Raw genomic sequence first — 1,153,433 nt, forward strand, 5'->3', positions numbered from 1 at the left:
CTATATTTTTGCATTTTTAATTACTTGACTATATACAGGTCTATTTACACGACATGATCTTATTGGTCTTGGCACTAAGTATTTCCATATTTATGGATATTTGTTTTGCCACTTAGTTATATACTTTTTTTTAAATATATTAGTAGGCTCTATTCTTTACTGAGCTTCTGAGTATCACTTTACAGAGTGGCTTTCTGAGAAACTGTCTTTTGCAGTAGAGTAATGAATGAACATTGAAGGTATGTTCAGCATCCTCCGTTGTATGTTTTTGCTGTGATAACTTTATTATAGATGATTTCTAATGTCTACCATTAAATAACATGCGCAACTTTACAAGGAATTGCTAATGGGTTGTTCTGTAGTCACTCACTTTATTGGTGGATATATGGGTGTCGTATTATATCTAAGGGTCTTTTCTTGCTCACAGTGTAATGGTCTCACTATCTTGGGATTCCTGACTTTTACACAACTACTTGGTATGCTGGATCACAAGGTATCTCAACGCCTATTATTTGGTATACACTACTTGTGATGGTTACATTTGAGTAACACTAATGGATTATATGATATAGTTCATAATACAATTTCTGTTCTCTCCATGTCACTGTATTGCCAGCCTTGATAAAGTCCCGGCTTGGGATCAAACACGTGTCGGCTGTAAGTACCTTATGGGCTGAAATTTACTACCATCTACGGATAAGTCTACAATAGATTGGACTATTGGATACACATCATATGAACTGGTAGCTACTTCCATTAGTGGATGTCTCACAGACAGTGGACCTTCTTGTATTTAATTGTCAAATGGAACTTCATGTAAATGGACATTAGCTTTATTGTGCATTTGGTGCGAGAGAATTTCTCTTTTTTGATTTTCTATACTATTGTATACATTTTGAATTCAACAATTATTTTTTTGTTTTTTTTCTCTTTATATAGTATTGTAATAATATTAAAATTAATAATGATCACATTTAATTTGGACACCCTTATGTTTCAACACGTTTGACTGTATTTCTTCTTACATATTGGTTTTTGAAACATATTTCCTCAAATTGTCCTATCAGGCACTGTATTAAGTACTTAATGTATATATTTTTGAGTGCTCCACTATTATTTAATAATTTATGCTTACAGGGCTACTCATGTGGGTGGCAAAATCAGTCCTGCAGGCCCACTAGTAGCATTTGATTTACAGGTCCTGGGCACACATGGTGCATTATACTAGGGACACACTAGTAAATCAAATATGGCAATTATGGATAAAGCAATCACCAACACCATTTAGACAGACACCCCATGCACTTTAGCACTGGTCAGCAGTAGAAAGTGCCCAGAGTCCTAAAGGCAGCGAAAACAATCAGCACAGGATCAAACACAGGAGGTCAGAAGCAAAAAGACAGGGGAAACCTTGCAGAAAGGCCAATTACTGACATGCTTGATACCAAATTTATACAAATCCCAAGGTACTACGCATGGTTGCCCTCTATCTCCTCTACTTTTCGTCGTGGAATTTAGGATGGAGTTGAGAGACCAGGGGATCATTTTTGGTGAAATCACGTGATCTCCTTATGTGTAGATGACATTGTTCGATTTGTGGTGACCCAGGGAATCAGTTCCGGTTCTGTTGGCTTGCTTGGGCAAGTTTGGTGCCATTGAACAATAGGAAAAAAACCTTGTTGCGCCCCTTGAGGATATAGGTGGAGGACAGGGATACAGTTGCCTAACTTAGGCATAAAATTGGAGACAGATATATTCAGGTATCTTGGTGTTGGGGGAGCAACCTCAGCTGAGAAGCAATACCGGAACAATATTGGGAGGGTATTAGAAGGAATGCAGACATCATTAGATTTTTGTAATAAGCTGCAACTTTCCATTTTAGGGCAGGGGGTGGGTGGCAATTGCAAAAATGGTGTTCCTTCCGTGTTGCCTTTACAATGTGCAAAATTCCCAACGTTCACAGCTTCCAGACACTTTTAAGAAGCTGAATAGCCTATTTGTGTCATTGTGTGCTGGAAAACAAACCAGGGTCGTTTTGGATATGTTAAAGCTTGACCAGATAGAAGAAGCTGGGTCTCCAGGTCATGGAATTGAATTATGCTGCTCACATACAAGATGCTGCTCTGAGAATATCAGGGGAGGATAATTGAGAAAACCACGTTTCGAGGGACATCTGCTATTACAGCCCTGATGTAACTGCTCATGATGGGAACCGGGGCGCACAGGAACTACCCCATACAGTGAGACAGACATCTTATGTCTGAGAATGCAGTTAATAAGGACCTTAAAGAACCACCTTCCACAAAGGGATTAGACTTGCAAGTTTCACAGCCTCCAAACATATAAGTGCAGATACAATAGTGGGCCGCTGGAGGAATGGGGTTTCCCAGCTACTGGGAAATTTACTCCTGCATGAGATATTCATAACACTTCAGGAAGCTGACAATGCTTTTGCAGTGGGCACAGTTCAGTTTTTGCAGTACACCAAGATTGCCATGGACAGCCAGGGAGCTTTTCCTGAAAAACCTCTCCGACTAAAATACTACAAGTTGTTACACAACAGGGAAAGAGTGGACACTTGGGCCTGTATTTATACTTTTTTTGCGCCCATTTGCGTCGTTTTTTGAACCAAAAAAACGGTGCAAACTTGCAAAATGCCATTGTATTTTGTAGGTTTGCGCCGTTTTGCGTCAAAAAGCCGCGCAAATGCGGCGCTAAAAAAAGTATAAATACGGGCCTTGGTGACCCTAATGTACAAGGCCCTGAAGGCAGACAGACTTTAGATGATGTTGAGGGCCAGACTAAACTGAGAGGTTGATTTTGGACACCAACTCAGTGACAGGGAATGGGCTACAAAATTTGCCCTGGGTAAAGGGTGCTCTGGTAATGCCAGATTTAAGTTGACACATTTCAACTGCATTGCACTTATTTCACCCGATCAAATTAAGGAGAAGTTATCCAGATAGGTATGCTGAGAAGTTATCCAGATAGGTATGCTGAGTATTCCTGCTGTGGGAAGAACGGAGCCTCCTTCATGCACCTTACGTGGTCTTGCATTAAAATCTTAGACTACTGGACTGAAGTGGTGAAAGGCTACAGCGAGAAAGGGGATATATGGAAAATGTCACTTACTCAGTGTACATATGTTCGTGGCATGTTCCGCTGCAGATTCACATGCTGTGCATTATACTTTGCCATTTAGTGTTGGGCTCTGAGTGTTACAAGTTGTTTTTCTTTGAAGAAGTGTTTTCGAGTCACGGGATTGAGTGACTCCTCTTCGGTTCCACTGCGCATGGGCATCAACTCCATGTTAGATTGTTTTCCCGCAGAGGTTAAGGTAGGAGTTGTAGAGTATATCTGTGAAAAAGAAAAGAGATGTCCATGCTTATGCAAATCTATATATATATATATATATATATATATATATATATGGAAAATGTCACTTACCCAGTGTACATCTGTTCGTGGCATTAGTCGCTGCAGATTCACATGCTGTGCACATCCCGCCATCTGGTGTTGGGCTCGGAGTGTTAAAAGTTGTTTTTCTTCGAAGAAGTCTTTTCGAGTCACGAGATCGAGGGACTCCTCCCATTTCAGCTCCATTGCGCATGGGCGTCGACTCCATCTTAGATTGTTTTCCCCGCAGAGGGTGAGATAGGAGTTGTGTATGCTAGTAATAGTGCCCATGCAATGGAGTGAATACGTATTTACATAATGAAGTTTAAGGTAATATATTTACAAACTTACAAATGTTCAAGATCAACTTCTAAACGGCTACAGGCTCCCGGGGAGGCGGGTGGGCGCATGTGAATCTGCAGCGACTAATGCCACGAACAGATGTACACTGGGTAAGTGACATTTTCCGTTCGATGGCATGTGTAGCTGCAGATACACATGCTGTGCATAGACTAGTAAGCAGTTATCTCCCCAAAAGCGGTGGTTCAGCCTGTAGGAGTTGAAGTTGTTTGAAACAATGTTCGTAGTACTTCTTGGCCTACTGTGGCTTGTTGTACCGTTAACACATCTACACAGTAGTGTTTGGTAAACGTATAAGGCGTAGACCATGTAGCTGCCTTACATATTTCGGTCTTTGGAATATTTCCTAGAAAGGCCATGGTAGCACCTTTCTTTCTAGTTGAGTGTGCCTTTGGTGTAATAGGCAGTTCTCTTTTTGCTTTAAGATAACAGGTTTGAATGCACTTAACTATCCATCTAGCAATGCCTTGTTTAGAAATTGGATTTCCTGTATGAGGTTTTTGGAAAACAATAAATAATTGTTTTGTTTTTCGAATTAGTTTTGTTCTGTCAATGTAGTACATTAACGCTCTTTTGATGTCTAATGTATATAGTGCTCTTTCAGCTACAGAATCTGGCTGTGGGAAGAACACTGGTAATTCTACTGTTTGATTCAAGTGGAACAGTGATATGACTTTTGGTAAGAATTTAGGATTTGTCCTTAGAACTACCTTATGCTTGTGTATTTGAATAAATGGTTCTTGAATGGTAAATGCTTGAATCTCACTTACTCTTCTCAGAGATGTGATGGCAATTAAAATTCAACTTTCCATGTTAAGTATTGCATTTCACAAGAATGCATGGGCTCAAAAGGTGGACCCATGAGTCGTGTTAAGACAATGTTGAGGTTCCATGAAGGAACTGGTGGTGTTCTTGGTGGTATAATTCTTTTTAGGCCTTCCATAAACGCTTTTATGACTGGTATCCTAAATAGTGAAGTTGAGTGCGTAATTTGCAGGTAAGCTGAAATTGCGGTAAGATGTATCTTAATGGAAGAAAATGCTAGCTTTGACTTTTGCAAATGTAGTAAGTATCTTACGATGTCTTTGGCAGATGCGTGTAAAGGATGAATTTGATTATTATGGCAGTAATAAACAAATCTTTTCCACTTATTTGCATAGCAATGTCTAGTGGTAGGTTTTCTGGCTTGTTTTAGGACCTCCATACATTCTTGTGTAAGGTCTAAGTGTCCGAACTCCAGGACTTCAGGAGCCAAATTGCTAGATTCAGCAATACTGGATTTGGGTGTCTGATCTGTTGTTTGTGTTGCGTTAACAGATCTGGTCTGTTTGGTAGTTTGACATGAGGCACTACTGAGAGGTCTAGTAGTGTTGTGTACCAAGGTTGTCTTGCCCATGTTGGCGCTATTAGTATGAGTTTGAGTTTGTTTTGACTCAACTTGTTTACTAGATATGGAAGGAGTGGGAGAGGGGGAAAAGCGTAAGCAAATATCCCTGACCAACTCATCCATGACGCATTGCCCTGAGACTGATGTTGTGGTACCTGGATGCGAAGTTTCGGCATTTTGCGTTTTCCTTTGTTGCAAATAGATCTATTTGTGGTGTTCCCCAACTCTGGAAGTAAGCGTTCAGTATTTGGGGGTGAATCTCCCATTCGTGGATCTGTTGGTGATCCCGAGAGAGATTGTCTGCCAACTGATTCTGAATTCCTGGAATAAATTGTGCTATTAGGCGAATGTGGTTGTGAATCACCCAATGCCATATTTTCTGTGCCAGGAGACACAACTGTGTTGAGTGTGTCCCTCCCTGTTTGTTTAGGTAATACATCGTTGTCATGTTGTCAGTTTTGACAAGAATGTGTTTGTGGCTTATTATGGGTTGAAATGCTTTTAGCGCTAGAAATACTGCCAATAGTTCTAAGTGATTTATGTGGAGCTGTTTTTGCTGAGTGTCCCATTGTCCTTGGATGCTGTGTTGATTGATGTGTGCTCCTCACCCTATCATGGAGGCATCTGTCGTTATTACATATTGTGGCACTGGGTCTTGGAAAGGCCGCCCTTGGTTTAAATTTATACTGTTCCACCATTGAAGCGAGGTGTATGTTTGGCGGTCTATCAACACCAGATCTAGAAGTTGACCCTGTGCCTGTGACCATTGTGATGCTAGGCACTGCTGTAAGGGCCGCATGTGCAACCTTGAGTTTGGGACAATGGCTATGCATGAGGACATCATGCCTAGAAGTTTCACCACTATTTTGACTTGTATTTTTTGTTTTGGATACATGGTCTGTATCACAATGTGAAATGCCTGAACCCTTTGTGGACTTGGAGTGGCAATCCCCTTTGCTGTGTTGATTGTCGCCCCTAATTATTGCTGTGTTTGACACGGCAGAAGGTGTGACTTTGTGTAGTTGATTGAGAAACCTAGTTTGTGGAGGTTTTCTATGACATACTTTGTGTGTTGTGAACACCGTTCTAGCGTGTTGGTTTTGATTAGCCAATCGTCTAGGTACAGTAACACATGTATTTGCTGCCTTCTGATATGTGCAGCTACGACTGCCAGGCACTTTGTAAAAACTCTTGGCGCAGTTGTTATTCCGAATGGCAACACCTTGAATTGGTAATGTACCCCTTGGAATACAAACCTTAAGTACTTTCTGTGTGAAGGATGTATCGGTATATGGAAATATGCATCCTTTAGGTCTAGTGTTGACATGTAGTCTTGTTGTTTGAGCAGTGGGATTACGTCCTGTAATGTCACCATGTGAAAGTGATCTGATTTGATGTAGGTATTTAATGTTCTGAGATCTAATATAGGTCTCAGACTCTTGTCTTTTTTGGGTATGAGAAAGTACAGAGAGTAAACTCCTGTCCCTTTCTGTTGGTTTGGTACTAATTCTATTGCTTCTTTCTGTAGCAATGCCTGAACTTCTAGTCCTAGAAGTTCTATATGTTGTTTTGACATATTGTGTGTTTTCGGTGGGACGTTTGGAGGGAATTTGAGAAATTCTATGCAATAACCATGCTGGATAATTGCCAGTACCCAAGTGTCTGTTGTTATCTCCTCCCAATGTTCGTAAAATTTGCTTAGTCTCCCCCCCACAGGTGTTATGTGTTGGGGATGTGTGACTTGGGAGTCAATGCTTGTTTTGAGGAGTTTTGGGGCTTTGGAACTTCCCTCTACTTTTTTGGAACTGTCCCCCTCTATATTGTCCCCGAAAACTTCCTCGCATATATTGGCTCTGATAAGTGGGCCTTGTTTGTGAGGTCGTGGGTTCTGTGCTTTGCCCTCGAAACCCCCCTCGAAACTGTGTTTTTCGAAATATGCCTCTGCTCTGTGGGGAGTAGAGCGCGCCCATGGCTTTGGCCGTATCAGTGTCTTTCTTAAGTTTTTCGATAGCAGTGTCCACCTCCGACCCAAACAACTGCTGTCCGTTAAATGGCATATTCAGCACAGCTTGCTGTATTTCTGGTTTAAATCCTGATGTACGCAGCCATGCATGTCTCCTTATTGTCACTGCTGTGTTGACAGTTCTAGCAGCTGTGTCTGCTGCATCCATTGCTGACCGTATCTGATTGTTGGAGACACTCTGTCCTTCTTCTACTACTTGCTGTGCTCTCTTTTGGAACTCCTTGGGCAAATGTTCTATAAAGTGTTGCATTTCGTCCCAATGAGCCCTATCGTATCTGGCCAACAAAGCCTGTAAGTTTGCAATACGCCACTGGTTTGCTGCTTGTGCCACCACCCTTTTGCCTGCTGCGTCGAATTTGCGACTTTCTTTATCTGGAGGTGGTGCATCTCCTGAAGTATGTGAGTTCGCTCTCTTGCGAGCTGCCCCTACTACAACTGAGTCCGGTGTTAGCTGTTGTGGGATGTACACAGGGTCTGTTGGTGACGGTTTATATTTTTTCTCCACTCTTGGAGTAATGGCCCTTCCTTTTACAGGCTCCTCAAACACTTGTTTGGAGTGTATTAGCATTCCGGGTAGCATGGGAAGACTCTGGTACTGGCTGTGTGTGGACGACTGTATTAAATAGAAAGTCGTCTTCAATGGGCTCTGCATGCAGGCTGACATTGAGAAATGCCGCTGCCCTCGACACCACCTGTGCGTAGGCTGTACTATCTTCTGGTGGCGACGGTCTAGCTGGGTAACAGTCAGGGCTATTATCTGACACTGGTGCATCATAAAGGTCCCACGCGTCAGGGTCATCTTGACTCATCAATGTATGAGTTGGGGATTGCATCATAGGTGGAGTGGCTACCGGTGATGTTTGCGACGAGCGTTGTGGAGACGGTGGCGGGCTTACTTGTTTAGCCACCTTTGCCTGTGGCTGCTTGTCTTTCTCCTGGAAGGCAAGTTTGCGTTTCATCCTAATAGGAGGGAGAGTGCTGATCTTTCCTGTTTCTTTTTGGATGTGGAGCCTTCTTTGGGTGTAGTCTGGCTCCATTGTCTCCAATTCCTGTCCAAATTTATGTATTTTCATTTGTGAGGACAGGCCTTGTTCCTCTGTGTAGGAACTTGATTTCGGTTCCGAGGCCGGATGTTTCGGTATCGAAACCTTTTCGGCTACTTTTTTCGGCTCTGACAAAACCTTTTTTACTTTTGGCGTCGTTGTTTCTCGGTGCCGACTCATTTCGGTGCCGCTGTCTCGGTGCCGAACTTGCTCCGAGCCGCTATCTCGGGCCCGAGATTGCTGTGTGGCGGTATCTCGACCGGAGTCAGATGACTTCGACACCAGCGTGCCCTTTTTCGGTGCCGATGATCGGTCACCTATTTTTCAGGTTAAGCCATGGCCTGTTGGCGGTGGCGTCCCCTGGGTTTTTGTGGTCTTCTCGTGAGTTTTATGTTTCGACGTCTTACTCACGGTTTTCGGCGTCTCTTCGGGATCGGTCTCATCCGAGTCCGATTCCTGGATGCAGAAGGTTTCTTCTTCCTCCTCGAAACGCCCTTGTCCAGTCGGCGCTGATGCCATCTGCAGTCTTCTTGCGCTTCGGTCTCTTAGTGTCTTCCTGGACCGAAACGCTCGACAGGCTTCACAAGTATCTTCCTTGTGTTCTGGCGACAAACACAAGTTACAGACCAGATGCTGATCTGTATATGGATACTTGTTATGGCATTTTGGGCAGAAGCGGAATGGGGTCCGTTCCATCAGCCTTGAAGAGACACGTGGCCGGGCAGACCAGGCCCCGACGGGGGATCGAAAAAAAAACCCAAAGGGCCACCGGAGCTCTTCAAAAGTCGGTGTCGATCTATTATAACTAACCCAATACCGAACGCAAACAATACGGACGTTTTTTCCGAGATTCTAACTAACTTTCCGAACCGAAACCCGGAGCGAAAAGGAACACGTCCGAACCCGATGGCGGAAAAAAAAACAATCTAAGATGGAGTCGACGCCCATGCGCAATGGAGCCGAAATGGGAGGAGTCCCTCGATCTATGTAGAGCCCTTTCTGCCACAGAATCTGGCTGTGGGAAGCAGACTGGTAGTTCCACTGTTTGATTTCTATGAAAAGGTGATACTACTTTTGGAAGAAATTTGGGGTTTGTTCTTAGTACAACTTTATGTTTGTGTACTTGTATGAAAGGTTCTTCAATAGCGAAATCTTGAATTTCACTGACTCCTTGCAACAATGTAAGTGTGACTAGGAAGGCAACCTACCATGTTAAGAATCGCATTTGACATGAGTGCATAGGTTCAAATGGTGGGCCAATAAGTTGTGTAAGCACTATGTTTAAATTCCAAGAGGGAACTGGAGGTGTCCTGGGTGGAATGATGCGTTTTAAGCCTTCCATGAAAGCTTTAATAACATGAACTCTAAATAAAGAGCTGTGCTGTATATTTTGTAAATATGCTGAAAGCCGTAAGATGTATTTTTATGGAAGAGAATGCAAGATTTGATTTCTGTAAATGAAGTAAATAGCAGACAATATCTTGTATTGATGATGTAAGAGGTACAATCTGTTTAGATTGACAGTAATATACAAATCTTTTCCATTTGTTAGCATAGCACTGTCTAGTAGTGGGTTTTCTTGATTGCTTAATCACATCCATACATTCTGAAGGTAGTTGTAAATATCCAAACTCTATGACCTTAGAAGCTAAATCGCCAGATTGAGTGTCTTGGGATTTGGGTGCCTGATCTGCCCTTTGTTTTGTGTCAACAGGTCTGGTCTGTTTGGGAGCTTGGAGTGTGGTACTACTGACAGGTATAACAATGTTGTGTACCACGGCTGACGGGCCCACGTTGGTGCTATGAGTATCATATTGAGTGTGTTTTGACGCAAATTTGTTGACTACAAATGGAAAAGCGTAAGCAAATATCCCTGATCAATTGATCCATAGAGCATTGCCCTTGGATAGGGGGTGTGGGTGTCTGGATGAGAAGTTTTGGCATTTTGCATTTTCGCTTGTGGCGAACAGATCTATGTTTGGTGTTCCCCATTGTAGAAAGTATTTTTGAAGTACTTGAGGGTGAATCTCCCACTCGTGTGTTTGTTGATTTCTGCTGAGAACATTTGCCAATTGGTTGTGTATCCCTGGAATGTATGGTGCTACCAGGTGAATTTGGTTGTGGATTGCCCATTTCAAAGTGTTTTGGGCTAGGAGGGAGAGTTGGGACGAATGTGTCCCTCCTTGTTTGTTAGGTAATACACGGTTGTCTGTTTTGTTAAGGACATTCTTCTGAGTGAGAAGAGGCTGAAAAGCTTTGAGTGCTAGGAAGACAGCTAACAACTCAAAGTGATTTATGTGTATCTGTTTGTGTTCGGCATCCCATTGTCCTCAAACGTTGTGATTGTTGAGGTGAGTTCCCTAACCAATCATTGATGCATCTGTTGTAATTGTGGTCTGAGGGACAGGGTCTTGAAATGGCCGCCCTTTGTTTAGATTTGTGGAAATCCACCACTGAAGGGACATGCATGTTTGGTGGTCTATCAACACTAGATCTTGAAGTTGACCATGTGCCTGTGACCATTGTTGTGCAAGGCACTGTTGTAATGGCCGCATGTTTAGTCTTGCATGTGGAACAATTGCAATACATGATGCCATCATCCCTAAAATCTTCATGACAAATCCAACAGTGTACTGTTGATTTGTCTGTATCTGTGTGATTATGTTTTGCAATGCTTGTATTCTTTGCGTATTTGGACATGCTAGCGCCTTTTGAGTATTTAGTATTGCACTCAGATACTGTTGTATTTGTGCAGGTTATAAGTGTGACTTTTGGTAATTTATTGAGAACCCTAGCTTGTGCAGGGTTTGTATCACGTAATGCGTATGGGTTTGACACTGCGTATGACTGTTTTCATTAGCCAATCGTCTAGATATGATAAGACATGTATATGTTGTCTTCTTAGGTAGGCTGCGACTACCGCTAGGCACTTTGTGAATACCCTAGGAGCTGTTGTTATTCCGAAGGGTAACGCTTTGAACTGATAGTGCTTTCCTTGAATGACAAACCTGAGATATTTTCTGTGCGCTGGATTGATGGGTATATGAAAATATGCATCCTTGAGGTCTAATGTTGCCATAAAATCGTGTTTTTGGAGTAGTGGGATAACATCTTGAAGAGTTACCATGTGAAAATGTTCTGACAGGATGTAAAGATTGAGGGTCCTGAGATCTATTATTGGTCTTAGGGTCCCATCTTTTTGGGGAATCAGGAAATTTTGTGAATAAACTCCCGTCCCTACTTGATCTTGTGGCACGGGTTCTATTGCTTGTTTGAGTAATAGAGATTTTACTTCTTCCTGTAACAGACTAATGTGTTCTGTGGATAGTTTGTGTGGTTTTGGTGGAATGATTGGGGGAGTTTGTATCAATTCTAGGCAATAACCATTGCGGACAATTGATGGTACCCAATTGTCTGTGGTAATGTTTTGCCAATTTGTGTGGAACTGTTGTAGTCTTCCCCCCACAGGAGAGGTGTGGAGTGGAAGGGGATGAAGCAAGTCACTGCTTAGAGTGCTGTGGAGTTTGCTTAGAGGTTTGAAATTTCCCTCTATTTCTGGGATACTGCCCTCTATATGTAGCTCTAAAACCACCTTGTTGGTATTGTGGTTGGTAGGTTGGTTTTGCCTGCAATGTGAATGCCTGTGATGTTTGTGTTCTAAATCCATCTCTAAACTGAGTTTTCCGAAGGGATCCCCTGTATGGTGTGGAGCATGGATACTCAAAGTGCGGCCCCTCTGACCTTTACATGCGGCCCTTTGAGCAACAGGAGCACTGGGCAGCTGTTTGCTTGACTCTGCACTAGCAATAAAAATATAAAACACACGCACAATCATTTATTTCGAGCTCAATTGGTCATAAAGAAAGGAAGTAACTAGGGACTCCTGCTCTTAACTTTAGAAACGCCTTCATTTTTAAAGACATCTTGCAACACAAGTGTAAAACTAAGACAGCCTCTTCAAAATTAAATAAGTGTATTTAGTTAACATGCAGAACCTTTTCTCCTAAGTACAATTTATTTTATCAGTGCACTGAGATGTATCCATTTAAAAGTGATAGTTTTCAAACATAAATTTGAAAACATAAATTTGGAAACATTAATTATTTCCCTTACCCTGAGACCACCACCAATAGTAAATTAAAGAGACAAGTCACTTGGTATGTGCGCTTTATGGGTGGCCTGGGTTCCTATCATACATGAACAACATTACACTTTAATAAATCAAACATAGAAGCAGGTTTTGTACAGCACACACCATGAATCATGTATTTTGAGGTCATCTTAAATGTGACAATGCAGAAAAAGGAGGAAAAGTGAGACTCTAAACAATTGCCTAGGATCACACAATTTGGAAAAGTGGGTAAGCCGGGATTAGTTCCAGGTTTTCTGGTTTCCCATTGTTTTTTTCAGCCACTAGATGTATATAATTTGCTTCTCCTACACCTACCTTGCCACCAATACCCCCAGCCACCCACCAGACCACCACTGCCTCAATGCGGCCCCCAGGCACGTCACAGACCAACGTTTTGGCCCCTGGGAAAATGTTTGCGAGTACTCATGGTGTGGAGTATAGTGGCACCCATTGCTTTTGCGGTATCAGAATCTTTACGCAATTTCTCAATGGCTATATCAACTTCTGGGCCAAAAAGTTTTTTTTTATTGAACGGCATGTTTAACACCGCTTGCTGTATTTCGGGTTTAAAGCCAGAGGACCTGAGCCATGCATGCGTCCTTATGGTTACTGCAGTGTTGACACTTCTCGCAGTGGTGTTTGCTGCGTCTAGGGCAGATCTAATTTGACTATTGGTGATGGCTTGCCCTTCCTCCACTATTTGCTGTGCCCTTTTCTGATGTTCTTTGGGGAGATGCTGAATTATGCCTTGTATCTCATCCCAATGGGCCCTGTCGTATCTAGCTAACAGTGCCTGTGAGTTAGCTATCCTCCATTGATTAGCTGCTTTGGGTGCAACTCTCTTCCCTGCAGCATCAAACTTTCTGCTTTCTTTGTCTGGTGGGGGTGCATCACCTGATGACACTGAGTTTGCCCTTTTCTGGCAGCGCTTACTACTACCGAATCAGGAGGAACTTGTTGAGTTATGTAATCAGGATCAGAGGAAGGTGGTTTGTATTTTTTCTCTATCCTGAGCGTAATTATTCTTGCTTTAACTGGCTCATTAAATATTTGATGGCGTGTTTTAGCATGCCTGGTAACATGGGGAGGGACTGATATTTTGAATGTGTGGAGGAGAGGTCATTAAACAAAAAATCCTCTTCCAACAGTTCAGTGTGCATGGTGACACTATGGTATGCAGCAGCCCTGGCTAAAACCTGATTGTACACAGTGCTATTCTCAGGTGGTGAAGGCTTAGAGGGATAGCAGTCAGGGTCATTGCTGGGAATGGGATGTGGATCATAAAGATCCCATGGATCTACATTGCCCTGTAGTGAGTCAAAAGAGTGTGATGGTGACTGCACTGGTGTAGGACTGGTAGGAGAGATATGCAGGATTGGAGAGTGAGGAGGAGAATGAGGAGGAGAAAATTGAGGAGGTGGTGGTTTCTCCTTCGGCTTTGGCACTTTAGCTGGAGGCTGCATAGTGTCCAATTCCTCCTGAAAGGCTAGCTTCCTCTTAGGTTTTAGAGGAGGTGCTGTTAGGATTCTGCCGGTTTCCTTATGGATATGAATCCTGGCTTTGCCTCTCATCCATTACTTCAAGTACTGGCTGTACTTGAGTCTCCTCTGCAGAGGTTTTGTGGCTTTCTTTTAGTCTTTTTGAAAGTCCATGTTCCTCTGTGTATCCTGCTCTTTTCGGTTCCAAAGCCGGCTTTTTCGGTATAGAAAAAGATGGTGTAGTGGATGTTCTTGGCTCCGTAAGGGATTTCCGAATTTTCGACTCCGAAAAATGGTGTTTGCTCGAGTCAGAAATAGAGCCTTTTATCGACTCCGATGGTTTCAGAGGAGTGGCCTTTTTCGGTGCCAAACTGGCAGTTTGGTCACCGGATGTCTTTGTTTGGGTCGAGCCATGGCCTTCTGGCAGTGGCGTACCCAAGGCCTTATGTTTCGGTCTTTGTGATGGTACAGGGGCAGGCGTACTCACATGTTGCCCTGCCGTGGCTGGTCTGTCTTCCTTGGATTCCTGGTCGGAGTCGGAACCTTGAATGGAGACTGCTGTCTGCATGATCTCTTCCTCTTCGACGCCGAGATGTTCGGAGCTTCTGGACGCCATCTCGAGTCTTTTTGGACTGGAAGGATCGGGAGGCCTCACAATTTTCTTCCCGATGATCTGGGGGAAAGGCAAAGATAACAGACGAGAGGTTGGTCTGTATAAGGGAATTTCGCGTGGCACAGAGGACAGAATCGGAAAGGAGTCCGATCCATGAGGCTTCCACGTGGTCTGCCTGACTAGGCCAGAGTTGGGCGCGTGCGCCCCCAAGGGTGAGTAAAGTTTTCTTCTCCGACGGTACCGATGTGTCGATGGAAGATATAAACCTGATCAATACAAAACTGACAAAAATAAGGTGGTTTCTAAGTTTTCCGAATCAAACTTTTGGAGCGAAAGGAAACACGTCCAAACCCAACGGCAGAAAGAAAACAATCTAACATGGAGTCGATGCCCATGTGCAATGGAACCGAAGAGGAGTCACTCGATCCCGTGACTCGAAAACACTTCTTCGAAGAAAAACAACTTGTAACACTCCGAGCCCAACACCAGATGGCAGAAGTATAATGCACAGCATGTGTATCTGCAGCTACACATGCCACCGAATATATACATATATATATATATATATATATATATATGGAAAATGTCACTTACCCAGTGTACATCTGTTCGTGGCATTAGTCGCTGCAGATTCACATGCTGTGCACATCCCGCCATCTGGTGTTGGGCTCAGAGTGTTACAAGTTGTTTTTCTTCGAAGAAGTCTTTTCGAGTCACGAGATCGAGGGACTCCTCCCATTTCGGCTCCATTGCGCATGGGCATCGACTCCATCTTAGATTTTTTCCCCGCAGAGGGTGAGGTAGGAGTTGTGTATGCTAGTAATAGTGCCCATGCAATGGAGTGAATACGTATGTACATAATGTAGTTTAAAGTAATATATTTATAAATTTACAAATGTTCAAGATCAACTTCTAAACGGCTACAGGCTCCCGGGGAGGCGGGTGGGCGCATGTGAATCTGCAGCGACTAATGCCACGAACAGATGTACACTGGGTAAGTGACATTTTCCGTTCGATGGCATGTGTAGCTGCAGATACACATGCTGTGCATAGACTAGTAAGCAGTTATCTCCCCAAAAGCGGTGGTTCAGCCTGTAGGAGTTGAAGTTGTTTGAAGCAATGTTCGTAGTACTGCTTAACCTACTGTGGCTTGTTGTGCCGTTAACACATCTACACAGTAGTGTTTGGTAAATGTATGAGGCGTAGACCATGTAGCTGCTTTACATATTTCGGTCATTGGAATATTTCCTAGAAAGGCCATGGTAGCACCTTTCTTTCTAGTTGAGTGTGCCTTTGGTGTAATAGGCAGTTCTCTTTTTGCTTTAAGATAACAGGTTTGAATGCACTTAACTATCCATCTAGCAATGCCTTGTTTAGAAATTGGATTCCCTGTATGAGGTTTTTGGAAAGCAATAAATAATTGTTTTGTTTTTCGAATTAGTTTTGTTCTGTCAATGTAGTACATTAACACTCTTTTGATGTCTAATGTATGTAGTGCTCTTTCAGCTACAGAATCTGGCTGTGGGAAGAACACTGGTAATTCTACTGTTTGATTCAAGTGGAACGGTGATATGACTTTTGGTAAAAATTTAGGATTTGTTCGTAGAACCACTTTATGCTTGTGTATTTGAATAAATGGTTCTTGTATGGTAAATGCTTGAATCCAACCTACTCTTCTTAAAGATGTGATGGCAATTAAAAATGCAACTTTGCATGTTAAGTATTGCATTTCACAAGAGTGCATGGGCTCAAAAGGTGGACCCATGAGTCGTGTTAAGACAATGTTGAGGTTCCATGAAGGAACTGGTGGTGTTCTTGGTGATATAATTCTCTTTAGGCCTTCCATAAACGCTTCTATGACTGGTATCCTAAATAGTGAAGTTGAGTGCGTAATTTGCAGGTTAGCTGAAATTGCGGTAAGATGTATCTTAATGAAAGAAAAAGCTAGCTTTGACTTTTGCAAATGTAGTAAGTGTCTTACGATGTCTTTGGCAGATGCGTGTAAGGGTTGAATTTGATTATTATGGCAGTAATAAACAAATCTTTTCCACTTATTTGCATAGCAATGTCTAGTGGTAGGTTTCCTAGCTTGTTTTATGACCTCCCTCCATACATTCCTGTGTAAGGTCTAAGTGTCCGAACTCTAGGACTTCAGGAGCCAAATTGCTAGATTCATCGATGCTGGATTTGGGTGTCTGATCTGTTGTTTGTGTTGCGTTAACAGATCTGGTCTGTTTGGTAGTTTGACATGAGGCACTACTGAGAGGTCTAGTAGTGTTGTATACCAAGGTTGTCTTGCCCATGTTGGCGCTATTAGTATGAGTCTGAGTTTGTTTTGACTCAACTTGTTTACCAGATATGGAAGGAGAGGGGGGAAAAGCGTAAGCAAATATCCCTGACCAACTCATCCATAACGCATTGCCCCGAGACTGATCTTGTGGGTACCTGGATGCGAAGTTACGGCATTTTACATTTTCCTTTGTTGCAAATAGATCTATTTGTGGTGTTCCCCAACTCTGGAAGTAAGTGTTCAGTATTTGGGGGTGAATTTCCCATTTGTGGATCTGTTGGTGATCCCGAGAGAGATTGTCTGCTAACTGATTCTGAATTCCTGGAATAAATTGTGCTATTAGGGGAATGTGGTTGTGAATTGCCCAATGCCATATTCTCTGTGCCAGGAGACAACTGTGTTGAGTGAGTCCCTCCCTGTTTGTTTAGGTAATACATTGTTGTCATGTTGTCTGTTTTGACAAGAATGTGTTTGTGGCTTATTATGGGTTAAAATGCTTTCAGTGCTAGAAATACTGCCAATAGCTCTAAGTGATTTATGTGAAACTGTTTTTGCTGAGTGTCCCATTGTCCTTGGATGCTGTGTTGATTGAGGTGTGCTCCCCACCCTATCATGGAGGCATCTGTTGTTATTACATATTGTGGCACTGGGTCCTGGAAAGGCCGCCCTTGGTTTAAATTTATACTGTTCCACCATTGAAGCGAGGTGTATGTTTGGCGGTCTACCAACACCAGATCTTGAAGTTGACCCTGTGCCTGTGACCATTGTGATGCTAGGCACTGTTGTAAGGGCCGCATGTGCAACCTTGCGTGTGGGACAATGGCTATGCATGAGGACATCATGCCTAGGAGTTTCATCACCATTTTGACTTGTTATTTTTGTTTTGGATACATGGCCTGTATTACATTTTGAAATGCTTGAACCCTTTGTGTTGATTGTCGCCGTAAGTATTGCTGTGTTTGACACGGCAGGTGTGACTTTGTGTAGTTGATTGAGAAACCGAGTTTGTGGAGGGTTTCTATGACATACTTTGTGTGTTGTGAACATCGTTCTAGCGTGTTGGTTTTGATTGACCAATCGTCTAGGTACGGAAACACATGTATTTGCTGCCTTCTGATATGTGCAGCTACGACTGCCAGGCATTTTGTAAAAACTCTTGGCGCAGTTGTTATTCCGAATGGCAACACCTTGAATTGGTAATGTACCCCTTGGAATACAAACCTTAAATACTTTCTGTGTGAAGGATGTATTGGTATATGGAAATATGCATCCTTTAGGTCTAGTGTTGTCATGTAGTCTTGTTGTTTGAGCAGTGGGATTATGTCCTGTAATGTCACCATGTGAAAGTGATCTGATTTGATGTAGGTATTTAATGTTCTGAGATCTAAAATAGGTCTCAGACTCTTGTCTTTTTTGGGTATGAGAAAGTAAAGAGAGTAAACTCCTGTTCCTTTCTGTTGGTTTGGTACTAATTCTATTGCTTCTTTCTGTAGCAATGCGTGAACTTCTAGTCCTAGAAGATCTATATGTTGTTTTGACATATTGTGTGTTTTCGGTGGGACGTTTGGAGGGAATTTGAGAAATTCTATGCAATAACCATGCTGGATAATTGCCAGTACCCAAGTGTCTGTTGTTATCTCTTCCCAATGTTGGTAAAAATTGCTTAGTCTCCCCCCCACAGGTGTTATGTGTTGGGGATGTGTGACTTGGAAGTCACTGCTTGTTTTGAGGAGTTTTGGGGCTTTGGAACTTCCCTCTATTCTTTTGGAATTGTCCCTCTATATTGTCCCCGAAAACTTCCCCGTTGATATTGGCTTTGATAAGTGGGCCTTGCTTGTGAGGTTGTGGCCTCTGTAGGTTGACCTCGAAACCCTCCCCTAAATTGTGTTTTGCAAAATGTGCCTCTGCTCTGTGGGGAGTAGAATGCGCCCATGGCTTTTGCCGTATCAGTATCTTTTTTGAGTTTCTCAATAGCAGTGTCGACTTCCGGCCCAAACAACTGCTGTTCATTAAAGGGCATATTAAGACCGACTTGTTGTATTCCCGGCTTGAATCCTGACGTACGCAACCATGCGTGTCTCCTTATTGTTATTGCAGTATTTACTGTCCTTGCAGCCGTATCTGCTGCATCCATTGCTGACCGTATCTGAATATTGGAGATACTTTGTCCTTCTTCCACCACTTGTTGTGCCCTTTTCTGAAACTCTTTGGGTAAGTGTTCTATGAAATGCTGCATTTCGTCCCAAGGAGCTCTATCGTATCTTGCCAAAAGTGCTTGTGAGTTGGCAATGCGCCATTGGTTTGCTGCTTGTGCTGCAACCCTTTTACCCGCAGCATCGAATTTGCAACTCTCCTTGTCTGGAGGTGGTGCGTCTCCCGAGGTATGAGAGTTTGCTCTCTTGCGAGCTGCCCCGACAACCACAGTCTGGTGTTAATTGCTGCGTAATATAAACAGGGTCTGTTGGCGGTGGCTTGTACTTCTTCTCCACCCTTGGAGTTATGGCTCTGCCTTTTACAGGATCTGAAATATTTGTTTGGAATGTTTCAGCATTTCCGGGAGCATAGGTAAGCTTTGGTATTGGCTATGAGTGGAGGATAGGGTATTAAACAAAAAGTCATCCTCAATTGGTTCTGAATGCAAGGTGACGTTATGAAAAGCAGCTGCCCTTGAGACCACCTGCGTGTAGGATGTACTGTCTTCAGGTGGGGACGGCCTCGCAGGGTAACAGTCTGGGCTGCTATCTGATACAGGAGCATCATAAAGGTTCCATGCGTCGGGATCATCTTGACTCATTGCAGTATGAGTCGGCGATTGCATCAGTGGTGGAGTGGCTACCGGTGATGTATGCATTGATGGTGGTGGAGTTGTTTGTCTTGCCACCTTTGCCTGTGGCTGCTTGTCCTTTTCTTGAAAGGCGAGTCTTCTTTTCATCTTAATTGGGGGAAGAGTGCTTATCTTCCCTCTGTCTTTTTGAATGTAGAGCCTTTTTTGAGTGTAGTCTGGCTCTACTGATTCAAGTTCCTCTCTGAACTTGTGTCCTTGCATCTGGGAGGACAATCCCTGTACCTCTGTGTAGGAACCTGTTTTCGGGGTTCCGAGGCTGGATGTTTTGGAACCGAAACCTTTTCGGTCGCCTTTTTGGGCTCCGAGGAAACCTTCCATATTTTCGGCGTTGTGGTGTCTCGGTGTCGACCCATTTCGGTGCCACTGTCTCGGTGCCGAATCTGCTCGGAGCCGCTGTCTCGGGCCCGAGAGTGCTGTGTGGCGGTATCTCGACCGGAGTCGGATGACTTCGCCCCAAGCATGCCCTTTTTCGGTGCCGATGATCGGTCACCTATTTTTCGTGTTAAGCCATGGCCTGTTGGCGGTGGCGTCCCCTGGGCTTTTGTTGTTCTCTCGTGAGTTTTATGTTTCGGCGTCTTACTCACGGTTTTCGGCGTTTCTTCGGGATCGAGCTCGTCCGAGTCCGATTCCTGGATGGAGAAGGTTTCTTCTTCCTCCTCGAAACGCCCTTGTCCTGTCGGCGCCGACGCCATCTGCAGTCTTCTCGCTTTTCGGTCTCTTAATGTCTTTCTCGACCGAAACGCCCGACAGGCTTCACAGGTATCCTCCTTGTGCTCTGGAGACAGACACAAGTTACAGACCAGATGCTGATCTGTATACGGATACTTGTTATGACATTTTGGGCAGAAGCGGAATGGGGTCCGTTCCATCAGCCTTGAAGAGACACGTGGCCGGGCCGACCAGGCCCCGACGGGGAATCGAAAACCAAAAACCCCGAAGGGCCACCGGAGCTCTTCAAAAGTCGGTGTTGATCTGTTGTAACTAACCCGATACCAAACGCAAACAATACCGATGATTTTTCCGAGATTCTAACTAACTTTCCGACCCGAAACACGGAGCGAAAAGGAACACGTCCGAACCCGATGGCGAAAAAACAAAACAATCTAAGATGGTCGACGCCCATGCGCAATGGAGCCGAAATGGGAGGAGTCCCTCGATCTTCTGACTCGAAAAGACTTCTTCGAAGAAAAACAAGTTGTATCACTCCGAGCCCAACACCAGATGGCGGGATGTGCACTGCATGAGTATCTGCAGCTACACATGCGATCGAACACATATATATATATATATATATATGCAAAAAACAAGGGAGAACTCTGGGAAATTCCCAATTTTAGGTGGAGAGCTGCTCCAGTAAGGAGCACCCTGCAACACCAGCGACACCCTAGATTTGCTCACCTCAAATGTCAGCTTATCTAGCAAAGTTTTTAAGCACAGGATCAGCACAGTGCTATCCTTGCCGAGCTAGATAGTGACAAAGTCTTTTGCCATTTGTACAGCAAAATCTTTATATATATATATATATATATATATATATATATATATATATATATATATATATATATATATATATATATATAGCCTTCTCCAAAACAGTGTTTTCTGGGTATTATAGCAAAATCAAAGGAGCAAAAAGATGCTATATAAATGTTCTCATTTACCACTGGTGTTATCAAAAAGACGCATAGCTATAGGATGGTTAGAAACAAGAAACCCTTATATAGCTCTCTGGGTCAGAGATACAACAGAATGGGCATTGGCTGAGGAGACACATCAGGCTATCCTGAACAGATGATAGAGTGGCAGGCTACCTCAATGCGACCATAATAAAAGCCTTTGGGTAAGAAGGGGTCCAGAGGATAACTGGAAACACCAACATAAAATGTAGAAGATAAGATGTAGGATTACATTAATTGCATAAATGGAACACAATGAGATGTGTTTTCATGGAGGAATTTTACAGCAGTTGTGTTACTGTTGTCTAAGGCATGTAAATTTGAGAAAATGACAAATATTTAAAAAGGGAGCTAAATGTGATGTAATCAAAATTCCCTGTGGATGGACATACAAGTTAATAAAAATGTTGTGCAGCATTAACACATTTCTGCCATTAAAAAGCAAATAAATAACACAGGAGTAAAGTTACACAGTATCTTTATTGAGAGTCTGGAAGTAGCTTTAAGAGACAACTGCTTATCAGGCTCCTACTAAATGTTTCTCTGTAGTAAATCAGCTTCAATATGAAACTGTTAAATATAAAAAATTGCTTTGTACATGCTAAATATTCTCAATAAGAGTGCATTTTAACACAGCGATGCAATTATAATATTAAGGGAAGATGATAATTATATACCAACAATAGTGTGCTCTAAGTGGAATTCATTGAAAAAAGACTGTTTTCTGGTTACAACAGTAAAGAGACTTCAGCGGATGGATATAAAAATAAAACGTGTATACATGCAAACCATTATCAACACACCTGCAATATTTCTAGAAAATAATTACACAATAATACTAAAGAAGCACTGAAGCAGCTCTTATGCTTAAATATGTTGAAAAATACAGGAGTGAGGTTGACACTCGGGATGGTAGATCTCAATGTCAATATCTGGAATTGAATAGAAATGTACATCTCATCAACAGATGACATTTATACCCCAATGGCTGCCTGGGTAGTAATGGCAGAAATAAAGCCTGCTTTATCACACTGAACAGTTTATTTAAAAAAAACTATGATTAATTAGCTATGGCACCGAACTGTTGTGGTAAAAAAAAATACTTAGTTTACACTTATTCTGAAGAAAAGCTTTTTACACAAGGAGGAAACAGAGCTTTGAACAATCAATTAAAAGTAAAAAATAAAACTCGGAAATCATTAAACCAATCTAAGTTATTTAAGTAGTGTTACTTTTATGCATACCTATTTCAATCTTTTTTGCTGCTGCTCCTGTCTGGAAGGGAGTTCCAAATGTAAATGTCTTTATAAACACATTACCTAGGGTGTTTAAATTAAAGTAAAATTCAACAGCTCAAGTTTAATGACCCTGTCAGCGAGCATGCTCATTTTGTGGACTTACGTTTTGTACACTGCAGGTTTCCATGAAAGAGCAGACCCTTACAATCAGACCCACAGAGGATTTAAAATCTGATTCAATTATATTACCTGTTAAAATACTACCAATTTGTTTTTAAAAGAAATGCCATTTTTCAAAAGCTTACTCATAACACTTAATGACGTGCCAGGTATGAAATTAGTTTTAAAGTTATCTATGGCTGATCTTTATTACATTAACATGAATTTTTATTCTTGGTACCTGAAACTGGTAAATGTTTTTAGATTATTCGCAAACGTTCAGTACACGTGGTATAGCTCAGTTCTATTTATGCAGTTTTATCTGTTGTACAGATAGGGCAAACTGACTGGAAAGAGGTTTGACACCCAATGTAGTTGAAATTTTGTCTGCTGCAAAGCATGATGAATGCCGCTCATTATGGAAAGCTGTTTAAGCACACAGGTAATGCACTGTTATGTATGTAAAGTATGGAATACATTTGAAGTCCACAGAAGAAAGTATGAACACTAACATAGCTTAGAGGATTGAGACGAGGAGGAAAATCATTTCTCACTCCATGTGCAATCTAGCAATTTAGCATTGAGATATTATAGCCTCCCAAAACCCACAATATCAATTACTATGGTGACAAATTGCCAAAGTATTCCGCTTTAGGTTGCATTACATAATTATGCTAATTTTACTCATATTGTACTGATTGAACATTACCTTCAACAAATGATTATCCCATGATATTTAGCAACTACAAAGAAGATATGCTTTTCTATTTTGTTGCAAATATTTTTTTTGTTCCATTACCTCTGCCACATGCTTCAAATGCCCACTGTTTTTTATCCATTTTTGGTTACAGCAGCATACCTCATAGTACATTTACTGATTAACTAGCGAATGATGAGTGCCAACCTGCCTATTTCATTTCAAGGTGCACTACAACTAAATGGACTGTAAAGTTGCACAGTGAAGACTTGGGTATCTAAAAACCAAAAACGTTAAAATGCATTAAATGGAAGAATTTGTTTAAAATTAGGATCTTGTTACTATTAAGTTTTATGAGCTAAAATAACTGCTGCAATAGAACACCAGGTTTACTGCAATAAAAACTCTAGTGAAGGTAAACGTCAAGCAGAGGAAATGAAGGTGTTGAATGGCAGTTGGTGTCAGTCCAACACAAATTTAGATTAAATGTGTTTTAGAGAAAGGTGTCTATGCATAGAAAACTGAACCAGGAATAGGCTTCAAAAAAGTCATAAATTACATAAATAATCCGACTTCTCACAATGCGTGACTATGGAAACAGTTGAAATTCTGAAAAAACAACCTAGGAGGCGCATGCATTTTGGTAAATCATAACATCGTTTTCACAGTAGAACTTTCTTCAGTCATTACACTTTTGTTGGCAGACTATCATTGACTTCCTGACGCTCACTCCGATTCGGAGCCCGAAATAGCAGTCTTCTTTTTCTTCTTTTTGCTGTGCTTCTTGTGTTTCTTTTTCCTTCTTGTTTTATCCTTAAAAACAGAAAGATCTACAGTTACTTGACAGAAAACTTTAGTCTGCTGATGTATGTTGGAAGGCACTATGCATTTAGTTTGCTCAGTGGCTTGCTATATTGGTATTATGTTCCAAGTATGCTTCATCAGGCAAGGAGGGTTTTATTTTTGATTGTCAGATTGAAAAAAAAGTTTTTTTTACAGACACAGTAAAAACACTTTGCTGTGGATTCAATTATAGACAGATTGTCTAGCCATATGACCAACGTGCAAATGAAGACACTTGATAAAATTCTTTGGTCAAGCAATAACTGATTAAAATGTGCTTTCAATGCAATTTCTAAATCACCTAAGCATACAAGATGGTAATCTGAGCCATGGCATACCATTAAAAGCTACTTTCTAATGACATTTAAGAGCCAGAAACTTTAACTTTTCAGGAAAGATTGGTCAAATGCTGAAGTAAATAAAAATGTTATTATTATGAAAGTAATCAATGAAACAACCACTTACCTGTAACTAAAGTACTAAGGTGTAATTGTCAGAGTTCATGGTCTGATTAGTTCCATGGAGCAGAGAGCCGACTCATTTGAACCTTTTAGCTCTAGCCAATTGGTGCACAAATCCCTCAGCTACCCCTAAAAGGGATCTTCAATTTCCATTGCCACACCTCTAGACATCGAGCTGTTAAGTTCCAGTCTAACAAATGTCAACCATTTAACTCCAAGTCGATCTGAAAAACTACCAGCCCTGCACTGCAAGAACCACAAGCCCTTCCTGAAGATTGCAAGGAGGAAAAGCACCAGCACCAAAAGTACCAGTCAGAGCCCGAGGAGGCTGGTCTGGGCCACTGCCTTGGCTCTTGAACTCCAACTTCTGGCATATAATTGGGCAAGGAAAGACAGAACCACATATGAGGCAATTTGAAATACTGGTAACCCAGAGATAATTTAAGGGAAAAAGTGACAATAGATGTGGAAAATGGATATTCATACTGGATAAAGACAATCGGAAACTTGTCATCAGAAAATATTCTTTATTGCTGCACCAACATTTCAGCCTAAATGAGAAGGTGGTGAATAGTTGAATGAGCGAGCGGTGATTGGCTGAGAGATACATAAACAAGCACTAGTTTAGATCCTGAAGAAGGTGGTCAGCAATTAATTAATCTATCGAAACGGGCGTTAACATCTTGTGTCTGAGGATGCAGTTAATAGGGACCTTACCGGGCGCTGACCATCTGGTGAGTCTCCCAACTATGATGCAACAGCTGTGGACAAGAAAAGAGTGTTCTCTCTGTTGGGTAGATAAAAAAAAAATCTTAGGGGCACATGACTGGTTTTTATACTTATATATGAGCATGTCTGAAAGTTATGTTAAGAGTTGAGTGGGATTTGTAGTGACTCAGTACTGCTTCTATATTGTATAGTAAAATTATAAATTATTATGGTCTCTGTAATGTAAAGTGATAAAACTAATGACAAATGAAATAAATGTATTAATTACACTGGTGGATCAGTAATAATTTGTAAGATTAAATCTGAACAAAAAGCAATAACAATTAAGCAGGAATGCTTGATGTCATTTGAGATGTTACGTCCCCTTTTTTCCAAACTTGTAATATATTATTGAGGGTGTCCTTTATGCTATGTGCTGCTCTACTTCTAAACAGAAGCAAAGTGGAGTCCAAGTAAAAGAAATCAAAACATAATATATGGCCAAATGGAAATGCAGCAATGACCTGCACCTGATAGAATCAACTGTGGTTGTGAAACTTGCCCCTTTCAATTTAAAGATTTGTCCTGCCAGAATCTAATGAGGCCCCAAAGTTCCAGCTTTTTATGTTCTTTATCTGATGCAGTGGTTGGAATGCTCTTGAAACTTCCTTTTAAAAGCAGGAAGCTTGCACTATCAAGATCTCAGGAGGTGGATGGGAGGGCAGGAAAGAAGGTTCTCAGGAGATGGTTGGTACATCAATGCCACCAACCTATTGATGACTGGGACTGAAGTTGGTTACTTCCAGACCACCAAAATATGATCCAGCAAAGCCTTGTAAACTGCAATAAAGGTTTAGTTGTTTGTAGTGCTGGATAAAGAACCTCAGTAAGATGGTTGTTCCTTGTCTACACAGTAGGCAAGGGTAATTCTAATAAATCTGCAGCCTTGGAGATAACCGTATGGCAGGACAAAACCTCCGGAGGGACAATACCAGAAGGAAAATTCCATCTCGAGTTCAGGTGATGTGTTTAGGCCACATTTAGCACATCATGAGTTATGTAGTATGTGAGGTCATAAGAGGTACATGGCAGGAGCGCATTGTACAGTTGGCTCAGTAAACATTACTGGTGAAGTTCAGAGGTTTTTCAAACAATAGTTTTTACCTTATTTCAACACCTAACTATACCGTTGTTTTAACCTTTGGTATTTTCAGTGTATATGTACATATTTGTATATTGTGAAAAAGTGGGTTGTTGTTTGGATGGGAGGGATGACCCCTGTTCAAACAAGAGCCACAATCTCTGTCAGAGTGAACCACAAAAGAAAAAACAAAATCACTAAATTAACCTGTGCGCAACCCTCTGTTAGCTTTGCACGAAAGCAGTCAGGCGTAACTTAGAGGAAATGTGTAAAGTATTTAAGCAGCACACAAACAGAAATAAAGTGAAAACACATTATAAAAATCCCACACCAATTTAGAAAACTAGAGTAAACGTAAGTAAATTATATAACAACAAAATGACAAAATAACAATAATTAGAAAAGTAGATATGCAATTTCAAAGTTTTACATAAAAATAGTGCCTAGAATCACAAACTGCCAACTGTGGTTATCTCGTCGTCCTGGACCTAGACAAAGTCATAAGTTCAGGCTGACCGTGATGAAGATCGGGACGGACACAAGGACCAAGTTAATTCTCTTACCAAAAGTAGCTTAAATCCTGGTTGTGGAGTGATCTGAAGTCCGGCATCAAGGATAGGTCACTCAGCAGATGCGATGCAAGGTCCTTACACTGAGATCCGTCATGCACCTGCAGTTCTGAGGAACTGCGATGTGATACCACAAGTGTAGATGTCTGCCTGCTGTGACATGAAGTCCTCCATCAGAAATATGTCACACAACAGTGCTGATACAGAGTACTGCGAGGTGATGCGTTGGTTCTGCTGGGACCGCAAATGGCAGAGCACCTTCAGGCCCACTTCAAAGGGTCCAGGACTGGGGTGGCACTACTTGTACAAGACTCACAGATGGCCAGGAGCTGGGTTTAAGGTTGCTAAATCTGTTCGGTCCATGAGGTTCTGATAAGGTTAAGCCACCTGGCCCTTGCAGTCACTCTATTGGCCTTGGGTTCAAGATGCGGTCCAGGTCCTTCACCCACGCAGCAGGGCAACAGAGTAGCAGTCCTTACAGCAAAGCAGCACAGCAGTCCTTTCGTGTCTTCCAGAGGTGTACTGAAGAGTTGGTCTGAGGGTCCCTTTTTATACATGTCTTCTTTGAAGTAAGAGAAGTTTCTTAAGAATTCCCTTTGAAGTGCTTAAAGTTTTCCGACTCTCTTGTCCTGGCTCCAAGCTGCTGCATGAACAAAGCAATGGTGACCAGCCCTTTGTGTGAAGTCAGGGCACATATTCAGTTGCAAAGGGGTTGTGTCCAGCTCTGCCTCCCCTCACTCACTCCCCAATTCTGCCAGGTAATGGCCATCTAGGCACAACTAAACACTCTACTGTGTGGCTGTCTAGGAGGAATAAAGTCCAACTACACCCAGTCATGTGACCCAGGATAGGCTGCAGGCAACAAACAGTTTACGGCAGAAAAAAGCCAGTTTTCTAGTGGTATTTTCACAATTTTAACTTAAAATCCCCCTTTACCATCAAAGAGGATTTTAATTACAATTTCTCAGACACCAAACTTGAAATGCTTAGCTGTACCCATCAAATGTGATGAGGCATCAAATTGTTATCCTATGGGAGAGGTAGGCCTCAAGGTAGTGAAAAATGAATTTAAAAGTTTTTTCACTACCAGGACAAGTAAAACCTAAATGGATTATGCTACTATGTAAGCATCTGCTTGTGTCATGTAGTGCTGTAGATTCACATGCTCTGCATACTCCTGCCATTCCGTGTTGGGTCCGGAGTTGTGCAAGTTATTTTCCTTCGAAGAAATCTTTTGTCACAAGGTAGAGTAACTCCTCCACTCTGTGATTTTGCAGGTAAGTAGTACCCCTGGTACCTGGAGCATGGGTAGTGGAGAGGGTCCCTAAGGGACGCAGCACCAATGGTGCCACCCTCAGAGACCCCACTAAAAACAAGATGCACACAGCTGCCACAGCAGACTGTGTCCTGGCGCAAGGCAGGCAAAAACATGACAAGGCACACCCAATGTACCATCACTGCATCTAAGTATATGTGAGTCGCCCCTACAGCGGGTCTTGGACTCCTAAGGCAGGGTGCATCAAATTATGTGTGGACATATCTGCAAGAGCAGATATGCCCCTTCTGTCTTTGTCGATTCTTAGCTATAGTAAGTGAACAGGGAAGCCGGTACAAGTGCTGGACACTGGTCAATGCATGTTCCCTCAGCTCCATGATGGCTTCACTGCAACTAGGGATTTTTGGTATCAAACATCTCGTATTAATAAGCCCTCAATGATTCCAGTGATGGATTTATTAATACTTGTGGTGTAATGACTGATTCACTTTAGCCAGCCAGCTCCCAACACACAGGTTTCTGACCCCCCCCAAGGGTGAAAGCCTTTGCTCTTGGGAGGTCAGGAACAAAATCTGCTCTGGCAGGGGTGTTACACACCCCTCCCAATGGGATGACCTGCAAATCTGCATTTCAAGACAGGATGCTTCAAAGGAGCCCACCGCCTTTGGTATGCAGATATCGCTTCCACCAGAAGGGAGATTCCATGAGCATTGCAAGACTTGTAACCCCTTGGTGGTTTATCCGGACAGGATCCTCAGTCCACCCCTGCAGCATTTTTGTGACTGGACCAATCCCCATTGACTTGCATTGGACACCAGACGCCTTAACACACCTTGGCACCTGAATGTCCCAGAGCCTCCCAAGGTGACCTGTGGGTGTAACTTTGGACCCTGCCCCATACTCACTTTAGGTCCTGGAGAACAGTTCTGTAAGTTGCTGTTGAGTACCTGTTTGCCGTGTATGTTTTCGCTCTCAGAGTAATACCGCAGCTACAGAAAAATACATTGTGTTGACAAACCGTAAACATTCATAACTCGAAAAGTACTCACCTGATTCCAGTGCTTTTGGTATCTAACTTTATATAAAAGTACATGTTATCTTTATAAATTGGTGTCAGATTTCTTTATTGAGCGTGAGTCTCACTTACTGTGTGTGCCCTACATGCTTAGCACTATCCTCTGAGATCCCTAACTGCTCGCCCACACCACCACAAAGAAAGCATTTGGGATGTCATTTGTGCCTATACAATTCCCCTGGGGTTTGCCTGGACTCTTTACACAGTGTACCTTTTTTTGGTCCACTATATAAAGTTCCAGTTCCTACACTCAACAGATTGATTGTAGGAACTGCCTTAGGTAGGTATTTAGGATTAGTACGAAGAACCACTTTGTTGCTATGCTAAGGGCAGCTGCTCATTGGCCTGACAAAAACCCCACAGGGCTGTTTCAACCCCTACAATCGCTAGATGGGTCAAATGGGTGATGAGCGAATCTGAAATCGACATTTCTATTTTTGGACCACACTCAGTGTGTGGGGCAATGGCATCCAAAGCCTTTTCTTTAGGCGCCCATCTGAAGGATATCCTCAATGCGGCTGACTGGTCTTTGGACTCCACATTCAAGACATTTTATTTTAAACTGGTCCAAAATATGGCTTTACCAGTGGTGGGCAAGCTTTAAACTAGCTTAATCCTCGCCTCTGGTCCTGACATAGAATTAAAATGTTCCTAGCTATCATAACGGAAAGTTTCAGTTCTATTAAGGAGGTGAGGATTAGCCCACCCTGGAGACAGAGGCTTCCTGCCCGACGTAACAGGTGCTTATGATGAAGTAATTTGTCCTGTTAAAATAGAATCTGATACTGATGATATTAATTTTGAATGGTTTCTCTTGCAATGGGTTTTACTTGACGTTAAAGTTATGGCATACATTTCGAGACTGTCAGATGGTAAGCAATGAAAGTTTCCATGGGGGAATTTGTTCTTTGATGCACATGTTCGGTTTCATCTCAGGAGCAGATACCTCGAAACAGGAATAAAGAAGTATTCTACGACAGGGAGTCGCAGGAAGAAAGAGGAAGGAGCAAAGTTGCAGGGGATCTTCAAGGCACATCTGCAGATTGGCTGCCATGCTTCGAACTGTCTTGTTTTTCTTCCCATGTGTTGATGTGAAATGTAGTTTTGTTGACTGCATGAATCTTAGTTAACGACTGCTGTGAAATAAAGTGATGAAAGACAAAAGCCTAAGCCTTGTCTCCTTAATAGAATTTAAACTTACTGTCACGATAGCTAGGACATTTTTCATTCCATATGGTCTGAGACAGGTGTGATAATTGTGAAGACTGTGCACCTGCTGTTTTGTTACTAACACATGGCTGTCATATTGACTGTCCAAACTAGGACCACCATGTGAGACAGGTGAGGAAGGAAAGCTTTCAGTGCTAGGTAGACTGCCTGAAGGTACAGGTAGTTAATGGGTAGAGATTGGTGTCTGGCATCCCAAAGACCTTGTACTGTCAAATCTTGTAGGTGGGCACCCCCAACCCATCTGTGAAGCGTCTGTGGTGAGAGTGATGTGAGGAAGATTATCTACAGTCACACATGCAATCAAACATATATGTTCAGCCATTTAATTACAATGTACCCTGCCTTATGGGCTACCTTAAGGGTTCTTTATGTGCAATAAAATGGGAGTATAAGAGTTGGCAAGGGGTTTACACTGCTAGGTCGAATTAGCAGTGTAAACTGCATTCAAGTTGAAATGGAAGACATGGAACATGTTTTAAGGGGCTACTTAAGTGGGTGCACAATACGTGCTGCAGGCCCACTGGTAGCATTTAATTTACATAACCTGGGAATATGGTATACCACTCGGCAAGAGACGTGAAAGCAAATATGCCAATCAGGGGAAAGCCAAACCATATATAAACCTTTCAAGCGCTCACCTGGAGTTGTACCTGGTGAATAAACCTGTTTAAAGTGCAACCATAATCAAAACGCTCTAATATCCACAGTCAAAATAACTCTGTTCCCGTGCAGACACGCATTCTTTCGCTATTCCTGCAAAAGGGGAGTTTAACCTATGATGCTGACAAACAAGCAATCCAGTAAAAGTGTGCATGATTACCACAAATTAGGCCTGTTGGACCTGGCTTTTTGACAGGGTCATCCCCAAACTTTTTGCCTTCCTCCTTTTCTTTTTCTGACCTCATTTTTGCTGGTTTTTAGACTCTGCGCACTTTACCACTGCTAACCAGTGCTAAAGTACATATGCTCTCTCCCTTAAAACATGGTAACCTTGAATCATACCTGATTGGACTATTAATTTACTTATAAGTCCCTAGTAAGGTGCACTTTATGTGCATAGGGCTGGTAAATTAAATGCTACTAGTGGGCCAGCAGCACTGGTTGTAGCCCCTTTTCCTTGTCTCAGGCCTGCCATTGCAAGGCCTGTGTGTGCAGTTTCACTGCCACCTCGACTTGGCATTTAAAAGTACTTGCCAAGCCTAGAACTCCCCTTTTTTCTACGTATAAGTCACCCTTAATGTGTGTCCTAGGTAACCCCTAGAGCAGGGTGCTGTGTAGGTAAAAGGCAGGACATGTATCTGTGTAGTTATCTGTCCTAGTAGTGTAAAACTCCTAAATTCGTTTTTACACTACTGTGAGGCCTGCTCCCTTCATAGGCTAACATTGGGGCTGCCCTCATACACTGGTGAAGTGGCAGCTGCTGATCTGAACGGAGCAGGAAGGTCATATTTAGTATGGCCAGAATGGTAGTACAAAATCCTGCTGACTGGTGAAGTCGGATTTAATATTACTATTCTAGAAATGCCACTTTTAGAAAGTGAGCATTTCTTTGCACTTAAATCCTTCTGTGCCTTACAATCCACGTCTGGCTGGGCTTGGTTGACAGCTCCTTGTGCATTCACTCAGACACACCCCAAACACAGGGTACTCAGCCTCACTTGCATACATCTGCATTTTGAATGGGTCTTCCTGGGCTGGGAGGGTGGAGGGCCTGCTCTCACACAAAGGACTGCCACACCCCCTACTGGGACCCTGGCAGACAGGATTGAACTGAAAGGGGACCTGGTGCACTTCTTAGCCACTCTTTGAAGTCTCACCCACTTCAAATGCACAATTGGGTATAAAACAGGGCCACTGCCCTACCTCATCAGACACTTGCTGGAGAAGAAACCTGAACCAGAAGCTACATCCTGCCAAGAAGAACTGCCTGGCTGCTCAAAGGACTCACCTGCCTGCTTTCTACAAAGGACTGCTGCCTTGCTGTTGCCCTGCTGCCTTGCTGAACTCTTGTCTGGCTGTGAAAGTGCTCTCCAAGGGCTTGGATAGAGCTTGCCTCCTGTTCCTTGAAGTCTCAGGACCAAAAAGACTTCTCTCTTTTTCTTGGACGCTCCGTGCGCCGAACATTTCGACGCACAGCTTGTTTCGCGGCGAGAAAAACGCCGCACTCCGACGCTGATCGACGCGACGCTCTTGGGACGATCGAAGATCCGACGCACGGCCTCGCAAGGACAACGCCGCCCGACCTCTAGAGGAGAAATCGACGCGACGCCTGCCGTGAGATCGTAATTTCAACGCGCAGCCCCGCAGATCGAAGTCTAGAGGAGAAATCGACGCGACGCCTGCCGTGAGATCGTAATTTCGACGTGCAGCCCCGCAGACCGACGCGCAGCCGGAGAACAAGCAGGAAAATCCAAGCACAGACCCGGGACATCTGGTAATCCCCGCGATCCACAGCAAGAGACTGTCCGCGCGCCGGAAAACGACGCCCGACTTCCCCGCGTGGAAAATAACGACACAAGTCCGTGTGTGCTGGGGAGAAATCGATGCACACACCCTTTTTCCACACACCTCTTCTCTTGTGGCCCTCTGAAGAGATTTTTCCACGCTAAACCAGGTACTTGTGCTTGAAAGAGACTTTGTTTACTTTCTAAAGACTGAAGACACTTTCTATCACTTTTCAGTGATATCTTTACAAATTCGTATTGCAACTTTGATCGTTTTGACCTGAAGATACCCAGATAAATATTATATATTTTTCTAAACACTGTGTGGTGTATTTTTGTGGTGTTATGCTATGGTGTTGTATGATTTATTGCACAAATGCTTTACACATTGCCTTCTAAGTTAAGCCTGACTGCTCGTGCCAAGCTACCAGAGGGTGGGCACAGGCTGATTTTGGATTGTGTGTGACTTACCCTGACTAGAGTGAGGGTTCTTGCTTGGACAGAGGGCAACCTGACTGCCAACCAAAAACCCCATTTCTAACATGGCCACAATGTGAAACTCTTTGGCACGGTCTCTGGTGCTGAGCCCTTTCGAAGCTTAGAACAGACAAGAAATGCATGTTGCTTTGTAGTGCAAGGCTTTCCTCTTCCCACAGACTGCAGGCAGAGATGTGGTGTTAACAATGTAAGAAAAGGAGATCTAGAGTGCTCACAATAATAAAACAGAATTAATGTATAAACGTTTGTGATAAAATCAAATGTGTCCTCAAAGGAAACGATTAACAATAGGACAAATTAAAAAGAACTCAAACTAAAATGAAAAAGTTGAAGAACAGTGGTGATAAGGCACTTTCAATTTATGTCGATTTTTAGAGAATCAGTTCTTTTTGCAAGGAAAGCTGGGAAAAAACAAGGAGAGAAAACAATGAAATAGCTTTCATGATGTTGAAAATTCTGGCAGTTTAAACTCACATACGCACTAAAATTTAAATACACGGAGTCCTCAATTATGAAATAAAATAGAGTTTTAGTACCCTTTTTTGCAGCAGGTCACTCTTCAGCTTGTGCATAGATAGAAGACCCTTCCACTACATGCAATACAATGGGAAAAGAAAACAATCTTTAAAACTTAACCATCTGCTTGTTACTGCGATTTATGCTTACACTGTTTGTTGGAATAGGAATTACACTTGTTTTTTCTCTTTCTTCACTGCTGCTTTTTTTCTTTTTCACTTGCATCTAGAAATGTAAAAAATAAAAACACAAAATGGTAGATTAGGGGACCATAAGCTAAATATGACAGTTATGGTTTCTTTCAAAATCAGTTTGTCAACTTTTTTTTTTTTTTTTTTTTAACACAACTGTACTGTGATATTTCTTACTTTAACACATCAGTTTTACAAGACCTTTACAATTTCCGATTTTTCAGATCCTCATGCACCAGGCCGATATGCTCACAAGTAGAATTTTCTTGACCCACTAATCTTGCTGACTGATAATTAAAACAGAACATACTCTCCACCAACTCTTTATTAACGGAGAATTGCAGGTCTTCCATTTCATCACGAGGAATATTGGTGTTATTATGGTAAAGTGAACAACACTTATCTGAGGAGACCAGTTAGCCTCTACAGCTAACAAGCATTGGCAAAGCCAATAGATTTCAATAGGAAAGTGCCCCTTTTTAACAATGTCATTCCCACTTTTTGCCTGCTAATTATGTTATTTTGATTGAAACTGCATTTGGCTCCTGCTAACCAGGTCCCCAGTGCCACACCTCGTTACCTAAAACTATGCAATTATTCCCAAATTGCTAATACCTTTGCCCCCCCTGTAACTCCCTACTAAATGGTACCCTGGGTATCTAGGGCATGGGCACCAAAGAGGGTCCCCAAGGGCTGCAGCATGTATTATGTCACCCCCAGGGACCCCTCACCTAGCACATGTAGACTGCCATTGCAGGCTGCGTGACTTGGTGCAGCTAAAAGTGAAACACACAACATGGCACACAGACTGTGTGCCATGTCCCCTAACACTGTGTGCAATATATATAAGTCACCCCCCTACAGGAGGCCTCGCACCTCTAGTTCACAGTGCATTATATTACACCTGAGGACATATCTACACCAGCAGATATGCCCCTGCTATTTCTTTGTCAAATCTTGGACATAGTGAGTGAACAGGGAAGCCATTTTAAATAAATGTGCTGGACACTGGTCACTACCAGTTCCCCAGCTACATGATGGCTTCACGGAAAATAGGGATATTTGGTATCAAACACCTCATATTAATAAACCCTCACTGATGCCAGGGATGGTTTTATTAATACATGCACCCAGAAGGCACCTTAGAGGTGCCCCCAGAAAACCTACCAACTCCCGTTGTGCGGACTGACCAGTTTTAGCCAGCCTGCCACCACCAGACATGCTTCTAACCCCCAAGGGTGAGAGCCTTTGCTCTTGCACAATCAGAAACAAAGCCTTCTCTGGGATGTGGTGTTTACGCACCCCATCTAACAGGATGACCCTCAAATCTGCATTCCAAGGCAGGGGGCTTCAAAAAAAGCCCACTGCTCTTGGTATGCAGATCTGGCTTCAGTCAAAGGAAAGATGCTGACCCCCCCACCTCCCCTCCCCGCCCCAGGGCCCATTTGGCACCTGGACAGGTGGAAAATGTAGTATTCATAGAGGTGTGTCCTCCCCTCGAGTCAGTCCACCCCTACGGTGTGCTGCCTGATGTGGACACAACGTTTAGAAATTTGCTATCTTGGTAATGGTAGATTTAGAAATCTGCTATCTTGGTGTTGGCTGAGTTAGGATCTCTGGGACAGGATTATGCCCACTTCCCACAGGAAATGGTCATATAGGGGGTGTAGTGACCCCCAGTGGTAAGTAGCCCATTGGCTACTACCCTACACTCCCCTAAAACCTTTAATGCAGTATTTAAGGGAGCCCCCGGCACCAGGAAATCAAATTCCTGCTGACCTACAAAGGAGGACACTCAAGAGCGGCAAAACCAAATGAAGAAGTACCTGACCTGGACCCAGCCCTGTCTACTGCTCCCACCAAATTTTTCTTGCCCTGCAGCTGTTGTGCCTTCAAAGCCTAGGAGGACTGCCTGCCTTCAACAAAGACCCAGGAACTCTCATGAAGAAGAGCTGCTTTGCTGCATTGTGCATGCACCCAAAGACAAAAGGCCAGGACTCCACACCGCTGAAAACCTGACACCTGGAAGCACCACTGCACCTGTGTCACACAGCCTGAGATGAAGTGGACCAACAGTGCCAGCGTGGTCCAGGAGACAAAGCCCACCTGGGACTTGCCCACTATGGACTCACAAATGCTACCTGCAGCTTCTGCCTGCAGGCCTCCTCAATCACCAATGCTGCAGTGGATAAAACCAGACACCTATACACCCGTCGCCCATGGAGAAGAGGACCTAAGGTGTCCCCTTGCCCATGAGCATCTCAAGATTGGAACCCACTTGTTGGTTTGTCTCGACTGGATCTCCAGTCCGAACCTGTAGCATCTTTTCACTTGGACTGATCCCCATTGACTAACATGGGGCACCCGATGCCGTACTACACCTCTGCACAAGGTCGCCCCAGTGTGACCTATTAGTGTGGTCTTGACCGCTGCTCAATAGTCACCTTAAGTCCAGGAGATTGGTCACGTAAGTCGCTGTACTATACATGAATGTTTTTCTCTCCATAGGATAACTTTGCCACGTCTCAAAAATGCAAGTGACGACTTTTGGAACATGAGTCATTTTTTTTTTCTTTTTCTGATTGTATTGATTCTTGTGCCTAAACATATAAAGATACTTGCTATTTTTGTAAATTGGTGTGGATCTCCTTCCTGAGTCGTGGGTCTCATTTATTTACTGCGTGTGTATTTCTCATACTCCCCTCTGATATGCCTAAGGCTGCTCAACCACACTATCCCCTAAAAGAGCACCTTGGGACTGTTAGTGCAAGCCCCTCTCAACTGGTAAAGGAACCCCTGGACCCTTTGCAGGATATATCTCATTTTGATCAATCATGTAAAGAGCCAGCTTCCTACAATTTCACCTTTGCGAGAACTAATGGCTTTGCCAATATCTGTTAGCCATGTAGTACAGCGGAGTGGAGTGGCATGATGTGGAATGGCGTAATATGGAGTGTTGTAGAGTGGCTTGGAGATGAGTAGAGAGGCAGAGTGGCATGGGCTGTAGTGGAGTGGCTGGGATTGGTATATATTGAAGTGGAGTGACTTGGAGTGGCACAGTAGAGTAGAGTGACAGACTAGTGTGGAGTGGCACAGTACAGTGGATTGGCATAGAGATAAATGTGTAGAGTGGCACAGAGTACAGTGGCCTGGCATAGAGCAGAGTGGACTCGCAGAGTGGCATAAAGTAGATTGGCCTAAAGCAGAGTTTAGCAGAGTGGTGTAGTGTGGACTGGCAGAGTAGAGTTGGGATGGGATTGAATAGAAGTTACATGGATGGAGATATAGGAGACGGATTAAAAACACAAGCACTTGTATGGAGTGCTTGAGCACACAAAAAAAAGTAGCTCCTAAAAAGAGGAGCAGTGAAAGGAAAAAAGTACTTGGTCTTTACCCGCATGGTGTGACAAACAGAAGCGAAGCAAATGAGAGGGACGCTAAATCTAACAAATGTTAAGCTATGGGCGGGCTGTAAGCAAACAAAAGTCTTGCAGACTGCACACATGCATTCTAAGTAAAACTACTACAGCTGCAAGTCAATCCAGAGCCTTGGCTGAGAGGGCAGTAACTTGGGTTGAGGGTAAGTAATCACCCTAATTCCGAAAGGAGTACACTTTCTGCATCTCCCAGTAATAGGACAGCTCTGATTATGAACAAAAACAGATGGCGGATATACACTGACCTTGCATGATTGAAAAGTTCACTATAGGGAAAAAAAGGAAAGCCCATAAAACATCACACGTCGGACACATTTGAAAGTGCCCCATTTGACATGGTCACCCCCACTTTTTTGCATCTAGTACTGAGGTTTTTTTGACTGAAGGTGCACTGCGTTCCTGCTAAACAGGTCCCTATCCGGTGCTCTTTCCCTAAAACAAGGAAAAAGGTCTAATTGTGTACCATTAGCACATCTTTTAGCACCCTCGTAAGTCCCTAATAAATAGTACCTGGTACATAGGGCCTGGATACTAAAGAGGGTCCCTAAGGGCTGCAGCATGTATTATGCCACCGAAAGACACCCGTCTACAAATTGCATGCAGTCTGCCATTGCAGACTGCGTGTCATGGTGCCAACCATGAGTGAAAATACGACATTTCACACTTGTATGCCATTCCCAAGGTACTGCATCTAATACATGTAAGTCACCCCTACAACAGACCTTAGAGCCCTAAGGTAGAAAGCATTATCTTTCATGTAAGGACATTTCAGCATTAGCAGATATAACCCTATGATATCTAGCACAATTACTGGATATTACAAGTGAACAGGGAAGCCATCTTAAGGTATGTACCGGGCACTGGTCAATACGAGTTACCCAGCTACATAATGGCTTCATTGAAACCTACGGTGTTTGGTATCAAACACCGCGCATTAATAAATCCATACTGATGCCAGTATTGGATTTATTATGACATGCTTGTAGGAGGCTGGCCTTGCTTGTAGTGGGTACCAGAGGTACTTACACCTTGTGCCAGGCCCAGTTACCCCTTCTTAGTGTAGAAGAGGTGTTTCTAGCAGCTTAGGCTGATAGAAGGTAGCTATGGCAAAGCAGCTTAGGCTGAACTAGGAGACATGTAAAGCTCCTACTATACCACTGGTGTCATATGGACAATATCATAAGAAAACACAATACACAGAGTTACTAAAAATAAAGGTACTTTATTTTTATGACAATACGCCAAAAGTATCTCAGTGAGTATCCTCAGTAAGAAGATAAATTATATCCACAAGTTATATGCACACAAACCAAAATGATGCAGGTAACAGTAAGAAAAGTAATGCAAGCAGTGTAAAATTACAATAGATTGCAATAGGAGCACATAGGTATAGGGGCAACACAAACCATATACTCCAAAAGTGGAATGCGAACCACGAATGGACCCCAAACCTATGTGAGCTTGTAGAGGGTCGCTGGGACTGTAAGAAAACAGTGAGGGTTAGAAAAATAGCCCACCCCAAGACCCTGAAAGGTAGGTGTAAAGTGCACCTACTACCCACAGAGAGCACATACATCGTGATAGGGAGATTCTGCAGGAGAACAAACACCAGCAATGCAACAACAGTGGATTTCCAGACCTGAGTACCTGTAAGACAAGGGGACCAAGTCCAATAGTCACGACAGTGTCGAGAGTGGGCAGGAGCCCAGGAAATGCCAGCTGAGGGTGCAAGGAAGCTGCCACCGGATGGAAGAAGCTTGGAGTTCTGCAAGAAAGAAGAGAGCTAGGGACTTCTCCTTTGGAAGACGGATGTCCCACATCACGATGAAGCTTGCAGAGGTGTACCCACGAAGAAAGACCGCAAACAAGCCTTGCTAGCTGCAAGGGTCGCGGTAGAGGTTTTTGGGTGCTGCTGTGGCCCAGTAGAGACCAGGATGTCGCCACTTGGAGGAGGAGACAGAGGGGGCGCCCAGCAACTCAGGGAGCCCTCACAGAAGCAGGCAGCACCCGCAAAAGTACCTGATCAGGCACTTGGAAGGAAAGTGAACAGGAGTCCACGCGAAGTCACAAAAGGGAGTCCCACGACGCCAGAGGACAACTCAGCAGGTTGTGCACTGCAGGAAGGAGTGTCGGGGACCCAGGCTTGGCTGTGCACGAAGGAAAACCTGGAAGAGTGCACAGGTGCCGGAACAGCTGCAAATCACGCAGTACCCAGCAATGCAGTTTAGCATGGGGAGGCAAGGACTTACCTCCACCAAACAGCGACTGAAGAGTCGCTGGAGTGTGGGAGTCACTTGGACAGAGTTGCTGAGTTCCAGGGACCACGCTCATCAGGCTGAGAGGGGACCCAGAGGACCAGTGATGCAGTCTTTTGGTGCCTGCGTTAGCAGGGGGAAGATTCCGTCGACCCACAGGAGATTTCTTCAGAGCTCCTGGTGCAGGGTGAAGGCAGACTACCCCCAGAGCATGCACCACCTGGAAACAGTTGAGTAAGCCGGCAGGATGAGGCAATACAAGGTTGCTAGTAGTAGTCTTGCTACTTTTTTGCGGTTTTGCAGGCGTCCTGAGCAGTCAGCGGTCGATCCTTTGGTAGAAGGTGAAGAGGGAGATGCAGAGGAACTCTGGTGAGCTCTTGCATTCGTTATCTGAAGAATTCCCCAAAGCAGAGACCCTAAATAGCCAGAAAAGGAGGTTTGGCTACCAACAAAGGAGGATTGGCTTCCAAGACTTTAAGAGCCTATCAGAAGGAGTCTCTGACGTCACCTGTGGCACTGGCCACTCAGAGCAGTCCAGTGTGCCCCAGCACCTCTAGATCCAAGATGGGAGAGGTCTGGGACACCCAGGAGGAGCTCTGGGCACCTCCCCTGGGAGGTGCAGGTCAGGGGAGTGGTCACTCCCCTTTCCTTTGTCCAGTTTCGCGCCAGAGCAGGGCTGGGGGATCCCTGAACCGGTGTAGACTGGCTTATGCAAAGGTGGGCACCATCTGTGCCCATCAAAGCATTTCCAGAGGCTGGCGGAGGCTACTCCTCCCCAGCCCTCACACCTATTTCCAAAGTGAGAGGGTGTTACGCCCTCTCTCAGAGGAAATCCTTTGTTCTGCCTTCCTGGGCCAGGGCTGCCTGAACCCCAGGGGGGCAGAAACCTGTCTGAGGGGTTGGCAGCAGCAGCAGCTGCAGTGGAGACCCCGGAAAGGCTGTTTGGCAGTACCCGGGTACTATGCTAGAGACCCGGGGGATCATGGAATTGTCCCCCAATGCCAGAATGGCATTGGGAACCCAATTCCACGATCTTAGACATGTTACATGGCCATGTTCGGAGTTACCATTGTGACGCTATACATAGGTAGTGACCTATGTATAGTGCACGCGTGTAATGGTGTTCCCGCACACACAAAGTCCAGGGAATTTGCCCTGAACGATGTGGGGGCACCTTGGCTAGTGCCAGGGTGCCCACACACTAAGTAACTTTGCACCCAACCTTCACCAAGTGAAGGTTAGACATATAGGTGACTTCTAAGTTACATTAGTGCAGTGGTAAATGGCTGTGAAATAACGTGGACGTTATTTCACTCAGGCTGCACTGGCAGGCCTGTGTAAGAATTGTCAGAGCTCCCTATGGGTGGCAAAAGAAATGCTGCAGCCCATAGGGATCTCCTGGAACCCCAATACCCTGGGTACCTCAGTACCATATACTAGGGAATTATATGGGTGTACCAGTATGCCAATGTGAATTGGTAAATTTAGTCACTAGCCTGTTAGTGACAAATTTGTAAAGCAGAGAGAGCATAACCACTGAGGTTCTGCTTAGCAGAGCCTCAGTGAGACAGTTAGGCATCACACAGGGAACACATACAGGGCATTTACTTATGAGCACTGGTGCCCTGCCTGGCAGGGTCCCAGTGACACAAACTAAAACAACATATATACAGTGAAATATGGGGGTAACATGCCAGGCAAGATGGTACTTTCCTACAATGCACCCATAGGTGCCCCCTAAAATCTGCTAGTTCTCTAGTGTGCTGGCTGACTGGTGTCAGGCTAGTCAATACCACAGACTAGTTTCTGACCCCCTGGAGGAGAGAGCCTGTGATCTCAGAGGCCCGAAAAATGCCTGCTCCGGAGGAGGGTGTTCATTGTGGCATCTATTTCCATCCATTTTAATGGACTCTACACCAGACTTTGCTTGGGCCGCACGGGCTGGGGTGGGACTTCATCCCCCAGCCTCCATCTGTAGAGAGCAGGCTTCTGACACGTTTGAAAAGCATGGCTGTTTCCCCGCAGAGCGGGAGCCAGTGCAGCATCTATTTTACTGGACTCTGGACCAGACTTTGCTTGGGCCACAAGGGCTAGGGTGGGACTTCGTCCTCCATCTGTTAAGGCAAGCCTGATGTGCATTGAAAACATGGCCGCTTCCCTGCAGCGCGGCAGGCTGTGCTGCATTTATTTTACCGGACTCTAGAGCTGGCACTTCGTTCCCCAGCCTCCATCAATCAAGGGCGGGCCCCTAACGTGCTTGAAAAGTGTGGGTGCTTCCCTCAAGCGCAGCATCTATTTTACCAGTCTCTGCACCACACTTTGCATGGCTGCATGGGATGGACCTTCGTCCCCACACTCCATCTGTAGAGGGAGGACCCCTGATGCACTTGACAAGCGCTGCTGCTTCCCCACAGCCCAGGAGGCATTGTGCCATCTATTTTACTAGACTGTGCACCAGACTCTGCTTGGGCCACACGGGATGGGATGGGACCTCGTTAACTAGCCTCCATCTGTAGAGGGGGGCCTGAAGTGCTTGAAAAGTGGGGCCACTTCCCCACAGCACCTGTCATAGACCAACAGAGACCAGGCCATGCCCTGCCCCTTTGCTCTTCAGACCTTGGTCACTTTCTGATCCGTGTATTTAATTTTTTTTTTCCGTGTTTAATGTTTTTTAAATTTGGGGCGATATGGGGAAAAGAAAGGCAAATCAGGAGAGCAAGTAGACCTACAACAGAAACATCCTTGCATGAATATTACTAGTTTCTTGGCGAGGGCCGTGGACCTTGTGACTAATAAAATAGAGGTAGCTGAGCGGCGCCTCTCACTGACTACAGAGGACTTCTTGGTCTCCCCCCCTTTCCTCGATAGCCGCATCTGTGGCTGATGCTACCCCAAGCTTCAAAGGTATAGCTGCTCTTTATCCTGACACTAACTCATTAAATGGGCTTGTGGGGCCTAGTACTGAGGGTGTGGGGACACCCATCATAGTTCTGCTATTAACTTTGAGCCCTTTGGGTGTGGAACATTTACCTAAGTGGTGGAAGAGAGACCCTAAACAAAAATTGACCAAATCTAAACAAGTGCTTGAATCAGATGGGCAGCCTGAACCAGTACCCACCCTTTCTTTACAGGCCAATTTCTAGAAGCCCCTTAGGAGCCATATAAGCGACCTCCTTGATGCCAAATTGCACGCCGTTTACAATCACCTAGCTACCATTGAGGCACGTCTAAACCAAATATGTAAAGTCAGAAGGAGGCTATACCAGTAATGAAGGGAAGGCCTAATTATCTAAGCTACTGGCCCACCCTCTTCACAGGTTCTCATAGCTCCGGCCCAACAACCATCAAAGCCCTTGACGCGGTCACTTACTAGGGAAAATGATACAAAGGCTTGTGATAGGCCTGGTAACCCAAACCTGGTTCTCATCCCAGATAGAATCATAGGTTCTTCACAACCTCTACCCCCAAGCTGACAGTCCTTCGACTCTAGTATCATCTGTGGGAAATCGGAGTGACAGCAATGCTACAAGCTTCCTTATTGTGATCGACCTCCAACCAGCTTCCTGCCCTTATGTCATTATTCCGGCTAATGTTCCCCAGTTGCCCCCAGGCACTTTGGAATCAACTTGGTCCCTTAGGAACAAGGTTTTATTTTTGTTCAATCATACAATAAATGGTCACTGGGCCCTAAATAAAGAGATTATTTTTGTTCGGCAGGTGGGTAGTATTGGACCCCTAGACAGGAATTACCCGTGTAATACTGTTATTGTAACCTTCCGCAAACCCAAGACTGCCGAGGACATCTTGGCCCAAGTAAGATCTGACATGGCAAACTGTAGCACAATAAAGATGCTGCCACTTTTTTTTTTTAACAGGCATTTAGGATCAACTGCCTTAGGGGACAACCGGGCCAGGGAACAAACTATTCTCATAACAGAATGAAATCATATTTTCTTTACCACTTGGCAACCAATTCAATATCCTGTCTGGTTTGGATGTTAACGATTGACTTTACTCAGAGGAGAACAACAGCGTGCGGTCTGTGTCGGGATTGGAGGAAAACATTCAAACCCCACCTCCCAAATTGGCTTGGTCCAAATACACACCTACCAAGGGTTAACTTGGGTGGGCAGAGCATGTATTTTCTTTCCTAGAATGTCGCAGGAGGGATCCCCAACAAGCTCCAAAATTAGGAATGGCTGTCCTTTGTAGAGAAATTTGATTTAATATGTAGCCACGAACCTTGAGCCTCCGATATCTTTTTTACATCTGCTCCTGGGAGAGGAAAGGGGGGCTTAGCGGTCTTTGTGGCGTGCTTAACCAGAAACCTGAAGGTCACAACAATAGCACTAAGGCCTTGCAATCAAATTTTAAAGCTTTGTTTGCCTGACTATTTTAACATTCTTTTAATCAATTTTTATTTTTATTTCTTTTTGTCTCACCCCATTCATATTATTGAAGAGCTGGGCAATCAAGTCGCAGAGTGTGTCGACAAGGTACAAACACGGGTAGGTGAGTTTATTATCTTTAAATGCACGCACAATCAATTGATTGTATCTCTAAATTTAATCTTCTCGTCTGAGGCGCATGATAGAGAGAAACACAATTTACCCTTATTTATAGGAAGGAGCAAGGGCTCCACAATAGATTTTTTTCTGATATCAAGGGATATGGCCTACCATCTCTCAGTTTACGAGGTATGCCACTCTCATTCAGCGACCATAACCCTGTAACTTTAAGATTTCAATTCCATATCCCGGATAGCATGCCTGTAAAGACTACAGCCCCGGTTAGTTAATCAACTAATAGGGGGGTGCGAAAAAAGTGGGGCTCTATCAACCCAAAAAAGTTTTGATAATTTTGGTATTTCAAACTGTAATGAGATCTTGGGTTACCTCTCCAGTACGGATGGCCCTGTAACTGTCCTGGATTGTTTTAGTGAGCTTAGTGGAACCATATCAAGTAGGCTGGTCTCAAACAAACCACCCAAAGAGCGAGAAGGTCACTCCTTGTTTTCTCAGGAGTGTACTATAGCTTTTGAAGCCCTTAAGCTAGCCACTAACACAACCCCTCATAATATCAAGAGGTCACGGTGGCTAGGCTCAAATATAAGCAAGTACTTCAGGATAGAAAACATGATATTAAAGCGAGTGCTTAGGAAGATCTATACAAAGCAATACAGTTAAAGGTCTTTCTTTTCAGATAACCCCCTCACTGAGATCACATGTCAAATTCCCAAACAAGATGTGGTTGCACATTATTCAGCCGTCTTCTATCCAGATAATAGGGAGTGTGCAGACAGGGTAGAAAAGGGGCATGATTTCTTCCCTACGGATGATAAATTGGTAGCGAACCTGGTGGATTTAGCCTCTGTAACTGATGCTATAATGAGTCACCAATGGAAAGGCCCCTAGGCCGATGGGGTCCCAAATGACCTGTTCAAATCAAACGTTGAGTTTTGGGCACCTCTAGTTACAAATGTATTGAGGGCCGCAGTGAAGAAGGGTCCAATTGCTTCTTGGAGAGATTCCATAATCGTACCCATCTATAAAAAAAAAGGTGTTCAGAACGTACCCACATATTACTGCCCTATTTCACGGGTCGATTAACAATGAAGATCCTAGGGTGTATCATCTTAGGGAAGTTAGAGTCGTGGGCTCAGGTAAATTCATTTTATAGCCCAGTTCAATTTGGATTCCGTCCAGGTCTGGGAACTGTAGAGCAGGCCCTCAATCTCATGCTCATTATTGGAAAATACGTCAAGGCCAGGAGAGGGGTATTACACATGACCTTTATTGACCTCTCCTGCGCCTTTGACCTGGTTGATGGAGCCTTTTTGTAGGTCCTGATGGAACAGGCAGGTATCGAAAACTCGTTATTAGATATCATAAGACATCTACATGGAGACTCTACAACTAAAGTGCACTATTCATGGAATGGGGACTACACAGCCCCGATAAGTGTGGTCGGAGGCGTCAGGCAGGGGTGTATACTAGATCCCTTCCTCTTCCTTTTATATATTAACTCCCTAGATCAAGTATTAAGCAACTGTAGCAAAGATATCCCTAGAGAATTGGCACCCAGGAAGTCTTGGTATTGCTAAATGCAGATTATGCATTTTTTTTATCCCGGGCAGCAAATGATCTTCAAAACCTTTCAGATGGTTTCAATTATTTTATGTTCAAAGTCAAACTTAAGGTGAACCAGCATAAATCTTTTATTATGTCATGCAGCTCTAAGAATATTAAATCAAAACTATTTTTATAGAGGGACGACCCATTGATAAAGTTTCTAGCTTTAACTATTTAGTCATTTTATGGGGTGCAAATGGTCGGGAATGGGACAGGGTATTGACACACAGATTGCAAAAAAAAAAAAGGGGGCAATTGGTGATGCAGTATTTAGATTTGCAAAAGGCTTGGCCAAAAACCATTAAGGGAGCTGACCTAACTCTACAAAAGTAAATGTTTAGCCGTGGGTACTTATGGAGCTGGAGTTTAAGGATATGCTCAGTCAAGGAAACTTAGGTAGTGGAAAATAGTTTCTTGTGTAGGATTCTACCTGTCCCAAGGACTACTGGGAGATTCACTGCCCGCACGGTACTAGTTTTAGGATTTACACAGGACCAGATAAGCCTGGCACCACTCCTTTTATGGCTAAAGATATGCAGTACCCTCAAAGTGCAATTTTCAAGGCGGGTGTTAGCGAGTTGTCCAAGTCTAGATAATATGTCTGCAATCCCATAACTGGAATATACAAAAATACATTTTACAGTCAGGGACTAAGACAGTTATTCAATTGATCAGAAAACATTGCCCTTAATTCTAAAAAGATTCCCAAAGAGGTCTTTGCATCCCGTAGAGAGGAATCCAGATCCAAGCATATTCTTGATTTCCCAACTGTTACAAGGTACATACAAATCCCTATAACCCCAGGTATGGAACAATGTTTATCCTGGATAACTAATCTGGAGAACAGATTCTATTTTACTAGGCTAAGATTAAAAGCAGTTAATTTTTTTAGGGGCCTTTCCTTTAGACACTTGGTTTACATCCCTCCCTTGGTACCCCTGTGACACCATTATGGCTCAATCGACCCCACACTTTATGCTTTTTTGCACACTGTATGACTCTTTCAGATTGTGCATTTTGCGCCCTATACTTTTGAATAAGCACTTTACATCTCATAAAGAGGGGTTGATTCACCTGCAAAATCTTTTCTCCATCAAAATTTGCACTGCTGTCCTCAGTTACATAGTCACTGCTGTTGCCTTATAAAGAAACTATGCACTTTACTTGATTATTGATTACCAGTTGACATATGATGAGACATGTGGAGACGTTCTAGAGTTGTTTTGCTGCTGTTATTGTACGAAAGGGATTTTATGTATCTTATTTGTTTAATGAATGAGGTCTGTATTGACTTTTCCAACATTTTTTTTAACTTTTGATGTATGTATGTCCTATGGATTTTATTTGTGTTTTTATGGTCAAACAAATTGACTGAAGACTTGACTGACTGACACCTCCAGCAGAATGGCTAGAGAATCTGCATAGCAAAGGCCAGCAACCTCAAAGCCCCTGCTGCCTTTGAAATGCGACCCCAGCTTCCTGCACACCTGGGAGATGTCACCCCCTGTACTAAAACCCATCTGGCAGTAGGACAGGTGAGAAATAAATTATGCAGTAGCTGTGTTGCACTTTCAGGCTAGCCACAACCCTAAAGTGGGCTGCCTAATGTGCTCCACGAAGGTTGGGTTCCACCATCTTGTTTTGGTAGAATTAGGAATTCTGGGGCAAGGTTATGATCAATTGCTACAGGAAGTGGCTATACAGGGGTGTAGTCACCACAGGGGTAAGCAGCACATTGGCTACTACCCTACATTCCCCATAAGGCCCCTAAATTGATTAATTTAGGTGGCCGCCTGACACCAGAGGGACAGATTTGACTGACTGAAGAAAAAGGAGGACAAAGAAGAGCCAAAGAAGCGAGGAATGCGGACTGTGGACTTTTGGCATCAAATCCTGCCTTGCTACCTGCCCCAGTCCAAACAATCACAAAAACTCTACTCGTCCTGCATCTGTGCATCCCCAAAAGCCTCGGAGGGCCTGCAGCCCTTTGCCAAGCCGTCAGCATCTCCTTTGAAGTGGAGGAGCCACTTCCCTTCAGCTTGCAGACACCAACCGCAACATCCGTTCCACTGTTCTGCTGACCACCGGTTCCACACAAACAGCAGGCGCTCAGGAGGAGGTCACCGTGTTCCAGGAGGACAGATCTGTCTCCCCACCATGTCAGAAGGCCCCAGAAACCACTGGAGCCGTCCTGCACCAGTACTCCGGGTACCAGACTCTTTGCAGCAACCAAAGCTTGTTTGAGTCCAATCAGGGCTCCAACGCTGCAAAGATCGACCAGACATCAAGGGACGTCCGCCTCGCAGAGGCCAGCAGAGAGTGGCCCAGCTGTCCTGTTTTGACCCCGTCTTGCAGGTCCAACCGAGAACCGTGGGCACCTTTAACTTAGGAGCACTCGCTGACCAAAACCAACTGTATCTGAGCTCCCCGGCCTGGGTCCACAACAACCAATGGTGTTAACCTGCTGCCAAGATACCCCCTCCCCCAACAGACCAAGCACCCGTTGGGAGCTCCCGGACATGTCCTCAAGTCCCCTCTGCAGCCTGTTTGTAGGTGGCCCCCCATTTCGCCAACCATGCAGTGCGTGAGGCAGCCGACCCATCCAGCACCTCTGCACATGGACTACCCAGGGCAAGCAAAACTGAACTGCTGTTTTTTTTTGTGACCTTGCGCCCCTAGCACCCTACGCCCTGAAGAGGACCCCTCAGGACCCCAGTGCTCATAGTTTGTGGCCTATGTGTGTTGTCAGTATGCTTGACTGTGTCACTGGAGTTCTGCTAACCAGAACTCCAGTGCTTATGCTCTCTCTGTGTACCAAATATGTCACTATAGATTAGTGACTCCATATTCCAATTCTGATTGGCACACTGGACCCCCCTTATAAGTCCCTAGTATATGGCACCTAGGTACCCAGGGCAAAGGGGTTCAAGTAGATCCTTATGGGCTGCAGCATTTCTTTTGCCACCCAAGGTGCAAAGTTACTGTGTGTCAGGGCACCCTTACACTAGCAAAGGTGCCCCCATGTTGTCCAGGGCCAAATCCCCGGACTTCGTGAGTGCGGGGACACCATTATAAGCGAGCACTAATATATATATATATATGGAAAATGTCACTTACCCAGTGTACATCTGTTTGTGGCATTAGTCGCTGCAGATTCACATGCTGTGCACAGTCCGCCGTCTGGTGTTGGGCTCGGAGTGTTACAAGTTGTTTTTCTTCGAAGAAGTCTTTTCGAGTCACGAGACCGAGGGACTCCTCCCATTTCGACTCCACTGCGCATGGGCGTCGACTCCATCTTAGATTGTTTTCCCCGCAGAGGGTGAGGTAGGAGTTGTGTATGCTAGTAATAGTGCCCATGCAATGGAGTGAATACGTATGTACATAATGAAGCTTAAAGTAATATATTTACAAATGTACAAATGTTCAAGATCTACTTCGAAACGGCTACAGGCTGCCGGGGAGGCGCATGTGAATCTGCAGCGACTAATGCCACGAACAGATGTACACTGGGTAAGTGACATTTTCCGTTCGATGGCATGTGTAGCTGCAGATACACATGCTGTGCATAGACTAGTAAGCAGTTATCTCCCCAAAAGCGGTGGTTCAGCCTGTAGGAGTTGAAGTAGTTTGAAATAATGTTCTTAGTACAGCTTGACCTACTGTGGCCTGTTGTGCAGTTAACACATCCACACAGTAGTGCTTGGTAAATGTATGAGGCGTAGACCATGTTGCTGCCTTACATATTTCGTTCATTGGAATATTTCCTAGAAAGGCCAAGGTAGCACCTTTCTTTCTGGTTGAGTGTGCCTTTGGTGTAATAGGCAGCTCTCTCTTTGCTTTAATATAGCAGGTTTGAATGCATTTAACTATCCATCTAGCAATGCCTTGTTTAGAAATTGGATTTCCTGTATGAGGTTTTTGAAAAGCAATAAATAGTTGTTTTGTTTTCCAAATTAGTTTTGTTCTGTCAATGTAGTACATTAGCGCTCTTTTGATGTCTAATGTATGTAGTGCTCTTTCAGCTACAGAATCTGGCTGTGGGAAGAACACTGGTAATTCTACCGTTTGATTCAAATGGAACGGTGAAATTACCTTTGGTAACAATTTTGGATTTGTTCGTAGGACTATTTTATTTTTGTGTATTTGAATAAATGGTTCTTGTATGGTAAAAGCTTGAATTTCACTCACTCTTCTTAGAGATGTGATGGCAATTAAAAACGCAACTTTCCAGGTTAAGTATTGCATTTCACAAGAATGCATGGGTTCAAATGGTGGACCCATGAGTCGTGTTAAGACAATGTTGAGGTTCCATGAAGGAACAGGTGGTGTTCTTGGTGGTATAATTCTCTTTAGGCCTTCCATAAAAGCTTTTATGACTGGTATTCTAAATAATGAAGTTGAATGAGTAATTTGCAGGTAAGCTGATATTGCGGTAAGATGTATCTTTATGGAAGAGAAGGCTAGATTTGACTTTTGTAAATGTAGTAAATATCCTACTATATCTTTTGGAGATGCGTGTAACGGCTGGATTTGATTACTATGGCAGTAATAGACAAATCTTTTCCACTTATTTGCATAGCAGTGTCTAGTGGTAGGTTTCCTAGCTTGTCTTATGACCTCCACACATTCTTGTGTGAGGTCTAAGTGTCCGAATTCTAGGATTTCAGGAGCCAAATTGCTAGATTCAGAGATGCTGGATTTGGATGTCTGATCTGTTGTTTGTGTTGGGTTAACAGATCTGGTTTGTTGGGTAGTTTGACATGAGGTACTACTGAAAGGTCTAGTAGTGTTGTGTACCAGGGTTGCCTCGCCCATGTTGGTGCTATTAGTATGAGTTTGAGTTTGTTTTGACTCAACCTGTTTACTAGATATGGAAGGAGCGGGAGAGGGGGAAAAGCGTACGCAAATATCCCTGACCAGTTCATCCATAGAGCATTGCCTTGGGATTGATCTTGTGGGTACCTGGATGCGAAGTTTTGGCATTTTGAGTTTTCCTTTGTTGCAAATAGATCTATTTGTGGTGTTCCCCAAATTTAGAAGTAAGTGTTCAGTATTTGGGGGTGAATCTCCCATTCACTGATCTGTTGGTGATCCCGAGAGAGATCGTCTGCTAACTGATTCTGAATTCCTGGAATAAATTGTGCTATTAGGCGAATGTGGTTGTGAATCGCCCAATGCCATATTTTCTGTGTCAGGAGACACAACTGTGTCGAGTGTGTCCCTCCCTGTTTGTTTAGGTAATACATTGTTGTCATGTTGTCTGTTTTGACAAGAATGTATTTGTGGGTTGAAATGCTTTCAGCGCTAGAAATACCGCTAACAGTTCTAAGTGATTTATGTGAAACTGTCTTTGCTGTATGTCCCATTGTCCTTGGATGCTGTGTTGATTGAGGTGTGCTTCCCACCCTGTCATGGAAGCATCTGTCGTTAACACGTATTGTGGCACTGGGTCTTGGAAAGGCCGCCCTTGGTTTAAATTTATACTGTTCCACCATAGAAGCGAGATGTATGTTTGGCGGTCTATCAACACCAGATCTTGAAGCTGACCCTGTGCTTGTGACCATTGTGATGCTAGGCACTGTTGTAAGGGCCGCATGTGCAACCTTGCGTTTGGGACAATGGCTATGCATGAAGACATCATGCCTAGCAGTTTCATTACCATTTTGACTTGTATCCTTTGTTTTGGATACATGGCCTGTATTACATTGTGAAATGTTTGAACCCTTTGTGGACTTGGAGTGGCAATCACTTTTGCTGTGTTGATTGTCGCTCCTAAGTATTGCTGTGTTTGACACAGCATAAGGTGTGACTTTGTGTAGTTGATCGAGAAACCTAGTTTATGGAGGATTTGTATGACATATTTTGTATGCTGTGAACACTGTCTTAGCGTGTTGGTTTTGATTAACCAGTCGTCTAAGTACGGGAACACATGTATTTGCTGCCTTCTGATATGTGCAGCTACTACTGCCAGGCATTTTGTAAAAACTCTTGGCGCAGTTGTTATTCCGAATGGCAACACTTTGAATTGGTAATGTATTCCTTGGAATACGAACCTAAGGTATTTTCTGTGTGAAGGATGTATTGGTATATGGAAATACGCATCATTTAGGTCTAGTGTTGTCATGTAGTCCTGTTGTTTGAGCAGTGGGATTACGTCTTGCAATGTAACCATGTGAAAGTGGTCTGATTTGATGTAGGTATTTAGTGTTCTGAGATCTAGTATTGGTCTCAGACTGCCGTCCTTTTTGGGTATTAGAAAGTACAGTGAGTAAACTCCTGTGTTTATTTGTTGTTTTGGTACTAATTCTATTGCTTCTTTTTGTAGCAATGCTTGAACTTCTAGTCCTAGAAGGTCTATATGTTGTTTTGACATACTGTGTGTTTTCGGAGGGATGTTTGGAGGGAATTTGAGGAATTCTATGCAATAATCATGCTGGATAATTGCTAAGACCCAATTGTCTGTTGTTATTTCCTCCCAATGTTTGTAAAATTGGCTTAGTGTCCCCCCACAGGTGTTATGTGATGGGGCTGTGTGACTTGTAAGTCACTGTTTATTTTGAGGAGTTTTGGGGCTTTGGAACTTTCCCCTATTCTTCTGGAATTGGCCCCCTTTATATTGCCCCCGAAAACCTCATCGCTGATATTGGCTCTGGTAAGTGGGCCTTGCTTGTGATGTTGTGGTTTCTGTTGGTTGCCCTCGAAACCCCCCTCGAAATTGTGTCTTTCGAAATGTGCCTCTACTCTGTGGGGAGTAGAGTGCGCCCATGGCTTTTGCCGTGTCAGTGTCTTTCTTAAGTTTTTCGATCGCAGTGTCCACCTCCGGCCCAAACAACTGCTGTCCGTTGAATGGCATATTCAGCACAGCTTGCTGTATCTCTGGTTTAAATCCTGATGTACGCAGCCATGCATGTCTCCTTATTGTTACAGCTGTGTTGACAGTTCTAGCAGCTGTGTCTGCAGCATCCATTGCTGACCGTATCTGATTATTGGAGATACCCTGTCCTTCTTCTACTACTTGCTGCGCTCTTTTTTGGAACTCCTTGAGTAAATGTTCAATAAGGTGTTGCATCTCATCCCAATGGGCCCTATCATATCTGGCTAGCAAAGCTTGCGAATTTGCAATACGCCACTGGTTTGCTGCCTGTGCCGCCACCCTTTTGCCTGCAGCATCGAATTTTCGACTTTCTTTATCTGGAGGTGGTGCATCTCCTGAAGTATGAGAGTTGGCTCTTTTGCGCGCTTCTCCCACTACAACAGAGTCTGGTGTTAGCTGCTGTGTAATGTACACTGGGTCTGTTGGTGGCGGTTTATATTTTTTATCTACTCTAGGAGTAATGGCTCTCCCTTTAATTGGCTCCTCAAACACTTGTTTGGAGTGTTTTAGCATTCCGGGTAGCATAGGAAGACTCTGATATTGGCTGTGTGTGGACGACAGTGTATTAAAAAGAAAGTCGTCTTCAATGGGCTCTGAATGAAGGCGGACATTATGAAATGAAGCTGCTCTTGACACCACCTGTGCGTAGCCTGTACTATCCTCTGTTGGCGATGGTTTAGCTGGATAGCATTCTGGACTATTATCTGACACTGGTGCGTCATAAAGGTCCCATGCGTCAGGGTCATCTTGACTTATTCCTGTATGAGTTGGGGATTGCATCATTGGTGGAGTGGCTACCGGTGATGGTTGCGGAGAGTGATATGGGGATGGTGGCGGTGTTACTTGTTTAGCCACCTTTGCGTGTGGCTGTTTGTCTTTGTCTTGGAAGGCAAGCTTGCGTTTCATTTTGACTGGAGGAAGAGTGCTGATCTTCCCTGTATCTTTTTGAATAAAGAGCCGTCTTTGTGTGTGATCTGGCTCTATTGCCTGTAATTCCTGTCTAAATCTATGTGTCTTCATTTGTGTGGACAGTCCTTGTTCCTCAGTGTAGGAACTTGTTTTCGGTTCCGAGGCCGGATATTTCGGTACCAAAACCTTTTCGGCTGCTTTTTTCGGCTTCAACGAAACCTTTTTTACTTTCAGCGTCGTGCTCTCTCGGTGCCGACCCGTTTCGGTGCCGGTGTCTCGGTGCCGACTCTTCTCTGAGCCACTATCTCGGGCCCGAGATTGCTGTGTGCCGGTATCTCGACCGGAGTCGGATGACTTCGACACCAGCTTGCCCTTTTTCGGTGCCGATGAACGGTCACCTACTTTTCGGGTTAAGCCATGGCCTGTTGGCGGTGGCGTCCCCTGGGCTTTAGCGCTTTTCTCGTGAGTTCTTGGTTTCGACGTCTTACTCACGGTTTTCGGCGTTTCCTCGGGATCGATCTCCTCAGAGTCTGACTCCTGGGTGGAGAATGTTTCTTCCTCCTCCTCGAAACGCTCTTGTCCTGTCGGCGCCGACGTCATTTGCAGTCTTCTTGCTCTTCGGTCCCTGAGTGTCTTCCTGGACCGAAACGCTCGACAGGCCTCACAAGTATCCTCCTTGTGTTCTGGTGACAAACACAAGTTACAGACCAGATGTTGATCTGTATATGGATACTTGTTATGGCATTTTGGACAGAAGCGGAATGGGGTCCGTTCCATCAGCCTTGAAGAGACACGTGGCCGGGCCGACCAGGCCCCGACGGGGATGGAAGAAAACCCCGAAGGGCCACCGGAGCTCTTCTTAATTCGGTGTCGATCTGTTGTAACTAACCAGATACCGAACGCAAACAATACCGACGATTTTTCAGAGATTCTAACTAACTTTCCGACCCGAAACACGGAGCAAAAAGGAACACGTCCGAACCCGATGGCGGAAAAAAAACAATCTAAGATGGAGTCGACGCCCATGCGCAATGGAGTCGAAATGGGAGGAGTCCCTCGGTCTCGTGACTCGAAAAAAGACTTCTTCGAAGAAAAACAACTTGTAACACTCCGAGCCCAACACCAGATGGCGGGATGTGCACAGCATGTGTATCTGCAGCTACACATGCCATCGAACATATATATATATATAATTGTCCCCCTATTCCAAATATGGTATTGGGGGGCCAATCCCATGCACCCTGTGGGCTCCACCATGGACCCCCAGTACTGCCAAACCAGCTCTCTGAGGTTTCCACTGCAGCTGCTGCCACCTTACAGACAGGTTTCTGCCCTCCTGGGGATTGAGCAGCTCAATCCTAGGAAGGCAGAAGGATAAGTTACTTACCTGTAAATCCTAGTTCTCTTCCAGGGGTATCCTCATCAAAGTCATAAACATTGAATATTCCCGCCCTTGTGCGGGGACCCCGGAGCATATATAAAATATATACACATTATACATGTGTAACAAACAGTCATGCAGGCTATCATGTTAAAAACAGGCTAAAATGCTTTATTTCTATGAAGTTTTTTTTTTTTTTTTTTTTTTTATAAATACTACAATAGAGCATAAATAAGTACCCAAGCTCCTAAAACTAGGCTTGGGGAAGTACGCAGTAGCAAACTCTAGTGAAAAAATAGAGAAAACTGCATTGAAAAACAATGAAGCATTCTTAGCCAATAGGCTGCATGTAGATTAACACAGGAGAACCATAAAAACTTTGGCACTGTGCCTTTAAGACCCTGAGCACCTCCAGTATCCCACCATGCCTCAGGGGTGAAGGAAAGGTGACAGTTGGTTCACAGTTAGGTCAGTTCTTTTTACGGTGACCATTTGTATAATTGAATCAAAATACTGTCTGTCCTGCACTTCCAGTAGACGTGTGTCCGGGGAGGAGGGTGGGTTGTTTATGACTTTGATGAGGATACCCCTGGAAGAGAACTAGGATTTACAGGTAAGTAACTTATCCTTCTCTTCCAGGGGATCCTCATCAATAGTCATAAACATTGAATAGATTAGCAAGCCCATCCCTAAACCCAGCGGACTGTCCGATAGAAGTGCAGGAATAGACATGTCTTACGCAAATAAATTCCTTAGAGAGGCCTGCCCCACTTGGGCATCCGCTCTTGCATCTGAGTCTAAACAATAATGTCTTGTAAAAGTATGGACAGACTTCCATGTAGCAGCCTTACAAATCTCAGATATAGGAACATTGTTAAGGAGAGCAGCTGTAGCCGCTTTTCCCCTTGTGGAATGCGCTCTAGGCCGCGCTAGCAATTGTCTATTAGCTAGCTGGTAAGTATTAACAATACAAGAGACTATCCATCTTGATATTGTTCGCTTAGATGCTGCTTCTCCTGTCCTTAAATGACCATAGTTCACAAACAAGCGGTTAGAGTTTCTAATCGATTTTGTCTTGTCCAGATAAAATTTCAGCACTCTTTTCAAGTCTAATGAGTGCAATGCTTTCTCAGCCGGAGTTTCCGGATTGGGAAAGAACGTCGGTAAAGTTATGGTCTGATTAATATGGAATTCTGACACCACCTTCGGAAGGAAAGATGGGTGAGTTCGCAGAACTACTCTATTGTCATGAAAAACCGTGTACGGTTCTTTTGCAGACAAGGCCTGGATCTCACTGACCCTCCTCGCTGAAGTAATGGCCACCAGAAAAGCCGTTTTCCACGTAAGGTGTTGTAAGGAGGCCTTATGGATAGGCTCGAAAGGAGGGCCCATAAGTTTTGCTAGGACTATGTTCAGTTCCCACGGAGGAGAAGGCCTCCGAATTGGCGGAAAAACTTTCTTCAAACCTTCTAAGAAATCCTTGACTACAGGTTTCGTAAAGAAGGATTCCTGAGAAGGTGACTTGCGATAGGCAGTAATAGCAGACAAATGTACCTTAATAGATGATACCTGCAGACCGGATTTCGCTAGGTGAAGCAAATAGGACAGTATGACGTCCTCCTGCGCCCGTATGGGATTATGGCCTTGCTGACAGCACCATATGTAGAATCTCTTCCACTTAAAAGCGTAGGAACGCCGCGTGGAAGGCCGTTTGGACTCTTTCAAGATGTTCATGCACTCCTGCGAGAGTCCTAGGTGCCCATACTGCAGGAATTCAGGAGCCATGCTGTTAAGCTCAGAGAGGGTAGGTTGGGATGCAGAATCCTGCCCTCCATTCTGCTCAGAAGATCCGGTCTGCACGGCAGCCTCCTGTGAGGTTTTTCCGACAGGTTGAGGAGATCCGTGTACCAGAATTGTCGAGGCCATTGTGGCGCTATAAGAATCATTCTGGTCCTGGATCCGTAAAGTTTGCTGATCACTGCCGGAATGAGGGGAGTCGGAGGAAAAGCGTAAAGAAATGTCCCTGACCAGTCGATCAACAGGGCATTCCCTCGAGATCCTGGACGGTAGAACCTGGATGCGAAGTCTGGGCATTTCCTGTTTACATCGTCTGCGAAGAGGTCCAGTTGAGGCCGACCCCATTGCGCGAAGATGTATTCTGCGACTTCGTCGTGCAGGACCCAATCGTGAACGTCCTCCAGGTGTCTGCTTAGAAAGTCTGCTTCTACGTTCTGCTGACCTGGCAGGTGAACTGCTGTGATTGACATTCCTCTGGCCAGGAGCCAATGCCATATCGCTTGGGACTCTCGTGAAAGGGGTAGGGATCTCGTTCCCCCTTGTTTGTTCAAGTAATACATCGTGGTTGTATTGTCCGTCTGTATCAATAGAGTTTTCCCCTGAATTAGCGGTGTGAAAGACTTGAGAGCCAGATGGACCGCTCTGAGTTCTAGCAGATTGATGTGGTACTGCTTCTCCTTGTCTGACCACAGACCCTGCGCTTGAAAAGGACCCAGATGAGCCCCCCATCCCTGAAGAGACGCATCCGTTACCAGAGTGTCGGATGGAAGTACCTGGTGAAACGGAGCGCCCACTGACAGGTGAGGTCTGTGCATCCACCATCTCAATGACTGCAGTGCTACCTCCGGTAGCCGCATTGTGTCTTCCCAGCGACCTGTTCTTTGGCTCCAATTGGCCTCCAATGCCTCTTGGAGGGGTCTCATGTGGAGTCTGGCATTTGGGACAATAAAGATGCACGATGCCATGGAGCCCAGTAGTGATGTCACCTGACGTGCCGTAGGTGCGCTGGCTCTCAACAGGTCCTGGCACTTCATATTTATTGAGGACAGTCGTTCCTCCGAAGGATACACTTTTTGTAGTTCTGTGTTTATGATAGCTCCTAGGTAGTGAAGACTCTGCGTTGGAGTCAAGGTTGACTTCTGGTAATTGACCTGAAGACCTAGAGCTTCGCAAACTCCTAGTACAATGTCCCGATGGCTTCTCGCCTGCTCCGGAGAAGAAGCCTTTAGTAGCCAGTCGTCTAGGTATGGATATATGTATATCCTTTGTCTTCGTAGATGCGCCGCCACCACTGCCATACATTTCGAGAAAACTCTTGGAGCAGATTTCAGGCCAAAGGGTAGAACCCTGAACTGGTAATGCTGTAACGCTACTCGAAAGCGCAGGAATTTTCGATGCTTTGGAGCTATTGGGATGTGGAAATACGCATCCTGCAGGTCGATGGAGCACATCCAGTCTCCCTGATGCAGTTGAGGGAAAATTTGGTGAAGCGCTAGCATTCTGAACTTCTGCTTTCTTATGTATTTGTTCAGCAGTCTTAGATCCAGGATTGGCCTGAAAACGCCCTCTTGACCCTTCTTTGCTACTAGAAAATAACGGGAGTAGACCCCCTTTCCTCTGTGGGCAGGTGGAACCCTTTCTATGGCATTCTTTCTTAGGAGGGCGAGAGCCTCCTTGCGTAGCAAGGTGAGATGAGCCGGATTGTGTTTGGTTGGTGGCAAGTGTGGTGGAGGCTGCTTGAAAAGGAGAGAATAGCCATGTTCGACAATATTGAGCACCCATTTGTCTCTTGTGATAGAGTGCCACTCGTGAAGATGAGCAATAATACTTCCCCCCACCGGAGTGGTGTACAGTGTCGAGGGAAGCGAGACTTCATTGCTTAGTGGGTGCTTTTGGAGTGGACTGTTGAGGTCTACTTGACCCTCGCTCCCTTGTGTTTCTTCGCTGAAACAGAGGGCGTCCCTGTCGTTGCTGAGACCTTTGCGACCAATGAGGGGTTTGAACCCTCTGTTGGAAAGGGCGTCTATCGTACGGTCTGTACCTCCGCCTGAAATCTTTCCTTCTTTCGAGGCCTACCGCCTTCATGGTATCCACCTCGGTCTTCATGCGGGCCATCTCTTCGTCTGCATGGGCACCGAATAGAGAATTCCCGGCAAATGGGAGATTCAGGATACGTTGTTGTGCCTCCTGTTTCAAGCCAGTGAGCCTCAGCCAGGAAGATCTCCTCGCACAGATACCCTGTGCGTACCCATGAGCCGCCAAATCCGCCCCATCCGCTGCCGCGCTGATAACTTGGTTAGATACCAGGCATCCTTCCTGTAGAATCTCTTGGAAATCTTGCCTGTCTTCTCTGGGCAGTTTTTCTGTAAATCTACTGAGGGAATCCCACAGAGAACGATCGTACCTGCCCAGGAGCGCAGACGCACTAGAGACCTTCATTGCTGAAGCCGCTGTCCCGCACATCTTTCTTCCCAGAGAGTCTAAATGCCTGCTCTCTTTATCCGGGGGTACCGTGGATGAAGATGCCACCGAGTGGGTCTTTCGGGCGGCAGCTATGATCACTGAGTCTGGTGGCGGATCCTTCCTAAGGAATAAAGGGTCTTGCTCTGGAGCCTTGTACTTTTTAAGAATCCGAGCCGGGGCCGACTTAAGCGAGGCTGGGGCCAGAAAAGTGTCCATGGTCGGCTGCAACAAACCAGGCACTAGAGGCAGCAACTTTTTCGACGCTGATCTCTGTTGTAGTGTCTCAAAGATGATTGATGAGGAGGTAGATGGTTCTGGAACCTCTATATTGAGTTTCTGTGCTCCTCTTAGCAACACCTCGTTGAAAGTGGTTATGTCATCCACTGGTGAGACTCTAGCAGGTGGTGAATCTGTAAGAGTAGGTGAGTAACGCCTGACAGAAGAACCTGATGAAGACCAAGAGGGTGATCTTCTTGAGCGCGACCTGGATCTCCGTTGAGAGCGAGATCTGCTGCGGGACGCTGTAGCCGAGCGCCTAGGCCTCGCGGTCGGCTGTCGAGGAGCTGAACGAGCCCGTTCTGCCCCGGCTGTCGGCGATGGCGTTCTTGGCGGGGAGGCAGTGGGTGAATACATTCGCGAATATTGCGAATCTGGGGAGGCCGCTGGTCTGTTGAGGCTCTCCAGCCATCTCGGAGATAGGTTGATGGGCGAGACATGCCCAGGAGATGCTCTTGACCGAGAAGAGTCGCTCGGTATGGAGACCACTGGAGACTGAGCCTTGTCTGGCGAGGGGCGATGTTCTGCTCCCTGTTGGACAGGTAAAACCTGCGTCGACGTCGATGGCTGTTTCGACGTCGAAGGACGCCCAGTCGGTTGGTCCTGCCTCGCCGTTGATTGCCTCGACGTTGAGTGCCTTGACGTCGAACGGCGTTCCTTGGACCTCGACCTGCTCGCCGTCGTGTGCCTCGACGTGGAGCGATGGGAGGTTGACGGCGGATGTTTCCCGTGCCGTCGTGGAGATCTCAACGTCGTGTGTCCTGACGTCGGGGGCGCACAGCCTTTGGCGGCGACCGGGCATGCCGGCGGTGGCTCGACGTCGATCGGCGGGCTGCCGTCGACGGAGACCTGCCCCTACTCTGATGTTCCCCCGACGCCGTTCCCTTCGACGTCGGGTGCGTCGCCGTCGACGGCGATCTATGCCGGTGGGACGGTGGTAGCGACGACGTCGACGGTGAACAAACAGGTATTTTCCTACCTGTCGACGTCGACCGGGCCATTCTCTCCTGAGAATGGCCTTCTGGATGCCTGGGGAGTGAGGAGGACGATGTTCTTTTCCTCTCCTGAAGCCCATGAAGTCGGATCTTCTCTCTGTCTTTCAGAGTCCTCCTAGACATGTTCTTACAGTACTTACAAGTGTCAGGGCAGTGACTCTGAGGCAGGCACACTATGCACAGAGAGTGGGGATCTGACTGGGCCTTCTTCTTCCCACAAGCAGGGCATTTGACAAAAAGAGAAGGCATTTTTCTGTCAGAAAAAAACCTTCCTAGCTCAGACAAAGATGTTACTTGTCGAGTGAAAAGTGAAAAAAACGCTTTTTTAAAGAATTTTTCTGAGGAAACTCAGAAAAAACTGAGAGCTCAATGCTCCAGGATCCTCTCAGAAGGAGCCGGAAAAAAGAACTGACCTAACTGTGAACCAACTGTCACCTTTCCTTCACCCCTGAGGCATGGTGGGATACTGGAGGTGCTCAGGGTCTTAAAGGCACAGTGCCAAAGTTTTTATGGTTCTCCTGTGTTAATCTACATGCAGCCTATTGGCTAAGAATGCTTCATTGTTTTTCAATGCAGTTTTCTCTATTTTTTCACTAGAGTTTGCTACTGCGTACTTCCCCAAGCCTAGTTTTAGGAGCTTGGGTACTTATTTATGCTCTATTGTAGTATTTAAAAAAAAAAAAAAAAAAAAAAACTTCATAGAAATAAAGCATTTTAGCCTGTTTTTAACATGATAGCCTGCATGACTGTTTGTTACACATGTATAATGTGTATATATTTTATATATGCTCCGGGGTCCCCGCACAAGGGCGGGAATATTCAATGTTTATGACTATTGATGAGGATCCCCTGGAAGAGAACAGTGCATTTCCTTTAGGAGAGGGGCGTTACACCCTCTCCCATTGGAAATAGGTGTTACAGGCATCGGAGGGGTATCCTCCCAGAGCCTCTGGAAATGCTTTGAAGGGCACAAACGGTGCCCCTCCTTGCATAATCCAGTCTACACCAATTCAGGGATCCCCAGTCCCTGCTCTGGTGCGAAACTGGACAAAGGAAAGGGGAGAGACCACTCCCCTGTCCATCACCACACCAGGGTTGGTGCCGAGAGCTCCTCCAGAGTGTCCCCTGGTGTTAGCCATCTTAGATTCCAAGGTGTGGGGACCTTCTGGAGACCTCGGAGTGGCTAGTGCCAGCAGGTGACGTCAGAGACCCCTCCTGATAGGTGCATACCTGGGTAGGTAGGCAATCCCCCTCTCAGGGCTTTTTAGGGTCTCTCCTCTGGGTGTTTCCTCAGATTTAGTTTCCAAGATTCCTCCAGGACTCCTCTGCTTCAGCTTCTGACCGTCGGATCAACCGCAGACTGCTCCAGGAGCCGTTGTAATTGCAACAAAGTATCCAGGAAGACTCTTGTGACCTGCAACTTCAGATTCAGCCAGCAATTGCACGCTCTGAGGACTACCTGTCTTCACCCTGCACCAGAAGAACCGAAGGAATCTCCCGTGGAGTGACAGAGTCACTTCCCTGCTCCAGCAGGCACCTCTCTGCGACAACAACCAGTACTCTGGAACTCCTCTCCTGGCGACGAGCGTGCTCCCTGGAACACAGGTGGTGGACCGAAGTGACCCAGACTGTCCAAAGGTCCAGCTGTCCAAATATGGTGGAGGTAGGAGCTTGCCTCCCCGTGCAGCGACAGTACCTCTGTGCACCGCGTCTTCTGCAGCTCCTTGGGCACCTGTGCACTTCTTCCAAAAGTTCTTTGAGCCCAGCGTAGCCCAGATCCCCAGCACTCCATCCTGCTATGCACAGCTCTCCGAATTGTTCTCCGGCGGCATGGGATCCTCCACTGTAGTGCTGCGATGACCGCACTTTGCAACTCCTTTGTCCCAGAGTTCTGGGACTCCGTGGGTACTGCCTGGTCTTCTAAGGGCTTTCTGAAGTGCTGAGAGCCCCCTCTGTCTCCTCAGACTGAGTTGAGACCCCCAGGTCCCTCCTTCGTCCAAGCAGCTCCTCTGAAGCAAACTGCGTACTTGCGTGAACCAAGGCTTGTTGGCGGAATGCAGCAACGCAAACAGCCTGCATCCAACAACTCGACGTGGGACATCTCTTGCACCAAGCAGGAACCCGCAGCTATCTTCTTTGGTGCACTTCTGTACTTTTCTTCCAACCAGAGAATCCACTTTTGCACCTTCTTCCAGGTGGGCAGGGGCTCCTGTTCTTCCTGGACTCTTTTTCGACTTCTGGACTTGGTCTCTTTTCTCCAAAGGTCTTCATGTCCAGGAATCAGTCGCTGGTTGCTGACGTCTTGCTTGGTTCTTGTATAATTCTTCATCACGACTTGTAGAGCGTTCTGAGGAAACTTGCTGTACTTTACTCCTACTTTCCTGGCCTCTGGGGTGGGGTACGTTACTTACCTTTGGTGTTCTCTTACACTCCCAGCGCCCCTATACACTATACTTGCCTAGGGGGGAATTCAACATTCGCATTCCATTATTTTAGTATATGGTTTGTGTTGCCCCTAGGCCTATTGCAATCTATTGTATTTTCTACTGTTTGCACTATTTTAGGACTGTTTACTTACCTGATTTTGGTTACTAGTGTATAGGAGTGAGGTAAAGGAAGATTAGTGGCACCTTGCATTTGGCATTCTTCTTGTGAGGCAACTTTGTCTCCATCATCTTAATATGGGCTCATTGGAGAATTGACCACACACATATGGCAAGAAGGTACCTGTAATGGCCACCCATATCTTCTTCCCCAGCAGAGTTACAAAGTACTGTTATATGCAATCTGGGGTCGGCACTTCAAGCTGCACCAAAACAAACGACCCAGCAAAAGGGAAACATGCCAGAAGGAAAGTCACTGCCACTTTGCAGCAGGCAACATTAAAGAACAATCCTCAAAGTGCTACCTGCCTCCATGGTGATGCACTGACCTGGCAAAACAGAAGGGCTGACCCACAGACGAGTACAAGAGCCACAACCCCCATCTAGATGCCAACCACTATGAGCAGCTTGCCCAGCGGAGCACAGGATGCACCCTACAAAGGTCTGAAAGGGAGCAGTTACATTCATCTTGGCTTGTTACTGTACTATGAAAAGAGAAAGGAAAGGTTACTTACCTGCAACAATTGTTCTCTAGCGGTGTGTCCTTCTCTAAGATCACAGCATAAGATTATACCAAAATTGTTTAAAACATAAACATAGAACTAGAATGTGCAAACATTCTAGCAGTGGAGAAGTCAAACGACAGTGCTCCCACAATTTGTGAATGGATAGGGATTATCACTGAATAATTATAGGGCATATGAACCTCAACTTCATCTTCCGATCCGGACAGAGACTCTGATGTAGAACGGCAGTCACCAGCATCCAGTTTCTTCCTTTTCCGGCTCGGACTGCTGGCATCCTGTTTGAAACAAAACAAAAAAAAAGTTGTGTATTTATGCTTGACGCGAACGGAGATGTTTAGATAGTGAACTTTATGGCGTTGCTGAGATATTTATTCTGCAATCAGTTGGTTTCTTTACATATTTAATGCTACTTCTTTCACACAATTTCATTCTCGCAGCTAAAATCCAGCACCATTCAGGAGGAGGGGGCGGGTTAGAACAAATAGGCGATTTATCCAGCAATGAATGCGGATCAAGCACAAAAGCAAAGTCAACACATATAGTTTTTTTTGCACAGTATCTCAAGTCATTCCTAGATATCTGTCAAGTCAAAATCAACAGCCTGAAGTTTATAACAAGGTTGCAGCCCTTCAAAACTTTACTGGATGTTCTTCTTAAGTAAGCAGCTGCTTAACAAGTCTTTCACAAAGCTTCAATACCTCATTACCTTCATTACCAGATGTCCCGCTTGAGTCTGATACAAAACTGCTCCAAATGTCCTTCACAAACTTAATGGGATTTGGCGTCAACATAAAAACAACAATGTATACTTTTGATAATATAATGATTTGTCCTTGTTTTCCGTGGATAGGATAACTAAAAATGCCAATGTTGGTATATGATGATTCAATATTGCAATTACCAAGTATATATAGGTACTAGCAGTCACAGTGCCATTAATCGTATTCTTAGCAAACTGTTTTTTTAAGAGGCACATACCTATAGCTAATATTAAAGGCCAGAGTCCTGTGCTGTGGCAGGAAGAATCAGACTGTCAAAGTTGGTTAAACAAAGTACTAAAGGTATTTGATGAAAGATTTTTTTGTTACAATAGTTATAGATTTTACTGTGAAGTTCTCCTTTTTTGGGGTTGGCTAGTCATTGACAACTCTGCAATATCTGAAGTGGTTACTAGATGTCCCTCTCAATTCAGCTGCAAAAGAAGCAAAATTCTTTCACAAACCTGCAGAACCTCAAGTTGCTGCTAGAGGTCCCTCTCGAGTCAGATGAAAGTGCTTTAAATGAACTGCAATATGCTGATGAGTATTGGCTTCAACATACACATATGAATGTACATTCAACATTAAATATAAATGTATTCAAGCAGCTAACCTTGGGTGTCGATGTTTAGGTGGATGTACAAAGGTATGCAATCTAAAAGTCATCTTAAAGTTAATGTACTTACTGGCTGAAGTGGGCTATTCCATTTACCTATAGTGTGTGATGGGGTGTGAGGGGGCATATTCTCAGTAATAGTAAAACAATAAGTTGCTAAAATTCAATAACTGTCTTGATCACTACAAAACACTTGTGATGATATTCTAGTATAAGGTACAAGACGTCACTAGTAAAGTCAAGTTCCTTCAACCATATTGTTACCAAACAGGTTTTTGAGTGGCACTAGATGTGTATGTCAATAATCGCTTATTTTAAAGGCCAAGGTTCTTTGCTAGATGTTGTGGTAGAAAGGAACTAAATGTCAACGTCAACGGAGCAACACAATAGGTAAAGATATTTGAGGCAAGGTTCTTTTATTAATACACTTTTATAAATATTTGCATTTTACTATGGATTTTTATTGAGGCTCGCAAGACATACACAAATCTCTAGTTCCTCAATTTGTTACTAGGGTTTCTTCTGGAATCTGATACAAATGAACTGAAGTTTCTTTATCGAGCTACAGTACCTCACACCATTATTAGAGGTCCCTCTCAAGACAGATGGCAAATCCTCAAGATCCTTTCACAAAGGTGCAGTTCTTCAAGTCATTATCATATGGCTTGCACAACTGAGGTACAAAATCCTCATAGTTCTTTCACAAAAATGCAGCACATCAAGTAATTTCTTTAGGTCCCTCTCAAATCAGAAGCAAGTGCTTGAAATGTCAAAAACAAAGCTGCAGGTGTGTGGCCTGAGAAATTTGCACAAACACCAATTCTAATGACCTATGCTCATTTTACACAGGATAAATAAATATTCCAAAGTTGGCTTACAGTGATGAGTTGACATTGCAACTTTGAATAAATGTTTTGTTTGGTATGGAAATAGTTGCTGATACCCTACTATACATGGGTACTAGCAGTCACTGGGGAAATACAAGTGTCTAAAATCTCTACGGGGAACTATTTTATAGGTGTCTGCAAAAATTTGCAAGGGAAAAAATGCAGCCACACAAAATGAAGGCATCTAATAGATGAAGTGGGGTGGTCCACTTGGCCTATACATTGTGCTGCGGTAAAAGAAGCATCATTTTAGTGACATCTGAACAGACCAATGGTGAAAGAGTGTCGATGGAAAACCCCTACGTAAGCATGCATTTTTGTTATGATTTGTATTGGAAACCATGAGGCTGGCACATAAAACAATTGCACTGTTACCACATAGGGAACAACTGGATACATTTTGAGGATGTTTTAGCACTACCATTGTATGTGCAATGAAGTAATCAGAGTAGGGTCTTATAACTTATTACAAGACTGGGGGTGTGGCTTGAGCGCCGCGCTAGATGGCAGCTCTCTCCTAAGCTCTGTGCAGCCTCTATCTCACCGAGCCGTAGTGGACTGAGATGCCACCTTGTGAATGACGCAGATGGATGGGTGAACTGAAATAGACCCTGTTGATGGTGCCATATTGAGCTGGGTAGGCCTGAGATTTAATGTATTAATAATATATATTGCAGATCGATGTTTCAAGGACAGGCAACCCTGTAATATCCCTTTGTCCAGCGATTCTTCCAAGTGAGCTGCGCTGCATAGGAGAATACTGCGAGATGCCTACCATCCACTTTCGCTCTGGGTGAGTCTTGCTCTCACTAATTTTACCACGCACTCCTGGCTTTCCTTATATCACAGAGCTGAAATGCTTGATGATCTACACATCACACCTGCAAAAGTCTTAAATACATGGTCTTTCCTACTTTTCAGCTGCTCTTCGTGAGCCACACGCGACTTAAGTTCCCTATGGAATGTGACATACGTTTATATATTTAGAGCCTTTGCTGAACTCTTTTCATACCATCTTCTCCATGGATATTAGGGTTACATCTATAAGCATGTTCGGGTATTTTCTGATGACCATCCCCATATAATACCTGTGCTTTCCCCATTAAAGTAACAACATGGTGCACCTTTCTCAAGACATGGGCTTACTTTGAAATTGCACAGCCACATATGTTTACTTGCTTCTGACCCTCATGCTTCTCATTCTTAATATTGTTGGATGCCAGCAACATTGTACTGTATTGATTGTGCGCCTCGCAGAAGTGCTCTTTTGGCAGATGTTGTTTGGAGTGTTAGCAGATAGGTATTTCTTCAGAACATTCATAGTTTGAAAAGGTTTGATAAAATGGTTTGATTGTCATAGGATATACCATGCATTTATTTCTTTGAGCCTCATATTTTATCACTATTTTGGTGTCTCTCTCTCTCTCTCTACAACGGTGTTTCCTTTACACCCTTGTTATTTTATCTCAGTTCTAAATCATGCCTGAACTTGGAGGTTCTAAAGATAAAGACACTAAGGGGAAATTCAAATGTGTAAAGCAAGATCCTCCACTCCCCTATTCCAATATTAACTGCAAATCCGGAGACTCTAACAATGGAGGCCATATTATCCAAAATTAATGATGTACATGAGATTGCTCAAAGTACTAAAACTAATACTGGTCTCTCTCTCAATAGGAGGTTGCAGCCATCAGGAAGGACATGAAAGATCTGACCATTAGGATTAACCATGCTGGGGGCAAAATCAGTAATATAGAATATAGTGTAACGGTTCAGAAGAAATATCTTCAAAGGGTTAAACAGGTTGTATCTTCTCTCAAAAGAGACGTCAATGATATGGAGGATCGTAGTAGACGTGGTAATCTTACAATTTTTAGTAGTCCTGAGAGAGTGTAGGACAAATCTTCTATGGTGGATTTACCTGAATCTTGGATCCCAGCTACCCTCCATATATCCTTACATAGAGATTTTGAGATAAAACATGCCTATTGGATACCACCTTTTCAACGTTAAACTACATCTCCATGTTCAGAAATCTTTAAACCTTTACGTCTTCACCATACAGAGTTCATTGTTGCACAGGTGAGGAAATCCAAGGTTATTTTTGGCAAGGATCTAAGATTTCCATTTCTCACGACTTTACGAGAGGTACGGTGTTAAGGAGTAAGGGCTTTTTAGCCCTACAAAATAGACTTTCTGAAAGGAATATCCCCTTCTCGTTTGCTGGTCCCTCCCATTACAACACTGTTTTTAAGGGTAAACCTCAAATCTTCGATAAGCCATCAGAACTCGCCATCATTTGTGACAATACATCAGACTCAAATACACAAAGATGGTGCTTCTGGCGCCCCATTTTTTCACCCCACCTTGACATTTTCTGAGGTATATTGGTGTATCCGTTTTTAGTTGTGCAGAGGTATTTCTCTTTGCCCATATGTTTGTTGTTATCTCTTCTGCCTGAAATACAATTGTCTTTAACCTGTTAAAGACAGAGATGTTACAAATTGTGTGTGTCTTCTTGAGACGGTTATGTTCTGTCTAATATTCAGTTTATTTAGTTACTGTATGATTATAAGTAATGCTTCTCTCATATTGTGTGCTGATGGGAGACGGGGGAGGGCATTTTGTTTCTTTTCTTTCCTTTCTTCCTTCTTTCTCTCACCTATTGTGATTATTAGTTGTCTATTTTACTCTTTTTGTAATAGGGAATGGCATTTTAGATACGTATAGCCATTTCATTTTCTTTTCCACACTAAAGATTTATGTGTAGGTGACTTTAATAATGTTCTTTTTTTCACTATTATTACTCTTCAGTGATTTTTTGATGTACCGGATGTGTATTATATTTGCTTCTATGACATGTTACCATAAATGTGCTAACCCTCTATATCCCGCCCAAAACCTATTGGTGAATTTGATCTTAATATGTGTGACTTTGACAGACTTTTGGCGCAGTGAATCACTCTACGTTCCATGCGTGGATGCTCCAAGAGCTTCCAAGGTTTATACTTTGTCCCCTGAGACCAGTCATCTCGATTTTTAGAGATGACTTTTGGCTGTGTGTTTTTTGCCTGGGTTTTTTTCTGTGTTTTCTTGTGTGTGCCTTATACTTATCTACTCTTTTCCTTATTTCCTCTATCCACTTTGCATGTGTTTTTTTTTTAAGATAGATGCTTTCATTTGCCCTTCTGTTGGCAGAGAACTATGATCAAATTAATACTTGGATCTATTCTCATTTTCTCCAATGCCTGACTTGAAGGTTATATCTCTCAATGCAAAAGGCTTAAATCACCCATTAAGACGTAAAAAGATACTACATTACTAATCGGTCTTAAAGGAGACATGTTCTTTTTACAAGAAACTAAGACTGGTCACAAGCATGCCCTTTCCCTGCGCTCTGGCCAGGTATCTGATGTAGCTTGCTCCCCGGCTAATTAAAAAAAGAATGGTATCTTTATACTTATCACAAAACGCTGTGGTTTTTCAAATATATCTGTTGAACATGATAAAGGCAGGTTGACTATAGTTAGACTTTCTCATGGCAACGGCAAACTTTATGCAGTTATTATTTAAGCTACATACATTTATGATTCTCGAATTTGGCACACTATCAGCTCCAAAATGTATGCTTTGCCTCAATCTGCAAACCCTATTCTAAAGGGGGAATTCAATCTTCCATGAATATCTTTCTTGACACATATTCTGCCTTTCATTATAGGCCTACAAGGGCTCATAAAGCTATGCGCAGCTTTTGCACCACATATAAATTAATAGACATATGGAGATTACACAATCCCACAGGCAGTGACTTTACGTTTTTTTCTTCTTCTCATAATTTCATCTCTAGATGTTTTTGACTCCTCAATAGAACCGATTCTAGTATCTGATTACACTGCCATTACTGCATCCTTTATGTTCTCATGCACACGACCCAGGCGGAGCGCTTGGAGAATGAACCCAGACTATGGTTGAGTAATGAGATTTCTCAAATTCTGAAAGGAAATTCTAGTTCAGTGTCTTCCACAGTAATTATTTGGGATGCTTTAAAGTGTACTGTCAGAGGTCTTTGTATCAGTTGGATGTCCAAAAAGAATAAAGACATCCAGGATTTTTACATGTCTCATGGACCCTTCTTTATTGATAGATATTACATGGCTCAAATATGAATATAACTTTATCAGCAAAAAAGCACACCTAGCGGTGCAAGCTCAAGCAACCAAGAAACTGTTCTATTAAATAAAGCCGGTAAGTACTTAGCTGCATTTCTTAAATTTAAACATAATAATTCTATTATTAACGGTGGTTAAAGATTCTCAAGGGACCATCAAAACTAAAACTGTAGACATATTGGAGATTTTTTAAAACTTTTATGAAACTCTCTATGCCCTGAAGACTGGAACCACAGTAGATGCATGTGTGAACTTTTTGAGTCAAGTCCCCATAAAATCCCTCTCAGAAGAGGAGAACCTCCATCTTAATAACCAGATTGACAGGTCCCTGGGCCGGACGACTTTCCAGATGAATTCTACAAGTCTATCGCTGACACTATTTTACCTACTTTAGAATCCTTACTTCTTCAATTTGTTACATCCAGTGTTGTTTTAAGGTCATCGGCAGAATCCACCATAGTTGCGATTCCTAAAGAAGGGACGGATCATCCTGAAATAAAGAATTACAGCCCTATTTCCCTTTTAAATATGGAGACAAAGGTTTATTCTCAGATTCTAGCAAAACGCCTGGAACGTTTGATTACCAAATTAATTAACCACTTGCAATCCAGATTTGTTCAAAGGTAGGATCTCATGCGATAATACTCGTCTTTTTTTGTCAAGTGATCGAAAAAGCATCCCTTGTTAATTCTCCTTCCTAAGTTGCAAAAGCCTTGGATGCTGAAAAAGCTTTCGATAAGGTCACTGGCCTTTTCTTAAAGCTATTTTAGGTCGATATAACTTGGGTAAAATGTTCTCTTTGATGATTATGTCCACTGCAAGGATAATAGTTTGAGTCTCGTTCTTCCTCTTTCTTCTTACATCAAGGCACCCGCCAGGGCTGTCTATTTTCTCCACTATTATTTCTTTTGGGCATTGATCCATATTTAGTAATGATTAATGACTCTACTCAGATTAGTGGTGTTCCTTTCAGTTCACACATATTTAAAACAGCCACATATGCGGATGACATATTGTCTCTAAAAATCCCAATGTAATTTCCTAACCTTCTATCTCTGAGTCAGTCTTTTGAGGAATATTTGGGCTACCTGCCAAATAGACATAAGACAGAGGTCATGCCTCTTAATGTTTGTCACCCTTCTTGCATTGGGCAATCAGGCGTTCTACGGCTAACAAATATTATTGAATATTTCGGCATATGGTTTTCTAAAAACTTAGCGGAATCAATAACTGTAATGAACTGAAGAGCTTAGATAATATCAAGGATCAACTATCCTCTTGGTCACCTAAATTTATATCTCTGTGAGGAAGATTGGAAACCAGATGATTACGCTCCCTTCCTGTTAGTCTGTCTTCTAACTTTTTCTCTACCTTGGATAAATTAACACCCAATTTTTTGTGGTCTAATGAAAAACCTAGAATGAATCTTAAAAAACGTAGACTTCCGGGTTCAATGGGAGGGTGCGATTTTCCAAACTGGTATAATTATCAAACAGCTTGCCTCATAGCCCACAGAGTGTGTTCCTTTCATATCTCAACTACTATGGTAGCCCCTTGGCTATTAATTAAGCACCATCTTATATCCTCATATTCCTTGTTTTCAGCATTAACCATGAACTTTCCTGAATTGCCCTACTCTTTGCATATTTTTCATGATACAATTTGAGCTCTCAAACGTTTGGACCAGTCTTTATCACCTAAACTATCCAAGCCTTTGGCTCTTTCATTGTGGAATAACTCAAAACTATCTACAGAGGTTTCAACCAATATAGGTCCAGTTTGGGCTGCAACAGGTATAAATGTAGTGTCTAATCATTATCCAATATGGATTTTTATAACTTCTTAAAGATTAACGCAAACATTTAAAAACACAGTGCATCACCTCCTTCATATTTTTTTCTCTTTTCAAAACATTGACCAGAGAAGGACATGTAGTGTTGAAAATATAAAATCTTCCGCAATGCTCTAGTGCGGTCTCATTCACCTATTCAACAACATTGGTCAACATACCTTCAAAAGTCAAACATTTCTCCAATTCTTGATGAGAATTGGCCATCTCCATTAACCTTCTGAGCAATAAATTAATTCCAACATTATCCCAGACACATTTTACATTGCACATTTTCTCTACTGGACACTGTCCAAAATGTTTAAATGATGTCTTATTGAATCTGATCTTTGCTGGTGCTGTAAGGATACAACTGGCACTTTCAATCATATGTGTCTTTCTTGTAAATACCTATCTATTGGACGAATGTTCATAACAGAGTTTCTAACATTTTAAAATATCTTTCTCCTTATCACGTTAGGCCCACATGCCTGGAGTCCACCTTAGGAGATATCTGATAACAATATGAATTTGCTAGATCTTCTTTTGACGGTAGCAGTCAAAGTTATCTTGTTGGAATAGAAAGCATTGAATGGTGTTTCATTTAACGTGGTGGGCACGGGTTACCTACCTTAGGAGCATATAGAAAAGTTTATAATTCTCCCAAAGGACACCTCCCCCTTCACATTAGCTCTGGCACACACTAGACATCTTTATGGCTGCTTCGTAACAAATGTCTTACCAATATCTTGCTTTTTCTTGTTTTGTAGGAAGTATCTAATTTCATTCTGTAATATAACCCTAAGGTACTCCCTTTCTTCTTGTCTTTCATTCTCTCTTTTCACTCCCTTTACAGAATCTACCTTTGAGACCCACCAACATTTTATTCATATTCCCATTTGCGCTCAATTGGATCTAATCTGTAGTATTTCTAGGTTTCATTCTTGTTTTTATTGCCATTTATATATATTTGGCTACTTTTGTCTAAAATTACAATATATTGTCGATCTTATGTGTTCATTTGGTACTTATAACACTAAGATACCTTTTGGTTAACTCTTTATATATACATGCACCTTTGCCATGAAAAGCTAATTACTCCTCATATTATATCACTGATGAGATCTTGTATGCCATCTTTGATATTATCACTGCGACATTTGCAATAAAACTTTTGGTAAGAAAACTGTGCATGGCAAGGGCACGAGTTATAGTTACTTTAGGGCATTTAGAGTTATAAATACTTGAAAGAACTCTAACTTTAACTGCTGAATTTGTATGGGTTTGTGCAAGTAAATTCAGAAAATAACTACTAGAATGTCCTAAACCTTAGTTTTTTTTCCAGTGAATATATATATATTTTTTTTTTATTTATTTATTTAATGGATTGTAGTTTAGTGATGTCTTTTTTTATTATGTGCGACATGTATATTGCATGGGTTTCATGTCAGCTATTCCATATGTTATTTTTCATTGCTTTTGTTACTTCTTCTGTTTTCTGAAAGTTAATTAAACATTCAGAACAATAAATTATCACAAGACTTAATTTGTCTCACAAGAGGTGATTTCTTTAAATATATTTCTCTTTCAACTGACTGTTTACAGAGATCTATGTATCCAAACAATGCTGGATCCTCAAAGCACATAAATTACAGCCCCAAGAAAGTTAACACCGTTTATAAAAGACTCAATTCAAATCATAAAATACTCTCAATCATTGAAAAACTGCAAAACAAATACCCTCTGAAACACTTATCAAAACAAGCATTTGAAGCTGCTTGTGAAATTTCACAACATTCTCAGAAAATTAGGTCTTAAGTTACCCATTCAACACTGAATTATCAAATCATACAGGGTACAAATACACATCAGCAGAGGCATATCCCAGTGCAAAATGTTTCAAGGAGACAGGTTTTTGTTTTGCAGTACACCTTTTATTGACCAACTGAATCGGCCATTGTCCAAAAGTAATTTTGTATCCTCCAATCCACAAAGTCCATGACACAGTATTCAGGCTCGAAATTGATTTAACGGATGTAATCTTATGAATTAATCAGTCTTCTGCATGTTTATGAAAGACTATGCTTCGTCACACAATCTGGTACCAAAGATGCGCTTTTTCAAACTTTCGCATGTGACATATAAGAGATCCTTTTTATGCACTGAAAGCATGGAGAACAGAGCATCAGAAGGAGTCCCATCATTAAGCATGGAGATGTGCAGTGGAGATCGCTGGAAAAAGAGTACCCTTGTCATGTGAAAATGCATATGACATTACCCAGCATTTTCAGTGAACAGCTTTAAAGTGTCTTGGACTTAATAAATGTCTCCAAATCCTGGTCAGAAGTTGTATGCCATGATTGGTATTTAATTGTGACACATTTTCTGTATAAAAAAGAAGTTACCTTTTCCTTGTCTTGATCCTTCGGCTTCTTTTTCTTTTTGCTTCCATCCTAAATATAACAGAATTGTATACGGACTTAAGTATTTGGCACAAAGTGCATGCAAACATGTTAAGAAAGATTGCGAAGGTTTCACAAATCCACATAGCAGACATTATATTTTGTATTGAAAACATGCACCCGATTTACTCAACCAAGATCAATTCCATCTCCAGGAGAGTTGTTTACCTGCAAACAATCATCCCTAAAATTGTGCCTGCTTTCTTCAAGGGTCCTGCACGCCAGCTTTCCTTTCAAAATAATACCCTTCTGTACCCTTGTTAAACAAGTAGCAGTTACTGAAGACTGTTCTGAACAGCCTCTACGGAAGATCCTTGTTCACGTTATGAAGGCAATCAACAATTGTTGCCATTTGCTTACTATTAGTTATAAGCCATCTATTTAAAGTTTGAACTCTGATGTAATCCTATTAAAGATTTTTTTTATAAGTTGATCGAAACTTTAAAACATTTTCCCCATTATGATGGAGACTTTTACTGCTACACTGCTGCAAAATATACTTGTAGGCTCATCTTAAAACATATTAAGTATCATCTTGCAAATACAAAACAAAAACATTCTGATAAAAAGCAAAACTGCTTGTGACATCATTGGCAGTCATGCATTGAGGCTTTAAAGTAGTATACAATCAAATGACCAATCTACAGCGCCCACAATTTTTAGGTTATTGCACTGAGGTAAAATAGATGATGTTATGATAGACCAATGCAACTAAAGTTTGCAATTCTTTCAAAGTATACACAAGGTCAGAAAGTGGCCACAAAACCCTTGAACTTTGAATTGAACACAAGGATTGAAGCTAACACCCTTTAGCACTCTTTTAGTTCAAAATAATAGGCCCTCAATCCTCAAACCCACTACACAAAGGAAAAATCTAAATAGACATCGTGATAGGTCTAGATTGTAATCATGACAGAATATGGATATGAGACAATAATCCAAAAGAAGCTGCGTCTGAATTTAGGGTGGCATTTAAAGATCTGCATGAATGGTAATCAGCAGGTTAGGTTGAAGGTAAAATTTAAGAATAACTGCCTTTCTGCTACTGCATTGCAACCTTAACTTAAATTGGACAAGATTTAGGTAATAAACCATCACATTTCCCACATACCTTCTAGGTCAGTGCACAATCAGAGTCACTATTGACTCAACCCTATCTTTCAAGACTTCAATTGATCAATAAGGTAAATTTGACCTTCTAGTGTCCTGCACAAACTTAGGAAAAAAGCTAATAACCAGTAAAGGTGTTACTAAACATAGGCCCTTGAGGCTTAGTAGCCAAAAATTAGAACTGGGATAAGAGGAATATGGTAATGTAACAGACTGGGCAAAATGAAGCAATGTATTCAGTCTGCTAGGGGCTCAACTGTTAGAAAGAGCATGGTTAATAAAAAAAAAAGATTATTTAGGTTTGCTGTTTTTTATAGAAAGTGTGCTGTAGGCCTAATTACAATAGAAGATGGGAAAACTGAGCAAGCAATGCAAATCCAATAAGACTTATATTTCAACACTGTGAAAAGATGTCATGCACACAATCACCTTTTGGTGATCTATACAATTTGAAAGGGAATCATACCTATAGGCACATCATGCCCACCCAGACCAAGAAAGTTCCCTGCAGTCATCAAACTACACACAGGTTTCCATGCATGCAGTGGAACGAAATTAAAGGCACCTATTAATAACACATGTGCACAAGGTTACAACCAAAAATGCACTCAGGCAAAGAAGCCGGTGGACAAATACCTTACCACCTACAGCATCCATGGACACATGCACATCAACCTACCTACAGACACTGATTTAAACAGACATACAGGCACACAAGGACATAGACAAATCTAATACAGGAACCCATGTACATACAGTAATTTTAAGCACACAGACATAAGTGCCTAAGCATATAAGGGAAAAGGCATACAGGCATCCATATATACATTTCAACATGCATAAAGGAGTATAGCAAGGAACCCAGTCACTCGTAGACATGTATGAAATCATGGAAGGATAGCGACACGGAATAAGAGAAAGAGGGATAGAGAAAGATGAACCAATTGACAGATGCCAACCAGAGAGATGAATATATTATTAATGATAAAGGCTTCATGTTCACTTAATCTTTGGCTCCTCTGAGATGGAGATTATATTTGAGGTGGAAGAAAGAAGTGGAGTGTCATTGTTCAATAAGTCTTTGGATTCTCCTTTCAGAATACTACAATCTCCACACCTAGCCAATCATTACCCTCTTTGGATTCATCTCCTGAGGTAACAATAGTCCAAGGTCTCTACAGTATGTTCATACATTAGGAGTACTGCAATGCATTACATGCATTTCTGTAGTTGCCCGACCTGATCCGTACGCATGAGCATCGTGCATCTTGTCCTGTACTTTCCTTTAACTAATCGCTGTCAGCTGTACTATATCATTTGGTCCAATTGTCTCCATGCCCTCGTCCTGACCTGGTCCCCTCTATCTATTCCTATAATTAAAGATCTCAGACTCACTCACTTCCAGTGGACACAGACAAGTAAACTCCCCCTTAATCAGGTTAAAATCCCAATTTAACCAATGGTTACCCATTTAAATGTATTGCCCGTTTCCACTCTGCATTGTATGCTAGACAAGTGCTGGTTGGCAGTCATGCACAGACTAGAGGTGAACATGGGAAACAGCCTTTACTACACAATGGGAACCATGCCGTTCCTTAACAACGCAGTCTCAACAGCGGATGCGTCTTTACCTCGCATGCCTGAACCACATAGGTCTTTACGACGACTAGTTTTAGGGAATGCGTTATTGGACTCGTGTTGGATTTGAAGTCCAACACCACCTCTCTACTGTAGCGCAGTCTGTAGTTGGAAGAGTAAATTATACTATTCCAAAGTCCAGTGCCCCCTAAAGCAAGTCATTGTCAGCAACACCGGCATCCAAGAGAAGGCATTGAAGTGGATCATCTCGTTCCTCACTGGAAGAACACAGTGTCCGCCTCCCCCCGTTTCGTTCCGAGGCCACCGAAGTCATCTGCGGCGTCCTGCAAGGATCATCACTCAGCCCCACCCTCTTCAACGTCTACATGAGACCTCTCGCAGCCATCGCACGCCAACACAACCTCAACATCATCTCCTACGCCGACGACACCCAGCTGATCCTCTCCCTCACCAGAGACCCCGACATTGCCAGAACCAGCCTCCACGAAGGGATGAAAGACGTCGCCGAGTGGATGAAGAACAGCCGCTTGAAACTGAACTCAGACAAGACGGAAGTCCTCATCCTTGGACCATCACCCTCCGCCTGGGACGACTCCTGGTGGCTCCCAGCCCTGGGCACCGCCCCCAAGCCGACAGACCACGCACGCAACCTGGGATTCATCCTGGACTCCTCCCTCGCGATGACCAGACAAGTCAACGCCGTCTCCTCTTCATGCTTTCACACCCTCCGCATGATCTTCCGATGGATCCCTATCGAAACCAGGAAGACGGTCACCCAGGCCCTCGTCACCAGCCGGCTGGACTACGGAAACGCCCTCTACGCCGGAACCACAGCCAAGCTACAGAAAAGACTACAACGCATCCAGAACGCATCCGCCCGACTCATCCTGGACATCCCTCGACACAGCCACATCTCCGGCCACCTGAGGAACCTGCACTGGCTCCCCGTCAACAAGAGGATCACGTTCAGGCTCCTCACCTACGCACACAAGTCTCTCCACAACCTGGGCCCCAAGTACCTCAACGACCGCCTGACCTTCCACACACCCACCCGTCAGCTACGGTCCGCTAGCCTCGCCCTCGCCACCGTACCCCACGCATCCGAAGAGCCACCGCCGGAGGCAGATCCTTCTCCTACCTGGCGGCCAAGACTTAGAACTCCCTCCCCATCCACCTTCGGCTGACCCAGGACCACCTGGCCTTCAGGAGACAACTCAAGACCTGGCTGTTCGAGCAGTAGCGGCCCCCCTCCCCAAGCTCCTTGAGACCCTTCCGGGTGAGTAGCGCGCTATACAAGTGTTATGATTGATTGATTGATTGATTGTAAATATCTGCGTGGTTCAAACCGCGTTGTAAAAGCATGGGTTAAAAAGGCCTGCATGATTCCATCATACAACCGGTGAACATCATCATCTCCTTTGACCTAGATCTCGGTATCCTAACCGGAACCTTGCTCAGCGATTCCTCTCAAAACCTAATAGGCCTTCTGATACCACCTCACTAGTCTAATGTCAGCTGTGACAAACATGGTAGCAGCATCACTATTATTCACAAAAGTTCAAGTGCAAGATGATGCAAACTGACCAGTATTGTTCTTTCCAGTGCATGATCCTTGACATTTCCATTAATTTACTAAAATTAGACTAAAGGCTCTTTACCAAAACCCCGGTGATCACGTTCTCCTTCTTGAATGACTGTATGAATTTCTCCGCTACTCAGCTGCTGATTTTTTATTCAAATGTCTTTTTTGGGGGCTTGAATTATGGGGTGACCATAAGGACAGGGTGGTAAAGCTCATTTCCTTTTTCTTTCGGGATAACAATCTTCTGCAACAGTGCTGAAAACACACCAATATTAAAGCCACTATTCTTGATTTCACCATGCTCAAAGACTCGTGTGCCGATTACTGTTTTCCTAAAGAGAGTTGTGATCAACATTCGATCCCACCCATGTTACACATCACAATTTATAAAACCTTTGCTCAGCCTAAAAAGGAGACTGCATGCTCTTGTGAGATTAAAATAGATGGTGATAATCTCAATCAACATCATTGTAATGCAGAGGAGTGCAAAAGTAATCATAAAAACCTTTTCTTGGCCAATTACACAAAATTCAATCCCTACGTTGTATCTTATGTAATTGTTCTAAGCTCTTCTTTAACATTGGTAACACTTCAACTCCACCTTCCCCTTTGTTCTTTTTTCAAATATCACAAAGGCAAATATGAGGTGTTTGTTCACTTTTTCAACAGAAAAAAGAAATCAGGTGAACGGTCTTTCTCTTCAGCTCAGATGCCACTTTTATTCAAAATCTTAAAATTCTGATAACTTGTGTCACCAGTATTCTTAAGATTCTCAGCTGTATGTCAAGACGTCTCAAAATGACTTGTCTCTCCTCTACAGTACGAAGTATGTTGAAGGCTGACTGTCCACTATCTTCCTGAAACTCAAACTGCAAAAATCTGAATTTCTTCTCATTTCTCTTAAGAAGTCAAATCTTGGACATCTTCATCCCATTTCTTAGACAGCAACCCTACTTTTAACAGTGACAAATATTTGGGAGCCATCCTCGACAGACTTAAGTTTTAGTCACGTTACAACTCAGATTTCTCTGCGGTATCAAGCACATTATGCCTCATTGGACAATCACCATCCATCACACACAGCAGGGGACACACACTTCGGGACATTCTATGCCCTAGCTTTCTGGAACCTTGTCCTCCCCCTTCTTCCCCATCTATGTGGCTACCTGGGCAACCCGGTTGCCTTCTTTAAATGTGGGAGTTGTATCTCCTGCCAATTCGCACTCAACAAGACTACTTCCTTCTCTTACAACACTCCTACCACGTTTGCAATAAGGGAATTTATCAATTGTAATACCAGGTACACTGTGTATGTCATTAACTGTGTGTGCGACCTTATATACGTTGGCAGTACCATACGCCCCCAAAAAGAACGCATACAGGAACACATCAGGACAGTCAGAAACATCACACCCAACTATCCACTAGCTACACAGTTTGCTCCCACAAACGGGGAATCTGATATCCCTAAAATTAGATTCTTTGTCCTTAAACACATAAGTCCGTCTCCCAGAGGAGGCAAAAGGACCAAAGAACTACGAAAATGTGAGGCCAGATGGATTCTGTAACTACGGGCGGTTGATAAGGGTCTCAACACAGACAATGAATTACATGTGTTTCTTACCTAAATCTACCTATCTTACACTGTACATTGTCCGAACTGCATCCTTTTGAATCTGACCTGTTTCGATATTTTACTTTCAATACATATGTAATACTATTTATATACTGATCTGGGGAGTCTCCCTGGCCATCCCCAGCGGCTAATAATGCGAACATGCATAATGATGCGCCCTTATGTCCACCTCCAATTATTTCTGTCAAATTCCGTGTTTGTATGATTGCTACCACGATTCTGTGTAACACACCTCCAATTTCAATTTTAATTTTACAGTTTTTATGTTACAACACCTTGATATGTATCTTCAGGTAAACTGTACCTACACTGTACCTGCAGTGTGAATTGCATCATATTTTGTTTGAGCAACCTTGTAATTGTATTTCTCTGACTTAATGGTCAGGACATATTTCTTTCCAATATTCTTATACTTGCACCACTATCCTATGCTATGTACATGTGCCTTATGGGTTTGATATACCATGTTCAACATATACTAGTATGGTTTTCTCTTTGATTTGTTATTATCCACCAGCTTTCACTTCTTATTTAACTTTTCATAGCCAGAGTAAGTGACTCTGTTGTTCTTCTATACCTTTTTTTCCCTTACACTTACTTTGCTACCGTACTTGACTTTAGGGTTCTTTCCCCCCCCCATCGCCCCTGCTAATCACTTCACAGGGTACCGACATTTCTCCCAACATGGCCGCCATTGATCTCCCTACAACTTTCAGGGCTTCTGGATTACCCCCTGGTCCCCCCCTTTTATGACGCTCACTCTCTTCTGCTTTTAACGCAGGCAGACTCATTTGTTTACCAGCGACTTATTTGGACGGACAGACTCGTTAACAATAGACTCAATCCACACATTAGGTAAGGCGCATCTTGGCCTTCACTAACTTTTGCTTTTTTGAATTTTGGCACCTTGTTTACTGTGTTGTGTCTTTACTGTATCTTAGATACTGTTACGTCATGACCGTGTTTTCGGGCACGGTTTCACTTGGAACAATATGGCTGCCCCCCTGCTAGTTCTTTTCTTTCGCTTTTGGTTGCACCGGCATTGACCGGGTTTCTTCACCCCGTCACCTAGCTCAACCCCGGCCTTCAATAACTTTGATCGCCTGGTTGGTACGAACTTCCATACCTAGATGCTGAGACCAGATAGGGAGTTCTTCATCACTTTATCATGACTCACTGCTCCAATTCACCTGGATAAGTTCACACTTACGCACGCACCTCTGCCCATATGTACGCCAGCACTTTTCTTTCTGACCCCTGGCCAATCTTCTATTTCATAATCTATACAGGCATAATAAGTTATATGCCCAACCACTGCCTGTGTATTATTGCTCCACGTATATGCGTAAGCACTTTCTCTCTACTTTGCATTTCACCACCATACTTAAAGCCCTGCCATGCACACTTACCTTACCACGATCAGTTCACTTTGTTGTCCTCTCACACTTACTACCATTTTATGTTACTGCCACCCACGCTTGAACTGCTTTCCACTCATATGTGAACATTACCTGTTTATGATGACATCTTTATACTTACCTTTACTTCCCTCCCTTAGGACTTACCAAGGTCCACGTTTCCCCTTTGTAGGGAAGTCCTCCTTTTTGCCCTGGTCACCCCCACACTTTTTGGACAGGTACTGGTGGTTACTGACTCTTGGCTGTGCCCTGGGTACTGCTTACCAGTCCCAGGGCCAGTGCTCTGTGTAAAATGGATATGCAAATTAGGCTAAATATAATTGGCTAAGTTAACCTACCTATAAGTCCCTAGTATATGGTAGGGCATGTAGGTTTAGGGCCCAAAGCATAGGTAGTGCACCCATAGGTGCACTGCTGAGGTGCCCAGTGTCATTTTAAAGGCAGGCCTGCCTTGCTGGCTACTTTTAAATTAAAGTTATATGCAAATTCGACTTTGGAAATAAAAGTAGTTCCAAAGTCTTAAACTACCTTATTGTTACATATAAGTCACCCCTAAGGTGTGCCCTATGTGCCCCTTGGGCTGGGTGCCATGTAACTATAAGCAGGGACCTTATAAAAATAGTCTTATAAGCTCTGGTGAGGTAAAAACAGCCAAATTCGTTTTCTCATTGTAGTGAATGGCCTTCATAGGCTAGAATGGGGAGACTTTATTTTAATTTGTAGAGTCTCCTTAAATGATGGATACCAAGAGTTTGGTATCAAATTAATTGTTGTAATAAATCCCACAACTTCCAGTTGTTGGATTTAATATAACTTGTTCAGGTAAAGAGTTTTAAACTTTACCTGAAAAGTTGCCAATTTCAGCCCTGCATTGTTTTTGCTGCTGTGCTCTGACATGCCAGTCTCTAGCAGCCTGGCCAGGCTGCCTTGATGAGGTGTGAAGTGGCCTAGCTTCACACAAAGGAATGTGCCTGTGGGAGGGAATCTCCCCTCAGCAGATGGTGAGGCAGGAAGGGGGAGGGCTGCCAAACTGGTCTTCAAAGGCAGAGAAGGACATTTGGAGCAACCAGCAACACCCCCACATCCTGCAACCCCAGACAACTAGGTGCCCCCTTGATTAGATTAGGAGAGGGCAGGAGAGGGGTGTGTTTATGATTTTTAGCCACACCAGTGGGTGGGCTCAGCCAGATGTAACCTCCAAAAATCAGATTCAGCCATGGTGGAGTTTTGGAGAATGTTGGCTCCTGGGATTCATTTTTGCCACACTTCCCAGGAAGTGGTCATCACAGGGGGAAGGACCCTGCACCTGATTGGAGAACCAGGACCCCCCCCCTGCTTTTCACCCAGGAGCAAGGATAAAACTGGCAGACCTGCACCCACACCCCAGATCCCAACAAGGAAGAACCAAAGGAGAAGAAGGACTGCCCTGCTGGACCCCTGGCCTGCACCCGGAACCTTCACTCAGAAGTACTGCACCAGCTGCACACTTGGGCTTCACCACAAGAAGGACTTTGCCTGGCTTTCAACTGGTTCAAGGAGGGACTCCCTGTTTGCTACAGGTGCACAATTACTAACCAGAGTCCCCTGCACCAACTCCTGAGGAAATCAACCAGCTGGCCACTGCCCAGTGGCCAAAAAGAAGTTTGCGCCAGGTGCATTCTGGGAGTTCTAGTCTGCACCCCCAAGCTTCTGGACCCTTGGGGTGAGCTGTGGACCTCAACAGAACCTGAAAAGGGCATCTGGGAGAAGCCCCAGAAGTTTGGAGAACTTTTTTTTTTTCAAAAGCTCCATAGAGGGACCGATCCGCTGCGGCAACTCTAGCCGGCTTGCCTCAACCGCGACCGGCCTGATTTGCTGGTTCGTCCCGGTAAAGAAAATCTCCAAAAAAGAGACTAAGTCCGAAGGTAAAAAGTTGACCGGGACCTCCCAGCCAGCGTATCCGAGGAGGGCTCCAGGGACGTCGGATCAAGATCCAGGTTTACCCCGGTCGAAGGATTTTCACCTCGAAAAAACGACTAAGTCCGAAGGTAAAAATCTCCACAGAGGATTCCCGCATCGCATCTGGAGAAGGGCTCCAGGAGGTCGGATTGGACTGGCAGGTTCGTCCCGCTGAAGAAAATCTTCGAAAAAGAGACTAAGTATGGAGGTAAACTTTTAACCGAGGCCTCCCGCGGCCTGTAGCCGAGCAGGGCTCCATCGCGGTCGGCCTTAAACTTTGACTTTGCCCCGGTCGAGGTGCAACCAGATAACCCGATTGGCGCTTTTTGTTTCTAGGCGCTAAAAAACAATAATTCTTTAAAAATTCATATCTCTGGTTCCCCTTATCCGATTTTATTCATTTTTGTCTCATTTTAAAGATAAAAATATAATATATTTTTATGAATTGGTTTCTGGATTTTTAAATGTTTCCGGTGTTTTATTTAACTACTGTTTTGTGATATTTGAATGGTTTACACTCTGTCTCCTAAGTTAAGCCTTGACACTTGTTGCCAAGCTACCAAGGGTTGAGCTGGGTTTAATTAACTGAGACCTAACTGGACCTAAGTGGAGGTTAGTGGCCTATTGCTAAGTGTAGGTATCTACCTGCCCTTACCAATAAACCATTTTGCAACACCCTTTTATTGGGGTTTACACACAATCTTCTCCCTGTGTTTACTGCCAGGGTCTTTTTATCACTACACCTCCGGTTTCACCGAAGACTTGAGTGTACACCTGACTACTGTACATTACAGGTATATTTCTTTGCCTACCTCTCTCTTTCTCATTTCCTCCCATTCCCTTGCCCGTCCTGTTACTTATCCCACTCTGTTTTACTGTTTCTCTCTCTTCTTACCTTTCTAGTATTCCCCAGGTACGACTCATATGTCATACTGGGAGTTACTACTTCATTCGCAACCTCTATAGGTAGGCGTTTTTATCATCTCCATACACTTACACGCACTGGAGTACTCAATCACTTTTTTATCTTATGCAAGTACAGATATTTATACGCATGTTTTGGTTTGGTCGCTTGTACTTTCCACTTCCGGGTGAGTCAAGGGTGGTGTGCTTCACTTGCACCCTGCACCATTTTCTTACCCACAATGCCCTGCAAACCTCCAACTCCACTTGAAATCACACATTTCCCCCACATTTGTTCGATGGAACCTTCCGGAATTTGCAGGAATCCACAAAATTCCTACCACCCAGCATTGTCGCATCTATACCGACAGAAATTCTGCCCCACTTGTCAGCCTAAATATTTATTTTTTTCAAACTGCTCTTTTGAACCCGCTTTGGTTCCCTCTCAATTTTGACATGAGATTGGCTCTTCCCTGTCACAGTCACTTGGCCCACCTACACAAGTGAGGTATCATTTTGATCGGGAGACTGAGGGGGAACGTTGGATGGTACAAAATTTGTGTTGGTGCGGTGATCCCACACAGAAATGTGGGAAAAATGAGATTTTTTTAAAGCTAAATTTGAGGTTTGCTGAGGATGCTGGGTAAGACAACACTGGGGGATTCACACAAGTCACACCTCCCTTGACACCCTCGGGTATCTAGTTTTCAGAAATGTCTGGGTTTAGTAGGTTTCCATAGATGGCTGCTGAGCCCAGAACCAAAAACGCAGGTGCCCCCCCCTCGCAAAAACAGGTAGTTTTGTATTTGATCATTTTCATGTGTCCACGTAGTGTTTTGGGGCATTTCCATGGCGGGCACTAGGCCTACCCACACAAGTGGGTGTTATGCTTCTCTAATGACAGAGCTGAAGCACTCATGCACCGAAAAACATTTCTGGAATGCGCTTCTTAGTCTAAAGAAGACATTTATTAATTTAGTTCGCAAGGTTCATAAAGAAGATTAGCATGTACAAATGATTCTCCAAGCAATATACACAGCAAATATATGTATCTATGTGTGTATGTATGTGTATATATATTATATATATATATGGAAAATGTCACTTACGCAGTGTACATCGGTTCGTGGCATGTTCCGCTGCAGATTCACATGCTATGCACAGGTCCTGCCATCTAGTGTTGGGCTTGGAGTGTTACAAGTTGTTTTTCTTCGAAGAAGTCTTTTCGAGTCACGGGACCGAGTGACTACTCCTTTTCGGCTCCATTGCGCATGGGCATCGACTCCATCTTAGATTGTTTTCCCGCAGAGGATAAGGTAGGAGTGATAGAGTGTAAAGAAAGAGATGTCCATGCAATGCAATAGAGATGTATACACAAAGATTAAATAAAGAGGTGTCCATGCAATGGAATAAAGATGTATATACATATGTACAAATTTAAAATGTAATTTTAACGGCTAAAGGCTCCCGGGGAGGAGGGAGGGCGCATGTGAATCTGCAGCGGAACATGCCACGAACAGATGTACACTGGGTAAGTGACATTTTCCGTTTGATGGCATATGTAGCTGCAGATACACATTCTATGCATAGACTACAAAGCAGTAATCCTCCCCTAAGCGGTGGTAAGCCTGTAGGAGTTGAAGTTGTCTGAAATAATGTTCTTAGTACAGCCTGTCCTACTGTGGCTTGTTGTGTTGCTAACACATATACAAGGTAATGCTTGGTAAATGTATGAGGTGTCGACCAAGTGGCTGCTTTACAAATTTCTGTCATTGGTATGTTTCCTAGAAATGCCATTGTTGCTTCTTTTTTCCTAGTGAAGTGCGCCTTTGGCGTAATTAGCAATTGTCTTTTAGCCTTTAGGTAACAAGTTTGAATACATTTTACTATCCACCTGGCTATGTCTTGTTTTGATATGGGATTACCAGTATGGGGTTTTTGGAATGCGACGAACAATTGTTTAGTTTTATGAAAAGATTTTGTTCTGTCAATGTAATACATCAGAACTCTTTTAATATCTAATGTATGTAGTGCTCTTTCTACCACTGAGTCTGGCTGTGGGAAGAAGACTGGAAGTTCCACTGTTTGGTTTAAATGAAACAGTGAGATAACTTTAGGTAGAAATTTAGGGTTTGTGCGGAGTACAACCTTATGTTTGTGTACTTGTATAAAGGGTTCTTCAATAGTGAATGCTTGTATTTCACTAACTCTTCGTAATGAAATGATTGCCACTAGAAATGCTACTTTCCAAGTTAGGAATTGAATCTGACAAGAGTGCATGGGTTCAAATGGTGGACCCATGAGTCGTTTAAGTACAATGTTAAGGTTCTATGAGGGTACTGGGTGCGTTCTTGGAGGTATGATTAGTTTTAGACCCTCCATGAAAGCTTTAAGGACTGGTACCCTAAATAGAGATTTGGTTTGTTTATTTTGCAAATAAGCAGAAATTGCTGTGAGATGTATTTTGATGGATGAAAAAGCAAAATTAGCTTTTTGTAGGTGGAGTAAATAACTCACGATGTCCTGTATGGACGCATCTAACTGTGTTATGTGTTTTGCTTGACAGTAGAAAACAAATCTTTTCCATTTGTTTGCATAACACTGCCTGGTAGTAGGTATTCTTGCCGGTTTAATGACTTCCATACACTCTGGTGGAAGATTTAGATACCCAAACTCTAAGATTTCAGGAGCCAGATTGCGCATTGCTGGATTGGGGTGTCTGATCTGCTGTTTGTTCTGTGTCAGTAGGTCTGGTCTGTTTGGGAGTTTGACGTGTGGTTCTATTGACAGGTCTAGCAGTGTGGTGCACCATGGCTGGCGTGTCCAGGTTGATGCTATAAGTATGAGTTTGAGTTTGTTTTGATGCAGTTGGTCGACCAAAAATGGAATGAGCGGGAGAGGGGGAAAAGCGTAAGCAAATATCCCTGACCAGTTGATCCATAGAGCATTGCCCTTGGACTGAGGGTGTGGGTACCTGGATGCGAAGTTTTGGCATTTTGCATTTTGGTTGGTGGCGAACAGATCTATGTTTGGTGTCCCCCACTGACGAAAGTATTTGTGAAGTATCTGGGGGTCAATTTTCCACTCGTGAGTTTGTTGGTGATCTCGACTGAGCTCGTCTGCTAACTGATTGTGAATCCCTGGAATGTATTGAGCTACCAGGTGAATGTTGTTGTGAATTGCCCAATGCCAATTTTTTTGTGCTAGAAGGCAAAGTTGTGATGAGTGGGTTCCTCCTTGTTTGTTTAAGTAGTACATTGTTGTCATATTGTCTTTTCTGACCAGAATGTGTTTGTGAGCAAAAAGAGGTTGAAAAGCTCTTAGTGCTAGGGAGACTGATAGCAGTTCTAATTGATTTATGTGAAGCTGCATCTGTTTGTTGCTCCATTGTCCCTGAATATTGTGATTGTTGAGGTGTTCTCCCCATCCAATCATTGATGCATCTGTTTTGAGAATGGCGTGAGGCACAGGGTCTTGAAATAGCCGCCCTTTGTTTAAATTTGTGGGATTCCACCACTGAAGCGAAATGTGTGTTTGGCGGTCTATGAACACTAGATCTTGGAGATGACCCTGTGCCTGCGACCATTGTTTTGCGAGGCATTGTTGTAAGGGTTTCATGTGTAATCTTGCGTTTGGGACAATGGCGATGCAAGATGCCATCATACCTAGTAGTTTCATGACAAAGCGGACAGTGTAGTGCTGATTTGGCTGAATTTTTGGCAATATGTGTGGAACGATTTCACTCTTTGTGGGCTTGGACTTGCAATCGCCTTTTGAGTGTTCAGTGTAGCTCCTAAGTGCTGCTGAATTTGCGATGGTTGCAGGTGTGATTTTTGGTAATTTATTGAGAACCCTAGTGTGTGTAGGGTATCTATTACATAACGTGTGTGATGTTGACACTGTTTTTGAGTATTGGCTTTTATTAGCCAATCGTTGAGATATGGGAATACATGCATATGTTGTCTCCTTATGTATGCCTCTACTACGGCAAGGCATTTTGTAAAGACTCTGGGGGACGTTGTTTTCCCGAAAGGTAATACCTTGAATTGGTAATGTTTCCCTTGTATAACAAACCTGAGGTATTTTCTGTGAGCTGGATGGATGGGTATGTGAAAATATGCATCTTTTAGATCCAGTGTTGACATAAATTCTCCCTGTTGTAGCAATGGGACTACATCTTGTAGTGTCACCATGTGAAAGTGTTCTGATCGGATGTAGAGTTGAGAGTCCTGAGATATAATATTGGCCTTAATGTTTTGTCTTTCTAGGGAATAAGGAAGTACAGGGAGTAAACCCCTGTTCCTTTTTGATGATGTGGCACTAGTTCTATGGCTTGTTTGAGTAATAGTGCCTGCACTTCTGTTTGTAACAATGCACGATGTTGCGATGAAAGTTTGTGCGCTTTTGGGGGAATGTCCGGAGGAAATTGTGTGAACTCTATGCAGTAACCATGTTGGATAATGGACAGTATCCATGTGTCTGTTGTGATGTCTAACCATTGGTCGTGGAACATTTTCAGTCTTCCTCCCACAGGGGAAGTGTGTTGAGGGAAGGTGATGACAAAGTCACTGTTTGTTGTTAGTGGCTTGTTTTGAGGATTGGAATTTTCCCCTAGACTTGGGAAATTGTCCTCTGTAGGATCCCCGAAATCCCCCTCTTTGGTATTGTGTCTTGTATGAGGGCTTGGATTGTGAGGTGGATGGCTCGGAGGGCTGTGGCCTGAAGCCTCCCCTATATTGAGGCTTCCGAAATGTGCCTCTGTATTGGGATGAGTAAAGCGCTCCCATCGCTTTAGCAGTGTCGGCATCTTTTTTCATTTTATCTATGGCTGTGTCCACCTGTGTGCCAAATAATTGCTGTTGATTAAAAGGCATGTTGAGGACAGCCTGTTGGATTTCAGGTTTAAAACCTGATGACCTGAGCCATGCATGCCGCCTAATGGTGACAGCCGTATATATAGTCCTTGCGGCTGTATCAGCTGAGTCTAGCGCTGATCTTATTTGGTTGATTGTAATCGCCTGTCCCTCCTCTACTACCTGCAGAGCTCTCTTTTGGTGTTCCTTGGGAAGATGCTGAATAATGTCCTTCCTCTCATCCCAATGAGCCCTATTGTTTCTAGCGAGGAGGGCCTGCGAATTAGCTATGCACCACTGATTGGCTGCTTGTGACGCCACCCTTTTCCCTGCATCATCACATTTTTTGCTTTCCTTATCTGGAGGGGATGCATCTCCAGAGGACTGTGAGTTAGCTCTTTTCCTCACTGCGCTGACCACTACAGAATCGGGGGCAGCTGTTGTGTGATATATACCGGGTCTGAGGGTGGTGGTTTGTATTTTTTTTCTACCCTTGGGGTTATAGCCCTTCCTTTAACCGGCTCCTGGAATATCTGCTGGGCATGTTTGAGCATACCGGGGAGCATGGGTAGGCTTTGGTAAGTGGCGTGGGTTGAGGACAATGTATTGAATAAAAAGTCGTCCTCTAGAGGTTCTGTGTGCATGCTTACATTGTGGAAAGCTGCTGCCCTAGCTAAAACCTGTGTATACGAGGTGCTATCCTCAGGTGGAGAGGGCTTAGATGGGTAGCACTCTGGGCTGTTGTCTGATACCGGGTCATCGTATAGATCCCATGGATCTGTGTCCTGATGTGACTGCATAGTGTGTGTTGGAGACTGTGCAGTGGGTGTAGCAGGTGTGGAGACAGTCCGTTGAGGAGAGTGGTGAGGAGACTGCTGAGGAGAAAACTGGCGAGGCCGAGATTTCTCTCTTGGCACTTTAGCCGTTGGATGATCAGTGTCCAAACGTCCATGGAAGGCCAGTTTTCTTTTTATCTTGAGAGGAGGTGCTGTGAGGATCTTGCCAGTGTCTTTGTGGATCTGTTTCCTGGCTTGTTTGTCATCAAAATCCTCCATTTGTTGTAGCTCTTCCTCAAATCTATGGCTTTCTTTTAACTGTTTCGAAAGTCCAAGCTCCTCTCTATAGGAATGCTTTTTCGGCTCCGAAGCCGTTTTTTTTGGCACCGAAGGGCTTGGAGTAGTGGTTGGCCTCGGTTCCGAAAAGAACGTTCGGGGTCTCGACTCGGTGCCGTGTGCTTTCGGAGCCTGTGTCTCGGCTCGAGTCCAAAGACTTCGTAACAGGCGTGGCCTTTTTCGGTGCCGAAGGTGTTACTTGGTCACCTATCGATTTTTTTTACAGGTGGAGCCATGGCCTTCCGGCAGTGGCGTCCCCGAGGCCTTATGTTCGGTCTTGGTCTGGGTCTGTGTCGGGGCAAGCGTACTCACATGCTGGCCCGCTGTCAGTGGTCGGTCTGCGTCGGACTCTTCAGAATCGGATCCCTGAACGGAGATGGCGGTGTGAATCATCTCCTACTCTTCCGCATTGAGGCGTTCGGTGCTTCTGATCGCCATCTGCAATCTTCTAGCTCTTCGGTCTCGTAAGGTCTTTTTGGAACGGAACAATCTACAGGCTTCACAAGTATCCTTTCTATAATCTGGAGACAAACACAGATTACAAACCAGATGTTGATCTGTGTAGGGATACTTGGCGTGGCACCGAGGGCAGAATCTGAACGGGGTCCGGTCCATGAGGCTTCGACGATAGTTGCGGTCGGGCCGACCAGGCCCAAGTCGGGCGCGGGTGCCCCGAAGGGCAACCGAAGAAGTGTGTCCGCCGGTACAGAGGTGTCGATGCTAGATTGGGCGCGATCGAGAACAATACCGACGAGTTTCGATGGATTATAGGTTTTTTCCGACTCGAACAACATATATATGTATATCACAATGCAAAACAGATAACAGGAATTAAAAAATATGCATCACCATGAGGCAAGGGCACATCTGCTTCATCTCCCTCCTATCAGCATCAGATCGCCAGATCCCAGAATCAATTGTGGCGAGAGAGAGATCAATTATCCTCATGGGAAGGATGACACACCTCAGCATCCTGAGCATGTCTGAGATCTGAATCACTCACACCCTGGTCCATCTGGTCTCGGCCTCTTATACTTTGAACAAACAAGAGAAGAAAATTCTAGAAACTCCCTCTCACTGCATAAGTTTATTATTTTAAAAATGCTGATTACTTTAGGTCAGCTTTGAAAAGAACACGTTGGGACTTGGCCAAAATCCCAAGGTGCCCCTTCAAAACAAACTGTTCCCTGCCGTCCTAGTACATTCTTATCAGCATGAGCCCTTGGTGGGAAAGAACACGAAAACAAGCAGAACAAAAACATGATAATTTGGAAAACTACTTGCAGCTTCTAACGTGGCGGTGGCTAATACTAAAATAAAGTCAATAGGCAAAATGAAGCTGGTGGTCACTAATGTGACGGTGTGCTGCTAGGCTATGTGCAACATGGAGTCAGGGGTCAAAACACAAATATCATTACAGTGAGGTACCATTTTTATCGGGAGATGTGGGGGAATGCTAGGTAGAAGGAAGTTTGTGGCTCCCCTCAGATTTCAGAACTCTGCAGCACCAAAATGTGAGGAAAAAGTGGGGTTTTTTTGTGCCAAATTTTGAGGTTCGCAAAGGATTCTGTGTAATAGAACCTGGTGAGAGCGCCACAAGTTACCCTATCCTGGGTTCCACAAGGTATCTAGTTTTAAAAAATGCACAGGTTTGGTAGGTGTTCCTAGGTGCCGGCTGAGCTAGAGACCAAAATCCACAGCTAGGCAGTTTCCAAAAAACACATCAGTTGTCAATTTAAAAATTTGATGTGTCCATGTTGCATTCTGGAGCATTTCCTGCCGCAGGCACATGGCCTACCAACATGAGTGAGGTACCATTTTTATCGGAAGACTTGGGGGAATGCTGGGTGGAATTTGTGGCTCCTCTCTGATTCCAGAACTTTCTATCGCCGAAATATGAGGAAAAAGTGTTTTTTTGCCAAATTATGAGGTTTGGCAAAGGATTCTGAGTTTTAAAGAAAGCACAGAAAAGTCCCACAACAGTTTACTGAAAAGGTGCTTTTTTCAGGCACCTGAAGGCATATCAATTGAGAAACTACTGCAACTAGATTCTGCTCTTAAGCTCTGCAGACCTGCCCTCATTGCAGACATTTTCAATACTCCCTCAAATAGTTCCTACTCAAAAAAGCTTGTGTCTTTTACAACTTTTAACAGTTAATATCTTTCATTTGAAAGCTTAGCAGTCATCTATTATAATTCTCAAGTAGTATTTATGTAGCAGATTAAGTTTCCTCATTGCAGATAGATGGAACACTGGCAGGTGAATGCACATGGCCAAGCTCAGGAGTTGTAGGTTGATAGGTACTGAGACGTACAACCTGTCTCCAAACCCACACCTCTGACAAAGATCAATTTTCAAACAGACATTATCAAAACAAATAAAGATCACAGTGACAACGTTTAATACTGCACCTTGCAGTCAGATTCCAAGTCAGACGTAACACTTTCAGAGGATTTTCGTGAAGAATGATGCTTTTTTTTCTTTATCTTTTTTACATGTTTCTTTTTGTCCTGTTTGCAGATTAAAGGAAAAAATAAAATGTTAGTTACTTAAGATAAATTTACTTTCATACAGGTAAATCTGTATGGTTTTGTCAGAAAGATGTGAAATAAAAAGTTCCATGTAAAGTAACTTCTTTCAAGTGACACACTGAATACAAATTACATTGAAAAAAATGATGAATAGGGTCTTGACAATTTCAGTTTCATTAGTGATTTTCATCTAAACCAAACCATGCAATCTTAATAAGCAAACAAGGATATAAAGGCAGTTAATGTTATACCATTTAGGGGTTGAGTTGAGAAACCACTTTGCATACTTTTTTGTCCCTTTCAGTATGTTTACTATTTTGACCATAGTCGGACATCAAACGATCTGATGAGTGTGTTAAAAAGGGATCTCAAGCTGATTCTGTAGAGCACTTGTGTGGGAAGTGTTTGGGACTGAAATGGTGTTCCCGCATAGTTAGGTATGTATCCCTGGACGTAGCCACGCTGTAGCAATGGGTGGGAGACCTCAAACTGCCTTTCATATTTTCAGTGAGCTGCCAATTATTTTTTTAAAGGGCATAATAGCAATAACACTCCTACCCCAAATAGAGGTAAAAAACCTAATTGTGGGGGACAAACAAAAGAACTTTTTTTTTAAATGGAGATTCAAGGGCAGGGGGCAAGAAATAAACTTGGTAAGCAAAGGCACACTTTACGTAACACAGAGAAAGTGGTAGGGGCATTGGGATGATAATAAGGCTCAAACATTGACAGCAACATTGTAGCCCACTCAATGCAACCCAACTTCCCTCTGCAATGCTGCGTTAGACTCACTATCATAAAGAACTTTATAGAAGGAACAGGATGGTGTGATGGCTGTATTTAATCATACAAATTACCCCCTTTCATCTTACCTAGGTCTTTCTCAGTTGAAACACAATGGCAAATTAGGCCATTTTCTGAGACAATTTCAATAAAACAAAATACTGTCTGACAGTTTGAATGATCCTCAGATTCTCCTAGAAATTCCGCATAGATTAGCTGATAAAGCACAAGATGTCAATATCAGTGAGGGAAGGCAGTAAAGGAGAACCCATTGTTATTGCTGGATTACGTGGCCCAGATCCAGAACATGTGGTAAACAAGACTGTAGAGTTACAGAAGCACAACAAAGGTTATTTGGTTTCTCTATTGCTTTCTGGAGAATATTGGGCATTAAGGGAATGAGAGGCAAACCATAAATGATCGCACCCATCCAATCATTGAGAACAGTGTTGTACACAGAGAACTTCCCCTCCTGTACCCGATCACTGGCAGAAGACGATATTCTATTCTTGTGTATGCAGTTGACATCATAATTATGTTCCTTAATTCAGTAGGTCAACAGAGGAAATTGATGACCCTTAGTGGATACGATGAAATCAGTCAAATGATGATTAACACATCTATGAGCAATTCAGTTTTTCCCCTCAAAACAATATGGAATAAGAAAAAAAGTTGCTCTATAAACAGGAGCTGAAATTAGTCAAATGTTACTCATACCTGAGAGTATCTCTTTGGGATATAGTATTTGGGGCCAGTCCCATGCATAAATTCAAAAGAGAAGGCAACTCTGTAGCAATTGGCCTATCTAAACTAGCATAGAGTAAGAGTAAAGAGAGAACTGAGAATATGAAATAAATATAAGAGAGAAATGTTCAGTCAATTCTACTATATGGCATCAAATGTCTTGCTACAGAACCATGTCCCTCCTAAAATGTTCCCATTTCTTTCTAAGCGTCAAAGACTTTCTGTCCAGGCCTTGTAACTTAAACTAGCAAACCACTGTATATGCTGAAAGCCTAGGTCTGTACGTTATATTAATATATTTACTTTTTGAGGAACGACTTAAAAAGGGAGGTGCTATTCTATGAAATTTGAAACGCACTATCCTTTCTGCAAGTATTGGGATTTAATCAAGTTAATTGCATTTCCAAACATGAGATAAAGAAGAAGGTTGGGCAAGCACTTAAAATAGCAAGTGTGATATAGGTCATAAAATCAATTTGAAAGGTCTTCTTTATATAGCTAAATAAAAGGAAATTAGTCAATTATAATGGATTGGGAAGCCCAGCTTTTTTTATTAATTTTATTCTGGTTGTTTCGAATGAAAAGACATGTGAACAGTAAGGAATTATATTTTAGATGATTTTTGCCCATGCTGTAACCCATATACCAAAGGAATAGAACACACTGTTTGTATGTGGAAGTTTGACATTACAATGAAGAACATATTTACGACGCATTTTTGTAAAGAAATGCATTTTTAATATAGAGCCTGCTATACACTATTTATTGACATCGTCCCGCCACTGTGACCGTTATTCTCTGTATAAATATTTTATCATGCTTACTCCATTCCTCTGTGGAAATCTGGAATTGTATGATAAATAAAAGGAAGTCTTTGGAGTCCAAGAAATGAATGCAAAAATATTTCGGACATAAAACATAGGCAAATGAGGTGACAGTTGTACTTCACCAAAGTTGCTTCAGAAAGCAATATTATACACTTTAGTAGCACGAATTCCAAGTATCTTACATAGTTTGCACAGATAATATCCAAGTGCATTACATTCTTATGCACCCCAAAGTGGAGCATCAGATTGTTTCTTCAATTGTAGGTAATTACCTTAATGTGTCCACATCAGTTTCATGCTATGCACTAACCTGATGCCTTATACGGAACTCCAATAGATTGTGATAAATTCCCTTTTTGGTAATGAGTTAACTTATCGAGTACAAACTTATTGGCTGCACTTTATAACAAGTCAATTTCATAGATTGACCTATACAACACACTATTTATCCATCGAACCTTCTCACACTCTTTGTCAACAAAATGTTAGCAAGAAGAGGATAACGGACTGTATTATGGGTTAACGTGGACTTTACATCAACTAAAAACTAAAACTAATTTACTGGTACTGGTAGCATGTAGTGCTAACAGTAGTTTCCCCAGTTGCAGTCACTCCAGCTAAGTAGCTGAAGTACTACATATAGCATATAGCATTAGAAGCAGTACTAGTAATACTACTAGCAGTTTCAACACCACTTGCACCCGCAGAAATACTCATCAATGCATCACTAGGACTAATAATACAACAGAATATGTTGCCACAGATTTAGTTACATTCGAAGTACTAGTACTTCAGGCATTTCAACTAAAAGTAGGATTTGGAATAAGGGTACCAGCAGTAGTAGCAACGGCTGGAGTGCCATAAGCAGTAAATATTTGAAACCTGCAGTAGATTAGAAGCGATGGATTTTTCTAATTCTTTAAAAACAGACTTAAACACCTGCTCTTGGAATATTGAGAAGTACAATAAGTTCGAGTGACAGAGCGATATTGTGGAACAGGCATTTCTCTGTCTTCCTATGTTTTAGGGGTGTCTCCCCTATGATCCTGTAGTGCTGAGAACACACCTTTTGTACTAAGGCTTCCTCACCCATTCCTCGGGTACGCCCCTTTCAAGTTAGCCTTCTCCCTGTTTTCTTGGGTTCTGTTGGGAAGCAATCTGACATTCGCTGGAACTATGTTCGCACTACTGAACAAGCAGTGGCAATGCCAATAGGTTTAAAGCAATGTTGTATGGTAATGTGAAGCATTACAAATAGACAGCCAGGGGAATAGATATGTGTTTGTGTGAAAGCAAATAACTGTTGAGGAATATTGATGTAGGTAAAGAAATGGCAGGTGATTGCACTGTTGAACAGGACCTAATAAAAATCAGTATAGGTTCATGAGTGCCCTCCTCCAATCTGTGCTACTGTCAGAGAAAAACAACATAAATGATCTAGTTATCTAAGACACTTTAATAGCATCCCAATGTGCGTGCCCCAGAAGGTTCAAGCTCAGGCAGTTGGATAAATAAACAAAATGATCACAGCTGTTTGGAGGGCAAGCACTTTTTTGTGGAAACACACACAATATGTCCAATCAAAACATGTACTCCTTGCTACCACCATGTGGGCGAAGCCAAAGCCCTCTCTTCCTCGTGATTATCACAGAATTATCTGGCTGGTGACAGCATCACTGTCAAGTCAGATCAAGAAAAGCTGAATAAATCGTTTTAGAATTAGCAGCAGGACACTATTAGCAGTTGCAGTATGAATAGTAGCACTCTTAGTACTAATGGGGAAATTAGAAATAGTAGTACAGTTGATGTATTATTAACTATAGGAGTAGTAGTGGTGGTAGTATCAGCTGCTAGACATAGCACTAGAGGAGGTCAAATAAGACTATTTTTTGTGAGATGTCCTAAAATTTTTATATTGAATAAAACGCTGGTAATATTTTCCATGCATTATCTCAAAAAGGAAATAAATGACAAGGGATACAATGAAACAGACTATTTTTGGGCCTCCTACTACTATTTGACATTTTGGATGAAAACTGAGTACATGAATTTAAGTTGGTGATTGCGGCAGCAGAAGACTATGAAGTAGATAAATGGTCATTAGTCCCAGACCTGCCAACTCACACGGTGCCACCGTGTGACACACAATATTGGCTACCCTCACACAGTCACTCAGTGAGAAGCTAATATCACACGGTGGCAGAGAAAACAAGAGAAAAATTCTTGCTTTCGGAGGCTTTTAACTGCTGATGTCCATTAATGGGTGTGAAAACGCCCCAGGACATCAGCAGCAGCCTCAGCAAGCTTTTATTTATTTTTAGAGGAAGGGATTTGGAGCCGGGGTGGCGGTAAAAGTGCTTTTTAGGTACTTCTCAGCATGAGGGCATGCCCCCTAAGAGTCTCCGCCCCCGCCTCACACTGTGAGGTTTTTGGTGAAGTTGGCAGGTCTGTAGTGCCCATGTTTTGGATGAAACATCTTTAGTTCTGTAGCGTCCCAAAATTGCAGTTCTACGGGTAAATACTATGGATGATATGCTGCAGGGTGCTATAATATTGTACCTTGTATTATATTAAACAAGTATTGCCAATCCAAACCCAAACTCCAATCCTCTCACTGACACAAGACGTATGCAGAAATATGTGCACTATAATATTTGAATCAATGTAATGTAAAATGAATAAATTTGATTTTTTTTTATTTTACTTTCACTTTCACCTCAAATAGTAAAGTGGGAGGTCCTCAAGCAGAGTAACTCAACCTGATATAAAGGCATTTCTGGCACACTCAAGTAATAAAATAAGAGGAGTTTAAATGCCTTACCTCACCATCAATGTCGTAAGAACTGCTGGAAGAATCAGAGCTTGATGAAGGAGAGGAAGATGGAGACAACTTGACCAAATACAATAAAAAGTGAAGATTGTGAGATGACGCATTTAATAGTCCAAAATACATTAAACTGAACAATTTAAAAGGCTAATTGCCAACATAAGAAAAGCCATTCTTCAGCTTACCAACATTGCAAAATCACTGTTGTAAAAAAAGTATTGTCTTCCTAAAATATTTTGCAATGTGGTAAACTTATAGCGAATTGTGGAGATCTGCAGTTACACACTGCAAATAGCCTTGATTGAGAGTCCTTACTGTAAAATATATAAAATAATGCCTTCCCAAATTAATATTTCAAAGATAATGAAAGAAGGCACCCTTTCCTGCTATATGGAGTTTTAATATGGTTTACTTTCTCAAACAGCAGATAGGCCAAATGTTCTCAAAGCATGCAATGGCAAGTGGTTATGATGAACAGTAACATACACTGGTGGCTGCATTTAAAAATGTAAGGAAAGACTTCAAAGTAGTTTATTGAAAGAAAGAAATACAGAACTATGGATATAAGCACTAAACTCCAGAGTCATAACTCCAGATTATATAAATCGGGATGAAGGGCACAAAACTTTCAAAAGCATGTAGATCATTTTAAAATCTGTATCTTTCCTAACGTGCATTACCTTGCAGAGACTCAGGGGTGCATACATTATGAAAATTATGAAACTAAATAGGAGTATTTTGAATGTATTCAAAATGTCTACAACCTAAAAATCTTGTCCAAACCTTGTGATAATGGGTATAATTCTGCACTGGTTTAGCAATTTCTGTATCACACCTGGTTGAGTGAGGTGTAACTGCACACAAGTCTGTGAAAAGCATGTTAGTGAATACCCGAAAATGACACATTTGCGGGTGTCCACCGCACCTGCACTGCACTTTACAGACCAATCAGCTGTCATTCTCTCAGAATGCCTACTTCTAGACAGGTAGATATTAGTTATGTAAGCAGAAGTGATGCATACCTTCCAAAAGTACAGAGAACAACTCAATATGCCCAACATGGGTGCCTTGACCAAACATGACAAAAAGACTTATGTTTGAAATCAACCTAACATTCCCAACATTGCAAGAACCTCTCCTGTTATAGGCTGGATTATCTACGTAATAGGTAGGAATGAGATCACATATGCTTCAGGACTACTCTAGAATTTCCTCCTGCAGTTTTTCATCATACCTCCGGCATCCCCACCCTCAGTGTCTCCAAATAAAGTTAGATTGCACAGATGCATTTAATGTATGGGAAACATTAGCATTATGAAGCAATCTGAACATGGGCCTCTACGCTTTAGAGAGAAAACAGGTCGCAACTTGCAAGCAGAATTTCTGCAACCCATACTAAATTTTACAGGCCGATCTATGCATTGATAGGTCACTTTGTAAAATTCCAATTCGGACTGGGTCATAATCAGATCTACCTCATGAATAGTAATGAGGCAAGTTGTACATTTAAACTCACTGTGATTGGTACCCATTTTCTAAATGTTTTTTTAAGTTTCCTTTTAATACTTTTTTGTCTAGCAGTGCATAACAGGAAGTAGTCTGCTGACAATCATAAGTATGTTAAGCTCGGTCCCAATACCTTCACCACCCAACCACAGCCCCACATAAAAAGGTCATTAGGTTCTATAAGGTTACATAAATAACAACCAAACAAAAACCTTACACTGTTTCCATGTAAAAGAAGGTAAACTTCAACCAACCACAGGTAGATAGCAACAGGTCAGAAAAGCAGTGCTTGCACGCTGCTATGCTCAACCTAAAAACGGGGGAGGTTTGTAATGTTTGAGAGCTACAGTGGTTTCCTGCTTCACCACCTACTGTCTAGCACACTTTTTTTTAAATCACAAAGGAGGAGACTACATAGTGACACTTTCCCTTGGAGAAAAGAATCACCAACCGAACTCTGGAGTTAAGTACATTTTTAATGTTTTGAAACCGAATTATAGTCATAAAACACTAACACAGTTCACACGCTCATACCGATTCCAGTATTTTGAAGCCACACTTACAATATGCCCCTTCAAAATAGCAAATAGCGAATTGATGTGGGGTCGCAATTCAATTTAATTTAAAGAGCTGGTTAAAGCTTACAAACTCTTAAAACAGGATGGACACATAGAAAAAAACTATTTTGCGGTTGAAATTGGAGTGTTTGTAAACATTAAAAGATTTGTACATCTGGCACCACGTTTTAATTACAAATACACTAAATATAAGTTTATTTTTGGAAAATTCTTAAACTAGAAAGAAACTAAACTTTATTTAGATTTTTTTCAAGTTATAATAAAGCTGCCTTTTATTTTATGGACACAAAGGTAAACAAATAAACAAAGGAAAATTATAATGATAACAACTGAACAATGATCATGGAAAACATTTGCCTGCAACAACTGTTTAATAGTGTCTCTGAAAAGACAGCAGATTTGTTTTGGGAGCATGCAAACTAACACAGTGCAATATTTGAACGCTGTTCATGTTACAGTCTCAACTAAACTGAGTACACTGGTCAAAGAAACGTTTACTTAGCATTGTTCATGTAACCCAAAGGAAAACAGTGCTCACCCCAACAGATCTCTTCTTTTCCTTTCTCCTTTTCTATTTAAAATAAAATTTAAAAAACATTACTGGTATCATCACTGGAAGGGTCATTTTAGTAGCAAAATAATTCATATGTTCAAATGTTGCTTTCATACCTCCTTCTTTTTGGAAGAGCCCTCACTTCCACCTAGAACCTTTTCTCTATGTTTTTCCAGTTCTTTCTTCCAATTCTACAAGGGAATGAAAAGTTCAATGTCCATCACAAAAGCCAATGACAAGACAATTTTTCACCCTTAACAGTTACACAAAAAACATGAACAAGGCTGTTTCTAAGACGACAGTTTGTTGAAAGTTTTAAGCATCTGTTTGTTAGTTTTAAAATATAACATTTAACATTAAAAGTTAAAATGTGCACTGCATTCATTAACTCATGTATATCTACTTTGTCATCAACAACGTTTTCATAAAACATGACATACACATTGCAAAATTCTACAACATAATTGCTGTACATTTTAAAATGCATTTTAAAATGCATGACTTCTTAACAAATTGAGTAATCAATACAACAGCTAAACATAAATTGTTTGCAAAATGAAAGTTGCAATCAATATTACTACCAGATGTAAAACATAGTATATATTGTTCAACATGTATAATAGTTGATAAAAAAATCCTGCCCTACTCTCTTCATACTTAGCCATACACTATGCAAAAATCCACTCAGCCAGAATACAAGTAGTTCTGGAGGGTCCAAAATGATCCATAATGCCTCCTGGTATGACCTGAGGTTTAGATTAATACAAAGAGGTTAAATTCATCTTCTTCGGGCAGATTGATAAACAGCACAGAAGAAGAGGACATGAGGCACTAATTCAAGTGTATGGCTATAACAGAACGTACAAACAGTATTAGCAGCATTGCAGTTATACAGTCAGGAAGTATAGTCCTTTGTTTCTAAAGTATTGTGGCAAAACTTCAGGTATAAAGATGTTGCTCTATGGATGATGTCCACAACCACCTCAAAAATAAGAAACGCTTTGAACGATAAAAAACAATGCAACAAAGTGCCCTTCTGCAGTGTGAAAACTGTGGGATAGTCTCAAGAGACCCTTCTGAGAATCTCTTTAGACAGAAATTGCAATAATTGGGGCCTGTCTCTTAAGTACAACATGCCCAAAATACCAGACCATTTCTTCACATGACTAAACCATGGTAGGGAGTCAGAGACCAACAGTCCCAATATTTCGTCCAGGCCATTTCTGTAGACAACCAACTCAGGAGTGCTCAACAAATCCATACAGTATGGACTGACAAACTGCCAACTGGTCCACCCTTTTTAATCTGAAACTAGAGTAATGGAACACTCTGAGTCCCATACTTCTACAAACTGCTGCTGATCGAGCCTTTGCCTTATACACCTCTAAAGTTGAGGATACTCCTCTAGAGTAAGTTGTCCGATATTGTTTGAGGACAGCAGCACTTCTGTGGATCATAGTCACATTGCTTTTTTCAATGTGGGGAAGTCAGGGTAACATACAAACCAATTTAATGCCCAAATAATGAAACCTAGCAACTTTTTCCAAGCCAATGCCTCCCATTGTAAATCTCACCTTGTAGGTTTTATGGGGATGATGGTAATATATTAAGTTTTGTGGTATTTATTTTGAGGCCCTTGTTACAATAGGTCTGGAACCTATCAATCAACTTTTGGTAGCCTACATAAGTGTGAAAAATAAGCAGAGTGCTATCTGCAAATAAGGCAGGTATGTCCAGTCCATTTAGTTTTGGGGCGTCATGGATGCAATCCAGCATGATGGCACTGACAACACAGGTAAAGGGAAATGAGAGGAGACAAGACACAGCCCTGAACAACTCTATCAACAGGGACTTGCTTGGTCAATTCCCCCCGCCTCCACCACCACACCTGGGCATAACTGCCCATTTTTGGTTCTTAACAGAATGGCGATCAACGACTCTGAAGCCCCGATCTCACTCAGGCCGTCACAAAGCTTATGCCTGGGCACCAGGTTCAAGGCTGCCCTGAGGGCCACAAAAGCAATTTACAAATAACCCTTCAGTATGTTTAGGAATTTGTAAGGAAATGGCTCCCTGTTGCAGTTACCACCCACTTTTTGCCTGATACTGATGCTGACTTGACTGAGAAGTGTGCTGGGACCCTGCTAACCAGTCCCCAGCTCCAGTGTTCTTTCACCTAAAATGTACCATTGTTTCCACAACTGGCACACCCCTGGCAAACAGATAAGTCCCGTGTAAAAGGTACCAGTGGTACCAAGGGCCTTGTGACCAGGGAAGGTCCCTAAGGGCTGCAGCATATGTTGTGCCACCCTAAGGGACCCCTCACCTAACACATGCACACTGCCATAGCAGATTGTGTGTGTTGGTGGGGAGAAAAAGGCAAAGCCGACATGGGATCCCCCTCAGGATGCCATGCACACAAAGGCAAGGCAGGGTGCACTATACCACAGGTGAGGGCATAGCTGCATGAGCAATATGCCCCTACAGTGTCTAAGTCTATTCTTAAACATTGTAAGTACAGTTGTGGCCATATTAAGTATATGGTCTGGGAGTTTGTCAAAAAACGAACGCCACAGCTCCATAATGGCTACACTGAATACTGGGAAGTTTTGTATCAAACATCTCAGAATAATAAACCCACACTGATGCCAGTGTTGGATTTATAAAAAAATGCACACAGAGGGCATCTTAGAGATGCCCCCTGTATTTTACCCAATTGTTCAGTGCAGGACCGACTGGTCTGTGCCAGCCTGCTGCTGAGAGACAAGTTTCTGACTCCATGTGGTGAGGGCCTTTGTGCTCTCTGAGGACAGAAACAAAAGCCTGCTCTGGGTGGAGGTGCTTCACACCTCCCCCCTGCAGGAACTGTAACACCTAGCAGTGATCCTCAAAGGCTCAGGCTTCGTGTTACAATGCCCCCGGGCACTCCAGCTAGTGGAGATGCCCGCCCCCTGGACACAGCCCCCACTTTTGGCGACAAGTCCAGGGGAGATAATGAGAAAAACAAGGAGGAGTCACCCACCGGTCAGTACAGCCCCTAAGGTGTCCTGAGCTGAGGTGACCCCTGCCTTTAGAAATCCCCCATCTTGATTTTGGAGGATTCCCCCAATAGGAATAGGGATGTGCCCCCCTCCCCTCTGGGAGGAGGCACAAAGAGCGTGTAGCCACCCTCAAGGACAGTAGCCATTGGCTACTGCCCTCACAGACCTAAACACACCCCTAAATTCAGTATTTAGGGGCTCCCCAGAACCTAGGAAACTAGATTCCTGCAACCTGAAGATAAAGGACTGCTGACCTGAAGCCCTGCAGAGAAGACGGAGACACCAACTGCTTTGGCCCCAGCCCTACCGGCCTGTCTCCCCACTTTAAGAAAAACTGCAACAGCGACGCGTCCCCCAGGGTCCAGCGACCTCTGAAGCCTCAGAGGACTACCCTGCATCTAAAAGGACCAAGAACCCCCGAGGACAGCTGCCCTGTTCCACAAAGACTGCAACTTTGCAACAAAGAAGCAACTTTTAAAGACCATACGTTTCCCGCCGTAAACGTGAGACTTTCCACTCTGCACCCGACGCCCCCGGCTCGACCTGCGGAGAACCAACACTACAGGGAGGACTCCCCGGCGACTGCGACCCTGTGAGTAGCCAGAGATGACCCCCCTGAGCCCCCCCAGTAACGCCTGCAGAGGGAATCCAGAGGCTCCCGCTGACCACGACTGCCTGCTTCAAAGAACCCGACACCTGGGAAACCCACTGCACCCGCAGCCCCCAGGACCTGAAGGATCCGACCTCCAGTGCAGGAGCGACCCCAAGGTGGCCCTCTCCCTTGCCCAGGTGGTGGCTACCCCGAGGAGACCCCCTACCCCCCTCCCCCCCCTGCATCGCTGAAGAGACCCCTGGGTCTCCCATTGAAACCTATCGCAAACCAGACGCCTGTTTGCACTCTGCACCCGGCCGCCCCTGTGCCGCTGACTGTCTACTTTTTGTGCTGACTTGTGTCCCCCCGGTGCCCTACAAAACACCCCTGGTCTGCCCTCCGAAGTCACTGGTACTTACCTGCTGGCAGACTGGAACCGGGGCACCCCCTTCTCCATTGAAGCCTATGTGTTTTGGGCACCACTTGACCTCTGCACCTGACCGGCCCTGAGCTGCTGGTGTGGTAACTTTGGGGTTGCCCTGAACCCCCAACGGTGGGCTACCTTGGACCCAACTTTGAACCCTGTAAGTGTTTTACTTACCTGAAAAACTAACAAATACTTACCTCCCCCAGGAACTGTTGAATTTTGCAATGTCCAATTTTAAAATAGCTTATTGCCATTTTTGCCAAAACTGTACATGCTATTGTGATGATTCAAAGTCCCTAAGATACCTGAGTGAAATACCTTTCATTTAAATATTGTTTGTAAATCTTGAACCTGTGGTTCTTAAAATAAACTAAGAAAATATATTTTTCTATATAAAAACCTATTGGCCTGGAATTGTCTTTGAGTGTGTGTTCCTCATTTATTGCCTGTGTGTGTACAACAAATGCTTAACACTACCTTCTGATAAGCCTACTGCTTGACCACACTACCACAAAATAGAGCATTAGAATTATCTTGTTTTGCCACTATCTTACCTCTAAGGACTCCGTGCATGCTATTTCTTACTTTGAAATAGTACATACAGAGCCAACTTCCTACAGTATTTCTATGCTATCAATGTTAAGCAAAAGGACTGGGTGATAGTACTAATTTTTGGCCTAAAGCCGCCTGAATACCTGGCAGGACTAATTTCCTCCATCCACTATTGGAGCTCCATTAATATTAATCTGCAAAAAAATTCTGGGTGCTGTCTAGGAGGCCAATTGGCCTGTAATTGCCTGGTGAGCCCCTGCCCGCCCTTATTAAAAATAGGAATAATTATTGCCACCTTCCAAGGGTCTGGTACAGGAGCCCCTGCTGAAGAGTAGTTTGAGACAGGAACACCAAACCTTTAGTTTAGGCCTCAAGAGGTCTCTAGTCTGGCCCAGGTGCTTTTGATGGTTTTAGAGTCTCATTCTCCTTCCGGGTCTCCTTAAGAGTAAACACCAAGGAAGGTGAGTTGTAACAAAGGATATCATAGGGAAGGCAGAATGATTGACCCATTGGTCCAGTTGAATAAAATATTCTGTCTGCATGGTTTCTCCCCAGCTGCCATGTGCAATTACGTGCCAGAACCTAGTCCTGCCCCTCTACCTGGAAGCATCCAGCAATTCTGTCTAGTTTTGGACACTGCTTTCTCTTTTGCTACATTCCAGGACTTGGTTATAGATCTCCCTATTTTGTTGGGTTAGTTTTTAAGTCTTTCACTTCAGTGGATTTAATCAGTTCTCTTCTCCTACATTTGCTAGAACACCAAGGGTTGACTTTTGGTTTAGGTTTGAGGTCTATTCTGCGGGAAGGGGAGAGGAAAAATCCTTTAATCAAGCTAAAGAAGAGGAATCTGTACTATGGGATATGTATTGGGTCTAAATGAGCATATGCGCTTATTCATTACAAACTAATATGTCAGCCAGACATGACCTATCATCTTTAATGTTTGGCTATTTAACAGTTCCGTAACCATTAACCAACAGTTCCGTAACAATTGGGTTCTGTCACCATATCTGCCTCCTGAGAACCAATGATATTACAAAACGCTTTCATGGTCAAAATCAGGGCTTTATGGTCACTGCCACATATGTCTGCAGGGATGTGGAATTCCTATAGCTTGACGCCCAGGACATATTGTTTGTTGTCAAGGACAACACGTTTTCATATTTATTTGGTCCTTGGGACAAGTAGGCACAGCCCTCTGGAGAACAAACCCTTTGGCTGCCAGTTTACAGTACCACATTATTGTACAGGGAAGGGAATTGTCTGCAGTTGGGGTAATATTTGTGTCCATATATTAGTGCTGCTTGAACTTGTATTTATGGGTCATTAATGCAAAGCCTTTATTATTAGGGTGAGCGCTCTAAACAAACATTCTAAGCTTGGAGTGAACAACTCACAGTGGTTCCAGAAAAAAAAATATGTACACTCGTTTGCAAAGTATAACAACATGAGGCAACCTATAATGCTCCCAGAATACTTGTTCGACAAAAATGCAACTAGGGAAAGAATGTTTTGCTAAATTGCTGTGAATGTTTAAGTGCCAGTTTTCTGAAGCCTCACTTAGTAAAACGTGTTGATGCATGCCAGCATTCCAAAAATATTCAGAATGGACAATCAGTGTAACCAGTTTTGGCAAGATTGTATAAAATATGAAAATAAACAAGCATTGGCAAAGCCAATAGGTTCAACATTGGTGGTGAGTCTTTTGGTTTTGTCAGTGCATATCTTGTTTTGACATGGCTTTTTTTTTTTTTTTAACATTCTTGTGAGAGCTGCTGGGCCTTCACCATCGTAACAAACAATGGCAAAAATGAAAAATACTTTTTTGTCCCAAAAGGTACACATTGCCACAGTAGTTCTGGGGACTGTGCAAAACTACTTTGTGTGTCAATCTACTCCTTGTGAAAGGGCAGACTGCTATCACTCACAGCAAAGCCAGCGACAGATGGATAGAGTGCGAGAGAGAGAATTTAAATAAAAACAAAAGGCCTTGGTAAACACTAGACCTAATTAGGGGCCCAGTTCTTTAAGAAAATCATAAAAGTGCACCTATGTCTTATGTCTTTGCATTAGTGCAGGTTTATGTATTTCTTGAATTCACAAACATTTACAGAAGTAGACCAAGTAATCATACTCCTAGAAAATATTTGTGAAGTGTATTTTAGCACAAGCAAATATGCATGTGTTGAATTGCTCATTCGAACGTCTGTTGAGCGTTTACAAGTTCACTTTCTCTCCAACTAAATTTTTCCAACCCTGGACAAAGGGTTACTTCTGCCCTTGTCTAGAGTAACTTTACAACCGTTTTCTCAGTATTGGAAAAGATTAGAGAGGAGCTGGTGAAAACCCATAAAACATGCATGTTCGTAGGTTTACACGGACTCAAAAGGGCCTTCCAACCCTGGAACTATTGATTACCACTAACTCCAGCCCCAGTATGTATATATGGAGAAAGGTGGCAAAATAATTCAATTGTTAGGATTTAAGCCCTACTATAGCATTAGCCCTGGCATAATTAGAGAGGCTATTACCAGAGCTCTTATATAATGAGATTGCTGCAATAATTTGTTGTTGCACTACATGGCAGCAAAGGAACAAGTAGATTTTTTTTTTTTTTTTACAGGACAAATAGATTTATGAAACAACTTGTTCCACAGAGTAATGATCTGTATTTGACCACCAACTGCATTTTAAACACTAACTCCATTTTTTTGCTTAGCTTCAGGTGCTGTCACGTCGGTGGCGCAGGGATTTTCCACATTGAGCTTGTCTTACAAATAAAAATCGATTGTGCTTTTTTTCACCAGCACCGGGTTACACCATGCAGGAACATAACATGGGGGATGTGGAAGGCAGATATGATAAAAGAGTCTCAGCCTGAAAATGATTTCATCAAGGAAAAGTACAGCTCCTCTGTCTCTGGAATGCGCACTGGGGCAGGGCCCGTTACTTTGCGTGTTTTCGACGCAAACAGAGTACAGCCAGAACTTGAATTTCACAATCGAAGGGAGGGGGAAGATTGCCAGAATCTTCCTCTTGAGTTTGTTTAAGGTATATAAGATGTGGAAACTTGCCACTGTAGTAGAACGAGCTTGTCTGAACGTGAACGTATGGTTCAGGGTCCCCTGTTGGGAAGACCTCCTGCCTCAGCCGTCCAGGGCCCCTCGGCTTGACGTTGGCAAGGATGAAGAACTCAACCGGCTTGATGTTGGCAAGGATGAAGGATGTGATGCATTTAATTCCTAATTATCTAGTCTATAGATAGATAGATAGATAGATAGATAGATAGATAGATAGATAGATAGATAGATAGATAGTTAGATAGATAGATAGATAAATGTTACTCACCCAGTAGACATCGGTTTGTGGTATATAGTGCTGCAGATTCACATGCTTTGCATAAGTCCGCCTTCTAGTGTTGGGTTTGGAATGTTACAAGTTGTTTTTCTTTGAAGAAGCATTTTCGAGTCACAAGATCGAGTGACTCCTCCCCTCAGTGATAGTGCACATAGGCATTGAGTCCTTTGTTAGATAGTTTTCCCGCAGAAGGGTGAAGTAAAGAGTGAACAAATGCATAAGTAAATATATATATATATATATATATATATATATATATATATATATATATATATATATATATATATATATATATATATATATATAGTAAGAAAGGAAGATGTCAATACAGTGTATATACATATTTACATGAAGAAAGTACTACAGTGGCTACAGGCTTCAGGGGAGGAGGGAGGGTGCATGTGAATCTGCAGCACTACATGCCACAAACAGATGTCCACTGGGTGAGTAGCATTTTCCGTTCAGTGGCATGTGGAGCTGCAGATACACATGCATTGCATAGACTGAAAAGCAGTCCCCTCCCAAAATAAGCAGTGGCTACCATGTAGAAGTTGGAGTAGTCTGAAATAGTGTTTTAAGCACTGCTTGAACAACATTTGCTTGTTGGCAAGATAACACATCCACACAGTAGTGTTTAGTAAATGTGTGTGGTGGGGACCATATGGCTGCTTTGCATATCTCTGCCATTGGCATATTTCCTAAGAATGCCATAGAAGCTCCTTTCATTCTAGTAGAATGTGCTTTAGGAGTTACTAATAACTGTCTTTTAGCTTTAAGATAGCAAGTCTGAATACACTTTACTATCCATCTGGCTAATCCTTGTTTTGAAACAGAATTACCCTTATAGGGTTGTTAAAATAAACACAAAAAGTTGTTAAGGTTTTCTGAAATCTTTTGTTCTATCTACATAATACATGAGAGCTCTTTTAACATCAAGAGTGTGAGAGCTCTTTCAGCAACTGAATCTGGCTGCGGAAAGAAGACTGGCAATTCTGTGGACTGATTGATGTGAACTGGTGAAACTACTTTAGGTAGGAATTATGGGTTTGTCCTAAGAACTATTTTATTTTTGTGAATTTGGAAGAAAGGTTCTTCTAAAGTGAATGCCTGAATTTTACTAACTCTTCTTAAGGAAGTAATTGCTTCTTGGAAAGCAACTTTCCATGAGAGAAATTGAAGAATGCATGAATGCATAGGTTCAAATGGTAGAACAATGAGCCTTGTGTGCACAATGGTAAGATTCAAGGCAGGAGCTGGTGGAGCTCTAAGTGGAATCATTCTTCTAAGGCCTTTAATAAAAGCTTTTATGAGAGGGATCCTAAACAGAGAAGTATGTTTTCTGTTTTGGAGGTAAGCAGCTATTGCTGCTAAATGAATTTTAATAAAGGAGTATGCAAGATTTGCTTTTTGTAAATGAAGCAAATAAGAGATAATATCCTGTACTGATGCTTTAAGTGGATCAATGTTTTTGGGTTCACAGTAACATACAAAACATTTCCATTTAGCTGCATAGCACTGTCTGATTGTAGGTCTGCGTGCTTCTTTTAGAATATGCATACATTCTGTTGGAAGCTGTAGATATCCAAACTCTATGACCTCAGGAGCCAAATCGCCAGGTTGAGCATACTGGGATTGGGATGCCTGATTTGGCCTTTGTTTTGTGTCAATAGGTCGGGTCTGTTTGGAAGCTTGTGATGTGCAACTACAGACAGATCCGAATGTGTTGTGTAACAGTGTTGGCGTGCCCACGTGGGAGCTATGAGTATGATAGTGAGGGAGGTGTGACGGGTTAAGTATTGTTGAATCACTTGTGGGTGAATCTCCCATTTGGGGAATTTATTTCTGCGTCCTGTTTAAGAGGTCACTAGTTGGTTGTGTATACCTGGGATACACTCTGTTAGTAGTTGAATGTGATTGTGAATTGCCCATTTCTAAATTGTCTGTGCTAGAAGGGACAATTGAGTTGAGTGTGTGTTCCCCTCCCCTGTTTTTACAGATAATACATTGTGGTCATGTCGTCTGTCCTTATCAACACTATTTTGTGTGTGTAAAATGCTTTTGAGTGCTAGGAATACTGCTAGGAATTCCAAGCAGCTTATGTGATAAGTCTGTTGGATTGAGTCCCATTGCCCTGTATAGTGAGGTTGTTAGGATGAGCTTCCCATCCTATCATTGATGCATCTGTTGAGATTGTGGTCTGAAGCACAGGGTCCTGAAAGGGCCGCCCCTCTGATAGGTTGGTGTAATTCCACCATTGCAGAGAGTAATAAGCTTGGCGGTCCAACAACACTAGATTCTGAATCTGACAGTGTGCCTGAAACCATTTTTAGGCGAGACATGGCTATAGTGGTTGCATGTGCAATCTCACACTGGGTACTAGTGCTATGCATGATGCCTCTGTAGGAGCCTCTAAATGATCCACTTGTATAGAAGTGTGAGGACTGTTTATGTTGGGAAGTTGCTGTTCCTGTGGCTGATGCTTTGAAACCCCCTCTAAACTGTTTATAAAAATTTCCTCTAGTGGGTGTGGTGTATAATGCACCCCTTGCTTTGGGGGTTTCAGAATCCTTTTTAAGCTTATCTATGGCTGTATCAACTTCTGGACAGAATAGATGTTCCTTGTCAAAGGGCATATTCAAAACAACTTGTGTATTTCAGGTTTGAATCCTGAAGATCTTAGTCAGGCATGTTTTTAAATAAGTACACTGGTGTTGATTCACCTGGCTGCTGTATCAGCTGCATCCATAGCAAATCTAAAAGCATTATTAGATATTGTCTGCCCTTCTGTTACTATTTGTTGTCCCCTCTTTTGGTGTTCTGGAGGAAGGTACTGCAAGAGTTCTTCCATTTTGTCCCAGTGGGCCCAATCATACCTAGCTAAGAGAGCCCGTGAGTTGGCTATCCTCCAGTGATTTGGAGCCTGTGAGTTGGCTATCCTCCAGTGATTTGCAGCTTGTGAAGATAGTCTTTTACCTGCTGGATCAATTTTCCTGCTCTCTTTGTCTGGAGGAGGAAAATCTCGTGTGGACTGACTGTTGGCCCTTTTCGTTGCTGCACTAACCACAAATGAGTCAGGTGGTAACTGAGCTTTGATAAACACTGGGTCCGAGAGTGAAGGTTTATATTTTTGATCTACTCTAGGAGTGATAATTCTGGCCTTTACGGGTTTGTGGAAATTATCAGAAGCATTCCCAGAAGCATCGGAAGACATTGATATTTTTTATGTGTGGGCGTTAATGTGTCAAAAAGGAAATCTTGTTCTATCTGATCTGTATGCATCTCCACGTTATGATAGGCAGCAGCTCTGGCTATTACTTGGTTATATGCAGTAGTGTCTTCTGGTGGGGAAGGTCTAGCAGGATACAAGTCTGGATCATTTGGAAGAATGGGATCCGGATCATAAATATCCCATGGATCTTTATCGTGCTGGTCATCGCTAAAATCATCTCTGTGTGGTGATAGTGAGGATGTGTGCGGTGACAACTCTGTTTCATATGTGGGTGATGGTGGTGTAGAAGGAAGAACAGGCGAATGTGGTAGTGAAGGCAATTTGTTTCTTGTAGCCTCTTCCTGCTCTCTATCCTTGGAGACCTTTCTTGGTGGAAATGCATTCAATGCATGTATCTTTAAAAATTAATTTCCTAATAAAGGACATTGGAGGAGAAGCAATTATTCTTCCTGTGTCCTTTTGAATATGTAGTTTTCTCTGTTTATCGCCCATCACCTCTAAAATAGATTATATGTCCGAGGATTCATGGGTAGAATTAGTTTGCTTGCAACCCGTGTCTTTCAACGCCGAAGGTTTATGTATGGAGTGCTTGTCTTGAACTGAAAACATTGGCTCCAAAGGTGATGGTAATTTTTTGGCTCCGAATCTGTCCCTTCTGACTTTCGGCTCGCTTCCGAGACAGATGTAGCAGTTCGTTTGGTCGATGCTGAATGCACTTTAGTCTTTGTTCTCGGTGTTGAACCCGAAGGTTGGTCATCCAGACTTTCTTTTCGGATCCGACCATGGCCCGAAGGCAGTAGAGGACTGACGACTAGTGCTGGAGTGTTTTAAGTATCTTTGTGTGGTGCGATGGGACAGTTGTACTCATGTACTGCACTGGAGGCACGTAGTGGCTATCATCATTGGAGTGCTGATCAGAGTCAAAGTCTTGGATGGAAAACACTGCCCTTGTAAAACTTCTTCCTGGCCATGTTCTTCACCGAAGATATCAGCTGTGCCTTCTGTGGACTTGAACGCCATTTCGAGACGATGAGCTCTACGGTCCCAGAGAGTCTTTTTAGATCAAAATGATCTGCAGGCGTTGCAAGTCTCTTCTCGATAATTAGGAGATAGACGGAATGTTGATCGGTGTATGGAAATTTAGCATGACACCGAGGACAGAATCAAAACGGAGTTTGTTCCATCAGTCAGACATTGAAGTAGGCCCAAAAAAGGGCGAGGATTCGACCCCGACGGTCTAAATCGGATCGTATAGATGAGAAACGCGATCGAAACAATACAGACGATATTATAGAAAGGTAGAATAAAGTTCAGAAATCCCAAACCGAGATTCGCCGGAGCGAGAGGAAACACGTCGAACCCGACGGCGGAAAGAAAACAATCTAACAAAGGACTCTATGCCCACGCGCAGTATCACCGAGGAGGAGGAGTCACTTGATCCCGTGGCTCGAAAACCTTCTTCGAAGAAAAACAACTTGTAACACTCTGAGCCCAACACTAGATGGCGGTCTTATGCAAAGCATGTGCATCTACAGCTACACATGCCATTGAACATATATATTCCCTGTATATATTCATATATAGAAAGACAAATATACCGGGCGGGAGGATGTCCCCAAAAGTATGATAGAATTTGGGGCCTACGGATGGAACTGAAAGAAAGGTGAAGGTAGTTTGCCATGGGAGGGTCGAGGAACGTGGAGATGGGGATCTGACTCAGGCTTTGCACTCTGCGACAGGGAGATGCAACCCTACATAGGAACTGGGCATTTGGTGCAGTAAATAGCAGTCTGAAATTGTAAAGATGAGAAATGTTGTACATTTGTGGCTACATGCCTATGCAAATGTCTTATGTATAGGGGGGGGGGTCGTTACTGTTCAATTGTTTGTCTAAAACACAATAAAAATAATTTAAAAAAAAACCAATCAGCTGACCTAAATAGGCAAAGCTGACTCCTCTGAGCTCGCCACAATATACAGAGCAGGGATCAGGGCCTCCTTTTCACAGAAGGTTCAAATTCTGCTTGAGAATTAAATTATGCTTGACAGATATGAAAGGAAAGGAAAGGAAGATGAGGCCAAGAAGATTCTTTTGTATTCACCATCTGGTTGCAATAGGACTGCTGTTGCCCTACCAGACTTCTATATCTGTTTTTATTGTAGGTACAGTAGCTGCCACAAACTGGAGTTTAGTGTGAAATGTGGGAAGGCACTAGAATTAGCCTAGTATACTCCCCATGTACAACCCAGCCCTCAGAGCCCACATTTAGCATGGTTGAAGACTTTTGTCATCCTGTAAATGCCCAAAGTGTACAGAGGTGGCCCTTGGAACATTTACCCTATTGGTTGGGACAAGACCAGGAGTCACTCCCACCTATAAGCTAGTGCCAGTGTCACCTTTAGGCACCCACTTCAGAACACCTTCTGGTCCTGAGAAGAGAAAGGAACAGAAAGCTGGACCTGCTGTCTGTGACCCAAGAGATGCTCTGAAGAACTGAATGTGCTCCAACCGATACCCAGGTTAAAGGAGTGGACTCCAAGATTCCTGCTCAAACTGGAAGAGGCCTTTCGTGCAACTGCCATCTGACCAGTGCAACTGGACCTGGCTGTTGGCCTCTGCCCGACATCCTGTGAGTCTCTAAGTGAGGTCCCAAGGGCTTTAGATGTGACGCCATGGGCTTACTGGGATTTAAAGGACTTAGGGCCAGATGTAGGAACAAAGCAAATTGCGACTTGCAATTTGCGAGTCCGAGCGACTCGCAAATTGCAACTCGCAATTTGCCATGCAGAAAGGTGTCTCAGACACCTTCTGCGACTCGCAATGGGGTCGCAAAGACCCACCTCATTAATATTAATGAGGTGGGTCGCAGTTTGCGACCCCATTGCGAGTCTGGGCACTCACGGGGATGGTGGCCTGCTGGAGACAGCAGACCACCATGTCCGTGACTGCTTTTTAATAAAGCAGGTTTTTTTTTTTCCATCTGCAGCCCGTTTTCCTTAAAGGAAAACGAGCTGCACTTGGAAAAAAATACCGAAACCTTTTGTTTCGGATTTTTTCAGAGCAGGCAGTGGTCCATAGGACCACTGCCTGCTCTGAAAAAATATTTTTGTGTACATTCACAAAGGGGAAGGGGTCCCATGGGGACCCTTTCCCGTTTGTGAATGAGTTACCATCCACTTCAAGTAGGTGGTAACTGCAAGTTGATTTGCAAATCAACTTGCATCGCGTTGCGAGTCGCAAATAGGAAGGGAACACCCATTCCTATTTGCGAGTCGGAAACGCATTCTGCGAGTCGGTTCCAACTCGCAAAATGCGTTTCGGCATCGCGTAGAGGCTTTTGCGCCTCGCAAACTGCGTTTTTCGCCGTTTGCGAGGCGCAAAAGCCTTGCTACATCTGGCCCTAAGTCAGAATGTAAAATCTTTGACCAGGATGAACCTGGCTGGTGCATCTACCGACGCTCCACTCCACTGAGGCCAACCTCAAATTGCGTCTAGGTCCAGTTCTACCACAAAGATAGACTATCACTAGTATCTTGAACCACATATTATTCACGACAATGGCTGTCAGTGAGAGCCATATACAATAGCTCCAATTTTGACAGTTAGTTACCCCTCTACATTTGTATTCTAACAGACGTCACTCTGGCATTTCCCAGATGGGCTGCAATGACTGACAAAGCTCCCTATGCTCCATTCTGTATGCAGACTCCTTCAGTGTGGGTATGGTTTGCCAAGTTTTGCCAGGGCTAATTGTGTTTTTTTTTTCCTCTTTATATGTGGGGAAAATGACATGTAAACTAAAACATTGCACCACTTTCCTGTCTCTTTCTGCTGTTCAATTTTCTTCTGAGAACAAATCTGAAACAATACATTATCTTAAATTTTGCATAGCGCTTATTCCCACTGTCTGATTGTGACAAGTCTGACAAATCACAACAACTTGTCTTTCCTCAGTAAATTTCACTTGTAAAGATATAACAATAAATAAGGAAATCTGTGTGGTACTCAGAATTATTATCTCAAAGTCTGTTATGAAGTTCTGTGGTTTGGTTATAGTGAATAAGCAGCTACCTACATCATTATCATATGAAATATCTCTACTGATGTCATTACTACACTTTCACAATTGCCTTATTAACCTTCTTGCGTTCTATTTTTTAAAATTTTAACCAAGGGGGAGCCCCTCTTATGACAGTCGGGCTACGCTCGCTAGCAACAGGTCACCCATCACAAACTATTACACCGCACCCCTTTCAAATGTCACCAGCCGCCACTGTGTTTGACCAAAGATCAGTGGAACATGTTGCAGATGTTTTATTGAGGGGCTTTGAACATAATGCTAGCCAGTGGACTTGCACAAAATGGCAATTCTCCAAGGATTAGTGACAAGAGAATCTAGATTTTATTAGAGTCAGAGACTAGCACTGTCCCATAGAGGTATAATAAATAAAAGGTTTTAGTGTAAAAAAAAAAAAAAAAATAGGAAAAGGTGTTGGATTTGAATTATTTATTTATTGTTGTCTTACGTTTCCAAAATGACAGTGTAGGAAAGTACCATCTTGTCTGGCATGTTACCCCCATTTTTACTTGTGTGTCAGTTTGTTTTTGCCTGTCTCACTGGGATCCTGCTAGCCAGGACCCCAGCGCTCATAGTTGTGGCCTGAATGTGTGTTCCGTGTGTGGTGCCTAACTGTGTCACTGAGGCTCTGCTAATCAGAACCTCAGTGCTTATGCTCTCTCTGCCTTTACAATTGTCACTGCAGGCTAGTGACCATTTTGACCAATTCTAACTGGCACACTGAAACACCCTTATAATTCCCTAGTATATGGTACCTAGGTACCCAGGGTATTGGGGTTCCGGGAGATCCCTATGGGCTGCAGCATTTCTTCTGCCAACCATAGGGAGCTCAGACAAATCTTACACAGGACTGCCACTGCAGCCTGAGTAAAATAACGTCCACGTTATTTCACAGCCATTTTACACTGCACTTAAGTAATGTATAAGTCACCTTATATGTCTAACCCTCACTTAGTGAAGGTCAGGTGCAAAGTTACTAAGGGTGAGGGAACCCTGGCACTAGCAAAGGTGGCCCCACATAGTTCAGGGCAATTTCCCCGGACTTTGTGAGTGCGGGGACACCATTACACGTATGCACTACATATAGGTCAATACCTATATGTAGCTTCACAATGGTAACTCCGAATATGGCCATGTAACATCTCTAAGATCATGGAATTGTCCCCCCACGCCAAATCTGGTATTGGGGTGCCAATCCCATGCATCCCTGGGGCTCCAGCATGGACCCCGGGTACTGCCAAACCAGCTCTCTGGGGTTTTCACTGCAGCTAACGCTGCTGCTAACGCACAGACAGGCTTCTGCCCTCCTGGGGTCTGGGCAGCCCAGTCCCAGGAAGGAAGAACAAAGGATTTCCTCTGAGAGAGGGTGTTACACCCTCTCCCTTTGGAAATAGGTTTTAAGGGCCTGAAAGGAGTAGCCTCTCCTGGCCTCTGGGAATGCTTTGAAGGGCACAGATGGTGCCCTCCTTGCAAAAACCAGTCTACACCGGTTCAGGGATCCCCAAGCCCTTGCTCTGGCACGAAACTGGACAAAGGAAAGGGGAGTGACCACTCCCCTGTCCATCACCACGCCAGGGGTGGTGCCCAGAGTTACTCCAGTGTGTCCCAGACCTCTGCCATCTTGAATGCAGAGGTGTGAGGGCACAATGGAGGCCTCTGAGTGGCCAGTGCCAGCAGGTGATGTCAGACCCCTCCTGATAGGTGCTTACCTGACTAGGTGGCCAATCCTCCTCTAAGGACTATTTAGGGTCTCTCCTGTGGGCTTCTCTTCAGATAACAAATGCAAGAGCTCACCAGAGTTCCTCTGCATCTCCCTCTTCGACGTCTGCCAAGGACTGACCGCTGACTGCTCCAGGACGCCTTCAAAACTGCAACAAAGAAGCAAGAAGACTACCAGCGACATTGTACCGCCTAATCCTGCCAGCTTTCTCAACTGTTTCCTGGTGGTGCATGCTGTGGGGGCTGTCTGCCTTCACCCTGCACTGGAAGCCAAGAAGAAATCTCCTGTGGGTCGACGGAATCTTCCCCCTGCTAACGCAGGCACCAACTTTCTGCATCACCGGTCCTCTGGGTCCACACTTATTGTGACGAGCGTGGTCCATGGAACACATGAGCTGGATCCAAGTGACCCAGACAGTCCAGAGGTCCATCTGTCTAAATTTGGTGGAGGTAAGTCCTTGCCTCCCCACACCAGACAGTAATCCTGTGTACTATGTGAACTGCAGCTGCTAGGGCTTCTGCGCACTTTTGCAAGGAATCCTTCATGCACAGCACAGCCCAGGTCCCCAGCACTCCGTCCTGCTTTGCTCAACTCGCTGAGTTGACCACCGGCTTCGTGAGACCCTCCTCTGTAGTGTTGAGATGACCGCCGTGCTCAGTTTTCTTGAACCCGTGTTCAAGTACTTCTGCGGGTGCTGCCTGCTTCTGCATGGGCTCTCTGTGTTGCTGGGCGCCCCCTCTGTCTCCTCTTTTAAGTGGCAACCTCCTGGTCCATCCTGGGCCCGGGCAGCACCTTTTTTCTTCAACCGCGACCTTTGCAGCTAGCAAGGCTTGTTTGCGGTCTTTCTGCGTGGAAAAAACTCTGCATCCTCCAGCACACCGTGGTACATCTTCTGTGCAAAGGAGAAGTTCCTGGCATCTTCCGTTGTTGCAGAACCTTCAGCTTCTTCCACCCGGAGGCAGCCCTTTTGCACCTTCATCCGGGGTTTAGTGGGCTCCTGCCCCTCCTGGACACTTTTGTGACTCTTGGACTTGGTCCCCTTCCTTTGCAGGTCCAGGAATATGTCTTCAGTGCTTTGCAGTCAGTTGTGGTCTTTGCAGAATCTCCCATCACAACTTTAGTGTGTTTCTGGGGAAGTAGGGTCACTTTACTGCTACTTTTCAGGGTCTTGGGGTGGGGTATCTTGGACACCCTTAGTGTTTTCTTACACTCCCAGCGACCCACTACAAACTACACTAGGCCTGGGGTCCCTAAGTGGTTCGCATTCCACTTTCTTAGTATATGGTTTGTGTTGCCTCTAGACCTATCGCATCCTATTGTATTCTACAGTGTTTGCACTACTTTTCTAACTGTTTACTTACCTGATTTTGGTTTGTGTGTATATTTTGTGTATTTTACTTACCTCCTAAGGGAGTACATCCTCTGAGACATTTTTGGCAAATTGTCACTAAAATAAAGTACCTTTATTTTTAGTAACTCGGAGTATTGTGATTCTTATGATATCGTGCTATATAAGTGGTATAGTAGGAGCTTTGCATGTCTCCTAGTTCAGCCTAAGCTGCTCTGCTATAGCTACCTCTATCAGCCTAAGCTTCTAGAACACTACTAATCTACTAATAAGGGATAAATGGACCTGGCACAAGGTGTAAGTACCATCAGGTACCCACTATAAGCCAGGCCAGCCTCCTACAGACAGTCAATGTAACAGAGAGGTAGAGAATGAAGACTAAGGAGGGGTCGAAAAAGCTCAGGAGAGCACAGAATATGGAATAAGGATGAAGTAAGAGGAATCATTTCTTGAGGCATTTTCAGAGAGTTGCGAGTTCAATAAATATAAAATTCTCCTTTTTGAAACTTCAAAGTGAACTTAGGAGCAATATAACTGTTGGTTAGATTTAGTTAGATAGTTATTTTCTGTGTCCAGGTTCATGTATGCTGAATAATGGGCATCCATATTCAAGGATCCTGTGGAGAAGGGGGCTAATTAACCTCCACTCAATGCTATTTAGTATAACTGATACTTGGTTTGAATCGGACTTATGACTCCACTTGATGCATGTATAATTTCTTCGTTTTTTTAATTACATTTTGGATTGCAGCTTGTGGTTGCCAACGTGATAGTTAAATCTGAAATAAGGCAGTACATTTACTATCGGAACGGCGCTCACTAGACTGAAAAACAGTGCAGTTTATTTTAACTATGAGAATATTTTGAAGGGAGGGGTTCGGCTACCACACGTTTGACTATTTAAGTAATCAGAATTATGTTTGATGGGTTTAACATGAGATAATCTACTGCATCATAACAAGTTTGTTTCACTTTAATAGATTTTCGGTCACGTGATTTCTCTACAATACTCAAATAAGAGTGAAATTGGCAGGAAGGATAATTTATTATGGCGTTCACTGAGTAGTCGGAGTGTCTATGTGAACGGCTTATCATGGCTTGGGAGAGTTGATATACATTGAATCGGTAAGCTGTTCTGTATACGATTTTGATTCTGAGATTTGAAGTGGCATGTTAGATTTTTTGATGGGAATACTTGTTGGTGATTTGTTATTTAGTGAGGGGCTTCGCTATCTCCAGGTAAAGACTTACTTTTGCTTTGTTAGGAATTTGATTTAGCTTATACGATCAAGTTAACTTTTAATACCGCCCGGTTTTCATACTATGACCTTTACGATTTTACATCTGTTCTAATGCGATGTCTATTTTGACTATAGAAAAGTTATTCTTTTTTTTTTAAAAGAATTATTGTAAAATCATGCTCCTTCCGCTTAAAAAATGACTGGCCTTTAAATGCAAGTGTTCTCCAAACACAATAGGTTTGAGATGATTATTATGCAGTGCAAGCCATGCGGTTTCGCAAGGACACTTTATATTTTGGTACTACTATGTTTTAAGTTGCACATTGGTGTATCAATTTGGGGTTTGTGAGTATTGTGACCTTATTCCTGGATTTATATCATTGAATGGCCACTTACTTGTTATTTCTTTTCCTATTTTGAGAATTTTAGTGCTATGCTGCTCAGTTACATGTGTATTGAGTCAAAGGGTCATTAGGTATGGATTAATAGTTGGTTACACTTTAAATTATTTTTTGTAACATTTTTTAGGAGCTACTAAATTTACATAGTGGGACATTCCGATGGAATATTTGGGGTTGTGGATACACATTATCTCACATTACTTGGAAACATTGATGGTACACAAGTGGAACTATTTCTTGGGTTACAATATATCTCCCAATTTATTTAACCTTGTCTCTGTGTGGGGGTCAAAAATAAACATACTGTTAAGATATCATGTAAACATAAGGGGCAGCTGCACCTCCTGGATTGATCCTATTGGGATAGATATTATGCCCATGTTTTTCCTATTCAAGGCCTCTCCTGGTTACTATCAACGAATGAGTACTAGTTATTATGATGAGGAGAAAATATATTTAACTAATGATGATTATACTATAGGAATCGCTCAGTAAGCGCACCCAAATGTAGTTTATAGAAACAATAAGGCTGTTGAAGAAGTGCCATAAGGGATTTCGGGAAAATTACATTTTTTGTTTTGGGGTTTTGTATCTTATCGGTTTATGTTTCATGTGGATTGATGTTTCAATATGACTTCATATGTTTAGAGGGTAAGGTATATATTTAAATGTTTCATCTTTACTACTGTATTGATGTATGTTGATACGTTTTGTTTTTTTGTATCACTATCCGTAATGCAGCCAGAAGGATTTAAATTGCATGGTTGCTGGGATGCTATGTTTTTGTTCTCCTTTAAAACGCTGAGGAGACAAGTAGCACTCAAGACTTAGGCATAATGCTAACCTCAGTATCTTTAAAATCTAGAATCTTCTCACTAAACCTTGGTGAATCATCATTCACCAGGACCAAGAGATGGGGTTGCTATTCAAGTGATTATTGTCTACAGTGACAAACCTCATTCATCTTTTCTTCAAACTCTGCTAAAGCTCGAGAGCCTTTCTTCTTTTTTTCCAATTGTTCTTTCACTTCTTCCCTACACAACAAAAAGATTGCATGAATTAATTTTAAAGAAACAAAATTGTTTAATTTTGAACAGCACATGTATAATGAATCTCATATAATCTATCCCATGGGATAATGAGTTTGACTTTTCTTCAGCCAACAATGAGCTTTAAAAGATATGTGTCTTCTTATATCATTGTGGGACTCATTCACAAAGTTACTTGTGCACCTGGTTTCTGTACAAAATCATAATTTAGAAGTGTAAATTATACCACTGATGTTACACCACTTAATATTACAACAATAGTGCAGACTTTCTTCTGCATCTGTTCACAAATGAGAGATTAGGGCATTCCAAGGTGGTGTTACCTACCAAAATAGGTAAACACTCAAAATGTGTAGTTCTGTGGGTATTCACAAACATTTCTGCATATATTTCCACAAATTATATATTTTTAGCAATGTATTCCTCTCAATGGAAGAAGCAAGTCTGTATCTATGGAATGTGAAGTACCACCCCAAAACTGTGGACAATGTTTAGGGAAAGGGTTTTTCTCTAACAAAAAAAGGTAGTTCTTGAAGGAGGAACAACAAATGGCCATCATTTGGGACTCGTGGCAGTTTGTGGATTTCAGGTTCCCACTAGTACTTCTACTAGTATGCTTCAAAATCTCTGAAGTCCAGAATTTTACGGACATTGTTGGCATTACTCTTAGACTGTAATGTTTTAACTGTTCAGCTGGTAACTGCATGTGTGCACCTACAAAATGATGCATGTTCTTTTTTAATGTATCGAGTTGGATAAGAAAAAAAATAAGTAGAGTAAAAGCTTTTTTTTAAGCGCGGGTAGGAGGAGCAATATGGAGAGCGCAGGTGGGGGAAGCATCACAGAGGAAGCGGTAGAGGGAAACATCAAAGAAGGCACAGGTTGGGTGAAAACAACAGAGGGCGGAAGAGGAGCAAAGAAGCAATGGGGAGAGACAGCAACCTGGAGCAGGTTGGGAGAAGTACATGGGTGGAACAGCAACACTGAGGGAGAAATACATAAGGTTAGGGAACCATGGAGGGGGCAGAAGAAAAGCCCAGGGGTGACAGAGAGCATCACAGAATTTGACAGGGAGGGGGTGTAGGTACAGGAGAGAGACAGCTGGAAATCACATGCACTCTACTAGTTTACTCAAAAAAGAAAAAAGTAGTGCTTGAACTGCAAGCAGTGGAAGAATCAGGTAATTAAGTCTAATGCACCAGGGGATGGACAAATACAAGAAGGAGGAAAGCCCACACAAATCAATGAGTAAAAAAGCTAGGAAATGAGAACGACCAATAAAACAACCAATATTAAACAATTAATGAGTTCCAAGCTAGCAATATGTCTTTTCACTAATGACAGTTTGTGATGTCTGTTTTTCCTTACCACGTGGGTCTTGGTCTATTGAGGTAGTCCTGTATAGTAGGTCCGCCGGATGCCGATGGACCTCGAGATCGGGCCATGGCTATGGGGTTCATGTAAGCCTTAAAAATAAAAAAAATAAAAATGAAAAGTGCACACATATACTTGTACTTTCCTCATGAACAATTGACAAACATCCAAAAATGACACATTTCTTATTACTTTACATTATTTGTGTCACTGATAATTAACTGGTTAATATAGCATGATAGCAATAACATATACCATGAGGGTAATAATGTGCAGGAAGCAATTCTGCTATGTAGATCAAGGTGACAGGACACTGGAAAGGCTCAATAAAGTGTGAACAAATAATTTCAAAATAGAGGGCTTTTGTTTAGATCACGCCTACAATAGTTTTTCATATGTTGCCTACCTAAAATAACAGTCAGGTGAAATAACAAAACAGACGCTCTGCGTGTGCCTTTTAGTAATATTCCAACAACTGCATTTAACTGAGCGCAGTCTAGCTGTCATTAGAAAAGAGTTACATGCCCAAGCAAGCCGCTATTTGTAACAATTGTATATCCAACAATATGTGACTCACTAGGAGTGAGGGACCTCAGATCTCTGTAGCATGGTTGCACAACTCTGTTGGGCACACTATAAACAGGATTTATTAGTAACACCAGTCAGATGGCTTCAATCATCAGGGACACTTTACCCCAATCCAGTTTTTTTCTAGTTTAGAGCTTTGGTCCATTGGGTTTAATGAGATGAGCCACTACAAGATGCATTGCTACCTGGTAGGTAAGCACTGCTGCTCTTACTGAATCACTATTTAAAAAATAAAAATTGCCCAACATTGAGTTCCTTGCATCGTGGAGATCTTAGCCCCATGTTACTCCTATTTAATGTATCTCATTATTTTAATTCAAGTGATTGTATAGTGCTATATTATCTTAGCTGGTCTTTTCAATGTACTAGTTGATTCACTAGTTTTAATTTGTTTTATTTTCACTGTAGCGGTGTAGTGAAAGAAAGCCATCACTAAGCTGAAACAGCCAGGCTGTAGTTTTCTTTTTATTAGGCCCCAGACATTTCTTTCAATTCAAAGTGGTGGTGGCTTGTGATTGCCTTGTAGCACCACGTTTACTCTTTCCATGCACCAGCCTGCTCAAGCCATGGAATCCCATAAAACAGGAACAGCGGCACATGTACGGAGTGTGCATGTCAGTGCGCGGCAAAGGCAAACCAATCTGTGCCCATCTGCCACTCAAACTCGCCCAGTGTCTGACCCCCCTCTGGTCAATAGTTGATTTAATCCTAAAAGGCTCTCCATAAACCTCCGACAGCTAATCTCATTGTTAAATTAACACAAACAATGCAGTGAGCTAAGCATAGGAGTGATGTGCGTACGAGTGAGAGGTAAAAAATTGGGTGAGCTGTTGGATCCTGCACCATGGAGACGGTGTAACACTTTTACTGGAGCTGCAAAGAAGCAGTGTGGCAGTTCAATGTGGACTGTGTTAAAAAAACAATCATCTGCAATGCAACAGGTCTCACATTTGCTTGAATTAGAGCTAATGGTGCAGTAAATTCTTACGTAGACTTTCCTTGCCACATAAATTGGTCAACCCTGCCTCATTATACGGTATTTTTCTGCCACATAATTCCTGTGGCCCTGCATATAACTCTAGTACTTCCATTTACCTTCTTCCTCTATCTGCAGCAAAAAGTTTAAATGTTGCCATTGAGCATCCTAATTTAAATTTGCCATGCTAATTCCGATAGAATACCACTTTCACCACCCCACCATCAGAGTTGCTGGCTGGCTAACACAACTTCCCAAAAAAAGACACAAGACAGCCAGGGAGGAGTAACGAGAGAAATAAACTACAAAGGTCACCCAAACATACAGTATCAAGACCAATTTAGGGACACGCACGAAGACCTTAGAACAGCATTAGATGTCCTTTTACTTAAGAAAGAAAAAAAACGGGGTAGGGAAGGAGTACTACATGTAAATGGATATTACATAGTGCCACACGCAAGGATTGGTAAACAGTTTGAAGGCAACAGTGGCAGCGAACTTGGCCATGAGTGGTTAAGCAATTGTGCAAAGAGGAAGGACATGGTGATTGTTTCAAACAGGTCCTCCTGTTGGAAACTGGATGGATGGCGGGGCTTGGTGCAAGGAAGGCTGCCTGCCTTTCACAAACTGGCTGTCGGTGGAAACATGTGGGTGACAGGAGCACTTGAAATGATATTAAAACAGATGTTTTGCAGCCTCATTATAACAAAAACAAATCAACCCTGTTGCCCATGAACAATAACCTGCTCCTCCCTGCGCAGAATTTGCAGACCTCCATTTCTAGCTCCATCTGACAAAATACATGTGCAAGCAGTAGAACAGGATAAAAACAAATTTAACAGCTACGATACAAAGCCTTCGCTTTGCAGGATTTCACCATAACTGCCAACATTCACTCCTGCCCCCCAACCCTCACGTACATCTTTAAAGGGCGAATTAGCTTTAAAGTTGCACGCGAAAGTTAAAAAAAAAAATTAAAAAAATAAATAAAGTTGAAGTGTATAACGAGAAACTAACTTGCCACTACATTGCTGGCTCAAAACATCAGACACTGACAAAGCAAAGAGAGGTGGTTTTTATTTTTATTTGCAGTGAAATATCTGTGTGTTGAATATGGTAAACGTAATGAGTTTTGTTGTCAACAACTAGTGTAAGAGGCTATTAGTTAGCCCTTGCTGGTACTCTCAGGAAAGGGTGCATGGAATATATGGGTATAGAAAGGCTTTAACTGGGATAAAAAACAAGCTGAAGCATTTCTGCTCTCCTGCCGCCATTGAGTGCGAAGGAAAGAAAAAGGAAACTGTGGCGTAACTGGTGCTCATGCAAAGCGCTAAAATACCGCTAAACGAGTTCGCGCTGTAGGAAAGTACAAAGCAGTATTGAGCGCGAAGGGGACAGACAAAAGAAACTAGTGTAAGAGGATACTAGACCTTGTTGGTACTCTCAGGAGAGGGTGCAAGGAATGAATGGGCATGGAAAGGGCTCTAGGTAGCATAAAACACAAGCCAAATCATTTATGCTCTCCCGCTGCAATGAAGCGCGAATGGGAGACAAACGAAAAAAGTAGTTACCCCCACACTGAGATATGTCGGAAATCGTGCAATTATTTATTTAACTGGGTCAGTCTACAAGGCATAACAAACCAACCTCAAGGCGGGACAAACGTAGAGCATTTACTAATTACATCAAGGGATTTTTGAAAGGCAAGTCCACAAACGAATTAAAATGATGGGCGTGAGGTGAACGTGGCTAAAGCCCAGAGAATGCTATGCTCCACCTAAAAAGGCTGGTAAGTGAAGGTCAAAAGGGAAGAAAGGTACAATAGTTTTAACATCCACAAGTAAAAAAAAATGCATGCATGCCACTGCAAAGTGACGCAAATGGCAAAGGATGTGTTCAGGATACGCTGAACTAAGTTAGTATAATCAATGAGGAAAGGGATGGTAGAAGGCTGCACCGTGACATTTAAAGAGCTAACGGAGAGCATAAACTGAAGCAATCATTGCGGATAAACACACAACTGGCTTTGTACTGTTCCCAGTTGAGTAATTCAATAAATACAAAGGAAAGCGTACAAGAATTTTCTTTCTTTTTTTTTTTTTTACACCGAACAGAAACACAAGGAACAAGAACAAAGCAGTTACTTCTGCCCACTGAGACATCCATGTTGCCTATATTAAAAATATTTAAAGCAAGCAGACATGCTTGCAGTGTACACAAAAGCCTCCATGCCATTTCCATATTCATTTCCCCCTTCCAGGCAGAGACCTCCCCAGGCACCCTCGAGGAAGACAGATTTGGTGAAATGAATGACAGCAAAATGAGCAGTCCATATGTAGAGTTCACTACAAAATGATTATGCATGTGCCAAGCCATTACCAAACTCCACCAGGTTAGCTTCACATAGAACCTTGCTATGCCAGAGGGTAAGTATTCCTATAAGGCAGGCAAGAGCAAGCACCAATGTGCATCTTATATTCAACACATGATACCCAGAGAAGGGTATTTTGAGTAAGAAAACATAGTGGATTCTATGCAAACCGCACTCCCTGTACTCCCCTTGAGGTTTAGGTTTCAGAAATGTATGAGGTAGGTTTCTCAGGGTGCCAAATGATTCAACGCCCAAACACTGCCACTACTAACATTGCCAAAATACGTGACTTTGAAATTGAAAATACTGACATTTCCTTGTTGAGCTTTGTGGCCTTTTCTTTGTTGAGTGTAAGGGCCCACCCACAGAAGTGGAGTACCATTTTATCAACAAATGTTGTATCAGGAGAAACGAGGAAACAAATAATAGTACAACATTTGGGATTAACAATTACATTTCACTCCATTTTGGCTTACACATGTAAGCTGGAGTTAGACCTGTCATTCCTAGAGGTGGTTTTCCTACCACACATTTTGCCTACTTACCTCCACATTATGCTGGATTTTTTGCTTTTGTTGGAGACAGGACTCTCTGCACTTTACCACTGCTCCCCAGTGCTAAAATGATTGTGCTCACTGCCCTAAAATGGTTTGATTGGTATATAACTAACGGCCGTATTTCATTTACTTATAATTCCCATGTAGAGTGGTATACCATATACTCAGGGCCTGTTAATTAAATGCTAACAGTGAGCCTGCAGCAGTTATTGTGCCATCCACTTAAGGGGCCCTCCAAAACATGGCCCAGGCCCGCCACTGTAGCATGAACGCAGTGTCCCACTGTCATGGCGACTTGGCATTTAAGCCCCCTTGCCAAGCCCTAAACTCCCCTTTTATTAAATATGTTACCCTTAAGGTAGGCCCTAAGTAGACCATAGAGCAATGTGATGTGTACTCAAGAGGTTGGACAACTACTTTTAAGTTTTACAAGTCCTGGTGGTGAAAAACTCTCAAACTTGTCTTTCACTACTCTGAGGACTACTCCTCCCACTGGATAACATTGAGGATTCCTTATTACATTTAATATGTTGTAATTCCTAATTGGGAGGAGGTCCATATTTCATGTTTGGTATCTACAAAATTGTAATGATAAACCCTCTCTAATGGCTAAGTTTGATTTTTCATTACAATTTTGAAAATGCCACTTTTAGACATTTGGCACTTTCCTGCCCTTAGCTCTTTGTGCGTGCAGCCTGTCTTGGGTATCATGACAGTGTGCTGACAGACTTTGCAAATTCCTCCTAGTCAGGCACACAATAGAGGATTAGATGTGCCTGAATGGGCCATCTGCTTGCAGGATGAAGGGCTGAGGCGAGCACAGCCCCATTTACACCTGAATAGCTGTGCTCTGACTTCACACAAAGGGTCTAACCACCACGTATTGTAACTGCAGCCAGCTTAGAGCCAGGGCAGGGAAGCCCGTGCATTTCAAAGACACTGTCTAGAAGCTTCTCCCACCTTCCAGAACCTCTAGGACCTTCAGACCCACTCTTCAGTTCACTACTGGATCTGTGGAAGGACTCCCAGAGGACTGCTTGCTGCTCTAACCTGCTGGGCATTCTGCCCGACTGCTGCGGTACCTAGGAGGACAGCTTTGCTGCCTGCAGCCTACCTTGAGCCCTTAGAGGGAACACTGCTGCTGAGTCCTTCACCTACATCTGCACCCAGGACTACTAGAAGGAGTGACTCCAATGGCTAGTTTGCTAGCCTCCTGTTCAGAGCCATAGGGACATAAAAAGTTCCCACCATCTTGAACCGGTACCTGGACCGAGCCTGAGTGAGTCCTGACCCCTAAGAGGTGTCCCACCAGCCCTGTACCCTTGCTTGTGGTGCTAATGATGCCCAGATGGTAAATTTCCAAAACTGAGGATTTAGACAAAATTTGGCCAGAAAGTACTCTGAGAACTAGGAGACTGGGACCAACCTGCTCGCCTCTCCGTCCGACGTGTACCGCCAGTAGGATTGACTTTGTAGCTTCTATCACTATGGTCTTTTCTGCAGCAGCAAGTCCATTTTAGTGGTCCTTCGTCAAATGGGTATCAGGCCTTGTGGAACTGCCTTCTGCCTCATCACGCTGGAGTTTTTCCACTTCCATTTTTCAGACTGAGTCCAAACGTAGGAATCTTTACTGCTGCTTCCAACCAAGGCTGTCAGACAACACACCCTCCTTGGACACTTCCTGCAGTCTTACCCTGCTGAACTTTACTTTCTCAAACACTTTTTTTCAGAAATTATTCCAAGCCCAAAAGTAATCACTGACCGGTACCAACCCACTTCTTGTATCCGGACCGCGCTCCATCATGGTCAGCCTTAACATTAGACTTTGTCCCAGTCTCGCACCACTAGATGTTTTAGGTGCTATTTTGAACCTTAGAATTAAAAAAATCATAACCCTGGTTCAACCGATTGGATTTATTTGTTTTGGTGTCAAATAATTTACTGAAATTTACTCTAAATTCATTTGGGATTTTTTTGTGTTGTGTTTTCAATTTGTTACTGTTTGTGTGCTGCATACTTTACACATTGCCTCCAAGTTAAGCCGGACTGCTTTTTGTACCAAGCTAACCAGGGTTGAGCACAGGTTAATTTAGTGACCTTTTTTCGTTCACCCTGCAAGGGATCGTGGCTGTTGCTTGAGCAAGGTTCACTCCCTAGACACCCAACAAACAACTTTTTCACAGCTAGTATGCAAGAAGGAATACATTTTGCAATATATCCTCTGAATCACTTATTATGGGTAACTACAAATTCAGAACTTCACAAATAATCTCTATTCCTATACTCATTATCTTGAGCATATTTTTTTTAAAATGTATAGGTTTCTTCATGCCCATTTTTCATTCATTCAACTTCACCACATGAACTGATAAATGGTCGGTTCACAATGAAAATTCATTGTACACAACAAACAAACACTATATACCGCTGCTACAAGAAGAGTCCGATAGACGTAACAGAATATTAGTTTTGTAAATAAGACACTTGGGCACAAAAAGGAAAGCTACGGGTCAACCATTGACATCCATTTCTAGTCTTTCCTTCTTATTTTTAATAGTTTTCATTATCAAGGATTAATTTATTTGAGAAGACAATGAGTGATTTACACAAATGACCCTTTGATGGATTCAGAGATTTTTATTTTTTCAGAATTGTACAGCTTTTCAGATTCACCTATTAATTTCACACCCTTTTCTTTTTATGAACACAAACCTTCAGACCTTATTTCTGTACTGGCAATTTAATCTCCTGGTTCTGTGGAGCCCTGCAGAGAGCAACTGGGTGCTTGGTAGGCATATTTTCCTCCTTTGTAAGCCTCCATTTTTATGACCCTGAGCCCACTACTCATTACAGGAACGCAACCTTCTGCACCAGTTAAAATAACGGTTTCGGCCTGGACAAGCAGCGGATGTGTCAAAGGCAAGCCCCTCTGCACCAGTCCATGTTCATGGCCAGGACCAGCCTCTCTGCCCACTTTTAACAAAAAATGCAGCACATTTTTTATTCCCCATGGAAACTTAAAGATGTAGGAGCATTTTTGGGCAGTAAAAGCCAATTTAAAGGTATAATCTATCTTCGGGCACTATGTTGCATGAAATGCTACATAATGTGAAATGTTACAGGCGAGTCGTGTCCGAATTTTAACTGAATAAGGATTTCCAAATGTACTTTCACTGGAGAAATAGTACTGAACCACAAAGTCATAGTTTAATGGGGTGTATTTTAAATTAATAATCACTTGCTAAACATGCTCCAGTGTTCCAATTTCATTTCACACAATGTAGAAACGCAATGTAATGTACAATCGCTGTTTAAAAGATAACAATGACTTTATAACTACACTCTTCTTGGATGATTACCTGAACCTTGATGCAATAGTCATCTCCTTCTAGTTGGGGCGATTTTAACACAATCTCTGAACCCCAAAGAAACATAAGAGGTCTGATGAAAAAGGACAACAGAGCTTGGAATGTAACCAAATTAACTATACCCTATATAAGAAAGATATTTCCAGCTTCTCTCGGGGGCGATTATACCACAACCTTTGACCTTTGAACCCCCAAAAAACATGTGCGATCTGATGAAAGAGGAAGCTAGGGCTTGGAATGTCCTCAAATTAACTACACCGATATAAAAAAGATAACTCCAGCTGCTTTACAATTAGGGCTATTTGCTCTTACATATGGATTATGGGTATTTAACAGTTGCTCACGCTCTGATCACATTCCTAGACATACTTTCAAGAGGGCCATGAGTAAAAGCAGAATTGATTATATCATGTTTGATCTACAATTATATGCAAACATGGGGGATAGGAGGGTTGTGGATAGGGCAGATAGCGATCACAATGCCCTCATGTTAACACTGATAGGCCTTCCTATTCATGATATGGCGGTGACTGCTGTTCAGTCAACTCCCATCTTCCAATCTAACAATAGAAAGAACATTAGATGGCCATGTATTCAAGATTGCCCTGAAAAAATATGCTGACATTTATGGAACTGCTGCTCATTAACTAGAACCATATTATAATATCCCTTCCAATATGATCCCCATTCTATCCATTCATGGTTGTATGGTAGATCGCCTGAAAGATTACTTTTCCAAATTCGTTTCATCGTATAAATATGCAGCTGTCAGAACCAGTTGGTTCAATACTTCATGCAGAAGGCCAAGTCAGAGTTCATAAAAGCAATCAAGGGGGGCATGAAAGATGTAATTACAGCTGCTAGGAAAAAGAACAAGCTCATCCAGATAACCAGTAAGAGTGAGTGGGAGGAGGAAAAGTGGTGTGATGTAACTAACAATTAAACAAATACAAAAAACAAGGAATTCTGGCATCTCGTAGCACATGGCACTAGCGACCTCATAAAGGTAGATGAGTTTCAAATCCAGCCAGAGGTACGCCTTAAGCATTATAAGGATCTGTATTAGTCAATTAACTGGGATGCTGGCCCCCATCATAATATTGGTAGACCTTTAAGAAGCACAAAGGAGAGAAATTTGAACCATATTGTTTTCATGTTAGATGAGACTGTGATGGCAATTAACACAGTGAAGAAAGGTAGCGCAGCAGGACTAGACATAATCCCGGCTGACCTATATTGCTCACAACAAACTATATGGGAGTCAATCTTAATTTACTTACAAATGCAACTGCAGCTGGCTCTGCTGTTCCCGTCACTTGAAGAGGGCCTGAAATCATCCCAATTTTTAAGAAAGGTTCTAAAGACAATCCAGCTATTTGCTGACATATCAGCCTCATTGATACCCCCTAAAAAAATCTTCAGCAAACAGAACCTAGAAAGAGTCCAGGATTAGATGCAAGAAGCAGGAGTTTTTTCCCCATTTGCAGGCTGGGTTTATGGAAAACACTATTAAAACTGACCAAGTCTTCCGCTTCTCCCTTCTGGTTGGAAGACTGTTAGGTTGAGACATGAGCACCTTTACGTGGTCTTTGTTGACTTGAGGGCAGCTTTCGACCTTGTTCTTAGGGGGAAGCATTGCCTGGTTCTCCACAAAATGGGCTTGCCAGATCCGTTGCTACCCCTCATTGTACGACTGTATAGTAACAGCAGCGCACAGTTAGATGGGGTGGGGAGAGGGGGTACTGACAGACAGAATTTCAATTGAAAGAGGCGTTCGCCAAGGTTCTGCCTTGGCACCAACCCGGTTTTCTCTTTATATTAATGGGGTAATTGAGCATTTAAACAACTGCAACAATGATTCCCCCCAAACTGAATGGTGAGGAAATCCCTGCCCTCCTTTTTGTTGACGATACCCTTTTACTATCAAAAACCCCAGGTGGTCTGCAAACCTTGCTATCGAAATTCTTTAGTTTATGCAATTTGTTTGCACTAGAAATAAATAATAATAAAACAACGATGATGGCTTTCAACCCACCTACATCCTTCAATGGAAAAATATATACGCAAGGTGTTCCCCGGGAGGGAGTGGAAGCAGTTTGATTACCTTGGGGTTGGATTGACTAATACTCTTTTGTGGTCGGTGCAAACCATCAAAAGCAAGGTGCTCCTGCTACACAGGGCTGGGACTACATTGAGGGCTTTCAAATCTACTTTCGGCCTCTATCAAAAGCAATGAAGATCTTTGTGCAAAAGCAGTCAGTGCAGCTCTATATGGTTCTGAAGTGTGGAGTTTTAATAATGAATCCCAGGTGACAACAACTGATAATAGATTTGCTTAATCTCTTACTGGGCTTACACAAATCACACCCATGATGCCATTAAGATTGGATTTTGCACAACATATCTCACACCACGAATCTTCAACCTCTCTTGTATTGGTTAAGGTTGACAAACGATCTGACACATTATCAACTGTGCTCAAGGAGCTAAAAGACCTGAATGTTGGGGATAGAACACGCTGGCTCACATCTTTTAAGACCTGGCTCTTCTCTCTTGGTATGAGTGATTTGAAGTAACCCATCAATATGTAACATGGGCATAGTAAAAGAACTGAAGAGCAGATATTGGGCATTTGTCAGCAACAAGTGTTATCTAAAGTCCTCTTTAGGTAGTCTGACAGAAAACTTTCTTGATCTAAAATGTGTATCACATTTTGAACACTTTCTCGAGAAGATCGAGACTCCAGAAAGAGCCTTATACTTGAAATAAACAAGTTCAGGAGCAGTTAGAGAGTGCAATCAAGAATATCCTGTGTATCCCCTCCTTGAAACAGTAGCACATTATGTATTTCTGCCCAGCATATGCCAGTATCAGGAAATCTTCGTTGGCCACTGTCTGCAGACAATTGGGAGTGTAACTGTCCTTAGGGTTTTAACTACAGACAGTAATGATTTATATGTGTATGCTGTGGCCAAATACTTGCACAAAGCCTGAAGATGATGACAAGTTCTGTGCTATGCAATTGCGCTTACGAGATTATTAAGGACTGGTGACCTTTACATATGAATATATAACATATTGTTATGTGTTCAAGGCAGTCAAAAAGTTGTGGATCTTGGTCATGTCTGATTTGACTCAGTTGTGGAAGTGATGTGTTATAGGGATTGAATTTAATGGACGACAACCTCTACTCCCACCTTGTCTTATGCATGCTTAAGCTTATGGGAGCGACCCTTGACCCAAGGGTAGGTCGCTCCCCCTGCCGCTGCAGCTCCTCCAAGTTCCCGAGTTCCTGTGTTCCTGAGACCCACCTAACTGTAAGTACCCCCCTCCTCCCAGCCCCTCGCCCTGCCCCGCGCCACTCACCTTCTCTCCTGCTCCTGCTTCTTTTCCTCCTCTCTGTCTCTTCCTCCTCGCCCCCCCTCTGCAATCTTCTTCTGTGTTCTTCTGTTCTTCTCTTCTGTTCTTCCCTTCTGTTCTTCTGTGTTCTTCCGGTCTTCTGTGTTCTTCTTCTCTGTTCTTCTCGGTGCTTCTGTGTTCTTCTTCTCGGTTCTTCTCTGTTCTTCTCTGTTCTTCTCTGTTCTTCTGTGTTCTTCTGTGTTCTTCTGCTCTTCCGATCTTCTGTGCTTCTGTCTTCTGTTCTTCTGTCTTCTGCTCTTCCGGTCTTCCGTTCTTCTGTTCTTCTGTTCTTCTGTCTTCTGCTCTTCTGTTCTTCTGTTCTTCTGTCTTCTGTCTTCTGTTCTCCTGTCTTCGGCTCTTCTACCTCCTCCGTCTTCTTCCCCCGAGCCTGCCCTCCTGCTCCTTCCTCATCCCCCTCCCTCACTCGCCTCCCCCTCTCTCACCCCTAGCTAACCCGTTCGCTATCTACCTCCCTCACTCCTCCTATCTTCCTATCTCTCTAGCTCCCTATCTCACTATCTAACTCCCCCACTCTCCACCTCCTCCTACCTACCTATCTGTCTATCTATCTATTTCCCTATCTATCGACTTCTCTATCTATTTTCTCTATCTATTTCTCTATCTCTCCCCCCCTCCCGCCACCCCCTCTACTACCTATCTCCCTATCCTCTCACTCTACCTCTCTCCCTCACCCACCTCTACAACCCCCCCTCCCCTATCTTCACAACCCTACTCCTATCTCTCTCCCTAATCTCCAAACCTCCTAACACTCACCCTCCTCCACCCTAAACCCCCTCCCCCAGCTCCTCTCACTCTACCTGTCCCCCCCCCTCCCTCGCGCTTTCCCGCCGCGACCTCCTGCACGCCCCCGCCCCCCAGCTCCCATTCGCCCCCAGCTGACCCCTCCCCCCCCCCCCCTCCTACCTCTTATGGCGGCCGCTGCGCGACAGTGGTAGCGACCCTTGACCCAAGGGTAGGTCGCTCCCCCTGCCGCTGCAGCTCCTCCAAGTTCCCGAGTTCCTGTGTTCCTGAGACCCACCTAACTGTAAGTACCCCCCTCCTCCCAGCCCCTCGCCCTGCCCCGCGCCACTCACCTTCTCTCCTGCTCCTGCTTCTTTTCCTCCTCTCTGTCTCTTCCTCCTCGCCCCCCCTCTGCAATCTTCTTCTGTGTTCTTCTGTTCTTCTCTTCTGTTCTTCCCTTCTGTTCTTCTGTGTTCTTCCGGTCTTCTGTGTTCTTCTTCTCTGTTCTTCTCGGTGCTTCTGTGTTCTTCTCTGTTCTTCTGCTCTTCCGATCTTCTGTGCTTCTGTCTTCTGTTCTTCTGCTCTTCTGCTCTTCTGTTCTTCTGTTCTTCTGTTCTTCCGGTCTTCTGTTCTTCGGCTCTTCTACCTCCTCCGTCTTCTTCCCCCGAGCCTGCCCTCCTGCTCCTTCCTCATCCCCCTCCCTCACTCGCCTCCCCCTCTCTCACCCCTAGCTAACCCGTTCGCTATCTACCTCCCTCACTCCTCCTATCTTCCTATCTCTCTAGCTCCCTATCTCACTATCTAACTCCCCCACTCTCCACCTCCTCCTACCTACCTATCTGTCTATCTATCTATTTCCCTATCTATCGACTTCTCTATCTATTTTCTCTATCTATTTCTCTATCTCTCCCCCCCTCCCGCCACCCCCTCTACTACCTATCTCCCTATCCTCTCACTCTACCTCTCTCCCTCACCCACCTCTACAACCCCCCCTCCCCTATCTTCACAACCCTACTCCTATCTCTCTCCCTAATCTCCAAACCTCCTAACACTCACCCTCCTCCACCCTAAACCCCCTCCCCCAGCTCCTCTCACTCTACCTGTCCCCCCCCTCCCTCGCGCTTTCCCGCCGCGACCTCCTGCACGCCCCCGCCCCCCAGCTCCCATTCGCCCCCAGCTGACCCCTCCCCCCCCCTCCTACCTCTTATGGCGCCCGTCCGCGCCTGGCCCGCGCCCAGCGCCACGACCCCTGGTCCCCAGCTCCCCCAAGCCCCGCTGATCCGCTACGACCCCACCACCCTCCACGCCCTCAACCCAGGGCGCTCCAAAACCTGCTTCCTAGCTCACCCCAAACGCACCCATTGACCCTTCGCCTGCAACTCCTGCAAACGCATCTTCCACCACGCAACTACCACGACCACAAGCCCACGCGCCATCAACCACCTCAAGTGCATCCTGATCAACGCTCGTTCCGTCCACAAGCACGCCGTTGAACTTTGGGACCTCCTGGACTCCACAGCCCCGGACGTCGCCTTCATCACGGAGACATGGATGAACGCCTCCTCTGCTCCAGACATCGCTACCGCCATCCCCGAAGGCTACAAGATCTCCAGAAAAGACCGCACCAACCAAGTAGGAGGAGGTGTCGCCATCATCTTCAAAGACTCCATCAGCGTCACCACCTCCACCGAAGACCCCCCCCTCGCCGCTGAACACCTGCATTTTCAGATTCGCACCGACCCAAGGACCACCCTCAGAGGATCCCTCGTCTACCGTCCTCCCGGACCTCGCGCCTCTTTCAGCGACGCCATCGCCGACTTCATCTCCCCGCACGCCCTCGCCTCACCGGACTACATCCTCCTAGGCGACCTCAACTTCCATCTGGAACAAAACAACGACCCCAACACCACCACCCTGCTCGACAACCTCGCCAACCTCGGCCTCAAACAACTGGTGAACACCGCCACCCACATCGCCGGACACACGCTCGACCCTATCTTCTCCGCCAGCAAACACGTCTTCTTCAGCCACACCTCTGCCCTACACTGGACCGACCACAGCTGCGTCCACTTCACATTCCGACGCGAGACCTCCCACCTCCGCACTCAACCCATCCCTCATCGACAGTGGAACAAGATCCCTGAAGAGCAACTCTTCTCCGCTCTCGCCGCCAACCAACCCACCCTCACCACCGACCCCAACGACGCAGCTCTCAACCTCACAAACTGGATCTCCAACTGCGCTGACAACCTTGCTCCCCTCAAACGCACGCATCGACAGACCAACACCAAAAAACCTCTCTGGTTCTCTGACACCCTCAAAGAATCAAAGAAAACTTGTCGTGCCCTTGAGAAGGCCTGGCGCAAGGACCACACCGCTGACAACATGACCGCCCTCAAGAACGCTACACGCGAACACCACCACCTGATCCGCACTGCCAAAAGGAACTTTTTCACCGACAGACTAGACAAAAACAGCCACAACAGCAGAGAACTCTTCAGCATCGTCAAAGAGTTCTCCAACCCCAGCGCCAGCGCCAACGCCGTCACGCCCTCACAGGATTTGTGCGAATCCCTCGCCACTTTCTTCCATCACAAGATCAGCGACCTCCACGACAGCTTCGGACACCAGACCCAACCATACACCACTGAACCCGCTTCCCCGGACATCACCCTCAACAACTGGACCCACATCAACACGGAAGAAACCAAATCCATCATGAACTCTATCCACTCCGGCGCCCCTTCGGACCCCTGCCCACACTTCATCTTTAACAAAGCCGACGACATCATCGCCCCGCACCTCCAGACCGTCATCAACTCTTCTTTTTCTTCTGCTACCTTCCCCGAATGCTGGAAGCACGCTGAAGTCAACGCCCTACTAAAGAAACCTACGGCTGACCCAAGCGACCTCAAAAACTTCCGCCCCATCTCTCTTCTACCTTTCCCAGCCAAGGTAATAGAAAAGACCGTCAACAAACAGCTGACCACCTTCCTGGAAGACAACAACCTGCTCGACCCTTCACAAACCGGATTCCGAACCAACCACAGCACGGAAACCGCCCTCATCTCAGTCACAGACGACATCAGAACCCTGATGGACAACGGTGAAACAGTCGCCCTCATTCTCCTCGACCTCTCGGCTGCCTTTGACACCGTCTGTCACCGCACCCTAATCACCCGCCTACGCTCCACCGGGATCCAAGGCCAGGCCCTGGACTGGATCGCCTCCTTCCTCGCTAACCGCTCCCAAAGAGTTTACCTCCCTCCGTTTCGCTCAGAACTCACCAAGATCATCTGCGGCGTACCTCAAGGCTCATCGCTCAGCCCGACACTCTTCAATGTCTACATGAGCCCCCTCGCCGACATCGTACGCAAGCACGACATCATCATCACCTCCTACGCCGACGACACCCAACTTGTACTCTCCCTCACCAAGGACCCCGCCAGCGCCAAGACCAACCTACAAGAGGGTATGAAGGACGTCGCAGATTGGATGAGGCTCAGCCGCCTAAAGCTGAACTCTGAAAAAACGGAAGTCCTCATCCTCGGCAACACCCCGTCCGCCTGGGACGACTCCTGGTGGCCCACGGCCCTCGGCACCGCACCGACCCCCGCAGACCACGCCCGCAACCTCGGCTTCATCTTGGACCCTCTTCTCACCATGACCAAGCAAGTCAACGCCGTGTCCTCCGCCTGCTTCCTCACTCTCCGCATGCTCCGTAAGATCTTCCGCTGGATCCCCGCCGACACCAGAAAAACCGTGACCCACGCCCTCGTCACGAGCCGCCTGGACTACGGCAACACCCTCTACGCCGGGACCACAGCCAAACTCCAAAACCGCCTGCAACGCATCCAAAACGCCTCGGCCCTCCTCATCCTCGACGTACCCCGCAACAGCCACATCTCCGCACACCTGAGACACCTGCATTGGCTCCCAGTCAGCAAAAGGATCACCTTCCGTCTTCTCACCCACGCACACAAAGCCCTCCACAACAAGGGACCGGAATACCTCAACAGACGCCTCAGCTTCTACGTCCCCACCCGCCCCCTCCGCTCCGCTGGCCTCGCACTTGCTGCCGTCCCTCGCACCCGCCGCTCCACGGCGGGTGGGAGATCTTTCTCCTTCCTGGCGGCCAAGACCTGGAACTCCCTCCCCACCAGCCTCAGGACCACCCAGGACCACTCCGCTTTCCGGAGACTCCTAAAGACTTGGCTGTTCGAGCAGCGATAACCCCCCCTTTTCCCCCTAGCGCCTTGAGACCCGCACGGGTGAGTAGCGCGCTTTATAAATGTTAATGATTTGATTTGATTTGATTTAATTTATATTTTTTATCACTGTTGCCTGTTATTTTCCGAGACTCCTTCCAGTGCTCTACTTTTACACTGATGGTGTTATCAGAAGCAGAAGGTATGGATTTAAACCTTAAAACTAACCAACAAGACTCCTTTTTAGGAGCATTCATTTATAGGCATCCTTGACAAACAGCTGTTTTTATTAACTCATTATGTGAGGCCACTGTATATCACTGTATACAGGATACTAATTTTACAATTTTGGGTGGTTTTTATTTTCACATAAACAATAAGAATGCTACATATGCTCAATTTTTAGACATGTTTCCAGCTCTTAACTTGAAACAATTACTTCTTTCACCTACACATTCAGCAGGCCATTTGTTTAGAAATGGTGCCTACCATCATTGGACACAGAGTAGATAAAATTTGAGAAATGACTTGGTCAGATCATTCTGCAGTTAAACATAATAATCAGACAACTTCAGCTATTAGTTCTCATCTAAAAAATGGGACATAATTAAGGATCAGTTTTATATAAACAGATTAGAGAGCGCTCTACCAAAATTAAGTGGTAAAATTGAAGCTGATACGAAATATGTTAAACTAATGGCTAAAGCAGGCAATGAATATGTTAGCTCCACCTGTTTTTAGCTCTACCCCCTCCCCACCACCACAAAATAACAAACCAAGACAACACAATGGCTTCATTCGGAACAAGCAAGAGAAAGGAGAAAATTCAAAGACCTAAAGCAAAAATGGAGGACGAACTATGGGGCAGAAGATAAAGTAAAATACAAGGTATCGCTCAGGAAATGTATTCAAAATTGTTCAAACAAATATTTTTGCTACTAGAATTAATAATGCATAAAAAGAAGATTTCATTACATTTTTCAAATAACCAACCTTTTTTGTTTGTTTTTGCAACTAAAAGCCTGCAGCATGGAGGGTAAACCCTCAGTACAGTTGTGTAACAATCTTTTCATATTTTGTTTAAAGACAAAACAAATCTTCAAGCAGATTTTGACATAACCAACTAAGAAAACTGATTGGACACCCACTCAAACTACGTTTAAAAAAATAAAAAAAAACATTTTCTAAATTTACAAAAATTAGCCTTCAGCAGACAGAACAAGCTATTAGAGTCTGTAAATCTGGGTCCCTTGCAGACATTTGTCCAAGGGTGTTTACTAAAGCAGCTGCAATTCTAAATCCAATGAATAATGTTTTGTTTATTAATTAATTGTACATCACTTGTGCCAGATCTTTTTGTGAGGCATACATTTTTACTGTATTAAGTTTCGTAAGTCAACGTTTACTTGGATAAGGCTGAAATCCCTAGCTGGATTCTTAGTTAGCAGTGGATTGAGTTGTACCGTTTGTTATAGAATGCAGCATCTCAGTTACTAATGGTCAATTAATAGGTGGAACAGACCGATTTGAGTTCCTACTTGATAAGTTAATGGAGGCTGATGAAGAGCAGTGGTTCCAACCTGTGGTCCGGGGACTACTGGGGTCCGCGACTGTTTAGAAGATTATATGATATTAACAGAATAGGTCCCCAGCTTTCAGTAAAGACTCACTGGGTCCCCTGGATTACAATAAAGATTCATTGGGGGTCCCCAGTTTCCAGTAATGATAAAGTGGGGGTCCACAGAAGTCAAAAGGTTGGGAACCACTGAGTGTGAGGTGAAGTCACTGTCATGGTTGGTTTAAAATCAGACTTGATTTTTGATGGTAATAATTGCAATACATCTATAATGTAATTAATATGTTAACTATGTTTGTTTCAGAGACATTCAAGGTCCTGTCAATTATTCATCTCAATTTGAAGTTTCCTTGTAAAATGTGTAATTCAGTTTTATGTTTCTTGTTTGGCTAAAGCAGTTAATTGATTAATTAGAGTGTCTGGCATTCTGGTTAGAGATGAACTTATTACTCTCATTGCCTTTATTACTGGGTATGCCGGAGGGGGGAGTTCTTTGTCGATATGATGCCCAAAGTTTTTATTTGTCTGAAGATTTAGGGCCTCATTAAGAGTTTGGCGGTTGGACAAACTGACCGCCAAACTTGCATCATACCAGTGGCATCCCCCCAAGTGTATTACAATGTTCCCACCGGGCTGACCAGCGGGGACATTGCATTATGTGTTTCCATCGGGAATAGTGTTACGATATTGGCCTCAGCTCCTTTAAAGGAGCCAAGTCCAATACTGTAGCACACCACCACCATCTAAATGCACACTGTGTTTTCTGATGGTGCCGGGCAGGGGCACTCCTCTGGGCCCCCCCGGCAGTAGCTTTTCACCAGCCATTTCCTGGTGGGTCCCTGCCATGGAAAAGCTGGCAGAAAGCGGATCTAAGCACAGCAGCCCTGCCAAGTACCATGCATCAAGGATTAGACTAATTCAATTTAGTCCTCATCACCACACTAAAATGCATTAGTCACGATTTACAGAGATTCGTGACACTGTGGGGATTATGAAAGCATTAATAATAGCAGCCAGTGCACGCTTTGTCTGCCTGTGATGCAGTGCCGCCCTGCTTAACTCAAGCAGATCCTTGCCTCCACCACATCTTCAACAAGGCCAGCCTGGGCTTACTAATTGTTATGGTGATCAACACTCTTACATATTTATGCACTGTTTCCGCAGCATAAAATAAAGCTTTGCTCTGGAGCGTCACACTCTAAGAGAAAAACATGAGGATCCAGCGGTGGGCCAGACAGAGCATTCAGCGACAGAGAGGGTGAATTTAACCATCATAAACAACAGCAAGCGACAGAGCCAGTCTCACGTGAATCCGGCACATTCTCTTACTTTCTGCGCACACTGCGGCATATCAGTGTGGCCTAAGCCACAGCTCCAGTGTTTCTTAATTGATCTTCTGACTTGTGCCACTCATCCCAGATAAGTAGCGGAAAGCAGTGGCAGAGACTGACCCCAGAATGGACACTCACTCACTGATAAGATTGGACGTGGCAGGTACAGAGCAGGATATTTAGCAGCACAGGGGAGAGCTATAATATGCCTCTGTCCACTTCCTACTCCTGGTCCCAAGCCACCTTCCCCCAGACTGCACTGGGCAGATTACATTACACATTTTACTTGTTTCAGAGCATATATGGCTCATGTGGAGGGAGTTAGAGGTGTTTCGCTTTCTTCTCCAAGCCGAGGCTATTTGAGTCACACGCGGCTGAGTGAGGAGAGCTAAGGTGAGCGAATGACTTGATCATCCGCTGCAAACAGCCATAGCACACAAGCCTGTCTGCTGCTGCAGCAGTGGCCCCACCATCACGGCCTTGCCAAAGAACTTGGAATTTAAAATGCTCGAGGCAAGCTCTCAGCCTGGCAGACACAGTACAGTCCCAAGACATTTCTGAACCTGCAGTCTAGTAAGGTGAGTAACGCACTTTTGTCTGCACTGAAGTTCACTAGTCACATCTCTGCAGCATGCGTGTTACCATACTAGGCAGCCCTTCCAGTTAGTTATACTGACAACCAGAAGCATGTTTTCCTTTAATTTATATTTCAGACGCACTGCACAAATGGGTTGTTTTACACAGAGAAAGAATGTGTGGTACATACAACAAACATTGCCAGGTTAGCAAATAAAGCGCTTCTGTTTTCATCAATATAAAAAAATATATAATTTTTTTTAAAGGCAGTATGAAAACAGAAAGAAGATTAAGCAAACACTCCTCCCATGCCAGTTTACCATTTACCTTAATGTAAAAGCTAAACTGTCAGCATCCTATGATATGGCTTTGCTCGAACACCATGCACTAAAGCAAGTGTTTAAATAAATGATCTGTTTCATTTTGAATCTGCCGAGGTCATAAAGTAATAAATAGGCCCCCCAAAAATGCAAGAGCATAAATCATACAAGTTAAAGAAATGGACGGGAATTGCATTTGTAACACTGCAAAACCTCAGTCAGTTAATGCAATCAATGCAGATATTTTGTGTGCAACTAGAGTGAAATGGAATTGAGTTCTGATTGAAACAGTGAAGAATAGGGACATCAGTATTGTAGGCCACTGCAAAATGTGCAGACACTTAGGGCCAGATGTAGCAAGCAGTTTTGCCCATTCTATGTCTATGGGAAAATGTGTTTGTACATATGGCCCTAAGGCCCTTATTACAAGTCTGGCGGTCCTGGGACTGCCAGGCTCGCTGTGGCAGTCGGACTGCCACCAAAGCAGCATTCCAGCCTACAAATTAGCACCGTGGTGGAGCCACCAAGGTTCGACTGCCGGCACCGCCAGGTTGCCGCCGGTTGACGAGTCCCCTCTCCACCGGATTTGCATGGTGGTTTCACCGCCACGCACAGGCTGGTGGGGGTGGGGTTCCAAGGGCCCACATGGACAGCCTGTTGTGCTTTTCACTGCCTGAATTACAGGCAGTGAAGAGCGAGATGGGTGCCGTCGCACCCCATGCACCGCAACATTGCTGCCGGATCGATTACAAGCCAGCCTCAATGTTTTGGCCTCTTTCCTGCTGGCCAAGCGGGAAACTCGCAATAGGGCCAGCGGGTGGAAAACGAGTGGTGGTTTTCCGTCCTAAAGAGTTTGCCGGGCGGCCTCCACCACCCGCCAAACTCAAAACGAGGGCCTTAATGTTCATCTGTAGGTTAGAGTTCTTCCATTTCAGGGGTTCAAGATATTTTAGATCTTCTCATTGCTCAAAAATATGTAATTTATTATATTTATCTCTTTCCGTGCACTTCATTGCCTGATTTTACTCGTGAGAAAGGGGCACTTTAAGTGTCACACATTTGGCAATTGAATGTGCACCAAAGCCATAGAAATGTTACACAGAAGCATGTCACACGTATGCAATCTGAAAACTTGCCAGCTAACGCACAGTCAGTACCCAAACACACATGCTTGAAGCCCTGCTTTGAGGAACTGCCTTGAATGTAAATCAGATAGCTTTTAGTGTAGAATGTAGTAGTTATACATATATTTGCAAATATACCCTGTTGTTACTACACCGTTTATATGTGGAGTTACCATATGGATGCTCGTGCATCTGTTATGTATCTTCGATCTGTGGAACAGTTGGTTTGGTTCTTAGAACTCCGAGCGGCATTTGCCCTGGGTCATGAGAGCCAACCAGGTGTTCTCCGGTTGTGGGTTTGCTATTTTCAAGAAGATACAAAGACGAAACGATGTACTGCCCGCTTGTCTCTGGATTGCCTCATTTTATACCACACCCCATATTTCATTTTGGTACCAGAAGTGGGGTGAATTTGTGGGACGACAAGCAAACCCACCAATGTGCAGGATCTGTGCCAATGCGCAGGAGCTGAGGTTTGGAAAAGAAAGCTGACTGTCAGAAGAAAATAAGTGTTTTCCTGACTGTACAGGTAGGTACATTGGATGATTTGTCTGCTCTCGGAGGGTGAGTTACAGAGATGTAGTATTTCACGTCTTGCACCGTTTTGGCCTTGCACTTATGCTCAGCAGTTAATAGTTCACCTGATTGTTTCCATTTCAACTCCTGCCTCTGGAGCATTCTTTCCACACTCTCCCCATGTCACACACAGAACGCAGTGCACCTCTTCAGCTCGGCGTCCCCTCTTCAAAGGAGGCACTGCGTGACCCCAGCACTCTGTGTCATCACGTCACCAGCCATCTTAGGAGGATTTCACTTCGCTGAATATTTATATACATTGAGAAAGAAGGAGTTCCAATGTGTTGCATGCGTGCTGATGAATTTACAGGGACGCTTCCAGTATTTTAAACATGTTTATACGCATGGCAATGGGTTTACAGTGATGTTTCCTGTTTTTTTGGGTTTTTTTTAACCCCAGTTATTAACTGTTTCTTTTGGTCTACGTTTATTATTTCGTTTTAATTTTCTGATCTTTCATTGGGACTTTAGGTGATAATTCACTACTCTGTCAACATGGCAAATTCACAAGGTATTGAGCAAGTGCCCCCATTTTTACAAAAAAAACAGAAAAACAGAGATTAGATGGAGGGAGTGGCTTTGGATATTTGAGAACTGCATTACCACTATTGATGTAAATGATTATTCAACCACTTGGGGTGGGCAGGTCAAAGAGTGTTCGATAATTTGCCTATGGTTCCTGCACCTAATGTTGAAAGTACACCTTGGAATGTCTACATTGAAGATAAAAAGCGCATTCATAAAAATTATTCTGGAGGAACAGAGTGTTCTTCTCGAGAGATATATATTTTTTAAATGCAAGCATCATCTTGAGGAGACAGTAGAAGATTTCATTGCCACATTAAGGGTTTTATCCTCAAACTGTGAATTTGAAAACAATGTGGATATTTATACAAGAGACCAATTTGTATTCAACTGTCACTCAAAAAAAATACAGAAGAGACTCTTGACCTGCATGAACCCTTCCTTGTCTAAGACTATTGATATTGCTAAAAGTATTGAGAGATCCATTTTAACTACACAAGGCGGTTTGTTAAAGGAGTTACAAAATCTTCAAACTAAAAATCCATAATGTTAATGTTAAAGATGATTCTGATGAACTTCAAGAATGTGCTAGAAAGTCTTTCAATGTAGTACTAACCATAGACACAGACACTGCTATTGACCAAAGTTGCAAGATCAAGGAGCCATTTTGTCAAGCGACTATCAATGGTAAGGTCATTACAATCATGGAAGTCTCTGATGCGCCAGTCACTGTATTAGCGATTCCACATTTTACATAATGTGACCATGAAAATACTACCTTGAGCCCTGCAGACATAAATCCCAAAGCATTTGGAGAACAAGATGTGGATGTGCTTTGGTATTTTGTATCGACTCTTGAACGTCTTGGCAGGAAAATTTACACAAAAGTGTATGCAGCAGTTCAGGGGCGAGATATTGTAGGATGGAGAGACTTGGCTTCATAAGGAATCTTGCTGTGTCTAGGTCATGAAGTACCTATTGTGTTGGGGGAAATGCCAATTCTCCATATAGACACTAACTGTGATGTGAGAAAATTGATGCAGTGGAAATGTCCCCAAGTGTTCTCCAACACTATCAGCATAGTGAATGGTTTTGAACATGTAATTAAGTTAAAAGAAAAATTAATAATATATAAGGTGAGACCAGTCTCCATAAGCTTAAGGATTTTTAAAAAAAAAAAAAAATTTTAACTATTAGAGAAACTTACCTCAGAAGGAGGGATTGCAGCTACGGACTCTTTGGAGTGGGCATCTCCTATTGTATTTACTAGGAAACGCTCTGGTGATTTAAGAATGTTGATTTGAGGTCGCTTAATCAGAATATACTCGTGGATTGTCATCCCTTGCCACACATCATAGAAATGGTTGCAAATGTTGGAGATTCCCAGTATTTTTCAACCTTTACCCAGCCTATCACCAGATTTGTCTCAGCTCAGAGTCGCAATCATTGACAACTTTTGCCACACCTTATGACGCTTATAAATACATGAAACCTCTGTTTATCTAATGGATTATCTATCTTGTGAAGAATCCCAGATGCAAGCTTTCCAGGTCGACATCTTGGCCTTTACAAAAACCCAGGAAGAACATATGGTTTTTCAGAAAGAGTGTTCAAAATACTAGAAAAACAGGGCATGACAGTAAAAATGGATAAATGCACCTTTATGGCACAACAGGTTAAATATCTAGGTCACACCATTTCAGGGTCTGGTATAAGACCGAAGGCCTGCAATGTTGAAGCCATCAAGAAAGCACCACCACCCATAGATAAAGATGCGCTTAGGTCTTTTTTAGGCCTATGCAAATATTATGCCTGATTCAGAGCTGACTATTCCCTTCAACTACAACCCTTGGGCTCACTTCTTAAGAAAGGAATGAAATTCATATAGTCAGTACAAGTTGATCAAGCAATTGAGAATGTCAATGATTTATTTATCAAGGCACCACTTTACAACTGCATGAACCATCATGAAAGTCATGTATTACAGTTGATGCCAGCTTAAAATGCATGGGAGCAGTGTTTGGCCAATGGGTGGATGGGAGAGAAAATACTGTAGCTTTTGCCTCCAAGGCACTTTCTGAAGCAGAGGCAAATTACAGTACTATTGAAAGGGAGTTGCATGGCTGTGTGTGGGCAGTGGATAAATTCAAAACTTGTGTATGGAGTACTCCATTTGATTTATACACTGATCACAAACCTCTTGTGTACCTTGTGTGTGGCAATGGTCTTGGCAAGGCTTCTTCACAGTTAGTTTGCTTACTCTCCAAACTGCAAGAATACAATTTCAAGATCAAGTATGTACCAGGAGGTAAGAGCTATCGTGCACACAGTTTGTCACGCTTACCTTTACCTACATCGAATGTCTTGAAAGAAAATGATCATGAATGTGTGTTGGCGGTGATGGATGTAGTTGCCGCATGTGATGGTATAATCACAAAGGAAGAGTTGTATCAGCCACACAAGATGAAATTTTACAGAAAGTTTTGAATTATTTGAAAATTAGATGGCCTTCTGGAAAATCGTTGTCGAGTTAATTGAGATGTTTTGCACACATTTCTGGTGAGTCGTCATGTGAGAACCAAATTTACTTGTGTAGCTATGTATTCCACCCGCAGGGCTTGAAAAATCTACTAAAACACTCATTATGGCAAGTCATTATTGATCAGGTCGAGCTATTTTTAGGACCTACTCTCCCCTTCTGGCGAGTTGACAAAGAACAGGTGTTCTGTTCAGCCAGCAAATGGAGGAGCAATAAAGGACTCCTTAAAATCTTGTTCTTGTATGTCACATTTGCACTGTGTTTACAGACAGAGGTCAAAAGTCAGTTTATCTTACAATTACTTTTCCTTCTGACTGCAGAGCACTAGGGGAACTGTGACACCCGCTGTTTGAAATATAAAATAAAAAAGTTATAGGGTGTCAGGTTTTCCTAACACACAACATTTGAATGACTAAGTCAACTGTACAAATATTTCAAAATATATTTCAGTAGTTGTGAAAGCCCAATTTTTGCATTTCTGTGTGATGAAAAATATTTGAATAGGATGAAAACAAATCAGAATACTTTACGTGTTGATGAGCAAAGGATATGTTTTATGAAAGCAAATTTTCACAGATTGTTAATACAGTATATAGTTTTGTCAGTAAAGCTGCAAGTTAGTGGAAAGGTTTTTAGACATTTCTTGGAAATTTACTGTGTGTAGATGACAATATGCTTCCACATCATGGTATAGTAATATATTTGTTAAAAGTGAGTGTATAAACAAATGAAAAACACTCCTGCCTTGATGGCAATGCTTTTAATAAACTAAAACAAGTCATGGGTCATGTGTCCCTTACATGTGGGCTAGATTCTTGTGATACATGGAGCAAACTTTAGTCTACTTAATCAAACAAAAGAGGTTTATGTATTGCAGAAATGCTGAGCTCATATATTTAAAGGTGCAATTATATGTGAGAATGAAGAAAAAGGCGACCCATTTGTGGGTCAAGTCCATTACAGTTAGGTCTAGTAGATTATTCAAGTTACTCGACCTGCAGGTCAAGTAACATTTTTATGATTTTTCTAGGCCTGACCTGTTAGTCTACAGGAACGCATTACATTGAGGACACATACTGGTCACCTAGGTATTTCAGCAACCTTCAAAAAACTGTAGCAATATTTCTGGGGGGCAGGACTAGACAAATCTATTTCTAGACTAACTGAAATATGTCCACAGTGCATAGTCTTAGGTAAGCATTGAAAAACATCTAATAAACCACTGTTTCTGGTGTCGCTCCCTGTAGAGCCATGGATTAAAGTTGCAATGGACTTCACTGGTCTTTTTAACCCTTTGCCTACAGAACAAAGATTCATAATAGTACGAGTGGTCTACATTTCAAAGTGGATCTACTATGATTTTGTTGATTCACCTAATACTAAGTCAGTTATAAACTTCTTAAAGAAAGTTTTTTGAGTTGAAAGAAGACCACAGTTCGTTGTCACAGATAATGGAACGCACTTTGTTTCTAAGGAAATGAATAATTTCATAACTAGTTTAAATATCACACTTTTACAAGTTGCCCTATACAGTCCCTCTTCAAATGGGATAGTTGAGAGGCCAAATTGCATTAACAAAGAGGGTATTCAAATTACTCTGTAATCAAATTTGGATGTGGCAAAGTTTTTGGAGGAAAAGATGTGGGCATACTTAACCACACCTCACTCTACTACTGAAGTATCCCCTTTCAAGAGCTTACGTGGCAGGGAAGCTAGTACCAATCCAATACCAAGATGGTTAGAAAATACTTATAACATGAATGTTCAGATGTTGACATATGTGTTAATGACTTGGTTTTAAATAAGAAACCAAACAGAGTTGTGAAAGAGAAATCTAAATGTACCTCTCCTGTCAAAGTGATTACTGCAAGGTAGATGGTGGTGGAATAGGGCAGACAGTTTCTATTTCCAAAGCTCAGGATGAAATTTACTCTAAAACGTACCATGCTAATGACTGACGATTCTATGCAGACTACTCATGTTTGCCATCCTGATGGTTTTCTTGGCCTATCCCTGCAGTATCTCCTGTGCACATAGTAAATTCTGCTGATCATTCTCTTCCTATAATTGAGCAATAACAAAATGAATGTGATAGTGCTATTGAACGTAAACTGAGATCCGAAAACTCAAGTCCTGTAAGACTGCCAGCTAGATTTGGGGATATTCAATTATATTAAGTTTATCTGAATATTCCGATTTGTTGATGATTTTCTATGCTTACCATTTTGTTTTCTACATATTGGGGGGGGGGGGGTGTGGTATATAGTGGTTATACATATATTTGTAAATAAATGTACCTTGTTGTTACTATAGTTTGTATGTTGTCTTACCATATGGATACTCGTACATCTATTATGTATCTTCGATCTATAGAACATTTGGTTTGTTCTTAGAACTCCGAGCGGTCAATTTGCCCTGAGTGCTAAACAGCTGTTCTCTGGTCTTGGGAACGCTACCTGTTTTCAAAAAGAAATAAAGAAGACACTCTGTTCCTTCCGCTCGTCTCTGGATCGCTTCATTTCATATCACGCGCCACACTTCATTCCGGCATCTAAAACGTTCCAGAGCGTATATCCCTCTTGAAAACGGACCCTACCACAGATACCAATACAGTAACGTGTTCCGTGGAAGTCGGACACGTGAGCAGACTATCACCTGAAATCAGAGAGCCCACTGGAGCCTCGCAACAGCGTGCATTGTCCTCGGAGAGACCTAGCATCTGAAGCATAGCCAGGAGCCATAATCATGATGTCCGAACACAATGCCATGGCGCCCTAACACGTATACATACATAGAACCTTGACACGTAAACATGTTGCTCCCCCCCGGCCAAACGCCTATCCACACGCTCTGAATTCTGAACTCACCACTCTGTTGTCCCGCTTGCCCATGGCTGATCGCGGTTCCCACTTTTCAGGGAATTTCCGGACCAGGCCACCGGTAAGCTCTTTTGGTCTTGCCCCGGTCTCGCCTCCTTCTCTTGACAGCGTCCCCTGCAGCCTCCGAGCCGCCGCCGCCGCCACCAACAACACAGAAGAAAGACTAAAACAGCAACCAAAATGAACTGCTCGTGCAAGACCACTGTTCAGAATGGGCTTCCAGTAAGCGAGCACGGCGAAAAGTCAGGTTCCTAATTTTACTGGTTTCTATGATTTGTTAAAAAAAAAACTGAATATTACATTCCATCAAAACATTTTAGAACAATACCGTTCTTACATTTAAAACATTTTACTAAAACAGACTGTTTATTCATCTTGTAGACTTTTTATGGAATGTGACGGTTTTAAACAAAATACGGATGATCACATTCGATCATTTACTCCTCACCACAAAGTACCTCTAATTTCACTAAATGTAAATACTTTAAAAATGGCGGCCAGATTTAACCCGATGGCATTCAGTGCAGGACGCGGTAATTTCTATTCGCTTTCTGATAACCTTGTTTAGCATTCTACAGCCCGTACTATAAGTTGTATCACGCGCGGCTGTCTGCAAGAACGGTTGTTTCTTCGCCCGTCACGGATGGTCCACGCAGGGGCAGAATGATTGTCCGTTGCTGCAGCCCCGTTAACGTGAATTTCTGGCAGGGCTTCTGCAATCTAACATCCGTGACAATAAAAAGCGAACAGACCACGCCCCGTTACGTTTGAATGTTGACATGAAAACAGCTGCCGATGTGTACGTAGCACTGGCACCCACGTTTTAACTTTGGTTATGTGCGTCGCTTAAATGCCAACGTTTTTTGGGAAACCGGATTTTAAGCCAGGGCACTTTTAGACTGGAGAGAGATGAATAAAACATAGCTATCATTCACGCCAAGATTTTTCAATTTTATTAAGGACAGAGAGGCGAGGATTACGCTTCTTCTTTCTTTTACTACTCAAATACAGCAGCCTATGAAAAAACAGTAAACACAAATGTTATATCCCAAAATGCTCTGTCCATAAATCCACCAATCTGGGCCCTCAAGCTCATACAAATAATATCCGCACCATCTTGGCAGCCTCTTTGCTAGACTGAAACCTCCAATAAGTTTTGAAATCAAGGAAACCAAACTGAATGCAGAAGTAAACTCCATCGGAGTCAATCCACAAAAAACAGCTCAACCAGGAATTGAAGTGCGAAGCGCCAACTTCGGAGATGAAATGCAAACTTCTCCATTCTGTTTTCTGATCAGATCCTAGAAAGGAAATATAACGCACCACAATCTACATTATCATTCTTACATACAATTGGTGAGAGAGAAAATGAAATAGACCAATATATATTCAAACAAATAATTGATATGCCTGGGAGAGATAATCCTCGCCTCAGTGTCCTTAATATAATTGAAAATTCTTGGTGTGAATGCTAGCAAATTTTTTATTCTATGTCAGAATCAAAGGCTCCGATTCTGCTAGTTTACAGCTGTTTGAGCATCACAGAGGAAATATCACCCACAGTAACATTATTTAAAACTTGAATCAAGAGACCAATCGGCTGACTTCATGATATCCTGAATAGTAGACCTAATAAAAAGGATTTGGATATCATAGGGCCCCAAGCTGAATGAGTAAGCACCTGAATATTAATGCCAGTGATGACGCGTCCCTTTATGATAATTTATTACACGTCAGGACTCGTTTTAGGGCAATGAATCTTTTGACCCAGTTGAGAGAAACTTTAGGACGAGATAACTAATCAATATGTCAATCAATACGTCTATAATGTCATCAATATTTATCACAACAATACATTTCACTTTAGTCAAAGTCATTAATCAATTCAAGACTCTACCATGACCTTGCAGTCATGAATAACCACACCAGTTTAGGAGAATTTTATGAGTTTTATTCCCTATTGGTTACAATTCTAGAAGCAGATGTGTTAATCTCAAAACCAAGAAACATAATAACATAGTCACAATATGGCAACTTTGATAAGATTTCATTAAGGCGAGAATCACAAACATCAAAATGTAACACAACGTAAACATAGATCAATTTAGCAGAGTGTCAATAACGCGTCAGTTCAACAAAGCATATTTTCGGTCGTTTGTCTATTTGCGTCAGTTTGGTGAACACCTGTCCTAACCGCTAATTAGCATTGGCATGTTGGGCTTCATGCAAAACAATTTAGAACACCAATTTGGAAAACATCTAACTATGGTCTCTGTCAAAAGTAAGCAGTTGGTACCTAGAAAGGAAAAGCAAACAGACAAATCACAAATGCATTGTCATAATTACCCTCCAAGGTTTAGGTCAGCGCACAGGTTCAGTCTTCGTCTTCAGGACATCTGTCAAATAGCTATCAGTCAGAACTCAGCTCCGGGGCAAAAGGGCACTTCCCCCATAAGGAGGTAAAGTGTAATATGGGCAAATCTAAGGGTGAGGATGGTTCTAAGCGAACCAATAAGTCACCAAACAGAGTGACAAAGTTTCTGGATAAAATCAATAGCATTCCCTACCTAATTCTAAATGGCTCCCCGTGTCATGGGTTTTTATCCCTTTTTCCTTGTACATTCCCCTAAAATTCTATTGGACATTTGTTATACCCCACTATCTTTACCCAGTAAAAAGGTGGATTATGTCATTAATCTTTCACCCCATATATTAGTTTACAAGCTTCTCATTGGTCCACATGATTGGCGTCTTCGGAGGTAGCACATCTGGTATGATTTCATCTTTCTCTAATTCTTTGCACATCTTTTGGTCAGTAGTTCCATTGTCTTCACCGGTTTGAACGACCTTGTACATTACATTAATCTACACTGTTGCATTTTGTCTAATAATTTCTACAAGCAATGAGGAATTCATGGGAACGGATCTACTGTAGTTACACTCAGCTCCTAGCTTGAAGAAAAACAAGGGGTCATGTCCTTTTGCGAGTCAGCGCACTGCAAGATAGGAAAAATAAGTTTAATATGAGAGGCAAGCAGCTAAGCTCCGGCTCAAGCTAACTTAAGACCTACAAAGATTTCAGCACAAATTCAATAACGCAATCTTTAATAATTAGTGTAAAACTTATTCAGTATAACATTTTATAAACATTTTAGTCATTATTATTAGTCCACGTATACATTGGCGGCAACACCCCGTGGTCACATTTCAAGTGCACGTTTAAGCAAAATTCACTACTTCTGTGTCTAAGCAGCATTATCATACATTAATTCATAAACATTTCATGTTAATATAGATTATAGAAGCTACGCTCTCTCAGTCCCTCCTTTGATGACGTTCGTCATCACACAAACCTTTCCCTTTTGACCTTTTACTTCTAATTTTTCACCTTGCGCATAATGCGCATTTCAACATCTTGTCCCTTGTGTGAACTTTCCCAAATGTCATTAAACATTTTCTCCCTTTCACTTTCCTCATTCTTCTTATTTCTCTTTGTCCAATTTCTTTTAATTTTGTAATTAATTTTGCATGCTCCCCATAAACCTAATAAACAGGCCAGAACAATTAATAGACCCCCTAGTATTTGTGCAAGAACCCCATTCCAAATGTTGCTAAACCAGCTCCCTACTCTAGCAATTCCTTTTCCCACTTTCTCCCACACTCCAGGTTCCTTCAAATCCTTCAAATCTGCACTATCTCTAGTTAGGTTAGTAAGCATACCTCTAATCTTTTTACTATTATCCGGTATATACGAGCAACAATGACGCTCGTTGAGCATCTTGCAGACTCCGCCGCTCTTTGCTAAAAGAATGTCTAAAGCAAGCCAATTTTGAAGAGTAATAGCACTTTCCGCAGCAAGTTCAGTATCCATCAGGAGTATCGCCCCTGTAGAATTTGTCAGCATGTTATCCACAATAGTAGACAACTTTTGAATCTTTATGGAGTTTAGAATAACCCCTACTGAAGGAATTATGGCTCCAAATATGTCACCAACGACAGCAGCCGTTGTCTCTCGTTTTTGTCTAGCATGTTGTAATTCAGATGCTTTAGGTATTTGTTTTAAGTCATCAATCTAGTAAATCTTTGGGAAAACTATTCCCAAATAACATGTCCCATACCATCTGTGGTAAATAATTTATTTTACCTTATCTTATTTCATAATTTTCTAGTAATAGGTAAATGAGGAAGGAGACAGAGTCCGGGACGTGGAGTATAATCAGGGTTTATTTCAATAACTCGAGTTAAGGGAGAGCTCCCTCACCAAGCGGGTTAGGGAGTGGTCTGCCCAACATTGCGCAGCTTGCAGCTTTTATACATTTCTTGCACAACACAAGCAAATGGCAGTATTCGGTAATTTTCCATCAAGCAAACTTTAAAAAGAAAAAAACAAAACAGTCTATATGCGTCAGTGGAAATATGTGAAGCTGGAACACTCCGATGTGCGTCAGTGGAAATATGTGAAGCTAGCATGCAGACGGAGAAATGTCAGAAGCGTGGGGTAAAAAATAGAGTACAAGGGAAAACAAGCGTGACTTTCTTCCAACCACAGGTTATTCTGTCGAAGCGAGCTTTTTCTTAGAAACGGAAGAATCGGCTTAACCACAGCTATGTGGGTGGCTAACATCCTGCCTGAAGCACATCACACGTTGCAATTTATCTTCTGCTGCATTCTCCAAAATGTCAACACATTCTCAAAATGGATGCTTACTCTCAAAATGGATGTCCAGATGTCAAGGCACAGTGATTGCATGAGGGTGCGATATTTTATTTTTCCACATCCCCTCCTTGCACCAGAGTGCAATCACTGTCAGTACAGGCCATTGAGGTAGATCCTGGCATTTTCTTCCTCCGGCTTAGGTCTTCTAGGGGTGCACAGGGTAGCACATAATCCACAGAGTGGTGGACCACACTGTAGGCAGAGACAACACCCCATAAGCACTGCGAATATTATCCCAACTATGGATAGTAACTCCCAGCCCCAGGAGGATACCAACCCCCAAAACCATCCTGGTGTAATCCTGATGCTATTTTGTGTAATTTGGAAATAGCTTTATAGACTGAAGGGGCGTTATCGGGAATGAAAATGCAACAGCTCGACCCGATAATTTTACAAGCCCCACCCTTCTCCGCTAGTATGACGTCGAGAACAAGACGATTCTGGAGCGCTACCATTCTGATAGCGGATTGTTCCTGAGTCAAGTTCCCCAAAGCGGCTATAGTCTGATTCACAACTGCCTCTACTGTTCGAGTAAGTCTACGTATAAGCTTACTGTTCTGCACTGGTCCGATGAAGAAGAAAAAACCTCTATTAAAATCAGTATATTGTTCCGCAGCAGTTTCAGTTTGATCTATTCCGGATGTATCTATATACCTCTTGTACCTCCCTGCACTAATTCGATGATCCTTGTGGTACGTTGAAGAGGCAAGGAAAACAGGTGGCAATAAGAAGGATATATAACATCTCCCCCCCCAGTTGTAGGGAAGACGGACATAGGCAGACTGGCCGCAAATGAAATAGGTATGTCTGGTGGTCTGAAATGAGGACCGACCATGATCCGTAAATTTCACAGTAAAATTGCATTCACTGTATCCTACAGAGATAGTGCCAGTCTTCTGGATGCACAGGTGTCCTTTTACTTTGAAAACGGATATAGTTATTGGCCCTCCCTCTCCTTGAGACCTGGGTCTTTTCAGCTTAAAAGTCAAGTCATCCTGTCGGTATTCTTCACTTTCGAATACCGTTCCATTAGCCTGTGGTAACCCTTCCTCATCAGGATAACAGACCGTTTGAAGGACAGTGTTTAGATTACCCCAGGGCCAGTCCTTTTGATCTGTTGGCATCTCAGACCTGTTGTAAGCTGTGATCAGGGCAAACCAGGCCTCGCATGAGCCGTTATATGAGAATGGAAATGGTGTTAATGGCATTCCCCCTTCATCTTGGTGAGGGGGAATCCGTCCACATACCCAGCAATTAGTGGTATTAACCACTTGATGTGAGTAGTGTAATAGCTTCACAAAGGTGTTGTTCTGCATAGCTACTCTATGTGCCAACTCATGAGGTGGAAGATCGTGATGTGTGTGTTCTTGAGTGTCATTAAGGGGTGTCTGAACTCGTTTGCTTGGAGGAAAAACCACATACAGTATCCAACTCACACATGCTATTGCTGCCAACAAAAACATTAATATCAATACAAAAATATTTTTCCCAGCACACATTCTTCTCTTATATTTGTCCCTTAATCTCTTTTGTTCCATCCTTGTTTCTGTCACAAGCCTTGCCATTAGGCGTATCTCCCTTGAGCCCCTGCCGTTTCACCAACAAGAGGAGCTTGTTTGGACTTAAGTGACCTGGGCTCGGGAAGAAGACCTAAGTTTCGACTTGTATAACTGTTGGGGACTTTCTTCTGTGGGTAATGTCAATTGTTCAGAATGTTTTGGAATCAGGTGAGGCAAGGTGTCCTCTGCCCCTTCGTTAGAAAAGTATTTCTTACAGTGGCTGGCGTGTAACCAGCCCTTCCGTCCTTCGACTTTCACGGCTGTTCGGGTAACCAATAGAACAAGCTTGGGTTCCTTCCACCTGGGCTCAAGAGGCGTCGCGCGATCAAAATTCCGGATGAGGACCCAGTCTCCCGGTCTGATCTGGTGTTCTTTAGGTTCGGTATTATCAGGAAATGCAGCTGCAACCTGTGAACGACAAGATTGAAGTGCAGACATCAAAGAAGCCAGATAATCTGTCAATACAGGTAGTTCAATGTCTGTTATAGCCTTAGCTCGCGGTGTCCCCCATATGTTAGGTGGTCTACCAAAAACTATCTCATAGGGAGCTAGTCCAGTCCTGGAATGGGGAACCATTCTCATGTAGAACAATGCTACAGGTAAAGCTGTTATCCAATCAACTTTCTTATCGGCACAGATTTTTGCCAATTTGTTTTTTAGCGTTTGGTTGTGTCGCTCGACTAGACCAGCTGCCTGTGGATGGCGTACGCAGTGGAATTTCCACTGGTATCCCAGCAAGAGCGAAATTTTCTTCATTAATTCAGATGAGAATGGTTGGCCATTGTCAGAGTATATGACTCGAGGTAGACCAAACCTAGGAAAATACTCCTTAATCAATTGTTTAGCAGTGGTGTTGGCAGTATAATCAGGTACGGGGTAGGCTTCTGTCCACCTTGTTAATGTACATACTACTACAAGGACATACTTGTATCCTCTGCATCTTTCCATTTGTATGTAGTCCATTTGTATGACCTCAAAAGGATGTTCCGGAGGATGAAATCCTCCTGAGCTTACTGTCACACCCTTCCCGATGTTGTACTGGCAACATATCATGCATGTTTGGACCTTGTTTTTGGCTGCGGCTCTAAGGTGCTTATTGTCCCATATAGATCTTGTTGCATCTAGCATAGCCTTTTCTCCTAAATGGGCTGGCCCATGTATTGTTTCTATAATGATCTGTACCATGGCGTCCGGTAGATACCAGACTGCCTTGTGTGGCACCATCCATCCCTGGTCTGTCAAGATCCCTCCCTCCTTTTTCCATTTTTCTTTTTCTTCTTTTGTAGCATGACTCTGTATGTCTAGTATATCAATAGCGGTATCTCTGGTAGTTTGTGTATGTCCTATAAATGCAAGGTCATGGGGTGACCCTTTTTCTACGTCTTTCTGCGTCATTTCCTGAGCTGTTTGGTCGGCTAAGGCATTTCCTATAGCGACATCGTCTGTTCCCTTTGAATGTGCTTTGCATTTAATTACAGCTATTTGTTCGGGCAAGTGTATGTCGTCCAATAACTGTGTTATGAGGTCTGCATGTTGTATTTTTGATCCATGGGATGTCATGAAGCCTCTTTCTCTCCATAGCGTTCCGAAATTGTGTACTACCCCAAAGGCATACTGTGAATCGGTGTAAATGTTTATCTTTTTTTTCTTCCCTATGTGACAAGCTCTACTCAAGGCTATTAATTCTGCAGCCTGCGCCGAGAGAATTGGTATTTGTCGACATTCTAGTACCTGTGTTTTTGTGGTTACTGCATAGGCCGCTTTCAGTTCCCCTTTTTCATTTCTTTTACATGAGCCGTCCACATATATATTTTGTTCCGCATCTTTTAAAGGAATATCTCCTAGGTCTGATCTTGGTTTCGTCACTTGTTCAATCACTTCTATACAATCATGTACTCCGTCTGTCTCTTCAGGGAGGGGTAAGAGTGTCGCTGGATTTAGGGTGTTACATCTAAGTATTTGAATGTGGGGTTGGAACAGTGTCAGTTCATACCCTGTCAATCTGGCTATGGTCAAATGTTGAGTCTGTGTTCTATTGAGTAGTAGTTCCACTGCATGAGGAACCCTTACTACTAGTGGGTGTCCTAATACTATGGTGTCACTTTGTCTGATAGCTTGGGCTGTCGCTGCTACAGCTTTCAGGCATGCAGGAAGGGCTTGCGCTACTGGATCCAGAATGGATGAAAAATATCCGCACGCCCTTTGTTTGCCTGCTTGTTCCTGTGTAAGAACTGACAAAGCAGTCCCATTTTTCTCAGTAACAAATAATGTAAAATCTTTGTGGTAATCGGGGGTAGCTAATACAGGAGCCTGACACATTGCTTGTTTCAACGTTTGGAATGCGTGTGTATGTTCCTCTGTCCAGGGAAGTTGGGGTGTTGCACTTGCTTCCAATGTTGTAAGGTGTACAAGTGGTTTAGATATTAATGCAAACTGAGGGATCCATTGTCTGCAGTAGGATGTTAATCCTATGAATTCACGTACTTGTTTCTGTGTTTTTGGTTGGGGTATATTTAGTACCAACTGTATTCTTTCTTGTGTTAGTTGTCTACCCTCCTTCGACAGCAAGTGCCCTAAGTAGGCCACTTGCTGTTGACAAAACTGTAACTTGTTTGGTGACACCTTATGACCATTTTCAGCAAGAAACGTTAATACAATTAACGAAGCTTGTACACATGACTGTTCAGAGCGAGCCGTGATGAGTAAATCATCGACGTATTGCAGGAGTGCAGTATTTTGAGGCATTTGTATAGTGTCTAATTGTCTTTTTAATGCCTGACTGTAGATGCTCGGGCTGTCAGTGAAGCCTTGAGGAGCTCGCGTAAACCGGAAGCTCCTTCCGGACAGTGAGAACCCGAACAAATACTGGCTATCTTCATGTATGGGTACGCTGAAGAACGCATTCTTGAGGTCGATGACGGTGAAATAAGATGCCTCACAATCAATAGTAGTTAAAAGTGTGGAGATATCTGGTACAACAGGATGTTGGGACACCACACACTTATTGAGTTCTCGTAAATCAACTACCAGTCTATAACTGGGATTTTCACCTTGTTGAACTTTCTTTGCTACTGGTAATACAGGGGAATTAACTGTGTTTGAAGGTACTTCTATCACTACCCCTGCTTTGATGAGATCTTCTATGATGGAAATGAGATCTCTCTCAGCTTGCGGAGGTATTTTATACTGGCGTAATCGTGGTAGTATGGCTCCATCTTTCAATATAATTTTGTGAGGCGCAATAGTCATTCGCCCAACCGAGGTGGAGCTGGTGGCCCACAATTCGGGGGGAAGGTGTGCAAGCCGAGGATCCAACTCTCTAACGGTATAGTGGCCTTTAAAATCTCGTAAGAAAAGGCGTACGTCCTGGGGGGAGCATACTATAATAGCTCCCAATTCTTTCAGTTGTTTAATGCCTAGCAAATTTTCGGGGCAAGCATCTGTTAAAAGAAGATCGGTGGTCGTGGTGAGGGGGCCGACTTGTAAAGGTAAGGGCTCTGAAGTACTACTAGTAATGGGCTGACCTGAAAAACCTAGGGAAACATTTTTATTTCCTGACAGTGGTGCTTGAGGCAGTTCATTGTGATCAATTGTTGTTTTGCTTGCCCCGGTATCCAATAAAAACTTATTTTCTTGTCCCAGGAGGTAAACGTCCACATATGGACCAGTCTGGTCCACAGGTATAGGGATAAGGGGCAATTTATCCTCTTCCCTCCCTGGGCAACTTCAGAAGAAACTGGGAAAATCGGCATACCCATTATCCTCTCCATTCATGTACATCTGTGCGCTCTGTTTTATTTCTCTATCCTGGCTCTTGGGAACTCTTCCCTCTGTTTTGTATTGTTCCCGAGGAACATGGGGTCTAGATAACGTTTTACCGGTGGCCAAATTGTGTTTCAGAACAGGGCATGTTACATTCCCTTGTAAGTCTTTGACATAGTGTCCTTGTTTCTTACAGTAATTACAAACACCCTTGGAGGTAGTTGTTGTCTTTTGTTGTTGTGGCGGCGGGCCTGTTCTGGGCATTACAGTCTGTGCGACTAAAGCTCTTATCTTAGTTTCTTTCAGTCTTGTTTTTTCACGCTCTTCTTCCTCCCTCAGTCTATTTTGATGATATTGTAATATTCGTAAAACTTGGGAGGGAGTCTGAGCCTGCCAGGAGCTTTCAACTCTTTGAACCCTTTCTTTTAGTTTAGGCAAGCTATTTTCTACCAATTTGGACACAAACAGGTGGGGGTAAGAGTCACTATTTGGTTTAAGACCGCTATTGATAGCGAAACATTCCTCTAATCGGGAATAATAATCCCCAGTATCCTCACCAGGTTTTTGCTTACAAGCCGAAATGGCGTCCCAATCCTCTTTTTTAGTAGTGAGGAGTTGGGGTAATACTTTGAGAATAAGACCTGGCAACGCCTTTATATCCTGGTGTATATCTCCCCCCGGTTCGCGAGTACTTTCATGTGTTTCAAGATTTGCCCAATTTAATTCAACAGCATCAACTACCCAGTTTTTCTCTCTCAATTTTTCATAAATCCCCGAGGGCAACAAATGTTTCAACATGATTGTCATATCTGCTAATGTATATGTTCCCATTGTAAGGACATCCGCGAGTTCTTTAAAGAATCCTGTAGGATCCTTAGAATGGGATGGAACCATTTCTTTCATTTTCATAATTTCCATTTTAGTAAGGGGGGTATGCACAAAAACTCTGTGCAAGTTATTTCCAACATCTGTTCGTGGGTGTACCTCTCTGAGAGGAAAATGACGAAGTGTGTCTTTCTGTTGTAAATCACGGTGTCGTGACCGAAGAAGTGTTTGTGTTACTTCGTCATGATACTCCTGTCTAGCCTCGAGGAATATGTTCAAAAACAGACTTGGGTCTTGTACGAATGTTAAGGACGTGCACCTAGACAATAAATCTTCGAGGGCCTTTTGATGGGGCCTAATTATTTTATTTAGCGTCATCAAGTGTTGGGTCATATATATACTGGCCAATCTACGTTGTGTAAGTGGGAGATTAGAAAATAACTGGGCAATGACATCTGGATTGTATATTTTTGGTTGCGAGGTCCACAGGGTGGCGGTACGAGCTAATTCCTGCTCCTCAACTGTTAAGGGAGGTTCCTGATCAAGGAACCATTCTAAGGCTTCCTCTGTTTCCTCATATAATTCTTCACTCGTTGGGGCCTCGGGAAAAAAGGAAACAGTTGTATACGTAGAGGGGGTAAATTTTTCTCTTTTTCCGAGGTCCCCACGAAGTGGACATTGCTTAGTAGGTCGTGAGGGACCCTCTTTGAATTTACGTTGTTGTTGTATCATAAGGGCCAATAAGGTACCTACTGCTCCATCTATCTCATCCTCTACTTCTTCGGTCTTTTCATTAAGGTCATTAATAATGTCTGCTAATGTTGTAGGAATTTTCAAACCATTTGCCTGGAAATATCGTGCAAAGAGAAGTGTCATGAAAGTATATATGTGCATTTTTTGTCTCTTATTTTTTCCCTTCATAACATCTTTATATGCGGTGGAATCTCCACCTCGTAACATATATTCAATCATACTGTCAATGGTACTTTGTACTGCAGGCATTTTCTCTATTTTAGTCCAACTATCAAGTAACTGTTTTCCTTGTTCATCCAAAGCGGGATATCTTTTATATAATGGATCATGGGGACACTGCACTTTATCCTCCCCGCCCGCTGCTTCGTCCCCTCACGCTGTCTCTTCCAGAGAAAGATGTCGGGTGTGTTCTGAAAGTGTAATGGGTTCTTTATCCCTGAAGCACATAAAAGGGATATTGGAATAAGATAACAGGCGCAGAAGGTAGGTTTTAGTTATTTTATTCGTGTTTTGGTTTTTAAGGATGGCTTTTTATCCCTTGTTTTGTTCACACGGATAACGCACTTGCAATCCAGAAATAATTAACAAAAAAAGTTCCCCCTTGTTTTTCTCTTTCAGGGTTTTGGTGGTAGTCCGTGAGTAACGCGGTCCAGCCTTGGGAAGGTCTCCGGTCCTCCTCTTCGTCAGGGGCCCGGCTCTGAGGTGACCACGCCCCTCCTGGGACGTGGCCGGCACTTTGGCAGCCTCCCGGCTTCTCTCCGACGGGGGCGGGAGAGCCCCGGGGCTCTCCTCTCTCTCTCGGGGTCTTGGTTCCTTCGGCGGGTTCCTTCTTCTCTGTCGTCGGCGTCCCGGTCTCCTTCTCCTCCGGTCGCGCACGTCGAGACACCACTTCCGTCTCCTCTCTCCCTTCGTCCTCTTTTGGTCCGTCTTTTCTTTCGGTTGTCGTCCAGACGCCGAAGGCGTCTGACGTCACAGGCTCGCGTCCGTTCCGCACAATGTCCTGGAAACCGGCGTCCGGAGACGTCCGGTTACACATCCCCTCCCTTGAATGGGGCTGTTCGAGCCCCAAAGGTCCCGGGAACCGGGATAAATAGTCAGCCTGTCCCATAAGATCACCAGGGAGATGGCAAACCTGGAAGGAGAAAGGTTGAAGCTCCATAAACCATCTCAATATGCGACTGTTAGTATCTTTATACCTCGATAGCCAGGTGAGGGGAGCGTGGTCCGTATATAATAGAAAGGATCTTCCCAGGAGGTAATATTGGAGGCTCTCAAGTGCCCACTTGATGGCGAGACATTCTCGCTCAATAATGGGATAGTTTCGCTCCCTGGGAAACAGTTTACGGCTAATAAAGACCACGGGGTGACTAATACCTTTCCCATCTTTCTGAAAAAGCACGGCCCCCAGACCCACGTCTGAGGCATCCGTTTGGAGGTGAAAGGGGACAGTGAAGTCAGGACATTTTAAAATCGGTTGGGTAGTGAGGTATCTTTGGAGGGTACGGTAACTATGGGATTGTACGGGGTTTAAATTCGTGATATTTTTTTTTTGTCCTTTCCTCAGGAGATCGGTTAGGGGAGCGGCCACGGTGGAATAATGGGGTATAAATCTTCGGTAGTAGCCTACTAAGCCTAAGAATGAGCGGACCTCCTTTTTCGTTGTGGGTGCCTCTATCCGTAGGATGGCTTCAACTTTACTCATTTGTGGTCTAAGTATACCTTTCCCTATATGATATCCTAGATAAGAGATCTCATTGAACGCCAATCGGCTTTTGGAGGCATTGGCTGTTAACCCCGCCCCTCGTAACGCTGTAAAGATTTTGGTTAAATGTGTCAAGTGGTCCTCCCAAGTCTCGCTGTGGATAACGATATCATCCAGATACGCGGCAGCGTATCTGGTATGAGGTCGTAGAATGGTGTCGATGAGACGTTGGAAGGTGGCGGGTGCCCCATGTAACCCGAAAGGGAGAACCTTAAAATGGTATAACCCAGAGGGGGTAGAGAAGGCCGTTTTCTCTTTATCTTCTGGCGTCAAAGGAATCTGCCAATAGCCTTTGGTCAAGTCGAGTGTAGACATGTACCTAGCTTTTCCCAACTTCTCTAAGAGTTCGTCTACCCTTGGAAGGGGATAGGTATCAAACTGGGATATAGAATTGACTTGTCTAAAGTCAATACAGAAACGTATGGACCCATCTGGCTTTGGCACTAATACCACCGGGGAACACCAGGGACTCTGGGAAGGCTCTATAACGCCTAGGTCTAACATCTTTTCTATTTCGTTTTCTACCAGGATCTTTCTAGCTTCTGGGATACGATATGGTCGTAAGCGTATGACCTTGCCAGGTGGGGTTATGATTTGATGATGTACCAGCTTGGTCTTGCCTGGTATCGAGGAGAACACATGGGCATGAACATGGAGGAGCTGATTTAATTGCTCACTCTGTTGGATCGAGATTTCGCTATTTATGGGAGGCACCTCGTTTCCGCTAGGATGCTCAGTGGGACACCACCCTATCTCTAACTCCTTAACGGTGTTAACTAGGCATCCCCTGGTTGGTTCTCCCTGTGGCTCTTCCCATTTTTTCAATAGATTGACATGAAAGGTCTGGGACCGGTTGGAACTATCTGTGAGCTGGATCTTATAGGTCACGGGGGTTATTACCCCTATCACTTTATAAGGTCCCTGCCACTTTGCCAGCAACTTGTTGTCTGAGCTAGGGAGAAGCACTAACACCTTATCACCTATGGTAAAGGTCCTTAATTGGGTATTCCTGTCGTAATATCTTTTCTGCTTTTCTTGAGCCTTTTCCATATGCTCCCTTACATTTTCCCACACATTTTGGATGTTGGTTTTTAACTCCTGGGTATATTCTAAGAGGGATTTTTCTCCGTCCTCCTCCTCCCATAACTCGGCAGCCATATCTAACAAGGTCCTGGGCTGTCGTCCGAACAATAATTCAAATGGACTATGGCCCGTGGAAGCTTGTTCATGGGTCCTGATAGCGTATAACACTAAGGGGAGTTTTCTATCCCAGTCCTTACCTGTCTCTGAAATAGATTTCTTTAGTAGAGTTTTCAGAGTGCGGTTATACCTTTCTACCAAACCATCCGTTTGAGGATGATAAACCGCTGTCCGTAACTGTTTGATCCCCAGAAGTTGACATATTTGTGACATCAAGTTGGACATGAACTGGGTACCTTGGTCTGTTAAAATTTCTCGGGGAAAGCCTATTCGGGAGAAGAACCCTATCATTGCATGAGCTACGCTCTTGGAGTTAATACTGCTGAGTGGGATGGCTTCTGGATATCTGGTGGCATAATCCACTAATACCAGTATATAACGGTATCCTCTAGAAGAAGGTAGGAGAGGACCTACAATGTCCATTCCTATTCTTGAAAAAGGGATGTCTATAATGGGCAACGGTTGTAAGGGGGCTCTTCCTTTGGGACCAGGATCAATCATTTGGCATTTGGGACATTGCTGACAAAACCTCCTAATCTGTGAAAAGACCCCCGGCCAGTAAAACTTCCTCAACAGATATTCTTCCGTTTTTTCCCTGCCATAGTGACCCCCCCCTGGCTGGCTATGGGCTAGGTGTAGGACTTGTGGTCTATAAGGTTCGGGGACTAATAGCTGCTTCTTTTCTTCTCGGTTATTACCAGTGACACGGTACAACAGGTTTCTGATTATGGTAAAAGAGGGGCTTTTGTCTTGGGGTTCCCGTGGTCGGGCATTTTTCCAGGCATGGATCAAACTCGGATCTTCCCTTTGACAACTACGGAATGGGGGAAGGTCAGTAAGAGTAAGGACCTTTGTAATTACCCTATCTGGACTCATGTTTCCTTGGGCAAAGACTCTTCGGGTTTCTCTCTTTTCTTTTCGGGAGGGTCGGTATTTAAGCACCGGTGGTGTTATTGGTGTACTAGAAAAAGGAGCTCTTTTCCACCATGTGCTCATGTTTTCAGAGTCTTTTGTACTGTCAAGAAGTTCCGAAAAGTCAGGGAAGTCGGTTCCTATGATAGCTTCTTCGACTAATCGTTCCACCACCCCCATCCTTATGGGGACTTCTTTTCCATCCCAGGACAAAGTTGTCCAGATTAGGGGGTATTCTCTTGTATCTCCATGAATACAACATATGGATACTGTAAGCCCTGAAGCAAAAAGGGGTTTTTCCAATAAATCAGCACGAATTACAGATTGGCTGCACCCTGAGTCGATGAGCGCTACTGTGGTTCTTCCATTGATAACAAGTCTCTTCTTGTATCGGGTTTCCTTTCCCCCTGTATAGAAGACTCTCCCCCTGGTGACTCCTATTTCCATCGGCTCTGACTTTTCTGACTTCAGTGGGCAAACCCGGGCGATATGTCCCCACTCTCCACAGCTAAAACACTGTGGTTGTTGCATATAGGGTCTTTCTGGACCTCGTAATTTTCCCGGATCCTCGGTTGGTTTTCGCCCTAGGGATGGGGAGGGTCCGAGGTTCTGTCGGAGGGGGTTAAGTGTTGGCCGTACGGGAGGGATTTTGAACTCGAGGGAGCGATGAAAGGCACAGGCTAATTCAATAGTGGTGTTAGTATCTGGACTTGGGTGTTGCTTGATCCAATTACGGGTATTGGTAGGTAGAGCATCTAGATATTGTTCTAGGAGAACAACCTCAATGATATCCTCCCTATTGGTCCCAATGGGACCTAGCCACTTGAGACCTAAGTCCTTAATTCGAAAATATAGGGCCCGGGGATTCTCGGAGGGTCCCCACTTGGCTTTCCTAAACCGGACCCTATAATGTTCTGTATCAAACCCCACCCGCTCCAGGATACTCTTCTTAATATCCTGATAGGGTGTCGTTCCGCCGGGGTTTACCGCTTGATAAGCCGCTTGGAGAGTTCCTGTCAATAACGGGGCGATGTATTGGCCCCACCTATCCGGGGGCCAGGTGGCGGAAGTAGCAACCCGCTCGAAATTCGTGAAAAAGGCATCCGGGTCTTCGCCTTCCTGATATCGCTGCAGGACCGAACTGGGTACGTTCGGATGTACCCGGGTAGTGGCAATAGTGTCCGTGAGGTTTTTGATTGCAGTCTCATGGACCAACTGATTGTTGGCCATGATAGTGGCCTGACTTTTCAGAGCGCTTTGTAGGGCCTCCCTTTCCACTTTAGCCTCCTTCTGTTGCTCTTCCCATACTACTTGCAGATGCCTCTGCCCTGCGGCTAGCTGCTGCATCATCTCCGATAGGCTGGGTGTGCCCTCCATCGTCTTTGGTTACCTGTAGTTATTCCAATATCCCACTTCTGACACCACTGTAATGGGTTCTTTATCCCTGAAGCACATAAAAGGGATATTGGAATAAGATAACAGGCGCAGAAGGTAGGTTTTAGTTATTTTATTCGTGTTTTGGTTTTTAAGGATGGCTTTTTATCCCTTGTTTTGTTCACACGGATAACGCACTTGCAATCCAGAAATAATTAACAAAAAAAGTTCCCCCTTGTTTTTCTCTTTCAGGGTTTTGGTGGTAGTCCGTGAGTAACGCGGTCCAGCCTTGGGAAGGTCTCCGGTCCTCCTCTTCGTCAGGGGCCCGGCTCTGAGGTGACCACGCCCCTCCTGGGACGTGGCCGGCACTTTGGCAGCCTCCCGGCTTCTCTCCGACGGGGGCGGGAGAGCCCCGGGGCTCTCCTCTCTCTCTCGGGGTCTTGGTTCCTTCGGCGGGTTCCTTCTTCTCTGTCGTCGGCGTCCCGGTCTCCTTCTCCTCCGGTCGCGCACGTCGAGACACCACTTCCGTCTCCTCTCTCCCTTCGTCCTCTTTTGGTCCGTCTTTTCTTTCGGTTGTCGTCCAGACGCCGAAGGCGTCTGACGTCACAGGCTCGCGTCCGTTCCGCACAATGTCCTGGAAACCGGCGTCCGGAGACGTCCGGTTACAGAAAGGTTGTCAATTATAGCTGGGGGAGGTGTTACCGCTTGACCAGGTCCAGGATGGACGGGCCGCATATCAGTAGAATACGGGGGTGGTACGTCCAATAAGTCTATGAGGGGTGCCTCTTCAAAATCTATAGGAGCGCTGGGAAGGGGACCATGTTTCAATTTAACCTGACCAGCAACCTCACATTTAGGTAATACCGGATACAGACCGGTCATATTTCCTTGTTTTTCTCTAATTGTTTGGTCAAGAACTGTCTCCTTTCCTGTCTGCAATAATTCGTCTGACTTCGCTTTTTCTGACATTTTCTGCGCTTTTTCAACTTTATTCTGAGCTTTCTCCTGTCTCCTATGGGCTTCTTTCCTCCACCATTCCACAGAATCTAATTGAGCCTGTCTCGCTTTCCTTTTGAACAACTGTTCCTCTACCTTAAGGATACTTTCTATATCAAAAGTCCCGCTGCTGGGCCACCGATATTTTTCTTCCAACTTCTCAGTATATTCCACCCATAAGTCCAAAAAGACTATTGCCGACATGCCATGTTTATTATACATAAATCTAGCTAGCGTGTCCTTAGGTGGAAGAACCACCTCTTTTTCTAAAAACTTTTTATCCTTAGATTTAGTCTTAAATTTGGCAAACAACGACATTTTGTTACTAAATCTATACCTTTACCGTTTCCTTAATCGGAAAACGTCTTGATACTATTCAGTAATACTCACCGAACAGCAAATCCAGAATTTTCGATCGAATCCAGACGCTGCGCGTGTCAGGGATCTCAGACGTCTCGGACTCCTCAACTCCTCGATGTCGGGCTCGGGTATGGACCTCCCGCGTCTCTCACCGCCTCATATGTATGCCGGTCTCAGTCAATCCCCCGCATCTCCGAAGGAATTCGGTGGGAAATCCCCACCGGGTGCACCTGAAGTCCGTCAAGAGAGGAAACAGGGGAAAACACCGCGGCCGGCAAAAACCGGCGCGTGTAGAGAAGGGAAGGTCCCTGTTCGGGCGCCAAAAATGTGGTAAATAATTTATTTTACCTTATCTTATTTCATAATTTTCTAGTAATAGGTAAATGAGGAAGGAGACAGAGTCCGGGACGTGGAGTATAATCAGGGTTTATTTCAATAACTCGAGTTAAGGGAGAGCTCCCTCACCAAGCGGGTTAGGGAGTGGTCTGCCCAACATTGCGCAGCTTGCAGCTTTTATACATTTCTTGCACAACACAAGCAAATGGCAGTATTCGGTAATTTTCCATCAAGCAAACTTTAGAAAGAAAAAAACAAAACAGTCTATATGCGTCAGTGGAAATATGTGAAGCTGGAACACTCCGATGTGCGTCAGTGGAAATATGTGAAGCTAGCATGCAGACGGAGAAATGTCAGAAGCGTGGGGTAAAAAATAGAGTACAAGGGAAAACAAGCGTGACTTTCTTCCAACCACAGGTTATTCTGTCGAAGCGAGCTTTTTCTTAGAAACGGAAGAATCGGCTTAACCACAGCTATGTGGGTGGCTAACATCCTGCCTGAAGCACATCACACGTTGCAATTTATCTTCTGCTGCATTCTCCAAAATGTCAACACATTCTCAAAATGGATGCTTACTCTCAAAATGGATGTCCAGATGTCAAGGCACAGTGATTGCATGAGGGTGCGATATTTTATTTTTCCACACATCCCTTAGGGAGACGGTAATAAGCATTAAGTCCACAGATATAATAGATCCCAGGGATCGCTTGAGCCTGTCCATTTAACATGAATGTCCATTTACTCTGAAACAAAAACACATGTCTGCATTCACTCATTCCCACAAATAAAGTGTCATGTTCAGATTTCGGCCTATATATAAAAAGCCTTCCTACATGTAATGCATCTATAGCTAATTTGCCTTGTGTCTTTATTGAAGTGTAAGCATAATCATTTGTATATGTGCGTTTCTCTAGCCCCTTTTCTAGCCGCTCCTTCAAAGCTTTGCATCTATCGTCAGTGTGATCTAAGAAGCTTTTCTCTACAGGTGTTAATAAGCAGGTCAGATTGTTGCGGGGTGCATAAGCTGTCCCAAATGTAAGTGTCGGTACGAAGAAACCTCTAACTATCTTTATACTATGCTCCTTAGCTAATTTGTTCAGAAACTCAATCACTGGCACAAAAGAAAACACCACATCCAAATTTGAATAAAAGTATTGCATATGTTCCTGATTATAGAATCTTGTTAGTAGCAAACTACAGCTTATCCCATATGTTAATGGTAAGCTATGATAAGTGACCCCTTCTTGCACTGATGAAGGAATCTTTGTGCACGCATAACAGTTTTTCGCGTCCATGGTTTCAACATAATCATTCAGCAAGCGATAGAAGACATTAGTGGAGAGTTCCCCCTTTGAGTTAGTTCCCTCATGCAAGTGTTTTGTATCTTGCTCAAACTTTTCCCACGGTGTTAGTGTTGTAGTCTCAGGTTTTGAAGCATTGTTAGTCGCTTTCTTATCCAACCACGGCATTCCCACAATCACACCTATAATTATTATTGCACACATAATACCTAATATAACACTTAACCAACCACATACCTTACCCTTCTTGCTACTATCTCTATTATGAGCCATGGTCTGTAAAGAATCAAACAGCAGAACAACTCAAAGCAAACAATCAACTTGAGGACAATTTAAAAGTTCTTCTTTTTTTCTCTTGATGCAAAGTCTCTTTTTCTCTCTGCGTGTATTTACAGCGCTTCACTCACTCCAGGACCCTTTTGTCAGTCAGGTTAGCAGCTTGTCATAATCGGGTTTCAAAGTCAATTCAGGTTATCAGTGTCACATCTGGTAATTTATAAGTCTCTTTCTCAGCTTTTCAGCTTTTCAGCTTTCAATTTTCTTTTTCAATTTCAGTTTTAACACAGTCTCTTTCTCTGATTGATTTCAGGTACCGTGGTATTGGCCTGGTACTTCTCGATCAAAACAGAACGCTAGGAATTCTTGTTGCCATTCAGATGTCGTTGCATATGCCCATGCAGGACCTGCGTACCTTCTATTTGCAGTTCTTTTTCCTTTCAACCTGCGTTCACTTTGCAATTCTCCTTCGCTTAGATCCTCTAATCGGGTTGTATCAGTTTCTTCTGCTATTGTTTCACCTGGTACGACTTTTTCTTTTGCAGCCTGTTTCTACGGCCAGTTATCACCTTTATGTGTCTTCTTCCTGCTTGTCCTTTCAGGACGCTGAACAGCACCCTCCTCTTGTGCTATGGTGTTTTCTCTTGACTGACCTGCAACTGGCTCAGGGGATGCCGGGAAGTAACATGCCAGGCAAGATGGTACTTTCCTACACAACCCCCCCCAAACCAAGGACAATAAGACTAGCCATGACCTGATGAGTCTTCATTGTCTAAGTGGAAATATCTGGAGAGCTCATCTGCATTGGAGTAGGTACTCCCAGGTCTATGTTGCACTGTATAGTCCATTCCCTGAAGAGATATGGACCAATTCAACAATTTAGGGTTTTCACCTTTCATTTGTTTTAGCCAAAGTAGAGGTTTGTGGTCTGTCTGAACTATGAAGTGAGTGCCAAACAGATATGGCCTCAACTTCTTCAGTGCCCAGACCACAGCAAAGGCCTCCCTCTCTATGGCAGACCAACGCTTTTCTCTAGGGGTCAACCTCCTGCTGATAAAAGCAACAGGTTGATCCTGGCCCACAGAATTGAGTTGTGATAAGACTGCCCCTACCCCTAATTCAGATGCATCAGTTTGAACAATGAATTTCTTGGAGTAACATGGGCTTTTTAGGACAGGTGCAGTGCACATGGCCTGTTTGAGCTCCTCAAAAGCTTTCTGACAGCTAGCTGTCCACAATACCTTTTTAGGCATTTTCTTTGAAGTGAGGTCATTAAGTGGGGCTGCAATGGAGCCATAGTTCTTAATGAACCTCCGGTAATACCCAGTGAGGCCTAGGAAGGCTCTCACCTGGGTCTGAGTTGTAGGGGGAACCCAATCCATGATAGTTTGGATTTTCCCCTGAAGTGGTGCAATCTGTTCTCCACCTACCAGGTGTCCCAGATAAACCACTTTCCCCCTGCCCTATCTGGCACTTTGAAGCCTTGATAGTGAGGCCTGCCTTCTGCAGGGCCTCCAAAACTTTCCATAGGTGGACCAGGTGACCATCCCAGGTGGAGCTAAAGACAGCTATATCATCCAGATATGCTGCACTAAAAGCCTCCAACCCTTGCAGGACTGTATTCACCAACCTCTGAAAAGTGGCAGGTGCATTTTTCAAACCAAGGGCATTACTGTGAATTGGTAGTGCCCTCCAATAGTCGAAAATGCAGTTTTTGCTTTAGCATCCTCTGATAACTTGATCTGCCAATACCCTGCAGTCAAATCAAAGGTGCTTAGAAACTTGGCAGATGCCAGTGTATCTATGAGCTCATCTGCCCTGGGTATAGGGTGAACATCAGTTTTAGTTACCTGGTTGAGACCTCTGTAATCTACACAAAACCTCATTTCCCTTTTTCCATCTTTGGAGTGAGGCTTTGGTACAAGCACCACAGGAGAGGCCCATGGGCTTTCAGAATGTTCAAACACTCCCAGTTCAAGCATTTTCTAAACTTCTTGTTTTATGCAGTCCCTGACATGGTCAGGCTGCCTATAGATCTTACTTTTGACAGGCATGCTGTCTCCAGTATCTATAGTGTGCTCACACCAAGAAGTGGTGCCTGGCACAGTAGAAAAGAGTTCAGAAAACTGACCCAGGAGATTTATGCAGTTGTCTTTCTGCTCAGCAATAAGACAGTCTGCTAGAACTACACCTTCCACTAGAGCATCTTGTTCTGTGGAAGAGAAGAGATCAGGGAGAGGGTCACTCTCTTCTTCCTGTCCTTCATCTGTTGCCATGAGCAGGGTGAGATCAGCCCTGTCATAGTAGGGTTTTAGGCGATTGACATGGAGCACACTAAGGGGACTCCTGGCAGTGCCCAGGTCAACCAAATAGGTGACCTCTCTCTTCTTTTCAACAATAATGTGGGGTCCACTCCATTTGTCTTGGAGTGCTCTTGGGGCCACAGGCTCCAATACCCACACCTTCTGTCCTGGTTGGTACTGAATCAGAACAGCCTTCTGGTCATGCTATTGCTTTTGGAGCTCTTGGCTGGCCTGAAGGTTTTTACTGGCCTTTTTCATGTACTCAGCCATTCTGGATCTTAGGCCGAGTACATAGTCCACTATGTCTTGCTTGGGAGCTTTTAAAGGTTGTTCCCAACCCTCCTTTACAAGTGTTAGAGGACCTCTTACAGGGTGTCCAAATAGGAGTTCAAAGGGGCTGAAGCCCACTTCTTTCTGGGGTACCTCCCTGTAAGCAAAAAAGAGGCAAGGTAACAGGACATCCCATCTCCTCCTGAGTTTTTCAGGGAGTCCCATTATCATTTCTTTGAGAGTTTTATTAAACCTCTCTACCAGTCCATTTGTTTGTGGATGATAAGGTGTGGTGAATTTGTATGTTACACTACATTCCCTCCACATGGCCTTCAAGTATGCAGACATAAAGTTGCTACCCCTGTCTGATACAACCTCTTTTGGGGAACCCACCCTGGAAAAGATTCCCAAGAGGGCTTTTGCCACTGCAGGAGCTGTAGTGGTCCTTAGAGGAATAGCTTCAGGATATCTTGTGGCATGGTCCACTACCACCAAGATAAACCTATTGCCTGAAGCAGTAGGAGGGTCAAGGGGGCCAACTATGTCAACCCCTACCCTTTCAAAGGGAACCCCAACCCTGTACCATACAGGCCCTCTCAAGTGCAGCAAACCACTTGTTATTGTCATCCCCCTCCTTGTAAGGGGGTCTTGTGCAGATTCCTGGAATCATGCTCTATAACAGGATTACTATAAAAAATACTGCTGCTACCACCATGGGGTCCAAACCCCAACCTCTGTCTCTCTTTTTATAAGACTAGGGATTCCCTGTCTAGAGCCAGCTGTTACTGTTTAAGCTTCAGCCTGGTCTCTTCCACTCTCAACTTATTGAGTTCCCTTTCTTTTGTCATCAGGGTGGGTGGGTTGGGAATGTTTTGACACAGAAGAAAGATTTGAATGAGCAGAGGGAGAAATGTCCCTAACAGTTGGCACCCTAACAACCTGGCCTCCAGGAATAAAAACATCCCTACTGTGATGGGAGCTTCTATTACAACCAGCATTGCTAGGTGGTCTGCTAAGGGGTAGATTAAGAAGGGAACCCTGCACCACTCCTACTGGGGGCTCCCCAGAGTCAGAGTGTGAGCTATCTATCAACTTTTCAGATGAGGTGCCACCCTGGGCCTTATCATTCTCAATAAGCATATTAGACAGTAACTCTGTAGAAGGGTTCTTACCTACCACTAAACCTCTATCAATGCAGAGACTCCTTAGGCTCTTAAAGTTAAGGTGGTCATAAGTAGTATTGACCAAATTAAGATGGATTCCTACACCAGACATGATAGAAAAAGGTTTAGAGACAGATAAAGGATAGAAACATTTTTAGGACTTTTTAAAGAACAGGCAAAAAAACGTTTTCAACTTTTTGAAACTTTTTGAAAGTTTAGGAGTACTTTTCAGCACTTAGCAGATAGTGTAAGAGAAGAAAAGCAAAACGTTTTGGTTAGGTGTACATACACTGAACTTGTTTTGTATATTTTTCTCTTATGAAAAGTACAATATGACAAAGTGGTAAGTAGTTGCAAGTACTTATCCCACCACTGCACAACCAATGTAGGAGGCTGGCCTGGCTTGTAGTGGGTACCAAGGGGTACTTACACTCTGTACCAGGTCCAGTTATCCCTTATTAGTGTAGAAGAGGTGTTTCTAGCAGCTTAGGCTTATAGAAGGTAGCTATAGCAGAGTAGCTTAGGCTGAACTAGGAGACATGCAAAGCCCCTACTATACCACTGGTGTCATATGCACAATATCATAAGAAAACACAATACACAGATATACTAAAAATAAAGGTACTTTATTTTTATGACAATATGCCAAAAGTATCTCAGTGAGTACCCTCAGTATGAGGATGCCAAATATACACAAGATATATGTACACAATACCAAAAATATGCAGTAATAGCAAAAGGAAGTAATGCAAGCAATGTAACGTTACAGTAGATTGCAATAGGAGCACATAGGTATAGGGGCAACAAAAACCATATACTCCAAAAGTGGAATGCGAACCCCGAATGGACCCCAAACCTATGTGAGCTTGTACAGGGTCCCTGGGACTGTAAGAAAAAGGTGAGGGTTAGAAAAATAGCCTACCCCAAGACCCTGAAAAGTAGGTGTAAAGTGCAGGTATAACCCCCAGAGAGCACAGAAGTCGTGATAGGGGGTTTCTGCAAGGAAGAACAACACCAGTAATGCAACCAAAGTGGATTTCCAGACCTGAGTACCTGTGGAACAAGGGGACCAAGTCCAAGAGTTGTGACAATGTCAAGAGTGGGCAGATGCCCAGGAAATACCAGCTGAGGGTGCAAAGAAGCTGCCACCGAATGGTAGAAGCTGTGGATTCTGCAAGAACGTATAGGGCTAGAAACTTCCCCTTTGGAGGATGGATGTCCCACATCGTGAAGAAGCTTGCAGAGGTGTTCCCACGCAGAAAGACCGCAAACAAGCCTTGCTAGCTGCAAGGGTGACGGTTAGGCTTTTTGGATGCTGCTGTGGCCCAGGAGGGACCAGGTTGTCGCCACTTCGATGAGGAGATAGAGGGGGCGCCCAGCAAGTCAGGGAGCCCTCACAGAAGCAGGCAGCACCCGCAGAAGTACCGGAACAGGCACTTAGAAGAGGAGTGAACCGGAGTCCACGCGAAGTCACAAAAGGGAGTCCCACGACGCCAGAGGACAACTCAGAAGGTTGTCCACTGCAGGTTAGAGTGTCGGGGACCCAGGCTTGGCTGTGCACAAAGGAAATCCTGGAAGAGTGCACAGGAGCCGGAGCAGCTGCAAATCACGGGGTACACAGCAATGCAGTCTAGCGTGGGTAGGCAAGGACTTACCTCCACCAAACTTGGACTGAAGAGTCACTGGACTGTGGGAGTCACTTGGACAGAGTTGCTGAGTTCCAGGGACCACGCTCGTCGTGCTGAGAGGGGACCCATAGGACCGGTGATGCAGTCTTTTTGTTGCCTGCGGTTGCAGGGGGAGGATTCCGTCGTCCCACTGGAGATTTCTTCGGAGCTCCTGGTGCAGAAAGGAGGCAGGCTACCCCAAGAGCATACACCACCAGGAAACAGTCGAGAAGGCGGCAGGATCAGCGATACAAGGTTGCAGTAGTTGTCTTTGCTACTTTGTTGCGGTTTTGCAGGCGTCCTGAGCAGTCAGCGGTCGATCCTTTGGCAGAAGGTGAAGAGAGAGATGCAGAGGAACTCTGGTGAGCTCTTGCATTCGGTATCTGACAAATTCCCCAAAGCAGAGACCCTAAATAGCCAGAAAAGGAGGTTTGGCTACCTAGGAAGGAGGATAGGCTAGTAACACAGGTAAGAGCCTATCAGAAGGAGATGTCACCTTATGGCACTGGCCAATCAGAGCAGTCCAGTGTGCCAGAAACACCTCTGTTTTCAAGATGACAGAGGTCTGGAGCACACTGGAGGAGCTCTGGGCACCTCCCCTGGGAGGTGCAGGTCAGGGGAGTGGTCACTCCCCTTTCCTTTGTCCAGTTTCGTGCCAGAACAGGGCTGGGGGATCCCTGAACCGGTGTAGGCTGGCTTATGCAGAGATGGGCACCATCTGTGCCCATCAAAGCATTTCCAGAGGCTGGGGGAGGCTACTCCTCCCAGCCCTGACACCTTTTTCCAAAGGGAGAGGGTGTAACACCCTCTCTCGGAGGAAGTCCTTTGTTCTGCCTTCCTGGGCCGGCCTGGCTGGACCCCAGGAGGGCAGAAACCTGTCTGAGGGGTTGGCAGCAGCTGCAGTGAAACCCCAGGAAAGGCAGGTTGGCAGTACCCGGGTCTGTGCTAGAGACTCGGGGGATCATGGAATTGTCTCATTGGGGTGACAATTCCATGATCTTAGACATGTTACATGGCCATGTTCGGAGTTACCATTGTGACGCTATACATAGGTAGTGACCTATATATAGTGCACACGTGAAATGGTGTCCCCGCACTCACAAAGTCCGGGGAATTTGCCCTGAACGATGTGGGGGCACCTTGGCTAGTGTCAGGGTGCCCACACACTAAGTAACTTTGCACCCAACCTTCACCAGGTGAAGGTTAGACATATAGGTGACTTATAAGTTACTTAAGTGCAGTGGTAAATGGCTGTGAAATAACGTGGACGTTATTTCACTCAGGCTGCAGTGGCAGGCCTGTGTAAGAATTGTCAGAGCTCCCTATGGGTGGCAAAAGAAATGCTGCAGCCCATAGGGATCTTCTGGAACCCCAATACCCTGGGTACCTTAGTACCATATACTAGGGAATTATAAGGGTGTTCCACTATGCCAATGTGAATTGGTGAAATTGGTCACTAGTCTGTTAGTGACAATTTGGAAAGCAGAGAGAGCATAACCACTGAGGTTCTGGTTAGCAGAGCCTCAGTGAGACAGTTAGTCATCACACAGGGAACACATACAGGGCACACTTATGAGCACTGGGGCCCTGGCTGGCAGGGTCCCAGTGACACATACACTAAAACAACATATATACAGTGAAATATGGGAGTAACATGCCAGGCAAGATGGTACTTTCCTACAATGGCCCAAGGTCGTATTTGATAATACATCATCCTGTCAGCCTCAGTTAGGCCGTATGTCTCCCTCAGTTGGTCAAAGGGGATCACCCCCTGCTTGTCAAATAGATATCCTACCCTTTTACAGCCCCCTTCATGCCATCGACGCAATGCTTCCGACTGAAGACCCGGAACAAAATCAGGGTTCGCACCCAAGGGAGTCATTGGGGACGGGAAGGTTGTCAAGCCCACCCTGTTGGCCACCCGATCCCACACCCTCATCGGGACCTCCATAACCGGGGATACATATAACCCCGCGCTCTGTGACGGCGCCTAAGCCAGGGCTCCTTCCATATGAGAGCCAGCCGCTGTCTGGTCCATGAAGCACCAATGCTTCTCGGAAGACGGGCGGCTCCATTCCAAGAGGAAACGCAATTGTGCTGCTTGAAAGTATCGAAGGAGGCAGGGGACCGCGAGTCCGCCCTCCTGCTTAGGGCGGTAAAGCACCCATTGTGGTAGCCGCGACGCCCTCTGTTCCCATATAAATCTTAGAACTGCTGTTTGGAGGGTTGCTATCGTTCGCGGCGGGGGTTCTACCGGGAGTGCCTGGAACACATACAGTATACATGGCAGGATGGTCATCTTCACTGCAGCCACCCTGCCCAGCCAAGACAGTGTAAGTCTCCCCCAGGTCTCTAAGTCGCGCTGCACCTCCCGGATCAATTTAGTGTAGTTCAATGTCGCCGTACGAGCGACCGTGGAACCCAGCTCGACCCCCAAGTACGGAAGGCCCGAGGAAGACCATATAAAATGGAATCGGGCCTCAGATCCCTTTCATGCTCAGCACTAATAAACTTGCCCATAGCTTGCGACTTTTGCATATTTAGCCGGAATCCCGAGACCCGCCCGAATTCCTCTAAGACACCCATTAGTACAGGTAATGAAGTCGCAGGTTCCGCCAAAGTAAGAATGACGTCATCCGCATATAATGATATGATATGCTCATCACCCCCAAACTTCAACCTCGTAATCCGAGGGTCATCCTGGAGCCTCTGCGCCACAGCCTCCATATAAAGTGCGAACAAGAGGGGCGAAAGCGGGCACCCCTGCCAGGTCCCCCTTTGAACCGAGAATGATAAAGAGAGCGTTCCATTAACTCTGACCGCTCGCCCGAGGCGCCTGATAAATGCAGCGGATCCATGCCATAAAACCCGGGCCTAACATAAAGCGCTCTAACACCTTGAACAGGTATGGCCAATGAACCCTATCGAACGCCTTTTCAGCATCGATAGATAGGAAGAGCGCCTCCCTACGCGAGGTGTTATGACTACACTGCATATGCGGTATAAATCCTGCTTGGTCGGGATCCACAAGCCCCGGCATATAATAGTTGAGACGATGTACCAGAATGCTAGTAAATAATTTGGCATCTATATTCAAGAGGGAAATCGGCCTGTACGAGGCACATTCCTCGGGATTCTTCCCCGGCTTCGGAATAACCACGATAGTGGCATCTAACATGCTCGGCGTAAGAGCCCCCGTGTACCGTAAGGAATTAAAAAGTCGCACTAAAACGGGTACAAGTTCCATACAGAAGGACTTATAAAAAAGCACGGAGAAACTGTCAGGGCCAGGTGACTTCCTGGATTGTAGGCGCGCAATTGCTGATATAACTTCCTCTGCCCTTATAGGTTGATCTAACAGAGTCGCCTCCCTCTCAGTCAAGGGAGTAATTGCTGTGCCCTTTAAGAAGGACTCCGGAGTTGAGTCACTGGGCTCCTCAGCCCCATACAATCCCTGATAGTATTCCGCAAAGGCCTCCGCAATCTGGTCGCTCGTGCGCGCTTCCAGTCCCGAGGGTGGGCAAACCAGTTTTATCATTGACGCTGCACGCTGCACGCTGCGCTCTCAACCTGTGTGCCAATAGCTTCCCACATTTATTACTTCCGACATAGTACTTGTGTTTAAGGCGGACTACCGCATACTCTGCCCTGTCCCAATCCAGCCTCCTCAGCTGCTTCCTCATTTTCTCAAGCTCTCGCCATATTCCCGGTGCACCGGTGTGTTTATGTGAACGCTCCAGCAACCTCACTCGCTGTTCTAAATCCTCCCTGAGTTGTCTCCTTGCCTTATTTTCCCTAGCATAGAGCGACATCACCTCACCTCTCACTACAGCTTTCAATGCCTCCCTTAGCGTCGCAATGCTTGTTGTCCCATCGTCGTTAAAGCTGAGATAGTCTGTTATTGCCTTTCGAATCGCCTCTAACGTTGCACCGTTCTGAAGCATCGAGTCCCTTAATCGCCAGCCCGATGCGCCTACGCGCTCCATATTCATATGAATCTCAACTGTAACCGGCGCGTGATCTGACAGGGATCGGGGCTCAATCACTGAATCCCTAACCCGGGGAAGGAACTCCTGCAAGGCCAGGAAGAGGTCCAACCTAGCGTATGTTTTAGTTGCTGCCGAGTAAAAGGAATAATCTCTTAGCGTGGGGTGCGCACTCCTCCACACGTCCACCAAGCCACACTCACTCAGCCACTGACGACCAGCCACCGTCATAGACCCTGTCTGCCCATACCGGTGACCCGAACGGTCCCGGTCCCCATCCATCACCAGATTAAAATCGCCCCCCACCAGGATTGCACCATCAGGGGATTGCAGCAGTGGTTTCAAGGCCTGTTTTAGGAAGATTTCCTGCTGGGAGTTAGGCGCATATACGGAAGCGACCGTGAAGGAAAAACCCCCCAATCTCAATCTCATGGCTATAAGCCTCCCCGGAACCTCATATAATTGTGATATCACTTCCCCAGGGAATGAGGGCGCTAGAAGTATCGCCACCCCTGCATGCTTTGATGGTAACGGTGACCAGTACTGCCTGGGGAACCACTTAGAGCGCATACGATAAGTATCTTTTGAAAGAAGGTGTGTCTCCTGCAGAAGGCATATATGACTCCCCATTCTCTCTAAGGAAGACAGGATGGCTAACCTCTTGGTAGGGTTATTGAGCCCCCGGACATTCAGCTCGTACATTTAATAATCATGTCTTAAAGTTAGGGAGCATGCAAAGAGAAGGGAGCCCACAAGAGGGCCACCCCCTGTGTCAAAATCTAGACCACCTATAACCCTAGGGCCTGGGAATATCTCTACCAGAAGCCAGTATTTCAGGGAAACCCAACAACATTCAACTGATATGCACAACAGGTGCATAGAGCACAGAAGTCCTCGAACATCCATCTTCGCGAGGTAAAATCTCCACAGGGCATTAAATCCTACCATGTTTAGTAACCAGGTCCATCACCCCCACCGCCCGACCCACTTCAACAATCAGCATGCCAATAGGAGCAGGGTCCAAGGCCATCAGTGGCACCCCCACTCCCCGTCTCTAAGCTGAAGTTCCGGCGGCCACGCTGTTCAAAACAGATTCCCTCGCCGACCTCAGCTCCGAGGCCATTGGGCGCCACAGCTTCCCTCTCTTCTCGTTCCGCCGCCAGCTTGAAGGGCCCCCCACAGGCAGGGCCACCTTATCACTCGCCTCTTGGTCTGTGTCCTCCAGACCCAGGATACAGATTGCTTCCAAAACGGATTTCACCTGCCGAAGTTGCTCGTCCCAGCGGAAGACCAGGCGGAACGGGACACATTGTGCGCTCGCAAGTGATCCGTCTAAATTCTCTCCGCCTCTGCAGAGTCTGCACAGAGAGGTCGTGAAATAGCTGGAGTTCATGCCCTCGAAAAAGTACCTGTTGAAGATTATGAGCCCGCTGTAGAATCTTTTCTTTAAGAGCAAAATTATGAAGACAGGCTAGAATTTCTGGAGGGCGATCCCCAGGGCCACTGGCGCGGCCGACACGATGAACTCTATCCAGGACTACCTCTTGTGTCTCGTCTGGGCCAAGCAAAGAGCGAAACAGGCCCTTCACATAGTCTCCAATGTCCTCCTTTTCAGCGCCCACCGGAGCCCCTCTGATGCGAATATTTTGTCTCCTTGAGCGGTTTTCCAAATCCTCGACCGCTATCTGGAGGACATCCTGCTGCTCTCAGAGGCAAACTACCTCTTGCTGCAGGCCCACTACTTCTTCACCACGGGGGATCTCACCATCTTCCAGCTGCGAGACTCGCTCTCCCAAGGAGGAAACCTCTCCTCGCAATTCCTTCACCTCTTGGGCTATGTCCCTACGCAGCTCTTGGATATCGCTCCGAAGCAAATCAAACAGGGAGGTCAAAAAGCCCCTCGTAACGGGTGAGCCCCCGTCTGGGTCCGTCTCCACCCGACCCTCCAGGGTCTTCCCGCAAGTGAGTCCTCAGCCATACCCCCGGATGTCAGGCGGGCCCCCGTCAACATTTCCCTCACTGAGCGCTCCCGTTTGGATTTAGACGTCGCCATGTCGCGCCAACCTAATCTCGATTTGCCGGGACAGTCCCTCAGGTCTCTCCAAAATCTCCCTCTGAGGCGGGTCACCAGATGCCACTGTGTCAAAGACCATGCCTGGGCCTAACACCCGGAGGCCACCTCCTGCGCAACGCAGCCTTTACTGCCTCTGCCTCCGTATGCACGGGCCCACAGGTACTCACACTCCCGGCAGGTAAGTGTCGCAATATTGGGGTGGAGGGATGGGGCCCCCGGTCGATACTCGGGGCCTCAGTCTTTCAGTCCGCCCCTCATAGGAGTGCTAGAGTGGGAGGCACCAGTCTCCAGCCCCCTCTCTGGTCCTGTGTGCACGGGCGCCCCCCGCTCCCAAAGCGATCGTGCAACCTGGGGTTGCAACCCCCACCACGGCCCCAGAGCGCCCGGGGTCCAAACCAAGCCCTCCAGGGCCCCGGTCCTCCCGGCATCAGGCACAGAAGGCCGCCGGAGAGGGACCCGCGCCGCCCATGCTGCTCTGCGGCGCCGATCGAATCTCGGGGCCACCCGCCGCACACTGCGGGAGCAGCACGGCTCTCCTTAGGGCCCTCGCCAGGCCACAGCAAGCCCTCGGAGGTGCTCTTCACCTCGGGGGGGGGCCTCCTGGCGTCCCCCGCTGGGCCAAACAGCAATTGTTCGGGCCGGGGCGGCAGAGCTCGGACGGGTGCGTCCTAGCGCGCCGCCATCTTGGACACGCCCCCTGAACAGATTTTTTAATAGCAAGACACCCACGCACTCAAATATGACAATCAAATAAAGATGAATTGTCAGACAAAGATGTAATATGCTGTAAAGCTGACAAAGGTGGTGCTTTAGTCATCATGGATACTGCGTATTACAAGCAAAACATTCATAGCCATGTGAATGACAAGACTACATACATGAAATTGGAACGCATTGTGACTACCGAATTAAAACAAATCTTTTACATCATTCTTGACAAAGCTATCGATATGGGCACTATCACAGAAGAGGATAAAAGATACCTGATGTTAAACAATCCAAAAACAACAAGGATATGCATGCTACCCAAAATCCACAAGAATCTTGAACAACCTCCTTTGAGACCCATTGTCTCTATCAGAAAATCAATACATGGACCTGTGGGGAAGTACTTGGGTCGACATCTGCAACCATTGGTGCAGAACGTGACCACATACATAAAGGACACTACTGATTTTCTCAACAAAATCTCTACAAGTGACTTGAATACAGGGATGAAGCTGATGCTCTGTACTATAGATGTGAAATCATTGTACACTCCACTTACAACTCAGGTATAGAAGCAGTGGAACAGTTCTTATCTGGGACCAATACAGATGAGGACCTAAAAGTATTTTTAATGGAGTTGCTACATTTCACATTGTACTACAGCTACTTCACATGGAATGAGGATTTTTTTTACCGAAAACTTGAATATCCATGGGAAATTGCGCAGCTCCCTGCTATGTGAACATCTTCATGTATAAGTGTGAACAGGATTACATATTGTTCAATCAGACATGGCAAAGGAATTTGCTTACATATTGGCGATACATCGCTGACATTTTTGTCATATGGAAAGGCCCTGAATCTGACTTGATTACAGCTATTAAGAATCTCAGTCAAGTTTATGACCCAATCATTTTCACCCACACCATCTATGAGGAAAGTGATCAAATTTTTTTATATAAAAATCACTTTGAATAATGATTATCTTGAAACCAATGCATACACAAAGTCCACGGATCATACTAACCTTTTGCATTACAGCAGTTTCAATCAGAACGCACTGAAGACACACCTACCATATTCTCAATTGCTCAGAATCAAACGCATTATTGCTGACCTGGATAGGTTCAATGAAGGCAAAGACCGCATGGTGAAGAAGTTTGTGCAATGCGGATACCCTAAGACAGTAATGGAAAAAAGCAATTGAACGGGCCAAAAAAAAAAAAAAGACAGATTTGGTCTTCTAACACCCAAAAATGTTTCCAAAGAATCTGGCATAATGGTTTATGTATGTAATTATTGCACCAGGAGCTCAAGTCTTAAGATCATATTGAGACGTTGGCCGGTTACAAACTGAAAAGGATTTTCAAGGTATTATTAGCTAACTCCCTCTGTTTGCTTGTGAAAGGTCCAAAAATGTAAAGGCGTTACTTTAACATCAAACAAATCCACGGATACTGACATCCACGGCCTGCTTAAACTGTGGTAATTGTAATAACATCATAACATCATTAAAGGCGTCCTTATTATGTATCCATGGAAAGGTACACAAATTTGTCTTTAGAGCATGGCTACTTGTGACACTAAAAATGTGATTTAACCTTTCAAAATGCTCAAGCGGGCTGGCATACATAGGGAAGACTGAACACAAAATATAGACCAGAATAACAGAACACAAAACTAACATCCGGATAAAGACTGATAAATCCACAGTAGCCAGGCATTTTAAAACCTCTGGTCGCAACATTAGCCAACTGAGATTCACCATCCTGGAGACAGTTCAACCAAGAGAGACAACAGAAAATTGTTACTGCAGAGGGAAATCCATTGGATCAAAAGAATTGATACCCTCAATCCCAGAGGAGTCAATGATCGTCTGGAATTCAGTTTCTTCTCATAAAGTGGACTGTACTTGAGCGATGTCTCTTTTGTAATGTGTCCAGGCGCAGCAGCCCTATGCTATACCTTTTTACAGAAATAAACACTGCATCACGCATGACCTCTAATAATTATGTATTTTTCGCAAGAACTATAGTATATATGATATTTGAAGATACTTCTGTATTTACATGGTAGAACTTCTTGACATTGTTTCTTAAACTGTTTTCATGCTATGTTTACTGAACTTGATGATTCCACACAGAGGTGACATTGTGTTGTGGCATCTTTCCCTTGGAAGGCTCAGCAGCCCCTTTCTTTGGTCACCCTCTCCATGGCTCTTTTTGGACGCTCTAGTTTTGACCCAATGTTCAGCCTTCCTTCCCAACTCCTGGGGAGAGACCAAGCCTAGGTCCTCTATGTGTTGATGCAACTTTTCAGATGTACAGTTACTTAATAGATCTTCTTTCATAAGCCAATTATAAAACTTATCATAATCTTGCACCTGACGTTCCTTCAACCAACTACCTAGCGTTTTCACTGAAAAGGCTTTGTGTCTGGTTTCTGAGAGCAAAAGGCTCTCACCCCAGGTGTCCAGAATCATGTCTGGTGGTGGTGAGCTGGTTAGGATCAATCAGCAACTATGCCTGGGCTGTTAGGTTTTGCAAGGGCAGGCGTGTGGAATTTAATAAAATATCTACTCGTCCATGGAACAGGTTTCTTCTTAAATCTACTTGCCCTGTAAAAAAATCTACTTGTCCATTTGGTGCCATGCAGTGCCTCTCTGATCATGCCAGGGATAATACTATAGTAGGACTTGAATACTTGCAGTTTCAATCCCTACCATAGCAATTTTCTTATTTTGCTACCTTTTTACAGGTCTACATGTCGGGTTGGAGGCAGCAGTAAGCAATAGTTCCAGGGCTGGAATGCCTTTGAGTCTGCAAACCTACTAACTTGCAGGTTTTAAGGCTATTCATTAGCGCTTCTCTAATCTTTTCCCATACTGAGAAAGGTTGGAAATTTACTCCTGACAATGGCAGAAGTAGAAGTTCTTCCAGGATTGGGAAAAAAATGAAATGGTTGGAGTCAACATGAACTTGTAAACGCTCAATAGATTTTCGCATGAGCAAACCTACACATGCATATTTTTGCATGCTAAAATACAGTTCACAAATATTTCCTAGGAATAGGATTTCCTGGTCTACTTCTGTAAGTTCTTGTGGATTCATGGAAGCCACTAATTCAAAGACATATAGCATGGATGCACTTTTGTGACTTTCTTTATGAATTGGGTCCCTAATTAGGTTTGGCATTTACCAAGACATTTTGGCCCTCATAACAATCCTGGCGGTCGGTGATAAAGCGGTGGTAATACCGCCAACAGGCTGGTAGACAAAAAAATGGGATAACGACCACAGCGGAAACCGCCAACATAAACAGCCACTTTAACACACCGACCGCCATGGCGGTAGCAACAAACACCGCTGTGGTCACCGCCAACAGACAGGCGGAAGACAATGTACCGCCCACTGTATTACAAGGCACCAATCCGTCAGCTTTTCCGGGGCGGTACCAATGACATCAAAAGCACGGCGGAAACAGTACACTGAAGGGGAACCACTCACCTTTTGACAATCAACGAAGAACCAGGACGCCATGAAGCACCCGAACTGCAGGTCCTCCCCATGCTGGTGTGTCTGCTAATACACCAGGAATTTCAAAGAAGGCGGCGATGATGACGGTGAGTACTGCACCTAGCACACAGGGGAGGGGGGAGGGGGGAGGAAAAAGAGAGTGACACAGACACACAACAAGCAATACCCCCACCCCCCACCCTCACCCACAATACCTTACACACTAACAGATCCAACAACATCCTAGATACACCCCGTAACCCCCTGGAAGAACGCATGGACAAAAGGAATTGAGTCAAATCTGTGATATTTTCAAAATGCATATAAAGTTAACGATTGCAAACAACTGTATATACAAATATGTACACTATGTACAGAGGGCCTTACACTGTCCATTGCAAATGTCGTGGACCAGTGGGCCACAAAATCATGGGTGAAGCCCACACTAGACTCCTGCCTCAAAACAGAGAGAACACTGCAGGGGCATCAGGTCGAAAAAACACAGGCACCTCAGGGGGAAGGGGAGGGGGGGGCACCTCAGACGGATGATGGTACTACACCACTGCTCCTCGAGGAGCCTTGTGCCCAGTCTGCTTAATTCTGCCAAGGATTGGGTGAGTGGATGCATTTCTCCACTTGTTCTGGAGGTGGCCTTGTGCCCAGTCTGCTTCATCCTGCAAGGATTGGGTGAGTGGATGCATTTCTCCACTTGTTCTGGAGGGGGCCTCGTGCCTAGTCTGCTTCATCCTGCCAAGGATTGGGTGAGTGAATGCATTTCTCCACTGGTTCTGGAGGGGGCCTTGTGCCCAGTCTGCTTCATCCTGCCAAGGAGGGGGTGAGTGGATGCATTTCTCCACTGGTTCTGGAGGGGGCCTTGTGCCCAGTGATGCTGCACCTGGGGTGTGGCAGTTTACATTCCCTCACCTGGGTGTCTGAGGCACGAGATGTGCAGGGAACAGGTAGCATGATACTCCATGGAGGCAAAGACAGACTCCATCCTGCGGCGACTTAGGCTGCAGACTGCTGGTAGTGCCAGTGCTGATGGTGGGGCCCCAAGTGGTGGGTGCACGGTCCAGGACGTCTCCTGCAGCCTCAGATGGCTGCCCACTGGGGATGCTGCTGATGTCTGATGTAGTGGCACCGGCTGGGCATGTGGCGGTGCATATGGAGGTGCAGGTGGCGGTGCCTGTGGCGGTGACTGCGGCAGAGATGCTGCCGGTGCTGCCTGTGGTGCAGGTGCTGGTAGTAGTGGAGGGACCAGGCTGTCTCCAGCAGCCTAGAACGGCTGCCCACTGGGGATGATACTGGTGACTGTTGTTGTGGTAGCGGCGGTGCAGGGGGTGGTGCAGATGGCGGTGCAGGTGGCGGTTGTTGCGGCGGTGCTTACGGTGGTACAGGTTGCTGGCCTGTCAGGACAAATGGTGGTCACCAGTCCCTCACCTGGAGGCTCAGAGCCCTGACGTGCCTTGCCTTTGCTTTTTTGTCCCTTCCCCACCATGGTAGTCGTAGCTGGGCCCTTGGCACTGTCCTCTTTTGTTTTGGATGAGGCCTTGCTGGGTGGGTGGTGCGTCTTGTCCGTGCTGCATGCCGGCCCCTTCTTAACCTTGGCAAGTGGCGGAATCGGGTGGTCTCTTGCATTGGTAGGTGGCACACTGCCAGCCCTGACGGGTGCCCCCTTTGATCCTCTCAGACTTGCAGGGACCACAGCGGACGCCAACTTGGTGGCCTGGGATCTAGACATCGTGGCCCTAGGGGACAGAAGGGGGGGGAGGCATAGGGAAGAGGTCAACGGTAGCCAGGTAAAGTTTCTTTGACACACTGGGACGGGAAGATGGAGGGGGTGTGGGAATGGAGGAAGAGGTAGTAGTTGTAGGAGGTGTACGTCTGCTGAGTTTGGGTGAAGGTGCATGGGCTGGAGGCTGTTGTGAGGTGGATGACTGTTGAGTGGGTGTGTGCCTGCATTTGTGTGCTTTGGGAGGAGGGCTCACAGACACACTGGGAGAGGACACAGGGGACGTGTGCATGGTTGTGGGGGTGGTGATTGCTCTTGAGGGGTGTGTTGTGATGGGCGTGCTTGTGATGGAGGCAGTGGCTGATGATGTAGTGCATACAGGTGTGAGTGGAGACGCTACTGGGAGGGAGGTGGACGAAGAGGAGGAAGGGGACACAGTAGAGGAAGTGGATGTTTGTATGTGTGCATTGGTATGGTGCTTGTGTGAGTGCCTGTGTGTTGATGTGTGGTGCTATTGTTCTCCTGAGCCACTTTTGTGTGTTGATGTGTGTGCATGCTGGTCTGAAGGTGTGCTTGGGATACGGTGAGGTAGAGGGGATTGGGTTGGGGTACTGGAAGTTGGAGGGGGAGGCTGGACACAGGGGCAATGGCTGCCATCACTGCTGAGGCCAGAGCCTGAAATGCTCTCTGTTGGGCCACCACGCCAGAATGAATGCCCTCCAGGTATGCATTTGTTTGTTGCAAATGCCTCTTGACACCCTGGATGGCATTCAGAATGGTTGACTGCCCAACAGTGAGGAATCTCAGGAGGTCAATAGCCTCCTCACTGAGGGCAGCAGGGCTGACTGGGGCAGGGTCTGAGGTGCCTGGGGCGAAAGAGATGCCCACCCTCCTGGGTGAGCGGGCACGGTATACACACTGAGGAGCTGCTGGGAGGGCAGTGCTGGTAGGGGGGGTGGCGGCTGTACCTGTTGTTGGGGTGGACACAGAGGTGTCCGCCACCGCCAGGGAGCTTCCATCAGAGGAGGATTCGCTGTCACTGGCATTCCCTCCTGTCCCCGTCATGGAGCTCCCCTCGCCCTCCGTCCCACTGGTGCGTTCACCCTCAGTGGATTCATCCTCATGGGCCATGTGGGATGCAGCTCCCTCTGTCGCCGGAGCCTCTGCTCCTCCACCAGATGACGCTAATGCACACAAGGTCAGGGTGACACAACAAAAAGGTGGGGGGGGAGACAGAGGATTCACTTGGTCAATGCCAGCAACACCACTACCGTTGGCGTACACAACACACACTGAGCTGCCCTATGCACTAGGCCATGCCCAACCAGTCACTAAGGTAGTCACCAGTCCATGGGGTACAATGCCTAACATCAGCATCTGCACGCATGACACCCACAGAACCTTGCCCAGTAGTAGTTGGCCACTTGTACCATTGGGGTAGGAGTGCTTCAGAGCCTGCAAACAAGGGACCTACCCTGCCATGATCGCCCTGGCCTAGGGGCACCCACAGCCCACATCCCCCACCCAGCTAGTTCCTAAAGCGCGCAAAGTCAGCTTTCTGAATCTGTACACACCCCCTTGTGGCTGCTGTGATGCCCTCAAGCGTCCATCCAACTCCGAATAGGCCACTGCCAGGATGCAGAATATCAGTGACCACCTCTCATGCAGCATTCAGGCCAGGACGCCTTAGCACCCCCCAACATGTGCCTTACATCCACACCACTCAGAACAGGCATTGCCCACACATCATGCTCACAGTGTACTCACCTGTTTGTCTGGAGGACCGTAGAGTGACGTGTACTGGGGAGGACCCAGTGAAGTGCGGTGAAGGCAGGGGCCCTTTCCCCAGACACTCTAGCCATTGTCGCTTCCAGACTCAGGTCACAGCAGCTCTTGCAGTGTAGGTCCTCTCCTGTTGTTGGTCAGCTAGCAAGTGAGTGAATAGCTAGAAAATGGCGGTGACATCTGCGCCGGTGCTTTTCATCACCACCGGCGTACATCGCCATTGGCTCCTGGGACCCATAGGGCCCAATGATAACCAATGCAGAGTTGCGCGGCGGTCATTGACCGCCTACCGCGACGCAGCACAACGCCAGCGCAGTTACCTCATTTCCCCTTGTCCCTCCTCACAGGTCAGGCAGCTGCCATTTCAGGGGGGCACATGGCATGGCACCTAACTGCGTCACAACACATATTGGCACATATACTGACTCTCGAACTCACACACTGCTTCTGTGACATCAATTCTGAAACAGTTGTGCTATCTATGTGGTAAATGACCTTCTGCTCACCGTTCTCCTCCATAGGCTACAACCGCTGAGGTAGATGATGAGACGGCGGCATTCTCCGGTGTACAGACCCCTGGTTGACCTGTCAACAATGAAGGACAGACACATTATCATCACATACAGACTTGATCGTGCCACAATCCAAGAACTGTGTGCCCAATTGGAGCCAGACCTGATGTCAGCTTACTGCCAGCCCACAGGAATACCCCCTCTAGCGCAGGTCCTGTCAGTGCGCCATTTCCTGGCAAGTGGTTCTTTTCAAACAATAGTGGCCATGGCATCAGGGATGTCTCAGCCAATGTTCTCCAACGTGTTGACCAGAGTGTTGTCTGCCCTGCTGAAACACATGCGCAGCTACATCGTCTTCCCCCAGGTGGAGGATTTGCCAACGGTGAAAGCTGACTTCTATGCCCTGGGACATATCACCAAAATCATTGGTGCCATTGATGGTACACATGTGGCATTTGTCCCCCCGCAGAAATGAACAGGTCTACAGGAATAGAAAAAGCTATAATTTGATGAATGTGCAGATGGTGTGTTTGGCAGACCAGTACATCTCCTATGTGAATGCCAAATATCCTGGCTCTGTGCATAAAGCCTATGTCTTGAGGAATATCAGCATCCCTTATGTGATGGGGCAACTCCAGAGGCACCGAGTGTGCCTATTAGGTGAGGCCAAGGTCCCCACACAGTATAAATTGGGGTCTGAGTATGGGGTTGTCCATAAGGGTTAGTGTGTGTCTAACAGTTGTCCCTCGATATTTATAAGTGGCTCTGGTTACCCCAACCTCTCATGGCTACTAACCCTAGTGAGGCATCCCAGGACAAGGGCAGAGGAACGTTACAATGAGGCACATGGGCGAACAAGGAGGATTATTGAGAGGACCTTGGGTCTCCTGAAGGCCAGGTTCCAGTGCCTCCATCTGACAGGTGGATCCCTGTACTACTCACCGAAGAAGGTGTGCCAGATCATCGTGGCATGATGTATGTTGCACAACCTGCCTTGAGACACCAGGTGCCCTTTCTGATGGAGGATGAGCCTGGTGATGGTCTTGTGGCAGCGGTGGGGCCTGTGGACAGAGAGGAAGAGGAGGCAGATGAAGAAGATGTGGGCAACAGAACAAACATTATACAGCAGTACTTCCAGTGACCCACAGGTAAGAGACTGTAACTCAACTTTACTTTTCAGTAATCTTTTGGACATTGTACATGGCAGCCTCTTACCCTCTGTCTATGGCCACTGACTGTTCCTGAGGGGGAAGGCTCTGTGGTGGGTTGGACTGTGGCAGGGGAACCGACTGTCCAGAGGTACCAGATGGGCCAGGTTGATCATCGTGATCAAGGCGTGCAGAGCTGCTGTCATCACTGTGGGCCTCTTCTGGGGGGACTGGATGTGGCTGGCACCTCCTCTCTGGTGACGTTGGGTAGGGGTCCTGTTGGGATGCAAAAGCATTGTTATTGTATCTGTGTGTGCCATCTTGTGCAATGGGTGTGTTTCCCTGTATAATTGTGCTTTACCTGTCGCCTTGGCCTTGTGTGAGTGCTGATTGTGTGGGCTGGGTGAGTCACTCTACTGGGCATGCTGTGGTGATGGGTGTCCGTGCAGGGCTGTGATGGGTGTCCATGCATTGCTGTTGCGTGCAGGGCTTGGTATTGGGATGGGTGGGTTGTGATGGTGGGGTGTATGTGAGGTGATGGAGTGATGGAGTGAGGGTATGGGCGGGGGTATGTGTTGGCATGCAGGTAGTGTGGGGGATATAATGGTAAAGATTCGACTTAACACGGTTCAGTCCTCCTGCTACTCCTGCGAGGCCCTCAGGATGCATGATCGCCAAGACTTGCTCCTCCCATGTTGTTAGTTGTGGGGGAGGAGGTGGGGGTCCACCGCCAGTCCTCTGTACAGCAATCTGGTGTCTTGAAACCACAGGACGCACCTTCTCCCGTAGGTCATTCCACCTCTTCCTGATGTCATCCCTGGTTCTTGGATGCTGTCCCATGGCGTTGACCCTGTCCACGATTCTCTGCCATAGCTTCATCTTCCTTGCAATGGACGTCTGCTGCACCTGTGATCCGAATAGCTGTGGCTTTACCCGGATGATTTCCTCCACCATGACCCTTAGCTCCTCCTCAGAAAACCTGGGGTATCTTTGGGGTGCCATGGATGTGGTGTGAGTGATATGTGTGAGGTGATGTGTTGGGGTGTATACTGTGATGTGCGTGGATGGTGTATGGGTGATGGTGTTTTGTGCCTCTGATTGGGTGGGTGCTCTTTGCTTGTCTCTCTGTGCTTGGTCTCTTTTTTTTCATTGTAAGGGGTTGTGGGTAGTGTGTGTGTGTGTTTTATAGAGTTGTGAGTGTGTGGGTGTGGTGTGTGTATGTGTGTCAGGTGTGTGTATTTTGAATTGTCCAATGTGGTGTGGTTTTGTAAGTGTGTCTGTATTTTGAGCGCGGCGGTGTGTACCGCCAATGATTTACACCGGTTGAAAGACCGCCGTGTTCATCCGTGGGTCGTGATACTGTGGGCGTATTCCTGTTGGCGTGACGGTGTGGGTTTTGCTATCGCCAGTTTATCACTGACCTTTGGTGTGGCGGACTTGTTTGGGTGTCTGTATTGTGGCGGTATTCTCTGTGTGGATCATAATACCCGTGGCGGAATACTGCCACCATTACGGTATGTTGGCGACCATCGGCACAGCGGTAAGCGGGATTTACCACCAGGGTTGTAATGAGGGCCTTTGTTTTTATTAAAAGTCTAGTTCTCTCTCTATCAGCTGGCTTTATTGTGAATGATCACATTCTGCTGTTCCGCAAGGAGCATATTGGCACACAAAGTAGTTTTCTTTAGTGCCAGGAACTATTGTGGCAATCAGTGGCATAATGAAAGTGGAGGGGGCCCCTCTGAAAAGAACATAGATGCCCCCCCTCCAGACTCAGTCAGGGCAGATGCTGTGCTGTGCAGAGGGGGTCCCCTGGAGACCCCTCCGCACTGCAGGACCTTTGTTACACCACTGGTGGCAATGTGTGCTTTTTGAAACCCAAAAACTTTTTTTACTTTTTGCCAGTGTTCGTTACAATGGTGAGGGCCTATCAGCTCCCAACAATTAACAAAACAAGGCATGCATTGACGAAACCAAAAGATCACAACAAATGTCAGATCGGTTGGCTTTGCCAGTGCTTGTTTATTTTCATGCTTCTCATAATCTTGTTGAAAATGGTTACACTGATTTTCCATTAGGAATATTTTTTGGAAATACTAGCATGCATCAACACATTCTACTAAATGACACTTCAAAGAAATAGCACCTAAAATTTCATAGTAGCAAAACGCTTTTTTCCTACTGGAATTTTTTCAGAACATGTTATTTTGAAAGCAAAGAATCAGAACTCTTGCTTACAAGCATCTGCAAACATTTGCATCTAATCAGAGAGCATTCTGGGAGCATTATACTTAGCCTTATATTGTTAAACTTTTTAAATGTGTGTAAATTTTTTACTGGATTCTTTCCGGGAACACAGAGCAGGGGTAGGTGATTATTCACCCGGTGGTCCAGGAGAGCGGGTTAATTATACCAGCTTGGACTACTGATGCTCGCCGTTATCCCGATGGGGCCCATCCTTTGGTACAAGGAGGGTTTCTGTGGTATGAGTAGATTCCCAATTGGGTTATAACATGTGGATTAGGTACGTTTTTGGTCCTGATGAATCGCACCAATCTTAAATAACATTATTTGCGAGAAACATGTTGACCTTTGTAATAGTAGTATAGTAATTTCTGTACTCACACTTTCCACATTCCCCCAACCTAGGGACTGTTGACTTTAGTATAATTTTTATTCTTTGAGGGTGGATTAGATTAGACATTATTTATAATCCTTACCCATATTTGGTTTTTAATCATGACAGGGGTCTGTGTTTGATTAAATATGATGTTTACAGACCTCTAGCCATTTTTACCTACACACATTAATATACCAATCCCATATTCTAGCACTCAACAATCGGCATTTCTACACTACAAAGATCTCTGGCAAAGAGCCCCCATGAGGGGCCCGTCAGGCATTGCAGTGCGGGCCTGACGAGGAGCAAAAGCCCGATGATGAAGCATGTCACCAATTGGTGAGTGAGGGCTCTTGTTCTAAAATGAGCAGATCCACAGGATCCATTGTTTACTCTATGAACCTGTACAGAACCCATTGTTTAGAACTGTGTACCTTTGCATTTTCTGAAATTTTTTACTGGAACCACTGTCATTAGTGCAGTGTAACCTTAAAACATTTATTTACAGCGCTTACCCTAATAATAAAGACTTTAAAAAAATGAACCCTAAATACAAGTTCAAACACCATTAACATATGGCACACATATTACCGCAACTGCAGACAGACTTTGTGAACTGGCAGCTAAAGGGTTTGTGCTGCAGGTGGTTGGGCCTACTTGTCCCTAGGACAAACTAACCATGAAAACTTGTTGCTCTTGACCCCAAAGAATATGCCCTGGGGGATAAGGATTCCACAGCCCTGCAAGGGGTACCTCTAAAATGCCTTCTGGTTGCTTTTTATAATAAATCCAACGCTGTCATCAGCATGGGTTTATTATTCTGAATTGTTTAATACCAAACAACCCAGGGTTCAGGGAGGCCATCATGTAGCTGGGGAATTCGTAATGACCAGTGTCCAGCATTTTCTATGGCTCCCTTGTACACTTACTATGTCTAAGAATTAGCAAAGACACAGTAATGGCATATTTGCTCATGCACACACATGCCCTCACATGCATTTTAGTGCTCCCTGCCTTAGGGCTGTAAGGCCTGCCAGAAGGGTGATTTAGGTATGTTGGTTGCTGTGTTAGTGGACATGGCACTCTTGGTGAGTGCCCTGCTGAGTTTACAATTTTGGATACACCTTGTCTTGCACTTGCAATGGCAGTCTGCATGAGGCTGGTGTGGGGCCTCTCAGAGTGGCACAATTGGTGCTGCAGCTCTGGGGGGCCATCTTCAGTATCTTTTGGGGAAAGAGATCTGGCCCTGGGAACCTATTTAGCAGGAGCCCAGGGCACTTACATTAAATCAATCAATCAATCATGGATTTGTAAAGTGTGGCTAATCACCCATAGGGTCTCAAAGCACTAAATGTAGGTGTGCTGCTCAGTCGAAGAGCCAGGTCTTGAGGTCCTTCATGAACTGCTGCAGTGATGCAGTCTGCCTGAGCTTGAGGGGAAGTGAGATCAATGTCCGGGCTGCTAGGTAGAAGGACCTTCCTCCTGCTGTACTTTTCTGGTTCTTGGGAATGGCTGCAAGGGCGAGCTGGGAGGAACGGAGACGTCCGTTGGGTACGTAGAAGATGAGGCGTGGTTGAGGTATGCCGGTCCTATGTTGTGCAGTGCCTTGAAGGTGTGGATCAGGAGTTTGTATGTGATGCGCTTGTTGACTGGGAACCAGTGTAGGTCTCTGAGGTGTGAGGAGATTCCACTGTGATTGGGGATGTCCAGGATGAGTCTGGCTGCTTCATTCTGGACTCTTTGTAGTCTTGATTGAAGTTTCTTGGTAAAGCTGGCATAGAGTGCGTTGCTGTAGTCCAGTTTGCTGGTGATGAGTATTAGGGTGACTTTCTTCCTCGTGTCGGGGGGAATCCATTTGAAAATCTTCCCCAGGGGGTGGAGGGTGTGGAAGCTTGATGAAGAGACAGCGCTAACTTGGCAGGTCATCAATAGAGAGGAGTCCAGGATGATGCCCAGGTTGCGTGCATTGTCAGTGGGGGTGGGGGTGGGGGCGTGACCCAGAGTGGTGGGCCACCATGGGTCGTTCCAGGCAGAAGGGATGGAGCCGATCACGAGGATCTCTGTCTTGTCCGAGTTGATCTTGAGGCAGCTGGCCTCCATCCAGGTGGCGACTGCTCTCATCCCGTTGTGGAAATTCCTCTTGGCTTGAGCAGAGCCCTCAGACAGGGAGAGCATCAATTGGGTGTCATCAGCGTAGGAGACTATGTTTAGCTCGTGTTGTTTGGTGATCTCAGCGAACGGGGCCATGTAGACATTGAAAAGCGTAGGGCTGAGTGAGGCCATTGGGGCAGTCTGCAGCAAGTGTCTTTAGGTTCTGACATGAACAGTGGTAGTCTGACCCTTTGTGTTCTTCCGATGAGGAAGGATCTGATCCAGTTCAGGGCTTTGTCTTGGATGCTGGCGTCATGCAGCCTGTTGCAGAGGGTGGAGTGGGAGACGGTGTTGAATGCGGCGGAGAAGTCGAGGAGGATGAGTGCAGCAGTGCTTCTGCGGTCCAGTATGATGCAACCACATAGGTGGCTGCTAAGAGTGCGGTTTCGGTGCTGTGGTGCATTTTGAAACCACATCATATTTCAGGCAAAAAGTGGGGGCTACCATGTCAAAAGAGACCCTTCTCATACTGGTCTTCTATTCTTGCTTTTGCGGCTCCTCAGGGTCTGTCTTCTTCTTTCAGGTCTGCAGGTTCTAATTTTCTGGTGCCAGGGGCTCCCCTATATATTGAATTTAAGGGTTTGAGGGGCATGTAGGGTAGTAGCCAATACTTACACCTATATGACCACTTCATTTGGTAAGTGAGCATAACCCTGTCCCAGAGTTCCTAGTTCTGCCGTCACCAAGATGGCAGACTTTCAAATTTTGTGTCCACTTCAGGTAGCTTCTCCTTAGGTGTGGATCTGGCTTGAAGGTGCACATGCCTCTTTGACTACTAATTTTCCCACCTGTTCAGGTGCTAAATGGGCCCTGGGTCGGGGCTCGGCTTCCCCTCACCTCTGAGGGAAGCCTGATTCGCATAACAAGATACAGGCAGAACCACCTAGTTTGCTGCATTATATACAAAATATATGAATACAAAACAAGAAGCGATGACTTTATTTCATAACAAAGAATACAATAACACATTCAAGCGATGAATGCCCCATGCAAGAGCCTCGAGCAAAAGACAGGGAATTATTATAGAAATAAGAACATCCTGACATGGCTATCTCTCAAGGAAAGCAAATGAATACATTATTGTTTAATTTATATGCCGAGACCACAACTGAGGCTAGGATGTATTTAAAATGATTTACTGAAATGGAAAAGAACACAGAGAAACCTGCATGTGCAAGGGTTCTTTAATGTAAAATAAAAAGCATATTTCTTCCTGCAAATATGAATACATGTGAATGCAAGCTGGCTGTAGCCTTGTCTGTCATGCTAACTAAAGTCTGCTTATGCTGACTTAAACGCATCTGAATTAAGTATTATGTTTACTTATTAAAAACACCCACTCACCTGAAAATTAGGAAGTTGGATTTCCTCAACGGTGTTGTCTATGATACTGCAGCTTCTGAAGATTCTGGATCTGGAGGGAAAGAAGACTTCTACACATTTACAGCCATCCCAATAGCCTCCCTTTCTTGGATAACCTCTGAAGAGTGCCTGGAAGGAAGCCCAGCTAGCAGAGCATGTTTTGCATATGTTGACCCTGGGAAAAGATTCTGATTGAAAACGTTTTTCAGAGGTATTTGAACCTCGTCCAAGGAAGTGAAAGTGCTGACATATTTAGCCACTTCCTTTAGAGAAATCTCCTCAAATTACAACCCCCTTAGACGATTGGCCTGCATCATTGGTGGCAGATCGCTATTCTAAGGTTCAATCCTTAACAGAATGCATCTGAATCTCTCAGTGGAGAGGGTGCAGTTTGTAATTCCTGAAAGACATAAGGTTTGGTTGGCCTATTCTGGTAACATGTTGGGTCAATAGTTTTGTCATGCTTGTTAGCCACGAAGGCCAGATCCAAAAGTATTTAAAGAGAGGCAGAGAGATCTACACATTTATCTTGACCAGCCTGCCAGGACCAATAAATACCTTTTTTTGGATCCTTGAGTACTTCCCCAAAAATAACAACAATTTCAGATCCTTGAGTACTTCCCCAAAAATAACAACAATTTCAGATCAATTTTAGGAGTGCTAGCAAATTGCCCCTTGTTGCACCTGGCCCTTTTTGCAGGTCATCTCCAATCTTTTTGCCTCCTTCCTCCTGTTTTTTCGGAACTGTTTTTGTTGGCTTTAGGACTCTGGACACTTTACCACTGCTAACCAGTGCTAAAGTGCATATGCTGTCTGTGTAAATTGTATTGTTAATCGGTTTAGCCATGATTGGCATCTTTGATTTACTAGTAAGTCCCTAGTACAGTGCACTAGAGGTGCCCAGGGCCTGTAAATCAAATGCTACTAGTGGGCCTGCAGCACTGGTTGTGCCACTCACATTTGTAGCCCTGTAAACATGGCTCAGACCTGCCACTGCAGTGTCTGTGTGTGCAGTTGTAAACTGCCAGTTCGACTTGGCAAGTGTACCCACTTGCCAAGCCTAAACCTTCAATTTTTATACGTGTAAGTCACCCCTAAGGTAGGCCCAAGGTAGCCCTACGGACAGGGTGCAATGTATGTTAAAGGTGGGACATGTACTGATGTGTTTGACATGTCCTCACAGTGAAATACTGCTGAATTCGGTTTTCACTGTGCAAGGTCTAGCTCTCTCATAGGTTACCATGGGGGCTGCCTTTAAATATTATTAAAGTGCAGATTCCCTTTGAAAGCAGATAGAAATATGGAGTTTGGGGACGCTGAACTCACAATTTAAAAATATTTTTTTAGGGAAGTTGGTTTTTAGATTGTTAGTTTGAAAATGCCACTTTTAGAAAGTATGTGTTTTCTTTCTTAAACCATTCTGTGACTCTGTCTGTTTGTGGATTCCCCGTCTGGGTCAATTTGACAGTTGGGCTGTTGTGAATACCCTCTAGACAGTGTCAGAAAGGGGTCTGGGGTATAGCCTGCATATCCTGATGAGCCATCAGAGCTAAAGAGGAGGGAGGACGGGGGAGGGAGGAGTGCTCACTGTGAGAAAGTAGCCTCTTTCTAGCATGGTTACCCCCATTTTTGCCTGTTTGTGAGTGTTTGTCAGAATGTTTTGACTGTCTCACTGGGACCCTGCTAGCCAGAACCCCAGTGCTCATAGTTAAAACCCTATTTGTCAGTATGTTTTGCCTGTCTCACTGGGATCCTGCTAGCCAGGACCCCAGTGCTCATAGTTTGCGGCCTATGTATGGTTTATCAGTATGCTTAACTGTGTCACTAAAGTTCTGCTAACCAGAACTCCAGTGCTTATGCTCTCTCTACTTACCAAATTTGTCACTATAGTTTAGTGACTCCATATTCCAATTCTAATTGGCATACTGGACCCCCTTATAAGCCCCTAATATATGGTACCTAGGTACCCAGGGCATTGGGGGTTCCAGGAAATCCTTATGGGCTGCAGCATTTCTTTGCCACCCATAAGGAGCACAGACAAACCTTTCTTCAGGACTGCCACTGCAGCCTGAGTGAAATAGTGCCCACACCATTCCACAGCCATTTTCACTGCACTTAAGTAACTTATAAGTCACCTATATGTCTAACCTTCATTTGCTGAATGCTAGGTGCAAAGTTACTATGTGTGAGGGCACCCTTGCACTAGCAAAGGTGCCTCCATGTTGGCCAGGGCCAATTCTCCTGACTTTGTGAGTGCAGGAATACCATTATACGTGTGCACTACATATATGTCAATACATATATGTAGCTTCACAATGGTAACTCTGAATATGGCCATGTGAGGTGTCTAAGATCATGGAATTGTCCCCCCATTCCAAATCTGGTAGTGGGGTGCCAATCCCATGCATCCCCGGGGCTCCAGCATGGACCCCGGGTACTGCCAAACTAGCTCTCTGGAGTTTTCACTGCAGCTACCGCTGCTGCCAACCCACAGACAGGCTTCTGCCCTCCTGGGGTCTGGGCAGCCCAGTCCCAGGAAGGCAGAACAAAGAATTTCCTTTGGAAGGAGGGTGTTACACCCTCTTCCTTTGGAAATAGGTGTTACAGGCTTGGGAGGGGTAGCCTCCCAGAGCCTCTGGAAATGCTTTGAAGGGCACAGATGGTGCCCTCCTTGCCTAAGCCAGTCTACACGGGTTCAGGGATCCCCCAGCCCCTGCTCTGGCGCAAAACTGGACAAAGGAAAGGGGAGTGACCACTCCCCTGCCCATCACCACTCCAGGGGTGGTGCCCAGAGCTCCTCCAGTGTGTCCCAGACCTCTGCTATCTTGAATGCAGTGGTGTGAGGGCACAATGGAGGCCTCTGAGTGGCCAGTGCCAGCAGGTGACGTCAGAGACCCCTCCTGATAGGTGCTTACCTGATTAGGTGGCCAATCCTCCTCTGAGGGCTATTTAGGGTCTCTCCTGTGGGTTTCTCGTCAGATAACGAATGCAAGAGCTCACCAGAGTTCCTCTAAATCTCCCTCTTCGACTTCTGCCAAGGAGCGACCACTGACTGCTCCAGGACGCCTGCAAAACCGCAACAAAGTAGCAAGGAGACTACCAGCAACATTGTAGCGCCTAATCCTGCCGGCTTTCTCGACTGTTTCCTGGTGGTGCATGCCCTGAGGGCTGTCTGCCTTCACCCTGCACTGGAAGCCAAGAAGAAATCTCCCGTAGGTCGACTGAATCTTCCCCCTGCTACCGCAGGCACCAAACTTCTGCCTCACCGGTCCACTGGGTCCCCTCTCATCTTGACGAGCGTGGTCCCTGGAACACAGGAGCTGGATCGAAGTGACCCGACAGTCCAGTGGTCTATCTGTCCAAATTTGGTGGAGGTGGTCCTTGCCTCCCCACGCCAGACAGTAATCCTGAGTACTACGTGAATTGCAGCTGCTAGGGCTTCGGTGCACTTTTGCAAGGAATCCTTTGTGCACAGCACAGCCCAGGTCTCCAGCACTCCGTCCAGCATTGCTCAACTCACTGAGTTGACCACTGGCTACGTGGGACCCTCCTCTGTAGTGTTGAGACGACCGCCGTGCTCAGTTTTCTTGAACCCTTGTTCAAGTGCTTCTGCAGGTGCTCCATGCTTCTGTGTGGGCTATTTGTGTTGCTGAGCACCCCATCTGTCTCCTCCTCCAAGGGGCGACCTCCTGGTCCTTCCTGGGCCCAGGCAGCACCCATTTTCTTCAAATGCGACATTTGCAGCTAGTAAGGCTTGTTTACCGTCTTTCTGTGTGGAAAGAAACTCTGCATCCTCCAGCACACCGTGGGACATCTTCTGTGCAAAGGAGAAGTTCCTGGCATCTTCTGTTGTTACAGAATCTTCAGCTTCTTCCACCCAAAGGCAGCCATTTTGCACCTTCATCCGGGGTTTAGTGGGCTCCTGCCCCCCTGGACACTTTCATGACTCTTGGACTTGGCCCCCTTCCTTTGCAGGTCCTCAGGTCCAGGAATCCGTCTTCAGTGCTTTGCAGTCAGTTGTGGTCTTTGCAGAATCTCCTATCACGACTTTAGTGTGTTTCTGGGGAAGTAGGGTAACTTTACTCCTACTCTTCAGGGTCTTGGGTTGGGGTATCTTGGACACCCTTAGTGTTTTCTTACACTCGCATCGACCCTCTACACACTACACTAGGCCTGGGGTCCCTAAGTGGTTTGCATTCTACTTTCTTAGTATATGGTTTGTGTTGCCCCTAGGCCTGTTGCATCCTATTGTATTCTACAGTTTGCACTACGTTTCTAACTTTTTACTTACCTGATTTTGGTTTGTGTGTATATTTTGTGTATTTTACTTACCTCCTAAGGGAGTATATCCTCTGAGATATTTTTGGCACATTGTCACTAAATTAAAGTACCTTTATTTTTTAGTAACTCTGAGTATTGTGATTCTTATGATATAGTGCTATATGATATAAGTGGTATAGTAGGAGCTTTGCATGTCTCCTAGTTCAGCCAAAGCTGCTCTGCTATAGCTACCTCTATCAGCCTAAGCTGCTAGAACACTACTAATCTACTAACAAGGGATAACTGGACCTGGCACAAGGTGTAAGTACCATCAGGTACCCACTATAAGCCAGGCCAGCCTCCTACACTTGCCTCCTGTTGGAAGTCTCAGGGGCACCAAAGATTTCATTTTCCTCGACCTGCAGCACTGGGAACTGTGTGTTCTGAGCTGTAAGAAGCTGCTGGCCTAAACAGTGACCTGCTGATGCCGCACGGACACGCACTGCCTGCTTCGCACCATGACCCTGGTCTCACCAACGCTGTCATCGGATGACTTCACTGAGCCGCTGCTCGCACCGCGACCTGTGGGCCCCGCACTCTGGCTCACACCGCAGCCTGGGCATTCCCGACAACGCTGCTCCTGCTGACACTGATGCCACTGCCTGCACTCTCGCCTGTGGACACTCCTCATGAGGAGCTCAAACCATGTCCCATCATGTACCACAGCTCCGTTCCACCGATGCCAGCACCATCGACTCCAGTGTCATCAACAAACTTACCTGTCTGCCCCGCGGCCCGAAGACGCCGCCCGGAGCCGTTCTGTGCCACACTGCCAACTTGGGCCTACCGACGACAGCGCTTCAGCAACGAAGATGCCGCTGCCTGCTCTGTGACCTGGTGACACCGTATGTCGCACCACCCCACTTCACACCGCAGCCCTGGTCTCACCGCCACTGCTGGATGCCATCACCGAGCCTCTGCCTGCACCGTGAACTGTGGGCACCTCGCCCGTTGCATTGTCCAGCTTTGCACCACAACCCCAACGCCATCCACGCCAGCGCTCCTGACTTCAGCCCGGAGTACGATCTGCATCGTGTGTGACTCCCGCACCGACTCCAGAACCAACACCAGCGACGACGCCCTCTTGAGCTCACCGCGAGGATGGCGAAGTCCTGCAAATCCAAGGTACTGTTTGTGGTTCTTCCCGACACAGTAGGTGGCCCTCAACGCTGCAGCTGGCCTGAACTAGTGGTTTTGTCGATCATGATGCAGTGATAGCCCCAGGTGGAGCTATCGACTTCAAGGAACTGTATTTTTAAGATAAATCTCGCAAAGTTCATATCTTTATTACTGTATGTCGGATTTTTATCATTTTTGTCTTGTTTTACACAGATAAATATTGGCAATTTTTCTAAAACTGGTGTGATGTTCTTTTGTAGTGTTTTCACTTATTACTGTGTGTTTTGTACAAATGCTTTACACATTGCTTCTGAGATAAGCCTGACTGCTCGTGGCAAGCTTCCAAGGAGGTGAGCAGGGCTTATCCTGACTAGAGTGAGGGTCCCTACTTGGACAGGGTTCAAACCGACTGCCAACTAGAGACCTCATTTCTGACATCCCTCAAAAGAAGAGCAAGGGTATTCTGCCTAGATGTTGTTGTGCACCTTCTTGGAGAAGGGTTTCCTGAGTCTAGACTGGATGTAGGCTGCTGTTCTAGTAGAAGGGATCCTGTCGGAGAGACATGGGTGCGATGTCCCCCACCTACTGGCGAATGGCTTGTCCTCAGTCTGACACACACGCCTATGTCCACTGGGTCACAAAGGTAGGTAGCACAAGACTGTTGCCCTGCAGGATGTCGCCAATGCCACCACCTCGGCCTCTTGCATCCAGATAGCCTGGATGGCAGCTGCGACCAGGTAGTGGAAGGATTTTCTCAATGAGAGTTCCAAATATGATGACATCACCCAGCATGACCTCTCTTCTCTCTGGAGCATTCGCCATGAGCTTAGCACCACTCTGCCAGGCCTCCTCCTGCACAGTCACTGAATTGTCATCCCTTGTTCACTACAGGTGACCATGTTAGCCCTGGCTCACAGAGGGCACCAGGGTGCCACCAAGACAAAAGCCTGTCTGTGACGAAAAGTCTGGTCCCTGGCACTGGACGCTAAGGTTGACAGCACTGTTGCCAAGTACCGCTGGTGCTAAGTCAGCAAGCTGCCAGATCAACCACCACCTGTTGCTACTGAATCCCCCTGAGAGGGATGCTGTGTAACATCAGTATTGATTTTGGGGTAATAACCAATGGGTGACATATGCTTGTTGTCTCAAATGCCTTCTTGAAATTTCCCTTAGTGGATATACTTCAAGCGACCAAGATCAAACACACCAAAAAGTGCCTCAACAAGATATTTGTGATTTTTGGAGTCCCAAAGACTCTCAAGAGCGACAATGGACCACCCTTTCATGGCCAGGAGTTTAAACAGTAACTGCAATCCCTCACAATCAACCACAGAAAGATCGCCTTCACTGTCCCCCAGCCAACGGCAAGGTTGGGAGACTGATGCACACACTTTATAAGACCATCCAAATTGCATGCGAGCAGCAAACTGACCTGGAAGAAGCAATCCACAAGACCCTATGCACGTACAGAAGTACTCCACACAGCATGACGCAGAGCGCGCCAGTGGATGTACTGTTTGGGAGGGCCATACATGACATCATTCCCCATGCAGTAGTCTAGACTCCTAAACCTGTGGATGCAGGTGCCATGCAACGGAGGTGAATGCAGAACAATAACAAAGCCAGCCACACCCGCATAGCCAAGAAGTCTGACATTGAGGTAGGTGACTGGGTCCTAGTCCAGAACCGACAGCCAGGAAGGCTGTTCCAGCTCCCTGTTGAATCACAATCCTTCCAAGTCATTGCCGGAAAGGGCACCATGATCACAGCAAAAAATAGCTCAGACGACTTGCCCCACTCAGTATACTTTCACCAGCTACTGAGGCTACTGACCTTTTTACTATTATCCTTCTGAAAGAGGGCATGCTTGCTGCTGGCATTCTCGTGCCTTTTCCAGCTGGCCTGATTATGGGCTGCTTGGGCTGATCCAGATTTGCTGCTTCCCCCTCAGCTTGAGGCCGGCTCCTAGGTTCCAGTTGTTAGTAGTCAGCTGTCCTGTACTGGCGCTGCACGTCGCATCTCGGAATGAAATGTGGGCTGATGCTTCCCTAAAACCACTGATGCCTCCCTCCACACTGCTGCCACTCCCGAGCCTCTGACAAAGTTCCCTCTGCTCGACGGCTCGACCAAGGCATTTAAAAAAGGAGAGGCCTCATTCATAATCCCTGTAAGTAAGCTGAAACCTCACATAACTCCTGCAATTTCTTGCCTGACCAGAGGAGCACTCCCGACCGGCTGCTCTAGCTAGCCACCATGTTCCCCGATGCCACCCCGCTGGGCCAGCTGCACTGAAAAAAGATAACAAGGCGAAGGTCACTTAGGGGGCAAACTGGGAGTCTGGAAGGCACAAGAGGGTCAGCATTGGATTCGATCTCCTTACCAGATAATGTAATGGACCTTTGTATACCATCTAATTGCAATAGCGTTAATAGCTGTCCTGAGAATCCTTTAGAGTTACTGGCAATAGAAATTTCGCAGAGCACAAGCCAGACAACAGCTTCAGGCCCAGATAACCCAGTTAAAAACCCCAATAAAGGCAAATCATTCCCTCATTGAGATCGTATTTGAGGATCCAGTCTGCAAGAGAGACACCTGTGGGGGGGAGCATTATTTTGGAGCAGGGGCAGGACAACAGGTTGGGGGAGGATATTATGTTAGCAAGGAATGAGAGGTCCCGAAATGAGGGAGAAAGAGTAGGGCTCCGAAGGTTTCATGAGGGCAAAATGCTTTAAAGTACTGTCAAGGATATCAGGTGGGGTACTCCTGGAGGGGCACTTGGAGGCTGGACTGGAGAGTGTGGCTGGTATAACACTTATGCATAGTGGTAGCATTAGCACCCAAGATCCTGTGCCTGAAATTGATCTACCCACAACGCAGGATAAAATAAAATGTTGTGATTTCTGAGAAAAATCAAGAGTATCAAGGAGGCTTGTGAAATGCTGAACGGCATGACCAACACACTCATGCAGAGAACAAAAGCCTTAGAAGATTCATTAAAGGAAACGAAGAGGAAGGACGAGGCCAATAGTGAGGAAATTTGAGCCCTGAATTTGAGCGATAGCGGCTTACAGAAATATTGGAATAGATAGTGAATAACACTAGATGCAATAATCTGAGGCTATTATATGCTCCGGAAGGTGCTGAAGGCTATAACTTGTGGGCTTTCATGGTGGACCTTATTAGGAGAGCCATCTCCCTCCCTGGACACTACTCTAGATATAGACTCTGTATTCAAAGAGTACATCAGGGCCCCTTTAAAATAAACCTGAAAAGGAAGACTCCCAGGAAGATTTTAGTAAACTTTAAGACCTATTTCCTCAAAGAACAGATTTTGATACCAGCATTAAAGGGAGGGAAACTGAAGGTAGGAGACTGGTCCTTTAAGACTAGATCAGCTCTTTCAAGGGCCACACTGGACCAGCAGTGGGAGTTGCGCAAGTTTATCCAAGAACTAAGAGAGTTGAGAGCTTCTGCCCAACTTAGGTTCCCAGCAACCCTTACTGTCATGTGGAATAATGGCATGCATAATCTACGAGAGTCAGCCAAAATGGAGAATCTCCAACAGTAGATATGGCGACACAAAAAGTGAAATGGCACCAGAGAAGTAGCACAGATGGGAATCAAGCAGTTACCCAGGCATGGAAATATGTAGGGTTCCCCAGGGTGAACTGGGGTGGTAGGGGTAGCATGTGAAGGGGGATGGCTAGGGTGGTGGAGGTTTTGGGAAGGGCTCAGGAGACTTAAGACAGTCTAGCACTCAGATTATAATTCTACAAGAAATACACTTGCGGAGAAAATAATGTACTGAAATATTTAAGGCTCAGAAATGGATTAGCTGGTATTTGTCTGTACGGATCAAGCATGTTGCAAGAAGGGGGTCACCATTCTTTTTACGAACTTTGCTCGAGCAAGGGTGGGCAAGTTTACGGCAGGCAGTGAAGGACGGTGGGAGATGGTTAAACTAGCAATACAGGGGAGCTGGTATGAAATCATTAGCTTTTATGGACCTAATGTAAATTACTCCACTGCCCTGCAGGTCTTTCACTACAACTTACTGGAGGAAGGAATACCTATAATTTGGGGGTCATTTTAATGGGCTGTTAGATCCTGTAAAAGATAAATCTACTGCCAGGATCAGTATGAGAGTTCCAAATTCCCATCATCAGCTCAGACTCACAATGACTCTCAAAGATGTATGGAGAGAGACAGAGGGCAACAAAAAAGCATTTACTTTTCACAATAAGAAATACAATCATCACTCTAGGATTTAATACTTTTTTGTAGATAGCAAAATTCTTAACAAAGTCAAGAAGGTGGTACACTTACCAGATCATCTATCTGATCACTCCACAGTCATGTTAGAGATAGCCCTAAGGAAAGGGAAGGACCCTCTGAGATAGATGCTGGACAGGAAGTTATTGCTAGATCAACTGAGCATGGATAAGGAGTGTTTTATTAAGCTGAATGTTGGGTCCGCTCCCTTTTATGTAGCCTGGGATGTGTTTAAGGCCTATATAGGAGGAAGGAATAAGAGCATAGTGGTTTAAATAAAAAAGAGGCAAGCAATAAGTTGGAGGAAAGTAAGAATAGCAGCGACTCAGTGTGTATGTTGCATGGAATGGGAGAGAATGCACCAGAGTGGGTCTTATTTAGGGACAAACTACGAGAGATAAAAGAGGAGTTAGCTTGTCATTTGGAGGAGATCTGGCTGAGGAGATGGGAAACAAGTAAGCTAGCCCATTTTGAGTTTGAGGAGGGATGTGGAAAGCTTCTAGCATGGAAAGTGAAGGTGGCTACTGCAAGAAATCCTATTACAGAGATAAAAGAAAGCCTAACGGGAGAAGTATGAACAGATGGCAAGCATATCTAAGGGGTATTTGCCACGTTCTATCAAGATTTGTATAGGGAAGAGTTGCAGGTAGATTAGGGGAGGACTTGCTACCAAGATTGCAGACATGCTAATTAGTTCTCCTGAGCCAAGAGACACTTCAAGAGGAGGTACAGGACGTTTTGAGGGAAGGTAAAAGGGGTAAAGCGGCTGGTCTGAATGGTCTCCCTAGCGAGTTTTATATTGCACTAGTGGACTAGATACCTCTGTTTTTTACCAAAATGGTGGGGATTATTTTTATAGGAGGGAATGCCCTCCACAGACATGGAATGAAGCCAGAAGTATCATTCTGAAAACCAAAGATCCTAAGCATTACGAATCACACAGGCCAATTTTCTTGTTGAATTGTGACAATAAGTTCTTTACCTGGATTTTGGGAAAAAGGCTGGATAAGTGAATGGTAGTTTAGTACACAAAGATCAGTGGGCGGTATTTGCAATTAATTTATGGGTTAATTGGATCTATTGATATGGCGACGGTCTGGAACCTTCTCCTAGCAATTTTGCTTCAATGTAGCCTAGGCTTTCGACGGTGTGAGCTGGAGTATCTGCATGCAGTACTTATGATGAATGACCTTAGGGAAAGTTTCTGCAGGGCAGTGAAGCTGATTTATAGGGAGCTAGTGGCTAGGCAGATTGATAAGGGAGATTAAAATACAGTGGAGAACAACACAGAGTTTCCCACTGTTCCCTCTTTTATTCAATCTGTATATAGAGCCATTGGCAAAGAGGTTGAGGGACAATATAGACATTGACTCTCATTATGACTTTGGCGGTCTCAAACCAAGACTGCCAGAGCCATTTTGCCCCCCATATTATGGTTACTGCAGGATTTCCGCCACATTTAGGGCGGAAATCCGTCAGTAGCCATGCTGGCGGACGAGGTGCCTGGGTGGTGCTACCACCTACCCTGCCCCGCCAGTAGGACGCTGCCAGTGGAATTTTGACCAAACAGACGGCCTGACGGTGTCCTGCTGGTGGTAGCAGCGCCCATTCCCGTTCCCTGACGGACGACCTCCTCGCTGGACAAGGTAAGTCGGGCGTCCGTCAGGGTAGGGGGCTGGGGGATGTTGTGTGTGGTGTCTGCGTGTGTGTATGAATGTGTGTGTGCATGTGTAAATGCATCTGTGAGTGTTGTGGTGTATGCATGGTTGTATGCATTTGAGTGAATGTGTGTATGTATGTTACGTGTGTATGTATGTGCGTGTCTGCATCGCAGTGTGTATGCGTGTGAGTGACTGCGTGTATGGATGAGTGGGAATGAATACATGTATGGATGAGTGGGAGTGAATGCGTGTATGGAAGTGGTGGTGCATGGGTGCATGCGTGGTGCGTGTGGTGTGTGTGCATGACTGCGTGGAGGGGGGTGCTGTGATTCTAGTGGTGGTGGGCGGGTTAGGTGATTGCTGGGGGGGAGCCTTCTACCGGTGACAGGGAAGGAATTCCCTGTCATCAGTAGCCCTACCGCCATGGTTTTCGTGGCAGTGGTACCGCCTCAACAACCATGGCGGTAGGCCAGCTCATAATAACGCCGACGGTCATGTGTGGACCTTTAGGTCGGAGATGCACATCTCCGGCCCGCAGGTCATACCGCCATGGAGGTATGAGTGGTGAAGTGGCGGGATGGCAGCGGCCAATACGCCACACTCATAATGTGGAGGTGTACACTGCCAGCCTGTTGGCGGTGATACCGCCACATTAACCCTGGAGGTCAAAAAAACGCCATGGTCATAATGAGGGCCATAGTCCCTTTTCAGCATAATGGTTACAAAATTAAAGTGGCAATGTAGAGGGATGACATATTGGTTTTTACATTGAACCTGGCAACATCATTCCCCATTATTGATTAAATCATAAAGAAATCTGGTGAGAATTTGGGGTATTTGGTCAATGAAACTAAGACTGAGATTATGACATGTAACATGAGATGAGAGGGCCACCCAGTGAATAAAGAGATTAGGTATTTAGGCATACAGGTGACACATGATGTGGAGGAGCTAGAACAGTTAAACCTTATAAAGTCATGGCTAAGACAAGAAAGCTCCTGAGAACCTGGGTGAACCTCCCCCTTACTATATATGTTAGAAATAATAGCATCAAGATGTGGATTCTACCCAAATTCACCTTCTTGATAAACTCAATCTCACTATGTTTTAGGAAAGGTTGGTTTAACAAATTACAGAGCAATCTGAGCAGTTTTATTTGACCTCAAGGGGTATTAAGATCGTGTGGAGAAAGCTGCAAAGGAAAAGGGAGAAGGGAGGCCTGGAAGGGCCTTATTTTCAACTATACTGCTGGACCATCCAATGGAAAAAAACAGGATGCTGCTTTTGGGTCTGGATCCCTCACAATTAAGTTGTATGTTTAGAGCCATGTTAAAGAGCTCTTTGCAAGGGGAGGTGCATGTCCAGTTCGGAGGTTAGAGATGTTGAGTATTTTTAAAAGGTGAAGCTGAAAGTGGTATGTATGATGGTTAGACTTTGGAAACAAATTAGCCTGACATCTATGGTACTATATGTAAGGAAATCCCTCCTTGGCATGGTTACCCCCTGACTTTTTGCCTTTCCTGATGCCAAGTTATGATTTGAAAGTGTGATGATGCATGCTAACCAGGCCCCAGCACCAGTGTTCTTTCCCTAACCTGTACTTTTGTTTCCACAATTGGCACACCCTGGCATCCAGGTAAGTCCCTTGTAACTGGTACCCCTGGTACCAAGGGCCCTGATGCTAGGGAAGGTCTCTAAGGGCTGCAGCATGTCTTATGCCACCCTGGGGACCCCCCACTCAGCACAGACTCACTGCTTGCCAGATTTGTGTGTGCTGGTGGGGATAAAATGACTAAGTCGACATGGCACTCCCCTCAGGGTGCCATGCCAACCTCACACTGCCTATAGGTATAGATAAGTCACCCCTCTAGCAGGCCTTACAGCCCTAAGGCAGGGTGCACTATGCCATAGGTGAGGGCATAAGTGCATGAGCAGAATGCCCCTACAGTGTCTAAACAAAACCTTAGACATTGTAAGTGCAGGGTAGCCATAAGAGTATATGGTCTGGGAGTCGGTCATGCACAAACTCCACAGCACCATAATGGCTACACTGAAAACTGTGAAGTTTGGTATCAAACTTCTCAGCACAATAAATGCACACTGATGCCAGTGTACATTTTATTGTAACATACACCCCAGAGGGCACCTTAGAGGTGCCCCCTAAAACCTTAACTGACTACCAGTGTAGGCTGACTAGTTTTAGCAGCCTGCCACACACCAGACATGTTGCTGGCCACATGGGGAGAGTGCCTTTGTCACTCTGTGGCTAGTAACAAAGCCTGTACTGGGTGGAGGTGCTTCTCACCTCCCCCTGCAGGAACTGCAACACCTGGCGGTGAGCCTCAAAAGCTCACCCCCTTTGTTACAGCACCCCAGGGCACTCCAGCTAGTGGAGTTGCCTGCCCCCTCCGGCCACGGCCCCACTTTTGGCGGCAAGGCCGGAGGAGATAATGAGAAAAACAAGGAGGAGTCACTGGCCAGTCAGGACAGCCCCTAAGGTGTCCTGAGGTGACTCTGACTTTTAGAAATCCTCCATTTTGCAGATGGAGGATTCCCCCAATAGGATTAGGGATGTGCCCCCCTCCCCTCAGGGAGTAGGCACAAACAGGGTGTAGCCACCCTCAGGGCTAGTAGCCATTGGCTACTAACCCCCCAGACCTAAACACACCCCTAAATCGAGTATTTAGGGGCTCCCAGAAGACAGCAAGATAGATTCCTGCAACCTAAGAAGAAGAAGGAATGCTGAGCTGAAAACCTGCAGAGAAGACAGAGACACCAACTGCTTTGGCCCCAGCTCTACCGGCCTGTCTCCCCACTTCTGGAGAAACTGCCCCAGCGACGCGTTCCACAGGGTCCAGCGACCCTGAAGCCTTAGAGGACTACCCTGCATCTAGAAGGACCAAGAACTCCTGAGGACAGCGGCTCTGCTCCACAAAGACTGCAACTTTGCAACAAAGAAGCAACTTTGAAACAACACACGTTTCCCGCCGGAAGCGTGAGACTTTGCACTCTGCACCCGACGCCCCCGGCTCGACTTGTGGAGAACAAACACTGCAGGGAGGACTCCCCAGTGACTGCGAGACCGTGAGTAGCCAGAGTTGACCCCCCTGAGCCCCCACAGCGACGCCTGCAGAGGGAATCCTGAGGCTCCCCCTGACCGGGACTGCCTGCTTCAAAGACCCGACGTCTGGTAAAGACACTGCACCCGCAGCCCCCAGGACCTGAAGGATCCGACCTCCAGTGCAGGAGCGACCCCCAGGTGGCCCTCTCCCTTGCCCAGGTGGTGGCTACCCTGAGGAGCCCCCCCCCTTGCCTGCATCGCTGAAGAGACCCCTTGGTCTCCCATTGAAACCTATTGCGAACCCGACGCTTGTTTGCACACTGCACCCGGCCGCCCCCGTGCTGAGGGTGTACTTTTTGTGTCGACTTGTGTCCCCCCCGGTGCCCTACAAAATCCCCCTGGTTTGCCCTCCGAAGACGCGGGTACTTACCTGCTGGCAGACTGGAACCGGGGCACCCCCTTCTCCATTGAAGCCTATGCGTTTTGAGCACCACTTTGACCTCTGCACCTGACCGGCCCTGAGCTGCTGGTGTGGTAACTTTGGGGTTGCCCTGAACCCCCAACGGTGGGCTACCTTGGACCCAACTTTGAACCCTGTAGGTGGTTTACTTACCTGCAAAACTAACAAACACTTACCTCCCCCAGGAACTGTTGAAAATTGCAGTGTCCAGTTTTAAAATAGCTTATTGCCATTTGTGTGAAAACTGTATATGCTATTTTGCTAATTCAAAGTTCCTAAAGTTCCTAAGTGAAATACCTTTCATTTAAAGTATTGTTTGTAAATCTTGAACCTGTGGTTCTTAAAATAAACTAAGAAAATATATTTTTCTATACAAAAACCTATTGGCCTGGAATTGTCTTTGAGTGTGTGTTCCTCATTTATTTACCCTCTGATAAGCCTACTGCTCGACCATACTACCACAAAATAGAGAATTATTATTATCTCTTTTTGCCGCTATCTTGCCTCTAAGGGGAACCCTTGGACTCTGTGCATGCTATTTCTCACTTTGAAATAGTACATACAGAGCCAACTTCCTACACTATACCACAGCTTATTGGCTCCCAAATGGGAATCCCCAGGCACCCGGATTGTTTGCAGGATTAGCTTCCGCTACCTCTGAAGACTGCTGGCATAGAAAAATGGGGCCAACTTTTTCAGAACTGGATCCTGATTTTGTGGGAGCATATTTCGAGGAAAAAATGATACAGACTTTCCAGGTTTAAATACTACCAAATAACTAGTTGGGAAAGAAGCCCTACGGAAGGAGTTAGGTCAAGAATCATCTTTGGAACAACAATTGCAAGAGTGCATCCCAAAGAAAAGCAAAAGTGGCAAAATGGTACTTAGCTTTAATAGAGGCGCTGGACGGTGACCTTAGCCTGCCAGAGGAGCTTTGGAAGAAGGACATGCTGAGGATGTAGAATATAAACCATAAATGGCAATTACCTAGGTGCTTGTTGTATAAAACGGTAAAGTCTGCCCCCTTAAAGAAGAGCCTCCTTTTCGTCCTACACAAAGAGCGCACTGGACCATGAAAAGGCTGTTGGCAGTGGGCAACTGGGTGAAGAAGAGCTGTCAAAAATATGGGGCACAGGAAGCAAAGAAAGTTCAAATGTTCTGGCAGTGTCCAACAATTCGGCTCTTCTGATAATGTGTCTGCTTTCACCAAGTGGCACTCCTAATGTGCAACTGGATTGAGTGAACGAAACACACTGACCACTTGATGAAAAGAAGATGGAGGTGGTCTGGACCTTTCCCAGACTGAAGCCAATCCCAGGCCCACCCCACCACCGCAAGCGGTGACGCCCCTTTGCCCTGGAAAATCCAGTCCTTCTGGGATACCTGAATCTCCCACTGTGCCTCCAGCTGCCTAAGGTCATCCCTATCCTGTAAGATCTACCATCATGAAGTTTAAGAAACTTGTGGACTAGGTGTGTGACTGAGGGAGAGAATCATCTGTGGCAGTACTCGGCACAGCTCGACTTCTTGATGAACAGTTTCAATGTTTTCTGTTATTTGTTTTGTTGAAGAATTGCCGAGGAATGTAATGCAGTGTGAGGGCATGCCTGATGCCTGACATCTTACAGACACACATGTCCTGATCCTACGTTGGAGGTCAACTTCAACTAGACTAATAACAGGGTAAAATAATAACAGAGGAACACCCCCAGCTCGTGCAGTTAGTGCAGAGCTAATTTGAAAGCACCTGCTGGCTCCTGTGTTCTTTGTTACTGCCGAGTTTTTAACATGCTAAGGGGTGTTTTAAATGGGCAAGGTGCTATCTTGCACTGAGCATTTCTGTCCTTGATAGTGCTGTCTCAGCAAAGGAAAGCAAAAACAAATCTGAGAGACAAGCTGGAAGCTTTTTGGGGGGACACTGGGAAAGGAAGGATTAGGACCAGTAGGAAGAGGATGATGGAAACTAAGAGAACAAGGGCCAACAGGTGAACCTCCAGCAGGGCTAGGATACCCAGAGCGATGAGGACCAGGATAAGAAGAACCAGGCCCAGGGAGACCTAAGCATTACCAATGGAAGAGGGGACAAGGAACAAATAGCCAACGAGAAAAAGTGTAAGGAAAAACTAGATGGGTGTTATCAGGGTGAGAAGGATCAGGAGCGCCAAGAAGATGTGGTACAGGGGGATCTGGACTCGGTGGACAAGGACCCAAATGAGATGATCGAGGTCCTCAGTACCAGGGCTAGGATGTTCAGGTGAGGAGAACCAGGAAAAAATGACCAGGGCCAAGAGGACTAGAAAGGAACAGAGCCAGATGGGCCAAGTCTAGGGGAACCAAAAAGAACCAGGATGGCCAAAAAGCAAAATTTATGATAACTAGCACACTAGGACAAGAAGGACCGCAATGACTAGGACCAAGAAGACCAAGACTATGCGATCGCCAAGATAATTGTACTACCAAAGTTCCTTTACCTGTTTGAAACATCCCTCTCCCCCTTACTGCGTCATTTTTCAAACAGTTGAGGGTGAACCTGGTGGCCTTGACCTGGGCAGGGAACTAACCCTGGATCTCCTGGGAGGTCCTTACCCTACTGCCCAATGAGGGCGGGCTGGGCTCACCAGACATGACTTTATACGCCCAATTCGTACATTTATTGATCCACCCGGCACCGTTCCAACCTCACGTAGCAGTGGAAATAGACAAAGCATCTCCTTGTCCCCTCTCAGCAGCACTATATCCGCCCTACAGGGCACCCACAGCTGAACCCAACACAGTGAAATGTGTACACTGGAAATGGGTGTATTTGCACCAAAAAGCAGGCCTGACCACTATATGCACCCTCAATCCCGATCACCGACAACTCCATGATACTGCTGCTTTTGGAAAGCAGAGGAAAAACCCGAGCCCGAAAACTCAGTCTTCACCACTTTTCAGACCTATATCTCTCCCCATTTGAGGAAACGGAGTCCACGCCATCACTTTTTCAGACACACTCCTTTATTATCAACTCCGCTTCACATGCTGCATACTACATGACACCTTTCCATCCCCTCCACCAACACTTCCAGCACTGGAGCACATATTCACATCCCCACAACTGCGCAAACTGATCACTCGGCTCTAAAACCTCACACAAAACTCACCCTCGACCACAAGCCAGGGCACAATGGGAGGAAGATTTAGATCCACCCATCACAGCACAATGGTTCTTCTGCTGCGCCCAACTTGAACACCTTTCCCCAAACTATAGACTTTGCTTAATTCACTTTAAATTAATACACTGGCTATATAGCACCCCTCTGCAGCTTTTCAAAATGGGTCTGGCTCAGGATTTGAGCTGCCAGCGCTGCAGTTATGCCCCAGCTTCCTTTCTTCGTCTGGCCTGACTCTGCCATAGGGTAGCGGCTTTTTAATCAGATTTTTTTCAAACCATTCAAAAGATAACCGATCACACTGCTCCCCTCACCCCTTTGGTGGGCCTGCTGGGATAGACGCAGCACCGCCTGACTGCCATGCTGCTCATCCTAGCCAAGCTCCGGGTGGCAATACACTGGGGTGGGAAACCGGCTACCTCCATTAAGTTATGGCTGTGTGATGTGGTGTATTGTCAAGAGCAGCTAAACAGCTACTGGAAATGGATGCCCAGAGGTCCTGCCCCAAGAAATCCGGGGGCCCCTCACTACCTTTCTCCTGTCCATGTGAGCTTAGGATGCAGCCAATGCCACTTATGCTTGGCGGTCCTGCCCCGCGGCCTGGCTCGTGGCGGTTAGGGGGCACACACCTCTATTCCCGACACCAATGACCACACATCCCACACTGTTTCTATATTCCCCTAAGCCACGCAACGAAGTGGCCGATCCATCACGCCCTTGGCAACACAACTATCTAAGTGACCTCACAACTATGTCTGGGTTTGTGCTACTACTACTGTCTGTAACTGCTAACTGCCATGTCAGGATTAATAATTGCCAATTTTGCTCTGTTGGTATTGACAAATGGCAATAAAGAACATTTTAAATAAGGAGACCAAGACTAGGGTGGCTGGTGGACCAGAACTAGCCTAAGCAGAAACCAAATTACCAGGAACATCAAGGCCAATGGGTATTAATCTCAGGAAGGACTATGAAAAAGAAAAATGGCATGACCATGATCAGCAGTGTCAGGGAAGTGAGAACAGGGACACAGGCAACCAGAGCCAGAATGAAACGTTCTAAGAGGACCAAGAATCAAAGGGCTAAGGGAACCTCGAGATCAGGGCATAGAGGATCCCGACTTTGAGTACTAGGACAGGGGGAGGAGGAAATGGAGGATCAGGATTAGAAAAATCATGACTATGGTGACCATAGTCTGGAGGTCCAGGCCACAGGGATAGGAACAAGATGGCCACAGATGATAAGCAACAGAATGGCCATGTCCACGGTGATGAGAGCAAACAGGATCATAATCAGTTGCTGTAGAAGCATGAGGACAAGGAACAGGAGGATCAGGACCAGATCCTGGAAGTTTGGGACAAATAGGCACATAAGATTTTTTATGGACAGTGCCAGGGGGCAAGAACTAGCAAGGAAGACAAGGGGACTATTAACAAAATTACCAGGAGGAATAAAGCCAGGGGGGCCAGGAGGATTAGAAGGCTCAGCACCAAAAGGACCAGGAACAGGCCTAGGAGTGCTAGTGTGATCGTAACCAGATCTCAGAGTACCACATGAAACAAAAACACCAGGATCTGATGGTAGAACGACCAAGATGAAGAAGATCAGGAGGACCAGAAGAGCCAGGAAGACTAAGAGGACTGGACCTGGATGTACAGTTGGATCAGGACCAAAATCACAAAGCTCTATGAAGGACACAGACAAAATGATCCAGGACCAAAAGGACCCAGACCATTAGGTGCAGTGCCATAATTATCATGAAGACAAGGCACAGGGCCAGGAGGGCCAGAATGATCCAAACTAGGATGACAAGGGGTTAGGGGACAAATCCTAAAAGGATCAGAAGACGAGAAGCCAGGTGAACTGTGGGGACCAGCAGAAACAGGAACTGATGTACTAGGAATCGGATGAGTAGGGTGAGAAGGATCAGAATGGCCATGTCAAAGGGACAAGGGTCAAGAGGATCAGGGAGGAGAAAGAGCTAAGAAAAGGGGAGCTGTAAGGATCAGGATGGCCAGGAAGACCATAACCAAGAGGGTTAGGCATACAAAGACCCAAACAAGAAAGACCAGAAACCAAAAAGTTCAAGTCTAGTGGCCACAAAATCAGGAAGAGAACACAGACAATGAAGACGAGAAATAGGAATACCAGTGCTAGGTAAACCAGACTGAGAGTGAGGATACGAGGAGAATAGGATCTGGAGAATCAGAAGGTGATGGCCAGGCAACCAGAGCCAGCAGGACAATTGGTAAGAGGACTGGGCCAAGAAGGATCAGTAAAACCACAACCAAGGGGAAAAGGAAGATCAAGTCACTGAAGCCCAGGACTAGAATGAGGAGGTAAAGGAGGACCAGGATAAGGAGGGCTAGGATGACAGGAGCCAGGATGACCAATCTTGGTGGCTAAGAACAGGGTGACCTGAACAGGAAGGATCAGGACTAAGTGGGCAATTTAGTGCAGAACCAGATGACAAGGAGCAGTAGGAACAGGGCCAAGAGTATCATGACATGTTGGAGGAAGACCAGGAGACCTAGTCACAGCAGGAGCAGCTGGACACGGGCCATTAAGACCACATAGGGAGTATTAGGTGGACTAGAAGGATCAGAATAAGTATGGCTAACAATAGGTTTAGGAATACCAGAGGGGTCACAACCAAGGAAACCAGAACCTAAAGTACCAAATGGGGCATGAGACCAAGAAATGGGGTATCAGGCTGGCAAGGATCAGGGGACCTGGCCAACCAGAGCCACAAGGACAAAAGGGACCAGGACCAAGATGAACAGGCCCAGCCCAAAAGGAACTAATAACGAGGGCCAGGACCTGTGGACGCAGCACCAGATGGACATCGAAGACAGGGACCAGGACAAGGATAATCAGGATGACCCAAACCAGGAAGACTAGGAGCACCAGATTTAGGAGAACCTGGAGAACAGGCTTAGGTGGAGAAGGACCCAGCAGACAAACAGGATCAGGGTGAGGATCAGTAGCATCAAGATCAGAAGGCCGAGGAAATGCTAATACAAAGAAGGGCAAGGAGCAGGGCCAGGAAGTACTAAAACCAGGTGCTCCTGATTCAGGAAACCAGTACAAGGGTGCCACAACTAGTTGAGCCAGGATGACAGTGATGAACACCAAAACAATCTAGAAAAGTAGGAAGTGGGACAAGACCAGGAGGAGGACCAACAACAGAAGGCAGAGAAGGTCCTGAAGAAGAAGGACGAAGACAGCAGAAGGACACCTATGTGGTTCCATACCACATATATAGGAATATCCCTTTTGTAAACAGGTCTTACTAATGCTTCTGAAGCTGTCAACCCCCCGAAACCCCCACCTTTGTCAGCCTACGTGAAGGATGATAAGTATTTACTGAAAAATCAGAGCTTGCACAGTGAATGAAAACATAGACCTATTACACTCTGACCTCTGAATGATGACAGCCATTGACTGACACTGGCACAGTAGCCTCAGGGTGGATTTGAGGGCAGAGGGACTGAAACTTGGCAGAGGTATCTAACGGCGGATGGGTGAAAAGGCGTGGGGTCTGTGAAGAATGGCAGAAAAGGTTTGAGGAACTTACAGGACTGAAGAACACAAAAATGGTTATTGGCAAACAAGAGGGGTTCTAAAGGCTATGGAAATCAGCGAAAGGGAGCTCAGCATCATAAGAAGGCTCAGGTGAGCAGATGAGGGGCTGAGAGAGGTTCCAAGTAGATTGTCTAAGATGGCACAAAGAGGGATTCTGAGCAATAAAGAACTCTTATTGCGAGATCTGATAGCACTGGGAACCAAGGCCAGGAGTGATCGCTTCAGCAACAGACAAGTGCCTGTGAAACTTTAAGGGAGGGTGGAGATACATACATGGCAGTAGTATATGGAAGGCCAGCAAAGAGGCAATGTGTGTCATGACTAGTCAAGTAGTCTTTGTGACTCCCAGACTTTTGAGTTTAAATTCCATTTGTGGTGGATATGTAGCAAGTGTGTAGCAGTAAGACTCCGTGTGTGGTGAATGTCTAAGTGCATCGACCAGTGGGATGCATTTTGCATGATGTGATGTGTAATGTGTGTGTGATGTGGATGTATATTGATTGCATTCCTGTGGCTGAAAGGGTGAGACCCAGACACTGAAGTGAGAGAGGATAGATTAAATGCTTCTCACAGAACGTTTGTGAGGTCCTTGTTAGAAAAGGGTTGCTGATTATTTCTTTTTGAGTAACAAAGTAGTGCAGATGTTTGGAGTGAGAGGTTGGTATGAGGTTTCTCTTGTTAAAGATGACAAAGCTTCTAACCATTATAACAATTGTCCTGTGGAATTCTTTCAAAAGTGGTACCTTCTAATGTGTCTTGGAAAGAACCAAGAATTACTCAGACTTATTCATCAGACGAAAATTAATTACAAAGAAGGCAAAATACAGGCCTGATATAGTTTGTATCTTGTAATGTTTTGACTCCTATCAAGTGTAACAATTAATCTAAGTTAAGTGATCAAAGTGCAGTCGATGCAGTGTTCCACTGGTGATTATATTTACAAAGAACATTGATAAAAGACAATGTGCAGTTTGTCATCTGACACCCAGGCCTATCCCATAAAAAATGTTTCAGTGCCGGGGTGTATTCTTTAAGAACCGGTACCAATCCTCTTCATACCAAACACAGTAAAGCTTGTCCCATACAGATCAAACCAGTACCAATTGTGAGGCAAAATTGCCCAAATTGTTATTTCAATGTATTCTTAAACAAGAACGAGGTGGATCTAATCTCACTCTTTTCTGCACCACTGAAGTATTTCCACATTTCAAATTCGTGAAAAGTGGGTGTGCAATTTGCAACCACATTTTGTGAAATAAATATTAATAGATCAGGCCCCCTATTTTGATAAGGGGATGGTTGCCATTTATATTTACTCCTTGTTTGTACAGGCCTATTTTTCTGCTGGTTTTCTTAGCATTGGGAAACCTTGTTTGGGTATCCATGTGCTCTAAAATTCCATTATCGTTCATTCATTCACCCTTCCCTCCACAAAGTTTAGCTTTCTCCCCTTCCTCTTCCAGTGACTTCTCTTCCACTTCCCTCAAGCTCGCTCTTCCTTCGTGTTCTCAGTCCCAGCAGCTACCACCCACCTTCTGTTTTCTACAGTGTGTGGTCCTCCATTCCCCTGTGCTCCATTTTCTCTGTTGCGGTGGCTCTGAAGTCACAGGTTCACTCCCAGGGTGCTCAGCATTAAAATGCATTTCTTTCCCAGGCCCCAGAAAGGAGGAGTTGGGACAGAATCAGACTAACGATGACGAAGAGATAGAAAAAAAGATGCTGCAGGGAGAAGCTCAGTGTAAAATAAAGTGAGAGAACTGTGAAACGCCTGGGCTAGACACATGTTGTGATGGGTCTGTGTGCCAGACTATGCAGAAAAGACAGCCTGCAAGCAAAATGTGTCTTGAGAACGCACAATAAATAACTTTAAGAGATGTATTGCTCAATCACATGATATTTTCCTGTCCTAGCTGTTAAACAGCAGAGTCCACTAAAATGCTTTAGAGTCACAGGTGATACGTGACATTTGATAGGGCGAAGTAAGAGTTCACACGTCAGCTAATTAAGCAGAGTCCATTACTCAAACTTTTTCTAATGCCACACTATTGTTTTTTAATGTATAATATATATATATATATATATATATATATATATATATATATATAGAGAGAGAGAGAGAGAGAGAGAGAGACAGACACTTTCGGTCTGCGATCTTCATCCATTTGTCATTGAAATTGTCATTAGCATTTTGCTTACACATACCCACAGCATACAGCATGGGGCAGTGCATTAGCCCAATTCCGCGATTGGCTCCCTTGTTTGTGAGTGACGGCATTTTGCACAATGGCAATGTGCACCACCACTATAATAGTGTACCCCTTAAGAGCTATGGATTGTGGGCCAATGCGTTGATTTTTTTCAATGTATGTCTCACTGTCCAAGATGTAACTTCTTTTTTTCCTTTTGCGCACTGTTGCCAAGCTGCCTGCTGTCATATGCAGAGCAGCACCTTTTGCAGTCACTGCTTTGTTCACCTTTTTTTTCTCAATATGTACCATACTTTATTAGTCTTAGATGGCTAACGCGATCCTTTCAATACGTTGGTCATCTCGGATTGCTAAAGAAGAATAATTGATGAAGAAAAAACATTCAAAGGCGGATGCTTGTGTGTTTCTATGCTTGGTAGCCATCTTTGACTCTCATTCTTCATCATTATTTACTGTCCCAAGGTGGCAGCCGCCTTCCATAAATACAGTGGCCATCGTGGAATGATATATAATGAGAAATATTCCAGTATGAACACCTGTGCTTGGTAGATTATCTTTGAATAATTTTTTCGCATTCTTTATCTTTCCAAGATATTGCCCATCTTGGAACAGAAAACGAATTAATAACGTACAAAGGCAAACCAGCACTGGCAAAGGTAAGAGGTCTAGGGATGGGTAATAAAGGCATGTTCTGTTGACTTTGCAAATGCTTGTTTTTAAATGTGCGGCAGAGAGGTGAGTAAAATCTTCCACTGTTTTAATTTTGCTCTGTGGTGACGCTATAACAAATATAAGGGATATAGGCAACAGACACATAGCACTAGAGAGCACAAAAACCAATAGGGCCACCTAATATCTACTTCAGGTTGCCCCAAAGTGAAATAAGGGATGTCACACCATCTGGTTAAGGGTTCTGCCACTGGGCCACTTAACCTACGGTCTAGGGAATCCTTGGGGTCTGTGACACCTACTCGTGGGTTCCGCGATTACTTAGAAAATCGAATACTACTAACAGATTAATAAAGTGTATATACATAAAGATACAAAATATAAAACTTGGTCATAGGTTATAGTTCCAAAATCACACGTCGCTTCTAGAGGTCGAAAAGCAGGTATGAAACCCTTCATCTTTCCTTTGTATTGTGGACTAAAACATTTATTTCTCCAATACGAAAAGTACTTTCTTGAATCTTTGCTGTAACTGCCTTGTAGTTTATTCAAATACATCAATGCTGTCAGGGTTCTCTGAAGTTGGCTTATACATTTTTCAATCCAATTTCACCCAGACAATGTCTTAATAGAGATAATTTCCTCTGCGAAGGGCGCTCCCCACATTCTAAAATGTCTACATAAAACATTAGGTACATTAATTCCCTGTCCATTAGACTTCCACTTGCAACTTAGAGGAAGGATGGTGCATTTGCCACTTTGGTCGTCATAAATGATAAACTCAACACAAACTGAACATGTGAAGATTTACCCTTAAAGAAATGGCATCGTTTTCCTTTCACAAAAAATAAGCACTAGGAAGTGTGTAGATCAGTGGTCTCCAAAATTTTTAATGATGCTCCCCCCTCAGTTGAAAAATAAAAACCACAATTTTTCCCCAATATTATTTAAAGATGGCAATGTTTAAATATGTCCAGACATATTTAAACATTGCAGCTAAGTTCTGTTAACTTGTTAAAAATATAATAACAAGTTTCTGCTTAAAAAAAAACACTGTTATCTGTGTAATGCTTCTTTTTGACCAGAGTCTGGCGCCCCCCTGGGGTCACTTGAGGCCCCCCTAGGGGTGCCCGCCCCCCAGTTTGAAGACCCCTGGTGTAGATTGTATCAGTTAGACCAGCATCGGACAGAGATACATGTTCTGTCTGGAAGCAGTTCTCTCCTTTGTCCAGTAGATGGCACAGAGATCAAGGGAATGTGATACACTAATGTCGCTCCCTTTGTATGCTGATATGCTTCTGAGAGAATGCGCTCCTGTCTGCAAGTCTGCCACTCTGTTCACCAGTATTGATTTATTTCGATGCACAGCATGAGCGAGGTGATGAGCATGGTGTTCTCGTGCCTGTCATTTCTATGTCGGGACCGGAGATTTCAGATTATCCATTCTCTTATTTGCTTTAATAAAGGTAGCAGCCATGCAACCAAACAGACATTGCCGAAGTGTAGTATAAAAAAAAACACAAGCAAGGACAAAGCCAATAGGTCTTGCCTATGCAAGAGCTATTGGCTTTGCCAATGTGTTTTAGCCATGTTATACACCAGCTTAGCTGCTGTTCAGCAGGGTTAAAAGTTAGTGCATAGAGGAGAGTGGTGTGGAGTGGAGTGGCAGAGTGTTGCGTATTGGAGTGGCTTACAGTTGAGTTGCATAGAGTGGCTTACAGTGGAGTTGCCTAGAGTAAAGTGGACTGATGTAGAAGCTTTGCCGCAGACTGTTGCAGAGTATGCTGCGGGATAGAATTCAGAGGCGTACAATGTAGCATAGTGGAATACAGTTCTGTAGATTAGAGTTACCTAGTAGAATGCAGTTTCGTAGAGTGCAGTAGTGCAGAATGGTGTGGTGCAGAGTAGAGTGGTGCAGACTGCAGTCAGGCAGAGTAGAGTGGCACAGAATGCACTGGCGTAGAGTTGTGCAGAGTACAGTGGTGTAGAGTGAAACAAAATAGGATATAGTGCAGTAGGCATGTAGCGGCAGAGTGTAGTGGTGTAGAATGGAGTGCCCCAAAGAGCAGTGGTGTACAGTGCACTCGCATAGAATGCAGTAATGCATAAGAGTGGCGTGGAGTTCAGTTGGGCAGAGTGTAGTGTCAAGTGTCGCAAAGTGCAGTGGTGTAGAGTGCATTAGCAGAAAGTGCATTGGCATAGAGTGGTGCTGAGTAGACTGCAGTGGCGCTGAGTACAGAGGTGCAGAGTAGAGTGCAGTGGTGCAGAGTGTAATGACTTATAGTAGAGTGCCGCAGAGAAGACTAGAGTGCAATGCCGTGGAGTAGAGTGGACTGATGCAGAGTTCATTGGCGTAGAGGGTTGCAGAGTTTAGTGACGTAGAGTGCAGTGGCGTATAATTCAGCTGTGTACAATGCAGCATCGTAGAATACAGTGGCTTAGATTAGAGTGTTGCATGATAGACTGCAGTGGTGCAGAGTGGAGTGGGGCAGAGTATAGTGACAGAGTGCAATGATGCAAAGTAGAGCAGCATGGAATTGATTGGTAGAGAGTGTATTGGCGTATATTGGTGCAGAGTAGAGTGGCACACAGTGAAGTGGCCAAGAGTGGAGTGATGCAGATTGCAGTGGCATAGAATACAGTGATGCAGAGAAGAGGGGCATAGAATGCGGTAGTGCAGAGTTAAGTGGTGTAGAGTTCAATGGGGGAGAGTGAAGTGTTGCAGTCAAATGTCACAGAGTGTAGTGGTGTAGAGTGGCGTAGAGTACAGTGGTGCAAAGTAGAGTACAGCGGCATAGAGTGCAAAGACAGAGTACAGCTGTGTATAGTGCATTGGTGTAGAGTGCAGTGGTTCAGAAAAGAATGGCGTAGAATACAGTGCCATAGACTAGAGTGGTGTAGAGTGCAGTGGGATGAAGTAGACTGTTTCAAAGTAGAATGCAGAGGCATACAGGAGAGTGGCATAGCGTGTAATGGCACAGAGCAGCGCTTTTCCGTGGACCATGACACATTCCCAGGGGGTCCGCAGGCCTGGGACAGCATGAAGGCACTTGTCCAGCTGGGGCCTCTGGACAGAAATACATGTTTTTTTTAATATTTATTGCTTCATTTTTGCAGCAGTTTTAAGAGTACTGCAAAGTTCCTTGTACTACCATCAGCTTTCCAGCAAAAATAAAAAAATAAAGATAACTCTGGTGATTAATGTGCCTTCTGGACAGAGATTGGAGTTTTGTCTAGTGGCAGTTTTGACTCATCTAAGGTAGCGCTGATGGTTAATATGCCTGCTGCAAAAAACATGTATCATGCAAAGAAAAGTATTTTATGTGCATAGCATAGTAGGTTACTGCTTTTGTTTCAAAGATTCTTTTGTTACTGACGCAAAGTATTTGCGAACAAAGACAAGCTTGTGCAGGGAAATGCACAACTCTGTTTGGCTGCCAACACTTCAAACCAGGAAGTGTTGGCATCCATCTTGGGACTCGGCTTGAGCCAAGCCCCAGAAAAGAAGTAAAAAAAAATAAAAGGGGCCAGGGTAGAGACACGCTGATCCCTTAGCACTGCTGGCACCCTCCCCCAGACAACAAAAACATTTATTAAAATTATTTTTTTTGCAGCAAGTTTGCAGTATTTGCGAATTTATGGCAAACATTTTTTTTTTAAAACGCGGGCTTGTTTTATTTATAGGCCCCTGGGTTGGCCAGGGCCATTCAAAATGTAGTGTGGGGGGGACTCCCACCCGCCCCAGAGTTCTTGGGACCAGCACCTCCCCAGAGCTTTTATTGTTTCTAAATGTAGGGGGGCCTGTGGACTGCGCTGCACTGGGGACCGTCACCTCTCCAGGGCTTTCATTTTTAAATATTCAGGGGGGCCTGTGGTCCCCCCATGCCCTCAAGACCCGGCACCTCCCCAGAACCTTTTTAGTGAGTATGCGGGGGGGGGCCTACGGACCCCACTGCACTGCGGACCACCCCCTGCCCAGGGCTTTCAGTTTAAAATATGCAGGGGGCCACGCCCTCTCACTGCCCTGAGGACCACCATCCCCAGGGCGAATGTATAAAAAACTAAAATGGGGTTCTGTTGGGATCCCCCCGCTCTGGGGACCACCACCACCCCTGGGCTAAGTACTTGTTGCCTCATGGAGACACAGATGGCCCTGGGGACTGCCACACTCCAAGGCCGGCTCCTGCTATGTCCCGGGGTGCCCACCCCCAGGACATAGATGTTTGCTGTGGCTTGGCTGCAGCCCTGCAGCTTCAGCCAAGCCACAGCAAATACTTGTAAAGCAGGTCCCGCTGTCAAACATGGAGCTGCTGTCAAAGCCTTAAGGCTTTCCCTGCAGTGCCAGGTAGCCCATAAGGGCATTTTTGTAAAATAAAAATATACATATATATATAAAAAAAAAATATATAAATCTATTGGGGGAGCTCTTGAGCGCTCCCTCGTGGTACCACATAGCCCATAAAGGGCTTTTTTGATTTAAAAATATATAAATATGTAGGGACTGCGGGGGAGACCTTGAGGGCTCTCTCGCAGTACTAGACAGCCCATAAACAGCTAAAAAAAAAAAAGAAAAAAAATTATGAAAAAAACCCATAGCTAAGGAGTGAGTTATAGTTACCTTAGGGTGCGGGTTTTAGTTACTTGAAATAAATCTAACTATAACTACTGAATTTCTATGTTTTTTTATGAGTAAATTCGGAACCTAACTATAACTTATCTTTCTAACCTTTGTTTTTTTCAATGAATATATATATATATAAACATATATATTCAATGAAAAAAACAAAGGTTAGAAGGACGTTATAGTTAGGCTCACATTTCAAGCGTACAAAACCATAGAAATCCAGCAGTTATAGTTACCTTAGTTAACTATGACTTGTGCCCCCCTAAAGCACTGCTTATGACCTCACAGATTACCTAACTCATGACATGGTCAGTGGCATCACTAATGACATTACTGATGACATCCCAGATGACATCACTGATGACATCATCCAGTGATTCTAACTGATTGTATGAATGTGTAAGTGGGTGTATGAGTGGCTGTATGGGTGAATGACTGGTTCAATTATTAAGTGTTTGGGACAGTGCACGGATGCATGAGTATCTGTATGGGTGATGAAGTGACTGCTTGTATTTGATTGAACCACTGAGTGTGTCAGTGACTGTTCGGGTGAGTGAGTGATTGTGAGAGTGGTTTTGTGTGTAAAGCAAAAGGTGTCATTCTATTTCTGAGTGAGTTGATGAATTAGTTACTAGTTACTAGTTGAGTACCTGAGTCTATTAATGGCTGTAATTATAACTGAGTACCTCTGTCACTGACTGTATGCAAGATTGAATATGTGTGTAAGTGGGTGTCTCATAAAGTGAGTGGGTGTGTCAGTTTTGTATATTGGAGAATGAGTGGATGTGTTATTACTTGTGTTGGTGAACGAGTGGGTGTGTTAGTGGCTACATTGGTGACTGACTGGGTGTATCTGTGCCTTTGCATGTCAGTCAATGGGTGTGTGAATGGTTTTATAATTGAGTGACTATGGGTGTTAGTGATTGTAGTGAGGACTGAGTGGGTGTGTTAATGACTGAATGACCCTTGACCCTAGGGTAGGTCCCTTCCCCGCCACCGCAGCTCCACCTGCCCAGGCCCCTGCCACTGGTCTGGTAGGTCCTAGGCTCCTCTTCTGCTCTGCTCCCGTCTGTCTCCTTGCCCGTGCTTTTGCCCTTCTCTGTGCTCTTCTTCGCTCCGTTTTCTTCTCCTGCTGTGCTCTTCTTCACTCCATTTACCTCTCTTGTTCTGCTTTCTTCGCTCCGTTTTCTTCTCCTGTTGTGCCCTCTTCGCTCCATTTACCTCTCATGTTGTGCCCTCTTCGCTCCGTTTTCTTCTCCTGTTGTGCCCTCTTCGCTCCATTTACCTCTCCTGTTCTGCTTTCTTCGCTCCCTTTTCTTCTCCTGTTGTGCCCTCTTCGCTCCATTTACCTCTCCTGTTCTGCTTTCTCCGCTCCGTTTTCTTCTCCTGTTGTGCCCTCTTCGCTCCATTTACCTCTCCTGTTGTGCTTTCTTCGCTCTCCTTTCTCCTTTCCTGTTGTGCCCTCTTCGCTCCGTTTTCTTCTCCTGTTGTGCCCTCTTCGCTCCATTTACCTCTCCTGTTGTTCTATCTTCGCTCTCCTTTTTCCTCTCCTGTTGTGCCCTCTTCGCTCCATTTACCTCTCCTGTTGTGCTTTCTTCGCTCCGTTTTCTTCTCCTGCTGTGCTTTTGCCGCTCTCCCTTTTCCTCTCCTGTTGTACGCTATCTTTTTCTCCTGCTGCACTCTATCTCCTGTCGTGCCTTATCTCCTGTTGTCCTTCAATCTCCTTTTGTCCTTTTTTCCTGTTGTGCTTTCTCCTGTTGTGATCTTTCCTTTCCCGCCGCTGCCTCCCGTGCGGCCCCGCCCCCTGCTTCCATTCGCTACTCCCCCTCCTGCCTCCCACTCTTATGGCCGTCGCTGCGTGGCCCCGCAGCTGGCGTGCCAAAGGCAAGCCCGTCTGCGCCCGTACGCGCCTGGACCGCACCCAGCGCCAGAACCCCTGGCCCCCGGCGCTCCCAAAACCCCCAGCTTAGCTATGTCGCCACCTCCCTCCACGCACTCAACCCCGGACGAACTACCACCTGCTACCAAGCCAGCCCGAAACGCACCAATGGACCCCTCACCTGTCATACATGCAAGCATACCTTCCACCGCGAATGCAATCCGTCCACCAGCCCACGCTCCAACAACCACCTCAAGTGCATCCTCATCAACGCACGCTCCGTCCACAAGCACGCCATTGAACTATGGGACCTCTTGGACTCAACCGTACCAGACGTAGCCTTCATCACTGAAACCTGGATGAACGCCTCATCGGCCCCGACATCGCCCTAGCCATCCCTGACGGCTACAAGATCGCCAGGAAAGACTGCACCAACCAAATCGGAGGAGGAATCGCCATAATCTACAAGAGCTCCATCAACGTCACTACCTCCACCGAAGACACCCTCCTCGCCGCCGAACACATGCACTTCCAGATCCACACCGACCCCAGGACCACCCTCAGAGGAACTCTTGCCTACAGGCCCCCTGGCCCACGCGCCCTATTCAGCGAATCTATCACAGACTTCATCTCCCCGCACGCCCTAGCCTCGCCAGACTACATCCTCTTCGGAGACCTGATCTTCCACCTGGAGAAGAACACCACCACCCTTCTCGCCAACCTCGCCAACCTCGGACTCAAGCAACTGGTGAACACCCCCACCCACACCACTGGGCACACGCTAGACCCCATCTTCTACCCCAGCAACCACGTATCCTTCAGCCACTCCTCTGAGATACACTGGACCGACCACAGATGTGTCCACTTCACCTTCAGACGCAAGACCCACCGCATTCGCACACAACCTATCACCCGCAGACCCTGGAACAAAATCTCCACAGAACAGCTACTCTCCACTCTCAACCATAACCAACCTGCCATCACCTCCGACACCAACAACGCAGCCCTCAGCCTCACACAGTGGATCACCAACTGCGCCGACAACCTCGCCCCCCTCAGAAGCCACCCAAGACAGACTAACATAAGGAAACCTCTTTGGTTCACAGACGCCCTCAAATAATCCAAGAAAACCTGCCGTACCCTCAAAAAAACCTGGCGCAAAGAACACACCGCAGAAAATATGTCAGCCCTCAAAATCGCCACCCGCGAACACCACCAGCTGATCCGCTCCACCAAAAGAGCATCCTTCAAAGAGAAACTGGACAAGAACACCCACAACAGCAAAGAACTCTTCAACATCGTCAAAGAGCTCTCCAATCCCAACGCCAGCTCCAACTCCATCACGCCCTCACAAGAACTCTGCAACTCCCTCGCTACCTTCTTCCATCGAAAGATCACCGACCTACACGACAGCTTCGGACCACAGATCCCGCCGACCACCACGGAACTCACAGCCCCAACCATCACCCTCAACGCCTGGACACCCATCAGCGCCGAAGAGACTAGAACCACCATGAACACCATCCACTCCGGCGCCCACTCGAGCCCGTGCCCACATCACATCCTCAACGAAGCCGACGCCATCATCGCCCCCTATCTCTAGAGCATCATCAACAGCTCGTTTGCATCTGCCACCTTCCCCGAGAGCTGGAAACACGCAGAAGTCAACGCTCTCCTGAAAAAACCTACGGCGGACCCCAACGACCTGAAGAATTTCCGCCCCATCTCGCTCCTCCCCTTCCCGGCCAAGGTCATCGAGAAGGCAGTCAACAAGCAACTGACCAACTTCCTCGAAGACAACAACCTGCTCGACCCCTCCCAGTCCGGCTTTCGGGCCAACCACAGCACAGAAACCGCCCTCATCGCAGTCACCGACGATATCCGAACCCTGCTGGACAACGGAGAAACAACCGCCCTCATCCTCCTTGACCTCTCGGCTGCCTTCGACACCGTCTGCCACCGCACCCTAATAACCCGCCTCCGCTCCACCGGTATCCAAGGACAGGCCCTGGACTGGATCATCTCTTTCCTCTTGGACTGATCCCAAAGAGTCTACCTCCCGCCCTTCCGCTCGGAACCCACTGAGATCATCTGCGGCGTCCCACAAGGCTCCTCGCTCAGCCCTACTCTCTTCAATGTCTACATGAGCCCCCTAGCCGACATCGCTCGCAAACACAACATCAACATCATCTCCTACGCCGACACCCAGCTGATACTCTCCCTCACCAAAGACCCAGCCACCGCCAAAGCCAACCTGCAGGATGGAAGGAAAGACGTTGCAGAATGGATGAAGCTCAGCCGCCTGAAGCTGAACTCGGACAAGACGGAAGTCCTCATCCTCGGAAACTCCCCGTCCGCCTGGGACGACTCTTGGTGGCCCACGGCCCAGGGCACCGCACCGACCCCTTCAGACCACGCACGCAACCTCGGATTCATCCTGGACCCCCTTCTCACCATGACCAAGCAAGTCAACGCCGTCTCGTCCTCTTGCTTCCACATACTTTGCATGCTCCAAAAGATCTTCCGCTGGATCCCCGGCGACACCAGAAAAACTGTGACCCACGCCCTCGTCACAAGTCGCCTGGACTACGGAAACACCCTATACGCAGGAACCACCGCAAAACTTCAGAAACGTCTTCATCGCATACAAAACGCCTCTGCACGCCTCATCCTCGACGTACCCCGCCACAGCCACATCTCTGCCCACCTGAAGGATCACTTTCAGGCTCCTCACCCACGCACACAAAGCCCTCCACAAAAAAGGCCCGAATACCTCAACAGCCGCCTCGCCTTCTACACGCCCACCCGTCAACTTCACTCTACCAGCCTCGCTCTCGCCGCCGTCCCTCGCATCCGCCGAACCAACGCTGGAGGGAAATCCTTCTCCTACCTGGCAGCCAAGACGTGGAATTCCCTCCCTGCCCACCTCAGGACTACCCAGGACGACCTCGCCTTCAGGAAGCGCCTCAAGACCTGGCTCTTCAAGCAGCAGTGACCCCCCCCCCCCCCCCAGCGCCTTGAGACCCTCACGGGTGAGTAGCGCCCTCTATAAATACCATGATTGATTGATTGATTGAATGGGTGTGTGTGTGGATGGGTTAGTGGTTGTGCAGTTGATTCACTGAATTTGTCGAAAGATGAGTGATGTAATAATTGTTTTTTCTGGTCCTTTGTATGGGTGTGTCAGTGGGTGTGTTAATGGCTGTATAGGTGTATCAGTGGATGTGTAACTAGCTGTATGATTCTCTTAATATGTGAGTTTGTACGGCCAAATTAGCTACCTTTCTGCCAATTTGGTGTAATTTCATCCAGTGGTTTTTGCGCTATCGCTGTTAAATTTTTTCAATGGGAATTAACACCGGAAAAACTCAATTCATCCCCCCTTTATCTCAGCCCCTGCTTGACGGATCGCCCCAAAATTGTCAAGGCAGCAGCTCACATGAGCATCGATTTCTTTTTAAAAAAAAACATTTTGTAAAGATTCGTCAAGCGGAGCCAAAGATATAGGCAAGCAGAACACAGCTTTTTCTATAGAAACTAGGTGCTAACTATAACTACCTTCTGGCAACCGCCATTTCACAAAAAAACTCATAAAAACTCATGCACCGTTTTCCCATCAATAATTTTACTGCAAGTGTTACACTGATATCAATGATGTCATAGAAGATGTCATGAGTGATGTAATATCTGGGGTAATTAGCAGTGCATGGCGAGGGTGCAAGTTATAGTTACTTTAAGGCACAAGTTATTGTTACTTGAAATAACTCCAAGTATAACAGCTGAATTTCCATGGTTTTGTATGTATAAAATCTGAACCTAACTATAATGTCCAAGTAACTTTGGGTTTTAGTGAAATTCAAAGGTTTTTTGAAAATTCTATTTCCTAACTATAACGTCTCTATAAGCTTTGTTTTATCAGTGATTTTATAGTGTTTTTGTTTAACATTAGGTAAAATGCCCCTCGCAATGCACAGGGAGGGGGTGGGATCAGGGGGGTGCTTGGATGCAGAGCATGGCCTGGCCCGCCGCTGCCTCCCGTGCGGCACCGCCCCCTGCTTCCATTCGCTACTCCCCCTCCTGCCTCCAGCCTCCCACTCTTATGGCCGTCGCTGCGCGGCCCCGCAGCTGGCGTGCCAAAGGCAAGCCCGTCTGCGCCCGTACGCGCCTGGACCGCACCCAGCGCCAGAACCCCTGGCCCCTGGCGCTCCCAAAACCCCCAGCTTAGCTATGTCGCCACCTCCCTCCACGCACTCAACCCCGGACGAACTACCACCTGCTACCAAGCCAGCCCGAAACGCACCAATGGACCCCTCACCTGTCATACATGCAAGCATACCTTCCACCGCGACTGCAATCCGTCCACCAGCCCACGCTCCAACAACCACCTCAAGTGCATCCTCATCAACGCACGCTCCGTCCACAAGCACGCCATTGAACTATGGGACCTCTTGGACTCAACTGCACCAGACGTAGCCTTCATCACTGAAACCTGGATGAACGCCTCATCGGCCCCGACATCGCCCTAGCCATCCCTGACGGCTACAAGATCGCCAGGAAAGACTGCACCAACCAAATCGGAGGAGGAATCGCCATAATCTACAAGAGCTCCATCAACGTCACTACCTCCACCGAAGACACCCTCCTCGCCGCCGAACACATGCACTTCCAGATCCACACCGACCCCAGGACCACCCTCAGAGGAACTCTTGCCTACAGGCCCCCTGGCCCACGCGCCCTATTCAGCGAATCTATCACAGACTTCATCTCCCCGCACGCCCAGCCTCGCCAGACTACATCCTCTTCGGAGACCTGATCTTCCACCTGGAGAAGAACACCACCACCCTTCTCGCCAACCTCGGACTCAAGCAACTGGTGAACACCCCCACCCACACCACTGGGCACACGCTAGACCCCATCTTCTACCCCAGCAACCACGTATCCTTCAGCCACTCCTCTGAGATACACTGGACCGACCACAGATGTGTCCACTTCACCTTCAGACGCAAGACCCACCGCATTCGCACACAACCTATCACCCGCAGACCCTGGAACAAAATCTCCACAGAACAGCTACTCTCCACTCTCAACCATAACCAACCTGCCATCACCTCCGACACCAACAACGCAGCCCTCAGCCTCACACAGTGGATCACCAACTGTGCCGACAACCTCGCCCCCCTCAGAAGCCACCCAAGACAGACCAACATAAGGAAACCTCTTTGGTTCACAGACGCCCTCAAAGAATCCAAGAAAACCTGCCGTACCCTCAAAAAAACCTGGCGCAAAGAACACACCGCAGAAAATATGTCAGCCCTCAAAATCGCCACCCGCGAACACCACCAGCTGATCCGCTCCACCAAAAGAGCATCCTTCAAAGAGAAACTGGACAAGAACACCCACAACAGCAAAGAACTCTTCAACATCGTCAAAGAGCTCTCCATTCCCAACGCCAGCTCCAACTCCATCAAGCCCTCACAAGAACTCTGCAACTCCCTCGCTACCTTCTTCCATCGAAAGATCACCGACCAACACGACAGCTTCGGACCACAGATCCCGCCGACCACCACGGAACTCACAGCCCCAACCATCACCCTCAACGCCTGGACACCCATCAGCGGCGAAGAGACTAGAACCACCATGAACACCATCCACTCCGGTGCCCACTCGAGCCCGTGCCCACATCACATCCTCAACGAAGCCGATGCCATCATCGCCCCCTATCTCCAGAGCATCATCAACAGCTCGTTTGCATCTGCCACCTTCCCCGAGAGCTGGAAACACGCAGAAGTCAACGCTCTCCTGAAAAAACCTACGGCGGACCCCAACGACATGAAGAATTTCCGCCCCATCTCGCTCCTCCCCTTCCCGGCCAAGGTCATCGAGAAGGCAGTCAACAAGCAACTGACCAACTTCCTCGAAGACAACAACCTGCTCGACCCCTCCCAGTCCGGCTTTCGGGCCAACCACAGCACAGAAACCGCCCTCATCGCAGTCACCGACGATATCCGAACCCTGCTGGACAACAGAGAAACAACCGCCCTCATCCTCCTTGACCTCTCGCCTGCCTTCGACACCGTCTGCCACCGCACCCTAATAACCCGCCTCCGCTCCACCGGTATCCAAGGACAGGCCCTGGACTGGATCATCTCTTTCCTCTTGGACTGATCCCAAAGAGTCTACCTCCTGCCCTTCCGCTCGGAACCCACTGAGATCATCTGCGGCGTCCCACAAGGCTCCTCGCTCAGCCCTACTCTCTTCAATGTCTACATGAGCCCCCTAGCCGACATCGCTCGCAAACACAACATCAACATCATCTCCTACGCCGACACCCAGCTGATACTCTCCCTCACCAAAGACCCAGCCACCGCCAAAGCCAACCTGCAGGATGGAATGAAAGACGTTGCAGAATGGATGAAGCTCAGCCGCCTGAAGCAGAACTCAGACAAGACGGAAGTCCTCATCCTCGGAAACTCCCCGTCCGCCTGGGACGACTCTTGGTGGCCCACGGCCCAGGGCACCGCACCGACCCCTTCAGACCACGCACGCAACCTCGGATTCATCCTGGACCCCCTTCTCACCATGACCAAGCAAGTCAACGCCGTCTCGTCCTCTTGCTTCCACACACTTTGCATGCTCCGAAAGATCTTCCGCTGGATCCCCGGCGACACCAGAAAAACTGTGACCCACGCCCTCGTCACAAGTCGCCTGGACTACGGAAACACCCTATACGCAGGAACCACCGCAAAACTTCAGAAACGTCTTCATCGCATACAAAACGCCTCTGCACGCCTCATCCTCGACGTACCCCGCCACAGCCACATCTCTGCCCACCTGAAGGATCACCTTCAGGCTCCTCACCCACGCACACAAAGCCCTCCACAACAAAGGCCCGAATACCTCAACAGCCGCCTCGCCTTCTACACGCCCACCCGTCAACTTCACTCTACCAGCCTCGCTCTCGCCGCCATCCCTCGCATCCGCCGAACCAACGCTGGAGGGAAATCCTTCTCCTACCTGGCAGCCAAGACGTGGAATTCCCTCCCTGCCCACCTCAGGACTACCCAGGACGACCTCGCCTTCAGGAAGCGCCTCAAGACATGGCTCTTCAAGCAGCAGTGACCCCCCCCCCCAGCGCCCTGAGACCCTCACGGGTGAGTAGCGCCCTCTAAAAATACCATGATTGATTGATTGATTGAATGGGTGTGTGTGTGGATGGGTTAGTGGTTGTGCAGTTGATTCACTGAATTTGTCGAAAGATGAGTGATGTAATAATTGTTTTTTCTGGTCCTTTGTATGGGTGTGTCAGTGGGTGTGTTAATGGCTGTATAGGTGTATCAGTGGATGTGTAACTAGCTGTATGATTCTCTTAATATGTGAGTTTGTACGGCCAAATTAGCTACCTTTCTGCCAATTTGGTGTAATTTCATCCAGTGGTTTTTGCGCTATCGCTGTTAAATTTTTTCAATGGGAATTAACACCGGAAAAACTCAATTCATCCCCCCTTTATCTCAGCTCCTGCTTGACGGATCACCCCAAAATTGTCAAGGCAGCAGCTCACATGAGCATCGATTTCTTTTAAAAAAAAAACATTTTGTAAAGATTCGTCTAGCGGAGCCAAAGATATAGGCAAGCAGAACACAGCTTTTTCTATAGAAACTAGGTGCTAACTATAACTACCTTCTGGCAACCGCCATTTCACAAAAAAACTCATAAAAACTCATGCACCGTTTTCCCATCAATAATTTTACTGCAAGTGTTACACTGATATCAATGATGTCATAGAAGATGTCATGAGTGATGTAATATCTGGGGTAATTAGCAGTGCATGGCGAGGGTGCAAGTTATAGTTACTTTAAGGCACAAGTTATTGTTACTTGAAATAACTCCAAGTATAACAGCTGAATTTCTATGGTTTTGTATGTATAAAATCTGAACCTAACTATAATGTCCAAGTAACTTTGGGTTTTAGTGAAATTCGAAGGTTTTTTGAAAATTCTATTTCCTAACTATAACGTCTCTATAAGCTTTGTTTTATCAGTGATTTTATAGTGTTTTTGTTTAACATTAGGTAAAATGCCCCTCGCAATGCACAGGGAGGGGGTGGGATCAGGGGGGTGCTTGGATGCAGAGCATGGCCTGGCATTGTGCTGCCTTCACCGAGCTTGCTGCTCCTGGCCCCCTCCTCCTTGCCATCCATTGTATATTCCCCTGCTCCCTCATTACGGCCTGTGTGGCTGTTGTTCTGCCACTGTCCTTCCCTGAATTGTTAGCTTGCTGCCCCATCCACTTCTTCCTTACCCTCTGTTGTCCGAGCCTATGCTCCAGCCCCCTCCCTCCTGCCCTGCATGGTCCGATGTGCTGCCACTGCCCTCCATTTAGCTTGATGTCCTTACTCACTCGTCCTGCCCTCCGTTGCCCAATTTTATGCCCCATCATAGCCCTCCTGCTTCACTTCTGTGCTTAGCTTGCTGCATCAACCCTCCTTCCCCCTGCCGTCTGATGTCTGTGTGCTTGACCCTGCTCCCTCCTTTTTGTTCACCATGTTCCATGGACGTGTCATCCCCCTTCCTATCTACTTTGAGTGTTCTGTTGAGCTGCCACTGCCCCTCCCACCGGCCTAGCATGGTCAGATGACTACCATCTGTTCATGCCCCCTCCACTCTGCCTGCTACAATTCCATGCCTCTATCCTCTCCCTCCTGTCCTCCATAATCCATTTTGCTGCCACTGCCTTCTGCGCTCGATGCTCTGCTGTGCCGCAACAGCTTCTCCTGGCTACCCTGCCTGGTCTGTTGTGAAGACCCTCCCCTTGCCCTCTCTTGTCTGTGTCCAGCCCCTACTACTCACTACTGTCCTTCATGGTCCTTGGTGCAGGCCCCGCCCCCTCCCTCTTGCCCATCACAGCAGTTGTGTTGCCACTAACCCTCCTGCTTCTCATGCATGGCATTCTGTGCTCCCACAGCCCCTCCCTCCTGCCCTGTGTGGTCAGCTTGCTGCCCCTGACCCCCTCACAACTTCCCTTCCTTGTCTGTGTGGATGGCATTATAGTCTGCCTTCTGTGGTGTGTTGTTCTTCCAGTGCTTATCCCACCTGCCCTCTATGACCAGCTTGCTGCTACAGCCCTGCCCTCTTGCCCTCTGTACTCCTTTATGCATGAGCAGGTCCCTATCCCCTCCCTCCTGATTTGTCTGGCCTGTTGTCGTGTCCCTGCTCCCTCCATCCTGCTCTTTATGGTCCAGTATGGTGCAACTGTCCCTCCTGTCTGTCCAGTATGGTCATCTTGCTGCACTTGCCTCTTTCCTCTCTGTTGTCCATGTGCATGGCCCTGTCCCTTCCTTACCGCTTTCCATGGTCTGTTGTGCTGCATTGCTGTTCTTCTTGCCCTGTGTGGTGTATTGTGCTGCTGCGACCCCTGACGCCTGCCCTGTAAGGTCAGTTTGGTGCCACTGCTCATCTCCCTCTTGCCCTCTGTTATCCGAGTCCATGTCCCTACCCCTCTCCTTCTGCCCTCAGTGATTCAATGTACCATACTTGCCAACATTTTGAACTTGGTAAGAGGGAGATTTAGAAAACAAAACCTGGGGAACTGGTTCTCCCCATTGACGTAGGTTGAAAAAGAGAAGATTTTAGGCAGGAGACAGATAAAATATAGCCCTCTGGGCTTAAAAACATCAGGAGTCTCCTGCTTGAATCTGTTCTGTTGGCATGTATAGTTGTACTGCCACTGCCTCTCCCTTCTGACTCAATAGTCTGTTATTTTGCCACAGCCTCTCTTGCCTGTCCTGCATGGTTGGTTTGTTGCCCCGCCCCTTATTTTTTAAAATGCGCTGCCATTGATTTGGTCAGATCACATGGCAGTGCATTTCAAACTGTATATTTCTGATGGATACAACTACCTGTGGATTCCTCACCTCATGAATACTCCCATGGCGCCAGCATTCAACGGAAATCTTCTTACTAGTCTCTGCACGTCGACGAGGACGTCACTGTCTCGCACGCGACGCCGTCTGACGTCATACAGGCAATAAGAGGTCCTCGACGACGTGCGGACGTCAGTTCCCTTTTTTCCGTGCATTCGAAACGGTTATCTTCGAGGGAGCAACTGTTACTCTTGCGGTTACAGTGTATATCTTGTTGCGTACTCTTTCTCTGTGGAAATAATGTCGCAGAGAAAGTCTGGATTTAAGCCTTGTCGTGAGTGTGGAGGCAAGATGTCGGTGACGGATCCTCATTCCGATTGCCTTTGGTGTTTGAGCTCCGACCACGACGTCTCGACTTGTGATTCGTGTCAGCACATGAATCCGAAGGCCATTAAAGAACGCGAGGCGAAGCTGTTTATGGCCAAGTCAAAGGAGAAGCATCATAAGAAAAAGTCTTCTCCAAGACATCGGCGTCATCGAGACTCCCGGCGCCGTAGAGAATCTCGGCTTCATTCAAGGGAGGCTCGTTCCAGGTCTCCGGATCGGCGCCGGAGGACATGGGAGGTCAGCCCCACGGTGACGCCGCATCCTTCGACGCCGTTGCTCTCTCCGACGTCTCCAACTTCGCCTGGACAGGCGTCGGTGATTGAGGTATTGGAGCCTCAGGTGTTTTCTCCGGCGCAGACGCCGAGGCCGGCGTCGGGGTCGCCTCCGAGTCAGGCACCCCAGTATCCGGCTTTTCCCACCCCTGGAGCCGATAGTTCCGCATTCTTGAATGCGATGTATGCCATCTTCCAACAGATGGCTCCAGGGGGTGCTCCGGCTGGGCCTTTGGCCTTTTCTTTGGGTGATCCTGCGCCTCTTCGGCCGGCACCCTTTATGCCCTTTCTCCCGTTTGGGAACGTGGGCTCGGCGCCAGTGTCGGCGCCGGTGGCCGCTCCGATGGCTTCGGAGGGATTGGCCCCAGGGATTTCCATCCCGTCGACGTCGAGATTTCGGCCTGTGACTCCGGTGGGTCCATCCGTTTCATCTGCTCTTCAGTCGGCGCCGAAGTTACCTGTGGCGCCGGATGCGGCGTCGGTGGCTTCGGAAGATCGGCGCCGATCTCCGACTTCGGCGGAGGTGTTGTCGACTCCGCGGATTGAGCAACGACTGCATTCAAGGAGGCGTGCTCTCCGGGTACTAGAGGAGCAGGAGTACCAACGAGCCCTAGAGGAAGGAGAGCTAGAGGACTCGGGTGATGGGCTGCGTGGATTGGAGTCGGCCAGTGGGCTGGACACTTCCCCTGAGTGGGACCTTTCGTCCCCGGGGGAATATACCGAGGAAGCTGCTTCCTTTCATTCAGTGGTACGGAAGGCAGCTAGTTTTTTGGACCTGCCTTTGCCGGTGGTGGAGGCGAAACAAAACATTTTGACAGAGGTGTTGCATCCGGCCTCAGCCGCGGCGGAGCCTCTATTACCTTTTAATGACGCTCTGCTGGATCCGGTTTTAGAGGTGTGGAAGAAGCCGGCATCTTCCCCAGCAGTTCACAGAGCCGTGGCCAGGAGGTATCGGACGGCTCCAACTGATCCTGGTTTCCTATCTAGGCACCCTACGCCGGAGAGCTTGGTTGTGCAGGCCTCCTGTTCGTCCAAATCAGCGCCTGGTTCTTTCCCGACGGTGCCTGGGGACAGAGACTCAAAAAAGCTAGAGGCGCAGTCGAAGAAGATTTTTTCGTCCTGCAGTCTGGCGTTAAAAGCCACTAATGCGACCTGTATCCTGGGGAGGTATATTCATGCTCTGATGGATGACATCTCCTCTTCGTTTACAGAGCTTCCCCAGGGTCTTTTGGATCTTGTCTCTGATGCCCAGGCTGCTGCGACCCAAATTATCCAGACGGGACTGGATACCACCGACTCGGTAGCCAGAGCAATGGGCACAACTGTGGTGGAAAGGAGACAGGCCTGGCTACGTAACTCGGGCTTTTCGGCAGATGTACAGTCCACATTGTTGGATCTCCCGTTTGATGGGGACAAACTGTTTGGGGCTAAGGCTGATTTGGCCTTGGAACGTTTTAAGGAGAGCAGGGCCACGGCTAAGTCGTTGGGACTCCAAGCTCCTTCTTCCACGGCCTCTTCCAGATTCTTCAGGAGGTTTCGTGGATTTGGGCGTGGCTCTTCCTCCTCTTCCTTTCGGGGAAGATATCAGCAACCTGCCTCTTCCCATCCCTATAGATCTTTTAGGGGAGGGGTAGGGTCCGCACCAGGGGAGCCTCTCAGCAGCACTCTGCCTCTTCCTCATCCTCTGGCGGGGTGCAGCAGGGGAAGCAGCCTTAGGCTTCCACCATTTCCCACTCACTCCTCTCCTGTAGGGGGAAGATTGCAGCATTTTCTCACCAAATGGGAGACTGTTACGTCGGACACTTGGGTTCTCAGTGTTGTGGGAAAAGGCTACACCCTTCCCTTTCGGGAGTTTCCGCCCCTCATCCCGCCCCGCCCTTCGTATTGCTCACAAGAACACCTCCTGTTGCTAGAACAGGAGGTAGAAGTCCTCCTTATAAAGGGCGCGGTGGAGTTGGTCCCGGAGCAGGAAAGGGGTCAAGGAGTTTACTCAAGGTATTTCCTGATTCCCAAGAAGGATGGTCGTTTGAGACCAATTCTGGACCTGAGGATCTTGAATTGGTTCCTCAAGCAGGAAAAGTTCAAGATGCTGACCCTAGCACAGGTGCTTTTGGCGTTGAACATGGAAGACTGGATGGTGTCTGTCGACTTGCAGGATGCTTACTTTCATATCCCGATACTCAAGTCACACAGGAAGTATCTCCGGTTTGTGGTGGGATCGCAACACTACCAGTTTGCGGTCCTTCCGTTTGGTCTTACTTCAGCACCTCGAGTCTTCACGAAGGTGATGTCGGTGGTTGCGGCAGAGCTCAGAAGGAAGGGGATAGCAGTATTCCCTTACTTGGACGATTGGTTGATCAAAGCCAAGTCCCCGGAGCTTGTGTTGCGTCATCTGCAGTCAACAACCCAGTTGTTGTTCGACCTGGGCTTTTCGGTGAACGAGCCCAAATCTCACCTGGAGCCCTCTCAGCGCCTCCTGTTCATAGGGGCAGTACTGGATACGACATTGGGTCGGGCCTTTCCTCCGCCTCAGCGGATTCAAGATATTCAGGATTTGGTTCCAATGTTTCGAAATGGAGCGGTAGTTCCAGTCCTCAAGGTCCTTCGTCTGCTCGGTCTTTTTGCCTCCTGCATTCTGTTGGTCACGCATGCTCGCTGGCACATGAGGGCTCTTCAGTGGTGCCTCCGAAGGCAGTGGTCTCAACACAGAGGGGATCTAGAGGGTACTGTCAAGATCTCCAGAGATGCTGCTGTGGATTTGAAGTGGTGGATTGCAAGCAACAATCTTTCACAAGGAAAACCGTTCCAGCAGTCGCCACCAGTGGCCACAGTCATAACGGATGCTTCCACTCTAGGGTGGGGAGCTCATCTGGGGGATCTGGAGATCAAAGGTCTTTGGTCTCCAGAGGAACAGATTTTTCACATCAATCTGTTAGAGTTACGGGCTGTACGTCTGGCTCTCAAGGCCTTCCTCCCTTCCCTTCGTGGTCAGTCGGTACAGGTCCTAACGGACAATACTACCACGATGTGGTACATAAACAAGCAGGGAGGAGTGGGGTCGTACCTTCTCTGCAGAGAAGCTCTTCGACTATGGTCCTGGGCAAAGGACCATCGGATTTGCTTGATAGCAAACCATCTGGCCGGAGTTTTGAACGTGCGTGCGGACAGTCTCAGTCGCCACTTCTCGGCAGACCACGAGTGGCGTCTCCATCCAGATCAAGTCCGTTTAATCTTCCAGAAGTGGGGGTTTCCTCGGGTAGATCTGTTCGCCACTCGAGAGAACGCGCATTGTCCGTTGTTCTGCAGCCTTCAGTATCCGATGCAGGAAGCATTGGGGGACGCGTTTCAAATGACCTGGTGCGGCCAGTTGCTTTACGCGTTTCCTCCCATACCCTTGATTCCTCGAGTATTGAGGAAGATTCGCCAAGACCGGGCTCTAGTAATCGTAATAGCTCCGGATTGGCCAAGGAGGGTGTGGTACTCCGACCTTCTCCAACTCTCAACGTGCCCGCCGCTCCGTCTCCCTTTCAGGGCAGACCTCCTCTTGCAGTCGCAGGGGCAGGTTCTACACCCCAACCTCCAGAGTCTGCACCTACATGCCTGGAGATTGAACGGGGCAACCTGAGTTCCTTCTCTCTCCCGCCTGAGGTAGTGGATGTTATATTAGCGGCCAGGCGACACTCCACTAAATCTATCTACGCTAATAGGTGGTCTAAATTTGTTGCGTGGTGTGGAGAGAGGCAGATTGATCCTTTACAAGCTCATCTATCGGACGTTTTGTCTTTTGCTCTATCTCTGGCGCAGAAAGGTTGTGCAGTGGCTACCATTAAAGGTTATTTATCGGCCTTGTCAGCCTTCATATGTCTTCCAGACCAACCATCTTTATTTAAATCCCCTATTGTTATCAGATTCTTGAAAGGTCTTCTAAATCAATATCCTCCAAAGCCATTCGTTATGCCGCAATGGGATTTGTCCTTAGTCCTGACTTTCCTTATGGGGTCCCCTTTTGAACCTATGCATTCTTGCCCCTTGAGGTATTTGGTTTTAAAAACAGTCTTCCTGATAGCTATAACATCAGCAAGGGGAGTGAGTGAGTTGCAGGCCTTATCAGTAAAACCCCCTTATACAACTTTTTATGGGGATAAGGTGGTGTTGAGGACCAAGGCTGCTTTCCTCCCGAAGGTTGTTTCACCCTTCCATTTGGCTCAGGCAATTACTTTGTCCACGTTCTATCCTCCGCCTCATCCTTCCAAAGAGGAAGAAAGACTGCACCGTCTGGATCCAAAGAGAGCGTTGAGCTTCTTTATCGATAGAACAAAGGATTTCAGGCTGGAGGATCAGCTGTTTATTGGATACGTGGGCAAGAGGAGAGGAAAGGCAGTCCACAAGAGAACACTATCCAGGTGGGTTGTTCTTTGCATTAAAATATGTTACTCTTTGGCAAAGAAGGATCCTCCTGAGGGCATTAGAGCTCATTCCACCAGAGCTAAGTCGGCCACTTCGGCCTTAGCCAGAGGTGTTCCTGTGGTCGACATCTGCAAGGCCGCAACTTGGTCGTCCCTTCACACTTTTGCAAAACATTACTGTTTAGATTCTGAGGTTAGAAGGGACGGCCATTTTGCACGGTCAGTGCTGCAGGATTTCTTGGTTTGACCATTTAGGCACCCACCGCCGGGCGTGGTACTGCTTTGGGACTCTATTCATGAGGTGAGGAATCCACAGGTAGTTGTATCCATCAGAAGAACGAGTTACTTACCTTCGGTAACGACTTTTCTGGTGGATACATTAGCTACCTGTGGATTCCTCACGGTCCCACCCGCCTCCCCGTTGCCTTTATGGTCTTGCCAAGTAATCCTTGAGTGCGCTCCTCTTGATCTTTGAGGGTGCAATAGATGTATATATATAATATTTATATATATATATGTATATATGTATATATCTTTGTGTATATACTTGGTGTGTGTATATATTTTAAAAGAGAGATTTTATATATATATATATATGTACATAAAGAAGATTTACAGTTATTCATACAATGTGGTGTATTTTTACAATATAATGGATGTTGCTTTGTTCTTTCATTGCATTGCCTGGTTGTTCTCATGCACGTAAAAAATGATTGGTACTGACGTCCGCACGTCGTCGAGGACCTCTTATTGCCTGTATGACGTCAGACGGCGTCGCGTGCGAGACAGTGACGTCCTCGTCGACGTGCAGAGACTAGTAAGAAGATTTCCGTTGAATGCTGGCGCCATGGGAGTATTCATGAGGTGAGGAATCCACAGGTAGCTAATGTATCCACCAGAAAAGTCGTTACCGAAGGTAAGTAACTCGTTCTTTAGTGCCATCACATGGTATCATTAAATCTGTTCAAATCAAAACTATTCGCAAATGGAACAATTTAAATAACAATACATTGAGGGAGCAGCTCAGTCAAACGTTACCATACCTCAGTGTTGAGTCAAATGAAGCTGCTGTCAGATATCAGGAGTGAAGAAGTAGGGAATTACCGAATCTAGTAACAGAAAAGATAATACTGTCATAGGAAGCAACCATCAGCACCTTGGCTTTCACCATCTTCAACAGCGCTGGAACAAAAATGTTGCAGAGTGGAGAGAAAGTGGAGACAAGACTATAGTGAGGAAAGTGATAAGACATATCGGAAAGCAATTGGGGAATATAAAAATGTAATCTTGGAAAAAAAATCCAAATCCTACATGGCTAAAATAGAAATGGCTTTGAACTCCCCTAAGGAGCTTTTCAAAGTAGTCCAATCCCTTTCCATGCCACTCTCATCCCCTGGTCCCCCTCCCAATCAGGATTTCTGTTATAATCTAGCCGACTTATAAAAAAATAAGGTTGAAATAGTTTATAAACATTTGATTCCACTCTTTCCATCCCAGGTCTCAGCAAAATATCTTCCAACTGGTCTAGATCATTTTCCTCAATTAAGCATTGACCAAATGGTCAAGCTCCTCAATCAAGTAAGATCTGGAGCACCAGTGGATCCCTGCCCACCCAAATTTGTCCAGGTTGTGGTGGATTGCATTGCACCAGGTTTGACAACTCCTTTTAATATGGTCATTACAACACATTTTTTTGGTTATCTGGCAAAACTACTGCCCTATCGTTAGACTTCCTTTCCCTGCCAAAATGTTGGAAAAATATGTCAATGTATGCATATCAGATTTTCTATAAGAAAACAACCTACTGGAAACAACACAACATGGTTTTTGGATCAGGTTTCAGTACTGAGACAGCCTTGATCGCTATTTGTGAAGAAATCCGAGCCATAAAAGATAAAGGTAGTAGAGCGGCAGTGATCTTGCTCAACCTCCCTGCAGCATTTGATACGGTTAGTCATTCTGTACTATTAAACCGTTTGACCAAAAGTGGCATTTCAGGTCTAGCTGGCAAGCTTATTGCCTCCTCCCTTGAAGAAAGGGAACAGACAGTGGCCCTTGAAAATTTTCAATGTAAATCTTTTTTCCTCCCTTGTGGAGTCCTCCAGGGGTCATCACCTAGTCCTTCCCTTTTTAATATTTACGTGGCCCCACTGGCTATACAAATCCTTTCTTATGGTTTTGCCACAGCAGCAAAAGTCAACGATACACGGATTGTGGTTTCAGTCCCAGGCAATGCTGACAGGTTTAATAATTGTATGAAGGCAATATCTGGGAGGATGACCTCTAATTGTCTGAAACCTAATTTAGATAAAACTGAATTCCTAATTTTTGGTAAAGAGACCCTCTTTTTAGGGCCATTCCTGGTGGCCCCCAGGATTAGGATCACCTGCAATTCTGACCTCACAGGTAAAAAACCTTGGGGTAATTTGTGATACAGACCTATCCTTCAAGGAGCAGGTTAACAAGCTCTCATCTTCCTGTTTCTTACAACTGAAGATTCTAAAGAAGGTGCTTCCTTACATTCCTTTTGAGCATCACAAATGAGTGATCTTTTGAGCATCAAAAACGAGTAATCTTGATCGTCTATTGCAATACCTTATATGTGGGGGACAAGACAAGCAGCACTTAAAAAAATACTGCAAAATGTAGCTGCACGCCTCCTGAAGAAAGTGCCAAAGTTTATGTCAGTAACAAATGTGATAAGAGACCTTCATTGGCTCCCGATAAAAAAGCGGTAGGCTTTCAAGGCATTTAGTTTGGCCCATAAAACTTTGTTCAGTACCAAATTGCGATACCTGGCAAGAAAAATCAGGTGGTATCAACCAACTCGGCATTTGAGATCCTCAGCATCCAACTTTGGATCGACCACCTGGATAAACAAAGCTTCCTATATGATTTGTCAACTATAGAATAAAATGCCACTTCATTTAAGAAATCAACCTAGTTATTTCAATTTTCACAAGCTTCTAAAATCCTGGCTGTTTACTTATTTCCTTTAAATGGTTTGCTCACCATCCCAGGTGCCAGTGACCCTCATACACTCGTTCTCTTGTTTATATATTCCCTCTAGTGGTTTGTCATCTTTCCAGGTTTCCTGGTATGTCCAGATCATTAGTGCCAAGGCACCCTCAGGTAATCACATTCTTTATCATTCCCGCTTCATTCATTCAATGGTTAATGCTCTAAAAAACACAAATCAAGACATGCTTTCTGAATTCTCAAATAGCGAAAAAGCACTTTTAAATTATTTGCTATCTTTATGTTTTTTTATCCACTTGATCACTTGATTATATGTTGTACTTGTCTGGGGGAGTAGTATTATGGCCAGAGCTGCAGACTTTGCAACTGGGGAACCAGGTTTGAGTTTCTGCGTCAGTCCGACAACCAGTGATTCTGGGGAAATCATTTAGTGGCATATTTGCAAGCCCCTAGCGTCATATTTACATGGCAGCACTAAGCCTCTTTTTGCAGCTTAACACTGCCTTATAAATATGGGCCCCTCTGATGCAGTTTTCTGCGACAGAGGGGCATGCAATGAGTGTTGCTGCGGCATTCCACCACAACACCTTTGCTTTTAATGCTCCCCCAGATTCTGAGGCAGTGCCAAAAACTAACTGCATCCCAGGGGTGGCGTTCGCATGGTGCAACTAGGAGTAATACCTTTATTTCTCCTCGTTTTTGCAGAATGCAGCAGACATAGAAAGAGCAAAAGGTCCACTGGGTTTTTGCTTGTGCACCATCACCTTTCTAATGGTTTGCATTCTCTCTTTAGTGGGCGAAATTCGGGTGTGAACCAGTTGGTGGTCGTAATGGATCTTCTGTTGTTGGAGTTCTTTGTGGGGGTGACCTTGTCAGTGCAGAGAAGTTACAGGCGTCTTGCTCAAGCCTGTCAGAGGGTTGGGTTTGTTGAAGATGAGAGTGGTAGTCTATTGAGTCTCTGTAATTTTCCCCCACCTGTGGTGAGGGGGGACTGGGAGTGCGGTGGAGGATTCCAGTGCGCTGGTTATGGTGAACAGAACGATGTGGTGGTCGGACTATGTTAGCTCCATCATGTGGGAGAATTAGATCCTATCACTGGCTGTGAAAATGGGATCCAGACTATGGCATTTTCAACTTGACGGTTCGGCCCGCCATGCCGGCAGTGGCGGCTAAAGCTGCCAGCCGGCATGGCGGGCTGAACCGCCATGTAAAGAACAGGGTGACGGCCGCCAGCGGCAGCCGTCACCCACCGCCATGCTCCTGCCGCCAGGCAGCCTGGCGGCGGGATGAAACACCACCTGCCAGGGTAGCTGCGCTACCCTGCGGTTAATGTTTCAAATGCCCCCAGCCTTTTCCTGGTGGGATATCCCGCCAGGAAAAGGCTGGCGGAGGGGGTGGCCCGGGGCATCCCTGGGTGCCCCTGCACTGCCCATGCAGTGTGCATGGGCAGTGCAGGGGCCCCCGTGCAGGCACCGATTTACGGCCAGTGACATGCGTGATGGGTGCTGCTGCACCCGCCGCACAACAACATTGGCGGTGGCTCCCCTCAATGTTGCGGCTGTGTTCCCCGCCAGGCCGGCGGGCAGAGACACTGTCTCCACCCGCCGGCCTGGCGGGAGATCATCATATGGCCGGTAGGTTTTCCAGGAGGCTGGCGATCGATGGAAAGACCGCCAGCCCAAACACTTCGTAATGAGGGCCTATGTCCTGAGTTGAGTGTAGGACCGGTGACTAGTTGTTTGAGTCCGATGTGGCTTAAGCTGTCCAGGAGGCAGAGGGAGGTGTGGTTGTTGGGGTTGTCAGGGTAGAAACCTAGGAGGATGTAGTGTCTGGAGTTGACAGCCAGGGTAAGCGAGGGTCCCTCTGATGGTGGTTTTGATATTGGTTTGGATTACAAAGTTAAGGTGTTACATGGTGGGAAATGTGTTGTCCTCAATGATGGTGCATTGGAGGTCGTCCTTGTGGAAGATGGCAATGCCTCCTCCATGCTTGTTGTGGCGGTCTCTGTGAATCAGCATGTAGCTAGGGAGAGGTAGAAAACAACAGCCTCAAGTTTTCAGACCTTGCCACAATGGAAGAAAGGGACATCATCAAAACATTCAGATTGCATAGGCAAACTATTTAGGATTCATGTCAGAATTGTGTGGCCACAGAATCGTTCCAATACACTGTGGCAATATCTGGAGGCATGTCACAACCAAATCGGTGATGTGCTACAAGAAGTCCTTTCTTCTGTGATAAAACACATCAACAGCTTCATCCAGTTTCAACAACATCAGGATTTGGCCAATGTGAATGGAGAATTTATACTTTGGGTGGCCTACCACATGTGATTGGATCAATTGATACACATATATTGCGTTGGTGCCACCCCATGCTAGAAAACAGGTCTACCGCAATTGGAAGAACTTCAATTCAATCAGTGTGCAGGTTGTCTGCTTACCTGATTTGTACATCTCAAGTGTGTGTGTCCATTTCCCATGATCAACACATGATTCCTTTGTACTACGAAACAGCAGATGTCACAACTTGAACCTGAGAGGTCCTGGCTTATTGGTAAGTACAATATGACATGAAGAATGTCTGGTTTGATCATAGTTTAGGTATGTACAACGGGATGAGATATTCTTGCTAAATATATATTTTAACTTGCATCTAGGAGACTCAGCTTATACTAACAGGCCATGGTTGTTAGAACCATTGAGGAATCAAGCAACTCAAGGGTACGTTCACTTCAATGAAGCCAATGGAAGAACACAGAGGCCATTGGAGCGGGCTTTTGGGCTCCTGAATGCCAGATTTAGACATTTGGACAAGGCCATTGGAGCCCTCCTCTACTCACCTGATAAATTATGCCAAATCACGGTTGCCTACTGTATGTTGCACAAAATAGCCCTGCGACGGACCATCCCAATCATCGTAGATGATGGAGACCATGAAGAACAACTGGGAGAGGATGTTGGAATGTCAAATCATGATGACAGCAGTGAAGAGAAAGGAACTGACATACGTCAAGATGTTATTGACCACTTCTTCACCTGAGTGTAAGTTCACCTTTACATACTGTAACATCAAATAACAACTTGTAAGATAGTGAACATAGTGTGCGATAGCAATGTAGTAGTAATGGTTAGTTCAGGAAAGTCCAGGGCAACAATGTTTGTTAATCAAAGTTTCTACACATTGACTATGGTGTTTATTCCAACTGATTATCTTTGCTTCTGGTAAGTATATGTGTCCTCTTAACTTATCATTTGATATCATGTTATTCTGTTTTATGATCCTTCACCATGTCATCTTCATTGGGATATTTCAAAGTTGTAACATTTGCAGTGATATGTTACTGTTGGGAAAGTACAAAGGGAACATGGGTTGATCCTGGGATAGACACACACTTTGGATGCAGAGATCTTGTCCAGAGACAACTTGCACCGTGATAGAATGGAAGTTCTTGAGATTGTATTAGACCTGTTGTCTGTTGAATGTTGCCACCAAGGCAATATGTGCTGTTTAACTTGCTCTAATCACATGTATATGTCAATTCATAGCATACTGATGTCCATTCATATTGGCCAGATCTTCATTTTGTGTTAAGCGTGTGAAGCTGTTGATGTTTCTCATCATAGTAGAAAGATTCTTTTGTAGCACACCACAGAACATTGGTTGTGACATTCCACTATATACTGCCACAGTGTATTGTAATGTTCTTGTGGCCATAAAATGTAGTACTACTGAGATTTGGCCTATTGGTGTTATAGATTTAGAGATCCTATTGTGAGATAGGATGTCTGGCTGTAGCCGATTTCCTGAATCAAGAATGGTTTTACCTATTTCATTTGATTTTTTGATGTTTCCCCTTTCTTCCATGGTGTCAAGGTTGGGATGTGTCAAATTCAAAATAGCTAAGGCCTATTTGGGTTATGCATGGCTTGTGAAACTCCTCTTGGATTATGTCCTACAAATGTATGATACCAATATTTTGGGATTTCTGACAATCGTTTTCTAAATTTTAAGTTTAAAATGTGAAACACACAACCAAATTGGTAGCTCTTATTTTTATTTGAATGTTATTGATTGTTAAGGTTAGAAAAAAGATGATGGTGTAAGGAAGACATAAAAAGGAAATACCACTGTAAATATTACACCAATCTTTGACTTTGTCTTAGGTGAATTTATTTTGCTCATGTCAAATGACTTCAAAACTCTTGAAATCTGAAAACAAAGTAATAAGAAAAAAGAAATAAAGTCCATCATGGTAAATGATACCATATTTGGTGAGCAAAAAGTGTTTGGAGTGCAATGTATAAAATACAGATTTTCTCAAAAAAGGTAGATGAGTCCGTGAAATAGTCCACAGAGTGAATGGTAGGCACACACTGGAGAAAATTAGGATTGGCGTCTCTTGGAGGTAACAAATAAACAGGACGACACAACATGACAATATTAAAATGGTGACCAGGAGAGTGAAGCATAAGAGTAACGATATCATATTGTCACCAGAATCGATGGACTATTTCCTATCTAAGTCATAATCTGAGCACAGCATGTTAAGCTCTAATTCTGCCTTTCAGGTTCCCCTGGGAGGACATCGACCCTCATACCTGAGCAAAGGCCTGTAGTCTGCGTTACCATCTGCAGCAAAGCATTCAGCAATCAGCATACAGTCGTGGTTCCCTGCCTGGAATCTCCCTCTTAACATGTAATGGGACTAGGAAGTGTTTTTATAATAACACAGCTAATGTTCTAAGAAAATGTCCCTACGTAAGGATGTGTATTTTCTACGAATGTTGGAGACTAAACTTCTACCACGTTCACCGGCAATGTACCAAACTGTAGCCTTGACTGAAGCACAAAGTGATCAAGAATGTCTTGTTTGAGAACACAGTGCTGGGCTAAGCAAAACAGTTAGATTAAAATAAAACAAGACCGTAAAACTGGTTATTGTAAAAATAACAATGCGCAGCCGAATAAAATATATCTAGGTCAAAGTGCACAGCGGCCTAGTGTGTTAAACTAACATGCATAGAGCTATAACTAAAATGGCTACACAACAGTGAAGTGTGTTTTATAGTGCAGTATGCAGGTGTTCACAGTTGACCGATATACATCAGGTGTGTGCTGCTAGCATCCATCCAATAGCCATAGACATAGTACAAAGCCGAACGGGGCCCATGACCAACTCCCGCCATCAGGATACTGTCGCTGGTACACCGCCAGAATGGCTGTATTATCCAAATATGGTTGGTGCAATCCTGCCATCCCAAGGGCAATGGAGTGCTATTCGCCAGCATTGGAGTCCTCTGTGTCTGCTGCGGGTAAATGCTTGTGTGACGGACTCCCCTCTGTCAACACTGATGGAGATTGAACTGCAGTAGATCTAAACACGGCAGTCGGACTTTCACCAGGTTTACAGAGTACTTGGGACTGCCGCCGCGGCGGGACGGCAGGAGTTCCATCAAGATATACATCAGGCCCTTTATTACAGCAACTTTAAAAAGGAAGCAAAAAATAAATCATCATATAACTGGACAACCAAAGTGCAGCCAACGTAATGGATGATATTTAAAGTTAATCTAAAAAATAAGTAAAATAAAGCAGACTCTTAACCAGATACATCATTTACGAGAAAGGAAAGGTTTTTAGGAGAATATGAACAATATTCAAGGGCTCTGTGGAGTCACTCAAAGTGAAGGGAGCTAATGGATAAAGTGGAATGACCCATAGCCCCATGCAGTATGTTGCAAGTTGGCAGAATCAAAATGTAAATTACAATATACCAGCTCAATTGATCATCTCCACGGACCTAAAGCCTCTTTGTATATTATTAAGGACGTTTCTTGCAAAAACAAAAGTCTGAAGAGAAGGACAATCGTAAAAAAGAGTGCCAAAACACACCCCTGCTTCAGGAAATTGAGAGCTCCGTTTTTCTTGAACAGTAGCCTTTGTAGTCTACTTGAATCCACATGGGGCTGACTGTGTAACGTTTCTGAATCAGATGCAATAAACTGAGGAGTGTTCACCACAATTTCAATTTATTCCAAAGACGGGTGCATTCAACAGTTTCAAACGCTGTATTGAAGTCCAAAAAAGATATAAACATTTCCACTACACACAACTATGGACTATCACACTTGGGAGGTGTCAGGGGGAAAATACGTGATGTAAGATACCTGTGCTTGACCAAAACCAGGCTAGTCTCTACGGCCTATAAGTTTCTGGTGCCCACGACTGTTAAGTGTTCCACTGACACATAGGCAAAAAGCTTTGCACTAGGGTCTAAAAGAGAAATTAGGGCAGCCTGCTGTGCCAGCGCAGCACTGCCTTCTCTGAACGCCTCGCCTGCACAACCCCTCCTGCCCGCATGTACTGTCTTTGCCCCTGAGGCTGTGTGACAGCCCTACCTCCCACCGATCTCCCGATAGTTCAGTACTGCATGCCATTTGTGGCTGGGCCTTGGAGCAGGTGGCCTGCTTGTGCTCCCCCATGACAGCCTCTGGGGTGTGGCTCGGCCTGGCCACTGTGGTGGCGGAGCTGCCCGGGGCCCCTCTCCTCTGCTGTATGGGCCGTGGTCTGTCACCCCCTGGGACAACATCTGCGCGCCTGCTGTGGTGGCCCTGGGAAGTGGACATCAAGGCGCACTGTGCTGGGGCTAGGTGACAACTCTGTGCAGTCGTTTCGCGCCCCTGTCCCATGGAGCAGCTGGAGTTAGGGGACCTGGAAGATCACCTGACCCCCCCACCCCTGATTCAGCTATTGATCCCGTTGAGGCCACTGGTGACTGACTACAGGCTGTACCCTGAGGTGGGGCAGTGGTGGCGTTCGGACCCTCTGAGCTGGTTGGCCTGCTCGTGACCCCTGGGGTAAGGCAGAGCCTTAACTGGAGTGCTGTGGAGACTCCCCACTTGGCGCCCCAGGCTGCTGGTCCCCCATCCTCAGCCGGTGTTAGGATGTGCCCCATGCTTGGCAACCATCGCTGAAGTGATTATTCCCCTTGCCCGCCCCGCCTGAATATCCGGCCCAGATGGGGAAAGCTGATGCAAAACAAGCTAAGCTGTCCTTTGAACAGCACCTCCAGGAATGCACTGTGGACCTGGAGCCTGAAGATACTGGACCCCGGCATGCGCATGATACTGGTGTCCGCCTAATGTTCCTGGACCTGAAATGGCCATCGACACCAAAACAGATTTACTGACAAACATATTTGACTGATTAAAAGAGATGGTGGAAAAACATGACGAACGACTTGACCAGCCAGAATGAAGCACCTTGGAGGCCAAAGATGCCCAACACTTGACTGACGAAAAGCTACTACAGGTGGAAAAAGTCTTGGAGGTGATTTGAAATAAGAATGAAGACTTGGAGGCGTGGTCGAAAAGGAATAATATAAGGATCATTGGGGCTCGACAGCGATGGCCCGCATGGGACACTGTTGAATCCATGCTCTGGTAACCATCTGAGGATGCCCTTTCCAGCGTGCTGATCAAGGAGCGGGCTTACCATTCCCAAGGTCTGCGAAACCCCCCCCCCCCAGGGCACCTGCGCGGCCCATCATCCCCCATCTTCTTAAATACCGGGACCGTGACACAGTGTTGGACCTAGCCAGGGAGCTGCTAATCTTTCTTGCAGGAAAGACTCACTATTTTACTGATCTGAAGGTGGCTGCTAAATTTGTTTAATCTATCCCGAAAGTTGCACCTCTGCAGCTCCGGCGATGGGAAATTCGGACACTGAACACCCCAGTGACAATGACTAACTGAGAGCTGCGGCCGACTTGAATACAATGAGCCTTTGTGCTGGGCACTGCTACCCCTCATGGAACATTGGGGAAAGATCCTCTGATTCACCCCTCTGTTAGGCTTGCATTGGGGGTCTGCCTGGTGAACCTCAGCAATGTGCATGATATTCCTCCAGCCACCCAGCTACGATAAGTCTAGGTGGTACAGGGCCCCCAGTCGGCCTCCAGGGAATGAGTTCCTGTTTTGTCTATATGGCTCTACTCAGTAATATTTTGTGGGAGGGATGTGCAGCTTTGGCCTTATTGGGGAGCCAATGTGAGAGGAGGGTGGAATGTTGGTGAAATGTTGTTTCATGCTTTTCAACCTTGTAGTACCTTTCCCGTTTCCTCTTCCTCTTCCTCCCTTTCCACACCACACAACGAACTCTCAAATTGATAGCTCAGCTTAAGCTCACCAGATATTTTATATCTTCTGGGCACTTGCCCCAGATCTGCAGCCCTTGCACTGTCTGCCACGTTCTACCCCTCTCCCCTCTGGTGCTGTGTCTCACTGACCCCGCCTTGTGCTTTCAACATATCACCAATACATTTGCTCATGTAATCCCCCCTGCCACTCCTGACCATGTCTAACATTACTTGTTTAACTTGGAACATACGTGGCCTTGATGATGCGTGCAAAGCCCTATTGGTAGCCGCAAACATGCACCTGCACAAGGTGGACATCTGCCTGCTTCAGGAGCTGCACCTTACTGCCAGCACCAAGACACAGCTGAGGGCTGGTTCATCTGGCGAGTGCCACATGGCACCCTACTACAACTATGCCCAAAGAGTGGCAATCATTATTTGGAAGGGTCTCCTCTGGCGCACCAGGAAGGTGATATGTGACCCCTTGGGGCACTACGTGCCTCTTGCTGGCGTGCTCTGTGACCCCTCATTCGAGCTGCTATCAGTGTATGGCCCTAATTCAGACTTCCCCGATTTCTTCTCTGAGGTTTGGCGCTTGGCTGGAATGTTTGGTCTGGGAGCTCTTATGTGGGGTGGGGATTTTAATACTATGCTAGATCCCCTGGCAGACCACAGTAGTGTGACCAGACAACCTCACTCAAATGCATCAGAGCTACTACACTCAGACAATCATCTAATTGATATTTGGTGCTCCAAGCACACACTCGACAGGGAAGGTACATGCATCACGACAACACATTACACTTGGTCACGCATTGACTTCTGGCTCGCAACTCGGAATGTGGAGTCGTGGACTCACCAAGTTGTGCACTGCCCGCGCACGCTCTTCCACCATGTCCACATTCTTTTAGAATTACACATCCCCGGCTGCACTCAGTGCTCGTTTTCTTGGCATCTCCCCAGTGGTGCTCTTAGGGACCAAGTTTTCCGGGCAGAAGTCAGATACGCCACTGTTGATTATTTTGACCGTAACAAGGAATCTGTCCAGTCTTGTTCTTCCCTATGGGAGGCATTTAAGGGAGTCTCTGAACGGAAACAATTTAGAATCCTTTGGATGCTGTGTTGCAAACTTGCCTCGAGGCAGAATTACAAGGCCTTTAGCATCAATACTATGTGACAAGGGACCAGTCCATTCTAGAGCAGATAAGAACAAGATAGACAAATTTGAGAAGGGGGCGTGGCTCGAGGTGTGCTATCTGGGGCGTGAGGCACAGGCCCATCAGTATGGTGAAGGAGTCACAGCCGGAAGAACCTGCACAAACTTGCTGTGCAGGCCCTGGGCCCATTACTACATAGTAGAACTTGAAGATCATCAAGAGAATCTTCCGCTTGGTATGGAAGCAGTCCAGCAAACAATGGTAGGCTTCTTTACATCGCTTTATTCCACTTCACATGAGGTTGCTCTGGAAACCTACACATGCTACTCTGACACACTCCATCTCCTATGGCTGGATGATGGCCATGGATGCCATCTAGATGCCCCGTTCATGGTTGAAGATTTTGTTAAAAGAATTAGGGGTTTGCCCAGAGACAAGGCGCACAGCCTTACGACTTTTATAAGGAATATGGCAAACTTTTAGCACCCTATCTTCTTGATATGTAAACTAAATAGTTAGCAGTGGGAGTACTCCCCTCATTGAACGTTACATCCCAAATCCTGGGAAAGACCCACTCAAATGTGACTTGTACTGCTCACTGTCAATGATCAACATTGAGAACAAAATTGTGGCCAAATTTATTGTCTCCAGGCTGCTCCCTATGCTGCCCCTCTCACCCGCCCGGACCAATCCCGGTTCATACCAGGAAGGTCGACGCCTCATAATTTGCGTACATACTTTGCAGTGGCACAGAATGTTAACCCACTCTGCAAGGCTGCTGCTGTCTTCCTAGACACCACCAAGGCATTTGACTCTTTGAAGTGGTCCTATCCATTTTCGCTGCTGGCCTGATTCGGAATGAGCACCAGGTTTCCAAGACATCTAAGGCTCCTGTTTGCAAGCCTACAGCCCGACTGTGCATCAATGCCACTAATTTGCACCTTTCCCAGGGATCCCATCAAGGCTGCCCCCTCTCACCTTTACTGTTTGCCATGGCCATGGAGCCCTTGGCCATTCGCCTATGACAGCACCATACCCACAGAGGCCTTGCATTTACATCTCGGGCTGTGCTGGTGTCCTGGTATGCGGATAATGTCACACTCTATGTAAAAGACCCACAGGATAATCTGGAAGCCCGAGAGTTCATACGATTTGGTGGCCTCTCAGGTATTACTATCAATTGAGCCAAATCCATCATATTCCCTCTGTCCGGTGCCATCACCCGATTTGTCTCGGCATTCCCACTCTCCTGGGCATCAGAGCCTGTGCGATATTTAGGAATCCGACTAGATGAACTATGGAGGGCTAACTACGGCCAGGTAATCTCCTGGTTCAAAGACAAAATGGAAAGATGGCACTCCATCCTACTTTCTTTGCCAGGGAGAATCACGCTATCCAAAATGGTGGTGCTCCCCAAGTTCCTCTTCTTGTTTGTGAATCTTCCCGTGCCTCTGCAGCGCAGTTTCTGCACAAGCTTGCGATCATGCCTGATCTCCCTTATCTAGGATGGGAAACAGCCAGAGCATCCTGAGAGCTTCTCACTCTCCACTTTGAGCAGGGGGGACTGGCACCCCGGGCACCGAACTCTATAGCTGTGCACAAGCGCATTTCTGGGTACATCCGATCCAATACCAACCACACACAGCACCTGAGCACGACTGCATTCAACTCTGCCCGCTCTCTACAGCATTATATTTGCCTCTGAAATATCCGCACACACGACTGGACACAGTGGGTCTTTTCATCCCTTCAATGCTTGCTGTTGGTTACCCAGCATTCCATTTTGCTGATGAGGCCGGTACTCGCGCCAAGCTCCGAGCACTGAACTTGACAAATGTGGGGGTGGTGTACCCAGGGTCAGTTCATTGAACCAGAGCAACCTTTGCAAGAACCTCTCAACAACCTTATGTAAGCTTAACATACTTCCAGCTGCTCGCTGCTCTTCACTCCTGACCTGACTCTTTCCTGAAGGCTCCCGAAATGCTCATAGATCTAGAGGTGCTGCTCTCCTCCCCATGTGTAGGAAGCTGGACTGGCGTGTGGTGGGTACCTATGGTACTTACACACTACACCAGGTCCAGGTATCCCCTCAGAGAAGAGTAGGCAGTGTCTAGAAGCCAGGCTTTCTGGAGGTAGCTGTGGATGAGCAGCCACAGCTTATCTAGGAGTCATGGAAAGCTCATGCAATACCACTACAGCCACACAGTACTTACAAGCAAGAAAGAAAACACTTGGGTGTACAAAAATAAAGGCACTTTATTTTTGAAACACAGTATTAGAAAATACTAGAGAGGCAACTCTCTAATAGGAGGTAAGTAAATACATTATTATATATATATATATATATATATATATATATATATACACTAATAAACAGTAAGAAGCATAAAAAGGTTAGAAAACAGTGTAAAATAGCAATAAGCAATACTAGCCCTAGGGGGAGCCCAAACCACATACTAAGAAAGTGGAATGCAAACATAGGGCCCCCACCTAGGTAAGTAAATCGTGTAGAGGGGAGCTGGGAGTACTAGGAAACAACACAGGTAAGTAACATAGTACCCCCTAGCATCCAAGAGTAAAACACTGGATTTCCCAAACTCTACAGTTCCTATGATTCAATCCTTAGATTATCTCCCCCCCTCCTCCCAAGGAATCTCTTAAGAGCTTAGGAATATGGCTTGACCCACGACTAACTATGGACCATCAAGCTAAGGAAATTGCCCCCACCTGCTTCGGTACACTAAGACTCCTCTGAAAGGTGTTTAAAATACTCCCACCTATAGCTAAGAGGCTCATCATCCAAGCTCTCATTATCTCACAACTATAATATGGGAATGCCCTGTACCTTGGCTTGACGAAATATGTCAAAAGGAAGCTACAGATGGTCCAAAATATTGCTGCTCGTATCCTTTTTAATATACCTAGACATGAGTCGACCAAAGCAGCTATTGCAACGTTACATTGGCTCCCAGTTGAGCAACACATGAAATTCAAAGCACTCTGTTGCATCCACAGAGCCCTCCACAACAAAGGTCCTCCATTTTTGCGATCTCTTGCCTCCTTTCATAACCCCGCCAGACATCTTCCCTCTTCTTCGGTGGCATTGGCCATTATCCCATCAACTAAAAAATCCAAATAGGACAGCAGCTCCTTAGCCTATTTGGGGGCTAAGCTTTGGAACTCTTTACCCATAGATTTACGGCTAACCAGTCATGCACTATCCTTCCAACCTGATTATTCTGAACTGTGATCATTGTGTGTTTTGAAGATATCTATATAGCGCCGGGAGGCGCTAGGATAGCCATGCGCTCTACAAATCAACATAACATAACATTTCCCCAAAACCACCCCAAAGGATAAAAAGAAGACACCCAGAACAGCCTGCAAGAAATCAGCAATGGATTACAGAAGATGGAGACCTGTGGAGAGAGGGGACCAAGTCCGGAAGTGTCTGCGGAGTCCAGGGGGAGTGGGAGATACTACCCACCCAGAGGTACCTTTTGGAGTTGGTCGACAAAGAAGGAAGACAGGTCAGCACTGCAGCACAGAAGCTGGAGAAGAGTTCCTGATGCTTGCAAACAATGCCCCAAGCTGGATTGCAGATGGGTGTCAGTGAAGGATGTTCCCCAACAAGCCTTGGCAAAGGCAAATTCGCAGTTGGAGGAAAAGAGCTGCTGCCGGGGACCAGCAAGGTCCAGGAGGACTCTACCCATGAGGAGGAACCACGGGGGGCAGATGCAGCACCCTCAGGTGTCCTACAGGCCAGGGACACAGAAGCAGCTCATGCAGCACCATAGAAGTTGCTCCCACGTCGCTGAAGGACCACGCAGAGGCCCAGGAGTTGCAGGAGAGAGTGCTGTGAGCTGGAGCTACACATTGCCTGAAGTTCCTCTTGGAGGTGAAGCAAACAAGCCTTGGCAGCTGCAAAGGACAGAGTGCACCGGGGTATTGTCTTGTGTGGAGTGGAAAGGACTTACCACCACCAAAGTGCAACAGCTGGTATAGAGGACCAAGGGAGACTCTCTGGACCACCACCCGTGATGCAGGACCCATGACGATCAGGATGAGGGGAGATCCACGCAGCCAGTCGTCATTGCAGTGAGGTACCTGTGGTTACAGGGGAGTGATGCCTTCACCCCAAGGGAGATTCCTTCTTCTTCTAGTGCAGGCTGAAGAGTTGCAGTCTTCTGAGGATGCATGGCTGGGGAAATGTTTCAAAGCTGTCAGGAATTCTGGATACAATGTTGCAGAAGAGTCTTCCTCGTGGATCTGGAGCTTCTAGGTTCCTGGAGGGTCCATTCGCAGTTCCGGAGGCCAGAAGTTGAAGCAGAGGTTGCAGAAGAGTCCTGCTGGAATCTTGCAAGCTGAAGCTGTGGACCCACCCCAGATGAAGACCGTGTATAGCCCAACGAGGGGGCTTGGTCACCTAACCAGGTAACTACCTATCAGAGGGTGCCTCTGACTTCACCTACCTGGCCTGGCCACTCAGATGCTCCCAGAGTTCCCTACTAACCTTAGAATCACGATGGCAGAACCCAGGGACCCCCTGGAGGAGCTCTGGGCACCACCCCTGGGGTGGTGATGGGCAGGGGAGGGGTCACTCCCCTTTCCATTGTCCAGTTTCACGCCAGAGCAGGGACTGGGGGTCCATGAACCGGTGTAGACTTGTTTATGCATGGAGGACACCAAATGTGCCCTTCAAAGCAAAACCAGTTGCTTGGGAGGCTACCCCTCCTAAACCAGTCACACCTATTTCCAAAGGGAGAGGGTGTTACCGCCCTCTCCCAAAGGAAATCCTTTGTTCTGCCTTCCTGGGCTTGATCAGATCAAGCAGCAGCAGCAGGGCAGAAACCTGTCTGAGGGGTGGCAGCAGCTGGGTTGCCCGGAAAACCCTGTAAGACTGGTGGTAGCAATGCTGTGGGTCCTCTATGGAGCCCCCAGAGTGCATGGAATCATACTTCCAATACAGTATTGGGGTATGATTCCAACATGTTTGATACCAAACATGCCCAGTTTCGGAGTTACCATTATGTAGCTGGACATAGGTAGTGACCTATGTCCACTACACATATAAAATGGCATCCCCACACTCACGAAAGCCAGTAAAATGGGGCTGGAGTTCGTGAGAGCACCTCTGCTAGTGCAGGGGTGCACTCACACACAGGTACCTGTACCCTGCCCTTTGGGTTGAGAGGGCCTACCATAGGGGTGACTTGCAGTGACCTGTAGTGAACACAGGTGCGTGGACCTGGTTCCCGCAGACTGCCATGGCAGGCCTGCAGATCCCTTTGCGTGGGCTCCCTATGGGTGGCAGAATAACCGCTGCAGTCCATAGGGATCCACTGGAACCTCAGTGCCCTGGGTACCTAGGTACCATATTCTATGGACTTACATGGGGCACCAGTATGCCAATTGTGAGGAGAAATGGTTAGTAGCAACCAAATTTAGAGGAGAGGGCATAATCACTGGGTTCCTGGTTAACAGGATCCCAGTGAACACAGTCAAACATACTGACAAAAGGCAGAAAATGGGGGTAAACATGCCAAGAAAGAGGGCACTTTCCTACACCATGCCATCTGATTACTAAACTGTACCTTGCCATGCAGACTGCTGCCCCGGTGATGGCCCCCCACTCCTGGGAGGCAGGCAAGGGTGCCCCTCTCCTGGATGACAAATGGAAATACTACTATGCACAAATATGCATTCTCTCTCCTAACTACAGGCTACACCCGATCCACTTCAAATTTCTGCAGCATCTCTACTATACCCCTGCATGCTTGCATAGACTGGGCCTTCGGACGGACACACACTGTCAGCGCTGCTCTGCCCTTGTGGCGGACTTCCTGCATATGGCTTGATCCTCCCCTACTGTACAGACTTTTTGGCAGGACATTTTTGACATCACTGATGAAGTGGTAAACTTGCAGATTCCCCTCTCCCCCCTGCTGTGCTACTCGGTTACGGTAAGGATATCTCTGATGCGGAAGGAAATCTAACAAGCATGCTCCCGATACTAGTGAAGCGCAGGATAGCTATATGCTGGAGGTGGGGGGAACGCTGTGTTCCCTGGAAAACTGATTGGCTCAGGGATGCAGCTTATTGCCAAGAACAGCTACAGACTTACTAGGACTTGAAACCAGCCCCCAGGGGAGGCATAATAAGGAGAAATATATTTATTTCTCCTCTTCTTTCTAAGTGTGCTGCATTGTGCAGCACACATAGAAAGAGGAAAGTGCCTCTGAGGATTATTTTGTGCAGGAAGGTGTCCTATCCTACAAAAAAACAATCCTGCCTGCAACACAGGCACCCTTGCAATATAATGCAAGGATGGCTGCGTTGGTGCTTGGCAGCCAAGTGTGCCAGCGCAAGGAAGGGACAGGAATATACAGTATGTTAAATATAGTGCATTCCTGCTTTTTCATGCAGCGCAGCAAGGTGGCTTGCTGCATTGCCAGAATATATGATAAATCTAGGTCCCAGTGTCCTGTTTGAGGGTTTTATGACTCCTCTCAGTCCTGTGTGTCAGTCTCTTGTTGCCCTCCTGGTGCTTCCTCTCTTCTGTTCCCATGCAACGTATTCAGAACACCTCCGCACGCCTCATCCTGGACATCCTCCGCCACAGACACATTACAGCCCACCTGAGAGACCTGCACTGGCTTCCCGTCAACAAGAGAATCACATTCAAACTCCTTATCCACGCTTACAAGGCACTGCACAACAGACGGCTCTCCTACACCCCGACAGCTTCGCTCTGCTGACCTTGCCTTCACTACTGTCCCACGCATCCACAGAATGACCGCCAGTGGCAGATCGTTTTCCCACCTCGCTGCCAAGATGTGGAACACTCTTCCCACCCACCTGCAACAGACACAGGACCTACTTACCTTCAGGAGACACCTCAAGACTTGGCTGTTCGAGCATTAGAAGCCCCCCCAGCGCCTTGAGACCTTCACCAGTGAGTAGTGCGCTTTACAAATGCTTTGATTGATTGTTTGATTGATGGATAACAGTAGTACTTCTGGGTTTTCCAGGATGTAGAAAAGAAGTCCATTATTTTTGCTGAGGTCCCTCCAAACAATGGGATTCTGAAAAAGGGATTGGAAAGATGAGGGACAGGACTTTCTGTCTCTGCAGGGCCTGCTTACCTTGCCACCTGAGGTCCTAGTGCAAAACTGCCAAGTAATGGCCCACACAGCAGTCTCCCAAAAATTGGGAAGAGCCCCTGTGACAATAAGATTCCAGTAAAGTCTCAGAAAAGGACCCTTGTTCTGAAACAGACTGGTTCAGACTACTTACACATCACACTATTTCTCAAAACGTGTGTGATTGTATGGCTTGTTTTAAAAAAAAAATGATTCTTGATCTATACTCTTCGTTTGATCTCTCACTCACCTCAGATTGTGACTTTTTACCCGCCTCAGTCCCCCTGCCCACTTTAAAGGGCTCAGCCGGGCAAAAATTGTTGGATTTTCTTACAATTTCTCTTGAAGAGACCAAGAAGCTACTTCTGAGAATTAAATCAGGGTCTTTACCTGATCCCTGTGCTGCAAAAATCTTCCATCTGGCCTCTGAGCCCACTGCAGACTTTTTACAAATATTTTCAGGCGTATTCTCCTGTCCGGCAGGTTCCCTACTGCTTGGAAACATGCCTCTTTTACCCCACAAAAAAAGAGCAATGATGACCCGACTGATTTTAAGAACTACCGCCCTATTTCTCTGCTACTATTTCCCGCCAAGGTCCTGAACACATTTTTTAATCAGAAGCTAGTTGATTTTATTGAATTACAGGGAGCCTTGGATCACTCACAAAATGGTTTTAGATCCGGCCACAACACAGAAACTGCTCTTGTGGTAGTAACTGATAACATGCGGCGCCACGTTGACCATGGGGGCGCAACCCTTCTTCTCCTACTCGATATGTCCACTGCATTCAACACAGTGTGGCCTGCTCAAATGATTCAGCGGTTGGATTAGATTGGGATAGATGGCAGCGCGCTAAGGCCCTGATTTAGGATGCAGCGCCACTTTTCTTGTGCCCCATAGCGTCCCCCCTAACTACACTAGTTTGGAGCTTTGCAGGATTAGCAGCAAATATTTTGACACTTTATCCTGCAAAGCCCTTTGAGGCCCATTGAAAACAAACAATGTACTGCCTCCTTTTAATGCCTGAGCAGTCCTTTAAAGTGGTGAAATAAATGACACAAAGAAATGTTTTAGATTTCTTTGCGACATTTTTTCGCCCCCCCCCTACCGGGGGAACACCTGGTGCAGGCATAATGTAGCACCAAGGGTTACAAAGTGGTGCAACGCATGCGTTGTGCCATTTTGGAAATTTGGCGCAGCGATTTTGGCCTCGTTGGGCCACATTAGGGTAAAAAAAAAAATACGCTAATGTGGTGCTAGGAGGCACTAGGGGCTCTTAAATCAGCCCTTTTAGTCTCTTATTTTCCTTTCTAACTGATATATTCCAGGTGGTCAATTGTGGGGATTTCATGGCTGATGCCTTTTTTCTTCCGTGTGGTGTCCCCCAGGGCTGCGCGTTGAGTCTGACTCTTTAATATCTATGTGGCGCCATTGGCAGCCCTTCTCCAGACTACTGGCTTTGAAGTTCAATCTTATGCGGATGATACGCAGAATATTGTGACGATTTCCAACTATGTGACCTCTGTCGTCCAGTCTTTTAGGCAGTGTATGTCCTGCATTGAGAAATGGATGAGCAACAATGCGCTCAAACTCAGTGTTAGAAAGACAGAGGTGCTGTTTTTTTGGGTCCAGAAATCAATATGGTCTCATAGCTGGTGGCCGTGGAGTGTGGTCCTCTTCCCACTCCTGTGGAGTCTGCTCAAAATCTAGGTGTTTTAGTTGATAACTCTTTGAGCTTCAATGCTCAAGCCAGTCTTATGGCTAATACCTGTTTGTATATAAACAGAATACTGAGGAAGATTTTCCCTTTCATCCCCATTGGTCTACGACAAACCGTTGTTATTGCTCTTATCACCTCCCATTTAGATTATTGTTATTCTCTCTATCTTTATATGGATAAGAGAGGCATCAATAAGCTGCAGGTGACACAAAACACCGCTGCTCAGCTTATCCAGCAGGCTTTAATTAGGGGGGTCTTAAGACCCTTCACTGGCTCCCCATTTAAAAGAGTATTGTCTTCAAGACCTTGTGTCTGGTTCATAAAACCCTTTATCGTAATAACACTGAACAGCTTAATGCCATGTTTCACTGGTATGTGCCTACAAGATCTCTCAGATCCTCTTTTCGCAGACTGGTGACTGTAATAGATTTCGCAGAGCCAGATGGGAAGGAAAGGGTTTCTCTGTGGCAGCTGCCAAGCTATGGAACTCCCTGCCATTTAATGTGGCACAGGAGGAAACGTTTTATATTTTTTTTAAATGCCTGAAAACTTTTTACCCAGAATGATTTGAATGAAATGGCGTCTTTCCACTGTGTGCATGTTTCTGTTAGCGTCTTGAATACCCTTGGGTTTTGTGCGCTCTATAAATGCCCATAACATAATACTAGATTGGGGCATATCATGACCCAGCTGCTGAAATGGATAGTACAGACTCTTTGAAGGCGACCTCCGCATAGCTAAGGCACATGCATGGGGATTATCAGTACGTTGCAGATAATCTATGGCCAAGGATTCAGTATACCCATTTAAACATATTTGAAACGTAAAGCTTTACAAGCTTTATGGTCTGATGTGTACTGGTGTTCTGAAGATGTTACTAGGTGATCCAGTGTAGGATATGCTTGGAAATGCTGCTAGCCTTGAAAAAATCACTTAAGTGACGAAATACGTGTCAGATGTAGATAATGATTATATCTGTGTTCTGAAGATGAAATTGGATATTCGTTTTTTCTACATATCCTAATTTGTTTGGAGTCATCATTCTAAGTTGGACTTCTATTGAGTGTCCTGGTCCTATTGTATCAATATAAATCAGCAGATCCTTTGGATTCATAGATGTTCATGCCCTGGGTAGTGGGGCCTCTTATACCAAGGAGCACCATATGGAAAATTCCGGCTGGTTTATACTTTACCCACTAACATATTGATCTTGGTTATTTGGAGGTGCAATACTGATACCACCGCTACCTGCTTGTAACACATACCACTCTTCTATATCACCCCCCCACTCTTCTTTATCACCCTCCCATGAGTTTTATCTAAACTGTACTACAATATTTGTATTTTGTCAAGTCTTCTTGGCTATGTTTATACAAATAATTCCTCAATTTTCTCTGATCACTTGCTTACACCATCTTACAAAACTCACTAAGCCAGGAAAATAGATTAATTCAATTTTTTCGTAGCTGATAATGTATTGGAAATGTGCACCAATATATTTATATGTTTTAGTGTAAAAGAATCTAGTTCTTTGTCACTTTCAGTTGTTAAGTCTTCAATTCAAAATGCAGTCTTATAGAAATGTCTGATTCATAATGAAAGCATTTAAACTATTAAACTCAGGTTATCTGAACATTGACCATACTGCCACAAGAAAATGTAATCTACAGTCCATACAGCACCTACTACCTAAAACCACCTATATTTTTTTAAACAAACCTAAATCTACCCTTCTGAGATAGATCAGTGACAACAAAAGTAGGCAGGTGTTGTCTTACAAAAAGTTCAGAATCATACTTTTCATGATGATTATTGTTATCTGTTGAACTCTGAAGATAGGAGTAGGTTCATCGTTAACCATATTGCTACTGGAAGTTGGTCACTAGGAATCCAAGGAAACACCTTATACATTTTTCAAACAAACCTACATCTACTGCTATATTTTTGTCACACACACACACATGTATATACACACACAGATATATATATCTAAATATATATATAACTATTTTCTTTTAAGTAAATTAAATGCAGGGAAATGGTCCATCTGTGATGCAAGCACTAGCTGTGGAGCGTGCCGTGATAGGACTGTTTTGTTTGGAGATACATACATATATATATATATATATATATATAGATATATATATATATATATATCTGGTGGCTTCTTGCTCAGTAGAGCCCACCACTTACTGCTCTATTCCATCAATACCCCCTGGGGAATCCGGCTCCACAGAATCTGGTGCTCACTGCTCCCTGTTCCCGATGGTTCAGGTTTCGGGGACCAATAAGCACTTTCCTACAACACCCAGGGGTGGTTTTCAAACACCAACCTCTTCCAGCAGTACAGTGAATTGTTCTGCTCCCCATCCTGGACTAGTAAACCTGCTGCTGCATAGCCGACAGGGCCCGATGTCCTTAGCTGGGCAGCTTTTCCTTGCTCCCAAACCATTCTTTTTGTTTTAGTTATATCCTCTTTCCTCTAGTAATTTAGGCTGCCTCCCAGAGATATTGGAAAGAAGGTGAGTTCCAGCCAACATAGAGAGTATGAGGGAAAAGACTGGAGCCCAGCAATGACCCCGGGCAACCGTTCCACTCAGAAGAAATATGTTTTCCACATAGGGAAAACACCAATTTGTCTAAGGATGGAAGTAAAGGAAATAAGGGAGTGACCGAATCCCAGAGGGGGAAAAGAGGAAAAATAGGTTTATCAATCAGAAAACAGAGCAGAATATAAAGAAAGGCTCCTGTTCATGCAGGTTTGTTTAGTTTTTTTAATTTTGCTCAGGGCAGAGACCTAGAAGGAGAAGATACACCACAGCAGGGGAGCCTCAAGTCCTGGAGCAGTGATCTCTGGGACATTATTCACTCTGTCCTTCCTTGTTTGGGATCTAGAACGCTTACCTCGAGTGTTAAAAAAACTTCCTGAATAAAAAGAATATTGATTCTCTGCCTCCAACTCATAGTTATCATCTCTTATCCTAGCATGAAAATCACCATTGATTAAGACTAGATTAGTAGGACAGGATGATTTAAATGAAATTTACACCATTCTCTCCTATGCTTAAAAGATCCTCCTGTGTTGATTTCTTATTTCGGGATAAAGTGTGTAGGGTGAATAAAAGTTCATTAACAAAACACATCCCTGACCTAAATTGCAACAACATTTTTACATTTTAACTTCTCACCGCATTCTATGGACTATAATTTACAAATGTGGAAACACGCCCTGATTGGCAACCAACCCAACCCATACTTGTACTCCCTAAAAAAGGAAGAAACAATTGTGGCCATTACTTGCCCCAGTCTGTTAGATTAGAATTGCTGCAAAGGCGTCCACCTACCTAGAAGCTCTCTACTACCTACTAGGAAAACTACAAAGAATCCAACATTCTGCAGAAAACCTATTGCTGCAGCTCCACCAAGGAAACACATGACAGTAATACTTCAAGTACTACGCTAGGGTTGAAGGCCAGATGATCTGCTTTCACAGTACGTTTCATCATCTATAGAGCCATCCAAAGAAAAGGCATGTTGTATTTACTAATGAAACTATAAAGATACTCCTATAATAGGACTCTATGCTTAAGGTCAGCATCTCAACTCATCATGAATGCCTATAAGAAAAAGTCCATTGTGGTACACCATTCTAAGTGAGGGTAGAAGTAACAAATATAAGAAATATCGAAAATGTAAAATTCAAGAAGAAAGTGAACAACTGGTTATTCCTGAGTTGACGACCCAAATGTAACCCGACTCCTGGCTGACCATAATCAATACAGGCTACATAACTGTAGAGCCCAGGTATCACAGGAACCACCATAACTGGAGCCTTCTAGGCTTACTGTAATCAGTAAAGGCCAGGTAAGATTATACCTTTGAGGTGGTCCTGAAAGGCTATTAAAATAGCAGCGCAGAAGTGCTTAACACAACATACGACCTGCAGACTGAAGTGTAAATGGCAGGCAATTATAATTAGAAGCGTAATCTGAGAGTGCATGTTTCTCACATACTCTTCCTCAATCACAATGCAAGTAGTGGACCTTAATGTGGTTTCGGTGCCCTCCAGGAATAGTAGGCCCTCGCAACCCCCGGCTGAATAAACACACCGACACTCCATTACGTGTTACACGTGGAGTCTGCCTCCGCAGCCCCAGCCTCTTTATTTTATAACTTTAGGTTCAAACCCGCCCTTGCATCCTGCAAGGGCAACAAAGAATAGAAGAGCCCGGATGGCTCGCTACATCCCTCCCATGTTTCTATAAGAAAAGACAAAATAAATAACGCTAAAAAAATAAATCATGGATAAGATAAAACAAAACAGGACCATCCCAATTCTTTAAATTCTCAGTGTCAATCTTGACAACCGCAGTTCTGGCAAATGAGCAGCGTATCTCAAAACATTCGCTCAACATGCAAAAACTCGCAGCTGACTGTTTGGTGCAGGGTTCAATCGGAGATGATACCTCTCACTCCGACTAGCCGCTCCCCTATGGTCCATAACCCCGGATTGACTGGCCTCCTCACAGGGCATCGCCTCTTGAGTGTTATCCGATCCATCAGGTCGGTCCTGTGACATCCAGCCATCATCCGCTGCTTCCTCATCTTCACCTTTAGCTGTCATCCGGACGTCCACTCATTTGAAATGAGAGGCATTACGGGTCACTCGTCGGTCACCACGACAGGCGGTCACCATGGACCCTCGTACTGCCACCGCTTCCCACACTTCCGGTTCAAATGTTGTCTGGAATTTGCCTCCTCCACAGCGATTCTTCACAACCACACGATCACCCACCTGAAAGCCACGACCGGTGGTTCTCCTTCTCTCAGTGGCTCTTTGGCTGGTCATCTGCCTGTGTCGTTGGGTGGCTTCCATGTCCAGTTCACGGGGCTCCAATTGCGAGTCTGCTGGAATGCAAACACAGCGGAGGTGTCTTGAACAACAGGCTGCTGGAGCACAGCCAGTTGTGCTGTGAGGTGTCTCCCTGTAAGCTCGTAAGAACTGGTGGAGGCATTGTTCGCTATCCTCCTTTCGCTCAACTCCGATCCGTAGGGCACGGTTAAGTGTCCTCATAAATCGTTCCACATCGCCATTAGCCTGAGGCCAATTTGGTGTAATCTTACAGTGGCGTATGGCCAGCTGATCGAGGTACACCCTGAATTCTTGCCCATGAAAAGGGGGCCCGTTATCTGTCCGGATTTCTTCCGGGAGCCCGAAAACTGCAAAGGTCCTGTCTAGCATGGGCCTCACATTCTCAAATGAGGTGGATATCACCACTTCCACTACAGGAAATTTGGTATGGGAGTCCAACATGACCATGGTCAGCCTCCCATCTGGGAAGCTACCAAAATCCATACTCAGCTTGGACCATGGCTTAAGACTGGGACCCTCAGTGATGACAGGACAAACTGGCGGCTCACCTGATGTAATTAGGCATGAATGACGGCTCCCCACCATGGTGTCAACTTTGGCATCCATCCCAGGGAACCACACCTTGGCCCTAAGTCATTCCTTTGTCTTTGCGGCCCCTTGATGACCTTGGTGGGCAGGTTCTACCACTTGATGCCATAGACACTTTGGCAGCACTATTCTTCTTCCTCGCAAGACCAGACCTTCGCTGCCTACGGACAACTCGTCCCCCACTCTCCACATTCCTCGCATAGTCATTTTGTCTTCCAGACCGGTCCCCTTTTCTCTTCCCAGAAAGTGTTTCCACTGTCTACTGTAGAGCGTCTCCTTGACACATTGGAGTACAGTGTCCGCTCCTGTTGCCTGTACAATATCTCCCACTGTTAGAGCGACTGGACACGCCGCTTGAACAATCAAGCTTACGAACACCTCAGTGTTCTCCTCCTCGTCTCCATGGGGTTCTCCGGGCACACCTGTCGACGGATGTCGGGAGAGATAGTCGGCTGGATTGTTCACACTGGGCAGGTAAGAAACTCTGAATCGTTAGGGTTGGAGTAGGACAGCCCATCGTTCAATTCTTGGCGGTGCCAGACATGCCGTCCCTTCAAACAGTGATACCAGTGGCTTGTGATCCTTTATTATCTGGAATTGATGTCCGTAGACATATAGATGGAAGTTCTTGCACGCCCATCGAATCGCCAGCACCTCCCTTTCAATCTGGGCATACTGGGTCTCTACAGTCGATAGAGCACGGCAGGTATATGCAACAGGAACCCACTCTTGATGACGCTGTTCCTGTAGAAGAACAGCCCCCAAACCTACCGGGCTGGCATCTACCACTATTTCGGTTCATATTGGGGGTTGAAATAGGCCATAGTGGATTTATCCAGAAGCGCCGCCTTGACATCCTTGAAAGCTTTCTCTGCCGCTTGGTTCCACTGCCACCGATGTGACATTTTAGTGAGTTGTCTGAGTGGCTCGGCCATTGTTGCTAGCTGGGGTATGAACCTGACGCAATATGTGGCCATCCCCAGGAAGCTCCTGACTTCAGTGGCGTTCTTAGGAATCGGGCGAATGGCATCCACCTTTCGCGGGTCCACCCTCAGACCATCCTTCGAGAAGATATATCCACAGAATTCTATGGACGTCTGATAGAATGCGCACTTGCGTTTGTGGAGTGTGAGACCTGCATCTGCAAGCCTCTGCAGGGTAGCCCTAAGGTGTTGGTGATGTTTCTCTCCTGTCTTGGAGTAGATTAAAATGTCATAGCTGAGGTTGATCACCCCGGACAGTCCAGACAGTGTTTCCTTGATAGCATTCTGGAACACCTCTGCTGCCGAGGACACTCCAAAACTCATTCTCATGTAGCGGCGTAGACCCACATGTGTCGAGAACATTGTTATGTTTCTGCTGTATGGGTCAAGCTCCAACTGGTGGTATCCGGAATTTAAATCGAGTTTAGAAAACCACTGTGCTCCATTTAGATCTGCTATAATGTCGTCCAGGGTGGGCATTATGTGTCGCTCTCTCCGGATGGCTCTGTTTGGAAGTCGCATGTCTACACAGAAGCCGATGGCCCCCGGCTGTTTAGGCTTTGGTGCGATCACCCAAGGTGAAACCCACGGGGTAGGTCCATCCACCTTTTCAATGATGCCTTGGTCCTCCAACAACTGCAATTCTTTCTCCACCGCCGGCCGTAGATGGAAGGGAACCCGGCGGTGTCTCAGAGCCACCGGTGTTACCTCTAGATCGATGTGCCTTTCAGTCTTCCCAACCCTTCGAACAGTTGAGGGAATTCACTCAAAAGGGACTCTGTGTGGGATACGTACACTTGACGCACGAAAAACACCAGTTCTAGGTCCTCTGCTGTATGGCATCCTAGCAGGGTGTCTCGATCACCGGGCACTACGTAGAACTTTGCTTCCGTCGAGAGCTGACCGTTTGTCACTGATACCTCGATTGTCCCTTTCAGAGGAAGGGGGTCGCGTCCCCCATATGTGTAAATCCTGGTGTTGCTCAGGACCAGATGCGGTCTGGGGGACAGCTGTGGATACATGGCATCATCCATTACGTTGACCGCTGCCCCAGGCGTCTATGAGCACCGTCGCTGGGGTGTCGTTGATGTGCACCTTGCTCATCCGGGGTGGTCGCCATTTGTGCTGTCTCCACCCTGTGAACGAAATGACAAAAATGTCCTCTTCCTCGTCTTCCTCGAAGACTGGCACGCTCTCGTTTTCTGTCCTCTGGGCGATTCTTCGTCTGTGGTGACACTCCGGACCTTGGCCTCTTTCCCTTTTGACTCCGGCAGTCTGTTTTTTGCTGTCCTGCACATCTTAGCAAAATTATTACTCTTGCCGCACTGGTTACATGACTTCCCTCTCGCTGGGCATCCACTCGCCGACCTGTGTTCATAGCCACAACTGCTGCAGACTCCATCTCCCGATTTTGATGATGGCGGCTGACGCCCTGGGGCTTGACGGGGCTGGATGACATCCACCTGTTCTTCCTTCACCTGGGCCGGGCTCGCCACCGACGCAGCAGATATGGATTGCCCTATGGCTGCAGCTATGGCATCCGCACGGACGGCCGACAGTTCATGGGAGCAACCCAGTATCAGGATTTCGTCTAGGGAGATACCTGGTTGTCGCATGATGAGCTTCCGAAGCATGTTAGACCTGCACCCCTGGATGATCTGGGCTCTGATCTCCTCGTGCTGGTTCAGCTCGGCGACTGCCGCCTCATAATCTGTCCTATCCCCAGTGTCAGGGAGCGAGTCAAAGAGGTCGTGGAGTTCGTCGCCTCCCATCAATAGCATCAGGGACCTACGCACTGCCCCATCTGTCTCTCTTGTGGCACAAAAGTAGTTGTCTAAACAACCTAGCCACAAACGCTATTGCAGTGCTGCCGTGGCGGGGTCTATGAGCTGGCTAAATGGGGGTAACGCCGCAACTGAGGAGTGAGCACTGGGGGTAGTAGGTGCTAGGAGCGGTTCATTCACTTGCTGTGGGGCACTCATGTCGCTGTAGCCAGTGAGAGGAGCTGTGGAATCAGGTGGAGCACGCTGTTTTCCTGTCTTTTCCCCCTCTGTAGATGTGGGTGTAAGTGCGAAGATTGTCAGTGCCCCCTTAAAACAAACTAGGGTAGTGGGAGCATCCCTTAGATGGAATGCTGTTGTTTCCTGTGGCGTGGAACAACTTACTGTCTTTATTGCAGGGCCAAACACCACCTTCTGCTCCTCAGGTTTGTTATTTTATACTTATTTCTTTAGTTTTCTTCTGATTCTAACTTTTTTTTTTTTTTGGTCCGTGGGGGCCCAGGGTCCCGTTTCTGCCCTTCTTTTAGCAGCCCTGCTGCTTATGTGGTCGTTGTGGGCGTGGCAGGCCTGGAGAGCTGGGCAGGCGGCGCGGCAGGGCCTCCAAGGCCTTTGCGCCACGTCACCAAGGCAGGCGGTTGGGGGCTGGAAGTGCCGGGACCAATGGGGGCGTTCCGCCGGCCGCGCGGCAGCCTTCGCCCGGTCTGGCGAGTGATCCAGGAGCTGGACTCCAGAGGTTCTACCTGGTGAGTCACCGCCTCACCTCACTAGCAGTGCGTGGGGCCTTGTATCCTGCTGCGCACTTTGCCTTCTGTTCCTCTGAGGAACGAATCAACGGCACCAGAGGGTGCATGATCGTGCATCTGTTCTCTGTGGGTACGGCACAGGTTTGGTGTCTCCGTGACTTCGGTCCGCCTCGTCGCCAATGTGGTTTCAGGGCCATCCAGGATTAGTAGGCCCTCGCAACCCCCGGCTGAATAAACACACAGACACTTCATCACGTCTTACACGTGGAGTCTGCCTCTGCAGCCCCAGCCTCTTTATTTTATAACTTTAGGTACAACCCCACCCTTGCGTCCTGCAAGGGCAACAAAGTATAGAAGAGCCCGGATGGCTCTCTACACTTAAGACAAGATAGGAGCACCTCTCTTGTCATTCACAAACTATGCAAAGTCTTCCGAAAGAGTCTCACAGCATATCCACACTCTTCCCACCAAGCACTCCACCTGTGGCATAGCATAAAACCTGGAGGATGACGTGCTTCAACACCCTCAAAAGCAGCTATGAAGCACTATATTAAGTCAATCACAACACAATACAAACAAGAAGACTGTTACCATTTAAGTGGCTGAATACACTTTACTGTTTTAACTTCCTAGTTTGAAGAAATAAAAAATAGAGAATACTTCCTCCACTACGAAGTAGACATCACACTGCTTCGGTTTTCCATCTACTGAAAAGAAAGAGGCATTATAATTAGGATTTGTTATATATCTTTGCTACTATTTTTTCATCAGAACAGGCGATAATTATTTCAACCCCTGTTTTTTAATTTGGTTTATTATACACTGAAGTAGTTGTTCATGTGCACGCTGTAGCGGACCAAGCATTTGAGTCAAATTAACTTGGTATTTCTCTGGGTTGTGTCTGTCAAAACAAGCTTATACACCTGTTTTTTTCAGATTTTTGTTTTACATTTTCTGTAAAATTACCCACATATACCAGGGCATACAACGATGAAAGCCTCTTTAACCCAGAATTGTAGAGAAATACACATTTGGAGGTAATTTTGTAATGCTAAACAGGAGACTTAGACGACTGTTGCTCGAGGACTTCTGTCAAGTTTTCTGAATCATTAAAGTTCTGCATCATCAGTTGTTAAAACTAGCCAGATCGTTCCTTAAAAGACTGTGACAGTGTTTCCAAAATACCATGTAGACTTGTTTGGAGAAAGAGAATGATTTCACTCATGGAACATTTCTCACTTCTTCATCATATTAAAATGAAGCATCACTCTTTCAGTATAATCGATATGGTTTTCAGAATGCTCATTACCCAACAACTAGGGACCTAAGACCCCCCTAACTTATATCTAAATAAAGAAAGCGGCGTTAAGGATGGAATCTTGACAATGCTGTCAGAGTATACCTTGCCGGGAATCTAACGATTACGGTGCCCAGTACCCTCAATTCAGTACACACTCTTGAGCTATTCTTGGGCTTAAGAATTAACATCCTAATAATGACTATATCTCAATGATTACAAAAGTAAAAGTGAATCAAAGATATACCCCAAACATTATTAATCAAACCTCGTTATCCCTATATGTCCTTGTGGCATTCTACAGTTTTTCTGGTTGCAGAGTCATGTAAAAAAATTGACATACTTGAGAACAGGACACCAAATCGTGGTCCCAGGCGTCAGCGTGCCTCCCTATTTCCATCAGCTCGCTTGGTCCCTCCCAGCTTCGGGTGAACTTATGTACCTTTTCTTGATTAGTATTTCTATGGTGTGAGTAGGGGGCTATTTCAGTCAGAACTCAGTGTTTGGAGAACACAGCTGAAAACAGAGCTTTCTTAGCAGCACTGCAAAAGTTACGTTTCATGTTACTTTGCCCGAACAAGTTACATAATCCAGACTTGCTGCAAGGTTACCATTCAGGGCTGGCCGCAGTTAGTGCAAAATCTGATGACTAAGAATGTGATAATTTTCTACACTCACAAAAGCATGCTAACAGCTTGCACACAATACAGCAAATGAACAGCATGTATTCTGCAGCCTAAACTCACATTTGTTTTTCTATGCACCAACACAGCCTATTTTTACACGCATAAACATGTTTAATGTATATTTATAATTGTCAGTCTTCATTGGAAGGTGCTGTACACATGCATGGGAGCCATTTAAGGTTGGACAAATTCTTTGCACCTATTTGGAGGCCATTTTGGGATGCCACCCTATAAATACCCACAGTGATTGCACCATAATGCTTCTCAACTGCCATCCTCCTAAGCCCGCTCCAGTTTGCAGTGTGTCTGGACTTGCTTAGTTTTAACTCTTCTGCTGTCTTCCCAGTTTGTTTGTAATTGCTTGGATCATCTCTGTTTCTGGTCACATGAGCTCCTTTTTAGGTCGAGCGTAAGCATGCAACCTTGTGTATAGTTTTAGTATACTTCTTATAGCTTAAAGCAATTTCATTTGTTGGTTGCAGTGTCCTTTAAACATTCTTGTTCGCTAGTGGTTGGTTCTGCCTTTTTCTCCCTTCTTTTTCTGTTTCAGAGCAGTGACTAACTACTGTATTATTCCACTTTGGTTTCTTTATCTGTTGATGTGACAGACTATTTTTGGCATTTCTTTGGTGCTCCCCTTTACTGTGGGTGTTTTAGGCTGGTAGCTGCCTGCGTTTTATTGAAGCATTCCATTCCTCCCATTTCCTTCCATGTTGCTGACATTTGTTTTGGCTTTATGCCAGTGCTGTCCTTTACCTCTGGCTCCTAAAACAAGCTTATTCTACAAAAGAAACACCCGGTCGTCTAGCTCACTGCTCACGAAAGCCACAATATGCCCTTTCTGCTAGAATGTAGCTAAACCTAGAAGCAATGAAGTGAAACTTGCTTAGCCTTGCATTGCATCTCCAGTCTCTCTTTCCAGGGGCCCTCCCTGCCAGCATTCACAAAATCACACATAGGGCATTGCTTATCTCCTTTGTTGGGCCCATACATCTTTTCAGGCTGCTCTGCTCGTGCGTGGCAAGAATGCTTGCAAGACTTTTCATTCTGTTAAAATAAAAAGGAAATACTTTTCCAGACTTATTTTCCAATTTCTATTCAGATTTCTGATGTCAGTAGCCGCCGGGGACCACTAAAACATGGCAGGAAAAGATGAAATTATGAGACAGGGTTGACCAATTTATGTGGCAGGAAAAGTCCAGTTCTGAATTTACAATGCCAACAGCTCAAACTCAAGAAATGCGAGACCTATTGCATTGCACATGCTTGTTCCTCTGCCTATCCTAATATCCCCTGGGCATGCTGTTGGAGCGCTTTGCCATATACTCCAAAATTCTGTCTTGTCATGTTACTATCCCTGGGGCCACACAATTTTGAGAACCAGGAGAGTACATGCTTCCACTGCTGTGGTGGAGTAACGGCAGGCCGCCATATTCTAAATTATGTACTTGGGGCCTGATTTAGAGTTCGGTAGATGGGTTACTCCGTAAAACTTGCTCCATTTCCTGTCCATCATATTAAAGGTCCACAGGATATCACTTTGTGACTGAGTAGCACGTCGGCCGAACTCTAAATTCAACACCGGACTGGCAGATCATCTTCACCAAAAGTGGTCCAATTAATAGAGCAGGAGCCCTTTCAGAGAAAAGTTGTTGACCATCAAGACACAATGTCACAACAATGTTTTTATTTCTGAGAAACGAACACCCAAAGCTGAGGTCAAATTCTGAGCAAATCTTTTCCTTCCTAAGTATGCCTGCTTACATTGGCTTTTGAGCATAAATACTGAATAGGCATTTCACTATTCATTAACCGGCAAGCCTGATCTAGATGGCAAACAGTTTCAGATAAGGGAGTCAGCTGAAGCTCCATTCCCAGGAAAACTAAGCGGTTTCCATACTAGGGGCTTAGTTAGCACTGGGGCAGTCAGTGCACCAGAGCCCAGAGGTGGGAGGATGCCTATTCTGCCCTGCACCAGTAGATGCTATTTGACAGGCTGCCTGTTCTGATTTTTTGTTTTTTTAAACGCAGTTCATGTCAGGGGTTTGCTAGTGTTTTTACTTTTCAGTGGAAGGGTACAGAGGGAATAGAGATAAGGGAACAATAAAGAAGAGGGAAGAGAGGGATGAAAGAAAAGGAGAGGGAAGTTGGCAGGAAAAGATAACACAATGGGAAAATTAATAAGGTTGAGTGAGGAAAGTAAAAGGAGATGAGAATGAGGAAAGTAGACAATGGAAAAAGAAGAAAAAGGAACTAGAGATAAGGAGAGAAGGAGGGAAGATGATGAGTGAGAGACAGAAGAGGGGTATTTATCCAGAACAATTAATTTCTAAGAACTCCCTCAAGGTAGTGCAACTTGAATTCGAGTCCATCCTGGTAGTATCGTCTTATTAGGGTGGGACGAGGTGGTCTATAATGAAGAATGTCACATTATGTGTGTGAGCCCACCTCATCCAAATCTTGTAATTGCCAGGATTTAGAATAGAAAAGTGGCAGCAGAGACTCTGGGAAATTGTTACAAACGATTGGTGGAACGCTCTTAAAGAGGTCACCATGACTTTTTGTTCTTGATGATATGTAATTATGTCTTTTAACTTCAACAGGTCACTATCATGACTTATAGCAGTGACAATCTGGGCTAACAATACAGCAGCTGATGTATTTGACTTGACAATGAAAATGATGTAGGTCTTAGTCATCTTAGATGGAGTACGGTGACCTTGTATAGGCACTCTCGAACAGTAGTCAGCAGGATTCTGATCCTTTCCTGTAAGATGCACAATTGTATAATCGTTCTCTTCGCATCTTAGTCTCCATCATTCAATTCAAGGAGGCATCTTGGCTTCTGGATTGCCAAAGATGGTCAGCAAAGCTTAATGACCAATTGCCAGAGTAAAAATGTTTTCCATACAGGAACATATGGAAATGTTTAGAAGCCCATACCACAGACAAACTTTCTTTCTCAAGCTGTGAGTAAATAAGTTTTGTTTGAGCCAGACTTCTACCAGCATAGGCCACAATATGCCATCTAGCACTTGGGCCTCCAATATGCTGTGCAAGTATAGCGCCTAACCCAACTGGGCTAGCATCAACCACAATCTCTGTATGAAACTTTGGATTAAAGTATGCCATTTATGTAGCATTTTTAATGGCATGTTTGATTCTCTTGAAACTTTTCTCCATTCTTTTTACCATGAAAACAAAACATTTTTCTTCGGCAACTCGCGTAATGGAGCACTAACAGTGGCAATGTCTTGCATGTGTCTTGAAAAGTAACTGTCCATTCCAAGAAAAGAATGTACCATTGAAACGTCTTTTGGGCATTCAACTTTTGCAGGATCAGGTATCATGCCCCCATCGGAAAAGATATGGCCAAATAATTTCAGTTTTATCTTATTGAACTCCCAACTATCCGCATTTAAAGTCAAACCTGCATTACTGAGTAATTGACATACTTCTGTGAGAGCTCTATCATGCTCCTTCTGTGTAGCTCCAAAAACGAATATGTCATCGCTATAATTGAATGCATTCACAAAATGTTGGATGACACGTCAAATGATGTTTTTGAAAAGTTCTACAGCCAATGACACACTAAAATTAAGGGGGTAATTACGAACCCGGCAGGCTTACGGTACTTACCGCCATATTATGACATTGGCGGGTTGGCTGAAGCCAACCCGTCAATGTACCACTCCGACTGGTACGGCGGTAACAGACGCCAGGCTGGAGATATCCATCTCCAGCCGGAAGGCCGTCACTGTCAGGCCTGTGTGATTATGACCCCACCTACCGCCATGGTTTTCGTGGCTTCCTTACCGCCACGAAAACCATGGTGGTAGGCACTATCAGTGACAGGGAACTAACTCCTTCCCTGTCACTGATAGGGGTCTTCCCCCCCCTCCAGTTACCCCCTCACCCCCCTGCCTCTCCAAAGTCCCCCACCCCCTACATTCACGCCCCCCTTGACACTCATACACACATGCTTTCCCCATAAACATCCAAGCATGCATACATCCACTCATATACACCTGCACACACTTTCAAACATACACGCACACATGCAGCCACAAAATACAACATACACGCACTCACACCTCCATACATGCACCCTCGCATCCAACACACAAAAAACACACCGGCATCCACGCACATACAAACATACACACACACACACACAATACCCCTCTCCCCTGTCGGGGACCCGACTTACCTGTCTTCATAGGGTCCTCCGGCAGGAGACAGGATGGGACGCTGCTTCCACCAGCTGCGTCCGCCAGCAGACCACCGCCAGGCCGTATTATGGGTCATAATACGTCTGGCGGCGATCTGCTGGTGGTAGCAGAGCTACCCTACCGCCATCCGCCAGCATGGCCACAGACGGATTTCCACCATCCTTCTGGCGGAAATCCGGCTTTGGTTATAATACAGCGGACGGCTGGTAGCCGTGGTGATGATCGTTTGGCAGCCGTTGCTGCGGCGGTACGCGGTTTTTACCGCCATTATCAAAATGAGGGCCTAAGTCTTTTATATCTAAACAAGCCAACATGTGTAGATAAGTTTAAAAGGTACCTGCAGCTTTCTTTAACTTCCAACTGATGTTAACCTTTATTCAAATCGAGTCAAGAGAAGACCTTGGCACCATTTAATTGCGTTATCATGACAGCAGTGTGCAGCTCTGGATGTCGTTCTTGTTCAATTGGTCTATTTGCCTGGCACATGTCAACGCATGTGTGCACAGCTCGTTCACTGTCCTTTTTGGACAATATTACTATGGGAAAAACACATGGTGTGCGACTAGTAGAACGCTCAATAATATCATTCTTAAGTAATGATTCAAGTTCTTTTTCAATAGATTCTTGTAAATCATAATGAACTAGTCTATTTATCTGAGCAATAGGACGGACATCCTTATAATATAAAGCTTTATTTTTATAGTCATTAACTTTCCTAAACCATAAAACAACAAAGTGGAATTGACTTACTATTTTGTGATGAGCATTCATGTTGTAATTCACAAAAATCAGTCCCATGTCAGAAGCCGCGTTGAAACTGAGCAAACAGGCCCCTTGCCACTGTACCTTGAAGCAAATGGATTGGTGCTTGTATCTTTGTTCTCTTATGTTTCATTGTTGCTATGAATGAACCTTTACACTTCAGGGGCGTTGATGCAGCCGACAAATATACTTTGGTCTTCAACGGCGTAAGCCACAGTAGTGGACACAGTTAATTGTATTTCTCTTCATGCACATTTATCGATGAACCACTGTCGATTATGAAATGTATTGTACATCCATTTTTTTTCATTCATATTTCTATGATTTTGTTGCTCTGCCATGTCGACTTTTCTTTGACTGACATTTTTCTTCACATGCAGTCCAACATGTGTATGATTCTTTGAGGTAACCAGTGACCTGACACAACCACTTTCTTCACTTTCACTTGTTATTGAGGTGGAAGAACTGTTTGGCAGTGATTTAGATGACAATCAACTTCATTTAGTGTTATATGTGTCAACTGATGTCGCCACTGGGCCTTGTGGGTGTGCATTGAACGTTGCTTCTTGAATTCTGGTCTTTGCGCAGTGACTTACTTACTTTTCCCTTCACTTTACAAATCGTCACAAAATGGTACTCTTTACCACAGCCTTTGCATATCTGCCCAATGGCGGGACACTCTCCTTCATGTGGAAATGAAAATCCATATCTGAAACAGAACTTTTTTTACATATGGACGTCACTTTTTGTCCTTCAGTCTTTTATTTCAAATTACTTTTCAAACCCATAAGTAACACGAGCTGGGCACATCTGGCCTCCATGTCAGCAGCTTGTTTCTCAGCACGTTCCTAAGCTCTGGCAGCCATTAACACTCGCTCCAGACTAAGAGTTTCTCTCAGCATTTGTCGTCTGAATGAATAAGAGAAGCATCCAACAATAACTCTAAGCCAAATGACTTTTTCATTGTTAAATGCACTGAATTTACAATGTTTGATGAGTGTGTCAAGCCTTTCCACAAGCTCATTGATTGTTCCAACAACTCTTTGACATTCGTGACTGAAAAGATATTCATAATCGCTGTTTGGTACTGGATTGAACTAAAGATTTAATGCATTCTTAATGTGTTCTTTCTCAGTTTTCAGCATTATCTTTATGACTTCTTTCACACCATCACCAGCAAGATTTTTGAGATATTTCATAATCTTTCTGTTATCAGTCTCTTAAAGTGCATCAATGAAAACTCCAGATGTCTCCAGTCAATCCACTACCAATATTTAGCTTTTTTGCGATAACAAAAGGTGGTTTCAGGAAGGCGGCAGCATTGCAGACCAGTGGGGAACGTACTGACATTGAGAGTAGTATGTTCCCTGATGCTGTAGGATGATCATATTTGTACAAGCACTCTTTAAAGTCTTGTGACATGAGCTTCATGATCGTCCTTAATATTTATTGAAATGTAATCTTCACAGACCCAACTGTTGCCTGCAATACTTCGCTTCTAGAAGACCTATGAAGTGTTCTGAGTCCCACTCTGAAGCTTGATGAGCAACTGCTTCGGGTATGGACAGCTCTGTAAGCACATCACGCAGCACCTCTCCTTGAGCCACTTTGGTGACTGCTGTGACATGATGACTCTCTTTAGCAAGCTTGGTAAGTCATCTATTTTATCCTTTTTACACTTGAATTTGCATTTTCTTACAACTGGTTGATCTCTGCCTTGCAGAGCTTCTGTTCACAGTATTATTTGATAAATGATAATTCTCTTTAACTGCGCTTTGTAAACCTGGTTGAATCCGCCTTCTGCTTTAATGCTTCGTACAATGTATAACTTTAGTTTGCATGGCAGCACAATACCTTTTTGTATGATCTTGGTCGTAGCTTCTTGCCAAACGATGCGCAGACTTCTTAATGAAGCTCTTTTCCCATTCACACGCTTCACACCAGCAGGCGTTGTGCTTTGACTCCACATATGCCAACCATCGACTTAGCACTTTGATGAAGGCACACGTGGCATGCACAAGCAGTCTGCTTAGACCATGGCAAACTCTCCAGGACAGCACTTTATTCTTCAAATTACTTATTCCCTGTATCGTCGCCAGTTGTAGCATCTGCCCCAGCCTTGGACGTGCCAATGACTAGGCCACACATCAAGCTGTAAATCACACACTTTTATTCCTCTGCATGTACCTGTGAACTCCAACATTGTAAACCAAGCTTTCATTACATTCTATTCTAGTGATTACATCGCACTGATACAGAGTCCACGGGAGCAAGAAAGGTTGCGGTCTGAATCATGTAAGACACTATACTTAGGAGTCCTGGTCTTGATCTGAATGGCAACCATGTACAAATGGTATCCTATTTTGTGGTTATTGATCACTGCCAATAAAATAGAAGCAGAGAAGTAAGGTGGGAGACCTCTACACAATATACAGACGGAGGGACACAGTGGAAAAAGGGTACACACAAGTAGAGTCACACTTAGCAAAAGTGGGGACCTCCATGAAAGAATGCGGCATGATGGAGAAGCAGATGGAGGGCCGACTGAGTCATGTGGAGGAGGAACTGAAGGGGCATGCAGAATTTTGCGGCGTAAACCCAGGAGCACTGTTGATCATGGACTAGGGGGCATATAAGAAAGTTTGAAGTGCTGAAAGCATATGAGAGTGCTGGGATCTCCAGGAATTAATCCTCTGTAATAGAGGTGATGAAGACTTAATTTCAAAGTGCTTGTACTCAACTAATAATTATCATGTTAAAGTGATAACGTTTGTCTCCTAGCACACCCTTGCAGAAATAAAGAGTGGCTGAAAAGGATTGAGAGGGAGGTACCATTATTGTGTTCATTGGAGACCCCTTTTTATCTATTTATTGGATCTTATTTTAGAGAAAGTGGATCTGCTGTAATAGAATATAGATCTTGGTGGCAGGCAGATCCTTCTCTTCCTTGACATTTGCCCTACACCACAAGAAAGGAGGAAGAGGCACATTATTGTGTTAAAGGATTTGCTGGCCCTTAGCATAAAGGCACCAGTTTGGTATCCACTGCAACTAAGAGTGGTAAGAGAAAGACCTTTGTCTTTACTCAAGTGAAATCAGCAATCTGCTTTTTAGAATAGGGTAAGGAGGCAGCAAGGTGTATGGCTACAATAGGTTGAAGTTGGGATGTATGGTACAGTAAAGGTTTGGATTGCACTCCTCAAGTCCTTTTAGTCGGTCACTGTATCCTTTTGGGGGCTGCAGTTCTCTAAATGTTGGTGGTGGCAGACACAGTTAAAAAGTAATTAGGGAGCTCCTTTTGTGTATCCCCAATGTGCTCCCTCCCCTGAATCCTCTTCCTTTCCTATCTAAGATTTCTACACAAGTTCTTGTATGGTATTTTGTCTTTTGGTGATGGTCGGTGTAATTCTGCTTGAAATTACAATGCTAATTAAAATTACTTTAACCTAAGGGACAATGTAAGAATGAAACAATGCCAGATATCTGGGTTTGGTGGAGTGGTGGTGTTAGAAATGGGGTCTTTGATTGGCAGTCAGGTTACCCACTGTCCAAGCAAGGACCCTCACTTTAGTCAGGGTAATGGAGAAACACATTTAGATAACCCTTGCTTCGCTTGGCACAAGTCAGGCTTATCTCGGAAGCAATGTGCAAAGTATTTGTACCAACACACACACAGTAATAGAGTGAAAACACTACACCAGTTGTAATATTTATCTAAATCAAACAAGACTGAAATGACAAAAGTCCAACATACACAAGTTAAAATATGAATTTTCCAAAAATAAGAGTCTAAGGGCCATATGTACGAACACTTTTTCCCATGGACACAGAATGGGTAAAAACCTTTGCTACATCTGGCCCTTACTCCATAGAAAACAATGGAAATGTTGATTTTGCACAAAGTACCTGGTTAGCATAAAAAATAAAGCTGCACGGGCGAGCATATGTCAGAAAAGGCAGTGATGCGTCGATTCCTTCCCCGAAAGGGAGGCCATGCAAACGTTTCTTCTTCGGTCGGGTCAGCGATGCGTTGTTTTTCTTCTCCGCAAGAGAGCGATGTGTCGACTTCTGGACAGAGTACCTCGGATCCGCGCAGATTCGGGTTGACTTTGACACCCAGGGACGACGCATGTAAAATCCTGTTGCACTGTGTTAGAAAAGCACGCTGCGCAGGGTTTGCTTTGTCATCAGCAGGCACAAGCAGGTGTTGCGTGTTGTTTCTACAGCCGCGATGCGTCGATCTCCCAACCGCGATGCAGATGGAGAGTCGATTTTAGCCGCAAAGCCTGAGGCGCATCGTTTATCAGCCGCATTGCAGATGGTGTCTCGAAAATGTCCCCGCACAGTGTTCTCTGCGTGGACTTTCAGCTCTTGTCTGCCAACTTCACCCTTAAGTGCCCAGGTACTGGATAGGAGTCTCAACAGAGAGTCCAGATGTTAGCAGAGGAACTTTTTGATGGCCCTGAGACTTCAAAACAGGAGGCAAGGTCACCTCAAGCCCTTGGAGATTCTTCATAAGCAGGAATATACCACAAAGTCCAGTCTTTGTCCCCTTTCACAGGCAGAAACAGCTACTGCAAGATAGCCCAACAAAGCACAGTCACAGGCAGGGGCAGCATTCCTCCTCAGCTCTTCAGCTCTTCTTCTTAGCAGAGGTTCCTCTTGGTTCCATAAGGGATCTCACTTTCAGAGGTTTAGGGACCAATACTTATACCCATTTCTGCCTTTGAAGTAGGCCTACTTCAAAGGAAAGTCTCTGTTGTTCATAAGATCCTGCCTTGCCTAGGCCAGGCCCCAGACACACACCAGGGGGTTGGAGACTGCACTGTGAGAGGGCAAGCACAGCCCATTGAGGTGTGAGTGACCACTCCTCCCTCCACTCTAGCACAGATGGCTCATCAGGATATGCAGGCGACATCCCAGCTCCCTTTGTCTCACTGTCTAGAGGGGATTCACAAACAGCCCAACTGTCAAACTGACCCAGACATGCAATCCACAAATAGGCAGAGTCACAGAATGGTTTAAGCAAGAAAATGCCTACTTTCTAATTGTGGCATTTTCAAACTAACAATCTAAAAACCAACATCACTAAAAGATGTATTTTTAAATTGTGAGTTCAGAGATCCCAAACTCCATATTTCTATCTGCTCTCAAAGGGAATTGACACTTATTAAAGGTTATTTAAAGGCATCCACATATTAACCTGGGAGAGAGATAGGCCTTGTAACAGTGAAGACTGCATTTAGCAGTATTTCACTGTTAGGACGTGTAACACATATCAGTACATGTCCCACCTTTAACATACACTGTAGGCTGCCCATGGGGCTACCTGGGGCCTACCGAAGGGGTGCCTTAGATGTATGAAAAGGGAAAGTTTAGGCTTGGCAAGTGGATACACTTGCCAAGTCGAATTGGCAGTTTAATACTGCACACACAGACACTGCAGTGGCAGGTCTGAGCCATGTTTACAAGGCTACTAATGTGAGTGGCACAACCAGTGCTGCAGGCCAACTAGTAGCATTTGATTTATAGGCCCTGGCACGTTCCAGTGCACTTTACTAGGGACTTACTAGTAAATCAAATATGCCAATCATGTGTAAGCCAATTTACACATACATTTTACATAGGAGCACTTGCAAATTAGCACTGGTTAGCAGTTAAAGTGCCCAGAGTATCAAAAACATCAAACATAGAGTCCAGCACACATCAACAACCTGGGATGCAGAGGCAAAAAGTTAGGGGAGACTACACCAAGGATGCCAAGTCTAACAGGTAGTAACAGTGAAAAATGGCACAATACACTGTAGTGATATATGAAAAGAGTGGTCATGATTAACGTGGTGGGTGCGGTCAGAAACTTGTTACCTAAACCTCTGCATAGTTGTCTCCTCAATTCCACAAGCGATTTTCAACCATGAGATGAGAATGTTGTGGTCTATCTACTATGTCAAAAAACAGTGGATAGGTCAAGGAAGATCAGAGCACAAACTTGGCTTGGGTGTCTGTTAATGAGCAACTCATCTATGATGTTTTATTGGGGAAGATTGTGTGCTTCTGCAAAGTTTGGAGCACACCTCAAAATCACCAAGATTATCAGAGAGGTGTACAGTGAATAAAATTCTAGAATCCTAGATATCTTTGAGAATCACTCTAGTCCAGGTATCCATCTATAGTTCATAGGATATTTAGATCAACACTATCCTTTTTCAACAGCATGGTTACAGTGGCATGGTTTGCTATTTTGGGACTACTACTGAGATTAAGGAAGCTCTGACATTTGTACATGTATACGCTAAGGAGAGCAGAGTCTTGAAGATTTTTAATAACTTTCATGACAGTGGCTTTAGATACAAAAGTGAAATTGTTCAAAATAGGCAAACAGTCTCTATTAGCTAGAATATTTCCCAAACTGGGTTGCGATCCAAAATGGTGGGCCTGGAGCCAATTTTTGGTGGGCCACGAAAGTATAAGCAATAGATAAAGATCCTGTTAAATTCTGTATTTAATTTGACACATTTTCTCCGCTTCAATGACAGAGCTCAAATGTCAGGCTACGTCTTCTGACAAACTGCTGCTTATGTTTTTAACATGAGGATTGGTGTTTACAAACACCTCTCACTTTGCAGTCAGGGAAAAACGTAAGGAGAATTTTGTGACAATCTTGCTGGGGTACAGGGACAGTGAAAGTAAATGCTGTAGGATGTCAATCAATCAATCAATCAAATCAGCTTTATTTGATTACTTAAAATCATGCAAGTAAAGTTATTATGCAAAACACAACTATAATATACATTCAAATAAATACACATATTAATACAGTTATAAGATAAAAGCACCTTTCGATAAAAACAGCAATACCCTTTAGCCTACAACCACATCCCAAATAAAATGGAAACAAAACACCCCGTAAAAGCACTGTGGTAAAAAATCTTAAAAGCCTGGACCTTTCCTAGATCTCATCATGGCCACTAAAAAACTAGCAATATACCATATTTCCTGAAGACTGCCAAGCAACTGTACATACAATAGAACTTGTCTTGCCTAAACAAATCCTTTCCCTTTCAAAAGAGGGACAATAAACCGCTGGCATGGAGCCCGAAAGTGCCTGCATAACAACACAAAATGAAGAGTATCTTGGAGTGAATGGTTGTCGCACGAGCCAGGGTTTACCTTCACCAAGTTATACATCCCCTGGGGTCTAGCTATCATCCAATGCAAGAATTTTAGCCTAAACCTATTCAGGAGAAATCTATGGTAGGGATTCTTGGCCACAACTAAATAGAGTTCAATTATACCAGTTATAAGCAGGATGTAAGACCGCACAGAGGATTTAACTGTCTCCCTGGTTTCACCCTTCATATTTGCCACTAACGTGGAGTTCCCTTGTGCCCAGATCAAATTATTTTTATTGAGTTCAGTTGGGCAGTCAAACATCTCTGGGCATCCCAATTCCTGCAAGGGACTTTTTGTGTTTAAACCAGTCCTTGACAATTTTCAAGTTTAATTGAAGGCGAGGATTTGTCCAGATCCCGAACCAGAAAGCAAAAAGGGATATAGCTACCTGATCAGAAAGATACCCTATCCCTAATTCCTCATGCACTATGTAAGCAACCACTGATTGGGGTACTGCTAACAGCCTACACAAAAGTTTATTTTCAACAGTTTGTAATGCCCTGCAATCCTTGTATCCCCCAAATCTCACTGCCATAACATGCAATTGGAACACATTTGGCTTTATAAACTATTAACAGGGCTGGCATTGGTCTTGTCCCCAGGCTTTTGTCAAAATCAAAAACTGCCCCACTCTAGACAGTGCTAGTCCTTTCGCTTTCTGCACAGGAACACATGACCCATTCTCGCCAAACAAGACACCCAGGTATGAAAAACTCAAGACTCTCACGATCTTATTGGTGCCCCCAAATAATTTGTTCTGGAATCTCTGACATGGGCCCAGGACCACTGTCTGGGACATTGTAAAATTAGTGCTAAAATCCATGTTTCCATTAACTTGGGCTGCAACGGTTACTCCTTGAGTAACTGTTGAAGCCCAACCGGAGTCCTGGCCAGCAGGACGGCGTTGTCTGCATACAAGAGCTCTGCAATGAGCTGGGCTGTGGGATGTCATTTTTTGTAACACACACAAAAAATGTAAATACCTTTAAAATAAATGCGCACATTCAGCAGTTAGGTAAGCAAACATGAAGCACATGTTTTTGTAATTCTGAAGTGTGATGGAAAAACAAAGATTTTGGGCCTCATTATGAGTTTGGCGGTGAGGATTACTCCATCACAAACACAACAGATATCCCGTCCGCCGTATTACATGTTCCATAGGATATAATGGAACTTGTAATATGGCAGGCGGGTTATCCGTCATATTTATGACGGAGTAATCCACTCCGCTAAACTCGTAATGAGGTATTTCAATAGGAAGAAAACAAACTTAAGATACTTTACTTGGCGATGTACAAATTATATAAATTAATTGAAACCCGAAATCCACATATCACCATTTGAAAGCAATACCCCTTTATCAGCAAAGCTGTATGTCTGGGTAAATTGAGAGGCCATTTCATTGGAAAATGTGTTGCCTGTAAATGACAGTGAACACACAATACTTTAGTTACATTTAACAAATCTCCATTCTCATATCCATTAACGCTAGCTGGGTTACAAAAGTTTGTCATTCTGAAAAATAGGCTGTGGTTCTAAAATGTTTGGGAAGCGCTGAACTAAAAGCTGAATTATTTTGTTACTTAATAATGACAACAGGTTGTCACAAAGGTATTGAGATGAAGCCTCTGCGTACCCAGTAACAATAGTGTGATCGCTTCCTGGTATAAATGGAAGAGCTCCTTGCATGCATTTTTTGCTTCACTGATGCACAACAGAAAGCAGGCCCTCTTGGTTTTAGTCAGAGTCATTTTGTAGCCAGGGTCATGAGTACACATTACAGAGCTGTCACTTTACAGTAGCCTGAGTTTATAAGAGAATAATTTCCTCGTTTGTGATTTGGTTTTAATTTACATTAGAGGAGCTAACCCTATCAAGGATACATTGTCCTGTACAATTTTGTGAGCAGATGCTTTTTAAGCTCATTGGCTAAAATGTAAAAGTTTAGTACTCTTTGGGGTGGAGTTTAAGTATTATTTAAGATCCAGGAGGCCAAAAGGCAAAGATTCAAACATTTTTTGGTGTATGACACAGGACTGGCAAGTGAAGGATGAGGTATGCCACCCATTTCACAAGTAAATATCGGAAAGTCCCATATTATGGGACATCCAGCTCTCTGCAGTGACATGAGTTTGATGGATCACTGCAACTTGAATGCAGTAAGGATTCCTGAGGGCAGTTGACAGTGAAGTGCCATACATGGTAATCATGTGTTCTGAGATTAATAGTATTGCTTGTGCTAAGGTGAAGTTTCAGATGTAAACATAAATACCTGGTATTGTTTGGTATACAGCATAAGTCTGATCCCAAGCTAATTAGCTACATTGTTCTAAAAATATAACTGCCTTACTTTTTCCCTGTACAATCACTGGGCAGATTAAACATTTACTCACTCATTGTTCAAACATGGCACTTACTTCAGGGCACCCTACTGTTTAAATGGCCCTCACCTTGGTTACAGAATACTTTAGAGCCTGGCATAAGCTTTTTCCTGACAACAATGGTGGAGCATTTGTTGATATTAGCAGGTTCTTTCATCTGTCTTCCCTGTGGACTGTGATGGCTGTTAGAATATAGTTGTCTTCCACTGTAGCTTGGATCACCTTTTCAATCTTGGGTCTCTGGCAGTGAACTTTGCCCCTTCAACTACAATTTCTTGAGGGCCCGATCAAGATCACTGGTGTGGACAAGTATATCATACTTGCTAATAATATGTTTTCATGTTGGCCAGAATAATACTATTTCCAATACTATAAAGACCAAGGATGTTATGACATTTTTGGATAAGATTTTTGGCAGAGAAGGTTTTGTTGAAACTATGTTGACTGACAGTGGTGTCCAATTAGTATTGAAAGGGATGGAGAAACTTCCTACTGAAAGGGGAGTCAAACATAAGAGGTGCTCTCTTTACCACCCAGAGACCAATGATATGGTTCAGCAGCTCAATAAAGTCATAAAGGAAACCATTCAGAGGTCTTTGGCCAAACATGTTTGGGGTAAAACTGGAGTAGGAAAGAAGGTCAGAATGTATAAGCAGACACCACATTCCATTACTGGAGCCATCCTGTTTTAACTTTTTAGGAGAAGAAAGGTCAACTCATGTGTTTGCCCTGGTTGGTTGAATAACAAGTGTTTAGACACCCAGGATCCTAAGAGATACAGTGCTCTTGTAAAAGAGTTAAAGCGAAGGATGGAGGAAGTAAAGAAAGCTGAAAAAATGAAAGAGTGTTCTGATTTCAGGATTGCAACAAAAAGCATTATGGTGAAGTGTGGTGATGTGGTGAAAGACAAAGGGCCTCATTACGACTTCGGTGGTCCTTTTATAGCACCGCCGAAGCCGCTGTAGGCAAAAGACCGCCAGTACTGGAGGTCTTTTGCCCGCCATACTAGGAGTTTTCCGCTGGGCCAGCTGTCCAAAACAGCATTTTCATCCGCTGGTCCAGCGGAAAACTCACCATAACATTGATGCCTGCTCATAATTGAGCCGGTGGCAATGTCGTGGTGCATCAGGTGCGACAGCACCCGTCGCGCTTTTCACTGCCCGTAATTCGGGCAGTGAAATGTGCAATGGGGTAGCGCATGGGGGCCCCTGCACTGCCCATGCCAAGTGCAATGGCAGTGCAGGGGTCCCCGACACCCTATTCTGCCATCCTTTTAATGGCGGTGTTAACCGCCATGGAAAGGCTGTCGGATGGGGACTCCTAATCCCCAGGGCAGCGCTGCTTGCAGCCGTGCCCTGGTGGATTACAACTGGTGGGACCTCCAGGTTGCAGGCTGGCGGTTTTGGCGGATGAGGTCATAATGGCCAGCCTTGTAATGAGGCTCAAAGTCTCTGGTGTAGGTCATACTTTGTCTAACTATTCTTCCCCTATGAAAGTCATTAAAGTGTTTTGCAATTAATTAAAAACTGAGGATCATACAATAAGTAATTTGAATAATAGTATCAAATTGCATAGCAATGGTGCTAAAATCAGTGGTCAGTTGGGTGGAAAAGCTGTCTAACCAAACAAAATTGTGTTTAGTGCAAATGTTCTTCAAACTAATTAGACAAAAAAAATACGAGGTGTGCCAGAAAACCCAAACATCTTTCCAGCCTTTGTGTAAAAACCGCATATACCATTACATCTAAAGGAATGTACGACGTGTTCACAGTGTTTCAAATTTCAAACATCCTTTTGCTGTTGTGTGCAATGTTTACCTATGTTATTTTATGGTACACTGTAATACTTGTGTTATTTTAGGGTATTTTAGGGTACACTGTTATGCAAAATGAACATATATTTACTGCTACTTGCTTTAGTTGATATATTTTTTTTATGGAAAGGGAGATGCGTGGTACCTGCTCCTGCGCTAGAGCCTTCTGTTGGAATCATCTGATGTAACAAGTAGGATTACTGAATGTGATGAGGTGTGAGGAGTGTTTCTGGAGCAAGGCTGATGTGAGGATGCGGACAATTGATGGCTGAGGAAAAATACTGATCTACTTAAAACAAAGACATGTTCTCAGTCTAAGGCAGCTGAACCATCTTTATTGTTCCTGTCGTTTGGTGGACACCCCTATCAGCTAGTCAGCCTGGCAACTAAAGGACATTCTTGAACTCTGGCACGTTTTCTGACATTTAGTGGAATTTCCTGTCATTTAAGGCCATCCCTGCCACAGCTGAAATATGACGGTAATACAGGAACATCAAGAACATTTCAGGAGTGTCTGAGGTTGAGTCAGGGCATATGAAGCTGCTCCTGGCATAGGACGGTTAGACGTGGGTCTGTATATACTGGTACAAGGGAAAATGAGGCAGTATCTGTTGAGACGTGTTTGTAGTGCTTAAGAATACCGGATGAAAATGACTAGCTAATACATGGGGACTCCACTAGCATATTTACCAAAAGTAAAAACCTTACGTTTACTAAATTGTAGCAAGATGATGTTTATGGAAAAATAGTCACAGTACCAAAATGAGAATGCGGTATTTTTCTGCACATTTTAAGGAGCAAATAAAATGATGCTTGAGGTAAACATTTATTTCTTAAAAATGAAAAGCTTATATTCGAGGGGAAGGCTAGCCTCTTGTAAGAGAATGCAAACTGATGATTGAGGGAAAATATTTAACAAGGCTAAAAAGTGGACAGTGTGTAGTTTCAAATATTGTCTCGCTAAAGTTTATTATTTACAAAACATGAAATGCATTTATTTAACAACATAATGTAATTATTTAATAAAATCCATGCTGTGTTTGCAGAAAAAATGCTTTCGAATCCAAAACATATTCAAAGATGCTGTTCGAGGAGAACTGATCCTACGTTAGGGATACTTACTGATAATATTATGGCAAAGTTTCCTTACTACCGTGCTAGAGGCACTTGATGTTAGTTTTTTACGGCTCAGTGAGGCATTTTAGGATCTATATTAATATATATTTATACGACATTAGTATCATAATAATGCAATCTGAGGCTTGACCCCGTAGGACTGGTATAACACGAAGGGTGTATATATATCTATATAATCTTCATCTCTGAACTAAGCAGCACATCTGCTTTCTGAACCTCTGAAATCTGTCTAAGACCAAACACAAAGATCTGTGTAAATTTTCCATCCTGCCCTTTCAAAAAGATGTGCATAAACTGTCTGAGTGAGCATCTGCTGAAGGGGCAAGGGGGGACATGGCAGAAATGGAAGGTAGACGTGAAGGAAGATATTGTATATGTCTTTAAAAAGAAAGTCATATCAATTGGCCTCTCCTGATTATTTGAAATGTATTTAAAATAAATGGCTTTTTAAAGCAATGGTGTATGAAAAATACCTTTCTAATTCTACTATATGCACCCATTTGTTCAAAGTCCTCTTAGAGAGTGATCCCCCCAAACACTCCTGAAAAGTATTAGATTTGCCTGCCACACCAAGAGTATTGAAATACACAGAGGGCCACTTTAGAAAAGGCTGTGATGAGAAAAAATGACCACTTTACCGGTCCCTGTTCTTTAAAATGCACCAACCCCAATATTGTTTTTATTAAATATCAATGTGGATGAAGGCCCAGTGGGGGTAAGGGAATGAAAAGGGTTGTTGCTTCCTTCACTGCTCCAGGCACTTCGGGGAAAGGATTTAGGGCCATATGTACGAACACATTTTCCCATAGACACAGAATGGGCAAAACTGCTTGCTACATCTGGCCCTCAGACCCCACAAACCACCAATGACTCCAGACCATACCTGATCCGCTTCATGTATACCACTGATGATCATTTGCAAGGTACATAAATTATTCTTTAAACTCATTGAACATTGTCGGAAGCACACTAGACCACACAGCTTGCTACAACAATCAGTGTCCAACTGACAAGTCAGAGTTGCATCCTAGCAGGACCAGAATTCAACAAAATGAGTAACAAGTGGGGTAACCGTGAGTTGTAATAACACAGAAAGCATAGGTAATAACCTACTTATGTGAAAACTATTTAGCATCATTAACTACAATGTGTCACACTGCAACCTCAAGTGATTATTGAATACTCTAATCAGTGTAATGTTCTCCTCATCATCAGACAAATGGGGATGCCATTTGTAAAGGTTTATCTTCATCTCTTACATTTTCTCCACACTACAGTCAACCACCAACTGCTGTCATTGTGTTGCCATTTCCAAGCTGTAGTTGACATCAGATGCGCATCATGCATTGGTTGGTTCATGTCCACAGTTCTAACGTATTCTGAACTTTCAGCAGCATATTCAAATATGTCACTGAAATCTACTCAATGACACCAAAACAGTGCAAGGAGCACAGTCTTGTTCGTTCGGATACTTACAGCGTGTTATCTATTCTGGCACGGCACACAAATGAAATGAACAAAAAAAAACTAAAGAGATCAGTGAGAGGCACTGCTGTAAAACGTCCAACTCTGAACTTTATCTACCTGGCTCCAATTGTAGCATACGTTTCTCCGAAGCTAGAATGTACATATACTGCTTTAAATGGAAATGTAGAGGCACAGGAACTCACTATCTCAGAGCACTTTCTTGGCTCCTGTGAAGGGCTAGTAAACTTCCGTCAAGAGTACATCACCCATGCTGGGAAGTGCTGGACCTCTCTCTTTCAAACTAAAGCGATGCAGTCACTCAGTACCCAAGAAAGAGTATGTGTCAATTTAAAGCAATGCATACAGATAAAGCAAAATTGCAACTACAAGAAAGGAACCATTGCATTTCTAATATGACAAGGATGTGTTGTTCTGGTAAAATCATACGGCATGATCCCATCACTTTCCAAAGCACCTCCCAAAATTATCACTACAGGTTGCCTTGCAGAGACATGTTGAGTATATATACTAAATTCAATCAATCAGCACCGTATTAAAAATAGTTGTTATTTACCATATCTTTTGTCCAAGATACATTAACTCACTTAATACCAACAAATATATTTCTTATCAAAATGACACAGATTGTTTATATATTCACCTGAAATGTCAATTTACCCACTCAAAGGTTTGCAAAAACATTGCAGCTGCGGACAGTATATTAATCGCTTCTTCCTCAATGACGGAATGTTAGCATCCTGTATTTATTTTTGTAAAGTATGGTTTAGCAGGTTAAACTGAAAACACAATCTACCATCCATGAATAGATTATCCCGGCTACAGATCGAGGTGAAGTATATTTAGTTTAGGCCACCCTCTACCTGTTACCAACACAAGCAAAAGAGTGAGTATTACAAAAACAGTCAATAAATCCATTGTTTGCTATCTGACTATGAGATAGCATTATTTGAAAGTCCACATTTAGTGCTACACACCACAGGCACACAATACAATTCCAGATCAATGTACCCAGTTGGGCTACAGCAGCTATTGTGCATTCTAGGTGGCTTGAAGAAATGTAATTATCTGTGTCCTTACTGGCAGTATTTGAGGTTATGCTAGCAAACGGCAGCATAAATGGTCAGCAGCTTCTCTTCATCTTGAAACCTCCACATACTCAAAAACAATCGAACAAATACACAGGTCAAGCTGGTTTTGCATTGATTTGATTAAAGTAAACAGAGTTTTTTTGGTCCAAGCAGAAGACGTTTGTATAAGGGCCGTACGGTGACCAAACACTAATGTTCCTAAGAAAGTGGTCTGTAAATTGTACCCACATTAACATTTTGTGGTCCCAGATTCAAAGTCTCCATAACCTGAGGTTTGAGTCTCTGAGGAATCCTGTTGTCCTGACAGGTGTAACTCCAAATTCTCTTTGCATTTTTGCAGGTCACTGAAGTAGATGTGTGACAAAGCACAGTAAGCTGATATTCGTTTGGATGGATTGAATGTCAGACATTTCTGTAATAAAAATGATACAATTTCACTATGCCTTACAACAAGACACTGATACAGAAGACGATCATTAGAATCAATACAACTGAAGGAAGCTTAAAAATGAGCTACATTTGAAGTGACCTGCTAATGTGTGTTGTCAACATCATTATTAATTTAGTACAAAGGTAAGTCAACTTGTTTTCAACACCACTAATCTGCTTCAATGTTCATTCCCTGCACTTTTACCAAATGTACTGCATCCCTATCAATCCTGTCACTAAGCATTCTAGTTTTCTTTTCTGTTTTTTTTCTTCTCTGTTTTTCAAAGAAATCCAAATATCTTTTCATTCCTATTTTTTAGATGATCAATATACACAATTTGTTTTAATTCATTTACACTGAATTTGTGTACGTTTGGTATGACCTCACTGCGCCTCTCTGTGAAAATAACAAATACAATACCTAAACCCCTGTGACTTAAGGACCCGCCCCGCCGGCATGGCACTAAGAAGAATTTCATTGAGAACTTTCTAGATTACAGCATGCGTTAACTAATCTCCTCCTATTACCAGATGTGCTTGGGATATTTCAACCTCCACTGGGAAAAGAACAAGGCCCCACATACCTCTTCAAATCCTCTCCGCCTATCAACAACTTGTTTTAACATGGCACCTCCTTCTCCTCACAATTAGTGCTCCAAAAACACAACTCATACAATTCTCAAATCCTTTTGAAATTAATTAGTCATACCGTTTGCTCATTCCTTCCGAAAGATTTACTTCAACATTCCGTCTATGTATTAAACCAGAAGTTAGAATGATAAACTCAAGAGACTTTAAACATATCAACAAAAAAAACCTAGTTTCTTTGATCCACTAGATCAAACTACCAGCAGAGAATACTGCTGGCTTTCCAAAATAGTAGAACAATATGATGATAAGCTCTCCACCATCTTGAAAAAACTACCTCCTACCTCCTCTGAAGTGAAAAGTTTCAAGAAAGCCTTCAACTAGTACTCTGACGAGATACCAAGATGCAAAAAAATAAATCTGTTAAGAGATGAAGAAAATCTCTTATTTCTACCAACGTCCTTAATCTTAAATTGCCAGGAAGTCCTACAAACTATATACAGTGCTAAATCCTCCTTTGGAAAATCAAAGTTTACAAGCACTCCAGGGAACCTTACTAGATCTGTAGCTTATACAATCTACAGAGCACCAAACACAACCCTCTAGGGCTCTAAATGTATCAACACAGCCCCCCAATGTATTGACATAATAATTACAATTAGGGAGGGCATAAACAAACACACACCCCTACCAGACACAGATAAGAACAAGTTACCTACCTTCAATAATATATTTTCTGGTAGAGAGATTCTATCCGCCCACTGATTCTTTACCTTAGAATATTCTCCAGGCATCAGAAAGGATCCATAAAATCTTGAGCAATACATCTAGGCAACGGTAGGCGTTGCTGACAGTTTACATCGTCCGCATTAGATGTGACATATGCAAAGCATAAATAGGTGCACCCCAGAATGCTGATGTTGGTTTCTTTCGTGTCACATTCCTTGCTCACAGAAGTGGAGCTAAGTCAGAATGGTTGTGAGTGTGCTGAATTGAAGGAGGACCTTCTGGAGGAAGGAGTCCAGTTTGCAAAGAGTGGAGGGAGGGTCGCTAAGTTTAGAGTCTCAACCAAAAGAGGTGTTACCGAAGGTAAGTAACTTGTTCTTTGAGAAGAGACTTCTAACCGCAGATTCCGTAGCTTACAATAGATATCACAGTAATAACCTCCCAGAAGGAATGACTTCGAACTGGCTTAAACCAAAAAAGTCCTTTAACACAGAGCGGGCAAAGCACCCATCTGAAAGGACCTGACTGTTCAGACAATAGTGCTCATGAATGTATAGAGCGACGCCCACGTAGCTGCGTGCCAGATTGCAAGGATAGGCACTGTGCATACCAGCCTTGGCTGTGGTAGAGTGAGCCATCATGCCTCCCGAAGACTGCGCTTTCGTTAATGTGTAGCAGATCTTTATGCTCAGTATGATCTATCGAAAGATGGTCCTCTTCTGCACGGGAAACACCCAGAATAACGACTCCTAAACCACAAAGTCGTGGAAAACAAAAGCTAAACATTGGTTTCATTTTCCACAACTTCTTGGTTTTCATGCCTTAACCACGCATGTGTGAACCACGTACATGCGTGGTTAAGGCACAGAAGAAGGGAGTCGACGCGGTGAAGGAGGAGGTAAGTTGGGCTGCGTCTGGGGCTGTTTTTTTGAGGGTAGGGTGGGGTGGGGGGCTCGGGGTGATTAGGGTTTAGGGGGTAGGGGAGGGTCAGGGTTTAGGTTTTAGGGGTGGGTTGGGGTGCTTTAGGTTTTAGGGGCAGGGTGGGGACTCGAGGTATTTTACATTTTTGGGGGTGGGGGCTTGGGGTGATTAGGGTTTGGGAAGGGGGGTCAGGGTTTGGGTTTAAGGGGTGGGTTGGGGTGCTTTAGGTTTTAGGGGAGGGGGTTGGGGTTGTGGTAATTTTGGGGGTGGGGGTTGCAGTGGTTGTGGGGGTGGAAGGGGTTGTGGTAATTTTTAGGCATGGGGGCTAGGGTGGAAGCATGCCGGAACCGTGCATGCTGATCACTAATGCTTTTACCAGGAATGCCTTTACAATGAAAAATCGTTGTAAAGGCATTCGTGGTAAAGGCGTTAGTGATACCAACAAGTTTGTTGTTCTGAACTCGTTGTTGAGCCATGGGTGCTTCAAGCACTCGTGGTTTCAACATATAACCCTTCTGCACTGCCTTGCCCTTCTTTGTTCCAGTAAATCCAATGAAAAGCTGATCCTCCAGTAGGTGGTCCTTGGTATGATCGATATAAAAACTAAGGACTCTCTTTCGATCCATACAAAGATCCTCAGATGATCCATGTCTAATATCTATTTTTCAAGCTTTGGTTTTTGTGCAAGGGTGAGCCGATCTACCATTTGATCAAACAGTCCACGGTTTCTGCCACTGTTCTGCTAGCTGGAAAAGTTGCATTGTGCCACGAAATACAAATTTGTCAAGCAGATTCATAAATGCATTGCCCTATTATTTTATCATCAGCCATTTCAAAAGTAATTGAAAAAATGATACTTTGAGAACCAGAAATTCACAAGGTAACATAGGCACCTTTTTACCCTGGTACAGTACAATCTGGTATGCTGATGGTTCTTGATGAACTTCTCATCATCAAGGATGAAAATAAACAGGCAGGGTCTGCTGTTGCTTAATGTCTCTACCACCACCATTATAATCATACATGAAATCTTAACAAAATGTCTCCATTTATTTAGTTTGACATGGTTAACAATTAGAATCAAAGTGTTTGCTACACTTCCTACCCAGTCCTCGGCTGTCAAACCAAGCAGTGAAGTGCCTCGGGCTTCTGCAATTTTCTCCTTTCTTTTTAACCTCTATGTTCAACTATTATGAAAGCTAGTGAGGTCTTTGATTATCAGAGCTATTTCCATGCTTAAGATACACATCTTATCCTCTGTTTGATCATTGTTTCGCCTATACTTTTTTGATTGGCTGGAGGTTGCACAATGTAGATGCCCACTCATCACCTAAAACACAATGGAGACAAAACAGAGATCTTGGTGGTAGGGAGAACCACTCTGGATGGGTAGCTGTCCTTTGGCCACCAACAACTGGGCTCCCTGCCAGGTCCAGTAGCATCTGTCTGAAGCCTTGCAGTTACATTTGACTCAGGCTTTGTTTTTGGCATCCAGATCCAGAAGGTATGGGCAAAAGAGTGTCTGCAACTCTGCAAAAGGGTTTTCCCTGGTGGTGACAGACAGAAGAAAATAGGACTTCACACCTTCTGCTCTAAATAGAGCAGACGATCTGATGTCCTTACTCCAACAGTCAGCACTCTGCTAGCCAACTGGAGTAAATTTTTCTCACGGCAGATGTAGTGGGGATACTGCCGCTGGAACAGTGATGGTCCGCCCAACTCAGAATACAGTGAGTGGATTGAAATTGTGTGAGTAGTTTACTCTGACACTTTTAATATGGAGTACCCTGTCTGCCAAACACCAAATCAGACCCTCTGTCGAATTTACCAGCCCATCAAATCAGATTGGTCCATCCTTCATTTCAAAGCTGACATCCCCCTATGTTCCAACTAGATCGCTTATATCAGAGTGTGAACTTCTACTGATAATACCCAGTTTTAGCTGGAGTATATTTGGAGACCATTCTCTTTCAAATAATTTTGACCGATTCAACACAAGTTTAAAGACAGTCCTTTTCTGCTGGTGTAGTCACCATGAACTAAGGTTAACTTCATGGCCTATGGTCTCGAACCCCTGGAAAGCTTCAATGTCATGAACTACAAACCAATTGAAAGCTTCATGTGCAGGACTTTTCATGGGTTTGTGCACCAGGAACCAGGTCCACGGACCCCCAAAAAAGGTCAAACAAGAGTGCACAAGTCAGTGAGGGTTCCATGGAACCTTAAAACCCTTGAAAAATGAAAAGAAAAAAGCCTGGCCATAGGCTAGGCTCTGACACCAACAACAATGTGCAGAGGGTGAGGGTTGGCTGCCTGTTGTGGGTTTAGCATGTATCTAACTGCCAAGAAGAATTTGCACAACGGGATGGAAGCTGTCGCCACCTGGATGGAGTACAGCTGCCTCAAGCTCAACTCTGACAAGACTATATTCTCATCCTGGGACCCTCCACATTAGCCTGGGATGACTCCTGGTGGCCATCCACCCTCGCCCACCTTCCCCACACCCCTACACACCACGCAGGCAACCTCGGCTTCATCCTGGACTCATCGCTCACCATGACTTGCCAAGTGAACTCAGTTGCATTCTTCTGCTTTCACACACTCCAACTTCTCTGGAAGATCTACAAATGGTTCCCAAAGGACTGCTGCAGAACCGTAACCCATGCCCTTGTTACAAGCAGACTCGAATATAGCAATGCCCTCTATGCCGGCACCACCCAGAAGATCTTGAAGAAGCTACAGCACATCCAAAACGCCTCTGTCAGACCAATCCTGAATATTCCCCCCGCGAATACATCTCCTGTCACCTAAGAGACCTCCACTATCTTCCTATTGAGAAAATAATTAACTTCAAACTCCTCGTACACGCATACAAGGCCCTCCACGACCTAGGACCCACCTACCTCAACCACTGCATCACCTTGTACTCCTCCTCCAGACCTCTCTACTCTGCTCAACAATAAGGAAGACCTCAGCTGGTGGAGGATCCTTCGCCTACCTCGCGGCAAAAAGCTGGAACACCCTGCCCCTGAACCTCAGGCAGTCACCATTGCTACCCCAAGTCAGGAAGGACCTTAAAACCTGGCACTTCAATGGAAGCTCAGAGGACAAACCCCCTCAGTGCCTTGAGACCCTTACGGGTGAGCAGTTGCGCTCTATAAATCTTGATTTAATTTACCTATCTAAAAGCCCATCCCTGCAGCTAACCCCTGCTGGGCACAGCCAGAAGCTATGTGCAGCAGGGTTTGCCATCCATGATGGGTTTGATATAGTGGTGCGCAGTAGTTGTTGGCAAAAGTCAGTCAAGTGGTTGTAGGGCTTAGCCAAAGGCCAAGCCCTGTGGGAAATTGCTGTAGCACATGGCCCTGAGGCCAACCCCTGCTGGTAGGCTGGATGCATTTTACAGGTAGATGTGGTATATGAAAAACACAAAACAATCTAATAACTACTGAAATTCACCAGCTAGGATTTAGTACACTAACCATACCTCATGCCCCAGTATTGCATTGCCTCCATACATTAGAGTCTGATAGCCAAAGCTACCCCTACCGTCTCTTTAATATTAGTTTTTGCAGTGTATGCACATTTGTTTTCCAAAACATTTGGTCCTCTATGAATACAATTTCAGTTCTACTGGTGAACAGATTCAAAGTTCCATGACTATTGAAATGAAGAAAATGGATTGTTCGGCTTTTCTTTGATTTGTCTGGCTTCTTCCTACATATGTTCGTGCCCATCCCTTTCTCATGATCCAGATGTGTTTGATTCCTGCTTTCAAATACTACACTCAACTGAAAAGAAAAAAAAAGGACAGTTTAGCTCGCCTCTGATCTGCCCAGCAACTTCCTGTGAACTGATCAGAGTGAGCGCTTTATACAGGAGACAAGAGATAGCCATCTCCAAACCCCATCCCTTCTCCCTTTTGGCTATATTCAAAAAGCATAACTTTGTCTCTTTCCTTCTTCCCCACAAATGACTCTCCCAAATTTCTCTGATGGACAGCTCTACCCATCTTTGGTAAAGCTCCACCCTTCATTAGTTTGGCGATTAGGCCACCTGACTGTGGTGCAGACAGTCTGTGAAGGTACCTGGTAAGTGAAATCTTTCCAGTCTGTGTGAGACTACCACCATCCCTGCCATGGGAGCCTGGATTGTTGAATACACAATAGCACAGGTAGGTGGCATGTCCTAATACTCTGTGAAGCTTGTTGTGGTATCCCCTGAATGGATGTTCTTTTTTAAGGGAATCCAGAGAATGTTATTGGGTCGCTAAAGATGAGGGCTGCCCTCCCTCCAACAATGTGATGGAGTGCTGTGCTAGTAAGTAGCTGCAAAGACCTGTTAGCTTAAAATATGAATCAAGATGGATTGGCACATTAAATGCTACAACCATGTGTGTTGAACCATGTACAAGATATATCATGCTTTGATACATTCTTTAAAAATTCCAGAACAAATAATTTGAAAATAATCCACTTTACTATAAAAGATACTGCTGAAGAACTTGAATAGGGGAGGGAAATTATGTTATTAGAATTGTATCTGACTTTCCTAATTGAGGCTAAAAATGTATATACATTCATTACTAATGGCATTCATCCAAACGAATCAGTGCACTAAGCGAAAGATGACTAGTGTTGAAATAACTCTTAAATAAAGTATGAACCGCCATTCCTATAGCCAATTAAACAGACTGAATGTGATAGTTAAGAGCGGCATAGAGTGGAGTGGCATACACTGAAGAGGTGTAGAAGAGGCGTACAGTGGAACTGCATACACTGTAATAGCATAGAGTGGATTGGCGTACAGTGGCTACATTGTAATAGTATAGAATGGAGTAGCGGGGTGTTGTAGAGTAGAGTGACGTAGAGTGTAATAGTGTATAGTGGAGTAGCATACCATGGAGTGGCGTATTAAGGAGTGGTGTAGACTGGAGTGGCATACAATAGTGTGGGGTAGCGCGTAATAGCATACAGTGGAGTGGCGTACATTGGAGTGGAGTCCAATTGAATGCGAAGAATGAGGTGGAACAGAATGGAGTGGCGTAGAGTGGAGTATTGTACAGTGTAGTGGAACACAGTGGAATAGCATACAGTGAAGAGTTGTAGAGTGGAGGGGCAAACAGTGAAATAGGGTAGAGTGGAGTGGCATACAGTAGAATGGCATAGAGTGGAACATCATATAGGGTAGAAGCGTCCAGCCAAGTGGTTTACAGTGGAGTGACGTAGGCTGGAGTGGTATGAAGTGGCGTTCCATATCGTATAATAGCGTAGAGTGGGGTGGAGTAGAGTGGAGTCTCATATAGTGGAGAGGCATGGAGTGGAGTGGTGTAGAGTGGACTAGCGTATAGTGGAGTGGCGACAGTGGTGTTGCATACACATGAATGTGAAATTCAGGAGCAGTGTAGATTATGGTATGCAGAGTAATGCAAAACAGCAAATTGTGCTGCCTTGCGCTTCTCCAGATTTACCAATCAATGAGGGGTCACACATGGTGGCCTTGCGTTTCTTTTCAAATCTGACTTAAGTTTTCCATTGCCCATGCAACACCATGAGTGATGCAAGGGTACCACAATCCAATAATACAGCTATGCCTTAGTTATATTTTGGGCCACATCATACTTTGATAACTTTGCAGTATACAATGGTACATGACAATAACAAGCCAGTATATAACTGGGTAATGGCTGTTTTTTTAGAAAGAAAAAGCAGCCATATTGTTTTTACTACACTTTGGCTGTGTTCAATGTTAGGGCCTTAGATATAGGTAAGTAATAGGTAGGAAAACATATTTATATTTTTAATAGATTTTTAAATGTTTAAATACGTTTATCGCCATGTAATGGGATAGTTTCACTAAATTTCGTGAAATTCCACCTATGTACCATGGTGACAGATGTCACTAAGTTTCTATGCCTTTTAACTTGAAAATTCTTACCCTACTTAACTGCAGTACTGTTAGAAATGGGATCTCTAGTTGGCAGTCAGTTAACACCCTGTCCAAGTAGGGATCCTCACTCTAGTCAGGGTAAGGGAGTCACACACGAAGATAACTCCTGCTCACCCCCTTGGTAGCTTGGCACAAGCAGTCAGGCTTATCTCAGAGGCAACGTGTAAAGTATATGTACAAATATACACAGTAACACTCTGAAAACAAGACACAAGGACTCCACACCAGTTTAGAAAAATAGCCAATATTTCTATAAATCAAACAAGACCAAAAGGACAAAAATCCAATGTACAGAAGCAAAAATATGAATTTTTGAACTAAAAAGAGTCTTAGTCCATAGAAATCAATGGATGGATTGCTTTAGAATAAAGTACCTGGTATGCAATGCTTTGGGGAAAGTCTGGGAACATGACGGCCGTATAACTCCGTGGTCGTGAGCTTCCGGTTTCCGGCATAGCGCGCGCACGGAGAGGAACAGGAGAGCCACGCTTGAGTGCGGGATGCCTCTTCCTGCCTGATGAGCCTTCTTTACACCCCTTGGTGCACGGCAGAGCGTGCGGCTGGGACCCGTGCGGTGTCGAACGGGGGCCACGAGTCGCCGAGGGTCGGTGTTTCGTGTGTTTGGCCCTGGGCAGAGGCGGTCCAGGCTCTCCACCAGGGGAGACACGTTCTTGCTCTGTGCCCCTTCTGGGGCCATATGGTGCAGCAGCTTTCGGCGTCCTGAGGAGAGACGCAAAGAAGAGATCCTCAATTTACAGCAAGGCTGTCTCCCTTTCGCCCAGCACGGTAGGAGAAATCTTGTTTATGTTGCCAGTGCAGTAAAGGGCCCGGGGAGCTAGTAAAGGCCCTTCACTGGTGCGGAAGCGGCAGCAGTCCTCCGGGGAGGGGGGGTTCCATCGCACCTGGTAAGGTGGGGTTTTGTAACAATAAAGGACAAGGGTAGGGGGTTATAAAACCCAGGAAAGGGCTTTTTACTGTTTCTCAGCCTGGCGTTAAACCATCAAGGAACCATAGTAGTAAACAGGGTTGTTCCGGTCAGGTTCAGCTAGCGGATGCGGGCAGGTTGGTATCTCCTCTTATGCCCTTTTTGAGGAGAGCTACTTGCAGTCTTGGGATGCAGTCTTCTCCCCCCTCCCCGGCTTCCCCGGTTCTTCCCCATGGGCAGGGGGAATTGCCCAGTGAGAAAGAGGCTACACATGCTCCACCTGCAGAGAATGGTGAATCACAGGGCCCCCACTTAATGAAGAAAGCAGTTCTGGGTCCTTCCCCCTCTCAGGACTCCACTGTGCAGAGTCTCTTGACATCATTAGCAGAAGAGATTAGGTGTAAATTTGAGGTATCCGAGCACAATCAAGTTAAAACCAGAGAATCTTGTGCAGCACTAGAATCTCAACTCAATGCGCTGACGGAGAGGATGAGCAACTTGGAGCTGGTTGTTTCAGAGCAAGAGGCCCGAGTGCTATCTCATTCTCGAGACATCTCCCTGCTGACACGCAAGGGAGAGGTGCTTCAGGAGAAGTTGGAATCTCTGGAGAATAACTTGCGGAGGAACAATGTCAGGTTACTGAATGTCCCCGAAGGGTTGGAAGGGGATAATATTAAGGCCTATGTAATGACGCTGTTCAAGAAATGTTTTTCCTCCATGGATCGTGCAAAGTTGGAAGAAGATATTCAGAGAATCCATCGTGACCCCTTTAGAAGAAAGCCAGATAGGAAGACACCTCGGAAAATACTTATTCATTTTGGTACCTATTCCATTAAAGAGAAAGTTTTGTCAGAAGCTCTCAAGGCGGGCACTTTTTCAATGGGCGACTGGTCTTTCAGGATACGCACAGACCTTTCTAAAGCAACGCTCGACAGGCAGTGGGAGTTGGGGAAGCACATTCAGGATCTCAGGTCTTTTGGAGCCACGGTTCAGATGAGGTTCCCTGCATTTTTGAAGATTATGTTCCCTGCATTTTGAAGATTATTAGGTTTAATATTAGAGATCCTGTAGAGGTTCAGGCCCTATTCAAAAAGATGAAGTCCTCTCGTTGATGGTTTATTTCTTTTGTTTGTTTGGTAGCCGGACAGATATGGAGCTCATTAGGGTGGTTATAGTCACCTAACTGGAAAGGAAGGGAGGGTTCCCAGGGATGGTGGTGGGTTGGGGGTCTATTTGTGTTTTAGGTTGGTTGTTTTTTTTCACTGGGTATGTGTCATGGGTGGGCGAATGGGGGAATATCCATTTTTAGGAAAATGTCCTCAATAGGCTGGTTCGTGCTATTAGGGGGTCTCTTGATATTTGTTATGCCTATGGTACTTTTTCCATGGAGCTTTCGTTTTTTTCAATGGCTTGTCGAATGCAGGTTTTGATGATATTTTTATCTTGGAATGTTAATGGTTTGCGGGTTCTGAGGAGGAGGAGGAGAATTTTTGAGTTTTTAAAAGGGGTTGAGGAGGAGGTGATTATTCTACAGGAAACTCATTTGCTAGAATCAGAATGGAAACAGTATCTTAAACACCTGAACTGGGTGCGCTTTTGTGCATGTACTAATCAATATTGTGTGGTTAAGGGGGTGGCTATTCTTGTTAAGAAGTCGGTTTCTTTGAAAGTGGCGAACGTTATAAGGGACCCTAAAGGCAGGTGGTTGATTGTGGAGGCTGGTTTACAGCGTGTTTGGCTCACCACTGTCGGGTATTATGGGCCTAATACGGATGACCTCTCCCCCTTTCAAGATCTTTATAGCCACTTACTGGCTGCCAAGTATCCAATATTAGTTGGTGGGGATTTCAATATTTTATTGGACCCGACCTTAGATAAGTCTACACTGAGACCTACGGTGAATTCACCTAAAACTCGGTCATGCATAATACAAGGAATGCTAGATCTCGGTCTAATAGATATCTGGCGCCAGAAGGGTGGGGCAGGTCTTCGGTTCACCTTTAATAATAAAAAGTATGGCCATCATTCTAGGATCGAGTTTTTCCTAAACCAGCAACAGTTGAGGAATATGGTGAGAGCGGTGAGCCATGCTCTGGCACACCTCTCCGATCACTCAGCAGTGAGAATGCAGGTTTCCCTTGATATTCCACCAGTTACTTCTAGGTGGACAGGTAAATCAGGCCCTTTTTTTGGATGCGTTGCTTGTTGAGAGTTTAAGGAGGGACACTAGAGAGTTTTTTTAATTTAACCACCGATCCACCACATTACAGATAATGTGGGATGCTTATAAAGCGTTCATGAGAGGCAGGCTGGTGGCTTTGGCCACCCATCTTTATAGGGAGGACAAGAATCAACTTAAGCAGCTTGAGTCTCAGGTTGCCACTTTGCAGGAGGCTACTTTAATGGCTGAAGAGAGACAGCTGGGCTCCTTGAACGCTCAGTTGGAATTGGCTAGATCAAAACTGGGGTTATATCTTGAGAAGAAAGTCAGAAGGACATGGGATTGTAGCAGGTTTGCCCACTATGAATATGGGGAAGGTTGTGGGAAATTTTTAGCCTGGAGAGTTAAATCAGCGCGCTCCAAGAATGATATTTCGGCAATTCGATCAGAGACCACTGGTGCCCTATTTACTACTGAAGCTGAGTTAGAGGAAGCTTTTTTAGGCTTCTTTCAGAATCTTTATACTGAAGACCTGCATTTTTCTGAATCATTGGCAAGTGCTTATTTGGATATTCTCCATCTCCCTCAGTTAACAGATGAGGTCAGAAACAACTGGTTAGGGAGATAGATTGTGAGGAGGTGGACGCAGCAATTCGGAACTTAAAGAAGGGGAAGGCCCCTGGCCCAGATGGCCTGCCTAATGAACTATATTGTAATCTTCACGAGGAGTTAGTGCCAATCCTGACACATTTGTTTAATTTTCTTTTACAGGAAGGGGCTGCCGTGCCAAGCTCTTGGGATGAGGCCGTCATTAGTCTTCTTCTGAAACCTGGGAAAGATCTGGCCTCTTGTAGTTCTTATAGGCCAATACCCTTGCTGAACTCGGATTATAAGCTATATACCCATATTTTGTCCAAAAGGCTTCAGGACGTGATTAGCAAGCTGATTCATGAGGATCAGAAAGGTTTTGTCAGAGGTAGGCAACTGCACGAGTTGACTCATGATTTATTGGGCGCATTGGATTTGGTGGTGTCTGAAAAGGCCCCTCTGTCGGTTCTTACCTTTGATGCGGCCAAAGCTTTTGACTGTGTGAATTGACACTTTTTGCAATCTGTTATGGAGGGTTTTAAGTTGGGCTCTAAATTTATTGGGGCACTCCAGGCTATATATATAAAGACCCGTCTGCCTGCATTCTGATTAATGACAGGATTTCGTCTAGGTTTAGGATTGAGAGAGGGACGCGTCAGAGTTGCCCCTTGTCTCCTCTTCTTTTTGATCAATATATTGAGCCCTTGGCTGCAACAATCAGGGCAGATAGTGAAATTCCCCCCTTTCAGTGTTTGGGTTGGGAAAAAAAGGTTGCCTTGTACTCTGATGACCTCATGATTTACACTGGTCATTTAACGCATGTTTTTCCCAGAATTCTTCAACGCTTAAATGATTTTGGTGCAATGTCAGGCTATTCCGTTAATCCTGAGAAAACCGAAATTATGTGCTGAAACACCACCTATAATACCCATTTGTTTAAGAAGCAGATTAGGTATCTGGGGGTCCAAGTTATTCCAGACCTTAATGAATTAGCAAGGCTTAATTTTGAAAAGCTTTGTAAGGAGACACGCGTTTTGCTGAAGACCTGGGCAGCGCTCCCTCTCTCTTTTATAGGAAGAGCCAATGTTTTAAAAATGATTATCCTTCCTAAATTAACTTTTTTGTTTGATGCTATACCCCTGGAATTTAAAAAGTGGTGGTTTAAAAAGACCCAAGCGGATTTGACCATGTTTGTATGGTCCTCTAGAGGGGTCAGGATTGCTTGGCATAAATTGTGTAGACTCAAGGGAAAGGGGGGGATTGCTGCCCCAGACTTTTACACATACTACCTGGCTTTTCACTTGAAACATGTGTGGATTTTGCTTTGTGACAGTTCAGAATACACCTTTTTGTGGGGGGTAATGACTCAGGAGCTTCCGGCGGCCGGAAGTTTCTTTTTGTATAAGTTTGGTCATCCTAATTTTTTTTTTTTAAATACGATTGAAGCATCTCAAGGATGCAGCTGGAGTTTGGTGGCTGGCACAGCAAACACTAGGTATTCACTATTATAGTTTCAGGGCCCCGATTTGGGAGTCTCCTGGTTCCCCGAGCTTCTCTTGGATAAGTTGGCTCTTCCATTGAGGAGTGTGACTAGATGGGACACATTTTGGAGGAGTCTAACATGGTCTCTTGGTCTAGGCTTGGGGAACTTGTAGATTACAGGCTTTCCAGGTTTAAATATGTGCAGTTACAGAGCTGGGTGGCTTCCCTCCAAGAGAAGGGGGTGTACTGCCATTTGTTAAATTTTGTTTTGACCAATGACTTTGTGTTTCACCACTGCGCATATTAGTTGCTCAATGTTCACCAGTAGCACATGGTATGTTTTGTTCAGTTTAGCCGCCTATGGGCTTTGACATTGCATTAGTCATTACATTCTGTATTCTGCCTATTGGCTTTGACATGGCATTAGCCATTACTTTCTGTATTCAGTTTAGCCGCCTATGGGCTTTGACATTGCATTAGCCATTACATTCTGTATTCTGCCTATTGGCTTTGACATGCTGTATCCAGTCTAGCCGCCTATTGGCTTTGACATTGCATTCCTATTGGCTTTGACATGATGTATTCAGTTTAGCTGCCTATTGACTTTGATATGCTATTAGATATTCTGCCTATTGGCTTTGACATGATATTATATATTGCATTTTGTACTCAGCTTAACTGCCTATTGGCTTTGACATGATATTCAGCTCAGCTGCCTATTGGCTTTGACATGATATTATACATTGCATTTTGTATTCAGCTCCGCTGCCTATTGGCTTTGACATGATATCACATATTACATTTTGTATTCAGCTCCGCTGCCTATTGGCTTTGACATGATATTATACATTGCATTTTGTATTCAGCTCAGCTGCCTATGGGCTTTGACATGATATAAGACATTGCATTTTGTATTCAGCTTAGATGCTTATTGGCTTTGACATGACACTAGACATTGCCTTTGATATTTAGGTTAGCTGCCCATTGCCTTTAACGTGGAGTTAGACATTGCAGTTGAGAATCCAAGCTGTATTTTTCCAAGCTGTGTTTTTGCACAAGATGAACCAAGATGTTTTTCTCACAGTAGACTAGACATGATAAGAGAGAGTACATGGGTGTTGTTTTTTCTTCGCTTGAGCTTGGGAACAGGAGTAGTCTTGGAGACCTGGCCAGTCTCCAAAAGGCTTGCTCAGTTTCCCAGGTCTGAGAGGAGGGGGCACACCTTTGTAACAAATGTAACAGGCTGCAGAGAGTCAGATTCGAATCTGCCGGACCTCGTGCTGGAGCTTGGCGCAGGCTGCCAGCAATCCCGTGTGGGTAGATGAATCTCTCTTTCTCGCGGCTGACAGGGGTCATCAGCTTGCAGACCTTAGAAAGATGAAGCTGTAGATAGTTCCCACACGGTGAAGTATTTGTTTTGCTTTGCATTCAATATCTTATAAATATAACCTGCTGTGTATATTGCAAACTGATATATTTTGTTTGATTAACGCGGACTTGAAAGCTACTAATTCGTCATTCATAAATATTGTGGTTGGGGAAGAATTAACAACAATAAAAGTCTTCTTTGAACTCAGAAGTGTATTTCTGGTGTGTTATGTTAGTGCTTAGAAACAAAATAAGAGTAAAGCACCACAATTGGTACCAGGAGTCGTGGGGTCGGTCATTAAGAGGTGATTAAGAGGGTGTTGACGAGTTGGTAGATTTCTAAGTGCACACTTTAAAAGTGTAATTGTTTTTGTTTGGAGAATTACAGAAATTGTTGTTTGGAGAATCACAGTAGCACGGCAGACCATGTCATGTGTTGTTAAACTGCCTGATGGTGCTAAGAAAAACTGTGAATTGTTTTCTGTTTGGGGAATTACAGAAGAAAATGCATGTGTAGATGCTTTGAGAAATAATTCCTGTTGTACATATGTAGAAAACGTGTCTTTTGGAAGTAATGATGACAGAAAGGTCTGGATACCTTTATCTGCTTACAGAGAAATGCAGGAGAAATGTAGGAAGTTGGAACATGAAAATAGGAATTTACGTGAGCAAATTAGCCCGACTGAAAGTTATAAAACTGCTGTTTTTGAAGAATCTTTCTTGTCCCATTCCAGTAATGAGGGGGTTAAGACAGCTCCGAGCTGCACTGAGTTTTCGTGTGAGCCAGGGTTTTTGGCAGCCAAAATGCATTCCTTAACTGATAACATGGACGAGAGAGACCAGAATGTGATTTACGAGTTACCGTTGCAAAATGCACAAGTAAAAGGAAGGATTTTAGAGCAAGACACCCCGAGTTTCATTAGCTTGTTTGATTTTTGGAAAAAGAATAGCCCTCATTTGAGAGAAATCCTAACACTTTTGTATATGGTCACTGTGAAAAATGATATGCAGTTGCGCGCTTGTGATTTGGCAAATGAAATAATGCAGACTTTAGGTTTCTGCGCAGTGCAAGAAGGAAATACTTATGTACATGTAACTCAAGAACAAGGAAAGAAAATAGTGCCCCTAGCTAGAATCATACAATGGATCTGGTACTTGCAAGACAGGGCTAGAGTACCACAGATAAAAGAGTTACCAATGAAGTTGAGTGCACCATTTGAATTCGTGTCCACTGAAGATAAAAAGCATGTTTGTTTTACTAATGATTCATTGACTGTAATGTTGCTTTCTGGCACAGTAGAAGGAACAGCGTTGTATAATGTGTGTCAGATTTTAAAGCAAGAGCTACGTGAGATGTGTCATTTTTACGCTGATTTTTGGTTCATTGCTAATGTTTTAGCACCTAACTGGTTCAATTACCTTGCAGATGTTAATGAGAAAAATTCAGAGAGAGAAGTGTACACCCAGAATTCTGCCTTAGTGGGGATGGCTAAGTGGGTGCCCCAGAAATGTGAACAGCTGAGAGAAAAAGCCACTTACAGGTGGGCAGAGATGAGAGAGATGCACATTCCCCTAGATTTGATAAAAACTGTGCAGCACGCACAAAAGCAATTTGTCATGCAAGCAGTCACAGAGCAGTTGGGGAGAGGAAAGTTACCAGGACAGGAATGGCAAAGTGATCAGGTTTTAGGGAGAGTGATTGCTGCAGATTACCAAGGAAAAATCGAAATTATGCTGATACCTAGAAAAGAATCTGATTTATTCATACAAATTGGAGACAGAATGGCCCAAATTGACAAAAATGCAGTGAATGGAGGTTTGGTAAAGAATGAGTCTGCCCCAGCCCTTCTGACAGTGCAAGAAAAGGGAAGCTGTGGTGCAGCAGATAAAAACCTCAGTGCTGATGTGTGGGCTGAAGCCCCGAGTGACCCTCCAGAATCTGCAGAAATTATAACAAAGGGCCCCAAAAACGTCCTGCTGATTATAAAACAGGGAAAGAAAGAGGAAGGGTACATTTCAAATGAAAAATGTTATTTGCAAGAAAAGTCATACTTGTTTCTTTTGCAGATCCTACCACGTTTCGCCACTGTCCCTGAGTGTGCTGTGTGGTCCCCCTTCCAGTGTGTGCGTGTGGGGTCGGGGAAGGGACCGAATCCCCAACCTGAACCTGGCTGAGTAAAGTGCCAGCACCATGGATCCATTTTGCGCAAACTGCGCCTTCAGTTCAAGTTCAACTTGTTTGATTGCATTCTTCCACTGGAACTAAGCTGTGTGTTTTTTTTTTTTTCCCTTCTCGTATGGAACTCTGACTTTTGCTTACCTTCCAGCAAACCTTTCAGGTGGACCGTGCATCTTTACATGAGTAGAACTCATGCCACATCAAATTGCTAACACTGTTGAATTAGAGTCTCATTCAGAGTATAAAAATTGCCCAGTCTTTTCTATGTAGATGTATCTGATGTGAAAGGTTATGAAATCAATGTGTTAATTCACTTCTATTGCTTTACAGGGATTGTTTTGATCATTCAAATCTGATGTTTTTTTTTGTTTTTGTTTGAAACAAGAGATATGTGAAACAAAAATTCATTGGTCAAAGGGCGGAATGTACTGCCATTTGTTAAATTTTGTTTTGACCAATGACTTTGTGTTTCACCACTGCGCATATTAGTTGCTCAATGTTCACCAGTAGCACATGGTATGTTTTGTTCAGTTTAGCCGCCTATGGGCTTTGACATTGCATTAGTCATTACATTCTGTATTCTGCCTATTGGCTTTGACATGGCATTAGCCATTACTTTCTGTATTCAGTTTAGCCGCCTATGGGCTTTGACATTGCATTAGCCATTACATTCTGTATTCTGCCTATTGGCTTTGACATGCTGTATCCAGTCTAGCCGCCTATTGGCTTTGACATTGCATTCCTATTGGCTTTGACATGATGTATTCAGTTTAGCTGCCTATTGACTTTGATATGCTATTAGATATTCTGCCTATTGGCTTTGACATGATATTATATATTGCATTTTGTACTCAGCTTAACTGCCTATTGGCTTTGACATGATATTCAGCTCAGCTGCCTATTGGCTTTGACATGATATTATACATTGCATTTTGTATTCAGCTCCGCTGCCTATTGGCTTTGACATGATATCACATATTACATTTTGTATTCAGCTCCGCTGCCTATTGGCTTTGACATGATATTATACATTGCATTTTGTATTCAGCTCAGCTGCCTATGGGCTTTGACATGATATAAGACATTGCATTTTGTATTCAGCTTAGATGCTTATTGGCTTTGACATGACACTAGACATTGCATTTGATATTTAGGTTAGCTGCCCATTGCCTTTAACGTGGAGTTAGACATTGCAGTTGAGAATCCAAGCTGTATTTTTCCAAGCTGTGTTTTTGCACAAGATGAACCAAGATGTTTTTCTCACAGTAGACTAGACATGATAAGAGAGAGTACATGGGTGTTGTTTTTTCTTCGCTTGAGCTTGGGAACAGGAGTAGTCTTGGAGACCTGGCCAGTCTCCAAAAGGCTTGCTCAGTTTCCCAGGTCTGAGAGGAGGGGGCACACCTTTGTAACGAATGTAACAGGCTGCAGAGGGTCAGATTCGAATCTGCCGGACCTCGTGCTGGAGCTTGGCGCAGGCTGCCAGCAATCCCGTGTGGGTAGATGAATCTCTCTTTCTCGCGGCTGACAGGGGTCATCAGCTTGCAGACCTTAGAAAGATGAAGCTGTAGATAGTTCCCACACGGTGAAGTATTTGTTTTGCTTTGCATTCAATATCTTATAAATATAACCTGCTGTGTATATTGCAAACTGATATATTTTGTTTGATTAACGCGGACTTGAAAGCTACTAATTCGTCATTCATAAATATTGTGGTTGGGGAAGAATTAACAACAATAAAAGTCTTCTTTGAACTCAGAAGTGTATTTCTGGTGTGTTATGTTAGTGCTTAGAAACAAAATAAGAGTAAAGCACCACAGGGGGGTGCCAGGAATTACTGGGAGGAGAGACTTTTATCGGGTCTGGTTTCTAAAGAAATCACTGTTTGGTATCAGGTGTTACTCGAAGCTTCAGATGTAGAGGACTTTCTCCCCAAGAAGAAATGGGGAAGTGCCCTGCCAGCCCTTGGCATAGTACACATCTGGGAGTTTTCATGCGCAATGCTTTGTTCGGTAACTAGATCAGTTGCTTTGAAAAAGAATCATTTGTTCACAATCCACAGGGTCTATTGGTCTCCCCAGAGGTTATCCGCCTTAGGGAAGACAGAAAGAAAGTGTCCATGTTGCGCGGAGCCTAATGCTAATGATGTACATATGTTTTGGAGTAGTCCCAATCTCTGTTTTTTCTGTTCCTCGATTACTGGTTTCCTTAAAGAGGTCGTCAGCACTGAGGTGGAAGGGACCCTTCCCTTAGTGGTTTTTGGGGTCTCTCCGGGCTCTTTATGGGGCTCTAAGCTTTCTAGGCCACACAAGTGTTTGCTGTTTTTACTGATATTGCTGGCTAGGAGACAAATATGTTTCAAATGGATTAAGCCCACTCCTCCGAATGAATTTAAATGGCTTACATCTGTAATTTTTTTTTTTTTGTTTAGAACGGATTGGGCCGTTGGGTAATAGAGATGAACTTTGGGCCATCGGGGAAAACTTCCAGCAATATGGGGCCACTTCATTTATAGTCCAATGATTATTATCACCTCTTTTTTTGCCCCAAACCGGGGGTCGGGTTGACTTGCCTATGAGCAAATGTTTTGTTTGGGAGAGGTGAATAGCTGTGTTTGTCTGGGTTTCATTAGTTTATATGGGATCACCTTTAATGGACGCAGGTTGATGACCCTTGTGCAATGAGGTGGGACTGCCTATGAGGACAAAAAATCAAACAAAAAAAAAAGTACCTGAAAGCTGCAGGGGCGAAGGTGTGTCAGAAAAGCAAGCGATGCCTTGATTCTTCACTTGAAAGTGAGGCAGTGCATCGATTTTTCTGCTCCTCGGTAGGCAATGTGTTACTTCTTTCCCCGCAGGAGAGCAATGGGTCGATCGCCAGGCAGACAACTTCGGGTCGTGGGGTGATGTTGTATTTGGCACCCAGAGACGATACGTGGAAAATCCGGATGCACGGCAACGATGAAGCCACGCTGAGCTAGTGATGCACTGATTTTACAGCCGCAGTGCGGGTGCTGCATCAATTTTACAGCTGCTCGGCAGGTGGTGCATTGATTTTACAGCCGCAATGCAGGTGATGCATCGATATTTATGCTTCTTGGCTCCGATGCATGGATCTTTACTAAGGTTTACACAAGCTTCTCTTTCCAAGGGTCCAGAGACTGGAAACGGCACCACTTGGCAGGTCAGGGTCTCAGCAAGAGAGCCCAGGTGCTGGCAGATGAAGCCTGTGATGACCCTGAGACTCCTTAATAGAAGACAAGCTCTGCCCAAGCCCTTGGAGAAACTACACAAGCAGAATACACAGTAAAGTCCAGTCTTTGTCCTCTCTAAGTCAGCAACTGCAGGCCTGCCCAGCAAAGCACACACAGCAAAGGGGCAGTACTCCTCACAGCTCTTCAGCTCGTCTCCTTGGCAGAGGTTCCTCTTGATCCAAATGTGTTCTAAAAGTCTGGGGTTTTGGGTCCACAACTTATACACGTTTCTGCCTTTGAAGTAGGCAAACCTCTGTACGAGGATGGCTGATTTATGACACCAGACTGCGTGGTTTTGGTGTAGGTAGGCTGTCTTTATTGGTCTTTAAACAGTATATATGGTATGGTATGGATGGAGGATAGTTGTAGTGAATTGGAAGGTTGTGATGACGTCCCCCTTCTGGACACTATATCTCGTCTTCTTCTTTCTTTCTTCCAGGACCTCGCGGGAAGCGTGGAGAAACAGAAGAGAATAGACACAGTAAGTGTGGGTTTTGGGTCTGGATTTCTTTATCTTTTCTTTTCCTTACCTCTCTGTTTTCTTTTCCCTGTTTTTTTCTTGTCACTCTCTTCTTTCACTCCATGGTTCTCCCTCGCTCTCTCTTCTTTCACTCTCCTTGCTGGCTTCTTTCCTATCTTCCCCTCTTCTCCTAATGTTTGCGTGCTTGGTTCTTCTTTGCCCTCGTACTTTCCCTTTCGTCTCTCCTTGTTTGTTTCTGCAATATCTCACGTGTACTGGTTTCCCAGCTGTCTTGGTCCTTTTTCTTACTTAGACCTGTTCTGTCTTGTTGGTGCCTTGTCTTTCCCTGTATTCTTCTATACGACTGTTTAGACTTGTTTCTTTCTTTGTGTTTATTTCTCTCTCTCCCCTTTCTGTCAGTGCTCCCAGTGTAGTGCCCGTTTCCTTTCCCCACTCTTCTTCACCTCCCGCCTCCAGCTCCTTTCTTCCCCATCCCGCACCTCCTGAAGCGTGGCGGCTCAATCATAGGCTCCCCTGGGCCAGCGGTCTTTGTTTTCACAACGGGACTCCTCTGCTCCAAATCCCAACGTTGTTCCGCTCGTCAGGAAATCGGTTTCCGTGTCTCCTCGGTCAGCGTCCTCTCGATCTGTCCGTTCCTTGTCATTTGTTAGCTCCGGTGTACTCCAGCTCCAACTCCTGGCTTCCTCTCCGGAAGAAGGATGAAGCCTCGTTTTAACCACCGTCAGGTCCCGCGGTGGCTGCAGAGGACCAATGAGAGGGCCGTCCTCCCGGGTAGCCTCCGTGGTAAAAGTAGCAGTGTCAGAACAAGCTCGAGAAGGGTGTGGGTCGGATCGAGGCGACCCATCACAAACATTCCCCCTAGAGAGCGTCTGTCGTTGACGCTCAGTAGCCGGATACCGGGAGAGAAAGTCAGTATTCACCATGAGACGGCCCGGAGAGTGGAGTACCTGAAAAGAAAAAGGTTGTAGAGAAAGAAACCATCTCAGGATTCTAGGGTTGGTATCCTTATTGCGAGCGAGCCAGGTGAGAGGAGCATGATCCGTCAAGAGGGTGAAGGGACGGCCACTGAGATAATAACGGAGGGACTCAATGGCCCACTTAATGGCCAGACACTCCTTTTCAATGGTGGGGTAGTGCCGCTCTCGCGGGAGAAGCTTCCTACTAATGTATAAGATGGGATGAATAGAACCATCGGATTGTGGTTGAGACAACACAGCCCCTAGCCCAACTCCGGAAGCGTCAGTTTGTAAATAAAAAGAGCTACTGAAGTCAGGGCAACACAGGATCAGTAGACAGCGCATTCCTGAGCCTGAGGAAACTGCGCATGCTAGCCTCGGATAAAGATGAAAAGGTTTTAGGGGACCAATTTTTCAGTAAGTTAGTAAGGGGCTCAGCTATGGTGGAAAACCTGGGTATAAATCGCCTGTAGTACCTGACGAGACTGAGGAAGGCATGTACTTCTTTTTTTGATGTCGGTACTGGGATCTTTTGTATAGCTTCCACCTTTTCTATTTGTGGGCGGACCTGCCCCTGTCCTAAGACGTAACCTAAATACCTTATAGAGGTAAATCCCAGTTTACACTTTTCTGGATTGGCAGTTAATTGTGCTTCCCTTAATGCCTGTAACACTGCTGTCAAGTGTTGGAGGTGGTCAGACCACGAGTCCTAAATATCACGATGTCATCTAAGTATGCTGCCGCATATAAGTGATGGGGACGTAAGACCATATCCATTAACCTTTGAAAGGTGGCAGGGGCCCCATGCAACCCAAAAGAAAGGACGGTAAATTGATACAACCCGGAAGGTGCCGCAAATGCGTTTTTTTCTCGGTCTGTTTCTTTTAAAGGGATCTGCAAATACCCTTTCGTTAGATCTAGGGTAGACATGAACTTGGCGTGCCCTATTTTCTCCAATAGTTCGTCAATGCGAGGCATGGGATATGCGGCGAAGTAAGTAAACTCATTGACCCTCACGTAGTCTACACAAAAGCGAGTAGTCCCATCTGGCTTGGGTACCAACACCACAGGAGAACACCAGGGACTACTGGACGGTTCTATAATACCTGTCTGTAACATGTTTTGGACTTCTTGTTCAATCACGGTTTTCCTGGTCTCGGGAATTCTGTAAGGTCTTTGTCATGCTATTGCCTCCCTCTTAGTTCGGATACTGTGTTCGGTTAATGTAGTATGACCGGGCTGTCGAGAAAAAACGTCTGCATAGGATTTAATTGTCTGAGATAGAGAGTTTTTATATGACTCAATAAGGGAGGTATTGATCAGGGGTTTGCTGTCCTCTAGGGTTTGGGAAGAGGAAAATGAGGGATATGGTATGTCTTCTCTATGATCTGTTGTGATATGTTGAATTTTGTGTATACCATCAGTCTCCTGCCATTTTTTTAACAGGTTTATGTGATAAATCTGGTCTTTATGGGGCCTATGGGGCAGAGCCAACCTATACGTTGTGGGGTTGATCCGTTCTAATACTTCGTATGGTCCTTGCCATCGGAATAACAATTTATTCTCACTACTGGGGAGAAGGATCAGAGCCTTGTCCCCGACATTAAGAGTACGGAGCACACTTCTAGTGTCATAACTTTTCTTCTGTTTGTCTTGGGCTTCACGGAGGTTATTGTGTGCCCTATCCCAAATGGACTGCAGATTCTCTCTCAATTCTTTAGTATATGTCAGGAGGTCCTTAGTATCCTCTTCTGTCTCTTCCCACTGTTCAACTAACATGTCTAGGAGGGTTCGAGGGGTTCGGCCAAATAATAGTTCGTAAGGACTATGCCCAAGGGAGGTTTGTGTGTGGGTACGTATTGCGCAAAGTACAAGTGGTAGTTTATTTTCCCAATCCCTTCCGTCCTCTGCAATGCTTTTCCTAAGTAATGATTTAATAGTCCGATTATATCGTTCCACTGGACCTTCAGTTTGGGGGTGGTACACTAAGGTTCTGATTTGTTTTATTCCCAAGGTTTTGCTGACCTCTCCCATAAGACGGGACATGTAAGGGGTACCTTGATCAGTCAGGATTTCTTTAGGGAAACCGACCCTTGAAAAAAACTCAATCATTGCTTGCGCTACTACCTTTGTGTGCATACTGGGGAGAGGAATTGCCTCCAGATACCGAGTGACATAGTCTACCAACACCAGTACATATTGTCTCCCTCTAGTAGACGGAGTGAGGGGACCAATAAGGTCCATTCCCACCCGAGAAAAAGGGGTTTCTATGACTGGGAGGGGCTGAAACGGGGCAGGGGGTTGTGTGACCGGATTATAGAGTTGGCATTTCTGACAAGTTTGGCAGAACCTACGTATATCCCCATATATACCGGGCCAATAAAAGCGCTGGAGTACCGCCTCCTCGGTCTTGTCTCTTCCGAGATGCCCTTCCCCTTTGTCACCATGTGCTAACTGCAGAACCTTTGCTCTGTAGCTGCCAGGGACTAACAACTGTCTCCGTTGGTTATCTCCTGACTGGGGTATCCTATATAAAAGATTATTATGGATGTGAAATGTGGGTCCTGCCCCTGCTTCCTCTGTACTAAGTGCCTTTGCCCATCCATTCTTTAATGAGGGGGTCCTCTCTCTGTTTTTGTCTAAAATCACCCGCCACGGTATATACTTTTCTCGTGACTCCCGGCGTGTCAATGTTCCCACCGTTCTCCTCCCAATGTTGTTGTCTCTGGACTCTTTTCTGTCGTTTATTTATGTGGGTTTTGACAGGTCGAGTGTCAGCTACCTCAGTATCATAGGGTACTTCTTCCCACCATTTTTTCATCATGTGTTCCTCCCCTGCTTTACTTAACCGTGGGAAGGCCGTATAATCTGTCCCGATAATAATATCTTCTTCGAGATGTGGCAACACCCCTACCTTGAGGGGTTCCTACTCACCCCTCCATTGAAACCTAATCATAGCTACTGGATAATAGGATTGGTCTCCATGGACACAGGCGATTAATACATGGGCCTGGGGCACGGCTTGCCTTGTCCCCACCAGGTCCTGTCTTATCACGCTCTGACTGCAACCCGAGTCACCAGGGCTACATTCTCCTGTCCGTTCAGAAGAATGGGGAGCGTATATGTAGGTTTTGTCTCTCCTGCCCAGAATACCCTTCCTTTGGTGACACCGATTTCCATCGGTTCTTCCATGTCTTTTTTTTTTTAGGACAAAACCATGCGATGTGACCCCATTCCGAACAATTATAACACTGAGGGCCGTTTGAGGGATATGAGGCTTGAGTCGGATGGGGTATATGTACTCGTTCAGGTTCATGTGAACTCGGAGGTCGGTGAAGCACTCCTTTCCCTATTCTTGGACGTACAGAGGATGGTACTGGGTTTCTGTTAGGATTGGCTCTAAAATCCGGGCTTCTGTGAAAGGCACAGGCTAAGTCAATGGCCGTTTCGTTGCTCAACCCGAGGTGTTGGCAAACCCAATTCCTTGTGGACGGAGGCAGGTCATCCAGGAATTGTTCCAGTACTATGACATCAAACATCTCCTCCAGAGTCTTTTCTGTGGGCCGCAACCACCGCCCAGCAGCGCGTTGAACCCTGTAATATAGGGCACGGGGTTTTCCTGTAACATCCATTTCATGTGTCGGAATTTGTTCCAATAACTTTCGCTGTCCAGCCCTATTCTTTCTAGGATGGTCTTTTTGATCTCTTTATAAGGCAGTGTACCCATAGGATTTATGGCTTGATACATTGCTTGTAACTGTCCGGTTAATAGTGGGGCAATATACTGACCCCATTTATCTTCGGGTTAACTGGCTGAGCTGGCCACCCTCTCGAAATTAAGAAAGAAGAAGTCAGGATCCTCCTGGTCTTGATATTTTTGGAGCACACTGCTGGGTACATTCGGATGTACCTTTGTGTGAGCAATGGTTTCCGTTAATTTGCTCAGGGCAGTTTCGTGGACCAGTTGCTTGTTGGCCATAATTGTGGCTGACTTTTAAGGGCTGTTTGCAAAGCCTCTCTCTCCTCTTTAGCGTCCGTCATTTGTTGCTCCCACATCAACTGGAGATGGCGTTGTCCTTCCGCGAGTTGAGCAATTACATCCGCCATGGTGGGGTTTTCCTCCATCTTCTGTATAGGTCAACCGGTTCAAAATCCCACTTCTGACACCACTTTGTACGAGGATGGCTGATTTATGACACCAGACTGCGTGGTTTTGGTGTAGGTAGGCTGTCTTTATTGGTCTTTAAACAGAATATATGGTATGGTATGGATGGAGGATAGTTGTAGTGAATTCGAAGGTTGTGATGACGTCCCCCTTCTGGACACTATATCTCGTCTTCTTCTTTCTTTCTTCCAGGACCTCGCGGGAAGCGTGGAGAAACAGAAGAGAATAGACACGGTAAGTGTGGGTTTTGGGTCTGGATTTCTTTATCTTTTCTTTTCCTTACCTCTCTGTTTTCTTTTCCCTGTTTTTTTCTTGTCACTCTCTTCTTTCACTCCATGGTTCTCCCTCGCTCTCTCTTCTTTCACTCTCCTTGCTGGCTTCTTCCCTATCTTGCCCTCTTCTCCTAATGTTTGCGTGCTTGGTTCTTCTTTGCCCTCGTACTTTCCCTTTCGTCTCTCCTTGTTTGTTTCTGCAATATCTCACGTGTACTGGTTTCCCGGCTGTCTTGGTCCTTTTTCTTACTTAGACCTGTTCTGTCTTGTTGGTGCCTTGTCTTTCCCTGTATTCTTCTATACGACTGTTTAGACTTGTTTCTTTCTTTGTGTTTATTTCTCTCTCTCCCCTTTCTGTCAGTGCTCCCAGTGTAGTGCCCGTTTCCTTTCCCCACTCTTCTTCACATCCCGCCTCCCGCTCCTTTCTTCCCCGTCCCGCACCTCCGTACCTGGAGTGGCCACGCTTCTCCTGAAGCATGGCGGCTCAATCATAGGCTCCCCGGGGTCAGCGGTCTTCGTTTTCACAACGGGACTCCTCTGCTCCAAATCCCAATGTCGTTCCGCTCGTCCGGAAAGCGGTTTCCGTGTCTCTTCGGTCAGCGTCCTCTCGATCCGTCCGTTCCTTGTCGTTTGTTTGCTCCGGTGTACTCCAGCTCCAACTCCCGGCTTCCTCTCCGGAAGAAGGATGAAACCTTGTTTTAACCACCGTCAGGTCCCGCGGTGGCGGCAGAGGACCATGGAGAGGGCCGTCCTCCCGGGTAGCCTCCGTGGTAAAAGTGGCAGTGTCAGAACAAGCTCGAGAAGGGTGTGGGTCGGATCGAGGCGACCCATCACAACCTCAAAGGAAAGTCTTTGTAGTGCACAAGACACTGCCTCTTCCTTGCCCTGCCCCAGACACACTCTAGGGGGTTGGAAACTGTATTGTGTGAGAACAGGCACAGCCTTTTCAGTTATCAGCTCCTGCCTCCCACTCTAGCCCAGGAAGACTCATCAGGATATGCAAAACACACCTCAGCTCCATTTGTGTCACTGTCCAGAGTGAATTCACAAACAGCCCAACTATCAGTCTGACCCAGACGCGTTTTCAGCAACCTGCAAGAGGCACAGAATGGTTAAGCAAGAAAATTCCCACTTTCTAAAAGTGGCATTTTCAAACTGACAACCTAAACAACAAGGTTACCAAAATATGTATTTTTAAATTGTGAGTTCAGAGATCCCAAACTCGAAGTCCCCATCTGCTCCCAATGAGAAACTGCACTTAAAAGATATTTCAAGGCAATCCCCATGATAACCTGTGGGAGAGATGGGCTTAGCAATAGTGAAAAAACATATTTAGCAGTATTTCACTATCAGGACATGTAAAACACACCAGCATATCACCTACCTTTAAAATACACTGCACCCTGCCCATGGGGCTACCTTATGGGTGCCTTACATTACATGTAGTGAAAGGGAAGGTTTGGGCCTGGCAAGTGGATACACTTGCCAGGTCGAATTGGCAGTTTAAAACTGCACACACAGACACTGCAGTGGCAGATCTGAGACATGTTTACAGGGCTACTCATGTGGGTGGCACAATCAGTGCTGCAGGCCAACTAGTAGCATTTGACTTACAGGCCCTGGGCACCTCTAGTGCACTTTACTAGGGACATACTAGTAAATCACATATGTCAATCATAGAAAAGCCACTTACCAATACAATTTAGGCAGCGAGCACTTACACTTTAGAACTGGTCAGCAGTGGTAAAGTGCCCAGAGTACCAAAACCAGCAAAAACGAAGTCCAGCGCACAGTCAAAAATCCAGGAAGCAGAAGCAAAAAGTCAGGGGAGACCACGCCAAGGATGCCAGATCTAACAGGTATCCAAAAAGCATCATCTCTGCAGCATAATGTATAATCCTGCCAAATTTCATGTAAATCCATTCAACAGTTCTTGCGCTACATTAAATACAATAGACTATAAAAAATGCATTGTTGAAAAAGTTGTTTGGTACCCCCTTTTGTCTTTGCATCCCTTAAAGATTCACCACAAAAATCTACATAATCTCATAATGTAGAAAATGCTACTGTCCTTGAAATTGCTGTGGTGATTCATCAAACAGGTGGAACATTATCAGGGAAGCAATATCCAAGGAATTCCTGTCTTTGGGAATACTAACTATATCTACTGAGTGGCAATCGTATTTAATGTGATTTCTTTCTTTTTATCTATTGTATTTTTGTTATATTTTTGAGTATTGATTTACATAATCATGTGACCATGAAAGGGCCTTTTCGTTGTTAATGTAGTAATTTTGAAACTTAACATATGCAGCCTAGTTTTATGTTTTGGGCTTACTTGCTACTTTTAATAGGTTTGTGCTACATGTGAAGGCCCAAATGAACAAGAATCATTGTTATTGTAATAAAACTTTAGATTTTTTTTCCCTTAGTGGTCAGTTATCATGCCCTCCAAATAGTAGTTTTTTGTGGCTCACTGCTAGTTCAGTTTTTCATTTTGTTGCACAGGGGTGCATAAGAAAGATAGTTTTTGTTTGGCTTGTTTGGCCAGAGAGCATAGTGGTGTCATCAAAGGCATGTACATAATGAATAATGTGCAATAAGTTCCACAATATCGCAAATCAATTAAGAAAGGTAGAGTAGAGTTTCGTTGACGTTAGCTGCCTGCTGGGGGTGGGCGAGGGCCTGGCCAAAGGCTGTGTACAGCGGAGAGTTTTTGTCGGCAGGCCAGTCCCGCCCCAAACCCTAATAATGCACAGCCTTCACTCTGCATAGACGTCTTTGCAGTCAGGCTAGTCTCTCATCAAACCCTGTTACGCACAGCCTTCGCCCTCGACAGAGGTCTTTGCAGAAAGGGGAGTGCCTCACTCAACCCTGCTATGCACAGCATTAGCCCTGCAAAGAGGTCCTCGTGGACAGGCCAGTGCCTCATCCAACCATGCTGCGCACATCCTTTGTCTTTGTGAGAAAAGGACTTTTTTGTCATGTTTAGCCCCACGTTTTGCCTGGTATTTGATGTGGTCTCAAAGATGTTAGTGTCCAAGGCCCCTGCTAACCAGGTTCCCTCGGCCACATCTCTTTCTTAAAATTGTTGTGATGCATTGGCACAATTGGCACACCTTTAGCTGCCATATAAGTCCCTTGTAAATACTACCTAGGTAGGTAGCCAGGGCATGGGGTACTAAGGGTGGGCCCCTGAGGGCAGCAGCACAGATTGTGCCACCCCCAAGGGCCATGTATCCAGATGCACCCAGCACTGCCACTATAGGCTGTGTCCTGGTGCAATCCTAAAATGCAAACTCGACATGGCACACAGCCTGAGTGCCATGTCCACTATACACTGCACGCAATATAGGTAAGACACCCCTCTGGCAGGCCTTCCAGCCCAAAGGCAGGGTGCACTATACCATATGAGTGCGTATAGATGCATGAGCAATATGCCCCTACAGTGTCCTTGCCAAACCTGGGCCATAGAAAGTGAACAGAGCTGCCAGCGAGTTTCACAGCTACATGATGGCTACTCTGAACCCTGGGTTGTTTGATATCAAACAACTCAGAATGATAAATCCAAACCGGTACCAGTACTGGGTTTATTACAAAATGTACCCAGGGGCGACCTTAGAGGTGACCCCTGCAAAGCTAACTAACCCTGGCATGGTTACTGGCCAGCCATAACCAGCCTGCACCAGCGGATAAGATTCTGGAACCCTGGTGTGAGAGTCCCTGTTCTCTGGGTCCAGGAACAAAGCCCTTCCTGGGTGGAGGTGTTACACCTTTTTCTCCAGGAATCTGCACTGCCTTGCTAGTGCGCTTCAAAAGACTTACCACCTTTGAAACTCAACCCCCAGGCCTGCTGCTAGCAGCAGATGGCCACCCCCATCACTAAGCCCCACTTTTGGCAGAAACAAGAGAGGGAGAACGCACAAAGGACAGGAGGAGTGGCCATCCTTAGCTTGCACTACCTCTAAGGTGTTGTATGCAAGGTGACCCCCATTTCATTCTACTCCATCTTGCATGGTAGAAAAATAGCCAATCAGGGATAGAGAAGTGACCTCTGCCCACAGGAAGTGGTCACTTAGTGGGTGTAGCCACCCTAAGGTAGATGATCCATTGGTTACTACTAGGCACTCCCCAAAACGCCCAATAAATACAGTATTTAGTGGGCACCCCTAGACCAGCATATCAGATTCCAAGGACACAGGAAGACCAGCAACAAAGAATACCCAAGGCTCAAGAGCTGAGGTCCTGCTGCACCAAGAAAAAGGCAACAAACCCTGCCTGCTACCCCATGACTCGACAATCACTGCTGAGGGGTTGCTCCAACATCGGACGGACTCTACAAATCCCCAGAGGACCTCCACACTACTGAAAATCGCTCAAGATCTCCCTCCAGAGAGAAGGCTTCACTCTCTGTAACAAAGACCCAAAAGCCAGTGAAGTTCTGTTCACTGACCAGCTGCGGACCAAGGAACTGGACACCGCAGCTGGACCAAATTTCACCCGATGGACCTAGAGGACAAACCCCGCAAGTGTGCCTAGTTTGGTGGCACTGCACCCTCCAGTGGCTGAACCGTGCAATAGCCAGGGGCACTGGACCCACAGTGTCGGACACCCAGAAGGACAGTCCACTCCAGACTGTAAAAGGACCAGGAGGAAGCCCCAGTTGATGGACTTTAGAAACCACTCACCAGAGTGGCCCTACTGACCTGTACGAGACCCTCAAAGTGACCTACCTCCTGCTTCCACAGCGCACAGCTCTTGGCTCACCTATTCCCCCTGCACCCGGCCTCCTGGCCCCTGCATCAGAGATCCAGCTGTATTTTAAGGGTTCCCCCACCCCTTGCAACCTCAACACTCCATGAGGACCCACCAGACTCACCTTGAAGTCCACCTGTGCAGTGCTTTTCCAAGTGGTCCCCTGCAGTGGTCCTGTGTCAGCTCCAAAGACTTTTCTGCAGCTGTTCCTGCGAAAACCGGGAACTGCCCGAACTTCTCCAGCTGGTCCATATGGCCCACCAATGACATCAACCTAAAATGGAGAGGAGACATTGGTAAACGCATTGCTTGATTTTATATCCATTTTTAAACCTTTCCCTTATTGAGTCCTATGGTGTGTAATTACGAACAGAAACAAGACATTTTCCAAATTTTGAAAAATCATAACTTAAAAAGTACCCAATTTTGATGATCTTGGTCTTAAAAAATTTACAAAAATCAGAAGTATTTGAGTGACCAAGCTACCATAAAAATTAGAGCTTTAGATGATCTAATCTTTATCTCCGTAAACCAAGGTGGGGTTGTCCGGACTCTATACACAATACACATAATTTTTGTACACTTTATATAGAGCCAGCAGTCTTGCACATAGGTATTTGTAGACAAGCCACTCCCTTACCAAACGCTGCTAAACACAGCCTTCACCTTGTAGAGAGGTCTTCATAGAGAGCCCAGTCCCTCAGCAAACACTATTACACACAGCCCTCCCCCTGTAGAGAGATCTTCACAAAGCGCCCAGTCCCTCACCAAATCCTACTATGCAGTGTCTTCAACATGTACAGTGGACTTTGTGGAGAAGCAAGTCTTTCTTAAAACCCTACTACACACAGCCTTCGCCTTGCAAAAATGTATTTGTATACTGCCAAGTTCTTCATCCTACCCTATTACATGCAGTCTGCACTCTGTGTGCAAAGTGTGTGTCCAGCCTACTCCCTCCAGACACCTAAACTCCTTTAAGGGGAAACCTCAGCTACAAACAGCCTGTGCTCTCTGCAGCACCCTTCACTGAGAGCCTACTCCCTCCACATTTTCAAGCTTCCATATGCAGCTAAGGCCCTATGAAGACAGCTAGGTAAGCTTTACATTTAAAAAAAACTAGACATTTACTGAAAAAAAAACAAAGTTTAAAGTGATGTTATAGTAGGTGTGGTAATACTTTCTTACTTAAATGTATCTAAAAAAGTAGAAATTCACTGAAATAACAAAGGTCACAATGATGTTATAGTTAGATATGTATATAATATTTTACTTTACATTAGAACCTCAGAAATTCACCCAAAAAACTTAATGTGATGTTATAGTAAGGTGAAAATGTCTGTGCCCAAATGCCAAAATATGGTGCCAAATGTACCACCCTCAAGATATTGTATTCAACTGGAGCTATATCTGAATAGGATACAATCCTTTTTAATATAATGATCAACCTGACTTGAATTCAGATATAACTAAAAAAAGATACAATTCTTTTGATTAGAGCACATTTGGCATTATATTTTGGTACAAAAGATTAACTCCACTTGGTCCTTGAAGGTGGCTGAGATGTACATCAAGATCAGAAAACAAAATTGTGGGCTAACGGAATTGTCATGTAGAAATGGTATATTTACCAATTCAAACATAATTGCATAGAACTACTGTCAATTGAGTATTGCACATTTGGGGCTTCATTTCTTGAGAACAATGGAAAAGGACCTCTCTTTATACCAAGTGCGTGTAGGAAAACACAAGCTCTGAGATCTATCTGTTCCTCTCATATCCATTTGTAAACTGTTGGAACGGAGCAGGAGCACATTTGATCAGCAAGCTGCTCCTGGGTTAGCATCCCTGGGAGTGGTTAAGGGAGTGTCTGGGAGGATGCCCGAAAGCCACCCAAGATTATAGCTGGTGTCAAGACCAGGTAATTACGCAGGGGTAGAATAGTACAAAATACACCCTGAACCCAATAGCAGCAGCCACGAAGAAACTAAATACAGCAAACCACACTAAGGCATGTAGGAGGAGTTTAGGGTAGAGGACAATAGCATGTAGATCCTGTGAAGACAGTTGATATTGTCACTGTAGATTCTCTGTTGACTACAGATAATAGTTCCTTGCTTAGATATGAATTAAAGGGTTTTCTTGTCTGTTGAAAGTGCAATGTTGCCTGTGGTTGAGCAGCTGAATTCAAAATTAAAACCTGTGTTTTGGGATGATTATGGGCGGGGGAGATTAATAAGGATAGAGACGTGACATCTAAACAACACACATTTGACAAATCAATTACAGACAAGAGGTGTGGTTCTCTAGATCTCATAAAACTAACGGGATGAGGTAAAATGTCTTGGGGAAACCTTTAATATACAATTCTCTCTTCCACGTCTCTTTTTAAAAATTCTTCCTCATACTCCCTTTGTCTTTTCCTTGGACAAAAGGGCACCACCCAGCTCTCTTGCACCAATTAGCTAGTCTAAGCTAGTCTGAGAATTAGCCATGAAAAGTGTGAAATATCCTTGACACTCCACACAATAACTTTTCCTTACTGATCTCTCATGCAGGGATTTAGACAAATCGGGCCACGGTCAAAGGTCTCACACTCTCTCTCACAATTACAAGTTGCGAATAGTCTCTGACCTAGTTAAATATAGCAACTCTCTGTCGGAATGCTTTCTTTCAATTGTCTTTGACCTTTATAATTAAGTACGCAGACTCTCAAAGTGCACACTAAAACACAGAGTTTAGGTTCTATTAAAAGAGGCAAGGTCAATTACCCCTATCGCTCTAGGTTGAAGTCTTCAAATTCCCAATCTTCTGAGTTAGAAACTCACTGACTTACTTGTGTTTTCTTCAGGGAGCGTGGCCGCTCCAGGATGTTGCTTGCTCCATGATACCTGCATTCACAAGCATTTGTTTCCTGGGCATGTCTACTATTTATACAGAGACCGTGTCCAAGTTGTCTTGAGCTCTAGAAGGATTAGGTGAGATTCAAGATGGCTGCTAGAGCATCACTAAAGAACTGGGAAGGTGCTTTGTGTCTGGCCTAAGTGTTTTAGCCACATTCATGGCCCTCAAATGTCCCCTGGGGCTTTTCCCAGCCCTGTTTACCATCTGCTGTCTCTAGATCGCTGCCAGCATGGGCTCCTGATAGCTGAGAAGTGAGTGCAGATTGTAGGGTGCTCTATCTGGACCTGCCCCTGAATATATGGCATGCTGTAATATTCAAATGAACATGGCGGATGAGACTCAGGAATTACTTTAATCTGGCAGTAGTACGATGAGACACATTGTGACTAGTGGTTACTCAATATTATGGAGTGCTGCAGAAACTTTGTATCCACCAACGACTGGAAGACAAGCTACTGTACTCTTTTGAGGGATGTGGTGGAGCAAAAAATGCCAGCATATTGACTGACAGATCAACATGTAGGGGCAATATTATCTTTGGCAGCAAGGCAGCCCGAGTCTTCTTTAACAATATGTCTGGGAAGAATATGGTGTAAGGAGGATGCACCAAAGATGCCTGTAGTTCATTCCCACAACATGCAGAAGCAATGGCACTTTGAAAGACTCCTAAGCATGAGAAGTCATAGTTAACAACTGCACATAGGCTTGAAGAGGGAGCAGGCCTGGCAGGTATTATATACAGATCTGATAACTATTTTGACCTCTTGTACCTGCCTTCCCCATAAGAATACTTATAAAAGAGGACCATTTCTTGAAATCATATTCTGACTTTAAACAAGGGGCTGCATGTTACTTCAACCACGCCCTCCATATTTATTAGTATACATAGGTATTTCAAATTCAATATTAACCACCTGAGTCACTGGCCATCAATTGCTGCCGTCTTTGTGCCCCTAAAAAGCGACAGGACCTCACTTTTGTCCCAATTGATTTTATATCCTATAGAGGAAGTAAATGTGATGATTAAGGAAACCAGGTTAGGTACTGCGTTTCTAGGTTCCCTTAGTGTAAGTAGAATATCATTTACACATTATGAATTTGGAGCAACCTGCTGCAGTGTCTATCCCCCTAATCTCCACTCGTCACATGCCTGCCAATAGAGGCTCTGATGCCTGCAGAAACAAGCAAGATAAAAGGGGGCATTCCTGTCCTATGCACACAAATGACAGCCAAGGAGTCTGACAGAAAGCCCCACAGTCAATCTGGGCAGTAGGTCTAGCATACAGCTACTTACCTTCGAAAATTAAGGGCCTGATTTAGATATTGGGGGAGGAGTTACTCTGTCACACCAGATAACCCATCTGCCAGTATTAAAATCCCAGAGGTTAGAATGGTATTTAGATATTGACGGACGGAATATCCGTCACCGTTGTGACAGAGTAATATCTAAATCAGGCCCCTAGTTATCACATAGGCCTGCCATCTGCAAAGATCTGAGCATGGAGCCCCACTCAACTCTGTCAGAGGGATTTTCACCATCCAAGGACACCACTATACTTTCCTCCAGGTGATACTTAACTTGCCAGAGAAAAGTAGACAGTAGTATCAGGTAATTCCTGGCTGTATGATCAGGTACAAAACTGATCTAGGCTTGGGTTGACTCGAAGTAGCTGGTACACCAGAGTCTTGGTTAAGATTTTCATATCTGTAATAATAAAGGAAATGGGCTTGTTGAAGGCACAGAGGTGTAACTCTTTATTTGTCTTTTGTAGGGAATATGATTGCCTCACTGAATTTCCTATGTAGGCCACCCATGGTCTCTGCCTGCTTGAACATCTCCTAGTGCACGAAAGCTATGTGATCTTTGTTAGTCTCATAAAATTCCCATGGGCGGCTCTCATCCCCTGGTGCTTTGCTGTATAGCAATTCTGATATCATTTTCAAGACTTTAGAGCTGCCTACCATTCCCAGACTGAGTATCTCTTTGTTTGTGTTTGCTCATCAAGATGACACACAATGTCGCCTTTCTGGCTGCCCAAAGTATCTGTGCCAAATCAACAGAGTCCCAATTCTGGCCAAGGTACTTTCTGATATAATTTCTGAGATAACTTTTTGGATGGTGGAGCAACATATCCCAGTCTAAATTGCAGGAGAATTGGTGAACAGCCTGAAATCCCAATCTTTAGTTTGGTGTAGTGAGAGAACTGATGGCAGGTGTTAGACCTGGCATCCTTAGGGTGGTTTTACTGCAGACTTTTTGCCTTTTACCTCCTGTTTTTCGCTATATCTTTTTGTTCGCCTTAGGATCCTGACCACTTTACCACTGCTAACCAGTGCTAAAGTGCATTTGTCTCTCCCCAAAACATGGTAACATTGGTGTAATCCACAATTGGCATACTTAATTTACTTGTAAGTCCCTTGTAAAATGGTATACCATATACTCAGGGCCTGTAAATGTAATGCTACTTGTGGACCTGCAGCAATGATTGTGCCGCACACTCAAGTAGTCCTGTAAACATGTTTCAGGCCTGCCATTGCAGAGCCTGTGTGAGAAGTTTCACTGCCACTTCGACTTGGCATTTAAAACCTCTTGCCAAGCCTAAAAGCTCCTCTTTTATTACATATAAGTCATCCCTAAGGTAGCCCATAGAGCATGGTGCTGTGTAAGGAAAAGGCAGGACATGTACTTTTACGTTTTACATGTCTTGGTAATGAAAAACTCCCAAAGTCGTTTTCCATTACTGTGAGGCCTACTCCTCTTATAGGCAAGCATTGGGCATTCCTTAGTTGAGCTGTAACTCCTGATCAGCAAGGAGTAGTTACATCATGTTTCATATCATTGGAATGGTAATGATAAATCCTCTTTACTGGTGAAGTCAGATTTATTATTACTATTTTAGAAAAGCCACTTTGAGAAAGTGGGCATTTCTCTGCTCTCACTGCTCTGTGTGCCTGACAGCCTGTCTCCAATACATGTCTGGCCTGGGCTGACAGCTACATTTGTGCATTCCCTCCAGACAGCACAACACAAGACACTTAACCGCATCTGCATTCATCTACATACTGATGGGTCTCTCTGGGCAGGGAGGATTGGAAAGGCTCACACGTACACCTGAACCTCACACAAAGGGCTGATTATCTTCAACGGATAGTCTGGAGACGGGTTGGCATGAAAGGTGGACTTTAAGGAGCTGCTTTGAAGTCTCCCCCACTTCAAAGGCACTTTTGGGTATAAGTACAGGGACTATGACTCCCTAAAATCAGTATACTTCTGGACATGGGAAGGACTCTACTGGAGAAAAGACTGCTGTGTTGTATGGACTGCCACTTTGCCTGGACTGACTGATTCAAGGAACTACATTTCAGTGTTGATGCAGAGGCTGCTGGGCGACATCGGATCCACGGCATGCGGGGATCGATGGCAACACTCGACGACGACGCAATGCATTGACTTCAAAGATCGTCGACGACGTGTGACACCTTCTGCACAGCTTGATGGTGACGGAGTGGATTCTCGATGTCGACCAAAGCGCCATCCAAGGTAGTTTGCTAGCAGGACATGTCCTAGCCCTGTAGCCAGCCTACCCTCCATCGCGGTCGGCCTGAACTTTGGATTTGTACTGGTCCCTCACGACCCCGAGTAAGCTTTTGACCATTAGTGACATCTAAGGACTATTTCACATTTAATCTTTAAAAATTATCTCAACTTCTGCTGATTGGATTTTTTTGTCACTTTGGTCTTGTGTTACTCAGATAAATATGCTCTATTTTTCTAAAAGTGTGTGAAGTCTTTTTGTAATGTATTCCATTGAGTTACTGTATTTTAAGTGTTGCACAAATACTTTACACATTGCTTCTTAAATTAAGCCTGACTGCTCTGTGCCAAGCTACCAGAGGGTGAGAACAGGTTAATTTAGGTTGTGAAACTGACTAACCCTGACTAGAATTGTGGTACCTGATACCTCAGGGATTTATCAGGTCATTGTTCCTCATGAGGTGATGGTGTATAGTCCTATTCAGCGGACCGGAGTTATATTACATGGGATCTTGTCAATGTTTCAGCCATCTCCAATAGTTACCCTCGTGGATCTAAAATCAGCAAACACGATGGAGAGTGACATCAGAAAAAGTGATTGAGCAACATTCAGGCCGTAAATAGATGGAGCCAACATTGGTGTTAGAAGCCAGAGTGGAAATTTTTCCTAAGGCATGTCTCCTCATTTCATCTATCCAGATCTTCCTGACAATGTGCTGTAGAAACCTTCTAATTAGGATGGTCATCCCACATCAGCTGGGGTCTTGGAGGATGATGTTGTACCTGTGGGACTAGCTTGCACACTTCTACTAACCATTCTGCCAACTTAATCCTTCTTTAGTTTGTCTAACTTCACCAATAACCATTTTCCTGTAAAAGGGCTACAGTGGGTGTTTTCCTAGTGAGAACTAAAAGAACCTTCTTGTGTTTAATGTAAAGGGTCAGCCCACTGAAATTAAGTGGCAGTGGTGATAGAGGCCTCAGCCTCAAGGGATAAAGACCCACCATCAGTGCAATGAGGAGTTCAATCCATCAGGAACAGAAATACAGTGCATGCCGGTCATCCATGATGTTGATACTCTACCTTCTAGGGCTCACCCCTAACCTTGACAGGTGGCTTGTGTGTGTATCCCAAATGGGGGTTGGGGAGGCAGTAAAAGAAGTGCAATGGGTTGATGGATTAGAAATACACAACGTAGATACTCTGAAGTGTTGGCTATGAGGCACAGACCGGTCTACTGGGGAGTTCTATTTAGAAGGGAACACACAGGACGAGTAAGAGCTAGGAAACTGCCTCTTGTGATGATGAGGACAGCCACACTACCAGGATATTTGAATAATCTACTTTTTATAGGGTGGGGCTCTAGGGAATCCTCCATCCTGCAACAACCCTTACAAAGGAGAGACACTATGAAGTATGGGCAATGTAGCAGCGCTACGAGAACCATGGGGACTCCAGGGGCAGAGAGACTTGCCATCCACGAGGCAGATCTGTCATGGTCAGCATAAAGTGAAGATGTCACAGCTTGAGTGGGGACCTGAATTTCTCTCTCTTTTGTCTCATGTCACCATTAAAGGCAGACTTTGCTAGATCACCTCCTTGTTACAGATTCCAATCTGTCTCTTGCAGACAGTGAAGATTCTGCTGAGGAAGCGAAGCATGGCAAGTTGCCTTTAGAGGACGCAGGTCATTCCACTTTTTACATTGACAACTGAGAGACACCTATTGCTGTGAAATTCAGGGTATCCAGGAAGACTCCTGAGTTCTCCAGCTCACATAATTCCTGGTAACATTCATCAATCATAATAACTTTGTTCCAAGGTCCCATTTGGGCAATATTAGACATAGAACAAGGAACATTTTCCTCTTCATATTTTTATTGGCTGTAAAATACATTTTGTAATTCGTATGTAACAGTGAGCACTGTTATTTTCTGACCAAAGAGATTATTTATCAAACCTGGTGGTAACTTCAGAAGCAGGCTTTGATGGGCCTTGGAGCCTCAGTTTCACTGTGTGGCATAAGTGGATACAGTTGCTGTCTGGAATGCCAAAGAAGGAATGGAGGTATATTTGGTAATGACAAGTACAAATGCATCCAAGAAAGCATCTTTCCTAAGGCCCTCTGGCACCCTTGAGATTTGGATGTTATTCCAACGGCTTCTGTCCTACAAGTCGTTTAATATCTCCGCAAGCTTCAGCTGATGTATATGGTCCTCCACTGAGCTGAGTCTCCTGTTTGTGGAATACAATTGTCTAAAATAGATACCACTTAACTTTGTAACGATGTCACGCTGACCACTGTTTTCACCATATTGTCTGTGCTTGTCCCTATGGATGTATTTATAAAGAGCAGTTCTCATAGTAGCATTTCCACTGTGATCTCCTGAACACCTTCTAAGCTGTTTGAGCAGCCATAGCAGGCCCTCCTAACTACGTCTGTAAAAAGAAATTGGTGGGCCAGCTTGGCTTTAAACATGAGGCAGTGTTTGATTGGCCCAAAATGCTGTGCCACAGATGTGGCCGATGTGAAGGATAGGCCCACCAAGATTTCAAGTCCCCACCATCGACTAGCTGATTTAGGAGGCGTGTGCATTGTGAAGTATGCATGCTGAGTGCATGGGCTACAGATTCTGCCCGCAGAAGGTGATGTCACAAAGATGTGCTCTAAGTCAATGTGCTGAAGATCAGTCTATGGAGTAGATCTTCTCTTTGATGAATAAAACATCATTTCAAATGATACTTGGTGTATCTGAGTGAAGATTATTCTACATTACCACATTTCTACAGTAGTATTACTGATAAAACACGCTCAAAACAACTCCAGTCAAACCTTGGAGTAAATAAAGAACCACACAAGACATGCCACAGGTAGATGTCTGTCTGATTGGGACTTTTTTTTTCTCTGGTGCTTGGGGATGAGAAAGGACTTCATGTCCTGTGCAGAGTACAAGTTAATGCACCCGAGGCAATTTGCGAGTGGGCAATGAAGCTCCTTGCAGCGTGGAAGCATTAGACCTTGCGCCATTCTCGGTCCCGCTCCTGAGGCAGATCTTGGGTCTATTCTTAGAGCCGTTCCCATGGATGATCGTCTTTGCACTTTACAATCTCTTTCTCTGAGTTGGCTAAGTCAAAGGAGCACAAGAAAAAAGTCAAAACATTTGGCTGAGCCCTTGCTCCCCTTCAATGGAGCCCTGACCAACATTCTGCTGAGGGCCATGACTAAAGCTTGCTCCAGGTTCTTGTGCACTGCATGGTTGCTTGTCCAGATTTCAAAGGAAATTGCAAATAATCTGCAGTGGTGGCTAACATGCAACGATCTGCAGTGGTGGCTAAGAAACAGCAATTGCATTAGCGGCAGACCCCTCTCCCTTTTCCACACTGAATTAATTGTGGTGACTGATGCATCACATCTGAGCTGGGGCAGTCACTGGGAGAGCTGGTGATCACAAGACTCTGGTCTCCAAAAGAATATCAGCTTCATATCAATCATTCAATCAATCAAACATTTATAGAGCACAGCAAATCACCCGTGAGGGTCTCGATGTGCTGGAGCTGTATGCTGCTGCATGAGAGAATGATCATTCAAACATCCAGGTCTTTAGTTCTCTTCTGAATCGCTGGAGTGACGGTATGGTCCTGGGGTGCAGGGGGAGGTTGTGCTAAGTCTTGGCTGCCAGGTGCGAGAAGGAGGGTCCTCCACTGTTGCCTTGACAGATCTGCAGGGTGTCTGCGAGGGAGAAAGAAACTGATTGTAGGTATCTTGTCGGTTGGTGGAAGGTCAGGCGCTTGTTGATGTGTGCTGGTCCTTCGTTTTGCAGGGCCTTAAAGGCATGGGTTAGCATCTTGAACTGGCATCTCTTCTGAATCGGAAGCCAGTGTCGTTTTTCGAGATGGGGTGTGAAGTGGGACCTTCTGGAAAGGTAGAGTACAAGTCTTGCCACTGAGTTCTGTATTGTCTGAAGTCTCTTCAGAAGGCATGCTGTGATTCCTACGTAGAGTGTGTTTCCACAGTCTATTCTGCTGGTGATGAGGGCCTACATGACTGTCCTTCTGGTGTCTGCTGAGAGCCATCTGAAAATCTTGTGGAGCAAGCAAAGGGTGTGGAAGCAAGCGGATGTGACTGCATAGACTTGTTTCTTCATGGATAGCTTGCTATCCAGGATGATGCTGCGGTTCGAGGCATAGTCAACTGAGGGGGAGGGGGGAGTGGGAGGTGCTGAGCTCTGCAGGTCATCCCGTGTCCGTCCATGGTGAGGTGGTTTTCCCAAAGATGAGGACTTCCATTTTTTTCGGTGCTGAGTTTGAGACAGTTGTCCTTCATCCAATCCGCTACGTTCATAATGCATCTGTAGAAGTTAGCTTTTGTGGTGGAGGGATCTTCAGACAGTGAGAGGATAAGCTGTGTGGTGTTGGCGTAGGAGACGATGTTAAGTCCATGTGATCTGACAGTGATGGCCAGGGGGATCATGTGGGTGTTGAAGAGTGTCGGGCTGAGAGACGTTTCTTGGGGGACTCCACAGATGATCTTCTTGGGCTCTGAGTTGAATGGTGGGAAACTGATCCTTTGGGTTCTGCCGGTGAGGTACGAGGTGATCTATTGGAGGGTATTTGCTTGAATCCTGATGTGGTGGAGTCTGCTAATCAGGATGTGGTGGGAGACAGTGTCAAACACGGCAGACAGGTCCAGGAGGATCAGGGTTGCTGTTTCCCCAAGGTTCAGGAGGGTTCTGATGTCATCTATACCTGCAATCAGGGGTGTCTTGATGCTGTGGTTAGATCCAAATCCAGATTGGGAGCGGTCCAGAAGGTTGTGGTCTTCTAGGTGTTGGGTGAGTTGCTGGTTGATCGCTTTCTCGAAGACTTTTGCTGGATAGGGGAGCATGGAGATGGGCTGGTAGTTCTTCAATTTGCTTGGATCAGCGGACAGTTTTTTCAGGAGGTGCCTCACTTCAGCATGCTTCCAGATCTCCGGGAAGAATGCCACAGCAATGGAGAGATTTAGGACCTTTCTGAGTTCGGCTCCCATTGTCTTTCCAAGGTTGAAGATGTGGTGGGGGCAAGGGTTTGTGGGTGCTCTTGAGTGTACCAGTTCATAATGGGGACAGTGTCTTATTTGGTGAAGAGTTCCCAGTGGGTTAGAAGGTGTTTGGAGTTCCTGTTTGTGCAAGTGAGCTGGTTGATGCGGTCTGCGGCTGAGGGTTGGCATTCATAGTTTTTGTCGATAACCATGATCTTGTCGTGGAAGAAGCAGCCGAGTTTGCTGCCAAACTGACCCCGCTGTTTGAACCCCTATATAACACAGTCCTGCCTAAAGGCAGATTGCCCCCACTACGTCATAAGCAATAGTAGTTGCGCTACTGAAGCCTAACAAACCACCATCTTATTTGTCCTCTTATAGATCACTCTTGTTATTATGATCGCTGCTCCCAAAGTTGCTCCACATGGGCAAATGTGTATCTGTCCCTAATTGCATCACAGCACTTAAAATACAACATTTCTACCATGTCATGGATGCCGCGAGGGACCGTTTTCCTTCGGCAGGCTGCCTTTCACTGGATCCAAGACAGGCATTTGACACTGTAACTTGGGACCATATGTTTGCAACCCTTGATTACTATAATATTCCACCCCTCGCATCTGCCCGATGGGTGAGGCTGTTATACACCGACCCCACAGCTCGGATGCGAACAGGCCCACTAATCTCACAACAATGTATGATACATCGTAGAACCAGGCAGGGATGTCTGTTATCCACACTTTTATTTGTATTGGCCTTAGAACCACTAGCACAACATCTGCCCCAAGACTCTGGTGACTGGGGCATCCCCATTAGCCACACGACCTACAAGATATACCTGTATGCAGATGATATTATCTTCTATAATAAAGACCTACGGCAGGATATCACAGAAGTGGCCACTTGCTCACAACTTCCGAATCCATATTGGGCCTACACGTCCACATAGATAAATCATACATTTTCTCTTTTCAGAGTCATGAGGATATGCCACATGTCCCCTTTGTGGATAGGAATATACAGAGGGCATCTCACACCTTTCGATATCTCGGCATCTAAATATACCATGAAGCGATGGAAACACTAGATGGCGACGTAAAAAAAAATCACGAATCTCAAACCCCAGGTGACATTTTGTTTAAATACTGCCGATCTTGGTGGAAGGCAGAGTGGCACTTGCCAAAATGGTCATGCTACCACGCCTACTTAACAACATCTTAATTGACTTTCTGTGGGTGAACGGACGATGCAGAGTCAGTCTACCCAAGCTCCTGCTCCCCTCTGACAAAGGAGGGATAGCAGCCCCAGATTTTTAATCCTACTGCATTGCTGGGCAGCTGCAGTTGCTCTCGTACTGCTTAGCAGGCCGCAATCTCTCAGAGATTGAATACACATAGAGCATGTTGCATCATAGCCTTACCTTCTGTATACAGCGCTGCCACACATACGTAGACACCTGTGAAATTCGGCTAACATATGGATAATAACAACTTTGAATCCCCTATAAGATATGTCATGACAGATTTCACGGTTATGGGGACATTTACAAATAAGCAACTGGTCAGAAAACGAATTAGCCCTGAAGAAGTCCTATGTGGAAGGACGTAACGCTTTGGCTGTTGGCTGTTGTTACCACAAACTCTATGTGTTATTGAGAACAAGTGCAAGAAAATAAAGAAAAGATTAATCACATCTTTACTATATACAAAAGACTGGACCTTTCTATATTTCTACAATTTGGATACGTGGTGCACCACCATTGTGTTTTTTTAATGCTTTTTCCCTCTCTTTTTTTCCTTAAAAAGGCTCACACCTTAGCAGCAGGTGATTTGGTTGAGGTGCAAACGGGGAACGATTTAATATATACTTTTTGCTTACAATCCACTTGGGAACACACAGGGATAGGTGCGCCTTCTATGAGCCTGCTGCCTTTGCTTGTTTGGAGATCATGGCCGGTTGCACAGCTTGCTTTGTCCGGGATCCAAAATCCCAAAGGAAAGGCCCTGATTATTGCGAACTGCGCTGGCATACTGAAAAAATGGTGCTCTGATACACTAAATAATCCCCTATCCTATGCCCTAAACATATCCCTAATGGGCCTTCCCACTGCACTTGGGATATTATCGACCATGGGTCAACTACAACCATGGATGGGTGAAGGGGGAGAGATGGGGTTTGGAGGGGAGTTTGGCTCAGTGCTGGGAAGAACACAGAGGATTGAGGAAAAAAGCCCATTGCATTGGAATGGATTGCAATATTAGAAACATTCAAAACCATGGACTTCTTTGATGTCACAACGACCACATAAACATAACAATACAACATAACCATTACACACATGGCCATGCGCAATCAATCTTAGCGCTGGGGCTCCCTCTCCCTGACATGCACACAGGACTTGCAGAACACATTCATAATGTGTTGATAAAAAGCACACACAATTACAGTTGTGACATAGTCTGGTCCTGGACACAGTAACACACAATGGAAAAGACAACAAGAAAGATTACATCAACACAGAGGTAAACAGCATGGTAAAAGGGGGGTGGGACAGGGTCGTTTTTCCTTTTTGTGGTGTTAGTTATTCAGTAAATTATGTTCCTACTAAATGTAGGAGTATTACCAGAACTATGCTATGTAACTACACTACAACATGTAATCACATAAACCATGATGAGAAGTATAGTCATGCTTCATGGAATGTGAAAAGCGTAATGTGAAATATGATCAGCGATGATTGCAATGTGTAGTTGCTTTGTGTAATTCAATAAAGTTTGTTTAAAAAAAAAATGTAATGGAAGAAGTCTGTCACACAGTTCCTGGCAGGGAGTGATGTCGCTCTTTGTTGCTGTGGGATTGGTAAACTCATTCACAATGGCAAAGAGTTATTTGCTGTGGTTTGTGCAGGCTTTGATGTGGTCTGCTAATGTGTTCTTCTTGCTTTCTTTCAGGAGGTAGCAGTACTATTTGAGGATGGTCCTGAACGCACTGGGTCTTCTGTTTTTTTGCTGATGCGCCATTTCCTTCCAAGTTGACAGCAGTTGCATTTGGAGGAGTGCAGTACCTTGACAAACCAGCTTGCTCTTTTGCTTTGTCTTGACGCGCGCAATGGTATCAGCACATTTTGTGATCCACTGGGGGAAGTTCTTTGCTGCTTGTTCAGGGTTGTGTGTAGAGTCTTGGAGGTGGGAGCGGAGAGTGTCATTCCACGGGTCTCTTTTTCCAGTTTCTTCGTGTGGATCTGAGGGGGCACCTTGCTGGGGTATCTGGGTCCAGAGATGGTGAAGTGTACACTGTGGTAGTCGTACCAGGTGCGCGGTGTAGTCTGGATTTACCTGACTCTGTCGCTGGAAGTAAGGACTTAGATGGAATCAAGTGTGTGTCCTGCGATATCGGTAGGGTTGGTGATGTTCCAGGAGGTCGGTGGAGTGGGGGTCGCTGGGATCAACAAGGTAGAAGTTGAGGTCCCCAAGGAATATGTAGTGCTCAGAGTTGATTGCTTATGGGGCGATGAGTTCCAGGATGACGTTGCAGAAGCTGGGGAATGGTCCTGGTGTTCTGCAAGCAGGGGTGCCTCTGATGGTGCTTTTTCCATCTGTGAGGAGTTGGAGGTTGAAGTGTTCAATTACTGGTGTCAGGTCATCAGGGGAAGTTGTGCAGTGGATGGTGTCCTTATAGATGGAGACAATTGGGCCTCTGTGCTTGTTGGTTCAGTCCTAGTGTGTTATCTTGTAATCTTCAGGGATGGCGGGGGCGATGTCTGGTGTAGAGGTGGGGTTGAGCCAGGTTTCTGTGAGGAAGATGACATCCAGGGTGAGGGAGCAGATCGTGTACCAGACATTGGTGACATGTTTAACTAGTTAACGTGTGTTGAGTAGGATGCACTGAAATTGTGTTGTGTTGACCTTGTTCAATGTGTCTGGTGCATTGGTTGCTTCAGTGCTGAAGGTGAGGTGGCTGTGTCAGCAGGAGAACAGTCCTCTGGTGGTACGCGGGATGTGCAGCAGCAGTGGTAGTTGGTGCATCTAGGGTCCAGGGCTTGGAGGTCAGAGGTAGTGTATCTTCGTGGGGTGGAAGAGCCAGGGGGCACTGGGCATGGTCCAGGCATGAACGGGCTTGCCTCCAGTCTGGGAAAGGAGGGAGAAAGCAGTGAAAATTAGGCATAAAGCAAGAGAAAGCACTCACAAAAATGGAGGGAAAGGAGGGAGAAAGCAGTGAAAATGAGGCAGAAAGCAGGAGAAAACATTCAGAAAACAGGGTAGAGGAGGATAAGGTAGTGAGAATCAGGCAGCAAACAGGAGACAGCGATGCAGCAGCAGGGTAGAGCTGGCCTGGGACAATCTTTTGGAGCTGAGAGCGATCCACTTAGCACTAAAAGCCTTCCTTCCATTCTTCAAAGGGAGGCTGGTTCAGGTGTTCACGAACAACACCACGGCCATGTGGTATTTCAACAAACAGAACAGGGTGGGGTCAAGAATCCTGTACCAGGAGGCTCTGCTTCTCTGGTCTAGGCTGAAGCACCAGAACATTTCCCTGGTGGGACAGCACTTGGCATACTCCTTGAATGTCAGGGCACACAAACTCAGCCGTCGATGCCTTACGGCCACAAATGGCAACTACACCCAGAGGTGGCACAAGGTCTCTTTCAAGAATGGGAAGAAACTTGGCTCGATCTGTTAGTTACTGCCAATGATGCGCAATATCAGCACCTCTGGAACTCGGGACTCCTGTACACCTTTTTTTGCCAATACACTCTTGCCCCGAGTTATCAAGAAAATCAGGACTAACTGGGCCCATGTCATCCTGGTGGCTCCAAATTAGGCAGGGAGTGTATGGTATTCTGAACTCCTGAGCTTGCGCATTGGTCCTCCGATTAGGCTGCCCCTTCTGGAGGATCTCCTGTTACAGCAGTAGTGCGGGCTCCTGCACCCTAACCTGAGTACACTCCATCTTCATGCATGAAGATTGAGCAGGGTCAGTTAAGAGTTTTCAATATTCCTTCCGAGGTCTGTAATGTCATTGTGGCCTCCAGGTGTTCCTCCACTAAAATGATACACGCCTGCCAATGGGATACGTTTGTGATCTGGTGTTCCTCACGTCTTGTGGACTTCTTTTCTGCACCACTGTCGGAGGTGATGCTGTTTGTTTTCTCACTAGTCCCACAAAGTTTTGCCTAGGGCACTGCTAAGGGTTACTTGTCAGCCATTTTGGGTTTCCTGCAGTTGCCAGTCAAACCTTCTCTGTTCAAGTCTCCTGTTTTGATTCAGTTTCTGAAAGGTTTGCGGCACTTGTTTCCTCATTTTACCTTTGAGATTCCCCCAATGGGACTTCAGTCTGGTACTCACATTTCTGATGTGTTCTCCCTCTGAGCCATCCTCTGTCTCTTTTGACTTTCAAAAAGGTCTTCTTAGTGTCCATTAAATCTGCCAGGAGAGTGAGAATGCTTCAAGCTCTGTCAGCCCACCCTCCTTACATCAGTTTTTCCTGGACCTGTGATCCTTGCCTGACAGATATTGTACCCCCCTTTCATGTCAGTCAGAGTGCACTCTGCTTACCTTTTTCACCTCACCTCATCCTTCCAAGGAAGAAGAGAGACTTCATCACTTAGACCCAAAGAGAGCTCTTTTGTTCTACATTGATTGCACCGAAGACCATTGGGTGGACAATCAGCTCTTCATCAGGTTCACTGGAGTGAAAAAGGGCAAGGCTGTGCAGAAGCAGACCATCTCGCAATTGATTGTATTCTGCATTAAGATCTGGTAGGCACTCACTAAAAAGCAGCATCCTGAGCTTTTGAGGGCCCATTCCACTACGGTCAAGAAGGCTACTACTGCGCTGGCATTAGAGGTACATATCCTGGACATCTGCCAAGCTGCCACATAGGCATCACTACACATGTTCAGGAAGCACTACCAGCATTTTGCCCATTCGGTCTCTAGGACTTTTTGGTTTGGACCAGTTTGCAAGCCTTCTCCTTGGAGGTATTGCTTGTGTATCTATTCTAAGGTGAGGAATATGCGGTTCAAAGTCTCAATCAGTTACCTACCTTCAGTAATGCTTTTTCTGGTAGAGACTCTATATAACTGCAGATTCTTCACTGACCCTTGCGTCCTTCCCACTCTTCCAACTGAGCACTTCACCCTAAAGATCTAATTAGAATATGCACACTGGGTTTAATATGGCTCAGTGTTTTTGGCACGGAAATAGTCACAAAAGAAACTGATGTCAGCAAGCAGGGGTGGAGCTTATATGGGCACACAAGGTCACTTCTGATGCAGGCGACACCAACCCAGAGCTGATTGACAGAACTTACCAGTGAGCAGAGGTACTGCTCAAGATATCTGGATCCAGTCTGAGGCCTGGGGAAAATTCTAAGTTGTAGTTTCTGCAAGCAGATAGAGTCTCTCTCAAACAATGGTTATCGAGAATAAGTAACTTGTTCATTCATTTTTTATTTTTGTTATTATTTTAATATCATTTAAAAAATGTAAAAAACATTTTTAGGTAAAAGTTAAAGAAATTCAAATATTCCTACAAAGTTTCAAACACACGGAACTCACCTGCCACACCAAGAATAAACAATGACACAGCCTGTCCACATAGTTCTAACCTTTATTGTATAGAAAGTTAACATCATTACAAAAGACATTTATTCATAGATAAAAAGTATAGATTTTTTTTTAAAGTGTGGAATCTGTTAATAAAGTGCAACAGTTTAAATAAAATACAATCAGTCGTGTCAATTTTGTTAAAAGCAATTATTTGAAGTAAGAAAGTTTCAACATGTATACAATACCAGATTGCTTAGTTCAATTGATGCTTCTTTTGTTATAGCTAAATGGGGTTATGGATGGCCATATATTTGACAAATTTACAATTGAGTTGTGTGTTCTCGCAGTTTGAATATTGCATCGAAGTTCAAAGCTTGCAGACAAGTTCTCACAAGGTAAAAGCGTAGCAACTTTTTCAGTAGTTCAAATGTAAAATGACAAATGCACAATATGTGCTAAATTGACTTGGACGTGTCCACAGAGCCTGCAATTTAGGGTTGGCCATGTAGTTTTTTCACTTTGGTGTAAAACCCTTTGTGGGAAAGTGGCCCAGTCTGTATGCCATCAAAGTTAACTTAAGTTGTGCAGGAAAATGTAGACTCAAATAACTTTGCGGAAGTAAATTGACATACAACACAGTCACTGCCCAAACCCCTTTTTGGGAGCAAATCTTTGTCTTAAATCAGATATAGGTGATCATTTTGACATTGGCGGTAAAAACCACATACTGCCGCGATGACGGGCGCCATAATACCGCCACTGCGGCTCCCTTCCGTCCGACATATTATGAGCACTGCCGGACTTCCGCCACAAGAAAGGTGGAAATCCGGCTGTGTTCATGGTAGCGGACGGTGGTAAGGTGGCGCTGACACTGCCAGCATAGCCACGACAGTAGAACGCCACCAGCCGTATTAAGACAAGTAATACGGCCTGGCGGTGTTCTGTTGGCGGGGTGCTGCTGGCACTAGCAGTGCCCCTTCCCGTTCCCTGCCAGAAGACCTCCTTCGCAAGGTAAGTCGGGCTTCCGACAAGTGAGAGGGGAGGGGGCAGGGGGGTGTGTGTGTCTGAGTGTGTGCATGAATGTGTGAGTGAATGTGTGAATGCATCTGTGTGTGTTGTGTTGTTTGCGTGGTTGTATGCATGTAAGTGATTGTGTAAGAATGTGCACGAGCATGTCTGGAAGTAGGCATGCATGAATGCATGTATGCCAGTGTGAGTGATTGGGTGTATGCGTGGTTTGTATCTGCAGGTGTGTGCGTGTATGGGGGTGTGTGTGATTATCGGAGGAGGTGGGGGTGTGTGTGTGATGATCAGAGGGGGTGGAGGGTGTGTGTGTTTGGATTGGAGGTTGGGGGTGTATTTGGATGTCGGTGGGGGAGTTAGTGTGTACTTGGATGGAGGGGGGTTGTCAGGTGTGTTTTGGCGGGGAGCCGTCTACCGGTGGCAGGAAAGGAATTCCCTGTCACCGGTAGGGCCTATCGCCTTGGTTTTCGTGGCATTGGTAATGCCACGAAAACCATAGTGGTAGGCAGGCTCATAATGCCTCCGGTACTGTGCCGGCCGCTGGGCTGGAGATTGATATCGCCAGGGCGGTATCAGTGGAGAAGTGGCTGGCTGGGTGGGTGCAGCGAACCCGCCATTCTCATAATGTGGCAGTATTTACCGTCAGCCTGTTGGCGGTACTACCGCCACATTTACACTCACCGCCGGGGTCATAATTGCCCCCATAATATTTTAACTCATTTGTTCACTAATTAGGGGTGGGCGAAGTGAAATATTCCGAATGCAGAATTGGCAGAATTTCGCTACTCCAAGTTACTCTTGTATTTGTGGTCAAATTCTGCCAATCGCTGAGTGGCAGAATGTTTCCCCTCAAGGCTAAAGAAATGTGAGCGCAAGCAAGATTTGGCTTCCCCAGCGCCATTTTCTAATGCAGACGGTCGTGGTTAGAGGGCTGCTTCTCAAGTAGGTTTGCTGCCACTCAAGTAGATTTTTGTACTCAAGCAGTAGCAAAATCACCTCGAATTGGCGAATGCCATTGTGCACCGCTTGGTGCCGTTTGTGCTGATTATTCAGTGCTGCTCATGCTACTGGCACTAAATTGCACCGCAACATGCATATTTTATGCCCGTTGGTGAAATTTTGCAGAGTCGCTGGGTGTTTTTATTTGAAAATCTACAAGTTCTACCCATCTCTATTACTAATTTATTAAAGCAGGCATCTGTCATAGGGTGCTCCCAACTCTCCCAAAGTTACAATGCTGATAGAGTTGTGTTTAAATGTTTCCCTCTCTCGTTGCGAGCTTTGGTACCTTGTATTCTCAAATGAGACATTTACCATTTAAAGCCATAAACGGTTATCTGCACAATTTAATAAATGTACCCTTTCTTGCATATAGATGACTCGATAGTCCAAATTCCTTTAAGTTGCGACTTAAATGAGCCTGCATTGTGTTTTTTGTAGGCAAAAAAGTGTTCTATGTAAAATGACTTCAAGAGTAATGAGCAGGTTAGCTTCTCTACCTGATAAGAATTCTGACCCTTGTTTTAAAGAAGGAAGAAATTTAGCATTTAGTACAGGTCTCGCTCTTATTCTCACTTTGTCAAAGTAAGGCTTAAAGTTAAAGTTACTGTTAAGGGTGACTCAGAGGTAGTTATATTCCTTTGTCTTTTGTACCTTCTCTCTATCAATATACAAAATATTAACTTTTTTAGGGTATTGAGCAACAGTCACCATCATTGTTTTTAGGTCGAGCGTGCAAGCGCTCTGATGTGTTGTAAACTATCTGTGGGTTTTTAACCACGCCTACCGCACGCCTATCACTATAACTTGTTCATGGGCTTGCCTTTCAAAAATCCTTTGCTATCATTGGTAAATGCTTTATGTTTGTTCCTCTTTGGCACAGTTTTGTTACTGCCTTGGTCATCGACCCTGTTACATGGATAATTGCACGTTTGCCAATACGTTTGACTGCGAGCGAACTTCTTTTGCCGTTTGTATCTCTCCTTCGTGCTCAGACTCATGGTGGCTATGATGTTTTGAATCGGCTCGTTTATGTCAACTGTTTTACTTTTCATTTTCAATCAATGTGGCAAGAAAAGTCCAGTTAGGAATTTACAACGCTAATAGCTCTAACTCGAGCAAACGTGAGACCCATTGCATTGTAAATGCTTTTTACCGTTCATTTCCAGGTTGCTATCTTGGATATAGCTTCTCAACACCATAATTAACCTCTGAAAATCAATTGCAGCAGGAGCGGCTCGCGATGCTAAAAAGGGGCGGAGCGGCACGCGCGGGGTGGGGGGAATTATTAATAATTTGAAAAAATTACCTGTATCGACGCCATCACCACGCGCTGCTCTCAAAGTTTATTATTGTTTTTTGGTAAAAGGTTTGCAGCTGCTGCTGCTGGTGGGGGTGACGCTCCTCCGTCCTAGCAGAAGAGCCACGCCTGAATTGCAGTATGGCTCATTAGGACAATATCGTCTGCATACTGAAGGGTGGTTAAAGTGTGATTTGCCAGCCTGGGTGAATGAGAGACTAGCTTATTCAGGCCGTTGTTTAAGTCTGCCATATATGAATTAAATAACGCAGGAGCTAAAACGCAATCCTGTTAGAGCACATACGTTGTTGATATTTTACGGGTGCCATAACCCAGTTCAACTTTCACCCGGGTGGGTGCAAGAGATTATTCGTATTGTCCCAATGAGCCAATTTTAGCTGTAATATTTGCCTTGGTATTTTTTCAAAAGCTGATCTTAAATAAAAGAAACATGCATACAGCGTTTTAACTAATTTTACTTCCCTTTGTAATTACTGACAAAGCCAGAAGAATAGATGGAGTACGTGCACACTGTTGAAACCCAGTTTGGTTGATAGGTGTTAGGTTTGCCCTTGCAACCCATGCGCCAGATCTTCCACCTGCTAGCAACAAAATGTTGCTAAAACATCCACTAGAGCTATCAATCAGTAATACATGGGCTCTCCATGCCTGCCATTTATGTATATCGGTTGTGGAATACTACTTCTCCATGAGTCTGGAATTTCATTGGTCATTAAGCATTCATTAAATAACGGGGTCAGTATTTCTGTCCACATGACAAGGTCTGATTTAAATAGTATATTGGGCCACTTTTACTTTACATATTTTCTTTTGTAAATTATCAATTTTTCTGCTTAAGTGCTCTATATTTTCTGATAGCTTTCTGGGAAAATCTTGTTTCTTTGAAGATGTTCTGTAGAGCTTAGTAATGTGGCGAATCCATGATTAGTAGTTTGTAATAGCATTATTAGCTCTATGCTCGGCTGGCCATATTAAAATAAGCATTTGCAATGGAGTACGTCTCGCATTTTCTTGAGTGAGAACTACTGACATTGTCAATTCATAACAGGACTTTTGTTGCCACATAAATTGGTCAAACCTGCCTCATAATGTCATCTTTTCGTGCCATTTAATTCCAGTGGCCCTGGAGATAACACAGAATATAATCACAGGACACTAGGCTAAACTGGGCATAGGTGTCGTCCCATAACAGGACCATGGTGGGCGGTGGTGACAGTGCCAACAGAAGTGGCTGAATCAAAACATGGTGCCGAGGAAGCATTATCATTTAAATAAATCACAATCCGGATGAGAAGGAAGTTCGGGTGCTATAATTGTGCAAAGTATTTGTGGTACACCAACACAGCTTGGTTTTCACACCCGCAATTCCAAAGATACAAGTGTCACAGTTCCCGATGCACCACATAACTTTCAATTAACAAAAGAAAACAGGTCATATATAAGTCCAACATCCCACATGCGGCGTCACAGAAGCAGCACTTAAGTAAATTACAACACCCTATACAAACTAATGTCTTTGCAAACATAATATAGAGATGGCACTCATATCAAAGCATCTAGTACGAGTGAAGCAAAGCCTGCTTCTTTCATCCAAGCAGAGCTGCATGGCTAGAAGAAGCAGCGCACTGGGCTGGAGGTACATATAAAAATTCAATCACAGCTACCTTCCTGCTTCCATTATCCCACTCAAGAATTAGCATGTAAGTGCCACTTGAGACACCCCAGTGCACAGACTGTACTGCAGAGAGGAGAGAAGCTATACTGACAGCCCTGTCGCTGCTCAGACGTGGTGCTCTGTGCTAAGCATGCGCACGGTAACAGCGGGCTGGTCCAGACTCACAGTTAGTCTGGCACACCAAGGCGGGCATATGCTCAAGGTCCGTGAAGCGGCTCCCTGAGCCATGGAAACCCGACACCGCCTGGTGTCACGGCACCGAGCACATAATGTCACATGCAACACCGCATGGCACTTAAAACTGTAACCACATTAAGACAGCTATGGGAAGCCGTTCATGTCAAAATTACAGCTCCCCATATTGGACACCTCCTGAAGTGCATAGCGTGCTGCAAAATGAATATGACACACACCAGAATGAATGTACTATGTGTCAAAATAATTATGATACCCTGCAGAGTGAATCTGAATTGAACCAAAACAAATATGAAACATGGCAGAATGAATATGCTACTTAGTGATTAATATGAATAACACACACACCAAATTAAATAAAAAATATACTGAAATATATATAAATCATACTGAAATTAATATGGCCCTCACTGTAAACAATAAAACAATCACTGAAACGAATACAATATTCACCAAAAAGAATGGGGCATTTCTTGAAATGATTGACTTATGCCAAGAGAAATATGACATACATTGAAATTAATATGGCAGATTGAAAATAATATAAAGTATTGAAATTAATATATTATATCCTGAAAAGAAAACAATGCACATTGAAACTAATACAATGTACATTGCAATGAACATTAAACATGTTGCAATGAATTTGAAATGTGTTGAAATTAATATTACCGAGATTGCAATGAATATGAGACACAGAAATGAATAGGAGATGATTGAAAATGAATATGGCTTGTTTTGAAAGTAATGCAACCCCATTGAATTGAAGTTCACATGTCTTCAAATGAGTATGACCACAGCTGAAATTCACATGAGATATGTTAAAATGAATATGGCACGCCTTGAAATTAATATTCAAACTAATATGATACATATTCAAATTAATATATATATATATATATATATATATATATATGATATATGTTAAAATTGATAAGTTGCATCTTAAAATTAATATGACAATTGTTAATATGAATATGACATCCATTGAAATAAACTTAACATTGATTGAAAAGAATATAACACGTTAAAATGAATATGACCTATGTTGAAATAAATATAACCTTCATTGAAATTAATTTGACATGTTTTAAAATTAATACGAGTAATGTTAAAATGATCATGACATTTATCACAATGAATATGGCTTGCATTGAAAGTGATATGATATAAATTGACATGATTACGATATATGTTGCAATGGATATGATTCATGTTAAAATTAAGATGTGTTAATATGAATGAAGCATCCATTGGAAGAAATATGACACATGCTAAGATGAATATGACATTGAAACAAATATGAGCTCCACCGAAATTAATTCAACATGTCAAACTGAATATGACCAATGCTGAAATGAAAAGGAAACTTGTCAAAATGGATATGTTGTGCTTTGAAATTGATATTATACACAGCAAAATAAATGCTGCATATATTGAAATTAATATGACCTTTGTTGAAATGGATATGACCCGTGTTACAATTATTATGACAGGTGTTAAGGTGAATATGACATCCATTGAAATGAATGACATTCATAGAAAGGAATATGACACGTTTTTTTTTTTTTTTTTTTTTTTAAATCTGTTTATTAAGCTTAATACAAAACAGGGTACAAGAGTAGCAGTACAGTACATAATGCTTGGTGAGAGAATGCCCGGCTTCCCACTACATGTGCTTTTCTTAACGTTTGTACATTACGCTGTACAACATAGCTGTATTTTAGTGTACTGACTTTCAATTAACATTATATAACAAATAACACTTGACATAAAGGTTATTATTCTTAAATATGTATGTTAGCGTCAAATATAATACTGAGAGCGTATATCTGTGTAGGCATTGAGGGCTTCATTTCTATGTATGCGCTGCGGTGTAGGGAGCTTACAGTAGCAAAGGGCGCCTGGTGGGAAAATAAGTTATGGGTTAAGCATGGCATTACAGTAGGATGGGACTTTTTTCAACAAACTTGATTGTTATGGTTAATTTTAGTAATAGCGTGTCCCAGGAGTGTTAAAGGGATTTTCTCATGGTGGATATTTGTCATCTCTGGATTCAATTCTAACTACAAAAAGGTCCCAGCTTTCAGTCCCGCCTTGTGTCTGACCTCTATTTTGTAATTGCCTTAGTGTTTGAGATTCCGCCAGTGTGTAATCGTGCAGGTCTCGCAGCCAGAGGGAATGAGAAGGGGCATTTGGGGCCTTCCAATGTGTAGCTATCAGGCGTTTATATGTCACAAATGCCAGATCCACAAACTTGTGGATATGTTTATCTCCTTTTGTGCGATGGCGTATGTTAAGCAGACAAGATACTGGAGTAGGGGTTAATATCTGGTCTACCACGTCTGCGGTTGTAGCAACGACGCGGTTCCAGCTAGCGTTAATTGCGTGGCATTCCCAGACCATATGGTAGAAAGTTGCTGCGGGGGTAGCGCATCTCGGACATATGGAGTTAGCGCCTGGGTATATTTTATGAATACGAGCTGGGGAGAGATATGCTTGATGCACATAATTGAATTGCGTGTATCTTAATCTGGAGCTGCGAGATACAAACTTAATCGAACTAAGGGCTGTGCCCCAGGATTTTTGTGCAATTGGTGCAGGAAGGACGATGTCCCAGCGGTGCTTGACCTGGGTAAGGGCCTTGCAGCTACCCGCTAGAAGGATTTTATATAGTTTGGTAACAGCGCGTTTTGCCTCACTCATAGAGAGTATTGCAGTAAGTAGGGGAGATTCTTTTGGTTCGTTGTGACCGCAGCCCCATATGTGACGTAGAAGATTAGTTATGGCATTGTATGTCAGAAAGGCACCCGGTTTCATTACCTCCGTAGCCATCAAGTCCATAAACTTGACTGCACTGGAGTCATAATAAAAATCTCCTACGTTCAGGGTATTAACCGCTCATACGTCATGATGAGAAGTTAGGGCCTGGATACCTGGTAGCTGTGGTATTGGGAGCAGGGGAGAATAGGGGAGGGGCTGCCCTTTGCCCTGTACGTATCTCTTCCAGCAGTGTCTGGCCGAGTCCAGTAAGGGAGTGTTATGTTGTAGATGAGAGGGGCCCGTTAGTAAAAATGTTAATGTCGATGTTGGGGTTGTGTAAGCCCTTATAGCTATGGACTCTGTATTGGATGGTTCATTGAGCCATTTAGTGACCCACTGAAGTTGGGCTGCTGCATAATACAGCTCAAGGTTCGGCATGCCCAGGCCCCCCTCTTCTTGTGGATAGTGTGTGGTAGTTAGAGCTACTCTGCGTCTGTCTCTGCCCCAGAGCAAGTCAGTTAATAGGGAATGCGCTTTGTGGAAAAACGAACGCGGCAAGATCACCGGAAGTGCGGAGAAATAGTATAAAAATCTCGGTAATATTAGCATCTTGGCTATTGCTGTCCGGCCCATTGGCGATAGAGGTAAGGAACTCCAAAATATCAAGGAGCCTCGGGTGGAGCGAAGCAGCCTGTCTATGTTACCTTCCCTTAAATCTGACATAGAGTGATATACTTGAACACCCAGATATTTGAAAGTCTGGTGTGTCCATGGTAGTTGATGCATGGGGAGAGACGCTCGCTGTACAGAGGGCAGACAAGTAAGAGGGAAGATACAGGATTTAGACCAATTCACATGTAAGCCAGAGACAAGAGCAAACATATTCAGTATGCGCATTATCCCGGGAAGGGAGACAGAATGATTGCGCAAGTAAATCAGGGCATCATCTGCGTACAATGATATTATGTGATATGTGTCAAACTCCCGTATGCCCCATCTTTGTGCGCATCCCCTGAGCTTAATTGCGAGTGGTTCCATATCTATTGCGAAAAGCAGTGGAGAAAGCGGGCAGCCCTGCCTGGTTCCTCTATTTACAGGAAAGGCTTCCGACACTACCAGGCCGGTTTTAACTCGGGCTGTTGGTTTAGAATATAGTGTAGCAATCCAGCTGATAAAGCCACTCTGGAAGCCAAACGCCTTGAGGGTGCGGAATAAATATTCCCAACCTAGTGTGTCGAACGCCTTCTCTATATCTAGTGACACGGTCACACTATTTGGGTCAGTGGTGTTTTGCATGATACGGATTAGGCGCCTTATGTTAAGAAAGGTGTTTCTACCCGGGATAAACCCCGACTGGTCAGGGGTGTATTAAGTGCGGCAAATGGGGGAGCAATCTGTTTGCTAGTATTTTCCCTAGGAGTTTGCAATCCGAGTTCAAAAGAGAGAGTGGTCTGTATGATCTAACATCCAGTGGATCTCGTCCCGGTTTTGGTAGGACCACTATTAATGCTTCCCTCATAGAGTCTGGTAATTGTTTTCTATTTCGTGCTTCATTAAACACCTCTAGTAAGGGTTGCAGTAGGTGAGTGCTTTGTGAGTTATAGTATTCTAGTGGTAGACCATCTGTGCCAGGGGTCTTGCCGCGCGCCATCTGGGAGAGGGCCAAGCGAAGCTCCTCAATAGTAATGGGGCCGTCTAGAATGTCAGCGTTATTGGCAATATTTGAATTTTGAGGGATCTGAGCTAGAAATTCAGCCAGCTGTTGTTCTGCAGGGGGGATAGAGGATTGGTATAACGAGTAATACTACGTGTAAAAGGCCTTGTTAATATCAGCTTGAGTGTTAACCACTATTCCTGTTTGTAATTTGATAGCCCCTATCGGTGACGATTGCGGAGATTGACGCACCAGCCACACCAGCAGTTTGCCCGATCTGTCCCCCTCGGCGTGTTGTCTCGTTTTGAAGTGTCTGTAGTCATGCTTGCTAAGACTGTCATCCGTTTCTCTGTATTTTGCTTTCAGTGAGATTAGTGTTTCTAGTGGGGTATTATTTGTTGAGACTTCGATCTCCGCCCTATGTATTTCAGATTCTAATTTTAATAACTCTGTGGTCAGCATTTTCTTAATGCCCACAGATGCTGCCAGGCAATGCCCTCTAATTACTACCTTATGGGCATCCCACTCAGTTGCTCGGGTTGATGTTGTGTTTTTATTTAGAGAGAAATGGGACGACAGACATGTGGCCAATTCAGTATTAAAAGGGGGGTCAGTCAGGGCGTCTGGCTGCAGGCGCCATGTTGGAATACGGGCATGGATGTAGCCCCAGACCAATGTAGAGTAGTGTGGGTTGTGGTCTGATAGAGTACGGGCTAGGTAGCCAGATGTAGCTACCTTTGGGATTATGTTAGGTGTAGCGAAGAACATATCTAACCTGGTATGAAGTTTGTGCACTGGTGAATAGAAAGAATACTCACGTAGTGTGGGATGAAAAGTTCTCCAAATTTCGCTTAGCCTATTATTAGATGCCCAATCTGCCAGGTCAAGCGATGCTCGTTTAGCCGGGGCGTGAGTTAATGGAGGGGTAGAACGGTCTTTCAAGATATCTAGAACGCAGTTAAAGTCCCCGCCCCATATGGCATCTGTTGCGGGGTCGCTGAGCATGCTGCTACCCAGTGCCTTGAGGAAGTCTTGTTGATTTGTATTAGGAGTGTATAATGTTATCAGGGCTAGGGGGATTCCGTCTAAAGTACCCTCCAGTACCACGTACCGCCCGTTTGGGTCACATTGCGTGCGGGACATGGTGTATGGAACCCCGGGGGCTATCCAGATTATCGCTCCTCTAGCATATGTTGAGAAGGTGGTCCCGTATAATTGGCCTTTCCATTTTGTTTTGGTATATGCCAGCGAGGACTCAACTAGATGGGTTTCTTGCAGCATAGCTATGTGTATCTGGTGCCTCCTGAGGTATGTATAAATCCGTTGCCTTTTGCTTGCGGATGCCATGCCCTTTACATTCCATGTGAGAATTTTATAGTGTGTGGTATAGCGCTGATTTTGGGATGCCATGGAATTTAAGTGAGTCAGTATGGGGGGATATCGCCTGTGGCTGCGTAAACCTGAATTTCTTTGTCCTTAGAAACGCATACTTATCAATTAGCCTCCTAGTCACTGGGGTGTGTGACCTGCCTCTTAGGTATATATTGTGTTGTGACGCTCTGTAAATAGTACATGTCAATACATATAACAATAAAACATTCCATTCGACTACAACTATAAAATCTACTATACTTAGCAGCAGTTGCGATAAGAACAGGAAGAAAACAAAACTTGTCGAATTAGGGTAACGGTCCATATGGAGCGGGGGTGATCCAAGACTGCAGGTGGTTGAGTGTCTTAGACCCGGCCCATTTTGCGCATATTGGTATCCTTGCCGAGCAGGAGCGGCAGCAAGCCGACCACACGAGTTAGGGAAAGTAATTTTGTGATGACAAACTATGGAAGTATCTAGACAGGAGTAGCGGATGAGGCGATCTCCTATCTTCAGGGGAAAAGATTTAACAAATGTCATCTGCTGTACGTGGAGTAAGGCTGGGGCCGCGGGCAGACTCCGCCGAGTCGGAGTTTAACTCTGGGTCAGGATCTGTTTCTGATTGTCCAGATAAGGATGTCGGTGATGCGTTGGCAAATCGCAATGTAGACTGTAGCAATAGCGATCTTTCAACTCGCGATTGTTCAGGAGTAGGTTTGTTATCATGTTTACTGCGAGGTCTGCGTTTATCCCTTGGAGGTAGGCTTTTATCATTGGGTGGAAGTGGGTCAGCTAGACCTTTTGCGTGAAGCCATGTCCATGCGTCTTCAGGCGTAGAGAAGAATAAAGTGCGGGTATTGTCTTGTATGCGAAGTTTAGCGGGGAACAATAAGGAGTATTTGATATTGTGCTCTCTCAAACGCTCCTTGACCAGGTAGAATGAGTTTCGTTTTTTTTGTACCTCTACTGTAAAATCCGGGTAGGCGGTTATTTGCGTGTTCTCAAAGTACATTGGGCCTGTTTTTCGGAATAGTTGCAGTATAAGGTCTCTATCACGGTAGTTCAGTAATTTTGCTATGAGGGGACGTGGATATGCACCCGGTGGTGGAAGTCTGCCCGGGACCCTGTGGGCGCGCTCTATGGAAAAGAACTTTGGGACATTATTTTTCAATACCGATTCCGTCAGCCATTTTTCGATAAAGAGTTCTGTGCCCTGGCCCTCGACGCGCTCCGGAAATCCCACGAACCGGATGTTATTTCGACGCGATCTGCCTTCGGCTTCCTCGGCTCTGCGTTTAAGTGTCTCAACTTCTGTTTTTATAGCACCCAGCTGTGACTTAACCTCACGCATAGATGGCGTTAGGTGCAACGTGTCTTTTTCCAGCTCAGCGACCCTTTCTGCCAGCGCCTGTTGGTCCGTGCGGAGCAAGTTAACATCTTCTGTGATTGAGCCAATCTTCGCCTCCAAGGTTGTTTTAGTATCGAGTATGGCTTGTAGCACTTTTTCGAATTGTGCTGAGTGCGTTTGCAATGTCCCTTCCATTTTCTGAAGGGCTTGATATGTGTCTGAGGCCCCGGAAGATAGAGGCGGCGTAGTGGAGTCCATGGTTCCAGGGGGCGCTCGTGGAGTTTTTGGTTTTCCCATTAGGTGTTTTTTGTGCGATGCTGTTGTTGGTCTTTGGATTTAACGTTGCGTTGCTTGATTTTATTGCATTGGCTAGGTACTTTGATGCTGGTGGCGTGATTAAAATGGGACTGAAAGGTTTAGCTGCGCTTCAGCGCTTGAGGGTGTCAGGCGGTCCGCTCTTTTCCTACCTCACACTTGCTGGTAGGCGCCTCCTGGGACAGTCACTCCTACAGTTTGTTGCTAGTTGTGTTCCTGTTGATTTCTTACATTGAAGTAATATTATCTTTTCTCTGGTCTTCCAGCTTGGCTTATCTTTTCTTTGTTTGCCTCTAGTGTGATGGGCTGTTTTGTTCCCTTGCGGCTACAGCCACTGGTGGTTAAAGCCTGGGCTAGCCTTTCAATTGTCCTTCTTTCTATATGATTGGTAGCCACCTGGTTTTTTAGGGGAGTACAGGAGAGTTATGTAGTGCCTGTGCAGCCGTCGTATCCACTGCCGGCCGCAGTATCAATGGAGCGAGGCCCCCGAGGCAAAGCAGTAGCGCAAACAAGCCGCCACTTACCGCCTACAGGGATCCCCGACACACCGCACGGTCGCAGCTCCAACCGCACCTCCTTTTTAGTGCAGTCAGCGTTCGGTCTCCGCCCAACGCGGTCGCGTGGTGGCAATGGCCGCTCCGAGCGCTCCGAGCGCTCCACAGATCAGCAGCGAGCCGAGCGCCCCAAGCGCCCGAGGCTCTCCGAGAGCATGTCAACACATCCTAGGGCCTCCGACAATGGCAGGAACTGGGGCAGAGAGAGTCGGCAATTTCACTTTTGCTCACTACGAGCCCTGCTTTCTGCCTCTCGCTCCTCGCCGAGGGCTGAGGGGAGGCTCAGACCACCAGCTCCTGCGTGGAGGCCGATCGCGGTGGGCCCACAGCACCTGCGCGTCCGTGGCCCCCGGCAGTGCCAGTAACCTGCGTGCCAGCCGGCCAAGACCCCCGTCTCCGTTCAATGCGGTCGCGTGGCGGTAACGGCCGCTCCGAGCGCCCCACAGAACAGAAGCGAGCCCAGCGCCTCAGGCAGCTCCCTCGCCGCTCCGCTCGCCGCCGCCCCCGCCACGCTGGTTTCGCGGCTGGGGGGGATGGTTCTCGGCCCCACAGCGGGTCAAGGGTCTTTGTAGAGGATTATTATTTTAGGCCGGGTCGGAGCTGCGATTTATGCGTCCGACCCGGTCGCCATCTTGGACACGCCCCAAGAAGAATATGAGCCACTTTGAAATGAATTGGACACCTGATGAAATTAATATGGCCCACATCAAAAGTTATATGACATTCTGTAACATGAATATCACACTTTTTGAAATGAAAATGAAACTGTGAGATAAATGTAACATGCTTTGAAATGAATTAGGCAAATATTAAAATGAACTCAAGGCATGTTTAAATGAATATGACTGCTGTTTAAATTAATATGGCTTGTTCTGAACTTGTGTGGAATTGCTTTAAAATTAATATTACATATTGAAATTAATGTTACATATTCTCAAAGGTTCGCATTACGAGTTTGGCATTTTGTGCACCACCATGGCGGCGGTGTGACCGCCATCTGCTTGGTAGTGCGACCACAGTATTATGATGCTGGCAGTCCCATAGGGGAAGACTGCCACAGTCCCGCCAGCATCACCAGGCGGGCAGACTACCACAGTGGCAAGGCAGGCCAAAAAGGCCGATGGAGCCGGTGTTTCGGATGGAAACATTATGATGTTGCCTACCGCCAGCGTGATAGTGGCAGTCCAACCACCACATCCCAGCAGGTGGAAACAGAAAGCATAAAGGAAGCAACTCACCTGCAGGCAGTGTTACATGACCTGTGCCACCATGGAGCCCATCACACACATGTCCTGCCGCAGGTGCTGCTCATCGATGCACAATAGGTTGTGAAACGAATATCCAAAGCTCACAATGCAAACAATACCTGCATTATAGTGATGGCGACATCAGGAGCATTCATGGACACATTTTACTTTGCACATGCCCCTAAAACAGCATTTGCATAGGAACTGACCCTTCATATATCTTAGGGACAAACAATATTTGAGTCAAGTGATATGCCTAGATGCCAAATGTGTAAGTGCAAGTCAAGAAAGCATACAACAGCAACAGCATGGTCCAAACATCTAGATGATGTAGCTGTAAGGTACACACATTAAAGTTGACACATGGTCAGTCAAATCCAAAGGAAGCTACGACAATTTAACACCCTCCATGTGTGGACAAACAAAACTCTAGCTCCCACACATAAGAAGAAAGTACAATCTATATCAGGGGACAAATCTACACCATACATGTTGAAATTGGCCAGCACAAGATGAAATACTTACCCTAGCAAGCATAACACAATGCAATGACACACCAATTGGACCAACACCAACATATCCATACAGTGAACATCTACCCTTGTCTTGGGTGACCAACACTTCCCACAAAGTCAGATATTAAAAAACAACAGCTAATGTGGCGGATGTGTCTGTGGGTGTTGTGGTGGTGTCTGGGGGTATGGTGACTGAGGTGTGTGGGGCTGTGGGTTGTGAGCTGTTGTAGGAGGCTGGCCTGGCATGTAGAGGGTACCATAGGTACTTACACCTTATACCAGGTCCAGTTATCCCTTATTAGTGAAATGTAGTAGTGTTCTAGCCGCTTAGGCTGATAGAGGTAGCTGTAGCAGAGCAACTTAGGCTGAACTAGGAGACATGCAAAGCTCCTGCAATACCACTTATAGTTACACAGTACTAATATTCAGTGTTACCAAAAATAAAGATACTTTATTTTAGTGACACCAGACCAAAATTATCTTAGAGGGAATACTCCTTCTGGAGGTAAGTATTATACACAATATATACACTAGACACCAAAATCAGGTAAGTAAATAGTCATAGGATAGTGCAAACAATAGAAAATACCATAGAATGCAAAAGGAAGAAATAGGCCTTGGGGCAACACAAACCATATACTAAGAAAGTGGAATGCGAATCACAAATTCCCCCCTAGGCAAGTGTATTGTTTAGAGGGTCACTGGGAGTGTAAGAAAACCACAAAGGTTGGTAAAATACCCCACCCCAGAGCCCAGGAAAGTAGGAGTAAAGTACTGCAAGTTTCCTTAGGGCACACTAAAAGTCATGAATAGAGTTATTGCAAGAACCAAGCAAGACTGCAAGCAACAAATGATGGATTCCTGGACCTGAAGACCTGTAAAGAGAGGAGACCAAGTCCAGAAGTCGCAGAAGATTCCAGGAAGGACAGGAGCCCCTGCCAACCTAGAAGATGGTGCAAAAGAGGATTCTCCGGTTGGAAGAAGTCTGCAGAAGAGCACCAAAGAAGATGGCTGTGGGTTCCTGCATGATGCAAAGGATGCCCCACATGGAGATGTTGGATGCAGGCCAGTTGTAGGGCTGGATTAGTCCAACAAGCCTTGGTTCAAGCAATGTCGTGGATTGTGTCAAAATGGCGCTGCCTAGACCCAGGAGGGACCTGGGGGCCTCAACTCAGACTTAGGAGGCAGAGGGGGCTCCCAACACTGGAGGGAACCCAAAGATGACCAGGCAGCACCCACAGAGGTCCGAGGACACGGGGACAAAGAAGGTGCAAATTCTGGTTGCTGCAGCACTACAAAAGAAGGTCCCATGCCGCCGGAGAACAACTCAGCGAGTTGAGCGTCACAGGATAGAGTGCTGGGGACCTGAGCCAGGCTGTGCATGAAGGGTTCTTGCAAATAGTGCACAGAAGCCTCAGGAGGTGAAGATGACATGCTGCACAGGGGTACTGTTGCAAACGGGGAAGGCAAGCTCTTACCTCCTCCAAATGTGGACAGCTGGACCTTAGGACAGTCTGTGTCGAAGGGGTCCACCACCTGTGTTACAAGGAGCACGCTCGTCATCAAGAGAGGAGTCCCAGAGAACCTGTCGTTGTCTTAGAAGGTGCCGGCTGGAGCAGGGAAGTGACTCTGTCACTCCACAGGAGATTTCTTTGGTCCTTCTGGTGCAAGGTGAAGACAGGGAGTCCCCAGAGTGTGCACACCATGGAAACTGTTGCAGTTGCTGGCTGGAGCTGAAGTTGCAGAAGAAAAGTATCCCTTGTGGATACTTTGTTGCTGTTACAGAGGTTCCTGGAGCTGGCTGCGGTTGATCCGAGGTCAGAGGGTGAAGTAGTAGTTGCATAGGATTGCTGAAGAAAACTTGCAAGCAGAATCTGAAGAGAACCCACAGGAGAGACCATAAATAGCCCTGAGAGGGGAATTGGCTACCTAATCAGGTAAGGACCTATCAGGAGGGGTCCCTGACGTCATCTGCTGGCACTGAATACTCAGAGCCCTCCAGAGTGTCCCACGCCTTGCAAAGCAATATGGCTGAAATCTGGGACACACTGGAGGAGCTCTGGGCACTACCCCTGGGGTGGTGATGGACAGGGTAGTGGTCACTCCCCTTTCCTTTGTCCAGTTTCGCGCCAGAGCAGGAGACAAGGGGTCCCTGAACCGGTGTAGACTGGTTTATGCAAGGAGTGCACCATCTGTGCCCTTCAAAGCATTTCCAGAGGCTGGGGAGGCTACCCCTCCCCAGCCTGTAACACCTATTTCAAAAGGGAGAGGGTGTAACACCATGCTCTCAGAGGAAATGCTTTGTTCTGCCTTCCTGGGACTGAGCTGCCCAGACCCCAGGAGGGTATAACCCTGTCTGTGAGGTGGCAGCTGCTATAGCTACAGTGCAAGCCTCAGTGAGCTGGTTTGGCAGTACTGGGGGTCCATGCTGGAACCCCCAGGATGCATGGAATAGGCTCCCCAATACCAGATTTGGAATGGGGGGCCAATTCCATGATCTAAGACATGTTACATGGCCATATTCAGAGTTACCATTGTGAAGCTACATATAGGTATTGACCTATATGTAGTGCACGCGTGTAATGGCATTCCCGCACTCACAAAGTCCCAGGAAATGGCCCTAAACTATGTGGGGGCACTTTGCTAGTGCAAGGGTTCCCACACACTTAGTAACTTTGCACCTAACCTTCAGCAAGTGAGGGTTAGACATATTGGTGACTTATAAGTTACTTAAGTACAGTGAAAATGGCTGTGAAATAGTGTGTGCACTATTTCACGCAGGCTGCAATGGCAGGCCTGTGCAAGAGTTTGTCTGAGCTCCCTATGGGTGGCAAAAGAAATGCTTCAGCCCATATGGATCTCTTGGAACCCCAATGCCCTGGGTACCTAGGTACCATATACTAGGGACTTATTAGGGGGGTCCAGTGTGCCAATTGAAATTGGTAAATGAAGTCACTAGCCTACAGTGACATATTTAAAAGCAGAGAGAGCATAAGCACTGAGGTTCTGGTTAGCAGAGCCTCAGTGACACAGTCAAGCACTATACAGACACACACATTAAGCCATAAACTATGAGCACTGGGGCCCTGACCAGCAGGATCCCAGTGAGACAGGCAAAAACATGCTGACATACAGGTAAAAATGGGGGTAACATGCTAAGGAAGATGGTACTTCCTACAGCAGTATTTCATTATCAGGACATGTAAAATACCCCAGTATATGTCCTACCTTTTAAATACACTGCACCCTGCCCATGTGGCTGCCTTGGGCCTACCTTAGGGGTACCTTACATGTAGTAAAAGGGAAGCTTTGAGCCTGGCAAGTGGGTGCACTTGCCAGTTTGAAATGGCAGTTTAAAACTGCACACACAGTCACTGCAGTAGCAGGTCTGAAACATGGTGACAGGGCTACTCATGTGGGTGGCACAATGAGGGCTGCAGACCCAATAGTAGCATTTGATTTACAGGTCCTGGGCACACATGTTGCACTGTACTATTGACTTACGGGTAAAACAACTATGCCAATCATGGATAAACCAATCATCAGGTCAATTTAGACAGAGAGCACTTGCAGTTTAGCACTGGTCAGCAGTGGTAAAGTGCTCAGGGTCAAAAAGCCGGCAAAAAATAAATGTAGCACATAGTCAAAAACATATATTTATTTTAGTTAATTAATTTGTGTTCATACCATATTCTTTCAGAATATGTAATATTAATTTCAATATGTATTGTTAATTTTAAAGCAAATCAACATCGATTCAAGGCAAGCCATATTTAAACAGTGAGCATTTTAATTTACACATGGCTTGTGTTTATTTCGATATGTGATTTATTCATTTCAAAGCATGCTATATTTATCTCATGTAGTTTCATATCCATTTCAATAAGTGTCATATTAATTTTAATGAATGTCATATTAATTTTGATATGGGTCATATCTACTTCATCAGATATCATATTCATTTGAAAATGGTTCATATAAATCTTAACATGTGTAATACTGCTTTAAATGAATGGCATATTCGTGTCAGTGGATGTCATATTCATCTTAACACCTGACATTATAATTTTAATATGGGTCATATCCATTTCAACGTAGGTCAAATTCCTTTCAATATATGCAATATTCATGTTGCTTTGTATCATATTGATTTCAAAGCATAACATTCATTTTGACAAGTTTCATTTTAATGTCAGCATTGGTCATATTCAGTTTAAGGCATGTTGAGTTCATTTCAAAAGGGCTCATATTAATTTCATGTCATATTCAACTTAGCATGTGTCATATTCCTTTCAATAGATGTCTCATTCATATTTACGCATGATATTGATTTAACATGACTCATACCAATTGCAACACATATTATAATCGTGTCAATGTGTATCATATTACTTTCAATGCAAACTATATTCATTTTTTTTATAAATGTAATGTTCATTGCACATTATATTCCTTTTAGAATAATGAATTTTAATTTCAGTACCTTATATTCATTTCAAGCTGTCATATTCATTCCAATGTGTGTCATATTCCTCTTGGCAAATGTCAGTCGTTTCAAGAAATGCCTCATTTTTTTTGACAAATATTGTATGTGTTTCAGTGATTACTTTATTATTTACAGTGAGGGCCATATTTATTTCAGTATGATTGATATATATTTCATTATATCTCGTATTCAATTCTGAGTGTTAGTTATTCATAATAATCACTAAGTAGCATATTCACTTTGACTGGTTTCATATTTGTTTTGGTTCAAGTCAGATTCACTCTGCCAGGTATCATATTTATTTTGACACATAGTACATTCATTCTGGTGTATGTCATATTCATTTTGCAACACACTATGCATTCCAGAAGGTGTCCTATATAGGGAGCTGTAATTTTGACATGAACAGCTTTCCATAGACAGCCACCGTCGAGTGTTCAGCACTGGAAAGGCACTAATAATAAACCAGCTAGGAACTCTGTTGTATGTACACAAGAAACAAAGACCGATCACACTAGAGGACGCGTGGCAATGCGTATGTGCAGCTGCAGCCGCCGCAAATCTCAAGTGGAGGGGCAGGGGGGTAGGGAAGGTGAAAATTATTAAAAATAATTTTTAAAAAATGAGCACGATCGCGTGTGTAAAACCTTGAATTGGCAAGGAGCTCTTGAATAAACAGTAGAATTAAACTGGTAGTAATGCAAAGCGCTTGATAACTGCCTAGCGAAATTGTGCTGTGTAGGAAATAAAAAGAAAAAGCAGTCCAGAAACCATGCGGAAAACATGGTGCCTCGTATGTTTCCAGTAGTTGGCCGGTGCGCTCGAGGAGGGCTAAACATCAGAAAAGGCATGAGGTACACATGCCTTTCACAAATAAATCAAGGGAAGGCAAGTCCACAAACAAATGAAAGTGATGGACATGACTGTAGTGTCGGCGACCGCCGGCACTTCGGTTTGAAAAAATAAATACACACACAATAGTTTTAAGTGTTGTACTAAACTCTCGGGCTGGCGCGAATCAGCAGCGACGAACGTGCCGATGCGATCGCTTCTCGTATCTGGCGCCGCGTCCCTGCTGCCACGCCCCTGCCCTTCAACTTTATTACCGCGGTCACCTGACCGTGGACAAACCAACTCACCCCACTTTCACAGGGGGAAATACACATGGTGCCGGGAAAACGCCACACCCGAGCACCGCACAGATCCGTAGTGCCCAGCGTCCAGTTACATCCAGAGAACTAACATGACCCACTTAGCTCCGCTATTAAGTCGTCTATTGTGGGTGTCAGATGTCTCTCACGCTTGATGGCGGTGTTGGGGAGGCGCATGTCCACACATATGCGGACTTCTCCTGGTTGCTGTGGTTTTCGCGCCACCACTATGGGCGATACCCACGCCATTGGTCCTGTCACTTTCTCAATTATGCCAGCCTTTTCAAGTTGTTCGAGTTCTTTCTCCACTTGGGGCCGGAGATGGAATTCTATCCTTCTGTGCCTGAGGGCCACCGGTTGAACAGTCTCGTCGATATGTAACCTCACCTCTTTGTTCTTTAAACATCTAATTCCCTCAAACACCTGATGATACTGGGCAATGAGTTCTGCACTGTCTCCTGATGTATGCCAAACGCAAACGTGACTACTCCCAGGTTTTCCGCCGTCTGGCAGCCTAAGAGCATTCCGTGTCCTTCTTCAGCTACATATACTTTAGCACCAATAGTGTTGGACCCATGCGCAACAGTGGTCTGGAACACACCTTTTAGTGCGAGCGGGGTGTTTTGTCCATATGCATACACTCTGATTTTTGTCTTGGTGAGCACCGGTAGCGGGCTCATCCTCTGATACTCGCTAGCAGCGAGGATGTTTATAGACGCTCCCGTGTCGACAACAGCAAGGATATCATGAGTGTCCGCATTTATTGGGCACCTGGGAAGTCTTTTCGATGACTGGGCTGCGTTTCCAATGGCGAACAGCGAATGAATGACATGCTCTTCTGCCTCATCGTCGTCCATGTCACTCCCGTGTTCCGATTTACTTGCCGTGATGTTGACTGCTGCGGTGCCAATCCGTGACTTGCCTGATCGACATACTCTTGCAAAATGATTTAACTTCCCACAGTTTGCACATTTTCTTCCTTTTGCCGGGCACTCAGTCGATCGATGTGGTGGGCCACCACAGTACCCACATTGCTTTTGCTGCTGTCTTTGCGGGCGCAGCTTTGTTTTGGTCGTGGGTGCCGCTACCAAATTTAGAGATTCCTCCTTGATGGGTCTCTGCAACACTGCCTCAATGTGAGACGCTCGCGCCTTTGACAGTTCCTTAGTGCATCCCATCCTGAGGATGTCAGCTAGAGACCTCCCTGATTCCTCCAGAATTTGTTCACGTAACTTTATTGACGCGCACCCCTGTATTACCTGCCCTCGTATTTCTTCTGCTTCATCAGCGAATCGGCAGGTGCTGGCCAGTCCGCGCAGCCGCAAGTGGAACGAATCAATAGACTCCTCTGGTTGTTGTCATGCTTGTCTGAAGACAAATCGTTCATAATCCGTGTTAGCCATTGGTTCAAAATGTTTGTTCAGAGCCGCTATCAGGGTGTGATGTGTTTTGGGGGCGTCTTCCGGGAGGTTCTTCGATATGTTATAAATGTTCCCCCTAAATGGATGATCATCGCCCGTTTCTGATCGTCCTCCACTTTAGTGGCCTCAAAAAATAACATTACTCTTGCCACCCACTCTCTCCACATTGGAGCTTGTGCTGAAGGAGTTCCTTCCTCCAAAAACGGTTCTATGGGCGGACTAACAGACATGACGGGCGATGGTGGGGCAGACAGTCTTACTAACAGGGTGTCTGTTGCAGTACCTGGGTGCCGTCTCTATGGCAGCTGAACGTCCTCGGTGGGCGCAACTGGAGATGGGACTCAACCAATTGGAGTATCGCCTCTCTTCTTGGGTCCTATGTGGCTGGCACAGTACAGCTCTGACACAATGGTTTTACTCGTGGCCGCAAACTGCTCGGTTGAGCAGCACCAGGAGCCTTTGGGGCGTGGTCTGACGATGTGGGCGCGGCCAATGGACTAGGCCTGCAGCCACACAATGTGCTCCACGGTTAGAGTGGTCCTGGCTGCTCTTTAGCACCTGGGTGTGGCAGCTAGCTATCAGCTGCTGGCCTGGACGCTCACCAGTTCCCAGGGTAAACACCGATGCAGGTGCTGGGGCCCACATGGCACGAGCACCGCAGGGACTGCGGACGCCATGGGGCAATTTTCGCTACGACGGTTGAACACCCTCGTCGCCAAATTGTAGTGTCAGCGACCGCTGGCATTTCGGTTTGAAAAAATAAACACACACACAATAGTTTTAAGTGTTGTACTAAACTCTCGGGCTGGCGTGCATCAGCAGCGACGAATGTGCCGATATGATCGCTTCTCACATCTGGCGTCGGGTCCCTGCTGCCACACCCCTGCCCTTCAACTTTATTACTGCGGTCACCGGACCGCGGGCAAACCAACTCACCCCACTTTCATAGGGGGAAATGCACATGGTGCCGGGAAAACGCCACACCCCCGAGCACCGCACAGATCCGTAGTGCCCGGCGTCCAGTTACATCACTGGCGCGACACTACAATGACATGGGTGTGGTTTAAAGCCCAACAAAAAGACAAGAGATCAGAAGCGCTTGTGCACTCTACCTAAAAATACATTTAAAAAAACATTTGTTTCACTATGTCCATGAATATCTTTGTTGCTCTTCACCTCATCTTCAATTATTTGAAGAGAAGGGATAGGAAAAAGAGGATTCACTAACATGTATAGACTTTGGGCCTGATTTACAGCTTGATGGATGGGGTTACTTTGTCACAAATGTGATGGATATCCAGTCTGCTGTATTACGATTCTATAATACCCTATGGACATCGTAAAATGGTGGATAGGATATCCTTTATGTTTGTGACAGAGTAACCCATCCGCCAAACTCTACATCAGACCGTACGTTGGTTAGGTGTGCAATATGTAATGTCTAATGGATACCTCTAAGCACAGATTCCTCACCTTGTTCCTCATGCGTTGATGCAGGCACCAATGCTGAAGGAAGAATCAATATTTATATCAGAGATGCACCCTCTTTGACCACAGTCTCAATAGGTTTCAGACAGAATGCTTCATTTAACACAATAATTTTAGATTCCGAACCACATGATGGTGATGATTGAGATGATGAATCCCACCTTTATGATGATGAAAACCCCGAGGCCAGTGGCCTTGATACATTTCCTAATACTGGCCTAAAGTCTCCACCCGGTCCTTCTACAGAAGAATCTGTTTCTTTTACCATGGTGGTCAGAAGAGCAGCAGAAGTCTGTCATCTACAACTGCCCTCAGTAGAGGGGACAACAAGCCTCATCAAAGGTCTGCAGCCATGGAAGACTCCAGCAGAGCCACCCCAGCACTTCAATGAGGCACACACAGACACAGTTATAGGCACCTGGGCAAAGCTAGGATCTTGCCCTCCTGCCAAGCTCCATATAGCCTGGAAACACAGACCTGCTCCAGGGGCCCTATCTTTCCTCCTGCAACCACTGAGAGTTTTGTAGTTCAGGCTACTTCAGGCCTCCACCAGTAGGCTGAATCCAAATGCATTGCTGTCTATTCCGCCAGAGAGTTGAAATGAATGGAAGCATTTTAGAAATGTATATTCTCAACTTCCAGCTATCCACTCAGGTCAGTAAATTCAAGTTGGCCCATAGGGAATTGTTTGTATGCATTGAGGGATGTGGTGGCTGACATTTTGCCAGCGAATCCATGCAATCTTTGTACCAACCTTCAACAAATCATTCAGGATTGCCAAGACATAGTGAAATATGTAATTAGGTCGGGTCAGGCCTGGACACCACCAACTGTCTGAGTAGGGCAGTTGGCACCAGTGTGGTGCTTTTACACCAAGCCTAGATACACTCTGCAGATTTCCCTAGTAATCACTCACAGTTATGATGGCACCCATATCTTCAGAGACAAAGCCGAGTTGGTGTTGGAGCACTTCAAAGACAGCAAAGCAACAGTGCACTCCCATGGCATAGCACCTCCATTCCCACAGCAGTATATGTTACCTTTCACGGCTTCGGGTGAGATGTTCAACGGAGGCCACGTCAAACCTTGCCTCAGCAACAATAGCTCTCCAAAACATTTCTAGGCAGAGGTCAGGAATCCAGGGGCAACAAACTACTCAATCCCCACCCCAAATTCCTTTTAGCTGGTCCTCAGCATATTTCTACCTGGTTGGAGGCTGGATAAGTCATTACCACTATGCATGGCAACGCTTTACATCAGACACATCAGTGTTTCAAATTGTAAAATATGAATATTCCCTATGCTTCCTTTCCACCCTTCCAAACATGCCAATTACACCCCAACAGCTTCTGGGGGATAACTTATCCATTCACTCACAAGAAGTTCAAGCTGTCTTGGAGAAGTGAGATGTAGAAAGGGTGCCAGCATCGGAAGTAAGGAATGGTTGCTACTCATGCTATTTTCATGTGCCAAAGAAGGATGGGGCCTTTTTCCTATTTTAGACCCCACTTTCTAAACTTCTTCCTCAAGAAGGACAGGCTCAAGATGCTCTCTCTAGCCCAAGTTCTGTCTGTGCTGGATCTATGTGACTGGATGGTGGCATTTGATCTACAGGATGCCTATTTCCATGTTGCCGTCCTGCAGTCCCACAGATGCTACCTGCGGTTCCAAGTAGCACACAAAGACTATCAGTTCTCGGTGCTCCCCTCGGGTGTTTGTGAAAGTAATGATTGCGGTTGCTGCTGATCTTTGGAGGGTGGGAATATCAGTCTCCCCCTAACTCAATGATGATGACCAATCTCATTGACATTGGCGAGATTCTCCATTTATGCATCAAAGTCACACCTGACTCCTTAACAGAGCCTCCCTTTCATGGGAATTAACCAGACAGGGTGCTGTTTTGAGCCATCCCTCCACCTCTACAAGTCTGGAATATTTGGGCTGTGATCACGATGTTTGAAAACTTGACCTGGGTTACAGCGACAATGGTTCTGAGGCTTCTGGCTGCCTTTTGCCTGCTAGTAGACCACCCCAGTTGGCACATGTGAGCTCTACAGTTAGATCTGAAGTCTCAATGGGCTCAGCAACCAGATTCCTTCCAGGGATCAGAGGACACTGCAACAGATCTGCATTGGTGGTTGCTGGACCACAATTTAACAAGCAGCAGATCCCTCTTCCTAGCCCATCCGAGCTAATGATTGTGACGGATGCAATGTTGCTGGGATGGGAAGGCAATCTGGGAAAAGGGGAAATAAGATGACTTTGGTCACTAGCAGATCACCACCTCCACATCAACCTGCTGGAGTTGTGGGAAATTTGCTTGGCACTAAAGTTTCCTCCCGTCCATCAAGGGGTAACAGGTGCAGGTCCTTACAGACAGTACCACCTCCTGGTGCTAATGCAACATGTGTGGTGGGGTGGGGACATGGGTCCTGTGCTAGGAGGTCATCTGGAGCTGAATGAATCATCAGGATATGTTTCCAGTCATAAAACGCTTGGCATGAACTTTAAACGTCTGGGTGGACAAACTCAGCCAGTGTTCCCTAGTGAATGACGGCTACACTCAGAGGTGGCAAAGGGTATCTTTAAGCAATTAAAGTAACCCTGTCTCAAGCTTTTCTTTTCGCCAGTACTGAAAACATGCACACTGATGTTCCCAAGGCAATTCTCCCTCAAATCTGCCTTTCGGTTGGACTGGAGCTCAGGACTGCTGGTCACCTTACCGCCTCTACCACTCCAGCCCAGATTTCTGAAATAGACTATGAACAACCAGCCCTAAGTCATCCTAGTGACTCTGGACAGGGCCAAGAGAGTGTGGTACCCAGAACTTCATGACCATCTGTCCTCCGATTTGGCTGCTTCTTCAGTGGGGAGGGGAGTCTACTGTCAAAACTGCTGTACAGGGTGCTGCACTCGAGCCTGCACAACTTTAGCCTCAATGCTTTAAGACTGATTTGCGACAATTGACAGCCTTCAATCTCAGTCCTGAAGTGGAGAATGTGGTTTTGGCAGCAGCCATCCCTCTAATAAGAACAACTATGCGAGGGTCTGTGAGAAATTTGCTGATTGGTGTTCTTCCCAACACAGCCAAACATTACAGGCCCAATTGTCATTTTTTTCACCTTTTCTCCCTTCTTTAGATGTTTCGTTCAATTTATGTACTTTTGTTTAATCTAAGGTAGGACCTTATCACCACACCTAACTATAATGCGACTTTAATCTTTGTCTTTTTCAGTGAATTTCAGTTTCTGATGGATACAACTACCTGTGGACTCCTTACTTTATTAATTCTCCCAATGCGCCAGCATTCAACGGAAATTTTCTTCCTAGATCCTCACGTCGACGAGGACGCCACAATTGTACGGCTCCGCACGCAACTCTGTCTGACGTCATTGTGGCAATAAGAAGTCCTTGCCGGCCTGCTGACGTCAGTTCCCTTTTTTACACACCTTCGACCCTAACGTTTTTTTCCTACCTCTCGATCATTTACTGTTTCGAGAAGTTGTTGTTGAGCGTTACAATGTCTCCATAAAAAAAAAATCGGGATTTAAGCCTTGTTATGAGTGCGTGGGTCGCATGTCGGTGACAGACCCTCATGAGAAATGCTCCTGGTGCCTGAGCTCAGACCACGACGTGGAGGGATGCATGTCCTGCCAGCGGATGAACCCGAAGGCCTTGAAGAAGAGAGAGGCTAAGCTCTTCTTGGCGAAAGCTAAGCAGGAGAAAAGGGGTCATCGAAGATCAAAGGCGAGGGATATTTCTTCGCATAAGTCCTTGAGGTCGACGCCGGCACAAATCTTGACGCTGTTCTTCCAGGGATCGGTCTCGGTCCCCTCCGAGACGGCACCATGCGGTGTGGGAGATCAGTCCTACGGTGACTCCTCAGCCTCAGAGACTACAGGATTCTCCGGCGCCGACGTTGATAGAGATCGCCGAGTCCCCAGTGAACCCTAAGGCTCAGTTTTCTCCTGTGTCCACTCAGGGCCAGGAGTCGGGTGTGCAGGCATCGGAGTCTGTTCAGACTCCCGGGGCAGATCCATCAGCGTTCCTCAATGCTATGTGTAGCAGTTTTAACAGAGTTATGGACCCCCGCTGGTGCGCCTCCTGGTACCACGGGTCGGTTAGCGTTTACCCTGGGTTGTCCGGCGCCATACAAACAGGCTCTGTTTGTACCCTTCTATCTGGGTGAAGGTGCTGGTTCGGCGCGATGACTTCACCACCCCGGATGATGCTGCAGACGGCGCTGATGGAGTCAATGCCGGTGCCCGATGGATCCTGTTCGACCCACAGTGTCTCTCCATCCTCTCCTCCGCTGGAGAGTCCATCTGCTTTGAAGCCGGCGTCATCGTCGTCGGCTAATTCTCTGTCAACGCCGCATTTGGAGTCTAGACTGAGGTCGAGGAGAAGGGCCTTGAGGCTTTTGGAGGAGCAGGAGTATCAGCAACAGCTGTTGGAGGAAGGAGAAATTATGGACCCTATGGGTGAATTTCAAGGCCTAGACTCTGCAAGTGGCTTGGATACATCCCCTGAGAGGGATTTCTCATCCCCTGGAGAGCTCACAGCGGAGGCAGCTTCTTACCACAGTGTAATAAGAAAGGCTGCTGAGTTTTTGGACCTTCCGTTGCCGGCATCAGAGACAAAGACAAACATTTTAACGGAGGTGTTACATCCATCGGGTACATCTTCTGAGCCTCTCCTCCCGTTTAATGATGCTCTTTCTGGACATTTGGAGGAAGCCTGTCACAACTCCAGCATTTTCCAGGACTGTGGCTAGGAGGTACAGAGTTGCTCCAGGGAATCCGCAGTTTATTTCTCCGCCTGAGAGGTTGGTGGTGCAAGCCTCTTGTTCTGCAAGGTCTGCTCCTGGTTCCTCCCCTGCAACTCCTTCAGATAGGGAGTCTAAGCATATGGAGCAAACAGCTAAAAAGGTCTTCTGCTCGTGCAGCATGGCCTTGAAGTCTCTCAATGCGACTTGTGTGCTGTGGAGGTATATCCATGCCCTAATTGACTCGGCAAGAGCCGTTGTGCCAAGATTGCCTCAGGATGTGCAGGGACAGTTTGATCAACTCCCGTTGGACAGTCAAGCAGCAGCCAAGCAGGTTATTCAATCTGGCTTGGACATGGCAGATTCGGTTGCCAGGGCAAAGGGCACTTCAGTGGCAACCAGGAGGCATGCCTGGCTCAGGGCTTCTGGTTTCTCAACGGGTGTTCAGACCACTCTTATGGACCTTCCTTTTGATGGAGAGAAGTTGTTTAGGTCCAAAGCAGACTCAGCTTTAGAATGATTTAAAGACAGCAGGGCTACTGCAAGGTCTTTGGGACTCCAAGCATCATCGTCTACACCCCTCAGGTCTTTTCAAAGGTTCAGGGGTTTTGGCCGGGGGTCCTCTTTCCATGGAAGGCCACAATCCAGCATTCAGCAGCCTGCCAACCCTCTTTACAGATCTTATAGAGGTCAGGTGAGGGTTAGGATACGAGGAGCTGCTCAGTAGCCTTCCACTTTGTCCTCTTCCTCTGAGGGAGCCCAGGAAGGAAAGCAGCCCTAGGTTTCTCTCCATTTTGCATCATGTTTCTCCTGTAGGAGGAAGGTTATCTTGTTTTCTCCACGAGTGGTAGATAATCACATCGGACTCTTGGGTGCTGAATATTGTGGTGAAAGGTTATGCCCTTCCTTTTCTGGATTTTCCCCCTCCCATTCCTCCCCATCATTTGTTTTGCACAGATCATCTCCTGTTGCTTCAACAGGAAGTGCAGGCCTTTTTGTTAAAAGGTGCATTGGAGTTGGTTCCGGAGCAGGAGAAGGGTCAGGGATGGTCAAATGAGGCCTATCCGGGATCTGAGGATTTTGAATTGGTTCCTCAAACAGGAGAAGTTCAAAATGCTGACCCTAGCACAGGTGCTTCTTGCGTTGAACAAGGAAGACTGGATGGTGTCTGTCGACTTGCAGGATGCTTATTTTCATATCCCCATTCTGAAGTCGCACAGGAAGTATCTCCGGTTTGTGGTAGGGTCGCAACACTACCAGTTTGCGGTCCTTCCTTTTGGTCTTACTTCCGCACCTCGAGTCTTCACAAAGGTGATGGCAGTGGTTGCAGCGGACCTCAGAGGAAGGGAGTATCTGTATTCCCTTACCTGGACAATTGGCTGATCAAAGTCAGGTCCCCAGAGCTCGTGCTGCATCACTTGCAAGTGACAACCCAGCTGCTGTTCAACCTGGGCTTTACAGGAAATGTGCTCAAATCTGACCTGGAGCCCTCTCAGCGCCTCCTGTTCATAGGGGCAGTACTGGACACAACACTGAATCGGGCCTACCCTCCTCCTCAGAGGATTCAGGACATTCAGGCGTTGATTCAAATGTCTCAGAATGGAGCGGCTGTTCCAGTCCTCAAGGTCCTATGTCTGCTCGGTCTGTTCGCTTCTTACATTCTGTTGGTCACTCTGTTGGTCACTCATGCACTAGGCACATGAGGGCTCTCCAGTGGTGCCGCCGCAAGCATTGGTTTCAACACAAAGGGGATCTCGAGGAGTCGATAACGATCTCCAGAGATGCTGCAGTGCATCTACGATGGTGGGCTGTGGACGGCAACCTTTCCCAAGGAAGCTGTTTTATCTACCACCTTCGGTGGCCATGGTCATAACGGATGCTTCCACTCTAGGGTGGGGAGCTCATCTGGGGGACCTGGAGATCAAAGGTCATTGGTCTCCAGTGGAACAGATGTTAGAATTACGGGCAATACGTCTGGCTCTCAAGGCCTTCCTCCTGTCCATTCGCGGTCAGTCAGTTCAAGTCTTGACTGACAACACTACCACGATGTGGTACATCATCAAGCAGGGAGGATTAGGGTCATACCTTGTCTGCAGAGAGGCTCTGCTGCTCTGCTGCTCTGGTCCTGGGCACAGGACCATCGGATTTGCATAGTAGCAAACCATCTGGCCGGACTCCTCAATGTACAGTCTCAGTTGGCATTTCTCGGCCGATCACGAGGGGCGTCTCCTTCTTCACATCTCCCAGATGTGGGGATTTCTATAGGTAGACCTGTTTGCCACTCAGGAGCACGCACACTGCCAGTCGTTCTGCAGCCTCCAGTATCCGGTGCAGGGGTTGTTGGGGGACACGTTTCAGATGTCTTGGTGCGACCAGTTGCTTTACGCGTGTACCCCATACCTTTGATTTCTCGAGTTCTGGGGAAGATTCGCTAGGATCGAGCTCAAGTCATTTTAATAGCCCCAGATTGGCCAAGAATGGTGTGGTACACAGACCTTCTCCAACTCTCAATCTGCCTGCCGCTTCATCTCCCTTACAGGGTAGACTTCCTCTCGCAGTCGCACGGGCAGGTTCTACACCCCCACCTCCAGAGCTTGCACCTACAAGCCTGGAGATTGAACGGGGCAATCTGAGTTCCTTTTCTCTCCCTCCAGAAGTGGTGGATGTTATCTTCTCGGCCAGACGACACTCCACCAAGACTGTCTATGCTAACAGATGGGCAAAATTTGTTACTTGGTGTGGAGAGAGGCAAATTGATCCCTTAAAGGCCCATTTGTCTGATGTTTTACTTTTTGCCCTTTCCTTGGCGCAGAACGGTTGTGCAATTGCAACTGTGAAGGGTTATTTGTCAGAGCTGTCTGCCTTTCTTTGTCTTCCTGATCATCCTTCCATGTTTAAGTCCCCTATAGTTATAAGGTTCCTTAAAGGCTTGACTAACAAGTTTCCTCCCACTCCGTTTGTCATGCCTCAGTGGGATTTGAATTTGGTTCGGACTTTTTTGATGGGTTCACTATTTGAGCCTATGCATTCTTGCCCGTTGAGGATTTTAGTTTTAAAAACAGTTTTCCTAACGGCTATCACGTCAGCTAGACGTGTGAGTGAGCTTCAGGCTCCTAGTGTGAAACCTCCTTTTACAACCTTTCATGCTGACAAGGTTGTGCTGAGAACAAGGGCAGCTTTCCTTCCTAAAGTGGTCACTCCCTTTCATATAGGTCAGTCTATAACACTCTCGTCCTTTTACCCTCCTCCCCATTCATCGAAGGAGGAGGAAAGACTTCATTGCTTGGATCCAAGAAGGGTTCTGAGTTTCTGCATAGAGTTGATGATCAACTTTTCATTGGATATGTGGGCAAGATGAAGGGCAGAGCCCTCCACAAGAGAACTCTTTCCAGGTGGGTCATTCTTTGCATATTCACTAGCGAAGAAGGTTCCTCCTGAAGGTATTAGGGCCCATTCCACTAGGGCTAAGTCTGCCACTAAGGCCTTGGCTAGAGGTGTCCCAGGTGTTGCAATGTGTAAGGCCGCAACTTGGGCTTTAGTCCACACTTTCGCGAAGCATTATAGCTTGGACTCAGAAGTTATGTGGGACGGGCATTTTGCACATTCTGTTTTGCAGGATTTCTTGGTTTGACCGGTCAGGCACCCACCTTTGAGTGCGGTACTGCTTTGTGATTCTATTCGTAAGGTGAGGAATCCACAGGTAATTGTATCCATCAGAAGAACGCTTTTTCTGGTGGACACAGTAGCTACCTGTGGATTCCTCACAGTCCCTCCCACCTCCCCTTTGCCTGTCTGGTCATACCAAGACTTCTTTTATTATAAATGTATATAAGTTTTTGGTGTTTTTATATAAATATATATTTGGGTTTATATTTGGATTGGTATATATTGTTCTTGTGAGGTCGGTATTCACCAGTCCACCTCAAAGACACGTAAAAAATGGAGAAACAGACGTCAGCATGCCGGCAAGGACTTCTTATTGCCACGATGACGTCAGATAGAGTCTGTTTACAAACGGTCTATACACACAGGGCTTAGGTACGTTCTAACTTTCCATACGTTAGACTAATTATTTCTACACTTCTCCTTATTCTTAGGGGCATTTGAACCCCCGCTGTTTTTTTACGACATATTTCAACCCCCATACGGCGACTTTCCTAATCTGGGTAGGTCCTTTTCAGGTTGCTTGCTGTCATGAGTTACTTCTATGGTATTGGCATTAATTTTGTCTCTTATTGATTCTTATTGCCTTCCCATTTATTTTTCTCATAGACACAGGTTAATACGTTGTGCCATCCCAACGGGAATAGTATTTATGGTCAGCACCTTTCCTCTACCATGTTTTCTGAGGTACTTTATGTTTTTCTTATTTTTTGGACACTGCGCTATCCCACTCTCTCTTAATTAGTGCACTATCTCACTTCTTTTATGTTTTTTGCTGTAAAAATAGGTAACATTTATACACGCGGTGATTCTATGCATCTGTTTCCCACCATCCTTTTCTCTATTCTATCTTCTTGATATACTTTAACATTTCAGCCGAAATTGACATCTTTTATGTTGATCAAGTATTTAGTAAATAAATATTTCTTAGTGATTATTTGTGCACACAATTTTGAAATATGAGCACTATGGTTGTGCATTTCTTTTCCTTTGTGTAACTAGGTTCACAGTTTGATGTGTTTTTATACTCACTGTCAGTGGATGTATATTATTTTTAAAAATAGATCCCTTCTTATTTTGTTTTCAGCCTTGAAAAAGTCCAATAGGACGAAACACGTGTTGGCTGTTTTCTGTTGTTTTCATATACGGACTTATTTACTTCTTGAACCATTATATCAGGTCTTGCTTGCAAAAGAATAAATCTTCTATGGACTTTTTATTGACTCGTTGAGTGCCCTGGTTGTGCTTTCTCCTTTGCATCTTGTAGCTACAGCACATACCGTAGATGGTTCCATGTTTGTGGTCCACCTGTGGTCTGGTGTACCTAAAAAACCCGTGGTGGTTGGGTTTTTCAACCAGGATTGCACCATTCGCCACTTGCCTTCTACTACTACAAGACTTTCAACTGTGTTGTGTCGGATGTGCAACGTTAGCATTAACCACCTTGCCTTTTCAGATAGATTCGTGTGCACAGCCGTGCAATTGTGACGTCCTCCTCGACGTAGGGAGCTAGGAAGAACATTTCTATCGAATGCCGGCGCATTGAGAGATTTCATAAGGTGAAGAATCCACATTTAGCTACTGTATCCACCAGAAAAAGCATTACCGAAGGTAAGTAGCTTGTTCTTTTTTAACATAAAGTAAGATCTTAGTACCATAAGTGAATATATTGTCACTTTAACCTTTGTTTATTTCAGTGAATTTCTGTTTTTTTTCTCATATTCACCCAACCCCCCCAATGAGCAAAGCTTTTGTCCATGTTCAAGGGAGGTTTGGCCTCTGAGCTGAACACCATAGGGGTGCACCCAATCCGCACCTTGCATGGCCAAAGGCTGTATATGGCTGGGTCAGGCTCTTTGTTCAATCCCCCTGTGGGTTGAGCACAGGGGGTTGCACATTTTTCCCATGATTTATTTTCTGTACCGTAACACTCTAGTAGTCCTGTGCCCAAAAGTCACCCCAGTGGTAGCTCAGAACTACCACATTATCTTACAGGAGCGCTGTGTTGGGTCATGCAGGACTACTGCAGTTAAATTTTTTTTTAGTCCCTAGCGGGGTCCTTCTGGTTCAACCCCACAGGTTTTTGAGAAAGTCTACATTACAGGTCATGGGAACATGATCACCTTTCCCAAACGAGTAAAAAACAAAAACATATAAGGGGGCAGGGTAGGGACACCCTGACCACCTGGCACTCAGGGGTGAGGGATACAAAGGACAAAAAAATATAGTTGTTTGTACCACGGGTACCATGACCTTCCTGTGAGGTGCAGCAAGAGTCATACTCCATGTAGGAAAATGCCACTGTTGGCATGGTTACCCCCTAACGTTTTGCCTTTTGTTGATGCCGGCTTTGATTGAAAGTGTGCTGGGACCCTGCTAACCAGGCCCCAGCACCAGTGTTCTTTCTCTAAAACTGTACCTTTGTTTCCACAATTGGCACAGCCCTGGCACACAGATAAGTCCCTTGTGAAAGGTACCCCTGGCACAAGGGCTGTGTAGCCAAGGAAGGTCTCTAAGGGCTGCAGCATGTATTATGCCACCCTGGGGACCCCTCACACAGCACATGCCCACAACCCACTGCCTGTGGCATAGGTAAGTCACCTCTCGAGCAGGCCTTACAGCCCTAAGGCAGGGTGCATGAGCACTATGCCCCTACACTGTCAAAGTGAATTCTTAGACATTGTAAGAGCAGGGCAGCCATAAAGAGTATATGGTCTGAGAGTTTGTCAAACATGAACTCCACAGTTCCATAATGGCTACACTGAATACTGGGAAGTTTGGTATCAAACTTCTCAGCACAATAAATCCACACTGATGCCAGTGTGGGATTTATTGAGAAATGCACACAGAAGACATCTTAGAGATGCCCCCTGCATGCCAGCCCAACTGCTAGTGCTAGACTGACCAGCCTAGCCAGCCTGCCAGTTCCAGACTAGTTTCTGGCCACATGGGGTAAGTGCCTTTGTGCACTCTGTGACCAGGAACAAAGCCTGTCCTGGGTGGAGGTGCTTCACACCACCCCCTGCAGGAACTGTGACACCTGGCCATGAGCCTCAAAGGCACAAGCATGGTGTTACAACACCCCAGGGCACTCCAGCTAGTGGAGATGCCCGCCCCCCCTGGACACAGCCCCCACTCTTGGCAGCAAGGCCAGAGGAGTTAAGGAGGAGTCACCCTCCAGCCAGGACAGACCCTAAGGTGTCCAGAGCTGAGGTGACCTCTTCCTTAGAAAATCCTCCATCTTGGCATGGAGGATTTAGCCCAATAGGATTAGGGATGTGCCCCCCTCCCCAAAGGGAGGAGGCACAAGGAGGGTGTAGCCACCCTCAAGGACAGTAGCCATTGGCTACTGCCCTCCAGCCCTAAACACACCCCTAAATCTAGTATTTATGGGTGACCCTGAACCCAGGAAATCAGATTCCTGATGACCTAACAAGAAGAAGGACTGCTGACCCTGCAGAGAAGAAAGAGACAACTGCTTTGTCCCCAGCCCTACCAGCCTTTCTCCAGATTCAAAGAACCTGCAACAGCGATGCATCCTGCGGGCCCAGCGACCTCTGCCAACTCAGAGGACTGCCCTGCTAACCCAAAGGACCAAGAAACTCCCCTGGACAGTGGCTCTGTCCAAAGCAACAAGAAGAAACCATCTTTAAAGGGACTCCCACCTCACTCCTGAAGCGTGAGTCCCCACCACTCTGCACCTGACGCCCCCGGCCCGTGTCCAAAGAAACCAACACCGCAGAGAGGACCACCAGGCAACTCCAACGACGTGTCCACCCTGAGCCAACCTCCCTGCACCCCCACGAAGATGCAGAGAGAATCCAGAGGACCCCCCTCACTGCAACTGCCCGGTAACAAAGAATCTGACGCCTGGAAGAAGCACTGCACCTGCAGCCCCCAGGCCTGTGAGGAACCCCCCCCAGTGCTCTACAAAACCCGCCTGGTCTGATCCCTGAGGACGTGCACCTACCTCTAGCAGACTGGAACCAGAGCACCACTAGTCTCCATAGGCACCTATGTTATTTGGGCCCCTCTTTGACCTCTGCACCTGACCGGCCTTGTGTTGCTGGTGCTGGGTGTTTGGGGTTAACTTAAACCCCCAATGGTGGGCTGCCTATGCCCCAGAGACTCAACTTGTAAATTCTTGACCTACCTGACAAACTAACCTTTACTTACCTCCACTAGGAACTGTTGAATTTTGCAGTGTCTACTTTTAAAATAGGTTATTGCTATTTTATGCCAAACTGTGTACATTACTGTTTTGATTCAAAGTTCTATATTTACCTATGCCAAGAGCCTTACAATTTATGTACTTAGCTGCAATCTGAATCTTGTGGTTCTAAATATAAATTAGGAAAATAATATTTTCCTATATAAAAACCTATTGGCCTGGAGTTAAGTCTTTGAGTGTGTGTTCCCATTTATTGCCTGTGTAAGCCTAACTGCTCGACCACACTACCACAAATAGAGCATTAGTGTTATCAGTTATTGCTACTATCAACCTCTAACTTGGACTCTGTGCACACTATCTCTCACTTTGAGATAGTATATACAGAGCCTGCTTCCTACACTCTAGGATCATGAAAACTTCAGTGAGAGGGGGGGGGGGGGTAAGGTGGTCGCAAGTCAAAGGGCCTCACACTGCAGCCAACCATATGCCAGCAAGGCTGGGCATAGAGGGAATTAGGGATTAACCTCCCGAGAGGACTTGGCTGCTGGACCTGCAGCAGCATGCAAGTTGGCAGTGGAAATGTTTTAGGCATCATCTCCAACCGATATCAAAGCCCCTACAGAGGTTGGGTTTAACTTGTTGGTGGAATTAAATCAACATTGTTTCCATATTTTCAGGTCAAAAGTTCACTGTTAGCCAATATTCAAAAAATTGTTCACATGATACCAGGATAAACACATGCATATCTGTAATTGATAACAATTAATGTTCACTTACAAGAAGTAAATCTATGCCAACTTCATCAATATCTGGAACAAATTTGTCCATGACTTGTGGAGACCTGGGTGCAAAAGCATTTCTTGGAAGAGCCACTTCACTTGGCCAGTCTTCCTCTTCTGCTGTCCCAAGTATTCTACACAGCAAACAAATGTGCACATTTGAAATCTAAGCATCGTTGCCAACATGCTTAAAACTTTGGAAAAAACACAAGATTCGTAATACATTTTTAACTATACTTTTGGAGTCTTGTATTCATTTTGGGCCCAATTCACATTAAAAGGCATAAGTCTGTAACTTTAGAAAGATTTACAACTTTGTAGACTTCAAGAAAAAAATCAGAAATACACCTGAACAGCTGTTACTCATGGAAAACGTGAGTGTTTTTGCCAGTGCACAGACATTTCTGCATGTAGTATTGTACATTTACAATCACGATTGGAACTTTTCCATCACCTCTGTACAATGCACATTTTTTTTAACTTTGCTTCCCCATGAGACCCCACTAATTTTGGGGTGCTCCCTCATGGAGGTCAATTCACTGAAATGCCAGGGGTAGCCTAAGTGACATAACATGCCCTTTGACCTCCGCTTTCATTCATACACTCCCTCTCACATAAACACATTCTCACTCGCAAGCACACACACATATACATTTAAAAGCATTTTAACTTACCTCAGCTGCCATGAAAAGGGCATATTATAGCTAACTGTACTCAATTTTATTACACTAATAGTGAATAATACTATATTATTCATTATTAGTGTAGTAAAATATTGACAGAAAATAAAGGGGGTAGAGCCTCAACTGACGTCTATTAGGGCGAGTTGTCACTGTGTTCATGGCACTGAATTTGCCACCACTGAGTTCGGGGCCTGGGCGTCAATTCCAGTAGCAGATGCTCTGTTAGGGCAGAGGTGTGTTGCTTCCCTGCCAGCAGCCACAGCTGAAAAACCTTTTAAAGAAAACAATAATAAACTGTGTTTATTATCGTTTTCGTTAAAAGGGGCGGGCCATGGGGGTGATGTGCACTGAGGGGGGGGGCTCACCACTCCCCCTGTACAGCACATGTGTGTTTGGCCGGCCATCTCGGGCTGGCCAAACACACATACTCTGTAGGTGCAGTTGCTGGGCTGGAGAGGGCAGGCTGGGATCCTGTGCCTGCAGCTGGGAGTGTCGAGGAAAAGAGGAGCGGTGGAGGAGGTAAGTGTTTTTTTAAATTACATTTATTGTTCATTCCCTCCTGCCTCCCCCCCACCCCTGCACCATCCCGCCCCTTCGCGGCCTTCGAACTGCTACTGGTCAATCCACCAAAATGCCAAGGGTAGCAGAACTGACATATTGCACCATTTAACTGTTTCTTTGACTCTCACACACATGCTTACGCATGCACACACATACCCACCCTCTCTCACATACACACTCTCACCTGCAAGCATGAATACAACATAAATTGAAAAGCATTTTTACTTACCATATAGTGACATATTCCAGCTAACTGTACTCCAATTTTATTACACTCATAGTGAATAATATTATTTACTTTTTGTGAAATAAAATCATTGACAGAAAACCAGTAAAGTGGAGCCTCAACCGCAGTCCATTAGGACGATCTGTCCTAGTGTTCGATGCACTGGATTTTGCCACCTCCGGGGCCAGGGGTCGCAGAGACAGTTCCAGGGGGTCGCTAGGGGCAAGCAAAGGGTCGCAACTGAAACCCCTGGCGATCCCTAAATGAAGTCCATGGGGTTCTGTCACAACACCTCTCTGCTCTATACCTATTTATTTCATGAGCCCTTGCAAAATTACATCACGCCTTTATGCCCCTTTTTCCATACTGTCTGATCAGTATAGGGAAAGGTGCAGAAGACATTGTGACGCGGAGGGTTAATTAGCTTGAGCAGTGTAGATGAGCGTGATGCCTGCTGAAACCCGAACAATGTGGAAAAGTTCACAATGTTGTTTTCAAGCTTGTTTCCCAACATTCCATGGATACATTTATTCGCAGCTGCATGTGTAAGAAACAGGTTGTGTAGGAGACTCTGTCTCAACCTTGAGAACGAGAGTACAGGGAGAAGATGGAATGAAAACAATGGCTAGGGAATGGCAGAGCAGCCAAGAGACAAATGCTGATAACATAGCTTGAAAATGCCAGAAAGGGATAGAATCCAAGCTTCAAGTTATTTAAGCACTGAAGAGCGGGTGAGGAATTGAAGCTCGCAGAGGGGGTTGTGAATGCTGCCATCGCCAGGCCCACAGCGCTGCCTCCCTGTTTGCTGTTCAGAGACAGTGACGCTTGAGGGGGAGAGAGGTCCAAGCAGGCGGTAGAGGGCTTCCCAGCATTTCGTGGACTAAGTTGGGATGAAAGGCCTTTGGTTTTCTGCTCTATTATAATGATTGATTATTATGCTTGCACTGTGTTTATAATCTGAAGTATTCAGCTCATTTATATTTTGCTTCCTGAACATCGTAGTGTGAGCTTGCTGCAGTAATTGAAACATGCATTTTGGTATGCAGTTAATCAAAGCTTATCTGAAGTATTCAGCTTGTTTATATTTTGCTTCCTGAACATAGTAGTGTGATGCATTTTGGTATACAGTTAATCAAAGCTTATATCTGTCAATGAACTCTTTGTAGTGGGCTCATATATAAATAGATGCTCTTTATTGCTATTTTTATTCTACTCCGTTGATGTGCCAAATGCATACATTTCCCTGAAATTCTAGTAAAGCTAAATTGTATTCATAATTGCCGTGTGCTCCTTCATTGAGCGTCCTTATTGACTTATATCGAACAGATCAGGTGTCAATCAGTCACCTGGATAAGACACTGTCCAATGTCCAAAACAGTACCTTATTTGAGATGTCTTCTGCCCATTACATGTGTATTGATGTTATGCATCGTTTTCTACTATGTGAAGCATCATTTAATGAAACCTGCACAGCCATCTTTTTTTTTTTTTTTTTTTTAAGTGTTACATGGTAAAATCAATCAGACTAAGTAGGTGATTGAATGCAAGTGAGGGAAAAGAATATGTTTGGGAGATAGGCGTGTCACTCATAAGTGAGAAGGGGACAGGATGTGTCTACCTACGTACATGACTTGATTATGATGCTGATAGTGACGCCTTTACAGAGTGGGACTGATAATGCAAATCAAATAATTTCTCTAACTAAAAACAAAGGCAGCCATCTTAAAATAAATAATAAAATAAATAGGCTAAGACAGAACAGAATAAGTAGGTTAAAAGTCACTGGGTGAGGTGGGCATAGGCCTGAAAGCTAGAAGGCTAAGCTAAACTCCTGAGTCTCATTAAAACTAAATAAGATCCACTAAACTCATAAAGGCCAATTTCCTTATTTAACATAAAAAACAAAATTGTGTGTTATTGTTATTGCTGGATCCTGAAAATGCCTTTGATTCAGTGAAGAGGCCGTATTTGATGGAAGTCCTGTGGAAGATGGGTTTTGGACTGCTGTTTTTTAAAAGGGTAGGGCTGCTGTACAAGGAGCCTCTTGCCAGGTGATGGTTAATCGGGTACAATCAAGGAAATTCAGGCTTGGCAGAGGCACCAGGCAGGGGTGCCCACTGTCACCGCTTTTGATCATAATTGCGATAGACCCACACTGGCAACCTGGATACGAAGAGACGTCTTGATTAGGGGACTGAAATGGGAGCTGCACTGGGAAGATGTAATCATGCTTTATGCAGACAATATCCTGCTGCACCTAGCCCACCCGGAGGGTTCAATCCCATGTGCTCTCTACATTCTCGAGGTGTTTGGTGCGCATGCTGGGATCCGTATCAACTGGAATAAATTAATTGCTTTCTCTTTGACAGTGGATCCTGCCTAGTGGATGGGGGGGTCTACTGAGGTGAGAACAGAATGGGTTTAGGCACGTAGGCATTTATGTCACAATGTAACCAGAACCATTTTTCCAGTAAAAACCGGGATGTATCCTAGAAGGGTATAAGGGACGGTGACCAACTGAAGGAAACTCCTTGTCTCTGAGCTAGGTTGCACGACCCTATACAAAATGATTTATCTCCTTAAATTTTTATACTGCAGAATACTCCATACACAGTCCAAGATAAGTTTGTCAGGAATGTAGATGCAGTGACCAGGTTGCTGATATGGGATAGGGGCCAGTCGAGGCTTGCCATCTCTACCTTCAAGTAGAAGCTGGCCAATGAAGGGCTGGCCCTCCCGAATTTGAAACTGTATTATTGGGTGGCCCAGCAGCATGAACCGTCGGTCGACATACATGCATAGGAGAGTAATGGATCCCGAGGGATTCCCCCATCGGCCATAGGGGGCGACAAGGGGTATCTCTGCCAGGTACAAGCACAGTGGTGGTCATGATATGGTGGAAAGTGACAAGAGTACTCGGTTGGAAGGGTCGGGTGATGCTTGAGACTCCACTCTGGGAGTATGTACAGTTGGCATGACTGAAGCAAGTAGAGGGCCACAGAAAATGGGACTTGCTGGGCATCTCAAAAGTGGGAGATTTCTGGAAGGAGGGCGAGATGATTCAGTTTTCCCTAGTTCCAGGCACAATTTGATCTGATGGTCGGTCAATATCTCCAGTATCAGCAGGTAAACATGTCTTGCAGGACTACGGGCACCTCCTCTGTGATACTGAGGAAAAATTGCATCTGGAGTTTTGTATATCTATGCATCTTTGCTGACAAAAAGCTTGCACCCTTGGAAACCCTACGAAGTAAGTGGAAGAATGACTTGGGAGACTGGAAGATGACATCTGGGGGAGGCTGGCAGGTACCCCAAGAAGGTGGCTATCTGGGTGGGATTTTAGTCGGTACAACTGAAATTATTCCACAGCTCATACTACCAGAGAACTCACCTTCACAAGATGGGGAATATAGTTAGTGACCGTTACCTCAGGGGATGTGGACAAAGGGGGACCCTGATCCACACCATGTGGGAGTGACCCTGAATACAGTGTCACTGGGAGAAGGAGAGAGGCAATATCTCCTCGGGTAATGGACTGCTCTCTATCACTCGCTCCACAACTGGTGACGGTAGGCCTCTACATGGGGGGGAGACATTGGGCAGTTGCACACTTCTCTTGCCATTATAACATTGATGGTGGCAAGGAGTGATATAGAGCCACACTGGAGAGCGGTAAAGATACCCAGTGTCTCCAAATGGCCCTCAAACATTAACTGGTGCATGAGAGGAAAGGAAGTGGTTTAGGGAGCTAGAGGGTGTTCACATAAGTTCAAAAAGATACGAGGCCCATGGAAAGGGCAGAGGACAACACAGACAAAGCAGAAGCGTAATCGGGGGCAAAGCAGGCGGAGATAGCAAGAACCATCTGAATGGAGGGGACTCCAAGCTGGCAAGGAATGGGGACGGTCGGGAATTGACAAACAACCTTTCCATTTAAAGATGGATGCAAGATATGGGACTTAGCAGGTTGCAACATTTTTATGTGCCATATATCAAATGCTTTATTGTTGTATGTTGTTGAGAAATTCAATAAAAAGATTAAAAAAGAAAATACATTTTAATAAATGACATCAACATGATATCCCAGAAGAGAAAGCAAATGTTCTTGAAAAATATACTCAGTGAGAGGTCTTGATTTTATTGTATAGAGGCATTTTAAAAACTTTACTTATCCTAGCCTTGACTCTTTTAATCTCTCTCTCTCTCTCTCTCTCTCTCTCTTAGCCTCCTTCCTCATTTCTAAGGTCGAGCCTACGAGTGCATGCGCTAGCGCATGTGTCTCGCTTGTGAGACTCTGTTGTGTTCCGTAAAGGGCTTGGAGCCTGCCTGTGGCTCACCATTTGTTGGTTTGCGTGCCACTCTTCTTTACAGCCTCGTAATTCGTCAACGTGCGCCTGGCACCACTTCCATTTCTCTGTGAGGAGCAGGGATAAGGACTAATCAAAGCAACTTAATTAGTGACTGCCCGCTGCTCCCGACGTGATCGAAGTACTATTTGTTCTTTTTAACTTCTAGTGCCCTGCAAACAGAAGGCTTATGACTGGCAAAAACATGCCCAGCAGGCACAAAACTGCAAAGCTAACTTTCTGTTATTTTGCCAAGTCGTCTTTTCTCAGTTTCTTCTCATGTTTCCTTTTGTTTTTGCTTGTGGGAGCTGTTGTCAAAAGTTGACAATTCACTTGCTCGAACTATGCAAGACCTATTGAATTGCAAATGCTTGTTACCATTTGTTAGCATGCCTTCCAAATTCTTTACTTAGATCAGTGGTTCCCACCCTATGGTGCGGGGACCCCCTGAGGGTCCACGAAGCCTCCTCAGGGGTTCTGCGACTGCTTAGAAAATTAAATAATATTAACAGATTATGTCCCAGCTTTCAGTAATGACTCAGTGGGGTGGTCCCTGGATTTCAATAGTGATTCAGTGGGGGTTCCCGGGTTCCAGTAATGATAATGTGGGGGTCCACAAAAGTCAAAAAGTTGGGAACCACAGACTTAGAGCCTTCTCAAAGTTTGAAAGGAACTCATTACATAGTCTCAGTCCTGATTCATGCCATGAACTTTCATGCTATTAAATGCACAGGTGATCGATGAAGATATTTTTTGTAGATCACTTCGAATGAATGGGTTTTGGAAGCCCACAGTGCATACAAAGATACATTTTAAATAATTGCTAAAATACTAATACTTACTCAAAAATCTTTCCAAGTTGATCAACGTCTGAATTTCCTTGAAAAAGTGGCCTTAAAAGAATACAAAAAGAAACATGTTCATCAGGCAATTATTAAGGTATTAGTATTTTACAAATGGAGGAATGCAACAATACAGATGATTTTATACCTGATTTGTGAAGCTTTCCAAGTGTTGTCTGAGGCACTTGGAAATGTGCTCTCTTGACGCACTTAAGGAAGCAAACTATGTGTTAAAATCAGCAAAATTGCAGTTGGAGCACAAGAGGTGGGTGCTCCCATTCTTGATCTGGAAGGGGAATTCTGTATTGCAGAAGGGCTTGCGTATCTTTGTACGGCCCCTGCTATACCAGGAACTCAATGTGTGCAAAATCAGCGGAGCCTACCTCAAGCAAATGAGGAAATTGCATTCCCCATATGCCTCTTCAATACCACTGAAGGGTGCACAGAGAACAAAACCTGTTGGGGGTGTCTTCATTAATGAACATAAGAAGTGGTAAACAGCTTCCTTTCTTTGATCAGTCTCTTTCAGCCATTGTCCTGAGGCATGGTCAGTCACGTCTTGACTCAGCCCAGTGGAGGATTTATTTCTCACCTAATGCTATTGTGTATTCGGAAATATACTTTTGCCTCCTCTCTTCTGCTTTCATTCAATTGCATAAGAGACTACTTTACAAGGATAGTCCCAGTGGCGGGCGCAGATTTGGGAGGGAGGGGGGCGGGTGGGGCACACACACACACACACACACACACAGACTCATTCTTTCACACACAGACACGCATGCACATCCATTAACAACACTCATTCGATTCAAACATGCACGCACGCACCAAACATTCATTTTACAAGATCACACACATTCATTCTTTCACACACACATGCACGCACGCACATCCATTAACAACACTCATAACACTCGAACATGCACGCGCGCACCAAACATTCAATGAAAAACATAACACACACACATACATACACACACACACACACACACACACACACACACTTACCTTTGGCCTCCAGGTCCTAGGAGGGTTGGGACTGCTGCCTTCCCTCATTGGCTGACCTGAGGCCAGCCAATGAGGGAAGGCAGCAGTTCCAGCCTGGTCACAGAGTGGGATGGGGTCAGTGAGACTGCTGACCCCACCCCACTCTGTGACGAAGTGTCACTGATTGACACTCGCCCTGGGCGCTTCAGGGCTTAAACTGAAGTGCCCAGGGAGAGTGTCAATTGGTGACGCTTTCCTCGTCACCCAGGGGAGGGCCTCGAGGCACCTTTGCTGGGCCAAGGAGGTCACGCCCATAGGAGCTGTGATCTCCTCAGCCCAGCAAAGTTCAGCTCAGGCAGCCAGGAGTCTGCGCAAATCGCGCATGTCTGCTCCTGGCTGCCTGACCTGAGCATGAAGAGTGTCTGCCAGGCTGACCTTTGTTCAGCCTGACAGACACTCTTCATGGGGTGAGGGGGGGCGTGTCCCCTCTGCCCTAAAGGACGGGCCGCCACTGGATAGTCCCCTCCGTCCACCCCAGCTAACTCTCTCCTGTGTGTTTTACTCTTTTTCTTCTCTCTGTTCCTTCTCACCCCTTCTACCTTCCCTGGGCTCCGCCTCAAACCCACTGCCCAGCACCATGTTGTATGTCCCTCCTGCTACTCTCCTCCTTCTTCTGTTGACACCTCGTTCCCCTCCCTATTACTCTCTTATATCTCCCTTTCACCACCTTTCTTTCCATATCTCGCCACCCTCTTGTACCTAGTGTGGTCTTTGTTCCCTCTGCAGGCACTTTGCTACCTAATGCTTCTCCTAAGTGCTACCAATATGTGTTTTTTTTTCGTTGCCTATGAACGAACGTTGTGCTGTACTGAAGGCACCATTGTGGTCAATACGATTTTGTTCGTTTATATGTCAAAAGTAGGCATGATGCCTTCCCGTTAGTCCCTCCTTTCTCTGTCATAAAAACTAATGGGTGATGGGGTCCCATGCCATCAGACCTTTATTTGAAATTAAAGCAAAAACTGAGCTGTACTGAAGGCAATGGAGTCTTCAAAACAGTCCACCTTTTCATTTCTTGACTGCCTTCAATACACTTTACAGTATTCCTTGTACATCGAACAAATACCTATTGGCTTAGCCAATGGCTGTTAAATTTGTAATTCGGATTTTTGTAGGCTACCTTACCTTATGGAGTGCAGGTTGCATGTTTAAAGGTTGTTTAATTGTGCTTGTTATAATAAACAATATTATGACGCATGACTGTCTGGAGCTCTTTATTATTAAGTATACTAATTGCCATGTGAGGCTGTAATGGAAGATGGAAGTGAAACAGGAGAGCATGCAAAATATCTTTTAGTCTTCAACCAATATAAGGTTCAGACTTTGCAAGAATGTTATGTAAGTGCAATGGGCTCCTTTCACACTGAGCACTTGAGAGCTCGCAATATTAAAATGTGAGGCACTGAGGTTCGGATATCATTACTTGCGCAGTTGGAATTGCTCAGAATCTGTTGGTTTTGGGGTTGAGAAAAGGTAGATCTGCAGTACTTACATGTGTGATGCTGAGGAATAACCATTTCAGTGTTTGTTAAGTGCCCTGACTCTTATGCTGTAGCCTAATATTGCTGCACTACTCAGTCACTTTCAACACTTTTGACCAGCCAACCCTCATATGCATCCCTGAGTCTCAAATGGGATGCATTGCAATGTCCTTTCAACTGACACCAGTTTGTTTACGTTGGCACCTCCAGGTCCCAAAAGATCCCTATCACCGGCAAAGTCCCCAATGGTTCCAAACTTTCCCCTATCATCTTCAACTTCTCCATGAAGCGGCTTCATGCTCCACTCAAAGATTATGGTAGCAAGATTCACTGATATGCAGATGAAACACAACCCTAAGTGAAAGTCTTATCTACTTTAGGCTTCCAACACCTCAAACAATGCCTACGCGTGTTACTGGGGGACCAGGAAGAGTCACTGGCAGCATATCAAAGGGCAGGAGCCCTTTAAATTCCTGATAGCGCTCCCGCCTCGCGGGATGCGCGCGGGCGAAGCCCGGGCCAAGGGAGGGCCCGTCCTGTGCCTGTCGGAGACCGGAGGAGGCTGGGCTGGGCCCCCCCCCTTTTGCCAGCAGTAAAGAGGCTAGCTTGTAACCCAAGAGAATACAGATTATACTGCACAGTTTAAACTGAGTAGTACTGTTTACCACTAGTTGTATTAATAGCAGGGCTCCTTTACAAGCTTCCCTGCTGTTATTGGTGGCTTCTACCCAGAGGGCCCTATTTAAACAAGTATTTAGCCGACGAGCGGGACGCTGCTACTTTCCGGAAGAGGCTTGGCAGGCAGGGCCAGATACTCCAGTGGCAGGATATTCAATACACAAGTAAGAGAGTCATCTTTTTTTTTTTTTTCTCTTGTATTTGTATTCATTGATTTTACAAGTGTTTTCTTTATCATGGGGAAAAGGAAGGCTGTAGATTTACCAGGTCAAACTAAGGGAACAAAAATACCAAAAAATCGCCCAAATAGATCCCTGAATTTGGGCTCATCTAACAAGTTAAATCCACTTGACGAAATAGATCTTTTAGTCAAAGAAGTTGAGTCTATGCTAGGTACACAAACCATGGGGATAAATAATCCAAAGAAAGCCCCCCCCCCCAAGGATAGAAAAATCTCAGAGATATTTAAAAAGAAGGGGAAGAGGAATCCTCCAGATGTAACAACAGAGGTTGATGGGGATGGGGCCCCGCACAATTGTAAGGACCCCACTCCAAAACCCATTCTTAGCATAGTGAGTCCTCCAGTATCCCAGGGGGGTTCCCCATATGTACCAAATACACCGTCTTTCCGTCCGTTGAGCCCGGTGATTAAGGTGGTTCCAAGTCTATTGTGTACTAATCACTTTGAACCACTGCTGGTAACAGAGGACTCGCCTGTGCCCGTGAGTGTGTCCAAGCCTGTAGTTGGAATACCTAATCCTAGTGTTATCCCATTGATCTCCCAGTCTGATCCGGAAGGTAATGAATCAGCAGCTTGCAGAGGCAATCTGGCTATAGTTCTCCAGAGAGTCGACGAAGTCAAGGGATTGGTTTTAGTATTAATAGATCTTTTGAAGAGTAATCTTGTGCACCAGCATGGGAATAACTGTGCTTGTGAAGGGATTTGTAGGGTTTGTGGAAAGGCCAGGGCAAAAGAAGTATTCCCCTCTTCTGCCCCAAACAAGGGGGATGAGTCAAGGGTTAATTCTTGTCTCCCCGCTAGAGGGGGGACAATCTTACAAGAGAGGGAAGATTACCGCCGCAACCCCATCAAAGATAACTTGAGGCCCAAAGGGAGGGTTGAAAATGCACCCAGATACAGGGACCGTCAAGGGAACTGGGCGAGTAACCCAACTAGTGGTAGAGCCAGAGGTAGGATCAACGGATCCGACCCCCTGGAAACTGTCCAAGAGAACAGTTCTACACAATCCCCTAACAGGCCACATAAAACCTCCCACAACAACAATTCCTCCCATAACAATACTGAGAACACAGCTATCAAAGAACAGGATTTGTGTACAAGTCATGGAACAAATAAAATCTATTTGATCAATGTTCCAAAATTATTGCCAGGGTCAGTTGAGAACCAAGCCTCTTTGATTAATAAAGTCACACACTGGATACGCTCCCGACGAAGTTGCCTCTCTGTCATTCGCTCTGACATAACATCGGCCGAGAGAAACAGCATCCCAGGGACCAATTTTGACATAATTACTATCCATTTTGAAGATGAGACCATAGTGACTCAACTAATGGATTTTGATTCTCGCACCCATTCGAACAGTGTAACAACTATGGGGGGGATAAGACTTATGTTAAACCCACACAATCGCGGACTAGATAGGGGACCGGAGATGGACCAGATGGCTCAACTAATTCCTGTGGAGGTGTTGTATGTAAGGTAGCTACCGATCTTGGGTCACTGCCTGATCCTGTATGACTGACTTCTGAATCAGTGACTCAAGCGATGGCCTGTCCCAAGGTCTCACATTCAAAGGGGAACAATAAAGTACCAACACTAGACATCTGTAGTAATGACCTGGGCTCGGGGGACGTTGGTTGCTCAACTGTGGTGATAAACAAAGGCAAATGTACATTAGAACTCATGTCTTGGAACATTGCTGGGTTGGCAAAGAAATTACATGTTAGCGAATGGGCCTTTTTTTATTAAGGATATAGATATTTGTCTTTTTCAGGAAACTTGGGTAGAGGATGCTACTATTATAGATGGATTTCTTTCATTCAGTGTTCCTGCTATACCTTCAGAGAAGGGGTTGGGCAGTGCGAAAGGTGGGTTATTACTACTTGTAAACAAGAACCTGCAGTGTGACTACAAGCTTCTGGAAATTGATTCTGTAGATATAAAAGCTATGTGCATTACGTTTAAAAGAACCTTATCAATTGTCATTGTTAATGTCTATATACGATCGCTCTCATGCAGCTCTGAGTCTCAAACCTTGGCCATTTTGTCCGAATTTGTAGAAAGCCTTCACCCCTCGACTATTTTAATTGTAGCTGGAGATTTTAATTGTACCTTTGAACCTTCCACCCTTATTAGTGACCTAACTGACAAAGAGGATGAGCTGTGGGGGATCCCGCAACTATCTACTACTCGGCCCTCCAAAAAAATCTCGGGTGGCCATACAATTAGCTACACTATGTTTAAAACACGGCCTTAGGGCCTGCAATGGCAGGACGCCATCTGATATGAACATTGCACCAACGTTTAAAAGGGGCAAGTCCACAAGCACTATTGATTATTTCTTAATTGATGTTAGGTTGTGGCCCCACTTGGAATACATGAATGTAGTAGTGAGAAGCAATAGCGATGACTTCCCCTTGCTTCTTACCTTCTGTGGAGAAATGTTCAGGAGAACACTCAATAATCATGTTACAACAATCCCGCCACCATGCTGGAATAACAAATTCACTAAGATTACTTGGCCAAAAGTGATGTCCAACCCACATCATATTAGAGCAATATGCCAAATTTTCTTAAATAGCTTGGCCGAGTACGAAGACCAGACTGTGGGGAATATTCCGATTCTTAAAATACATGATAGCATGGCCATTCAGCTACGGGGGTTCTTTTACCAAGCAAGGCGGTCAAAGCCTTGTGAAGGAAAAGGGGCATGTAAGGGATGGTTCGATGAGAGGTGTTCAAAGGCTAAGTCTGGGCTAAAAGCAGTAGTAATGTCTGGTTCCCAGGGGGAGATCAAACAAGCTAGGTCTCTATATAAAGAAACCTGGTCCAATGCAAAAAAGCAGTGGGAGGATTCCTTGTGGCAGGAATTATTAAATGCCTCTAGAGAGAAGAATAACAAGCGTTTTTGGGAACTTCTGTCCAAAAGAGAAAATGGAGGTAGGAGTTGCCCCAGCAACCACATACAACCAGAAAGCTGGGTAGAACATTTTTCCACTCTTTATGCCCTGCCAGAGGGCTCAACGGACACTAATGTAGTCCACTCCTCATCAATGCTATTGGATTTGAACCCCAGTACGCCCCTCCAAGTGGGGGCCCAGTGTATCCCTAAGGGTCATCTCATTTTTAAAGTAGAAGAAACCCTTGAGGCTATAAACAGTCTGAAACTCGGCAAAGCACCCGGACCGGACAAACTTCCTGGAGATCTTTATAGATCGGAACCAAATATCTGGTCTTGGTATATCAATGCCATCTCAAATAGTATAGCTGCAGGGGGACAAATCCCGGGTGCATGGAAGGGGGCCGAAATTATACCCATCTATAAAAAAGGAAATGCTAACCTTCCAGCCAACTACAGGCCAATTAGCCTTATAGACAACTTGCAAAAGATTTTCGCTAAACAAATTCTACAGAGGCTAACTAGCTGAGTTGAGGAGCACCAAATTCTTTCCCAACTACAGGCAGGGTTCCGTGCTAAAACCAGCACGGTAGACCAGGTCTTTCGATTGGCTATATTGTATTGGAAATATGTTCTTATCGCCAAGCAATGTCTATATGTAGTATTTATAGACCTGCGATCTGCTTTTGATCTGGTCCCAAGAGCTAAACTGTGGGAAGTGCTGGGCAGATCGGGAGTTCCAGAGGACTTATTACTCCTGCTAAAACGATTACATGAAAATACTTATGCCCAAGTGAGGTGGGGTGAACAAGGCAAACTGACAGAACAGATCCCAATTAGAAGGGGAGTCCGCCAAGGTTGTGTGCTAGCCCCCTTATTATTCACTTTATTTATCAATGAAGTAGTGAAGGCTGTGTCCACATGCCAGAATGATGCGCCCTCCTTGAATACACAAAAAATCCCTATCCTGCTTTTCGTGGATGATTCGCTCCTCATTTCCAAGACACCGATGGGGTTGCAAATCCTTGTTGATCAGTTTAATTTTTTTTGTAGCGATCACGGGTTGGAGGTTAACATTAATAAAACAAAACTAATGGTGTTATCCAAAGGGCCTAGTAAAAGATGTTCCATTTACATTGAAGGAGTCCCCTTGAAGGAAGTTAGCTCTATAGACTATCTGGGAGTCAGGCTAACTAGTAAACTATCATGGGAAGAGCAGATCACAAAAAGCGCAGGGTTGTTACAACACAGAGCCTCATCCATACTGCGCTTCTATCAAGGTTCCTTTGCAAAAGCTGTTTCCCCAGCATTAAAGATCTATATAGCTAAGGCACAAGGTGCAGCCCTGTATGGAGCGGAAGTATGGGGTTTCTCCAACTGCAATAAGATCTCAGTGGGGGAAAACAACTTTGCGAGGGCCTTGATAGCGTGTCCACGCTCTACACCCCTGCTTCCAATATTTTTGGATCTGGGGTTAAGTCGAGCAGCAGATCTAGTTATCTTAAGACCCCTCCTCTATTGGATCGGGCTATGGATTACCCATGAACTAGATATATATAAACCCTCATTACTTGACCTATTAAAATGTCAAAATGCCAATACTCTCACCTGGATTTGTCATGTGTCCCATTGGTTTCGCTTGTTGGGTTTGAGCGATTATTGGGAAAATGCCCACAAACTAGAGAGACGGCATAAAAATGTTTTAAAGTTAACTTATTGGTCTTATGTTAGGGATAACAATATAACCTGTAAATCTCATGGTCGCTTAACCAATTCTTTTATTGATCTTAAATGGACTCCAAAGTTTGAATCCTATTTGGACATCATACTGGATCTGCATGGCAAAAGCCTATATGCAAGTTTTAGTTTCGGCTCTTTGCCCCTGATGTCATTGATTCACAGGTGGGGGCCGATCAGTCTTCCTGATATATGACCTGCTTGTGGCAGTACCTCTGAAACCATCGAACACTTTATGTTCTTCTGTCCAGCCTATGCGATTTTGCGATCAAAATGGATCCGCAACACTTTTAGGGCTATGGGATTTAAGAACTGTTCCTTGGCTCTACGGGTGTTAAAAAGTCACAATTCAGTCGATGTAATTCTTCCAGTGAGCAAGTATTTAGTGGCAGCCTGGCGCATACGCTGCCATCTCCAAAAAGCAAAGGTTATTATCCTTTTTTAGAGTTTTATGTGTAATTTGAGCTTTTATTGTTTTAATGATTTCAAACTAATTTATATATGTGTAGATGCTGTATTTTAACAAAGAAAATGATTATTTATTCTTGTACCTTTTGCTAATTCTGTTTTATGTTGCTTTTATGGTCAATTGATCGAATAAAGCTGTTTGAAGTCGAATGCCTGCACATCAGCCAGTCCTGGATGTCTACTGCCTACCTGAAGCTCAACCCAACCAAGTCAGAATTTCTGTTGCTTGTCAAGAACAACAAACAAGAGACAGTACAAACATGGCTCAATAACACAGACCTTCATGGCTTCAAGCCCTAACTCTCACTGAATGCCAAGACACTTGGATTCACCCTGGACACCAATCTCAAGCAACAATGACAAAAAAACAAAGATGGCCTGGTACTACTTCTTTCTTTTAAAGAACGTGAAACTGTTTCTTGAGGAAAGAGACTTCAGAACTGCTGTGAAAACAGCCATACTCTTGCATCTGAATGGTGGTAATGCCCTAATCTATGGCCTCTCAGACTCCACACTGTCATCCCTTAAGGACATACTGCACACCCCAGCACGTCTCATCCAGAGACTGAAAGAATATGAGCAAATCACTCCCATTTTGACAGAACTCTATTGGGTCCCCTAGTCAGCCTGCACCATCTTCAAAATCAAACGTATAATTTACAAAGCCATCACAATCAGCACCCTCTGCTTATCTTGCTGACAAGCGCACCATTTCTGATGGTCCTCAATATACCCACAGCCAGAAAACTAAGAATGTAGACTAAGAAGGCCTTTTTCATGTATGCACTCTGGATCTGAAACAACGTCCCTGTATCAGTTAGGACTGCCCCAAGGGTGTTCCAGTTTAGGAAAGAGTTGAAGATCACCTCTTTAAGGAACAATATATAACTACGCATTACCTGTTTACAAACCAGCTACCTCTCCTATCACTCACTGACTTTATGCAGGTGTTTGACCCTGTAAAGTGCTCCGCTTCCTATTGGCTAAATTTGTACTATAGATATATCACATACATGCAGTGAGAGAGAACATCAAACAACACAGGTCTGGCCTGAGTTATTATAGGAAACGTGCCTATTAAGGAAATTCTGCCAATCTTTGGGGAGGTGAATTCATATGTTGGCTGGCTTTGCACAGGGGTCTAGATGAGTAGCTGTATATGTGAAAAAACCTGCCAATTGGAATTAGAGAAAAATGGGTGGATTCAAAAGGGGTGCTATGTTGCAGAGAATGGGATGTTGGTGTAGGAGGCTGGCTCTCTATGTAGTGTGTAAAGCTAGGCACAATGTGCAGAGAGTCCCAGCAACCAAACGTTGGTTGACAAAGATAAAAATTAGACAACCTAATGCTCTAATTTTTATGGTAGCTTGGTCAAGCAGTTAGGCCAATCATGGAGAAGTGCAAAGCATTTGTTGTACTCACAGTACCAATAAATATGGACACACACTGAAAGGAATAATTCAAGACTAATTTACAAAAATACTTCAGATTTTTATAAACTTTTTAAGACCAAGATCATCAAAATCGGTACTTTTTAAGTTATGAATTTTCAAAGTTTAGAAAATGTCACAGTTCGGTTCGTAATTACGCACCAATGCGATTAAGAAAATCAGGCAATGCATTTACCAGTGTCTCCTTTTGCAGGTATGTTGAGCCCATTGGTGGGCCCTATGGACCAGCTGGAGAAGATTTGACGGCCCCAAGTTTTTGCAGGAGTAGCTGCAGAAAATCGCTGGAGTTGGTGCAAGGTCACTGAGGAGGATACTTGGAAAAGCACTGCACAGGTGGACTTAAAGGTGGGTCCCCGTGGAGTGTTGAGGTTGCAAGGGGGGGGGGGGAGACCCTTATGGCACAGCTGGATCTTCGGTGCAGTGCACAGAGTGGCCGGGAGCAAAGGGAATGGGTGAGCCTGGTGCTATGCGCAAAGGTGCCCTTGGAAGCAGGAGGTAGGTTGTGTTGAGGGTCAGCAAGGGCACTTCGATGGGAGATCTTGGTGGTTTCTGAAGTCAATCAACTGGGGATTCCTCCTGGTCTTTTTTTAGTCTGGGTTGGACTGTCCTTCTGGGTGTCCAATGTGGAGTGACCATTACCTGGGACTTTTGCATGGTTTGGCCACTGGAGGACTTCAGCAGGCCACCATCCCTGTGAGTGCAGGGACTCGCTATGGGGTCGCAAAAAGCGACCCACCTCATTAATGTTAATGAGGTGGGTCTTTGCGACCCCATAGCGAGTCGCAGAAGGTGTCTGAGACACCATTCTGCATATGCTTTTGCGAGTCTGAAATTGCGAGTCGCACCGACTCGCAATTTCAGACTTGCAAAAGCATATCTTGCTACATCTAGCCCTTAGCTTTTATATCCCTACTTCCCTCGGTGATTCCCACTGTCAATTATCCTCCCTTCTTTCTGGCTACTAAATCCCTTCTTTGTACAGTTTCTTAAATTTGCTCTTTCATATAACTTTTAACAATTTCTCTCACCGCTGAGGCTGTCTAATTTGACAGTACTCAAACCCCTCTTTCATGCAGTCTCACTCCATAACATTGATGTGCAAAAATGGAGATATGTTTGTATCTCATTAGGATTTGATGGTAGCAGATAAAAGTTTAATGATGGTCACTCAACATTCCTACCCGCCAGCCAGTCAGTCAATCAACTTTATCTCGGCAATAAGCCATAAAAAGCGAGGTGGTACAAAACACAAACATAAAAAAAGGTCATATAAATAACACCAAAGGACAATAAAACATTTAAAATCATCATCAATAAAATTCCAAAAGATCAGGAGGGAGGTACATCTCTTTCACATTATAATCTCTGGTTAAATTTACAAGCTCATACCGGTCTCTAATTCAAATTGCACTCTTAATAAAAGTTAACACATCATGGCACTTATTAATCGCAGCTAATTTCTGTAAAAATTCCATTGCAGGACGGTATTGTCTGAGCTCCCCTTGATGCAACAATGGAGTCAGAAAAGTCCTTCTTGGATCTGCATGAATTGGACAGAATAAAATAAAGTGACAAGTGCTTTGTTTAGTGACATGATCACAATAACAAGGGGGTAAATTCCACAGCCAAAAACATTGTGACAGGAAAGCTGCTTTAAAATGGATCAGATTAAATTTAAAATATGTTAAAAGAAGCCGATGATCTGGGTTCTCTATACATCTCAAATATGGTTTCAGGGCTTTAACTGTAACAATCTAAAAATAAAGGTCCACCGATTTCATGTCCAAGATGCCTCTTGGCCTCTCCTCCCTGCAGCGGATAACATACCTAGCTTTCACAATCAACTTGGCGTTCCTTGGAAGGCATGTGGGGGGGGTTAAACCAATCAATTAAACCTAAATTCTGAAGGGCTGATTTCATATACATCAACCAGGGTATCTTGTTCACATTATCTAGAGCAAGACAATCTAGCATACAGGCTCTGACTAATTCTGCTTCTGGTTTCTGCCAACACTTAATCCACAATAAGAGTGGCAAAACTTTTATTTGAGCGGTTATATAAGGGAGGCTCACCTCCTCGTGGCATATAACATTTGCTGTATTTTTTGGGACTGCATGCAACCTACAGGTAAAGGTATTCTCAATATATTGGAGATTATCTGATTTTTGGTAACTCCTGCCCCATAAATAGCTGCAGCAAATCATTCAGCGTTATTCAGGGTGATCATCTCTGTCAGAGGTTTGTGGCCTAATAACCTAGCAAAACAAAAAATGCTCTCCACATGTCTTCCAATTGTTGTACTTTCGCAAAGATGTGTGATTTCCATCCTAGGGAAGAGCTAAAAACAATACAGAAATAACTAAAATCCTTTGTACGTTTTAAAATGGTACTCCCCATTCTAAAATGCGTCATTTTTGTGCGGAATGTCCCGCAGGTCATGGTATATGATTTTGAATGGTTTACTTTTAAGTCCAGGCCTTCCATATATTCAGTAAAGAGATCTAATAGATTCTGCAGTGCAATAGGTGTGCGAGCAATCAGAACCGCATCATCCGCATACAAAAGTATTGGCACGGAATGATCCCCCACCTTTGGGACGTCCACACCTGCCCGGGATAAATGAGCTGTAATACCATTATTATAAATTAAGAACAAGAAAGGTGCTAAAATACAACCCTGTCTGACACCTCTCATGGGCTTTTCTGGAGACAATAGTTCCCCTTGTAGGCCGTATCAAACTAATACTTTGAGATCATGATGCAAACCTCTCAATAAAATAACCAAGTCTGAATCCACACCCATTGTCTGCAAGATCTTCCATAATTTATACCTATTAACCAAGTCAAAGGCACTTGACAGGTCAATAAATGCCATATGGATGGAGCTACCCTTTGCCTTTACATATTTACTAGTAATCAAACTTAGAGTTAGTATTTGCTCGACAGTCCCTATACCCAGACTGAAACCAAACAGAAGTTCAAATCTTGTTCTCTTCGTACCATGTCTCAAGTCAGGCAAGGATGACCCTCATCAGGATCTTTGCTGTAGAGTCTATAAAAGATATTGGCCTAGAACAGGCCGGGCCCAATGTATCTCCCTTTTTAAAAATAGGGACAAGGATGGCTGTTTTCCATGACTCAGGGATTTCCTCCACCACACCACTTCTTAAAACATTTGTCACACCTGGAACCCATAAATCTATGTTTGATTTAAAGATATCAACAGGGGCCCCGTCTGGACCTAGGGCTTTATCAGAAGTAGATTTTCCAAGTGCAAAGAGTACCTCACTAATTTCTGTGGGGAAATTCTGGGGTACTGGGGCTGGCTCTGGTTGAGAAAAACAAACAGGGGCCCCATAAAGGGGCCGGCCACTTTCAGTTAGTTGAAAAATACCCTTGAAATGTGTCACCCACAGGGCCTCCAGAATTATAGCTTCTAATTTGGGCATGTCGTCCTTACAAAAATAAAGCTGATTTATGATAGCCCAAAACCTTGGATTATGCCTAAATGATGAGGGCAGGGCCAGCTCTTCCCTAGACCTCTTCCTTTCTTCAACGGCAGACTGATAGTCGCACCTAGCCTTTTTAACGTCCAGGTTTTCACTGGAAATTTTTAAGCACTGCCTTTAGATGCTTGTGCGCCGCTGAACAGGTGGCGTTAAACCAGTGATGCGAAGAAATCCTAGAGCGGGGATTATGAATGACCAAACCTTCAGAAATTGCCCCGCATAAGGTTTTAAATTCCATTAGGATTGAGCTGTTAATACAACTCTCATCCAAACATGGAAAAATGGACTCTATATTATACTGGAAGATTTTCTGTTTAAAACTAATATGGTCGACCTTTGGCCAGTTAAGCTGAAGTCCTTTATTCTTTTAGAGGCCCGTATTGCATTCCGATACTGCAGACTTTTTGAGTATTTTGGACTCCAAGGCAAAGCATACAGGATTATGATCGCTAAAACAGCTTACCATTATAGTAAACTTCAAAGCTAGATGTATAGCAGCTGCAGAAATTAGTATAAAACCAATAGTACTCCCTGTACCCCCCCCCCATGAACTTTGGAATCTGATCAGAGTTATTTGACTGGGCCTCGCCAAGAACTATAAGGTCATATTTCAACATTAGCGTATTCAAAACAGCCCCCAGCTTAGTATGTTTAAAATGAGCCCTATCCTCACATTTGCCCGGTTAAAAAAATGCAAGCATGATTATTACCAACCGAGCACAAGGTGATATTAAAATCTCCTACCCATATTAAAATTATATTTTTCCCATGGTGAGCGAGGAAAGTATTTATATATAAAATCATCAAAGTCACTTAGCCCTTTGTTTACTTCGTGATGGGCAAAGTTGTTATAAAAGTTTATCAACAAAATGTCACATTCGTCTGATCAAGAGATCATTGATACCAAAAACTGTGGAGAGGACCATTTATGAGCAACATATACATTTGAAATTTAAAGAGCAACAAAAATAGCAAAACCACCTCGTGCCTTTCCGGCAAGGAAGCAAGAGCAGGTTGAAACAAAGATGTATAACCATCTATATAAAAGGGATCTAACATCCATGTTTCTTGAACACACAGAATGTCAAAAGATGCAACCAGCTTGTACCCATCTGGGTTCTTTAACTTATTATGAGTGCCTGCAATGTTCCAAGTTGCTACTGTCACCCCTTTTAGCTGAGATGTAGAATCTCTAATTGCCTCTGCCTCCAGGTCCACACTCCCCGCTCCATGAGGGGACAGAGCAGCACCCCACTTGCCATGGTGGCCCGATGCTTGTAACTGGTCTCATTGGTCCCCAGAAGAAGTGGGGGGACTTTTGCCAGGGTTCAAAGGCCCCCCTAGATTCAAGTGATCAGTATAAAGGGGGGTCACGATGAGAGGACCCAGGCACTTCCTAACCTCTGAGGCGATTCTGCCATCCATGGCTCCCAACATATGGACAGGCTCCCTTGATGAGGAGGGCCCACTATTACCCCCATTTTTAAATACCCACCAATAGGAGGACCATCCATATTATTATTGTTACTGTTGGAACACCCTGGGGATACCATATTAGTTAGTCAATCAACCTCATCAAGCATGTCAAAATGGTTAGACACTGGGACATTATATAGCCCAACTGTCTGTGGGGCACCAGTAATTGGAAACAAGAATGTACGGGGAGTTGTACTAGTGGGGTAGGCTGCACGATCCTACCAAGATCATGAGATGGTTTATAAAAATGCCCTTAGGGAGAAAGGCGAATATTAGCATGGCCTTCACATGAATTCTTGGTGACAACCAGTAACTTTTGAACCAGCCTGGGGTCTTTTAAATTAACTATAACACAATCTCCAGGGCAATCCTTTCTACTCCTCCCAATCCACTGTACTCTGCGCATAGGAGTATGTCATGGGTCAGGGAGGGGGGGAAGGTCTTGTAGTTTGTGAACCAGTACAGACACTTATTAACCAAACTGTCTTGTGATTCTAACTGTTCCGCGCCCAGGCCCGGTACTCCTGTCAGCACTATTACATAAGGCCATGATGTGGGGTAAATTGATAACAGGGAGGTGTCTAGTTTCTTGCAACGGTACCCTCCCATTAGCCCCCAACTGAAGGGTTGATACTAAGCCCTCCCCGCTAATTGACTTTGGCCCCCAATCATGGCCTTTATCATGCCCAGCTTCACCCAGCATCTGTGATGGAATGCTGTCATTATTGCTAACATTATTGCTAGTAATCTGTGAAATCTGTGAAGACAGGGTGATCTGCAGTTGAGCTATCTGAGTAGGCTGAATAGTCTGGGAGAGCTGAGTCAGCTGAGTAGGGTGAATAGGTAGAGAGAGTGATGAAATTAACAATGGAAAAGGCTTGCTAATATACTTAAGAGGATGTTCCAATGCTGTCAACCGAACCAAAAAGGGAGCAAGATGCAATTTCAGAATCTCTCCAAACTTACCCACCAGCTCTTCTACCATTAAAGTCACCCAGCTTGGCCTAGCATTTAGTGCATTGTCAGTAATATCAGCTGCACGATTTCCAAGCCGCTGAGGGATAAGTGGGGATTTGATAGGATTGGAATTGTTAGAACCTTGCTTTCACCGAACAGTCTGTTTTATGTCCTGATGCTCCAGCGACCCTCCCCAGTGCAGGGTCAAACCCAAGGTGATTGGTGTTTGATCAGAAGCCAGTTGATCAGGGATCAAAGTCTGTGGGCTGGGAATACAGGGCACAGTGTCTGGCACTGGCCCAGCATTTCCAGCATTACCGCGGGCACTGCCAGATACACTGCCACTCAATATGACAGTAAGATCGCACTTCCCTGGTAATGAGTGCATCAAGTCTAAGGGTCTCATAGAAAGTCTCGTCTCAGTCATCTCAATCTCCATGGTGACCACCCCAATTGCCTGCTGGAGCATCAGATCTATGGATGTTGTCTTAAGGTGCCCAGGGGCGCCCCCTATACATTTGCTCTTAACCATAGTCTCACAAGCAGGTGCCAGTCCCCAGCAGACCTCAACAGACCAACTGGCTGGGTAATCTGCGAAAGTCAATGGTCAATAAGTATAAATGCGAGCACGACCACAGTAAAAGGAAGGCTCTTTTTCTGCAGTTAATGCATAGCCAGCAAAGTAACAAAGTAACACAGCAAAGTACCATGCGGCAATGACACTTACACTAACCTCCCCCTCCTGGTCTTGCCGCCGCCTCCACCACACGCACAGGACTATGCTGGATTACTATAGCAGAGCCTCCTCCAATGTAGCCCCAATGACCTCAATGGCTCCAATGTCTGGCAGCTATGGCTCAACCTGAACAAAAAGTGCCTCCAACACTTTCACTAGCACCCTTCTGGTTGCCCGTAAGCCTGTCTGAGCGCCACAAGCAGGCCTGAAAGCAAAACCAGAAGCGGAACCAGAAACAAGAGTGACAGAAGCAACAAATGGTCAACAGGGCAGGGGGGCAACACAACAGCTTCAGCTCTTAGCAATCAGCTCAGCGCATAGACCGAGCCCAAGCTGGCAATCTTCCCTCTGCGCGCCATCATCCCGAAAAACCTGAACAATCTGTCCCCCGTACACTTTTCATGCAGCTACAGCTGCTCCCTATGGAGTTAGTAATTCTCTGTGAGCCGGAGAGCTGCTGCAGGTATAGCCCCACTCCTGCACCGACTCCTGTGTGGCGACGCACTGCCACGGTGTGAGTGTGGGCGGGCACGAGCATGGCATTGGGGGGGAGTTGATACTCACTTTTCAGACAAATCACAAACATCAGCTAAATTAAGATTTTCTTCTAGGACATGAGACATGTGGAAAATGTCACTTACCCAGTGTACATCTGTTCGTGGCATGAGACGCTGCAGATTCACATGCTGTGCATATCCTGCCATCTAGTATTGGGCTCGGAGTGTTACAAGTTGTTTTTCTTCGAAGAAGTCTTTTCGAGTCACGAGATTGAGGGACTCCTCCCCTTTTCGGCTCCATTGCGCATGGGCGTCGACTCCATCTTAGATTGTTTTCCCCGCAGAGGGTGAGGTAGGAGTTGTGTATATAGTAATAGTGCCCATGCAATGGAGTAAGTATGTATGTACATAATGTGATTAAAAGTGTTATATTTACAAGTTTACAAATGTACAAGTTTATTATTGTCAACTTATAACTGCTACAGGCTCCTGGGGAGGTGGGAGGGCGCATGTGAATCTGCAGCGTCTCATGCCACGAACAGATGTACACTGGGTAAGTGACATTTTCCGTTCGATGGCATGTGTAGCTGCAGGTACACATGCTGTGCATAGACTAGTAAGCAGTTATCTCCCCAAAAGCGGTGGTTTAGTCTGTAGGAGTAGAAGTTGTTTGAAATAATGTTCGTAATACTGCTTGTCCTACTGTGGCTTGTTGTGTTGTTAACACATCCACACAGTAATGTTTAGTGAATGTATGAGGCGTAGACCATGTGGCTGCCTTACAGATTTCTGTCATTGGTATATTTCCTAGAAAGGCCATGGTGGCACCTTTCTTTCTAGTGGAGTGTGCCTTTGGTGAAATAGGCAGTTCTCTCTTTGCTTTAACATAACAGGTTTGAATACACTTAACTATCCATCTGGCAATGCCTTGTTTGGATATTGGATTCCCTGCATGAGGTTTTTGGAAAGCTACAAACAATTGTTTTGTTTTGAGAAATTGTTTGGTTCTATCAATGTAATACATTAGTGCTCTTTTTATGTCTAATGTATGTAATGCTCTTTCAGCTACAGACTCTGGTTCTGGAAAGAACACTGGGAGTTCCACTGTTTGGTTTAAGTGGAACGGTGATATGACTTTTGGCAAAAATTTTGGATTTGTGCGTAGAACCACTTTTTGTTTGTGTATTTGTATAAAGGGTTCCTGTATGGTAAAGGCTTGTATTTCACTTACTCTTCTGAGAGATGTGATAGCTATTAGGAAGGCTACTTTCCATGTTAAGTATTGCATCTCACAAGAGTGCATGGGTTCAAATGGTGGACCCATGAGTCGTGTCAACACAATATTGAGATTCCACGAAGGAACTGGTGGTGTTCTTGGTGGAATGATCCTTTTTAGACCCTCCATAAATGCTTTTATGACTGGGATTCTAAATAGTGAAGTTGAATGTGTAATTTGCAGATAGGCAGAAATTGCTGTAAGATGTATTTTAATGGATGAGAAAGCTAAGTTTGACTTTTGTAAGTGTAGTAAGTAGCTTACAATGTTTTTCGCGGACGCATGTAATGGTTGAATTTGATCATTATGACAGTAATAAATAAATCGTTTCCATTTATTTGCGTAGCAATGTCTTGTAGTAGGTTTTCTAGCTTGTTGATGACCTCCATACATTCTTGTGTTAGGTCTAGATGTCCGAATTCTAAGATTTCAGGAGCCAGATTGCTAGATTGAGCGATGCTGGATTCGGTTGTCTGGTCTGTTGTATGTGTTGAGTTAACAGATCTGGTCTGTTTGGTAGTTTGATATGAGGCACTACTGACAGGTCTAGTAGTGTTGTGTACCAAGGTTGTCGTGCCCAAGTTGGTGCTATTAGTATTAGTTTGAGTTTGTTTTGATTAAATTTGTTTACTAGATACGGAAGGAGTGGGAGGGGGGAAAAGTGTAAGCAAATATCCCTGACCAACTCATCCATAATGCATTGTCCTTGGAGTGAGGCTGTGGGTACCTGGATGCGAAGTTTTGGCATTTTGCGTTTTCTTTTGTTGCAAATAGGTCTATTTGCGGTGTTCCCCAGTTTTGGAAGTAGGTTTGAAGTATCTGGGGATGAATTTCCCATTCGTGGATTTGTTGGTGATCTCGACTGAGATTGTCGGCCAACTGGTTTTGAATCCCTGGGATGTATTGCGCTATTAGGCGAATGTGATTGTGAATCGCCCAATGCCAAAACGTCTGTGCTAAGAGACACAGTTGTGATGAGTATGTCCCTCCCTGTTTGTTTAAGTAGTACATTGTTGTCATGTTGTCTGTTTTGACGAGAATGTGTTTGTGGGCTATTAGTGGTTGAAATGCTTTCAACGCTAGAAACACTGCTAGTAGTTCTAGCTGATTTATATGAAGCTGTTTTTGCTGAGTGTCCCATTGTCCTTGTATGCTGTGTTGGTTGAGGTGTGCTCCCCACCCTACCATGGAAGCATCTGTTGTGATCACGTATTGAGGCACTGGGTCTTGGAAAGGCCGCCCTTGGTTTAAATTTATAGGATTCCACCAATGAAGCGAGGTGTGTGTTTGGCGGTCTATCAACACTAGATCTTGAAGTTGACCCTGTGCTTGTGTCCATTGTGTTGCTAGGCACTGTTGTAAGGGCCGCATGTGCAATCTTGCGTTTGGGACAATGGCTATGCATGAGGACATCATGCCTAGTAGTTTCATCACTAATTTCACTTGATATTTTTGGTTTGGGTGCATGCTTTGTATTACGTTTTGGAAAGCTTGTACCCTTTGTGGACTTGGAGTGGCAATCCCTTTTTTTGTGTAGATTGTTGCACCTAAGTATTGTTGTATTTGACACGGTTGTAAGTGTGATTTTTGGTAGTTTAGTGAGAACCCTAGTTTGTGAAGGGTTTTTATGACGTATTTTGTGTGTTGAAGACACTGTTCCTGAGTGTTGGTTTTGATTAACCAATCGTCTAGATACGGGAATACGTGTATGTGCTGTCTTCTGATATGTGCAGATACTACTGCAAGGCATTTTGTAAATACCCTTGGTGCTGTTGTTATTCCGAATGGTAACACTTTGAATTGGTAATGTACTCCTTGGATTACAAACCTTAAGTATTTCCTGTGGGAAGGATGTATGGGTATATGGAAGTAAGCATCCTTGAGGTCTAATGTTGACATGTAGTCTTGTTGTTTGGGCAAGGGAATCACGTCTTGAAGTGTCACCATGTGAAAGGGATCTGATTTGATGTAGAGATTCAGTGTTCTGAGATCTAATATGGGTCTCAGTGTTTTGTCCTTTTTTGGTATTAGAAAATACAGGGAGTAGACACCTGTTCCTTTCTGATGGTTGGGTACCAGTTCTATTGCCTCTTTTTGTAATAACGCTTGGACTTCTAATTGTAATAGATCCAAGTGCTGTTTGGACATGTTGTGTGTTCTTGGAGGCACATTTGGTGGTAATTGTAGGAATTCTACGCAATAACCATGTTGGATAATGGCTTGGACCCATGAGTCTATTGTTATTTCCTCCCAATTTTTGTAATAATCTGTGAGTCTCCCCCCCACTGGTGTTGTGTTGGGGATTTGTGACATTGAAGTCACTGTTCAGTTTGTGAGGTCTTTGGGCTTTGGAATTTCCCTCTGGTTTTAGGGAACTGTCCACCTCTATATTGTCCCAGAAAGCCTCCTCTTTGATACTGGCCCTGGTATGTGGGTCTGGCTTGTGAGGTTGAAGGTTCTGTGGTTTGGGCTCGAAACCCCCCTCTAAATTGTGGCTTCCTAAAGATGCCTCTGCTCTGTGGGGAGTAGAGCGCGCCCATGGCTTTGGCCGTGTCAGTGTCCTTTTTCAGCTTCTCTATAGCTGTGTCCACCTCCGGCCCAAACAACTGCTGTCCATTAAAAGGCATATTAAGCACAGCCTGTTGGATCTCTGGCTTAAGTCCGGAGGTGCGTAGCCATACGTGTCTCCTAATAGTGACCGCTGTATTCACAGTTCTGGCGGCTGTGTCCGCTGCGTCCATTGCCCATCGTATCTGGTTGTTGGAGATACTTTGGCCCTCCTCCACCACTTGCTGTGCACGCTTTTGAAACTCTTTGGGAAGATGTTCAATGAAATGCTGCATTTCATCCCAATGAGCCCTGTCATATCTTGCCAATAAAGCCTGTGAATTGGCAATGCACCATTGATTTGCTGCCTGTGCTGCAACTCTTTTCCCCGCTGCATCAAACTTTCAACTTTCTTTGTCGGGCGGTGGTGCATCCCCAGAAGTCTGTGAGTTTGCCCTTTTGCGTGCTGCGCCTACTACCACTGAGTCAGGTGTTAGTTGTTGCGTGATGTACACAGGGTCCGTAGGGGGAGGCTTGTACTTTTTTCCCACCCTAGGTGTAATGGCTCTGCCTTTGACGGGGTCTTGAAACACTTGTTTTGCGTGTTTTAACATCCCTGGTAACATTGGTAGACTCTGGTACTGACTGTGTGTTGACGACAAAGTATTAAATAAAAAGTCATCCTCAATTGGTTCAGCATGCAGTGCTACATTGTGAAAAGTAGCTGCTCTGGACACCACCTGCATGTAAGCAGTACTGTCTTCAGGTGGTGACGGTCTTGCCGGGTAGCAGTCTGGACTATTGTCAGATACTGGTGCATCATATAGATCCAATGCATCTGGGTCATCCTGGGTCATCCCTGTGTGCGTTGGAGATTGCATCATAGGGGGTGTTGCAATTGGTGACAGTTGCGGTGAGTGCTGTGGCGATGGTTGTGGCGAAAAACGTGGTGGAGTTTTTTATTTCGCCACCTTTGCTTTTGGTTGTTTCTCTGAGTCTTGGAAAGCAAGTTTCCTTTTCATTTTAATAGGGGGAAGAGTTCTTATTTTCCCTGTATCTTTTTTAATATGGAGCCTTCTTTGTGTATTGTCTGGCTCCCCCATCTCTAATTCTTGTCCAAATTTATGGCCTTGTAGTTGTGCTGAAAGGCCTTGTTCTTCGGAATAAGAACTTTGTTTCGGCTCCGATGATGGGTGTTTCGGCACCAAAACTTTTTCCACAGTCTTTTTCGGGTCCGAAGCCACTTTTTTCGGTTTTGGGGTGCCGATCTCTCGGTGCCGACTTTGTTCGGAGCCGGTATCTCGGTGTCGAGTTTGGTCGGAGCCAGTATCTCGGCCGGAGTCGGATGACTTCGACACGTGTGTGCCCTTTTTCAGTGCCGATGGTTGGTCACCGAGTTTACCGGTTAAGCCATGGCCTGCTGGTGGTGGCGTCCCCTGGGCCTCCATTATTTTGGCGTGAGTTTTGGCCGGGGCAGGTTTACTCACGGTTTTTGTCGGCTGCTCACTTTCGGCCTCGTCCGAGTCGGCAATGGAGAAAGTCTCCTCTTCTTCGACGTCGTGTTGTCCTAACAGTGTCGTTCCATTAGAAGTCTTCGAGCTCTTCGGTCCCGTAGCGTCTTCTTCGACCGAAATGCCCGACAGGCCTCGCAAGTATCCTCTTTGTGTTCGGGAGGCAAACACAAATTACAGACCAAATGTTGATCAATGTAAGGATACTTATTGTGGCATTCGGGGCAGAAGCGGAATGGGGTCCGTTCCATGAGCCTTGAAGACGCACGCGGTCGGGCTGACCAGGCCCCGCCGGGGGATAGAAGCCCCAAAGGAGCTCTTCTTTAATTCGGTGTCGATCTGCTATAACTAACCCGATACCGAGCGCAAACAATACCGTTGAATTCTTCCGATACTTAACTAACTTTCCGAACCGAAACACGGAGCGAAGAGGAACATGTCCGAGCCCGATGGCGGAAAGAAAACAATCTAAGATGGAGTCGACGCCCATGCGCAATGGAGCCGAAAAGGGGAGGAGTCCCTCGATCTCGTGACTCGAAAAGACTTCTTCGAAGAAAAACAACTTGTAACACTCCGAGCCCAACACTGGATGGCGGGATATGCACAGCATTTGTATCTGCAGCTACACATGTCATCGAACATATATATATATATATACACATATATATATATATATATATATATATATATATATATATATATATATATATATAGAGAGAGAGAGAGAGAGAGAGAGCGGGTGCTCAATTTAGTGCCTGTTCCTTGTTTTTATAAACCAAGAATGAACTGGGATAGTAATGTATGAATAATGTCCTGTCCGGGCCTCTCTGTTCTCTAGAAGGTCATAGGGGAGAAGTCTGCTCAGGAATTAATGTGCATACTCTTATCTATTGGGACTTTGGTGTCAGTAAACTGTCACATGAATTAAGTTTATTTTACATTGCTGGGCCACATGTATGGGATTTTGTTTATTTATAAGCCAGCCAAGCATGTGGTCCTTGGCATATCTAAAAGCAGTGCGGAAACAGTGTCCCTACTGGACATGACTTAGAGTTGCACAAGGCACTTTCCCTTTGAGTTCAGTGCACTGCGGACTGTTCTAGTTCATTTTCCATCTTTGGGAAAAGAACAGCTCAATATTCTTCCATTAGAAGCAGTCACAGTAGTTTGTGCCAGCGATGTGCTAAGTGTCAAGCTTGTTACGGCACCATAAGTTCCAAGCTTCATTTTGACATGGAGGCAGTACGAATGAAAATTGAACTTGGTGATCCTGAGGTTGTATTATAAATGCATCCCATGTAATGCATAGGCTTAAAACGGGACATGCACTTGCTTTAGCTGAAATTGTGTTGTCTGCAGCACACGAGAAAATGTAGCTTGTGGTTGCCTCTTCATTTTTCTGAGTAGAAGTGTCTACAGCCCATACACAAATGTGTACATTTTCTGAGTTAATGTATGCACTAAAAGCAGAGCCTTTTAACCTAACTGACACCTGGGCCCCTTCTAGGTTTCCACATGGGTACTGAAAATATTAATCTGATCCCTGATCTTTCTGTATAAGATGTTGCTGCTCCTATAGCCATACTTGTCACATTATCATAGAATAAACCTCAAATGTGTAGGCATCTATATACACAGTGATCGTTCTTGCCACAAACCTGATATCTCAACACCACCCAACTCTCAATGAAGGAGGAGAAAAAATATCATAGAGCTGCACTTTCCCTGGAGTGAGGCAAATCCTGACGTTCAGCTCTGAACCTCCTAGTCACTGTACAGCCCCATGCAGCGAACAGTGAGCTGAGACCTTACAAGATAAGCCATGCTCCCAAAATGAGAGTGGAATTAGGTTCTGAGATGTAGGGACATTGTAGATGGTCACATAGGCATAATATGTTTCCGAAGAGCCATTTTGGAAGTCTGGAAAATAACAGATGCTAAATATCTAAAGTGGTGTGGATTGCAATGCTTCTTTAGATATATTTTATAAGAATGCTCCAAGATCAGACCAGGTGGTGTAACCTGCTTCATAGCTGCTGTGAAAAATAACTTGGACTTGAATACAATACTGGGTATATTGTGAATATGAGGAGATAATGCTCTTGTGATATACACAAAGCTCCTGTGATGTGGGGCTGGTGGTTGTCCAGCACAATATTGGTGATCTCTGGGGCAGCCACTCTACCCCGTGCATACATTTTTGATATAGTAATGCTGATTGGTGCAAGTTAGAAAAAGGCGATGTACATACTAGGAATGCGCTTCAAAATATAAAAAAGTCTGGGGTCCCCAAAAAATGATGGTATCTCATGGCGATTGTTTTTTAAATTTAAGTGCATGAGCTCAAGCGACAAAAATATGAAAGCTGGTCTGGTTGTTCCATTCCTCATCTGCCAATGGAATATGGAAATTATGCAAAATGACCCGATAGTGATGTTAACACTTATTTATTTGGTGAATCCTCCAAAGTGGGGCTTGTTCTGCAGTGCTTCCTGACCTTGTAATGTCCTTTGTTATATTGAAAATGAATAACAATGAACGTGGAAGGCAGCCAAGAACATTGTTGACTATAGAAGAAATAATATGAGATTCTCCTGTGGGCAAGAGAGATGTTACAAGAAGTGTCCAAGCTTAAAGGATTTGTGAAATGGGACTCAATAGGCATGTGAAAACTTGGCAGGTTGGTGGGAGAGAAGAGTCTAAAAACACTTGATGGAGAAGTTCATGGACATTTCCAGGCCCAACATGCCCGGAAAATATCATGTGGGATAATTAGCTAGGCAACTTTTGGTCTGTGTCCAGAGTTCTGACTGATAACTGGTATCATACATCAATCATTCAATCAATCAATCAGTCAGACATTTATAAAGCACTGCAAATCACCCATGAGGGTCTCAAGGCCTCGATAAGATGCTCACAATCTGTTAGTGGACAATCTCACTGGTCTGAAAGAGCATTGGGAGAACAACCTGGAAGTAATGGATGACACTACTTGGGAAGAAGTTCTTTTACACTCTGGAGGGTATGCTTTAAGAAAATAGATGACACTAATCGGGACAAAGCTCTTTTGCACCCCCAAGGGTAGGCCTTAAGAATACTGCCCAGAAAGTACTGCAACCAAAGCAGAATAAATGCAATGAGGCTGATGGCTGACCCAGGTGTAGTAAAGAGGTGGGTATATGTTCAACACAATTTGGGAATGTGGTAAGTGATGGATAGTACAGACCTGTAGTCAGCACTTGATAGTGAGTGGCTGTTGTCAAAACTCAATTGTGATACTTGGTAGCTAGACTGACCTAGACCCATTTAAACAAACAACACTCTTTGCCTTGTGGCAGATAGTAGCAAGAAGTGATATAGACCAACTCAGCATTTGGAAAGTTCAAAAACACCCTAATTGTGGAAGAGGTGTAGGAACTGGATATATATATATATATATATATATATATATATATATATACATACATATATATACATATATATATATATATACACACACATATATGTGTGTGTGTGCGCATTCCCCTATAAATTTGCCAGAATCAAGGAACTTATAGCAATACAACTGTAAATGGACTGAGCAAATCACAATGTGACGGATGCTGTGTGAATACTGAATCACCAACTGACACCAAGTGATATACAATGGTTACCATTGTTTTATTCTGCCTTCTGACCAAAATGCTTTAATGCATGTAATGGCTTAGGTGATTGTTTATTGTAGACTTCAAGAAAACCCAATAATAATTAAAGAGCAAAACCTCTGAGCTGCTCTTTCTTTCTGCCTCGTTTGCGTATCTGTGCTGCTCTCCTCCGCCACCAACATAGTGCAAATAGTTTTTTAGGGTCAAGCGCGCAAGCCCTCTAGCCTCTGTTGTAATTTCTTTGTGGGCTTTTAACCATGCGCATGTCACCCCCCCACTTTCATTGGTTCGTGGGCTTGCCTTTTAAAATTTGCTTGATTTCATTTGTGAAAGGCATGCATACGTCATGCCTTTTCCGATGTTAGCCCTCCTGGAGCCCACCAGCCAATTACTGAAAAAATATGAGGCTCCATGTTTTCAGCATGGATTCTGGACTACTTTTTCTTTTCATTTCCTACACAGCGTGATTTTGCTGGGTTTTAGACAGTGCGCTCGTTTTTTTTAAAACAAAATGTTTTGTAAATTTCCCAGGCCCCATCCACGCCCCGCCCTCCCCTTGAGATTTGCAGCAGCTTTCCCCATTGTCACATAATCTTACTTACTATCCTGCAGGCCTGTTTAAATTGTTCAACTGTAGGTATCGTAGCTGTCTTCTATCTAAAGCTAGCTTTTATCCTTGATTTCAGTAAGACTTGGGTGCCCCCGCATTTACTATTTGAACCATGGTAGACACTAAGCGAAAAGAAGAAAAACACTGTGAGTTACTGCAGCATCGAACCTTTGAAAGTCTACTTAGCAGAGCTCAGGAGTGCCCACCCATTTCAAAATTGTGGCACGTATATTCTGCATGTTAACTAACACGTGCTGTTGTACTGCAGTACACTGACATGTACCCCTCTATTTTATTTTGTTACTAATATTTCTTTTTACACTGGCAATGCTAATATTTAAGTGAAAGCGTGTAGGTGTAGACACTTATTATAAAATCATTCATTTCTGTAATTTTTCCAGAACTTAAATTTCCCTTTTTCACTAGAAATTGGTGGACATCTTGTAAGACTCTGTTAAGCTTTAAGGATTTTGGGGTTAGACCTTTTCCTTCTAAGTGCTCTTGTGCCCCAGGTTTATAATATTGGTAAAAACCTGGTTATCCCTACCTTCCCCCACTTTAAAATCTTTTCTTTAGCTGGCATGAGTTTAAAAGTTCACTTTTTGCTCAATTGAAGGTTTTGAGATTAAGGGTCGTTGTCAAAATCATATTCTTTTTTCCATACATGGATTGTTGTTATTTCACAAGGACAAAGTTAAAAGTTAAAAGTGTCAATCAGCTGAATTTGTACAAGTGACGTATTTTGCTCTTTTCATAAATGCATAACTATGGCAGAACGGGTGACAAATATTTCTGGCTTCCATTCACACTCGGTCTAAATTGTAACACCAATTCTAGTTTTGGCACGTTCTTTAAATGGGATGGTGGTGTAGTTAATTGTATGAAGCTCCATTGTACATACCTCCCAGGGGCGGATCTTTCATTAGGGCGGAGGAGCGTCTCCTTCCCGCCAGCAGCAGAAGCTGCAATGCTTTCACCATAAAGGAATAATAAACCAGGGGTGGGGCATGGGGGATGACAGCCTTGGAGGGGAGTGCACAGAGAACTCTCCACAGAGCACATGTGTTTGGCCAGCCGTCTCGGGCTGACCAAACACACATGTGCTATGGGCTGGAGAGAGCCTGCACAGGGAGCCCCCAACCATGGCGCTCCAAACCAATCCTGACGCTGCTCAGAGCAGCGGCAGGATTGGCGCAGAGCAGGCTGGGAGCCTGTGCCTGCAGTGCTAGTGAGACGGAGGAGAGGAGAGGAGCGGTGCAGCAAGGTAAGTTTTTATTTTATTTTATTTTTTTGTAATTATTTTTTAAACCTGCTCCTGTGCGCTCCCCCCCGTGCGCCACCCCGCCCCCCTCCTCATTAACGGTGCGAACCACAACTGATACCTCCACAAGAAATATTTTCAGTAATTAAGAGCAAACACCTAATCGGATATGGTCGTAAATTAACCAGCACAAATATGTAGCACTAATTATTAAACTGTGTCATGTGATAACAGTGAGTTAATTGTCATTTTTGTACAGCCAATCCGCAACAAGATGTACAGAGGAGTGAGGTTTCCTAAGTTTTGAAACGTGTGCTACTTTAGATAATAAGGGTTGTTTTAAATTGGTTAAGAAATGAATTTGTTTTAACTTATAGCCACACTAGCACAATTTAAAAATGAAATATACATTTATATTTAAAATAGCAGTTTTTGTTCAACACTATTCAGCACAAGGAACCTTGCTGTTATAAAGATGAATCCTTGTGGTTCGTCTTGTAAACTTCCATGCATGTAAAATATAGGAATTAACAACAGGTTGGTCACTATTTCAGTGTAGGACCGTAGGGCCACATGTACAAAGCTTTTTTGTCGTCGCAAACGGCCCGGTTCTGCGAATCGGGTTGTTTGTGACAAGAAAAATGCATTTTGCGATGTACAGACCCTTTTATGCGATTCAGTAATCTGTTTACCGAATTGCAAAAATGGTTTGCGAGTCGCAATTCGGAAGGGGCGTTCCCTTCCTAATTGCGAGTCGCAGTGCGATGTAGGATTATTTTGTGACCGTGAACACGGTCACAAAACTATGGCAGTTAGCACCAATTTCAACACGGTGCTAACCCATTCGCAAACGGGAAACCCCTTCCCCTTTGTGAATAGTAGCTAAAACACTTTTTCAGAGCAGGAAGTGGTCGCACGGACCGCTGCCTGCTCTGAAAAAATGAAAAGAAAACTTTTCATTTTTGTGTTTGAAATGCATCCCGTTTCCCTTCAAGGAAAAAGCCTATATGTCACACAAAAAAAACACTGCTTTCTTTAAAAGCTGTCACAGACATGGTGGTATGCTGTCTCCAGCAGGCCACCATCCCTGTGAGGGCAGCCATACCCAATGGGGTCGCAAATTGCAACCTACCTCATGAATATGAATGAGGTAGGTAATTTGCGACCCCATTGGGAATCGCAAACAGTGTGATGTACACTGTTGTAAATATGGTTTTGCAGCTTGCAATTTGTGACTAGCAAATGAGTCGCAAATTGCGGGTCGCAAAACTCGGGATCGTACATCTGGCCCGTAGTATCTTCGGAAGTTCTTATTTTGTAAGCTCTAAATACAAGGCGGAGGAGTTGTATCCTGTGCCTCATCGTAATTGAACACAGCCGCATTAAGTGTGCTAATGTTTCTCGGCATAATGTACGCTTACAAAAGTCAGAGCTTCACTTAAAGGGAGACCTTTTCCTGTTAAAAATCAGAACCGGGAGAATCCCTTACCTAAATTTTAGGTAAAAACTTCTCATCAGGTGTCACATGATCTAAATACACATCAAAAGTACTTGTATATTTTAAGTTCAGCTAGATCGGTGATAACCTCCTTTTACAAACTGAAGAGAGCTAGTCCTTACAAGTGACTGCACAATAGACTTTTTTAGTTGATGTAGTGCTGAATTTGGACATCGAACAAGGTTTCATCAGTCTTCCAGGCCTATTGCTTCTAATAGTTTTTTAATGTGGGTCAGTCAGTCAATTTTTACTAACCTCGTACAGGTTTGAACATCCTGAGAGCATTTGGATAGATCTTATCACCATGGCTGGTTCAAACTCTGTACATGTAGCGAACAGGCTTTAGTTAAACTTGGTATCACCATCATCGAGCTGCATTTCAAGTCTTAATGCATCCATCCTCATCCCTGGACCCAAGCACAGCATCTGTTGCAAGAACTGGTTCTCAGATTTTTGAAAGTTTGGAGCTCGCCTTTATCATCATATAGCTGGGCTTCCGCTTGGTCTTCCCTTGCTAAATTTTAGTGGCTGAAAGACAATAGGGGTTTATCCCACCCATTTCCTCTTCTAGGGCCAGGTTTCTTGAAAGCAACATATCTGGGCCCTTCTCACATAGGTTTCATCGCCAGACTTCTGTTTGAATCCAGCAATACTCCATATTATTGTGCAGTTTTGTGGTGGAGCCCTGCAGATGGCTTGTTTCTATGGTTGGGGGATTTTAGGTGTTAGGAAGGCGGAAGGAAGGCAACTTCATTCATAGCTACATTACATAGATCGTAATTTGTTTCAGATGTTAGGATTTCCTTTTTCGTGTGCTTATTGGTACCATACCACTTTTAGGTTATACTAGTCACTGTGCATCAAATTGTCGGATGTAGGGCCACTTATGAATCTAAAGGGTGTAGCATAAAAACATATGCACAAGCCTATTTATCTGATTGCTGACCATTAAGTTAAACCGACTGCCATGCCAGATGTCACCTATTGATAAGCTACGACCTAAAAAATCCTATACTCAAACTGGTCACGTTTTTGATAGAAGTCTTGGGGCATGTAACAAATTACATAGCATGTGCGTAATCGCTGCTGTTTAGAAGGTACTTATTTATTTTTCTTGCTCATTCATTGTTTCCATGTTTTCCAGCTGGTGGGGCTTCGCCTCCAGTGTCTCTTGGGCTTTTGCCAGACATTCTGCACTCCACTTTAACGACCGTGTGTGTTATTTTTTGATGCAAAGGTCTGCAGCAGTTTTTTAGGGGTGATAATGAACACATATTCAGTTAAAGATTTCTCTGTTAATTGCGCCTTTTAAGTTGCAAAACCCAGTTTTACAGTTGAATTACTTTTCACTTAATTGATTTCCGATGTTCCTTCATGGTATGGCAGTGAAAATAAGTTTTACCCAATAAGTTATTTAGCACAGTTATAGTAATACACATGCATGGGGACACTTATCACATCAATGTCAAGGTCAAACTCCAGCTTACCGCAGTACAGCATTACTGACACGAGAAAAACCTTTAGGGCTCCACAGATTGCATGTAACTTACTTTACACAAGGAAACAACTCTCCTTGTATTCACCTGGTCTCTTCAACGCTATTCATTCATTTATGTATTCTTTTACCTTACTCTGCTAGCTTGTATGTAAAGAAAACCAGTACATCTTTGGATAAAACGCTATTCATAAAAGATGCCATGGCATAAACTATATGTGCAGATGCTATTTATTGGCATTGTTGAGGGAGGCATAATGACCCACTTGAGCCTTTGCCTCTCTTGAGTCACTGCACCTCCCTCAACAATGATGATAAATTACATATTGTATTCTGAATATCTGCATATTGTAGGAAAATGCCCTTTTTAGGTTGAACGAGCAAGCACTTTGACCCATTGTTAGAATTGTGGTCTGTTAACCATGCCCACCACACGCCCATCCTTTTCACTTGTTCATGGGCTTGCCTTTCAAAAATCCTTTGTTATCATTAGGAAATGTTTTACGTTTGTCCCTCCTTTGGGCAGTTTCGTTACTGCCTTGCTGACTGCCCCGTTACATGGATAATTGCACGATTGTTGATACGTTTGACTGCGAGCGAACTTCTTTTTCCTTTTATGTCTCTCCTTTGCATTCATGCTCATGGGGGCCATGGTACTTTGAATCGGCTTGCTTATGTCAACTGTTTTACTTTTCATTTTCAATTTAAGTGGCAAGAAAAGTCTGGTTAGGAATTTACAACACTAATAGCTCTAACTCGAGCAAATGCGAGACCCAGTGCATTGCAAATACTTGTTTGATACTGCAAAGTGAAAAAACGTTCAGCGATCATCACTACTATAAAGCACAGGTACAGCATGGACTCCTGCAGTGGAAGCTTCCCTCACAGGGCTCCTGGTAGCAGGATACATCCCTGAAAAATGTGTGCAACATTCCATGCGTGTATGAAATGCCGATGTTTTCCACTTGTGAGCGAAAATCTTTTGAACATACAAAGTGTAAAAAAGGGGCCTCGCCAGCGCTTATGCTCGCCGAGTTAGGTGTCAGGATGTTGATCAGTTTCCTTGGTTTATCATCTGCCTCCCTCATCGCAACCATGCACGCCTCTTACTGAAAGTCGGGCGCGTGCGGAAGTTATGGCCCAAACCACAGTTCCATGGCATGCATTAATGGCATGTATTCATGCCAACAGTCATCTCAAACCACAGGCTGATGTTGTTACTATTAGCAACACAAAAGTGTTACTAAACACTACCAACGGATTTGATTCGGGCCAGCTGCGGAGGCATAACACACTAACAGTCAACGAGTGGTTTTGAGGATCTTCAGGAAAAAGGTTAGCTAGTTCAAAGCGTTGTATTTGTGTTCTTATGACCAGTTTAGGGTTTAATAATACCATCATTGCCGATGAGTGTAGCATGTACAACTAAATAAAGGCTAGACGTACTGAATCATTTTGTAGTCGCACCAAATTACACGTTTTGCAACTACAAACTAGGGTTGGGGCGAGCTGCAAACAGCGGTTTGTGAACCACGAATCGCATTTATGTGAGGCCATGGAAAGGGTCTACTCTCCAAATAGCGACGGGCAATGCCATGTATCAATGGCCTGCAATTTACGGACACCTCAGCATTGCAGAGACAGATTTTTTAATCATAAAATATCGAAAAGTCGTACATTGGAAAGACTTCACTAAAAAAATGTTAACTTAGAACCTGTGAGTTATCTGAGCATTAGTGCACATTTTATGAGTACAGTCCTTCTGCAGAATCCATTCTCAGGAACATTTTGAAGACGTTTCTTTTTAATTCTGCCATATAATCCCTGATATTTTCCGGTAATTTGCTGCAAGGCCTGGACGCTTCTTGGTAAACAGCTGCGCGCTTTAATGATTAATGTGCATGGTATGTCCGGCTTTAGCCAATGAGCGCTGATGTTTATTAACAAGTATTTGAATCCACCTCGGCATAAGGAAATGTAGAGATGCTAAAACCACCCGCCTATCTACCTGAGCGGAGTCAGCTCAACTAACAGGATGCTGGTTAAAATGTATGAATTACGTTAATAGGAAAACATTTTTAAACTTTATTTAAGTCTTGATGATTATCCTTCTTATAGCTTTTGTTTTGCGGGACATCGCCTTATGGTGTATTTGTTTAATTTTCAATTCCTACATTGGGCTGCTCCCTCCCCCCTCTCAACCGTGAGGTTGCTGCACTAGTTGTGCGATTAGCAGGTCATCCGTAGACAGGGCCACATTTTCCTTCATGTTCCGGCCCTTGCTGCAGAAGCAGAGCACGCCAAGGTCAAGCCCATCTGCGCCTGTTCCACGACTAGCGCCAGCCACTGAGCCTGTCTTGGAGCAGGTATACCTTTCTTTCCCGATTTTTTAGAAGGCCTCATGAGTAAAGCACCTAACAACTGCCATATCTGGGACCCAACATGCCTAATGGAGCCAGTATCTTGCATCGGCTGCACATGAGAGTTTGGTCTTCCTTACAAACCATCTCCCGCTGCTGTGCACACACTCACCTCTGCGCCCACATCCCTCTCTGGGGTGCTCATAAACATGCGCTCCCAAGTAAATACACGCAAGAAGTCAATAAGCTTAATTACAGGTCAACAGGTAGATGTCCTATGTATTACCAAAGCACTGCTCAAACGCTGGTCAGCCCCGATATAGCCAATGCCCTCCCCACTCGATTCACGATCCTGTGACAAGACAGAATGGAAGGCTGAGGTGGTGGAATAGCCATAATCTTTCATGACAGTTTCCAATGCAGCTCCTTCGAAATAGACTCTCTCAATGAAGCAGAAAGTTCAGTATTGTGCCTTAAGATCAATCCTTCCCAGTCCTTTGCTGGCTGCCTACTCCATTGCCTCTCTGGCCCAGCAACCTCCTTCCTCATCACATTCGAGAGGCCCTTGCCCCTTTTGTGCTCGGTTATGCCAACTTCAACATCCTGGGAGATTTCATCCCTCATTTTGATGATCATAACAACTCAGAAACAACCAATCTTTTAGACACCTTAAAAATAATAGGGCTACCCCAATTGATAACTTTTTCAACTTATTCATTGGGACATACCCTCAATGGGATCTGTACAATCAATCTCCGGTTAGCAACAGGTGATCCCATCATTAGATCATGGTCGGATCAACCTTTAGTCCCTTTCAAACTGTTACTCAACACCCACGACTCCTTTGCACACACCACAGACAACACCCCCATCACCCTGTGTAAATGGGGAGCGATGAAAACAAATTTCAAACTTGGAATCAAACTCTCCACTATTGTCCCAGCACTTATAGGAATGCTAGTCAAATACCTTAATTCCTTTAATACATGGACCAAAAACACGGCCAATGAACTAGCACCCCACAGCCGCACCAACAAATGCAGACCTCTCCAACCCTAGCAGAATATAAGCGTCACTGTAAATGCTTGAACACAAATGGCATCAGACATACAAAGTGGATGACTTGCCCCAATTTACAGCAGCACAAAAATCTTACCAGAAGTTGATCAAAGAAACAAAAAAATCTTATTTCACATCTCCAATCGAAGAGGCCTATTATGAACCTAAATCCATCTCCAACATATTCCTTGAAGGTAAAGCACTCTCAAGAGAAATCCCTCCGTCGCAGGCACTGTGCCATCAGATTGTAGCATCTCCAGCAGCAATTCAAATGTGGGACAGACTGCTTTTCAGGATATCTCCCTACCCCAACCTCGCCAAACCTTTCTGTTGTGCACGTCCGGCTCCCCTAAAGACCCATGCCTGCCGTCCATACTGCATGCAGCCAAAGACACAGTAATTTCACTTATCAATCAGATTCCTAATGTATCCCTGGCCAAAGCAGAAGTCCCCCAGCCTGGAAACTGGCAACTGTAAAAGCTTTAAAAAAAAAAACCTGTAGCAGACCCTACCATCCTGTCCAACTTAAGGCAAATCTCACTTCTCCCAGTCCTAAAGAAATACTGGAAAAACTTGTTAACTACCAACTTATCATTTTCCTTGAAAATTTCAATTCACTCCATATAAGGCAGTCAGGTTTCACACATACACACTCAATGGAGTCAGCCTGACATGAAGTTTCTGAAACCAATGACTCTATATTCTGGTAACAATGCTGTGTTGATACTGCTGGATCTCTCCACAGCATTCAATACCATCTCCCACACCACCCTACTCCAATGGATCCAGGACATAGGGATCACCCACAAAGACTTATCATGGATTAAATAATTTTTAACCTGCAGGAGACAATAAGTAGCCTTAGGACAATTTTCGTCTGTAGAAAGATCAGTCACTATGGGAGTACCACAGGGCTTATTCCTTAATCCTGCCCTTTTTAACATTTATATGGCCACCCTAATCTCATTGATCACCTCATTTGGAATCACCACTACATCATATGCTGATGATACTCAGCTTATTTTTTCTCAAGATAAAAGGTGTTTCACTTCGGAACTCAACTTCCAAAAATGTTTTTCCAACATCATCCTGGGGATGCAAAACAATCACCTCAAATTTACCACTAAGCAGACCGAAATTCTACTCTTTTCTACCCCACAAATTGGTGGCCCAACTCCACCCCTCCACCCTCCGCCTCAGTGAAGGTTGCAAATAACCTTGAGGTCAAATCTGACATCAGTCTCTCTTTCCAATCACAAGCCTCAGCAGTGGCAAACATGTGTGTTGTTTCAATCTGATCAAATCTATAAAAAAAAGTTCTTCCACTTCCTCCCTCTTGCTGCCAGGAAGACCATAGCCTTTACCCTAATAACATTACGATTCTATGAATGCAACAATCTGTATGCAGGCTTTTCCAAACACCTAATTCACAAGCTCCAGACAGTACAACACGCAGCAGCTATACTAGTGTTATAACTTCCAAAAAGGAGCTCTGCATGAGCCGTCCTAAAAAAACTTTGCTGGTTACCTATCCATAAAATAATCCTAGTCAAAATCCTACTGTTGTTCTTCAGAGCCTTCCAGGTCACAAGTCTTAAATATCTTATGGCCCGGTTCTGCCACTACACCACCCAAAGAACATTAAGATCTTACAACGCCAATGTTTTGAGGCCCCCACTTTCAGACCGAAATCCAGAGGGGGGGAAAACATTCAAATTGCTGGGGTCCAAAGCCTGGAACCTATTCCCCAGCTCTAACTGTTTCACTGAAACCGAAGAAATATTAAAAAAAAATCCTTAAAGACATGTCCCTTTCTTGCCCCCAATGCAGTGTCTCACTCCCTTAGCTAACCAAGTGCAAAATTCATTAATTCATTCAGGTTATCCGGACCTTATGTCTACGTCCCCACTCTTTCTTGCAGTTCCTATGGGACCTTAAAAAAACATACCTAAATATGGAACGGCAAGTGTCAAAGAGTTTACTGCACCTGCAGCCACCTCCAAAAACATCTAACCCTGCTCAAAACCTCTGCAAGAATCTATCAGACGTCTTCTGCATCAAGATCATATCCATATACTGCAACGTCTATCCACAACTGGAACCTTTTGACATTGTGGCAAGTCTTCCCATCTCAAACAAAGGATGGACCTCGCCCTCGTAGCCTACTATCACCATAGACAAAACCGCAGCCACTATGAAGTCTATCCACTCAAGAGCCCTGCCAGACTCCTGCCCCTACCATGTCTTCAACAAGTGCCTTGTCCCCATCAGCAAAGCCCTCATCACTATTCTTGACACCCCTATTGACAAACCACTTTCCCGGAAGGCTGGAAACACACCGCAGTCAATACCCTGCTCATGAAACCCTCAGCAGACCCAAACAAGCTCACAATCTACAGACCGATCTCCCTCCTACCTTACTCAACCAAGGTTTTAGAGAATCTTATCAACAGATGCCTCACCGACCACGTCATCAACCACCAGCTCATAGACAACACCATGGGCCTTATTACGACCTTGACGGAGGGGCTTCCTCTATCACAAATGTGGTGGATATCCCATCCGCCGTATTATGATCCCATTATATTCAATGAGGTTCGTAATACAACAGACGGGATATCCGTCACATTTGTGATGGAGGAAACTCCTCCGTCAAGGTTGTAATAAAACCCTAAATCCAGATTTAAATCCAATTACAATATGGGAGCAGCATTCATAGCTACAACAGACAGCATCTACATGATCGTGGGCAGGGGAGAGATTACAGCCCTCATACTTCTGGATCTCTTTACATGGTATCACACCCTACTCTCATTACAAAAGCTCACAGCTGGATCTGCTCCTTTTGGAAGGAAAGAACTCAAACTGTCACACTACACCTCAGAAAGCCCAGAAACTTATCCTCAAAGTGCCTCAAGGTTTATCCCTCAGCCCCAACCCTTTTCAACACGTTAGCCAATGTCACATACATCCACAACTTCAACATCCTCTCATACACTGACAAAGCACAACTCATACTATCCTTTTCGGACAAAACGCCTGACACAAGGAACAAGTTCACTGCCTGCCTCACCGAGGTCACTACCTGGATGAAGCACAGTTGTCTCAAGTTCATCACAGACCAGACAGAAGTAATGATCTTCAAAAGAAACACCTCACCATGGGACTCCATCTGGTGGACGGCCAACTTCTGGCCCACGCCCACTCCTAGCACCCACTAAACGAACCACAGGATCAGCATTGGCAATAAGCTGGGCCACACAAGTCAATGCCAAGTCAATGCAATCATAGCTACCTGCTTCCACACAGAAAGAATGTCACCCATGTCCTCATCACAAACAGGCTGGGATACAGGAAAACCCTCTATGCCTGTGCTGGACTCGGGTCATCCTGAGACTTTTTTGCCTTCACCCTCCTGTTTACTGAACCCATTTCTGTTGGTGTTTGTGAGTCTGTACACGTTACCACTGCTAACCAGTTTTAAGTGCTTGTGCTCTCTCCTCTAAACATGGTAAAATTTGCTTATACCTAATTGAGATCATTGATTTACTTACAAGCTCCTAGCAAAGTATTACTACATGTGCCCTGGGCCCGTAAATTAATGCTGCTAGGGGGCCTGCAGCACTTGCTGTGCCACCCACTTAAGTACACTTTCAAACCTGTCTCAGGCCTGCCATTGCAGCCTGTGTTTGAAGCTTAAACCTGGCTTTTTATTACCTATAAGTCACCCCTAGGGTAGGCTTTAAATAGCCCACTGGGGGGGATGGTGCTATGTATATAAAAAGTATGACTGTTAATTTTAAGTTTTATATGTCCTGATAGTGAAAAACTCTTAATTTGCCTTTTCACTACAGAAAATCCAGCTTCTTTGATAGGTTACATTGAAGTTATGTTATTATATTTAGTAAGCTGTAACTTCCAAATAGGAACAGGTAAACAGTTCATGTTTGGTGTCTTTTGAATTGTAATGAAAAATCCTCTTTTATGGTAAAGCCGGATTTTCAATTCCATTTTTGCCATTTAGTGCTTGCAGCCTGTCTCTGGGGCACATAGCTGGCTGCTGTTTTGTGTATTCCTCCTAGACAGTCACACACAATAGAGGCCTTAGGTAGGCCTGCATTGGCCATCACTGGCAAGATGGAGTTGGACACAGTCCCACTTACAACTGTGTCCTGCTTCGACAAAAGGTTTGCAGACCCCATGTAGTTAGTCTGGAGCCAGGCAGGGGAGGCAGGAAACCTGAGCACTTCAAAGAGAACTTTTAGAAGTTTTTCCCACTTCACAGAAGTCATCAGGTATAAATATTGGACTTTAGACACCAAGGGCCTCATCACGAGTTTGGTGGTCATGAGTCCACCAAACTCGCAGTGGCGGTCTAACCGCCGTGGACCTGGCACATTAGGAGTTGTGCGGTTTGGCCGAAGTCAACCCGCCACAATGCCACCAGTCCCGCCGGTCCGATCGGACCGCAGCAGCTGGCAGTGAGCTCCTCTGGGCCAGCGTCAGGCCTAAGGCTGCCGGCCATGTTAGGAGGCAGCGAACCACCAGGCTTTTTGCAGTGGTCCACACACTTACAAACACCCCCCACCCAACCGCACACATCCATACAAACACCCCCACCTGCTCTCACACTGATATACACACACTCTCACTCGCACTCACACATAAGCACCCCCCTCTGCAATCGTTCAGACCCTCACCTCCCTCCGCATTCATGCACACCCCATCTCCTCGACGCAAGCATACATTCACACACTCCCCCCTCCACTTACGCATACATGCACACACTCCCCCCTCATCCGCACACCTGCACACACACCACTCATCCGAACAATTGCACAGATGCATCCCCTCATCCGCACGCATCCACAGACACCTCAACACACTTGCAGACTTGCACACATGCACCTCCTCATCCGCACGAATCCACACAGACACCCCAACTCACTCGCAGACTTGCGCACATGCACCCCAATTTGCATGCATCCAAATACACACACCTACTCACTCGCACCCGAACACACTCCCCTCCCCATACATGCAGACACACACACACCCTCCATGCACACATACATACACACACCCACACCCATACCACTACACTTACACGCACCCCCCCCTTTCAGACAGTCCACCTACCTGTCTCGGCGAGGCAGTCGTCCAGGAGGGAATGGGTCTCGGCATTTTCCACTGCCAGCATCGCACTACCGTTCAGGTAACCGCTGGGCTGCATTACAGCAGGTGGATGTAGGAAAGTACCATCTTTCTTTGCATGTTACCCCCAATTTCTGTTTGTTTTTCAGTGTGTTTTGCCTATCTCACTGGGATCCTGCTGGCCAGGACCCCAGTGCTCACAGTTTGTGGCCTAAATATGTTGTCAGTCTGCTTGATTGTGTCACTGAAGTTCTGCTAACCAGAACTCCAGTGCTTATGCTCTCTCTACTTACCAAATCTGTCACTACAGTTTAGTGACTCCACATTCCAATTCTGATTTGCACACTGGACCCCCCTGTCTCTAGTATATGGTACCGAGGTACCCAGGGCATTGGGGTTCTAGGAGATCCTTATGGGCTGAAGCATTTCTTTTACCACCCATAAGGAGCTCATACAAACCTTTCATCAGGACTGACACTGCAGCTTGAGTGAAATAGTGCACACACTATTTCACAGCCATGTTACACTGCACTAAGAAACTTATAAGTCACGTAAATGTGTAACCTTCATTTACTGAAGGCTAGGTGCAAAGCTACTGTGTGTGTGGGCATCCTTGCACTGGCAACGGTGCCTCCACGTTGTCCAGGGCCAAATCCCTGAACTTCGTGAGTGCGGGGACACCATTATAAGCGTGCACCACATATAAGCCAGTACATATATGTAGCTGCACAATGGTAACTCAGAATATGGCCATGTGAGGTGTTTAATTTCATGGAATTATCCCCCCAATCCAAATCTTGTATTGGGGGGCAATCCCATGCACTCTGGACACCCCAGTACTGCCAAACCAGCTCTCTGAAGTTTTCACTGCAGCCCCAGCTAATGCCACCTCACAGACAGGTTTCTGCTTTCCTGGGGATTGAGCAGCTCAATCCCAGGAAGGCAGAACAATGCATTTCCTTTAGGAGAGGGGTAAAACACCCTCTCCCATTGGAAATATGTGTTACAGGCTTGGGAGGGGTAGCCTCCCAGAGCCTCTGGAAATGCTTTGAAGGGCACAAACGGTGTCCTCCTTGCATTATCCAGTCTACACCGGTTCAATGACCCCCAGTCCCTGCTCTGGCTGGAAACTGGACAAAGGAAAGTGGAGTGACCACGCCCCTGTCCATCACCACCCCAGGGGTGGTGCCCAGAGCTCCTCCTGAGTGTCCCTGGCATTAGCCATCTTGGATTCCAAGGTGTGGGGACCCTCTGGAGACCTCTGAGTGGCCAGTGCCAGCAGGTGACGTCAAAGACCCCTCCTGGTAGGTGCATACCTGGGTAGGTAGCCAATACCCCTCTCAGGGATATTTAGGGTCTCTCCTTTGGGTGTTTCCTCAGATTCGATTGGCAAGATTCCTCCAGGACTCCTGCATCCTCTGCTTCAGCTTCGGACCATCGGATGAACCGCAGACTGCTCCAGGAACAGCTGTAACTGCAACAAAGTATCCAGGACTACTCCTGTGACCTTCAACTTCAGCTCCAGCCAGCATTTGCAACAGTTTTCAAGGTGTGCAAACTCTGAAGACTGCCTGTCTTCACCCTGCACCAGAAGAACCAAAGGAATCTCCCGTGGAGTGACAGAGTCACTTCCCTGCTTCTGCAGGCACCCTTCTGCAATGACAACTGGTACTCTGGGACTCCTCTCCTAACGACGAGCATGCTCCCTGGAACACAGGTGGTGGACTGAAGTGACACAGACTGTCCAAAGGTCCAGCTGTCCAAATTTGGTACAGGTAAGAGCTTGCTTCCCGATGCTGAGACAGTACTCCTGTGCACCGCGTCTTCTGCAGCTCCTTGGTCTTCTGTGCACTTCTTCCAAATATTCTTTGTGAACAGCGAACCCCAGGTCCCCAGCACTCCATCCTGCGACGCACAGCTCCTTGAGTTGTTCTCCGGCAGTGCAGGACCTTCCAGTGTAGTGCTGCGACAACCACACTTTGCATCATCTTTGTCCCCATGTTCTGGGACTCCCGTGGGTGCTGGCTGGTCTTCTGAGGGCTCTCTGAAGTGCTGAGAGCCCCCTTTGTCTCCTCAGTCTGAGTTGAGACCCCCAGGTCCCTCCTGGGTCCAGGTAGCTCCTTTTTGACCCAAACCGCAAACTTGCTTGAACCAAGGCTTGTTGGCAGAATCCAGCGACACAAACAGCCTGCATCCAACAACTCGACGTGGGACATCTCCTGCACCAAGCAGGAACCCACCGCCATCTTCTTTGGTGCACTTCTGTACCTTTCTTTTGACCGGAAAATCCACTTTTACACCTTCTTCTAGGTTGGCAGGGGCTCCTGTCCTTCCTGGACTCTTCTTCGACTTCTGGACATGGTCTCCTGTCTCCACAGGTCTTCACGTCCAGGAATCCATTGTTTGTTGCTTGCAGTCTTGCTTGGTTCTTGCCAAATCCTTTATCACGACTTGTAGTGTGTCCTGAGGAAACTTGCTATACTTTACTCCTACTTTCCTGGGCTCTGGGGTGGGGTATTTTACTTACCTTATGTGTTTTCCTACACTCCCAGTGCCCCTCTACACACTACACTTGCCAAGGGAGGAATTCGACATTTGCATTCCACTATTTTGGTATATGGTTTGTTTGGCCCCTAGGCCCATTGCAATCTATTGTATTTTCTACTATGTGTACTATTCTATGACTGCTTACTTACCTGATTTTGCTTTCTTGTGTATAATGCTTACCTTTGCCTCTGATATATTTTTGGCCATATGTCACTAAAATAAAGTACCTTTATTTTTAGTAACACTGAGTATTGTCTTTTATTGTGTATAAGTACTGTGTAACTATAGTGGTATTGCAGGAGCTTTGCATGTCTCCTAGTTAAGCATAAGCTGCTCTGCTACAGCTACCTCTAGACAACCCAAGCTGCTAGAACACTGCCTACATTTCACTAATAAGGGATACCTGGTATAAGATGTAAGTACCTTAGGTACACACTACAAACCAGGCCAGCCTCCTACAGCAGAGTCCTTTTGGCGTGGCGGTTGTGGCGGTGGAAACGCCTCTCTTCTGCCATTGGCCAGATCTGCCTCCTGCTGGTCTGCTTGTGAAGAATGAAGATTGACAAGCACCCTTTATCCCCGGCTGAAGTGGTTCCAGTGGTAAGCCAGCTGACCTCCTGTTCTGATTCAGGGACATTACAAGCACCAGAGGCTCCCTGCAACTGCTCAGCAGACCTGCTGCCTGGCCCTGCTGGACTGAGTGCCTGACACCAAGTGGGGCTCCCCAGGACCTGGACCTTTGATGTGGCCTCATTTGAATTCATCTGAAGGTTTTGGGCTCTTCCTGATCACGAATGAGCCTGTTCATAAGATCTTGTTGCCTGCACTGCCAGCCAATGGGAAGTGCTGGCAAACCCAACTCTTCGCAAAGCCAACAGCACTCAGTACTACAGCATCAATAGTCTGCAAAACTGACAGGAACTTTACGCTATATCGACGACCATCCACAAAGACCAGGCTTCTCTTTACGCATATCAAGACCATCCACAATGCTCTCCCTGCTCCTCCTGGTCAATGTTACCACAAATGAAACTTATTGCGCTGGGCTTTGAAGGTAACTCTTTCAGCTGGAATAACTTGGTCCCTGTATCCAGCCTTCTCTCCATCATGGCCGGCCTGATCTTGTGACTTACACCCAGTTTCGCACACCCACATAGCTGTGAGTAGCGCGTTGTGCTTTTTGACCCTATATTCACTTACATCTTTAAAACTGCATATCTCTGGTTCTACTAACTGGATTTTTGCCATTTTCATTTCAAATTACCTAAATTAAATTTTACTCTATTTTTCAAAATTGGTGTAGGATTTTTCCTTTGTTGTGTTTTCACTGTATTACTGTTTGAAGTGCTGCATACATCATTTTCACATTGTCTCTAAGTTCAGCCTGAATGCTCTGTGCCAAGCTACCAGAGGCTGAGCACAGGTTAGTTTGGGGTTTGCTTATGACATCACTCTGACCTGGATTGTGGTCACTACTTGAGCAGGGTTCACCCCCCTCAACCAGAAACCCAATTTTCTACAGCCGGTACAACCACAAAACTCACCAGATGACTGCAAACCATTCAAATCATGCAGCCAGACTCATCCTCAACTTTCCACGCAGAACTCAAATCACACCACACCTTAGGGATCTCCACTGACGCCCAAGACACAAGCTCCTCACCTACCCATTCAAAACACTACACAACACAGGCCTGGACTACCTGAACAACCGAATCTCCTTACACCAACCAGTCAAACACCTCCACTCAGGCAGACTCCTACTCACACTCTTTGCAGGCATACAAAGAAATAGAGCTGGAGGTCAAGCCATCTCATACATCACATCTAAAGTGTGGAACAACCTCCCACAACTCATAACAGCTGCCTCCTCTCTGAGAGAAGCTGTTGACTTGGCTCTCTGAACACCAACCCCTCAAAGACCACAGAACAATGCCAGAACACCTGTTCAATGCCAGGATACTCTCACAGGTGATAGCGTGCTCTTCAAAAACGCATAGCATAACAAGTGTTGCCCGATGCAAAGGAACACCACACAACAATTCAGGAAAAAATGAATACATATTATAGTAATGGGAATGCTAAAATCTCTATTGAAGACAATGAAGTGGCTCTAGGCTAATAATGTTTGGTATAGGCCATCTGCTCCAACACTGTAATGTTTGTGTATTTATGCAACACACAAACCATAATAAAGTGAAAACGCAACATCTAAAAAATCCTAAACCAGTTTAGAAAAATGTAGTAAATGTTAATAAAGAAAGTGATACTAGAATGACAAAAATCAAATCAGTAGAACTGTAGATATTTACTATTACGTTTTAGGTGAAATAGCACCTAAAAGCTCAAAGCACACTTGTGGTCATCTGGTTGCGCTAAACTTGGGGAAAGTTACAAGTTCAGGGCGACCACGGTGGAGCACGGATCGGATGCAGGGGTCAGGTTAGTCCTGTTGCAAAGTTACCTTCTAAGTCCGGCATGAAGAGTTTTGTTTGTGATGGAGCAGGCCACGAGGAGAAGGAGGCTGAGCATTGTGGATGGCTGTGGCTGTAGTGAGAAGAGCAGGTCAGGAGTTGTGGACTTCAGGAAGAGTACAAACTGATGTAAGCCAAGAGTCCAGGACCTGGGAAGGCACCTCTCGTGGATCACAAAGTCACTCCAGTAGAGGACAACAGAGTTCAGGCAGGTCCAGTTGAAGATCCAGTTGCAACAGATTCACTGGGCAGTTGCAGGGAGGCATCTGGAGATTATAGTGTCCCTGTAGCTCTCATAGGAGGTCAGCCAACTGGTCCTTTGAGTCACTCTGGAAACCCTGGGGTGAAGGCAAGCAAGTTGAATCTTCCTTCTTGGACAGCAAGATAGTCCTTCAAGCAGCAGAACAGTCCTTCTTCTATAATATCCACAGGCCCAGGATTCTTCTGATGAGTGGTGCTGGAGTTGCAATATTTATATCTGATGCCAGCCGTTGTGTTTCGGGGGACAACATGTCCTACCACTTCATCTGGTTCTGGGAATCATTTCCCCTTCCCGTGTCAAGGCTCCAAACTGTCAGGGATGACAAAGAACATAGCAGGCCTGGTGTCAGATTCTTCTGTTTGTGTGTGAGACAAAGTCCTTTGAATTTCAACTGTGGCTCGGTGCCGCTCCTGCCACAATGGTCCATCCTGTCCACACCTAGGCCCTCTTTGTGTCACTGTCTGGAAGCAGTACACAAGTCCCTACAGCAGAGCCATTCCCAGTCATGTGACCAAGGACACTGGCAGGAGGCACAAATGATTGGCACAAGAAAATGACAGCTTTCTAAAAGTGCCATTTTCAGAAATGTACCTTAAAATTCAACTTCATAGTTAACCCCTAGGGTGCCCAGGACGAGCTGTCCCAGTGCCGAAGACGAGATCAGCTCATCCTGCTAGGGGCCCCGGGGGGAGCGCTAGGGCTCCCACCAGTGGCCAAGCACCCCCCTCTCCTGGGCAGGGATGGAATGGGAATCGCTTCCCCTTCCAACCCCACCCCCAGCCCCCCTGTGGCATCTGATGACATCAGTGCGCTCTTGCACGCTGACCTCATCAGAGGCCTTCCCCTCCGCGCTGGAAGCTCAGCTTCCAGCGCCAATGGGAAGAGAAAGGCAAAAGCATTTCTCCTCCGATCACGTGGAGGGGCAGAGAGGCATGAAAGGAGAGGAAAGGCCTTTCCTCTCCTTTCATGTCTCTCTGAGCATTTCTGCTGCCCGATCGTGATGCCCACTAGACAGCAGGGATTTTTTTTTGTCTTTATCATCTAAGGGGAGCGGCCCCTTGGGCAAGGGCCACTCCCCAGTGGGGCAATTTATTTTTAGACTATTCCTGCCCTCCGGGGGCTGATTGGCCAATTATAATTAGGCAGATCTGCCCCTGAGGGGGGGGCAGAAACCCTTAGACACCAGTGATTTTTGTTTTTTTTGTTTTTGCTTTTGTTAGTATGTGAGGAGTGACCCCCTTAGGCAGGGGTCTCTACCCTGGGGGCAAAATTAATTTGAGGCCGTTTCTGTCCCCCTTGGGGGCAGATAGGTCTATTTTTATTTGGCCAATCTGCCCCCAAGGGAGGCAGAAATCATTAGACACCAAGGGATTTTTTTTGTGAGTTTCACATGAGGGGAGCGACCCCTTAAGCAAGGGTCGCTCCCCTGGGGGCAAAATTAATTTTAGGCCATTTGTGCCCCCCTTGGGGGCAGATCGGCCTATTGTAATTAGCCTGATCTGCCCCCGGGGGTGGGGGGGGGCAAAAACCTCTAGACACCAGGGATTTTTTTAATTTATTTTTTATTATTTTATATGTGGGGAGCAACCCCTTAGGCAAGGGTCGCTCCCCTGGGAGCAAAATTATCTTTAGGCTATTTCTGCCCCCCTTGGGGGCAGATCAGCCTATTTTTAGTAGGTCAATCTGGCCCCAAGGGGGGCAGAAACCACTAGACACCAGAGATTTTTTTTTGTAATTTTCACATGAGGGGAGCAACCCCTTAGGCAAGGGTCGCTCCACTGGGGGGGCAAATATGTCCGGGGGCAGAAACCTCTAGGCACCAGGGATTTTTTTGTTTTTTTTATATTTTTTTATATGTGAGGAGCGACCCCTTAGGCAAGGGTTGCTCCCCTGGGGGCAAAATTATCCTTAGGCCATTTCTGCCCCCCTTGGAGGCAGATCGGCCTATTTTTATTAGCCCAATCTGCCTCCAAAGGGGGCAGAAACCACTAGACACCAGGGATTTTTTTTTTTGTGTCAAATTCACGCAAGGGGAGCGACCCCTTAGGCAATGGTCATTCCCCCTGGGGTAAAATTTATTTTACGCCATTTCTGCCCCCTTTGGGGGCAGGTCAGCCTATTTTTATTAGGCCGATCTGCCCCCAAGGGGGACAGAAACCACTAGGCACCAGCGATTTTCTTTTTCGACAAATTCACGCTAGGGGAGCGACCCCTTTGGCAAGGGTCGCTCAACTTGGGGGACAAATTTATTTTAGGTCATTTGTGCTCCCCTTGGGGGCAGCTCGGCCTATTTCAGTTAGTCCGATCTGCCCCAGGGGGACAGAAACCACTTAGGCACCAGGGAGTGGTGTGTGTGTATGTGTGTGTTTTGTTTGGGGGGGCCGCCCCTTGGGCAAGGGTCGCTCCCCATGGGGACACATTACTGTTGGCCATATCTGCCCCCCTTGGGGGCAGAACGGCCTATTTTTGGAACCCCATTTTCCCCCAAAGGGGGGGGGGGGTGGGCAGAAAGCCCACCAGAGACCAGGGAACATTTTTTTTTCAAAATAAGAGGGTGGGGGTACGGCCATACCCCCACCCCAAATAAATGTGCCCAAAGATGTTCTGCCCACCAGTGGGCAGATGGGGCAATTACCCCTGATCCACACCCTGGGGAAGCAGAAAGTCCACTAAATGCTGGGGAATTAAAAAAAAAAAAAAATAGTATGGTGGTGGCTACCAACCAGTGCCCCCACCCCAACTGAAGGGGGTAACAGTCTTTCAACTCCCCCCGCATACTAAAACATCTTATCTCACGGCAAGCTAGTGGACATTTGATTATTTGGGGATTTGGTTTTACATTTGTGCCATGAGAGCGTGGCTAACTCTCAAAATCGTCCCACTTGGAATGGTGAGGGCTGCATTTTTTGGACTTTGGGAAGCTGTTATATAGAAAAATCCACAAGTCCTAGACACATCTGAAAATTAAACATCTGGGTTAGTCCAAGGTGGTGTGCTTCACATGCAGCCCGCACCATTTTCTTACCCACAATGCCCTGCAAACCTCCAACTTTGCTGGAAATCACAAATTTTTTACCCATTTTTGTGATGGAACCTTCCGGAATCTGCAGGAATCCACAAAATTCCTACCAACCAACATTGTCTCATCTATACCATTAACAATTCTGCTGCACTTGTCTTCCTAAAAATGTTTTTTTCAAACTGCCCTTTTGGACCCACTTTGGTTCCCCCTCAATTTCGACATGTTTTTGGCTCTTCCCTGTTAGAAGCACTTGGCCCACCTACACAAGTGAGGTATCATTTTTACAGGGAGACTGAGGGGAACGTTGGGTGGTATGAAATTTGTCCTAGTGCGGTGATCCCACACAGAAATGTGGAGAAAATGTGATTTTGTTTAGCTAAATTTGAGGTTTGCTGAGGATTCTGGGTAAGAAAACATTGGGGGGTCCACGCAAGTCACACCTCCCTGGGCTCCCTCAGGTGTCTAGTTTTCAGAAATATCTGGGTTTGGTAGGTTTCCCTAGATGGCTGCTGAGACCAGGGCCAAAAACGCAGGTGCCCCCGCAAAAAAAGGTAGTTTTGTATTTGATAATTTTGATGTGTCCAGATAATGTTTTGGGGCATTTCCTGTTGCGAGCACAAGGCCTACCCACACAAGTGAGGTACCATTTTTATCAGGAGACTTGGGGGAGCGCTTGGTGGAAGGAAATTGGTGGCTCCTCTCAGATTCCAGAATTTTCTGTCACTGAAATGTGAGGAAAAAGTGTTTTTTAGCCAAATGTTGAGGTTTGAAAAGGATTCTGGGTAACAGAACCTGGTGAGAGCCCCACAAGTCACCCCATCATGGATTCCCCTAGGTGTCTAGTTTTCAAACATGCATAGGTTTGGTAGGTTTCCCTAGGTGCCAGCTGAGCTAGAGGCCAAAATCCACAGGTAGGCACTTTGCAAAAAACTCCTCTGTTTTCGCTGGGAAAATGTGATGTGTCCACATTGTGTTTTGGGGCATTTCCTGCTGCGGGCACTAGGCCTAAACACACAAGTGAGTTATAATTTGTATCGGGAGACTTGGGGGAACGCTGGGTGGAAGGAAATTTGTGACTCCTCTCAGATTCCAGAACTTTCTGTCACCGAAATGTGAGGAAAAAGTGTTTTTTTAGCCAAATTTTGAGGTTTGCAAAGGATTCTTGGTAACAGAACCTGGTGAGAGCCCCACAAGTCACCCCATCTTGATTCCCCGAGGTCTCTAGTTTTAAAAAGTCCACAGGTTTGGTAGGTTTCCCTAGGTGCAGACTGACCTATAGGCCAAAATCCACAGGTAGGCACTTTGCAAAAAACACCTCTGTTTTCTTTGGAAGTATGTGATGTGTCCACGTTGTGTTTTAGGGAATTTCCTGTTGTGGGCAGTAGGCATACCCACACAAGTGAATTATCATTTTTATCAGGAGACTTGGGGGAACGCTGGCTGGAAGGAAATATGTGGCTCCTCTCAGATTCCAGAACTTTCTGTCACCGAAATGTGAGGAAAAAGTGTTTTTTTAGCCAAATTGTGAGGTTTGCATAGGATTCTGGGTAACAGAACCTGGTGAGAGCCCCACAAGTCACCCCATCTTGGATTCCCCTAGGTCTCTAGTTTACAAAAATGCACAAGTTTGGTAGGTTTCCCTAGGTGCCGACTGAGCTAGAGGCCAAAATCCACAGGTAGGCACTTTGCAAAAAACAGCTCTGTTTTCTTTGGGGAAAGTGTGATGTGTCCATGTTGTGTTTTGGGGCATTTCCTGTTGCAGGTGCTAGGCCTACCCACACAAGTGAGGTACAGTTTTTAACCAGGGACTTGGGGAATATAGAATAGCAAAACAAGTGTTATTGCCCCTTGTCTTTCTCTACATTTTTTCCTTCCAAATTTGACAGTGTGTTAAAAAGACGCCTATTTGAGAAATGCCCTGTAATTCACATGCTAGTATGGGCACCCCAGATTTCAGAGATGTACAAATAACCATTGCCCCTCAACACCTTATCTTGTGCCCATTTTGGAAATAAAAAGGTTTTCTTGATACCTATTTTTCATTCTTTATATTCCAGCAAATTAATTGCTTTATACCCGGTATAGAATGAAAACCCACTGCAAGGTGCAACTCATTTATTGGCTCTGGGTACCTAGGGTTCTTGATGAATCTACAAGCCCTATATAATCCCCGCAACCAGAAGAGTCCAGCAGACGTAACGGTATATTGCTTTAAAATCTGACATCACAGGAAAAAGTTACAGAGTAAAACGTAGAGAGAAATGGCTGGTTTTTTACCTCAATTTCAGTTGTTATTTTCTGTAAAAAAAAACTTGTAGGATCTACACAAATTACCCATTGCTGAATGTAGAATTTTGGCTACTTTTCGGAAATGTGTAGGTTTTTGGGATCCAGCATTGGTTTCACACTCATTTCTGTCACTGACTGGAAGGAGGCTGAAAGCACAAAAAATAGTAAACATGGGGTATGTCCCAGTAAAATGCCAAAATTGTGTTGAAAAATTGGGTTTTCTGATTCAAGTCTGCCTATTCCTGAAATCTAGGAAGCTGGTGATTTTAGCACCGCAAACCCTTTGTTGATGCCATTTTCAAGGAAAAAAAACACAAGCCTTCTTTTGCAGCCCTTTTTCCAATTTTCTTGAAAAAAACAAAATTCTCACTGTATTTTGGCTAATTTCTTGGTCTCCTTCAGGGGAACCCACAAAGTCTGGGTACCTCTAGAATCCCTAGGATGTTGGAAAAAAGGACGTAAATTTGGTGTGGGTAGGTTATGTAGACAAAAAGTTATGAGGGCCTAAGCACGCCCTGCCCCAAACAGCCAAAAAAGGCCTGGCACCTGAGGGGGAAAAGGCCTGGCAGCGAAGGGGTTAAAGAGGATTTTAATTTACAATTCTTTTGAGTGTAAGCAGTATGGCCCTCATTACAACCCTGGCGGTCGGTGATAAAGTGTCAATAATACCGCCAACAAACTGCCGGTAACTACCGCCAAATTATGACCATGGCAGTGAGAACTCAGGTAGACAGCCACTTTACCACACCGACTGTCAGGGTGGAAATAACAGCCACCACGGCGGTAGCGGCATACAGCCAGGCATAAGTCAATGTTCCCCCCACCATATTACAACAAAACAATCCGCCACCTTTTCCGGGGCGGTACCAATGACATCAAAAGCCTGGCGGAAACACTGCACAGAAGCAAAAGGACTCACCATTGGAGACACAGGGAACAACTACGCCGCCATGGAGCCTGAGCTGCAGATATTTCCAATTATCTTCTACATCCTGCTCCACCACGAACACCAACGACGGCAAAGATTACCACGGTGAGTACAGCCACCTAGCACATGGGGGGGGGAGAAAGAGAGTGACACACACACACGCCCACCCTCAACACCATACACATAATCAGCTGCAGTAATAAAACATATTTACCCCATACCCCTGAGGAATAATGCAAGGACAACAGGAATGTGATAAAGTGAGTATAAAACACAGTAGAAAAACGAAAATGCTATGCAACTGATATATACATATGTACAATTCAAGGGACACTTCCCAGTCCTCATTATGCGTGGGCCACAGGGCCACAGGCCAAAGTCTAAGGCCCCACTCATTACCGGCAACAACACGGAGAGAACACTGCAGGGGCATCCTTTGGCAAATAGGCAGGCACCTCAGAGGGACGGGGAATGGGGGGGCCCCCAGCCGGCAGATGGAACAAGACCACTAGTTCTGGAGGAGGCAACATGCCCCATGCTTGATCCTGGTGAGTGCAAGGCCACAGTCTCTTAAGTGGGTGACTTGCCCACTGCTTGGTCCTGGGGAATGCAAGGCCACAGTATCTCACGTGGGTGACTTGCCCACTGCTTGGTCCTAGGCAGTGCAAGGCTACAGTCTCTCAAGTGGGTGACTTGCCCACTGCTTGGTCCTGGGGAGTGCAAGGCCACAGTCTCTCAAGTGGGTGATTTGCCCACTGCTTGGTCCTGGGGAGGGCAAGGCCACAGTCTCTCAAGTAGGTGATTTGCCCACTGCTTGGCCCTGGGGAGTGCAAGGCTAGAGTCTCTCAAGTGGGTGACTTGCCCACATGCTCTGGAGTGGGCAACATGCCCTGTGCTCTTCATCCTGGTGGAGGCTGGAGTTGGTGGGTGTCTGACCCACTGGTTCTGGAGGGGGCATCGTGCCCTGTGTTTGTCATCCTGGGGAGGCTGGGGTTGGTGGGTGTCTGACCCACTGGTTCTGGAGGGGGCATCGTGCCCTGTGTTTTTCATCCTGGGGAGGCTGTGGTTGGTAGGTGTCTGACCCACTGGTTCTGGAGGGGGCATCATGGCCTGTGCTCTTCATCCTGGGGAGTGCAGGGTCACAGTCTCACAGGTGGGTGTCATACCCACTTGATTTGAAGGTGGCAGTCCACACAGCAGGCCATGGGGGCAGGACTACATACTGTCTGGCGCCGGAGACGTCTGCTCAATGGTTGGGGTGCTGCTGCTGCTGCTGGTGGGGGGGGGGGGCTCCAGCCCATCCCCTGCAGCCTCGGATGGCTGCCCATTGGTGGTGGTGTTGCTGCTGCTGCTGGTGGTGGTGGGGAGGCTCCAGCCCATCCTCTGCAGCCTCGGATGGCTGCCCACTGGTGGTGCTGGTGGTGGTGGGAGGGGAGGCTCCAGCCCATCCCCTGCAGCCTCGGACGGTTGCACAACCATGGTTAATGGTGGGGGCTCCATCTGAGTCCCTGCACCAGGCCCCTTGTCCTTCATGCCAGCTGGTGCTGGCTCCTTGCCCTTCCTGGCAGCAGCTGGGGCTGGCTCCTTGCCCTTCCTGGCAGCAGCTGGGGCTGGCTCTTTGCCCTTCCTGGCAGCAGCTGGGGCTGGCACCCGCCCTTCCTGGCCGCAGCTGGGGCTGGCACCTTGCCCTTCCTGGCAGCAGCTGAGGCTGACTCCTTGATCCTCCAGGCTGCAGCTGGGGCTGGCTCCTCGCCCTTCCGGGCACTAGTTGGGGCTGGCTTCTTGCCCTTTCTGGCAGCAGCTGGGGCTGGCTCCTTCAACCTCTGCACAGGTGTCCTGGATCCTTTCCCACCAGAAGTGAGTGTGGAGACTACTGGGCCCATGGACTGGGTGGCTGAGGTGCTTGCCTGGGTTTTTGCCACCATGGCCATACGTGACGGACAGGGGGGAAAGGGTAGGGAAGAGGTCAATGGAGGAGAGGAAAACATTCTCAGGGACACTGGGGTGGGAAGAGGGAGAAGGTTTGGGAGTGGAAGAAGAGGGAGTGGTTGTAGGTGGTGTCTATCTGCTGTGTTTGGGTGCATAGGCTGGATGCTGTTGTGAAGTGGATGGCTGTTGGATGTCTGAGAGCTTGCGTTTGTGTACTTTAGGAGGGGGTGGGATAGACACAGTGGGAGAGGACACAGGATGTGTGCATGGCTGTTGTGGAGGTGTCTGCCAGTGAGGTGTGTGTTCTGCTAGGTGTGGTGGTGATGCTGGTGGTGGATGAGGATGTAGTGCATGCAGGTGTGAGTGCAGATGCAACTCGGAGGGAGGTGGATGGGGGGGAGACAGTGGAAATTGTGGATGTTGTTATGTCTACATCTGGGTGGTGTTTGTGTGAGTGCCTGTGGGATGATGTGTGGTGCTTCTGTTTGCCTGTGCCACTCTTGTGTGTTGTCTTGTGTGCATGCTCGTCTGCCTGTGTGCTTGGGATAGGTTAAGGTTGAGGGGAATGGGATTGGGAAGAGGAAGTTGGAGGGGGGGGAAGGGTGGAAACAGGGACAATGGTTGCCATCAGAGAGGAGGCCAGAGCCTGGATTGATATCTGTTGGACCGCCAAGCCAGTGTGAATGCCCTCCAGGAATGCATTAGTCTATTGCATCTGGGCTGCCAGTCCCTGGATGGCATTCACAATGGTTCACTCCCCTACAGAGATGGATCTCAGGAGGTCAATAGCCCCCTCACTCAGGGCAGCAGGGCTAACTGGGGCAGGGCCTGAGATGCCTGGGTCGAAGGAGATGCACACCCTCCTGGGTGAGCGGGCACGGGCAACTCGATGAGGGGCTGCTGGGAGGTCAGTGCTGGTACGAGGGTGGTGGCTGTACCTGTAGCTGGGATGGGCATAGAGGTGTCCGAACTGTCCTCTCCAGTCTCTGCCGTGTTGCTGTGTTGCTCCCCTCGCCCTCCGTCCAACTGGTGCCCTCACCGTTGGTGAACTTTGCCTCCTGTGTACTCTGAGATGCAGCTCCCTCTGTTGCTGGTGCAGCTGCTCCTCCTCTAGATGATGCTAATGCACATAAGGACAGGGTGACAAAACAAAAAGGGGGGAGAGAAAAGGATACACTGGGTCAATGGCTGCACCAACACCACCGTTGCGTACACAGCACACTTGCACACAGGAAACAGCCCTACCCACTATGCATTGCACTACCAGTTATAATGCTAGCCACCAAGGCATGGGGATGGGCACACAGTGCCAAATGCAGCACCCCTGGGACCCAGACAGCCCTGACCAGTTGTGGACGCCTACGTACTAGGTAGCAGAATTATCATTTCAGAACCCTGGCCAACATGGGGTCTACTCTGCAATGTCAGGCCTGGCCTAGGGGCACCCACTGACACACATCCCCAACCCGGATACCACCCTACCATGCTTAAGTTGTGATGATGGGCACTGTACTCACCCCCTTGTGGCTACTGTGATGCCCCAAGCACCCATCCAGCTCTGGTTAGGCCACCACCAGTATGCAGGCCATCAGGGGGGTCAGGGTTCGACGGGCACCCCTTCCTCGTTGTGAGGCCAACCCCTGCTGGGCTTCTGCAATCTTCCGTGCCCAGCGTTTAAGGTCCTCCCACCGTTTCTGACAGTGGGTGCTCTGCCTGCCGTAGACCCCCAGGGTCCGCACGTCCTTGGCGATGGCACGCCATATACCCTTCTTTTGATGGGCGCTGACCTGCAGAGGAAATACACATGATATGGTATCAGTCAGACCGTCCGGCCTGTTACACTTATGGCCCACCATACCCATTTCCCTCACCATTTACACACTCATGGCCCAGCATACAAGGTGTGCCGCCCAGGGGACATCCACCCAACCCCCTACACAAGGTCTTCATACACACCACTCCATGCATTCATGCCACATGCATCGTACCCACAGTGTACTCACCTGTTGGTCTGGAGGCCCATACAGCAGTCCGTACTGGGGTAAGACCCCATCCACCAGTCTCTCCAACTCCGCCGAGGTGAAGGCAGGGGATCTTTCCCCAGTCACACAGTCCATGGTAGGTTTTAGACACAGGTCACAGCAGCACATGCAGTGTAGGTCCTCTCCTGTTGAAGGTTAGGTAGCAAGTGAGGAATCAGATAGAAAATGGCGGTCACGTCTGCAGCAGTGCATACCGTCACCACCGGCGTACATCACCATTGGCCACTGTTCCCCATAGGGCCCAATGTTAGCCAATGAAGAGATGCACGGCGGACCACCTACCGCAACGGCACACAACATCAGCGGAATTACCTCACTTCACCTGTCCCTCCACACAGGACAGGCTGACGCCATTTCAAGGGGGGGGGGGCAGGCCCTGGATTATAACTGCTTCACAGTTAAAACTTGGGCATACAGGACAAATCCCACTTACCCATTACTAGTTAACATCATGCATTGTACTGTTGTGTCTCCAATGTACAGTTTGTGACCGGCTCCTCACTCTTTTGTCCCTTAGACTGCAACCGCTGTGAATGAACAGGAGATGGAGACATACCCCAGTGTACAGACCCCTGGTGGACCTGGCAACAATAGAGGACAGGCACATTATCCTGATCTATAGACTTGACAGGGCCACAATAACAGAGCTGTGTGCCCAACTGGAGCCTGACCTGATATCTGCTCTCCGTCACACTACTGGGATCCCCCCTCTTGTGAAAATTCTGTCAGTGCTCCATTTCTTGGCTACAGGTTCTTTCCAATGTTCTCAATAGTGCTGACAATAGTGTTGTCTGCCCTGATTAAACACATGTGCAGCTACATTGTTTTCCCCCAAGTGGAGGATTTAGCAACAGTGAAAGCAAACTTCTATGCAATGGGACATATCCCCAACATAACTGGGGCGATTGATGGAACTCATATTGCATTTGTCCTTCCCTGGCAAAATGAACATGTGTACAGAAATCGTAAGAGTTTTCACTCCGTGAATGTACAGATGGTGTGCTTGGCGGACTAGTAAACTCACATGTCAATGCTAAGTATCCTGGGTCTGTGCATGATGCCTTTACCCTGAGGAATAGCAGCATCCCAAATGTGATGGGCCAACTACAGAGGCACCGGGTGTGGCTAATAAGTGAGCCCTAGTTCCCACCCAGCATATGTTGGTGTATGGGTATGGTGTGGGCCATATAGGATAGTGTGCGGCTAAATGTTGTCCCTCGATATTTGCAGGTGACTCAGGTTACCCCAACATATCATGGCTACTGACCCCTGTGACGAATGCCAGGACAAGGGCAGAAGAACGTTACAATGAGGCACATGGGAGAATAAGAAGGATAATCGAACGTACCTTTCGCCTCCTGAATGGCAGGTTTTGGTGCCTCCATCTAACTGGTGGATCCCTGTGCTACTCACCCAAGAAGGTCAGACAGATAATTGTGGTATGCTGCATGTTGCACAACCTTGCCTTGAGACGCCATGTGCCTTTTCTGCAGGAGGAGGAGGATGGAGATGGCTGTGTGGCAGCAGTGGACCCTGTGGACAGTGAGGATGAGGAGGCAGAGGAACAGAGAACAGCAGTGATACGTCAATATTTCCAGTGGCACACAGGTAAGACAGTGTTACTTCTCATTTCATTGTCATTATTTTGATTAGCTTTAGGCAGTGGCATGCTGGTATTTCCCACTTCTATGCCCACTCACTGTACCCTTTGGTAATTCATTTTGCAGGTGTTGGTGCCCCACTATCGCTCCTGATGTGATCACTGCAGGACACTACAGGTCTTTCCTATGTGAGCATTACTGTACATTTGAACTGCAATGTTTGAACCTGGTTAAACGAATACATACTTAAAAACTCTTACATGCTCCATACTTGTATTTTTCAAGGTGTTTATTGAGGTGCTAAGAAGAAGAGGGGCAAGTGCAAGATGATAGGGTGATGATGGAGGAAAATCCAGGGTATTGTTCCAGTCTGTTTGTAGCACAGGTTCATTGACCAAGGGGACATAGGAAGGGGAGCAATGGCAGTTCAAGGTGGACACAGTGACAGAGTGTGACACAAGGGTGACAATCAGGAGAGTCTCATTTCCTGGCGGGGGTCTTCAGAATAGTCTCCGGCTTCTACCTAGATCGCAGGGAATGTTTGCGGGATGGTTCTCCTTCTGCAGGGGGAGGGGTGCTGGTGGCCTGTGAGTCCTGTGGCGGGGCCTCCTGTCCACTAATGGCAGCGGAGTTTGAAGGCAGTTCAGATGTCTGGCTAGTGGCAGGGGCCCGCTGGTGTGAGACTGCCTCCCTCTTAATGTTGGCCATGACTGCCAGCACCCCTGCTTTGGAGACCAGGGTGTTGTTGATGGCCTGCAAGTCCTTCCTGATCCTCTGGTACTGTCCCTCCTGCAGCTGCCTGTTCTCATGCACGTTGTCCAGGATCTGGCCCAGAGTATCCTGGGAACGTTGGTAGGCTCCCAGGATCTCAGTCAGTGCCTCGTGGAGAGTCCGTTCCTTGGTCCCCCAGCACACAGCACTCCTCCCAGTTTCCCTGGTGGCCTGTGCCTCTGTCCCCTGAACCGCGTGCCCACTACCACAGACAAAAGGTCCCTGATTGTCTTGGGTATGAGGTGTGCCCTGGGGTCCCTGTAGTGGTGGACACACTGCTGAAAGATGTGTCCTGGGGACAGAGGTACGGGTATGCTGGGTGGGTGCTGTGGTGGTGTTTCCAGATGGGGGAGGCTCTGTGGTGGTGTGTGACTGTGGCTGGGTAACTGACTGTCCAGAGGTCCCTGATGGGCCAAGTTGGTCATCCAGATCCAGGGGACCAGAGTTGCTGTCATCATTGTGGGCCTCTTCAGTCGGAGGACTGAATATTACTGGCCGCTCTTTTCCGCTGACATAGGCTGGGATACCTGTGGGGATGTAAGTTCTGTTTTATTGTTTCTATTTGTGGCATATTGTACATCAGTGGGTTGCCCTATTTGGTTGTATTTTCCCTGGCAGCTTTAACTTGTGTAAGTTGGCTTATGGTGGGCTAGCTGATTCTCTCTAGTGTGCATGCTTTGGTGATGGGTGTTCATGCAGGGCTGTGAGTGATGTCCATGCATTGGTGGTGCATGCAGGGCTTGCCATTGCAATGGGTGGGATGTGATGGTGGGGTGTGTGGGAGGTGGTGAAGTAATGGGAGTGAGGGTGAGGGTATGTGATGGCATGCAGGTACTGGGTAGTAGTAGTAGTAGTATAGAGTTGACGTACTAGAATCTAGTCCTCCTGCTACCCTGGCCAGGCCCTCAGGATGCATGATTGCCAAGCCCTGCTCCTCCCATGCTGTTAGTTGTGGGGGAGGAGGCGGCTCCACTGCCAGTCCTCTGTACAGCGAGTTGGTGTCTTGCTGCTATGGAACGCACCTTCCCCCGAAGGTCGTTCTACCTCTTCCTGATGTCATCCCTTGTTCTGGGATGCTGTCCCTCACGTTGACCCTGTCTACGATCCTCCGCCACAGCTCCATCTCCCTAGCAATGGATATCTGCTGCACCTGTGCTCCAAATAGCTGTGGCTCTACCCTGATGATTTCCTCCACCATGACCCTTAGCTCCTCCTCTGAGAATCAGGGGTGTCTTTGTGGTGCCATGGTTATTGTGTGAGGTGTGTAGGTGAGGGTGTGTAGGGTGAAGTGTTGGGGTGTGTGATGAGGGGTGCATGGGTGGTGTATAGGTGTAGGTGGTGTGTGGTTCTGGTTTTGTCTGTAGTCATGGTGTCTGTCTTGTGCCAACGATTTGTAATGGTGAAGGGTTATGGGTAATGTGGGTATGTGTTTTATAGTGGTGTGGGTGTGGTGTGTGTATGGGTGTCAGGTGTGTGTTATTCAAATTGGCCAATGTGATGTTGTTTTGTATGTGTGTGTGTATTTTGAGCACAGCGATACGTACTGCCAATAGTTTACCGCCGTTGAATGTCCTCTGTGGTGATTCATGGGTCATGATGTGATGGGTGTAGTTGTTTTGGTGTAACGGTGTGGGTTTTGATACCGCCAGTTTATCACTGACCTTTGGTGTGGCGGAATTGTGTGTGTGGCTGAATAGTGACAGATTGTTGTGTGTGTCATAATATGGTGAGCAGATATCCCTGGTGGCGGCGGTATGTTGGCGGCAGTCAGCGTGGCGGTAATTAGAATTTACTGCCAATGTCATAATGAGGGCCTATATCTTTACCTGCTCCAAATCAAAACTTATCACTTATTAAATCTAAAAAGGTAACCTAGTGTTAGTCAATAGAAGAGATATGCCACGGAACAGCGAAAAATGTCTTTAGGAGTTTTTCACTGCCAAGACATCTAAAAAATTACCCATATGTCCTATTTTTTAAATATAATGCACCCTGCCCTATGGGCCTTTTGGGACAAGTAGTACCCACTTACTGGGGGCTTACAAGTAAACTAAATTTGCCAATTAGTTGTAGTCTAATTTTACCATGTTTGAAGGAGAGAGCACCGCAACTTCAGCACTGGTTAGAAGTGGTAAAGTGAAGAGAGTCCTAAAAGAAAAAATACTTCAAAACACTTAAGCAAAAAAGGAGGGGTGATGGTAAAATATTTGGGGAATACCACACCAAGGATATCAGGTCTAACACAGTGCATCAGTATTAATCCACCTTTGTTAACGTTAACAGTTACTAGGTGGTGATTTCTATACCATGACTTACAGAGCAAAAAGTGGAGCATGTAATACATTATCAGTTTACCTGTAGAGTTTTAAGTTAACTTGTATTTTTGAAAGTAATAATAATAATAAAACAAGTCTGTAAGGGAGTACGAGGCACCCGAAGCAAAGACTAACCTTTACAGGGCAATATAAGAGCTCCTTGTAATCATTGGTTTTGTTTAAAATAAACACCTGCTTCCTGTATGTTTTAAGTTAATAATGTGCTTATTTATCAGGTGTTTCATACTTTTTTATGAAAGTAAACTGTCAAAAGAAGATAAATAAAATTTTTAACATTTCTCCCAGGGGTACACCTATACTATTTATCCATAGCTGTTGAATGACGTGGCCAAGACAACTCCAAAAAACCACTGTTCACACCGCACTGCTTAGAAAAGAATCACTGTTTACCGCCTCTTCGAGTCAGACTGTTTTTGTTTTGCACTTCAACTAGTTATATAAGTGCTTTACCCTAATCTGGCCACTCGTAGGTCATGGGCTACACGTTGTGAACGTAGCTTTTCACCAACATTCGGGCCTGGGTTGTTATGGTACCTTGGAGCCGCGATACAGCAGTACCCTGGTCCTGAGAGACACCTTCTGAAGCCAGCGGCTGCAGGCAAAGTAAGACACTTACCATGAGCAAGTATAACTGGAGCTTCCGGGGTCCTTGCTACTGCTAAGCGCAGCTGGCTGTCTTTCCAGGTTCTTGAATCTAAGAAGGCAATCACTTGCCTGAAAGTTTGCACGTGGGCTACAAAGGGGCTCCACTGGTAGTCTGGTTCGTGGTTTTCTTTTTCCTTCCTTTGCAATATGGCTGTTTCTTCCTTTAGTTTCTATTAGGTTATCCAATCCATCATGAGGATTGTCACATGGCGTGATTCATACTTTTGTGTTCCTCTTTTCTCCATATAAAGGGGCTCCAGTTTTTTGGAGAGTGCGTCACTATGCAACTGTATTCCATCTGTAGTTCTTTGCTCTCCCCACCTGCTGGTTCCTGTTTCTATTGCTTGTTGTGGAATTCTTCCCTGCATTCCAGAATCCTTCATATGTCGTTTGAATATGTCGTTTGAAGACCTTCATTCTGAAGGGAGGTGTTTTTAATGCCTATGGCTTTTTTTCTTGAGACTGGAACGGGTTATCGTGCGCACCTGTTTATCACACATTGCACTTGTGTGATTATAATGTGGCTTCAGGAAGTAGTTTCATGTACCTCAGACAGTGCAAGTTCCAGCTCCGAAAGATAACTCCGCATCCATCTGCGAACACTATTTTGACATCAGGAGCCCATGATCTGAAAAAATATCGTATGCTGATGGTGTAATAGCTAAACTCTATTTATCAAACATAATGCCTGCATTCACAGCCAAGCACCAATCTTGCAGACTAAGATTCTGATTTCTATACCAGTCCCATTGCTTCTCTTATATTCAGTAGATTTGGCAAACATACAGGGAGTGCAGAATTATTAGGCAAGTTGTATTTTTGAGGATTAATTTTATTATTGAACAACAACCATGTTCTCAATGAACCCAAAAAACTCATTAATATCAAAGCTGAATATTTTTGGAAGTAGTTTTTAGTTTGTTTTTAGTTTTAGCTATGTTAGGGGGATATCTGTGTGTGCAGGTGACTATTACTGTGCATAATTATTAGGCAACTTAACAAAAAAAAATATATACCCATTTCAATTATTTATTATTACCAGTGAAACCAATATAACATCTCAACATTCACAAATATACATTTCTGACATTCAAAAACAAAACAAAAACAAATCAGTGACCAATATAGCCACCTTTCTTTGCAAGAACACTCAAAAGCCTGCCATCCATGGATTCTGTCAGTGTTTTGATCTGTTCACCATCAACATTGCGTGCAGCAGCAACCACAGCCTCCCAGACACTGTTCAGAGAGGTGTACTGTTTTCCCTCCTTGTAAATCTCACATTTCATGATGGACCACAGGTTCTCAATGGGGTTCAGATCAGGTGAACAAGGAGGCCATGTCATTAGATTTCCTTCTTTTATACCCTTTCTTGCCAGCCACGCTGTGGAGTACTTGGACGCGTGTGATGGAGCATTGTCCTGCATGAAAATCATGTTTTTCTTGAAGGATGCAGACTTCTTCCTGTACCACTGCTTGAAGAAGGTGTCTTCCAGGAACTGGCAGTAGGACTGGGAGTTGAGCTTGACTCCATCCTCAACCCGAAAAGGACCCACAAGCTCATCTTTGATGATACCAGCCCAAACCAGTACTCCACCTCCACCTTGCTGGCGTCTGAGTCGGACTGGAGCTCTCTGCCCTTTACCAATCCAGCCACGGGCCCATCCATCTGGCCCATCAAGACTCACTCTCATTTCATCAGTCCATAAAACCTTAGAAAAATCAGTCTTGAGATATTTCTTGGCCCAGTCTTGACGTTTCAGCTTGTGTGTCTTGTTCAGTGGTGGTCGTCTTTCAGCCTTTCTTACCTTGGCCATGTCTCTGAGTATTGCACACCTTGTGCTTTTGGGCACTCCAGTGATGTTGCAGCTCTGAAATATGGCCAAACTGGTGGCAAGTGGCATCGTGGCAGCTGCACGCTTGACTTTTCTCAGTTCATGGGCAGTTATTTTGCGCCTTGGTTTTTCCACACGCTTCTTGCGACCCTGTTGACTATTTTGAATGAAACGCTCGATTGTTCGATGATCACGCTTCAGAAGCTTTGCAATTTTAAGAGTGCTGCATCCCTCTGCAAGATATCTCACTATTTTTGACTTTTCTGAGCCTGTCAAGTCCTTCTTTTGACCCATTTTGCCAAAGGAAAGGAAGTTGCCTAATAATTATGCACACCTGATATAGGGTGTTGATGTCATTAGACCACACCCCTTCTCATTACAGAGATGCACATCACCTAATATGCTTAATTGGTAGTAGGCTTTCGAGCCTATACAGCTTGGAGTAAGACAACATGCATAAAGAGGATAATGTGGTCAAAATACTCATTTGCCTAATAATTCTGCACTCCCTGTATTGCTAGTATGTCATTCAAGCAACCAAACCTAAAATGTTTCTATTGTTTAAATTGAAATACACACCATTCCTCGCCAGAGCAGCTCCTCCGCTACGGAGGAGCAGCGTCGACCCCCACCCCCGCCAGCAGCAGCAGCTGCAAACCCTTTAATACAAAACAATAATAAACTATGTTTATTATCGTTTCATATTAGATGGATGGGCCACGGAATGTGATGCAAACTGAGGGGAGTGCACTGAGCACTCCCCTCAGAGCGCATGTGCTTGGCCGGCCAACTCAAGTCGACCAAACACACATGCGCAGTGTGCTCTATCCAGCCCAGCACTGTGCTAAAAGCACAGGCTCCCACTCTGCCTGGGAGCGCCCAGCCAGGGCGCTCCCAGCCAATCCTGATGCTGGTATAAGCAGCTTCAAGATTAGCCGCAGGGCAGGCTGGGAGCCTGTTTCTGCAGTCGACGGCAGAGGAGTGGAGCAGCGCGGAATTAAGCTACATTAAAAAAAATATATATATTATTTTATTTCTCCCCTCCCTGCACTCCCCCCACCACGCACCGTGCCACCCCACCATTTTCTCTCCCACGAGCTGCCACTGTTCCTCGCACTGATGAATGAGCAGCTTGTGAAAAATGTAAACTATTTTGAGAAACTACTATTCAAACGTTAATACAGACACAAAGCTGTTGCAAGAATGTGCGTCCCAATTCGATATGCTGCTGCATAATAGATAGCTCATGACCAATGTGAACCTACCTATCTGTAATTATGATGACATATTGCTAATTTAGGTACAAATTAAAATGGTTGCCCTTATTCTTTTTTTTCCATGCTGATATACTAGTAGAAAGACGAACCCCATCCAGGTCATTAGAGATAGTGGGCCTCATTACAACTTTGGTGATCGGAATGATCCGACTGCAAAAGCTGTGGGCAGGAGGCTGCCTTCATAGCAAGGGCCTCCCCCTCAGTCGTATTACAATATGTTTACTGGGCTGACTGGCAGAAACATCGTATTAGGACATTTCTACCAGTCAGACAGGCAGAAACAGTGTCACAGCATTGGCCTCAGCTCCCTTAAGGGGGCACAACAGCACAAGCGGAATGAGTACTGCCTGTGCAGCAGATAGTGTGCATCCTAAGGGTGCTGGCAGGGGGCCCTCCTGTGGCACCCAGCACTGGCTTTCCACTTTTTCATGATGGAGCCCCTGCCATGAAAAAGCGAAAGAGGACTCATGATCAGCATGGCAGCACTGAACCCAGCGCCTGACCATGACTACCGCCACCCCCCCACCTGTCCCAGGGATCCATGAGCCTGGTGGTGGCAGCGGTCTCCTGGCGGTCTGACCACCAGGCCTGTAATCTGGCAGTCAGACCACCAGGAGTGCAAGGTCTGACCGCCCAAACCCGTAATGGGGGCCACTGTTTCCAGCAATGGTTTTCATAGATAGTCTAATGTATTCAGAAGTTCATGTCTTTTACTTCCATTGAACTAACTAGATTAAGAGACCTAGAAAAAAATCATTTTTTGTGAAATGCTCCATCCTTAAGACAGTATCAGAAATGACCTCGAGTGAGGTGGTCACTCTATATTTTGTTCTCTCTGTTAAAAACAAATTTCAGATGTTGTGTGCTCACTCCGAGGGGAAGCTGCACAGTATTATGTGAAACAATTTTTATATATAGGTAAGCACTTTCTGGGAGGCTGTTGTAGTAAAGAGTCTTTTACTTAAATAGTCCATACCAGTGCACTACATATGTTTAAGGAAATATAAAAGTATAGGAAAATGTGTGCTTACTTTCTGCGAAACATTTCAGCAAATATGCATCCCACACTCCAGAGATCAACTGGTGTGGCATAACTGGACTGAAGTAAAACTTCTGGGGCTCTGTACCACAAAGTGACCACCTGCAAAAATCGGAGGAACGTTATCAGATAAATCTGCTTTACAATAGTTTGTATTCTGTATTCCAGATCAGTAAATACAGTGACAACAGATCACTGTTATTTTAAAAGAACTCCTAAATTAATTGATCATTATATCATCATTTCAAAATGGTTTTCTGGGACAAGCGCAACTGCAAATGAGAGCATGGAACATAGGAAAATAGCTTTAGGCTTCTATTGGGCAAGGAGAAGGCAAATGTGAAGCATATAACAGAAAGGACAGCAAAGAAACAGATGTTCAAAAATGTAATTCAATAAGGGAGTAAAGACTTGAGTGACAGCCACTGTAAAACAAGAGACTAAGGGGGTTATTCTAACTTTGGAGGAGTGTTAATCCGTCCCAAAAGTGACGGTAAAGTGACGGATAAACCACCAGCCGTATTACGAGTTCCATAGGATATAATGGACTCGTAATACGGCTGGTGGTAAATCCGTCACTTTTCAGTCACTTTTGGGACGGATTAACACCTCCTCCAAAGTTAGAATAACCCCCTAAGTATCTCATTTGGAAGTGGGCAGTAACAAGACATTCATAGCTGCCAAGGCTTCAGATTGCTATGTGTGACATTTTCATAATTTCAGTGTAATTATGAGTGACATTTCAACGGTTATGAGTGACGCTTTCTTGAGAGCAAAATCAAGCAATTAAGACAAGGGAAACATATAAATATATGAAATTACACCAATTTGAGCAAAGAGAAACTCTTAAGAAGATCTTCAAACTGCTGCAAGGCATTAGAAACAGAAGCACTGAGTGCCCTTGTAGCCTGATCGTACTCATTGCACCGCAGTCACACCCAGGCAGGAGGCTGTATTCAAAAAGTCACCGCTCACTTCATTATTAAAAAATAAGCCTTTTCATAAATTGCTTAGCTCAGTCACACTAATCATATTAATCATTATTAGCTGAGAGTGTCAGCGATCCGCTAGTACCGTGACTCCACTTCAGTTCAAGATGCAAATGCATGACAGTGGCTAAAGTCTACCACGCACCCCCCCCCCAAAAAAAAAAAAAAATGTACGCTAAATGCACTAGCTGAAAATTACACAGTACTCGCATGTTCACAAATCACTTATGTACATGCCAGTGAGGAGATGAAACGAAACAAAAAAAGTTCACTCATCTCCTCGCTTGCATGTACTTAAGTGATTTATCTATATGCGAGCGAGGAGATGAGTGAACTCTTTTCATTTCAGTTTTTATGGCCGAGCGCAAAGCGCTCTGTCCATAAAGTAATCTCTCTTTGGGCTTCAAACCACACCCAGGTCACGTCAGTCTCTTTCATTGGTTCCTGGGCTTGCTCTTTAAAATCTGCTTGCTTTCATTTGTGAAAGGCATGCATACGTCATGCCTTTTCCGATGTTTAGCCCGCCTACACAGCCCCAGTAAACTACTAGAAACATACGAGGCACGATGTTTTGAGCCTGGTTTCTGGACTACTTTATCTGATAATTTTCCCTGCAGCGAGATCGCGCTGGGGTTTAAATAGCGTGATCGTGCTCCGTTTTTTCGTTTTCAATTTCAGCACGATCTCGCTGCATTTTGCATGGCGAGATGGCGCTGTGTTTTTTTTTCTTTTAATTTGTGTGGCAAGAAAAGTTAGGTTAGGAGTTTACCACGCAAATAGCTCCAACTCGAGCAAATGCGAGCCCCGTTGCATTGAAAATGCTTGTTACTTATCTGCCGGAGGTCACAATTATCTGGCTGCAGCAGCGCCGAGCACTGATTACCACCTTAGCAGTTCCCCCAATCTGCTTGCGCCTGTTGTCATCTGCAATGAGATTTCAGAGGCGCACACATCTTTAATATTTCCTCCAATACCTTGAAGTCGAGTATGCGCTAAATAAAACTGCAATAAAATAAAGAGCCTAGTATCCAGCAGTTTTTAAAAACATAGGGGGTCATTACAACCCTGGCGGACGGTGTTAAAGCGGCGGTAAGACCGCCAACAGGCTGGCGGTCTTTTTTTTAGTATCATAACCATGGCGGTTACCGCCATGATCATCCGCCGCTTCACCGTTCCGCCCGCCGGGGCGGAGACGACCGCTGGGCTGGAGACCTGGGTCTCCAGCCCGGCGGCCGTCACAATACCGCCGCCGGTATTTCGATCCGGCTTACCGCCGTGGATTTCCAGCAGTAGGAACCGCCATGAAATCCAAGGCGGTAAGCCCTATCAGTGCCAGGGAATTCCTTCCCTGGCACTGATAGGAGTCTCCCCCACCCCCCACCCCCACCCCGACTCCCTCCCCTACACCCCCCCACCACCACTGCCACCCCCCAAAGGTGGCAGGGCCCCCATCCCCACCCCGACCCCCAACATCACATAACTCACACACACACGACACGCATGCAGGCACCACCAGCACACATACACGCACACATCCATACAGCCATACACTCACTCCCAACACACGCAACACACCCGCAAGCATACACGCACTCACACCCCCCCTCTACATACACAGACGCACACCCCCATGCACCCACACAACACCCCCCAACCCCCTCCCCTAACGGACGATCGACTTACCTTGTCCGTCGATCCTCCGGGAGGGGACGGGAGCCATGTGGACTGCTCCGCCGACATCACACCGCCAACAGAACACCGCCACGGCGAATCACAAGATGTGATTGGCTGGGCGGTGTTCTGTTGGCGTGACGGTGGAGGTGGAGCAACCTCCACTTCCCCGCCGCCCGCCAGTATGGCTGTTGGCGGCTCTCCGTCGTTAAAAGGACAGAGAGCAGCCAACAGTCATAATATGCCGAGTGGCAAACCGCCACTACTGGCGGTCTTCCACACGGCGGTCCCTCGACGGTCTTGTTAAAAGACCGCCGAGGTTGTAATGACCACCATAATCTTTCCCAGGGAAAGCCAACAGCTACAGGAGGGAAGGCGGAATGCATTTTTTGTGACAAACACGAGTCTGATGGCCCCAAGATTCCTAAAACTTTCTACAAGCACAGAACATCCACAAGACAAAAATAATGGATTGTGTTAGGAACCAGATCATGGCCTCATGTGTAATTTGACTGCTGTGCTATTCAGAGGCACACACCACACCAGGGCACTGTTGGGCTAATTCGCAGGTGTCAGACTACAACCCGGTACTGGTTTAAGAGTAGCTGTTTCAACTTGGTGGTTCCACTCTCTTCAAGTCCTGCATGTTGAGTTTCAGGTTTATTGGTATCTAGTCTCCAGAACAGTAAGGAACTAACATAGTTTGTGGTCTGGATGCAGTTGGTTTGGTAGACCTACTGCCTCTGTCACAGTAGCATTTTGCCAGCGAGACACCCAACCACCTAAATGAGGCCTCAAGTTGAGTTCTACTCTCTACCTAGGTACAATAATGCGCAGAGAAACACTGTGGTCTTTTTATACATTATATGCATCAGACTAGCAGCAAAATAAAGGCAATGGGAGACAAAAACAAATTTAAAAAAGCTGAGGTCGAGAGATGCAAGTAATAGATGACAGACCGAATAATTAGATTATTAGTGAATTAGAGGCAAAGGAAAGGGGATTTGTGTTACAAGTTTGACATGTATAAGGTGGAGCAGGTAAACAGGTAGGATATAATTTATATGAGACAAGTTATTAACACTAACATTTAAAATTGTAGGCAGCTGTCAAATAGGGGGATGTCTTCATTTCAGCTTTCCAACGGATACCATAAATACCAAATGTGAAGCTTATGCTGTTTATGATGTCACTCAGAGCCTGAAGGTGAAAAACATCCTCCTTGTTGATGGGCCGATACATATGTAAATGTATTTCTCAGTAATCTTTATGTAGTCTTATACCTATGCACACAGTATTACATGAAGTAACTTTTTATAACCCCAACTCCGCCTCTTTTTGCTTCAATCCTACATCAAGCCCTACTTCTACACCAATTTGTAGGACTAGGCATTGTAGTAAACTTAATAGAAAGTCACATTAAAATTAAACAATATTCACCAGTGGTGATCACATTTTACTAAACGTTTTAGATTTCCACCAAAAGTATATGCCAGTCTCACCATGTCTAATAAATATCGACGCCTACTTAACCAGTCAATTACTGCAAGACTTCTACCCGAAACTGGTAGTGTTAAAATCATCTGTTTGGCTGTCCCTCTAAAATCATAACCTTAAAAGTGTTTGATCATTGAAGCATTCTTTCCTTTTATATCTATGCCCATCCAGGGCAGACCGAATCTCAGCTGTGATGCCCCTCCCTTAGATACCTCACACTTTTCTTAGGGGTACGTTCCCCTCCCCTAACCAAATAAAGCTGTTATAATTCTGGAATTCCTTGAGTAAGTTTGTTTCAAAGTAACGCTTAGAAAAGTGAAATGGCTTTGTGTGGACTGACCTCTTAATGCCAGCGATTCTTCCAATTTATAAAATGGAGAACTTTTGCCATTTTTAAAGGTATTGAAAGAAACTTGCCAACAGCTCAGGCTAGTTCGTCCACAAAATGCCCTGGATGGTTGGTGGTTGCACATATTCCCAATTACCTGATCTATTTCTTGCTGCACTGGAAAGGAACCTTCTATGTAGGTTTTTAATCCTGGTGGGATAAAGGGTCAGAGGTAAAGCTTCTACATTTAGTATCATATTCTTGAAATACAACACCAACTAGAAGCACTGCACCACCTTAATGTGAGCAGGTGCTGACATTTCCAGAATGTCATTCGCAAACATAGTAACTTTGAAGATGTCTTTTCTCAACATGACCCTCGGCATAGCTTGAGGAGTCCTTACTCTGTGATTCCAAGTTTCAATTGAGAGGGCAAAAAAATGAGAGACAGCAGGTATCTTGAACACTTGAGACCACAGATGAGAATAGCCCAATTACACGAATTTGAGCTGTACAGAGGTTTTTACCCAATTCAGAAAATGACATTGGGTAAAGTAGTATGGATTTCTTCCTGTGCTGTCTTGCTATGTCCACTATGTTAAAGGCCTTAATATTGTTACTGCCTACAGTTTATAGAAATGCCCTGATCTGGGCTATTATTGGTATCCCACAGCCTGCTTTGGGTGAGCCTTCTGTAGTATTATCTGCTCCAATCTTTCGTCTAACATTTTCCCAAAGATTATTTAATTAATATTAAGTTGGGGCATTGTTCTAGGTAAGCCACGGCTCACTGACTACACTTTGGCTTCAGAATCACTGATGCATGATTACCTGCATATATGTTCGTCACTGAAGATGTTCACTGGGATTCCCACTAGCATGGTGCAAAAATATAGAAGGCACCAGGTCTGGTACTTTCATAATTTTCAAGACTTTTATCATAAGGATTAGCTCTGCCTTTGAAATGGGGGCTTTTACCTCAAATCTTTATTTCTTGTCACCTCTATGGAGCACAGTTTGCTGTAGGTTTTCCATCAGCTTTTGTGGTTCTACCTGCTCAAGTGTGTACCCCTCCTGATAGAAGCTATGGGACATTTTAAACTTATCCTCCTATGTCTGTAACTAGTCACTATTTGATAAATTGAATTCAGAACTGAAGATACATAAATGGTGTGCCCTCAGTTCATTGTTCATTTGCTAGAAGCCTACCCAGCTTATGACTAAGATGCGAGCAACAGAGAAAGTAGCCATACTACAGACATTCATGCTGTATAATGGACATGTTGCCACTCTTCAGGGATACACAAAAAGAGTGAGGCATATGAACTTTCAAATTACATATATAGGCCTTGATGAAGTGAAATGTACAGTGAAATGAGTTAGCTAAAGAAGGTGTCTCTCTTCATTGCTTTAATGTTGGGAAATCATATAAATGAAACACTAAGAATTTAAATAAATGTAAAGAAGAAATAAAACTTAAAGTGTTCTATCCTTTAATTTTCTCTCCGGTGGCTCAACCAAAGAAATTAGTTGGAGCTCCTTAACTGCTGATCCTAAGTTTTCATCCATTGCTGCCTTGTTAGGGTATCTTTAAGATACTGGGAAAAGCACAGCTACTCATTACAACAAGTTTGTCTAAATATCTTACAGGAAGCAGGGTACTGTCTAAGTGAAAGTACAGGTAATACTATGGAAAGAGAAAGCAATACAAATAAACAGAAATGTTTGTGACCAATATTTTTGAATGTGAAAGGGGCATGAAACAACAGTCTTCCGGATGATGAGGCACATTGACACTCCAAAGATATCTTGGTGTCAGATGCCCACCAAGAGGGTTAAGAATAGGCATTTGTTGGGTTGTTGAAAATCTGGATGTAACCAAAGGAAATACATTGGAAAATAAATTTGAAGAAACATCAACTGATTTTATTCACATGCTGCCTTTACAAGCAGAGTTTAAAATTGAGAAACTTCAAACTGAGACTGGGGAAATCAAAATTGAAACCGTAAAATAGAGGAGACAGACAAAACGTTTTATGAAATATTTCATGAAATTATGAGCAAGTAATAATAACAAATACCTAAGGAAAGTGTAAAGATTGGGAGGTGTGAGAGACTTAAGGCTTGGTAGAGTAAATACATATGCAAATAATGATGAAACAATAAGAGAACCAAAGCTATAATAAGAGAGAAATCACCTTAAAATGAAAGCACCAGTAGTGTAATCGATACTCATATTAGTATGGAAGAAGTTAACAGATTTTCCAATAGGAAGATTATCTTTTAAGAAGAGCTGAAAAGCATGAGATTTTCCAAATTATGGACCTCATTACGACTTCGGGGGTCTTTTAAGCAGACCGCCAAAGCCGCTGCAGCCAACAGACCACCAATGCTGGTGGTCTGCTGACTGCCATATTAGGAGTCCTGTTTGGACTTCCACCCATAAATGGGTGGAAGTCCGACTTCGTCGGCCTGGCCGACAGAGTTGAAGAAGCAGTTGCATCACCAGCACCGCCATGCCAGCAAGACTCCGCACGCCATATTACGACATGTAATACGGCTAGGCGGAGTTTTTAACAGCGGTGCGGTGCAAAACACCAGGACCCATCCCCTCCCGGACGAACAGCTCACCGGAAAAGGTAAGTTGATTGTCCGAAGGGGGGGGTGGAGGGGTGTTGAGTGCATGTGTGTGGTGTGTGCGTGTATGTGTGCCTGAATGGGTGTGCATGAGTGCATGTGTGTGCATGTGGGTGTGCATGAGTGTGGACTGAGAGGGGTGTGTGGATTGAGAGGGGATGTGTGTGTGTGTCGATGATGGGGTTGTGCATTAATGTGAATTTGGAAGGGATTGCGTGTATGAGTGGGGGGTGCATGGAGGTGTGGGGATATGTGTGCATGTGTGTGCTGGCGACAGGAATGGGGATTCCTGTCGCTGGGTAATGACTGCCACTGCCAGAGGCCTGCTGCCGGCCCGGAGGAGCTCACTGCCGACCGCATAGGTGTGACCACACCGGTGGGCCAGGCAGCGTTGTGGCGATTTGGCTTCAGCCAAACCCCACAACTTGTAATGCGGCAGTCATTACCACCTGGTCTGCGGCAGTAGGACCGCTGCTGCAAGGCTGGAGGTCTGATGACCACCAGCCTTGTAGTGAGGGCCTATGTTGACTGGCAAAGAGCAAACAATGGCAACAGAACGTAGCGAGAGACAGAGAATAAAAACAGGTGATAGAGCAAGGAGTACTTGAAAAGGATAACAGGAGAGAAGAAATTAGTACTAGCTCATGAATTCAAGTAAAAATCACAAAAATATAGCACTGATATGTCAAAAAGAATGTTGAATATTAATGAACTACTAATGGAGTAGTTAACAAAGGTCACTCTTCTACTTTAAGCTGCCACCAAGATAAATCAGAAACAAAAGCTGGTTTGTTAAGATTGACAAAGAAACCAAAATGTAAGACTTTTTTCATGAACTGTAAGCCGAATTAAGGCGAAACAACATGTCGCCTGGAAGATGCTGAACAACTGTTAGGGATCTAGAAAATGTACAAAAAATATTAGGTTTGGACTCTAATGTAATTGCAGATTTAGAGTAACTGGTAAAAGACAGGCATATTTATACTGCGCTTTTTGAAGGACATTGACTAAGAAACAAATAAAATATTACCCCTCTCTTTCCAACTCACAATGTAGTGGATGTATTTGATCAATTAGGGCCTCATTATGAAGCTCGCGGTCTTCAGACCGCCAGCCCCATGGTGGCGGTTATGACCGGCCCTGCTGTGGCAGTCTGAATGCCGCATAAAGATCCATGATCCCGATGGCCTGGCAGTGGCAGAAATAGTAATCCACCAGGGCAGCACTGCTTTTCATCGCCATGAAAAGGCTGGCGGAGAACAGGTGTGGGAGGCAACAGGGGGGGCCCTGCACTGCCCATGCACTTGGCAGGGGCAGTGCAGGGATCCCCCTGCCCAGCACCGTCACAATGTTCACTGTCTACTGTGCAGACAGTAAACATAGCAAGGGTGCTGGTGCATCCTGCAGGCGACAGCATTGCTGCCGGCTTGATTACGAGCCAGAGACAATGCTGCCACCTCTTTCCTGCTAGGCCGGCAGGCAGAAACCAAAGTTTCCGCCTGCTGGCCTAGCAGGAAACACCTTATAGGTCTCATCGGGTTGTCGCTATAAGGGCGGCGGCCACCCTGTTGGGAGTTCGACGGACAGGCTTTGCCATCCGTCAAATTCATAATGAGGGCCTTAGTGTTGAAAGAAAGTGATATGGTAGAAAATGTTAAGACCTTTGAATAAAGAATGGCCAGCACTGATTAGCTTGAAAGCAAATGCATCAAATATTATCAGACCAGCAGATATAGGGTATAATAAAGCTGTAATGAATTTGGCGGACTAATAACGGCACGCAAGATAATAACGGCAAGCAAGAAAACAACTAGAGGTTATATCTAATGATTAGCTTGTGCAAAGAGAGGAAATACACACAACATAAAAGAAAGTATGTGGTATGTTGACTGATTTACTTTTTCTCCAAAATGTATAAGTTGTAACATCCAGTGCCAGGTTTAATGACTGGCCAGGTCTCTGGAACAAGGCTACGGCTGAAAAGCGTTGGGAGGAAGTCATTCGTGTTATTGCTAATACATTTTTGCAACTGTCCGAAGGTGTCTTGACTTTTCCTTAAAAATGGGATAAGGAAATACTGGATTTATATTTATGGGATTCCCGATCCCATGTCAGACCGCCATTATAGAGCCTTGTTATTTCTGGAGAAAAAGTTGATGAATATATATATATATATATATATAGCCAATAAGCCAAATCGTGCAATCCTCCGCCGCAACACAGCAGGCCAAGGCGGGGCAGCGATCCCCTAATGTTCAAAACAGCCGTCTACCCCGCCCAGGCGTTCTACTTCCAACACACACAGGACAAAGGAAAACAGCCCTGGCCATCCCGTCTTGCAAAAGTGAAGTTTATTTGGCATTGGATGGTGCCCACTACCAAGGTGTGGCCTATGCTCAAACTATGCAGCCTGGCAAATGCTAAGCAGAGCCTTGTATAGGGACATAAAAGACCTCATGAAGAGATTATTTGGCTCTCCAGTATACCAATATCCTCATATAAGAGCAGCAAGTTATTTTAGTCACTCTCAGTTAAATTTAGGCCTAAGAGAATATGTACTACATATCTTTTTTCTTATATCAAGACTCTATGAACCTGATTAAGAGCTTGGAGTATCGGATGGCGTTCCTCCATTACTGAGGAACTGATCCATTAGTCATACTAATGGGGAATGGCCTGCTGTATTTAAAGTTTGTACTGAAGGACTGCCATCAGTCATGACAGAGTAGGCTCTGTCAGCGAATCCTCAGTGCTCTGTCACTGGTTCTGCAGTCCGCTGTCGCTAGATAAAACTCTATCAGCATTGCTAGGCTGTACATCTGCGTACCATATTTACAGTTATATATCTTTAGAGTGGGGCCAGGAAAACCACACAACAAAGTACGGCAATGTCAGAAGTGTTTTTAGATGGTGGATGCGTCCATCAACACACATAGCTGCTCTTCATCAAGTTATCAATCACACCTGTACCTCACACTACAAATCTACTATTCTAACACCACAACCATTTACCACTCTCAGTTCACACCAGCACCAGGAGCACAAGCACGTCAGTAACGTTTTTTTTTTTTTACATAAATGCCTGGGAGAAGAAGCAAATGTGTGACAGAATAGTAGATAAGGTGAATGCTGTCTCCAGTATCAAATGCTCACAGGAGGACTTCCACAAGTGATAGAATAATCTGCTGGAAAGAGTACCATCTCTCTCTTCCCTTGCAAACCGAGACGCCCTGGCAACTGGTGGTGGTGGTTCTCAATGGCCCCTCAAACTCATGCCCTAGGAAGAGAAGGTATAGTCCATACTCCACACTGAAGGTACCAGAGGAATGCCTTAACCAATTCACCTTCTCTCCACCGTGGTGCTTCTATTCTCCAACTCAAACCCTCCACTAATGGCAATCTATTAGCACAGTTTTCAAGCATGTTGTCCGTCACTACTACATAACTTAGCTATTCACTGTATGGAAGTTAATTATTGTTTGGGGTGGATGGCAACCCACCACAAGTACTAAAGTTAATAAACTGTTAGGTGTAGTGAGAGGTTTCAACAATGTAAGCCAGAGCTCAACACCTGCTAGCCATCACAGAGAGCACACAGGCTTAACTTAATCAAAATGTGTAAACCACTTAGAAGTACAAAAAGAGTTAAAAAGTCAAAAACACAGCACAGTGAAAACACTACTTACATTTTGCGAAATAGAGTAAAATATAACATGTAAATTACACTAAAAGTACTACAATTCAGGAAGGGGAACCAGAGATATGAATTTTTAAAGATTTTGGTGTAAAAAGCTCTAAAAAGTCCAAAGCACAAACAATAGCTGATTGGATGGGGAGACTAGGACCTACATGACATATAAGTTCGTATGTGATGGAGCCTTGTTCAGACATAACAAGTGGACTGGTCCTGGTGAAATTCTGAAAGTCACAAAGTTAAAGAAAAATCTATATTCAAATGCAGAAAGGGGTTTTGAAGTAATTTCAGCAAAAAGTAAAATGTCCCTTCTTCACTAGTAATAAGATACTCAAAAACAACAATAACTCCAGAGCAAAAAAGTATCTGGCTGGTGGGACTATACAGCATCAGATTAAATTTCAGATTCACCCTGCTCAAAGATCCCCACATCCTGGAAAAAAGACAAGTCCCTTTCTGCATTGGTAGTTAGAAACATTTTTATCAAAATCCTTACCAGAGCTTCAGTGGGGACCGATTTACTTTGTGTATACTAATAATAATAATGTAGAATGAATTTTATTGGTTTGATTATTTATAATCTTTACAGTAAATACATACAATACAAAATGGCCATAATAAAACAATAAAAATCATATTTCAATGTTAAATGATTTACTGTTTAAAAATGCAATATATTGTGCTCTTCATCAGTACGTTTTGGTTGTTGGTTGCCATACCTTATATTACCTTAAGGCAGAATGAGATAATGCTTAGTTCAATTTGGTATTGACAAGAGTTCTTAACTTGTCAAACTCTGCATGTTCTGAGGTATCATTGTAGTGGAGCAGAGAACTAACTCACCTTTGCAAGTTCTAACTGCTGTTGAGAGGACCTCTTGGACCTGTGTTGGTTCCCCCTGTTTTTAGTTTCATTTTATATTTCATATTTTATTTGTTTTAGTTAGTCTGCTTTTAGCAACGACTTTTTACATATTTCATCTGCTTGCTTTTAATCTTGAAATACAGAGATTGTGCTGCTTGTTTAGTTAGCCTTTGCAGGACATGTAGTAAGAACTTTCTGTCCAAGGCTAACAACACTGTATACAATATGCTAGTTTGTGTTACTCGTTCAGGCGAGAGCTTCTATCACCTAGACACAGAATTATATCAGGACTGTGCTTCCAATACAGTATGGGGGTCATTACAACATTGGCGGTAAAAGGCGCTTACCGCCGTGCAGAAGACCGCCAACACACCGCCGCAGGTGCGGCATTCCGCCACGGTCATTATGACCCACAGCCCGGAATCTGCCAAAATCCAGACACCCACACAAGTCCGCCACACCAGAGGTCAGTGATAAACTGGCAAAAACAAAACCTCCACCGTCACACACTATCACGACCCACGAATCCACGCGGCGGTCTTTCAACCGCGGTATTCCATTGGCGGTACACACCGACGCTCTCAAAATACACACACATTTACAAAACACAGCCACATTATAAAATTCTAAATACACACACCTGATACACATACATACACCCCTCCCACACATCCAATACAATATAAAACACACACCCACATCACCCACAAACCCCTAAGACCAAAAATTGAGAATGAAGCACAGAGAGAGACACTACAATCTACAAACAAGCATCCGCAGGCACAAAACACCATCATCCACATAACATCCACGCACCCCACACAACACACCACTAAATATCACCCCACATATCACAACACACACCACCCCACACATCACCCACACCACCCCATTGCACGGCAGAGACACCCCAGGTTCTCTGAGGAGGACCTCAGGGTCATGGTGGAGGAAATCATCCGGGTAGAGCCACAGCTATTCGGATCACAGGTGCAGCACACATCCATAGCTAGGAAGATGGAGCTATGGCGAAGAATAGTGGACAGGGTCAACGTAGTGGGACAGCACCCAAGAAATAGGGATGACATCAGGAAGAGGTGGAACAACCTACGGGGGAAGGTGCGTTCCGTGGTATCCAGACACCACCTTGTGGTACAGAGGACTGCGGCGGACCCCCACCTCCTCCCCCACAACTAACAACATGGGAGGAGCAAGTCTTGGCGATTCTGCATCCTGAGGGCCTCGAAGGAGTAGCTGGAGGAATGGACTCTGGTAAGTAAAACTTTAACTACTATATCCCCCACCCTACCTGCATGCCATCACATACCCCCACCCTCGCCCTCACCCCCATCACTCCTACTCCTCACAAATGTCCCAATATCACAAACCACACATCCCAACACCAAGCCCTGCATGCAACACCAAAGCATGGACACACATTACCAATGCATGGCCACTGCACATATCCATACACCCCCCTAAACCATCATCACACAAGGTCCCACACAGGAATGCAAGCACTGGGGTACACGGTCACCCACCAATTGCACACCATGGCACATACAGATGCAATAATCATGCTTTATTACCCCTGCAGGACTCCTACCCAACATCACCGCACAGGAGGGTCCACACCACCAACAGAACAGGCCCACAGTGATGACAGCAGCTCTGTCCAACTGGATCTAGATGATCAGCCCGGCCCATCTGGGACCTCGGGACAGTCAGTTCCCCTCACACAGTCCCAGGCCACTACAGAGCTTTCCCCCACTGGAAACACCAGCACAGCACCCACCCAGTGGGCCCATACCTCTGTCCCCAGGACACGTCAATCAGCAGTGTGTCTACCACTACAGGGAACCCAGGCTAACCCACCACCCCAACAACAACAGGGACCTGGGGGCAGTGGTAGTGGGCACACCGTTCAGGGGACAGAGGCACAGGAACACAGGGGAACTGGGAGGGCTGCTGTGCGACAGGGGGAGGACAGGCGCAGGGAACCCACTCTCCACGAGGCCATCTCCAACATCATGGGAGCATACCACAATTCCCAGGAGACGATGGCAACGGTACTGGCCAAGTTTCAGGAGACCCAGCGGCTGCAGGAGGAACAGTATTTGGGCTTCAGGGAGGAACTCAGATCCATCAATTCCACCCTGGGCACCATCGTAGGGATGCTGAAGGAAGTCCTCAACACCAGGAGGGACAATGTGGCACAACAAGGGGCCCCTGACACTAGCCTGGATGATGAACTGCCCACCACCTCCGCCGGCGCTAGTGGACAGGAGGCACCGCCACAGGACCACCACACCAGCACCCCACCCCCTGCAGAGGGAGAACCACCCCGCAAACGGTCCCTGAGATCCAGGACAAAGACAGAGACCCCCGCCAAGAAATGAGACTGCCATGAATGTCATCCTTTTGTCCCACCTTGTCACCCTGTCTATCCTCAAACTGCCCCAGCTCCACTTCCTATGCCCCTTTGGCCAATGCACCTGTGAAACAAATAGACTGGACTCTGCCATGGACATTCCTCCACCATCACCCCTCACCATTTTACCGCATTCTCCAATATTGAGCACTAAAATAAACACCCATAAAGCACAAAACAATCTGGAGTCTGTCTGTGATTTCCAAATAGTGTATTAGAAATTACAGTGACAAAATGCTCTTTCAATTGTAACGTCAACATACCTATGTCACACAGCTCTAGTCCATGAGGAAACAAAGCAGATGTCACACAGTGGGACCCACATCTGTGAAATCATAAGGGAATGTGAAAACTCAGTGACCATACACTGGGTGAAAAGGACAGACAGTAGAGAAGAAGTAGTGTTAAATTACATGTAGTAGGCACGTTTGTCTTCTTACCTGTGTCTCACTAGAAGTATTGCAGTATAACCGAGTTCCTGTTGTCGATGTCCTCTTCTTCTGTTTCCTCGTCTTCACTGTCCACAGGCTCCACAGCTGCCACAACACCTCCATCTGGACCATCCTCCTGCAGAAAAGGCACCTGTCGTCGCAAAGCTAAGTTGTGAAGCATACAGCAGGCCACGATGGTCTGGCACACCTTCTTTGGTGAGTAGAATAGGGAACCACCTGTCATATGGAGGCACCGGAACCTGGCCTTCAGGAGGCCGAAGGTCCGCTCTATAATCCTCCTAGTTCGCCCACGGGCCTCATTGTAGCATTCCTCTGCCCTTGTCCTGGGATTCCTCACTGGGGTCAGTAGCCATGACAGGTTGGGGTAACCAGAGTCACCTGAAAAAGGCGAGAGACAACTGTGAGACACACACTAACCTGTATAGATATCCCCAGACCCAGACAACTATTCCCACAGATTTGGTTCCAGGTGCTCACCTAATAGCCACACACGGTGCCTCTGGAGTTGCCCCATCACCTAAGGGATGCTGCTATTCCGCAGGATGTAAGCGTCATGCACTGAGCCAGGGAATTTGGCAGTGATATGGGAGATGTACTGGTCTGCCAAACACACCATCTGCACATTCATTGAATGATGACTCTTCCGGTTTCTGTATACCTGTTCACTCCTGCGGGGGGGACCAAGGCCACATGTGTCCCATTAATGGCACCTATGATGTTGGGGATATGTCCCAGGGCATAGAAATCACCTTTCACTGTAGGTAAATCCTCCACCTGAGGGAAAACGATGTAGCTCCGCATGTGTTTCAGCAGGGCAGACAACACTCTGGACAACACGTTGGAAAACATAGGCTGGGACATCCCTGATGCTATGGCCACTGTTGTTTGAAAAGACCCACTTGCAAGGAAATTGAGTACTGACAGCACCTGCACTCGAGGGGGTATCCCTGTGGGATGGCGGATAGCTGACATCAGGTCTGACTCCAACTGGGCACACAGTTCCAGGATTGTGGCACAATCAAGCCTGTAGGTGATGATTACATGTCTTTCCTCCATTGTTGACCGGTCCACCAGCGGTCTGTACACCGGAGGATGCCGCCATCTCCTCACATGTCCCAGCGGACGGTGCCTATGAAGGACAACAGCGAGCACAGAGTCAACCAACTCAGAGGTACGTACACACAGCTTACACAGAACACGATTCATAATCCGAAATTAGCATGTATGACTGTTGAGGCAAGGCCTAGGTATGTGTGACGCAGTTAAAAATAGAGCCATGTGGGCCCCTGAAATGGCGGCTGCCTGACCTGTATAGTGGGACAGGGGGATATGAGGTAACTGCGCTGGCGTTGTACACCGTCGCGGTAGGCGGTCGAAGACCGTGGTGCAATTCTGCATTGGTTAACATTGGAACCTATGGGTCCCAGGAGCCAATGACGATGTACCCCGGTGGTGACGGTACGCACCGCTGCGGACGTGACCACCATTTTCTATCTGTTCAATCACTCGATACCTGATCTTCGACAGGAGAGGACCTACACTGCAAGTGCTGCTGTGACCTCAGTCTGGAAGAGACAATGGCTCGGGCGTCTGGGGAAAGGGCCCTTGCCTTCACATCGGGGGAGTTGGAGAAACTCGTGGATGGGGTCCTCCCCAGTACACACTACTCTACGGTCCTCCAGACAAACAGGTAAGTACACTGGGAGCATGATGTATGGGCTATGCCTGTGTGGAGTGGGGTGGATGAAAGATGGGGGGGGTGGAGAATGAGGATGGCATGAAACAACAGTGAGTGCACGTGCCACATGGAAAGGGTAGGGACGGGGGCCAATGACTGTGATGGTGCAGTTGGTAATAACTTCTCTTTTTCCTCTGTACAATTCCTGTAGGTCAGCGCCCACCAGAAGAAGGATATTTGGCGTGCCATCGCCAAGGACGTCCGGACCCTGGGGGTCTATCACAGACGGAGCACCCACGGCCTTAAGAGATGGGAGGACATTCGCCGCTGCAGCACGAAGACGGCGGAGGCCCAGCTGGGGATGGCCTCCCAACGTGGGAGGGGTGCCCGTCGCACCATGACCCCCCTGATGTTCAGGATCCTGGCGGTGGCGTACCCGGAGTTGGATGGGCGCTTGAGGGCATCACAGCAGCAACAAGGGGGTGAGTACACTCTCATTCTGCTGATTCAGCATGCAGTGGAGGTGTCTGGGTGGGGGATGTGGGCTGTGGGTTCCCCTAGGCCAGGGCGAGCGTGCTAGTTAGGTCCCCTTTTTCAGGCAGGCCCTGTGGCACCCCACCCCACCTGGGTACAGTGCCAACTACACCTAGTCAGGCTCCTGTAACATCCATGTGTGCAGATGTCGGCCATAGCCTTGTAGGCCATGTCCCAGGGATTGCATAGTAGACCCCAAGTGCGCGGCGTAGTGCTGGGTGCTTCTGTGTCTGTGGTGTCCGCCAACGGTAGCGGTAATGCATGCACTCAACATGTCTTTCTTCTGTAGTCCCCCCCCCTTTTTGTGGTCATCCACCTCACGACAGCCTCCAGCGCATGCACCTTCAACCAATGTCACCAAACGTACACCTCCTACAACCACAACCTCTTCCTCCACTCCCAAACCCCCTCCAGCTACCCGTCCCAGTGTTCCCAAGAAACTTTTCCTGTCCACCCTTGACCTCTTTCCCTCACCTCCCCCACCTCGTCAGTCTCCTAGGGCCCGACTCTCCAGGTCCCAACCTAGCACCTCAGCCACGACATCGGCGGAATCAGTAGTGCCAGTAGTCACCAGATTTTGGAGTGCACCAGGCAGTAGGGTAGCCAGTGTGGCAAGGAGCCACAGCACGGACAGTCCCCCTCCTGTCAAGCATCAAAAGTTGGCCAGTGCCCCGCGGGACAGGGGGAAGACACCAGCCACCAAAGCTGCTCCCAGGGGTACAGGTGGGAGTGTGGAGTCAGCTGCAACACCTTCCAAGGTGGGGAAGGGGCACAAGAAACCCGGCAAGTCTGGGAAGATCGGCACGGCGGAGAAGACCGCCATCAGCCCCGCTGCCCATGAGGCGACCGCCATCAGCCCCGCTGCCCAGGAGGTGACCGCCATCAGCCCGCTGCTCAGGAGGTGACTGCCATCAACCCCACTGCCCAGGAGGCGACCGACATCAGCCCCGCTGGCCAGGAGGTGACCGCCATCAGCCCCGCTGGCCAGGAGGTGACCGCCATCAGCCCCGCTGCCCAGGAGGTGACCGCCATCAGCCCCGCTGCCCAGGAGGCGACCGCCATCAGCCCGCTGGCCAGGAGGTGACCGCCATCAGCCCCGCTGGCCAGGAGGTGACCGCCATCAGCCCCGCTGGCCAGGAGGTGACCGCCATCAGCCCCGCTGCCCAGGAGGCAACCGCCATCAGCCCCGCTGGCCCAGACAGGACCGCCAGCACCAGCCCCGCAGGCCCAGACAGGACCACCAGCACCAGCCCTGCTGGCCCAGACAGGACCGCCAGCACCAGCCCCGCTGCCCAGGAGGTGACCGCCATCAGCCCCGCTGGCCAGGAGGTGACCGCCATCAGCCCCGCTGCCCAGGAGGAGACCGCCATCAGCCCCGCTGGCCCAGACAGCACCAGCCACGCAGGCCCAGACAGGACCGCCAGCACCAGCCCCGCTGGCCAGGAGGTGACCGTCATCAGCCCCGCTGCCCAGGAGGTGACCGCCATCAGCCCGCTGCCCAGGAGGTGACCGCCATCAGCCCACTGCCCAGGAGCTGACCGCCATCAGCCCCGCTGGCCAGGAGGTGACTGCCATCAGCTCCGCTGGCCAGGAGGTGACTGCCATCAGCCCCACTGGCCGTGGGGGGGCCGCCATCAGCCCCGCTGCCCAGGAGATGACCGCCTTCAGCCCCGCTGGCCCAGACAGGACCGCCAGCACCAGCCCGCAGGCCCAGACAGGACTGCCAGCACCAGCCCCGCTGGCCCAGACAGGACCGCCAGCACCAGCCCCGCTGGCCCAGGCAGGACCACCAGCACCAGCCCCGCTGCCCAGGAGGTGACCGCCATCAGCCCGCTGGCCAGGAGGTGACCGTCATCAGCCCCGCTGCCCAGGAGGTGACCGCCATCAGCCCCGCTGCCCAGGAGGTGACCGCCATCAGCCCCGCTGCCCAGGAGGCGACCGCCATCAGCCCCGCTGCCCAGGAGGCGACCGCCATCAGCCCCGCTGCCCAGGAGGTGACCGCCATCAGCCCCGCTGCTCAGGAGGTGACCGCCATCAACACCGCTGCATAGGAGTTGACCGCCATCAGCCCCGCTGGCCAGGAGGTGACCGCCATTAGCCCCGCTGCCCAGGAGGCGGCCGCCATCAGCCCCGCTGGCCAGGAGGTGACCGCCATCAGTCCCGCTGCCCAGGAGGTGACCGCCATCTGCCCAGGAGGCGACCGCCATCAGCCCCGCTGCCCAGGAGGTGACTGCCATCAGCCCGCTGGCCAGGAGGTGACCGCCATCAGCTCCGCTGCCCAGGAGGTGACCGCCATCAGCCCGCTGGCCAGGAGGTGACCGCCATCAGCCCGCTGTCCAGGAGGCGACCGCCATCAGCCCCGCTGCCCAGGAGGTGACCGCCATCAGCCCCGATGCTCAGGAGGTGACCGCCATCAACCCCGCTGCCCAGGAGGTGACGCCATCAGCCCGCTGCCCAGGAGGTGACCGCCATTAGCCCCGCTGCCCAGGAGGCGACCGCCATCAGCCCCGCTGGCCAGGAGGTGACCGCCATCAGCCCCGCAGCCAAGGAGGTGACCGCCATCAGCCCAGCTGCCCAGGAGGTGACCACCATCAGCCCCGCTGCCTAGGAGGTGACCGCCATCAGCCCCGCTGGCCAGGAGGTGACCGCCATCAGCCCCGCTGCCCAGGAGGCAACCGCCATCAGCCCCGCTGGCCCAGACAGGACCGCCAGCACCAGCCCCGCTGGCCCAGACAGGACCGCCAGCACCAGCCCCGCAGGTCCAGCCAGGACTGCCAGCACCAGCCGCTGGCCCAGACAGGACCGCCAGCACCAGCCCCGCTGCCCAGGAGGTGACCGCCATCAGCCCCGCTGCCCAGGAGGCGACCGCCATCAGCCCCGCTCGCCCAGACAGGACCGCCAGCACCAGCCCCCCAGGCCCAGACAGGACCGCCAGCACCAGCCCTGCTGGCCAGGAGGTGACGGCCATCAGTCCCGCTGCCCAGGAGGCGACCGCCATCAGCCCCGCTGGCCCAGACAGGACCGCCAGCACCAGCCCCGCAGGCCCAGACAGTACCGCCAGCACCAGCCCAGCTGGCCAGGAGGTGACCGCCATCAGCCCCGCTGCCCAGGAGGTGACCGCCATCAGCCCCGCTGCCCAGGAGGCGACCATCAGCCCCACTGGCCAGGAGGTGACCGCCATCAGCCCCGCTGCCCAGGAGGTGACAGCCATCAGCCCTGCTGGCCAGGAGGTGACCGCCATCAGCCCCGCTGCCCAAGAGGCGACCACCATCAGCCCCGCTGGCCCAGACAGGACCGCCAGCACCAGCCCCGCTGGCCCAGACAGGACCGCCAGCACCAGCCCCGCTGCCCAGGAGGTGACCGCCATCAACCCCGCTGGCCAAGAGGTGACCAGCACCAGCCCTGCTGCCCAGGAGGTGACCGCCATCAGCCCCGCTGCCCAGGAGGCGACCGCCATCAGCCCCGCTGGCCCAGACAGGACCGCCAGCACCAGCCCGCAGGCCCAGACAGGACCGCCAGCACCAGCCCTGCTGGCCCAGATAGGACCGCCAGCACCAGCCCTGCTGCCCAGGAGGTGACGGCCATCAGCCCCGCTGCCCAGGAGGCGACCGCCATCAGCCCCGCTGGCCCAGACAGGACCGCCAGCACTAGCCCCGCAGGCCCAGACAGGACCGCCAGCACCAGCCCAGCTGGCCAGGAGGTGACCGCCATCAGCCCCGCTGCCCAGGAGGTGACTGCCATCAGCCCCACTGCCCAGGAGGCGACCGCCATCAGCCCCACTGGCCAGGAGGTGACCGCCATCAGCCCCGCTGCCCAGGAGGTGACAGCCATCAGCCCCGCTGGCCAGGAGGTGACCGCCATCAGTCCCGCTGCCCAAGAGGCGACCACCATCAGCCCCGCTGGCCCAGACAGGACCACCAGCACCAGCCCCGCAGGCCCAGACAGGACCGCCAGCACCAGCCCCGCTGGCCCAGACAGGACCGCCAGCACCAGCCCCGCTGCCCAGGAGGTGACCGCCGTCAACCCCGCTGGCCAAGAGGTGACCACCATCAGCCCCGCTGCCCAGGAGGCGACCGCCATCAGCCCCGCTGGCCCAGACAGGACCGCTAGCACCAGCCCCGCAGGCCCAGACAGGACCGCCAGCACCACCCCCGCTGGCCCAGACAGGACCGCCAGCACCAGCCCCGCAGGCCCAGACAGGACCGCCAGCACTAGCCCCGCAGGCCCAGACAGGACCGCCAGCAGCTGAGTCGTTGCCAAGGACACCGCCGCCACAATCACCGCTGCAAAGGACACCGCCGCCTCAAGCACTGCTGGCCCAAGAGCGCCAAGAGCACTGACGGTACTGACTCCGCCAAGAGCAGGATGAAGCACTCTGGGCACCAAGCCCCCTCCAGAACCAGTGGAGTATCACATCCACTACCTCTGTCCTTGGCAGGATGAAGCACTCTAGGCACCATGCCCCCTCCAGAACCAGTGGAGTATCACATCCACTACCTCTGTCCTTGACAGGATGAAGCACTCTGGGCACAAAGCCCCCTCCAGAACCAGTGGAGAAAGGCATCCACTACCTCTGTCCTTGGCAGGATGAAGCACTCTGGGCACAAAGCCCCCTCCAGAATGAGTGGAGAAAGGCATCCAGTCACCCTATCCTTGGCAGGATGAAGCACACTGGGCACCAAGCCTCCTCCAGAACCAGTGGGGTATCATATCCACTACCTCTGTCCTTGGCAGGACGAAGCACACTGGGCACCAAGCCCCCTCCGGAACCAGTGGAGTATCACATCCACTACCTCTGTCCTTGGCAGGATGAAGCACTCTGGGCACAAAGCCCCCTCCAGAACCAGTGGAGAAAGGCATCCACTACCTCTGTCCTTGGCAGGATGAAGCACACTGGGCACCAAGCCCCCTCCAAAACCAGTGGAGACTGTTATCGACTTGAAAGACTGTGGCTTTGCACTCCCCAGGATTGAACAGTGGGCAAACCACCCACTGTAGAGACTTGAGAGACTGTTGGTTTGCACTCCCCAGGATTGTTCAGTGGGCAACCCACCCACTGTAGAGACTTGAGAGACTGTGGCTTTGCACTCCCCAGGATTGAACAGTGGGCATGGGGCCCCCTCGTGGATTTGGCGTTGTGCACTCAACCAGCTGAGGTGCCCCCTTTCCCTCCCCCTGAGGTGCCTGTTTTATTTCTATCTGATGCCCCTGCAGTGTTCTCTCCGTCATGTTCGGGTACCATGTGTGGGCCTCGACCATGCAGTGAGGGCCCAGTGTTCCACTGACTTAAATGGAGCAATACCTGGACTTCTATTCTTGGTGTATATATTTGTTAATAGTGTATATATATTTTTGCGTACTGGATTTTAATAGATTACAATGGTTACACTCATTTCCTTTTGTCTTTGCATTCTTCCGGGGAGGGTTTGGGCGTGTAACTGTAATGTATCAACATGTACTTGTGTGTGTGTTGTAGTGGGTGAGGGTGGGGGTGGGGGTGTTGCGTTGCATGTGTGTGTCCCTGTTTTTCCCCTCCCCCTCCCCTGCGTCGTAGGTGCAGTACTCACCTTGGTCTTCGCCGCCAGCGTTCATGCTCCTGGTAGAGGAGCAAGAAGATAATGGCTGGAAAAATGTGAAGCTCTGGCTCCATGGCGTCCTGGTTCCTCATGGGGTGTGTAGAGGTGAGCGTTTTCCCTTCGAAGTCCTGTTTCTGCTGTGTTTTTGTTCGCGGTGAATCCGCCCCGGAAAAGGAGGCGGATTGGTAGGTTGTGATACTGTGGGCGGTACATTGTCCTCCGCCTGTCTGTTGGCGGTGACCGCCAAGCTGTTTGTTTGTACCGCCGTGGCGGTCGGAGTGTTAAAGTGGCTGTCTTTGTTGGCGGTTTCCACCACGGTCGCAATTCCAATTTTTTTTTACCGCCGGACTGTTGGCGGTCTTACTGCTGCTTTAACACCGACCGCCAGGGTTGTAATGACCACCTATGACTTTGTTATACAAGTGATGCACTTGTCCGGGAGGGGAAGAAGGCATTCTGTCCACGACTGTCCTGGGACGAATGCTGTTTGACTTGCTGTTCAGCTGGCACTAACCTACCTACCTCCCCCCATAGGATTGTCACTTACACCAAAGACCGATTCCTGACACTATCCTCAGGTATGGGGCTTTGGCTAATCCCTTACATCGGGCCAGGCAGAAGGGTACAACTGCTACGCTATTGAGTATAGTCTTATGTTTAGTAAAGAAATTCTAGAACCTCTAGAATCACCTTATGGTTGATTTGTTTATACTCTTCATCATGTTCATAATGCTGATTACTATGCTTTGTTTCATCTGCCTAATTATTGCAACTCATTTGCTTTATACTAGATTGCAATTGTGTCAATAAATGTATTGAAAAATTATCTTGCATTTCTTTGTGTCTCGCCTTTGCATGCATGAGTAATACAACAAAAGGGTAAGATCTGTTTCCACAACCTCCCTGGGGAGTCAGAGTGTCGTGTTTAGGTTACCATAATCACCTTCCAGCCTGGTTGGTTTGGGGTTTCAGGTGAGGCACTGTGAGCTAGCCAGGATGTGGGCCAACTGTTTCAGATGGAGTGGACAAACTCAGGCTCCCACATTCAGAGGTTCTGTTGTCCTAATGCACAGTATTATTATCATAGTAGGAACCACATAACACTGCATTTCTTAGAACACTGGCCTAATTAGAGCACAGCAAACTTACAAATTCGAGGCAGCAGCAAAGTATGTGAACTATTGATTCTCTAACATAGTTGCAAAATCTGCAGCCCTTGTTGTCAGATTGTTTCTTTTGCCAGGCTGATATATATTAATTAATCGGCAAAACCATGAATCTTGCAGGCAAAATTTGGTTTCTGCATTGCCTGTTCAAAGCCTTTTTCAAGTAAGGCTGCATCTGGCATTTTTGCATGGTTTGCTAATTATTTCCAATTGAGGTCTATTGTGTATTTCTGTTAGGTGTGCTTCCCATTATAGTCACCATATATTCTTTTTAATAAAGATTCAAATGTCACATATGTTGCAGCATAAAATTTGGCCCCACTCCTGACGTCACAGTTTCAACTTATAGGCTGACCTAGCATTTCATATAATGTGTGTTTTAGTGATATTAATGTAAAATGTTGCACTTGAATTCAGAAACAAAGTGCATTCACTGTTGAACTAGGGGATCATCTATACTGTGTGCCTTAACATTATTAAATGTAAACATAGTCATTTGAAATGGTTTCAAAACCATCCTCATGTTATTGCAATGTATTAACTTCATAAACAAGAAGTAATTATGAAAATGTGTGCACTAATGTTCACTCTGGTTTTAAATTGTAGTTCCTGGCTGCATTTATACTCATATACTCAAAAAGTTCACTGCTTTTACTTAAAGATATAGCCTTAAACGACAACCACGATGACTCAAACACCAAAACCCTCTTGGACATCCTCACAACCCTCGGTCTCAAGCAACTAGTCAACCTCCACACTCACGCAGTAGGTGACACCCTCGACCCCGTTTTCTCGGCAGGAAACAACATCACCATCTCTCACACTGCCAAACACCAGTGGACCAGCAACTGATGCATCCATTTCACCTTCATAAAGTCCACTGCACACCATCACGTCCCCCATCCCCCTGGCAGAAGCTGTGGCAAAGTCACCGAAGCACAGCTTACTGACGCACTCAGACACTCCATCCCACCGGATGCCACAAAAGCTCACAGCTCACAATGCAACCTGCACCGCTGGATCACAGAATGCGTTAACAGAATAGCCCCCCTCGGAAAACCCACCAGAAACCAGCACCACAAGAAACCAAGCTGGTTCATGACTGAACTTCAAGAGTCTAAACACACCTGCAAAAGACTGGAATGAAAGTGAAGAAACAGCAAAACAATTGAAGACCACACAGCCTACAAAAGTGCAGTCACCAGGCGCCACCAGCTCATCAGAGCCTCCAAGAAAGCTGCCATTCAAGAACACATCAGCACCATCACACACAACAGCAAGGAGCTCTTCAAATAGTCAACTCACAACCCACAGAACTGATACCTCAGATATCCCCCTCTCAAGAACTCTGCAATGACCTTGCCACCTTTTTTTCACCAGAAAATCCAGGACATATACAAAGGATTCAAAAACCAAAGTCCACCCCCAATGCCCACCAGCACCACCACAGACACTGCATAAAAACAGAGCCCAAAGGAGGACAAAACATAAACAGATCATTTAATAGGCGAAAAACCCTGACACACTACAAAAGGAAGAAGATGAAAGACTGCTGTGAGAACGGTAGCTAGAAAAGTCAAAAGACATGGAAAGAACAAAAGGATGAAAGTGGAGCTAAAACAAGCAAAAAAAACAATATTGAACCAGACTGTGGGCAGAAAAGACAAAATAAATATTGCCCAATGGACCCATCTATTCTCCTTGATGGGGCAAAACAATCAGGTGATATTTTGGGACTACATTAATACGCTAAAAAAATAATTTGAAGAAGCAAATGGAGTGACATAGGCGCTGTTAGAAATGGGGTCTTTGGGTGGCAGTCAGGTTACCCCCTGTCCAAGCAAGGACCCTCACTCTAGTCCGGGTAAGTCACACAGAATCCAAATGATCCTGTGCCCACCCTCTGGTAGCTTGGCACTGAGCAGTCAGGCTTAACTTAGAAGGCAATGTGTAAAGTATTTGTGCATAATATTTATCTGGACATTTGCAGGTCAAAACAATAAAAGATGCAATAAGTAAATGTAGAGATATCACTGAAAAGTGATATAAAGGCCCTCATTATGACCCTGGCGGTCAGTGGTAAAGCGGCGGTAAGACCGCAAACAGGCCTGCGGAAAAAAAAATGGAATTATGACTGCCCAACCGCCACTACACCATTCCGACCGCCATGACGGTGAAGACCGATGGGCTGGAGATTGTGGTCTCCAGCCCGGCGGTCATCACTAGACCGCCGAGGGTATGAGGACCCTGCATACCGCCATGGATTTCGGGTGGTTGGGAACCGCCATGAGATCCATGGCGGTAGGCAGGCACTATCAGTGCCAGGGAATTCCTTCCCTGGCACTGATAGGGGTCTCCCCCATCCCCCGCTACCACCACAAATCCTCCCCCCACTCCCTTGCCACCCCCAAAGGTGACAAAACCCCCCTCCCCACCCCGAACATGCACATATACACACCCCTACACGCACACACCCTGAACATGCACATATACACACCCATACACGCACACACCCCGAACATGCACATATACATACCCCTACACGCGCACACATACACCCCAACAACACATATCCGCACACATACACACAGACATGCACGACCCTCACACATTTCCCATACACACAACCCCCCCCGCACGCATACACTCACTCACTCACCCCCTCTACACTCCCACATGCACACCCCCATGCACGCAGACAACACACAACACCCCCCACCCCCTTCCCTAACGGACGATCAACTTACCTTGTCCGTTGATCCTCCGGGAAGGGAGGGGATCCATGGGGCAGCTCCGCCACCAGAACACCGCCACACCGAATCATGGGACGTGATTCAGTGGGCGATGTTCTGTTGACGTGGCGGTGGAGGTTGAGCAACCTCCACTTTCCCGCCGTCCGCCAGTATGGCTGCTGGCGGCTTTCCGTACGAAAAAGGACGGCGGGATGCCAGCGGTCATAATACGCGGCGCGGAAGACCGCCGCCCGCCAAGTTGTAACTGCTGTGTGGCTGCACTCCCACGGTGGCCATTAAGACATCCCCGCTGGGCCGGCGGCTGGAAACCGAGTTTCCGCCTGCCGGCCCAGTGGGGATGTCGGCCGCAACATGGGAGCCGGCTCCAAATGGAGCCAGCAGTGTTGCGGCCGTGCGACGGGTGCAGTTGCACACGTTGCACTTTTCACTGTCTGCTGTGCAGACAGTGAAAAGCTTTATGGGGCTGAGCCAGGGGGCCCTGCGACTCCCCTTTCCACCAGCCTTTCCATGGCGGTTCCTACCGCCATGAAAAGGCTGGCGGGAAGGGGACTCGTAATCCCCTGGGCAGCGCTGCCCTAGCGGATAACAAACCGCCAGGACCGCTGTGGCAGAAAGCCACTGGTCCCAGCGGTGCGACCGCGGCGCTTCAGCCACGGTCGAAATAGGCAAGATTGCACTGCGCGCCTGTTGGCGGTGCAATCGACAAAACAGCCCTAGCGGTCTTTGGCCGCCAGGGTTGTAATGAGGGCCAAAGTCTCTTTCAAGCACAAAGTACCTGGTTTGCGTGAAAAATCTCTGCAAAGGGCCGCAGAGGAGGAGAAGCGTGGAAACAAAGGGGTGTGCGTTGATTTCTCGGTCCGCACATGGTCGATGCGTCATTTAGTTTCCACGCAGGGACGGCTGTGCGTCGATTTCTGGCACTCGGTTGTGGATCCTCTTTGGGTTACAGGGTTTTCAGACGCCCCGGGGTCTGTGCGTGGAATCCTGGGCTTGTGGAGCGAAGTCACAAGCTCTGCGTCGCTCCGGTGGGCATTGCGGGGAAATTTCTACTGCACAGCAGGCGCTGCGTCGATTTTCCCTCTGAAAGTCGGGCTGCATCGTTCCAGGTCGGCTGTGCGTCGATCCTGTGGGCCATGCATCGAAGTTCCGGTCGCAACGCAAGCGCTGCGTCGATCTTTTCCTTGCGAATTCGGGCTGCATCGTTCCGGTTCAGCTTGCAGTGAATTTCTCACTGCGGGACAGGCTGTGCATCGGTTTTAGCAACCTGTGCATCGAATGTTCACCGCACAAGGAGTCCAGTTGCAAGAGAGAAGTCTTTTTGGTCCTGAGACTTCAGGGAACAGGAGGCAAGCTCTAGTTAAGCCCTTGGAGAGCACTTCTTCACCACAGCCAGAGAGCAGCAAGGCAGCTGGGCAACAGCAAGGCAGCAGTCCTTCTCAGAAAGCAGTCAGGTGAGTCCTTTGGGCAGCCAGGCAGTTCTTCTTGGCAGGATGCAGGTTCCTTCTCCAGGAAGTGTCTGAGTTGGAAGGGGCAGAGGCCCTGTTTATATACCCAAATGTGCCTTTGAAGTGGGGGAGACTTCAAAGAGTGGCTTAGAAGTGCACCAGGTCCCCTTTCAGTTCAATCATGTCTTCCGGGGTCCCAGTAGGGGTGTGGCAGTCCTTTGTGTGAGAGCAGGCCCTCCACCCTCCCAGCCCAGGAAGACCCATTCAAAAGGCAGATGTATGCAAGTGAGGCTGAGTATCCTGTGTTTGGGATGTGTCTGAGTGAATGCACAAGGAGCTGTCATCTAAACCCAGCCAGACATGGATTGTAAGGCACAGAAAGATTTAAGTACAGAGAAATGCTCACTTTCTAAAAGTGATATTGCTAAAATAGTAATATTAAATCCAACTTCACCAGGATTTTATATCAGCATTCTGGCCATACTAAATATGACCTTCCTACTCCTTTCAGATCAACAGCTACCACTCAAACAATATATGAGGACAGCCCCAATGTTAGCCTATGAAGGGAGCAGGCCTCACAGCAGTGTAAAAACAATTTTGGCAGTTTTACACTACCAGGACATGTAAACTACATACCTGTGCCTTTTGCCTACACAGCACCCTGCCCAATGGGTTACCTAGGGCATATCTTAGGGGTGTCTTATATGTAGGAAAAGGGGAGTTTTAGGCCTGGCTGGTACTTTTAAATACCAAGTCAAAGTGGCAGTGAAACTGCACACACAGGCCTTGCAATGGCAGGCCTGAGACAAGGTTACGGGGCTACTGAAGTAGGTGGCACAACCAGTGCTGCAGGCCCACTAGTAGCATTTAATCTACAGTCCCTGGGCACATATAGTGCACCGTACTAGGAACTTATAAGTAAATTGAATAGTCCAATTGAGTATGATCCAATGTTACCATGTTTAAAGGGAGAGAGTATATTGACCTTTAGCACTGGTTAGCAGTGGTAAAGTGCGCAGAGTCTAAAAACCAGCAAAAACAGTGTCCAAAAAGTGGAGGGAGGCAGGCAAAAAGTTAGGGGTGACCACCCTAAGGCTGTCAGGTCTAACAGGCGCATTACCCGTGTGTAGGGCCTGTATGTAGATGAAATGATGCAAAATACTCAGAAGACATAATTAAACAAAAGAACAGTGGATGAATCAATTATTACTGAAGACAAAGTGAAAAAGGCATTACAATCAATGAGAAAAGATGGCTCACCAGGACCAAATGTTCTCCCAGGTTTGCTATTCAAAGCAGACATTGCGTTTTGGAGTATGTGGTTAACTCCACTCTATATTTCATCATTTATCAATGCACTGGTACCAGAATGATGGCGAGGGTCCATCCAATTTTTAAAAAAGGCGCCAAAACAGATCCAGCCATTCACAGCTTGATTGCTTTGCTGGAAATGGAATCAAAAGCTTATGCCAAAATACTACTGGCGGAACTTAAAAAATAGAGCAAGGCGGATACAATAATGCCATTCTATCAGACAGGATTCAGAGAAAATTCTTCTACCCAGGATAACATTATAGCTCCGCCATAAATGATAGATAGTTCAGTGCTGCCATCTAGACCCCCGTTGTTAGCCTTCTTCATGGGCTATTCTGCTGCTTTCTTAGAGTGGAACACTATCTCTTAGGGTCTAAGCTTAAGAATTGGGGTATTTCACAATCTTTACTCACAGAAATATTTTCCCTGCACTCAAATAACTAGGTACGAATTAAGTTAGGAGTTGGTGAAAAAGAGACCATAAAATTGATAAACATGAAGGCTTTGCCCCAACTTTATTTAACCTATATACAGTGGATATGTTGACTGCAATATCGAAATCTAAAAGCTTCCCAAAAAAAATTGGTACTTATGTGATTCAACTCATCCAGTATGCGATGATCTGGTTATTCTTGACCAAACCAAAATAGGTGTGCAACGCACCTTGGACAAAATACACAAATAAAATGTAGATAATAAACTACAATTAAATGAAGGTAAAACCAAGGTGATGATTTTTGTAAAATTGAAGACTAAGTCAATACAGCACTGGAACACAGGACAGTTAAAAATAGGACATGCTGTAACTTACAACTTCTTGGGCATGTGGTTTTCAACAGAAAGCACATTGTCCACCCACAAGAGAAACATGAAAAAAAAGCCAGCAAGTTACCTTTCATCCTCTGCAAACTCAAATCACAGCTACACAGTCCAACAGCAGAAGCCATACTTAAGAGTAACAAAAGCAAAACTTATCTCAATGGTCTATTGTGGTCATTTGGCATTAATGAGTAAACCTTCTCAATTGATGGACAATATCTAGTGTACAACCTATCAGCATATGTTTTGCCTGCCACAAAATACACAGATACATCTAGAATTTAGGTCCTGATTTAGATCTTGGCGGTAACAGACCCGCCACTAGTTTTCAGTCAGAAAGCCAGTCCGTCACCCTGTCGGTCCACTCCTCCCTACCCTTCCCCCCCATCCCGATACAGATGTTGGTGAGACCATAGGCAAAAGAGTGACCAAGTCCCACTGACTCCAACAAGATTCTACAGCTGCATCAACATCGGCATCTGTAATAGGGTCTGATGGTGGGACTTCAGCTTCCTTTACTGCTGAGTAGATTTGGATGTGCCTTACCACCAAGCCAAATGTGGTGGTCCGACCGCCACACCTGATTTGGCGGATTGGAGGAGAAATGAGGTAAAACCGTACCTTTTTTTCCCCCTTTGGACTGTACCACTCGATGTCTAGGGGATAATGGATAAAATTGATCTGTGAGAAAACTAGTTAACACCAAATATTTCTGTTAAGTAATACCCCTCATCACGCCTGTAGTGAGGATATTATGTTGAACCACATCCCTGGGAATTGATGTTCTTTATTTAAAAGGTCTAACAAATTAATTCTGAGTGTTTTTTTTCCTATGGAGGGGTCGAGTCTGAGAGAAAACATTCCACTTCCCCCTTTTCACTAACTGGGCGGTCTTTAATCCTCGAGTCACCTCAGATTTTACAAGCTCCTCAAACGTTTGACGTTCCACCGACAGATATACAATTAGTGGATAGTGGTTGCTCTCATTACGCTGTATGATTTCTGATTGCTCAAAGCGAGTCTGGTATAACTGTATTTTCAACTGTTGTAATCCCTCTATCTGAGCTTGGAATAGCCTGTTTTTTATTTTTGGCGTCATGTCACGTTTGCAGTGATGTCAGATATGCTCCTGCCAATGTGATGTTAAATTGCTTAGCTAATGGGTCCATTCCAGCTAATGGACACTGTTGGTTACTGTGGAAGTAATAATCCAAATGATGTAAGTTAAAGTCCCCTGTTAGAATCACTTCTCTATCTGCATAGGTGTGAAGGAAAACGTTTAGGCTTCCACAAAAGTCTGACATTACTGTCCCTATGTCTCCTCTATGTAAATGCAAGTATCTAATAATGAGTAACGCTTTCTTGTACCGGACTCCTACTTTTAGATGTCCAAGAGTTATCACTTAAAGAGGAACATTTCAGGTTGTCTCAACAGCTAGGGCAGCTCCTCTGTTAGGGCAGAGGAGCTTCGCCCCCCACCAGCAGCAGCAGGAGCTACAAACCTTTAGAAACAAAACGACAATAAACACTGTTTATCGTTGTTTTATCTCTAAAGGAGAGGGGCCATGGGGGTGACGAGTAGTGAGGGGAGTGCACAGAGCACTACCCTCTGTGCGCATGTATGTTTGGCCGGCCGTCTCGGACCGGCCAAACACACATGCGCACAAAAACTCTCTGCAACCCTGCACTGTGGCACAGGGCAGACCAAGAGACTATGCCTGTAGTGTGAAGGCGGCAGCGCGGCAACAAGGTAAGTAGAATTTATATATATGTATGTGTATATATATATATATATTTTTTTTTAAGCCTGTTTGCTCTGTGCCTTCCATGTCAGTGAGTTGAGCTTAGGTTATTTTATTGACTTTGAGGGGTCTGCTTGAGAAGAGTTGTTATTATTTCTTGTGGTGGGCAGTCACCCACCTGAAATAATATTTCAAATTCTTACATTATTTAAAAAAAAAAATGTTTTCATTTTCAGGACAATAGACCTTACTGTCTTATGGTGTGGAATGGCCCTTAAGAAATACATGTTCATCAAGGATGGGTTACAAATATTAATTCTAACAAATACATTTTTAGGGATTTTACTTTAAAGACGTTTGCTATGGCATAGTCTGGGACAGGAGACAAAATGGGCTTTTTGAATTTTGCACACACCCTTGCAGCGCCAAACTGAATCCACATTTCAAAACAAAACACTCACCAGGGACCACATTTAGGCCCGGAGTATGTTGAACAGCTTTGTCTGAGCAGACATGAGAGGATGTCCCTTCTTCCTTATTATCGATGCATTTAATCCTATGTCTCTTGTAAAAATGTGGACAGGATATTTATCACATTAGTGAAGGAGTACCCTCTAAATAGCTGGAAATCAAGTCTTATCAATTCATCGTAAACACAAGAATAATAACAATAGTAATGATAATAATAATCAATAAAACAACAGTAAAGATCCTCAATTTTATCAGTTGTGTATAAATGTTATGCTGAAGACGGTCTAAAAAGTCTGCCAATCTAAATTAGGCCACAAATGTTATAAATTATTGAACATCTTTTTGATCTATATTAATGTATGATTTGAACTGTTTTTTGTTTTATGTCAACCTTTCAGAACGCAAACAACAACTGTTGTTTACTGTTTATTTCTGTAGTTCTTCTTTTCCTCACCAGCATGGGGAGCCTGTTTGCTAGCACTCGTTAAACTTGTTTTAAGGCCTGAACTGGAAGGGGTCACCACGATACGTTGAGATAGGAAGAGTGGTACCTGTTATATACGTCCATGTTCGAACACTAGGATAATATTGCTATACGTATGCTGGTATGATGAGTTGTTGATCTGTGCCAAGGTCAAACATATGGACATTGTGAACATTATGTCACTCTACTTACGGTTATACATACAACTGCAATAATCAACCATATGAAACCTTCAATGAAAGAGGCTCTCCTGCCAATGAATATCTGGAGGAGCAGTTGGGACTAGCAGGTTTGGGTGGCCAATGCCCTTTGTCTACCCTCCTGCATCAAGACTCTAGACAAAGGAAGAAAAGTCCTATCCCCATTAGAACCACCTGTGCCCCCGCCAATATCCCTGTATCCTCACAACACGATTGACTGTGGCCACCCTTGTCTTGATTCCAGTGACAACCATAGCCATTTCAACTGATGTGCACCCAGGAAAGGCAACACCTGCGGCCACCCAGTCAAGGTAACAGGGCTGTTTTGGAAAGGCTTGGCAGGAAGGCTCCGAGTGCAGCCACAAATATTAGCAGCATGGGCCAAAACCTGGTGGATGCTGCTACGTGACAGGAGGAACAACTGGGACAGATTATAGAACTTCCAAGGGCCCAAAATATTCTCTGGAGTACCCAAATAAGATCCAGAGAGCCCAAATGATCTGCTGGAGTTTACACTATGGAGTGGTGCAATGACTATAGATCATTATCTGCAGCAGTGGCAAATTTAGCTGTCCCTTTCCACGGTCATGCATTATCTGGTGCAGGCTTGGTCCCAGAAACATCTCCAGCTGGCAGCTTGATGGACAGGGGGCATGGTTTCCCATGGAAACACCCATCACCACCTCCTCAGTAGACACTTAGGCTGCTTCAGTGCCCCTAAGGAAGAGTCGTACATCTGGCTTGGCTGAGGACAACACCTAACAACCCACCACCAAGAGACAAACAAAATGAACCTCTGTGAGCGTCTTTTCGATTATTCATCCTATCCACCTTCTGCCCCCATATTTGCCATTCTTTCATGGACAGTTGCCCGGAAAAGCACTCTAACCGATCGGATGCTCATCTTCATTTCTCATGTACCATACCTGTTAACTAATTTTCTTAAAATCTGATATTTTTGTATTATCTTTTGTAATTATTACAAAAAAGCATACAAATAATATTTTGAGACAGTAATACAATATCATTGTGTCTGCAATAATATTTAACGCATACCAAATGTGAAATAAAGTTTCCCTTTGTAGCACACTGTTATTGGCTACACACAATATTCTTTTCACCACAAATAACACAAGAAATTAATTACATCTTATATGTTAGATGTTCAGCTATGTAGATTTATTCAATTTATATGAACAGAATACTTTTTGTGGTACAAGTTACATCAGGAAGGGAGAAGAATCCATCGTCTAAGACTACAAACAAAATATAAATAACACCTAGAACGCATAAACATTATTTTTTTTACAGTGCTTATTAAAAAGCATTATTTATGAAAAAGATGAAGTTAAAAATGTAATAAGAAAACAAATACTAGATTAACAATATATTTAATCAATGTAAAAAGTATGTCCTCAGCAAACATAGTGCACACACACACGATGATCATCCTGAACAGCAATCGATAGCAAACATGTTTTGGGGGCTCATTACGTCATGAGACTGCCAAACCTGCAGATAGAAGTCGGACCACTGCACTCCTGGCGGTCTGATCACCATGTTATGACTCTGGAGATCGGACCGCCTCCACCGCCAGGATCATGGATCCCGACGGGTTGACGCAGTCAAAGTCGTGGTCAGCCACGGCAGCGCAGAGTCCACTGCGCTGATCACGACTTCACTTTCTGACAACTTTTTCATGGCTGGGTCCCCTTCATGAAAAGGCTGGCAGAAAGGCAGTGCTAGGGGCCAGAGGTGGGGGGGGCTGCACTGCCCACGAATATGTTGTGGGCAGTGCAGCCGGGGAATACACACTGTCTGCTACTGCAGCCAATGTTCATTACGACGGTGCTGAGGGCACCGTCTGTGTGACGGCATTAGACTCAGCTCCCTGAGGAGCCAAGGCCAATGTTGCCCCCATGTTCCACTGTGCTGACTGGCAGAAACCTCCTGGTAAGGAGGTTTCTGTCGGTCAGTCTGGTGGAAACCTTGTAATATGGCAGAGAGAGAGACCTCCAGCTCCACGGTGGTCTCCTCCCCACGGGTCTGGCAGGCTGACAGTCGGCCCGCCAAACGCGTAATGAGGCCCTTGGTCATGCACATGTAGTACATTCCAAAACATTTGTTTAAAATAGCAACGTTTACAGGTGAAAACACATGTATTAGACAGCAGCCACCATTTTGTTGCCACTCATCAGGCAACCATTGAGGTGACAGGACAAAAGATGGAAGAGTGAAAACAGTGCCATCTACCATAATACCAAGGTAAGTGCAAGTGTAAATAAGCTAAAATGCTGGCAATAATACACAATATATATTTAGATATCATAAAAGTCAGCACATTGTACACTTAAGGTTTTTATTCTTTTTGTTGTCTATTTACTCTCAGTTCTATAGAGAAATATATCCATACACTCTAACAAACATAGGGGGTCATTACGGATTTGGTGGTCTTTTGGGAAGACCGCCGCGGTGGCGGCTGCCAAAAGACTGCCATGTTGGCAGTAATCCAATCGCTGTATTAAGAGTCACACTGTAAAGTCTGCCAAAAAACAGCCAAACTGCCAGGACACTGGAGGACAGCAAAGAGGCTTTTTCTTTGAACACTACCACACCATCTTCACCACCACCACCATGTCCCCACACAAACACCCACGTTTCACGGATGACGAGTTGAGGGCCATGGTGGTCGAAATGGTCAGGGTAGAGCCACACCTGTTCAGAGCACAGGTCCAGCAAACATCAATTACCAGGGAAATGCAGTTTTGGCAAAGAATAGTCAACAGGGTCAATTCTGTAGGCAGCTATCCATATACAAGGGAGGACATCGGGAAGAGGTGGAATGACTTCAGGGGGAAGGGAAGGTCCCTGGCATCCAAGCACCAACTGGCAGTTATGAAGAAGGTCTTGGACATACTGCATTATGAGGGTCTGATAGGAATACCAGGGGGAGTGGAGTCGGGTAAGTCCCCACAACATTCATGTCACCCAACTGTCATGTAATGCATGCTCCTTCACCACCTTAACCCAACCCAATTAACATACCTCCCACTACACCTCTGTCCAAATGTCCTAATACCCCTCTCTGGAATGCCACGTGTCCAGTAAACTCACCTGGCCTTTGGAAATGCACATGAAGTACTGGAAACTCATAGCACTACAACTCCCAGAATGCAATATCCTACCATTGTGAAAACCTGAGCAGTGCACCAATTGTGGGATGTCATGCATGTGAAACTAACTACAAATCTAACCCACCTTGAATGTTCAAGTGTGAAACAGTTAATGCCAACTACAGCAATGTAATGGCCTACTACCATCACAAGCAAAACACGGCTATTGCGGGGTGCCCATTCCTAATGCCCTTAGAACAGAGATTCCTAAGACTGAAATGTACTCACATGGAGTGGAAACCTAGATGCCAAAGTGGATGCACATGCAGTACATCCAGTACAGGTAAATGTATTTTGTTTACTCCCATACTCTGTCCCTACTCTGACACTATTGTGCATTGTTAAGGTCTTTTTTGTGCATCTACCATGTCGGACACTTCACTAGGCAAAAAAGATGAACACCCATGTCAATAATCAGACAACATAAGATGGTATCAGCAGTCCAATCACTAGCAGCATACTTTAAGAGCTTGAAGCATGGTGTACGGTATTGAAAGTACAGGTTCTCATATTGTACTAAGAAAGATACAGCAGCAGCTGTCATTGTCATTTCTGGGGATCATAATAAGGCACTGTCTGCATCTTATACAACATCAATAATACCCTAAATGTAACAGCAACTCTGTGTTCCACTTCTCTCACAGGTAACCTTGCCGTTGTCACCATGGACAGGATACCCGAGACTGTCACAACCCCTCTGGCTGAAGACTGAGGACAACACCCCTGGATGTGTGAACACTGAGGGCGAAGCTGGCCCATCAGGGACACCTGGTCAGTCAACAACTGTCAGCCTCATCCTGCCCCCATCGACTCCTCCCAGCCCTGTTGCATCTATATCACAGGCAACCATTAGCCCCCAAACCTGTGTCCAAAGGACTGTCTCATCCTCACTCCTGACAATGATGATCCTGCCACCACTGGGAGAGGGCACACTGTGCCAGGGGCACAAGCAACTGGGGGTAGGGTTCGTCGGAGGGATGCTGTGGGCCAGAGGATGGGGTCTCAAAAGGACAATACTGACCAGGAAACCATCTCCCAGGTCTTGGAAGTCTACCAATATTACTAAGGCATGATGGTCCAGGTAATCACCATAATGGAGGAAATCCAAAAGCTGCAGAGGGACTACCACCAAGAAGTCATGCAGCAGTGGCAGGCAAAAATGCCATCCTGGCTTCCATTGCTGGGGTGCTGAGGGACATCAACACTACCCTGAGTAGGTCTGCCACACAACATCAGCCCTCTTCCACTAGTAATGCGTCATAAGGCCCTTACACATCGGTGGCTCCTAGTGGAATTGAGGCCCTGCCAGGGGAAGGACATGCCTCAGACACCCCACCCTCTGTAACAGAGGAACCCCCTGCAAACATGGACATCCACCCAGACATCAGGAGGAGCAGATGCCAAGACCAAACTCACTGTCAGGAAGTGAACCTCTCCTGGCTGGTTCTCCTTCTGTACCACAGAAACACCCAATTGACTGTTCTGAAATCTATCTCCATTTTCCTATGGTGCAAGGACACTGGACTTGTGCTTTCTAATGTTGTATCAGCTACCTGGATGATTTCAGCCACCGTGACTGAACCCTTCACTGTTTACTTTGTGTTTTCTTAGTTACTAATATCACCTATGGTTTTACTGTCCACAATAAATTACACTTAAATGCAGGTCCCGTGTAAGCGTAATTTATCAACCATGTACATCTGACAACTTTAGTATCAATATGTCCCTCTGTTTTGTACAATCTTTGTTATGGACATCACACATGGACTCTATCAGCAGGAGACTCATTACATTGAGACTGTAACATGGACAGATTCCAAAACAGGTGTATATTACATCTACACACATTTATTGCTAGATAGGCAAACATCACCTAGAGTGTAACTGATAGTAATATCAGGATGTTTGCTAAGGTGTCATACACTACTAAACCACAGGATACAGATGTTAGGAACATGTCTGTCTTCCTACAAGCCAAGGGGCAAACAAATTAGTCCTTTGTATCACCAGGTAAAGCCTTATCACATATCCATACCTTAGCTTCCTAATAATCATACCCCATGGTACAGACCGAGATCAGTACTGATGTCCCTAGTGCAGGGATCTTTCACTTACATTGGTCACGTACCTGTGGGCTTGCCACTCACCTATGTCAGTCCTTGAGAGACAGGCACTTTAGTCTGCAAAGTAGGAACACACTGACAGCTATATACTAGGTAGATTGGTAGATTACATACAACAGAAACCATTGTGATGGTAGAGGCTATAGTTCCATATTTTCACGTGTCAGCCATATTTGGACACACAAATGACACCATTTGACCACCTCAAGTACCCTACAGGTTATCTTGATGGGAAAACCCAATTCCACGGCAGTGTCCTGACAGTCTGGCCATGTTAGTTACACTACACCTACTCATGGCAATTAGTACCTGCTTTCAGCCATGTCCACTTCTCATGTCTGCTTGCAATTCCCATCTGCTTCTGACACTGTCTGTGACTTGCCAAGGATGAAGAACCAAACTGGAACTTGGCACATCTGTGACTGACAGAGATAAGGGATAGGACACAGCAGAAAACATTCATCAATTCTGACACGTCATGTTCACAAGTGCCACTTTGCATGTGCATTAACAAATCATGATACTTTAGACCACTCTGTTCTATATATTGAGGACATTCAAAATTGTGAGAGCAGTAGATAACTTGCAAACACGCAAGTCAAATCTGACTTACCAACCAGCCAGGCCCTTTCTGTGTAGAGTCGTGTCATCAGCAGTGGGATATTGGTGTTCTGCATGATGAAGGAATCATGGACTGATCCTGGATACTTTGCACTGACTTGTGAAATGTGCTGGTCTGCCAAACACACCACTTGAACATTGACGGAGTGGTAGTTTTTCATGTTCCTATATACTTGTTCATTGGCACTGGGGGGAACCAAAGCTACATGGGTACCATCTATGGCTCCAACCACATGTGGAATGTGTCCCATTGCATAAAACTCTTCTTTCACATAGGCCAAATCTGCAAGTTGGGGAAACCTGATCTAACTGTCCAGGTGTTTTAACAATGCACACAGTACATCGTTCAAAACCAGAATGAACATGGGCTGAGACATCCCTGCAGTTAGGGCCACTGTGTTCTTAAAGGACCGAATGACCGGCAAGTGTAGAACTGACATGACTTGAATGATGGAAGGTATGCTATAGAGATTGTGAATGGCAGGTATCCCATCTGACTCCAACTGATCACAAAGATCCATGATAGTAAGCCTATTCAGGTGTTATGTCTGTATAGTATGTCTCTCCTCCATGGTGTGTAGGTCTACTAGTGGGAAGTACACTGGAGGTTGTCTTCCTCTCCTCATGCCCAGGTAACTATGTGAAAACAAAAATATTGTATGTGACATGAACAATAAAAACACATGATGGATATGTCCCTATAGAAGTCACATATATCGGCAGTCAAGGTCAGTTACAACATCTGACATCTGGAGTACAGCATATTGCTATGCTCCCCTTGGTGCGCATTCGCTAAATTATCTAATGTACTATACATGCATATCTATCAGTGACTGTCAGTGTTTGATAGGCCAACCGAGTTTACATGTGAAACACATTTTGGAGCACCTATTCAACATTACTGACACACACAGGATGTTGAGAATAGGTGTACATTTCTATCACCATTAATCCCTATTACACAGCCTTAACTACTCACATGTACCAATAGACTACTAAACCTGAAGGCAGTACTTAGTGATATTTAGCAGAATATAGGGAATCGTTAATAACGCAGATTCCAAAACTTTCCCATAATAGGAATGTGCTCAAAATGGCAGCCTCCTGGCCTACTGTCCTGGACATCTGGAAGTGACCTAACTCCGTCAGCAGATGTTGTCATGGTAGTTGGTGGTCACAACCGTGGTGGAAATTGCCATTGGAACACATTGCTACCTTTGGCAGCTTCGGCCAATAGCAATGTCCGCCATCAGTGATGGTCCTGTATGTGACGGATGTGACCGCCATCTTCTGCAGTATTGCTCACATGACTCATGACACTGCTGCCAGCAAGACTTCCACTACCTGAGCTACTGTCTACTGCCTCTGGGAGCTATCATGCCATTTCCTGCAAGTGATAGGGCTCCAGTCTTCACCCAGAAGAGCTGGAGATGCTTGTGGAGGAGGTCCTACCCCTGAATGAACAGCTATATGGTGCACCAGAGGAGCAGGTGAGTCCAATGGTATACCAATGTGTTAAAGGTGGGATGTATGATAGTGTACCTAAAATGTAAAGTAGTGAATGTTTTGCTGCCTGCAGATGCTAAATTGTGCATGAGTGTGAACCTAGTGGATGGGAATGTTTGCATGCTTGCTGTAACTGAAGTGTCCTGTCCACTTGTGTTGGTATGGTGCATGTGGACATAACTTTTTCCTTTGGTCTGTGTCATCCATGCAGGTCAAAACCCATAAAAAAAGGGAATCTGTTGTGTAATTGCCAAGCAAGTGTGGACCATGGGGATCCACAGCCAGTGGAGCAACCACTGTAGAAAGCAGTGTGAATGCTTGAGACACTGGGCCCGGAAGACCGCAGAGCCCCAGCTGGGGATGTCCTCCCAACGAGGGAGGGGTGCCCGTCGGACCTTGACCTCCCCCCCCAATGGCCCGCATTTTGGTGGTGGCCTACCCTAAGCTGGATGGGCGTTTGAGGGCAGCACATCAGCCAAAAGGGGGTAAGTATTGACTACACACATGTACATTCCTCTGCAAGTGTATGATGACTAAGTATTTCAGCTGTGACAATGTGGTAAGTGCATGGAACTGAGAAGGTAAGTGTCTAGCCTGCTGATCCCTTAGGCCATGTATTGTGTCCATGCTACATAGGGCATGACCTATATGAGTGCAAAATACAATGTTTTTTGCCTACATCATGTGTCAATTGGTACTTTGTGCTGTTTTCATGTGGGGGCTGTACTTTGCCATACTTACCTTTGTGTTTGTTTAGTGTTGCACGTGTTCTAGTTGACATTCACATGTCGGTGGAATGGCACATGTTGTCAGTCAATGTGTGGGTCTCTAGGTGTATGTATTAAACATGGTTACATTAGAAGTGGCTTATGTCAGTGTTAACTTTAGCCCTAACATATTAGGTTACACATGTCTGGACAGTTGGTAGTGATGTAGGTATTTTGATGTTATCATATAGAGGATTCTACTCGGCATGAATAGTGGAATGGTATGTGGCCTTTGTGCACATTGTTAGTGTCCATTTTTTTTAAGGTGTTGATATGCTCCCTATGGTTGTCTGTGGGTGTATGTTGTGTGCTAAGTTGCCCCATATTGCTGGACATAACTTTGTTGTCTATGTGTCTATATATCAATGAGTAAGATACATGGGTCCAGAAAATCTATCTAAACCTTTACTAAACACTTTTGATAGATGTTTTGCTGACATGGTATGTAAATGCATGAGTTTCACAATTTGGGTATGCCATATGTAGTGATTTCTTCTGAGGTATTTGACATTGAGAATGTTATGGGCAGAGTCACATGTTAGGTATGTGATTGCAAAGCAACATGCTGGGTTGTAGTTGAAGTGAGATGAGTTTACCCTAATGGAACTTGTCTACTGGTGATGGACTGGGCAAGTGTGGATTAGGGTAGGCATGATCTTGTGATGTCAGTTAACTGCATTTTTTAAGGATGATCTGTTGATACACAGTGAAGATCTGTATAGTGATAGACTTCTGGTGTTGCCAAATAATCTTGTGCTTGGACTGTTAGTGTTACAGTTGAATTAATGGAATGGTGATGTAGTGGTCAGATGGTTGGCTTATGTTGTGTGTGAGACTGTTGTCATATAAGATTGTTGGATGTATGTAGTCGTGACATGATGTAGGCTCTAAATGTTTCCTACCTGGGGCTTTCTTAGACATTGATGTGATGTTACTGTTGTGTATGGTGTAATGTTTGTGTATGTTAAGAATGTGATGACCCTACCCCCTCTCGGTTTCTCAGCATCAGGATGCAAAAGAGATGCGGCACAGCCGAGTAGGAAAGCTGCTGGACACAGGACCCCAGGTCAAGATACCACTGACACTAAGGGACTCAGTGGCCCAGAGGGTGAGGGGAATGCCACGGGGAGACAGGATACAGTTCATCATCTTTGGAACCCTCTTCCAGTGGACACTCCCTGGTGGTGGCGGACCCATCTGGAACCACCCCAGCACCATCTAACTCTGCCACCCCCCTTAGTACGACCACCCTCCCTGTAGCTCCACACCCAGTTGGCCACACCCACTCACCCAAGAGGGTGGGCGTCTCCTTTGCCACCGGCACCTCTGCCCCTGTCAGCCCTGCCGCCCTCTGTGAGGAGGCTATTGACCTCCTGAGGTCCATCTCTGTGGGTCAGTCGACCTTTCTGAAAGCCATCCAGGGACCTGCAACTCAGATCCAACAGAGTAATGCGTTCTTGAAGGGCAGTCACAGTGCACTTTGCTGGCCACCAGAGATCCTTTCAGGCTCTGGCCTCCACACACCCCCACCACCCCCAGCATCACTGACAGTACACCTGACACCTGCAGACACCACACCAGCATTCACAGATCCAGCCACTACACCTATCCTACCCACAGACAGCACCAAAGCAGGAACTCAGACATTTACCCCAGTCACCACACCTGTAGAATCCACAACCACAGACACATCTACATGCAGCAAATCCACCATACCTGCAGTCACCACCCCAACCCACCCACCACGGCATCCCCCAGCACCTCCACCCCCCTCCCAAGACACATAAATGCCCTCACTCACCCACCACCCACAAACATACCTTGCACAAACATGCACCCAAGACATCCACACCAAGACCTCAGACAACCACTCCCTCTCCCTCCACACCTAAAACCTTTTGCTATGACTGTCCCTGTGTGTGTAAGAAAGCTTTCCTTTCAGAGTTTGCCCTTTTCCCAACTCCTCTCTCACCCTGCGATACCCCTAAATGGCCTGTGAACCGCCCCAATTCAGGCTCTTCTACCTCCAAGGCCACCCCTGCCCTCACAAGTACCCATGCCCCTCCCTCTGCCAAGATGTCAACCCCTCCACAAAAAAGCCAACCCTCTCCTAAACCTAAGATCAAGCCCAGACCCCCCCCAAGAAAGATCCCAAAGGCCCCCCTCCAAAACCTACCCCTAATCCTCCTCTGCCCCCCCCCACCAGATAATCCCTGTGGAGGTTACATGGCAGTCAGGAGTCAAGTGTGGGGCATACATCTGTGCACTGTGTCCATATAGACTTTTACATTATAGTCTGGCCTATGGCCTTTGTTGTTGACAATGATTTAAACAAAAAAATCAAACCAACAAGTAGTTGGTTTCCTAGTTACATCTTTGTCATGCATTTCTTTCCCTAGTATGGAGGGATTTCAGACTGACATTAGTTGTGTGTCTGTATGTGTGTGTTCTACTTGGGCAACATGTGTTGTTTAGGCAGTATGTAAGGTTGTTTGCAGTGCTTTTGTCTAAAAGTGGTAGGGTGTGTGTTGTATGATGGACATTTGTGTGTTCAGGTGTTTTTGTTGTGCTGGTATTGTGTGTTGTTTGTGTTGAGATATGTTTGTTGGTGTGTTGTGTGGCTTTGTGTGCTTTGTGTGTGCCAATTATGTGCATGAAATGTTAGATACAATGTTCTGTGTTTGATCGCTAAGTAGTATGATTGTGTATTTGTAAGTATTTTTTGCCTGTAGGTGTTACGTTGTGATGTGAGGGTCCATGCCTAGAGACTGGATAGTGTGCGGTTGTGTTGTGGTTGTGGGGTACTGTGTGAGTGTGGGCCTGTGCAGTGTTTCTGTGCATACCTGTGTTAGTTTGTGACATGTATATGCAAGTGTGTGTATGGCTGTATTTGAGTATGCGTGTTAGTGTGCTGTTACGTGTGTGTGTGTCACCCTTACACCCCCTTCCCGAATGTATGTTGTGTGAGTGTACAAAAATTGACAATCTATAATAGTAACAGTTAAGCATGTGTGTACTTACGGTTGCTGTCGTCGTCGCAGATTCCGAAGTCATTGGGCGAGCAGGAGCAGCGGGAAGACGTCTAGTGCAGGTTCAATCGCGGCTCCAGACAAGTATGGCTACCTAAAGGTGGGTGACTCCTTTTATGGAATTGGTTTCCGGCTGAGTTTCCGTGGTGATGCGACCGCTGCGCAAACCTTGGCTGTGTGCAACCTCGTAATATGTCCAGGGAAAACATGGTCTCCATCGGCCTGCATGTGGCTACCATTGTCTGTAGCGGCCAGACCACAGTGAGGGTGCCGGCGGTGCTTTGACTGTATTCCTGAGACCGCCAAAGTCAGAATGAGGCCCATAATCTCCAAAAGACACAAAATATTTCACAAAGATAAATAAATATGAAACCAAACAATTTAATATGAATTTAACAATTTCGTTTGAACCCTATCAATGTAATAATTAATCATTTTATTTACCTCTGTAAAAATCTTAACAAGACATTAACATTTTCTGGGTACTAAGATGAGGAAACCAAAATTAATAATCAAAAATAATTTTCATATTTTTTCACAGATTAAAATATTTGTTCTGAAAATGATTACTTCCTTTGAAGAATAACTAATACAAAACAGGAGAACACTACATTAAAAACAATACGAAGGCAAAAATCACATTATAAAATAAGTAAGCCAAATATGTTTTTTTAAAAAATGAAACTAATAACTTCTGGTGCAGTACTGAGGGAAGTATACAGAAACAACCCTATGCACGTGTTAGGAGACATGCTTGCCAATTTCAACTTAAAAAGAACAATAGTAGAAAAAGAAGGGAAAGTGGAGTTCATGCTCCTCAACTAAAAATGTTTAGTGACATGGACATACCTGAATATCTAACACAAACCTATAATCATGAATCATTTCTTCTTTGTGATACTCACAAAACTCAAAAGAATAATAATATTTGGAATGTTCCAAAATATAGTCATCTTGGAAAATGGTGAGGTTTGTAAGATGAATGGGGCATTTAAAACAACACTCCATCCATTTGCTTAAGGTTACACTAATCACTTAAAAATACTATCTTGTAGCTACTGTATATTTTACTGCCAGATAAGCTGTCTCTCACCTACACAGAATAGAATGTTTAACATGTATACAAAGCAATAACAAAAGATCTGAGAAAATGATAGCATTGATTTCAGTTATTACAAAATTATCACCTGAAACACAAATTTGAGGATTGTTTTAACTGTATTAGCTTTTTGTACCTCCTCAACATGTTAATCTCTACACAGCAAATAAAATATGCAATCTGAATATTTTTCACAAAATGAGGAAAACATTTCTCCCTTTATTACATTATTTTGAGGAAATACAGATTGGATATCTGCAGAAGAGATTCAAGATTTCTAATTGAGTGGTGGATTTGCCTCCTGACTTGTGTGGAGGGAGCAACAAAAACTAATAATGCTGTAGAGAGTTGGCATAACCTGTACTCTAGCTCTATAGAATACGTATATTTACTTTCTACAATTTCTAGGTAATTTTGAAAAAATAGTAATATTTCCAGGAAATGTGACACGGGCAGTCTTTTACAAGTATTCTGCAGCCCAGAATCACTAAAAAATACAAATGAAGTGGATGAAAGATTCCTAAACAGGTTGGCATATTTGGGAGAACTACCTGGGAAACATAGCCCATAAACTAAAATACAAACAATAATCTAACATAATGAAAATACAGTTATTTTCCTCCCGTCATAAAATACATATAGTAGTGCACACATTTAAAAAAAATGTAAATAATGAAATAAAAAATTGCCAAATAGCCTAAAAACATTCTAGCACCACAAATAAAATATTAATTCTACAAATCCTAAGTATATTAACCCCCCCAAAAAGTAGTATGCCCCCAAAAATAAATACCTAAAAGTAAAATAAACATAAAATGTTAATCTCAGCCCCATAAAAAAAAACCTTAGCAGCTTCATTTTAGGAGAGTAACCCCCCTACCTTCTCTTTTTTAACCCTTACTCCACAACCCTAGAAATGCCCAAACAACTCAAACCTAAATTTAAAAACACTTAACATCTTCTTTTGGAGGAGGTAAAACCCCCAACCACCCTTTTTAACCAAGACTTGCACTGTAAAACTATGTGCTGTGATGACTTGCATTACAATGGAAGTGATATGTAGTAATTACATTGTAGTAAATGTACCATGATGAAATTATTGCATTGCAAAGTTTACATACTTGAAAGCATGGTCGCTCTGCAAGTGAGTCCTTCCACTACTTGCACGAAACCCAATGTGTTCATATTTGTGATGAGGCCTTCAGAAGGATTTCTATCCATATGGACTGCTCCTCATAGACTGTTGTCACCCATGATAATGTTTTTCAGGACAAGGCCAGTTCTGGTGAAGAAGCTGTTTGGTGGGATAACAAAGCATGTGAGAACACACTCGAGAAGTACATATTTTGTATTTCTTTGGAGGTCAGGCATTTGGCATTGATCAGTGTAACCCCATACCCTGTGTTGGAATCTTGTTGTTGAAGACAGTATTGGAATATATACTAGACATTTTTTAGTTGGACAGGAAAAAATTCAAATGACTGAATGAAGGAGGTTCATTTGTATATGGCTTCTCAATTGTAAAAGATGTCCTGTGATAAAACAAAATTGATACGGGGATAATAAATTTTGCTTAATATGACTGTTTTTTTAGGTCTGAACGAGGATCTTAGACACTTTCACTAGTGTACAATATATTGTAAGTGTACCATGTGCCATTGCCTTTCTTAGCATGGACATGCTTGTTTGCTGACATGTATGTGTGGGGGCGATCTTGTATCACGCCTACATTGCAAAAGACATGACAATACTGGAGAACAAAAAAATACGATCTTTATGTTGTACAGGACTCAGTGCACATTTTGGTCATCTGTGAATGAATAGAAGTGTTCACTTAATTAAACAATGCCTTGCCTAGGCAGGCAACTTTTGTATTATGCCATCACTTAAATATTGTTAGATTTGCCTTGGCTTACTTGAAATTCTAACAATGGCCTAATAGAGTCTTTGTGTGCTACCTCTTTGTGTATTATGTTGATACTAGGCATACTAGAGCCTTAAATATAGTACAGTTTCCGCAATAGAATGATTGGTTGAAGTTAAATGAACCCTGAATCATTAAGCATAAAAAAGATTTAGTCATCAATATTTTTTTTACCACTGATTCTAATTCTGGCTGATGAAACACTGCTCGAACTTTGTCGACCGTTGAGAAACATGAACCATTGTTGACATACGATATAATAACTTGATAGGTGTGTTCAATATAATCTTCCAAAACATTCAATGAATGTTTAATGTGATCTATATCACTACATATTTACCAAAGGAAAGTTTAATGTAAGACTAAAGTAATTAATCTGCTCATGTATACTAATTAATTATTTGTGTGATCTAAATTAAAGACATTAACAAAGCTACCATCCCAAAAGCCCAATTAGTTACTTAAAAGACACATTATTAAAGCATATGTTAAGGATAATTTGTCTGGTCTGTGGAACTTTGGGGACCTTTGTATATGTATATTTGATACTGGGATGCCTATGATCTACCTATGTTTGGTTTGACATATGGTAATTTAAGCATTTTCTTGGTAAGTGACATTGTGAAAATAATACCCAAAAACACATGTATGCCTTGTTAGAATTAATTACAGGTGGATCTATATATTTTAGTGATTCACTGCCAAACGTCAGTCTTTTGGCATATACTGAACAAGTTGACAAGCACTGATATATCTAAGATTCCTTGTTGATTAATACTGCATATGTCAATGTTTGGGGCTAAACTTGATTAAGGCTTTTTTCATAATATATCATATTTTGAATTTGATCCTGTGCTGTAATCTGAGCCAATGGAGAGTTATTAGTGCTGATGAGGTTGATTCAAATGATCTACGGAGAAGGTAGATTCTGACTGCTTGGTTTTGAATTTGATACTTTTTTCATGCCTACATAGTTCTGTTTCCAAAAATCCAGTTTGAAGAGGATGAATGTACTTGTAACTTCAAGAGATGCAAGGATCCATTTTTCTCAACATGGACAACTGGCAGCAATGAAAATGCATCGGGAGCATATGTATATATATATATATATATATATATATATATATATATATATATATATATATATACACACACACATATATACTTGAAACATAAAAGGGTAGCTCAAGTCCTTTTCGGTTATCAGTAGTTCTTTAAATGGTTAAAGATTTGCAAGGGTGCCTCAGTTCTGATCTTCTTGTCTCTTCTTCATAAGTTTCTGCACCGGAAACCACCAAGATCCTTAGAAGAACTGGAGAAAGGAGGGGTAAGTAGTACAAAAAATGTAATTCTTTGAGTATTCAAAAAAATAAAAAAAAAGGACATGTCAACAGTGAGGAGGGAAGGAATATTGGAGAGAAAGAACCCTCTCCCTTGTGAAGAATGCAGTTGTGTTTAATAAGCTTTCCTTTCTATGAGCACTGATGCAAAAATAAAAAATAATTCTTATGTACATAGATAGGGCAAAGTCGGGGAAGTCTCTACCGGACGTGCCCTGTTTCACCAATAAAGTCCCCTTATAAGGTTCTGTTTTTGTCCACCACTTTTCAGTAGAAAAGGCTTAAAGTAGTGGCAGGATAGGAAAGAGTACCCAAACATAATAAAGAACCCCAACAGAAGGATTAGAACGTAAAATGTTAGTCCTCAGAAAAGGACCGGAGTATTTTTAGGGCCCAAGTAGATTAAAATTACTCACCCGAGCAGACGCAACTCCCCAGCGTTGTGGCGGGTGAGTAGACCAGGGCTGGCAGCATCCACCAGTCTTCACTCCACTTGTCTAGGTCCGGCCTGATTTCTCCCTCATCTTCGACCAATTCGATAGCCAGCTTTCCATGGGTCACGGGCTTGGTCCCTCGCTCGAGTTTCTCCTGCTGTCCAGCATCTGTCTCCCTTGCTCCTATCTCCTGCGGTTGAGTGTCAGTCTTCCTTACTCCTCTTCTCCTGCGGTTTTTTGCTTTGGTCAACATTTTCCTGCTGGAAAGGGACCACCGCTTCTATGGTGTTCTGCCATTTTATTGATGAACTCTCTTCCTGAAAGACAGAGTCCATCTCCACTGTTGTTGGTATTTGGCATGACATCAGTCCCGCCTCCTGCTTATGCATTGTTTGCTTTCTAGGTAATGTCAGCATGGTGAGCGGTTGTCAGTAGTCTGGTGGTCCCTGGTTCAAGTAAGTCCAAGGAAGTGTTGGTTCGTCTACTACATTCTTCTCCACTTAAGTTCTTCCTTGGAAGAACTGTTTGTTGTGGGTATCGATATAGAAAATCTGTATTTATTTGTTCACTTCCCTTTTGATGATAGGTTGTAAATTTAAAGGGTTGGATGCCAAAAACCATCACAGCTCCTGAGCATTGTTTCCTTTGTTCCTAGACATCCATTCCAATGGAGCATGATCAGTTTAAAGATCAAATTTCCTTTCTTCTAAGTAGTACTTGAGGGTTTCTAGTGCACATTTTAAAGCTAGTCCTTCTTCCTCTATGGTGGCATACTTTTCTCATGTGAGCAGCTTACGACTGATTTACAGAATGTGCCTTTTTATGCCTCTCAAATCTATTTGGGACAGAACAGCCCCAGCCCTACTCCTGAAGCATCTGTTTGTAGTATAAAGTGCTTGGAATGGTCTGAGGGTCACAAGAACAGGATTAGTGGAAAGTATGGTCTGAAGATGTCTAAAGGAATCCAGTAATTCGGGGGTAGGGTTCTTTACTTCTCAGACGGCTTTTCTTTTGGCTTTGAGTAAATCTTTAAGGGAGGTGGCTACCTGGGAAAATCTGGGAAGGAATCAACGATAATAGCCTACTAACCCAAGGAATTTTTGTCTGATATTTTTTGTCTTAGGAAAAGGGACTTGTAGAATAGCTGTGACTTTTTCCTCCTTTGGTTGAATCATTTCTTTTCCTAAGAGGTAATCCAAGTATTTAAAATGTTTAGCAGCCAAATCACTTTTCGCCAAGTTTGCCCTAAGCCCTTCCTGGTCTAAGGGCTGTAGGACGGCTTTTAGATGTTCTATATGTTCATCCCATATATTATTATGTCATCAATGTAATCTGCAGCGTATTCAACATGGGGTTGTAAAATTATATTCATCGTTAGTTGAAAGATGGGTGGTGCCCTGTGTATCTGAAGGTAAGACAGTAAAGTGGCATAGACCCCCCCACCCCCGGGGTGGAGCAAGCTGTCTTTTCTCTGTTTTTAGGATCGAGCGGTATTTGCAAGTCCCCTTTACAAAAATCAAAGGTACTGATATATTAAGCTTGTTCCAGTTTTTCTAGCATCTCGACAATGTGAGGTAATGGGTATGTGTTAAACTTAGAAATTGTAACTTCCCTGAAGTCTATGCAAAATGGGATGGTGCCATCCAGTTTTGGGACTATTATTATTGGCAATTTCCACTTGCTTCTGGATGGTTCTGTAGCTCCTAATTGGAGCATTTTGTGTATTTCTTTCTCAATAGCTTGCCTCCGGGCTTCAGGTATGCAATATGATTTAAGACCCACCTGTTTTCCCGGTTCAGTTGTTTTAGAATGTTGTATCCTATGGCTTTGTTCTGGGACTGTAGAGCAAGGGTCTTCAAACTGGGGGGCGGGCCCCTCTAGGGGGGCCTCAAGTGATCCGGGAGGGGGCACCAGGCTCTGGTCAAAAGAAAGATTATGCAGGTAATAGTGCTTTGTTTAAAGCAAAAGCATGTTTATTGCATTTGTAAAAAGGTAAAAGAACTTAACTGCAATGTTTAAATAAGTCTAGGCTTATTTAAACATTGCCAACTTAATAGAATGTTATGAAAATTCAGAGAGGGGGGCCCGATTAATTATTTTTTCCCACTGGGGGGGCGCAGCATTAGCAAGTTTGAGGACCACTGCTGTAGAGAATGTTCTCAGTATGGATCTGAGCTGTTCTTTAAACCTTGTCTTTTTATGGCATCAAGTTCAGGATGTATGCAGTTCCATTCTTGGTTCGTTCTCCTCATTAATCCTTAAGGCTGAAAAACAGGCAAAGGACCCTCCCACTTCATTAACATATTTATAAAAGGGCCTTGCCACTGGCTCAAAAATTTTTTTATCAGACGAGGGAAGTAGAAGTAGTACATAATGACCCTTTGAAAATCCTCTAGGATTGGTCGTTTTGTTATATTCTTTCTTTTGTTTTTGTTGTTCTTGTTCTACATGATGTTTCATTATTTCCCAAATTCCACTAATACAGGTCTTCAAATCATACACATATTCTAGGAAGGTTTTAGAGTTGTCCTTTTCCTGTCCCCACACCTCTCGGTCCATGTCTAAGAAAGTATGTGGTTTGCTGCCAAAATTGTAATGGGGGAGAAGCTAGTACTGGTTTGTTCCTTACATCTAATGCAGATAGGGCTAAAAGCAACAATTGGTCTCATTGTCTAGCTCCTGAGTCTAGAAGATTCTGTAAGGTGATTTTGAGGGTGTAATTATAGCGCTCCACCAAACCATCAGTTTCGAGATGATATGCAGCAGTTCTTATTTGGTGATACCCTGTCCTTCACAGACTTGCTTCATGAGTATGAACATAAAGGGTGTACCCTGATCTGTTAATATCTCCTGTTGAAACCCAACTCGAGAGAAGATTTCAATCATGACATTCGTTATTGAGGGGCATTGGGATGTCTAAGGGGAACAGTTTCAGGATAAGAGGTGGCTTAGTCCACCATAGCTAAAACATATCTATACCCCCTACAAGAGGGTAGTAATGGACCAATAATATCCATTGCTACCTGACAAAAATGTCCTTCTATGATAGGAAGCAGTCTTAAAGGGGCTTTTGGGGTTGATATCTGCTTTTTATATGACACACAAGGAACTCTTGGCAATATTGATTAACCTGTTTATATATACACCAGGCCAATAACATTTTTTAAAGATAGCCCTTTCTGTTTTTTCTCTTCCTAAGTGCCCCTCCCCCCCAGTAAATGCCTATGGGCTAGATATAAATCCTTACCTCAAAACGGTTCAGCGACTAACAGCTGACTTGGTTGGTTCTTCCCTTTTTTCCAATGTAATAACATGTTTTGTTTAAAAAATTGGGGACCTACTGCCTGGGGGTCCTCACCCTCCTTTGCTTGGGGCCAGGCTTCTCAGAGAATGGGGTCTTCTTGTTGTGCAGCTCTAAAACGTCTGTCAGATTCCCAAATACAGCCATTCTTATGCAAGGACAAAACGTTCAAAACTTGGAGCTTATCTTCCCGCTTTTGTCTTTTGCTTTTCTTAGGTTTAGAGGCCGAGTCATTCTTCATCCAGCATCTCCCTGTAATTGCCGTCTTCCCACCAGGAATCTTGTTCCTTTCTGGGTTCTTTAATCAGACTTTCTAAGTCAGGATGATCTGTACCCACAATAACGGATTCCAATAAGGTAGGAACTAATCCTATGTAAAGGGTTATGGGGTCCCTACCTTTAGGCTGGAGTTCCACTTTCACCCCAGGGTGAGTTTTCTTGTCCCCATGAACACATTGTTTATTGACCACCCCGTTTGTTCCGTGTTTTCTTTAGAAAGGATATTAGGTCTCATCACACTCTGTTTACACCCTGTATCTAGTAAGGCTGATACTGGCTGGCCATAACTTTCACCACACTACGAGACTGGGAACCCTGGTTCACATACATAGAGGGTTTAGCTAGCCCTATAATCATAGCTTCCACCTTCTGTGGACAGTGGCAGGTGATGTGACCTATTCCACCACAATTGAAGCATTGAGGTCCAGGGATTCCCCCTTTGACACTTAGGGGAAGCGGGACAGCATTGATTTTCCTAGCCTCCTCTACTTTAGTGGGTTTCTCTGTGTTCTTGTTTCTTCCTCTGAAGAGTGTCTACTCCCGACCTTTCCGAAACCTAGGACTTGACTAGAGGTGCTAGTAATTTCCATGGTTTTCTTGATAGTCAATTGACTCTCTTACACACTATTGTTCAGGGGGTGTACAGGGGGAATAACAAGACTAGAAACTTTTCTAAATAAATGTTCTCCAGAATCTCTTCTTTAGTAGCTTCCTCTGATTTTAACCATTGGTTGGCCATATATTTTACTCTATCATACAAGGCCGATCGGGGCTCATGAGGTCCTTCCTTAATCAGTTTTAACCTTATCTGGTAGGTTTCGTCTTCTATTGTTAAGCCCTCTAAGATACTTTTCCTGATGTCTCTATATAGAGTGCTCCCTACTGGGGTTAACAGCTTGGTAAGTGGCCTGTAGATTACCAGTTAACAACGGCCCTAAATATTGTCCCCCCTGCTTCTCTGTCCATTCTGCTGCTCAAGCCAAATGCTTATAATTGTTGAAGCAGAAATCAGGGTTCCCTCCTGTTACATACTTCTGGAAAACAACTGAGAGTAAAGAGCTTGGACCTCTTTAGTGCACGACTGCTACAGCCAGCTTATTAGGGATGGGAGATCTGAGGTTGGGAGACCTTGTCAATATGCTTCATGGTTCTGAATTGCCTGCTGAAAGGTCTCCTGATCTTCAGTGACGATATTCGTAACCTTTTTCAAAGCAGAACCTTTCCTGTCCCTCAACCAGTTTAGTGACAAACGTCTCCATTTCCTCCTGTCCCACTTCTCACACCACTCTGTGGAGGGTCAGGTGGAAATATGGTGTTGGATGCTTTTCTGATTTCTAAATGGTGACGTTTATTAATAAAAATAAATGTATAAATGTTCAAAACATAAAAGGGTAGCTCCAGTTTTGTTGAATAAGTTTTCCTTTCCATGAGTGTCAATGCAAAAAGAAAAAAATATTAATTCTTAAATACAGAGATAGGAGACGTCTCTACCAGACTTGCCCAATTTCATCAACAAGGTCCCCTTATGATGTTCTGTTTTTGTCCTTCGCCATTCAGCAGAAATGGCTTAAAGTAGTAGCAGGGTAGGAAAGAGCACCCAAACAAACCAAAACAGACAATAATAAACAAAAACCCCGACCAAAGGGTAAGCATGTAAAATGATTGTGCTCAGAAAAGCACTGGAGTGTTTTAAGGGCCCCAGTAGATTTGAGTTACTCAATGAGCAGGAACAACTCTCCAGAATTGTGGCAGGTGAGTAAACCAGGGCTGGCGGCATCCACCAGTATTCACTTCACTCTTCCAGGTCTGGCCCAATTTCCTCTTTGTCTTCAGCTGATTCGCTTTCCATGGTCACAGGTGTGTTCTCTTCCTCGAGTTTCTCCTGCTGTCCAGTGTCGGTCTCCCTCACTCCGCACTCTTGTGGTTCAGCGTCGACTCCCTTGCTCCCCGCTCCTGAGGTCCTTCACTTTGTTTGGGGTCTTCCTGCTGGAAAGGGACTGCTGTTTCTATGGCGTTCTGTCCTTTTATTGGTGAACTCTCTTCCTGCAATGCAGAGTCCATCTTCACTGTTGTTGGCATTTTTCATGGCGTCAGTTTCTCCTCCAAGCTGACGTATTGTTTCCTTTTTCTTTCTAGGTAATATCGGCATGGTGACCGTTCTTCTGTAGACTGATGGTCTCCGGTTCAGCAAAGTCCAAGTAAGGATCAACTGGTCTATTACAGCATCACACCAAATGCTGCTACACTCATCCATTTCACCTCCTCTTCACCTGAGAGGGCCAGGCCCATGCACTCACCACCCTGGCGGAGGCGACTCGCATGTTGGGGATGCCACTGGAGCTGATAGAGACAGAGGCTTGAACATCCAAGGTGCAGCCACGGGCGTTGACTTATGGGTCGTGGGCAATCTCGAGCTGGAATGGATGACTATGCCCTAGCCCCAATAAAATTGTTTCCAGCAGATCTCAGCTCCTGGAACAGCTCCCCCAGTCCACTGATGATGCAGCCCTTAACGGTGACTGAAATGAGGCCCCCCTGGTTCTAGCACAAAGGGTAGGCTCCTTCTAGAAACACCCACTTGCTAACCCTGGCACCGAGTGGGGGACCCGGCTCTTGATCGACACAGCCACTGACCCCCTCCTTCCTGTCTCACTCTCGATAGTGACATAGTGTGCTGTACCTTCTCAGGACTTTGTTTCTTTTTGTTCATGGACATAATTGTAGTTATTGATTGGAGTTTGAGAGGGAAGACAAGGTGAGATACACCAAAGTCTACAGCTGCCCTATTCACTCTTCAGCTCACCATAGGACCCCATAGCACACAACCCTTGCCTCCATAGGCCACTGCTAACCCCCTCACTCTATGGTTGTCGTGTACAACATCAGGGGTCTTAAAAATCCCCCTAAATGGCTCACTAATCTGGGAGAGCTCCAGGTGGCTGAAGCGTCCATTTCCTGCTCCCAGAAACCCATCTTCTATGCAACAATACCCGCAAATTCTACTCTTGCAAGTTCCCACTCCAGTACCACGACTCATCCAAGGCCAAAAAGGCAGGAGTGGCGAGTCTTATCTCCCAACCTATACACTTCACGGAACACAACATAAATCTGGCAAAGAGGATAGATGGGTTGCACTCAACTTCACCTGGGACAGCCAACCCCTATGTATAGCCTCTGTATATGCCCCTAATCCCGGCCAAAAGGCCTTCCTCTGCTCCACGTTGAAACATACTTTTTGTACTAGTAGCTGGGAGGCAAATTGTTTCTTTTAGGAACCAGAAAGTTTTTATTTGGGGAAGTCACAGCACTGAAAACACACTTTGGTCCATCAGTAAAGTGATATCATAGCATATAATCCCAGGATTTTTATAAGTGTGCTGTTGGTAATACCCCAGGCTCTTACCAGTCACTTAGCATCCCAGTCTTCTAAATCCCAATCCTAACCAGTTGAGGTTTGCGTCAAAATACATAGCTCTAGTAGATAGTCATCACTCTTTCTCTCTCAGAATGCCATACAACGGGCCACAACACATCATGTACTACTATGAAATGTCTACCATTCACATGATTGACCCAAAAGAGGCCTTAGAATTTGGCAACCAGGATTGGGACAAAGAAGATTAAGGGCCTGATTATGACTTCGGCGGAGGGGATTACTCCGTCCCAAATGTGACGGATATCCTGCCCACCGTATTGCGCGTTCCATAGGATATAATGAACTCATAATTCGGCCGGCGGAATATCGGTCACATTTGGGACGGAGTAATCCCCTCTGCTGAAGTCGTAATCAGACCCAAAGTGTCAAGGTCATCAAATGTATCCATAAGTAATCAGGACATCACCTCCTCGTCTGTCTTAGCTTACACACAGCCTGGTGTCCCAGTAAAATGCTATGACTGAGGTGAATAAAGAAAAGAGCTGTTGGCATCCAAAGAGTCCTGGGACAAAGAATGCATTTACTTTGCTGACAGAAAATGTCAAGTATGATTCATGATGGCGTTAAGACCCACATTCAATGATGCACCAAATGGAGTAGATGATCACCAAGGACACAACCTTGATCAGGTATAGAATCCTCTGTATAGAGCATGGCAGACACTGAACCAACATAGCACAATTCCCGGAGAAGCAATGAATTTTAAAGCTACTATAAACGGTGAGAAATGTAACAGCCAATCGCAAATAGGTAGTTTAATGGAAGAAGAGGAAAACAATCTGAAAGTAATCCAATAACTAGAAAGGATCACAGTTTAAATGGTGCAGCCCTTTTGAGACAAACCAACCTGAGAACCTAATCAACATAATTCATCAAGGCAGAGGGCCACAAACACTACAACAGCAAGTTCTCTAGCGAGCAATTTTAACTGGTGATTTCTCCACTCCCAACAAACAAAATGAAGCAAATAGAATACACTGAAAGACGGGGTCCAATAATTATTAATTGATCAAATTTCAGCAACCAGTCAGGGGAACAACCTTGAGGACATGTCCCCCTACTTTCTAAATGCTACCAAATACCTTTGAAATGATAGAAAACATACAAAATCATTATGAATACGTCTTGGATATGAGAAAGACAGAGTAACAAACCCCAGGTCTGAAAGCCAAAAAAGTACCTTTTTCAAAACTTTTGTCCAAAGCTTCAAGGGGAACGACTGCAAAAATCTGCAGTCCATGGCATTAGACTGAATATCGGGTTTGTCCCATGTGGAGAAGAGTTTTCTCTAGTAGAGCCAATGTACTTGGTGTATCTGACCCACACTAAATGCGGTCGACCTCAAACAAACCGTCCCTAGGTCCCGATCTCCTCAAAACCACTGACTACCATTGGCACTTTGTGCTTTTTGCCGATATTGTCCCTTAAATCTTTTTTAAAAATATAGATCGCTGGTTCCTCTTTTTCGGATATTTTTAGAAATTGGGGTGGGATATTTATTGCATTGTGTTTTTGGTACATTTAAATGCGTTACACATTTTTTAAAGTTAAGCCTGTCTTCTCTGTGCCATAGCTACTACGGGCTGAGATCAGGTTTACATTACTGAAACACTGGACTGGACCTAACAAGTTAGTGACTTTGTTACTTGTGGTGGACTACTATCCACTCTAAATAATAATTCACTTTCTCACATTATTATTCTACCCTTACAACCATATGGTGATAATTAGTAGAAACTGGTGCCAGTAGCACTGGGATTTTTTTTTACAAAACTGTAGAGAACATAACTGCAATTATGCACGAGGCTTAAGTTCTTTCTGAAGTAATCTTTAGAGAATCATGTGGCAAATGCAGCATTTCTAGCAACACCTTTCCAGCAACTATTGATAATAACCAATTTGGTTTCAAAGTTGGTTCTAAACATATTGGCGCAGTTATGAGTACACAGACATGGTCACTGTTAGAAATGGGGTCTGTGTTTGGCAGTCAGGTTACCCCCTGTCCAAGCAAGGACCCTCACTCTAGTCAGGGTAAGTTACACACAATCCAAATTTTCCTGTGCCCACCCTATGGTAGCTTGGCACTGAGCAGTCAGGCTTAACTTAGAAGGCAATGTGTAAAGTATTTGTGCAATAAATCATGCAATAACACAGTATGAACACCACAAACATACACCACACAGGTTTAGAAAAATATAGATCATTTATCTGGATAAAGTAAGGTGAAAACGATCAAGATTTGATAAGTACACGTTGAAATATCACTTTAGAGAATGATAAAAAGAGCCTTAAGTTCTTAAAAGCAATAAGTGTCTCTTGCAAGCACAATGTACCTGATTTGCGTCTAAAATATCCGAAAGGGGCCATAGAGGAGGAGATGTGTGGAAAACGGGAAGGTGTGCGTCGGTTTCTTCGGGCGCAAACCGATGATGCGTTGATGTTTTTCCACGCAGGAAAGGCTTTGGGTTGATTTCTGACGTGTAGACTTGGATCCTCTTCGTGTTGCGGGGTATATGGAGGCCCCAGGGACGATGCAGAAAAATCCTGGGAATGCAGAACGAAGTCACAGGAGCTGCATCGATCCGGTGGGCGATGCGGGAAAATTTCTCTTGCATGGCAGACACTGCGTTGATTCTTCTTCTCAGGAAGTCGTGCTGCGTCGTTCCAGCTTGGCTATGCATCGATCAAGTGGGCTGTACGTCAAAGTTCCATTCACTAAGCTGGCGCTGCGTCGATTTCCACTCGGGGAGCCGGACTGCATTGTTTTGCTTCAGCGTGCAGTGATTTTCTCACCACGATGCGGGCTGTGCGCCGATTCTGGCAGGCTGTGAGTCAATTTTCACCGCATAAGGAGTTCTTTGCAGAGTTGAAGTCTTTTTGGTTGTGAGACTTCAAGAAACAGGAGGCAAGCTCAATCCAAGCCCTTGGACAGCACTTCTCAGCAGAGCCAGAGGGCGGCAAGGCAGCAGGACAACAGCAAGGCAGCAGTCCTTTTCAGCAAAGCATTCAGGTGAGTCTTCTGGGCAGCCATGCAGCTTCTCTTGGCAGATTGCAGGTTCTGGTTCAGAGTTTCTTCACCAGAGGTATCTTGTCCAGAAGTGTCTGAGTTGGTAGGGTCAGAGGCCCTGTTTAAATACCCAAGTATGCCTTTGAAGTGGGGGAGACTTCAAAGAGTGGCTTAGAAGTGCACAAGGCCTCCTTTCAGTTTCATCCTGTCCGCCAGGGTCCAGTAGGGGGTGTGGCAGTCCATTGGGCGAGGGCAGGCCACTGTGCTTTGACATGTAAGTGTCAGGCCCTCAACCTTTCCAGCCAAGGAAGACCCATTCAGTATGCAGATGTGTGTAGGTGTGACTGAGCATCCTGTGTTTGGGGTTGTCTGAGTGAAATGCACAAGGGAGCTGTCAACTAACCCAGCGAGGCGTGGATTGTAAGGCACAGAAGGATTTAAGTGCAGAGAAATGCTCACCTTCTAAAAAGGGCATTTCTAAAATAGCAATATTAAATCCAACTTCACCAGTCAGCATGATTTTGTATGACCATTCTGGCCATACTAAATATGGCCTTGTTATTCCTTTCAGATCAGAATCTACCACTCAAACAGTATATGGGGGTAGCCCTAATGTTAGCCTATGAAAGGAGCAGGCCTCACAGTAGTGGAAAAACACATTTAGGAGGTTTACACTACCAGGCCATAAAAACTACATATGTATATGTCCTGCCTATTACCTACATAGCACCCTGCCCATGGGTTACCTAGGGCATACCTTAGAGGTGACTTATATGTAGAAAAAGGAGTTGGCAAGTACTTTTAAATGCAGTCGAAGTGGCAGTGAAACTGCACACACAGGCCTTGCAATGGCAGGCCTGAGGCATGGTTAAGGGGCTACTTATGTGGGTGGCACAATCAGTGCTGCAGGCCCACTAGTAGCATTGAATCTACAGGCCATGGGCACATGTAGTGCACTTTACTGGGGTCTTACAAGTAGATTAAATAAGCCAACTGGGTTTGAACCAATATCACCATGTTTTAAGGGAGAGAGCATATGCACTTTAGCACTGGCTAGCAGTGGTAAAGTGTGCAGAGTCCTAAAACCAGCAAAAACAGTGTCCAACAAAATGGAGGGAGGCAGGCAAAAAGTTAGGGGTGACCACACTAAGGCTGTCAGGTCACACAAAGGCATGGTCTGTCAGTCATCACTCTACTGATTGGACCTTGTTCCTGTAGGAGAGACCTCAATCTATCTCAGATAGACATGTTAGGCTTACTTAGCATGTTGGGAGAGCATGGGCACAGCTCAGGAAGTTAGTGTGGCCATAGGTCCATTTCCACTAGTCACAAGAGCAAGAACTAGCCATGAACTAACCAACAACCACCCATCCATTATTAGTCTTGACCTCCGCGTGTAATTTGTGCATGTGGTTGAAGGGAGTGGGTTGTGCCTCTCATTTCTGGGCCATGGACTTACTTTTTATGATCGAACTGACTCAGGCCAAAACAGGGAACGGCAGAAAAGGGACAAAGGAGCAAGAGAAAGATAGGGAAACAGTGACAAAGGGGGAAAGCAGTGCTTACAAAATCTGAAAAAAGAGTAAGAAAAAGAGAAAGGAAGAATGGGGAGATGGACGAGACATGAAGGGAAATCAAAACTAGGCAGTCTTGGTATGCACCACCCTCCACATGCAGCAGGTCTAGCCTGATTAAAGCCTCTCTTTTCTGCACTGTGACAGCAGAATGCATATGGCCTTCTTCTAGTGCCAGAAACTGGGAACTATCACCAGCTGTTGAGGGAGTTGTTTTTTTTATTAGCAAGGGATGGGGAGTTATTTTGTGGATGCTGAGGGACAGCTTTATTACCTCAAGAATAATGAATAGTAAATATTGCCTACCAGCAGCATTTGCAAGTGTTATACCCTCTTGGTGCTGCAGGCCATTAATAAACATTATTACTTATTTGGATCATGGAGTTGCTTGTACCTATGTTTATGTCTGGTTGCCAGTGGTTGCCCAATCTGTCTCACTGTCCTACACTTTGTGCTCACACTTTAGTGGTACTGTTTTCACCTGTCCCGGTTTCAGTGACCTTTTGTAAGCTCAGTGCCCATACCAGTGGTCTGTGTCCCTGAACTCCTAAGGCCCAGTATCAATGTTGCAGTGTAGGTTTCCTAATTTCAGTTTCAGTCACGTTTGTTAGTCAATGCTCCCATGCCAGTGTTGGTACCCCATGTTCTCATGAGTCCCTGAGCCAGTTTTAGTGTCCCTTTGTCAATGTCCCAGTGCCAATATCCCCACCTAAGTGTGTGTGTCATATTTTGATTGGCATTATTCCAGTGTCTTAGTTCTCATGTAGCTTTAACTCAGCAGCAGCAGCCACAAATCTCAAGGGGAGGGGCGGGCTGGTAGGGAATGGGAACATGGGAGGTGAAAGAAAAAAATAATAAGAAGAATGTTTTAAAAAACGTACCTTTCCGATGTCTGCTGCCTCGCTCCTGTTCCCTCTTGATGGTTTTGGTGTCCCAGCAGTCCCAGAGACACCAACCCAGGCTCCCCCCATGCAATCCTGGTGCTGCTCTCATGCTAAACCTAGCATGAGAGCAGTGCCAGGATTGGTCTGCTGCTCAGACACTGCATGGGAGTCTGCGCAGTTTCTTCAACACAGCTGTGTAATCCAGCCGGGTTGGAGAAACCTAAGTGTGCACGTGTGTTTGGCCGGTTCAAGACAGCCGGCCATACACACATGTGCATTTAAGTGCACTCTACTTCCCCTCCCATTTACCTTCCCATGGCCCAACCGACCCCTCCGTGCACATGCTGCTGGCTGGGCCAGGAGCTGAAAAATAACATTATAGTAAGCTATTGTTTTATTTTTCAGCTGCTGGTTTAGCCAAGGAGCAATGCTCCTTCACCATTACGAAGGAGCCCCCTCCCCTGCTTTAACTGCCTCTATGTCAGGGTCCCACAGTTTCTGTGGCTGTGTCCTAGTGGCAGCAATGGATTTCCCAATGTCCATTATAGTGCTGTAGTGTCAGCATCACATTATTGATTTGTTGACGTTACCTGCCAACACCCAAAACATGTTAAAGTTTGAGAATGCAAATGGCACCCTCCACTCTGGATCTTCTTGCATGCTTCATTGATTTCCTCGAAGCATTCAGCACATTAGACAGGAACAAACTATGGCAGAAACTAAAGGGAATTAATTAATCCCTTCTGAGAGGAATCCATGCACACTATACGGGAACATGTGTAACAATGAACTTGTGTGATGGTTTCTTTATAAGTAGCAACATCCACACCCCAAAAGGCCTAAAATAAGGGTGCTTACTTGCCCCAAAACTTTTTAATCTGTATGTGGCAGACATAGTGACCTCCCTGTCCAACGAAAGAGCCTGTCCTCCAAAATTAGGTGTGAGTCCTTTAAAACTTTTAATGATATGCGGACAACACTGCTGTCTCCGACCACACAAATAAAGGACTCCAAAATGATCTAAATAAATTAGCTTCTTATTGTTAAATTCAACAGCCTGTATTTTGGCAGCAAACACAGCAGGAAAGGTAGATGATACACATTTTAGCCCTAGATTGTTGAAATGAGCCCATCGGGACCTGCTACATGTGGTCATCACAAGGGTGGTTTTATAACTTAAAATGGGAGAGGGGCATGTGTGAAGCCTCCCTCCCCTCTTTATATTCGATTTGAGCTCCAATGGGCACCCATTTTCCTTGGGGGGCGAGCAACGCAATGTGGTAGCCAATATCGTCTGACCAAACAAGTCCTGGCACCTAGAAGCCAAAGGACTGCCTGCCTGGGGGGACACTCACTCGCCCCTCCTCCAGGCCCAAGTCTGGAGAGGTGGGTGTATCCCGTTCTGAGCTTCCAACCCAGATGCGGTACCTGCCCCCTGGAGTCAGTGCAAGCAGGAATGCAAAGGATGCCAACTCCCATCCTGGGGGCTAGCGGGGGCAGGGAGCTTTGGTCTTCCTTCATGGGGCCCCAACATCCCTGGCCATGTGCAAGTGTCTTCGGTGGGACCAGGCGTCAGTGAGAAGATCTTCCAAAAAAGATACAAATTACGAATGTGGCTCAGGGCCGCAAACTCTTCTCCCGGTCATGCTCATAAAATATTCATGCTACCAGAGAGGAGCGCTCCATAATACCCTGCAGGGCTGGATACAGCCTCTGGTTTTTGCCTTGTGGTTGCGCCTAAGCAGGCGGTGATACCACCAACCTACACAAGGAAATGTTTGGATGCTTCAGAGATGCAGCAGCCCCTCCACTCCCCTTTGAACAATTATTAAAAAATTAAACCTAAGTCTCCCAGGCCCTAGAATGCATGACATAGGGAGTCTTTTCCTTATTTAAATACTTCTTAAGGCTCGACCATTTGTTCTACAGACTCAGACTGCAGTGACCTCTAGTGTTCTACATTTTGTGTAGCCCAAAGGTCTTAAAGAAAGATTCAGACACATGCAATGTCGATTCTAAATGCTTTATTGACAGAATACTGTTGATATTGATTTTTTATAAACATTGTAATGCTTCATTGACTCTGAGTGCATTTATACATAGTTATTGATTCCAATGACTATAATAGTGATTTTTTACATATGCTTATTAGTCTTTTCATATTGTGAACCTTTGACACAGTTACTACATTTGTCTTATATATTAATGCAGTGACTTGATAAATAGTCTTGCCTTATATATTGGTGTGGTAACCCCTTGAGAAAGCCAGTAGATTTACCTTATATTTTGATGTGATTACGTTGACAATGCCAACAGTCCTGCTTTATTTAAAGTTATACTACCCTACCTTGCATAGATGGGGAAGGGTGCTACTGTGATCTCGGGGGAATGACCCAGTAACGGTCAAATGTGAGTTCAGAATGTCACCAAAAGTATTTCCACCTACCTTCTGTATATATTTGTAAATTAATGTATAGTATTTACTAGTGTATGTAATAAACATACTTATCCTTCTTCAAAAAAAGCTGTGACTGAAAAATAATGTATTTAATGTTATTATTGCAAGGCAGCGGATGGCGATCACTAGCTTACATTATCTCCCCTCACTAGGTCTTGGATTGCACTACTTTACTACCCTAAGAGAGTGAAGTGATACAATGGGGTGCATGGTTCCCATGGAGACAACTGTGGATTTATTACTTGTGGAGGCCTCACATCCTGCACAGCCAATAACCAAATATCTTACAGTACCTATAACAACAAACCAGTCGAATCAGCAAACATCTACATTTATCTATGGACATGGCTCAACAACAATGGCACCTTTGACAGACAAGCATAGGAAATTAAAATCAAAGTACGCAATCAGATGTACACCTTCTTGAAGTTAGCAAACGATGTAACAGGTTCTTAATAAAAAAACATTATTTCAAATCATAAACACCAAATATATGTGATCTCTGTATTATGGCTCCAAAATATTCTCAGCCATTTTGATAAAACAGATACATCTGACACAGTGTAATCTGTTTGTACACCTCTTCAAATTCAATCAACAGCCCAGGTCCAAATCAGGCTAGAATTTAATCTTATCAATCAGTTAACATATCAGGCCGGTCAGATTGCTTGTTTTTTGGCAAGGCTGTAAGGGAGCTTGGCTGGGAAAGTTAAGGTCTCTTCTTTGAAAGGGAATCTGGACAAGCTTTGAACAAACAAACACACCTGGAGACTCTAACAAATTAAAATAAAGCTCTTCAGCTGTCAGACCAATAGACTTCACTCATAACATGACTGCAATGTAAAACGCAAGTGAAAAAAACATATTGGATTATGATTTTTGCACTAAATAATTTGAACAGTTGTGAGAGCTGTTTTCCCTGCATATTAAACGCATCATAAATTGGCCTTACACTAAGCCAGGTTGTGATTACCCTGTCCTCCATCTTTCACCGACGTCATAATTACATGTTAACTGTTGTCGTTCTTCTCAATCTAAATAAAGAATTACGAGACTCTTATTAATGAGCAGAGAATGTTTCCAGAGACTTTTCTCCCTCTGTACCTAACGAGAGAAATTCCAACTGTCCCAGGCTCCTGGTACACAATGTATCAATTGAATTGCCGAGTAAACTGTGAGAAAGCCTGCAGACACAATGTATCACCTGAGAGAAACTAAGAATGTATTCTGTAGTAAAACGTTTATTCTTGCTCACTTCCTACTGGTGCATATAATGAGAACGTGTGAATGCCTCTAAGGACATGTAGATTTTTTTATGTACAGGAGTACCTTCCTCTCCCCATCCCCACCTTTAGAGGCAGATCTATGCCAGATTTCGATTTCACTTGGTACTGTACAGAGTTCTTTGTACTTATGATTTATATGCTTAGCTACTAAAAGTCGCCTTTTGCGTACTCTATGTAATCTACCTATTGATTCTTTATATAAAGCAATATAACAATAACAACCTTTGTCTCTCATCTGTACAGTAATGTTTATCACTTGCTACTGAACCTTATTGATTTAACAGAAGTGACGGCTCCAGTCGGAGAGCACCAGAGAGCACCAAAGTCCGGATCAGGACAACACTGTTCCTGGTCATAGTAGTTGAAACACCCCATGAGTTGTATCTAAGGATTCTCTTTTCTGCACTGGCACTATTTTTCACTAGAACACACTGTTGATTTATTAAACCTCTACATTCAAAGTTCAGTGCCAATGTATCTGCTAGAATCAACATCGCTCCAATTAAAATAAAATATTTCCAGACTGAGATCTGGCCTTTTTGACACTGGTGAGACACAGCAGAAATGGAAATTCCCCCGTCCCTCCGGGAGATGCTGTTCCTGTCAGTACTGGAAGGAATCTCTGTCTCGGGTAATTTGTTGCTGCCAAGGCCTCTGAGCTTAGTGTCCCAGATGTTCACTCCCTTCTTTTAGGCTAAATATCCAGCCATGTTAGTAAGTGATAAAGGAATGTTTTAATCCAACAAACATGCAACTGCCTAGTGGAACTGAAAAAGTTTTTAAAGCGGTTTTTACAAAATTGTCAGCAAATAGAAATCAATTTGCATTGTCATGTCTATTTACCTCTTTCTGGTAGTAATGAGATATAAAATGGTTTTATTGGTGATAAGGTCTTAATTTTGTATTTTGTAACAGTTTTAATTAACCATGGAGTAAAGCTTTCCACCTTCCCACCCTGGAAATGGTCAAGAATGTACTTCTTTCTAGGGGACAAGTATGTCAGAATATCCCATATGTTGGCAGTCCTTTATGGCACCGCATTGCCTGCTTTCTGACACACCATGGCAGCAGTTAATTTTAAATCTGAAATGTCTCCAGTTATGTGAGTTGCCCTGAAAGCGACACCATTAAATTCATATATACAAAATGCACATGAACAGCCTGGTATTGAAGTCCAAAGTCATGAGGTTTCATACTCAAATCAAACGATATTTAAACTTGCTGATTAGTCTTGTCCAAAATGTCTCTTTTGCCAAATAAACATGATGTATGTATGGGTGTGGAACACCTGGCTGCTCCTGAATGATACAAAGGCAGTTTCTTCTCTCCTGTTTACTGTAATCAGGGCTCATTACACCTTTTAGCTCTAAATTAATCTATCGAGTTCCACTGTAGCACAGGCAACAAGCATTGGGGAAAGGCAATGAATCTTACTCATGAAACCTACTGGTGTGGCTAATGCTTCTTTTTTTCGCCTAGACGTCTCCTGCAGATGCACATGCATCTATGGCAAACCTCTCTGAGTGGAGTTCCATAAATTATAAGAAAGTAGGGTGACCTCCGAGGATGCTTCTGCATCTGTGGCTTTCATCTATGAATGGATTTGCTTAAATAATAAGAACATCCATTCCAGAATGACCGCATTGAATGCATGGGCAGTCGCAATAGACAACTTTAAATAGATTCTTTAAAAGCATCTGAAAACCCAATCAAAGCATACCACAGCGGATACCCTTACATGCGCACGCAGAGGAGACCGTCTTGGAATGGTTAAAAAGAACATTTTAAGATAGCCGCCTGCTAATACAGCTGCAGTCAGAGCTCAGATTGCCAGTTGGGTAGGTGTGCAAGAAGAAACTGGGAGGTTACCTTTTAATAAACAGAGGGAGGAGGAGGATACAGGGGAAGCAAGGAGAGATAGAAAGGGAGAGAAAACGATCCTTCATTTCCATTACCCTGCAAGGAGGACACATACAAAATTAGGAGCGAAGCCACTAAACCAGGAGAAAAGAAGTGAAACAAACAGGAAAGCCATATAGTCATAAATAAGGCGCTGACTCCATCCCACTCTCCATATTGCGCAACAGACCTTCGAGAACAAACAGCTGTGTGTAGATAGGACCTAAAAATTTGAGGTCCACCTGAAACTAATATCAACTCGTTTTCTTTTCATCTGAAATCATTTTGGAGGATTGTTTCCTTTCTGTTCCAGGAGAATTTTTTCAATGTTACGTTATAGTAATTTAAAGTAGCAATACACAGAGAAAGGTTTAAAGCGCTTTATTAGTGCATAGAGCGAGTCATGCAATCGTTCAATTAAATCAACATTCCACATGGAACCTACTTGCCACTAACAGGACCTTGAAGGCTAAGCGTTCTGAAGTTACCAAGGTGACTGCCAGGGCTGCGGTGGCAGTCGGACCACCACCAACATGGGGGTCCGGCAGCCACATTATGACCGTGGCGGTGGCGCCATGGTCAGTCTGCCACTTTTAGGCCACCTGACGGCCTGGCGGTGCTGGCAGTCCCAATCTGCCAGGGCAATGCTGCAAGCAGCGATGCCCTGGGAATTACGACCCCCCCTCTCTGCCAGCATTTACATGCCAGTTGCCCGACCATGTAAAGGCTGGCAGAGATGGCATGGTCATTGCAGTGACCTCAATGGCCAGCCCTGTCATGCTACTGTCTGGGGCACCCTACGCACCACAACATTGCCGCCGGCTGACTTATGAGCTGGCATCAATGTTGTAGGCTGTTTCCCGCTGACCCAGCAGGAAACTCGTAATGGGGCCCGCAGGAAGGGGACCGCACTGGTGGTAACCTGACCGCAGGAGTTTGGTAGAAAGACTTTTCCATCTGCCTAACTCTTATTGACCTCCACTGTGTCCTAAACATAGTTCACAATAATATTATCCACTGGAGTTAATAAAAATTCATACCCACTGGGATGATATTTTTATGAACAATATTTAGGACACCGTATTTATATCACTCGCTATTTCTTTCAATAAGATTCTGAAATGGAACCATCCCAAGACTCCTTGTATCTTTTACAGATGATCCGTGGATTTCCAGGATTGCTCTGAAACCTCTGGCAATTTGTTGACCCATTGGGTTCAGATTTATTTAGTAGATTAAGTTTGCCGCTTTGGACTTGACCCATTAAAGTCATATTTACGTTATAGCCACTTGATTTCCTTTCAGGAGTCACCAGACACTAGTTTACAAACTAGTTTAAATTGATTTACACTGACATAATTGTTTTCTCTGTGCCTGATCTGTTTTTCCTCTGCATTACCTAAGGTGCTTTTCAAACATTACAATTGACTTCGAGATTTTTGTTATAAGTGTGAATTCTTAGCAGCCAAGCATTTAATACTTCTTAAGTAGAGTGTTGGACCTCCACATCAGTGTTTTGTACAGTATATTTGCCAACATCTTGCTAAGACGACGTTATTTTAATACAAACGTCTGTAAGATTAAGTGGCAACCGCAGGCGCTCAGTCATGATGATAACGGATATATCAAGGCATCCTTTATAGAGTTGACAACCTGCCAGGTGGTGTGGTTCTTCCTAGAATTATATGGCGTGTTTTTAGGTGATATATTAATGACGAGGGGGACGAGGGAGGGAGTATTTGGGCAAATGCTTGATCTCTGTCACAGTGTGTAACTTTTATCAGTAGGCGAGTTGCCGCATTTACTAAAACAACATTTTAAGAGATTTCACAGCTCTTCAAGGTTTAAGTGTGCATGTTTTTAATACAAATGTGAGCAAGATAAAGCGATACAATTAATTTATGAATTCTATATACTGAATACGAAGGTGTAACCCCATACGTGAGTAGTTCATTAATACAATCCTAATAATAGTATACAGAAGAATGGCAAGTCCTTTGTCAGAATTCAAAAGAAGCTATGCCCCCTCTTGTCCAGGTCCCACTCCTTTGTCCTAATGCTACTCCCTGACCTTATTCTGACTGGAATAAGCCACGCCTGATTGTCCCACGTAGACCATGCCCTAACCAATGGCAGCTAGTGACCTGTAATAGTGGTGGGGCATACTCTTTGGATCGAATTCCAATAACCGAGACAGACTTCTCAGTGAGTTGGGGGGAGGGGGGGAGCAAAGAGCTTTCTCACTCGGTCTCATTTTCACTCTGAGTCACTCAATTAGTCTCACTCATTCTCAGTCCGTCTACCTCAGCATCACTCAATCTCATTTATTCTCACTCATTCACACTCAATGAATCCCACTCTGACTCACCTATCACTCAAACTCATTCTGACTCCTCTAGTCTCACTCAGTATCACAAGTTCTCTGACTCACTGAGTCTCACTCTTTCTGTGACTCAGACTGTTTCACTCATTCTCAGTCAGTCTCACTTAATAAGACTTAGTTTCACTCATTCTCAGTCAGTCTTACTCTGATTCATTCAATCTCACTGACTCAATCATTCTCACTCATTCTCCCTCACAGTAACACTAATTATTGTCCCTCACTGTCATACTCCCTCACTATCGTTCATTCACACCCACATCCACTCATTCCATAACTCCTTCTCACTGACTGACTCACTTATGATTCTGTTTTACTCATACACACACACACAACCTCTCTCCCACAGACACACACTTATCCACAAAAACACACACTTACCCATATGTATGCGCACACAACATTTAACAGCTTTGCAGCTTTTTTTGTTTTTATTAGTGCAGGTCTTGTTTGAACTCTTGATCTTTTTATCTTCTGGCACTAGGGCATGAAACTGAAACCTCAAACCTGTGCAGTTACCAAGAGTGAACAGCAGATTAATACTCACCTGGCATAATAAAAACAAACGAGCCAGAAAACAAGGAAGGGGGTAGCCCCTGAGCCCACTAAGAGGAGCTGCATCTGAGCACAACCACAGCCCTGAAAAAATATGACACAAATTGACAACACAATTTTAGGGGAGCCAAACCCAACTGTCCCACACCATCTTTGGCATCAACTGCTTTGACCATGGCATTTGAGGTTTCAAAATGAGGTCACAAAGGCTCCATTCCTTTGGAGTCAAAGTTCAGACTCCAAAGAAGCTCTGTTGGTGGGTCTGTACCTCTGTCAAAAGTGCATCCCATATTACTAATTAACCAACTAAATTACACTGTTGTTTAAGGGTATAAGCTGTATCTCGAACCCTTCAGAAGTTCCAAGCTTATTGACTCATTACAGTACATGCACCACAATCCAACAGACTGAAGTCCAATGGTTCTCGGTCTTGCTCAAAGTAGAACACTGACACAGTGCCTCTCCTTTGCGGCCAAGAATGTGAGATAAGTCCGTTTTTGTCACCTAATAGGGTTCTAAACCGTAGGTCAAATTTGAGTCAATATGTATGGACTTTTCTCCATTCCCTTTATCACTACTCTTTCCTCAATCTCTATGCATTCTTTTTCACTGTTGTTTTGCTATCTTACCTGTCTTTACTTCTGTACATTTAATCTTCATTGATACAAACCTGTCTGCCTTCTCTGCTTTTCTATATTTTCTTTATCGCCTCCATTCACCTCTATCTGTGCTCTGTCGCTTTGTCTGTTTTATCTTCATTTTCTAATCCCAAATCACCTTTAGTCACCCATTCCTGTCAGGCCCCCTTTGTTCCCCCGGCACAACCTACTCGGGTGCCACAAACCTACTATTTCAGCAGTGCCATTCTCTCTCCTGCACTACGTTCCCCTGCATCACCTATCCCTTGTGCCAGCACATCATTCTCCTCTTCTCTGCACCATCCTCCCGGTGCCAGTACAACATTCTTCCCCATGAAGTACCCTCTCCATTTGCAAGAGATCCATCACCTCTGATAGCCCACTTAATCAGTATCATCTTTTCACAGCCAGCACTGCACCCTCTCCTTGAACTACTCTTTCTTTAATGCCACCTTCTCAAATGCTCTAGATACCCCCCAAGTTCAGCACCACCTCGGCTTTGTTGTTTCTACTCAACCTACCGCCCATTTGCCCAATGACTACTTAGAATGTCCACCTGGCAATTTATGAGTTGGCTGGCCATGTTAATTTAATTCATGCTTAACCGTAAATTCTGTTGTTATGTCCAGGTCCATTCATCATCATCCCACAGCAAATTTAGGACAGTACAGTACTGGACAGTTGAAAGTGTGTATTGAAATATTGTATCTCAAAAGAACTAGATGGTATTGCAAAGGATAACTTTTGGCTACCAACACTAAGTTAAGTTGCACACTGAATTGAAATAGCCCTCTGTTCAATCCAGAAAACAAAACTGATTAAAGACATTTCAACAGCATTATTCAACCATCATCTTTACTGTGACAGACCCCCTACAGACCTTGCTCCTTATAATTCTCATCTCTAGTTGCGATGTCTCCCCACCGCCATGGTCCCCACTCACTGCAGTAGAATGATGTGCCCCTCTATCTCTACAACAATACCTTTCCACCATTCCTGCAAAAACATACCACCTGCCGTCTTTGTGATAAGATGCACTTCAGCGGCAGAAAGTGGTGAAGGCATAGTCTAGGATTTAAAATACTTAGGCTGTTATATCTTAAATGCATTGCCATGTTTCAAAACTCAAGGCATCCTATGGCACCTATCACTGTTTCTGTAAATGAGACCTTACATTTCTGCACACTGCCGGTGTAATGTTCATTGTTATGGCACAGTATTTCTTTAACGGTTTGGGTGCACCAGTCACTGAAGGTATATTGCCACTTTAAAGCAGCTATATTTTATAGGCCACCTATACAAGGAGGCCACTTCCTGCACTTGCTGACCATCTGATTCCAAAGCACAAGCTCTACTGGCACCTTCTCCTGGACCTCCGGAGAGACCTCTCTTCAGCACCAACACAGAATATAATATGCCTTAACCAGGACCGTAGTCGATCCTCAACCTTCAGAAGCAGCAGTCCTCTGTGCTCCGCCTCAGGTGGGCTTCTTGTCTCTGTGGGTACAGGTCATTGCCAGCCAAGGTTTATCCAATAGACAACCTCTAGGGGTCTCCAAAGGGTATATCACGAGCTACCAGAAGCTTGCTGCCCGTCTTGTAGTAGCTCTGGAGTTTGGAGCATTCTGCTGTCTCCCTGCTGATGCTGCATTTTAAAACTCTGCGTACCAGTCTTGTGAGGAAGAGAAAGGTGACAGAAGCAGACAGCTCTTCTTGGATAAACAATGCCATGCTGCTGCGTGGGAAGAAGGCTGGTCATTAAACAATGTCTTTCGATAACAGCACATGTTTTTAAAGCCTTCTACTGAAACATATTCCCTCCATGAACTTCAGTTTCATTTAGCTCAAGATAAAATATTTGGAGGATTATTAGATTACATCCGAAGATGCACTTTTCAGAGCTGCATTTCATTTAAGTGTGTTCCTTTCTGTTTTTCTATCTTTTTAGCTACTTTACTTTCTTTTCTTTTTCTTTCCCTCTTTTATCTGTCTGGTCTTCTTTTTCATTTATGTTTTTCTACTGTTATCTCCCCCTTTTGTCTTCTACTTTCTCTCCTTTCTGGTTCGCCTTCTGGTTGTCTTTGTCTCTGCTTCTATCTTTCTTTTTTTTACCTCCCCTCGTTTCTTGATCTCCTTTCTGTGTCTTTTTTAACTCTCATTTTCATGTTTCTTTCTTTCTCATCTTTATAAATTCTCTTTGTTTCCTTTTACTTCTTTCCTGCATTCTTTCTTCCCTTTCTATCTTTCCTTCTCCCCTGCCTGTTCATTGCCTCCATATCACATCTTCTCTGTTTCTTCTTGGCTCCTTCTTTCCTTTCATCCTTCCTTCTTTTCTTTGTTCCTCTTTTCCTTATCCTTGTTTTCTCCTTTATTCCTGGTTTCCTTTTCTTCTTGCCATCAGTTCTTCTCTCCTTTCTAACTGTTCACTAATCTGTGCCCCTCCCTCTCTTCCATCCTTTCACTTTTCCTTTCTTCCTTTCCTTTCTTTTTTCTTTCTTTCTCACACTCAGTTCAAACGTTCTTAAGTTATTATCAGGCTGTAACAGACGATGGATTCAATGATCAGCAGCAGCTCCCAGTGTTGCTGCAAATCTCAAGGAGAGGGGTGGGAGGAAACGGGGGGAGCAGGGTAGGGGGAGACGTAAACGGAGGGGGGAAAAATAAATTTTAAAAAAATGTACCTTACCGCCATCTCTGCCTCCTGCAGCCTCACTCTCCTCTTCCTTCCTCACCAGGACAGGCTCCCCAGCAATTCTGACGCTGCTTACATGCTAAACATAGCATGTAAGCAGTGTCAGGATTGGTCTGAGCAGCAGTCACTGCCGCTCAGACACAAGCCTGGGGTCTGTTCTGTTTCTCCAGCCTGAATGTGTATGCAGCCAGGTTGGAGAAACCTAAGTGTGCATATGTATTTGGCTGGGCTCAGACGGCAGGCGAAATACAAATGCGCACTTAGTTCACTCCCCCCTCCTCACCCCTTCAACCTCGTGGCCCAGCCCCACCCTTCACCTGTGCTGCTGGATGAGCCAGCAGATGAAAAATGAAACAATAGAAGGCTATTGTTTCATTTTTCATCTCCTGGCTCTTAGCCAAGGGGGCGAAGCTGCTTCGCCATAGTGAAGGAGCCGCCCCTGACTGCAAGTTTCAAGTCTTCCAAACTTTCAACTGGCTTGTTCTAGATTCTGTCTACTGCAAATGTTAACTTAAGCCTACAATATAACAAAAAGTATGCCCTTAGGGTGATAGTTTATAATCTATGTTTTATATGCTTTATTATGGCACTCGGTGTGCTTTAGTGTCAGTTTAAAGTATATATTGCTTAACCAAGAGATATTAAGTGAGGTTGTCAGTGCTGTTTGTAACATAGATAATTAAGCTTTAGATACTCTGCTTTTTTTTTAACTTCTTTTTATTGGCTTTTTTCAGACAAGCCAAAAAGGAACAACTGCGTACAGTCCACTACAAAGTCAGTGTGCTTCTTGTAATGGTCCCAACAAATTACAGGTCTGAAACTGTACTTCATTCTAACACAACTGGGGGAGAAGGGAAACCAATGAAAATGCAACTCAGCAAGGGGAGATAGGTGCCAGACACCGCAAAAAGATTTGCATGCAGTGCGCCTAGGTGAACGCCAGTGGTCACAGCACACAGTGATCACAGTGAGGTGCCTAAAGAACATGACTCAGATCAGCATGTACCACCAGGCCCGTGGCGGCGTCAACTTTCTCCTCCCCATCTTGGGCACTAAGAAACATCTTCAAGGGGAACCATATATGTTTGGGGTGGGATCTCGCAAGCATTAACTCCCAATATGCGGTTAGTTGTTCCTGACAGTAAGCCGCATCCATAAGCCACCCAGCCCTCTGGGGCGTCAGTTTTTGACTCAAAAGCATCACCACCTGGCGCTTAGCAAGCAAAAGTAGGGCTGCTGTCAATATACACATGCCCGGGTAACCTACTTCACGTACTCTAAAACCACAACCTGCGGTAAGTGCTCTGGAGTAAACCCAGTGATTTCATCAATAGCACCTAAACCCTTGCACCAAAAGTGCTGCACTGCAAACAGTCCCACGGCAAGTGTAAGAAAAGCCAGAACAGGGCACAGCGCACGCAATGCTCATCCTCAATCAGGTCCCTCCTATTCATCTTCTCCAGGGTACAACCTATGTAGATATTTGAGGTGCACTAAGCACAGCCTATAGTTGGGGGACGAGCCCTAGGTTGTATGCAGCAAACGTATATTGATCGTCAGTGATGGGGATCGTAAGGTCTGCAGTCCACACCTGCTGAGCGCTGGCAACCCACACTGGTGCTTTCTACTGCATTCTAGCATACAGCCTTGTGACCAGCTTGTGTGAGAAAGGCCATGTGAAACGAATCATTCTGATGGCGGCTCATAGCTGATAGTACGTAAATTAGTCCAGTAACATATTATCTGGACCCTGCAGGGCCTTATGCAGCGTGATAAACATGCTCTCTGGATATACAGTCCCTATAGATGTCAGCTGCAGCCAACGCATCTAATTGAGGGTGCCGGCATCAAGTGTAATAGTAAAGGAGGGAAGGCCAATGATCGGTATCGAAGGAGCGAATGGGCAGCTGAGGGGGGCCTGTCGCCCTAGCTCATTCCAGGCCCATAGCATGCAGGCCACAGTGTCCATCCTCACCCTCAGCCACCTTGAGGCCAAGTATAGTGCCATCTGGAGAGGGCACAGAGCAGTGTGGTGATGCTCAGGCACCATGGGCACCTGAAACTGTGTAGGATAAAGCCAATAAGGCACATTTTACACCAGGGCATTAAATAATACAAGCCCATATCAGGAGTTCCCAGTCCTCCCCGCTCGAAACATAGCATCATTATCTCCCTAGCAATTTTTTGCAGTCCACCTGTCTAATACATCGGCCGCTGGACCAGCAAGTTCATAAACAAATAAAGGAACTTCGGGAGAACCACCATCTTAGTGATGGTCAAACACCTAGTCAGTGATGATGGGAGTTTCAGCCAGCTTTCCACCCACCCACCCAGCCAGGACATCAGGCGTCCATATTAAGCCTTCCATAACTCGTCTAAGTCCCAGATTAGCCAGATCACCAAGTAACACACAGACTCTTGCACCCACTGCAGCAGAAATTCAGAGATAAATTACTCAGTTGCATCAGTCAACAAGAAAAGAACCGATTTAGCCCAGCTAATATTAACACTTGTAATGCCACTAACTGTGGTAAATTCTCTGATTAGTGGGTCCAAATGATCCCAAGGGTCCTTCACGTGCAAAGTAACATCATTAGCAGACATGGATATTAGAACCCTATGGTGTTGCCTCAGCTGAGCTGCCACTGGCTCTGTAGCTAAGGTGAATAATATGGGTGATAAGGGGAATCCCTGATGGGTGCCTCTTGATATGGGGAATTGACTTATCCACAAGCGAGTAAGTGGCTAGGGGTAGAGGAGGCTAATTAATCGTATAAACTTGGGGCTTACTCCAAGGCGAAACAGGAGTGAGAAGAGGTAAGACCATTCAAGTGAATCGAACGCCTTGGTGGCATTCAAGGAAACTACAGCAGCACTAAGGTCAGTGTCAATAGTGTGCACAGGGGCAAAAAAGGTGCACAGATTGTGGGAAGTCGACCTCTAGGGTACAAGCCCAATTGGTACAGTCTTGTGCTACCATCGCCAAAATCGGGAGTAGTCGCATAGATATCAGTGTTGCTAGGATTTTATTGTCCATGTTAATGATGGATAAAGGTCTGTATGATTCAGGGCACTGGAGGCCCTTGTCTGGTTTTAGTATAGTCACAGTCAGTACCTTGTGCAGGGTAGGGGGGAGAATTGCAGTAGCCAGAGATTCCTTGTACATGGTGAGGAGATGTGGGGCCAGAATCTGGGCATATTCCTTATAGAAGAAAGCGGTAAGGCTGTCCATGCCAGAACCCTTATAACCAGGCATCACATTAATGCCCTGAATAACCTCAAGGCTCTAGATACTCTGCTCAGTTACCTAATCATTTGAGTAGTTCATCAGGGTGGAGACTGGACCTTGTGAAACTCTGTGTAAACAAAAATTGTCAAAACCAATAGGACCAGCTTTAATGAGAAAACAGTCATGCACAAAAGTGATATGTATGTATGTGTTATTACATTAATGCCAATCCTATTACATTTGCCAGGGTTAGGTGTCCCAAGAGTGATCATGACAAGCCTGTAGTATTACAGGCTGTTACTAGGCGCCCCAAGAGTGAGAAGCACAAGCCTGTAGTATCAAAAGCTGCTACTAGTTGTCTTTAGAGTGAACAACAGAAGCAGGCTATTACAAGGTGTCTCAAGAATGAGCAGACCAAGCTTCAGTACCATATCGTTCACTTACGGTGGACAGGGAAACATGGGTGAATAAAAGGCACAAGGGCTAAAGTGAAGTGCTCAAGAAGGTTTAATGAGAAGTACCTTTGCCACAGATACAACTTACTGCCTATGGAATTCTACAGCCAGTCAATCATACACACACATACTCTGAATCAAAATCCTTGAACTGGGAAGTTCCAGGATACCACACACCTTTTGCCTTAACAACCAACATAACAAAGGGCAATGCCGTTCAGAAGGAGTAATATATTTACAAAACACAAAAGTTTTGCCAGGTTTGCCTGGTACAATATAAAACAGTCTACGAAAACATCAGGCAAGGAGAATATTCCGATCCAGCCAGCAGATTGGCAAACATAATCCCTAAGGTATTCTAGTTTCTTAATCATCCTTATGGGGGCACTCTAAAGGAACTTTCACCACCTTCTGCCAAGGACCGCCTATCCAACTTTTTCTCAATGTCTTCGTCTTCCTTCACTGCTCGCCTCCTCCAGGATGTAATCTTGTTCAATTTCCAAACTTTCATCAGCAGTCTTAATAACACTGGTAAACAATTTGATAGTTTTCAGTGATTCATGAACTTAAAGAACAGAAGCAGTCATAGTGGGAGCACTTACCTTCACCACATCCTCACCTCTACACCAACATGTTTTACATACTTTCTTCCGTCATAATTCTCTCCATGGCCAACTACACATCATGCCCCTTGACAAGCCCACTGCTATCGTCCCTGTCACACCATTTCTTCCACAAACTCATCCAGCCAGCCACCAGCTTGCAATTGAGATTCATTTATCTAAAGAGCTCAAAGAGGGTTTTGCCTGTAGTCTGGTGCAAAGAGAGATTCTAGGTGTTAGAGGCGGCATGCTCTGGTTGTCTGAGGCAAGGCGTTAGCAGGGCAGAACCTACCATTCCTGTCAGAGGTGGTGATTACACTCACTGTATAACCTGCCCTCACTCTTGGGTAGCTTGGCACTGAGCAGTCAGGCTTATCACAGGGGCAATGTGTAAAGCATTGGTGCAGCACTTTCACAAAACAAATCCACTGAGCATCACAAAAGAGACTTCACACAAGGTTTATGTAAATAAAGTGTGTATGCAACACACATTAGTTAACACAACATGAACATCATTACTCTGGGCATAAATCACATTTATAACTATCACTAGTAGTACTAGGCCCAACAGAGTTAAAATGACATCAGTAATATATACACTTTGAGAAGGATCCTACTTTACTCCCAGTACCTTCATGCAGAGCAAAACGCTGTCAGCACAAGACCCACCAGAACAATTATTCTAATTCAATCCCACACAGATATAGGGTGTACACTGGTTTGCAACGATAGCCGTAATGCGTACACATAGGTAATTATAACACTGTTAAATTGCCTCATGGGTGGGAGTCTGCATGTCAAAAACCAATGTCACACTTAATACACAATTGGCAAGAATCAATGTGTAGGGCAACACAGCCGGGCAATGTTGGTAATCACAGGCAGTCACTCCCACACACTCACTCTGCACTGATACCTGGTGCTACAGCAGGTTCATACAGCACGCACTTGCACACACATGTGCACACAGCACTCTGATGCGGTGCACTGATATCCAGCGGGTCACTAGATAGTGTACTCGCAGACCCCGTGGCCCAAACCCTCCTTCACTCCTCAGCCAACATTGACTACCCCATCCCCCACAGACCAGAGTTGAAAAAAACCTTTCCCCACCCCGGACACTAGGCTGATCCCGGCCAGATTTACACTTATTCAGGATCCCGGGGAAAAATGTTGGAAAGATAGATAATGGTCTGTTTCATGCGGTAGTCAACAATTGAGATTTCGCCACCTCTAGGGAAGTTCAATCATAGGTCACCCCAGTGTGCCGCCAAGCACTTGCCTAGTTCTGCAAGGTACAAGGTGGGGGGGGTGGGGTCAGCACATCATGTGACCTGCTCCTGATTCCTCTCAGAAGCGTTCTGTAGCCCATTCACTTACTCTCACCACCCAGGACCGTTCCGTCAATACAACCTGATAACAAGGAGTTGCCAGGGCCAGGTGAGGAGATAGCAGTTGGCCTGCCGCATTGAGGGCAGCGAAAGGAGCAATTGATGAGTGAGATATGAAGCAGGGGAGCCTCTCTGAAGGGGAAGGCACCCGGAAGGAGATACGCTGAACAAAGCCAGGCTTTCTGGAACATGAATTCGATCCCCCGCCCCTCCCTGGAAATTAGGCACAACATCTAGTGTGTAATGAGCCACACTCGACAATTCCGATCACACACAGTGCAAAGCAGCTAATTCAGCACCTCCCTGGAAAATGAGGCACAACATCAGGTGCATGATGACTTGCATTGCACCAAATAGTTTTTTGTTGTGTTCTCACTGTGTGACGGTCACACACACAGGTGCAAGTTCAACAATGGCACACGTGGAAGAATGCAGGACTGCTACGAGTACGCACACCAAGGGTCACAATCTGTGAATCGGACACTGCACGCAATGAGCATACAGTCAGCATGTTGCATGGGAGGACACACTCATGCAGCACTTAGCATGAAACCCTTTCCTTGCCCATTTATTACATATCATCTTAATCCCAGGATACTCTTTGCTGATGGCCATGTGCCCCACCATGCTGCATGTGAAGCACTCTCCTTTGAATCTTCCTCCTTGTTCTTCTACTTTATCACCTTTTATGGTCATGACTATACTGCTGCCATTGACTGCCTACCTCCTTCACGTTGCACTTCATTCACACGCTTCATCATGTGATCCACTTTTTTACCACTGACCAAACCTCACTCATAACTGGCTCATCCTTGAGACACAGCTCTTTTCACACTTTTTATGTCTTTAAATTTAGTGAAAACTAATCAAAAATTAATTAATCTGTGTGTTGTCCAAACTTTAACATGGAGGTTAGTTTCCTCAACGCAGGCTCATGTATCTTCAACCGACTTATGATCTAGTTAAGTAGATCTTCCCAAGTGTATCTTTCCAAAAGTTTTAAAACCCTTGAAAAAATATGCACATCTAATGTCTTAAGACACACTTCAATGATCCCCCCTTCACCATCTCCCTGTCCAGATGAGGCAAACCCTCCAGGTACTCCTGACTCTCTGCATTTAAGCACCAAAGTAGCATGGCCAACTTCCTGTCAAGCCCATGTTGGACAAGCATACCCCAGCATAGTTCTCAAAAACGTTCTTCTATTTTATCCACTGCATGGGAGCTCCACTTGAATTACAAAGAAGGGAGGAGAAATTATATTCCCCATGTCTTGCTCGAATTATTATAAATTCAAGATAGTGTACAATCACTCAGATAGTTAGATGGTGAAGTTTATGCCATATTATTTACCTTTGTGTTTACCAACTGTGAGTGCAAAAAGAGTTAGACAGTTGAGGAGCTATTCCTAACACAGAGATTCACAGGCTACCAAGAAAAGCATTTCCACCCTCCAAATGGCACACAGCAGCACGGTTTTAGAAGTCATACAATTGCTTGGAGCACAAGCTAACAACTGCTAGAAGCAATAAAACAATTGCTAGACTATCCTTGTCATTAGCACCTACATTATACAGGGTGTGCCCATTAACGACTGAATTTGCCCAGGTATTAAGACTCTTAAATGTGAGAACAACAGTTATGATAGTTACACATTGTTTATTATTAGTCTCCAACACCATTGATATCCTAAAGGCTTTCCCGACTAGTGTGTCTGTGACTGACAAGTGCTCCACATCACATGAGCTTCACTGGGAGTGTGTGTCCCAAAGCAGGGTGCATGTCACTGACAGGCTGTGTTCACACACAGATCCACTTGTTGCGCCTCAATCACGCTTCTGCTTGCAATTCCTTGTTTGTCACGTCAGTCACCTGTCACGAGTGAAGAGACAAAGCATCCTTCTTCAATGTCAGTTGAACGCCACTGCTGCATGAGGAAGTCAGATCAACATCTCCATGTTGGCACCTTGGGTCAAATGCTACACAGGCCATTGTTGTTCCAATACATGTTTCAGGCCAGTCCATCCAATCTATAAATCCACTCTCTCCAGACACTGACCTAATTCACCTAAGTATTGGGAAGCTTTACTGGTAGTAAATTCATTTAGCTTAGCAACTTGACTTCAGCTCTCCTCCGCTCTTCCTTTCTGGCTGATGCACAAAGTCACTCTCTGATCCAGGAGCAACTTGGAACAACATTTTGAGATGCAACATTGCTGCCATAAAGGGAACTACTAACCAGAACAAAAATGCTGTGCAACACACACACACACACACACTCTGTAACAGAATCCCAGTACAGGGGACTTCCTAGATACCAAACAGATGCTGTGACTAAGTGTCCCAGGAGTAAGGAGCATTAGCCTGAAGTGCCATAGGCTGTTATTAAGTGCACGGAGATTAAAAAGGAGCAGTTACAATTTATTACAGTGACAGTGTGAGGTAACTGGGATATGTGGAATAAAGTGCCCCTTGGCATGCATTATAAGGATATTGCAATCACTGAGGAGTTTCATTACCATATAGAAGAACAAAGATGAATTCCTTTATAAGGTTATGGAACACAGAGCAAACTTGCTATAACCTTATCATGTATGGCAGGGGGTACTTTATTCCATTTAATATATGGACACACCATCACCTTTCCCGCAGACCACTTAAGTACTTGGTGCATAGTTGTTTCATATTAAAGAAAGTACATGTTTGCAAATATGAAGATTAAAAATAGGTTCTTGTACAAAATTAAAAACATCAAAAAAAGCTGTTAGATATTTGTTGCAAAAATATATTAGACTCAGTTCAATACAAGTCAGTTAAAAAAAAGCCTAAGTAGCTCAAATTGTGTAGAAACATGTGGAAAGTTTCTAACTTTTCTATAATTACCTAAGGAGTGAAAAAAATAAACATGCTGACATAAATACCTCCTCTAGACAGGGATGTAAGAATCCCATATATCATTTGTAATTTTGAAAATAACTAATAAGTTAATACTTGTTTTAATGAGAATGAATTCTTTTGTTCCATAACAGTAGTATATTAATAACAATTGGATGTAACATACAGTTGGAGGACTTTCTGCAAAAACATACATTGGAAGAGTTAAACATGTTTGATTCCACACCAATTCAATTTCAGAAGAAAACGCCATGTAAACGTTTCATAAAAAACATATTCCATTCTAAGGTGGCACCTAGTTGTTGGAAATTGCAGAGCATGTCTAAGTCTGTCTGATGACAAATTAAGCATTTAGCATTTCATAAATGCTCTGTTTTGTTAATCTTTTATATGAGGCAATCTTTTACTTGTACAACAGGAACAGGTGGAACGACCTATGGGGGAAGGTGCATTCCATAGCAGCAAGACACCAACTCACTGTACAGAGGACTGGCGGTGGACACCCTCCTCCACCCCCACAACTAACAACATGGGAGGAGCAAGTCTTGGCAATACTGAATTCTAAGGGCCTGGCAGAAGTAGCAGGAGGACTGGACTTTGGTAAGTCAATTCCCTACTACCATCACCACCCTACCTGCATGCCATCACATACCTCGACCCTCACCCCCACACCCATCCCACCACCACCTCCCACACACCCTACAATCACAACCCACTCATCCCAATGCCAAGCCCTGCATGCAACACCAATGCATGGACACCCCTCACAGACCTGCTTGGACACCTATCACCACAGCATGCACACTAGAGACAATCAGCTAGACCACCAAATATCAACTTACACAAGGCAAAGCTGCCAGGGCAATCACAACCATAGAGGCCAACCCACCCATGCACAATATGTCACACACTGAAACGATAACACTGCATTTACATCCCCACAGGTAACCCAGCCAATGTCATCGGTGAAGAGGTGCCAGCAACATCTAGTCCCCCCACAGAACTGGCCCACAATGATGACAGCAGTTCTCCTCGCCTGGATCTCGATGACCAACCAGGCCCATCAGGGACCTCCGAACAGTCGGTTACCCAGGCACACTGTCCCACCACCACAGAGCCTTCCCCCTCAGAAAACACCACCACAGCACCCACCCAGCGGGCCCATACCTCTGTCCCCAGGACACGTCAATCAGCAGTGTGTCCACCACTACAGGGAGCCCAGGCCACCCCACAAACACAGGACAATCAGGGACCTGGGGCCAGTGGGCACACGGTTCAGGGGACAGAGGCACAGGACAACAGGGAAACTGGGAGGACTGCTGTACAACAGGGGGAGGACAGGCACAGGGAACTGACCCTCCAGGAGGCACTCACTGCGATCCTGGGAGCATACTAACATACCCAGGATACACTGGGCCAGATCCTGGACAAGTTGCAGGAGAACATGCGGCTGCAGGAGGGACAGTACCTGGGGATCAGGGAGGACTTGAGGGCCATCAACACCACCCTGGTCTCCATTGCATGGGTGCTGGCAGACATGGCCAACAGTATGAGGGAGGCAGTGGCACACCACTGGGGCCCCTGACACTAGCCAAACCACTGAACAGCCCTCCACCTCTGCTGCCGCTAGTGGACAGGAGGCCCCGCCACAGGACCAACAGGCCACCAGCACCCCTCCCCCTGCAAAAGGAGAATCACCCCGCAAATGTTCCCTGCGATCCAGGCAGAAGCCACACACTGTTGCCGAGACCCCGTCAGGCAATAAGACTGTCCTGATTGTCACGCTTGTGTCCCACTCTGTCACCCTGTCCACCTTGAACTGCGATTGCTCCACTTAATTTGTCCCCTCGGACAATGCACCAGTGAAACAAATAGACTGGACTGTAACCTGGACTTTCCTCCATCATCACCCCAGCCCATTGCACTACCCCCTCTTCTTCAGAGCACTGCAATAAACACACTTTGAGAAAATACAAGTATAGTGTACGTCAAATGTTTTCAAATTGTATTTGTTTCACCAGGTTCAAACATTGCAATTCAACTGTACAGTAATGTTTACAGAGGAAAGACCTGTAGTAGGCTGCACTGAACACACCAGGAGCAATAGTGGGGCACCAACATCTGCAAAAAGAGATGCCAAAGGGTACAGTGAGTAGGCATAGAAGTAGGAATACACAACCTTGCCAGTGACAATGTCACACAAACTGTCAATTATATGTGTATTAACACTGTCTTACCTGTGTCTTATTGGAAGTATTGATGAATAATTGCACTTCTGTTGCCCTCATCCTCTGCCTCATCTTCACTCGCCACAGGATCCACTGCTGCCAAACGGCCATCTCCAGCCTCCTACTCCTGCAGAAAAGGCACATCGCGGCGCAATGCAAGGCTGTGTAACGTACCGCATGCGACAATGATCTGGCAGACCTTCTTGGGTGAGTAGCACAGGGATCCACCTGTTAGATGGAGGCACCGAAACCTGATCCTTTCTATAATCCTTCTTGTACGCCCATGTGCCTCATTGTAACATTCCCCTGCCCTTGTCCTGGCATTTCTCACAGGAGTCAGTAGCCATGAGAGGTTGGGGTAACCAGAGTCACCTGCAAATATTGAGGGACAACTGTTAGCTACACACTCACTCTTAGGACCCCCACCATAACCATACACCAACATCCACTGGGTGGGAACCAGGGCTCACCTATTAGCCACACCCTGTGCCTCTGGAGTTGGGCCATCACATTTGGGATGCTGCTATTCCTCAGGATAAAGGCATCATGCACAGACCCAGGATACTTAGCATTGATGTGGGAGATGTACTGGTCCGCCAGGCACACCATCTGGACATTCGTGAAGTGAAAGCTCTTTCAATTTCTGAACACCTGTTCATTCCGCCAGGAGAACAAATGCAATATGTGTTCCATCTATTGCCCTAGTGATGTTGGGGATATGTCCCATTTCATAGAAGTCAGCTTTCACTATGGCCAAATCCTCCACCTGTGGGAAAACGATGTAGCTGCACATGTGTTTAATCAGGGCACACAACACTCTGGTCAGCACTACTGAGAACATTGGCTGTGACATTCCTGCTGCCAAGTCCTCTGTCACTTGAAAGAACCAGTTGCCAAAAAATGGAGCACTGATAGCACTTGCACAAGAGGGGGGATACCAGTGGGGTGACGGATAGCAGATATTAGGTCAGGCTCCAATTGGGCACACAGCTCTGTGATTGTGTCCCTGTCAAGTCTATAGGTGAGGATAATGTGCCTGTCCTCCATTGTTGCCAAGTCCACCAGGGGTCTGTACACGGGGCTATGTCTCCATCTCCTATTCATCCGCAGCGGTTGCAATCTATGGGGTGAAAGAGTGAGCAGCTGGTCATTATCTGTACAATCCACCCACTACAGTTCAATGCATACTGTGATTGTAACATTATTTTGGTGGAATATGTCCAAATAGTGAATTTGTGTACTGTGAGATAGTTAGGATCCATGGCTTGAACCTCCCCCCCCCCCCGAAATGGCATCCGCCTGTCCTGTATGGAGGGACAGGTAGAAATGAAGTAATACCACTGATGCTGTGCGCCGTTGCGGGATGCGGTCGAGAACCGCCGTTCACCTCCTCATTAGTTATCATTGGGCCCTATGGGGTACAGTGGCCAATGGTGATGTGAGCTGGCGTTGACGGTTCGCACTGCCGCTATTACGTGACCGCCATTTTCTATCTGTTCACTCACATACTACCTGACCTTCAACAGGAGAGGACCTACACTGCAAGTGCTGCTGTGACCTGTGTCTGGAACTGACCATGGCTAGTGTTACTAAGGAAAGGTCCCCTGCCTTCACCTCGGCGGAGTTGGAGAGACTGGTGGATGGGGTCCTACCCCAGTACCAACTGCTGTATGGGCCTCCAGACCAACAGGTCTGCACAATGCATGGGGCATGAATGCATGGAGTGCTGTGTGTGAAGGCCTCATGTGGGGGGTTGGTGGACGGGCCCTGGGCAGCGTGCAGCATGTATGCTGGGCCATGTCTGTGTGTATGGGGATGGGAAGGGGCATGGTGGGCCATAGGTGTAACAGGCAGGACAGTCAGACTAATATCTTTCCCTGTGTCTATTTTCCTGCAGGTCAGCGCCCATCAAAAGAAGGGTATAATGCGTGCCATCGCCAAGGACATGCGGACCCTTGGGGTCTACAGCAGGCAGCGCACCCACTGTTGGAAATAGTGGGAGGACCTGAGAGGCTGGGCACGGAAGACGACGGAGGCCCAGCTGGGGATGGCCTCCCAACAAGGAAGGGGTGCCTGTTGAACCCTGACCCCCCGATGCCCGCATGCTGGTGGTGGCCTATCCGGAGCTAGATGGGCGCTTGGGGGCATTACAGCAGCCACAATGGGGTGAGTACAGTGCCCTAATTTACAACTTACGCCTGGTGGGGTGGTATCCGGGTGGGGGGTGTAAGCCCAGTGGGTGCCCCTAGGCTAGGCCTGGCATTGCAGATTAGGTCTCATGTTGGGCAGGGTTCTGATGTGAAATTCCTCTAAATAAGCTAGTAGGCATCCACTACTGGGCAGGGGTCTGTTGGTCCCAGGTATGCTGCAATTTGTGTTAGGTGTCCCTATCCATGGGCTGGTGACTAGCATTGTGACTGGTAGTGCCTTGCCTAATGCGTAGGGCTGTTCCCTGTGTGTGAGTGTGCTGTGTATGGCAACGGTGGTGTTGTTGCTGCCATTGACCAAGTGTATCCTTTGTCTCCCCCCCCCTTTTTGTTTTGTCACCCTGTCCTTATGTGCATTAGCATCATCTGGCGGAAGAGCAGAGGCACCGGTGATGGAGGGAGCTGCATCCCATAGGACCCAGGAGGCCAAATCTACTGACGGTGAGGGCACCATAGGAATGGAGGGCGAGGGGAGCACCACAACAGAGACTGGGGGGGACAGTTCGGACACGGATACCTCCTCCGATGGAAGCTCCCTGGTGGTGGTGGACACCTCTGTGCCCACCCCAGCTACAGGTACAGACACCAACCCTGTACCAGCACCGCCCTACCAGCAGCCCCTAAGCGAGTTTCCTGTGCTCGCTCACCCAGGAAGGTGGGCATCTCCTTTGCCAAGGCACCTCAGGCCCTGCCCCAGTTAGCCCTGCTGCCCTGAGTGAGGAGGCTATTGACCTCCTGCGATCCATCTCTGTTGGCCAGTCAACCATTGTGAATGACATCCAGGGGCTAGCAGCCCAATGTAACAGTCCAATGCATTTCTGGAGGGCATTCACACTGGATAGGCGGCCCAACAGAGATCAATCCAGGCTATGACCTCCTCTCTGATGGCAGCCATTGTCCCTGTTTCCACCCTCCCCCCTCCAACTTCCTCTTCCCAATCCCATTCCCCTCAACCCAAACCTATCCCAAGCACACAGTCAGACAAGCAGACACCCAGGACAACACACAAGAGGGGACATGGCAAACACAAGCACCACACTTCATCCCACAGGCACTCACACAAACACCATTCAGAAGCAGACATTACAACATCAACTGCCTCGACTGTGGCCCTCTCTTCTTCGTTGCCCACCTCCCTCCCAGTTGCGTCTCCACTCACACCTGCATGCACTACATCCTCATCCACTACCACCATCACCAGCACACCTATCAGTACACACCCCTCACTGGCAGGTACCACCCCCACATCCATTCACATGTCCCCTGTGTCCTCTCCATTGTGTCTGTGCCCCCTCCTCCCAAGGTACACAAACGAAAGCACTCAGACACCCAACATCCATCCACCTCACAACAGCATCCAGCCCATGCACCTGCACCCAAACACAGCAGACTGACACCTCCTACCTCTTCCTCCACTCCCAAACCATCTCCCTCTTCTGGCCCCAATGTGCCTAAGAAGCTTTACCTCTACACCATTGACCTCTTCCCTAGCACCAACACTGCCACCATGGAGCAGCCGTCACCACCAGTGGACAGTATGTAGTCCTGCTTCCATGGGCTGTTGTGCGGCCTGGCCCCTGCAAACCCTGTGGGTCTGACACCCAGCTGAGAGACTGTGACCATGCACTCCCCAATATCTGCATCACTGGGCACGATGCCCCCTCCAGAACCAGTGAAGACATTCACTAACCCCATCCTCCCCAGGATGAAGCTCACTGGATACAATGCCCCCTCCAGAGCCAGTGGGCAAGTCACCCACTTAAGAGACTGTGGCCTTGCATGCCCCAGAACCAAGCACAGGGCACAATGCCCTCTCCAGAGCCAGTGGGAAAGTCATCCACTTGAGAGAGTGTGGCCTTGCACTCCCCAGGACCAAGCACAGGGCACGATGCCCCCTCCAGAGAATGTGGGCAAGTCACCCACTTGGGAGACTGTGGCCTTGCACTCCCCAGGACCAATCACAGGGCATGTTGCCCCCTCCAGAGCCAGTGGGCAAGTCACCCACTTGTGAGACTGTTGCCTTGCACTCCCCAGGACAGAGCACAGGGCATGTTGTCCCCTCCAGGACCAGTGGTGTTGTACCATCTTCTGACTGAGGTGCCCCCCTATTCCCCGTCCCCCTGAGGTTCCTGGCTAATTTCGACCTGATGCCCCTGCAGTGTTCTCTCCGTTTTGTTGCAGGAGTGAGGTGGGGCCTTGGACTTTGTGATGTGGCCCACTGGCTCACGAACATTGAGGACTGGGCAGTGTCTCTTGATTTGTGAATATGTATATACTTTTTGATTTGGATGCACGTATTCATACCATATTTATCTTATTACACTAGTTTTACTCTATTGTAGTTGTCCTTGCATTATTCCTGAGGGGTACGCGGTGAATATGTTATGTTACTACATCTGCCTGTGTGTATGGTGTTGGGGGTGGGTGTGTTGCGTGTGTGTGTCACTCTCTTTTTCCACCCCCCTTCCCCTGTGTGTATTAGGCGGTAGTACTCACTGTGGTCGCCTTCGCCAGTGTTGATGTTCGTAGTGGAGCAGCACGTAGAACCAGCATGGGGAATGCATGCATTTCGGGCTCCATGGCATCGTGGTTGTTCCCGGAGTCTCCAGAGGTGAGTTGTTTCCCTTCTGTGCAGTGTTTCCGCCCGGCTTTTGATTTCGTTGGTACCGCCCCGGAAAAGGTGGCGGATTGGTGTCTCATAATACAGTGGGCGGGACATTGTCTTCCGCCTGGCTGTAGGCAGTTACCGCTGTGGTGCCGGTTGATTCTGCCCTGGCGGTCGGTGTGTTAAAGTGGCTGTCTGCCTGAGCGGTTTCCGCCGTGGTCATAATTTTGCAGTTGTTACCGCTGGCCTGTTGGCGGTATTACCGCCACTTTATCACCGACCGCCAGGGTTGTAACGAGGGCCTAAATGTTCCTACACAACCAGCCAAATCCTGCACATCGTTTTAAAGTTGAAGGGACAAACCACCATTTACCTCAGTCTAAAGTGGTATAAACAACACTGATCCAGAGCATTAGCCATTTAAGACAACAGTCAGGCCAACACTGTAGCAGAGACCCATCTTAAAATTAGCAATTCCAGTGCTCACTTTATGTGATAAGGCATCTTGTCTTTTGAAGTTTAGCACTGTAGCTAATATAACCAGTGGTCGAAGTGGGCGGGATCGAGGAGTACAACATACCCATACTTTTATGATTTATGAAATACTGTTCCCCTACTTTTTACAAAAATACAACCGCCCCAGGATGGTTAATCTGACAATTTAACCCCTTTGCTGCCAGGCCTTTTCCCTCTCAGGTGCGAGGCCTTTTATTTGGCTATTTGGGGCAGTTCGCGCTTAGGCCCTTATAACTTTTTGTCCACATAAGCTAAACATGCCAAATGTGCATCCTTTTTTTCCAACAAATCCAGAAATTCTAGAGGTACCCAGAGTTTGTGGGTTCCCCTGGAGGAAACCACGAAATTAGACAAAATATAGCAAACATTTCGTTTTTTATTTTTTTTAAATGGGATAAAAGGGCTGCAGAAGAAGGCTTGTGATTTTTCCCTGAAAATGGCATCAACAAAGGATTTGTGGTGCTAAAATCACCATCTACCCAGCTTTCATGAACAGGCAGACTAGAATCAGAAAACCATATTTTTCAACACAATTTTGGCATTTTACCGGGACATACCCCATTTTAAAAAACATTTGTGATTTTAGCCTCCTTCCAGTTGGTGACAGAAATGGGTGGGAAGCCAATGCTGGATCCCGGACAGCTAAACATTTCTGAAACACAGACAAAATTCTGAATTCAGCAAAGGCCCATTTTTGTAGATCCCACAACATTTTCCTACAGAAAATAACAGCAGAAATAAAAAAATCTTGAAATTGAGGTGAAAAAAATAGACATTTCTCGCCACGTTTTACTCTGTAACGTTTTCCTGCGATGTCAGATTTTTAAAAGCAATATATTGTTACGTCTGCTGGACTCCTCTGGTTGCGGTGATATATAGGGCTTGTAGGTTCATCAAGAAGGAATAGTTTCTTACCTGTAACTCCAGTTCTCTCGTAGGGGTATTTCCATGATAGTCATAAGCGGTGAACCCGGAGCACTTTTTCCAAAATAACTTCTTAAGTGTTCTTGTTCGCCTTACTTCAGGAAGGCCTGTAAAGTCACTTAAGAATTTCCATATGCAGCCTAGAGGAAAGGCTACAGTGTCCAAAATTATTCATCTAGTTTGCTTTAAAAAGGACAAAGTTAAGGCACATGCATTCAAATGCATGAATAAGTTGAAAATTGAGGAGAAAAAGCCTTTCACAAACCTTTTTATAATGTAAAACAATGATGAAGGAGTGCAGGGCAGTGTAGCCCATAGGCTGCCATTATCAATGAAGAAAAAGCAGACTGTGACTTTAGGACCAGCCAGTCCTCCAGTATCCCATCATGCCTAGAGTGAGGCTGTTACCTCAGTTCTTTTTGTAGGCAGTTATCACTGAGAGTCTTGGTACACCTGAGATATTATTCTTTTTACTCCATCAGGGAGGAGGGAGGGTTGCTTATGAATATCATGGAAATACCCCTACGAGAGAACTGGAGTTACAGGTAAGAAACTATTCCTTCTCTCGTAGGGGATTTCCATGTATAGTCATAAGTGGTGAATAGAATAGCAAGACCAACCCATAAACCGCGGAGGAGTAGACAGAGCAATACTGAAATACACTGTCAAGCAAAGAGGTCCCTGAGAGAAGCCTGTCCAACTTGAGCATCTGTCCTGGCATCACAGTCAAGACAGTAATGTTTAGTGCACGTGTGAACACACTTCCAGGTCGCAGCCCTGCAGATATCTGCCAGGGGAACATTCCTCAAAAAAGCAGCTGTGGCTGACTTGCCTCTGGTAGAATGCGCTCTTGGTTGACCAGCTAGATATTTGTTAGCTAGCTGGCAGCAGTAAAGAATACAGGAGACAATCCACTGAGAGATTGACTGTTTTTAGGTGGCCAGATCGGTACGAACCGGCCCATAATTGACAAATAAGTGTTGTGATTTTCTAATAAATTTGGTTTTATCTAAATAGAATTTTAAAACCCTCTTTATGTCTAGAGAGTGTAGTCCCCTCTTAGCTGGAGTGGAAGGGTTTTGAAAGAAAGTTGGTAAGGAAATCGTCTAGTTGACATGAAAGTCAGAGATAACCTTGGGTAAGAATTTAGGATCTGTACGCATCACTACTTTGGAGGAGTGGAACACTGTGTAGGGCTCATGAGCACAGAGAGCCTGAATCTCGCTAACTCTGCGTGTTGATGTCACTGCCACAAGGGAAGCTGTTTTCCAAGTGAGGTGTTGGAGAGATGATTTTTGTATGCGATCAAATGGATGCAGGAGACGTGAAAAAACCACGTTCAGTTCCCATGGTGGAGAAGGACTCCTCAGTGGTGGGAAAACTTTTTTTAGTCTCTTTAGAAAATCTTTTATGACTGGCAACTGAAAGAAAGAGGTTTGTGAAGGACCTTTTCTGTATGCAGTCAAAGCTGCAAGATGGACTGTAATAGAAGAGAATTGTAAACCAGATTTTTATAAGTGTAAAAAAATATGGCAGGGTGACATCCTCCTGGCAAGATGCAGGGTCTATCTTCTTATAGGAACACCAGATGCAAAATCTCTCCCATTTGGAGGCATAAGCAGCTCGGGTGGAAGGCCGTTTTGCCTCTTTCAGAATTTCCATACAGTCCTGTGGAAGATGTAAGTTCCCAAACTGCACTAGCTCAGGAGCAATGCTGGCAAACTTAAGGAGGAGAGATTGGCGTGTCTCATCTAACCTTCAAATTTCGTCAGGAGGTCTGGTCTGCATAGAAGTCTGAGATGTGGTCGGAGGGACTGGTGAAGGAGGTCCAGGAACCACCATTGCCTCGGCCATCCCGGGGCAATGAGGATCCTTCTGGCTAAGGTCATTGAGAGTTTGATTAGGACTGCTGGGATCAGGGGAATTGGTGGAAAGGCGTACAGAAATTTGTTGGACCAATCTATCCACAGAGCATTTTTTTGTTGTCCGCTGTGGCAAAAAGGTCGATAGGAGGTGTGCCCCACAAGAGGAATATATCTTGAATGACGTCTTCGTTCAGAACCCACTCGTGGTTCTCCTCTAAAACCCTGCTGAGGGTATCTGCTTGTACGTTCTGAACCCCTGGAAGGAGAGTTGCTATTATCTTTATATTCCTGGCCAGGAGCCAGTGCCATATTGTCTGGGCCTCTTGAGACAAGACTCTGGATTTGGTTCCCCCCTGCTTGTTCAGGTAATACGCGGTGGTTGTACTGTTCGTCTGGACAAGCAGGGTGTCGGTGTTGAACGAAGGGAGAAAGGCTTTAAAAGCAAGGTGAACCGCCTGTAGCTCAAGGAGATTGATGTCTTAAGACTTTTCCCTCGGAGACCAGAGACCTTGTATTCGAATGTGATCCATATGAGCTCCCCACCCGAGGAGAGAAGCATCCGTCATGATGGTCTGAGACGGAGCATGTGGATGAAAAGGCATTCCTTGTTGCAGATTGGTTGGAGAGCACCACCAACTGAGGATTTGGAGTGCATGGGTGGATAGACTGATTCTGTCTTCCCAGTTTCGCGTCCGTTGATTCCATTGGTCCTCTAGGCACTCCTGGAGAGGTCGCATGTGGAGGTGAGCGTTGGGAGTTAGGCAAATGCAAGAGGCCATGGAGCCTAGAAGTGAGGAAACTGTGCAAATTGTGGGGCAATGGATAGTCTTGAGCATGTGGCACTTCTGTAGTATCAATAAGCGTTGTTCCTCTGAAGGATACACTTTTCCCTGCAGCGTGTCTATGGTAGTTCCTAAGTAGTGCAGTCTCTGGACAGGTTTTGTCGTGGACTTGGAAAAATTGACATGAAGACCTAGGCAATACAGAAGATCGCATGTCCAACTGAAGTGCTGCTGGGCTTCTGGAAAGGTGGCTGCCTTGATAAGCCAGTCATCCAGATATGGATAGACAAATATTTTGTGCTTTCTAAGATGTGCTGCCACGACAGCCATGCATTTGGAGAAAGATTTGGGTGCTGATTTGAGACCAAATGGAAAGACAGTATATTGGTAGTGTTGTTTCCCCACCACAAATCACAGGTACTTTAAATGTTTTTTTGCAACGTGGATATGAAAGTAGGAGTTGTGTAGCTCGACTGAGCAAAGCCAGTCCCCTTGTTGAATTTGGGGATATAGTTGGTGTAGGGCCAGCATCCTGAACATTTCCTTTTTGATCCAATGGTTGGCAACCTTCAGGTCTAGAATGGGTCTGAATTCCCTTTTGCCCTTTTTTGGGACAAGAAAGTATCTTGAATAAATGCATTTTCCTCTCTAGGTGAGAGAACTGTTTTTATCGCTTTCTTTTCTAGCAATATGGAAACTTCCGCCTTTAGGAGGGTGAGATGAGAAGTGGTTTCCCTTAGAGGTGGAGTGGAAAATCTGAGACAATACCCATTCTGCACAATGTTTAAGACCCAAGTGTCTGCTGTAATTCTTTGCTACTCTGTCAAGTGATCGGTGATGCTTCCCCCCACAGGAGGGGGTAATGACCTTGGGGGGAAAAAAACTTTGACGGTTTTGCGGCTGGCTGTTGACGAGTACCCTGAGTAGACTGGTGTGCCGCTCATCCTCTATGTTGTTTCCTTTGAGGCTGACAGGCACTTTGGAACTGTCGCTGAGATCTACTAGACAGCCACTGAGGGGTTTGAACCTCTGAGAAGTGTAGCGGCGCTGGAAGGGATGGAAGGATCTTCGGTCTTTTTATTTTTCAAGACCTACCACTTTCAAAGTGTCCAGTTCTACCTTCATTCTTGCCATTTCATCATCGGCATGAGAGCCAAACAGTGTGGATTCTGAAAATGGCAAGTTTTGAATGCGTTGTTGAGCGTCTGGTTTCAGGGACGTTAGATGCAGCCAGCTATGCCTCCTTAAGGATATCCCATGGCAGTATGCATGTGCTGAGAGCAAGGATGAGTCCGCAGCTGCGCTAATGACCTGGTTGGAGACCATAGCACCGTCTTTCACAATGTCTAAACAAATTCTCTTTCTGATCCCTCGGGAGATGGTCAGCAAATTGTAGCAGGGAGTCCCACAAGGGCCTATCATATCTTCCCAAAAGGGCTGTTGCGCTTGCTACTTTTATGGATGTTGCCGCCGAACTACATACTTTACGGCCTGCCAAATCCACCTTTCTACTCTCTTTGTCTGGCGGAGAGGTAGCCGATGGAGAAGTGCCGAGAAATTTATGGGCCACAAGGATCACCACTGAATCAGGTGGAGGGTCGGAGCGCAGAAACAAAGGGTCATGTTCCGGAGGACGGTACATTTTTAGTAGTCTGGAAGGAGCAGACTTTGTTGTGGCCGGTGTAAGGAAGACCTCCATGGCGGGTTCTCAAAGACCCGGCACAAGAGGAAGTAAAGGTCTTGAGGCCAAACGTTGCTGTAGAGTTTAAAAAATGAGTGAAGTAGTTGGCGTCGGGACAGCCATTGGAATTGTACATTTTGCTGCGCCTCGAACTAAGTCTTCCTGAAAGGTATTAACGTCGGCCACTGGTGACGTTCAAGGTTGAGGTGAGTCAGATAGAGTAGGTGAAAAGTCTCTGGAAGTTGATGAGGAGTCTCTGTGGTAGCGTGGGGAAGAACGTCACCTTGACCTTTGTCACGATCTGTGATGAGAGTGCCTTGACCTCGTTGTAGAATGGCCAGATGCATGATAGCTATGGTGTGAACAGTGGAGCGATCTTGAGTGCGGTCTGGGAGCTGGAGTGACGCTCGATGCTTGAGGCACTGGAAGTGGTGTAGGTGTCTGGAGCAGCGGAGAAGCTGGCAATGGGGCAGGCAGATCTTGAGGATGCGGAGTTACAGCTGAAGGTGGAAAGGTAGTGGGAGGTGGAGACGGAGATGAAGGAAGGAGAAACAGCAAGGAGAAACTTCCCTGGAATGCTGTGACTCAGACGAGGAATAAATCCTTCTCCATTTAGAAGTTTTCTGTCTCCTCGACGTCGAGGTACTCTTCGACGTCGGCCTTTCCCTTCGTCATCAATGTACCGACGGCAACCTAGACCTCGACGTCGGACTGTGATGGCGAAGTTTCCTTCGTCTCGAAGTTGAACCCACCGACGTCAACACACTCCTCGAATTCATGCGCCAAGCATCCGGAGTCCTCAACGTCATACTGTGGTGTCTTGACGTCGTGCAGTCTCTTGACAGAAGTGCGACGACGTTTGTGTGACGTCGATCCAGACTTCGACATCAAACATGTGGGCGCCATAACTGCTCTTGACGGTCTCCTCGACGGGGACCGAAAGCATTTTGTGCCCAAAAAACGCCTCTCAGACATTTCACGTCCACTGGAGGCTGAGGGAAGAGCTCTGGTGGAAGACTGACCTGCACCTTGCTCAGAGGTCCCACTGGCTTCTTGCTGGCATCGCCTTTCTGCTTTTCCTTGGAGACGAATCTCCTCCCTGTTGCGCAGGTATGTCTGGAAAATGTCTTGCATATATTACATGATGCAGGAAGGTGTGAGGATGCTAGGCAGATAAGACAGACATCATGAGGGTCTATTTTGGATTTTTTCCTGCCACATCTTGGGCATTTGTCGAATAGATAGGGCATTTTTTCTTAGAAAAAAAGCCTTATTCAGTCGGAAAAAAGAGCAAGTTGAAGAAAGAAAGTCAAAAGACGTCGAGTGAAACAGTTGTCACTAAAAATGTCACTGATTTTTGGGAGAAAAAAACTAAAAAGGTTGAGCTCAATGCTCCAGGGTCCTGTCAACAGGTGCTGCAAAAAAGAACTGAGGTAACTGCCTCTCTCTAGGCATGATGGGATACTGGAGGACTGGCTATTCTTAAATTCACAATCTCCTTTTTCTTCATAGATAATGGCAGGCTATGGGCTATACTGCCCTGCACTCCTTCATCATTGTTTTACATTATAAAAAGGTTTGTGAAAGTCTTTTTTTCCTGACTTTTCAACGTATTCATGGTTTTGAATGCATGTGCCTTAACTTTGCCCTTCTTTAAAGACAAATGGATGAAGAATTTTGGACACTGTAGCCTTTCCTCTAGGCTGCATATGGACACTGTTAAGTGACTTTGCATGCCTTCCTGAAGGAAGGCGAACATGAACAATTAAGAAGCTATATTGGAAAAAGTGCTCTGGGGTCCCAGCAGGCAGGCAGAACTATTCACCACTTATAACTAGCTTGGAAATCCCCTGCGAGAGAACCCTAGGTACCCAGAGCCAATTAAAAAGCTGCATTGTGCAGTTGGTTGTCAGTGTATACCGGGTACACAGAAATTCATCTGGTGAAATATGAAGAGTGAAAAATAGGTATCAAGGAACCTTTGTATTTCCAAAATGGGCACAAGATAAGGTGTTGAGAAGAAGTGTTTTTTTTGCACATCTCTGAATTCTGGGGTCCCCATACTAGCATGAGAATTACAGGGCATTTCTCAAATAGTCGTCTTTTTTTGCACACTGTCTTACATTTGGAATGAAAAAATGTAATGAAAGACAAGGGGCAATACCACTTGTTCTTCTTTTCTGTGTTTCCCCCAAGTCTCCCGGAAAAAATGGTACCTCACTTGCGTGGGTAAGCCTAATGCTCGCAACAGGAAACGCAACATGGACACATCACATTTTTACATTGAAATCCGACGGGTTTTTTGGAAAGTGCCTAGCTGTGAATTTTGGCCTCTAGCCCATCCGGCACCTAGGGAAACATACCAAACCTGTGCATTTGTCAAAACTAAACAGCTAGGGGAATCCAGTATGGGGTGACCTGTGTGGCTCTCATCTGTTTCTGTTACCCAGAATCCTTTGCAAACCTCAAAATATGGCAAAAAACACTTTTTCCTCATATTTCAGTGACAGAAAGTTCTGGAATCTGAGAGGAACCACACATTTCCTTCCACCCAGCATTCCCCCAAATCGTCTGATAAAAATTATACCTCACTTGTGTAAGTAGGCCTAGTGCCCGTGACAGAAAACACCCCAAAACACAACATGGACACATCATATTTTTCCCAAAGAAAACTTACCTATTTTTTTTAAAAGTGCCTAGCTGTGGATTTTGGCCTCTGGCTCAGCCGGCACCTAGGGAAAGTTACCAAACCTGTGCATTTTCAAAATTAGACATCCAGGTGAATCCAGGATGGGGTGATGTGTGGGGCTCTCACCAGGTTTTGTCACCCAGAATCCTGTGCAAACTTCAAAATTTGGCAAAAAATACCCACTTTTTCCACACATTTCGATGATAGTACGTTCTGGAATCTGAGAGGAGCCACAAATTTTCTTCCACCCAGCAGTCTCCCAAGTCTCCCAATAAAAAATGGTACCTCACTTGTGTGGATAGGCCTAGTGCCCGCAACAGGAATTGCCCGAAAACACAACATGGACACATCACATTTTCCCAAAGAAAAATTACCTGTTTTTTGCAAAGCGCCTAGCTGTGGATTTTGGCCTCTAGCACATCCGGCATCTAGGAAAACCTAGCAAACCTAGACATTTCTGAAAACTAGACACATTGGGGCATCAAGGGGAACCCAGGATGGGGTAACTTGAGGCGCTCTCACCAGGTTCTGTTACCCAGAATCCTTAGCAAACCTCAAAATTTTGGGAAAAAACACTTTTTCCTCACATCTCGGTGATAAAAAATTCTGGAATCTGAGAGGGGCCACAAATTTCCTTCCACCCAGCATTCCCCCAAGTCTCCCGATAAAAATGGTACCTCACTTGTGTGGGCAGGCCTAGTGCCCGCGACAGGAAATGCCCCAAAACACAACATGGACACATCACATTTTTCCAAAGAAAACTGACCTGTTTTTTGCAAAGTGCCTAGCTGGGGATTTTGTCCTCTAGCTCATCCGGCATCTAGGAAAACTGAACAAACCTGGATATTTCTGAAAACTAGACACCTAGGGGAACCCAGGATGGGGTAACTTGTGGTGCTCTCAACAGGTTTTGTTACCCAGAATACTTAGCAAACCTCAAAATTTGGCAAAAAAAACACTTTTTCCTCACATTTCGGTGATAGAAAGTTCTGGACTCCGAGGAGAACAACAAACGTCCTTCCACTGAGCATTCCCCGAGGTCTCCCGACAGAAATGGTACCTCACTTGTGTGTGTAGGCCTAGTGCCCGTGCCAGGAAATGCCCAAAAACACTACGTTGACACATCAAAATTATCAAATACAAAACTACCTGTTGTTGCGGGGGCAGGCACCTGCCTTTTTGGTCCTGGGCTCAGCAGCCATCTAGGGAAACCTACCAAATAAGACATTTTTGAAAATAAGATACCTGAGGGAGTCTAAGGAGGGGTGACATGCGTGGATCCCCCAGTGTTTTCTTACCCAGAATCCTCAGCAAACCTCAAATTTTGCTACAAAAATTTCATTTTTCCCACATTTCTGTGAGGAATCCCCGCACCTGCACAAATTTCCTACCACCCAACATTCCCCTCAGTCTCCTGATAAAAATGATACCTCACTTGTGTAGGTGGGCCAAGTGCCTGTGACAGGTAAGAGCCAAAAACATGTCAAAATTGAGGGGGGAACCAAAGCGGGTCCAAAAGGGCAGATTGAAAAAAAATGTTTTTAGGCTGACAAGTGAGGCACAATTTGTATTGATATAGATGCGACAATACTGTCTGGTAGGAATTTTGTGGATTCCTGCAGATTCCGGAAGGTTCCATCACAAAGATGTGGGGAAAATGTGTGATTTCAAGCAAAGTTGGAGGTTTGGAGGGCATTGTGGGTAAGAAAATGGTGTGGGGTGCATGTGAAGCACACCACCCTGGACTCACCCAGATGTTTAGTTTTCAGATGTGTCTAGGTCTCGTAGATTTTTTTACATGGAAGCGTCCCAAAGTCCAAAAAGTGCGGCCCACACCATACCAAGTGGGACTATTTTGAGAGTTAGCCAAGATCTCATGGCCCAAATGTGAAATCAAAACCCAAAGTAATCAAATGTCCTCTTGCTTGCCGTTGGAATAAGATCTTTTAGTGTACGGGGGAGAGCTGAAAGACTGTTACCCCCTTCAGTTGGGGTGGGGGCATAACCATGCCCATTCTGGTTGGTAGCCACCACCCCATTAGTTTCTTTTTTTGTTTTAATTCCCTGACATCTAGTAGGCTTTCTGCTCCCCTGGGGAGTGGATTAGGGGTAATTGCCCCATCTGCCCACCGGTGGGCAGAACAACTTTGTCTCCATTTATTTGGGGCAGGGGTATTGCCATACCACCACCTTCTTTTTTTGGAAAAAATCTTCCCTGGTGTCTGGTCAGCTTTCTACCCCCCTTGGGGGCAGATTGGCCTTACAAAAATAGGCCGATCTGCCCCCAAGGGGGCAGAATTGGCCAACACTAATGTGCCCCCATTGGGAGCGACCCTTGCCCAAGGGGCTGCCCCCCCAAACAAAATACACACACCTATCCCTGGGCCGACCTGCCCCAAGGGGGGCAGAAATGGCCTAAAATAAATTTGCTCCCCAGGAGATATCAACCCTAGCCTAAAGGGTCACTCCTCATCTGTAAAAAAATAAAAAAAATAAAAAAATCCTTTGTGCCTAGTGGTTTTTGCCTCTCTTGGGGGCAGATCGGCCTAATTAAAATAGGCCGATTTGCCCCCAAGGAGGGCTGAAATGGCCTAAAATAAATGTGCCCTCCCTAGGGGAGCAACCTATGCCTAAAGGGTTGCTCCCCTTACGTGAAATTGGCACAAAATAAAAATCCCTGGTGTCTAGTGGTTTCTGCCCCCCTTGGGGGAAGATTGGCATAAGATAAATAAGCCGATCTACACCCAAGGTGGACAGAAATGGCCTAAAATACAATTGCCCCCCAGGGGAGCAACCCTGGCATAAGGGATCGCTCCCCATCTGTAAAAATTTTTAAAAAATCTCTGGTGTCTAGTGGTTTCTACCCCCCTTGGGGGCAGATCAGCCTAATTAAAATAAGCCGATCTGCCCCCAAAGGGGGCAGACATGGGCTAAAAACAATTTGCTCCCAACATGTAAAAAGGTTTTTTTTTTTTAATGATCAGACAGACATGAAAGGAAAGGCTGTTCTTTCCTTTTCATGTCCTTTGCCTGCCCCCATCCCCAATCAGAAGAGAAAAGCATTTCTCTTCCAATTGATGAGGTGAGTGTGCGATTCCGCGCTGTCATCAGTCGTCATGGGGGGCAGAGGTGGAAGCGATTCCTCTTCCATCCCTGCCCTTAGGCTCATGGGGGGAGCGCTAGCACTCCTCACATGAGCTGATCGCAGGACGTAACGGTTACGTCCTTGGTGCCTCAGCGCTGCAGCCAAGAACGTAACCGTTATGTCCATGTCGACCAAGGGGTTAAATGCCTCAGTTGAAGTGTCATTCATTGAGTCTCCAGTGCGGTGAAACTTAAGCTGTCTGCTGCCTGAAACAAATGCAAATGTGAACTACAATTTAATCTGCAAGTGTAAAGGATGCTTGGGAGCTGGCACTGGCTTTATTTGACCTAATCACTCACAGCTTTGTGCTGACGAAGATTTATCCTTTTTGAGTTGGAGTGGAACGAGTTAACAACTGGGCTGTGAAGTGTATGCTTTTAATTCTAATTGTATTTTATGGCGCTTACAACACCTGGAGGTGTTGAAAGGACAGCATGTAAAAAAAAATGCATTACCTACACTCTGGGTATTACTAAAATCTATATTTTGGAAGCGTGCTTTTATCTTAAACATCTTGCACATTTTGTAGCAGTCTATCTTATACTGTGTGTAATGCAAGTTTAAAATAATGAATTACATATTCACAGCGCTTGCTGTCACGGCTGTGACCTGGTACCACTGAAAATACACAAGTCACTTTTCTCCACTGCACCAACCAAGACTTAATGCAGTGGCTTTCTGATTACCCACAGGCCTCTGAAGTGCGTCAACTAATAGAGGTTTCATATTGTACTATAGTGCATTTCCCAATGAGTAACAACTTAAAAAAAATGTTTTTAATATAAGCTGCTTGTTATGTTACATGTAGCTAGCTACCTGACGGTGAAAGACCAAAAAATCTTACAGAATAGTTCCTTTTTTTATAGCCACGCCTTTGACCCCTCCCTCATGCTCACTGACCACACCCTGCAGCATAACAGTTCCCATGATTTTTTAATGCACTTCAACCGCTGAATTTAACCACTCCCACTTACCCACCCCTCACATCAAATTTATCTTCCCTTTAACTTCAGTTTTTTTCGGGAGCCATGTGGAGTCATGCAATGGACACATGCAATGGACACTTGCAATGGACACTTGCAATGGGCATTTGCCCAACAATTGAGTGGACAACATGAGCACAGAACGAGTAAAGAAAGCATCATGCCCGGTCACTTGCTCTATAAAGCAGGGTGCTGGGCAATGGTGTAACAACGACCCCAGCAGCCCCTGCGCTGCGATGGCTCCCGAGCTCCAGGGGGCCCCCTCAACACCGTAACCGGGCCGGAGAGCTCCTGAATAGGTCCGGAGGGGCCACCCTCCATGCAGTTTGTATGGGGTCCCCCTCAAGGTTCATTACACCACCGGTGCTAGCTAGGGAGTTAGATGCAGTTGTCCTCGTCTATATATATATGCTCATTCTTAGCGCACAGCTGGCTAAGAGCCACACAGTGCGACCCAGACATCCATACAGAGGAGGAGGAAAGACATCTGAACTGTAAATCCTATAAAGTGTACTGGAAAAAGTACAAAAATTGCACCATGTGGCTGGAATGTGTAAGCTAACGATGCGCGGATGTGGCGGTGGGATAGGGCAGAGGGAGCCTAACTGAGCCTGCTTTGTTCGGTGCCAGAGGCCCCTGCAATGTTGCTTTAAGCGGTGAATACTTCCCCTTCAGTCGTGCAGTGTAACTAAATACTGCAACGGCAGGCCACGTTTGTTACCCTATTTAGTTGAACATTTCATGGGAAGCCTGTATGTAAAGAAAGATAAGAAACTTCAAATGTTACGTTTTCTATAAGTGCCGGCTGTTCACGGCTGAAGTGAAACTGAAGGGCCCTGTAGCATGTGCTCGAGGAGGGACGTAGAAAAAACTAATGGCGACGTGCATCGCTTTACAAAACGCCTTAATAAAGGAAAGAATAAATAAATATATACATAAATAACGCATAATAATACTTATACCTCCACCATAACAAAACAACAATGATAATAATAATAATGTGTGTGTGTTTTCTTCCTAAATCTTTTTTATTGGCATAGACAGTACGGATATCTTTTATCATTCAATAAAGAAATACATTTGAAAGTATTTCCTTTTCCTTATCAAATTCAACAAAGGTAAATGCACTTATGCTGTAAAACATATACAAATACATTAACATTCTTATTTGTATTGGTTTACATCTAAGGTTATACAAAAGTTAACTAGGCTGAAAATCAAGTAATAAAATGACCCCTAAAAAACAATCAAATAAATCTCATGTGACAGAGGGAAAAAGTGGGCGACAATAGGCCACTCGGTTATGCAGTGAGCCACCCAGGACCCTCCCTCTCGAGCCCTCACCCGGATAAACATTCTTTACATTCTCTGGCCAGAGGCTTTAAAATAAAGGGGCATAGATCGCAAGTGGTCTTCCGCCCGCACCTGATCACTGTGTGAGTGGGCGTTTATTTTGGGGCTCCAGGGTAGGCAGCACTTACCAGCAGGGACCTCATAGAGGAGGTAGCCCTCCTACCCCCTGCCTGCCAGAGCACCACCTGCAACCCGCTGCTGTTACAGCCCCACCTTGACGCACACACAGCCCAAGCCACAATCCTAGACTGACCTAACGCCAGCACAAGAGGCCACGGACGGGGCTTTGAGGAGCGGGCCTGACTCCTGCTACAGTACCCGTCACCACGAGGGACTGCCCTGCAGGCCTAGCAGATGCGCTGCTGAAAAAAAAAAAGAGACAAAAGGCATAAGTCGGTCCTCCGGACTGGCTGTTCTTCCACATCAGCCCTGGAGAAACGACAAGAAGGCAGAGTGGAAGCCAGGGTTAGTCCCAGCACAAACCTGCCCAGGCCACACGCCTGCCCTGTCTGTCCTCACATCTACGCATCAGACCTGTTACCCTTCATGACACATTTCTCCCCCTGATTGGGATTTCATGCATAACCGGAAGCAGTGCCTGCTATTTGGGGACATTACCAATCACACACATTAATAGACCCACGGCCCATGACGCAAATGCTGCACCACCTGCAGTGCAACCTCAGAGAGGCCTTCCACAGCCGCATATGCTTGCTGGAGTCCCGCAGCCATTCAGCAAGTTTGCTGATTTTGCGACGCGTTGCCTCGCTGGAAAACCTGGATTGGGAGGTTGATGAATTACTTTGTGGTCACCCGAGAAACAGATGGGACCATCAAACGCTCTCTCCCACTTCATTAAGCGTGGGAGGATATAAACCGTTAGAGCACCTCCCCAGCACTGCCCCTTCCTCAGACTATGAAGCTGCTGTGAGAGCACTCAATGCTCATTTTGATCCCCAACTAAACCCCAACTTTGAGCGGTTCAAACTACGTCAGGCACACCAATGCAAAGGAGAGTTGACTGACATATCTTTTGCACACCTGCACGAGTTGGCCAGCACATGTACTGCGGACGACCAAGGGAAAGAAATAAGGGCTCATATAATTCAAGGATGACAGGTCTCATCCTGAGGCAACTCAACATTAATCTTGACGATCTCATGGTCTTAGCCTGGACTCAAGACGTGTTCCCTGCAAGGGCGAACGAAATGGACATTGCCATCATGCAAGTACCAGAAATAGCCCCTTCCTTCGAACTGGAGCAAGTTGACGCCATCTGCACAAGAAGAACAATGGCGAAAATTGCATCACATGCTCCCCGTTGTCAAAGCCTTGTAACTACTGTGGCGGTGAAGAGCATCTTCTAGACGATTGCCAGTACAAGGCTGCACATGCTCCAGCTGTGGAAAAACAACCATTTAGCCTCAGTGTGCTGAGGAGGACCCAGTGGAAGAGGTACCAGAGGAGAAATAACACTCTCCAAAGCTTTACAACCACTATCCCTAAATGAGCCAACTTTCCCAGACACTGCCAGCATTTCGCAACTGCAAAACTGTTGGCTCCACGACTCATCCACCTACAAAGATGAAGAGGAAGCCTCCCTCATCTTGTTCACGAGCGATCTGAATCATCGCCAAAGAGAGCAGCCCACATGTCTGCTCGAAATCGCAGGATCTGAAGTAAAAGCTTTCATTTACAAAGGCGCATGAGTAAATGTCATTTGGATTCAACAGTACAAGTGCCTCCGACCCAAGACAGCACTTATCCAGTCACTTTCTAAGATCTTTATGTATGGCAGTCAGTACCCACTACTACCCCTGCGAGGCCGCATGTCCGTGAGTTCCAATGACCAGAAAGTCGTGACAACAATCCATGTAGTCGACAAGGAAGCTGACACCCTCCTAGGGATCCTTACAGTGGAAGACTTAGGGCTGGTGTTGTTTACCCAAAATGGGAAAACCCTTCAAGTTGATGAATTGCTGAACCACTTCCCTGGTATGTTCAGTGCCCTAGGATGCCTGAAAGCCCCACTAGTCAAACTACACATTGACTGGTCCATCAAGCTTGTGGCCGTCCACCACTGCTGCGTACCATTCCACCTAAGACCATTTGCAGAACAGAAGCTGGACAAGTTGGAACAACAAGGAGTGATTGAAAAAGTTTCAGGAACGATGCCCTGGGTATCCATAATGGTCATACCAGAGAAGTCGAAGCAGCCAGAGAAAATACGTCTCCGCATTGACATGCACCTCCTGAATCGTGCCATCAGGGAGGAATGCCACATCATGCCTTAAATGAACCACATCTTGGCAAACCCAAATGGCTGAAGGGGGTTCTCAAAACTAGACTTGAACGCAGGTTACCACCAGCTACTCCTCGCAGAAGACAGTAGCGATAGGACTAAACTGCGGCATATCATCAGCGACAGCGGTCTTTCACGATACGAAAAGAGGAACCCAATCTGAACTCCAAGGTGTCATGAATGTGAGTGATGACATTCTCGTCCATCCAGTCACTGCCGAAGAACATCATTGGCACTTATGAGCTACTGTGAAACGCCTCTTGGAGCACAGAGTCACATTACACAAGGAGAAGTGCTTGTTCTTTCAGACCTCAGTCAAATTCTTGGGCTACATATTCAATCAAGACGGAGTGCAAATCGACCCACGGAAATCACAAGCCATCAAACAAGTCTAGGCACCGACTACTGTCTCCAGAGTGCGCAGTTTCCTGGGCATGGCCATATACTGTGGCAGGTTTATTTAGAATTTGGCAGCCATTGCTGAGCCACTGAGAGCCTTGACCAAGGTTGACAACAGCTGGACATGGAGCCAGAGAGAAAACAACACTTTTCAGAAGGTGATGGAGGCCCTCCTAAGCAAGAAAACCATGGCCTACTTCAATCCAAAGAAGCAGACGGAGGCTTGTCAATGCGAGCCCTGTAGGCCTCAGAATCATTCTTACCCAGGAAGTGTAACTGGGGAGGTGGGCCCCACTAGCATTCACCAGCATGGTGTTAACACCAACTGAAGCACACTATGTGCAAATCGAATGAGAGGTCTTGGCGATTATGTGAGCATGCAGACATTTTCATTTGTGCCTAAGCAGGGGGCCTTTCAAAGTGGTCATGGACCACCAACCATTCGTTCCATTGTTCCGAGGCTCAGCCCCCCCATGACCCTGCCATTGATCGAAAGATGGCCATCCAGTTGCCGCACTACTGCATGGAGGGAGTGTACTGACTGTGGGGACTTCCTCTCACACCACCCGCCGCAAACATGAAAAACCTAAAAAGAAAAAGATGAAAGGGAAAAAGGAAATGAAAGATGAAACAAAATCAATTACTGATACTGTTCAGTTCAGTTCAGTTCATAATCTTTATTTGGCTATACCAACAGTAAGCCATAAAAGCACATAAACAATAAAAGAACAACAGTAACCATAAAACAGTAAATCCCCTCCCCCCGAAAAAACTCATAAATATTTAAAGTCATAAAAATATAAAAATCATCATTCTGCAATTTGGCACCAATTGCAATAATACAATAGTTACTTTTAATCAGGTTTTCTAGAGTGTGATAAGGTTTTTCCTAAGTTGTATGGCTTTTAGAATATAATGTGCCACCCTATCACACACATTCGGTGAGTTTAAGGCTAACAGGAATTCCACTGCATCCTGGTGTGTTCTTATATTACGTTCATTAAAAAGCGGTTTGAGGTATAAGGTTCTAAGATGTTCATAGAATTTACAAAATAAAACAAAATGTAATGTACTTTGTTTGCTAACTCCATCACAGGGGCATTTTACTGTCTCTTGCGGGCAATACCTAGTTTGGGGAAATGCTACTAGGAAGTGCGCAATACCCAGTCTTAGTCTAGTTAAAACAAACTGGTGCTGCATGTTGGTGACTATAGAGAGATGGCCATGCCTACTTGCATCCAATGAGTAGGACATGCAAATGCCAACAGTGTTTTTAGTAGATTCGGTTGACTTTCTATTGTCCGCCCTATATTGCATAAATGTGTCCTTACAGCATTTTTTTAGATAATGACAGCACGTCCTCTGGATTAGGCTTTATAGATCTATTAAAAACAGATTTAAAAGAGGAATCAATAAAAGCTAGCCACAGTATACACATGGCATTATCCAATTTCATGCAGTCTAAAATGAGTTCCTTAGAAAAAGCAGTGGCTTCCTTAGACCATATGCTGTGCCATAAAGGCAAAGGTCACACCTGTAGCACATCTTCCAAATATTGTAAGCCCATCTCTAGATGTGTAATCCAGTTAGAGGCTGAGGTGGGTAAACATAAAATACGTTTTAGATAACAGATCTCCTCTAGTTGCAGAGGGGTGCTTTTTGTATATCCCCACACACCTGCACCATATGCTAGCATGGAAACAACTCTAGCCCTGTAGATGTTCAGCATAGTGCCTATGGGGCGACTCCCCAGTTTACTGGCAAATCTAAATATAGCTCCTGAATTTCTTCTTAGCTTGTTCCTACCTGAACAGACCAGCTGATCACACTGGCCATTGCTGGAGAACAATACACCCAGGTAATTGAAGCAATTGACAGTACTAATTTCCATGTTCTGAATGTGAAAACCCCTACATCTCTTTACTTTCTTACCACATGCCATAGTAAATGTTTTAGATGTATTAATTATCATATTCCTTGATGACATGAACTGTTCAAAGCCGCACATTAACTTCTGGAGCCCCATGGGTGTTCTGGAAATCAGGACAACATCATCTGCATAAAGTAGTGCAGGTACAGGGATTCCTGCCACGTGAAGGGGATCGGCCTGTAGTCCCTGCAAGTGTTTATCTACCCCATTAATAAATAGGGAGAATATTAACGGGGCAAGGACACAACCTCGTTGAATACTTCTTCCTATCTTGAAAGGGTGGTGCATTCTCCCAATTGGCCAAAGCAAACTTTGCATGTCATATCTCTATATAGCAGAGCCAAAAAATTGATGATATACCTTGGGGCACCCATGTCTAATAGTGTAGGCCATAGAAGGGCATGTTCTACTAGGTTGGAGGCTCTACTAAGGTCTGCAAAACATAGATATAGAGCACCTTTTTTGGCCTAGGTGTACTTTCCATTATGAAGTCTAAATGAACACATTGCTCTATGGTACCTAATTCTTTCCTAAAACCAAACTGAACAGGGGTCAGGAAGTTATTTTCCAGGACCCAATCATTTAATCTTACAAGAATGATTCTACCGAATGTTTTCAGGGAGGAATCCAACAAAGATATTGGGCGATAATTTTTAGGGTCGGCCTTATCTCCCTTTTTGTATATCGGTATGATAATGGAGGTGTACCAAGACATCAGAATATCCCCAGATACAGCCAAATTGAATAGTCTGGTCAGAATTGGTACCCAAAAATTGGTGTTATGTTTGTAGACGTCCACTAGTACCCCATCAGGTCCTGGGGCCTTAACCTCAGCACTGGTAAGGATGGCAGAATAAACCTCATCCATGGTAATCTGTGGATAGTTGGGGGGCCCCAGCTCGAACTGCCCAATTAGATCTACAGTCCCAGTCCCTGCCTTAAAGACTTCTGAATAGTGGGCCACCAATGTTGCACAAGCTACACTAGATCCTAGATCTGGTGGTGCCCATTCTGAGAGGAAGGGGGCATTAATTGTTTTTCAAAACAATTTGCCATTGTTAATTTCCGTCGCCAAGGCTAGTTTAGACCATGCCTCTTCCCTTAGTTCTTTCTTCCTTTGCTCCTGAGCCTTCTTATATTCTTCTCAGAGTGACTTAATTACCACTGAGTCTCTGGGTGTTATCTGAAGGGCTAATTTGAGATTCCGCTGGCTTCGGTGCAGGCATGGTTGAACCATCCCTAATTATACTTAGGCCGCCTATGTTGAGGGTTATGGGTCAGGAGCCCCTGTATATATGCAGCAATTATACTAAAGCACCTTAGTAGCCATGGTTCTTCGATATCCTCATGTAAGCAATAATTAATTTCTTGCGAGCAGCAATGTATGACATTCCGCAGAAAGTCAACAGGCTCGATATCTTCTCATTTCTGTCTCACCCCATTGGTTCTATGTGCCTCAACCTGATTAGGGGTTGTATAAAACACATCCCTTAACCCCCAAAAAATAGTTGGGAGAATAATCGGATCATGATCACTAAGTAGGGTCAACCCCGTATTGGGTGTATCACAACCGTTTTGTGCAAAGGATGACACAATAATATGATCTATAACAGAGGATGAGTTGGCACCTCTATGAGTTAGAATTATCTTGCCATTATCTCCTGGCTTACGTTCCATAAGCGTTAAATCAAATGTGGACACATCAGGTTAAGGGCCTCCCATACTCATTGTGGCAAAAATGGTCAAACCCTGCCCCATCATGGGTGGTAAGCCCACATGACCGAGATAGGATCCGGAAGCAAGACTGGATATTAAAATCCCGGCCAATTATCTGGTGGGCATGGTCCATTGAGAATAACCTTTTCTACACTAGCCCCCTGATGTTCACTCTGATCAGGCCGTAGAGGAGGAACATTGGCCATACTAATAACATAAGGGCAACACTCTGGTGGTAAATTAACAGTATGCAGTTCTTCTCTCAAATGTAGGTGGGCAGACCCAATCTTCTGGGGGTTCAGGATGAACCATTCAGATGCTGCAGGATTTTGTATCGGTTGTAGGCCATCTGAAACGAGTCCCAGTGGTCTCTTCTTAGAAACTGTATGCCACCCGCTAGGTTGGTCTATTTTTGGGGCTCCCTTACTTGCCCTTGTATAGGGGCCCTATATCCAGTGCTCAATACAGTTCCTGTCAGATCTATTATGTCTGTGCCCTGTGATATATTTGTAGGACCTATCTCGTTATGGGTAGTATTCTGTGCCACAGAAATCTCGGGGTTGGAGTACACCATAAGCAGAGAGAGCTTCTGACAATTTGCCAGTATTTTCCCCATCTCCCTCTCCAATTTATCCAATTTATCATTGATTGGCTTAAGCAAGTTATCAAGGAGGGATGTGAAATCCTTCAAATCTGTAGATACCGTATTTTCAAACAAAATAGGGCCCAGGTTACTATCAGCCCCCCTTCTGCACAGTTTTTTCCTTTTTACAATAGGCTTGCTGGTGTAACATTTATGCTGGGTGGGGTCCTAGGCTCTATCTGGGCATCCCCATTCCTCGTGACCGCTGAATCAGTAGTGTGATGAATATCGGGTACAAATTCAGGGGGTATAAGAGTACCCTCTAATTCTTCTCCCAGTCCTGCTACCCCCAAAGATAAACGCCGAGGTTAATTTCCTTTGAGATGACCCCTACTGCTGTAACTAAAAAGGAATCAATTGTGGTATGGCAGGGTTCCATTTCTGCCTTCTGACCCCCTGCCTTCCGCTTGCCCATAATTAGGAGTTTGTGTTACCACCTCCTTGGATAGGCAACTTCTATCTGGGGGGAATTTCCCAATAACCTTGGCCAATGGGGCCGAAACTACCCAGATTTCAAACCTATACTTGTTAAAAGATAACAAAACTTCCAGATAGGTGACTAAAAATATCTCTAAAAAGTCAATAAATATATGAAAGAGAAATGCGTAAAGGAAGATAAGACACAAAACCAAGAAAGCAGGCCCAGCCCAGCCTCTGTTGGCCGCCGCTGGACGCATACGAGCCCACTTTTTGCCCGGTCTTTGCCCGGTCGCGTCCCATGCATGTCCCGCACAGCGGTAGCGTGACTCTCAATTAAAGCACCTTGAGTGCGGTAGTGCGATGTGCGGGGCCTCCTCCCTCAGGTCTCCTGGGAGATGTGGTTCAGCCCAGCCTTCTTCCCCATGTGAAAAACAGAGTGATGCATGCAGCGGAAGCGCAAGTCTCAATTAAAGCACCTTGGATGCCGCAGAGCGCCGTGTGCGGCCTCCTCCCTCAGTTCTCCTGGGAGGTGTGATTCGGCCCAGCCTTCCGCCCCAGTGTCAAAAGTAGAGTGATCTGATACTGATTCTGGAGTTGATATATTAGATGAACTATTGTGTCCATGTCTGTTAGACCTGACAGTCTTAGGGTGGTCACCCCGAACTTTCTGCCTGTCTCCCTCCACTTTTTGACACTGTTTTTGCTGGTTTCAGGACTCTGCTCACTTTACCACTGCTAACCAGTGCTAAAGTGCATATGCTCCCTCCCTTGAAACATGGTGGCACTGGCTCATACCCAATTGGCTTATTTAATTTACTTATAAGCCCTTAGTAAAGTGCATTACATGTGCCCAGGGCCTGCCATTGCATGGCCTGTGTGTGCAGTTTATCTGCCAATTGGACTTGGCATTTAAAAGTACTTGCCAAGCCTTAAAACTCCCCTTTTTCTACATATAAGTCACCCCTAAGGTAGGCCCTAGGTAACCCATAGGGCAGGGTGCTATGTAGAGAAAAGGCAGGACATGTACCTGTGTAGTTTATACGCCCTGGTAGTGTAAAACTCCTAAATTCGTTTTACACTGCTGTGAGGCCTGCTTCTTTCATAGGCTAGCATTAGGGCTACTCTCATATACTGTTTGAGTGGTAGATTCTGAAAGGAAAGAAGTAACACGGTTGTATTTAGTATGGCCAGAATGGTAATACAAAATCCTGCTGACTGGTGAAGTTGGATTTAATATTACTATTTGAGAAATGCCACTTTTAGAAAGTGAACATTTCTTTTCACTTAAATCCTTCTGTGCCTTACAATCCACTTATGGCTGGGTTAGTTGACAGCTCTTTTGCGCATTTCACTCAGACAACCCCAAACACAGGATGCTCAGTCACGCCTGCAAACATCTGCATATTGAATGGGTCTTCCTGGGCTAGGAGGGTGGAGGGCCTGACACTTACATGTCAAAGGACAGTGGCCTGCCCTCACACAATTGACTGCCAAACCCCCTACTGGGACCCTGGAAGACAGGATGGAACTGAAAGGGGACCCTGTGCACTTCTAAGCCACTCTTTGAAGTCTCCCCCACTTCAAAGGCACATTTGGGTATATTAAACTGGGTCCCTGACCCTACCAACTTAGAAGAAACTCTGAACCAGAACCTGCAACCTGCCAAGAAAAGCTGCCTGGCTGCCCAAAGGACTCTCCTGGACTGGTTTGCTGTAAAGGACTGCTGCCTTGCTGTTGCCCTGCTGCCTTTTTGGCATCTGGCTCTGCTGAGAAGTGCTCTCCAAGGGCTTGGATTGAGCTTGCCTCCTGTTGCTGAACTCACAGGGCCAAAAAGACTTCACTTTCTGCAAAGAAATCCTTGTGCGCTGAAAATTCGACGCACCGCCTGCACCACAACGAGAAAATCGCCACACAGCCGAACTGGAACGACGCAGCCTGACTTCCCAGGTTAAGATCGACGCAGCGCCTGCGTTGCAACCAGAATTTCACCACACAGCCTACTGAATCGACGCATAGCCAAGCCGGAACAACACAGCACGACTTCTCGGACAGAGAATCGAAGCAGCGCCTGCCATGCAACAGAAAATCTGACGCATCACGTTACTGGAACGACGCAAGCCTGTGACTTCACCTTGCACGCCCAGGATTTCCCTGCATCGTCCCTGGGTGCAACGAAGATCCCCTCACCACAGTTAGGAACCCAGACCACACGCCTAAGAAACAACGCAAGTCCTGTGTTGTAGGAAAAGAAACATCGCATCATCTGTGGATGCCGGAAAATCAGATGCAAACCATCTCTTTTTCCATGCAACCTCCTCCTCTGCGATCTCCGTGCGTGTAATTTTTTACGCCCACCAGGTACTTTGAAAACCCAAGCATCAACTGTTTATTTCTTATCTAAAAACTATTTTACAACTCTTGAAATTCATATTTCAACTTGTGGTTATTGCAAATCTTGCTAATTTTTTACCTTACTTTAATCAGATAAATATTCCATATTTTTCTAAACCTGTGCGGTGTATTTTTGTGGTGTTTATACTGTGTTAATGAATGATTTATTGCACAAATACTTTACTAATTCCCTTCTAAGTTAAGCTTGACTGCTCAGTGCCAAGCTACCTGAGGGTGGGCACAGGATAATTTGGATTGTGTGTGACTTACCCTGACTAGAGTGAGGGTCCTTGCTTGGATGGGGGTAACCTGACTGCCAACCAAATACCCCATTACTAACAACGTCCAACACGTTATGTGGGTCCTGGACGAGTATTGATGCAACACCAAGGGCTAGTGTGACAGTGGCTACAGCCCCTGTTGATCCAAATGCATATCAAAACAAAATACCATTAATAGTGTTTCAGCTTGTTGGAGCACAGCCAATTTTAGCTCAGCCTGATATAGCTCAACCTGTGATAGCAAATCCTGTTGTGGCACAGCCTGATGCTCAACCCATGTGGCTGTTCTAGTTTAACCTGTATAAGCAGTAATGCCTACAAATGTGAATGCTTCCATTGTGACTGTACCAGCAGCTGTTAATTGTAACTGCACAACCAGTAAATGTGTGCACATCTATTATCCCAAATGCTGTAACTCAAGGAGTTGAGCGACTGTGACTGGATTTATTCCAGCATCACAAAATTCTCAGTTTGTTGTGTGGACACCACCACAGACTATTCAAGCATTTGAAGGAGGGAGAATTGTCTTTACAACACAAACAATGCAAGGTGGGAAAAACTTGATTGAAGGTGGGGCTTTATCATCAGAGCTTGAGGAAACTGCCAGGAGAAATGCCACGATCAAGAGCACAGAGAGCCCGGTTGCAGAAAAGGAAAAATTCTTAAATGTCTCGAGACTAAAAATAGAATTGGAAGAAATAACTAGAGGATGCTTGGAATTTGGATCATGTGAATCACTATCAAGAAAGAGAATTAATCTATGTGTGTAAAGAAGTTACAAGATGAGCAGCAACTGTACATGATAAATTGACTAAGTTAGCAAATAAATCTGATGTTGATTTTTCAAAAAAGCATCCCATTGCAGAAACGTTTCAGGACAAAGGTAGATGAGGAATCAGTTGAAATGATGCGTTCTTCAGGAATGCAATTGCAAATTGGTAAAATGTGTCCATAGATGGAGCAATTTTGAAAAATTTGAAAGCAAATGAACAAAGAAACACAAGAATAAAAAAGAAACCAACAGAGGCGGCTGAAGGAAAAAGAAAACCACCTTGAGAGATTTTTGATGAGGGAGAAGCTTCAGCATATCCGCTAAAAGAAAAACGCGGTGGAGGATATGTTCATGTTCCTTGGAGTAGAGGAGATCTCAAAGCATTTACGAACAATTTTTCTAAATTGAGAGAAAATCTGATGCAGTAGTATTAGCAGGTTGAAAGATTTGTGAAGATTTTAAAAGTGTTGTGGATTGATCTGAGTACGTTCTTTGACATTGTTGGTCCGAATGAGTTGTGGTCTTAATTTAAAATTGCTGTTCATTGTCCAGATATAGAGCCACTAAGGATTCTTGTACTGGTGCACCATCACCAACTGTAATCAAGAAATAAAATCAGGTGATTACTTTCCTAAAAGGCAGAGTTTCTCCAAAGGATTTGGATTATGTGCAGTTAAACAGAATTCAACAGAAGTGAAAGCGTTTGTGCATGAGTATTAAGAGAAGTTGTTGAAAGTGTTATAGCAGCAAATTGGTCAAATGCATCTTGAGCATGTGATTCTTTATTTTGCAGTTTGTTCTTGAATTGAGACCTGAGATTAGTCAGCATACACAGCAGAATGTGATTGTCGGCAGACCAAGTAGTTGGATGAGATTCTGAAGTATGCTAAGTATTGTAGCGATGAACAGGAGATACAAAGAAAAGGTTTAAGGAAATGTTCATGATGGCACAGACAAAGATGGCTCTCAGAGGTGTCCAGAATCAGTGGTTTGCAGTAAATGGTGGTGCAATGCAAGGTGTCAGTCTTCAAAATAGAGTCCAAGCTGTACAGGGAGGCGTGGTTGCCTCACAGGGTAGAGTTTGAGGAGTTCTGATAAATCCAAGTACAGGTGTAGGTGCTCTAACATTGAAGATGGTGACTCCTTGTCATTTTTGTAACAAAATCGGACATTGGAAGCGCAAGTGTAGGTTCAATCCAGATAGAATGAATAAGAATCAAATGCAGAGAGGAGACCAGATACAAATGCAGAACGGGTCTAAACAGAAAATGCAAATGTCAGAACAAAATCAGGTTCAAATGATTCCAAGCCCGTGTGGTTCAAAAGAATGTGGGTAATTCTACAATGAGTGTGAACCTGATGTCCCGAGTAAATAAAAATGCATTCCAGGTTCGGAATCAGAATGAGAGTCAGCAGTTTCCAGTGATCGATAATGAGAGTTTTGACTCAGACAGCTCTCAATGACAGAGGCAGAGAGGGAGGCAGATTGCGTACTTGGCTCAGTCTTAGAGGTACACCACAGTGGACCATATGTAGAAGGTGAGGTGAATGGCCACCAAGTGGAAGTTTTCATCGAGACTGGTCTACCCATTCCACAGTTAGAACAGCGCAAGTGGGAAACAGCACTAATAACGGGGTCAATGCAGCGATATGCATTGACCACGCTGCCATTACCACGCATATGAGTTTACTATGCATGCGTTTACCACGCATATGCGTGGTAACGGTTGAGAGAGCAGTCGGGTGGAAGGAAGGAAGCAAGCACAAAGGAGCAGCGACCAGAGGAGAGAGTTAAGGGGGGAAGGAGGGTTGTGGTACTTTTTAGGACAGGGAGGGGTAGGTTTTAGGACTGGGTAGGTTTTAGGGTTTAGAGCAGAGGTCGGGTAGTTTTTAGGACAGAACGGGGTAGGTTTTTATGACAGGGGAAGGGTTTAGGTTTAGGGTTTAGGTTTTAGGGCCTAGGGTGAAGTGGGGGTCGCGTTTTTTTAGGAAAGGGTGAGGTAGGTTTTAGGGTTTAGAGCAGGTCGGGTAGTTTTTAGGACAGAGCGGGGTAGGTTTTAGGGTAGGGTAGGGTTTAGGGTGGGGTGGGGGCTCGGGGTAGTTTTTAGGACAGGACAGTGTAGGTTTCAGGGTTTAGGGCAGGGGGTCAGGTAGTTTTTAGGACAGGGCGGGGTAGGTTTCAGGACAGGGTAGGTTTTAGGGTTTGCAGCAGGGAGTCAGGGTAGTTTTTAGGACAGCACGGGGTAGGTTTTATGAAAGGAGTAAGGTAGGTTTTAGGGTGAAGGTGGGGGTCGGGTTATTTCTTAGGACAGGGTGGGGTAGGTTTTAGGACAGGGTAGGTTTTAGGGTTTAGAACGGGGTCGGGTAGTTTTTAGGACAGCGCCAGATAGTTTTTAGGACAGGAGTAGGGTATGTTTTAGGGTGAAGGTGGGGTCGGGTAGCTTTAAGGACAGGCTAGGTTTTAGGGTTTAGAGCGGGGGTCAGGTAGTTTTTAGGACAGACGGGATAGGTTTTAGGACGGGGAAGGGTAGGTTTTAGGGTTTAGGCTGAAGGCAGGGTCGGGGTAGTTTTTAGGACAGGATGGGGTAGGTTTTAGGACAGGGTAGGTTTTAAGGCTTAGGGCTGGGGTGGGGTAGCTTTGAAGGTTGGGGGGTTAGGTAGATTTTAGGACAGGGCAGGTTAGGTTTTAGAGTTTAAAGCAGAGGTCTGTTAGTTTTTAGGACAGAACGGGGTAAGTTTTTATGACAGGGGAAGGCTAGGTTTTAGGGCTTAGGGTGAAGCGGGTCGTTTTTTTTTTTTTTTAAGGACAGGGTGAGGTAGGTTGTAGGGTTTAGAGTGTGGGTTTTAGGGTAGGGGTTGGGTAGTTTTTAGGACGGGGTGGGGTAGGTTTTAGGGTTCAGGATGGGGGCTCGGGTAGTTTTTAGGAAAAGGTGGGGTAGTTTTTAGGACAGGGTAGGTTTTAAGGCTTAGGGCTGGGGTTGCGGAGCTGGGTAGTTTTTAGGACAGGGCAGAGTTTAGGACAGGGTAGCTTTGAGGGTTGGGGGAGTTGTAGTTTTTAGGACAGGGCAGGTTAGGTTTTAGGGTTTAGGGCAGGGGGTCGGGGTAGTTTTTAGGACAGGGTAACAGTAGGTTTTAGGTTTGGAGGTGAGGGTGGGATTAGTTTTTAGGGCAGGGAAGGGTAGTTTTTAGGCCAGGGTAGGTTTTACAGCTTAGAGCAGGGTTGGGTAGTTTTTAGGACAGGTTGGGTCATTTTTGGGCCAGGGTAGGTTTTAGAGTTTAGGGCAGGTTGGGGGGGGGGGGGGGGCAGGTCGTTTTTAGGAAAGTATGGGACAGGTTTTAGGACAGGGCAGGGTAGGCCTCGTGGTTACGGCTCTGGGCAGGGGTTGGAAGGGGCAGTTTTAAGGGTTTGGGCAGGTGGCTATGATTTCAGGTTTAGGGGGCAGGAGGGGAGAATTTACCATGCATGCTACTTTAACAAACATGCTTTCACAACTAAATTTGTTGTAAAGGCATGCGTGGTAAAGGCATGCATGGAGAAGACACGGTCGTTGTAAAGACCGCATTGTAAAGGTATGCGTTGTAAATGCCTTTATTGTTCCATCAAAAATCTGCGCAAGTCCCAGATCTACTCCTCTTCGGAAAAAAGATCCAAGTTGTAGCAGTTACAAATAAACAGATTACAAATCCAGATTCAAAAGAAGTACCAGTAAAAATAGGGTGATTTGAAGAAAATCACCAGTTTGTTGTGTCTCGAGTCCTGTAAATCTGCAAGGATGTGACTTACTGTGCTAATTAAATTGCACAATTTATTGTACTTCAAATGGAGTTGAATTTCACACCCATAATGAAGATGATGAGTTTTAATTGGCTCAGCAAGACACTGTAGGGCTTTATCCACTGAGAACAGCAGCAGAACTGCCACTTGAATAAAAGATAATGTGAATCTGTAAGTGTGGGATTTCACAGGGAAAGATGTCAGAGAAATTAAAGGTGTAGAACAAGTTCGAATCACGGCCAGCCTACTGCAGTTTTCCTGAGAACACCACCATATTACATGACTCCAGAAGTAACGGCATGGATAAAATCAATCATTGAGGATATGTTAAAAAAAAAAAAGGGATTCTGAGAGAAATAATAGTGAGTCCATGCAACTCACCAATTATGGGATTACAAGAGCTCAATGGCAAGTTTAGGATTGTGTCCAAGATTTACAAAAGGTGAACATAATTGTTATCCCATGTTGTCTAGTGGTACCGAATCCAGCCATCATTCTTCATCAAATTCCATGCACAGCAGAATGGTTCACTGTTGTGGATCTCGTCAATCCTTCTTCTCGATTAAATTCCATGAGGATTGCCAATTCCCATTCTCAATCGTGTTTTGAGAGAAAGTTTTAACATGGTTTTAAGTCCCACAAGGGTATACTGAAAGTCCTTCAATCTTTAATCAGATCTTAAAGAAAAATCTGGAGACATTAACCATGCCATGTAATTCGGCCCAGGTGAAATACATTGATGACCTTCTTGTAGCATGAGGCACAAGAGATGCTTGCAAACAAGACAGCATTGCTCTGTTAAATCCATTGGCTGAAAATGGATATAAAGTGTCCCCAAGCAAGTCACAGTACTGTCAAAAAGAAGTCCAATATTTGGGACACATCATTGAAAAGGGAACAAGAAAAAAGTCATGTGAAAGGGTCAAGGCCATTGAAGACTGCATGACAAGGTGTCCCCAAAACTGCAAACACAACATGGCACTCAGCCTGGGTGCCTTGTCTCCTAACATTGCATGCAATATAGATAAGTCACCCCTCTAGCAGGCCTTACAGCCCCTAGGCAGGGTTAACTATATTACATGTGAGGGCATATGTGCATGAGCGAATATGCCCCTATTGTGTTCTTGTCAAATCTTAGACATTGTAAGTGTACAGGGAAGATATATTAAGTGCATGTGCTGGACACTGGTCACTACGAGTTCCCCAGCTACATGATGGCTTCTCTGAACACTAGGCGGTTTGGTATTAAACAACTCAGCATAATAAATCCTCACTGGTGCCAGTCTTCAATTTATCATAAAATGTACCTAGATGGCACCTTAGAGGAGCCCCCCTGAAAACCTAACAGCCCTGGCATGGTTGCTGACTGGTCTGAGCCAGCCTGCCATCATCAGATATGATTCTGGACCCCTGAGGTGAGAGCCAATGCTCTCTGGGGGCCCGAAGACAAAGCTTTTCCTCAGTGGAGAGGGCCCCCCTCCTCCCCCAACAGGCACCCTGCTAAGGTAAAATAGGCAATTACAATCAGGCCTGTGTCTTCCTCCCAAGGGAGGTGGTCACTCTGTGAGTGTAGCCCCCCTAAGGTAGTAGCCTATTGGCTACTACCAGGTACTCCCCCTAACTAACGCCCCTAAATATAGTATTTGGGTGGCATCCCCTGACCAGAACTTTAGATTCCTGATGACCTAAGAAGAGCCGGACACCACAGAAATCGCACCAGCAGATAAGACTGCAGACCCCAGCTGACTTGGCTCCAGTCCTACCGGTCTGTCTGCAGCCCTTAAAGAACTTGCCCCAAAATACAACTTGTCCTGCAGCTCAGCAACACCCAAAGCCTTGGGAGGACTGCCTTCCTTTGATAAAGACCAGGATCTGCTGTGGACAGCGGACCTGTCCAAAAGAAACCAACTGCAAAGATGAAGTCTGCCAGAGGAGCCACAAAACTGTCTCCGGAACCACCTCTGCACCAGGCCTGAGACCAACTGGCCCACCAGTTTTGTGAAGGTGCCCCAGCACTTCTGAGCAACAGTCCACCATGGACTGACCCCTAATAGACTCCATACGATGCATACAGCTTCAATCTGAAGACTCCCCCTGACCGCAACCTGCACAGTAAGCTGTTTCTGATGCCAAAAGACACCCTTGCACCCGGAGCCCCAGGGCCTTGAGGAGTTGGACCGTAAGTGTCTCTACAATCTCTGGCATCTCTACTTATTTGGGCAGCTGTGGATTGTTTTCACCTGGACACCATTCCAGAGCCTACAGCCTGTTTCTTAAACCAATCTCCTCCATTGGATAACATTGAGCGCCTGATGCAGTGTTGGCATTCTGCACCAAGCCGCCCCTGTCCCGCTGAGGGTGTAAGCTTGGTGCTGCCTTGTGCCCCTCCCCCGGTGCTTACCTTGAACTTTGGAGACCAACTTCTGATGCAGCTTTTACTCACCTGTGAGCAGCTCGTCTTCAGTCACCCCAGTCTCCTTTGGTTATCATGGGCACCCGACATTGAATTCGACCTCTGCTCCTGGCCACCCCTGTGCCGCTGGAGGTGCACTCTTAGTGCTGACTTGAACCTTACCTGGTGTTGACCTAAAAGCCCGAAGACTGGATCTGCAAGTTGTGTATTTACCTGTAAAACTACATTCTTCTTTTCTTTCCATAGGTTAACATTGAAGACTCTGAAAATACCACTAAGGCACTCATCATGACATTGGCAGTAAATCCCGCTTACCGCCGCGGTGACGGCCACCAACATACTGCTGCAGTGGTGGATATCCGTTCACCATATAATGACACACACACACCAATCTGTCAGAATACTGCCACATTCACAAATCTGCCAGCCCAAAGGTCAGTGCTAAAGTGGGGGTACCAACACCCATACCATTACGCCAACAAAACAACGCCCACCACATCATGACCCAAAAATCAACACAGCGGACATTCAATGGCGGTAAACCATTTGCGGTACACCGGCGCGCTCAGAATGGCCACCCAAATACTAAACTACACAACATTGGCCAATACCAAATACACACACCTGACACTCATACACACACCACACACACCCACCCACAGCACTATAAAACACCCACCCACATCACCCACAACCCTTTACGAATACAAATTATTGCCACCAGACTGACATCAAGACCACTGCGACAACTAGACACACACCCATACATCCCTCACGCACCCCACTTTGCACACCCAGCCACAGTACCCAACACCCACACACTTACACACACCACACAACACCCATGTCCCCACAAAGGCACCCCTGTTTCACAGATGAGGAGTTGCAGCTCATGGTGGAGGAAATAGTCAGGATAGAGACACACCTGTTTGGAGCACAGGTACAACAAATATCCATTGCCAGGAAGATGGAGCTATGGCGGAGAATCGTGGACAGGGTAAACGCCATGGGATAACATCCACATACAAGGGACGACATCAGGAATGGGTGGAACAACCTACGGGGGAAGGTCCTTCCGTGGCAGCAAGGCACCAGCTCGCCATACAGAGGACTGGCAGTGGACCTCCACCTCCTCCCCCACAGCTCACAGCGTGGGAGGAGCAAGTCTTGGCATTACTGCACCCTGAGGGACTCACTGGAGTTGCCGGAGGACTGGACACTGGTGAGTCAACATTTACTATGTATCACCCCCCATACCTGCATGCCATCTCACACCCTCACCCTCACTCCCATCATTCCACTACATCCCAAACAGTGCACCTACACATATGACTAACCCCAATGCCAAGCCTGCATGCTATACCAATGCGTGGACAGCCCTCCCAGCCCTGCATGTACATCCATCACCAAAGCATGCACAGCATGGAAAACTAACAATCCCACAACACATCACCATACACAAACAAAGGTGGCAGGGCAACAGCAACGATAGAGGGGAAGATAGTGATGTACAATATGTCACAGACATGACGCATAATACATCTCAGCAGAGAGGGGGTGCCATGACTAACCAGTCCCCCAACAGAAGTTGCTCCCAGTGATGACAGTAACTCTGGACTTCAGGATCTGGATGAACTACCTGGCCCATCAGGGACCACTGGTCAGTCGGTCACCCCAGCCCACTCCCAGTCAACCACAGAGCCTCCCCCATCAGGAACCAACACCACGGCACCCACCCACTGTCCCCACACCTCTGTTCCCAAGACACGTCAATCAGCAGTGTGCCCACCTGTACAGTGACCCCAGTCCACACCTCACACCCAAGACAATCAGGGACCTGGGGGTCAGTGGCACTGGGCACACTGTTCAGGGGACACAGGCAGAGAGCAACAGGGACACTAGGAGGACCTCTGTTCACCAGGGGGAGGACAGGCCCAGGGAACCGACTCTCCAGGAGGCACTCACCAATGTCCTGGGGGCCTAACAACAATCCCAGGACACAATGGGCCAGATCCTTAACAACGTGCAGGAGAACAAGCGGCTGCAGAAGGAACACAATCAGGAGATCGGGGAGGACGTGCAGGTTCTCAACACCACCATGATCTCCATAGCAGGGGTGCTGGCAGACATGGCCAACATCATGAGGGAATGGTATATTGACCAGCCCTCCACTTCCGCTGCAGCTAGTGGGCACGAGGCCTCGTCACAGGACCAACAGGCCACCAGCACCCCTCCCCCTGGAGAAGGTGAACCACCCCGCAAACGTTACCTGTGACCCAAACAGAAGCCAGAGACACTTGCCAAGACCATGGCCACCGCCAGGAAATTAGACTCTCCTGATTGTCCCCCTTGTGTCCCACCCTGTCACCTTGTTCACTTTGAACTGTCTTTGCTCCCCTTCCTATGCCCCCTTGGACACTGTACCTGTGCTACAAACAGACTGGAACAATACCCTGGACTTTCCTCTACCATCACCCCATTCCATTGCACTTTTCATTCAATTATTTGCGCTACAATAAACACCCTTGAACACAATTTGAGTGACACCGTTTTATGTGTTGAAAATGTGCATTTATGGGAACAGTCACATCTAGTGCAAATGGTCTGAACACTGTGATGGCAGACAAATAATGACCTGTAGCTGTCTGCAGTAAACACATCAGGACACTGTTGTCATATCACCAACATCTGTAGATTGACAAGCCATAGGTGACAGTAAGTTGAGATGCAAAGGACCTGAATGCCTTCATGCTACAGCCACACAGAAAACATCAATAGACAGAGTAATGGTCAGTTGCACTGTCTCACCTGTGTGTCATTGGAAGTATTGACGTATAACTGATGTTCTGTTGTCCACATCCTCATCCTCTGCCTCCTCATCCTAACTGTCCTCAGGGTCCACTGCTGCGGCAGGGGCATCTCCAGTCCCCTCGTCCTGCAGAAAAGGCACATGTCATCTGAAGTCCAGGTTGTGCAATATGCAGCATGCCACTACTATCTGGTGGACCTTCTCAGGTGAGTAGCACCTGTCAGATGCAGGCATCTAAACCTGGTCTTCAGGAGGCCGAAGGTCCCCTCAATTATTCTCCTAGTTTGCCCATGTGCATCATTATAATGGTTCTCAGCCCCTGTCCTGGCATTCCTCACAAGGGTCAGGAGCCAAGATAGGTTTGGGTAGCCAGAGTCATCTGCAAATAATGAGGGACACAATTTAGACTTACACAATCCTATGGGGATAACACTTGAAGGCATACACTGACATACAGTGAATGGGGACTCTGGCTCACCTATTAGCCACACCCTGTGCCTCTGTAGTTGGGCCATCACATTTGGGATGCTGCTATTTCTCAGAACGAAGGCGTCATGCACCGACCCAGGATACTTGGCAGTGACATGGGAGATGTACTGGTCCGCCAGGCACACTATTTGCACATTCAGTGAGTGGAAACTCTTGCGATTCCTGAGCACCTGTTCATTCTGGCAGGGGAGGGACAAATGCAATATATGTGTACCATCAATCGCCCCAATAATATTGGGTATATGTCCCATTGCATAGAATCCGGCCTTCACAGTGGCCAAATCTTCCACCTGGGGAAAGAAATGTAGCTGCACATGTGTTTCACCAAGGCAGACAATACCCTTGCCAGCACGATTGAGAACATTGGCTGTGACATTCCTGCAGCTGTTATGTAGCCATTTTAATTATAGCTCCATGCACGTTAGTTTAATACACTAGGCCGCTGTGCACCTTGACCTAGATATATTTTATTCAGCTTTGCATTGTTATTTTTACAATAACCAGTTTTACGGTCTTGTTTTAATTTCTTCTATCTAACTGTTTTGCTTAGTTCAGCACTGTGTTCTCAAACAACGCATTCTTGATCACTCTGTGCTTCAGTCAAGGCTACAGTCTGGTACATTGCAGGTAAACGTGGTAGAAGTTTATTCTCCAACATTCGTAGAAAATACACATCCTTACGTGGGGACATTTTCTTAGAACATCTGCTGTGTTAATTATAAAAACACTTTCTAGTACCATTACACATCAAGAGGGAGATTCCAGCCAGGGAACCACAATTGTATGCTGAATGCTTCGCTGCAGATGCTGATGCAGATTACAGGCCTTTGCTCAGGTATGAGGGTTGATGTCCTCCCAGGGGAACCTGAAAGGCAGGATTAGAGCTTAACATGTTGTGCTCAAAATATGATTTAGATAGGAAATAGTCCATCAATTCTAGTGGCAATATGATAGCATTATTCTGATGCTTCACTCTCATAGTCACCATTTTAATATTGCTGTGTTGTGTCGTTCTGGTTATTGCAGCTCACGCTTTGCTATAAAAAATGCAGTCATTTTATTAAACCAGTCTTTAAAACTTATACTGCTTTTATTTTCATTTATATATGAGACCGAATTGTGAGTGAGAGAACCGGATGTGACCTGAGTGACCACGACTTCCCTGAGCAGTACGATATGTCATGCGCTCGGCTGCCCAATCATCTCTACCTTTCGGGAGAGATGAGGCACTGCTAGTTAGCCGGAGCAAAGCCCAGATTTGGAGCGACAAGTGTCACCCGCCGTGGGTCAGACTCAGTCCCCCACACTGTGGACGATCTTGCTGCTCAAAATCCAGTAGTCTCATTAGAATAATGAGAGCCTACATGACATGGCTCCACCAACGTTTGGTCAGGCTCTAATTTTCAGGTCCTCCGGAGTCTCATTATATATAATGACACCTCAGCGCCGTACGCGGAGACGTCCGTGGTACTGAGGATTTCCACCACAGCTGTGTAGGTAATCCTATCACAGCTGGCGGTTGTTGAAGCTTGAACTTTAAAAGGAAACCTCATTTTGGCGTGCCTTCCTGAACTCATAGTATTACTATCGTGGCAAATCCCCAAAATGTACAAATAGCTGTTAACATGAGACAACCTCTCACAGCACACTTATTAGCAAATGGCCTAACGGCCCAGGGAGGTCCAGCCACATTCGTGGTGGACGCCCATGCAGCTTATAGAACAGAACTTTTTTTAATCTTGGGTCACATTTCCAGCAGTTGATGGGAACTCAAATACATTTCACACATATACAGTTGCGAACGCGCCTGGACAATACAGAGCGTACGCATATTTAGAGATACCTTTATCTTATCAAGAACATAATAATTGGCTTGATGGCGCCCTACCCCATACAATATTACCAGTTAGGTTAGGTCCACTAAGTAATGACGGTCCTACCTGGCCTTTATTGGCCACTTATACACCACATCCTGCGGTTGGGAATTTAGCAGTAGCTGAGGTTCGTCGCTTATACATTGAGTTAATAGCAATATACAGACGATTAGAACAATTTGTGATGCAAACATTAAATACAAACCCAGCACGTGCTGCTCCAGCACACCCACATGCAGTAACACCAGGTATAAATCCTGCGACTGTACATTCGATTATGGGTAAAGTACCCGCCAAACAAGAGGAAACTCCATTTTGGTTAGCACAAAAAAACAATACGCTGGAGGCAGTATTACCCCATACAGGACCTCAGGATAAACATAGAATATTAACGATGTGCTTGCCCTTTGGGATGGTCCCTAAAGTAGAAAACTGTAATACATGGGACACAGTATTTGCCGCGCTGTATACAACCGCACACAGTACACTGTCACTTGTCAACTTACCAGAAGTGCTGGAACAAATTCAAGATGAATATGGGGCTGCCCCAGCCCTAGATTTGGGGATCAACTGATGGGCAACTTTCCCCACAGTATCCTCAATTATTTTAAGTAACCTTAAAGAGGAAGCAGTTGCACTTGCAGTGCGCATGCAGCTCCGTGACGTTCTGCCACAAGATCAAGAACGAGAGCTGCCTAAAATAATAGCGGAAACATATTCAAGTATCTGTCGAGGTAGCCTAGGGGCCAGACCACAAAAACCTAAATTCCAGGGTAAATCAAATAAAGATAACTCCAAACAACAACCTGAGGGTAATAATAAACGCTGGGATAAAAAGCAACAAACGCCTAAAAAAGAAAGGGGAGAATCTCCACGCACGGAGACCCCACAGAATAGGTATAATCTGAGAAATAGAGATAATATCAAAACGCCTGATAGATATCAATATTCTGATACACGCCAATCTCGTTCCTTTCAGGACTAATCGCAAAAAAGAGAAATGAGAGAGGTGGGCGTTCAGAGCAAAGAACAGAGAACGTGAAACAGAGACAGGAATCACAACGCTCTTCGGAGGTTTCTGTTAAACAGGAAGAGAAACCTGTCCAACAAAAACAACAATTTAAAAAGAAAAAGGTAGCAGCAGGCGCAGTTCGACATGCCACACAGGAAGAGGGTCCTCTTGAAGAACAAGAACTGGGCTCTAGCATTGCTACACAGCGCGGCAAAGGTCACAATAGTTCGCTGGAATCTTCTAGAGCATCTGGAGGTGAAAGCAACTGATGACTTTATACAAGTAGAAACAGCGGACATGCATGTCTCCAAGCCTGATAGGGTGTACAAAGTAACGCTACAATTAGAAGGAGACATTGAACGCACAATAAAAGCAATCTTTTGGGATTGCATAGTAAAAGTGTATGGTGTCTTGTTGGCCAAACAAAATTGGCCGCTTGACTTTGTCCGTATCTGCCCATATGGAGAAGATGTCATTAAGCCTTCCTTCTCGCCCCTTGTTCCAGAGGAACTTGCTGAATGCTATTCCATTGAATGGGCTCTAGCACAAGCACCTGAATTATACAGAAATCACGTAGGGTGGGATAAAGACTACCCCTACCATGTAATTCCCATTAAAAGTTAACCTCAGCCACTACCGCAGTATCCTATAAAACATGAAGCAAGAGCACCAGTGAGAGAAATACTCACACAATTACCAGGGTGTAATTGAACCCTGTGTCTCGCCGATGAATAACCATTTTTTTTCTGTAGCTAAACCGGACCACTCATATAGAATTGTCTTAGACTACAGACATTTAAACAGTCATACACGCACATATGCTATACAAAATTCACATAGCACTGCACTAATGAGCAACATAGTGCATAAAAAATATAAAACAACATTAGACATTTCAAGTGGGTTTTTCTGCCAGAATATAGCGCCTGAAAGCAGGGCATTAACAAGCTTTAGCGCACTAGGCTCTCAGCAAAAAAATTCTGTCGTTTACCTCAGGGGTATAAGAACAGCCCAGGACTGTTCGCGGCCCGTGTTACTGCCATTTTACACGAGATTGACCCTGAAGCATTGTCCTATGTAGATGATATATATCTCACGGATGACAAGTTACTTCAACATTTAAGACGGGTAGCCTCCATTGTTGTAGGGTTTGCCGAATTTGGCTACAAATTTAACTTTAAAAAAACAAAAATTGGCTTCCTCAGTGTCCTGTTTCTAGGATATGAGCAGTCAAGTGAAGGGAAGAGCCTAGCGCCACAATTTTGTGAAAAATGAGCACAGTTCCAACCACCAAATGCGATTAAAATCCTCCAATCATTATTGGGTTTCTTAAATTTTGGCATCTACATTCCCGATTATGCCACTTGCATAAAACCTTTATATGACAAATTACGTCCCGATTTTTCAAGTAAATTCTGGACAACTGCACATACATGCATACTTAGAGAATTGCAGACAGACATGCTTGCAGCACAACATTTACACACAAGGGACAACAAAACACATTTGGTCATCAGGGTAATAACTGGGGCCATCGGTTTCACCTATGTGACATTTAATGAGGGTGCAACAGTCCCAATAGCATACAAATCACATTTGTATTCAGCAGCTGAACAACGCTTTGCTCCCACAGAGAAAATTCTCACTGCTGTGCAGATGGCTGTTATTAAAGAAAGACCTCTTGCCCAGGGAAAACACATTATTGTCTTTTCTCCAACCCCAGCCCTAGAGGCTGTTACAAAAGCTAGCGTTCCGAACGCAAAAGCACTACATCCACGTTGGGTACAATCGGCTACGTCTTTAACAGCCACTGATGTAGACTACATTTTTTACCCAAAGTTACAAACTCTGGAATTCCTGCAATATGAAGTAGAATATCCAGTTCCAGCAAATACCTTGCCTATTGATCAGTATCATAGAGTCATGTACACCGATGGCTCTGCACAACCTGCAATTGGAACTAAACATCAATATTCTGCTGCTTGCGCAGTCATAAGTGGCTATATGGAAGAGGATAAATTCTGTCCTCAACATACGTTTACACAGACCCTAGGGGATTGTACAGCACAATTGGCTGAGCTAAAAGCTCTGCTGATGGCACTAGAACATACGGATCCGGCACAGCCTACGCTGAATGTTTGTGAATCATATTATTGTGTCCAGTCCTTTAATGAATATTTGCATTATTGGCGCCAGAATGGGTTCAGAGACCCCAAAGGCAACACCATTAAACACAGACTACTGTGGGGGAAGGTAGCGGATCTGAAAGAGACGCTACAGAAGGTCCATGTTGTGCATACACTTGGATACCAGCGCGTTGGAATACACGTTGCTGGAAATACATTGGCTGATTAAGCAGCAAAGTCAGCAGTGGCAGTAGCCACTGTAGCTGCAGTGATTCACTTGAGTTCCAAACCAGACGCAGACATTTGGGCTGCCAATGAAAGCTACGGCTGATGGTACGCTGCATCCTAAATGATTCCCTAACAAATATCAATACTATATGGGAAGTATGCTGAATGCTGAAGTTAAGATACCAGGCGTAGGCGTACGGGACGTCCCTAACAAAGATATAAGACCACAATTGATCAAAGCAGCGCATGAGGGGGTGGCATCTGCACATGCTGGTGTGGCGGCTACAATTTCAATCTTACAGGCCCGTTATTGGTGGCCCGGTCTCTATAAAGAAACTAAGCAGTATATCCTTTGTTGTGACATCTGTCAACAAATTACATTTTCCACGGCCAAGCGCCCGCCGCAGACACACCTCTTCATTTCTAACAAACCGTTACAGTGTGTGTAATGGGACCACTGCGGTCCACTAACACCTGACAGTGCATACAAATATATATTAGTCGCTGTTGATTCATGCTCCAGATTTGTATGGGTGTGGCCACAACACTCGGCTGACGCTCGAACTGTTAGTAAAGATTTGCAAGTCTTTATCAGTACCTATGCAGTTGCGGCGTTCCATTCGGACCAGGGCCCTGCTTTCGCCTCAAGGGCATTCTGAGACACCATTGCTTCGTTGGGGGTCCAACTACAGTACTCGTCTCCATTTCATCCCGAGAGAAATAGTGTTGTGGAGCGATTAAACCACGATTTAAAGCAATCCTTAACAGCCAGAGTCTTAGGTACGGGTCGTAGTTGGCTTATTCACCTGTATGGAGTACAGAGAGCACTAAATAACCTGCCTAGAAGGTCGCTGGGGGGTCGTACTTCATATGAGTGCCTGTTCGGAACTCAAATGTTTGTTCCAGATCTTGATGGTCCTGGCGTGGAGGCAGCAGATACACCTTTTGACATAAATGAACGTGTCAATGTTTTACAGGAATTACAACAGTTCTGTGATGATATTTCTTCTAAAAGTGCTGCCTCCACAGGAATTAAGGATGTGCCAGTAACATCTACCAGCTGGATTCCCAGAGTTGGGAATCTTGTATGTGAAAAAGTCACAGTGAAAAAGGTATTTGGCCCTTTTTTAATCGAGCGCCAGTCCCTGAATTAGGGATACACGGTACCAGAACTGTTATTCTACCACCGTTGGCAGGTGCCAAAGAAAATCGCTTTGTTTCAATTGACAATGCCAAATTACACCATGTGGCCGATCCTGCACAGCCAATCAAAAGGAACATCCAGTAGTTCCTGAATCCCTCTCACTACTGGCGAAGAAGTTCCACTACAAGTTGTTTATACCAACACTGATACCTCTCCGAGCTTGGGGAGGGTGGATGATGATCTTGCATTAGTTCCACTAACATCGAATAATTTAGAAACATTTGACCAAGTCAACTCGACTACAAGCCAAACAGATGGTGCTGTTTATAGTGTGCCACCAAAGGAAACACCAAATCCACCACTGACAACGGCTATGCCATTTGCACAAACTGCCTCTGGTTATTTTGCCAAATTCAACGACAGTTTATCAGACTCACTTGCCTCTTCGACAGCTGATCTGTCAAGTGCACGTAAGCTAATACACTGGCTTAAAGAAACATACTTCATTTTTCCATGGAACTATGTATGGCTTTCTTTGACTATCCTAGCCTTTCTACTTTGGATTGGTTTTGTTATTACCTTTTTCTTATTTATACATGGTCATTTTCTTCCTGAAAGATCAGCGGTTGAACAGGTGGAGGAGGTTTTGAAACCACATTTTTCATCACATTAGGTCCGAAGAGACTTATCTTTTGTGAACATTTCTGCAGTGCCAATTCCTGATGGGACTGTTTGGGACAAAGTAATGTTTGATATATATGGTCCCAAGGAAATTATTCAAATACGGTATGTGTTAAAATTATCAATGAATGATATAGTCATACCAGGCATTGTATCTGATGATTGGGATGTGAAAACAGTTGATTCTATGATGGCAGAGTTGCAATATTATACTGTCTTTGAAAACGAAGATGTTTACCAATTCAAAGAAAATTATGGTGATATGTTTTGCTATAATTATTATGGGCACCACTTCATACATAGAGCGAGTAGTCCCAAAACGATATTTAATTACACGCAATGGGAACATTGTCCAACTCCACCGCAAGGGAGTTCTAAAACTTATACTGAAAAGTTTGCGTATTTTTCTGGGCATAATGAAAAGAATGCTGAGTCATATTATTTTAAAGTAACTCCTACTAAGGATATACATATGTTATTGACCAATAAGAAATGTATATATTCAGAATCGTTTGTTTCCCGGTTATCAATAGAAGGTTATAAATATTTGTCCAAATCTATTGATTTGAAAAGTTTTGGGGGAACAAAAAATTGGCAGATCAAGGGAAAGGAAACATTGTTTAGAGCATGTCTCATCCCTGTTCAAATGATCTTTTTAAATGAAATAGTGCAACAAACTAGTTGTTTAGGCTTAGCAACAATCAGAGAATTAAACATGCCCAGTATACCTGCCCCTGCAAAATTTGACAACTGGCAAAAGTACACAAATGCAACTAAAGATGAGCTCAATGAGTGGGTCCAGAATGGTACTTTTAATGCTTCACTGACATGCCCAGGCGGGTGGTTATTGTGGCCCATAGATACCAACGGGTGTCATCAACGTTTTATTAACTTCTCGGGGGTTTTAGGACGAGTAGGCCGGACCCTTGCTATATATCACCAGAACATGCAGATATTATTACAACATATAGGGGGTCATTAGGACCTCAGCGGTCTTTTTGCAAGACCGCCGAGGGACCGCCGTACGGAAGACCGCCTGTGCAGGCGGTTTGCCGCTCGGCGTATTATGACTGTTGGCTGCTCTCCGTCGTTCTTCAGACGGCGAGCCGCCAACAGCCATACTTGCGGTCGGCGGGGAAGTGGAGGTTGCTCCACCTCCACCGCCACGCCAACAGAACACTTCCCAGCGAATCACGTCCTGTGATTCGCCGTGGCGGTGTTCTGTTGGCGGTGTGGTGTCGGCGGAGCTGCCCCCATGGCTCCCGTCCCCTCCCGGAGGATTGACGGACCAGGTAAGTCGATTGTTCGTTAGGGGAGGGCGGTGGGTGTTGTGTGTTGTGTGCGTGCATGGGTGTGTGTAGAGGGGGTGTGTGGGTGCGTGTATGCTTGCGGGGGTGTTGTGTGTATGGGGATGAGTGCATGTATGGCTGTGGGTATGTCTGTATGAATGTGTGCGTGTATGTTTGAATGTGGGTGTGCGTGTCTGACTGTGTGTGGATGTAGGCTTGTATGTCGGGGTGTGTGTGTGTGTGTGTGTGTTGGTGGTGCTTGCATGCGTGTCGGGTGTGTGTGAGTAATGTTATGTTGGGGGTCAGGGTGGGGAGGGGGGCCCTGCCACCTTTGGGGGGTGGCAGGGGTGGTGGGGGGTGTAGAGGAAGGAGTCGCAGTGGGGGTGTGGCGTGGGGGAGACCCCTATCAGTGCCAGGGAAGGAATTCACTGGCACTGATAGTGCTTACTGCCATGGATTTCATGGCGGTTGAAACCGCTGGAAATCCACGGCGGTAAGCCAGGTCCAAATACCGCTGGTGGTATACTGACGGCCGCCGGGCTGGAGACCCAGGTCTCCAGCCCGGCGGTCGTCTCCGCCCTGGTGGGTTGGACGGAGAACCTGCGGATGACCATGGCGGTAACCGCCATGGTCATAGTTCACCAAGGTAAGACTGCCAGCCTGTTGGCGGTCTTACCGCCGGTTCTCCGTCATCCGCCAGGGTTGTAATGATCCCCATAGTGTAGGAAAATTGTGCCTACAGTGGCTAAAATCATCCTCACTAAACGCGGTTAAAGCTCACCTCAATCTCTTGTCTAACACCACTGACTTACAAGATTTCTTGTCAGGCCCCAGAATACCACGTAGGAAGAGTTTCTTATATGCAGTATAATAATTCAGTTTAATGAAATATGGAAACTTTCCCAACAAGATGCTGCAGCCCGGTTAAGGCAAAGAGATCAGGAAAATTTGAAAAAGGCATTAACTGTTGTAGATAATGGGATCAACACCTTGTCCAACCGGATAAACACAATAAACAACATTGTATCTTCTGCTATAGACATTATACGATCTGATATGTCTTCTATATACCATGGGCAGAGTCAGACCAGGTCAATTATGCAGCTGGGATGGGCGCTTCAAACATTGAAGGCTGGTCGCTTTCCGTGGCAGCACGTCAGTGCCAGGGAAATATTTGTTTCCTTTAATTTAACACGGCAACAACAACTAATGGCTAAGAAAGAAGTGACTTATGTCATGCTTAACATCGAGAAAATAGAAAGATTGCCTTTCACCGTCAACGGCAGAGTGGTTAATACACAGGGTTATTAATCTGCCTATTTCAACATTACAGTTCACCTCCTGTTTAAAACACATTCCAGTAGGCAGATATGAAAAGCTGGGAGATAGTTACATCCATGAAGTGTGTTCTCGTACAAATGCTTCAATGGCATGAAAGAGGTCTTTCTTAGCAGTAGTGAATGCAAGACTTCTGTCAGCCATTCGGTGATTTGTAAAAAGTTGTCCTTGCACGAGGCGTGTAACGCCTCGGTTGCAAATTTGGCCTGTTACCTTAAGGGAGTTCCAGTCCCCTTGATTAGACCTACGTTCCAGGTGCTTTCAAACCGCAGCTACGTCCTTCTCAATAGTGAAGACTGTTGTGGCATGCGTGCCGGGATAGTTTACGTTGTTTCGGTCTCTAAGGTCGTTACATGCTGCGGGAATGTATTATTTCCTCCCACTAAACTGAAGGAGGTAGCTGATATCTGGCCTCGCATTGCTACTTCAAACGTAAATTTTGACAAGTTATGTAGATTCAAGGCTTTATTGTTTCAGAAGCATGTGGCCCTTACATCTGCACGTAAGACCTACGCACTTCAAGTGGCAAGGTCATCAGCTGAAATACAGTCCCTGTTAAATACAAACTTTCTGAGACACTTTGTTGAACTCGTGGGACGAATATTTAATGCGTCCAGCACGACTAGATTAGCACATTTTTTCAAAGCTGTCGGTTCTGGTTTTGTTCACACCTTCTCCTCCATATTCGGTTTGATATCTTCAGCTATCCACTCAATTTTCTGTAGTATTTTTGGGGGATTTCCGATAACTTTGGATTTATTAGCCGGTATCCTGCTGTTGCTGTTGTTTATGCGCAATGGCTGTCCCGCCGCAACAAGGACAATCAGCAAAGCTGTGTGGTGAACATATGATGCAGCATTTCGGAGCAACACTCCTGGAACATTTGGAGTGTGACTGGTCTTTGTCATTCAGACTGGTTTTGTATTGTGTGCAGCCCGTGTTCTGGGGCCTTTGGTGCTCTTTTGAACATGCACTGGAAGTCTGTCTTTCACAGCAGCGCCCCCCAGCAATAGATGCTGATCTGTTGATGTTCTCGTTGAGGGTTCATTACCAGACGTGCACTGAGGCTGCGTTTGCTACGTGAAGCTAATTATTAGCTACCCTTCCTGGAGGAAGTTGCCATCAACTCATCAATGGCCACTGCACAGGATGCTGCCTTGGTTGATACTGGGGCTATGGAACACACCTGCTCCTTAGTCGTTTTTGGTGTGGACTTTCCGGTTTTGTCATCTGCCGAAGTGGACAGTCAATTCAGATGCTGTCTTGAAAGTTCTGGGATGATCTGTCAAGCGGGGGCTGAGAAAAAAGTGGGGGTCTCAAAACACGTTTTCCCCATGCATTTTCCTATTGGGATTTTGAAAACAACTACAACCAGGACCGCAGATTTGACAGAAAGATAGCTCTTGGTCCAGAAAGCGTGGTTTTGTGAATTTGTGTAAATCCGTTCAGTAGTTTTAAAGCTATTAATGAATACTAAAGAAAAAGAAAAATAGATATCAAGGGACGTGGAGGATCCGCGGATCCAACTGTCTCCGTGGTGATATTTGATTGGCTGCTAACACTTCAACCAGTGCTGACAGCCATTTTGGGATCCATCAAAATTTGCAGTCTCAAACTCTCTTAATTTATTTGGCCGCCAGGTGGGCACGCCCCCCAGGACTTTTAGAAGCCCTAGGGGCCACCACCTCCCCGGGGCTATGTTTTATAACTATGCAGGAGTCCCCTCCTCCTCCGCACCCCAATGGACCACCACTTCCCCGGGATGGCATGTTTAAAAAAATAATAGGAGGGTCCAGTGGACCCCCCGGTGACCACCACCTTCCCAGGGCATCATATTAACAAATTATAAGGGGAGGTCCTGCAGACCCTCCCTTAGGTCCCAGGGACCGCCACCTCCCTGGGGCTACAAAATGATTTAAGAATGGGGTCTGCATGGACCCCCGGCGTCAGGGACCACCACCTCTTCAGGGCCAAATAGAAAAGAATGAGGGGGGCCATGCAGCCATGCTCTTAGAGCAATACGTGGCCCTGCTAACCACCACCCGCCAGGGCTGGCTACTGCTACCTCCCAAGTTACCCACCCTTGGGACGTAGCTGCTTGCTTTTGCTTGGCGGGAGCTGTCCCAGCTCCAGCCAAGCAAAAGCAAATACTCCACTTTCAGTAAGCAGGAGCTTTAAATATGCTCCCTCTCGCTGAAAGCAGAGTGTTCATCTCTTTCCCTGCCCGCTAGCATGTGAACAGGGAAATAAATGAAGACATTGCTCCTATATGCAGGGAGCTGCTCTTTCTAGCAGCTCCCTGTCTGCAGGAACAATGTCGGCTCCCGCAGAAGACAGGAGATGGCTGGGACCGGAGGGACACTGAGGTTCTACGCGTGGTCCTTATAAGTTTTAATGGGCGCACTGGGCACCCAGGAACATGTGGCCAGGCCCCAGGTGAGGTGGTGGTACCTGGGGTCCTATTTTGTAGCCCCGGTGAGGTGGTGGTACCTGGGGTCCTGGGGGGTCCGTGCGTCCCCCATATATTTATTTACTGTAGCCCCAGGGAGGTGGTGGTCCATGGGGCCTTATGGTGGTTAATGTTGCCCCCTTTAAGCTCCAACCCACTTTGGCCGTGCGTAGCGCAGGGTTTATAACTTGAAATGTATTGACTGCGGCCGGCCCTGCAGCCAACCTCCGCTCCACATGACCAAAGGCCATGCGTTGCACGGGGTAGGGTGGAAACAGGAGTCTGGCCAGAGGCCGGGCCCTGCAGCCAACCCCCACAGTGCAAGCCCAAAGGCAGCGCGTGGCACAGGGTTGAACGGCTACCGGGGGTTGGCTACAGGGCTTGGCTACATCCCGCCACACATGGTCTGAAGGCCATGCACAGCGGTGGTTGGATTAACGTAACATAAAAAATCATAGAAATTCACTGAAACAAACGAAGGTTACAGGGATATTATAGTTAGGGGACAGAATGAAAAAAAATAGAAATTCACGTAAAAACAAAAAGGTTACGGGGATGTTATAATTAGGCTCACATTTTAAACATACAAAACAACAGAATTTCACCAGTTACAGCTATCTTCAGTAACTATAACTTTTACCCTCAGGTAACTATTTCAGTGCCTTTGTTAGTTTAAAACAGTATTGTAAGAACTTGCGTTGTTGGTTGACTGGGGTGTGAGCCCTAGTCAAGGAACAGCCGCAATCCCTTGCAAGGTGAACCACAAAAAGTCACTATATTAAGCTGTGCTTGACCGATTGTAGCTTGGCACCAAAGCAATCAGCCTTATCCTAGAGAAAATGTGTTAAGTATTTATGCAGCACTTAAACAGTATTAAAGTGATAACACAAGAAAAATCTCTCACCAATTTAAAAATATAGTGTAAAATGTAATATATTATTTGACACCAAAATAACAAAAATGCAATGAGTAGAACCATAGTTGTGAATTATTATTTTTTTAGTAAAAAGGATTGCCTAAATATCAAAGCGCCAACTGTGGACATATAGTACTGCAAGTCAACGTTGAAAAGTGTGGCCGACCGCAAGGGATTTCAGTTTGGATAAAAGAAGTGGATTGAGCCCAGTTAGTGCTTACCACAGACCTAGAGGAGATTCTGAGTGGAAGTGTCTGAGAAGGTAAAGTTCAGCAGGGCAAAGCTGCAGGAGGTGTCCAAGGAGAGAGAGTCATCATCAGATGACCTTGGATCTCAGCCACTGTGAAGAGTTCTACAATATGACTTAGCTGCTCAAATGAAAGTTTACAATATCCAATGGGATGAGGCAGAGGGCTGTGGCTGAAGACAGTTCCACAAGATCAGATATCCCTTTGGCAAAGGACCGCTGAAAGGATTTGTTAGTGTGAAAAGAACATAGCGGGAGAAGCTGCAAAGTGGATCCGACCAGTAATGCATCTTGGACAAATAGACAAGCAGATTGATCCTGATCCCTTACTGGTTCACAGAAAACTACTGGGCCGAAATTTGTCCACGTTCTCAGTTTTGGTTTTTGGCCATCAGGGCACATTTAGCACCACAACTAAGGGTCCTCGACTGGTAGGAAACCTCTGGGGGGATTCAGGACTCACTCAGACTGGGTCTAGGTACAGATTTTCCAATGGTGCTAGCCTCTTATGTCTCTGTGGCCCGGAACAGGAGGCCAGCGTACTAGCCCTTGGAATCACTTCTGGCCACCAGGTCAAGATGCAGGACTCAACAGCAGGACTGGCATCTGAGGGCTGAAGGTAGGCTACAGGCAGCAAAGCTGTTCTTCCAGTTACAGCAGCAGTGTGGCAGAGAGCACAGCAGGTCACAGCAGCAGGTGGTTGTCACAGAGTTCTTCTTCAGGTCCAGTAGCGAACTGAAGAGTTGGTCTGAGTTTCTTAATTTTATACCATGGGTCTTTTTTATGGAAGGTGGGAGAAGCCTCTGCAAAGGTTCTCTGAAGTGCATTGGATTTCCTGACTCCCCTGCCCTGGTTCCAAGCTGGCTGCAGAAACAATGTAAGGTCGTTAGAGCCTTTGTGTGAAGGCAGAACACAGGCTATTTAGTTGTAAGTGGGTCTGTGCTTAGCTCTGCCCCCACCCCATCCTGACACCAGATGGACTACTGAGGCACACCTAAAACCTGTGTGTGACTGTAAGGGAGGAATTCACAAATTCACAAAATAGTCAGCTACACCAAATCATGCGAGCCAGGACAGGCTACAGGCATGAAGGGCTAAGGGCAGAAAAATGTCAACTTCCTAAAAGTGGTGTTTTCAAAACTGTAATGAAATATCTGGCTTTACTTTAGAGGGGGTTTATCATTAAAATATTATAGGTACCAAATATGGTGTATCTATCTGCTCTCAATTAGGAAAATACAGCCTATTAAGTTTAATAAGGAGGTAGGCCTCACAGTAGTGAAAAACAAATTATGAGTTTTTCACTACTAGGACATGTAAAACTTAAAAGTATATGTCCAGGTATCTGTCCAACCTTTTAATTACACAGCATCGGTCCCTATGGGCTACCTAGGTCCTACCTGGGGATGTCTTATGTGTAATAAAAGGGGAGTTTAAGGCTTGGCAAGGGGGTTTAAATGCCAAGTCGACATGGCAGTTTAAAACTGCACTCAGGCTGCAATGGCAGGCGCAGGACATGTGTCAACATACTATGTAAGTAGGTTTGCGCATTAGTTGTTCAGGTCCACTAGTAGCATGTAATTTAAAGGCTCAGCGTATATGTTATACTACTATACAAGGAACCTATTAGTACATTAAATATGCCAATCAGGTCTGTACCAACCAAAGAATGTTTAGAGGGGGGTGAGCACAAGCACTTTAGCACTGGTAAGCTGTGGTAAAGAACACAGACTCTTTAGGCCAACAAAAATAAATTCAGCAAAAAATACACAAAGTAAATTGTAATAAATTATTTGACACCAAAACGACAAGCATCCAATCAGTAGATCCGGAGTTATGAATTTCTAAAGTGTTTAGTAAAAATTACTGCCCAGAGCCAAATCACAGACATTTAGTTGTGCGAGACCAGGTCAAAGTCAAAAATATGGCTGACCGCGAAGGAGCACAGTTTGGATATAAGAAGTGTATTAGGCCCAGTCAGTCCCCATCTTCGGACTTAGAAGAAATTCTGAGAGAAAGTATCTGAGAAGGTAAAGGTCAACAGGGAAAGGCTGCTGGAGGTGCCGGAGGAGGGAGCATCATCGTTGGTAGCCTTGAGTCAAAGATCTGGTAAAGATTTCTACATTCAGACTTACTCGATGAAAACGAGACAAGGCAGAGGGCTGTAGCCAAAGACAGTTCTGTGAGGTTGGATACCCCTTTGGGGAAGGGCTGCTGAAAAGGATTTGGTAAAGTCGAGAAGACCGCAGAGGGAGACGATGCAAAGTCAATCTGACCGGCATTGAGCCTCGGCTGCATAGGCAAGCAGATTGGTCTCGGTCTCCTCCTGGTTCTCAAAGTACTTTTGGAACAAATTTTATCTGAATCCTCAATTTTGGTTTTTGGCCATCTGGGCAACTTTAGCACCACAACCAAGGGTCCAGGACAGGCAGGATATATCTTGTGGGTTCAAGAATCACTCAGGCTGAATCCAGGTGCAGGTTCAAGATGGTGGGAGCCTATTAAGGCCTGGCGGCTCTGAACAGGAGGCCAGCAAACTAGTCAATGGAGTCGTTTCTGGTAGTCCTGGGAACAGGTGAAGATGCAAGGCTCAACAGCAGGGCTGGCCTCTGAGGGCTCAAGGAAGGCTCCATGCAGCAAACCAGTCTGTTGTAGTGGAGTCAGAATTATAGTTCAATTTACAATAAATGTAAACACCCTTGTGTCCCTTCCAAAAGGAATTCCCCTTGTTCTTCCTTCAACATAACTGGTCCACTGAAGGCAATTCAGAATGCTGACTCTGACAAGATATTGTGGAGAGCTTGTGACTGGAATAAAGCCATGTTTTACCTCTTTTACACTTCCGTGTTTGATTGAATACAGTCCTTCTAAGTGCAGCAGCAGTCTGACAGGGTCCACAGCGAGTCACAGCAGCAGGCAGTCCTCCAAGAGCCCTCCTGCAGGTCCAACAGAACTAAAGAGTGGCTCTGATGGTCCTATTTCTATACCCCAGTGCCCTTGTCCTAAAAGGTAGGAGAAGCTTCTGGAAAGGAAGATTATGAATTTCCCAACTCCCCTGCCCTGGCTCCAACCTGACTGAGGTGACAATGTAGGGTTGTTATGCCCTTTGTGTGATGGTAGAGCACAGGCTACTCGGTTGTAAGTGGGGCTGTGCTCGTCTCCACCCCCATCCTGCCAGGAGATTGGCCATTAAGGTATGCCTAATCCCTTAATTGTGTGACTGTCGGGGAGGAATTTCTGACATCTACACCCAATCCTGTGACCCAAGACAGGCTGCAGGCATGAAGGACTATGGGGAAGAAAATGACAATTATCTCAAAGTGGCATTTTTAAAGTTGTAATGACAAATCTGCCTTACCATTCAAGTGGGTGTATCATTTCAATTTCATTGGTGCCAAAGAAGGTATAGCTCCATGCACCCAATTAGGAATTGCAGCTTTTTAAGTTGAATACAGAATCCCCAATGTTATCCAATGAGAGAAGTAGGCCTCAAAGTAATGAAAAATGACTTTCAAATGTATATAAGATTGCCCAACAAGGGCTATCCAACTTTGGTACTTGATGACTCGCTGAAAAGAGCCATAATGAGGAAGAGAAAGAACTTCTGGTAGTAAAACAGAAAGTTCCAAAAGATGTAACGAACCAGGAGGAAGTAAGACACATTATGGAATACATATAATATGTCTTATGAATATGAAGGAACTTTGAAAGAACAACTAGAAAATTCTAAAAATGGATGTACCTTTAAAGGACATGTTGCCAGACGTACTCATTGTCACATATAAAAGAACTGCCTCACTAGTGGACCATCTGACAAGCAGTTTCATGATGGGTTCAAAATCAGAATTACTGAGTTAGTTGAAAACAATAAAGAAAAGTTTCTGGAAGTGCTCAAGACAAGATTGTCTGCATGTGTTAAATAAAACAAACTTTGAGCTTCAACATGACCAGAGAAAGGAGATCAATGAATAGATCACCTGTGAGACCACATATGTAGCCTATGTGCTCGAATGTCGATATGGAATGAAATATGTCAGCAGCACTGTCAATTAGTTAAAATTACGTATCTTACAACACCTACCTGCCATCAAGAATAACACAGACAATCACAGATCCACAAAACCACTACCGCATCCCCCACAGACCCACAAAACCACTCACACACCCACTCGCACACCACTACAGCTACTCACAGACCCACAAAACCACTCACACAACCCCCTCACAGACCCGCACAGGAACTCACACACCCATAAAGCCACTCACATATCCACTCGCAGCCCCACAAAACCACTCACACAACCCCCTAACATACCCACACAGCAACTCACACACCCACTCACAGACCTACACAACTATTCACACATCCATACAGCCACTCTCACATTGAATCACAGACCAACCAAACCAATACCACACCCACTCACAGATCCAGACACCCACTCACACACCCATTCACATAGTCACACATCTACTCACAGATCCCCAAAACCACTACCACACCAAATCACAGACCACACACACCCATTCTCATATAAAAACCCACTCACAGATACACAAAACCAATACCACACCTACTCACAGACCCACACACCTATTCACACACTCATACACCCATACAGCCACTCACACACCCACTTACAGACTGTAGTACAATTTATATAAAAAAAACTGTGAAATTCACTAAAAAAAAAACAAAATGTACAGGGATTTTTTAGTTAGGAAACAGCATTAAAAAAACATAGAAATCGTGGAAATCCACTGAAAAGAAAGGTTACAGAAATATTATAGTTAGGAAATAGAATTAAAAAACCCTTAGAAATTTACTGAAAAAAACAAAGGTTACAGGTATGTTATAGTTAGGTTCAGCTGTTAAAAACAGAAAAACACAGAAAATCACCATTTAAAGTACATCACACTCATGACATGTTCTATCACATATCACTGATTCTATCATTGCAACATCTGCAGTGAAATTATTGATGAGGAAACCGTGCAAGGCAGGGCCGGAGTTCCAGATAACTCTAACTATAACTGTGGTTTTGAGTGTGTAAAATCTTAAAATCTGAACCTAACTATTAAACCCCTATAATGTGTGTTTTTTCAGTAGTTTATGTTACAGAAACACGGACCAAGTGTATTGGAGAGCTTTACATGAGCACCAGATTATATTATATAAAGTCAGAATAATTCAATTTATTTTTACCACAAACGTTAAGTGATTTGCCCAGAGCCAACATCAGGACTCAAACCTAGTTCCCTAAACCCATAGTCCGCATCTCAGGCCATTATGTAACATCTTCTTAAGTTATGTGTGAAAGTCATACACAAGTCGGAAGATTGTGTATGATTACATATAGTGAGCCCTTAGGCCCTCATTATGACATTGGGGGTAAATCCCACTTACCGCCACGCTGACTGCCGCCAACTTACCGCCGCTGCGACGGATATCCGTCCACCATATTATGACACACACACACCAATCCGTCACTATTCAGCCATATACACAATTCCACCATGTTGGAAAATGGGTTATTGGTAGGGCAGGTAGGTACCTACACCTAGCAACAAGCCACTAACCTCCACATAGGTACAGTTAGGTCTCAGTAAATTAATCCCAGCTCAACCCTTGGTAGCTTGGCAACGAGCATCAAGGCTTAACTTAGGAGACAAAGTGTAAAGCATTCAAATATCACAAAACAGTAATTAAATAAAACACAGGAAACAGTTTAAAAATCCAAAACCAATTTATAAAAATAGTTTATATTTTTATCTTTAAAATGACACAAAAACAATTAAAATCGGTTCAGGGGAACCGGAGATATGAATTTTTAAAGAATTATTACTTTTCTAGCGCTTAGAAACAAAAAGCGCCAATCGGGTCATCTGGTTGCACCTCGACCGGGGCAAAGTCAAACTTTCAGGCCGACCGCGATGGAGCCCTGCTCGGCTACAGGTCGCGGGAGGCCTCGGTTAAAAAGTTACCTTCTGACTTAGTCTTTATTTTGAAGTTTTTCTTCACCGGGACGAACCTGCCAGTTGAATCCGACCTCCTGGAGCCCTTGTCCGGATACGCGATGTGGGTTTCCTCGGTGGAGACTTTTACCTTCGGACTTAGTCGTTTTTTCGAGATGAAAATCCTTCGACCGGGGTAAACCTGGATCTTGATCCGACGTCCATGGAGCCCTTCTCGGATACGATGGCTGGGAGGTCCCGGTCAACTTTTTACGTTCGGACTTAGGGGGTGATTTTAATCTTGGCGGACGGCGGAGGCCGTCCGCCAAGGTACCGCCGTGAAATGACCGCACCGCGGTCAAAAGACCGCGGCGGCCATTTAAACATTTCCTCTGGGCCGGCGGGCGCTCTCCGAAAGAGCGCCCGCCGGCCCAGAGGAAATGCCCCTGCAACGAGGACGCCGGCTCAGAATTGAGCCGGCGTAGTTGCAGGGGTGCGACGGGTGCAGTTGCACCCGTCGCGTATTTCAGTGTCTGCAAGGCAGACACTGAAATACTTTGCGGGGGCCCCTGCCGTGCCCATGCCATTGGCATGGGCACGGCAGGGGCCCCCAGGGGCCCCGCGGCACCCCCTACCGCCATCCTGTTCATGGCGGGTTTCCCGCCATGAACAGGATGGCGGTAGGGGCTGTCAGAATCCTCATGGCGGCGGAGCGCGCTCCGCCGCCATGAAGGATTCCCCCGAGCAGCGGTAAGTCGGCGGGAGCCCGCCGACTTGCCGCTTCTGACCGCGGCTGAACCGCCGCGGTCAGAATGCTCGTGGGAGCACCGCCAGCCTGTTGGCGGTGCTCCCGTGGTCGGTGGCCCTGGCGGCCACCGGCCGCCAGGGTCAGAATGACCCCCTTAGTCTCTTTTTTGGATGTTTTTCTTTACCGGGACGAACCACGAAGTCAGGCCGGGTCGCGGTTGAGGCAAGCCGGCTAGAATTTCCGCGGCGGGTCGGTCCCTCTCTGGAGCTTTTTTCCAAAAATTCTCAAATCTTTTCCAAACTTCTGGGGCTTCACCCAGATGTTCTTTTAAGGTTCTTTTGGGGTCCACAGCTCACCCCAAGGGTCCAGAAGTTCTGTGATGGTCCTTGGGGGGTGCGGACTTCAACTCCCAGAATGCACCTGGCGCAAACTCCTTTTTGGCCACTGGACAGTGGTCAGCTGGTCGCTTTCTTCAGGAGTTGGTGCAGGGGACTCTGGTTTAGCAATTTTTCACCTGTAGCAAACAGGGAGTCCCTCCTTGAACCAGTTGAAGCCAGGCAAAGTCCTTCTTGTGGTGAAGCCCAAGTGTGCAGCTGGTGCAGCCCTTCTGAGTGCAGGGTCCAGGTGCAGGCCAGGGGTCCAGCAGGGCAGTCCTTCTTCTTCTTTAGTTCCTTTCTTGTTGAATTCTGGAGGGGATCTGAGGTGTGGGTGCAGGTCTGCCAGTTTTATCCTTGCTCCTGGGAGAAAAGCAGGGGGGCCCTGGTTCTCCAATCAGGGACAGGGTCGTCCCCCTGTGATGACCACTTCCTGGGAAGTGTGGCAAAAATCCATCCCAGAAGGCAACAGTCTCTAAAAATCCAACATGGATGAATCTGATTTTTGGAGGTTACATCTGGCTGAGCCCACCCACTGGTGTGGCTAAAAATCATAAACACACCCCTCTCCTGCCCTCTCCTAATCTAATCAAGGGGGCACCTAGCTGTCTGGGGTTGCAGGATGTGGGGGTGTTGCTGGGTGCTGCAAATGTCCTTCTCTGCCTTTGAAGACCAGTTTGGCAGCCCTCCCCCTTCCTGCTTCACCATCTGCTGAGGGGAGATTCTCTCCCCCAAGCACATTCCTTTGTGTGAAGCCTGGCCACTTCACACCTCATCAAGGCAGCCTGGCAGAAGCTGCTGCAGGCTGGCCAATCAGAGCAGAGCAGCAAAAAAAATGCAGAGCTGAAATTGGCAACTTTTTAGGTAAAGTCTAAACTTTTTACCTGAACTAGTTATATTAAATCCAACAACTGGAAGTTGTAGGATTTATTACAACAATTAATTTGATACCAAATTCTTGGTATGCAACATTTAAGGAGACTTTAAAATTTAAAATAAAGTCTGCCCATTCTAGCCTATGAAGGCCATTTACTTCAATGAGGGAAAAACGAATTTGGCTGTTTTTACCTCACCAGGGCTTATAAATCTATTTTTATAAAGTCCCTGCTTATAGTTACATGGCACCCAGCCCTAGGGGCACATAGGGCACACCTTAGGGGTGACTTATATGTAAAAATAAGGTAGTTTAAGACTTTGGAAGTACCTTTAATTCCAAAGTCGAATTTGCATATAACTTTAATTTAAAAGCAGCCAGCAAGGCAGGCTTGCTTTTAAAATGACACTGGGCACCTCAGCAATGCACCTAGGTGTGCACCACCTATGCTGTGGTCCCTAAACCTACATGCCCTACCATATACTAGGGACTTATAGGTAGGTTAACTTAGCCACTTATAATTAGCCTAATTTGCATATCCATTTTACACAGAGCACAGGCCCTGGGACTGGTTAGCAGTACCCAGGGCACCTTTAAAGTCAGGAAAACACCAGCAAAAAGTGGAAAATAGGGGCAAAAAGTTATGGGGCCTCTGCAATCAGCCCTGTTTTCTCACACACCATACCAAAGGTCAGTCAAACTGCCGGTATCAAAACCCACACCGTTACGCCAACAGAACAATGCCCATCACATTATGACCCACGAATCACCACGGCGGACATTCAACAGCGGTAAACTATTGGTGGTATATACCACGTGCTCAAAATACACACACACACACACACACACACACAAACAAAACACCACCACATTGGACAATTCAAACAAGACACACCTGACACCCATACACACACCACACCCACACACCCACATTACCCACGACCCTTTACCATTACAAACAATTGCCACCAGAGAGACAGTAAGACCACGGACACAACCAGAGCCACACACTACCTACACCTATACACCATCCATGCACACTACATCACACACCACATCACATTACCCTACACCCCCTCACCTACACACCTCACACAACACACATGGCACCACAAAGACACCCCCGATTCTCCGAGGAGGAGCTAAGGCTCATGGTGGAGGAAATCATCAGGGTAGAGCATCAGATATTTGGAGCACAGGTGCAGCAGATATCGATAGCTAGGAAGATGAAGCTATGGTAAAGAATCGTGGACAGGGTCAATGCTGTGGGACAGCACCCAAGAACAAGGGATGACATCAGGAAGAGGTGGAACGAGCTACGGGGGAAGGTACGTTCCATTGCAGCAAGACACCAACTCGCTGTACAGAGGACTGACGGTGGATCCCCACCTCCTCCCCCACTACTAACAACATGGGAGGAGCAAGTCTTGGCAATCATGCATCCTGAGGGCCTTGCCAGAGTAGGAGGAGGAGGACTGGACTCTGGTAAGTCAGCTCTCTACTACTACTACTACTACCCCCCTACCTTCATGCCACCACATACCCCTACCCTCACCCACACTCCCATCACACCACTACATCCCACACACCCCACCATCACATCTCACTCATCCCAATGCCAATCCCTGCATGCCATACCAATTCATGGACACCACTCACAGCCCTGCATGGACACCTACCACTAAAGCATGCACACTAGAGAGAATCAGCTATCCCACCACATACCAACTTACACAAGTGAAAGCTGCCAGGGCAAATATAACCGAGGGCAAGCCACGGATGCACAATATGTCAGACACAGAAACAATAAAACATCATTTACATCCCAACAGGTACCCCAGCCAATGTCACCGCAGAGGAGGTGCCAGCAATATCCAATCCCCCAAATGAAGAGGCCCACAGTGATGACAGCAACTCTGGTCTCCAGGATCTGGATGGCCAACCTGGCCCATAAGGGACCTCTGGACAGCCCAGGCCCAGTCACACACCACCACAGAGCTTGCCCCATCAGAAAACACCACCACAGCACCCACCCAGCGTACCCACACCTCTGTCCCCAGGACACGCCAATCAGCAGTGTGTTCACCTCTATAGGGACCCCATGCCACACCCCATACCCAAGACAATCAGGGACCTGGTGTTAGTGGCAGTGGACACACCGTTCAGGGGACAGAGGCACAAGGCAACAGGGAAACTGGGAGGAGTGCTGTGTGCCAGGGGGAGGACAGGCCCAGGGAACTGACTCCAGGAGGCACGTGCAGAGATCCTGGGAGCATATCAACATTCCCAGGACATGATGGGCCAGATCCTGGACAATGTGCAGGAGAACAGGTGGCTGCAGGAGGGTCAGTACCAGGGGATCAGGGAGAACTTACAGGCCATCAACAGCACCCTGGTCTCCATAGCAGGGGTGCTGGCAGACATGGCCAATATTATGAGGGAGGCAGTCACCCAACAGCAGGCCCCTGTCACTAGCCAGACATCTGAACTGCCTTCCACCTCTGCTGCCGCTAGTGGCAAGGAGGCCCCGCCACGGGACTCAGAGGCCACCAGCACCCCTCCCCCTGTAGAAGGAGAACCACCCTGCAAATGTTCCCTGTGATCCAGACAGAAGCCAGAGACACTTGCCAAGACCCCCTCCTGGAAATTAGACTCTCCTGATTGTCACCCTTTTGTCCCACCCTGTCACCCTGTCCACCTTGAACTGCCACTGCTCCCCTTCCTATGTCCCCTTGGATAATGCACCTGTGCTACAGACTGGAACAATACTGTTCCTCCATCATCATCACATCCCATTGCACTTGCCCCCATTTTCTTAGCACTTCAATACCGTTGGAAAGAATAGATGTATGAAGTATGTCAAATTTTTCAAGTATGTATTCATTTAACCAGGTTCAAACATTGCAATTCAACTGTACAGTAAACGAGCATATGTTAACGCCCTGTAGCTGGCTGCAGTGATTACACTAGGAACTATGGTGTGGCACCAACATCTGTAAAATGAATTGCCAAAGGGTACAGTAAGTGGGCATAGAAGTGGGAAATACCACCATGCCAATGCCACAGAAATTCTAAACAATTACAACGAAATGTGAATTAACACTGTCTTACCTGTGTGTCATTGGAAGTATTGTCTGATGACTGCTGTTCTGTTGTCCTCATCCTCTGCCTCCTCATCCTCACTGTCCACAGGGTCCACTGCTGCCACAGAGGCATCTCCAGTCTCCTCCTCCTGCAGGAAAGGCACATGGCATCTCAGGGCAAGATTGTGCAACATGCAGCATGCCACTATTATCTGGCAGACCTTTTTGGGTGAGTAGCACAGGGATCCACCTGTTAGATGGAGGTACCTGAACCTGGCCTTCAGGAGGCCAAAGGTCCATTCTATAATCCTTCTGGTTCACCCATGTGCCTCATTGTAACGTTCTTCTACCCCTGTCGTGGCATTCCTCACAAAGGTCAGCAGCCAAGATAGGTTGGGGTAACCAGAGTCACCTGCAATATTGAGAGACAACATTTAACCACACACTATCCCATATGGCCCACACCATACCCATACACCAACATATACTGGGTGGGGACCAGGGCTCACATATTAGCCACACCCTGTGCCTCTGTAGTTGGGCCATCACATTTGGAATGCTGCTATTCCTCAGGATAAAGGCATCATGCACCGACCCAGGATACTTAGCATTGACGTGGGATATGAACTGGTCCACCAAGCACACCATCTGAACATTCATAGAGTGCAAACTCTTACAATTTCTGAACACCTGTTCATTTTGACGGGGGACAAATGCAATATGTGTTCCATCAGTCGCCCCAATTATGTTGGGGATATGTCCCATTGCATAGAAGTCGGCCTTCACTGTGGCCAAATTATCCACCTGGGGAAATACAATGTAGCTGCACATGTGTTTAATCAGGGCAGACAACACTCTTGTCAGCACATTTGAGAACATTGGCTGCAACATTCCTGCTGCCAAGCCCACTGTCACTTGGAAAGAACTAGTTGCCAGTAAATGACGCACTGATAGAACTTGCACTAGAGGGGGATCCCAGTGGGGTGACGGATACAAGATAACAGGTCAGCCTACAATTGGGCACACAGCTCTGGCTCTGTTATTGTGGCCCTGTCAAGTCTGTAGGTGAGTATTATGTGCCTGTCCTCCATTGTTGCCAAGTCCACCAGGGATCTGTACACGGTGGTATGTCTCTATCTCCTATTCATCCGCAGCGCTAGCAAGCTATGGGACAAAAGAGTGAGGAGCCAGTCACAAACTGAACAATGGGGCTACAACAGAACATTGCATGCTGTTAACTTGTAATGGGTCAGTGTGGATTGTAAAGTATGTCCAAATTTAAACAGGGATGCAGCAATTATCCAGGGCTTGCCCCCCCCCACTGAAATTGCGTCTGCCTGTCCTGTGTGGAGGGACAGTTGGAAGTGAGGTAATTCCGCTGACGACGTGCGCCATTGCGGGAGGTGGTCGGGAACCGCCTGCAACTCCTCATTGGTTATAATTGGGCCCTATGGGGTACAGTGGCCAATGGTGATCTACACCGGCAGTGACAGTATGCACCGCCGCAGACGTGACCGCCATTTTCTATCTCAGTCCTAACTTGCTACCTGATCTTCAACAGGAGAGAACCTACACTGCATGTGCTGCTGTGACCTGTGTCTGGAACCTACCATGGCCTGTGTGACTGGGGAAAGGGCCCCTGCCTTCACTTCAGTGGAGTTGGAGAGACCGATGGATGGGGTCCTACCCCAATACAGACTGTTGTATGGGTCTCCAGACCAGCAGGTGAGTGCACTGTGGGCACGATGCATGTGGCATGAATGTATGGAGTGGTGTGTTTGAGGGCCTTGTGTAAGGGGGAGTAGGTGGATGTCCTCTGGGCGGCATATTGGTTGTGTGCTGGGCCAAGTGTGTGCAAATGGTGACGTGAAGGGGTATGGTGGGCTATAAGTGTAAGAGGCTGGACTGTCTGACTAATTCTATTTTCCTGTGTGTATTTCCCATGCAGGTCAGCACCCATCAAAAGAATGGTACATGGCGTGCCAGCACCAAGGGCGTGCGGACCCTGGGGGTCTACGGCAGGGGGAGCACCCACTGTCGGAAATGGTGGGAGGACCCGAGACGCTGGACACAGAAGACCGCGGAGGCCCAGCTGGGGAAGGAGTGCCTGTCAAATCCTGACCCCACTGATGGCCCGCATACTGGTGGTGGCCTATCCGGAGCTGGATGGGCGCTTGAGGGCATCACAGAGGCCACAAGGGGGTGAGTACAGTGGGTTTCATTACTAGTAACGCCTGGTATCAGGGTGGGAGATATGTGTCAGTGGGTGCCCCTAAGCCAGGCCTGACATTGCAGCGTAGGTCCCTTAGTGACTCGGGTTCTGAAGGGATATTCCTGCTACCTAGCTCGTAGGCATCCACTACTGGTCAGGGCTGGGTGGGTCCCATGTGTGCTGCATTTGCCGGTGTGTGCCCCTCCCCATGCCCTGGTGGCTAGCAATATCACTGGTAATGCAATGCATAGTACGTAGGCCTGTTCCCTGTGTGTGAGTGGGCTGTGTACGCCAACGGTGATGTTGGTGCAGCCATTGACCAAGTGTATCCTTTGTCTCTTCCCCGCCTTCTTGTTTTGTTACCCAGTCCTTATGTGAATTCCCATCATCTGGCGGAGGAACAGAGGCCCCGGCGACGGAGGAAGCTGCATCTCACAGGACCGAGGAGGCAGAGTCCACCAATGCTGAGGGCACCAGTGGGACGGAGGGTGAGAGGAGCACCACGGCGGAGACTGGAGGGGACAGTTCTGACATAGATACCTCCTCCAATGGAAGCTCCCTGGTAGTGACAGGCACCTCTGTGACCACCCCAGCTACAGGTACAGCTGCCACCCTCGTATCAGCACTGCCCTCCCAGCAGCCCCTCATCGAGTTGCACATGCCCGCTCACCCAGGAGGGTGGGCATCTTGTTCACCCCAGGCACCTCAGGCCCCGCCCCAGTGAGCCCTGCTGCCCTGAGTGAGGAGGCTATTGACCTCCTGAGATCCGTCTCTGTAGGTGCAGTCAAACATTGTGAATGCCACCCAGGGGCTGCAGCCCAGATGCAACAGACTAATGCATTCCTGGAGGGCATTCACACTGGCTTGGCAGCCCAACAGAGATCAATCCATTCTCCTCAATCCCAACCTATCCCAAGCAAACAGGCAGACGAGCATGCACACAAGACAACACACAAGAGTGGTTCAGGTAAACACAAGAACCACACTTCATCCCACAGGCACTCACACAAACACCATCCAGATGCAAACACACCAACATCCACTATTGCCACTGTATCCACCTCCACCTCCCTCCCAGTCCGTCCACACTCACACCTTCATGCACTATATCATCTTCCACTATCAGCATCACCACCACACATAGCAGAACACACACCTCACTGGCAGACACCTCCACAACAACCATGCACATGTCCCCTGTGTCCTCTCCCACTGTGTATGTCCCCCCCCTAAAGTACACAAACGCAAGCACTCAGACTCCCAACAGACATCCACCTCACAAAAGCATCCAGCCCATGCACCTGCACCCAAAATCAGCAGACACCTCCTACAACCACTCCCAAACCTTCTCCCTCTTCCCGCCCCAAAGTCCTGAAAAAAACCTTTCCTATGTACCATTGACCTCTTCCCTACCCCTACCCCTCCCCCCCATCCTGCACGTCTGGCCAGGGTGGCAAAAACCCTGCCAAGCACTTCAGCCACCGTGTTCACGGTCCCAGTCGTCACCATACCCACTCATGATGGAAAAGGATCCAGGGCACATGTTCTGAGGGTGAAGGAGCCTGCACCAGGCAGCCTAAAGGGAAAGGAGCCTGCCCCAGCTGCTGCCAGGAAGAGCAAGGAGCCTGCCCCAGCTGCTGCCAGGAAGAGCAAGGAGCCTACCCCAGCAGGCAGGATGGGCAAGGGGCCTGGGGCTGGAACTGTGATGGAGCTCCAACCACCAACCATGGTTGTGCAGCCATCCGAGGCTGCAGAGGATGGGCAGAAGCCTCCCCCACCAGCAGCAGAAGCAGCACCGCCACCATCATTGAGCAGCCATCCGAGGCTGCAGGGGATGGGCAGGAGCCTCCCCCCCCACCAGCAGCACCACCACCTCGAGTGGCAGCAGTCCGAGGCTGCAGGGGTGGGCAGGGGCCTCCCTCCACCAGCAGCAGCACCACCACCATTAAGCATCCGTCACTGCCGGCGGACAGTATGTAATCCCGCCTCCATGGGCTGCTGTGCGGCTTGCCCCTGAAAATCCAGTGGGTATGACACCCACCTGACATACCGTGACCTTGCACTCCCAAGGATCAAGAGCACAGAGCAGGATGCCCCCTCCAGAACCAGTGGGTAAGACACCCACATACTCCAGACTCCCCAGGATCAAGAGCACAGGGCTTGATGCCCCCTCCAGGACCAGTGGGTAATACACCCACCTACCCCAGACTCCCTAGGATCAAGAGCACAGGGAATGTTGCCCCCTCCTGAACGAGTGGTTAAGTCACCTACCTACCCCAGACTCCCCAGGATCAAGAGCACAGGGCACGATGCCCCCTCCAGAACCAGTGGGCAAGACACCCACCTACCCCAGCCTCCCCAGGATCAAGAGCTCAGGGCACGATGCCCCCTCTAGAACCAGTGGGTAAGACACCCACCTACCCAGACTCCCCAGGATCAAGGGCACAGGGCATGTTGCCCCCACCACAGCATGTCAGCAAGTCACCCATTTGAGAGACTGTGGCCTTGCACTCCCCAGGACCAGGCACAGGGCATGCTGCCCTCTCCAGAGCATGTGGGCAAGTCACCCATTTGAGACTGTGGCCTTGCACTCCCCAGGACCGAGCACATGGCACGTTGCCCCCTCCAGAACCAGTGGTCTTGTTCCATCTGCTGGCTGAGGTGCCCGTCTCCCGTCTCCCTGAGGTGCCTACCTATTTCTCAACTGATGCCGCTGCAGTGTTCTCTCCATGTTGAGGCAAGTGCCATATGTGTCCTTTGAATTTGGCCTGTGGCCATGTGGACAACGTACATTGTGGACTGGGCTGTGTCGCTTTTTTATGTACATATGTATATATCTATTATCTTGCCTCACTTTTTTTTATCTTGATAGGTTGCTCTTATTAAATTCACTTTTTCTAAAACGTTTTGTCCTTGCATTATTCATCTGAGGTACTGGGTAAATATGTTTTCGTGATGCAGCTGGTTGTGAGAATGGTGTTGGGAGGAGGGGGTGGTGCGTGTGTGCGTCACTCTCTTTTTCCTCCATCCCTCCCTCCCTTGTGTGCTAGGCGTCTGTACTCACCGTCGTCATCTTCGCCGGCGCTGGTGTCTGTGGTGGAGCAGCACGTAGAAGAGCGTGGGGAAGACATTCAGTTCAGGCTCCATGGCGGTGTGGTTGACATGATGGATATCCCGTCTGCCGTATTAAAGGTTTCATTATATCCTTTTGACTTCTGTGGACCCCCACGTTATCAATGCTAGAACCCATGGACCCCCACTGAATCATTATTGAAATCTGGGGACCCCCCCACTGAGTCATTACTGAAAACTGTTGACCTAATCTGTTAAAATTATAAAATTTTCTAAGCAGTCGCAGACCCCTTGAGGAGGCTTCGAGGACCCCCGGGGGTCCCCGGACCACAGGTTGGGAACCACTGTCTTAGATGAGTACCTCATCCGCCAAGGTCATAATCAGGCCCTTAGTTTCCATCACTCTTCAGAATTACAAAAATTACAAAAAATTTATAAATTTCTCTTTCCTAACGGCTGACATGTTCTGAAATATGTGTACAGTTTATATACTGATAATTAGATTTTATTGTGTTACAAAACAAATTACATTTTACAGTATTTCCTTTCTCAATCCATGTACCCAGGCAAGATTGTCAGATAGTTTACTTTTAAAACTCCTCTCACTTTGCCAGAGAAAGAAAAGCAAACACCAATCCCCATGTTAAGAGAATGCGTAGGAATTTCTCAGAAGACAGCCTGACATTTGAAATTTGTCTTTGAAGCATATCAAATGTGACAAGATAAATACAAAATGTAAAGGCACCTTTATTTATTATTCTTTCGAGACCCACCAGAAATTGGCTGATGACCCACATTCTGGGAAATACTGGACTAAAATCCTCAGAAGAATGCACAGATGTTCTGGAATATTTTACTGGAAGCTTACTGGACTGGGCTTAGATGTCTGTCATCTATGTAGCAAACTTATGAATGTGAAGGACAGGGTGCAAAAAAACAATGAGGGCTTTTGAGGAGTACCAGAGGGCCTGGAGACAGGAAAGACGGAAGAGTAACTCTCTGTGTTCCTCTCCTGCTTTCTCAAAGTTTAATTTCCCCTAGCCCTAGAGTTCTGAGAGCCTACCAAATCTGGCCATGGCATATGGATAAGCCTAACTGTTCAATGCCCATTTTTGTTTGCTTTAGCCGCTACACAGAACGTAGACCAGACAGCATAGAAAATAGTGTATATTCCTACGAAGGACACACTATAAACGTTTTGGTCGATTTTTCCTTCAAAGTAATTTGAAAAGACAAAGGGCCGTCACATTTGGACTCCTTGATTCAGCATTTATGCTTTTTGCCCAGCGACAGAGCCATGGATCAACCACTACATCGCCCACATAACCATTAAGGGACTGCCTGAAGCCCCAACGAGATCCCTCACCCTCACCCTCCCCTGCCGCAACTGGAGCAAAGTCGCTTAAACTCCCTGGATCGTCATCCTCAAAGAAGCTAGACCCGTCCCCGTGGACACCCTCGAACGCCAGATCTCCAACTGGATCTCCTCAGCTGCCGACACTATCGCCCCTCCAAAGAGCACCACCAGAAACAAGCCCATCAAGCAAGCCAAATGGTTCACCCCAGAACTCCTGACCTTCAAACATCAATACAGCAATCTAGAGAGACACTGGCACTCCAACAAGACCCCTGCCAACCTCGACTCCTTCAAGGGTGCCCTCAAAAGAACATCACCTCAGGACCAAGAAAGAAGCATTCTCCACCTGCACCGAGGCAAGCACCACCATTATCAGAGAATTCTCCTGCCCCTCTGCCACAGAGAACACGATCCACCCCTCCAAGGCCCTCTGTGACACGCTATTGAATTACTATCACCACAAGATTGCTGACATTTACAGCAGCTTCGATCCCCAACCCACCGACCTCGACCACCCCCGTGCCCTAACTTACCACTCCCCCCTACCTGATCACCGAATTGAAGCAGCTATCTACCGAAGACACCATCTCCATCATGACCTCTATCAGCTCCAATCCCCCGTGGACCCTTGCCCACAACGCTTCTACAACCAAAGAGGAGAAATAATATGAGCCTTCCTCACAGAACTACTTAACACCTCCATCTCCACAGCCACCGTCCCCGGTGCCTGGAAGCATGCCAACATCAAGCCCCTCTGGAAGAAAGCCTCAGCCGACCCAAGCGAGCTCAAAAACTACCTGCCCATCTCGCTCCTCCCATTCCCTGCCAAAGTCTTGGAAAAGGCCATCAACTGCCAGCTAATCGACTACCTTGAACACAACAACATGCTCAACCCTTCCAAAATGGCTTCCTGCCCAATCACTGCACCGAAATGCCTTGATCACAGCAACCAATGACATCAGATGCCTCAACAACCGAGGGGTAACAGTGGCCCTCATCCTCCTTGAATTATTGTCAGCCTTCGACAACATCTCCCACCACACTCATCACCAGACTCCAAAGCACCCTCTTCAACACAGACATGACTCCACTGGCAGACATTGCATGCACCCACTGAATTAACATCGCCTTCTAGGCGAACGACACCCAGATCGTCCTATCCCTCACAGACGACACCACCACTACACAAACCAACTTCCAAAACACCATGACCGACATCGCCACCTGGATGAGGACCAACCGCCTCAGGCTAAATTCAGACAAAATGGAGATCCTCATCTTCAGGAACAAGCCCTCCTCCTAGGATGGCACGTCGTGGCCCACCGCCCTCAGTCCCCTCACCCACCAACCATACACGGAACCTCTGGATTATCCTGCACACCCAACTGACCATGAAGCAACAGATCAACACTGTCTCATTTACCTGCTTCCACATCCTCCACATGCTCCGCAAGATCTTCCCATGGCTTCCCCATCTCTACCAGGAAGACAGTCACCCAGGACCCCATCTCCAGCAGACTCAACTATATCCATACGCTCTATGCCGGAACCACAAAACAGCTTATGAACCGCCTCCAGATCATCCAGAATGCGGCTGTCGCGCCGCTGCGCGTGGCACGAGCCGAACATTCGGCTCGGGCCGCAGCATGCGGTCATAAGACGCGCTGCGCCCCCAGCCTGTGCTGTACCTTACGAGGCCCCAAATTGGGCATGGGGCCTCGATCTTTTTTAGCGCACCGCGTGTCTAGGCAGGTCTGACCCCCCATTCACCTGTTCTTTTCTTTTCTTCTTTTTTCTGGACATCTGGTTGTGCCTTCTTTTATGTTTTTCCCCTTTTCCCATAGTACCCTTCTCTTCCCAGCATTCCTTGTTCCCTACTCTCTATGGTTCCTAGTCCATTCTGTTCTATGTGCTTTTCCCTATCTAAGATGGTGTCCTTTTACTTCCTGTTGGTCGTTTCCTGTTTGTTGGTATTTAAGGGCTGTGTTTCTTTCTCTCCTTGCACTGCAACACTTTCTGTTTGGATTGTGTCTTCGCTCCCGCTTCCTTGTATTCCTGTGCTGGTTCTCATCGGTTCCAGTGTATTTTCCTGTATTTTGTTCCTGCTGTTACCTATTATTTTTGTTCCTGTTGGAGGATTCTATCTTTTTGGAGGTTTTTCCCCCTTTCAGGTTTTTTTTCCCTCTGGCACTACTTCTGAGGGACACGGCCTGCTCTTGGCGTACGCATTGCCTGCAGCACCGTGGCTACCAGAAAGAGTCGCCCCTACTTGGGCCAAGGCCGAACATTCCAGAACAGGATCCACGCCACTCGCTCTGCGGCCTCCAGGGTAAAGCAGCACGTAAGTCGTGACAGATTGCAGCGCCCAATACTCCTGACGTCGTCTAACATCATGGATGATACAGTGGCGGCTGCTGCAGATCCTGACCAATCTCTTCTGGCAACCATTCAGCAACAAGCTCAGGAACTGCAACAATTACGCAATGAGAATGCTGCTTTACGACAAGGTTTGGCCTTTCGCAGTGCGGATGTTCCGGCCGTCTCCACCTCTACTCCTCGTTTCCCCGGTGAACCAACTAAGCGGCAAGAGTTCCTCGATGCATTGACGGTGTATTTCGCCTTCCGACCAACCCAATTCTCCCAAAACAAGACAAAGGTGGGATATCTTACTAGTGCGTTATCCGGTCCTGCCTTGGCCTGGGCAACCCCGATGGTATCCTCCAATGACCCAGTATTATCGGACTATTCCACTTTTGTGAATCGGTTTAAACAGATGTTCAGTCGTCCAGGATTGGAGGCCTCTGTGGAAGAAGCCTTATGTGACATCCAACAAGGCTCACAAGATGTCCTCTGATATATTACCCGCTTTCGACAGCTAGCGGCTGAGACCACTTGGGTGGAACGAACTCTGGTGACTTTGTTCCGTTGAGGACTTAAAGAGGAGATTAAAGATGAGTTAGTACACTCCACCCGAGTTGAAGATCTTCGTGGTCTGATGGATCAGGCTCTTTCCATTGAATACCGTCTCCAAGAACGACGCATGGAGAAGAGAAAGGGTAGAGGATCTTCTCAGCCAAGCACTTCACGTGTCTTTATGCATCGTCCCGAGGAACCTCGTCCTCCCGCCAGAGACACCGAAGGCGAACCTATGCAAGTGGATACCACTCGAGGCCCACCTTCCGTTAGCGAGCGGGAAGACAGACGTAGGAAAGGATTGTGCCTATATTGAGGTGCTGCCGGCCACATTCTTCGTACCTGCCCCGTTCGTCCTCAAAGGCCATCGGGAAACGCCACATCCCGTCCTCTGTAAGAAGGGAGGGGACGGGATCATCGGCTATACCTTCCATCAGTTCATTCAAGGACAATGCCACGACTTTGTTTATGTTACCTGTGACGCTACATTTAGCGGACGGCCGTCAAGAGAGAACAATGGCGTTACTGGACTGTGGGTCCAGTGGCATATATATGGATAAAACTTGGGCCACGACTCAACAAATACCAACACGACCCAAAGTAACCCCAGAACAAGTTCACACAGTGGATGGGTCCTTAATATCCTCTGGTCCAGTTGATACCACCACCACGACACTGAGTTTACAATTCGGAAACCACCAAGGACACATCTCATTTGATTTAATATCATCCCCCAATCATAATATCATTTTGGGAATTCCGTGGTTCATAAGACATAACCCTTATGTAAATTGGGAAACCCGGACTATTTCCTTGTCCTCACAGTTTTGTCATGAGAACTGCTTTGCTTCAGACACTTATTGGTCACCCAAGAGGTTGGAGCCTACTACCTTTTGCGTATTAAAGAAGGAGACGAGTGGAAGACTGCCTTCCGGACCCCTTTTGGTCATTATGAGTACAGAGCTATGCCTTTTGGCCTCACTAATGCCCCCTCCATTTTCCAAAGATTTATGGACTCTGTGTTCTCTGATCTCTTGAACCATACGGTTGTCATCTATTTAGACGATATCCTTATTTATTCTAGACGTCCTGAACCTCATTCCTCTCACGTGAAACAAGTCCTCCAAAGACTCTGGGAACATCAACTGTCCTGTAAACCGGAAAAGTGTGAGTTTGACAAGAACAAAGTCAAATATTTGGGATATCACCTTAGTACCACTGGAATAGCAATGGACCAGAAAAAGGTACAAGCCATCCTACACTGGTCATCTCCTTCCTCTATTAAGGAAACGCAATGTTTTCTAGGATTGGCTAACTTTTATTGGCAGTTCATCTTAGACTTTGCAGAACAAACCAGCCACATAATTCAAACATTAAAAAAGGAAAATTTAAAGAAAGGCTTTGTCTGGACAATGGCGGCTGAAAAGGCTTTTCAGAGTATAAAAAAGGTCTTCATTCAAGCACCGATACTGAGACACCCAGATACTAACAAACAATTTATTGTTGTTACTGATGCGTCCGAAAGAGCCATCGGAGCTGCCTTACTCCAACAACAAGAAGATGACGGTCTTGAACATCCTGTGTTCTATTTGTCCCATGTACTCTCTGCATCGGAACAACATTACTCAGTACTTGAAAGGGAGTTGTTAGCTCTGAAAATAGCCTGCCTAGAGTGGAGACAGTTTCTTATGGGTTCCAAAGACCCGTTCGAGGTGAGAACAGACCATCGTAATCTACAATGTTTACGTAATTTTTTATGCCAGAACAGTCGTCAGGCTCGTTGGGCCTTTTTCTTCAGTCAGTATGACTTTTATGTCACCTATATTCCTGGATCCCAAAACATTCTGGCTGAGGCTCTGTCTCGCCGTTATCCAGATTGTACTTCTACCCCATTTCAGTATCTACTTGAGCCCAGTAAAATCATCAGAGTAGCTCAGTATTTCCTGGATGAGGTACAGCTGGAATATTCTAACCTGACTGATCAAGAATTAAAGAAACTGAACATATGTAAAATGCAAGGGTATTATTATTATAAGAACTTGTTGTTTCTCCCTACTAATGGAGTAAGAGAAAAGGCACTACAAATGTGCCATGATTCGCCGGTCGCTGGTCATAGATGCATTAAGGCCACACAAGAACTACTCTTGCGATCTTTCTGGTGGCCTACCTGGAAATCGGATGTCGAAAAATACATGGAGGCTTGTCCCATATGTGCTCAAGTAAAGATCCCCCGTACCAGACCTGCAGGATTACTACAACCATTACCTGTTCCACCGGCTCCCTGGCACAACATTTCTACTGATTTTATGTGTTCATTACCTCCATCAGCAGGAAACTGGGTTATCATGGTCACCATAGATTCCTTTACTAAGATGGCTCACTTCACTGCCCTGAAAAAACTACCTACATCCCAAGAACTAGGTCAGATATTTATCCATCATATTTTCCATCTCCATGGACTTCTACACAGCATTGTATCTGACAGGGGACCTCAGTACATCTCCCGGTTTTGGAAACATTTTTGTAGGACACTGAATATCAACATAGCACTATCATCGGGTTTCCATCCTCAAACCAATGGACAGTCTGAGCATCTCAACCAAGGATTGGAGCAGTACCTTTGCTGCTTTTGTAATTCAACCCAGAGCAACTGGAACACTTACCTTCCTATCGCTGAATTCTCTTACAATAACACTGTCCATAGTGCCTCCAAGGTCACTCCTTTTTTCTGTTCTTATGGCTATCATCCTACCTCTTCTCTTCCTGCTATTACTTCATTCTCCAGATTACTTTTACAGATCCATAAATTGATTCGAGCTAACTTGTTGAACACCAAGAGATACATGAAGAGAATAGCAGACAAGAAGTGTAGGGATGCTCCAGAATATCACCTTCAGGATAAAGTCTAGCTTTCGTCAAAATGTTTACCTTTATGCCTTTCTCAAAATAAGTTCACACCTCGTTATGATGGTCCTTTCCATATCCTTCAGCTGATTAATCCTGTCACTGTCCGTCTTCACCTGCCTCGTACCTGGAGGATTCATCCGGTCTTTCATGTTTCTCAGCTCAAACCCTATGTCCCTGATCCGTACTCTCGGCAGTTTCCCTGTCCTCCTCCTGTGTTAGTGGATGATGTACCTGAATATGAGGTACAAGAGATTCATGACTCTCGTATCTTTCACAAACGTCTTCAGTATTTGATTCATTGGAAGGATTACCCTCTCAGTGAATGCTCTTGGGAAGATGCATCTTCTGTTCACGCACCTCTTCTGATTCGCCATTTTCACTGCTTGTTTCCGCACAAACCTGGGCCTTCGGGGGGGGGGGGGACCTACTGTTGCGCCGCTGGGCGTGGCACAAGCCGAACATTAGGCTCGGGCCGCTGCACGCGGTCCCAGCCTGCTCTGTACCTTACGAGGCCCCAAATTGGGCATGGGGCCTCGTTCTTTTTTTAGTGCACCGCGTGTCTAGGCAGGTCTGACCCCCCACTCACCTGCTGTTTTCTTTTCTCCTTTTATCTGGACATCTGGTTGTGCCTTCTTTTATGTTTTCCCCCCTTTCCCATAGTACCCTTCTCTTCCCAGCATTCCTTGTTCCCTACTCTCTATGGTTCCTAGTCCATCCTGTTCTATGTGCTTTTCCCTATCTAAGATGGTGTCCTTTTACTTCCTGTTGGTCGTTTCCTGTTTGTTGGTATTTAAGGGCTGTGTTTCTTTCTCTCATTGCTCTGCAACACTTTCTGTTTGGATGGTGTCTTCGCTCCTGCTTCCTTGTATTCCTGTGCTGGTTCTCGTCAGTTCCAGTGTATTTTCCTGTATTTTGTTCCTGCTGTTACCTATTCTTTTTGTTCCTGTTGCAGGATTCTATCTTTTTGGAGGTTTTTATCCCCTTTCAGTTTTTTTTCCCCTCTGGCACTACTTCTGAGGGATACGGCCTGCTCTTGGCATATCCATTGCCTGCAGCACCGTGGCTACCAGAAAGAGTCGCCCCTACTTGGGCCAAGGCCGAACATTCCAGAACAGGATCCACTCCACTTGCTCTGCAGCCTCCAGGGTAAAGCAGCACGTAAGTCGTGACAGCGTGAGCAACTCGTTCTCGACCTCCCCAGAAGAACCACCATCACTCGCACCTCAGGGCCCTCTATTGGCTCCCGTCCAGCAAAGATGTCTCTTCAAGCTCCTCACACATGCATACAAGGCCCTCCACAACACTGGACCTGCCAACATCAACAACCACCTCACTCCGCTGAGCCTTCCTCGCCCAGGCTCATGTCCCCCGCATCCGCCGTGAATGCTATGGAGGTCACTCCTTCTCCCACCTCACCACCAGATCTTGGAACGACCTCCCCCTCCACCTCTGCACCTCCCCTTCTCCAAAGGACTTCAGAAAGCAGCTCAAGACTTGGCTCTTCGACTGCCATCACCAGCCAGACGAGGCTTGCAGCACCTGGAGACCCACCAGGGTGACAATTTAGCGCTCTATAAGACCCTTATGATTGACTGAAATGGGACTCCTTGATGGGGTTCAGACAGTAGCCGCCTTTGATCTGGCCATAATAGAGATATGGGCCCCTCTAAAAAAGGTATGTGGAATGGCTGTGTATTTTAGGAAATCCTTGGTATAGAGTGCTAAAGACTTGGCAGGATCAACAAGGATATATACCTTTAATAGGATGAATGTCTCAGAGGAAACTTTATTGATAGGCTCAATATTTGTCAATAACCACTTGCACAAATTGGCCCTTAATAGATTATTTCTACATTTTGGAAATCCGAGAGTAGGAAAGATTGGAATTTTCATCTAGACCTTATCTTGGACAGGTTTGGCTCACCAGACAAGTTGAATTTCGAAGATAGGGCCCTTTTGAGGAATATCATACAGGATCATGCCCTTGTGGATGTCTGCAGACATTTTACTATAGTGTGTATATGGCTCCAACTTCCACATAGAATATTTTGGACATCCAGCATGCTACTCATGATAATGGTCTTATGTGAAACACCGGAAGGAAGCATTTCAAATCATGCACCTGTATCACATGACTAAGCCACAAACAAGGTCTCCCCACTGTTGAAAACCTGTTTTAATACGTTCAAATTTAAACTGCAGGAGGAAAAGGATGAACTCAGGTCTCACCTTAAGGAGCTCCTAGATGACAATAAGGGCTCTGTTACATCCTGTCAGCCTCTGCGAGATGCGAGTAAGGCCACCTGGCAATTGGTGTTGATGAGAGGTAGCACTGTGGCCTGCTGGAAAACTAATGACACAGAGACATACCTAGAACACTCAAATCAATATAATACTTATCATTCAGAACAACCTCTAAGAGAAACGGAGAATGAAAAATTCACTGAATTCTTTGTTCACAAACAAAGCAGAGTATCACTATCATAGCCATGATGCTATAGAGGCTGAAACTACATCCTGAGATAGGTACTCATTTCTAACCTATGGGACACAGTGAGGAATCTCTGCAGGGGAATCACAATATAAGCAATAGGGCAGCGATCAACAATATCTCAAACAACAAATCAAAGAGAAGACAGTTTCTCTAAGGTTTTTTAGGAAATGTGGAAATCACTGCTGGATAAACTTCTATACCTACGTTCGTGGAGGTTTTAGAAGCAGGTTCTTTAAAATAATTTTCCAATTATGCCTAGATATCAGTAATCCCTTAACCAGGTGAAGGCGCCATGCAGAGCACCAGCTATCACTGGAACTCAGTGATCAATACTGACATGCAAATCTAATCAAAAGTGATGGCTAATAAATTGGGTGAGTCACTCCCTCTTTAATACACTGATCTTAAGAAAGCTTTGTCCTGGGGAGATCCTCCAGACATCACCTCAGGAATCTGGTGTACCTTTTGCAGTTGTCCAGGGAATCCACTGAGGAAACTGTTGCCCTGTTCTTTGATGCACAGAACGTCTGATTAGGTGGAGTGTGCCTCCCTATCCCAGAGATTTCAGAGATTTGGCTGGGACACCACTTCAAAGGAACGCTGGCTGTGTAAGTGCAAGGCTTTTCAATTGACCATCCTGGTAGCAACTCTGGGCCATAATATCTGGTGGCCGACAAGTACCTCCGCATCCTGGTAAACACAGTGCTCGTTGACATGGTCTCAGATAACCTAAACCCATTAATTAAAAATAGGTGATCGGCAGATCAACCTTCACTGTTGAGAAGAGCTGAGGTAATCAAAATGTTGATAGTCTCCTAATTGAAATATGTAGGATGAATATTCCCTATTTGAGTCTGTTGCCATTTACTGAGGAGGATTGACTGCAGTTTAACATTTTTAATCTGGAATAGAGACAGACCCTCGGTGAAGAACAAGTTACTTACCTTTGGTAAAAATGATCTGGTAGAGACATATTCTAGTTGCAGATTCCTTGCCTGTGGAATTCCCTCAGGCATCAATCTGGATCTGGAGATTTTTCTTCGAGTAGTACGGCTGCGCTCTGTTAGGTGACGTCAGTCGATTCTCGTCAGTCATCGGGTTTGCTGGATATGATGTCACGGGTCCCATATAGGTACCACCCTGGCACACTGACATCAGTTTCTTTTCATGACTTTTCACGCCAGAAGCACAGAGTCATGAAAAACACTGACCCTGGTACGTCAGAACTATGGCCCTGAAAGGGAAGTCCCTGTCCCTAGAAATCAGTTTGCAGAGCCAGGAGGATGGTTGGGCCGTTAAGGAATGCAACTTGAATATGCCTCTACAAGATCATTTGTTACCAAAGGTAAGTAACTTGTTCATCTAATAGAGACTTCTAGTTGCAGATTCCTTACCTGTGGAATAGATACCCAAGCAATACCATCCCCGGAGGTGGGTCTGAAAACCAAGATCATACTATGAAGTTCTGCAGAACCGAACGGGCAAAGTACCCGTCCCTCAGGACTTGACTGTCCAGGCAGTAGTGGTTGGTGAACGTGGGCAAGGATGCCCACGTTGCTACCTGGCAGATATCTAGAACTGGAACTCTATGTGCTAACACAATGGTTGCAGCTGTTGCTCGAGTGGAGTGAGCACGCAAACCCTCCGGGTGTTGTTTCTAGCCAATGCATAGCACATTTTAATGCAGAGAACAACCCACCTGGAGATGGTTCTCTTTTGCACTGCCCAACCTTTCTTCGCATCCACCTAACCCACAAAGAGTTGATCATCCACCCGGCACACTCTGGTTTGATCAAAATCTAACGGAATACTCTTTTTGGGTCCAGGTGGTGGAGTCTCTCCGCTTCCTTAGGAGGATGTGGGGGCTCATAAAAAGTAGGCAAACTGATGGACTGGCTTACATGAAAGGGCATGGCCACTTTTGGTTAAAAAAATTATCTCTGGGACGAAGCACCACCTTGTCAGGATGGAAATGAAGGGTGGCTTCAGAGAAAGAGCCTGCAGCTCACTGATCCTGCAGGCAGAAGTGATGGCTATGAGGAAGGCTGTCTTTAGAGTAAGAAGCCTAGAGGGACAGTTATGAAGGGGGTCAAAAGGAGCACACATCAGAAAAGTAAGAACCAAGTTCAAATACCCTTGGAGCATTATGAACAGAGAAGGAGGAATTATATGGGTAAGGCCCTACAAAAATCTATCCACAATAGGAGATTTAAACAAGGATGGTTGATCAGGTAATCTAAGGAAAGCAGAGATAGTGGATAAGTGACCTTTCAGGGTGCCCAAAGCAGAGCTATGCTGAGCTAAAGAAAGAACAAACAAGAGAATCTCAGATAAAGGGACAGAGAGCGGGTCAACAGACTTGTCTGTGCACATGCCACAAATTTGCTCCAACAACAGGCGTATACCGTTACAGACTTCTGGAGGAAGGTCAAACTGTCAACTGCCACTGCTCAATCTCCATGCAAGAAGGTAGAGACTGGAACGGTTCAGGTGGAGAACTGTCCCCTGCTGCTGCGACAGAAGATCCTCCCAAAGCGGCAGTCTGATTGGAGGATCGATGGCCATGCCCAAGAGCTCGGAATACCAGACTATTTGTGCCCAGTCCAGAGCCACAAGAATTAATTGGGCCCATTCGTTCATGATCTTCTTCAGAACTCTGGGCGGAAGTGGTATTGGTAGATAGGCATAAAGGAGGTTTGAGATCCACTCAAGACAAAAAGCATTGCAGAGCGACTGCCGCATTGGAAACTCCGACATGCAAAACAGCTGACATTGTGCATTTTCTGCGGAGGCAAACAGATCTAAGCAAGGCTCTCCCCACTGCTGAAAGAGTCCTTGCGCCCCCTTTAATAGCTATGTCACTCGTGATCGAGTAGGCACTGACGACCAAGTCTGTCCGCTCTGGTGTTTAGAGAGCCTGCCAGATGTTAAACCACCAGGGATATGCTCTGATGTTCCAGTCATGTCCAGAGAAGCAGAGCCTCCTAACAAAGGGTCCACAACCCAGTCCACTCTGCTTGTTGCAGTACCACATAGCGGTGGTGCTGTTCGTTAACACCTGCAACTTTCCCTTTGAAAGAGGGGAGGAATGGTTGCAATGCTAGACTGATCACCCTGAGCTCCAAAAGATTGATATGGAGCCCAGACTCGGACCAGAGACCAGACTCCACTGATCTCTGCCTCTCCCATGTGGTCACCTCATCCCAAGAGTGATGCATCTGTCACTACTGTAAGATCTGTTTGGGGAATGGAGAGGGACCTGCCTCTGATCCAATTGCAGATCAAAAGTCACCATGGCACATCAGTTCCCTCCAAGATCTGGACCACGTCAGTGAGATTCCCCTGATGCGGCGCCCCCTCGAACTTCAGGTTCCACTGCAGAGCCCGTGTATGCCATCTGGCATGTGTCACCAGCAGGATGCAGGAGGCCATGAGGCCCAGCAGCCTCAGAGTCATTTTGACTGAAATCCAGGGTAGAGGCTGAAACATCTGTATCATAGCCTGAATAACTTGGACTCGCTGCTCAGGGGGATAGGCCCAAAACTGCACTGTGTTAAGAACAGTTCAGATGAAGGGAAGCATCCAAGAGGGAGTCAGGTGTGACTTTAACATGTTTATAGTGAACCCCTGTGAACTCAGGAGGCCTGCCATAGTGGGAAGACGACAGCCTGGGGCGAGCCCGCCTTCAACAGCCAGTCTTCAAGGCAGGGGAAAACTGAAACTCTGGACTTGCCCAGATGAGCTGCAACCACTGCCATCACTTTGGTGAACACCTAGGGGGCACTGGTGATTCCAAAGGGGAGCATGGTAAACTGAAAATGTGCGCGGCCCCCATGAAACGCAAGTAACGTCTGTGGGCAGGCAGGACAGGAATATAGAAATACGTGTCCTGCAAGTCCAATGCTACCATCCAGTCTCCTAGGTCCAGGGCAGATAGCACCTTAGCCAGATCATTTTGAACTTCTCCTTCCTGAGGAAGGGATTGAGGGACCAGATGTCTACGATAGGGCGGAGGATCTAGTCCTTTTTAGGCTCCAGACAGTAGCGGAAATAACAAACACAACCTACTTCTGGCACAGGGACCCTCTCTATGGCTCCCTTGGCTAAGAGAACCTTAACTTCCTTGCGGAGAAGCGCCAGGTGATCCTCCGTCATCCGATCGCAGATTGGTGTCGTGGATGGAGAGGTAGTTTTGAAGAGGAGGGAGTAGCCCATTCAGACTATTTGCAAAACTCACCTGTCTGACATGATGGATTGCCAGTGGGCAGGTGATAGCGAATCCTGCTTCAACTGGTTCCTAATGGGGAAGAATCAAACTAGGCAGGTTTGGAGGCTGCAGCCGGGGGAGTGGACTGGCTAGACCTCTTCCCCACTGATCCACGACGACGTTAGATCCCACGTCCCCAGCCAGGCAGAGGCTAAGCAGCATGTGGGGCACAGTGGCTGGAGGGAAGGGGACATGGTTAGGCACCCCTTCCCTAGCCACGAAAGGGGTGAAAAGTATACTGAGGGGGTTGAAGAGCAGAGGTGACACCCAGGCACTGGGCCATAGCCCAGGACTCCTTAAAGCACTCGAGTGCCAAATCTACTTTGTCTCTGAAGAGACTGGTGCCATCGAAGGGCATGTCCACAAGTGCAGCCTGGACATCCCCTGAAAAGCCAGATGTCCTCAACCAAGCGTGTTGCCTCAAGGCAACCAATCTACCTAGCAAGTCCGTTGTATCCTGCCCACATCGTTTTGAACTTCGCTGCATCTCTCCTGTCAGCAACAGCTTGAGAGAGAATGACCCGGGCATTCTCTGGGACCTGTGGCAGCACCTGGGAAACAGTTTCCAACAGGTTATAGGTATATCAGCCCAAAAGGCATGCAGTGTTCCCAAACTGCAATGCTAGACTGGAGTAGGAAAACAATCTCTTCACAAGCTGATCCAGTCTTTTGGAATCCCTAACCGAGGGAGCGGAAGGGAAGGTGCCTGAGGATGTAGAGGCCTGGATAACAAAACTCTCCTGGGTGGGATGTTGTGTTAGGAACCCTGGGTCACTAGGCCCTGGCCTATGGTGGCGGGCAATTGTCCTATTAACAGGAGCCCCTGTGCTAGGTTTGGAGCAAGTCCTCAGCAGGACATAATTGAGGGCTTCATTAAAGGGTTAAAATAAACTGTAAACTTTGCACTTGTATAGCGCACTACTCACCCGTTAGGGTCTCAAGGCGCTGTACTCATACCGCTATGGAACCCCTCCTGGCTTTTCCCTGTGAAGTGCCCACTCCTGGGCACCCCCAGGGTGAAGCCAGGCATGCAAGCGCTGTTGGGGCCGTTGTGGAGATTAAGCAAGCTATTGCCCAGAGTTGCAGAGTGGGACTCATTAATTAGATTAGGCACCGAGGCGAGAATTATCTGGTACAAGGGAATTGAGCCCAAGACCTGCCGAAGCGGGACTTGAACCCTGGTCTTGAGCCAGATCTCTGCTTCAGGGTCTGCCGCTCTAACCATTGCGCCACACTTCTCCACAGTTCTGAAGGGCAAGCCCCAGACTGAAGCACCACAGTCAGGAGGTTAGTCCTGATGTACCCCAAAAGCAACACAATGCCCAGGACCGCTAATGCTCTCCTCACCACCATTGAATAAGAAGCTCCCTTCTTCATAGCCACGGTAGGGGGAGAAAGCATACCAGGGTCAGGGAGATGTCCAGAGCACTGGCTTCACCCAGGTCCTGAGCCCAGTCCATGGGGTCATCAAGCTGATATTCTAAAGAATCCAGTGACCCCTCCATTCTCTCATCTTACCAGTATCCATAAGAATAAGGGACAGGATCCGACCAAGGGAGCAAGGTCCCCGGCCCAGTCAGAACTGGCGGCGAGTGATGCCAGTACAGCTCTTAGTCAGAGTCGGTGATGAGGATGGGATTGAGGCAGACTGCAGACCCAGGCAGCGTAGGGAGCGTCGATGTCTGAACCATTGTTGGGGAAGGTCGTAATGGCACAGCAGACGCCGGTTCAAATCCCGAAACAGATCCCTGGGTGCCCTCCGGAGCCAAGGCTAACTCTGCCAGAGCAGAACCCGAGAGGGCCCCTGCAGGGCCCAAAGGTGTTCTGGCAGGGTCAGATTGGCCGATGGAGAGGCCTTCATTGAGGACTCCCTATGCTAGGTGCGAAGATTCATCTGAGCACTGATCAGGCCGGAGCCCGTGTGCAATACTGTTTTCGGTGACCCCTGTAAGCCAGGAAAGGGCCATGGTAAACTGATCTTTGAGCACTGTATGGGTCTCGCTAAGCCTGTACCATCATACAGCAGTGACCCCATATGCCAGACAAACCCACTGGTGAAAGTTACTACTTCGAGGAGTGCTAAGACTTGTAACTGTCTGGGCCAGGGCACCAGCACTGCAAGACCCTCACCTGTGTTACCACATACTACAGCAACCCAGGGCTGCTGGTACCCACGTTGCCACAAGATTCGGGCTATTGCCCAAAAGATAGTTTGAGGATACGAACGGCTTGTTGGACCCGCACTGCGAGGGACCTGCCAAAGACTCACTGCTGAGGACTGCCGGAGACACTGTGGATAAACTTGCACCTTTGCTGGCTCTAGTCGAGAGTTAAAGAAAGGATTCCTCCTGTCCCTCCCGCAAAGTGTGAAAGCCAACTTACAGCGTCTTTGTGAACAGGAAGCTGCTCTGACAACTGAGTGACCTACACCTGTGCCACTCAGGAGAGTGAGCCTTTGCTGCCATGTGCTGCCACATGGGCTGCCCACAGTCCAATGTCTCCAAACTGAACAGGACTTGTGGGCATGCATTAAAGGCAAGCGCTGCACTACTAAACTCTTCTGTGCTGTGATAGCGGGTAAGATTTTAATTGGGACAGTTGGGCCCTGGGAGACTGGCTGCTAATGGTGCTGTTGCACCGTAGACACTTTTCACCGAAATCTTGAAGAGTCTAATAGTGAGAATTCAGAGGATGCAGTCACCAATGATTGGAGAATACCCCTGCACATGTTATATGAAGGAGGGTGGGATAGGGATTTGCCTGACAACTAATAGAGCCCCAACTTCAAAGGGACTGTGTTATTGCTTCTCAATGTTTTATTAGTTTGCCTGTGTAGATTCAGAAATAAAATAATACTTTTACTTATAAAAGTACATTTTTTGCTGGACACTGATTTACTGTTCGCACTATTTGTATTTTGAGTTATGAGTCCTGTTCACTGACCTCTTTCTACATCCCCCTATGAGGGAACCTTGACTGCTCAACCATGGCTGCCACAGAGAGTTAAATGCACAAGGGATTCTTGGACCTGCTGAGTGGGATCCATAGTAAGTCGGGTGCCGGAATTCAGAAGTAAAAGGTCTCAACCACCATTGTTGAGACCAGTAACCCCTGCATGCCCAATGGCCCTCTGAAAAGGGTTCTGACAAGAACTATTTTCTAACCCTAATTCAGCAGAGACATGTGAACTGGAAGACTGGTCTCTCTCAGAAGCACACTGATGCTGAGTGATCCAACCTCCTGGAAATACATAATTGAGGACTGTGAGATCAATACTAAACTCACATACTACAAAATTCTGCACAATTGGTACTTGACCCGAGTTAAGTGGTTGTGGGTAGGACTGGATCAGGACCCTCTGTGGTGGGGTTGTAAACTAGCAGAAGGTGATAAATTTCATACACTGTGGATCTGCGCAACTGTTGAAATATACTAGTCTGCAATATGGGCAGACATGTAGCACCATACCTTTCCAACTGACAATGAAACTGGCACTCCTACAGGACATCCCAGACAAATCCTCTCACTGAAAGCATTGGCTATCAACATTGTTGGCAGTTGCCAATGTGTGCCTCCTTTGCCACTGGAAAAAGCAAAAGGCACCTACGCACATGGAACAGCTGATACACCCGTACTGCCTAGCTTCCTATGAAAGGCTTATTTACAGAGCACAGGACATGGTAGAAATGTACGCTAAGAAAAGGGCACATCTGGTGGGCGATTTTGGCATTTTGTTTTTTTCTATCGAAGAGGGACCTAGTGAAACCCATGCCACCTTGATTTAACCTCCCGATGTTCACAACATTATATCCCAGCCATCTCTTGAGTGACTGTTCTGCAGAAACACATGTCCTCTGCTCAGTGGCAGTACAGGTGGCAGGGACGAGCTGGGACATCCTTGCTAGACATAAGGTCAGAAATTAATTGAAATAGAAAATTTGTCCTTAAATGGCATTTAAATACATACTAGTATCCCTTTCCTCAGTCTACTTCCGCCACTACACCCGCCGGCTCGAACCCTGACCTCACAGCCATCATATTCTAGATGGTTTCTGTAGAGGGCTATGCTATGCTATGAACTGTACACTGAACTGTTGCCACTGTTATTTTACTTTGCTGTTTCACGTAACCCTGATAAATCATGTCTGGAAGTGGAGATGAGGTTGGTAATAAGCAACTAATTCTAATAAAATAGTTTTAAGAAAGAGAAGCACACATTTGTACTAAATAAGGTGGGTTTCTCCCTTATACAGATGAATCCCTGCCTTTTGCCTTGGAGAACTCAACAATGTGTCCAGCAGGTTCAAACTTAACCCAGTCACACTTACGGATACTTTTAGTGATCTCATGCTGTTCCACCTCGCCACTTTCATAAATATTGTAAGTTATCCTCACTACTGTGAAATCAGCTTGGACCCCACAGGTCTACACCACATGCAAGAAACCAGAGACATGTTTGTGAGTAAGTATTGATAGGCCTCCACAAGATCTCCAACAGCATCCTCAAAAATTCAAAACACTTTTCACAGCCCTTTCCAGCCAGCCCGTTCCACTAGCCGTTCAATTGGAGATTGTATAACAATATCCTAATATTTTTTACACCTACTCCCTCCAAATAGTCTCTCATCTCACAAGAGGCAAGCTGAGTTCCATTGTTGGTGACTATGCAAGAGGGAACACTCTCCCTATAATGAAAGTCCCTTAGCATTTTAATGGTGCTAGTAGTGCGTACAAAATCTAAGAAAATACCTTCCAATCACTTGAAATGAACTTCAATCAACACAGCAGCGTAATGCAGATGTTCTGTCAAACTCATGAGAGGTCTAATAAATCCATACATATCTTAATTAACGGTGCCCGAGATCCGGCAAACGCTGAGGACACACCCCTCCTCCAACTTGGAGTCTCTTTTGACCATCCTTACAGACCTTACATCACTCTCTCGATGATTGGGCATCCAACCCTGGCCACCAAATGTCTCTTATAGCCACTTCTTGGCATGGTTTGAACGAGGAAGCTCTCATGATTACATAAACCTTTTCCCAGACATTACAACAAAACTAGTGCAAACTTTTAGCTCACCTAAAATATTAGTTTGCTCTTAGGCAAGCCAGAATACAACTTTCTCTTTTAGCACCTCTTTGTAAAAATCAACTACCACTTTCAGAACCTCATCCTTCTTTATGGCAGCAACCCAACTTTCTCTGGAAATGAGGTCAGTTAACTCTTCCATAACATCGGATACAGTGGCAACCATGTCTTCCGTTTGAAGTCGTTCTGTACCTCCATGGCAAGAGTCTGCCACACGATTTCGCCAAACTGGAATTTAATTAATTTCCTAAGTAAAACTCTGAAACCCAGCCACAAACCTAGCTACCTGGTAGATATGTGTCAGCCTCACCAGCTTTCCTGATCTTGGTTAAAGGTGTGTGGTCAATGTGCAGATAATTCTTGGCATCCCAAATGTATGTCTTGAAATTCTTAGCATCCCATGCTGGACAAATGCAATTATTTGAATATAAGCTGCACTGCATTTCATTAACTTTGTAATCTCTGTGAAATTATTTCTTAAGGAGTCATAGTTTTTTCCATATATGTACCCAGTCTCTTGAGGGATTATTGGCTTGCCATATTGTGTGTTACTAGTCTCGATAATAGTACTCTCCATCTTCACTGGAGAGCAAGAGGAAAAGGTAACAATTTTCTTTTGGCTACCATGGCACTGAGAATGCAATGATTCACTACCACACATACTAGCGTGAATGGTAATGAACGTTTTCCTGTTGACATGAAAAGGAGCTAAAATGCTCACCTTTACCTTCTTGATGGTATCAACTGCTTTCTGTTGAACATCCTGGGAAGAAAACAAACCTCCTTACCCCAATAACAGTCTTCAATGCTTGGTCTTCTCCTCAAAGTCTTCTACAAACTTAGCATAGTGTTTAATCAGGCCCATGAAAGACCTGAGCTGATCAATGGCACTGACCAAACCAGCTTTCGGTTTGACTCCTGCTGCTGAGATGACATACCCTAAAGTAGTCTACCTCCTCCTCCAAAAATCTAATTATTCTTGCATAATCTCATTCTTGCTCTTGATTACCTTTCCAAGGTCTCTTTTACTACCACATTGTGCTTATCAATGGTACTTCCAAATACCATAATGCCGTTTTGGAAGAATACAATGTTCCCCAAATTGTTCTGCACCTCGTTCATTGTATGCTGAAAGGTAATTGCTTCTTAATCTAAGCTAAGGAGAAAGCAATTAAACTGAACAACCAGTGCTAATGAACCATGTAAGTGCTCTGGAGTCAGGATGCGTTAAATCTCATGGTAAACACTTCTCAAATCCAATTTGGAGAAGTACTTACCATTTACGACAGCACTATCTCATTGATGTTGAGAAGAGGAAAACAATCCATGATGATATTCTGGTTGAGACACTGCAAGTCAACACAATCTCAAGCTCCCTGCTATTATTGTAGTGAACACAATGGGAGAGAGACATTCCACCACCACATACCCATCTACAACCATCTGTTTCAACATAGACTTTACCTCCTGACTAATCAGCAGCAGCACCCTCCTAGCCTTGTGCTTCACTAGGAACACCTCCTTCCTTACTTTCAACATGGTTGCTTTTTTATATAGGGCTACTCTTCTTCCCAACAAGAATATATCACTTTGTTTGTTTTCAGTGACAGTCATGTCCTGCACCATTCACCCTTCATCCAGGTCTCTGATTACTTCATAATTTTTGCAATGTATATAGCTGTCTTGAGCGCGGAGATGCAGACAGCCCAGAGATGCTATTGCAGCATCTTACTAGCTCAATGGACAATGAGCTGATATTTGAATAATTCATCAGTCATTTGTCCAAATTGGCATTTTATGGTGAATTCTCGCAACCTTGCCACAAGCGTGTCAAATGTCTCACCGATTTTCTGTGATGCCATGTAAAACGTATCTGGTCATAGCATCCAGCAGGTGGCATTATGAGTAATTTGAAGCAACAGTGTGCCATCACTTTATTTGGGAATTGAGGTTATAGCTGCTTGTGGAGAACTTGAAGTGAATTGTGATGAGAAATCGGAGTCATTATGGAACCATAGTGCTAGCCATGACAGTGGGACTTCGAAATGGTAAGTGCTGGACTGCGAATACACCGGAGGCCTTTGGTGGGTGAGTGCAAGTGGGACAGTGTGCGCTCTGATTCTCTCAGGATTGTGTGGCACAATATGATATTACACTCATGACATGAAATAAATGCGCATAAAGGGCTAGATTCACAAAGGTAAACAGGACAAAAGTCTAAGTTTAAAACTTTTGGTATTCACAATGGTTATGTTACGAGTAGTATCTTTACATTCACACTCAGGTGGAGTTTCCGCACTCAGGCAGAATCTCTGCACTCTGGGAGGAGACTGCACACTCAGGGTGGAATCTCTGCACTTGGGGGCGGAGACTCCCAGAACTAAAAAAATCTCGAGATATACAACCAAAATACCATTACATACATCACTGAAAATATGAAATAGCTACATGTAGGCACTCAGCAGTGAATGACTACGGTGTGTATTGCAGTGGTAAATGTTCTGTCGAAAACACACAGCACTACAAGAATATTGAAAATCATCACAAATTCAATATAACATCTTTTCTACAGTTTCACATTCAACCCACAGTCATGGGTCATGTAAAGTCTTCCACAAACAGTCAAATTGTGAATGTAGTATACCACTCTAAGGGCCAGATGTACAAAGCCTTTTGCATGTCGCAAACTGCGAAAAACGCAGTTTGCGGCATGCAAAAGGCCGAACGCGATGCTCATCCCCAAATTGCGAGTCGGTACCGACTCGCAATTTGGGAATGCGACTCGCAAATAGGAAGGGGTGTTCCCTTCCTATTTGCGACCCCATCGCCATTCAGAGTTGCTTTGTGACCGCGAATGCGGTTGCAACCAACTCGCAGTTACAACCAGTGTCACACTGGTGGTAACTCATTCGCAAAAGAGAAGGGGTCCCCGTGGGACCCCTTCCCCTTTGTGAATGCCGAAAAAAATATTTTTTCAGAGCAGGCAGTGGTCCTATGGACCACTGCCTACTCTGAAAAAAACAAAACCAAATGGTTTCGGTTTAGTTTTCATTTTGCAGCTCGTTTTCCTTTAAGGAAAACAGGCTGCAAAATGAAAAAAAAAACTGCTCTATTGACAAAGCAGTCACAGACATGGAGGTCTGCTGACTACAGCAGGCCACCATCCCAGTGAGTGCAGGGACTCGCTATGGGGTCGCAAACTGCGACCCACCTCATGAATATTGATGAGGTGGGTCTTTGCGACCCCATAGCGAGTCGCAGAAGGTGTCTGAGACACCTTTCTGCATCCAATTTTGCGAGTTGCAAATTGCGAGTCGGTCAGACTCGCAATTTGCAAGTCGCAAAATTGGAGTTTACTACATCTGGCCTTAAATCTTTAAACAAACATCAGATTCCAGTTTACCCCAATCACAACACACACCTGTGTTAGTGCCTACCACCCCCCCACCCAGCTGGAAAATGTTAGCCAATCACAGCCTGGCTGCAGGCATAAATTCTGAGTTGCCACACACAAACCCTTTCAGATGTTACAACATGTTGCTAAAAACGTTTGCAGTGTTGCCCCTGGTCATGCAACAGAATGATGTGAGAAAGAGAAGAGCAGAGAAGCTCTTCAGACAAAGGATTAACCTCTTCAGGATGTCCAGCTAAGATGTCCCCCTTATCTCATCTTGGAGATGGTTTCTGAGTGTGAGCAGGATCTTGATTCTGTGACCTACCGCTCCCATGCCATCCCAGCCTATGTTAAGATCCTTGCAGCTCTCCATTTCTTTGCCAGGGCTCATGCCAGAAGGTGTCCATTGTCATTGTGGCGATATCTAAGGCAAGCCAGTCCCAATGCTTGTGTCCGGTTCTGAGCCTTATAAATAGGAGAATGCATCAGTACATATGTATGCCCCATACACTGGCAGGAAGGCACAGGGTTCCTAGGAATCTTTACATTTCATCCCGCTTCAGACATGTGGTTGGAGCAATCAGTTGCAATCATGTGGCACTTCAGTCACCTCACCACATTGCCCACATCTTCCGCAACAGACATGGCTGGCACTCCATCAATGGGTAGGGTGTTTTGATGCCAGTGGCTTCTTTATGGATGTGCATGCAGTGTTCTACACACAACAGCTACATATTCCGCAGGTCATCTCTTGCCCAGCGGATGGCAGCTGGAGAAATTTGAAACATGTGTGTTCAACAGGGACATGCACCAAAATCTGTACTTTTTCTTGCTCTGGTGATGCTGCATATGCACTCTCCCCTCATCTCACACCATACAGACATACAATCACTGTACCTCAGCAGAGGTGCAATAAGGTACACATCTGGACATGAGTCATCATTGAGCGTACTTTTGGACTCTTTAAGTCGTGTTTCAGATGTCTTGAACATAAAGGGGGCGCGCTGCTGTACTCCCCTGAAGTTGTGTGCAAGATAATAGTAGATTGTTGTGTCTTACACAACATTGCAGTATTTCAGGACTTAAACATACCTCCAATCTCTCACCTAGGTCTGAATTCAGACAACAGGACCATTGTACCTAACAGAGAGCAGAGTAGGGAGCTGTGTGACCAGTTGGTGGGCCCTTTTTTCTCGTGAGCGACTAGTTGTGTTACGGACCTTATGTGGTTGCACATTATGATGTCAATGATGACTGGTGGACATTTAACACTCTGTCCATAAATTCCATCCTGAAACTACTCTGTAAGCCATACATGTAGTTTGTCAACAAGACATTTACAAGAGTCAAAAGGTAGGCCCTGCTACAGATGTTGTGCCCATGTCAGTGTATAGTGTTGACAAAGTCGCAAATGACTCCATTGCCTAACTGGAGTACGTGTCAATGCATGGGGGCGTGGCCACGGAGCCGAGCATGGCGCACGCTTAACTGTTCGGCTCCGGAGGGGCCGACTTTAAACCAGAGCCTGGACGCGCTGGAGCAGGCGGTCTTACACCCAAAGAAGAGTGTGACGACCGCCGCGGACGGGGGGGGGGGACTGCGGAGGTGCGGTCTCGACCCTGGTGCAGGCTCCCCGGGGGCTAGGGCTGCCTGCGACTGACGAGAGCCTGCGGCCCTCTCGGCGAACGGGGCCGGGACGCGCCAGACTGGGAGGCTCCCTGTTTTAGGGCGGAGGCGGTGAGCGGCTGGTGCGGGCGGGACCACTCGAGCGCGGCCGTGACCCCGGGGGTGGCCTCCGGTGGACTCGGGCGCCCCGGCGCGGAACGGGACCCGCAAAATCGCCGTCGGATTAAGGCCGCGATCCCAGCTCGGACCACGCGCTGCGCCCGGCGCTGGATGCGGACGCGGGCCCACCCTGAGGGGGAAGGTGCAGACCGGAGCGGCTGGTGAGGACACCTACCGGTGACGGATCGGCCTCCTGCTCGGGGGGCAGGGCCTGATGCCCCCTGGCTGCGGGACTACCTGCGCTGCGGAGACGCAGGGATGAGGGGCCCCCCGGGGCTGCCCGGTGAGGAGTCCGCTTTGGGCACACCCCCTGGGGAACGCACAATCGGCGTGCCTGTGACTGCTGCCCGGGAGCCGCCGGATGCCGACGACGGGACTTTCTACACCCGGGGCAACACAGAATGAACATTGATTGCCCTTTGTGGGGCGGGGCAGTGCGGGATCGCCCTGCGCCGGCCGCCATCGTCTACCGGGGTTGGAGGCCGCCCAGGTGCGGGCCCCCTTTGGTTGACCGGACCAACGCCGAGCTGAAGGTCTACTGCACCCACCCCATCTACGCACAACAGCGCAAATCTATGAAAACCCACCAACCCCGGTTTAGCCCAAACTGTTTTCTCATCTAAAGAGTGGATGGGACGCGACCGGGGCGCTGAGCACAGCACACGCATGATCGTTTGGTCTGTGAAGGGCCACCAGCGGACCCAGGCCTGAGCGCACTGGACCGGGTGACCCTCTGGCGAGGGACGGACGCGGTGATCCGCGCGAACGAGAGGGGCCGCTGGGACCCGACCGTAGCGCCGGCACAGATCCTCAGCGGAGCCAGACTGCACAACGTTGGTGGAGACCCTCAACCCGGCCGCTTGCCGCCACTTATCGCGCTGGGAGCAGCTAGCGGAGCGCCTGAGGCTCACCCTGGAGCACCCGGGCCCAGAGACTGCGACAACAGTGGCCTGGATTAGTGGATAAATCGAAAGCGAACAGCATAAGCGCCTGAACTGTGCGCCAGACCCACTGAGAAGCCCCTCCCTGCCTGGCCAATGCCCCCCAAGGGCAGACATAGGAACAAAGCCATGGACCCCCTGACTCCGACACCACCGGGGGACAATGAGCCGACCATACAGAGCCAGTCACAAATCAAAGTACAAGACACCCTAGACAAGATACTGGGTGCCATTGAAGACACCAAATCCACATTACAGCGCGACATCAATCAGGTGGCGATAGAGGTGGGCCTCCTGAGAGCCGATCATCACAAATTGGCCGACAGAGTAAAAGAAGCGGAAGCAATGCTAGCGGTAGTTGTCCCAAAACAAGAAGACGTATCAGCGGAGGTGACCTCCTTGGCTGGCAGAGTGGCGAAGCTCGAACAGCGAGCTGAAGACGCAGAAGGTAGAAACAGGAGGAACAATATTCGCGTGGTGGGCCTCCCTGAGGGGGCCGAGGGGACGAACATAGTGGAATTTCTGGAGAAATGGCTAAGCACAGTTGTTGCGCCAGGATGTCTGACCCCCTTTTACTCACTGGAGCGAGCACATCGTGTGCCAGCTAGACCATTTTCTCCTGGCAGGCCACCACGGGCTGTAATTGCTAAACTCCTGCACTACAGAGACAGAGACATCCTCTTACAGAAAGACAGGGAAACGGGCCCGTTTAAAGTAGCCAATGGTGAAGCGACATTGTTCCCTGACTTCACCTTGGAAGTCCAAAACAAGCGCGCCTCCTTCTTAGCCGTTAAAAGAACCTTGCGAGAAGAGGGGATACAGTACTCGCTGCTCTACCCAGCAAGACTGCGAGTGATTGCGGAGGGAAAAACCACGTTCTTCCAAACTCCAGAGGAGGCATGGGAATGGCTCGAAAGATTTGGGGCACGGCCGACGCGACCTGCACCGGAGAATCGCGCGGCGGGCGGGACCCGCCGGGCCCCGAAGGGGAAAAGGCCCAGAGACCACCAACGACTGGCGCCAATGCGAACACAGAGGGAAACTAGCAAGAGAGAGGCCCTGGAGGCGGCGGCAAATGTGGGTGGAGAGACATCGCCCCGGGAAGTCTCTGAAGAAGAATTGGACGATACGGTGGTGTCCTCGCCCGATGGCTCTGGGGACTCAACTTACACACCAAGAGTGACCCCACAGACCGCTGACGAACTCGCATAGATCGAACCCGCACCGGCGCTGAAAGGAGAGACAAGCTAAGTAGTGAAATGGCACCTCCGGACCTGGCCGCCCCCCCGGACCTGACTCTCGCCTGTCAGTCTTGGCTGGCGAGTATTGCATTGATGTGTTTGAATAATTTGCAGTGTTGCATAACTTATTGGACAGCCTACAGTTCCGGAGGTGCCCTGGGGATGGGGAGTTGGGGTTTGCTGCTACTAGTTATATCTGCTACATGTGTGAAATGGACTGAACACAATGAAGGTACAAGCTTGTGGGGGAATCGGTCGGGGCCATGGGCGTGCCGAGCCTACACACAGCAGGCTTTGAGAATAGGATGGTGAACTACAATATCATAACCTGAAATGTTAGGGGGGTGGGTACTCCTGCTAAGAGACATAGAATTCTTTCCTTCCTAAAAAGGAGGGGGGTGCAGATAGCTATGTTACAAGAGACCCATCTGGCACCCGGAGAGGGGAGAAGCTAAGACGGAGATGGAGGGGACAGGTGTTTGCCACAGAATATTCAGCTTACGCAAGAGGAGTTCTGATTTGGATTAGGGCGGGGGTCCCCTTCACGATTGATTCCTCCAACATAGACAGAGAGGGAAGGTTTGTCATACTAGAAGGGAAATTACAGGGGCTCCAGTTGATCCTGAGTTGTATATACGCCCCCAACCAGGACCAAACCTCATTCATGACGGGCCTGTCTAGACACCTCACTCGTCAACACATGGGGGAAGTACTAATAGGAGGAGACTTTAACGCAGTGCTTGACATTGACTTAGACAGATCTACCCCCCCACTACAGGGAGCAACATCAACCAAAACAGGAAAAAAACTAGTTGAGTGGCTAGACGCCTGGGGGCTGGTAGATGCTTGGCGGTTTCAACACCCAGCGACCAGGGATTACTCGTTTTACTCGGGCCTCCACCAGGTACACACTAGAATTGATAGGATAGTTTGCACTGCGGGATTGGCTCGAAGTATCGCCCATGCTGAGTACGTTGCTCGCACAATATCAGATCACAACCCTCTATTACTGACATTGAGGGTATCACAGGACAGACCCCCCATACCGTCATGGAGAATGCTCCTGACAGCGCTAGAAGACCAGGCATACAGGGAGGAATTACGATGCTACCTAACAGAACACATAGAAGCTAATAAGGGATCCACTTCCGCCAGAGGCATAGAGTGAGAGGCACTCAATGTGGGGACGAGGGGTCACTGCCTTGGACAGTCTGTGGGGATAAAACGTACGCTTGAGAGAGAATTAAACGCATTGGAGAGGGTCATTCATGAGGGGGAACTGAGACAGGGCCCTGCAGGGCAAGTGGACGAAGAGTACAAACGTGCACGTAGACAGCACTCCCAAGCTGAAGAGCGACTTAGATGCCACAGTATGTAAAGATATTTGACATCCATACAATCAGAGGAGGGGAGATCCGGTAGACTTTTGGCATGGCTAGTGCGCCCGAACGGAGATAGTGACCCCATTGCAAGTGTACTGGACAGGGGGGGAACACGCAGACTCAGCCCAGAATCCATTAACGACGCATTTAGAGATTACTATACACACTTATACAGGAAGCCCACAGACTTGGGGACGGGAACTCTTGACAACCTCCTGACTCGGATACCCCTACCGGTATTGAGCCCAGAGGACAGTGTCGGCCTGGGGGGGCCAGTGACCACAGATGAGACAACTGAAGCAATTGCACAGCTGGCTCCTGGGAAGAGCCCCTGGTACAGATGGTCTTCCTATGGACTTTTATAAAAAGTATAAATCTTTACTAGTCCCCAGACTGATAGAAATGTATACGGAATCGGCAAAGAATAGTGAACTCCCATGCACACTGCGTGAGGCATTGGTAATGCCTCTCCCTAAAACAAATAGCAGGGAGGCATCAGTAACAGACTTTCGCCCACTATCAATGCTAAATAGCGACTTTAAGATCCTCAGTAAGATCCTGGCCAACCGGCTATTACCTCATATGCCCACCCTGATACATCCTGACCAGAACGTTTTCATACCTGGTCGCAGCACCTCTCTGAATCTTAGGCGTATTTTCTCTATCATACATATGCCCAGTGAATCGAGGCCGCCAACCGGGACCATGCTAGCGGTGGACTTCGAAAAGGCCTTCTACTCAATCAGATGGGACTACCTGAGGGCGACAATGTTAAAAATGGGATTGGGCGAGGGCTGGGTCGGATGGGTGGACCTATTATACTCATCCCCACTAGCAAGGGTCAAGACGGGTAGGACAATCTCTGGTGCTTATCCAGTGCTCCGGGGAACTAGACAGGGATGCCCCCTATCTCCATTGTTGTTCGCCCTGGCGATGGAGCCCCTTGCGGCCTGGATGCGCGGCGAAGGAGCGGGCAGAGGGATTCAGTGGGGGCCAACTGATCACATTATCTCGCTATATGCAGATGATATCTTGATCTATCTTAGAGGCGGGGCGAGTGGTCTCCCCTGGGCCCTGAAGACCCTGGATGAGTTCAGAGAGGTGTCAGGATTAAGACTTAACCGTAACAAAACATATGTGTTCCCCCTGACGCCTGGATATAGATGTCCGGCAACGTGCCCAACAGACCTGAAATGGGCCTCACGGACATTTAGATACCTGGGGATCCAGATCTACCATGACCTGGGAGACTTAAGAGAGGGCAACCTTGGTAGAGCGCTCCGATCCCTGAGATCCTCGGTAGAATTTTGGCGTTCTCTGAAACTGTCAGTGATGGCCAGAGTGGCACTCTCCAAGATGATCATGCTCCCCCGACTTCTCTACTACTTCACCAACTTGCCACTGTTGATACCCCAGGCATGGTTCCGCGATCTGAACACATTACTCAGAGAACTAATATGGGACAATGGACGCAGACGAACTACACTTATGACTATCTGCAGACCACCCCACGTGGGAGGACTGGGAGCCCCCGACTTTGAGGCTTACTACCTGGCAGCCCAATTACAGTGGATACCCGGTTGGCTTACGGGCCGGGGCCAATTGGATTTATATACAGCCCAAGGAGTAATGGACGCGGCATGGATTGCGGCATGTATGACAAACAGAAAGATAACCCCCCCTGGGAACAATATAATGATAAAAGTGGCAGTGGTATGCTGGAAAAGATGCACGAAAAGGGTGGGAGTGGGCCCTCCATATTCCCCAGCTTTGCCACTGGCGGTGCTCGCCCTAGAACCTAGGGGGAGGGGACCGGGAAACACGGGACTTGGCCCCTGGCTGTCAGCTGGAATAGAAGCAGTGGGAGGGCTCTTTAAGGAGGGAGTGATGAGGGGATTTGCTGAATTAACGGAAGAGGGTGTTCCCAGGGGGCAGTTCCTGCTTTATGGGAGGCTAGTACACACTCTTAAAGCTCACTGGGTCACAGTGAATGCAGAACCCGCCACCCATGAGGTCCTGCATTTACTGTTGACATTAGGGGAGGAATAACATCTGATCACTAAAATATATCGGGCCCAAGTCGAGGCAGCCTTAGACCCCTTACGGTCGCTGAGAGGGTGGTGGGAGAACACAGTTGGGTGGGAACTAACTGACTCAGAGTGGAAGAGAATACTGTCCTACCCCCGGAAGATATCACGTAATACGCGGTTAAGATACATTCAATACAATTATTTGCACAGAACGTACCTCACGCCTCACAGACTGTTCCGTATATACGGTGGGGCCCCGGGGACTTGCCCGAGATGCAGAGGAGGAGGGGCGGATTTTGACCACATGGTTTGGACCTGCCCAGCGATCCAGACTGGCTGGAGGGAAATATTGCCCACCCTAACTGAATTGTTTGAGTTTGAGTTGAGACCCACCCCTGAACTGTGCCTGCTGGGCCTCAGACCAGCTGCGCTTTGCGGTAAAGTGAAGGGGCGCTTTCTGGACCTATCCCTGGCCCTTTATAAGAGACTAATCTCGAGGGGCTGGAAGGCCCTAGATCACCCTCTGCTGTCTGACTGGACAAGGGATATATCAACATGGTCTAGAGCTGAACTACAGGTCCTAAAAGCAGAAGAAGCCAAGAATATTCACCAGGTTCCTATAGCTCCGGGGTGGGAGAATTTAATGACGAACTGGGAGAGTATAAATAAGAGGCTGGCAAGTCCAGTAGGAGAAACAAGTGAAATCCAGCCCACACCGAGGATAGAACCAAATGGTGGAAGCACATAGGCAGGCACCCAAAACAGGCCCAAACCACACATAGATCACATCAAGAGCAAGGGTGCGAAGACAGTTGGCTCTCTGACCCCCACTCCACTGACAGAAATAGCAAGCAGCGTGAGTGACCCGCCACCCCCGCTGTGTGCCGGTGCGCCCTGGGTTGACATCTTCCCTCGCCCAAAAATTGATATACTATCGTACCTTAAAAGTTAACAACTACAAAAGCCATTCACACAAAGCCGTAAAGTTGACCTCCTGGGGTCTTTTTCTTTTTTCTCCCCTTCTTCCTTTCCCTACCTCCAATTAGGCCAACATGACTGTCACCTGAAATTGTATACCACATACCTCGTGTTCTCCCTCCCCTCCTCCTCCCTCCCCCCCCCTTCACTACCCTTGTCCTCCCGCACCTAACCCCCACACCACCCTCCCAAGTTACAAGGAAGAAGGGGTTGAAGTTTGTTGATCGATTGTTGATTATACAGAACAGTGAAACGAAGAAAGGAAATACGCTTTAACAAGTAAACGAGCACAATTTATTAAATAAGGAACAAAAAGACTAACGATAATAAAAGTAGCAAACAATGAGTAAAAAGCAAAATAAAGCATTAAAAACAAAAAGTGCAAAAAATGAGGAAATGTAAAATGAATAAGTATGTAACTGTGTAACAACAAAATGTTAATAAAAATATATTTAAAAAAAAAAAGAGTACGTGTCAATGCATTTATGTGATGTTCCTGGACAATGGACATCTTAAACTTTGTCCACACGAAGTGTGACAAGGATTCCTGCCTATGCATAGAGTCAGTGACGTTTGGCACTGTGTAAAAGAAGAAAACCTACAGGTATATGCAAAACTGAAAACTGTACAAGTACTTGTCAACCTTAGATTTTTGAGATACAAATATTCCAAACAAGCACACCTAGTCCATTGGTTATAGGAGGCTTGCTGTGTGGCAGACTGCACATTGGACAATGGCTCTTACACACATGAGTGTCAGGCAGTGTTATGAGCTTGGGGGCCTAATTAATAAAAAGTGGTGCAGTGCTGCGCAGTAAGTTACCTTGCTGCGCTGCACTGCGTCACTGGGAAATGGCTGTAATGCACTCTATCTAAGGCATATGGTGCATTTCTGTCCTTTTCCCCTGCACTAGCGCACAATGGGTTGCCTAGTACTAGCACAGGCATCCTTGGCATGGTGCAAGGGTGCCTGTGCTGCATGCAGGTTTGTATTTGTGCAGAAAGAGGAACCTTCCTGCACTAAAGCAAACCTAGAAGGCGTTTCCCTCTTTCTATGTGTGCTGTATTAAGCAGTACACATAGAGAGAGGACAAATCTAGGAGAAATTTTTAATTTTATACTCATTTCTCCTCCCCTGGGGACTGTAAGGTTTTGGCAAATTCCCAGGTTTATATGGCCTTCTAAACTTGATGATATGTCAAAATCCATGGGTGTTGCATGGGACTAACCACTGTAACGCAGGACAGAGTAGTGTAACGCAGGGACTTGTGCCCTGCAGCACTACTTCTTATTTATGAGGCCACTCAAAGCCATGCATTAGCTTTGCGTGGGTTCATAAATCTGACATTGAGCCATACGTCATAAAGGTACCACTTTGCATGGTGTAAACGTGATGCAATGCTCTTGTAAATATGCCCCCTTAAAGTTTGCCCTGCTTAATTCAGCTGCAGGATGACAGAGCTTCTTTGTTGGTGGTGAGGATGGCTCAAGGAAACCTTAAAATGGCTGCCTGCAATCTTAGATACTGCATTTCTTGCTTTTTTGTTGCCTTGTGTCATTTTCTTCAGTACATCTTTTTTTTCAGGCTGGAGTCTCCACCCCAAGTGCCTATGAGCACACAGAGCAAAGACTCCGCAGTCAGGTCTGAAACAAACAATATTATACCGAAAATAAACAGCAGGACGTTCATCACAAGAAGTTGCTGGCAGCCATTTTACATTCTTTTGAGCCATCGTCACCTCCAAGCAATCTCCTCTGCTATCCTGCTGCTCTGTGTACCGAACAGGCTGAGGGATTTGATGACAAAGACACCCCCTTTCAACGAAACAGAATTGAGCAACTTAGCTGAGAGGGGCTTGCTAAGTACCCTGAGCTTTATCGGGATCCAGAGGATGAGTACGGAGTATTGTTACGTAATAGACTCTGTGAAGACATCGCAGTGCGCTGCAGTGCAGTGGGTGTATACCGTTGGTGGGTCCAAATGTGTAGGAAGCGTTGGGTAAACCTGCAGCATTAGGCCCGTATAAAGGCCCAGGACCTAATGGGCCTGTCCTTCCAGCCACACATACATAGGCCCCGCCTCAGCACTGTACCAGAGGGTCCTGAGAACATCCTGACCAACCCTTCATGCTCAGCTGTAGGAGTATGAGCAGCAGTGATCTGGTAAGCAAATGAACTGCTTTATGTGTCTGGCAGTATGATGTGAGCGGCGAAAGAGAGGTTACATCAAGTTTTATTGTCACCTTTCACCCTGTCCACATAATATTTACAGTACTTATAGGGTCTTTGTCTCCTTGGAGCAATTGGAATGCTGTTTTATGAGGCCATCCTGGGACTGTAGGGTAGTAAACACAACTGGGGTACATTTCCCTTATAGCTGCATTTTAATTAATAAATGCACTTACAATATCATGACTAGTCAACAAAAGACCTTATAACTGTTGTATCCAATGGTGAAGGAATGGCTTGCACAATGTCTAGTGTTAGTTTGTGAGGGGTTTGGGTGCTGGATACTGTATCACGCATGCCTTTTGTGTGTATTTGTTTTTAGGTTGGATATCATATTTTTAGATAAGGAAGTAAAGACTGACTTTGTGATACGTCTCACTCAAAATGATACAAAGCTATCAGATAGGGACGACATACACATCTTCTCTGCAGTGGCATGTATGTCATTTCTAATATTTAGGTTGAAGTCCAATCTATGCACTTGTGATTACCAGCATACAGCATAGACGAAGCTGCCTCGACATGCAAAATGAGGCACTTGCCATGTAGACTGTCAGGTGTTCTCAAGGGATATTCAAATATTTTGAATCACATCTTTGCAAAGGTCTTTGCCAAGGCCTTGTTTGTATCTGTACATACTGTTTTGCAGGTATGTAGTGTTTCTGTATCCTATATAACATATGACAGCTAATTGTAAGCCTAAGAGTGTTGAGACTGCACATTACAGGATACTCCTTGATCCACTTTTAGCTGTGGATATATCGATCCAGAGTGTGTCCCATCTCCACTTGTAAACTTTTACATTAGAAGATAACTATGTTTCAATGTCCATAAACTCACATTGCACCAATGCTTAAGGTGAGGGTTAGTAACTAGAGAAGAAGATACATAGCAAACTTGAGACAGATGTTATTGTGTGTGTAATTTCAGAACATTACAGTGATAATACACATACTTTTGGGTTCCAAAAACATGACATTGGCTAGTGAGCTTGAAGGATTACAAAGACAGCACTTGCTTAATGTTGTTATGAGCTTGTTTATGAATTGTACACCAACTACATAATTGTTTGCCTTCTATTTCAGTGGACCCAGCTGGCCAAGGGACATCCACCCAGGAGCGGGAGATTGGAACCTCAGCTCATTGACAGGTACGACCTCTCAATACCGCCAACAGGGAGGAGGAAGATGAAGACCAAGGCAGGGGTAATGTGCACTCCCAGATCAAACCTACACCACTGACACCATCCGCACGGGTGGAGGCTGCAGACACTGAAGGGTGGTCATTGAGAGGGACACCACCAGCGAAGAATGTGGGTCTTCCCCTGGCCGAGAAGAATTGGATTTTGAAGTGCTGTCTCCAGGGCAGGCCCAATCACCATCGGTGCCAGTCATTGACCCCTACTTAACTCCTAAGGCCCTCCTTCCATCGGAGCCTCCAGCTGCACCCCCTGATACTACTCTCCCTTCACATGCTCGCCTGAAGAGGCATCTGCCCCTGACACCCGACATCCCTCTTGATCTATCCAAATCCCTCAATGTACTGTCTTTCCTGTGGCTGCATCCCAAGAAGTGGTGCTGGCATCTGAGGTTAAGGGGAGTTACAGGAGATTCGCGATGAACTCCATAAGTACTAAGAGGCACAATCATGAGATATGGTTCACCTAAGGGCCTCCATCACTTCCTAGGGTGCAGCCATATTGTCTGCATTGGTCCACTGCCCCCAAGAAACCACTGTAGTCATGTCTCCCAATTCATTTTCCCACTCTGTTTCCCCGGCTATCCTTCGTACCCCTCCTGTTGCCTGCTCCTGTGGGTGTCTGGTATTGCACCAGCCCCCCAAAAGGAGTCCACAGGAGCAGAGGACTTGAACATTATTGTCAAAGACAGTGAGGATGGCCAATGACTGGACATTGTTTGATTTTAAGATTTTCTTTTAACCCCCTTGTACACAGACTGGTTCCTATGATGCTCCCTAAACCGTTATATTTATTTTGCCCAACCTCTCCAAGTCCCCTTGCCCAATCTGATTTAAGATTCTTTTTGACTTCCTCTTTCCCTTGTCAATGGACAGTTTCTTTTTCTTTACTTTATTCATTATCTCAGATAAAACTTAAAAAATAAACATCTCTTTGTAGTGCATTTCATTATATTTGCTGTATTCTACTTATTGAAGTCTGTAGGTGTTTATCTACGATTTCAACATGATACTTTGGTACAAAGAGAGTTCTACAAATATACTTGTCTTACACATGTTTTATCAGCATATATGTGGTCTACAACCAGAGTAACCAATTGTCCATCATCAACTTTAATCAACTCAATTGAAATGTGGAAGGTATCTTTTATTTTTATTTTTACAAAGCATAGTGCAGTGATCTCTTCCAACGTCACAATAGTGGTGGTGAGGATCTCTGTGAGTAAGTGCATTTACTGTGTCAGTGCTGATGTAGGTGTAGTGCATCTGCTTGTACAGGTGGTGGAGGTGGCTGTACAGGGGGTGAGGGTGGCTGAACAGGTGGTGGAGGTTGCTTACAGGGGGGTGAGGATACCTGTACAGGTGGTGGGGTGCTTGTACAGGTGTGTGAGGGTGTCTGTACAGGTGGTGGAGGTGCGTGTACAGGGGGTGAAGGTGCCTACACAGGGGGTGGGGTGCCTGTACAGGTAGTGGAGGGGGCCTGTACAGAGGATGGAGGTGCCTGTACAGGGGTTGAGGGTGCCTGTACAGGTGGGGAGATGTGACCGGGCAAGAGGGGCATGTGCGGGGGAGAAGAGGTGAGTGTGGATAATGGGAGGTGCCTGTGCAGATAGTGGTACAGGTTGGTGGGTGGGTGTTTCGTGTGCAGCTAGGTGTGTTGGGTCCCCTCCAAGCACTGACCGTGAAGAAAGTCTTTGGAACAGTTCCGTCATCTTCATGGCAAATGCATGCTGTCTTGCGCTCTCTTCCCTATAGATAGCTAAGATGTCATTTTCTCTCCTTGCCATGTCTTGGCAAGTTTTCTCATTGGTGTCCAAGACATGGGTCTGTCTGCCATGCATCTGATGGATTTGACATATTTCCTGCAGTGAGCCTGGCATGTCAGACAATGTATCCACTTTGGCACAAACGTCCTGCCTCACTCAGCCTGCTATCAGAAAAAACTAATTCTCCCACTGGCCAACAAGAGCATCTGCCAGCCCCCTTTGCATGGGACAGACTCTATTTCGACTGTCAGGTCTACCAGCACAGGAAGGGGTGGCATGTGGGAGGCTGTGGGGGGAGATTGGTGCCTAGGGGATACCTGCTCCTCACCAGGGGTATCAGGTCCCTCAGATGCTTGAGAGAAGGCATGGAGGCAGTGTCATCGGAGGAGTGTGTAGGGGAACCAACACATCTATCTTGGATGTGAGGGCTGTGAAGAGGTGATGGTTGTCTTAGGGTAGGTGAAAACTGTGGCTGGTTGGCTGACTGCTGAGAATTGACAATCCACAGGGGTAAAGTGAGAGGTGCAATGCTGGCCGGGCCTGGTGTAGGCTTAGATTTTTTGCCTTGTGGGCCAACAATACACTCCTGAGACTCCGCCTCCTCCTCCTCGAACAGCACCAGATCTTCTTCCTCCTCTACTTCCTCCTCCTCTTCTATTGCAGGGCTGGCCACAGACATAGTTACTTAGAGGAGAATTTAGTTATGTCCTTCAGTTGCCTGCCGCCCTCTACTGGTAGATGGTTCAGCTTCCCTAGAGACTCTTCGTCCTCGGCACCTGAAATGCAGAGGATGCAACAAGATAAGTATTTGCCTTAGAGTATCATGAGCCTCAATACAAGGGCTGGGTCAAACAATCTTCATATCAATATGATGTTCCACATGTGACCTTGTTTGTGTAAACCTACATGTGACAGCTCACACTCTAGCACTGAGGTGTTCATTGCAGATGTGCAATGCAAAATCAAACTCACCAGCTCCACCCACAGCTCTGTGTGGTCTTGAGATTCCCCATGTCAGCTGCTGAACATGGCTCCTCAAATGTGTTGCAGAAGATGTGGTCCTTAATTAAGCAGCTTCAGGAAGAAGTGACACCAAAATTAATGTTTGGTACGGCTGATATGTATCCATGCAAATAAAACACAGGCATTGCTAATTATGTAGGTAACATATTACACACCAACTTCAGATGCTATAAAAAGTGGCAAAACCTGCTGATATCCTTTCACAAGAAGTTGGTTTATTGACACAATTTGGGAATCAATAGTTCACAATATGGCACACTTACCAGACAGGCCGATGGTAGTGGATCTGACTGCTGCAGCCTGGATGTCTCCCAAAGCCCTGGATGGTGTTGTCTGGATCACAGAGGAGGTCCTGACAGCAGTATGCATTTCCATTTGCATTTTAATACAATGGAAGATGGTAATCATTTTACATTTGTGTGTCATAGGTATAGACCAGTCATACTTAAAATACAGCCCAGGGAGCACAAGCCGCTCTCCTGACCCTTACATCCAGCCACCCTGGTCAAAAGCAGAGATGGTCTGCTGTTAACTTAACATCTTAATATTGAAAAGATGTGAAAAGCAAAGGGAAACATGTATCTGAAGGTAAATGTAGGTTAAAGAAAGGAGGTAACTTAGTTGCCCTGCATCGCTTAATGTTAGAAACAGTTTCAACTGTAGAGATATTTTGCAGCATATGTGCAAAAGTATGGAAAAGTATCAATATTCTAACAAGGAACGTCATTGATATGCAAAACAGTTTCACGTTAGTACATCAGATTATATCGGTGCATTGCAGAGTAGATTTTAAAAGGGATAGTTTTCTGAGATTAATTTGTTCAACTCCCCCACCCCGACAACATTGCCAGTAGTGAAGAAAGAGGTAAATCAGTTGTAATGTGCACTCTTTGGGTGGCCTGTGTTCCTATTAAACATAAACAACACCATAGTTTTTCATATCCAACACTGGAGGTGGTTTTGGACAGCATACATTCTGAAGCCATGTATTTAAAGGTTCTCTGATATGTAATCATGATGAAAGAGGAGGGAAATTTTAATGAAATAATTGCCTAGTATCACAAAATTTGGCTACGTGAGGAAACAGAGATGAATCACACATGTTCAGGTTTCACATTGTGCAGTCCAGTTACCAGATGTATATGATTTGCATCACCTACACCATACCACCAACCACCTCCACCCCCTAAAACACCAACCACCACCCTGTTGGCATTACTGTGGACCTTGGCCACATCTCTGACCATACATATTTGCCCCTGGGAAAATGGATGAAAGAATCCATAGCATAGCCTTTAAGGCTAGTTGTGGCTACTCCTCTTTAGATGAGACAAGTTAGGCAATTTGGTACATACTATATTAATTTGGTATACATTTAGTCATCCTTCCATTACACAACATGTTATAAAGAAGTATACTACTGTGAGCCATATCTAAGCTTATGGATATGAGCGATAACAGGGATATGAGACCGCCACCACATACTACTAACATATCCTCTGATATTTAAGAGCTTCACCTTATTGTGCATTCCTTATTCAGTGTGCTTACCAGGGTCTGCCATCCGCCCAGTGTGGCACCTGACCAGCTGTCACACCCGTCCGTGGAGCAGAGATCACTGTAGTCAATGTTTTTCTGGCCAACATCACAGTGCCTAAAATTATATGAGTGCATTTAGGTAACATTCAAGTTGACACATGTAATGCACTACATTTCCTAGTTCACTTCACATGTTTGAGATTATTGATGGAATCTATGTAAGATATCTACGGTTTGTTGGATCACACTGTAGTAGAAGGGATCCTCTTCAGGCCATATGTATGTACCAGTTTGTGCTGGTGGACTGGGTTAATGTGTCCCATGACGTTGCCTACCTGCAAGTGCAGGAACCTCTGCTTCAGTGGGTGAATCTCTTTTGACTGTATGTGGCAGTGAAAAAAAGAAGTCAAAGGATAATACCAACAAATGATGATTATGTACAACAATTCACATATTTACTCAATCGCATTTACAAGACAACAGTGATGGTTACTATCTCAGGCATATGTGCAAGTGCCATTTACCAGTGTGAAATGATTCACTAGCATTGATGGGCCATTGTTTGTGAATGAGAATCTGGATATTGTAATTTCTGTCACAAAGGATTCTGGGACTTGTAGTGCAATAGACAAAAATGAGACACATGAGAGTCCAACTCACTATGAATATTTGCACAAACTAGGACTGACTTCCATAGCCACATTTGCAGTGTATGATACAAATTTTACATTATTGTGTAATTCTTCACATATTACATAGTGCCACATTCTGTTCATCAGTCTCAAACACCCCATGTAGCAGTTGGGGGTGATTAGTGGAAAGGAAGTCCCTCTCAAGTGGGGTGAGTCAGAAATTGGGCCACCAGGGAGATCTCTGGCCACCTCTATCCTGGTGAACTTCTCCTTCACCCGCCTCCTCTCACCCTGCCACTTCTTCTTTACATCAGTGGCAGTGCAGACGTCCTCCTCCAGTGCATTAAATGAAGTTGCCAACGTCTGCCATAGGGCTGACTTCTGTGTTGCACTGCTGTAGTGGAGTGGAAGCCCATGCAAGTTTTTGTAGTTTCTGACTACATATCAGGCTATCATTGTAGTCTCCTCCATATAATTTATCTTCCTCTGAAAAGGTAGCATATTAAATGGGTTTCCAGGCACAATGCAGGCAGGAGCAGTGCTGTGTGGAAAGACCAAAGCCTTGAATGTGTGCTGCTTTTATGTGGTTTGTAGTGCAGGGTTGCAGGTGATATTAATTGTTTGCAGGTGGTTGTAATTAAAATTACTCCACTCTGAGTGCAGAATCTCCACCCCAAGTGCCGAGATTCTGCCCGAGTGTGAAGATTCTGCCCCGAGTGCGTAAACTCCACCCTGAGTGTGGACGTGAAGATACTACTCGTAAATCACCTTTGTGAATACCAAAGGCCGTAAAGTTTACCTTTGTGAATCGGGCCCAAAGTTCCAGAGTTCACAAATAAAGTTGCAGACTGTATGAGGTAAAAGACAATGGCCCTCATTACAACACTGGCAGTAAATCCCGCTTACCGCCGTGCAGAAGACCGCCAACACACCACTGGGGTGGTGGAATACCGCTACAGCTATTACGACCCACAGCCTGGAACCCGCCAAAATCCAGACAGCCACACAAGTCCACCACACCAAAGGTCAGTGATAAACTGGCGATAAAAAAAAAACTCCACCGTCACACCAACAGGAATACGCCCACACTATGACGACCCACGAATCCACGTGGCGGTCTTTCAACCGCGGTAAACCATTGGCGGTACACACCGCCACGCTCAAAATACACACACATTTACAAAACACAACCACATTGGACAATTCGAAATACACACACCTGATACACATACACACACCACTCCCACACACCCAATCCAATATAAAACACACACCCACATCAACCACAAACCCTTACGACCAAAACTGAGAAAGAAGCCCAGAGAGAGACACCACCAGAGACAACACTAGCATCCACAGGCACACAACACCATCACTCACACAACATCCACGCACCTCAGACAACACACACAAACACATTCCCTCACACATCACAACCAACACCACCTCACACGTCACCCACACCACATCATGGCACCTCAAAGATACCCCAGGTTCTCTGAGGAGGAGCTCAGGGTCATGGTGGAGGAAATCGTCCGGGTAGAGCCACAGCTATTCGGATCACAGGTGCAGCACACCTCCATAGCTAGGAAGATAGAGCTATGGCGCAGAATCGTAGACAGGGTCAACGCAGTGGGACAGCATCCAAGAACTAGGGATGACATCAGGAAGAGGTGGACCCCCAAATCCTCCCCCACAACTAACAACATGGGAGGAACAAGTCTTGGCTATACTGCATCCTGAGGGCCTCGCAGGAGTAGCAGGAAGAATGGACTCTGGTAAGTCAAATCTTAACTATTACATCCCCCACCCTACCTGCATGCTATCACATACCCCACCCTCACCCCCATCACTCCAACACCTCACAAATGTCCCACTATCACAACCCACCCATCCCAACACCAAGCCCTGCATGCAACACCAAAGCAGGGACACCCATCACCAAAGCATGTCCACTGCAGATACCCACACAGACCCCAAACCAAGTATCACACAAGGTCCTAGACATGAATGCAAGCACTGGAGTACAGGGTCACCCACCCATTGCACACAATGGCACACACAGATGCAATAATCATGCCTTTACAACCCTGCAGGACCTCTACCCAACATCACCAGACAGGAGGTTCCAGACATGTCCACTCCCCCCACAGAAGAGTCCCACAGTGATGACAGCAGCTCTGTCCAACTGGATCAAGATGACCAGCCCGGCCCATCTGGGACCTCAGGACAGTTGGTTCCCCTGACACTGGCACATGCCACTACAAAGCCTCCTCCCTCAGGAAGCACCAGCACACCACCCACCCAGCGGGCCCATCCCTCTGTCCCCAGGACACGTCAACCAGCAGTGTGTCAATCACCACAGGGAACCCAGACAAACCCACCACCCCAAGAAAATCAGGGACCTGGGGGCAGTGGCAGTGGGCACACGGTTCAGGGGACAGAGGCACAGGAAAACAGGGGAACTGGGAGGACTGCTGTGCGACAGGGGGAGGACAGGCCCAGGGAACCCACTCTGCACGAGGCCCTCTCCAACATCATGGGAGCGTACCATCATTCCCAGGAGACGATGGCAACGGTACTGGCCAAGTTTCAGGAGATCGAGCGGCTGCAGGAGGAACAGTATCTGGGGATCAGGGAGGAACTCAAGTCCATCAACACCAACCTGGTCACCATTGTAGGGGTGCTGAAGGACCTTGTCAACACCAGGTGGGGCACTGTGGCACAACAAGGGGCCCCTGACACTAGCCTGGATGATGAACAGCCCACCACCTCCGCCGGCGCTAGTGGACAGGAGGCACCGCCACAGGACCACGACACCAGAACCCCACCCCCTGCAGATGGAGAACCACCCTGCAAACGGTCCCTGAGATCCTGGACAAAGACAGAGAACAATGCCAAGACCCCCGCCAGGAAATGAAACCCCCCCCTGAATGTCATCCTTCTGTCACGCTTCGTCACCCTGTCCATCCATCAACTGCCCTAGCTCCACTTCCCATGCCCCTTTGGACAATGCACCTGTGAAACAAATAGACTGGACTCTGCCATAGACAATCCTCCACCATCACCCCTGCCCATTTTACAACCCCCTCCACTAATTTGCACTGAAATAAACACCCTTGAATCACAAAACAATCTGGAGTCAGTCTGTGCTTTCACAAATGTGTATTTGCAATAACTATGGAAAATAGCAATGTCGATTGTATTGTCAACATACCGATGTAACACAGCTCTAGTCCATGAGGTAATATAGCAGAGGTCACACAGTGGGACCCACATCAGTGAAATGGAAAGGCAAAGTGACAAGTCAGGGTCCATACACTGGGTGAAAGTGACAGACATATGATAGGTCTAACAATTGTATGAGATGTGTGAGGCAGTGACATCTTCTTACCTGTGTCTCACTGGAAGTATTTCTGGATAACGCTGTTTCTGTTTTCGATATCCTCTTCTTCTGCCTCCTCTTCTTCACTGTCCACAGGCTTCACAGCTGCCACAAGACCACCTTCTGGACCATCCTCCTGCAGAAAAGGCACCTGTCGTCGCAAAGCCAGGTTGTGCAGCATACAGCATGCCACGATGATCTGGCACACCTTCTTTGGTGAGTAGTAGAGAGAACCACCTGTCATATGGAGGCACCGGAAACTGGCCTTCAGGAGGCCGAAGGTCCTTTCAATCACTCTCCTAGTTCGCCCATGTGCCTCATTGTAGCGTTCCTCTGCCCTTGTCCTGGGATTTCTCACTGGGGTCAGTAGCCATGACAGGTTGGGGTACCCAGAGTCACCTGCAAATGTCGAGGGACAACTGTTAGACACACACTAACCCTTAGGGACGACCCCAGGCAACTATTCACAGGGTATAGGGTCCTTGTCCTCATCTATTAGCCACACACGGTGCCTCTGGTGTTGCCCCATCACATAAGGGATGCTGCTATTCCTCAGAATGTAAGCGTCATGCACTGACCCAGGAAACTTGCCATTCACATGAGAGATGTACTGGTCGGTCAAACACACCGTCTGCACATTCATTGAATGGTAGCTCTTCCGGTTTCTGTACACCTGTTCACTCCTGCGGGGGAGTAGCAAGGCCACATGTCCCATCAACGGGCCTATGATGTTCACATCCATCTGACTCTGCGCGCATTACGAGGTGCTGGGTGGGGGAGGTGGGCAGTGGGTTACCCCAGGCCAGGGCAAGCTTTGTATGCAAGGACCCTTTGTGAGGCAGGCTATGAGGCACCCCAACCCCACCAGTGGTAAGAGCCATCTACACCTAGTCAGGCTCCTGTGACTTCCATGTGTGCAGCAATCGGGCATAGGCCTTGTACCCCATGTCCCTGTGAATAATCTAGGAACTATAAGTGCATGGTGTAGAGCAGAGGGCTGCTGTGTCTGTAGTGTCCGCCAATGGTAGTGGTATTGCATGCACTGAACATGTCTTTCTTCTGTCTCACCCCCCCCCTTTTTGTGGTCTCCCTGTTCTTGTGTGCAATAGCATAATCAGACGGAGGAGCAGTGGCACCGGAGCAGGAGGGAGCTGCATCCCACTTGACTCTGGAGGGCGAGACAACGGAGTCTGAAGCCACCAGTGGGACGGAGGGCGAGGGGAGCTCCACAGCGGGGACAGGAGGTGACATCAGGGACAGCCCCTCTGTGCCCCCCGCATCAACAGGTACAGCCGCCACCCCCCCACCAGCACCGCCCTCCCAGCAGCCCCTCAGCATGTTTCCCGTGGCCGCTCACCCAGGAGGGTGGGCATCTCCTTCGCCCCAGGCACCTCAGGCCCTGCCCCAGTCAGCCCTGCTGCCCTCAGTGAGGAGGCTTTTGACCTCCTGAGATCCCTCACTGTTGGGCAATCTACCATTGTGAATGCAAAACAGGGTGTCCAGAGGCATTTGCAACAAACAAATGCATATCTGGAGGGGCATTCCATCTGGCCAGGCAGCCCAACAGAGAGCATATCAGGCTCTGGCCTCAGCACTGATGGCAGCCATTGTCCCTGTGTCCAGCCTCCCCCCTCCAACTTCCTCCACCCAGACCCAATCCCCTGTACCTCAGCCTATCCCAAGCACACCATCAGACCAGCATGCACACACCTCAACACACAAGGGTGGCTCTGGCAAACATAAGCACCACACATCCCACAGGCACTCACACAAGCATCACACCCATGCACACATACCAACATCCACTGCCTCCACTGTGTCCCCCTCCTCCACGTCTCCCTCCTCCCTCCCTGCCTCATCTCCACTCACACCTGCATGCACTACATCTTCAGCCACTACCTCCATCACCAGCACGCCCATCAACACACACCGCTCACGTGCACTCACCACCCCACACTACCATTCACACATCCCCTGTGTCCTCTACCAGTGTGTCTGTGAGCCCTCCTCCCAAAGTACACAAACGCAGCCACACACACACCGAACAGCCATCCACCTCACAACAGCCTCCAGCCCATGCATCTTCACCCAAATTCAGCAAACGTACACCTCCTACAACCACTACCTCTTCCTCCACTCCCAAACCCCCTCCATCTACCCATGAGTAGCGCGCTTTGTAAATGTTAATGATTTGATTTGATTTGATCCCAGTGTGTTGAAAAAACTTTTCCTAGCTAATATTGACCTCTTCCCTACACCTCCCCCCGTCCGTCCCATAGGGCCAGGCTTTCTTGGTCCCAACCCAGCACCTCAGCCAACACATCACCGGGCACAGTGGTGCCAGCAACTGCGGGGTTTTGGAGTGCGCCAAGCATCAGGGCTGCCAGTGTGCCACGGAGCGAGGGCAAGGACATTCCGTCACCTGCAAAAGTAAAAAAGTTGCCCACATCCTGGAGAGAGAAGGTGAAAACAGCTGCCACCAAGGGCTCAGGGAAAACAAAAGGGGATAGTGGCAAGACAGCTTCGCCACCATACAAGGTGGGGAAGGGCCAAAAAATCAAGGGCAGGTCAGGAGAGGGCATGGTGGCACCAACAATGGGACCAGTGTCACACCTTCTGTCCACGTAGACGCCAACCAGTACTGCGGACAAGACCGCCACCTGCACCGCCACATGCACCGCCACCAGCACCGCAGTCACTGAGCCCGCCACCAGCACCGCAGTCACTGAGGCCGTCACCAGCACCGCTGTCACAGAGCCCTCCGCCACAAAGCCCGCCACCAGCACGGCTGCCACAGAGTCCGCCGCCAGCACTGATGCCACAGAGCCTGCCGCCAGCACCGCCGCAGGATGAAGCACTCTGGGCACAGAGCCCCCTCCGGAACCATGTGGAGAAAGGCATCCACTACCTCTGTCCTTGGCAGGATGAAGCACTCTGGGCACAAAGCCCCTTTTAGAGCCAGTGGAGAAAGGCATCCACCTGAGAGACTGTGGCTTTGCACTCCCCAGGATACAGCAGTGGGCAAACTACTCACTGGAAAGACTTGAGAGACTGTGGCTTTGCACTCCCCAGGATACAGCAGTGGGCAAACAACCCACTGGAAAGACTTGAGAGACTGTGGCTTTGTACTCCCCAGGATACAGCAATGAGCAAACCACCTACTGGAAAGGCTTGAGAGACTGTGGCTTTGCATTCCCCAGGATACAGCAGTGAGCAACCCACCCACTGGAAAGACTTGAGAGACTGTGGCTTTGCACTCCCCAGGATACAGCAGTGGGCATGGAGCCCCCTCGTGGAACAGTGGCGTTGTGCATTCATCCGGCTGAGGTGCAGCCCCCTCCCCTTCCCCCTGAGGTGCCTGTTTCATTTCGATCTGATGCCCCTGCAGTGTTCTCTCCATTTGAAGTCTGGTATTGATTGTGGGCCTCGCCCATGCATTTTGGGTCCAGTGGTCAACGGACAATAATTGGTGCACTATCCGGACTTGTGTAGTTGGTGTACGTAATTGTATATACTGTATTTCGATTTTTGACTACTGTTTTTTTCATGATTACAATCGTTCAACTCATTTCCTTTTGTCCTTGCGTTCTTCCAGGGGGGACGTGGGGGTGTAAATGTAATGTTGCAGCATGTATTTGTGTGTATGTTGTTGTGGGTAAGGGTGGGGGTGGGGTTTTTGCCTGTTGCGTGTGTGTGTCACTCTCTTTTCCCTCCCCCATCCCCTGTGTTGTAGGTGATGGGGGAGCCACCGTCTTTGGTCCTCCTGATAGAGGAGCAGGAATACCATCGCAGGGAGTATTTGGAGTTCTGGCTCCATGGCATCCTGGTTCCTCGTGGGGTGTGGAGTAGTGAGTGTTTTCCCTTCCAAGTCCTGTTTCCGCCATGTTTTTGTTTGCGTTGGTTCCACCCTGGAAAAGGTGGCGGATTGGCCTCTCATAATAGTGTGGGCGGCACATTGTTTTCCGCCTGTCTGTTGGCGGTGACCGCCGCACTGTTTGTTTCTACCACTGTGGTGGTCGGAGTGTTAAAGTGGCTGTCTATGTTGGCGTTTTCCGCCACGGTTGTGATTCCATTTTTTTTTTCGTCGGCCTGTTGGCGGTATTACCGCTGCTTTGACACCGACCGCCAGGGTTGTAATGAGGGCCAATGTCCTTGCTGTGTCAACTATAATCTCAAGGATTGTCTGAAGAGGGAGGGCACAAAGCAAGTGAAATGTTCAGAAAATGCACTATCACTGTCTTGTCTCGAAGAAATGCTGGCCTCAAGCCATTGCCAAAATGTTGGTCGCCACCAAGACAAAACCTGAGTTGGAAGAAAAGGTGAATTATTTAGCAAGATCCCTGTGGTGTTTGCCTGAGGCCAGCAGCATACCAATTGCCACTACTGGAACACTCTCACAGGAAGGTAGCACAGAACACAGTGTGAGAAAATGCCCCTTTCTGCATAGTCACCTCCATTTTTTGCTGAATTTTATTACTGTTTTTTCAACTCTGCATACAGGGGAGCTGCCAGATTTGACACAAAGCTGTGTATGGTTTCCTAAGCAGTAGAGCAGAATTTGTGACCAAATAACTTTAAGGCATAGCACACCTTCATATAGGCCACGCATTTTTGATAACTCGTAAACTGTTAACTCTTGGTAAGTCTGTTTTTAATCATCTTTCCAGCCTCAACAGTGCAAATATGAGCATAGTGCACGCCCTTAAAGCAAGCTGCACTTCTTGAACCATCTTACACTAGACCCCCAATACTCTCCAGCATTTGTTGTAAAATCAGGGGAGATTCCAGAGTATAAAAGTGGAGAGGTTCTTTTGTGTAGGTAAGCATGTTTGGTGTCAAAACTCCCAGAAGTACACATATATGGGTCTACCTCCACTATTGAGACGTTGCTGCATGAGAGAAGCAGATGGGGAATTCTTCAGGACAAATCTCAGGAGAGTCGTATCCCTTTTTTTAATTTTTACACAAAGGGGCACATAGTCTGGTTTCTTTGGGGCTTCAGCGTAGAAGTGATGGCCCACTGAAGTGGCAGAGGAGACTGCCTGAAGGTATCATTGGTGCTGTGGGTGGAATTGTGATGGGGTCCAAGAGAATGAAGGGCCAGCTAAACCTCAATTAGGGCTTTTTTACTATCTTTCCTTGCTTGCATTATTTCCCAGTGCGCTCTTGTAGTGCCACTGTTGCTGAGCCTCAGAGAAGTAGTCCAAGGGAGGAGAAAACTGAAACAGAGGAGAAACCATATTTGGGTCTCAGAGAAATAGAGGGAAAGTGGATGGAGCAAGATGGGGGCACAAGCGTTTAATAAAGGGTTAAGAAGACGACAGTGTGCATGCTAGGAAATAGCAAGTAGATTTACTTAGTCAAGCAAGAGCAGTGGCACTAGGCTACAGGGGTGTGGGTAGCCATTGCATCACAATTACGACAGTCTTATTTTACAAAAGTGGGATTGAGGCTCATATTCCTTGCTAGCTAGAAGCAAGGGCATCATTGCTGCAAAGAGTGAGGAACACATGGGTGCTAATTTTTTACTGAACGGGACAGAGAGCCTTTATCAAGACTGGAGTGAGGGCCAGGCATAGTTGGGAAGGGATCAAAGAGGCATAGGAGACAGCCTACTACTCTGAGCTGCAGCGATTATTAGTGCTACACACTGATGTACACAAAAATGTTATGGATGGAATACTTTAATTAATCTCAGTCACTGGTAATCACACAGGGGCCGCAACCCATTCCATCACTATTTTGCACTCCACGCCACCTCAGTTTGAACCAAGCCATATGGAAGTCAGTCTTTACCCTACTTCAATGGGAACAGTCCAGCCTGAAGTTCTAAGCCAGGTCCTCCCTGATCTGGGACACAAGTAACCCAAAACCGGTTTTGCCCTTATTAGGGATCATCAGTCAGGTATAGCTTGGGTCCAGTTGCAGGGAGTGCCCAGGACCCACCTCTGGGCATGACTGTCACACTTAAGGCATCACACTGTTGTATACAAAAATGTGATGGATGGAATGCTTGAAGTAATCTCAGCCATTGGTAATTACTTGTGCTGCATCATAGTCGTTATTTTGCACACTATTCCACCTCTGTTTGGAACCACATGTGTCCCGGGTCAAGGAGGATCAGTTCTGGCCCTGCTCCAATGGGAACAGTCCAGCCCAAACTGCCAAGCCAGGTCCTCCTTGACCAGGAATACAAGCAGCCCTGGACCTATTCAATGCTTGACATATGCAACATTCACAAACTACCACAAGAGCAACAGTACCTCCTGCAGACCCCCATCACAACAGAAGAGATTAAGCAGGTCAGAGCAGACCTAAATACTGCACAAGTACCGGAACCAGATGGCTGTCTGGCCAAAAGGTACCAGGCACACAGAACCAAATTAGATGATAATAATACCAGGTGTATGGGGAATCAATGGACCAAGGGTTGTTGCCCAGACGATGAGGGAGGCCAGTATAATCGGACTGCTCAAATCTGGGAAATATCCGATGGACTGCCACTCCTGTAGACCTTTATCCATGTTAAACACAGATTCCAAAATCCTGGGGAAGCTGCAGGCCACAAGACTGGGCAAAGTAGTCACTACACTGCTATACACTGTCCAGAAAGGGTGCATTCCAACTAGGTGCACAGCACTGAACATCAGGCAACTGGCCAGTGTTATAGGAGAAGCAGAGGGCAGTAGAGAGGAAGTGTTTTAGCATTATTAGACACAGAAAAGTCCTTTGGTACTGTGGCTGGCATTTCTTATTTGCAATACTTACATTAATGAACATTGGGTGGTAGTAAACAAAACTGATCTCCCTACTTTACACAAAACCACTCGCCAGAGCAAAAGCAATGATTTTACATAGGAAGAGTGGGAACTACAAAAGTGGCACCAGACAGAGATGTCCTTTCTCATCGCTGCTGTTTGCACAGGTGATCGAACTGCTGGAGTGAAAACTGCCTAATGTAATGTCAAACTGGGCCATACCCATGTGGAAGTAAAAAATGTAGTATCCTTATACGCTGACAACATGTCGCTGTACCTGACTCGCCCAGGCCACTGCACAGAAATACTAATGTGGTTGCTGGATAGCTTTAGTGCACCGTCAGGACTGAAAGTGAATAAGAAGAAATCAGTTTTGTTCCTGATGGAAGCTCTTTGACTGAACTCACACAGCAACCTACTACCTACAGCTATACCTGGTGCCAACCCAGGTCAAAATGGATTACTTAAGAAGCCATCCTAAAGTCAGTGGATGATAATCCAACTACTTTAGAAGTCATTTTCTCATCAACCGATGTCATCAAACTCTTAAAGTTGTTAGCAGTGATTAGGAACTTGAGCCTGATGATTTGTGGATGACTTGAAAATGACTATTTGATTACTTTACTGGGTTGAATTATTCCCGACGACACAAGGATCATTTCAAAATGACTTCCTGATACTTCACAAAATGAGATTGTTCCTGATGATCTGAGGATGATTATCTGATTACTTCGGTAGCACCACTATTTTCAAACAAATTAAAATATTAATAATGAGAAGAACTGTAGATTACTTCTACAGCATGTCCGCTACTTAGTTATCAGTTTTGTCATTTTTCACATGATTTAATCAGTTGATAAATTGTACTACATCTCTATTTAATTCGTATTGGGTTTACTAAGGCCTCTGTGCTATGCAGATTCAAAAAACATTAGGCAAGGCAGCAATTATTTCACTCTGTGCTTTTCTTGTGCTTTTTTCACATAGATTTTTATGTTGAGAGTAAACTTAAATATAAAACTACAAGTCCCAGAATGCAATGAGTGATAGGAAAGAAAACCTGTTGGAGGTGCTTCCAAGTAACCATCAAATGTGCTGCACCAATCAGACATTTAGAAGTTGGACATTTCGGGCTCATTTACATATTTAGGAATACAGATAACCCCTATGGAACGTAGATGGCTTGAACAGAACCCAGATAAATAACCAGGTGCGGCTCCTCCGCTAGGGCTGAGGAGCGTCGCACCCCACCTCCCCCCAGCAGCAGCAGCTGCAAACCTTTTACTATAAAATGATAATAAACTACATTTATTATAGTTTTGTAGTAAAAAGGGTAGGCCACAGTCTGTGACTGTGCACTCCCCCTCATTGTGCCTGTATGTTTGGCCAGCCGTTTCGGGCCGGCCAACACCCGTTTGCATTGTGCTCTCTCCAGCCCGGCACTGTGCTGCCAGGCTGGAGAGAGCCGGCACAGGCTTCCAGTTTGTCTCCCAGCTAATCCTAACACAGCACTGAGCAGCGCCAGGATTGGCTGCAGGGCAGGCTGGGAGCCTGTGCCTGCAGCGTGCCTGTAGCACAGAAGTGGCACGGTGATGGCGGCAGCAGGAGTGATGTAGGTACGTTAAAAAAATAAATAAAAAAATCCCTGCGCACTGTTCCACCCCTATTAAGCACCATGACCGCTCCTGTAAATAGCTAGCAAACATGCAGCACAGGTAAGATAATTGGGTGGTCCTGCCTCTGTCCATGGCTGGTTGAATAGCACTAGTAAAGGTGCTAGTGCTTCCAGACTGTCTAAATTTATGTTAAAGCTGCATGTATCCTATCCCTGGAAAGTATTTCAAAGAACTGAACTCTGTGATAATAAGTCTTATCTGGGCCAAGAAATGAAGAGTACGTACTGATACACCGCTGTGCACATATGAACTGGAAGGACTCCTATTTCCAGATATGGAACACTTCTATCAGATGATACAGATGCAGTTTGCAGCTGAGTTGTAAGACACAGAACTCAGCATGAATGGCAGACTACTGATGGGCGCACCGATCAGAGAAAGGCTCACACAGAAGCTGCATGATAGGAGACAGACACTAATAGAAGTCCCCCGCATAGCGAGTGTCACAGTAGGAGCATGGCCTATGTACTAAACAAAATAGGGCAAGAGTCTACCGTACTCATGCGACCAACAAATCCAAGTAGTGGAATCAGATCTGAACATGTGCAGATGGACAGATGGAGGTTGCACGACAGTACCAGGTCACTATGACTCGGGACCCCTTATTAGGTGAGAACTGGCGACTGAGAGATTCAAATTGGGAATGGGTCAATATCTCCACTATTTTGTAATATGAAGCACATGCAGGGAACTCGGGGGCACAATTACTAACACCCCAGCAGATCACCCATGCTAAACTTAGTACAACAGACAGATGATGGTAGGGGGTGATAACGAGAATCTACACAGAGGTAAGACCAGTTGTAAAGAAACCCACGCTGAAAGTGAGGGAGATGGGAGGTGGATTGCGGAAGAGGCTTCACTGACAAGCAACAGGACATAGTAGCCCTGTCGGTCAAACCCACCGCCACTAGCAACACCGGTTTCCGCTTGATACATTTTAACTTTTTCCACAGGACATATATCACACCTGCTGTCCTACACAAGATAGACCCCACTAAGACGAGAGACTGCCCCAAATGCAAAAGAATGGCAGCAACATACCTACATATTACATTGGAGCGCCCTGTGTTGCAGACCTATTGGACACAAATCACAGACCACTACAAAGTAGGTATACAAATGTATATACTGTAGGCACCCTAGATGTACCTTCTTGGCATCCTGGGAGAACGCATTGAAAACATGAGGAACTAATTTACTTCACTGTGCTACTGGCCAAAAGGAGGATAGTGATACACTAGATGAGTAACAAACCTCCAACATTTGACAATTGGCTGAGAGAAGTAGGTGGATGGGGGACGGTGGAGGAACTCCAGATGATGCACACTAGATAAGGTAACAAATTACCAGATGATTTGGAAACATGGCGAGCCCTGATACAAAGACTGCAGACCCTCTTCCCCCTCGGATTATAGACCACCCTGAACCTTTAGCCTTCCCTTACAACGCCATTGAGCACCTATGTCAAGACCACACACAGGGTTAATAAACCTAAGTGAAGCTCTCTGACAGTCCTTCATGTGAAAATGCTTAGGGAATGTAAATGCAAATGTATGTACTGTTAGAACTGTCCAACCGTACCCTACATCACATGAATGCCACAGTTGTTTTTTTACTATTATTGCTATTACAAATTATTTGCTTGAGAGAGATTAAAAAAAAAAAAAAATGCTCAGACCAGTACCAGATTGAACACTGAGTGTAAGACATAGACATTTTAACGTAACCTTGTACTCCACTTTTTACCCCTGGTCTCTGGCGTGAGTCTCTGTAACATGGTCTGTTTCTCTGACCTCATGAGGAGTCCAACCACAAAACTAGGTGCAATCTGTAATTAAACCTCTTGATGATCTCCAGGCTGTTGGAGGGTAACCGATATAGAACTATTCAAACTTGAATAACTGAAATCGGGGCTACACACCAACATTGCAGAAGGGGCAGTGGCACTAAAACACAGAGGTCTGAGGGGCCCATTGCACCCCAATTAAAGCCGTTTTTTTACTGGCAATCAACCAGAGGATGAGGACCCGTTTGCCTTGCCTGTATTAGGGGCCATGGCAGCTTTGCTATGCCACTGTTTGAAACGGTAGATTTTCTGCTACTTCTGCATGGTGGTCAAGGTATTGCAATGTCTAGAAGAGTCGGCCACTGCTATTAAATGTTCGGTGTCGTGAGAGCATCATTGGTATTGGTATTGTAGTATGGTAGCCCTCTCTGCTCGATCGTCTATAATAATGGGCAGTTATAGATGTTGATTTAGAAACACGATAAAAGGGCTACTTCGCAATATCTAAGATGGTGGCAAGGATGGGATTGCAACTGCCAATCACCGTAGCTCCTCACGCTAGTATGGGGGGGAAGAGGTAAGCATCTAAAGAGGCACTAAGCCTGCCGTGCTGTCAGCGTCGAAGGTGTCACTGCATTTTTACAAGGAGGTACAATGTCTAACGTTGGGACAGCAGGGGTGGCTCCTTTGTTAGGGGGAGGAGAGTCGCCACCCCACCTGAGCAGCGTCAGGATTAGCCGCAGGCCAGGAGCCTGTGTCTGCCTGATGAAGGTAAGTGGTTTTTTTTATTTTTTATTTAATAAATGTAATGTTTATTTCACCCTCCCTCCACCTCTCCCACCCTGCGATCTCGCTATAAGTTTGGTTATGGGTACAGTATTCCATGTATTGGAAATACACACAAAGCTGCCAAAATCCTAAAGAAATTTCGTAGACTGGCAAAAATTTGTTTTCTGTCACTTGGTAATCCTAAAAGCTGTGGTCCCTTTCCAAGGTCAGACTATTTACTCTTCGCCGCATTCTTTCCCACTGAAAAAAGGTACTTTTGAACACCACATTCCAGTGGCAATGCCAGCGAGGCACTGAAGCAGACTTTCCCACAAGAACTGAGACGGTGTGTGAGTTCTACCCGTATCAAAGATTCTAGTATATACACGGGGAACACGCATGTTTACTTAGACATTAGTTACCATCTCATTCACTTTCAAGTATTGTGTTTACACACCATAATTATAGACCTTGCTAAATGAAACAAACACCTTCATGCACCGTTCAATGTCTGTATAGCCATCTAAAAGGCTCTGCCGACGCTGCAATATTTAAAACAAGTACAAAACTCAACCAAATACAGTTTATTCATGTGCATTTAACAATTTGACAGACTTAAGTGTTATTCAATTGGAAACAATCTCCATTTCGTGATGCCTTTCCATATTGAAAAGTATGAAGGCAGTTCCTACATTACGAAGGCATTAGCTTCTACGGACAGCTGGCCTTGCTAAATATGTTTTTTCACATTTTATTCTTCTTTCTGGTACCGTGTGTACTGCCTGTATGCTGCCTCAGAAGTGTATAGTGGTGGGTCAAAGTAAATGCACGAGATGCAGCCAGATGAACGATTTACTTACCTTTGATAATACTCTTTAATGTGGATACTGTATCTCACTGCAGATTCCTCACCTTTAGAATATTCTACAGGTGTCAGACTGAATGTAAAGATTTTCTGTAGTAGTGGTCCCACGCACCGCTAGGTGGCACCGTTTGGCCCCATACTGGCTTCATTCTACCCCAGAAGAAATGGAGGGCAGCTGCATATAAGCGCCAATCCTGCATGCCAGTATTTATTTCTTCATTCTTTCTGAGCCCTCAGACCAGGAGTACAAAATAATTTGAGCTACCGTTGTGCAGCTCTCCAAGTTGAGACCTCTTTAATTGGTAAATAGAGGCCACTCTACCGAACAGTGAGGTGGGAGGGTAGTGAGGAATCTGGTTAGAGTATCCACCAGAAAGAGCATCACAACAGGTGATTTAAACACAAAAGGTTGGTTCGCAAAATGTAGGAAGGCCAAAAGGGAAGAAAAATAATCCTTAATAGTGCCCACCGCAAGGCTTTACTGGGCCAAAGGAAAAAATATATATATATATATATATTCAACAGCTTGGCTTGCAAAAGCTCTGTCCTGCGGACTCCACACAAGGTCACAAATTTGTCCTAGTGCCTGGCGTAAATCAACTTTGTGGAAAGACACAAGGCAGCAATGATGATATCCACAGCTTTGGCTGGCAAATCAAACGCCTTCAACTGCTGCCACTCAGTCTCCACACCAAGAGGTGTGAATTGCGCAGATTCAGGTAGAAAAACCAGCACTACTGCTTCAACAGAAAATCCTTCCGAAGTGGATACCTGATCAGAAGGCAGTCACACGTGCTCATAAGTTGTGGGTATCACACTCTCCAGGCCCAATCTGTGGCCACCAAGATGAACTGGAGGCGGTCACTCCTTATTTCCTTCAGAATCTTCAGGATGCAGCCACCACTCATGGTCTGCTAGGTACAGCGAGTGAAATTGTCCACCCTGGAGTTTGAAAATCTCATCATGTGGTTCATAATCAGGCAGATGCCCTGACATTCTCAATCAAACCAATCAAACCCTTACAGAGCATGGCAAATCACCCATGAGGGTCTCAAGTAGCTCTGTGGAGGAATGATCATTCAAACATCCAGGTCTTTAGTTCTCATCTGAATCGCTGGAGAAACGGTGTGGTCCTACAGGGCAAGGGGCAGTTGTTCCAAGCCTTGGGTGCCAGAAGCGACAAAGATTGTCCTCCGCTGTTGGCTTGACATATCCGTGGGGTGTCTGCGAGGGAGAGGGAATCTGACTGGAGGTGTCTGGTCGGTTTGTGGAAGGTCTGACGTTTGTTGATGTATGCTGGTCCTTTGCTGTGCAGGGCCCAAGAGGCTTGGGACAGCATCTTCGACTAGCATCTCTTCTGAATCGAGAGCCAGTATAGTTTTTTTGAGATGGGATGTGATGTGGGTCCTTCTGTGGAGGTCAAGTACGAGTCTTGCCACTGAGTTCTGTATTGACTGGACATTCTAACTACCTCCAAAGGCGTAGAGCCTACTGGCACAGGATCCAGGACCGCACTATGCCCTGCTTGTTGCAGTACCATATGATCGTTGTGTTGTCTGTGAGAGTCTGTTCCAATGTCTCCTTGATTGATGGTAGGAAAGCCTTCAATGCCATGCGAACTGCCCACAAATCCAACAGGCTGATATGGAGTCAGGCTTTTGCTGAGAACTAGAGTTCTCCGATCTCAATCTATCCCTGATGACATCTCCAACCAAGCAGTGACACCTCCATTATACCATCAGTTTTGGGTGTGGAAGGCAGAGGGGTTTGCTGCTGGTCAGGTTGAGGGGCCACAACTGTAAATCTTTTGCAGTCTTTCCCAAAACCTGGATGACATTTGACCAGGTTTCTTGGTGCTGGGCCCACTGAGACTTCAGGTACCACCACAGAACCTGCATATGCCACATGGGGAAGTAGACCAGAAGGATGCATGAAGCTAACAGGCCAAGGATCCTCAGTTCTCACCGAGATCCAGGACCAATGCTGAAACATCAGGATCAGAGCCCAAAAGACCTTAACTCTTGAAGAAAACCCTTGAACTACACCATTTCCAAGACAGCTCTTATAAAAGAAATTCTCTTTGAAGGAGCCACGAGATTCACTGTCATCTGAAAGTAGTACATGACTGACTGTGGCAAGCACACCCTAAAACAGCCAGTCATTGAGGCAGGGGAAAATCTGGTATTTGCAACCTCTAAAGAGGAGCAGCGACCACCGCCATCACTTTTGTAAACAGCTGAGGGGCGCACTGCAAACTGAAAATGGTATTTGCCAACCTTGAACCACAGACTATGTCAGTGAGACTGTAGGAGGGGCACATTAAAGTTATCCTTAAGAGAAGACGCGCTGCAGTTTTTTGCACCACCTGCTATCTATACAATACATATTGAGGACATACTAGACACAGTGCAATCCCAAAGTCCAGATAAGAGAGAACTAAAGCCTGGACAGTGGTCCTCTGAGTGAAATTTGGTGAAGTTTCTAAAATCTTTCTAAGCATTTTCAAAATGCCAAAGCAGCTGGCTGCACCATCCTTCTTTGTTATGAGGTAATACTGAGCTTAACAACATGTACCAATTTCCTACTCTGGAACCTGTTCCATAGTCCCTTTGGAAGTTAGTTCTTGCACCCTCTGCAGTAAAGTTGATAAGTGCTCATCTAAAAGCTGCTCTGATGTGTGAAGAAGGCACGTCAGGTCAGAAGTAAATGAAAGGGCATAGCCCTGCTAGACGATCTGGAGTACCCTTCTGTCAGATGTGATAGATTGACACCCTAGGAGAAAATGTTGAATCACACCTCCAACAAGGAGGTTTGTCTGCCGCTAAGGCTGAACTTAAGCCATTCTAATGCTGATGCCACAGGGGAAGAGGACTGCGAGTCTGCCTTTTCAGTGAATAGGCAGGATCCTTCAAAAGACATGCTCATTTGAGATGTGTGCACATCACCTAAAAACCTGTGGATCACATCCACGCATGGAGATGAAGCACTACACTAGTACTGACTTCTCGCACCAAGCAATCAGTAGTATGCAGATCAGCACAAAACCCATATTTGGCTGCATTCTGACCATTTTGAATGGTTTGAGCAAAGGACGCCCTAAACTCTTCGGGGACTGCCATCAAGAGGTAAGTCTCGGTGGCATAAACTGCAGGATCTACTCCTCAATCAGGGAATGGGAGCAAGATCAAGTGGCACCTTGATCCCCTCATGACTTCTCTTTGTATAGAGAGTGGCGGGGTGGGATTGAGCCCTGATGTGCCATCTTATGTGACCTCTTCGATTTGGACTTCGACTGCAAAGAGGAACTGTTTCACAATCGATCTCAAGAGTGGGAGCAGGTCAGTACCTTGACTTGTAGCAAGAGCGGGTCTTACTCGAGTTGCATGACTTCTTTTGATGTTTAGTGATTGACAGCTTCACTTAACAGTCCTGACTTCCCTTTGGGTGAGTGAGGGAACGCTCATTACATGACTTGGAATCATGACCCAAGTCCAAACATCGAAGGCACACCTTGTGTATGTCCGTTACCAAAACTTGTTTTTGATAGTTGAGGTATGTTTTGAGCCCTGTAGTTTTAGGTGAGGATGTTGTTCCCTTGCACACTGCATTGTGATTTTAAAAATTGTCAATACAGACGAAACAGGGAGTAGAGCTCTGGATCTGCATTTCATGGCACAGAAAGAAAGAAACAGATATTAGCGTGCTGTAGTGGCACTAATATACGACTCTGCGCCCATCATTTCTGGGGCGTAACAAAGCCAATACAGTCACACGGTACCATATAAGTAGGGCGGGAGTGCTGCTATGGAAAATTTCCAGATCCAGCCTAGCGCCAGGGGAATATTCTACAGGTAAGGAATCTGCAGTTCTAAGTATCCATCAGAAACACACTAAATCAAGACCATAATGCGAGCAGGCAGAGTGAGCTCTGGGACATCCAAGTTAAGACCCAGGGCCATATCATGGCCATATTACATACAGTGAGCACTGGGAGCACTAACTTAAGACCCGGGGCCGGTATCACATCACATACAGTGAGCACCAGGATCTTTAAATTAAAACAGACCTAGTGGTATTTTAAGCAGATAAAAGCTCAAGTAGCACTCTTGTAACCCATTACACAGTGGTAAATAGTTACCTGTTAAAAGAACTTTTAGGCATGTGCTGCTTTTGGCTGGATTTATAACAGCGTTTGTTCACATATCTGGTTAACAACTGAACATTAATTAATAAATAACACAAAACTACACATAGCAAATATGACAAGGCACATCACAACAAAACAGTAAAAATAAAACGCTACACAAAATAAATAAGACCTAGTACATGTGCTCACACCTTAAAAGCTGGTAATATTGGCTTATCCCCAATTGCCATATTGAATTTACGTGTAAGTCCCTAGTAAAGTTCAGTATCGGTTTCCGCAGCCTGTAAATTAAATGCTGCTATTATTCCTGCAACACTGATTGTGCCACCCACAGCAGTTCTTTAAAACATGTCACTAGCCTCCCACTGCAGCCTTTGTATGCAGTTTTTAACTACTATGTTGACCTGGCAAATAAAATCTTTTGCCTGGCCCAAACCTTCCTTTCAATAGATATAAGCCACCCCTTAGGAAGGCCCTAAACAGCCCTGAGGGCAGGGTGCAATGTATTTAAAGCCAGATGTATGTAGCTTTAGGTTTGCAATTTCCTAATAGCAAACCTTTACGATTTGCTATTAGGAAATCGCAAACTTCCACGTACAACCTTGTGTTTACTGTGCCCAATGCTAACATGCATGTGCTCTCTGCTTAAAACATGGTAGAATAGGCTTATCCACAGTTGACATATTTAATTTACTTATAAGTCCATAGTAAAGTGCACTATAGGTGCTCAGGGCCTGTAAATTAAATGGTACTAGTGGGCCTGCTGTGCTGATTTTGCCACCCACTACAGTACCACGTCAAACAATCTTCAGGCTGCCACTGCAGAGCCTGTGTGTGTAGTTGCAAACTGCCAGTTTGCACATTTACTTGCCAGGCCAAAACCTTCCTTTTTATTACATTTAAGTCACCCCTAAGGTAGGCCCTAGTTAGCCCCAATGGCATGGTGCAATGTATTTAAAAAAGTTGGACATGTATTTTTTAAGTTTAACATGTCAAGGTAGTGAAAAACTGCTAATTTTAGTTTTTCACTATTGCAAGGCCTATCTCTCCCATACGACAATATTGGGATTACCTAAAAACATCTTTTAAGTGTGACTCCCAACTGGGAAAAAAAAGAAATATGGAGTGTGGTGTCTCTGGATTCACAATTTAAAACACAACTTATGGTGAAGTCGGATTTTAAATTGTAAGTCTGAAAATGCCACTTTTCGAAAGATGGCATTTTCTTACTTTAGCCATTCTGTGCCTCTGCCTGCCTCTGATTACACATGTAGGTTGGGTGACAGCTAGACTCTGCATTCCCCCTGGATAGCCACACACAATGGGAGATTACGTATGACTTAATGGGCCTTAATGGGGAATTAATTGGCTTGACGGGGGCAGAGCTTAGCACTACCTCACTTACACCTGAATAGACTTGCCCGGTCCTCCACAATAGGCCCTAACTACCTGTATTGTCACTCCAGCCAGCTTGGAGCCAGGACAGGAGAGACTGGCATCTGTACATTTCAAAGGCCTGCTTCTGATAGCTTCTACCACCTTCCAGTAACCATGGCACCAAAGTATAAATAAAGGACTGCAAACCCCACTAAATCAGATTTCTACTGGAACCAATGATACTCTGCCAGGAAGAAGGACTGCTGTGCTGCCAGGAGGGACTGCCACTCTGCAACTGCATTGCTATGTTGACCTACTGCTGCTGGAAGAGGAAGTGCCAATTTACTACTTCCTCTGCTGTGGTGGCCTACTGCTGCTCTTGTAGGAGGGACTGCCATTTTGATGCTTGCTCTGCTGTGTTGGGCTGCTGCCTGCTGCTTCTGTCCTGCAGTGATAAGGATTGAAATTACACTCTATATCTGTGTAACCAAGACTCTACCAGGGCTTGCTGGCTTGCCTCCTGTTCTTTGCAGTCACAGGGACATCAAAGACTGCCTGCAACTCACCTGCTAAGGAACCTGGACTCTGCCATCCGTAAGTCTACTCTGTCAAGTGGTGCCACTCCATTCCTGGATCCATGGAAGTGGGCCTAAGGTGCTCTACCTTCTGTGGTTTTCATCGGAACTGCCGTGAAGAAACGCAAAGCCTCGCCACACAGCTCCTCAGAACTGATGCGGATGGCGTGAAGCCCTGCAAAGCAACGCCACACAGAACGCGCATCAGGAATTAGGGTACTGTGTTCAGCTGACCCGCGCTCCATCATGGTTATCCTGAACTTGTGACTTTTTCCCGGTCCAGCACAACCAGATAGCCACAGTTGGTGCTTTGCACTTCTATGCACTATTTTCACCTAAATATTTAAAATTGAATATCTCACAATCTGCTTCTTGGATTTTTGTAGTTTTGGTCTTGTTTTAATTAGATACATATTATCTGTTTTTCTAAACTGGTGTTGAGTCTCTTTGTGGTGTCTTTCACTGTGTAACTGTAATTAAGTGTTGCACAAATACTTTACACAGTGCCTCTTAAGTTAAGCCTGAATGCTCTGTGCCATGCTACCAGGGTGAGAGCACAGGTTAATTTAAGATGTGTATCTGATTTACCCTGACTAGGATTGCGGTCCCAACTTGGACAGGGTGCAAACCTCTGACAACTAGAAACCCAATTTCTAACAATTGGGTTGGATTTTAAATTACAGTTTTGAAAATGTAACTTTTAGAAAGTTAGCATTTTCCTGCCTTAGCCATTTAATGCCTGTACCTGGGTCACATGACTGGGTGTAGCTGACAGTTGAACTTGGTGTATTCCTCCCAGACAGCCAAACAAAATAGGAAGCTTAGGTGTACCTGCACAGGCCATCACTGCAGCATGAGAGGGAGAAGCTGGGCACAGTCTCACTCACATCAGAATAGACTGTGTCCTTCCTCCACACAAAGGGCTGCATACCTCCTGTAGTTCGTCTGAAGCCAGGACAGGGAAGGTAGGATGCTTGGGCACTTCAAAGGGTAACCTCTAGAAGCTTCTCCCCCACTTCAAAGGCACAAGCAGGTATAAATAATGAACCTCAGACCCCAACTCTTCATTATACTTGTGGGCCTGTGGAAACTCTGCCAGGAAGAAGCATTTCTGAGTTGCTAAAGAACAGTCAACCGTATGGAATGCTGCCCTGCTGGACTATTTTCTTGCTGTGCTGCTGCCTTGCTGTGCTGACCTGCTCCCTGCTACCATTTGGCCTGGGTGAGAAGAACTGGACCTGCATCCCTTGAAGCTAGGACTCCCAGAATAACTTCAAGGGCTAGTCTGCTGGCCTTCTGTTCTGAGCCACAGGGACATAACTGGCTCCCAACCATCTGCACTAGCACCCAGACCCAGCTAAAGCAAGCCTCTGTCCCCCGAGTGGCCCCTCAGCTCCTAGACACTTGTTGTGGCCTCAGAGAGGCTACATTCCAGTTTATGGGCTCCTACCCTATGGCACTGAATCCTTAGTATCTGCACAGCCTAGCAACTTGAAGTTGTCAGCTCGCCCTTCTAGCTACACCATCAACCACACGCATTGAGTGACACCGCAAAGCACCAGTCTGACTATTCGCGATGACAACTGGATCTTCATGCTACAGCGATGACCACCTGTAACACCAGGCCTGCACTTCGCGCCACACCAATGACCGACTGCAATGCTTTGCTGCCCCTCTCCACCATGAACGGGACTCTTGGCGCTGGGCTGAGAAGGTAAATTTTCAGTGGGACTAACCTTGTATGAGTATCCAACCAGCGCTCCAATGTAGTCAGTCTGAACGTGTGACTTTCTGCCGGTCTCACACAACTAGATTGCCGGGATTGGCGCTTTGTGGTTTTAAGTGCTATTTTACGCAAAAACCCTGACAAAATGTATTACTCCGGTTCTAATGATTGGAGTGTTGTCATTTTGGTATTGTTTTAGTTATCAAAAATTGCTTTGTTTGACTAATATTGTTGTGGGCTCCTTTTGTGGTGTGTTGTGACTGCAGTACTGTTTAAAGTGTTGCACAAGTACTTTACACATTACCTCTGAGTTAAGCCTTACTGCTCTGTACCAAGCTACACAAGGGTTGAGCACAGGCTTGAGGTTTGCTTGTGAAGTCACCCTGACAGGGATTGTGGTTGCTGCTTGAGAAGGGTTTGACCCAGCCTCAACCAGTAACCCAATATGTTACAGCCAATCGCTGTGCAACTTTATTTTGAAGCCACACAGTGACGGGTATTGTCCCTAATAATTATCTGCCCTCTTTCTCGGCTTTGTCTCTTCTCCTTCTCTGATCACTTTCTCTCTACCTTTCTCCTTACTCCCTCTCTTTCTCCCAAAGCCTCTGAGTTCCTGTTGCAATTAACCTGGGTGAGCTAGAAAAAGTGACATAGTTACTAGGAATAGCCCTGGGCTTTCAAAACTGGCATCCAAGGGTTCCAGCACTGTGGAAACATTCAGTGGAATATTAGGCCTGTTCAGCCCTGGAAGCCAGGTTCATCTCAGGTTTTCTGGTTTCACATTCTGTACATCAGCCACTATATCAGTATATATTTCTCTTCATTGTTTTACATTTAAAAAAATGAATGCTTTGTCTTTAATTCTCTGCACATTAGGTTTGAGTGTGGCTGCCAGACAAAATCCATACAAAGGCTTGGTTCCTTTTGGACTCTATTATCCAACAGAACCTCAAGTTCAGCCAGCCAGAGCCAGGCACCTGGCCCAAGCTCGGTTCAAGCCATCAATGGCTCACCCACCTCTATCAAGTAACGTTAATTAAGGGGGCATAGGAAGGACATGATAAAATAATTTGTTGAAGAAGAAGTACAAACCCCACAGTACCGGACTCCTTGTTGCTCAGTCTGTAACTTTCTCAATACAGCACATTTTAGTAGGTGAACTATGAGACATAACTTTTTCTCCCACATGGGTAAAATGAAATGATTGTTGGGTTACAGCCATGGATTTTTATCAAACACTTACAACCAATGGGGAGTTTGATTTACGGTCTGCTGTCGCAACACAAACAATACACTTTGGCCCTTGGGAAAATATTTGCGAGTCCATGGTCTAGAGCAGGAGTATTCAAACTGGGGGACAGGGCCCCATGGTGGGGCCTCAAGAGATCCCAAGGGAGGTGCCAGGCTCTCTCCAAAAGAAGCAATATGCTGGTAACAGGGTTTTGTTCTAAGCTGGAAGTACTTTTACACATTAGTAAGGCCTGCCTGACAGGAAATGTATGTTTGGCATCATGTATTTGATTCCATTTTTAAAACCAAAACAGAAATGAACTGCAATGTTTAAATAAGTCTACACATATTTAAACATTGCCAATCTAATAGAATAATTGGGAAAAATTGTTAGGGGGCCCGATAATTTTTTTTCCAGTGGGGGGCCCGGCGTTAAAAAGTTTGAAGAACGCTTGTCTAGAGTGACAGTAAGCTACATGGATGGAGTGAGTAGGAGCCAGATATCTAAATATACTTTGTGTCCCGTTCCGGAGTGGTAGTTCAAACTCAACTCTCAGTTATGGTGAATGGAAGGCAAAGAAGTCAAACACAGCATTAGTGTTGTGGAACACAAGCCCTCACCCACCAATTGGTGGCATCCTTCATCAGCGGGCTGTGCTCCTTGTCGGGCTGGTGCTGCAATGCCAATGACTCAGTCAAGGGGGCTTTTTGCCAGAAATAGTTTCAAAATCAGACTTCGTGTCCAAAATTTCAGACTTGATGTATATGCAGAGTGGCCAAAGAGGTAAATGAAGGGGAATATAAACTTAACTAAACGATGCCCCTATATACCTATGCCGCTATAGTGCAGGAGCGTCACCCCCGGCCAGCCAGCAGCTTCATAATGTTTACAGTAAAAACATAATAAACTATGTTTATTATATTTTTTCTGTAAAAGGGGCCTGGGCCACAGGCGTTACAGGGACAGAGGGGGAGTGCACAGAACTCCAGCTCAGTGTGCATGTATGTTTGGCCGGCTATCTGGGGCTGGCAAAACATACATGCGCACTAGGCTCTCTCTAAATTGCCAACGCAGTGCTGGGTTGGAGAGAGCAGGCAGAGGCTCCTACTGGCTGGCTGGGCCTTGGCTGGGCATTCCACCCAATCCTAACACTGCTTTCATGCTACCAGCGTTAGGATTGGATACAGGGTAGGCTAGGAGCCTGTGCCTGCAATGCAGGACCGGAGTGGATCGGTATGGCGAAAAAGGTATGTTTTTAAAAATAATCATTTTTTTTTTTTTGTCACTCCCCACCACTCCGGCCTCACCGCCCACCTCTTTTCCCCCGACGCGCCACGACTGTGGTAGGCCTTTGTTAAGGTTAAAAACACTGAAGACCTCGGGGAAATAATGTTCCATGAGAACTAATCTGGGGAGCCCGCTATGTCAGCATGATCCAATCCCTTTACCCAAGTTACCAATAAAAGTGCCATTGGCATTCAAGGAAGATAAATACTTAAAGACACATATATTTTAAGGAACTAAGGGCCAGATGTATGCAAAATGCCATTTCAGAATGTATGAAATATATTCTGAACACAATTATAAGGAATCGCTAAAATAGCGATTCCTTAAAATTGCGACCCTGTTTAGAGAGTCGCAAATTGCGACTCTCTAAATTAGAAATTGCAAATAAGGATTCCTTATTTGCGATTCTTTAGCACATGTATGAAGCAATTCCTAAATGCGATTTTGGCATTTAGGAATCGCTAATTCCCACCAAGTTGAACTTGGTGGTAACCATGTGCAAAATAAAAAAATGCATTTAAAATGCATTTTTAAATTGTACATGTAAAGCACACATGCCCTTTTGGTATGTGTGCACCTTACATGTCCCCCCAAAATTTTTTGGGGTGCAGCAGAGGGGGCCTTAGGCCCCCAGCACCCTGGGGTTTTGCATTTCCAAAATTGCGATTTCTGGTTCAGGAATCGCAATTTTGGAAATGCAAAGAATTCGCAGATATGGGCCAACAGGACCATAGGTGCGAATGGGGCCGGTATCGCAATTTGCGATTCGGTAATAGCATTTGCGATTTTTAAGAAATCACTATTACCGATTCGCAAATGTGATACATGGCACTTTGCAAGTCAGAAATAGCGATTTCTTAAAAATCGCTATTTCCGAATCGCAAAAGACCTTGATGATACATCTGGCCCTAAATTACACTTAACGCCATGCGAGGGGGTAGAAATGTAATTCTGTACTGCACAGTTCATGGTTTAAAAAACAATGGCGAACATGAAGCTTGCAATGCTTGTAAAGGTATGTTTCTGTCCCCTGTCAGCACTGTGCAATGCTTACGTGCCTGCCTTTTACCTAAAGAGGAAATGGGATGCGTGACAAGCTAACATCTCATCTCATTCTTTTATCAGTCAGGAATTCTGGCGCTAATACAGTTGGTACACTCTGGGGTCCGCCTCTAATAGCATATTTTGCTCTAAGGGCACCGGCAACTTAAAACAAATTGCAGAAATGCACCATCCTTTCTGCTTGTGCAGCAGGTTCATTTTGTCGATTTCTGCATATTCAACATACACTTTTCCTCCCTTTGAACTTCTGCAAATGGAAAGCAGTCTTTTTAAGTCTGACTCTTGAGGACGATGGCTGACACAGACAAAGTGCTGTAGGCATTTAATCCAGAGTGATAAATCGTAAACAATTTATAAAGTATATTTTCTAATTTTTTATATTTTAAACATAAATTATTTTTGTTTATGAGCATAGAAAGTGTAAATCGTTCCATTTTTCAGATGCATTGAGAGGAAAGCGTTGACGTGGCATAAGTGTTACATAGAAAATGTATTTTAAATGATGCAACCTGGATTAAATGCTTAATTTTTTTATTAAAATATTTCTCTGTCAACAGACATTGCTTACTCTCCAATGTTATTAAACAATGTTGTTTATCTTCTTTCTTTGTGCAAACCACAAGATGTGATTCTAAGAATATAACCAGTTTTCTCGACGTTGTGACCACAAAATGGTATCTCCGGTACCTAGACTGTTGGAGCAGGAAGTGGGAGACACCAGCTGCAAAGTGTTGTTTGTGAGACTAGTACCAAGGCCAACCACATGCAAAAGGGTAAGACGAAATGTCAGCACCTGAGTTCCTTCAGCACAGCAGTGAGGGGAATTACTCACATGCACATGGTATGTTTGAGCTAAGGGATCTTTTGATGGCCATCAAGCATCAGACAATCTAGTATGATCTATTTACTGAACTGGGTTTTAAACCTTCCCATATGGAGATTGATAGCAACATAAGAGACAATTTAAATTTGTCTTCCAAACAAGACAACCTAATTTCTGCATAATGTGAGCAGCTAGAAGGTAGCGTCTACAAAATCTATACTGAGTTTGTAAATTACTTTTATTTGCAAAACCTCAGACTCTGGCACCAAATCTTAAAACACATGCACTTCTACAGATCTCAATCATAGGCTTTAAAGACGCATGCCCCAGATTCTAGTTGCAAAACCAAAACTGTGCCAAATGATTAAGAAATCGGTGCCTTCTCAAAGATAACATGGTAGACCAGTGCCCGAAGTGCCAAACGAGACTCCAAGATAAGAAGAAGTCTTGTACCTTAGTGGCAACCTTATTTTTGATTATATACGTGTGCACCATAGCAAATCTGCAAATTTAGGACCTATTGTTGATACAGCACACTCTGAACACTCTTCCCACCCACTTGCGACAGACACAGGACCTACTTACCATCAGGAGACATCTCAAGGCACGGCTGTTCGAGCAGTAGCAGCCCCCCCCCGCTCAGCGCCTTGAGACCCTCACAGGTGAGTAGTGTGCTTCACAAATACTCTGATTGATTGATTGATTGATACAAAAGGTTTAGAAAAGAAAGGTTTTTCACAAAAAAAGACAAAAACTCCAATCCGTTTTTAAGGTAATTAGCTAAACTTGCAATTAATATAACATCATCCGCATACAGTAAAGGCAGGGATGGGACAAAAATCCAGCTGGGGCATATGCTTGCCCTGTGCTACGACGGTGTTTTTCAAGTTGCTTATGTACATAATGGAGAGAAGTTGCCAGGACACAGCCCTGGTACACACCTCCCTCCTGATTGATTTACTCATTAACACTATATCTTACAGTAGGAGAGAACCGTCATAAAGATGACACCGGAAATTTATGTTAGTTTCAGCCCGTACTGAAGCAAGGAGAGACTATAATTTGGACCATTTACACAATCAAAAGCTGAACTAAGGTCCATAAAGGGCAAATGCATACATCCCTGACTGGCAATGTTATATTTATTGATGTGCCCAAACCAGTTCGTACCTTGCTATCAGAGGCCCAGGTTAAACGTCTTTAAAAAAGTGACTTTAACTGCTCCTTGTGCTACCAGGTCTATAAATGAAGTGGGTTAAGAACAACAGGGGTAACCTTTGCCTCCTTTCTCATAGACAGGTTCAACAGTAGACTGGGACCAGGATCTTGGAAGGGAAGAACAAAGGGTCTTATATTTCACAGTTCAGTTGTACTTTTATACAAGTCCGTTGGAACCCCAGCAAGCCCCAGTGCCTTACCAGCCAGACTTTTATTAAAAAGTAAACCCTCTCTGTGAGAAAATTCCTCTTGTGGCACAATAACTCCCATTTTTTGGTCGAGGGCACAAGCGCTCTGGCTTGTTGTAATCTATCTGAGGGCTTTTAACCAAGCACACCGCACTCCCACCATCATCACTCGTTCATGGGCTTGCCTTTCAAAAATCCTTTGTTATCATTGGTAAATGCTTTACGTTTGTCCCTCCTTGGGGCAGTCTTGTTACTGCCCTTGGTATCGCCCTTGTTACATGGATAATTGCACTTTTGCTGATACGTCTGGCTGCGCAGAACATATTTTTCCTTTTGCATCTCTCCTTCGCACTCATACTCATGGTGGCAGTGGTGCATTGAACTGGCTTGTTTATGCCAACTGTATTGCCTTTCATTTTCAATTCATGTGGCAAGAAAAGTCCAGTTAGGAATTTACAACGCTAGTAGTAACTAACTCGAGCAAACACGAGACCCATTGCATTGCAAATGCTTGTTTCCTGACTGGTATTGCTGGTTTTTGAACTCTGCATACTTGGACACTGCTGTCCAGTCCCCAGTTCAGGGGCTCTGACCCATAAAACATGATGAAATTGGCTAATCCCCAATTGGGATATTTAACTTCCCACTAAGGCGATAGTATATAGTGCAGAAAAACACACCAATGGCTTGGAGAGTTAAATGTCACTTGTGGACTGCAACACAGGTTGCACCATCCACTAGATTGACAAAGGAAACACACCATCAGGCTAAATGTTTAGCCTGACTCCAGCAGCTTTAAAACATGCAGAAAAAACTGCCAAAATAACTATTTGTGATAGGAACGAACACTGCTTCTAAATATGAAATAAGTCTCCCCTAAGCCCTCAGGTACAGTGTATAATATTTAAAAATTAGACATGCACAAATTTAGTGGTGGCATGTACCTACAGTGACCAGCCTACAGAAGCTATTGTCATTGTAAAGGGCTGTAACTGTTCTATGAGAAAAAATAAAGTTTAGAATAAAGTGATATTTATGCTAACATAGGTTTGAGACAAGCTACGGGAATTATTAAACTACTATTTTTTTAAATATTCCATAAAATCCTATTCATTGGTGAGGTTGAATTTCAATAAGTATTTAGGAAAATTAACTTTTAAAAAGTTAGACTTTGTCTGCCTAAGCCTCCAGTAGATTAACATGCATTACCCTGCTAGCAGCTGGCCTTTGTCAGTGCTTCCCCATTATGAGGTGTGAAAACAGTTTGCAGAGCAGAAACAGTGGCTTATGTCTTTTTGCAGATGTGAGGTATGCAACTCCTCTCGGCTTGGGAACGGCAGCTGAGGAGAGTGCAGGAACTTCATTAACTTGAAAGAGACCAGGGCGAGGCCTGCCCATTCATAGTTAAGTGCAAAGGCAAATCTGCGGAAGAGATGCATTTGCAAGGCCAAATGTAGCCAGCTTGGTACCAATCTAGTGGGAGGGAGAAATTATCACAGAATTAGTTTGAAGGGGTTCGAGGAGGACTCTCTTCAGGTCACTAAACACCACCTCACTGGCACATCAGAACCCACCAAGGGAAGAAGGGTACTGCCATGATGTATTTTACTCAGAATAGTGCACTGTGTGATTGTTAGCAGCAAGACAACCATGATGGGCTGAAAAAATGAAAAGAGGTCCCCCTGGAATTTGTTTTCTCATTAGTAAGGGAATGTCCAGGAGTCACCCACCAACTGACTTGTCAATTCTAAAAAAAAAAAAAGGCACCTCACCTACAGCTCATCACAACCCATCTGGACATGCGGAAGAACAGAAGAGGACTTATCACCCTGTCAGTGTTCTACATGAATCCCTGAAGGACTGGGTCTGCTACAACTTCTAATGAGGATTAGAAGTAGTCTCCATTAATCAGTTGGCTGATTCTCTGCGTATCTAAAAGGACACAGCGAGTTAGAGGAGTTTTTTTTCCTGAAATGGCCAGCTGACCAGTGACAATTGGAACTGGACTGGACTCTGCTGGAGGCATCTGCCGGGCCCCTAAGTGCTGTCCCTGAAGTCTTGGGAGACTTAGAATTGACCAAGACAAGCTGCTCCAGAAAACCTGAAAAGTTGTACATAAGAAAGCTTTTGAATTTCCAAGACCTCCTGACAATCTTACGGCAAAGCTGTCTGATTTTAAGAGGACTTCATCAGCTACACCTTCAGGCTTGCCCCGCTGGCAGATTTTACTCTCCAAAAAAGGGACTTAGGGCCTGATTTAGAGTTTGCTGGAAGGGGTACTCCGTCACAAATGTGACGTGTATCCCATCCACTGTATTACAAGTTCCTTAGGCTATAATGGAATCGTAATACAGTTAAAGGATATCCATCACGTTTGTGACGGAGTAACCTCCTTTGCCAAACTCTAAATCAGGTCCTAAGTCTGAAGGTAGGGCAAAGGCATGAAGAATATCTATCAGACAAGAAGACTTTGGTGGCTCAAATTTTTTATTTTCCCACCAAAACTAGCAGCATGAGCTGTACTTCAGAGGACTGTGCCACATACAGCCTGAAACCACGCCCTGTTGGAGGATCAGACTGTTGGCCCCATTACGACCTTGGCGGAGGGGATCACTCATGACATAATGGATATCCCGCCCGCCGAATTACAAGTTCCATTATATTCTATGGAACTTGTAAAACAGAGGATGGGATATCTGTCACTTTTGGGACGGAGTAATCCCCTCTACCAAGGTCGCATTCAGGCCCTAAGTCAGAACGACCTCGGCTCCATTGCGACTGGCCTCAAAAACGCACCTACGTCCTGTTCAAACATGAACAATTATTTCTGAATTATAGTTTATACGTTCTTATCCCGGGTTCCCTTTATTTATTTTTTGTTGTTTTGGTGTCATTTTTCTTATTCTTTTTTTCTTAGAAATTAGTTGCAGGATTTTTATTGTGTTGCGTTTTGACTTTTTAGCTATTTTTGTACCGCTAAATACTTTACATACTTTTCTTTAGGTTAATTTTGTCTTCTCTGTGTAATGGCTACGAGTGGTTTAGCCCCGGTTTATTTATTTAATTTGTGAACTTGACCTGCAAGATTATAGACTTATTGTTTTGAAAGCGTTCACATCATTCCCAAATAATAATTAATTTTCATATACTCCTGATATGAGGATTGCGAGGCAGAGGGTTGTAAATGATGGCCTCTGTTGAAAAATGAGGCCTCTAGAGAAGAATCATGGTACATCTTTGTAAAATGAGAGACCCATAGATTAGGTTGCATATACACTTATAATAAGGATTTTATTGCTACTGAAAAATGTTCACGTTCCAAAAGGCACTATTATCCTTTAAAGTACAGGTCATTTGTAAATTTACACAGTATTTTCTAAAAGCTTCCTTTCTGGGATCGAGGGGGAGGAGAAAGATGGCGGCCGTGTGAGGTGGCTGCAATGCAGTTCTCTGACCAGCTCCCAGCCTAAACATATGGTGTAGAAAAACCCCAAAAGTATGTTCTCGGAAGTCGTGGCAGAGCTCCAGCGCACTGTGAATCAGCAACTAAAACTAGTGCACTAAGACGAAGAAAGTTTCTGCTTGTCTCTGAGCACCTGGCTGTTGCAGCAGTGAGCCACGATGACTGCAGTCATTGTTACAGACGCTGTTTGGTGTTTGGAATGGGTCCCAAAGCGCCCGGCGCAGGACTTGGTGGGCAGAAAGGTAAGGATACCTCCTTAAATGCTGGAACGCCTCAACCTGCGGAGGACTTAACAGCGTTAGAGTCGAGCATATTACCAGGTCAGAGTGGACAGCGTCTCCCATCGGTTGGGAAGGTGGAATCGACCAGGGAGAAGAAGAGGAAGGACGGGCCTCTTCTCAACGTACCGCAAGCACAACAGTTCTGGAGCTTCTACATGGCTCGGCAGTCTCAACAGGCAATTTGAGACAGCTGGCAAGGGCAGAAGGAAGCCTGGTTACTGGTGAGGTACCTCTGTCTACAATAGAATTACTTTCAACGGATCTGATTCAGCATGAAACTGAGGGAGGTGCTACAGCGGGGAAACACCCGTACGACCTGCAGACTTTGGAAAATAAGGTAAATGGCATTTTATTACCGCTTGAGGCAAACGTCGGTGGTTCTGAAATGCTTGCACAAGAACTTCTAGATCTGATATCTGACTACACATGGCCATGAAGGTGGGTGCAGATCTGGAAGAGCCATCAGTAAGGGATGGGGGTGATTGTGTCCCTCATTCTAAGGATTTGCAGTTTATGAGCACCACCTCGAATACCGTGGCTCCCCAAAACCTGTCTCTCCTGGGAAGCTCCCATAGGCATAAGAAAATCTCACAAATGGGAGCATATCTAGCTGGCTCAGACCTTGATACCAATGATTGTTTCTGATACTTTTTGGATGGGACAGAGTGGTTGGTAGATGGTTCAGGGTCCCATATCAAGTCCAGCAATAGTGCACCTGAGGACTCCACTAGTTGTGCTCCTTTTACAACAGCTCGGAAGGTGGTTAAAAAGGCTGGGGAGCAACTGGCAGATGGAAAGTAAGGTAGGTCTATTCACCAACCAATCAATTGGTGGGTGGAAGGTCTGAAGCTTCTCAAGAGGCACCCAGCTCAAACCCCCTACTTTAGAGTCTATTTTTCAGTATCATGGGGCACCAGGAGGACACTTGATTGGATGGTCGCAGATCTCAGGCAGCAGTACGTAAGCTACAGGGGGTGGTTTGAAAGGTGGCCAAGTCATGTAATGTTATTGTGGAGTGCTTAACAGATCTTGAGACCAGATCTGCTGCTCTTGAATCTGACGTTGCTGGAGCACGGGCCGAGTGGAAGCTCATGAATATCAGCTAATCGACATCCAGTGGAAGTTAGAGGACCAGGACAATTGGCAACACCGTAATAACCAGTGGGTGCTTTGTGTTCTGGAGAGTAAAGAGGGGTTGGATGTCCGTTTATTTATGGTGGATTTGTCTTGCCAGGTGTTTCCAGACCTAGAGGGATGGAACTGGGCCCAGGAGATCCAACACACCATAGGGTCCCTATTGTGCAGAGACACTCAGGCAGGGAAGATGGGAAGCCACTGGCTATCCTGGTATACATTGTGAATTTTCTTTTGAGACAGTCAATTTTTGAGAAAAACAGAAGCCAAGCGCTCAGTGGGGAACTGTGTCTTCTTCCATAAGCCATATTTTTGTCATATAACTGTGGAAAGGCGATGCCATCTACATCAACTAATTAAACCACTTCAAGATAAAGGGGCCCAGGCGTTTTAATGAACCCAGCACGTCTGAAGACTGTTTGGAAAGCAAAGGAATTTTTGTCTGAATTAAGTACATACATCTTTGCAGACTTCTGGAAGCTTTATTTTAGGGTTATGTTCTAGGACTCTGGTTTGATAAAGCTACAAGGTGGAATGGAGGTTTGTGTATTTTCTTTTTCTCAGGGCTTGGTTGGTTGGGGGTAGGTGGGATGGATGGTGGTCGGGTTAGGGGAATTGGTGAGGGTGTCCTTAGGGAGGGATAGGGGTGGCTGGGGGGTTGGGGAGGTTTTGAGGGTCAGCATTGGGGAGGCAGATGTTTAGGGAATGGTATACAAACACCCAAAGAATGAGCAAGGCAAAAAAAGGGCGAGGAGGTAGAACACTGGATTTTATTGTGGAATGTTGGGGAATAAGGATGCAAAGAGCAAGCATAGGGAGATCCCTTTGGAAATCAAGCAAATTATATGTTCAGTTAATGTGGGGGCCTAAATGACAAGGTCAAAAGGCTGAGGGTGGCAGAGATATTCAGGTCTTTGGGTCCTGAGATTATATGTCAACAGAAAACACATATTCACTGGGGAAGCAGGGAACTGTTGGCAATTAGGGGGTATACTTTGTTACCATGTACAACTCAAAGCTGTATGGTTACGGGTGGGACCATTTTCATACAAAAATAGTATCAGACTTGCTAACCAGAAGCTGGTGGATAAAAGGGGTAGGTGGGTGATTGTAGAGCTACTGGTTGGGATCACGGTCTGCTCTAGTTATGGCTCTAAACAGGATGATCCTAAAGTTCTGGAGGAGCTTGAGGTAGAGTTAGCATTCCGGCCAGCCCCACTGATAATCTGTGGGGATTGAAATTTACACCTTGAGGTGGGAAGGAATCAAACGACTAATTATCATGGGAGGAAACCCCACGTTTATAGGGCCTTGGCATCACTTATGGATAGTCATGGGCTTGTTGGCATTTGGGATGTTAAAAAAGCACCTGATTCTGGATTTACGTATTCTTCTTCTCCAAACAGAAAGTATGTCCACTAGACAACTTCTTGGCTACTGCCAGACTAAAGGATAAGAGTGATATCAAGAAACTACCAAGGCTTTTGTCAGACTATAATCTGTTAGATTTGGAAAACTCGGGGTTGGGCAATATCAAGTCTCTGACTAAGTGGACCATTTACAGGAAACTGCTTTTAAATAATTATTTGTTGAACACATGAAGAAGTGGGTGGTTGAGTTTTGTTATATGAACAGATATAGTGCTTCATGGGGAATGGTATGGGATGCCTTCAAGGTAGGGCTGAGAGGGGAGAACATTAGCTTTGTTGCATATAGAAGGAAGCTATACGAGGCTGAGATTAGGGAAATGTATGAAAAATTAGCCACACTAGAAAAGATCCATACAGAGAGGATTATGCAGGGGCAGGAGTATGTGCAAATCCAATTAGAAATTACGATGCTAAGGGCTGAGATCAATAGCTATTATTCTAAGGGAGTGGCAGAAAGGTTTCAGGTATATAAAAGGGACAGTTGGAAGACTTTTAGCTCTGTGCACCAGACAAAGGGAAGTCATGAAAAATATTGAGAATATCAAATTGAGTGATGGGTTGCTTGCCACAAACCCTACTTATATAATTGATAATGTATTTGAGGATTTTTATAGAACGCTATATTTTGAAGATACTCCATATAATAGTCCTTGGAAAGGAGCAATAGGGCTAGAAGAAGGTCAGGGTTGGATAGATCTAGGGCTGTATAGGGAATTGGAAGCAGCTATTACTCTAGAGGAAGTTGTTAATGCATTACACTCCCTGGCTCCATGTACAGCTGCTGGCCCTGATAGAATCCCCCTTGAACTGTACAAGGCATTACATCTAGAATTAGGCCAGTTTCTATTAGACTTATTCACCGAGGTATAGCGGAACAGGATACCTCCTCCTCACCACGGCAACATGGATTTATACCTGGCAGAGGAAAAGCTGGCGGAGAACTGGTGCAGGGGGCCCTGCACTGCTCAAGCACTTGGCCCATGCACCTGGCCCATGCCCCTGACCAGCACCATCGCCAAGTTCACTGTCTGCTTTGTAGACAGTGAACATTGCAAGGGTGCTGATGCACCCTGCAGGCTATAGCATTGATTACGAGCCGGAGACAATGATGTAGCCTTTTTCCCGCGAGGCCAGCGAGCGGATACTCAGGTTTCTAGAAAGAGACTCTGAATAACTCCGGCGGGGAAGTAGGTGCGTAGGCGGCAGCCACCCTGTCGGGAGCTTGGCGAATGGGCTTTCCCATCCATCAAACTCATAAATGGGACCTTTATTTGTTTCGCACTATCCCCCTTGAAGTTAATGGTTCTTTGCTCAGAAAGATGGACTCCATATGTATAAACTTTAAATGGCAATATAAGAAGACTAGGTGAGCCCTTAGATTTTTAACTCTTCCTCGAGGAGGGTGGGCAGCTTGGGCAGCCCTATTACATCAGACGGGAGTTTTGTATGCTGCTGAAAGGGGTGACATGGACGATCAAGGATATGGTTTGGCCACTCCTACAATACATGAGCGTGTACCTGGAAAATCTGCCTGGGGCTGTTTCCTCAGACAAGTAGAGCAGAGTTATTTTAAAAAAGTGGGGTTTCAAGATTGTGTGATCGCTGTGTGGAGAGTCTGGCGCAGGGTCAGTAAATTGCTGAAGATTAGAGGTTATAGCAGGTATACCTCTCTGGGGCGATCTTTGCACTTTCTGATTAACTTTTATATTATGGGACAATAGTGGGAACAATCTGGTCTCAATAAGATAGGGAACATATACCCAGCTGATCAATTATATTCATTTATGGAAATACAACAAGAATTTGGGTTAGTGGCCAGTTCTTTCTTCAAGTGCCTTCAGGTAAGAGAATTTTGTAGTAAACTCAGTGCAGGTAAATTTTCAATGGAAAGAATTCCCCTTTTTGATGCAATAATCCAGCCAGACCGTAAGATAGGACAGGTGTATAACCTTTTAATGGATACAGCACCGGACGATCTTGAGGAGGTCGAAGCTAGCTGGGCAAGGAAGTTAGTGGAGAGGGATATAGATTTATACATCTCCTGCACTAGGAATTAAGTTTCTCCTTCCATCTAATTTGAGAGCACATCACTGCAAAACGTTTTTTAGACTTTATTTATCTCCAGCAGAGCTGTTTAAATGTGGTAAAAGGGAAGATAAGTGTCCTAGGTGTGGAGAACGTCCGGCAGATTTGATACATGTGAGGTGTTGAGAAATTCTAGAGGAAGCGGTTTGTGAAAGATTTTACGCATGATGTTTTTCTGATCGACTGATGACCTGAGGACGAAGACTGATTCTGTTTGCTGAACCATACCGTGGATAGGTAGATATGACAATGTGAGTGAATTGCATTTTTATGCCTTTTCTTTTTAGGAACCAACTGTGCTGTCTTTACAGTTTTCCTTAGCTAGATGTTTTCCAAATTTGTGTTCTAAATTGTTTTTCATGAAGCCCCACATGATGATGCTAATAATGATGATGATATAAATTGCAGGGACAAATGTTTGACAAGCTATCTTACTGAATTCAATGCATGTGATTACTTCATCGTAACAGACTTTGCTGTTGATTTGTACCGTTGCTTTAGAATGTATTGTGATTCAAGCCTTGATTAGATTGCGTTTCTTTCGTCTCTTTGGTCAACCAATATTGTTCTTATATGTGTTTCATTTGATTTTGAGATTAATCTTCATGACTTTAGCATTGTTAATATAAGGGAAATAAATGTACTTAACTTTTACTAAAGGTGTGGTTATTCGTGGCTGAAAGGCCATGGTGCGTGACAATTACTGACTCCATTGATTATTGATTAGACTAACGATTATTGATTATTGTGTACTGATTATTGTTTCTGTTCTGGAACTATGGTAAGAACAACCTGAATGAGTCAAAAGGTTCATCAACCTATACGTGTCCCCTTGTAAGTTTACTTATTAAGGTCCGACGCGCTAACAGTACCATTAGATGCTTTATTGTCTGACATGGACAAGGATACAGTGGTAGTCTACGTGCTTGAGTTAGTGAATGACAAGCATGGTATCCAATAATGTGCATCAGGATAACAGGCAGAAGCCTCAGTTATTAAGAACCTGGTGCAACCCTTAAATATGATTTCAATTAACAATCAAGGTCAGGTTCAACAGTTTAGAAGTGACTTCTGACTGATGATTCTCAGGCTACTAATAGGATTATTCCTTCTGCTATTTGGATGTTTAGATTGCAATCAAAGAGTTTATATAAAAATAAAAGCTACGTATAAGTTTCTAGGGTGCTCCCAGAGAGGGAGACATTGAAAATTCAGAGTGGGAATGGGAAAAGGAAGAGGGGTCCTGTTAGTAATTGCAGGTGGATGAAAGCAAGATGTTGTACCTAGTAATTAAAAAAACATTCCGAAGTTGAGCCAAGCGCACCAAGTCTTTCCTTATCCAACATTATGTCAGCCATAAAAAAAAACTCAAAGCTTGATGGAAGTAAATGCTCAAAAACATTTGTCTCAACAGAACATGAGAGATCAGATACAAAAGGTGCACAGCATGCTAACTACACAGGATTCTTAGATTTCATCTCTCCAGGAGGCCACCAAAACAACTAATTTTGAATTAAAAGTCACAGAACACATTCTGACTCAGAACTAAGAAAATATTAATAAGCTTAGTTGGAAACTAAAGTTCTAGGGATAGATTAAAACATTTAGGAATCATTCCAGCAGAAGTAATGTGACAATTAATGGAGTACCAGAATCTGGTGAGTTAGATAAAAATCCAAAAGGAACAATGTTATGAATATTTCCCACCAATATGAACCTAAAACAAGACTGACTTCTTGAAGGATATTAAAAAGGTCCAGAGCCAGTTTCAGCCAGGAGATGTCTTCCAGGCAAGCCCCCATAAGATTCACGTCTAACTTCTCAAGTATACTTCCAAAGAGAAGATTCTATGTGACGTTGGCAACCCCATCCCTTGAAAAATTATCTAATAATATTAAAATCAGAGTTATCCAAAGAACTGATCAAGGAGATGATTGCTTAAACAATTCAATGACAATTTGTAAAGCTAAAGGATTTGTCGCCTACTGGCAACCTCCTTTAGTAACAAAGATGGTGCTGACAGATGCTCCAAAATGTTTACTTTTTAGGCAGTAGAGAAAGAAAAATGCTAGCTCAGATTTAGTGGAAATGCGGTGATAGGGACAGGAAGTATAATTACAAACATTGTGCTTAGTTAAAAAGCCCCTTATTTTGTGTGTGTGCATTTTTTACACACTCTAATATAAAAACAGAGAAAAAAGTCAATGTATCCTCTTGAAGGGATAGTCTATGGGCCTTCGGGCATGAACAGGGTTAAGGGGCCCCAACGGAGATGGGGTTAGTATTAGGAATGGGATATACTAGCAATAGTTGCAACCACTAGAGGTTAGGGAGGTTCATAGAAGGAAAAGGGTGACAGGAGCACAATTGTCTGTAGAGGAGAAATGGGGAAAAAAGATACATTGAATCTGTTATGTGTTTTTGTGCTGAATGGGAGGCCAATAAGCTTAGCTGGGCTCTGGAAAGAACGAAGTGTTGTTACTTAGTATTTATCGCCATATAAGAATTAAAAATTAGCAACAGAAGGAGGTCTTGCCCAGCCTAATGTAAAATAATATTTTGCCTGTTTTACAAATTTTTCATACCAATTATGTAACCCCAAAGGTCCTGATAAATCAATTGACATCGACATTTTTTTTTAAATCTAATCATGCAGGAATGCAAAATTGGTAATTTTTTACATCTGACTAAATCACTGAAAAAAGTTTGCCACATTTCGAGGTCAATCTGTTTACTAAAGCCAGGCTGAAATGGCAGTCAACAGAGGGCATGCTGATTTTGGTTAAGGTTTGATACAAGATTAATATGTTCAACCTCCCTTTGCTGAAGGGTGCCGGCCTCCACCGGATATTTTTATGCCATGTGGCTGCTATATAAAACACTGGATTTTCTACAGCAGATTAACCCCTAGATACAGCTGAAATGCTTCAGATGTGTAAAAGAAGTGATGGTAAGTAGCAGCATATAATCTGGGACTGTCCAAAGATTGCAGGGTATTGGGTCTCTATTTTTGAGTACTTTATATGTACATTAAATATCAATTTTTCTCAGGATGTTCAAACAATCTTATTGGTGTATTCCTCTGATGTTGGTATCAATATGAAAGATAATAAGATTTTTTTTTTTGGTTACTTTGATTGATTGGTCCATAATCTTACAAAAAACAGAAGTCTGAAGCACTGCCTACCTTGGAACACTGGCAGATTAAAATGTCGAAGATAGAGGCTTGTTATGCATTGCGGGCATGCTCATATACCAAATTTCTTACAGTGTGGAAAGGTTTATGAGCACAGAGATGCTGTCTAAGTGGAATTTTGTTTTCCCATGTGTAGGATGAAAAGATTTTGAAACCTTAGGCTTTTTAAAGGGCTGTGTAGGGGAGGAAGTATGGGGGTGCTAATGTGTAGAGGCTCTCGTTTATCTGTTTTTTCTCTTTCTGTTTTCATATCATAAATTTGTATGAACTCTTCCAATAAAGAATAAAAATAGAAAACATGTGGAAAGGTGTTGGCATGGCAAAGAAATAAAGCTAGAAGGCTTTTAAACATCATATACCTCAAATATTGGCAGAGGAAAATGTATATCAGCAAATACAATTAAAAAAAATACAATATAAGATTAGTTTGTTGATAATGTGGCTCGAAGGTAGATCATCCAGGGAGCTTTAACTCAGAGCATTGAGGCATGTTCTTTAAAATACATTTCCTTACCAAGGTTGTCTTCAGAGAACTGGGACAGCCTAGATCAACCTAAAAAAATATTGGACTGTATTACACGGACTAAACTTTCAAAATACCCTGGGCTGGGTGGATTACAAGAGCTCTGGAGCATACTGACTCCTGAAAGTTTACCTTCAATTCATCATCTTTATCAAAAGATCAACTCAGGAGGGGACAACCCACCATTATGACAGGCAGCTAACACTGCACTTTTGTTAAAACTAATGAAAGGTTCCAATATTCTCTCATCATTTTGCCACAATTCCCTGTTGAATGAAGACTGTAAAACACTAGCCAGAAACATTGCTAAAAGGCTGCAGAAGTCAGTAAAGGACATAGGGCCATATGTAGGAAAGCTTTTTCCCCATAGACACAGAATGGGTAAAATCCTTTCGTACATCTGGCCCATAATTCATCAAGTTCATTAAAGCTTTATGTAGTAACGGAATTTAGAGAAAAATATTACAGCCTTTTTACTGGCATGGACAGTGCTATTATGAAGTCCTGTTCGTTATTTGCCCTGTTAAAAGTTGCAGAGAATGCATTCGACAGGGTTAACTGTGACTTTGTTTGGTATATGTTTGAAAAATACCTCTTTCCCCTAGCTCCATCAAAACTGGACAAGCTTTTTTATTTCCATCCATGCAGATGACGGGTTATTAATTGGCACCCGAGTAATTACCTCTAGGCTCATAAAGGCATCTCTCAGGGGTGCTCAATGTCATCTTTGTTGTTTATGCTATATATCGAACCTTTGGCTATTAAACTCAGATTCAGATGCTACCCTGATATTTTACCATATCTGTTAGGCAGTTTAAACTGAACCACAGTCATACACAGATGATTTACTTATTCTATTGGCAGTGAAACACCTTATGGTCAAATCTGAAGGACCATGAGGAATCTGGCTCTTTTTTCAGTTTATGAAGTAAACCAAAACAACACCAAGGTTATGGCATGGAGCCCTGACCATAGTAAACATAGATAGGCCATGGCTGTGAAAATGGAGATAACTCTGGACTCCAACTTGACTATGCAGGACCACATCAAGAAGAACGCTAACAACGCTTTCCACAGCCTTAAACTTCTGAACAAAATCAAATCCTTCATTCCTCATGATGATCTCAAACAGGCCACACAAGCACTGGTACTCTCGGAACTAGACTATGGAATCTCCATCCTTACCGGCACGGCCAAATCCCAACTTGCCCCTATGAGGGCCACTCTTCATACAGCTACCAGACTGGTGACTGGAATTAAAAAATATGGCCACATCTCCCCTGCCCTAAAGAGTCTTAAATGGCTCCCAATTGAGGCTCGCTGCTTGTTCCGCACTGCCTGCCTAACACACAAAGCCCTTCACACTGGGAAACAAGAATACCTTGCCCAAAAACTCTTGAAAGCAGGTCAAACAAGATCACTAAGAAGCTCTAACACCTTCTTCCTCATCCTGCCAAAAACCAAGAAGCAAAAAACTCGGACATGCTCCTTCTCAAACAATGCACAGAGAATCTGTAACTCCATACCTATTCACATCAGATCTAACCCTTCCCATCAGATCTTCAAGAAGCTACTTAACCAACCTCCACGCCAAAAAGAATCTCTCACCGCCCACCCCACCACTGCCGGATCGCTATCTTCTTGTCCATGAGAATCCCACTCCATAACCATTCTGTAATGGGATTCATGTGGTTTTTATGTGTTTATTATCTATACTGTTGTAAAGCATTCTGATACCCTCGGGGTCTTGCCAGCGTTATAGAAAACTTTCTAAATAAAATAAAATAAAAAGCTATCTAGGGTTTCAAATAATACAAGATATGGGAAATTTAGTTATAACAATTGTTTTTAAACATGGAATGTTCAGACCCAATTACATGTTAAGCAATCTTTTCCTCTCTCAATTATAGGCAGGGTCAACTATATCTCGATGTTAATTTAGCCTAAATCACTATTTCTAGTTCAGTACTTATCAGTGTATGTCCCATACTCCTTTTTCCATAAAGTTGAGAATAGATGCCTTTACGTAGGCTACTAAGAACTCTCATATTTCAAAACAAATCTGAGTAGAAGAAAAGGCAGGTGTCGCCAGACCAGATTTGGTTGTTTATTATTTGGAAGCAAGGCTATATCTGATCTGATTTCTTTCGATCCCTGACAGGTGCCTGGAGTTTAATGGATGATTTTCAGAAGCCTTACTTTCTCCAGGGGGGCTATTGAGGAAGTGTAACCAATGTTTAAAAAAAGTAAGATACAAGTTAATTTGGGACACTGCACTTATTTGGTGGGACAATGATTACTTGGTTCTTCCCCATACTCACTTTTTTAAAACTCTTATGTCATTCTAGCCTCCCCCTTACTCAGATCTCTAAGAACTATTCGACATGTAATACAATATGTGCAATTGTAGATAAGGCTGATAATATTAAATCCTTTCAGGAGTTAAAGGGGGTACATAATGTGACAGTCCTATTTTATGGATAAATTAAAGCAACTATGGGCAAGAAAGAAAGTAAAGAAGTAAAGATGAGTTAAGGAAGCAATCACATCCTCTTTTCCAAGCTATATTTAACTCTGAATATTCAGTCAATATGGCTTCTCAGGTGTATGTTAAACTACTGATTGTAAAGCTAGGAAGAGATGAGAGAAAGAAGATATTGCTACTACCCAGATTCTTTGGGCCAATGTAATTTATTTAAATCTCTATACTTTTTCTTTTTAGTGAAGTATGGAGGAGTTTTCTTCCAACTAAAACACCATTCTTATATAACATCTTCAAAACGTATTGACTTATTCACTCTCAATAACAGTCAAAGCCCACAATGTGGGGTAAAGAATGTGGATTACGTACATGTGTTTATTTGTTGTCCAGTATTATGCTTAGATTGTAATTAAGCAGTTCATTAGCGATAAATTCAATAGAAATGTATCCTTGTTAGGCAAGTAGTGTTATTTGAGTCAAATGAAGATTGGCCAGATTATTCACTTATTTCCTTATGTTTACTGTGTTTACAAGTACATTTAAATAAAAAATCACTAAACAGTGGGAATCAGCAGCTCCTCTCAATTTTCGTCTTTGCTTGAAATAAATTAAAACAAGTGGTGGAGAGAGATTGTTTTCAGGCAGCTTGCATAATAACATGGGAAATGTCACTGTATGCCTAAATATAAGCAATGATCAGGCACCAATGATCACTAATGATCATGGGTGGATCATTGCTAGACTAATCCAACAGTGCAGAGTACTAAAATATACTATCAGTTAATTGAGTAATTTGAATTCCAAATTGAAGGATGCACAGCAAGTCTGGTTGTTTTTCCCCATTTTGAAGCACAAAGATTAAAAATCAGAATTACGGCTGAAAACTTCCAAATTCCAATGCTGTCACATATGAGTATTCCCCCAAACTATATGAGGATTCCAGCAAAAAGAAAAAAGAAAATACGAACACATCCTCTTCCAGCATAGGTGAAGTTCCTTAAAGAATCGGGTGATTCTTTCAGAGCAATGCAATTCCCTGCCAACATAATGGACCCTTGATGAGCCCTAGTTTTAAAATCTTGTAAAACATTTGACAACATGTTCAGATAAAAATGGAGGGGATACATTGATCAAAAGAAGTTTGTAAGCATTCCTCATATAAACTAGCAATGTATACATATCAACATAGGCGTGTGCGAAGTTCACATAATTTCCTTTGCAGAAATTATGTCAAATTCGAAAATGATTCCACCGTATTATGACAAGGGAAACCACCACCTTTTCTGGGTCAGTACCAACGCCATCAAAAGCCTGGCGGAAACATCACTGAAGAGAAAAGACTCACCATCGAAGACACAGGGAATCCAAACTGCAAGTTTTCCCGATGATCTTCTACGTTATGCTCCACCTGGAACACCAACGCCGACGAAGACGATGACGGTAAGTACAGCCACCTAGCACACAAGGGAGGGGGGGAGGAAAACAAGAGTGACACACACACACGACACACACCATCCATACACACACCATAAACATGTCCAGCTGCACACGAAAAACAATTTGCACCAGATACATGGCAGAATAATGCAAGGACAACAGGAATGCACGAAAGTGAATGTATTAATATCAACAGCTAATACATTATCAAATTGTCAGCGAAACCGATATGTACACAAAGGGGCACTACCCAGTCCAGTGTTCAAAGGGCCCACATGGCCACAGTCCAAGGCCTAACTCGAATCCTGACTTCATCCGGATAGAACTCTGCAGGGGCATCAGTATGCAAGTGGGCAGGCACCTCAGGGGGAGGAGGCTCCTCAGCTGGAGTCTGGAACAAGCCACCTGGTTGTGGAGAGGGCAACATGCCCATTGCTCTATCCTGGGGAGTGCAAAGCCACAGTCTCTCAGGTGGGTGACTTTCCCACTGGTTCTGGGGGGGGGGGGGCAATATGCCCATTGCTCTGTCCTGGGGTGTGCAAGGCCACAATCTCTCAGGTGGGTGACTTTCCCACTGGTTCTGGAGGGGGACCCTCATACAGCGGCCCCTGGAGGGTGGCCTACAAGGCATCCGCTGGTGGTGATGGCTACATGTTGGTGGCAGATGGAGGGGTCTCCTGGGGAGCCTCTGCAGTTGGTGATGGCTGCAGTGTGGTGGTAGATGGAGGTGCCTCCTGGGCAGCCTTTGCAGGTGGTGATGGCTGCAGTGTGGTGGAAGATGGAGGTGCCTACTGGGCAGCCTCTGCAGGTGGTGATGGCTGCAGTGTGGTGGCAGACAGAGGTGCCTCCTGGGCAGCCTCTGCAGGTGGTGATGGCTGTACGTCCTCAGCTGGTGGTGGGGGCCCCGTGACTGCTGGCAGAGGAGTCACCCTGACAGTCTCTGCTGGAGTAGAGGGCTTCGTCCCCTCCATGACATGTGGTATGGATTCCTTACCCCTCCTGGCAGAGGTTGATGACTTCTTCCCCTTCTTGGCTGGAGGTGCAGGCTCCTTCACCTTCTTGGCTGGAGGTGTAGGCTCTTTCCCATTCTTGCCTGGAGGTGCAGGCTCCTTCCACTTCTAGTCTGGAGGTGCAGGATGGGATGGGTTGGGGTTGAGGAGAATGGGACTGGGAAGTGGTAGTTGGAGGAGGGATGGTAGAAACAGGGACAGTGGCTGCCATCAGAGTGGAGGCCAGAGTCTGGATTGGTCTCTGTTGGGCCGCAAATCCACTGTGAATGCCCGCTACGAATGCATTGCATTGTTGCATCTGGGATGCCAGATCCCTGGATGACATTCACAATGGCTGACTGTCCTACTGTGATGGATCTCAGGAGGTCAATAGCCTCCTCACTCATGGCAGCAGGGGTCACTGGGGCAGGGCCTGAGGTGCCTGGGGTGAAGGAGATGCCCACCCTCCAGGGTGAGCAGGCACGGACAACTCGCTGAGGGGCTACTGGGAGGGCAGTGCTGGTACGGGGGTGGCGGCTGTACCTGCAGCTAGGGTAGTCACAGAGGTGTCTGCCACCACCAGGGAGCTTCCATCGGAGAAGGTATCCGAGTCTGTGCTGTTACCTCCTGTCTCCGCCTTGGTGCTCCCCTCGGCCTCTGTCCCACTGGTTCCCTCGGCATCGGTGGACTCTGCCTCCCTCTGTCACCGATGACCCTGCTCCTCCACCAGATGATGCTAATGTACACAAGGACAGGATGACAGAACAAAAAAGGGGGGGGGAGATACAAAGGAAACACTGGGTCAATTACTGTACCAACACCACAGTTGCCATACACAGAACCATCACACACAGGGAACAGGCTTAAGCACTATGCATTGCACTGCCAGTGACATGGCTAGATGCTAAGGCAAGAAGAGGGCCACACACCGCCAACTGCGCCCTCCTGGGACCCACGATGCCTTGCCTGAAATGGACTGCAAAAAAGCTAGGTTACCCGTATTTGATATACACCCATTACCCTAGAAGTCCCACGCTGCAATGTCTGGCCTGGTCTTAGGAGCACCCACTAACTCACATCCACCACCCGGATCCCACCCCACCTGCCAACATTTGTAATGATATCCATTGTACTCACCCCCTTGTGGCTGCTGTGATTCCCTCAAGTGCCCATCCAGCTCAGGATTGGCCACCGCTAGTATGCGAGCCATCAGGGGGGTCAGGATCTGACAGGCATCCCTTCCTCGACGGGAGGCCATCCCCAGCTGGGCCTCCACGGTCTTCCGCGCCCAGCGTCTCAGGTCCTCCCATTTCTGACAGTGGGTGCTCCGCCTGCCATAGACCCCTAGGGTCCGCACGTCCTTGGTGATGGCACACCATAATCCCTTCTTTTGATGGGCGCTGACCTGCAGAGGCAATACAGACAGGAGCACACCAAACAGTCCAGCCTGTCAAACAAATGGCCCACCATACCCGTTTCCAGCTCCATTAGCACACACATCGCCCGGCGCACACCATGTACACCACCACAAGACACTCACCCCAAACCCCCCTCACAATGCCTGAACACACATCTCCATGCATCCTTCCAAAATGCATCGTGCCCAAAGTGTACTCACCTGTTGTTCTGGAGGCCCATACAGCAGTCCGTACTGGGGTAGGACCCCATCCGCCAGTAGTTCCAACTCCTCCGAAGTGAAGGCGGGGCCCTTTCCCCGGTCACACAGGCCATGGTATGTTCCGGACACAGGTCAAAGCATCACACACAGTGTAGGTGTTCTCCTGTTGAAGGTCAGGAAACAAGTGAGGAATCAGATAGAAAATGGCAGTCACATCCGCGGCGGTGTACACCGTGACCGCCGGCGCTGATCCCCATTAGCCACTGTACTCCATAGAGCCCCATATTATCCAATATGGAATTGCATGGCGGTGCAAAACTGCCTTCCGCCACAACCCCCAACGTCGGTGGAATTACCTCACTTCCACCTGTCTCTACATATAGAACAGGCGGTTGTCATTTCAGAGGGTGGGGAACAGTCATATCGACATTAACTGCGTCACAGATTAGATCGGCACATACCTCGCCATTAACACTGTTCCATTACATAAGTGCACCAAGTAGACTGCAGTCGTGGTTCCATTGTTCCTATTGTGACAGCCTACTCACTCTTGTGTCCCTTAGATACCTACTGCTGCGGATGAATAGGAGGTGGAGACATACCCCCATGTACAGACCCCTGATGGACTTAGCTACACTGGAGGACAGGCACATTATCCTCACCTATAGACTGGACAGGGCCACAATCACAGAGGTGTGTGCCCAAATAGAGTCAGACCTGATCTCATCTATCCGTCATTTAACTGGGATCTCCCCTCTTATGCAAGTGCTATCAGTGTTCCATTTCTTGGCAATTGGTTCCTTCCAAGTGACAGTGGGCTTGGCAGCAGGAATGTCACAGCCAATGTTCTCAATCGTGCTGGCAAGAGTGTTGTCTGCCCTGGTAAAACACATGTGCAGCTACATTTCTATCCCCTAGGTGGAAGAATTGGCCACTGTGAAGTCCAGATTCTATGGAATGGGACATATCCCCAATATTATTGGGGGGAATGATGGTACACATATTGCGTTTGCCCCCTCCCCCTGCCAGAATGAACGGGTGTTCAGGAATCGGAAGAGTTTTCCCTCATTGAATGTGCAGATGGTGTGCCTGGAGGACCAATACATCTCCCACGTCAATGCTAAGTATCCTGGGTCGGTGCACGATGCCTTTGTTCTGAGGAATAGCAGCATGCCAAATGTGATGGCCCAACTACAGAGGCACAGAGTGTGGCTAATAGGTGAACCTTGGTCCCCACCCACTGTATGTTAGTGTATGCCTTCTGGTGTTAACCCCATAGGATTGTGTGAGGCTAAATGTTTGTCTCTCAATACTTGCAGGTGACTCTGGCTACCCAAACCTATTGTGGCTGCTAACCCCTGAGAGGAATGCCAGGACAGGGGCTGAGGAACGGTATAATGAGGCACATGGGCGAACCAGACGGGACATTAAGAGGACCTTTGGCCCCCGAAGGCCAGGTTTAGGTGCCTCCATCTGACAGGTGGATCCCTGTGCTACTCGCCCGAGAAGTGTCTGCCAGATAGTAGTGGCATGCTGCATGTTGCACAACCTGGCCCTCGAAGAGACTGGAGATGCCCCTGTGGCAGCAGTAGACCCTGAGGACAGTGAGGATTAAGAGGGTGAGGATGAGGACAACAGAACATCAGTTATCTGTAAGTACTTACAACGACACACAGGTGAGATAGTGCAACTGCACACTCCTATGACTATTGGTGTATTCTGTGTGGCTGTAGCATGATGGCATTAACTCCCTTTGCATCTCAACTTACTGTCACCTATGGTTTGTCATTTTACAGATGCTGGTGATATAACAACTGTCTACTGATGTGCTGACTACAGCCAGCTACAGGTCATTATTTCTATGCTCTTACAGTGTACAGTTAATTTGCACTAGATGTGACTGTTTAATACACATTTTCAATCCATAAAATACTAGTAGTCAAGTTGTGATCAAGGGTGTTTATTGTAGTGCTAAGAAATTGAGGGGAAAGTGCAATGGAAGGGGGTAATGATGGAGGAAAGTCCAGGGTATTGTTCCATTGTTTGTAGCACAGGTGCAGTGTCCAAGGGGCCAAAGGAAGGGGAGCTACGACAGTTTAAAGTGGACAAGGTGACTGAGTGGGACACAAGGGGGACAATCAGGAGAGTGTAATTTCCTGGCGGGGTCTTGGCAAGTGTCTCTGGCTTTTGTCTGGGTCGCAGGGAACATTTGCGGGGTGGTTCACCTTCTGCAGGGTGAGGGGTGCTGGTGGCCTGTGGGTCCTGTGGTGGGGCCTCCTGCCCACTAGCTGCAGCAGAAGAGTAGGGCTGGTCAATGGATTGGCTAGTGGTAGGGCCCCGCTGGTGTGCTGTTGCCTCCCTTATGATGTTGGCCATGTCTGCCTGCTATGGAGATCAGGGTGGTGTTAATGGCCTGCAAGTCCTCCCTGTACCCCTGATACTGTTGCTCCTGCAGCCGCGCCTGTTCTCCTGTACATTGTCAAGGATCTGGCTCATCGTGTCCTGGGAATGTTGGTAGGCTCGCAGGATCTCGGAGAGTGCCTCCTGGAGAGTCAGTTCCCTGGTCCTGTCCTCATCTTGGCGCACAGCAGGCATCCCAGTGTCCCTGTTGGCCTGTGCCTCTGTCCTCTAAAAGGTGTGCCCATTGCCACTGACCCCAGGTCCCTGATTGTCTTGGGTATAAAGTGTGTCCTGGGGTCCCTGTACAGTTGGGCACACTGCTGAATGACGTGTCCTGGGGACAGAGGTGTGGGTACGCTGGGCGGGTGCTGTGGTGATGGATACTGAAGAGGGAGGCTCTGTGGTGGACTGTGAGTGGGCTTGGGTGACCGGCTGTCCAGTGGTCCCTGATGGGCCAGGTAGGGCATCCAGATGTCCAGAGTTACTGTCCTCACTGGGGGCATCTTCTGTTGGGGGGCTGGATAGTCGTGGCACCTCCTCTCCACTGACATTGGCTGGGGTACTTGTGGGGATGTAAGTGAAGTATTATGCTTCATGTGTGTGACATATTGTACATCCCTGGCTTCCCCTCTATCGTTGGTGTTGCCCTGCCACCTTTTGCTTGTGTATGGTGATGTATTGTGGGATTGTTAGTTTCTCTATGCTGTGCATGCTTTGTGATGGGTGTCCATGCAGGGCTGGGGGGGCTGTCCATGCATTGGTATAACATTCAGGGCTTGGCAGTGGGGTTAGTCAGATGTATAGGTGTAGGATGTGGGATGGAATGGAGTGATGGGAGTGAGGCTGAGGGTGTGAGATGGTATGCAGTTATGGGAGGTGATAAGTGGTAATTGTTGATGTACCAGGGTCCAGTCCTCCAGCTACTCCAGTGAGTCCGTCAGGATGCAGAAATGCCAAGACTTGCTCCTCCCATGCTGTGAGGAAGGATGTGGGGGTCCACTGCCAGTCCGCTGTATGGAGAGCTGGTGCCTTGCTGCTATGGAACGTACCTTCCCCAATAGGTCGTTTCACCTCTTCGTGAAGTCGTCCCTTGTTCTTGAATGCTATCCCACAGTGTTCACCCTGTCCACGATTCTCCGCAATAGCTCCATCTTCTTTGCCATGGATATCTGATGTACCTGTGCTCCAAGCAGCTGTGGCTCTACCCTGACAATTTCCTCCACCATGACCCTTAACTCCTAATCAGTGAAACGGGGGTGCCTTTGTGGGGACATGGGTGTTGTGTGGTGTGTGTTGGTGAGAGTGTGTTGAGTAATGCAGTGGGGTGTGTGATGTGGGGTGTGTGAGGGATGTATGGGTGTAAGTGGTGTGTGTCTAGTTGTTGCAGTGGTCTTGGTGTCAGTCTCGTGGCAATGATTTGTATTCGTAAAGGGTTGTGGGTAATGTGGGTGTGTATTTTATAGTTGTGTGGGTGTGGTATGTGTATGAATGTCAGGTGTGTGTTTTTCGAACTGGCCAATGTAGTGTTGTTTTGTATGTGGGTGTCCATTCTGAGCGCGGTGGTATGTACCGCCAATGGTTTACCGCCATTGAATGTCCACAGTGGTGATTTGTGGTTCATAATGTGATGGGTGTTGTTTTGTTGGTGTAACAGTATGGGTGTTGGTACCGGCACTTTAGCACTGACCTTTGGGCTGGTGGATTTGTATAGGTGGCTCTATTCTGTTGGATTGGTGTGTGTGTGCCATAATATGGCGAATGGATATTCACCACTGCACGCAGTGATATGTTGGCGGCTGTAACTGTGGTGGTCAGCAGCATTTATCGCCAATGTCATAATGAGGGCCTATGGCCTAGTCTAGATTTGAGTTGTATCTGAGCCCTCACAGCTTAAAAGGAAGATTCCACATAGGTCAAAATTAGGTCTAAGTAAAGAAAAATGAAAGGGGATGAGTGCAAAGAGGTACCTTGTTGAAATTCAAATCAGCAAAACTATCCAAGTGTCCTCCATAGGGCCAACCTAGACCTATGCACTTCAAATGTTAGACCCTCAGTTGTCCGCAGTTGGACTGAAGAAGGCGGACGATGAGTTCAGCCAAGATTTGCACCTTTGGAAATAACTTAGGAGTAAGTGATATTAAGATGGACAAACCTGGAGGCAGTTTCTGAGAGGACTCTAAAGGGCAGAAGTGAGAGCATTTGGTGGCGGATAGAAAAAGCTCAGAGAGGAACAAGGAGGATAGGCCAGCCAAAAATCATTGTACTTGGGGGTAGCAGCACTGGGAAGAAAAAGTAGTAAAATTTAAATAGAGTCCACTTAAATGATGCATGTTCAGCTGGCCTCAGTCCAAACCAGAGGGAATTACAAATGCAGACATAAAATAGGTTAAATGTCATGAACTGTCATTGAAAGTCCTTACAATGAGCCTAATAAAAATATAAAAACAGACACATATGTATTTGCCTACCTTTATCTATCTTGAGACGAATTCCCAAATTATTGGGTGGGTAAGGTTTTCAGGAAGGAATTAAAAACAGCTAGAGGAAGGGAACATTGTAAATTCTTAGAGTAATTTTAGTGGGAAGGTTTGAGCTTTAAAGAACTTGGGTTTATTTCTAAAAGACAAAGCACTGTGAAAGGCACTATCATGTCACTTTATCTTTTTTTGCTTCTAATACATCCTCTTTTTTGTAACTGCATAGCAGTGCTTCAATTCAGGCAAACAAACATTTATATTACCCTTTGTTGTACTTGCATTGCTTCCACAAATCAATTTAAGGATTTCACCATAATGTTTTGTCTCCAGTTTCAAATTCGTCCATTCACTTTTACAAAGCGGGTTAAAATGTTCAGTTTCACATTCTGCTTTTTTATGTTTTAATGTTATGTAATTAGCTAAATAGTTGTGACCTGGTTCCCATTTTACCATTCCATGCAGCAGATTAGGTTGCAAATGTTAAAATACTGTTAAAATATTGAGGCGAAAATGTTTACCCTAAAAAGGGAATTTAATTTAAATATATTAATTAATAAACTTTTAGAATAAGTTATTCACATTTTCATCCCTACTGTATCGTTTTCCAATGGTCCAGCAGGAACGTTTATTTGAAAATTTGTCCAAAACAGTTTTTCACAGGGTGGATCCAGATGGAAATCAGTTACGAGAAACAGACCGAAAATGTTATTTGAAGCAGTTTTTAATATTTGAAAAACAAGCCGTAGCCTTAATTTGCTCTTGTTTCTGCCGCAGTAGAGTCTTGCTTTTATATTATGCAGGCGGTGATCTATCTGTAGGAATTTACTATGATGCTAGTTTGTAGAATACCATTTCTTGTAGAAAATTGTTACTTCATATTTGTTTATTTATGACTTAGAAAAAACATGTGAACAATAATAAACGTTAAAATCTATTTCATTGAATTAAGTGTTTACAAAATATTCAGAAACTCAATCTGATTTGTTTTAATATTCATAAGTGTGTCCAATTACCATGATCACAATGTGCCAAATCCAGCTAAGAGCTACCTGAAGCCTTGCATAACAGCAAAATAGCAATATCTGTTGAAAAATCAAATGCCGATTCAGAGAGACTGTAACTCCTAAGAAACGAAATAATAGACAGCACAACAAAATGATGACGGTATTAAAAACAAAACTTGTCAATGAGCACAGGCTACTCTATAGCACATTCAGCATAATTGAAGGTTCGGAGACTTACCACTGAGGTAAGAGCCATCTGGAAACTGTAGATTCTTGCAAGGCCAAAGTCTGCCAACTTTATTTGTCCACTGCTGGTGACAAGTATATTCTGTGGCTTTAGATCTCGATGTACCACTCTGTGTGAATGGAGGAAGTCCAGACCTTGGAGCAGCTGGAACATCATGTCCTGGACACAGGCAAGAAGTGAAAGGTAAAAATTATACATCGTAAAGAAAATTACTTTTTTCTAGAAACAGTTTTTTTTTTTTTTTTAATTATAAAACTTAAAATAAGGTCTTTTTAAAATGATAATGCAGTTAAATATTTTCGAAGTGTCTGAAAAAATAAGCACTCTGCGCCCCTTGCTACTGGAGGGAAAAGACAATCTTGAATAAAATAGTTGCACTTAACCAGAATGTGCACTAAAATGTCAGGTTTGAGTTTGACAAAAGGACAAAGTAAGGAACCATGTGGGAAATCCCCCTCTTCACTGATGTTATCCAGTGCTGGAATATGGCCAAAACCAATATGCATTAAAAACATCTCTTTTAGGCAATCAAGCAAATCACTGTGAAGCTCAATAGGCAGTGAATTATGTTAGGTTTGGTCAATATACATTGAAGCCAGGATGAAAGTGAGCTAGGTTCTGCAAGAAAAATTGAATATTACCAAATAAAATTACCTTTGAGAGCAAAGGCCAAAGCACATTCGCCAGGTTGGGTGCTCTACAGAATGAACTGGAAAATTAGAAAGCAGCTTAGTCGGCCAAAGATTACTAGTGAAGTACATTTAACTACGTACAAGGTTTCAGGGAGCAATGAATAGCCACAATGCTAAAATGAGATTTACTAAACGTTCTTTACTTGCCACTATGTGGTCAGATTAGATCTGACTCAGCAGTGTAGCCATCTCTACACTTTCTTGAATCAACAGAAAAAGAGCTTTCAGAAATAATACTGATAGAAGGGTTTAGGCTCAAACCCAAAGGGGTTCCATTGAATACAACATTTGATTGGGCCACAAATGTGTGCTTCCAATGTAATCGTCTGTATTGCAATTTTTGGCTTGTGGGAAAGCTTATACTCAGTACAGCATGTATGTGTTGACTAGGGTGGCAAGTCACTGATCAAGGCAATAGGCCTGATCTGTTTATTATGAAAAATTACTATAAAGGCTATAGTCCTGTCATATTTATTGTGAAAAGCACTTGTTAACGTCAATAGGCATTTAAGCATGGATTGCCATTGCTCAGTCTGCATGAAGGTGTGCAGAGAGGTATTATGATACATACATTCTTACAGTTTACCATAGTAGGAAGGGTTTTAGCAGTGGTGTAACGAAACTTGTGCCACCTCCCCCCTCTGCAAATTCAATGTAAGGGCCTTCTTCAGAGCTCACTCAAGAGCTTGCAAGCCAGGGTATTGTGCTGAGGGGACCCCCTGAGCTCAGCCCCCCCACACTGTGGGGACTGCGAGGGCCTTTGTTACGCCACTGGGTTTTAGTGCTGGTGTCCCACTGCCGGGAGAGAACATTTGCACTATGATAATCCTTATCAAAATGTCTTAGAAGGGATTACATATTGTTTTGACAACTGTAATTTTCTACATATTTATAAATCTATTACAATGTACCTGATGGTTACCTTGAGTGACAGCCTATGATTAATACATCACGTTGGTTCTGGTTCTGGTGCACAGCAATGATAAAAGTTATAGGTCTGATTGGTTCATTGGGAAAAAGTATTTCAGATGCAGTATGTTTGATTTGTTTATAATGTTATAATGAAAAGTTATGACAAAGGCAGTAGGCTTGATTTAGTTATGAAATACATATGTTAAGCCAGTGGTTCCCAGTCAGTGGGTTGATGCACCCCTGTGCACCGTAAAAACTAGCCATGGGTGCCGCGAAAAGCACACTGAAAACATCTGCTCTGTTTGTTCATCATTAATATGTTCCTTTCTTTTGATGAAACCACTGACTAGGTAGACGGGAAAGAAAAACTGAAGGCTGAATGTGCTAGATTAAAGCCTCCACTTTACCCCAAAGGAGAAAACAGACAAATTATTTGATCTTATGAGATAATTATGTCAGTGGTCATTCTGTTTTCTGTGTAGGTTTTATGAGCCTCTGCTAATTCAGTGTACTAGCATTAGGATTTCCTCTATATGGCGTTTTTTATTTTCTTAGAGCAGCACATTATGTTAGAGTCTTTCAAACTCACTGAGCCCGCCTGCTTAACAACCACAGGCCAAAAGTCAAAGGCAAAAGATACTTATCACAGCAGCTGTAGCGCATTTGTCTGGCTAAAACAAATCTTTGACACTGATATTAATGGCTGGTTCCCCTCAGGGTAGGATTGTTTGATTCTGATCTGTTTCAGGCCTCCCTTTCCCTACTTTGGCTCATTTTAAAATCTCTGTGGTCTGTTCAGAATGAAAAAACAGCAAATCAGAATCCACAGGGCTTTGGGCTCAGTTGAAAGGACATTCCCACATTGGCACTCATTTAAATCTTCTGGTACCCTGTCATCAGACACCTCGCTGCAACCTTCAAACCCTTGCCTTCTCCTAGTTTAAAATTAGAAAATGCAAGAAGTAATGGAGTATGGGGGAGTGAAGCTTGAAGAAGCCACCACTCAATTTAAAAAGCATACATCTCTGGAGCATGAGAGAAGCAACGCGCATTAAAACAAGCACTAGAGGGGGCGTGGTCTGGCCACGAACGGAGATGGCCGCCTAGTAGCTGAGCTCTGCTAGGCGGCGGGCTGCGGGCCGGGGACGGCGGTGCTGTGGGGGCATCGCGAGCCCCCCAAACCATCAATAATATCGAGCGCCGAGGACCGGCGCTGGGGGACGAGTGGATGACGCTCCGACTGCGGAGGGGGCGCGCTCTCTCCCTCCGTGCGCACAAGGAGCTAGGAAGATGGCGCTGAGGCCTGCAGCGGAGTGCTGAGCCGCGGCCTCAGGTAGTTGGCTGACCCGGGTCGGGGACCGCGCCTCCCCCCTTTGCTCACCGGAGGAGGTGGGAGCCTGGAGGCTTCCACCGCTCGCCTCGCTCCTCTCGCCCCGCCCCTCTCCTGAGGACGAGGGCCCCCCGCAGGCACGCCGGAGACCTGGGCGGCCCGTGGAGAGAGAAAACGACAGCAACACTGCATGACCCTCCCTCCCCCCCTCCACTGCAGAACCCGGGGAGTCCCTTTCTCTCCTCCACCATGAACAACTGCAATTCCAGGGCTGCTGCTGCTTCTGAGAGAGTGGGGGGCATTGCGAGTGGCACCCCGCTTGTTACCCCCCCACCCCACCAACTGCGCAAAGACAGTGGCCCCAACAGGGGCGGGGCGGACCGGGAGGGACGGAAGAGGAAGGAGGGGGAAAAGGAACAATAAAAAATAAAAAGGAGAAGGAGCACTAGCAACGAAACACATCTGGCCCTGCAACAACAAAAAGTTAACAGAGAGGTGAACTCTTTCTTTTCTTCCCCACACCTAACTACGTCAAACGCCTGCCGGACCCCCTGACTGACAGGGGGCAGGTAGCGCAACCCCCACCCCCCAGACGGGTGAACGGTGAGGGGTGAAGAGCACTGCACGGGCCCCAAAACTGCACGGAGCACCACAGGAGCTATCCTACTGGGACACTTGTTCACTCGGCTACACCCCCAACCGCCATTGGGACCAGAGATGAGAGGGCCAGCCGCGGCCTCAAGCATCCAGGAGAGCGGACGCTTCATAATTTTCTTTACGGTCTCACGTGCCACCCCCTCGCCTGGCGCGTCGTAGCGGACCCCTCTCTCAATGACCACAGAGCTGGCGCCTGGACGGCATACGGGGAGCAGAGACAGAACTGGGGACCCCCCTCTCTCACTCTCCCAGCCAGGAACACAGGACCACGGGGCTTCTGCCCCCCCACCCCCAGTGACCACGTATGCTCTGAGACCTCCGGGTGAGCAGGGAGACCACTGGTGCCTACGTGGAGAATCCCTATGACCCCCACACTTACAACCAACACCCACCCGGACCTACCGCTGCATCGACCCCCTCCCTCCATACCTCGGACAAGTGGGGGAACACCAGGGTCTGTACCCGTGCCTGGATCTGCACGCTGCCCAGACGCCCAGAGGTTCGACTTTTGAGACTTTGTCCCAAGCACCAACCGCATCACAGTCCAAAATCCTTTGGCGCCCTACCTGAACGGGGGAACCCGCAATGCCCAGGGGCAAGACGACGAGCAAAGTAACGGGTAAACCAGCCCGCCAACTACTATTCTCTGAAGCCCTTCGACAGCAGGAACACCCCTCAGTAGAGAACTCTCCACCCCTTCCTCGTGCCAACACGGCGGATGACACACAACGTGCGACAATGGACCATATATTGCAGGAGATATCGGCGGTGAGCCGTAAGCTGGAGGGCGTGGATAATGCCATGGTGGCGCTGACAGCGGAGACGAGATCTGTACGGCTGGACATAGCCGGTTTTCAATCGCAGATGTCCGGCTCGATCAACAAGTGACAACGGTGGAAACTCAAGTAGCCTCCTGGACCGACAGAGACGTAGAACTCTCACACCTTCAAAGCAAGCTGACGGACTTGGAGGACAGGAGTTGCAGGAACAATGTTCATCTCCTTGGATTCCCGGAAGGTGTGGAGGGCTCAGACATATTCTCCTACTTGCGTGACATATTACCCAAGCTAACCGATATAACATTTGATCCCCCGTTAGAGTTCCAGAGGGCACACAGGTTGGGCCCCAAGAGACAGGATGGAAATGGCCGCCCCCGCCCAATTATAGTCTGCATGCTGCGACATTTGCAGGCCCGCCAACTACTACAGACGGCTCGCACACAAGGGTCGTTTCGATCGGGTAACCTGGAGATCCGGATGTCAGCTGCCTTTTCCAAGGAGACCGCTGATCGGAGGAAAGTATTCCTGTCCTTCCGCACCCAACTCTGTCGCCTAGAAGTGAAATTTGGTCTATTTGAGCTGGCCATGGTGTGGATCACCAAACATGGGGAATCACAGAACTTCTACGACCCGGAGGACTTGAGAACATTCTTGGAAGAACTGCAAGATCAAACCCAGTCCATGGAAATGACCGCCCAATTCCCCCAGACCATGCGGAGCCCACTCCAGGGTACTAGCCACCTGATACCCGCACCTGAACCTGAAATGCGCCCTACCACAGATCCCCAAAGCAGGGGAAGAGACTTTGAGAGGCTTGCAAAAAGCTACGACGACAGGGGCCGAGTACTCCAAGCGGTGGTGATGCACACACAACTATCAGAAAGAGACAAATCCCGCTCCCCCCTCGAAGCACACGATGGACCCCCCCCGAGGACAAAAAGAACAGTACACCCATCAGGACCCTCCCTACAACCAATCAAAAGCCGACACAGCCGAATCGATGAGCCCTGGCTGCAGAGAAGACAAAAAGGAGAGATGAGTACCTGTTTTTTTTTGTGAACTCAAGACATATTGTCGTAAGGGGCTAAAGCCTCTGCTTGTTCTAGATAGTGTTTGAATACTCTTGCTTATTACTATATGCTTTAGCGTATCCTCCTTTGTTCTCCCTCTTTTTAGAGACCCGGTAAAATGTCCTCTTCCAATAGCATAACCCCTGTTTATTGTTCAAATAGATTTTGAGCATTTCCTCAGAACTGTTACGCTGTTTTCATCCATTAATAATTTGTTTTAGTTTAGATTACCTTCAATAACGGTTGGTAAGTGTTTACTAAGATGGACAAAGCATCATTGAGTTTGTGTTGAGTGATTTACAACAGTAGCGTGGCACCCCTCTTTTCCACAACAACAACCCAACCGTACCTCTAACTCCACGCCTCCCCCCACCCCCCTCGGCTCCGACAAAACTCGAAAAAACCGACAAAATTGGCTTACGCTTACGGGCGGCTCCCTCCCCCTGGATGCAAACAAGGTACAGATACTGCCTCCCAAAACTGCCACGGACCCATACAGCGCTGGCCACCCCCCTTGTCCTCCGCACCCCACATAACACATTGCGTAAGCCACACGCATCCCACACACGGCCCTTCTCCCCCCCTCTGCTCCCCTCCCCCTGCCCCCCCTTCCCACACCCACCCCTCCACCTCCACCCCTACACGCCACCTGGATCTACAGGTGGATGGGAAAACCAGATTATGGGGGCCGAGACACCGTGCGCCGCCTCCCCCGGTCCGGGGCCCACTGGTCGGGCAAAGGAGCTCGATAGGCCTGAGTTCTAGACCCGCAGGTTACAGTCTTAGATTGTCGGGACTGGTGTCCCGTTTTCTCTTCCTTTTCTTATCCTTTCTTAATTCTCCTTCTCTCCTTCAGCTCCGTTTACCTGTCTTATTCTTTAGAAGTTAATCCCTTTCCTCCTCCCTCTCCCACTTCCCACTTGTTTCCCGTCCTTTCCCTCCCCTCCCCCCCATCACTCATCCTCCCCAGCTTTAGAGTCTCCGTCAAGTCCCTTCCCCTTCTCTACCCAACCCTCCTCTGGCACCTCCTCTCTGTCCTGTCCCAACTGCCCCTACACCCGGGCAGACCTCAATAAGGCGCAGGGATGTCCGACACAAGCAGAGGACCAGCACCACCCCTGCAAATCATATCTTGGAACGTAAATGGCCTTACCCACTTCATACAGTGGAAAAAGGTTATTTCCTATTTCAATTCCAAACAGACTGACATTGCCCTCTTACAAGAGACACACCTAGATGGTCCGGAATCCGATAAATTGAGACCCGACTGGGTGGGCACCTCCCTGTTTAGTTGTAACCCCCCCTCCCCCAGCACAGAGACCACCCCAAGAAAATGCGGCGTGGCGTTACTAATACGCAAAACCCTCCTGCATACCGTTCTTAAGTCATGGACCGACCCCGAGGGCCGTTACGTGTTTGCTAAATTAAAGATGGGTGATTCCTCGCTGTGTGTGGGTTCGATCTACGCACCAACGGGCCCGAAACGCCTCTTTTTCTTACAAATCAATCGACTCTTGACTGAGATAGGGGCATCCTGCTACGTAATAGGAGGGGACTGGAACAAAGCCAGAGACCCAATACTCGACAGAACGGGCCCCATAGATGTTAGTAACAATGCAGATAGAGCCCTACAAACCGATATATTATCGGACAATGACCTAGTGGACCATTGGAGGCTGACCCACCCCGCAGAGCGAGAATTCACTTTCATCTCACCGGTACATGGCACCCAATCCCGACTAGACTACTTTCTCCTATCCCACAACCTCGTGGCCCGCACCCACGATACTCGCATATTGGAGGGCGGCCTCTCGGACCACTCCCCGATTTGCATAGCCATCCACCTGGGCCTTGTATCTCCGGTCCATAAACCTTTGGAGATTCGCGGTCCACCGGTACCGTTCGCCCCAGGGTAAACTGCAGTTACAGGACCACGCTACCTCCTTCGCTCAAAAAAACTTAGGCTCCGTGGATTCTAGCCGAATTATGTGGCCTGCAGCCAAGGCCTCGGTGCAGGGGCAACTTATGCGAGACGCAGCACTGACAAATAGAGACAGAAGAGAGAAACAGGCAGCTCTGGAACTTGACATACGCTGGTTCACTAGACAATACACCGCACACCCCTCCCTCCCGGGGCGCCGAAACTTAGAGCATGCTCAAATGGCCCTCAACGAGCTGTATACCTCTCAGGCAGAGTATGCTCTACAGAGATTACAAGGAAGACACTACGAACGGGGAGAGAAGATAGGGTGCCTGCTGGCAACCCAACTTCGACAGAGGACAGCTGCCCTTGCCATCCCAGCCCTCCGCGCCTCCTCTGGAGAAATACTAACACACCCACAAGCCATCGCTAACAAATTTGCATCCTTCTACAAACATCTTTATACATCGAAGAATACATCCAGCCCAGCGCGGTGTACAGCTTTCCTGGCGGGCATTGACCTACCCTCCTTGTCCGAGGAGGGACGCAACCTCCTAGAAGGGGAAATAAGCAGGCAGGAAGTAGAAAAAGTAATCTCCGACCTCCCTTACCACAAATCACCGGGGGAGGATGGATTCCTGGCGGAGTTTTATAAATGGATAGGGAGGGACGCAATTGACATACTACACAAGGCCCTGAACGAAGCTTGCTCAGCACAGACCCTGGGGGCCATATCCAACAACTCCATGATAGCCGTCATACCAGAACCCGGGAGAGACCCCCTGCTGTGTGGCAGCTATCGACCCATATCTCTTTTAAACAGTGACATCAAAATCCTAGTGAGTATCCTGGCCAATAGATTACGCAAAGTCATACCGTCTCTGATCCACCACACACAAGAGGGGTTCGTACCAGGTCGCACCTCAAGGAACTACTTGCGCACCCTATGCCAATACCCTTTGGGCCTCTAGAGACCTGCAAGAGGAGGCACTGGCCCTGTCTCTGGACGCGGAAGAGGCATTTGATCGCATAGAGTGGCCTTATCTGTATACAACACTGGAGAGATTTGGTCTGGGAGACAATTTTATCTCAATGGCACGGCTACTCTACGGCCAACCCGCGGCAAGTCAATTGCGGAGGCTTCCTCTCAAACCCTTCCCTATCAGCAGAGGCACACGACAGGGCTGCCCCTTCTCACCACTCCTGTTCTTGTTAGCAATGGAGCCCCTTGCTGCGGCTATTCGCTCCTCCCCCTCCATCACGGGTCTCACACTACCGGTCGGCAATTCTAAAATCTATCTATATGCTGATGATGTCCTACTAACTCTCACGGATCTAGAAAGATCCATACCAGCCGTGCTGGAGATTATCGATGGATTTGCAATCCTCTCTTGCTACAGCATTAACTGGGATAAGAGCGAGGCGCTCCCCCTCTCGCGGATGACTACAAGAGCAGCTCTTCTAGGCTTCACGTTCCGTTGGACACCAAAACGCCTTAAATACCTGTGAGTGCTAGTCAACCCAGGCCTAGCGTGCATGGTGGCGGACAATATTGACCCCCTCATAGCGCGGACGAAGCTTGATTTTGCAAAATGGATCCAACTGGGCCTGTCCATGTGGGGTAGAGTACAAGCGGTAAGGATGGTCACAGTGCCCAGTTTCCCCTATATTGTAGGGCTTCTCCCCCAACAGGTGCCTCTCCATACAATGAGAAACATAGATACACTCATCAGATCATTCGTATGGGGTTCAATGCGACCACGCTTATCACCCGCTAAACTCCTAGCCCGACGCTCCCACGAGGGCATGGGACTACCGTCGGTAGAACACTATTCACTTGTGCTACACCTATCTCAGCTGTTGCACACTTTGTCCGGAGTGCTGGACCCACCCCAATGGGTCGTTGCTATCCGCAAAGGAGGGACTCGGAGGGCCTTACCCCGACGACCTTCCATCTATCAGTTCGGTGAACCCCGTCTTGAATGCGACACGAGCGGCCTGGCGTAGGGTCCATTGCCTGCTCGGGGTCCACCCTCTTCTTCATACCCAAGCACCTCTATGGCGCAATAGCGGACTCCGGATAGGCGGTGAAGTGCTGGACTGGCCACAGTGGAGGAAGGCTGGTATCCATACCATTTCCCAGATTCTGGAAAACGACACACTTAAATCCTTCCCCAGGCTACGGGAGGAATTCAATCTCCAACCGAGCCAAGAGTGGCGATATCTGCAACTCAAACACTGCATCTGTCGGGGGACCGAGGTTATCCAATGGGGATCCCGGTCTTCACCCATAGTGGCCTACTTACAACAGTGGGGGCAACATATGGGAGCCATGGCGGGTCTCTATGACCTAATTACCCGACAGCTCTACTCCCAACCCCTCTCAGACATGCTACGTTTAAAATGGCAAACTCGACTACAACAGACATTAGACCCGGAAAACTGGGAAGACATCCTAGAGGCGTTGGACAGAGGTACCCGAGAAGCACATTTAAAGTTCTGCCTCTTTAAGGTCCTACATGATTGGTATTGGTCCCCAGCAAAACTGCACAGGACAGGACTCCTCCCACACGCGAAGTGCTGGCGATGCCCAGAGTCATACAGCGATCTCAAACATATCTTAATAGATTGCCCAACCGTCCGATCACTGTGGGATACGGTGGGCTCTATCTTGGCTGAATCCATGGTACTCCCGGCATCACATCCCCCTTCCCTCATACTTCTGCACGACACGACCTCTCTCCCAGACTTAACCAGACCGCACAAGAGGCTGCTTCACACAGCATTAGCCACTGCAAAAATCTGCATACTACGCCACTGGCGATCGACCGCTCCTCCAACCCCGAAAGAATGGATCATAGCTATGACCCGCATCGCCACGCATGAAAGAATCATCTATAACCTGCAAGACCAAGCCCAAATATTCAGCCGGATGTGGGCCCCCTTCCTCACTGGGGGATGTCCGTAGGTCGCTTGAAACCACCTACCACTCCCTCTTCCCTCTCCATTTTCACTTTCATTCTCCCCCCCTCCCTTTCCCATCTCCCACCCTCCGCTCCTCGTTTTTCCCCGTGACAGATTACCTTTCTCCCTCTCTTCTCATTAGCTTTTTCTTTCTTTTCTCTTTTCTCTTCTCTCTCTCTGTCCTCTTTCTCCCCCTCTCTCTTCCTCAGCTCCTCCAGGGGCATGACCCAGGCCGCCTATACTCTTATCAGTAACCTTTGGTCGCAGACCCATACATCAGAGTCGGCATAAGAACATTAAGTAACAAACATGAGCGGTGCCGAGAGAAGCTAAGGAACTCAGACCACCATATCCAGATTGACCTGTTATCCCGGCAATTCACCATCCAGACGCACACTACCATTCCGATAGGCCGCTCCCCCCCAACCGTAAAGATGCCTGACCACAATCTGATAACACACTGTATGCAGGCGCTGCGACTTGCCTACAAGCCGGATACCGGCTCAGCGAGGAGCGAACTCCCCACCCCGAGGGGTTAGACGACATTCTAACCTAGCTCCCACCACCCTATATAAGGGCCTATCCCCCCCACCCCTCTTCTTCTACCCCCGTACAAGGATGTCTTATAGCACGAAGTACTGCTTATCCCCCAGCCCCGACCCATATGTCCTCTCCCCCTCTACTCTCCGCTCTCTCTCCTGCTTTTTCTGATGGCTGTTATCATTATGACTACTGTGATCATTACGGCAACGGTTTCGAAGAACAACTGAAAATGTATCATTGCACCATCTGTTGCCTATATACTTTGACTGATTATGTATTATTGTTTATAAATGTTGGGACCTTGGTCCTTCTTGGATTGTGTACCATCTTGCAGTGCTTACAATAAAACAATTAAAGAAAAATTAAAAAAATTTTTAAAAAAAAAACAAGCACTAGAAAGCCTATAAGTCTTGCATTGGCGAGGTAGTAAAATGGTTAAACTTTCTAATATTTTTATTGAATGCATATCCCCCTAAAAAGAAGAAAACAAGCTGCCACTTAAACTTGACAACCATATATGCTTGAATAAAAAAAACTGAACTAAAAAACATTTGTTGATGAGTCCATTTTAGTTTTTTTTTTTAAATGTGAACCCTTTTAGCTGTGCCATGCATTGTGTTATTATTTGTGAAGGAGACAGTAATAAATGACCGCACTATCAAGCACCTCCATTGCAGTCAGCAGGAATGTTACAAAGCTAGTTAAACAAATCTGATTAGTAAGTGCAGGCAAAATAAATAGCTAGGATTTATGCTATTATTAAAAAAATAAATCACTACTCACTTTGAACCAGCTTTATCACTGATGAAAAAGGAACTATTTTATGTGCATGTGAACAATGTGCTCTTTGACTGATAGTTCATAGTGAGTTGTGGAAATGTATTGGTTTTAGTAATTCATTTGTGCTAGTGTGGACTTGCTGCTATGCCTGTTCTTTCATTAGACATACGGAAGCATTATGTCATGATAAAGATTGTCTTGACATTGCAGCTAGTATTTTGGTCTTCTGCATTGGTGTAGTTGATGTCCCACTACAGCTAGAGGCAACTTTTAAAACAAAAAACTATATTAAAAATTCATTATACAGACCCCAATGCTGAAGAGTATTGTTTCTGACTTAACCAATTAAAGTTATTTTTATTAAACAACTGTTAAGTTTGTATTTTGTTACATCTATGATTAGAACACCTTCATTGGCTTCATCCCAATTATTTTCAGGTAGGAAAATGGAAGTACTCGCAAGGACAGGCTTTAACCCCCACCCCTCACCCGCCAATATGTCAAGGGAGCCACGGGTCAAAAAAGTTTGGGAACCACTGTGTTAAGTCAATAGGCCTTTATGGGTTGATTTTTTGCACCATGTAAAAGATTGCAGACTTGTATTTTGTTACATGAAATCTCAAATTACCTATGTAGGCAAGAACTGTAGTGTTGATTACCTCCTTCGACAAGCACCATGGGGAAAAAGGTTTGCACTGTAATAACTTGTTACAATCTCTACAAAAAACCTGATGGTCTTTCTTGTCTGCCAGGATCTTGTAATACAAAATATGAACTACTACATATATACATAAACATACATGCAGATGAGTAGAGGAGTTTTGGGTCAGTATTCTTTTGCCACTGGTCTGTAGCCCCTTCTGTAATACCAAAGTGCACCAGGGGTAGACATGTCTGTACCACCCCTTCACCCCCCCCCAGGACTTTCTGTAATACGGCCCTGGGTAGAATATTGCAAATAGTTTTTCTTCTGTTTTTGGCCCACTGGTACTTCATGATAATGTTGAAAACTATATTAATAAATAGGGAAGAAGATGAAGCTTTAGTGATATTATGTAAGAATAAAAATTATATGTATTTGTTGATTATATTTACAATGTTATTATTGCGGAATCCCATTCACATATATGAGCTGTTGCCATACTCTTACAATGTTTTCAATGGGGAAACACGACCAAGTGTTAAATATCCATTTCCCTGTGAGTCGCTCTTCCCAAAACAGACAAGGTGCTTGTAATAAAAATGTAGTGGAAAATACATGAAGATAAAAAGACTATACAATATAATTCAAACACCAGGGGCTATATTACAGTTAGGACACAGCGGCATACGTTTAACTAGGTTTGCTGGGCACAATCAGGGACAGTGCACAATGTTATGCAGCAAACTTGAGCTGCCCTGTGGACACAGCATCAGTGGTAGACAGAGCGTTCTCTTGAAACAGCTGTTCTGTCTTTCACTGTGCGGGTGGTACCGGCTTGCACTTCCTGCGGCGGGTTAAGTAAGTGACTGCACCCACTCGAGGGATGTCTGGGTGGGGCTCAGGATACCCTCTTTCTACCCTCCAGTGGGGCATCCTCAGTGAAACACTGACTGTGTGCCATCTCTTTGTGGGGCACTGAGAGACACTTTGCCTCTGCGCCCATGTCCAAAATACAGCATGGGTGCAGGGACAAAGTGTTTCCCTCATTTGGCATGAGGCAATGCCGTCATGCAAACAATGGAATGTACTCTTATAGTAGGACCAGCCATATCAGTATAGCAGAATAGTAAGCACAAGCATCTACAGCCATTTCTGTAATACAGCAGTGGTGCAAGGGTGCACCGAAAATGGATACACACCCCACTGTACCCCCCGTCTGTAATAAGGCCCCAGAAATATTAGCTTCCTTGTGTTCCAATGGTGGAATGGTATCCTTATGTAGGCAATACAAATTGACAAAAATCCAACCAGTAGAACCGGACATATTCAATTTTAAAGTTTCAAGTAACAATAGATCCAAAAGGTGCAAAACAACAGCTGAAGGCATCCGGTCGTGCTGGACAGGGATAACGCCAGAATCTCAAGACAAACACAATGGAGCGCAGGTCAGGCACAGGACCAAATTGGGCCAGCTAGGAGTTGTGCCTTATGTCCTTAGTGCAAGGTCTGAGTATTGTTGCTTAGCGGGCATTGTGTCACTTGCCATCGGTTCTTGTAAAACATTTTGCTGTGCGGCGTGGCTTTGGGGGCTTTGTGTTGATTCCAATGAAGCTTTCAGCTTTGCCAAAAGGCTTTGTGTCACTCGTCGTCAGTTCCGATTAAGCTTTCAGCCGTACAGCAATGTTTTGCAGTGCTTTGTCTTTTGGCATCGGTTCCGATTAAACTCTCAGTTATGTGGCAAGGTTTTTCAGGACTTTGCAATGGTTTGTGCTGGATTTGATGCAATCTTCAGTTAGGCAAGGAAGAGTTTTCACTGATGCCAGCCAAGGCTCAAGGACCTGGGGAGGCACATCTGGGGGATCTGGAACTCACTCCAGCAAGTCCAGTTGCAGTCCAGTGCAGCAGGTCAGCTAGGCTGTTGCAGGTAGGCCTCTGTAGCAGCCTGTTGTGTCCCTGTAAGTCAGAGACAGGAGTCAGCCAACCTACCCATGGAGTGGCGAGTGTAGAAAAGTGGAGTATTATGCAGTGAGACGGGTTAAGCTTCACTATGTAACTCTCTCACAGTACCCCAAACTAGGTTCTTTGGATTTACAATAATAAATCAATAGCTCAGTCCTGGTAGTGGGGCGCAGAGCAGTCAGGCTTTACTAGAGGAACATGTGTTAAGCATTTCAGAGTACCAACTTGGACGATAAGTAAAAGACACACCTCAAAAGAAATCCAACACCAATTTATAAAAATAGGGCAACATTAGATATAATTTTAGACACCAAAATGAAGTCATTCAGATGTGTATAACTTGAGTTTTTGAATGAAAAATAAATTAGTGCATTTCCCATCTGTCATACTTTAATATTGCGGTCAATGGAGAAAACAGCTAGTGACAATCGCTGACTTGCAGGTCAAGTCCAGTGGAAACCACTAGGGGTTAGGGTGATGCGGGTCAGAGGGTCAGGGTTCAGCAGTCAGTACAATTTTACCTGGCTTGAAGGGCCCAGGTGCAGAATTGTCTTGGCTGTCCTTGGTGCTGAAGAAGGGAGCTGTGGTTGCTGGAAAAACACACTCTTGACACTTAGGGGGTGATTCTGACCCCGGCGGTCCTTGACCGCCGGGGTCGGCGGGAGCACCGCCAACAGGCTGGCGGTGCTCCGCAGGGCATTCTGACCGCGGCGGTACAGCCGCGTCCAGAAACGGAAAGTCGGCGGTGTACCGCCGACTTTCCGCTGCCCATGGGAATCCTCCATGGCGGCGCAGCTTGCTGCGCCGCCATGGGGATTACGACCCCCTCACCGCCATCCTGTTCCTGGCGGTTTCGACCGCCAGGAACAGGATGGCGGTGAGGGGTGTCGTGGGCCCCCGTAAGATGGCCCCACTTTGAATTTCAGTGTCTGCTCAGCAGACACTGAAATTCGCGACGGGTGCTACTGCACCCGTCGCACACCTTCCACTCCGCCGGCTCCATTCGGAGCCGGCTTCATCGTGGAAGGGTGTTTCCCACTGGGCTGGCTGGCGGCCTTTTGGCGGTCGCCCGCCAGCCCAGTGGGAAACCCAGAATGACCGCCGCGGTCTTTTGACCGCGGTACGGTCTTCTGGCAGTCCCAGCCAGGCCGGCGGCTACTGCCGCCGGCCGGGGTCAGAATGACCCCCTTAGTCACTTGCAGGTCGAGTTCAGGGGAACCCACTGGAGGTTAAGCTGGTGCGGGACCCTGAGCCAAGGTTTATTATGCAGTACAACTTTACCTGTCTCGTACAGCCTGGGAGTAGTGTGGTCCTGGTTGTCCTAGGTGCTGAACGCAGGAGCTGCAGATGCTGGTTTTACCACTTAGACAGTTTGGATGCCAAAACTCGAAAACTGAACCAATGAGATGGGTGGCTGAAGGTAATGCAGGGTTCCCTTTAGGTGCAGCATCAAATTAGGGTAGTGAGCTGCAAACACATTATGCGATTAATTTGACGTCCTGGAATCTGGGGTGAAACAGTAGCCACCTGAAACTTGCTGGAGGTCCTGACAACATTTCCAACAATGGACTATACCATTTACGTTTTGGTGATAGCTCTGCAAGTTCGATGGCCACTGATTCTTTGGCTCTGGGAGCATGATTTTACCTGTGGCCAGCATAGTACTAGGATCTCGAGTTCAAGGGAGTTCTAGAGTTTCCTTTGGTGCTCAGAGAAATTGCTCTTGCCTTCGGAACCGGTCTGTTGCCCAGGACAAGTCGCAGTTCTCCAGCTGCCACAGGTGCAGAGTATTGTGCATTTGCTTTGTGCAGGTCTTGAAGTCACAGACCTGTGTCTCTTCTTTGTCTTTGGTTGCAATTCGAAACAGATCTGAGGTTCTGGTGGCAGAGGTGTCCCTTTAATACTAGATTTAGAGGTGTGTGGGCTGTGGGTGCAAGTGGCCAATGGACTATTAGTCCCAGCAGCTAATAGGCCCCTGAGGTGACCACATCCCAGGGTGTTTGTCACCTTTTCTACCCAGAATCCTCTAATTTGCCACTTTTCAAAATGGCAGAAACCATCATCTGCAGTACAGACACAGTATCCCATCCTAGGGGTATGGCTAGCCTTCTGTGGGTGAATGCCACCGGACTACCTTATTTTCCCACCTGCTCGGGTAAAAATGTTACTAGGGGCACGAGCAAAGCCATAATGGAGCTGGCAACCTCGGGATGGCCAGGTGCCAGCCCTTGTAAGCCTATGGCCCCCTGATCACTTACTGTAGTCCCGAATGGAAAGAGGCTACTAAAGGGACATATATGTTTGCACTTATATGTCCACACCTTTAACATAACGCACCTTGCCTCATGGGCTTAGGAGGCCTATCTTAGGGGTGACTGGCATATATTAAACATAGAGCTTCGACCTTGCCACACATGGTGAGGGCAAAGTTGAGTTGGAGCAGTATGCACTGCTCCTGCAGTTTGTAACGGCAGACCTGGCTGGTGTCATCTGGTTACTTCGGTCACTCAGGGTGGCACAATCAATGCCTCTGGCCCTGGTGACCCTTTTTAATCTCATGCTCGGGGTACCACTGATACCATCTACCAAGGACTTATAAGGGGCTTAATGTCCTTGCCAACTCGGGATACTGATTCACATTCATCAGTTTTAAGGAGAGAGTCCTGGCACTGGGGCCTCTTAGCAGGCTTTAGTGACCTGTCAGGGTGAAGAACAAGTAGTGCAAATGGGGGCAAAAGTGGGGAGACCCTGCAAAAAGTCTGTTTTCCTACACTCAGGTAGTCTGGGATAAAGGGAGAAAGCCCAATCTTCCTTTGCAGGGAATAGGGCAGGCCTTAAGCAGTAGGGTAGCCCTCTGGGGATCAAGGCATTCCTTATGCAGCAGGGCAGTCCTATGGTAGCAGCAGGGCAGTCCTCTGGGGAACAAGACAGGCCTGTGGCAGCTAGGCGGTTCTCTGGGGAAAGGCAGTCCTTCTTCTGTAATGTGCACAGGTCCAGATGTGTACTGTAGTGTTGCTCTGAGGGTCCAACATTTATACCTAGTGAGAGCCGTTGAAGTGGGACAACATTTTGAATTTTATGTGGGGCAGGGAAAAAGCACTATCCCAGCAATCTAGGCATGAGGGCCCATCCTGTCAACACCTAGTCCCCGTTGCCTCACTGGCTGTGAGGAATACACAAACCCCAACAGCTAAGCTATTCACAGTCATGTGACCCAGGACACTGTCAGCAGGCAACAAATGGTCAGGCAGGAAAATGCCAACTTTCTATAAGTGAAAACAGTGAAAATGCGAAAAAGGGATTTATTTCAACATAAACTTTTGAATCAATTTGTTAAATATTTAACATGTCAAAAAGTGGCATTCAAACTGAATTGAGTACTTATTCAAAAAGAGGAAAGCAAAAATGGCAATGCAGGAGTATATGTTAGCAAACATGTATTTCAAAAGAAAAAATATTTCGCACAGTGTAAAAGCTGTTGTCTGCAGAGACGTTCTTCGATACCAAGGAGTTCAATTCTAATTGCTGTGCTGGTGTTCGGTCCTCGCTGTGGTGCTAGCCATCAGAAAGATGCGGACTGCCCTTCAACATCACACACTCAGTCACTTTGTTTAGATTTGCCTTTGTGTAGACCCAATCTTTTTTTAATGCTCTCATTCAGACACACAGTGATGCAAGTGTGAGTTACAGGTCATCAGCACATGTCTTGCATCAAACATGAGTGCCAACTGCACTAACTAAAACATGATAAGGTTTAGGGGCTATGACCTGCACAAAGTGTTAGAGATTACCCACACAGCATTGTGGTGGCCTTCACAATCCACAGTACCACATATTTAAACCACTTAACAATGAGACCGTCACTCGAAAGGGTCTAAAATATGGGCGTAAATAGGTTGAGGATACATGCCAATTACACCAAAGCCCACCTGTCACTTCCCTGTGACAGAAGTTAGATGTGTAATTAGCAATAACATCACAACCCTAACAATCAGAGCCACATGGGAAGCATAGACCTAGAAATGGAGAAGGTCAGACTTATAACCATCAGGACGTGTCTGAAAAAAGGTGTCTTTCAATTAGTCACACCAACAGCAAGCCTTTGCCAATTCAACATTTTCCCTTTCTATAGTCTATAACTGCCCAACTAACAAAAGACAGCTAATATTCTGCATTAATGTAAATAAGATCAGACCAGAGAAGCAAGTGACTTTTACGAATCTGTTGTACAGGTTTTGACCTTAAGTTTCTTTGATACATTTTTTGATAGAGCAATCCTAAATATGCCCTGGATAAAAGTTAAAATAAACAACTGTCTGAATGATTCTTTGTACCTTTATAGTTTCTGCGGGCACTCCGGGCTCTGGAACTTTCTCCAAGTACGTGGTCAGGTCTTGGTCCACATGTTCAAATACAAGAGTTAGTTTTGTCTCTCTGTCAGTTCGTGAAACCGTGCACACATCAAACAGCCTAGAAAGAACAGATGAGAGAAAATAAATAAGGGGGAATATGTGACACTAAAATCATTCTATTATAGCTAGTTTGGTCAATGTACTAAGAAAGACGCAATCATCTGAAACAGCACAAGGTATTGTTGTTACAGGGAAACTTCATTACATCTGGGTCTACCGTCTTTGTCCACATACTTGCAGCGTGCAATTTTTCAATATACAAAAACATTCTGTACTTTTTCCTTTTTCCTCATAATCTGTTGCCCACTGCTCTCCGCAGAGCAGGAAAGGGTCTAGAAGTCATGCCCCCAGTCCAAAAGCCGTAACTGACAGCTACAGCAATGACTTTACTTTGGGTGGAAGGAATATCTCTTCAGCAGGAAACAAGTAAGGTGGACTCAGATGGACCATTTTCTCATCAACTTCAATACGAAATAAGTAAGTCTAAAAGCAACAGTATTAAGACTGGACCCTCTTTGAAGAAAGCCAGGACTCAAAATAATGTAAAAACAACAGATCTGAAAAAAAAAGAAGCCAAAAAAGTTACACAATAGTTGTACTCTCTCTGATAACTCACATGGACACTTAAGAAAAAAGAAAACAGATCACGTTGCTGGCTTAAAGATTTCTCCAACTGAAACTCATTGGGCCACATCTCAGCAGGCACTGATATTTCTAGAAGACTTACACTGAATGAAAGACAGGCTCTACAAGTCCAGTAGGAAATATCTTATGTAGCAACTGGGGGAATAACTGTAGGCCAGAGATGTCTCTTGGTAGCCTCAAAATCTACAAAAAGGAAATCAGAGCAATGTAAATCAGTTGTCATTAAAAGTTAGATTCAAGTGTCTCTCTGAACACCCATAATCTCCTCCGCAAGAGGAAGGCTCTGGAAAAAAAAGGAGGAGACAACAATTTTCTGGTCCAGACTGACAGAGGAAGTCACCTAGGGAAGGAGGATAGACCCCAATTTAAAAGTAAAGTCTAGAAAAATGTTGACATGGGGGAAATCAAACCAGTGACTCTGGTTTCCTAAGACACATAGGGCCAGAAGCATGTCCATTTCATTTTGAAAGTCTCTAATTGTGACTTATTGCAAGTTGCAATTAGAGACTCACAAAATGAAATGTACAAATGTGTCTCAGACACATTTAGCAATTCCCAATAGGGTCACAAAGACCTTCCATCATTATTCATGAGGTAGTTCGCAATTTGCCACCCCATTGGGAATGGCTGCACTCACAGGAATGGTGGACTGACGGGGACAGCAGACCACCATGTCTGTGACTGATTTAAAATAAAGCAGTTTTTCTTTGAAATGCAGCCCATTTTCCTCCTGGATGCATTTCAAACAAAAAAATGGAAAAAAAAGTTTCTAATTTTGTTCCATGTAGGCAGTGGTCCGTAGGACCACTACCTGCTCTGAAAAAATATTTACCATTCCATTCACAAAAAGGAAGTGGACCCTGCGGACCCCTTCCCATTTGCAAATGGATTACCACCAACTTGAAGTTGTTGGTTACAGCAAATGTTTTACAACCTCATTCACGGCCACAAAACATTTCTACATGCCAGTGCGATTTGGTATTAGGAAGGAATGCCCTAAACATGCCCCTTCCTAATACCGAATCGCAAAATCAAAATGTGATTCGGTAAACAAGTTACTGAGTCGAATTTTGCTTTGGTACATTGAAAAAAGCATTTTTCCGGTTGCAAACGGCCCGATCGTACATCTGGCCCTAAGTTGTCACTTATTAGTATAAAAAATAACACTTTCAAAGAGAGGAATTTCAGAGAGACAGACACCAAAAGGCTCAAAAAGGGCCCTGTTCACAATCCGAGACACAAGGGTGATTTCTATGAAGGGACCAGAGAATGGGACTAATGTCTGAACAATGCCAAACCCGTAAGTAGATGAGAGGCATATAATTATAAGGGAAAGATATGACTGCATAAATCTCCAAAGATATTTGCTGCACCAACTAAATCCCTAAAGATAGAAATGCTAGACCCTTAGAAAACCTTTACTGAGGGAAATGGAGGTTCGAAACTCCCTCTCAATTACAAGACAGTAGATCCCTACCAATACACCATTTCTAAACAGAAGCTTAATGATGGGCCTATACACTTGAAGTGAAAGCTCTAGTGGAAAGCAGACTTTCTGAGGCAAGTTTCTTGGGGAATCTCTTTTGGTTGGGAAAGTTTTATGGAAAATATTTCCTTCATTTGGCTAAGCAAAGGTGATGCTCTTGACAGAAGGACAGAAGTTTTACATGAGAGAGCCTGCTACGTTTATCTTACATGAACCCTTGATCAGTTAAGTAGGGACTCCTACTTAGTTTGTAAAAGAACCCTCACACACTAACAATGGTTAGTGGCATGTTCCATCATACGGTTCGCAGCCAAGATGCTTGGTGCATCTGGGTGTGCTTTGACGTCTGATTTGCAGTGAAGCATTTTGATTTTTGTTTGTCAGGGATCTGGATAATTAAAATTACCTTAAGGTCTCCCTATCAGGAGAGGTGATTTTTAATGATAGAACATTAGGTAAGGTTAAAACAGGATTTGATGTGAAACAAGACTTATGATCTCTCACATCTTTTGGTACATGTTTCAGCCTTGGTTTTAGCTGCCCCTCAGGGTCAAATGGTTTCATCTTGCTTTGTGGTGGAGAGTGCCCACTGTGCCTTGGTAGCAAGGCCCTAGCAGGGTCACCCCTTCACATCTATCATTATGTGCCCCCCAACCACAAATACTGTGACAATCCTTCTGAAAGAACAGCAACTGGGCCCCATACATTACCAAAATCATAAGATTATGATTTTTCCAGATTACACAAGGGTTGTGCAACAACAGAGATGCTATTTCACTGTGGTCAATTAGAAATTGCATAAAATGCAGTTGGACTACATACTGCTGTTCCCCGCATGACTTAAGCGTTGTCTTTTCTGGTAAAACCTTTTTCTTTGACACCCCTGAGTCTTCCTGGGAGTGGGTTGAGGACAGGAAGAGCTCTGCATGTACCCCAGGGGCGCCAAGGCAGTGACTGTGAAGGGCCGGGATTGCCCTGGTTAAGGAAGAAAGAGATCAGCAGATGGCGAGGTCTGTTCAACATGATCACATGAGGGAGGTAAATGATGGTGAACTTAGCGACTTCGTCGAGCAAGCTTTTCACCTCAATGACACTCAGATCCCACTTAATGAGCTAAGGATGGGGCCTTTCCTGTTTACTGTGACCCATGGATGCAATTATTTTGGTTGCTTCTTACAACCTGAGGCACGGAGGCTCTAAATGCTGTCTTGACTTGCGACCCTCATGGGATCCCCTTCGCCAGTTTGCACTACCATCATTCACACTCTTTAGTGGGGGCAGCTGGAAGTCAGAACACATATATTCATTGGATGTTTGTGGGGTTGGAAGGCACACCAGTGGTCATTCCCTCCCTACTTTGATTGTTTAATTTGTAGAATTTGGTTTATATAGGGTGACAGATGCTTCTTGGGGGGATTGTAGGGAGGAGGGAGTTGGAAGGGTTTGGGAAGTTTACGGTTTTAATGTTTATTGTGTTGTTTGTTCTTTTCCACTTGAAAACATACACAGGCTCCTGGTGCACAGATGCTAAGACTAGAATACCTTGCCTTGATGCACTCCTTGAGAAGAGTGTGACACCACCATTCACCACACTACATACCTCCCTTCTCCAGCCACTTGTGCGACACGAAGCAATACAGGTGGCTCCGACTGGGGATGACTTGCCCATCTTTAAGAGGGCACTCTAAGCACCTAATGCAATCCCAACATAGCCCCAAACACTAGTGTTACGGCACACAGCCAATTTTGCATTCTAACTTGGAAGGCCTAAATGATAAAATCAAGAGAGGAGCTGTGATGCTGTTAGTGTAAACTCCTGTACCACGAAGGCTAAACAGGGATGTTTCACTTGGGATTTTCCCAAAGCTCCTGAGGAGTAACTATCCTGCTACATAAGGTTTTCACACTTACAGTGATGAGCACACGACTCGACCCACTGGGCAGCTATGTTATAGGTCAGGTGTCTCCAACCAGTCATTCGTGAGCTAGCAGTAGCTCCCAAACCACCATAGAAGCCTTGAGTTCACTTTTTAAATAGACACAATGTCATAAATTCCTTTTAAAGTAAAGGGGAGACTGTGTTACATTATGATCATCAGGCTGCAGATAGCAGGGACTGATAATGACCAGTGCTAACTCAGATTTATGACCCAGACTGGGACTGGGGTACAGAGGTGACAAACTACTTAAGTACTGAGGTATTCAACTCCTAAATAAAAGTCCTTGTAAACTCAATATTGGAGCTGTGAACAAAATTATGTTTCTGAGTGCTTTTAAATAGGAGAAAATTAAAATTAAAAGTTACCTTATTGATTACACTAACTCTTCAATTTAATTTTATCCCATTTCAAAGTGTGACAGACAACAGGTCTCTTGCCTCCAGTAGCCAGTAGACACTGTGTCATAACTGAAAAATACAACCATTTTCTTTAAATGAGAGAAACTGAAGGCACAAAAAAACTTTTATATATTATGAATATTTTTTGCATAACATTTCTCCACATGTTAAATTTCTCCCATTTAAAAAAATGATTGTATGTATGTTTTATACATGTAACAGTGCCACATATGACTAAAGGTATGTCCTGTGCTGCAAGTACATATGACACAGGCTCTCAGTCACCCATATAAATATATCCCCTTCATATGCACACATGTTCATACATCCCAAGGACCACGCTCTCACTGACACACATGTCAGCCCTGTTATAGTGCCCCAAGTTAAAGTATTTTGTTCAAACCATAGTATCTGGTTCTTCAACAGTAGGCCTAAAGTCAATGAAGCTGTGCTTGCTGGTTTCTGCTACCAATGCACAAGTTGTTTAGCCTTCATTAGCGCACTATGATTTTGACTGATTAGAAGTAGCTCTCACTACAGAAAAGGTTAGAGACCTCTGTTATAGGTGCTGGACTGCTGGAGGGCCACCCCTAGACTTTCATCAGTGTCCATCTTCCCCTAGGTCTTCAAGATACTACCCTGAAGTTTATAATAGAACACTTGCTTACATAATCTCCCCATATTACGCTGGTGGGGGGGCAGTTTCATTTAGTGATGAACCCTCTTTGGATGTCTACAGTGCCACGACCCTGTCTAGGCTGTTGACGCTGTCCAGATGGGTCTCCTCGCTAGGCGTGGTGGATACATGGAGACGCTGGCATGGTGACACTACCAAATACACTTAATTGTCTAACACACACTGTTCCCACTCATGTGCTGAATTTCTAATCATTCCCTGGTGGAGATGTGCCTATGGGGAAATGAAAAGAGCCCAAGTGGGATCTAGGGATTAAATGCTTGGTGGCTAATGAATGAGCAACATTCTGCCCGCCAACAAAACACAGTGATGGAATTTTTTTACCATAATGTTGTCAGTTCCCAAATGTGCTACATTGTAGGAAGCCACACAGGTGGCCCTGACTTGGGATGACTTGCCCATCTTTAAGAGGACACTTATTTTCAGTGGCCTCGGGCAACAAAGATAGGATCTCCTTATGTACCAATGATCTTTTGATATGTATACAGTGCTCTGCCCCATCCCTACTGCATGTGCCGCACATCCTGGAGGTGTTTGGAGAAGTTTCTGGGCTCCAAACGAATTGGTCTAAAACAATTTACTTTCCAATCAAGGGAGCCACCACCAGAGACAGTAGTGACCACTGACCTGTGAGTGGCCAATGGCTCACTTCAATTACCTTAGTGTGATGATCAACCACAATAAATAGAAAAATTAGGAACTTAAGACTGTTGGTATAGGCACAAGATATGTTTAGATGGGTAAGGAAAGTAGGGTTCTGGTTGAGGGGGTGAAGCCCTACTCACAAGCAGCAACCTCAATCTCTGTCACAGTGAAACACAAGCAAACCCCAAATTAACCTGTGCTCAATCCTCTGGTAGACTGGCACAAAAGCAGTCAGGCTTAACTTAGAGGCAATGTGTAAAGTATTTATGCAGCACTTCAAACAGTAATAAAGTGAAAACAAAACACGCCAGCACCAATTTAGTAAAATGTAATAATTATTTGAGAGCAAAATGACGAAAATCCAATCAGTAGAACTGAAGATTTGCAATTTATAAATTTTAAGTAAGAATAGTGCCTAGAAGCACGAAGCGCCAGCTGTAGTCATCTGATTGTGCCTGACTGGGACAAAGTCACAAGGTCAGGCCGACAGTGATGGAGGGCAGTCTGGATACTGGGATTGAGTTTGGCCAGATAAACAGAGTAGCATAAATCCTGCGTAGTGATGCGAGATCCTGCGTCTACAGTGTGCTGTGCAGCAGCAGTTCCAAGGAAGCTCCAAGGCTGAAATGTGGAGTCATGCATTGTCACTGAGGATGCAGTTGACGAGGAGCCTGCGATGCAAAGTCCTGCGTTGAAGATGCGGTGCAACCCGCCAGTTCCGAAGAAGCTGCTGGGCTGCAATGTGATGTCCTGCATCATGATAAAGAATGCCATCAATGAGGGGCTTGCGGTTCAAAGGCCGGCATTGAGGATGTGTTACAAAGCAGCAGTTCTGAGGAGACTGTGCACTGCGAAGCAAGGTCCGCGTTGGAGATAGGTCATGCTGTGGCATTTCCAAAGCTGAGCTCTGAGGAGATGCATCACACTGCATCAGTACTGCCTGCAGGTTCCCAGCCAGGCTGACAGAGAACTTTCCTCCACTTACAAGGGTCCTGGACTGGGCTGGCCCCACTTGGGGGATAGGACTCACAGCAGAGAGAGTCTATGTGCTGGGTTCAAGGTGGTTGGAGCCTTTTCTGTCCCTGATGCTCTGATCAGGAGGCCAGCCAACTAGCCCTTGAGGTCACTCTGGTGGTCTTGGGTTCACGATGCAGGTCCAGTCCTTCTCACTCAAATAACATGGCAACAAAGTAGCAGTCCTTCTTGTAGAGCAGCACAGCAGTCCTTCCAAGCCTTCCACAAATCTAGAGGTGTACTGAAGAGCTGGGTCTGAGGGTCCATTAGTTATATCTGGTGCCCACTTTGATGTAGGTGAAGTTTCTAGAGGCTTCCAACCAAAGAGGTGCTTGGAATTTCCTGCCTCGGCTCCAACTTGTGAGCGGTCACAAAAGACTAATGTCAAACTCTTTGTGAGTGTGCTTAGGCAGAGTCTTTGTGTTATGAAAGTATGGTAGGTGCGAGCTCCTCCCCCTCATCAAGTCAGAGATGGCCCATCCTGCCACACATTGTCGCATTTGTCTCACTGTCTGGGAGCAATACACAAAGACCAACTGCCAGCTACAACTAGTCATGTGACCCAGGATACAGGCTGCAGGCGCCAAACGGTTGGGATAGTTTTCAAAAGGAGGCATTTTCTGAAATGGAACTTAAAATCCAACTTCACCATAAAGAGAGCTTTAAATTACAATTCTTGAGACACCAAACACAACATTCCTACTTACTCCCACGTGAAATATAACACGTAAGAAATGTGATAAGGTAACTGTGGTATTCTTCCTTAAGTAATTGGGTTTTTCCCCATGTATTATTGTTGGTTCTACATGTAATTAAAATGCAGGGTGTGAGGTTCCTGAAAAAAATGTTATTAAGGAGAGGAAGCTGAAGGAAGGAGGCTGAGGTGTATAATGTATCCTAATTACATATCCTTACATATCAAGCTAAAGTGTACTGTACTTCTTTACATTGGCGACAAGTGGAAACTACTCTCAACACCTCAACTTCATGAAACAGTTTTTCTACATCTCCTCTTAACTAAGTGGGAGATCTGGGATAAAAATATTAAGTAAGGAACTGTCTAATCTGATACGGGAATGAGTAATGTAGGACTTCCCAGCGCCTTCAGTTAGTTTGTCATTGCCTCTTCTTTACAGAATATTGACGTTTATTGCAGAAGGAGCAATTTTTAAGTATGTGTGCTTGTGAAACATTTCAGCATTAACTCTGGGGCAGAACGGGTGGAGACAGCATTTTACTCGACAGCAGAACGAGTGAAGGTGGGGGCCATGATTATGAGTGCTGCAAGGTGTTTTAAGATGTGCTGTCATGTGGTGAAGCACGCTCAAGTGTTTAAAAAGGTGCAGGGGCAGAGTCAACATGAAACGCGGGGAGTTGTGACAACTTACATTGTCACCACAGCATCCGAACTCCCACTGATAAATTGGCGAGATCAAGGCATGCACAAAGGAAAGGAGATGCACGCAAGGAGCCAGGCCAACATTCGCTATTCCCGCTAACCCCTGAAGGAAACACGCGCAAGGATTCAAGTTGCCACGCACTACTTGAAAGAGCAGCGTGCTCTACACAAGTCCTGCAGTTCACTGGCAGTGTGTTACCTCAAAAGAAAGACAAGTCCAAATCTCTTGTTGCGCAAATGTGGTGAACACTTACCTCAATTTTGTTGCTTCCATTTGTTAATTTTCCCAATTGTCCTTTAATCGGAAGAAGTTCTTTTGCCATTGTTTACGGTATTGCCTCCAGCTATTGGCTGGGTGATGCCTCCTGCAATTGGCTGACTAAGTCTTTCAACCCTATTCACCACCACATTACTTTAGCAGCCTTAAACAACAGCACAGAGACATTAGCAGCCATACTGTAGTGCACTAATCAAACTTTTCTTGCAGGTATTTTCTTGGATATTAGAGTCGGATACTGGTGTTTCTGTATTGCAAGGTGTCAAATTACATTTTTTTTTGTGGTTTTGCTTTGTGTTTCTTCAGGTGAATTTGACTATCATAAAAAAGAGGAAGAAATATTGAAAACATTTCTCCTCCTCCATTTTTTCTTATGCATCCAGGTGAACCACCTATACAATGGAAAAAAATGAAAAATGTATTCACGCATCATGTATGTGTTTGTGGAATCTTAATACAGAACAGAAAACTTCTCTACTTTTGCATTGTTTAGGCCCAGAGGTCAGCAGATCTTTGAACACTTACATGATTTATCACCAGAAGAAATGGATAGTTTGAATGATTATGAAATCTACCTAAAAAAATAGATTTGCATTTATTGCCAAGAGTTTCCACAGTATTAGAGAGATATCACTTTAAAAAGTCTATGCAAAAAAAAGGAGAAAGCATAGAAGAGTATATAACAATTCTAGGAAAGCTGGTTTCAACATTCAACTTTGGAGGAAATTGCAAAGAGCCCAAAACATGTTGGGGTGAAACGTTGATAAAGCCAAAGAACCCCATTGACAGAAGGATAACCGAACTCTAAAAGAGGTACTCACAATAGGGAAAACATGCAAGCACAGTTGAGCATGTGAGGAAGATTAAAAAAAATTAGAAGTGGATTGCAATAAAGAAGAAAATGTACATGTAGTTTAGTCTCATAAGAAAAAGAAACTCAAAAAAAGGACATTGTTAACAGTAAATATGATAAGCAACCCAAAGGCACATGTTTTAGGTGTGGTGACTATGGATATGTAGCTAGTAATAGAAAGTGTATTGGGTGGAAAGTCAAGTATATAAAGTATGGACGTAAGAGTCATGTCTCAAAATGTTGAAGAAGTGGGAATTTTAAAAAGGAAAGTTCAAAGTGATGAAGAGGAAACTGTCTTACAAGTCATGGAGGAAGGCGATAGTGGTCCATTCAAGGCATTTCAATTAGAGAATGTACCAGTGCGGATGGTGTTTGACTTTGGAGCAAAGATCACACTTATTCCCAGTGAGGTGTATTTGAACAATTTTAAAGACAAAGTTGTTTTACACAAAGCAGACATTTGTCCAAAAGGATGTGGAGGTGAATCAATCAAACTGACAGGTTATTTTGTAGGTTGCATCAACTTTAATGATAGATATGTAACAGGGAAAATTTATGCTTTGGAAGGGATCTTTCTCTGATAAGCAGGATGCATAAAAAGGATCTTAAGGTCTACCTGGATCCCAATAAGTCTCCTGCTGTAAGGCTTAAAGAAATCAAAATTGTTGAGGAAAATGAACATTTGTGCCAAGTAAACGCAGAAAGGCCCTGCTACAAGAAGGAATTCTTAGAGGTATTTAGCGAGCAGTTGGGCTGCTTAACAGGGTATGTCCACAAAATAAAGTTAAAAAAAGAACAATTCCTGTAGTTAGCAAAATTAGGAGAGTTTCCATCAAAGTGAAAGAAAAAATGCAGGAACCTACAGGACCCTGTAGAGATGGCCATTTCCAAAAATCGTATTGACGAGTAATGACATATACCTTTAAAGCCAACAGAATCGAGAAAATCATTCAATCAAATTAGAAACTCTTGTCTACTTTCAATCTACCAGTTACAGTTTTCTCATTTAAAATGGCAAGAACATCCACCACCATTTTGTGAAGATGTCCAGAACACCTGACAAGAAAGACCTAACCAATCTGCTAGGAAATTCTCTGGTACAAGAACATCATTTATACAGATGGTACAGGGTGAGCCAATTTACCAACAATTCCAAAAAACATACACAGAATTGAGCCAAGAAAGAGAATTAGTTCTCTAATTGGTGCACCAAAAATATTGTGTATTGCTTATCATGTCTATGTGAAGACTGCCAGATTTCGAGTGTGGTGTTTTGACTTGTGCCAAACCGCCACTTACCCGTTCCTACTGCCAGGGCAGTTGGACCCGGCGGGTCGGAGATGAGCATCTCCGACGCGGCGGTCCACCCAGTACCGCTGGCGGTATCATGAGTCCCCTTTTTGCCAGGGATTTCGTTGTGGTAGCCACAGAATCCATGGTGGAAAGGCTACAGGCAACACACATTCCTGTCACCAGTAGACGATTCCCCACCCCCCCCATCGAACCAACAGCCCCCACCCCCTTCCCTCACAACATTCCCACCGCCCACCTCCCCAAACCCACCAGTAACCCAACCCGCTCCCAGTGGTGACCCTCCCACCCCCTGCTACCAGTAGTGACCCCCCAGCCCCCAATCCCCGTACTTACCCCCACCCGATCCCCGTACCTACCCCCATCCCCCTGCACACATGCATGCTCAGACATGCACACTCTGACACACACAACACCCTTACACACATGCAACAAACCCACAAATCCATACACACATACACGTGCACAACACCCCCTCACACAAGCTCTCACTCCACTCATCCCCATTGACACGCATACACTCCATCCCCCACCTCCTCATTTTCTCAACATACATGCACACACAACCCCCACCCCTGTCTACATGAATGCACACACGCCCCCCTACTCAGCATTCACATTCACCCACGCATCACCATCACTATCACCACATTTACACACAGATATACACGCACACATGCACAAACACTCACCTCCCACCCACCACATTCAATACACGCATACACACACTCACACACCCATTCACACAACCCAGCCCCCTCCCCTTGCGAAGGACACTTACCTTGTCCGACGAGGTGCTCCTCCCTGAGGGGAACGGAATCTGGCGCTTCCACCACCGGCAGCGCCCTGCCATCAGGACACCACCAGCCGTATTACAGGTCATAATATGGCTGGTGGAGTCTTTTTGGCAGGGCGGGATCGGCGGGGGAACGGCCTCTGTGCCTCCAACAGCCAAAATAGTGCTGTAAATCCTTCAGTACTCGTAATATGGCAGTCGGAAGACCGCCAACACTGGTGGTCTTCTGGCGCCCGCAGCTTTTGCGGTCTAAGGAAAAGACCGCCGAAGTCAGAATGACCCCTATAATGATTTTCAACCCTGTCAGAGTTAAATAATTCTTGTAATTTTTTGTTGACTCTGCCCCCTTGGGCTATCAATGGTTTGTTATAATACCTCCTTACATGATGTGTTGCTCATGTTAAGAATATTCTTGCAAGTCCTTTGATAAATGGCATATATACTTTAATAAGGAGCTTGCAGTTCCTGTACATAATCATGTGTAGAGTTTACGGATATGTTATTTTTAATGCTGTAAATGAAATGTACCAGTCAGTGCACTGCCACCTGTAATTGTTGGTTTATCAACCATAAGGTATGCTGTACATACTGTTGCATGACACTTCATTTGACCAAACTTCGATACATTGGCCAGTGGTCATCCGCACGATGGTAGGATTAATGTCTGAGCTGTATTTTTCAAAATCTGCCTTTCGAATGGAGCTCGGCGCAAGCTCACAAGGCTTGTTTATTACTACAGTCGCTCTAGCACAACCAAATTCTAATATGCAAGTACTCAGCGGTCCATGTAGAATGATCTTGAGGTTACTGTATGCAAATCACTCTGTGCATAAGCTTTGGTAAGCAAGTTTTAAAGGTAATGGGCTGCAAACTTATATCACGAGCATGGTGCTGTAGTTTCTTTCCCTTACCTGTTTATAACTCTGACACATTCTTGATCCTGAGCCGCCTTTCTTTGCCCGCCAGTTCATCTCCATTTGGAGGGTCCTTTGACCGGCTCAGTCCTCCCAACTGGTTCTGTCTACACCCAGACTGCACTCACCATCCTTACTGATATTTTGTATACACTGCGGAGGTGAAGTCACTTGTGGTATGCAGCTACTTCATGGTTCTGCCTGATCGTGACTACCTTGTTTGGTCCTAAGGAGGCCCCGCATTAATTGGCTAGGTCGACCTTGTCCTGTAAGGAGTTCATCACTAAGGGCCAGATGTAGCAAAACTAGGTTTTGCGACTCAGAAACTGCGAGTCGGAGCGAAACCATATGCAGAATGGTGTCTCAGACACCTTCTGCGAGTCGCTATAGGGTCGCAAAGACCCACCTCAATAATATTAATGAGGTGGGTCGCATTTTGCGACCCCATAGCGAGTCCCTGCACTCACAGGGATGGTGGCCTGCTGAAGTCAGCAGACCTCCATGTCTGTGACTGCTTTTTAAATAAAGCAGTTTTTATTTTTTTATTTTGTAGCCCGTTTTCCTTAAAGGAAAACGAGTTGCAAAATAAAAAAATATCGAAACCTTTTGGTTTTGGTTTTTCAGAGTAGGCAGTGGTCCATTGGACCACAGCCTGCTCTGCAAAACCCTTTTTGGCAACATTCAGAAAGGGGAAGGGGTCCCATGGGGACCCCTTCCCTTTTGCGAATGGGTTACCACCACTGGTGGTAACTGCGCGTTCACGGTCACAAAGCAATTTAGCATAGCGTTGCGAGTCGCAAATAGGAAGGGAACACCCCTTCCTATTTGCGAGTCGCATTCACAATTTGCGAGTCGGTACCGACTCGCAAATTGTGAATGTGCATCGCAAACGGCATTTTGCATAGCACAAACTGCGATTTTGCAGTTTGCGCCATGCAAAATGCTTTCTACATCTGGCCGTAAATAACAAATTCTACATTGCAAGGAGGTCAGTAAGGAGAATGCAAATAAATGTGGGTTTATCTCGCCAGAGTGTTGAACTACCTCTAGGTGTACCACCGACTATTCACAAGACTGGACACCTTATTTATTTGAATACTACACTGACAAGGACATTGTGATAATGATGGACTATATAATAATGAAGCACTTTTGAAGCACAAATAAATGCATCTAAGTGACTATGAGCAAGGGTGTGTGTTTTTGTTGATGTATCTCTCATGAGGATATCTACTTGATTATATCTGCACAAACTGAGTTAGGAACTTTGGATTTGAAAGTAAGTAAGGAATCCAAAATTGGTTCCAAGTTAAGCGGAATGCCCAAAAATAAGTGACTGTAATATTTGGTAGACTAAGTACCCCGGATTTAATCGATACCTAGAGAGAACCCAGTCCTGATCATGTGCCAGATTTCCTCCAGTTGTGGCCTTATTCCAACTGTGTGTAGACAATGTGAAAAACCTGCCAACCATTAAACCGCACAGCTGAATAATCTGCCCAATTATCATAGGGGCAGAGACAGATTAAGTAAAATAAATAAATTTGTAACAATAATCAAGAAATAATAAACCTAATCCTCAGTATTTTATGCAACAATAACATACCCAAATATAAAATACTATATAGAAACTATTTTTTAGACATTAAATAAAACAATAGAGATATTACATTTGATATAATTAAATAATCAATAACAAAAGATTTTCACTACACACACATTCTCTCTCTCTCTCTCAAAACACAGAACAGTTTCTCAACAGGTCATTCCTGTTACATTATAGTCATAGGTACAGTAGCCAAAAGTTCAACGCATCAACATATGTTTCAGTGGTACGTTTATAATATCAAACCACCTTCTTCAGGAAAACAAGCATATCTCAAACATTTAAAGTGGAGACAAAAAGTTAAAAAGATTAAAAACTGAAATAAAAAATATATATATATATCACAACCAAAATAAAAAATACTACAAAATGATGTACGTCTAAATTACTTGCAACCAGTGGGAAAAAGGAACTCATCACTACCATGTAAACGAAACAAAGACAGTAAAGTTACAACAAAACACCACAGTGTGGAAAGAATAGGTATGCTAAAGTGTAAAAACCATTTCAACGTATAAAAACAGATGTACCCAAATAACCTTATTATAAATTCAAGGAAATGTCCTCAAATAAAAATAAAGCAGAAAGTCTTTCTAATTCTAAAATCGACTATGCCCAAGAAACGTGTAAACATCAGACCAGGGACCTACAACAATAAAACAAAGACAATGATTTATTATCAAAAAAACATATCTCTCATAAAAAGCCCTAAATTGGAGATAGTCAGGCCAAAGTTAGGCGTAACATCTGTACAGTCATGTCAACTGTATACCCACTAAGGCCCATATTACAGATATGGCCCACCATCCCTGTTTGCATCAGGGTGCACCTTTAAACAGGTCATCTGGGTGCAATCAGGGACAGTGTGCCGAATCACAATTTGTGCGCTACCCTCAGGGCAGACCATTCAGTGAGACGAAGCAGCTGTTTACAAGCCAATCTGTTTTTCACAGTACAGGTGACATTCTGCTTGTACTTAAATGAGAGGGTCAGATCCCATTGCAGGCAGGCTCAGAGAGTTACTGCACCTACCTGCATCGAAATGTCTGGGGGAGGTCATTGGGACCTCCTTTTCCCCATCTAGAGGCTCAGCTTGAGAAAGCACACTGACAGTGAGCAAGCTTTTTGTGGTGCATTGTTGGTGTGCCTCTTAAGGGGCTGCTTGCCTCTGCACCGACGTCGATAATACAGTGCGGTGGCAGAGGCAAAGTGATTCTCTCATGTGCATTGGGCCAAGCCCCATGCAACTGAGGAAGTGCCCTCTGAAGGTAGCGCTGGTGCTATATGTTCTCCAGCACTATCAATATTACAGAAGGGGCTGCAGAAGCATCTGTGGCCCCTTCTGTAATACAATTGTGCCCTGTGGGCACACATGCATGTTGCTCCCCACCGGGGCAATATATGTAATACAGCTGTAAGTGTTAATGAGAACAGATACGTATTTGTCACAAACCGTGTAGCCTGCGAAACTCCAGTATCCCACCCACAGGCACAGGAAAAAATACCCCCAAACTTCTAGATTTCCATGATCTGTCTCACAATTTTTTTTCAAATGTTAGCCAATATAGCAGCTATTGTCTGTTATATCACACAAATGACCTCAACAAAGGTCCATGATGCAACAATATCACTCTCCTAAGGAAGACAGAAATGGATTCTGCTTCAAATTATAACTTTACTACAAAGAACTAGGAATGTATGTCCACTGAAAGCAGATTAAAACAACATCATTTACACTTAATAAACTCAATTCCATCGACATGCTGGCATGGAAAGGGATAATACCACCTCATCATTTTCTGCATATAAAGAATACATATCCGAATTTAAGACGATTACACAAAACAGCATGATTAAAAATGTCTAATAGTTCCTAACATATACACAAGATTCTTTCCTCAGATCTGAAAAGTACACATATCAAGATAAAATAAGTCAAACACAATTGTAAACAATACCCTTGTTGTTTAGAAAAGGTAGCTGAAGTACAACAAAGGGTCCTTCAACCGCGTACCACACCAGAAAGGGAGGCGTGACAACAAGTTACAGCATGCTCACATAGGTCAACAGCATCGAATTACACATCAACAGTAAGGCACTCGTATCACAGCATAACGGAATGCGAGCTCGAGAGGTTTGAAAGGCTTGAGGATGGCAGCAGCATCTGATTACACCCCCAAGTGTAGACCGGAAGAGAAAGTGAGCTTCCACGTCTCTCTTAAATATTACATCAACGATGTCCAAATACAAACTACCCTGGAAATAAAGAAAGGACTTCCTTAATAGCTAGCCAAATTAATTAAAAGATCTGCTATTATGTAGTGGATAGCAGGAATATTATTGTGTATAGACAGTATGGCAGTTGCAAAAAATCCTCACACACCACAGGAAAAAGAGAAAACAAATATACTAAAATGAAAAGAATAAACTTAGTGGATTTTGTATGCCTATGAAGCAGCTTCAGTTATGCACCCCAAACGTAGCATGGATAGCAAAAGGATGTCATATGATCAAAATTACAATAGGACCAGAAAGGCACAGAAGCTGGGTGATCTTAAAAGATATTAGATACTCATCACTGCAAGATATCATACATTTTACCAATAACCATAAACTAAAAAATATGCAAAACCACATAGTGAAAGAATGCTAATCCAAATATACTTACAAATCCTGAGAAAGCATAGCTAAATGCTAAAAGTCCAATACTAGTGGTGTTGGAAGGTGCTTAATCAATACTCCCAAAAGATCAGAGGGCACACATTCAATAATTCTGAATAACGATGAAGTAACAATCATATAAGAGAATATCTAATGCAAATAATCATTCACAGCTACCCAGAAAGCAGGAAATAACAAAAATGAATGGCAAGTGTCCGATATTATCAGTATTAGAGAGTATTTTCCTACAGGGTGCTCCCCCCTCAGTCCTGAAACACGAGACCTAAAACTAAATACTGAAAACAACTATCTCAGTTTCCTTCTGGATGTCAAATCTCCTCCTTACACATTGTCCAGTGCTCTAGACTTGGTTTTACTCCAGCTTTTTCGTCAGCTCCAGTTATGCTCTAATCCTGATCCTACTCTAGCTCTGCTCCAGTCCTGGTCCTTCCAAGATCGAACATTTCAGCTTTGCAACAACTGTCCCATTATCGGGAACAATCAGAGTGAAGGCTATTAGTGCCTTTGGCTTTTTCCATATTCTGCCTTCAGGTCTACTTTCCAGAGGACATCCTCCCTGTAATCCGTGATACATACCTCCAGGATAAACAGAGTGGTTTCCAAAATAGGCCGTTCCTCCTCAGAGCTTTTAAGAAACAGGTAAGGATCGACCCCTATATCTTCTGAGCCTTTCTGTTTGTTTTACACAAGCATACACCCAAAGCAAGACTGAGTTTGTATAAAACAATCAATGCCCCTGATAGAGCCTATTGACAGGTTTACCTGCCCTTCCCTGTGGCGGTTCTCAGCAAGAACGTCTAGTGACAGGATAATGTTACTAGGACTTTGCAGCCCAGTGGCAGATGAGCCACCAGGTCAAGGATTTCCAACAGCAGAGCCACCTAAAGCTCTGTGGATACAAAGCTTTTGATTCCCCCACTTCTAAATGAGCTGAGGCACAGCGAGTTTGGTAAAATGGTGCAGTCACCTTTTTTTGGCTGGTGCATCGTTCTACCAAACTCTCAATGAGACACTTAGTTTAATTGTTGATCATCTGTACTAATTCCATACTAATTCCATACTGAAAGCCAGCCTCAAATGATTAGACGACTGAACCATCAACTCGCCAATTATTTACATGGGAAAGGGGCACCTTGCCCTACTGTTTCTGAGATTGATCAATCAAGCTTATAGGGCAATTGCTCTCACTAGCACAGCAACAGCCTTTCATTTTTTTCTTTTACATTTACAATTTGTAGGACAGCAGAATGTGTAGAAATTGTTGAACCCCGAACATTATGTATTTGGTTCGCTGCTCATGTGCACTTGTTAGTGAGATAAGCAGAGAAATTCGAATATGCCCCAAAATATCCAGCTCCTTGGCAGAACCATATATATTATAAATAAATAACAGAGCCACCCAATGTGAGTGTTTTTAGGAAAATAAAAAGAAACACCAAAAAGATTAGGAGAGCCAACAGTCTGTGTCCTGTGGGAAACATATTGGATTTTCCATCTACATACAGTTCAGGGAAAACTACAAAACATATAGGGAGGTACGTTTATACGTTTATTATGCATCCATTAAGTTTCTAGAAGTTGAGCAAGTAAAACTTAGTAAGATAAGAAATGCATAGTGATGAAGCAGAAAATGAAGGTTTTACATTTAATAGAGCGTAAACGTAGTGTGAAATAATCATGTGTGACTTTAACCGAACTAATAAAGATTGTACGGGGACAAAATGTGCCCCCAGAGTAGTTTGCCAACATTTATACGCGTGCTTTATATAACGTGGTGTACTAGAATTGCACTAATCCGACATAATCATAAACGTGTGCTACAATTTGCTTATTTGAAATGTTTTAGCTTAGCATTACTTTAGCGGAGGCTTTGGCCTAGTTGCCTGGTCGCACGGTTTAGATGCCCGTATTTTTCCACTGTGCTAATAAACGTGTATTTTTGCTTGAAGCTGTACTTTTCCACAGAAACCGTTCACATGCTTATCTTAAGGTTTCGTGCCAGCCTGGCATATATCTCTTTACTCCAAGGTCGATTTGCAGGTGCGGACAATGGAGGCTCTGAAAGTGAGCTAATTGGTATACAATGTTGCAACTTGCGTACCCATCTCCAAGGATAATGTATGCTTAAGTAAAGCTTGAGAACTGTCGTTTTTGATTGGACAATTTGAAGCTAACCTATGAACCCTCCAATGGAAGACCCTACTGGATTTGAACTGTTGTCTATAAAAACCCAGGTGCACGAGAAGAAAGTAGCCATTACCCGCCATTTTGCAGACTTCGTAGCTATTATGGCCCACTTTGCTGCGACGCCATTTTGAGAGACTTTGATGCTTTCTCTAACCGAGAGAAAGAGACTTTAAATGATTCTTACCCTAGAGACTTTAACTTTGACTTGTCCCCTTGCATGAAGTAGTAGTTTTACCTTGCCGCCGTGAGGCAATTGCCCCGTCCACCTTGCACCCTTTGCCCCGTCCCATGCCGGTCGAAACGGTACCCATGCTGATCGAGAAACGGTACCTGTGGGACGAAGATTTCCTTGTATGCTGATCGTAATTGGTAAATATGAAAGGAAATTGTACAATTGCATTGTGTTTCTTTTAGGTAACCAACTGCTGATTTTGATAAGATCCCTAGCTAGGAGTTTTCTAAATTAATGTTGCTAAATTGTTTTTGCATGAAGTCCCACATGCCGATGCTAATTTGAGGTTAGACGAGGATTCCTTTTGTCGCACGATGCAATTTGAGACCTTGTTATGCTGACCAATGTATGCAATAAGTTCATTACAGATTATAGTATTAGTGATTTGCATCGCTATTATCGAATGCCTTGTGATTCAAATGCTGAATAGATTGCACTTGTTTCGCCGCTATGGACAGCTATTAATGTTCATTTATGTTTATCATTTGGTGTTGAGACACATCTATATTGTGCTAGCTTTGTTAATATAGGGAAATAAATTCACTAACTTTGCAATAAACTGGTGTGGTTATTCCTGACTGAAAGGTCAGGGTTCGCCGAAATGTACTCTGGATTAATTGTTAAGTGTTATGTTGATCAAGGTATTGCTTATGTTCGTTATTGATTATTGATTTGATTAAGGTGACCGATTAAGAGTACGGAGAGTCCCACTTAGTCAAAAGATTCATCGGCCTAAAGAGCGTCCGAACACAGGTAAATTATTACTACGGACCGCTCTATCAATAGCTATAAATGAGGCTTGAAGAAGACAAAACTACCAGAGTTAAAAAGTACATTCATCCTCCACAGAGAGATAATAGCCCTTGTCCTACCCTCAATTGTCAGATAATGCACATCAAATCGACATGACACCTAAAGCATTGTCAAGTACAGCATGCACTAACCAAGAATATGTGGTTGTTGTTGCTGAAGGAGTGACATGGATTCACCACTCTCTAATTCACTTGTGGCTACAACCATGAAGTATCAAAGGGTAAGTAACGCATGTACACAAGGGAAAGGTGCAGTTTGGTTCACATCATCATGTTAGTGTGCGTTCACAGTCTGGTCATGCCCTGTGTTCTGGATGCGGGCATAAGATCACTATGGTGGAAAAGGCAAAATATTATACATCAATCTATATTTTACATTTACCCAATCAATCTCGGATGTCGATCAACACCTCAAACTACAGACTGAAAGCCCTGTTGAGTACAGAAGTTAACAAGCATTTGCAATGCAACGGGTCTCGCGTTTGCTCGTGTTAGAGCTGGCAGCGTTGTAAACTCCTAACCCGACTTTTCACTAGTAATGAAACCGATCGGCAAAAGTGCATTTATGTACTAACCGAAAAAGTGCAACTAACTGTGTCACAGGGTTGATATTATGGAAAGCGCTCAACTTCTGCCAAGCTGATCGCGAAAAAGGAGTCCACGGGCCGGACGGAAAACAGCGAGCCTCGCATGTTTTCTGTACTTGGTCGATGTGCTCGAGGAGGGCTATCCACCGAAAAAGGCATGACGTATGCATGTCTTCCACTAATGAAATCAAGCAGGCAAGCCCATGACGTGACGAGGACGGGGCTCCGAGCCCTTTTTAGTAACTAAAGCGTCTCGCTTAGCGAAACGCATGCGCTTGGGCTCGACCCTAAAAATTGTGAAAACTGCACACTACAAGACCTAAAAGAATGGGTGGAAGATCGGAAGATAATTCCCTTCAAACTGTCTTTCAATGCAAATAGAGACTGTTTAAAATATTTCTTAGTCATAATCTCAAAATCCCTACAACCAACATTGTACCCAACCAAAAACAACATTGTTCACCAGCTTGATAGACCTCAGCTCAACTTCTGACAGTGTCAAGAAAACCCCTGTGTTCAAAACAATCGAAATGGTCAATGCCTCCCCCGAATACTAGAGGAAATACAACTATTATACATGGAGACATGGGCCAGAACACAAATCGGAAACCAGGGCACAATACCTTGGAAAATGTACACCTTAAACTGACTAAAACAGGACTGAGTCTTGGCTCCCATGCTTTTCAACCTCTTCTCAGCAGACATTAAAGAGGACCTGGATAAAGTATTATCCGACCCACCAAAGTAAGCCCAACTGCTAAACCCATCCTACAATATGCAGATGATACATTGCTAATAAGCAAAACCCAGGTCAGCTTATTACTATCATTATTAGACAAATTGGGAATTTATTCTAACATAATAACAGATCAATTTGGAGAAAATTAAAATCATGGTGGTGGGATCGTAAATTAGAAGAAAACAAAGTGACTTTGTTAAGAAGCGAAAAGTTGAAATTGAAACTTCATACAGATACCTAGGTATTATTGTCGACCATCATGGCTCATTTTAAGAGCGCAAGCCCTCCCTGAAGATAAAAGCAGATGCCCTGATGTATGTATTCAAACTGCTACACTCCAAATCGAGGACCCTTCTTTCAAACTGCTCCTGAAAACTATTAAGAGCATATCATATCCAGCTTTAACTTTGGGTTGGCTGCACTTCCAAGTGACACAACCTGTGTTTTGAACACCACAATAACAAATATATATAGGAACATCTTTTTGCTCCCACTAATGCCTCTCAAAGTCAGATCAGGCTAGTATTTGGGCTTGAAATAAGGAGATCACAAGACAACTTGCATTCATTAAACTAATGCACGAATATTAACTCATTAAGTTATTACAACTGGTGTGAAATATGGACTAACACCAGCCCCAGGAAAAATCAGTGGTTAAAGCTACTAACCACTTCATTGAATTTGCTAAGCTTACGAGAGGTGTGGTCGCTACAAATAGCCATAACCTTTTCAAAGAGCTTGCCAACAATATGTCTACGAGTCTCATTTAATAAAGACAAAAACCTCCTTAGTAAACTTTCCAGCCATGGGTCAGTCATTAATTCTACAATAGCCCAAACCTCATAAATATATCTGCAGTAACTGTACTCATTCAGAGTAAAAATTAAAGTTCTGCAAAACTGATTTGGCGTACTTCCATCAAAGGACAGCGCTTTACCATGGAAACCAAAACAACATGATCTAAGCTGCAGATTCTGCCAAAACCATCTTGAAAGATCATATCACCTTTTATGTACCTGCCCCAAATTCAAAGATGATAGAATTCACATTTTAACACCACTATTCAACTGTTTGAAAGTAAGAACCTGCAGTCCAGCAAAGATTGCTTGCTTAGAAGGCTCTAATGTAAAGCTGAGCTGCAAGTTCACCAAATATTTATCAGTAGGTGTACAGAAAATAGCTTTCAAGGACATTCCATCTGAAGGAACTCCTGATCTTAGATGCAGCCTCTCGGTTGTTACCAAGATTCAGTGATGCAGCTTCTTTTTTGCATAGACATTATTGTCCTTTTTTAAATATCGGAATGAATTGTGGACATTAGACTCAGTTTCACATCTATCATTGCTTCCTGCACACACATGAATTTAGGCTTGATCGTAGTTGTTTTCTGAGATCATATTCAATTCTGTCTGTCTTACAAATGTAAATCTTGCAGATTAAAAAGAACTTTTAAATTACTGCGCTTGTCTCGCTGTATTGTAAAGGTTTTAATTAATCTAATAATAATAAATATTTGTCGATTTCTGCTACTTTGTCAAAGCTGGGGAATAATCTGCATCAATCATCTGTATGATCCAAATGCCACATAACATTTAAGATATATACGGCGCTTCATCATAAGAATGCATCCAAAATCTATGTTCCTCCCACGGGATAGTCATCCTAATCACAACTGAATAGCTATTAGACCTATCAATGGGTAGATGTGGTATAACTAGAAAACACTTAAACTGCTTAAACTGGCTCTAGTAGCATTAGGTATGTGGCATTGTTCCAGGCTGATGATCAAGAAGATCAAGGTAGGGTATTCGCCTAGGTCAGTCAATCTATTAGCCTCCGGGATGAAAGATCACCCTGCTGGTCTGTTTGTCTATCTGGCATCCAAGATGAATCTATTTGTGTTCCATTAGTTGTAACACTTAGGGCCTCATTAAAAGGTCCCTTTTAATTCTGTGGGGGTGGGCATCATCAGTTAAGATGGAGCCATCACAATTTTTGAGATCTGTGGGAACACCACAGTTCTTTTGTTTCCTAGGTAAACAAAAGCAAAGTAAGGAAACACAGGACAGAATCGGCCACGGCATTATCAGTTCTCTGAGATTTACTTGTTATCTCCCAGTAAACTCTGTCTCCAGAGTTACTGGTTCCTTGGTATCAATGGCGACAGTGGGACTAAAAAGCTCTCCTCAATATTATTGATCCACATGCATCTGGATTAACCATAGTGAGCACAGATCGACCTTGAGAGGTTGGCTACATTTTAATCAAGCTATCTGCCTCAAAGGCTCCTAACCCCAATCCTTCCTCCTGGGCTGAGCATGCTTATCTGGTGAAACAGATATGGTCACGGGCCAGCCACCTTAAAGTCCCTCACCCAGCCCTATTTCGTCATCCACTTAGAAACATACACACAATAGTGTCCATGGTAGCCAATAACAATTGACTGGCCTGCGATTCGTGCCCGCCATACAATTCCCTACACCTGTGATATTTTAATGTCCATCATCCTGACACAAATATATGGCATGGAATGCCTGATGGAATAGCCAGGACCCTCATCCATTACTAGGTGACTGCTGAGGGCCAAAAAAGAGATTCCGAAAGAGCCATTCAATGCATATACTCAGTTTGCAGCCGTGCAACTCAGAGCGCTCTCCTATTCCACTGAAACCTCACACCAGATTACCCCCCTGTTTTTTTTTACAGTGAGCAGCAGACTGACGAAATGGGGCATGGAGACAGATTGAGAAAAATACATTCTAATTAGCAGAATAAACAGAAGGAGAGTGAGACAAGCAAAGAGACCAGCTACATGGGAAAGTACAAGTCTAAGGGAGACATTGTGAAAGGAAAAAGAAACAGTTTGGGAATGAGATCGGCCCAGAGTAAAAGAGAGAGAGATGATGAATGAGCAGACAATGGAGGGGTGAGACAGGGAGAGAGATATAAACTGATAACATACTGAAAGGACAGTTTGAGGGGCGAGGCATACTTGAAGATGGAGCAAAGGGGAACAGGCAGAAGACAGAGTACTAGTGAGGACCAGTGATGGGGAGGAACAAGATATTAAAAATGAAGTAAGTGATTGAGGGCTTAATATGAGAACGAGGAAGGTAGGAAGAGGAACTGTGGGACGAAGATAAGTAGTTAGAAAGCAAAAGAGAGAGTTCAATAGAGGAAACAAACCAAAGAGGGTGGTGTAGTGTCACATGAAGAAGTTGTGAATTAGTCAGAATGTAGGCATTGAAGCTACAAAGCCCTAATGAAAGTAAACTCTGTGAGAGGAGGCCTCTTTTTGCATGGTTAGCCCCCACATTTTGCCTGATGTTGATGTGTTCTAGAAGTTGCTAGTGCCCGGGGCCTCTGTTAACCAGGTTCCCTGGGCCAGAGCTCTTTCCCTAAATCTGTTGTGATGCTTGGCACAATTGGATACACTTTTAAATACCACTATAAGTCCCTAGTAAATGGTTGCCCCAGTACCCAGGGCATGAGATATTAAGAGTAGACCTCTAAGGGCAGCAGCACTGATTGTGCCACCCTCAGGGGCCCTGCACCCAGATCTGCCATTGCAGGCTGAGTGTCCTGGTGCAAACCTAAAAATACAAACTCGACATAGCACACCCTCTGTGTACCCTGTCCACTCTACACTGCATATGTTATGGGTAAGTCACCCCTCTAGCAGGCCTTACAGCCCTAAGGCAGGGTGCACCATACTACATGTGAGGGCATAACTGCATGAGCAATATGCCCCCACTGTGTCCTTGCTAAACCAGGGACATGGTGAGTGAACAGAGCAGCCATTTTAAATACATGTACTGGACACTGGTCAAACAAGGGTTCCCCAGCTACATGATGGCCACGCTGTACCCTGGGTTGTTTGGTATCAAACAACTCAGAATGATAAATCCAAACTGGTAACAGTGTTGGATTTAATCCTAAATGGACCCGGAGGACACCTTACTGGTGCCTCCTGCAAAAGTTAACCCTAACTGGCATAGTTGCTGACTGGTTCCATCCAGCCTGCCACTCCAGACAGCCAATATACAAACCTGGGAGAGAGCCATGGCTCTCTGGTTTGTAAGACAAAGCCCTTCCTGGGTGGAGGAGCTAACACCCCCTTCCTCAAGAATGTGCAACACCCTGGTGGTGAGCTTCAAAGGGCTACTGCCCCTGAACCTCAAGCCCCCAGGCCTGATGCTAGCAGCATAGCAGGAGCCACATTGGGAAACCAGAGAAAGGGTAGGAGGAGTGGCCTTACTGATCATGCACCACCCCTAAGGGGTTGCAGGCGAAGTGGACCCTTCATCTCATTTTCCTCCATGTTGGAAAATAGGAAAATATCCAAGAGGGTTTAAGGAAGTGCCCCTTCCCACAGGAAGTGGTCACTATAGTGGGTGTAGCCACCCAAGGGTAAGTAGCCCATTGGACACTACCAGGTTCCCCCTAAAATGCCCACTAAATTCAGTATTTAGGCAGCTCCCCTAGACCAAGAAATTAGATTAATCTGGAAGAACAGAAGACAGCACCAAAGACCCGCCAGGACGAGAACAGAGGACCTGCTGCACCAGAAGAGGCTCCAAGACCCCTGCTTACTGCACCAGTGTCCCAACAATCGCCGCTGCAGAGGAGCTGACCACTGGACTGACCTCAGTTGACCCCGAAGACCTCCAGGCTTCCCAAATAGCCTGAGAACTCCCTCCTGAGTGGAGGCACCACTCAAGAAGTTACAGAAACCTGCAACCCGGTGAGGGACACTTTACTGACCGGGCGATATCTCTGCAACTGGAAGTCGCAGCCGGGCTCGATGACACACCAACGACAGCCTGGACCTGCAACAGTGCCACGTTTGGTGGCACAGCGCCCTCCAGTGGCCGAGTTGTGGCAATACCCCAGGTACTGACCAGTGTACATCGGACATCACCAACAACAGCTCCCCCAGAGCTGCAAGTGGACCAGGCGGAAGCCTCAGTCAAGGGACTTCAGTGACACCCCGGACCTCCAACGACGTTCTGTGAGACCCCCGGAAGAAGCCTCACCTCCAGCTCCAAAGGGCCCCTTTGCGCACAGCAGCCAAGATCTCCAAAACGTCCTGCACCTGGCTGCCCTGAGACTGGCATCACGAGATTTGCTGTGTGCCCCGGGTCCCCAACCCCTTGGGACCTCAACAGCCCAAGGGGACCCCCAAGCACCCACCTTAAACCTGCAAACCAGCTCCTTTTCCAAGTGGCCTCTTCAGGTTGCCCAGTGCCTGTGCCAAGAACCTCTCAAACGCTGCTCCCACCGGAACCAGGAGCCGCCCGAGACTCTCAAGCTGGCACAGTGTGCCCACTGACCACTCCGGCCACCCTGCAAAAGAAGAGACTGGTAACTCAACTGTGTGATTTTTACTGCATTTTTAAAGGTGATTGTGCATTGATTCCAAAGGTGCATAATTACGCACAGAAAGACTAACTTTGTTAAAACTCAAAAAAGTCATAACTTGAAAAGTACTTAACGTATTCTAAAGATCTTGGTATTAACATTTATATAAAAGTCTGAAGTATTTTTATAAATTCTGGTCTCGACTAATTCATTGAGTGTGTGTGGTGCATGATTGGATCTGTGAGTACAGCAAATACTTAGCACATCTCCTGGATTAGCCTATTTGCTGTACCAGCTACCTTAAAACTTGGAGCATTAGGTGATCTAATTTTTACCTCTGGAAACTATGTTATTTGCCCGGACCCTCTGCATAGTGTACTCGATTTTGTACACTACATAGAAGGCCAGCCTCCTACAAACTCAAAGTAATCTCCTCCAAGCAAGCAATTACCAAACAGAAGAATTATTACCAGAGACGTGTGCATCCACACCAACTCATCCAGAAACGCTCATGAAGAAGTCATCCTAGGTACACCAAACGCTAACCTTTTCTATGCAGCTAGGCCAAATATACAATCAGTGTGCATATATATCCCTGTTATGTAACTAGACGAGCACCGCACTAATTGCAGCACTTCACAATGACAGATAAATATAGCTCACATCATTATCATATCAGAGCCCTCAAATAAGTTCAGAAAAGAATTGTGAGGATGTGCCCACCTACCCATGGATAAGAAAATATTACTGTGGTCCTATATGCAGTGCATGAGTACTGTCTGCTGAAATTTAAGGAACCTCATTAAATACCTTGTGGATGAGTCTTAATCGCGGAAGTAATGCATCAAACCCAACAAAGGGTAAGAGTTTTAAATTTACATTTTAAATAGGTATAATGTATTTTGTATCTTAAAAATGAGTACTAAAAATAAAATATCTTATTTCAGAATAGTGCGTCTGTCTATCACATTTCCAATAACTACTTGGCGACAGATATGGATTAAAATTACGAAGTCCTCTTGTATAGCCAACACTACACAATCACTTTTTTCATTTGTAATAGATTATTCATGACACCGACACTATTACATATGATTACCATAGATACCCCAAATACGTGCTGGTCTTGCTCTACACAGCTAGCTGATTCGAAGCCCTTACTTTTCTCATGCCCTTTTGTGTTTAATTTCTGGTCTCAAGTTTGGCATCAGATTAATTTGATTTTCAAATCTAATGTTCCTTTATCTGTCAATAATTTATTTTGGGGAAGTGTTTTTGATGCATGGAAAAATGTTTCTTTTAATGTGAATATACTAGATATGCTGCTAGCTATTGCTTTTCAGCAAATCACTCGGAACTGGACTCTACACAGTTGTCCATTAAAGCATGTTGGTATGCAGTTTGCTACAATCATTGCACAGACACTGTATATATGCAACCTGTATCCTGAAAAGATTTGTGAACGCCAGTTACACAGTGTCTCCGATAAATCTGCAAAAGAGTCACTTTTTCTTTCACCCACCTTGCAGAAAGTGAAAAACTTCCCTGATTTTCCACATACGAAGTAATAATATAATGATTTGTGTTCTTCCTTCATATTGTACGATTTTTAATGCCACTTAAACAGATTTGGATATATTTATTGTGCTTATGTTTTCTTTTAAAATTCCAGTTATTTGCCTGATTATATGTTTTTTCTTAGTACCATTTTATATTCTCTAAATAAACTCACCTTTTAAAACTGAAAGAATAGTGTGACTGTGCAAATACACAAATTTACCAGCCTATACATATCTATTTGTGCAGAAAAGCATTGATAAAATACTGGCAAACAAAATTTAAAAGGTGTGGGGGCCTTGAGTATATGTGGCACCTTATTGATCTTCTTGCTCAAGTCAGCCTTTAAGGATGCTGTCCTGCATGGTGCAATTATTTGTCCATCAAGGGAATCCATGGACTGGGAGAATATAAACCTGTATCCGTGATGGTATTTACAGGAATTATATTTTGGAGGGGGAAAGCATGGAAGAATCTCAGGGTGGTATGTATGTATGTATGTAAGTAGGTTTGTGATACTTCTATGACATGAACTTAGCCAAAAGGCAGTAGAGCACTATACCGGGTCAAAGGCAAGCATTAAATCAATGAGTGATGGGAGAGGTAGCTGGTATGTGTTAACGCAGTGTTCTTTAAATTCTTCCCCAAATTCAAGCAACATACGAGCAGTCTTGATCGATATAGAGGAATTGTTTCAGATCCTATGTACATAATTAAAAAAGGCCTGCTGCCTTTATTTATTTATTTTTTTTGCAATCATCAGAGATGGTGAGCTTGTCTGCAAGATTAGCGGGGTGCTGTTCATGATGGCTTTGTAAATGGTGCAGCTGGTTGCAAAGACGTTGTGGGCCGGTAAGAAGAGGCAATGGCATTCCATCACCATGGGACTGATGTGACTATATTACTTCACGCCCTGGATGAGACATGCTATGGCGTATAGGATTCACTTCAGGAGTTCTGTGTGGAGTCAAGGAGTCTATGAAGGAGGATGTTACCACCATCCAAATGCAAGAGTACAAGCGTTTGAACAGCAGTTCTGAGGAGGTTTTCTAGAGAAATGATTTCACTTTCTTTAGAAGGGAATTCTGGTATCAGGCCATCTTTGTGTTTTGTCAATGTGTTCCTTCATTGACTTTTGTTTCCAGTGTGAAGCCAAGAGACTTGGCATTCTGTACTAGTTGGGGTTCAAAGCAATCAATATTTTTGTCATTGAGCCAGGTTTGTAAATTTTCTTGTTGTGATGGTTGGCAAATAACATGAATTCTCTCTTGGTTGGACTGAGCTTTAGATAGGCAGTGTACATTCAAATCTAGGGGATGTGTAGGTGGTGTTTGAGATGCTGAATGCCTGACAGGTCCAGCAACATCAGGAGGCAGGGGTCATCAACATCTGTAGCCAGGAGGGCCATGTCTATGATGTGCCTGCTAGCAGTCACCATGCTGCAGTGTGGCATGAAGCTGCATTAGAAGCCATGCAAAAGATGGTTTGTATTAATGTTTGAACACAGACTGCTTTTTCAGTGATGTTTCCAATGAATGGGAAGCGAGTGATGGGCCAGTAGTAAGACAGGTCATCAGGTCTAGAGTAGGTTTCTTTAGGCTTGCAGGAAATATGACTGGTCTTGAGTTGCCCTTAGGAAGATGTCTTCAGTGACAGGTGCACTGACAATGGCAAGCAGTAGTGGGAGAGTGTCCCCAAAGAGAGCTCAGATGAAGAATGAGGGTAAGACATCACCTTAATCAGAAGCAGCTTTGACAAAGTTCAGTATCTCAGTGAGTTCCTCAACAGATAGGCCTTTGAACGATGACCATTGCAGGAAGGGGTTGACGTAAGAGAAGAAGCAGGCTTGCTGTTGTCAATGTACTTTTTGTTTTCACTGACGAAGAGATTGATGGCATTGTGTTTTTCTGTGGCATGAGGAATAGGTGGGTCTGGCTTGGGATTGATACAATTCTTGATTCTCTTGAAAAACATTCGGCTTCTATTGGTGGTCTAATTGGTGGTGGTGTTTTTTATCTGGCTTCTTGCCAAATAGTGTCACCTACATGTGTTCACATGCATGTTTTTGAACCTCACAAGATTTAGTCAGTGGAAGGGATTTTGCTAAGGAAATAAGTGATTAGGAATAACACTGGCTGCTGAAAGGTATATGAAACACTGTGTGCAAAGCATTGCTCACCTATGATGATGACACTCAAGTTGATAAGACTCCATGCCTGACCGTTGTGCATTGTAGCAGCCATGCGTTAATATTTACCCAATACCCAGCATAAAAAATGAGAGACAGCAATCATTCCTCGTTGCACCCACTGGATTTGCTCTTCTCACGAGCACTAACCATTTCTCAATAGGCAATGCTTTTCTTCGTTTAAGCTTGCAGCACTCTTCTTTGCTTTACAATTTCTTCCTGTCTCCCAAAAGGATTCAAATTCCTTGAAGGTTCTGAAAGGGATGGCACTGGTATGCTTTGTGTGCAATCCATTCCTTTGTGTGGAAGTGTCAGGCATTAATATTGACCATGGGAAATGTAGACCTTGGCATTGAGTTGAACTGCTTAGAGTGCATGGGTAGGTCATTTAGGGCCCCATGTACGAAATTCCGGCTTTGCGATTTCCAAATTGTGAATCCATAGAAATCACTATTTGGGAACCACAAAACTGTATAGTTGTACCCACCAATTCCACTAATAGTGATTTCTATGGATTCGCATTCGTAATTAGGAAAAACTCAAATTAGGAAATGTCGCATTTTTGTTGCACAATGATGATGTCAGACCAGGAAGTTTACAAATATGGGGTGTGGCTACTACCCTGAACTTTTGCAAAGTGATTAAAGGAAGGAGTCCTAGCTCACTACCTAAAGTGGCTTTTGGCAATTCCTGTACAACATGATGTCTAAGGAAGATGGGGCCAAGGATACTGGCAGCAGGAACAGGAAGGTCAAATTTTCTGAACAGGAGTTGAAGGTTCTAACAGAAGAATGTGTGGCACACATGGACCAGCTCTTTGGAAAGGCATCATTTACTGTACCAGATTCCCATAAGACCAAGATATGGAACAGCATCCTGGAGAAGGTTAACTCCTGTGGTGCGACCCAGAGGACCATACCGTAGATCAGGAAACAGTGGTACGAATTGAGGTCCTGCATGAAGGAGAAAGTGGTCAGCAAGTTTGCTGGGGGATGTGGAACAGGTGGTGGACCCTCAAAAACCCACCTCCACTCCCATGGAGACACTCATTAAGGGGTCCCTGGTACCAGAGTGTGGCAGTAGTGTCTATTGACAACTCTAATACTGCAGGCACACACCAGGGTAAGTCATCTTCCCTTTGCTAATGTTGATATGCATAAAAACATTGACAATGTATGCCATATGTTCCAGCATAACAACAAACTTGCTTTGCTACTTATTGATTCCACCCGACATGACCGCCCAGTTAACCCCGAGCCAGAAGTACGTGGTCAAGCAGGCCCTACGACCTAGGCCTTAAGTAACTGATTGACAGATCACAGGTGGGGTAACAGGGAGCCCATAGACAAATGCAAAAAACAGGAAAGACCCAGATTGATTTCTCAGATAGGCAGCAACACCACAAAGGCACTAGGATATTGGCCACCAGTAAAACAAATTTGGCCGGAGGGGTACGCATTCCCAAAACACCATAAAGTTAGATGCAACATGAGGTTAGGAGCACATAGTCAATCAGAACACCACACACGCACTACATGCAGTGCTCACACGCTCTCCATGCTGGACATATTACCTATTGGCCCACACTATGTCCACACAAGCTCGAGACCCACCTGCACACTTTATCAAATGGTCTGATTTATGGTTCCATGACTAGGCCTGGATTCTTTCTTTAAAGAATTAATTCAATCATTTTATTGCACCTCAAGACAATGTATGAAAAGACTCTCAAAACTCTGTAACTTTGAGAGACAGTCACCAGATCATGACTCTGTTCTGCTCTCTCCCGGCCACTGCGTTTAATTAAACAGACTGTTTGTGCTTTGCCAGATGCCTCTTGTCTTTCATTTATTTACGGTAAACCCACCTTCGAGCAACATTTTGGCAAGCCAGCCAGGAGAGATTGGTCCTCTAAGTCTAGACTGCAGCCGAAGTAATACTCCCATACGGATTAACATCTTCACAACAAAGAGGAGTGAGCAAACACCGCAGTTTTTCAAAGTTATGCTGAATCACCAGGTTGGAGGTCCACCATGTAGCCGCCGTCAGTGGATAAAAGACTACATCTGATACTTAGTCCCACTATTTGGCGGATGGCAAACTAGGGCTCTGCTTGGATCGATGGGCGCGATACAGATGGTACGCCTGATCCTGGGTGTGATATAGGGCTCCACTTGGACTGCTGGACAAGACACAGATGGTACGCATGACCCTGAGTGTAATATAGAGTTCCGCTACAACCACTGGGCAAGACACAGATGGTACGTATGACCTGGGTGTGTTATAGGGTTCCGCTTGGACTGCTGGGCGAGACAAGAATGGTACGCTTGGTCCCTGAATGTGACATACGGGCGAGGCCTCAACCTTGGACCGCTCGGCGTGACACAGATGGTACGCATAGGCTCCAGGCGTGATATAGATTCAACACCTCAATCTTAGCTTTGAGTCTAAAGGGGTTTCTCAGCACTACTGGTGGTGTCTGAGAGAAATGAGAGGTGTTATTTGCTTGGACCGCTGGGTGTGCCACAGATGGTTCACTAAGCCCCTAGGTGTGAAACTGAGAGAAATTCAGATGTTAGAGAAAATTTGGATCTTGGAGATTGGGTGTAGCTTGTGCTTGGCCAAAGAGGGCCAGTGGCTGTCGAGTTGTTCCTTTTCTCTGCGTAAATTGTTGCTATCTTTGTCTTTGAGCCGATATTGACAGACTATTGGCCTCACTTGGTCCTATGTACTGTGCAGAGCCTCCCCAGGGCATCAGACAGCATGCGCTAGGAGCCGGCTAAGGCTTTTTTTTTTTTGGACAAGGTCATCATTTTTTATCTGTAATTTTTTCTTCTCTTCATTTCTACTGTGCTTTCCTCTCTTCTCTCTTTATTTTCATTGTGCTTTTCAACTGGTGCAGTTTTTGGTGCTGATAAACTGTTGCAACTATATTTTATGTTGAAATGGTATGTTTCATTAAGTGTTTTTATTTGCATATAAGGAAGTCACTATCTTTCTCTCACAAAGATTTATTCCATGCCTGCTAATCCGCTGCAAAAAAAGGTTTCCCATGTTTAAGTCAATCATTGCACTTTCTTACAGGTTGTGATTCTTCATATGCGTTGTTTTCTGTATTGTGAAAGTTTAAAATTGAGCTCATAGCTAGTAGATATTGCCAGCATAATCCCGTGTACATATTTCCCCATGACTAGAATAGGATTTAGGACCATTTAAAACTGAAATAAGTTACAACTGTACCATTCCTCTAAAAAGGTTCACAACTCATTATGGAGTCGCTGTTAAGCCACATGCAAACTAGATTCCCCACTGTTAGACCTGACAGCCTTAGGGTGGTCACCCTCACCTTTCTGCCTGCCTCTCTCCACTTTCTGACACTGTTTTTGCTGGTTTTAGGACTCTGCACACTTTACCACTGCTAACCAGTGCTAAAGTGCATATTCTCTCTCCCTTAAAACATGGTGACATTGGCTCATACCCGATTGGCTTATTTAATTTACTTATAAGTCCTTAGTAAAGTGCACTACATATGCCCAGGGCCTGTTGATTAAATGCTACTAGTGTGCCTGCAGCACTGATTGTGCCACCCACATGAGTAGCCCCTTAACCATGTCTCAGGCCTGCCATTGCAAGGCCTGTGTGAGCAGTTCACTGCCAATTCGACTTGGCATTTAAAAGTACTTGCCAAGCCTTTAACTCCCCTCCTATTTCCTGAAGCCTCAGGGGAAGAAAGACTTCAATTCTGCAAAGAACTACTTGTGCAGCGAAAATCAACACACAGCCTGCTGGAATCGACGCACAGCCCACCCTGCAGTGAGAAAATCATTGCATCGCCGAGCCGGAACAACGCAGCCCGGCTCTCCGAGTGGAGATTGGCGCAGCGCGAGCATTGCGACTGGAACTTCGATGCACAGCCCACCGGATCGACACACTGCCGAGCCGGAACAACTCAGCTCAACTTCCTGCAAGAGGAATCTACACAGCGCTTGCCGTGCAACAGAAATTTCCCTGCATCGCCCACCGGATTGACGCAGCTCCTGTGACTTCGTCCTGCACGAACAGGATTTCTCTGCATCGTTCCCGGGGCGTTCAAATACCCCACAACCAAAGAGGATCCAGGCCTGCGGGCCGGAAATCAACGCAAAGCCCTTGCTGCGTGGAAAAGCATCAACACATCGTCTGCAGTCCCCCCAGAACCACAAGCAAGGTTTCTGCACCTCCCCCACCCCCACTACCTCTCTCTCTGATGCCTGCCATCCCAGCCGTTCCTGCCCTACGTTACACCAATCCACCCATTATAGGGCCCTGAGGGCCCTTTGTTGAGCAGCGATCCATGGCTGGAGGGGCACCAGCCCTAGCCCAGGTTGAGGCTGCGGTGCCCCCAAGCTCAACACCCCATCTGCAATGCTCCATCGTTCAAACCCTAGCAGCACATGGAGCACACACTTCAACCTGCACGGCAGGACATCCACAGGTGACAGGTAGCTTTGTAACAGACCTGAACGATGACACCACTAGTGATAGCGAGGACAAGGGCTTCAGTCCCTCAAAATCTGATAGTGAGGGGGAAATTGCAGGGCTGGTCCCACCCACCAAGGGGAGATGTAGGGAGCCCACGCCTGTCCCCAGCAAAACACCTTGCGACACGTATACACCACTGACCGCCCTAGGCTGTCCTGAAGAGTACCCAATGTCACACTATTCATAAACAATACAGCTTACAACTTTCTGGTAGACACAGGGGCGACAAGGTCATGCCTATGAGAAGGGACAGTCCCGTTATCAAAAAACACTGCCACCATACAAGGAGTCTCGGGTACGGTGACAGGGGTTCTCTTCCCAGAACCCCGGATTAATTTATTGATCTTCCTGATTAGTAAATTAGGATGGGACCTAATGTCCAAGCTAAAAACATCTAACCATTTTGCTGAGAAAGGGATTATAACCTGCTCCTCAACTGGAGCCCCCTTTCTGAAGCGCCTACCAGCAAAACACCCTCACACCACACGGACAACAGCCAGGATGGTTTCAGCCAATCGAATCCCCTTTGAGGGAATCATCCTGGAATATACAAATTGGCTCAGCAATGGGCATGTCGCGCGCCACCTCCTAGTAGGCACTGCCAAAAGGATAACCAACAAGGTACGCAAGGAGCATGAGATCCAAGGCCATGACATACATGTGCCTACTGAGTTCCCTGAGACCAGGAGGGGAGTAGGTCCAGGGCACACAGGGACAATGGTGGTGGCAAAAAAGACTGTGTGCACCCCTGGGGTTAACAAGAGCAGCCTCTGTTACCACTGTGGCACCTCCACAAGTGAAAAAATGGCGATAGTACGTGGTATGTTCCCTGCGCCCAAAGCCCCCTACCAGCTGCCAAATACGGTACCCAAACGAGCAAACATTGGATGGGATTTGCTTCATCCAGCAAGCAGAACAACACCCCATTGGAATGTCCCCGCTGACTATGTGAGTGCCCTGGAGCCTGAGGTAGGTAAGCCCCCACCCATACTCCTCAAGCAGCAGCCTGCCTGGAGAAGTCAAAAGCAGGAGCAAACCCAGAGAGACGCTGCACAGCTGGTCCAACAAAGTGAAAAAGACCCCCCTAAAGGGGTCCGCATTGGCCGCAAGAGTGCAAATGGCACCAGTCTTGAAGGGAGCTCCGCCTCAGAACCACAAAGGTTTTCCACCCAGTCTTAAGAGCTGAGGCCAAGGAGGTTGGCAACCACCAAACCTCATAGAGTGCTATTATTGCCACAGAATGGGCCACTTGGCTGACCAGTGCCGCTTAAAGGTGTACCATGAACAGAGAGGGATAAGCCTAGGCCAGTCCCTGCAAAATCCCCATCTGCAATACCAAGCCCCAGTCAACCAAAATGTATCATACATTCAGCAGACGGGGAACCTATCCAAGCAAGGGCCGGAGCCACAGCCATGGCATGAAGGGGTAACTGTCTGGGAAGGCAATATCTTTGCACAATCACAAAACACAAATATGCAGTTAAATCAAACTCCTAATGAATTTTACCTTCACCTCATACCCACTCCAAAACTAATTTCAACAATAAAAATCAGTGACAACATTAGGAGAGAACTCAAGCCTTTACTTGCATTTGAGAACAACTCAGGGCTGCTGTATGTTTTATCGATCGGGAATATGCACTAGAATCTGCCATTTGGGTGCTTGCAGGGGCATAGGCTGCTGCTGGTCTTCCAGGGTGGGGTTGGATGGCCATGCCCTAGGGAGAGGATAGTCTGACGAGGGGTGGCAGGGCAGCCCCCGATCAGAGCATAAAAGTCAACATCCAGGTCCCCATCCAAATCCGTCTGGGACGGGTTCCAATCACCAGATCCAATAGTCCCCTTTCAAGGACACTTAGGTGGTCATTCTGGGTTTCCCACTGGGCTGGTGGGCGACCGCCAAAAGGCCGCCCGCCAGCCCAGTGGGAAACACCCTTCCACGAGAAAGCCGGCTCCGAATGGAGCCGGCGGAGTGGAAGGTGTGCGACGGGTGCAGTGGCATCCGTCGCGAATTTCAGACACTGAAATTCAAAGTGGGGCCCTCTTACGGGGGCCCCTGCAGTGCCCATGCCTGTCGGAACCGCCAGGAACAGGATGGCGGTGAGGGGGTCGGAATCCCCCATGGCATTCCCAGGGCAGCGGAAAACCGGCGGGACACCGCCGGTTTTCCTGTTCTGACCGCGGCCAAACCGCCGCGGTCAGAATGCCCTGCGGGGCACCGCCAGCCTGTTGGCGGTGCTCCCGCCGACCCCGCCGGGGTCGGAATGACCCCCTTAGTTCGGAACCACAGTTCCTTCATGGTGTGCAGCCCCAACTTCAGAGCCTCCAAAACCAGGCCTCAAGCTAATGGAGGTCCCCTTTAAGTTCCAAGCAATGCAGTGTTCTAGTGTCGGGAGCCAGGTTTCCTGCGCACTTGGGATAATAATGTCCCCACAAAATTCGAACGTCTACCTGCAAGACCTACAATTCCATAGTACACACACAAAGGGGGTCATTCCGACTTTGGCGGGCGGCGGAGGCCGCCCGCCAAAGTACCCCCGTCGGAAGACCGCGAGGGTCATTCCGACTTTCCCGCTGGGCCGGCGGGCGATCTCCAAAAGATCGCCCGCTGGCCCAGCGGGAAAGCCCCTGCGAAGAGGAAGCCGGCTCCGAATGGAGCCGGCGGATTCGCAGGTGTGCGACGGGTGCAGTGGCTCCCGTCGCGATTTTCAGTGTCTGCACAGCAGACACTGAAAAACTTTGTGGGGCCCTGTTAGGGGGCCCCTGCACTGCCCATGCCAGTGGCATGGGCAGTGCAGGGGCCCCCAGGGCCCCCACGACACCCGTCCCGCCAGCCTGGTTCTGGCGGTGAAAACCGCCAGAAACAGGCTGGCGGGAAGGGGGTCGGAATCCCCATGGCGGCCTTCCCTGGGCCAGGGGTAAACCGGCGGGAAACCGCCGGTTGCCCTTTTCTGACCGCGGCTTTACCGCCGCGGTCAGAATGGCCCATGAAGCACCGCCAGCCTGTTGGCGGTGCTTCCTCTGCCCTCTGCCCTGGCGGTTGCAAACCGCCAGGGTCAGAATGCGGGCCAAAGTCTGCAGGGAAATCCAATCAGCATCCCAGCTCATTACCCGTATTGGGAAAATCTTGACGAATCCTGTTAAAGGTACCGGACTCCCATCGCAGCAAATGCTCTGCCTCATCCTCTCCCCAAAAGGCTTCCAAATGTTCAAAAGTTTGCTTGTCGGATCATGTCCCTCGAAAACAGCAAGAGTAGAGTGCATGTTCACAGCTCAGGGGCAGCAGGCCTAAAATATCTTCTATCCGTGAAGAGTGGGGTGGCAAGAAGGGTAGGCACTCTGTAAGTGACCATCACAGCCCCATGCAAGGCGCACAGATACGCTCACCGCCATGTTCGGCCTGTCAGTCAGAGCGCACAAGGCCTCCAACACACCGTCCAAGGGATCAATAGACCTGATCCCAGTCGTTGCTGCAGCAAAATCATGCAGGGGTCAAGGAGCGCCTCTCCAACCCCCTCTGGCATTCCAATAAAGCACCATTGCATGAAGATCTAGGGAAGCACCCAGCAACCCGCAAAAGTAGCCCAAAAAAGATGCCCAAAATTAAGTTTCCAGAAAAGGGGTATAGACAAAAATACCTAACTCCATTAGGGAGAACCTCATTGCACGCCACGTGCAGGGACTAAAGGTGGGTACATGTGTCCTTGGATCATGCTGCATATTTCCGCAACACTCAAACTGGGAAACGCCCCCTTCCTTTCACACTGTTCCAAGCATGTGTAGGTCAGCAGGTTCCACCTACATCAGTAAAACACACAAGCATACACATGTTAGGGAAGATAGCTAAGGAACAAACCCAGGAAGATCTCCCCATAGAACCACTCTCCCCTGCCATGGTGAGAGGAGAAGACCAGATGACCCAGAAATTAAACTCAGGTTGCCCATGACAAAAAACACTCACAATTCCCTAAAAATTGTTGACCCAACGGGAGCCACTCCCGAAATAAATACACAGGACATAAGCAAAGAAGAAAGGGGCAGGAATCTTCCGAGATAAAAGACAGTGTATGTTTTTTCTTAGCTAACCTACAACCCACAGCTCTTGTCGAACAGATCTGCAAAACCACAAGTGCACCACCTTTTCAGTGGCTCGCCATCTCCTCAGCAACAACTTCCAGAACTCTGACAAGGCCCAAGCACACAAAGACAGACTACAGACTTTTTTGGACTGTTTTTCAGGGATATTCTACTATGAACTCTCTTACCAAAGAAAGACACCCCCAGTACAGCAGCTCTTGACCACAGCATAGACATCCCTGATCTCCAGAAGACGACAGATATTTACCCAGAAAACCATCCCAAGGTCCGAAAAATTCAAATAGTTACACCCTTTGTTTGTGGTGGGCATGGGCGTGGCCGCATCCATCCATAGCCAAAAAATCTGTCTAGTCACATGGAGCCTACCTTTATATTGTTACAGCGCTTACACAGGGGTCTTTCCCATATCACTTACAATTACACTGAACCTAATGTTAGTATTCCACATGCACTACACAGCACACTCACAACACATGGTATCAGCACATGACTGCCTTGGGCACCCAAAGGCTAGACTGTGCTATATCTGTTCACTGATACCACACATCGTAGGTGCAGAGAGGCTTTATCTATCCCAAGAGGTAGCCTCCAAGAAAGAAAAATATCTCATCTAACCATACCTTTGTAAAATCAGGGACAATATACAACCCAGTAGGGTAAAACCCCACAGAATAGTGTAAATCTTTACACTAAGCCTAGCAACATTCAAACTGAGCTAGATAGGATGCGCAGGTGGGGAACTGTAGGGGAGGACACTGCAAGGCCCCAACACTTTCCAGAAAATAGGTTCTTGGAATAATCAAAACCACTGCACCACTGCACAAACACATCAGCTACTGCCTCTGTCTGTGGTCCCAGGGTTGCCCTTACCTTATCTGAGGCAGCCTTCTTTAATAACAATTAGACACCAGACATGAAGTTCCTGTGTAGGGCCATCTACTCCAATGGTACAAGGGGTAATGAGTCTCAAAGAGGAGGTTAAATGGCAGCATAAATACCCCATGCCAAGAAATCTGGAATACTGAAATAGATAGGTTTGCATGATTGGAAGGGAAGGGGCAACCCCCTAACTGTATGGAAACTTACACTATTTCATTATGTTTCAGAGGCAAAGGGACGATCCTTCTCAGCACAAATGAAAATTGTGGAGCAATACTGCACGTACCAGACATGCACTGGAGCACCTCTGTGCTAATGGACTACTACTAGCACTATGGAGAATTTGCTTAAAGTCAGCTAGTCCTCAGATGGTAGGGCCTCTGCTCCCTTGTGACTGTGCACACCCTACCATGTTCATCACTGGAGAAAACCTGCCCAAGTTGTTCTAACACCCACTGCAGAAGAAAACAACTGTTGCATCAGGCACGAAAGAAAAAAAACTGCTGATTATTTTGGTTGGGCTCAGTAGAAGGACATTCCAGTAGAATTCAGACTCTTCACGACACTCAAGTCAAAAGCAAATGCCTGTTGTTTGCAGATAACCAGGTGGGAAATGCTAAAGATGATCAAAAGAACTGAGCTCGGCCTAAACAATATCAAGGAAGAACTAAGAGCCATCCGCCTCATGGTGATACAACATAGGTATGTGTTGGACTTTTTGACAGCAATGGAAAGTGGGGTATGCACCAAGATTGGTGCGTCCTGTTGCACATTTGTACCTGGTAACAACCTGGACAATGGGACATAGCACTGTTTTGTCTACAAGTCAACATGAAGAAGGAGGGATGTGTCCCTGAACAAGACAGGTTGTTTGATTGGTTTTCCTGGCTGCCCTGGTGAATAGTCAGACTGCTGATTCTCATTTCTGTGCTTTTTTGTGTTGTTTCCTACAAATGGGGGTTTCCTGCTGTAAAAACACAGGCCTCAAATTAGGTAGAGCTCAAGTAGGTAGGGAAATGGTAGTAAGCACAACAGAAACACGTCAAACCTAGGGTAATGTGACGGTCATGAAATATGGGGTGGATAAAGTAGTTGGAAATTCAACTAGAGGAGGGAATGTTGATATGCATAAAAGCAATGTCAATGTACATCATGATATGTGCCAGCATAACAACGAACTTGCTTTGCTATTGTCGATTCCACTCGATTTGAAGCATAACAACAAACTTGCTTAGCTATTGTCGATTCCACTCGACTTGACCCTCCCCGTCAACCCGGAGCCAGAAGTACGTCATCAAGCAGGCCCTGTGACCTAGGCCTGAAGCAACTGATTGATACATCACAACTGGGGTGACACGTAGCCCATAGACAAACGTGCAAAACAGGAAAGACCCAGAGTGATTACCAAGCTAGGCAGCAACACCACAATGTCCTAGGAAAATGGCCCCCTAACAAAACACATTTGCCCGGAGGGGAAGCAATTCCCAAAACACCATAAAGGTAGATGCTACATGAAGTAAGGAACACACAGCCAATCAGAACACAACCCACAAACTACATGCAGTCATCAAGCGCTCCCCATGCCGGACATCTGGACAACATCTAGACATGCTACTTACTAGCCCACGCAAGGTCGAGGCCCACCTGCACACTTTATCAGATAGTCAGATTTACGGCCTCGTGACTAAGCCTGGATTCATTTTTTTTTCAAAAATGTTTTCAATTGTTTTATTGCACCTCAAGACAATGTATAAAAAGACGCTCAAAACTCTGCAACTTTAAGAGACAGTCATCAGACCCTGACTCAGTACTGCCCTCTCCCGGCCGTTGTGTTTAACACACTGTTCCTGCTTTGCCAGACACCTCTTGTCTTTCATTTATTTAAGGTAAACCTGCATTTGTGCAACACTTATCTAACATAACATATTGTTAGCAAATCCATATATCATACATCATAGCAGAAATAACTTCATTGAGATGCTTGCCCTACCCTGGCAATGCATCATAGGGGTTGTAGTACACATCAGTTGGCTGTTGTACTTTGTGCTGATGACTGCACCAAACATAGCTATACAACAAACAAATGAATCACAGTTGTAAAATTATTGTGGACAAACATTAACACTAACTATATACATGCATTCCCACAGATCACAGCCTGGATGTGTCAGGACACATTGTCGCCTAAGGGGCTACTGACACGCAGGGCAGGGCAGGGCAGGGCAGGAGAGGGTCCCTACAACATTGGAGGGCAGGACACACAGACAGCACAGCGGATAAAGATCTTCAGTCAATAGTGATAATGTGTCAGATGACATGTCAGAGAGATCTCCTGTGTTTGGTGGCTTGGAGAGGTCCATCATTTCTGCACAGCACCTGCAAACAAAACAAGTTAGGATGGTGAATAGGCATCTGCAACAAATCTTTATGATGATGCAGCAATTAGAGAAAGGGCAGAAACGATGGCTAGCTGCTATGGAGAAGGAGCACTGTGTGCAGAGACAGAGGTAAAGGCAGTACACCTGGCAATGTTTGAATCCTTCACACGTTACATCAACTGATTGGTAAGTAGCCACAACAACACAAGCAAGGTGTACTATGAACATACAGACGGACATTGGGCAACTGGGCTAGTTCAGGTGATCACAGCCCTTGAGAATATACAGAGCCACAACACCTGTATCCCCAACATCCTGCCCTAACCTGAGAGCTAAAAGGGCTCTAGCCTCAGTGGCACACCGATTCAGGAGGCATGCAATTACAGGCGTTCGAGCTGACACACTTCTGGGACTGACTTGTCAAAAGTCACACAGCTCAGTGCACCTGATGAGGAACCCAACCCCAGAGGCTGAAAGAAGTGAACCACTGAACACTCAGAGGAATACGTTGCCTTTGTTATGTTGTGCCTTACATACTTTGTTGTATATTTTGTCACAATGTTACATCCAAAAGGATACAGTTGATCCTTGTGTGAAACAATGTTGTTGCTACCAGAAAAAAAGGTGGTCTCTTAGTTATGCACCAAGCCTTATCAGTTGTGCTGTCTCATTTTTAGGTGTTTTCGTTACCCTTACCTCAGACATAGTTGCAGGTGATCTCTATGTGTAGTGCTCACCCCGCTGCTGCACGTGTACCCTCCTGCTGCCCTGTAGTGGTGGTAAATCATCATCAGAGTCAGAATCAGGCTCTATGTGGATGTTATGCAGATCCTTCTTCACTGCAATATTGTGCAGTATGGCACAAGCGGCAATTATCTTGTAGCACGTCTCTGGTCTGTACAGTAGTCCCCCACCGGTTTTGTATTTGCAACGAATCCAGGATTTCAGGATCCCAAATGTCCTCTCGATGACTGCACGTGTTGTCCTGTGTGCCCTGCTGTACTTTCTTTCTTGTCTTTGGAGTCAGGTATGGCGTGAGTATCCAGGGACAACAAGGCATATTCACTGTCACTTTAAGAGCATGAGAAGGGAAACCATTAGGTCACATTACACACACCGTCATGGCCTCTGTATTCATTAAGACTGTGATTCTCTTACCTACTAGGAAGCCTTCGCCAAATTCACCCTTTGAAATTGGGTTTTGCATTCCACTGCAGCGGAGTCGTGGGTGCTGCCTGGGAATCTGGCCACAAGGTCCACAATCATACAAGATGCATCACACACTATCTGAACATTGAGTGACTGTGAGCTTTTCCTGTTCCTGAAAATGAATTCATGCTGAGCGGGAACATACGACAATATGTGTACCATAAACACAGCCTATGACATTGGGGAACTGTGCTACCCTGAAGAACATCAATTTTATTTGTTACAATAAATGAAGGGTAGTGATAAAAGATAGCTATTGTTTAAGTTTGCTCACCATGATGTCCAGAAACCTGTGAAAGGAGCTAGAAAAAAGCACTTTGTGACACTCCCTCCCACTGCTATGACCCCCTTGTAACTGCCAGAAGCTAGGAGGTGTAGGCAACACAATACATGCACATGTAGCGGGATTACACGGTTTCTGAGTTTTGGGACCTGTAGCTGAGGTTGTAAATAAGCAATTAAATCAAGAATTGTCCGACTACTGAGACTGTACCTCTTATAAATATCCTCCTCAGTCTGTTCAAGCAGGCTGACACTCACCCTAAAATTACTCTCCTCCTTCTTCTCTGCCTCCTAGCCAAAATCCACATCCTCCTCACCAGAACGTACAAAACCACCATTGAAAGGAAGCCTCATGCCTGATCTGAATCAATGGTAATTACATTTCCTACATGACCATTTTGAGACTAGTCACAATTAGGAAATCTGTTCTGCATGCAGGTAGCAAATCACAATTTGGAAATCCCCATTTCTGGTTTCCTATTTTGTGATTTCTACAAGGTAGGAATCACATTTTGCACTTCTACAAATGCCTGTCGTACATAGCGAAATGTCATTTTGCAGTTCCAAATGTTTCAAAATTGCAATTCGCACCGTTAGGAATTGCAAACTGCCTTTGTACATATAGCCCTATGTCATGAAGAAAATGCCACTGTTGATACAACCCAATACTTCACAGGTCCCTAGATATGGATTCCCATGCACAACTGCCAGAATACAGGTCTGAGATATGTAAGTTACCTCGCTGGGGCTGGTGGATGTGTGGCGTGCATTGAACCAGGGGTAAGACACTCCATACACTATTTGGCTTCCAATAACTATAGTTTCTGATTGAACATTTATTCTTACTGCCTACTTGCCCTGGCTTCACTTCTGTAGGGACTCTTGACACAGCCTTAGCAGTAGTTGGTGCCTGAATGCCTTGAGGCTCAAAGATGAATGCTTTACAGGCATCCTCCACAAGGTGATTGAGGGCCACTTCAAACTGAACACATCTCCAGTCTCTTCAAAGGTAAATCTAAGGGAGGCCTTCAAGACAGTGGTTTGAGGCACAGCAGTCTTTGCCACAAGAGGTAGACAATGAGACAACAACAAAGTGTCTCCACCAGACAGATAGAAATAGAATGCATACAGGTAGAGAGTGTCCGTGGAAAATTACTAGATACTGCCATACTGTCTTGGACCCTGGTCAAATACAGAATCAATGAACATGGAAACAAGGAGGGTAAGCTTTTATATTGCCTGGTCCAGAAAGATGTTGAGTCAGAACAGTATGTTCTGTTCATACTCCTGAAGGCCAGCAGTAACAGTCCACACAAAAAATGTCGCAAAAAGAGGCACTTTCTCACATACCCCAAGGAGACCACTTTTAAACTAATAACAATCCATAAAGTCTGCCACATTGCAAACAACTAGAGAAAAACAATCCTATAGCATCCTCACTGAAGTACTTCCCATAAAGCACCCTCTCAGATATACTGCAGATATTCTGCAAAGCCAAATACAAATGCAACAAACGCGGGGGCAAATCAATTAAGGTGGCTGTGAAGCATCCACCTCTGAAATCCTTGAGGACAACGATGAAAACGTTGGTCTCATCTAAGACCAATAGAAGTCTTAAACCATCCTTTTCAAAATGATCATTCCTGCCTAATGGGACTCTTAATACCTCAGAGGGATCCCAGAGCACGAATATGCCTTCCACTTGCTGGCTTTTGAAGGCCACTTTAGATATCATTAGCACTCGGAAGAGCATAGAAGAACAACATTTATTGAGCTCAGCATGGAGAAGTGGCTACAAAGCTAACATGCGGTCACTCAAAAACACAAACATATACATTGTTTAACTAGGAGACCATCTACTAAATTCAAATTTAAAAAAACCACAGGAATAGAAAAATATTAACTGATATTTTCTACTTTAGATTAATATTAGAATTTATTTCAGCTAACTCATGTATCACACTCTATGGCTGCAAGCTCACCGATTACTTATTAACAATCAACCACAGATTTTTTACACCGTTTACAATGGCTGACTGCATCCAATGCACATCAGTGGTATAATCTGCTATTCTTCCTTGGTGGACCGTAAGGAGCATTTATACTGACTGCCTGTAGATAGGATACTATAATGGATACCAAGGATTCCTTGGGAAGTAAAATATTTAGTATAGAAAACCCTAACAACTGTTTTTAGTTTCGTATCGTGAGACTGTGCAGCATATTTAATAACATTTTGCACCAGATTTTGATCACAAAAGTGACATAAACCTGGGGCGGTGTTGTTTTGGGATTTACTTGGATTGCACATCCTAAATTGCGCTGGAAGGTACCCCTAAAGTAATATGAACTAGCACTATGCTCTACTTACTTTAAGCTACTTTGTCTCAAGGGGACATGCTATTGGTGGTAAATTATTGATAGTAAGGTATTAGCATCAGAAAAGTACACCTCCTCGAAGCAGGTATAACTGTGCAGCACATATGCAAAGTGGTAAAGTGTTAAACCTTGTCGGGGGTACCCTTTCAGTACTAAACCGAACAGTACTCTTCTACTCCAAAACCTATGCTTGACATTACGTTTCTCCAGGTAAAACATTGTTAAAATTTGATGCCTACCAGTATGGGTGGTATCCGACTCCTAGACCTTTTGGCCCTAATTGTTTTATGCAACATTTCATAAAAAATAATGTGCACATGTATTCATTGTCTCTGTATAATATGTGTGTGGGATACTACCATGGGGCACTCTGCAGGGACTTCTAGTTGACTTTATAATGCACTTATCCTGGCTGCCTGTAATTGCTGCTTACTGCGTGCTGCTGTTAAGGCGTTTCTGGGTGGACCAATGTAGAATTTCCCCAGTGAATTTAATCAGTGCAGTGCTGTGAGTCGCATCTTTGTTGTTCTTTAGTAGCCCCTAGTGGGAATTACTATAGATAGATTTCTCCAGTGCACACATATGGGTGAATTCTCATTGCTTCAGGATGGACTACATTTTTTTTTACCGTGGATAGCTGTATTCATTGCTTGCTGTCAGGTCACTCAACATAGAGCCGTAGAGCATCTAACAGGACTTTGGGTATCTAGGGCCGTATGTATCAAACCATTTTGAAAACGGTGCGAATCAGTAAATTTGACCATTTGCAAATGCAAAATAGCCTTTCCAGATGTATGAAAAGCGTAGGCAGTCCAATTTTAGGGAATTGCATTTTTTTTTAGATTTCCTAAAATTGCAACTCCAAATAGAGAATCACAATTTGTGATTCCCTAAATAGGAAATCGCAAATAGGAGTTTCCTATTTGGGATTCACTAAGCACATGTAACAAGCATTTCCTAAATGCAAAATGGGCATTTAGGAAATGCTATTTTTATAGTGCCATGTAGCATGCACATGCCTTAGGGGCATGTGTGTACCTTATAAAGCACCTCTTTTGTTTGGGGTGCACCAAGGGGGGCCTAAGGCCCCTAGTCACCCTTGTTTTTCCTAATTTGTGATTTTGTATTAGGAAATCGCAAATTAGGAAATGCAAAACCATTCGCACCTATGTAGGAACAAATGGACTCGCATTTCGTAACAGCGATTCCCTAATAGTGATTCCGACTACGTAGGAATCGCTATTATGGAATCGCTATTTTCTTACATACCATTTTTCTTAAATAGCGATTTCTTAAAATTTAGGAAATGCTAAATAAAACTTTGATAGATCTGGCCCCCAGTGACTGCCTTAGGCTGCTCTTCTGTTACTCATAGGTGTGTTCCATAGAGACCCAAACACTTCTGGACAACAATGAAGGAATGTAAATGGCATGCACTGAATCTCCTCTTCCAGACATCACACTCCTAGCAGCAGCATCCCGAGGCAGGGTAACAGCACCATTCTGGTCACCCATGCATGAAACCAAAACGTTTCCCACACAGTGGCATAACAAAGGCCCCCGCAGACCCCGTGGAGCTCCAGGGGACCCGATCAGCACAGTACTCTGGCCTCGGAGCTCCTGAGTGAGTCCGGAAAGGGCCCCCTTAATGTAATCTGGGGGGCTTCAAATTTCGTTACTCCACTGTTCACACATCGAGCACGCTGCAATTCAACACCCTTACAACCAAGAATCCATACGATTTAGTGTGCTATCTGTCTGCTTATGACCTTGAGCGCCTACCACAGGCCTGAAGCTCTATACACGTGCAGTTATAGTACAATGAACCCATTAAGTGACCTAAGTGTTCCAAGGTCAGCATACCCATGGCTTTGATCTGAGTATACTGAGACAGTAGATATTGTCAAGGCATGCCTCTCCTTTAGCCGTTTTCGAGCACTGGTGTACTAGAAAACACATAAAACTGTTTTCAAACTGGTACTCTTCTAAAATTGAGACATGGAAGAGGGCGAGATGCGTGTCATCTGTAGGATGCTTATCCAACTGTTTAACACACTTGCTACTGGTGAACAAAATATTTTGACCGCCCAAAGAGCCAAGTTATGGTTTTACTTTGATAAATGGCAACACACAAACTTAGCTCGCTCTGGAATGCACCTGGGCAGCCTATAAGCTAAAGATATGTAAACAGGCAGGAGCCAAGAATGCCTGACGATCAACAGTGGAAAATATTTCCAAATGTAGGATTCCTTTATGCCACCCTATATTTAATAGAACAGAAAAAGTAAAACATATTTTTTACCAGGTATTTCAGGCACCAGCACATTGCAATAAAACACTGCAGCATCGGCAACATGATCAGTATTCTAGAAAATGCAAATACAAATGTTTAAATAAATACTCAATGATCATTAACTAAAGGTATTTGTAAGGAAATGCCTCCTTGGCATGGTTACCCCCTAACTTTTTGCCTTTGCTGATGCTAAGTTATGATTTGAAACTGTGCTGGGACCCTGCTAACCAGGCCCCAGCACCAGTGTTCTTTCTCTAAACTGTACCTTTGTGTCCACAATTGGCACAACCCTGGCACTCAGGTAAGTCCCTTGTAACTGGTACCCCTGGTACCAAGGGTCCTGATGCCAGGGAAGGTCTCTAAGGGCTGCAGCATGTCTTATGCCACCCTAGGGACCCCTCACTCAGCACATGCACACTGCCTCACAGCTTGTGTGTGCAGGTTGGGAGAAAATGACTAAGTCGACATGGCACTCCCCTCAGAGTCCCATGCCAACTTCACACTGCCTGTGGCATAGGTAAGTCACCCCTCTAGCAGGCCTTACAGCCCTAAGGCAGGGTGCACTATACCACAGGTGAGGGCATATGTGCATGGGCACTATGCTCCTACAGTGTCTAAGCAAAACCTTAGACATTGTAAGTGCAGAGTAGCCATAAGAGTATATGGTCTGGGAGTTTGTCAAACACGAACTCCACAGTTCCATAATGGCTACACTGAAAACTGGGAAGTTTGGTATCAAACTTCTCAGCACAATAAATGCGCACTGATTCCAGTGTGCAATTTATTGTAACATACACCCAGAGGGCATCTTAGAGATGACCCCTGAATACCTACCCGACTTCTAGTGTAGGCTGACCAGTTCCTGCCAGCCTGCCACACACCAGACATGTTGCTGGCCACATGGGGAGAGTCCCTTTGTCACTCTGTAGCCAGGAACAAAGCCTGTACTGGGTGGAGGTGCTTCTCACCTCCCCCTGCAGGAACTGTAACACCTGGTGGTGAGCCTCAAAGGCTCACCCCTTTTGTTACAGCGCCCCAGAGCATCCCAGCTAGTGGAGAAGCCCGCCCCTCCGGCCACTGCACCCACTTCTAGCGGCAAGGCTGGAGGAGATAATGAGAAAAACAAGTCACCCACCAGTCAGGACAGCCCCTAAGGTGTCCTGAGCTGAGGTGACCCCTACCTTGAGATATCCTCCATCTTGAGTTTGGAGGATTCCCCCAATAGGAATAGGGATGTGCCCCTCTCCCCACAGGGAGGAGGCACAAAGAGGGTGTAGCTACCCTCAAGGACAGTAGCCATTGGCTACTGCCCTCCCATACCTAAACACACCCTATAATTCAGTATTTAGGGGCTCTCCAGATACCAGGAAATCAGATTCCTGTAACCTGAAGAAACAAGAAGGACTGCTGACCTACAAGCCCGCAGAGAAGGAGGAAGACAACAACTGCTTTGGCTTCAGCCCTACCGGCCTGTCTACAACTTTGAAAACCTGCTCCAGCAACGCATCCGACAGGGACCAGCGACCTCTGAAGCCTCAGAGGACTGCCCTGGACTAAAGGACCAAGAAAATCCTGTGAATAGCGGCCCTGTTCCAATCCAGCTACTTCTTTGCAACAAAGACAGCTCGTTTTCCGCCGGAAGCGTGAGACTTCTCACTCTGCACCCGACGCCCCCGGCTCGAGATCCAGAGAACAAACACCTCAGTGAGGACTCCCAGGCGACTGCGAGTCCGTGAGTAACCAGAGACGATCCCCCTGAGCCCCCACAGTGACGCCTGCAGAGAGAATCCAGAGGCTCCCCCTGAGTGCGACTGCCTGTAACAAGGGACCCGACGCCTAGAACCAACACTGCACCCGCAGCCCCCAGGACCTGAAGGAACCGAACTTCAATGCAGGAGTGACCCCCAGGCGACCCTCTGCCTAAGCCCAGGTGGTAGCTGTCCCGAGAAGCCCCCGTGCCTGCCTGCAACGCCTGCTTTGCACACTGCACCCGGCCACCCCTGTGCAGCTGAGGGTGTGTTTTGTGTGCCTACTTGTGTCACCCCCCCCCCCCCCCCAGTGCTCTACAAAATCCCCCTGGTCTGCCCCCCAAGGACGCAGGTACTTACCTGCTGGCAGACTGGAACCAGAGCACCCCTGTTCTCCATAGGTGCCTATGTGTTTTGGGCCCCTCTTTGATCTCTGCACCTGACAGTTGCTGGTGTGGTAACTTTGGGGTTGCCTTGAACCCCCAACGGTGGGCTGCCTATGCCCCAGAACTGAGACTTGTAAGTGTTTTACTTACCTCCTAATCTAACCTTTACTTACCTCCCCCAGGAACTGTTGATTTTCGCAATGTGTCCACTTTGAAAATAGCTTATTGCCATTTTTACAAAGACTGTACATGATATTGTTTTCATTCAAAGTTCCTAAAGTATCTAAGTGAAGTACCTTACATTTAAAGTGTTTAGTGTAAATCTTGAACCTGTGGTTCTTAAAATAAACTAAGAAAATATATTTTTCAATATAAAAACCTATTGGCCTGGAATAAGTCTTTGAGTGTGTGTTCCTCATTTATTGCCTGTGTGTGTGTACAACAAATGCTTAACACTACCCTCTGATAAGCCTACTGCTCAACCATACTACCACAAAATAGAGCATTAGAATTATCTACTTTTGCCACTATCTTACCTCTAAGGGGAACCCTTGGACTCTGTGCACACTATTTCTTACTTTGAAATAGTATATACAAAGCCAACTTCCTACAGTATGTGTATGCAATTTAAAAGGGTTCGTAAACATTTCAGAGGGAAAAGAATGTGCTAGACCAGTGGTTCTTAACCTTTTGGCTCTGTGGACCCCCACTGGATTACTACTGTAAGCCGGGGACCAGAGCTAAGCAATTGTTACTATTTGGACCTCAGAATAATAAACGCACATGTACAAACAATTTCACATTGAAGAAATGCTCGAATTATGAAATTTTTGTTTCATTCATTAATAAATAAATAAAAAACAACTGAAATTTCAAAAGGACGGTTGGAGCTTTTCTAAATGTGGTTTTATTTCTAAAAGACAACAGAATATTCTAGACTCTAGGATATCACTTTTGTGCTCAGAATGTATGCTTTTTTTTTTTTGGCAGTGCATGCTAGTGCTTCAACTGAGACCACCAGCCAGCAATAGTAGATTCTGTATGTTATACTTGCGCTGCTCCCTCTGGTCAAAATGACACCAGCTTATTTTTTAGCCTTCTATATCAAACTACTTCACAATTACAGAGTGCTTGACATATTTCAATATTACATTTTTTCTTTTTTGTATTTTAATATAAAGAACAAAAAAGGAGGTTATTTCCTAAATGGAGAAAAACATGTTTCCTCATATACTTTTAAGATTCCACCAGATTTTTGAAGAAATTCCGTCTTAAGCTACAAAACCATCACCCACATCTGTGGGATTGCCAGGGCCGACTTTAGCATTCCTAGAGCTCTGTGGACAATCTTTATTGGCACCCCCCAGACCCAGTGACATTCACCTCCATGAATTCCCTCATTAACAGCCTTCAATGGTGCCCCCCCATCTCTTCTTATCCGCTTTCTTACAGTTATTAAATTTCTTCTATAGCACTACTCAAGCCATTGTAGCGTGCCAGAGCGCTTTACATCAAACACACACATATTAGGCAGAGACAATAAATTAATGTGTAAATCCCTGTATAGGAAATGTTAGTTACAACAATGAGGGCCACAAGGTCTAGGAGTTACATATCTCCCATACTGGTAGGCATTATATGTTAAGTGCATTTTATCTGGAGAAACAAGGGGGCAGATTTAGTAAGTTTTCACACAACGCAGAACAGTAACCAACATTGCTGCACTGTGCTGTGTGAAAAGGAGAGATCAGAAAGGCACAATCTCTACTGAGATATGGCAGGTTTGCTCTTTCTCTTCGCACTTGCTTACCTTAGGCTGCCTTGTGCCAATGCACACACCCTTGAATAATAGTGCAAGGGTGTGCACGTGATGTCAAGCATAGGTCTTGCAGTAGAAGAGTACCCTTTTGTTTAGTACTGGAAGGGTACCAAAGGTCTAATGCATTACCACTTTGCAATTGTAATTGTGTAGCGCTTACTACTTCGGACGAGGTGTTGAAATGTTTTTCGGTGAGTAGCACACTACTTTGGAACCCAAAAAGGATTAGTGGTGGATTAGTATTGGGAAATGTGAGTTAATTTGAGCAGTGAATATGCAAGTCTGTTTGTTGGATTGATTAGGATAATGGAGGGATACCGGAGGGAAGAGTCTATAATGTGTTATTTGGGAAATCATAATAGTAAGATGCTGTTTGGGATGAGTAAAAGGAGAGATGGGGCAGGCTAGAGTCCATAAAGGGATTATGGAGATCACAGTAGTAAAATGAGGTTTGAGATGAGTCAAAGGTGGGGTACATGAGAGAAGAATTTAGAAAGGGTTATTTGGGAGATTATAGTAGTACAATGATGTTTGGGCAAACCAAGAAGGGATAGAGGATGGAAGAGTCTAGACAGTATTATTTGGAAGCTCATAGTAGTAAAATGAGGTTTGGGATGAGTCAGAGAGTGGAGGTTGAGAGTACACTGAGAGAGGTATAAGATGAGACAGAGTAGTGGAATGAAGATAATACAAGTTTTTTTATCTTGTACAGTAAAAGTAAAGCAATAAATATATGGATACATAACTACATTGTAATTGAAGCTAATTTATTTGTATATTTTTTTTATAAATATATTTTTAAATTTTATATATATTCCTCAATATTTCAGTAGTGAAACACTTGTAGATAAAATAGTTATGATAACATTTATATTGTGATAGATATATAAATAGAGACCCATAGGATTCTAACCAAGTAACATATGAAAACTATTCACTAACCTATATAAATGTTAAGCATAAAATTAAAAATATAAATATATATATATATATATATATATATATATATACACACACGCGCACAAACACACACACACATATTTAACCATAAGTATTGTACACATTTGTTAGCAGATCTAAACATTATTTATATATTTTTAAAACCATAGTTAGCATATGTGCTTGTACACAGAAATACACATATTTAAATGCATACAAATAATTAAATATAGACATTTACATACACAGGGATATGCTGTAAATTAGGCCCTCATTACGACTTTCGCAGTTTTCGGGCAAGATCACCATGTGAAATACCGCCACCATTCTGCCAGTGGTGGTGGTACAGCAACTCCCGTAATACGAGTCACAAAGAACAAACCGCCCAAATATAGCCACAAAACCAACACTGCCAGGCCCTCTGACGGTGAAATGCCGACTGATCAACCGCCAGCCTCGCCACGCCGAGCCCATTCCGACTGCCCTATTACAAGTCATTTTCCAGCACAGCGGTACATGCACGGCGGTAAACCGACCGCGGTCCGCACCGCCGTGGTACAGAAACGCACCACCAATAGTAGCCAACACCCCATTGGACAGTTCGAATACCCACACCTGAAACATACACACACCTGCTCAGGGCACCATATAACACCCCCCCACACCAACAATCCCGTGCAATTACCATGACTAGCGCAAGAGACACAAGCCACGAAGGACACCCCATACACAACAAACACCTGCACAGTGCCCACTTTGCGCACACCACCACCACAATCCACCAGCACCCACAACCAAACACCCCCCACATCACCAATCACCCCGCACTGCACCCTACCCGCACTGCACACCCCCCTCCAACATGTTTTGGGTCATGGTGGACGAGATCATCAGAGTTGGGCCACAACTGATGGGAGTCCAGGTCCAGCAAACATAATTGGGCAGGAAAACAGAGTTATGGCATAGGATTGTCAACAGGGTCAATTCAGTCAGCACTTATCCATGCACCACGGAGGATATCAGGAAGAGGTGGAACAACCTCAGGGGGAAAGTCCTTTCCATGGCGTCCAGGCACAGGATCACCCTGAACAACATTGGCGGTGGGCCCCCATCTTCACCTCTTGACTTAACATCCTCGGAGGAAAAGGTCTAGGACATCAAGCATCCAGGTGGACTTACTGGAATTGATGGAGGCCTCGACACTGGTAAGGCAACAATAACCCCCCAGACACAACCACTCATAACCAGCATGCCTACCCATCACCCACCAATCGCCTATCCACCCCATCCAACACTACTGCAACCCCCCAATCACCCCACGGCCCTCCCCTGCAAGCCACACCACCCCTCTCCCACCATAGCCACACATTCCCCCCGGATAACAATCACAATGCGAAGAACCACAACTCCCAAAATGCATCACACCCAACACAGCTAAAATTCACTGTACCACTTCACAGTGGGACACCTGCTTGGACAACCATATCACAGCCCACACCTACTGTTTGCTACGATTGTCTCCCAACACATGGCAATGCCAGCAATGCCAACCACCATCCACAACCCACCACAGCACATAGAAACCATGACACAGTACCCATAATCAAATCAATGTCTGCAATATTGCAGCTGTCACTGCCAGAACTGGGAAGCAAATGAAGCCACTGCATGCACCACACCATGGAAATGGCAACTACACATCCACATACAAACCAAACTTTCCCTCTTTCCATCCACAGGTAACCCTGCCACTCCCAACCAGCAGAGGATGCCAGTCTCAGACAGCTGTCCCCATGATGTAGACCCCAGTAGATGGGGACAAGTTGCCTGGGCCATCTGGGGCGACTGGTCAGTCCACTCCCAGCAGCCCCACCCTGGACACACCGGACTCCCCATCCCATTTGGCTACAACACCTCAGCCAGCCCCTCCACCCCAAACCTGTGCCCCAAGGACATCTCAATCTGAAGTGTGCCCCACAGTACAGGGGCCAGAGTCAAGGGCACATATCCCAGACAATGAAGGACTTGGTGCTGCTGGGAGTGGGCACACTGTGCCAGAGGCACAGGCACAGGGGTCTGGTGGCAGTGGGAGGGGATCAGTGGCCCAATGGACAGAGCAGACACAACAACTGGCTGCCTAGGAGGACCTCACCCAAATCCTGGGTGCATTCCACCAAACCCAGGACACCATGGGCCATATCCTCCCCAGAGTATGCAGAGTGAATACCATCAGGAGGCTATGCAGCAGTGGCAGACCCACAATACCACCATGGCCTCCATGGCAGGAGTGCTGAAGGAACTCACCACCATCCTGCGTGAGTCCATCTCCCACCAGCAGGCCTTTTCCATTACCCACATCACTTCTGAGCCCTCCATGTCAGGGACAGCTAGAGGAATGGAGGCCCTGCCAGAGGACCCACAGGACACCAGCACCCCTCCCCCTGTAGCTGACGAGCCCCCACGCAAGTGAGGATGTCCAACCAGACATCCTGTCGGAACTGATGCCAGGACCGAGACCACTGCCAGGAAGTGACCCTCTCCTGAACATTCTCCCTTATGTGCCACTGAGGCACCCTGTTGACTGTCCACTGTCATGTCTCCGTACTCCCATGGCCACCATACTGGACTTCGACTACTCACAGCTGGTCCCAGTACTCTGTTGAGCCCACCCACTATAACCCCACTCATCACCCCTTGCACTTGGACATCCAAAATAAACACCATTGACCACATTTACTGCCTACGTCTTTATTGTCATGAGCACGAAAAATACAGCCATTACGTTTGCAACAGTTAACCCATTGTCCTGGCAATGTATGTGTGAGTGACAGAGGGGGAGAGATATGTAGCAAGATTCACAGTGGACCATGCAGTGGCTGGATAGATGGGTCAAGGGAGGCAACAGGTGAGGCAGGGACCAGAGTGCACCACAACAATGTCATGAAAGTAGAACAAGACATGGACATCAATCACTATAGGCTTCACATATGCAAAATCAACACACGTGCACTGTAAATACAAGAAGCCAAGGTAGAGATGGCAAGTAAAGTCCACAAACTTAAGGCCATTGCAAACCCACATTCAGAAGACATACCTCCCATGTGGTCCCACCCTCACAGTAAACAGAGCCACACGTTAGGCAGTTCACACTGCCATGAAGAGTGATGTTGCACCGCCTCCCAATGTCGAATCCCAGTACAGGATGCAATACAGATGAAGCCACCTAGTGTAGCACACAGATTGCACTGGATCTGGCTGTACAGGGAACAATGGTCCTGCAGCTAGATGTCACAAGTGCAGCAACACAACAGAAGGATGAGAATAGCACTGACCTGTGCACATGAACCACCAAACTCATGGCCACATGTACCCCCCACCAAACCACCCATAGTCAGATCTCCAATATCTCCAGTTAACACAGACAGCAGGTGGTAACATGGCACAAGGCAGATAGTGGAACTGGACATATACCATACATATGACACATACCTGTAGCTCAGTAGAAGTAGTCGTATCAGCTCTGATAGAGTCAGCTGCTTCCTCATCATCACTCCCCTTCACCAGCCACTGGTACAGCTGCCACCTCCTCTGCATCGAGCAATGGGATGTGAAGTCTCAGGGCCAGTTTGTGTAGCATGCAGCAAGCAACAATGATCTAGCACACTTTCTGTGGTATGTAGAGTAGGGCACCTCCTGAGGTGTGCAGACACCGGAATCTGCTCTTCAGCAGGCCAATGGTCTGCTCAATCACACGTCTTGTACTACTGTGGGCTTCATTGTATCTGTTTTCTGCAGCTGTAGTCAGATGCCTCACGGGTGTCAGTAGTCAGGGAAGTTTGGGATAGCCAGAGTCACCTGTGTGCACAGAGGTAAGAGCATTGTCAGGACCAGGAGGGTGCAGTGCAGGTTGTGAAGAGTGTTTAGAGCAGATGGGCACACATAGGTGGGGATACATACTGATTAGGCAGGTCCGGTCCCTCTGTAGTGGTGCCATCATGTGTGGGATGGTGCTGTACCGTGGAATATAGGAGTCATGCACAAACCGAGGGAACCTGCCCATCACTTGTGTGATATATTGGTCAGCCAGACACACCACTAACACATTTGTGGAATATACATTTTTATGGTTGCTATACACTTGTTCACTCCTCCTGGGTGGCACCAGGGCAAGGTCGGTGCCATCTATGGTTCCTATCACATGAGGGATATGTGTCACATCGTAGAAGGCAACCTTCACAGTGGGCATATCAGCACGATGTGGGAACCTGATGTAGCTGGCCATATGCTGTAGCAGGGCTGTGACATCCCTGCTGCCAAAACCCACTATTATCTGGAGGTACTCTGAGGCAAAGAAGTGGAGGACTGACAAGACCTGTACTATGGGAGGGATAGCATTGGGATGTCGAATGGCAGGCAACAGTTCTGGCTCCAACTGGCTCACGAGGTCCATGATGGTCTGACGGTTCAGACAATAGGTCTGTATGATGTGTTGCTCTTCAAGGGTGGCAAGGTCGACTAGGGGCCTGTACACCGGAGCATTCCTCATCCTCAACCTTCTACCGTATCTGCAAATGGGAGGGAGTAGAAATCACAATATGCAGCATTTACTGTGTGGACACTTATCAGCTGTGCACAGGGCAACCTATGTCACCCATGACGCACCTAAAATGCACCCTGAATAAACATTGCACATGTAAAATGGCGGCCGTCTGGCCTGCATACACTGGACAGATTGAAGTGTGCTTATCCCACCGGAGTAACACGTCATGGCGGTAGGCGGTCTAAACCACTGTGCAACTCCTCACTGGTTAACATGGTTGCCTATGGGAGACAGGAACTAATGACGATCACCACCGGCGTTGACGTTAATGTCTGCGGTGGCGTGACCGCTATTTCATGTGCTCATGCTCACTTGACTCCTGACAGTCGTACACAGAAGACCTCCACTGCGTGTGCTGCTGTGTTCTGACCCTGGTCGCCAGGATGCCATGTCCTGCAGGAGATACGGCCGCAGCCTTCACCCAGGAGGAATTGGAGAAGCTTGTGGAGGGGATCTTACTCTTGTATGGACAGTCGTATGGGGCACCAGAGCAGCAGGTGAAGCCAATGTGACTGTCCTGTCTGAGTGGTGCGAATGGACATGGGGGCCTTGGGACGAGTCAGTGTGACTGGAGAATGGACATGGGTGAGGAGTCTGAGCCTACGTGGAGTGATGACATGTGGGTGTGGTCATGAGTGGTGTGCTGTCCATTGCTGTCCCTGTGATGCCACTTTACATTAATGTGTCCTTCTGCCTGTGTCACCCATGCAGGTCAGTGCCCATCAGAAGGGGATATGGCATGCCATCTCCAAACAAGTGCGGACCCTGGGGGTCCAAGCCCGACGGAGCACCCACTGCAGAAAGAGGTGAGAGGACCTGAGATGCTGGGCTGAGAAGACCCAGCTGGGGACTTCCTCCCGACATGGGAGGGGTGCCTGTCAGACGCTGACCTCTCTAATGTCCCGCATTTTGGCAGTGGCCTACCCTGAGGTGGGTGGGTGCTTGAGGGCAGCACAGCAGCCACAAGGGGGTAAGTACACACTATCACTTACAATGTGTGTTGCCATTGTGGCTCTGGGTGTCCACTACTGTGAAGCTGTGGCGTGGGTACTAGGTGGATTCATGTTCACTGTGTTGTCACCTACTACCAGAATGTGCTAGGCAGCACATGCCACCAGGATCATAGCATCTGTGGTGTCAGGCCATTGTAATCAGTTGATGCCAACCACTGTGCCAGGGATGTCTGTTGAGTCCTGAATCTGCTGCCAGGTACTGTATGTGTAGTGAGGTAGGGTGGGGCAAGATGTCACTGTACTATTTGACAATGGCCTAGTTGGCATGCCAACTCGCCATGCAGGATTCTGTTGGTTCTGTAGTCCAGGAATAGTGTGTCTCTATGGGCATGTGAAGAGTGCAGGTCCTGGACAGGTGTGGTGGGTAGGACTCTCATCATGTACACGATTGCATCTGTATCAGCGTCAGCGGTGTACATGTGCATTACTGTGGTTTCCACCCTGGTGTTCCATTGTTGTAGCATGTGTAGGTTAGGGCATGGTGTGTCATAGCATGGCATCAGAAGTTGTTGTAGTTACTCTGTGTGACTGTTATGCTGGCAATGACCGGTTGCATCCTCCTCCCTCTCCTCCTCTGTGTTTGTGTGCATCAGCATCATCTGGTGAAGGAGAAGGGGCACCGGCGAGTGGGGATGCTGCAGCCCATGGAACCCAGGAGGCTGATACCAGCAGCACCGCGGGGACCAGTGGGCTGGAGGGCGAGGGGAGTGCCACAGGGACACAGGATTGACCACTACATCTTCAGATTCCTCCTCCGATAGACGCTCTCTGGCGGTGGTGGAGCCATGTGAGACCATACCAGCATCGTCCTTGTCCGCAACCCCCCTTACCAGCACTGCCCTCCCTGTAGCTCCCCACCCGGTTGCCTGTGCACGCTCACCCAGGAGGGTGGGCATCTCCTTTGCCGCAGGCACCTCTGCCCCCCTCCAATCAGCCCTGCTGCCCTCAATGAAGAGGCTATGAGGTCCATCTCTGTGGAGCAGACAACCATTGTGGATGCCATCCAGGGACTGTCATCTCAGATGCAGCAGGCCAGTGTGTTCCTGGAAGGCATTCAAGGTACCCTGCCTGACCTGAAGAGATAGTTTCAGGCTCTGGCCTCCTCCTTGACGGTAGTCAGTGTCCCTTCTTCTTCCGTCCCCCCTCCAGCTACCTGTTCCCAAGCCAACATCCCTCTCCCCTCACCCATCCAAGACACACTTACTGACCCACATGCATCCACATCAATAGGCATGGTATGCAAGGACAGACACAAACACCACAAATGCCACCAGCGCGGGGGCGTGGCCTGCAGCCGATGAAGCTGCATGCTTAGCGCGGCGCTCCGGTGCTGTGAACGGGGCCCTACCGAAATAATAGCACTTCCAAACCCCGAAAATGATCAGCAAGATAAGCCCCAGTGAGCGGAGTCCCGCCCGATAAATGCGGAGTAAACCCTGTCAAGAAAAGAATAGCGGCTGAGGAGGCGAACGGGGTCTGGCCCCGATAACATCGAGGAACCAAGATGGCGGCAGCCTCTGGACCCTGGCCCAGCTGAGCCTGGACCCCGGAGCGGAGAGACCAAAAACCTGACTGAAGAGAGGCGAGATCACCCACACCCCTGGAGCAACCCAGCGGCCACCCCGCTCCCGCAGAAAAGGGCACTTGGTGAGCACGTGATAGCAGGCGAGCAGTATAGCAGCGGCCCGGAGGAGCATCGGCCCGAAGTGAATCATCTTGGTCCGTGACTAGAGAAACCGGCCAAGATCCACGAATGGGTTACCTACAGCGGAAAGTAGAGCTGTGAGGTTAAATCTTCCATCGAGAGACACCGGAGGAACCCCTACAGTGAAAGGTACAGATACCAGGGACGGGAGAGGGGGGACTACGCGGCAGCGGGAATGTGAGCTGATGGGCCTACGCTCCGACCTCATGGACGGCCCGGAGCGTTCCCTTTTGACAGAGGCTTCGCCATACTGAATAGGGGGAAAATACGCGGAATAGACAACTACGCTGAAGAAGCAGACGGCGAGAATAACACACGCCTGATCCCAGAATCTGTGTCTTCCCCCCCCCGGATACCCCCCCCTGGTCTGTGACCAATCTGGGAGTCCCGGCCGTGAACCGAAGAGGGAATGGCCTTAAAATTCAGCACGCGCAGATACAGCTGCCCGTCTGAGCAGGCACTGAGTAACAAGGATGGGGAAGCCCAAGAAATGCGAGGAGCAGGCCCCGGAAGACACCGATGGCACCCAAACTGCAGGACGGCCCCAGAGAATAGACCCCTGCGATGGCACGGCTGACCAGGAAACAACTTTGGATACGGTGCTGCAGGCCATCAGAGAATCTCGTGAAGCTCTAGAGCAAAAAATTTATAACCTGACTGTAGCCCTATCCTTACTGCGAGATGACCATCGTAGGCTCACGGAGAGAGTGGGAACGAATGAAAAAGAGATCAAGCTCATGGCCACAATCCAGAAGTCTTCTTCTAAAGAACATTTGGAAATTACCTCTCGTCTAAAAGCGTTAGAAGCAAGAGCGGAAGACGCGGAAAACCGTGCCCGCAAGAGCAACATAAGGCTGATTGGCGTACCGGAAGGACCGGAGACGGCGGCTGTAAATATGGAATCCTTCCTGGAACACTGGATCAAAGAAACAATACCTCCTGAAGGTCTATCAACGTTTTTTGCCATAGAAAGAGCCCATAGGGTGCCTAGCAGGCCTCCTCCCCCAGGAGCAAGAGCTCGTCCAATAGTGGCAAAACTCCTGCACTTTAAAGACAGGGATTACATTCTGTCACAAATGCGCCTGAAAGGTGAAATAGCACTAGACAACCAGCGTGTTATGCTCTTTCCGGATTTCACCAAAAGAATGCAGGAGCAAAGGGCCTCCTTCAATAATCCCAAACGACTCCTCTGTGAAAATGGGATCAAATACGCCATGCTCTTCTCGGCCAAACTCAGAGTGGAATATGAAGGGAAAGTACATTTCTTTACGTCCCCACAGGTAATCGACGAATGGCTGGAAGCCAAGAATATCACAGCCCCGGACCCCCACCGCGGAACTAGTAGCAAAACCCCCAGAAAGCGCAGCAGATCCTCCAAACGAAATAAAGAGATTGCTCCTCCAAGGCACCAAGCTCTCCAAGAAATGCGCGAGGCGGTGGAGGTGGCTGCGGCACTGGGCCGGGCTCTTTCCCCTCCTCCCAGAATTCTGGACAAACCTCGGACCACGACTCGTGCAGTGGAGACTCATTGAGCTCATTGCAGGATACCCTCACCAGCCTACCAAAAGTGACCCCAAGATCCTCGGAAGAAATCATTTGACTCTCCATTGTTAGAATGGTTACTAAAGGAACACTGAGAAGTATCAAATAAGTAGGGCCTAGATAGCAGAAGAACAACTCTCCGGAACATCCACACGCAACACACCCTGCGCAATACCTTACTGGGTAGCTAAATATAATCCCGCTGGGCCCCTGAACCGGCCTGGAGTGTAGGCTCTCGGTTGCTAACATGCCACCCTCCTATAGGATTTTAAGACAAGTTATAATGGTTTGGATGGGAATAGTTCTGACCACCGGTCCTGGGGAGTGGGAGTTGGGAGTTGAGTTTACCAAGTTAGTATTAAGGGATAATCTAGCACTTACCATTTATGAAGCTGACAGCTCACGCATTGAAATCACGCCGCCACAATATAATCCTATACACAGTAATTTCCTCATCCTTTCTAGTCTCTACAAGGTTAGCAACCAAAATGGAAACTACAAAGTATAAGATAATAACCTGGAACATTAGAGGTCTAAACAATATGTCCAAACGTTATAAAGTATACAATTACTTAAAGCGCAGGGGATACACATTGCTCTACTACAGGAAACACACCTGGTAGAGCAGGAAGTTAACTCCCTCAAGAAACGGTGGAGAGGTCAAATAATCGCAACTAGTTACTCAACTTTTGCAAGGGGAGTATTGATCTGGATCCATCCGGGGGTGCCCTTTCAGCTTCTTCACAAGCACATAGACAGGGACGGTAGATATGTAGTGGCCTCCGGGAGACTGGGAGGTAGAGATGTAACATTAAGCGGGATATACGCACCCAACCAGGACCAGGGGAAATTCCTCAATAAACTGTCCCTCGAAATAGGCCCACTCTTAACAGGTCCTAACATAATCGGAGGGGATTTCAACTGCATAGCTAACGTTACCCTGGACAGATCACCCCCCCCATTTCACAGTCCCTTACTCTGAAAATTGCTAAATCATTTGCAGAGTGGCAAAAACACTGGCGTCTGGGAGACTGTTGGAGGCAGCTTAACCCTCATACTCAGGACTTTTCATATTACTCGGCGGTACACGACCTGCATGTCAGACTAGACACTTTTTTAGCCTCCCCTGAAATTCAAATGGACGTAATCTCCGCTGAATATCTGTGCCATACAATATCTGACCATAATCCTCTGATTTTATTGCTATCCTGGGGAAGGGAGAGAACGACTATTCCAACATGGCGTCTGAGAGCTGAAATGCTTGAGGATGAGGCACTCAAACATCTATTGCATTCAACCATAGTTGATTTCTTTAAACACAACGCACAAACTGCGCCCTCCAGAGCCATTGAATGGGAAGCATTCAAAATAGTTATAAGAGGCACCTGTATTAGTGAGAACATAGGGGCCCGGAACTCTATAGAAAACGAGCTCCGTAGCCTGGAGGATACCCTCAGAGACCTTGAGCGCAGACGCCCTACACAACATGATCTGGCCCCCTCCTGAAAGACACCAAAAATTAAATAATAGAAGTAAACAATAGGCTGTCACGATTTGATTACAAGCAGTACATAATCAAACAACACTCAGAGGGGGATAAGCCTGGTGCCCTACTGGCGTGGCTGGCTAACCCACCTAAACAACAAACTGTCATAGTGGAAATAGAAGACACCCCAGGTACCAGCGTTTATAGCCAAAAAGAGATTATCTCTAGCTTTAGCAACTACTATTCAACATTATATGCGCCCCCCACTGAGACACTAACTAACCTCCAACTACAAGACCTAGGAGACCTCGGCCCTCCCCAAACATGGGGTAGAAGAGAGCTCAGCTTTAGCAGCCCCAATATCGATTGCAGAGATTAAAGCAGCAATCCAAGGCATGGCTAAAGGTAAGGTCCCAGGATCCGATGGACTTCCACTGGAGTTCTACCTCCTGTACCAGGACCTGTTAGCCCCTCATCTCAGCATAATTTATACTGAGGCTTGGAGCGGGGGGAACCTACCACAATCTACTAATGAAGCTATCATGATTCCCCTACTAAAACCCGATAGGCCCCCAACGGATGTCCGTTCTTACCGTCCATTATCCATGCTTAATATAGACTATAAAATATTATATTGGAGAGGGATTCACACGTTGGACTAGGCTGCTATATTCAAATCCCACTGCTAGGGTGAAAACTGGTAACACCATATCTGATTCATTTTTGATTGGTAGAGGAACTAGACAGGGTTGCCCACTATCCCCTCTCCTATTCGCAGTAGCAGTGGAGCCCCTGGCCCAAATGGCTAAAACCGGGCAGCACTTCCAAGGCATTTCAATTAACGACTGGACACATTATATCACCCTTTATGCCAACGATATGGTGCTTTTTCTCCGTAACCTAGGAGATAATCTACCAGGTGTAATAACCATGCTTGAGAAATATGGAATGGCTTCCGGACTTCGGATCAACTGGAGGAAGTCCACTATATTCCCCATGTCAAGTAGCACACCAGAACCGAACGAGTCGAGAGGGCTACCCTGGTCTCCTAACACTTTTAAATATCTAGGTGTAAACATATACCATATTGCAGAAGACCTCCTAGAAGGAAATATTCATAGAGCAATCAGAGGAGTCAGAACTAGCATCCACTTCTGGGAGACTCTACCATTAACACTGTCCAGTAGAATTGCCCTACTTAAAATGATAGTGCTACCCCGAATGCTATACTACTTCACTACCATCCCATTGGTGATTCCGAAGGCAGTATTCAGAAGCACTGACTCTATGATCGCGAGCTTTATATGGGGTCCGAGCAGGCACAGAATTGCACTAAATTCATTGCAGAGACCCACTGCAGAAGGGGGCCTTGCTGCCCCAGACCTAGAAATCTATTACTGGGCAGGTCAACTACAATGGCTAGCAAAACTTATCAGCGAACCCCCAGGTGCAACAGACTTACGGATACCACTGAACTGTCCATCTAAAAAGATACTAGGGATAGTGCTGACTCCTAGGAAACCTAGATCACAATTACCAGTGGAATGGGAATCAACCAGACACTGCTGGGAGCAATTTCTAAGTAGAACCCGTACAAAAACCCCATACACACCTGAGGCTCCCCTGGGATGATTGACTTATGCTTTGGGAGACCACACTCTTAGAGGTCTCAATAAGTTAGAAGAACACAACATCAAAAAACTAGGTGACATTTACCATAACGGGAGACTCCGCACTTACTCGGAGCTCAAAGATCAATTTAATCTCCCGTCAGGTTTGTTCCTTACATATAACGCAGTCACCACAACCGCACAAAAAATTTGGGGGTCTGCAGCTTTCGAACCTCCAACTCATAGTGGCTGTAACATCCTCTGCACAATAGGAGAAAGGAAAGGAATGATCTCAGAAATATATAAATCATTACAAAGCAGTTCACACACACCCCTAAATAAACTTAGAGACAAATGGCAGACTGATTTAAACACAACTATTGAAGATGAGCAATGGACAAAGATCAACCCCCATACTTACTCCGTATCTAGAAACGCCAGATTCAAATGAATAAATCTTTACATTTATCATTGGGCCTACTTAACCCTGCAAATGATAACCAAAATATACAATACAAACGAAGCGAGATGCCCTAGATGTACGGAAACAGCCGCAGGGCTAGTTCACATGCTGTGGAGCTGCTCACAACTCAAATCATATTGGTCAGAGATATTTAGGAGAATCTCCAACAGCACTAGCAGGAAGATCACTCTGCCCCCACTAGTGGCCCTGCTAGGAGACTTTCCCCGCCCTACTGCCCACAAAATGTCCAATAAATGTATTGACTTGGCTCTAGTCCTGGCTAAAAGAGAAATCACCTCACACTGGAAAGACTCAGTAGGCCCGCAAGTTAAGAGGTGGCAAGAAGCGCTAGAAAAATGGGCAGAAGTGGAGGGGTCTGTGTTGCTGAGAGAAGCGCTACAGGGCCGGAGGCCGAGAGAGGGTGCTACACAATGGGACTCAATACTGGAAAGTCTGAAAAACCTAGACTCCCCGACACCCGAAAAGGATCAGACGACCTAAGACTCTGATCCAGAAGCACTCCCCACACCCATGACATAAAACTTTGGTAGCGATTGATACTCTGCTTAAACCATCAAGAACTGTCAGCTCAGGAATATAATGTGTTGATTTAAGTGCACTATGGGGGGAGGGGGGACTAACAGTGCGAAATTGGGGATTTACTGTTCATGGTTAAAAATCAATAAAAGATATTAAAAATAAAAAAAATGCCACCAGCTCCAAGCACACACACAACATTCGGATGCAGACATGCCAACATTTACAGACTCCTCCACCACCTCCCCCCTGAAAGCCACAACGCCACTCACACCTGCAGTCAGCACCTCATCAGTCCCAGACCCTGCCACATGTGCCCTCACTTGCACCGCCACCACGATATCAGACCCCTATACATGCACCCAATACACCACATGCGCACACACGACAAAGAACACCCCCACATGCAGCACACCCACCCTACCTGCAGACACCACCCAAACATTCACTCACACATCCCCCCTGCCATCTCCCTGCATCTCCTCCACCACTCCTCGCAGTACATCTCAACGGCCACACTCACCCACCCAACACTCACCCAGCACACACATGGCACACACCCATGCACCTGCACCCAAGGCACCTCCACGTACACACCTCTCAACCATACCCACTCTCTCCACTCCCAAACGTCCTTTCCACAACCTACCTTGTGCCCCTAAGAAACGTTTCCTGTCCAAGTTTTTCCTGTTCCTCACCACTAGCCCAGTCCCTGTTCCCCCCATGCACCCTGCTACCCTTCCCAAACCCCTGCCTTCCACCTCTCAGGCCTCCACTGGTGGTCGCCATGCCCCTCCCCCACCTAAGACATCCACCCCCAGCAAGGTCACAGTTACCCCTCCCACAGTCAAGGCCAAGCCCACTCCCCCCACTTCCAGGGCCAGGCCCAAATCACCCCCTTCTCGCGAAACCACCTCCATCCAGGGGCAAGCCTAAGGACACCCCCTCCAGACCCAGCCCAAAAGACTCCCCCCCTCCAAGCCCAGCCCAAAGGACCCCCCATAACAAGCCCAAACCCTCCACCCCTGAGGTGCCTGCATGCCCCTGCCCTTGCCCTGTGGAGGCCAGCGCTTTGCAGTCAGAAGTCAAGTTGGGGCCTCATACTGTGCCCTCTGTTGTTGGGGCTTGATGGACTATTTTGGGCACAGTTCATATTTGTTTTAAGTTATTTATAGTATATGCACCACTGCACCGTTGGCGTCGATGGAGACAACCTTGTCCTGGGTTTCATTCCAAATGTATGTGTTATGCGATTTTACATGTGAGTGTGTGTGGGCGTGGCTTGCCGTGCCGTGTATGTGTGTTGTGTGTGTGTACTAATGTCCTTCCCTCCAGTGTGTGCTACGCTGGTGTACTTACAGTTGGTGTCTTGGTCGACATTGTTGGTCCTGGAAGTAAATGGCCAGCAGGAGCATTGGGAAGACTTGCAATTTGCGTGCCATGGTGCCTACGGACGTGCCTGTGTTCCTGAAGGCGACTGTTATCTTTTATGTTGTTCGTTTCTGTCATGCTTTTCGTGGCGGTGAGACCGCCCCAGAAATCCTGGTGGTATGCCCCTCGTAATACAGATGTGGGAAACTGCCTGACTGCTGGCCCGGAGATTGGTGCCGCCAGCTGCGGCAGTCCGTCCACACTGGCGGTTCGGACAGAAACCAGGTTGTGTTCTGCAGTTGCCTTCCCCCGACTGGTAATCTGACGGTTTCAAGCCCGGCCTGCGACGGTCCGACTGCCACCTTCACTGCGGAAGTCCACTGACCACCATACTGTAATGAGGCCTTAGTATTTCAGTATGGTGGTTAAGTAGGAAACAGCCAACTCTTGAGTAGTCTTCTGAAGATAAGATATTATCCATGGATATTGTGTTTGGGGTAATGCATTCCATAGCTTGGCTACGTGAACAGAGAAAGATGTAGCACCTAATTTTTTGTTGTTGTATAGTGGGGTTTTGAGGTGAGGTGCCAATCTGAAATGGAGGTTCCTTTGCTGAATGTGTTTGGTGATTCTATTCCTGCTGAAAAGTGGTCCTGTTCCATATATTGCTTTGCAGGTGGTACAAAGCAGCTTGAAGATGGATCTTCTGCCAAATGGTACCCAATGTTGAGCCCCCAAGGCAGGGGAGACATGGGCTTGTGGCTTTACATGTAAGAGTAGTCTGGCAGCAGAGTTCTGAATTCATTGTAGTCTTTTCATAGTTCATAATGATGATCCATGATAGCGGACAGTGTTGCTTAGTTTAAACAGTACAAGAGAGATAGTAGCCTGGACCTTGTATGGAAATCCCAGGTGGAGGAAGATGTGTCACAGAGTTTTCATAGTAATGAAGCTTGATCTTGCTAATTTGTCCACTTGGGCATTCATTGATAACTTGGAGTTCATGGTAATTCCAAGGTTTCTTACTTCCTTAGACATGATAGGAGGTGGTCCTAGATCGTTAGGCCAGGCGCAGAGTAGGTCATAGTTTTTTCAATCGCCACATGTGAGTATTTCAGTTTTGAAAGCATTCAATTTGAGATGATTCCATGTCATCCACTGATTGAGGGCTCTGAGGCAACTGAAGAAGTTTGAGATTCCAATTTCTTTGAGGCTTTAAAGTTTAAGAAGTATTTGTTTGTCCTCTGCATAGTTATAGCATGTGAGCTGAACTTAGTTGATCATTGCCGGTAATGATTGAATTTAGTTGATCATTGCTGGTAATGACTTCATGTAGTTGTTGAAAAGCATGGGTGAGATGATAGAGCCTTGAGGGACCCCTCCTTTTGTCAAGTACTTTTTGGATGAGAAAGGGGGAGTATGGATGACATTTGTTCTTTTTTTAAGGTAGTATGCGATCCAGTTGAGAGCAGTCCCCTCTATGCTGGCTTTGTTTAGTCTTTGTATTAGAGTGTCATAGTCAACTGTGCCAAAGACAGCTGAGAGGTCCAAGAGAAGTAGGTCTATGACCCCATTCTGATCGGGCAATGAGAGCAGACTCTGTGCCTCTTCCTGGGTGGAATCTTGTTTGGTAGTCATAAAGGATGAAGTTATCTTCACTAAAAACATCTGGGCGAATGCTGTTTTTTCTTTCAGTTTGCCCAGGATAGGTCCATTTGTAATCGGTCTGTAGTTGTTGGGGTCATGTGGGTCCAGGTGTGATTTCTTTAACAGTGGGCATATGTATGTTTTATTTTTAGATCTTTTGGAGAGATTCCCGTAGTTAAAGAATTATGGATGATTATCCTTATTGGCGTGGCAGCAGAGGTAGTTGAAAGACTGTTCTTGAAGATCTGTGGTGGACAGGGGTCCGAATGGCAGCTGGCTGGCCAGCTTGCTTTGACAAGATCCATAAATTCAGTTGGTGATAGTTGTTTCAAAGAATGCAGAGACTGGCTTAGGCTACTCTTGGAGGGGATTGTTGGAAATGGGTTGGTGCTGGTGGTTTTCCTTTATGTTAAATAGGAGTCAAACATGTCTGTTTTGGTTGGGAAATGATTTTCCAGTTTGTCAGTGAATTCTTGAGTAATGGGAAGATGTCCTTCTGTGCATTTAAGTAAAAAGAATTCTGGCCCTCATTACGACCCTGGCGATGGGTGATAAAGTGGCGGTAATACCACCAACAGGCTGGCGGTAAGTACTGCTAAATTATGACCATGGCGGTAGACAGCCAATGTAGCACACCAACCGCCAGGGTGGAAACAACAGCCACCACCGCAGTAGCCGCCTACAGCCAGGTGGAAGTCAAAGTTCCGCCCACCATATTAAGACCCTGCACACTGCCACCTTTTCCAGGGCGGTACCAACGCCATCAAATGCCTGGTGGAAACAGAGCACAAAAGTCAAAGGACTCACCATTGGAGACACAGGAAAAAACTACGCCATCGTGGAACCGGAAATGCAAGTCTTCCCGATGATTTTATACGTTATGCTCCACCTGGAACATACCAACGCCGATGAAGACGACGACGGTGAGTACAGCCGCCTAGCACACAAGGGAGGGTAGGAGGAAAAAGAGAGTGACACACACACACGCACAACACACACCATTCACACACACAACCAGCTGCAATACAAAAACAATTTGACCCTGAAAATCACTAAAATAATGCAAGGACAACAGGAATTGACAAAAGTGATTGTAATCAGTTCAACATCAAAATTAATAATCCGATTTGGCCATGAAACAAATAAGTATACTTGTATAGAAAAGGGACACTGTCCAGTCCAAACTTCAAAGGGCCCACATGGACACAGGGCACAGTCCAAGGGCTAACTCGAAACCTGACCACATCCAGATAGAACACTGCAGGGGCATCAGTTTGCAAATAGGCAGGCACCTCAGGAGGAGGGGGGCACCTCAGCCGGATGCGGGAACAAGCCCACTGGTTCTGGAGGGGGCAACATGCCCATTGCTTTGTCCTGGGGATGGCAAGGCCATAGTCTCTCAAGTGGGTGACTTGCCCACTGGTTCTGGAGGGGGCAACATGCCCATTGCTTTGTCCTGGGGAGTGCAAGGCCACAGTCTCTCAAGTGGGTGAATACCCCACTGGTCCTCGAGGGGGCAGCCCGCACAGTAGCCCCGGGATGGTGGACTACCAGCGGTGATGGCTGCACTGTGGTGGTGGTTGTGGGAGGCTACTGGTCAGCCCCTGCACTCTGATGGCTGCATGCTGGTGGTGGTTGGGTGAGGCTCCTGGGCAGCCCCTGCACTCTGTGATGGCTGCATGCTGGTGGTGGTTGGGGAGGCTCCTCGGCAGCTCCTGCACTCTGTGATGGCTGCATGCTGGTGGTGGCTGGGGGAGGCTCCTGGGCAGCCCCTGCACTCTGTGATGGCTGCATGCTGGTGGTGGTTAAGGGAGGCTCCTGGGCAGCCCCTGCACTCTGTGAGGGCAGCACATCCACGGCTGGCGGTGGGGACCCTGTGACAGCTGCTGGTGGTGGCGGTGTTTGCCTGACAGCTTCTGCTGGCGTTGAGTGCCTCTTCTCCTCCTGGTCATGGGTTGGGGATCCCTTACTCTTCCTGGCAGGGGTGGATGGGCTCTTCCCCTCTCTGCCTGCTGGTGCAGGCTCCTTCCCCTTCTTTCCAGCTGGTGCAGGCTCCTTCCCCTTCTTCCCAGCTGGTGCAGGCTCCTTCCCCTTCTTCCCAGCTGGTGCAGGCTCCTTCCCCTTCCTCACAGCTGGTGCCGGACTCTTCCCTTTCATTCCAGGTTGTGCTGCCTCCTTCCCTTTCAGTGTTGTTTTTCTGGTATCCCTACCACCATGAGTAGATGGTGCTACCACTGGCCCCGTGGACTGTTTGGCTGAGGTGCTGGGCTGTGTCCTTGCTACCCCGCCCATACGTGCAGGACAGGGGGGTGGGAAGGGGTAGGGGAAAGGTCAATATGGGAAAGGAAAAGCTTTTTAGGGACCTTGGGGCGGGAGGAAGGAGGAGTAGTGGGAGTGGTGTATGAGGGAGTGGTCGTTGGAGGTGTATGTCTGCTAGATTTAGGTGCAGGTGCATGGGCTGTATGCCGTTGCTTGGTGGATGGCTGTTGGGTGTCTGAGTGCTTGCGTTTGTGTCCTTTAGGAGGGGGGTGGACAGACACAGTGGGAGTGGACACAGGGGACGCGTGCATGGATGTTGTGGAGGTGTCTGCCAGTGAGGTGTGTGTTCTACTTGGTGTGGTGATGATGCTGGTACGGATATTGATGTAGTGCATGCAGGTGTGAGTGTGGGCGTAACTAGGTGGAGGAGAAGGAGGAGGGGGAGACAGTGGATGTTGTCGTGTCTGCAACTGAATGGTGTTTGTGTGAGTGCCTGTGGGATGAAGTGTGGTGGTTGTGTTTGCCTGTGCCATGCTTGGGTGTTGTCTTGTGTGCATGCTCGTCTGTCTGTGTGCTTGGGATAGGTTGAGGAGTATAGGACTGGGAAGTAGAAGTTGGTGGGGGGACGGTTGAAACAGGGACAATGGCTGCCATCAGAGAGGAGGCCAGAGCCTGAATTGATCTCAGATGGGCCGCCAATCCACTGTGAATGCCCTCCAGGAAAGCACTGCATTGCTGCATCTGGGCTGCCAGCCCCTGGATGGCATTCACAATGGTTGATTGCCCTACAGAGATGGTTCTCAGGAGGTCAATAGCCTCCTCACTCAGGGCAGCAGGGCTCACTGGGGCAGGACCTGAGGTGCCTGGGGCGAAGGAGATGCCCACCCACCTGGGTGAGCGGGCATGGGCAACTCGCTGAGGGGCTACGGGGAGGGCAGTGTTGGTACGTGGGTGGCGGCTATACCTGCAGCTGGGGAGGTCACAGAGGTGTCTGTCACCACCAGGGAGCTCCCATTGGAGGAGGTATCAAAGTCTGTGTTGTCCCCTCCAGTCTCTGCCGTGGTGCTCCCATCGACATCTGTCCCACTGGTTCCCTCAGCGTCGGTGGACTCTGCCTCCAGGGTCCTGTGGGTTGCATCTCCCTCTGTCACCGGTGCCTCTGCTCATCCGCCAGATGATGCTAATGCACATAAGCACAGGATGACAAAACAAGAAAGGGGAGAGAGAGAGACAAAGGATACACTGGGTCAATGACTGCACCAACACCACTGTTGGCGTACACAGCACCCTCACACACAGGGAACAGGCCTACGCACTATGCATTGCACTACCAGTGAAATGGCTAGTCACCAAGGCATAAGGAGGGGCACACACCGCCAACTGCAGCACATCTGGGACCCACGCAGCCCTGCCCAGAAGTGAATACTAACAAGCTAGCTAAGTAGTATTTTCCATTCAACCCTCAGCCTCCAGAGGACCTACGCTGCTATGTCTGTCCTGGCCTAGGGGAACCCACTGACACACAACCTCCACCCGGATACCACCCCACCAGCCGTAAGTTGCAATGATAGCCACTGTACTCATGCCCTTGGGGCTGCTGTGATGCCCTCAAGCGCCCATTCAGCTCAGGGTAAACCACCACCAGTATGCGGGCCATCGGGGGGTCAGGGTCCGGCAGTCACCCCTTCCTCATTGGAAGGCCATCCCCAGCTGGGCCTTCACGGTCTTTAGTGCCCAGCGTCTCAGGTCCACCCACCGTTTGTGACAGAGAATGCTCCGCCTGCCATAGACCCCCAGGGTCCGCACCTGCTTGGCGATGGCATGGCATATTCCCTTCTTTTGGTGGGCGCTGACATGCAAAGGCAATACAGGAAGGAGAACACCATTAGACAAACAGTGCAGCCTGTCACACAAATGGCCCACCGTACCTGTTTGCATCACCATTGGCACACACATAGCCCAGCGCACAACATGAGCAGCCTTGAGTGACAATGACTGATTGGCAGGGTGCTGAGGGCTGGGAATGCTTTAATGTGACTGTTGGGAGGTATACATGATGTGCTTCTTGTACTAGCGGCCGCTCTGCAGCACTATTTTTCTATTCGGCCCTTTGCCCTCCTTCCCCAGACCTGTTTGAGTGGTGGGATGGATGGCCTGGCCCACGCCCTTTGGATGAGTCCTTATTCTATTCTACTTGTTATGAATGGGTCTCTTGTTGCTTTGGGGGGGTGGTCTTCTGCTCTGACCCGTTTGGGGGGTCTGCGTGGGTGAGGGTTGGGGTTGTTAACATTTTTCTTTTCCCCCTTTTCTTCTCTACTTTCTTTCTTCTTGCTTGTTTGCTGCTGGTGGGCAGGTTGGGGCATTGTTGCTGTGCTTTATTCTTGTTGGGAAGTTGCGATGGGGTCGAGAAATGTGACAACGGTTCGTTGTCTTACTTGGAAAGTGCGTGGCTTGAACGATGGACGAAAGGTGCAACTCATTTCTGATTATGTCAAACGCCATGAAATCGATATATGTATGCTGCAGGAGACTCATTTAGTGGCTTCTACGTAGGGTAGGCTGGCTGGATCGGTGAATATCACTGCTCAGTGTTCTCGCCCTATGCTCATGGTGTGGCGATTTTGCTGCGTAAAGGGTTGCACTGGCATACTCAGAAAGTAGTTGCTGATCCTAATGGCAGATACATCTTGTTAAGCGGCACGTTGCTGGATAGAGCTTGTAGGCTCGTCTCAGTTAATGGTCCTAATACGGATGACCCTGAGTTCTTTCGCAAGCTGTGGTGCTTGGTGGAGTCGCTGGGTAGCGGCGTGGTGATTTGGGGTGGAGATTTTAATGTGTTTTGGACCCGGCTGTGGATCCTGAGAGTTTAGCTAGGGTGCAGCACGTTGCGGCGGCAAAGGCTCTGTGATGGATGAGGGTGCTTTGGTGGATCTGTGGAGGGCGAAGCATGGAGCCACAAGAGAGGGCACGTGTGTTAACTATGCCCATAGCAGCTGGTCCTGCATTGATCGCTGGTTGGGTACTAGAGACATGGAGCTCTGGACGCAGTGGGTAGATCATCTGGCTCGCACCTTATCGGATCACTCGTTGGTGAAGCTAGTGCTAGCGGTGCCGTGTGGGTTGGAGCGCACATTTATGTGGCGGCTGCTGCATGGGGCACTTCGGGCAGGGCATTCCGCGAGGAGGTCCGCAAGGCCATAGTTCACTTCTTTGCTGACAATAGTGGATCTGTGAGCTCAGCCGGTACTCTATGGGAGGCTTTTAAGGTGGTGATTTGTGGTGTGTGCCTCTCGAAACAAGATAGTGTATTGAAGGCGTTGTACCGTGAGCTGGCAGATCTGGAGGGGAAGATAGCGGATTTGGAGTGACGCTTGTTGGTGGACTGGTCGGGCGCAGTGCTTGCGGATCTGCGGAACGCTGTGTCTTTGTATGAGGAGGCCTCTCTCTGGGAGATTTCTGGGGAGGTATACCAGGGCGCGGCGATGCAGTGCGGGGGAGAGGGCCGGACGTATGTTGGCGAGCATGTTACACAGGCCATGGGCCAGCAATTATGTTACCGAGATAGACAGTGCGGTGGGTGAACATGTGGCTGGGACGCAGGGAGTCATGCAGGTTTTTACCCAATTTTTGGGGAATTTGTATGCAGAACCTACCAGGTTGGATGCTGCTGCGGCTCAGGCTTACTTCTCGGAGATCGCGTTGCTCTGGTTTGATGACGCACACCGTTCTTATTTCGAGGGCCCCTTTTCGGTGGAGGAGGTTGCCGCAGCGATTCGTAGTCTGCCTGGTGACAGGTCTCCCGGGCTGGATGGCTTGACTCCTGCGTTCTACAAGGAGTACTTTGATATTCTTGCTCCTCATCTATTGGAGGGGTATATGGAGTCAATGGAGACCAGGATCCTTCCTGCCTCAGTTTGCGAGGCCTTGATTGTTACGATACTCAAACCTGGTAAGGATCCACACTGTTGTGACTCGTATCACACACTCTCTATGATCAAGATAGACACTAAAATCTTGGCCAAGATGTTTGCGGCGCGGCTACAGCCGCTGCTCCCAAAGTTGGTGTTACCGGATCAGTCCGGGTTTGTGCCTGGCAGATCCACATCCCATAATTTGCGCGTGTTTTTTGCAGTCGCGGGTTCTTTAGAGGCCGAGGAAGATGCAGTGCCGGTGTTTTTGGATGCTACTAAGAACTTCGACTCGCTGGCTTGGGAGTACATGTTTGCGTTGCTTGCCAGAGTGGGACTGAGTGCGCGCTTTGTGAAATTGATCCGCTTGCTGTATTCGACCCCCACTGCCAGACTGCGCTTAAACTGGAATATTTCAGACCCTTTCCCCGTGGCTCGGGGGACTCGCCAGGGGTGCCCTCTGTCCCCATTACTTTTTGCTGTGCCGATGGAACCCCTCGTGGCGTGGCTGAGACAACACCATTATGATAAGGGACTGCCGTTCAGGCAGCGCCCTATCTTAATATCCATGTATGCTGATGATATCGCACTGTACGTTTGCGAGCCGCATAAGAATCTTGATGTCCTGTTGGATGAAATAGTGCGCTTTGGCACCTTTTCTGGGATTGTGATTAATTGGTCCAAGTCAGTGGTGTTGCCTTTTTCTGCGGGTGTGATGGACTTCCTTTCCCGGTACCCAATCGAATGGTGGAGTGGCCCAGTACGATGCCTGGGGGTCTGGTTGAGTTGCGATGTGGAGGTTGTCTGGCTGGCCAATTATGGTTAGGCTATATCGTGGTTGGAAGATAAAGTTGAGGCGGGGCGCTCGCTGCCGCTCTCTCTTATCGGGCATATTGCTATTGCAAAAATGGTAGTACTGCCAAAATTCCTGTACTTGTTTGTAAACCTCCCTCTTCTTCTTCCAGTGAGCTTCCTGCGGAATCTTTGAACTGCTTTGATACGTTTGGTTTGGGCCGGCGGGCAGCCTAGACTTGCCTGGGAGAAGCTGACGTTACCATTTGAGCTGGGTGGCCTAGCTGCCCCAGACCTGGAGCTTTACTATCACTGTGCTCAGGCTCACTTTGCGTATTATTGGCTGTGTCCGATTCATTATTTACCACAGTTTGCGCCTGAGAGTGATGCGGAGTGGCCGGATGGCTTGTCCCGTGTCCTCGGAAATCCCTCCCTGCCGAAGACGCGGGGAGTCGACACTGTGATGTGTACCGCTCGTGCATGGACTGCTTTAATGCATTGCTCTGGAGTGAGTGCACCCTTTGCACCCTTGTTGCCAGTTCTCTCTGTTGCGGACGTTGGGAAGTTTCGCAATGTGAGGCTGCGCGACTTCCTTCGCAATTCGAATCTAACTGAATTGGGTGACTGGTTTGTGGATGGTCGGCTGATCTCCCCTGGGGATGCGCTCGGTGATGGGCACTCTACTGCGCTGCAGCGGTTGTATGTGTTGCGTGTCTGCGCTATGCTGTGTGCTCAATTTTCTGGCCTTCCAGACATTCCATTGGAGTGTCAGGCCTTGGAGGTGCTGTGTCGTGGTCAGTTGCCGCGTAAACTCATTACTAAATTGTATAATTGTATGCAGAATCAGCAAAGTGGCACTGGCATGTCTGCTAGAGTGCGATGGGAGGTGGATGTCGGAGAGCCCATAACTGAGGAGGTGTGGCGGAGATGCTGTGCGCACATGAAAGTTTTGTCCCCTAATTATAGGTTACATCTGATTCATTTCAAGTTTTTGCACTGCCTATACTATACCCCACGAGGTCTAAGCTCTATGGGCCTGCGCTCAGATGCGTGCTGTGAACGGTGCAGCGCCCCTGATGCTGGGTTTTTTCCATCTTGCGTGGGATTGCACCGAAGTTCATGCTTTTTAGGTGGAGGTAATACATATGACTGGTTTGGAGCTGCCCCTCTCCCCTAGATTAGCGCTGCTTGGATGTGTGGATGAAGTGCAGCTGACTCATAGGGGATTGGTGGGCCTTCTCCTCTTGTTGGCTAATCGCAGGGTCGCAGTGTGCTGGGGCCAGGGTTGGGCCCCCGTGAATCTGATTGGCTGTGTGATGCCTCCTTTTGCCAAGAGCAACTGATCATTTTCTGGGAGCTAGCTCCGGAGGGTTCCCAGCCAATGGATATATGGGCTCCACTGCGCTCCTTCTTGGAGGCCTTATAGTGCGGCTGTGTCTGTGTCTGTGCCATATGTCGGCAAACAGAGCCACTGAGCGCGTAGGCAATCGCTCCTCTCCTGTGCCGAGATCACAGTGTGAAGCTGGTTATCTGCAGAGCACTCTTACTTCCCTTCTCTGTCTGCCTTTCTATTTCCCTATATTACCTTGTTGGTTCGTACTTGGTTTCTAGCCCAACGAATGCTTTGCTTAATGGCCCTCGTCCCTGGATTTATGTTTCGTAATGTACACATTGTTGCCGCTGGGGCCCTTCTGGTGGCTCTGGAGGACTCTGATGCAGTGCACAGGTTGGGATAAATGCTGGTGATTTTGATTCACAGATTGTGCCCGGGTACTCGGGCGGGGACCGAACTCTACAACCCCTTTGCTTTCCTGTTCTGCAGGCTTGTCTTTTGTTGACATTTGTTGTATGTTTTCTTATATAACAATAAATAAATTAATTTAAAAAAATTTAAAAAATTGTTGAATCGGATTGGACACTCTGGGTTCAACCCACAAGGGAAATGAAGACACATGGTGGAAATGTTTGTGATGATGTAGAAACATCACTGAATGTTCATTCTAATCCTATTTCTTCTAGGAGTCAAGAACATAGAAGACTTGTTGGGTCATAAGAAGTGAAAGTACCAGAAAAGTTTCAAGATTTTGTATTGTATTGATTATTATTTTTTCTTTTTTGTATATAGAGTGTTTCTCATATTTTTTTGTTAAGGGGGACGGTGATGTAGTACATGTATGTATTTAAAGTTGTAGAATGTTTACTTACACTACTGTGTTCAGCATTGTTTTGTTATTAGTTTATGTTTAAATGGTCCATGTGGGTTCAGGCAGGGTGCAATGACTGAAGCGACAATGGTCAGTAGCTGCTGGGATCCGAGCTGACCGGCTGCTGTGTGTTGTGGGCAACTCTTCTACACAATAAATCCAGAGTTTGTCTGATATCTGGACTCCCGTGATTTACTACAGCCACACCAGTGTACTTCACATTGAAAAGAAAGCTGGGCAAGCACCATCTTGGTCATTGAAAATATTAATAAGTGATTCCACATCTGTTATATACTTTTGTGGGCCGCCCATAAGTGCGCCTAAGTAAGTCTAAGGTGATATCACACCAGCTCTGTAGTTCTGCAGGAACAGTGTAGCTTGTCTATATGGCACTCAGACTATGAGGTACAGCCCTACTGCCCAGGCATCAGGTAAAATCTCCACACAATACACAGGGTGGCTTTAGTTTTCTTGGAGGTGTCGGTTTTAGGGTTCAGGCTAGTGCACCAATGCAATTGCCAGTGTCTGTGTCAAATGTCAATGCAACCATGCTAGTGCTAGAAGGGACAATAAGGCAAAAGTGTATGTACTAAATGAGCCAATTTATCTGAATGTATATAATAATGACTGCATTGTATTTGTGTTTATAAAGGGTCAAAATAAAAAAGATTTGACAAAAAAAACAGTCTGTGCAACCATCAGTGACCAAATGACAAGTAAGACGAGAGCTAGTGTTTTTGTCACAACAGGTGTGTAACACCATTTGTTTTAAAAATACAGTAATTTTGACCAAATAAACCACTATCAGCCACTGTTGTTTACATCCATGATATTTATCTCAGACTTCTGGTGAATCATAGGGAACGTCCTGTTCTCTTCGATTGTCTGAGGTGTAAAGGGATGGGGTGCATAGTTCATATGGTGTACCTACCTTTTTATGTTCAAAGCATTTGTAGTTTTCAGGCCAAGGATGAAAATCTATGAGCTGAATTTGTCCTCCAAAACACATCGTTTGAAAATCCAACATAGAGTTCTTGTTATTGTGTCATTCATCTTTAAACTAGTGGACAGTAAACCAATAATATCATCTGTGCCCAAATACAGCACTATCAGAGTCAAGGTTGTCATCTGACTCATACTGCTCTGGTCCATAGGTAAGTTTAGCTCTAAGGCTGGTACCAATGATAATCAAATACCAACCAGGCACTGCTCAGTATCTTTGCATAAACCAAGACCTTTTGTTTTTAGAAACTTTTTTTTAATAAAAATTAACTGAACAAGAATTTCAGCCAGCCCTCGTCGCCCATTGGTCTGTTCAGTTGTCATTCACATTTTGCTTTCGTCCATTACAGTTTACAACACGACCAGGGTGTCAGCTCACTTGAGGCAATTATTACTTTCACTATGACTGACAGCATTCTTCCCAAGCACAATGGCATCACCCACAGAGAAAGCAGTCGCTTTTAGTGTAAGGGACTTGTGGTTAAATGTGGGCGTTGGGACGGAAAAGTCCCTCACATGGTGACAGGCATGCATCCCTGCTCTTAGTGCACTAGGGGTATTTGGATTCCTGGTGTCGTTTTTCGTTGCCTGGCCAAACATGGACCACGCGTGTGTGCCATGACATAAGCCTGTCTCACGGATTGCAGTCATGTTGGACTGGGAGTAGTGCCCACAGCGCTACCCTCAGTGGTGAAAGGCTACTCCCTTTGTTAGGAGTTAAGTAGAACAAGTGCAGCGATGGCAGCATACTGTGTAGTGATCAGTAGGAGTGAACTGATTTTTCTGCCTGTGTCACTAGAGGGAAGCCTACAGGTCCACTCATGTAAAGTTCCGCTACTGTATGCTTAACTCACCTTTGGCCTGTATCAAGATAGTTTATAGTGCTGTGCACCACACATGTGGATGCATGCATGTGCTGTGTGTATGTGTGTCTGTGAAAGGTGCAATATATGGAGAACTCTGGGTTCTATTGGGAATACCCTGAACTGACTGGAGGAGCATGTGGAGGTAGATGAATCCCCCATGGATTGCTACAATTTATGTGAGCTGGAAGAATAACAGCCAGGCTCTACAGTACACTTCAAAGAGTGCTCTTTCATTCAGAGAGAGAGGTCACTGGAAAAGGGCCTGGTCACATCTCAGAAAGGAGATAGGGGCTGATAAAAGAATCATAAAGAGAAGGGCTGGGGCCCTGGGTTACTATTCTGATGCACATATCATTATGGCTGCCATCTATGTGTGAACCTATAGTCACTGCCATGGCTGTGTTGTGGGACAATCAGATTTGGAGTTGCTCCTGCTGTGACAGACAGGAGAAGTGGACACAAGGTGGAAAATGAAGCAGACCCCTATCACAAACTTTAAGGACTGAGACCTAAATCACATTTGGTGTCTGGAAATGGACAATAAGAAGGGGAGCTTGGGGCCCTACATATATCAACTGTCAAGCAGCCAGTTAGGCTGCGTGAGGAGGAGAAGCTCTGCAAGACATCTATATGTGACCATGGACGGGGGGCTAAGGTCTGCTAGTCTCTCAGCTGGGTGAGGTGACATCACCCAGGGAAGTCTAAGGCCACCTGGAGCACCAGTGCCTGCCTGCTTGCCAATACTAGAGTGCCCTGTGAGGAAGAGGAGAGTGCTTGGAGGAAGTGAGGTCCACTGGAGGATCATGGCGGGTGCATCCCCGTAGCAAGGTGTGAGGAGACACTTGCTGTACCGATCAGGTCATCGCCCATGTGCTGGTTCAAGTTGGTTACCCAGTATGGCAGAAGGGGCCACCATGAAGTTAGGCATGGTTGCACCAATCCGGCTGTCGCCCGTGTATAGAGTAAAATCGGCGACCCCATATGCCAAAGTGGGCTGCTGTGAAGGTTACTGCCATGTTGATCAGGCCGTAGCCCTGTGAAGTTGGCGACTCCATATAGCAGAAGGGGTCACCATGATCATTACTGCTGTGATGATCGGGCCCAGCCTGTGTGCGGAGTGAAGCTGGTGACCATGGAGGCCAAAGGGGGGCATTACTGCCTTGCTAATCGAGCAACAGCTTGTGTGCGGAGTAATGTTGGTGCCCCCATATGCCACAAGAGGCCACTGTGAAGAATAAGGGACTTTGCCTGGTTAAGCTACTGTCAAGAGAAGAGGCCGCCTTGGTGAACTGTGTGTGCCGTGCTCCAACTGAGGATTGGACCAAAGCAATCGTCTCTGCCACCTGTGAGCAGGAACTTACCTTCTCACCAGAGGAAGCACACCAGACACCCAGCTGCTGCCTCTGCAGAGCAATTAGTCATACTCAGCAGCCGCTGCAGCCTTCTGCAACGTATAAGAGAGAAATACTCCCAGAAACTCCGGTAGCACAACTCCTACAGGAGCATGTAGGACTGATCACAAGGCTGAAGGACTTGGGGCAACTTGTTCTGCGTCATAGTGCTTCACCAGCTGAAAGACTTTTGAAAGAGTCGTAGTGCAATTCCTGTGACTCTGACTATTAGTGAGGCTTAGTCTAAATGTTGCTTATTGTGAACGGGGAACAACCACTACCATTAGAGAGAGAAGTGGGACTCAGGCACCTGCCTATCGAACATTAGCAGGACTTGAGAAATCTAATCGCCCAATCGCTATGATGAGTCAGATTTTATCAGGATGAGCTATTATTAGGGCCTATTGGCCCGGAACAGGTGTTCGGTTCATTCAGCAAGTGAATGAGCAATTATGATGCCTTTAAATTTTGTTTTTATCTTGTCACATTTGCTGAGTGTTCAAAGACAGAGGTCAAATGTCGGCTTAGGTGTTCTAACAAACTGCTGCTTACTATATCCTGGAGACTGGTGTTTACTATTCTTTCCCTGACTGAAAAGGCAAAGTTAGAGGATTTTGTAGAGTGAATTGTGTGTCGTGCCGGGCACACATTTTATTACCTTGTAAATTAACTGTACAAATATTTCGAAATATATTTCAGCAGTTAGGAAAGTGAGTTTTGCAATTCTGAACTGAGATAGAAACAACATTTGAATAGCTTGGAATTTAACTGTACATAGATTTCAAAATATATTTCAGTAGTTAGGAAAGCAATTTTTAGTAATTTTGAATTGAGATGGAAACAAAGATTTTAATAGAATCAAAACAAGTCAGAATATGTTAATTGGTGACTTGCAAATTATAAATATTTGCTGAAACCCAATTTTGGCACATTATCGTTTCTACGCCAAACAGTTTTATCAGTAAAACTGCATATGAGAGCGAAAGTTTGCGTTCATTTCAATGTAAAATGTCTGTAAATAGCAGTTCTCTACCGCATCAACCTTTAGTAATATATTTATTAAAAGTGAGAGTTTTTAAATATGAACTGAGAAATATTTCTGCCCCAGCCCTGAAGACAATGCTGGTGTGTTAGAAGGAAAGTTGAGGGTCATGTATTCCCTATATGTGGGCTTTTACTGTAAACAGAGTATACCTTTAGTCTATTAAATCAAACAAATCCGTTTTTCTTTTTTGCAGCAGACATGCTCAACTCAAATTTGAAGGTGGTTGTTGAAAATGGCCCTTTTTGCAGGGTAATCCCCAAACATTTCACCTTCTTCCTATCTTTTTTCTGATTTGTTTTTGCTGGTTTATTTTCTCTGCGCACTTTACCACTGCAGATCAGTGCTAAAGTGCAAGTGCTCCCTATGGAAATTGTATTGGTGATTGGTTTATCCAAGATTGGCATATTTGACTTACTCAAAAGTCCCTAGTACGGTGCACTATGCGTGTCCAGGGCCTGTAAATCAAATGCTACTAATGGGCCTGCAGCACTGATTCTGCCACCCACATGAGTAGCCCTGTGAACATGTTTCAGACCAGCCACTGCAGTGTCTGTGTGTGAAGTTTTAAACTGCCAATTTGACCTGGCATGTGTACCCACTTGCCAGGCCCAAACCTTCCCTTTTACTAGATGTATGGCACCCCTAAGGTAAGCCCTAGGTAGCCCCATGGGCAGGGTGCAGTGTATTTAGAAGGTAAGACATGTACTGGTGTGTTTTACATGTCCTGATAGTAAAGTACTGCCAAATTCGGTTTTCACTATTGCAAGGCCTATTTCTCTCATAGGTTAACATGGAGGCTGCCTTTAAATATCTTTTAAGAGCAGTTTCCCATTGGGAGCAGATAGAGGTATGGAGTTTAAAAATACATCTTTTGGTAAAGTTGTTTTTTAGATTGTCAGTTTGAAAATGCCACTTTTAGAAAGTAGGCATTTTTTTGCTTAACCACTATGTGACTTTGCCTGCTTGTGTATTCAAAGTCTGGGTCTGACTGACAGTTGGACTGTTTTTGAATCCCCAATAGACAGTGAGACAAAGGGAGCTGGGGTGTAGCCCTCATATCCTGATGACCCATCTGTGCTAGAGTGGCAGGAGGATTTGTCACTTACACCTTAATTGGCTGTGCCTGCCCTCTCACAGTGCAGTCTCCAGCCCCCTGGTGTGTGTGGGGCCTGGCCTGGGCAAGGCAAGATCTTGTGAACAACAGAGACTTTCCTTTGAAGTTTGCATACTTCAAAGGCAAAAAGGGTATAAGTAGTCAACCCAAAACCCCAGATTTTAGATTTCTTCAACTTCTGGAACCAAGAGAAACCTCTGCCAAGGAGAAGAGCTGGAGAGCTGGAGGAGGAGTACTGCCCCTTTGCCTGTGACTGTGCTTTGCTGGGTTGGCCTGCAATAGCTGCTTCGGCCTGAAAGAGGACAAAGACTGACTTTTGTGTGACTTCCCACTGGTGAAGAATCTCTAAGGGCTTGAACTGAGCTTGCCTCTTGTTGTTGAAGTCTCAGTGACATCAAAGACTTCTTTCTGCCAGCACCAGGACTCCCTGCTGAGACTCCTGCCATGCCAAGTGGTGCCCTAACCTGTCTCTGGGCCCTTGAAAGATGAAGCTGGTGGAAAAGGACAGAAATCCACGCACAGACCGCTGTGTAGGAAAACGCTTGACGCACCATCTGCAATGTGGCTGATAAGCGATGCGCCAACGGCCCGCAGCCAAAATCTGCGCTCAACCTGCATCGCAGTTGGGAGATCAACGCATTGCGGATTGAGGAACAACACGCAACACCCGCTAGAGGCTGATGATAACGACGCAAGACCTAGACAGCGTGGTTTCCTGACACCGTGCGACCAGATTTCAACACAACATAGCTGGGTGTTCAAAATCAACTCAAAGCCTGTCCGGACCCGAGGTGCCCGTCTGGGAATCGACACATCGCTCTCTTGAGGGAGAGAAGAAACAACGCACGCTGACCGGAGAAGGTCTCGCGTCCGTTGTTTCGCTTGCGAGTGAGAAATCAACGCACCGCTGGCCTTTTCGACGCACACTCGCCTGTGCAGCTTTATTTTTTACGCTAACCAAGTACTTTGTGTAACAACAGCATTCTCACTGTTTTCTAAGGATTAAGACTCTTATGCTTTTTAAAATTCATATCTTGAGTGGTATATGTTGGATTTTTGTTGTTCTGGTCTTGTTTGATTTAAATAAATATTACATATTTTTCTAAACCTGTGTGGTGTCCATTTTGTATTGTTTCACTGTATTACTGTGTGTGTGTTGGGACAAAGACTTTACACATTGCTTCTAAAGTTAAGCCTGCCTGCTCGTGCCACGCTACCAAGGGGCTGAGCGGGGTTAACTAAGGGGGGATTCTCCTTTACCCTGACTAGAGTGAGGGTCCTTGCTTGGAAAGGCGGTAACCTGCCTGCCAACCAAAGACCTCATTTCTAACATTAATCATACTACTGTATTCTTTTATGCAACACAGTAAACTTCAGCTATTTTTAAAAATATGATCCGAACAAATTAACATTGAAAAATTCTTATTGACAAACATGTGTCAGCTGTAGTTGATGTCCACCAAATGGTTGTAATTTATAATTGTTCATCTCATCCAAAAAACTGTAAACAACTTACAGGATTTCTGTGTGCATCTTTTATCAGAAGCCATCAAAATATAATTTCTGTAAAACTGAAGGACTGTATCACTATACTGGATGGGACTTTGTCAAGTAATTGCTATATTTGTAATAAACAGAACACGTGGCATAACAAAGGTCCCCCAAACTCCCACGGTGCGTGCGAGGGGACCCCCGAGCTCCAGAGGGCACCCACCAGCACAGTACTCTAGCCTGAGAGCTCCTGTGTGAATCGGGGGGAAAGGGAGGCTTAAGTTTCTTTACGCCACTTTGTGTTTGGCATCAATACAAATTAAACACTTTCTATGACAGATACATCTGGTGTACTTCAGAATTTTTTTATTCAGCCTCCCATAAATTATCGGTTTATTTTGGGCTCAAGGTTTCAAGGGGACCTTGATCTGAGCCTGAGCAAGGCATCTAGATCGAGCCCAGCTCGAGCTCTCAGTGGCTTGCCCAATTCTAAGTTACTGCAGGTACGAACAAAATAAATAAACTTCGCAGTTCTGTCACAGGATGGCAAGATTAGGAGAAGGCAGCTACGGTGCAGGAAGGCAAGCCTGATAAACAGGCTGGACCAGCACAGTCTCGCCCACCAGCTATTTTCTTCACCACACTTACGCGGATCAAGTGTTGGCCAGATCTCCCTCTCCCACACTTCTGTCAGCAATCTAAGCACCAGCAGACAGCATCAGTAAAACTTTCAGCAGTTTTCCCAATCCCCTATTCCACACCAGATCCTAAGAACAGTGGTGCACCGATTTTTGCAGAAAGGTACAGTGCGTGGTAGGGACTGGAGATGCCGCGCAAGGACATGTAAACATCTGGTGTGTGGGTCATCCGCCCGCACGAGCCAGCCTTTCCGCACAGGTGCCTGGTCTTAGCCAGACACGATACATTCTGTAATTTATCTGGGCGATATGTTTTTTTCCAGCAAAGTGGGCAACAATACTCACAGCAGACAGGGGAAACCCACTTGCAAAAGCCACCACGACCTTGGAGAGCACGCCGTGCCCCGCTATACTTTCAGAATCACTCGACAGGCTTGCGCAATTAGTCTTTCACACCAGAGCAACTACATGGATATGCTTTTCAAAGACCTCCCTTCGGGTTGTTGGTGCAGAATGGGCATTTTAGAGCCTTAATAAGTAACAGAATTTCCTAAAAATGCACTCGGCAGAAACTATGATTAAACAAATCTCGTAATTATGAAGTGCAGGGGAGATTTGTCTGAGTAATACTGCTGTGCTTTTGCTTTCCCTTTTCTCTTCCAGGAAGAGGTGTGCAGTGAATATGTACATTCTCAATTCTCATTCGAAGTGCAAACGAAACCTTCTTAAATTAGTAATGATCGAAGAGGTTTTCACTAAATAACTTAAATCACACTCGTTTTTCAAACTATTTGTAAAGAATCAAATGAAATACCTACAGCATGGAGAAATGAGGAAGTGCAACAAGGTTAACATAAAAATGAAAGTAGCATGCACAGAAAGCTTCTCAAACTGCTCTGGCAGAACCATTAATTAAATTAATATCCTATTATCATTACGTAGCTTGTCACCAACAACATGGGGAAAACCAGATTGGATGGGAGAAAAATATTATCGTTCCAACAGATTTATATAGCGCCAGCGCAATCCTAATATGCCATTCATTCATTCATTTGCATGGGGACAAAGGTAAACCCTCTGCACACGCAACCATAATATTGGGCAGGAACAGGCAAAGAGACAGTCACTAGGTAGGCTGATGGAGCTACAATGAGACAATCTGCCACAGTGAGTCAGTGTACCCCCTGAGGATGGCCACTGCAAGGGAGAAAAGGGGCTCCCATGGGTGCCCCAGACACCCCCCTGCAGGCAGGAGCAGTCACTCACTGCTGCCCATCTGCTGGGCGATCTCTGCCTCATCCCTACTTTGTTAAGCAGGTGCTTCAAACAGCCAATCCGCTTTTCAAGAGCGCTGCTTCTGGTGCAGTCCCAAGTTCACGTCTGCCCTGGGGGCAGTACAGTGTCTGTAATATGGAACAATATTCATGCAGCACAAACAAGGAGAGTGCACCTGGATTTAATTACAGTAGTCTCATTCATAACTGGACTGATTTTGCAGTGAAAGTCAGTTGCAAAATTTGAATGAAGCAAATGCAGCTGCTGCAGAAGAACTGCTAATAGTAAATGGCACCTGGACATTTTTTAGGCCTGGATTGATAACACAGCTGTCTTCTTGATGCACTGTTACCAATACTTGAATACAAACACACTGGCCCTTGGCTCCCCCCAGCAGAGACACTCCTACCTTCACTGCAATGCACAAGAGACTATTTTTCATATTTAATTTCACTACAGCAGCCATATGTGCTTTAAATGCTGCCCATGCACAACCCTTACCGCCCAGGAGGCTGTACTCTCTTCATGTACAGCCAGCACTTCAAGAACCCCTGGTAGCTTAATTTCTCCTCTGCCGAATGGTTTCTTCACAAATGCCTGGTGCTTTCCCTAATCATTCTACAGGTTGCTGTCCCATGTAAAGCAGGATTACTTTAGAATCCATTCTAGAGTCATTGGATGATTATCAAACTACTGTAGAAGTCATTTTCACATCATCAGACATCATCAAGCTCTTGAAATCATCAGCAATGTTTAGAAACTTTAGCCTGATGATTTGAGATTGACTTGAAAATGATACCAGACTGAGTTATGCATTGCTTCTAGGCCGGGTTGGAGGGGCGGGCGTGCATCTCAGTAACCAGCATACAACGCAGCAGGAGGCCGCTCATCATCTCCTATGGCACCCGGAGGCGCATAAAAGTATCCTTGCGGTCCACTGCATGGGATACCAGACTGAATGATACATTGTTTTCAGGCCAGGCAGGGCACTTCAGTTAACAGCATACAACGTGGCAGGAGGCAGCTCATCATCACCTTTGGTGCCCGGAGGCACAAAAATATGCAGACTGAGTGATACATTGTTTCCAGGCTGGTCCGGGGGTGCCGTGCACTTCAGTAACCAGCATATAACGAGGCAGGAGGCAACTCATAGTCACCTTTGGCACCCGGAGAACACATAAAAGTAGTCTAGCGGCCCCGCTGCGCAGGATACCAGACTGAGTAATACATTGTTTCCAGGCCGGGCGGGCTGTGCACTTCAGTAACCAGCATACAATGCTGCAGGAGGCCGCTCATCATCACCTTTGGTGTCCGAAGGCACATAAAAGTAGTCTTGCAGGGCGTGCCCTGGCCTGTGCCCGGGCAAAGAACAGTCCAAGACGGGCCCGTCATAGACCACCATAGGCTGGGCTGGGCCATCTCCCCTGGCAGTAATTCCAAAGGTCCTGTGGATATTTAATTTTGTGGCTTTTTAAACAACTCATATGTTTTATTGTGAGAAAGGTTAACTGCAGCTCTAGGTCTAAAGTAGACCCTGCACCTTTTGATATTTTTGACCTGCTATGGGGAAGAGCAGAACAGCCCAATTGAAGCCCACACCTAGAACTACGATTAATGATTACTTACAAAGGACTGTAAGTGCAATCGATAAAGAGATTGAAACTGTGGAATGCTGTTTATCTTTGCCACTGACTACAGGATCAGAGTCCTTGTTGATTCCATCTGGGACACCCCAATTAATATTGACACTAATTTAATGGCATATGTTGCCTCTTCTGGTAATTCTGACTGTGCTTTAGGCCATTTAGCTACTAGACAAAATAAAGGGGTTGGAGGGGTGGAACCTATAGGTACTAGGGGGAATTTGGATAACTCGGGCACCTCAAAGTGGGCACAAAATACTGTGGGGGCAAAACCAACAAGTAAGAATGGAGGGAAAAGGAAGAGGGCTGGCAGTGAACAACTCAAAAAGGCAGTGCCATGACCATCCAGAGTAACTGTGTAGTACAAGTCCTGGTTTGACTCACCGCCTAAGCAATAAATCTACAGTACCCTTGTATAGTATGGTAGATCAGATATGTAAAGGGCTGATGACCCATATTATGAACATGCTGGGACCAATTCTAACCCGTTTAAAGAAATTATAAGACGTCCTAACAGATTTGAAGAATGCCTTACTGCCCCTTACTGCCAGATAACAATAATCAGGGTAGACTAGGGAGCACTACTGCTATTGTTGTGGCTCCCATTAGTCCACATGCTACCCAGAGGATTAAGACCGAAATTGGGAATCAAGGCACTACCTTGGATGCTGCAGGCTTCTCAGGTGTTAACTCAGGTGTCATCATGCATGCTAGTACAGATATCCAAAGGCCCTCTGCCACTGAAAACCCTCCTATCACGTCTTCCCTTGGAGGAACATCGGATGTTTAAGTCATTTTGTTAAACCTGAACATAGGGAAGAGACAAATGAATGTAGACAGTAACATGATGATCAATGTACCTCCTGCTCGTTGCTCTTGTGTGGCTATTATGGCCAATATCCCCTCTTTGTCACCGGGTGAAGTTCAGTCTGCATAACAATTAAGAAACAAGGGGCCAGATGTAGCAAAAAAACAAATTGCGAGTTGCAATTTGCGAGTCCTTCCGACTCGCAAATTGCAACTCGCAATTTGGTATGCAAAACGGTGTCTCAGACACCGTCTGCGAGTCGCTATGGGGTCGCAAAGACCCACCTCATTAATATTAATGAGGTGGGTCGCAAATTGCTGCCCCATAGCGACTATGGGCACTCGCTAACATGGAGGTCTGCTGTAGTCAGCAGACCTCCATGTTAGTGACTGCTTGTCAATAAAGCAGTTTTTTTTTTTTTTTTTTTAAGTGTAGCCCGTTTTCCGAGCTGCACTTAAAAAAAAATCCGAAACCTTTTGTTTCGGAATTTTTTCAGGGCAGGTAGTGGTCTCTTGGACCACTACCTGCCCTGAAAAAATATTTTTGGGTCCATTCACAAAGGGGAAGGGGTCCCATGGGGACCCCTTCCAATTTGCGAGTGGGTTACCATCCACTTCAAGTGGATGGTAACTGCGACTCCATTTGCGACCGCGTATTGCATACCACTCCGAGTCGCAAATAGGAAGGGAACACCCCTTCCTATTTGCGAGTCGGAAATGCATTTTGCGAGTCGGTCCCGACTCGCAAAATGCATTTCTGCATAGGAAACTCAGATTTGCGACTCGCAAACGGCAATTTTTGCCATTTGCGAGTCGCAAATTGTTTCCTACATCTGGCCCAAGGTCCTGCAAATGCATTGGCTGCAATCAAGGTCTATCTTCCCATTAGTGAAAGCTGACTCTATAATTATGACAAGAAGAATTAGTTGGATTGGACCAGTTAGGAAGACTTCAAGGGGGGTTGTGTAATCATAAATGTTAAACATCCCTGGGCTGCAAGGGAAATCTTATTCAAATCCTCAATGTTTAGTCTCAATCCTAGGAGTATAGCAGTTTTCCCCTTAGGATATTTCTATTGTCATTTGCATCCACTCCATAGGACATCAGCCCCTGTCACATTTATCTAACCCTAGCCGAATGATTATCAATCTGCTATTCCTAGGTCCAATAGATTTTTGGTTTTGAGTGAGTTACAAGACGTCGATTGACAGAATGGAAATGGGGCATCAGGTGGTCGGGTGCATGAAGATGATCCCTTACATGGCTCTTTCACCTTAATAAGGGGCAGAGTGTTAGCTCTGCTGTAACTTCCAGTAATATTAGCATAAAGCAATTATACACAGACATTGTACCCCCCAACTAGTATTAGGAACAGAAGTCGTAGGAACAGCTCATGATATTGATGTACTCGTCTTGCTAGAAACAGAGGAACATAAAGGGGCACATGTAATTATTTCATGGAAAATATTTGGGTTTAAAAATAAATTAGGTGCCTCTGAGTGGGTCAAAATTACTAGAACCTTGCACATTATATGCCTACAGGAAACATGGGATGTAAGTCCTTCCCATACTGGGGGGTTTCCTGACCATTTTTTCTCTGGCAGATCCTATGACACCAGGTCATCCAAAGGGTGGCCTCCAAACTTTAATTTCTAATTTGGCAAATATGATAGTTAAGACAAAGTTCTGTGCTGCTTCTTATTTCCAATTTGGGTGGCTGTCTTATTTTGCAAGACCTGGCCTGGTCCTTATAAATTATTATAATTATAATAATAATAATAATAATAATAATAATAATAATAATAATATCTTTGACTCCACACATAGGGGGTCATTACGACTTTGGCAGGCGGAAAAGGCTGTCTGCCGAAGTCCTGAAGGTCAGGTTGCTGCCAGTGCGGTCGCCTTCCCACAGGCCCCATCAAAAGTTTCCCACTGGGTCAGTGTGCGAAAATGGTGTTTCCGGCCGCTGGCCCAGCAGGAAGCAGCCTACAACATTGACGCCAGCTCATAATAGAGCCGGCGGCAATGCTGTAACGCGTAGGGTGCACCAGCACCCGTCACAAAGCAGACAGTGAACATCGTAATGGGGCTGACTGGGGGGCCCCTGCACTGCCCATGCCAGATGCCTGGGCAGTGCAGGGGCCCTCCTGTGCCCCCTGCACCCTGTCTTCACCAACAGTTACATGGCGGTGTTACCGCCATGTAACCGCTGGCAGAGAAGGGGGTCATAATCCCAAGGGCAACGCTGCTTGCAGTGCAACCCTGGCAGATTAGGACCACCAACACCGCCAGCCTCTCCTATGCAGGAAAACTGGCGGTCTGACTGCCACAGCGACCCTGGAGGTCTTAAGACTGCCAGGATCGTAATGAGGCCCATAGTGTGGTTGTTGAATCCCTAGAAGCAGATCAAGATATATTTCTAAAAGGTTGCCCCCCCAAATAGTTTTATTATATGAACAGGGACTTTAACACTCAGAAATGTACCTATGATGCCAAATTAGTATGTGATATAACTGATCATGCAGGCAATGGAGTTTCTCACTTTTTACATAGTGGATATGGTGGGTCACTAAATACTCATATCTTTAAATATGATGTGCCCTTATTAGAGACCATAGCTGGAATGGGCCAACCTCAAATTTCCTTGTTAATTGGTAGAAGAGCTAGTACGACAATTGATCATTTCCTGGTCTCTTATTGGAAAATACACAAAGGCTAAGTCTGGCTCATTATATCTATGCTTTGCTGACCTTAGCAACGCTTTCGATTTGGTGGATCATTCAATATTATGCCAAACTTTAGTCTTGCTAGGGGCACCAGTGAACATTGTTAGTTTTTTAGGCAAGTTTATACAGGAAACTGACCACTAAAGTGCGCTTTGGGCCCAATGGGGAATGCACTAGGTCCTTTAAAGTTAAGAAGGGAAGAAGAAAGGGCTGTGTCCCGGCCCCATTCATTTTCTCACTCTATATTAATGGGGTCGACGATGCCCTTAGAGCTCTGCAGGCCGATGCATCAATTGTCACTGGACGTCCAGTTCCTATATTACTTTACGTCAATGATGCTGTTATAATGTCTAGAACAGCCGTTGGCCTGCAGAGACTCATAAATGCTTACACTGCTTTTATGGAAGGAAGGAGACTGGTGATAAATACCACTAAAACTTTCGTTATGGTATGTGGGAGGAGGCCCCAGAAGAATCAAACTTTTTTTTAATTAAAAGTTCTCAAATTAAGAGGGTCCTATCTTTTAATTATTTGGGTGCATCAATTACAGTTTATGGGGTCCACATATACAAGGTGCTAGACTAAAAATGTGCAGGGTTTGAGAAGGTATTTTTAGATTCAGCTGAATTCTGCTGCGGTGAGAAACCATTCCTACAATTGCGACTTTCAGTGGGTGGACTGTTGCAGCTTGGCAGTGGTCTACATCAGTGACCCTACCTGAATTATGTTTCCTAATCAGATTCTGATTCCAACATTATGCACCATCTCCTGCTACTGGGCAAAGTCATTTGATCTTACGCCCCCAACAGATATTGTTCTCAGAGCTTGGGCAACACCCCAGTCACCACCCTTTCACTGTTGACTGTCGTACCTTGGGAAGCCAAAAGCTAGAACACTCTGAGCCTGGAAAAAAGTCCAGTGTACAAACTTCAGGTAAGGTGGCTAAAACGATGTCTTGGTAAACCTGGGAAGCATCTTTACCTTCACAGAGGGTGACGTTTCCTGGCTTTGTGGGTGAAGGGTGAATCTTCCCCTGCCTCTATTTTCAACACATAGAGGTATGGATACAAAGTACATCCCAGCGCTTTAAATAACTATACACCTTCTCACCCACCAATTACCAAACACTAGACCTTCAAAAGTCAAACATACTGACTTTACTGTTGCTTGCGATTGATAGTGCTTTCCCCATGAAAATAGTCTGTCTAAGTCAAGTATATCTGGGAGGGGTGGGGGAGGGGGGGTGCGAAATTCCCATAATTATTTTTTGGCTAATTACACAGAATTACAAAAAGATTGCACAAAATAGCAATTATGTGAAATGCAAATCCATCATTTTGTGCTATTTAGTAGGGTGAAATGTGTCAATTATTGGTGCAAGGACGCATTTACACAAATGCACAGTGAACAACAGCCACTCTTGTTCTGTTGTTCCCCTGTGTTTGCGGTACATTTTTAACACAAATTGCACGTTCAATGGTGCCTAATTTCGTGTAGCAAGCATAATGCAAAATTCCTAAAATTATAGTTAATTAAAGTGACGTGATTTAAATTTTGTCTACACTTCGTATAGATACATAAGACCTGGCCACAAGGATGAAAGGCAAAACAAAAAATATAGTCAAAAGATTGTGTTGGAGGAAAAGCTGGCTTCATGCAGTAAAGGTGAACTGCTATCACTCAGGATGTAGTGCTCTTTAAAGAGGTGCATCTTCAGCTCGCTCCTAAACTGAAGCATAGTTGGAATGGTTCTGGTGGCTCTAAGGATGTCATTCTGATACTGGTGGTTAAATGTAGCAGACCTGTACCATTATTTTTTTTTAATACTACTTCATGTCCAGTCTTATGATGTATTGACTGCAGGTGTGCAGAGAATAATTGGAGGTGGTGGGTATGTAGCCGTTCCTTTCTCCTCATCTGGCTACTCTATTCACATGTGTCCGGCACTTTCCCTGCTCCTCTTCCAGGCCACTCTCTCTCTGTTCAGAACACCGAGTGGTTTCCATCCTACAACACAGGACACTCCTTTTGCACATGGTGAATGCTTATCCTTGCTCCCCACCACGCCACTCCCTTTTCCGAACTGTCCAGCAGTTTTCTTTCTTCATCACTACTCTCTCTCTTCACACACGTTTATCAATTTTCCCTGTTCATCTGCTGGGCTGCGCTCCCCTTTTCACATTGGCTGGTGGTTTCCTTTCCTACACACAGAACGTAATGGGGGGATTCCTGCAAATAGCCTAAAGCACTGGCAATCACTCTCGGAAGCATTCCAAATATGTGTTGTTTTGCCCAATGTCCCACTCTAGGCAGAGGTCCACCTTATGCAAATCGGTAATGATCCTACTCCCCATGGGAAGTTGATCCCTAACTGCCAGGCAATGCCCCTTCTCGTGAGCTGCTCTCTTTGTAAAAGAAAAACAAAAAAAACAGCAAGCATTCGGGGCAGTTCCTCCATTACAGTGGAGGTGCGTCACCCCACCAACTAAAATGCCCCCTAAAAAATCAAATGGTAATAAAGGGAATTTTATTTTACCATTTTATTTTGCATCAATGTGACTGTCAGGACGGGGTGGGGCCTGCTGAGTGGCAGCAGCAGGGAGGAGTGGTGGGCTGCCTGTGCACTATTTTGAAGTGTGCATGTCACTTTGGCCGGCTGTTTTGCGATGGCCAGCGAGACATGCAAACTTTAAACCTCTCAAATCAGCTGTCTTAGACCAAGCACCGGTCTCTAGTGCCCTCAGGATCGCCGAGAGAGGCTGCTCCCTCCAGTCCTAGTGCTTCTCTCCTGCTGGTTAACAGCATGAAGGCAGTGCCAGGAGTGGTTAGGGGAGTTGGCTGGGACTGTGCTAGAGTCTCGATGAGAGAAGAGGACCGGAGCGAGGAGGAAGCGTTACCTGCATCCTAAGTGTCTTTTTATTTTATTATGCAGCATGCTTGTACCCAATTGCCTGTCCCACCATTCTCAGAGTTGCCAGCCGCCATTGCCAGCAGTTTACTATCTCCTTTGCTGGGCCGCTCTCTCCCGCTTAAGAATGCCCAACTATTTCCTTTCTTCTACACTGACCCTGTCTTCACATATGCTTCTCCCTGCCTTCTTTTGCTTCATGCCTACTTTCTTTCTCTTCACAGTGACTGGTGAAGGACTGTTGAGTTTCTTTCTTCTTCATCTTAGCACATTTAAGCTAGAGCTATTGGATTTGCCAATACTTGTTTCATGAACGGCACAGCTACTACATCAAGGAGGCACTGGTGACAGAGGTGTCTCTCAGGACCCTGCTGCTAATTGCCAAGAAAAGTCTTCTTTTGATTTTGTACCATCCGCTCAACCCTTCAGTGATATGTGACTAGCTGGCTGGTCAGGCACTGATGTGGCCCTTTCTAGATTTAACTAGGATAAATAGGAGCTATCAAGCTTCTCTCATGGCAGGCAACTAACCTATTCAGCCCTGCGTTTCTCTTGATTGTTGTACTTTGCTTGCCATCGTATATGCAGAAATATAAAGAGCAGAATGAAAAAAAAAAACCCACCAATTCTTTATAGATAATGAGAGGCGATATGAGAGGCTCAGAAGGCTTACTTGAGTGGTTAGATTTTCAGCTACCTGAAAGGTCACAGGGAAAGGAGTAGGCAGAAAATCCAGGACATGGAGGGGCGCATCTAGATCTAGGAGACAGCCTTGCCACATCAGGCCAGGAAGGTCTCCTGCATGATTTAGTACACACACAAACCCTGTTACGGCAGGAATTAACACAAGAAGCATAGGAATCCTGGAAGGCCACACGCACTGGTTGTGCACACCTAGAGCGGGGCCAGCTGCAGTACGATACCTGCAGCTGCGCAATGCCCAAAAAGCATCTGCACACTAGACACTGACTTTTAGCAACTTGTCTCTGTTTCTGCAAGGCTACTAATGTACTAATAGGCAACGTCTCAAAACCTTCAGTCACGGGGTGATGCCTAAAGGAACTAGCTATGTTTTAAATGTTTCTTGTTTGAGCATATATCCCCTAGACCACACCTTGCTCCCCAATCCTCCTTTTCCACCGGGACACATGGGACTGTGCCATCTTTCTTTGTGTGAATCATTTACCAATTCCTTTGAGGTGTTGGTAGCTGATCAATAGTTTGCAATTGCCGTTGCAAACGACTGATAAAAATCATTGTGACTCACAATTAGGAGATGTGGCTTTTCACATCCCCTCCTAAAGGCGGAAGCAAATCTTCTAAATTTGCGAATTAAAGTGTTTGTGATTGCAAATGGCTTTGTACATTGGGCCTTCAGTGACCTACTCACGTAGGTCATAGAGCAATATCCAATATGTAGAATGTTACCTACTTTAAACAAATTGTAATATATGTATTGACATTTTTTATTGAAGAGTGCAAAAGCAGCCAGGTGTAGTGGTGTGATGTACACAATACACTTTCCAGTCCTAAGGATTAGATGATTTGATGCTTTGGTAAAAGCAAGAAATTAGCAAGTATTTGTGAAGGTCTATTTTCGCAAAATATATTTGCTTTTGTAGCACAGAAGGTTAACTAAATTGTTCCTTTAAGTCCATGTGGCTTCCAGTTGCATCCGGACCATTTGAGCAGGGGTATTTGAATGTTATTTAAGCATTACAATTGAAAAAAATCCCCTGTTTTTATTTTAATCAATTTCATTTCCGCGCTGCAGGACCTTCTATGAGGTGGACTTATTCTACAGGACATGGCCGCTACGAAGCTTAGAGGAAGGTTACATTTGCAGAACCAAGTCAGCTGTACAGTTTGGTGGGTACACAGCTGGGAAACGAAGGAGTTCTGGCTTGGCCCTGCTTCACCCAAGAGGCTTCTATCAATGGTTAAGAACAACTGCTGAGCGAAGTCGAACAACGGCAGCCCGGCAGTGCATGGGCAGATGCAGAACAGGCAGTGGTAGTCCAGGTTACAGTGGCCTGCTTAATGCGGAGCACAGGCGATTAACATTTTGGTTCAGTGCAGACAGGCACTGCAAGTCCTGGGCTGTCTTCAGCTGCCTGTTTGCTGGTGACAATTAGGCGATGGCAAAATTATTTTTTTTCCAAACACCTGGTAAACGGATGGGAAACTGCTGGCAATTGAAAATGTTCTATTGTGTCAAGAATTTTAGATTCTATTAAGGACACGGAGATAAGGATTATGCTTTCTCTTTCATTTACTGACAACACAGCAGCCAATGAAAACAGTAAAAACTTTAAACTACAAATCCCATGAACACTACGCCATTCAATCATAGCGATTCCTTGTTGATATAAATAGCTTTAACACTAGAGTCCGTCCTCTTTCTTTGCTATAAACAACAAGATTAAGAGTCAATATAGAGCTTGCAGAACACCGGTCCGTCCACCACACTCCTGGAACGTTCCATCCGTTCGAAAGCCACTTCTTCTGGCTACCTCATCCATAGACCAGGCAAACTTCAATTTTGATCCAACATCTCAATTGGAGAAATTCAAGAAGCAGTATTATTCGCCCCTGCAGAAGGGGACAAGCAAAAACTAATATCCACATATATATATATATATATATATATATATATATATATATATATATTGTGATTGGGTCCTTTTATCTACTATTAATATACTATCTAACATTAACCTTTATTATTTGATAAACAATAGTTATATCATACAAAGCATGCATAGCATAAACCTGGGGGTAGTACCATCTGACCGTTGAAAGAACGGATCCAGAAACACATCAGAGCCATTAGGAACAATTACCCTAACTGCCCCATGGCTGCCCATTTCAATTTGGCACATGCAAGTTCAGAGGTCATGGGTATTAAATTCCATGGCATTACATGCATCACTAATGATGAGAGGGGCGGGGACATGGTCTCCAAGCTCAGAAGATGCAAAGCCAAATTACGTGCGGCTGACTGGGGTTTGAAAATGGACAGAGAATTGCATGTGTTTTTGTAACCCATACCCTGCATACATTTTCTGTGGTACTTCATCTATGGGTTGTCCCTTCATGCTTTTCCGCTGCTTATGTTGAATCATATATTATCTATTGTTACACCTTCCATGTGGGTCCAGTGAGTGTTAGCATGCTAACACTATGGCACTACCTGCCTCCTGGCTCTTCAGCTGCATCTTTGTCTTAAGTATATTTTTACGCACACTGGGCATTTGTGGTTTAGACTACTCCACATACTGCTGTCAAATTTTGCATTCTTTATTAACTTACTTCATGTTTTCAACTTGATACTGTATACCTTTGTATGAACCTTGGGTTCTATCCCAGTACATGTACTTCTGCACCGACTTTTCTGTTTACTTACTATCATTGTTCAATACTAGTGGACACTGTACGCCTTTGTGATGACTGTGTTGAGTTTACAATATCTATACCTATGCCAGGAGATGCCTGTCTACATACTGTTAACAATCAATATCACCTAACGGACGTAGTATGGTGGATTCTACTTAACATTACCTCGAATATCTAAATATAATTACGGTGTTTTACTTACCCTCCTGATCACTCCTCGTCTCCCTCCACCTCTAAACTTTTAAAGCTACTGCCCTACTTTACTGAGCATGTTCTCTACCTCTTGTGACAGGTGTTGGGTCTTGATGCCTGGGTACACTATGGATGTAAATAGCACATTTTTACACTAGCCACTTGTGCCTTTGTTCTTACCTCTCAGCCCCAGTTTTAGACTGCAGCTTTTCTTCTTTTACTGTTTTCATCCAGCATTCTTCATTCTGGCCCCCTATTGACGCACGTTGCCCTGCAGACTCCACTGCGATATTTAGGGTTTTCTTTTACTGTTTTTTTTTTTCTTTTACCATATTTCGTCAGACTTTCTAATAGAGACCAGTACAATCTAGTCTCTACTTGGACATTCGTTTTGACACCAATATGGCCCTATTGGTGCCCCCATCCAGTACTGTGCCTTCCCTTTACAACATCCCTCTCTGTCAATTTGCCATGTTCCAACATGGCTGCCACAATTTCTCCTCTAGCTTCCTCACTTGGCTTGTCCCTCTTCTATTTTTATGCTCTCTGGCTTCCCATCCGGCTTGTAGGTTGGACTCCATTTCCTCCATAGATGTGGTCGACATAGACCAGGTAAGCTACTTCACACTACCCAATGTTATTTGTGGACCATTTAGTCAGCCGGTTTAGACTTGTTGTGCTCTTAAAATCTAGTCACCCTCTCACTGCGCTGGGACTACTGCTACAGGTCTCAGGCACTTTCTGGCAGTACTCACCCACCGGCCCTATTGTTTAGTCTCTCCTTTCTCTCTCAGCTAGGAGTACATTATTTGCCAATGTGCTTTCATTTATGTGGCAGTACTATCCGCCCCTTTCTCACTACACTTGATTTCTCTGGACCTGTTCTGATGCCAGCCTTTTCTTTTTTCTTTTTTACTCTCTGCGCCATAGGAACGAGACTTATCACGGTCTTGGTCAGCAGGGTTTACCCTTCAACCTGTTCATTTTACTATTGAATGGCCTTACTTACTTCCCTACTTACTGTGTCGTCTCATAGGTGAGTTCCCGATCATGGTTTGGTCTCTTTTATACTCAACTTATCTCTTATTATGTGGGGCTTTTGACTTATAAACAAAATTTAAAAGAAAAAAAATAATAATAATTTTGTCAATTCCATTCTTTTAACGGAAGTTTAATTTTTTCCAAGCATGTCTGCATAAGGAGGTACTATTGTCCTGCCACTACCCCCTCATCCGCCTTTATTTTGTTTTTCTTTTAATACGTGGTATCCCACTAATTGGTCTTATCATGTTTGGGCTTTCTGAGCACATAATTCCCAATTTACCGGTGATGGTGTTATGGTTTACGCACTCTGTGACAGATATCAGGACACTGCTATATCATGGGCACAATCTATGAGGTGGCTCCCAATCAATCAGGGATTTGTAAAGCGCACTACTCACCTGTGAGGGTCTCAAGGTGCTGAAGAGGGGATGGGGGAGAAGACGGGGGGGGAGGTACTGCTACTGGCTCTTGCTAACTTACACAGGTTAATCTAGTTAGATTGCCTTATTTCAAAGTCACTTTGTGCAGATTTGCAGGGGCATATCAACACCCATCCTTCACTTTATTATGGACGCATGCCTTATTAAGTGAATTCACACGTGAAACCATTTTTCTATCATCCTCCATTTTGATTTATTGGACTGGGCAATTACATCTCTATGTATATTTTGCAGCCTTGAAAAAGTCACCTGTTGTGACGAAACACGTGTTGGCTGTGTATATGGAACTATGCACAACTGACTAGTTGGCTGTATTTACAGATTGATGCTCAACCAATCTCTTTCGATGCCCTTGGCTACTAATTAAAGGAATCCACTACAACCAACTCAACTGGAGGACATCTTTATTATGAACATTGTTTTGAGTGCTGCGGCTTCTGTGCTTAATAGCATAAACTTATGAAGGGTGGGATAATCCTTGCCTCCGTGTCCTTAATAGAATCTAAAATTCTTGATGCAATAGCTAGTAAATTGTTTATTCTATGGCCGGACTAGAGGCTTCGGAATATGCTAGTATTCACCACTTCAGATACTACAACAATAGATTTGTGATAAAATACGTTGAAGGTAGAATCATTTGACCAGTCTGCTGTTGCCATTATATCCTCCAATCTTGCTCCTGTTGAAAACGCTTTAGAAGCTATAGCTCCTCTGACAGAATGAGCTCTAAAGATGTTTACATCTATACCTGCTTATACCAATAACCATTTGACCCAACGAGCCAAAGTTGCTGCAGTGACTGGTCGAAAAGGCTTCTGCAAAGAAATTATTAATTGACCAAAAACATCCTCTCTGAATATAATCCTCATCAGCTTTTATACATTGAACAACACATAGCTTTTTATTATGTGGAAAAGACGGATATGAAATACACCTTGATGAAGTCTTAGTACTCCTAGTAATGGAAAAGGATACTCCTTCCGGAGTAAATCCAAAGCCCTGACATCAGAAATTCTTTTACAGGAGAGTAAGTACAGTAACATCGTAAGCTTTGCTGACAATTGTTTACAGGAGAGGTCTTCATTAGAAGGCCAACCTCTAAGAAATCAAAGAACAATATTAAAATCCCATAAAGATGAATATTTCGGTTGAGGGGGTTTTACCAGAAGAATGCCCCTGAGAATCTTACAAATTAAAGGATGTTCCCCCACCGGTCTACCCTGAACATGGGGATGACCAGCCGAAAGAGCAGAACGGCAATTATTAATTGCCCTGTAAGCCAAACCCTGTGAAGCTAAATCAGACAGAAAACGGACTATGACATGAATCTCTGACCCCAAGTGATCCAGACTCCTTTCACTGCACCAACATAACCACTTCCTCAGGGCTTTCTCATACCTTTTATGAGTGGAGGGAGCCCAAGATTGGGACAATCAATCAATCGGTGTACTTGTAGAGCACACTACCCACCCGTAAGGGTCTCAAGGCACTGAGGGGATGGGGGTGCTGCTACTGCTCGAATAGCCAGGATTTGAGGTGCTTCCTGAAAGTCAGCAGGGCTTCGGTCTGGCATAGGGGCAAAGAAAGGGTGTTCCAGGTCTTGGCGGCGAGGTGGGAGAAGGATCTGCCTCCGGTAGTCGCTCTTTGGATGCGGGGGACGGTGGGGAGAGCGAGGTCGGCTGAGCGGAGTTGGTGGGGCGGGTGTAGAAGGTGAGTCGTCTGTTGAGGTAGGCTGGACTGGTGTAGTGGAGGACCTTGTGTACGTGGGTGAGGAGCTTGAAGGTTATCCTTTTGTTGACTGAGAGCCAGTGTAGGTCTCTCAGATGGGGAGTGATGTGGCTGTGGCAGGGGGCATCGAGGATCAAGCGTGCAGAGGTGTTTTGTATGTGTTGCAGTCGTTTGAGGAGTTTGGCCGGGGCTCCTGCGTAGATGGCGTTTCCGTAGTCAAGTTTGCTGCTGACAAGGGCTTAGGAGACTGTTCTTCTTGTATCTGTGGAGATCCATCTGTAGATCTTGCAGAGCATGCGAAGGGTGTTGAAGCAGGATGAGGAGACGGCACTGTCTTGTTTCATCATGGAGAGTGTTGATTCGAGGATGATGCCCAGGTTGCGTGCGTGGTCAGTGGGTGTTGGGCTGCTCCCAGAGCGGTCGGCCACCAGGAGTCGACCCAGGCTGAGGGGTTGGCGCTGAGGATGAGGACCTCTGTCTTATCTGAGTTCAACTTCAGTTTGCTGTTCCTCATCCATTCGGCGACGGCCTTCATTCCTTCATGGAGGTTGGATTTGGCGGTGAGGGGGTCCTTGGTGAGGGAGAGGATCAGTTGGGTGTTGTTGACTTAGGAAATGATTTTGAGGGTGTGTTGCCGGGCGATGTGGGCGAGCGGGCCATGTAGATGTCGAATAGTGTAGGGCTGAGGGACGATCCTTGGGGGACGCCACAGATGATCTTGGAGGCATCGGATCAGAAAGGGGGGAGGCGGGCGCTCTGGGTTCTGCCGGAGAGGAAGAAGGTGGAGACGTGTGAGTAGGATGCGGTGGCAGACGGTGTCGATGGTGCCCGAAAGTCCAGGAGGATGAGGGCTGCGGTTTTGCAGTTGTCAAGCAGGGCCCTGATGTCGTCGGTGGCGGAGATGAGGGCGGTTTCTGTACTGTGGTTGCTGCGGAACCCTGACTGGGATGGGTCCAGAATGTTGTTTTCTTCGAAGTAGTGGGTCAGTTGTCTGTTAACGATCTTCTTGATGACCTTGGCCGGAAATGGGAGCAGGGAGATGGGACGGAAATTCTTGAGGTCTCTCGGGTCCGCCATGGGTTTGTTGAGTAGGGGTTTGATCTCAGCACGCTTCCAGCTCTCGAGGTAGGTCGCGGTCTCGAAGTAGATGTTGATGACTTTGCGGAGGTGGGGTGCAATGGTGGCGCTTGCTTTGTTAAAGATGTGGTGCGGGCATGGGTCTGACGGAGATCCAGAGTGGATAGTGCTCATGGTTTTGATTGTGTCGTCTTCGTTCACGTTGGCCCAGACAAGCAGGGGGGTATAGTTCAAAGTGGGTGGAGAGTCTGAGGAGTCGGTGGTTGGCGGGGTGGTCTGGCTGTTGAAGCTGTCATGGATGTCTGTGATCTTGTGGTGGAAGAAGGCAGCGAGGGAGTTGCACAGGTCTTGTGATGGTGGGATGTCGTTTGTGCTGGAGCTGGGGTTGGAGAGTTCCTTCACGATGTTGAAGAGCTCCTCGCTGTTGTGTGCGTTGTTGTCCAGGTGGTCTTTGAAGGAGGTTTTCTTGGCAGATCTGATGAGGTGATGGTGATTGCAGATGGCGTTCTTGAAGGCAGCATGGTTGTCCGGTGTCTGTTCGTGGAGCCACTTTCTCTCAAGTTTCCGGCAGGTTTGCTTGGAGGTTCGAAGGTCTGAGGTGAACCAGCTGGCTCTCTTGTTGGCACCTCTGTTGGAAGGTTTATTGAGCGGGGAGAGAGTGTTGGCGCAGTCGTCGATCCAGCGGCAGAGGTTGCAGGCTGCGAGGTCGGGATTGGTGGGTAGTTTTCGGGCGAGGCTGGTGTTCAGCTTGTCTTGGCTGACTTTGCTCCAGTTGCGGCGGGTGATCTACTGGGTGTGGTGGTGCGTGGTGGGTTTCTGGAAGGTGAAGTGGATGCGGCGGTGGTCGGTCCGTGGGAGTTCGGTGGTGTGGCTGAAGGTGACAAGAGGGCTACTGGAGAAGACGGAGTCCCTGCATGTGGCCGGCGGAGTGTGTTGGAGTAGTGATGAGTTGTCTGAGTCCGAGGGTGGCGAGGTTGTCGATTAGGGTGGTGGAGTTGGGGTTGTTGTTATTCTCCAAGTGAAAGTTCATGTCGCCGAGGAGGATGTAGTCGGCGGAGGCTAGGGTGTGCCTGCTGACGAGGTCGGCGATGGAGTCGCAGAACTGAGGCCGTGGCCTGGGGGGTCTGTAGATGAGAGTTCCTCTGAGGGTGGTGATGGGGATGGTGTGGATCTGGAAGTGCAGGTGTTCAGCGGTGCTGAGGGTGTTGTCGGTACAGGTCATGATCCTGATGGTGTTTTTGTGGACGATGGAGATTCCGCCTCCGACTCCATTGGTGCGATCCCTGCGGGTGATCTTGTAGCCATCCGGAATGGCTGTGGCAATGTCTGGGGCCCGAGGAGGCGTTCATCCAGCTCTCCGTCAGGAAGGCGACGTCTGGGGTGGAGGTGTCGAGCAGGTCCCAGAGGTGTGTTTCCATGGGGAGCGGGTGTTTAGTAGGATGCATCGGAAGTAGTTATGGTCTGGCTCGGCGGGGGGTTGGCGATTTGGAGGCTGGTGAAGCTGCAGTTCCGGCAGGTGAAGGGTCCGTTGGTGTGCTTAGGGGAGGCCAGGAAGCAGGTGTGTGCTCGTCTGCTGTTGAGTGCGAGAAGTGTGCTGGCAATGTAATGGCGTTGGTTGGCGTGGCGGTCTTGGAGACCAGGGGTCCTGGCGCTGGCCGAGGTCTGGACGCGGATGGGCGGAGACGGGCTTGCCTTAGGGGTGCTTCGGTGCGCCAGCAGCGCGGCCGTGCAGCGGCTGCCATATAAGGGGAAGTGCGAGGGAGGGGCAGCTAGGAGGTGGGAGCGGGGCAGCGAATGGGTGAGCAGGGGGCGGGGCCGCAGGGACGCAGCGGTGGGAAGAGGTAAACGAAGTAGAGGGGGGGGCGCAGGGATGCAGAGGCAAGAAGAGGTAAATGAAGTAGAGGGAGAGGGGCGGGGCCACAGGGACGCAGCAGCGGGGAAAATCAGGGCAAACAGGGAGAAAGAAAAAACAAAAACCTGGAGCAGCGGCAAAACCAGCACGCTGTGCAAGGGAGCGACCTGCCTGAAAGCAAGGTCAAGGGTCGCTCCCTTCACCGTGCACCGGCTGCCATATAAGGGGAGGTGGGAGGGAGGAGCAGCTGGGAGGTGGGAGCGGGGCAGCGAATGGGCGAGTGGGGCGGGCCACAGGGATGCAGCGGCGGGAAGAGGTAAACGAAGTAGAGGGAGGGGGCGGGCCGCAGGGATGCAGCAGCAGGAAGAGGTAAACGAAGTAGAGGGAGGGGGCGGGGCCGCAAGGACACAGCAGCGGGGAAAATCAGGGCAAAGAGGGAGAAAGAAAAAACAAAAACCTGGAGCAGAGGCAAAACCGGCATGCAGTGCAGGGGAGCGACCTGCCTGAAAGCATACAGCAGGTCCCCTAGCCAAGGTTGAAGGAATGCATCCGTCCCCATCGACTGAGGATCCGGCCTCCAACTGGAGTAACACGGAACCTGGTTGTTCATCTGGGAAGCAAACAGGTCTATTTGACAAGTTCCCCACCGCAGTTGAAAAGCATGGAAAATCTGCGGTTTGAGCTTTCAATCACTGCCATCCCACAGGAAGCGAGAGTTCCAATCCGCTGTTGTATTGGAATGACCCGGAATGTATTCCACTATCACAGAGATTTGGTGTTGCAGACAATAATGCCAAAAATCCTTTGCGATCTCTGCTAAAAGGCGAGATCTGGTCCCTCCTAGGTGATTGACATATCTGACAGCTGACATATTTTCTATCCGGAGGAGGATGCAACATTGAACTTTGCGAGGGGAAAGTGATCTGATCACAACCACCCCCGCTAAGAGTTCCAGACAATTTACGTGAAAGTTCAACTCCCCTGAGGAACAACGACCCCCCCCATGTCCACTGAGCCGCAACGAGCTCCCCAGCCCCACCAGCTGGCATCCGACTCTATTAATACATTCCGGGATTGACGTAAAAATCTCTCTGCCATTCCAGGCATCCATGAGGGAGAGCCACCAAGATATCTTGGTCTTGGCTTCCTCTGTGAGCAGAACTAACTCCGAATACTGCAGACCTATCTGAAGATGTAAAATCTTTAGTCTTTGAAGAGCCCTGTAATGCAGAGGCCCCGGAAAAATTGCTTGAATTGAATATGCAAGAAGGCTGACAAGTCGTGCCAGCGTCCGCAATTATATAGTCAGAGACACAAGGGCTCTCCTCAACTCTTTCTTGATCAAAGCCCATTTGCTCAGAGGGAGAATTAACAGGGCTTTGACTCAGTCTATCTGAAAACCTAAGAACTCAATATTTTGTGATGGCACCATTTGAATTTCTTGGAGTTGATGATGAACCCAAGATCTTGTAATAATTGGACCGCCCAGTTGAAATTACAAAGGATTGTGTCTTTGTCATGAGCCATAATTGGGATATCATCGAGGTGGATAACAAGTCTCACTCCTCCTTCCCTCATGAATTGTACCACTGAGCGAAGAAGCTTGGTGAAGCACCAAGGAGCTGAGGACAGCCCGAAGGGGAGAGCGATGAACTCTAGCCAATAGGACCCCCATTGGAATTGAAGAAAACGTCTGTGGGGTGCAAAAACCGTCACTGAAAGGTACACATCTTTGAGATCCATGAGTACCAACCAATTGCCTTTTCTTAACAAATCTCGGAGAAGATTTAGTCCCTCAATTTTGAAATGGTGATTTACAATCCAAGAATTGAATTGTTTGAGATTCAACACCAGACGCAAACCGCCTCCTTTCTTTTGCACTAAGAAAGTGGTGTTTGCGAACCCGTGAGGATGCGGCGTAGTCTCTTCAACAGCCCCTATCTGTATGAGTGCAAAAATGTCTTCCTCGATAAATGCGTGATCTGCGAGGGAAAAAAAAAAAGAAGAGGAGGAGGAACCCTCTGAATCGGAGAAGTGTAGAGCTCTGATTGGAAGCCTTGGACAGTTTGTAGCACCCACAGATCTTGTGTGATATTCTGCCATGCAAGAGGGAACTGTTGAATTCTGCCCCCTAAAAATACTTCCGAAAAGGGAATGATCCTTACCTGTGGGATTGGTGTCTTGAGTGGGACCTCCTCCACAATACCCTCGAGGAACATCCATGTCTTCTGTAACGATTGGGGTGCCAATTCTGGAAGCCTGGAATCTACGGTCTAGTGCTGCGCCCATACAGTGCCCAGCCCGGGCAAAAAGAGAATTGTTGAAAACCTTTTTTATATTGGATTGAGCTTTGTCCAATGCTGTGAACGTTGCAACATATTTGCCCAAACCTTTCACAAATTTGTCTCCAAAAAGCATGCCATTAGCTAATGATCCAGCCTCGTTAGTTGCCAATTCTGCCATTTTAGGATCCAAAGGTATTAGGAAAGAGCACCTACGTTCAGTTGACATGGCGAAGTTCCCATTACCCAGAAGAACAATAGCGCGTTGCGCCCATTTCAGCACAACCTCAGGGTCAGCGGGGTATTTGTTTCTTCGGATTGGATAGCCAAATCCAAGATTTTTATCAAAGGTCCTGACGTATCTAGTAGTTTATCATGACACCCATGCCAAGCGCGGTCAAGTCCCTTCTTGAGGTCTTTGGCGAATTTTTTCAGGAAGGTCGCCATACTGGGATCCAACTCTGGGGTATCCGCTACTTTGCCAACCAATAAAGGTCGGGGGCATTCTGACTGGAGAGTGTTGCACACTTCTTTTTCAAAACCTTTGCGCAGCCTATCCTGCACATAATAGGCCACCTCAGCACTAGGGAGCAACTTCATAGATCGTGGATGAATTATATCCTATGGGAAGAAGAGGAGATTCCGACCACTCGGGGCCAGTACGACAGGGGTTACATGATGAGACTTGCGCATCTTTTTGAGCGGGATGGAATCTGTATACGAGTCATCTGACTCGGACTTAGAAGATGGTTCCTGCAAGTCAACTTGAGAGGGCTTGGAGAAAGGACTTGCAGATTCTTGTGGGAAAAAAAACCCATACTTGTGATCACGCAGCACTGAAGCTGCCATTTGCACCAGTATTTCAGCCGAGGAAGATCACCCAGAGTGCTGTAAAGGGAGGCCAGAAAACTTCCAAAGGCTCATAAATCTGCGAGCGGGCTTGCTGACTGCCTTTGCCAAGAGCTCTCTCCTGCTAAAGTTGGTCAAGGGTTGAGTGAATTACTTTAAGGCCCTGATCAGAGCCCAATTCTCGGAGTCTTGCACATGGTGTCCAAGTGTCTCCACCAATCTTTCCTCCATTTGGTGCTCAACTGGCACTTCCTGCAGCTCCTGATAATGCTCCTCCTCATCGGCATAGTATGCCATGGTATTAATGCTGGGAGGTATGCAGAAGTTCAAGGTGGGGTAAGAACCCTGAAGCAGGTGCAGCTGAATGTAAGGAAAAAGCAGCAATATTGCTGCTTAGCCGGTAAATATCTGTGGAGGGAGCCACCTGCTAAAAGCACATCAAAAGATTAAATTCCCCCTGGGCCAGGCCCTAACACCATTTTATTGCTGTCCCGTCGGGCAATAGTAGAAGGCTGAGTGCACTGAGACTCCCGCTATACGTACTGAGCTGATCCGAAAAAGAAAGTCTTCCGATTCGGCTCAACCCACATGCGCGTCAAGCGCAATAGAAAGAGGACAGCGTGCTCTTCAAAGAACTTTCGCAGCAGGAGAGCCTGTGGCACCTACCTGCCAGGTGGACGCAAGTGAAGTTGCTTTGAAATGCACTTTGAGGCACTGGGCACTGTAGTTAGCTTCATGGAGCTTGCATTAAGGGCAATATATTGCAAGTACTTCAATGTGCTTCGAAAAGTGACTGGGCATTTTATTCCACCCATGGAGCAGCAGATCATGCCCAATCCCGCTCCATGGGCAGAATAAAAGAGGCAATTCCTGTGTTTCACGTACCATACACTTATTTTGCATACCTGCCTTTGGCAAATGCAGGACAGTGTCTTATTTGTTAGATCTCGCCTGTCAACAGCGCATGAGCTATCAACTGGGAGGGGTAGTGTCTACAATAAAAGGCTTGGAGCGTGTACATTGCCTACCATTTGTTGGGATCATTGTCGCTCTTCTTTGCTGCCTCCTAATTGGCTTCTCCATGCCACACAATGTTGCACAATCCCACTCCACACAATTCGACCCCACTTCACACAATAACAAAATTCAAATCCAGTCCTCACAATGCTACACAATTCGATGCAACTCCACGCAATGTCATACAATCCACTCCACTCTGTCACACAATTCCACGTCACACAAATGCACACAGTTAAACTCCAAGCCATATAATTCCACTCCACTCTACACAATGGCACACAACTCTGCTCCACACAATGCCACCCACGCGTTATCCGCTTGGAGGGGCATTGCTTACAATAAAGAGCTTGGACCTTGCCCACTGCTTACCGTTCGTTGATATCATGGTCACTCTTCTTTACTGCCTCTTAATTACCCAGCCTGTGACAGCCATCACTTCCTGTTTTTTTCTGTGAAGCATAGCTCCAAACACAGATAATTTCATCTTAATTAGTGTCCGTCCGCTGCTCGTGCTGCAATTGAGGTATTATTTCCTCTTCCTCTCCCACGTTCCTTCCCTGTAGTGCTTCTTCCACCTTCCAGTCTCTGTGTTTTCTCATTCAGTTCACAGAATTCAGCTACCGCTCTTAAAATGCCCTCAAACTTGCCCATCTCGTCTATTCACATATTGCTGCTAAACTGATGCTCTATCTTATCTTGAGACCGGTATGGCGTTTCATTTATCAGCAGACGCTGCTGTTTCCTTAGCAACTGCAGTGTATGACTCGTATGTCATATTGCTTTTCATTGCTATAATTTAATTTATGCACAGACATCCTACGTCTTTGATTACGTGCACGGTTTAACATCTGTTGCATTTTCAATGTTGCATAAATATTTTGAAGATTTTTTCATCAGAACCGCACAATGTCTTGCATGCAAAAAAGGCATTGGAAAAAATTCAACTGATCTGCCTACGCAACCCAATACCACATAATTCCACTCCACTCAATTACACTACACTACACTAAAAGCCACACAATTCCACTCTATCCAATACTGCACAATACCACTAAACACACTTCCATTCCACTCCCCTTCACTCGATTCCACACAATTTCAATCCACTCAACACACTGTCACTTTTCCACTCAGTGTCACACAATTCCACCCCATTCCATTCTAAACAACTGCACTCCACACCACAAAATAGCACACACTTCCATTCCACACAATGCCACACAATTCCACTCCACTCAATGCCAAACACTTCAAATCCACTCCACACAAAGCCAAAGAACTTCACTGAATGCCACACAATTCCACTCCACACTGTGCCACACAATTCCACTCAATGCCACACAGTTCTACTCCACAAAATGACACTCCACTTAATGCCACACAATTCGACTCCACTCCACACAAATCAACTCCATGCCACACATGTCACTCCGGTCCACACAAGCCACTCAACACAATGCCACACAATTCCACTCCACACAATTCCATTCCATTCCACTCCTTCCACTGCCATACAATTCCACTCCACACAAATCCGGCCAACAAATTCCGCACCACTACTCTCCACACAATGTAACACAATTCCACTCCATGCAACACAATCCCTCTTCAGTCTACTACACACATTGCCACTCAATTCACTCCACACCAAGCCCAAAATGCCACAAAATTCCAACCTACAAAATACAATGCCTCACAATTTAACACCATGCCATATAATGTCACTCCACACAATCACACTCCACTCAATGACACACGATTTCAAGTCTCTCCACACAATGGCACACTTTTCCCACTCCATGCCACACAATTCCACTCCACACAATTTCATTCCACCTCACACAATGCCACTTCACTCCACATAAGGCCACACAAATCCACCTCACTCCAAACAACTTGAATCCACACAATACCACACAATTTTACTCAATGACACACACTGCCACTCCACACTACGGCACACAATGCTACTAAACACAATGCCACACATTTCCACTCCATGTCGCACGTTTGCACTGAACTCCACTCCACTCCACACAATGGCTTATAATTCAACTCCAGATCTCTCCACACAATGTCCCACAATTGCACTCCATGCCATACAATTCCACTCCACTCTACTCATTTCCACTCCATTCCACTCCAAGCCCAAAATGCCACAAAAATCCACTCCAAGCCACAGAATGTCACAAAGTCCCACTCCACAAAACACAATGTCACAGAATTCTAAGTCTCTCAACACAATTCCACACTTTTCCACTGCAAGCCACACAATTCCACTCCACACAATTCCACTCCACGCCACTCCACACAATTCCATTCCATGCCACACAATGCCTCCCAAATCCACTACAAACAATGCCTCACAATTCCACGTCACTCCAAACAATTTTTTTTTTTACAGAAACTTTCTATTGATTTCTCTTTTAGTTACACGGGGGCAGTTAGGCCCTATACATGCGATGCACATGACAGCAGACATGGCAGCAGTAATTATTGGAGATCGAAAAAACAGGAAATAGTATAAATAGCATATCTAGGTCATGCTCCCCTTCTTTCCAATCTCCCTGGTGTCTAGTACTGTCATGATCTATTGTCCATAGGGATCCCCTCCTAATTATTGAGTGCCCAAGGTTTATCTGGGCATGGCTCCAGATAAAATCCCCATGCCTCTGCCCATCCGTTCCATACTTTGTGATACTTTTTGGGGCATCCCCTCGCCTTGTATATAGGTTTTTCCAACCCCATGGAAAAGTCAATGCCTTGGGCCCAGCCCTCCTCTGAGGGAAGGGCCTCTTCCTTCCTTTACCTTGTAATATCCCGTTTAGCAAGTACGAGACCCAACCACAAGAGTGCCTTTTGATATCGGGTGCCCCCGAGTTCATTGGTGATGTGCAGGAGGATCCACTTAGGGTCCCCTTTCAGCCCAATACCCCTTCCAACTGTCTCAGTACTCCCTCCCAAAAATGTGCGAGGGCAGAGCAGGGTTAAAACATCTGTGCCTAATCCCCAGGTGCAGTCCCACATCGCAAGCAATCACTATTTGTCAGGAAGCCCATGCGGTGTAGCCACGCCCTAGTATAATATGTACAAAGGAGTAGTTTTAATTTAATATGTAGAAATTGTGAGGCTATGGATGCCTCTCTAAGTGCCTCCAGCACCTCCTCCCAATTCAATCTTCGAGGTCTCTCAGGTCTTTATCTCATGCCCTGCGTGTCGGCTCAATTGCGTCCAGCATGTTCCTTGAAAGCATTTTGTACATCTGTGATCATTTGTGTTCAGTCATGTTTGTTAAAAGGAGTTTAGCCTCCAATGAGAAGAACTCTGGAATTTCTGGGTTTGCCCAAAGAGTAGGTGTCAATGCATGTCAGAGCTGTAGGTATCGAAAAAACTGTGTGCGGTGAAGGGCATATTGCGTCTGTGGGTTGTGAAAGGACTTCAGTATCCCATTAGCCAAAACATCCCCCAGAGTCGAAATCCTCACCAGGTTCCAAGTCCTAAAACCCGGTCGGGCCATGACCTGTGGCAGGTGGGTCCCCAGCCACAGAGGCGTTTCAAGCATCAGTCTGTCTTTCCATCCCATGGCTTTCTTAGCCTCCTCCCACGTCTTCAGCACCACTTGAGTCACTGGTGGTAATTACCTGCTTGCAGCACCCCCATACAACAGATGCGATAGGCCCTGCAAACCCATGGCCATCCCCCTCAAGGGCGTAGGCCCCGGCCCGAGAACCACCAATCATTAACAATAAGGAGGTGGGCCACCCAATGATACAGGTGAATATCCAGCATAGGTTTGCCGCCCTTGAGCACTGGTCAACAGCACTTATTCAGAGAAATGTGCAGAGCTCCATTCCCACAAAGCAATGCACGCAAATGAGCATTCACCTTTTGAAAGAAAGACTTAGCGACTGGAAATGGGTCATTCTGCAGATGTTACAGGAAATATGGCTTTGGGACCATTTTAAATATGGCCCTAATAAGGACAATAGGAGCCGTCCAAAACACATATATTTTGACTGTCTTTCTAGCTGTGGCATCAGGCTCCTCTCGAAGGAGTAATGCACATTCCCAGTGACAAATACCCCCAAGTATTTAAACCCTTCAGGTTGGACCGACAAGCCCAATGCCCATGTCATGTCAGTGGGGCATGAAGCTATACGGGAAGTTGTGGACTTCTGGGGATTAAGATGAGGTCCAGAGTACGTGCCAAATATCTCCAGAATTTGTAATGCTCTCGGTCCGGATATATCAGGGTCCCCCAAGTACAGAAGTACATCATCTGCATGCAATGATATTCGTCACTCACTGCATCTTCCCATTGGAAGCCCTGAGACAATTCATCCTTGTGCACCCATGCGGCCAATGGCTCAATCACAACTGCAAATAGTAATGGAGAAAGGGGGTAGCCCTGACGAGGGCCTCCCCCCACTGGGAATCAATCAGATACCACACCCCCCATGCGTACCCTAGCTTTAAGGTCTGTATAAAGCAGTCATACGTATCTCAGAAACTTGGGCCCGCATCCGTTTCATTCTAGAAGGGCAAACATATATGCCCAGTTGACCGAATCGAAGGCTTTCTGAAAGTTAATTGATAGTGAAGCCCCATGGGCTCCCTCTGATTCACTTAGAGCAATAGCATTGTGTACTTGCCGCAAATTGTGCCTTATGGCCCACTTAGAAATAAACCCAGATTGGTCTGGGTGGACCAGATGACTGCTCCAAATTGAGCAGCCAGTGCCTTAGCCCACAACTTCACTTCAGTGTTTAGTAGCGAAATAGGTCGAAAGCCTTCGCAATGCAATCCTGCCATTCTGGACTCAGGCAGCACCACAATGCCGGCCATCCGAAGATCCAGGGTAAGTGTGCCCCTCTCCAGCGCCTCTTGAAACATCTCTAGCATAGGTGGGCCTGTCTGCTGCCACATCAGGTGGCAATATTCGGGTGGAAACCCATTTGGTCTGGTTGCCTTTCCGGGTTGTAAATGAGCTAAGGCTGGCCTTAATTTCTCAACAGTAATGTCCACCCCTAGGGCTTCTCTGTCATCCGATGACAGACTTGGGATCAGTAGACCCCGCACAAATTGGCATAAGTCAGCACGCAGGCTCATCCAATCTGCCTGATATAGGTCAGGGTAGTAGTCGGTGAAAGCCTGAGCCATCTGCCAGTGAGCCAACGCTTGCGAACCATTGCGCAGTTGCAGGTATGGCACTGCAGCTGGCCCCGCTCTAGGTGTGCACAGCCAGTGCGTGTGGCCTTCCAGGCTTCCCATGCTTCCTGTGTTAATTCCTGCAGTAAAAGGGTGTGTGTGTGTGTGTGTACTAAATCATGCAGGAGAGCTTTCTGGCCCGATGTGGCCAGGCTGTCTTCTAAATCTAGATGCACCCCTCCATGTCCTGGATATTCTGCTTGCTTCTTTCCCTGTAACCTTTCACGTAGCTGAAAATCTGCCCAGTCCTGGAGGCCTTCTGAGCCTCCCATATTGCCTCTTGTGAGGTCACAGAGTCCTGATTATCTATAAAGAATTGCTCACTGTGCTTTCAGCACATCTCCCTGAAATTGTCCTGCTGAAAATACCACCTGTCCTGTCTCTACCCAGCTCTTACCCCTCTCTCTCCCAAGACCAAGATCTACTCCACCAGCGAGTGGTCGGACAATCCATGCGCCAAATGTCTCACCTCCATTACCCTATGGCATTCCTTTGCTGGCATGAAAAAATAATCAACGCTAGAAAAGGTCCTGTGTGCCCCGGAGTAAATGGTGTAACTCCTCTCACTCAGGTGATGGTCTCTCCATATATCTGCCATGTTCAAGTTACGTACAAAAGTAGTCAAATGGGTGAGTCCACTACCTCCCATACCGCCTGAGGAGGGATCCATGCAAACATCGCTAACACCATTTAGATTCCCCCCCCCCCCCCCCCCCCCCATTATCCAAGAAGCCACCGGCAGATCTCTAAGCAGCCCTACCAACTTAGCTAAAAAGCCCATTGTGAGTGGGGCATAAACATTGATTATTGAAATGGGCTGGCCCTGAAGAACCACGGTATTGCCAACAGAGCATCCCATATCATCTTCCCGAAATTGCGTAACTGCCAGTGGAGTTTGTTTTCTAATTAGGATGGCCGTGCCCCTGAACCCTCTGTAAAATACTGCATGATAAACCTGGGAGAAACCCCTATGTGCCAAAAAGGGGCAGATATTGCCCATCAAGTGCGTTTCTTGAAGAAGCACAATGTCTATCTCCATTCTCAGTGCTGATATAAGGACCGCTCCTTGTTTACATTTATCCAGAATCCCATTCACATTCCATGATAACACTTTGAGTGTGCCGAGAGTAGAGAGGGTCAAGTTATTATTCTCCATCATTATAGTAGCCATCGTAAGAGACAATGCCTGAACACTGTGACTCCCATCCCCCTGATGAATGTTGCGTTGGCTTGCTATAATGTATCTACTAGTCTACTAAATTTAAACAAACCTCCCCACCACCCAGCCTCTCCCCCTCCCCAACTCCCACCTCATACTTCCCAAACTAGAAGTATCTGTTGTGTTGTGTCTAGGGACCTAACCAACCAGGCTAAACCTTGACAAGCATCCCTTCCCACACCTCATCCCCCCACCTCAAAATCAGTGAACCTCAACCCAAAAAAAAACTCAAGCATAATCTTGTTACACACTGCATTTCTCACCACCTGGAAATCGGCCTCCTACTTAGTTCAGGAGACCATTCATTAAGCATTCAGTCTCTCTGCCATGCGGTCGGCAGAGGCCCCTGTGCCAGTTCCATGTCATTCGTGGAGGTCCCTAGACTCGCTGGTGAAGTGGCCATGTCTTTTTTGTTCTCTGACTGCTGTGTTCTAATGAGCAAGCTCATCACCCACTCTTTTGCATCTGCTGACTCAGCGCCGTGTACCAGTCCCTTCCCGACACCTTGGTACCATCACCCTGCATGGATGTTTGGGAGGACATTGTTCGGGGTGGTCGTTCTTCAATCCAGCTCCAAACTGCATCAGATGTATAAAAAATAAAAATAAAAAAAGGAATATGTCAGGGTAGATAATGTTTAGGCGGGCTGGGTACACAGCATGTATTTGAGCCACATCGCTCTCAGTTTAGTTTTTGCCTCCAGAAATGAATGCTTTTACTTTTAAACTGAAGTGTGGGAAAATCATTACCGGAGTAGATTGGAACATTAGGAGCCCTGCTTGTCATGCTGCCTTGAGGACTACGTCCTATCTGCGTACTTGAGCAGTCATACTATAAATGGTCATGGCAGAGCGCCTACCGGCAGCCTAGCTTTCAGTGCCCTGTGAGCGCGTTCCATGATGAAACATGCCATAACATCATCTTTTGGGACCCAGCTCAACAACCAGTCCCACATGAATTTAGTACAAGTATAGCCTTCTGTGCCTTTAGGAATTTCCACCACTTGTAAATTGTTCCATCTAGAATGGCCCTCTGTATCTTCAGCCCTGGCTTCAAGTTGACTCAACAGACGTTGTAGTTTCACCAGGCGTTCTGCTTCATATTTAGCTGTATCCTCTGTTTCTGAGAGGCGTCCTTCCACCTCCATAGGTCTGTATGTGGTATTGCAAAGATCTTGTCTGATTAGGACCAAATCCACCCTCAATTCTCCCATCTTGCCCTCCATGGTGACCTTCAGGTCATCAATTACATGTAGGCTAGCCGCCGTCTGAGTGGCACTCTCCACCTCAAGAGCCCTGCCAACCGCCCCCACTTCACTCCCTGGGACTACCTGTTTAGTATATCTGTGGATTTGCTGCTGTGCAGGGGTAGCCAGTTCCTTATCTTTTGCCATCTTGGGTGTGAGCACAGTAGCAGGTTGCCCACTGGGCGAGCGTCATACTCCCGAGTCTAGCTACTTAACTGGGACATATGAGGTCCCCCTGGAGTCAAAGAGGGTCCGTCGACTTGCCAGCACAACCCCAGCGGCACCTCTGGCGTAACAGTGCCTCGGAGGCAAACAGCCCAGAGGTGCCGAAGCACTTCACGGTCATCCTCTGGAAGTCTGTCCGCTCCAAGTCCAGCAACCTGGCCGTTATCTAGACAGACAGCGCTGCAAGGTCAACAAGTGGTGGCCCAGGGTGCTATCCTATGCCACACTGCTCAATATTGTGTGCCATGAGGAGCTGCGATGCATCCATTGATTCGCTCACCAAGGCTGGTGTTTCACACTCACCTCTATGTCTTGCCTAAGTCGATGAGTCCCCTTGGGGTTACTTATATAGGCCCCCTCATGAATGTCTTGTTATCATGGCCTGATTCCTTTCCAGGAGCTTTACTCTCCAGCTCCTCCTGATGTTGCTGTCCTATGCAGCCTCCTCAACTCTGCTCTCACCATCCGGGCTGCCTCCTGTCGCCGGCCCGGGCCGTGCAGGCAACCAAGGCTTCACCACATCTCCCCTCCAGAGGGAGCCCTTTCAGGGTGTGATGTTGCATTCTCGGCCCACACCAGCCGGCCACTCTGCTACTTGCAGCACGGCCAACTCTTGTGGCATGCACAGATCAGGGCCAGGCCCGCTGGAACCGCCTAGGCGTGAACCTTCCCTGCTGTTGCTCCCCGCTCTTCTCCCAGCCCGTAAAGCCACCACAGCTTACTACTCCTTTCTTGGCCCAATAGGCCGCACTTCTCCACCAGCAGCGAGGACGTCTCTGTTGATCCTCGCACTGTTGCGCACCCTCATCTGGGGCCACCAGCGTCACCGCAAGGTGCTGCACAGCCCCAGTTTAAGCTAGTTCTATATACGCTCTCTGCGAACCGCTCAGGGGCAGGGCCTCCCCTTGGCTCTCTCCTGGTCGCTTCCTGTGTTAAAAGGCTGCACCTATCCAGCGGCACAGGCACACCTCACTCTCTGCCTCATGTCGTTGCTCCACCGGTGTCCAATTCGAAATTTCAGCACTGACAGACAGCCGCTATTGGCACGTAGATGCAGCGCAGTTAGTCTCCAGACTACAATTTAGCGGATAACTAGCAGACGTCGGGGGATAATACTGTGGGGCTCACAGACCTGCAGCCATTTTCCACAGCGGCTAGCCACGCCCCCCCATTCCCAGCAATTGTAATCCACACAATGCCACATAATTCCACTCCACACAATCCATTCCATGCCACACAATGCCACAGCACACAATGCCACTCAACAAAATGCCTCACAATTCCACTCTGTTGCACATTTCCACTGCACTCTACTCCTTACAATGCCACACAATTTCACTCCACACAATTCCACTCTAGTTCACTCCACACAATGTCATACAATTGCACTCAATGCCATACAATCCCATTTCACTCCACTGCATACAATGCTACACAATTACACTCCACACCACAAAATGCCACAGTCCCACTCCCCTCAATGCCACTCCATGTCAGTCCCCACGCCACACAACTCCACTCCATTCCATACAATTCTACTCCACTCCAGACAATGCCACTCGGCTTCACTCAATGCCACTACACTCAACTATAATTGTATTTATCTAGCATTTAGTACCGAAGACAAGGCACTGTAGCACTTTGCGACATGCCACTGTACTCCACTCAATGCCACTGTACTCCACTCAATGCCACTCCACTCCAGTCCACTTCACACCACACAATTGGCAATGCCATTCCCCACCACACAATGCTACTCCACTCCACACAAATCCACTCCACACAATGCCACTCCACTTAACACAATGACACATAATATCACTCTACTCCAATCCACACAATACCACTCCGCTCCACACCCCACAATATAACCCCCCCTCCACACCTCACAATGTCACTCCATGCCGCAGAATGCCTTTCCACTCGATTCCATACAATGCCACTCAACTCCACACCACACAATAGGGCTTGCCTTTCACGCTTATTGGTTAATAGCCAGACTGAGCGGTTGCGCAAACCCTTACTGCTGGACCTGGCCATGGGCCTTTTTGCAGTGTCATCCACAGATTATTGCTTCCTGTTGCTGAACCCATTTTTGTTTGCATTAGGACTTTGTGCATTGTTATCTTTCAACTGGCGGTAAAGTGCTTGTGCTCTCTCCTTCAAACATAATGCAGTTGACATATATCTGATCTGTACATTTAATTTACTTGTAAGTTCCTAGTAAATGGCACTACATGTACCCAAGACTAGTACAATAAATGCTACCAGTGGGCAGCTGTACTCATTGCACCACCCACTAAGGCAGCCTTTTAAAACATGCCACAGGAGTGCCACTGCAGCCTGTAGTGCAGTTTTAAACTGCGATTTCAACCTGGCAAAATAAATCTTTTTCCAGGCCCAAGCCTTATGTTTCAAAATGATATGTCACCCCTAGGGTGGTCCTTTAGAGCTCTTAGACTAGGGTGCATTGTATTTAAAAAGTAGGACATGTGTACTCAAGTGTTTCCATGCCCTGGCAGTGAAAAACCCCTAAAACAAGGCCTACCTCTCTTTTAGAAATGGGGTCTCTAGTTGGCAGAAGTATACACCCTTGTCCAAATAGGGACCACAATCCTAGTCAGGGTAAGTCACACACAATCCAAACTATCCTGTGCCCACCCTCTGGTAGCCTGGCACTGAGCAGTCAGGCTTAACTTAGAGGCAATGTGTAAAGTATTTGTGCAATTAATCATGCCATAACTCAGTGAAAACACCACAAAAATACAAAACACAGGTTTAGAAAAATATTAGATAGTTATCTGAGTAAACTGAGGTCAAAACAATCAAGATTTGATAGCACAAGTTGAAATATCAATTTTGCATGGATAATCAGAGTCTTAAGTCTTTAAAAATCAAGAAAAGGTCTCTTGTGTGCAGAAAGTACCTGGTATGCGTCAAAATTACACGCACTAAGACCGCAGAGGAGGAGATGCGTGGAAAAAGGAAGGTGTGCGTCATATTTCCAGACGCCCACAGACGATTCTTCCCATGCTGCAAGGGCTTTGCGTTGATTTCCGGTGCACAGTCTTGGATCCTTACTGCGATGCAAGGTCTTTTGACACCCAGGGACGATGCATGTAAATCCTGGGCATGCAGGACAAAGTCACAGGTGCTGCATCGATCCGGTGTGGCAATGCGTCGGAGTTTCTGTGGCACGGCAGGCGCTGCGTCAATTCCACTTGCAGAAAGTTGGGCTGGGTCGTTCCGGCTTGAGATGTGTCGATCCAGTAGGGCTGTGCATCAAAGTTCCAGCCGCAACGCAGGTGCTGCATCGATCTCCACTCGGGGAGCCGGGCTGCATCGGTTTGGCGATGCAGTGATTCCGTCACCGCTGGGCAGACTGTGCACCGATTTTCGCCGACCAAGGAGTTTCCTTGGCGAATAGAAGTCGTTTTGGCCCTGAGACTTCAGGAACAGGAGGCAAGCTCAATCCAAGCCCTTGGAGAGCACTTCTTAGCAGAGCCAGAGACCAGCAAGGCAGCAGGGCAACAGCAATACAGCAGTCCTTCACAGCAAAGCAGTCCTTTAGGCAGCCTGGCAACTTCCCTTGGCAGGGTGCAGGATCTTGTTCAGAGTGTCTGCCCCAGGAAGTGTCTGAGTTGATGGGGTCAGGGACCCAGTTTATATACCCAAAAGTGCCTTTGAAGCAGGGGAGACTTCAAAGAGTGGTTTTGAAGTACACAAGGTCGCCTTTCAGTACAGGTCTGTCTACCAGGGTCCCAGTAGGGGGTTTGGCAGTCCATTGTGTGAGGGCAGGCCACTAGCCTGTGAAATGTAAGTGTCAGGCCCCTCTGCCCTTCCAGCCCAGGAAGACCCAAGGCACAGATGGATTTTAAGTGCAGAGAAATCCTCACTTTCTAAAAGTGACAGTTCTAAAATAGTAATATAAAATTCAACCCCGCCAATAAGCAGGATTTTGTATTACCATTCTAGCCATACTAAATATGACCTGTTTACCCCTTTCTGATCAGAATCTACCAAGCCCTAATGTTAACCTATGAAAGGAGCAGGCCTCACAGCAGTGGAAAACGAATTTAGGAGTCTTCTACTACCAGGACATATAAAACACACAGACATATGTCTGTGTCCACTCGCCCTCCTGGGCCTAGCACTCTTTGCAGTCCACCTGCCCACACCCAAATCTGGTGCGTGAGCTCCTACGGTCCGCTGTCCCGGGCCGTGGGGGTGATCAGGCCGAAGTCGGTGCCTGTTGGTGCCCCGGGGGTGCTCCTTGGAGTGTGCTTCTCCCCAGGGACACCGCTAGTAGCACGCTCGCTCCAGTCTTCACTCTGTGGTGCCCCTGGGGTACCAGGGACAGCACAATGAATGCCCGGCAGTGATTTTTGTACTTCGGGGAGATGGTGGATGGCGCTCTGAGGCGATTTAAACAACAAAGCCCAGCACCTCCCCACACGTTTCTTCAGCAAGTGACGCGCTCAGCACGTGCTGCACCAGGGGCAATGAGGCACTCCTCCTGCACTACTCCAGTGCAGGGAAACTGAGATGCAGGGGAACAGGGGCCACAGCACCCAGCCCCAGGAGACAACAAATGGAGGTACAAGCGGCAGGGCCCAGCAACAGGCCAGCACAAGGGAGATGAAGTCAGTGGCAGTTCCTCCTAGTGACACTGCAGGTCACAGATCAGCACAGCAGCAGCAGTCCAAGGCAGTTTCTGGTGAGTACCCCCAGCAGCGTTCTGTGTCCAGTTCCAAGAATGTTTCTAGTCTGATTTTATGGGGAAAATCACCTGTACTTATGTTATGATATTTATGTTTTGACCACTGACTCCATGTTGCACTTAGCCTAGCAGTACACCGTCCTATTAGTGACCACCAGCTTCATTTTGCCTATTGACTTTATTTTAGCATTAGCCACCGCCATGTTAAAAGCTGCAAGTAGTTTTCCACATTGTACAATGTGCACATGTTTTTATTCTTCGTGTTCTTTCCCACCAAGGGCTTAGGGTGATAAGAATGTACTAAGACGGCAGGGAACGGTCTTGTTTTCAAATGGCACCTGGGATTGTGGCTAAGTCCTGACGTGTTATTTTCAAAGCTGGCCTAAAGCAGTCAGCATTTTTTTGAATAAATAAACTTCTGCAGTGAGAGGGAGGTTCTAACATTTTCCTCTTGTTTGTTCAAAGTATAAGAGGCTGAGACCAGATGGACCGGGGACAGAGAGTGTTTGCAGAACAACGCATATCCAGGACGCTGGAGTGTGTTATCCTTCCCGTGAGGATAACTGATTTCTCTATCCTCAATGGATTCTGGTATCTGGCGATCTGATGCTGAATAGGAGAGAGATGACACAGTTTTGCCCTTGCCTCATGGTGATGCATATTTTTTAATTCAGTATTTGCTTTGCATTATTATAATATAGATACGTATATTTGCTGTGTATATTGCAGTAGAGAATCATTTGGACATGTTTTCATTTCATTGCTGTGACCATTTTTAAACGTGTGCTTTCAGCATGCTAATCTCCTATTGGGAACCTTGTGCAGTGAAAAAATAAATGTCTTCTTTGGACTAAGAAGCGCATTCCAGAGATTTTTTGTCAGTGCATGAGTGTTTCAGCCGGGTCATTAGTGAAGCGAAACAACTTATACTCAGTTTTGCAAAGCATTTTAAATGAGGAGGAGAGGAGGTTCCAACCAGTTACAACTGGTTCTACGAGTGTCCCCTCTCTCCTCCAGAAGAGGCTCCAGAAATCAGTTGGGGGTAAACAAACCCTTTGTGTGAGGCCAGGGCACAGCCTTTACAGATGCAAGTGTGCCTCGCCTTCCCTTCTCTCAGCCCAGGAAGACCATTCAATATGTAGATGCACCTCTGTGACACCTACAACCCTCCCTGTGTACAGGCTGTCTGAAAAGTATGCGCAAAGCCCATCTGTCACTCTGTCCAGACGTGGATTGGAGTCAAGCTGCAAAACACCAGAGGCATAAGCACAGAGAAATACTCACTTTCTAGAAGTGGCATATCTGATAGAGACTTCTAGCTGCAGATTCCTTACCTTAGAATTCCGTGGTGTCAGCATTGAATCCAGAATTTTTCTGCGGAGCAGTACCCTGCGCACGCCGTCGGGTGGCATCATTCTGATCCGTGTGCGTCGTCCGTCTCCGCGTGGCACCGTCAGCGTCGTTGGAGTCAGCCTCCTATATAGGCACCACCCTGGTGCGCATACGTCAGTTCTTTTCCTTCCGTGACAGTTAAGCGCAGATCCGGAAAGAGCTACCCTTTTTTCAACGGTTTTGTCGAAGATTTTTCAAATTGTCTGAGGGATGTCTTCGAGAAAGACTGGATTCAAACCGTGTGGTACATGTCATTGCACCATGTCGGTTACGGATCCACACCAGGTGTGTCTCTGGTGCCTTGAAAAGAACCACGATTCGAAGTTGTGCTCCGACTGTCAGGCCATAGCTCCGAAGGCCTTGAGAGAGAGAGAGATCTCTCAAGCTTCTAGCGGCCCGGAACCATCTTCGGTTAGCGTGACTCCGAGGAGGTCACTGTCCAGCTCTAGGAGGAGGTCGCAGCACCGCTCTGGGAGCCCCAAGTCATCTTCCTTGCGTTCAAGGTCTTCGGGGCATTCAGGTAAGAGGCACAAGAAGAAGAAGAAGAAGAAGAAGAAGTCCAAGCGGACTTAGACTTTGCCAGGCCCGTCGGTTGACGAGATGTCCAGGGAATGTCGATGTTCTGAGCGCGGCTCTGTGGAGCTGTCGCCAGGGCCCGCTCTGCATCTTCCCCCTTTTCCGGGGACTAGAGTGACCACCGCTCAAATCAAATAATTTTACGAGGCTATGCTCTTTGTTTTTGAGCGGGCTGCACCCTCAGGTGGGTCTTTGGGCCCTGTGGGGTCAGCAGGGGCCCCAACTGATTCAAAGTCAGCGGCTTCGGCCTCAGTGCAGTTGGGGACCCCGGGATCAGATAGTGAATGCAGATCGGTGCTGGTATTTCACAGTCAACCTCCTCCAGCGCTGGGCCCAACGTGGACGCTCCCTCCACAACAGGCGCCCACTGGTGGTGGTAGCCCCCGTCCTCATTCCGGATGATCCAGAGGTGGAATAGCGTTGTACGACACCGATTCCAACTTCAACGGCGCCAATTAGGCCCAGATCAGTGCCTGAGGCTTATTCAGAACAGTCAGGTACAGGAGAGGAGTGGGAGGGGTCTGAGGACCCTTTAGAATATGGATTGAAGCATGAACAGGACTGGTATGAGGATCTCGAGGAAGCCAGTGGACTGGATACTTCTCCAAATGCTGGCATGCTCTCTCCTCCTGCTGTGGCTATGGAGGAGGGTGCATCTTATGCCCTGGTGGTGCGTAGGGCAGCTGAGGTCTTGGACTTAGACATGCCTACGGTGCCAGTCAGGGGTTCACTATAAACATGCCAAAGTCACACCTGACTCCCTCTCAGAAGCTCACTTTCCTCAGAGCTAGTCTGGACATAGTGCAGTTTCGGGCCTATCCTCCCGAGCAGCGAGTCCAGGATATTCAGGTTATGATACTGATGTTTCGGCCTCTATCCTGGATTTCGGTGAGATAGACTCTGAGGCTGTTGGGACTCATGCATCCTATTAGTCAAGCATGCCAGATGGCATATGAGGGCTCTGCATTGGGACCTGAAGTTCCAATGGGCACAGCATCAAGGAAATCTTACTGACGTGGTTAAGATCTCGGAGGGAACTACAAGGGATCTGCAGTGGTGGTTAGTGAACTGCAAATGGGTCAAAGGCAGACTCCTCTCCTGTCCCCAACCAGATCTTACAGTAGTGACAGATGCGTCACTTCTTGGATGGGGCGGCCAGCTGGGAGAGGTGGAGATCAGGGGCCTCTGGTCTCCGGCGGAATCTGGGCTTCATAGCAACTTGTTGGAGCTTCGGGCAATCCGGCTAGCATTAAAGGCATTTCTTCCTGTTGTAAAAGGGAAGATAGTGCAGGTGTTCACGGACAACACTACTGCAATGTGGTACGGCAACAAGCAAGGCGGTGTGGGGTCGTGGACCCTTTGTCAAGAGGCTCTACGTCTCTGGACATGGCTGAAACACCAGGGCATAACCCTGGTGGTTCAACACCTGTCAGGTTCTCTGAACGCCAGAGTGGACGAACTTAGCCAGTGATGCTTAGCGAATCACGAATGGTGTCTCCATTCAGAGGGGGCGCAAGGACTCTTTCAGCAGTGGGGAAGAGTCTTGGATAGATCTGTTTGCTTCCGAAGAGAATGCGCAATTGGAGCAATATTGTGCATTGGAGTTTCCAAGGCAGCTATCGCTAGATGACGCTTTTCGTCACGAGTGGAGCTCAGGCCTGTACGTCTTTCCGCCCATACCACTTCTGTCTAGAGTTCTCAAGAAAATCAAGAATGACCGGGCCCAAGTATTCCTAGTGGCTCTGGATTGGGCACGAGGATCTGGTATCCAGAGCATCTCAAAATGAGCATCCGTCCTCCAATTAGGTTGCCTCTTCGGGAGGCTCTTCTGTCGCAGCAGCAGGCGAAGGTTCTCCACCTGAACCCGTCAACTCTGCGGCTTCATCCGTGGAGATTGAGCAGCAGCAGTTGATGGTTATGACCTCACTCCTGAAGTCTGTGATGTCATTCTGGCAGCCAGGCGTCTCTCTACTAAGATGGTTTATGCCTGCTGTTGGAAACGTTTTCTATTATATTGTACAGAGAGGTCTATTGATCCTCTTTCTTCCTCTCTTTCTAATATCCCTCTGTTCATTCTGTCACTTGGGGTTCTCCTTAGGGACTCTTAAGGGCTATCTTTCTGCCTTATCGGCTCTTCTTCGATTGCCTGATCAACAGTCTTTGTTTAAGTGTCTATTGTACAGAGATTCTTAAAAGGGCTTGTACATATGTTTCCACCTACGCCTTTTGTTATGCCCCAGTGGGACCTTAATCTAGTGCCTACTTTTCTAATGTGTGCTCATTTTGAGCCATTACATAATTGTTCTTTCCGGCTGCTCACTATCAAGACAGCCTTCTTAGTGGCGATCACATCTGCCAGGAAAGTGAGTGAGATGCAGTCTTTATCATCGAAACCGCTGTATCTCACGATACATCCTGATAAGGTAGTCCTCAGAACTTGTGCCTCTTTCCTCCCCAAGGTGGTGACCCCTTTCCATTTGGGTCAAAATATCACCCTGCCCACCTTCTTTGCTCCACCACATCCCTCTAAAGAAGTGGAGCGTCTCCATCGTCTGGACCCAAAACGAGTGTTATCGTTCTACCTTGACCGTGCAAAGGAGTTCCGGGTGGACGACCAACTCTTTTAGGGGTATATGGTGGTACAAAGAAGGGGCGGGCAATCCAGAAACAAACCATTTAGCGCTGAGTCGTTCTCTGCATTAAACTTTGCTACACTTTGGCGTAGAAGCAGCCTCCTGAGGGCTTGAGGGCTCACTCTACAAGAGGGAAAACTGCTACCACAGTGGTAGCTCGAGGCGTGCCGGTGCTAGACATCTGCCAGGCGGCAACGTGTGCTTCCTTGCACACGTTTGCAAGACACTACTGCCTGAATAGCCAGGTGAGAAGAGAGGGGCATTTTGCTTGCTCGGTCCTGCAGGACTTCCTTGTGTGAAGTATATCTTCGCAACCCACTGCCAGAAGATATAGCTTGGGTATCTATTCTAAGGTAAGGAATCTGCAGCTAGAAGTCTCTATCGGATGAACAAGTTACTTACCTTCGGTAACAAATTATCTGGTAGAGACTTTATCTAGCTGCAGATTCCTTACACCCACCCAGGCCTCCCCGCTCTGCAGAGATATATCTATATATATATATATATCTATATATATATCTATATATATATCTATATATATATATATATATATATATATATATATACACACACTATCTTTTTTCAGATTTTTACCCTTTATCCAGGGCATTTCATTTTGCTCAGACAATGAGAAAAAAAAGAAAATAGCTTCTTCCATGACTGCGCTTCTGGTGTGGGAAGTTGTGGAAAAGAACTGATGTACGCGCGCCGGGGTGGTGCTTATATAGGAGGCAGTGACGTCACAGACGACTCCGACACTGAGGGCGCCACGCGGAGCATGATGATGCACGCAGATACGAACAACACCACCCGATGGTGCGCGCAGGGTACTGCTCAGCAGAAAAATTACAGATTCGATGCGGACACCATGGAATTCTAAGGTAAGGAATCTGCAGCTAGATAGAGTCTCTACCAGATAATTCGTTACCGAAGGTAAGTAACTTGTTCTTCTATAATGGAAATAAAAAATCCACCTATACCAGTAAGCATCATTTTTCACTACCATTACAACCATACCAAACATGTCTACGCTACCCCCTCATAAATCAGACAATACCACCTAGACATAAGGCAGGCCATTTTTAATGCAATCCTATGAGAAGGGAGCACTCACAGCAAGGAGAAACCAGAATAGGCTATTTGTCACTATCAGGACGGGCCTCGCTACCAGGCACATGTCCTGCCTTCTATATACATAGCACCCTGCCCATAGGGCTACCTAGGCCCTACCTTAGGGGTGACCTACATAGAGTAAAAGGGGAGTTCTGGGCCTGGCAAGTCAATTTAGATGCCAGGACCCTGTGGCAGCAAAGTGCACACACAGGTCCTGTGCTAGCAGGCCTGAGACAGGTTTGAAAGGCTACTTCTGTGGGTGGCGCAAGTAGTAGCATTTAATTTACCGGCCCTGGGTATAAGGATACCACTGTACAAGGGACTTACAGGTAAATTAAATGTGCCAATCAGGTATTAGCCAAACAGATCAACTTTACAAGGGAGAGCACATGCACTTTAGCACTGATTAGCAGCAATAGAGTGACCAGAGTCATAATGTCAGCCAAAATATATAAATAATAAGAGCAGGAGACAAGGGGAGAACAAGAACTGGGGAAGGAAAGCTATCTGTACAGTGGGTTCTAGGCATGTTAAGCGAGTCAGTGAGAGGAAAGACAAAGCTAAACATTACTGAAGCTGATTCAGTCTAACAATATATTATAGTCTCAGTGTACTGGATAAAAAAACGGCAAGATGTTGGTGACTTGAAATCATGCTACCCTAATGATGTAAACAATTTACAATTACTGCATATATACATGTTTTAGCCTCAGTCCTTCTTCAGTGTTCCAGCCACAAACTAATAACATCTCTAACAATGATGTGAAGGCACCAACTCTTCCTCTATGGGGCTCAGGGAGTTTTAGAACATTTCCACTACCCCAACCAGCTTGGCGCGCATGTACAGCAAGCCCAAGGGAGGAATCCTGCAACTCCCTGTTCCTAGGAGAGAAGGAGAAAGGGAGTCCACCTGGGCAGTGCTCATGAGCACATTGCCAGTCTTCTTACCAATCAGGTGAAGTTAAAATCTGGCAGCTAATATTGGTACCTAATTGAAGTACATTGGTTATTAGGCGATTTGTTGTTGGGGGTAAAGGTGTTAGCACGTCAGACCTAATAAAGTGAACTTACAAGGAGACGCATATAGGCCGATGGACCTTTTGACTGCACTTCAAGTAGTTTCCACCATGTAACCCCGTACCAGTACAACTCAATAGCATTGACATCTATAATCAGTAGGAGTCAGTAATTTCCACACACCATGACCTCGCGGCCATGAATAACCACACCTTTATGTAAAAGTTAGAATGTTTATTTCCCTATATTAACAATGCTAATGTCACGTAATTTAGTCTCAAAATCAAATGATAAACATACAGAATCAAAACCGGCTGCCCGAAACGCATAGAGAATCGCAATCCAATCAAAGCTTGAGCCACTACGCATTCTAAGGTTACAGTACAAATTAATAACAAGAATAGCTGTGCAAACAAAATGATATACATTTAGGTTCAGCAAAGAAAAGACATCAACTGTTATTACATTTAGCAAGCATAATCAGTGAAAACCCTAACTAACATCAGATTAGAATAGCATGTTTGGACTTCATGTAAAACAATTTAGTCAACACAAACTTGGAAAACATCTAACTTTGGATCTATTAAAAGTAGCGGTTGGTACCTATGGACCAAAGCAAATATAGCAATAAAAATCAGTAACATCGACTTATACCTTGCCTCAGTATGGTTCAGCAAGCTGTGACATTCTTCGTCAATTGGACAGCAGTTCGGTCCGCAAGGCCTCAGGATTCAGCATTAAAGTTCATAAAAAGCAAAAGTCTCTTTGTGCAGTTCAGAAAAGAATAATAGAAAAGGTGGGCTCTCCCTTCTCTGTGCAGTCCGGCTAAGTTAGATTTTCTAAAACTACTTCCCACGTCCTTATTGGTCAAAGGATCACATGTTTGCACTTAGTCCAATGAAAATAAAACCCCAAATCTATTAATTTTACTGCTACATGGTTCACATGTCGATGATTGGCTCCTTTTCTCCTGTTCCCATCGTTTGGCTTGTCAGGTATCAATATTGTTGCAGCTTATACTGTCTTCTCCTGGGAAGGCCATGCTTACACATACTACATTATACTATGTATCCCTAGCTAGTACATCATATCCTAGCAAGCAGTTCTCATGAGAAAAAATTTCAGCTACGAGCACTTGGTTGCCACAGTGGGAAATCACCATTTAATTCTCTAAGCAGCCATTTTATAAGTCGTCTAAGAAATGCAGCTTGACATGAGGCCGTGCAACTAGGTCCAAGACCTCGCTGAGTTAAGGCCTACGATTAATTAAGCTAATACATAATAAATAACCCTTATTATGACATACTACTACATTAATCCAAGCATGAGCTTAACATTTTATGTTACTAAGCTATTAGTAAGTACACTTCGTGAAAACTTGCGGCCACTCAGGTAGGCGCAACTTCAAATGCGTGCATTATTTTTCTCTATTTTAATTCATTTTCTATGCAAATTCAACACTCAGAATACATGAATATTAATTAGTAAAATTCAGCGTTAACAATGGTGAGCATACCACTACCTCCTTGGCAGCACTTTGTATTTGGAGACTGGGAGGCCGAAAGTTGCTCAGCCACCAAGGTTAAAATAAAGGATGCATGTGTTTTTTCTGCAACTAATAACATGAGAACCACTGGCATGAAAATGTAATCTCTATGTTCGTAACCACATTGTGCTTGGGTTTGAGCATATCATGTTTTGCAGCTTATTAATGTTTCTTACACATTTCTTAATTTTTTGTTTAAAAAAATGACTAGGCTAACATGCTAATCGTTTATGCTATTCAGGTCAGAAAATGTGGCCGTCCTTTATAACCCATTTATAAGTTTAGTCAAATCTTTAATTTATTCGGTCAAGTCAAGCCAAATACTAAATGATCAATAATTCTATGCTACAAATTCCACCCGTACACACTGTCTTACAGAATGTTTGTCTTTGACTTTATCCATGAGCCCAAAACAGTTATTACTGAATTATGTTCCTGTTCCTAATAGAGCCATCAATAAATATATCAGAACATCACTCATACTATCCTTTAAATCAATATGTTCCCCATTATTTTCATTCCATCCGCATTTTTTGTAATGGTGAACGAGGACTGCATCCAATGTGGCCTTGTAGGGACCGTATTGAACAGTAGCAATATGTCCATTATACTTATTAATAGCACGTAGTTCCTTTGAAATAAGAAACTAATTTCTTAAAAAGCAAGTGTAAAAAAGAAGCAATAGATATTGACAATGCTTGAAATATAACACTATATACCACTCGACAGTGGGTCTAGAATGGAAATTCTGTTCAAGCTTTTGTCTTTTCGATACTGCATGCAGCACTTGAATATTAAAACATCTACTATTGTGACTTCTATATTTCTTATCGACAGCGATGCTCAGTAGGTCATGCGTAATCTTCTTGAATTACCCTGTGGGTCATATTCCAAAATTCCATTAACTATATTTCAAAGGCCCTGATTAAAAATTGGCCTTAAACTTATAAACGTTGGTACGTGGATGGTAATACCAAGAAATGTGGAGTTGAACACACCTGGTAATTACCAGGTGCTATAAACTTCACAATCATACAATTTCCCCAGAAGCATTTTAGCAGGACTGTAAATTAGTCCCTGCCCTTCAAGCCACTTTTGATGAGAAACTTAGTTGTGCCTAATTTACGTGAACAGGGTTTACTGTTCATAATCAATGCTCCCCATTTATGTGCTGGTGTAATAACCACAGAATAATCTTTCTGAAAATTCAGCAATATATGAATTGCTAATGGATACAACTGCCTGTGGATTCCTCACCTTATGAATTATCCCAATGCGCCAGCATTCAATGGAATTTTTATTCATACCTCTTCACGTCGAAGAGGACATCACAATTGCACGGCTCTGCACGCGCCTCCATCTGACGTCATCGTGGCAATAAGAAGTCCTCACCGGCGCACTGATGTCAGTTCCCTTTTTTCTGCGCATTCGTCGCTAACGTTTTTTTCTGGCTCTCGAACAGTTACTGTCTCGAAGGTGTTGTTGTTGTCGAGTTACAATGTCTCCACCAAAGAAATTGGGCATTAAGCCTTGTCATGAGTGCAGGGATTGCATGTCAGTCACAGATCCTCATGAGGACTGCTTGTGATGCCTAAGCTCGGACCACGACGTGGAGGGGTGCGTGTCCTGCCAGCGGATGAACCTGAAGGCCTTGAAGGAGAGAGAGGCTAAGCTTTTCTTGGCAAAAGATAAGAAGGGGCATGAGGGTCATCGAAGATCTAAGGCGAGGGACTCTTCTTCACATAGGTCCTCGAAGTCACATAAGAAGCAGCACCGGCACGATTCTCAATGCCGTTCTTCCAGGGATCGGTCTTGGTCCCCACCGAGACGGTGCCGTACGGCGTGGGAGGTCATTCTAACGGTCATGCCTCAGAATCCACAGGCTTCTCCGGTGCTGTTGTTGATAGAGGTCTTCGAGTCCCCGGCGAGTCCTCCAGTTCACTTTTCTCCTGTATCAACTCAGGAACTGGTGGCACAAGCTTCAGATTCGGCTCAAGTGCCTCAGGGCGAGCAGAGGTTTCCTGCCTTCCCGACTCCGGGAGCGGATCCAGCTGCGTTCCTTAATGCTATGTTTAGCATTTTCAACAGAGCTATGGCCCCGTACAGACAGGCCCTGTTTGTACCCTTCTAACCAGCTGAAGGTGCTGGTCCGATGATGTCATCACCCGAGATGATGCTGCCAAAGGTGCTGACGGAGTCGATAACGGCGCCTGATGTGTCCCGATCGGGATGCAGTGTCTCTCCACCCTCTCCTCGGCCAGAGCGCCCATCTACTTTGAAACCGGCATCGTCTACGTCGGCTAATTCTCTGTCGACACCGCAGTTGGAGGCCAGACTGAGGTCAAGGAGGAGGGCTTTGAGGCTCTTGGAGGAGCAGGAGTATCAGCAACAGTTGTTGGAGGAAGAGGAGATTCCTGAGCCTATGGGTGAATTTCAGGGCCTGGACTCTGCAAGTGGCCTAGATACATCCCCCGAGTGGGATCTTTCATCCCCTGGCAAATTCAGAGGATGCAGCATCTTATCACAGTGTGATAAGAAAGGCTGCTGAATTCTTGGAACTTCCTTTACCAGCATCGGAGGTGAAGACGAACATTCTGACTCAGGTGTTGCATCCTTCCTCTACGTCTGTGGAGTCCCCTACTCCCTTTTAATGATGCCTTTACTGAGCCCATTCTAGACATTCGGAGGAAACCTGTCACAACTCTTAGCAGTTTCCAGGACTGTGGCTAGGAGGTACTGAGTTGCTCCAGGGGATTCACAGTTTTTGTCTCAGCATCCAACACCTGAGAGCTTGGTAGTGCAAGCATCTTGTTCTGCCCAGTCTGCACCTGATTCATTCCCTGCTACTCCATCAGATAGGGAGTCTAAGCCAATGGAGCAAACAGCAAAAAAGGGTTTCTCCTTGTGCAGTATGGCCTTGAAGTCTGTCAAAGCTACCTGTGTAATGGGGAGGAATATTCATGCTCTGATGGACACAGCAAGAGCTGTGGTGCCAAGCTTGCCTCAGGATGCGCAGGGGCAGTTTGATGAACTCCTGTTGGACACTCAAGCGGCGGCCAAGCAGGTTATCCAGTCTGGCTTGGATACAGCAGATTCAGTTGTCAGAGCAATGAGCACTTCGGAGACGACCAGGAGGCATGTGTGGCTTAGGTCTTCTGGCTTTTCCATGGATGTTCAGACAACTTTGTTGGACCTTCCGTTTGATGTCGAGAAGCTGTTTGGATCCAAGGCCGACTCTGCTTTGGAGAGTTTTAAAGACAGCAGGGCTACTGCAAAGTCCTTGGGACTCCAGTCTTCAGCGTCCACACCCTTCAGATCTTTTTGGAGGTTCCAGGGGTTCGGCAGTAGGTCCTCTTTTCATGGGAGGCCACAGTCCAGCATGCAGCAACCTGCCAACCCTCTCTATAGGTCTTATAGTGGGTGGGGGATGGTTAGAACACGAGGAGCCACTCAGAAGCCTCCCGTCTCATCTTCTTCCTCTGGGGTAATCCCAGCAAGGAAAGCAGACCTAGTTTTCTCTCCATCTTGAATCATACTTCTCCCGTAGTGGGAAGGCTATTTCATTTTCTCCACGAGTGGGAGTTAATCACATCGGACTCTTGGGTGCTGAACATTGTGAAGAAAGGTTATGCCCTTCCTTTTTGGTAGTCCCTCCCCCAAACCCTCCCCGTCATTCGTTTTGTACGGAAGATCATCTCCTGTTGCTTCAGAAGGTGGGTAACTCCTTTTGTTAAAGGGTGCAGTTGAGTTGGTTCCAGAGCAGGAAAAGGGTCAGGGATGCTATTCAAGGTATTTTCTGAGTCCCAAGAAGGATGGTCGATTAAGGCTTATCCTGGACCTGAGGATTTTGTATTGGTTCCTCAAACAGGAGAAATTCAAAATGCTGACTCTGGCACCGGTGCTTCTGGTGTTGAACAAGGAAGACTGGATGGTGTCTGTCGACTTGCAGGATGCTTATTTTCATATCCCCATTCTGAGGTCGCACAGGAAGTATCTCCGGTTTGTGGTAGGGTAGCAACACCACCAATTTGCGGTCCTTCCTTCTGGGCTTACATCCGCACCTCGAGTCTTCACGAAGGTGATGGTGGTGGTTGCAGCAGACCTCAGAAGGAAGGGCGTATCTGTATTCCCTTATCTGGACAATTGGCTGATAAAAAGCCAGGTCCCCAGTGCTTGTGCTGCATCACTTGCAAATGACAACACAGTTGTTGTTCAACCTGGGCTTTATGGTAAACATGCCCAAGTCTCACCAGGAGCCCTCTAAGCACCTCCTGTTCATAGGGGCAGTACTGGATACAACATTGAATCGGACCTCCCCTCCGCCTCCGCGGATTCAGGACATTCAGGCATTGATTCCAATGTTTCAAAAAGGAGCGGCCGTTCCGGTCTTCAAGGTCCTACGTCTGCTCAATCTGTTCGCTTCTTGCATTCTGTTGGTCACTCATGCACATTGGCACATGAGGGTTCTCCAGTGGTGCCTCAGCAAGCAGTGGTTTCAACACAAAGGGGATCTCGAGGAGTCGATAACGATCTCCAGAGACGCTGCAGTGCATCTACGATGGTGCGCTGTGGACGGCAACCTTTCCCAAGGAAGGCCGTTTTATCTCCCACCTCCGGTGGCCAAGGTCATAACAGATGCTTCCACTCTAGGGTGGGGAGCTCATCTGGGGGTCCTGGAGATCAAAGGCCTTTGGTCTCCCGTAGAACAGATGTTTCACATCAGTCTGTTAGAACTGCAGACAATACGTCTGGCTCTCAAGGCCTTCCTCCCGTCCATTCGTGGTCAATCAGTACAAGTCTTGACAGACAACACCACCGCAAAGTGGTACAGGTACATCAACAAGCAGGGGGGGAGTAGGGTCATATCTTCTCTGCAGAGAGGCTCTGCAGCTCTGGTCCTGGGTGCAGGACCATCGGTTTTGCATAGTTGCAGGCCATCTGGCTGTTGCAGACCATCTGGCCGGAGTTCTCAACGTATGTGCGGACAGTCTCAGTCTGCATTTCTAGGCCGATCACGAGTGGCGTCTCCATCCAGACCTGGTTCTTCACATCTTCTGGATGTGGGGATTTCCACGATAGACCTGTTTACCACTCAGGAGAACGCACACTGTCCGTCGTTCTGCAGCCTCCAGTATCCGGTGCAGGGAGCATTGGGGGATGCATTTCAGGTGACTTGATGCGACCAATTGCTTTAAGCGTTTCCCGCCATACCCTTGATTCCTCAGGTTCTGAGGAAGACTCGCCAGGATCGGGCTCAAGTCTTTAATAGCCCAGGATTGGCCAAGAAGGGTGGGGTACACGGACCTTCTCCAACTCTCACTGTGCCCTCCGCTCCATCTCCCTCACAGGGCAAACCTCCTCTCGCAGTCGCAGGGCCAGGGGCAGGGGCAGGTTCTACACCCCCACCTCCAGAGCCTGCGCCTACATGCCTGGAGATTGAACGGGGCAATCAGAGTTCCTTTTCTCTCCCTCCAGAATTGGTGGATGTTATCTTATCAGCCAGGTTACCACTCCACCAAGACTGCCTTTGCTAACAGATGGCAAAACATGTTGCTTGGTGTGGAGAGAGACAAATTGATCCCTTATAGGCCCATTTGTCTGATGTTTTGCTTTTTGCCCTTTCCTTGACACAGAAGGGATGTGCAGTTACAACTGTGAAAGGTTATTTATCAGCGCTGTCGGCCTTTCTGTGCCTTCCTTATTTAAGACCCCTATAGTTATAAGATTCCTGAAAAGTTTGACTAATACGTTTCCTCCCACTCTGTTTGTCATGCCTCAGTGGGATATGAATTTGGTTCTGACTTTCTTGATGGGTTCACTGATTGAGCCTATGCATTCTTGCCCGTTGAGGCTTTTAGTTTTAAAAATAGTTTTTCTAACTGTTATCACGTCAGCTAGATGTGTGAGTGAGCTTCAGGCTCTTAGTGTGAAACCTCCTTTTACAACCTTTTATGCTGGCAAGGTGGTGCTGAGAACCAGGGCGGCTTTCCTTCCTAAAGTGGTCACTCCCTTTCATATGGGTCAGCCTATAACACTCTCATCCTTTAACCCTCCTCCTCAGCCATCAAAGGAGGAGGAAAGACTTCATCGATTGGATGCAAAAAGGGCTCTGAGTTTCTACATTGAGAGGACAAGAGACTTTCGAGTTGATGATCAACTCTTTGTTGGATATGTGGGCAAGATGAGGGGCAAAGCCTTCCACAAGTGAACCCTTTCCAGGCGGGTCATTCTTTGGATAAAGATTTATTATTCACTGGCAAATTGCCTATTCACTGGCAAAGAAGGTTCCCCCTGAAGGTATTAGGGCCCATTCTACCAGGGGTAAGTCTGCTAGTTCGGCCTTGGCTAGAGTTGTCCCAGTTGCTGAAATTTGTAAGGCCGCAACTTGGGCTTCCCTCCACACTTTCACGCAGCATTATTGCTTAGACTCGGAAGTTGGGAGGGACCGCCGTTTTGTGCGTTCATTTTGTTTTGCAGAATTTCTTGGTTTAACCGGTCAGGCACCCACCTCCGAGTGCGCGACTGCTTTGGGATTCTATTCATAAGGTGAGGAATCCACATGTAGTTGTATCCATCAGAAGAACAAGTTAATTACCTTTGGTAACGCTTTTATCTGGTGGATACAGTAGCTACCTGTGGATGCCTCACAGTGCCCCCCGCCTCCCCGTTGCCTGTTTGGTCATACCACAACTTCTTTTATTATAAATGTATATACACGTTTTTGGTGTTGTGAAGTCAGTATTCACCTGTTCGCCTTGAAGGCACGTAAAAAATGGTGAAACTGACGTCAACTTGCTGGCGAGGACTTCTTATTGCCACAATGACGTCAGACGGAGTCGCATGCGGAGCCGTGCAATTGTGACGTCCTCGTCGACGCGAAGAGTTAGGGAGAAAATGTCTGTCGAATGCTGGCATTTTAGGAGAATTCATAAGGTGAGGAATCCACAGGTAGCTACTGTATCCACCTGAAAAAGCATTACCGAAGGTAAGTAACTTGTTCTTCTGACTGATATTGTTCTTCTTATTAGTGTATTGATATGTCAGTATAATTCACCATTAAATATTGATCACAGTTATGAATTATTTCACCAAAATGCAAATCCAATTTTTAGGCACCCCTTCTTAATTAGATGGACAAAAAAATAAGCCTTCCAAAGACTTGTAGGCCCTGCCTTGAGACTGCAGAAAATAAAAGATCTACTGACTCAAAACCATTGTCCTGGGTCATGCCCTGCAGACACCGAAGAAAGGGACCTTTTCACATAACATGAACGATGGCCAACCCAATGTTCGATAATCATTGAGTATTGCCACAGGTCAAGCAGATATTACAGGCATAGATAATGGCCACAGTGCACTGGGCACATAGCAGAGCCAGGTTATATCCTGATGTTACAGTGGGCAAGGGTACTGGATCAGGCTTTGTGCCAATACCTGCAGGTTATGCCATATGGATTTTGCAAGTGTGGGTAAAGGACTGAGAAATGTTGTTCTCTAATAGGATCTCACAGTAGGCTGTAATAAACACTTACAAATCCCTTGACTATACTTCAGTAAGAGGGTAAGTTACAATTATTTTTTCTACATAGATGAGGCAAAAGTAAAACAATTTCACATCATCACTCACCTGTACATTGACACCATCCCCTCGGCATTGCTATTCCCTCAGCAGAAGTAAAACAAGGGTAGGGTGCAAATATGGGCTAAAGTAATGGTAGATGTCACAGTAAGGTTAAGGGTGAGCATTAAATGTACGGTTAATAAAAGGGTGAGCTTTATAGTAAGGGACACATGCAGGATTATGAAAGAAGGAGGGAAAAGTTAAGGCAAGGTTTACAGTTAGTGCTACATTAAGGGAGACATTTGGGATTAGATTTAGGGTCGGGAGAAGGGCAATGGAAACATTCAGGGTTACTGCTAGTATAAGGGAAAAGTAGGCACACGTTTAGGATTAGGGAAATGGTGAAGAGAAGGTTTTGAGTAGGTTTCAAAGGCATAAGGTTAGGGTAGCTTGTGGAAGTGAAAACGAGGTAATGGTTTCAATGTAATTGTTTTTAATTTAATGTGCATTCTGATGGGGTAATGGCAAAAAAGGTTAAATTGATGTGCTAATAGTGAAAGAGATAAAGGTAGAAGAAACAGTCACATAGCTGTGGTTGAGGGAAAATTAGGATTATTTTATTAAGGTGCTGGTGAAGACAAGCTGGAAACAGTATTACATCATTCCTGGGTCCGTAGTTCAAAGCCACATGGTTAACTGGCCAGCGCAGCACACAAATGTACACTAATGTGGGCCATTGTGCAGGGACTTCATATTCCAAATTGTGTCAAATGGTTCCTATCACTGTCATGTGGGTTCGGGCACCTTCCTGGTCTGAGCTGCGGGAACAATGCATAGTACTAGAATGCCACCATACAGACTTCTGATCGATCGATCGAGCAGTGTTGTCCTTAACACTGCTGCATGATGATGGTCACTGTGTATGACTCCTTGCATTAACACAAAGGCATGGTGTCAAGAGAGTAACCTGAGGATACTGCAGGAAAGGATAAACAGTTGCCACTAGCGGAGAGGTGGGACTCATCATGAAGCTTTCATTTAAGTAATGTGATCTTGATCTGCCCACCATGGTGTTTTGGGGATTAGACCAATATGTACAATACAGTTTTTTCATTCTTAAAGGAGGGCTGCCCTATCAATATATTGTTTTTCATGGCTGTAGTCAGATTTATCCTGACAGTCCTTACTTCTACTTCAAAATAGATAGTCATCATTGAAAGCTAAGTCCACAGTTTGTTGGATATAAACAACTGTAGATGATGGTTTTCGCTGAAATTCGGCAGCTACAGTTAACTATGTGGCCATAGCATTCTCCTTGCACTGTTCATGAAGACATCACAAATTATATCATCAACTGATGGCCTAAAGCACACAATTCTAAGTACAATGGTACATCGTAGGCACATGCCTGACCTTTTCAGTACATGAAAGCACTTATTATAGCAGTTTATAGAAAACCTCTTTTTTATTTTAAGAAGTCTTAGACTGAAGAAAATCCATATTTATTTTCAGCCATAAGAAGGTGAAGCCTCCTCTGATTTGTGATTTTGGGCCAGATGTATCAAAGGGTTTTTCCCATTCTATGTCAATGGGAAAATGTGTTCGTACATATGGCCCTTTGTCACATACAGGTTTCTTCTTTATAAGTTCCTTACAACATGTTAAAAAGGTTTGCAAATTTAAATACAAAAATAGTTTGGAAAATTATCCAGTGCCTGCATTTGACATGTACCCGTTCTGCAAATTGATTTTTTTATATTTTGTTACTTAATTGTCCAAAAGTCGTAGACTATATAATCTATTTCCTTGTTCTTTTGGTTCAGAGTTAAACATGCACAACATCCACTAATTTCACTTTTGGCTTCTCACCTTTATATGAAATCATGTGCCTTTGATATTCCACCTCCTCAACAGCAAATTTAAACTTCCTAATGCTGACAATCATTCGAGCACACTCCAAACACATTTCTTTGCTTCTCTTCATTATCATTCCCATTAATACCCCAAACTAATATAAAATCCTAAAAGTATAAATAAGTTGGCCCAGGAATGTCCCTTGCATGGTAAATAAGTATGTACCCTGCCATGTGACACTGGTATCCTGCCTTTTGATTTGGTCCAGCTAAAATGTTAATCTAGCATGGGTGCCGAAGCATAGGCCTGTTCATGATGATTCGGAGTTCCAAAACAGAGTCTGTGATTCAGAGGGGAGAAACAAATGTGACCTCTATCCTGACATATACTACTGTCCATGTCCTGGGTTGCTGACAAAAAGCGGTGGTGTAAGCATACAAATTTTTTGGGGGAGCATAGTCAGAACTGACCTTTTTCCAGGTTAAGGTGAAGAGTGGTGCCTACCAGCCCAATTCTGTAAATTTCAGTTTAGATGTGACACCCTATATGGGAATAGTTGCTAAAGTTAAGTATGCAAATAAAAAGGAAAATATTTTGGCACATACGTTATTATATGGATGATAAGGGTGTTATGTTTGTTGTTGTTCCCACAATGTTATAAATGTTACAACTGCAAGCTAGGTCCATCACACTGATTGACGGAAGAGTATGTACATCTTGAGTCCTGAAGAAGGTGAAGTGATTAGTTTAGACCAGACCACCAAAACGCATTGACAGTTTTTTGGGTCCACAACCAGCTGTGCCGTAGACAAGAGTACATGAAATATTGATTCACAAGTATACAGGAACAATATTGGCTAGGTGGTAATTATTTTTCAAGACTGGTGGTTATGCCTTTTTTAATTCTTCCTATTATCTTTTGTGCTATGTCATATGTTCATGTATGTGTGTTTATATTTATGAAAATAACTTTTAATAAATTGATACATTTGGGATATGTGGTAAGAGGTATTTTTTGCAGAGTATTACACAGAACTGTTTATTTGTTTTGCATTGTTATGTTTGACAATGCTGAACCTATGTTACTTCTTCTTTGAATAACCTTCAGAAATATATTAGTTTTTCAGTTGTGTTTAACCCAGTCCCCTTGGTATTCAGGGTTTACTTTTTAGATTCTTCTTCTCAACAACAGTATTCACTTTAGCTTTGTAACTGTCCCTCAATGCTCTCATAAGACACACTGATAGCGATTTTCACTAACCACATCCAGATCACTATCCTCTAGTTCTATTCTACTCAGAGTATGTCAAACTGTACCTTAACACTGCTGACTTCACGTGTGTGTGTGTGTGTGTGTGATTTTATCCAAAACATCATAAAGCACCAATACTGTACATGGTCACAAGGTCTCTTCTGCATAATTAAGTCATAGATTACATTAAAATGATTGGTTAAAATAATACAAATTGTCAGCACTGTCTGTAAACCACCCAAATGTGCAGATTTTGAATCAGCAATAAAATTCAGCAAAAACAATTCGGGCGATCACGCAAAAAGGGGCATTTTCTCACACTGAAGTTTAGCCAAAACATGAATGTCTCCTCTTTTCTGCACTAAAGTTACAATCAACTACGATTCCAAGTCTTTCCCTTTTTCTTTTAACTAGGGCATTATATGTTTCTGTATCTCAGTATATCCAACATATTATGCATAGTATAGTAATATTTAAATAGAAGGTACTCAAGGAAAATGTATCGCTAATCACTTTCCAAATAGGAATCTTAGCAAAGATAAATTAATGTTTTACTTACTAAAGTATTTATTCAATTACTCAACACCAAATGTATTCAAATCATTTAGTTCTATACATGAATCTGTATCAGTACTAACAATGTTGTTCCTGCAGTCATGTCATCCATTTGTTGCTCTTTTGTAACATAAACTAAAGGCCTCTTTGGCTTATCTAGTCATTTTGCTTGGTGCATGGGAATAGAAGAAATCACTGTTGACTGTAAATCTGTTCTTTCTGTCATGATAACCGCTCGTTCAAATAATTAATTTCAATCAAATGTTTGTAAGTTGTAATAGTTCACCACAAATCAATACACTGTTATATCTAGTTAAATGAACAATGCATTAATATATATACTTGTCTTGGTATTTAGACACCGAATCGACTGGTTCCATTTTGATTTTCTATATTTGTATAAACACCAAACACCTTGAAGGGCCCATTTCCCAGCCTTGGGTCAATCAGGCATCTTATCTCATATTGATATGCCTGTGTGCTATTGTTAACATGTCCTCTTTTTTTTTTACTATATCAGAATCTTTAAACAGATAACTAAGGTATTTATTTTGCATGCTCCTTAAAGCCTGATAATAAAGTTCTTCTCAAATTACATAACTTGTCACAGCACAGTGCATGGTAGAGTGGGGAATTATTGTTACTGTTGTCTGGTCAGTGAGTTGAAAAGAGTGTGTTATAATAATTTGAAGGTGGTGGATAAATTAAATGAAAGCTATAACTTAAGAATTTAAGTATGAGTAGCTAATGTTTCCTTGCATAAAGAAAAATATGTTTTCCTAACTAAGACTAAGCTTTAACTTTTGTTTCTTTAATTGAATTTCAATAGTGTAAGTACATTTTTAATAAAAAAGTGTTTCAAATTGTAAAGTTGAGTGTTGTGGAGTGGAGAGTAGTAGAGTGAAGTGTTCTATACTGGAACAGAGTGGAGTAGCATATCATACAGTGAAGTAAAGTGTTATATAGGGTAGTGGCAGGGTATCCAATACAGTGGAGTCAAGTAACGTAGACTGGAGCAGCGGGTTCTACAGTGGACTAGCATGTTGCACAGCAGAGTAGGGTGTTGTGGACTGTCAGAGTGGAGTGTTTTAGATTGGAGTAGGGAGAGGTACAGTGTCAGAGTGGAATATTGTTGATTTGAGAGTCACAGAATACAATGGAAGGGTCTATCGTAGAGAGGAGTGGATTTGTGTATCGTCGAGTGTCAGACAGTGTGGTACAGTGGCCTGGAGTGGATGGGCACAGAGTTGACTGGATGGGCACAGTGGAAAGTGGCAAAGAGTGTAATAAAGTGAAGTTCCATACAGTGGAGTAGAATGGAGCGGTGTAGAGTGGGATAAAGTGTAGTAAAGTGGAGAACAGTGGCATGGAGTTCACTGGAGTGGGGTAGTGCAGAGTGGAGTAAAGTGTCAGAGTGCAGTGGCATGTCTTAGACTACAGTGGCATGGAGTGCAGCAGAGTGGAGTGGTGTAGCATACAGTTTAGTAAAGTGTCACAAATAGGAGTACTGTGTTGTACAGTAGAATTTAGGGGAGTGCCATACAGTATTTGTAAGTTTTGTATACTACAGTCGAGGAGAGTGGCATACAGTCTAGCTGAGTTTTGTAGCATAGTGCGGTGTACAGTACAGTGTAGTATAGTGTGGTAGAGTGTACTGGCATACAGTGTTATAGAGTACAATGGCACAGAGTGGTGTTGAGTGGTTTGGCGTACAGTGGAATAGAGCGGATTACTGTGTCAGAGTAGAGTGGAGTAAAGTGAGGGGCAGTGACATGCAAAGAGTTGCGTACAGTGCTGCACAGAGTGGAGTAGAGTATTGTTCAGAGACAAACAGTATAGTACACTGTTGTACAGTGGGGTGTAGGGGATAAAGATGAGGAAAGTGTTGGAGAGTGGCATGCAGTATAGTATAGTGTTGTAGAATGGAGTTGCATACAGTGCAGTAGGTGTCAAGCAGTGAAGCTGTGTAGAATTGATTGTACAGTAGCGAAGAGTGAGACAAAGTGTAGTACAGTGGAATAGAGTCAAGTGGGATGGTGCAATGTAGTGAGGGGTAAAGTATAATAGAGTGTATTTTCATGTCCTAGAGCAGAATGACACGGAGTGGAGTCTAGTGGCATAGTGTAGATAGTAAACTGTTAAATTGGAATTGGGCCTTGTACAGTAGAGTAGAGCGATGTGTCAACAAGTATGGAAAAGTGTCATATAGTGGAAGAGAGTGCTGTACAATAGAATGTACAGCCATAGAGTGGAATACAGATTTGGACAGTGGAGTGTCAAAGTGTAGTAGACTTTTATAAAGTGGTGAAGAGTGTCATACAGTGGGGCAGTGTACAGTGCAGTGGCATAAACTGTTGTGGCGTAGAGTAGATTACTGTAACGTGGAGTAGCATACAGTGGAATAATGTAGTGGAATACCGTACAATGAAGTGTAGAAGGCTGAAGTGGCACAGAGTGGAATAGCATAGAGTGATTTTGTGTACAGTGGAGTGGCCTACAGTGGAGTAGGATATAGTGGATTACTGTTGGAAAATGGCCTCTCTGAAAGGACACCCTGAACTTTTTGCCTTCCTCCTCTTCTTTTTCTGACCACATTTTTGCTGGCTTTAGGACTGTGGACACTTTACCACTGCCAACCAGTGCTAAAGTGCATGTGCTCTCTCCATAAAAAAATTGTAACGTTGGCTCATATGCAACTTGCATATTTAATTTAATTGTAGGCCCCTACTAAAAGTGCACTACATGTGCCCAGGGCCTGTAAATTAAATGCTACTAGTGGGCCTGCAGCACTGATTGTGCCACCCACATAAGTAGCTCCTTAACAATGTCTCAGACCTGCCATTGTAAGGCTGGTGTGTGTGGTTTCACTTCCACTTCGACCTGGCATTTAAAATACTTCCCAGGCTTAAACTCCACTTTTTCTACATATAGGTCACCCCTAAGGTAGGCCCTAGGCAACCCATAGGGCAGGGTGCTATGTAGGTAAAAGGCAGGACATGTGCCTATGGGCTTTACATGTCCAGGTAGTGGAAAACTCCTTAAATTCATTTTCACTACTGTGAGGCCTGCTCCTTTCATAGACTAGCATTATGGTGGCCCTCTTATACTTTCTAATGGATAGATTCTGATCTGAAAGGGGTAACCAGGTCATATTTAGTATGGGCAGAATGGTAATAGAAAATCCTGCTTATTGGTAAGGTTGGATTTAATATTACTATTTTAGAAATGCCAATTTTAGAAAGTGAGAATTTCTCTGCACTTAAAACCATCTGTGCCTTACAGTCTGTCTCCAATTAACGTCTGGTCTATGCCGGTTGACAGGTCCCTTGTGCATTTCATCCAGACAACCACAAACACAGGACACTCAGTCACATCTGCATACTGAATGGGTCTTCCTGGGATGGAAGGGTGGAGGGCCTGACACTTACATTTCACAAGCCAGTGGCCTGCCCTCATACAATAGTCTGATACCCCCACTGGGACCCTGGCAGACAGGACTGGGCTGAAAGGGGAACTTGTGCACTTCAAAACCACTCTTGGAAGTCTCCCCTGTTCAAAGGCATTTTTGGGTATATAAACCTCTGACCCCACCAACTCAGACACTTCTGGACCTAAGTCTGCACCCTGTCAGAGGGGCTGCCTGGCTGCCCAAAGGACTCATCTTTGCTGAAAAGGACTGCTGCCCTGCTGGTACCCTGCTGGCCTCTGAATTTGCTGAGAAGGACTCTGCCTTACCCAAAAGTGATCTCCAAGGGCTTGGATTGAGCTTTCCTCCTGTTCTCTGAAGTCTCAGGGCCAAAAAAGACTTAGGGGGTCATTACAACATTGGCGGTAAAAGCAGCTTACCGCTGTGCAGAAGACCGCCAATACACCGCCGCGGCCGCGGAAGTACGCCACAGCTATTATGACCCACATTTCGGAACCCGCCGAAATTCAGTCACCCACACAAGTACGCCACACCAAAGGTCAGTGGTAAAATGGCTAAAACAAAACCTCCACCTCCATGCCAACAGAAACACGCCCATGCTATTATGACCCACGAATCCATGCAGCGGTCTTTCAACCACGGTATTCCATTGGCGGTACACACCGCTGCGCTCAAAATACACACACATCTCCAAAACACCGCCACATTGAACAATTCAAAATACACACACCTGATACACATACAAACACCACTCCCACACACCCAACACAATATAAAACACACACCCACATCACCCACAAACCCCTACGACCAAAAATTCTGAAAGAAGGCCAGAGAGACAGCACTGATTAGACAATCCCACCACACAGTGGCACACAACACCATCACCCACATAACATCCACGCACAAAACACCACACACCACTACACATCACTACACTCATCACCACATACACCACATCACACACACCACCTCATGGCACGCCAAAGACACCCCCGCTTTTCCGAAGAGGAGCTCAGGGTCATGGTGGAGGAAATCGTACGGGTAGAGCCACATCTATTTGGCTCACAGGTGCTGCACACATCCAAAGCCAGGAAGATGGAGCTATGGCGCAGAATCGTGGACAGGGTCAACGCTGTGGGACAACACCCAAGAAATCGGGAGGACATCAGGAAGAGGTGGAACGACCTATGGGGGAAGGTGCGTTCAGCGGTCTCCAGGCACAACATCGCGGTACAGCGGACTGGCGGCGGACCCCCACCTCCCCCCCCCTCAACTAACAACATGGGAGGAACAAGTCTTGACCATCATGCATCCAGAGGGCCTCGGAGGAGTCGGTGGAGGAATGGATACTGGTAAGTCAAATCTTAACTATCATATCCCCCACCCTACCTGCATGCTATCACACACCCCCACCCTCACACCCTCCCCTATCACTCCAACTCCTCACTAATGTACTAATAACACAAACCACACATCCCAACACTAAGCCCTGCATGACACAACTAAGCATGGTCACCACTCACCAAAGCATGCTCACTGCACATACCCAGAACCCCCTAACCATCATCACACAAGCCCCACACAGGAATGCTAGCACTGGGGTACACAAACACCCACCCATTGCACACCATGACACACACACATGCAATAATCATGCTCTTATGCCCCTGCAGGATCACGAAGGACCGTCACCACACTGGAGGGTCCAGACATCTCCACTCTATCCACAGAAGAGGCCCACAGTGACGATAGCAGCTCTGCCCTACTGGAGCCTGATGACCACCCCGGACCATCGTGGGCCTCAGGACAGTCGGTTCCCCTTGCACAGGCACAGACCAACACTGACCTTCCACCCTCTGTTAACACCAGCACAGCACCCACCCAGCGGGCCCAAACCTCCCTACCCAGGACAGGTCAATCAGCTGTGTGTCCACCACTACAGGGAACCCAGGATAACCCACCACCCCAACAACAACAGGGACCTGGGGGCAGTAGTAGTGGGCACACGGTCCAGGGGACGGAGGCCCAGGGACACAGGGGAACTGGGAGGGTTGCTGTGCGACAGGGGCGGACAGGCCAAGGGAACCCACTCTCCACGAGGCCCTCTCCTCCATCATGGTAGCATACCACCACTCCCAGGAGACGATGGCGACGTCTTGGTCAAGTTTCAGGAGACCCAGCGCCTGCAGGAGGAACGGTATTTGGGCTTCAGGGAGGAGCTCAGGACCATCAGCTCCGCCTTGGGCACCATTGTGGGGATGCTGAAGGACATACAGCAGACCTTGAGGGACATCGTGGCACTCCAAGGGGCCCCTGACACCAGCCAGGACGATGAACTGCCCACCACCTCCGCCGGCGCTAGTGGACAGGACGCCCTGCCACAGGGCCACCACACCAGCACCCCACCCCCTGCAGACGGACAACCACCACGCAAGCGGGCCCGGAGATCCAAGAACAGGACAGAGCAAGATGGCAAGACCCCCGCCAGGAAATGAGACCACCCTGATTGTCCCCCCACCGTCCCACTTTGTTACTCTGTCCATACTTTAACTGCCACAGCTCCACTTCCTATGCCCAGATGGGCAGTGCACCTGTGAGACTAATAGACTGGACTCTTCCATGGACATTCCTCCACCATCACCCATCACCATTTAACTACCCCCCTCCATTTTTTAGCACTTAAATAAACACCCTTGAACCACAAAACAATCTGGAGTCAGTCTATGATTTTGTACAAATGTATTATCAATGGCAGTGTCAAAATGCTTTTTTAGTTGTAAAGGCAACATACCAATGTCACACATCACAAGTCCTTGAAGGATGCATGCAGATGACACACGTTGGTAACCACACCTGTGAAACTGTAATGGAAAGGAACAACTCAGTTACCAAATAATCCCAGTAATTTACACACAGGATAGAGTAAGACGTGTGACAGTGAGTGTAATGTTAAAAATGAAAATGTTCTCACCTGTGTGTCACTGGAAATATTGCTGTATGACTGACTCCCTGTTGTCGTTGTCTTCTTCCTCAGCTTCCTCCTCATCACTGTCCACAGGCTCCACAGCTGCCACAACACCGTCATCTGGACCATCCTCCTGTAGAAATGGCACCTGGCGTCGCAAAGCAAGATTGTGAAGCATCGAGCAGGCGATGATGATCTGGCACACCTCCTTCGGTGAGTAAAATAGAGAACCACCTGTCATATGGAGGCACCTGAACCTGGCCTTAAGGAGGCCGAAGGTGCGTTCGATCACCCTCCTAGTCTGCCCATGGGCCTCATTGTAGCGTTCCTCTGCCCTGGTCCTGGGATTCCTCACTGGGGTCAATAGCCAGGACAGGTTGGGGTAACCAGAGTCCCCTAATAGCCACACACGGAGCCTCTGGAGTTGACCCATCATATCAGGGATGCTGCTATTCCGCAGGATGTAGGCGTCATGCACTGAGCCAGGGAACATAGCATTTACCTGCGAGATGTACTGGTCTGCCAAACAGACCATCTGTACATTCATCGAATGATAACTCTTCCGGTTCCTGTACACCTGTTCACTCCTGTGGGGGGGGGGGGGGGCAGAGCTACATGGGTCCCATCAATAGCATCTATGACATTGGGGATATGTCCAAGGGCATAGAAGTCACCTTTAGCTGTAGCCAAATCTTCAACCTCAGGGAAATGATGTATCTCCTTACGTTTTTCAGCAGGGCAGCCAACACTCTGGACAACACGTTGGAAAACATAGGCTGGGACATCCCTGATGCCATGGCCACTGTTGTCTGAAAAGACCTACTAGCAAGGAAATGGAGCACTGACAGCACCTGAACGTCAGGGGGGATTCCAGTGGGATGGCGGATTGGTGATATCAGGTCTGGCTCCAACTGGGTACATAGTTCCTGGATTGTGGCACGGTCAAACCGGTAGGTGACGATTACATGTCGCTCTTCCATTGTCAACAGGTCCACCAGCGGTCGGTACACCGGAGGATTCCGCCATCTTCTCAATTGTCCCAGCTGACGGCGCCTAGGAAGGACAACAGCGAGGATCGAGTCAACTAATTTCCAGTTATGTACCCACAGTTACACAGAACACGACACCAAACACAAAACCCTTCCTGTATGTGTGTTGAGTGTAGGCCTAGCTATGTGTGACGCAGACGTAAATGAAGCCATGTGGGGCCCTGAAATGGCGGCTGCCTGACCTCTAAACTGGGACAATGGGATTGTGGGGTAACTGCGTTGGCATTGCACACCGTCGCAATAGGCGGTCGTAGACCGCGGCGCAATGCTGCATTGGTTAACATTGGACCCTATGGGTCCCAGGAGCCAATGAGGAAGTGCGCCGGCGGTGATGATACGCACAGCCGCGGACGTCACCGCCGCAGACGTCACCGCCATTTTCTATCTGTTCAATCACTAGATACCTGATCCTCGACAGGAGAGGACCTACACTGCAAGTGTTGCTTTGACCTCGGTCTGGAAGCGACAATGGCTGCTGCGTCTGGGGAAAGGGCCCCTGCCTTCACTGCTCAGGAGTTGGAGAAACTGGTAGACGGGGTCCTCCCCCAGTACACGCTACTCTACGGTCCTCCAGACCAACAGGTTAGTACACAGGGAGCACGTTGTATGGGCTAGGGCTGGGTGGAGAGGGCTGGTTGGAAGAGGGAAGGGGGCAGAGTTCAGGCAACATTAATGCATGTGAATATATGTGCCACATGGCTAGGGTAGGGAGGGGGGCCACGCACATTGACGGTGCAGTTGTTAATGACTTCTCTTCTTCCCTTGTGCATGTCATGTAGATCAGCGCCCACCAGAAGGAGGACATTTGGCGTGCCATCGCCAAGGACGTCCGGACCCTGGGGGTCCACCAGAGACGGGGCACCCACTGCCATAAACGATGGGAGGACATTCGCCGCTGGAGCAAGAAGACGGCAGAGGCTCAGCTGGGGATGGCCTACCAACGTGGGAGAGGTGCCCGTCGCCCCATGACCCCCCTGATGTTCAGGATCCTGGCGGTGGCCTACCCGGAGTTGGATGGGCGCTTGAGGGCATCACAGCAGACACAAGGGGGTGAGTACACTCTCATTCTGCTGACGTTGCGCACAGTGGAGGGGTCTGGGTGGGGGAGGAGGCCTGTGGGTGTACCTAGGCTAGGCCCCTTCGTAATGCAAGCCATGTGTCACCCCACCCCACCTCAGTAGAGTGCCAAGTACAGGTATAGATGCCCCTGTGGCATCCATGTGTGCAGATGTCCACCATAGCCATGTAGGCCAGATCCCAAGAATTGCATCTGTAGAGGCCAGGAGCACGGCGTAGTGCAGGGGGCTGCTGTGTCTGTATTGTCGGCCAACGGTCGCGGTATGCCATGCACTCAACCTGTCTTTCTTCTGTCTCCCCCCACCTTTTTTGTGCTCTCCCTGTTCTTTTGTTCAGCAGCAGCATCAGGTGGAGGTACAGTGGCACCGGAGCACGAGGGAGCTGCATCCCACATGGCCATGGAGGGCCACACCACGGACTCTGAATGCCCCAGTGGGACAGAGGGGAGCTTCACGTCGGCCACCGGATCAGCAACCAGCGACACAGACTCGTCCGACGGTGGGAGCTCCCCTGTGGTGGCAGCACCATCTGTGCGCCCCACTTCTACAGGTACAGCCGTCACCTTCCCTACCAGCACCGCCCTCCCAGCAGCCCCTCAGCATTCATCCCGTGCCCGCTCACCCAGGAGGGTGGGCATCACCTTCGCCCCAGGCACCTCAGGCCCTGCCCCAGTCACCCCTGCTGCCCTCAGTGAGAAGGCCATTGACCTCTTCAGGTCACTCACTGTTGGGCAGTCTACCATTGTGAATGCCATCTAGGGTGTAGAAAGGGAGTTGCAACACGGTAATGCATTCCTGGAGGGCATTCATTCTGGTCAGGCTGCCCTTCAGCGAACCCTGCAATCTCTGGCCTCAGCACTGATGGCAGTCATTGTCCCTGTCTCTAGCCTCCCCCCTCCAACCTCCTCCACCCAGACCCAATCCCCTGTACCCCAGCCTATCCCAAGCACACCTACAGACCAGCATGCTCACACCTCAACACACAAAAGTAGCTCAGGCAAACATAGGCACCACACAACCCACAGGCACACACGCAAGCAGCACACACATACAGACACAGCAACATCCACTGCCTCCACTGTGTCCCCCTCCTCGTCGTCTCCCTCCTCCCTCCCAGTGTTGTCTACACTCTCACCTGCATGCACTACATCTACAGGCACTAGGACTCGCAGCAGTACACCCAGCACCACACCCCGCTCACCTGCACTCACCACCTCCACTCCCATTTACACTTCCCCGGTGTCCTCTCCCAGTGTGTCTGTGATGCCCCCTCCCAAAGTACACAAACGCGGGCAACCACACACCCAACATCCATCCACCTCACGACAGCCTCCAGTACCTGCACCTGCACCCAAAACACCTAAAGTGACACCTCCTACAACCACCTCCTCTTTCTCCACTCCCAGACCCCCTCCAACTACCCACCCCAGTGTTCGTCAGAGTGTGTCAGAGTCAGGCAGTGTGCTCCCTTTCTTTGTAATTTTGTCTTTGGACGGCTCCCTTGAGCCACGGCTGACGAGCCTTGGGAGGCACCTGTGCGTCATGAGAGGTACATAAACCTGAGAAAACATTTGGCGGCATTTCAAGCAAGCCCCTATACCATGCTGCTCCCTGCTGATGATGGGCTAAACCCAGAAACACGTGTACAGGGATAAACAGCACTTGCTGCGCCTACAGAGGTGAAAGACTTTATTACTTTCGGAATGGACTACGAATTCGACTGCATTTACCATGATGCATTGGGGTTGGACTTTGTTGCTGGAGTGTAGGCAGTGTGCTCCCTTTCTTTGTAATTTTGTCTTTGGACGGCTCCCTTGAGCCACGGCTGACGAGCCTTGGGAGGCACCTGTGCGTCATGAGAGGTACATAAACCTGAGAAAACATTTGGCGGCATTTCAAGCAAGCCCCTATACCATGCTGCTCCCTGCTGATGATGGGCTAAACCCAGAAACACGTGTACAGGGATAAACAGCACTTGCTGCGCCTACAGAGGTGAAAGACTTTATTACTTTCGGAATGGACTACGAATTCGACTGCATTTACCATGATGCATTGGGGTTGGACTTTGTTGCTGGAGTGTAGGCAGTGTGCTCCCTTTCTTTGTAATTTTGTCTTTGGACGGCTCCCTTGAGCCACGGCTGACGAGCCTTGGGAGGCACCTGTGCGTCATGAGAGGTACATAAACCTGAGAAAACATTTGGCGGCATTTCAAGCAAGCCCCTATACCATGCTGCTCCCTGCTGATGATGGGCTAAACCCAGAAACACGTGTACAGGGATAAACAGCACTTGCTGCGCCTACAGAGGTGAAAGACTTTATTACTTTCGGAATGGACTACGAATTCGACTGCATTTACCATGATGCATTGGGGTTGGACTTTGTTGCTGGAGTGTAGGCAGTGTGCTCCCTTTCTTTGTAATTTTGTCTTTGGACGGCTCCCTTGAGCCACGGCTGACGAGCCTTGGGAGGCACCTGTGCGTCATGAGAGGTACATAAACCTGAGAAAACATTTGGCGGCATTTCAAGCAAGCCCCTATACCATGCTGCTCCCTGCTGATGATGGGCTAAACCCAGAAACACGTGTACAGGGATAAACAGCACTTGCTGCGCCTACAGAGGTGAAAGACTTTATTACTTTCGGAATGGACTACGAATTCGACTGCATTTACCATGATGCATTGGGGTTGGACTTTGTTGCTGGAGTCTAGGCAGTGTGCTCCCTTTCTTTGTAATTTTGTCTTTGGACGGCTCCCTTGAGCCACGGCTGACGAGCCTTGGGAGGCACCTGTGCGTCATGAGAGGTACATAAACCTGAGAAAACATTTGGCGGCATTTCAAGCAAGCCCCTATACCATGCTGCTCCCTGCTGATGATGGGCTAAACCCAGAAACACGTGTACAGGGATAAACAGCACTTGCTGCGCCTACAGAGGTGAAAGACTTTATTACTTTCGGAATGGACTACGAATTCGACTGCATTTACCATGATGCATTGGGGTTGGACTTTGTTGCTGGAGTGTAGGCAGTGTGCTCCCTTTCTTTGTAATTTTGTCTTTGGACGGCTCCCTTGAGCCACGGCTGACGAGCCTTGGGAGGCACCTGTGCGTCATGAGAGGTACATAAACCTGAGAAAACATTTGGCGGCATTTCAAGCAAGCCCCTATACCATGCTGCTCCCTGCTGATGATGGGCTAAACCCAGAAACACGTGTACAGGGATAAACAGCACTTGCTGCGCCTACAGAGGTGAAAGACTTTATTACTTTCGGAATGGACTACGAATTCGACTGCATTTACCATGATGCATTGGGGTTGGACTTTGTTGCTGGAGTGTAGGCAGTGTGCTCCCTTTCTTTGTAATTTTGTCTTTGGACGGCTCCCTTGAGCCACGGCTGACGAGCCTTGGGAGGCACCTGTGCGTCATGAGAGGTACATAAACCTGAGAAAACATTTGGCGGCATTTCAAGCAAGCCCCTATACCATGCTGCTCCCTGCTGATGATGGGCTAAACCCAGAAACACGTGTACAGGGATAAACAGCACTTGCTGCGCCTACAGAGGTGAAAGACTTTATTACTTTCGGAATGGACTACGAATTCGACTGCATTTACCATGATGCATTGGGGTTGGACTTTGTTGCTGGAGTGTAGGCAGTGTGCTCCCTTTCTTTGTAATTTTGTCTTTGGACGGCTCCCTTGAGCCACGGCTGACGAGCCTTGGGAGGCACCTGTGCGTCATGAGAGGTACATAAACCTGAGAAAACATTTGGCGGCATTTCAAGCAAGCCCCTATACCATGCTGCTCCCTGCTGATGATGGGCTAAACCCAGAAACACGTGTACAGGGATAAACAGCACTTGCTGCGCCTACAGAGGTGAAAGACTTTATTACTTTCGGAATGGACTACGAATTCGACTGCATTTACCATGATGCATTGGGGTTGGACTTTGTTGCTGGAGTGTAGGCAGTGTGCTCCCTTTCTTTGTAATTTTGTCTTTGGACGGCTCCCTTGAGCCACGGCTGACGAGCCTTGGGAGGCACCTGTGCGTCATGAGAGGTACATAAACCTGAGAAAACATTTGGCGGCATTTCAAGCAAGCCCCTATACCATGCTGCTCCCTGCTGATGATGGGCTAAACCCAGAAACACGTGTACAGGGATAAACAGCACTTGCTGCGCCTACAGAGGTGAAAGACTTTATTACTTTCGGAATGGACTACGAATTCGACTGCATTTACCATGATGCATTGGGGTTGGACTTTGTTGCTGGAGTGTAGGCAGTGTGCTCCCTTTCTTTGTAATTTTGTCTTTGGACGGCTCCCTTGAGCCACGGCTGACGAGCCTTGGGAGGCACCTGTGCGTCATGAGAGGTACATAAACCTGAGAAAACATTTGGCGGCATTTCAAGCAAGCCCCTATACCATGCTGCTCCCTGCTGATGATGGGCTAAACCCAGAAACACGTGTACAGGGATAAACAGCACTTGCTGCGCCTACAGAGGTGAAAGACTTTATTACTTTCGGAATGGACTACGAATTCGACTGCATTTACCATGATGCATTGGGGTTGGACTTTGTTGCTGGAGTCTAGGCAGTGTGCTCCCTTTCTTTGTAATTTTGTCTTTGGACGGCTCCCTTGAGCCACGGCTGACGAGCCTTGGGAGGCACCTGTGCGTCATGAGAGGTACATAAACCTGAGAAAACATTTGGCGGCATTTCAAGCAAGCCCCTATACCATGCTGCTCCCTGCTGATGATGGGCTAAACCCAGAAACACGTGTACAGGGATAAACAGCACTTGCTGCGCCTACAGAGGTGAAAGACTTTATTACTTTCGGAATGGACTACGAATTCGACTGCATTTACCATGATGCATTGGGGTTGGACTTTGTTGCTGGAGTGTAGGCAGTGTGCTCCCTTTCTTTGTAATTTTGTCTTTGGACGGCTCCCTTGAGCCACGGCTGACGAGCCTTGGGAGGCACCTGTGCGTCATGAGAGGTACATAAACCTGAGAAAACATTTGGCGGCATTTCAAGCAAGCCCCTATACCATGCTGCTCCCTGCTGATGATGGGCTAAACCCAGAAACACGTGTACAGGGATAAACAGCACTTGCTGCGCCTACAGAGGTGAAAGACTTTATTACTTTCGGAATGGACTACGAATTCGACTGCATTTACCATGATGCATTGGGGTTGGACTTTGTTGCTGGAGTGTAGGCAGTGTGCTCCCTTTCTTTGTAATTTTGTCTTTGGACGGCTCCCTTGAGCCACGGCTGACGAGCCTTGGGAGGCACCTGTGCGTCATGAGAGGTACATAAACCTGAGAAAACATTTGGCGGCATTTCAAGCAAGCCCCTATACCATGCTGCTCCCTGCTGATGATGGGCTAAACCCAGAAACACGTGTACAGGGATAAACAGCACTTGCTGCGCCTACAGAGGTGAAAGACTTTATTACTTTCGGAATGGACTACGAATTCGACTGCATTTGCCATGATGCATTGGGGTTGGACTTTGTTGCTGGAGTCTAGGCAGTGTGCTCCCTTTCTTTGTAATTTTGTCTTTGGACGGCTCCCTTGAGCCACGGCTGACGAGCCTTGGGAGGCACCTGTGCGTCATGAGAGGTACATAAACCTGAGAAAACATTTGGCGGCATTTCAAGCAAGCCCCTATACCATGCTGCTCCCTGCTGATGATGGGCTAAACCCAGAAACACGTGTACAGGGATAAACAGCACTTGCTGCGCCTACAGAGGTGAAAGACTTTATTACTTTCGGAATGGACTACGAATTCGACTGCATTTACCATGATGCATTGGGGTTGGACTTTGTTGCTGGAGTGTAGGCAGTGTGCTCCCTTTCTTTGTAATTTCGTCAGAAACTGTCCCTGTGTAAAGTTGACCTTTTTGCCCCCCCTTCCAATTCATCAGTCCCGTCGTAGTGCCTCAGCCAAAAAGCCTCCAAAACCAGTGGTGCCTGTTCAAGGTGTGTGGAGTGCACCGGCCACCAGGGCAGGCAGTGTGACCCGGAGCCAAGGCACTGGCAGCCCACCCCCTGTAAAGGCTCTGAAATTGGAAAGTGGCCGACGGAAGTGAAGACTCCTGGGGGCAAAACAACTCACAAGGGTCCCAGGGGGATTGCAGAGTCACCTGTGACTCCTCCAAAGGTGGGGAAGGGCCAGAGGAAGTCTGCACAGCCTAGTGTGAGCAGCACGGCGGAGAAGGGCGGCATCCTTCCCGGCGGTCGGGACGCCACCGCCAGCACCTTCGTCACTGGTCAGGAGACCACCGCCAGAGTCATTGCCCAAGAGGGCCCAAGTATCGTCACTGGTCAGGAGGCTACCGCCGGAGTCATTGCCCAGGAGGGCCCAAGTATCGTCACTGGTCAGTAGACCACCGCCGGAGTCAGTGCCCAGGAGGGCCCCGGATGCCACAGCCCCGCTGGGCAATGAGGGAACGTCATGCCACACACCAATGCACAGTCCAGAGAACGTCATGCCACACACCAATGCACAGTCCAGAGACCGCCATGGCAAAGCACCGCTGAACAGTCAAGAACCGCCATGGTAAAGCACCGCTGAACAGTCCAGAGACTGCCATGGCAAAGCACCGCTGAACAGGGCATGCACCGCCATGGCAAAGCACCGCTGAACAGTCCAGAGACCGGCATGGCAAAGCACCGCTGAACAGGGCATGCACCACCATGGCAAAGCACGGCTGAACAGTCTAGAACCGCCATGGCAAAGCACCGCTGAACAGGGCATGCACCGCCATGGCAAAGCACCACTGAACAGGGCATGCACCGCCATTGGCAAAGCACCGCTGAACAGGGCATGCACCGCCATGGCAAAGCACCGCTGAACAGGGCATGCAGCGCCATGGCAAAGCACCGCTGAACAGTCCAGCACCGCCATGGCAAAGCACCGCTGAACAGTCCAGCACCGCCATGGCAAAGCACCGCTGAACAGTCCAGAACCGCCATGGCAAAGCACTGCTGAACAGTCCAGAACCGCCATGGCAAAGTACCACTGAACAGTCCAGAGACCGCCATGGCAAAGCACCGCTGAAGAGTCCAGACCCGCCATGGCAAAGCACAGCTGAACAGTCCAGAGACCGCCATGGCAAAGCACCGGGAAAGAATGAAAAGGCCGCCACATCAAGCATCGTTATCCCATGTGCAGGTGGGACAGTGACGGGACAGGAACTTCCACGGGGAGACTAATCCAGTCTGGGCACCAGTCCCCCTCCAGAACCAGTGGAGGCTGTTATCTACTTTGGAAACTGTGGCTTTGCACTCCCCAGGATTGAACAGTGGGCAACCCACCCACTGTAGAGACTTGAGAGACTGTGGCTTTGCACTCCCCAGGATTGAACAGTGGGCAACCGACCCACTGTAGAGACTTGAGAGACTGTGGCTTTGCACTCCCCAGGATTGAACAGTGGGCAACCCACCCACTGTAGAGACTTGAGAGACTGTGGCTTTGCACTCCCCAGGATACATCAATGGGCTTGGAGCCCCGTCGTGGATCTGGCTTTGCACTCCTCCGGCTGAGGTGCCCCCCCTTTACTTCCCCCTGAGGTGCCTGTAGTATTTCGATCTGATGCCCCGGCAGTGTTCTCTCCGTTTGTGGACAGGTATCTATTGTGGGCCTCGCCCATACATTTTTGGACTTGTGGTGCACGGACATTTCTATGTGCATATCTGAACTACTTCTCGGAATGTATATACTTTTGTATGATTTTCTAATATATCTGTATATTTTTGAGATGTATATTGCTACATTACAATGTTTGGACTGATTTCGTTTTGTCTTTGCATTCTTCCGGGGGGGTTGTGGGTTGTTACTGTGATTTTTGTGAATGCATTGGTGTGTGTGTTGTAATATGCAAGGGTGGGGTGGGGGTGTTGCTTGTGTGTCCCCCTAACTTTTGCCTCCCCCTCCCCTATGTCATAGGTGCAGTACTCACCGTTGTCGTCGCCGGCCCAGGCGTTGGTCTTCGTAAATGAGTAGGAATACAAGGGCCGGTAGGATTTGGAGATCCGGCTCCATGCTATCCTCCTTCCTCGTGGGATGTGTTCAGGTGAGCGTTTTCCCATTGCAGTAACTGTTTCCGCCATGTTTTTATCCACGGAGAATCCGCCCCGGAAAAGGTGGCGGATTGGCGGGTTGTGATACTATGGGTGGTACATTGTCCTCCGCCTGTCTATTGGCGGTGACCGCCGCGCTGCTTGTCTGTACCGCCGTGGCGGTCGGAGTGTTAAAGTGGCTGTCTATGTTGGCGGTTTCCACCACGGTCATAATTCCCTTTTTTTGTCCGCCGGCCTGTTTGCGGTATTACCGCACCTTTAACACCGTCTGCCAGGGTTGTAATGACCCCCTTAATCTCTTCAGGAAACTCCTTGTGCATCAAAAATAGACGTACCGCCTGCCAAAATCTACACAAAGCCTGCATGGCGGCCGAGAAATCGATGCACAGCTGACTGGAATGACGCAGCCCGACATCACGGCTAGAAATTCGAGACAGCACCTGCCTTGCGATGAAAAATTCGACATGTCGCCTACCGGATCGACGCAGCGCCCGTGCCTTTTTCCTGCACATCAAGGATTTTCACAGCATCGTCCCTGGGCGTCAACATATGCCCGCACCGCAGTGAGGAACCAAGGCTAGGTGCCAAAAAACTATGCAAACCCCTTGCAGCGTGAAAAGAAGCAAACCCTATTTTTCCACGCATTTCCTCCTCTGCGGTCCCCGTGCATCATTATTTTTTATTCATACCAGGCACTGTGCGTAACAAAGAGACAACTGGACATCTATAAGGATAAAGACTCTTTTAACCTTTTAAAAGTGATATTTCAACTTGAGCTTATTGGATCTTTTTCATTTTTACCTTATTTTATTTAAATAAATATCTATTTTTCTTAACCTATGTGGTGTATTTTTGTGGTGTTTTCACTGTGTTACTGTATGATTTATTGCACAAATACTTTACACATTGCCTTCTAAGTTAAGCCTGATTGCTCAGTGCCAAGTTACCAGAGGGTCGGCACAGGATAATTTGGTTTGTGTGTGACTTACCCTGACAAGGATTGTGTTCCCTACTTGGACAAGGGTGTATACCGCTGCTAAAGGGAGACTCCGTTCGGGGAAACGTAAATGATGGAGTGGTATATCATACAGCAGAGTGGAGTGCTGTGTCGTACAGTGCTGGAAACTGTTGTAGAGTGTTGTGCAATAGAGTGTACAGGCATAGAGTTGAGTACAAATTTGATCAGTGGAGTATACAGGGATAGAGTGAAGTAGAGTCTAGTAAAGTGGCATGAGGTTAATTGAGTTTTGTAGAGCAGAGTTATATAGAGAGGAGGAGTACACTGGAGTGGCGCAACGTGGAGTAGCAGACACTGGAGTGGCATATAGTGGAATAGTGTAGTGTGTAATAGCATATAGTGAGGTAGCATACAGAGGAGTGGTGTACAGAGGTGTAGTGTAGATGGAGTGGTGTACAGTGGAGTGGCATACATTGGAGTGGCTTGTAGTGTAAAAGTGTATATTGTAGTAGCGTACAGTGGAGTGGTGTAGACATGGAGTAGTGTTCAGTGGAATGGGGTACTGTGTGATTGCATGCAGTGGAGTGGCATAAACTGGAGTGCCATCCAAGGGAATAGTGTAAAATGGAGTGACGCAGATGAGAAGTGCAGAGTGGAGTGGTGTAGAGTACAAGAGAGTGGAGTGGAAAAGCGAACAATGGAGTGGTGTACAGTGCAGCGGGGTAGAGCAGAAAAGCGTATAGTGGAGTGGCATTGAGTGGAGTGGTGTCCAATGGACTAGCGTAAAATGACTAGGGTAGAGTGGAATGGTGTGGAGTGGTGTATAGTGGAGTGGCATAATGTTGAATAGTGTACAATGGAGTAGCATACAGTGCATTGGCGTACAGTGAAGTGGTATGGACATGAGTGGAGTACACTGGAGTGTGTTAGAGTGTAATATCATACAGTGGAGTGGCGCTCCATGGAATAGTGTAGAGTGGAGTGGCATGAAGTGGCATACACTGGAGTGGCATAGAATAGCTGTTAGAAATGAGGTCCCTAGATGGCAGTCGGTTTGCACCCTGTCCAAGTAGGGACCTTCACTCTAGTCAGGATAAGGAAGATACCCGCTCAAGTAACCCCTGCTCACCCCCTTGGTAGCTTGGCACGAGCAGTCAGGCGTATCTCAGAAGCAATGTGTAAAGCATTTACACATAACAACACAATGAAAATACTACAAAAGGACACCACACCAGTTTTAGAAAAATATCCAATATTTATTTATCTATATAAACAAGACCAAAACGAGAAAAATCCAAAACAGTAATAAAGATATGAATTTTCCAAAAATTAATTAAAAAATAGAGTTCCTTGAAGTCGTTAGCTCCACCTGGGGCTATCACAGCATTGTGAACAACAAATCCAATAGTTCAGGCCGGCCACGGTGTCACGGGCCAGCTATGTTGTCGGCAAGACCTGCAAACAGTACCTTGGAAATGCACGGCATCATGACCCTCGCGATGAGGTCCGGAGAGCGGCGTCGCTGGCGTTACGGTGTTGGCTGGCGTTACGGTGTCGGAGGTCAGTGTGGGGGTCTTCGGGCCCTTTAAGTCACACGCGTTGCAGATCGAACTCCGGGCTGATGAAGTCAGGAGCGCTGGCGTGGATTGTGTCGGTGCAGCGGTGCGAAGCAAGAATACGCGATGTGTGGTGCCCACAGGTCACGGTGCAGGCAGTGGTTCAGTGACGGCATCCAGAGGCATCGGTAAGGCCCGGGCTGTGGTGTGAAGCTGGGCAGTGCGAAGTGTGTTGTCACCAGGTCACAGTGCAGGCAGCGTCATTGTTGTTGCTGAAGTGCTGTTGTCGGTAGGCCCAAATCAGCGGTGCGGCACGGGACGGGCTCCGAGCGGCGTCCATGGACCATTATGCAGACAGGGACGTCTATTGATGACACTGGAGTCGATGGTGCTGGCGTTGGTGGACTGGGGGAACAGGACGGTGCTTCGTGTACCTCAAGAGTGGCGTCCACAGGCCACAGTGCAGTTAGCGGCGCCAGTGTCAGCAGGAGCAGCGCTGTCGGGGATGTCTGGGCTGCAGTGTGAGAAAGGCGATACCGGAGTGCGGGGCCCACAGGTCACGATGCAAGCAGTGGCGGCATCCGTGAGACTAGGGTTGCGGTGCGAAGCGGGGAAGTGCGGCTCCATGGAACGTCGGCAGGTCACAGTGCAGTCAGCAGCATGGTTGACGGTGTTGTGGTGGTTTTTCTTCTGTTGCAGCACAAAACACACAGTTACCAGTGCTGTTGGCAGATGAAGTTGAAGTCTTTCATATTCCTGAAACTTCCAACAGGAGGCAAGCTCTACTCCAAGTCCTTGGAGAACTTTCTCAAGCAGGATGCACTGCAAAGTTCACCCTTTGCTCTCTTTTAAGGCGGAAGCAGCAACTGCAGACCAACCCAGCAAAGCACACACAGGAAAGGGTCAGTACTCCTCTTCTAGCTCTTCAGCTCTTTTTTCTTGGCAGAGGTTCCTCTTGATCCAGAAAGATTCTAAAAGTCTGGGGTTTTGGGTCCACTCCTTGTACCCCTTTCTGCATTTGATGTAGGCATACTTCAAAGGAAAGTCTCTGTTTTTGACAAGATCCTGCCTTGCCCAGGCCTGATCCCAGACACACTCCAGGGGGTCAGAGACTGTGCTGTGTGAGGGCAGGAACAGCCCTTTCAGGTGTAAGTGACCACTCCTCCCTCCACTCTAGCCCAGATGGCTCATCAGGATATGCAGGCTACACCCCAACTTCCTTTGTGTCACCATCTAGAGGGAATTCCCAATAACCCAACTGTCAGTCTGACACAGACGTGGAATACACAAGCATGCAGAGGCATAGAATGGTTCAAGCAAGAAAATGCCCACTTTCTAAAAGTGTCATTTTCAAACGAACAATCTAAAAACCAACTTCACTAAAAGATATATTTTTAAATCGTGAGTTCAGAGACCCCAAACTCCATTTTTCTACCTGCTCTCAAAGGGAAACTGCACTTTAAGGATTAAAGGCAGTACCCATGTTAACCTATGAGAGGGATAGGCAGGCCTTGCAACAGTGAAAAACGAATTTGGCAGAATTTCACTATTAGGACATGTGAAACACATCAGTACATGTCCCACCTTTAACATACACTGCCCATGAGGCTACCTAGGGCCTACCTTAGGGGTGACTTACATGTAGTGAAAGGTAAGGTTTGGGCCTGTCAAGTGGGTATACTTGCCAGGTCAAATTGGCAGTTTAAAACTGCACACACGGACACTGCAGTGGCAGGTCTGAGACACGTTGACAGGGCTATTCATGTGGGCAAATCAGTGCTGCAGGCCCACTCGTAGCATTTGATTTACAGGCCCTGAGCACCTCTGGTGCACTTTACTAGGGACTTACCGGTAAATCAAATATGCGAATCATGAATAAACCAATCACCAATACAATTTACATAGAGAGCACTTGCACTTTAGCACTGATCAGCAGTGGTTAAGTGTGCAGAGACAATAAACCAGAAAAAACAAATCAGAAAAAATTGAAGCAAGAAGGCTGTAAGTTTGGGCATAACCCTGCAAAAAGTGCCGTTTCCAACAATAGCGTGCAGTGGAGTGGCATACAGTGAAACAGCATGTAGTGGAGTAGTGTATAGTGGAGTTGCATACAGTAGAGTTGCATATCCTGAAGTGGCGTAGAGTGGAGTTGCGCACATTATAAAGGCAAAGAGTGGACTGGTGTAGAGCAGAGTTGTGTACGGTGTAATAGCATAGAGTGGTGTCCGGTGGAGTGGAACAGAGTGGGGCATGTACAGTGTAAGAGCACAGAATGTAGTGGTGTACAGTAGAACAGCACAGAGTGGAGTGGCTTAAAGTGGAGCTTCATACAGTGTAGGGGCGTGGAGTGATGTATAATGGAATAGTGTATAGTGGAGCGGAGTACAGTGGTGTGGCATTCAGTAGAGTGGCGCAAAGTGGAGAAGGGTACATTGAAGTGGCATATACCAGAATACCGCGGAGTGGTGTATAGTGTAGTGATGTACAGTGGAGTGGCATATTGATGTATGAGGAGTTTAACAGCGGTGTAGACTATGGTGTGCAGAGTAGTGCTGTTACAAATGGGGTTCCTGGTTGGCTAGGGTAGGGACCTTAGCCAGGCAGGGACCACCACTCTAGTCAGGGAAAGGGAGCTACCCACCCAAGATAACCCCTGCTCACCCCCTTGGTATCTTGGCACGAGGAGTGAGGCCTATCCCAGAGGCAATGTGCAAATCGATTGCACAACACACATAACACATGTGACGCACTATCTCCACCACAAAGGAAACACAACACCAAGTTATATAAAAATAAACTGTATTGTACACATTATTAAACCAAACACATGTCAATAATACCCTGCTACTCAAGCAGTTGTCAGAACATTACACAATACTGTTACTCTGCAGAAATCAGCAGTAATCACATATAACACACAGGTTACTCATTATTCTGCAACATAAGCAGTAGTCAGGAAAACATTACTATAAAAAAGCACTTGTCATAAAAAGTATCATAAATGCATATACCAGGAACATTAGAAAGCATATGGCAAGTCATGAAAACATATTAGCACATCATGCCCATAACTGGCAAATATATGGCACATCATAAGAGAAAACAGGTTAACATACCAGTCCATAATGCCCATCCAAGGAACATAAGAAAAGTGTGTTTATAAAAGTACCTGTTTCTACAGATGAGGGCACCTCCAGTGCCACAAAATGAATGTAGGGAGACCCCCACGCTCCTCTACACAAAATGGGGGTCGTGTGGTGACTTGGGTGGAGGGGGGCAGCATACACCCCCTCTGTTTTTTTTTCTTATACCGGGCCCCTCCTGGGGACCCATGCCCAATCATGGCACTCAATGTCTCTGCGGGCCCCCCACTGGGCCACAACCGTCCCTCCCAGAAGGAGGGAGGCAAAGGTCGCAACAACAACAAGGGGGCCCAGCGACAACAGAGGCCCCCGGGCACAGCAGGGACCCCCACTTTGGGTCCATGCTTCTTATCCCTGGCTCGCCTGGCAGGGGAGTGCATCATGGGGCAAGAAGGGTGGCTCCAGCTAGCCCTGTCTCGCTCTTAGGGGAAGGAGACTGCGTGTCCTGGCTCTCAACACGCCGGGCAGGGTGAGCCTCCTAGCTCAAGACCCCGCCCGGCCTTGGGAGCGGAGGACTCCGGTAGGGAGATCCTCCTGCCCTCTTCTCTGACTCTTTTGGTGAGACGCAGAATTCGATCTGGGCTGCGGCAGTGATCCTCACAAGGTGGAACCTGCCCGTGCCCCGGGACACTCCTTACAGCCAGTCCTCCGGGGCACAACAACATCGTGCTCCCTTTTTCCTTCTTCTCCTCGTGCTCCAGGGGCACGCCGGATCATGTGCTCTCGATGTGGTCCGGTTTCTGCAAAGCCCAGGTCGCAGCAGTGAAATCGGCACAACAGCGCGCTTTCACGCACCAAACAAGATAGCCACAAGCGCTTCCAAGGTGCTTAAAGAGAATTAACCAGAGCGATCTCCAGGCACTATATAACTAAGGTGAAGCGCTCCTCTAGAAGATGGCAGGGGTCAGTGGCCACAGCACCCAGCCCCTGGGGGACACAACAAGATGGAGCACAGGGCAGCAGGGACCAGGAGCAGGCCAGCACAAGATGGATGCAGGCAGTTGCCAGTTCCTCCTAGTGACCCAGTAGGTCACAGGTCAGCACAGCAGCAGCAGTCCAAGGTGGTTACTGGTGAGTCCCTCCAGCAGCATTCTGTATGTATGTTTCAGTTCCAAAGGGTTCCCAAATTGTGGGGAAAAATCCCCTGTACTTGTACGCAGTTTTGTGGTGGGTTAACAAAGAAATGGAGAGGAGATTTCAACCAGTTACAACTGGTTCTGTGAGTGACCCTTCTCTCCTCCAGCACAGGCTCCCAACATCAGTTGGGGTAAACGGCCCCTTTGTGTGAGGCCAGGGCACAGCCTTTACAGATGGATGTGTGCCCCACCTCCCTCTTCTCTCAGCCCAGGCAGACCACTCAAAATGCAGATGCACCTCTGTGACACCTCCACCCTCCCTGTGTACAGGTTGTCTGAAAAGTTTGCACAAAGCCCAACTGTCACTCTGCCAAAACGTGGATTCGAGTAAAGCTGCAAAACACCAGAGTCATAAGCACAGAGAAATGCTCACTTTCTAGCAGTGTCATTTCTGTAATGATAATAAAAAATCCATCTACAGCAGTAAGCAGTATTTCTTACTACCATTACAACCATACCAAACATGCCTACGCTACCCCTCATAAATCAGACAATACCCCCTAGGCATAAGGCAGGGCATTTCCAATGCAATCCTATGAGAATGCAGCACTCACAGCAGTGAGAAACCAAACAGGCTGTTTGTCACTAACGGGACAGGCCACACAACCAGGCACATGTCCTGCCTTCTACATACATAGCACCCTGCCCATAGGGCTAGCTAGGGCCTACCTTAGGGGTGAGTTACATGTAGTAAAGGGGGAGTTCTGGGCCTGGCAAGTAAACTTAGATGCCAGGTCCCTGTGGCAGTAAACTGTGCATGCAGGCCCTACGCTAGCAGGCCTGAGACAGGTTTCAGAGGCTACTTCAGTGGGTGGTGCAAGCAGCGCTGCAGGCCCACTAGTAGCATTTAATTTACAGGCCCTGGATATAGAGCTACCAATGTACAAGGGACTTACAGGCAAATTAAGTATGCCAATTAGGTATAAGCCAATCATACCAACTTTAGAAGGTATAGCACCTGCACTTCAGCACTGATCAGCAGTGATAAAGTGCTCAGATTGCTAGAGCCAACAGCAAGAGGTCAAAAAGAAATAGGAGGAAGGAGGCAAAAAGTCTGGGGATGAACCTGCAAAAAGGGCCAGGTCCAACAAAAATCCTGTCAAATTTCATGTGAATCCGTTCAGTAATTTTTGCTCAACATCAAATACAATAGTCTATGGAAAATGCATTGGCGGAAAAACACGTTTTGAGATCCTCCCTTTTATCTTCTCACCCCATTAATGATTCACTGCAAAAATTTACATCACCACAAAATTTAGGAAATGCTATAGGTCTGGAAGATTGTGTGGTGATTCCTCAAACAGATGGAAAGTTATTAGGGAGAAAAAATCAGAGGAGTTTCTACCTCTGGAAATCCTAAGTATAACTACAGAGTGGCAATCAGATTTATTGTGATGTATTTCTTTTTACCTAGTGTATTTGTTGTGCATTTGGTTATTGGTTTACATAATAATGTGACCATAAATGTGTCTTTTAGTTGTTCATGTAGTAATTCTGAAACTTTACATATGAAGTCTAGATTATTTTTTGGGCTTCCTTGCTACCTTTAGTAGGGTAGTGCTACATATGAAGCCAATCATTGTTTTTATAAAAATTGAGATTATGTTTTCTCAAGTGGCTTTCATACAATGGTTGTGTATCTCTCTGCTATATCATTTTTCCATGTTGTTGCACAGAAGTATATACAGAAGATGATTTTTTCTTGGCTTATTTGTCACAGATTCCTTCATGAGTAGGAGAGCACGCAAAGCAAATTTATGTAGATTAAGATGTATTCTATTTGTTATATATTTTTTAATTGGTTTCCATTGGCATGTGACCATAAATGGGCCTTCCAGTTGTGTGTGTACTTGATTTAAATCATGACATTTGAGATGTAATATGTGATGTCATAAATTATGTCATGAGTGATGTTATATGTGTGATCATAAGCAGTGCATGGCGGGACGGAACTTATAGTTAGCTCTGCTAAATCTAACGGTTGAATTTCTGTGTTGTTTTAGTTCAAAACGTTAATGTTATCACTGACATATTCACCTAACTAGAACATCGCTTTAATCTTTATGTATATATTATAGAGTTGTGGTTGCCACTCTTTGCAGAGTGGTAGAAGATACTCTGTATTTATAGTTAGGGTGACCAGATATGGGATTTTTTAATTTATTTGTCCATTAATACTTTGTACCCATTTGACAAACATCTACAAAAATTTCCAGACCTGCTGCACCTCTTTCATTGTTGGAGTACTGAAAATTTTGCGGCGTTTGGTCAGGAGTGCAATGAAAAAAATGGGGGTCCCAAAAAAGGGCTGGAAATCAAATGCATTTTACATAGACTTTTGTATTTCGTGTAGCATGAAAACGGCCTGTCGGATTTTGTTAAAGTTTGGCAGCATTAGATATTAAGGTGCACAGATGATTCCTTTGTGTACTGCAAGGTAAGCACAGTTAAGTGTTTCTTAAGTTATAAGGTTTTTCAACTTAGTGATATCTTATAGCACAATACTATTAAAAGTAGCAAAATAAACTAGACTGAAAATGTAAACTTACAGATTTACTTAATGAACAACCAAAATACACATTTATGGTCACATTGTAATGGAAACCAATTAACAAAAACATAACAAATAGAATACATCTTAATCTACATAAGTTTTATTTGCATGCTCTCTGCTCACAAAATAAAACTTGCCCAACAAGCCAAATAAAAAACATCTTCCTTATGTACTCCTGTGCAACAAAATGAAAAAGTAATGTAGCAGTGAGCTACACAAACTACTATTTAGAAGACATGATAATTGCCCATTAACAGAAAAATACTCTTCATTTTGTAACTATATTTGGCTTTCATTCATGTTGGGCTTCATGTGTAGTACAAACCTACTAAAAGTATCCAGGAAGTATGAAGGAAGCCCAAAAAATAAACTAGACTGCATATTTAAAGGTTGAGAATTAGTGCATGAGCACATTTATGGTCACATGATTATGTAAACCAATAAGCAAATAAATAACAAATACAAAAGTTTAAAATAAAGAAATCACATTAAAACTGATGGTCACTCTGTAGTTATATCACAAAAGAAAGGAATTCCTCGAATATTTGCTCCCTAATAACTTTCCACCGGTTTGACGAATCACCAAAAAACTTTCCAGACCTAAAGCATTTTCTACATTTTGAGATTACGTAACTTTTTTAGGTGAATCCTTAAGGAAGTGCAAAGATAAAAGGGAGTCCCAAAATGAGTTTTTCCACCAATGCATTTCCCATAGACTATTGCATTTGATGTAGCATGAAAACAGTTGAATGGATTTACATGAAATTTGACAGGATTATACATTATGGCGCAGATATAATGCTTTTTGGGTACTGCAGATAAGTAGGGTAAGGATTTTTAAATTATAAGGCATTTAAACTTTGTGATATTTGTCACCACAGGACTTTTGCACAATTTTATCAAATTATGTGAAACTGCTGAGGTTGAATGCTGTAAACTTATTTAAAGTATAATGAATTTTCCTATCCATTACCACTTAATTAAAGTGGTAATAGATAGGGACCTGCTACTTAACTATATCTAAGGCCCTAACACTGAACGCAACCAAAGTGTAGTAAAAACAATATGTATGCCTTTTCTTTCTCTAAAAACAGCCATTACCCAATGGTATACTGGCTTCTCATCACTATATACCACACTATACTGCAAAGTTATCAGAGTATACTATGGCCCAAAATATAACTAAGGTCTAGCTGTATTATCGGATTGCGGTACCCTTTCGTCACTCATGGTGTTGGATGGGCAATGCAATACTTAAGTCAAATTTACAAAGGAACGCTGTGGACCATGTGTGGCCCAGCGTTGACTGATAAATCTGGAGAAACATAAAGCAGCACAATTCCCTGTTTTGCGTTACTCTGCATACCATAATCTACCACGCTGCTATGTTTCACATACGTCTGTATGCCATACCACTGAAACCACCCCACTATACACTATCCCACTCTACGCCTCTCCACTGTATGAGACTCCCCTCAGCACCACTCCACTCTGCGCTACACTGTATACAGCACCACTGTACGCCACTCTAGTCTACGTCACTCCACTGTACCCCACTCCACAGGATGCTACTCTACTAGTCCATTATATTGTACTGTACCCCACTCTACTCTATTCCACAGTATGCCACTCCACTGTACTCTACGCCACTCCAGTGTATTGCACTCCACTCCACGCCACTTTATTCTAAGCTATTCAATTGTACCCCACTCCAATGTATGTCACTCCACTGTGTGGTATTACACTCTACCCCACACCACTGTACACCACTCCAGTCTACACCGTACTATACTGTATGGCACTGTACAACATTCAACTCTAGTTCACTACGCAAAATGTATGCTACTCTTTGTGTGCCAGTGCACCGCACATTACTCTATTCTACTCCACTATTCCACTCCACACTGCTCAATACCATTGTACTCTAGCACACTGTATGCCAATCCAGTGTACCACACTCCACAACACTGTACTCCACAAAAATCAACTAGACTCTATGCCACTCTACTCCACTGCAGTCTATATCACTTTCCAATGCTGTACAACACCCATCTACACTGTACTGTTCCATGCCACTATACTCTACAACACGCCACTCCACTCTACATTGGCCCACTCCAGAGTACTTCACTCCACTATAATCCACTCTTCTACACTTCACCCACTCTATGCCACTGTACTAGACTTGCTGTAGCCACTCCATAAGCCTGTAGTACACTTTGATACTCTAGCCCACTCCATGCCCATCCACTCTACGCGACTATACTACATTGTATGAAACTCACAAACACGCCACTCGACTCTAGCCTATGACATTAGATTTTACAACAATCTCCTCCACTGTACTGTACGACACTCCACATGAAAACTCTCCACTTGCAACACTGGACTCTACAATCTGAAATACATTTTTATAAAAAAATTTAAAAAACATTGGAATTCAATGAAAAAAAAAGGTTAAAACTTAGTTACAATTGGGAAAACCTATCTACCTTTACAAACCAAGTTCAAGCTACAAAAATGTAAAGTTTTCATTGATGTTATACACAGATATATATATATATATATATATAAAGTCATAGTTAGGACTTAGTTTCTATAGAAAAAGTTTTTGTTTTTTTTGTAACTTGTCTACATCTTTGGCACCGGCTGACGAATCTTAATGAAATTTTACAAACAAATTTGACGCTCACGTCAGCTGCCTAGAAAGTTTCAGGGTTATCAGTCAATACGGGGGATGAAAAAAGGATGGGGGGTAAAAAAAAAATTAAAATGTTGTTTCCCCCATGTTAATTCCTGTAGGGAAGTGTTGGCAGCCACGTTGGGACTCTGAAAAATAGAAAAGGGGCCATTGTAGGTACAGCCTGACCCGATAGCTCTGGTGCTGTGGTCCAAGAGGGCCCCCCACAAAGCAAAAAATCATTTTTCACAAATTTTTCCAGCGGGAGACGTGGTGGATTTGTGGATCTGCTGAAAATGTAAAAAACTAAATCAGAAGCAGGCTCCTGCACTTGATTCAGTGAAGCCCATAGGTGGGTCAGGTCCTGGGGGCATTACAGTTTTAAAAGCGGAGGAGCCACCTAGCCCCTCCCATAGTCCTGGGGACTACCACCTCCCCGGGGGCTTATATCCAATTAAATGAGGGGGGTGCCTGGCCCCTCAGCAGCCCTGGGGACCCAGGGGAAAAAATGAGACATTGCTCCTGCAAGCAGGGAGCTGCTATTTAAAGCAGCTCCCTCCTTGTGGGAGCAATGCCGCCTCCAGCAGGATATGGGGAGCCGGATAGGGTCCTGTCACTCTCTCTCACTCTTTTTCCATCCGTAATGGGATGAAGAAGAGAGAGAGAGAGAGAGAGAGAGAGAGAGAGAGAGAGAGAGAGAGAGAGAGAGAGAGAGAGAGAGAGAGAGAGAGACTGTCATTGACTTCACACAGTCCGACTTGCAAGATGTTTAGTACGAATGTTATAGTTACGTTTGGATGCAGAGCTGAACAGAGCCCCTTTTGGCCTAATGGTCAAAGTCTTGTGCTGTCACTCAGAAGGCTGAAGGTTCAAATCCTAGCATCGCTTTGCAGTGTCCCTTTTTATTTTTGAGTATTTTCACTGTTAAACATTCCTAGTGAGGGAATATTAAAGTCTTTTTTCCCCTCAAAATCTGTGAACTGAATGTCATTGCTAAGGGCCTGATTACGACCTTAGCGGGGAGATTACTCCATCTCAAATATGACAGATATCCCACCCTCGGTATTAGAAGTTCTGTTATATCCTATGGAACTTGTGATATGGAGGACAAGATATTTTTCACATTTGTGACAGAGTAATCTCCTATGCCAAGGCCATAATCAGGCCCTAAGTCTGGACACTGTACAGTATGGAGTCACCTTTGGCCTAGAGGTTAAGGTTCTCAGACATGCAGACTAAAGTCTAGGTGAGTCTGTGGTCATTTCCTGTTTTAGTTTCTTTTCAGGTATAAATATTTAAGTTACATACTGAAAGGTGATCTCACTCTTAATTGACAAAAACATTTTTCTTTTTAATTTGTCTGGAAATATCTAATTATTAGAATAGCATTCATCAAGGCCTAAATCACTCTCTTTCTCTCAGTCTCTCACTTTGTCGCTCAGGGTTAGGTGGTTAAGGGGATTGGCCACAGGGACTGGCTGCAGGCCAGGCCCTGAGGTCAACCTCCCCATGCTCGGCCAAAGGTCGTGCTTGGCACAGGTTTGGGTGGTTATAGGAAGTTGGTGCTAGGCCCTGTGGCTAATCACCACTGCGCACAACCTTTTGGCCATGCGCAGTGGTGGTTGGATTAACGTATAGTAATGCAAATTACTTTGCTTTAAAAAAAAAAAACATACATCTTCATAAAAAAACAAAGGTTAAATGGACATTATAGTTAGGCTCACATTTTAAATGTACAAAACCATAGACATTCACCTGTTACAGTTGGAGTTATCTCAAGTAACTATAATTCGTGCCCTAAGGTAACTATAACTCATGCCCTCACCATGCACTGCTAATTACCCCACAAATTATGCACTCATGACATCTTTGATAACATCACTGATAATATCAATGTAATAATTGCAGTAAAAAAAAATGAAGAAAAAAAACAGTGCATGTTGGGACGCGTGTTATAGTTACCTTATGGGAATATGGGTAAAGTATTAGTATAGGTAGGTATGATTTAATGAGTTGTTAGTTGGATTGAATAGAATAATAGAAATGTACAGGAGGGAAGAATCCAGAAGTGTTAATTGGGAGATCACAATAGCAAGATGAGGTTTGGGATGAGTAAAAGAGAAATAGAGAAGAGAAGAGTCGGTAAAAGGGACTGGGGTGATAATAGTAGTAAAATGGGATTTGGGATGAGTTAAAGGAGAGACAAATGAGGGAGAATTTAGTAGGATTGTTTGGGAGATCATAGTAGTAAATTGAGGTTTGGGGTGCGCCAGGAGGGGAAAAGGGGAGAGTCTAGAAAGGTTTACTTTGGAGATCATAGTAGCTGAATGGGTTTAGGATAAATCAGATAGTGGAGATGGAGGATACATTGATAAAGGTATAGGTTGATGGTGCGACAGAATAAAGCTTTCAAGAGTATTTTTTTCCTCTTGTACAGTAGGACTAAAGAAAAAAAATATATAGATGCATGATTACATAGTGCTCACAGAGAGGGGAACATGTGGGAGAACTCATAACTGCATTTAGAAAGTTAGCCTCAACATGCAATTTTGGAGAGACAAGTGAGGGGAGAACTAGATATAATTTTTTGTTAAAGTGCAGAAATGACAACGTTTGAGAAGAACTATGGTTGAAGGAGGATCTTTCTGTAATTGAAGTGTTGGTAGTAGCAAAGAAGATAGAACAGTATTTAGCCTGCATAGAAGAATTAAGGAAAGACAAGAGTGTGTGTATTGAAACTGATAAAAAAGGAGAAAATAGACCTAGTTTAAGTTGTGCAAATTATACAAAGTTCTACATCTGACAAATAGCAATTTTAAAGGAACCTGTTTTAGATGTGTAGAAAAAGTACAAATATGCCCGATTGGAAAGACTGTCCTACATTTAAAGTTATATTGCAAATTGCGCACAAAGAGAAGTCATTTTGCAAATGATGTCTTACTAAATTATATGAATGAGTGAGGTTTTGGATGTACCTGAATAGTCTGTACTTGAAGCAGAAGTGTTATGTTTGATAAACCCAAAGATAGACAGTCAAGATTGAACCGGATGTTGACCTCATTGTCACTATTTGCACCACCCAAACTCTGTGGTTTCTTTGCCTGTATTTATGCCCCTTTCTATGATCTCCCGTATTAGGTGCTACAGCTTATGCTTTGTTTGTAACATGTTGCTTTTCTTTTTCTGTCTCAAAATAATAATAAAAAGATATTTTTAGAAAGCATCTCTTTACCACCAGAAACAAATGGGGTAGTGGAGAGACTGAATCACACTTTAAATAAAAGTATTACATTAGCTAAACACAATAATATGTGATGGCGAAAAGAAATATTGAACAAATTATATGCATATTGTATAACACTCCACTGCTCCTCTGATAGATCTACATTTGATGTATTTACAGGAAGGATACCTAATACTTTCTTATCATCTGGATGGATATGTTGGAACAAAGGTAAATGTGATCAGAACCCCAATGAAAGTGGAGGAAAAGAGAGAGCAGGAGACAAAATGAGAACTAAATACAATTTGATAAAAGAAAGTCTGTTGGTTGGAATAATTTTTGTGTATTTGATTAGCTTATTGTGAAGGACCCATTAAGTAATTTTCTACATTCAAAACATACATGTTCTATGAAAATTGTTGAAGTGACAATAGGTTGGTTACAAAGCAAGAGGGAAGAGTGTAAAGTTTAATAAACTATTGTTATCCTAACAGTTTATAAGTAAAATATGAGGTTTGGGAGGCGAGAAATGACTATGATAATTGACAAAATAGAGCCCCAATGAAGCCAAAGCTCTTTGATAACTATGTATGCAAACTGTTGATTTATTTTAATCTGACATTTTTTATTGGACTTAGGTTATTGATACTAACTAAATCTGTTTGACAATTTGTTTTAAGAGGAAGATAAGTTGTATCTTCTACATTCTAAGATCTAGACGTGAAGATAAGCATTGGAACACTGATACTTGAATGCTGGCAGTTGAAGCCAGCACTGACTGAGTTACAATTCCTGCTTTCTATTAGCCTGTTCTTCTAAGGAAATAAGCCCCTTGTGAGCATTTGTGTTTCAGGGGTCTCCTTCAGGCATTCAGCTCAGACAAGCATTATCTTTCCATTAGTGAGGGAGGTGGTCTGTTAAATGTGTCAGGACATGTCTGTGCCCTCTCACCTCTATTTCAAAGGTAAAATACTGAAAGTCTAGTGTTTACTTTACAGCAGCTCAGTGTGAAGGATCAACATCATTTTGCTCTGTCAGGAAAACATGAGCTGCAGCCTGAAAAGTCAATTTGTTGAAGGTTTGTTTTCCATGCAATCCTTCAAAACAATCTACCCCTCCTTGTAATATTAACATAAACAAAAGTAACAAAGATCTTTAAAATGAACACGCCAATTTCACATTGACTTAAACAAGCCACAGACTAAATGGAAAAATACATTTTTTGAAACACTTAATTGTTTTTTCTTCCTACAGCTATAAAACATAAAATGCAACAAATGGCATTACAATTTTTCTCCCAACTTAATAAATTAAAAAAACGATATTAATTTTTATCCCAATTCAAATTCTCCCTGTACAGTTCAATACATTTTAGTCTTACAAAAACCCAACACTTTGGGGTTTCATATGTGAAATATGGACCTCACTTTTTGGGTGCAAAGTATTTATCTATGGACCCCTTGGGAGGTCACATTGCTCATATAGCCATCAGCTTGCTATGGTAGGCAATATATTAAGGGCACTGTGACTTCACTCAGGGTCCACAGACATAAATATATACCTCACTGGCAGCCAATACATATAAATGAACATATGTAGATATTTACTTTAAAAAAAAAAACAGCTAAACAAAATAACATTGAAATATCCCAGAAATGTCCTAGTTATGGTTAGCTCCACACATAAAATGCACTGCTTATGACCTCACCCTTGGTATAACAGATGACATCACAAACTACATAAATGACCTCACCAGTGAAATGATGTCATAAATGAATAAAACAATTACGGATACACTAAAATCTCCTTTTTATATATGCAAGTTGTAATTTAAAGATGTACTAAGGAGTTCTATTAGTTATTGTTATGAATATTGTTATGTCATAAGCATTTTCAGTTATTTTGTGAGTGATAGTTTGCTTTGCAGGAATGCGAACATTTGTTTTCGGAGCTAGCCATAAGAGAGGAATTTTAGAGGTTTCTGGTTCTATTTCATAACCACAGCTGCAGTGAATCTGTGTTTTACATGAATGTCAAGATTATTTTAAACATGTATTAAGTTGGTATGACTGAAAGTAACTGTAACTTCACTTTAACAGTGCTTTTCAGTACATTTCTGCTTTTGATGATATACTCCACTGTGAAATACCTGCACTGAAATAACTTGCTACCAGTTTTGAAAAGTCATGTAGATTTATAAAACAGAGCCAACAAATTAAAACTTTTTAGCATATATTATGTTATTAGCATATAAACATGTTATTGTCCCTCCCTAACTTTTACCTACCCCCACAACCTTGTTGGAATTGCACCAAACTTGATCTACCCAAACAAGTGTAAACATGCAAGATTCATGGGGGGGTTGTCAAAAGATGCCAGAGTTACTAGCTTATGAACATGTGTTTTATCCCCACCCACTCTCCTTTTAACTGTGCCCCCTTTAACGAATATGCACATATTTTATATTACCAGGAGCGATCTAAACAGGCTAAGTGTCTGACAAATGTTGTCAAAATTGATCTAACAGTACTAATGGTGTAGGCAAATAAAAAAAACACATTTTAACTGTCAAGTTGTCTTTAACTTTTAATTTTTTAAAGCCCCATGACACATTTTTGTAACAATTATTTCTCAAAAAGTACTGAACAGATTTATAAAAGACCAAGAACAGTCATTCTTCTGAGTAAACTTCTAGTGTCACGTCCTAGTTGGTGTAATTAAGTTCAGCATCTTTTACTTATGGCAGAGAGCAAAGAGTCCTTAGAAAGTTAAAATGGGAAACCCTATTTTTGACCTCTTTTATTTTTACCGTCTGCACTAATCTTGCCATGCTAAACCTAAACCAGATACATTTTTGGGCAGGAAGGGTTGCACAGATTCGTCAAATGCCATAAAAGTTAATAGCAAATAAAGAAAATGGCTTTTCAACAGATCGCTGGCCTTGCCATAGCTACAGTGTCTCGATTGCCAACTCTGTACTGAACTCCATAAGTTATACTCTGGTTCCTGATTGGTTCATTCATGGTCATGTCAGCTAGTAGTGCTGGCCTCTGTCCTTTGGAACAGAAGCACTGTTTTGGAAATATGAGAATAATAGAATAAAACACTTAAACCAATTCAAAAAATGAATTAGACTAAACAAGCATGGCCAAAATACAACACAACACCAATTAACAGAACACAACAAATCATCTCATCAACACAAAACATGTATTCAACACAACTCTGCCATATACTAATAGCACAAAATATAAGAGAATACCATACAGCAACAAAACATAGCTGAAAAACACCAACATACAAGACCATAAATAACACAATAAAACAACACTAGAACACCACAAAACCAGATATAACACAATAGCATAACAATATAACACAGTAACAATAACGTGTGACAAATCTAATTGTCTAGTGGAGAGCACAAACTTACTTTCTCCACAGGTAGGAGTTCCCTGTGCCTCTCCCATTCTATGCCATTTGGCGAATTTTATTGTTTTGATTTAACTCAGTTTTAAAGATTTTATATCTGTGTAAAAGTGAATTTGAAGTGGAGGCTCTTAAAAAAACTGCATTTAGTATTAGGGGGCTTTAGAAACGGGACGCGCGCTACTTCGTTGTCTGCTCCGTTTTTTTGGCCGCCATTTTGGGGGTTAGCGCTCCAGCTTTCAAGGCTGGAGGGCTATATTAATCACAACAGGAGCGCGGCGCGCACCTGAAGGTAGGAAGAGGTCCCCTGTGCCTCTCCCATTCTATGCTATTTGGCGAATTTTATTGTTTTGATTTAACTCAGTTTTAAAGATTTTATATCTGTGTAAAAGTGAATTTGAAGTGGATGCTCTTAAAAAAACTGCATTTAGCATTAGGGGGCTTTAGAAACGGGACGCGCGCTACTTCGTTGTCTGCTCCGTTTTTTTGGCCGCCATTTTGAGGGGTTAGCGCTCCAGCTTTCAAGGCTGGAGGGCTATATTAATCACAACAGGAGCGCGGCGCGCACCTGAAGGTAGGAAGAGGTCCCCTGTGCCTCTCCCATTCTATGCCATTTGGCGAATTTTATTGTTTTGATTTAACTCAGTTTTAAAGATTTTATATCTGTGTAAAAGTGAATTTGAAGTGGATGCTCTTAAAAAAACTGCATTTAGCATTAGGGGGCTTTAGAAACGGGACGCGCGCTACTTCGTTGTCTGCTCCGTTTTTTTGGCCGCCATTTTGGGGGGTTAGCGCTCCAGCTTTCAAGGCTGGAGGGCTATATTAATCACAACAGGAGCGCGGCGTGCAGCGGGCGCGCCCAGCGGGCGCGCCAATGGCGCGCCAAAGGCAAGCCCGTCTGCGCCCGTCCGCGCCAGAACGAGCCAAGAGCCCAAAATCTATGCCCGAAACCCAACCGGAAGGATAGGCATTACGTATTCAACCGAGGAACTTCTCCATTTTAATAAAAATCCTTCAGCTCTATGCTATAACAGCTTAGAGCCAGGTAAGGTTAATTTTAGATGCCCCAGCTGTGCCTGGTTACATAAAGCACCCACAAACCACCAACAAGCGAAGAATGATGACAGACTCCCCATATGTTTAGTTAACTGCCGTTCATTAGGAGCACATGCTAGGGATATTTACCTCATGATAGAACAAAAGGAACCCCTGGCCCTGTTCCTTACTGAAACTTGGCTGGATGAAAGTTCCTCACCAGATATTGTCATGGCCCTGCCCTCGGGATATAAGATTAGTAGAGTGGATAGACCTAGCAGAGGAGGAGGTATTGCAATTATCATCAGAGACACATGTAAGATTGAGTGTTCACCCGCCCTAATTAAAAGGATGCGAAAGCATGCTGTTTGCAATCAATGTAAACCCTCACTATACTCTCTTGGGGATACTGCTCTACCGTCCTCCTGGTTCTATGGGAGATTTTATAATGTCACTAGCAGAATACACTTCACAAATAACATACACCAAATCTAATTTTCTAGTGTTGGGTGATTTTAACCTCCATATAGAAAATTTAGATATTGCATCCTCCAAGAGGCTGATAGCAGAGTTGAATGCATGTGATTTAAATCAAATTATTCAGGGCCCAACACATGTTAGGGGCCACACTCTTGACCTGGCTTTCTCCAATAATCCTGATCTAAAATTTGTATTATCCTCCCCGCTGGTTTGGTCAGATCATTTTCTTGTAGAAATGGAACTACACCTTGCACACTACAAGACCCCAGACAGAGGGATACCCCCACGTCGGAGGAAATGGCATAGGCTAAAACCTGTAGACTTTGTCTCCGCACTGGAGAAAAATAGACCAGGGAGCATAAATACTAACAATATAACTGTCTTTTCGCATTCTTTCAATAAATGGATAGAGAACAGCCTGGATGAGATTATACCCCTCTCCTCGTCCAATTGTACTCGGCGTAAGAAGTCACCCCCATGGTACAATGCCGATCTTCTAGAGAAAAAAAGAGTGTAGGAAATTTGAGAGAAGATGGCGATGTACCAAAAATTAATCCATGAAAAAGGATTATAAAAATGCGATTCGAGAATATCACCTTGATATAAAAAAAGCTCAAGCAATATACTATGCAGGAAAAATTTAAGCTGCGGCCAACTCTCCTAAGGAGATTTTTAAGGCCCTAAAAGATCTTATCCATCCTAGAGAGGAAGTAGAAAGTAGAGATTCCCCCCAACAACATGTTGAAGAGCTAGCTAATTTTTTTCTGGACAAAATCCAGACTATTTACCTGGCATTTCCTAATACGTCGAATACAGGACAGGAAAGAGCAATCCAGAAGGCCGGGGAAATAATTACCTTTACTAATTTTACCCCTATCAATCTGGATAGAGTCATCAGTCTAATGAGACTAACAAAATCGGGCTCTCCGCTTGACCCGGCCCCTCCCCAGGTCCTAAGCTTGGGAATCTCAGTCATAGGGCCTATAATAAAGAATCTTATTAATAATTCCCTGAAGGATGGCATTGTACCTGACCACTGGAAACAAGCCATTGTCAAGCCACTCCTAAAGAAAGCTAGTCTGGACCCTAAGATACTAAGTAACTTTAGACCAATTTCATTGTTGCCCTTAATCTCTAAACTGGCGGAGAAACATGTACATTTTCAGTTATCATCTTTCCTAGAAGGAAATAAGATTATACATCCGACTCAGATGGGTTTCAGGCCTAAACACGGTACGGAAACCGCCTTAATTGCCATAACAGAAGAGGCAAGGAAGAGGATGGACTTAGGTATGGAAACCGCGATCATCCTTCTTGACCTAAGTGCCGCTTTTGATACAGTTGATTGGAAAATCCTTTTAGAAAGGGCACTAGAATGTGGGATTGACGGGTCCGCGTTGGAGTGGATACGTTCCTTCCTTCACAGTAGGTCTTTCCAGGTACTTGACAGAGAATGTATCTCTAGAAGCACTTTTAGCAGCTGCGGTGTCCCCCAGGGCTCGGCCTTGAGTCCACTGCTTTTTAATATATACATGAGGCCATTAGCAGGCATAGTTGAGCCCTTCGGACTGAACATAGTTTCTTATGCCGATGATACGCAGCTGATAGTATCCTGTTCCAACTCCCACCCGGACATGGGACTAGCTTTAGGCCCTTGTATGAAGGCAGTTGCTACTTGGATGGCTGATAGTAAACTAAAGCTTAACGATGATAAAACAGAGGTTATGTTTTTTGGAAATAAAATTCCTCCTGCCAATCCTAGCATATTGGGAGGGATATCGATTTTCCCCCCCCCTAAAGGCTTGATAAAAAGCCTGGGGATATGGCTTGATCCCTTTCTTTCTATGGCTCAACATGCAAACAAAGTAGCAGGAACGACCTTCGCTCTGCTCAGGACCTTAAGGAAGGTGTTAACTATTCTGCCTTTTACAGCGAGGAGAATGGTCATCCAGGCATTGATTGGGGCCCGGATTGACTATGGAAACGCGCTGTTCATTGGCTCCCCGAAATATGTAATTCAGAGACTGCAAAGAGTACAAAACGCAGCGGCTCGTCTACTACTAAACATTCCGAAACATCACTCAATACGGCCAGGAATTGTCTCGTTACACTGGCTCCCGGTGGCAGAAAGGATCCAATTCAAGACTCTGTGCCATGTTCATAGATCCATATTTGAGAAGGGACCTGACATGTTGAAAACCCTTGCTCAGGTCTATATTCCAGCTAGGCCTCTTAGATCTTCCTCAGCTAATCTGGTTAAAGTTCCAACTATGAGGAAAGCTAGATGGGGAGGTTGATTGGTAGCCTATCAAGGCGCGTTACTGTGGAATAGCCTTCCTCTCAAGCTGAGAAACAACTCTCAAGAGGTATCGTTTAGAAAAGAATTGAAGACATGGCTATTTAAAACTTAAAACTGAATAATCTTGTGTTTTTAAACAATACATCGTCACTATGGCTGTATAAGCGCTACGAGGCCGTTGGCAGTTGGGCGCTATATAAATCTTTATAACATAACATAACATAACATAAATCATGACAGATTTTCAATTTGAATTTTCTTTATTGAAAAATATTGTAAAAGGACTTAGCTGTGCTTCACCCTCCTACGTATTCAGTTTTCTAAAATGCATTCCAATATACAATATTATTTTTAATCACACAAAAACAAAGCTGCTACACGATGTTCAAATTCATTCAAGCCCCACTGACTTATTCTTGAAGAATAAGTACAGCCACAGCCAACATGTGTTTCGTGACAAAACAACCGCTTCTTCAAGGCTCATATAAAATAGGATGTAGTTTTAAGATACCATCTATAGGCTTCCAACATATCTAGTGATCAGAAACTCTTATATTGCAATACCTCTGATGCTTTAATGTATAACTGTCCTAACAGCTTCACTTACAAATGATCTCCCAAAATTAAATCACTGCCATTTCCGGTGAATTAAATTGTCACCAAGCCCTGCTAATTTGCATCAGTCCATATCATAATTTTCAATTGAGCTTTTGATCCAGGCACATCGTCTCTCGCAAACTCCTGTTAGCAGGGTAAAACAATAATGCATGACAACACAAAATAAAAAACAGAGCTAAACAACACAATCACACATGACATCACAACACAATAATGCAACAAAATATCACACTAAAACATCAAAACAACATGTAGTAAGTCAACAACAAAATACAACAACATATCAGTACATCACAACAATATTGCAAGATAGCAATACAATCTACAGAACAGCACAGACAAGTCAACAATGCAACTCTAACACAATGCACAACAGAATAAGATAATGCAACAAACACAAAATAACAAAGACACAGCACAACATTTAAAACAGCACAAAACACAATATAACAGCAAACTACCAATTCTATCCACCACCCATCCACCTCCAACATTTGACTTTGCTACAGGTGAACATTTATGGTGCAGATTCCATGAAGCTATATATAGTGTAAGCATGTTGACACTGAAAATGCATATTGTGGATTTTCATGTACAAACCATAGCCTACACTTTTGGGGTACATGGTGTATGTCTATGGACTCCTGAGAAGGCCACATTGCTCATACAACCCTCTGCCTCTGGGCTATGTAAACATTGTGACCTTTCTTGGGGTCCACAGATGTATGCTGTGCACCTCAACTGAGGTCCACAGGTATACATCACTCACCAGATCCCTACAATTCAGGATTTCATGGGAGTATCTATTGACAGTTCAAGTGGTAGAATGCGACAGACGCTCAGAGATATGAAGGACCCATTGCACAGACATTGTAGCTTTATTGTTGATAGGTCAAGTGGTAGAATCGCACAGAAGCTCAGAGGTATGAAGGACAGAAATGATGGCTTTATTTTACTACTCAGCTGGGAGTGTAGGTGGGCCAACTTATCTTCCTTGTTTGCGTTGGGGATATTGGTGTCTTTAGCCTTACATGCACAAGGCAAACTGATACAATGTTTATCTGTGCTCTCTCACCTGACAATATTGGGGTGCTCAAAGGTTTCTAGATGTCTAAGCACGGCGACCTCACGGATGGTGGACAGCGGCATTCCCTCCTCGCCAGTCTGTACGCGCACCTGCTTCAGCGCCACGAAGCGGCCTCCGTTCTTGAGATCGCGAGCCTTGAAGACTTTTCCATAAGCACCTTCGCCAATCTCTGCAACACACTCATACTGCTGGTCGGCTTGACTGCCCCTCTCCATTTCTGTTCAGCAGAGATGCTTAGCCTCCTGAGCGTCCAAGGGTGTGTCTGGAGCCTAAGAGTAATACCAGCTTCGGGCACCCCAGTTTCGCACTAATGCATCTCAACACCTTTTGCTTATTTCGATGGACGCCGGATCACACATAAGGGATGGAGACTCATTTTCTCACTCTGTCAGATCTGTGGGAAAAAAACACAAATATCATAATGTAATGTTGGACTCCTTAAGAGAAATGTTATGTTTAGTGTATTCATTCATGCATTCATGACATCGTTTGTGTAGGGGAACTTTTACAAAGCAGACAGGATTTCTTCATTGCAGATGGAAATTCTCTGCCTTTTCACTCAGATATTAAACATGTTGAATGGCACGTAAGGGAGTGCGATCATTAGCAGGCCACTAGAATCACCTTCAATCAGTCCTGTTTATTTTCAGGCAGCTGTAATTTTCATGTTTGGGTTAGTGGCCCTAGACGTACCATAAAATAACCAAACTACAATTCCTAGCATATTTCCGGCAATTGCCTAAAAGACCAGGAAAAAGGGAGGACGCTCCTCATATCATGGCAGCAATACAAAAATGTGCAAATCTCTAGCTCAACAAAATACATTTCTACTTATTTCCTTTGTACATGAAGTTTGAGCAATTGGAGTTGTTTCAGGAAAAACGTAAGGAATGTTCATCCTATGGAAACACAGCTAATATGCGTTGTGCAGTGCATAGTGGCTTCTTGACGTGTAACACATTCACCCACTGTTATATCTTCTATCAATTGCATGCTGCACACTGAGATTTACCAGTTTGTAGCTGGGCCAAGCAAAGCACCAACTCCAAAGCCAAGACCTGTTATCATGTCACATGTGACTTGTTGGCGGGGATGAGGGTCACCCTACGTGGCAACCATGTATCTAGTAACAATTGCAAACGTGAAACTACAAGTCCCAGTATGCAAAGGGATAGTGACTAAAATGCCAGGGCTGACATACTGTCTAAAATGTGGCTTGGTGAAGTTTGGCAGTTACGTGAAAGGAAATCCCTCCTGCTTTAAACAAGGAGGACAACGTTTCGTGGTCCTATGATCTAGGGGATTTTGTAGCCCTGTGTTAATGGAAACAACACAACTACCACACTGCAACAACATTCCAAGAATTAACACATGCTCAGCCCTGACACTGGATTCCCCGAGACCAGCTCAGGTGGAAGCATTTGTGAGTGTTAGGGCCAGCTGAATTGCACGTGTCTCCATGACAGCTTCATTTAATTCTGCCCACTCCTAAAATGCTCGCACCTACTTGTGTTCATTTGCAGTCTACTGGCGCACGAAAGACAACAAAAGGAAAGTTGTATTTGCGTGGTGTGCATATGTTTGTGTTGTGTGACATGCAATGAGCCATGCATGCGGACTCGAGGTAGCAACCAGCGTCGTTGTATTAACACGTGGTTAGCGGCTGGAGTTATACAGTGGGGGTCGAGACGCTGCTCAGGTCTTATAAAATAATTGCAAGGGTTTTCAGCAGTAGTCCAGCCCGTGTTGGTTATCAAGGGAATATCTAAGGAATGGGTAATTGGGGTGGAAAAACAAGCTATGTATTCCGTTTCAGTCCACCCCACCCAGGTGTCCTTGCCACGTGCAGGGGCTGCAAGAAATTGCATAGCGTCAATGCGTTCTTTTTTTTAGAAGAATTTTATTTTAACCAACAGCGAAAGCTGTTTTGACCACCCATCCCCACACTTTACTTTCAATGGTAAAAAAACTACAAATTACCTATGTTTCACTTTAACGAATCTGCAAAGTAACACACGTACCATGGAACAAAGCGCCGTGAAATACACAGCGCAGGTTCATCCTTTCGCCCACATGCATAGCAAGCGCCTACCCCTTGCCAGCGGGTAACTTCACGTGGATATAAGAGATTACTTACTGGCACCGCGTGATGCGAGTTCTGCAGTCTTACGAGCCTCCTGGAAAAGTACCACCGGCCCCAGGTCACAAAACTAGCGGTCGAGCTTTCACCCTTATCCGACAACGTGACTAGATACCTTCCGGGAGCGCATGGCCATACTGCCCCACTCTTAACAAGCCACCCTAAAACTACTGCAAATGCACGATGTTAATAAATATAAGGTTGCACGTGGCCAGGTCCAGGAACGCCCTGACCGGAGCACACAGGTAGGTAAGACCGTGCTGACCGCACTACTCTGTGTGGCAGAAATTCACCTTCCTACTGCCGTTACTTTAAATGTATTTTGTTTTAGATTTTATTTCCAGGGATAAAAGATGTCCGTTTCAAGGCTCTCTGTGACGGTCGCACTTTAACGCATGCCCACGCACCCCACGGTTTCCCAGAGGAAGTCGCCCTGCTATCCGCTTCCTCGTGCCGAGTACCTTTCTCCCTGGTTTCGGGGCGGCGACCCTGTCTCTCCTACTTACTCTGTTCCTTTCCCACGCTGGCTGAATGTGACTTGACCCCCCGCATCAAAAAAAAGTTTGACACAGAGCTTGAACATTTCCGCATTCCTCGCTGACTACAAAGGCCCGGGCCGCCCGCCGCCTCCTCCTGTTCTCTGCGCTCGGTCCTAGCACTCAATGCAGTCTTTCTTGGGCTTCTGCCGAGAGAGGGAAGGCAGCCCCTGAAGGGTCCCCAGGCGCCGTGTGTCCTCCAGTATAACTTGCTCTGCCTCCACACGGAGGTGTCCACTGCTCCTGTGCCAAGCAGTAGGCGCTGCCACGGGATAGTTATTAGGCTGCGGTTTTTAAATGTAACCGCGCCAGTTTAAGAATTATAAACCGTGAATGTGGTAGCATAATCAGCCAAGCTCCTGCCTTTTAAAGTGCTGGCTGTTATATTTACATCTTATTATACGGCATCTTCAGAGGTGTTATCTATGGCAGCAGGGGCTAATGCATGTTTCAAATGGGATATAATTCTCCAGATGCGTTATACAATTGACAGGCAATAAACAATGCAGTTTCCCAAGCTCCCGCTGTCGGGAATTTCCTTATTTAAAAAAAAAAAAAAAAATAGTATAGATAATCGGGACACACTTACAGTGACACCAATCATTAGTGTAAAAGGTCATTTATTTAGGACAGGATTTAACCAGATTACATCATTTAACTTTCAATTTATACCACAACATTAAAAGAACCCCAACCCTTCAAGATTTCCTCGCTCATCTTTCTCTCTTCCGAACCCCCATTTCACATTCCCTCCCTTAGACACTCCCCTTTTCCTTTCATGCCCTACTTGCATTGTGCACCCCCCCACTCTGATCCTTCACCTCCCCTCCCCTTTATCTTTCATGCCCTATTTGCTTCGTGCACCCCCCCCCACTCTGATCCTTCACCTCCTTGTTTTTCCCCTTGGAAGGGTAGTCAAGCCCGCATCTGGCTCTCCACCCTCCCCCATCTACTACCAACCAGAAAAACCCACTTGGTGTTTTTCTGCCCCACCCTGGGAAAGCACACACTTTTTTTTTTAAACTCCACTGCAACCTCAACCACCTATGTTTGTTCTCTGAACCACAACTTCTCTCCCCATAACTCCCCTACCAACATCCTCAACTCTGTTAAGTAATATGCATTTCCCAACTGAGACAAGTGCACCCCGTCCGCTCTGAGTGCCTCATCTTGTTCCTTGATGTCCGCATGCTTCAAAACCTTTATCCCTTGCACCCAACAAAATACCCACATGGCCCTGTTCAATTTTTTGCGAGCCCGCTCCATGTTTAACTGCCCCTCTCCAAACTCGTCTGGGCACAAACTCCGTCCATACCAAACAGGTACCGTGTAATCTCTGTTTTAGGAGTTCCAAATCTCTCTGCATGTGTTGGATTAGTGTGAGCCCTGATAGCTTCACAAGGTCATTTTCCCCCAGATGAATCAGCAGCAAATCAGGACATCCCCATTCCGGCAAACTAGCAGTAATAATTGGAAGCAGACTTCCCCACCTCATGCCACTTTTGCCCTACCAGAAAACTTCATGATGTCTGCTAGGGAGTCCCAGCGCCCCGCCGTAAATTTGTTTTTCTGCAAACTTCGCTGCCCAGTGAATAAAGGAATGGCCGACCAGCCATGTCTCTTGTGCTTCTGTGGGCCAGCCACACATCCTGCAAAGAAAAAGAACTGTAAAGGTTGTCTCAGAGCTAAAACCCCAACCAAAATGTGAGTCAACTCACTAACCATGCAGACTCTAAGTAAAATTGCATTACGGCTTCATATAGCGCTCGCAGCATCTAGATTTCAATTCTAGCCCAGTCCCATCCCAAATGGGCCGCCGCTGTAGCTGCCCCAATCCTGAATGAATGTGTGCCAAAATCCAACGGTTGCCGACCTGTCCGTTTCAGAGCCATCCTCAAAACCTGCAACAGCTGGTAGCTAGTAAGCTTGGCCCCTGTCCCATGTACAAACACACCATTCTCCCCTGTCAGGTGTTGCCTTTGCTTAAAACTCATCCATTCCCCCACCGGGCACGCTGACACATCACCACCTTTGTCGAGCCATACCCATTTCCCTTTCCCCAACTGGTCAGTCTTAGAACGCCTCAGCCAAATCCCCAAATGATCCCCGTGCATACAAACCTCCTTGACCTTCACCCCAACCCCTTTCCCTACCCCCAGCAATTCAGACACTCTGAATGCTCCAAAAAAACATCCAAACCATACACAGGCGGAATAACGCCAATTCATACTCATCGGTGCAGCATACCAGCAGCACATGCAATAGCTCTAGAAGTAGTTCAAAAGTGATGGGCTCTCTGGCTGACCTACCCGAACCAGCCCTAACCCTGCCCCAGCATTTCTGCATCTTACCCAACAAATCATTACGCACTGGATCGGAACCAAAGAAAAGTTTCCCATAAAAAAAACCCCAGCCAATTTTCCCCCGATTGTCACAGGAGATAAACCCTCCCCAATCAGAAAAAGCACAAAGCGCAACGCGCGTGACTCAAGATCCTGCGGTCCTTGTGACCAAAAATTGCCCAAACACAACTCGAAAGATTGAAACTCCAACCATGCAAGCCTGTAACTCTGCCAAGTGGATACCACTAAGGACATCTCCACCAGCCCAGTGATCATCACGCCCCCCACTAACAAATGTCTGCAGGGACCGCGGTCTTGCTCCGCTCCGCTCCTGGGGCCAATTTGTGAAAACGTTGCCACTGTGAACGAGACAGGGAATCTGCAATCTCGTTGTAAACCCCAGGTATGTGTGCAGCTTTGAAAATAACATTTAAAGACAAACAACAAAGCATATACTGGCGCAATAAGCGCAAAACTCTGAGGTCCCTTGCTCGCTGTCTGTTGGCTAACTCAATGACTGTCATATTGTCCACCTGAAAAACCACTATCCTGTTAGCTAGTTCCTGCCCCCAAACTGCCAAGGCCACCAGGAGTGGAAATAACTTGAGAAAGGCAATACTCCTCCCTTGCTGCAGCCATTGTGTGGGCCATGGTTCCGCGCACCACCTCTCGTCCCAGTAAAGGCAGAAGCTCTGGCTGCATTGGAAAAAATTTGGACTTGCCACACCGTATCAGTGTCACAGAACAACATGGATACCCTGTAGGGTAGGTCGCTCCCCCTGCCGCTGCAGCTCCTCCAGGTTCCTGAGACCCACCCCACAGTAAGTACCCCCCACCTCCCAGGCCCTCGTTCTGCCCCGCGCTACTCACCCTCTCTCCTGCTCCTGCTTCTTTTCCTCTTTTCTTCTTCTCTGTTCTTCCTCCTCGCTCCTCGTCTGTATTCTTCTTCTGTACTCCTCTTCTCCCCGTCTTCTCTCCTCTTCTCTTCTTCCTCATCTTCTGCTGTGGTCTTCTGCCCTCTGTTTCTTCGTTTTTTGTATCTTCCTCCGTGTTCTTCTGTGTTCTTCTGTCTTCCTCTGTCTTCTTCTGTCTTCCTCTGTCTTCTTCTGTCTTCCTCTGTGTTCTTCTGTCTTCCTCTGTGTTCTTCTGTATTCTTCTCTGTTCTTCTGTCTTCTTCTGTGTTCTTCTGTGTTCTTCTGTGTTCTTCTGTGTTTCTTCTGTTCTTCCGGTCTTCTGCTCTTCCGGTCTTCTGCTCTTCCGGTCTTCTGTTCTTCCGGTCTTCTGTTCTTCCGGTCTTCTGTTCTTCCGGTCTTCTGCTCTTCCGGTCTTCTGCTCTTCCGGTCTTCTGTTCTTCCGGTCTTCTGTTCTTCTGTTCTTCTGTTCTTCTGTTCTTCTGTTCTTCTGTTCTTCTGTTCTTCTGTTCTTCTTGTCTTCTGCCTTCGGCTCTTCTGCCTCCTCCGTCCTCTTCTCCCCGCGCCTGCCCTCCTGCTCCTGCCTCATCCCCCTCCCCCACTCGCATCCCCCCCTCTATCTCCCCTATCTAACCCGTTCACTTTCTACCTCCCTCACTCCTCCTATCTACCTATCTCTCCATCTCTCTATCCCACTATCCAACTCCCTCACTCTCCACCTCCTCCTATCTTCCTATCTCTCTATCTTTTTCCCTATCTATCGATTTCTCTATCTACATTTTCTCTCTACCTATTTCTCTATCTCTCCCCCCTCCCGCCACCCCCTCTATTACCTATCTTCCTATCCTCTCACTCTACCTCTCACCCTCACCCACCTCTACAACCCCCCCTCCCCTATCTTCACAACCCTACACCTGTCTTTCTCCCTAATCTCCTAAACCTCTTAACACTCTCCCACCTCCACCCTTAAACCCCCCTCCCCCAGCTCTTCTCACTCTACCTGTCCCCCCCTCCCTCGCGCTTTCCCGCAACGACCTCCTGCACGCCCCGCCCCCCAGCTCCCATTCGCCCCCAGCTGACCCCTCCCCCCCCCTACCTCATATGGCGGCCGCTGCGCGACTGCACCGCTGGCGTGCCGGAGGCGCACCAGAGGCAAGCCCGTCTGCGCCCGTCCGCGCCTGGCCCGCGCCCAGCGCCACGACCCCTGGTCCCCAGCACTCCCAAGCCCCGATGATCCGCTACGACCCCACCACCCTCCATGCCCTCAACCCAGGACGCTCCAACACCTGCTTCCAAGCTCACCCCAAACGCACCCATGGACCCTTCGCCTGCAACTCCTGCAAACGCATCTTCCACCACGCAACAACTACGACCACAAGCCCACGCGCCATCAACCACCTCAAGTGCATCCTAGTCAACGCTCGCTCCGTTCACAAACACGCCGTTGAACTCTGGGACCTCCTAGACTCCACAGCACCGGACGTCGCCTTCATCACGGAGACCTGGATGAACGCCTCCTCTGCTCCATACATCGCCACCGCCATCCCCGAAGGCTACAAGATCTCCAGGAAAGACCGCACCAACCAAGTAGGAGGAGGTATCGCCATCGTCTTCAAAGACTCCATCAGCGTCACCACCTCCACTGAAGACTCCCCTCTCGCCGCTGAACACCTGCATTTTCAGATTCGCACCGACCCGAGGACCAACCTCAGAGGATCCCTCGTCTACCGAACTCCCGGACCTCGCGCCCCTTTCAGCGACGCCATCGCCGACTTCATCTCCCCGCACGCCCTCGCCTCACCGGACTACATCCTCCTAGGCGACCTCAACTTCCATCTGGAACAAAACAACGACCCCAACACCACCACCCTGCTAGACAACCTCGCCAACCTCGGCCTCAAACAACTGGTGAACACTGCCACCCACATCGCCGGACACACACTCGACCCTATCTTCTCCGCCAGCAAACACGTCTTCTTCAGCCACGCCTCCGCCCTTCATTGGACCGACCACAGCTGCGTCCACTTCACATTCCGACGCGAGACCCGCCACCTCCGCACTCAACCCATCCCTCGCCGACAGTGGAACAAGATCCCTGAAGAGCAACTCTTCTCCGCACTCGCCGCCAACCAACCCACCCTCACCACCGACCCCAACGACGCAGCCCTCAACCTCACAAACTGGATCTCCAACTGCGCAGACAACCTTGCTCCCCTCAAACGCTCGTAGCAACAGAACAACACCAAGAAACCCCTCTGGTTCTCTGACACCCTCAAAGAATCAAAGAAAACTTGTAGCGCACTTGAGAAAGCCTGGCGCAAGGACCGCACCGCTGACAACATGACCGCCCTCAAGAACGCTACCCGCGAACACCACCACCTGATCCGCGCTGCAAAAAGGAATTTTTCCACCAACAGACTGGACAAAAACAGCCACAACAGCAGAGAACTCTTCAGCATCGTCAAGGAGTTCGCCAACGCCGTCACGCCCTCACAGGATCTATGCGAATCCCTCGCCACTTTCTTCCATCGCAAGATCAGCGACCTCCACGACAGCTTCGGACACCAGACCCAACCAAACACCACCGAACCCACATCCCCGACCATCACCCTCAACAACTGGACCCACATCAGCACGGAAGAAACCAAATCCATCATGAACTCTATCCACTCCGGCGCCCCTTCGGACCCCTGCCCGCACTTCATCTTTAACAAAGCCGACGACATCATCGCCCCGCACCTCCAGACCGTCATCAACTCTTCTTTTTCTTCTGCTACCTTCCCCGAATGCTGGAAACACGCCGAAGTCAACGCCCTACTAAAGAAACCTACGGCTGACCCGAGCGACCTGAAAAACTTCCGCCCCATCTCCCTTCTGCCTTTCCCAGCCAAAGTAATAGAGAAGACCGTCAACAAACAGCTGACCACCTTCCTGGAGGACAACAACCTGCTCGACCCCTCACAGACCGGATTCCGAACCAACCACAGCACTGAAACCGCCCTCATCTCAGTCACAGATGACATCAGAACCCTGATGGACAACGGTGAAACAGTCGCCCTCATTCTTCTCGACCTCTCGGCTGCCTTTGACACCGTCTGTCACTGCACCCTAATCACCCGCCTCCGCTCCACCGGGATCCAAGACCAGGCCCTGGACTGGATCGCCTCCTTCCTCGCAAACCGCTCCCAAAGAGTCTACCTCCCTCCGTTTCGCTCAGAACCCACTGAGATCATCTGCGGCGTACCTCAAGGCTCATCACTCAGCCCGACACTCTTCAATGTCTACATGAGCCCCCTCCCCAACATCGTACGCAAGCACGACCTCATCATCACCTCCTACGCCGACACCCAACTTACATTCTCCCTCACCAAGGACCCCGCCAGCGCCAAGACCAACCTACAAGAGGGTATGAAGGACGTCGCAGATTGGATGAGGCTCAGCCGCCTAAAGCTGAACTCTGAAAAAACGGAAGTCCTCATCCTCGGCAACACCCCGTCCGCCTGGGACGACTCCTGGTGGCCCACGGTCCTCGGCACCGCACCGACCCCCGCAGACCACGCCCGCAACCTCGGCTTCATCTTGGACCCTCTTCTCACCATGACCAAGCAAGTCAACGCCGTGTCCTCCGCCTGTTTCCTCACCCTCCGCATGCTCCGCAAGATCTTCCGCTGGATCCCCGCCGACACTAGAAAAACCGTGACCCACGCCCTCGTCACGAGCCGCCTGGACTACGGCAACACCCTCTACGCCGGGACCACAGCCAAACTCCAAAATCGCCTACAACGCATTCAAAACGCCTCGGCCCGCCTCATCCTCGACGTACCCCGCAGTAGCCACATCTCCGCACACCTGAGACACCTGCATTGGCTCCCAGTCAGCAAAAGGATCACCTTCCGACTTCTCACCCACGCACACAAAGCCCTCCACGACAAGGGACCGGAATACCTCAACAGACGCCTCAACTTCTACGTCCCCACCCACCCCCTCCGCTCCTCTGGCCTCGCACTCGCCGCCGTCCCTCGCATCCGATGCTCCACGGCGGGTGGGAGATCTTTCTCCTTCCTGGCGGCCAAGACCTGGAACTCCCTCCCCACCAGCCTCAGGACCACCCAGGACCACTCCGCTTTCCGGAGACTCCTAAAGACCTGGCTGTTCGAGCAGCGATAACCACCCCCTTTGTCCCTAGCACCTTGAGACCCGCACGGGTGAGTAGCGCGCTTTATAAATGCTAATGATTTGATTTGATTTAGAAGTCTGCCAGAAAGGCTTCCCACACCTTAATGTCCTCTCTCAGACCCATTGAAACTCGTATCCTATTATGTGGCAGCACAGCCCGACATAGCTAACCTCAATCGCCTACAGAAAGTCCTTCCTACCCTCATGACCCTGCATGCAAATTAAGGTAGCCCAACAACTTTTGAGCAGTTCGCAGGTCAGTCTTGCGAAGCACCCACACCATAGCCAGAAAATCCAGCATCTCTTTTACCTTCGGCGTCGGCAACCTAGCCATCAAAGTGTTCACGTCCAATTCTATACCCAGAAAGGTTAGGACTGACAGCGGCCCTTCCGTCTTTTCTGGAGCCAAAGGCACTCCCGTCTGCTGAGCTAGTTCCTGAAAGGCTGTCAACGCCCGCCCACAAGCCCCAGAAGTAGCTGTCCCTACGAATAGAAAATCATCCAGATAGTGAGTCACCATCCGGGGCCCACTTTGCCTGACAAAAACCCACTGTAAGAAGGTACTGAAGGTTTCAAAAAGTGCGCAGGAGATTGCACAACCCAAGGGCAGCACCCTGTCAACATAAGTGGCCCCAGCCAGCTGCATACCCAGCAGGTCAAAATCCGCTGGGTGTATCGGCAGCAGCCTGAAAGCAGACTGGATGTTGCATTTTGCCATCTCAGCACCTCACCCACACCTTCTGACCAACCTAATGGCATCTTCCACTGATGCGTAGATCACTTTGGTGTCTTCTGGTGCGATAAAATCATTGACAGACGCTCCATCCGGCAAGGACAAATGATGAATCAGCCGGAACTCGCCTAGGGCCTTTTTGGGCACCACCCCCAAAGGGGATATCATCAAGTGAGCACTTGGCCAGTCGTAAAATGATCCTGAAGTCTCCCAAGCAACGCTTCTTTCGCCAATTTGGCCTGTACCACCTGTGGCTGTTCTTTGGCCGACCGCAAGTTGTCTGGCCATCTCCTACCTCGAGGACCCCGGTAGCCCACTCGGAAACCTTTTTGAAATCCCCACTCCAACTTACAAGCCTTATCGGAATCTGGGTAAATGCGTAACCAAGGCAGCAGGGTCTCCAACGTAATTGGCGTAGGACCCTTTTGGTGCAGTAGCACCCTGCATGCCCCGTCCTTTGGACGCCCTCCATTGTTCTGCTGGGCTGGAGAGGGAGAAACATTGGGTGACTGGATGACGACCCCTGCACTTGGAGCAGTCATGTTTAAACCTACAGGGCTGCCGTGAACAGAAACCTTTATTGACGTTCCAACATGCCCCAGTGGTGGGCACTGGGCTCTTATTACCCACGCCTGCCCCTCCCTGGGCGGGACGGGACTGAAATGGCTTGTAGACTACAGGCAACCCACTTGCAGTATGTGTGTACGCAGAGGATTGAGCAGAGGCCATCCATTGCATCCATAATTCTGGATCTACACAACCCCATGGCTTATCAGGATTGACGCTCACCCTAGCCCTGTACTCTTCGTCATAGCTCAGCCATGCAAAACCTCCAAATGCATCTGTGCCTTCCATATGATATCCATATATTTGAAAAGCGCTATGGCTCTGTCTGGGTATTTTTCACAAGGAAGGCTGGCAAAGATCAAAAAGGCTGACATCCAATTATCCATCGTGATTGGAACTCTTGGCCTGCATGCTAGTTCCCACTCCTCTTCCTTGGATCCCTCCTTGGCCTGAATATCCCTATTCAGGAGCTTAAAAACATCCACATATTCGTGTTTCCAAATTCTCGCTTTGGTTTTGTCCGCCACATGTGATCCCAGGGGCATGGCCAAACCCATGTAAGGGAGCCGCTTCCCATGACTTCCCCCTCCTTGTTGTCAGCCCCGTAACCTCCCCTGCCTTCTGAGTGGCTGTTTCCGTAACCATTATGGAAGTGGCCTCCTTAGCCTAAGTCGTGTCTCCACCTTGCCCTATCCCAACCATGGTTGTCTCAAGCACTGAGCCGTCCCCCACACCAATGGACTTACGTGTGCATGAACCACTGGAGACCGCCCGTCACCCCAAACCGACCACCATCTCCCCTTACCTTTATCCTGTGCCCCAAAGGCTGTGCAACCTTCTTCAAAATCCGACCCCGCGTCATCACTTGGCGCACTCCCGTTGGCCCGTCAGCAGACCCAGTGTCCTGTAAAACAAAAGCAGAAGAAGAGGTTGCGCCGCACTTGCGCCCTCACCACCCCCTTTGACAACGCTCACCACCTCCTCACGAATCTCTCCTTCTTCCCATTCATCCCCTTCTTCATCATAATCGAGCTCCACCTCATCGTCAACATCCCACTCACACCTGTTTCCGATACTGCCCTTCGGTCTCGCCAACATCTCAGCAGTTACTTCTTGCCCCACATGGCGAAAACCATCCGTGCGATACCCCCGATCCAGCGTGTAGAGAAGGCCGCCGAAGACCCCTCTATTGCTTCAGACCAATGTGCCAGGGCCGGGTTGCGCCCCGTTGGTGTCGCCTTCTTTCTGCCAACCTCAGCTGCTGGCATTATTCTGCCTCTCCTCTCGTGGCCGTGTGCATCACCGGGGCTTCCCGCGCCGACTGGCCCTCCGGTCACACAAGCTTCCTGACCCCTCCCTTCCTCTACCTGTGGCACTCATACCAAACTACCAGCACCTGAACCAGACTGCTGTGGCCCCCTGGCGTCGGGCCCTCCATCGCCCTCTTACACAGCCTGCCCCAGGCCCCTGCCTCCTCCCGGTCCTTACACAACTGGGCCCATCTTGCTTCAGTTTCCGCGACAACCCGACGTTGCTCTCTAATCCTGGCTTCCAAGTCCCATGCCTCGGCCTGGTCCCAGCCAACCTGCACCTGACTACCTGCAAGCACCGGGCCCTCAGGCCCCTCCCCTGCCCCAACCTTGGGCTTCTTGCCTTGCCTGTTCACTGACTTGGGCTTGGCGACCCCCCCTGCCCTTTGCAGTGTACTTACCGTGTTTTTGACCTAGGCCCCCAATGTGGGCTGGGTCCTCTTTGGGGAAGACAAGTCCAAAGAGGCCCAAACACTGCTGGGCCCAGGCATGGGCTGACCACCTGTCTCTGGGCGAGTACCAGGGCCCTCCCCATAACCATCTGGTCCCCTGGGGACCCAACTCGGGGAAAAACTGGGCCTGCCTCACCCCTGGCTCCCTCTGACTCCTGGCCTGGTCCAACATCCCCCACATTATGTTGTGGGGGGCTTGAAGTGCTTCGCGCTCGCCCTCCTGAAGGGTTAAATGAATCCTGGGGCCCCTCCCTCCGTCCCCTTCCCTCTCTGGTGATGAACATGCGGCTATGACTGCCGCTACGCGGCTCGACGCTGCCCGCGTCGGCCGCATCATACCGACCCAGGCCTGGTCCAGGACACCAGGCCTGAGTAGGTCAGATCGGCCGGCTTCGCCCAGGACGCGAAGCGCAGCCTTTACCGCCTTAGCGTCGTGGCTGGTTGCCATGGCGCCGGGCGGTGATAGCGGCGGAGAGCCGCGTATGAGATTACAAATGAGGCCGTAAGCATCGCTGAAACAAAAGGAAATCTTAAACACTCGCCTGATGAAGCAAAACACCCCACGGACGCCAAATTCCGCCCGCTCAAAGGTCGGCGTGTAAAGAGGCCGATCCCTCCTCCCACACCCCTTTTAACCCTTAAGCCTTAAACCCTCCCCCACTTACCTGGTGCCCATCCCGATCCTTTGCGCCACTTCCCGTCCTCCCGAACGTGCCTGCGGAGAGACTAGAGTGAGTCTCTCTCTCTCTCCACGGGCCCCTCCATAGTTCTGGAGTTCACTATTCACTCCTCTACACAATGTCTTGGAGGCAAGTAGTGTTTGTTATTCTACTTTAAGACTTGCAAGAGATATCGAATACACAATATAACTACTATTGCAATGTAATATTGCACTATTTATTTTGTTGGCGTACACTAATATTAATAAACTAAGCTTCCCAGCATGCTACAGAAGTTTAAAGAGAACCAACGAACATCGGTACACACTAACATATCAGACGTCCACTTAGTAAAGCTTGCAGGTAGGACCAAGTGTGAGCAAGGCTGAGGCGTGGCACGGATCAAAGATGAGATGGTCTCAGCTCAATCATACACCGACGAGAGGGTCCCTTAAGAACAGACATAACCACATCCACCCATAGAAGGTGGCATCAACAAGCCCCAGCAAAAGCTCTCGGTCTGCTGAGTGTCAAATGTGCATTTTGCTCGTAGTTTTTCTTTGCTTTTAGACAGGGCACAGGCCCGAAACAAAGAAGTGGGGAGCCCTACCAAGTTAGGTGGTATCCAAGTGACATCATGATGTGTGACACTGCAAGTGGAGTCACAGGGAGTGACATCACAAGAAGTGAGTACATTTAAATGCACTTCAATATGTAACAAATGAGATTTTGAGTAGATTTGTTAATGGCTTAAGGTATCATCTGCCAACTAAATCTCAGGGAATAACAATAATAAGATAACTCTGGAGGTTAACGTATTTGCTAGAGAGACCTGCGTTTTGTCCTGTCCCAGTTTTCAATAAAATTAGCATAGAGGGTTAATAGATCTACTGTAAGCACATTTTGTAGCACAGATAACAGAATTGTATTTTATGTGAATGGGTAAGTATGTTACTGCTTTTAACACAAAGATCCTTTTGTTACCTGCAGTTTATAAATTGTAATCCTCCTATTATAGAACATTGGGCTATGAAGGGCATGTGGCTCCTACACCTTGTAACCCTCACTGTCCTATTTTACACATCCTGTACATTGATTGACTCACACATGATTTATTATCAATGTATAATACATAAGTGTATATAAAGTGCTCTGACACCCTGCATTGGGATGAGTAGCGCTAAATAGCTATCAAAGAAATAAACAAAATAGTGGTATTTAAATTGTTGTAAATACTGGTATAGTCCAACACATCTGGCATTCTTACTTTACATGCATATCTCTTATATATAGGGACTAAAAGTCAAAAGCATACGTTTCTTAAGTATTTGTGAAGAGATATTCTGTGTAGTTTTGTTGCCCCTCCATTGCATTTAGATGTGAAGCTCCTCATAACTCCAAGCCACAATACTCCAAAAGGAGGCCTAATCGGCCTTTGTTATGGCCCCAGTTGGAATCTGGTAAGCCCCCTTCCTGCCTGCATGCTGCTGCTGGGAATGAAAGCAGGCAACGTGCTGGCGCTGCTGAATGTGTCCCGGTGTCTTGAAATTACACTGGGATAAGTTTAGCATATTTCTGTGGGGCAAAACTCTAAGGCAGGGTAGACCGTATCCACCATGTGAAAAAAAGTGATTATAAGGGCCTCAGAGGTATTCAGACTTTACAACACTTGATAGAGTCCTATACTCTGGGATTTGAATTATTGAGTGCTATAAATAGCACATATTCCATTTTTATCCCCTAGTAATGTGGAATAAAAAGCCTATTTTGTCACTTACCACACCAAAATCTGCCATTTCTCCCTTTAAGTTCAGACAGGCTTGAGCTGCTGAAATTTAATAGGGATTGGGACCTAATCACATCCAGTAGTTGCTACATGTGACAAAGTCTGCACATCTCAAAATTCCAACCCTTAAAGAAACAGGAGCTTGAGCAGGTTTTGCCCTATGCTGTAGAAGGCTAGCATCAGGCGAGTAGTTGCTCCAAAATTCTTGCTCCCTAACGCAGCATGCTTGCATCATGGGATTTGCCTATGTTAGCAGGAATGGTATGATTTGTGCTTCAGCAATCCATTGGCATGAGCTCCTCGTTCTTTCTCTCGCCGAGAACCATTGCAACTCCTACTTCATCCACTAAATCTACAATATTGGAAAAGGGACCAAGACCACTCCACTGCCCACACACCTGCTCGAAATTTTTTCTCCATTTGCAGACAGGCTTAATCAAAATGCAGAAATATAGCTCCTTTTGGTGTGTTGTTGTGATTGTGTGCATGTTTTCACTGTGGGTTGTAGTTTAACCCTCATTGCCTGCTGATGTCCTTATTGTGGCCAGGAAGCTGTTGAGAGACATCATTGCCAGGTCTAGGGTACCCTTCACTTTTACAATGACTGGGGTACCCACTTTGTCTCCTCTAGTTTTGGAAGAATGCAAAGCTTTAAAGATTAAACTGCAGTTTTACTATTCCTACCACCCAAATAGGTATAATACCACCCTGCCTTATAAGATAGCTAAAATATGTTCAGATATGCAACTGAAAGGCCTAACGCTTTATCCTTGGCACTCTGGTCGGTATGAGCCATTCCTTTACACAGGACTCAACTGAACCCCTATGAAGTGGTCTTGGGCAAACCCATGATTCTCCCTTCAAATCCTCCTGTTGCACCCACTACTATATCATTTGAAGATAATATAGTGTTACAGTGTTTTAAGCATTTGATTAGCTGTCTCTGCAGTTTCCATTCTCACGGCTGAGCTTTCCTGCCCGACTGACCTACTAGAACCTTACACAGCCTGGCTGTTGGATTACATTAGTGAAAGTCTGCCTTGCAGCCACACTGGAAGGGGCACTACACCAGTATTGGTGGTGAGCAGCACCTGGTAAAGTGATGAGGACTCCCTTTCTGGGTGTGTTCTTGCCCCTGCAAACATGCAACAGAACCTCCAGACATCGTGCCTGCAACCACTGCTGTGCTTCTCTCAACCAGTTAGAATCCATATGCAGAACCTGCTTTTCTGAGGCAAGGTTACAGAAAGGGGTTCCAGCGTCTGCAACCTCAGTCATAAAAAGATGCAGCCTTTCCATTGCACCATTACTAACTTAAGGCTCTAGTCACAATTATACATTTATAAGTGTAAATTTACTCCGGGTTAAATTTACTCTCATACTACACTTTGCAGTAACCTTACAGGACCTGTTCATGGGCTGCACTTTGTAGTATGTTTAGTAGTACCACAATATTACTACTCGGGTACTGCAAATGCTATTCACACAGCTACAAGCAAATACTCCAGCCTCTCCTATCTTTCCTATGCAGTGATCTCCGCACATGTACACCTATATTTTTGTAGTAAATATGGGCCTCATAGAATATCTGAAGGAGCCCTGTCTCCACTCCAGTGTTGAAGTCACAGGAATGCAGGCAATAAACCTCAGCTGTGTGTAAAGCTGTCCTATCCTCCATTTAGTGACATGCTAAAGCAGGGATATCCAAAATTAATTCCACTTTTGTTTTTGTAATTAATATTCTAAGTTAACCCCTTTGCTGCCAGGCCTTTTCCCTCTCAGGTGCCATGCTTTTTTTTGGCTATTTGGGGCAGTTCGCGCTTAGGCCCTCATACCTTTTTGTCCACATAAGCTACCCACGCCAAATTTGCATCCTTTTTTCCTAATATCCTAGGGATTCTAGAAGTACCCAGGCTTTGTTGGTTCCCCTGAAGGAGACCAAGAAATTCGCCAAAATTCGGCAAATATTTCATTAAAAAAATAAAATAAAAATAGGGCAAAATGGGGAAAAAGGGCTGCAGAAGAAGGCTTGTATTTTTTTCCCCCTGAAAATGCCATCAACAAAGGGTTTGCGGTGCTAAAATTGCCATCTTCCCAGCTTTCAAAACAGGCAGACGTGAATCAGAAAACCCAATTTTCAACACAAGTTTGGCATTTTACTTGGACATACATCATTTTTACTATTTTGTGTGCTTTCAGCCTCCTTCCAGTTAGTGACAGAAATGGGTGTGAAACCAATGCTGGATCCCAGAAAGCTAAACACTTCTGAAACATAGACAAAATTATCAATCCAGCAAGAGGTAATTTGTGTAGATCCTAAAAGGGTTTCCTACAGAAAATAACAGCTGAAATAAAAATAAATATTGAAATTGAGGTGAAAAAAACAGCAATTGTTCTCCACGTTTTACTCTGTAACCTTTTCCTGCGATGTTAGATTTTTGAAAGCAATATATCGTTACATCTGCTGTACTCTTCTGGTTGTGGGAATATATAGGGCTTGTAAGTTCATCAAGAACCTGAGGTCCCCAGGGCCAATAAATGAGCTGCACCTTGGAATGGGATTTCAGTCTATACCGGGTATACAGCAATTCATTTGCTGAAATATAAATAGTGAAAAATAGGTATCAAGAAAACCTTTGTATTTCCAAAATGGGCACAAGATAAGGTGTTGAGAAGCAATGGTTATTGCACATCTCTGAATTCTGGGGTGCCCATTCTAGCATGTGAATTACAGGGCATTTCTCAAATTGATGTCTTTTTTACACACTGTCTTACGTTTGGAAGGAAAAAATGTAGCGAAAGACAAGGGGCAATAACACTTGTTTTACTATTCTGTGTTCCCCAAGCCTCCCGATAAAAATGGTACCTCACTTGCATGGGTAGGCCTAATGCTTGCGACAGGAAACGCAACATGGACACATCACATTTTTACGTTGAAATCTGATATGTTTTTTGCAAAGTGCCTAACTGTAAATTTTGGCCTCTAGCTCAGTCGGCACCTAGGGAAACCAACCAAACCTGTGCATTTCTGGAAAATAGACACCTAGGGGAATCCAAGATGGGGTGACTTGTGGGGCTCTCACCAGGTTCTGTGACCAAGAATCCTTTGCAAACCTCAAAATTTGGCCCAAAAAACACTTTTTCCTACATTTTAGTGACAGAAAGTTCTGAAATATGAGAGGAGCCACCCATTTCCTTCCACCCCACGTTCCTCCAAGTCTCCCTATAAAAATGGTACCTCATTTGTGTGGGTAGGCCTAGTGCCCGTGACAGGAAATGCCACAAAACACTATCTGGACACATCAAAATTATCGAATACAAAATTACCTGTTTTTGCGGGGGGCATCTGCCTTTTTGGTCCTGGGCTCAGCAGCCATCTAGGGAAACCTACCAAACCCAGACATTTCTGAAAACTAGACACACGAGGGAGTCTAGGGATGTGTGACTTTTGTGGGACTTTTGTGGTGTTTGCTTACCCAGAATCCTCGGCAAACCTCAAATTTAGCTCAAAAATCACATTTTCCCCACATTTCTGTGTGGGAACACCACACCTGGACAAATTTCCTACCATCCCACGTTCCCCTAAGTATCCCGGTAAAAATTATACCTCACTAGTGTAGGTGGGCCAAGTGCCTATGACAGGGAAGGGCAAAAAACATTGAGGGGGAACCAAAGCGGGTCCAAAAGGGCAGTTTGAAAAAAAAGATTTAGGCTGACAAGTGCAGTAGAATCTTTATCGGTATAGATGAGACAATGCTGGGTGGTAGGAATTTTGTGGATTCCTGCATATTCCGGAAGGTTCCATCACAAATGTGGGAAATGTGTGATTTCCAGCTAAGTTGGAGGTTTGCAGGGCAGGGCATTGTGGGTATGAAAATGGTGCGGGGTGCATGTGAAGCACACCACCCTGGAATCACCCAGATGTTTAGTTTTCAGATTTGTCTAGGTCTTGTGGATTTTCCTACATGGCAGCGTCCCAAAGTCCCAAAAGTGCACCCCTCACCATTCCAAGTGGGACGATTTTGAGAGTTAGCCAATCTCATGGCCCAAATGTAAAACCAAAACCCCAAATAATCAAATGTCCTCTTGCTTGCCGTGGGATAAGATGTTTTAGTGTGCAGGGGGAGAGCTGAAAGACTGTTACCCCCTTCAGTTGGGGTAGGGGCATAACCAGGCCCATACTGTTTGGTAGCCACCACCGCACTATATATATATTTTTTTAATTCCCTAGCATCTAGTAGACTTTCTGCACCCCTGGGGTGTGGATCGGAGGTAATTGCCACATCTGCCCCCTGGTGGACGGGACAACTTTGTCCCCATTTATTTGGGGTGGGGGTATGCCCATACCCCACCCTCTTATTTTGAAGAGAAAATCTTCCCTGGTCTCTGGTGGGCTTTCTGCCCTCCTTGCGAGCAGATGGCCTTCGAAAAATAGGCTGATCTGCCACCAAGGCGGGCAGATATGGCCAACAGTAATGTGCCCCCCTTTGGCAGCGACCCTTGCCCAAGGGGCTGCCCCCCCAAACAAAACACACACATACACACAGATCCCTGGTGCCTAAGTCGTTTCTGCCCCTAATAGAAATAGGCCGATCTGCCCCCAAGTGGACCAGCTCCCCTTGTGTGAAATTGGCGCAAAAAAATCCCTTTTGCCTAGTGGTGTCTGCCCCCCTTGGGGGAAGATTGGCCTAACAAAAATAGGCTGATGGGACAGAAATGGGCTAAATACCTTTTGCCCCCCAGGGGAGCCACCATTGCCTAAGGGGTCCCTCCCCGTACATAAAAACACAAAGTAAGTAAACAAATATATATATCCCTGGTGTCTAGAGGTTTCTGACCCCCCCCCCCCCGGGGGTAGATCGGCCTAATTATATTATAATGGCCTAAAAATAATATGGCCCCCTAGGGAGCGACCCTTGCCCAAGGGGCCGCTCCCCTTATTGAAATACATACAAAAAAAAATCCCTGGTGTCTGGTGGGCATTTCTGCTGCCTGATCGCAGGAAAAATGCTGAGAGAGACCTGAAAGGAAAGGTCTTTCCTTTCATGCCTCTCCTGCCCCACCTCCCGATTGGAAGAGATATGCTTTTGCATTTCTCTTCTGGGATCGCGCTGGAAGCATGCTCGCCCCAGTCACCCTGGGGGTTAAACTTCACGGGTGACCATCTGAAGACATCTACTTTCAATATTGGCATTACGTATCCCATATATTTTCTCACCTTCCTATGATCATGAGGTTTCTGCTGCCTTCAAGCCTATCCTAATCCTTTTGAAATGTTCCTATATATGTGCCTAACCTGTAATTTAGGCTTCCATCCTTGAGCTGTCCAGGCTGGTCAGATGTGTATAAAAAAACAGACTGTTCCCCTGATTCTAGTGCTTATGTAAATTGTCAAGTATTTCCCTCTCATATGTAAATGTTTCTTTCAGGTTGCTTGCTATCTCACCTAGGGGGTCATTACAACATTGGCGGTAAAAGCCGCTTACCGCCGTGCAGAAGACCGCCAACACACCGCCGCGGAATTCCGCCACAGCTGTTATGACCCAAATCTCGAAATCCGACAAAATTCAGACACCCACACAAGTCCGCCACAACAAAGGTCAGGGATAAACTGTCGAAAACAAAACCTCCACTGTCACGCCAACAGAAATACGCCCACGCTATCACAACCCACGAATCCACGCAGCAGTCTTTTAACCGCGGTATTCCATTAGCGGTCCACACTGCCGAGCTCAAAATACACACACACATACAAAACACAGCCACATTGTACAATTTGAAATACACACACCTGAGACACATACACACACCACACCCACACACCCAATACAATATAATACACACACCCACAAACACCTACGACCTCAATTGAGAAAGAAGCTGAAGGAAGTTGGCTCTGTATGTACTATTTCAAAGTAAGAAATAGCATGCACAGAGTCCAAGGGTTCCCCTTAGAGGTAAGATAGTGGCAAAAAGAGATAATTCTAATGCTCTATTTTGTGGTAGTGTGGTCGAGCAGTAGGCTTATCAGAGCGTAGTGTTAAGCATTTGTTGTACACACACAGGCAATAAATGAGGAACACACACTAAGAGACAATTCCAGGCCAATAGGTTTTTGTATAGAAAAATATATTTTCTTAGTTTATTTTAAGAACCACAGGTTCAAGATTTACAAACAATACTTTAAATGAAAGTCATTTCACTTAGGAACTTTAGGGACGTTGAATTAGCAAAATAGCATATACAGTTTTCACACAAATGGCAATAAGCTATTTTAAAACTAGACAGTGCAATTTTCAACAGTTCCTGGGGGAGGTAAGTGTTTGTTAGTTTTTCAGGTAAGTAAACCACCTACTGGGTTCAAAGTTGGGTCCAAGGTAGCCCACCGTTGGGGGTTCAGAGCAACTCCAAAGTTACCACACCAGCAGCTCAGGGCCGGTCAGGTGAAGAGGTCAAAGTGGTGCCCAAAATGCATAGGCTTCAATGGAGAAGGGGGTGCCCCGGTTCCAGTCTGCCAGCAGGTAAGTGCCCGCGTCTTCGGAGGGCAGACCAGGTGGGTTTTGTAGGGCACCGGGGGGGACACAAGTCAGCACAAAACGTACACCCTGAGCGGCACGGGGGCGGCCGGGTGCAGTGTGCAAACAGGCGTCGGGTTCGCAATAGGTTTCAATGGGAGACCAAGGGGTCTCTTCAGCGATGCAGGCAAGGGGGGGGCTCCTCGGGGTAGCCACCACCTGGGCAAGGGAGAGGGACACCTGGGGGTCGTTCCTGCACTGGAGGTCAGATCCTTCAGGTCCTGGGGGCTGCGGGTGCAGTGTCTTTACCAGGCGTCGGGTCCTTGAAGCAGGCAGTCGCGGTCAGGGGGAGCCTCGGGATTCCCTCTGCAGGCGTTGCTGTGGGGGCTCAGTGGGGTCAACTCTGGCTACTCACGGTCTCGTAGTTGCCGGGGAGTCCTCCCTGTGGTGTTTGTTCTCCACAAGTCGAGCCGGGGGCGTCGGGTGCAGAGTGCAAAGTCTCACGCTTCCGGCGGGAAACGTGTGTTGTTTCAAAGTTGCTTCTTTGTTGCAAAGTTGCAGTCTTTGTGGAACAGAGCCACTGTCCTCGGGAGTTCTTGGTCCTTCTAGATGCAGGGTAGTCCTCTGAGGCTTCAGAGGTCGCTGGACCCTGTGGAACGCGTCTCTGGAGCAGTGTCTTTAGAAGTGGGGAGACAGGCCGGTAGAGCTGGGGCCAAAGCAGTTGGTGTCTCCGTCTTCTCTGCAGGTTTTCAGCTCAGCAGTCCTTCTTCTTCTTAGGTTGCAGGAATCTATCTTGCTGTGTTCTGGGAGCCCCTAAATACTCGGTTTAGGGGTGTGTTCAGGTCTGGGGGGTTAGTAGCCAGTGGCTACTAGCCCTGAGGGTGGCTACACCCTCTTTGTGCCTCCTCCCTGAGGGGAGGGGGGCACATCCCTAATCCTATTGGGGGAATCCTCCATCTGCAAGATGGGGGATTTCTAAAGTTAGTCACCTCAGCTCAGGACACCTTAGGGGCTGTCCTGACTGGCCAGTGACTCCTCCTTGTTTTTCTCATTATCTCCTCCGGCCTTGCTGCCAAAAGTGGGGCCGGAGGGGGCGGGCAACTCCACTAGCTGGAGTGCCCTGGGGTGCTGTAACAAAGGGGGTGAGCCTTTGAGGCTCACCGCCAGGTGTTACAGTTCCTGCAGGGGGAGGTGAGAAGCACCTCCACCCAGTACAGGCTTTGTTACTAGCCACAGAGTGACAAAGGCATCCTCCCCATGTGGCCAGCAACATGTCTGGTGTGTGGCAGGCTGCTAAAACTAGTCAGCCTACACTGGTAGTCGGTTAAGGTTTCAGGGGGCACCTCTAAGGTACCCTCTGGGGTGTATGTTACAATAAAATGTACACTGGCATCAGTGTGCATTTATTGTGCTGAGAAGTTTGATACCAAACTTCACAGTTTTCAGTGTAGCCATTATGGTGCTGTGGAGTTCGTGCATGACAGACTCCCAGACCATATACTCTTATGGCTACCCCGCACTTACAATGTCTAAGGTTTTGCTTAGACGCTGTAGGGGCATAGTGCTCATGCACTTATGCCCTCACCTATGGTATAGTGCACCCTGCCTTAGGGCTGTAAGGCCTGCTAGAGGGGTGACTTATCTATACCTATAGGCAGTGTGAGGTTGCCATGGCACCCTGAGGGGAGTGCCATGTCGACTCAGTCATTTATCCCCACTAGCACACACAAGCTGGCAAGCAGTGTGTCTGTGCTGACTGGACCCCAGGGTGGCATAAGACATGCTGCAGCCCTTAGAGACCTTCCCTGGCATCAGGGCCCTTGGTACCAGGGGTAGCAGTTACAAGGGACTTACCTGGATGCCAGGGTGTGCCAATTGTGGAAACAAAGGTACAGGTTAGGGAAAGAACACTGGTGCTGGGGCCTGGCTAGCAGGCCTCAGCACACTTTCAAATCATAACTTGGCATCAGCAAAGGCAAAAAGTCAGGGGGTAACCATGCCAAGGAGGCATTTCCTTACAGAAGCACAGAGAGAGACACCACCATCCACAAACTAGCAGCCACAGGCACACAACACCATCACCCACACCACCCCATGGCACGGCAAAGACACCCCAGGTTCTCGGAGGAGGAGCTCAGGGTCATAGTGGAGGAAATTGTCCGGGTAGAGCCGCAGCTATTTGGATCCCAGGTGCAGCACACCTCCATAGCTAGGAAGACGGAGCTATGGTGAAGAATAGTCCACAGGGTCAACGCAGTGGGACAGCACCCAAGAAATAGGGACGACATCAGGAAGAGGTTTAACGACCTACGGGGGAAGGTGCGTTCCGTGGTCTCATGACACCACATCGCGGTATAGCGGACTGGCGGCGGACCCCCACCGCCTCCCCCACAACTAACAACATGGGAGGAGCAGGTCTTGGTGATTCTGCATCCTGAGGGCCTCGCAGGAGTCGGTGGAGGAATGGACTCTGGTAAGTCAAAGCTTTACTATCACATCCCCCACCCTACCTGCATGCTATCACAGACCCCCACCATTGCCCCCTCCCCTATCACTCCAACTCCTCCCAAATTTACTAATAACACAAACCACACATTCCAACACCAAGCCCTGCATGACACAACAAAGAATGGACACCCATCACTAAAGCATGCCCACTGCACATACCCTTAACACCCCCCTCAACCATCATCACACGAGCCCCCACACAGGAATGCTAGCACTGGGGTACACGGTCACCCACCCATTGCACACCATGACACACACAGATGCAATAATCATGCGTTTACACCCCTGCAGGACCACTACCCAACGTCACCAGACAGGAGGGTCCAGACATCTCCACCCCACCCACAGAAGAGGCCCACAGTGATGACAGCAGCTCTGTCCAACTGGATCTAGATGACCAGCCCGGACCTTCGTGGGCCTTGGGACAGTCGGTTCCCCTCACACAGGCACAGGCCACCACAGACCTTCCACCCTCTGGTAACACCAGCACAGCACCCACCCAGCGGGCCCATACCTCCGTCCCCAGGACACATCAATCAGCTGTGTGCCCACCACTACAGGGAACCCAGGATAACCCACCACCCCAACAACAGGGACCTGGGGCAGTGGCAGTGGGCACACAGTCCAGGGGACGGAGGCCCAGGAACACAGGAGAACTGGGAGGGCTGCCGTGCAACAGGGGGCGGACAGGCCAAGGTAACCCACTCTCCACAAGGCCCTCTCCTCCATCATGGGAGCATACCACCACTCCCAGGAGACGATGGCAACGGTCCTGGCCAAGTTTCAGGAGACCCTGCGCATGCAGGAGGAACAGTATTTGGGGTTCAGGGAGGAACTCAGAACCATCAGCTCCGCCCTGGGCACCATCGTAGGGGTGCTGAAGGAAATACTTAACACCAGGAGGGACACTGTGGCATTACAAGGGGCCCCTGACACTAGCATGGACGATGAACTGCCCACCACCTCCGCCGGCGTTGTGGACAGGAGGCACCGCCACAGGACCACCACACCAGCACCCCCCCTGCAGACGGAGAACCACCCCGCATGCGGTCCCTGAGATCCAGGAACAAGACAGAGCACAATGCCAAGACCCCCTCCAAGAAATGAGACCACCCTGATTGTCAAACCACTGTCCCACTTTGTAACCCTGTCTGTATTGGAACTGCCCCAGCTCCACCATCCCCCTTCACCATTTTACTACCCCCGCCAATATTGAGCACTTCATTAAACACCCTTGAAGCACAAAACAATCTGGAGTCAGTCTGTGATTTCGAAATTGTGTATTAGCAATGACAGTGACAAAATGCTTTTTCAAATGTAATATCAACATGCCTATGTCACACATCTCAAGTCCATGAGGAATCTCAGCAGATGACACACGTTGGAAACCACACCTGTGAAACCGTAAGGGAAAATGACAACTCAGTGACCATACACTGGTTGAAATCGACAGACAGGATAGAGGTAGAAGCGTTAAAGTACTTGTAGTAGGCAGGAATGTTTTCTCACCTGTGTGTCACTGGAAATATTGCTGGATGACTGAGTCCCTGTTGTCAATGTCTTCTTCCTCTGCTTCCTCCTCATCACTGTCCACAGCTGCCACAACACCGCCATTTGGACCATCCTCCTCCAGAAAAGGCACCTGTCGTCGCAAAGCCAAGTTGTGAAAGCATACAGTAGCCCACGATGATCTGGCACACCTTCTTTGGTGAGTAGAATAGGGAACCACCTGTCACATGGGGGCACCTGAACCTGGCCTTCAGGAGGCCGAAGGTGCGTTCGATCACCCTCCTAGTCCGCCCATGGGCCTCATTGTAGCGTTCCTCTGCCCTGGTCCCGGGATTCCTCACTGGGGTCAGTAGCCATGACAGGTTGGGGCAACCAGAGTCCCCTCATAGCCACACCCGGTGCCTCTGGAGTTGACCCATCACATAAGGGATGCTGCTATTCCGCAGCATGTAGGCGTCATGCACAGAGCCAGGGAACATAGCATTTACCTGGGAGATGTACTGGTCTGCCAAACATACAATCTGTACATTCATGGAATGATAACTCTTCTGGTTCCTGTACACCTGTTCACTCCTGTGGGGGGGTGGACCAAAGCTACATGGGTCCCATCAATGGCACCTATGATGTTGGGGATATGTCCAAGGGCTTAGAAGTCACCTTTCACTGTAGGCAAGTCCTCCACCTGAGGGAAAACGATATAGCTCCTCATGTGTTTCAGAAGGGCAGACAACACTCTGGACAACAAGTTGGAAAACATAGGCTGGGACATCCCTGATGCCATGGCCACTGTTGTTTGAAATGACCCACTTGCAAGCAAATGGAGCACTGATAGCACCTGCACTTGAGGGGGATTCCAGTGGGATGGCGGATTGCTGACATCAGGTCAGGCTCCAACTGGGTACACAGTTCCTAGATTGTGGCACTGTCAAACCTGTAGGTGATGATCAAACTTCTTTCCTCCATTGTCGACAGGTCCACCAGTGGTCGGTACACCGGAGGATGCCGCCATCTCCTTACATGTCCCAGCGGACGGTGCCTATGAAGGACAACAGCGACCACAGAGTCAAACAACTCAGAGGTATGTACCTACAGTCTACACAGAACACCATTCACCAACACCATCAGGGGGGCCCGTCGAACCATGGCCCCCCTGATGTTCCGGATCCTGGCGGTGGCCTACCCGGAGTTGGATGGGCGCTTGAGGGCATCACAGCAGACACAAGGGGGTGAGTACACTATCATTCAGCGGACTTTGCGCGCAGTGAAGGTGTCTGGGTGGGGGAGGAGGGCTGTGGGTTTCCCTAGGCCAGGGCGAGTTCCGTAGGCTAAGCCCCTCCGTAAGGCAGGCCATGTGGCACCCCACCCCACCCCACCTCTGTAGAGTGCCAAGTACAGCTATTCATGCCCCTGTGTCATCTATGTGTGCAGATGTCGTCCATAGCCTTGTAGGCCATTTCCCAGGAATTGCATCTGTAAAGCCCAACAGCGCGACGTAGTGCAGGGGGCTGCTGTGTCTGTATTGTCCACCAACGGTAGCGGTAAGCCATGCACTCAACCTGTCTTTCTTCTGTCGCCCCCCCCCCTTTTTGTGGTCTCCGTGTTCTTGTGTGCATTAGCATCATCAGGCGGAGGTACAGTGGCACCGGAGCACGAGGGAGCTGCATCCCACATGGCCATGGAGGGCCACACTACGGACTCTGAATACACCAGTGGGACGGAGGGCGAGGGGAGCACCACGGCGGTCAGAGGATCTGCAACCAGCGACACGGGCTCATCCTCCGATGGGAGCTCCCTTGTGGTGGTGGCAACATCTGTGCCCCCCACTTCTACAGGTACAGCCGCCACCCCCCCTACCAGCACCGCCCTCCCAGCAGCCTCTCAGCCTTCGCCCCGTGCCCGCTCACCCAGGAGGGTGGGCATCACCTTCGCCCCAGGCACCTCAGCCCCTGCCCCTGTCACCTCTGCTGCCCTCAGTGAGGAGGCCATTGACCTCCTCAGGTCACTCACTGTTGGGCAGTCTACCATTTTGAATGCCATCCAGGGTGTAGAAAGGGAGTTGCAACACACAAATGCATTCCTGGAGGGCATTCATTCTGGTCAGGCTGCCCTTCATCGAACCCTTCAAACTCTTGCCTCAGCACTGATGGCAGCCATTGTCCCTGTGTCTAGCCTCCCCCCTCCACCTTCCTCCACCCAGACCCAATCCCCTGTACCTCTGACTATCCCAAGCACACCATCAGACCAGACTGCACACACATCACCACACAAGGGAAGCTCAGGCAAACATAAGCACCACACATCCCACAGGCACTCACGCAAGCATCACACACATACAGACACACCAACATCCACTGCCTCCACTGTGTCCCCCTCCTCCTCGTCTCCCTCCTCCCTCCCAGTCTCGTCTACAAACACACCTGCATGCACTACCTCTACAGCCACTACGTCCCGCAGCAGCACACCCACCACCACACCCCGCTCACGTGCACTCACCACCCCCACTACCATTTCCACGTCCCCTGTGTCCTCTTCCAGTGTGTCTGTGACACCCCCTCTGAAGATACACAAACGCAGGCACACACCTACCCAACAGCCATCCACCTCACGACAGCCTCCAGCCCATGCACCTGCACCCAAATCCACAAAAGTTACACCTCCTACAACCACCCCCTCTTCCTCCACTCCCAAACCCCCTCCAGCTACCTGTCCCAGTGTCTCCAAAAAACTTTTCCTGTCCACCCTTAAGCTATTCCCCCCCGTCCAACTCATAGGTCCCATACTAGCACCTCAGCCAAAAAATCTCCGGTACCAGTGGTGCCTGTTATTACAGGTATGTGGAGTGCACTGGCCACTAGGCCAGCCAGTGTGGCATGGAGCCACAGCACAGCCAGTCCCCCAGTGAAGCACCAGAAGTTGGACAGTGCTGGCGGGAGAGGGGGAAGACTCCAGCCAGCAAAGCCCCTCACAGGGGTCCCGGGGGGAGTGTCGACTCAGCTGTGACTCCTCCCAAGGTGGGGAAGGGGCAGAAGAAATCTCCAAAGTCTGGGAGGAGCAGCACGGCGGAGAAGACCGCCATCATCCCCGCTGCCCAGGAGGCCACCGCCAGCCCCATCGTCACTGCCCAGGAGCCCACCGCCAGCCCCATCGTCACTGCCCAGGAGGCCACCGCCAGCCCCATTGTCACTGCCCAGGAGGCCACCGCCAGCCTCATCGTCACTGCCCAGGAGGCCACCGCCAGCCTCATCGTCACTGCCCAGGAGGCCACTGCCAGAGTCACTGCCCACGAGGCCACCGCCAGCCTCATCGTCACTGCCCAGGAGGCCACCGCCAGAGTCACTGCCCAGGAGGGCACCGCCAGCCCCATCGTCACTGCCCAGGAGGCCACCGCCAGCCCAGGAGGCCACCGCCAGCCCCATCATCACTGCCCAGGAGGCCACTACCAGCCCCATCGTCACTGCCCAGGAGGCCACCGCCAGAGTCACTGCACAGGAGGCCACAGCCAGCCACTTCCCAGCTGGCCAGGAGGGCCCCGCAAGCCACAGCCCAGCTGACCCATGAAGGACCGCCAGCCACAGCCCTGCTTGGCAATGAAGGACCGGCTTGGCAAGGACCGCTGAACAGGGCAAAGTCTGCCATGGAAAGCACCGCTGAACATGTCTGACACTGGCAACTCAAGCACCGCTGAACAGGCCAAGGACCGTTGAACAGGGCAAAGACCGCCATGGAAAGCACCGCTGAACGTGTATGACACTGGCAACTCAAGCACCGCTGAACAGGCCAAGGACCGCTGAACAGGGCAAAGACCGCCATGGAAAGCACCTTCTAGCCCATTTGCGGCAGGGCCAGTGACGCAACTGGGACCTTCACGGGGTGTGTGCTGCACTCTGGGCACCAGTCACCCTCCAGAACCAGTGGAGAACAGCATTCACTCTGTCTGTCCTTGGCAGGATGAAGCACTCTGGGCACCAGTCCCCCTCCCTCCAGATCCAGTGGAGAACAGCATCCACTCTGTCTGTCCTGCATAGGATGAAGCACTCTGGGCACCAGTCCTCCTCCTGAACCAGTGGAGAACAGCATCCACTCCATCTGTCCTTGGCAGGATGAAGCACTCTGGGCACCAGTCCCCCTCCAGAACCAGTGGAGAACAGCATCCACTCCGTCTGTCCTGCACAGGATGAAGCACTCTGGGCACCTGTCCTCCACCAGAACCAGTGGAGAACAGCATCCACTCCGTCTGTCCTTGGCAGGATGAAGCACTCTGGGCACCAGTCCCCCTCCAGAACCAGTGGAGAACAGCATCCACTCCGTCTGTCCTTGGCAGGATGAAGCACTTTGGGCACCAGTCCCCCTCCAGAACCAGTGGAGAACAGCATACACTCTGTCTGTCCTGCACAGGATGAAGCACTCTGGGCACCAGTCCCCCTCCAGAACCAGTGGAGAACAGCATCCACTCCGTCTGTCCTTGGCAGGATGAAGCACTCTGGGCACAAGTCCCACTCCAGAACCAGTGGAGAACAGCATCCACTCCGTCTGTCCTTGGCAGGATGAAGCACTATGGGCACCATCCCCCCTCCATAACCAGTGGAGACCTGCAACCACTTGAGAGACTGTGGCTTTGCACTCCCCAGACTGGTACAGTGGGCAACCCACCCACTGTAGAGACTTGTGAGACTGTGGCTTTGCACTCCCCAGGATTTAACAGTGGGCAACCCACCCACTGGAGGGACTTGTGAGACTGTGGCTTTGCACTCCCCAGGATGGTACAGTGGGCAACCCACCCACTGTAGTGACTTGTGAGACTGTGGCTTTGCACTCCCCAGGATACATCAATGGGCATGGAGCCCCCTCGTGGATCTGGCGTGGTGCACTCATCCGGCTGAGGTGCCCCCCCTTCCCTTCCCCCTGAGGTGCCTGTTGTATTTCGATCTGATGCCCCTGCAGTGTTCTCTCCGTTTGGATCGGGTATCTTGTGTGGGCCTCGCCCATGCATTTTGGGCCCAGTGGTCCACGGACTATGAATGGTGCAATACCTGCACTACTAATCGTGGTGTATATTTTGTTTACTGTGTATATATATGTATATATTTGCTTACTGTATTTTGATATATTACAATGGTTCCACTCATTTCCTTTTGTCTTTGCATTCTTCTGGAGGTGTTGGGGGGTGTTACTGTAATGTATAGATATGCATTGGTGTGTGTGTTGTAGTGGGTGAGGGTCGGGTGGGGGTTGGGGTGTTGAGTGTATGTGTCCCTGTGTTTTTGCCTCCCCCACCCCCTATGTCGTAGGTGCAGTACTCACCGTGGTCTTTGCCGCTAGCGTTGATGATCCTCGTAGAGGAGCAGGAAGACTAGCGCTGGCAAGATATGGAGATCCGGCTCCATGGTGCCCTCCTTCCTCGTGGAGTGTGTAGAGGTGAGCATTTTCCCTTTGAAATGGCTGTTTCCGCCGTGTTTTTATCCACGGTGAATCCGCCCCGGAAAAGGTGGCAGATTAGTAGGTTGTGATACTGTGGGCGCTACATTGTCTTCCGCCTGTCTGTTGGCGGTGACCGCCGCGCTGTTTGTTTATACCGCCGTGGCTGTCTTTGTTGGCGGTTTCCGCCACGGTCATAATTGCAATTTTTTTACAGCTGGCCTGTTGGCGGTCTTGCCGCCGCTTTATCACCGTCCGCCAGTGTTGTAATGACCACCTTAGTCTCCTCTATATTTCTAAAATGTGGGCACGAAAAACAGGCCTTGACTTGCAATTGTTGGCTTTCTTATTTTCTTTTAAAATGACCATCTCCTTGCTTTCCATCCCCTGCATTCCTCCTCCTTCTGAGCAGAGCCTACACTAAGTCAAGGGCATGTTTGCCTAAATTTCTATTGTTGTATTTCCGTAACTTGCCCATACCTCTTTTCAAGGATTTCAACCTCTCCTTCTTGCAAAGTCGTACCCCTGCAACCTCACTATTTAATCTCCTCCAGCTCATCCAATAATCCTTTCAACCATCTGCCTGAACTCAGATACCACCCAACTAATGATCACATTTAAATCCTATAAATTTAATCTACCTGAAATAGACTAGAGGAAACAAATGAATGGTGGCCTTGCGAGATGAAGACTAGCCCCAGTGCAGCATGCTGCCCGCATAAAGGGCTTCAACACCTCATGAGGGCTAGTAAGCGCTACATAAATGCAGTTGCATTACAATGCAATATAATTTAGGTATATTTAAATAGTGTAAAATCTATTTTAAAACCCCCATCTCCAGTAAAATGTTTAATGGTATTTATTATGTGTTAAAAATTACTAAAAGTTATGTATAGGAGCAAATGTCATTCATTTGCTTTTAGTTTTTTACAAAATATTTAAAATTTAGTTTATTTTTATATTTTAAAAATAGGTTATTAGAAAAAGTATCATAAATAAGATTTTTTTTTATTCTGTATATATTTTAACAAACAAATGTGTATATATTTTTTAAAAAAGTCAAGATAAATTAATATATCTTAACATTATTCCATATGGGATTTTATTTTAAATCTTCCCTTCCTTGTTTTTCTGTGTCAAGTTGTTGTAGAACCTACAAGAGGCCAAGTGTTCTGCTAGACTTACTCCAGGTCTGATCTGGAGTACATTTACAAATGCTTTTAGGGCCTTTTTGGTTGTAATAACTACAGAAGAACAGTCTGTGAGTAGAAATCTGCTTACACTTTTGTGGGTTGTTGTTTTGCCCATCCTAAACCCTCCTTAAGCTTCTCTTAACCACACCTTACCCCACCCTAAACCCCTCCCTTTTGTAGTAATTATTTCCCATTTTCCAGCCACTTCCCGCTGTCTCGCCAAGATTTAATTTAAAAATGTAAGCGTACATGTGCAGAGATCTTCACATAGAAAAGATAAGACGGGCAGAGGCCTGGGCTCGTATGTTTGTAAATAGCATTTTGTAGTATGTCAGTAGTAATATTGTAGTACTAATAAACATTCTGCAAAGTGCAGCTTGTGAATAGGCCCCTCATGATTTAGTCAAAAATAAATGTGAATATTTCTTTTTGGATGCCAAATTAAATAATAAGACCTGCTCAGTATATAATCAAAATAGTTAAATGCCCCTTTTGTTCAGATACCAGTCTGTGTGAGACAGTAGCCTTCCTTTCTCACTTCACACGTGTGCCCACACATATTAGCATGTAACCAGCACACAGTATACTACCCGAGCTGCGCAGCAGCGAGCCTTATTTAAAGAGACAGGAACTTGCAGTTATCACTGAAATCAATTTCAGCAGAAGGCTACAGTGAGTGAGAACTCAGTTAGAACTCACAGTAAAAGTCCAGCTACCGGAGGGTGAAAATAAAAAGAATATCTGGATGGATTATGCGGGTCAAAACCAAAATCCTAACAGTGCCCATTAACAGATGTTTCTATTCAGTACAAGCCATCTTCATGGTTAAACATTCTCCTTCTAATTTCCCAAAAAGTCTGTTCAAATGCTAACAAGACATAGGAAAAATAAAAACTAGCATATTCTTATCATATTTTTGCTTTGTAAAAGGGCTGCTCCAAGATTTCTTTTAGGGGCATCTTTATCAAGAAAATGTAAAATGGGTCCTTGGGTAAACATATGTTGGAATACATTAAAAGCTTTTTAGCTTGATCATTCCAACAAAATTTTCTCTTCATGATTTCTTGTTTAAAAAGAGTAATATCACTGGTCACACCAGCAAAATGAAACCATAGGTCTCCTTAACATTCATAGGTGAAGACCATTCCAGATTAGCAGATATCAACTTTGGATCCACAGAAAGACCAGATGTATTCACTTTGAGTCCAGAATGCTCAAGATCTTCCTTGTGAAACTCACTTCACTAGCTTACAAGTCCAATGATGTTGGTGGTGCCTTGACACAAGATTCACATGTTCTCGGTGTTCTGCAAAAGTCTTTGAAAACTAGAATATAATTCACTAAAGCAATAGAAATGGTTTCAAAATGTTAAAAAGATAGCGTTCATAAAGGGCTGAGAAATAACTGGAGCATCTGGATAACCCAAATGGCATTACACATTATTCAGAGAGCCCAAATGGGGTGAAAAAGACTGTTTTCCACTCATCTTCTTCATTTATACATACAACATAAGTACCTTGTAAATCAAGCTTTATAAATACATGTACTCCTTGAACTGACTCCTGCATGAAACAAAGAATACCTATCCTTAACTGATATGACAGAAGATCTGAAATGATCAATAAAGTATCAACGATTCCTATCCAACTTGTGTAGAAAAAACAACAATGCTCTTGGGGTGATTAAAATGGAACAATGAACCGATTCTGCAAATTATCTTATAAATAGTCCTGCAGTGTTTTGTTCCCATTCTCTGTCAAGGGTAAAATCATCCAAAAGGTACAGCTCCAGGTTCAGTGGATATAGCATAGTCATGCTAAGTATAAGGGGGAATAAAGCAAATCTTGGGCATGTGGAAACAATGAAAAAGCACAAGACTGTAGGGGCACTATGAATAAATTAGCCACTATTAAATTAAAAGTATATTCCTTTATCACAGCACTGCAATAACCTCCTTTCAAATAGTGAATCATGACAAAATTGTGATGCTAATGAAGTTGTTTGAATTCACATACTGATTTTGCTTCTCAACCGAGGAATTAAAAAAATTACAGCACGATTGGGAGAGACAGTAATGTCAAAAGATAGTACTTCAACATGATCTCCAAAAGAGGTCTGCAGTAGAAAAGCAACATCTCTTTTTGGCCAGCAAGTCAAAAGTGAAACATCAAGAGTTTAGATTTTAGATATTGTAGCTACTTTAAGAATGTTTTTACGTGGCCAGTCTTGATCAAAAAACATACCACAGGTGCCACAATCTAACAAAGTAGAATTATTGATAATTTTACCTCCTACATTGGTAACAGTTGATCATAGTTATCCTTGGCTGAGCCAAATGAAGAGCCAGATTTCTCCTAACGTCTTTTGATGGAGAAGCCTGAATTCTTCCAATCTTCTTGTAAGATTGTTTAACATAGACTTGAATCATTTGTTTACCATCACCACAAAGTAAACACAGCCAAGCTTACTGCATGAGCTTTTTTTTTTTTTTTTTTTTTTACTTTTATTCATAAGGCCCTTTGCAGCTCCTTCTTCCATAGTCTTTTTTTTTTTTTTTTTAACCAGTGGGCCCACTGCGCCTCTGATGCACCTGAAAAATAAGTTTAAGAGAAATGAGAAATTACTTCATTACAATGTCTTCTGTTCCTACCGTCTCTCTTGCAATGTATGTTCAACTAACAGGACCAAATCAATAAATTCAGAAAATAAAATAGGATGTTATGAGCGAATCAATTCATCCTAAATTTCCTCTTTCCTTTCACATTAAGAAAGAGCCATCTGAGAGGTCAGCTGCTAGTTGACATAAATAAGTCACTTATGTCAAAACCATCCATTCCTCCTTGTTACATATCATACAATGCTTTCACTGCACAATAGTCCGCATAAAGATGCTCAGATAACTTCTTTAAAAAAAAATGGACTGCAAAAAGGTTCAGAATTAGTTATTGAAGAAGTGGCTCAAGCCAAGGAAAAACCCATTAGAAATTCAGTCAGATAACCCACTTAAACTTTCCCTTGACTATACCTTTGAATGGCAAAAAGCAAAATGCACTGCAAAAGAGTTAAAACAATTCCTTCAACTGCAAAGGATCCCCAGAACACAAGGTTCACTTCAAGGCACTACTGGGATATCCAGATACTGGGCTAGCAGCATGTATTTTTGCATGATATTTTCCAGGGTAAATTGTTGTAATTGCTGAGCTATGTCCAGAGAACTATCTGTAGCACCGCAAAGGTTAAGAAGCTGTTGGTGTTGCAATTTGTCAAGGATGACACTTTAATGGTCTAAGTCCCCTTTTAAATAGCCCTAAGAAAAGGTGACTCTTCCCAGTGCCTTCCCGCATGAGATGGTATGTGTGAATGGCCACATGTCACTTTAAATACTTACCAAATAGAAGGAAAAGTAAACAAAGTGGTAAAAACTTCCTTTTCAATATTGATTGAATAGAAGGAAGATTAGAAATGATGATAATTGCAGGCACATAAATCATCCTATAGAATAGGATGGAGAAATTAGGCCAAATATGAGGAGATTAACTGTGCAAAAGTTAAAGTTGTGCCGAGCGAAAATAAGTGACAAAGCTGGAAGCATGGTGATGAACACAATGAGAAATAAGGAAATCAATGAAGTGTGATGAATTCTTTACTTAGAACTGGCTCCTTATATATGAGCATTCCAAAGGGTCATCATGAGAAAAGGGCCTTACTGTATCTTGGAATGGGATGGTCTGACAACATCCTGTAGACTGACTACTATCTTTGAAAGACTGTTATTAGACATTCATGTCCTTGGAAATCATGGCATTCACTTTGAAAGTGAACAAGAAGCTCAAGATTGTCATCTTCGTCCCAGTGCTGTATTCCATGATCCTACTGCTGCTAATCACACATTGATCTCCAAATAGCTTGCTGAGCTTCCAGCATGGAAACAGAATGGCAGTTCTAGCATGCAAGCTCTCAGCCATGGCCTCAACATGGCATTTCAGAATACTCCACCTGACAACATGGGCAATGCATATTCCTCTCACCTGTGCATGGTCTTTGGTAAGCTCTCAACCTCTTTACCAACACACACATAACAGCAATGTGACTTCCTTCTGACTCTGCTTATATTCAATAGGAAGGTCCACTGCATGGTATACTGGCAGGCAGTCCTATCATGAGTGAGTAACTACATATAAAACTGGCATCCTGGCTTACTTTGTTGGCTCTGCGACAATGCTAATCTAGCAAGTGCACAGAGGCTTAAGTCTACCCATGGAAATGCGAGGTTCATCGACTTGAGATCTATGTTCAGGCACCAGGTTGGTTGCACAAAGTGGTGGTGGTAGAGTACCATATTTTGTAAACTAGCAATCTTGTCCAGACTCTTTTCTTTGTCAAAGGACATCACTGTCTACTGGCATCACTTGTGTAACATTCTGCTTTTTTGTGACTCCTAGGGCCTTAGACATTCTATGTGTGTGTGTGTGTGTGTATGTGCTTTGGTTGTGTAGTATATGTGTTGTGTTAAGGCTTATGTCTTGTGAGCATCTAAGTCTTGGCACCAGTGCGATCCATTTTCATTGGCTCCTGGTTTAACATGTCACAAAATGGAGGATAGATACCAGAGGTGGGAAGAAGCATGTAATTCCATGTAGTATAATTATGCGAAAATACCCCAAAATAACACAAGATTACGTGGAAGTGTGGGAGTTGCTTATGGCACACATTGTGTCAAGAAAATGGCACCAGTGATGCGCTTTTTGCTGAAAAACAGGCCACGCATCACCTCGCGGTGCGCAATCGCACTGCAGTTTTGTTTTCTACAGCCCACTCCTGCTTAGCCTTCAATTCACCATTCAACTCAGATGCCCCAGTCTGCTCATCTTGTGCCCTTTCTAGTTATATTTGAACTTTTTTATTAGTTTTACGCTGTCCTATATGTTCTAATTTTTGTCTCCTGATTTTGACTATAATAATTTGTTTGTACCCACCCCACCCAATTCAGCTAAGGCAGAGGTATGCACTGCAGCTGCAGGGTATCACAAACCCTATGGGATATGGGGGTGCAAGGGTGTGACATCCCCCTATGTCATTTCAGAGGCGAAGGTGACGATGTCAGTTATTTTGGCACAACTCCACATCCACCTCATCATGGCAGCAGGCAACATGCCCTGCAAGGGACACAGCTTGGCAGAGTAATGGCTCAGGTGGGGGAGAGTTTGGTGCTGTATGCTTTGCCACACTGGGGTCTGCTGCAACATTCTTGACTAGGAGCAAGACCTGCTCAGTGTTGAAGTGGCAGGGCTAGACCAACTCCGTGTCAAAGTGTCAGGGCTAGGTGAGTGATGTCTTGTAGAATTTGTTTTAATATTTGTATGTACTACTTATCAGGCATTTACATCCCTTTGGTTTATGTGATGTATATTGTTTATATAGAAAAATGATGTATACATTATATAAATATGATTGTTTATTTTATAACTTGTTTATAAATATATTTTATATATAATGCACATATATTATCCACAATAAATAAAATATACACTATATTTTATATATAAATATGACTATGTATTATACGCTTATATGTAATTAAATATGTATACAATTGTTTATATAAATATGTTATGTTATAAAATACATATATGCACACCTTCATAGAAATGAGAAAAATTATAATTTTAGACTCTGTATCTACATATCTTTTAAATTGAGTGTATTTATGTATGCATATAGAGATATATATATATGTATATATATATATATATCTGTATGTTTATATTTGTATCATAACATATATTACATAATTAAATTAAAATGTATACACAAAAGACATGTATCAATCCACATGCTACCATTGTTGTAGGCCATTTGCAACAAACAGGGCAGAGGTTTTTTAATGTTGATGTCTGCCACCCACATAAATGAATGCACTTTTTTCATCAGGGAGTGCCTGCACTTTTTTCATCAGGGAGTTGTTTCTCTTACACACTTTGGAGAGTGAATGTGATGCAGAGTAGTGGGGCATGTGCAAGACTAACAGGGAGGGTGTAGAACAAAAGCATTGGAAGTGGATAGCAGGTGAATTGCATTACCTGGATTCTGTTCCAGGGAAAACCATGTACTTTCTTGGACTGATTTGTGTTCCTGTGTGACTTTGGGCCTGATTACCACCATGGAGGAGGGGGATTACTCCGTCATAAACGTGACGGATATCCCACCCGCTGTATTACAAGTTCCATAGACTATAATGGCACTTGTAATAGGGCGGGATATCCATCACGTTTGTGACTGAGTAATCCCCTCCTCCAAGGTCGTAATCAGGCTCTTAGTCGCTAACACAGTCTCCATCTATGTGAGGTGCAGTATGCGTAGGGAGACTGACTTTGCCCAACAATAGCAAAAAAGATTGTATTGAGGGGAGAAGCTAAATCATTTGTAGCAAGCAAATAGTGTCTAGGACAGATAATTTATTTTAGGGTAAAGGTGGCAGGGAGGAACAGAATTGGTTAGTCAGACAATATTTATAATGTTATACCTGTAAAATAAATGCCCTTTTGTAGAAAGTATTATTAAAGGAATCCATTGTTATTTTTTATCTTTCCTCATACCTGAAGAGAACCAAGCAGAAGGCCAAGAAGGGAATGGCTACCAGCAGCGGTAGCTAGGCCAGAACCCAGAACAATAGTATTGTTGGCGATACCTTGGCCTCAGAAGCCTTCCCTGCTGGTAAGTCATCATGTTTATTAATTATTTCTCAATTTTAACTATTCCCACTTGGCATATATTAGTGCCTGTGGTACCATTTTCCCAACTTCCCTTGATCTAATGTTCCTTATCTCTGCATAGCTCTTTGTGTTTTCTTAATTCCCTATTTCTGCAGCTGACTTCTTGTGTCTGTAGCTCTTTACCCACCTCTTTTTGTTATGGTAGGAATCTTTCCCCTTCCCCTCATGTGCATATCTCCACTCCCCCTCTGTGCAAAGCAGTACACAAAGAGAGACTGACTTTGCCCATAGCTTTCTGAGTGACAAAATTAGGCCTAGTGAAAATAGCAAAACTGAAGGCAAGTGGTGGAGCAATACCATTTGTTGGAAGCTGTATGTATTGGTGTACGTTATTTTTAGGGTTGAAGTGAAGGGAGGGAAAGAATCACTTATGGCCTGATTTAGATCTTGGCGCACAAGATTACTCTGTCACAAACGTGACAGATATTCCATCAGCCATATTACGATTCCTTTATATCCTACGGAAATTGTAAACAGCGGACGGAATAACTGTCCCATTTGTGACAGAGTAACCCATCCTCCAAGATCAAAATCAGGCAGTTAGTCTGGCAGTAGATTTATTTGCCTGTAAAATATCCTTTTTAATGGGTCCCTACTAAGAACTGCTCGGCCTCTTCTTTAACTTTTCTTGTTTCAGCACAGCCCACCGTTGCAACAGCCTCCCCACGCCAACTCTGGCCCAATTGCCAGACACAGCCTTCAGACCCATTACTGCTGGCAAGTCATGTTTAATATTCTTTACTCTTCAACTAGAATGAGAATTGCCTTCTGTATTTTCTACTTTATCTTAAACCAACTATTTTAGTATCTGCTTTCACCACACATACCTGTCTCTTTGAGTACTGTTTTCTTTTATATTCCATTATTATCTGCAGTTGAGGTGCTCCTGTCTATAGCTGTTCTCTCCTTATTTGTTTTGTACCCTTTTCCTTGCCCCTCTTTTACATCTCTTGTGTTGTTAACAGAAAATTGTGCATAACTTAAAATGAAACCCAGGCCTGAGTATTCACAACATGTAGGTTGACAGAAGGCGTTATTGAGCAAACAGTCACTAGTACAGTAACTGAGATGGTCATCACAGTCCCAAACAAGAAGGAGTGACGGTTCTGACAAGGGGTGAGCCACTGTCCTTTCTCAATGTCAACTACTACATCTGGTAAGATATTCTTTTCTTTCTTCCAAGTCCAGTTAGGAATCCTTTTACAAGTTATCCAGCCTGTTATGTTGCATCATAAACCTCTCTTGAAGTAGTGCCCAGTGCCCACTCTGCTACCTCTTCCCACATTTTCCTGCATCAGCCAGCCCTAAAAACTAAAGTCCTATTTTGACATGTACCATATTTTTCTCAAAATCTCATCACTTCCATTAGTGTTGCATCTTCTGCCTCCCATTAACCATACAACTAAACCTGCTTGTACATAATGAGGCTGACACCCAACAAGACAAAGGAAAACCTTTACCTAGCCAAAACACCATAAAGTTAATACTTACCCTACCCCACACTTCCTTTCCACGTTGAAAAGGAAAAAAGGTTATGTGGAACATTATATTGGCTGTAGTATGGGATGAAGTGGAGAACTCAGGAGGGAGTAGGATAAGACCATGGTCATAGGAATTTATGATGACATGCTAGCCCCAAAAAAATGCTGTCCCGTCTGGATGACTCAATTAATGTTGCATATTTAGAGTAAAGTAACTTGTGCAACAAAAATTTAATGTGCCATATCAATGGCAATATATATTTATATTTCAAAGCTAATTCATTTATTAACAACAACACACATTAAGTACCACCTTTTCAAATCACTTCAATTTTTCATCCATAATATAAAATGAATCTATTTTTGATTATGTTGAGGTTCATGGATTAACTCATATCGTACCACGCTCTACTAATGCAATACATGAAGCATGTATGTATTGGAAAACATTTGGGCCCTGTGACCAAGGAGCACACCAAAATGTGCCCAATTACCTTAAGTGACCAGCAATATTCTGCTACTTTATAACTGTATATAAACAAAAGGCTGCATTGAGAACTAGAATTCATGTTCTTTTCTTCTTTCTTTGGGTCATTTAACTCGTCGTGCCAGAGGACTAGCCCCAGCAGCCCAGTCCTGGCGGTAGACTGCCACTTGGTTGCGCATCCAGAAAACTGAGGCAATTGCGAGGGAGCTCCACTGGCTTCTGGTCTTCGATGAAGAAGAGGAGGCAGTAGCAACCACAATTGCCTCGGGCTGCTAGCCAGACAGAAAACAGAAATGTCATTGCCTTGGCCACTGCAGGCAGCCGAGGGTACCAGCCAGCCCCCATGCAGCAACACAACCCCCATCTACTGCCCTCCTCCATAAAATTGCGCAGGATCTGCAGGAACTGAAGAAGGACCAGCTGGACCTTGCTAAGAGACTGGAGGCTGTTGAGGCCTATTTTTTTATATGGAGGGAAAGGGTGGGGGTGTTGGGTGGGAACAGTTGGGGACTGGGTAGTTATACTTTCAGGGTTTTTAGGGTGTTGTCTTGAAGGGTGTGGTGTTGTCTTGTAGGAGGAAAGGGTGTTAAGGATAACTTGGAATGGGGACAGAATACTTCTCTTTTAGGTTTACCTGTTCTTATTTATGGTGCTGGAGTCTGGGGCTACTGGGACATTTTTGCAGACAGAGGAGAATCAATGTTGCCAGAGTATGCTTGGCCTTCCCCTATCAACACTGTACCTTTTTTACATGAGGAGCTGGGTTTGACCTATGCTTCTTATCTAATCAAGGCTGTACCATTATTGCTCTGGGTTTCAGTTTGGGCCAGCAACCTCACTACTTCTAATCAGGAGATTATCACAGGTTGTATGAACTATGAGAAGGGCACTGTCATCCTCTGGTTTAAGTACGTGCTATCCACCACTGAAGTCATAGGATGTTCAGAAATGTTTACATTACTCCACTGCTTGACTAAAGCCTGTATCCTAAGGGTAAAAAAACATCTTTCTATAAGTCATAGCATGACATCTAGGGAGCAAGAGGAGGTGAGGAAACATTTGCTGCGTGATTATGGAACCGTTCAAACATCATCAAGTCATGAGCCATACTTGACTCAAATCTTGAGCCCTTGGGAATGATCACTCTTAGCCAAATTTCCGCCGGGAACCATTAAATCCCTGCTTTACTTACTCTTGGGACAATATAAAAAAGCTTCTGTTCTAGTTTGCCTGTGCAATAAGATTTCCACTTAAACCTTAGAGCACTTTGTCTTTTTTTTGTAAATATTATGAATTTCAACCCAAAGGTTTTTTTAAAACCATTTCTTGAGTTTTATGGTTTCTGCCAGTGTAAGCCAGCTTTGGTCTTCTTACATATGCTCCAGAATCTCCTTGGTTTGTTTTTTATGTTGGGAATTTTTTGAAGTCAGTTTTATGAAACAAAATTCATTGACTGTTTGATATGTTCATGTTTTATCATCCCATATTTTAAGTGTATTTATGTATTTTCTATGACTGTTATTTCTGCATGTATTGCCTTTATGATTGTTTTTAAATAATCAAAATAAGCCTTCTTGATTGATGTTTTCAAGGTTCTTGGGTGAGGGCTGGGCCAGTTCTCGGAGGAGAGGGTGGGAGTTGCTCTTTTCAATAAATATGTTACTTTTTTACTTACCTATCCGTCTTTACATTACAAAACAGGAAGCACTACCAATGTAGTGGTGAGAGGCTGTCCTCCGCACCTTTCCCATCGCAAAGCAGTTGTCACACACTATACATCCTAGGCCAAAACACAAAACTGCCTATGACCACACGCGCCTCCCACCCTTTATTGCTTGTTAGGCTGTGTTGCCTTGGTCCTCCCATCACTAATAGTTTCATACTACTTACTCATTCCCCTTGCTCTATCCTCTGTAACTAGTGACTGATAATGGAGTCTGTCAACATACAACAAAACAAACATCCCTCCTTCCCAAGAATTACTTTCTTACCTGTGTAGATTAAGCAATGTCCTCTACCTCTAACAATTGGGCCATACCTCACTTCTGGATTTTCTAAAGGGGAAAAACTAGGTCCTGATAGTTGCAAATGAAGCTGGAGAGTTGAATTAGCCAAAGCATTCTTATTATGGATCACAAGCAACTAGACAAACATAAAACACAGAGCGAACAATCCAAGACCAAGGCCACCATGCCAACACAACAATTAGCAATACAGTGTTGAGTGTTTTACTAAAGTAATCATAAAAAAAGCCCTCAAGTCTGAGGAGTCAAGACTTGGGAGGTTACTTTGGTAGAATACATCAGGCATAGATTGTGTAAAAAAATTGTTTTAATTAGGTCTCTGCACTATGATGTCCTTTTCGTGCCTTGGTAGGAGGGGTGGGTTAAACAAATGTATACATTTTGGTAACTACCACCTGTAATAGAGATTGTGAAGCCAATTGGGGAAGAGCAGCCTGCAGTCTTCTCAACAACATCTTGCTCAGCAGAAACTCAACCTCCTGTTCTGCTCATGCTTCCAGAAGATCTGTTGCTGACTACTGCTCTGTTTGTCGACCTTCCTACAATCATCTGTTTTCCGACTGAGACTATTCCATTTCAGATTTATTCATTCACTGCAGCGCTGAGAGGCATGGTCTTAGGTTTTGGTAGTGATGGTGCCGTTGATGCAAGAGGGATCCTGTCAGCCACTTTCTGCTCAGAAAAGGGTGCAGCGGGTACTTTGCATTTTCTGAAAAAGGATGAAGGCTTGATGCCAGTGGTGGCAACTGCCTTGTTCACCTCCCCTCTGGCCAATTTCTTGAAAGGAACCCCCTTCTTTGAGGCCATCTTCTGCATGAGCAGTTAGCACTTCACAATAGGAGTAGAAGAACTTAGCAAAGGAGTGCTCAAGGGTCACTGTCTGCTAATTTGCAGACTTTTGTAAGTAACAGTATGGTGTGTGATGTCTTGGGCACCTGTAAGCAAAGTAACAAAGAAAGTCAGTGAAAAATGGGCAATCACAATTCAGCCAATGCAACATGCGAAGTCATTATCATCATCTCAAGCTTAGCACTAGTGTACCTAAAACATGCATAAACTATTTTTCATATGACATTGCACAGAAAGGATTAGTTTGTGTCCCTCCAAAGCCGTGTGCCCCTATGGGGGGCAGGGGGTGAAAGATTTAAAAAAAAATATATAAGTTAATTATTTGCTGGTGTCCATCAAGGGTGATGGGATGGGACCCCTATGGGAAGCAGTAGTGGTAGCCAAAATCGCTCAAATAGTACCTTAAATAATTGCCGGTTCCCTCCAGTGCAAGGAAAACCAATATATCCGGAAAAGGGAAGAAAAATGAAAGAAAATCCAGGCTTCTATCAATTTTCCTATAAAATGGCTTTTAAAAATGTACTAAAAGAATTTCCGCACATACTGGCTTCACAAAATGGTGGACGCTAGCTCATCTGCCATATGGCTGCTGAGGAAAGAGACATGGAAAACAGACAAAATGGCCACCACACACACTGGCTACTCAAAATGGCCAGCAAAGAAGGCATAGAGAACAAAGAACACATGGCAGCCTACGTCAAACACATACACAGGCTACACAAAATGGCCACCACCGTATGGTTAGCTAAGAAAGCGGAATGGAGGACAAAGAACACTTGGCAGCCTATGACAAAAACACTCACTGACTACACAAAATGCCTGGCCAGCAAAGAAGGAGACATGGAGAACAAAGAAGACAGTTGCTGTATCTTGCCTGGAGCCCCCCAAAAAATCTTGTAGTATTTCAGGGAAAGGATTGTGAAGATATTATTTACCCATGTTTCTGGGCCCACACATGCAACTGCCTTTTACCCACCAACATTAAATCAGCAATGCCAAAAACAAAAAATAAAAGTTGTCACACATGCACAAACTCTCAAAGAATGGTTGGCAAGAAGATGGTAGCTGACAACAAAGGAAGCACTTAGATGCATAGACCTGGACTCCAGGAGCCACCCCAACCCATTCCACCAACGTGCACATGTAGACAAAAAGCATGCATTATGCTTTTAATTCCAGGCTATCTGCCAAAACCCCTTTTAATGTGTTTAAAAAACCATTTAGCACAACAGCAGTGGTAATGTGAAAAATACATAAAAAATGCACCCCAGGTGTAGTGCAGGCAAGATTAGGCCCCAAACAGTAAAAGAACAGTGTTTAGACAAAATATCGGAAAAAAATATCATGTGGACAAAATATTGTGAAGGTACGTTTCCACATGTAAGCAAAGTTCTATTATATATCGCTCCACTTATGTGTACCTTGACGGCATATATATATATATATATATATATATATATATATATATATATATATGTATCTTCAAGGTACGTAGATGTGGAGTAAAGAATACTAAATATATACTTACCTATTTTCAATTACCTTGATATTTTGGTCTTCTATATTTTTGACACAATAGTCTGTCCACCCAATATTTGTGTTACTAATATTGTGTCAGTGATTCAAAACAACATCACAGTAAAATGATAAATCAGTACACAAGATCATCCTAGCCAAGGAGACCTTCGAGATGAGTGCGTGCTGCTGGTGCTCTGGTTTCTCATAGTCCAATGATCTATCAAATTTCAAACTGCTGAGATCTCTTCTAAGACAGTCTGAAAGCTTAGTCAGAGGGGCCTCCATATCCAACACTTTCTAGACAATTTAAGTCAATAAACATGTGTTCGATGGCATCTGTCGCTGTAGATACGCATGTTTTGCAATAGCTCGCCATCTGGTGTTGGGCCAGAGTGTTACAAGTTGTTTTTCTTCGAAGAAGTCTTTCGAGTCACGGGACCGAGTGACTCCTCCTTTTGTGTCCATTGCGCATGGGCGTCGACTCTATCCTCGATTGTTTTTTTTCCGCCATCGGGTTCGGACGTGTTCCTGTCGCTCCGAGTTTCGGAACGGAAAGATAGCTAAATTCGGAAGACTTTCGTCGGTATTGTTGCGTTCGGGATCGGCGTAGTTAGATTCAACACCGCATCGAAGATCGAAGAGCTCCGGTGCCCTTCGGGGTAGTTTTTCGATCCCCCGTCGGGGCCTGGTCGGCCCGACCGCGTGCTGAAGAACGCCGATGGAACGGACCCCGTTCCGTTTCTGTCCCAAATGCCACAACAAGTACCCCTATACAGACCAACACTTGGTCTGTAACCTGTGCCTGTCACCTGAGCACAGTGAAGACACCTGCGAGGCCTGTCGTGCGTTCCGGTCCCGAAAAACACTCCGAGACCGTCGAGCCAGAAGACTTCAAATGGCGTCCGCGCCGACAGCCCACCAAGAGTTCGAGGAACAAGAAGAGGAAGGTACCTTCTCGATCCACGAATCGGACTCCGAGGAATTCGATGACCCACAAACCGTGAGTAAGACGTCGAAAACAACACATAAGAAGATTGACAAGGCCCAGGGGACGCCACTGCCACCAGGCCATGGCTCGACCCATATATTCGGTGACCGACCGTCGGCACCGAAAAAGGCCCAAACAGTGCCGAGACAGTCCGACTCCGGTCGAGACACCGGTACGCAGCCTTCTCGGGACCGAGAAAGTGCTGGAGACAAGCATCGACACCGAGATAGCGGTGTAGACACGGCTCGACGCCGAGACAGCGGCACCGACGAAGATCGACGCCGAGAGGTTTCGGCCCGAAAGAAAGAAAAGTCAGCTCGGAGCCAAAAAAAGATGCAGACAGGGTTTCGGCGCCAAAACAACCTGCAACCGACCCAGTTTCAGGCTCTTATACAGAGGAGCATTCACTAACCTCCCAAATGCGAAAGCATAGGTTCGAGGAAGAGCTGCAATCTACCGATGTAGACCATACGCAAAAGCGTATCTTCATACAGGAGGGAACAGGGAAAATAAGCACCCTTCCCCCTATTAGAAGAAAGAGAAGACTGGAGTTCCAAACTGAACAAACACCACAAACAAAGGTGGTGAAAAAGGTTACTCCACCACCCTCTCCTCCACCTGTAATTCACGTCTCACCAGCACAAACTCCATCACATTCCCCAGCTCACACCACCATGAGCCAGGGTGACCAGGATCAGGACGCATGGGACTTATACGACGCCCCAGTGTCAGATAACAGCCCAGAGGCATATCCTACAAAGCCATCTCCACCAGAAGACAGCACTGCGTATTCTCAAGTGGTGGCTAGAGCAGCACAATTTCACAATGTAAGCCTCCACTCAGAACAGGTCGAGGATGACTTTTTATTCAACACCCTCTCCTCCACCCACAGCTCCTACCAAAGCCTGCCTATGCTCCCTGGTATGCTCCGGCACGCAAAAGAAATTTTTAAGGAGCCGGTCAAAAGTAGGGCAATCACACCAAGAGTGGAAAAAAAGTATAAGGCGCCCCCTACAGACCCTGTTTTCATCACTGCACAGCTGCCACCAGATTCCGTTGTTGTAGGAGCAGCTAGGAAAAGGGCCAACTCCCACACATCTGGGGATGCACCACCCCCGGATAAAGAAAGCCGCAAGTTCGATGCAGCTGGAAAGAGAGTCGCAGCACAGGCTGCAAACCAGTGGCGCATCGCCAACTCTCAAGCACTACTTGCGCGCTATGACAGAGCCCATTGGGATGAGATGCAACACCTCATTGAACATCTACCCAAAGACCTACAAAAAAGGGCAAAGCAAGTGGTTGAGGAAGGTCAAAACATTTCAAACAACCAGATACGCTCCTCCATGGACGCAGCAGACACAGCTGCAAGGACAATTAATACATCCGTGACCATCAGAAGGCATGCATGGCTACGAACGTCTGGGTTTAAACCAGAGATACAGCAAGCAGTTCTCAATATGCCTTTCAATGAAAAAGAACTGTTCGGTCCAGAAGTGGACACAGCCATAGAAAAACTTTAAAAGGACACGGACACTGCTAAAGCAATGGGCGCACTCTACTCCCCGCAGAGCAGAGGAAACTACGGCACCTTCCGCAAGACACCCTTTAGAGGCCAATACAGAGGAGGGCAATTCCCTAGGAATAGGGGAAAATTTCAAAGCCCCAAAACCCCTGCAACTAAGCAGTGACTCACATGTCACTCATCCCCTCCACACAACACCAGTGGGGGGAAGAATAGGTCATTATTACAAAGCATGGCAGGAAATCACTACAGACACTTGTGTTCTAGCAATTATCCAACATGGTTATTGCATAGAATTTCTACAATTCCCTCCAAACATACCACCAAGAGCACAAAATTGATCACAACATCATTCCGAGCTCCTGGAGTCAGAAGTTCAAGCACTATTGCAAAAGAATGCAATCGAATTAGTACCAAACACACAAATAAACACAGGAGTTTATTCACTGTACTTCTTAATACCAAAGAAGGACAAAACGCTAAGACCAATCCTAGACCTCAGGATAGTAAACACATACATCAAATCAGACCACTTTCACATGGTCACACTACAAGAAGTGCTACCATTGCTCAAACTACACGACTACATGACAACCTTAGACCTCAAAGACGCGTATTTCCATATACCAATACATCCATCGCACAGGAAATACCTAAGGTTTGTATTCAAAGGAATACATTACCAATTCAAAGTATTGCCTTTCGGTTTAACAACAGCACCAAGAGTCTTTACAAAATGTCTAGCAGTAGTCGCTGCACACATCAGAAGGCAGCAAATACATGTATTCCCGTATCTAGACGACTGGCTAATCAAGACCCATTCGTTATCAAAGTGCTCACACCACACAAATCAAATCATACAAACCCTCTACAAACTGGGGTTCACCGTCAGCTTCGCAAAATCCAACATCCTGCCGTGCAAAGTACAACAGTACCTAGGAGTCATAATAAACACAACAAAAGGAGTAGCCACTCCAAGTCCACAAAGAATTCAAAACTTCAACAACATCATACAACGCATGTATCCAACACAAAAGATACAAGCAAAGATGATATTACAACTCCTAGGCATGATGTCTTCATGCATAGCCATTGTCCCAAACGCAAGACTGCACATGAGGCCCTTACAACAGTGCCTAGCATCACAATGGTCACAAGCACAGGGTCACCTTCTAGATCTGGTGTTAATAGACCGCCAAACTTACCTCTCGCTTCTATGGTGGGACAATATAAATTTAAACAAAGGGCGGCCTTTCCAAGACCCAGTGCCACAATACGTAATAACAACAGATGCTTCCATGACAGGGTGGGGAGCACACCTCGATCAACACAGCATACAAGGACAATGGAACGTACATCAGACAAAACTGCATATAAATCACCTAGAACTGCTAGCAGTTTTTCAAGCACTAAAGGCTTTCCAACCAATAATAGTTCACAAATACATTCTCGTCAAAACAGACAACATGACAACAATGTATTATCTAAACAAGCAAGGGGACACACACTCAACACAGTTGAGCCGGTTGGCACAAAAGATATGGCATTGGGCAATTCACAACCAAATTCGCCTAATAGCACAGTTTATCCCAGGGATTCAGAATCAACTCGCAGACAATCTCTCTCGAGATCACCAACAGGTCCACGAATGGGAAATTCACCCCCAAACTCTGAACACTTACTTCAAGATCTGGGGAACACCTCAGATAGACTTGTTTGCGACAAAAGAGAACGCAAAATGCCAAAACTTCGCATCCAGATACCCACACAGGCAGTCCCAGGGCAATGCCCTATGGATGAACTGGTCAGGGATATTTGCCTACGCTTTTCCTCCTCTCCCTCTCCTTCCTTATCTGGTAAACAAACTCAGTCAAAACAAACTCAAACTCATATTAATAGCACCAACTTGGGCAAGGCAACCCTGGTACACAACGCTGCTAGACCTATCAGTAGTACCACACATCAAACTGCCCAACAGACCGGATCTGTTAACTCAACACAACCAACAGATCAGGCACCCAGATCCAGCATCGCTGAATCTAGCAATCTGGCTCCTGAAATCCTAGAATTCGGACACTTACAACTTACACAAGAGTGTATGGAAGTCATAAAGCAAGCCAGAAGGCCATCCACCAGGCACTGCTATGCAAGTAAATGGAAGAGGTTTGTTTGCTACTGCCATATTAATCAAATCCAACCATTACACGCAACTCCAAAAGATGTAGTGGGTTACTTGCTTCACTTACAAAAATCTAACCTAGCTTTCTCTTCCATTAAAATACACCTTGCAGCAATATCTGCATACCTGCAGACTACCTATTCAACTTCCCTTTATAGGATACCAGTCATTAAAGCATTCATGGAGGGCCTTAAAAGAATTATTCCACCAAGAACACCACCTGTTCCTTCATGGAACCTAAATGTTGTCCTAACTAGACTTATGGGTCCACCTTTCGAACCCATGCACTCCTGCGAAATACAGTTCCTAACCTGGAAGGTTGCATTCCTCATCGCCATTACTTCCCTAAGAAGAGTAAGCGAGATTCAGGCGTTTACAATACAAGAACCTTTTATTCAACTACACAAGAATAAGGTAGTCCTGAGGACTAATCCTAAATTTTTACCAAAGGTTATTTCACCGTTCCATCTAAATCAAACAGTGGAACTTCCAGTGTTCTTCCCACAGCCAGATTCCGTAGCTGAGAGGGCACTACATACATTAGATGTCAAAAGAGCATTAATGTATTACATTGACAGAACTAAAAACATCAGAAAGACTAAACAACTATTTATTGCATTCCAAAAACCTCATGCAGGAAACCCAATATCAAAACAAGGTATAGCCAGATGGATAGTTAAATGCATCCAAATCTGCTACCTTAAAGCTAAACGACAGCTGCCCATTACACCAATGGCACACTCAACCAGAAAGATAGGTGCTACCATGGCCTTTCTAGGAAACATCCCAATGCAAGAAATATGTAAGGCAGCCACATGGTCTACGCCTCACTCATTCACCAAGCACTACTGTGTAGACGTGTTATCCGCACAACAAGCCACAGTAGGGCAAGCCGTATTAAGATCATTGTTTCAGACTACTTCCACTCCTACAGGCTGAGCCACCGCTTTTGGGGAGATAACTGCTTACTAGTCTATGCAAAACATGCGTATCTACAGCGACAGATGCCATCGAACTGAAAATGTCACTTACCCAGTGTACATCTGTTCGTGGCATCAGTCGCTGTAGATTCGCATGTGCCCACCCGCCTCCCCGGGAGCCTGTAGCAGTTCGGAAGTTACCTTCAACTATTTGTATATATATCATTTCAACCTTATATAGGTACATACTTAGTCACTCCATTGCATGGGCACTATTACTACAATACAACTCCTACCTCACCCTCTGCGGGGAAAAACAATCGAGGATAGAGTCGACGCCCATGCGCAATGGACACAAAAGGAGGAGTCACTCGGTCCCGTGACTCGAAAGACTTCTTCGAAGAAAAACAACTTGTAACACTCCGGCCCAACACCAGATGGCGAGCTATTGCAAAACATGCGAATCTACAGCGACTGATGCCACGAACAGATGTACACTGGGTAAGTGACATTTTCATTATTGTTTTTAACCTCTTCGTCGCCACGGACGTAATGGTTACGTCCATGGCTGCGCCCGTGTGGTGCCATGGACGTAACCATTACGTCCTGGGCCCGGCCCTCGGGGGAAGCGCTAGCGCTCCCCCCGAGGGCCACCCCCCTACCCCCCAAGGCCAGGGCTGAAAGGGGAATCCCTTCCCCTTCCACCCCGACCCCCCCACCCCCGTGACGTCAGCACGCGATTGCACACTGTTTGTCACAGGGCCTCCTCCCATGCATTTCTCTTCCGATCACGTGGGGGAGGCCGAGAGAGGCTTCAAAGGGAAGGAAAGTTATTTCCTTCCCTTTGAAGTCTCTTTCTGTGTTTTGGCAGCCGGATTGAAAGCAATCCGGCTGTCAAAATGGCCACTAGACACCAGGGATTTTTTAATTTTTATGAAACTGACATAAGGGAGCGACCCCTTGGGCAAGGGTCGCTCCCAGGGGGGGCATTTTTTTTTTTAAGGCCTTTTCTGCACCAGGGATAATTTTTTTGTTGTTTTGTTTTTGTTTAGTTTTTTGTTTTAGAGGTGGGGATCGACCCCTTGGGCAAGGGTCGCTTCCAGGGGGGGCATTTTTTTTAAGGCCTTTTCTGCCCCCAGGGGGGGCAGAAACCTCTAGGCACCAGGGATATTTTTTTTGTTTTTTTGTTTTTGTTTAGTTTTTTGTTTTAGAGGTGGAGAGCGACCCCTTAGGCAAGGGTCGCTCCCATAGGGGGCAAATTATATTTAGGCCATTGGCCTATTTTTATGAGGCCAATCTGCCCCCAAGGGGGACAGAAACCACTAGACACCAGGGAGTTTTTTTTTTGTTTGTGAATTTCACGTAAGGGGAGCAACCCCTTAGGCAAGGGTCGTTCCCCTGGGGGGCAAATTTATTTTAGGCCATTTCTGCCCCCCAGGGGGGCAGATCGGCCGATTTTAGGCAGAAACCACTAGGCACCAGGGATCTTTTTTTTGGCGCCGTCACGCAAGGGGAGCGACCTTGAGCCAAGAGTCGCCCCCTGGGGGGGTGTGGGGGGTTCACATTTATTTTAGGCCATTTCTGCCCCCCGGGGGTAGATCGGCCTATTGTTATTAGGCCAATCTGCCCCCGGGGGGGCAGAAACCTCTAGGCGCCAGGACAATTTTTTTTTTGTTGTTTGTTTTTTTAGAGATGGGGAGCGACCCCTTAGGCAAGGGTCGCTCCCCTGGAGGGGCAAATTGTATTTAGGCCATTTCTGCCCGCTTTGGGGGCAGATCGGCCGATTTTAGGTCAATCTGCCCCCAAGGGGGCAGAAACCACTAGGCACCAGGGATCTTTTTTTTTCCACCGTCACGCAAGGGGAGTGACCCCGTAGGCAAGGGTCGCTCCCCACGGGGGGTGGGGGTTCACATTTATTTTAGGCCATTTCTGCCCCCCGTGGGGCCGGCTGAGCTAGAGGCCAAAATCCACAGGTAGGCACTTTGCAAAAAACACCTCTGTTTTCTGTGAAAAAATGTGATGTGTCCACGTTGTGTTTTGGGCCATTTCCTTTCGTGGGTGCTAGACCCACCCACACAAGTGAGGTACCATTTTTATCGGGAGACTTGGGGGAATGCTGGGTGGAAGGACATTTGTGGCTCCTCTCAGATTCCAGAACTTTCTGTCACCGAAATGAGAGGAAAACGTGTTTTTTTGGCCACATTTTGAGGTTTGCAAAGGATTCTCGGGAATAGAACCTGGTCAGAGCCCCACAAGTCACCCCATCTTGGATTCCTCTAGGTCTCTAGTTTTCAAAAATGCACAGGTTTGGTAGGTTTCCCTAGGTGCCAGCTAAGCTAGAGGCCAAAATCTACAGGTAGGCACCTTGCAAAAAACACCTCTGTTTTCTGTCAAAAAATGGGATGTGTCCACGTTGTGTTTTTGGGGCATTTCCTGTCGCGGGCGCTAGGCCTACCCACACAAGTGAGGTATCATTTTTATCAAGAGACTTGGGGGAACATAGAATAGCACAAGTGTTATTGCCCCTTGTTTTTCTCTACATTTTTTCCTTCCAAATATAAGAGAGTGTGTAAAAAAGACGTCTATTTGAGAAATGCCCTGTAATTCACATGCTAGTATGGGCACCCCGGAATTCAGAGATGTGCAAATAACCACTGCTCCTCAACACCTTATCTTGTGCTCATTTTGGAAATACAAAGGTTTTCTTGATAGCTATTTTTTACTCTTTATATTTCAGCAAATGAATTGCTGTATACCCGGTATAGAATGAAAACCCACTGCAGGGTACAGGTCATTTATTGGCTCTGGGTACCTAGAGTTCTTGATGAACCTACAAACCCTATATATCCCCGCAACCAGAAGAGTCCATCAGACTTAATGGTATATTGCTTTCAAAAATCTGACATTGCAGGAAAAAGTTACAGAGTAAAACGTAGAGAACAATTGCAGATTTTTTCACCTCAATTTCAATATTTTTTATTTATTTCAGTTGTTATTTTTAGTAGGAAACCCTTGTAGGATCTACACAAATTACCCCTTGCTGAATTCAGAATTCTGTCTACTTTTCAGAAATGTTTCGGTTTCTGGGATCCAGCATTGGTTTCAGGCCAATTTCTGTCACTGACTGGAAGGAGGCTGGAAGCACAACAAATCGCAAAAATGGGGTATGTCCCAGTAAAATGCGACAATTGTGTTGAAAAGGAGGAGAGCAGGGTTTATCTTGGATTTGTTGCTCCCTTACCTTACTATAGTGAGGGTCCCTATGTAGACTGGGTGCAAACCACTGCCAACTAGAGACCCCATTTCTACCAATAGGTATATATTCAGTTTGGTGTCTCAGTTGTTCAGGAACATCCTGTAAACTAAATCAAGTAAATTTCAATATCTGAGTTAATATCCACCCAGTCATTTAGGAGACTTTGCAGGCTGTTTTGTTCCAGAGTGTCTGTGTTATATCACATCCCCAAACAGCATAAGGCAATATAATCTCCTTGCTGATTGGAGCAGCATATACACAGGGGTGAGCTGTTTAATTTAATTTTTCATAGCATCACAACAGTTTGTTCCGCTTTATAATATATTTCTCATAGTGGCTGAACAAATATGCTGGGTATTAAGATAGCAGACAGTAGAGCTAAAAGAGAAAGTTAAATGCAGTATGTTTATTACCTTCAGACTTGCTAGAACATTAAAGCACCATTTGGAAAGTGTTGCAGTGAGCACCTAGTTGTAAGCCAAGGGTGGATTCTTCTGATGTCTGAGTTATACGGCATGTAGAAAAAACTACAATGCACACTATCGCTCAGATCTACATTCAAGTAAGGAAAAGAAAATCAGGATATGTATTACAGGTCACACCCAATCTACGTTGTATGTGCTGTAATGCCTTGCTGTAAACAATATGTGGATAGTACTCTCCTCCCTGTTAAGAAAAGATTTTGGAACACTCATGCTCCATTAAGAACAAGGGGTGTTTTGTAAGGTGCAGCCAAATATTTGGAGGTATATCATAATAGTAATTGATCTTCCTTTATTCGAATCAACAGTGGTAACTACATCACAAGATGGGGAAATTAGGCACTTGAACGAGAATGTTGGAACATGATTTTATTACCCCTCTTTAAAGAGCAAACCACAAGATTTTGTTGAAAGCTGCAAATTATGGGGTAGGGGGGTGTTGCCAAGCTATCCAAGATGGCCGAGGCACATTAGAGGAGCTCCGGACCTGTGAGCCCTAACTCCTTTATTTATCCGTCACCAGGGCCCACCCCTATATCACCACTGATCCCATGAATGAAACAGCTACACCTGCCTGGGGAGCCTGTGGCGCTTCTGTAATTAATCCTATTTAGTTTTTATTGGGACTCAGCAGATTAGTTTAGCTCTTTGGCTTGCAGGCCTGTGCCCTGTCATCTAGTGACTTTTAACCTACTTAGGGGGTGATTCTAAGTCTGGCGGGCGGCGGAGGCCGCCCGCCAGACTTCCCCCACCAAAATACCGCTCCGCGGTCGAAAGACCGCTGAGGGTATTTTGGGATTTGCCCTGGGCTGGCGGGCGACCGCCAAAAGGCCGCCCGCCAGCCCAGGGCAAATCAACCTTCCCACGATGACGCCGGCTCAGAATTGAGCCGGCGTAGTGGGAAGGTGCGACGGGTGCAGTGGCACCCGTCGCGTATTTTAGTGTCTGCAAAGCAGACACTGAAATACAAAGTGGGGCCCTCTTACGGGGGCCCCTGCAGTGCCCATGCCATTGGCATGGGCACTGCAGGGGCCCCCAGGGGCCCCGCGGCACCCCCTACCGCCATCCTGTTCCTGGCAGGAGACCCGGCAGGAACAGGATGGCAGTAGGGGGTGTCAGAATCCCCATGGCGGCGGAGCGCGCTCCGCCCCCATGGAGGATTCACAGGGGCAGCGGAAAACCGGCGGGAGACCGCCGGTTTTCCTTGTCTGACCACGGCCGAACCGCCGCGGTCAGAATGCCCTGCGGGGCACCGCCGGTCTGTCGGCGGTGCTCCCGCCGACCCTGGCCCCGCCGGTCAGACAAGTTGGTAAATGAGCTCCTTGATTCACTTACTTTACCGTTGCAAGTTGCGATTGTGAAGTGTAGCGCACATAAAAAGGTGACTGATGATGTTGGTCGTGGGAATGCATTTGCTGACGAGGTCGCAAAAGAAACGGCAAGGAATGTGATGAGCCGAATGTATGTTGCGGGCCCTGCAAGAAGAATGACCCCCTTAGTGTGTTCTGTTTTAGTCCATTAATTTTATTATTTCTTTTGATATGGCTGCCATTGTTTATAGTTATAAAATGTTTTAATTTGCATTATCAGTGCCACTCTGCGAAGGTGTCACTATCAGCGTCATAATCAAGGGATGTACGTAGGTATTCACATCATGTCCCTTTCTCACTTACGTGTGACAGGAACATAATGTTCACTTGTTGGGGATTGTTTACATAATTGCCGCCACAAGTCTGCCTCCTTATCAATTGTTTGGGAACATACCCGTGTCAGTGGTCCTACATGATCTGTATAAATACATCTTACACAGACAATGTTATTAGAGGGATTTCTTCCAGATGCCATCTACACTGCATGTCACCTGCTGCAGAACTCAGCCTTTGTGTCACCACAGAGTCTGACCTAGAGACCTCATTCCAAGGTAACGGGGATTAAGGGTGCTTCTCACGGACATGGTAATGGAAAATTAGGTTTATCATACTTAGCTCTCATTAAGTTAGAGATTAGGTTCTCTAATCTAGGGATTTTACATGTCATGTTTATTGAAAGATGGTGGGGGACTTTTTATTCACGACTCTCATCTTCGCAATTATGCTTCTTTTATTGTTTGTTATCCTAATCATTGCAGCTCATGCATTTTATCGTACTTTGCAGTCTTCTCAATAAACCTATTGAAAACTCTCCTGCATCTTCTTCATTGCCTGTGTGTGAATGAGACTTGTTGCACCTTTTACTGTTTGGGTTTTGGTGTGGTACTACTTGTGAGCCAGGATGGTTGGGCCGACAGGTGTGACTTGTTGTAGGAATGGCTTAGTCACCTCCAAACAAAAGTGCTGTCATCCCTAAACCAGCAGTCTCACCTAGGAGTGAGAGTCCAACTGTGACACTTCCAGACTCCTATTGACAAGGGAGACTCAGTGTGTCTGCCGTGTCCTGAGGCTGGTGGCCCTCGTGGTCGACAGCCTAGTCCATGGCAGCAGAGGGTGAGTTTGAGCCCTACTGGCCATCCCGCACCTTGGTTATACCCAGTGTTGGGCAAGGAGGTCCCCCTTCTGACCTGCCACTCCCACTCTTGGACTGACCTGAGGGACATATGCGTCGGCTAGGGCTCTTGGTCCGCCGGAGATGGCACTCTGGCACACTCTCCTAACCCTGGTTTTGGCCTTGGCCTGACATGGGGGATGGAGTCTGTTGCTTCTGCCCATTCACTACCTAAGCTGAGCCTAGAAGCTATGCCACAAACAATGGTACCAGCTGAACTCTGGAGGAAGGGCAACACCCTCCCCTTGCCACAAACCGGCGTCCACGACTTGCGACTGGTGCCCAAATGTGGTTATCATCCAGGTGCCCCTGTCACTAACTGATGGCACATGCTGATCTGCATTCAGTGATCGCCATCATCCACTTCTGGCTCTGGAGAGGGCCTGAGAACTTCACCAGTGAAGGTGCCTGACTCTGGGTGCCCTTACCTCCAGCTCTATCATGCGGCTGAGCTTCTTAAGAGGCAGTCTTACTTACTTTGGATTAACTCTGGCATCGCATCACTGCTTTGTGAGATACCTGCTTGGGGCTCAGCCATCTGACCTGTGGTGGGGGGCCCCCTCATTTCACTTCAAAATAAGGAATCACCTTGCCTTACCACATTGGCGGCATGCCATGCTTGTGACCTATGCTCAGCACATATGACTTGGTTGCATGCCACCACTAATGACCCCAATTTCATTGGCTCCCAGCCCTAGAACAGGTAGGCCCTTCCCATTGGGATGCTGAAGTATTTGGTGCCCTGATAGCATAATATGATGGAAGCCTGGATCCTCCACCTGCTAGCTCCTCCCTGTTTCATCAAATGAACTGGATGATCTTTGGACCTGAAAGTTACACACGTAAAGGTACTGAATTTAGACTTTGTCTCCTTGGTGTTTTCTGATGAGGACATTTTTGGTTTTGTAACTCCTGTGGCACACTATTAGGTTGGATCGCACCAGCCATGATTCTATTTGGGATCTGGATCTGGGCTTAATTACTGTTATGTTGGTGCCTTGCCTCATTTACAAAGGGGTGTCATAGACCAGCCAAGACGCCGACCCATGTGATGGCACCTGCTCCTGGGGATGTCATACCTGACTAGCATGCCAGGCATCCGGCTCCACACTGTGTCTTCGTGCACGCTACTCTTGATGATGAATACACAGGGTGCATAAAATGCTATTCTATATGGGGTGCCAAAAGGTGCATGTTATTGTTCTCCAAGAAACACACACTATCACAGCTGGAACAACTAATTTACAAAAGCTCTAATGGGGCACTTTTTACTCAACCAGTTACTCAACTTATGCCAGGGATGTACTAGTTTGGGTGTGTGCATGAGTCCCATTAATTCATCCGTAGACAAAAATAGGTGATTTGCCCTTGTTGAGGGGTGTATGGATGGCACCCAGGTCCTACTGGCCAGCATACATACCTCCAACAGTGGTCAGTCAAAATTTCTTGATGCCCTTTCTGACACCCTAGTGCGCTAGACTGGCCTCCTATGGATCCATGGGGGGCTTCATTGTGTACTAAATGTCCACCTAAATAAATCACATCCTCCATTGCCCCAGGCCCTCACCAATCATACTACTCACTGATGTCTGGTGGAAGAAAACCTCTATACCAGGAAATATTTCCACTATTCTGCTCCTCATAACTTATTTGTTTGACTGGACCATATTATATGCTCAGAGACCATTGCCCCTTTAGCCCCTCGGTGCCCGGGACAAGGTGGTTATGGCTGATGCTGTGGTGCTTAGCCAGGGACGTAACCACCTTGTCCACGTATAGTCCTTTGGGGGAAGCACTAGCTCTCTCCTCGAGGGCCTCGCACCCCCCTCCCATGGTCAGGAATGGAAGGGGAATTGCTGGGGGGCATTTGTTTTAAGGTCTTTTCTGCCCCCTCCCCGGGCAGATTGGGCTATTTTAATTAGGCCGATCTGCCCCCGGGGGAGCAGAAACCTCTAGAGACCAAGGATCTTTTTTTTTGTATTATTATTATTTACGCGTGGGGCGCAAACCCTTAGGCAAGGGTCGCTCCCCTGGGGGGCAAATTGTCTTTGGGACATTTGCAGATCGGCCTATTTTTATTCGGCCAATCTGGGCAGAAACCACTAGACACCAGGGATTTTTTAGGTCAATTTCACCCAAGGGGATTGAACCCTTAGGCAAGGGTCGCTCCCCTGGGGGGGGGGGGAATTTATTTTAGGCCATTTCTGCCGCACTTGGGGGCAGATTGGCCTATTTTAATTAGCCTGAGCTGCCCCCAAAAGGGGCCAGAAGCCACTAGGCACCAGGGATTTCTTGTTAAAACATTTTTTTACAGATGGGGAGCGACCCCTTAGGCAAGGGCTGCTCCTATGGGGGGGCAATTTTATTTTAGGCCATTTCTAAACCCTCTTGAGAACAGATCGGCCTATTTTTCTTGGGCCAGTCTGCCCCCAAGGGGAGCAGAAACAACTAGACGCCTGGGACTTTTTTTCACGCAAGGGGAGGACCCCTTAGCCAATGGTCGCTCCCCTGGAGGGGGGTGGATTTATTTTAGGCCATTTCTGCCCCCCTTCAGCCTATTTTTATTAAGGTGATCTGCCCCCAAGGGGGGCAGCAACCACTAGACATCAGGGATTTTTTATTTATTTTTTTACAGATGGGGAGCGAACTCTTAGGCAAGGGTCGCTCCCCTGGGGGCAAATTTATTTTAGGCCATTTCTGTCCTCAGGGGTGGCAGAAACCATTTAGGTATCAGTGTGTGTGTTTTGTTTGGGGTGCAGCCCCTTGGGCAAGGGTCGCTCCCCATGGGGGCACATTACTGTTGTCCATTTTTGCCCCACTTGAGAGCAGATCAGCCTATTTTTGTAAGGCCTACCTGCCCCCATGGGGGGCAGAAAGCCCACCAGAGATCAGGGAAGATATTTTTTCAAAAAAGGACGGTAGGGGTATGACCATACCCCCACCCCAAGTGGGGACAAAGTTGTTCTGCCCACCAGTGGGCAGATGGGCAATTGCCCCCAATCCACTCCCGGGGGGGCAGAAAGCCTACTAAATGCCAGGGAATTAAACAAAAAAATTGTGGGGTGGTGGTTACCAACCAGTATGGGCATGGTTATGCCCCCATCCCAGCTGAAGGTGGTAACAGTCTTTCATCTCTCTCCTGCACACTAGAACATCTTGTCCCACAGCAAGCAAGAGGACATTTGATTATTTTGGGTTTTGGTTTCACATTTGGGCTATGAGAGCTTGTCTAACTCTGAAAATTGTCCCACTTGGAATGGTGAGGGCTGCACTTTTTGGACTCTGGGGCGCTGCCATGTAGAAAAATCTACAAGACCTGCACACATCTGAAAACTAAACATCTGGGTGAGTCCAGGGTGGTGTGCTTTATATGCACCCTGCACCATTTTCTTACCCACAATGCCCTGCAAACCTCCAACTCTGCTGAAATCACACATTTTCCCCACATTTTTGTGATGGAACCTTCCAGAATCTGCAGGAATCCACAAAAAGCATTCTCACATCTATACCTATTAAAAATTCTGCCCCACTTGTCAGCCTAAAAACTTTTTTTTTTCCAAACTGCCCTTTTGGACCCCCTCATTTTCGATACGTTTTTGGCTTTTCTTTGTCACAGGAACTTGTCCCAACTACACAAGTGAGGTATCATGTTTACCGGGAGACTGAGGGGAACATTGGGTGGTAGGAAATTTGTGCCAGCATAATGATCCAACACAGAAATGTGGAAAAAAATTGATTTTTTTTACCTAAATTTGAGGTTTGCTGAGGATTCTGGGTAAGAAAACACTGGGGGATCCACGCAAGTCACATCTCCCTGGACACTCTTGGGTGTCTAGTTTTCAGAAATGTTTGGGTTTGGTAGGTTTCCCCAGATGGCTGCTGAGCCCAGGACCAAAAATGCAGGTGCCCCCCCACAAAAACAGGTAGTTTTGTATTTGATAATTTTGATGTTCCCACATAGTGTTTTGGGGCATTTCCTGTCGCAGGCACTAGACCTACTGTGGTGTACATGACAAGTGATTCCAAGGTCAGAGTCACTTGCCATGGTAACGGAATGCCAAACAAAGAAGTGCAAGTAAGAATTAGATGGCAGTTTGAGCCGTGTCGCGCTGATGGATGGGGCGTTTATTTACATGCAATAAATCTTCGTGAGAAATCTGTTTGGTAATTATTTTTTATGGATTATTCCTTAAACCGTTACACTGGCGACGAGGGAAAATGTAAAACGCCTCAACATTGCATGGTTGGCTACTGAGCACTCACTTAAGATGCCATCTCCGTAAGTGAACATGTTTGGATCGCAAATTAAACTTACGTTATAAAGTTCATCGACGGCTGAGTTGCTGCAAGCTTTTTTGTTAGTTTCTGAAGATCAGCTGCTGCAGATTCTGGGAAGTCGTATTTATTAGAAGCTGACGACTGTTGCTGTCATCGAAGAACACCACTGGAGATTGTTTTGATGTTTGCTGTTGCCGGGCGGAAAATCATCGGTAGGAGAGACTGAAGAGTCATGGTCTTAAAGGTGCAGTGATATCGGAGTGCTCATCAATCAATCAAATACATTTCTTAAGCGCACTACACACCCCGTAGGGTATCAAGGTGCTGGGAGAGGGGGTGGGGGAGTGGTTACTGCTCGAAAAGCCATGTTTTTAGGTGCTTTCTGAAGGTTAGGAGGTCCTGGGTCTTGCGTAGGTTGGTGGGGAGGGAGTTCCAGGTTTTGGCAGTGAGGTGGGAGAAGGATCTGCCCCTGGAGGTGGTGCGTCAGATGCGGGGGACTGTAGCGAGGGCGAGGTTGGCGGAGCAGAGCTGTCGAGTTGGTATGTGGAAGTTGACTCGTTCGTTGAGGTAGGACGGTCCAGTGTCGTGGAGGGCTTTGTGAGCGTGGACAAGGATTTTGAAAATGATCCTTTTGTTGATGGGCAGCGAGTGTAGGGATCTGAGGTGGGTGGCTATGTGTTCGTGGTGGGGGAGGTTGAGGATGAGACATGCAGCTTTGTTCTGGATTCGCTGGAGTTTTCTTTGAAGCTTGGCTGTGGTCCCTGCATAGAGGGCATTGCCGTAGTTCAGTCTGCTGCTTATGAGGGCGTGGGTGACTGTTCTTGTTTCTAAAGGAATCCATTTGAAAGTCTTGCATAGCATGCAAAGGATGTTGAAACAGTAGGATGATATGGCGTTGATTTGCTGGGTCATGGAGAGAGACGAGTCCAGTATGATGCCAAGGTTGCGTGCATGGGTGGTCCGCAGTCATTCTATGTTGCATTGTTGGGGCTGAAGATGATGATCTCTGTTTTGTCTGAGTTCAATTTGAGGTGGCTTGCTGCCATCCAGTTGGCGATGTCAAGGAGTCCGGCGTGCATTTATTCTTGCGGCAGCTGAGTTCCTAGTGAGGGAGATGATGAGCTGGATGTCGTCTGTATGTGAAATGATGGTGATGCTGTGGGGGCGGAGGATGTTGGCGCGAGGATCCATGTAGATGTTGAAAAGGGTGGGGCTGAGGGAGGATCCTTGGGGACCACACAGATGATCTTGATGGCTGTAGACTGTAAAGGAGGAGGGTAGACTCTTTGGGTTCTTTCGGCGAGGAAGGAGGTGAGCCTGTCCAGGGCTTTGTGATGAATTCCGGTGCCCAAAAGGCACGCGCGGAGGGTTTGGTGGCATAGAGTGTCAAAAGCTGCAGAGAGGTCTAGGAGGATGAGGGTGGTGGTCTCGCCCTTGTCCAATCTGGTCCTGATGTCGTCTGTGAAGGCGATGAAGGCGGTCTTGGGGCTGTAGTTCTTGCGGAATCTAGACTGGGAGACGTTGAGTATGTTGTTGTCTTCTAGGTAGCGAGACAGTTGTACATTGACTATCTTCTCCACAACCTTTGCGGGGAAGGGGAGAAGAGAAATGGGTCGGTAGTTTGTGAGGTCTTCATGGTCTGCTTTCATTTTTTTACGGAAGAGCGTTGACTTCGGCGTGCTTCCAAATATCTGGGAAGGTTGCGGTGTCGAAGGAGCTGTTGATGACGGCCTGGAGCTGGAGAGCGATGATTTGGCTGACCTTGTTGAAGATGTGGTGGGGCAAGGGTCTGTTGGGGAGCCTGAGTGGATGGAGCTCATGGTTTTGCCGATTTCTTCGTCGTTGGTGGGAGTCCAGGTGTTCAGTAGGTTGGTGCGGCAGGGTGTTGTGGTGTTGGTTGTGTCGGTGGTGGTGATTGTGGGTGCTGAAGATGTGAAGCTGTTGTGTATGTCTGCGATTTTGAGGTGGAAGTAGTTGGAGAGGGAGTTGCAGAGGTCTTGGGAGTGTGGAGGGTCGATGGTGCAGGATTTGGGTTTGGTGAGTTCTTTGATGATGGCAAAAAGTTCCTTGCTGTTGTGTGTGTTGTTGTCTATGCGTTCTTTGTAGAAGGACCGTTTGGTGGTCCGGATGAGTTGGTGGTATTTGCGCGTGGCTATTTTGAGGGCAGAGAAGTTGCTTATTCAGGGTTCTTGCCGTCAGGCTTTCTCAATGTTCTGTGGTGAACCAGGGGGCAGTCTTGATGGTGCGGGTGTTGTTTATTTTCAAAGGGGCGATGGAGTCTGCGCAAGTTTCTAGCCATCGTGTGAGGTTGAGGGAAGCGGTGCTGGGGTCGTTGGAGATTGGAGATGGAGCTGTGCGAGGTTGGATATCAGGTGTTCTTTGGAGATCTTGTTCCACTTATGGTAGGGACTAGGGTGCTGTTGGTGGTGGGTGGTGGGTTTCAGGAAGGAGAAGTGGACGCAGTGGTGCTCAGTCCAGTGGAGTTCGGTGGTGTGAGTGAAGGCGATCTGGCTGCTGGAGGTGAAAATGGCATCTAGCGTGTGTCCTGCTGAGTGGGTGGGTGAGGTGACCAGTTACTTGAGGCCAAGGTTCACGAGGTTGTGCAGCAGGGCCGTGGAGTTGCAGTCGTGGGTGCTTTCCAGGTGAAAGCTAAGGTCACCAAGGAGTATGTAGTCTGTGGAGGTGAGGGCGTGGGAGATGAAAGTATCGGCGATGATGTCACCGAATGGGGGGTGGGGTCCTGGTGGTCTGTAGATGAGGGTTCCTCTTACGGTGGTGTTGATGTTGATGTGCACTTGAAAGTGTAGGTGTTCTGCGTGTAGGGTGTCGTTGGTGTTGGTGGAAATTTTGATAGAGTTTTTGTGTATTATGGCGATACCTCCTCCTGGTTTGTTGGTGCGGTCTCTATGGGTGATTTTGTAATCTTCTAGGATGGCTATGGCGATGTCAGATTCTGATGAGGAGTTCATCCATGTTTCAGTGAGGAAGGCAATGTCAGGAGAGTTTGTGGTGAACAGGTCCCAAAGCTCAATGCCGTGCTTGTGGACGGAACAGGTGTTAAGGAGGATGCAATTGAGGTGATTGGGGGATTTGGTGTTGCTGGTGTTGGCGTGAGTGCACGAGAAATGGCATGAGTGGCATGTGAAAGGTCCGTGTTTGTGTTTGGGGTTGGCCTGGGCGCAGGTGGGGTGCTGGCCTGGGTTGAGAGCAAGGAGTTCTGTGGCGGAGTAGTGGCGCTTGGGGGGGCTGGAGGAGCATGGACCAGGGGGACAGGCGCTGGGCACTGTCCAGGTGCTGACGGGCGCAGACGGGCTTGCCTCTGGCGTGCCAGCGGCACGCCCAGGGCGGAGCAGCTCGGAGGCGGGAGAGAGTGTCCAGTGGGGGCGCGAAGGGGCGGGGCCCATAGGGATGCAGCGGCTGGATGAGAGAAACCAGCGAGAGCCGGAAAAGATAACGGGCCAAATATAGAGAATAAATACAAAGCAGAGCACAAAATGGGCACAGTTTACGGTAAAAACAGTGTGAAGTGTAAAATAAAAAAAAACAAGAAATGAAATACGAGCTATGGAAACAAAACACACGGTATACTAGACACGCCTACCACTAGGCAACAGGGATGAGGTGCAGGCGGGTGCCTGTGGTGGTGGAGGGCCTCAAACTTATTTTGCAGCAAACGGCAGGGTCAGTGGCACAGAGGCAGGCTGGTGGAGCCGAGTGTACTCCTGGCCCAAAGCAGGTCATGGGGTCACACTAGACGCTGCGCAGGAGCCGCCATTAAGAAGGGGAGGTGGGAGGGAGGAGCAGCTGGGAGGCGGGAGGGAGTGTCCAATGGGGGCGCAAGGGGGGCGTGGCTGCAGGGGACTCAGCGACTGGGTGAGAGAAACCGTTGAGAGCCGGAAAAGATAACGGGCACAAATATAGAGAGCAAATACAAAGCGGAGCACAAAATGGGCACAATTTACGGTAAAAACTGTGAAAAATGAAAAACCAAAAACAAGAAATGAAATACGAGCTATGGAAACGAAATACAAGGTATACTAGACACGCCTACCACTAGGCACCAGGGATGAGGCGCAGGCGGGTGCCTGCGGGTGGTGGAGGGCCTCAAACTTCTTTTGCAGCAAATGGCAGGATCTGGGGCACGGAGGTAGGCTGGTGGAGCCGAGTGTACTCCTGGGCCAAAGCAGGTCAGGGGTTCACACCTGATAACGTTTTTGACAAGGTGTATGGAGCCTACAAATCTTAAAGGGGCAGTGCCTGATGCTCTGAGTCCAGGTCTTAAAGGGGCAGTGTCTTAAAGGGGCCCCTCAGTTTTAAAGGAACAGGTGCATTATTTGTTTTAAAGTCAGTAATGTAATGGACAAGGAGCATCTACCGTGACAATTCAGAACAGTAAAGAGAGCTGCAGTTCTTGGAGAAATGGTTAATGTTTTAATTAATCTGCTCTAGACTGATTGCTTACTTGTCTTTTTATCTTTGCCTGTCCAGGAGTATACGAGGTGCACAGCGACAGGCACACCTTTAAAAAAAATATATATATATTAATTACTTGCATATGTTAGAGGCTAGAATTAGTTTTGTAATGTTAAGACAGATTGCATTATAAAATGGATTACATGTTTCTATACTATATTATATGGGTTTTTTTGGGAGAAGATATTGAATTATTGCTGTGTGGGGTTTGTTCAGAATGCAGAACGTTACACCACCTCCTTTTTTCTTAACTAGTCCTGGTGAAACAATTTTTCCTTGGTCTAAATGAAAGAAAATGTTTATTCATTATGTGAGAGTGTGTTGCCCTACTCTTAGTGCTGAGAGGAAACATTCTTTACTTATGCATTGTCTTGGTGGGGAAGGGTAAGACGTTTTGGAAAATCTACCAGATTTGAACAGTGATGAAATTAGAAAGTTAAATTAATTTGAAGTATGTATGTTGAAACTGGATAAACACTACTTACCGAGGATAAGCACGATTATGGAAAGATATTATTTTGGGAAAAGAGAGCAAGGGAAGGATGAAACTGTGGAGGAGTACATTACAAGCTTGAGGAAGTTGGCAGCTTCATGCAAATTTGGGGCATTAGTGAATTAAATAATTTGTGACCAGTTTGTCTTGAAGTGTAGCAGTGATAAAATTAGAGAAGAGTTATGGTTGAAAGATAAATCACCTATAGAGGAAGTTATCTGTGTGGCGAAAAGAGTTGAACACATGATGAAATATGTAATGGAATTGAGTGCAAGTAAAAAGATTGTAACTGGAGATGATGGAAAAATTGAAGAAGTGGTGTGTGAGGTGAAAGGTAATGAGATTGGGTGTAGGAAGAAAAAAGAGGAAACAGAAGTATTTAAAGGTTTTAGATGTGGTAAAAGTGGTCACAAAGCTAATGCGAGTAATTGCCCGGCGTTAAATGTAATTTGTAATCGGTGTGGGAAGAAAGGTCACTTCTTCAAGTGTTGTCGCAATAAAAAGAAGAAAAGTGGTGTTGGTAGTCAAGTGAGAGAAGTTAAGGAAGTCTCACAAGAAATTATTTTTCAAGTGGAATTACGATCAGATAAATGTGAGCATCCTAGTGAATTTGTTATCCTTGAGGGAGTTAAGTTGTTGATGCATTTTGATTATTCTTCTCAGCTGACAATTATTTCAAAAAAATGTTTTGATTCTTTAGAGTCAAAATGCAGGAAGTTGAAAGAGATGGATGTGGGTCCCGGAAGTTATGATGTACAACCTATTAAAATGTTTTTTGTTTTTTTAAGGACACATTGAGTTCAAAGGAAGGCATGTTATAAGGAAAATGTATGTCTCCAATAAAGGTGATAATCTGTTAAATTGGACACATCAAAAATTGTTGGGAGTAGTGTTCAATCCTAATGCTCAACCTCAGGTACAAGTTCAGGAGATTGCTGATTATGAGTGCAAATTTAAGAAAATTCCCAGAAGTGTTTTCAGATAATTTAGATTGTCTAAAGGGTTACAAGCATAGGATAAGATTGAAGGAAAATGCAGTGCCTGTAGTCTCAAGAGTGAGGAGGATACCATTCGTGTTACAAGAACCGGTGGTATCTGAACTGAAAAGATTGGAAGAGTTAGAAGTGATTGAGGAGGTAGAAGCCACGGAATGGTTGGCTCCCATAGTTGTGGCCAAGAAGAGTAGTAGTGAAATTAGGCTGTGTGTGAATCTTAGAGTTCTAAACAAAGAGGTTGTGGTGGATAGGTTTCTGCTTCCTAATATAGAGGAAATTGCGTCTGTGATAGGTGGAGCAAAATATTTCTTGACTTTGGATTTAGCTTCTGCATATCATCAAGTGGAATTGGAGGAAAGGTCACAAGAGTTGACAGCATTTATAATGCCTTTTGGTGCTTATAAGTTTAAAAGAATGCCGTTTGGACTTGTTTCGGCAGCTTCTGTGAAACAAAGGGTGATGAACAAGGTATTGAAAGACTTGAAGGGAGTGAAGTGTTATCAAGATGACGTGTTGATTTTCGGTGATACAGCGGAGGAACATTTTAAACGAGTGAATACAGTGTTAGAACACCTAAGTGGAGCAGGTCTAACTCTTAACTCTTAAGAAGAGTAAGTGTTGTTTTGGGTTGGCAGAGGTGGAATATTTGGGTCATTTAATCCCAGGGGGCGGAGTAAAACTAAAGTTCGAACTGGTGAATACTATCAAGGGGTTGGTTACTCCTCAGACAAAGGAAGAAGTTAGGGCCAGATGTACAAAAGGTTTTTACCCATTCTGTGTCTATGGGAAAAAGTGTTCGTACATATGGCCCTTAGTTCCTTTCTCGGGATGGTTTAATATTATGGCAGATATACAAGGAATTTGGCAGATATGGCGGTGAATGTGAGGAATTTGTAAAAAAAAAAAAAAGAGAGAGAGTTTAAGTGGGATGTACGTTGTGAAAATGAATTTCAAAGTATAAAAGAAGAATTGGGGAAAGCACCAAGCAGTCAAGTGTTCAAACCAGGAAGACAAACTTATGTTATCACTGATGCAAGTGCAAAAGGATTGGGTGCTGTGTTGGTACAAGACAATGAAGGAGATTAAATGTTAATTGCTTTTGCATCAAAAACTTTGAGAGGAGCGGAGAAAAACTATTCGGTGAAAGAGGGTCTTTAGCTATATTTTGGACTCTTAAAAACTTTTGCCATTTTATTTGGGGAACAGAGTTTGTAGTATTATCTGATCATAAACCACTAGTGGATGTATTTGGAAATAAAGGTCTGGACTGCATTTCTGCTAGAATAAGAAGATGGATAATTGGACTACAAGATTTTAAATTTGAAGTTGCTAATCTGGTGTGCTAAATGTGAGTGCTGATTCCAAGATCGGAGTCACTTTTCATGGTAACAGAATGGCGAATGAAGAAACGTAAGGGAGAATTCGACGGCAGTTTGAGCCGTGTCGCGCTGATGGATGGTGCGTTTATTTACTTGCAATAAAGCTACGTGAGAAATCTGTTTGGTAATTATTTTCTATGGATTATTCCTTAAACCTTTACACCTACCCACACAAGGGAGATACCATTTTTATCTGGAGACCTGGGGGAACGCAGGGTAGTGGAAGTTTGTGGCTCCCCTCAGATTCCAGAACTTTCTATCACCGAAATGTGAGAAAAAAGTGTTTTTTGCCAAATTTTTAGGTTTGCAGAGGATTCTGGGGAACTGAATCTGGTGAAAGCGCTCACAAGTTACCCCATCCTGGGTTCCCCTAGGTGTCTAGTTTAAAAAAATGCACAGATTTGGTAGGATTCCCTAGGTGCTGGCTGAGCTAGAAGCCAAAATCTACAGCTATGCAGTTTCCAAAAAGCAGGTCTGTTTTCTTTGGAAAAATGTGATGTGTCCACGTTGTGTTTTGGGGCATGTCCTGTCCCGGGCACTAGGCCTACCCATACAAGTGAGGTACCATTTTTATTGCGAGACTTGGGGAAATGCTGGGTGGAAGGAACTTTGTGTCTCCTCTCAGATTCCAGAACTTTCTGTCACCCAGATGTGAGGAAAAAGTGTTCTTTTGACAAATTGTGAGGTTTGCAAAGGATTCTGGGTAACTGAAACTGGTGAGAGCCCCACAAGTCACCCCGTTATGAATTCCCTTAGGTGTCTATTTTTCAAAAATGTATAGGTTCAGCTCAGCTAAAGGCCAAAATCCACAGCTAGGCACTTTCCAAAAAACACATCAAATATCAATGTAAAAATGTGATGTGTCCATGTTGCGTTTCCTGACGGGGGCATTAGGCCTACCCATTCAAATAAGGTACCATTTTTATTGGGAGACTTGGGGGATCACAGAATAGAAGACAAGTGTTATTGCCACTTGTCTTTCTCTACATTTTGTCCTTCCAAATGTAAGACAGTGTGTAAAAAAGAGGACTATTTGAGAAATGCCCTGTAATTCACATGCTAGTATGGAACCCCGGAATGCTGAAATGTGCAAATAGCCACTGCTTCTCAATACCTTACCTTATGCCCATTTTAGAAATGCAAAGGTTTCCTTGATACCTATTTTTCACTCTTTATATTTCACCAAATTAATTGCTGTGTACCGGGTGTACAATGAAAACCCATTGCAAGGTGCAGCTCATTTATTGGCTCTGTGTACCTGGGGGTCTTGATGAACCTACAAGCCCTATATATCCCTACAACCAAAAGAGTCCAGCAGACGTAATGGTATATTGCTTTTGAAAATCTGACATAGCAGGAAAAAGTTACAGAGTAAAACGTGAAGAGAAATGGCCCTTTTTTAACCTCTATTTCAATATTTTTTAATTTCAGCTTTTATTTTCTGTAGGAAAACCTTGTAGGATCTACACAGATGACTCCTTGGTGATTTTAGAATTTTGTCTACTTTTTAGAAATGTTTAGCTGTCCAGGATCCAGCATTGGTTTCATGCCCATTTCTGTCACTAACTGGAAGGTGGCTGAAAGCAGACAAATAATAAAAATGGGGTATGTCCCAGTAAAATTCCAAAATTGTGTTGTAAAATGTGGTTTTCTTATTCAGGTCTGCCTGTTCCTGAAAGCTGGGAAGAGGGTGACTTTAGCAACGCAAACCCTTTGTTGATGCCATTATCAGGGGGAAAACCACAAGCCTTCTTCTGCAGCCCTTTTTTCCTATTTATTTGAAAACAAACAAAATGTTTGCTGTATTTTGGCTAATTTCATGGTCTCCTGCAGGGGAACCCACGAACCTTGAGTACCTCTAGACTAGGATGTTGGAAAAAAAAAAGGATGTAAATTGGCGTGGATAGCCTATGTGGACAAAAAAGTTATTAGGGCCTAAGCACAAACTGCCCCAAATAGCCAAAAAAAAGGCCTGGCACCTGAGGGGGGAGAAGGCCTGGCAGTGAAGGGGTTAACAAACTACTCAATTTACCTGGGGAGAGTCAAATCTAATTACAGTGCACAGACAGTGGTTTTCTGCTGGGGCAGATCTACCCCTTGGGTCCTGACATGGTGTCTTCAGTGTAAGGCACTGGAGGATCATGTATTTTTGGCCACAGTGGCGATCACACCACCCATTACTTTGAAGAAAATCAGGGCACTCCTTCTTTGTGCTCAACAGAATGGGAATCTTTCAAGGTGATGACTAGAGGTCGATGCATCCGGACGATAGTCGGTGCTCCCAGGGAGCTCAAAAAACATGTTGCAGAAGTGGGGAAGTCTCTAATCAGTTTGGAAAAAGAGCTGGCTAATGATGCTGCCAAGGCTGCTGTGCTAACTTATACCTGCACCAAACATGCAGCCTTGATAGAGTGCTTGTGTTATTTTGGAAAGACCCCAGCCTACACAGTCTCCCACTAAAATATTACAAAACCATAGCGGCTTACTTGGTTTATAAAGAAGTGCCCCAAACGGGCATTATGCTGCCCTCTCTCTGCAATTATTGGTATCTATCCCTAAACTTGATCGAGACCCACCCTAACTGTCTTCTTTCAAGCCATTAGTGATCTTAGGAACTGACTTTAAAATACTCAGTAATATCCTAGCAAATAGATCATTATAAATATTCCTTGACCTTATTTGTTGTGACCAAAATGGGTTTGTCCCTGGAGCAGCGCATCCCTTAATATTGGCAGGCTATTCTATGTCTTGGACGGGCTCCTACCTCTCTAACAGTCTAATGTTGGACCTGTTACAGATGTTTGATACGCTTTATTGGCATTATCGTTGCCATGCCTTAACCAAGATTAGGGCTGGAAAACATCTATGCACCCATACTCTGTTATATGCATTCAAGTGTGTAAATTGAGATCAGATGCCTTCTCTATTTATAGGGGGACAAGGAGGGGATGCCCTCTTTCTCCCCTGGGTTTTGTGAGTTGCAATGGAACATTTGACTGTGCATCTACATACTGAGGGAGCTGCGTGGAGGATCCCTTTGAACGGAGTAACAGATGCAGTGTCCTCGTAAGTGTATGATATGCTGTTTTACCTCAAGGAAGCCCACCAGGGACTTAACACGATTGGTACACCCCTACAGGACTTCTAGTAAACTGGAGTAAGTCATATGCTTTTGCACGCAGCAGACACACCAGAGAGGTTTCCACAAATGCCTGGTTCAAAAACAACCTGTACGTCATACTACAGAGAGTGTACCTCATCTCTAACAAACCAAACCGTGTTTTCCAAAGCGCCTCTTTGTTGCTCGTGCTGTAGCTTCACTGAGGTAGACCTGTAGCATATGCTTTGGTCCTGTCTTAAGTCTTAACTAGTCCTGGTGAAACAATTTTTCCTTGGTCTAAATGAAAGAAAATGTTTATTCATTATGTGAGAGTGTGTTGCCCTACTCTTAGTGCTGAGAGGAAACATTCTTTACTTATGCATTGTCTTGGTTGGGAAGGGTGAGACGTTTTGGAAAATCTACCAGATTTGAACAGTGATGAAATTAGAAAGTTAAATTAATTTGAAGTATGTATGTTGAAACTGGATAAACACTACTTACCGAGGATAAGCACGATTATGGAAAGATATTATTTTGGGAAAAGAGAGCAAAGGAAGGATGAAACTGTGGAGGAGTACATTACAAGCTTGAGGAAGTTGGCAGCTTCATGCAAATTTGGGGCATTAGTGAATTAAATAATTTGTGACCAGTTTGTCTTGAAGTGTAGCAGTGATAAAATTAGAGAAGAGTTATGGTTGAAAGATAAATCACCTATAGAGGAAGTTATCTGTGTGGCGAAAAGAGTTGAACACATGATGAAATATGTAATGGAATTGAGTGCAAGTAAAAAGATTGTAACTGGAGATGATGGAAAAATTGAAGAAGTGGTGTGTGAGGTGAAAGGTAATGAGATTGGGTGTAGGAAGAAAAAAGAGGAAACAGAAGTATTTAAAGGTTTTAGATGTGGTAAAAGTGGTCACAAAGCTAATGCGAGTAATTGCCCGGCTTTAAATGTAATTTGTAATCGGTGTGGGAAGAAAGGTCACTTCTTCAAGTGTTGTCGCAATAAAAAGAAGAAAAGTGGTGTTGGTAGTCAAGTGAGAGAAGTTAAGGAAGTCTCACAAGAAATTATTTTTCAAGTGGAATTACGATCAGATAAATGTGAGCATCCTAGTGAATTTGTTATCCTTGAGGGAGTTAAGTTGTTGATGCGTTTTGATTCTTCTTCTCAGCTGACAATTATTTCAAAAAAATGTTTTGATTCTTTAGAGTCAAAATGCAGGAAGTTGAAAGAGATGGATGCGGGTCCTGGAAGTTATGATGTACAACCTATTAAAATGTTTTTTGTTTTTTTAAGGACACATTGAGTTCAAAGGAAGGCATGTTATAAGGAAAGTGTATGTCTCCAATAAAGGTGATAATCTGTTAAATTGGACACATCAAAAATTGTTGGGAGTAGTGTTCAATCCTAATGCTCAACCTCAGGTACAAGTTCAGGAGATTGCTGATTATGAGTGCAAATTTAAGAAAATTCCCAGAAGTGTTTTCAGATAATTTAGATTGTCTAAAGGGTTACAAGCATAGGATAAGATTGAAGGAAAATGCAGTGCCTGTAGTCTCAAGAGTGAGGAGGATACCATTCGTGTTACAACAACCAGTGGTATCTGAACTGAAAAGATTGGAAGAGTTAGAAGTGATTGAGGAGTTAGAAGCCACGGAATGGTTGGCTCCCATAGTTGTGGCCAAGAAGAGTAGTAGTGAAATTAGGCTGTGTGTGAATCTTAGAGTTCTAAACAAAGAGGTTGTGGTGGATAGGTTTCTGCTTCCTAATATAGAGGAAATTGCGTCTGTGATAGGTGGAGCAAAATATTTCTTGACTTTGGATTTAGCTTCTGCATATCATCAAGTGGAATTGGAGGAAAGGTCACAAGAGTTGACACCATTTATAATGCCTTTTGGTGCTTATAAGTTCAAAAGAATGCCGTTTGGACTTGTTTCGGCAGCTTCTGTGAAACAAAGGGTGATGAACAAGGTATTGAAAGACTTGAAGGGAGTGAAGTGTTATCAAGATGACGTGTTGATTTTCGGTGATACAGCGGAGGAACATTTTAAACGAGTGAATACAGTGTTAGAACACCTAAGTGGAGCAGGTCTAACTCCTAACTCTTAAGAAGAGTAAGTGTTGTTTTGGGTTGGCAGAGGTGGAATATTTGGGTCATTTAATCCCAGGGGGCGGAGTAAAACTAAAGTTCGAACTGGTGAATACTATCAAGGGGTTGGTTACTCCTCAGACAAAGGAAGAAGTTAGGGCCAGATGTAGAAAAGGTTTTTACCCATTCTGTGTCTATGGGAAAAAGTGTTCGTACATATGGCCCTTAGTTCCTTTCTCAGGATGGTTTAATATTATGGCAGATATACAAGGAATTTGGCAGATATGTCGGTGAATATGAGGAATTTGTAAAAAAAAAAAAAAAAAAAAAGAGAGAGAGTTTAAGTGGGATGTACGTTGTGAAAATGAATTTCAAAGTATAAAAGAAGAATTGGGGAAAGCACCAAGCAGTCAAGTGTTCAAACCAGGAAGACAAACTTATGTTATCACTGATGCAAGTGCAAAAGGATTGGGTGCTGTGTTGGTACAAGACAATGAAGGAGATTAAATGTTAATTGCTTTTGCATCAAAAACTTTGAGAGGAGCGGAGAAAAACTATTCGGTGAAAGAGGGTCTTTAGCTATATTTTGGGCTCTTAAAAACTTTTGCCATTTTATTTGGGGAACAGAGTGTGTAGTATTATCTGATCATAAACCACTAGTGGATGTATTTGGAAATAAAGGTCTGGACTGCATTTCTGCTAGAATAAGAAGATGGATAATTGGACTACAAGATTTTAAATTTGAAGTTGCTAATCTGGTGTGCTAAATGTGAGTGCTGATTCCAAGATCGGAGTCACTTTTCATGGTAACAGAATGGCGAATGAAGAAACGTAAGGGAGAATTTGACGGCAGTTTGAGCCGTGTCGCGCTGATGGATGGTGCGTTTATTTACATGCAATAAAGCTACGTGAGAAATCTGTTTGGTAATTATTTTCTATGGATTATTCCTTAAACCTTTACACCTACCCACACAAGGAAGATACCATTTTTATCTGGAGACCTGGGGGAACGCAGGGTAGTGGAAGTTTGTGGCTCCCCTCAGATTCCAGAACTTTCTATCACCAAAATGTGAGAAAAAAGTGTTTTTTTGCCAAATTTTTAGGTTTGCAGAGGATTCTGGGGAACTGAATCTGGTTTAAGCGCTCACAAGTTACCCCATCCTGGGTTCCCCTAGGTGTCTAGTTTTAAAAAATGCACAGATTTGGTAGGATTCCCTAGGTGCTGGCTGAACTAGAAGCCAAAATCTACAGCTATGCAGTTTCCAAAAAGCAGGTCTGTTTTCTTTGGAAAAATGTGATGTGTCCACATTGTGTTTTGGGGCATGTCCTGTCGCGGGCACTAGGCCTACCCATACAAGTGAGGTACCATTTTTATTGCGAGACTTGGGGAAATGCTGGGTGGAAGGATATTTGTGTCTCCTCTCAGATTCCAGAACTTTCTGTCACCTAGATGTGAGGAAAAAGTGTTCTTTTGACAAATTGTGGGGTTTGCAACGGATTCTGGGTAACTGAAACTGGTGAGAGCCCCACAAGTCACCCCGTTATGAATTCCCCTAGGTGTCTATTTTTCAAAAATGTATAGGTTCAGCTCAGCTAAAGGCCAAAATCCACAGCTAGGCACTTTCCAAAAAACACATCAGATATCAATGTAAAAATGTGATGTGTCCATGTTGCGTTTCCTGACGCGGGCATTAGGCCTACCCATTCAAATAAGGTACCATTTTTATTGGGAGACTTGGGGGATCACAGAATAGAAGACAAGTGTTACTGCCACTTGTCTTTCTCTACATTTTGTCCTTCCAAATGTAAGACAGTGTGTAAAAAAGAGGACTATTTGAGAAATGCCCTGTAATTCACATGCTAGTATGGAACCCCGGAATTCAGAGATGTGCAAATAGCCACTGCTTCTCAATATCTTACCTTATGCCCAATTTAGAATTGATACCTATTTTTCACTCTTTATATTTCACCAAATTAATTGCTGTGTACCGGGTGTACAATGAAAACCCATTGCAAGGTACAGCTCATTTATTGGCTCTGTGTACCTGGGGGTCTTGATGAACCTACAAGCCCTATATATCCCTAGAACCAAAAGAGTCCAGCAGACGTAATGGTATATTGCTTTTGAAAATCTGACATAGCAGGAAAAAGTTACAGAGTAAAACGTGCAGAGAAATGGCCCTTTTTTAACCTCTATTTCAATATTTTTTAATTTCAGCTGTTATTTTCTGTAGGAAAACCTTGTAGGATCTACACAGATGACTCCTTGCTGATTTTAGAATTTTGTCTACTTTTTAGAAATGTTTAGCTGTCCAGGATCCAGCATTGGTTTCATGCCCATTTCTGTCACTAACTGAAAGGTGGCTGAAAGCAGACAAATAATAAAAATGGGGTATGTCCCAGTAAAATGCCAAAATTGTGTTGTAAAATGTGGTTTTCTTATTCAGGTCTGCCTGTTCCTGAAAGCTGGGAAGAGGCTGACTTTAGCAACGCAAACCCTTTGTTGATGCCATTATCAGGGGAAAAACCACAAGCCTTCTTCTGCAGCCCTTTTTTCCTATTTATTTGAAAACAAACAAAATGTTTGCTGTATTTTGGCTAATTTCATGGTCTCCTGCAGGGGAACCCACGAACCTTGAGTACCTCTAGACTAGGATGTTGGAAAGAAAAAAGGATGTAAATTGGCGTGGATAGCCTATGTGGACAAAAAAGTTATTAGGGCCTAAGCACAAACTGTCCCAAATAGCCAAAAAAAAGGCCTGGCACCTGAGGGGGGAGAAGGCCTGGCAGTAAAGGGGTTAACAAACTACTCAATTTACCTGGGGAGAGTCAAATCTAATTACAGTGCACAGACAGTGGATTTCTGCTGGGGCAGATCTACCCCTTGGGTCCTGACATGGTGTCTTCAGTGTAAGGCACTGGAGGATCATGTATTTTTGGCCACAGTGGCCGATCACATCACCCATTACTTTGAAGAAAATCAGGGCACTCCTTCTTTGTGCTCAACAGAATGGGAATCTTTCAAGGTGATGAATAGAGGTCGATGCATCCGGACGATAGTCGGTGCTCCCAGGGAGCTCAAAAAACATGTTGCAGAAGTGGGGAAGTCTCTAATCAGTTTGGAAAAAGAGCTGGCTAATGATGCTGCCAAGGCTGCTGTGCTAACTTATACCTGCACCAAACATGCAGCCTTGATAGAGTGCTTGTGTTATTTTGGAAAGACCCCAGCCTACACAGTCTCCCACTAAAATATTACAAAACCATAGCGGCTTACTTGGTTTATAAAGAAGTGCCCCAAACGGGCATTATGCTGCCCTCTCTCTGCAATTATTGGTATCTATCCCTAAACTTGATCGAGACCCACCCTAACTGTCTTCTTTCAAGCCATTAGTGATCTTAGGAACTGACTTTAAAATACTCAGTAATATCCTAGCAAATAGATCATTATAAATATTCCTTGACCTTATTTGTTGTGACCAAAATGGGTTTGTCCCTGGAGCAGCGCATCCCTTAATATTGGCAGGCTATTCTATGTCTTGGACGGGCTCCTACCTCTCTAACAGTCTAATGTTGGACCTGTTACAGATGTTTGATACGCTTGATTGGCATTATCGTTGCCATGCCTTAACCAAGATTAGGGCTGGAAAACATCTAGGCACCCATACTCTGTTATATGCATTCAAGTGTGTAAATTGAGATCAGATGCCTTCTCTATTTATAGGGGGACAAGGAGGGGATGCCCTCTTTCTCCCCTGGGTTTTGTGAGTTGCAATGGAACATTTGACTGTGCATCTACATACTGAGGGAGCTGCGTGGAGGATCCCTTTGAACGGAGTAGCAGATGCAGTGTCCTCGTATGTGTATGATATGCTGTTTTATCTCAAGGAAGCCCACCAGGGACTTAACACGATTGGTACACCCCTACAGGACTTCTAGTAAACTGGAGTAAGTCATATGCTTTTGCACGCAGCAGATACACCAGAGAGGTGTCCACAAATGCCTGGTTCAAAAACAACCTGTACGTCATACTACAGAGAGCGTACCTCATCTCTAACAAACCAAACCGTGTTTTCCGAAGCGCCTCTTTGTTGCTCGTGCTGTAGCTTCACTGAGGTAGACCTGTAGCATATGCTTTGGTCCTGTCTTAAGTCTTAACTAGTCCTGGTGAAACAATTTTTCCTTGGTCTAAATGAAAGAAAATGTTTATTCATTATGTGAGAGTGTGTTGCCCTACTCTTAGTGCTGAGAGGAAACATTCTTTACTTATGCATTGTCTTGGTGGGGAAGGGTAAGACGTTTTGGAAAATCTACCAGATTTGAACAGTGATGAAATTAGAAAGTTAAATTAATTTGAAGTATGTATGTTGAAACTGGATAAACACTTCTTACCGAGGATAAGCACGATTATGGAAAGATATTATTTTGGGAAAAGAGAGCAAGGGAAGGATGAAACTGTGGAGGAGTACATTACAAGCTTGAGGAAGTTGGCAGCTTCATGCAAATTTGGGGCATTAGTGAATTAAATAATTTGTGACCAGTTTGTCTTGAAGTGTAGCAGTGATCAAATTAGAGAAGAGTTATGGTTGAAAGATAAATCACCTATAGAGGAAGTTATCTGTATGGCGAAAAGAGTTGAACACATGATGAAATATGTAATGGAATTGAGTGCAAGTAAAAAGATTGTAACTGGAGATGATGGAAAAATTGAAGAAGTGGTGTGTGAGGTGAAAGGTAATGAGATTGGGTGTAGGAAGAAAAAAGAGGAAACAGAAGTATTTAAAGGTTTTAGATGTGGTAAAAGTGGTCACAAAGCTAATGCGAGTAATTGCCCGGCTTTAAATGTAATTTGTAATCGGTGTGGGAAGAAAGGTTACTTCTTCAAGTGTTGTCGCAATAAAAAGAAGAAAAGTGGTGTTGGTAGTCAAGTGAGAGAAGTTAAGGAAGTCTCACAAGAAATTATTTTTCAAGTGGAATTACGATCAGATAAATGTGAGCATCCTAGTGAATTTGTTATCCTTGAGGGAGTTAAGTTGTTGATGCGTTTTGATTCTTCATCTCAGCTGACAATTATTTCAAAAAAATGTTTTGATTCTTTAGAGTCAAAATGCAGGAAGTTGAAAGAGATGGATGTGGGTCCTGGAAGTTATGATGTACAACCTATTAAAATGTTTTTTTTTTTTTTTAAGGACACATTGAGTTCAAAGGAAGGCATGTTATAAGGAAAATGTATGTCTCCAATAAAGGTGATAATCTGTTAAATTGGACACATCAAAAATTGTTGGGAGTAGTGTTCAATCCTAATGCTCAACCTCAGGTACAAGTTCAGGAGATTGCTGATTATGAGTGCAAATTTAAGAAAATTCCCAGAAGTGTTTTCAGATAATTTAGATTGTCTAAAGGGTTACAAGCATAGGATAAGATTGAAGGAAAATGCAGTGCCTGTAGTCTCAAGAGTGAGGAGGATACCATTCGTGTTACAAGAACCGGTGGTATCAGAACTGAAAAGATTGGAAGAGTTAGAAGTGATTGAGGAGGTAGAAGCCACGGAATGGTTGGCTCCCATAGTTGTGGCCAAGAAGAGTAGTAGTGAAATTAGGCTGTGTGTGAATCTTAGAGTTCTAAACAAAGAGGCTGTGGTGGATAGGTTTCTGCTTCCTAATATAGAGGAAATTGCGTCTGTGATAGGTGGAGCAAAATATTTCTTGACTTTGGATTTAGCTTCTGCATATCATCAAGTGGAATTGGAGGAAAGGTCACAAGAGTTGACAGCATTTATAATGCCTTTTGGTGCTTATAAATTCAAAAGAATGCCGTTTGGACTTGTTTCGGCAGCTTCTGTGAAACAAAGGGTGATGAACAAGGTATTGAAAGACTTGAAGGGAGTGAAGTGTTATCAAGATGACGTGTTGATTTTCGGTGATACAGCGGAGGAACATTTTAAACGAGTGAATACAGTGTTAGAACACCTAAGTGGAGCAGGTCTAACTCTTAACTCTTAAGAAGAGTAAGTGTTGTTTTGGGTTGGCAGAGGTGGAATATTTGGGTCATTTAATCCCAGGGGGCGGAGTAAAACTAAAGTTCGCACTGGTGAATACTTTCAAGGGGTTGGTTACTCCTCAGACAAAGGAAGAAGTTAGGGCCAGATGTAGAAAAGGTTTTTACCCATTCTGTGTCTATGGGAAAAAGTGTTCGTACATATGGCCCTTAGTTCCTTTCTCGGGATGGTTTAATATTATGGCAGATATACAAGGAATTTGGCAGATATGTCGGTGATTGTGAGGAATTTGTAAAAAAAAAAAAAAGAGAGAGAGTTTAAGTGGGATGTACGTTGTGAAAATCAATTTCAAAGTATAAAAGAAGAATTGGGGAAAGCACCAAGCAGTCAAGTGTTCAAACCAGGAAGACAAACTTATGTTATCACTGATGCAAGTGCAAAAGGATTGGGTGCTGTGTTGGTACAAGACAATGAAGGAGATTAAATGTTAATTGCTTTTGCATCAAAAACTTTGAGAGGAGCGGAGAAAAACTATTCGGTGAAAGAGGGTCTTTAGCTATATTTTGGGCTCTTAAAAACTTTTGCCATTTTATTTGGGGAACAGAGTTTGTAGTATTATCTGATCATAAACCACTAGTGGATGTATTTGGAAATAAAGGTCTGGACTGCATTTCTGCTAGAATAAGAAGATGGATAATTGGACTACAAGATTTTAAATTTGAAGTTGCTAATCTGGTGTGCTAAATGTGAGTGCTGATTCCAAGATCGGAGTCACTTTTCATGGTAACAGAATGGTGAATTAAGAAACTTAAGGGAGAATTTGACGGCAGTTTGAGCCATGTCGCGCTGATGGATGGTGCGTTTATTTACATGCAATAAAGCTACGTTAGAAATCTGTTTGGTAATTATTTTCTATGGATTATTCCTTAAACCTTTACACCTACCCACACAAGGGAGATACCATTTTTATCTGGAGATCTGGGGGAACGAAGGGTAGTGGAAGTTTGTGGCTTCCCTCAGATTCCAGAACTTTCTATCACCGAAATGTGAGAAAAAGTGTTTTTTGCCAAATTCTTAGGTTTGCAGAGGATTCTGGGGAACTGAATCTGGTGAAAGCGCTCACAAGTTACCCCATCCTGGGTTCCCCTAGGTGTCTAGTTTTAAAAAATGCACAGATTTGGTAGGATTCCCTAGGTGCTGGCTGAGCTAGAAGCCAAAATCTACAGCTATGCAGTTTCCAAAAAGCAGGTCTGTTTTCTTTGGAAAAATGTGATGTGTCCACGTTGTGTTTTGGGGCATGTCCTGTCGCGGGCACTAGGCCTACCCATACAAGTGAGGTACCATTTTTATTGCGAGACTTGGGGAAATGCTGGGTGGAAGGAAATTTGTGTCTCCTCTCAGATTCCAGAACTTTCTGTCACCCAGATGTGAGGAAAAAGTGTTCTTTTGACAAATTGTGGGGTTTGCAATGGATTCTGGGTAACTGAAACTGGTGAGAGCCCCACAAGTCACCCCGTTATGAATTCCCCTAGGTGTCTATTTTTCAAAAATGTATAGGTTCAGCTCAGCTAAAGGCCAAAATCCACAGCTAGGCACTTTCCAAAAAACACATCAGATATCAATGTAAAAATGTGATGTGTCCATGTTGCGTTTCCTGACGCGGGCATTAGGCCTACCCATTCAAATAAGGTACCATTTTTATTGGGAGATCTGGGGGATCACAGAATAGAAGACAAGTGTTATTATCACTTGTCTTTCTCTACATTTTGTCCTTCCAAATGTAAGACAGTGTGTAAAAAAGAGGACTATTTGAGAAATGCCCTGTAATTCACATGCTAGTATGGAACCCCGGAATTCAGAGATGTGCAAATAGCCACTGCTTCTCAATACCTTACCTTATGCCCATTTTAGAAATGCAAAGGTTTCCTTGATACCTATTTTTCACTCTTTATATTTCACCAAATTAATTGCTGTGTACCGGGTGTACAATGAAAACCCATTGCAAGGTGCAGCTCATTTATTGGCTCTGTGTACCTGGGGGTCTTGATGAACCTACAAGCCCTATATATCCCTACAACCAAAAGAGTCCAGCAGACGTAATGGTATATTGCTTTTGAAAATCTGACATAGCAGGAAAAAGTTACAGAGTAAAACGTGAAGAGAAATGGCCCTTTTTTAACCTCTATTTCAATATTTTTTAATTTCAGCTGTTATTTTCTGTAGGAAAACCTTGTAGGATCTACACAGATGACTCCTTGCTGATTTTAGAATTTTGTCTACTTTTTAGAAATGTTTAGCTGTCCAGGATCCAGCATTGGTTTCATACCCATTTCTGTCACTAACTGGAAGGTGGCTGAAAGCAGACAAATAATAAAAATGGGGTATGTCCCAGTAAAATACCAAAATTGTGTTGTAAAATGTGGTTTTCTTATTCAGGTCTGCCTGTTCCTGAAAGCTGGGAAGAGGGTGACTTTAGCAACGCAAACCCTTTGTTGATGCCATTATCAGGGGAAAAACCACAAGCCTTCTTCTGCAGCCCTTTTTTCCTATTTATTTGAAAACAAACAAAATGTTTGCTGTATTTTGGCTAATTTCATGGTCTCCTGCAGGGGAACCCACGAACCTTGAGTACCTCTAGACTAGGATGTTGAGAAAAAAAATGGATGTAAATTGGCGTGGATAGCCTATGTGGACAAAAAAGTTATTAGGGCCTAAGCACAAACTGCCCCAAATAGACAAAAAAAAGGCCTGGCACCTGAGGGGGGAGAAGGCCTGGCAGTGAAGGGGTTAACAAACTACTCAATTTACCTGGGGAGAGTCAAATCTAATTACAGTGCACAGACAGTGGATTTCTGCTGGGGCAGATCTACCCCTGGGTCCTGACATGGTGTCTTCAGTGTAAGGCACTGGAGGATCATGTATTTTTGGCCACAGTGGCCGATCACATCACCCATTACTTTGAAGAAAATCAGGGCACTCCTTCTTTGTGCTCAACAGAATGGGAATCTTTCAAGGTGATGACTAGAGGTCGATGCATCCAGACGATAGTCGGTGCTCCCAGGGAGCTCAAAAAACATTTTGCAGAAGTGGGGAAGTCTCTAATCAGTTTGGAAAAAGAGCTGGCTAATGATGCTGCCAAGGCTGCTGTGCTAACTTATACCTGCACCAAACATGCAGCCTTGATAGAGTGCTTGTGTTATTTTGGAAAGACCCCAGCCTACACAGTCTCCCACTAAAATATTACAAAACCATAGCGGCTTACTTGGTTTATAAAGAAGTGCCCCAAACGGGCATTATGCTGCCCTCTCTCTGCAATTATTGGTATCTATCCCTAAACTTGATCGAGACCCACCCTAACTGTCTTCTTTCAAGCCATTAGTGATCTTAGGAACTGACTTTAAAATACTCAGTAATATCCTAGCAAATAGATCATTATAAATATTCCTTGACCTTATTTGTTGTGACCAAAATGGGTTTGTCCCTGGAGCAGCGCATCCCTTAATATTGGCAGGCTATTCTATGTCTTGGACGGGCTCCTACCTCTCTAACAGTCTAATGTTGGACCTGTTACAGATGTTTGATACGCTTGATTGGCATTATCGTTGCCATGCCTTAACCAAGATTAGGGCTGGAAAACATCTATGAACCCATACTCTGTTATATGCATTCAAGTGTGTAAATTGAGATCAGGTGCCTTCTCTATTTATAGGGGGACAAGGAGGGGATGCCCTCTTTCTCCCCTGGGTTTTGTGAGTTGCAATGGAACATTTGACTGTGCATCTACATACTGAGGGAGCTGCGTGGAGGATCCCTTTGAACGGAGTAACAGATGCAGTGTCCTCGTATGTGTATGATATGCTGTTTTACCTCAAGGAAGCCCACCAGGGACTTAACACGATTGGTACACCCCTACAGGACTTCTAGTAAACTGGAGTAAGTCATATGCTTTTGCACGCAGCAGACACACCAGAGAGGTGTCCACAAATGCCTGGTTCAAAAACAACCTGTACGTCATAATACAGAGAGCGTACCTCATCTCTAACAAACCAAACCGTGTTTTCCAAAGCGCCTCTTTGTTGCTCGTGCTGTAGCTTCACTGAGGTAGACCTGTAGCATATGCTTTGGTCCTGCCCATCCCTCGCACAATACTGTCAGCACATCATGGGCACCCTTGTTGACATCACACACTTAATACCTTGTCAACCTGTGCCCTCGGCAATTACAAACACACTAAGTTCAATAGAGTAGTGGCTTGGTTCATAGACCTTGCCCTCCTATTACCTAAATAGGCCAAACCTTCAAGTGGCACACACCAGTGCCCCCAACCTTAGCTTTACGGCAGGGCTCCCTGACCCATTGGGCAACAGCTGAGAGCACTACTGTTCATGGAGAAGAGACATGAGGCTTCCATAAGTATCCCATTTCTACAATATGGAATGTTATGCTGTTTCACCTCCAAAGCATAAGCAAAGATGACTCCCTCCTCCCTTGAGATAGATGCTCTCTAAGCCATCACATATGGCTTGACCTTCGCGGACAGTGAACACTTTCTCATGCTCTGATCCTACAACAGTGGTAGCCCCTCCTGCTGACGATACTGCATCCCGTTACCCCTTCCCCACCCCCACTGATCCCCATATTTTCTTCAGCACTTACCACCTTCCCTCCTTGGCACGACCCCCATACTCTCATAGACGGCAGCTAAGCAACATTAGTGTCTCTCTATGTTCATACAGTGTCAAACCATTCGTTCTTTCTTGTTCAGTTTTCAAGATGCACGTTACATATATTGCGCAAAACATGGTTGTGAATTTATTGATGCGCCAACCATTTAACCGAAGTGCTTAGCTGTAAGAACTGTGTAAACCTTCAGCGTAGAATATTTAATGCTCTTAATTAAAAAAAATGCTCAATAAAACTCCTTTTTAAAAAATCGGAAACATATGCAGCAGATTGTGGAATATGTGGCAGGTGTGGCAAATCATAATAATGTTGAAACTTCAGCAGCCGCAGAATTCTCCTGATTTAGGGTGAGAGGGGTGAATAACTCCTGCTACATAAAACTGAAAAAATATTAGGAAGTTCAATGGCTACGGTAGTGAATTAACTTTAGCTACCACCTCGGCCATTAAAGACAGTCAGTTTGTTGCTCATTGTGTGAGACTTTGAATGATCCTCGGCCCCTGGCCCCCTCAGCACCTCCTCATGGAGCTCCAGGAGGGGGAGAGCGGTGCCTCGTCGGGCCCTCTACGGGCTCTCTACAGGGGCCAAAGGAGTGCAGATTAAGAGCTGGGAGCGTGAGGCAAGAGAGGATAAAAAGGGGGATGATACCCAAGGGGCCCAAAGAAGCACCCCCCATTGACAACTAACAGCTCAGAGCTGGACTCAGACTGGTCGCAGCTGGAGTTCGGGCAGATCTCGGATGGAGCAATGCTGCGGGATGGATATCAAGCATCCCTCTCCGCCTTCTGCAGCCCTCAGCAGCAGCGACCAAGGCACTGTTTCAGGTACCCACAAGCGTGCAGGAGCTCTCACCTGCGAGCTGCTGACTGTTGTGCTGCCGCGTTTGTGCCGTCTTGCCGACGTGTAGTCTGCGTTCCGTTTTTTAAATACCGAGCCAAGTATCTACAAGCTCCTGTCAGTTTCCACAACCAACCCAGAGCAACAAGATTTCCCACTGCTAATTAACAAGTGAACTATTCTGCCTTCCATGTACCCTTCCCAGAGGCGCAATAATAAGTGGTGAGGGAGAGGCGCAAGGCAAACGGAAGGAAAGTGGATGTGTCAGCAGAGTACAGGATAAGGTGCGGGGAGCTCTAAAGGATTGAAAGGATTGAATGACTGAGGATTGCGGATTGAGCGTGGAGGTTGTAGTCGGCTCCACTAAGAGTGTGTCCCGGAAAACTTGCAGCAGATCCTGTGAACCCAGCTCAAAGAGCCACAAATGCACCAAAGGGAAAAAGGAAACTACAAATAAAACATCACCAGAAGCTGCAAACCTCATCAAACTCTGCCAAAGGACCAAAGGACCAAAGGACCAAAAAGCATCAATGCTCTGCCAGCAGTGAGCTCTAACAACTTAAGACGCCATGCTCCACCGGAGCCATCCGCTGACCATTTTAAATCATAGGTCAGCCCAGCCAGTCATGTACAGCAACTTAAACACAATCATGCCTAGCCCTTGCTATGCTCCAGGCACCACAAGGAGTCTAATGAGCTTTAAGAATTTAAAGAGCCCAAAGAGTCAATGGAGTCCAAAACAGAGACCAAATCAGAGACTAGCTCGTCCAAGGCCTAAGCCAAAATCAAACCAATCATGTCCATATCTATACCTGCATGCATGGAAAAACCCTAACCTATTGTCTTTCCGCTGACTCACCAAAGCAGTAGCAGTAGCAAGGTATGCTAGGAACACCCGCCTCCCAACCTTTGAGCAGTATAGAGCATCATCAATCATACATCAAGGGAAGCGAAAAGGACCAATACAGGTGGGATCACGCCCTCATAACAACATCAGCTTTACACCTGGGATGATCCAGCAATCAACTGACCTCTCTTTGCCCCAACAGCTTCAACAACGGTAACAACTCAATTACAACACCAATTTCACTGGATAGCCAGCTGTAGAGACAGCTGGAGTAATAGACATAGAGCCAACAATCTGCCCAGTCCACAATAGCGATCGACCTCAGCCAAAAAAGGTCACAACCAAAACTATGTCAACTCAGGGCAGGCGAGCAAAAGGGACTGCCTAAAAGTCAGTTTGGGACTTTAAAAAAAAATACAAGCACTAATTTCATCACCAATAGAACAACCCTCCATAGAGGACAATCCAAACCAAGAAAACGCCAAAGCAAGGCCCGGCAATCGTCCGGGACCTGGACCAGAACGGATCCATCCAGCATAGGGACGACACAATTATAGAAATAACATCATCAAACAGTGCTACAGATAATACATTAATGAAACTAATTACAAATCAAGAAGACTAGTCCAAATATGGTAATGGTAATGCCTTTCACTCCCTTCATACAACCCAGACTAGTCTCACAGGTGACAATCGTATTGACTCTTCCTTTGACAATCAGGACTGTGATTCAGCTGATGCCTACCTCTCTGCACCGCGCATCGGTAGTCCCTAATCAGAAAGAACTAGCCCTCACTACACCAGGGGACAACTAGAACAGCTGTTGTAGGAATACGTTCCTGAAACCATGGCTGAAACCAAACAGTTGGCCTCTGGCGCTAGAAGGCACAGTTTCCAACAACAACAACACAACAATCTAAATCAATTGAACTCTTTGGGAGCCCAGAAGACGGCAACTTCTACGACAACTCAATCTTGCATAGATCAGGGCAATTTCTTGGCATCAATCAATTCAACTCTGACAGCAACAATTAACGCTCTTACCTGGCAATCAGACAAATTAGAAATTAAATTGGATTTGATACACGCAATGACCACTTCTATCAATAAAATAGAAACTAAGCTATCAGCTCTGGGGCAAAAAGAGCCATGCACTGATACTACAACGGCAACATGTGCTTGCAAGCCGTTAGTGGATAAACTGTCATCCCTGCCAGAAGTTCTGACCATCATTATCACCGAATGGAAATTAGCCCTGCAAAGTGTAAATTCCGTTAAGGAGCAAATTCCAGACAAATTGCTGGCTAGACAAGCAAATTCAGCCCACCGTCAGACCAGAATCAAATAAATTCCAGCATGCACATGTTTTTGACGCTTGAGCGGGACAACTCAACTGTAAATTAAAAAGTCAGGGAGGGGGCCCACTGAATTCACGAACAACCCAGAACATTTATTTACTCCATCCCACCGAGCTGTGGAAACAGAAGAACAAAGCAGCACCAAATGACCAACCAAACACCAGAGTCCCAGCCCCACCAACACAACTCTCAAGGAGAGCAAAGAAAGTCTAAAAACAGCTAAGAACAAAAAGAAAAGAGACTCACTGCAGGTGCTGCAAAGAATTGAACACTTGGCGACTACCCCTGATGAAATAAACACATACCCCATCTTTAAGCTCAGGAAGACAGAAACACAGATGAAACACTGAAAATCGACAACTACTTGACAGTCAACAATCGCAGCCACTGGCCCAAGCTGGTGTACACAAAAAGATGAGAACTAGCGTAGAACCAACTGAACTCCATGCTGATATAGCTACTGAACCTCCTGTCTTTCAAACAATGCAACCACTGGCTTAAGCTTGCCCTCATGGTACAACAAGCATATTATCCAAGGAGCTCAGCGATCCATCAACAACAATTTTAATGTAAATAAACTGGGTGCTCCCGCAGAGGCCAGCGTTAGGCTTCTGCAAAACATTCTGAAAGTGCCAGGGCCTCCGACTCTATTATCCGAGGCACCTCTACCGGATACCTGGAGTAGGAAGAATCCTGGTGCACTAAAAGACATTGAGGGAGCAATAGTCGACCCAAGCACAGGGAAAATAATTTGACAATTATCTCCTGGAACGTTGCAGATCTGAATCGTCTTTTAAACCAGGACGTTGCAAAACAATTATTGATCAATGCAGATATACTGCGCCTCCAAGAAACCTGGCTAACCTTTCCACTGGGCATCCCAGGTTATTATGGAATAAAACAATTAAGACCCTCTGGTGGTCTATCGATCTATGTAAGTGTCAACCTTGACTTGAAAGTCAGTACAGTACCCAATCATAACCAATTCCTACAAATAATAAGAGTAGAAGCTCCCACATTAAACAGTATTTTGTCAAAAATTCTTATCATTTATCTTTACCTTAATACCTTTGGTCAAGCAAGAACAGAAGACATGGCTCAACTTGTGGACACTCTGGACAAAGTACTCTGTGACCATATAGACTACAACATCATAATATGCGGGGACTTTAACCTTAGATTTATAGGAACAACCGATGGTCAGTTCCACCCGATGTGCCAGGCCACCAAACAACCTCATCGATTTTTCAACATGTATGGCCTCAACTCAATTCAGCATTCTCAAAAACCAAGTTCCTTTGCACAATTGTTTCCCAAAACCTTCCAGCATAAGAGCACTTTAGATTATATCTTTACTACTGAGGAATCCATAAATCAACTGGCATCTTTTGAAATTTTACAACTAAATGCCAGTGATCACCTCCCGCTCATAACTCACTTTGAGACAAATCTAAAGCACATGGAACAATACACACCTATAGGTCATTCACAGGGAGATGAAGAGTCACAAATATTTAGACGAATCAAATGGGGTTCTCCGGCACGACAAGCTTACACCTTTTGGTTCAGGTCCAATAGCCCAACTCTACTGTCTCTGTCTGGGGACTCGCTCCGAGCAAATTGCTGTGATATCACCAATAGCCTTTTTAAAAAAGGGGGCTCTACTCATATCTCGCAACGGCAACCCGCAAAGTCCCTCTCACACTGCTCCATAAGGGAAAGCAAATTGAAGCTGTGCATATTGAGAAGACTACAAGCCAAAGCTAGAGATCCAGTGACAAAAAAGAACTAACTCTAAAATTACAAACGTACACAAAACAACACAAGCAACTGATTTGGTAATTAAAATGCCAATTATCAGAAAAGGAGTCCGTCTACACCCTCGCCCTGACTAGAAAGCATAATCAAGGTGTCTTATGGCGGTGTATCAAAATGGGTCAAAGTGAACTACGACTTAACTAAGTAAATGAAACCACATGGATAAAACATGTCACAAAATTATTTGCAGCGGATCCATCTCTTCCGGAACAACAAAAGGACGATCCGGACACATCCGAATCGACCATAAGCTTTGATCCATCACCAAATGAAATCGCCATAATTCTGCGGAAAATTAGGTCGTCAGAGGCCCCAGGCCTGAACAGAATCCCTGCAACAATCTTCAAAGACGACCATGAGCTGTGGTCTCCAATACTCTCAGCCTTCTACCGATCCTGCATTGACTCATGTGAGGTCCCAAAGAGCTGGAGAGGCTCTATACTCCACCCAATTTATAAAAAAGGAGACAGACAGAACCCTGTTAATTACCGTCTTATTGCTCTCTTGGATGTTGAAGCAAAAGGCTTTGCCTCAACAGTCTTGGAAGAACTACAAAACTGGGCAGAGGCTAAGGAAATAGTGCCATTAAACCAAACCGGCTTCAGAGCAAATTCCGCAACCCCGGATAACATCATTGCCCTCTCCTACTTAGCTAAAGAAGCTGCTGCCAACAAAATCACTACCACTGTTCGCCTCCTTTGTTGATTACACAGCAGCATTCGATTCAGGGGACAGGAATTTATTTTGGAGCAAGCTAAGAAACTGGGACATCCCAAACAGGTTATTAAGGGCAGTAATCCTATTGTATACATCCACTTGGATAAGGGTAAAGCTGTTGAACTTCACCATCAGCAAGGAGATTCCGGCAGACAAAGGGCTCAAACAAGGATGTGTTTTAGCTCCTCTACTATTTAATCTATACACAGCAGATATGTCCCAGGAGCTGATACAAGCAAACCTGATCCCACCAAAAATTGGAAATCTAAAACTGACATTGCTTCAGTATGCTGACAACATTGTCTTGTTGGACCACTCTAAAACTGGCCTACAAAAAGCTCTAACAGCCCCGCACAGTTACACATGACAAACAAAATGAAGGCGAATACCTCTAAAACTAAAAGTGGTTATATTCTGCGGGTCACTGAGACATCAGCACCTATGCTGGAAAAAGGGGCCACTTATCATCAACACCACGGATACGTATAACTACTTAGGCGTTCGGCTAACAGCCAAGGGAACGCCAAAAGCCTATCTTATGCATTTCAAGACAAAGGCCACCTTTATAACAACAAGAATGTGTCAGCTAAGCAAACTAATAGCCAGCCCTTCGGCAGGTTTAGTGTTTCAAACTATCAAAACAGTTTTCCTGCCAGCTTTGAACTATGGTCATGAAGCCTTCCCATGCATATTCTCAGCTCTGACTGAACAACTTCAAGTAAATATGTAGAAACGAGTATTCAGATTGCTGTAATACATCAGAAGCCATCTGAGAAGATTAGAATTTGGTCTACAAGGCCAGTAATGGGCTCTGGTGGGGGCTTTCCTAAAATACTATCACAGGACAGTTATGGCGACTCCCAACACCTTGAAATCAGCTCTGCGTTTTATTTTTGAAACAAAAACAAATCCCTGGTCACAATATATCGAAACAGCTACAGCTTGACCAGGCAGCATTGATCAAATTAGCACAGCTACATATCAACATTAAACCCACACTGAAAAGACTGATAACAACTCTCTCTCAAGCAACAGAACTGGGAAAATTTAACAGCTCTCCAGTGCAGGCTGCGCAGTTGTATATAAATACTACTCAATATCTGGCTCCACAATTATACCTCAAAAGTACCATCAGGAAAGCTTGCGTATCGCAAATTGCTTTTGCAAGACTCCTGGACTTAAGGACAAAGGAGCTAAATCTGAAATGGACTCCCCTAGACAATATAAAAGGCTGCAGGCTCTGCAACTACAAATCCGAGTCTTTTATCCATTTATTATTTTGCTGCCCGTCTCTGCTGAACGTATGATGCACTGTATTAAGATCTCTCTTTCTTCACCCCGGCATAAGAACCTGTCCTGAGGCTAGATCACTGGTGTTCTCTCTAAAGGAACCAGCTGACCTGGGCAAATTCAGGAAGTTCACCACACTGCTTCAAGAAAAGCTGAACAATCATCTGACATGTATTTAGATTCTTTTAAAATACTGTGACATTTTACTTCTGTTTTAAACCAAATACGTTTATATGCATTTTAGCTTTAATTCTCCTCCGGACTTCCGAATGGACACGATTTGTACTCAGGCAAAGTTCCATTAACAACTTTTATTTACACAGAACTTTATAGGGACGACTGTCTGTTTGGGCTATACTCCATATACATATGCATCTTTTATTTCTCTCATATTTATACTGTGTTTTCTTCTTTTGCAATGATTTTAAGTAATCACACAATTAAGTAATAGAACTTGAGTGAGAAAAGCATTTGAGATTGTGCAAGGCGGGCTTGGGGGTGATAGGCGACAGGGCACTTTGCCTCCTAGGCTTTTCGGACAGTTAGTGCTAAGGATTGAAGGAAGACAGTTGGTTAAGGGAGCACGTGGGTGGAACCTGGAAGGTTCATGGGTGGTGCCACTAGGTGGGAGGTCACTTCAGGATAAGTGAAGTGGCACGTGGGCTAAGTCAAGGGGCAAGGAGAAGTAAAGTGGCACCTTTTTGCTCAGTTCACCTGTTTCTAGATGGGAAGGAAGGCACTGTGTTGTAGAGACTTGCTAATGACAGACTTGCATAAGGGTTATCTTTGCAATTGTAATTGTTGCTGATGAGCAGAAGCAGAATTTAGTCATTCATTGTAGGCCACATTAAGGTGGTTACGCTCCTGGGCTGGCTAATCAGCTCAGGTGTAGGGCAGCGATGCGGGCCAGGAGCTTTCTGAGTTTAAATAAACAGAAAACAGGCTGGTTGTGTGATTCTGAGGAGAGTTTCTACAAGGGAATAAGGAGAGGAGAGTTGTTTGGGAGATGTTTCACAATGTTGATGGGTGTTTTTAGGACAAGGGTATGTTTTGGATACTGCATGGTTGTGTATAGTGTCGCTTTAATGTTCTTTTTGATATGCACCTGTCTCATTAAAACAGCATTTTTCACTAAGAAGACAGTAGGATGGTTATTTGGGTTGTGTTATCTCGCATCTGAGATGGTATGCTATTGATGTTTCAAGCACTCCTTATATAAACCTATATGCTTGTAGTGTGCATAACGCAGTCCCACCCTGCATTGACTCGACTGCTTAGTGGAAATTGTATTGAGGCTTTCACATAATATCGTTGAACCCGTCCTAACAAGAGTTTGTAGGGAGGGAATTTACTTCAGTAATTAGCTTCATTCATTGGGTATCTGACAATACAAACCCCAGAAGCTGATCCTATGGTATCGGATATAGAGTACAAGTCCTTTGACACTATCGTCCCTTTCTGATGGATTGCCAAAAAGCAGTTGCCTATATCTGCTGTCCCCAAAAGATATCTTCTTAGTGAAAGGTACTTCAATCCATTTTCCTTGGATATAATCTCATAGGTAATCTGTGTGGCAAGATTTGCCACCCCACCTCCTCTCCAACCCACGCCCCTCTGCTAAACCATTTATCTGTTCTCTTCAATCCTTTTGGCTTCTCTATCTGTCCAACCCTCCCTATTCTATGGGTAAAGTCAGATTTTTCGGGACAGGCCGGGCACACTTGTCTCCCTGCTGGCGGAAGCTTCTTCGCCAATCATAGGCTTTCAAATTTAACGACAAACCTGGACAAGCAAAATTTCTTTATATTGATTAGGAAAGTCTATTGGAACTTATTGCTAACATTAGCTGCTGTAGTGTCTGAGAATGAGAGACTAAATAAGCACTTACGAACTCGGAAAGGGACCACCCACCCCCTCTGGCACGGAGTTTATGCCCGGCTACAAATAGCAAACTATTAAATATCCTTAAAAAAGGGGAAATCCCCTGAAATATTAAAAAACACAGCAACATCGTAATCATTTTATTACATTAATGTGCTCGACTAGGAAGCTCTTGATATGGAGTGTTTTCTGAATGTCCACGTTTATATGTGTTAGATCCACTTCAATCTGCAGACATCTCAGACATTTCTTGTTACACAAATTCATGTGTGCGTGCTGAGAATCACTGAATTATGGATTGTGACTGTTAGAAATGGGGTTTTTGGTTGGCAGTCAGGTTGCCCTCTGTCCAAGCAAGAACCCTCACTCTAGTCAGGGTAAGTCACACACAATCCAAAATCAGCCTGTGCTCACCCTACGGTAGCTTGGCACGAGCAGTCAGGCTTAACTTAGAAGGCAATGTGTAAAGTATCTGTGCAATAAATCATACAATACCACCATATAGTACCACAAAAATACACCACACAGTGTTTAGAAAAATATATAATATTTATCAGGATATTTGTAGGTCAAAAAAAAGAATAAAGTTGCAATGGAAAATTGTAGAAATATCACAGGGAAGTGATATAAAGTGTCTTAAGTCTTTAGAATATAAACAAAGTCTCTTTCAAGCACAAGTACCTGGTTGGGAGTGTAAAAATCTCCTCAGAGGGCCACAAGAGAAGAGGGGCGTGGAAAAAGGGTGTGTGCGTCGATTTCTCCCCAGCACACACGGACTTGCATCGTTATTTTCCACGCGGGGAAGTCGGCGTCGTTTTCCGGCGCGCGGACAGTCTCTTTCTGTGGATCGCGGGGATTACCAGATGTCCCGGGTCTGTGCGTGGATTTTCCTGCTTGTTCTCCGGCTGCGCGTCGGTCTGCGGGGCTGTGCGTCGAAATTACGATCTCACGGCAGGCGTCGCGTCGATTTCTCCTCTAGACTTCGATCTGCGGGGCTGCGCGTTGAAATTACGATCTCACGGCAGGCGTCGCGTCGATTTCTCCTCTAGAGGTCGGGCGGCGTTGTCCTTGCAAGGCCGTGCGTCGGATCTTCGATCGTCCCAAGAGCGTTGCGTCGATCAGCGTCGGAGTGCGGCGTTTTTCTCACCGCGAAACAAGCTGTGCATCGAAATTTTCGGCGCACGGAGCGTCCAAGTGAAAGAGAGAAGTCTTTTTGGTCCTGAGACTTCAAGGAACAGGAGGCAAGCTCTATCCAAGCCCTTGGAGAGCACTTTCACAGCCAGACAAGAGTTCAGCAAGGCAGCAGGGCAACAGCAAGGCAGCAGTCCTTTGTAGAAAGCAGACAGGTGAGTCCTTTGAGCAGCCAGGCAGTTCTTCTTGGCAGGATGTAGTTTCTGGTTCAGGTTTCTTCTCCAGCAAGTGTCTGATGAGGTAGGGCAGAGGCCCTGTTTTATACCCAAATGTGCCTTTGAAGTGGGGGAGACTTCAAAGAGTGGCTAAGAAGTGCACCAGGTCCCCTTTCAGTTCAATCCTGTCTGCCAGGGTCCCAGTAGGGGGTGTGGCAGTCCTTTGTGTGAGAGCAGGCCCTCCATCCTCCCAGCCCAGGAAGACCCATTCAAAATGCAGATGTATGCAAGTGAGGCTGAGTACCCTGTGTTTGGGGTGTGTCTGAGTGAATGCACAAGGAGCTGTCAACCAAGCCCAGCCAGACGTGGATTGTAAGGCACAGAAAGATTTGAGTGCAAAGAAATGCTCACTTTCTAAAAGTGGCATTTCTAGAATAGTAATATTAAATCCGACTTCACCAGTCAGCAGGATTTTGTATTACCATTCTGGCCATACTAAATATGACCTCCCTGCTCCTTTCAGATCAGCAGCTGCCACTTCAACAGTGTATGAGGGCAGCCCCAATGTTAGCCTATGAAGGGAGCAGGCCTCACAGTAGTGTAAAAACGAATTTAGGAGATTTACACTACCAGGACATATAACTACACAGGTACATGTCCTGCCTTTTACCTACACAGCACCCTGCTCTAGGGGTTACCTAGGGCAACCATTAAGGGTGACTTGTATGTAGAAAAAGGGGAGTTCTAGGCTTGGCAAGTACTGTTAAATGCCAAGTCGAGGTGGCAGTGAAACTGCACACACAGGCCTTGCAATGGCAGGCCTGAGACAATGAAAAGGGGCTACTTAAGTGGGTAGCACAACCAGTGCTGCTGGCCCACTAGTAGCATTTAATTTACCAGCCCTATGCACATAAAGTGCACCTTACTAGGGACTTATAAGTAAATTAATAGTCCAATCAGGTATGATTCAAGGTTACCATGTTTTAAGGGAGAGAGCATATGCACTTTAGCACTGGTTAGCAGTGGTAAAGTGCGCAGAGTCTAAAAACCAGCAAAAATGAGGTCAGAAAAAGAAAAGGAGGAAGGCAAAAAGTTTGGGGATGACCCTGTCAAAAAGCCAGGTCCAACAGTGACTCATGGCAAAGCCCTGAGGCCAAGAGAGATGCCCTTCTATGTAGCGTGACTACTGTTAGGTGAAACGGCTTGCCCTCCATGGACAGTGATGGCTCCATGCTAATTTATAGTTGCAGAGCATGCCTTTTTAGGTCGAGCACGCAAGTGCTAATCTATCAGTGGGCTTTTACCCACACCCACTGCACGCCCATCACTATTAGGTCGAGCGTGCAAGCGCTCTGACCTGTTGTAATCTATCTGTGGGCTTTTAACCACACTCACCACACGCCCATCACTATCACTTGTTCATGGGCTTGCCTTTCAAAAATCCATTGTTACCATTGCTGAATTCTTTACATTTGTCCTCCCTTGGGGCAGTTTTGTTAGCGCCTTGGGCAACAAAGCTGTTACATGGATAATTGCACATTAACATTAGTGCTTACCCATTTACAGCTCTTGATATTCTTGAAAGGATCGCCTTTTGCCAGGTACTGCTGCAGCAGGGGGTTTCTCTATTAGGGCTATCGGACTGCGCCCCTTTGATTTTCAGGCCTGGGAAATGTTCCCTCCATCTTACCATTAATTAAGGTGTGACTGTCACACCTTTCATCCGAGATCAGAGCAACCAAAGCCAAGCAGTAATGAGAAACCATTGCACACGCAAGGGAATCTTAACATTAGTGCTTACCCATTTACAGCTCTTGATATTCTTGAAAAACATGGTGCAGGGGTGAGGCCATCACACTGATGAAATTCAGTCTAACTGGGCGTTGCACGCTAAAGCCTAGCGTCATACAGTCATGCTTCACGTCACTCGTTAAGTAAAAGAATACACGTTTTACATCAGTCCCTCATCGGTTTTTCATAGATGACAGACTGCATTCTTGAAATGTGTTGTGCCGCTTCAATAACCTCTACTAAAAGCCACCACATCAGGTATTTTATTTATAGATTAACTAAAATTGGAAATGTAGTTGTTATGATGTACTGTAATCACATAGCCACATATTCTGGAAGGTTGCAACTAATATTTAATTGTATCAAAATATAATGGAATAAATGCATGTTGACATCAACTTTCCATGAAATTGTTATAGCGTCAGACAGAGTGCAGTTGTCAATTGTATTTAAATGCAGGTGGGCAAATGCGCGTAAACAGTCATATGCAGTGTTTGCTTATTTCCTATATTGGTCTGGAAGTAGACTACTTATAGTTCAATGGTACTTATTGTGGGAGAAAAAAACGACTGCTTGCCCAGCTCAACCTTTCTTTAAATCTTTGGAGTCGTGTGCTTCACTTGCTGATGCATTTAACTTTGCTTCTTTTGGCCCCACCATTTTCAAATTTCACCAACCACCACTGTACTGCGGATTACCCCACTTCAGGTGCCACCCCCATCAAGTTGATAGGCGGTGTGGGAGAAAAGAAGATAGAGGTTGCTTTTGAAGTGGTTGCCGCTTGACCAGTCCACTGGTGGTACTGCTTCCAAAAAGCTGATGAGTTTAAGATGTAAAGGCTTCTCCCCCTTTTATGCCCCTGTTATGGATCTCTCTGAGTAAGAGATTTCGCAGGTCCACATCTCTTTCCTGTTGTCACTTGATAAAGGCTGTGGCTGGCCTACTTAGTGATGGATATAAATAGTTGCTGAATAGCCTTGACCCAGCCCAGAACTGTGCCAGGGGGGTATACATTTTTTATCTGTAAATATGGTATGAGGGGGAAGTGAAACCACATGCCAGTGCTCCAGATCTTCTCGCTGACTAGTGTTAGCAATGCCCCATGGGCTGGTGTTCTTGATGGCCAGCTTTACACTTAAGCGGATAACTTCACCTGAGAAATCATCAACTCTCTGGCGGATGATCTGGTGGACCTGGACAGGGTGCTTGTTGGAGGAGTTGTCTAGAGAAGAAAGCACAGTTGCATACGAAATCCCGGGGGGGAAACAAAACTGCTAGAATCTATAGTCAGCTACTGCACCACTACAGCTGAAGCAACTAGCTGTCACTGTCTGGGCTATGAGAATGTCTCGTCCCACCTACCTCACCTCTGATGCTGATAGCACGTCAGACCTTAATAAGCAAACTTACAAGTGGACGCGAATAGGTCGATGAACCTTTTGATTCGCATTTAAGATGTTCCCATCATAGATCCAGTACATGCAGATCAATAATCAATAGCTAATCAATAACATCACTAATCAATAGGAGTCAGTAATTATCACACAACATGACCTTTCAGTCATGAATCACCACACCTTTAGTAAAAGTTAGAATATTTATTTCCCTATGTTAACAATGCTAATGTCACATAAGATACTCTCAAAATCAATGATAAACATACAGAAACATCACTGGCTGTCCAAATCTGCGGAAGAATCGTAATCTAATCAAGGCTTAAATAATTACACATTCTAAGGTTATGGTGCAAAGTAATTAGAAGAAAAATTGTGCAACCAATATTACATACATTTAGATTCAGCGAAGGAAAGACATTGACTGTTACTCCCTATAATGAACTTCCATTAGTGGGGACCCTGATCTAACATCAGATTAGCATTAGCATGTTGGGCTTCATGCAAAACAATTTAGTCAACACAAATTTGGAAAACATCTAAGTATGGCTCCATCAAAATAGTGCGGTTGGTACCTAGAAAGAAAAAAAATAGGCATAGCAGACACATGCGTGATAATATAGCTCTCCTCAATTAGATAGCCTTCTTCATCAGGGCATCAGTTTGGGCAGCATCAAAGTTCAGGAAACGCAAATGCTTAAGTGTAAAGAAATGGCTCCCTGTTGCAGTTACCCCCCACTTTTTGCCTGATACTGATGCTGACTTGACTGAGAAGTGTGCTGGGACCCTGCTAACCAGGCCCCAGCACCAGTGTTCTTTCACCTAAAATGTACCATTGATTCCACAATTGGCACACCCTGGCATCCAGATAAGTCCCTTGTAACTGGTACCTCTGGTACCAAGGGCCCTGATGCCAGGGAAGGTCTCTAAGGGCTGCAGCATGTATTATGCCACCCTAGAGACCCCTCACTCAGCACAGACACACTGCTTACAAGCCTGTGTGTGCTAGTGAGAACAAAATGAGTAAGTCGACATGGCACTCCCCTCAGGGTGCCATGCCAGCCTCTCACTGCCTATGCAGTATAGGTAAGACACCCCTCTAGCAGGCCTTACAGCCCTAAGGCAGGGTGCGCTATACCATAGGTGAGGGTACCAGTGCATGAGCACTGTGCCCCTACAGTGTCTAAGCAAAACCTTAGACATTGTAAGTGCAGGGTAGCCATAAGAGTATATGGTCTGGGAGTTTGTCAAACACGAACTCCACAGTACCATAATGGCTACACTGAAAACTGGGAAGTTTGGTATCAAACTTCTCAGCACAATAAATGCACACTGATGCCAGTGTACATTTTATTGCAAAATACACCCCAGAGGGCACCTTAGAGGTGCCCCCTGAAACTTAACCGACTGTCTGTGTAGGCTGACTAGTTCCAGCAGCCTGCCACACTAGAGACAGGTTGCTGGCCCCATGGGGAGAGTGCCTTTGTCACTCTGAGGCCAGTAACAAAGCCTGCACTGGGTGGAGATGCTAACACCTCCCCCAGGCAGGAGCTGTAACACCTGGCGGTGAGCCTCAAAGGCTCACCCCTTTGTCACAGCCCAGCAGGGCACTCCAGCTTAGTGGAGTTGCCCGCCCCCTCCGGCCACGGCCCCCACTTTTGGCGGCAAGGTTGGAGGGAACAAAGAAAGCAACAAGGAGGAGTCACTGGCCAGTCAGGACAGCCCCTAAGGTGTCCTGAGCTGAGGTGACTCTAACTTTTAGAAATCCTCCATCTTGCAGATGGAGGATTCCCCCAATAGGGTTAGGATTGTGACCCCCTCCCCTTGGGAGGAGGCACAAAGAGGGTGTACCCACCCTCAGGGCTAGTAGCCATTGGCTACTAACCCCCCAGACCTAAACACGCCCTTAAATTTAGTATTTAAGGGCTACCCTGAACCCTAGAAAATTAGATTCCTGCGACAACAAGAAGAAGGACTGCCCAGCTGAAAACCCCTGCAGAGGAAGACCAGAAGACAACAACTGCCTTGGCTCCAGAAACTCACCGGCCTGTCTCCTGCCTTCCAAAGAACTCTGCTCCAGCGACGCCTTCCAAAGGGAGCAGCGACCTCTGAATCCTCTGAGGACTGCCCTGCTTCGACGACGACAAGAAACTCCCGAGGACAGCGGACCTGCTCCAAAAAGACTGCAACTTTGTTTCAAGAAGCAGCTTTAAAGAACCCTGCAACTCCCCGCAAGAAGCGTGAGACTTGCAACACTGCACCCGGCGACCCCGACTCGGCTGGTGGAGAACCAACACCTCAGGGAGGACCCCCGGACTACTCTCCGACTGTGAGTACCAAAACCTGTCCCCCCTGAGCCCCCACAGCGCCGCCTGCAGAGGGAATCCCGAGGCTTCCCCTGACCGCGACTCTCTGAAACCTAAGTCCCGACGCCTGGAAAAGACCCTGCACCCGCAGCCCCCAGGACCTGAAGGACCGGACTTTCACTGGAGAAGTGACCCCCAGGAGTCCCTCTCCCTTGCCCAAGTGGAGGTTTCCCCGAGGAAGCCCCCCCTTGCCTGCCTGCAGCGCTGAAGAGATCCGTTGATCTCTCATAGACTAACATTGCAAACCCGACGCTTGTTTCTACACTGCACCCGGCCGCCCCCGCGCTGCTGAGGGTGAAATTTCTGTGTGGGCTTGTGTCCCCCCCGGTGCCCTACAAAACCCCCCTGGTCTGCCCTCCGAAGACGCGGGTACTTACCTGCAAGCAGACCGGAACCGGGGCACCCCCTTCTCTCCATTCTAGCCTATGCGTTTTGGGCACCACTTTGAACTCTGCACCTGACCGGCCCTGAGCTGCTGGTGTGGTGACTTTGGGGTTGCTCTGAACCCCCAACGGTGGGCTACCTTGGACCAAGAACTGAACCCTGTAAGTGTCTTACTTACCTGGTAAAACTAACAAAAACTTACCTCCCCCAGGAACTGTGAAAATTGCACTGTGTCCACTTTTGAAATAGCTATTTGTGAATAACTTGAAAAGTATACATGCAATTGAAATGATTCAAAGTTCCTAATGTACTTACCTGCAATACCTTTCAAACAAGATATTACATGTTAAATTTGAACCTGTGGTTCTTAAAATAAACTAAGAAAAGATATTTTTCTATAACAAAACCTATTGGCTGGATTTGTCTCTGAGTGTGTGTACCTCATTTATTGTCTATGTGTATGTACAACAAATGCTTAACACTACTCCTTGGATAAGCCTACTGCTCGACCACACTACCACAAAATAGAGCATTAGTATTATCTCTTTTTACCACTATTTTACCTCTAAGGGGAACCCTTGGACTCTGTGCATGCTATTCCTTACTTTGAAATAGCACATACAGAGCCAACTTCCTACATTGGTGGATCAGCGGTGGGGTACAAGACTTTGCATTTGCTGGACTACTCAGCCAATACCTGATCACACGACAAATTCCAAAATTGTCATTAGAAATTGATTTTTGCAATTTGAAAAGTTTTCTAAATTCTTAAAAGACCTGCTAGGGCCTTGTGTTAGATCCTGTTTAGCATTTCTTTTAGAGTTTAAAAGTTTGTAAAAGTTTGAAATTAGATTCTAGAACCAGTTTTAGATTCTTAAAAAGCATTCCAACTTTTAGAAGCAAAATGTCTAGCACAGATGTGACTGTGGTGGAACTCGACACCACACCTTACCTCCATCTACAGATGAGAGAGCTAAGGTCACTCTGTAAACTAAAGAAAATAACCATAGGCCCCAAACCTACCAAAATACAGCTCCAGGAGCTTTTGGCAGAGTTTGAAAAGGCCAACCCCTCTGAGGGTGGCAACTCAGAGGAAGAGGATAGTGAATTGGAGGAAGATTCCCCCCTACCAGTCCTATCTAGGGAGGACAGGGCCTCTCAAGCCCTGACTCCACAAATAATAGTCAGAGATGCTGGTTCCCTCACAGGAGGGACCAACAACTCTGAAATCACTGAGGATAACTCCAGTGAAGAGGACATCCAGTTAGCCAGGATGGCCAAAAGATTGGCTTTGGAAAGACAGATCCTAGCCATAGAAAGGGAAAGAAAAGAGATGGGCCTAGGACCCATCAATGGTGGCAGCAACATAAATAGGGTCAGAGATTCTCCTGACATGTTGAAAATCCCCAAAGGGATTGTAACTAAATATGCAGATGGTGATGACATCACCAAATGGTTCACAGCTTTTGAGAGGGCTTGTGTAACCAGAAAAGTGAACAAATCTCACTGGGGTGCTCTCCTTTGGGAAATGTTCACAGGAAAGTGTAGGGATAGACTCCTCACACTCTCTGGAAAAGATGCAGAATCTTATGACCTCATGAAGGGTACCCTGATTGAGGGCTTTGGATTCTCCACTGAGGAGTATAGGATTAGATTCAGGGGAGCTCAAAAATCCTCGAGCCAGACCTGGGTTGATTATGTTGACTACTCAGTGAAAACACTGGATGGTTGGGTAACTGGAAATGAAGTGTATGACTATGTTGGGCTTTATAATTTGTTTATGAAAGAACACATTTTAAGTAACTGCTTCAATGAAAAGTTGCATCAGTATCTGGTAGACCTAGGTCCAATTTCTCCCCAAGAATTGGGAAAGAAGGCAGACCACTGGGTCAAGACTAGGGTAACCAAAACTTCCACTGGGGGTGACCAAAAGAAAGGGGTTACAAAGCCTCCCCAGGAGAAAGTGGGTGAAACTAGAAACAAAGAAAAAGAGTCCCCTGTAGGCCCCCAAAAACCAGACCAGGTGGGTGGGCCCAGAGACACAACCCAAAACAAAGGTGGGTACCAGGGTAAGAGCTGGGATGCCACTAAGGCATGGTGCCATAACTGTAAACAGACAGGGCACCACACCAAGGACACTTCTTGTCCCAAAAACAAACCCCCTAGCAAAATCCCAGGGGTGACCAGTGTAGCCATTGGGGATGACTCCTCAGATGAGGAGGTCTTCATAGCCTTCAACTGGAAGAAGGGCCCAACAGGTGAGTTGGAGATTCCAGAGGGAAGTAGACACTTCCACCACCTCCAGGTGAATGGAATCCCAGCCACTGCCCTGAGAGACACTTGTGCCAGTCACACTATTGTGCATGACAGGCTGGTGTTCTCAAACCAGTACATCCCAGGTGAGATGGCCAGAGTAAGAGTTAGCCCAGACAGGGTCACTAATAGGCCTGTGGCTTTTGTGCCCATAGAAGTGTGTGGAACTTTTAGCTGGAGAAGGGTGGTAGTCAGTACAGACCTCCCCCTTGATTGTCTCCTTGGAAATGACTACCCAGAGGTTAGTCAGAGCCTAAGAGAAGAACTGGTCCAGGGCCAGTCCTCTCCCAAGGATTCTGGAGTGCCTACCTCTGCAGTAAATGCAAGTAGGCCCCAGAAGAAAAAGAAAAGGAAACAGAGTAGGAAAGGTGGACAACCTTTAGCCAAGGTTCCAGCAAGCCAAGGAGATTCTGCTCCAGTAGGGGAGAACTCCAAAAGTGGCTCTGATAAAGTCCAACCTGACCCACAAGAAGTCCTGACTAGTCAGGCAACTGTTAGGCCTGAGTGGGTGGCTCCTCAGCTAACAGAAGAAAGAGTGGAAGAAGGGTGTTTACTACAAGATGTGGTAACCCCCCACTCTAATACAGCAGCCAGGCCCCCTGAACCCAAAGAAGCCTGTAACTTAGCCCCTTCCCTTGTAGGTGAAGAGCTAAAGGTGTGGTTCTGGGCACTGACAGCTGTCAGTGGCCTCTGCTGGGTGTTAGCCTTTATGGCTGCACTATCCTTGGCATGGTGGTCTGACCCCATGCCAAATAACAAGTTAGGCCCCCTGACCCTGTTGGTCATGGTGGGGTTACTCCAACTCTGGGTAACCTCTTTGGGTAAGCTAGGGGTGACCCTGGCTAAGATAAGATTAACAGAGGTGGATACCTCTGACCTCAAAATAGAGAGAATGGGTAAAGACATAAAAAGCACAGACAAGAGGCAGTTCAGACTAGGTCCTATCACTGTGGAAGTGGGTCAGTTCCCCAGAGGGAATGACCTGAACAGGAGGATGTAAGGCAGAGTAGGCCCTGCAACAAACCAGCCTATTTCCTCTACTCTTCCTCGCCTGACAGACTAGGAAGACTCTTCCAGCTTTGGCTGAGTCTCCTGGCCTGTGGGCTGGGGGGGGGCTTGTGTAAAGAAATGGCTCCCTGTTGCATTTACCCCCCACTTTTTGCCTGATACTGATGCTGACTTGACTGAGAAGTGTGCTGGGACCCTGCTAACCAGGCCCCAGCACCAGTGTTCTTTCACCTAAAATGTACCATTGATTCCACAATTGGCACACCCTGGCATCCAGATAAGTCCCTTGTAACTGGTACCTCTGCTACCAAGGGCCCTGATGCCAGGGAAGGTCTCTAAGGGCTGCAGCATGTATTATGCCACCCTAGAGACCCCTCACTCAGCACAGACACACTGCTTACAAGCCTGTGTGTGCTAGTGAGAACAAAATGAGTAAGTCGACATGGCACTCCCCTCAGGGTGCCATGCCAGCCTCTCACTGCCTATGCAGTATAGGTAAGACACCCCTCTAGCAGGCCTTACAGCCCTAAGGCAGGGTGCGCTATACCATAGGTGAGGGTACCAGTGCATGAGCACTGTGCCCCTACAGTGTCTAAGCAAAACCTTAGACATTGTAAGTGCAGGGTAGCCATAAGAGTATATGGTCTGGGAGTTTGTCAAACACGAACTCCACAGTACCATAATGGCTACACTGAAAACTGGGAAGTTTGGTATCAAACTTCTCAGCACAATAAATGCACACTGATGCCAGTGTACATTTTATTGCAAAATACACCCCAGAGGGCACCTTAGAGGTGCCCCCTGAAACTTAACCGACTGTCTGTGTAGGCTGACTAGTTCCAGCAGCCTGCCACACTAGAGACAGGTTGCTGGCCCCATGGGGAGAGTGCCTTTGTCACTCTGAGGCCAGTAACAAAGCCTGCACTGGGTGGAGATGCTAACACCTCCCCCAGGCAGGAGCTGTAACACCTGGCGGTGAGCCTCAAAGGCTCACCCCTTTGTCACAGCCCAGCAGGGCACTCCAGCTTAGTGGAGTTGCCCGCCCCCTCCGGCCACGGCCCCCACTTTTGGCGGCAAGGTTGGAGGGAACAAAGAAAGCAACAAGGAGGAGTCACTGGCCAGTCAGGACAGCCCCTAAGGTGTCCTGAGCTGAGGTGACTCTAACTTTTAGAAATCCTCCATCTTGCAGATGGAGGATTCCCCCAATAGGGTTAGGATTGTTACCCCTCCCCTTGGGAGGAGGCACAAAGAGGGTGTACCCACCCTCAGGGCTAGTAGCCATTGGCTACTAACCCCCCAGACCTAAACACGCCCTTAAATTTAGTATTTAAGGGCTACCCTGAACCCTAGAAAATTAGATTCCTGCGACAACAAGAAGAAGGACTGCCCAGCTGAAAACCCCTGCAGAGGAAGACCAGAAGACAACAACTGCCTTGGCTCCAGAAACTCACCGGCCTGTCTCCTGCCTTCCAAAGAACTCTGCTCCAGCGACGCCTTCCAAAGGGACCAGCGACCTCTGAATCCTCTCAGGACTGCCCTGCTTCGACGACGACAAGAAACTCCAGAGGACAGCGGACCTGCTCCAAAAAGACTGCAACTTTGTTTCAAGAAGCAGCTTTAAAGAACCCTGCAACTCCCCGCAAGAAGCGTGAGACTTGCAACACTGCACCCGGCGACCCCGACTCGGCTGGTGGAGAACCAACATCTCAGGGAGGACCCCCGGACTACTCTCCGACTGTGAGTACCAAAACCTGTCCCCCCTGAGCCCCCACAGCGCCGCCTGCAGAGGGAATCCCGAGGCTTCCCCTGACCGCGACTCTCTGAAACCTAAGTCCCGACGCCTGGAAAAGACCCTGCACCCGCAGCCCCCAGGACCTGAAGGACCGGACTTTCACTGGAGAAGTGACCCCCAGGAGTCCCTCTCCCTTGCCCAAGTGGAGGTTTCCCCGAGGAAGCCCCCCCTTGCCTGCCTGCAGCGCTGAAGAGATCCGTTGATCTCTCATAGACTAACATTGCAAACCCGACGCTTGTTTCTACACTGCACCCGGCCGCCCCCGCGCTGCTGAGGGTGAAATTTCTGTGTGGGCTTGTGTCCCCCCCGGTGCCCTACAAAACCCCCCTGGTCTGCCCTCCGAAGACGCGGGTACTTACCTGCAAGCAGACCGGAACCGGGGCACCCCCTTCTCTCCATTCTAGCCTATGCGTTTTGGGCACCACTTTGAACTCTGCACCTGACCGGCCCTGAGCTGCTGGTGTGGTGACTTTGGGGTTGCTCTGAACCCCCAACGGTGGGCTACCTTGGACCAAGAACTGAACCCTGTAAGTGTCTTACTTACCTGGTAAAACTAACAAAAACTTACCTCCCCCAGGAACTGTGAAAATTGCACTGTGTCCACTTTTGAAATAGCTATTTGTGAATAACTTGAAAAGTATACATGCAATTGAAATGATTCAAAGTTCCTAATGTACTTACCTGCAATACCTTTCAAACAAGATATTACATGTTAAATTTGAACCTGTGGTTCTTAAAATAAACTAAGAAAATATATTTTTCTATAACAAAACCTATTGGCTGGATTTGTCTCTGAGTGTGTGTACCTCATTTATTGTCTATGTGTATGTACAACAAATGCTTAACACTACTCCTTGGATAAGCCTACTGCTCGACCACACTACCACAAAATAGAGCATTAGTATTATCTCTTTTTACCACTATTTTACCTCTAAGGGGAACCCTTGGACTCTGTGCATGCTATTCCTTACTTTGAAATAGCACATACAGAGCCAACTTCCTACATTAAGCATTAAAGTTAAGCACATCTCTCGACGCTCAGTAACGTAATGGCCTTTCTGCAAAAAAGAAAATGGGCAAATGCGTTGTCTTCCACCAGTGCAGTCCGGCAAACTTATATTTCCTAAATGTACTTCCCAAGTCCTTATTGGTCAAGGGATCGTACATTCACGCTTTGTCTAATAAAATCCAAACATCATACTTTAACTGGCCCATCTGGAACTGTTCTGCAAACCTACAAGAACAAGGGTGTTACCCCTGACAGCCGTAGCATGGTCACCCCTTACTTTTTGCCTGCCTCCCTCCACTTTTTGGACACTGTTTCCGCCGGTTTTAGGACTCTGCACACTTAACCACTGCTAACCAGTTCTAAAGTGCATATGTTCTTTCCCTTAAAACATGGTGACATTGGTTAATACCCAATTGACTTATTTAATTTACTTATAATTCCCTAGTAAAGTGCACTATATGTGCCCAGGGCCTGTAGAATAAATGCTACTTGTGGGCATGCAGCACTGATTGTGCCACCCACTGAAGTAGCCCTGTAACCTTGTCTCAGGACTGCCATTGCAAGGCCTGTGTGTGCCGTTTTACGGCCAATTTGACTTGGCATTTAAAAGTACTTGCCAAGCCTAAAACTCCCTTTAGTCTACATATAAGTCACCCATAAGGTAGGCCCTAGGTAACACATAGGGCAGGGTGCTGTGTAGACAAAAGGCAGGACATGTACCTGTGTAGTTTACATGTCCTGGTAGTGTAAAGCTCCTAAATTCATTTTACACTGCTCTGAGGCCTGCTCCTTTCATAGGCTAACATAAGGGATACCCTCATATCCTGTTTGAGTGGTAGCTTCTGAAAGGAGTAACAAAGTCATACTTAGTATGACCAGAATGGAAATACAAAATCCTGCTGACTGGTGAAGTTGGATTTAATATTACTATTTTAGAAATGCTACTTTTAGAAAGTGAGCTTGTCTCTGCATTTAAATCCCTCATTGCCTTACAATCCACGTCTGGCTAGGTTTAGTTGACAGCTCCCTTGTGCATTCACTCAGACAACCCCAAACACAGGATGCTCAGCTACATTTGCATACATCTCCATATTGAATGGGTCTTCCTGGGCTGGGACGGTGGAGGGCCTGACACTTACATGTCAAAAAACAGTAGCCTGCCCTCACACAAAGGACTGCCACACCCCCTACTGGGACCCTGGCAGACAGTATGGAACTGAAAGGGGACCTTGTGCACTTCTAGGCCACTCTTTGAAGTCTCCCCCAACTCAAAGGCACATTTGGGTATCTAAGCAGGGTCTTTGACCCTACAACTCAGACACTTCTGGGGTAGACCCTCTACCTCACAGACACTTCTGGACAAGATACCATTGGTGAATAAACCCTGAACCCGAACCTGCAACCTGCCAAAAAGAACTGCCTGGCTGCCCAAAAGGACTCACCTGGACTGCTTTTCTGAGAAGGACTGGTGTCTTGCTGTTGCTGTGCTGTCTTGCTGTTCTCTGGCTGTGCTGAGAAGTGCTCTCCAAGGGCTTGGATAGAGCTTGCCCCCTGTTCCCTGAAGCATCAGGATCAAAAAGACTAATTTATGCAAGAACTCATTGTGCGGTGAAAATCGGCAAACAGCCTGCAAGAAACAACGCACAGCCTGCATCTCAGTGATAAAATCACTGCACGCCGAACCAGAATGACGCAGCCTGACTTTGCAAGGAGAAGACCGATGCAGCGCCAGCATTACAACCGGCAATTCGACGTATGGCCCACTTGGTCGACGCAAAGCTGAACCGGAACAACGCAGCCCGACTTCCTTAGAGGAATCTACACAGCACCTGCTGTGCGGTCGAAAATTCCACGCATCGCCCACCAGATCGACGCAGCCCCTGTGACTTTGTCCTGCAAGCAGCAGATTTCAACACATCGTCCCCGGGGCGTCCGAAAACCCCGCAATACGAAGAGGATCCAAGTCTGGGTGCCGCAAATCAACGCAAAGCCTTCTCTGCGTCAAAAATAACGGCACATCGTCTGTGTGCGCTTGGAGAAATCGACGCACACCTCCCTGTTTTCCATGCATCTCCTCCTCTGCAGTTCCTTGCGGAGATTTTAAACGCAAACCAGGTGGTTTGTGATTGCAAGAGACATTTGTTGCTTTTAAGAGACTAAAGACACTTTATATCATTTTTATATGATATTTCAAGATATACTTATTGCATCTTGATCGTTTTGACCTGCATCTTATCAGATAAATATTATATATTTTTCTAAATACTGTGTGGGGTATTTGTGTGGTGTTCTACTGTGTTACTGCATGATTTATTGCACACATACTTTACACATTGCCTTCTAAGTTAAGCCTGACTGCTCAGTGCCAAGCTACCAGAGGGTGGGCACAGAATAATTTGGATTGTGTGTGACTTACCCTGAATAGAGTGAGGGTTCATGCTTGGGCAGGGGGTAACCTGACTGCCAACCAAAGACCCCATTTCTAACAGAGGGAGAAAAGTCAGGGGTAGAAAAGAAAGAACATGTGAATGGGGAGGGTGCAGGAGAGCACCATGCCCCTTGAACTGGTTCCCATGCAGCACAATGTAAAAGGTTGCGCTGAGGGCCCTGCAACTGTAAAGACTGGCATTTACACCTGCTAAATAAAGGGTGTTCGACTCATACGTATAGGTTCATTTAGCAGAGAAAGCTTATGGACTGACCCCGGGGGTAGAGGAAAAGGGCCATAGCTAAATCATGCCTGACAATGTGTGGCCCAACCTGTTTAATCCCTGAAGCCTTTGCTTTTTGTGTCTTGAACAAACTACTTTTTCTTACTATCTTAAAGCACTGGCTAAGCAGTCATTTTATTGAGAGTTATGTTGTGAGTTACAGAGTTGTGAGCCTCTAACTCCACACCACCTCCTGAGTTAGCTTGAGAATGGTGAACCTGCTCTAATGAGTCAGCCCCAAGAGACCAGAGGCAAATAGATACTATCACCTTGAATAGCTCTGGTAACACGTGAGTGCCCTGAGGCTCCTAAACTGGTTTTGAAAAGGCTATATTCAGACTGACTAACCTGATTGTCCATGCTGTTTGTGATGCTTGCATCAAGACGTTCATGAAAAATGTCTTATAATAAGAAAGATATGAAACACCTTTGGTGGGTGTCCCATTTGATTCCAATCAACCCCCATGCACTTGCCTTTCATTAGTTGTTCAGTATTTGCACACTGGCATAATATCATAATAATTCACCTAGTGAACCTAGAAGTGTAATTCATTATCTCTTATAAATATCTCAAATTCACCAGCATCAAAAGCCTTCTCAGCATCCAGAAACAGAATTGCCAAAGGCAGGCAGATATTCTCACAGTAATCAAAAGCCCGCAAAATGTAATGCATATTTGCAGCAAACAGCTGCCCTAGAATGAACTAGGCTTAATCAGGATGTACAAAGATGGATATTAGTGGCTGTGGCCAATCTAGTTAAGACAACCTTGATGAAAATGTCATAATCATAGTTTAGTGAAGTGATTGGCTGGAATGATACTCAGAGTGATAATCTGTCTCAGATTGTAAAAAGTGATCAAAGGCGTGCCTAAGATGGTGCCCTTGTGAGAGTGTTCTAATATAGCCCCTCTGCACGAGAGCCGCATTGGAGCAGTTGCATGGCTCCCCCGGGCCTCATGGTAGCCGAGACCGTGCCCAGAGTTACCACTTACTGCAAGGGGTGAAACTCCACCCTGTTCTGGCCGGTGGAACCACCCGAGACTGGCAGGAAGAGAATTGCTTGAGCGACCACATGGCTAAGATGGTAGCAGGGCCATGGGCCTTAAATCTGCGATGGGTGGCACTTCACAGCCTTGCTGACCCCACCCACCTTCCAGAGTCTTCGGAGTGTGGCGCTTCGACTGCCTGGGGGCATGGAGCCCGCTTGCTGCAGCCCAAAAGGCAGTGCCTCGACTTCTGGGGAACAGTCGCACTCCCATCTGACCTTCACACCACCCAATGCAGGCTGCGGGTTGGACCCTTACTGCCTCCTGCTGCTACCCCGCCGGGTCAAGCCTAGGCAGATTACAGGCTGATGGACTTCATGACTGCAGCAGACATTGTAGGCTGATCCACAAGACCAGAGGTACATGGCAGACCCGGTGTGTGGCCCAGCGCAGTTTCCTGAAGGTGGGAGCCATCATATATGAGCTATCCCTAACAATGTGTATGCCACTCTTGTAGCCTGTGGCCCTAACAGCAACCCATGGTTTCTATTCCACCTGATGCACTGTGACAATTGGGAGCAGCTCTGGGGACCTGATCATCCAGTGGACACTTTTGGGAGAGGCCCTGGAGTTGGACAGATTGTGTAGACATTGTGTGCTCCTCCAGAAGTGCACTTTGGTGAACAGGGACACCCTATGCTGTGCCTACACACTACTGCTGTTAACGGTTCTACACCACTAGGGGCTGGCATGAAGCCTGTTTCATCGACCTCCCATCGCCTGCCTAGCCCTGCTAATGGAAGCCATCTGCTTTAATCTTCAGCGGACGACCAGGTACCCACTGTAACGCTAACCCACAGTTGCCATTGGATCCTGTGCGCTATCATATTCACGCTTCACATGACCCCCTGAGGCGGATAGCCCTGTGTGGGCAACCTGATGGCGGTGGACCCCTTACCCTAGAACATTCACCTCTAATCTTTCATTACCACTTCTGGGCCCTGCATTTTAAGATTCTGTGGGGGGATGTGTGCTACTGAAGGGATTGGTCAACTACGCTTAACTGACAGACATCCTATGGGCATTACCACGCCCTCTCTCTTGGACCTTGCCCATGACACAGCATGAGCTCACACCGCAGTATTAAAAAAGATGCCACCCTTAAAGGCATGTCTAACAAATCCTGTCAAAGAAACCAGACCAGAGCTGGGAGGCACCCTCATCCACACCTCTCCACACAGAGGGGGCTGCAGCAAGCTCCCACAATGAAAATGCAACGGTTACAAGGGCATTCCTGGAAAACATTTTTGGGACTCTCAGGGATGACATCACAGCACTCAAATAGGAAATAGCCGCATATGATGGACATCAGATGGAACCTCAATCTGGGCTGAGTGACTCCTTGGAACTAACAACAGACTAGCATGAGCAAAAGCTTGATGGGCACCGTCGGGAACTCATAGAGCTGCGGATTAAGAACCTAGAGCTCCACTAGCAGCTAGAAGATCTCGAAAACAGATCCAGGCTTTCCAATGTCCGTGTACGAGGAGGTCCATTACAGACTGAGGGGGTCATTACAACATTGGCGGTAAAAGCTGCTTACCGCCGTGCAGAAGACCGGCAACACACCGCAGCGGCCGTGGAAATCAGCCACAGCTATTATGACCCACAGCTCGGAATCCGCCAAAATTCTGACAACCACACAAGTCCGCCACACCAAAGGTCAGTGATAAACTGGCGAAAACAAAACCTCCACCTTCACGCCAACAGAAATACGCCCACACTATCACGACCCACAAATCCACGCGGCTGTCTTTCAACCGCGGTATTCCATTGGCGGTACACACTGCCGCGCTCAAAATACACACACATATACAAAACACAGCCACATTGGACAATTCGAAATACACACACCTGATATGCATACACAAACCACTCCCACACACCCAATACAATATAAAACACACACCCACATCACCAAAACTCTTACGACCAGAATTGCGATAGAAGGCCAGAGAGAGACACCACAATCTATAACCAGGCATCCACAGGCACACAACACCATCATCCACATAACATCCACCCACACAACACACCACTAAATATCACCCAACATATCATAACACACATCACCACACACATCGCCAACACCACCCCATGGCACGGCAAAGACACCCCAGGTTCTCTGAGGAGGAGCTCAGGGTCATGGTGGAGGAAATCATCCGGGTAGAGCCACAGCTATTCGGATCACAGGTGCAGCACACCTCCATAGCTAGGAAGATGGATCTATGGCGCAGAATAGTGGACAGGGTCAACACAGTGGGACAGCACCCAAGAAATAGGGATGACATCAGGAAGAGGTGGAACGACCTACGGGGGAAGGTGCGTTCTGTGGTATCCAGACACCACCTTACGGTACAGAGGACTGGCGGCGGACCCACACCTCCTCCCCCACAACTAACAACATGGGAGGAGCAAGTCTTGGTGATTCTGCATCTTGAGGGCCTCAAAGGAGTAGCTGGAGGAATGGACTCTGGTAAGTCAAACCTTAACTATTACAACCCCCACCTTACGTGCATGCCTTCACATACCCCCACCCTCGCCCTCACCCCCATCACTCCAACTCCTCACACATGTCCCACTATCACAAGCCACACATCCCAACACCAAGCCCTGCATGCAACACCAAAGCATGAACACCCATCACCAATGCATGGCCACTGCACATACCCATACACCCCCCTAAACCATCATCACACAAGGTCCCACACAGGAATGCAAGCACTGGGGTACACGGTCACCCACCCATTGCACACCATGGTACACACAGATGCAATAATCACGCTTTTACACCCCTGCAGGACCCCTACCCAATGTCACTGCACCGGAGGGTCCACACATGTCCACACCACCAACAGAAGAGGCCCACAGTGATGACAGCAGCTCTGTCCAACTGGATCTAGACGACCAGCCCGGCCCATCTGGGACCTCAGGACAGTTGGTTCCCCTCACACAGTCACAGGCCACCACAGAGCTTCCCCCCTGTGGAAACAGCAGCACAGCACCCACCCAGTGGGCCCATACCTCTGTCCCCAGGACACATCAATCAGCAGTGTGTCCACCACTACAGGGAACCCAGGCTAACCCACCACCCCAACAACAACAGGGACCTGGGGGCAGTGGCAGTGGGCACACCCTTCAGGGGGCAGATGCCCAGGGAAACAGGGGAAATGGGGGGCTGCTGTGCGACAGGGGGAGGACAGGCCCAGGGAACCCACTCTCCACGATGCCCTCTCCAACATCATGGGAGACTACCATCATTCCCAGGAGACAATGGCAACGGTACTGGCCAAGTTTCAGGAGACCCAGCGGCTGCAGGAGGAACAGTATTTGGGCTTCAGGGAGGAACTCAGATCCATCAACTCCACCCTGGGCACCATCGTAGGGGTGCTGAAGGAGGTCCTCAACACCAGGAGGGACACTGTGGCACAACAAAGGGCCCCTGACACTGACGATGAACTGCCCACCACCTACGCCGGCGCTAGTGGACAGGAGGCACCGCCACAGGACCACCACACCAGCACCCCACCCCCTGCAGATGGAGAACCACCCAGCAAATGGTCCCTGAGATCCAGGACAAAGACAGAGAACGATGCCAAGACCCCCAACAAGAAATGAGACCTGAATGTCATCCTTTTGTCCCACCTTGTCACCATGTCCATCCTCAAACTGCCCCAGCTCCACTTCCTATGCCCCTTTGGACAATGCACCTGTGAGACTGATAGACTGGACTCTGCCATGGACATTCCTCCACCACCACCCCTCCCCATTTTACAGCACCCTCCAATATTGAGCACTTAAATAAACACCCTTAAGGCACAAAACAATCTGGAGTCTGTCTGTGATTTCGAAATAGTGTATTAGCAATTACAGTGACAAAATGCTCTTACGATTGTAATGTCAACAAATCTATGCCACACAGCTCTAGTCCATGACGAAACAAAGCAGATGTCACACAGTGGGACCCACATTTGTGAAATCGTAAGGGAAAGTGAAAACTCAGTGACCATACACTGGGTGAAAAGGACAGACAGTAGAGAGGTAGTAGTGTTACATTACATGTAGTAGGCAGGTTTGTCTTCTTACCTGCGTCTCACTGGAAGTATTGCAGGATAACCGAGTTCCTGTTGTCGATGCCCTCTTCTTCTGCTTCCTCGTCTTCACTGTCCACAGGCTCCACAGCTGCCACAACACCTCCAGCTGGACCATCCTCCTGCAGAAAAGGCACCTGTTGTCGCAAAGCTAAGTTGTGAAGCATACAGCAGGCCACGATGATCTGGCACACCTTCTTTGGTGAGTAGAATAGGGATCCACCTGTCATATGGAGGCACCTGAACCTGGCCTTCAGGAAGCCGAAGGTCTATAATCCTCCTAGTTCGCCCATGGGCCTCATTGTAGCGTTCCTCTGCCCTTGTCCTGGGATACCTCACTGGGGTCAGTAGCCATGACAGGTTGGGGTAACTAGAGTCACCTGAAAAAGGCGAGGGACAACTGTTAGACACACACTAACCTGTAGGGATATCCCCAGACCCAGACAACTATTCCCACTGATTTGGTTCCATGTGCTCACCTAATAGCCACACCTGGTGCCTCTGGAGTTGCCCCATCACATAAGGGATGCTGCTATTCCGCAGGATGTAAGCGCCATGCTCTGAGCCAGGGAATTTGGCATTCACATGAGAGATGTACTGGTTGGCCAAACACTCCATCTGCGCATTCATCGAATGATAACTCTTCCGGTGTCTGCACACCTGTTCACTCCTGCGGGGGTGACCAAGGCAACATGTGTCCCATCAATGGCACCTATGATGTTGGGGATATGTCCCAGGGCATAGAAGTCACCTTTCACTGTAGGCAAATCCTCCACCTGAGGGAAAACGATGTAGCTCCACATGTGTTTCAGCAGGGCAGACAACACTCTGGACAACATGTTGGAAAACGTAGGCTGGGACATCCCTGATGCTATGGCCACTGTTGTTTGAAATGACCCACTTGCAAGGAAATGGAGTATTGACAGCACCTGCAGTTGAGGGGGGATTCCTGTGGGATGGCGGATAGCTGACATCAGGTCTGGGCACACAGTTCCAGGATTGTGGCACGATCTAGCCTGTATGTGATGATTACATGTCTTTCCTCCATTGTCGACAGGTCCACCAGCGGTCTGTACACCGGAGGATGCCGCCATCTCCTAACATGTCCCAGCAGACGGTGCCTATGAAGGACAACAGCGAGCACAGAGTCAACCAACTCAGAGGTACGTACACACAGCTTACACAGAACATGATTCATAATCCGAAATAAGCATGTATGAGTGTTGAGGCAAGGCCTAGTTATGTGTGACGCAGTTAAAAATAGAGTCATGTGGGCCCCTGAAATGGCGACTGCCTGACCTGTAAAGTGGGACAATGGGATATGAGGTAACTGCGCTGGCGTTGTACAGCATTGCGGTAGGAGGTCGAAGACCGCGGCGCAATTCTGCATTGGTTAACATTGGACCCTATGGGTCCCAGGAGCCAATGACGATGTACGCCGGCGGTGACGGTACGCACAGCCGCGGACGTGACTGCCATTTTCTATCTGTTCAATCACTCGATACCTGATCTTCGTCAGGAGAGGACCTACACTGCAAGTGCTGCTGTAACCTCAGTCTGGAAGAGAAAATGGCTCGTGCGTCTGGGGAAAGGGCCCCTGCCTTCACATTGGAGGAGTTGTAGAAACTCATGGATGGGGTCCTCCCCCAGTACACGCTACTCTACGGTCCTCCAGACAAACAGGTAAGTACACTGGGAGCATGCTGTATGCGCTATGCCTGTGTGGAGTGGGGTGGATGAAAGATAGGTGGGGGAGGAGAATGAGGCGTGCATGAAACGATGGTGAGTGCATGTGCCACATGGCAAGGGTAAGGATGCGGGCCAATGACTGTGACGGTGCCGTTGGAAATAACTTCTCTTTTTCCCCTGTACAATTCCTGTAGGTCAGCGCCCACCAGAAGAAGGATATTTGGCGTGCCATCGCCAAGGACGTCCAGACCCTGGGGGTCTATCACAGACAGAGCACCCACTGGCGGAAAAGATGGGAGGACATTCGCCGCTGGAGCAAGAAAATGGCGGAGGCCCAGCTGGGGATTGCCTCCCAACGTGGGAGGGATGCCCGTCGCACCATGACCCCCCTGATGTTCAGGATCCTGGCGGTGGCGTACCCGGAGTTGGATGGGCGCTTGAGGGCATCACAGCAGCAACAAGGGGGTGAGTACACTCTCATTCTGCTGATTCAGCGCGCAGTGGAGGTGTCTGGGTGGGGGAGGTGGGCTGTGGGTTCCCCTAGGCCAGGGCGAGTGTGCTAGTTAGGTCTCCTTTTTCAGGCAGGCCCTGTGGCACCCCACCCCACCTGGGTACAGTGCCACCTACACCTAGTCAGGCTCCTGTGACACCCATGTGTGCAGATGTCGGCCATAGCCTTGTAGGCCATGTCCCAGGGATTGAATAGTGGACCCCAAGTGCGCGGCATAGTGCAGCGGGCTTCTGTGTCTGTCGTGTCCGCCAACGGTAGCGGTAATACATGCACTCAACATGTCTTTCTTCTGTCGTTCCCCCCCCCCTTTTTGTGTTCTCCCTGTTCTTGTGTGCATTAGCATCATCAGGCGGAGGAGCAGTTGCACCGGAGCAGGAGGGAGCTGCATCCCACATGACCCTGGAGGGCGACACTACGGAGTCGGATTTCACCAGTGGGACGGAGGGCGAGGGGAGATACACGGCGGGGACAGGAGCTGAGACCAGTGAAATGGACTCTCCTCTGATGGGAGCTCCCTTGTGGTGGCGGGAACATCTGTGCCCCCCCATCTACAGGTACTGCCACCACCCCCCCTTCCAGCACCCCCCTCCCAGCAGCCACTCAGCCTTTGCCCCGTGCCCGCTCACCCAGGAGGGTGGGCATCACCTGCGCCCCAGGCACCTCAGGCCCTGCCCCAGTCACCCATAACTTTTACCTTCACATAGGGGGCTTTCTGGTCTTTTTCTAAGTAAGCTGCAAGCATAAATTCCTCTCCTCTTCATCCAAACTCTCGCTCACCCAATCATCATTTATTCCAGTGTGTAACATGAATTGATGAACAGTGTTATTACTTTGGCTGGACCTCTGACTTGTGACCTGTTGAGGAAGCATCACCTGCTGCTGCTCCATCGGGGCTTGAGGTATTTGGATTTGCTGTCTAGGTACCATGGGAACCTGTTGTTGCATCAGCTGCAACTGTGTCATTTGTACATGTGGCATTTGCACCTGCTGCGTGGGTTGAAAATTTTGCTTTTGATTTTCATTATTTTGGAAATTCGGATTATGACCTCTCATTCTCAGTCCTCTCATGCTCTGAAATGAATTGATGTCATTACTTTGCTGAATGACACCTTCCGGCACCATCATCGGACACTCCCGCTTCCAATGTCCGACCGCTCCTCAAGCGTGCCAAGGCAACAATTTATTAATCCCCTGCACATCATTCTGAACCATTACAGTACCAATGTTTGGACCACGGTTTACATTACCTCCGTGACCTCTTCCTCTCATCTGGTTTTGAAATACCATGTTTCCCTACTGCACCTGCTATGGAAAATTTCCCTGCATCCCTATCTGTGCAGCCTTAATCTGTATCACCATCACCTTCTCTTTCAGCTTTTTCTGCTTCAATTTCATCACTACAGTACTTCGCATACTGCAACACCTCATCAATTGGCTTTGCTTGCCAGCAAATCAAATGAGTTTTAATCATCTGGCTAATTTCAAGTCTCAATCCTTCCACAAATCTAAACAAAAAATGAATCATTTCTTTTAGCTTGATTGTTTCTGTACCACTGTAATGCTTGAACGCCTGCAACAATCTCTCATAATACCCATGTATCGACTCCTAGGCTTCCTGAGCTGTCCTATCAATTCTCTGCCAATCAATATTTTTGGGCAAAATTCTCATCTCCAGGAATTCTATCAATTTGTAGTAGTATTTCATTACTTCGGGAGACAGTGCACCTGTAACAAGATCTCACTTTGGTTCTTTTGTCGGCCAATCTGTATCTTAGCTCTGCTTCTGTGTAGGACTCTAACCTGTTCACACCCACAGTTCCCTCTATTAGCTCACCTGCTTCCATGGTCAGCCTCGTGTAGTTCAAGTACTCCCCTCTCTTAGGAGCACTCTGCGGGGTGTTCAGCTTGTCTAACCATTCAGTCAATTGCTGGGCTGTTAAACCTTGAAACAAGATGTTACCAGCCTGAACAAGTGGTGCCTCTTGCACAACTGTATTTGGGGTCTGCAGAGTCAATTGTTCAAGTTCTGACTCATGTTCGACCCTATCACAGTATCCGGAGGAACTCCAAATGGACTAAGGTCTAGCAGTCATCTCGATCCGTTGAAAGTCTGTCCCACGATAGAGACTTCTCGAATATTCTCATTAAGTCCTCCTCTCATTGCATTCTGATTCAGGACTCCCTGTCCGCCTGATTTGTTATTCTCCTCTGCAAACAAATTCTCTAAACTCCTAAAATTAAATGTTCCATTGATAGGAAACGCTACACTCCCATCAATCTCTGTCACTTTGCACCATTGCTTTACAGGGAGTGCAGAATTATTAGGCAAATTAGTATTTTGACCACATCATCCTCTTTATGCATGTTGTCTTACTCCAAGCTGTAAAGGCTCGAAAGCCTACTACCAATTAAGCATATTAGGTGATGTGCATCTCTGTAATGAGAAGGGGTGTGGTCTAATGACATCAACACCCTATATCAGGTGTGCATAATTATTAGGCAACTTCCTTTCCTTTGGCAAAATGGGTCAAAAGAAGGACTTGACAGGCTCAGAAAAGTCAAAAATAGTGAGATATCTTGCAGAGGGATGCAGCACTCTTAAAATTGCAAAGCTTCTGAAGCGTGATCATCGAACAATCAAGCGTTTCATTCAAAATAGTCAACAGGGTCGCAAGAAGCGTGTGGAAAAACCAAGGCGCAAAATAACTGCCCATGAACTGAGAAAAGTCAAGCGTGCAGCTGCCACGATGCCACTTGCCACCAGTTTGGCCATATTTCAGAGCTGCAACATCACTGGAGTGCCCAAAAGCACAAGGTGTGCAATACTCAGAGACATGGCCAAGGTAAGAAAGGCTGAAAGACGACCACCACTGAACAAGACACACAAGCTGAAACGTCAAGACTGGGCCAAGAAATATCTCAAGACTGATTTTTCTAAGGTTTTATGGACTGATGAAATGAGAGTGAGTCTTGATGGGCCAGATGGATGGGCCCGTGGCTGGATTGGTAAAGGGCAGAGAGCTCCAGTCCGACTCAGACGCCAGCAAGGTGGAGGTGGAGTACTGGTTTGGGCTGGTATCATCAAAGATGAGCTTGTGGGGCCTTTTCGGGTTGAGGATGGAGTCAAGCTCAACTCCCAGTCCTACTGCCAGTTCCTGGAAGACACCTTCTTCAAGCAGTGGTACAGGAAGAAGTCTGCATCCTTCAAGAAAAACATGATTTTCATGCAGGACAATGCTCCATCACACGCGTCCAAGTACTCCACAGCGTGGCTGGCAAGAAAGGGTATAAAAGAAGGAAATCTAATGACATGGCCTCCTTGTTCACCTGATCTGAACCCCATTGAGAACCTGTGGTCCATCATCAAATGTGAGATTTACAAGGAGGGAAAACAGTACACCTCTCTGAACAGTGTCTGGGAGGCTGTGGTTGCTGCTGCACGCAATGTTGATGGTGAACAGATCAAAACACTGACAGAATCCATGGATGGCAGGCTTTTGAGTGTCCTTGCAAAGAAAGGTGGCTATATTGGTCACTGATTTGTTTTTGTTTTGTTTTTGAATGTCAGAAATGTATATTTGTGAATGTTGAGATGTTATATTGGTTTCACTGGTAATAATAAATAATTGAAATGGGTATATATTTGTTTTTTGTTAAGTTGCCTAATAATTATGCACACCTGATATAGGGTGTTGATGTCATTAGACCACACCCCTTCTCATTACAGAGATGCACATCACCTAATATGCTTAATTGGTAGTAGGCTTTCGAGCCTATACAGCTTGGAGTAAGACAACATGCATAAAGAGGATGATGTGGTCAAAATACTCATTTGCCTAATAATTCTGCACTCCCTGTAGACATGGTGCAACACCCTTTTCCTCCATTTCAATGTAAGCTGGTGTACTTTCTGGTGGTGTAATTTCCCCTACACTCATTGTAATGTACATATCTCCCCTTAAAGCACTCTTTAAAGCTTTGAAAAAATTCATCTTTTCGACCCTTATTTTTTATTCAAAATCAAATCAGGAAGTGACTTTTATTCCCAGAATTCTCTTCACCTAGCTTCTCAACCAATGGTGCTTCACACACGGCTGGCAATCTGTCTGCGACCCTTCCCAATACCCAACCTATCCCAGTGCGGCTCCAATGATGTCACACTCACATGTACTGCAGCTGACAAAGTCTTGCGGCTTGTCCTCCTAAACTCTGATTCCCTCGAAACGAATACAGTTTATTGCGAGCACTAAACCAAAATAAAAACCAAATCTGCTGGTTTACTGCAGGTAAGGTAAAATAATCGCTTCAGAAACTTTACAGATTTTTCACTGACGGTGTTTTGCTCTAACAGCTATTCCTTCTTTCTCAGTCCCCCTGATTTGCAAGCAAAATTCAACATAAAAATGTCACTCTCAGCAGAATCAGTGGGTCTATCCTGGTGCACAAAGGACTCGCCAGATCTCAGTCGAAAATTCTTCCACTCACTTAGACTCACACTCTGACTTGTCGACCACCCTCAATCAACCTATTAAACCAGACAAATTACAACAAAAAACAAGTATCTCATACACTTCACATTATACCCCGAAGTCTTAGACCATGCAGGGTCCCTACATCAACAACAATGTGGACACTTTTTTAGCACAATGCGCCACACATGTGAAGTTCAATGACTTCCCTACTCTCACATTGCAGAGTACGAACACTCCTTCTACAACTTCATTTGGAGTACGCAAACTCCCTAAACCCTCACAAACATCACAATTCACCTGCGATTTGCATAAGTTGTGCAAGCGCAAAACCTACTTCATTCACTCTCTTACTAGAACGTCGGGAACATCCTCAAACAACCATTGGCAAGCTTCAAGATTCTGGGAAAGTCATTTCAGGACTTAGGGGCACATTTTCTCTCTAATTTGTATCATTGAAAAAATAAATCCAAATCTCGGTGACAGTGAGCTCTTAAAAACAAGACTATGAAACTACTATTATGTCTAGGGACATCGGTTATCTCTCAGTCTGTTACCATATCTTCCTGGACTGTATGATGGACTCCACGATAGGTTCAATGGGACAAACCTTCAGTCTGCTACTGTCTCTTTGGACATCCACTGTTTCTCAATATCATGTACTGGGCCTCTACGATGGGCTCCCAATGGGACAAACAATCAGTCTGCTACTATCACTGTTAGCACGTCAGACTTTAAAAAGTAAACTTACAAGGGGCACGAATAGGTAGATGAACCTTTTGACCAACGCTTGAGATTTTCCCACCATATAGGCCCGTACCAATATCGATCAATACCCAATTGAGAATTATCAACATCAATTATTAATAATAATAATCAACAACATTAGTATTCAATAGGAGTCAGTAATTGACACACCATGACCTTGCAGTCATGAATAACCACACCGTTATGTAAAAGTTAGAATATTTATTTTCCTATATTAACAATTCTAATGTCACGTAAGTTAATCTCAAAATCAAATGATAAACATACAGAAATAACACTGGCTGTCCAAATCGTCTTATGAAAAGCAATCTAATCAAAGCTTGAGCTACTATACATTCTAATATTACAGTGCAAATTAATAGCAAGAATAACTGCGCAAACAATATTACATACATGTAGTTTCAGCAAAGAAAATACCTCAAATGTTATTCCATATAGCAAACATCATTCGTGAGCTCCCTAACTAACATCATATTTGAATTAGAATGTTGGGCTTCATGCAAAACAATTCATATTTGAATTAGAATGTTGGGCTTCATGCAAAACAATTTAGTCAACACAAATTTGGAAAACATCTATCTATGGCTCTATCAAAATAGCGCAGTTGGTACCTAAAAACAAAAGCAAATAGACATAGCAAACATCATTATAATTAGTATATCTATCCTCAGTATGGATCAGCAAGCAGTGCCAGTCTTCGTCCTCAGGACATCAATCTGGTAAGCAAGGCATCAGATTTCAGTATCAAAGTTCAGAAAAGGTAAAGTCTTTTAAGCATTCAAATTTAGCATGTGTCTTCTCAAGACGCTCAAGAAAATAATGGCGGTCTTAACAGCAGGATAGAAAATGGGCAAATGGTAAAATGGTGTTGTCTTCTCTGTGCAGTCTCTTTACGTTAGATCTCCTAAAACTACTTCCCAAGCCCCTATTGGTCAAGGGATTGCATGTTCACACATGTTCACGCTTTGTCCAATAGAACTAAAACATCAAATCTTCATTTTTACTGGTACACAGATCACATGTTGATGATTGGCTCCTCTCGTAGTGTTCTCATCCATCTGGCTCGTCAGGTATCAATATTCTTGCAGCTTATACTCCAGTCGGTATGGTCATTGTTCTCTCCTGAGAAAGTCATTCTTACACATGTTACATTTACACTGTAGCATTCCACAGGAGCAACATCTTCTAGCAAGCAGTTTTCATGAGAAAGACTTTTAGATATGAGCACATTAGGTCAGCACAGTGGAAAATCACAGTTTAGTTATCTAAGCAGACATTTTATTAAATGCACAAGAAATGCAGCTTGACATGAGGCCGTGCAACTAGGCCAAGACCTCCGCTAAGTTAAGGCTTTCAATTTATAAAGCTAATACATAACGCATAACCCTAAATACGACATATTACTACATTAATCAAACACATGCTCAACATCTCATATTATTAAGCCATTGATAAGTATACTTGGTGGACATTGATGGCCACTTACGTGGTCATACTTTCAAATGTGTGCATTATTTTTCCTAAGTTATTACATTTTCTATGCAAATTCAACAGGATACATGAATATTCATTAATAATTCTGTTAAAGCTCATGCTCTAGCAGTACCCAGGAGCCCGTGGGGCCACCAGTATTCGATCTGCTCATTCTATAGATAATAATTTGAATAGCCCTCTAGATTGCATGGCTGTTGTTATCCAGACTTTCAAAAATAATTCAAAGTACTCTTCTTTTTGTCATTCTGGTAGTCCCACCAACCTGATACTGTTCTTGCAGTAGTGTCCTTCATATCTTCTGCTCTGTCTTCCAGCTGTGCTGTCCTGTGAAGAAGGCTGTCCATCATTCTATCCAATTTCATAACTTTCTGCTGTGTATCCTGCTCTTGGTGCTCCCTCTGGGTCACAGTTTCCTTTACATTGCACAGTTCTGATTGTCTAAGCCCCTGGTCAATGGCCACTGCATCTACCTTTGTCTCCAATGATATACAATCTGTCATGACGTACTCGTTGTTTGTGCGTGGAGTCCGCTGGACGTGTGACAAGGTTCTTGTTCTTGCAGGTTCTGCCTTGGCCCAGATAGGGGCGACTCTTTCTGGTAGTCACAGTGCTGCAGGCGATGGGAATGCCAAGGGCAGTCTGTGTCCTTCAGAAGGAGTGCCAGAGGGAAAAAAATACAAAAAAAGGGGAAAAACCCTCAAAAAGGACCTCCTGAAATAAGAGCAAAGGATCAATAATTTCAGAACACAAGGCAAAATGAACAGGAAAAAACTGGAACAAGAGCGGAATCAGTATCTGATGCAAAAGAGAAGGAGCGAAGATCCCCATCCAAAAAGGAAGTGTTGCAGCGCAAGAAGAAAAGGAATCACAGCCCTTAAATACCCACAGAACAGGAAACGACTGGCAGGAAGTAAAAGGACACCATATTGGATAGGGAACAATACATAGAAAACAATAGACAAGGCACCATTGTGAATAGGAAACCAAGGCAAGCTGGGAAAGAGAGGGGAATCATGGGTGAAGGAAAATATAAAAATGGAGAGAAAACGAGGGCGACAGCAAGAGAAAAGGAGCAAATCAGAAGGTAAGTGGGGGGAAACGCAGGAGTCAATGGGGTCGTGCCGCGCCAGTACAGAGGCGAGGCCACATGCCTAATTTGGGGCCTCGAGTAAGACAGGAAAGGCTGGGGGCACGGCGCTTTCTACCGCCACGCGCCTCGTCCCGAGCTGAATGTTAGACTCATTCCACATGCCTCTGCGCGACAGTAGGTCCCCCTGGAGCCCCAGGTTTGTACGGAAACAAGTGGAAAAATTGACGAATCAGAAGAGGGGCGTGAAGAGAAGAGGCATCTTCCCAAGAGCATTCGCTAAGAGGGTAACCCTTCCACTGGATCAGATACTGAAGCTGGTTTCGAAAGAAACGAGAGTCACAAATTTCCTGTTCCTCATATTCTGGTTCATCATCCACCAACAAGGGAGGAGGACACGGGAACTGCCGGGAGAAAGGATCAAGCGTATAGGGTTTCAACTGAGACACATGAAAGACCGGATGGATCTTCCAGGTTCGAGGTAAGCGGAGACGGAAAGTGACAGGATTAATTATCTAAAGAATATGGAAAGGACTGTATTAACAATGTTTAAACTTATTCTGAGAGAGTCGCAGGGGCAGAAATTTTGAAGAAAGCCAGACCTTATCCTGGATGTGATATACTGGGGGCTCACTGCGTTTCTTATCTGCCACTCTTTTCATGTATCTCTTTGTGTCTAGTAGATTAGATCGAATCAGTCTGTGAATTTCCTGTAGTCGTCTGGAAAAAGAGGTGATAGCAGGAAGAAAAGAGGTAGACTTAGGAGTACTAGGAAAAGAGGTAGGATGATAGCCGTAGGAACAGAAAAAGGGGGTAACTTTGGAGGCACTATGGACTGTGTTGTTGTAAGAGAATTCTGCGATAGGAAGATAAGTGCTCCAGTTACTCTGAGTAGAGTTACAGAAGCAACAAAGATACTGCTCTAGTCCTTGGTTGAGACGTTCGGGCTGCCCATTGGTCTGGGGATGAAATCCAGATGACAATGCTACATTGATGTTCAAGGTTCTACAGAAATGTTTCCTGAACCGTGAGATGTATTGAGGTCCCCTGTCTGACACAATGCTATGGGGAATTCCATGGAGACGAAAAATATGTTGGATGAATATCTGACTTAGTTCTTGTGAGGTAGGTAATTTCTTCAGGGCAGTGAAGTGAGCCATTTTCGTAAATAAATCTACAGTTACCATGATAACCTGATTTCCTGCCGATGGAGTTAGTGAACACACAAAATAAGTCGAAATTGTGTGCCAGGGAGCAGGTGGGACTGCTAACGGTTGCAGTAATCCTGCTGGCCTGGTACGGAGTATTTTCACTTGGGCACATATCGGACAGGCCTTTACATAACTTTCGACATCCGGTTTCAATGTAGGCCACCAAAAGGATTGCAAGAGTAATTTCTGCATGGATTTGATACCTCTATGACCAGCAATTGGAGAATCATGGCACATCTGAAGCGCCTTTTCTTGCACTCTTTTTGTTGGGAGGAACAAAAGGTCCTTATAATAATAATATCCTTTCTGTTCGTGTATCTGGGGGCATAAATCCTTAAGTTCTTGTTCAGAAAGGTTTGAGTATTTCAGCTGTACTTCATCCAGGAATGATTGAACTACACCAATGATTTTGCTAAGTTCAAGTAGATACTGTGACGTGGTAGGAGTACAATCAGGATAACGGCGAAATAGGGCATTGACCAGAATATTTTGGGATCCGGGAATATAGGTGACATAGAAGTCGTACTGACTAAAGAAAAAGGCCCAACGAGCCTGACGACTGTTTTGGCACCGAAAACTGCTTAAACATTGCAGATTACGATGGTCCGTTCTCACTTCAAAAGGCTCTTTGGAACCCATGAGGAATTGTCTCCACTCCTGGCAGGCAGTTTTAAGGGCTAATAATTCCCTTTCCAGTACTGTATAATGCTGTTCAGACACAGAGAGTACATGGGACAGATAAAAAACTGGGTGTTCTAAACCATCGTCATCTTGTTGTTGTAGTAATACTGCTCCGATGGCTCTTTCGGACGCGTCAGTAACGACAACAAATTGTTTGTTGGTGTCCAGATGTCTCAGTATAGGTGCTTGAGAGAAGGCCTTTTTTAGGTTTCGAAACGCTGTTTCATCCGCTCCTGTCCTGATAAATCCATTTCACAGACTCTCCTTTTTGAGTATTTGTATAATTTGACTGGTCTGTTCCGCAAAGTCCAAGATAAATTGATGGTAGAAGTTGGCCAGCCCTAGAAAACATTGAGTTTCCTTGATAGATGAAGGGGAAGGCCAGTCTAGGATGGCTTGAACCTTCTCTGGATCCATAGCTATACCAGTGGGACTGATATGATAGCCTAAGTATTTAACCTCGGTTTTATCAAACTCACAGTTCTCCGGCTACAGTAGAGTTAATGTTGCCTGAGTCTCTGTAGAACTGGTTTAATGTGTGTAGAATGAAATTCAGGACGTCTGGAATATATGAGAATATTGTCTAAGTATATCACAACTGCGTAGTTTAACAAATCAGAGAACACATAGAGTCCATAAATCTTTGGAATAGTGAGGGGGTGTTAGTTAGGCCAAAAGGCATAACCCTGTATTCATAATGCCCAAAAGAAGTTCGAAAAGCAGTCTTCCACTCATCTCCCTTATTGATGCACAAAAGGTGGTAGGCTCCGCGAAGATCTAGTTTGGTAAATCGTTGTGCCCCTCTGACTGCTTCCAGAATGTCTTTGATAAGAGGTAATGGATAACGATCTTTTATAGTGATTTTTTTAAACCACGAAAGTCTAAACACGGGCCAAGATCTTTCATTTTCTTGGGTACAAAAAAAAGGGGCGCCCCCGCCAGGGATGAAGACGGTACAATAACACCACTGTGACGATTTTCTTGGAGGTAGTCTTTGAGAATTTCCCTTTCAGGTTCAGTGAGAGAATACATTCTCCCAAAGGGAACAATCGCCCGGGTTCCAGGAGGGATTGCACAATCATAATCTCGATGTGGGGGTAAAACAGGCTTGGATGGTTTTTGAAATACATCTTGAAAATCCAAATAGTGGTTGGGAACCCTCTGGAGTGTATTTATGGAACAACCTGCAGTAGGTTTGGAGGGTATCATTTTCTTGGGTGACCAGTAAGCGTCTGAGGCATAACAATGTTCATGACAAAACTGAGAAGACAAAGGAATAGTCCTGGTTTCCCAATTTACGTAAGGATTGTGTCTTATGAACCATGGAATCCCTAGAATTATGGAATGACTGGGAGAAGATATTAAATCAAAGGAGACGTGTTCTTGGTGGTTCCCAAATTGTAGACCTAGAATCGAGGTAGTAGTAACAACTGGACCAGAGGATATTAGGGACCCATCTACAGTGTGTACTTGTTCCGGGACATCCTTAGGCCGTGTTGGCATTAGTTGTGTTTTAGCCCAGGTCATATCCATATAAATACAACTAGCGCCACAATCCAATAGGGCCAGGGTCTTTTCTTCACGACCATCAGGTTACTGCAGGGTCACAGGTAACATGAATAAATTTGTGGCATTTTCCTTGGAAGAACTGATGGAAGGTATTGCAGATGATCCCCTCCCCTCCCTTCTTACAGCAGATGGGAAGTAGCTTTTCCGATGGCTTTAGAGGACGAACTGGGCATGTACGGAGCATATGAACAGCAGCACCACAATACAGGCACAATCCTTTTTTCCATCTATCTTCACGTTCACTGAACATGGAGGTCGAGGTTTTTCCGGATGGTGCACAAAGACACGTGAGGTGCTTGACTGGGAAGGCCCTCTATTTCTTCTTTTCTCCAAACGTCATTCCTGGAGACGGTATTCGATAGAAAGAGCTAAATCCATCAGAACCCGAAGATCCTCTACTCGGGTAAAGTGCACTAATTCGTCTTTGATTTCCTCTCGTAGCCCTCTATGAAAAAGAGTAACCAAAGTACGCTCCACCCATGTTGTTTCGGCAGCCAGTTGTCTGAACCGTGTGATGTATTGGAGAACATCTTGCGAGCCTTGTTGAATGGCACTGAGTGCTTCTTCAGTGGAGGCCTCTAATCCTGGGCGGCCAAACATTTGTTTGAAGTGATTCACAAAGACTGGATAATCAGACAACAGCGGGTCATTGGAGGCTACAATCGAAGTCGCCCAGGCCAAGGCAGGACCTGATAAGGCACTGATGAGATAACCCACCTTTTCTTTTCTTGAGAAAATTGTGTGGGTCTGAAAGCAAAGTAGACAGTCAACGCAGCCAGAAATTCTTGCAGCTTAGTTGGTTCCCCAGAAAACCAAGGAGTTGTAGTGGAAACGATAGGAAAGTCCGTACTGCGGAAGGCCAAAGCTTGTCGTAAGGCAGCATTCTCGTTTCTTAATTGTTGCAGTTCCTGGGGCGGTTGCTGAATGGTTACCAGAAGGGGCTGGTCGGATCTGCAGCCGCCGCTACAGTATCATCCATTCTGCTGGATGAAGTCGGGTTAATTTGGTGCTGCAATCTGTCACAACTTACTCGTTGTTTGTGCCTGGAGTCCGCTGAACGTGTGACAAGGTTCTTGTTCTTGCAGGTTCTGCCTTGGCCCAAATAGGAGTGACTCTTTCTGGTAGCCACGGTGCTGCAGGCGATGGGAACGCCATGGGCAGTTTGTGTTCTTCAGAAGGAGTGCCAGAGAGAAAAAAAAACTAAAAAAGGGGAAAAACCTCAAAAAGGACCTCCTGAAATAAGAGCAAAGGATCAATAATTTCAGAACACAAGGCAAAATGAACAGGAAAAAACTGGAACAAGAGCGGAATCAGTATCTGATGCAAAAGAGAAGGAGCGAAGATCACCATCCAAAAAGGAAGTGTTGCAGCGCAAGAAGAAAATGAATCGCAGCCCTTAAATACCCACAGAACAAGAAACGACTGGCAGGAAGTAAAAGGACACCATATTGGATAGGGAACAATACATAGAAAGCAATAGAAAAGGCACCATTGTGAATAGGGAACCAAGGCAAGCAGGGAAACAGAGGGGAATCATGGGTAAAGGAAAACATAAAAATGGAGAGAAAATGAGGGCGACAGCAAGAGAAAAGGAGCAAAACAGAAGGTAAGTGGGGGAAACGCAGGAGTCAATGGGGGCGCACCGCACCAGTACAGAGGCGAGGCCCTATGCCTAATTTGGGGCCCTGAGTAAGATAGGAAAGGCTGGGGGCGCAGCGCTTTCTACCGCCATCCGCCGCATCCCGAGCCGAATGTTCGGCTCGTGCCGCATGCCGCTGCGCAACACAATTATCTTGTATGACCTTCATGACATCCTGCAGTGTTAAATCCAGGGGTTCCACATCCTCCTATTGGCGCCGTCAGCACTTTCGTGAACTTCATATTGAACTGTGTGGAACCAGACTTAGTGGGTTTACCTTTCACCATTTTCTATTATTTCTTTCTCCGACCATTCAGTTGTTTTAACTGTATCAGTTGCGCTCCACAGAAAGCAGTCTGTCAGTCTGCAGCCCTCACCTGTAGCCAATTGTATAGTCAATTACAGTAAAATGACATAGGTGGCACAGCCCTTGTTCTCCTGGTCCTCTTGGGGCTATGACTCCAAGTTTCAGCCCATGCCGCCTAACAAAAAAAGGTCTGGCTTACACTCCAAGCCTGAGCCCATCCGTCTATTGCAGGGGTCCTTGTTCTCTGTGCACTTCACTGCATGCACTTCAGCGTTCAGCACACTGACCTTTAGGCAGTTGTGTCTCAGCCAAGGTCAGCAATGACCACCTCTCTCACGGTTGTCCGTTGCATCAAGGCTTTACATCCATCAGAGGGAGCATCATTGATGCCCTCATGTACCATCCCCTCCATAAATCAGAGCAGTCTCGCTCACCGCATTGTTTGTAATTTTGCTCTCTGAAGGGAGTGCCCACAGGCTCGGAGTGACCGGCCTCCTCCAGCTTCAGGGCTCAGATGCCCTACACAGGCACTCCTTAATTAAGCTAGAGGCCCCTCACTGTCGGCACTGTCCTCCTATTGCTCTACCTGCCACACCTGGAGCTCCACAGCCCTGCTTCTCTGAGCCATCAGGTGAGAGTGCTCCTGTTCCCTGCCTGATGCTCACCCATTCTTCTCTCATCCCCGGTATTTTAGCGGCCACCATACATTACCATACCATACATTCCTGCTCCTGTCTCCCATGGCAGCCATCTTGCCAATTGAAGTCTTTCCTCTTGTACCATTCTCAGTTGGGCCAGCTGCAAATTTAAATATTGCAGCCATTCATTGTCACAACTGTGACTTTGTTTTGGCTCAATGGGTGTTTGTATTGTTCAATTTATAGCCAGATATTAGATGGGGCTCAGTGCTCTCAGTGGCACATCTTCAGGGAATTATGCCTGGCAGCACTTCCCCAACCACTAGATCCATGCTGGTCCAAAAAAAAGGAACACTGAAACTTTGACTTTGGACCAGTTTTTTGACACTCTACTAAAGTAGCTGTCTTTGGATATATATTTGGCTGATTCTCGCCTGCTTGGAGATAAAACGACAGAGTTGCCTCCTTTAACCTAGGAAAGCTGAGAAACTAGATCAAAGTGTAGACTTATCGGAGCAATGTTCATTAATGTACTTCATTCTATATGGTACCTTTGTTCCACTGTTAGGGACTGTAAACTAAACCAAAACAAGCAGGCTAATAAACAAGGGTTTAAAAATGATGCAAGCTCTCAATTTGCTGCCTTTTTTTTTACCATTGCCATACTTAGTGTAATGGTATTGCAAACAAAAAGTAAAAAACAGAACCAGATAGTAGTAGGACCTAATCTTTGTTTTGCTGATTTGCATAATGTTTTTGTAAATGAAGACCTATCAAGTACATATCTCTGACTGGACAATGACCTTTAATTATGGTATTGCTTTGTGTTATGCAATGTTGGAGTTCCAACCCCTTTTAACTGATTCTAAAGTGTCTGACCTACATGCCCAGATTACCCTTTGGAGTTTCTTGACCCAATGAACAGTTTAATAGTGTTCTGGGCCCTTAAAAACGAATCTATAGGTATTGACCATAGACCTGCCCAGTAACTAAAAATAGTTTCAGGATCTGGCATTTGGCATGACACTATCAATACTAACTCTTGTGCTAGCTATAGTCTTTGAGCCTTGCTGAACGACCTTCCACTATTACATGCTGAAGAATTAAGGAGGCTTTTATGGTAGCATTAACTAAGCTAGGGTCTGTGGAAATTTGAATGTTTAGATATAACGGGTAGTAAGGGTGAAGATTGGCCGCACTCAAAGGGGAATGTACAGTAATGTAAAATATTTGAGGAACAGAATGTGGTGCATGTGATCAAGTGCCCTACTACCCCTGGACACAAACACTGTGTAAACTTATACACAAGTAATAGCAAGCAAAAACAGATCACAGCACACAATATGCGATAGTAGAACAGAAAAAGTCATAACATTTTGTAATGTTTAAGTAAAGGTGGATGAAGAAATCAGGCACATCGGTATTCAGATCTTGTCTTGAGAAGCGAGTTCCTTTATTGTGAGCGAAGTTGTATTCAATAAGCAAAAGAGCATCATTCCAAACACAGCCAACACGTGTTTCGTCACACTGGTGACTTTTTCAAGGCCAATCTGACGTATTGGTGACAACAAGGTAAGTCTGAAAGATCTCAGAAATAGTAGTAAGTCCAAAAAACTCTGAGTTGTCTGTAGCTATTTAATGCCAGTATAAATATGCTGTACTGGTAATTGGTTTCTTTTATTTCCTTTTGCACCACTGTTAAATTGTGTTGTTTAATAACTAAAGCCTGATAATTCTAAAGAGCAGCATTATGCTCAATCTAGCTATCACCAAGAGACAAATTGTCCTCGGGGTCTGGCTGGTGGGCATAATGAATAAAACGTGAGCATGAACTTTCCAATCAATGTTTCCCAGTTCCAGGCTCTCTACACAGTTGTCAAAGTAATTCATAAGTAATATTACAACATTATCACTGATTCAAAGCAAACAGTACAAATCCATTTCCAGGAGTTTTGCTGAGTGTGTAATAGGGTATGGAGCAAAGGTTATTTGCACTCTTGTAAAATTTGCCGCCAGCTAGTTTACATATTTTTGATGAATTTTCATAGCAAGAAGTGGAAGCATTTTTTCTACTTTTCAAATGTGGCTAAGGGCATGCTTTAGAGTTTGGTGGACAGAGTACTGCATCTCAACGGTGATTAAGTACCCTGTCTGCAAAACTCTCCTTCTGCCCTCCCAATTATGAGACCACCAGGCCACCAGATTTTAGGGTTGAGCGCCTGCAAGCGCTCTGACCCCTGTTGTAATCTCTCTGTGGGCTTTTAACCACGCCCATCAGTATGGTTGGTTCGTGGGCTTGCCTTTTAAAATTCACTTGATTTCATTAGTGAAAGGCATGCATACGTCAGGCCTTTTCCGATGTTTAGCCCTCCTCTACATTACCGGTAAACTACTGAAAACATACAAGGCTCAGTGTTTTCCGAATGGCTTCTGCACTATTTATTTTTATTTCCTACACAGCGTGATCTCACTGGGCAGTAGTCGAGCACTTCGCATGACATCGACCCTGTTACATTGATAATTGTACTTTTTCTGGTTAGATGGATAATTCTACTTTTGTCAGTTACATGGATAATTTTTGCCGACACATTTCACTGTGAGCGAACTTCTGTTTCTATTTCTGTGTCTTCTTCACGCTCATGGCGACCATCGGCTCGCATATGTGAAATTGTTTTACTTTTCATTATCAGTTTATGTGGCAAGAAAAGTTCGGTTAGGAGTTTCCAATGCTAATAGCTCTAACTTGAGCAAATGCGAGACCCATTGCATTGCAAATGCTTGTTCTTCTTCTGGCCATCAGAGGTAAGCCATCCAACTATCCAACCATCTAACCATCTGCCCAATTTAGAGCAGGTGGACGGATGTTTTATTATGCTGCCTAACACCACAAGAATAATCTGGTGGTGATTGACAGTCGAAATAAAAAAATAATCGCCCCCTACACCATGTAGAAAACTTTTGTGGTGTCGGGCCATTCATTTTTACTTTTCCAAAAACAAACTCCTGTTTTGGGAGTTTGTTGTTGAAAAGTAAAAACTTTTGAGTTGAGTGTAATCGTTTGTCACCAATGATGGACCAATGATAGGCACACACCAACCTTTTAAATAGCTTTGTATGAACCAATGTGGGTGCAGTTTGTTAGAAACCTATGCAGTTTACAACAAGGCCGGTGGTGAAATCTAAATTTGAAGGGTGGAGCAGAGACAGGGTGGTGGACGTAAAGTCCTCCGTCACTCTGACTGCCTTTGCTTAACCCATCAAACTATAAATCAGGCCCTGAAATGTGATTTTCTTTGATTCAAAATCACCATATCCCATTTGTAGCACATAAATAGCAAACATGGTGCAAAAGGCTTTGCTGCTGTTTTTTTGCACCATTCCAGGCTATCTAAAAGAAAGAGCCATGTCTTTACCTGTGCTTATGTACCTTTGTCTATCACTGTGTGCACCCTGATCACTTCGAAGAGCTTTCTTTTGTCTTGAATCCATTTCATACCCACCCACTCCATTTTTGCATTACATTTGTTACATCTTTTGAATCTGAATGCTTTTTCAATTCAGTTTATCCACTATGATTTATTGGCCTTTTTTAGACTAAAGTGGAATCACATCTCTTGCTCGCTCCATTCCTTTCCACCACATGCAAATCGTAGAGGTACATATAACATTGATAGCAAATATGGCATGGCTTGGCTTCTAATTATTTGTCCCACTCTTGCGTAGTAGGTTAGAGCCACATTCTCCTTAGTTTCCAGCTCTATCTTTACTCTCATAATACATTTCCTGGGTCTGACTTGGGACAGACCATACTGCCTTTGCTCCCATATTTTCTGGATTGGAACTGTTATGTAAGCTTAACAATTTATATATGAAGAACTACTCTCATACGTTGCAGTTTTTGTTCCCTTTTCACGCTGTTTTCCAGTTATCTGCATATTTTAACTTCATGACCTCTTGCTTTGTTTTCATTTTGTGTGGCTATATTTAAAAGGTGCCGTGGATAAAGGTGCCAAATAAGGCGACATAAGAAGTAACACATCAACAGAGCTCTAAAATAAAGAGAAAACTGCAATATATTTTCTTTTTTCTTGTCATGCTCCGAAGTCACAAGGGCCAATGCTTCCAGTTCCTTACTATCCTTTCATGGCAACACCTCTCAAGGATGTCATATGTGATAAATACCTATTGTAAGACTGGTATCTTAGAAATAAGTACACCGGTACCTAAGAATGAGATCAAACACTGCTACAAATATAACAAGTACATTAGCTCGAGTTGTCATCACTTGGCTGCTGAAAAGGATCTTTGATTCCTTTAGGTCAGGCTGTCCTTTCAGTTAATATTGATGCAGCGGCAGGCCTTTGAAGCTGAATTCTCGTTCATAAACAGGAGACTGCAGGTACTCTCCGTAGCCAAGAAGTCACAAAAGCAGCGAGGAGTAGGAGGCGGTAATAAAGATTCAGGTGCTTGAATAGGTGGGAGTCAAATATTCGCAACAAAGCCCAGCAGAGCTTATTCAAAAAGTCAAGAAGGAGGTCTTGAATGAAGGTTTATGGAGGAACAAGATTCCGAGAACATGCTCAGTTTTCAGGTTTTCCCGGAAGAGCAGGATAAGAACAGGAGTGACACCAGTATACGCATTTGCTTGTGGTACAAGCAATGGAATGGATCACTTATGTGGCATCATGACATGTCGGGGGCTGTGGTGTGTGTTAAGGGCAGCGCGCTGTGAATAGTGTATGTGCCTTGTTTATATATCATGGGAAAGTAGACGCTTCTCACGCCTGGTGTGTTCAATGCCTGCACCATCTCGTATGCCATCCAGCTGGAAGGGAATTAGACACTACTTTCTCCACAATTGTTAAAGGCATGTCCTTTTTTCATGTAATATGGCATGAAAAAAAGTATAATTATTTGATACTGCAATTGACTTGGTCAGTTGGAATCGTGTTTCCTCATATTTTTTTGTATTAGTAGCAGAGGTGATTTAAGCTGCATAGGTAGGTGCAAAATGCATAATGCTAGGTTTTGTCTGATGAATGCACTATACAGACATGTGTAGAGATGCATCCCTATACTGTAGAGCGACTGGGTATGATTGTTGAGAGTGGGTATCAGCAGTGCCAGTTTGCATAGGGTGGTCAACACCTGCTTGCAGTTCCAGTATAGAGCCCTGTAGAGGGCTGTGCACCCTGCATGCCATAGGAAGAAGGTTGAGAGGACAGGCCTCTTTGGTGCAAGGAAATTTCTAGTCTATGCTTGGGATGGGCCATGGTCTCAGCGTGAGGTTGTATGATTAGTTAGCATGCTGGTTGGGTGTGTCTGACAAAGGAAAAGGAATTCACGGTCTGCCTACTGTGAGAAAGACAGATCTGTGGCACCGATCCATAACACAGGACAGAGCCCTTGCTCCACACCATATCAACTGGAACAAGAGCTACCACAGGATGGTGATGTGAAGATGCCATTCACTTTGCAATAGTTCAATTTACTAATCCAGATGTATAGGTTTAGAAAGTTTATGTCATGTATTTGGTAGCTCCTGTGCACGTAACAAGTTTCAGATGTGACCTCCAGCATGAGGGCTACAAGAAAGTTCTTATGGTTAGCAAGGGAATCTTTGGTGGAGTATTGGTTGTATTCCTACTAGTCTAAAGACTGTTCTTTCACAGATTCTTTATCGGGGGATACTTAGGTCTGCTGGCCACTTCCACACTGGAGATGTTTTCTGTTTTCTCTTCCACTAGGCGTAGCCAATTGATTTTTGGCAGCAGCCTTAGGGCTCCCCATATTAAAAGGGCAACTTATACATCTTTTTAAAATAAGGCAAAACAAAAAAAAGGTTCAAGCCCCAGTAAAGTCATAGTAGTTTGTTATTAGGGATCTAGGGCCAGATGTAGCAAAGGGTTTGCGCCTCGCAAACGGCGAAAATCGCCGTATGCGAGGCGCAAAAGCCTCTTTGCTATTCAGAAATGCATATTGCGAGTCGGGACCGACTCGCAATATGCATTTTTGAATCGCAAATAGGAAGGGGTGTTCCCTTCCTATTTGCGATTCGGAGTGGAATGCAATTCCATTTGCGACCGCATATGCAGTCGCAAATGGAGTCGCAGTTACCATCCACTTGAAGTGGATGGTAACCCACTCGCAAATTGTGAATGGACTTTGTGAATGGACCCACAAATATTTTTTCAGGGCAGGGAGTGGTCCAAGGGACCACTCCCTGCCCTGAAAAAATACCGAAACTAAAGGTTTCGTTTTTTTTTTTAAGTGCAGCTCGTTTTCCTTTAAGGAAAACGGGCTACACTTAAAAAAAAAAAAACTGCTTTATTTAAAGCAGTCACGAACATGGAGGTCTGCTGACGACAGCAGGCCTCCATGTTTGCGAGTGCCTAGACTCGCTATGGGGCCGCAATTAGCGACCCACCTCATGAATATTGATGAGGTGGGTCATTGCGACCCCATAGCGAGTCACAGTCGGTGTCTGAGACACCGTACTGCATACCAATTTGCGAGTTGCAAATTGCGAGTCGCAGGGACTCGCAATTTGCAAGTCGCAAATTGGCGTTTTGCTACATCTGGCCCCATGTGTGCGGTCAATAAAGACAATGGTAGTTTTATCCAGGTGCTTCAGTCTTCTACAAATGTCACATGTCTATGTCACACTCACTCTTGTAGCACCATGAACTTTTTGTTTTCTGATGCTCTAATGTAAGTGGAATTGCTTTGCAGGAGCGGGTATTGAATACTGGTGTGTTGGTCCCATTCAGTCTGCCAGGGATGTTTGCATCAAAGATCAAAGCTGAAATAAACAATAGCAGCTTTAAAAAAGCCTCAAACGGATAAAAGAGTGGATGCTGTGTCTGCTAATGAATTGGTAGTCTCCCTACCCTCTTATTCAGGTAGTAATTTGGAGGTGGAACCAGATGAACGGAAGGGTATCTACATTTGGAAGTAAAACCTGCCTTCAGTATTGGATCGTGTGTCACTGAATATGGGTTTCTTCAAGCACTTCTTATGGAACTATTCTGAAACGATTTTATAAGTCAACACAAGTGGGTATACCTATACATCCACATGTAAAGAATGCTGGTTTATGTGAATGGAGAGATCAGGATAAAATCTCAGTTCCAAGGTTTATGTTTAAACTTAATCCATTGGAGCAAAAGGATGAAAAGCTCCCTGAATCTGTGATTGTTTATTTATTTGTGGGCAGCATAGTTCGAAGACCTGTATGTCTGATGATACCATTACAAAGAATCAATCAGATAAAAAGGTGGCGTCATCTCTAAAGAAGGCTCATTCAGGTTCAAACCTTGCATTGAGAGCAGGGTACATGGGGCATTCACAGCACTCAAATTTAAAAAATCAAGTTGGTGTGCCATTCCACAGGGCCACCAAGTCTCTATCCAAAACAAGGAGATCAGAAATGTAATATCATTTGGGGTATCCTTTTCAGGATGCACCATCCCTCGCTCACACAAGTGGAATTCTTCTTCATTTGTCTGTGATCCTTTCTGGGCGGGCACTGCAGTACTCAGTGGGCCCTGCAGAGAGGCTCTTTCCTGGAAAGCTTTTATTCTCTGTGCCTGGTTTTTGCCACATCAAGTGATGGTGCCCTTTACTATGATTTGTGTAGAGGATGATAGGTTAGGAGACAAATTTGTTAAAACTGGCTATCGGCAATTCAATTCAACAATCTTTATTCTCGATGTTGGTCTGTGCCAAGATAAAAACATACAGATGAACCAAGTGCTCATAGTGATGGGCCTGTTTGTTCTATCAAGAGGGCAACATGTTTCATGCTCTGCCACCCCAAATGGGTCTATGTCAATTATTCAGGACTGAATAGGAGATACCCTCATTTACTTCTTAGGATTTAATAATATACAAATAACACAGTAATACATAAAAGACAGAAAAGAGTCAAATCTCACTTAAGAATACATGGTGCCCCATGACTTTCTGTGTCCTAATCTCAGACCCTTAGAGTAACTCGGAGCTGGCTCTCTTAAGTCAGCAGTTCTGTACAGGAAAGTGTAAAGGGATCTCAATAGCAGGGTAGGAGTCCACCCAAGCTTTTCTTTTGATGGTCAAAGACTGGAATAGAGAGACCTCTTAAAAATTGGCAGCAGTCAGATTACCTTTCCATGGAGCAAAGTTGTTTCATCCTGAGTTGGAAGAGAACCTGCACAAACTATTCAAAGAGAAAAAACAATCATGGTTGTTTAGTAAGCAGCAACCAAGCCAATCTGGTTCTTTATGATACTTTGGAAGGTCATTCAGATAACCATCAAGAAGTGAAAAATCATTACAGTATAAAAAGCAAGGAAAAAGATTTAGTGGACAGGCTCAGTAGAAGCATAAATTAGGCTCCCCAAGCAAGCAGACATGGTAATGACTATGCCAATTATCGCCTTACACTACCGGCGCGGGGATTGAATTTAGCATTTCAAAGACAAATGGGACAAGTTTGCTTCAGGCAAATGGGTGAGGCTAGTGATAAAGAAAGGCTTCCTGACCGATTTTATATCTTTCCTCCTGAATCAGGGGGTCACATCAACTCCATGGCTGAAGCATCTGAAAAAGTGAGCTGCCTTTAAGGAGCCTGATCAGAAATTTCTAATGAAAAGAGCAGTAATTACAATTATGGAGTTCCAGAGAAGAAGAACGTAACCTAACAGTTATTCCTCTGACTGCCAAGAGAAGCTTCTTGATGAAGAAAGATCGATGGACATCTAGTTCCATGAGCCAATAGCTAGATGTTGTCAGAAATTCCTTATGTTTCCTGTAAACTAGCATAATTTTCAGTTCAGCATTTTGACTTTCAGTCAGAAATGTGCCCCTGGGAGTTAACAAAGATAGTAGCTCCACTGGTGGCTCTGTTGCATCTTCAATGTTGACCCATTACTGGACTATTGACTTCTCCATGTGCTAACAAAAAAGTAAGTATTGGAGGGGTTTAGAAGGTGTAAAGAGATGTCTGGAGAAGCATGATTTCCTGATGAATCTGAAAAAAAATGTCAAATAGTTCCTCTGTAGGTGTTGGTTTTTATTGGAGCAAGGTTCAAAACTCTGAAGGGAAAGGTGTTCCTCCCAGATCAGAGGGCTTTGGTAATCCAGTAGTTGGTAAGATTGTTCCTTTAGTTTTTAGACATTCCAGTAAGACTTTGGTTTAACCTACAGGGGTTGATGTTATTGTGTGTTTTTCTAGTGCTATGGGCCAATCTTCATTTATACCTGATTGTTCTCCACCTGAACTCATATTGGCTTTCAATGTCTCAAGACTTCAGCAAGCTAGTTTCTATCACTCCTTAAATAAAACAAGGCTAGGATGATGTCTGAGTTAGGACATTTTAATAAAGGTTCTTCCTCTTCATCCTGGGGAAACTTGCATTGCCACACAAGATGCAAGTTCTTTAGGTTGGGGAGAAGCACTAATGTCTTGTCAGTACAATGGTCTTTAATTCACAGCCTTTGGTCCTCCAAATGGAGTGAGATGATTGCAGTAGAGAAGACTTTGAGACTTTCAGAATTGAATTTTGGGAAAGTATGTCCTGATCTAATCAGATAATTTAGAGACTGTCTCATATATAAATTGACAGGGAGGAACAAGAACAGGATCCCTCTGGGTGATTGTATTGAAAACTGATCTTTGGACAGGGAGGGTGGTGTACATCAAGGTAAAAGGCAATGTAAAGGCAGACTGGCTGAATCAAAAAAATCCATTTCAGCAGGTGACTGTCCTACCTTCGATTTTTCATAGAACATGCTAGAGGTTTGAAGTAACATAGCTCAGTCTCTTTGCAACAGGAAACAACAAACAGGTGTAGAGAGTTTTTTCCAGGTTTCTGGAGGAAAGAGCATGGTGGATTGGTGACCTAACACTGATATGGACATAAAAGCTTATATATGCCTTTCCTCTCTTACCAATAATGCTGAGGAACATGCCAAAGATAATGGATTACTCTGAGTAGCAGTGGCAGCTTCTTAATTAAAGCTCTAGGGTTCTGCCTTCCCCCACCAGATTTGCAACTTCCATTGTAATTCCAAAGTGTAACTCTAACAGTCAGCGTACAAATACACAAAATAATGAACAATTCAAGATTGCCTCATACTCGCATGTAGCAAAGGTCAGGCAACTAGTTACTTCCTGAAGGGCCAGTGTGCAGGGGAAAGAAAGGAGGAAATTACATCAGCCTTACTATTGTGCAGCCCTATGTCTTCACTTCAATGGGTGGTTTAGTTGAGAAGCCAGAGGCGCAGCTGACAGACATAGCCCTGGGAGCTGCAGAAAGAAGCCATGCATGGGAGTTTATGTCACTCACCCCAAGAGCCTCTTCTCGCTGACTGGTCCAGTTCTGCTAGCAGGTAGTGAGCATGATGTTTTGCAGATAACAAAAACGCATGTGCTTCTCAACTGAGAATGAGACTCCTTTTGCATGTCACATTTAAAGACGCACAGCACTGCTCAGAATAACTTCTTAGCTGTGAGGTGAACAGCACAAAGTCGGAGTTGTGTGAAAGACTCACCAGAGTCAACTTGAGCTGTCAGTCTGTCATGCAAAGATCAGAGTGTATCAGGTCAGGTATAGAAAATGTAATGCAATGCTCAATACCAAGGTTGTGCCATGTCAGATTTAGCCAAGTTATCTCAGAGGCACTGCTCTAGCAAGGTGTGGTGGATTGCTACCTATTATATTGTGTCTATATATGCCATATTTTCCAATGCTTCCCTGTCCACAGGTTCTGCAAATTAACGTTATTTGTAAAATGATCATTGTTTTTAAATTTGACAATTAGTAAAATTTAACTTACCAATGCAGCTATCACATGTCCATGTTCACAGAATAGGAATGTTTGGTGCCACTTCACCAACAAGTAAAGGAGCCCAAACACATAATTAAATTATTACTGTTGCTGGAGTTAATTGTGCATTATACCTCCTGCTGCAACAACACTCTTAGAGCCAAACAAGACCCATGGCTCAGTGCCAGTGTTAGCTTACCCACCTTTAAAAAAAGGTTAAGGGACATGGTCAAATTGAGAGGGAAAATTTACTGAAAAAGCAGAATTGTTACAATTAAAAAGTATTGGGGAAAAAAGGGAAGGGATGGCCAACCAACATGGCTAAGTGGAGCTAAACCACCTGAGCTCCGCCGCATTCATGCAGTGGGAGAAGCTGATGCAGCTTTTCCTAATATGCGTCTTTTTTTGTTGTTTGCAGGGCACGAAGAATGCACAACATGAGGAAAAGGAGCTAGGGAACTGGCCCCGACCAGGACGTACCCGACACCAACACAGTCAGAGGTTAGGACTGCTGGGACGACCTGAATAGTGTGATGCCATGCTCTGCAAAGATGCCTCAAATCCACTTTCTTCAGCAGTGAAAGATGCCTCAAATCCACTTGCTTCAGCAGCGAATGCCAAAGCGGGAAATTAGCTAAATGCCTGCAATGTTACGATGCCACTTCAAGTTATTCCCATTCAAGGGAGCCAGATTCCCAATAGTTTTCATTTGTTTTTTTATATTTGTTTTTCATGAGTGTCACTTCATTGAATAAACCGAGAGTGGTGGTGGGGAGCCAGGGTAAGGGCTTTTTCTCTTTACAGTGGGGAGATGCAGGCAGATCAGTGAAGGGATAGTCGCAAGGAATGGAAACACAACATGACAGTATGTGACATATTATTATGGTATCAACAAAGTTGACACGGAATGTAAGGGGCCTCATCTCGTCCATCAAGTGTGATAAACTATGGAAATATATTTTAGATGCAAGATATAATACGGTGGCTCATGGGCCTCGCCTTTTTTGCAGGATCATCCCCAATCTTTTTGCCTCCTCCCTCCTATTTTTTCTGACCTGTTTTTGTGTGGCTTTAGGACTCTGGGCACTTTACCACTGCTAACCAGTGCTAACGTGCATGTGCTCTCTGTGTAAATTGTACTGTTGATTGGTTTATTCCTGATTGGCATATTTGATTTACTAGTAAGTCCCTAGTAAAGTGCACTAGAGGTACCCAAGGCCTGTAAATCAAATGCTACTAGTGGGCCTGCAGCACTGGTTGTGCCACCCACAAGAGTAGCCCTGTACACGTCTCAGACCTGCCACTGTGTTTTAAACTGCCAACTTGACCCGGCAAGTGTACCCACTTGCTAGGCCTAAACCTTCCCTTTTTCTAAATGTAAGGCACCCCTAAGGTAGGTCCTAGGTAGTCCCAGGGGCAGTTTGCAGTGAATGTTAAAGGTGGGATATGTCCTGATGTACGTTACATGTCCTAACAGTGAAATACTGCTAAATTCAGTCTTCGCTGTTGCAAGGCCTATCTCTCTCATAGGTTAACATGGGGGTACTTTTAAATATTATTAAAGTGCAGATTCCCTTTGGGAGCAGATAAAAATTTGGAGTTTAGGGTCTCTGAACTCACAATTTAAGAATACATCTTTTAGTGAAGTTGGTTTTTAGATTGTTAGTTTGAAAAAGCCACTTTTAGAAAAGTAGGCATTTTATTGCTTAAACCATTCTGTGACTCTGCCAGTTTGTGGATTGCCTGTCTTGGTCAGTTTGACAGCTGGGCTGTTTGTAAATCTCCTCTAGACAGTGACACAAAGGGAGCTGGAGTGTAGCATGCATATGCTGATGAGTAATCATGTAACCCATGTGCAATTTAGGAAATTTCGAATCGCAAATTGCTATGCGACTCGGCACGGAATCGCAAAATGTAATTGCGATTTTTTCTTACATCCCGTTTTGCGAGTCAGAAATATCCATTTGCATTGAGTTGCTATTTCCGACTCACAATTTTTTTGCTTCGTACATGTGGCCCTAAGACTCTTATTCTTTTAAAAATTCCTATCTTGATTGTGTATGTTGGACTTTTGTTGTTTTGGTCTTGTTTGATTTAGATAAATATTACCTATTTTTCTAAACTGGTGTGGTGGCCATTTTGTAGTGTTTTCACTGTATTACTCTGTGTGTTGGTACAAATACTTTACACATTGCTCCTGAAGTTAAGCGGGCCTGCATGTGCCAAGCTACCATGGCGGTGAGCAGGGCTTAACTGAGGGTGATTCTCCTTTACCCTGACTAGAGTGAGGGTCCTTGTTTGTACAGGGGGTAACCTGACTGCCAACCAAAGACCCCATTTCTAACAGTAGCCTCATAAAATACTCATCTCAAACGGAGCAAAGACCTTCTCATACCACCAAACATGATTGGGTAGCCATCCTTTTTCACTCCTCCCTTAAATTCCAATCCTCCAGTCGCAGATCGGATAAAGAGGGAAGATCCTTGACGGTGAAAGGGAGTATAGTGGGCCATATGTGCACAATAGCCACCTTATATGCCCCTAATACTGCACAACCCTACAATCCTGCCTTACACAGTTGGTAGACTTTGTGGAAGGAGAGATTATCCTAATGGGAGATTTTAACTTTAACTGGAACCCAGATCTAGATAGCATGTACCTGACACAAGCAGCCACCAGGAGCTTCTCAAAAGACTTAGAAAGAACAATGAAGGAGACCGGATGGAGACATGCTCACCCGGAAACTAGGGACTACACCTTCATCTCTCACCCCCATCATAATACTCTCGGCTCAATTATACCTTTTTAAGTCAATCTCTCACAAACTCCACCCAATGGCTCTTTCAGACCATGCTCCAGTAGCTCTGGCATTGGAGTGGACCCTTCCACCTACAAAATACTGTATTTTTTTCTAGCCCCTTGGTAAGAGACTGTCTCTTCAGAGATGACCTGCATGAAGCCATTAAGGAATTTTTCAAGGAGAACGATCCCCAAGATACTGACTTATCCAACAACTGGGACACCTTCAAGGCAGTCATCAAATGGAAATGCATTTCTCTCATGTTCACCCTGACTAAGCAAAAAAAAACAAGATAGATTGGCACTAGAAGCGGAACTGCTAATAGTTGAAGGGGCTTATAAAGAATCCCCCTCATTGCAGGCCTAACAGAAAGTAACAGCACTTAGGGTGAAACTGAATGCCATATACACTAATAGAGCAGAACTTACCTTGCTACGTGTTAAATATGGGGCCTATGACCAGGGAAATATAATGGGAAGCTGTTTGGCACACCAATTGAGGGTTCATCAATTGGTCATATTAATTTAGAAGATGGGGGTGTGGCAACTTCAGACATAGATAAGGCGACCGCCTTCAGGGATTACTACAAACAACTATATACAGTTGACCACTCAGAGGCCCCAGATCAACTGCAAAATCTCCAGGAGGTTGATCTCCCACAGATCACCGACAACCAAAATTAAGCTCTAAGGGGCTAAATTGAAGAGGAGGAAGTCTCTGCAGCCATTGCCACCCTTAAGCTCCCCTTGTGCCAGATTGCTTCATAACCCCATTCTGGGACAAATGGGTTCACAGACCAATTCTATAAAACCTTTAGCTCAAATTGACACCACACCCTGCCTAAACTGTTTAATCATATAGCTACAGCCTCTGGTGTCACAACCTCGTTGAGTGAAGCCTTACTATCTGTCATCCCCAAACTGGGGAAAGGCCCACCTTATTGCATGTCAAACAGACACATCACCTTACTAAATTTAGATGCCAAAATATACACCAAGATACTTTCGACCAGACTGGAAGTACTTTTGCTGGATCTGATACAGCCAGACCAGTCTGGGTTCATCAAGAGGATGCAAACACATAATAATTTGTGTCGGGAAATCCATCTACTGGAACAAGCCACTAAAAAACAAATCCCAGCTGTCTTGATAGCGCTGGATGCAAAAAACACATTCAACCATGTGGATTGGGCCTCCCTCTTCTAGACTCTCAAAAGATTTGGCATGAGCGATAAATTTATCGCCATGTTCTAAGCCAACTACGCTAACCCCCTTTCACGAGTTCTAGTAAATGGGACAGGTTCAGATACTTTCAATTTAGAAAGAGACACATGCCAGAGGTGCCTGCTTTCTTGTCTCTTGTTTGCTCTCAGTATAGAACCTTTGGCTGTAAGAGTGAGGCAAGAAGGCGAGATTTATTGTAGTCACTTTAGGTCCATTACACATAAGATGTCTTCATTTGCAGATGATGTTCATTGTCCTTGACAGCCCTGGCAACATCACTTGTGGCTTTACAATGAGAGCTGACCATTTTTAAGGGGGTGGCGGGATATCCCATCAACCTCCATAAATCATACCTCCTCAATTTGTCTCTCTCCAGCTGAGATGGAGGCATTAGCCCTTACTACCCCCTTCCACTGAGTCAAAAAATACCTCACCTACTTGGGAATCAAAAGTACCCCTAAACTCTCTGACTTGTATAAGGCCAACAACGCCCCGTTACTTCAACAACTTATTGCAGACCTTAAGCGGTGGGCCGCTATTTATCTGTCTTGGTTTGAGCGTATCAATGCCATTAAGATGACGGTATTACCATGATTCTTATATTTATACCAAGGGCTTTCAATGGAATTAGAGCAAGACTTTTTTTCAAAGCAGCTCACTATCCTAAGCAAGTTTGTTTGGCAGAATCGCAGAGCCTAGCTCCCTTATAGATTACTCCAGCTGCCTAAAGCTGCAGGAGGGCTCACTCTCCCGGTCCTTTTCTCTTATTATAAGGCGGCGCAATTGAGAGTGATCATAGAGTGGTCCTTGCACGAGTCAGACAAACATTGGTTCCATATTTACCGAGCAGTGGTGGACTGATATATCTGGGACCTCTTAGCCAAAAGCAGACCAACCCATCAAAGCTTACGTAAGCACGTCAACAAAAACTACTCTTAAAATCTGGGATGACATGAATTGTACAGCATCCTTGGCTATACTTCGCTTGCCATTTACACCTATCCACTTCACCCGGCACTCTCTCAGGAACCCTTTGATCGGTGGAGGGAAGGAGGCTGTCTTACGATTTTGGACTTGGATGGGATATCCTTACCTTTGAAAGTTATCAACAGAATTTTGGGTTACTACATTCAGAGCGATACCACTGCACACAATTAAAACATTAAGTACTCCACCCTGAAGTGAGAGAGGCCACTACGAGAGACCTCTCCCCAATTGAAAAATTTGTTAGATGCTCGAGTGGAACAAAGGGGGCTATCTCCTCTTTATATGTACTTTATGATGGACATCTCCACTTGCACCCAACCACATCGTACATAATTCTGGTCCACTGTACTAGGGGAGACAATTTCTCAAGAACAGTGGCGATGACCACAGCATGATATCTCACAGTTTAACCACTCTTTGGGGATGAGGGTGCCCACTATAAAGTTTTATATGATTGGTATCTCTATCCCACCAAACTCAAAATAATTTTCTCCAACACATTGGCTGTTTGCTTGAGGGGTTGCAGGTTGATTGGGGACTTCCGCCATACCTGGTGATACTGCCCCAAGATCCGCCCTTATTGGGCCGAGATTCTAGCGCAAATCAAAGAGATTTTAGGTTACCCTGTACCTGCTACACTAGGGTTTACCCTTTTGGGACTGAGAGCCAGGTCTCTTAATGGCAACCCTTAAGTGATCATACAATCATTTGGTTGTGTCTGGGAGCCACTAAAATGACCTTAGCATCAACATGCAATAAACCTGCTGCACCCATGATCACTCAGTGGCAAGCTTTGACAATGGAACGCATGGTGGAGATACTCCTGGATAATTTTTAAATTTTTGAATATACTTGGGGTCATCTGGTGTCCTTCTTGTCCAAGGGGCTCCCACTTACAGTCTGCCCCACCATGCACACAACCACTTAACCTCTTCCAGATATAACTGCCTGGGGTGTTTGGGAGGGACTTGAAAATGGCCAAAATTTGAGGCGTGGGAGCCCTTCTGGTCGGGTCACCATCACACTCCACACAATATATAGCTCTATAAAATCCACTCATAACTTTTGATAATTCTTTTTATAGGGGTTTATGAGGGAGAGGGGCAGGGGTTAAGGCAGTGATGTTATTGTCAGAGTTACATTCTGTGATGATGGTGCATTTGTTGAACTACTTACTTATAAGATGGATAAAACCCCATATTGAAACTGTGTAAATTACTAGCCCTTAAAAATGATATGCTGATGTCTACCTATGTGAATTGATTACAGTGCCGAATCTTTTTATTCTGAAAACCCAATAAAGAAAGTTTGACCGTAAAAAGTCTTGGGACAGACCCTCTTCTTGCATTCTCCCACTTCCCCAAAAGATAGGTTACAGACTTGCTTGCATGCTGCAAAATAGAGAATGGATGTAAACCCCAACACTTCCAAAGTTCATCAGCCACCACTGCTAAGGAGGTGACAATGGTTGTTTCATTCCATTCAAGGAGGTCACGCTTTCCCATGTTGAAGTTCTTGGCTATGTCATCCTGGTGGAGCCACTCTCTGCATCACTTGTCGATGAAGAACTTGTGTTGTCGATTTCCAGACCATCTACATCTTTCAGTTTGTAAATCGAAAAGCAAGAGTTACAGAGGGAAGCAATACCTTCACATATAGATAGCAAAGGCAATCTAGAAGATAAGGATAGCATCAACATTGGAGGCTTATTCAAAACATTTGAAAAGTTCCACCATTAGAATGTCAACGTCCTTCTCTTTCAAAATTTCTGTGTGAAGTTTTAATAAAGATATTTTAGTAATCTCATTAAGATCTCAAAGGGTGTCAATTAAAGCTTTTAGATCTCCATGTACTAAATGTGGAAAGAAGAGAATCTAGTTTCCCACTTACTTAAGAGTTTTTCTTTTGAGTGTCTGACTCTCCTAGGGGTTTACCAGAAGTTATAAAGGCTCTGCAGGAACCTATTGAGTAGGACCATATTAAATATTAACCATGAAAGTGGCATTTCTGGATGCCATAACATCAGCTAAGAGAGTGGAAGCACTGGGAGCTCTGCTTTGTGATTCTCCTGTTCTGTCTGTATTGGATGAGAATGTTATTCTAATATTAAATCCTGCTTTTCTCCCTGAGAATTCTTACAGCCATTAACAGGGCCCAGGAAATAACCTTATCTGATTTTTATCTACAGCCTCCTTCAGCTGAGAAAGAGAAGTTACATTAAGTGGATGTGGTTGTATATGTCAAAATATTAAATACTTTTAGCATGTGATTCTCTTTTTGAGAACTTTAGTACTTCAGTCCATGAAAAAAGCCCTCAATAATGATTATTCATAGATGGGTCTGGTCATGGTTTCACTGGCATATTCAATGGCTGACATACCTCTCCCAGAAGGTATTCGGGTGGTCAGTGTGGAGTCTGGCAGAGTCATGGTCAGTGGTCAATGGAGTTCCTCTTGCTGAAATCTCTAGGTCAGTAACTATGGCAGTGCCTAACCCCTGTGCTCAACATTATAGACTTCATTTGATGAACTATGATGACAAGAATTGTGGGATTAAATTCCGTAGTGGTTAATATTGTGTGTAAAGGTTCATTAAATCACTGCATATAGCAGTATCCAGTGTATTATTGCCTATTTTTTATCAGTCTTTAACGAAGACCTAGATTGCTTTGGTATATGTTGTAGGTATTGACTGAGATGAGGGCACAGGGCATAGAGATAATGTTTAGGATTACTTTTAGTACTAGCATCCTCATACCAGCTATTCCGACTCGCCCATCCTTCCCGTTATCCTATATTCTTTATACTTGAAAGTAGGGGGATGGTGGGTAAATCAAGGGTGATATGGTGCCAAGATCGGACAGGAAGGACTTGATTCACATTATTTCTTGGATTGTTTGGCCTGATGGAGGAAGTGACAACTTCATAAGTACTGAGTAGTATGAGATTGCTAGGACTAACCAATGAAGATTACTGGTAACTCATTCTAGACATTACCTTGTTTGGTACAGTCTGTCTGTTCTATGTGACTGCCCGATCATGCTGTATTTGCCTGGAATATATTTGATGTTTTTTATTTATACTTTCTTTTTTACATAATGCACATGTAAACCATGTGGATTTCAGAGGCATGTACATTGTAAAGTATAGCATTGAGATGAAGGTGTATACAATTCAACTGAGCAGAGAGCTCTGAAAAATATATATGTACAGTACCTAATATTTGAAGGAACAATAAAAATGTGTGTGGTTTGATCACTAAAAGTTAAGTAGCATAGAATACATCTATAAAGAGGATGGTGGCATCCACAGGACAGGCAGTAATGTACTTGTGCAGACATTTCAGTTCTTAGTAAAAGTGTATATAATAGTATGGTAGAAAGAGTTCACCAGGGATGTTTACTTCACCAAGTTCACAAGTTCAAATTGTTCTTGCTGAGAAGGTCTTTAAATAGCTACTAGAAAAGAAGAACTTAGGGGTAATTACTGATGTGATTAGGGAGGACATGCCATGTCCTGCCTGCATTCCCTAAGAGCAATCTTGAGTCACCATATTTTCTGCATTTAAACCTTACCCTTCGAATAACATAGGCTACTTCTGCTTCTAGAGGAAGAAGATGTCACCAGACAAATGTGACTGTTGGTAATAACAAGGATATTTATGTCCCAAACAAGTCCGGAATGGAACCCATGCCTATACCTACCTCCTGATTTGTTTCTATAACATTTGAAGACTGTGTTGCATGTGCTAAAAACCTCACTTATAGCTGGATGTTCTTCTAAGAGCAAGTGTGGAATATGGATCCAGTCTTCCAGTTAAGCTCTAACAATCTATTTTCTGCAAAATAAATTGACTTTCACATTACAGCACAAGTTTACATTTTTATTAAGACATCAGAGAGTAAAGTAAACTCCTTTTTAGCTACTTTATGCATTGTCTAGTCTGATGTTCCAGAGTACTGTTCTGTTATAGAAATATCCTTTCAACATAAGGATTCATACTTAGTCCTCAAGCGAAGAATATCTAAGATTTAAAGAGAATATTGTAGCAGGCCCTCAATTTATGTTGAATTTATCTTTTGTAGGTTTGCTCCTTGGTTCCTCTAAGCTGCATAGTGTGCCTTTGACATCTGATGATGAGAGATAATTCATATATCAAACAACAAGGGCCTAAAGAGGTGAAGCGTTGCTTCCATTCATTAGTCAGATTCAATGCCACATTGTGGGTAGGCAGCATATGTGGGCAGGTTCAAGTGGTCGAAGTGAGTGGTCGAAGTGTCTGGCTTCGGTGATGGTGGGGGATTGGAAGTAGTTATCCTATACATCTCATATTATAACATCAACAGTGCCTCTACTTGCAATTAAGTTTATACTCATACCATTTATGTGTATAACCAAGTGGGAACTGCCAATGTGTAGTTATAGTTAGGCCAGAGTTTCCATGGGAAATGCTTTTTTTGTTTTGCTAATAACTTTGACACAATTTGACGAATCTTCATGATACATTTTTGATATTTTTTTTATCTAGTTTGTGCATGGAAAGTTTCAGGTGATCCGTCAAGTGGGGGCTGAGAAAAAGGGAGGTCCCAAAACACAAAGGGACAGATGTATCAAGCGTTGTTGAATTCGCAAACGGTGCGAATGCCCGTTTGCAAATGCAAAAATGCCTTTCAGGATTTATGAAAGGCATTCGCAATGCAAATTTAAGGAATCGCTAAAATAGAGATTCCTTAAATTTGCGACCCCGTTAAGAGAATCGCAAATTGCGATTCTCTAAATAAGAAATCGCAAATAAGGAATCTTTATTTGTGATTTCTAAACCACATATATCAAGCAATTCCTTAATGCAAAATACCACCAAGTAAAACTTGGTGGTAACCATGAGCAAATTTTAAAAATGCATTAAAAATGCATTTTTAAAATTGACATGTAATGCACACATGCCCCTTTGGCATGTGTGTGCCTTACATGTCCCAAAAACATTTTGGGGTGCAGCAGAGGGGGCCTTAGGCCCTCAGCACCCTGGGGTTTTGCATTTCCAAAATTGAGAATTCCAGTTAGGAATTCGCTATTTGGGAAATGCACATATGGGCCTACATGACCATAGGTGCGAATGGGGGCTGTATCACAATTTGCGATTCGGTAATAGCATTTGCGATTTTTAAGAAATCGCTGTTACTGAATCGCAAATGTGATACATAGCATTTTGCAAATCAGAAATAGCGATTTCTTAAAATTCACTATTACCGATTCGCAAAAGGCTTTTTTGATACATCTGGCCCAAAATCCCCATGCATTTTTCATAGACTTTTTAGACAGTGCCACCGCAAAAACTGCTGAACGGAATTACACCAAATTTGGTAGGAAGCTAGGTCTAGGTCCAGAAAGCGTTATTTCGGTGGTTTGGTGCAAATTTGTTCAGTAGTATTTTAGATAGTAGGCTACAAAAATATTTGTATGTGTGGACGGTTGGTTCAAGGGACTATTGCAAGATACATTAAACCATATTAATAAACATTGCATTGTGTGAGGTATTGAAATATACATTAGAATATAATATTGGTAATTTTTGGAAAAGGATGATAGATCTGATTTATATATATTCATATCCTCAACCTTTCATAAAGCCAATAGGCTCATGTTTAATATGTTGGTTGCAGAAGGACATGCATGGCGTAGGGTTGGCTGCTCACCCAATACAGGGTTAAGTATTCAAACTTGAAGATAATGTCTTTCTCATTAATGGGGTGATGTATTCTGAAATATTACAGAGTGTATTTGCTGCAATACAGAACTGTAATACAGAACTGAGTGTTGCCCCAACAGAAAGTACAGTCGAAGTATTTTGTGGTATTTATGTTCTTTTCCTTATCAGTAATCAGGGAATTGTACATGCCCTTCTCACCTTTGAATATTTCAGGTCAATTACCTTCTGATTTACTAGACTTCACATGCTCAAAGTTAAGGGCCTGATTATGAGTCTGGGGGTCAGAAAACCCGACAGCCAGACTCGCAGTGAGGAGACGGCCGTGGAGCTGGCAGTCCCCCCACCAGACCCATTAAAAGTTTTCCACTTGGCTGACCAGCAAAATCAACGTTTCTGCTGGTCAGCCTAGTGTAAACTGTGTGGTGGCATTGGACTCGGCTTCTCATGGAGCCTTCCTGTGGCCCTTGGCACTGGCTTTCTGCCAGCCTTTCACAGTGGGGTCACCACCATGAAAACTCTGGCAGAAAAGCTTGCTGATTTCAGCGCTGCCATGGCTGGTTACAGCCCCACTGCCACCACGCCACCAGAATCCCAGTGGTCCCCTGGCGGTCTGACGGCCAGGGTTGTAATCTGGCGGTTGGACCTCCAGGAGTGCGATGGTCTACCCACCACCACAGATTTAGTGGTCCTCAGACTGACAAACTCATAATAGGGCCCTTAATCTTGAATTGGGATGGATCTTGTTACAGAAAAGTTTTAGGTCTTGATGAATATCCCTTGACCCTTGAGTGAAAAATACAAAAAAGTGATGAATAGAATGCTTGAATTAATATCAGCCACTTGTAATTAACCTCAGCCCATCTTTTTTTACCCACTGTGCAACATCAGATTAGACCCAGTCATGTGCTCCAGTAGGAACAATCCAGCCTGAACTGCCATTGAAGATCCCCTCTAAATCAGAACACAAGCAACCTAAAACTGGTGTAGGACTATTGGGCCTCTTCAGTCGGGTGCAGCTTAGTTCCAGTGGCACAGTAAACACAGGACCCACATCTGGGCATACCCATTATAATAATAATTACAAAGCAATGATGAATGGAATTCTTGAATTGTTGTCAGCTACTGGTAATTACCCAAATCCATCATTTGTTTTTGCACAAGGCCTCCTCAAAATGAACCCAGTTATATGCAAATCAACCATAGCCCTGCTCCAATAAGAATAGTCCAGTCTGAACTGCCATGCCAGATCCTTTCTGAACCAAAACACTTGCTACCCAAGATCATATTCAGCCTTCTGGGCCTCTTCAGTCGGGTGCTACGTGATTTCAGTGGCAGAGTGAGCAAGGGACACACGTCTTGGTTTACCAAGCTGACCTGACTGAAATGGCTCAACTAAGTATTCTTTGTTGTGTTTCAGAGGGCATGTATTTGGGGGCAGACACATGTTGACTGCTTTTCAGTGTAGAAGAGTTCTCCTGAGTTTTTAACCTACGTACTGCAGACACCAAATACATACAGCTTACCATTAGGTAGATTTAGCCTTTGCTTTCTCTATTTCCCCTGCCAGTACACTTTAAGGCACATTTTCTCCACTACTAGATACCCATAGGGTTCTATGAGCACATTGGCAGAAACATGTTGACCGCTTGACAGGGTGTTTGGCAGCATAAGTCTTGAATTCACCTCTAGAGCATGGCCTGAGTCAAATCCTGAATAAAGAACCATACTTAATAAGCTTTTCCCTTGGATGGCTAACCAATATGGAACTTCCACAGGAGAGAAAGATCTCAAATATCTCTAAAACAGACTTGAGATGATGCTTCTAGATTTCAGTAAAGATATAACTAAATGATTTGAGAAATCAGTGCACTTTCAAAAAGAAATAAAGACTGTATGCAGTCCATTAGAAAATATACTTTGACTCTGAAAACTAAAACTAAGACTTATAGATTACTCCAGCTGCCTAAAGCTGCAGGAGGGCTCACTCTCCCGGTCCTTTTCTCTTATTATAAGGCGGCGCAATTGAGAGTGATCATAGAGTGGTCCTTGCACGAGTCAGACAAACATTGGTTCCATATTTACCGAGCAGTGGTGGACTGATATATCTGGGACCTCTTAGCCAAAAGCAGACCAACCCATCAAAGCTTACGTAAGCACGTCAACAAAAACTACTCTTAAAATCTGGGATGACATGAATTGTACAGCATCCTTGGCTATACTTCGCTTGCCATTTACACCTATCCACTTCACCCGGCACTCTCTCAGGAACCCTTTGATCGGTGGAGGGAAGGAGGCTGTCTTACGATTTTGGACTTGGATGGGATATCCTTACCTTCACCATCAACAGAATTTTGGGTTACTACATTCAGAGCGATACCACTGCACACAATTAAAACATTAAGTACTCCACCCTGAAGTGAGAGAGGCCACTACGAGAGACCTCTCCCCAATTGAAAAATTTGTTAGATGCTCGAGTGGAACAAAGGGGGCTATCTCCTCTTTATATGTACTTTATGATGGACATCTCCACTTGCACCCAACCACATCGTACATAATTCTGGTCCACTGTACTAGGGGAGACAATTTCTCAAGAACAGTGGCGATGACCACAGCATGATATCTCACAGTTTAACCACTCTTTGGGGATGAGGGTGCCCACTATAAAGTTTTATATGATTGTATCTCTATCCCACCAAACTCAAAATAATTTTCTCCAACACATTGGCTGTTTGCTTGAGGGGTTGCAGGTTGATTGGGGACTTCCGCCATACCTGGTGATACTGCCCCAAGATCCGCCCTTATTGGGCCGAGATTCTAGCGCAAATCAAAGAGATTTTAGGTTACCCTGTACCTGCTACACTAGGGTTTACCCTTTTGGGACTGAGAGCCAGGTCTCTTAATGGCAACCCTTAAGTGATCATACAATCATTTGGTTGTGTCTGGGAGCCACTAAAATGACCTTAGCATCAACATGCAATAAACCTGCTGCACCCATGATCACTCAGTGGCAAGCTTTGACAATGGAACGCATGGTGGAGATACTCCTGGATAATTTTTTAATTTTTGAATAAACTTGGGGTCATCTGGTGTCCTTCTTGTCCAAGGGGCTCCCGCTTACAGTCTGCCCCACCATGCACACAACCACTTAACCTCTTCCAGATATAACTGCCTGGGGTGTTTGGGAGGGACTTGAAAATGGCCAAAATTTGAGGCGTGGGAGCCCTTCTGGTCGGGTCACCATCACACTCCACACAATATATAGCTCTATAAAATCCACTCATAACTTTTGATAATTCTTTTTATAGGGGTTTATGAGGGAGAGGGGCAGGGGTTAAGGCAGTGATGTTATTGTCAGAGTTACATTCTGTGATGATGGTGCATTTGTTGAACTACTTACTTATAAGATGGATAAAACCCCATATTGAAACTGTGTAAATTACTAGCCCTTGAAAATGATATGCTGATGTCTACCTATGTGAATTGATTACAGTGCCGAATCTTTTTATTCTGAAAACCCAATAAAGAAAGTTTGACCGTAAAAAGTCTTGGGACAGACCCTCTTCTTGCATTCTCCCACTTCCCCAAAAGATAGGTTACAGACTTGCTTGCATGCTGCAAAATAGAGAATGGATGTAAACCCCAACACTTCCAAAGTTCATCAGCCACCACTGCTAAGGAGGTGACAATGGTTGTTTCATTCCATTCAAGGAGGTCACGCTTTCCCATGTTGAAGTTCTTGGCTATGTCATCCTGGTGGAGCCACTCTCTGCATCACTTGTCGATGAAGAACTTGTGTTGTCGATTTCCAGACCATCTACATCTTTCAGTTTGTAAATCGAAAAGCAAGAGTTACAGAGGGAAGCAATACCTTCACATATAGATAGCAAAGGCAATCTAGAAGATAAGGATAGCATCAACATTGGAGGCTTATTCAAAACATTTGAAAAGTTCCACCATTAGAATGTCAACGTCCTTCTCTTTCAAAATTTCTGTGTGAAGTTTTAATAAAGATATTTTAGTAATCTCATTAAGATCTCAAAGGGTGTCAATTAAAGCTTTTAGATCTCCATGTACTAAATGTGGAAAGAAGAGAATCTAGTTTCCCACTTACTTAAGAGTTTTTCTTTTGAGTGTCTGACTCTCCTAGGGGTTTACCAGAAGTTATAAAGGCTCTGCAGGAACCTATTGAGTAGGACCATATTAAATATTAACCATGAAAGTGGCATTTCTGGATGCCATAACATCAGCTAAGAGAGTGGAAGCACTGGGAGCTCTGCTTTGTGATTCTCCTGTTCTGTCTGTATTGGATGAGAATGTTATTCTAATATTAAATCCTGCTTTTCTCCCTGAGAATTCTTACAGCCATTAACAGGGCCCAGGAAATAACCTTATCTGATTTTTATCTACAGCCTCCTTCAGCTGAGAAAGAGAAGTTACATTAAGTGGATGTGGTTGTATATGTCAAAATATTAAATACTTTTAGCATGTGATTCTCTTTTTGAGAACTTTAGTACTTCAGTCCATGAAAAAAGCCCTCAATAATGATTATTCATAGATGGGTCTGGTCATGGTTTCACTGGCATATTCAATGGCTGACATACCTCTCCCAGAAGGTATTCGGGTGGTCAGTGTGGAGTCTGGCAGAGTCATGGTCAGTGGTCAATGGAGTTCCTCTTGCTGAAATCTCTAGGTCAGTAACTATGGCAGTGCCTAACCCCTGTGCTAAACATTATAGACTTCATTTGATGAACTATGATGACAAGAATTGTGGGATTAAATTCCGTAGTGGTAAATATTGTGTGTAAAGGTTCATTAAATCACTGCATATAGCAGTATCCAGTGTATTATTGCCTATTTTTTATCAGTCTTTAACGAAGACCTAGATTGCTTTGGTATATGTTGTAGGTATTGACTGAGATGAGGGCACAGGGCATAGAGATAATGTTTAGGATTACTTTTAGTACTAGCATCCTCATACCAGCTATTCCGACTCGCCCATCCTTCCCGTTATCCTATATTCTTTATACTTGAAAGTAGGGGGATGGTGGGTAAATCAAGAGTGATATGGTGCCAAGATCGGACAGGAAGGACTTGATTCACATTATTTCTTGGATTGTTTGGCCTGATGGAGGAAGTGACAACTTCATAAGTACTGAGTAGTATGAGATTGCTAGGACTAACCAATGAAGATTACTGGTAACTCATTCTAGACATTACCTTGTTTGGTACAGTCTGTCTGTTCTATGTGACTGCCCGATCATGCTGTATTTGCCTGGAATATATTTGATGTTTTTTATTTATACTTTCTTTTTTACATAATGCACATGTAAACCATGTGGATTTCAGAGGCATGTACATTGTAAAGTATAGCATTGAGATGAAGGTGTATACAATTCAACTGAGCAGAGAGCTCTGAAAAATATATATGTACAGTACCTAATATTTGAAGGAACAATAAAAATGTGTGTGGTTTGATCACTAAAAGTTAAGTAGCATAGAATACATCTATAAAGAGGATGGTGGCATCCACAGGACAGGCAGTAATGTACTTGTGCAGACATTTCAGTTCTTAGTAAAAGTGTATATAATAGTATGGTAGAAAGAGTTCACCAGGGATGTTTACTTCACCAAGTTCACAAGTTCAAATTGTTCTTGCTGAGAAGGTCTTTAAATAGCTACTAGAAAAGAAGAACTTAGGGGTAATTACTGATGTGATTAGGGAGGACATGCCATGTCCTGCCTGCATTCCCTAAGAGCAATCTTGAGTCACCATATTTTCTGCATTTAAACCTTACCCTTCGAATAACATAGGCTACTTCTGCTTCTAGAGGAAGAAGATGTCACCAGACAAATGTGACTGTTGGTAATAACAAGGATATTTATGTCCCAAACAAGTCCGGAATGGAACCCATGCATATACCTACCTCCTGATTTGTTTCTATAACATTTGAAGACTGTGTTGCATGTGCTAAAAACCTCACTTATAGCTGGATGTTCTTCTAAGAGCAAGTGTGGAATATGGATCCAGTCTTCCAGTTAAGCTCTAACAATCTATTTTCTGCAAAATAAATTGACTTTCACATTACAGCACAAGTTTACATTTTTATTAAGACATCAGAGAGTAAAGTAAACTCCTTTTTAGCTACTTTATGCATTGTCTAGTCTGATGTTCCAGAGTACTGTTCTGTTATAGAAATATCCTTTCAACATAAGGATTCATACTTAGTCCTCAAGCGAAGAATATCTAAGATTTAAAGAGAATATTGTAGCAGGCCCTCAATTTATGTTGAATTTATCTTTTGTAGGTTTGCTCCTTGGTTCCTCTAAGCTGCATAGTGTGCCTTTCACATCTGATGATGAGAGATAATTCATATATCAAACAACAAGGGCCTAAAGAGGTGAAGCGTTGCTTCCATTCATTAGTCAGATTCAATGCCACATTGTGGGTAGGCAGCATATGTGGGCAGGTTCAAGTGGTCGAAGTGAGTGGTCGAAGTGTCTGGCTTCGGTGATGGTGGGGGATTGGAAGTAGTTATCCTATACATCTCATATTATAACATCAACAGTGCCTCTACTTGCAATTAAGTTTATACTCATACCATTTATGTGTATAACCAAGTGGGAACTGCCAATGTGTAGTTATAGTTAGGCCAGAGTTTCCATGGGAAATGCTTTTTTTGTTTTGCTAATAACTTTGACACAATTTGACGAATCTTCATGATACATTTTTGATATTTTTTTTATCTAGTTTGTGCATGGAAAGTTTCAGGTGATCCGTCAAGTGGGGGCTGAGAAAAAGGGAGGTCCCAAAACACAAAGGGACAGATGTATCAAGCGTTGTTGAATTCGCAAACGGTGCGAATGCCCGTTTGCAAATGCAAAAATGCCTTTCAGGATTTATGAAAGGCATTCGCAATGCAAATTTAAGGAATCGCTAAAATAGAGATTCCTTAAATTTGCGACCCCGTTAAGAGAATCGCAAATTGCGATTCTCTAAATAAGAAATCGCAAATAAGGAATCTTTATATGTGATTTCTAAACCACATATATCAAGCAATTCCTTAATGCAAAATACCACCAAGTAAAACTTGGTGGTAACCATGAGCAAATTTTAAAAATGCATTAAAAATGCATTTTTAAAATTGACATGTAATGCACACATGCCCCTTTGGCATGTGTGTGCCTTACATGTCCCAAAAACTTTTTGGGGTGCAGCAGAGGGGGCCTTAGGCCCTCAACACCCTGGGGTTTTGCATTTCCAAAATTGAGAATTCCAGTTAGGAATTCGCTATTTGGGAAATGCACATATGGGCCTACATGCCCATAGGTGCGAATGGGGGCTGTATCACAATTTGCGATTCGGTAATAGCATTTGCGATTTTTAAGAAATCGCTGTTACTGAATCGCAAATGTGATACATAGCATTTTGCAAATCAGAAATTGCGATTTCTTAAAATTCACTATTACCGATTCGCAAAAGGCTTTTTTGATACATCTGGCCCAAAATCCCCATGCATTTTTCATAGACTTTTTAGACAGTGCCACCGCAAAAACTGCTGAACGGAATTACACCAAATTTGGTAGGAAGCTAGGTCTAGGTCCAGAAAGCGTTATTTAGGTGGTTTGGTGCAAATCTGTTCAGTAGTATTTTAGATAGTAGGCTACAAAAATATTTGTGTGTGGACGGTTGGTTCAAGGGACTATTGCAAGATACATTAAACCATATTAATAAACATTGCATTGTGTGAGGTATTGAAATATACATTAGAATATAATATTGGTAATTTTTGGAAAAGGATGATAGATCTGATTTATATATATTCATATCCTCAACCTTTCATAAAGCCAATAGGCTCATGTTTAATATGTTGGTTGCAGAAGGACATGCATGGCGTAGGGTTGGCTGCTCACCCAATACAGGGTTAAGTATTCAAACTTGAAGATAATGTCTTTCTCATTAATGGGGTGATGTATTCTGAAATATTACAGAGTGTATTTGCTGCAATACAGAACTGTAATACAGAACTGAGTGTTGCCCCAACAGAAAGTACAGTCGAAGTATTTTGTGGTATTTATGTTCTTTTCCTTATCAGTAATCAGGGAATTGTACATGCCCTTCTCACCTTTGAATATTTCAGGTCAATTACCTTCTGATTTACTAGACATCACATGCTCAAAGTTAAGGGCCTGATTATGAGTCTGGGGGTCAGAAAACCCGACAACCAGACTCGCAGTGAGGAGACGGCCGTGGAGCTGGCAGTCCCCCCACCAGACCCATTAAAAGTTTTCCACTTGGCTGACCAGCAAAATCAACGTTTCTGCTGGTCAGCCTAGTGTAAACTGTGTGGTGGCATTGGACTCGGCTTCTCATGGAGCCTTCCTGTGGCCCTTGGCACTGGCTTTCTGCCAGCCTTTCACAGTGGGGTCACCACCATGAAAACTCTGGCAGAAAAGCTTGCTGATTTCAGCGCTGCCATGGCTGGTTACAGCCCCACTGCCACCACGCCACCAGAATCCCAGTGGTCCCCTGGCGGTCTGACGGCCAGGGTTGTAATCTGGCGGTTGGACCTCCAGGAGTGCGATGGTCTACCCACCACCACAGATTTAGTGGTCCTCAGACTGACAAACTCATAATAGGGCCCTTAATCTTGAATTGGGATGGATCTTGTTACAGAAAAGTTTTAGGTCTTGATGAATATCCCTTGACCCTTGAGTGAAAAATACAAAAAAGTGATGAATAGAATGCTTGAATTAATATCAGCCACTTGTAATTAACCTCAGCCCATCTTTTTTTACCCACTGTGCAACATCAGATTAGACCCAGTCATGTACTCCAGTAGGAACAATCCAGCCTGAACTGCCATTGAAGATCCCCTCTAAATCAGAACACAAGCAACCTAAAACTGGTGTAGGACTATTGGGCCTCTTCAGTCGGGTGCAGCTTAGTTCCAGTGGCACAGTAAACACAGGACCCACATCTGGGCATACCCATTATAATAATAATTACAAAGCAATGATGAATGGAATTCTTGAATTGTTGTCAGCTACTGGTAATTACCCAAGTCCATCATTTGTTTTTGCACAATGCCTCCTCAAAATGAACCCAGTTATATGCAAATCAACCATAGCCCTGCTCCAATAAGAATAGTCCAGTCTGAACTGCCATGCCAGATCCTTTCTGAACCAAAACACTTGCTACCCAAGATCATATTCAGCCTTCTGGGCCTCTTCAGTCGGGTGCTACGTGATTTCAGTGGCAGAGTGAGCAAGGGACACACGTCTTGGTTTACCAAGCTGACCTGACTGAAATGGCTCAACTAAGTATTCTTTGTTGTGTTTCAGAGGGCATGTATTTGGGGGCAGACACATGTTGACTGCTTTTCAGTGTAGAAGAGTTCTCCTGAGTTTTTAACATACGTACTGCAGACACCAAATACATACAGCTTACCATTAGGTAGATTTAGCCTTTGCTTTCTCTATTTCCCCTGCCAGTACACTTTAAGGCACATTTTCTCCACTACTAGATACCCATAGGGTTCTATGAGCACATTGGCAGAAACATGTTGACCGCTTGACAGGGTGTTTGGCAGCATAAGTCTTGAATTCACCTCTAGAGCATGGCCTGAGTCAAATCCTGAATAAAGAACCATACTTAATAAGCTTTTTCCTTGGATGGCTAACCAATATGGAACTTCCACAGGAGAGAAAGATCTCAAATATCTCTAAAACAGACTTGAGATGATGCTTCTAGATTTCAGTAAAGATATAACTAAATGATTTGAGAAATCAGTGCACTTTCAAAAAGAAATAAAGACTGTATGCAGTCCATTAGAAAATATACTTTGACTCTGAAAACTAAGACATTGTAAGAATCTTAGAGTTAAAGTTAGAGGCCATGGACGACTTAAAGACCCAGGACAAGTCCATGCTTGACTTTGTATAAATGCTTGAGAATCACTCAAGGAGAAACAATTTAAGATTTCTAAATGTCCTGGAGGGTGGAAGCATCCAAGTCCATATTACTAATCTGCTATGAAAGGTGGTTCTTTTAAGGGAAGCAGCTATAGACCTAGAAAGTAAGATCAATATACTGATAGAGATCCTTTTAGATCCAAGCAGGAAAAATCTGAGAAAGATTTTGTCTAATTTTTTGCACTATATAAAAATAGACAGTCTTAACTAACTAAAGCCCTAATAGTCAAGATCTTCAACACTTAGGGAAGATAGGCAGTAGGGATGGGGACAAAGAATGGAAGACATAAAGGGGGTCATTCCGACCCCGGCGGGCGGCAGACGCCGCCCGCCGGGCGGAAACCGCCCAAAGACCGCACTGCGGTCAAATGACCGCGGGGGTCATTCCAACTTTCCCGCTGGGCCGGCGGGCGATCTCCAAAAGATCGCCTGCCGGCCCAGCGGGAAAGCCCCTGCAAAGAGGAAGCCGGCTCCGAATGGAGCCGGCGGATTTGCAGGGGTGCGACGGGGTGCAGTGGCACCCGTCGCGATTTTCAGTGTCTGCAAAGCAGACACTGAAAATCTTTGTGGGGCCCCCAGGGGCCCCACGACACCCGTTCCCGCCAGCCTGGTTCTGGCGGTGAAAACCACCAGAAACAGGCTGCCGGCAAGGGGGTCGGAATCCCCATGGCGGCGCTGCAAGCAGCGCCGCTATGGAGGATTCCCTGGGCCAGGGGTAAACCGGCGGGAAACCGCCGGTTCCCCTTTTCTGACCGCGGCTTTACCGCCGCGGTCAGAATAGCCCAGGAAGCACCGCCAGCCTGTTGGCGGTGCTTCCGTGGTCGTTGGGTCAGAATGACCCCCAAAGTCTCTTGGGGTTAACATGCAACTTAGGGATCTAGCAATGTTGCGACTCCTGAAAAAACAAGCTGTATGATTGGTGGCATGTGGTGGAGGTAGACAACTTATTAAAAAGGATGACAAATATTGTTCTGTGGAGGCAGTTAAAGAGTGGCAGTTGAAGCAGGTGTTGAGGACTCATATCAGCAAGTAAGTAGGAGATTCAACAGTATGAAGGGTAAGTCATCCACAGAGGGTTGGAGGGTACACATTGGATAGGAGAGCATTGGAGAAATGAAAGAAAATAATTTTAGTCTTCTTTATTACAGGTCCCTCTCCATAACATTTTTTTTTTTATACAATAATGGTGGTTTTTCACAGGATAATGGTGTACAAATAAGGAGGACAAGGCCAGGTATCACTTATAATCTTGAGGAGTTAATAGGGAAAGCTGGAAACATACGAGAACACACTCTTTTTTAGTATTTGGGTCTCACTAAATTGCAAGTTATTTCATTTATAGAAACTCATCTCACAAATTCCAAAGCCCTTTATTGCCTTAAGATGAATGAATTTCAGGAGGTGCTCTGCTCCATCCAACAACATATTACCTTGTCATTTGCCATAATATGCATCACTAAGGTTGGAATTCAGATATTGGAAAGCCAGACAGATACTTTTGGAATGTGGATTATTGTGAAGATGGAATTTAGGATTGCTGTTTATAATGTAGCTTTCCTTCATGGTCCAAACCTTGATGATCCCTCATCTCTTTCCAGATTTTACCCTAGACCCGAAGATTGGTGGGGGGGCTTTAACATGCTCTTTAATGATACATTGGATATATTACCTTCTTGACCATCCATAAACGCTTTTAAAGTACATAAGGCGTTTGAATAAGTTGATACTTGAAGAGAGCAAATGGGAACTCAAAGTGGAGAAGTGAGGCACAATGGTTAGAGAGGCAGATCCTGATGCAGAGATCTGGCCCGGGACCAGGGTTCAATTCCCACCTCAGCGGTTCTTGGGTCAATTTCCCTGGACAGGATAGTTCTTGCCTCGGTGCCTAATCTAATTCATGGGTCTCACTCTGCAACTCTAGGCAATAGCTTGCTTAATCTCCACATTGGCCCCAACAGCACTGGGATGCCTGGCTTCACCTTGGGGGTTGCCCAGGAGTGGGCACCTCACAGGGAAAAGCCAGGATGGGTTACACAGCGGTATGCGTTCAGTGCCTCGATACCTTAGTGTCGGAGTGTGCTCTACAAGTACGAATTTACATTATATTACATTACATTACATTACATTACAAAGAGGGTCTATCTTTCATTCTAAAAAATAAGACCAATTTTCAAATACTGATTTCTTTCTGCTGGCAAAGGAATTGAAATAACACACCTTTCGATTCATATAACAGATCATTTAGCTATCTGGGTAATTTCTGCTTTTGTTCTGCTTTGCTTCTAACTAAGAGGAAAATGATGCCAAAGAATGCAGCACTCCTAGTTTGAGTAAGGAATTTATTAAAGCACTTCCCAGATAGCAGATAAAAGCACACAAAAGTTTGAACATAAGCATCTAACTTGAACGCAGTAAAACATGTGCCAAAATGCTCATAGCAGTTAAACAATGACGGACATAATGGGATGGGAGAGAAGTGTTATGCCTCCCTTCTAGCTGTTTGGGACCTCCTTGTGGTGAGAGCAATATGAGCAACAACTTTGAAATCCAGGACACTGTTCTAATATACATTGCAACTTGGGTGCTCATAACGCAATTTCAAGCAGCACAATGATCGAGCACCAAAGTTTAAGAACATTGAATGGTGCATCTTGGGACATGGAGTTTGTGATTATCAGGTCACATGATCAGCAATTAAAAAAGCACTGCCTTGTGATCACTTGTATTGTCTCTCCTGTGATCAAGGCAGTTGGAGCCGAAACGCGTCAGGAAAAGGAGAGCTGTTGTTCATTCTTGAATAAAGATAAAGCACTTGTATAGTAACCCAAACTGGTGCTTCAGCAACTTTGTTGTGTTTTGATGTGAAGATGGGATGCTTCTCCCTCCTGTGTTGTGCAGATATATATATATATATATATATATATATATATATATATATATATACAGCCAAGCTAGATAATTAGGAACAGAAATGCATCACCATGGGGGTTGAATCCATTATCATCCTTGCCAACATCAAACTGGGAAACCCTGAAAGGCTGAGACAGGAGAACTTTCCCCGATAGGATCTGATTGGGCAGTGTCCCCACTCCCAAAACGAGCTCCTCTGTCAGGGTTAAGTATTCCCTGCTTTATATACCTTAAAGTAACTCAAGAGGACGATTCTAGCAATCAACCCCTCCTTTCAGTTATTGACTTCAAATGTTGGCTGTGCTTGGTCTGTGTCAAAAACATGCAAAAGTACTGGCCTGGCCCCAATGTGCATTCCTGAGACAGAGTTGCACCTTTCTCTGCTGAAAACATTGTCACACTCTTATTACCTCCGCATCCCCACAATACTTTCCCTGCTCTGGTGAGAAGAGCGAATCTACATCCAGTATAGAAAACAAGCTATAAGCTTTGTGCAAAAATACCTGCGCCACCGATGTGACGGCACCTGAAGCGAAGCACAAAATGGAGTCAGTGATCAAGATTGAGTCGGTGGTCAATTACAAATAGCATTACACTCCACTCTTTGACCAATGACTCTCATAACATACTGGTCTAAAAGTAACCCTTTATGGTCTAAACACTGCAATAAGGTTAGGTATACATTATATTCAGCACCATGAAATTATTATATTACAAATTACAACGCATATTCCACCTAAAATAGTGCACAATTGCCGAAAATCATGCAACAAGCTAAATACCCAGTCCCACTACCTTTTATTTCCATCTTGTTTTACTCCCTTCACCAATTCATATAAAGCTTGAATATGGGACTGGATGGATTTGAAATGGTTTTACAGGTTTAAGCAGCACATGCCCTCAAATTCTGAGCAGCCATAATCGTGCTTTAAACGTAAATAGTCAAGGGTGGTCCTGTTTTGCAATGCAGCATTACTAGTACCTCGTATGTCTAGCAATAACTTGTCTAAAGCGATGGAGGTATGATTTATGATTTAACCATCAAGCATGCTAATCTGTTAATAACTTGGCTATTATAAACAGCTAATCCTGGAACTCCTACAACAGAAATGCTTAGGCTCACATATTTTGATTTAGATAATAACTGAATTTCAGAGTCACAGTGTCTGCTTATTTGCTTAATTGAACTGCTTCCCTTATGTGTCGATTATGTAATACAGAGTGAAATGGAAATATCATAAGTCCTAACCGCATAAAAACAAATGTTCCTCCGGTTATATTGGCAGGAATGCACGTATAAGTGGTATTTCCACAACAGAACCACCATCCTCCGGTAGTTTAACTTGCTTAATCTGACTGGTGGAGTTCACAATATGTTCACAAGACATGTGGTGTTGCTGACATTTTTACACATTTTATCACTCCTTTGTTGACACAGCACTCATTCCCATGCGATCTCTTGAAAAGACTCCTCTTCAAGGCACATTTGAGCACATTTTCTGATTTTGTGAGTGTCACAGTCTAGGTTATAGCAGACATCTCTGGCAGTAATATTGCCAGTGATCACGTGTGTGAGATTATTCAATTTTTCGTCCGTTGTCTCTTGGTAAAACCTACTGTACTCATAGGGTGTGAAGTGTGTCAACTTTCTTGCACTCCTCCATCTTTGTTGGTGGCATTACAGATTTGCAGCAAAACGCTGGCAGGAGTTGGTATGGTGACTAAACACGTTGAGATAACATCAACGGTACTTTTCATATTTGTTGTGCAGAAATCCAATCTGTAGAGCACGATGCGTGCCAGATGGATCCAAAATTTCTCATTTTGGTGCAGTAAAGGTGTTGATCAGTGCGATCGGTCAATCACTTAAGAGCTGGGGGCTTTCGGCCCCTCCCGACCCCACAAGGACACACCCGATACAGACCAGATGGCACAATTAGCAAAAAGACACCTTGTAGTATGATCTGTAAAAGAGACAAGTATGATAATTCTTGCAAATAACATTTATCAGCTGGTACGTGCTCCCACCTTTTCTGTTCCGGTTGCATGATTAACAACACATTGTCCCTGCCTTTTGCAATAATTTCTGTTGGTTGAGGAGGACGATTTAGGGATTCTACCCACACCTTAGCACCAGGATTTTTGCCAGTTGAACCAAAACCTCCCTCCTAACGTACTGTAAGAAGGGCTGGGGCAGTCCCCCTTTTGAGTATTCCTCCATTCACTGGAATGATAACGATCTGAGTAATTCTGTCTCTAGGTTGTATTAGCAAATTCGCTTCTCCACTCTTAAGAAAGATAACCTTGAGTTCTTCTTGGTGGTCAGCCCCCTTCAAGACCTGAATGCCAACCCAGATCAAGGAGCAATCAATCCAAAGTTCTCTGGGGGAATTTGAATTCCCACACCTGTTTCAAGAAGCACCATGTTTCTTGGCTTTAATCTGTACATGTTCAAAGCATGAAAAGCAAGACCTGGAGAGTCTGGTATGGCTCGGTAGGGAGCTAAGGCTCCTGTTGTTGTCTCCCAATACATGATAGCATTGGTTGCAACATGGGGTTGTATCTGTAATGTTGGAGTTAAAATTTGCATTAATGATATTTCTGCATTTGTCAAGGGTCTATTATTAAGTATCAACAAGGCCTCATTCAAAATTCAAATGATCTCTCCAGTTTCTCAAAGTTCCGTCAGACAACTTTCGAACTGGGCTTTTAGTAAGCCATTCATTCTCTCAATCAATCTCACAGCTTGCGGGTAATATGAAATGTGATAAATCCACTCAATATTGTGTGGTGAACAATAATATTACACCAATTTACCTTTGAAATGTGACCCGTTATCAATCAGTGTCCAAATCTTCCTCCTCCTTCCCCCTCGTAGAAACATTTTTCTCTCTTTCTTTTCTTTCCTCCTGCATCTGTGACTTGCCCTTATTCACTTGTTTGTTATCCTGCTTATTTACTTTTCTACTCCCCTCCTTTCTGTCCAGCCCTCGCTTGCGATCCACTTCCCACAGACTCTTGGTATCTATCCCATCAATCTGTTCTTTGTTGACACCATCCTTCAGCAATGCCATAAACACACAGGACTTGGAGTGGGACTCCGTGATAAAACAACAACAAGCCCAGAGTTTTCATGGTGTTAAACTGGGTAGCATGTTTACACAGAAATGCAATTAGATATCCAGAATAAGTGTCCACCACCGTGCAAGCGTATTGACACCGCAACTACTTGGTGGTGGCCCAATGTAAAAAAAAATACATATCTTCCCCTGGCAGCTTACCTCTCCCTAACTAACCTCTGACAGTTTGTGGGACAGATCTCTGTTGTGTGTGTTGACAAACAGAGCATTGTAAGGTCATTGTTTTTATCAAGTCTAGGGAAGGTACATCCCTCCAATCTCTGCCCACCTGTTAGTGGCCTTCTCTCCCAGGTGTCCATATATTTGGTGTACCCATTTAGTCATCCCATCCATGTCAGAATCCTGATTGTGGCTTTGTCGTCTGCAAAGAAATTGAACCATCGTTCTAGTGAATCAGTGGACAGTGGGCATCTACATGATACACAGTAAGGGTACTTTGCTCTAGCATTTCCCAAATTGCCTGCCACAATTATTTGCCCCCACACATCCTTGTAATGTATTTACCAGTAATTTGAATGCCATGTGGGAAGCCAGGTGGCTAACCCATAGGCAGTGAACCAAGAATCAGTATAAATGTGACATGTATCAGAAAGTTTTTGTTTTAGCATTTGATATAAAGCGTACAATTCTGCATATTGATTCTTCTTCCCCTCCACTGTAGTGGAAAGTAGCTACTTGGTGACTGGGTTATATGACACTGCCTTCCAATGCCTTTTGGCCACCACATACTTGGCTGAACCATTGGTGAACCATACATGCATACTATCCAGAGGGGTCAAGGCTTCAAATGGCATACTCCACCAAACGGGTGACTTTTTTATCTCTGGTATCTTCTGCGCCCGCTCATCACCCTGTATGGGGGCCTGTGCCACCTGTTTATGCAGGGCCACTGTCCCTACTGGTGTTACTCAAGCACTGTACTGTATGTACCACTACGTGTAATAGACAAAGGCATCTCCGTGAATGCAAGTGTTGAGACCCTTATGGAATAGACAAAGGTGTCTCTGTTGATGCAAGTGTTGAGACCCTTATGGAATAAACAAAGGCGTCTCCATGGATGCAAGAGTTGAGACTCTTATGGAATAAACAAATGCGTCTCCGTGGGTGTAAGAGTTGAGACCCTTATGGAATAGACAAAGGTGTCTCCGTGGATGCGAGTATTGAGACCCTTATGGAATAGACAAAGGCGTCTCAGTAAATGCAAGAGTTGAGACCCTTATGGAATAGACAAAGGCGTCTCCGTGAATGCAAGTGTTGACACCATTTAATAACACTGGCTTCTTGTGCATGTCCTAATCGGTGAGTTTTAGGTGAACTCATCACCCACAGCATTATTGCAATCTCAGGTCTCAGAATCACATTAAGACCTAGGGTTATTTGCTCCATACCACTAGAGCCCAGTAACACACTAATAACTGTTTCTCAAAGGGAGCATATCGCTCTCCAGCATCTGGTATCTTTTTGGTCCAAAAACTCAGGAGCACCCTCTTTCTTCCCTGTTTTTGCTACATACTCCAATTTGCATATTGCCCCTGAATGGTTACATGTAACTCAATGTCTCCTTCCTGTAATGGGCACAAGTCTAAAGCCTGCTGAATTGCCTCCTTTCCCAATTCAAACGCACAGTGCTGCTGCTCTCCCCATTCAAATTCATGCTTTTTTCTAGTCACTTTGTTCAGAGGGGCCAAAATCTGACTCAAGCGGGGAATTTGCTGTCTCCAAAAACCAAACAATCCAATGAATCGCAGAGTCTCCTGCTTGTTACGGGGTGTGGCAAATTATAGTATATTTTATTTAGCCTGTGGCAACACCTCCCTATGTCCCTGATTCCAATAAATTCCTAGAACCATACATTTTCAGAGGGTCCTTGCATCTTATCTGGATTGATCATCCACCCTTTGCTCTGCAAAAGTTCCACAAACCTGTCTAACTGAGTCTGCACCTGTTCTTCTGTTTCTCCCTGAATCATCACATCATCGATATAATGAGACAACTGTACCCCTGGAATGACAGATACTTCATTCAGGTGGTCTGCCACCAACCGGTGACAGATGGTGAGGATGTGTACATACCCCCATAGGGAGCCTTAACATCTTGAATTGCATTCCGCCGAGTGAAAAACTAAATTGCTCCTGACTCTCAGGGGCCAATGGTATGGAAAAGAAAGCATTAGCAATATCAATGGCTGCATACCAGGTCCCTTTGTGTTTTTTTTATCCTCTCAATCAAAGTGATGGTGTCAGGGACAGCAGCTGTCAACTGGGCTGTATGTTTGTTCAGTTAGCGGTAATTGATTGTCATTCTATAGCTCCCATCTGATTTGGCCATGGGCCACAAAGGATTGTTACACTCAGTGGCGACTGGGGCCACCCCACCTATCTTCATCAAATCTTACATAGTCTTACTTATGCCCTTTCGGAATGCAATACTGTTTCAAACAAATCACGTTGGTTGCTGGGGGCACCTTCACCGAGGGTATCTTCAGATGACCCACCCTCATTGCTGCTGCTGAAATGTATTGCTTTGATCCAAATTGATAACAACCATCATCCAAGTATAAAGTCATAACCTTCAGAATTTCAATTCCCTGTATATACTCTAGGAGGGTGCACAATCAAAACAGTGTATTATCTTTTAGTTGTTCTCCCGATTTTCATTTGAGCATTAGTCTGCGCTGCTGGGGGTTGCTTTCCACCCAACCCTGTGATGGTGCAGTGCTGACCTGTAAACTTTTTGGGATTTCCATATATTAAATAGGCCTCTGATCCGGTGTCCACCAAAGCCCGAACCTTTTGAACATTTTTATGTTTCCAATGAATTTCTAAATCAACTAAAAAAGCTTCCCTGTACCGGAGTTTGGCCTCTTTCCTAATCTGATTTAAACCGGTCAACGTTTGCCCAAGTCAAGTCTGGATATAAGCTCTCATATCTGCGAGAAGATTCCTCCCCTTATCTGCTCTCTGTGATCAACCAATCAGTGTCTAAATCTTCCTCCTCCTTCCCCCTCGCAGGAATATTTTTCTCTCTTTATTTTCCATCCTCCTGCTTTTCTGTCCAGCCCTCACTTGTGATACATCTCCCACAGGCTCTTCACATCTATTGCATCAATCTGTTCTTTGTTGACCCAATCCTCCAGCAATGCCATAAATATATCTCTCCTTGATACTCTATTAATATCAGTACGACCTTCAGACCTCCCGGGTCTCTCAGGTTTCATCCAGCTTCAAAGCTCTCCTAACTCACAAACTGCCTCCAGCACATCCTTTAAAGGATTACCTGTCTGATTGGTTAATAGTGTAATTATTACATGTTTGTGTCACCGTGTCCTTTCCTCGGGATCTGCACGTTGCCGGACAAAAGGCCCACCTTCCGGCGTCTCCAACTCAGAAAGCTATTATAGCACAGAGTTATGGTGAAGCCAGTTGGGGGGAAGGGAATTAGGGTAGGGAACAGCAGGGAGAGAGATCTGAAAAGGAAAAATGGTTACGCATGTATGTATATACTTGTTAATAACAGCATTAACATTCAATTACACACTTAGACAAAGGCGTCTCCGTGAATGCAAGTGTTGAGACTCTTATGGAATAGACAAAGGCGTCTCCGTGGATGCAAGAGTTGAGACCCTTATGGAAAAGACAAAGGCGTCTCCGTGGGTGCAAGAGTTGAGACCCTTATGGAAAAGACAAAGGCGTCTCCATGGGTGCAAGAGTTGAGACCCTTATGGAATAGACAAAGGTGTCTCCGTGGATGCGAGTGTTGAGACCCTTATGGAATAGACAAAGGCGTCTCCGTGGTGAAAGAGTTGAGACCCTTATGGAATAGACAAAGGCGTCTCCGTGTATGCAAGAGTTGAGACCCTTATGGAATAGACAAAGGCATCTCCGTGAATGCAAGTGTTGAGACCTTTATGGAATAGACAAAGGTGTCTCTGTTGATGCAAGTGTTGAGACCCTTATGGAATAAACAAAGGCGTCTCCATGAATGCAAGAGTTGAGACTCTTATGGAATAAACAAAGGCGTCTCCGTGGGTGTAAGAGTTGAGACCCTTATGGAATAGACAAAGTCGTCTCAGTGGATGCGAGTATTGAGACCCTTATGGAATAGACAAAGGCATCTCAGTGAATGCAAGAGTTGAGACCCTTATGGAATAGACAAAGGCGTCTCCGTGGATGCAAGTGTTGAGACCCTTATGGAATAAACAAAGGCGTCTCCGTGGGTGTAAGAGTTGAGACCCTTATGGAATAGACAAAGTCGTCTCAGTGGATGCGAGTATTGAGACCCTTATGGAATAGACAAAGGCATCTCCGTGGATGCAAGAGTTGAGACCCTTATGGAATAGACAAAGGCGTCTCCGTGGGTGCAAGAGTTGAGTCCCTTATGGAATAGACAAAGGCGTCTCCGTGGGTGTAAGAGTTGAGACCCTTATGGAATAGACAAAGTCGTCTCAGTGGATGCGAGTATTGAGACCCTTATGGAATAGACAAAGGCATCTCAGTGAATGCAAGAGTTGAGACCCTTATGGAATAGACAAAGGCGTCTCCATGGATGCAAGTGTTGAGACCCTTATGGAATAAACAAAGGCGTCTCCGTGGATGCAAGAGTTGGTACCCTTATGGAATAGACAAAGGCGTCTCCGTGGGTGCAAGAGTTGAGTCCCTTATGGAATAGACAACGGCGTCTCCATGGATGCAAGTGTTGGTAGAATCATGATACTTCAGAATGTCATGAGCCTTAGACCAAACTGGGCGTGGCCCTTCTCTGAATCATGGAACAAGAACAATTAGTAAAATCATGATACCTCAGGATGGCATGAGCTCTAGGCAAAAACTGGGCATGTCCCTCTTCTGAATCATGGAACAAGAACAATTGGTAGAATCATGATACCTCAGGATGTCATGAACTCTACGCAAAAAACTGGGTGTGGCCCTTCTCTGAATCATGGAACAAGAACAATTGGTAGAATCATGATACTTCAGGATGTCATGAACCTTAGTCAAAACTGGGCATGGCCCTTCTCTGAATCATGGAACAAGAACAATTTGTAAAATCATGACAGTTCAGAATGTCATGAGCATTAGACAAAACTGGGCGTGGCCCTTCTCTGAATCATGGAACAAGAACAATTAGTAAAATCATGATACTTCAGAATGTCATGAACTTTAAACAAAACTGGGCGTGGCCCTTATCTAAATCATGGAACAAGAACGAACTGAGACCTCTGAACCTTGAGAAGGCAAGAGCTTGGACCATGGACATACTCTGAACATCAATCATGCAACTACTATGTATTCATAAACATAAAACGTTTGGTCTCAGCCTAGAAATTCGCAAAGACTGAAATATGTATCTCACATATCATCAAAGATTTAAATATGTATCTCACATATTATGTTTCCAAAAACAATGAAACTATGATTTGCTTATCTTTGAAATGTTTTCACATTTGTCACCTAGGCCTGAAAGTTTTATTCATGTAAACTGAAACGCCTTGATTATTGGACCAAGGGCGCTTTACTCATGTGAACTGAAGCGCTTTGATTGCTGTGCCAAGGGCGCTTTACTCCTGTGAACTGAAGTGATTTGAATGCTGTGCCAAGGGCGCTTTACTCCTGTGAACTGAAGCGCTTTGAATGCTGTGCCAAGGGCGCCTTACTCCTGTGAACTAAAGCGAATCGATTGCTGTGCCAAGGGCGCTTTACTCCTATGAACTGAAGCAATTTGAATGCTGTACCAAGGGCGCTTTACTCCTGTGAACTGAAGCGCTTTGAATGCCGTGCCAAATGCGCTTTACTCCTGTGAACTGAAGCGCTTTGAATGTCGTGCCAAGTGCGCTTTACTCCTGTGAACTGAAGCGCTTTGATTGCTGTGCGAAGGGCACTTTACTTCCTGCGAAGTGGAGCGATTTGAATGTCGTGCCAAGTGCGCTTTACTCCTATGAACTGAAGCGATTTGATTGCTGTGCGAAGGGTGCTTTACTTCCTGTGAACTTAAGTGCTTTAAATGTCGTGCCTGGGGCGCTTTACCAGTGTGGACTGAAATGCCTTGCTCGCTATGCTAAGGGGCGCTTTACCTTTTGAAAGTAACAACTTCCTTTAAACTTGGATTCAGCAAGGCCTTACCGCTATGAGTACAACCTACTCGGTTTTTAATGCACCATGGAAACAAGGATACTTTGGTTGGATAACACTCTGCCATTCAGGAACTCTGCTCTTCTCCAGAGAAACCCCCATAAGGTCTGGCTGCATCAAAGTCTTAAAAATAGTAAGCAACGTGCTTGGGTGTGGCTGGGCTTTATAGGCCTGCCACAACCCAAGATGGCTGCTGCCTCTAAAAACATGGAAATTGTAGTCCCTTCATGGAATAGCACTGAAAAGGGCATCTTGTCCACCAATGACCTGAACCTATGAGCTTAGCCACAGGGCAGACGACGTTGATGGCCACTTTTGGAGCAAGAGGGGATGACAAGTGGTGTGCAGAAAGCGCCGCAGAGCCGCACAGCGGAGTTTCAGACAGGACCTGGACCGCGCACAGTTCTATTCCTGATGGTTTGTAGGCTGGAGGGGCAAAGTGAATTATTTTGTTTCACACTGACACAAACAGCGGTCAATCTAACAGACGGTGAGCATCACCTGGAAAAATAGCAGTTTTCATTCCCTCCTCCTTAGTTCTCTGCATTGCATCTCTCAATGTATACCAGGGCTAAGCATTTTGTGGCCAGTTTGCCTCTGTAGGATACTTATGGTTACACCCTATGATTGCAAGCTGCAGTAGAGTGATCTGCTAGTTACCATGATAGCCCCTAAACTGCTCCTGTACAGTGGGATCAGTGCTAAGTATGCAAAACTTAGGAGCATCTCCTATATCTCGCATTACTCCAGAGGCTCCTGTGTCAAATAATCGCACCATCCATGTAAGTAATGTTTCCCCTGATCTCTGCCCAATTCTGTCTATGATGTAATTGATTTCTTATTGTGTATAATCCTCTAACAAATCCATAGTGACCCCCCAACAGGGAACTGGGGTCCATGATGCAACCTTCGTCTGTGTGTGGGCTGCGCCTGAATTATTTTCTGTTCATCTGCCTCGCTCTGAAAAGCATTATTTTTACAAAGCTCCTCACCAGAATCAGAAAAATCTGTGGAGTCCCAAATATTTACATCCTAAGTGTCTGGATTCCATTCTAGCCCTGCTTTAGCAATGGCTAAATTAATCTTCCGTTTATTCACGCTTTATATATTTATATTGTGCAACGCGGATGGCATCCTTCTCTGTGACAGACTGATAAGTATCAACTTTATCTTGCAGTAATTTATTCTGCCAGGACAGAAATTGTTACGCTATTTTTTACTTCAACTGGCTGCCTCTCCAATTGCTGATTTTGTTGCTCTAACTGAGCACACTTCGAATGCATTTTTCTATAAGCAGACAACAGGATCCAGCCCTGTCTGCCTAAAATAGATAAATCACATCCCTTTTCTACTGACACTTTTTGCAAACAAGTTAATACTTTTATTGGTTCAGCATCAACAAGACATTCACTCCAATTTTCACATAACCCTGCTTCACATGCCCATTCATTCGCAACAACATCAAAGGATGCTTTTTCCCACCCTGGCATATCAATTGGCACCTGGGAAACTGCCTTTGACTTTTTGCAAAGCATTTTCATTTTTTAAATCTTTTACTTCGTACCCTGCCAACTATGTCAAATTGTTCTGCTTTTCTTCAAACTAAGAGGAAAATGATGCCAAGGAATGCAGCCTCCTAGTTTGAATAATGAGTTTATTAAGGCACTTCCTAGATATCAAATAAAAGCACACAAAAATATGAACATGAGCATCTAACTTGAATGCAGTAAAATATGGGTAAATGCCAAGATACTCACAGCAGTTAAACAATGACAGACATAAAAAGGGCAATACATCAACAATGAATATATGCAATATATGCAGTGAATACATATATATATATATATATATGTATATATATATATATATATATATATATATATGTATTTATACAAAGACAAGCTAGATAAGTAAGAATAAAAATGCATCACCATGGGGGTTGAATCCATCATCATCCTTGCCAACATCAAGTCGGGGAACCCTGAACGGCTGAGACAGGAGAGCTTTCCCTGATGGGATCTGATTGGGCAGTGTGTCCACTCCCAAAACGAGCTCCACTGTGTCAGTGATACGTTTTCCCTGCTTTATATACCTTAAAGTAACTCAAGAGGAAGATTCTAGCAATCGACTCCTCCCTTCTGTTATTACTTCAAATGCTGGCTGTACTTGGTCTGTGTTGAAAACATGCAAAAGAACTGGCCAGGCCCCAATGCGCATTCCTGAAAAAGACCTGTACCTTTCTCTGCTGAAAACATTCTCACAATCTTATGACCTCTGCATCCCCCACGATATCTTCCCGGCTCTGGTGAGAGGAATAGAAAACAAGCTTTGTGGAAAAATACCTGTGCCACTGATGTGACGGCACCAGAAGATAAGCACAAAATGAAGTCAGTGGTCAAGATGGAGTTGGTGGTCAAATACAAATAGCATTACATGTGTCCTCAAGAGAGAGAACATAATAGGTAGTGAAAAGGGCTCTATTAATTCCAGAGTTGCATTTCTAAGTTTAAGAAACCTGGGGCCTGATTTAGAGTTTGGGGGATGGGATATCTGTCACATTTGTGATGGAGTAACCCGTCCGCCAAATTCTAAATCAGGCCTAAAGTGACTACATCAAAGAAAACTTCAGTTCAACCACAAGTGAAATAATAAGGGATGTACTTAAGAATTTTCTTGGAGGAATACTAAATAAACTTTCCAAACATAAAGCCAGGGAAGATGAGGTGGAAGATGACTGACAAGAGTCAAATATACAAGTTCTAACTCAAAGGCTAGAAGACACTAGTATTAATGATATTTAAAAGAAACACTGCAGTCAGAAGTCAGAAATGTAATGAAAGCACAAATAGATTTTAAAAGAAAGCTTTAGGATAAATTTCACGTAATGTGGGAAGTTAGTAAACATAACACTTGGGGAAGCCAGCTGAGCTGTACTATTCTGAAAAGTTAGAACTGAAGGATAAAATACTTAATAAAGGAAGTAGCAGATCCAGTTTCACTCAGCTTTTTGAGATTCTTAAACTAAGGGTATACATTCCTAAATAAAAAAAATATATGAAAATAGGTCACCTTCAGTGCCTCTAAAACAGCTTACATTAAAGTAACAGGATAATATAAACTCACCAATTACCTTTTTAAGAAATTCAACTAGTAACTGCAGACCTTAACGTAGGTAAAGCTGTTGATCTAGATGATATATCAGCAGAAACATATACGGCCATGCTAGAAATACTCTTGCCAGTATAGCTAGATCTATTCGAAAAACTATCGAGAAACTGAAGTAGCATCCCTTCTTCCTCGAATGAAGCTGTTATCATGATAATGTTAAAACCTGACAAGGACCCTAAAAATGTGGAATCTTATGGACTGATATCACTACTTAACTGTAATTACAAAGTATACACAGGCATTCTAGCAAAGGGACTATCCAAGATTGTTGGAAATTCTATAGGTGACGAACAAAAGGGCTTTATCCCTGGAAGATGTATAAATGATTCAACTCATGTAATGATTGGTTTGGTCAATTTAGCTGTTTCATAAAAGGCTCAACCTTTAATGTATACTTTTAATGCAGCAAAAGCATTTTACATAGTTGATTGGAGCTTCCTCTATTGCGTATTACATAAATTGACTCTCAGACAGCATTCGATCATGGTAGTATAGTCCCTTTATACAGCTCCCATGACCAGAATACTAAAGAATGATAATCTAACCCACATCCTGAAAATTGAAGAGGGGGCCAAGCAAGGATGTCCCCAGTCTCCCCTGTCATTTAACTTGTTTATCGAGCCCTTTGCACAATGACTAGGAAGGGATACTGGAATTATCCGCTCTCATATTAAACACCAGTTAGCTCTGTATGCAGACGATCTAGTGATTTATACCTCAGATCCTAAAAGAACCATTAGCAAAATGGAAGCTTTGGTGGAGGAATTTAGACATTTATCAGATCAATAAAAATAAGTTAGAAATTATAACCTGGAAGATATGTTATGAATCACCACAACTACATTCAGAGAAAAGAAAACTGGGGGTTCTGATATTAAAAGATTTAGACAGAATTTACAGCAGAATTATCCAAAAGGTCATAAAACAATTAAATACATTATTTTGAATAAGGCACAGTCTCCCTCTTTCCATTTTGGGGTGAGTTTGCTTGTTAAAAATGTCCATCCTGACTAAATACTCATTTCTGTTCAAACCCATCCCAGTAACCTTTAGTAATAAAGATCTACGCAAATGCATTGGGAATATTAGTAGTTTTGTTTGGGAGTATAGAGGCATTGGACTTTCCTAGAAAAATCTGAGAAGATCCATTAGGAAAGGGTTTCTCTCTTCCAAATTTGAAGAACTACTGTTAGGCCTTCCAGCTTAAAACCTTTAGATGCTTAAAACAATACCCGAAAGGTAAACATTTGAATGCACACTTTAGAGCAATGCTAAGGGTAGTATGTTAAGAACACTTTTGGTCATATTGAATTTTCTCTATACTGCATGCAGACTTTGGTTTAATATCAGGAACGTGTTGGAGAATAAATATTATGCTTTACAGAACACTTGTGTAATCGGTAGAACAAGGAAACCCATCAGGATCTGGGCTTGCCTCCACTTATTCATGCCCCAATGTCCATTCACACTCAAACAGTATGTAAATGTAATATTTCTTTTGTGTTAGATTCACATGGTGTAAACAACACCTCACAACAGCCTGACATGGGAGCAAGACCATTGCTCATGTCACTAAAATGCTATAAAAAGTGTGTAGTTATGGTAGAACTTTCCTTTTAAAGTTGCCCTAACTGGTCATTCAGTCAGTAGCACCAGATGACTACTGAAACAATTACAGCCACAAAACCCACTTTTAAAGGCCACTGCAGCTGTGGAACCATGTGGTTCCCACCAACTGTAAAATACCGTGGGCCCCTACACTCGCTGTTTTGCTACTTCATAAGTAGATATTGTTTCTCTGTGGCAAACCAACGTAAGATCCTATTTACAAATCAACATTTTACTTCAATGAAAGGCACCTTCTAAGTTTCTCAGTGGGAAGAAGAAAGATATCCTACCTTCCACCCTCTTGCAGTCTCACTTAAAGGAACTAGTTTACGTGGTTTACTGTGCAGTGCTGCCCCTCGGGATTGACTACTAAAGTAACGTATTCTTCTTTCTCTGAAGGCTTGGTCTTGGAGGTGTGGTTCTTAAATTCCACTGTGGCATTATTTTCCTACCAAGACTTTTCCTGCACACTCATCTGTTATCCATGTTTGTTCTAGCCATAGCCAACTCCAAAACTCCGATAGCTCTAAGATACACTAAGACATTTGGGTATATGCAAGGCCTCTCCTCATTTGTCCCTTCACATGTTTCTTTTAGTTTGCCCCTCTGAACTCCATGATTGGCATAGACACTGGTTCTCTCCTCTATGGTGTGATCTTTCTTTCTCTACCTCACCCAATCATCTTGCTCTTTACTAGAAACCCCAGGGGACTCTTACGCATTTCTGGGCTGACAATAAAGTGTATTGTTAAAATCTAAAGAGCTGCCAGGTTCTAGCTCCACCCCAGGCTGTCACATATTCAAAAATGGCACTTGTAAAGCCAATAGGTCAGGGTTTTGGTCTTTGGTGATAGTTGGAGGAGTGTGTGTGTATTGCCACCAGCTATCCTTCAAAGAAATCTCAAAAGGAATCTTGCACTACAGTGATGCTTTGCTGAGCAGACTGCATTAGCAGGGTTAGGCTGTACCCTCAAAGAAAAATGTTATAAAAGGAGTCTGAAGATGCATCGTAACTGGTGAATGAAAACTATATATACAGCTTTACTTTCCACGTTAGGTACTTTCGACAAAGGACCAATATTTTGTTCCTAAAGCATATCTATGTAAACGTCTTTACTTTACAAACAAAAAGCCACATATTCAACAGCAAGGTAAAACAAATTCTATGGTGATTAGTAAAATGTATGGTGTTTTATGAGAGCCTTAGGGATCCAAACTGCTAAAACGTCTTAAACAAAGAAACATAAATCAACAACTAAAGGGTCATTTTGTCAACAAAGTAATACATCAAACAGCACACACTAGCTCTCAATTACTAGCTACAACATGTTGCTTCTACAGTCTAACAAAAAGGAATACTTGATGAAACTGTACTGGGAACACAAATGGGATAATGTCGGACAGCCCATCAAATCAGTGACAATCCCTGGAAAACACATGAACGCCATTGGCTAAATTGGGCTGGACAAAAAACTAATCTCTTTTGTTCTTACCGTTTTTTCTCGAAAATGTGGTGACCTTGGGTCGTCTAGGTAACAAACGTTACCTGTGGCGACATGTAAAAAGTATCATGGCTCTATTACCAAAGATGCCAATGGTGCACCAGGGTGCAGGCCCACTGCACTCGAATTGTGAATCTTTTTTTTTTTACTACCAAACTAGTGGGTTGGGGACTGGGCAGCAGAATGGAGGCTAATGTCAGGAGAAGGGTGCAATCAGGCATCAGACCTGTCATGTCATCGAAGATCAAAAAGTGCATGGTGTCACATCTACCAACAATGGAGTTTTGGTTAATATAATCTCTGTTACTGTGCATAATGTAGGTCAGGCTGTGAAACCAAGATCCGTGATTCTGGCGCTATTTTTCTGAGTTGCATAATCACTTCGCTTTTAGGTAGCAACCCAGTCTGTATGCAGCTACAGTGCTAACGAATCTAGAGCACAACTCTGGGCTCTTTCTTCACAACCGTAGCTCTTTCTTTCTTAGGTGGGGGAGGGCGGAGCCTTTCTGCTGGACCCCCCGCATCGTCATTCAGTTCTACTTCATTATGCAGCACTGCTTCCATTGTGGTCTAAAGACCTTTCTCAAGCTGTCAGACATTCTTGCGGCTGGATTCATTTGCTCGGTGCCGTTGACTATTGTTTGTTTCACCATTACCCAAGTCTGTATGATGAAACTGACAGGTTAGTTGGAAAATGTGGTTGTGCAACAACAATGTAGAAAATAACTATTTTTTCTAGGCTCTTTTCAGGTTGTTGATATGGCACAGAAACAGTGTCGGCTTTGTAATGCAAGCAGCAGATCACCCTTCAGTGATTTGAAGAAGCAACTGGAAGCAGCCTGGACAGCTTATTAGCAGCCGAGTATGCAAGCAAAAGTATGCCATTGTGTAAGAGAATTTCACACACAGTTTCCACCCAACTCATGTTCCGAAAACTGAGAGAAGTTGTTAAATGCACGCATGAAACCGATGAAAGGTACCTTGAGGTTATAAAAACACAGAATTAGAAAAAAAGAACCAAGAAGAGGTTGACCCAGGCAAAGGTAACAACTTTTCACCATTAAAAATGGAATAGAATTTAGTTGAACAACTCGAAATAATTCAAAAGTGATATCATTACATGTTTTTCAAAGGCGCCTATGAAGAACAGGGGTGCTCCGGTTCCAGTCTGCTAGCAGGTAAGTACCTGCGTCCTAGGGGAGCAGACCAGGGAGGTTTTGTAGAGCAATGGGGGGGGGGGACACACAGGCACCCAAAACACACCGTGCAGTGTGCAAAGCAAAGCAGGTGTCGGGTTTGTCATTGAAAACAATGGAGGGACCCGGGGGTCGCTCTGGCGGTGCAGGCAGGGCACAGGGGGGCTTCTTGGGCCAGCCACCAACTGTGCTAGGATGAGAGCTGCCTGCTACTCACTCCTGCACTGGTAGGTGGTTCCTCTTGATCCTGGGGGCTGCAGGTGCAGTGCTTGGTCCAGGCGTCGGGTTCCTTTGTTACCAGGCAGTCGGGGTAAGGGGGAGCCTCTGGATCCTCTCTGCAGGCGTCGCTGTGGGGGTGCAGGGAGGTCGACTCAGGGTGTCCAGGTTGTTGGAGTCGCCTGGGGGTCCTCTCTGCAGTGTTGGTTGTCCTGAACTTGAACCGGGGGCATTGGGTGCAGAGTGGGAAGACCCAGGCTTCCGGCGGGAAGATCGAATCTCTTTAAAGTTGCTCTCTTTGCTGTTATTTCCGGACATAGCCGCTGTCCTCAGGAGGTTCTTGGTCCTTTAGGTGCAGGTCAGTCATCTGAGTCCTCAGAGGTTGCTGGTCCCGCTGGATGTGTTGCTGTGCAGGTTCTTTGAGTCTGGAGACAGGCCGGTAGGGCTGGGGACAAGTTATTTGTTGTCTCCGCCGTCTCTGCTGGGCTTTCAGGTCAGCAGTCCTTCTTCTTTCTTCAGGTTGCAGGAATCTGATTTCCTGGGTTCAGGGTCGCCCCTAAATACTCAATTTAGGGGTGTGTTTAGGTTTGGGGGTTAGTAGCCAATGGCTACTGTCCTGGAGTGTGGCTACACCCTCTTTGTGCCTCCTCCCTGTGGGGAGGGGAGCACATCCCTAACCCTAACGGGGGGAATCCTCCAAAGCAAGAGGGAAGATTTCCTAAGGCAGTGGTCACCTCAGCTCAGGACTCCTTAGGGGCTGTCCTGGCTGGAGGGTGACTCATCCTTATTTTTCTCATTATCTCCTCCGGACTTGCCGCCAAAAGCGGGGGCTTTGTCCGAGGGGACGGGCATCTCCACTAGCTGGAGTGCCCTAGGGCATTGTAACACGAAGCTTGAGCCTTTGAGGCACACTGCTAGGTGTTACAGTTCCTGCAGGGGGGAGGTGTGAAGCACCTTCACCCAGTGCAGGCTTTGGTTCTGTCCTCAGAGAGCACAAAGGCTCTCACCCCATGAGGTCAGAAACTCATTTCAGTGGCAGGCTGGCACACCCTAGTCAGTCCTGTACTGAAGTATTGGGTAAAATACAAGGGGCATCTCTAAGATGCGCTCTGTGTGCATTTTTTTAATAAATCCAGCACTGGCATCAGTGTGGGTTTATTATTCTGAGAAGTTTGATAACAAACTTCCCAGTGTTCAGTGTAGCCATTATGGAACTGTGGAGTTCGTTTTGACAAACTCCCAGACCATACACTTAATATGGCCACACTGTACTTATAATGTCTAAGAATAGACTTAGACACTGTAAGAGCATATTACTCATGCAGCTTTGCCCTCACCTGTGGTATAGTGCACCCTGCCTTAGGGTTTTAAGGCCTGCTAGGGTGACTTACCTATGCCACAGGCAGTATTTTGTGTGCATGGCATCCTGAGGGGGATGTCATGTTGACTTTGCATTTTTCTTCCCACCAACACACACAATCTGCAATGGCAGTGTGCATGTGTTAGGTGAGGGTTCCTTTAGGGTGGCACAACACATGCTGCAGCCCTTAGGGACCTTCCCTGGTCACAGGACCCTTGGCACCACTAGTACCTTTTACAAGGGACTTATCTGTGTGCTAGGTGTGTGCCAATTGTGGAAACAAGGGTACATTTTTAGTGAAAGAACACTCGTGCTGGGGCGTGGTTAGCAGGGTCCCAGCACACTTATTAGTCAAGTCAGCATCAATATCAGGCAAAACGCAACAGGGAGCCATTTAACTACAATAAGTTAAACAGCATTATGTTTCAGCCCACCAAATGACAAGTGTCTTATGATTGCCATCAAACTGGCATTTTTTTCTTATTTTACCTTATTTAATAAAAGCCCATTAAAAAGCAACAATTACTTTTAATGACTGGGTTTGTTGCATAAATAGATGTAAGCAGCAATGACCTGTCACTTACATGGATATAAAACCCATGGTAAAATTTCCAAGTTTTAACCTTATTCCATGTTCTAATATTATGCAGTAAAATGTACCTCACATGTCAAGCACAATACATAAACATCATACCACCTGCCTTTAAGAGGTATTTATTTCCCAAGCCAATCTAACTGTCAGCTGAACTTACTGAAATTATTTTTGTTAGGTGGATGTCCTGTGCATTCACATAAAAGCCATGTCCTGTCCTGGTAAAGGACCTGAAATCTGTCAATTTGGTTGAAAAACATACACGAATGATTTAGATGCTCTCAGATGTTTTATGGAAGGAGCAGTGGGCATTTAAGTGACTAAAAATGAATGAAAAAATATTAGTCTCTGTGATTAATAACTCCACTTCCAAGAATATGGTTTATTTAATAGACAAAAATGAATGACAAAAGTATAGATTCACTTCTGTAGGTATGAGTACTACAGAGCCACTAATGATAGGTTACCAGCAGAGTAACTTTAATTAATTTAATTTAATATACATATCAAATCTAAGCATCTAGCCACAGTATTCAAACAAATAAGAGTTCACCTATACCACTTGAATATATCACAAGTATAAGTATAAAAGCTTTCCCCGTTGATAAATTTCTAAAGATAATATGATCTGGGCAGGACTAATACTCAGGCCCTCATTCTAACCCCGGCGGTCTCAGACCGCCGGGGCCAGGGTCGGCGGGAGCACCGCCGACAGACCGTCGGTGCCCCGCAGGGCATTCTGACCGCGGCGGTTTGGCCGCGGTCAGAAAGGGTAAACCGGCGGTCTCCCGCCGGTTTACCGCTGCCCTTAGAATCCCCCATGGCGGCGCAGCTTGCTGCGCCGCCATGGGGGATTCTGACACCCCCTACCGCCATCCTGTTCCTGGCGGTTCGCCCGCCAGGAACAGGATGGCGGTAGGGGTTGCCGCGGGGCCCCTGGGGGCCCCACAAAGTATTTCAGTGTCTGCCTAGCAGACACTGAAATACGCGACGGGTGCAACTGCACCCGTCGCACCTTCCCACTCCGCCGGCTCAATTCTGAGCCGGCATCTTAGTGGGAAGGTTGATTTGCCCTGGGCTGGCGGGCGGCCTTTTGGCGGCCGCCCGCCAGCCCAGGGCAAATCCCAAAATACCCTCAGCGGTCTTTCGACCGCGGAGCGGTATTTTGGTGGGGGAACTTCGGCGGGCGGCCTCCGCCGCCCGCCGAAGTTAGAATCACCCCCTCAGTCTTTAACCTTATATTACAACTACAAAAGGAATTCTCTCATTGCAATATTGACTTTTTTCCTAAATGTACCCTGTTGTTTAAACTTACAGGGCGCTCCTTAAATATAACTCAGAACTCAGTCACCAACCTATGTACTAATAGGTCAGTTCCCAAAATTCTGATTTGGAATGGGTCGCAATCTGACCTACCTCATTAATATTCATGAGGTAGGTAGCAAATTGTAACTCACTCGGACTGGCCTTAACCACAGTCATGGTGGCCTGCAAAGATCAGCAGACCACCATATCTGTTATTGTGGTTAAATTATGTAAACTTTTTTTCTTTTTAAAGCATCCTGTTCTTTAAAGTAAAGAAGCTGCTTTTAACAAACCAATAGTTTTCTTTTTTTAATGTCATTCAAGCTTGGCAGTGCTCTCCAGGCCCATTGTCTACTTCTTCTGAAAATTTTACAAAAATTCACAAAGAGCAAGGGCTCCAAATGGGGCTTCTTCACCTTTTCAAGTGAGTTTCCACCCCATCTTGGTGTTTGGCAGTTTTTTAAATGGTTTACTGACCGAAATTATGGTTACAAACCATCTTATACACAATTGCAGTTTGGAAGGGATGCTCACAACACACCACTTCCTAAGTGCTAGTCAGTATCGAGGTGGAGACACATTTTTAGGAATCTGTAAAGTTATATTGACTCTGGAAGAAGACTTGGTGCATATGGAAAGAAGTTTTAATGGTTGCAAACCCACAAATTTAGCGAATCGTAGGGTTTGAGACTATTAAAAAATTTGGTACATCTAGCCCTCGTTTTGCAAACTGGTCCGTGCTGTTTGAAAACCCAGCAGAACGGTTTACCCATTTGTTCTGAGGGGAAATTATATTTTTCACTCCTCTTGATTGGGCCTTTGTCCCTAGGATGAAGAAGAAGATGCATTGATGACGTTGTCAAGCAGTTCATTCTGAGATGCCACTCTCAGTACATGGTCTAGTGTCTGAGCAGACAGCAAAGTCCTGAACCTTGTGCCCCAGTTTGCCTGATATGTATTGCGTATGCTGTCTGGAGTTCAGGGTGAGAACGTCAACAGCTGGACTGGGGAATGCAGTTCTGGGTGAAAGATTTCAAACTTGGGGCCATATTTAGTGGAGAGTTATGGTGCATGGCCCTGGGCCAAATTTGCAGGGATGCGCTGTATTTAATTGAGGCGCTGCCTCAGGTTTACGAAAACAAGTAATTCTGGGGCAGGGTCAAAATGCAATGGGTGTTGCTGTGGCACGCCCACCGGAACACCCATTACACGCCCCTTCCATGCAAAGTGCTGCGTGTGAAGGGGCACTATTTACAAAATGGTGTTAAGCCGCAAGACGTGGCTTAACACCACCTTGTAAATACGGCACAGGGCATAGCGCCACTGGAGCATCATGAAAAGTGACGCTCCTGTGGCGCTAGGGGCTCTTAAATATGATCCTTGATTTTTTTCTTTGCTTCCCCATCTACCACTATGATTTTCAGAATGAGGGTGTTATCACATGTCCTTTACAAGACTGTGTTCTGTGCATAGGATTTTCTCTGGGATACCAATCCAGGAAGAAGTAAGGTATTTTTCCTGTGATGTCAGCTCACCCAATCAGCTTGCAGAGTCTTCATGGGAACAGACGTCTAAGCAGTGAAAAGATAATGGTCGATGGATATTAGCATTCAAATGAAACATTTTGTGAAAAATTTTGTAGAAACTCCCTAATACCACGGATGTCTCTGTATAAGGTAGAGTGTCTTTAGCATGTAGGGAGACAGAGATACTTGGGAGATCCGTAATTCAGTGCCTAACCAACATTGAAGGCAAAATGTAGAAACTCAGGAGAGTTCCCACCATTAGCTTACTTTAAGACAACTACAGTTCATGGTTAGGCCTTTAGATCACACCATTAGATCATAGGTTTCTCATCCATCCCCACTAACAAGACTATTGTTGATGTAGAAACATTCTACAGAAATTAAACTAAACTTTTTATTACATTGCTATATTCTATGAAAACCAAGCATATGGGAAAGTCAAAATCTAACATGTTATTATTGAGCCATGTTTATATTAACATGCCAGCTTTACTCAATATTAACATTTCACAGTCCTGACCTAGGCTAGCCTTCAAAAAGAAAAAAATGCATTCTGTAACTATTGAAACTTATTTTTTTATAAATGTGAAAGCCTAGTGCTTTCACCTGCTTTTAAAATGTAGTTTTTCATCTAAAGTCTACATGTTATGTCTACATGTTAATTGCATTAAAGTTTACTATTTAAGAAATGCCTTAGCACCCCCCCCCAATAGTCTCTAACCATCATCAAAAATCATTCACAGATTATATCAGAGCTCACACCCATCTTCAGTTGAATCTTTTCTCTTTGTTTTTTCATTTTCACTTTCTTTTAGTCTATTGTATTCTTTGTTAATTGAGTCACTGGATTCTAAATCTTTCCTTTTTTTATTTCTTTCTCTGTTCTTTTTCTTTTGTAAAATAATGTTGATAGCTTTGTATACTCCTAATGAGGCCAGGAAACAAACAACAACAATTATGAGGTACTAATATGGCTTTGATGATTCCTCCTCTTGCTGCTGCAACCCAAATGCCTATTGCACAAACTCCCTTTGTGAAACTTTTCACAATACTAGTGGTTTCTAATGGTTCCAAATCAAGTTTTATGTCTGAAATGTTCTTTGCGTATTTTGGGATTTTCTTAATCTCACCAGGAATGTATGTGCAACGATGTTCAACTTTTAATATCTTGCAGATGTCGCCTTTCTCTGTGTGTAAGATCTCTAAAGCATACCTGTTTGTAAAACCATTGATCTAATCTCTTCTAATTATGTGTTAGCTACTAATATAGCTCTGCAAGCTTGCCTAATACTGTTGAAACTGTTCTAATTTTTTTCAGCACTTAGTATCACTCCTACTGCTGGAATAATTTCTCCAAATACATCTCCCACTAATTGTGTTACTTCACTAATGCTACAGGTGTATCTGTGTGCAGGTGTCATTGTTAAAGCATATACAACTATGTATATGACACATCTTTGGAAATAGTAAACCTAAATAACAAATACCCTCTCAGTCTGCAGATAACTTGAAGTCTGCATCCTGCCCACAAGTGAAGTAGACTCCAGGTATAGTTGGATCATCTCCCTGTAAACTTTGCCATGAACCTCCCTACTTTTCAAATGTGTGCTCACAACTATTATTCCCTACAGGTTTCTTCCTAAGTTGATTCCTTTATCTAAATATACATACGTTTCCTTTGTGTCGCCTCTCTAAGTTTAATTTTGCATAAAACATTTTTCTTCTGTTTTCATCATCTTCCTTTCTCCAAACCTTCTTCAGAACATCCCAAGTTTGAGTGGTGCTACATGCAGATTGTGTTTTCCTTTCCTCTAACATCATGGTAATGGTTTTCTCTAGTGAACTCATTTGCTAAGTTAGATTGTTTGTATATGCCTTAACAGTGTCTAAAGGGACAAAAGGTCTAAAATAATGCCAAGCTGTCTCCATTTCTTTCACCTGTGGGTGCAAATTCATGCTTTTTAGGAAATGTACTAATGTACTTTTTAAAGAATCATGTCAAAGTTATAATATTAATATTCAAAGTGTCATTGTCTATAAACTAAGTAAATTTCTGCATGTAGAAGCGTATTGAGAGAGCGTAGCTTATATAATCTATATTAACATGAAATGTTTATGAACTAATGTATATTAATGCCGCATAGAAACTGTATTACCATGTTTTGCTAAAACATGCACTTGAAATGTGACTACGGGGAGTGGCCGCCAATGTATAGGGGGACTAATGAAACTGACTAATAATAGTGAAATGTTTATTAAATTGTGATTTTACATTAATGTTGAAAGGCTAAATGTATTATATTCTTGCTAATGAAGCAGTAGGCCTTAGTTAGCATGAGTCGAGGCCTAGCCACCTGACTCTCATATTGAATGTATTTTTCTAACGTGCAGTGTGCTGACTTGCTAAAGGACATGAACTCTTGTTTTTTTCAAAAGTTAGAAGCTGAATGTAACTGTAGTAGGTCCGTTCTCATGAAATTCACCCTGCCTATAATAACATTTTTAGCTAAATGCAACAGTGTAGATTAACAAGGTCGCCTAAACCAGTACGGACCGAAGATGTGCAAAGGATAGAGACTTTGCTGTTTGGTTCTTAAAACCATTCTGTCCTTATATTGCCCATTTCCACTTTACCTCCTTATGAGGGAAGTGCCCCTTTTGTCCCCTTTTCTGGAGCTGAATCTCTTTTGATGGTGAATCAACTGATGTCCTGAAGACGAAGACGAAGACTGAACCTGAGTGCTGACCAATTTTGGAGGGTAACTATATGACAATGAAATTGTGATTGTCTGTTTGCTTTTCCTTTCTAGGTATCACCTGCTTTTCTTTTGACAGGAGCCATAGTTAGATGTTTTCCAAATTGGTGTTACGAAATTGTTTTTGCATGAAGCCTAACATTTTTTTTTTAAGATCTCATTTATTGCTTTATAATTGCATGAAAACGCACACAGAACAAAATAACTTCCCATCTTTTTGTGATCCCCCCTCCCCTTCCCTCTTCCCTTTTGCACTTTCCATCAATTATATAAAGGTGTTTGTTCGGTTCACAAATGAATTACTTATTTGGTCTCTTTGTACAATCTTCAACAGGAATATCTTAGTCAGCTATACATGATCTAGTTCTGATAAATTTGCTTCTACATCAGAGTTAGAAGTGTCGGGTGTTCTAAAATTGTCCAGTATCGTGTTCCAATGCTGAGCATTTTCTCTAGTTCCTAGGCCCCTGAGTGTTTCCCTTAGTAGTACTGTCCCTTCAATTTCCGCCCACTTAATTAATGCATTTCTCCAACGATTTATCTTTCCAGTGTGAGGTTATTTCTCTCCTTGCTAGTATCAGGGCCAGGTCTATGAATCGGTTTGTAATTTTATGCTTGCTAGGGCGAGGGAAATCTCCCAAAACCGCCACCATGGCTGATCGGGGTAATGTTCTGCCCGTGCAAGTGGAGAGTGCCTCAATTATCCCAGTCCAGTATTCCCCGATTAGTGGGCAACTCCAGAGCATGTGCAACAACTCTGCTGTTAGTTCTGCACATCGAGGGCAGCTGGCATTTTCTGCACCATAAATCTTTGATATCATAAAGGGGGTTAGGTATGCCCTGTGAAAGACATATAAGTTTATTAATTTAAACCTGGCATTTCTGGAAACTGTATATATGTGTGAGGTTATTCTTGTCCACTGTGCATCATCTATTGTAACCTCTAGTTCCCCCTGCCATTTGGTCCTAAGTTTATTTAAGGGAAGACATATGCTGGTTAGTAAAGATGTATATATCCTTGATATCAACCTCTCTTGGTCTCCTATAGTGCATATTTGGTCACAGGTAGTATGTCTGGGGGGTTCTTCTAGTCCTGTGCCCCATTGTCTACAAAGAGTTCTGGCAATTGCGTTAAAGGTTAGGAACAGCCCTGGTGGTAGCTGGAACCTTTCCCGCAGTTCCGCATAGGAGCACAGTTTCCCATTATTATATAGAGCCCCTATGGTGTCAATCTGAAGTGTCATGAGTTGGGTGATACCCCTTATCACGTGATTTCCTGCGACGGCTACCATACAGATCAGGGGGGCCTCTGGTGAGTACGGTGTTCTGGTGTGTGTTCGTTTTAGGGATTGTTCCCAGCAGTAACGCGATGCCTCCCATTCTATCGGAAGCGGTTTATTCTGTTTCTTGGGGTTTAGTGAAATGCTCAGAATTCTATCTCAGGAGCAGTGAAGAGGGGCTCTCAGTGCTTCCCCCACTGGGGGTGCTCTAATGAATCGCGCTAGCCATTAGAGTTGGCTTGCCCAGTAGTATAATTCAAAGTCAGGAACGGCCAAACCACCCTCTGCTGTTGTTCTCTGGAGGGTGCGCAATGCTATCCTTTGTCTGTTGGTTCCCCATATAAATCCTGTAATCAAGGACGAAATTGTTTTAAATACCACCCTCGGTATAATGAGTGGGATGGTTGCGAAGTAATATAACACTCTATGTAATACTATCATCTTAATCAGTGCAACTCTCCCAGTGACCGCTAGTGGAAGTGTCGGCCAGAATACCATGCTGTTTTTGATACTCCTAATCGTGCTCTGTATGTTCCCTTCTAGTAGATCCTCAGCGGAGTGATAAATATTAACCCCTAAGTATTTGAATGTGGATGGGGACCACGGGAGACCCCGATTGTCCATTGGTTCTTCGATACCCCTAGTAACTGGAAAAATGGACGACTTCCCCCAGTTTATCCGGAGCCCAGATGCAGTCCCAAAGTTGTCTAACATTGTCATTGCTCCTGGTAGATCGGTCTCTGCGTTCCGGAGAAATGGTAACATGTCATCCGCATATAGAGCAATATGATGTGTCCAGGCATTTATTGTAATGCCTTCGTAGAACCTCTGGGACCTAGCTGATTGGGCAAGAGGCTCAACTGCCAACGCAAAAAGCAAAGGTGATAGCAGGCAGCCCTGTCCTGTGCCACTACCTATGGCAAAGGAAGGGGATATTGTACGGCCAGTGCGTGCTCTCGCTGTGGGGTTTGTGTAGAGAAGCCTCGTCCATTTGACAAACCCTTCCCCTTGTCCTAGTTGCAGCATCACTCGTTCTAGGTAGTCCCATCGTAGGCTATCAAAAGCCTTCTCGACATCTATCGAGATGATTACTGCTCTAGTTGCGTCAGAGGGCAGGGCATGAAGGAGTGAAATCAATCGACAGAAATTTTGGGCAGTGCTTCGTTGTGGGATGAATCCCGATTGGTCCTGATGGATCAATGAGGACATGTATGGTAAAAGTCTGTTAGCTAGCACCCTGCTTAGTATTTTATAATCTAAGTTCAACATTGATAGTGGGCGGTATGATCAAACTTCTGTGGGGGTTTGGTGGGTTTCAGAAGGGGAATCATTATGGCTTCTGTAGTGGAAGGAGGCAAGCTGTTGTTATTCCAAGCCTCTGCATATAATATGCTGAGCTGTGAGGTTAATGAATCCTGATATGTAAGGTAGAACTCCAAGGGGAGACCATCTGCTCCTGGTACCTTGCCCCTTGCCATAGTCTGGATTGCAGTCTTTATCTCTGTAAGCAATATGGGAGTCGCCAGGGCTATTCTATCTTCCCCTCTCAGTGCCGGGAGGTTGAGGCTCCCCAGATCTTGTAATTGAGCGTCGCTGAGTACTTCGGTGGGAGGGGCATATAGCTCTGAGTAATATTTAAGAAAGGTGGCATTGATCTCCTTCTGTCCGTATACTTTAATACCCAGGGTGGTCTCTAACTCCACCACTATAGTTTGATGTTGGGGTGGTTTGGCCAACCAGGCCAGTAGGGCACCTGCTCTGTCACCCTCTGCATGTTGCTTCTGCAAGAATTGCTTGTAATCGAAACAAGACAATCTAGTGTTAGTTTCCGTTATTCTAGCCCTTGTCTCTTCTAGTTGTGTTGAAAGGTCAGGTTGTGTTGGGTGCTTACGTTCTAGGTCCCTAAGGGAGTTCTCGAGATCGCCTGGTTCTATCTCTAACACCTTCCGTACTCCCACAGTTGTGCTAATACAATATCCCCTGATCACTGTTTTAAAGGATTCCCATTCGACAGATCTGGACGAAGCAGTTCCAGCATTGTTCTCAAAGAATTCCGTGATTTGCGTGCTCAGTTGAGCTCTAAAAGCCTCGTCTTCAAGTGACTCTGCTCTTAAACGACAAGTGGGAATCAAAGGTCTCTTGCCGCACCAGGCCAAAGAAATCAATAAGGGATTATGATCTGAGATGGTGCCGCCAAGATACTCGACCTTCGCCACCACAGATTGCACTTCTGGAGACGCCAAAAAGGTGTCCAGTCGTACATGCAGGTTGTGAACTGCTGAATAGAAAGAGTATTCTCTATTGGGGGGATTAAGGCCCGTATTTATACTTTTTTAGCGCCGCATTTGTGCCGCTTTTTGACGCAAAAGCGGCGCAAACTTACAAAATACAATTGGATTTCTTAAATTTGCGCCGCTTTTGCATCAAAAAGTGGCGCAAATGCGGCGATAAAAAAGTATAAATACAGGCCTAAGTTTGCGCCAACAATCCGTTAGTTGCCAGTGTTTTTGCCACTGCTGGAAGTGCAGTGCTGTTTTATGGGTTACGGATTGTGACAATGGTGGGTGCGATCTATCCATTGCGGTATCCATTACACAATTAAAGTCTCCTCCTATTAATGTAGTGCTAGTGAGAAGTGTGCTCATGACCAGTGACAGTCTGTCTAGGAATCTTCCCTGTTCGTGATTTGGGGCGTATAGTCCCGCAAGAGTTACCTCTCTCCCGTCCAATCTACCAGAAATCACTACGTATCTCCCCTCAATGTCGATCAAGGTATGGAGAACCTTTAATGGGACGCCTGGTCTGATCCATATCAACACTCCCCTCGCAAACGCTGAGTGGGTAGTGGCGAATATTTGTCCCCTCCAGCGCTTTTTCAAGGCCTTGATTTCCTGTTCCAACAAGTGAGTTTCTTGTAAGATAGCTATGTGCACTCCCCTTCGTTTAAGAAAACTGTGAACCTTGTACCTCTTGGACATGTTATTTAGGCCCCTGACATTCCATGTGATCATCTTGTATTCTGTGGTCATAATTTAAGGAGGGATGTAGAGGCGGCCTACTTACGCCGCTCCATTACTACCACTGGACAAACCTATTGAGTTTCATAATCTAAGGTGTGAACCGTTTGGGCTGCGAGATAGATGTGCCTGGTAAACCCTGAAAACAACACAACTAAGATCAAACCCCCTTTGTAACTCCCTCTCCCCAGGACCGGTACCTACAACGCTCCCCGTCCAAACCATTACAACTATTGTAATCTTAATTATCAACCTATTGGAAGGAGGCGTGCCAGAGACCAAGAGGCAGCGCCCCTTCCCCTTCCCCAGGCCCGAACATGTGTAATGTGCCGGTTAAGAAATGACATCCAGGTTCCTATCGCTCTATATTCACAGTTGGGACCCCGCAATGTCCCTAAACAGAGTGAGGTTCCCCCAAAATCGTCAGCTCACTTGCCAACTTGTTCTTTCAACGAGGTCAAATAATCTTGTCCGCCGTTCTTGGGGTAATCAAAGGCAAGCCGACGAGAGTGCCCTGGGAGGATATTGAGGAGTGTTCGCAGTTTAAATCAACGTCTGATGCAGCTTCCTGGGTCCGGCGTGTATGGAAGTCTCCCCCGCTTAACACTGCTGCTGTTTCCACTGCATCACGCATCTCCTGTTGTGACTGATGTTTCAATGGGGCCGCTTCTGTAGTCTTCTTCCGGGATCTACTACGTTTCTTCCCAGGGTTTCGAAATGTTCGGTCGCGGGTTGCTCTGCAGTGGATGTTCAGCGATTCGAGCCATTCCATCGCCAGTTGAGGCGTGAGAAAAAAATGGGTCCTATTATCGTGTTCCACTTGGAGTTTTGCCGGAACGCATGGTATGTTTTACTGCGATGCAGGATGCCCTTTGTGCCTGTGTTTCTCTCGTAAAGTCTGGGAATATCATGACCTTTTGGCCATCCAATTGAATCTCTCCTTGCTGGCGGGATTGTGACAGTACGTAGTCTCTATCTTTGTGGTGGAGTAATCTAGCGATTATTGACCGTGGCCTGACTCCCGGTGGAGGTGGTCCGCCAGGGAACCTGTGGGCTCGTTCTACCGCAAAAAATGGTGAAAAGCCCTCTGATGCTATTGTGTCTCTAAGCCACTGTTCCAGGAATATTTCTGTATTAGCTGCGGTGGTCTCCGCCCCCTCCGGAACCCCCACCAGTCTAATGTTGTTCATTCGGGCTCGGTTTTCGGCATCTTCCGCCCTTGCCTCCAATGTTTTCTGCTGGGTAGTTAGGTCTTTAATTTCTGAGGATGAGTCTTTGTGTGCCGCTAATACGCCTGTCAGCGTAGTCTCATGCAAACCCACTGTTTCCTTTAATTTACGGTGGTCGCCTCGTAAAAGGGAAAGGTCTGCGGTGAGGTTATTGATTTTACGCTCAAGCGCTTCTCAGGAATCTTTAATGGCCAGCAGCACAGTGTCCAGAGTAGTTTCTTGTTGTTCGTGCCCCGCTTGCGATTCTCTGGCGGTTGTTGGGGGTGGATTCTCAGTGAGCGAGGAGTCCCCACGCTGGTGATTTGTCGTGTTTTTTGGGTTTTACCATTGTGATAGGTCTCAGGTTGGCGAAGGCCGTTCGTATTAGTGGAAGGTGGTATCGTTCGTCAGCATCGTCCAGCCCGTATGTCGCCTGTCTCAGTCCCGGTGCTCTCACGTGACGAGTGCTATTAGAAGTTCACCGTTTGAGCTGTTTGGCCATGGGGGAGTTCTCTCATTTAATTATGCCTGCGTTGGTCGTCGGCATTGCATACTGTTCTGATAACATGGGGAAGTTAAGTGCCGGTGTTCTCGAGCTCCCTTTCCAGCGCGAGACTGCGGTCTCCGATTCCTCTCACTGTGCCAGTATTAGTTCCTGTCTCGGTGGTGGCCTCTGCGTTTCCCTGGCCTTTCGCGTATTCCTACTCACCGGAGCCGTCTCTCTCTCATTCGAAGTTCCCAGGACTTCGCTCCTTATCTGCTCCTCTCCACTCCCTCCTAATCCGCTTCGTATTGTTGCTCTCGCCGTTAGTGGTGAAGGTGTTTGAGCCCCTTGTGCCCCTCAATGGATGGTGTGGAGGGCCTCACTTCCATGGGGCCTTCGTATCCTCTCAGCCAAGGGCCGCGGTTACAACGGGTTCACTGTACTGTCGTGGCCGCCATTTTGGGTCACGGCAGCCGCGACGTTGTCAGAGCGTTTTCTGGGTTAACTCTGGCCAAAGTGGGTCGCCGCGGTCTCTACTCGTGCTGTATATTCTTCGATCACTTCTCTTCAATTTTTAAGACCTACGGTCGTTATTATGGCAGGATTTAAGCTTCGGGCCTGGATTGTGGTCCGAGAGCGCCGCACTACGCGTGCAGCTCCATTGGTCCCTGGCCACGCCCCCTGCATGAAGCCCAACATGCCAATTCTAATTAGAGGTTAGGTGAGGGGTTCACTAAAACTGATGCAAATAGACAAATGACTGAATCTATGCTTTGTTGAACAATGCGCTGATATACTCTGCTAATGATAGTCTATGTTCATGCCGTGCTATATTCTAATGTTTGTGATTCTTGCTTTGATTAAATCTTATCAGAGTTGCCATATTGTGATTATGCTATTGTGTTTCTTGGTTTTAAGACTAATAAACTTGCTAGTAGTATTGTAACCAATAGGGAATAAACATCACTAAATTCATACTAAACTGGTGTGGTTATTCATGACTGCAAGGTCATGGTGGTGTCTTGAGTTTGATTAATGACTTTGACTAAAGTGAAATGCATTATTGTGATAAATATTGATGACATTATTGACGTATTGATTGACATGTTGATTAGCTATCTCTTCCTAAGGTGTCTCTCAACAGGGGCAAAAGATTAATTGGCCTAAAACGAGTCCCAATGTGTAATAATTTATCATAAAGGGACACGTGAACATTTCTGGTAGCAGAGCGACGGTTTAGGCCATTTAGGGCCCTAGGACGGAGAATTATTGTTTAGATTGTTTATCTGAGATAATGCAAATTAGAGGTATGATGCGTTTCTAAATTTCCCATGTCTTTCCTGGGACCTCGGAAGCCTGTCTAAGTGAGTTGGGAATGTTCTCGGCGTTTTAGCATGTGTGGTATAGAATTTGCGCTTGCTCAGTTTATGCATATTGCATGTGATTTGTGAAGTTGGTATGGTTTTAGGTCAGGTAACGTTGTTTTAGGAGGAGTGGGCACACTCTGCAGTATGAGAGTAGGGAAGTCGGCGAACTTCATATGAGTGTGGCGCTTTGTGCAAAAAAATTATCCACGTGGTTGAATGGTGATATACGGACCCGTCGTGGTCTAAGACTCCGGAGTATATTGACAAGTGTAGGAGACACTTGGGTTTATGTTGTAATGTGTGCGGTTTAATAGGTCAATCGGGCGTGGTTGACAAGTCGAGTTTGAGTCAAATTGTGTGTGTGAAACCTTCGATGGAGATTTGGCAAGTTCTATAGTGCACTAGAATAAACCATTGACAAGTCGAGAGTAGGATTTGCGGGTCGAATTCTGCTTGCGTATGCGGGAACTGAGAAGGAGAGAGTAGCAGCCGAGGCTTCAAGTGAAATCTCTGTAAAGTTCTGAAGCGATTGTATACCCTTCCTGTAGTAAACCAGCAAATTTGAGTTGTTCTTGTTAAAGGTGCTCGCATTAATTTTGCATCAGTTTGGTGTGAATCCAGTGTAAGGAGGACAAGCCGCAAGACTTTGTCAGCTTCAGTGAGTGAGTGTGACGTCAGTGGTGCAGCGCTGGGAGAGGTCAGTTGCTGCGATGGGTCGCGCACGGATTGGCAGCCGTCGTGAGAGGCAATAGGTTGAGAGAGGCAGGTGAAGAGTGTTCTGGGAATTAAAGCCACTTCCTGATTAGAGTCAAACACAAAATAAAAGACGTAAAAATGAATTTTCTCAAGGCTTTGAGGAGCGCTCTGAAAGGAGACGCATACATTATGGTGAGTGAAGGGGAGCCTACACCGCCTGAGGGTACTCCAGCTTATATAGTAATGGAAGAGAAGATAGTCGCGCCATGTCTGTGGATGAAGCAGTGGCGCAAGTTAACAGAGAAGGAGGGATGTTTAGCGTTTCCAGAGCATGGAACGTTTAATACAAGAATTTTGGAGAATTTAAGGTGGATGTTGAGTGTACAAAAGCCACCTCCGAGACCAGCTCAGTATGAGGCGTTAGCAGTCTGGGATTTAATGGCCATACGACAAAGACAGCAAAAACTCGAAAGAAGAATAAAAAGGGAAGAAAAGACATTAGCTGAGGCTAGATGGGACAATGAGAGCAAAATGTGGAGAAGGGGAATAGTTGAAGGATTAAATTGTTTCCGGCAATTACACAAGAAGATGAGACACAGGGAAATAAAGCCACCTGTAAGACAGACAAGGGCTCTAATAAGTCTAAGGAGAATCAGCGGTCTTGGGTAGACGAAGATGACTCAGACGATGAAGAGTTTCTTAATCAGTTGTTACATGATCGCCCGCCACCATATGCCATAAATGATACTGCTCTAAGTACTAGTGTGGGTCCTGGGAACCAGACACAGAGTAAGGAAGTTACAAATGCAATGCAGACAAGTGATACCGTTTTGATACAGAGTGTTGTCAGTGTACCCACTGCACCAGACGCGCAGATACAGTCGCAACCTCCGCCACAGATACAGGGGATTTATCCAGACGTCCCAGTACTAGAGACAAACACGGGTTTAATGGTGCCGCCTGATCCGATATACACCAAATCAAAGCTAGTGCAGATTGAGCCAAGTCTGCAATTGCTGCCCCAGCTGCAGCAACAGCTGATTCCGGGTTATAATCCAGCAGCAGGACCTCCGTTAGTACCTGCACCAGCTACAGTGAGCCAAGCCTTGGGAATCACTGCTGGTCCCCCAGCACCATTGTATGCGCAGGGTAAGCCTGATGTGTGTGATCAGAGTGTGAAAACCCTAGAGGTAGTAAGAGGAGGGTTCACATGAACTCCCACCCACTAACACCAAGAGAACAATCAGCAGAAGGACTCCGGTCCTTGTTGGACCTCAGTCCGATTGGGGCTCCTTTGGAGACAATGAGACAAGCAGGGTTAAGTGTGCTAGCCCCACAAACAATGAGTACAGATACATCACAGTCACCATTGATGCATTCAGGGAACATTTCGTTGCAAGGTTTTTCTGCGCAACAATTAAATGAGTGGTTAGAAAAGACTTATGCTTCTCAAAATACTGCGGTAGCTATAGATAAGCCAGAAAAGGAAGAATACCTGAATTTTGTGAGACTGGGTGTAGAAGCTGTGGAACTAGTGGAAGGGAAAATGGGGGTAAACAGATTAGAGTCATACACAGAAGCAGACTTGAGGTACCTGTGCCCCAAGATCAATAAAGAAGTGGGCAAGGTGCATAAGAGGTTGGCAAACCTGGCAGACAAATACAACATAGACATTGCGAATACTAAACATTTGAAAAGAAGCTACAGATTAGACTTTGATTCTAAAGATTTTGAGCACATGAGATCTACCGGAATGAAAGCGCATCTTAAAGAGATACTGCACAGTGCGCAAGTCTGGGGAGCCTTAGAGAAGTGGGAAGGCAGATGGGCAAAGAAAAGAGATAAAGAGAAGGGCGAAAGTCTGGAACCATATCAGGCTAAAACCGCACCGGACACGGGGACAGTAAAGATGTTACCAATGAGAGAAGCAGCTGGAGAGGTTCTAGTCAATGTGCCGTGGTCCAGGGGAGACATTCTATCATTCACAAATGATTATCCCAGATTGAGGGAGAAGCCGATAGAGTGGTACCAACAGACAGATAGGTTTGTGAAGCTAGTGAAATGTCTCTGGGAGGACTTGAATACCCTGTTTGAGATTATAGTTCCACCTGATCTATGGCTTGAGTGCAAGAGGGGTGTGGACTGGCCGACACAGGAGCCGGCAAGGGATAAGGTGACTGGAGCACCATCTGAGGAGGTGATGAAGTACTATCATAAAGTGATTGAGTTTTTAAAGCAGAAAGTGTCGCCAAAAGTGACTGATTGGCAGGAAATCGATCGAACCTCACAGGAGGCTAAAGAGTCTATTCATGCTTACTATGAAACGTTGTTGAATGCGTCAAACATTACAGTGGCACGGAGACCATAGAGCCAAAAGACATGAATCACCTTGTGTTCAGATTCATTGAAGGGTTGAGACCACAGTTTAGCCTGGTGATTAAAAATCATTTATTCTGTTGGCAGGCAAAACCGATTGATGAGGTGTTGCAGTATGCGAAATACTGTAGTGACGAGATTGAGCTGAAGCAGAGAAAGTTGAAGGAGAAAGTGATGGTGATGCAGATTAAGGCAGCGCAAGCAGGTATGCAGGGAAATGGAGTACAGCAGATGATACAGCAGCAACCGCAGGGAAATGGCATGTTTCAGGCACAACCGAGAGGTCGAGGTTTTGTGAATCGCGGTCCAGACTTGAATACTGTAGTGCTTCAAAATGATGTACAGGGGATGAAAAAGATGTCACCATGTCACGCGTGCGGGGCATGGGGCGTTGGAAGCGGGAATGCCCAAATGTGGTGCAGGATGGTGTTGTTCAACAAAGCAATGATGTAGGTACATTTCAAAATGTGAGGGGCCCAAAGGTGAGGGGCCAAAATCAGAATTTCCAGAAAAACATGGTTCAGATGCAGGGGTTACAGCCCATGCAGCAAATACAAATGCTGCGTGTTCAACCAGCACAAGTACGGCAGGTACAACAGCAGGTTCCCATGGTACCTAGACAGCAAATGCAATTACCATTCGCTCCGATGGGACAGCAACAGGTGATGCTTCCTCAGCAGGTCACAGGCCAAATGATGAGTCAAAATAATACAGTACAGCAATTCCCATTGTGTGGTGAGGATGGAATAAATGATGAATGGTCAGATGACAGTTCTGACAGTGAGGAGTGCAGGCTTGCAGCGTCCCTAGAAGTAGATCAGAGGGGACCCTATGTAGAGGGAAAGGTGATGGGTCACAAGGTTTCATTCTTGGTTGACACAGGAGCTACACGCTCTACAGTTAGAAGAGCAGAGGTTCCGAAATTACCACTTTCAGGACGTACCATAAGGGTGGTTGGTGTGGCAAATCAGTACTTGACAAACCCGATTACAGACACAGTTCAAGTTGAGATTGGCAACTTGGATTACATAAGTTTGTAGTCTGTGATTCTAGTCCAGTGTCCCTACTGGGATGAGACTTACTGTGCAAAACGAAATGTTCGATTACTTGCTCTAATGAAGGGATTGAAGTGCAGACAAACAGTGATGATGAGGGGGACGATGGACAATTTACAGATCTAGAGATGGAAAGTACAAATGAGGAATACCCTCTGATAACTTTATTCCTAATGCTTACAGTGACTGACTTGCCGCCTGAGTTGCAGGGAACAATGACAGAGAAGGTGTGGGACCTGACAGGAAAAGAAGTAGGACTGATAAAGGGAGTAGAACCGGTTAAGGTACAGGTTAAGCCGAATGCAGTGTTTCCTCAGGTGCCGCAGTACCACATGGCACAGGATGTCCTCATCCAGGTATCACAGATAATTGCAGACTTTGTAAAGCAAGGAGTTCTGAAAGAAGTGATGAGCAGCCCGTGTAATTCACCAATAATGGGTCTGAAAAAGCCTTGTGGAAAGGTCCAAATTGTGCAGGATTTGAGAAAAATAAACGAGATTGTGGTAAAGTGTTGCCCCACAGTGCCAAACCCAGCTGTGATCATGTTTCAGATTCCGTGTGATGCAGAGTGGTTCACAGTTGTGGACCTGTCTCAAGCATTCTTTTCGGTGCCTCTTCATGAGGACAGCCAATTTCTCTTCAGTTTCAAATTCCTGGATAAGGTGTACAGTTGGTGCAGAATTCCTCAAGGGTTTTCTGAGTCACCATCCCCTTCAATCAGATATTGGAGAAGGACTTGGAGTCGTTGGAACTGCCTTTCAGTTCGACTCTAGTGCAGTACATGATGACTTGCTGATTGCATCCAGAACAAAAGATGACTGTAGGTATTACACAATTGCCTTACTGAACCATTTGGGAAAGAATGGACATAACGTGTCCCCAAAGAAGCTGCAGTACTGTCAGAGAGAGATAAAGTACTTAGGTCACTTGATTGAAAGGGGTTCCAGGAGAATATCAAAAGAGAGGGTGATGGCCATACTGCAGATGAATCCCCCGACAACCAAGAGAGATGTCAGGATGTTTTTGGGAATGGTGGGCCACTGTCGCCAGTGGATTCCCAACTTCTCGATTATCTCTAAACCATTGATAAAACTGACAGGCAAGGAAGTTAAGGATGACCGGAGTACCATAATCTTGTCCGAGGAAGAGCTTGAGGCATTCATGGAATTGAAAGAGTGCATGTGCAGGGCGCTAGCTTTGGGTATGCCTGATTACACAGAGCCTTTTCTACTGCTTTGTCTTGAACGTGATGCTTGTTCTTTGTCTGTCTTAACACAGGTCCATGGAAGTGCAAACCGCCCACTAGCATATTTTTCAGCTACTTTGGACCCAGTTGCAGCAACCTTACTGGGCTGTTTGCGCGCAGTTGCAGCAGTTGGTCAGAGCCTCACACAGTGTGAAGGCATAGTGATGGGACATCCCTTAACAGTAATGGTTCCACATTCAGTTGAAATTCTGTTAACCCGAACTAAGACTCAGCACATGACAAATGCTAGGCTAACGAGATATGAGACCAATATACAGGGGTCTCCTAATGTTTCTCTCAAGAGGTGTACCGTATTAAACCCAGCAACTTTACTTCCTGTTGAAAATACTGAGATTAATAATACTGAGGAAGTGGAGCATGACTGTCTTTAGGTAACAGAACTATGCACCAAACCCAGACCTGACATTAAGGATACACAGTTAGAAGAAAATTATTACATTTTGTTTGTCGATGGTTCATGCTTGAGAGACTCAGTCGGAATACTGAGAGCTGGTTGTGCTGTGTGTACAATCACCGGTATCCTAGAAGCTTCCTGGCTCGAAAGAGTGTATTCCACACAAGTGGCTGGATTGATTTCCCTTACTAAGGCATGCCACGCAGCTGCAAACCTGAAAGTCACTATCTATACTGACAGCAGATATGGATTTGGAATTGTACATGATTTTGGCCAATTATGGTCACAGAGGGGTTTCATTTCCTCTTCCGGCTCACCAGTGAAAAATGGCGAACAAATTAAGGATTTGTTGCATGCGATTCAGTTACCTCTTGAAATTGCAGTGGTAAAATGCAATGCCCATGTCAAGTCACAGGACTTTGTGTCAATGGGAAATGGCTATGCAGATAAAGTCGCAAGATTTCGCGCATTGAACTGTATATCGTTCAAGGAACAGTGGGAACTACTACCTGAAACTGAAAATGAAACATGCTTGAATTTTGCATTAAGAGTGGTTGATACATTAGATGAGATAAAATCACTGCAGGGCCCTGCTAGCAGAGAGGAAAAACGCTCCTGGCAGAGAATGCAATGTGTATAGAGGGCTGACGACTTGTGGGTCTCAGAGGAGGGGAAGTTGGTTTTGCCAAACAGTCTTTTGTCACAGTTTGCAAGACTTTACCATGGTCAGGCACATCTTGGGAGAGACGCAATGATCAGATTCTTCAAAATTGATTGGTTCAATCTGAAATTCAGACATGCCGCAGAGGTTACCTGTCACAGGTGCATCATCTGTCAACAGATGAATGCAGGAAAAGGGACTGTGGTGACTTTGAGCCACATAGGGAGAGTTGGAGGTCCGTTTAGCAAGATGCAGATGGATTTCATTGAGATGCCTGTGTGTGAAGGCTTGAGGTACGTGTTGGTGATTGTGTGCGTTTTCAGTCACTGGATTGAAGCCTACCCTACACGTAGAAATGACAGTCTCACAGTAGCAAAGCTGTTGCTTAGAGAGCTAATACCACGGTTTGGATTTCCGGTCTCTTAAGAATCAGATAGGGGCAGACACTTCGACAATGAGGTGAATAAGCTCTTGTGTTCTGCATTGGACATTGAGCAGAAGCTGCATTATAGCTACCGCCCAGAAGCATCAGGACTAGTGGAACAGATGAATGGTACCTTGAAGTCGAGAATGGCAAAAATGTGTGCAGCTACCAATATGAAATGGCCAGATGCATTGCCCTTAGTGCTGATGTCAATGAGAAACACACCTGATAAGAAGATAGGACTATCCCCCCACGAGATATTGATGGGCAGAGGTATGAGGTTACCCACGGTGCCTGCAAATGCTCTTGTGAATATCACGGATGATATGGTGTTGTACTACTGCAAGGGTCTGGCTGATGTGGTCCGCTCTTTTTCTCACCAGGTGGAGGCTAATACATTGCCACCGATCAGTGATCCAGGTCACACCTTGCAAGCCGGAGACTGGGTGGTTGTCAAGAAACACGTGAAGAAGTCGTGTTTCGAGCCGCGTTGGAAGGGTCCATATCAGGTGATGCTGACAACAACTACTGCTGTGAAATGTGCAGGTGTTCCAAACTGGATACATGCCAGTCACACAAAGAAGGTGATGTGTCCGACTGATGAGGAACTTGAAGTGTCCCAAACAGCAACTGCAGAGAAGGAAGTCTCAGGGCCGGAGAGTATACAAAGGGGAGAGCCCACTGAGGACGGCTTAGTGCCTCAAACAGTAAACAGACGTTGAAGACGAAGGGGAAGGAGCAGAAGGAGGTCAAAGTACATCACCTCCTCCTGAGCCGCTTGCAGGACCATCAAGAGAAAACACCATAGCACAAGAGGAGGGTGCTGTTCAACGTCCTGAAAGGGCAAACAGAAAGAAAATGCATAAAGGTGATAACTGGCCAAAGAAGCAAGCTGCAAGGGAGAAAGTGATCCTGGGTGACACAATAGAGGAAGAAATTGACACAACTAGAAAAGAAGATCTCAGTGAAGGAGAGTTGCAAAGCGAACGCAGATTGAAAAGAAAAAGCGTTGCAAATAGAAGGTACGCAGGTCCTGAATGGGCACATGCAATGACATCTGAATGGCAACAAGAATTCTTAGCGTTCTGTTTTGATCGAGAGGTACCAGGCCAATATTACAGCACCTGAAATCAACCAGAGAAAGAGACTGTGTTAAAAAAAAAAAAAAAAATTGAAAGCTGAAAAGCTGAGAAAAGAGACTGATAAATTACCGGATGTGACATTGATAACCTGAATTGACACTGAAAACTGATTTTGACAAGCTGCTAACCTGATTTGACAGAGCGGTGCTGGGGTGAGTGGAACACTGTAAATACTCGCAGAAAGAAAGAGAGACTTTGCATTAAGAAGAAAAAAAATTAAAAAAATAGCTTTTAAAACGTCCTCAAGTTGATTGTTTGTCTTATATTTTCTGCTGTCTGATTCTTTATAGATCATGGCTTACACTAGAGGTAGTAGCAAGAAGGGTAAGGTGTGTGGTTGGTTAAGTGCTATACTAGGTATTGTGTGTGCAATAATAATTATAGGTGTTATTGTGGGAATGCCTTGGTTGGATAAAAAGGTGACTAACAATGCTTCAAAACTGATTCAGATTCCAATTATTATTGCGCACACAATACCTAATATAACACAGTATAAAATTAGTTAGGGGTTTCATTAAGCCGACACTAACCTTTGGCACAGCTTATGCGCACCGCAACAATTTGACCTGTCTACTAACACCTGTAGAGAAGAGCTTTTTAGATCACACTGATGATAGACGCAAGGCACTGAAAGAAAGGCTAGAAAAAGGACTAGAAAAACGCACATATGCAAATGATTATGCTTACACCGCAATAAAGACGCAAGGCAAGCTAGCTATAGATGCCTTACATGTAGGAAGTCTTTGTATATATAGGCCAAAATCTGAGCACAACGCTTTATTTGTGGGAACGAGTGAATGCAAGCATGTGTTTTTGTTTCAGAGTAGATGGACATTCATGTTAAATGGACAGGATCCAGCGATCCCTGGGATCTATTACGTATGTGGACTAAGGCCCATATTTATACTTTTTGACGCTAAACTGCGCTAACGCAGTTTAGCGTCAAAAAGTTTTGCGCCGGCTAACGCCATTCTGAAGCGCCATGCGGGCGCCGTATTTATTGAATGGCGTTAGCCGGCGCAAGCAGACCGGCGCTGCCTGGTGTGCGCGAGAAAAACCACGTACACCAGGCAGCGCCGGCGTAGGGGGAAAATGGCGCATGGGCGTCTTAAAATGGGGCAAGTCAGGTTACGTCGAAAAAATCATCGTAACCCGACTTGCGCCATTTATTTTCGACGCCCATCCCCCATCAACATGACTCCTATCATTGTAAAGATAGGAGTCATGCCCCCTTGCCCAATGGCCATGCCCAGGGGACTTCTGTCCCCTGGGCATGGTCATTGGGCATAGTGGCATGTAGGGGGGCACAAATCAGGCCCCCCTATGCCACAAAAAAAATAAAAATACTTACCTGAACTTACCTTAATGTCCATGGGATGGGTCCCTCCGTCCTTGGGTGTCCTCCTGGGGTGGGCAAGGGTGGCAGGGGGGGTCCCTGGGGGCAGGGGAGGGCACTCTGGGCTCATTTTGAGCCCACTTGTCCCTTAACGCCATCCCTGACCCAGGCGTTAAAAAGCGGCGCAAAAGCGCCGTTTTTGGCCACGCCCACTCCCGGGCGTCATTTTTGCCCGGGAGTATAAATACCACGTAAAGGCCTGGGAGTCATTTTTTAAGACGTGAACGCCTCCCTTGCATATCATTAACGCAAGGAAGGGGTTCACGCTAAAAAATGACGCACACTCCGGGCACTTTGGCGCCCGAAGCGTCTAACGCCAGAGTATAAATATGGCGTTAGTTGGCGTTAGTTTAGCGTCGAATTTGCGTCGAAAAAAACGACGCAAATTCGGCGCAACCAGAGTATAAATACGGCCCTAAATGCTTATTACCGTCTCCCAAAGGGATGGTATGGGACATGTTATTTGGGAATAGTTTTCCCAAAGATCTACCAGATTGATGACTTAAAACAAATACCTAAAATGTCTGAATTACAACATGCTAGACAAAAGAGAGAGACAGCGGCTGCTGTCGTTGGTGACATATTTGGAGCCATAATTCCTTCAGTAGGGGTTATCTTAAACTCCATAAAGATTCGAAAGTTGTCTACTACTGTGGATAACATGCTGACAAATTTCACAGGGGCTATACTCCTGATGGAAAGTAAACTTGCTGCGGAAAGAGCTATGACTCTTCAAAACCGGCTTGCTTTAGACATTCTTTTAGCGAAGAGTGGTGGAGTCTGTAAGATGCTTAACGAGCGCCATTGTTGCTCGTTCATACCTGACAATAGCAAAAAGATTAGAAGTATGCTTACTAACCTAACAAGATAGTGCAGATTTGAAGGATTTGAAGGATCCTGGAGTTTGGGAGAAAGTTGGGAAAGGAATTACCAGAGTAGGGAGTTGGTTTAGTAATATTTGGAATGGGGTACTTGCAAAAAATATTAGGGGGTCTATTAATTGTTCAGATTTGCCTATTGGGATTATGGGGAGCATGCAATATTAATGAAAGAATCAAAAGAAATCTGACAAAACGAAGCAAAAGAAATGAAGAAAATGAAAGGGAGAAAATGTTTAATGAAATTTGGGAAAGCTCACACAAAGGGCAAGATGTTGAAATGTGCATTATGCGCAAGGTGAAAAATTGAAAGCGAAAGGTCGAAAAGGAAAGGTTTGTGTGATAACAAAGGTCATCAGAGGAGGGACTGAGAGAGCGTAGCTTATATAATCTATATTAACATGGAATGTTTATGAACTAATGTATATTAATGCCGCATAAAAATTGTATTAACATGTTTTGCTAAAACATGCACTTGAAATGTGACCACGGGGAGTGGCCGCCAATGTATACGGGGACTAATGAAACTGACTAATAATGGTGAAATGTTTATTAAATTGTGATTTTACATTAATGTTGAAAGGCTAAATCTATTAGATTGTTGCTAATGAAGCAGTAGGTCTTAGTTAGCATGAGTCGAGGCCTAGCTGCCTGACTCTCATATTAAATGTATTTTTCTAACGTGCAGTGTGCTGACTTGCTAAAGGACATGAACTCTTGTTTTTTTCAAAAGTTAGATGCTGGATGTAACTGTAGTAGATCCGTTCTCATGAAATTCACCCACCTATAGTAACATTTTTAGCTAAATGCAACAGTGTAGATTAACAAGGTCGCCTAAACCAGTACGGACAATGGAGCCACTGACTGAAGATGTGCAAAGGACCACAAGACGATGAAATCATCCCGGACATTCCACCCGTTAAAGACGTCAATCATAAGAACCAATAAAATACGTGAGAACTGTTGTGGGGTAACAAATTTGATGAGCTAATGTGTTTTTTATTGGTTAAAGATAGTGGGGTGCAACCCCTTGTCCAATCAAATTTTAGGGGAATGTACCACGAAAAGGGGATAAAAACCCTTGTCACCAGGAAGTAAATTAGAATTAGGGAGCAGGAGACTAGGAGAGGGGGAGGTGCTGATGCTATTTGCTATGACTCAGACACTTTGTCACTCTGCATAGAGACTTTGCTGTTTGGTTCTTAAAACCATTCTGTCCTTAGATTGCCCATTTACACTTTACCTCCTTATGAGGGAAGTGCCCCTTTTTTCCCTTTTGCTGGAGCTGAATCTCTTTTGATGGTGAATCAACTGATGTCCTGAAGACGAAGACAGAACCTGAGTGCTGACCAATTTTGGAGGGTAACTATATGACAATGAAATTGTGATTGTCTGTTTGCTTTTTCTTTCTAGGTACCAACTGCTTTTCTTTTGACAGGAGCCATAGTTAGATGTTTTCCAAATTGGTGTTACGAAATTGTTTTTGCATGAAGCCCAACATGCCAATGCTAATTAGAGGTTAGGTGAGGGGTTCACTAAAACGGATGCAAATAGACAAATGACTGAATCTATGCTTTGTTGAACAATGCACTGATGTACTCTGCTAATGATAGTCTATGTTCACGCCGTGCTATATTCTAATGTTTGTGATTCTTGCTTTGATGAAATCTTATCAGAGTTGCCATATTGTGACTGTGCTATTGTGTTTCTTGGTTTTAAGACTAATAAACCTGCTAGTAGTATTGTAACCAATAGGGAATAAACATCACTAAATTCATACTAAACTGGTGTGGTTATTCATGACTGCAAGGTCATGGTGGTGTCTTGAGTTTGATTAATGACTTTGACTAAAGTGAAATGCATTATTTTGATACATATTGATGACATTATTGACATATTGATTGACATGTTGATTAGCTATCTCGTCCTAAGGTGTTTCTCAACAGGGTCAAAAGATTCATTGGCCTAAAACGAGTCCCAATGTGTAATAATGTATCATAAAGGGACGCGTTCCCAATATGACAGAGCAATGTGATAGTATACCTCCTCCTCATCAGCCAATGAAAGTAAGTGTGCACGCACATAACAATGCTTTGCATCTAAAGTGTGTGTATATTCTTGAAATAATCTAGAATAAACATTTGTTGAATAATCTTCTTTCATGTAATCTACAAATGATGCTTTCAAATCATCCTCATCGACGTCAGTTAAAATTGTTGCGTTAGTAAATGAAAATATACAATTCTCTGTCTCTTGTGTGAAGTCTATCACTAATAATAATGTAGTGACTACAAATACTATTACTAATAATGTAATACCCATAATAATTTTGCATCTAGCCTTTGGTTAGAACACAAGTTTCTCTAAAGTCTGATATTTTCAAACGATATGTGTAGCAGCAAAAGCTAATTTGCTTTCAAAGTTACTTATTTGCACACAGTCTTTATTTTTATTTTCTTTGTAATTCAGTTAGATTCTTGCAGCTTTATGTACAGCAATCTTTGTATAGTCTTCCTTAGCCCTATTCTGTGTTCTTTTAAAATGTGATCCCTACTCTTCTACTGCAACCTTAGACCTAGGTAAATCTTCTTAATTATTTTTGTTTAGCAACATGTCAGTTTTTCTTTCAGTCTATTAACGCAGGTCATTCAGTGAGTTATTTTATTCTTTCCGAAATTATTTGAGCATCTTTTCCTAAGTTAAACTCTGACAACTTCAGGGTGGCTCAGGTAGTTCTTTGCGGCAGATATTGGGACATTTAGCACATGGCTCATGTAGTAAGTCCATTCAGGTGCTGAAGTAGGGTCCCTACATGAACAGGGTGTAACCCACTGCCAACTAAACTACACACACACACACTGCATTAGCAGGTCTGAGACATGTTTACAGGGTTACTCATGTGGGTGGCACAATCATTACTGCAGGCCCACTGATAGCATTTGATTTACATGCCCTGGGCACACATAGTGCACATTACTAGGGACTTACTAGTAAATCAAATAGGCCAATCATGGAGAAATCAATCACCTATCCCATTTAGACGGAGAGCATTTGCACATTAGCACTGGCCAGCAGTGGTAAAGTGCCCAGAGTCTTAAAGCCAGCAAAAATGAAATTTAGCACAGGTTCAAAAACAAGAGGTCAGAGGTAAAGAGACAGGGAAAAACAAGCCAAGAGCTGGCAGGTCTAACAGCATGGTACACAACAGTGACACACATCTTCTGCATTCATCCTGAATCTGGGGTTAAATCATTCCTGTCTAAAAGGCCTTATAATTGCATCCTATCTAAATGTGTGGGGCCATGGAAGTGTTGTGTTATGGGAGATAACAAACTGTCTGGCAACACAATGGTCTCCCATCAGCTGAAATCTAAATGTCATTTGCATCCTTTGCAAATCCTTGTGTGATGAAACCCTGCTGTTCTGCTTCTATGACATTTTCCTGCAAACTTTTGCATTCTTTCCATGTATCAAATATAGACATCAAGATTGAAAAGATAGTGTCTTCTTAAGATTCATCTGTGAATGTTCCATTAAATGTGCAGGCCACAATTGCACAATAATGTGCAACTTCATCAGTGTACCTGTTTCCCACTGTGACATAACCATTGTCAATCATGTGAGCTGAACAGTTGACAACAGCAATTTCAGTTGGGAGCTGCAAAACTTCTAGCAGTCTCCTCACATATTTGCCATTTCTTACTGATGATTCAGAAGATGTCATGAAACCTCTTTGTGGCCATAACTGTCCAAAGTCACGGACCACACAAAAGCCATAATGACTATCTGTAAATATTGTCACTTTCATTTGGGCTATTAAACTGCAAGCTCTGCTAAGGGCAATTAATTCTGCTACTTGTGCTGAGGTAATACCTCAAAACAAGGAATCTTCCACAATGTCTTGAATTGTGCAGACAGCATAAGCTGCTCTCAGGAAACCATCATTTGTTTTCAAACATGAGCCATCAACATAAAATACATAATCAAGCAATTAAATGCTCATCTTTTAAGTCGGGCCATGGCTTGGTGCATAATTCAGTATCATCAAGACAGTCATGTTCAAAATCATCAGATATATCACTTTCAGGTAAAGGTAGTAGGGTGCTGGGATTCAAAATATCACATTTTCAGAAGGGAGGATTTCCTGTTCATATTTGGTGAGTCAGGGACTGCTCATCTACTAGGTTTTGGTTCTGGTAAGCAAAATTGCTACAGAGTGAAGGACCATGTTGGTTAAATGATGTCCCATCACTTTGCTTTCACATCTCTAAATATTTGTACTTAGGGCTGCCACTGATTTCAGACACCCAGACAGCCCTGCAGTGATGGGATCAATAGTAATGGAAAAGTAGGCCACTGACCTCCTTGCTTCACCATGCATTTGAGTAAGCACTGAGAGAGCATAGCCTCCCCCTCACTGCGAAGGAATGTAAACAATGTAATGTAATTTGGCATTCCTAGTGTCAGGGTATGGTAGAGTCTTTCTCCCAGCTCTAGGAAAGCTTTCATGCATTTGCTGTCCCATGGAAGCGGATTAGGCACATCTTTGTGTGTCAGCCTTGTAAAGGCTTAGCCACCAGGGAAAAATTAGGTATCCACTTTCTACAGTAGCCAACCATTCCCAGAAATATTCTGACTTCTCTGTGCGTTTTCAGAGTACCCATCCTTAGAATAGTCTCCAATCTCTCTTGCTAAACTTTTCTAGTTCCTTTTTCAATTATATATCCCGCATGTTGGACTTCTTGACAGTATTGTAGTTTCCTCGGGGACTCTTTATGTCCATTCTCAGCTAGGTGATTTTTTAACACAATGGTATCCTGTTTCCAAGCCTCCCTATGCTTTTTGCCACAAGCAAGTCATCAATGTATTGCACAAGGACTGAATTACAATGCATTTTCAATGTCTCAAGATATTTCTTCAAAATCTGATTAAATATTGAAGGACTTAGCACCTTGCCAGAACTGTCTGTTGAAACAAAAACGAGAATGGGAACTGCCTGTCCTCATGCAATGGAATCGAAACGAAATCCAGACAAAGGTACACAACAGGGGACCATGCTACTGTGCACGGAATTTGATAGAGTATGGTGGCTGGATTTCATACCATGGGAGAACATGGGGTAACGATTTTGTTTATATTTCGCAAATCTTGAACTGTTTTAAACTTCCCACTGGGCTTCTGTAAGCCCATAATCAGTAAGTTGCAAGGACTCTCGGCTATTTCTATCAAGATCTCTTTCTTCATACATATCCTTCAGTTATTGGTGTTATTTCTGCCAATATCTCTTGGGCCAAATGATTGGGTGGTGTTCTTGGGAAATACTAAGTTTGGCTTGACTATGATACGGACCGGTTCTACACCTGTGATTAGTCTCATTTCTTTTCCTGTAAGATCCCATACTTCTGGATTCAAAGTCTCTCTCAAATCAGAGGACAATCCCTCTATTGTTTTCATTGGATAAAACCATACAGCATCTTGTTGAGCTAGCTTGAATTCCCCACACTCATCTTGAGTTTGGAATTCTGCTCCATCTGGTGTATAATAAATTGTAAAATTTAACTTGCAAAATAAATCACGTCGTAGCAGATTTACAGGATTTGAGTCACATGCAACAAACTTGTGGTTTTTCAAAATGAACCTATTTTTACAGGAACCTCTTCTGAAATTGGATTTGTAACCTGTAACCTGTTTATTTGTAACTCCTACATCTTGGATGTTCTTCCCTGAGAAGTGTAGGTCTGCTGTTCTAACAATGGAATGGGTAGCACCTGTGCCAATAAGAAACGACCCTTGATGGGCATTTACCTCACCTTCTATAAATGGTCCCCTCTAGTCAACCTCTAAGAATATACCTAGTAAGCAATCTTCCTCCCCTCTCTGGCACCATCATTGAGAAGTGTCAGAGTCAAAGCTTTCACTTTCAATCATAGGAAATTGCTGAAACATGTTCTGGTTCTGTGCCTGAAAAGTATTTTATTTACTCGGGCATCTGATTCAATTTAATTTTAGGATTACCCACATTCTGTTGAACTATCAGGGTATGTGGGACCTGCATCATTGGAGCCTGAGTTTAAATTGGCACTTGCACTTGTTGAACAGCTACATTTTGCATCTGCACGTTATTCCCTCCTTGCATGTGATTATTAACACTCATTCTATCTGGATTTAGTCTACACCCTCTCTTCCAATGCCTGATCTTGTTACAGAAGCGATAAGAAGTCATTTTCTTCAGTGTTGCTACATCTACTACTAAATGTGGATCAATTTGATCTCCTTGACCACTACCCTGCAAAGCAACCAGACCTCCTTGAACACCATGCAATCTAGCTTGAAACCCAAATCCTTGCATGCCATTTTGAAAATTGACACCTTGCATTGCACCAACATTCTCTGCAAACTATTGATTCTGAAAAACATTTTGGCCCACCTTCGCTTGTGCCAGTATAAACACTTCCTTACGCTTCTTCTGCTTCAACTCCTGTTCATCACTAAACTACTTGGCATATTTCAGAATCTCATCCAATGACTTGTATACCAGCAAATCTCATTTGTCTGTATATACTGATTAATCTCAGACCTCAATCCAAGAGCAAACTGTGAAATAAAGAATCCTATATCATTCTGCTCAAGGTGTGATTGACCTGTATGCTGCTGAAGCACTTTAATAACTTCTCTTTGGAGGAATTCTGCCATGCACGAAAGTAATCACCTCATTATATTTATCCAGAACAGTAGGTGAATTAGTGCGAGAATCTCTTGGTGGCTCTGAATTTGGCCAATGTACAGCAATTTTACATTCAACCAACAAATCATTCAAGACAACAATATCAAAGAATTGATTAAATCAGTCCACAACACATTTGAAAATCTTAACAAATCTTTCAACCTTTGTGCAATACTGCAGGGGTTTTTCTCTCAATTTGGAGAAATTATTTGTAAATGATGTAAGATGTGCTCTACTTCAAGGCACATGGACATTCCCTCCACCTGGTATTTCTCTTAATGTATAAGCCGAATCTTCTCCATCATCTGGGGAACCTGGAGATGGCTTTCTCTTTACTTAAGCCACTTCTGGTGGTTTCTTTATCTTTTCATGTTTTTTTGCCCATTTGCTTTCTAATTTCTCAAAGTCACTCCATCTGCGGACGGTTTTCACTAATTCAATAATGTGCAATTGCATTCCTGAAGAATGCATTGTCTCAATAGATTCATCATCCAAATACACCCTAAACATTTTCTGCAACTGGAAGCTTTTTAAAAGATCAACTTTATATTTATTTGCTAATGCAGTCAATTTGTCATGTACAGTTGCAGCGCACCTAGCCATTTCTTTGCATGGATAAATCAGCTTTTTGGTATTGCTTCACATATTCTAAATCTAAACATCCTATAATTATTTCTTCTAATTCTATTTTTAGTCTCAGGACATTTAGTGGTCTCTCTCTTTCTGTACTCTCACTAGCACCTGGACTTTCTACATTCTCTGTTTTTGCACTTTAGCTGGCAGCTCCTTTAAACCACGGGGGAAATATCCCATCTTCAAACAAATTTGTTTCACCTTGTGCTATTGTTGTCATAAAGGCAATTCTCGTTCTTTCCCCTAATGTTTGAATAGTCTGTGGTGGTGTCTATATAACAATCTATGAATTTGGGACAATATTAATTGGAGCATTTGGTGTGCCCAATTCCACTGATTGTGCTGTGATAACCCTAGCAGCAGGTGCTGGTACAGTCACAATGGAAGCAGTAACCCCTCTAGGGAACACTGCCTGTACAGTGTCAGGCATATTTGTAGGTAGCACAGGTTGTATAACAGACTGTGTCACAATATGTTGTGTCATAACGGGCTCTGTCATCGATAATAGTCTTTCAATCTGGAAAGCATTTGGATCCACAAGGACTGTAGCTACTGTCACATTATTAGTTAAAATTCCCTCAGTACTTGTCATAGGAGCCACATAAGGTGGTGGACATGCAGTCAATAATTAGTCCAAAATCTCATCTCTTGAATCAAATTTATTTTTATATTTTTCATTTTCGCCCTTCTTAACTTTTGCCTTTTTTGGTTTCTCTGGTTGTTCTGATTGTTCATTAGTAATGACAGGACATAATCTAGTTCCCTCCTCCATATTCTTTCTCCACCTCAGTTGTTGCTCATATGATATTGCATCTGTGTAATTTCTCATAGCTCTTTTTGCTCATCTTTGGTATTTTTCTCTATCCCTAGAATGAGCCATTTTCTCCCAAGCACTTAGTGCTTCAAATTGTGCAGGTCTCGGAGGAGGCTTCATGTTGCAAAGTGTTTCTCGTAGTCTGTCAATAATTCTTAAATTGAATGTACTCCATCTAGGAAAGCTCAATGGACCCTCTTTCTAACTGATATTGGACCATTGGTGAAGTTATACACATGTATGTAAACCTTCCTCAATCATCATATGATGAGCTGGCGTACTCTCAGAAGGTGCCTCTTCACTTCTCCATACTGCAATAGTCACATCACCTCTCATTAAACTTTTAATACCTTAGAAAAATGTAATGATTTCAAATGTAACAAATGGCAACCAACCAAATAAAAATCTCCAATGTTTTGATTCTACTCTGTATATGTCAATTCTCAGTAAGCCCATCTTGAAATCTCAGAGGGGTGCTGTACATCAAACAACCAATTACTGCATGGCTCTCCACACAGCTCAACTAATCTCTGCCCTATGCTTCACATCAACCGACCAATTCCAGCACGCACAGTATGACACAACAACCTGCTCCTTGCAGCGGCTCACCCTGCTCTACAATTTCTTCATACTCATACAAAGCTGTAGTTCTACTATTCTATGCATTAAATAAAATTACACTCTTTGTCTGCCCTTTCTAAAGAAACCAAATAGAACAATTCAACACCTGGAATATTTAGGTTTTTACACCCTCTGACTTTTCTCAACCAAATAGAGTTTTTGGCACATCAATGAAATCTGGACCAGTTTGAAATGACCTGAATCAATGCAGTGTCAACTTTGCACAACAGGTTCCACTAACAATATTAGTGCAATCACCACAAATTGTTACTGTCCCTGTCTCAAAAGTGCAATTGTCGACATCTCATAACCTCCACCACAAATCCTTAGCAGGCAAGAAAATCATAAATAGACTTTTTATTTATCTATCCTGGGATCTTAGACTACTTCTTAATCCAATGACCTTTTAATCTTCTTCTTCAACAAAAGCACATAAACATCAACACATCATACACGTCAACACGCATACACCAATGCCAAGTAAAACCACAATAATCAATTTTGACGCAAAACCCTATTGATATTCATTCGTCCAATTCTGCAACTGCCTTAGAAAACCACACTGTGTCGATCTTCTAGCTTGGGCTTTGAGCAATGGGACATGGGCTTCTATCTAATTCAGGGCAATTTTTAATTACTACAGCTCTTCTTTGTCATTACAAAACCACCCTCTTGATACCAACTTTGGTGGAGTGGGGACTTTAGTTAAATATTTGGTTTACAACACAGTCTTACTAACTCAGCAAATCAGTAGTCCCTGCTGTCCAGGCCAATAGACCTTGGACATAAGTGACAATAAAATAGGAGCTGCAAAGCAAATCTAGTCAAACTAGTCATCACAGGTTTCAAAGTAAATCTCTTGGGAGTCAATGATGAGAGTTGGTGCGACTTTCAAAGCTTTATTAAACTCTCAGGTTTCTAAATCTTATTAGTGGAATCAATATTAAATCTCATCAATACAATTAGATCAGCAAATTTAATCATAAATAATCAATAAAAAATTATAGCATTTAAGCGTGGTTCATAAAGGAAATTCCCTATTCTAAGATTAGAGAATGAGGGAAAACATCAGTCAAAACCCATAAAGAGCTCCAAAATCGAGAGGTGAATGCATGAAGCTTTTAGCATCAAATCTCAAATATTGATCAAGGCAAAACGTCCCATAAAGAGAAGTTAAAGAAATTCAGTAGAGACTCAGAGCAGCCCAGATTCAGGCAGGAAAAATGAAAAGGTCTCTCAGAATGAATCTGGGAAGCATCTGCAAAGGGTTCTGCAGAGAGTCTAGAAAGGGTTTGCAAAGAGAGTCTCTCAGCCCACTCTAGGAACACGTACTTTGATAGAGTTTCATATCAACATTCAAAACAAGTTGTTTCCACCTTCAGTCCTCTCATCCAATAAGTTTGCGGTGTCTTCATGGGAACAGGAATATTTTCCTCATCTAAGCAGTCTAAAGACAAGGGTCTACATATAGGGCCAGATGTAGGAGGTATTTTGCATGGTGCAATCTGCACAAATCGCAGTTTGCGCCATGCATAATGCTCATTGCGATGCTCATTCACAATTTGTGAGTCGGTACCGACTTACAAATTGTGAATGCGACTCACAAACAGGAAGGGGTGTCCCCTTCCTAATTGCGACTTGCACCGCAATGCTAAATTGCTTTGTGAAAGCGAATGCGGTCGCAAAGCAATTCGCAAAAGGGAAGGGGTCCCCATGGGACCCTTTCCCCTTTTTGAATGTTGCTCAAGAGGTTTTTTCAGAGCAGGAAGTGGTCCAATGGACTGCACTGCCTACTCTGAAAAAACCAAACCAAATGGTTTCATTATTTTTTTTTATTTTGCAACTCGTTTTCCTTTAAGGAAAACGGGCTACAAAATAAAATAACAAAAACTGCTTTATTTAAAAAGCAGTCACAGACATGGAGACAAAATGCAATTCACCTCATTAATATTAATGAGGTGGGTCTTTGCTACCCCATAGCGAATTGCAGACGGTGTCTGAGACACCGTTCTGCATTAAGATTTTGCAAATCGGAAATTGCGAGTCGCACTGACACACATTTCCGATTCGCAAAATCGGAACTTCCTACATCTGGCCCATATTAATATTCAAATGAAACATTTTGTAGAAAGTTAGGAAAGTTCCCACCATTATCTTACTTTAAGAGAACTACAGTTCATGTTTCTGCATTTACTTCACACAATTAGATTATAGTTTTCTCATCCATCCTAGCTAACAAGACTATTGTTGATGTAGAAACATTCTGCGGAAATTAAACTAACCATGTTAATACATTATTATATTTTATGAAAACCAAGCCTGTGGGAAAGTCAAAATCTAACCTTTTATAATTGAGTCATGCATATCTTAATGTGTCAGCTTTACTGAATATTACCATTTCACAGTCCTGTCCGAGGTCAGCCTGTAAAAACAAAAAAGTGCATTCTGCAGCTATTCAAACTTAATACTCATAAATGTGAAAGCCTAGTGCTCTCACTTCCTTTTAAAAATGTTTTTTTTTGTCTAAAGCCCACACCTTATTTTACATGTAAATTGCATTAATTTTTACTCTTTAAAAATGCCTTAGCAATCTATATGTGTCTTGTTGCCGGACAGGGGTGTAGGTGGGTCAGTGGCCCACTCTACTTTCTTTTATTCTCTCTTGAACTTTTCAGAGAGTGTGTTTGTCCTTCCTGCTGAGCTGATTTCAGCCTAGCCTGTCAAGTACTACAGCAGTGCATCCTACCATATATTTATGGTGGAGAGCTAGCTGTTCACGAGGTCTCTAGTTGCTCTTGGCAACTTGTACGTATATAAGCAGTACAGTAATCCACTGGCATCCAATTGGTTTCAAAGAGCCATGTTATCAATCTTCTACTGTCACCTTGGGCAGATATTGCCTGTACATATTTATGTGTGACGGGCCACAGCCGTCCTGTCTGCTGCTGACAGCTCCACCTGCATTCCTGAGCCTGATTGAGATCGCTCGCCGACATTTCGGAGCCTGATTACAACAGCTCCGCCTGCATTCCTGAGCCTGATTGTGACAACTCTAACTGCATTCCTGAGCCTGATTGAGACAGCTCTGCCCGTTTCCTGAGCCTAATTGCATCTGTTAACACCCCTGTTGATGCCTCCTTTGCACCACTGCCGCTCCCGTCCTCCCATCCTCACCCCTCCTACCTCCCAGGACATATAATGAAGGCTGCAGTGCCCTCTCACTCCCCACCTCTACACCAACAAGGAGCTAAAGGCCCTGAACATCAGACACCCCATTAACAGCTACTTCACAGCCTCCCCACGCTCAACCTGCCTACAGTACCATTTTTCCTGCAAAGCGGGCCCATCTGCGCACACTAATGCCCGCACTGCACCCACACAGAGGACTACGAAAAAACAAGTACCACTCCAGTGAATTCTGCTAAATGCCTGCTCCTTATGCAAACATGCCATGTAAATCTGGTACATCATCATCACCAAAGTCCCAGACATTGCCTTCATTACTGAAACATGGCTAACACCCTCCTCAAACCCCGAAATTGCACGGCCACTCCTGACGGCCACAAATGATTAACCGAGACCGAACCATAAAAAATGGTGGGGTCATCGCCATGATGTTCAAGAAAAGCATCCAATGCACCATCACCGATGACGACCCAACGTCCCTCATGGAACACCACAGCTTCTGATTCCAGACCGATGCCAACACCACGATGTGAGGCACCCTCACATACAGTCCCCCGGGACCACGCCTAGCCTTCTGCGATTAACATCCTCATCGCCCCCTTGCCATTGACTCCTTACACTACATCCTACTTGGCAATCTCAATTTACATCGGCCTCATGCAACTGGTCACCAACCCACCCACAAAGCAGGACACACACTGGACACCATCTTCACTTCTAGCGACTGAATCAGTTTCACCCACGTGATTGAAGTCAACTGGACTTACCACGTCATTGTCCACTGTACTATCTCCAATTCCGATCACACCACCTTCAAGCACCTCAGCACCCCTCACCCGAAGCTGGGGCAAGGTAACCAAGACCCTATGGGCACAGGCCGTAGGCACCGCACGACCTGAGCCCGTGGCTGAACTCAACCTCAACCAGGCCATCCATAATGTCACTACCTGGATCACCAAATCTGCCCACATAGTCACTCTGCTGAAACAAGCTAAAGCCAACAACACACACCGGAGCTCAGACACCCCAAACGTGACTTCCAGCGACTCGAGAAACAATGGTGCATGACCAAAGACCCTCTGATAGAGCTGCCTATAAGGCAGAACTCAACAATTACCACAACCACATCAAGGCAGCAACAAGAGCATGAATCACTGCTCTCATCGACACCTCAGCCAACCATACTAAATAACTCTTCAGAATCATCAAGGGATTCTCTAACCCAAAAGCCGCAGAGACCACCATCTACTCATCCCAGGAACTCCATGACACCCTCTCACACTACTTCCACAGCAAGATCACCACCACATACAAAAATGTTGACCATTTTCAGCCTAGACAATATCGCTCAAGCAGCAAACACAATAACCTCCTGGTCCCAGCTTACCACACAGACGACTGCACCCATCATGTCATCCATCCACTCTGGGACACCCACTGACCTCTGCCCCCACTGGGTTTTCAACCTCAGAGCCAACACTATTAGCACGGAACTAACCCACATCCTCAACACCTCCATCTCCACGACAAACGCCTGGATGAATGGAAGCATGCAGAGGTCAGAACGCTCCTAAGGAAACCCTCCGCAGAACCCAGCGACCTCAGAATCTACAGACTGATCTCTCTGCTCCTCGCCCTAGCCAAAGTGCTCGAGAAAGCCATCATCCAACAGCTCACCGACTACCTCGAATGAAACCACCTCCTGAATACCTGAATCAAGATTCTGGCCAACCACAACAGGGAGACTGCACTGATCGCCACCACAGATGACATCAGGACCCTCCTTGACTGAGGAGAGTTGGCAGCTCTGATCCTTCTGGACCTCTCTGCAGTGTTCGATACAGTCTCCCACCACACTCTCCTGAACAGACTCCACAACATGGGCATTCAACAAAACACCCTTAAGTGGGTCACCTCTTTCTTCTCAGGCCTCACACAAAGCATCCGCCTTCCTCCCTTCACTTCTACACCCAAGAGCATCACCTGCATCATACCTCAAGGATCCTCCCTCAACCCAAACCTGTTCAACATCTACATAACGTCCATCTCAGACATCGTCAGATCCTACAAATTCAATATAGTCTCCAACGCCAATGACACTCAAGTAATCCTCTCACTCACTGAAACCCCCACAATGCCAAAGTCAACTTCCGCAGAGTCATGACCAATGTAGCAAAAGGGATGAAAAACAGCTGCCTCAAACTAAACTTGGACAAAACAGAAGTCTTGATCTTTGGGAAGAACACCTCTACATGGGACCACAGCTGGTGGCCGGCAGAACTCAGACCAACGCCCTCTCCATCAGACCACACGTGAAACCTCAGCATCATCCTCGACTGCCAACGATCCATGAATTGACAAGTAACCTCAGTCATCTCCTCCTGCTTCTACATCCTCTGTATGCTCCACCGAATCTTCAAATGGATCCCTACAGACACCAGAAAGGGAGTCACGCCCCCCTGGTCACCAGCTGCCTTGACAATGGCAATGCTGTCTGTGCCTAAGTGTCCTCCTCCTAGCTACTTAAAAGGCTCCAGACTCTACAGAACACCACAGCCAGACACATCCTCAACCTCCTTAAGCTCTCAAGCATCACCCCACACCTCAGGAACCTCCACTGGCTCCCTGTCCAGAAGAGATGCCAATTCGAAATCCTAACACTCACATAGAAGGGTCTCTAATACCTACGGCCGTCCTACATCAACTATCGACTGAGTATCTATGTCCCAGCAAGACAACTACGATCCACCTCACTAAACCTCAAGCACATTCCACGCATCCATCGCAGCTGCAGCAGAGGCCACTCTTTCTCCTACACAGCAGCCAAGTCATGGAACAGCCTCCTCCTCCACCTCCAAACAGCTCATTCCCTGGCGGACTTCTGAGGGAGACTCAAGACGTGGCCTTTCGACTGAGACACAGCACCCTCAGCACCCTTAGGGGGGACAGTGCTACGCTTTACAAATGCTGTGATTGATTGATTGACGTGTTGGGGATTCTGAATTGGCTATTCCCAATATTTTTAGCAACAGTAACTCTATGCTTCAAGAATGGTCAATTTTATTTTTGCTTTTAGCCAAGGTTTTTCTTTTAGCTTGATATGGTCCTAGCAGCTTCCCCAATAATGAAGTGTGGCAAAACAAATCAAGTACTGACAGAGCCAATATGGTGGTTAACGACTGACCTATTGATTTTGCCAGTACTTGTTTTTAAGTAGCTTGTTGCTCAGGGGCTTTTATGTTGGAAAACCTGTTGGGATTATATTTAAACAGGGAACGCTGACCTGTGTTGTGTGTTTCCTTTCAAAAATCTGAAAAGAGCTTTGCTGATGGATGTCTTAATGTGCGCAGTTCCACCCGAAAAACCACTGATCATGCAAAGCATTTCACAGCTAGGAGATTTAGTAAACATCGGACTCATTCCATTTTAATATGTGCTAGAACGATAGGAATGTGAGAACAAGTGGTGATGATTGTGGTCTGTGTGTCTGACTGAACCCTTTCTTTTCTGTGAGTAAACCACGGACCGGGACCCGTGCCAGAGGGCCATTGCCTCAGAGTGATCAGTCACTTCCAAATTAAAAACACCCACAATTGCTGCACCATGAACACAGGCATCCATTCTTATTAAAGTCAAAGTACAACGACGTGCGGTTGTGAGTAATATTTAACATCTCACTCCGTTTTTCACAGTATGATCTTTTTCTTTTAAGTTTCATCGTTTCTGGAACCCAATTGTTAGAACACGGTGGCCAAGCATTCATTGAAATTTATAAAAGAAAAATGTATAGTTATTTAGAAATGGGCTTGCATGGCAGGATTCTGGAAGAAACCCACATGAAAACAGTTGGATCATTACTCGTAGGACATATCTTTTTAAACTTGTTCGCAAAATATTCTTTAAGTCATTTAGGTCATAATTAAGTTCATAGGCAGCTATAAGTAAGGAAGAAGTTTAGCAGCTCTGTCCTACACATATTTGTTAATACATTAAGGCCCATAGGCCTGATGTATGAAAGCATTTTCCTGTCCTGTACCCAGCAAGGCAGCAAATTGCAGGCTTTGCGACGAGAACATTTATTTTTCGACTGTACTAAACCCATTAAGCGATTCTGTAACATGCTACCGAATTGCTATATGGGTTTATGAAACCTTTAGGAATCACCATTTGGAAGGGACGTGCTTAGGGGTTCCCTTTGAAATGGCGACTCCTTATGGTATGTAATAATGTTCTGCAACCGAAATCCTAGCGGTGACATCGGCCTACTTTAAGTTTTTTAATAAAGGATTAGGGGCCAGATGTAGCAAACGTTTGCGAGTCGCAAATGGCCCGAATCGCTATTTGCGACTATGCAAAATCGGAAATGGGATTCAAAAACCCCATTTCCGACTTGCAAAAAGCGATGCGAGCCGTTTGCGACTCGCAAAAATTGCGACCCCATTTTGCGACCCGCAATTAGCAAGTCGCAGTTTGCGAGTCGCAAAGCTTATGCAAGAGCAACTCGCAAATTGCGACTAGTCGCAAAAAGCCCATTTTGCACTTGCAATTTACCACTCACTCAGAGCAGGTGGTAACCATAACCAAAGTATAAAAGGAGACCCAGAAGGCATCTGGGTTACTCAAGATGGCGGAGATATACCTGATAGCAGTGAGGAGGAGAGCCCACGCCGCACAGCAGAGGAGGAGGAGGGGCCACAGACAGGAGAAGATATATAGAACAAGGCAGACTCTTTTTCAGCAAACTGAGGAAGAGATATACGATAAATACCGCCTTAGCAGCGCAGCCATATTAGAATTAATTTATTTACTGAAACCACAGCTAGAACACCAGACTCTGCGTGGCTGCGCCATCCCTACGCATGTGCAAGTGCTATGCTCACTGCACCTCTTGGCCTCAGGGAGCTATCAGGGGGTCATTGCTGTGGCAGGTGGGGTATCCCAAAGTGCAGTGTCAAGGTTCCTCAGGGCCTTCCTAGATGCCTTAGTCACACACATGTCTCACTTCATATACCTACCAAGGAATGAGGCAGAAATAAACAGCACCAAGCTGGACTTTTACAGGATTGCAAACTTTCCCCATGTCATAGGATGTGTAGATGGGACACATATTCAAATATGCCCTCCTGGAAACCTGGAACATCTTTTCTGCAACAGAAAGTGTACCCACTCACTGAATATTCAGGTTGTTTGTGACGCCCATTATGTCATCATTGACATTGTAGCTAAGTTTCCAGGCAGTACCCATGACTCCTACATTTTTAGGCATAGTGGGATACATCAACGCCTGGAACGTGGGGAATTTGGAGACGGATACCTCCTAGGTAGAGCTACAGACACCTTGCAGACATACAGACAGGTCACTCTGCACACCAACCAGGACTTCCTAACAGTGTACTTTTTGTGCCCAACAGGTGACAGTGCATATGCTCTAAGGCCATGGATCATGACTCCGTTTTTAACACCTAGCAATGAATGTGAGAGGCGATACAACAATGCACATAAGAGGACCAAGAACCTTATCGAGCGCACCTTTGGACTCCTGAAAGCAAGATTCAGATGCCTCCACCGCAGTGGAGGTGCCCTCCAGTATACCCCCATTACAGCATTCAAAATTGTGGTCGCATGCGCCATCCTTCACAACATAGCCACCCGACGTGGGCTACCTCTCACCCCTGCAGACCCAGATCCTGATGATGAAGACCAAGAGCTACCACATCGCCATCATGGGGATCAGAGTATAGCTAATCAAGGAAGACTGAGACGGGAACACATCGCAAGCCAATACTTTGGAAGGTACGTGTCAACTCCAACCATACTCACCTATTGACCAAAAACACCATTTGTTAAGTGGAACAAAAAAACTATTTAATTAGTGCAGAAATAGAACCATATACAAGTAATGAATGTTCATGGGCATGAAAATGCAAACCAGGCATGTGGCACATTGACGTCATGTGCCACTTCAACAGGACCAGGGTAATCTCTATGTCCTTCTGCGCCTCCTGCCAGCCTGGCTGGTCCCTGGTGCTTCTGCTGTGCTCTGCCTGGTACTCCTGAGCACCCTATTGTCAGTGGCAGAGACACTGCTCACTGTCGAGCCCTCCTCACTGTCCTGGGGTGTTTCCCCTGTTCCCCTGGACAGATGCCGTGCCTCCATTAAGTCTATGACGTGGGTGAGACGTCCTAGGCCCCTAGCCACATCCCCTGCGAAATGGCCCATTTCGACCTGGAGGCCAACTGTCCTCCTCGACAGGCCTGTGGTGTTCATCGCCAGCCTGCCAATGGATGTGGCCATCCTGTCTAGTCTGTGCAGGAGCTGACGGTCCCTGCGCCGCCCACCCTCGGCCTGGGCCAGTAGTCCTGCCGCCAGTTCCCTTATGGCTAGGGCAAGGTCCCCAGTGTTTGTCACTATCATGTCCATCCTGGAGTTCAGTTGCTGCATGCTGGCCTCGTTAGTGCGCACGAAGCGGTGCAGCACACCACTAATCCTCCCTAAAATTCTATTTTGTAGGCGCTGACCACGCAGAAGCTGTGCCTCACTGGTGCTGGGAGGTAGTTGGCCGGATGCAGACTGCAGCCCTGATGTCCTGGACCTGCGTTGCCTGCGCAGCGGTGGCTGCCCTGTGTGTTCCAATGTCTCACTCCTGCCTGTTCCTGGCGCAGCCTCTTGGGACACAGTTGCAGCAGGTGTGGATACTGCAGGGATGATGTTGGCCGTGCAGGTGGGAGTGCTGGCGGGTCCTGAGGTGTCCTCATGGGGCTGGCTGATTTGAGTTGTGGTGGTGTCTTGTGGGAGACCTGTGGGACATGGGGAACAGACTGTCAGTGTCTAGTATCTGTTGCACACTTCCTAATAAACATTTGCCTATGAACTGCCTACTTGACTACATTTCCCATAATGCATCATTCTGGTGTTTGTAACCCTGAAATGGAGCTATCTTGGTTGAGCATGCCCCTGCGTACATGGTGGGTGGGGGTAAGGCATTGATAGGGGTACAGGCATGTCACATGGTACTCACCGGTTGATGTGCTGGGCTCTGAGGTGTCCAGGTCCCCAAATCCTGATACTGCCTCCTGCTCCAGGGTTTCCTCCACCCTTTCTTCCAGGGGTGTGGGTAGTGGCACTGACGATGGTCCCCCTCCTGTGCCTCTCATCTCCCGGAGCCTTTCAGTCACCCTCTCCTTGGTCCGGGAGCGGAGGTCATACCACCTTTTTTTGATGTCATCAATACTCCTGTGGCTCACCCCCAGGGAATTGATCTTGTCCTGGATGTCCTGCCACATCTGTTTCTTGGTGGCTTCTGGCACATTTAGGGCTGCCTTCCCAAATAATTGGTCATAGTGCTGACAGCATTCGTCTGTCAGCACCTCCAGCTCCCTCTCTGAGAACTTCAGTTTCCTCTTCCTTGGAGTTCCTTCCATGGCAGCTGCTGTTTCTCCTGTGTGCAGTTCAGCAGTTATAAAAGGGTGTGGTCCTCCCTCCTCCCAGGTGTATTAGTAAACTTCCTGGCTGTGATGTCATCATCATGTGCCTGGAAGTGTTTCCAGAGTGTTCTGGAGTGGTTTCTGGAGTGTTCTGCAGCACCTGTAAGCAATTAACAAGCTAATCGCAATTTGCGACACCCACTCACAAATTGCGAGTTCGTTTTTTGCACGGTCGCAAAAAGCGACCTCGCAATCGGTGGACTCGCTCACTGCGTTGCGACTCCGGGTGCGAGTCGCTATTTCGGCCCTGTTATTTTACCTGCATTTCGATTAGAGACTCGCATTTTGCGAGTCGCATCAACTCGCAAATTGCGAGTCGCAATTTTTTTGTTTGCTACATCTGGCCCTTGGTGTCTACTTGGTTACAGCTGCCTGATCTACAATTGTTTATTGCATCGTGTGCAAATCCATGCCATAAATAGCGCCTCTAATGGTGTAATACAACAGGGACATTCTCTTCTCCAGACTAATACTTTGACATCTCTTGACTAACACTTAGGCCCTTATTACAACCCTGGCGGTCCAAGACTGCCAGGGCTGTTCTGGAGGAAGCACCGCCAACAGGCTGGTGGTGCTTCCCAGGGCATTATGACCGCAGCGCTGCCCAGGGGATTACGAGTCCCCATACCGCCAGCCTTTTCCTGGTGGAAAAGGCTGGCGGTACGGGCTGTCGCGGGGCCCCCTGCCACGGCCCTGTGCAGCTTTTCACTGTCTGCTATACAGAGAGTGAAAAGCACGACAGGTGCAACTGCACCCGTCGCGCGGCCGCAACACCGCCGGCTCCATTTGGAGCTGGCTCCTGTGTTGCGGCCGAGATCCCCCTCCCGCCGGCCCAGCGGGGATCTCCAAATGGCCGCAGTGGGGGTGCATCTGCATTGGCGGCCGCCCGGCGGTCTGATCTTGGGGGGCGGCTTCAGCCGCCCGCCAAGGTCGTAATGAGGGCCTTAATCTCTACCAGCTGAGTTCAGTATTATTGCTATTGGCAGTTGATCGGTGTCTATCCAGTGCTCTAGTGGACCCTATTTTAGATTAATTTAAGTAGCCAATTGTATGTAAATACTCTGAAAGAACTTATTTTTAGAGAAGTGGTTGATGGTCTTGGTGTCAGCATGTCAGAGGTACAAACCTTTTAAATAATAGGTCTCTCACCTTCACTTCCTGGTACTATGTAGGTCAAAGAAAAAAGCATTCCCCCCATCCCACCTCCAAGAATTATATGAGCTTTAAAAAGAGATCCAATATGTGGATATTACCTGCTTTTTCAGTGACATTTTGGGACTTTTATTTCCTCATCTGTGTGGAGCATGGATAATCATGCTGGAGCAACCCTTATATCTGAATGAAAGGATTTCTGTTTATTACGGTCATTTGCACCTCATTAGTTTTAGAATTAATAAGCACTTGTTATAAACTAGAATCCTCCAATATTAAACATGTAACTTCTGCTTACTATTCAGCATGGCTCCTCCTTTTAATTATAATAATCAGACATTCCTACAATAGTGATGCCACTCTTCTTTGTATTGCCTGGTTACCTAATTTCTCCTATAGAATCAATTTTAGATCACAGAGGTCTTTGCTTCAATCCTTGATGTCCAGTCATGAAATCAACTCAACATTAGTTAGTTTGACTATCTAGATGAGGAACTACTTGTAAGAAGGTTTAATTGCTCACGCTTTTTATAAGTCATCATATTAAAAAAATCAATTAGTCACACAGGGGGTCATTCCAACCCTGGCGGTCGGTGTTAAAGCGGCGGCAAAACCGCCAACAGGCTGGCGGTAAAAAAAATGCAATTCCGACCCTGGCGTAAACCGCCAACAGAGACCGCCACTTTAACACACTGCCCGCCACGGCGGGACAAACAAACAGTGCGGCGGTCACCCCCCGGAAGAATGCAAAGGCAAAAGGAAATGATTATAAATTTAGAATTATATTGTAAGACTGAGTATAAAATATATCACACATCTATAACTTTATATACATAAATTGTCCAGTCCGAAATGTCTATCAGCCATTGTTCGTGGGCCACTGGGCCAAAACACATGGGCAAAGCCCACACAGGATACCTGCCTCCAACGGAGAGAACACTGCAGGGGCATCAGATAGGAAAACTACAGGCACCTCAGGGGGAAGGGAAGGGGAGGCACCTCAGCCAGATGAGTCCACGACGCCAGATCCACGAGGGTACTCCATGGCCACTGTGCCATCCTGGGGAGTGCAAAGCCACAGTCTCTCAAGTCTCTACAGTGGGTGGCTTGCCCACTGTGCCATCTGGGGAGTGCAAAGCCACAGTCTCTCAAGTCTCTACAGTGGGTGGGTTGCCCACTGTACCATCCTGGGGCGTGCAAAGCCACAGTCTCTCAAGTCTCTACAGTGGGTGGGTTGCCCACTGTGCCATCCTGGGGAGTGCAAAGCCACAGTCTCTCAAGTCTCTACAGTGGGTGGGTTGCCCACTGTGCCATCCTGGGGAGTGCAAAGCCACAGTCTCTCAAGTCTCTACAGCGTGTGGGTTGCCCACTGTGCCATCCTGGGGAGTGGAAAGCCACAGTCTCTCAAGTGGATAACAGTCTCCACTGGTACTGGAGGGGGACTAGTCCCCAGAGTGCTTCGTGCAGCCCTGCCCGACACAGATGCGGGCCTGCCCCTTCCGCCAATGGGCCAGTGGTTCTTGAGATGAAGGGCCCTGTTCAGCGGTGCTTGAGATGAAGGGCCCAGCGGAGCGGTGCTTGAGATGAAGGGCCCAGCGGAGCAGTGCTTGAGATGATGGGCCCAGTTCAGCGGCTCTTGAGACGGCGGTGCCCAGCAGAGCAGTGCTTGAGATGAAGGGCCCAGCGGAGCAGTGCTTGAGATGAAGGGCCCAGTTCAGCGGCTCTTGAGACGGCGGTGCCCAGCGGAGCAGTGCTTGAGATGAAGGGCCCAGCAGAGCAGTGCTTGAGATGAAGGGCCCAGCGGAGCAGTGCTTGAGACGGCAGTGCCCTGTTCAGCGGTGCTTGAGACGGCGGTGCCCTGTTCAGCGGTGCTTGAGATGGCGGTGCCCAGTTCAGCGGTGCTTGAGACGGCGGTGCCCTGTTCAGCGGTGCTTGAGATGAAGGGCCCAGTTCAGCGGTGCTTGAGACGGCAGTGCCCTGTTCAGCGGTGCTTGAGACGGCGGTGCCCAGCGGAGCGGTGCTTGAGATGAAGGGCCCAGCGGAGCGGTGCTTGAGATGAAGGGCCCAGCGGAGCAGTGCTTGAGATGAAGGGCCCAGTTCAGCGGTGCTTGAGATGAAGGGCCCAGTTCAGCGGTGCTTGAGACGGCGGTGCCCTGTTCAGCGGTGCTTGAGACGGCGGTGCCCTGTTCAGCGGTGCTTGAGACGGCGGTGCCCTGTTCAGCGGTGCTTGAGACGGCGGTGCCCTGTTCAGCGGTGCTTGAGACGAAGGGCCCAGCGGAGCGGTGCTTGAGATGAAGGGCCCAGCGGAGCAGTGCTTGAGATGAAGGGCCCAGCGGAGCAGTGCTTGAGATGAAGGGCCCAGTTCAGCGGCTCTTGAGACGGTGGTGCCCAGCGGAGCAGTGCTTGAGATGAAGGGCCCAGCGGAGCAGTGCTTGAGACGGCGGTGCCCTGTTCAGCTGTGCTTGAGACGGCGGTGCCCTGTTCAGCGGTGCTTGAGACGGCGGTGCCCAGTTCAGCGGTGCTTGAAACGGCGGTGCCCTGTTCAGCGGTGCTTGAGATGAAGGGCCCAGTTCAGCGGTGCTTGAGACGGCGGTGCCCTGTTCAGCGGTGCTTGAGACGGCGGTTCCCTGTTCAGCGGTGCTTCAGACGGCGGTGCCCAGCGGAGCGGTGCTTCAGATGAAGGGCCCAGCGGAGCAGTGCTTGAGATGAAGGGCCCAGTTCAGCGGTGCTTGAAATGAAGGACCCAGTTCAGCGGTGCTTGAAACGGCGGTGCCCTGTTCAGCGGTGCTTGAGATGAAGGGCCCTGTTCAGCGGTGCTTGAGACGGCGGTGCCCTGTTCAGCGGTGCTTGAGACGGCGGTGCCCAGCGGAGCGGTGCTTGAGATGAGTGTCCTGGTCAGCGGATCCGGCCCAGGCATGGATGTCACTCGCCACCTGACATGTGGCTGGCGGGGCCTTCCTGCCCATCTGTCTGGTGGCTTGCGGGGCCCTCCTGGGCTGCAGTACCGGCCTGTGGGTGTCCTCCTGCCCACCTGGGACGTGGCTTGCGGGGCCCTCCTGGGCTGCAGTACCGGGCCTGTGGGTGTCCTCCTGCACACCTGGGATGGGGCTGGTGGGGCCCTCCTGGCCAGCTGGCCTGCTGCCGGACTTGTAGGTGTAGTGGGTATGGGAGTGGAGGAAGAGGATGTGGTTGTAGGAGTGTGAAGTCTGGTGTCTTTGGGTGCAGGTGCGTGGGCTGGAGGCTGTCGTGAGGTGGATGGCTGTTGGGTGGGTGGCTGCCTGCGTTTGTGTAGTTTTGAAGAGGGGGTGACAGACACACTGGGAGAGGACACAGGGGACGTGTAAATGGTAGTGGGGGTGGTGACTGCACGTGTGCGGAGTGTTCTGGTGGGTGTGCTGGTGATGGACGTAGTGGCTGAAGATGTTGTGCATGCAAGTGTGAGTGGAGACGTCACAGGGATGGAGGAGGGAGACGAGGAGGAGGGGGACACAGTGGAGGCAGTGGCTGTTGGTATGTCTGCATGTGGATGTTGCTTGTGTGAATGCTTGTGTGATGTGTGGTGCTTATGTCTGGATGAGCTTCCCTTGGGTGTTGAGGTGTGTGCAGGCTGGTCTGATGGTGTGTCTGGGATAGGCAGAGGTACAGGGGATTGGGTCTGGGTGGAGGAAGTTGGAGGGGGAGGCTAGAGACAGGGACAATTGCTGCCGTCAGTGCTGAGGCCAGAGCGTTGAACGATCGCTGATGGCCAGCCTGACCCGAATGAATGCCCTCCAGGTATGCATTACTCTCGTGCACCTCCCTTTGTACACCCTGGATTCAAAAGGGTAGACTGCCCAACAATGATGGTCCTCAGGAGGTCAATGACCTCCTCACTGAGGGCAGCAGGGGCGACAGTGGCAGGGCCTGATGTGCCTGGGGCGAAGGAGATGCCCACCTTCCTGGGTGAGCGGGCACGGGGCAAACGCTGAGGGGCTGCTGGGAGGGCGGTGCTGGTGCGCTGGGTGGCGGCTGTACCTGTTGTTGCAGGGGGCACGGATGTTGCCGCCACCACAAGGGAGCTCCCTTCAGAGGACGAGTCGCTGTCACTGACATCAGCACGAGACCCCGCTGTGGAGCTCACCTCGCCCTCCGTCCCACTGGTGTATTCGGACTCCGTTGCATGGCCCTCCAGGGCCATGTGGGATGCAGCTCCCTTGTTCTCCGATGCCACTTCTCCTCCGCCTGATGATGCTAATGCACACATGAACAGGAAGACCACAAAAAAGGGGGGGGAGAAATAAAGACATGTTGAGTGCATGGATTACCGCTACCGTTGGCGGACAAGACAGACACAGAAGCCCCCTGCACTACGCCGCGCACTTGGGGTCCACTACGCAATCCGTGGGACATGGCCTACAAGCCTATGGACGACAACTGCACACATAGATGACGCAGGGCCATGGATACCTGTACCTGGCACCCTACAGAGGTGGGGGGTGGGGGCACAGGGCCATGCCTTACGGAGGGGCCTAGCCTACAGAAGTCCCCCTGGCCTAGGGATACCCACAGCCCTCCTCCCCCACCCAGACAACTCCACTGCGTGCAAAGTCAGCAGAATGTATTTGTACTCACCCCCTTGTGTCTGCTGTGATGTCCTCACGCGCCCATCCAAATCGGGGTAGGCCACCGCCAGGATCCGGGACATCAGGGGGGTCAAATGACGACTGGCACCCCTCCTACGTTGGGAGGCCATCCCCAGCTGAGCCTCCGCCGTCTTCCTGCTCCAGCGTCGGATGTCCTCCCACCTCTTCCGGCAGTGGGTGCCCCGTCTGTTGTGGACCCCCAGGGTCCGGACGTCCTTGGCGATGGCACGCCAAATCGCGACTTTCTGGTGGGCGCTGACCTATGTGACATGTACAGGGAGAGAAAAATGTTCATCACCTTCTGCATGCTCGATGTGAGTGGCCCCCCATCCCCACCCTTGCCATGTGGCAAATGCTCTCATCTGTCGTTTGATGCATGCCTCAATCGCTCCCCTCCCCACCATCTTTCATCCACCCCACTCAACCCAGGCATTGCCCACTAAGCATGGTCCCAGTGTACTTACCTGTTGGTCTGGAGGACCGTAGAGTAGCGCATACTGGGGGAGGACCCCATCCTCAAGTTTCTCCAACTCCTCCACAGTGAAGGCAGGGGCCCTTTCCCCAGTCGCATGAGCCATTGTCTCTTCCAGACCGAGGTCACAGCAGCACTTGCAGTGTAGGTCCTCTCCTGTCGAAGATCAGGTATCGAGTGATTAAGCAGATAGAAAATGGCAGTCACGCCCACGGCGGTGCGTACCGCGGCGGTGCGTACCGCGACCGCCGGAGCACATCGTCATTGGCTCCTGAAACCCATTGGGTTCAATGTTAACCAATGCGGCTTTGCGCCGCGGTCTTCGACCGCCTACCGCCGCGGTGTGCCACGCCAGTGCATTGACCTCACATCCCACTGTCGCACTTCACAGGTCAGGCAGCCGCCATTTCAAGGGCCCACATGGCCTAATTACCAACTGCGTCACACATACCTAGGCCTTGCACCAACACTCATACAAGCCATTCAATGCATTGGGAATCGTGTTATGTGAAAGCTGTGGTTACGTACCTGTGGGTTGATTGACTCTGTGCTCGCTGTTGTCCTTCATAGGCACCGTCCGCTGGGACATGCGAGGAGATGGAGGAATCTTCCCGTGTACAGACCGCTGGTGGACCTGTCGACAATGGAGGAACGACATGTCATACTGACATACAGGCTTGACCGAGCCACTATACAGGAACTGTGTGCCCAGCTGGAGCCAGACCTGATGTCACCCATCTGCCAACCCACAGGGATCCCCCCTCTAGTGCAGGTGCTGTCAGTACTCCATTTCTTAGCAAGTGGGTCATTTCAAACAACAGTGGCCATATCATCAGGGATGTCCCAGCCTATGTTTTCCAAGGAGTTGTCCAGAGTGTTGTCTGCCCTGCTCAAACACATGCGGAGCTACATCGTTTTCCCTGAGGTGGGGGATTTGCCTACAGTGAAGGGTGATTTCTATGCCCTTGGACATATCCCCAACATCATAGGTGCCATTGATGGGACATATGTTGCTTTGGTCCCCCCCAGCAGGAGTGAACAGGTGTACAGGAACCGGAAGAGTTATAATTCCATGAATGTACAGATGGTGTGTTTGGCTGACCAGTACATCTCTCATGTTAATGCCAAGTTCCCTGGCTCAGTGCATGACGCGTACATCCTGCGGAATAGCAGCATCCCGTATGTGATAGGTCAACTCCAGAGGCACCGGGTGTGGCTATTAGGGGACTCTGGTTACCCCAACCTGTCATGGCTACTGAACCCAGTGAGGAATCCCAGGACAAGGGCAGAGGAACGGTACAATGAGGTCCATGGGCGGACTAGGAGGGTGATCGAGCGAGCCTTTGGCCTCCTGAAGGCCAGGTTCAGGTGCCTCCATATGACAGGTGGATCCCTAATGTACTCACCAAAGAAGGTGTGCCAGATCATCGTGGCCTGCTGTATGCTTCACAACCTGGCTTTGCGCCGCCAGGTGCCTTTTCTGCAGGAAGATGGTCCAGATGGTGGTGTTGTAGCAGCTGTGGAGCCTGTGGAGAGTGAAGAGGAGGAAGCCGAAGAGGACGACATAGAGAACAGGAACACAGTAATACAGCAGTATTTTCAGTGACACACAGGTAAGAGTACACACCGGCATATTACATTTACTTAAAGACTCCTACCTCTGTACTGTCTGACTTTTTCCCCCAGTGTATGGTAACTGTGTTGTGACTTTCCCTTCCGTTTTCAGAGATGTGGGCCCCACTGCGTGACATCTGCTTTGTTTCCCCATGGACTACAGCTGTGTGACAGCGGTTTGTTGGCATAACAATGTGAATGTACATTTTGGCACGGTCATGTCTAATACATTTGTTCTAAATCACAGCCAGACTCCAGATTGTTCTGTGCAATAAGTGTATTTTATTCAAGTGCTCTAAATTGGATGGGTGGTTGCAAATCGGTGAGGGGTGATGGTGGAGGATTGTCCATGGCAGAGTCCAGACTATCAGTTTCACAGCTGCATTGTCCAAATGCCTGTGGGAAGTGGAGCAGGGGCAGTTTAAGGTTGGACAGGGTGACAATGTGGGACAGTGGGATGACAATCAGGGCGGTATCCTTTGCTGGCGGGGGTCTTGACATCTTACTCTGTCTTCTTCCTGGATCTCAGGGCCCGCTTGCGGGGTGGTTCTCCTTCTGCAGGGGGTGAGGTTCTGGTGGCCTGTTGGTCTTGTGTCGGGGCCTCCTGTCCACTAGCGCCGGCGGAGGTGGTAGGCAGTTCTTGGTGCATGCTAGTGTCAGGGGCCCTTTGAGGTGCCACAGTGTCCCGCAATGTGGTGACTACCACATTCAGGGCCACTACGATGGTACCCATGGCGGAACTGATGTTTCTTAGTTCCTCCCTGAACCCCATATACTGTTGCTCCTGCAGAAGCTGGATCTCCTGAAACCTGGCCAGGACCGTCGCCATCGTCTCCTGGGAGTGGGGTATGCTCCCATGATGGAGGAGAGGGCCTCGTGGAGAGTGGGTTCCCTGGGACTGTCCCCCCCCTGTCGCACAGCAGCCCTCCCAGTTCCCCTGTTTCCATGGGCCTCTGTCCCCTGCACCGTGTGCCCACTACCACTGCCCCCAGGTCCCTGTTGTTGTTGGGGTGTTGGGTTAGCCTGGGTTCCCTGTAGTGGTGGACACACCGCTGATTGACGTGTCCTGGGGACAGAGGTATGGGCCCTCTGGGTGGGTGCTGTGCTGGTGTTACCAGAGGGGGGAAGGTCTGCTGTGGCCTGTGGCTGTGTGAGGGGAACCGACTGTCCCGAGGTCCCCGATGGACCGGGCTGGTCATCTAGATCCAGGGAGACAGAGCTGCTGTCCTCACTGTGGGCCTCTTCTGGGGGTGGAGTGGACATTTGTGGACCCTCCTGCGCGGTGACCTGGCGTTCGGGTCCTGCAGGGGTATAAAAGTATGGTTATTGCTTCTGTGTGTGCCATAGCGTGCAATGGGTGGGTGCCCGTGTACCCCAGTGCTGGCATTCCTTTGTTGGGGCTGTTGTGACGGTGGTTGGGGGGGGTTGTATGTGTATGTGCAGTGGGCATGCTTAGGTGATGGGTGTCCGTGCTTTGTGGACGCATGCAGGGCTAGGTGTTGGGATGGGTGGGTTGTGATGGTGAGACATTTGCAAGGAGTAGGTGTGATGGGGTGGGGGTGAGGGTGGGGGTATGAGTTGGCATGCAGGTGGGGTGGGGGGGAAGAAGTAGTGAAGATGAGACTTACCAGAGTCCATACCTCCAGCTACTCCAGCGAGGCCCTCAGGATGCAGGATGTTCAAGACCTGCTCCTCCCATGTTGTAAATTCTGGGGGAGGAGGTGGGGGTCCGCCGCCAATCTGCTGCACCGCGATGTTGTGCCTGGATACCATGGAACGCACCTTCCCCCGTAGGTCGTTCCACTGCTTCCTGATGTCGTCCCAATTTCTTGGGTGCTGTCCCACAGCGTTGACCCTGTCCACTATTCTGCTCCATAGCTCCATCTTCCTGGCAATGGTGGTGTGCTGCACCTGTGTCCCGAACAGCTGTGGCTCTACTCGTACTATTTCCTCCACCATGACCCTGAGTTCATCATCAGAGAACCTGGGGTGTCTTTGCGGTGCCATGGGGTGGTGTGGGTGATGTGTAGGGTGGATTGTGTGGTGCTAAGTGTGGTGATGTGTATTGTTGTGTTGTGTGAAGTGCGTGCAAATATTGCTGGGTGACAGTGAATTGGGCGTCTGGGTGCTCGGATGTCTTTTCTCGGTGCGTGTTCACGAATCTCTAGGAACGGAGGTTTGTGGGTGATGTGGGTGTGTGTTTTATATTGTATTGGGTGTGTGGGAGTGGTGTGTGTATGTGTATCAGGTGTGTGTATTTTGAATTGTCCAATGTGGCTGTGTTTTGTAAGTGTGTGTGTATTTTGAGCGCGGCGGTGTGTACCGCCAATGGAATACCGCGGTTGAAAGACCGCCGCGTGGATTCGTGTGTCGTGATGGTGTGGGCGTATTTCTGTTGGCATGACGGTGGAGGTTTGGTCATCGCCAGTTTCTCGCTGGCCTTTGGTGTGGCGGACTTTTGTGGATGTCTGTATTTTGGCGGTTTGCCTGTTGTGGGTCAGAATGACCGTGGCGGTTTACCGCGGCCGCGGCGGTGTTATGGCGGTCTTCTGAACGGTGGTAAGCGCCTTTTACCGCAGAGGTTGGAATGACCACCACAATGTTGGCTGTGTTTCAGGGGATGATATGAATCAAGACTCGCCTGCATGGTGCCTCGAAAACATGGTTCTCCTAAAAGTAAAAAGATTCCACTTGGAGCATACATGCTTCATTTGGTGGTAGGAATTCCACTTCCCTTTTTTATTCCCCTCTCCATCCTTACATTCCTTATTCTGATCTCACTACCCTTGGGGATCCTACCCCCCAAACCTAAGGCATCTGTTAGATATCAATTCAAATCACCAACATGAACTCCCTCTCCACCAGAACTATATGCAGTTTCCTTCACATGACCTAACATCTATATCAACTCCTAAAAGGTAACCCATAGTCAACAATTACGGACTTTGTGGAATATTTACAAAGATATTTTACAGTACCTAAGTAGTACTTATGTAGCACTCTTTTACATACTTTTACAAGTGTTTGTGAAGTGGTCCCAAAACACCTCTGATGGGAATAAAACAGGAATATCAGGTAATGTTTATATATAACCAGTACTAATAGAAAGGATAGTGCCCTCTTTGTACTTTTACTGATAGGAAATTGGACGTTTTGGGGACAAGTCACAAAGGCAAGTAAGAGAATGTATTTCTGCTATTCATAAATGCTTTTACGAATTGAACATTCATTTTGTTCTGAAATATATACTTCCTCTCAAAAGGAAACATTTAAAAGCTGACTAACTTTTTTCATTTTTATCTGGGGAGCAAGGTCTGTCACAGAAGTTCTGGCTTTAGCGCAGGTGTGCTTGGTGCAACAAACTTTATTGCCACCCTCCAATGATGAACTTCTCCAAGGATATCCTTACAACCACCCTCCAACTGTGCCCTTCATCTCTCTTTAGCCTCTCTTTCACATATATGTAATTTGTTTTATAGTGCTACACATACCAATGTAGGGTGTGAGAGCACTTTACGCCAGACACACATTTTACAGAAACAATGACTCATACAATTGTGTAAATCAATGACTAGGAGATGTTACATAAGACATTGTGGACCACATGGTGTAGGAGGCACAGGTAGGCATTATAGGTTGAGTTCTTTGTCAGGAGAAGCACAAATTCAGAATTTATAACGGAACACGGTGGATGGAGTTGACCTTACTAATAAGTATTTAATTCTAAAAAACAAAACCTCTTTAGCAACCTTAGGATAATTGAAGACTAGAGAAAAAAACGTAAGGTTGTAAACCTATGCATTGCAGTTTGCATGCAGCTCTTTGATGCCAGTCCATAGCTCACTGTGCTATATTAGAATTGAAACTTATAAACTGCAAGTAACAAAAGGACAGCTCTGACAAAAGCACTAACCCACTGAGCTATCTACATAAATACAATTCTGTGATCTGTGTGTTACAAGTGCTTTACAGCAGGCACATCAACACTCTTGACTACTTTATAATGGTATCAAAACTGCAACAGAAAAGGATGATCAGTCTTGACCTTGCTCCCCATGGGAATAGTCCAGCCTTAACTGCCGGGCGAGGTCCTACCTGGACCAGAAACACGCATTCAGGAACCAGTTTCGGGGTACCACCCCTCAACAACCAAGCTAGATTGCATCCAGTGGAACAAACAGCAAGGGACCCATTACAGCAACTTTAGCAACACAAAAGGATGATGGACAGAGTATTTCAAGCACTCACCCCCTGTCACAGATCTGGGTTGAATCTATCTTTCTTTTGCTTACTATGCCACCCCAGTTTGGACACAGCCATCTGCAAATCAGTCTTGGCCTTGCTCCCTAGGCTAGCTTGAATCCAGTGGCACAGTGAGCAAGGTACCCTTGTTAGCAACAAAATAAATGGATGATGGATTGAGTGCTAAAACTTTTCAAACACTCACCCCCAGTCACATATCTGGGTTTAATCCATTGTTCTTTTGCCCACTATGCTACCCCAGTATGGTCCCAGCCATATGCAAATCAGTATTGTCCCTGCTTTCCATGGGAATAGTCCACGCAAACTGTCAGGCCAGGTCGTCTCTGGACTGCAAAAAAAGCACCCTCTGCCTGATTTTGGGGTATCACCCCTCATCAACCAGGCTAGCTTGAATCCAGTGGCACAGTGAGCAAGGTACCCACGTCTGGGCAGACCCTGGCCACTTAGGGCAACTTTAGCAACACAAGATGATGGACTAAGAGTTTTTGATAATACTTTGGGTTTTCCGTCCATTCTCAGCGATGTTTCTATTGTGCATTGTTTACCAGAGCTGTGATCCGATGATTATTTGGAAGCTCTCATGCCCCTTTTTATATATTGGCATTCTCATGCTACCTCACCATGTATCAGGTATTTGATTCATTGATTACAGCATCATATAGAGGTGTCACAATTTGAGCCCATAGAGTTGGATTTACCCTTAAAAAACTTTGGGCTCTTGAATTCTGTATCCTCCTAATTATTTGTTTGACTTCATTTGTTGAAGGCGCTGGGACTTCCTTTTGTGTAATGGCTTGATTTGAGAACCTTTGTATTGTCATCTTAAGTATGTATGTGACATATTTAGCTATGTGTGTGGTTATATGTCAGAGGAAGTGTTGCCACATGATGGTGGATGTGTTAGTGTCTGGTGGGTGTTTAATGGTGGGTATATTTGCATATTATGGTGGGTTAGCATATGATCATAACTGAGTGGATGTATGATGGTGGGATTGTGGCAGCATGATTGTGGGTGTATGGCTGAGGATGAGGTAGTATATGAAGTGGCTGTGTTTGGTGGTTGTGTGGTGTATGATGGTGGCTATGTGGTTGTATGATTTCAGGATGCAAGGGCATCTGATGATGGGTCTATTGTCTTTTAATGGTAGCTATGTGTGTATGATGGTAATTGTTGGCATTTAGGTGTGTCTGTATGATGGTAAATATAGGCATAAGATAATAGGTGTGTAGCTTTGGGTGGGGGTGTATTATGATGGGTGTGTTTGTGTATGGTATTGGTTGTAAGGATAGTTGATGGTCCGTCAGTTGTATGATGGTGGGAGTGTGGGCATATGATGGTGATTGTGTGGATGTATGATAGTGTTGGTGTGAGTATATGATGGTGGGTACTGTGCTGTAAGGTGGTGGATGTGCTGACGTATGACGACAATAGGTGGATGTGTGGACAAGTTAGAATATATGTGTGTGTGGCCATGTCAAGATAGATATATTGGTGCATTGTGCTAGTTTTTGTATGTATGATAGTGTCTTTGTAGCATATGATTGGTGCTGGGCAAATATAGGTGTGTAGGATTTCATGGTGACTGTTGGCACATGATAGTGGGTATGTGGGCATATGATGGCAGCTGTGTGGCTGCTTGGCAATTTGTGTAAGATGGTGCAATGTGTGGATGTATGTTGGTGGGTATATCATGAGAAAAGTATGGCCTTATTATTGTGGTGTCTGGAGGGCCTGTGGGCATGTGATAGTGATTAGGTGAGTGTTTGATGGTGAATATGTGATTATATGATGGTGGGTGTGTTGATATGTGAGAGGTGTGTGGGTGTAGGAATATAATTGTGTGAGTGGGTGTATGGTGGTGACAGCATGGGTATTTGATGATGGAAGAAGGAAAGAAAGAAAGAAAGAAAGAAAGAAAGAAAGAAAGAAAGAAAGAAAGAAAGAAAGAAAGAAAGAAAGAAAGAAAGAAAGAAAGAAAGAAAATACAACAATACAAGAATGCAAGAGCAAAAATGAAAAAAAGGAGGAAAGAAAGAAAGGAGAGAAAGAAAAAACAAAAAGTGGATACCATAATAAAGAACAGTTTCAAATGGACACAAACTGTACAATCTGGTATGCTGTGATAGCAACAGTCAGAATATCAAAACACTCCAAAAGGAATTTACAGCAGCATTAGTAGGAGAAGGGATCTGATAAAGGTGGAATGTGCATTGGAAGTGTCCTGCTATCACATCATGCTCTTAGCTCAAAGGCACCACTAAAGTAAATATAAAGGAAAAACAAGAACACTGGCACTGAGGGGAACTAGCTTTTGTGTGGACATGCTCCTTGCGAGCGAGCAAAATGCAGTTACTCAAAGTGAACTTAACCAGTGGCTTAAATAGGCTGACCCACTGCCCGTGCTATATGCTGTAGTGAGAGGAACCAAAATGTCAATAACACAACATCAGACCAATGGATGAAGAGAGGTGGCTCAAAGACATTTTTTCTTTTTTTTCAATGAGTTTCAACATTGGATCAACATGCTGTGATTATGGGCAAATCACTTAATCTATCAGTGTTTAACCAAAGAAACAAATCGGACCTTGTGTAATGTAAATAGCTCTAGTGCCCTTGGGTCAACTGCACTCTATGTAGAAAAAACCTGCAAATTAAAAATTTGTCTCTTTCAAAGGGTCACAGATTGGAGTAAAACCCACAAAAGGGAAGAGGCCTCCTTTGGCATGCTTGTAATTCTTGATTGAAGATGAAAGTACAGCTTGAGAATAGGAACCCTATAAGTCCTTTGTGATACCATGTGCCTGTACAAATAGCCTAAAATGGCCAAATGGCCCATTCTGGCTTCGTTGTCAGTGTTTGCACTACAACATTCTTGCTGGCTTTAGAAGTGACTGCCTTTCCTCTAGCAGACACACTCATCATGATTAATTAGAATGCTAATTACATCCACTGTAGAAAAGGCATCCAGCAGAACTGGTTTAGTTCTTTCTGACTTTTAGGAAGCAGATACCAAAAATATACTTTCATCTTTGAATGAATTTCAATATGAAGTGGAAAATAACTTTCAAGGAAGTTTCTACTGTTTTCCCAGGCTGTAATGTGATTTTGTTATTCACAACTAGCCTGCTCAGGACAAAATGTAACTTTGCCTACACAGTGACAAACAGCTTTTGGCAACTTTTCACTGTAGGAACAGTTGCACTTTCAAACATTAAGCACTCTGCCCTGTGGTCTCATGGGCCACACTATAGAGTGACTTATCTAATCGATAAAAGTAGGTTTTGCTACATGACAAATCACCTTTCTTTTCCATGTGCCACTGCAGTGGCTTTAAAACTGCAGCTAGCCAGGACACAATGGTGTTCACTATTCCTACATAAATACATACTGTCCATAAATGACTTTTAACTTCCACACCACTGGTGCGTTTCCTATTCCTACTTACCATTGCGTTAATGGAAAGTTAAATAAGCCAATTGGCTGTAACCGATTTTACACAGAATGTTTAGATGAAAATACTCACATGTTGTGACACGGAATGGCAGTGTCATGCACAGAGAGTCCTTAAACCAACTGAAGTCAACAGAAAACATGGTCAGGCCACTGCAATCAATTAATCAGGAATTTGTAAAGCGCACTACTCACCCATGAGGGTCTCAAGGTGCTGAGGTGGGGGGATAGGTTGAGGGGTGGGGGAAGTGCTGCTACTGCTCGAACAGTCAGGTGTTGAGACGTTTCCTGAAGGTAAGGATGTCTTTGGTCTGACGCAGGTGGGTGGGAAGAGTGTTCCACGTCTTGGCGGCGAGGTGCAAGAATGATCTGCTGCCGGTTGTGGTTCTGCGAATGCGTGGGATGGTTGCGAGGACGAGGTCGGCAGAGGGGAGATGCCAGGTCAGGATGTAGAAGGAGAGCCATCTGTTGAGGTATTCTGGACCAGTGTTGTGCAGTGCTTTGTGAGCATGGGAGAGGAGTTTCAAGGTGATTCTCTTGTTGACTGGGAGCCAGTGCAGGTCTCTCAGATGGCCTGTGATGTGGCAGTCGGGGGGGTGTCTAGGATGAGTGCAGAGGCGTTCTGGATGCATTGCAGCCTCTTCTGGAGTTTGGCTGTGCAAAATTATGTCATTCTTTAAAGGGTGTTTAATGGTGAGCGTGTGACTACTTAGGCCCATATTTATACTCTGTTTGCGCCAGATTTGCGTAATTTATTTTGACGCAAGTCTGACGCAAACCTAACTCCATATTTATACTTTGGTGCTAAACCCTTCTAGCGCCAAAAATATGGAGTTAGAGTCATTTTGTCACCGTGGAAACCTACCTTGCGTCAATGAGATACAAGGTAGGTGTTCCCGGGCAAAAAATGACTCAAAGGCATTTGTGCCTTATTTATACCCCCATGCAAAAATGACGCACAGGAGAAGGAGGGCCTTAAAAAATGTCTCTAAATCTGTGTAGAGTCATTTGTTAACACCTGGGTCAGGGCAGGCATTAGAGGACCTGTGGGCTCATTTCCACAGGTCCACAGGTGCCCTTCCCTGCACCCAGGGACACCCCCTGCCACCCTCGCCCAACCCTGGAGGACACCCACGGATGGGGGCACCCATCTACGGTAAGTACAGGTAAGTAGAGGTAAGTAATTTCTTTTTTTAAGTGCCATGGGGGGGCCTAACTTGGGCCCCCCTACATGCCACTGTACCCAATGGCTATGCCCAGGGGACAAAGGTCCCCTGGGCATAGCCATTGGGCAGGGGGTCATGACTCCTGTCTTTGCTAAGACAGGAGTCATTTCCATGGGGGTTGTGTGTCAAAAAATGACACTAGTCACGTTAGAGTCAATATTTCTGACTCTAACCTGACTTGAACCATTCTTTGACGAACACCCCCAGTCTTCCTTACGCCTCCGCTGCCCAGTTAACGTCAATTATTTTGACGCTAACCAGGTGGCAGCGCCGGCTACCGTCGTTCATTAAATATGACCCCCAGCCGGTGTGTTGGAATGGCGGTAGCCGGCGTTAAACTTTTTGATGCAAATCTTTGCTAGCACAGGTTTCATCAAAAGCTATAAATATGGGCCTCAATGTGTTAGTGTTTGACATGAGTGTGTCACTGTAGGATGTTAGGTGGTTGCTGTATTGTTGTGGCTGTATGGGTCTTGTGATAGTGAATGTGTGGCCATATGATGGTGGATGTATGGTATCAGATAATGAATGTGATTAAATTTGCTAGTGGGTATGTGGGTATGTAATGTTTGGTGACGGCTAATGATGTGAGCATGTTGCTGCCTATTGGGTGTGTGAGCACATAATGGTGACTAAGTGGGTATAAAATGTTGGTTTCATGGTTGTGTATGATTGTGGATGTGGCGGTATGATGTTTGTTGTTTGGATTGGTATATGAGGGTGGATGTGTGGGTGTATGATGGTGCACGTGTGAGAGTATAATTGTGGAAGTAGGCTGTATAATGGAAGATGGAGTTGTGTGATGGTGGGTGTGGTGCTGCATGTTAGTCAGTATGTTGGTGTTTAATGTTGGGTGTTTGGCCATTGGATGGTAGGTGTGTGGTTGTCGCCATGGTGGATGAGTAGGTGTATGATAATGGATGATTGGGTGTTTGATGATGGGTTTGTCGCCCTATGATATTGGTGTGTGGATGTCTGATGGTAGGTGTACGACTGTATGATATTGAGCGTGGGCAGCTATTTGAATATATGATGGGGTGAGATGGCAGGCTGATGTCCCACTGCGGAGGGCACTCTCTCCCCCTTGCTTCCTGTACAATTCCCAACCAAAACCTCAATTTGGCTGCTTATCTGCTAACGTTATGCTATGGATTGCTACTGATTACTCCCGGCTGTGACAGCCGCAGAAATTGGTCCTTCCACAGCTACGGGTGTTGATGTGGCAGCTCTCTGGCTGGAGCCGCCGTGGTTATCCAGTGCTTTCTTTTTGGAGCCAATGTGCTATTTTGGTTCGGTGTACCCCACCCACCCTTCAGTGGACACCTTGCAGTATGGCCCCGCAACAGGCTCTCCACGGAGGGCAGGGGTCAGGTGCCCCTTGCAAAGGTGCACGATGCGGTCACTGTCCCGGTACAGACGGTGAGGGCAGCCATCAGGGTACTCCAATGGACTATCCTGCTTCCCAGGTCGGCTACCTCATAATTAAATTGCTTAAATCTAGCACTGTGAGCGGTATAATTCATGCAGCCAATGGCCAATGAAAGCAGTCTGCTCACAGTGAGGACTGCTCTCCAGCAGAAGTATTGATGGCAGTAGCTGCTGCTGGTGGAGACTGTTTGACGTCTGCTGTGGAGACATACTCCAACTTTGAAGGCAACAATCTGGAAGGCAATAATGTTGCGGAGCATCCTGATTCTCTGAGCTGGCAACATAGTATTAACCCTCAGCTTTCATGTTTATCTGACACCTCTGATACCTCTGCTCAGCCTGCTTTCAATTGCAACACAGTGCTGTCTTCAGACAAAGCCCAGATCTCGATACATCTAGAAACCTGGTGAGTGCCATAACAGCTACTTTGGGGTGTCTGGACGTTGCGGCTGGAGGTTTGAAGAAGCAGCTGTGCAGGCAGATATGTCTAATTCCTGACTGGCCATTACAATCTATGGCTTCCCTCACTTCTGCCCACGCCAATGATATACTGTTAATATTTTGGCCTCACCCGACTGCTTTAACTATTGAAACTGAGGCACCCCTTGGGAAGAGAGGCAGGCAATGTACTTTAAAAAATCAGAGCAATGAAAAGAAAGCTAAGAAGCCCTCCAAGTTCGCCAGGTTGGGAAACCAGCAGCTTCGTGTAGGACATGCAAGGCGTATGCAGCTGGCAGCTCTGCTGCTAAAGGTAGCCTTCTCTGGAACTTGGAGACATCAAAGGGAGAGGTCAAAGCCTTAATCTCTCAGCTCTCTGCAGCTCAAATAACAAGTAGTACTGACAAGCAACTCAGCGAACGGCAGCGTCTCTCTGCACCTCGCAACGAAAATGGGCTAACTCCCAGTAATAGCTCTGATACCTCCTGCAGTGCCCCTGCTGTTTGCTCTATGCCAGTACCTCCCAAGGAAGCCCACATAGAGGAGGATACTCAAGAGTCTCCTCTGCTGACAACCCTGCAGCTGCTCAAGGCCCAGCGACTATAATAGCACTATGCCTAAATGAGAACAGATAACGGGAAAATGCAGCAATCATTTGTGGAAGTATCTGTCAAGAATATATACCTTGCTACGGAAATTGGTAAGCTTCAAAAGTGGGTGGTTGATACTGGAGAAGTTGGAACAGCTAAGGTCTATTGGGAACCATGACAGACAACTGGTCTTCAGACTAAAATTTAAGATACTGAGAAACAATCTTAGGGTATTTGGTGTATCAGAGGTGAAAGAGGGTGATGATACACAGCAGTTGATAGTCCAGCTATTTGGCAAGGCTTTCCCGTATCTCATGGACTGGGATTCACAAACCCAGCATGCGCAACGCCTGCCTATTAGTCGTAACCTTGGACCTGCTGATTACAAATCTACTCACCTCCACTGATTTTTATATATTTGAGGAACTTTTTATTAAGGCAGGTGATCTCTCTAAAGACTCGTCCACACTTTTGTAAATCCACTATGGATAGGTGCTGGGAATTACATCAGTGTATAGTCCCTCTTAAAACTGTTGTGGCTCAGTTATTCTTACAAGAACCAGCTCGACTCAAGATCATTAAGGATGGACAGATACAGTGTGTCACTCAGAACAGGATGCTACTCAGGTTTTGGGCCGTCTCAATAGGTTGTCCTCTTAGCTATGGATGTAGTGTTTGGGGAAATACATTGCCTTTGCTCTAACCTTGCACTCTGCATACCTGGGCTATGATGGTTCGATAGCTGTCTGCTATAATCTATGTATAAATGTTTCTGTCCTCACCTTTTTTTTAACCTTTTGTTAATTTTCACTTCTAACCGCGTGGCAGCTTAGTTATAATATTTCAGATACACTGTAGATTTTGTGTCTTCTAGAGGCTAATGAGCAGTGGGTTGTGGATTGGGGGCACAGGGATAGAAGTATCACAGGTCTGCCTAGTGAACCCCAAATAAGGAGTGGGATGATTCCTTGCTTAGATATCTGGGGGGTAGGGTTAGGTTGGGGTGGGAGTGGGTTCTTTCTGGGTTTGCAAAAATGTATCATGGAGATGAAAATCTCTATGATTTACTGGGGTGGGTTCAAAGAAGTGACTTTATTTATAGCAGTGGATCTGAAGCTTTACCTTTTTGGTGCAATTAAGCCTAGTCCACAATATTGGATTCTATTCTGGTGTAGTTGCTTGACTTTATGGCCTGGATAAAGTGTATATGTCAGAGTTTGTCTGGTCTAAATGCATCCAGCAAACAGCAACTAGTGCAGGAGGAAATCAAAAATGCATAAGCCGCAGCTATTATCCTTGACAGAGACTCATATTGCGCACAAAGACCGACTTTTGCTCAGGCAACTTGTTATGATATTATTGTCAGCACTTCACAACCCGTCTCAATATGGGGGATGGCTATAATGTCTGCAAAGAATTTAGAGCAGGAGGTCCTGAGAACTGCTTCAGACCCAAATGGTAGTGAGCAATTGCCCAGTTGGTATTATGTGGTCAGAAATGTGTTATATCTGTGGTGTATGGGCCATATTGTGATGAGCCCAGGGTATTTGATATGCTTTCTCTTGAATTGTTGGATTAGTCTGGGGAAATAATTATCATGGGTGACTTTAATTGCTTGATGGACTATGCCATTGATTCCACTAATCGTTTTGCTACCACCCCTATGACCAAAACTAGGTCAGCTATTATTAAGCTGGTCTACTTATTTGGATTGTCCAATAAATGGAGGATATTACATCCCTCTGAGCCAGGTTACATGTTCTACTCTGCTCTGCATAAACACTACTCTAGGATAGATATGGTCTTTGCTAGGAGGTTGTTGGGTGAGCATGCAGTAATGGAGGTGTCTCTCAAGATTACGTCTGACCATAATCCTATTTTACTGACTCTGTAATTTGGTAGTCATTACATAAGACTCCTCATGCCAAACCTGTATATGTTGGGAGGCACTCATCTGCATTTCAGATATGTTGTGGCACCCGCTAGGGGTGCCCGCTATCTCCATTTGAATTTGCTCTCTCTATGGAGCCATTTTTGCAATCACTTCATGCTAATATGGGTACTCACCCGCTGAGGTTAAGAGGCTGTGAATTTAAATTTATAGCTTTTGCGGATGATGTTGATGTCATTTTTTTCTACAAACCCGACGCCATCCTGGAATCATAACATTAACAAGGCTGATACGTTTGGAACACATTTGGGCTATAAGCTTAATATAGCTAAAACTCAGGTGCTGCTGAATTTTGCTTCAGATGTACGAACCTCGGCGGTAACCACAATAACTGTGTATTTGGGCATTACATTTAGCAGCCACGTCAACAATATTATTAAATTGAATTATGAACCTTTGTTTCTGTCAGTTATTTCAAAGATAAAGGCTCCCGATTAGCATCTTGGGACGGTGCAACATCATTAAAATGAATATTCTGTCTAAATTCCTTTACCTATTTCGGGCAATCCCTCTGCGAGTTCCTGATTCTTTTTTTACGTGCTTGGACGGTGCAATTAGTGGCTTTATATGAGGTTATAGAAGGGCTAGACGTGCTATGGGGTGTTTGAAACTTCTATATACACAGAGCAGGTTACAAATCTCTGATTCTAAGCTATCCCCTTCTGTGCCCAGGACGTAATGGTTACGTCCTGAGGCACAGTGCTTGTGTGCCCAGGACGTAACCATTACGTCCTGGGCACAGACCCCAGCGCTCCCTCTGTGGGATTCCCCCCACCCCCCAAGGCAGGGATGGAAGGGGAAGCCCTTCCCCTTCCACCCCTGACCCATCCACCCCTCCTGTGACGTCAGCCCGCGATCGCGCACTGATTGTCACAAGGCCTCCTCTCATCGCGCTGGAAGCTGAGCGATCACGTGGAGGAGGCCGAGAGACTTCAAAGGGAAGGAAAGTTATTTCCTTCCCTTTGAAGTCTCTCTCAGCGTTTTAGCAGCCGGATTGCGACACCAGGATTATTTTTTTTCAATGAAATTGGCATGAGGGAGCGACCCCTTGGGCAAGGGTCGGTCCCAGGGGGGGGGCATTTTTTTTAAAGGCCTTAAATTAGGCCGATCTGCCCCCCGGGGGGGGGGGGGGCAGAAACCTCTAGGCACCAGAGATCTTTTTTTTTTTTTTTTTTTTTTTGAGGCGGGGAGCGACCCCTTAGGCAAGGGTCGCTCCCCTAGGGGGCAAATTATATTTAGGCTATTTCTGCCTCCCTTGAGGGCAGATTGGCCTATTTTTATGAGGCCAATCTGCCCCCAAGGGGGACAGAAACCACTAGACACCAGGGAGTTTTTTTTTCCGAGAATTTCACGCAAGGGGAGCGACCCCTTAGGCAAGGGTCGTTTCCCCTGGGGGGCAAATTTATTTTAGGCCATTTCTGCCCCCCTGGGGGGGCAGATCAGCCTATTTTAATTAGGACGATCTGCCTCCAAGGGGGGCAGAAACCACTAGGCACGGGGGATTTTTTGTTTTGTTGTTGTTTTACAGATGGGGAGCGACCCCTTAGGCAAGGGTCGCTCCCCTGGAGGGGCAAATTGTATTTAGGCCATTTCTGCCCCCTTTGGAGGCACATCGGACGATTTTAGGTCAATCTGCCCCCAAACTAGGCACCGGGGATCTTTTTTTTGCGCCAACATCACGCAAGGGGAGAGACCCCGTAGGCAAGGGTCGCTCCCCAGTGGGGTGGGAGGCAAATGTATTTTAGGCCATTTCTGCCCCCCTGGGGCCGGCTGAGCTGGAGGCCAAAATCCACAGGTAGGCACTTTGCAAAAAACACCTGTTTTCTGAGAAAAAATGTGATGTATCCACTTTGTGTTTTGGGCCATTTCTTTTTGTGGGCACTAGGCCTACCAACACCAGTGAGGTACCCTTTTTATCGGGAGACTTGGGGGAACGCTGAGTGGAAGGAAATTTGTGGCTCCTCTCAGATTCCAGAACTTTCTGTCACCGAAATGAGAGGAAAAAGTGTTTTTTTGGTCAAATTTTGAGGTTTGCAAAGGATTCTGGGTAACAGAACCTGGTCAGAGCCCCACAAGTCACCCCATCTTGGATTCCCCTAGGTGTCTAGTTTTAAAAAATGCACTGGTTTGCTAGGTTTCCCCAGGTGCCGGCTGAGCTAGAGGCCAAAATCCACAGGTAGGCACTTGTAAAAAAACACCTCTGTTTTCGTTGAAAAAATGCGATGTGTCCACGTTGTGTTTTGGGCCATTTCCTTTTGTGGGCGCTAGGCCTACCCACACCAGTAAGGTACTATTTTTATCGGGAGACTTGGGGGAACGCTGGGTGGAAGGAAATTCGTGGCTCCTCTTAGATTCCAGAACTTTCTGTCACCGAAATGAGGGGAAAAGTGTTTTTTGGGTCAGATTTTGAGGTTTGCAAAGGATTCTGGGTAACAGAACCTGGTCAGAGCCCCACATGTCACCCCATCTTGGATTCCCCTAGGTGTCTAGTTTTCAAAAATGCGCTGGTTTGCTAGGTTTCCCCAGGTGCCGGCTGAGCTAGAGCCAAAATCCACAGTAGCCACTTTGTAAAAAACACCTCTGTTTTCTGTGAAAAAATTTGATGTGTCCACGTTGTGTTTTGGGCCATTTCCTTTTGTGGGCGCTAGGCCTACCAACACCAGTGAGGTACCATTTTTATCGGGAGACTTGGGGGAACGCTGGGTGGAAGGAAATTTGTGGCTCCTCTCAGATTCCAGAACTTTCTGTCACCGAAATGAGAGGAAAAAGTGTTTTTTTGGTCAAATTTTGAGGTTTGCAAAGGATTCCGGGTAACAGAACCTGGTCAGAGCACCACATGTCACCCCATCTTGGATTCCCCTAGGTGTTTAGTTTTAAAAAATGCGCTGGTTTGCTAGGTTTCCCCAGGTGCCGGCTGAGCTAGAGCCAAAATCCACAGTAGCCACTTTGTAAAAAACACCTCTGTTTTCGGTGAAAAAATACGATGTGTCCATGTTGTGTTTTGGGCCATTTCCTTTCGTGGGCGCTAGGCCTACCCACACCAGTAAGGTACTATTTTTATCGGGAGACTTGGGGGAACGCTGGGTGGAAGGAAATTCGTGGCTCCTCTTAGATTCCAGAACTTTCTGTCACCGAAATGAGAGAAAAAGTGTTTTTCTGGTCAGATTTTGAGGTTTGCAAAGGATTCTGGGTAACAGAACCTGGTCAGAGCCCCACAAGTCACCCCATCCTGGATTCCCCTAGGTGTCTAGTTTTAAAAAATGCGCTGGTTTGCTAGGTTTCCCCAGGTGCCGGCTGAGCTAGAGGCCAAAATCCACAGGTAGGCACTTTGTAAAAAACACCTCTGTTTTCTGTGAAAAAATGTGATGTGTCCACGTTGTGTTTTGAGCCATTTCCTTTTGTGGGCGCTAGGCCTACCCACACAAGTGAGGTACCATTTTTATTGGGGAATTGGGGGAACACAGCAAAGCAAAACAAGTGTTATTGCCCCTTGTCTTTCTCTACATTTTTTCCTTCCAAATGTAAGGCAATGTGTAAAAAAACCTCTATTTGAGAAATGCCCTGTAATTCACATGCTAGTATGGGCACCCCGGAATTCAGAGATGTGCAAATAACCACTTCTTCTCAACACCTTATCTTGTGGCCATTTTGGAAATACAAAGGTTTTCTTGATACCTATTTTTCACTTTTTATATTTCAGCAAATGAATTGCTGTATACCCGGTATAGAATAAAAACCCTTTGCAAGGTGCAGCTCATTTATTGGCTCTGGGTACCTAGAGTTCTTGATGAACCTACAAGCCCTATATATCCCCGCAACCAGAAGGGTCCAGCTGACATAACAGTATATTGCTTTCAAACATCTGACATCGCAGGAAAAAGTTACAGAGTAAAACATGGAGAAAAATGGCTGTTTTTTTCACCTCAATTTCAATATTCTTTATTTCAGCTGTTATTTTCTGTAGGAAACACTTGCAGGATGTACACAAATGACCCGTTGCTGAATTCAGAATTTTGTCTACTTTCCTGTCAGGTTTGTGGACTACTTTTTATCTTTTGTTCGCAGTGCGATCTCGCTTGGCAGAAGTCGAGCGAGTTGCATAACATCGACCCTGTTACATAGTTAATTGCACTTTTGCCGGTTACGTAAACAATTGCACTTTTTGCCAATAGGTTTCATTACAAGTGAACTGTAGCAGCGCGATCGCGCTGTTTTTTTTCTTTTAATGTATTCAAGATTTATATTGACTACAACAGATTTCACAAGCACAGCACAAGTGCTGTGCAGCGAAACCTAAAAAAGAAAGACAGATTTGGGCTGTCTTAGTACAGCTAACACAGTAATACCACTGGGTGCCACCAAATGAAGTGTTTTAACTTTCCCCCGAGTACGTCTTCCTAATTAGGAGCTGCTTTTTTGTTAAGAAACATAAAAGTGGGCTTGCAAATATTTTAGCTCCCGACAAGGGCGCAGCTTCCATTGGTGCAGCAGGTACAGTGTCACCGGGCAAGATGCCTAAGGGGCTCTCTAAGCTATGAATATTGCTGTATTACACAGTTCGAACAGTGGCCCGGACCCATTTCCTTCCTTACAGTAGGGCCCATGACACACTGGCTATGCCACTGGCCCCTGCTCCCCACCCAAGTTTGTGACACGGCTGCTAGATTACGGTAGTCACCTACCCGAGGGACATGGTCATCCAGTTTACCTAACAATCTCTTTGATCACAAACTCTGGAGTGCTAGTGAGTTGGCTATGACTGTGATTTACTACCTCCTGCCTATATGCTCGATCGAATGATCGGTCCAAATGTTTGCAGATTCCTACTATTTTTGCGAATGTCCAGTATTGTTTTTT

At 45.6% G+C, this 1,153,433-nt stretch overlaps 3 protein-coding genes across 11 annotated transcripts; all 3 read right to left on the reverse strand.

Moving 5' to 3' along the window:
- Positions 1 to 21,704: 21,704 nt before the first annotated feature.
- FAM133B (family with sequence similarity 133 member B) lies at positions 21,705 to 151,943 on the reverse strand. Of its 4 annotated transcripts, none has more exons than XM_069211651.1 (12): positions 151,782 to 151,943; positions 151,211 to 151,489; positions 123,563 to 123,660; positions 122,101 to 122,179; positions 101,275 to 101,349; positions 101,144 to 101,176; positions 98,516 to 98,584; positions 93,221 to 93,319; positions 74,601 to 74,648; positions 64,117 to 64,212; positions 34,249 to 34,323; positions 21,705 to 24,150 (listed from the first exon to the last, which is right to left on the reverse strand). In XM_069211651.1, exons 2-12 carry the CDS (start codon positions 151,232 to 151,234, stop codon positions 24,064 to 24,066), a joined length of 783 nt encoding a protein of 260 aa, XP_069067752.1. In that variant the 5' UTR covers positions 151,235 to 151,489; positions 151,782 to 151,943; the 3' UTR covers positions 21,705 to 24,063. The 4 variants fall into 4 exon arrangements, with proteins under 4 accessions (XP_069067752.1, XP_069067750.1, XP_069067751.1 ...); XM_069211649.1 differs by lacking the exons at positions 151,211 to 151,489; positions 151,782 to 151,943 and adding exons at positions 25,359 to 25,428; positions 150,674 to 150,792; XM_069211650.1 differs by having other exon boundaries at positions 151,211 to 151,943.
- A 3,260-nt stretch (positions 151,944 to 155,203) lies between these two features.
- Positions 155,204 to 170,415, reverse strand: LOC138262011 (uncharacterized). The gene is made up of 2 exons (XM_069211652.1): positions 169,473 to 170,415; positions 155,204 to 157,906 (listed from the first exon to the last, which is right to left on the reverse strand). The coding sequence occupies exon 2, from the start codon at positions 157,502 to 157,504 to the stop codon at positions 156,179 to 156,181; it is 1,326 nt and encodes a 441-aa protein (XP_069067753.1). The 5' UTR covers positions 157,505 to 157,906; positions 169,473 to 170,415; the 3' UTR covers positions 155,204 to 156,178.
- Positions 170,416 to 293,542: 123,127 nt separating this feature from the next.
- On the reverse strand, positions 293,543 to 902,839 carry CDK6 (cyclin dependent kinase 6). 6 transcript variants are annotated; one of them, XM_069211653.1, is made up of 9 exons: positions 902,682 to 902,839; positions 900,024 to 900,429; positions 717,859 to 717,994; positions 699,266 to 699,433; positions 453,798 to 453,907; positions 389,217 to 389,267; positions 382,557 to 382,692; positions 327,771 to 327,920; positions 293,543 to 296,860 (listed from the first exon to the last, which is right to left on the reverse strand). In XM_069211653.1, the coding sequence occupies exons 2-9, from the start codon at positions 900,248 to 900,250 to the stop codon at positions 296,678 to 296,680; spliced, it is 1,161 nt and encodes a 386-aa protein (XP_069067754.1). In that variant the 5' UTR covers positions 900,251 to 900,429; positions 902,682 to 902,839; the 3' UTR covers positions 293,543 to 296,677. The 6 variants fall into 6 exon arrangements, with proteins under 6 accessions (XP_069067754.1, XP_069067757.1, XP_069067755.1 ...); XM_069211656.1 differs by lacking the exon at positions 327,771 to 327,920 and adding an exon at positions 345,416 to 345,487 and having other exon boundaries at positions 902,682 to 902,838; XM_069211654.1 differs by lacking the exon at positions 902,682 to 902,839 and adding an exon at positions 902,173 to 902,675.
- Between the last annotated feature and the right edge of the window lie 250,594 nt (positions 902,840 to 1,153,433).

This window comes from Pleurodeles waltl, chromosome 10 (genome assembly GCF_031143425.1).
Source record: "Pleurodeles waltl isolate 20211129_DDA chromosome 10, aPleWal1.hap1.20221129, whole genome shotgun sequence".
Classification (NCBI taxonomy): Eukaryota; Metazoa; Chordata; class Amphibia; order Caudata; family Salamandridae; genus Pleurodeles; species Pleurodeles waltl.

Coding starts and splice junctions, on each gene's coding strand:
- CDK6 (XM_069211653.1), bottom strand. CDS start 900,250: ATGGAGAGGGGCAGTCAAGCCGACCAGCAGTATGAGTGTGTTGCAGAG. Junction 699,434..717,858: donor TGCCCGCAGAAACTATAAAG/GTACAAAGAATC, acceptor GCCTGTGTCCAG/GACATGATGTTCCAGCTGCT. Junction 327,921..382,556: donor TTGGCATAGATTTACTTCTT/GTAAGTGAACAT, acceptor TCTCCATTTTAG/GTTGATGTCATTGGTGGGCC.
- FAM133B (XM_069211647.1), bottom strand. CDS start 150,721: ATGTTCTATAGATCGAAGATACATAATAGATGTACGAGTATCCATATG. Junction 98,585..101,143: donor AAAAGAAGAGATCTGTTGGG/GTGAGCACTGTT, acceptor TATTTGGTCAAG/TTGTCTCCATCTTCCTCTCC. Junction 93,320..98,515: donor CTTACGACATTGATGGTGAG/GTAAGGCATTTA, acceptor ATCTGCAAACAG/GACAAAAAGAAACATGTAAA.
- LOC138262011 (XM_069211652.1), bottom strand. CDS start 157,504: ATGGCAAGGCTTGTGACAGAAACAAGGATGGAACAAAAGAGATTAAGG.